Genomic DNA, 1,096,746 nt, shown 5'->3' on the forward strand with positions numbered 1-1,096,746 from the left:
GTTCTCCCACATTCCAGATAAGCACTCTAACCACTGGGCAAAAAGAAGGTGGGTATCACTGCCATGTGTGGAGTGAGATAGGTGAGGCATTTTCCATAATAAATGACGTAGGTGCCAAAGCCACCTGACTCCAAGCCAGGTGTTCCTGGGTGTGGAACAATAATAGAGAAAGGCATCTCCCTGCAGTCTGGACGTAAGGTGCCGAACTTCCTAAGAGGTGTGTGGTTTAGGACCCACCACTCTCAACAATATCTCCCATTAGCTAGTTTAGGCAGTTCCCCGCCTAGCATACTGGCTTTTGTGAATTGCTTTCTTAGGCATCATCTCATCTTATGCATTGTACAGGGAGACTAGGCACTTAACTCAGGCTTTGTTGAGCACAAAGTTATTCCAGGGATTTTCTAATACCTAAGCCCCTTTGGGGAACTGATACTTCAAGGAGACCTGCATAAATTTTTGCCCAGTGAAGTCATTGGATCTATACATATGTACTGGAAGTAGGAGTACTGAGGGTGCAGCAGCACCCCTTGCTTTGAAGTAATTTCTATCATTTACAGGGTTTACAGTTTGGTTCAATGGCTTTCAGCACCCACACTCTAAACATTGTTCCAGCACCTATCTATGTGTAGCCCCAAGGATCAGTCCACACAGTAATTCTTACAGGTTCAGGAAATCTGTTCTGTTTATGGAATCTTTATTGCTGGGAATATGTAGGGATCAAGAAAATGAACACAGGTGATTTTCAGATTCCAGGTGGAGCTTGCAGGGCAGACAGTTAGGAAAACCATAGTTGTTTTTGTAAATTGAGCAGAGTTGAAACAGAAGTCATTGGGAAATAATAAACAGGGAACCTTTTAAAACACTTCTAGATTTTTACTTTTCAGAGTAGAGGTACACTTCTAAAATTTTAGCTTCAACATTCTATAAAGTTCAAAGGAGGGAAAGAGTCAATTAATAAAAACAAGTAATAAAGACAAAATATTCAGGAAGAGCAAAAACACTTGCTTAAAGGGGTGAAGAATACGGTCACAAACAGCTTTTAAACCTCTCTCAGGATTCTTTGGAGTGGGTGAAGATGGATGGTGCTGCATCATAATGGCAGAAAAGAGTTTTAAAACATCTCTCCCAGCATCTCTTGGTGTAGACAGGGCCAGATAACACACAATGGAGAGACAGTGACAGCAGAGAGGATTTTAGTCTCTTTCTCCTAGCATCCTGTGGGAGTAGGTGTGGTTTCCTGATGCTGGTTGGCAACAGCTGCTGCTGCCTTGGTCTTGCTATTCTGTTATGCTTTTTTCATATAAACAGTTCAGCAATATAGCTGGAAAATCTTTTATACATCTCTCTAGAATGTCACTTCATCTCACTTTAATTTGAATTGCCTCATAAACCAGCATTTGCTCAGCTACTAAAGGAGTTATTGACTGCACAACTTTTGCAGGCAATAAGGTAGATATTCTGAAAATCCTTGGTTCAGGATATCAAGAAGTTTTTGGATTTCACTTTTGAAATGAGTAAAAAAAATTTCCCCACAGAACTCTTTCCTATACACGTTTTGTAGTTGCCATAACACTTAATTAGAAAAATACACCCAGCAGCTGTTTAAAAAACAAACATTCAAAAAGGAACAAATTAACTCAATTCAGCCAGCCACAAAAATGCTGCTTTTGATCCTCCATCCTTCCATACTTAATTGTTTTACAGAGAGTTATGCAGTACATACTAACTCATTAAAGAATTGTTACATTTGTATAGTGAATGTGTATGGGGAGGAGAGAGATTTCAGCATGAGACTGTCTCATTTCTTAAGCATTTTGTTGTAAACAAAGCTACAGATTTTGAATGGGAGCTGGCTGGGGAGTGATTTTTCTCTAGCAGCAGTGCTGTCATTCAGTTTGTCACATTTTCATTAAAATATACCTTTCTCCCATCCAGCTTTATATACATATATACATGTACACACACACAGACACATTTATGAAAACTGTCTTAGCTGTCAGCCTGCTTCAGGCTAAAACTTGTCAAACAGGTGCTCTGAGCTTTTTTTTTTCTGGTAAATGGCAAAACACAACAGTGATTTCAGATGGGTTTTTATTGAACTACTGCCAGGTTTTGTTGTTGTTGTGTGTATATGTGTGTGCAGCATAGTGTAATAAACTCTGAATGCTTGGGGAGATTTATATTTTAACTTAGATAGGTTTCTTTTAATAACTGTGTTTAATAGATTTAACTACATCAGACATGCCTACACACAAGCTCCAGGTGTCCTTATGATTAATTAAACTCATAATCACATGGTGATAGCCATCCAGCAGCGTAAGAATAGTTGTATGGAAAGAAAATAACTTTTGTTGATTTACTGACTGAATTAATTTATCTCTTCCATTGCCAAGTAAGATGTTTTACGGAAGCATAATTAACGTGAAAATAAGCTATTATGCAGAATATTTTCCAAACAAATGAGTTTCTAGTGAAAGACCCTGCCATTTCACCCCCAATTTAGGGTGTAATTCTTTTGATTTACGCTACACACATATATAAAAAGCATACATTAACAGAACATCATTAAGATTGAAAAGTGAAGCTCTCAAAAGTTAGGAAATGCCAGAATTAAGGTTGTCTGTGCAACCTTAATTTGGGCCCCTTGGGCATTGTGATGAATCATCCCTGAGTTGCCTCTGAGCCTGCCTAAGCCTAAGATACCTGTGAGCCTGAACCTACCTAAACCTGATGGTTCATCCCTGAGTCAGTGAGTGTGATGAGTCAGCAGAAGCAATTTCCTTCAGGTCTGTTGACAGGCCCCATGCCATTCAACCAGGGTTCAGCCAATCCAGAGACAAGGACCCACCCAGGTGATCCCAAGACAGGTATATAGGCTCCTGGGGGAAGTACTTTCTCTTGTCTGCTCAATATCATTAGCTGGATGGGACTACTCCCATTATCAGTAGCTTCAAGAGTGTGACCATGCTCCTGTTCCACGCCCTGCCCCTTGCTTCTTCTCCAGCTCTAGTCACCCTTGCTCCTGTGCCTGTTTCCATGCTAGCCAATACCTGTTCCAGCCTGCATCTACTCCTGTCTCAGCTGGTTGTCCAGCAATTCTGATGTGTATATAGGTTACTCTTTAATTACATGATCACATACTATTTTTCCCTCATGTGGCATCATAATGACACCCACATGGGGCACCAGTAAGGTTGGAACCTTTAGGTTCAGACCTCTTCTACTTGAGCGAATGGCGTAACTGATAGCAGCAGTAGTAGCACCACTGGGGGAGATGGGACAGTTTGCCAATGTGTTTCATAGTTATTTGCTGACAGCAGAGAATGCTGAGACTCGGAAATCCGGAGTTCCGTTCCAGGCTCTGGAGGTGAATGTGCTCTAGCTGACACAAACTCTTCTGACCATTCCCCCAATGTGTGACTCTCTTCTACTCTATCCCCTACACTCTGCCTTTGTTCTGTCTCTTCCTCACACTGGCTCCTCATCCCAGCACCAGTCTCCATACCTCAGGCTTTCCATCCCACTTTCTGCCTCATTGCCCAGTAAGTCCTAATCTTACCCTTTTGGACTCCGTCACCGTCACAGTTTCCCAGTCCCAGTCCCAGTCTCGTTGCCCTCCCAGTTCCCCAACCCCCCACATCTCCTCATCCAATCTGTCTCTCACTCTGACCCAGACCTCCAGTTTCCACACCCCCTACATAACCCATACCCACTGGCTCCCAGTCCTAATCTACCTCCATATGCTCATCCAATCACAATGTCCCTGGCTCCCTGGCTTCTTGTCCCAGTCTCTTCGCCTAACCAGTCTTGGTTCTTCCCCTGTACACTGGCTCCTTCAGATCTGTTTCTTCTTTCCCCTCATCACCTTCTCCCTGTCCTATGCATTCTCAGTCCCAGTCTCCTTTCCCAGGCGGTCTCAGTCTTCTGTCCTTTCCCTGCCCCTGGGTTTCTCATGTGATCTCAGTCTTCCTTGCCATCGACTGGCTCTCTTTTCCTCCTGCCTTGTGGCCATCCCTGGCTCCCAGTCCCAGTCCATTGCACAGCAAATCACAGTCTTCTCCCCTCCCTTTACCCCACCACTCCCTGTTCTAGTCTTCTGCCTCTGGCTTCCAGCCTCAATTCTAGTTTCCTTGATCAGCAAGTTTCTGCTTCTTCCCAGGCTCCTTGTTCCACTCTATTACCCCCTCCCATCCTTCTGCCTACATATCTGGCTTTTGTCCCCCCTGCATTCAGATCAGGCAACTTCCTTCCCCAGAGTTGCCTGAGCTCAGCAGAGGGGTCACCGAGAGCACAGGAGAGTCTCCCTGGTCTCACTTCCAGTGCCTGGACATGGATCAGCCTGCAGAAGCCCAAGGTTCAATTGCAGGGAAAGTCCTGCTTATCTCAGGGCTGGAGTATGCCCAGGGCAGATGGACACTTCAGGGAAGTTGGCTAATCTAACTAAGAAATCTAAGAATTCTCTATTAAACATGTGTGAACTGTGGTTTTCCAAAGGCTTATAATTTGGTCCTATTTGGACAGTTTTTCATGGGGAGGCAAAAGGCACATCCCCGACACAAAGGCCTCCCTCTGCCAAATTTCAAGTCCCTGCTCAAAAGCATGAGGCACTAGAGCTTCTCAAAGAAAAGGTCACCAGAATTGTTAACATGGGCAACACAATTTATTTGTCTTTATTCTTGGAAAAAAACTGAACTGTTTTGGCTGAAATTTTCCAAAATATTTAAGCCTGACAGACCCCCAGCATGGAAAATTTCAGCCCAAACAATTATACCTGGTAAAGTTATAAGCAACTGAAAGGAGGGTCTTATAATGGGAAATGTTGAGCAACCTTAAAAATAATCAGTTCTACCCACCCCTCCTATAATCACTACAATGCTCATCACCATAATATTGAAGTACTATGGAAGAGACAAATGAAAATTACAATTTCCCTGAAAGGAAAGAGGAATAGCAATACAGTATTTCAGAAATAATGATAACATTTTTGTTGGTTAAGGAATGTTGAAAATATGTTATTCTTGTTTTAGTTACTTATTTTTCAGTGTTACTGACCAGGCTAGAGATAATTAGAACACATCTACATTTGTGGACGACTGCCTCTTCCTACATTTGAAATAGTGCTTTTATCTCACTATTTGCTGCTATTTATGTCAGTGTAGAAATTGCATGATAAAGTCCTGCTCCACTCGAGGTCAATAAGAGGATTACAATTAAATTTCTTGAGAGCCAGATCAGTCTCTCTCTCTATATATATAAGCACTCCCACATATTATAGACGTTTCACCAACTACTAAAATGCAGTCACCTCAAGGTTGGAATGTGGTAGCTTTTTAAGGGCCCACTCTTGCCATCATGTTGTTCCCATTGAAGACAGATGAATTAAGGGTAGCAGGCTAGAGCCCTGATGTCATACATCACTGCTACATAACAGTTTGGAACAAGATGGGGGCAGCTGTGTACTGTATACAGTTGAATCTGCAGAGACATATAAGCAGGTAGAATGTTCATTACCTAAACCGGATTTTAGTCAGGACAGAAGTGCTAACAACACTACTCTGACAAAATGTGCCATTGAATTTGTAATGAATGGTCAGAAAGTCAGTTTTACATCTCAGCTGAAAGGCAGCATGTCCAATAATACCGTGTTGGGGACTGGTTCAGTTTTGGCTCAATCTTTATTCCCTTGTGTTCCCACCCATTAAATCTTCCCGGTCTCATAAAATAGAGTAGTTGTCAGTGGTTCACAGTTAAGCTGGAAGGGTATATCAAATGGGGTCCCACTGGGATCAGTTCTGGGTCTGGTTCTGTTTAATATCTTCATCAATAATTTAGATAATGGCATAGAGAGTACACTTATAGAGTTTGAGGATGATACCAAGATGGGAGGGGTTGCAAGCACTTTGGAGGATAGGATTAAAATGATCTGGACAAACTGGATAAATGGTCTGAAGTAAATAGGATGAAATTCAATAAGGACAAATGCAAAGTACTCCACGTAGGAAGGAACAATCAGTTGAACACATACAAAATGGGAAATGAAGGAAAGAGATCTAGGTGTTACATTGGATCACAAGCTAAATATCAGTCAACAGTGTAACACTTGCAAAAAGAAAAAAGAAAACATCATTCTGGGATTTTTTAGCAGGAAGACACAAGAAGTAATTCTGCTCATTATGCCTCAATTGGAGTGTTTTGTCCAGTTTTGTGAACCACATTTCAGGAAAGATGTGAACAAATTGGAGAAAGTCCAGAGAACAGCAACAAAAATAATTAAAAGTCTAGAAAACATGACCTATGAGGGAAGATTGAAAAAATTGGGTTTGTTTAGTCTGGAGAAGAGAAAATACTGAGGAGGGGGAATGATAATAGTTTTCAAGTACATAAAAGCTTGTTATAAGAAGGAGGGAGAAAAATTGTTCTCTTTAATGTCTGAGGGTAGAACAAGAAGCAATGAGCTTAAATTGCAGCAAGGGCTGTTTAGATTGGACATTAGGAAAAATTTCCTGTCAGGGTGGTTAAGCACTGGAATAAATTGCCTAGGGAGGTTGTGGAATTTCTATCACTGGAGATTTTTAAGAGCAGGTTAGACAAACACCTGTCAGGGTTGGTTTAGATAATACTTAGTCCTGCCATGAGTGCAGGACACTAGACTAGAAGACCTATTGAGGTTCCTTACATTCCTACTATTCTATGATTCTATGAAACATAGAAACTGGAAATGGACCTAGCAGGTCATTTATTCTATCACCCTGGCATTCTACACTTTTATACATAAATACTTTATCATGGCCTAAAGTTTTACAATATTATTATTTATATAGTGACCAGGCAGCACCAGAGGATTCCAAGTAAATTAGCTTTTCATTCTCAAGATGGGGAAACACCCTTGTTAGACAAATTGACATAAATGCAGAGGACTCCAAAGGACTGTGGGACACTCTTTGGAGCTCTAGTTCAAGGAAACAGCCAATGAACACAACACATAAGGAGCAATTAAGGAAAACTAGATGTTCATCTAATTCTGCTGTGGCGGAATTCATTTCACTAGCAAAGTGCTTTAGAGGAGATGCTGAAGAAAAGGATTACTATTTTTAAAGAAGAGTCTCTGTTGACAAAGAGACCCTGTCCCAGATTACAAGATGGCTGTGAAAGCCTGAAGAAAAACTATGCTAAAAGTACACATCTGAAAAGTCGTTTACATGACAGACATCTCTGTGTGTTCAGAATTCTTCCCATGCTGTTCCCATTATTCAACAAAATCTTCTGGAGGAGAAGATAAGACTGGTGAAGCAGACTCAAGAGAAAGGAGAGCTATTTCAAAGATTCAAACTGGTCAAAGTGTACAAGTCCAAGAATAATTTGTCAGATTTGCAGCCTTTAACAGCCAAATGGAGCAGCATCACCCAGAGTGATGCTTTATGAGCTCCAATCAGCCTTGTCTGTACTCTGCAGATGGCAAGAAACTGAGATTTGCTATGTTGATAGACAATTTTGGATTAGAAGACCAATTACTTCACTACAGAAGAATAGAAGAAGACTTTATAGCTACATAGTCTTTACTTACAAAACTCACAGTTATAAAAACAATGGCTTCAGAAAAGGCTGAATAAATTCTGATTGCATCAGAAGTATTACATCATCATGCTACTCTGTGCTGGACTAGTGGATTGTGCTAATAGACTGTTCTTAAAATCATGTATTAGATGCAGCATGTATAAGAGACAGTTATTTTCTGGAGAGGATTAACTGTTGTGGACTGATGTAGCAAAAGCTGAGTCATATTGAGAAAACTGCCATTAGTGAATATGAAGAAATATGAAAATAAAATCTAGTAATATGGCTATTGATGGGTTTTACACGGTACATTCTCTTGCTCATTATGAAATAATGGAGTCAAGTTAGGTGCTGCTTCTAATTATACTAAGATGTGGAAGAATTGTACCCTTTGTTCATGGGGTACAAAATCTCCATCTTCAGAAAGCTTCTTCCAACTGCCAGTCAGCTGATGCCAGCATTCTAAGGGTTATCATAGACTATCAGGGTTGGAAGGGACCTTAGGAGATCATCTAGTCTAACCCCCTGTTCAAAGCAGGACCAATCCCCAATTAAATCATCCAACAGATTTTTGCCCCATATCCCTAAATGGCCCCCTTCACAGATTGAACTCACAACCCTGGGTTTAGCAGGCCAATGCTCAAACCACTGAGCTATCCCTCCTCCCCAGTACTGCAGTAATCAATTTGCACATTCTTAATTACTAAAGTAACATTGAGGTCTTTTACATGGCTTTATTTCCTGTGATTTTATTAGAATAGAACCTATTTATATAATAACATAGGTGATGTTGGCAGTTTACAGACATAATAAATTCTCGACCCAAGTGGAATCTAACCTAATTAAAACAAATAACACACTGATGATGGGAAGAGATCATATGGCTGGATTTGGGTGTGTGGGAAAAAGGAAAAAAAAATGAGGGGCCTGAAACATTTTTGGAGAGTTATTGCTATTTGCGCACTATTTTTGTATATATTTTCAAAACTATCCCAAAATAATAATTGGAGGATTTTTTATTTTAATTCCAAATATCTCCTACTTTGGGGACTAACATTAAGACCATTTATTGACTTGTCTCCCTCCTTCCCTATAAACTTTGGGGGGAACCTTGGTTTCAGTTGTTAACATCATTGTTAAAGGACCGATAAACTGATAGTAAAATTCTCGCTTTCATCTTTGCAAATTCTCAGTCCAATGGGTTATAAATGTAAATTTCCATTCAGGTTTTGTGATAAATCCAGTTGGCTTCACTTTCAGTTAATATGACACAAATATTTCAGTCTAGATCTTGACCTATTTTAAAGTTTTTATAACCATGGGGCAAATTTTCTCCAGAGTCTACATTTCTAAATGTTAAAACTCCATCACTATTTAGGAAAACTAACTCAGGGGCCTCTGCTCATAAGCCAACAATAATTTTCTTCTGTTGCTGCAGAAAGCCACTTACAGCCTGGTGCCCCATGAGTTGTGATGCTTAGACATGACTGGGGTAGCTGAACAAAGCAGATGCATCATTAGTTCTGAATTTTCTTTGATTCCGTAGATCTAGGTCAGACTAAGTGTTACCCTAATGGGGTTTTGTGGTTTCATTTAATTTTTCATTATAGCTTTCTTTTTCTTTAAAAAAAGAAAAATATTTAAAAGGAAAAAGGTGTTAATAGTAGAAACCAATGGGTAGGAAAACTGGGGTTGATAGATTCTTAGTGAAGAATAAAAGAGGGGGTCTTGGTGGGGGTAGAATAAGCAAATATGCTCACACAGGAGACCTGTGCTGGAATTTGAGAAAGGGAGAGGTTGTTTCAGAGCCTGCTCCAGAAGAATCCCTGCAGAGAGAAGAGTGAGTGCTGGGGAGGAATGTTTGAGGGGTGATCCAAAGTAGTAAGTAAAGCAGCAGCAGCAGCTTGGTTGTATGTCCCATTGTGACAGGGCAGCCCCACTCCACACTGGACCCAGCAAAGTCAGACCAATAGCCCTGACGGAGGAAGTCCCGCCCCGTGCGTACTGGGCATGCTCCAAGTGCTCAGGGAGTATAAAGGGAGGGAATTCAGCTCAGTCTGGGCTGGTGGCCACAGGGGAAGGACCTAACTGGAAAGTGCCTGTAGAGGACCAGCTGATGTTCTTGAAACTGCCAGGACCAGAGGCTTCTACAGTCCGGCATGAACCCCTACTGTGAGAGGAACCAGGGGAGGTGATGGACCTGGAGACCCATGGAGAACCCTGGGATTCATGGGAGACTCCAACTCCCAACCTGGTAGGAAGTGACCCAGGGGAGGTGATGGACTGGTACCTTGCCCCAGTAAGCCTCAGCGTGTTTTGGTAGGACCCCCTTCCCCTCCCCCCTGTGCTGAGCCAGTAGTAAGGTCCAACAGCCCTGCAACCAGGGGTGATTCTAGGGACTCTAGCCATTAGGCTGTGCTGCCCTGCAACCAGGGGCATAAACCCTCACACCCATCTTAAAGATGGTATTGCCAATTGCATTTTGGCCCACTGCACTAAGTGGAGGTGTTGGTTCTGAAAGACATGGTTCACCTGGTAAATCACTAATTCTAGTTCCAAGAGAACCCTATCATTTTCTCTATCCAAGCCCGATACAACCCTGCCTAGTTTGTGAAGCTCATGAGACCCCAGTCTGAAGATGAAGTAAATGGGTCTACAGGCTTTAGTAAGGAGTATTTGGGTGATTGCAGGATCAGACCCTTGGAATGTAACACTGACATTTATAATATTTCAGAGTACAGCAAGGTGTTTTCTAGCTCCTCATTCTAGTCTATGGGCCTGATTCTCCACTTCATTACAACTGTTTGACACCAAGGTCACTCTATTGAAATTAATGAAGTGGCAACAGAATAAAAACTAGTGTAATGGAGCACTGAAATAGATCTCAAAGTAATGACCTTACTTTAAATAACACAAACTGTCTGAAATAAGGGATGGGATACAGAACCGATCACCTCTAGATCACAGATTCAAATCTGACCCATTAGTAGCTACCAAAAATTATCAACAAGTGGGTGTTTGGCAGCCTACTTAAAATATTATTTATAGCACCATTGTGCATGAGTTAATGGTCTCAGTTCACTTGCTAGTTTCCACATCACAAAACTAGCATCATAATTTGCACTAATTAGTCTCCTAATCCATAACTCAGGCAGCTAGATAAGTGGCCTGATTTTTTCAGAAGGGCTGCATTGAATGAAATTTTTTTAAAATGTTCATGGAAAAACAAGAGAGCGCCCTAAGAACAGCAAATAGCTGGGATGTGGGAGACCTGTGAAGTCCCACCTCTGAATTGAGTACAGTAGGGATTTGAAGCTGGGTCTCCCCTAGCATAGGTGAGTGTCTTGACCACAAGGCTATCGACTAGTATTCTAGTATGCTTGTTCATTTTGACCACAAATTCCATTCTGGACTTGAAGGGGTCAGAAACTCTCTCCTGTGAAATTTTCCTTTTGTCATATTGACATTTTCCAAAATTAGCCTAGTAAGAACCAGAGTGCAGGAAGCTACTGTGGCTGTTTCAAACCACCATACTGGAAAAAGTTGTTCATATCTTTTAATGAGCCAACCATCCTGTGAGTTGTACCCTTTCTGTGTTTGTTCATAGGGGGGGTCAGCCATAGAACCATTTCCTTCCTGCACAATCCAACAACCCGCCAGTGCCTATGAAAACAGAACCGCTAATAACTAAGCCCACTATAGCCTGACCTAGGCCAGCCAGGATCTGACAGTAAACCAAGTGCTTGCAGCTGTCTTCCACAAACCACCCTAAGGGCACACTATGGGGAAATTCAACAGGATATTTGCATATTAACAGGCAGACAAGAATGGAGAGAACTATTCTTAGGCCAACAGCATATATCATTGTACATTGGATATAAACACATGCATGAGAACTTCCTACAAATGGACTGTGCTGTAGAGACTAATCTGAACAAAACACTCGGATTCAAATATCCAAGAACTTTTGGAAAATTCCAAATCAGAATCTAAATTTTGCAATGGCCACTATCTTTATAACAGATTGAAACCCCAGATCCAATCCCCAATCCAAAAAAAAAAAAAGGGGGCATTAGAGATCCAGACAGAGAGAGGAAGTTTACAGTTTGGGCCACTCTCTAGTGCTTTATAACATGAAATATACATTGTCCCTTTTATTCTTCCTTAGATCAGAATGAATGAATGCCTTTAATGGCACTTATTGCTGGCTTAAAATGCATTGGAGGGCACAGTAATGTTTTTAAAAACAGATTTCAATATGAATGTTGTGGTAAATTTAGAGATGAAAGACTTCCCTACCCATAATCTGTGCCCCTGAGCCATCCAGTCCCCATCTTAAAACCATTATCATGGTTTTTAACATGAATGTTGCTATGGACTGCTTATTTTTTTAGCTATTATAGACAAAACAGCAGATCCTGTTGCTGATCCGTTCATTATGCCCCTGGCAAACCAAGTAATAGGGATGCTTTATATCAAGTTGGATGAAATCTGGACATCTTGTGCAGTCCCCTTGTTTTGTTCCAGTAAAATCCTCTGAATGGTTTGCAGAGATTTTATTATTGAAACTCCTTGTTTGTATAGAAACAATATTACCACATTATTTCTATATGTCCAAACTATGATCTCAGCTTCTGCTCTTTTTTCCACTTTTTGTTAGGTAGCTGACCAAAGCTTTAATAATCTACTGGACCAATGAGATCAAGTGCTGGTGCTCAAATTGCTGTACTTAGTGAGAGAACTAGATGAATCAGGGGATTAATATAATGGTCTATAGAGCCTTTTTGCCTCTAGTCTGACAGCTCAAACCCAGCCTTGGCCAGCAAGGACTGAAAGTAATTACCATATGCTGGCTATTTGATGTTTCAATTGAAACAAGTTTAGTTCAGTTTCCAAGTGTCCATGTCACACTCACTGTTGGAAGTCATTAGTAGAGAAGTGAAGGACTTGGTGGACCATGGAAACTGAATTAGCCCCTCATCCATAGAAGGTTAGGGTTTGAGGCACATTGCCAGGTGAATGTAAAGCAACCTTGCGTTGACACCACCCAGCTGTACCTGTTATGTGAGTAAATAGAAGATTTCAATCTTGAAGGGTGTTAATCTAGAACTTTTCACCAGCTCATTCACGCACCCTCTGTCTGTCCCAAGATTTCTCAAACTTCATTCCACCGCGACCCCCTTCTGACAAAAAAAACTTACTACATGACCCCAGGAAGGGGGACTGAAGCCCGAGCCTGCCGCCTGGGGGGAGGGGAGGGAGCAAAGCTTGAGGGCTTCAGCCCTGGGTGAAGGGGTCTGTAATGTAAGCCCCACAGCCTAGGGCTGAAGTCAAAGCCTGACCCCTGCCACCCAGGGCTGAAACCCTTGGGCTTCAGCTTCAGCCCTGGTGACCCCATTACAACAGGGTTGTGACCCACTGTGGGGTCCTGACCTACAGTTTGAGAACTGCTGTACGATTCACTAAGAAAGAGGAGGGAAATATTATGTACACATATATATCATAGCAGGATCCTGCTAGCATCCACTATAGTAAAAGTTGGGAAAATGGTTCTTTTCTTGTATGCTTCTAACTTCCTGAAATAATCCAACTTTTGAGCAAATATATTCTCTTTGATCTCTGCCAAAAGGTGAATATTTCTGGCGAGCTTGAACATCACTTTATGCTCCAAAATGATTTTTTTTTTTTTACTTTTCAAAACCTAAGAAACTAAATGCAAACTGCATTACTGCAACCTTCGGGTTGCACAGCTGAAGCAACAAAATGTCAGACAAAGTAAAAGGGAAGTTTCTAACAGCCCCTTTGACTCTGCTGCATTTCATACATGTTGCATTTTTGTATTCCTCTTTGGTTGAATGTATAGTTTAACGTAGTACCATCTATTTTGTAAGATACACCTCTACCCCGATATAACACTGTCCTCGGGAGCCAAAAAATCTTACTGTGTTATAGGTGAAACCGTGTTATATCGAACTTGCTTTGATCCACCAGAGTGCCCAGCCCGGCCCCCCAGAGCACTGCTTTACTGCGTTGTATCCGAATTTGTGTTATATCGGGTTGTGTTATATTGGGGTAGAGGTGTGTATATATCATAAAGCACACAGAGGGCCAGATTTTCAAGAGTTTAGCATCTAGTACCTTTGATTGAAACCATGATGAACAATAGGATTTCTGAGTATGGAACACTTTTGAAAAATCTGGTCACTTTTATTTAGATGCCTGAGTGGGAGCTGAGCCCTGATTGTGGGTATTGAGCACTTTTGACAATCTGGCCCACGATGTGCAAAGTGGTTGAGTAAGCATTGCTTTTGCATAATCTTGATTTTTTTAATGACTTTTACTGTGTAGCATTTCTAAAGTTTATTTATATTTTTCCATGTAGTTCTATTACAGTATATTCAATTATATTGAAAGAGTTGTGCAGTCAAAGAGAATAAAATTATCCATTAGTACAGTACATAGTACAGAATATAATATATATTTAATATTGCAAAATGTAGCTTTTTGACTTACACTTTGCCATCCTATTGACTTCAGTGCAATTGCACAAATTTAACTGAGGCCAAAATTTGCTTCTGTTGTTTTAGCAAAGTCTTGATGAAATAATGTAGGGGTCTTTATTCAACTGTGTATAATGCAATAGGTGGCACTTAAAAAGACCAGTGTGCTTATTGTTTATATGTGATTTCTGTTGAAACTCTCCATGAGAGTTGCAATTTTTTAGGGTTACCATATTTTGAGTGTCCAAAAAGAGGACACTCCACGGGGCCCTGGCCCCGCCCCCACCCCAACTCCGCCCCCTCCCCTGCTTCCCGCGAACATTTGATTCGCGGGAAGCCTGAAGCAGGAAGCAGTCAGCAGGTAAGCTGGGGGGGTAGGGCGAGGAGGCGCAGCCCAGTCTGGCCCCCTCCGGCGGCCGGCCCCAGTGTCTCCAGCCTGGCTCGGCTCTGGCGTGCCAGCCCCGGGCCAGCACCGCCCGCCCCAACCCCTGGCCCAGCGCACCCCCGGCCGCCCAGCACCCCTGGCGTGCCCCAACACCGCCGGCCCCTGGTGGCTCCCGGCGCGCCACCCAGCGCCACCGGATTTTCACGGACATGTTTGGCTTTTTGGGATTTCCCCCTGGACGGGGATTTGAGTCCCAAAAAGCCATGTCCAGGAAAATCCGGACGTATGGTAACCCTAAATTTTTGCTTGCCCTCCTTTGGGCCACCTTTTACTTTGTAATAACAAACTCCATGTTTTTTCTCATTCCTCTAGTTTCTCTAAAAAATTTTCTGTGCAATGTGCTATGATTATGTAGCTCAATGCTGCAGGCTGCACACTGCCTATTTTGGGTGGTATTAGAAGACACAAGGTCAAAGCCAAGCGCATTTATCAAACCCACTGGTGTGATAATATCCCCATAACATTGTTTCTGTGTAACCCACATGCTCTATACTGCAGCATTTGACTTTGTTTGGCCCAAAGAAAGGAAGAGAAGACCTCTATTTTAGTTAGAATACTCCATGTCTCTGCACACATACAAAGCAAGGCAGGGCAACTCAGCTAGAAGGGCCCAGAAATATCTAGAAATGGGGTGTGTTGTGGCCATTTCTAGTCATGCTCAGTAGTTGTTTCTGAAGCTGTACGTATAGGAAATGTTTCATTGTGGGCAAATCCCCAGTTACCCTCCAAGATCTGAACCAATCAGTGCAAGGGGGAGGCAGTGCTTAATTTGTGCCAGGACTTGCCAGGGCTGAGCCCTGGCATCTCTAGGTTTGGCAGTTCATAGCCCTGGCACCTCTGGGCTTGCTGAATGAAAAAAATTGCTTGAGCCATGGCACCTCTTTAATTACAAATTAAGCACTGGGTGGGAGGAATTATAAGTGTTAAAGCAGCCCTGTGGACTCAGTGGCTAATCCATGTGGCCACTTTAATGGCTGGGTCCTAATACCGCTACTGCTTTGGAAACAGGTGAGTGATATTCCAGCTTTACTTACTATGCAAGCTCTCTATTAAAATAATATTTGGTCTGCCATGGTCTGTTCTGTGGAACTAGAGAGGGAGAACTGGGAGGGGAGCAATTGTCATCTCTAGAGGCTATATAGCTTATGGAATTTACATTTAGCTATTAGCTAACTGTTTGACACTGGGATTCTGCCCCAAAGAGAAAATGGGCAGATATGAGTGAGGTGAGGGTCTGTAAATTCTGGTCTGATTTTAGCTAAATTTATGGGGAGAAGATAATGCCATTGAGTGAAAGCCTTATTGAGATCCAGGGAATGGGTATTTTACATGCTGATCCAAGTACTTGTACCACTTTGAATACTGGCTACAGATTTCTGCCTCTCCAGCAAATGAGGACTAGTCACTGTTTGCCCAAGGGCTGGAATGCTGTTAGCTATGGAGATCTCTAGACTGTTTGTTTGCTGACCAGGTTCTGAAGTGTTTAAAATAACTGAGATACTGCTATTTTCCCCAGGAGTCCACATGACAGACATTACATATTATGTTCACTCTACAGAAACTGAGAAATCCTCTCTGAAAGAAGATCAGAGGGGGGGGTGTGTGTGTGTGTGTGTGTGCGCGCGCGCTAAAGCATAGAAGTATAAAATGTTATATTGAAGCCTTATATTTGCTTATATGTAACAGCAACAGAGGGGAAGTTTGAATAAGGAACACTGGTAGATTTACTAGCTAATAACTTTTAAACAGAAGTTATTCATAGTGTTCCAAATACTATTTACAGTGTTTAACACTTAAGTTTTCAGTGTTCATCAAATCTTTGTTTTACTAAAACTGTATTGTACTCTCTGAAATTCACAGGAAACTATTAACACCTATTTCTCAGTTTTACATACACTAGCCCTGAAGTTTAACTCTGTAATGCTTTCTGAAAAGACAGAATTCCAGCCTGTGCTTCAGCAAAAAGTTAAGCTGAGGTACAGAAGGAAGGGGAGTGTAATAGTTACAAATAATGGTGCCTCAGCATGCCCCAACTCTCTTACATTGGCAGCATCGCATTGCTATTAGAAACTGGCTAAATAAAACAAGGAAAGCAGTGAAAATGGGCATTATAAGTGTGGATGTAAAATCAGTGAAGGCTCTGATTGTGCCATTTCACAAAGCTCTGTATATTGGCTGGTAAATTTCCTGATGCCAGCAACTTTTGTAGGTGAGAATCTCTTGGATGGCATCTAACCCTTCCATTTTCAGTTACAATCTTTCTGCTGTATAAATGTGGCAAATACAAGTCACATGATTTGATCCCAAATCTATTGAAGTGAACAAGAGTTTTGACTTCAGTAGGTGCAGGTTTGGGTTTACTTTGGGCCCTATTCTGCTCTCATTTAAAATGAATGGAGTTGCATCAAGTTTAGGGTCAATTATTTCAGTAGGAGATGTGGATGTTCACCCCTTAGCAGGACTGAGCAGTTAGGGCTCTATCTTGCAAGGTACTGAGTGATTCCCACTGAAGTCAGTGGGAGTTTCAGAACTCAGCATCTTGCAGGATTAAGCCCTTGTAGAGAGCAGATTTGTCCCTGTCTGCTTCTCTTCCCCGTTTCTGAGAACTCCTCTTTTTTTTTTTTTTTTCTATTGCTCTTTATGTTCCTGCATAAGAGCTAATTACTGTTCTCCTTTAGCTCATTTACACAATTCTGAGTAAGGAGGACAAACAACTGCTGAATCAAGCTCAGTATTCTGGTAACAATATCTTGATGGTATAGTAGGACAGCAAACTCATCTCACTAGGTTTCACAAAGTTGGCTTTTGTTTGTTTTAAACGACTTGTGTGGTCACTTGAAATCCAGACATACAAACTACACTCTAGCTCTAAGGATCCATTTAGAGACTTGGAGCAAATACATGATGCCTTCTATAATGGGTTAAAAGGATTATTTGTTTAGAATAAAATATTGAATTATTCTATCTAAACTGATGTACATGCAATTCATCCTTTTTTCAATTTGAAAAACAAAATTAATTTGCTTTTTTCTGGACTCTCCTTCACCCATGAGTTTCTTCAGTGTTTTAGTGTGAGATAGCAAATTTAAGAAAAGTGCTAGAAACGAACTATCACATTTGTTGCTATATAGGGATGTGATTCAAACAAGAGGAAAGTCAGTGTTTTAGACCAGATCCTCTTTCCACAGAAAGCAACAATAAAACTCTTATTGACCTCAATATGAAGAAAATCCTCAATTCAAGAAGCTACTTAAGCACATGCTTAACTAAGCTGCTTTCAATAGGACCACTCGTGCTTAAAGTTACATGCTTAAGTATATTCCAGTTATTTGTAAGAATGGACCCTGTAAGGTATACATCATATATATTTATATTGATTACTGGTGAATTTACCTATAGATTCTAGATGATAAAATAGGCAAGCATTTAATTATGTGTGGATATTAAGTATTGCTAAGTTTCTTTTCATGGATTTATCATTTGTTGGAAATTTTGAATAAATGTTGCAAAATTGTGTGTGTGTATTCACAATTCCACCAGAACTATGGCAGGGAGGCATTGTGCACCTCATTACATGGAGGGAACCCTCTGAGTAGGCCTCCACTCTCTCACCTGGGATGGGAGATGGAAGTCAGTTATCTCCACAGCATTATCTACTGCTCCCAGCCCCCTTGGAGGTCTCTCCAATGGCCTTGGAGTCTGCATGGGGAGAGTGGGAAGATAGGGGCATACATATTATTTCTCCCCCCCACCCCAAACTTCCACTGTCCCCATGTAGGTAGGGTATACAGCTCAAAGCTGTATCACATTTTCTGTTGAGCCCCCTTCATGTTGAGTAGTCCCCTCTAAGGCGTTGTCCCCAATATTTCATGTGTTGCATGCTGAGTAACAACAGGAAAGGACTCCATGCCTCTGGCTCTTCATTAAGATAACTGTTTACAGAGGTGGTGCAACTGCAGCTGGCCTCCTAGCCCAATGAACACTATAGTTTCCTGGTGCTTCCTCCAAACTTCCCTTCTGCCACCTCTGCTCCTCCCTCCAAGTTCCATACAGGCTGCTACTAGGGTTATCAGGCATCCAGTTTTCGACTAGAACACCCAATCACAAAGGGACCCTAGCAGCCCCGCTTAGCATCGCTGACTGGGTTGTTCAATCCAATTGGTGCAGCGGGGCTAAAGCAGGCTCCTTCCCTGTCTTAGCTCTGCACTGCTCCCAGAAGAGGCCACCAAGTCCAGCTCCTAGGTAAAGGGGCAGCTAGGGAGGCTCCATGCGCTGCCCCTGCCCTGAATGTCAGCTCCACAGCCCTCAGTGGCTGGGAAGCGCAGCCAATGGGTGCTGTGGGGGCAGCACCTGCAGGCGTGGGCAGTGTGCATGGTGAAGAGCCACCTGATCACCACGGCACCTAGGAGCTGAACATGGTGGCTGCTTCCAGGAGCCACGTAGAGCCTCGGCAAGCAGGGAGCCTGCCTTAGCCCTGCTGCACAGCCGCCTGGGAGCAGCCTGAGGTAAGCGTCACCCAGCTGGAGCCCACATTCTAAACCCCTTCCCCAGCCCTGAGCCTACACCCCCTCCTGCATCCCAAACCCTTCATCCCCAGAGTCTACACCCCCAGCTGGAGCCTGCACCCTGTCCCACACCCCAACCCCCTACTCCAGTCCTAGCCCACCTAGAGCCTGCACCCCCAGCTGCAGCCTTCAATCCCTCTCTGTCCCAGCCTGGAACCCCTTCTCTCACCCTGATCCCCTCATTTTTTCTCACCCCAGAGCCTGCACCCCCAGCTGGAGTCCTCACCCCTTCCTGCATCACACCCACTATCCCAGCCCAGTGAAAGTGAGTGAGGGAGAATGAGTAACAGAGGGAGGGAAGATGGAATGAATGGGGGTGGGACCTCAGGGAAGGGCAGGGGACGAAGCAAGGGTGTTCAGTTTTGTGCAATTAGAAAGTTGGCAACCCTAGTTGCTACACCTAAGGCAGCCATGGCCAGTAGAGACCCTATTACTGTTGTTCCAATGGGGGCTGAAAGGGTCAAAGCTGCAGCAGAGACCTCCCATACATCCCCTGGGATTTCCACACATCTTCAGGGGTCTGCAGGGTTTGGTGGGAGGGATGTCCTGTAGTCTAATCTGTGGAGAGAAGAGAATAATGTGGGGGGCTTCTTGGGGAGATTTCTATCCTGGTAGTCCCTCCTCTTGGTTTTATTGTAACATGGCTCTGTAAAAGTAACAACATTTACTTTGAATTTATTTTTGTTTGAACAGAATTAATTAAAAAGCTTAAAAGAAACTAACATGTCTGCCCATTGTGCAGTAAATATAACACATTTCATGAAAACATTGATGAAATTTGAGACTGTTGCAAAAAGCTATGAATACTTCAGATTATAACAGGCCCTGGGGCTTGGGACCACATTAACTAGCTCTCTTACCGCAGGCCAAAGAAAAGATGATCTCTCTCCCTCTGCAAACATGCAAGTATTACGATTCATCCTAGCTCCCTTTACCTCTCAGAAGCTGCCTTAATAGCTGTTTGGTCATCAGACTTTGTTTTATGAAACTGAAGAGTGCAGCTTTTCTGAAATTTAAACAAAATGTTCACATAATTGTAGAATCTAAAGATGGAAGTGGGGTGTTAAGTAAACTAGTCCAAGCCCCTGGCCATACAGAATTGTTCTTTATGCTATATTCTCTAGTGTCAACAGGGTATGTGACACTCACAAAAGGGTAATGAGCTCTCTAGTTGCTAGGTAACCTGTCTTGCCCTCAGGATCACTGATCAGCCAGTGATAGCTTGTTCTAATGATAACATGCTTAATGTGTAACTGGATAGCCTGCTTCATAGTGGAGTAAGTCACTATGCTGCCATAATTAATCTTTTTTAGTTCCTTTTAAAAAAACTAGGAAATTAAATGCAAAAACCCTGTGGTATTGAAATGTTAAGGCTACATGGGTAAAGCTATCAAAAATCAAGAAATGCAAAAGTTGTAGAACTTGTCTAAAGTGGCCTGTTCAACTGCTAGGGTAGTTGAATTTAGTTCTTAATAGAAAGCTAGCTCTACAGCAGACTCTTGAGTATTATCAGTACAAACACAACAGTTCTTGGTGCAGTGTAGTGTGGAATAACTCCCCATGATAGGTCCCTTATTGATTGATAGGTTGGGAAATGCCAGTTAGGAAATGTTTCAGTCAGGGCTGGATTAACCTTTTGTGGGCCTGGCACCAAACATTTGTGGGCCCCATGGAGCAAATGGGGCATCGCGTGGAGGGAGGTATGGGTGTGTGTCAGTCCCTGGAGTAAGGGGCTGGTAGGGCACAATGGGGCATGGCGTGGAGGGGACAGCCCCGCTCCACCCAGCCCACAGTGAAAAAAACAGCAGCCACCAGATGCACACCGGCCCGCCCAGCCCTGCACTGCCAACATGCCCCTTCCCCTCGGGGCCAGGCCCATGTCATCTGCTGTGTCACCCCCCGCCCAGTGCCCCCCAACCCCTTCTGTCCAATGCCCCTGCCCAGAGATCCCCCACAGACTTCTATACACAGTGCCCCCTGGATCCACTATGCCAGTGCCCTCCGCCCAGAGACGCCCTACAAGTCCCCACCACAACTGCACAGTGCTGTGCACACCATCATCCCCCAGCCAGTACTCCCTACCTACAGATCCGCCCAGAGCCCACCACAGCCCCACCACCACAACTGCACAGTGTCCCACACAGACCCTCCTCTGACCAGTGCCCAAACATAAACACCCCCACCTCCCACTGCCAAATGCCACCCCCCACAGACCCGTCTATGCCCAGTGCCCCAAAACACACAAACCTCCCCCAGATCCGCCCCAGAGACCCACTCCCCCACATCCTGCCACCCGGCAACACTCACCGACTCTGGTAGGAGGTGACCATGTCTACCAGGCTGAGCTGGCACCATGGCTGAGGCCGGTCCTGGGGCAGGGATCACTCCAGCTCCTTGGGAGTAGCGTGATCAGCCAGGCTGGAGCAGGGCCTGGCCGGGTTCCCTCAGAAACAACTTGCCTGGCAGGGCTTGGCTGAGTTCCCTGCACTGCCCTCCCACACTTGGCTAAGACCAGCTAAACCTCTACACTGGTCCCAGGTGGCTCGGTCCCAGGGAAGCAGGAGATCGCTCTGAGCCAGAGCTGCGCTGGGCAGACCCCTGGGACGTGTCCCCTGAGAGCCCGCCCAACCCAGATGCACCCACTTGCGCTGCAGCCAGCAGCCCTGCCCAGTCCGCATGACAGAGGCTGGTTGCTGGGATGCAAGCAGAACCTGGTGGCTGGTAGCTGCTCGCATAGCAAGTGCTGGACTGCCCCAAGGAGGGGCCAGACGCAGCTGTGTGGGTGAGTTAGATGGGTCCATAATGGGCCCCTTCCCAGTATGGCCTGGTGCCATTGGCGATATTGTAAACCCTGTACTAGTTTCAGTCCAAATTTCCTTTTCTAACTTCCACCTCATTATTCCTATTTATACCCTACTTCATAACTAAAATCTATTCTTTGCAAGCCAGCAGGCACTATTTGGGTTTAAATTATTAATGGATTTAGGCCAAACTGCTCAAAAATGCTTGTGAAGAGGTTCAATATGCAGCCAAAGATCAAATAGCTAGGTCAGCTCCAGAGGTATGTTCTTTAGATATTGAGTTTGAAGAAAGTGGTAATTTATTCCTAGGTAACTGAAAAACACATTTGGTTTAAAATGAATAAAACGATTTAACAAACATTTCTCTCACCTTTGTGCCTTTCATATGGAAACAAAGTGATATAACCCCAGATTAGCTCTCCCCACTCTGAAATCCCACAGGAGGGATCTAGGGATCACAACTATACAGTCTTGTGGACCATGTCCCTCCTATTTGAGTTCATTTAGTTTCTGTGTACTAACTACAGCAATTGCTTATATGGAAAAGCAGTACACCTCTACCCCAATATAACGCGACCCGATATAACACGAATTCGGATATAACACGGTGAAGCAGTGCTCCGGGGCGGCAGGGCTGCACACTGCGGCGGATCAAAGCAAGTTCGAGATAATGCAGTTTCATCTATAACGTGGTGAGATTTTTTGGCTCCAGAGGACAGCGTTATATCGGGGTAGAGGTATATTAGGAAATAACAGACCATAGACTGGGAACCACTTCAGACAGCCAGGGTATGTCTACACTACGAAATTAGTTCGAATTTATAGAAGCCGGTTTTATTGAAATCGGTTGTATACAGCCGATTGTGTATGTCCACACAATAAAATGCTCTAGGTGCTCTAGTCGGCAGACCGCGTCCACAGTACGAGGCTAGCGTCGACTTCCGGAGCATTGCACTATGGGTAGCTATCCCACAGCTATCCCACAGTTCCCGCAGTCTCCGCCGCCCCTTGGAATTCTGGGTTGAGATCCCAATGCCCGGATGATGCAAAACAGTGTCGCGGGCGGTTCTGGGTACATGTCGTCAGGCCCCTCCCTCCCCCGTCACAGCAATGGCAGACAATAGATTCGCACCTTTTTACCTGGGTTACCTGGGTTACCTGTGCAGACAACATGGAGCCCGCTCAGCACAGCTGAGCTCACTGTCACCATATGTCCTCTTGGTGCCGGCAGACGTGGGACTGCATTGCTACACAGCAGCAGCTGCTAACTGCCTTTTGGCGGTAGACGGTGCAGTAGACTGGTAGCCTTCATCGGCGATCTGGGTGCTGGCAGCCGTGGGGCTTGCCTTTTGGCAGTAAATGGTGTATTATGACTGTTAGCCAGCCTATTACAAGTCGGGTCATCGCACATTAGCAGAGTCTTCCCTGAGCAGCAGCTTGTGCAATAGGCCTGAAGACCATCGTCATACACCGCCCCGTATTTGCTGCCAAGCACCCAGAAAGATGCCGAGGGCTATCAGTCACGCTGCACCGTCGTCTTAAGATGTAAAAAATAGATTTTCTCTGTATTCATTTGCTTCCCCCTCCCTCCGTCAAATCAACGGCCTGCTAAACCCAGGGTTTTCAGTTTAATCTTTGGGGGGGACCAGTCTGTGACAGTTGTTTGTGTCTCTCCCTGATGCACAGCCACCGTTCTTTATTTTAATTCCCTGTGCCTGTACGCCATGTCGTCACTCGGCCCCCCTCCCTCCTTCCCCTAGGCCGTCAGATACTACGTTTGCGCCACAGCTCAGAGAGCCGAGAAGCGGTTCGCGCCTTTTCTTTGAATTCTGGGTTGAGATCCCAATGCCCGGATGATGCAAAACAGTGTCGCGGGCGGTTCTGGGTACATGTCGTCAGGCCCCTCCCTCCCCCGTCACAGCAACGGCAGACAATAGATTCGCGCCTTTTTACCTGGGTTACCTGGGTTACCTGTGCAGACAACATGGAGCCCGCTCAGCACAGCTGAGCTCACCGTCACCATATGTCCTCTGGGTGCCGGCAGACGTGGGACTGCATTGCTACACAGCAGCAGCTGCTAACTGCCTTTTGGCGGTAGACGGTGTAGCATGAGTGATAGCCGTGGGGCTGGCAGCCGTAGGGCTGCATTGCACCAGCCCCTTCCAGGCGATGGTATATTATGACTGGTACCCGTCATCGTCGTACTGGAGTGGCTGTCAATCATGGCCACCTGGGCAGACATGCTACTGTCTCGATGATGACGGTTACCAGTCATAATATACTATTTTCTGCCAATTGCCCAATATTGTCTGCTAAGCACCCAGAAGAGGCCGAGGGCGATGCTGGGTGCTGGCGGACGTGGGGCTGGCAGACGTGGGGCTGCATTGCTACACAGCAGCAGCCCCTTGCCTTTTGGCAGATGATGGTATATTATGATTGGTACCCATCGTCATCGTACTGGTATGGCTGTCACTCATGCTGCAGCGTCGGCTGCCACCTTAAGATGTAAAAAATAGATTTGTTCTGTGTTCATTTGCTTCCCCTTCCTCCGTGAAATCAACGGCCTGCTAAGCCCAGGGTTTCCAGTTTAATCTTTGGGGGGACCATTCTGTGTGACAGTTGTTTGTGTTTCTCCCTGTTCCTGTACCTGTACGCCATATCGTCACTCGGCCCTCCCTCCCTCCCTCCCGCCCTCCTTCTCCTGGTCCATCAGATACTACTTTCGCGCCTTTTTTCTGACTAGGCGCCATAGCTAGCACTGGGATCATGGAGCCCGCTCAGATCACCGCGGCAATTATGAGCACTATGAACACCACGCGCATTGTCCTGGAGTATATGCAGAGCCAGAACATGCCAAGGCGAAACCCGGACCAGGCGAGGAGGCGATTGCAGCGCGGCGACGAGAGTGATGAGGAAATTGACATGAACATAGACCTCTCACAAGGCACAGGCCCCAGCAATGTGGAAATCATGGTGTCACTGGGGCAGGTTGATACCGTGGAACGCCGATTCTGGGCCCGGGAAACAAGCACAGACTGGTGGGATCGCATCGTGCTGCAGGTATGGGACGATTCCCAGTGGCTGCGAAACTTTCGCATGCGTAAGGCCACTTTCATGGAACTTTGTGACTTGCTTTCCCCTGCCCTGAAGCGCTAGAATACCAAGATGAGAGCAGCCCTCACAGTTGAGAAGCGAGTGGCGATAGCCCTGTGGAAGCTTGCAATGCCAGACAGCTACCGGTCAGTCGGGAATCAATTTGGAGTGGGCAAATCTACAGTGGGGGCTGCTGTGATCCAATTTGCCAGGGCAATGAAAGACCTGGTGATAGCAAGGGTAGTGACTCTGGGCAACGTGCAGTCAATAGTGGATGGTTTTGCTGAAATGGGATTCCCAAACTGTGGCGGGGCCATAGACGGAACCCATATCCCTATCTTGTCACCGGAGCACCAAGCCACCGACTACGTAAACCGCAAGGGGTACTTTTCAATGCTGCTGCAAGCCCTGGTGGATCACAAGGGACGTTTCACCAACATCAACGTGGGATGGCCGGGAAAGGTACATGATGCTCGCGTCTTCAGGAACTCTGCTCTGTTTCGAAAGCTGGAGGAAGGGACTTTCTTCCCGGACCAGAAAGTGACCATTGGGGATGTTGAAATGCCTATCGTGATCCTTGGGGACCCAGCCTACCCCTTAATGCCATGGCTCATGAAGCCGTACACAGGCAGCCTGGACAGGAGTCAGGACCTGTTCAACTACAGGCTGAGCAAGTGCCGAATGGTGGTGGAATGTGCATTTGGACGTTTAAAAGCGCGCTGGCGCAGCTTACTGACTCGCTCAGACCTCAGCGAAAAGAATATCCCCATTGTTATTGCTGCTTGCTGTGCGCTCCACAATATCTGTGAGAGTAAGGGGGAGACCTTTATGGCGGGGTGGGAGGTTGAGGCAACTCGCCTGGCCGCTGATTACGCGCAGCCAGACACCAGGGCGGTTAGAGGAGCACAGCAGGGCGCGGTGCGCATCAGAGAAGCTTTGAAAACGAGTTTTGTGACTGGCCAGGCTACTGTGTGAAACTTCTGTTTGTTTCTCCTTGATGAACCCTCCAACCCCCCCCCCCGACCCGGTTCACTCTACTTCCCTGTAAACCAACCACCCCACCCCACCCTCCCCTCCCCTCCCGCTTGCAGAGGCAATAAAGTCATTGTTTTTTCACATTCATGCATTCTTTATTAGTTCCTTACAGAGGTAGGGGGATAATTGCCAAGGTAGCCTGGGATGGGTGGGGGAGGAGGGATGGAAAAGGACACACTGCATTTTAAAACTTTAACTCTTATTGAAGGCCAGCCTTCTGATGCTTTGGCGATCATCTGGGGTGGAGTGACTGGGTGGACGGAGGCCCCCCCACCGTGTTCTTGGGTGTCTGGGTGAGGAGGCTATGGAACTTGGGGAGGAGGGCTGTTGGTTACACAGGGGCTGTAGCAGCGGTCTCTGCTCCTGCTGCCTTTCCTGCAGCTCAACCATACGCTGGAGCATATCACTTTGATGCTCCAGCAGACGGAGCATTGCCTCTTGCCGTCTGTCTGCAAGCTGACGCCACCTATCGTCTTCAGCCCGCCACTTGCTCTGTTCTTCCCGCGATTCAGCCCGCCACCTCTCCTCTCGTTCATATTGGGCTTTTCTCATCTCCGACATTGACTGCCTCCACGCATTCTGCTGTGCTCTATCAGCCTGGGCGGACATCTGCAGCTCCGTGAACATCTCGTCCCTCGTCTTACGTTTTCTCTTTCTAATGTTCACGAGCCTCTGCGAAGGAGAAACATTTGCAGCTGGCGGAGGAGAAGGGAGAGGTGGTTAAAAAAGACACATTTTAGGGAACAATGGGTACACTCTTTCATTACAAGGTCGCATATTTCGGCTTGCAGGCAGCCATCGTAGGCCACAGTGTTTTGGCTTTTTTAACCTTCTTAACATGCGGGAAAGGTTGCAAACAGCAGCGCATTTCCCATATCAAGGATGAACTGGGTTGTCCATTTAAAATGGGGTTTCAATGTAAAAGGAGGGGGCTGCGGTTTCCCGGTTAACATGCGGCACAAACACAAGTAAACCACCCCCCCACACACACACACACACGATTCTCTGGGATGATCACTTCACCCCTCCCCCCCACCGCGTGGTTAACAGCGGGGAACATTTCTGGTCAGAAGAGCAGGAACGGGCGCCTCTGAATGTCCCCCTTAATAAAATCACCCCATTTCAACCAGGAGAGCTTTCTGGAGATGTCCCTGGAGGATTTCCGCTCCATCCCCATACACGTTAACAGACTTGCTTGCTTTTTTTTTGTAATGTTTACAAATATTTACAAAGTTACACTCACCAGAGGTCTCCTGTGTGCCCTGAGGGTCTTGGGTGAGTTCGGGGGTTACTGGTTCCAGGTCCAGGGTCACAAACATATCCTGGCTGTTGGGGAAACCGGTTTCTCCGCTTCCTTGCTGCTGTGAGCTACCTACAGTACCTCCATCGTCATCTTCCTCGTTCCCCGAACCGTCTTCCCTGTGTGTTTCTCCAGTGAGAGAGTCATAGCACACGGTTGGGGTAGTGGTGGCTGCACCCCCTAGGATCGCATGCAGCTCCGCGTAGTAGCGGCAAGTTTGCGGCTCTGCCCCGGACCTTCCGTTTGCTTCTCTGGCTTTGTGGTAGGCTTGCCGTAGCTCCTTAATTTTCACGCGGCACTGCTGTGTGTCCCTGTTATGGCCTCGGTCCTTCATGGCCTTGGAGATCTTTTCTAATACTTTTCCATTTCTTTTACTGCTACGGAGTTCAGCTATCACTGCTTCATCTCCCCATATGGCGAGCAGATCTCGTACCTCCCGTTCGGTCCATGCTGGAGCTCTTTTGCGATCCTGGGAGGACTCCATGACGGTTACCTGTGCTGATGAGCTCTGCGTGGTCACCTGTGCTCTCCACGCTGGGCAAACAGGAAATGAAATTCAAACCTTCGCGGGTCTTTTCCTGTCTACCTGGTCAGTGCATCTGAGTTGAGAGCGCTGTCCAGAGCGGTCACAATGAAGCACTGTGGGATAGCTCCCGGAGGCCAATAACATCGAATTCCGTCCACACTACCCCAATTCCGACCCGCAAAGGCCGGTTTTATCGCTAATCCCCTCGTCGGAGGTGGTGTAAAGAAACCGGTTTAAAGGGCCCTTTAAGTCGAAAGAAAGGGCCTCGTTGTGTGGACATGTCCAGGCTTAATTCGGTTTAATGCTGCTAAAGTCGACCCAAACCCGTAGTGTAGACCAGGCCCTAGATTAAACAAATTTTTGCCCGATGTGTAGATAGATTATTATTATTGTATTTAATATTCCTGCCCCACCATGGATGTGCATGCATTTAACAGACTACATCTGTAATTCATTTGGCTCATAGTTTGGAAAACACAGTAGCAGTATATAGGCTCCAAAACTAACATATAACCAACCCATCACTAGACACCCAAGTAGGGGATCTAAGGGTTCCAGCCGTACTTGAAGTAGTAATAACAAACACAAATACATGGTTTTCATCCACACCCCCTCTATAAAAATTGTTCCAGCAGCCCTGTCATCAAGAGTCAGTGAACATACAAATATTCTGAATTTCTGCCATTTTGCCTTTGAGTTTGCTTTGTAGGGATCTTCACACAAAGCAAGGTGCTAGATAAGGGCATTCAAAGAACTAGAATTGAACTTGTAGGTGTCAATTTCGTTCTGGGAAACTTCCAAAAACGTGTTGTGTGCAGCAGGATGTGATTTACCGGTACTCTGATTTGTACCTCCCGTCCTAAACTATTTCTGAGCCTATGAAGGACACTTTCTCTATCTCTGATGGACTAGCAAAGTGACAGATTTATTCAGTAATGAAGGCTTAGACCTGCAAAATCTTTGTAAAAATTTGGAGATTATCTAAAAAACAAAACAAAAAAATAAACCCTTAAAATTGTTAACCTCATTTAAGGAATGTGATCAGTTACTGCATTTGGTTAAAAAATGCACAACTATTATCCCAATTTTAGAGAGGGGGAACTGAGATACAGAGAGGCTGTGTGTCCTTGAACACTAGGCAAATCTTGGCATACAGTCATCCAAAGTTACACAGCTAGACTGTGGTGGAGCCAGGAAAAGAACCTGGCAGTCAACTCCAAATGTTGTCTTACCACAAGATAACCACAAACACAATTGCAGAGATTAGAACTCCTGATACCAATACACAAGCATGAACATGACACAGGTTACCATAAATGACTATGCAGAAATTATGAGGAGCATGGAGCTTAATAAGATAAGGCCTGATCCTTCCCACATTGACATAAAACCCCTTTTGCTTTGAAACTTTCCAGTTCCCATTGCTTCCTAATAAGAAACCTGAGCTTTCTAGCCTTACTTCACATCATCACACTGTTAATTTAGCAGCTTCTAGTTTAACTTTTTAATTTTTTTTTAATATATTTAAAACACAAACATTTTAATGCAACATAAATTTTCTAATCAAAATAACTATTTTATCACACTGCAAATTCCTTACCTTTGAGCCAACTCTGGAAGTGACTTATGTGCCAAGGCATGGCCAAAAGCAGAATAAAAAACTGCAGGGCTGTTGTGCAGGTGGACAAACAAATCAAGATTCTGCTCAGGTGACTCTTTGCCCTTCTCCTGCCACATGCACCACAGAGGAACTATCCACTGCAGGTCTCCACAGTTCATGGCAGAGGGGAAGAGATGGGGCATGTTGGGACATTGGTCAGTTGAGCTACTTCCAGTGCAGATCTCAAATGGCAGGGAGCAGAAGGCTGCATCTACCAATCCTCTCCATCCCCAGAAATAACTGGACTCAGCCTGGCTACACTGCTATCTCAGGCCTAATTCTAGGTTATGGGTGAGGATTTTGCTCCCTACTCCTCAACCCTTTCATAGTTTTCTTGGCGAAAGCCATTTTACTGGGGCTTTGCTTGCAGGCTCAGGATTGGGCCCAGAAGGAATTATTCACGTTCCAGGTGTGCATTCAGGTTTCCAGTTAAATGGCTGCAGAGCTTTGTTTCTGCCTCACCTCTCCTCACCTCAGCCAAATCTGTTATTTGGGAAGCCAATTTCATTTTGCTGATTTTTCTGACTGTTTATTATTCTGGATTTCTAAGAGCTCACGCTTGGCTGGATGATTCTCAGAAAGGGAATAGCGCCTTTTGTAGTTAACGCTGCAAAATGTCCAATGAATAATTAAATAACATCTTGTCTCTAAATTCAGCTTTGTCTGTTTGGTCAGTCAGTTGATGGTTACCGCTCCTATCAGACAAAAACCTCACTGCAAAGCTTGTTTAAAATGCAGCGTTTGCTAATTAGCATTGTTCCGAATGTAATTCTAAGTGCCACTTCTTCAGGCAATTCAAGCCTACAATGTAGGAAGCTTCAGGGTCGCTATGGATACCATCTATAATTTAAAAGAGAGTTTAATACCTTGCACTACTTAAAAAACACCCCAAAACAAAATAGGCTACCCTATTGTACCCTATCAGCATGTGGAACCAATTTGCTCAGGATACACTGAATGCAGCTAGAAATGATTCAATGTATTCAGTTGAGTGGTAAGCCAAGACTCCAGAATTAGTCTCAGAGGTTTAAATTAAGCACTGAATAAATATTTAAAATGTGAAAGACCAAATCCTCAGGCACATGTGCCAGCTGCAGAAAGGTAAAACCAGTTTAATGGAGTCAGATAGAGAAAGAAACAAGAAATGAATGAGGCAGCCCTGGTAACCATCTGGATTAGAGAATTCTGAACCACAATTTGTCTTTACTCATAGGACTATAGGATTTGCCAGAGAAGATCAGAACTTCAGTGTATCAAGCTGGTCATCCTGTCTCCAACAGGGCCTTTTACCTGATGCTTCAGAGGAAGGCAATACTCAGCATGGGAAGAAGAGGAGGTTCCTTCCTCATCTGTCTGTGGATTGTTTTTTGACTGAAGCATAAGAATAGATTACCCTCATTATAGACTGCAGAACTGTCAATGTTATTAATGGCCATAAAATTATCCAGCTGTGCTTCAGATCCCAATATGATACTTGACTCTAACTCTGTGACAGTGAGTTGCACAGGCAACAATGCTGTTTCTACATGCCTTACTGCAATCTCCTCAGCTACAGCTGGGCCAAACCATCTCAAGTGGCACTGATGGATGATCTCCTGTCAGTAGATAGAAGACAGACATCCATGCTCATCTTCCTGGACTTCTCTGCAGCATTCAACACTGTTGACACAAGATTCTGTTGTCTCACCTGAGGGAGGTGGCAGAGGTCCAGGGTAAGAGCTAATATGAGTCCTTCCTGGAGGGATGACCCTAAAGAGTAATGATGGGAAATGGCACCTCTGCCACTAGAACCATCATATGAGGAGTTCCACAAGGATTAATTCTCTCTCCAGACCTTTTCAACATCTACATACAACCACTAGGCGAACTGGTTGGATGACATGGATTCAAGTGCCAGTAATATGCAAATGACACACAGCTCTACTTCTCCTTCATCACACATGACCACACCATTACCACCAAGATGGCCCAGTGCTTGGATGAGATTAGCTCTTGGATGAAGAATGGCTGGCTGAAGTTTAACTCAAACAAGACAGAGGTAATGCTGGTAGGAAGAGGAAAGTATTTTGAAGAGCTTGCAACCACTGTCCAGATTCCATGTGTTGAATATACATACCAACTATTGGTCACAACTGATACACACTCACAGTTCGTAGTCTAGAAGTACTCTTGGATTCCTCACTGATGCTAAACTCTCACATAGCAGCATCTGCAAGTAGTGCTTTCTACCATCTCTGCTTGGCTAGGAAACTCTGTCCCATCCTGGCATAAGAAGACCTGGCCTCAGTCATTCATGCCCTTGTCATCTCTCGGCTAGATTACAGCAATGCAATATACTTGGCACAAAGCATTCACCCTTGAAAAAATCCACTTAGTTCAGAATGCAGCAGCATGTCTCCTCAGCAACACAGGCTACCATGAACATATCAAACTGCTTTCTACACTGGCTTCCCATAGAATTTCAAATCAGGTTTAAGATCTTGGCCTTTATCTTCAAAGTGCTCCATGGTCTGGAGATCTAAAAGATTGCCTAAAGCCCTGGGACAAAGACTGTGGTCAACAGCTCCCCTCCCCTGGCACAATGGAACTCTCAACAATAAGAGTAAAGCTCATCTGTACAGGAGACAGAACTTTCTCTTGGGGGGACATCCTAGACCGTAGAATGAACCCCTCCTGGAACTAAGGACCTACACAAACCTCACCACTTTCCACTCCAATTGCAAAGTGTATTTCTTTGTCCTTGCCTTCTCTAACATAAACACATAGCAACAGGTATATTATATATTGTGGTGGGTCGACGACTCACTGGCGCAGCGCCTCCTGCTGGTTGTCCTGGGAATTAGCTCTTCACCAGCTCTGGAGCACCCTCTGCAGTCCGGCGGCTTGCCTGCCGCTGGCCCCCGTGTCCCTCCCAGACCCCGGTGCCCTTTGCTCAGGGGTTCTGCCCACCACAGTACCCCACACTCTGGGTCTCCCCACCCAGGGGGACCCCAACCCTCTATCCCCACCTTGCCTCAGTGGCTACTGGCAGTCACCATCTAGCCCCCGTTCCCTGGGGCGGACTGCCGTCTATAAACCACTCATCATTGGCAAGGGGGGTTGGACCAGCTGCCTCTGCCTATTTCTGGGCTGCCCCTCTGCAGCCCTAGTACCCTTTTGTGGGCCCTTAACTCGGCCTGCAGCCTGGGGCTTTGCTAGGGGCTCCCCAGCTCCCTCTGCCCTTCCCCAGCACTGCTCCACCCTAGGTACCCTCCTCAGCTCCCAGGCAGCCAGGTCCTCCTCTCTCAAAAGGCTAGAGAGAGTCCTTTTCAGCCTCTAGCCCCCAGCACTCTTATAGGGCCAACTGTGGCTGCTTCTCCAATCAGCCCAGCTTTTTCCCGCTGCAGCCCTCTCCCAGAGCTATTTTATGCCCTTCAGGGCAGGAGCGGGGTGACCATCCAAAACAAGACACTCCACTGTAAGTGCTTCTCCCATTGTGGAGAGGATGAGAGAACAAACAACATGTGACAGATGTGTAGTCACATTGCTTAATGGACTACTACAAGGCGCTCCGATATTATGGCAACAAGTGTGGTATAAAAAACTACACAAAATAGAAATAAGACTTTTGTTTCTATCTGATCTCAGAGGTTCCCTAAGAGGTCGGTCTTTTACCACATAAGCTATTTGTAAAGTGGTAGCCACAGTCATTTTGAACAATGTAAATCACAGAACAGCCATGTCTGAAAATATGTGCCCCAGGGAACAAGCATCCACCCCAATCTCATGCATGTGAAATGCACTTGCAATTTTTCATGGAGATAAAATTGTAGTTCTGAATAGTCAAAAATACTCTAGACAGTCATTGGACCAAATCCTCAACCCAGTAAAGTGAATGGAAGTTCTGCCATTGACTTCAGAGGGAATTGGATTTAGCCTATTGATGCTTCTCTCCCTCCCACGCACATGCCACAGGTGACATAGGACCTGATTTTGATCTCTCTTGCACCTGTATAAATCAGGAGACGCTCCACTGAAGTCAGTGGAGTTGCACGTGTTGGTGAGAGGAGACTCAAACGCAGTTGCCTGGAAGAGGGCACTGATATAAGGCAAGCTCCTGAGTCAGCTCAGACTCACAGATAACATCTTAAAGTGCTTGAAGTAATAACTAGAGCACAGACCAATAACAAACATGATCTCAGAACAAATGTGCAAAAGGCCAAAGTCATTCAGTACAATCTAGAAGTGTAAAGGAGGGAAAGTTCATGGCAGATGCAAAAGAAGATGATAAATAGCCCATTGAACGAGCTTATCATTCCGGATACAATCACTACCATCTGACTTCACAGAGCTTTCTAGTTTTGTGGCAAAGAGCACTGTGCTATTATGATAATAAAATTGCTAAAATCACATAGTGTATTGGGAAGACTATACACAAATGTGTTATATCACTCGGAATACATGATGAGAACGTATGCTGAGTTTTACTGTCATAGCTCTGCCTATTTATTTATCCAAAGGAGGTTGATCAATAGGAGCTCCTGGGGCTAACCCATACCAGTAATACCCCAGCTGTCAGCAACATACAATAGACTGGCAGTGTCTAGTCTGCTTGCTGTAATGCAGGATCCTATACCACTTGCAGCCATTAGGGCTTCGATGGTGGGCTGGAGCATCTAGAGCCACTGGATGCTCTAATGGCTGTAGTACATCTGGCAGCCACTGAGGAATTCCTGGCGCTTGCCCAGGATCTCTTGTCACACATGGGTTTCAGGCCACAGCAGGGACTGTAGGCCTCTGTGGGACTAATTCAGTTTTGCCCTGGTGCCCCTCCAGGCTGTCTCCAGCTCCTGCTTCTCCAGGCCCAGCACCAGGTATGAGTGTTTGTGAGAGGGGGGAGGGGGACTCTTGAGGCTGGAGGATCAAGTGAGAGGGGCACAGAGGTTCTGAGCTGGGAGGGGCAGGGGAGATACAGCAGGAGACAGAACTGGGGTACAGCACTGTGTGAAGATACAAAAGGGGGATGGAGACAGCAGAAGGCAACAGGACTATAGGACAGCACTGTAGTATGGGGGGACACTGGGAGACACAGCAGGGTGGAGAGCACTGGAGATGGGGAGAGTGAGAACTGAGTGAAAGAGAAAAGGAAAAGTGCTGGGTGGGGCAATGAGAGAGGGAAGGGGAGAAGAGCTGTAAAATGCAGAAGGGTCAAAGAGGAAGAAAGATAAGGGAGAGGAAAAGCAAGAATGAAAAGTGAAAAGAAAAATGAAGGAAGGAAATGAGAGAAATATACAGGACAGAAACTGGGGCAAGGAGATGGGTGAGGTGTAGCAATTGTGTCTGAGCATGATGTGAGGGGCCATGGGGAGTGATGGCTACATTCCTGTCTGTTACATAAGGGGGAAGTTCCACCTATTGCTATTAGGGTGACCAGACAGCAAGTGTGAAATATCAGGACAGGAGGTGGAAGGTAATAGTAGCCTATATAAGAAAAAGCCCAAATACCAGGACTGTCCCTATAAAATCGGGACATCTGGTAACCCTAATTGCCATAGGCCATCTTCATTTTATACACTCTCAGCTTTTAAATGTAGAGGAAGGGTGCATCCTGCAAGCCATACAAATCCCTCTGTGTAGCCTGTGGGAGGAGCTGGGCTAAAACCCTCGCTTGTCTGTCTGAAACGAGTGAGCAACGGAGAAATGAAAGCATAAATGGGTGAAATCTTTGGTGCTCAAAATCCTTCCTGCCCTTGCAATTGAGAATTGCTGCTGTCATGGTATGAAATATCCCAAAATAAACAACCTAATCTCCTCAAATGGTGCATTGTAATCAGCAGGTAGAAGTTTTTGGAAAGCTGAGAAGTACCTATGGGCTAATTATTTCATTTCATCAGCAATCATTTTGCTTACATACTTCCAATATTAGCATAAAGTAGGTTTACTTATTTTGTTTTGTTAGATCATAGGAAAGATATACAGGTTTATTTTATTATCTGCTCAACATTTTTTAAAAATATACTCACCATTTTAGCTTATTCATTGTCATTTTTTGTCATGCTGCTTCAGCAATAGCGTTCGTTAGAATCTATAAAAATAGACGTTTAATGAGATGTTTACTTCATGTAATTAAAGCCTGATATTTTCTGCCTGGAATACAGTGTATGCTTAGTGTTTGTTGATACATTAGAGTCACATGAATTATATAACTGGATATTAATGCTGAACAGGGAGTCAGTGTAATTTTGGTACGATGAGATCTGTTCTTCCTCTGATACACACATGGTGTTCCCATTGATGTTAGTGGGAATTACACATGCATATTTAGGAGAGGATAAGTAGACCCCTAAGCATGGCACATCTCATGTTATATAGTATTTTATGAAGGGAACAAATGTCTTCCACACTCCAGTTTTAATTTGTAGACTGTTGAAGTTATTTTCTCTTTCTTCCTGTTGCCCCTTGTCCATTTGGGGTGTTATGGGGAATGTGATCACCACAAAAGGGTTAATATGGTAAAGGCCATTTTCAGAAGTTCCATATCATGCTCTTAGGTTATGATTAGCCAATGAGCATAGGCGCCGACTTCCCCTCTTTCACGTGGGTGCTCGACCCCCTCTCTGGCCCCAGTCCCGCCCCCACTCCACCCTTTCCATGAGGCCCCACCCCTTCCCACCCCTTCCCCGCCCCCATTCCAACCCCTTCCCCAAAGTCCCCGCCCCAACTCCGCCCGGTCCCTGCCAATATTCCAACTCCTTCCTCAAATCCCCACCCCGGCCCTGCCTCCTCCCCTGAACGTGCCACGTTCCTGCTTTCGCCCTCCCCCGGAGTGTGCTAATGTAGTCAAACAGCTGTTTGACGGCGGACGGACAGGAAACGCTGGGAGGTAGGTGGAGGAGCGGGGACATGGCGCACTCAGGGGAGGAGGAGGTGAGGCAGGGGGTGAGGGGAACTTGGTTGACAGTGGGTGCAGAGCACCCACTAATTTTTCCCCGTGGGTGCTCCAGCCCCGGAGCATGGCAGAATCGGCACCTATGCCAATGAGAGTTTGATCAGCTGATGTGATGCTTCTAAATTGATGTTGCCTTATTTTAGGCCCCAATCCTGCAACTGTATCTGTGTGGATGGAGACATGGGTCCCCTGGTGCAGCTGGGAAAGCGTGGGCTGTGTCTGTTTTCATTGTCACTTGATAGCCTTCTGGAGTGTTTTGTAAGGCAGTGGTTCTCAAGCCGGGGTTGGGAGCCCCTGGGGGGGCTGCGAGCTGGTTTTAGGGGGTCCGCCAAGCATGGCTTGTGTTAGACTCGTTAGGGCCCAGGGCAGAAAGCTGAAGCCCCACCATGCAGGACTGCAAACCAGGGCCCTGAGCTCCAGCATCTGGGGCTGAAGCTGAATCTTGAACAACTTGAACAATTTCGCCGTGCCCCTTGTGGCTAAAGCCCCCGGGGCAATTGTCCTGCTTCCTACCCATTAATGGCAGCAGTATCTTTTATATGGAAAAACAGTTGTTGTGGTACAGGGTGGGCTGTGGAGTTTTTATAGCATGTTGGGGGGGCCTCAGAAAGAAAAAGGTTGAGAACCTCTGTTGTAGGGGGAGTTTCCACCATATGTAGTTCAGCTAAGGTCTTTATTAAACTCATTGTTTTTTCGAATTAATCTTTGTTTTCCAAATAAATATTGCTCCAAACTCAACAGGTAGGGTTTGCAACTGATTATATACAATAATATATAGGATGGGGGAGTCACAGCACGGTACTATGGGGGGATACTGGGAAACATAGCAGGGCGGAAAGCTTTGGAGATATTAAAAACCACCACCAATATTAACAATCATCACCAAACATTCTTAAGCACTTTCATTGTAGAAGTCACTGCAATATGCAGGTAGGCCCCAATCCTGCTTAAATTTACACATATGGATTCCCAGTGAAGTCAATGGGACTATTCATGTATGCAAAGTTAAACCTGCTTAAGTGTTTGCATGTTTGGGGCCTTTAGGGACTACGGGAGAGATCCACAAAGCCATATAAGCACCTAAAGCCCATATTTAGATACCTGTGTCCCAGTTTTAGGCACTGCTGTGATATTCAAAACTCCTGCTTGGCTGCCGCCTAGCCCTGTAGGCTCCTAAACTCACTTGTCTCCTACATTTTTGCTGTAAAAGTTCCCTAGGTGCCTAAGTTTCTGCCTCTGAGCATGTGCACTACTGCTTTCGGCCTATCTGTGTACCTATCTCACACCTAAAGCTCACTGCTGTCCTTATAGCCAGGGATGAAAGGCAGAGGAATGCTCATCTTGCTTGTGGGCCCAGTCTGGGGGTGCGCTGAGACATTGCCTAACCCCATGGACCTGAAGAAGAGCTCTGTGGAACTTGAAAGCTTGTTTCTTTCACCCATAGAAGTTGATCCAATAAAAGATTATCTCACCCACCTCATTTAACTCCACACAAAACAGCCAGGGTGGGAGGCAACCTCCCTTTACTTTTACCCCAGTGGTCAGAGAACTTAGCTGGGATGTGGAAGACTTTGGTTCAATTCCTCTCCCTTCCGCCCCCCCCCCTACCTCCCCCCCGCATGATGAAGAGTACAAGAGGCACATTTCTGGAGGAAAGTCTGGGACTGGGAGTCTCCTGGTGTCGCTCTGCAGTGTAATTCAACGGTGGTAACCTGGCTGAAGCACTCTTGCAATATAACTGGGGGTAATTTACATGCTGAAGGCTGAATGGGAGCAGGCCAGGAGTGGTTGCTCTGAGCAAAGTAGTGTAAAAGGCACCTTACGTTGGAGAACTGAGGGGACACAGCTGTTCAACAGTCCAGATTGTACCCTGCATAATGTAACATGCACATTTTTAAAATAAAAACTAAAGTTGCCAGCCACAGTATTTGCTTGTATTTCTGTCTTCTAGGAGAGAGAGAGAGAGAGAGATGTGGGCTGCGTCATAGGAGTCGATGGGCTGCCTTTTGACTTACTGGTTTGCATTGCAAAGATTCACTTCAGACCTATCTGTTAATGTTGTGTGTCTTCCACTTCAAATCTGGGCAGGTATTATTGTGTTGGGTATTTTAAAGCATTTTTTAAATGTAATAAATTAAAACCTACCAGGTCTTCTAGGCCTTTCCTTCCCTTCCAGTGACATTGTTTGGGCAATACATAATAAGAAATGCCTCACTGTGGTGATGTATGGCACTAATCTATCATGAGAGCACTATCTCTCTAATGTATTAGAATGATTCTTCATTAAAACACCATTGATGTGGATATATATCACTCAGCCACTGCCTGGCTAGCAACAACATGTGTAGGAGATAAGGATAGGTTTAATGTATTAAATCAAAACTACATGTATCTGAACAGAAAAAAAAGTTGAATGCCATTTAAGAATGGTGAGAGGCAAAATATTAATAGATATAATGAGAGCTTCCAAAAGACCTTTAGAAGTTTTGGTTTTTTTTTTTTTTTAATTACAGTTTTAATGAAGTGATGGAAACTGCCCCCCTGCCACCCACATTGTTTTCCTGTTCCAGAATGCGTGGTGGTGAGGGGTGAAGCTAGAAAGAAAAGATGCTGGGCAGTGATCCAATGGCATCACTCTATCCCACAGCTTTGTTAGGAACCAGAAAAAATAATAAAAACAAATGAGAGTTGAAATGGGGAAAGGTTACATATTTCATTTAGGATTTTCTGAAAGCTTTGGGTCCTTCTAATATTCCTGTGCTGTCCTTCTTGACTTTGAAATTAAAACAAAGTTCCTGCTTTTCAGTGAGTTTAAGTGACACAAACTGCCAGCACATAGGCTAACAAAGGGAATGGGGGAAAGCAATATTGTATGTTAGTCATTGTTCGTTTCTAGCAAATTATAGGTCTTTGTTGTGGAGCGATTTTTAAAAATCCCTGCCAGTTTCAAGAGTGCTGCCGTTTGTTGAAATGAAAATATGGGGCTCACATCTGCTCAGGTGAAACAATGTTGATAGAGCTGTGCAAATGCTATTTCTACTCTTGTAGCAATGTTAGATGCACCTGCAGTCTTATCTGTTGTCTATGCTGGGCTGGGTTTTTTTCTGCCTTTTGGGAATATTCAGGAAGTACTCAGGTGGTATCCTTTTTGCTTCTGAAGCCAAGTGCAGCAGAGTTGTGTTAAAAAATCTGCACTTGCTGGTGTATTAGATTTTGAACCTGGAACTGGTTCCAAAAAGAGCTGAAAGTTAAAAATATGAACAGAGGAAGGATTATAAAATGTTCTACAGAAGGCACAGGGAGGTTAAATGTCTAGTCCAAGGTCACACAGCAAATGAGTGACAGAGCTGCAAATAGAATCCTTAGACTGACTTTAAGTTCCCATCTCCTAGCTCCTAAACCACGCTCACCTTTCAGAAATCTCAATAATTCTTCACTTATTGTGTCCATTTCTCATCTGCCTACATTCTGTATATGTTACTGACTTAACTAAACTTTCAAATTCACCATCACATTCAAAGCAGATTGAATTCAATACAATACAGTACAACTCAATACGTTTATTCCTACTCCTGGCTTATTCCTAAAGAACAAAGCAAAGGATCCTACAGCATAGAAGCTTCTTGTGACCAGGTTTTGAAAAGGATCATCTGAACTCCAGAGTAAGATAGTATCTAAGGGTATGTCTACACTACGAAATTAGTTCGAATTTATAGAAGCCGGTTTTATTGAAATCGGTTGTATACAGCCGATTGTGTGTGTCCACACAATAAAATGCTCTAGGTGCTCTAGTCGGCGGACCGCGTCCACAGTACGAGGCTAGCGTCGACTTCCGGAGCATTGCACTATGGGTAGCTATCCCACAGCTATCCCACAGTTCCCGCAGTCTCTGCCGCCCCTTGGAATTCTGGGTTGAGATCCCAATGCCCGGATGATGCAAAACAGGCACAGATGTGATCTGGTCTCTACAACAAGAAAATTTGGCCAATATTGGATTGGCACCAAGAAGTACTGTGTGCCTTCAATAATAGAATTATGCAAAAGAATTGTGGCGATATCTTAATAGAAGGCAGTAGACAAAAACACAGGACCAGAGAATAGCAGGCTCAAGAGCACTGGGAAACCTTTTAATAGCATTATGTGGGGAAGTGGGGATGTTGTGTGCATGAGGATACATTTTCAGCACAAAGATCTTTCCATGTTTACAGCCTGGGTACATCTGGAGTTGAGCCCAGGTACTGAAAATTGGGTGTCATCAGTTCATCACTTACTTGGCCTTTGACTTCCAGTGATCAAATTCCGTTTCCAGTGGGAAAAGGTGGGTAAAGCATCACTGACAAGGCCAGGGTGAAGGTTAACTTTTTGGTTCTAGTGCTAGCAATGCAACATAGAAAGTAGAGAATAAACTGTCCATTAAGTTTAAAAATATAATCTAGGTACATCATGTAGAGGTAAACTTTCAGCACTGTGCACAGAGATCCTGCTGTACATCTCTCATACAGGAGTTAAGTGGACAGTGTGCCACACTGAAAGCCAGTGCTAGGAACCATGAACTAAGTCCACTTCTGACAGTGATTCCTTCAGTGGCCTTAGGCAAGTCTCTCAACTATTCTGTGCCTCGGTTTCCCAATCTGTATAATAGGTCTAGTGATATTTAATTATGTACTGTTCTGAGGAGTTGTAACAATTGATTAATTCATTTTTGAAAATTTCTGTGAAGGTGAAAAATGCTATATTAGTGTTATGTAGTATTCCAATGGGCTCTTGATTTTGATGACTGACAGGTCTATACCACTATGAAACTGGTTTAAGTAGAAATCAAGAGATGTGGGTAATGATAAGAGACAAACATATCCACTACCAGCAGGCTGAACTGATGCACCAAGAGGAGATATATACAAGTAGGTTTGGCAGAAATCAATTTAAAAACAAATAATTTTGAAGGATATCAGTTTATTTTAAGCATTTGTTCCTATTTTTATCTATTGAAATTTTGTCTAAATTTGGGTTTTAAACATTGTTTTCAATTTTTAATCTATTTAAATTTTCACAATGGTAGAAAATTAGGGAGGGCAGACAATAATTATTTAATCATAGTAGACACTGAGATTCAATAAGTTAAAGCTTTATAAAAATTAAAACACAAATGATCAATACCCCATGTCAAAATATACAAAACAAATATTGTTAAATCAAACTTTAATAAGTTCTCAAGCAGCATTTATCTTACTTTGCCTATCGTAACTTTCAATTACTATTGATGGAAGTATTTTTGTCAGTTTGTGTGTGTATGCTGAAATCAGCATTTACTGATAAAAATGCTTCCAAGCCTACCCCATCAAGACGCTCATAAAAATAACCCCTGGTTACTGTATCTGGCACTGGCCACTGTCCTGACTATGCTATTATGCCCTGGACAGTAGTGAGAAACATGTTAATGAAACAGAAAAATATCTGGAGCATCTGGGAAGGCTATTGTGTCAGGTCATATTATGAGGTACACAGACATCTTCCAGAGTTCTCCAAGAATGAAACAATAATATGCACACATAAAAAAACATTTGTGGGTGCAAGCAAAGAGCAGAACATCAAAGGGGCAAAGAGAAGGAAAGAAAAGCTCACACTGTGAAATACAGCTGGTTCTACCAGAGCTCATGACAGAAGCTGATGAATGCTCTGTCAGTGCCTTTCACAAAGTCTGTCAAGGTAAGAAAAGAGGGGTAAGAAAAGACAAGACATCCCAAAGTGCCTACCTCTGTTAGAACCAAAGTACAAAATCATTAATCTGCTCCACAAGGAAGGTGCAGCTGCTCATTACTGCAGACAGGGAGCCTGGCAAAGGAGCCCAGAAACTTCAAGTCAATTTTCTCTTTGATAATTTGGATGGTGAAGTTAAGGGAGCTAATTAATAACACCGCAAGTGCACCATTAATTACCAGACAGCATCCAAGGCACACACAGAATGGAGGTGATGCTTCAGATGGGTTTCTAATCTCAACTAATTGGATTAATTTAGAATTGGAGCAACATCAATAGTCAGTACCAAAATAGGGCTGGGAAGTGGTTCAGGAGAGGAAAAGATTGCAGTACTGTGATTACACTAGCCAACCACATCTTTGTGTCTGTAAGCTATAGATAACCAGGAGGGCTGGAAAGCAGACTAAAAGTAGAAGAATGATCTGAATTGTGCAGTTGGGGCCTGATCCAAAGCCCAGTGAAGTCTGTGGAAGGTCATGGGCAATAAACAAAAAATCATGGCAGCCATAACCTGTCTGTGACTTTTGCTGCTGCGGCTCCATGGTTTCCCCCACCAACAAGGTGGCTGGGAGCTGTGGGGTTCCCCCTCCACCCATGGCAGCTGGGAGCTGCAGGGTGACCATATTTCCCAAAGAGAAAACAGGACACCCCCAGCCTCTTGCCCAAGGCGTCCCTCTTCCCTCCATGCAAGGCTATCGCCCGTCACTGGAACCTGGAGGAGGGACCCCTCAGGACTCTGCCACCCGTTGCTGGAGTTTTGCAGGGGCCCCCCTGTCGCTTGTTGCTGCTGTCGCCTGTCATTGGAACCCTGCCAGGGCCCCACTGGCTGTCAGCTCCAGAGTCCTGCAACCCCTGGGGCTGAAGCAGAGAATGTCACAGAGGTCTCTGGAAGTCTCGGGTTTGTAGCCTTAATTATGAGCCAACAATATAATACTGTCTCAAAAAAAGCAAACATCATTCTGGGATGTATTATCAGGAGTATTGTAAGCAAGACATGAGAAGTAATTCTTGCATTCTACTCAGCACTGATAAGGCCTCAACTGGGCACCGCATTTCAGGAAAGATGTGGACAAATCGTTGAAAGTCCAGAGGAGAGCAACAAAAATGATTAAAGGTCTAGAAAACACAACCTGTGAGGAAAGATTGAAAAAATTGCATTTGTTTAGTCTGGACCAGAGAAGACTAAGGGGGAACTTGATAACAATCTTAAAGTATGTAAAAGGTTGTTATAAAGAGGAGGTTGATAAATTGTTCTCCTTAAGCACCAAGGACAGAACAAGAAACAATGGGCTTAAATTGCAGCAAGGAAGTTTTAGGTTAGACATTAGGTAATTAAGCATTGGAACAAATTACCCAGGGAGGTTGTGGAATCGCTGTCATTGGAGGTTTTTAAGAACAGGTTAGTAGAAACAAACACATTTCAGGAATGGTCTAGATAATACTCAGTTCAGGGGACTGGACTAGATGACCTATTGAGGTCCCTTTCAATCCTACAATTCTATAATTAGTATCATTTAATTGTATTACAGTAATGCCTGGAGGTTCCATCCAAGACAAGGTATACACATATACATAGTGTACACATATACATAGTATATTACAGTATACACATATACATAGTAAGGGACAGTCCCTGCCCCAAACAGCTTGCAGTCTAAATAGACAAGACACAGGGTGGGAGGCAAAATAGAGCCCCAGAGAGGGGAAGTGACCTGCCCAAGGTCACATAGCAGGTCAGTGTGAGAGCTGTGAATAGAGCATAGGTCTCCTGACTCACAGTCCGGTGCCCTATCCATTAATTTACACTCCCTCCTCCACTGCAAAACTCACCCATGCAATTATCCTGTACAAAAGTCAGAGAACAGATTGCACAAGAGTATTCAGTCTGTTTCAGAGCGAGGTTTTCATCAGCCCTTAGGCTGAAAATAATATAGATGTTGAAAAAGGGGGAGAAGAATAAACCCAGGCAAAAAAATTACATGTCACATCCCAAGAGTAAAAAGGTGGGTGTTATTCAGAATGTTGTTCTGTTCTGCAATTTCACAAGTCCAGGCTGCTTAAAAAAAAGGGCAACAGTCTTCATTCACTGTAAAGGAACAAAGCAGATCTAGAGAGCCATATAACTTATCAAGGTCTTTCTGTGTGCCACACAACAATCTTTTTCTTCCTCCACATATTTATTATAATAGTAATTAATTAAAATATTGTCCTTTGATAGTGCCTTCCATTCACAGTATTTTACAAATATTAACAAATGAAGCCTCATAATCTCTTTGTGAAGTAAGAATTATTGTTATCCACCTTTTATGGCTGGATAAACAAAGGCACAGAGAGATTAAAGGCTGATTGTTCACAGACTTGCCTGGGTGGACACAGAGGTGTCCAAGAAACATTTCCTTTCCTTTCCATGTGGTGCTGTTCAGGGGCTGGATACCGAGTCCTTGACCTCCCAGAGCCCAAACATTCTACATGGATCACAGTGTTCATGGCAGTTCTAGCCCATCTGTCCATCACTGTATTATCTAAGCTTCCCCAAAGGGACAGGAAAGGACAGGGCCAGGCATCCTACCCCCACCCCACCTCACCCCTGTCCACACACTGACCAGCAAAGCTAACCCCACCATAGGGAGGGAACACTGCACTCCTGGAAAGAGTGGCACAACAGTGGGTCTCCCCTTAACTTTGCATGAGATCTGGGGAGCATCATACTTGAATCGGGCAAGTGTTTCCAGGAGCTCCTGCTAAGGAGGTAGTCTTCCATCTTGCCTGCAGTGTGCAGCTGTGTCTGAGCCCTAAATTACTTGCCCAAGGTCAGACAGGGAACTTTTAGCCAAGCTAGGAGTAGTAGCCAGGAATCCTGACTCAGTCCCATACTCTAACCACTAGATCCTATTCCCTGCCTATAGTTGAAAAGAATAGTCTGTTAGTCTATGGGCCAAGTTTTCCTCTCCATATCATCAGCTTGAAAACAGAACACTGGTCAGGTTGTCAGGATCAAGACACTGGGGTGACTGTTTAGCCAGCCTGTCTTATGAGATTGTTAGCTCAGAGATTTGGCCCTGACATTGCCACATGTAAAGTCAGACTTACATTTATCATTAGAAAACCCCGTGGGGCGTGTTCTGTTATAATGGCCATTGTCTGCAGCACACACACACATCCAGTGCTGCCTCTGGGTTTCCAGGGTGAATGCTCTATTTTTATGTAACAGAGAGAAAGAGAGAACATGTGAATGATTCAGGAGAGAATTCCACTGAGTTCTGCTTGGCAAATGGTCTGCCTGAATGTGATGATGAATTTCATTGCAATCATATCTGCACATCTGGGGCTTTCTGTGACACTTCTTCCTAGAGCAGCTATGTGGCAAAAGGGCTTCTGTGCACATTGTTCAGTTTGGCTGCCCTCTTCTTCCCCGTATAAACTTTGTATCTAGGATATTATAAATAACATTGTTTCATCTGCTCCTGCTTTTTCATTCAATAAGATAAATGAACGTAAAGACTCACTTTGCTTGCCTCTGAACACAGTCTGCTCCACGTATAGTGAAGATAAATAAGCAGGCAAGCCAACCTCATCTCTGCAAAATCTAGGCAAGCATCTATAAACTCTCCACCTGATACTACAGTGATGAACACCATAGAGAAGTCTATGAATAAAATAAATAAATACAGGGCTACTGAGAAACAGGAGAAAGAAGCGATAATGATTAATGGTATCCTCTGGCCTATATTCTACAACCTACATACAAGCCCAAACAAATCAATTGAATTTGCCTGTTTCCTTATCCTTTCACCATATTCTATAGAACATTCAATAAAAGAATTTAGTAGGAATGAAAGCAATAGAAAACCTATAGCATTCAATAGAGAATGATCTCCTTTCCACGGATGTCTGAACCACCATATCAAATTCGATAGCAGGAATATTATTCTCTATTTACAGTCTACATGATGGTTCAAAAAACCTGTAGAAAAGAGATCATTCTCAAATTTGCCTTTTCCTTTTGGTCAGTTGCATTTGTTTTTACTGCTTTTCAGCTTAGGCTGGACTATTAATACCTAGAAAGCTTTGTTTTTGCTGGTCACAATAAAAGCACTCCAAGACTTCTGACTTGTATCAGTGCCTTTCTGCGTAGAGATATAGTGGAAAAAACAGAGGTTCAGACGCTCTGGTGCATGGGGCAAGAAATATAATGCCAGAGGGAACTAAGGATAAGCAGATCAATCTGGAGGGAGGGGTCACTCAATCTTCAGTGGGAGGCAGTGTGGTCTAGTGGAACAGGATTACTTTTAGGAGCCAGGGAGCCTGTGTTCTGAAAACTGGCTTTCACATTGATTTACTGTGACTCTTGAGCTGAGTCACTTCACCATTCTGAGCCTCAGTTTCCACATCTGTAAAATGAATGTTTGGCCCAGATATCTTGGTGATGGGCATGTAAGATATAATGAGAGATGGCCAGAAAGACAAATAAGTGAAATAGGTGATTTTTTTTTTGGGTGGGTGGCAGGCAGGAACAATACCATAAGGGAAAGAAGCAAGTACTTGAAATGGGAGGGTGGGATTGGGAGCAAGGGTAACTAAGAAATCTAGTTGCCATCTCATTCTGATAAACTGTTTACAACTGGCTAGTTTCTCTTTTTGATACTTCTGTATTTGATGGGTGTTCCTTCATGCTAGGACTCCAGCTGTTTTCATATGCTTGATGCTATCTTCTTAATATCCTCTCTAACAACTGACTTGCCATTGGCATGGTTTTGTTTCACATCACAGAATTTTCAGCAGAGCTGTTTGTGAGATGTTTTGTATCTGGGATTACCCTGTCATTGCATGCTGTTCTTTTTTACAGGCCATGTCCAAACTGTGCTACTGGGAAAGATCCCATGTCTCAGAGTGTTTTCCAACCTGTCCTCATTATTCCTACATCCAGTTATGGCCAAGCAGTGAAGCCATGTGAACCACTTATGTGCTCATCACTGTGGTATTTGACCACCAGGTCTTTATGCAGACATGTCAAAATTCAAATCCTGCCTGTAGTATTCAACCATGGAAATGCTATGTTTCAAACCCACATCTTTTTGGACTGTGATGCCTTTTCATACCAAACCTGGAAAGATTTCCACATCTCTGTTACGGTGCATTCCTCCTTCATGCCCTTTGCACCTACTGATTTGCTTGTTACTGCCCAGTGGTTGCCCTCTCCAGCTGGTCCCTTGCATGGTGCTACATTGTTGGTGCCTTCTCTAGTTCTGTAGAATTTACTTTTGAAATGTACTCTTTACCCAAATTATTTTATTATGGAAGGGGGAAGGGAAACTGCTCACCCTCCCCTACTCAAATTCCCCCTTTTAAGAACTTTGCCTAAGGCATGGGGTCAGTATTTTAACCTCTGGATGAACAAAGGACACAGGAGGGGATGATTCAAAAACACAAGCTAAGCCATGTGGGTAAGATAAGGTCTTGTTCTTGCCCCCCTTCCCTCTGAGTCTGTGGGAAAGGATGTCCTTGCTTGCCACTGTAATCACTGATTACCATGTCATTTGCCTGTTGTATTAAAGCTGCTTGCTTAATTAATATCATTTTAAAGGGCGGTCTTGGCATGAGAGAGACAAGCTGTTTGAACTCTAGTAAACACATTTAGTATGTGATCATCGTAAGCAGCTCCTGTAGCCTTTCTACAGCAAGCAGACAGAAAGCCGCATGAGTTAATGAACTCTGTTTTAGCCACCTGATGCTGGTCAAAGCTTTGATCCATCAGATTTAAGGGCTGCATGGAGAGGATGGGAAGAAAGATGTTACTGCACACTTCCCAGCAACATCCAAACTGTTAATCAGCTTGCTCTGCAGTCTACTGCGGCGTTTGCTTTATTAAAACTCACTGCTGCCTGTACACGTTCACTGGCACAGACCTAGCGAGACAAGCAAATGCTTATCAAAGTGCAGAGCACTTACTGCTGCATTGCAGAGTTTACTGGCATAAAATGATGGGGGTAGGTAATCACAGGTAGGAGCTTGGGTCCTCTCACTCAGTCTATGTCTGCAGTGTCATGGATACTTGGAATAACAGATTTAAAGGGGGTTGGAGGCTAAACATGCACATGTGTGTGGGTCTTTCTAATTAACTCTTAAATGTCTGGCTCTGAATACATTGGTCTCTAATGTGTTCTGTGTTGCTTAATGTAGGTTTATCCAGAGTTATTCCACGAAACTAAAGATTAACTTCCTGTGAGGTACTAGCTGGGGTAAGCTTAATTGTATTTATTATTATTTACTTACACTAAATCAGTGACCCCGACCAGGGTCCCATTATGCTATATGCTGTACATTGGTCTATAGAGGTGGACACAGGCCCTGAGTTTACAATCTGAGAATTAAAGTCTCTTTGGCTGACTTGCATGTTTCTTATATAAAGGCTTGGGCAGAATTAAGTCATTTTCACAGAGTGAATTGTAGGTGATGAATTCAGTCCAGTTTCCCACAATAACTCTACCTATAGAGTTACACTTTGAGGAGTGTTCTTTGCCAATACAACAAGTAATTGATTATTTAAAATATTTATTGAGGATTAATACCAAATAACAAATCTGTGTTGAAACCTGTCTGTAACTACAGTAGAGCTGTTAACCTTCAGGAAGCAGTTTTTGTGCAAGGAAACTGGTGTTTACCTAACAGGCATTAAGAATTTTTTTTTTATCCTCCGCATTAAATGTATATTTGGAAACCTAATTTTAATCATGACCATATTTAGTTTACTCTTTGTAGGCAGTTGGCTCAGGGTTTCTTTTATATGTGAAGAATAAAATGTAAAGTACTATTTAAGTTGCTGCTTAATTTTCAAGACAGGACAATGATGGAGTAGGTCTCTTCCCCCTATATTTTCATTAGTGATACAATACTGCATTCCTTGCTTTACTCAGTTTATGTCTAATAGCGGAGTACATAGTTCATAGTTACTGCAAAAAAGATTCATGTGCAATCTTATCATTTGATGCACATATTTGAAGTTATCCATCCATCCATTTAGATTCTGCATTGTTAACAGATTTTCATCTACATAGCAGACCTCAATTACACATTGGATAGCAATTGATTTTGGGGACTCCAGATCAAGATGGCTCTGGGTGAGGTGACTTGGGAATTTGCAGTGTAATTCACTGAAAGCAGTATGGTACACTGTGTATAAAGAAAGGAAATGAGGTTTCTTTTCAGCAAAAAAACGAGTTTGTCTGGAAATAAATTCTTTTTTTTTTTTCCTGTGGAGCAGAAGATTCCACCCCAGTATCCAGAATCAGAGCATCCATGGAGCAGCCGGAGCAGCCCGAACTGCCAAACCCTCACTGAAACAGAGGAGCCACCAGGACTCAGTACCAAGAGTGTTACAGCTCAGGTTTCAAGTATTACAGCATAGAATTTAAAGTGTGGTTATGATTGGAAACATGACCATTGGGCCTGATTTTCAGAGCTGTTGAGCATCTACAACTTCAAATGACTTGTGAATATAGCAAATTTTATCTGTAAATCAGTGAGGGAGAATCAGTGCTGGAACCCCAAGGTGACATTCGCACAGCATCATTTTTCAGAATATAGTTAGAATTTAAAACCTTGTGGGAGGAAGGCAATGGGGGAGAGGAGAGAGAAATTGGATCTTGCATTTTTATTAGAAGATAAAGAGAGGTAAGTGAACTGCATAATACTGTAAGCTCTGTAACTGAGAGGAGGGTGAACCACACCTCCTGGAGACAAAATGTTAACTTCTCTCAAAGCATGACCTATAGTGCATAGAGCCCAAGGGATACGTTCTGATACCCTTTGAAAACAAGATCTAATATACTTACATACACTGATACCTAATCCTGCAAATAAGTAGCATTAGATTCATGTACTGCTATCAGCAGACTCTCTTGAGGTACATCTACACTGCAATAACAGACCTGCGACATGGCTGTAGCTGGCCCAGGTCAGTAGACTTGGGCTCTCAGGGCTTGGACTGTGAGGCTGAAAAACTGCAGTGTAGACGTTCATGGAGTCTCAGAGCCTGGGCTCTAGCCTGAGCCCGAACACCTACACTGCCGTTTTTAGCCCCTCATCCTGAGCCTAGCAAGCTTGAGTCATCCGACCCAGGCCAGTCACGGCCATGCCACGGGTCTCTTATTGCAGTGTAGACATACCCTTAATGTTATCAGAGGACCCTGTTCAGCAAAGTACTGGCATTGAATGTAAGTGGTTGGTTGGGGTGAGCCAGATCAAGCTAAAAATGGTCTTAATTTTGACCTGTTTTGGGATGTGGTAAACTGGCAGCAGCCCGTGGTAGACGAGAACAGTAGATTACTGAATACTGAGACCCATGGAACATTATTCTCATTAAAAAGTCCAACCTAATGGCAGTAATAATAACAGACATGCAGAAGAGACTTTATATTAGATAAGGTCACTCTCATTTGAATGGATTTGACTACATCCATGGGAAGAGAGCCACGTCTAGAATGGGCAAACATTGTATTGACTCGAGTTGAGCTTTGGCCATTTATTTGCTGAGTTACATACATGCTGGGGCTCTTAAAAATTAATGGGGAGATTATTGATGGAAATTTATAATGCCTATCCTAGGCAAGGAATAGTGCTAGACATCTCAAATCAGTAGGTCTGAGGGCCATGCTCAAGAAACTGTCCCTAGGTGATGTTGGTGATCTCACTAACTACTGACCTATCTTTTGTCTGCGTTTTTGGATAAGGTAATTGAGAAGATGGTTAGGAAGCAGCTCTGGCAATATCTGCAGGGCTCAGATTTCCTGGATCTTTGTCGATCCAGTTTCACACATGGGCATGGTATAGAAGCTGTGTGTTGGTTTTGCTGGTTGATGATTTCCTAGCATTAAAGAAATGGCAGTTGTCCATGTAGGTTGTTTTAGCTCTGCCAGCAGCCTTTGATAGCATTGGCCATATGGTTTTGTTGTCTTGACAATGGAACTTGACAAAGGTAGACAGGATCATCCATGAGTGTTTCCATTCTTTCCTCTCAGAGAGATATCCCAGAGACATGTAATTGGGTAATTGCTCAACTGCCCCAAGGTATCTCTCTTGTAGGGTTCCGGAGGAGTCTGGTCTGTCACTTCATCTGTTCAGTGTGTCATTGAGGCCACTGAGAGGGAGAAGGTTTGGGCTTCAGTGCCATCAGTATATGGATGACATGCAGTTCGACATCTTCTCTCCATTGGACACAGACTGTGCAGGCTTTCTGTTTCTGAGTGCCAGAATAAGAGAGCAAGATAACTAAGACTAAATCTAGAGAAAGAGTGATGGCTGGCCAGAGGAAGCAACTGGAGCGTACAATGGGGATGGTGCCTTGCATTACTGACTGGTTTTGCCTACCCTTCTAAATATAGGTTAGTAGTTCAGGGGTACTTTTCAAAACCAGTTTGCTCCTAGAGCTCTCAGTGGCTTTGGTAGCCAAAAGTGCTTTTGTGTGAAGCACAGATGGAAAAACAATTGCAATCATGTCTCTCAGACCAGGAACCATAGTGCTCCATGACTTGTGTCCTCTAGACTGGATTATTGAAATGTGATTTACACAGGGCAGTGCCTGAATATTACTTGCAATATGCATGGCACATGGGAGCATATTACACCAGCACTTGAAAGTCCGCATGCACAGCTCCCTATTTAGTTACAGTTGCAGCACAGGTTGTTGTCATTGATATGTAAGTCCTAAAGATTTGGACTGTAGCTATTTGAGAGCAAAACTCTCTCTAGCTGATGGACTCTCTGTTTTGAATTCTTGAAGCACAAGGTTCTCAGTAACTCTGAAATTTGCTTCCTCCCTTGGTCTGGAGAGGAAGAATTTTAGGTTTTACAATGTGTTCTAAGAGCCAATCAGTGCCTTCAGACCTTTGCCTGAGATAGGTTTGTTGGACAGGATGGCTCTGTTTATGGGTTGGAGGTGTTATGTCTGAGGATTTTATTTTTCATTGATGTGCTTGCAAATTTGAGGAGAGTCCTTTTTACAACCAGAAAGTTGTTTGGGGCAGGGATTATCTCTTACTATTGGTATGTATAGTGCCTAGCACAATGGGGTCCCAGTCTCAGTTAGTGCCTGTAGGAATTGTCATAATATAATAAATAATAACAATAAAATATGTCCATTAAATATTTTATCACTGGAAAAATATAGGCACAAGATCTTAAAAAAGAAAACTGGTTTGATTTGACTCAAAGAATAATTTGCATTTCCACTGAACCTTTTATCTGAGGGTCCCCAACCATTGTGAATTAGTTACTAGCCTTAAGCCTATAATAGTACTTTCCTGTTTTGCAGGATAGGTAAGTATCCCCATTTTACAGACCATTTATAGTGAGGGACTCAGACATTAAGAACCTTTTCATGGTCACTCAGTGTGGTGGGGCATCTGCCCCACCCCCATGTTAGAGGGGGCTGCAGCAGGCCAGTGGGCCTGCACAGACGGGCAGCCTATCAGAGAAGGGCTTAGTGGGAGCCAATCAGGGCCCGGCTCAGCCCTATAAAAAGGCTGCTCAGGAAGGGAGCAGGGAGTCTGTCCCTGGCCTTTGAGAGGGGAAGGTCTGCCTCCAGGGGGGAGATTAGCACCTGGGACAGCACAGTGCTGGGCAGGCCTGGGGGAGCAGAAGGGAACTCCAGCCCGGTGTCTGCCAGGCTGCAGGCCCTGAGAGGAAGGGCCTAGTCGGTGCAAGGGGCTGAAGGGGAAGCAGCCCAGGGACGTGGAAAGAAGGAGGGGAGAGAAGGAGGACAGCGAGGCTGCTGTCAGAGGGTTCCTGGGCCAGGATACAGAGTAGAGGGCGGGCCTGGGTCCCCCCCTTGCAGTACACCCAGCCATCGTCCGTAAGGAGTGGCCATTATAAACTACACCAAATCCCTGACAAGAGGGATTAGACTTTGGGGTGGGGTGGTTGGACATGGTGGCTGGGGTGTAGAGAGACTGCTGACCAACGCCCCTCCCCTCTCCCCGGAAGAGGGTGTGGATGGACTAAGGGGCACTGCTGGAGGGCAGTGGTCTGGAAGAGGACACCGCGAGTTGGGAGCAACGCGGGTCCACACACCAACCAAGGGCGAGATGATGGACGGGACACCACCAGGAGGGGACACTCCACTGGACTGAGCTAATTCCAGGAGACAATCAGCAGGAGGCGCCAGGTGGTGAGTCCCAACCCCGTCACACTCAGTAATTCAACAGCAGAGCTGAGAGAAGAATCTAGGAAACCTTATTCTCAATTCCCTGCTCTGCTCACTAGAGCACACTCACCATTGCTGGACTATCTTTGAAACATGAAATTAAAGCTAGCCTACTAATGATTTTTCACCACAGGATAGTGTTCTGCAGACATGTTAGCAGGAATAGATCCAAGTCTCAAGAGACCATGTCAAACCCTAATTACAAGGTGTGGATTTTTCTGGGTGGAAGTAATTTGATGGGCTGGAAATTTATTCTTAGCATATCCTCTGAATGTGATTGTGAACAACAATCTTTGTATCTCCCCTTTTGTAGCAGGTCACATTTTCATGATGTCAAGCAAGCTGCCTTCTCTTCTGTAATAAAGCTCACCTAATCAAAACAAGTCAGGGTTTATCTAAGCCCCTAGCCAGAGATATCTCTGTGGTGGCTACAGAGCTGTGTATCCTAGCAACCTAAAAAGGCATTAGAAAGGGCTTTGTAGACATTACACTGTTACACACAAAAATCTCTGTTTGAAAACTGACAAAAGCCAGGAAATTCAGAGTTGAGGCAGATTCTCTGTCCTTGCCCCTCATCATCATAGTGCAAAACAGAAAACACAACATGTGATTGATGGGCAGAGCAGCCCTATTCTGATATTTCCTGGTTTTTGTCACAAATGTAACACTATTTAAATGAAGGGCTTGCTATACATTTTCTTTTCTTCAAGTGTGCTTGGTGCTTACCAAAGGTACTAAACTGACAGTCCTGCCAGCTTCCCCATACTGCCTCACCCTCTTCCGAAGGGACTACCTGCCAGGGGCGGCTCTAGCTTTTTTGCTGCCCCAAGCACAGCAGGCAGGCTGCATTTGGCAGCGTACCTGCGGGAGGTCCGCCGGTCCCGCGGCTTTGGCGTACCAGCTGGCAAATTGCCTCCGACTCCGCGGGTGCCTGACTGCCACACTTGCAGGGACCAGCAGGGCGCCCCATGCGCTTGGAGCGCTGGTGCCTGGAGCCGTCGCTGCCACCTGCCATAAGTAAGGGACTATTTGAGCTTACATGCCTGTGCAGTCCTTGACCTCTCTATTGTGACTGCCCCCATAAGTGGCAATTGCAATGTAGATTGCAGTGTAGATACCTATCTTCAAGGAACCAGTCTGAGACCATCAATCCACTTTGTGTGAGCCACCATAGTCATCAGACGGTAATGACTTTCCATCACTACAAACCTAGGCCAGACTTGAGCCTGTAGTGTCCCTGAGGTGAAAGACACTGGATCCTGCTACTAATCTCCTAGATCATCCACTTAATTTCCTGACTAGAAAAATACCTTTTATGCAAGGTTCAAGAGGTGTCTTAGAATCCAAAAACCTGGAATGAATCCTGATATAAAGTATTGGAAATGAATGATCAGGAGACAGACTTCATTTTTCCCCACTCAGACAAAATATACACTGGGGACTCATGAATGGCCTATAAAATGATGCTTCAAAAATGTCGTTTTTCCAAGTTGTAGGACTGTGTGTGTCTGAAATCCCACAACATCTGGGAGAGGTTGCTGAGGATGTTGCAAGATAAAGTAGGGAGACAGTTGCATTCTCTTATTACCACTTAAAATTTTTGTGGAAAAATCCAATTGCATTTCCTAGAAAATTATCACCTTTCCAGAGACTTTTTGAAACTAGAATTTAACAGAATATGTGGTTCCTGATGTAGAAGAACATAATGGTTTAAAAAAAACTATAAAAAAGAGATAAATCTGTGTTTAATTTCATGGACCAGATTCTGAGCTAGTGTAATCTGACCTAGCCCCGTTGACTTCAATGGAGAGCGACACCAATTCACATTTGCTGAAGATCTAGCAATGTAGGTTTTTAGAGTAATTTTTATAGAGCTGTATTGGTTTCTTCTCTGTAAAATGTCGTAGAACTTTTTATTTCCTTCTGACGAGTGACCTGGTATAAAGATTTTTTGCACTGAGTAAATTTTTTCCACCCTAATTCTGAAACGGTTTATATAGAAAACACTGACAAAACCTTAGTTACAGCTCATCAAATAGCCTTGTTATAGTATTGTAGCAGAAAATCCTCTGCATCGCTGTCAGCAAGTTAGCAGCAGAGCTTTCATCCCCAGCATTCTCCACTGTAATTTTCATTAACGTAACACTTGGTGTGTTACTCCCTACTCATGGATGCCATATTATCTGATCACTATGGGTTTGTCTGAATAATAATACCAAGGCCTCTGTATTTATGATAGCCAGGATAATTATGGACAGACATGTCATGAAAATATACACATGAGAGTGGAGAGGAATTACTGCACAAAATTGTTTTGCAAAACCAGAAGCAAAAGGAGGATCTTGCCCTTTCTACCAGCATTATCTTTACCATTCATCCATTTTAGCTTCTCCATTGGTAAAGCTGCCATTATGTGTGCGTAAGAGGAGACATTTGAGCCTACTATGCACTGGAGAATTTATGCATTGTTCTTCTGGTTCACCACAGAAATCCCTATGTACACCTGACCCACTTGCTGAGATTTTTTTTAGACTCGGGGAGGAGGGGAATAGAGAAGAGATCTCACAGCTGTATGCTGATTAGCAGTGCATCCACACACACATATTGACATGGGTAAAATGCCCTTTATCTCCACAAAAGCTGGGTGTAGAATGGGCGTATAACCTCATTTAGCAGGACAAGAATATTGGGCAGCTTTCCCATCTCCTATGAGGTAACTGACCTTGACACCATCATGGACTTCTGCCTCAGGATCATTACCTAAGTCATGGCTATCTTGTGCAGAGCCCCTGATGGCAGGGGACTACTACCCAACTCTTTAATTTGGAATAGTAGTCTGAAGGTTATTAAGGAATGTAGCACAGTTCTGTTGAGAGAACATGTGAGTAAGAATACCACAGAAATGTAACATGGCTTTTCCTCTACTTTGTTGAGAACTCATTTAATCTATATAATACACGCATTTGGCAAGTTGGTCTGTTGTATTAATTTAGGGGTAAAGGTGTTAATGTAGCCCAGTCCCTGACCAACATTAAACAATGTTAAACAAAGTCTGGGGCTTGGTATACAGAGACCTCAGACTGCTTAGCACCCTGGCAAACACACCATTAAAATCCTTTTACCTTTTATTAAAAGTACAGAAAAGGAAAAAAACAGATGCTAATAACTGTCCTTTTGGAGAAAAGAGAAGAAGTTAGCTAAGTGCAGATGTTGCTGCTGTTGTTAAAGTCCAGTCTTAGAAGGAAAAGTCCTGTTGTTTCACCATCTCTTAGATGGAATCAAAGATAGTAATAACTGTCATCCCAGTTGGTAGGGGTGGTGTCATCTGAGTCCCTCTCTCACTGGACCATTCTGGTCAGGACACTTCTCAGGATGAGGAAGGCCTGAGGTTCCAGGAAATGGTGGGGATGGCAGCCATGATGGTGATGCTTGCTCCAGTAGCCGCTGTCTGTTCTTTTTGTTTTGTTTTTTCATTTTCTCCACAAAATCTTTCTTCTGAGGACCTAAAAAAGGAGTGATCGATGGAATAGCCCATCCCATATTGTCCACCAATTAGGCCTAATAGCTGACATACCAATTTTAGATTAATTTCTGCCTCCATATCTCCTGGTTTTAACAAGCATAATTTCAACATAGTTCTTGAATCATATCAACTTGGAGTTTTTGTTTAGACTAATTCTGTTGTTCTGTTTCCCTTTTGTACCTTTTCCATCAGCATTTGTTTTTATAGGTAATTGTAACATTTTATGAACTTTCATATAAATTTTACAGTTGAGTTCGCAATTCATGTAAATTTGTAGATCCACTTGCCCCATAAAGTGTTACCACATCAGATAATCCAGCCATCAGAGCTGTGGCGTACTCATCCAGAGTGCTATGTGGCTCTAACTTAAATGCTGGGTAGTTTTCACATTTGTAGCACTTCCTAAGACTATACCTGAAGTAATCCGCATTTATTTTGTAATCCTATCCTCTAAATCAGTGGTTCTCAACCAGGGATATATGTACCCTTGGGGGTACTCAGAGGTCTTCCAGGGGGTATTCAACTCATCTAGATATTTGCCTAGTTTTATAACAGGCTACATAAAAAGCACTAGCAAAGTCAGTACAAACTAAAATTTCATACGGATAATGGCTTGTTTATACTGCTCTATATACTATACACTGAAACGTAAGTACAATATTTATATTCCAACAGATTTATTTTATAATTATATAGTAAAAATGAGAACGAAAGCAATTTTTCCAGTACTAGTGTGTGTTAAATATTTGTATTTTTATGTCTGATTTTTTTTTAAGCAAGTAGTTTTTAAATGAGGTGAAACTTGGGAGTACGCAAAACAAATCAGACTCCTGAAAGGCATATGGTAGTCTGGAAAGGTTGAGAACCACTGCTCTAAATGATTTTTAGAAGAAGACGTAGTCCTGAAACTAGCTAATACTTAGCCTTGCCGTGAGTGTAGGGGACTGGACTAGATGATCTCTCGAGGTCCCTTCCAGTTCTACGATTCCAGAGAAAGATAATTAAAGGGTATATTCTATCATGGGCATAGAGTGGCAAGGACACAGTAGAACAAGTGCAGTTCTGCTGTATAGGCAGGAGGAGAAGTATCCTGGAGTTTGTGCTTTAGATGCATTAGTGGCGGTGACTCATGAAAATGATGGAGTCATTGATGTCAGACTGAAAAAAATCCTCTGGTCTTTTTAAAGAGTGGGTCTTATAACACATGAAAGCAATGGCCTGAGAGCTGCAGAGGTGGCCATAGAATGGTCCTGCCGTCACTTGGCCTAGAGGGAAATCTTCCTTCTGACCAGTCCCAGCTTTAAGTCCCTGTGTGCAGATATGCTGCAGGTTACAGGATTTGAGCATTAGGCAGAAAAATGTCTTTCTGATTTGGTAGAATTTTATACCCATTTTGCACATATGAAAATGATGGTACATAGTGCAAAGCAATGGAGAATCAGACTGAGTGGAGAATTCTAGGCAGTGTTCTGGCCATTATACATTGCTCCTATAGCATAATGGAGCCAGAAAGCAGCTGGATCTTCCCCTTGGGAATTCCCAAGTGATAGATCTATACATCCGTCCCACACCACAAAACCTCTAGTGTAGGAGTGTTCTGGGGATGGGAAAGGGTATGGGGCAGAGCACATTGTGCTCTGGCTGTCCAGGGCTGCTGAATTATCTCTTGGGGATCACTGAAGTCTGGAGGTAAGTTGGAGCACCCTGGTCTCCCACCCTGTTCTGCATCGTCCAAGGGATGCAGCTCTGAATCAGGGCCATTGACGTAGGAGTGGAAGGTGCTCAGTATCTTACATGCAGAGCTCAGCACCTTGCAGGATGAGGCCCTAAATGAAAAAAAGATTCTAAAACTTCCTTTCTTTTTCTCTCCCCCCCCCCCCTTCCATCTCTTCTATTCTGCTCTTCCCTGGTTTCTTTTATTACTGTTCTAAAATCTATCTTTTAATTTACAACAGTACCATCTAATTGTGCACATAGGCCTTGTTTCAGTAAGATTGTGCATAATATAAGTATGTGCCTAATTGTAACTACCTGAAAAGTGAGACTGCTTGTACTTAAAGTTAAATATGTGTTTAAATTGATTTGGAAACACAGGAATATGTGGTTACAATACATAGACTATCTCCGAGTTACCTCCATGCTGTCTATACCATTTCCTCGGTGTATTTGTTACACTACTTGTTGAGTCTGGGCTTAAATAAAATTGCAAGCTTTCTTGGACAGTTTCTAGCTATATGTTTGTGCAGCACCCAGCCCCAGTCCTGATTGGGGCCTCTGGACACTGCCTTCATACAAAATATTAATAATAGTCTTCTCTTTCTCTCTTCCATGCCACCTACCTTTTCTTCTTGTAGTGTATCTTCTCCTTTTATTCAGTATTGACTTCCTTTTCCACCTCCTATGTTCCTCTTCCCTTTTTTCCCTCCTCCCCTTTTTCTACCCCATTGGCAGGCTGGTAAATCTGTGTTTTCGCCGCTGCTGCTACAGCTACCATCCCCAGCCTTGATTCAGCAAAGCTAGGAGGATACCGAAATATTTTTACAAAGTTATTGGTACTGAATTCTCACTTATACATGAGAGCTGAGAGGAGAGAAAGATGGTTGTGTGGATAAGGCACAGGTGCAGAAGACAGGATGCCTGGGTTCTGTTCCCAGCTGTGACACTGACTTGCTCTATCCCTTCAGGAAGTCACTAAACTGCAGGGAGCGTAGTTCCCCCTATTGTAAACTAGAATGTTGTGAGGTTTAATTCATTTATCTCTATGAAGTGCTTTGAGATCTTCAGATGGAAATGCAAATAATTGTTAATTATAATTGTGTTGGGAAAGATGGTCCAATTGGCACTGGATGAGCACTAAGGAACTTAACCCTAGACACTTGTTTGGTTTAATAGGCAAATGTGGAACTGACCAGGCAGCACCTCTGAGTGAAAAACAATACGTGTTAAATTGAGAAGTGCTGAGCACGTGCAGCTCACATTGCCATCGATGGGAGTTGTGAGAGTTCATCACCTCTGAGAATCAGGCCCTTAGAAACTCAGCATGACCATCCCAAGGTTAAAACGTATACAGTAGAATCTGTCAGACTTTCTGAACCATACTATTAGCACTGTCAGAGCAAGTGGGACTGTCAAATGAAAAGCTGCATTTGCAGCGGTAGGAAAAGAAACCGCAAGGTCATATAAAATACAAGAAATAGGTTTAGTTTCAAAATATAAATTGGCTAGCAAGGAGTTAGGTATTTTATCATCTAATAAAAACATGAACTGTTATTATGCAATATGTGGTATGGGCTGTGGGAAAGGACTATGTTGGTTATTGGCACCAGCTTCTTGATCTGTGCTGGTGCCAGCTTGCAGTGACTGTATTTAATTTCTTGTGTAACAACTGTTAATTTTCACAACATGCTGTTCTGTAAAAAGTTAGTTGATCTTGTAACAGAGTTGCTCAATCAACAAGATGTAAATCAACTAGAGTGGCACCTAATTATACTAGGCCTGAGTTTGGCTCCTTGTTCCCAGTGCTGAGGTCTGGCCATTAGACATATATAAACAGCTGAATGTGTCTCACCCTAGAAAGGAGTAGGCCGGGATTTCCCATTGTTAAAAACATAAACTAATGCTCATTGAAAGTGAAAGTGCAAAATAGAAGCTTGAAGAGAGGTCTCAAACATTTGTATTTGTGCAGATTAAAATGTCTCACCCACTCTTCAGTTCTGTATATCTGTTAATCTACCACTTCCATTCAGCATTGAATACTGCAGTCTAGGCTTCCCCTACTGCCCTAGCCACTATATAGTATAGAACACTCTGCCAATCCCATGAGACCAAAGGGCAATTCAGTATTCCAGATTGGTACAATGTTTGACCATCAGACATTAAGCTAAACCAGGGGTCAGCAACCTTTCAGAAGTGGTGTGCTGAGTCTTCCTTTATTCACTCTAGTTTAAGGTTTCACGTGCCAGTAATACATTTTAACATTTTTAGAAGATCTCTTTCTATAAGTCTATAATATAGAACTAAACTATTGTTGTATGTAAAGTAAGTAAGGTTTTTAAAATTTTAAGAAGCTTCACTTTAAATTAAAATGCAGAGCCCCCCGGACCAGTGGCCAGGACCCAGGCAGTGTGAGGGTACATCTACACTACAGGGGGGAGTCGATTTAAGATATGCAAATTCAGCTACGTGAATAGCGTAGCTGAATTCGACGTATCGCAGCCGACTTACCCCGCTGTGAGGACGGCGGCAAAATCGACTTCTGCGGCTTCCTGTCGACGGCGCTTACTCCCACCTCCGCTGGTGGAGTAAGAGCATCTATTTGGGGATCGATTGTCGCGTCCCGATGGGACGCGATAAATCGATCCCCGAGAGGTCGATTTCTACCCGCCGATTCAGGCGGGTAGTGTAGACCTAGCCTGAGTGCCACTGAAAATCAGCTCACGTGCCACCTTCAGCACGTGTGCCATAGGTTGCCTATCCCGAGCTAAACGATTGCTGGATGAAGAAGTGCCTGTAACATTACTGGAAGTTACTAGATGGCACTCTAACAAGATAGTATTGATGCTCCTTTTGCTGGACAGTTAGCCAGCATTTGAGGTCTTGCAGGTTTGTTTCCATTGGTAGGAGAAATGGATGATACTAGTCAGGTGTATTCTTTGGTGAAGTCCTGTGTATTGACAGCGTTCTGTTTCCCAGAATGCAGTAGAAACAAACAGCAGGCAATTTCCTTGCTCAGAGATCCCCCAAGCCTGCTTTTCCAGTGTATTCTATGGCCACGAAGCTCTGTCTCTCTGCCTCCTCTCAGGGCCACATTCATGACTGCTTCTCTCACTGTCAGCTTACCAAACAATCCCCTAGCCCCAGCATTTACAATCAGGGACCTTCTCATCCCACATGGCTTAGCCTCTGGTCAGGCCTTGCCATATGGCCAATTGCCTTGGGTAATGGGTCTGTTGTTTCAGTTATCTCACTGTATAAAGGGGCTTAATTGTTCCTTCCATTGAGCCCGAAAAAAGGGTGGTTAGACACCCATCCTCTTTAGCTAGGTTTGTGATTATCTACCTATCCAAGACCTGCTTGATGGCACCCATTAACACCTTCCATCATAACGATGTTATTAGTTCTGTTAATCTGAATGTGTAGGAGTTAGATCTTGGAGAAATGCTTATTGTCAGCTCTGATCCAGTTCTTTCTAAAATCTGAGCATATTGATAATAGTGTGTTCATTTCTGGAATCTGTCTGATTAAAATAATTCGGAGGTGTTGTTGCTGCCTACAGGATATACCCATGTGAACAAAGTTTTACATGATGCCAAAACGTCTCATGAATCAGAAACCCTGTAAGTGCAGAAATAGCCTAAGAGAGAGAACAAATTGTCCAGCATTATGGAACGTCCTAGAAATAAACTGCCTAAAATGAATTGAGATAACATGACACTTCCTTAGAAGTGGAATAAGTTCAAGCAGTAGACAGAGCTCCTTTTCAAGGGCCTCCTGAAATTGAAAATTGAGGCGGTAAAATGCTGTTCTCTGTAATCAGGGTTGGAATGAAAGGTAGAGATATTTATACTATTTGTGTACACATGTCAGATGAAGAGAAAAAATAGCTGAAAGCATATTACAATAGATTTGATGAACCTTCACAAAAAGCTAACCCAATGTTTGCATGCTATAGAATCTCATTCTCTAATTAGTGCAAGGTGTTAGTGAACCATAGAACAATTTATAACTGTTCAAGTTGCTGGCTAAAGACTCTGTATAGATTAAATATTTCATGGGTGGCGGGTATAATAGGCCAGGGAAGGCTAAGCCTTCCCAGGTGGCTGGTGCAGCTGCCGCCATCCTACTGCCAGATATCTGGGCTGTGGTGGCCCCACCTCTTCTCCCTGCTCTGCCCCTTTCCCAAGCCCCCACTGCCTGCTGGTGCTGCCTCCCAGCCTCTCTGAAGGGTCCCTATTGCTCGTTGCATCCCTCCTTACCACCACCCCCCCCGTGGGGGCAGGGGAGTGAGGAGGGACGTGGCAATCTAGCAGTGGGTGGGAGTGTCTGGTAGGGGTGAGGAGGGCGAGCCACCAGCGGGTGGGTGGATGGGGATCTGGTGGAGGGGTGAGGAAGTGAGTGGTGGTCCGGCAAGGGTCTTGCTGGGGGTGAGGGGAATCTGGCAGGGGAGTGAGAAGGTGAGCATCGGGCAGGCATGGGGATGAGGCAGTGAGCAGCAGGTGGGCAGGGGTCTCGCTGTGGGTGGGGTGGTCTGGTGAGGAGGCGGGCAGGTGGGAGTCTCATGGCAGGTGGGGGGCTCTGGCGGGGGAATGAGGAGGTGAGCGGTGGGGGGGGGGGCAGGAAGCAAGCGGCAAGTTGGAGTCTCTCACCCAACGGGGGAGTGAGGAGGGATGTGGTGAGCCAGAGCCAGGCAGTGGGGGTAAGGAGGCAAGTGGCAGGTGGGGGGGGGGATGAGGAGGTGAGTGGGGGGGGGACCGAGCCAGGAGGGGGCTCAGTCGGGGTGGGGTCTGGGGTGGGGCAGGGTTGGAGTGGGGACAGGGTCAAGGGCAGAAGAGACAGGACAGGGAACTAGTCTCCCCCAGGGGAAGCTTCACTTGCTGCCCATAGAAATACTGACATAGATGAAATAATTGTCAGGACAGTGTTTTGGACAAATCACCAAATATCTGTGAAAAGTTGATAAATGAGGGAATTGAGCTGGATTTAAATAAAGTGCTCTCTTGCCTCTAGTCTTCTGCTGCCTGGATAGGAACTTCTGCTTGGCAAGAGCTCATGGCTCTCCACCTGAGGCTACATCTTCACTACGGGGGGGGGGGGGGGGGGGTCGATTTAAGATACGCAAATTCAGCTACGCGAATAGCATAGCTGAATTCGACGTATCGCAGCCGACTTACCCCGCTGTAGGGATGGCGGCAAAATTGACCTCTGCGGCTTCCCGTCGACGGCGCTTACTCCCACCTCCGCTGGTGGAGTAAGAGCATCTATTCGGGGATCGATTGTTGGGACGCGATAAATCGATCCCCGAGAGGTCAATTTCTACCCGCCGATTCAGGCGGGTAGTGTAGACCCAGCCTTAGACAGCTTTGCTGGAGGTAGGACTCTATTCCTGAGGAGCTGTCACAAAACTCCCATGTCCAACTACTCTATTGCCCATCCTCCAAAAGGCATCAGTGTGAGTGTCTGTCTGTCTGTCCCACTTTTGGATCTATATTATGATATATATCTATTTTTTAAATTATGTGGGTGCAGAATTTACTGTGCAGTATTTATTGTTTTTGATTATAGAGTTGGCAATAATTTCCTGTATGTTCCATCCTGGGCTGAGTTTTAGAGAAATAAAGACCCACCACAAGGATATCTTTGTCACTTTTACCTATGCAGTACTATACATCCTGCAGGTTAATAGATTTCTTCTTTATTTTTATTTTGTGTGCTTGACCAGTGGTATGCTTTTTAGGCACAAGGAGACCACTTTCATTTACTGTCTCCTTTAAGTGAGGAAAGATTAACTTGTACAATGGACTAGGACTCAGGAAAATTAGGGTTGCCAACTTTCTACTCGCACAAAGCTGAGCACCCTTGGCCAGCCCTCTACCCTCCCCCCACCCCTCCCAAGACCTTGTCTGTGCCCCGCCCCTTCTTCGAGGCCCCGCCCCCACTCATGCCATCCTCCCTCCCTCTGTCACTCACTCTCCCTCACTCTCTCTCTCACTTTCACCAGCCTAGCTCAGCGGGCTGGGGTGCGGGAGAGCGTGAGGTCTCCGGATGGGGGTGTGGGCTCTGCGGTGGGGCTGGGGATGAGTGATTTGGGGTGTAGGAGGAGGCTCCAGGCTGGGGCTGAGGGGTGCAGAGGGTGGAGTGAGGATCAGGGCTGAGGCTGGGGATTGGGGCCTGGGAGGTGGTCAGGAGTGCCGGTTCTGGGCGGCACTTATCTCAAGCAGCTCCTGGAAGCAGCGGCATGTCCCCCCTCTGGCTCCTATGCAGAGGTGCAGCCAGGCAGTTCTGCACACTGCCCCATCTGCAGGTGCTGTCCCCAGCCAATGGGAGCTACAGGGGCAGCGCTTGGGGTGGAGGCAGCATGCAGAGCCCCCGGACTGTCCCTACATGTAGAAGCTGGAGGGGGGACATGCCGCTTCTTCTGGGAGTCATGTGGCACAGAGACTAGCAGGGAGTCTGCCAGTCCCACTGCATGGCACTGTCAACTGGACAGTCAACGGCCCAGTCAGCAGTGCTGACCGGAGCAGCCAGGATCCCTTTTCAACCAGGGTTTTCCTGGTCACCCTAAGGAAAACTGGTATCAGTTCCTGCCTTGCTACAGACACCATATATGACTGTGGGCAGTCAGTTAATATCTGTTTGCCTTAGTTTCCCATGTATAAAATGTGGATAATGAAACTTACTTTGTCTATTTAGAGATTGTAAATTCTTTGGGGCAAGGACTGGCAGTTAATATATTTAGAAAAGCACCAAGCACAAGGAAGCCCTAATCTCAGGTGGGGCTTCTTGGTGCTACTGTAGAAGAAATAATAAACAGTAATTGACTTTTGAAATTCTTTGGATGTTCTTAACTCCACTGCTACCCCTCTTTGTCAAGGGGTCAGAGGTGTTTTCAATACATAAGAACATAAGAATTTCCATACAGAATCAGACACATGTGATCTATCTAGTACAGTATGATGAGTCAGCACCAGATATTCCAGAGGAAGGTACAAGAAACAGCACAATGAAAAGATGTGGAATAATCTGCCATCCAGAGGAGTCTCCTCCACAATAGCTAGAGAAGATTTTAAACCCTTATGCACGAAGTTTGATATCCCTCTAAAACGCTCTTTTTCTGAAATCTTATAAATGTCCAGTCCCTCTTTGAATCTTGCTAAATTCTTCACTTCAATAATATACTGTGGCAATCAGTTCCACAGTCTAATTAAACATTGTGTGAAAAAATGACCTTTTATCAGTTTTGAATTTTCTGCCTTTCAATTTTACTGAAGCCCCTTTGAATCTTCAATAAGAACTATTCCTCTTCTGAAGTATTTTAATCCGGTTCTTGTAGTGCACCCATCTCTGTCCTATCTGGGTGGCTGTTGGTTTATCTTTAGCTATTATTATTTCTTTTGACACTTCAGTGAACATTGAGAGAGAGATGTTCTATGATAGGAAAATGGTAAAATTTTACAGAAAGTTGTAAAATTTTACATTATTTTCCTGATGTGGCCAAAGTCACTTAGTCGGGGGTCGGGGGGGGGGAAGGAGGGAGAAGCATTTGCTTCATTTATAGCTTGAATTTCTTTCTTTTGGGTTTAACTGGTTGTTTCTCTTCCAGCAAAATTTACATCTTATCATAAATAAAAAAAACTTTCTGATATTGATGATAGCAATGTTTTTGGCAACTCACTCTAAAACTGGTGAATCTGATGATGAGGAAATTGCTTCAGATATTGATTAATTTAGTTCTGTAATACTAAATGATTGAAATTGTCTTCAGTTCTCTAGACTTGTCTCAAAAATTAAAGAAATATTTATGAATTTGAGTGTACTATTGAATCTTTAAGGGTATTTATATTTTGCTTTGTGTTTAATGTCTGGTCTGACTTCCCTAGGGCTAAATGACAATATTTCCATTTAGTTTTGGAAAGAAGTATTTAAGATTTTAGTGTCTAATTCAAGAAGGTACTAAAGCAAGTGCATAACTTTAAGCACGTGCTTAAATGCTGAATAGCATAAGTCAGCTAAACTCTGTCTAAAAAGAATGCCATATATTCAGGGATGGATTTCACTCAATGAACGTACAAACTGGTTTAGATTCAGTCTGGGTTTGTTGTCTCTTCCCTATTTCACAGATTAACAGCCCTGCCTGCTCATGTGCATTTAATATTTGCTGTGGTTGCCAGGAAATCATGGTGAGGCTTTGCTACTGCAGACTGAAACGGATCCAAGGTGTAGAATCAAGAACTTACAAACACATTCATCTCACTGAAGATCCATGGCTGAATCATTAGGGGTGAATTTGTCCCATTGTGTCTATAGGTGTGTTTTATCCTCAGCAAACACTCACAATTACACAATTCAAATGTGTACCCATAACACACTAAATAGATTAGTGATAGGAAAAAGCATGTTAGGTCACCTAGGTCTTTCCTCTGAGCACTGCAGGATTGGAAGATAGGAAAACAACTCACATTTGCACAGCAGTTAGTGTGGTTGGTTATGCCTGTGTTACACAATATATTACATTGGAACATAGAAATGAGCTTGAAGTATCACTTCGTCAGATGTGGAGGATTTCAATAAACTTATGCACTTTGGGGATAGTGTGCGCTATTAAAGCCAGATGCCATTTCAATGATGTGTTAAAACAGTGTTATTGATTTTTTTTTTTTTTTATTAGTATGTATATATCATATTGACACCTATAGTAAAAAAAGAACCTTCAAAACATCTGTGTATGACAAACAGGATGGTCGGAGTCAATATCCATCTGAACAGTTACTCACTTCTGTCCCTTTCAAAGGGCAGTTTAAAATTAGGATATTGATTTCTTGTGCTATAGAATAAAGGCCTAAAGAAGGTCTGTTTCTCAAAGGATAGCTGGGCAATGGATCCTAGTCTGACAAACTAGTGTATGTATGTGTAGTCTGGGACTCATGTACAACACTAATAAACCAACACAGTATATGTGAGCAGGACTAGAATAACAATCCAACAGAGATGGGGGTGGGGGTAGGAACTTGTGTAAATAAACTGTTAAATTTGAATGCTTCCACGGGGATTAACTGCATCCTCAGCAAGTTCGCGGATGACGCTAAGCTGCGGGGAAAGGTAGATACACTGGAGGGTAGGGATAGGGTCCAGAGTGACCTAGACAAATTGGAGGATTGGGCCAAAAGAAATCTGAGGAGGTTCAACAAGGACAAAGTCCTGCACTTAAGATGGAAGAATCCTATGCCCTGCTACAGGCTGGGAACCAACTGGCTAAGCAGCAATTCTGCAGAAAAGGACCTGGGGATTACAGTGGACGAGAAGCTGGATATGAGTCAACAGTGTGCCCTCGTTGCCAAGAAGGCTAATACCATATTGGGCCGCATTAGTAGGAGCATGCCAGCAGATAGAGGGAAGTGCCCTCTGTTTGGCACCAGTGAGGCCACATCTGGAGTATTGTGTCCAGTTTTGGGCCCCCCACTACAGAAAGGATGTGGACAAATGGGAGAGAGTCCAATGGAGGGCAATGGAAATTATTAGGGGGCTGGGGCACATGGCTTACCTAGAGAGGCTGAGTGAACTGGGCTTATTTAGTCTGAAGAAGAGAAGAGTGAGGGGGGGATTTGATAGCCTTCAACTACCTGAAATGCGGGTTCCAAAGAGGATGTAGCTAGTCTTTTCTTAGTGGTGGCAGATGACAGAACAAGAATCAATGGTCTCAAGTTGCAGTGGGGGAGGTTTAGGTTGGATATTAGGAAAAACTATTTCACTAGGAGGGTGGTGAAGTACTGGAATTGGTTACCTAGGGAGGTGGTGGAATCTTCATCCTTAGAGGTTTTTAAGGTCCAGCTTGACAAAGCCCTGGCTGGGATGATTTGGTTGGGGTTGGACTAGATAACCTCCTGGGGTATCTTCTAGCTCTAATCTTCTGTGATTCTATGCTATGTAACATAATTAAGTAGAAAAAAAGTCAAAAATGATTAAATAAATGCCTTGTCAGTGTCCTGATAATGGGGGAGGGATAGCTCAGTGGTTTAAGCATTGGCCTGCTAAACCCAGGGTTGTGAGTTCAATCCTTAAGAGGGCCATCTGGGGCAAAATCAGTACTTGGTCCTGCTAGTGAAAGCAGGGGGCTGGACTTGATGACCTTTCAAGCTTCCTTCCAGTTCTAAGAGAGAGGCTATCTCCATTAATTTATTTTTTATGTATGTCATTCATTGTACGGTGCTGCTAAGAAAAGGCTGATATTGGGACGAATGTATCCATTAAAGGCAATAGACTTATACTGGGAAAACTTGGCCTGTTGAAAAAGAGCTAAATTAACTTAATAAAAATCACTGTCTCTAGGTAAGGATTAGGGGGTGAGGTGAGGACCATGAAGGCCATTCTGCGTGTCTTATATTTGTTATGAAGTTCTGTCTTGCCTTCCCACCCACCCCTTCTGTGTCTTTTCATGCGGCCATTTAAACCTTTATAGGTCCCTTAAAAATATTTCATTGCTCTGCAGGGTGGATACAACAGCTACTCTGCACCTCTACTTTCTTGATGCTTTGTAACCCAAGATGTACTCAATATACTCTCTTTGAAGGATAAGTGATTCCATCTTCAGGCCAACTCAATGCTGGTTTCCTCCTCTGTGGGAGCTAAATCACTAAGATTTACCCTGTATCCACTTTTCCCTATAAATCCAATGTACTTCCTGTGGATAAAAGCAACATAATTTGATTTTCATTTTAAAAGAGCATTAATCATGTTAGATTGCCACTATGGTCTCTGATCTGCTACCATCTGACCCTCTTAGGTGGGTCCCAAAGGCATACAAGAAACAGAAGTGGTATGGTGGTATCTTTGCTTCTGCTATCAATAGGTCCCTGGCATGACCTGCTGTCATTTGATTTGTATTAACTCTCCCTAGCATTTTCCATCTTCAAAGTGCTTTATGGACCTTTATTAATTAAGGCTCACAGTGTCTCTGAGATAAGTATTACTTATCCCCATTTTACAGCAGGGTAACTGGGGCAGAGAGTTCAAGTGACTGCTCCAAGGTTGCAAAAGGAGTGTGTGTCAGGGCAGGGATTGGAACTCAAGATCGTGATTTCAGTGTCCACGCTATTTCACTGCTGATCAGTTCCTGCTTCTCAGCACTGAACTACATTTCATCTTCCCCCACCCATGAAAAGGAATGAAAACCTTTTAATTTTTGAAACTCTTATCGTGTAACACACAGCACTGTGGCTTCTTGGCATGGTGCTATGCAGTGATGGATTTCATTGCTTGCAACTTGTATTAAGTTTTAACACATATGGTGTTATGTCTTGTTTTGTGTGCTTGAGTTTTACTAAGTACCTAGAAAGTCTCAACTGACAGACCCTACAAAAAAGTCTTGTTATTGTTATTAGATTTATACTATAGAAGTCCAAATGATAGATGCTGTGAGGAGAAAAAAGTGAAAGATCTCAGAAACTCTAAATGGGATAATGGAACTTAGACAGAAAAGGTTTACAGCAGTGTGTCATCTTGTCCATCCACCCCTCCCCACAGTCGGTGCAGGATAGGTCCTTGCAGGGTGAATCCTCCATTGCTTCCTCCAAACCAGTTTTAAATGGGACCTCCAACCCTTTCCTTGGCTTCCTTTGATTTTCCTTATTATGAATGAATTATTATGACTAATTGCTTTTCCTGTTGCTCTTGTTCCCCGCTCACTCCTGCAGGAGACACATTCCAAACATCTTTACTTTCCATCCCCCACTGCCAAAAGGAGGCTTCTAGAGGCACTGACCAGTCAGTCAGCACCTGCAAAACTTGTTTGAGACTCTTTTATTCTCCACCTGTGCCAAGGAGGGTCATCCCTTGGTTTGTATCAGACATCTCCTTAACCCCTCATCTCTCTGGGTATTATAAAAATTAGTATCAGGTCAGGGCCTAGGCTATACAGGGCCTTCAGTGAAATAAGACATGCAGAGCCCCTCATAACAATCCTGATTGTTAGGATACATTTTATTTACAGCTTCTCCCCCTCACCCCCATCTGCTCAGTACTGAGCAATTATTTCAACCTCTCACTCATTAGAATCGCACCACATTTCAATTAGGGGTTGCATCCTCCACAAACCAGACCACGTTAAGGGATGGGAAGCTATGAGAATGTTGGGTGGGTGGAGGAGTGTGTGCATAGGGAGGTGATAAGTTCCTAGCTGTGCTTACAGTTATGTCACCAAAGAGCATACTCCTTCACCAGGGAAACTGGGCATGTGAACAGGCAGGATTCTTGGCTTCTCTTCTCAGTTTGGCCACTACCGTGCTGGATGATCTTGGGCAAGTCTCTTAAGCCTATTTTCAAAAGTGCCCACTGATTTTTGGATGGCTCAATTTTGGGTGCTCAACTTGAGACACCTTTGCCTGATTGCAGAAATTCTATGCACCCAAAAGTTAAGGAATTAAAAAAAAATAAAATAAAAAGGATAGGGTTGGGTTTTTTTGTTTCATTTTTTTTGAAAATTTAGTCCCTAATCTATAAAATGAGGATAATGATACTTACCCCTCTTTGTAAAGCACTCTATGCAAGTGCAAGTTTTATCATGAGGCTGATTTTTAAATGACCTCCTTGCTTCTCCTCTTTCCACGCAACTGCACCTCTGTACACTTTGTGGCTACCAGTCTGTTAGCTGGAATGTGCCATGTGCCCTGTATTCTGTGTGATGTGATTCCAAGTACATGGAGATATCTGTTGAAGAGCTCCAGGAAACACAGGCTGCAGACAATGTTCTGAAATTGTCAGCCAAATTGCCAAGATCACATAACTTATCAAAGAAGTGTCTATCTGATCTGTTTTCTTATCTTTTACCTTCAAAATGATCAGATCCTTTTTTAGGATGAGAAAAAAAAAAACATCAGAAGTTAATCCTGTGAAAGCCTCTTCTTGAGGATGCCTTTCTGTGAGCAGTATACAATCCCCAAAAGATGCTTCCTTTCTTTCTGAGAGGAAAAAGTTCTTCAGACTGTCACTGTAACATCCTGGGAAAATCCCCACCAGTTTTTTTTGTCCATGACTTTGCAACCGAAGAAGGGGTTTTCCCTGTAGGATCCTTCCCAGCTTTTACACTAAGCCTAGTGTGTCTGGGGATATTTTGATGAGTGCGGTGTGGATATTTGTACAGTGCAGACAGATGATCAGTGAAGCTTATAGATATGTGTAGGCTTGGAAGGGTTAGATTTTTATTGCTAAATGTCGATAAACATTGATTCTGCTGTACTGTAGTGAGGCAGAGTGGCCTCCCGCCAAGCCTGAGAGCAAGGGACCACTACACTCCTCCTGGTGGGTGGACCTAAACCAGCCCTGCCCCCCATGCCAGAAGTGCAGGGGCAGACAGGACATATAAAAAGAGAGCCGTACAGCTCAGTTGGGGCAGAACCAGGGAAGGAGGCAGACATCTCAAGCCCTCAGCAGGACTCTGGACTAGGTACTGAGCCACACCTTGCCTTGCCACTGGAGGAGACCTAGAGCAGAGAGGAGTTATCGGGACTGCCATTGGCCATCTACCTCGAAGCAACTGAGGACAAACTGACTACGGAGCCACGCTGATGGAGGGCAGTAGGAAGTCGCTCAGGGGAACCAGACTTTTTGGTCAGATTGTGCTGCCAAGAAGCAAGGCAGTGCAGTTCGGCTTCCCCACCGACCCAGTGGTGGGACTACCCGCCACTAACAGGGCCCTGGACTGGGACCCAGTAGAGTAGGATGGACCCAGGTGCCCCTATTCCTTCCCCTTCCCCACCAACTCCACTGCTGGGGATTGGCCATTCACCGTAGGCCCTTGAGCCCCAAACTGTGTTTGCTATCTGCCCTAGCCAAGTGGCTAAGCTGAAGACCGCTTATTGCTCTGCCCCACCTAGGAAGTCAGAACCCAGACTGTGATTGGTGTCTGCTCCAGCCAGGAGGCCTGGGCTAAAGACTGATCCTTGCTCTGCCCTGCCCCGCTGGGAGACGGGGAGGGGCAGAACCCTCAACTGCTAATTGACTGTTTGTTGCCTGATGCAGCAAGTCAGAGTGGTCTCCTGCCAAGCCTGAGACCGAAGGACATGTATACACACAAACAGACAAAAAATATTTCCATTGATAATTGAAATTTACAGATGGTTAAAGTAAGAAAAATCCTACTTGAGAATTTAGAGTTTGATTTAAGGCTAAAATGTTGACACATGATGTTGACAATTTGTGTTTTAATGGATATAAAGCTTTAACTTTTTGAATCTCAACTTCTACTGTCATTAAGAATATAAGAACGGCGATACTGGGTCAGACCAAAGGTCCAGCTAGCCCAGTATCCTGTCTTCTGACAGTGGCCAATGCCAGGTGCCCCAGAGGGAGTGAACAGAACAGGTAATCATCAAGTGATCCATTCCCTGTCATCCACTGCCAGCTTCTGGCAAACAGAGGCTAGGGCAGGGGTGAGCAAACTTTTTGGCCCGAGGGCCACATTGGGGATTGTATGGCGGGCCATGAATGCTCACAAAATTGGAGTTGGGGTGTGAGAGGGGGTGTGGGCTCTGGGGTGGGGCTGGGGATGAGAGGTGTGGGGTGCAGGAGGGTGCTCCGGGCTGGGACTGAGGGATTTGGAGAGTGGGAGGGGGATCAGGGCTGGGGCAGGGGGTTGAGGCATGGGAAGAGGCTTGGGGGTGCAGGCTCTGAGCAGCGCTTACCTCAAGCATCTCCCAGAAGCAGCAGCATGTCCCTTCTCCGGCTCCTACGCTCCGGCACGGCCAGGCAGCTCTGCGCACTGCCCCATCTGCTGGCACTGCCCCCCACAGCTCCCATTGGAGCGTGTGGGAGCCGGAGCAGGAGCATGCTGCAGCTTCTGGGAACCGCGTGGTGCAGCCCCTACCCTATGCCCTGGCTGGAGTGGAGCCGAGCTGCATGGCGCGGCTCGCGGGCCGGCTTAAAATGGCTCATGGGCCGGATCTGGCCCACGGGCCTTAGTTTGCCCACCCCTGGGCCATGGACACTATCCCTGTCCATCCTGGCTAATAGCCACTGATGGACCTATCCTCCATGAACTTATCTAGTTCTTTTTTGAACTCTGTTATAGTCTTGGCCTTCACAATGTCCTCTGGCAAGGAGTTCTACAGGTTGACTGTGTGTTGTGTGAAAAACTACTTCCTTTTGTTTGTTTTAAACCTGCTACCTATTAATTTCATTTGGTGACCCTTAGTTCTTATGTTATGAGAAGGAGTAAATAACACTTCCTTAATTACCGGTAGTTTCATTAAATAAATATTTTCTAACTCCCACCCCGTACTGTTTGAGCCACCATAATTTCCCACAACTATGAATATTTAAATTGATAAAAATAAAAAGAATACTTAAAAACCATGATATTGCACAACTGTGAATGTTTAAAGATAAAAATTTTTAAAAATGCTTAAAAATAAGCATCAATATTTTCCAATGAAATTATATATATAAAAAAATTGAATTCTGCCAAACCTAGGTATGTGCCTCAATTTTCACTCTTCAGGTCCTTATTTAAGGAGTGCCGTAACTAGGGACACAGCAGTCGCCACAATACTAGCTGCCATGTATCAGCGTTAGGAGAGGGCAGTTGCAGGAGGATATTGTGATGAGCTGGGAGAAAACCCCATTGAGATTGGTAGGTGTGAATTCACCCTTCAATTAACATAATTAAGCATAAATCCCACCTAAGACAAAAGGTGTATGTGAACCCTCTGAGGAGCTTTTGGCTGAGCATTATTTTGGGTAGTGGTGTGTATGAGGGAAGAGAGATCATACAGAAACTGATGTGAGACAAGAACAGATTGAGTGAAAGAGAGAGCCTGAAGGAGCAGCTGGAAGTGTGTGGCTGACCCTGGAAGAAACTGGGAAGAGGTTTTGGGGTCATGGTTGCCAGCTGAGAGTAGTGTTCTTGGTGCTGTGAGCAAAATAAGCTGTTTCCTGGTATTACTTTCCTTTTGTGTTCAGAAATACAGGACCTTTGTACATTCTTTCTAAATAAATAAAATTCCATCAAAGAAATACTTGACTACCTCCAATTTCTACTCCCAACTGGAACACCCACAGAGCCCCAAACTTTGACTAGCTGGTCAAAAAGTGGCAACAAGATGAACATGCAGAACTGATAGGAAAAAAAAAAAAAAAAACCTCTCATCCAGTGACCCTGATTCTGGCTTTCACTGTGGCCTCCATATGCTGGCTCTGCTGGTATATGGGAGCCATAACATCAGTGGATCTCCCCTCTGGGGAATACTCTGTCATAAGAGGGATTCCTTGGTGGCCTGGGGCTTACAGAATAATACTATGCCACTCTGTTTGCACCCCAGTGTAGAAGCCTGCTGGGGATGGAAGGGGTAGTTCTATGCACTGTTCTGGGCTGTTGGATATCTCCATATGGAACCTTGCAGGCAGAGTCATTACCATGGCCACAGTCAAAATCCAGGAGGTGCAGAGGTAACATGCGCATCCTTTTGCCCTGCCCTTTCCCCTCCCTCTCCACGCCCTGACTGCACCAAGCTCAGCTCATCCACGGGCCAGTATCAGGGCTTCAGTGTTTTTAAAGATGAGTATAATGTGGTTTCTGGGATAGTGCTGCAATAATCATGGAAATAGTTGCAGCATGTGTGGGGGGATGTAATGAACTCATTTTCTTCTTCATTGGTGGGACTGTATCTTTCAATGGTCATGAGGGAGCCATATTGATCTTAGGTAATGCCACTACCCCAAAAATGGAAGGGACACGAAGGCTATTCAGAATTTAATGAAAAGCAAAAAAAAAAAAAGTCTTAGTCTCAAGGTCTCAAGTCCATTTTGCTGAAAACATACCTACGTTTCATCTATTGTTCCCCTGTTGAAAATGAACCCATTCCAAGTCTAAATAATCTTTCAGATTGAATTTGAACTTGTGTGTGTTTTTGGCATGAAATTCTAGTTGATCTGAATATGGCAGAAAAGTGAAGTCTGAGGGCCATGCAGTCACCCAAAGACAAATGGCAAGTGTTTTTATGTGAAGTGTTATGGAAAATTTTTCATCAACTTTGCCTAGGTCTACTAAGCAGTTAAGCAAGCACTATTACAAAGCTCTACTACCAAGCAAACTCTACTAAGAGAGAGAGTGGGTGACTAGGGGACTGTTTCCTGTATCATGTGAAGCCCGTTTCAGAAGTGTCTGGGTTTAAATAAAATATGTCTTGTTAGTTTACCTTAAAACTGTGTTCTTTGTCTCAGTTCAGCAGAATCCTATGAAATAGATATGCAGCTTGGAGCCGTTCTTCACACCCCCACAAGTGCTAAAAATGGCCCTGATACAACATGTATTTATGTAACAGTCATCTGCATTAATATCTTCCTTGCCTTCTGCATAGAGCCTGGGAAGGACTGTCCTGGGTGGATTTTAATGCAGTCCTGCACAAAGAGCAGGGTACTCCCTCCTCCATTCCCCTGGAGCTCACTGTAGTCCTGCTGTCCTAAATGCAGTGATGGTGAGTAACACCCTTCCTAACCACGAGACCAATAAGCATGAATATGACATAACTATTTACATTGCTCACATTTTTAAACAAGCAAAAAGCTAGAGGGCTAGGGGGCTGGCTGGCTCTGGGCATAGGGAGTGAGCTGCAGAGCCTTCCCTTCTGATTCAGATTTGTAAGAAGTGACTGAAAGTTGTTACTCTCCAACAGCTGCCTGGTGCACTATTGGTCACAGTCATATCCTACTGGGGCTGTTCTCAGCATCTCTTTGTACCTGCCCCCCTGGTTGGCAGCCTCAAAAGAGAGCTCAGATACTGTGTGAGCGAAGAGACTGAACTCCCCTTAACCTCCTAGAGTTAATCCCTCTCGGTCAACACTGAGTTATGTCATCAGGGCGGGAGGAAGGGGAGAAAAGCCTGAACTGTTGCTGCTGTTATGTGGATAAAGAGAGTCTTGAGGGCAGGCAAGTCAGCAGTGTTCATCACCATCAAACTTCCTTAAAGAATAAACACCCTTCAACCCTTGAACTTCTTACACAAAGGCTTGTGCACCCACCTCTGGTGTTCCTCTTTGTTTACTGATATCCACATGTACTGTTGGGTTTTCTCACAGGCTAACAAATGCATCTCTGTTCACTGAATGCTTGTGGTGGCTCACTGGTGCAGGATGGCTTGGCTCTGGGGCTTGTGTTTTGTAAGGGGCTGGCTGGGCTGTCCCAGAGAGAGACTCCTAAGCCTGTTAAATGTCCAAACCTGCTGCGTGTGTGGAACTTAGTACTAACCCAACAGCAAGAATCAAACCAATATTCTCATCAGCATCTGTAAACTTGATAAGCCTATTTCCTTCCTGCCCCCCTTTGCACTTCCCCATAGTGTTGAAATGAAGGCAGAGACATGCTGAGAGAGGCAATGCAGTGCTCTGTTTGCAGAGAGTAATATGCAGACCACATGTATGTATTCAAGGCTGTATAGAATAATAATGAGCCAGGAGCATTTAAATGTGAGCCAAGGGGAATTTGCTATTCTGTGTGGGCAGATTTCAATTGTACGGTTGGCAGCTCTGGTATCCTGTTCTCTAATGCCATGGGATGAGAAAAAATAGGCTTTTCTTTCAGAGCAGTTGATTATTGAATCCGTACCAGCTGTTCACCCTAATCCAAGCTTTCTGTGCTTGCTTCTTGTAATAGAGGCGTCTCTCATCCATCCATCCGCCTGTCCCCTGGCTCTCGTTTTCATGGCCCTTTTGTAATCTTTCAGAATGCTGGTTAGCAGATAGCAGCCATCTAAAGAGACATAAACATCGATACTAGGCAAGGGTTATAACTAATTAACAAAAGAAGAAAGGCCCAGTGGCCTTTTAGTGAAACCCAAATTATATTTCTCAACCATGACGAGAAGTGTGAGAAGGAAAAGAAAAAGCTGTCACAAATCAAAGATCAGGAAACCATTTTTAACAGTGACTACCCAGCTTGGTGCCCAGTGACAATGTGAACAGTGTGGTGGCACAGCCTAGAGCTGGTCCTTTGCACATGCAGTCAGGTGGCTGTCCCTTTGGCAACTGAGGGCCAAAAATAAGTATTTTTTTGTAATAAAGAAGGTGAAAGGGGTGACCGTCGAGGGAGAGGATAAGAGATGAATTCCTTTTGGCCGCTTCTCACGCTGCTGGTCACATTATGTAAGACTGGTGTTGCTTATGTCTTCACTGCTTGTCATTCCATCTCTCTTACAATTATTTCATCAGCCTCCCTTATCAATCTATACAAATGCAAACTGAACTGCAATCTCACTTCTAATGGTGGTCCCTTCGGGCCTGGGTTGACATATACTGGTGGAGGAGAATGGGGAAGGTGAGACAGTATGTCCTGTGAATGGTTAGATATATAACCTTATACCGTACATGTGAATACATAAAACAAATTAATCCTGATCCTTGACTTGTGTGATTTAGAGCTGTCAAGTTTGTGCACACAGCTAACATTTTAAATCAGCAGGCTTGGTTAACCTGCGCCCAAAAATCCTAAAAAGAGTTGGCTGAGGAGATCTTTGGCCCAATTTTAAATAAATCTTGATCTACTGGAGAAATTCCAGAAGACTGAGGAGTGCTAATGTTTGCAATATTAAAAAAAAAAGGCAAGTGGGATGACTTGGGTAACTAAAGGCTGGTTACCCTGACATTAATCCTGAGCAAAATAATGTAAAAGTTGATATGGAATTAAATGAATAATGAATGAAAGGATAGGGATATAATTAATGTGAGTCAACATGATTTTATGGAAAACTGATCTTGTCAAACAAATCTGATTTCATCCTTTGAGATTACAAGTTTGGTTGATGAAGGTAACTGTGTAGACGTGATATACTTAGACTTTTGTCAGGCATTTGACATAGTACCACAAGATAAAAAAAAATGAGTGCTGTACAATATCCATAGAGCACACATTAAATAGATTAAGAACTGGCTAACTGACAGATCTCAAAAAGTAGTTGTTATTGGGGAATCATCATTATTGAATGGGGGTATTTTAGTGGGTTTCCACAAGGACTGGTCCTAGGCCTGACACTATTCAACACTTTCATCAATGGTCTGGAAATAAACATAAAATCACCGCTGATAAGATTTGCAGCTGCTGCAAAGATTGGCAGAGTGGGAAATGATGATGACAGAGCAGTGATACAGAGTGATCTGGATTGTGTGGTAAGATGGGACCATTCAAACAAAATACATTTTAATACAGCCAAATGCAAAGTTATACTTCTAGAAACAAGGAATGCAAGCCATACTTAGAGAATGGGGGACTATACCCTCCAAAGCAGTGACTCTGAAAGGGACTTAGGGGACATATTGGACAAGCAACTCAACATAAGCTTCCAGTGTGATGACGTGGCAAAAGGGCAAGTATGTTTGTTGGATGTATAAATGGGAGTAATGAGTAGGAGTAGGGAGGTGATTTTAACTTCTGAATACAGCATTGGTGAGCTCAATACTGGAATACAGTGTCCAGTTCTGATGTCCACATATTAAAAAGAATGTAGAAAAACTGGAGACAGTGCAGAAAAGAGCTCCCAAAATTATTTGAGGGCTGGAGAAAATGCCTTGCAGTGAGATGCTTAAAGAGCTCAATCAGTTTACATTATCAAAAAGAAGATTGAGAGATAACTCAGTCACAGTGTATAAATACCTTCCTGGGGAGAAAATACTGGGTCCTAAAATGCTCTTTACTCTAGGCGGAGTACATAAGAATGGCCCTACTGAGTCAGACCAAAGGTCCATCTAGCCCAGTATCCTGTCCTCTGATAGTGGTCTGTGCCAGGTGCCCCAGAGGGAATGAATAGAACAGGTAATCATCAAGTGATCCATCCCCTGTCACTCATTCCCAGCTTCTGGCAAACAGAGGCTAGAGACCCCATTCCTGCCCATCCTGTCTAATAGCCATTGATGGACCTATCCTCCATGGATTTATCTAGTTCTTTTTTGAGCCTATTATGGTCTTGGCCTTGCCAGAGGATGTTGTGAAGGCCAAGATCGTAACAGGGTTCAAAAAGAACTAGAAAATACTGAGTGCTAAAAGAATCTTTACTCTAGTGGAGTAAGGCAAAACAAGAGCCAATGTCTGAAACCAGACAAATTTAAATTAAAAATAAGGCACACATTTTTAACAGTTAGGGTTATTAACCATTAATTTGGGACTACCACGGTAGGTGGTAGATTCTCCATCTCTTGATGTCGCCAGAATGCCTTTGTGGAAGAGATGCTGTAGCTGAACACAAGTGAGTGAAATGTAGTGAAATCTAGAATTCAGACTAATGGATCCTGCTGGCCTTAAACTCTCTGAGTAGCCGATGTAATCATGTTTTCTTACTGATGATACCCTCATCCTCCTCACATCTGCTTCCCCTTATAGTTTGTTACACCGACTTGTCTTACGTTAGAGGGAACTCATCAGAGCAGGGACTGTACTTTTATATGTGTGTGCACAGCATTGAGCACAATGGAGTCCAGATTTTGTCTGGGGCTTCTGAGAGCTACTGCTATGCAAATATTAAATGATAATAATTAAAAACAAAACATTTGATCCTTAGGCCCAAATTCAGTCTAAAGTGGTCAGTCTCCCCTGGATGGTTTTGGTCCAAAATCATCAGGGATTAAATAGTGGCATGAGTATTTGATGTAAATTACCCAGAAAATAGGTGTTAATTTAAGTAAGTAGAAAATTGTTTACATCTGACAATAAGTAGTATGCTAACTGGGTGTAATTTACACACAGGACTGAGCAAATACTGCCAAAAAATGGACCGACGGACCTTGCTGATTTACCCTTGCTGGGGATCTGACTCAATGCTGGGAAATATTCATTGGACTTTAGAAATGAATTTGCCCTGACTGTTTGTTGATGCCCTTTTTTGCTGTGTTTGCTTTCAGTGAATATTCTAGGAAGTGAGCTGACTGGCAGGAATGTTGTTGGCAACAGTGAATATGGGAAAATATTCCCAAAACACAGGGCTCGGGTGTGATGTACGTCACCACCCTTTACATCTCAACTGAATATGAACCATAGCTGCCTGGCTGTCAACCCAGCAGTTTTCACCAGCTCTACATTCATATATCACCAGATGAAAGAAAGGAAAAAGAAACATATTTGAGTAAGAGACTAATTCAAAGCCCATTCCATTGACTGCAGTGGACTTTGAATCATGCCTTAAAAGTGGTTCTCTGGAATCTCTGAACATTTCTCAGGGGGCTGAAGGCATTTGGCCTCTTGCCTCACAACATAACTGAAGTGAGCAGAACTGGGGCAGAACTGCTTATCTTCTCTCGTTATTATTTTCCTAAGGGACAGCACTAATTCAGTCTCCACATAGGGTATCATCAGCCACATCTTTGAGTCCATTTCACATCATCAGGATGTGTGCAGAAGCAGACTCAGGCAGAAACAGCATGTTTGGTTGTATATAGGGCAGCAGGGGTGAAGAGACACTGAAGTAATGCACCTAATTTATCAAATTCTCTTGCAGTGGTGGCCTGGGGCCAGGAGGGGGTTACCATACCATCACACTGCCTTTTCCTTCCCTGCATGCACATCAAACAGCACATAGGCTCCTGCTGGACCCTGGCTGTGTTTCAGTGGCAGCACTGGAAGCGTCTCCTGTCAGTCACTGAGAGGAGGTGCTAATACAGCATGTCAGGGGACTGAGAGCTTGATGAATAAGGCATAACATAACAAGCGTTCTGATACCCTGGAGTTCACTTCTATGTTTGTGTGGGCAACACAAGGTTTAATTCCAGCATGGATGTACAGTATGGTATGGGCCATATTCTGATCATATACAGTTACATCACTGTAAATCAGGAGTAACTTTTTTGAGGTCAATGGAATTAAACTGGTGTAAAAGCAGTGTGATGTCAGAATCAGGCTGTGCCTCTGTTAGAGAGAGAGAGGGTGGGAGATCTAAAGTAACCACAGAAACACAGTATTCTTAGATATTAACAAAGATGACCTACTTCTGGATATTCACTCAGTTTACTAGTGTTTCTGGCAGAAGGTTGTAATAGTTAGAGCTTTAAGCTTCAAAAAAGGAAAGGAATCTCTCTCTCTATCATTTTCCAGGAGCTGGATTATTTGTAATAATATTGTGTTATATTTCATTAGCAGTTTCTCGCTTTAGCATATCATAATATTAAATTTGCATTCCTGCTTAAGATATTCTTAATATATTCATGTTCTAATGTATTAATAATACATTTTGTACATATAATTAATAGTCCTCTTTTGTCGTGTGACAATGATAAAGTCTAGGGGTCCTGATTCTGCTGTCACTTATACTAGTGTACTCCAACTGAATAAAATGGAGTTACTCTTGATAATCAAGGCCCCATGTTTATGTACAGTACTAAGCCAAATTCTACTCTCTTACACTGTTGCAAATCAGGAGGCATTAACCTAACAGCAGTTCAATTACATTGGTATAAGTGAGAGGAAAAATCAGGCCCCAGGCTTTATATATTTTAAATGACTTCAATGAAGCTACTAAGAATTCGCACTAGTACGTAACTGACAGCATTTGACTTCATATATTTTATGCCGGATGAAATACTCAATGAGGAGCAAAAAGCAAACGAAGGAAGATGACTGGAATTCAGCACCTCCATTATATTATGGTTGAGATGGTCTTTGAAAAAGCCACAGATTTTAATCTGATAGGACCATGCATATTTTTTTATTTTAATTTACAGTGGCTCTTATTAAAGGTGTAAAATACCTCACGTAGGGCATAAGCCAAAGCCCACTGAGCCTCAACTTCACTGGGCTCTTATAGTCCAGAGATTCTGTACATGGCATGTTAGCAAAGGTGCAAGCTGAGGAGCAAATCCTTGCATATGTTTTATATCTTTACATTTTTGCACTTAACATTTTTGATCATTCAATACAAAAATATGAAAACTAAGATAGGACTCATAAAGGTGCTCCAAGTTTCCTATGAGCTGCGGCTCCTTTTTGAGCTTTTATCCTGGGTTCGTGGTCATTATATCACATACAGTATCAAACACTCAGACGTTACTGGCAACGTGAGTCAAAAAGGAAACGGATCTGAAAGCCTCTGGTGTCTGAAATCTAGCTTTACAGCATGATTTCTCATTAACTGGTAAAATGAAAATCCAACTTGCTGAGGATAACAATGCAATTTGCTGTGTTCCCTGCATTCTATTCAGATAGTAGCTCTGTGCACATCTGCTGTCTGCACATACTGAAATCCAGGGGTTTCTCATTTCTGTGCCTGCAACAGCACTTGAAACTAGATAACATGCTATTAATTAAAGGATTGACTCAAGGAAGCACATAATAATAATTAATGAGCCCATAACATCTTACCTCTCACAGCACCCCCAGTGCACCCAAATATTAGTATTCCCATTCTGCAGAAGGGAAACTTCAGTGACATGGAGATTAGGTGACTTGCTCAGTGCCACACAGTGATTTATTTTACAGGATTGGATCTGGACTTGTGAATTCCAGAATCCATACCTGGGCTGCAAGAGTATGAGACAAGGGCCTTGTCTAAATAGTATTTTTGACCTCAAGTTTCCTACTGTTGCTGTTACCTGTTCATGATTTGAAGTACCGCATCACATACACTTGTTCTGATGAGGTCTAAACAACCTGGAGTGAAATTATGGCCGCATTGAAGTCAATGGTAGTTTTCCATTGACTTGAATGAGGCTAGGCTTTCACCTCTGGTGTTTAAAATGGTGTCAACTGCCAGAGCCTTGTCTGTACTGGAGCTCCCCCTGTAGCTACCACTACTGGAACCAAACATATGGTAGCAATGTTTGGAAACTTTTGGGAACCTCTCCAAAAAAACAACAACAACTAGTGTAGGCATCTCCCAGATGGCAGATTAGATAGAGAAAAAGAAACAATGTAATGAAACAGAGAGACCTGTGTGCTGGGGGATGTAGATAATACTGTGTGCAGCTTTGCAATGCTGTCCAACACCTACATCCACTGGGATGGCTTGTGTAGAGGGCTCATAAAGGATTTGCAGAACAAGGCAGTATCAACAACCTATTAGTAACACAGCCATATGACAGACTCCAAGGCAATTCCAAAGCTGTTAGCATAATTGATTATGACTGGAGAGTGGGTGATCTGGGGATTTTTTTTTTTTTTTAAAGGAAGCTTTGCATTTTACAAAAAAAATAAGAAAGGGCTTTTAATATTTCACTCTTTCTGTCCCCCACTGTCCAAATAATATACCCTCTATGCTAGACTGATCTCTTTGTTTCATTCAGTGAATGGAATTTTACACAAGCATTTAAGTTACCTTTCTCTTTTAAATAGTCATTTAGTTTTCTTTACTTTAAAGCTGAGCTTAACACAATCTAATTTACATAACAAGCCACTCAAAGCCTATTATGAGTCAAATAAAAAGCCTGCCATATTTTTTGTCTTTTCTAGCTGACAAGTAGAAAGAAATATGTTGAGAAGGACCTACCCTATATATATATATATATATATATATTATTGTGGCACTTTCTAATATATTAGAAATGCCACAATAACAAACTAGGATTTCCAAACATCGCAAGATCCTGCAACATTAGGATGTACCATCTGGACTTTATTCTCAAGGTGACATGACTTTGGCCAAGATAAACCTTGGATTATGAAGAGACACAGGAAATCTTGCATTGACAGTACTAGAAGAAGCATGGAATCAAGAGGCAGAATCAAAACGTAAACAGAACAACTTCTCAGGGACTGTGAGCAGCAGAGGAGCAGTGTACAACAAAGGTGAACAAGGGCCCACCCAGTCCTGCCAGATGCTGAGCACTCTGCCCCAATCCGGCAAAGCATTTAAGCACATGCTTGACTTTAAGTACCGTATAAGTAGTCCTGATGTCAACTGAAGGAATGTAATAATAGTCCCTTTACTTTGAATTGAATCAATGGGATTACTCACTTGCTCAAAGCTGAGCATGTGCTTTGCTGGATGGGGGCCAGAGTGCTCAGCACCTTTCAGGGCTGGGCCTTGTCTGAGCAAGGATCTGACAGAAGATTTTAGGAAGAACATGACATATCCAGGGGGTAAAGGGAATACTCGGGCAGTGCTGAAGAGTTACAGCTGATGAGACACGCAGCTGAGGTCCTCACAATGACCATTTGGGGACATTAAATATCCCCTAACCGTTTTTGCAAGAGGAGAGATGAGGTATTTATCCTCAGTGTGCTGATCAAAGTCCAATGTGATTACTATCTGCCTATGAAAATTCCACCTGAAGTGTCAGTTGGCTATAGCATTCTTCACTTCCTGTCCTAAACTGCTCCGTAATGTGCTGCTCACTGATAAAAAGCTGCCAAACATTTCACCACAGTCATGCATGTCAGTGGAGGATGGTGATCCCAACATGTAGTGACATGGTACTGCACATCAGCTTAAGTCAGTAAAATACATTGAGATTCTTTGGGTGAAAGGCAACACATATTGTAAATGTAAGTTGTTACAAAAATTAAAAAAAGAGCATGTAAAGGAGTCCCCGTACTAAGTCATCATCTTCAAGCCACATGTTGGGGTCAAGGTCTGATTTGAATTAGTGGTAATATTACCAATAATTTGCCCTTCTACAACATCTTCTATCTGAGGATCTTTGCAAGCATTAATAAAACAGTCTTCAAAACATCCTTGTGAGATAGATAAGTAGTATTATAACTATTTTCCAGGGAGAGCTGAAGTACAGCGGGATTAAATGATTTATCCCAGGGCACAGAGCAAATGAGTGAGGTAGATAAGGATTATTCTACCAGTGAGGAAACTAAATCACAGGTAGCTTAAGTGACTTGCCCAAAGTCACATCACACAATGAATGGCAGGGCTGAGAAGAAAATCCAGGAACCCTGACTCCCACTCTTTTGTGCTAACTACTATACCGCTTCAACATCCAGGCATTGGATCATGTTATACCTCTCTCTGCTAGACCGAAGAGCCCATTATTAAATATTTATTCCCCATATAGATACTTAGAGACTGTAATCAAGTTACCCCTTAACCTTCTCTTTGTTAGATTCAGAGCTAAATCTCTTTATTTTAACAGTATAAGCCATGTTTTCTAATTCTTTAATCATTCTCATCACTCTTTCCTGAACCTTCTCCAATTCATCAACATCTTTCTTGATGTTTAGGCCCATTTTATGTATGGGGAAACTGAGGCACAGTGAGTTAGGGTCTGATTCAATGCCCATCAACTTCAGTAAAAAGACTCCCATTGACATCCCTCTGAGATCTTTACTGAGTTGCCCAGAGTCTTCCAGCCAGTCAGTTGCAGAGCTGGAAACAGAAGCCATATCTTCCAATTCCAAGTCTTGTGCCTGCATCACTTCTTGCACCATAGAGATAACTGGGTCTGTGGATGAGGGGAAAGCAGTGGATGTGTTATTCCTTGACTTTAGCAAAGTTTTTGATACAGTCTCCCACAGTATTCTTGCCGGCAAGTTAAAGAAGTATGGGCTGGATGAATGGACTATAAGGTGGATAGAAACTGGCTAGATCGTCGGGCTCAACGCGTAGTGATCAATGGCTCCATGTCTAGTTGGCAGCTGGTATCAAGTGGAGTGCCCCAAGGGTCGATGCTGGGGCTGGTTTTGTTCAATATCTTCATTAATGATCTGGAGGATGGTGTGGACTGCACTCTCAGCAAGTTTGCAGATGACACTAAACTGGGAAGAGTGGCAGATACGCTGGAGGGTAGGGATAAGATACAGAGGGACCTAGAAAATTAGAGGATTGGGCCAAAAGAAACCTGATGAGGTTCAACAAGGACAAGTGCAGAGTCCTGCCTTTAGGACGGAAGAATCCCATTCACTGTTACAGACTAGGGACCGAATGGCTAGGCAGCAGTTCTGCAGAAAAGGACCTAGGGGTTACAGTGGACGAGAAGCTGGATATGAGTCAACAGTGTGCCCTTGTTGCCAAGAAGGCTAACAGCATTTTGGGCTGTATAAGTAGGGGCATTGCCAGCAGATCGAGGGACGTGATCATTCTCCTCTATTTGACATTGGTGAGGCCTCATCTCACTAGGAGGGTGGTGAAGCACTGGAATGGGTTACCTAGGGAGGTGGTGGAATCTCCTTCCTTAGAGGTTTTTAAAGTCAGGCTTGACAAAGCCTGGGCTGGGATGATTTAGTTGGGAATTGGTCCTGCTTTGAGCAGGGAGTTGGACTAGATGACCTCCTGAGTTCCCTTCCAACCCTGATATTCTATGATTCTAGTCCTTCTGGGTAATGCCCCTAGGCAGTAAGGCAAGAACTGTGAGCAACACAATCACACTTTGGCCCTTCTAGCACCTCCACTCAGGAGCTCAACATGCTTCAGTCAGTAAAGGTCATAGCTACACAACCTGCCGGTGAGCTAGGGAAATATCACTTAAGAAGTGAGGAAACCAAGGCACAAAGACTAAATGATGTAGCTAAAGTCACAACTGAAGTCCCTCTTTTGGTGCTTTATTTCATTTTATTATTTTGTGTTTAATATTGGAATTTTGTTTTCATACAAAAAGTCTTTTCTGGAGATGTTAAAATACCTTTTTGGTATTTATTATGTTACAGTAGCACCCAGAAACCCTCCATCACCCCACCCACCCAAGATCAGGGTCCCATTGGATGATGTATCCTACAAACACACAGTCCTTGCCATGGTGACAAGTTTCAGAGTGGTAGCTGTGTTAGTCTGTATCAGCAAAAAGAACAGGAGTACTTGTGGCACCTTAGAGACAAACAAATTTATTTGGCATAAGCTTTCGTGGGCTAAAACCCACTTCATCGGATGGCATGGCAACACCCATTTTTTCATGTTCTCTGTATATATATCTTCCTACTGTATTTTCCACTGCATGCATCCGATGAAGTGGGTTTTAGCCCACGAAAGCTTATGCCCAAATACATTTATTAGTCTCTAAAGTGCCACAAGTACTTCTAGTCCTTGCCTGAAGAGTTTGCAGGATTGGGGCCTTAGATTGTAAACACTTAACGCATTTAATTTTACCTACCTGCGTAGTCCTGTTGAATTCAAAGGGATTATTCACCTGCACTAAATTACTCACCTGTGTAAGTGTTTGCAGGAATAAGGTATAAGGAGATAAAGGACATATGAAGGAGAGAGGAGAGAGAAATGCTAATATATAAATATTATTTAAGGTACAAATATACACTTCCCTCCTTTATTCCCCTCTCTCTCTTTAATAGAGCTCATATATATTGAGATTTGTCTTTTTTTTAAATTAGGAATAATAAAATAAGTGATGAGTCGTAATCTCAGTAGAGACCTAACAAACTCTCGAGCACTGCACGGCTATTTCAGGCTCCAAAAGGATTGTTTTGAGTTTGACAGAATGAGAGGACCAGAAAGCTCTGTCTCTGTCCTGACTTGGTGTTTGAATCCTCGGGGGGTCTTATCTAATGCCCTGTGATTCTGCTTAGTTCTTTTAAGGAGTGTTGAGAGTAACTAGTCCCAGAAGAAAAAAGTACTGATCTGAGACTGTCCTGTGCCTCCAGAAGGGAGGAGGCTTTAAGGCACCTTTGTGCCTGCGGATCCTTGGCTGCACCAGGTGGCAAAACAGCCCACAGTACAAATGAGAAGTTCTGGGATGCTCTAAATTAGAGCATACTCTTCTGGGCTGCCTATGTGCTTCTCTACAGTCCAGAGCAGCTCAGAATCACCATAGCAGTATGCATGGCAGAGTCATCGCTGCTCCTGACATGCATCTTCCTGCCTCCCCCCGTAACAAGGTTTTCAAGGGTTACTATGGTCCTACTCTGTACATGTGAAAAGGGAACTCTCCTTTGGCCCCCGGGTGCCTCCGAAACTTCATATGGGGCCAAGGTGGATGGAATATATCACCTTTGTTCAATTGGACCCATGATTGATATAGAATTGAGGTTTAAATTTTGACCAATGCAGGCTTACTTAAACTCCCCCTGCAGTGATTAGGTATAGTTCCCTGACATAACAAAACTGTTATTGGGGGGTAATGTTTTTCTATATCTAGTTAATCAAATTGACACTAGAAATGGGTGAATTCAGTTAAGAAAAATTCCCCAAGAATAGTCATGCGCATTTTTTTATGAATTCTTTGAAATTCTGCTCCTACCCCTTTTTTATTTTGTTCATCTTCAAGTAAGCACGTTCACTGGCAGGAATGTTCATAAAAAGTAGCCCATTTAAAACATATAACAGAATATTCACAAAAAGCACACTCCCAGTTTGTGATTGCTAGTATTGCATCAGAAACTTTATTCTAAAAGTTACGCTTATCCAAATAGGGCACAGAAGCATACCACATGACCTGTATGTAAGTACAGTCAAGACGGCTAGAATTTTGAATTTTAAATGCTTTCAATGAAATTTCTACAACTAAAACCAAGGCCTACCTTCCACGTGCCTAATCTATTTAGGTGCTTTTGAAAAATTCCACTAGGAACCTAGCTGCATCTTTAGGCACCTATAGTTATTTAAAAATCTGACCCTCTACCTCTCTATTCTTCAGTACCATGATGATAATTGTATTTCCTCTTATATTTAAAGTGCTTTTATATCTACAGATGAAAAGCTGTATTTAAGAACTAAAAATTATTATTATGACTCTCATTGAAGCCTATCAGCTTGTTCCTCTGCTCTCACTGAAGTCAATTGCACAACTCCCATTGACTATATAGAAAAAAAAATGTGACCCAGTTGGAATGCTTTTGCAAATAAGGGTTGCCAGATTGAACCTGTTATGCTGAAGGGTATTGGTAGCTGCCAGTAAGCATGTCTTGGATGTCTGGGCAGTTACAGACTTTATTGTAGTTGATGGGCATACCAGGAAAGATTCCTTCTGTTTAACTAAAAGAAGCAATTAAGCTCTTTTATGGAGTAAGATAGCTTCTGTTGTTTTAGCTATCACCCAAAGCACTGACTGGGCACATGAAAGACCTGAACAAGGACTAACAGAGAGAATAAAAGGAATTTCCCTCAGAACTGGTTGGAAACAGGGGCTATGGCTGTGTGTTTCAAAGCAGAAAGCCAAGAGAGAGTTTAATCTTTGGGTGGGCTAGAGTTCACTTCATTGCCCTTCTCCAGTGCTTAAAAAACCCAATTCCCATAGAAAACCTGCTGAAGACCCAGAATTCAGTCTCTAAAGATTTTCAACAAGGATTGCATAGGGTCAACTTCCCCACATTCAAGTCCCAAAAAGAACAGAAGAAATTAATTTAACAACTTTATAAAATCTTAAGATGAAAAATAACAATGTTTACAGTATAACATGGCTATTTTATAATCCACATACATTATCTTCAGTTATACATAAAGAAAACAAATTAAGTCTAAACAGGTCAGTCTCTACAGAAACACAGTGAGAAGAAACTCAGAGTTCCCAAAAGCTTAGGTTGAGTTCACCTGAGTCTCAGTAGTTTCTGATCACCAAATCTATACAGTCTGCTGAGTCAAAAGCAACATCTTCTCTCCACTTGCTTGTTGGAATCCACACATGCAGACTCTTACTCTTTCTCCACTGAAATCACTATTAGCCAGACAGCTAACTGATTAACCAACCACTCAGTTAAGTATATAGAATTAAAAAAAAAAAAGTTACAAGAAAATGCAAAACTAAGAATAGCAAAATATAAATGACTCTTTCCCCCTTACTACATTTAAAGAAAAGTTGGTGAATCATACTAGTTGAGACAATTTAACTGAACGGTTTGGCTAAAAATCAAATATTCAAAGTGTACAATTAAAATAAATTATTTTCACTCCCAATTTCCTCTTTCTATAATTAACATTGCCCATGCTTCCTGTTGGAGGGTTAATAATATCACTAACCTACTCATTAGTGGATCTGGGGGAGGGATAGGCCACAGGGGACATTGTTGTCCCAAACTGCAGCACCATAACCAGAATAGAAGAGCTCTGGTGGCAGTTCTACCCCCTCCCTCTTGAGGCCCCACCCCTGGCCAGGTCAGAGGCTGGAAGACAGCCACAGCTCAGTAGTACAGGGTAGCTGCTATTCTGGATGGTTCCATGGACCACGTGGTCATCGTATTCCCCTCTCTGCTGCTGGCGCCTGGTTTGTGGCTGCTTCTCAGCCCGCACCTAGCCTTCCTTGAATGCTTGTACAGCTGGTAAGAACCACCCAGGCAGGGGGACCCAACTCATGGGCAGACAGAGCGCTCAGGGAGCAGTGACTCGGGGGACCCTCCCAGAACACCGCCCCTAGGTACTCTTCTCTCTGTATCCTGAGCTACCCTCCTGCCTGTGTACAGCCCACGCCTGCCTCCACACAGCTCCTAGCTACCCCCTGCCTACACCCTGAGCAGTTTTCTAACTTTTTGAGGTGAGCCCTTCCCTTTGGGCTATAGTTTTCAGTTGTGTGCTGCACTACCCCCATTGGGCTGGGTGGCCTGCTGAGGTGAGTCGGGGGTGGAGGTGATACCATGGCACTCCCTCCCCAGGTCCTGCTGTGCAGAGCTGGCCTGAGCCCTGTTGGGCCCTGCCATCCCAAATATAAAAGTCAAACTACTATATATCGACTACAAAATGTTTCAGGGTTAGGGAAAACAGCCTGCTTCTGGGCTCCGCTTCTCCCAACTCACCCAGGACACATGGTCTTTTGTAAACCACCTGCCCTGATTGCTTGCCCTCATGGAGTCTGACACCCCAGCAACAGGGAATCTACTAGGGCAGACCCAAAAGTACCACACCCAACTCCAGAAGCTTCTGGATGTGGAGTACTAAATCTGCCTAGCAACAATGACTCAGACACAACTCACTCCTAACCCCTTCTCCCCCAGGTCTCTTAAAGAGATATCTCCCTATTTGGAGTTACAAAAGCAGCCGGAAAGTGGGCAGAAAGCCAGAGAAGCACTTGTTGTGTGGACCTAGAAGGAAGCCAAGAGGGAGACCTTTTTTTAGGTAAATAACTAGCTAGAAGGAGCCTTGGATTTTGTATAAGGAAACTGTCTTCTCTTGCTCATTCCTATTCTGTTCAGGTAAACAGGACTTTGTGTACATGTTTTGTAAATAAACAGGTTTGCAGCAAAGAAATACCCTGATTTGCTTAATCATTTTCTGCTTCTAACAGAAGCAACCTCCAAGGCCCCTGAATAATGACTAATTGCTTGGGCCAAAAGGGGTACAGCATAGATCCTCATTTAGGTGCCTAACTCCCATTGATTTTTAATGGAAGTTAGGCACCTAAATATCTTTGAGGATCCGGGCTAACAGACCCTATCATTTATACTTAAGGGAAATAGAGAAGCCCATCCTGCTGAGAAATGAGGAGAAGTAGGGGTTAGTGAAAGAGGATGCGTTTGGGTGTGTGGAATAATCCTAAGGTGTTTGCAGCTGAGCCACTTTAATCATTAGGGGCTGAAAGCTGGGGGGATGGTAGAAAGAAAGCTGCAATTTAGAAGCTGGACTAAAAAAGCAAACAGTAGGATAAGAAATAAAAATATACCTGTCTGTCTGAACTCAAGCCTTTGTGGTCTGACTTGCATATCTCAGGATTTATAGCAGTTCCATGACACTGAGCGGAAGCAGAACTGAGGTAAGTCCTATCCTGGCAGGCCCCCAAAGAAAGCCATTTGCTTGCCTCATTGTTGCCTGTGTTCATTTAAATTAGAATGTGGATTATTTTCCTGACTTATTTGTTTTAAATATTTTTTTCATGTTAGTGTTCCCCCAAAGGGAAAGAGGAACTGAAGGTGAGGGTATGGCATGGAGAGGTTTGTCTATTGGAAAATCTCAGGCTTTTTAGTTGCCTAAGAAGAAAATCCTTCTTTGAAGGTTGAGAGAATGTATTGGATTAACTCAGTCAAAGTCAATGGAAAGAATGTTGTGTTCGACTTAGTAAATGATTTGTACCTGACAAAAACAGTAACTAAGAAAGATTTCTTCAACTGGGAGGAAATGGTGACTCCCAGTTTTGAAGTGGAGGAAGTTTGGCTGCAGTGCTTGTTTATACAGGGCCATAGATTAAATATGAGCTTTTTGGGATTGTTCCCAAGACACACTGTGTCTGGAAAACAACAACAACGAGGAGTCCTTGTGGCACCTTGGAGACTAACAAATTTATTTGGGCATAAGCTTTCATGTGCTAGAACCCACTTCATCAGATGTCTGAAGATATTATTTGAAACCATCCTCTCCAACTTCAGTGACTGGAATGATAATGTATGCAATTATTATGGTAGCACCTGGTGGGTCCTATTGAGCCAGGCACTGTACAGACACATAACAAAGACAGTTGCAGTTGTGGAAGCTATTGCAGTGCTTATGCTACTGTACAGTGAGATAGAAATTGGAGAGCTTGATAAGCCTTATCTATGCTCGACCTGGGCTTAGCATTAGTATCGACTTGTCACACATGTGGACAGATTCTCAGCTGGTGTGACTCAATGTGAGCTATGCTGTGGGGGTGGGACGCATATTTGTAGGGATTCCAGGCAGTGCTGCCTCCTGTAGAACTGCCATAGTTTAAGAAGTCACCCAGGACTGTCCAAGTTACTCCAGTGGTCACACTGCCCACCCTCAGCAGCCTAGAATTGTGAGGGTGCATAGGCCACATTCAGTCTTCTAGTTTCCAGGCCATCAGTTCAAGGTAAACCCTAGTACTAGGTTTCCCTTGCTATTTGCACGTTAAATTCTGGTCTCCTTCCAGTTGCAAATAATTTAGTCACAAGACACTCTGTGTTTTCCTCTAGTGGGTGAAAGTAGTGCAGTTTTTATGGAAGAATTGAGTCTTTCCCCACAGCTGGAGTGTTCTCCTCTCTCTTTGAGTCAGATCCTCCTCATCAGAGCTCTGCATAGCTGAGGAGGGGAGTAGGAAAAAATGGATTTAAAAATCACTTCTGTTTGCTCAGTCCCCAGGCAGCTGGAGCCGTTTGTCATAATTCAAAGCAGCAAGGCCTTATTGGAAATCCAGCTATCCTCTGGAGACTGTTACACTGGCCACAGATCACTGGAATACAGTGATGCTTTGACTACAGCCCATACTGTTCCTTTGTTCAGGGGCAGGCATTGAGAATGGGTGACATAGTTGATGTAGTTAGCCCTAATGCTGGTGCACAGCCATCAGTCACTTGTAGAAGTAGGATCTGGTTAAGAATAGAAACAGCCATTAGTTTCATTAGTAAGATTTTGCCCTCCAAACTGCTAGTACACAACATTAGCCTTTTTTCTTTTGCCCTGAATCTTCACAATTACAACACTGCATACCCTCTGATGGGGAAAGATTCTTTCTATTGTATCCTCTGAAAGGCCACAATGAAATGTCACTTGCCAGTGTGATGAAAGCTTGGTGCCTAATGAAGAAAATCTGCTTGAGGGGGGCCTCCCACTGTTGCAGGCTAGAGGATTGGAAGTAATTGAATTTCTGAATATCTTTTTATTCTAGATATAAATCCTCCCACAAGCTTCAAGAAAAAAGTGGCCTATTAAGCACAAAAATAATCAGCCAAAACCAGACATGGGCTGTTACTGGGAAGAAAACAGAACTCTCATGAGTTACCTTCTAAACTCCCCGAGGTGACATGACTCTCAAAAGGATATAATCCAACATGTCTCATGCGGCAACCTGTGCCTTTGATCTTGAATGTAGGACCATACTCACAGTATGGAGCACTGTATCCTGAAAGGCAGTGACTCTGAAAAGGAGCTCCTAATGCAATGCTGTGACAAAAAAGCTACTCTAATCCTTGTATAAACAATAGAATATTGAGGATGGTAAACCCAGGGTTGTGAGTTCAATCCTTGAGGGGGGCCATTTAGGGATCTGGGGCAAAAATCTGTCTGGAGCTTGATCCTGCTTTGAGCAGGGGGTTGGACTAGATGACCTCCTGAGGTCCCTTCCAACCCTGATATTCTACGATTCTGTGATATTACCCCTGTGCACAACACTGCTGGGGCCACTACCGTTATACTGTGTCTTGTTCTGGTTTCCATGCTTTTAAAAGGATGTTGGAAAAACTGGAGAGGGTTCAGGGAAGACCCACAAGAATGACTGATCTGGAAAACACACTTTGAGCTCCTTTAGTTTCTCATTGTAATCTGTTTAGTTTAAGAGGTGATTGTTACCTGCAGAGAGAGGAAAATATCTGATCACTGAGGACTCTTTAATTCAGCAAAGACATAACAAGATCCACAACAAGTGGCTGGAAATTCCAGTCCACAAAATTCAAACTGGAAAGAAGACTTTTTTAAGTGTGTGATTAGCCAATGAAACCGATTACAAAGGGATGTGGTAAATGCTCCACCATTTTTAGTTTAAAAACATATCCAATATGGATTAAAAGATATTCCCTTGTTCAGCCACAAGTTATTGGGCTAGATTCAGGAATTACTGGGTTGTGTTGTACAGATGGTCAGATTAGATAATCATAATGATCCCTTCAGGACTTAAAAATCCATGAGTTTTACTAACTGTTCCATTGGCTCTGAGTATTGTCTCAGTGATTGACAGAAATGGAGGGAATAACTTCATAATTAATCATCTGCCTGAAAAGTGGGCAGCAACTTTATTACCATACTCTCTGGTTGCCTCAGAGCATTTTATTTTAGTTCTTTGTTCTCTTACAATGACCGGGAGAAGGGGAATAGGACTGGGGGAACATAAGGAAACATGGGCATCTCTCATTGAGGAAATTGAGGTTTGGCTGCTTTTATATAGTGGTAGACGAAAAATGCAGAAGTTGAAAATCATTTTATTTGTATTGGGGGACAGGCTACACTAATAATTCAGCCCTTTCTTTTCTACTTTAATCTGCTTTTTTCTTTAATCTCAGAATTTCTTGAGTCCTATATAAATTTGACACTTAGCAGTATTTTGATGAGACACTAGTGCGATGTTAATGACTCCTGGCTTGTTGTATCTTGTTTGTTTTTTACACAGCATATTTTGTGGTGTAGGAGACCCCAAAACATCTAGTCATTAAAGGGTGAGTCTACTACAATAGAAGATTGGGACTCTGCCTCTCCTGGACTCTGCTGTGTAGCAAAGACATTAAGCCTAACTAAACACAGGAAATGATTCAAAACTAACTATAAATGAGAGCCTTTCCAGATAAGAAATCAAAGATACTCAGGTTTATTCTGTTTTATAAGAAAAAAGTTATTCAAAGTATTTGGAGGTACAACAGAAAAATAGACGTAAGAAGCAAAGCCAGGGGACTCTTTAGGGGTCCAATGGATCTGACTGTGCTGTAATTAAACACCTATGGTCCTGCTGATTTGTGCTTGTGGGGCTCCGGCTAAGGGACTGTTTAATTGTGGTGTAGACATTTGGGCTCAAGCTGGGGTCTGAGCTCTAGGACCCTCCCCCCTTGTTGGGTCCCAGAGCCTGAGTTCCAGTCCTAGCCCTAATGCCTACACTGCAGTTAAACAGTACCTTAGCCTGAGCCCTGCAAGCCTGAGTAAGCTGACGCAGGCCAACTATGGGTTTTTAAGTGCAGTGTAGAGACATCCTTTGAGGCTAGGGGGTCCCCTGACTCTTTGGTTAAAGGAAGATGTCAAGGTCAGTTCTCTTGTAACAACAGTAAGGCTGAAATTTTGGAAACTTTGGTGCCTGAAGGCAAGACTTTCAAGAGTGACCAATGATTTTTGGCTGACCATCTTGAGGCAGGAGTCTTAAAAGAATATGATTTCCAGAAGATGGGTGCAGAACACCCTTCTGAAAATCAGGTCCCTATAAAGTCTCACATAAATAGTCACTTTTGAAAATCTTGACTCTTGGGCAATATTTATGCATATAAATAAGTAGTTTGGTATTTCAGAGGTGCTAACCACTGAAATCAGTGGGAGAAAGAACCCCAAATTTATTTTTAAAATCTCATATTTTAAGCCAAACACACTGTTTGTTTATTCGGGTGGGGCAGGAGACAGATTCATGATTTTTTTTGAATACTTGGGTTTGACAATACCAGGAGTTGAGTGCTGAGCACCTCAATCAGTTATTTAATCTAAGTATAGGTTTTAGGGACTGACTTCATTCCCTTATGTCTCTAGTGTAACTAGGGTCTGAATGAGCGCTCCTCTGACATCTAGTGATGAGTTGGGGGGCAAAGACCATATTTGCTGGGTTCAGTAGTAGAACCTGAGAATGTGGCATTGCAGAGCGTGACCGGTAGCAGCAGCACCAGAGTGAGTGATGGTGCCAGAGTGAATGACGGTAACTGTGATGTCAGTTGCAGCGGCAGCAACTGAGGCACTGCTCAGTGCTCCACCTCCTATGGTGGGAAGTGAACCCACACAAATGCACCTCTGAACTCTGGGTCTTTGCCTGACCAAGGACAGCCAATTGTGAGTGGAGTGCAGTGGAGGGAGATGCGAGTGATTGTGCTAAAGGGACATTGGTTCATGGGATGAGTAAAGGGTGGAAAGACACTGCTCAATGCATTGTGGGGTCAGGTTGGCTTATGATCACATGTTTTTGAATGTGATTGTTGTGTTTTCCCAACCCAATGCTTGGTTCCCGTTCCCTTTTAATTATAGTTCTCTTCTGTTAGCCACTTGCAAGCACTGTGTCAGTGTATAAGTATTCTCTCTCGGAGGCACCCAGTAGTGATGGTAAATTTTCCTAGATTATTGAGCTGGTTCTGTGTTGTAGTGTTAGGAGGAACCCCTAAATATGAAACCCGGCCCTTGTTGCTGTTGACTCCACCGGGCAGAAGGGTTGCACTAGCTATCTTTGTGGTGTGTGTGTGGGGGGGGGGGAAAGAATCCTAAAAACAAAAAAAAAAAGTAACTGTTTGAAGGTTACTGTGATACTGCAATGCCTTTGCGCTATTGAAAACCACACCTGTATAGCCCTTTGTTTTCTGAAGAGGCCTCCAGTATAAATATTCATGTTTTTAATTTAATTCCCTGCTGTCTGATTCCAGTAATCACTGGAGACAAGGAACTGCAGTGATGCAGTGGAGAATCAGGACCAATGTTTGTGGACACTTTTTCGCTATTTAACAACTCTTGGAGTTGTGTACACACTGGAAAAGCTAAATATAACATGAAGTTTTAAAGTTTCTCTGCTGTGGTGAGATCTTATGCAGAACTTGTAAGAAAGAAATAAAAATAACAAGAGGACGTGTGTAACCAGCCGGAGCTCTCGAGTAGAGCTCCAGTAAATCTCTTTAAACCTGCAATCCTGGCACACCCTGTGGGGCTGAAGCCCCAGATGGGATGGTGGGGGAGTCTCTGGGAAATAGTATGAGAATTTAAGCCCTGTGAGTAACAACTAAAATATGCTAGCTAAATATTGTTGGCTGCAAAAGCCTCTGAAGGGGGTAAGAACTGGAAGTTGGTAGGATGAGAAGGGGATATAGAAGAACACCAGAGGAATTCCTATCTTGTTCAACCTTTAGACTGGATATGGGGACTCGTGTTAAACACAAAAGACAAAACTAAACTATTCTCCTCACTCATAGTGGGGTTTGATTCACGTTGATGTGAAGGCTATGTAGGTACCAAAGCGGTGTGAAGGTACCTCACTCCACAGTGATGGTAGTAGGCGTTGAAGCTCAAAACCTTTTTACACCCACTTCAGCAGATTGATGACACCTCCAGCCTCATCAACCTTCATTCAGCACTCCTGGTGGAGTGGGCTAGTCAACTGAGCTCTAGACTAGTTCCATCCACCACAGAGTGCAACTATTGTGAGGAAAAGCTAGTTTTGTTTTACTCCTGGCTTTAGTAATGGAAGCTTTTTATAGAGTTGTCTTTGGGATTGCAGATGAGCAATTCATGAGCACAATCCTGTGTGCTCCTTAGATGCAGATGGCTACTTAGGGTACGTCTACACTTACCTCCGGGTCTGGCAGCAGGCAATCGATGTTCTGGGATCGATTTATTGCGTCTGGTCTAGACATGATAAATCAATCCCGGATCGATCCCGGAAGTGCTCGCCGTCGACGCCGGTACTCCAGCTCGGCAAGAGGAGTACGCGGCATCGACGGGGGAGCCTCCCTGCCGCGTCTGGACCCGCGGTAAGTTCGGACTAAGGAACTTCGAATTCAGCTACGTTATTAACATAGCTGAATTTGCGTACCTTAGTCTGAAGTGGGGGGTTAGTGTGGACTTTTGGCACATGGTGACTTGTGATCAGGTTGTGGTTTCTTAAACAATCTTTAATTTCTGTTCTAGGAAATCATGCTTTTCACCAGTGGTTGCTATGGTGATAGGAGAATGGACTAGGTATCAAGTTATTTTCTTGGCGGCAGCATCTGAAAAGAGGAGGCTAACGTGTGTGGGTGTAACTTGGCTTCACTCTGAGCACACTCACTAAACATATATGCATGTGTTGTTAGGAAGTCAATTAACTGCCTCTTAGAGGAAATATATTAAAGGTTTGATTTGAAACCCAGAAATCAAGAAACGAAATTTAAAAGGGCCCTGTCAAACTAGGTGGCAGGCTAGCCTAATGTTTAAGTTGCAGTCCTGGGATTTAGGACACCAGGGTTCAATTCCCTGCTCCACCACAGACTTTTCTGTGTGATCTTGAACAAGTCACTTGGTTCCTCTGGGTCTCAGCTCCCCATCTTTAAAAGAGAGGAGTAATATTGTCCCCATCTTGCAGGGGTGCTGTGAGGATAAAAACACTAAAGATTGTGAGGTGATCCGATACCATGGTAATGGACCTTCTAAGTACCTAAGATAGATAGGTAGGCTATGAGTCTGAAATAATTATATTTAGCTATCTTTTTGCTGACTTTTTGTTTAAAAAAAAAAAAAAAAAAATGCAATTAACCCCCTCCCCCAGTAGCCCAATGCTCATGAGTAACCCTTATAAGGCTTACTTTGTACAAAGATCATTACAATAGGATGTGAATCGGGTATATTTTTTGTCAACCTTATCTGCAATACAGGAATACTTTTCTTTCCTACTGTGCAGAAGATTTTGAGTATCGGCATTATTTGAAAGCATTTAGATTGCCCCAAAGAACTTCCTGACTCGGTGTCTGTTTGGGGGGATTCCAACCAAGCTCACTTCATTCTTTCTTCAGGGTACAAACTGTGGACCTGATTCTCCTCTGACTTATACCAGTGTAAATCAGGAGTAATTCTGAAGTAAAAGAAATTACATTGCTGTAAAGTCACCAAATGAAATTAATAGGCAGCAGTTTTAAAACAAACAAAAGGAAGTATTTCTTTACCCAATGCACAGTCGACCTGTGGAACTCTTTGCCAGAGGATGTTATGAGGGCCAAGACTATTCATGGAGGATAGCCATTGATGGACCTATTAGCCAGGATGGGCAAGGATAGTGGTCCCTAGCCTCTGTTTTCCAGAAGCTGGGAATGGGCGTCAGGGGATGGATCACTTGATGATTACCTCTTCTGTTCATTCCTTCTGGGGCACCTGGCAGAGCTGGCTCACAGCATTTTGGCACCTGAGGCAGGGAGCTCAAATGACACCCCCATGCCCCCTTGCTTGGGCCAAAAATTTGAAAGGTCTCAATTTTGCTGCCTTCCTGTTCTACTCCTCTCATGGTACTGCTCTGCTGCCTACCCCAATAAAGGAGAACTAACAACTTAAAATGCCTTGTTCAAGAATTTAACTAACACATTTGCTGTTCAGGTGTTTGAGAGTTAACTTTTCTTGTGTGCATAGTAAACACTGGCATTTTTATCTGTTTGAATAATCAAAGTGGTACTTTCTGTGCCTTCTTGGTTGCAAAGATTTGAACTGCTTCCTGAAGGTCCACAGTCTGGGCCAGCTCATGCTCTATTGAGATGGTTGCAAGGCTGACCAGCCTCTCCTGTGTCATTGTGGAGCGTAGATGTGTTTTTTATTAACTTCAGCTTGGAGAAGCTGCGTTCTCCACTGGCAACTGTGAAAGGAAGTGTTAGAAGTATGCACAGAGCAACAGAAGCATTTGGAAAGAGGATGGTCATCTTATTTGTGCACATATATTCCAGAACAGCTTTGGAGTTGATCCTGCTGAAATGTATCTTGAAAGGGCTTTCAGTTCATCACCTAAATCACTCGGATCAATATTGCGCATGTCATCATGTGTCAACACTTTCCTTAGTGCCTTGCATTGCTGGTGTAGGTCGTCTTCAGGTATAGCGAGGAGTTTTGGAATATCCTACAACATCCCAAATATACTGCTGTGTTCCTTGAGCTGCATGAAACATTCTTCAACTGACTGTATTGCACAATCTAGCACCGGATTAAAGAATTCAACTTTGAATTGTTGTTTGGGGTCTCTTATGGGATTATCCCCTGCCTCGTAATCAAAATGTCATCTTCTCCTTGGTGACTCTTGTATTCTTGAATGGGTGGGAAAATAATTTCAGTGTGAAGTTCCTCTGCCAACTTCTGTGTACTCTTCAGAACGTATTGAAATCCCTCATCTGACTGGTAAGACTGTAGGTATGACTTTGCTTTGTCCAGTTGTTCCATTGCTCCAGATATATCAAGGTCAACACCTTGGAGTCTCTCATTGTTTGAAATAAATGTTGTAAGCATGTCATGCCACAACACTAAGCCACACAGAAATTAGAAGTTATGTTTCTGGTGCTCCATTTCCCTCTGCCACTGCTCTCCCACAAACAGTTCCTGTCATAGCATTATCCTCCATAATGGCAAGTATGGCATCATCTGTCTTCCCAATTTGGTGTTTAATAGGCTTTATCGCCTCCACTCGACTTTCCTATCATGTGGCACTCAAGTGGTTTCAGTGTCAGAGAGGATGTTCCCAGATGTTGCTTCAAAATTTGCCATCAATGAGTTGATGCAGAGAAAAATACATAGATGCTTTGAATTACATTAAAAAATTCAACAGCCTCACTAAAAGCTGATGCTGCATCACTGACCACCAAGTTCAATGAATGAGAACTGCATGGGACAAAAAAAGCTCGAGGGTTTAACTCTCGGATCCGTGTCTGCACTCCTCTGTTCTTTTCTCTCACATTGGCACCATTATTGTAGCCCTGACCTCTCATGTCAGCTATCGCAATTCCCGTATCTTCCAGCTTTTTAAGAAGCACATTTGTCATACCAGCTCCTGTAGTATCATCAATGTCAATAAATTCTAGAAAATTCTCTGACAGTCACCATTGCAGGGACATTTTCACTAGGTTCTGTTACAAAACCCAACCATTAAAGTCATTTGTTCCATATGGCTGATGTCAGGGGTGCAGTTCAGAGTAATATCTTGCAAACTTCAGTTCTTCCACAATCTTCTGTTTGACTTTTTTGTTGCCAGTAACTGTATAATCTCATTTTGAATTGTTTTTCCAAGGTAGTGGTGTGTGTACATTTCTTGGGTGGTGACTCTTCTTAGATGCTTCTGGAGTACCACATCAAACTCTGCCATCATCTCTACAATTTTAAGGAAGCTTCCATTATTTGGCATATACAGCTGATCTGAAGAGCCACAGTGTTAGGTTTTGGGTAGCAAGCACTATCACAATGGCAATGAGCCTTTTCAGAACATTTTGCCAGTAAAGAGACTCTGATGCAATCTTCTCTTGATGCTGATCATCTATGGTGGCCTTTAACCTTAGTCTCATGTCAAACTCTTTCCACCTATGGAATGCTCTCTGGCAATTTGCTGCCTTCTCATGGCATGCCAGATTTCTAGCCAGATTTTTCCAGTCCTTTGTTCCTGTAGAACGCAATGTGGCTGGAACATTAGACTGAAAGAGTTTGCAACAAAAACAGTATGCAGCATTCTGGGTTTTTGAGTACATAAACCATGGCCTCTCCACTTTGTCACCATTGGGGATTTCATAGAATATCAGGGTTGGAAGGGACCTCAGGAGGTCTAGTCCAACCCCCTGCTCAAAGCAGGACCAATTCCCAACTAAATCATCCCAGCCAGGGCTTTGTCAAGCCTGACCTTAAAAACTCTAAGGAAGGAGATTCCACCACCTCCCTAGGTAACCCATTCCAGTGCTTCACCACCCTCCTAGTGAAAAAGTTTTTCCTAGTATCCAACCTAAACCTCCCCCACTGCAACTTGAGTCCATTACTCCTTGTTCTGTCATCTGCTACCACTGAGAATAGTCTAGATCCATCCTCTTTGGAACCCCTTTCAGGTATTTGAAAGCAGCTATCAAATCCCCCCTCAGTCTTCTCTTCTGCAGACTAAACAATCCCAGTTCCCTCAGCCTCTCCTCATAAGTCATGTGCTCCAGTCCCCTAATCATTTTTGTTGCCCTCCGCTGGACTCTTTCCAATTTTTCCACGTCCTTCTTGTAGTGTGGGGCCCAAAACTGGATACAGTACTCCAGATGAGGCCTCACCAATGTCTAATAGAGGGGAATGATCACGTCCCTCGATCTGCTGGCAATGCCCCTTACTTATACAGCCCAAAATGCCGTTAGCCTTCTTGGTAACAAGGGCACACTGTTGACTCATATCCAGCTCCTCGTCCACTGTAACCCCTAGGTCCTTCTCTGCAGAACTGCTGCCTAGCCATTCAGTCCATAGTCTGTAGCAGTGCATGGGATTCTTCTGTCCTAAGTGCAGGACTCTGCACTTGTCCTTGTTGAACCTCATCAGATTTCTTTTGGCCCAATCCTCTAATTTGTCTAGGTCCCTCTGTATTCTATCCCTACCCTCCAGCATATCTACCACTCCTCCCAGTTTAGTGTCATCTGCAAACTTGCTGAGGGTGCAGTCCACGCCATCCTCCGGATCATTGAATGATTTCACACCAGTAATGTGTTGGATGGAAACTTCTATTTTCATTGGCTTTGGGGAACGTGAAGTTTTTTCACTTGCTGTGGCCCATGCAGTACAAGGAAGTCCCTCAAGCTACTGCTCAAGTGGGTCCACAGTCCTGGATCATCTAGACTTAAGGAACTAAACTCAGCAGCAACTGTTTCTCGTGCCTCCACCACACTCTTCTCTGATCTACATTTTTCTTCAGGAATGTGCATGGTTACATCCATTTGAGATGGAGCTATGGATGCTGCAGTAGCTGCCAGGTCACCTGCACTCTGACTAGCTGGAAGATCAGGCATCTCCTCACCACTCTCATCCTCACTGGGGCTGGAAGGCTCACCATGAACATTTGTGTCTATGTATCTCAGGAGAGCGCCTTCCTGCTTAGATAGAAAAGCTTCCTTTGCTTGCTTGCTTTCTTTTTCTGAATGCTGCCCCAGAGAGGCGTTTTCTTCTTTCACTCATGACTGCTGTTCTGTGCCAGCTATAGTGGCTCTCAACACTCAATTGAAGGGGACAAATAAGCAGGCTCGTAGCAGGGTCTGAGTGAGGGAAGATATCAGCGTCTTAAGGGCCTAACTGGCTCCTACTACTTCTTCAGTTGACTGCCTGTTCTCCTCAAGTGGGTTCAGGGAAGCAGCAGGAAACAGGAAGCTCCCTGAGAAGCTGGTGTTAATCAGTCCAGGCTCCTGGGGGTGCTAGAGAGGTACATAAGAGGCTCCTCCTCTCTCTCTCTCTCCCTGCAGCTCCTGCTGCTTTGTTATTCCCTCTGACCTTTTCGCCTGCCTGCCTGTTATGTCTCTTGTGCCCTCCTTCCTCCAGCACAGCACTCCACCATCTCTGTGCATCTAGAGCAGAGAGAATACATATGCACCACAGTCTGGCACCTGAGGCGGCCGCCTCAATTCGCCTCATGGTAAGACCAGCCCTGGCATTGGCCACTGTCGAAAGATGGGATACTGGGCTAGGTGAGACCCAGTATGGCCATTCTCTTATACAGCTCTGGTGATTGCTGGTTCTGCTTTGAACCATGTGTATAAAACAGATCCTCCCTATTACAGTGTAGAATCTGTATGAAAGTGAGCAGTTTGTATCACCACCATTCAGCAAATGAAATTTCGCTCATGCACAAATGGCAAACATCTTTAATGAACACTTGCAGGCTTCCAAGTGAGTGCTTGTACATGCAAATTTAAAACTGATCTATAAAGTTTCTGTGAACATTTGTGCAGGCAGGCTATTTAGTGCTCCTTTTATGTGTCTGTTTTCCAGGAATTTTTCTGACAACATTATTTGTGGAAAGTCAATTTCCAACATGCCTAAAACATCCCAAACCATTTCTTTAAATTCATTGGAAAGTTTTAGTGAATACTGTTTCAAGCATGCCCTTATTTCTCTCCTTTCCAGACCTTGTATTCATCTCATTTGGCACAATCCTGATTTCCTTATGTACCCAGACCACCGCCCTGACCTCAGTGGCGATTCTGGGTGCACAAAAAATGCAGAATTGGACTTTCATCCTGTGCCATCTCACGTAGCTCTCATGAGGTGCTGCAGCACGAGAGGTGGTTTTGCAGCCTTCAGTGCTTTCCTGAAAAGAGCATTTCCAGAACAGAACATGCACATTTATTTTTAGGGATCATAATTTAACTGATGGGGGTGTTGCTTCCTTGGAAGACAGTATTAGATTTGGTTTGGCCATTGTATATATGTGTGTGTGTGTGTGTGTGTGTGTGTCTCCCCCCCCCCTCTCTCACACACACACACACACACACACACACACACACACACACACACTTAAAATTATAAGAATATGCATTGTGGAAGGAGTTATTTAGTATCCAGAGGTCTGGAAAGGAGAGAAATAAGGGCATGCTTGAAACAGTATTCACTAAAACTTTCCAATGAATTTAAAGAAATGGTTTGGGATGTTTTAGGCATGTTGGAAATTGACTTTCCACAAATAATGTTGTCAGAAAAATTCCTGGAAAACAGACACATAAAAGGAGCACTAAATAGCCTGCCTGCACAAATGTTCACAGAAACTTTATAGATCAGTTTTAAATTTGCATGTACAAGCACTCACTTGGAAGCCTGCAAGTGTTCATCCAATCTGGGAGTAGAAACAATAGCATGTGACTTGAGCTAAGGAACAGGAGCAGCAAACACAGGAGTTTGCTAGGGTTGCCAACTTTCTAATCACACAAAACTGAACACCTTAGCCTCATCCCTTCCCTGAGGCCCTGCCCACACTCACTATGTTCCCCCTCGGTGGCTTGCTCTCTCCCCACCCTCACGCATTTTCACTGCGCTGGGGCAGGGGGTTGGGGTGTGGGAGGGGGTGAGGGCTCTGGTTGGGGGTGCAGGCTCTGGGGTGGGGTTGGGGTGCAGAAGGTGGGCTCCAGGCTGCGGGGTGGGGCTGTGGGAGGGGGCTGCAGGTTGAGGTGGGGGTTGGTGTGGGCTCTGGGGTGGGGGGTGTGGGTTCTAGGGTAGGGATGGAGGGTTTGGGGTGCAGGAGGGGGCTCTGGGTTTGGGGGGGCTCCAGGTTGGGGCACAGACTTACCTCGGGCAGCAGGGCTAAGGCAGGCTCCCTGGCTGTCCTGGCACTGCACTGCGCCCCAGAAGCGGCCAGCAGGTCCAGCTCTTAGGTGGGGTGGAGGGAAGGGCAGGAGGCTCTCTGCGCTGCTCTTGTCTGCAGGCACTGCCCCCACCCTGGGTCCTGGCCAATGGGTGTGCGGAGCCAGTGCTTGGGCTGGGGACTGCACATGGAGCCCAGTGCCGCCCCTCTCCCCTCCTCCCCCCCCCCTCCTTCCCCCCTGCATAGGAGCCAGACCTGCTTGCCGCTTTCGGGGCCAGGACAGGTAGGGACTAGCCTGCCTTAGCCCTGCGGCACCACGAATGGGACTCTTAATGGCCTGGTTGGCGGTGCTGACCAGAGCTGCCAGGGTCCCTTTTCGACCAGAATGCCTGGACACCTGGAAATCCTATAGTTTGTTGTGGTTGTGTGTCTGCTTGATTCAAGTTTATAGTGTGGTCTGTTTGAGGGCTGTGACTGACTACCTTCCCCATTTCCCCACCTCCTGGGGAAGATCAGTCAATTGGGTGGGGAGAGGTCAAAAACAAGATAGACCAAAAAACGCAATATAAACTTTTAAAATTTTTTGTCTGACTCATGATTTTTGAAATTTTGTGTTGGCAGTACTGGAATTACTCTCTCTGCTCTCAGTCAGGCCCAGATTCTGCCTCTGGATGCGTGTCTGGGCTCCCATTTAAATTTTTCGGGGGCTGTATTATAGGGGCTAATTTTTACTTTTTTTTTTTTTCTCAAGACTCGATTTCACTTTCTGAAAGTTCTAAATTTACTGATGTTTTATTACCTGCCTCAGTTTCTCACTGAATCTGCAAGCAAAGTTGCAGCTAATTCAGACAATAGCTAGGACAGCCTCTGGACTCTTGGGGCTCATGTAGTTAATACGTTGATGTGCCTAATAATAATATGTCAGTTACAATTCCCTGCAGGATTTTAATTTCCATTTTATATTGAAGTGCACATAGCTTAAATTCCTTCATGAGCTCATTCTGTCTTTTTCTCTACTGAATTTCTACATCCACCTTGATATTTTAAAAATGTAAATATTTTACTTTGCGGGAAGATGGGAGTGGAAACATTTTAATCAATAGGAAGTTTTAAATTACAAACACACTCCGTATACAGGGCCCAAATGATATACTCTTCAGGCAAGTAAAACTTCCACTGATGTCAGCACAGGAACCAAACCATAAAGGTTCTGGTAAATCAAAAATCACTTCAAATTTTGCCTGGCAATGGACTGGAAGTCAGTGCAGTTAGTTAAGTGCCAGTGTAATATGACCCAGGCAAGAAGTACTGCTAAGTAGATAGAGGGGCAGCTGTATTATGCTGAAGTTTCCAACTTTTGCTGAAATCAAAGTTTATGAGTGGCCTTCAGGTGTAACACTATGTGCAGCAAGAGTAATCCAGCCTAGATGAGACAGAAGTATGGATAGAAATGGGATAACTCTGTCTTTTGCTAAGCACAGACGGGGAAAGGTGAGGAGGGGACAGCAACTCTGGTCAGCATTTTTTAACAGGACATCTAGATCCAGCTGAAAGCTGAGGCACTATTCAACCATCTCCTGCGGTTCATGCCCATCCTACTGATATTTGCTCCATCTTCTCCTGACTGAGCTTCAGCCAGCTGTCCTTATCCAAGCCCCAATTCTGTCCAGACCTTTTGGAAAGCTAAATGACTGCAGGGGCCTGGTAAGAGGAAAGGGGTCAACAAGTGAGTGTTGGCAGCTTAAGCAAATGTGAGACTCATGAAAATGAGGGGGGTAGGAGGAAATTTTTTTTTTAAATGTCCTTTTTCCCTCCCCCACCCCTGGGCTCCCACTCCGCTCTCTACAAGGCTCTTGCCCCTTCTGCTTTTTCCTATTTTAAGAATGTGTTTCATTGCTCCCTCACTGTGACTGCAGGTGCCATAGACAAGGGAGTGCCACATGTGGCCACACTATTCATATGTCCCTAAAACCAAATCTGCTGGTGGTACTGCATCTCATCCTACTGCCCCCCCCGTCCCCCAAGCTGAGCAGATGAGGATGACAACAGGAGCCGGAGGTACTCTGCATGTGCAATTATCAAGTGCCCTACATAGCTTCCGCTTCCTCCTAGGGAGAAAAAAATAAAACCAGGGTTTGTTTGGTTTTTTGCGGGGTGGGAAGGATTTTGAACAATGGCAGTATTGGGAATCTGAACAATGGCAGTATAGTAGCAAATGAGAGTAAAGAAATGAAACTGACACATTTAATTTTGTTTTCTAAGCTAATGGAAACACAAAAAAGGTAAATAGGCAGCAGCATAAATGGCAAAGATTATTTGTTAATCTAAGTGCTGACTGTGCATTGTGTTCTAAAACATACAAAGACAGTCCCTGCCCTGAGGAATTTACAATAAAAAAGCACTCAGTAAATTAAATGTTAGAATCAGTTGATTTTAGGCATTCATAGGGCATTAATCATTATAATATGTAGGTGTGGGGGGAAAAATCTATTCACTCTTAATAATCTGAGGTTTTGTGGTTCGTGAGAGGCAAATCATCTTTTGAGTCTACTGTGCTGACTGTTCCTTTTTAAACTAAAAGGAACCCTACTGACTTTCGGGGAGGGGGCCTTACTCATTGCAAAACAATCTCTCTTCACCTACACACCTCGATCACTGTTCCACTTCTAATTCTATACATGAATAAACAGGGTAGTTTGTCAGTGTGAGCCATCTTGGGCACATTCATCCACCATCAAACTGTCATAATGAGAGTTGATTAATATTTTGTGATGCTCTGTCATCTTTGATAATGGTAAAGAGAATTATGTGACAGGTTGTCATTTCTGTTTGCTCACATATAATTAGTTTCCATCCCATTAAACACAATACATAATAGTTGCGTCTTTGGGGGGGAAAACAAATAGTTTGGAAATCTTCAAGTTGTATTTTTCTTGAGTGATAAGTAAAAGAGTAGATAGAGACCACTCATCTCTCAAGCACATTTTAAGACAGTAAATTATTCTGAAAAAGATAATCACTTCACCTATGTATAGCATAAAATTCAGCATCTGTGGTGGTCAGAATATCTTCTTTCCAGCATGCAAATAATGTACAATAGCATAAGCAGTTGGTAAATGATCCTCAATTTATAAGGCAGCAATGTAGTCACTTTGGAACAGATTTGAACACCCTCAAACTCTGCATTCTATAATTTCACACAACATGTGCAAGATTGTATTTTCAGAGTACGTTTACCCTACAGAACTTGACCGAGGTTTTCAGATATTGACTCTGAACCCTTTTGAATGCCAGAGAGATTCCTAGAACTAGGCCAGTTGTCAGTAGCTTAAAAAAAAAAATTAGAGTATATGTGGGACAGATTAAAATGAAATTTCTCTTGTACAGATATGGTGATTGTTGGTTCTGCTTTGAATCATGTGCATAAAACAGATCCTCCCTATTACAGTGTAGAATCTGTATGAAAATGAACAGTTTGTATCACCACCATTCAGCAAATGAAGTTTCACTCATGCACAAATGGCAAACATCTCTGACTCCAAAGAGCTCGGAAGGGCAGCTATATCAGCAAATAGAGATTTATCCCAGAACAGGGTTCCTCAGTCATTTTCAGAATGCAGATTGCATCTTAATTGAGAGTGTCACCTAAAAACCTCCCTTTTGCTCACAGCCTGTGCAGCCCCGTTTCTCTACCATTCACATTACATCACTATGAATACTAAAGCAGTTGCTCACGTGCAGCAGTAATATGAGGAAAGCATTTCTTGGATTTTTAGCAGTCTTTAATGCTTTGTTTTTTTTGAAAAAGTTAATCCCCCGTCTCCTTTAGCTGTTAATATCTCCCTCCCATTCCCTCTATTCTCCCCTCTCTCTGCTTCCTTGATGCTGTATGCTCTCTTTCTTCTCCACTCGCTTCTCTCCAGTGCATGGTGCCTAACAACCTCGTTCTGTTATCTCCACTGTCCCCTGGATAAAAGTGCCCTGTTCCCTTCTCCTCTGTGCATCCGTGCTGGTGGCTCTGGTCCTTGAGGGTGACTTCTGTTTCCTTTTCCACTTTTACATAGCAGTGGTCTATGCTATGCTGGCTACTCCTTCTGTTTCCAAATGTTTATAGGGTTCTAAGCTCTACTCTTCAGCTAGAACCTGGACACAAATAGAAGGATACAAGTGGAAGCGGTAGCATCATGTGACTAGCCCACTTTCCAAGACCATCAGCAAGTGCTCTGCAGTTCACTCTGGAAACTGCTCTCTTAGCATAATTAAAGAAATCCAGGTGTGACTGGGGAGCCACGTGAGGTCACTCAATTAGGGTGAACTGCAAAGAATGAGGCAGGCAATCCCCAAAGCTGGGGATATTTCAATACTTAGATTTACGAAGCTAGTCTATAAGTGCCACAGGACTCTTTGCTGCTTTTACAGATCCAGACTAACACGGCTACCCCTTTGACGTAAATAGGATATTACTGTATTCACCTCTATTTGAAATGTATAGCAAATCATCTGGAAATGGTGGAAAAACAGGCAATTGCCTTATGTTAAACCAGTTTTGTAGGTTATTTTTCCCCCCACCCCCAGCTGTCAGCAGAATGATTCTATAGAAATGCTAATCCATTTTCTAGACGTTAAGTAGTCATCACTGTTGCACAAATTCAAACATAGCTATTTCCTAATGATTTATTGTTTAGAAGTATGTAAAAAATTAGATGAAATCCTGGTCCCATTGAAGTCCATTACAAATCAATGGGGCCAGGATTTCATCCATAAAATTCAGGTTAACTCACATGACGTGCATCAGCATCTCCAGCAGCTGCATTATGTTGTTATCGCTCTTCTCCTTTTTCCCTGTTCTCCCTAGATACTTGTATAGCTCCCATCACCACAGTACACAAGTACCTAAGCCTTATTTCCTTATAATTTGTCTATATTTCTGACATCATGTCTCAAGTTAAAGCTCCTTGGGGCAAGGATAGTAGGCCTAATTTTGATCTCCTTATCACTAGCTTTACACATGTCAGCTCAATTGATTTCAATGGACTTACTTCTGATTTACACCGATGTCAGTGAGATCAGAATCAGGCCCATTGTCCCTTACTTCTCTGCAAAATACTATAAATATACATGGCTCTATCGGAATTATATGATGAAAAGCATTTCTTAATGGAGGTTGAAATTGATTTACTGACCCATAGTAGCATACACATGAATCCCTTAATTTTGGGACATTCCCAAGAAAGATATCCTCACACCAGCCTGACAAAACCAAGATGGTATGAGTAGTATGAATGGAATGTCTTATTCAATCCGTTTGCTTGCTGCAACCGAGAGAATTACTATAGAGCATGTTGACTTAGTTTTCTTAATCTTAAAAGCATTGGCTTGAGAACCCTTGTACACTGATAGAATGGTGACTAATGTTTTAGGACTGCTGCATTTCTGGAACTAGTTCTCAGAAATCCAACAGGTAGACACAGAACCACAGAGAATGGAGGAAGAAGAAAGACTTGTGGAATGGGAAGAGAACATGGGAGAGACCTTAAATAATTATAAACTTGGTGCTAAATCTTCTGTCAAAGCCCACTTAGCGCTCAATGAACCAGGTTGGTGGGGATCAGCAGGGGTTAAGAATCCTTCTTTGCCATCTAGGTCCACTTCATAGCTGCACCTCCACTTCATAAAGCACAATGCCATTGGATCCGTTCAGGGAACCCCCATGAAACGGGGCTCCATGGTGTACCAAGAGCATGGGCCCATAGCATGAACTGTACTGGGGTCTGATCCTGCGTCTACTGAAGTCAATTGCAAAACTCCCATTTACTTCAGTGTTGAAAGATTTAGTCCCACTCCTGCTACCTCTCCCCCAGCCCTCATGCATCAGAAGGCTACTCTAGTTCTGCTTGATTTGCAACCCATGGCTATTGAGGAGGGGGCAAGATTTTCCCTGTAGTAAGTGTGACATAGAGGTTCTTTGGCAAAGGTTCCACTGTTCTTTGCAAACAATTGTCATCTCAGACCTGACAAACTCTCTAGACTAAACGTATGTCTTGCAGGGTATTTATCCATAAAGAGTAACATGAAAGCTTGTAACTTGTCAAGATTCATAATCATTGCAAGATGTATGTATGGGTACTATTTAAGGAATCCTGTATTTATATTGACTTTATGGACTTGAAGTAAAAGTTAGTCATCAGGGGACAAGATGTCTCAGTGATGGCCCATTCAAGCACGAGGGAGTTGCCAATCCATCCTGGTTAGCTAGTGATGTAATGCAAAGCTCAGTTGTTCAGACGTAGTCTTGGGATGGAGCATCAATGGAAAACTATCAAAGACAAGTGCAAACATTGAAACCATCTGGAGGCAGTGCTGGCGCTAGGTGTAAGCAGGCTAAGCAATTGCTTAGGGTCTTGAGCAGCGCAAGGCGGCCCACATTTGCTTTTTTAGTTTGTGATTGGGGGGGCGGGGGGGAGAGGGACAAAAATATTCCTGTTTAGGGCCACCAATGGGTTAGCACCACCTCTGCCTGGAGGTAAAAAAGGACCGTTACAACAGATTGTCTTTATTCACAGAGAGGGCAAAACCACTAAGACTGATTTGCAGATGATACTAAACTGGGGGGAGAGGTAGATACACTGGAGGGTAGGGATAGGATACAGAGGGACCCAAACAAATTAGAGGATTGGGCCAAAAGAAATCTGAGTTTCAACAAGGACAAGTGCAGAGTCCAGCACTTAGGACAGAAGAATCCCAGGGACTGCTACAGGCTAGGGACCAAATGGCTAGGCAGCAGTTCTGCAGAAAAGGACCGAGGGGTTACAGTGGATGAGAAGCTGGATATGAGTCAACAGTGTGCCCTTGTTGCCAAGAAGGCTAATGGTATTTTGGGCTCTATTCGGCATTGGTGAGGCCTCATCTGGAGTACTGTGTCCAATTTTGGGCTCCACACTACAAAAAGGATGTGGAAAAATTGGAAAGAGTCCAGTGGAGGGCAACAAAAATGATTAGGGGGCTTGGGCACATGACTTATGAGGAGAGGCTGAGGGAACTGGGATTGTTTGGTCTCCAGAAGAGAAGAATGAGGGGGGATTTGATAGCTGCTTTCAACTACCTGAAAGGGGTTCCAAAGAGGATGGATGTAGGCTGTTCTCAGTGGTAGCAGATGACAGAACAAGGAGTAATGGTCTCAAGTTGCAGAGGGGGAGGTTTAGGTTGGATATTAGGAAAAACTTTTTCACTAGGAGGGTGGTGAAGCACTGGAATGGGTTACCTAGGGAAGTGGTGGAATCTCCTTCCTTAGAGGTTTTAAGGTCAGGCTTGACAAAGCACTGGCTGGGATGATTTAGTTGGGGATTGGTCCTGCTTTGAGCAGGGGATTGGACTGGATGACCTCCTGAGGTCTCTTCCAACCCTGATATTCTATGATTCAGTATATGAGAGGAGGGAGAAAGACCCTCTGCATCTTTTTTTTTTTTTTTTTTTTTTCTGAGGAGACCTCTTGGGGAGCAGGGATGTTCTCATGGGGAAAAATTGTATCCTGCTTCCTGTGAAGCCAGCCAGCTCTGCAACAGACTGAACATCGTGAGGGAAACCTACTTCATTAGATAGGAAAGGTAACTATTAATATGTGTAGATCCAGGTTAGTGTGTTGTGGTGGTTTTTTTTTTTTTTTTAATTGGTATTGTAACCATTTTGTGTCCACCACTGTTCCTTGTTTCTAGTTCACTTTCTTTCTAAAATAAACCTACATTTATCGTATTATAAGTGCTTCGTGGTTTACAGGAGCGGTGATTTTTAGATAATGCTAGTAAAAGGGAGTATGCATCTTCTTTGGGAGCAGAGGATCTGGGATTTCTGTGAAGACCCAATGTCAGGGGTTGGACATCACAGAGGAATAATTCAAAGGTACTCTGTGACTGGTGTGCAAAATCTGCAAAGCGAAGAAAGGACTGGCATAGTCCAGAGGAGAGTGTTTGAGTGACTGACAGGTTGGGGGTGCTAGCCTAACACTCAGCCACCATGGGCAAGACTCCCTGCTTCCAGTGAAAGGAGATAATAAGGTGATTCACAGTCCTGAGAGCCATCACAGTAAGTAATTCACAAGCCATGCTATCTGTAACTATTAGCACTTTCATGGGAGATGTCCAAGGAACTAGGCATCTGATTGTCCACAACCCTGACCTTGTGTCATCACTTACCCTTGTGCGAGGTGGGTGTAAAATGTCACCAAATGAGAATGGCAGCATTTTCCACCCACTTTGTATAGGTATAAATGACAATACGAGGTGCAAGGAAGTAGAGAATCAGGACTTGGGTGTTACTGAAAGAGGTGCTGCTGATTTAATAAGTTGCACTCTTCCTTTTGAGCCAGTACCCCAGGATGGTATTAGGAAGCACCAGCAGTATAGCACCCCTATCTGTGAGATGTGATGTTAAAAAACCAAACATCAACAAAAACCTCTAGGTCCTGATTGCTTATAGCTATTAAGGATCTCGCAGTGTTTTTTTTTTGTTTTTTTGTTTTTTTGTTTTTTGCAAGAGTAGGATTATTAACTTTGGGCTCCAGCCCAAATTTCAGTTTGAGGGGTAGCTTTATTTTGTTGCATAACTACCCCATGCCTTTGCAATGTCAACTTGAATAAAGTCTCCTCTTTCATTTTCTATCCTAAACTGTTGTGGGTTGTTGCTGCCCCCTGTTAGACATCTGTTGCCACCCCAGAGGTGGCTGTATATATCAATGGTGCCTGATGCTAAACTTTGTGCTTTGTATTTGCCTTGATAAAACACTTCCGAATGAAAAGTGCTGGTAAATTGTGAGTTTATTATAATACATCTCTGCTTATTTAGCTATAGAGGGAGGTGGACTACAGTGAGGAAGCAGCAGGTCTTTTCAGCTCTCCCCTGAATACTCAGTAAGTGACTTGTAATTCATTAACCATTTCTCTTTGGGTGGGAAAGTTCTCCTCAACATGCATGAAATCCTCACCATAGAGCCGCAAAGAAGAACCTGTGTGAAGGTCTAGCTCTTCAGACTGTTCCTGGGCTGGTCTTAATTCTAAGAATGGCAGGTGAATTTACTAACTGGCAAATTCTGAATTACATATAAAGAAAATCCAGCTCCCCTATAACAGGATCCTAAGGACTGAAATAAATTCAGTTTGGTGCCTTTCACAAAAGACAATAATAAGAGGCTTCAACCATGTATAAGCAGCCATTGAAATAGTCCCACAATGGGAAGGTCTTAAGCCACGGGCACCTGTATACAAAGATGATTGGGCCCACTGCGAGTACAGTCAGACATCTTGGCCATGCAGTTTATCACCAAGTGCTTGAATGCAGCCAAGGTGAATTTCATCTGTCCGAGCTCAGACAAATTGTCAGCACATTGCTTCCAAATCTTACTCTGCCCTTTTACCTTTTATGTGTGTTGTAGGATTGAGGCCACATCCACACTAATTAGTCAATGGATATCCCCCAAATTCCTTTAAATATTATGGCCTGGTCTATACTACAGCATTAAGTTGACATAAACTGTGGAAGCATCTTCACTTAAATTTGACTCCTGCTGATCTAAGTGCCTCTCTATGCTGGTTTAGTAACATCACCTCTGTGAGTGGCATAGAGTCATGGTCGATGCAATTAGGTTGATGCAGTGCCAGTACAGTCCACTGTTACTTGCTTTCTGGAGCTTTCCCACACTACCCCTCACTGATAATACAATTGATACAAGAGCTCCTGGTGAGGATACGCACTGCCGATACAAGGAGCAAAGTGTGTGCCCATGCCCGCGTACACAAGTGATTTAGTAAATACAGTGGCTGTATGCTGACACAAGTTGGGTTGACTTAATTTTGAAGTGTAGATATGGCCTTACTATTTTCTCAATCTGTCTTTTGTCCAGCTTGTTGGAAAAAATACAAAACTTTGTTCTGTGGGTGGGGTAACACGATGAAATGTTTGCTGCACTAAAGTGTGCTACTAAAAGAAAAGAACAGAGGAATCTCACTTTTCCGCACACACCAAAAAACCTCCGTTATCTGAAAATGAATTGTCCCTATTCTACATCATTTGCATCCTATGACATCTGAATAAATCCTTTGTCCTCCTGATCAGTTGAAGGGTGTTCAAGTATCCTAAAACACATTGTGGCTTAGATTTAATGGAGGATGAGGTGAGGAAAAAATGATATTAGAAAGCCACTGTTCTGTCAAAAAGCACTGAATGACAGCCTGGGAGACTAAAATCCTTTATTCACAGAGCAAGTCTGGAAAGAGAATAGCACTGGAAGCTTCCCTTTCTCCCACTTGCTGCTGTGCCTCAACCCTGCCCTACAAAACCAGCTTTAGAGAACTGTAGAAATTCATGCCTTGGCTTCTTAGTGAAGCTGCCTGGTGGTGATGCCAGCTTGGTGCTTTGGGCGCTTGTCAGTCTCTGTCAAATCCTTAGTTGACTTCACACAGCCCCCTGACCAGTAGTCAGCTGGGAGGAAGTTCTGGTCATGACTCAGAACTGACCTGGGTTACTTCTTTGTATTGGTGACCTATAAAAGAGAGAATTGGTTTCCTATTATCAGTCTCTAGAGCCATCATACCCATGAGAACTATCAAACCTGGCTGAAGGCGGTTGTAATAACTTGTTTTCTTGACTTGCAGAACTGACTACCAAGGGCATTTTCTTTAATACATAAGTAAAGGCACTCCACTTTTGTTCTTGAGATTAAGGATGGGTCACTGCTTCTGTATTAGACAACAGTTACTTGACACTAAAACACTGGAAAAAACATGACCTCTGAAGATTTGAGCAGTTGAAACATATTACAATCTGTGGCAAAAGTATCTGTGTCAATATAAAGATCTATAGAAGCCTATTGAAGGGTTAAGTAAAGATTGAATATAGGAAAGAAAAGAATGTGTCCTGGAAGGAGAGTTGCCATAACAGTTTGGTAGCTCCAGGTACCTCCTGTTTACTGAGCAAATACATTAGTATACATAGCAACTAAGTGTACAAAGAAGGGGTTTGTTCTGGATTTTTCTGTCTCAGAATATTCCACAAGTTACAGACAATGAATTAGAAAGGCTCTATAAATAGCAATACCAGGTGACAATAATTTACCTGGGATTCCAATCTGGAACAAGATACACAATACAACACATTAGAATAACCTGACTATGACCCGAAATATAAACAGATGGACTGGTGAAGGATGAACATGATTCATGTTTAGAACTGGCTATGTAGCAAGATGGTGTCGAATGACATGGTAACTCTGACCCTTGCTTGATATAAAAGGTAATGATGATAGAACTGGAGTAGAGGAAACAGATTAACAAAGTGATGGGTTGGTGGAGACTAAGTGGGTTATGACTGGGTCATCTTTCATTGTGATGAAATAAGAGGTGGGCTTTGATTAAAATCTTTTTTATTACAGGAATAAAGGAGGGTGACACATCTCTTTAAATGCATTACTTTATTCTGCGTAGGAAATGACATTGAATAGCTATTAAGGGGGACATAGTTCTGAATGCCAGACACAAACCAGCAAAACATTATCTTTAAAATAAGGGCAAACTGGAAAATACTGCATATACATAAGGAGCATTGTGCTTACCTTATGATGTGCTAACAAGGTGTAATATTGGCTTGGACTCTTATTTACAAGACTACATTTTTGCCTAACATATAAAAGGTCAAAACATCTCTATTCTGTAGGGATGTATTTTTAACATATTCCAGCTGGGATTGTGTGAGGATGATATGTGCAACTCAGATTATTACTTTCAGATGCTGGGTCTATAGATGTTAAACAGGGCAGACTACCTTTTCTTACCAATCTGTTCCATTTACCCTAAGTATTTCCCATAGGTGGCCAGTCAATTTATCTTTCATCCAGTTACAGGTCACTGTCCATTTATTGTAAGTGAGATAGAATATTGCAGACACTTAGGCCTGAAAAATGTGACTGCAAAGTATGTCCCCCTCAAACATTAATAATCATAGAATATCAGGGTTGGAAGGGACCTCAGGAGGTCATCTAGTCCAACCCCCTGCTCAAAGCAGGACCAATTCCCAACTAAATCATCCCAGCCAGGGCTTTGTCAAGCCAGGCCTTAAAAACCTCCAAGGAAGGAGACTCCACCACCTCCCTTGGTAACGCATTCCAGTGCTTCACCACCCTCCTAGTGAAATAGTGTTTCCTAATATCCAACTGGACCTTCCCCACTGCAAGTTGAGACCATTGCTCCTTGTTCTGTCATCTGCCACCACTGAGAACAGCCGAACTCCATCCTCTTTGGAACCCCCCTTCAGGTAGTTGAAGGCTGCTATCAAATCCCCCCTCATTCTTCTCTTCTGGAGACTAAACAATCCCAGTTCCCTCAGCCTCTCCTCATAAGTCATGTGCTCCAGACCCCTAATCATTTTTGTTGCCCTCCGCTGGACTCTTTCCAGTTTTTCCACATCCTTCTTGTAGTGTGAGGCCCTAAACTGGATACAGTATTCCAGATGAGGCCTCACCAATGTTGAATAAAGGGGAACGATCACGTTCCTCGATCTGCTGGCAGTGCCCCTACTTATACAACCCAAAATGCTGCTAGCCTTCTTGGCAACAAGAGCACACTGACTCATATCCAGCTTCTCGTCCACTGTGACCCCTAGGTCCTTTTCTGCAGAACTGCTACCTAGCCATTCGGTCCATAGTCTGTAGCAGTGCATGGGATTCTTCCGTCCTAAGTGCAGGACTCTGCACTTGTCCTTGTTGAACCTTATCAGGTTTCTTTTGGCCCAATCCTCTAATTTGTCTAGGTCCCTCTGTATCCTATCCCTACCCTCTAGTGTATCTACCACGCCTCCCAGTGTAGTGTCATCTGCAAACTTGCTGAGAGTGCAGTCCACACCATCCTCCAGATCATTAATAAAGATATTAAACAAAACCGGCCCCAGGACCAACCCTTGGGGCACTCCGCTTGAAACCGGCTGCCAACTAGGTATGGAGCCATTGATCACTACCCGTTATGCCCGACGATCTAGCCAGCTTTCTATCCACCTTACAGTCCATTCATCCAGCCCATACTTCTTTAACTTGGTGGCAAGAATACTGTGGGAGACCATATCAAAAGCTTTGCTAAAGTCAAGGAATAACAAATCCACTGCTTTCCCCACATCCACAGAGCCAATTATCTCATCATAGAAGCCATTAGGTTAGTCAGGCATGACTTGCCCTTGGTGAGTCCATGCTGACTGTTCCTGATCACTTTCCTCTCCTCTAAGTGTTTCATAATTGATTCCTTGAGGACCTGCTCCATGATTTTTCCAGGGACTGAGGTGAGGCTGACTGGCCTGTAGTTCCCTGGATCCTCCTCCTTCCCTTTTTTAAAGATGGGCACTACATTAGCCTTTTTCCAGTCATTTGGGACCTCCCCCGATCGCTATGAGGTTTCAAAAATAATGGCTAATGGCTCTGCAATCTCATCCGCCAACTCCTTTAGCACCCTTGGATGCAGCGCATCTGGCCCCATGGACTTGTGCACGTCCAGTTTTTCTAAATAGTTCCAAACCACTTCTCTCTCCACAGAGGGCTGGTCACCTTCTCCCCATATTGTGCTGCCCAGTGCAGCAGTCTGGGAGCTGACCTTGTTCGTGAAGACAGAGGCAAAAAAAGCATTGAGTACATTAACTTTTTCCATATCCTCGGTCACTAGGTTGCCTCCCTCATTCAGTAAGGGGCCCACACTTTCCTTGACTTTCTTCTTGTTGCTAACATACCTGAAGAAACCCTTCTTGTTACTCTTAACATCTCTTGCTAGCTGCAACTCCAAGTGTGATTTGGCCTTCCTGATTTCACTCCTGCATGCCTGAGCAATATTTTTATACTCCTCCCTGGTCATTTGTCCAATCTTCCACTTCTTGTAAGCTTCTTTTTTGCGTTTAAGGTCAGCAAGGATTTCACTGTTTAGCCAAGCTGGTCGCCTGCCATATTTACTATTCTTTCTACACATCGGGATGGTTTGTTCCTGCAACCGCAATAAGGATTCTTTAAAATACAGCCAGCTCTCCTGGACCCCTTTGCCCTTCATGTTATTCTCCCAGGGGATCCTGCCCATCTGTTCCCTGAGGGAGTCAAAGTCTGCTTTTCTGAAGTCCAGGGTCCGTATTCTGCTGCTCTCCTTTCTTCCTTGTGTCAGGATCCTGAACTCGACCATCTCATGGTCACTGCCTCCCAGGTTCCCATCCACTTTTGCTTCCCCTACTAATTCTTCCCTGTTTGTGAGCAGCAGGTCAAGAAAAGCTCTGCCCCTAGGTGGTTCCTCCAGCACTTGCACCAGGAAATTGTCCCCTACACTTTCCAAAAACTTCCTGGATTGTCTGTGCACCGCTGTATTGCTCTCCCAGCAGATATCAGGGTAATTAAAGTCTCCCATGAGAACCAGGGCCTGCAATCTAGCAACTTCTGCTAGTTGCCAGAAGAAAGCCTCATCCCCCTGGTCTGGTGGTCTATAGCAGACTCCAACCACGACATCATCCTTGTTGCTCACGCTTCTCAACTTTATCCAGAGACTCAGGTTTTTCTGCAGTTTCATACCGGAGCTCTGAGCAGTCATACTCTTCTCTTACATACAACGCAACTCCCCCACCTTTTCTGCCCTGCCTGTCCTTCCTGAACAGTTTATATCCATCCATGACAGTACTCCAGTCATGTGAGTTATCCCACCAAGTCTCTGTTATTCCAATGACATCATAGTTCCTTGACTGTGCCAGGACTTCCAGTTCTCCCTGCTTGTTTCCCAGGCTTCTTGCATTTGTGTATAGGCACTTAAGATAACTCACTGATCGTCCCTCTTTCTCAGCGTGAGACAGGAGTCCTCCCCTCTTGTGCTCTCCTGCTTGTGCTTCCTCACAACATCCCACTTCCCCACTTACCTCAGGGCTTTGGTCTCCTTCCCCCGGTGAACCTAGTTTAAAGCCCTCCTCACTAGGTTAGCCAGCCTGCTGGCGAAGATGCTCTTCCCTCTCTTTGTTAGGTGGAGCCTGTCTCTGCCTAGCACTCCTCCTTCTTGGAACACCATCCCATGGTCAAAGAATCCAAAGCCTTGGATAATAGATCAAAATAGTTTGCAGCAATTGCACCTCTGGCTTGGATCTTGACAGATCTTTCAAGTTAAGCAAGAGCAGGTTAGGTCAGTAGTAAAATAAGACTTCAAAGAGGAAAAGTCAGATGCTGTGGGAAATGGTGTTGATGCTTTAGTAGATAGTACTTTTCTCTCTGGGTCAGTACTGAATCAATTCAACATTGTATTAAGGGGCAGAGCCCTGCTAGAGGTGTTCTCATTTTGACAGGCTATAAAACTGGCATTCCATTTATTGGCCCCATGGTGGTTTTTAAATGAATAAAGCATTTGGCATTCTGTCTACCGAACCTCTATCTATGGTGTCCCTCATTATGGTATCTGAATCTTGGTGTTAGTCAAATTCCAACTTGTGGTGTTATGTGCCACATGCATTCCACAGCCTAAGCTGGACACACAGTATCTTTTTATTTCTGGTTCTAAAGCTGTTGTGGGTCATGTTTCAATGGTGAATTAAATTGTTCCTGTATAGCTACAATTTTATGAAGTACTTTGAGATAAAAAGTGCTATATAATTTGAAACTACATTATTAAAATGTTGTTAAATGGCACAAATAACTTACTTGCTCTGTAATTAGGCAATTAGAATCTATAGGGTATTTGCTCAAAGTACTCAGCAAAGAGATTTGAAGTGCAAGGTTAGTTACAGCATAACATCTAGTTTTTGAATAATATTTTGATCCTCTAGAAAGAGATAATCCATGAAATAACCCTGTAATGTGTAGTATTTATTAGAGCTGAGCAAATCGTTCTGTCTAGCAAGACTTTTATCCACTCAGCCCTTGCTGCAGTATCATTAGTAATCACCAATTCATCTGATGCATTTAGCGCTTCTCCCCGTCCCCTCCTTTGCTGGCAGAATATCTGTAAGCAGGTCAGTTTTCTCAAGTTTATTGGCTTATTCAGCAAATATTTTACTGGGGATATTGCTTATTTGTGACTGGTCAGTCAAATGGCAGTGTTTCTGTTTCCTGACTACAAAATGTGCAAACACACCCATTGTGCATACATATGTGTTGGAAATTTAGGGTCCGTGAATATTCCTGTACTTGATTTAGAAATTTGTTTTCTATACGCATTCCTGGAAATCTAACACAAAAGGGCAGAAGAACAAGTAGAGCAAGTTCATTTAAAAAATAAAAGTGATATTTATGTATAGTGTACTCACTAATGTGGGTTGTTCATTTTTTTTTGTTTGGTTTTTATTATTCACCCAGCTCTAACTCTCTCACCATGTATCAGTGATTATGTAGTAGGACCTAAATAGCAGGTTATTTTACTTGCATTAGTAGCTAACACTTGACTTAGCAAATAGAAACAATACGTTTCTACTGCAATTCCATGATTCTCTATAATCTGCCAATAAAAATGTGCATTATATACCTAATATATAGTAAATATAAAGGGCACGTAACAGGATAGCAAGGTATTTAATGACCCACTCACCTAGCAGGTATTGGCTTTTGCTGACTGACTTATAAATGTGACTTGTTAACTCCTTTCTGGATTCTAAGGGAGATAGGAATGGCTCCAAGAAGGTCCTAGAAGGACAACCTAGGAACACTGGAAAATAAGAATTGCCAGATGTGCTCCTGGGGGAATTGTGCCAAAAAAAAATAAAAGATCTGCACACAATATTTTAAAATTCTGCAAATTTTGTCAAAATAACACTACATAATCATGCAGCTTCAATAAGATTGGTAATTTATTTCAAAATACACCTCTACCCCGATATAACGCAACCCAATATATAATGCAGTAAAGTCGTGCTCTGGGGGGGGGGAGCTGCGCACTCGGGTGGATCAAAGCAAGTTCGATATAACGCGGTTTCACCTATAACAGGGTAAGATTTTTTGGCTCCCAAGGACAGCGTTATATCGAGGTAGAGGTGTACCTGTCAGCAAGTATGTTTGACACCCCCATCCCCACCCCCCACAATTTCCCCAGGAGTAGAGAGTTAAAAAAACACCTATGACAATCCAGTTCCTGTTTCTCGGCCCCCACATCCCCATCCAGAGCCCAGCCGGGGGGGCCATCCAACCCAGATATCTACACCCCTATCTCTCGCCCAGATACCCTCCCCACACCTCTCCGAGCCCAGGGATCCAGAGGGAGAAACAGCCTGATGCTTGGTCCCACACTTGTGTGGAGTTTCCTGCATACCACTGCTGCCTCCTTTCTTCAGGGTGTGCTGGGAACTGCAGCTGCCAGGAACCCTCTAGTTCCCTCCCCCTCCTGGCAGTGTCTTTGTGCGAGCTGGGTTTTGCCCATCCAGCAGCACTTCAGCCCATTTCTGTGGGGGAAAGGAAATTCTGAGTGCACAACATTAATTTCTGCAAAATTGTGCAGTGGTGCAGAATTCCCCCAGGAGTACAGACTGGATCAGATTCGAGGTCCATCTTGTCCAGTCCCTGACAGTGGCCATTACCAGATGCTTCAGGAGTCTGAGGCAGGCCTAGTTTTTAAACATTTGGCCATGTATTGTAAACTTAATTCCAGGTAATGAAAGATGGTCAGAGAAGGTTTTGGAATGGTGGCCTCTGGATTGCAAACAAAGGAGAGGACAGTTGTGAGCCAGATAGAGAAATGAGCTAACAGAGCAGTTGTTTTGAATGGGAAAGTGTAAGATTAAAGAAGTGATGAATAACAGGGAAGGCCTTCATTCAGCAATGGGCTGATAACTCTTCTTTTAATCAGACATTATCCTAATTCCAAGTAATTAATGAGAATGAAGACGAGTGCTGAAAATTCAGAGAGCTGGCACTGGTGATAGATGTGTGCTGCATATTTTCAATTGGAAAAGGTCAATCCTTTATTCATTTGTTTTTGGAGTTTGTTGTAATAGCTGTAATTATGAACCACTAATGTGGTAATTTAATGTAATTTAGCTCTTAATTAGTGAACCAAAATTCTGCACAACCTTTCCTACCCAGAGTAGTGCAAGTAATTGGTGGTAGGGTTCTATGATCATTTACATCTTCCGTGTTGACACATTCATCAGCCCCACGTAGGCTGCATGCTTCACATGGCCTGCAGTATGTTTCCTTGTTTTGCTTTTTGAAGACCTAGTATAAGTGTAATTATTGAAATGAGAGCTGCAGCAGAAGGAAAAGCTCCACCCTTCGGGTATGAAAACTGACTTCTTCCTTGCAAAGTGAATGCAGCTAAAGGAACAGTATTCTCTGAAAGCTTCATTGTACCCTCCACGCTTCACTGCTGCTCAGTAATGTCATCTCTCCTGATTTCCCCCCCCCCACACACGCACAAAGCTGATGGAAGAAAACTTGAATAGCTTTTTCTGGGAAAATGTCCTCCTGGCTGCTCTTTCATACAGGAAAACTAATCTCTGACTGCAGTTGTGCTGTTCCCCTTCATACAGGGCAAACATATATCCACTTTTAATGTGTATAATAGAAAATGCCAGACAAACCAGGTAAGACATGCTTGAGGCTGGTTTAGGATTTTTATGGTATATTATAACAAACAATTAAATCATAAGAGCCAAACCAAGTATATTTTGCTAAATCCCTATTAAAATTAAGACCTTATAAAGCAACATACGGTATACTTCTTGCCTTAAGGAACCAATCTTTTGAGGTGCTAAGTGCCCTTAGGTCCCATTCAAGTCAGTGAGATTTGCAGCTCTTCTGCAATTCCAAGGAAGCATTCAGCACCTTAGAGGATTGACTTTGTACTCTTAACTCAGATTTTAAAACATAAAGACTCTAAAGATCCTTGGGTTCAAATCCCAGCAAAAGTAGATAAATCTGAGTTCCATGCAATTTGGATGTGGGGTTCTATATGAGCATTAAATGTCTCAGATTCATAGATTTATAATATGACCTCCTGTGTGTGACAAGCCATTGAATTTCACCCAGTTACCCCATATTGAGCCCCATAACTTGTTTGAATCAAGTATACTTTCCAGAAAGGCATCCAGTCTTGATTTTTAGACATCAAGAAATGGAGAATCCACCACCTCCTTTAGTAGTTTGTTCCAATGGTTAATCACCGTCCCTGTTCAAATTAGAAATAAGGCATACATTTTTAATTTGTCTGGCTTCAGTTTCCATCCATTGGTTCTTGTTAAATCATCCTCTCATTAGGTTAAAGAACTCTTTAGTAAGACATGATTTTCTCCCCATGAGGATACTTATAATCAAGTCACCGTCTAATCTTATTTTTGATAAGGTAATGTGACAAAGTTCCTCCTCTATCTTGGTGGGTCCTGTGCTTATTGGCGGATTTTCTTGCCTCAGAGATTCACCATGTGGGTTGGGGAACAGCCCAGAGACCTTCCCCTCTGGAAGAACCCACAGTCCAGGTCAATTGGGAGGTTTGGGGGGAACCCGGGCCCACCCTCTACTCCGGGTTCCAGCCCAGGGACTGTGGACTGCAGCTGTCTATAGTGCCTCCTGTAACAGCTGCATGACAGCTACAACTCCCTGGGCTACTTCCCCATGGCCTCCCCCAAACTCCTTCCTTATTCTCACCACAGGACCTTCCTCCTGGTGTCTGATAACGCTTGTGCTCCTCAGTCCTCCTCCACCAGCAGCAGCAGCAACAACAGCAAACCCCCCCACACTCACTCACTCACTCTCTCTCTCAGCTCCTTGTGTCTCTTGCTCCCAGCTCCTCACACTCTCACCACAAACTGAAGTGAGCTCCTTTTAAAACCCAGGTGTCCTGATTAGCCTGCCTACCTTACCTGGTTCTAGCAGGTTCCTGATTACTCTAGTGCAGCCCCTGCTCTGGTCACTCAGGGAACAGAAAACTACTCATCCAGTGACCAGTATATTTGCCCTCTACCAGATTCCTGTACTCCATTGGTCTGGGTCTGTCACAGTAAACAGATTGAACTCTTTAAGTCTCTCACTGGCAAGGCCTTCTCTCCAGCCCCTCAAATCATTCGTGTGGCTCTCTTCTGCAATCTCTCTAATTTTTCAGCATCCTTTTTAAAATGTGGACGCCAGAGCTGGAAGCAGTCTTAACAACATAAGAATAGCCATATTGGGTCAGATCAAGCAGGTCCATCTAGCAGAGTATCCTGACTTCCAACAGTGGTCAATGCCAGATGCATCAGAAGGACTGAACAGAACAGGGCAAATATTGAGTGATCCATCCCCTGTTGTCCAGTTCCAGCGTCTGGCAGTCAGAGGTTTAGGGACACCCAGAGCATGGGGTTGCATCCCTGACCACCTTTGCTAATAGCCATTGATGAACCTATCTTCCATGAACTTATCTAATTCTTTTTTTTAACCCAGTCATACTTTTGGCCTTCAGAACATCCCCCAGGTTGACTCTGTGTTGTATGAAGAAGTGTACTTCCTTTTGTTTGTTTTAAAGGTGTTGCTTATTAATTTCATTAGGTGACCCTTGGTTCCTGTGCTCATGTGAAGGGGTAAATAACACTTTTTTTATTCATTTCCTCCACACTATTCATGATTTTATAGACTTTTGTCCTATCCCCTCTTAGTCATCTCTTTTCCAAACTGAACAGTCCCAGTCTTTTTAATCTCTCTTCATATGGAAGCTGTTCCATACCCTTAATCATTTTTGTTGTCCTTCTCTGTACCTTTTCCAATTCTAATATATCTCTTTTGAAATGGGGCAACCAGAACTGCACACAGTATTCAAAGTGTGGGCATACCATGGATTTATATAGGGGCATTCTGATATTTTCTGTCTTCTTATCTGTCCCTTTCCTAATGGTTCCTAATACGGTTAGCTTTTTTGACTGATGTTGCACATTGAGTGGATGTTTTCAAAAAACTATCCACAATGACTCCAAGATCTCTTTCCTGAGCGGAAACAGCTAATTTAGACTGCATCATTTTGTATGTCTAGCTGGGGAGCATGGGAATGGTGGCGGGGGGGGGGGGGGGGGTCAGTGTGGCATACAGGAGAGGCACCTTGAAGACTTGAGGGGCACCCTGAGAACTGGGGAGAATGGGAGGTGGGGCTTAGAACTGGGATGCTGGTACTTGTGAGGCAGAGGGAGGGGCCTCCTGGAAGCTATGTGGGCATGGAGGGGGGGCTGTGAGCTGGGGGCACAGGGAAGGGGCCCTCAGGAGCTGGGGGGCTGGGTTCTGGGGGCATAGGAAGGGGCCCCCTGGAAGCTGGGAGGACTGGGCGGGGTCTCCTGGGAGCTGGGTGGTCTGGGACCTAGAGGCATAGGGAGAGCCCCTGGGAGCTTGGGGCACAGGGAGGGGTCCTCTGTAAGTTGTGGGCATGGGGTCTTGACCCCCTAAGACTTACTGGTCTCTTTGCCCTGCAGTTTTAGTTCCCAGTCCCTTCCCTACCCTCTCCTCCCGTCCCAACCTGGAAGAGGCCAGCAACTTCCAGCTCCCATTGGCTGGCTGACACACCACACTAACCTTCCATTGGGCGGCATGGCTTTAATTCAGCCCATGGAAAGAGAAACATCAGGGCTGGGACAGTCTGGGGCGTGGAAGAGGAGGGGAAGAGCCCGCCAGTTCGCAGTTGCAGAGTGCGGAGATGGGACTAGGAGCCGGGCTGGGAAACTATGTGGGGTGGCAAGTAGGGGGCCTCTTCTCAGTCAGGAGCTGGGAAGCGGGTGTTCCTTTCACACCAGGCTGCACCCTGCAGGCAGCGAGGGGAAGCCCGAGCCTCTTCCCTCTGTACCACGGCACCCCCTGGCTATGTTGCCTTGGGCAGGTGCCCGGATCACCCTGCCCTAAGGCCAGCCCTTCAGTCAGTTTTGGAATTAACTATCTGGAGTAATATTGTATCTGCAAACTTTACCACTTCACTGTTTATCCCTTTTTCCAGATTATCTATGAATATGTTGAACGGCACTGGTCCCAGTACAGATCCTTAGGGACCTCGTTATTTACCTCTTGCCACTGTGAAAACTAATAATTTATTCCTACCCTTTGTTTCCCATCCTTTAACCAGTTGCTGATCCATGCGAGGACCTTCCCTCTTATCCCATGACTGCTTGCTTTGCTTAAGAGCCTTTGGTGAAGGACCTTGACAAAAGCTTTCTGAAAATCCTAGTATGCTTTATCTACTGGATGACCCTTGTCCACATGTTTGTTGACCCCCCTCCCCAACTAATTCTAATAGATTGGCATTATTTCCGTTTACAAAAGCCGTTTTGACTCTTCCCCAACAAATCATGTTAATCTATGTCTGATAATTCTGTTCTTTATTATAGTTTCAACCTATTTATCTGACACTGAAGTTAGGTTTGCAGGCCTGTAATTGCCAGGATCGCTTCTGGAGCCTTTTAAAGTAATCAGCATTACATGAGCTATCTTCCAGTCATCTGGTAAAAAGGCTGACTTAAGTGATAGGTTACATATCACACGTAGTAGTTCTGCTATTTCATATTTGAGTTCTTTCAGAACTCTTGGGTGAATACCATCTGGTTCTAGTGACTTTTACAGTTTAATTTATCAATTTGTTTCAGAACCCGCTCTAATGCCTCGGTCTGGGACCATTCCTCAGATTTGTCACATAAGAAACATGACTGAGGTGTGTGAATCTCCCGCACATTCTCTGCCGTGAAGATGGATGCAAAGAATTCATTTAGCTTCTCTGCAGCTCTTTCTTGAGTGCTCCTTTAGCACCTTGATGGTCCACTGGCCCCATTCATTGTATGGCAGGCCTCCTGATTCTTATGTACTTCATTATTTTTTTTTGCTGTTAGTTTTTGTCTTTTCCTAGTTGCTCTTCAAATTCTTTTTTGACCTGCCTAATTATATTTGACTCGTCAGAGTTTATGCTCCTTTCTATCTTCTTCAGTAGGATTTTATTTCCAATTTTTACAGGATGCCTTTTTGCCTCTAACCACTGTTTTACCCTGCAATTTAGCTGTGGTGGCTTTTTTTTTTTGGTCCTCTTACTGTTTTTTTTTATTTATTTATTTTATTTGGGGCATACATTTAATTTGAGCCTCTAATATGGTGTTTTAAAAAAGTTTGTATGCAGCTTGCTGGCATTTCATTCTTGTGACTGTTCCTTTTAATTTCCATTTAACTAGCTTCCTCATTTTTGCATAGTTCCCCTTTTTGAAGTTAAATGCTACTGTCATGGACTTCTTTGGCCCCCCTGCTCCCCTCCCCGCAGAAAGACGTTATATTTAATTACATTATGGTAGCTATTACTGAGCTGTTCAGCTATATTCACCTCTTGGACCAGATCCTCTGTGCCACTTAGGACTAAATCAAGAATTGCCTCTCCGCTTGTGGGTTCCAGGACTAGCTGCTCCAAGAAGCAGTCATTAATGGTGTCTAGAAATTTTATTTCTGCATCCTGTCCTGAGATGACATGTACCCAGTCAATATGGGGATAGTTTAAATTCCCTTATTATTATTGAGGGTTCCTCCTCCACCCCACCCCCCAACTTTCTAATCTCCCTGAGCATTTTATGATCACTGTCACCATCTTGGTCAGGTGGTCCATAGTCTATTCCTGTTGCTATGCTCTTATTATTCAAGCATGGAATTTCTATCCATCGAGATTCAATTTAAGGTTTTTACTATACTTGACTCTATGCTTTCTTTCACATATAGTACCACTTCCCCACCAGCATGACCTATTCTGTCATTCCTGTATATTTTTGTATCATAGTATTACAGTGTTATCATTCCACCAAGTTTCTGTGTTGCCTATTATATCAATATATTCATTTAATACCAGGCACTCGAGTTCACTCATCTTATTATTTAGACTTCTAACATTTGTATACAAGCACTTATAAAATTTGTTTTGTCTGCCTTCATGCCTTAACTGAATGGGACCCTTTCATTTGACTTCTCATTAAGCTGGTACCTTTACTTTCTATCCTCTCCTGTTTACTAGGATATAAAGAATTCCCATTAATAGATCTTCCCCTAAGGATGTCTCCGTACAAATTTGTGCTCCTCTGCACCTGTCAGCTTTTCCTCAGTTTAAAAACTCCTCTATGACCTTTTTAATTTTAATGCCAGCAATCTGATTCTGTTCTGATTTAGGGGGAGCCCATCCTTCCTGTGTAGGCTCCTCCTTTCCCAAAAGGTTCTCCTGCTCCTAATAAACCTAAAACCCTCCTCTCTAGACCCTCGTCTCATCCATGTATCAAGACCCTGCAGTTCTGCCTATATAGCTGGTCCTGTATGTGGAACTGGAAGCATTTCAGAGAATGCCTCCATGGAGATCCTGGACTTTAATCTCTTACCTAGCAGCCTAAATTTGGTTTCCAGGACATCTCTCCTACCTTTTCCAATGTCATTGGTACCTACATGTATCACAGTCAGCGGCTGCTCCCCAGCACTGTAGTATCAGTTTCACCAAGGCCATATATAGAAGTAAAGTTTCCTCACTACGTCCCTGTTTATACATCTAAGGATCATGTTAATCCTTTTTGCCACAGCATCACACTGGGAGCTCACGTTGATTTGCTTGTCCACTGTGACTCATTAAATGCTTTTCAGAGTTACTGCTTTCCAGGATACAATCCCCAACAACCCTTTCTATGGAACTGGGAAGTCCAATCTTCTCTGGTCTCTTTCCCCCAATCTTAATTTTGCTGGTTTTCCTTTTCCAAGAGCTGTCTGTCTGCATTTCAGTGGTGGATGAGGCAATTCCTGTAAAGTGCTTTGGAATGGAGGGTGCTCTAAAAATGTACCAATGCAGAAAATGTAAATAACTACATTAATACTGAATTAAATGTGCTGTATAGTGTCAGAGAAACTGACACACTCAAAGCTAAAATCTTCAAGTAGTTAATTGACCCAGATACCGAACAACCTAAGTAATCTAGCAAATCAGGAATCAAATATGATTTTTAGAACACCAAATATGATTTTTAAAAAGGTGAGTGCAGGGACATGAAGAAAAGCCGTGCCCTTTTTTTCAGGGGTGAAAGTAACTGAGGACACTTACCGGTACGGGGTGGGGAAGGGGGGGTGGTTCTGGCCCCCGGAAGGGGCGGGGCTGGGGGGGTCAGCATCCCCTAGCCAGCCCTTGGCCTGCGCCGTCCAGGGCTCCCGTGTTGATTTAAAGGGCCTGGAGCTCTGGACGCCGCTGCTGCAGCAGCGCTTTAACGTGGGCTGGGTTATGGGCTGGTGTGGGTTCTTACCGGTACGGAGTACTGGCCCGTACTGGCTCACTTTCACCTCTGCCTTTTTTTGGAAAAGCTTTTGCACCTATTGGTTTGGTATCTAAGCACTATGGCCTCCTGTGACAAAAATGGGAAGTGTTGAATATCTGTTTTGATGCACTTATTTTTTTTTCTCTAGTATACCAGGGACACTGCGCAGTCATATTCACCTCAGAGCATTTTTATTACAGACTGTGGTAGAGGTCTGACACTTGTAGGATTCTGGTACAGAATGGGTTTACCCCGTTTGAATCAAAGAAATTCTCCAGTAATAGAGACATCGGTTAGGTATGCTGCTAATAGTATTTATCTTACCAGATTAATCTCTTCTACCTCAGCCTATTCAGTCCCTGGGAAGTGCAATGTTGGAGGTCATCATTCCCATCCCCTTTGGCAATAATTTCTAAAATAGTACCAAAGGGAAGGAAGTTCATATCACCTCCAGAAGTTTTGTCTTATAGTAATACTTTACATTTCATAGGAAGTAGCTCCAAGACCTCCACAAACAATTGATGAAACCTTGTAGCATCCCTAGGAAGAAAGTAGCTGCTATTTATTCACATTTTACAGTTGGCACAGAGAAACAATGTGACTGCCCTAGATGTCTCAAAAGGTCAATGACAGAACTGGGAATGCAACCAAGGCAACTTAGTCTGATCTAAACTTTAGAAATTTCCAGGATTTTTTGGAAAATTTTAATAGCCCTTCCTGGTTGGGTTAGTCACAGACACGGTAATTTGGGTTAGAGGGAATAAGATATCTCAGGAACTGGGCAGATGTCACCTAGCTCAGGTTGCTTCTAGATGTGAATTATGATTTTGTTTTAAGAAGAAACGGTGATTCAAACCTGGGAGTGTGGTTGATCTTGTTAATCTGTATGAGGATTGGAAAGATTTTGAGCTGGTAGTGTATCCTCTCACCAAATGCATTTTGCACCAGTTTTATTCAAAACCTCTCATCTCAAATCTGAATCCTCTTGGTCCTGGCCTTTTTATCTCAGCCTATTTTATGGAGACATGGTTAATCCACAAGCCCTTGACCTTTACTGATTTGTAATGCTATCAGTATGTATTATACAGCTTTCTGAGCCATTCAGCCCTACAAAAGCAAACATCCATTGTAGGGCCATTTCCTTTTGAACAGTGCAACAGGTAGTGTTTTTATAATGCAAACAGTTTCGTTTTGGGGAAGAAAATCCAGAAGAGTCTCAGTGTGAAATACAGAACTGGGAAGCCCTGGCTAGATTGCAGGAGTTTGTGAACCTGACTGAAAGGAAATCTTGCAAACTGCTGTGGATTATATTGGTCTTGCTGGGAACAGAAACTGAGAGGGGGAAAAATGGGAGTTTAATGTTAATATCTTGCAAGAAGCTGGCTTCATTTTCAAAGAAAGATTTCAGAAGCATTTAGCCCATAGCTTTGTTGAAGAATGGGTTGCTGGGATTTTGCAGTTACTGTAAAATATACAGGGGCATCAATTCTCCTCTTCCTCTTCCTTTCCTGCCTTTTTATAGTAAGGCTGCTGAAAGGGGCAGTGCTGACAGCCTGAAGTCCTCCCTCTGTCCACAGAGCCAGAAGAGCACAAGCAAGAGAGAGAGGCTCTAACTTGAAGAGACCAACCATAGGGGTAGTGGGGACAATTTAGTTTCCATGCTGAGTCGGTTCTTAGCCTCTTTCTTGAGACTGCCAGCCAGGCTATCAACTGAAGCAGTTGGGTTTGTGGGAGGTGGACCCCTGTCCATAAGGAACTGAAACTGAAATGAGTGTTTACATTGGCCAGTAATGGCTTCCAGCTTCTTACTAACCTGGACTACATTTGAACTGGCAGTGGAGAGGTGAGAAGATCCATGTGTGTTATCAGTGCTGTCTCTTGCACTCTGCCCTTTGTTTCGAAGTTCCTTTTAGTAAACTATTTCTCATATTGGTTTATCTATTAGGATAATGGAGACTGAAATTAGATAGTCTGATGTGGACGTGTCCTGTATTAAGATTACAGCTCCTTGCATTAAACAGCTCCACAAATGATTACAGTCCTTCAGGTTTGGATGGAAACTCACAAAAGCAAGAACATATACTCAAGAGTGGAAAACTACTGCATTGTGTGTAACAAACAAAGTCCCTGTTGTTGTTGTTTCTTCACAATGCAACCAGTTAAGGCCATTGGTTATAACCATGTTGTTCAAATTTAATGGTTTGTTTATTCCTAGTTTCATTGCAGTTAAATTAATCTTTCTTTTCTTAAATGCTGAGATTTTCTAAATTCTGTAATTGGAGTATGAATACCGTACACCAGGAACTTCTAACCAGTCAAAAAGACTGTGCTCCAAACTTTCTGCTCTACTACCATCGAGGAGGAAATAGGATACCATAAGAGCTCACATGACCATGGGACCTCTCACCCATGTAGAGTTAGAGGGTGATAATATAATACCTGCTAGATCAACTGACCCATCCCATTTCATCTGTGTATTTTTTTTCTAGAGGTTTGTTCTAGTTTAAAACTTTCAAAGTAATGGGGCTTTTACTACTTCCTTTAGGAGATTATATCACGGGCTCATCTTTACTCACAAATATGGATTAGCTATCCAGCTGTAAAATTCTAGTGGAGACAAGGCACTTTCATTTCACTGTAAGATAAACTAGGTGTGGTCAATCCCAGATGAGGATATAGTACTGACCTCACCTGACTACCTTGCAGAAATAACTGCAGGTGCCTTGTCTCTGGGTTAGGATTAACAAATGCACAATAGTTAAAAACACCTTTTTAAGCAACGAAGACTCAGCGAAGACAAAGCTAAGAGCTCTCTCAGTTAGGGAGTGTTACCTGATAGTAGCCTAAGTAACCTTGCATAGATATATTCCTTGTATCACCCTAAGTAATTCCTCTCTTTGCTGTTCACACCCTTCAAAACCTTGTGGCTGGCCTTCCTGTTCTGTGCCTCCATTGTATATAGGTCACTGCTCTACTTCCATGGAGCCTCCCTATGTCCTTTCTGAAATGTGAAGATTCATTAGCCACTTGCCAATGTTCTGGCATTACCCTCCTCCGTAGTGAGCTTTCAATCTCCTTTGCTAGTGGCTTTCTTCATTCCCTTGCTATTTCCCTTTCAGAAACAGTATTGCCAAGCAACTCAGTGAATTGGAAACTCTGGGGAATGCCCATTAGCACATGATGGGCCACTCCTGTAAATATTTCACTGTGCTTTGTCTTATTTGGGAATCTCATTATGTTTCTTGTACATTCTGGGTGACAGGCACCCCCTCTGCACCTGAGAAAAAACATTAAAAAAAAATCCTTTGAATCACTGAATATTGTGTGCACTTCTACAAACAAGGAGCAGCCATACACTTTTACTTCAAATGGCTTTTATTTTAGATTAAGAGAAGAAAACAAAACAAGAGAACAAAACAAGAAAACAAAATTGAAGTCTCCATAAGAGAGCACAGTGTGTATGTGTCTTCTCTGCAAAAGTTTGCATTGGAACGGAATGTAAAATGACAGCTGTCTTTAGCTGGCAACAGTCTCTTAGAAATGCAAAGAGCAGTTCACAGAAAGGAAAACCATGTATGTTACATAGCTACATACACCACATTCAACAAATAATCCAGGGAATCTCTTCAATTTCTTTAGGACCCATACTGCCAGTCCACAGATTCCAGCTGTCATGAACTGCCATCTGGAATATACTACGAGCATGGCTGTGTTTATATTTTATGACACCAAGGGCTGCATATCAGCAACTTGCCAGGAGCTGAGGGCTGCGTTGGCTCGCTCGTACATGCACTTAGAATTTAACATACTGTGACATTCTGTACCTCAAAACGGTACCCTGTAACCCCCATATTCATCACTTCTGTATGGTTGTGATGTTTCATACAAAGCATGCCTTGTAAGGTATCATATGAAAGGTCATGATCTGCTGAAACTCATTGTTCTGTCAAAATATGTATATCGTAGAATCATAGGACTGGAAGAGAGGTCATCTAGTCCAGTCCCCGCACTCATGGCAGGACTAAGTATTATCTAGAGCATCCCTGACAGCTGTTTGTCTAACCTGCTCTTAAAGATCTCCAATGATAAAGATTCCACAACCTCCCTGGGCAATTTATTGCAGTGCTTAACCACCCTGACAGGAAGTTTTTCCTAATGTCCAACCTAAACCTCCCTTGCTGTAATGTAAACCCATTGCTTCTTGTCCACTCTTCAGAGGTTAAAGAGAACAATTTTTCTCTCTCCTCCTCTTATGCAGGGCCGGCTCCCGGGTTTTGGCTGCCCCAAGCAGCCAAACAAACAAACAAAAAAACCCGCGATCACAATCTGCGGCGACAATTCGGCGGGAGGTCCTTCGCTCCGAGCAGGGGAGTGAGGGACCGTCCGCTGAATTGCCGCCGAACAGCTGGACGTGCTCTCCCTCTCTGAAGTGGCCGCCCCAAGCACCTGCTTGGTAAGCTGGTGCCTGGGGCCGGCCCTGCTCTTATGTACCTGAAAACTGTTATGTCCCCTCTGTCTTCCCTTCTCCAGACTAAACAAACCCAATTTTTTCAGTCTTCCCTCATAGGTCATGTTTTCTAGACCTTTAATTGTTTTTGTTGCTCTTTTCTGGACTTTCTCCAATTTGTCCACATCTTTCCTGAAATGTGGTGCCCAGAACTGGCCACAATACTCCAGTTGAGGCCTAATCAGCACAGAGTAGAGCGGAAGAATTACTTTTTGTCTTGCTTATAACACTCCTGCTAATACATCCCAGAATGATGTTCACTTTTTGTGTGTGTGTGTGTGTGTGTGTGTGTGTCTGTGTGTGTCAACAGTGTTACACTGTTGACTCATATTTAGCTTGTGATCCACTATGACTCTCAGATCCCTTTCCACTGTACTCTTTCCTAGGCAGTCATTTCCCATTTTGTATATGTGCAACTGATTTGCTCCTTCCTAAGTGGAATTATTTGCATTTGTCCTTATTGAATTGCACCCTATTTACTTCAGACCATTTTTTCAGATCATTTTGAATTTTAATCATATCCTCCAAAGCACCTGCAACCCATCCCAGTTTGGTATCATTTGCAAACTTTATAAGTGTACTCTCTCTGCCATTATTTAAATCATTGATGAAGATATTGACCAGAACTGGACCCAGAACTGCGGGACCCCACTCGATATGCCCTTCCAGCTTGTTTGTGAATCACTGACAACTACTCTCTGGGAATGGTGTTCCAACCAGTTATGCACCCAGCTTATAGTAGCGCCATCTAGGTTGTATTTCCCTAGTTTGAGGTGGTCATGCGAGACAATATCAAAAGCCTTACTAAAGTCAAGATCTATCACATCTACCACTTGCCTCCCCATGCACAAGGCTTGTTACTCTGTCACAGAAAGCTATTACTTTGATTTGACACTATTTGTTCTTGACAAACCCATGCTGACTGTTACTTATCACCTTATTATCATCTAGCTGTTTGCAAGTTGATTGCTTTATTATTTGCTCCATATCTTTCCTGGTACTGAAGTTAAGCTGACTGAACTGTAATTTCCTGGGTTGTTCTTATTTGCCTTTTTATATATTGGCACTATATTTGCCCTCTGCCAGTGCTTTGGAATCTCTCCCGCCTTCTATGATTTTTCAAAGATCATCGCTAATGGCTCAGAAATCTCCTCAGTCAGCTTCTTGAATATTCTATGAGTATTCTAGGATGTATTTCATCAGGACCTGGTGACTTGAAGACATCTAACTTGTCTAAAGTAATTTTTAACTTGTTCTTTCCCTATTTTAGCCTCTGTTCCTACCTCATTTTTACTGGCATTCACTATGTTAGACGTCCAATCACTACTAACCTTTTTGGTGAAAACTGAAACAAAAAAGTAATTTAGCACTTCTGCTATTTCCACATTTTCTGTAATTGTCATTCTACCTCCTCCTCCCCCCCTCCCACCCCCTGATTGAGTAATGGGCCTACTCTGTCCTTGGTCTTCCACTTGGTTCTAATGTATTTGTAGAATGTTTTCTTGCTACCCTTTTTATGTCTCTAGCTAGTTTTATCTCATTTTGTGCCTTGGCCTTTCTAATTTTGTCCCTACGTACTTGTGTTATTTGTTTATATTCATCCTCTGTAATTTGACTAGTTTCCACTTTTTGTAGCACTCTTCTTTGAGTTTCAGACCATTGAAGATCTCCTGGTTAAGCCAGGGTGGTCTCTTGCCATACTTCCTATCATTCATGCAATTTAGCTGGGTGTGTCTCTGTGTGCTGGTGGCTAAGTGATAAGTCACTAGCAAAGCATTATGAGAGACAGTCCTGGCTATAGAGTTAAGGGGGCACAGTGGTCCCACAGTTCCAGATTGTATCCTGGGAATCCCATCACATATACAAAGCATACTGGATGAAGAGCAGTTGCTTTCTGTTGGGGGTTTGTTAGCAATAAAACCCTGCATCAGATCAGCATTGTCCATCTCCTGCAGTTGCAGGATGAGGAAGTACCTGTGTAGTAGCATTTCAGGATACCAGGTTAGACTTTATATATCCCTAGTTTCAGAGGAGCCTTTGAAGAATTTTTTTGTCCATAAAGGCAAAGCAATGCAAGAATACTAAGCATTCTGTAGCACCCAATATTTCCACAGCCCTGCATGAACGTTAGCTAAATGTCTCACAAAGCATGTGTATCAGTTGTTATCCCCATTTTCCAGGTGGGAGACTGACAGCAAATCTGTAGTAGATATTCCTCCAAACCCTGTGATCATTCCACCAGATCACACTGACTCCGGTGAATCCTGTCCCAGATCATTTATGCACAGACTCGGTTCTAGGGCTATCAGCAGTTCACCCTAGCCGTTTAGCAATCTTTCTATTCAGAGCGTTCCAGAGTCTCTGGCTTCTGTAACTTTTATGCTAACAAGGAACACCACGTACTATCTCCTGTGGTCCAACAAGTACCAGAGGGACCAGCATCCTCAGAAGAAGCAGTAGCAGATCTTAAGGGAATTTTCTTTCCCTCCTGTTTACAACTATCTCTGTTGCTGCCACTGCCATTTTGTATGTTTGTCTTTACTGTGCTTTCCCAGCTAAGATTCTCTCACATCCGCCTTCCTAATTACTCCCACTTCACTCTTCTTTTTCCAGTAGGTGCATGTGTGCAGCTAGTAGCTTACGGCAGTGCTTCCAATTTTAAGAAGAAAAATTGGCTGGCTTACAAAACCCAGCCCTGAAGGTCACAACCTTTGGAGGATTTTTTTCTTTTTAAAGTCTATCATCTGTACTAGCCTGTCACATTAGTAACAACTCTTAGAGCACTCTTTATCTGTAGATCTCAGTGTTTTACTAACGGTGCATGATTCTCATTATCCCCATTTTAAAGATGGAGAAAGGAAGGCTTAGAGATGTTAAATAAATTACCCAAGGCTGCCAGCAAATGAGGTTAGAGATGGGAATAGAGCCCATCTCGCCTGGCTCCCAGTTCTGTTTTCGAATAGACCTACTCCTGGAGTTTTGTGTGCTTTTGTTCTGTGCACTGGCACGCAGATTTTTCTGGCTATGGTCTGCTTTGTCCCCCAACTTTCTACTTTGATCCCATTTTCCTTTCATGCAAAGCCTGCCCGCACCCCAGTGCTATCATAATCTATATCTGTAACTTTCTGCCACCTTAGTATTATGTCATTAGTGACCACTACGTCGCACAAGAAATGGGATATCATTCATAAATCCTCTTCTAATTTCTCCCATAGTGTCTACTTTATTTTCCATGGAGGAAGATGCCTTTGTTCAGAAACATTCCCTCTGCTTATTTGCATTATCCACAACCCTCCTCCTCTTCAGAGTGCACAAACAAAAGGGAAGTTCTGGGCAGTTCTTTGGTATGTCCAGTCCATGGTAAGTTTGGCAGGCAGGTTGCTGTCTGCTGATGGAGCAATGCAAGTATCAGTATTATTGGTATTCGCCTCAATAATAAAAAGTGCAATTTCTGTTTTTTTTTGTTTGTTTTTTTTTAAAGGTACCCCCCCCCTACACACACACTGGTGGCTTTGATCAGTATTGGGCTTTAGTCCAAAAACTCATTAAAAAGAAAGTACAACCAGCTATCACTTTAAAAGAGGAAAATCTTGCTCATCTGTCAGGAGAAAGACAAACAATGTCACACTCACTGCTTGCTAATTTGCTCTCTCCTGGGAGCTCTGATTCTTTTTATACAGAAGTGAGTTGAGCCATTGAGAGATGCTGAGTTAACCTTGTATTTATTCAGACTTTCCGTTCTCTTCTCTTTCCCGGCACAATTGTGAGGGAGTGAGCATTTCCTATGACGTGCCAATATAAATGTGGAACTCACTGGTGCAGGTTGTTGTTGAGACAACAGCTTTGTAAATTTCAAAATAGTTTAGTAGATTTCAAAACAGGATCAGGCACTTATAAGAATGACATTTGCTAGGATAAATTTGAAACGTGTGTGAAAAATCCTCAAGCTTCGGAATGTAAACTGATCAGGGCTGGGTTCCAGAAGAAATCCAGCTTCTCTCCATCTCATGATGCAGTCCTGAGAATTAGTCAGGTGCATTATTTGAAGGGAATGTCAATTGCCCTCCTCTGAAGTAACCAGTATAAAACATGATCAGTCAGACAAGAAATGCTGCCTCAAGAAATACTGATTCTGAGACAGGGAAATTCAGAAGCATTTATCTTGAGGTAAGAAAGTCTGTCCTGGGAACCAGGATGATGGGAAGTGGCCCATTTCTGTGCCTTTAATGTTTCCACTTTTCACTCCTCTTTCAGAGCCTCTATCAGCATTCCTACCCATCACTGAGAGTAAAAACCTTCAGTAAATCTGGCCTATTCTCTTGTGATGTCCTTCCCGCACTTCATGTGTTAATGGCTGCAGTCCCAATACTGGCCTTTGTACCCTGCCAGGGCTTTGTTACTGAGTGCTCTTGGGGACTAAACAGCTTCCAATTATCCCTGAAGTTCTTTTGAAAATCTTGTAGGACGTGAGCTGTGCTTTCAAAATGGCCTCTCTGGCAAGCCTGATCAGCTGAGCAAGACCCTCGGTGAAGTTTGTGATGGCAACTCTGACTTATTTTCTTATGTGACACTGGCAGGTGTCACTGAGTTTACCTTGGAACTGTTGTGTCAAAACTGAACTGCTACATCCAAGACAGTATTAAAGCCCCAGCTATTCTACGGGTGGATCCCTCCCCCTACAATGCATTGTGTGTGTCTTGGAAAACCAGCTAGTGTGAGTGCATATCCAAGGTGAGGAGTATACAACCTTGCCTACTAGGAAGCAGGACTGAGTTGCGATGACTGAGTGAAATTGGGCATGAACATGTGACTTGCCCATGTGACTCCAAACACTATCTGGTCACCTGTGATTCTCCACTAGCTGTGCTGAGGCTTTTGTTTGAAACAACAGGTTTCCCTCTACATGGCATAGGATATAAATGGCCCTGGAAACCCCTCCATTTTGTCTCCATCCTGTCTAGCCTCTAGATTATACTAATGGGAGCATTCTAACCAATGGACTGACGACCTTCCAATGATTTGGAAGCAGCCAGAGACTTGACTTAAGCCAGCAGTTTATTCCATCACTGCTACAAGCCTGAATCAAGAACTTTGCAATTACAGTATGTATTTGATTTCTTTAACCAATTTTAACTCTCGACCTTCTTTCTTTTTATGAATAAACTTTTAGATTTTAGATACTCAAGGATTGGCATCAGCATGTTTTTTTGGGTAAGATCTAAGTTATATATTGACCTGGGTGTGTGGCTGGTCCTTCGGGATCAGAAGAACCTTTTATTTGATGAGACTGGTTGTAAAGAACCACTCATCTCTAAACTAGTGTTTCTGGTGGTGATATAAGAACTGGAATGCCTGAGGAAACTGCCTTTTTGTTTTCTTGTTAGCCAGTGTGGTGAAACTTTTGTTGCTGGTTTGGTATATCCTATGGGAGATTAGCCAGTCTTGGGGTGTATCTGCCTTATTTCTCAGCAGTTCGTCCTGAATTTGGCATTCTCATTGAGACACCACTGAGGCACCGTTACACTAGCACAATGGGCTCTTGATCTTGAATGAGACCTCTATACACTACTGTAATACAAATAAATAATGATGATGCATAATGCTGGGTAAAATATTATTTATCCCATTTTGCAAGTTGAGGAGACTGAGGCAGAGAGGTTACGTTACTTGCCTGAGGTCACAGAAGGAGCCGGTGTCAGAGGTGAGGTTAATTCCTGTCCCAGCTCCCTGAGAAGATGTTGGGAAACGGCATCAGTTGCAACGGTTCATTCATCCATTGAGTAGCTCTTTCCATTGTGAGACACCGTGTGAGCATTGCACAAGCCAGCACTGAGCAATTCTGAGCTCTCTTGCTTTCAGTGTGCTGAGGAAGGAAGCATTTCCAGGACTAAAGCAAGGCACGAGGGCAATGGTGGGTCACAAATGAGATGGGAGGAAATGACTGTGCCCTTTAGCCAGCATACGCATGCCTCTGGATTCTAGCCAGGAGCACATGATGTGGGAAACTTTGGTAGCAATCTCTACTGCTGACTCAGAGGGTGTGGTATTGTGCAGCTCCAGAGCAGGAAGGACAGCTGGCGGAGATGAGAGTCCACAATTAAGGCAGGAAGAGTTCAGCTGCCCCATTAATAAAACAAGAGAATGCTTAATGGTGGTGGCAGTATATGATCGCCTTTGTACAAGTTGGTGGGGTAATCTGTCTGGCTGACTTAGTGCAGTAATGGTGTGTGTATGAGACAATCCCCAGGTCAGAAACAGCTCTTTGTTACCTCTGTATTTTTGGCACTGTACTGTAGTATCCGACAGTCCTTGAAGCTGCGTGCTCATGGTTTCTGTATCTAATACCTGGGTAAATCGTACTTCATCCAGGGATCTCAAAGCTCTTTATAAACGTTAATTATAACTTCACTGTGTGTGTGTGGTGGGTGGGGAGGTGTATAGATGATGGCTTATTTTTCTCTCATTTACACCAATTTTCTACCCATTGAACTCCAGTGAGGTCTTGGAATTGATGTAAGGTGAAAAGAGAATTGGGCCCTTGCTCCCTTGGTTTGGGGGATTTGTTTTTTTGCTGCCATATCTAAACCCTGTGAAGTGCATCCCGATAGCACTGTGGTGGGCACTTTCCATAGCTGACTGACTTCTCATAGGGGGTTATCCTCATTTTGCAGATAGGTAAATTGAGGCACAGAGAGATGGTGACTTGACAAAGGCTACATAGGAAGCTGGTGGCAGAGCGGGGAATACAACCCAGTAATTCTACCTCAGTCCTATGCTCAAACCAGTAGAAATCCTTCTCCAAAGAAATTAAGGGGGCCCTAATCCTCAGCTCCATCATACCACTCCTGTGACAAAGAAGGGCTATGATGCAGCCAGATTTCCCCTGCTTAGAAATTCCCCTGCCACAAAGGGGTTGCCCTGCTGGTGTAGGTATAATGGCCCTGTGCTGCTCATTCTTGCAGCCCTGGCACTAGGCAGGCCCAGGGGGCTCTGAGATAGCTGGATCAGGGTATTGAGCAGCCCATTGGCAACTGTGGGAGTCTTCCATAAACTAGAGCAGCCTGAATGCCAGGGACTACCCCGGCCTCTGGAGCAGCCCTGAACTGGAGAGGTTCAAAGGTAGCAACTTTTCCTCCCTTTTCCACTGGATTATGCCTCCTGAGAGAGACCGCTCATAGTCTGGGCCACGGTCCCTTGATAGGGATTTATGGCCCTGAAAAGATTTGTGTTTTTTTTTTTTTTTTTTTTAAGGTATCATTCTATAGATTATAAATTTGAGACACTTGTCCTGTGCTTCATTCTGGAGCTTGCCCTGCACTAAAGCACCGGTGCCCAGTCAAGGTCATGGCGTCAATCAGCCAGCCAGCTAGGTGCAGCAAATCTCTCTTATGTAATCCTAGGCAACGTGTATTTGTTCAGCTATGTTGTTTGCTGGGGAACATGTTCATTCTTATTTTAACTAAGAAAGAATTAACACTGGAAAAGCAAAGTCCTTCTCAAACCTGTACCTTACTACTTTTTTGTGCATTAGCAAGGTGGAATGGCTGTTATTGCCTGTGAGAGACTATAAATACAGCCTGCTTATTAGTGGGAGGATGAAGGAAAAGGTTCAGAGTTTGGGTTTGGGAGCAAAATTAAAAATAGTGAAATAAGTTAAACAAACTTGTTCTGTATCATCCCGGGTTCTGGTCAGTTCAAGTTCTGGGCTGGAGGTTCAGGAGGATTCTTGCAGTATTTGTTCCAAAGTGGGTTATCCCTCACTAATTTATATATCCAGATGCTCTATCTCCAATGGGGTCCACAGAGGAAAATGGGCAGGGTTTGCTGCCACTAGGGGTAGGTTTACACTTACCCGGTAGTTCGGCGGCGAGCGATCGAACTTCTGGGTTTGACTTATCGCGTCTTGTCTGGACGCGATAAATCGAACCCGGAAGTGCTCGTCGTCGACTGCGGTATTCCAGCTAGACGAGAGGAGTACCGCGGAGTCGACGGGGGAGCCTGCCTGCCGCGTGTGGATCGAGGTAAGTTCGAACTAAGGTACTTCGAACTTCAGCTACGTTTTTCACGTAGCTGAAGTCGCGTACCTTAGTTCGAATTAGGGGGTTAGTGTAGACCTGGCCTAGATGTTAGCAATCAGTGGAAGCAGCTAACTTGATTTTGTATACGTTCCAAATGCATATGGAAGACAGCTAGGAGGAGAGAATGTCATTTTGTGTTGTATGCATGCCTAGAATCTAGGATAGGCCCATTTTCTGCATAAAAAGAAACAAACAATAATAAATTAATCCTACACTAGGAGAAAGAATTGTCATCACAGATAGAGGTTTGTGTACAAATATTCCTCTGTCCCTAAATGTAGTGCCCCAAATACCCAGCCTGAAGGCCCCAAATTACCTCCAAATGAGTGTGCGCTTGTGATCACAGTGCAGCACCTCTGCAAGCCCAGCTAAGCAATAATGCAATTTTTTTTATGGGGAGTAGTCCTGATGTTTCCAAATGGCATTGAGCCCTAATCTCCTCTCAAGACAATAGTGTAGGCCCATGGTGATGAATTAAGGGCACTGTGGATGGTTCAGACAAAATTCAATGCTGTCTAGACCAGCTGCATTGGGGAGTGCTCAACCCAACTTCAAAATTACCAGTTTGGTTTGGCAGATGAGAGCCTGCTCCAGCCACCCTTGCTCGGGGTGTATGTAAGGGGATTAAATAAAGGATATAGGGCTTCTTACTGAAGAATCTACAGGGAAGGAAAAGTCACTGCCTTCTGTGGGGAAGAAGAGGATGTTTGCTAGCTTGCAAGGCATTGCAGTGGTTGATGTTTATTGAATGGACTTATTATTTCTAATAATAGATAGTTTTTTGCTTATCATGCAGTGAAGTGTGTTTGGGAAGGATCTGTTGTTACGTGAACTACCTCCCATAACTTGTTAAGGGCTTGGAGAAGACAGAGTCCCTCAAATGTAAGACAATGAGCAGAAATTCCACCATAAAGCAGGCTGATGCTGATTTCTCTTGCTGACCATGCTGAAAGGGCAGTTGCTACCATAAGAATACAGACCAGACTGAAGCTACCTTGAGAAAGACGAGTCCAGGGTCTGGTCACCTGAAATGAGATGCCAGCCTAACCCAGGTCACCTATGAAGGAGAAGGCAAGGAGGAGGACTAGATGGGTGGAGTTTGTGAATTTGGGTGGAAGCCGGCAAATTTAGCTGCCAAAGCCAGTGGCCTGAGTATCTTTGGGGAGGCTCTATATTTGGGAAATTTACCGGGTAGGACTCAGAAGACCGCTCCCAGGGGACTTATCAATAGAAAAATTGGGAAGTGTTTCTATTTAAATTCTCCATTGTTTCTGGATGGAATGAATTGCTCTGTTGTTCACTGTACAGAGTGTTTAGTAATATGTATAGAGTTGTTACAGAAATTCTCAGTGTGTGTAAGGGAAGTGGGTCATTGGTGTAAAACTGCCCCTTATAATGAGTTATTTCTTCTCCTCCAGCTAAGAAAAGCCTGTGCTCCAGGAGACCATTGCTAGAACACAGGTGAGAGGAGAAGGCCAGAAGCTTGCCACCTTCCCCGCATCTGACCATGAAGAGCCCATACTGGAGAATGGCTTGCAGGTGAGTGCCAGCCATCCGGGGTATTAGCTGCTCCATAGGAGCCCTTCCCAGGGGCATGGAAGAGAATGGGGAGGCTGGGTTCAAGTTCAACAAGTCCCACTCTGGGCCTCAAAATTTGGTGAAGCTGAATGTATCTGAGCTCATGCAGACTTCTGACAACCTGGCTGGGTCATGAGATGAAGAGCAATCAGTAGCAAGAGCAATTCCTTATGTGGGGTGTCTGGCACTGGGAGCAATTTATTTTTCTTCCATCCACAGCTTCATGAATGTGGATTGCATGATTTCTTCTACTTTCATGCATATACCATTCGAGTAAAAATAAAATCAGAACTCGGTGCAAAGTTCATTCCTCCAGAATATTGTTTTTGGTCAAATTACTTTTGAATTAAACAAGAATGTTGGGGAAACGTTTAGTCTCCCTTTGGGCTTAGATTGGCTAGATAAAAAGTGGGCTTGGACTTGGCAAACATCCAATTCTCTTTGGAGCTCAGAATATTTCTTTCCATTTTGACCTCACTGCTATTGGCCTCTTGTGCCAGCCAGACATTAGCGGCTGTCAACTATGATCTACGATCTGAAAGTGACTGGCAGTGGAGTTCAATAAATACAGGAATAAACCGATTATTTCTCCAGAAAGGCATAGAATAGAGGCATCCAGAAGTCTGTCCATCCAAGTGTTGCCCCTAACTGGCATGAAATGTAGCAGATTGCAGCGGCTCTCCTCTTCAGCCCACAGAGATTACAGCTCCTGGTATGCACTACTCCATTTTGTGCATTAGCCTCTGAAAATGTAATTTAGTTTTGCTCTGAGGAGAGGGACCTGCCCATAAAATTGGTCTGTTCAGCATCATGCACACACTTACGGTGCCATAGGAAGAATAAATTATAACATGCCACTTAATCTGGTCTTCCAGATTGGTTAAAATGTTAAACAAAACCTGTTCTGATCAACTCTTCCATCTTGATACATTGTTTTTACTCATAGCTACCCTTCTATTTAACTGTTACGTGAAATAATGTACGACCCACGTGACAGAGCTAATATCTGAGCCCATTTCCAAATAATCCAAATAACCATGACACTGTATAAAATGCTTTACTAAAATCAAGATCTTGCCAAGCTTTGGGCTTTGCCAGTTACCATTATGTTGCCCATGGATGACACCTGAAACTTCTCTGTGAGGCAGGAATAGAATCCAGATCCTCCTGCTCCAAAAGCACAGGCCTTGTGCCAAAGGAGAATCTTCCTCAATTGTTAGTATTGTAGGATTTATGACACATAGCTGAGCAGTTCTGATCCAATCCACTGGGAGGTGGTGGTAGACCACACATACGAACTAGTTCTTTATTATATACGGCATCTACTACAGGAGTTCTCAACATTTTTCTTTCTGAGGCACCCCCAACAAGTAATAAATATTCCATGGCCCAACTGTTTTTCTGCATATAAAAGCCAGGGCCGGTGTAAGGGAGTAACAGGCAGGGCAATTGCTCAGGGCTCCACAAAGCTAAGTTGCTCAGGCTTTGGCTTCAGCCCCAGGTGGGGGGCTTAGAGCCCCAAGCTTCAGCCCTGTGCAGCTGGGTTTCAGTTTTCTGCAAACAAACCTCTGTTCTGTTAGTCTAGCCAGCCCAGCTTCTCTGCCCCCAGAATCTCCAGTTTTACACAGTCTGGGGTCAGGGAGCCCAATCAAAGGAAGAGAAACAACATCTACTTAAGAGGAGCATGTACATGGGGAGAAAGTTTCTACTCTGACCATGATTGTTGTAGACACTTACTGCACTTGTTCTTTATAAACCTCCCTTGATGTTTCTTGGTCATAGTTCTGTGACCCTTTTGATACCCAGGTTATTTTTTAATTGAACTTGATATTGAGTAAGAGTGGGACAAACCACAAGTTATTGAGTCTGATGATAGTTTTAGAATATTATGCAGTATTAATTACAAAAGAGATGAGTTGAGCCCCAGCCCCAGAAAATAGCAGGGGCAGAAATGGAAGATAATACTTTCCCAAAAGATGTTCCTAAATTGTCTAAGTGCTGGGAGAAAGAGGACGGAATGAAGAGAGACCAACAATGCCAAGTTGAGGGCAGGCTTCCCAGTGAATGCCATCAGCTTTCTGCAGCTGCATGCAGAATTGTTTTTTGCGTTTCTCTCTTTTCCAGTCTCTCAGAAAACCACTATCTAGTGCCGGACCTAGCGGGAAGTGCAGCCACTCAATACAGCAAACGCATCCACAAACAAGTAAAAACTGGATTCAGAATCTGGATTCTCTTATTTGTAGCTCATCTGCAACTTATCCTTAGGTATATGCAACTATCTAACTTCTTAAGCAGTGGATTACCAGTTATTGCAGTCCAAAAGGCAAATGTCCTGCATTTCCTGGGACTTGTGACAGGCAGTAGGGTTGCAGAAGTTTCCAAACAAGCCAGTAAGTGAGGATATTTTTAGACTATTGTATCAAAAAGCCCTTAAGTAAAAGTTGCATCATCTGCTTCTCTAATCTTAACAAAAGATTTAGACAGAGATCACCTATTCTGCAAAGCATATCCCTAGCCTGGCCCTATGGCTAAATTCATCCCTTGTGTAAATCCACTGAAGTCCAATGAATTGAGCTCATGCTCTGTAGATTGCTGAGCAGAGAATATTCTGTTCCCACCATCCCAAAAGACAAAGGAATGTATTAACTCCCCTGGTGTTTGGCAGAACTATCCAAGGCCAACCTGGCATTCACCCCAGGGCATTCATCTCTGGGGGCCCATCTACACTAGAAATACAGCCAGGTCAGGGCACTCTGTAACAACACACAAGTTTATTTCCAGGCACTGTTCCATATTGTAGTTTGGCAACACATGCATGCCATGCAAAGGGAAGTGCCAAGGCTTCAGTAATGGACCCTTGCTTTGCTTACCGTCTATGGAAAACTGTGTTGTTGTATGTTGTTGGTCTGCCCCCAACACAGCTAAAACACTAAGAACCTGGTTCTGATTTCAGTGACATCAGTGGAGATATTCCTGACTGAGATCAGAATTTGTCTCTAAATAAAGTGCAGCTACATAAAGTACAGTGAACACAGGCTTCTTCTCTTCTCTGACTAGATTTGATGCTGATGCCCAAGCACCCCTCTCTGGCACTGAATGTTGAAGGGAGGCAGGTGTTATGATATCAGTGTCCTGAAGGTACTGTCACGCAGAATATACATAGCCCAGGGATTTGCATTGTATTCAGCCAGAAGGGTATTGTCTGCTATACTCATGTCCTAATTACTGACTGGGTATGTGTACGTAACATATCTTGTTTTTAATCAGGTAAACAAGTATTTCCCTGGCCTTGGAACTTGCAGCCAAATAGTGATTAAAAATCACTGTGCGTTTCCTATCCTCCCTGGCACTCCTGGGAGTGAGTGTTCCCACTGAGCCAGTGAAGCCAGCTACTTAGTCATGGGCTGTGACCAAAGCCCCGGACAGAGCAGTAGATTCTGCAGAGGAAGTCAGAGGGCAAACCTGTGGGGAACTGCATGTTTCCTTAAATGTGCTTGAAAAACCTGGTTGAAAATTGTTGAATGAGCGAAAGCCACCATCACCAGTAGACGTGTATTCCAGACAATAGGCATAGGGGGCGCAACACTGCTGAGACAGCAGAATAAGAGCGCTTTCCTCCCCATCCCCTATTCTGATGCACTGGGCCAGGCACCCAGCTTACTCACTAGTGGATTGGCAGCCTGGCTTTTTTGATTTGGTAAGTTACTGAGAAGGATTCATCTTGCTGAAGTCTCCAAGCTCATGCCCTGTGTCTCTGTGTTAATTTACTCAGCAGCAGGGCTTGTTCCTTTGGCAGATCTTATGCACTTCACTAGATCAGAGTCTGAGCTGCCTGCACAGAGGCTGACCTGCATATTCAGAGCCTCCTTTAACACCATTGCAGGAGAATGCAGTGGCACTTAGTAGCCACTGCCTGAAACTCTGAGTAGATATTGTTAACGAACCTCCATGCATTGCTTGTCATACAGGTATCAGAGCCTCTTTCAGAATGCTTGAATCCCATTCCACTAATCAGAAAGGCTAAATACTTAGATGTCCCTTCATGGATATAAAAAACTTTTGTCCTCTTGCCTGTCATTGATCAAAGGTGGGGTTTTGAAAGGTAGTAGCCATATGGGCTTGATTTATTCTACAAAACCCCTCAGAGCTGAGATGGTAGTAAGTGCACAGCTTATCAAAGGGACTAACAGAGTGCCCCTCTAATAACAATGAAACAGGAGTGTGTGTGAGGGCTGGTCTACACTGGGGGGGGGAGCGGATTGATCTAAGATACGCAACTTCAGCTATGCTATTTGCATAGCTGAAGTCTAAGTATCTTAGTTTGACTTACCTGGCTGTCCTCACAGCGGCAAGTCAACTGCTGCGGCTCCCCCGTCAACTCCGCTTATTCCTCCTGCTGAGGTGGAGTACAGGCGTCGATTCGGGGATCGATTTTTTTTATCGCGTCTAGATGAGACACGATAAATCGATCCCCGATGGATCGATTACTACCCGCCGATCTGGTGGGTAGTGTAGACGTGGCCTGAGAGAGGGAGACTGTGCGGTTTACATATATTTCATTTACCCCTTTTTCTGTGCTCCAGCTTCCTTCTGTAGAACAGTGTCCTCCACCAAGCCTGGGGGCCAGTTCATATCAGTACAAATGGAATTTGGAGAAATACACAAGGCATCTTGTATGCTACAGGAGCAAATCTGATAGGCAAGCACTGCTGTACCCCAAGAATTTTTCTCCTTATATGTTCGGTGTGTGGAATTAATCCAGGTTCTTGCTCCCTAGGGCCTGTTCTGAGCTACCTTGGCACGACCCAAATGCAAGTGCTGAGCAGCACAGAGTATGAACAAAGTGAAAAACGCTGAGCCCACGTACTGAGTAGAGGAGGCTCCAGAGCATCCTCTTTCAACAGTGGGCAAAATTCAAAGGCTCAGAGACAATTTCTGTGTTGTGCAGAATACTCTAAAAAGACTTAGCTAACTGCAGGCTCATATGCTCGTGAGGTAGTCGTACCATCCCATAAACACACATTAAGGATTGGTGCTGAATTATCTTTGGTATTTAATGAATACCTTATTGGCTTTTGCTGTTTGACAGTAACAGCGACTGCCTCCTTATTCCCCTGAACACTGGAGAGCAGGAATCCTTAAATGTGAGAGAAATGTATTTTGATAAAGAGTCTCTCTGCTGTAGCTCCATCGTTACCAATGGCAGCATGGCTTGCAGAGCCTCTGGGAAATGACTGTTGGTGCAGTGCATATTTATGTCTCTGGGGTGATGAAGGGCCTATATAATGAGAACTTAGTTTATCCAAATAGCATATGGATTTAGATTTTATTCTGACAGATGGAGCTTCACATAAATGGGGACCTCCACAATGTAAATGACACGCGTTGGAGTCATAACCAAGTTACAGAGGTGTGTGTAGGGAGTTGGTCACAGGGTGCAGAAGCCCTAGACTATCCCTGGCAAATGAGATGGCAATAGCAATTCGGGCTCCAGAGAGGGGTCATCAAATCAGCTGATCCAGAAACAGGAGAGAGAGCAAGCCTGGGAGAAGGCTGTTCTCTGAACCCAAGACTGTGCATCTGCCTAGGCAACTGCAGCCTGCATCATATTTGTGTGTTATGCTTTGATGTTTTTGCCTGTGACTGAGAGAGAAAATTTTTCCTGGAGAAGAGGATATGACAGGCTGACCGTGTGTTCTTTAGAGTGTTGTTGCATCAGCTTAAAAGGGCCAAATTCTGCTCTGTTACATGGATCCCAGCTTGAAGAAAAACAGATTAATGGTTTTAAAGGTAGGAACATGTGACAATAACCAGCCCATAGTTTATGATGCCCCAACATCCTAAGCCATTCAACCATCATATCACTCTTGCTCAGTCACTAAATGCTGATTGGGATTGCTCCTCATATTAAAACAACCACATTGCCAATACAATTTACCTAAAGCTTGATGGCCTGAAAGGGCTGTTTTGCATTAACTGTGGATTGTAGGTTCATGTGATGGCTCTGCACAGATATCCTGAACACTGAGACCTTCCTCTCTGAAAGCCTTTCTCTAGGAGGCAAAGCTGCACTTTGAGTCAGGCATCTGCTTTGAGGCAACTATCTTTGAAGCACTTCAAGCTGACACAGTTTTGGACTTGTTGGAATCTTATTTGGAGACCTCAGAATACCTGAGATTCTCTGCTGTCTCCAGAGAGTTGCGGTAATGTCTCTTGGGCAGAGAGAGATCCCTGTGCAGTCTCTCATCTGAATATATGAAATTCTAGTTCAGCAGAATCTACAAAAACATGTAAAAGTATCTCCATGTAGCAAGAGAAGGTTTTGAAGCCAGGCACTGATTCATCAGCACACTTACATGCTAAGTGTTTTGATGACTTGGGTACTTCGAAGGGAAGCTCAATGTAACCCTTCTGCCCATCTAAGTTGGCAGCAACAAGGGCCGGGTTCTGTATCTAGGGGTTCCGTTTCAATAACACAATGCAAAACCGGCTCGAGCCCCCACCCAGTGACCTGGGATAATTACATACCACCCCCTGGGCGCCTCTAAGAGGCAATACTTCCCCTCTCGCAAGCACGGAGTCTGAGTGTAACAGAAAATGTTTAATAACATGAGGTAAACAACATCAGCATTAACTTGGAAAAACACCACAAACAGGCTTCATGAGCAAAAAACCCACCCCAGCAAATTGGGCTGTGTCCTTTCCCTTTGGTTCTTGAAACCAGCAACCCAAGAATCACCAAAGTCCCAAAAGTCCAACAACCCCAAAGTCTCTTGGGTCCAGCAACACAAGGATCACCAAAGTCCCAAAACTCCAACAACCCCCAAAGTCTCTGTCCCTGGTCAGTGCAGCCCCAGAGTTCAAGCCGGGGGGGGCACGCAGGGTGTTAAGGGGCACCTTACGTGATCCGAGGCCGACCGTCTGCCTCTCCATGGGGTTCCACCGCAGCCTTCTCCACGAGCCACTCCACTCCACCAGCTGTCCCGTGAGCCGCTCCCGCCGTCCACGAACTGCTCTGGCAGCTGCTCCGCTCTGCTCACCAACCTGTGAGCCGCTCAGCTCTGCTCCACTTCAGCTGTTCCTTGGGCCGCTCCCACAAGGCTCCGCTCTGCTCGCTGCTTCTCCAGCCACTCCACCCTGCTCACCGACCTGTGAGTTGCTCAGCTCCAACCGTCCCGTGAGGCTCTACTCTGCTAGCGGCTCCGCCAGCCGCTTAGCAATATAGCTTCAGGCTCCCCCACTAGTTAACACAGTCTCAGTGATCTCAGCTCTTAATAACTTCAGCTCTTTTGTGATTTCAGCTCTTAGTAGGGGAGCCCCAGTGCTAGTGCACTATTGGCCCAAAGTGAATTCAGTTCAGCAGCCTGTAAATAGACTCCTAATGGAATCAAAGCTAGCTCTGACATTCAACAGTGGAGAGAGGAAGTAGTGCAATTGGTGTTTCAAACCCTCAAAGAGGGCCCATACCATCAGATACAAATACCTGTTCACATTCTCTCTCCATTTACTGGGTTCTGTAACCCATGCCCCTTGTCAAGCAAGTGCTACTTAGGTAATGGTGAAGGACTCACTCAGTCCTTCTGTCATACAACAGTTCCACTGGCCTTGATTCACAGAATCAGGGTAACAAAACTTTATTCTTCCTGCCCCAATAACAGAGAAACTGGGGATCCCACACCAGCCAAAGTAACCACTTTGAGTTGCTGTTGTTTCATGCCAGGCGAGTGGGTGTGCCTATGCAAACCAGATCAGCCCCTGGAGTTCTTTTCCACACTCGCCATAATTCACCACCAGATGTCAGGGTAGAGCTCATCCTGACTCTGCTTACATCAATAAGGAAGAATCAGCATTGTTGAAGTACTTAGGCTACTGATACACTGAAGTCACAGCAGCACCTTCTCAGATCCTCCTCAGTAAGTCTCTTGTAGATAATGAAGAGGAGGGAGGACCAGCTAGATCCCTGTGGGACTCCACAAGTGAAGGCTTTTGGGGAAGAGTAGCAGCTGCTCATGCCCATTCTTGCTGGAGAGGAATGATTGAAGCCATTGTGGTGCTGCAATGTTTATTTTAGCTATATCAGGTACGCAGGTCAGCAATGCCTTGTTTAACCATGTGAAAAAATTGCAGCGAGGTTGAATAGTACAAGTAAAGAGACATGGCCTTTAACCACTGCTGTGAGGTGATCATTTGCTAGCACCATGAGGGCTGCTTCTGTGCCATGTCAAAAGCAAAAACCTGATTGCAAAGGGTCCCAAGTGACAGCAGATGTCACATGTTGCTGGACTTTGGTTGTCACTGCTTTCTCATATTTTCCTTCCCTCACCCCAAGAAATGGGAGGTTGCAGATACGGTGGTAGTTGGAGAGGTTCACTGTATCATGTTGGCCTCTTTAGGATTGGGTTGGTTTTTTTTTGTTTTTTGTTTTTCATGATTGGCATGCTTGCTTCTCTTAAGCAGGCATTCATTTCTGCTGGCAGTGGGCACAGCTGTTCTTGGCTGGCCTCCATTCGCCAGGAGAGGCATGGATCTGTTTTGTAGGAGATGGGCTGGCTTTCTTGAGTTTAATCATGTGAGATAAGGCTGAACTCAGTAGGGTGGCTGTTGCCATTCAGGCTGGTTTAATGTTTTTTGCCACAGTGAGTTCATCTCCTATTTGGTCAATATTTCCTGCGCAGTAGGTTGAGAACGCTTTACTGTGGTCAGTGCTTGGGTCTAATTGTTAGGTAAAGCAGTCTGGCTTGACCAGCTGGTTCACCATGTGGAATCTCTCTGCTGGCTGCCACTTTTCAGCTGTGATGGTGGAGAAGGTCTTTCTGAGCTTCATTTGTTGCAATGATGGAGTGCTGTAAAATTGTGTGTGTGTGTGTGTGGTGGATGGATTCAGAATAGGTTTGCCTCACTAGTGAGGTACACATTTCATCTGTGTACACATAGTTGGTTTGTGTACTGCAGAGATCTTCATGACACGTCAGTGGTTGTGGCTATCAGATGGTTGTACTGTTCTACTAAGTTGTCAGCATATTACCTGTCTAGCTAGTAACTGGCTTTCCATGGGCAAGCTGAACCAGCTGTGTACTCCTTTCTTCTTGGGATGCGTGGAAGACCATGATCTTCACCTGGGTGAGGTGGCAGAACATTTGTCCCCAATTTCTACTCCTAGTCTGATGATCAGGTCCAGGTATCTGAGAACCCAGAGTTACTATGTTCCATGCAGAACATCAGCCGCTAGGGTGGGTGTTTTGGGCATTGTCCATGTGGTTGTAACTGTCATTAAGAACAGTGAATCTGGGTGGGGGATTCCAGCAGTAGATCTATCAGTTGTTCTAGGAGGTTTGCTGGGTTTCAGGTGAACGGCTGTAGGAGTCTAATGTACCTTCTAGTCTTTCCCTCACGGACCATCTGGGCTTCTGAGGATTTTGGGTGGGGGGCATCTTCTGCATATTGGTCACAGAGCTACTTCGCCATTTCCCTTTGTCGTCTTTTGCTTGCTCAGGGATCCTCCTTGGCTTGTGTTGTACTGAACAACCTATTGGGGCTAGATGGGTTAAAAGGACTGGGTAGTGATGAGGATGAATCAAGTCTTCGAGGGAGGCAGGGTCAGAGATCTTATCCTGAATCAGATAATGAATAATGCTAATTTTGTTGACCTCTAACCTTGCATTCATTAACAGAAATTTGATGCAGCCCTGGTTTTTCAGGTGTGGATTTAGAGAAAAGAAGTGGCATTATGTGCCTAACTGTAGGACTGTTTTTATGGGCTGGCATTCTTGGATTCCATTAACGGTTGGGATTGGGGAGGATAGGGAATATCTGAGTCCCAAGTCCCTTGAAGGGGCTGGGGTTCCAAACCTCCAGATTCCAAGAGTTTGGCCAAAGGGTTGCATGATGGCACTTGAAAGGGTGAATCTGGTGTAAAGGTATTTTGCCTTAATGGATTGAGAACAGGTTAGACAAACATCTGTCAGGGATGGTTCATTAATACTTGGTCCTGCCACAGGGCAGGGGGATGGACTAGATGACCTCTCAAGATCCCTTCCAGCCCTACACTTCTGTGATTAGTATTTGTGGAACTAGGAACTGTGTCTGTCTGTCAGATGCAGTGTGGCTGGATGCATTACATACCCTTCGAGCTGTGGTCCTTGGCTGGATGGCTTTGCACTCTGAGCTTACTTCCTCTTATGGTGGTTGTGAATACTCAAGGTAATTTTTAATGATGTGTAACTCAAAAATAGTTTGACCAATTTTCTTAATGCAGAAAAAAAAAGCTAGGTGCCATTGGACAATAAACCCATTGCTACATATGAGCAAACCCTATAATTATTAAACAAACTAAATCTGCCTGGAGAATGGGGAAAGATCACTGCTCCTAGCTCTCTACTGCTTGAACTACAGAAGACTCTGTTAGCTTTAGGAAGGACCCATATGTTAACTGCTATCTCCAAGTTGTAACCAGCCACTAGAGGGGAACTTGCTCATTGTGAATGGGCATGGTCTCGGTGCCACTTCCCTGCTCCCCAAATGCATGATTGGGTTTTGTCTAAAAATCCTCACCCTTCCTGCACTAGTAACTTGTTCTGAAGCTTTAGAAAGTTAACATAAGCAATAAATCTTTCAGGTAGGACTTGACTCACAAACAATTCTCTGTAGACCTTTTGTCAGGCTTACTTATTCCCAGGACTTCTCCTTGCAGGACGACTTGTTCCTCTCACTAGCTCTTCTACTGTAGAATAGAACTAGTTAGCTTTTTCTCTTGCAAATTGATTTGAATGAGATTTATTTGCCCTGGCTACAAGAGTGAGGCAGTAGAGTAGCTCTGCTCATCCATGCAAAGCTCTAAAGCCTGCTATCATGTTGCATTTACACTCACACTATAACTATTATAATTAGATCTAACAATTGCTAATAAAAAGTGCTTACTTGTAACCACATTTTGTCAAATATACCCTGCTCATTAGTCTTCAAGAAGATTTTACCCTATGGAATGTTTGAAGGGGTTTTTAAAACTATACAAAGCACCTACAAGCTGCTTTTGAGCTAAGACCCAGAGTACTGTTAAACTCTGTTAACATTTTATTTTAGCGTAATTTTTATATGCCATGTAACGCAATACATTTTCTTCAGACTTTGCAGAAAATCTGACCTTTAACTCCAGAGAAAATCTAGCAATTTTCAGGACTAGCCAACGTTACCATGAAGATGCCTAAAACAAAACTTATCATGGAACGTGGTTGCAATCTTAACCCCAGAGCCATGACCGTAGTGCCACAACATATAATTTCCCTGCCTCTACTCCAGCAAGTTATTTATGCCACCTCCTCCATGCAAACTGCTGCTCTGCCTGAATGTCTGTCTGAGTGAGTGGCTCTCGAGAGGATTTCTTCTAGGAATTGGGACACAAAAGCTGTCAGAGCATGTTGTTTAGCTCTCCCAGTGAATTATGAAATCAGGGCCAGATACAAGCGCTGAGGCAGCTTGTGGCATTGTTCCAAGTTGCCCTTTACCCAGAAATGTCTCTTAAGTGACAGAATGTGAAAGGAGCATCTATAAATGTACAGCAGCGTGAGAAGTGAGACGGAACCTACAGCCTCTTTCAAAAGGCTGAAGATGCACCGATAAACCTCTCCGGGGTGGTGGAAATTGTAGCTTCTGAATGGAATAGGGAAGCTATTTTTCACTACTTCCATTTAATCTGTGTCTTAAAATCTGTGCATATAAAAATCATCCTGATTTGGGGCTTAAGTAGTTATAGCAGAGGTGCAGGGAAATGGCAGGGTAGAGCCAGATAAAGGCTAGGGAGAGAGGTATAGCGCTGCTTGTGCTGCTGCAGTAACAGTGTGCAGAGAGCAGATTGGAGCCAGGGGCATACAGATGCAAATGAAATACTGAGAGATAACGGGGACACACATCCCTGCAAGAGCTTTAACTCTGTGGACTACAACACTCCCCTCTCAGTGAGCCCGGGGAGCTTGAGAGCAGCATCTTGGAAAAGACTAAACCAGTCAACAGCTCTTTTTTTGTTTCTTTTCTTCAGGAAACCTAATGTAGCCTACAACGTAGGTGCTGAGCTCTAAATAACCTAGGTGAGGATGAGCTCAGCACCAGCCTGGTCTCCAGGATAAGTCCCCCAGAAAGCATGTGGCAGTGTGAGAGGTGTAAGAAAAGCAGGAGGAAGATGCTTTCAGAATATGAATGACATATGGATTTAAAATTTTTTTTGCTATTTTTAAATGCCCTCACACTACCTTTGGAGCAGAATGGGGAGCTGCCTAAGAGTGAAATACAGAGGAAAAGGGCAGGACTTAATGCATAACTCCCACTGGTCTGGGCTTTAGGAGACTCATGGGCTAAAGGGAGGGGCTTTCTTCTGCTCAGGATTCTCAGCCATGAAGCTTCTCCTGGAGTTAGGCATATAGGGCTGACCTGGCTTTTCTCAGGAGAACTGTGAGATGCTGGCTAGGTCTTCACTGTAGCCTATGTCGGCATAATTTATGTTGACAGATGTTACACTGACGTAAGCACCAGTGTGGACAGCGCGATGTTGGTGGGAAAGCTGTACCAGAGCATCAGGCTATTGTTAACTAACTGGAACATCTTAGACTTCTACAGCTGAGTCAAAACACACAAAATGTTCACCCAGTTGGAAACTCAGTTCAGAAGAATAGCTCTTTGTGATTGGGGTGAAACTCAGATGCAAGTCACTATAAATGTGACTTCCTTTCAGGCTAACAGTCCACAGAACAGTGCTGTAGGATGATCAAACAAGAGGAAACTATTACTGAACTATGCATGTGGGAAGATGATATTTAGTTCATGAATACATTATGAAGTGAGAATGCTGCAGTGGGGCCCTTCTGTGTCAATCATTGAACAGCGTTGTTGTGTATTGCACTGCACTCGCTATTTCAGGCAGTGCCCTCTCTAGATGTTTCTCCTATCCACTGCCTTGTGCTTTACATCTTTGTACCTTCAGTGTGCAACTGTTAGTGTAAATAAATGATAATGCAACAAAAATGGTCTCAGGCTTGGAATTGGGAGATAGGACTTCTCAAGGTTGCAAGCTGTGGTTCCTGGGCTCGCTTGCCCTTGCCAATTCCATATCAGTAGTGAGGTGCTGTTTGGGAAGCACCAACTCTTGCGACTTTCTAAGTCTCACCGCAGATCTGCTGTTTGGGCTCAACGGGACAGCTTTCGGATGAAACCAGTGGATGACAATTTTGTCCTCTCTACAATAAGGGTAAAACTTGTCTGTGCCGCATCTAGATCTTTCTCCAGGGCCTGTTAGAGACTGGACTGAACTCCCCCAGCACATTAGACCCATCACAAATCTCACTGTGACAGGTTGGACTCCCCTGCTGTGATGGCACCCGATGTACTGGGATTTCACTGAGCCACATTACTTAATCCAGCCTCTCTCGTAGAGCTTCTAAATTTTACTCTATAAGTTTCAGGTGTAATCTGAAACTGTTTTAAAACCAATTCCTTAAATTTACCATAAGCGACAGTGTCACTAATTGGCATCTTATTGAATATGTCCAGAGCTCTCCCAGTCAACTTTGCAACCAAAGTGGTCATCTGTTGATCCTCAGGAACTGCATGGAGCATACCCAGCCTCTCAAAGGGGATGAAATATTCAGCAATGTCCCCGGACTTGCTGTATGGAGGACACAACCACTCCCACTTGTAGATTTTTGGAAAGGTGGGGTTCCCTGGTGTGGGGTTCTGCTCTTCCATTCCATTACAGTCAGTTCATGCTTTTGGGCTTCTCTTTCCTTATCAGCCTCGACTGTCTCAGTTCTATGGCTCTCTGGTGGGCTGCTTTTTGCTCATCAATTTCTGTCTGTTTCTGGTGTTCTTTCTCCCTCTCCTCTGCCTAGAACAGGGGTGGGCAAACTATGGCCCGTGGGCCACATCTGGCCCATGGGACCATCCTGCCTGGCCCTGAGCTCCTGGCCCGGGAGGCTAGCCCCCTGCTGTCCACCCTCCCCCCACAGCCTCATCTTGCTCCCTTTGCCGCCGGCGCAATGCTCTGGGCGGCGGGGCTGTGAGCTCCTTGGGCAGCGCAGCTGCAGAGCCTGGCACTCTGTGCTGCATGCCAGCAGTGGCGGCAGCATAGCCCGGCTCCAGCCACTGGTGCTCCAGGCAGCGTAGTAAGGGAGCAGGGCGGGTTGGATAGAGGGCAGGGGAGTTCAGGGTGGTGGTCAGGGGGGAGGAAACAGGGATTCCAGGGGGAGCAGTCAGGAAAGATAGGGGGTTGGATGGGGTGGCAGGAGTCCCGGGGTGGGGGAGAAGGGGTGGTTGGATGGGGCAGAGCCATCAGGAATGAGAGGAGGGGGTGGATGGGGCAGGAGTCCCGGGGCGGAAGAGGAGCAGATAGGAAGTGGGGGCCAGGCCACGAGTGCATGCATCTGAAGAAGTGGGATTTTTTTACCCACAAAAGCTTATGCCCAAATAAATCTGTTAGTCTTTAAGGTGCCACCGGACTCCTTGTTGGTTTTGTGGATACAGACTAACAAGGCTACCTCCTTATACTTGGTTTCAAGAAATAATTTCTCACCCTAAATGTTGTTTTAGACAAGTTGCAGAGTTTCTGTAGCTTAGAGTTCCAGTTATTTCTCTTTACAGACTAGAGTAGACTCCTGTCTTAGTTTGGATTCAGCCCTTGCCTTTCCCACTGCTCAGTTCCTTTGTCTCTTCAGATATTTTAAGGAGTCTTTCTTCTTGGGAGGAAGGCAATGGAGAAGAGTACTGTTTGCCTTACTCCCCTGCCTTAAATAAGTTTACATAAGGCGGGAATCTTTTGTTTCACACTCTTGACCTCCCCCTACTTTTAGTGGAAAATTACTAGAAGTCCAAGACGGTGTATAGTACCAGGTGATAGGACCAACTGACCAAAGAGTGTCACAGCTATGGCCCAGGAGACCTCTCAGGAAGGCGAGAGATTAGTATCTTCAAAGTCTTATTGTTCCTTTCTAATGGCCCATCAAGGCTGATGGCCTGTTGTCTGGTGGGTGTCTCCCAAATACACACACAGTTGTAGTTATTACAAAATCAGTATTGCTAACTTTAGATACAGAAACAATACATGCATACAAATGGGATAATCACATGCAGTAAATTATAACCTTTCCAATGATACCTTACAAGACCCATCTTGCATAAAATATATCTCCCTTATGCCATATCATAAGCATATTTCCATAAAGAATATGGGGAGTAATGTCACATGCTCCTGCTCCAAGTGCAGGTGCATTTTCTCAGGCCTTTTCTACATAGGAGCAGCTATGTGTGTATAGCACTAAAAGGAAGAAAAACAAACTGAAACATTCTACTGTACACACTTCTCCCCCAAGGGAGAGAATGAGAGAACAAACCTCATGACAGCTGCTAGTCATGTTGCTTTAATGCACTATGGGAAGGTGCTCAGGGCAAGAAAGAAACTGAAACTTGGGGCAGGCACTGATTTAGGAAAAAGCAGCAGCCTGCTAACAGAACTTTCCCCTCAGTGGTTAGGGTACTCACCTGGCATGTGGAAGACAACCCCCATCCCCCAATTCAAGTCCCCCTCTCTGCCTGAGAGGAACAGGTGAGAGCTCTGGGAAATGTCTGATGTGGAGCTCCCCCAGCGTCTCCTATTGCAGTTGTTTCACTGTGGTTAAATACAAATAAAAGTCATTAGCATGGGGGAGGTCTGCTTCCGGGGTCTCCCACAGGAGTGCTGTAACCACCAGCCTAGAGCTTCATTTTCACACTCTCCCTGGCCCAGTGATTCTTGGCACCACACAGCTATTTTGTGCAAGCTCACCTATAGGTGCTTGCACAAGTAGGTGAGGTCAAAGCAAATTCACTGGATTGGGCCCTGCAGGTGAGTTAGGCACAGGAGTGCATATTGTACACTGACTTGTGTCTTGCTCTGGGGAACAGGTCACCAGATGCCTGGCCTGGAACTGCAGTGCGCATGTGCCGGGGGAATGTTTATGGCCAATATGTAGGTGCTCAGCAGCAATGAGCAGGGGGACTGTGAATCCTGGTGGGAACCTGATTCTGGCACATAAATTCTTTTGTGGGTGTAGCCCTCAGATACTACAGTTTATACATGTGGGGTAAGAACCTCTATAGAACTGACTGGCATGTTATTTGGGACCCATATTTTTAAAGGGGTGGTGTTTGAGAAGCCATGGATGCTCAGCCCTGTTGGTCTTCCATACTGCTGAAGGGGAAGGGATCAAGTGTAAATGCTAGCTACATGGGAGGTGGTAGGTCCTGACAAGGGAAAGAGTGAGAGACCCACTGATATGGGCTCTTTCAATTACTTCTAATTGTGTCTTCCCTCACGCTGGTATCTCACCGTCAATCATCACTAGCTGCTATTGCGGCTAACAATTGTTCCAGAGACCTTCCAAGATGGTGATTTCATATGAAGAATGTGAATTTATGTGGAGGCTGTATTTGAACAGACAAGTGGGAGTCAAGACTATGTTCAACTTGCCGCTACAGATCTTAAGAGCTCATGGCTTTATCCATCTGTAAAATGACACCAATGCTCTGTACCTGGCTCGGAGCAGTCTTGTGAAGTTTAATCTATCCTTGGGTGAAGTATGGTACAGTAATGCCCATTTCAAGTGATTTGATTGAAACTGTCTGCTCTTAATGCATCTTATTTCAAAAAACACAAACATGATCAAAATAAACTGTCATCACATTTCAATCATATTAACCCTTATCCTACGGCATGAGGGATAGCTCAGTGGTTTGAGCACTGGCTTGCTAAACCCAGGGTTGTGAGTTCAATCTTTGAGGGGGCCACCTAGGGATCTGGGGCAAAAATCCATACTTGGTCCTGCTAGTGAAGGCAGGGGACTGGACTTGATGACCTTTCAAGGTCCCTTCCAGCTCTATGAGATAAATAATATATGGAGATATACCTTAAATAGATTTTTATGTCTACAGTTCCATAAAATAATGCACTTAGAAGGTGATTGTTTCTGGCTTCCTAGTTGGCCAGGATGTAGTTAGCACTCCCTCACCTGCTGAGGAGCTATGTTATTTGTTGCACGCCTGTCTTGTGAACTACATTCAGAAAAAGTACTGACTTCAGTTGCTGTTGAAGGACTGTAAAAATGGCATTGTGAGGGTCAGAGTTTGGCTTTTGTATGATATGAATAGAGCTGGGAGGAGAATGAGAATCTCTTGCAGAGAAATTTGTGATTTCAAAGTTTTTGTTTCATTCAGATTTTGAACAAAAACCCAAAGTTTTGAAATTCATCATGCGATGGAATGTGATCGGGGGATGCTAGAAACCCTGGGACCGTGACTCGGCAGCCAGCCTGGTGGGCTGCCCTGGAGCCAGGGACCCTGAAAGCAGGGTTGTCAAGGACCTGCATGTCTGGGAGTCAGAATTTCCAGGGAGTGTGCCTTGCAAACTAACAGAGAGCCTGAAAGCCCTAGAAACCCAAGCAGGTTTCAGAAAAGATTTCCAAGATTTTGACAAATTGGCAAATTCAGATGTAAAGTTTAGATGGATTTTTTTTGATCAGCTGTAGGTAGGAACTCAGTTTACAAATAGAAATCTATTTTTTTAACCCATCTCGCCCTGAAAACTCAAACTGGGCTCAGAGTCGAGTAGGCTATTTTTCTTCTCCTATCTCACCGGTAATAAAGATTGTGTAGGGTGAATTATCTATATATGTGGCTCCTAGATGCCACTGACAATACAATTATATGTATAAAATACCCTAAGCCTTCAATTAACTGGAGCAGTGCTAACAGAACATAATTTGGATGCAGTGGGGTTTCACAGGTGATACTGAAGACATAATTTGGCCTACAGGATCTTTATTACTTGTGGTGATAAGAGAGAAGGCAACAGCCCAGGTTGAGTATGAGGGTTGCTGGTCAGGGAAAAGTGTCATTTTAATTGAAAACTGAGGAAATTTTGCTAGGCAATTAGTGAGACAAAATAAATTTAGAATTCCAAGATGCCATTTTAACTTTACATCACCTACCTTGTCAGTTTAATACTGTCACTTTACAGAGTAGAACAGAGCCTTCAGAAAAAATGTTTCCAAAATAACACATTTTTGTATAAATGTCTGATCAGGTTGTATAATATCCAGATGCTGAAAAATACGAAAGATACAACTGGGTTGGTTCTGCTTCTCTCTGAATTCTGCTGTCCTCATCCAGGCAAGACACACGTGGGCTGAATTAATTCCTTGTTAAGTCCTCTTACTTCACTAGTTAGAGTGATGAATTTGCCCCATTAACTTCAATGGCAATGTTGCCTATTGAATCCCTGCAGGTTCAGTCATTTTATGCACAGTGACTAACTATCACTAGTTTTGCATATGCTTAGTAGCACCAGATGCAATTAGTTTTGAGAAGGACAAATGAAAGCTCTGGCTGAAAAAGAAAATCTGCAATCAGTTTTTGTCCTGATTGAATTCTGCTGGGCCACAGTGTAAGGTGAAAGAAATACACATTTTAAAAGTGATGGAAGTTTCATTCCTGGCTGAAGATCAGAAGACTTTTATAGCAGTGTACAAAGAGGTGCTCCACATTTCATGTGGGCCAAGCTATAGAATAAAAGAAAAATTCAGTTTTGAATATTTTACAGCACTAAGGTCTCAGAGTCATAAGAACATAAGAAAGGCCATACCGGGTCAGACCAAAGGTCCATCTCGCCCAGTATCCTGTCTACTGCCAGTGGCCAATGCCAGGTGCCCCAGAGGGAGTGAACCTAACAGGCAATGATCAAGTGATCTCTCTCCTGCCATCCATCTCCATCCTCTGACAGACAGAGGCTAGGGACACCATTCCTTACCCGTCCTGGCTAATAGCCATTAATGGACTTAACCACCATGAATTTATCCAGTTCTCTTTTAAACTCTGTTATAGTCCTAGCCTTCATAACCTTCTCAGGTAAGGAGTTCCACAAGTTGACTGTGCGCTGCGTGAAGAAGAACTTCCTTTTATTTGTTTTAAACCTGCTGCCTATTAATTTCATTTGATGACCCCTAGTTCTTGTATTATGGGAATAAGTAAATAACTTTTCCTTATCCACTTTCTCCACATCACTCATGATTTTATATACCTCTATCATATCCCCCCTTAGTCTCCTCTTTTCCAAGCTGAAGAGTCCTAGCCTCTTTAATCTCTCCTCATATGGGACCTATTCCAAACCCTTAATAATTTTAGTTGCCCTTTTCTGAACCTTTTCTAGTGCCAGTATATCTTTTTTGAGATGAGGAGATCACATCTGTACGCAGTATTTGAGATGAGGGCGTACCATCGATTTATATAAGGGCAATAATATATTCTCAGTCTTATTCTCTATTCCCTTTTTAATGATTCCTAACATCCTGTTTGCTTTTTTGATCGCCTCTGCACACTGTGTGGACATTTTCAGAGAACTATCCACGATGACTCCAAGATCTTTTTCCTGACTTCTTGTAGCTAAATTAGCCCCCATCATATTGTATGGGTAGTTGGAGTTATTTTTTCCAATGTGCATTACTTTACATTTATCCACATTAAATTTCATTTGCCATTTTGTTGCCCAATCACTTAGTTTTGTGAGATCTTTTTGAAGTTCTTCACAGTCTGCTTTGGACTTAACTATCTTTAGCAGTTTAGTATCATCTGCAAACTTTGCCACCTCACCGTTTACCCCTTTCTCCAGATCATTTATGAATAAGTTGAATAGGATCGGTCCGAGACCTGACCCTTGGGGAACACCACTAGTTACCCCTCTCCATTCTGAGAATTTACCATTTATTCCCTTTGTTCCCTGTCTTTTAACCAGTTCTCAATCCATGAAAGGACCTTCCCTTTTATCCCATGGCAGCTTAATTTACATAAGAGCCTTTGGTGAGGGACCTTGTCAAAGGCTTTTTGGAAATCTAAGTACACTATGTCCACTGGATCCCCCTTGTCCACATGTTTGTTGACCCCTTCAAAGAATTCTAATAGATTAGTAAGACACGATTTCCCTTTACAGAAACCATGTTGACTATTGCTCAACAGTTTATGTTTTTCTATGTGTCGGACAATTTTATTCTTAACTATTGTTTCGACTAATTTGCCTGGTACAGACGTTAGACTTACCGGTCTGTAATTGCCGGGATCACCTCTAGAGCCCTTTTAAAATATTGGCGTTACATTAGCTAACTTCCAGTCATTGGGTACAGAAGCCGATTTAAAGGACAGGTTACAAACCTTAGTTAACAGTTCCGCAACTTCACATTTGAGTTCTTTCAGAACTCTTGGGTGAATGCCATCTGGTCCCGGTGGCTTGTTAATGTTAAGTTTATCAATTAATTCCAAAACCTCCTCTCATGACACTTCAATCCATGACAGTTCCTCAGATTTGTCACCTACAAAAGCCAGCTCAGGTTTGGGAATCTCCCTAACATCCTCAGCCGTGAAGACTGAAACAAAGAATCCATTTAGTTTCTCCGCAATGACTTTATCGTCTTTAAGCGCTCCTTTTGTATCTCGATCATCAAGGGGCCCCACTGGTTGTTTAGCAGGCTTCCTGCTTCTGATGTACTTAAAAAACATTTTGTTATTACCTTTGGAGTTTTTGGCTAGCCGTTCTTCAAACTCCTCTTTGGCTTTTCTTATTACATTCTTGCAACTACTGAGATATAAGACAGATGGTAAAGGTAAATTAAGTGATGTTTAAACAAGTTCTGCCATTTAATTAATGTGCTATGGGGGCCTCCTGCTTTGGTTAGAAAACTCCTAAATTTGACCTTGCATAGATACTTCATTTTTAAAAGCATGTAGTTGAATTTTCTTGTTTTGACCAGGCAATTCGTAGGAGGTAAAGTTTTGTGGAAAAAATAATGAAACTGATTCCAAGAAAAGAACATGAAACCCTGTTACACACTCTGCTGTACCTGAAGTTACTCCTGTGAGAATTCTGCACCACTGTGCAAGTCATGTGTCCTGCAGATTTTTTTTTCTCCACAGAAAGTACATTCTGTGGGAGAGGTGCTGCAGTTATACCTTTTGCCCACCAGGGGCTGCTGTGGCACCAGAACAGAGCAGATGGCTCACTGGCTGTATCAATGAGCAGCTGCTACAGAGGAAGAGAAGCTGCATTCCTCTCAGTGACCTGCCTGCTGGGCCAGGTGAAGAGGCACAGGATATGGGGGGGGATAGAGAGAGGGGAGCACATGGGACTTCTGGGGGGGGTGACAGACTGGGGTTCAGAAGGGCTAGTGGGGGGACAGTCTGGGGTGGGGGCTGATTGGGAGTGAGGGTACAGGGACACATGGGGATGGGGTGCGGGTGCAGAGCTATATGGGGACAAGGACAGATGTGCCTGACTGATTGGGAGAGGCTAGGGATCATCCAGGATCTGATTGGGGGAGACTCCCCAACTCCTTAACAGTCCCTCCCACCCCAAAAAAACCTGTTCCATAATTCACACCTAACAACCCTCCACATTCATTTCCAGCATCCTTCCCAGCAATTAGTATGCATGGAATGTTTAGGTCCAGAATTCCCCCAGGAGTACTGAAGTGTACAATAGGTGTGACAGGCTATCCGCTAATGGAGCAGCAAGGAGGGACCTAACATCATTACACTGCCATCATGACCATTGGGAGAGTTTACCAAAATTGGCTAGAACTTTGAATTAAGTGAAAGGGTTCAAGTAACAATTTGGGGATTAAAAGGCTCCCCCCATCCTTTGCTCTAGCAGACTTTCTGTACATGTTTATGCCTTAGAATAAGCAGGACATTCTCAAGTGAGGTGTGGTGCTCCCTATGGGAGAAGATTAAGCCTGACTTCTCAGAGCTTGATGTAAACTCACTCTGCCTTGTCAGAAGAGCCTTCCTGCAATAGCGAAAGGGTGGACAGCTGAAGAATTGTGGGTAGGAATGGCTGTGATGGCAGAGCAGATGATGGGTATTTTAAGAAACTGAAGAGGGATGGCAAAACCAAGGTTTACCATGGACAAAATCACATACAAGTCTTAAATTCTGCATTTCCTTTTAGTTATTAGACATGGGATCATATGGCTGTTGGGATCAAACATGTTTTAGGGGCTGAAAGGGGTCACAGACAGTGTACATTGTGAGCGGTAGCTAGTGGGAGGCTTCAGCAGCGGGATGACAACAGGGAGGGATGACTAAGACATTGCCTAGGACAGCTGTCAAGGAAGAGAAAACAGGACCATGTCTTGTCAAGAGAAGAAAGCAAATGGGTGTGTGTGTGTAGAAAAGGGAAGGAGTAATGTGATGTTTCTGTGTTGACTGGGGTTGGGAGGGTTACGCCTGGGTTTACGAATTGGGAGCTACACAGTATAACAATGCACTTTACAGAGGATGCGTGTTCTAAGGATTAAGCTAACAGGTAAAATTTGAAAGCTGCCTCAATCTTATCGGCCACATGAAATAGAAAGAAAAAAAAACAGTGCACCACTGAGCATGGGGTTTGCTTGGGTCTCCTACTGTTGGAAAACACTAGAATGGAAGAGACAGAAGTGTCAGTAAAGCTCCTCTGTCTGCTCTAGAGAAAGTATTTGCCAGAGTCATCCACTATCTTATGCACATGCTGAACACTTTAAAATCACTTCTTGTGGGTGAGTGACAGACTGAAGGAAGCATGCTTCGTGCAAGCACCATTGATCACCTTGCTTAATGAGGAATCTGGAAAATTTCTCAGATTCAACATCTGCCCCATATTAGGGGAAAGAGGTGGACGAATCTGTTAGGACTGGCTCTTTTCTGTGCAGCAACTGTAGATGATTCTTATCCACTTCCCCCCACCCCCACAGAAACTCTGGCAAACACTTCTGTCCACTAAGAACCTGGAACAATTGCTGCCACTGCCATGCTAGGAACATGCCACCAGACAATCGATGAGTGTGAGATCTTTGTGAAATAGGTGCAAAGGATGGTGAAAGCTGGGGAGAAACATTTAAGATATACTTTCCAAATACTGTAGGGTAAATACAGGAAAAGGAAACTTCAGAATAGGGCTGAGAACTCACTGTGTGAATATATGGCAGGGTTACGAAGTCTAAGGTCCTCCAAAAAGAGACAAGGTAGAAAAACTGGGTACTGATGGCAGATATCAATTTATATACCTTTCTAACATATCAATCAATGTGGCAAAGTATTATTTAATGAATATTTCTGTTAAGGCAAGAAGACAGTTAGATATGGCAGACAGACCAATGAGCTCTCCGATTCCTAACACTTTGTTTTCAAAAGTGTCTTGTATAATTGGGTTGATTTTAAATTTTTTATATTGGTCCAAATTAACTCCATGTGTGCATTTACCATGGGTTGGAGATTTTTCTATCCTCTGGGGTGGGGGGTATGGGGGGATATTTTACAAGACTAGAAGATTAGGCAAAGATATCTGATGTGCCTCTTTTTCTCTTGACCTCACTGGACATAAGCAGTGCTAAAGGTGATCTTCTCAAGTCCAGATGGCCTCCCACAGGCCCAACATCAATGAGCTGCACTCACAAGTTACCAATTCCACTTCCTTTCATTGCGCTTTCAAAGAGAGGACAGCCACGGGGGCCATTTAAAAATCTTTTTATTATTAACATAATCTTCCAAGTGTGAGTAATGTATAAGGAATGTCAGTAAATATTCCATTTGAAGCTTATTTTTACATATTTCCATCGATAAATAAACTCTGAATTCACATAAAAAAGTTACACTTAAATAACGAATATTTTCTTTTTTTGTAGCAGGCATACATTGGTAAAATATAAATATTCTTATACTCAGCCTTTGTTCTAAGTAAAGATAACAATTAGCCACACATCACAGTTTTTAACAACCAAAACCAAGAACTCGTCAACTGATTTTCTGGCCTGGACTAGTATAGAGATGGAAAACAGAAAATTCACAGTTTGACTTTAGGCCAAGATGGGTTGAGACGGAGGAGGAGAGAGAACAGTTTTCACGACAGGCTTGTTAAAAATAGTCTGCTCTGCCACTGAATTTTAATTCAAATATATTATTCTACATTTGATGGTGGATTCCATTATAATTTTTTACATAACACTCAGATGTCATCTAATGAAATATGGCACATTATCTATTAGAACAATATAATCAGGTTTCATAACTACCATGGGGAAAAAATGTAGGTGATCTAGGAGAGATTTGTTTTTGGTTAGTCATTTTTTCCTCACTAACATTAAAATATTGTATCACTTCAATGCTTTGTCAGGTTCCCCACAATAGTTAACAAATTTTGTGGGGTTTTCTGTTACCTCTGAAACCACGCTGCGTTATCAAAAAGACCTGTATGTTGTGTTTCCTCACCCTCAAATCCAAAACTTGAAACATGATGAACTCTGTAATCAAGATATTATCTCAGAGAATTCGTGGAATGATGGTAAAAGGGACGATCGGGCTGCTGGCTTCAAGCTCTAATGCTGTCAGGAAGCACTCTGTTGCTGCATCGTCATTGCCCTGAGCTTGTAGAACCTCCCCAAGACCATTCCATACCTCATGGGCTGTAGAATTCACCTGGACAGCATCTCTGAGAATCTTCTCAGCCAAACTATAGCGTCCTAATTGGTGAAGTATCAGAGCCTGCAATAAAGAAAATGCAGAAGTGGCTGAGAACACCAACATTAAGTACTGAACACTAGCAGTAGTAACATGAACAAGACTCTTTTAATAGGACTTTTACCAGACCCAAATTATACCTAGTAGCATTGAAAGAAGTGAAAATGGCTAGATGATTCAAGTGGATTAATGCATTTCACCATCTCTACTTTATAAACATGGGTTCAAATTCTACTTTTGATTGTAAGTGAAAATGAGTGTGGTGGAGTGATCTGAATCCTCAGTGCATATTGGTCTATTTTATAAAATCTCAGTAGCCTGGTGAAGAATTACTGCTGAGTAGAGGTGCAGGAATGAAATAGGATGTTCTTAAATTCACATTGAAGAGAACTGGCAGATCTGTACAAGCTGGCTGTAAACAATCAGTCCCCACACCTTCATGAGCACCAAGTGTGTATAAAAGTAACTGAAGAGTGTAGGGATTCTGTGCAATTGTTTAACCATCCATTGTAAATTCCTGGAGTTTGAATTACTCACTCTCTCCCCTGCCAACTACATTAAACTCTATTGTAAGCAGACTATTACTGCACTATATAATACAACTTTTGAATTCTTGACTGTTGAGATCAAATTCATGAAGAAGAAAGCAAATAAAGTAATTTCAGCAATGGGTTTAATGCAGAAATGCAATGAGAGCTAATTTCTAATAGTCTAATGGATCTGCTGTCACAGAGGTACTGCAGTTTCATTTTTTGAGTTGTCAAGTGAGTAAGCACTTCCAGGGATGGTGATCAGTGGTTTAACTTACCACAAACAAGGCAGTTGTTCTTGGGATGGTATTCCCCCTCCAAGAGCGATATTTGAAAATTAGACCATCAAATTAATTCAGAAAAAGTGAAGCAGGAAGGAGTCTGTGGATGTTCTCTGCACTAAGCTGGTTTAGTGTAGCATTCTCAAGTTATAATTTACTGCCACCAAAGTGAATGAATAAAAGGACTTGATTTGCAGATGTAAGCTTCTCTTCCCAATTCATTTACAGAAATCATCCTTCTGGAAGCTGTGCATATTCTATCCTAGTTAAAAATGCTAATACTTTGTACATGAAAAATGATATATATGTGTGTATATATATATATGTATTTTCAATATGGCAGATCCCATTTGCCAACTTGTTAAAAAAACAAACTGTACTTTTCAAGACCAAAGGAAGCAACATGGTCTTGTAGAGGTATTAGCCTGATTGATGGGGTACAGACTAAAACAAATTACATCAAATCTGCAATTACTTTCTATGGAAGGAGCACATTATATTTTTCTGATTATCTGCTACTGACATCAATTGTTTGGTAGCCATGTTTTACTTGAGATGTTAAGGTACTTGATGCTGGTGAAGGATACTGCATTGACAACACTGGAGACAGAAGTTAATTGTTTATCCACAAAACAGCTATTACATGTGCAGTAACAAGGGTAAGTCTTCACACCATGCCCATCAAGGCACGTTAGCCCTGGAGGGCAACACCTTACAGAGACAAAGAATAGTTCAATCTCCAGGCCCATTCACTCACTGGCTTCTCTGCTGTGACTGCCAACAAAGGTTCTGGTGGTTGTTTTTATGATGATGAATCGTGTTCACTGGAACCCAGTAGACTGAGATTACAGACTCATTTCATATAGGGCATCAGAAAAGATTGCTATAACATTTGATCATGATAGACTTAGGCTGAACTGAAACCCGTGATCCACAGATAAAAGGCTTCGAATCCCATTGTCAGTCTTCTGACTCATCATAAACCCATCTAAAAGGGAGACCAGATGCCAGAGTTTACTGGGAATATCCAATTTTTGCAGGGGTACCCCAAACCAATTATACTACACTTGGATTTTTTTTTTTTTTTTTTTTTTTTACCAGTTTAATAAAAATTGGCTGATCAGTCCATCTCCAGTGTTACAGGATTTCCTTCTTGCCTCTGAGGTTCCCAGGACCTACATGCTGGATTCCTCTGCTCTACCACCTACCTACTGGTCTCTTAATTTAGTTATGTGCAAATTACAGCACAACACAGTCTGGGGACTTTACAATCTCCAGAGTTTGCTAGTGCTGGGTTTTGGAATATTTTGGCCATACTCAATGTTAACTGGACTCAGTTCTTTTAAAGCACTAAATCCCCAGATCACTACATCCCAAGCCTGGGAAAGCTCAGAACTGTACCCTATTTGAACACGGGCCTTGCCTAAGTCATGGAATACTAATCTGAATACTAAACAGACACAGGTCTCCCTATATTCTGATTATATCAAGGAGTACAACCTCGCTTCTTATCAGATCATTTCTGCCCACTGCTCTGCCAATGAAACCAGGCCACAATATTCTGTTTGTGTGCTTCCTTCATAATCATCTTAATGATTTATTCTACACTGCCCCATATGCACAAAATGCTGTTTTTGAGTGTTCTCTCAAATCCATCAGCCCATGGATGGTATTTCATTATATGTCTGTACAATGCTTGGCACAATAGGGCCCCAATCCTTTATTGGGGCTCTAGGTACTTCTGCAGGACAAATATACAATAATAATTCAAGCCCCTCCCTATGATCCAATAGTGTCTCCAGGCCTACTCAAATGCTGATAATTAAGACATCTATTTAGACTGAATGTAATAAAACATCCTTAATCATGCCATGTGCTAGACCTTGTTGAGTAATCACATAATCTTATTTGTTACCCCACATTTTCCCTCCCCCTTGCTACTCATTACTGTATTATGACTAATACTAAGTTGTAAGATCCTAGGGGCGAGGGTAATATCTTATCTTGGTTTTGAAAGGGGTCTAGCACACTTATTAATATTGTCCAGTGGCAGTCCTGTTCTTTCCAGATCTACAGAGAAAGAACTGATTCAAAGATTTGCACTATGCTTGCTTCTGGGGAGGCCACTTCCTTGGACTTGGAAGGGGGAAATATATCTGTTTTCTCCCTTACTATGGCCCTACACCATGTAAACAATTCAGGGAGAATCATCTTGGCTTTGGAACTTCTGGTGGACTCAAGGCTGCTGTGACTTGCTACCTTGACAAATACTGTGCCCACTCATCCTCATTTCCTGAGATGGACAGAGACAGTAATGTCAAATCCAGCTGTTACAAAAAAACAAAACAAACCTATGATATTGACTAATAAGTCATGAAAGTAAAAAGAAAATAAGCTTTTGGGCTTTTTTGTTTGTTTTCTGGATTTTGAGCTCTTAGCGTTCATGTCTTCAAGCTTTTCTCTACAACCCCAAGGGCTAGAAGCTTATTTTTAAACAATGAAAGCTGAAATTATCACAGTTACTTGTCTCCAGAGCTGGGGTTTTAAGAAAAACATGAAACACTGCAAGACAAGGAATGAAATCACTACAATTGGCAACACTTCAGAGAAATACTCTCCTCTTCAATGATGGAACCTTGGTGCACTGAGACTTATATTTCTCTGAATGGTCACTGTTTAGGAGAGCTGGAGATTTGACCACTGACTGAGCTGTCTTGTCCTATCTGGAACAGGAGCCATTCTCAAGGGGAGAGCTATTTTAGTTTCCTCTGTGTCTACTTGGTGTTAAGTGGAGCATCTTGACTTTCCTTGTGGCCTGTAAAACTTTGGGAGAGGAATGGAGAAGAACAGAGACAAAGAACTGATGAAATAATAAACTGAAATTAGGAGGGGAAGAAGAAACTAATGGAGGAAAAACTCTTCACAAGCACCAGAAAATATGAATTCAAGAGCACAGCAGTCAGGACAGAAGCTGTACACGCCAGTTCTTCGAGTGCTTGTTCATGTCAATTCCAATTAGGTGTGTGTGCGCCGTGTGCACAGCAGCCAGAAGGTTTTTCCCCTACCAGTATCCGTCGGGTCAGTCCAGGTGATCTCTGGAATGTGCCCTCATGGTGCTGGATATAGGGCCCTGCCGACCCGCCATCCCCTCAGTTCCTTCTACAGCCTGTGACGGTTAGCCGGAATGCGCGTATCTCTTGCTTTGGCAAGCGACTCTTTTAGCAATTTGAACTTTCAACTCATGTATATAGTTAGATCATATAGTAGTAGTTAGTGTATGTGTTTCATTTGGGGGTTCCTCCCACCCCCTTTCTTCCCAGTAATGGGGCATACTTGGCTTTAAACCCTGCACGGCATGTGGCAAGACTGACCCACACACTTCTTGTCTGAAGTGTTTGGGGGAAAGCCGCCAAAAAGAATGCTGCAACATCTGCAGGGGATTCCATTGGAGGACGCAAAAGGAGAGGGGACCAGCGTCTTAAGATCCTCGTCCACACTTGGACCCCGGATCAGCAGAGCCGGCATCGAGCACCTCATCTTCGGTGCTTAGTGCGCCAGTACCAGTGACACCTGAGTCGGCGCTGAGGAAGGACTCCACCAGAGACTCTTGGCACCATCATGGCTCCTTACATAGGAGCTCCGTGCATCCCAGTGGGCGGCACCGTTCCCATTCCCTGGTGCCCCAGAAGAAAAGGAGACCCGAAAGGGGCCACTCCCCTGTGCCCAGACCTCCACAGAAGGAGCCCATAGCCATGGGACACACGTCAGGCAATGGCAGTTTGGCCCCACCAACTAAGGCCTTGTCGATTCCTGCCCCCACCTGGGACCAGTCGAGTCCGGGCCCACAACACTCCCTGATCCAGGAGAGCAGTGAACTGCAGTTGCCATCCACACTGGAGGTGTTTGAGGGAGCGGGAGACCTCATCGCCCTTACTGCACCATCCTCCCCACCAAGGCGGGATAGGTCTCCGGCATTGGTCTCAGCGGCCCCTGTGAGACCCCAATGCCATCCAGCAGCAAGCCAGCAATGATACCGTGCCGGTCAGCACCATCCCCTCAGCACCATTCACTAGCACCTTTCACCAGCGCCAACATAGGGCAGCCACCCCGGTCCCCGTCACCGATCTCCACTGCTCCTCCGTGGTCCTCCTATACAGAATCCTTGGAATCAGAGTCATACCGCTCTAGGAGAAGCAGGAAATCTAGGTCCAATAGGCACAGATGGCAACCCTACCCAGGACCGTAGCCAGGTCATTGGCAAACTCCTACACAGGGGCCATTCTGGACATCCTGGGCTTTCCGCCAGGGACAGAGTCAAAAGTCCTATTCAAGGCCGGCATTGGTGGTCTTGGCTTTGTATGTACCAGCGACATATCAGCAGGACCAAGCATTTCCTGCACAGACACCAACCGCGCCAACATTGACACTCTCAGCACCAACCATGCCAGCACTGGCAACGGATCTCCGAGCTCAACAAGATCCCCTTGGCGCCGAAGGCAGGGAACAGAACCTGCTCCTAGTTAGGGCGTTGTCCTCGTCCTTGCCTGACAAGGCGGTGGCAGGAACATCAACAGCCCCTGCCTTGAAGGACAGTAGAGTGCTTCAACAGCTGCTTAGAAGGGTGGCACAGAACCTGGCAATCCAGGCGAAGGAAGTTGTGGAAACATCAGACCCCATGGTGGACATACTTGCCCCCTCGGGTCCCTCCCTGGGTGCAGGGGGTGCACATTCAGCAGGGAACCACAGTGGTGAAAGGAGCAGAACATGGGGCCCTATGCCGGCAGCTCCTCCAGCGCGGCTGTAATGTCCCCAGCTCTGCCCTCAGCCTTTCCATGCAGCTGCATCTCCTTGGGTCTGTACAGCCCCGGTGGAGGAGGGAGCTCGGGGTGCTACTGGTACAGCCGTGCCGGAGGAGCTGCAGGCGTGGGGCCGTTCCTTTCGCTGCTATGGTTCCTGGGAGAGCCCTGTGGTTCAGTTCAGTGCTGAGTTCTATGAAAGGAGCAGAGCGTGGGACTGCTGCTCCCAGGAGCCAGCGTCCCGTGCTGGAAGCTCTTCGGGCCCGGCTGTACCGGTACCACCCCCAGCACTGTCCTCTGGTGGGGCTGTACACACCCCAGGAGATGCAGCTCCAGGGAAGGGCTGGGGGGAGTCACGTAGTGAGGTCACGTGCCCCACTTTAGCTGGTGGCCTCCCTTGTGTCCCTCCCATGAGTTACCCACCCTCCTGTACTGCTCTGCCACTCATCAAAACTATTTGTGATACCACCAAAACTCAGACCCCAGCCTCTTTGCTACCAATGGCAAAGAGGAATGAAAGAAAGTATTTTGTTCCCTCAAAGAGGTATGAACATCTGTATACCCATTCCCTGCTGGACTCCTTGGTGGTAGCTGCAGTGAATGAGTGGGAGTGCCAAGGCTACCAAAAAATCAGGAGGCAAAAAACCTGGACCTCTTTGTGAGGAAAATGTACTCCAGCTCCGTATAGCCAACCACCAGGCCATCCTCAGCAGGTATAATTACAACTTCTGCGGAGCGATGGCCAAGTTCACAGAGTTGTTGTCAGAGGATTCCTGGGCAGAGTTTCCCTCCTTGGTAGAGGAGGGCAAGCTCATTACCTGAGCATTGCTGCAGGCAGCCCTTGATGTAGCAGATGCGGCCACCTGCACCATGTCCTCGGGGATAGTCATGAGGAGTAATTCCTAGCTACAAGTTTCAGGGTTCCCATATGAGGTCCAGCAGACAATCCAAGACCTCCCCTTTGAGGGTTTGGCCCTCTTTTCAGAAAAGACTAATTCACAGCCTCATAGCCTTAAGTTCTCGAGGGCCACCCTCAAGTCCCTTGGCTTCCACACTCCAGCTAATCAACAAACATTTTAAGCCACAGCCCTCGCCTCATTTTTACCATCCTCAAAACATTACATTGGATTGCTGGGTACTCCGCACGGTAGAAAGGGAATACTCCCTCCAGTTCTCTGCCCACCCACCCTTCCACCTCCCTTCCCCATAGCTCTTCAGGGACCCCTCTCATAAGCAACTCCTCACACAGGAGGTGCACTCATGCGTAAAGCTGGGGGCAGTGGAAGAGATTCCTCAGGAACTGAAGGGCCAGGGGTTCTATTCCTGGTATTTCCTAATACCGAAAGCCAAAGGCGGCCTCAGGCCCATTCTAGACCTGCAAGAGCTCAACAAGTTCATGAAGAAACTGAAGTTCTGCATGGTCTCTTTGACCGCCATTATCCCTTCCCTGGATCCAGGAGACTAGTATGCCGCCCTCGATTTGAAGGACGCTTACTATCTCATTTCAATCAAGCTGTCCCACAGAAGGTACCTCAGGTTTGTGGTGAACCACAATCATTATCAGTTCACAATCCTTCCATTTGGCCTGTCAGCGGCTCCTTGAGTATTTACCAAGTGCATGGCAGTCATACCTCCTTTCCTGTGCAAGAGCTGGTTGCAGGTATTTCCATACCTCGATGACTGGCTAATCAAGGGCCGCTCCAAGGCACAAATGAGCTTCATAAGAGCTACTTTTGATGACCTGGGCCTCCTACTGAATGTACAGAAGTCAATCCTAGCCCCCATTCAGAGAATAAGAGTTTATAGGGGTGATGCTGAACTCTACGCAGGTGAGGGCGTACCTCCCGGAGTCACGTTTCCGGTTCCTCTGTGACTTAATATGAAACCTCATGCAGTTTCCTATTACCACAGCAAGGAATTGCCTAAAACTTGTGGGACACATGGCTGCTTGTACCTATGTGGTGCAGCACGCCAGATTAAGGCTCCGGCCTCTTCAGGCGTGTTAACTTCAGTGTATCGGCCGGTTCGAGACTGTCTAGATGAGGTTGTCACTTTTCCTTGTCTGGTCCTTGGGTCCCTCCTATGGTGGCTCAACCCTCATGAAGTCTGTGCAGGTGTCCCCTTTGCCAGACCACAGCCTTCCCTCTTGCTGGTGATGGACACATCAGCATTGGGATGGGGAGTGCACCTCAGAGACCTCAGAACTCAAGGCCTCTGGTCCCAAGCAGAGCACTCACTCCACATCAACGTCAAAGAGCTGAGAGTGATCCTTCTCGTATGCCAGGCATTCCAAGTTCACCTGGAGGGCAAATGTGTATAAGTTATGACAGCCAATACAACAGTGATGTTTTATATAAACAGACGGGGATATATGCTCCTCTTCCCTGTGCCAGGAATCCCTCAGGCTGTGGTCCACTATGACCCCCAGATCCCTTCTCACAGTACTCCTTCCTAGGCAGTCATTTCCCATTTTGTATGTGTGCAACTGATTGTTCCTTCCTAAGTGGAGTACTATGCATTTGTCCGTACTGAATTTCATCCAGTTTACTTCAGACCATTTTTCCAGTTTGTCCAGATCATTTTGAATTTTAATACTATCCTCCAAAGCAATTGCAACCCCTCCCAGCTTGGTATCGTCCACAAACTTTATAAGTGTGCACTATGCCATTATCTAAATCATTGATGAAGATATTGAACAGAACCGGACCCAGAACTGATCCCTGAGGGACCCCACTCGTTATGTCCTTCCAGCATGACTGTGAAACACTGATAACTACTTTCTGGGAACGACAAGGAGTCCAGTGGCACCTTAAAGGCTAACATATTTATTTGGGCATAAGCTTTCATTGGTAAAAAACCCACTTCTTCAGTTGCATGGAGTGAAAATTACAGATGCAGGCATTATTATACATGGTTTTCCAACCACTTTTGCACCCACCTTATAGTAGCTCCATATAGGTTGCATTTCCCTAGTTTGTTTATGAGAAGATCATGCGAGACAGTATCAAAAGATGATGCGAGACGCTATACTAAAGTCAAGATATACCACATCTACCGCTCCCCCTATCCCACAAGGCTTATTACCCTGTCAAAGAAAGCTATCAAGTTGGTCTGACAATTTATTTTTGACAAATCCATGCTGACTGTCACTTATTACCTTATTATCTTCTAGATATTTGCAAATTGATTGCTTAATTATTTGCTCCATTATCTTTCCCGGTACAGAAGTTAAGCTGACTGGTCTGTAATTCCCCAGGTTGTCCTTATTTCCCTTTTTATAGATTGGCACTATCTTTGCCCTTTTTCAGTTTTTGGAATCTCTCCAGTCTTTCATGACTTTTCAAAGATAATCGTTAATGGCTCAGATATCTCCTCAGTCAGCTCTTTGAGTATTCTAAAATGCATTTCATCAGGCCCTAATGACTTGAAGACATCTAATTTGTCTAAGTAATTTTTAACTTGTTCTTTCCCTATTTTAGCCTCTTCTGATCTTACCTCATTTTCACTGGTATTCATTATGTTAGACATCCAGTCACCACCTACCTTCTTGGTGAAAACCAAAACAAAGAAGTCATTAAGCACCTCTATCATTTCCACATTTTCTGTTATTATTTTTCCCTCCTCATTGAGTAACGGGCCTACTCTGTCTTCCTCTAGCTTCTAATGTACTTGTAGAATGTTTTCTTGTTACCCTTTATGTCTCTAGCTAGTTTGATCTTGTTTTATGCCTTGGCCTTTCTAATTTTGTCCCTACATACTTGTGTTAGTTGTTTATATTCATTCTTTGTAATTTGACCTAGTTTCCACTTTTAGTAGGACTCTCTTTTGATTTTTAGATTCATACTATTATCAAATAAAGGACTCATGCTTATCAAATGTGTTACATTTCTGTTTGCTTATTTAGAGTGGATTTGAAGTATTGTGATCTTAATTTTTTTTAAATGTAATGACAACTTGGTCAGTCATTAGTATTTAAATGTAAAAATATAGTGTTTCTCCAGAAAGCGTCCTTCAGCGATTTTGAATTATAGATGCATAGTAAATAAAAGGGTGACGTCAGCCTTCAGTATATGATTAAAGTGTTTCAAAACACAGTATCTGTTTTGGCAAAGAGAAAAGGAATGCACTGGAATATAAATCATGTGTTCCCAACTGTAGAGCTTTTGTCTACTAATTTCTCTCGCTTTTGCTAATAAAAATAATCTTGAAATAAAACATGTTCTTCACTATCTGACATTCACACAGAGAAATTCCTCCTTAACTTTTTTAGCAGCTTTATTATCCTGAGACTATTATGAAGAAAACATGGTCGATTATATTGTAATAGTGTATGTGATCACTCACCTACGGAAGCAGACTGTTTATGAACAAAACAATGCCTGCAGTCAACATTTTATTTGTTCATCATCTATCAAACAATTTTTTGCATTGCATGTCCATTCCTGCCTCTCTTGCCTTCATTATTCAATCACTAGCACATTGAGAAATTTAGCTGTGTATTCCGTGTAAGCTCCTGATCCTAGCATGTTATTTCTCCCCCGCCCCCAAACATGCCAACTTGTTTCCCCGGCTGCAAAACACTTGTGAGAACAAACAACCTCCTGCGTGGCAACATATTATTAAAAGAACAACTTTGGTGTAGTTACTTACTGAACTTTATATTGCCAGTCTGCAATAATGAACACACGTGGTTGTTAGTGCATCTCTGAGTGCTTATAAACCCCTTGAAAAATGACTGACCCCTTCTAACAAGAATGTCCTTGGCTTTCGTTTAATTATTGGTTGCAGTTGTTGATAGAAAAAATATGGAAAGCGATTTAAAAAAACCTCCACAGTTGATGGATGGCTTTTACCCAAACGAAAGCTATTTTGGGTTGTTTTTTTACACTTTGCAATCTTGTGACATTGTACCATAATTTACATTTACAGCTGATGTGAACAGTACTAGACCAGCTTCAATAGAACATACTGGCATTACAAATTAATTTGACTATAATGAGTGTACTCAAACAAAGCCCCTTACTGATTAAATGAAAAGGCAAGTTATTTTATAGATGACTTAATTTTATAACCACATCTGGAAACGGTACGGAGAGTGCCATATCTATAATCACAGCAATACCCATTATAGCTGCAAAAGCTACAGGCAGGATCACTGTAGGGAGGTATTCCACTTCCCTCTGGATACTAGCACTGCAGCTATGTGGGTAGAATTCACTAGAACCTCAGAGCTGCTCATGTGGGGACAAAACCTAAGTTTGGGGGATGAACTATCTAATAACACATCCTTTTAATCTCCTCTCAATTTTCTCCCATGAGGAAGCAGCACAGACAATGTGATCTGTTTCCCCCCCTCTTTTTTTCTAAAATAAAAGCCACATCAATCTCCTAAATGAATCAAAGCATGAATTAGAAAAGGAGGAATCTGCTCATTCAAGACAATCCCTCAAAAACACAGGAATAAAACATACTATAGACAGTGTTGCCTCTGCATAGGATGAATTCTCCTATGTGGTTTATACCTCTTTCAAATGTTCACCCCTCTGTATTGTTATTCATTTCCAAGACTGATAGTATTACTTTAATTCTGCCTAGGTCTATTTAACTGTATTTTTACAGGCAAGCATGCTACCTTGTTTATAGTCTCAGGCTTGGTCTACACTACAAAGTTTGGTCGACATAAGGCAGTTTACATTGACCTAATAATGCCAGTGTCTACACTACAATGTTCCTCTTGCCAATGTAACTTGCTCGCTATGTCAACTTAATAACTCCACCTCCGTGAGAGGCATAGTACTGAAGTTGACATACTTAGGTCGACGTAATGGCAGCGTAGACACTGTGTTGCTTATGTCAACTTACATGGCCTCCAGGAGGTGACTGCTCTGGTCACCGTTTTCAACTCCGCCTCCCAGCCTGGTAAACAAGAACAAGCCCCTCCCTTGTTAAGGGGCTGCAAATTTGTGAATGTTCATTTCCAGTTTGCTTGGTGTGGAAAGCTCACCTGGCAACTGCCCATCTGAGCATGCCGGCTACATGGTCCAAATGCACTCCTGCCTGGAGTGCACAGCAGGTCCGTGGGGAGAAGAGGCTGTGCAGGCACAGCTCCGATCCAGATGCTCACACACCTCCCAGTGCCGCATGAAGGCCAAGGAGCTGCAGCAAGCGTACCAGAAGGCAAGGGAGGCAAGCAGTCGCTCTGGTGCAGCACTGCAGACATGCCGCTTTTACAAGGAGCTGCATGCTATCCACTGCAGTGACTCCACCAGCACCCACAAGTAGATACACTGGATGAGTTGCAGTCACGGGCCAATGCAGGCAACCCTGAGGACGAGATGTTGGAAGAGGAGAATGGGGGACAGGCGTTTGGGGGATCCTGATTGGGGCAAGCCAGGAGCTGTTTGTAATCCCAGAGCAGTCCAACCATTCACAGCACTCTAGCACGGGCAAGCATGATGCCAGAGAAGGAACCTTCGGTAAATATGCAGTTTGCACTGATGTTGCGGGGACACAGCTTCTCATTTACTATTTTTTATTTGTACAAGAGGTAGTGAAATAACCAGTGGAGGTGTAGAGTGGCTATTTGCTTCTCATTGCCCGTCACAGCTAGGCAGAGGGGGCCCTTATACAGGAGGTGCAAACACTCCTAGAAACTGGAGTGGTAGAGGAGATTTCTTGGGAATTCCTTCAGGGCGAGGGATTTTATTCCTGGTATTTCCTTATACCAAAAGCAGGCTCAGACCTATTTTAGACCTGCGAAACATCAGCAGATTCATGAAGATGATAAAGTTTTACATGGTTGCCCTGGCTTCCATCATCCCTTCCATGGATCTAGGGGACTGGTATGCCATCCTCAAATTGAAGAACATGTACTTTCACATGTCCATAGTCCCATCCCACAGGCGGTTTCTCCAGTTCGTGGTCAACAACACCCATTATCAGATTATGGTTCTCCCCTTCGGTCTGTCGTCTGCCCCTCAGGTGTTCACCAACTGCATGTCAGTTGTAGCCGCTTTCCTGAGGAAACGGTTGGTATTCGCTAACCCTATAGTCAGCCACTTCCTCAAAGGACTAGATAGACTGTACCCTCAAGTAAGACAATCGATCCCTGCATGGGATCTCAACTTGGTGCTGTTAATACTGATGGGGCCTCCCTTTGAGCCCTAGCAACATGCTGTGACGTTATTGATATAATCTGGGACCATATAGATCATTGTTGCAACCAAGGTCCTGTAGTGGCACACAAATCTTATATAAAGGGGGTCAAATGGGGTGTCTAAGACAAGGTTATGGTTTACTGGTTATGATTATGCTGTCTATATGTGTGTAAACATATAGACAGCAATTTTGTAGTTGAAGTTATGAATATTGGCTCTATACTGTCTGTATTTCAAACTTATGCTATGCTGCTGGGTGACATCCCAGACAAACTGGTGTTAGCTCTGCCTAGCCTGCTTGATGGCCCATTAAGGACCATCAGCTATACAATGGACCCAGTGAGAGAAGGCAAATATGCCTTGAGACTGAGGCTAGGTCTACACTACCCGCCTGAATCGGCGGGTAGAAATCGACCTCTCGGGGATCGATTTATCGCGTCCCGTTGGGACGCGACAATCGATCCCCTAATCAACGCTCTTACTCCACTAGTGGAGGTGGGAGTAAGCGCCATCGACAGGAAGCCACGGAGGTCGATTTTGCCGCGGTCCTCACAGCGGGGTAAGTCGGCTGCGATATGTCGAATTCAGCTACGCTATTCACGTAGCTGAATTTGCGTATCTTAAATCGACTCCCCCCTGTAGTGTAGATGTAGCCTCAGCAAAATATGCAGGAACTTGCCCATGTGACTCCAGACTCCATTTTGCTGTAATTTTCCACAGTAAGAACAAAGAGGTGTTCTTACACCTGGAAAAGACTATATAAGGCTGATGACTCATCTCCATCTTGTCTTCAATCCTGCTTCATACCTCTGGAGGAACTTTGCTACAAGCTGAAGCTTTGAACAAAGGACTGAGGACCCATCCCAGCGGGGGATGTATTCCAGAGACTTGATTTGAACCTGCAGTTTATTCTATCGCTGCTGCAAGCCTGAACCAAGAACTTTGCCATTACTGTATGTAATTGATTCTATTTAACCAATTCTAACTCTCATCTCTATCTTTTTCCTTTTATGAATAAACCTTTAGATTTTAGATTCTAAAGGATTGGCAACAGCGTGATTTGTGGGTAAGATCTGATTTGTATATTGACCTGGGTCTGGGGCTTGGTCCTTTGGGATCAGGAGAACCTTTTTCTTTTACTTGGGTATTGGTTTTCATAACCATTTGTCCCCATAACGAGTGGCACTGGTGGTAATACTGGGAAACTGGAGTGTCTAAGGAGATTGCTTGTGAGACTTGCGGTTAGCCAGTGGGGTGAGACCGAAGTCCTCTTAGTCTGGCTGGTTTGGTTTGCCTGAGAGGTGAAAAAAACCCCAGCCTTGGGCTGTAACTGCCCTGTTTGAGCAATTTGTCCTGAGTTGGCACTCTCAGTTGGGTTCTGCCAGAACCGCATTGTCACACATGCTCTCACTTCTCTACCTTTCCTGGCAAGTAGCATTCCTGGTGGCTATAACTTTGGTCAGGAGGGTGTCTGAGCTTAAGGCCCCGACCTCTGAGTCTCCATATACTGTCTTCTATAAGAAAAAGGTTCAATTGCTGCCCCACCCAGCTTTTCTCCCAAAGGTAGTTTCACAATTCCACACAAAGTAGGACATATTTCTCCCAGTTTTCTTTCCTAAACCACACGCCAATAACTGGGAGCAAATGCTTCACTCCCTGGACGTCAAACGAGTGCTAGCTTTTTATATCGAAAGAACGAAGCTATTTAGGAAATCAACACAACTCTTCATCGCAATTGCACAAAGGATGAAGGGGCTTCCAGTGTAATCCCAAAGAATATCCTCATGGATCACGGCCTGCATCAGTGCATGCTATCACTTGGCAAAAATACTTACCCCCGCTCTGACAATGCATTCCGCAAGGGCGCAGGCATCCTCAGTGGCGTTCCTGGCACAGGTCCCTATCCAAGCCATTTGCAGGGCAGTGACATGGTCATCGATACACAACTTTACATTGTACTACGCCATTACGCAGCAGGTGGGAGACGATGCTGCAGCCTATGACTCGCTGAACTCTGACCCCTCCTTTTAGGAACTGCTTGGGAGTCACCTACTTGGAATCAACTTGAGCAAGCACTCAAAGAAAAAATGGTTACCTATCTTCTCGTAACGGTTATCCTTCAACATTTGTTGCTCATGACCATTCCAAGACCCACCTGCCTACCCCTGTCAGAGTAAGCTGGCAAGAAGGAACTGAAGAGGTTCCATGAAGGCGTGACTCCCAGGGACTCCACAGATGACCCAATGGGAACTGCTAGGGGAAAAACCTTCCGACGACTGTGCTCATAGCTTGCATAAATACTTGGAATGGACATGAATAACACATCCCAAAGAACAATAGTTATGAGAAAGTAGGTAACCGTTTTCCCCCCATTAATCTGTTAATTAGGCAGGCATCATTACAGCACACAGGCCAGCAGCATACGGACCCGGTCTGCATCCAGATGTATGTTCCCTTTTCGCCTCTGTTACCCTCAGAAGTGAGGTATCAACTAAAGTCACCACTGTCTATGGGGAATGTTGCCAGTAGTCAGCTCAATTGCCCAGACAGGTGCCTGTGTACTCCCCTGGCCTTGTGCCATATTTTCCCTTCCCCTGCCATGACTGTACTCATCATGGATGGGACAGCCAATGTGCATATTGAATACCTGGCCGAAATGAAAATGTACCACTTTACACTTGCCTGCATTAAAGGGAGTGATTTCAAAATAACCGGGAATTGTTTCTTTCCATGGCTTCCAGCAAGGTTACTTGAAAGGAATTGACATATTCCACACAACAGCTCCTCTGGTAGCTCTGGAAATACTACAGGATCAGGTGTGTTGTGTTTGTTATGCTCACCACAATAGTGCAGAGCTGTGAGGGATCCATGATTCTCTGGAGATGGCGTACGTGTGGTATGCTAGGGTTTTGAAAACAGGCACAAAATATTATGGGATGTAGATGAAATCAGGGGAGGGAGAAAACTCAATCATGGGTAGGTCTACCATGCAATTAAAAACCCATGTCTGGCCTGTGCCAGCTCACTGGAACTTACAGGGCTTGGGCTAAGAGGCTGTTTAATTAAACTATGCATGTTCCGGCTCAGCCTGGCACAGGCTCTAGGACCCTGCCAGGTGGGAAGGTCCCAGAGTTCAGGCTGCAGCCAGAGCTCAAATCTCTACACTGCAATTCAGCAGCCCCTTAGCTGAAGCCCCGGGTGTCTAACTGAATTATACACACACTCTTTCAGGCAAGAATAAAAGTTCAAAGTTCGGGCTGTCAATTAATCGCAGTTAACTCACGTGATTAACTCAAAAAATTAATTGTGATTAAATAAATTAATCATGATTAATCACAGTTTTAATTGCACTGTTAAACAATAGAATACCAATTGAAATTTATTAAATATTTTGGATGTTTTTCTACATTTTCATATTTATTTATTTCAATTACAACACAGAATACAAAGCGTATATTATTTTTATTACAAATATTTAAACTGTATATTTAAAAGAAATAGTACTTTTCAATTAACCTCATACAAGTACTGTAGTGCAATCTACAAATGTAGGGTTTTTTGTTACATAATTGCACTCTAAAACAAAACAATGTAAAACTTTAGAACCTGCAAGTCCACTCAGTCCTACTTCTTGTTCAGCCAGTCACTAAGACAAAAACATTTGTTTACATTTACAGAGATAATGCTGCCCTCTTCTTATTTACAATGTCACCAGAAAGTGAGAACAGGCATTTGCATGGCACTTTTGTAGCCGGCACTGGTAATTTACATGCCAGACATGCTAAACATTTGTATGCCCCTTCATGCTTCGGCTCCCATTTCAGAGAACATGCTTCCGTGCTGATGATGCTTGTTAAAAAAATTAATGCATTAATTAAATTTGTGACTGAACTCCTTGGGAGAGAATTGTATGTCCCCTGTTCTGTTTCTGCCATATATTTCATGTTATAGCAGTCTCGGATGATGACCCAGCACATGTTGTTCATTTTAAGAACACTTTCCCTGCAGATTTGACAAAATGCAAAGGTACCAATGTGAGATTTCTAAAGATAATTACATCACTCAACCTAAGGTTTAAGAATATGAAGTGCCGTCCAAAATCTGAGAGGGACGAGGCGTGGAGCATGCAGTCAGAAGTCTTAAAAGAGCAACACTCCAATGCGGAAACTACAGAAGCAAAACCACAAAAAAGAAAATCAACCTTCTGCTGGTGGCATCTGACTTAGATAATGGAAATGAACATGCGTCGATCCACACTGTTTTGGATTGTTATCGAGCAGAAACGGTTACCAGCATGGACGCGGATGTCCCCTGGAATGGTGGTTAAAGCATGAAGGGACATATAAATCTTTAGTGCATCTGGCATGTAAATATCTTGCAATGCTGGCTACAAAAGTGCCATGCAAATGCCTGTTCTGATGACATTAAATAAGAAGAGGGTAGCATTATCTCCCGTAAATGTAAACAAAATTGTTTGTCTAAATGATTGGCTGAACAAGAAGTAGGACTGAGTGGACCTATAGGCTCTGAAGTTTTAAATTATTTTGTTTTTGAGTGCAATTATGTAAAAAAACCTCTACATTTGAAAGTTGCACGTTCAATACAAAGAGATTGCACTACTGTACTTGTATTAGGTGAATTGAAAAACACTATTTCTTTTGTTTTTTTACAGTGCAAATATTTATAATAAAAAATAAATATAAAGTGAGCACTGTATACTTTCTATTCTGTGTTGTAATTGAAATCAATACATTTGAAAATGTATAAAATATCCAAAAATATTTAAATAAATGGCATTCTGTTATTGTTTAACAGTGCGAATAATTTTTTTAATCGCAGCCCTAGTCAAAATGCAAAACAAATTTCAATTACCCAAGCCACAGAACTAATGATAGAAAAATGCTTTACATACTGAAGATGAAAAACAATCTACTGATGTTATTATTGGTGAAGAGCAAAGATAGAGGAACATAGAAGATGTCAGGCCAAGATTCTAAAAAACAGGACCCGTAAAAAGTTAGAATTCTGAATCCATGTTTAAGCATCTAAGTAATTAGCCTTAGAGTAGAGGTGGGCAAACTATGGCCTGCGGGACCATCCTGCCCAGTCCTTGAGTTCCTGGCCGGGGAGGCTATAGCCCCCGGCCCCTCCCTTGCTGTTCCCCCTCCCCCGCAGCCTCACCTCACCTCGCTGTGCTGCCAGCGCTCTGGCCCGCCGCTCCTGTTGGGCAGCACGATGGCGTGGCTGGCTCCAGCTGGCTGGTGGGGCTCGAGCTGCTGGTCTGAGCGACATGGTAAGGGGGGCAGGGAGCGGAGGGGGTTGGATAATGGGCAGGGGTTCTGGGGGGGCAATCAGGGGACAGGGAGTAGGGGGCGGTTGGATGGGGAGGAGGTTCTGGTAGGGGGCGGTCAGGTGATGGGGAGCAGGGTGGGTTGATAAGCGTGGGAGTCTCGGGGGGGCTGTCAGGGGGCAGGGGTGTGGTTAGGGGTCGGGGCAGTCAGGGGACAGGGAGCGGGGAGGGGGTTGGATAGGGTGTGAGGTCCTGGGGGGGGCGGTTGGGGCAGGGGTCCCAGAAGGGGGCGGTCAGGGGACAAGGAATGGGGGGGTTGGATGAGTTGGGGGTTCTCAGAGGGGCAGTCAGGGAGTGGGAAGTGGGAGGGGGCAGATAGGGGCGGGGCCAGGCTGTTCGGGGAGGCACAGCCTTCCCTACCGGGCCCTCCATACAGTTGCGCAACCTTGATGAGTTTGTCCACCCCTGCCTTAGAGTGAGCAGTGGCCCCAGTAGAAAAGCATGACCCTCAGGAGGAAAATACAGATTACACTGCTCTACAGCCAAAATGCTTCTGAAATAAATGTAGTCAAACTTCACTAATTCTGGGTCACTGAGAACGAAAATTATGCTTAACATTGTTGATTGGCTCTAGTTTTCAAGATATGCTATTGGGTCAGTATATACGACCCTTGACTTGGGAATGGCGGAGGATAAGTGAGTTCTAAAGGGAAGGGATCTCAATTTAAACCAGAAATGACTAAAATACATCTTTGACTGGATCTATGAATAAATCTATGACTGGGTTTGGACAGTACTTGCTTTTTAGGCAAAACAATGAATGATGCAACCTGAAGCTGGTATTGCGTCATACATGATACGAATTGCATCATGTTATTCCTAGAAGTCATGGATGATGCAATCATAACGAAGTTTACATCACTCTGCTGAACAAATTGCTCTATATCAGCTCTAGAAATCAAACAGTGTCATGGTCTCTTATTTGTCAGTGTTTGGTTTTCCAAAGGGACACATTTCTGTTTAGCCAAAGTGAGCAGAGCTGCCTCGTACTTGTGTGAACAGTGCAGATAACTTCTGCTATGTTTGTGGTGAAGTGACTTTTGCATCACAAAAGCGCAGTATAACCACTATGGTTAAGAAAGCCTATCACCTTTATATTGGCTGCAAAATTGGAGATCAGGACAAGAAGTGAGCCCCACACCTATGCTGCAACACTTGTGCAACAAATCTTCGCCAGTGGTTGAACAGGAAAAGGAAATCTATGCCTTTTGCAGTGCCAATGATTTGGAGAGAGCCAACAGATCATACCAGCAATTGTTACTTCTGCATGGTGCCTTCAGTTGGGAAAGGTGTGTCAAAGAAGAAAAAGTGGACTGTGCATTATCCAAACATTCCATCAGCTATACGCCCAGTACCCCACGGAGAAGGACTGCCGGTTCCTGATGCACCAGAATCATTCTCACTTGAGTCAGACGAGGAAGAAGAGGATGAAACTTCTGGTCCTGAACCATCAATGTCACAGGACCCACATTTTCTCCCATCCTCCTCCTCTGAACCACACCTCATAACACAAGGTGAACTGAATGACCTAGTCAGGGATCTGGAACGACCCAAGAGTAAGGCAGAGCTGTTGGGCTCCAGACTACAGCAGTGGAATCTTCTGGCAGGTGATGTTAGGGTTTCCACGTTCCGTGACCATCAAAAGGATCTCGTCCCATTCTTCTTCATGGAAGATGATCTTGTAGCCTGCAACAACATCGATGGTGTGATGGCAGCCCTCAACATCGTTCACGATCCAGATGAGTGGAGACTGTTCATTGATTCATCAAAGACGAGTCTTAAAGCTGTTTTACTGCATAATGGCAATGTTTTGCCATCAATTCCAGTTGGTCATGCAGTCCATATGACAACATGAAACAACTTTTGAGGTGCATAAACTATGACCAACATCAGTGGTGCTTTGTGGCGATTTGAAGGTTGTTGCTCTCTTGCTTGGTCTGCAGACTGGATACACAAAGTACTGCTGTTTTCTCTGCGAATGGGATAGTCGTGCAAGAGATTCCCACTACATCAAGAAAGATTGGCCACTCCGACAGTCATTGGAGCCTAGGAGGAAAAGTGTTCAGCATCCACCACTTGTTGAATCAAGGAAGATTTTGTTACCACCCTTACACATCAAGCTGGGTCTGATGAAGAACTCTGTCAAGGCCACTGACAAAACACAAGCAGCTTTCAAGTACCTCGGTGGAAAATTTCCAAGGTTAAGTGAAGCTAAGATAAAGGAAGGTGTCTTTGTTGGTCCTCAGATTTGTGAACTTCTTCGAGATGACGCATTTGACCATGCGCTGCGTGGCAAGGAAAAGACGGCATGGAAAGCCTTCCAGTTAGTGGCAATAAATTTTTTTGGAAACAACAAGGCAGACAACTACAGGTTGTTGGTGGAAAACCTCCTCAAGGCATACAAAAGTCTTGGTTGCAACATGTCACTAAAGATACATTTTTTGCACTCTCATCTAGATTTTTTTCCACCGAACTGCGGAGCAGTGAGCGACGAGCACGGCGAGCGATTTCACCAGGACATTGCAACAATGGAGAAACGCTATCAGGGCAAATGGAGCCCATCAATGCTTGCAGACTATTGCTGGACAGTGACAAGAGATGCTCCATTTAATGAATACAAGAGACAAGCCAAGAAGCGCCGAGTAGACACTGAATAGGACTAAACTATGTACATAATAGTTTTTTGCCTTTTGTTTCATAATAAATTTTATTTATATAACCCTTTTGCTGATTTTAAAAGTGTTACATAAACAGGACAGGTGAAATATTATCATGTAAAGCAACCATAAACACATGAAAAGACCTAGGTTTACAATTTATGATTAAAACTCTACTATCTACACAATATACATAGACATAAAATGTAAAAACTTAAATATCTTAGAAACAGTAGCCAATCAGTTGTTTTAATTGTCATATTTGAATTCAGCACATCAAAATATATAATAAACAGCACATTTTATCTCTGAAGCAGAAGACTTCTCAAAAATTGTAGACCAGTGTTACAGCTATGGATTTAGAAGCCTAACTCTAAGGTCCCTGTTTTTGAAAAGTGTGCCTTCAAACAAAATTCCTACTTATGGACAGACACTAAATTAAGAATATGAATTTCCTAGCATTAGTCATAAAAAATTTGATACAGTCCAAGAAAAAAGAATGAAAAATTATAAGCATAGCTGATGTGAAAGGAAGGTGTGAAACAGTTTAGGGTCCCAGCTGCTTAAGTTAGGCCTCCCCAGAGTCTACCTTATGAAGGGACTGTCAAAAAATATTCCAGAAGTTGTGTACTGATAGTAGTATACTTAGCACTTACATACTGCTGTACACCTTCCAAGTGCTTTGCAAATATTAAATAATCCTCACATTACACTTGTTAGGTAGGTGAATAAATATTTTCTTCTTCTTTTTAAATATGGAGAAACAGAGAGAAGTGAAGTGATTTGCCTGAGGACACACAATGAGTCATTACCACAGCCAGGACGGGAATTGAGGAGTTTCTGACTCCTAGGGTTATGCTAAACTCAGTAGACCAAGCTACCTCCTGTGTACTTTGCATAATTGGGCTGATTTTTTGCTCCTGTTCAGTTTGCATTATCTAAATGACCAGAAGGTTTTCCTGCAGCTCACCAAGTCTAGTCTCATCCCTTTAAAGTTACATTTACAAAGGTTATACGTATAACACAAGATTGTTATGCAGCTTCCCACAAAATGGAGTGCTGACAGTGTGTCAGAATAGCATGAATAGTGTAAAATGTAGAAGGAAGATAGGGATATCAGTTATGCTAACTAGGTTTTATAAGTAAGGCTACAATTTTGTCATGGGAATTTTTAGTAAAAGTCATGGACAGGTCACTGGCAATAAACAAAAATTCACAACCCATGACCTGTTCATGACCATGACTATAAATACCCCTGACTAAATCTTAGCTGGGAGGCCCTGCAGGGCAGTTGCTCTGGGGGCCTCTGGGGCCAGCCCCACTGGCTGCTGCTCTGGCTGCCCCCCGACCACTGCTCAGGTGGTCCCTGGGGCCGACTGCACTGGCTGTTGCTTGGGCAGTGGCCGGGGCCACCCCAGCAGCGGCCGGCGTGGCTGTCCTCAGGGCTGCCCAAGCAGTTGGCCCTGGGACTTATATGAATTAAGTCATATCAAGGTTAAAGGGTTTTACACATACAAATCAACCTAAGTTGTGGTGTTTTTTTAAAAAAACAAACCCACAAGATTTGAAGACATTAATGAATTTCTTATGATATTTAAATCTAGTACAAAATAACGCAAAACGTCATATAACCACCACCTACTAGAATTACTAATTAAAAACAGAGGCAGTTAAGTACATATTTGATGTAGAGGACAGCTATAAATGGGCAATGATTTCAAGGAGCTAAAGTTACAATAACATGAAATTAAACTGCTTTATGTAGTTTCAATAAAAGCTTTTATATAAAACAATAAGAAAATACAGAGGCATGATTTTTGGAGATACTGATTAGAAAACTGATCACGTGAATGACTAAATGCTCCAATGAACAAATCAGCATACAGTATGGACAGTAGCAAAGTTACAGATATGGCCATTATGTTCTAAAGTGCTGTGCCAAAGGGTATGTGAAAATTACACATTGTCTGTGACAGTGCATTTAACAACATATAACTGTAGGTTCCAATCCTACAAAGAGCCAAGCAGGGCCGCCCAGAGGATTCAGGAGGCTTGGAGCAAAGCAATTTTGGGGGCCCCTTCCATAAAAAAAAGTTGCAATACTATAGAATACTATAGTCTCGTGGGGGCCCCTGTGGGGCCCAGGGCAAATTGCCCCACTTGCCCCCCTCTCTGGGCGGCCCTGGAGCCAAGCACCTTCCTTCAAAGAAACTCCACACATAACAGATCAGGCTGGCACATTGTAAAGGCCATCCTGGTGGACACTTTGTACTCAGGTTATCTATATCAAAGAGCATGCTGGTCACTATTTATCTGTCTGGAGTTCTTTGGAAACATAACTGAAAAAATAAAGAAGGCTTTGTTTAAAATACGACCATATTTTTCAGAAACATTTTTTCATTTATGTATGTGTATTACCATCAAAAATTCTGACAAAAGTTTAGTAAACATTTAAATTCAGAGCCGCAATATATTATGCAAAGAGGAAGCCCAGCTCTTTTACTGGCAAAGCAACAAAAATAGGAAATCTAAATGCAGAAATTATTAAGCATACCCTTCATATTTTTTTGCTCTCAGTCACAGAGATAGTTATATAAAGCTAAATATCTACATACGTAATAACATTCAGCCTTATGGTTAGCACCTTTGGAACAATTTTGCTGTTAGAATAAAATAGTATATATTAGATTAAATTAAGATTTCAACAGAATATCAATGAACTCGGTCTTTGGCATTTTAGCTCTCTTAAGAATCTCTGGAAAAGAAATTGGATTCTTCTTGATAACACAGAGAAAGGTAAATTAGTTCTTAACACACAGATCTGTCAGTCACTGGAACAATGTCTGTGCTGCTTTTAGTTCAGGAAAAGAGAATCCAAGTGCTTCATATCAAATACAATAATCCTCAAATAAAACAGACATTCTGCTTATCCCCTCCCCCACCGGCCAGCTTTAAGCCGATTTGGCCGATTCCCTGGAATGGGGCCCCGCACTTAAGAGGGCCCCGCAATGTCCGGGGCTGCCGGCGGAGCGGGGGGTGGGGGGGGGGAGCTGCGTCCTGCTTCTCCCCCCTCCCTCCAGCTCTTGCGCCGCCATACAGCTGATCGGTGCAAGCCTGGGAGGGAGGGGTGAGGAGGAGGAATGCGGCGTGCTTGGGGAAGACGCGGGGCCAGGGCGGGGATTTGGAGAGGGATCCAATAGGGCAGGGAGGGAGCAGAGTTGGGACGGGGCCAGGGTTGGGGGGGGGCGCACCTGCTAAAGCCACCCCTGCCTCCATCCAGGCCTGGATCAACACCTCCCTGTGAAATGCACATGGGAGGGGAAAGGTCCCCCGTATGGAGTTTTATGGAGATCCTTCTTTGTGGGTTGTTGTCTCCCCTTTCTCTCCAGAACCCATAGATTCCTAAGTAAACCAGAGGAGCCCAAGGACCTTATCAGCCCTCTTGCTCCCTGATAGCACAGCTTCCTGCTGATCCATCTCTGGAGGGACGGGATTCTCAGCACATTCTGGCTAGGGGAGCACAATGCTGTGAACTGGACATATCACCCCTTCCCACCCCCCTCGGTGCAGTCCCAGAGAGATATATAATGAGGATTCTCATCTCATCTCTATTTTGGATATCCAATGTTTAGATAGACTCTCCATATTGTCGAAAAAAGCAAGCTAATCACAACTGGACTATTGGAATCAGATCAGCTATATGTCAAGTATCAGGGGGTAGCCGTGTTAGTCTGTATCTACAAAAACAACAAGGAATCTGGTGGCACCTTAAAGACTAACAGATTTATTTGGGCATAAGCTTTCATGGGCATCCGAAGAAGTGAGGTTTTTACCCACGAAAGCTTATGCCCAAATAAATCTGTTAGTCTTTAAGGTGCCACCAGACTCCTTGTTGTTTTTATCAGCTATATGTTTAAACATAGAAGCAGGGGTCAGGGGATCCTAAAAAGACATCTAATTAAAGGTGAAACATTAAAATTTCCCTGTAAAAGAAGAATGTAATGAACAAAAAGCTGCTTACACAGCTTCATGAAGGACTGCTCAAAGATCTGAGATTAGCAAAAGCTTGTCTGGAAATAAAAAAGGGGGAAGAAATCTAACAAGGATACACACACAGACAGTTATAGTTGGTAGGGAAAGATAAGGACAACTACAGAGGAGAAGGAGCCAATGGTATCCAAAGGAGTTACAGAGGGGCTTTTAACACATGTAGTATGGAAAAGCTAGTATAGAGAGTAAGCAAATCTATTAATGAACAAGAAATAAGCAGAAATTAATATCTTGAAATTGGCTGAGTTTCTGAAGGTTTTTTTAAAATTTATCTTCAACCAGAATATAAAGAAAACAGGACTGGGCAATTGGAAAGTAAGCAAAACCTAATATGATTAGCTATTGACAAAGAATAGGTAAGAGCATAAATGAAAAATTTAACCCTAAACAAATCAGTTGGTGGAAGGAGGTATATTTCCAGCAGAACTCAGAGAGTAAACAGCAAACTCATTCACTGTGGTACTGATCAGATAGACACAGTACGGTATGTGATATTTAAACAACTTCCTTACTGGTCTGAAAGCAATCATTCAATACATTTGAAATAAAGAGCAAATCAATTTGCCACCCTGTTTCACAAGTATCATCCTGTGACTCTATGAGTAACTATTCATGAGGGTCATTTCTATATGTAAAATGGCCAACATTAATCATTTCTGCTTTAACTGAGGATAAAGCAAAAATGCACCATTCAATAATATCCAATGCCACACAAAAGTCCCAAACTGTGACACAGCTTCCTTAAAAATGACAAACTTTGATTTTCAAACACTGTACTGATTGATACCCCACTTTAAACCATTAAATGGGCCAGAATGAGGCCTTTAACCGTATTAAAATCTCAGTTCCTACACTGGGTAAAAACTCACTGAAACTAACCAGCCTCATGGGCTGGGATCTTGACAGAAAGCTAATGTGATGCTGAAAGTATGTCATCCCTGTACCCCTTCCTTTTGGCTTATTGGTGACTGACTGACTGAAAGGGATACAAATCCAGCTTCCAAGGTGAGAGGCAGAATCACGTCCCTTTTAATCACTTTTCCAGCTCGCTAGAGCAGAGCTGGTGGGGAGGACAGAAAGATGACACACAATGCACTACCATATATACACCTATGCTTCTATCACACTCACCAAACCGGGCTATTAGTTGGTTCTCATCTAGCCCCTGAGCTGAAATTCAGACTTGCAAGCCTTCATTTTGGAGGACTGAAACAGTAGCAATAGTGGGGATTCAGGAAAATGGGAATTCTAACAATGAAAACACCATTTGAGTGGTGGGTGAGTTAAGTATATTTTCTGTCCATCAATGTGTTTTTCTGAGATTGGGATAGTTTCCTCCCTGCTCCATTTCACATCACCTTCTCCTACTGCCATGGAGACCTTCAGCCCAGTCCAGACTATGCAATTTATACAGCAAGACACAGATGAGCATAAAAAAACAACATGTTTAAGCAGCCATTTATTTCACTGGTACTTTCCAACAGCTCCAACTAGTTAGAAAATCTTTAGCTAGAAACATCAACATCATGTGGAAGTGTCTCCTTTTTAAAAATATTCTGCCAAGTCATTTTATTTATGTTCTTTTACTATTCACGATTTTGTTTAATTTTTTTTTGAAAATAAGTACTGGCAAAAGACAGCATAGATAAAAAAAGGGATTAATTAAAAAAAATTGAAATAGTTTTTTTATTTCAATTGGATTTTTAAAATTTAAAATGGGTTTATTTTAAAAAGATTAAAATTGACAGTCTATGTTGCCCTGAACTTATTAAAGGCTGTCACAATTATTTAAATTGTAGGCAGAAAACATGTACTGCATAATATTATTTTCAATATTTAATTTAAAGAAAGTCAAAACACAGAACTGGTGAAAGTCTGGTTAAGCACCTGGAACCAGAATTTGCTGAAGTGTTAAAACAGTTCTGAAGGCAGTACTTTCTTCTGCAGGTGCAGAGAGAATATATTCTTCATTTCAGTTTATTCAATTAGTTGAGTTCAATGACTAGTTCATTGAAAGTTAAGAAACCAAATGCAAGTTGAAAACCTGGAGAATTTGTTTTCCTCTTCCAATCTACGAATAAAAACTAGGTGTGAGAGGATGAGCTCTATTAGTTCCAAAATCTTGAAGGACATAGTGACCACAAATAACCAGTTCAATTTACTAACTAGAGATATTTACTTTGTTTAATAAATCTATCAGTTTTAAATACAAAACATGTTTCAATAAACTTTTTTAATATATCCATCACATTTAAGGTAGGTTTTATTTAACAAAAAGTTAAAATGCTGTTTATGTGAATAAAGCTCTACACAAACCACAAATAAAACATTAATCTAGTAAATAAGAAGTGCATCATTTATCACTTTTAACATAAAAATTAGGCAACTGAAAAATTTAAGTAAAGCCATATAATTGCTTAAATAAATGGGTTCAGAGGTAGTAAGTATATCTTCCTGGTTAGCAAAAAGCAGCACCAAATTTAGTGTAAAGGCTATATTTTGTTGCAAATCAGTATTTTTCATGGCTACCAACCAATGAGAATCAACTTTTCTTTAGGAAAATAACTAAAAAGTACAGCTGAAAAACAATTTTATGATGATTTAAATTAAGGTTTCCTGCTTGCTGATTTAAATCATGATAAAAATCAAGCCATCCTGGTGAACGATGCCTATTGACAGCCCTGGAGGCTGAAACCCTCTATCCACAGAACAAGTACTGTTCAGAGTTAGCTACAATGCAAGCTCTACTCCACACTACCAATAACATACTCCCCTACTATACCAATTTCCCTTTTTAATTTAATGTCTGATTCATTAGAAAAAATACGGGGTATAACGTTGTACAGTTCTAAAGACACTACTGAAATCTAGTCCATTAAAAAAAACTTAAAAGTATTTTTAGGTATAACATCTGCGAATTTTGGTGGATTCACACTAATATTTTCCCACTTTAAAAATGTTTTTCATTTCCCCATAACTGCATTCTACAATTGTCAGATGAAAATGGCTGACAGGGGAAACAAACTCATTATACACAAAGTGTTGTCAAATATACAACGTAAAGAGAATTTTTTTTGTCTGTCCTTTGCTTACAGTAATCTTAAATGTTACTGTGTTAATGGTTGTGATGGGGTGAGCAGCCCACACTGGTCTGGCAAGAGCTGGGAGGGGCCAGATGGGCCCAAGCTACTAATTTGGCTGCAGGCCAGGGACAGTAATGCTGGAACAGTTTTTAGAGGGGGGGGTGCTGCACCTGTGCTCCCCCTTACGCCTATCTGTGCCCCTCACCGCCCCCAGAGCTGGGGCCGGGATGGCGGGAAGCTGGCTCGGGGGGGGGGCGGGGGGAGGGGGGAGGAGAGGCGGACATGGGTGAGGGGGCCGAGACTGGGGCCATAGCTGGGGGCAGGTGCGGAGCCCCAGGTGCAGGGCCCGCAGCCGGGACCCCATGCAAAACTTGGGGGTGCTTCAGAATCCCCTGCACCCCTAGCCAGGGAGTTAATTGATGAGGAACAGGCTCACCAGGAGAGAAACAGGCGGGGTCTATAGAAAACCAGGTGTCTGGCTAGAGAGAGAGGCGGCTTCTTGGGAAGGGGAGTCACTCCCTGGAAAGGGGGAGGAGTGTTTGAGGCTGCAGGAAGACAGGCAGCACAGACTCCCTGAGAGGAGGGAGTGGAGAAGCTGGCGAACCCAGAGAAGGGCGGAGCCAGTTAGGTACGAAAAAGCCCAGGAAAACAGCAGCAAGGTCAAAGGGAATACTGGCTTAGGCTGAATGTTATAGGGTCCCTGGGCTGGAACCCAGTGTAGAGGGTGGGCATGGGTTCCTCTACCAGCCACTGGGTAGTGGCTCAGGGAACTGGAGACACCAGCCAGACAGCTGGTCTGGAAAGACTGTGATTTCCCTGGAACGGGAGTGAGTGAGTGACCTGGCCAGAGGGCCACGCCATGGACTGGAAGAGGCAGCACCGAGAAAGGCCCCATACAGAGAGAAGATGGGTGGACAGACCACTGCGGAGGCCGCAGCACGAGATGGAGATAATCCCCAGAGCAACCAGCAGGCGGTGCCATGAGTGGAGAGGGAATCCTGTCACAAGCATGTAAACAAATGTTCAAACAAAGGTATAAAGATTTTAAATTTAGTGTCCCTTCAAACTACTACACTTACAGTTAGAAGAGAGTACCAACATAGTTTTTATAGGTCCCACAAAATAACCTGTGGTAATTTCAGTATGATTTAGGGCTTCTTCCTTCACCTAATGAAGTCAATGACAAAATTTTCATTTACTTTAGTGGTGCAGGATCAAGGTCTTATTGCGTATTTTAAAATACAGACTTAGTTCAAATAGATTTTACCCCATCAGATCATAATTTTAAAGGAGGTCAAATTTGGAGCATCAACTACTTTAATAAACCTAACAGCATTTCATACTGTTTTGGGCACCACACTAAGAACAGCTTAATTTTTGGCAGTGGTACTTACCAACTTTTGGCCAGAAGCCACATTAAAACTGAGACACTGCCAAGGGCTGTATTCATAACATTGCCTGCCAAAGCCTTCTGGCAGGCCTGGAGAGCTGTCTGTGCACCATACTGATAACCTCATAGCATCACATGTTGAGATGTCACAGCAGCTATGATGTCTCTAAAATGGTCATATATTGGATTGTGACTTTTAAAAGAGGCTTAAAACAGGGGAAACAATGTAAACTACACTGTTGGTCTGTAGCAAAGACCACAAAAACAGGATGGGGGGGTTGAAAGTGATCGGCAAGTACTAAGGATTTATTGATTCTTCTTTTGAAAGGTTTTTTTTAGCAATGTGAAAACACCTGTTTTTAATGGTGACTTTTGTTCTCTGCTCCATTTTCAGAAAACAATAAAATGTTTTCTTTTACAAGTTTTTACCAGAGAATCCATACATTTGAATTCAGCTCTATTTAAAGTCACTTTTTTATTTAAAAAAAAAAATGAAATGGAGGCAAGCTGCTCTACCGGTAAGGATTCAGAAGCTAAGGCAGCATCAGGCTTCCCTTTCAGTAGTTCATATCTGGAAGGCCACTTTATTGAAATTCCAGTCAACGCTTTGATCTTTCAAGTTACTTTCATGTTGTGGGCCTTGTGCAGAAGAGTTACTGGATGTGCACTATTTTCTTCTCCTCTCATTTATACATTTCCTTACTGAAAAGATCATGTCCCTGATCCACACTAGTTACATTAGTTTATTTGGTGTAACAAGTGTACATACATAGACTCCCCTTTGCCAGCTAATTTTACTAATACAGTGCATGTAATTACAGTATCTAATTATTCTATGGATAATTTTTTAAAAAAATTCTTAATAGGACTGAAATAAAAAAGTTAATAGGACTATTTCTATCTCATACATTAAACCTATCAATGGAAGCTGTGATACTTTGCTAGGCACACCGTACTGAAACAGATTGTTCCTACTAGATAGGTTGGCACTAACTGAAGGTATTTTTTAATTAAATATGCAATATTATAGAAATGTTAAAGAATCATTAGTGGATTAGAACCCGGGAGAGAATCGATGTGAATTTTCAGGTCTCGCCATACGAACAGTGTAAAGAGTTGTTCTTTTAAAAGTTGGCTTTTGGGGCAAGACCCGCCCCACCTTTCCGCGGGCCTCTTGCTCTATTAATTAGTTACATTTAGAGAATTTTAAAAAATAAAAACAATGCACGTGATATGTACATCCTAATGGGCTCCACTTAAATTACGCTATTTCATACGAGTGCTTTGGGCAGCATTCATTAACAATGAAGTAGGGGTTACAGTGCTTAGCCTAAGCTTTCAACACACTTGTGATAACAGTGCATTTGTCTTCATGTCAATGCCAAGTAGGTGGCTCACTAATGGACTGCTCTGCTCAGTTGTAATATCTGATGAGCAGTACATGATTGTATATAAGAAGACTCTCTTCCAGGTCAAATGCTTTATGTGAACAAATGTGGCTCTTGGGTATGAAAACTTGCATTTGGCATTCCAACTCTTTGCTAATACAGCTTTTTCCTTCAACCCTTTACTTTTCTAAGCCAGTTCCTAACAATGAAGCAAAGCTGTTTTTCAAAAGGCAACTTCAGGGCTTTGAATTGTAAATTCTAAACTATTTTCTGAAAGTCAAGTTCTTTGAAGTACTGCAGCACTATAAAGAAAAAGGCAATATTTTTATGATAAACAACGTCTCTGAAATTTGTATTAAAAGGCCTGATGTTAGTTAAAATATACACACACACACAAAGCTTTGGGGCTTGAGAAAAAGCTGCACATTTTGTAATCTGTGCTGCTTTTTAAATTTCTGGAGATATCTGTTAAGAACATGTTAACTAAAGTGAAAAACTCAACTCAGCCTTAACCACAGGGTCATGATCAGCACCTTCATAACAATTACTTGGTACCCTTTTTGGCAATCTTAGCAGAGAGAGCAAGATGATTAAACTATCCTCTCTTTTTTATCCTTAAGTCCAGGGCAGGGTGAGGCTCATTATTATTATTTGTATTATCATAGCACCTAGGAGCCTCAGCCCTGGACCAGGACCCCACTGTAGTACGTGCTATACATACACAGAACAAAAAGATGGTCCTTGCCTTAAAGAGCTTACAATCCAATTATAAGACCAGAGACCGATGCATACAGATAGTGGAACGCAAGGAAACAACGAGACAATATTGGTTAGCATGACAGGCAGTGGTATCAGCACATCTGCTGCCTAACCACTTAAGTTTTTATAGGCATAATGGAAAAGTTGAGTTTTAAGGAAGGATTTGAAGGTGGATAATAAGTTAGCTTTGTGTACGTTTATGGGGACCCCCGCCCCCCGCCCAAGCGCGAGGAACAGCCTGGAAATAAAAGCACAAAGGTGCTTGTTTGAAAATTAAGTAGTGGATGATAGAGGCTGGCATCATGTGCCATTTGGAGGCAGGAGAAGTCCTCTTAACAACTGGAAGATGATAGGGGTCTGTGTGTGTGTGTGGGGGGGGGTGGGGTGGGAAATAGGCCATGAAGGGCCTCAAAAGTGAATACAAATAGCTTATATTTTATATGAAAGAAAAGGCTGAGCCTGTGGAGAGATTCAAAGAGAGGGATGACATGGTCAAAGCAGTTGGATAGGAAAATGATCTTTGCAGCAGCATTTTGAATTGCTATAAGCTGGACAGGATTGCATTTGTCAAGTGTATTGAGGTTCTGGGGTAGAATGCCACTGTAAGAGTGCAAAGTACTACAGTTTTTTTCTTAATTTACAGAGACTATGCCAGGGGTTCTCAAACTGGGGGTCGTGAGGTTATTATGTGGGGTGTTGCAAGCTGTCAGCCTCCACCCCAAACCCCGCTTTGCCTGGTGTTAAATATATTAAAACGTGTTTTTAATTTATAAAGGGGGCCACACTCAGAGGCTTGCTATGTGAAAGGGGTCACCAGTACAAACATTTGAGAACCACTGGACTATACATTAAATTATTTTTTCTATTTGGTTTCTTTAAAATGATCTGAATGTTATCTGGAATGAGAACTGAAAGTACTGGTCAGCTTGACCTTTACATTTTTATTTCAAACTCCAAGATTATTCAGATGTATACCAATTTATTAGTAATGAATAAAGAGCTGAAACAAAAACTGTAGCTGTGGGACCAGCTCATATGTTCCACTCAAAATTTAGGCAACAAAGTAGTACAGTACAGAGTACAAAAAAGTAAGACTTGCAGGTATTCAGGAAACAACTACCTGTACAATGTAACTGACAGGGAAATTTTATAAAGCACCCAAGACTTAATGACAAAAGGAGCACTTAGGCAAAACCAGTGAAGTAGATCCCCATTTACTCTGGTGCTTTGCTGAGCATAAAAAGCATTTACATGCTCTGACTATAAAGTGGTGTGCATTATTAACTTCAGTAGTAAGAGATACACATGGACAACTTGATGATAGCGACAGGGGGCCAAAACAACATGCATCTTTCAAATTTAGAGTCACTAGGCTCTGTCTTGATGGGCAAAATAGGTGTATTTTCAATTGTGTTAGCTCAATGCACTATCAAGAAACAGGCTAACACATTTAAATCCGTGTTAGCCGACAGTCTAAGTGGGAGTCTAGGTAAAACAGCAACAGATTAATATGGCCTCAAACATGATAGCTTGTAAGTTGACTTGACAGAGTCAGTACAGTTGAATCACATCCTTTTTGCCCATCAAGACAGAGCCTCAGGGTACATCTATACTGCAGTAAAAGATCTGTGGAATAGCCACAGCTGGCCCAAGTCAGATGACCTGGGCTTCGGCTGCAGATTGCAGTGGGAGCAGGTCTCAGAGCCTGGGTTCCAACTCAAGCCTGAATGTCTACACTGCAATTTTTAGCCCGACAGCCCAAGCCCTACGAGCCTGAGTCAATTGACCAGGGTTCCGAGACTCAGTGCCGTTGTTATTGCAGTGTAGACATACCCTTAGTGACTGTTTGAAAAATGCATGTTGTTTTGGGCTCTCCTTTACTGTTCCATTTTGCAGTAAGATTCTGTTTTGTATCTTTTAGCACAGATGTTAATACACATCACTTTATAGTGACAGCATGTAAACTCTTTTTATGATCAGCAAAGAACCACATAGAGCAAGTGGGGATCTAGCTTGTTGAAGTGAGAGGCCTAAGCAAAGCCTTCTGTGCCACTTGGATACCTTCTAATTTTCATGTTAAAAATACAAATGTTTGTATAGCATGTTTCATAAAAACTGTATTCTAAAATGCTTTACATAGCTGTGTAAATTCCCAGATAAAAGCAACATTAAACCTGAGTTAAGGCTGAGAATACATACTAGTAATTGCGGTTAAAATACATTACAAGGATGTTGCAGTTATCCAGAAAGCAAGTATTATAAGCACAGGAAATTCAGAATTAAGGTTACATTTTGAGGAAATCCAAACAAGTTAATGGATGAAAAATCACATTTAGGGCATCTAAACAATTTTAACTCTATCTTGTTGTAACACCGTGTAACAATCGTATGACTACAATTAAGGCGTTTTAATGTTTGTTGGTCCCAGATTACAATAAACTGATTTTAAAGACATGTTAGAGTTTTATTTCCCCTCATTGTGTGTTTGTTTTTTTAATTAAAGTTTTCATACATGAACAGTAAGCGAGAAACCAAAGAGAAAGTTACAAGGTGATATCTCCAATTATTTGAAGATATCTTCCTTAAATCATTTTTTATTTTAACTTGGATGGCCGTATTCACTGGTATGCTCTGGATACTTTATGCAACTCTGGAGCAGCACAAAGCAGCCAGACATTCTGGCTAGTTAAAATGGGTGTAAAGATACTTTGCATTACCATAGCAGCAAAAGGCAACTTGAGTATATACTCGAGATTGCCCATTCCTCCTGTGCTCTTAATTTTCCTGGCCGATTGCACCTCCCTACTTCCTATAGTCCACCCCCTACCACAAGTCCTTTGTCTGCCCTGACTCAAGATTTACATACACACATCCCGTTTCCCCTCTCCACAATACACACCTCTAGTTTCTTCATCTGACTTTCTTTATTGAACAGGCCTGGTAAAATGGGTAGCTTTTGAAAAGAAATATCCAGGATTAATAGTCTTTTTGCTACTAATTTTCATAACTGAAAGTTGGTCTGTCAGCAGAGACTGATGAGTAATATTTTATTACAGAAAATTACATATAAAACTGCATTCTTTCTAAACAGCTGCCATAGCCTATTGTTCTCAATGTGAATGAAGCCACAGCTTCCCTTTTTCAAATGGCCTCCACTTTCAATAGTTTCCAGTGAGAATAAATTCAACAGCTAGCTTTAAGAGCAGCCATTGGCCTCAGCTCCATTGACAACAGGCAACAGGGCTTCTCAAGATGGCTAAGCTGTGCAAAATATAAGAACGGCCATACTAGGTAGGACTAATGGTCCATCTAGCCCAGTATCCTGTCTTCCAACAGTGGCCAATGCCAGATGCTTCAAAGGGAATGAATAGAACAGGTCAATCATCAAGTGATCCATCATCTGTTCTCCTGTCCCAGCATCTGGCAGTCAGAGGTTTAGGGACAACCAGCGCATGGGGTTGCATTCCTGACCATCTTAGTTAATAGTCATTGATGGATCTATCCTCCACGAACTTATCTAATTCTTTTGAGAATCCAGTTATACTTTTGGACTTCACAACATCCCACAGCAATGAGTTCCACGGGCTAACTGTGCATTGTGTGAGGAAATACTTCTGTTTGTTTTAAACATGTTGCATAATTAGGTGATCTCTGGTTCTTGTGCTATCTGAAAGGGTAAATGACACTTCCCTATCCCCTTTCTCCACACCATTCATGATTTTATAGACCTCTATTATATTGTCTTAGTTGTTTCTTTTCCAAGATGAACAGTCCCAGTCTTTTTAATGTCTCCTCATATAGAAACTGTTCCATACCCTTAATAATTTTTGTTGCCCTTCTCCGTATCTTTTTCATTTCTAATGTTTCTTTTCGAGATGGGGTGACCATAAATGCATACAGTATTCAAGGTGTGGGCATACCATGGATTTATATAGTGGCATTATAGTTACTGTTTTATTATCTATCGCTGTCCTAATGGTTCCTAACATTCTGTTAGCTGTTTTGACTGCTGCTGCACATTGCGTGGATGTTTTCAGAGAACTATCCATGATGACTCCAAAATCTCTTTTTTGAGTGGTAACAACTAATTTAGACTTCATCATTTTGTAAGTATAGTTGGGATTGTTTTCCAACATACATAACTTTGCATTTATCAATACTGAATTTCATCTGCATTTTGTTGCCCAGTCACCCAGTTTAGTGAGATCCCTTTAACTCTTTGCAGTCTGCTTTGGATTTAACTGTCTTGAGTAATTATCATCTGCAAACTTTGGCACCTGATTGTTTACCCCTTTTTCCAGATCATTTATGAATATGTTGAAGAGCACCGACCCCAGTACAGATCCCTGGGGACACTGCTACTTACCTCTTTCCATTCTGAAAACTGACCATTTCTTTCTACCCTTTGTTTCCTGTCTTTTAACCAGTTACTGATCCATGAGAGGACCATCCCTCTTATCCCAAGATTGGTCACTTTGCTAAGAGCCTTTGGTGAGGAACATTATCAAAGGTTTTCTGAAAGTCCAAGTACACTTATCTACTAGGTCACCCTTATCCACGTTTGTTGACACCCTCAAAGAATTCCAATAGATTGATGAGGCATGATTTCCCTTTACAAAAACTGTGTTGACTCTTCCCCAATATATCGTGTTCATCTATGTGTCTGATAATGCTCTTCTTTACTACAGTTCAACCCAATTTTCCTGGTACTGAAGTTAGGCTTACGGGCCGATAATTGCCAGGAGCACCTCCGGAGCCTTTAAAAATATTGGCGTTACATTAGTTATCCTCCAGTCATCGGTACAGAAGCTGATTTAAGTGATAGTAGTTCTGCGATTTCATATTTGAGTCCCTTCCTTCCTTGATTTGCCAATGTTTCTGCTCCTTTTAATTTTCCTCATTAGGATCTGACTTCAAATTTTTAAAGGATGCCTTTTTGCTCTAACCACTTCTTTTACTCTGTTTAGCCATGGTGGCATTTTTTGGTTCTATGTTTTTTAAATTTAGGGAATACATTTAATTTGCTCCTCTGTTATGGTGTTTTTAAAAAGTTTCCATGCAGTTTGCAGGCATCTCATTCTTGTGACTATTCCTTTTAATTTCTGTTTAAGTAGCTTCCTCATTTTTGTGTAGTTCCTCTTTCTGAAGTTTAATGTTACTGTGGTGGGCTTCTTTGGTATTCCCTCCCAACCAAGACAAGGATGTTAAATGCAATTATATTATGGTCACCATTACTGAGTGGTTCTGCTATAATTACCTCTTGGACCAGATCCTGTGCTCCACTTAGACCTAAATCCCTTGTGTGTTCTAAGACTAACTGCTCAAAGAAGCATTCATTAATTTCTAATTCTAGAAATTCTCTCTCTACAACCTTCCTGAGGTGACATGTATCCAGCCAACATAGGGATAGTTGAAATCCCCCATTATTATTGAGTTTTCTATTTTATAGCCTTTCTAATCTCCCTGGGCATTTCACGATCACCTTCACCAAACTGGTCAGTAGTATATTCCTACTGCTCTCCTCTTATTTTTCAGGCATGGAATTTCTATCCATAGAAATTCTATGGTACAGTTTGATTCATTTAAGATTTTTTCCATACTTGACTCTATGCTTTCTTTCACATATAGTGCCACTTCCGCACCAGCATGACCCATTCTTTCCTTCCTATATATTTTATATCGTGGTATTACAGTGTTATCATTCTATCAGGTTTCTGTGATGCCTATTATATCAATATCCTCAATGACAGGCACTTGAGTTCACCCATCTTATTATTTATACTTCTAGCATTTGTATACAAACTCTTAAAACATTTGTCACTTTTTATGTCAGCTTTCATGTGATATAACTGAACTCTTCTTCATTTATGACCAAGGTCCTACTGAGAATAATGAGAGATGGCAGAAAGAGAGACTGCAGAGCTAGAATTGATATGCAAACTAGACACAATCAACTCCGGTTTGAATAAGGACTGGGAATGGCTGAGCCATTACAAACGTTGACTCTATCTCCCCTTGTAAGTACTCTCACACTTCTTATCACACTGTCTGTACTCGGCTAGCTTGATTATCACTTCAAAAGTTTTTTTTCTCTTAATTAATTGGCCTCTCAGAGTTAGTAAGACAACTCCCACCTGTTTATGCTCTCTGTATGTGTATATATATATATCTCCTCATTATATGTTCCATTCTATATGCATCCGAAGAAGTGGGCTGTAGTCCACGAAAGCTTATGCTCTAATAAATTTGTTAGTCTCTAAGGTGCCACAAGTACTCCTGTTCTTCTTATTTTGAAAGAGGGTAATTTTACATATAATTTGCTGCAGAAAATTATTATTTGTCAGCCCCTGCCAACAGAGAAACTTTCAATTATGATCAATAATGAGGAAAATGACCATAAGGTCTTACATTTCATTTTCAACAGTAGCCTATGTCACACATCAGTAAGCTTGAACTATAAGGGAAGCTTACAGTATTTGCATTATTTAGATCTTTTGGGAACAAAAAATGGTCTGACACCAAAAATGGTGCTAAACTTGTTAATGGTCCCATTAATTAATTTTAACTCAAATGAATTAGCCAATTAACTTATAAAATTTCAGAAAATTCAGTCCTTACTCAAAGAGTAAGTGCTGTAATTTTCGGGAGAGTATGCTCAATTCTTCGGACAAGAAGCATTTGAACTTGTTGAAACCCTGCTTTAAGTGCAAAACTCAACTCAGACTTAACTATAGAATTGTGTGTGGCACTTTCATAATAATACAACTGCAGAGTATAACAGCATTATGCTGGGAGGTATTGGTGACTGCATGAATCAAAAAGCTTTTTGAGACTGAGTATGAATTCAATCTTCAATTAACTATTCCTGGGGGCATTCTGTACCAAAATATTAAAAAATCTGCGCACACTATTTTAAAATTCTGCAAATTTTATTTGTCAAATAAATGTGGAGGCTCCAGCATGGCATTGGGGAGCACAGACTGCATAGAGATGGGAGATCACTGTACAGCTCCCCAGACACAGACTAAGTGGTGAGGCTGCACCCAACCCTGACACAGTGCATGGACTGGGCCTGCCCAGGGCCCTTCCCCTCCATGCCAGGTGCACCAGGTGTGGGCAGGCAGGCTCCAAGTGTGGAGGGATTTAGGGGGGTGGGGGGATTCAGGTGTGGGTTGAGAGGGTTCTATGTGGGGCAATCTGGGTGCTGGCGGCTCAGTGGAGGAACCAAGTGCGGGGTGTGTGTGTGTGGATCTGGATGCACAGGGGCTTGTTAGGAGGTTCTGGGTGCAATGGTAATGGGACTCTACAGGTGGGTCCAGGTGAAGATGGTTGGGGCTCATCTGCGGGGGATGTGTGTGTCTGGATTTGGGGGGAATAGAGCTCAGCTTGGGGGTTTGGGTGTGGAGGGCTCAGGGGGTTGTCCAGATACTGGGGGAGTGGGGCTCAGTGGGGTGGAGATCCAGGTGTGGCTGACTGGGGCTTGGTGGGGTGGGGGTGCGGGTGGCTCCTTGGGGTGGTCCAGGTGCAAGGGGAGTCGGGCTCATCAGGGGGTTTCTGAGTGTGTGTGGGGGCTTGAGGGGATCTGAATGCCTGGGGTTAGGTAGATGGGAGCAGCTCCCTGTACAGGCATCCCTCCCCCTGCAGCTGAGGAGTGATGGGTACAGGAAGGGATGGGGGAGGGAGTTTACAGAGCTTCCTGCAGCTGGGGGAGAAATCAGGGGGGTCTGACCCAGCCCCGGATGCCGTGCAGGGGAAGAGGAAATCCCGTCCTCCCCAGCCCAGCCAGGAGTAGCAGCTGAGCCAGGCGCAGGGTAGGGAGCTGTGTCTTCCTCAGTAGCATTAGTAATGCTACATTATAAGTTTGAAAAATACAAATACGCTTTGTCCCCTTCAGATTGACTTTGATAAACAATTATATTTATATTTCACCAGTAAGAGTTCTCCAGCTGACAGAAAAGACAATATGGGTGTGTGACTTCTTGTCAACAAATATTTTTTGCTGCTAGTTCATGAGTTCAGACTCAGAGAATCTCAGAGTACTTTTCTTACCCAACTGTCTTCCTCCCGACTTCAGCCTCTTTTTAAAGCCAGTTGAGGATAGCTGCTCTCAGTAGCACTGTTTTTGTATCCATTATTTAGTCGAAACAATCCCAACCCTCCTTTTTAAAATAAGAGTAATTTTTATTAATTATACTGAAATACAATTACAAATGATTAGGTGCCAGATGTTGCCTAAAAGCAAAAGGCCCTTGGAGAGTATATATAGGCAAGATGGCCATGCATGCCAGGTGCCACACAGCTTTGATTGCTGTGCAAGTTCTCAGCTCCAGCTATGAAGTAATGCTGTAATAAATTCAATGAGCAGAAAAAACACCCAGGGAGCAAAATAATTATAATTAGTCCAGTGCACTGCACAGCAGACTGACCTAATTTAAAAAATGTTTTGCAAAGCAATTCTCATCTAATGTCAAAAGGATTACGGAGAGCAAAATGTAAAGTTGTATTTTTGAGATACGTGCAAAGGAAAGCATGAGTGTCAACACAAAAATGGGTACACTAAATTCTCCTGTCAAATGCTAGGATGCAGAGCATGCTCTCAAAGATTATTCCAGACCTTCTATCACCATTTGAATTTCATTCTTTGTTTAAACAAGGACAAGCGATGTCTTAAATCAAATATTAACAGTACATATCAACAATTAGAAGACATAAAAACCCCTCTGTTACGTCCTGATGCAGTAGGTTTATGACCAGCTGACATTTTCATTGTTATAATGTCGTCTCACTTGTTAGTACTTTTTCTTTGGTAAAATTTATTTAACAGGATTGTGTGTGTGTGTTTTTTTCTCCTTCAGTGGTAAATCTTACCCAGCCACAGTCATGGAAGGAAGGACAAAGAAGAATTCTCTGGATATCAGTATGTCCCAAATGACTATACTTGTTACACTAATACAAAGCTCTGAGATAATCACCCCCTTGGAGGATCAGACATACATGGAGACTTTAAATGCACCTTTAACTGTCCCAAGATTATTATTTTATGAGCACTTCACTTCCTATAATTCATCTGTGCTTCCTAAGCATAGATTGTTTGAGCTCTCCTCTTTTCTGAGCAAATTTAAAACATCTAATATATACACAAACACATAGGCAAAGGCTATAAAAGATAAAACACACACACACACATATATATATATATATATATATATATATATATATATATATATATATATATATATATATATATATATATATATAAAAATAAAACCACCATACCACCATCCTGTGAGTCAGGCACTTCTAATAACCTGTCAGCATTTGCACTCTCTCTGGGTTAATGCTATCAAAGGAGAGAAAATCTTCCATGTTAAGGGCCTGCTGTATATTCCAAAAACCACAAATATGTTCTGCTCTTTCTATAATATTGGGCTACACTTTCACCTAAGAATGCAATACATGGCTCATTAAGGGCCTGTGAGGATTTGTGGAATCTATGTACAACTCATGAATTGTTATTCATTGTTTGAGACAATGAACTGCACGTCTGATTAAGCCCAGATGCTTATCTGAACTATGTTCTTGCACACCCTGATACTTCTTGTCCTAAGGAGACAGGGGAGTGGCATCTGCATGTCCACTTATTAATAGGTTGATGGTTAAAGACTATCAGCAACTGAATAGAACCTGCCCAGGCAGAACAAATGGGCACTGTATCCTAGATAAAACCAGTTTTCTTCAACTTTTCTGTACCACAGGTGGTTAGAAGAAATGGAATTTCCTTAGAAGAGGGAACAAAGAGATGAAGTATCGATGCAGCCCTTTAAAAACAGAGCATGTCTTCACTAGCAACGGCAGAGCATTAACGTGGCTGTGTAGTCGTGGCACCAGTGAGAGAATTCTCCCAGCGCTATAAAAAACCCCACCTCCATGAGGGGTACGGCTACCACCACTGTAGCACTGTCTACACTGCCACATTACAGCGCTGAAACTTGCAGCACTCAGGTGGGTGTTTTTTCACACCCCTGAGCGAGAAAGTTGCAGCGCTGTAAAGTGGCAGTGTAGGCAAGGCCAGAGACTGGGTCTGTCAGACAGGTAGAAAGGTTGGGGCAGGAGAAAGGAGCATGCTTTTGTGGCAGAGGGGACCTTTTTGACTACTGGATTAGAGCAAGCTGAAGGAAGCTGGTTGCAAGAAGGAGAGTGAGAGACTCTGTAACTCAGACAAATTATAAACTGCAGGAGGGGGATCATGGATACTCTGAAAGGACACTGATCGAAATCCAAAAAGAATGTTCACGAGTGCTAAGGAAATTGACGCAGATAAAAGCATGTCAGTGTTTCTTATTTTGCCTACATCTGCATATCTCTTGTGCTGTCTATAGTAAAGAGTAATTGTACTAGAAACTTTTGCAAAGCCTGTGTCTGTTTGCTTCTACAATCATGTGTCCCTGAAGAGGTGACACACAAATCAGTGTGTCCACAAGGTTGGATCTCTGGGAAAGTGTGCTTAAGCACCTGGGGGTTCTGGGGGAGTAGGCACTACCCTCAGAGTTCAGACAGTTGGACCAAAGTGTGAGCTCTCTGGGGAGGAGACTAAATAGAGGGCGCCTAGAAACTCAGAGCCAAAAGGCAGTGCACACAGGAAAGCTTAAAAATACATAAAAAGCAACAGAGGGTCCTGTGGCACCTTTAAGACTAACAGAAGTATTGGGAGCATAAGCTTGCATCTGAAGAAGTGAGGTTCTTACCCACGAAAGCTTATGAAGGTGCCACAGGACCCTCTGTTGCTTTTTACAGATTCAGACTAACACGTAGGGTGACCAGACAGCTAGTGTGAAAAATCAGGAAAGGGGGTGGGGAGTAATAGGAGCCCATAGAAGAAAAAGACCCAAAAATCGGGACTGTCCCTATAAAATCGGGACATCTGGTCACCCTACTAACACGGCTACCCCTCTGATACTTAAAAATACATGGATCTAGTGTTGGGATCCAAACACAGTAGCCTTGTGACTACCTAGCAAGGGGAGCTCAACTAGGGCTGTGACAGGGCTCTATTATATTTCCTACAGTGAAACCCTGGGAGGGAGCCAGGGGCGCAGAAAACTGAAATGTTCGCCTTGCAGAGTTTCCAATTAATGTTCTCAAACACTGACCACCGACATTTCTGCCTGCACAATTGCCAAGCCCCATCACATGAACAGGCTGTAGATGTGAAGGAGTTAATCCAGAGCATTAATGAAAAATACCGGGGAATAAATCTGGCACATTTCTGGGTTGCTTCATATCTGCATCCCAATGGTGCTTCTCAACACAAAATTAAAGCTCAGGTATTTAAGAAATAGCCAAATTAAACAGATAACATTCTTACTGAAAAGGTCTTTTGTTAATAACTAGCCCTCACAACAAAGCCTGTTTCACTAACGTTAGCATTCTGCAATGCCTAAGATCAGCCAGTTAATGAAGGCTAGGTTGTGTTGCAGATGGGCTAGTTGGCACCTACTTTATTTGTAACAAGTTTTTAAAAATACAAACATACAAAATTTTATATATCATTCTATCCCTTTCCCACAGCTGTTTGCATGTCAATTGTTTTCTGAGATTGTAAATTCTTTTGGGCAGGTACCTTATCTTTAGGTGTGTATTTATAGGGTTTAGCACAATGGGGTCCTGATCATCACTGGGGTATAAAAATTATTAAACAGTCCTGAAGTATTAAAGAGCAAACAGTAAAGTAAGTACTAAAATAGGCTACACTGCAGTGATGCAGAGTCTTGTATATATTTCAAGATTATTTTTAAGATAACTGGTGGAGACTGGATGCTGCATAGGAATGTAACAAATGGCCTTTCATTTCTAGATCAGTGCTCCAAATCCAGACCAGGCTCACACTGACTGAAAAGACACTATTTGATGGCTATTAGCTGTCCACAAAGTGAGTTGGTAGTTTTGGTTCAGTTCTTGTTCTTTAACAGGGGTCGTCAAAGCTGAGATGGCCAGTTTTATCGTGGGCTGATGAATAAGTAGTTCTGAGAGAAGTCGCCAATCAGGGTGAAAGAATTCGTATAATTAAGATCTGTTCAGCAATAAGAGCAATTTGTGCAATGGCAGCATGAAGAATTATAGTATTTCTCAGCAACTTAACAGTATGCAGCACACAGTATATTCTTGTAATCTAACTGGGAAGGGTTATTATTAGTCAAACTGAGTGCAAGGATTTGTATTGTATATGGTTGACAAATAACCGTAATAATATAAATCAGACCCCATACAGCCCAAGTTTAAGGGAATGTAGTATACTGATCACAACCATATAGCATCCCAGCACACTAACTGGCTGACAGAATTACATTTCATTATATTCCAGCACAGACAGTAAAGCAAATCTCACATCCAGTTCTAACTTAAGGTTAACATAGAGAAAGTGTGAATTGACAATGCTGCGCTCCTAACCTTTCATTGACAGTCTCATATGGGTTGCATGTGGTTACACAAAACTAGCAACAATAAATTCCTGAAGTAACGTTTTATTCCCAAAGTAGCAATTAAGTTTTACTATCCAACAAAGTGTGAAACTCCTGACAGTGACCATTCTCAAATGTAAGTTACACAGTAGATATGTACACCAACAGGATCTGACATTAAAATAATATTATTAAAGATCCTGGGGAATGCCTGTAGTAATGAGGTGAATCATCCCTTTACTACCTTTAATATGTTATCTCCAAAACTTGGATAGCAATCTTATAGCACTAACAAAGAAAAAAATTATCTATTTTAAGCCAACCAACAGCAGAATTGACTTTACTGATCATTCAGCCATATGGATAATTTTAGTTTCCAAAAAGCAGTGTCTATGGATGCTGGCATCTATACCCTTTGATTTTATTACACTGATCAGTGGGGCTTTTCAGTTGTAAGGCTCAAATGGGAAATAATATTTTTCAAGATCTCCAAGGCAGCAAAGAATGTCAGCTTTTGAGTGACATGTGGCAGCAAGTGAAGAATTTAAGTTTGTGGGAGACGTGCTTATAATTCAATTAACCTGTCTTGATTTAAAATGCATAGTAGAACTTCTGCTATCCTTTCAAAATGAAGAATTTGTTTCTAAGCATGTATCCCATTTGGGAAAATCACAGTTTAAGGATTGCACTCTTAGGGTAGGTCTACACTTACCTCCGGATCCGGCGGTAAGCAATCGATCTTCTGGGATCGATTTATCACATTTTGTCTAGACGCGATAAATTGATCCCTGATCGACCCCGGAAGTGCTCGCCGTCGACGCCGGTACTCCAGCTCGGCGAGAGGAGTACGCGGCATTGACGGGGGAGCCTGCCTGCCGCGTCTGGACCCGCGGTAAGTTCGAACTAAGGTACTTCGAATTCAGCCATATTATTAACGTAGCTGAATTTGTGTACCTTAGTTCGAAGTGGGGGTTAGTGTGGACCAGGCCTTAGTGCCTGATTCAAAGCCCACTGAAGTTAACAGAAATACTCCCACTGACTTCAATAGGCCATGGATCAGATCCACAGTTAAGACAGAATGACCCAAAGGTGGAGGGAGCCTGCTCAAACTGATTCTAATAGCAGAATTCCACTGTCATTTTTTTATTTTTAGGATAACAACAACATTATTTAAAGCATTTAGACCTCTGAGTAGCTAAAATACTGCTCCTGAGAAAAAAAGACATTAAATTTCAAGTGTATTTTGTTTTCTCTCCTTTTTCCTGCAGCAATCAAACTTCCAAAGGTCAACTTATTTAAAACATAAGCAATCTTTTAGTAAGAAATCAAATAAAACAAATTACTATTATTTTCCCATTCTTTTTTTCATCAAGACACTGCAGGCTTGAGGACTCAGTAGAGAAGGGGCCAAGTGAATCTTGTAGACATGCCAGAGGTATTACCTCTCTGGTTATTACTACAGTGTATGCTGCAGGAACTAGTAATAATATGCTTAGGAAAGGTCCACTGATCTCAGAACAACATCTCTTACAAAGCAGGGACCTGACTCTGAAAACCCTTGGTAGCATCAATGTAGGGTTACCATTCGTCCGGATTTTCCCGGACACGTCTGGCTTTTTGGTCCTCAAATCCCCGTCCGGGAGGAAATTCCAAAAAGCCGGACATGTCTGGGAAAATAGGGAGTGGTCGTGGGACTTAGGCCTGGGCTGGAGTTGCTGGGGCTGGCCATGCTCGGCCGCCAGTGGGTGCCGCTCAGCCAGCGCCGTTTGGCCAGCGCCGGAGCCACTCGACCGGAACTGGGGCCCGAGCCGCTGGGACCGGGGCTGGGGGTGCTCGGCCGCCAGCCGGCGCCGCTTGGTCAGGGCCCAAGCCGAGCTGGAGTCGCTAGGGGCGGAGCCACTCGGCAGGAACTGGGGCCGGCACCCCAGGGCCCGAGCCAGGCTGGAGACGCCGGGGCCAGAGCCTCTTGGCTGGGGCCGGCCGCCGGAGGGAGCCACTTGACCAGGGGGGCCGGACTGGGCTGTGCCTCCTCGCGCCCCCCCTCACCGCCCCAGCCCGAGCTTACCTGCTGCCTGCCTGCCTCAGGCTTCCCGCGAACATTTGATTCGTGGGAAGCAGGGGAGGGGAGTGTTCAGGGGAGGGGGTGGAGTTGAGGTGGGGCCGGGGCCCCGTGGAGTGTCCTCCCTTTAGAATATTAAAATATGGTAACCCTAATCAATGAGAATTTTCATGATCAGGACCTCATGGTTGCTATGACACTATGGGCTCATGTGACCAAGTCACCTGGTACTGGACTCCATCTTGGAATACCAGTGTTTTTCCACTGAAAGGCGTGGGAACCAAGCTTGTAGACAAAGGGTTCCCGCCCAGGGCCGTCCTTAGGCATACACAGCATACGCAGCTGCGTAGGGCACCAGAAAATTTGGAGCATCCCTGGGTCTTAGTGTCCACACTCCCGCCTCTTCCTATCCCTGTTCTGACCCTTCCTGCAGGCTCCCACCACAGCTGGCTGCTGCAGCATGGTGACTCTTACTCCTGAGGGGATCTAGTAACTTAAAAGTGAAAAAGCCTTCCAGACCTATTAGCACAACATTGAAACTGTTAACGAGCCATTCAAGTGGTAATGAAGCCATTTAACAGGCATTTGCCAACCCCCAGGTATATACTCTCAGTTTCTGAATTTACTAACAAAAACAGTTGTGCTGTGCATTACTGTAATTTTTACTCAGAACATGTTAGTCTACAGGACCTTAGTTTAAATTTTGCTTTAAAAATATTTCATTAGAAGATTGCTGAATCTTTATAAAAGATTATAAAATCACATCTCTAAAAAATCCTTGCATAGATTTTAGATCCACAATCTGAGTATTCATCTTTAGCCTTAAATGCTTGGATCTCCAGACATAGTTTTTTTAAATAAATCCTTCAAAAGACCACTCTTATCTAAAATACACATCTTAATTTCAATTATTATAGTACAAAAAACTCGTTTCCAAAGTCTTCCTGTCCATCTCTTTCTCCCTTCACCCCGCTGCTGAAGAGAGGCTAGCTCTTAAAGGGACAACACCCCTTTCCTTCCAGATAGCTGGACAAACGAGTTTTCTTTTCTTTACTTCTGACTATTTGACGAACTAGTTTTAAGAGAATGCTCCAGCAAAATCAGTACCTGAGTGAGATATAAAATCCTTTATTATGCCTAAAATCTTTGGAAACATTTTTTGAAGTTGGTGAAATTTCATAAATATGTCTGTTGTTATGGAGATCACACACAGTAAATTAGTGTTCCCTTTTTCTAAAAGCAATGAACATTGTTATGAACACACTAAATCTCTGTGACTGATTAATTAAAAATAATGTCTTTGTTTCAATGAGTTAAATATGTAGTAATCTGGAATGATTACTTTATGAAGGCTTAAGAGAACATTTAAAATATAAAATCAGCTTAGAAATACTGATTAAGAAAATGTAAAACAGAGAAGAGCTGCATTATGTATTCCATAATATTTAATGTTGTATTCAGCAGGACAGCTAACTTGCCCTTACTACAAAGTTTTTGCAAATAAATCTCTGACAAACTTCAGGGTATTTCAAAATACCTGTGACTGACATTTTTTTATTCCTAAATTTAGTGCTTTTAATTGGGTACCTTCTGCATGTCCAGTCTTCACCTTCTGACATACAGTGGAAAACATGCTCCATTATCTTTTGAAAAAAAAAAAAAAACCCACTCTTCTTCAATTTCTTTCTAATGTCATTTACTTCATTTTGGCACAGGCAAAAGAGGTGGGCTGGGGAGCTAACCTCCCCAAGCGGCAGCATCACCCACCGCCCATGACAGCAGGTAAGAGCGGGTCGGCTCCCGCATACCCAGCGCGCGCTGCAGTGTCCGTAGGCAGGGGCCATATTTACAGAACCGAATGCGCCAGTGCCGCACATTCTGTGTGAGGGAGAGGATACAGGGCTCTCTGCAGGGATACTGTGACTCTCTGCCACCGTGAGGTGGGCCGGGCGGCTCGGTATCTTTGCTGGCTCATCCTCCGCAGGCTGTGAGCCCGGGCTGCCGTCAGGCATAGGGGCACAAGTTTAATAACACTGCGTAGGGCGCCATAAATCTTAAGGACAGCCCTGTTCCCCCCATATGCAAAAGCTATTTAAGGCAGGGGAGTGACATCATCATGGTTCTTCACTGACTCCCTGCCTAAAGGAGACTCTTGGAAACACCTGAGAAACAAGGACTGAACTGGCGGGAAGTGCTGGACCCAGGCTAGAGAGATTTCTAGCCTGTGAAAGGAATACCTGGGGTTTTAAGCTGCAAGCAAATGCAGCTTACCCTTTAAGAGCCTGCAGCTGGCTTAAATCATCATTTAAGGTGAGAATTTGCTACTCATATCCAATCTCTTTAGTATATTAAGCTTAGATTGCATTTTTGTTTATTTGCTAGGTAACCTGCTTTGATCTGTTTGCTATCGCTTACAATCACTTAAAATCTATCTTTTGTAGTTAATAAATTTGCTTTATCACAAACCAGTGTGGGAGTTACAACTTGGGGTAAAAAGCTGTTGTATATTCTCTCTCCACATTGAGAGAGAAGGCGAATTTCATGAGCTTACACTGTACAGCTCTCTATGCAGCACAAGACGGTATAATTTTGGGTTTACTCTCCAGAGGGGGGTGTGCTTTTGAGCAGCTGGGCAGTTCCTTAACTGTAGCCTCCCCATGCAGAGCAGATCACAGCAGCCTGTAAGTTCTGCAGCTGGGTGTCTCTCTACCTGTGTGCATGCTGGTGAAAGAGCAAGCTTGGAGAGCGTGGCAACTTATCACAGCCCCACAGTGAGAGAGGGAGCCCAGGCTGGTGGGCTGGGGTGCTCAGTGGTACCCCAGTTTCAGGTGGCACATGGGGGGGGGAACCCATCACAATACCCTCAACCTTTTCTCCAGTCTAAAATTTTTTGGTTTTGAAATAATAATAGTTAATGTAGTGGGAAACAAATGAACAACACTACATCCGGAATCCAATGATAAAGGGCATGAAATTAATTTACAGAAATCTTAAAAGATTTGGCTTATTTAGTTACAGTAGCTAAGCTTAGCTATAACTATAGGCATCTTTAACATATTTGTTCCAGTGGAAAAAACACCACCCTTTTGAAAACTATTTTTTAAAGTAAGTTCCTTAAGCAAGTGATCTTGGGCTAGTCACTTCACCCTCTCTCTGTTTCAATTTCCCCATCTCTGAAACTGGGCTGTTGGAAGGATTAACTAGAGCAGAGGTGGCCAACCTGGCTCTGTGGATGAGGGGAAAGCAATAGACGTGTTATTCCTTGACTTTAGCAAAGCTTTTGATACGGTCTCCCACAGCACTCTTGCCAGCAAGTTAAAGAAGTATAGGCTGGATGAATGGACTAAGGTGGCTAGAAAGCTGGCTAAATCATCGGGCTCAACTGGTAGTGATCAATGGCTCCATGTCTTGTTGGCAGCCGGTATCAAGCGGTGCGTCCCAAGGGTCGGTCCTGGGGCTGGTTTTGTTCAATATCTTCATTAATGATCTGGAGGATGGTGTGAACTGCACCCTCAGCAAGTCTGCAGATGACACTAAACTGGGAGGAGTGGTACATACGCTGGAGGGTAGAGATAGGATACAGAGGGGCCTAGACAAATTAGAGGATTGGGCCAAAAGAAATATGAGGAGGTTCAACAAGGACAAGTGCAGAGTCCTGCACTTAGACGGAAGAATCCCATGCACTGCTACAGATTAGGGACCGAATGGCTTGGCAGCAATTCTGCAGAAAAGGACCTAGGGGTTACAGTGGACGAGAAGCTGGATATGAGTCAAGAGTGTGCCCTTGTTGCCAACAAGGCTAACGGCATTTTGGGCTGTATAAGTAGGGGCATTGCCAGCAGATTGAGGGACGTGATCATTCCCCTCTATTCTGCATCGGTGAGGCCTCATCTGGAGTACCGTGTCCAGTTTTGGGCCCCACACTACAAGAAGGATGTGTCAAAATTGGAAAGAGTCCAGCGGAGGGCAACAAATCTGATTAGGGGGCTGGAGCATATGACTTATGAGGAGAGGCTGAGGGAACTGGGATTGTTTAGTCTACAGAAGAGAAGAATGAGGGGGGGGGATATGATAGCTGCTTTCAACTACCTGAAAGGGGGTTCCAAAAAGGATGGATCTAGACTGTTCTCAGTGGTAGCAGATGACAGAACAAGGAGTAATGGTCTCAAGTTGTAGTGGGGGAGGTTTAGGTTGGATATTAGGAAAAACTTTTTCACTAGGAGTGTGGTGAAGCACTGGAATGGGTTACCTAGGGAGGTGGTAGAATCTCCTTCCTTAGAGATTTTTAAGGTCAGGCTTGACAAAGCCCTGGCTGGGATGATTTAATTGGGGATTGGTCCTGCTTTGAGCAGGGGGTTGGACTAGATGACCTCCTGAGGTACCTTCCAACCCTCTATGATTCTATGAACCTGTGGCTCCGGAGCTACCTGCGGCTCTTCAGAAGTTAATATGTGGCTCCTTGCATAGGCACTGACTCCGGGGCTGGAGCTACATGCACCAACTTTCCAATATGACAGGGTGTGCTCACTGCTCAACCCCTGGCTCTGCCCCAGGCCCTGCCCCCACTCCACCCCTTCCCCCCCTCCCCTGAGCCTGCCGTGCCCTGGCTCCTCCCCTCCCCTCCCCCCAGAGCCTCCTGCATGCCACAAAACTGCTGATGGGGAGGGAAGAGGAGGTGCTGATTGGCGGGGCTGCTGGTGGGTGGGTGGGTGGTGCTGGGAGCAGAGTGGGAGCCGATGGGGAGCTACTGATATATTATGGTGGCTCTCTGACAATGTACACTGGTAAATTCTGGCTCCCTGTCAGGCTCAGGTTGGCCACCCCTGAACTAGAGGTGTTATAAGGATTAATTAATGTTTGCAAAACGTTTTTGGATGAAAAGCACTGTAAAAGTGCATTATTACAATATACTGATTTATGCAGGGTGGTCAAATTATTTAAAATAAAAGCTGTTTTTTGGCTATAAACTTATCAGGTCCTAGAGGGAATGCATAGGTTTTATTTTCTGGACAGTAATGTGAAGAGCTCTGTACACTCCCAGCCATCACTGGATGATGACCTACTTCCCAAATGAGTCAGAAAAGTAACAGCTACTTTTCTATGGTGCTGCTCTGACTGTGAAATATAAAAAGCTTGTTTCTCCTTTCTCAAGGGAGGCAGAGCTACAAAAACAGGAAAGCAGCAGTGATGCAGAAACCTGCAGGTGATGGTCAAAAGAGGGGAGAATGGAGGAAATTATCTAAAGGAAACTACTTTAAGCAAAAACAGCCAGGTGACAAACATGTAACAAATGTATGTAACACTTTAAGCAAAGTGAGAATCATGTTTAAGACTCATGATTAGTACAGAGGTTTAACTTAAAATGTCACTGCTGGTTTTGGTTCAATATTTCAAGTTATTTAAATAATTTTAGATGTTTAGATATTGACATCTGACTTGCACTTGTCCTTAAGCACTGTTGGTGCATGGTGTGACGTTCCCATGCTGTTTATCAATGTCCATGTAGTTCACATCTTGGATACTTTACTACTTAGGCCTTGAAATGTCAAAACCAATCTAGCCCATATGAAGTAGATTAAAAACTGCTTAACTAATATCTCAAAAGTAACTATAAATTAGGGTTACCATACGTCCGGACTTTCCCGGACATGTCCGGCTTTTTGGGCCTCAAATCCCCGTCCGGGGGGAAATCCCCAAAAGCCAAACATGTCCAGGAAAATCAGGACATGCGGGGCCAGGGGTGCTGGGCCGGGGGCCGGAGCCGGGCCGGGAGTGCTGAGCCGGGCCTGGGCTGGGGGCTGGACCGGGGCTGGCACCCCAGGGCCCGAGCCGAGCCAGGCTGGAGACGCCGGGGGGGGGGGCCAGATTGGGCCGTGCCTCCTCCCCCCCCCCAGCTTACCTGCTGCCTGCTTCAGGCTTCCCGCGAATCAAATGTTCACGGGAAGCAGGGGAGGGGGCGGAGTTGGGGCGGGGACTGTGGGGAAGGGGTGGAGTTGGGGCGGGGGCTGGGCCCCGTGGAGTGTCCTCTTTTTGGACACTCAAAATATGGTAACCCTACTATAAATGGGGATTCATCATCCAGTGGAAGTGTTTCTAGTGAGGTCCAGCGGGGGTCTGTTCTCGGCTAACTGCTATTAAATATCTTTATTTTCTTACAGATTATTGATAAAGTGATTACTAGTTACATTTGCCGATGACACAAAAATTAGTGGAATGGTAACTAATAATGGGGACAAGTCACTTTTTTACAGACAGAGCTGGAATGCTTGGCAAGAGAGGCTCATTTTAATATAGCCAAATACAAGGTCATAAATCTAGGAACAGAGAACGTTGGTCACATTTATAAGCTGGGGGACTGGATCCTGGAAAGCAGTAACACTGAAAAAGACGTAGCTAGGGTATTGTACTGGGAGCTCATGTTAAACTGGTTATTTACAATTACCGCTAAGAGGGCGAACACAATCCTTGGATGCATAAGAAGGGGAATACCAAGTAGGTGTAAGGAAGTGGTATTACATCTGTATACAGCATTAGTGAGACCATTACTGGAATACTGTGTTCAGTTTTGGCATCCACACAGTTCAGAAAGAAGCTTGAAACTTTTCTAAGGAGTTAAAAGCAGACTATCAGAACGATTCAAGGTCTGGAAAACATGCCTTGTATTGACAGGCTCAAGAAGCTGAATCTATTTAGTTTATCCAAAAGAAGCTTAAGAAGCAATTTGATCACACTGTATAAGTAAGCACATGGGGAAGAGATTTCTGATAGTAGATGGCTTTTTGGTCTAGCAGAAAAAGGAACAACAGGATCCAGTGGTTGGAGTCTTCTCACCCATTGTCTTTCTGCTTCAAACTCTTCGCCCTTATTGTCTAAACCTTCAAAAACCTGGCTTCCGCTACACCCAAACTACCTGACACACTGTTCCTGTGTCCTTCTTTTGTTAGCTGTGAGCTTTTTTCCATACAAGTCTCTATTCCTGGAACCCAGTCTGCCTAACCACCAAGTCCCTCTTTCAAACACATACATTACAAGGGGCCTACAAATTCTAGGATTGCACAAGATGTTTGAAAACCTTGACATTCTTCCCCACCTCAAAAATTCAATATGGATTGCTGAATTACCCATGATTGTCAGCTACTTAAGTCTAGGACCCTGCCTTCATACCTTCCTGGGCATCACCTATACACTGTTGATGCTATATGAACTATTTTTTTTTTTAAAGAAGAATCACACTAAGAACAGTATTAAAACAACTTATCATTCTATTTTTTCATGCTGCAATTATAATATGGAAATATAATCTGTAATTTGTACTTGACACAAACTTCTGTCCAATTTGGATCTGGGTCCAAATTTCTCCAAACTTTAGGAGTATTCAACTCCAGAGCACTGGTTTGACCCACGATGGAGAAAGGGACCAACAGTAACATTCTGATCATAACATGAGCTTCCCTAAATTTCAGAGGTGTTCGGACACATGGTTGAGTTCAGGGCATCTTTAGCTCTGACAATTTCACAGTGCAAATTTAAAAAAGTATATTTTACTTCATCATTCTTCTAATCATTTGTGAGGAATTATTTTTATGTGCTGTATCTATCAATTTAGTCTAATGAAATAAAATACATTCTACTCCTCAAAAGAGACTCTAAAAACTAACAGTGAAGTCTCTAGACACAAAAGAAAGCAAAGATCATTAGCTAGTAATAAACAGAACCTGTTTTCATTGGCATTGTGACAGCATATTTAATTTCTTTAAACTCAAACAAAAGAAGAACAAATAATGCTGTAGTCACATATAAGAAAACAATTCTGCCTACATTTTACCCACCTATAATTCTTTTATCCCCTTCTCCAGCCAGCATTCGCAAATGCTACTTCTGGGGGAATTCTGCGCCACTGCATACAAGCAGAATTCATGTCCTCCCGCAGATACCCCATCCCCCCGAAAATACATTCTGCCAGATAGGCACTGCAATTACACCTTTTGCCCACCAGGGGCTGCTGTGGCACCAGAAGAGAGGACAGGCACATCACAGGCCAGAGCAGCCAGCCGCGGAGAGGGAGGAGAAGAGGCTTCATTCCTCACAGAGCCCTGCCCATTGGGCCAGGTGAGGAGGCACAGGAAGGATATGTGGGGGGAGGGCGGGGGACAGACAGCAGGGCTGCTGAGGGTCACATAGACAGGGATTCAGAAGGGCTAGTGGTGAGGGACAGACTGGGGTAGGGGCATAGGAGCTAGTGGGGTGACAGCACTGAGCCAAGGGCTGAACGGCAGTTGGAGTGCAGGGCCACATGGGGATGGGCGGTAGGGTGTGGCTGAGTGGGAGTGCAGGGACATGAGCATGTGCACCTTACTTAATGGGAGAGGTTAGGGGTCAGCCAGGGTCTGCATGGGGGAGGCTCCCCAACTCCCTAACAATCCCTCCCACCCCAAAAAAACTGTTCCCTACTTCTCCCACCCACACCCAACAACCCTCCAGGTTCACTCCGAGGCTCCTTCCAGCAATTACTTCCCTCTCCCTCAGCTCCTCCATTACCCCTGACCTCACTAAGCCTTTGCACTGCTTCTGAGTGGTGCGGAAAATACGTTTCTGTATTGTAGTTTAAATGAATTATTACTTAAAGTTCTGAATTAACACGCCCAGTAAGGAATCTATTTGTTAAATAACATTTCCTGAATCTTTTTTGTTGTCTGACATACTTGCTGACAGCTATTTTGAAACGAATTACCAAAATAACTGAAAATAGCATAATTATATTGTGTTATTTAGACAAATAAAATTTGCAGATTTTTAAATGTTTTGATGCAGAATTCCCCTAGGAATAAAATGCATTCCACCATCAGAAAATAGGCACATTAGGTTTACAAAAGAAAAGGAGATGTTTTCAAACGCTATCATCTGTATCCATATTAGAGCATCATTCTCATGAGATGAGAATTATGGGTTTATTAAAAAAGTGACACAGCCTGTAGCCCAACCTAATGGTCTGGAGCTGAAGTGTTGCAGTTACATGTGAGATCCAAGTTATTGACACTGAGTGGGCAGGGCTTGGAACAGATGCTACTAGTCTGCAGGAGAGGGTGAAGCACATCCAGTATTTGTACACACACTAGTGGGCAGTCAACTTTTACAGCCATCTAGGAAGAGACTGCTTGCTATAGGCTGAGTACAGTTTCTATGGGTGGGAACTTAACCCCTCCACCAAACCATACCTTTTAATAAATACATATGGAAATAGCGCAGACTTCTATCTGCCAAAAGTCATGATGTACAGTTGTTTCTTGGATAGATTAGCCCCTGCATCAAGAAGTTCTAAGATGGTCAGATAACTGTGGTGAATTGGAAGGCCTTGCACTGAATGAAAGGTGCCCAACATAAAAACAACAATAAAGAGGGCCTACAATCAGGGAGACTATAAGGTACTGTAGTTGGTTTGCATTAGTGAGCCATGTGACAAAGGTTCAACACACACAGAGTTTATGTACCACCATTATATGTTAGCATGAATCCTTCATGTAGTGATTGCTACTGGAATCGGCCTCGATCTCCATGATGGCTATTGAAAGCAATCTGGGAGATTTTAATAGGCCACTAAAAGTCTGGTCAGCAACACAGTGGGGCTAAGGCAGGCTTCCTACCTGCCCTGGCTCCACACAGCTCCCAGAAGCGACTGGCATGTCCGGCTCCTAGGCACAGGGGATCTCTGCGTGTTGCCCCCGTCCCGGGCGCTGACTCCGTAGCTCCCATTGGGCGTTGCAGGCATGTCTGCAGGCAGGGGCAGTGTGCGGAGCTACCTGGCCCTTCTGCCTAGGAGCCGTACATGCCAGTTACTTCCGGGAGCTGCCTGAGCTAAACGCCGCCTGGCCAGAGCTTGCACCCCTCACCCTCTTCTGCACCCCTCACCCTCTTCTGCACGCCAGCCCTGAGCCCCCTCCTGCACCCAAACTCCTTCCCAGAGCCTGTACCCTGAACCCCCTTCCGGAGCCTGCACCCCGAACCTTCTCCCACACCCCAACCCCCTGCCCCAGCGCCGAGCCCCCTCCTGCACCCCAAACCCATCATTCCCAGCTCCACCCCATCCCCAGCCCTCATCCCCCCCCCCCCCGCATCTCAGCCCTCTGCCCCAGCCTGGAGCTCCCTCCGACACCCTGAACCCCTCATTTTTGGCCACACCCCAGAGCCTGCACCCACAGCCAGAGCCCTCACCCCCGCCACACTCCAAACCCCTACCCCAGCCTGGTGAAAGTGAGTGAGGGTGGAGGAGAGCGAGTGACAGAGGGAGGGAGGATGGCGTGAGCCTGGGATAGGGCCTTGGAGAAGGGGCAGGGGCTTGGCCTCAAGGAAGGGGCGGGGCAAGGGTTTTTGGGTTTGAGCAATTAGAAAGTTGGCAACCCTACTGGGGACAGACCATAGGTTACATCCTGTGGCTGGATAATGTGATGCCAGTTTTAGCCAGAGACAGAAAAATGGCTGAATCTGGATGAAAACATAGCCATACTTGTAAAATAGTAACATCTATAACGACAAAATAATTCTAGTGAGGCTACCTAAAACCAAACTTACTGTGAGAAAAAGGTAATATGGTACCATAGGTCTAGTCCTGTGAAGTACTCAGCATCTTCAACAGGATCTGGATGGTATTCAGCACTTAACAGGAGTAGTCCCCTATAAACTCTTGTTCAAAAACACAGCTTCTACTGAAGAGTAGAGTAACTGGATCCAGTCATTTTTGCTTAAAACACATAATTGTTATTGCTTATTTATCGATATAAGCTGATTAAACAGATGGATGAGAAAATGCAAAATGCTGCCATAACAAGCAATATAAACTATACCATTTGTGCAGATATTTTGCTCACTTTATTTGGCAGTTCTACTCTGTCCACCCAGACAAAATATTACAAAGAAAACCAGATCTATAAATTGTCAGCCTCATGAACTCATTAACATCAGTTTAAATCTTAATATAATTCTTTGAAATTGTATTATGATTAGATGCAGTGTCAGACAAAATATTAATGCAAACAGGCCTTACTCAGAGACTTGAATGAATTCCTGTTTTTAGTATTCAGTATGACCCTCCATATTATTTTTGTTAATAGCCATTTCAAGGAATTCTCTTTTTTTGGAGGGGGCGGACAGAGTAGTGAGTGGGTAGGCAGGAGGGCAAGGGAACTCTCAGAGCCATCAACAAACCCTAAAATTTGTGGTTCAATATGTGTTTTTTTTATATCTATCTATATCGATATCTATAAATATATATATCTTCCCCTGCATTTTATGTAACTTTGATTTCTTATGCGAGTGATCATTTTTAATGTAAAACAATGAAAACAAATGAAATTGCTATGTTTGATTTACCTTAATACACATTTTGCCATCCTCTTTAGAATTAAGATTAAGTGCTCTGAATATATGTTGGACATTCTATGCAAAAAATGCAACTGTTATTTAACCAACCTGAGCTCTATTACTGTATTCTGTAACTGATGTATTCAAAATAGCAGAGCATTTTACTACTGCTTTCTAGAAGTCACTAGAAAGTCAAATTAAATAAGAAAGGCAAATTAAAAAAAATAATTAAAGATAAAAAAAATCAACAGGCCTGAGACATATCCTTTCATATAATTACAGTTCCTAAAATTGCGAGGCAGATCTGAAATCTAAGCACAGTAATCACAACTTAGAAATACCAACTGCTCTTGCAGGGATGTTGGTGCCTGCACAGTGCTGTTACTGCTACATCATTGCTGTTGGGCCTAAACATCTCTCTAGCACACGTATAACTAATAGACAAAAAAAGGACAAAAATGTTGAGTTGTGAGTATGCACACATGAGAAATCACCACATTGGGGATTTGATACTCAGAAGACTCAAAAGAACATTCTGAAAGGGACAGATGAACAACAGGATACTGCCTTCCCGGAGCTAAGACATGAGACATCACTCCAAAATTAGAAAGCCCTCAATTAGAAAGGATCAATTCGTGGTGTTTCATATCGGCATTAATGACACTGTACTGTGGGACATCTCACCGACCAGGGCTGGCTCCAGTCACCAGCTGAGCAAGCTGGTGCTTGGGGTGGCAGATTGTTGGAGGTGGCATTCTGTCCAATCCTAGGGCGGCACGGACGCTTTTTTTTTTTTTTGGTTCCGCTTCGACCACCCTGTAGGGGTCGGCGGCATGGAGTGCCCTGCAGGGCAGTCCTCTTCCTTCCCACCCCGCTGACCGGAGCGGAGCCCTCGCAGCAGGCGGCAGGAGGCGGCGCAGCAGGAGGGGCTGTGTGGCAGCGCCCCTGCTGTAGCCATGACCGCCCCCTTCTCTCTCTCTCCCGCCCACTCCCTCCCCCTACCGCCCCCCCCAGCCGGTCCCCCTGCACCCACGCTCCAGCCGCACCGCAGGTTTTATTTTTGCATCTTCTCTGAGACCCTTCTTGTCCCATGAACAAAACAAGGCAGAAGACTCTGGAAGTGAACCGCTAGCTAGGTAAGCGGTATAGGATTGAGGATTTTGGTTTTGGGAAACATTGGTCCACCTTTTATGAGGAAAGGGGTTCTACATACTTTGGATGACCTTCACTTCATTAAAAGAGGGATCAATCTTCTCCGGAACAGGCTGACTAGAATAGTCAGGAGAGCATTAAACTAATAAAAAAGAGGAGGGTAAAAAGATGAAAGATATGAACATTCAATTAGCACAAAATTGAGATGTTGAGAACAAAATTAATCAAGGAACTGAAGGACATGACAAAATTCTTGACTTGCTTATGTATCAATGCTAGGAGCCTGGGTAACAAACAAGAGAAATTAGAATTTGTCATTTACAAGCATAAATTTGATCTAGTTGGTATTAGTGAAACCTGATAGGATGATTCCCATGATTGGAACGTTAAAATCAATGGCTATAACCTATTTAGGAAGGACTGAGCAGGCAAAACAGGAGGAGGAATGAAACTATGTAAAAATTGGCATTACCTGTTTTCAAGTCACTGATTACTTCAATGAAAATGATCCTGAATGCTTATGGATCTATGTCCTAACAGGTAAAGCAAAAGATGGGGTAACAGTTGATATCTGCTAAAGACCATGAAGTCACACTAGGGAACAGGATGACCAGCTCCTTATGCACCCATCTATAATGTGCAGGAAAAAAGTCTGTGTGATCATGGGAGACTTCAATTTGAGTGACATGCTGGAGGTCTCATGTTGCCAGTACTAAAACATCTTGGAATTCCTCAATGTTATAGATGACAAATTTCCTAACTCAGAAAGTGTTGCATCCAACATGAGGGGAATTTTATATTAGACCTCACCTTGACAGATGAAGAGGAACTGATCACAGAGCTAAAAATTAATGGTAACTTAAGTACAAATGATCATGACTTCAACACATTTATAATGTGCAAACAGAATAAAGCCAGACCAGGGATATATATACTTGGTGCTTTAATAGGATCAGTTTCACAAAACTGAAAACAATTAGGAGCCAGTTCAACTGGGAGGAAGAATTTTATCAGAAAAATATGAATGATAATTTGAAATTGTTGAAGATGCCCCCAAAAGCCATAATCCTACAACAGAGAAAGAAGGCCATATTGGTTAAAAAACTGACCTGGTTTAAAGGGGGAATGAAGGCAACTATAAAAAATAAAAAGTACTATATAACAAATGAAAGACTGGAGAAATTGATAGTAATGAACATAAATTGGAAGCCCTGACCTGCAGAAAATGGATGAAGGAAACAAAGGGACATACGGGGAAATCTAAGGCCAACAGAGGTAAGGACAATAAGGAATTTTAAAAATATATTGGGAACAAAAAGAATTCTAACAATGGCATTAGTCCATTACTAAGTGGAAATGGCAGAATTATAAATAATAATGCAGAAAAGGCCGAAGTGTTCAATAAATATTTCTTTTCTGTATTTGGGAAAGAAAGATGATGTAGTCATATATAACACCACTCTTTCCATTCCACTAGTATCTCAGAAGGATGTTAAACAGCAGTTACTCCAGTTAGACATTTTTAAACAAGCAGATCCAGACAGCTTGCATTCAAGAGTTTTAAAACAGCTGGCTGAGGAACGTACTGAAGCATTTATGTTTATTTTCAATAAGTCTTGCAACATCGGGGAAGTTCCAGAAGACTGGAAGAAAGGTAATGTTGTGCCAATTTTTAAAAAGAATAAATGGGATGACCCAGGTAGTTATAGGCCTGGCAGTCTGACATTGATTCTGGACAAGATAATGGAATGGCTCATTCAGGAATCGATTAATAACAAATAAAGAATGGTAATATAATTAATGCCAATCAACTTTGGTTTGTGGAAAATAGATCCTGTCAAACTAACTTGATGTGTTTTTTTTTTAAACGAGATTACAAGTTTGGTTGATAAAGCATAAATTTGATCTAGTTAGTATTACTGATATTAATGTAACATACTAAGACCATGTCTACACTAGCAAGCTTACAGCGGCACAGCTGTAGTGATGCAGCTATACCACTGTAAGATTGCTCATGTAGCTGCTCCATGCCGACAGGAGAGAGCTCTCCCATCAACATAATAAAAGCACCTCAATGAGCAGTGGTAACTATGTTGGTGGGAGAAGCTCTCCTGCCGACATAGCGCTGTGCACATGAGTGCTTATGCCAGTGAAATTTATGTCGCTCAGGGTGTGTGGTTTTTTTTCACACCGCCGAGCGACATATGTTTTTCCAACATCAGTGATAATGTAGATGACTTCTTAAGGCATCTGACTGAGTACTGCATGACAGTTTGATTAAAAAACTAGAAAGATATAAAATTAACATGGCACACATTACATGGATTAAAAGCTGATTAACTGACAGGTCTCAACATGTGATTTTAAATGGGGAATTACTATTAAACAGATGTGCTTCCAAGGGGATCCTGCAAGGATAGGTTCTTGGCCCTACACTATTTAACATTTTTATTCATGACCTGGAAAACATAAAATCATCACTGATAAAGTCTGCAGATGCCTCAAAAATCAGGAGACTGGTCAATGTAAATGATGAAGAGGATAGGTTACTGATTTCAAGTGATCCGCACAGTTTGGTAAACTAGGGCCAAGCAAACAATATGTTTTAATATGGCCAAATGTAAATGTCTACATCTAGGAACAAAGAATGTAGGCCATTCTTGATGGGGGACTAACTTGGGAAGCAGTGACTCTGAAAACTATTTGAAGGTTGTAGGAGATAATCAGCTGAACATGAGCTCCCAATGCAATGCTGTTGCCAAGAGAGCTTATCCATCCAAGGACTGCATTAACAGGGAAATCTTGAGCAGGAATAGAGAGGATATTCTACCTTTATATTTGACACTAGTGTGAGTGCTGCTAGAATACTGTGTCCAGTTCTGGTGCCCACAATTCAAGAACAATATTGATAAACTGGAGGTGGTTCAGAGAAGAGCGAACAAAGAGAAGGGTAAGGGGTGACTTGCTCATGGTTTATAAGTACCCACGTGGGGAACAAATGTTTAGTAATGGGCTCTTCAGTCAAGCAGAGGAAGGTATAACACAATCCAATGGATGGAAATTGAAGCTACAGAAATTCAGATTGAAATATGGTGTAAATATTTAATAGTGAGAGTAATTAACCATTAGAACTTACCAAGGGTCATGGTGAATTCTCCATCACTGACAATTTTTAAATCAAGATTGGATGTTTTTCTAAAAGATATACTCTAGGGATTATTTTGGGGAAGTTCTAAGGCCCTTATTACACAGGAGGTCAGACTAGATCAGGGGTTCTCAAATTGGGGGTCATGACCCCTCAGGGCGTCACAAGGTTATTACATGGGGGGGTCGCGAGCTGTCAGCCTCCACCCCCAAACCCCGCTTTGCCTCCAGCATTTAAAACAGTGTTAAATAAAAAAAAAAGTGTTTTTGATTTATAAGGGGGGTTGCACTCATAGGTTTGCTGTGTGAAAGGGGTCACCAATACAAAAGTTTGAGAAACACTGGACTAGATGATCAAAGTAATCTCTTCTGGCCTTGGAATCTATGAATCATTCTGTGTCATGTAGCTTCCTCGTTCTATGAAGTTATACAGACAACCCTGTTCTTAAAGTATTATTGACATACTTTTTCCCCCTAAAATTCACAAGCATACATCACAAATTTTGGTCTCTATATTGACCCCATTAAGTACACAGTTGAGATTTAATTTAAAACAAGACAAGAGATCCAAAGTAATAGACAAGATTTTTACAAACATATTTAAAAAGAAAAAACACTTAAGGGGCTGGCAAATTCACTGAAATGCAATGGACTGTTCTCCAGTCAGCACTCAAACATCTCAAACCACTTAGATACAAAAGCTCAAAATAAAGAAACTTTGGCTGTAAAAGACTAGAAATAAGTGTGAAATATTTCATCTTGCAAACCGTGTAAGAAATCTAATGCCTCATTCATTCTGCACAGCATTTTTTTTGTAAAGAACATTTATTTAAAATGGATTCAAAATAAAATAATGCAGAAAACAATATACAGCTCTAACTTTTATTTAACTATAGTTTTTGGTTTACCATATGCTTCCTTCAAAAAGAGAACCTTTTGGCATTTGTGAATAGGCTCAAGTATCTTGAAAAGCTGAAAAGTGAAACATAAAAGTTTCTCTCTGCTATGTTCCTATTTGATCTTTTGTCTCATATGTTCCCCCTTACGGTACATGAGAAATACCTCTCTGAATAATTCATAAGCACCTAGGCAGAAACTAGCTTATCCTTTTGAATAAAAAGGTTAGGTCTGAGAAGCTGTTTGCAGCTGTTCTGCTGTGCAGCAAAGGGAATCTGAATTTTTAAAAACATCTTCCTAGCACAATAAGGAGAGAAAAGTTTAACAGTCCAATACTGCTAATCAAAAATCTAATAAACCAGATCAGAGTTCAAATATAATCTTTTAAAAAAATCTGCTAAAGGTGAAATGCAAGTGTTTTTAGGAAGCATCACAAGCTGACATCACAAGCACCTAAAATAAAGCAGGCAGTGTTTTCCTGTAATGTTTCAGTTGCTATTGACACTGTCAAGGGAGCTATGTAATTCGAACTCACCAGGTAGGATAAAGATGAACCAATATTCAGATAGTTTAAAAACAACAACAAAAAACCATTTCTGTATTTTATGAGGTAACACATTTACCCTTACGGTGGAATTCACCCTCCTTTCTGCTTAACTGGACAGAATTAAATTCTTATCCTGGAAACAGGTTTCAGAGTTGCTATTCCAGCGACTCTTCTATCCTTTTCCCAAAAACCCATTCATATTAACACATCCAGATCCTGCCTCACCTCCCAAAGGACACAGAAGGGAAGAAACTCACATACGGCTACTCCACCCAGGCAACCTCACAGTGGTGCAGAACCTTGCACTGGTTCTCTGTACCTAGGTGAATTTCACCCTCACTGGTTTTGGCAATTTTAGTCATACCCACTGATGTATTTTTAGTTAGGGTTACCATTCGTCCGGATTTACCCGGACATGTCCTCCTTTTGTGTGCTAAAAATAGCGTCCGGGGGGAATTTGTAAAGCACTCACAATGTCCGGGATTAGCAGAGCGAGCGGCTGGGAGGGCTGCAGGGAAGTCCCGGGCTGGACTCAGGAGCAGCTGTAGAGGAGCCGGATCCGCCCTGCATTCTGAGCCGGCAGCTCCCTTGCAGCCCAGTCCAGCAGCACTGTGCAGGGCCAGACCGGGTTTTGTTGTGCAGGGCCAGACCGGGTTTTGTTGTGCTGGGGAGCTCAGCCACGTGTCCGGCTCGGCTGCACAGAGCCCAACACTCTGTTCTGAGCAGCAGGGTAAGGGGGACCGGGGGCAGGAAGGTTCTGGAGGGGGCAGTCAAGAAACGGGGGGGGCTTTTTGGGGGGAGTGGAGAAAGTTTTGGGCAGTCAGGGTACAGGTAGGGGGTAGGGTCCTGGGGGGCAGTTGGGGGGGGTCTTAGGAGGGGGCAGTTAGGGGACAAGGAACAGGGAGTCTTAGGTAGGGGGTGGGGTTCTGGAGGGCAGTTAGGAGCAGGGGTCCCAGGAGGGGGCAGTCAGGGGACAAGGAGCAGAGGGGGGTGTTTGGGAGTTCTGGGGGGGCCTGTCAGGTGGCAGGGGTGGGGAGATGGATCGGAGCAGTCAGGGGACAGGGAGCAGAGGGGTTTAGATGGGTTGGGAGTTCTGGGGAGGGGGTGGGGAGTGGTTGGATGGGGCGTGGGAGTCCCAGGGGTCTGTCTGGGGGTGGGGGTGTGGATAAGGGTTGGGGCAGTCAGGGGACAAGAGGCAGGGAGGCTTAGATAGGGAGTGGAGTCCTGGGGGGCAGTTAGGGGCAGGGGTCCCAGGAGGGGGCAGTCAGGGGACAAGGAACGGGGGGAGGGTTGGGGGTTCTGGGGGGGCGGGAAGTGGGAGGGGCAGGGGCGGGGCTAGGGCGGGGCTCCTCCCGTCCTCTTTTTTTCTTGCTGAAATATGGTAACCCTATTTTTAGTCAAAAAATAGAATTCACCTTCTAAATCTGACAGTGTGAATGGAATCATTTCAGCTCCACTCTTTTAATAACTGACCTTTTAAAGATAATAGAACTTCTGCCTTTTGTCTAGAATTTGTATATTATTCTTTATTTGAAAATGTATGCTAAAACTTGATATTCCAATGACTTTAAAAGTACCTCTCATGTACATTTCTCACTGAACATAATAATATGGGTCCCATTTAAATCACTGGAAATTTTATGCATGTGATATGTAGCATGGAACACAGTGGATTTACAAAAAAGAAGATGAGATCTAGACTATACACAGTAGCCTCTATTCAGATATAGTCAAGCTCAGCTATTCATTCGTCTCAAAACAGATCATTCATATTGCGATCTAAATCTGCAAAATTAAGCCATTTTTGTTAGCGAGTGCAAAATTCACATGAAAATGGCAAAAGCAGTACGCGTTCTTTGACTCCAACTTACAAGCAACTGATTTTTTTTTTAAACTGCACCTCAGCCAGGAAATTAATAATTTAGGTCAAATATAAATTTAAATGAGTTATAAACACCCCAAAATTGGGGCACTATAATATCAATGCAATAAGCCCCCAAAACAGAGTAGCCCAACTTGAAGTTAAAATGTTTATCCATTTGGACTTAAGACTTACCAGTCTCTGCATACTTTTTACATGGGTAGGACTGATAGATAAGGCCTCTTCATACCAGCGTTTGGCTTCATCAATATTTCCTCGAAGTTCAGCCACTTGACCTCTCATGTAGAGGACATTATGTGACATTGGAAAGAGGTTAGCTGCTTCCTGGATACATGCTGTGGCTTCAGCAGGCTTCCCAATTCCTATATAGACTTCAGCTGAAGGAGAAAAAAAAAAAAGAGTAAATACATTAATGTATTTTTCTCTGGTTAATCATAATATGCCAAAATATTGCAAAACGGTTACATTTTCTTGATTTTTTTTTTTCATTTCCTGCGAAGTGAATAAGGTTATTTCACTCAAGAAGGGTCATAACTGAAGCTACAAGAAGTGCCACATAAACCATACCCAAAATGAATCTTTTAGAAAATAAGCAGCTTTTCTATCTGTAATATGAATACTTTAATTTTTTACAATGGCTGTTCCAAAGAGCTGAGAGGTTTTTAATAGAAATGTTTTAGTACTACAAAGTAACCTTAATAACAGGTACTTTTAATAAACACTGGCGATTCTAAAAGACCTATCAGCATATACGCTGGCACTATTAAAGAAAGCCACTGTGTCCCCATGTTTCAGGTGTCAGACTGGAAGGCACCAATTATTGAGCTGACTGAAAAGTTTCTGCTTGTTATTGACATGATTTTACAAGTCATAAGCTGAGGGAAGAGGCATCTGCTCACGTTCCCAACCACTGTACGTGGCAACCTGATCCAAATTATCCTGTGTATTTAAGCCTTTTCTTCTTAAAAACACATTTGATAAGAAAAAGAAGGTTATCGGTAACGTAACATAATTGAATCACAGGCTTATTCAGCATTCTGATTTGCTGAGAAACTGCTTGGGAGATATGAAAAATAAGTTATCTAACTCAGCCTTCCAGTAATTTTATGTAAACATTAAAAACTGTAGAATTATATTGGCAACAATTAATTTAAAATATATCATAACTGATATAAATAACTGGCTGGCCTGAGAATGAACTGTCTTTAGGTTGGGTTGGCTAGCTAAAAGTGGCTCAATAATTAATTAATTAATGGTTAGAAAAAAAGTGTTTTGTTTCAGGCATTCCCTCAGTCTTAAACATTATCATTATGTTGATCAATTAGCTCAAAGTCTGTCCTTCGACTGGGAGGAGGGGGGTTAAAAATGATGGATGAGCAAGGGACTGTTACCTTCCATGTTTGCATAGCACAAGTGGGCCACAAATAGTGGTTGGGACCTCTGGATGCTACCATAGCACATTTTATAACAAACAGCAACTAATGTGGGTTTAAAAAGTCAAAGCACTACAGATACATTTCTTCTCTTCAAGCCAATGCTCACGCTACATTATTTGGAGTAATACATCAACTGCATTTAAAAGGGTAGGGACATTAAGAGCTCAATCCAATGTCTACGGAAGTAAACTGGAGTCTTTTCAGGGAGTTTAATGATCTTTGGAGGAGGCCTTAAATACATTCAGGTTGATGAGATGTACCACAATCAATCTTAAGGCACAGTTTTTGGGGATAAAAAATTATATCAAACAAACAATAATTAATATTACTTCAGTCTATTCAACTTAAAGAAGAAAAGGAGAATGTAAGTCTTCAGTTGGTTGAACACCTGTAATTTATTAATTCTTGTACTCTGTCTATCCACCTACAACAATCACAACCATAGCTCCTAGGCATCTAACAAAGAGAGTGAATAAACACAGTGTAAGAGCCCACACAATCCAGTTTCCCCAAAAATTTATACTGCTCTTTTTAAAGAATTCTTTGTTACTTAATGAGGTTAAAAGTAACCTTGAATCTTTAAAATAGCATCTATCACCTATATCCTCATGTGATGGATGATTTTAACTGGAGAGCTAATTTATAAATGTAAGTGGACATGCAGAGAGAGAAGGTGTAAGAATGCTACAGTGGGCAGGACTGAAACAATCTGCTGCCCCTCACATTATATCTCATCCACCCTGAATCATGAAAATTAATATCCTTTCCAAAAGTTTTGTTTATAACAAATCTGATATTTTTTGTTAGGTCCAATCCCTTTTTGAACCTTGCTAAATCCTTAGCTTCAATGACATCTGATAGTGGTAAATTCCACAATCTGATTACACATTCCCAAGTTTATCAATCTCTCATCACATATGAGTTTTTCCCAGCCCTTAATCATTCTAATCTCCCTTCACTGAACCCCCACTAATTCTGCAGTATCCCTTCTGAGATGGGGGACCAGTACTGCACACACCATTCCAGAAGAGGCTGCACCATTGTTTTTATATAATGGCATTATACTATTCTCTATCCAATTCCTTTAGCAGCTTACCATCTTGTTTGTTTTACTGAATACAGCCGCATACTAAGAGGCCTTCATTGAGCTGTTTCCACTATCAACCTGGCCCCTTTCCTGAGTTTATATTGATTTTAATTTAGAACCCTATGAGATGAAGGGGTAGTTTAAATCATGCATTTATCGATACAGAATTTCATTTGCCATTGTGTTGCCCACTCACCTAGCTCAGTTAGGTGCTCTGAAGTTCTCTGTGGTCTTGACCTACTGGAATAACTTTTTGTCATCTCCAAATTTTGCTGCCTAACTACTCACCCCCCTTTCCAGATCCTTAATATATCACATGGGACCTGCTGTTAACCTTTAGCCACGATTAAAATTGCTCATTTATATCTACTCTTTGTATCCTCTTTCTTCCTATTTTTGATCTATTACAATACTTTGCCTTCTTTTGATCTATGGCAATACTCTCACCCCATAACTACTTAGTTCTATAGAGAAGACAGAATCAAAACGACACCCAGGCCTAACGGAGGACTGGTGAGGTCAATAGCACCAGAGAAACAAGGGCATGATGAGTTCGGTTTTGGTTACATTAAGTTTAGGTTGACAATGAGCCATCCAAGGAAGAGATATCAGAGTAAGAATAAGAGATGCAGCATTAAGTAAAGAGAGACAGATCAGAAATGGAGAGGAAGGTTCAGAGTTGCTGGTGTAGAGATGGTTGATGAAGTCATGTGAGTAGGTGGTTTCACCTAGAAACACAGATTTGAGGGAAAAGAAGCATTGATCAAACATGGAGCCCTGGGAAACGCCTGTGATAAGAGGGACAGAGTAGGAGGAAGACACATCTAAAGGCACACTGAAAAACAACCAGAATGGTAGGAGAACCAACAGAGGACAGGAGTCATGAAAGTTTGAAGGAAACTGATGAGAGTGAGTGATTAATCAGAAAGTTCAGGGAAAGAGATGGGTGAACACTCACTTAAGGTTCAGAATTTAATCTTTTGCCTATTCTGGTAATTTACATGAACATTTCTCTCACAGTGTTCTCTGATTAATACCATTACTTCATCTTTTAGGAATAAAAGACAATTACCTTTTCTGTGTTCTTCGAGATGTGTTGCTCACGTCTATTCCACAATAGGTGTGCGTGCTCGCCACGTGCACCAGTGCCGGAAGTTTTTCCCCTAGCAGTATCCGTAGGGGAGTGCCCCAACGACCCCTGGAGTGGCACCTCCATGGCACAGTACAAGGGGCACTGCGCGCTCCCCCCACCCTCAGTTCCTTCTTGCCAAACAACTCTGACAGAGGGGAAGTCGGGACGGATGTGGAATAGACATGAGCAACACATCTCAAAGAACACGAGTTATGGAAAAAGTAACTGTCTTTCCTTCTTCAAGTGATTGCTCATTTGTATTCGAAAATACATGATTCCAAGCTATATCTGTTGGAGGTGGGTAGGAGTTCACAAATTCTCGGGACGGAATACAGCCCCGCCGAACCCAGCGTCATCCCTGGGAGATGATTACATGAACTGAAGACCACGTGGCAGCCCTACAAATGTCCTGGATGGGGAGGTGGGTGAAAAAGGTAGCCGACGAGGCTTGCGCCCGAGTCAAGTGCGCCTTCACAATTGGTGGCGGAGGGATTCCTGCCAGATCATAACAGGTATGGATGCACGAAGTGATCCAGCTGGAGAGCCACTGGGTAGAGATTGTCTGACCTTTCATGCGCTCGGCCGAGGCGATGAACAGTTGCGAGGACTTTCTGAACGGCTTGGTCCGCTCCAGGTAGAAAGCCAGAGCCCATCTCATATCCAGTGTGTGGAGACGGCGCTCCTCACTCGACGCGTGGAGCTTGGGGCAGAGGACTGGTAGAAAAATGTCCTGACCCATGTGATAGGCGGGGACCACCTTCGGGAGGAACGAAGGGTGTGGGCGGAGCTCGACCTTATCCTTATGAAACACCGTGTACGGGGGCTTGGAGGTCAGGGCCCTGAGCTCCGAGACCTGCCTGGCCAACGTGATCACAACCAGGAAGGCCACCTTCCAAGAGAGGTGGGACCAGGAGCGCATGGCTAGCGGCTCAAATGGGAGCCCCGTGAGATGGGCCAACACCAGGTTTAGGTCCCACGGTGGGCCTAACATACGGGAAGAGACGATCCAATCCCTTAAGGAATCGGCCAGTCATAGCATGGGAGAATACCGCGAGGCCCTACACCGGAGGATGGAAGGCCGATATGGCCGCCAGGTGCACTTTGACTGACGAGGGTGCCAGGCCCTGGGCTCTAAGGTGGGGGAGGTAGTTCAGAATAAGCTGGATCAGGGCGGCCACCGGGGAAACGTCCCGCTCGTCCGCCCATCTGGAAAACCGAGACCACTTTGCCAAGTAGGCTCAGCGCGTGGAGGGCTGCCTGCTTTCTAGGAGGACGCGTTGAACCCCTTCTGAGCACATCCTTTCCTCCCTACCTAACCATTGAGAAGCCATGCCGTGAGGTGGAGGAGGTGGCCCTGGTCCTGGGAGAGAAGGTCTGGGCGGAAAGGCAACGGCCATTGCGGGGCAACCGCCAGACCCATGAGGGTCCCGTACCAATGCTTCCTGGGCCATGCCGGGGCAATCAGAAGGACCGGGGCCTTGTCCGTCTTTATCTTATCCAGGACCTTGCTGATCAGCGGGAACAGGGGAAAGGCATAGAGAAACTGGCCTGACCAGGACAGGAGGAAGGCATCAGAGATAGAGCCCCGTCCCAGCCGCCCCCTCCCCAGAGCAGAACCGGGGATAGCGATGGTTCTGCCGACTCGCGAACAGGTCCACCTGGGGAGTTCCCCACACTCGGAAAAGTCTGTGTACCACCTCTGGGTGGAGAGACCACTCATGCTGAGAGGAGAAGTCCCTGCTCAAGCGATCTTCCATTGCATTCTGGGCGCCCGGCAGATGCCTGTAGGCAGATGTCGTGGGCTAAACAAAAATCCCACAGCCTGAGGGCTTCCCGGCAGAGGACCGGGCCCCACCTGGCCTGTTGATGTAGAACATCGAGGCCGTGTTGTCCATGAGGACCCTGACCAACCTGCCCTCCAGGTGTGAGTGGAAGGCCATGCACACCAGCCGTACTGCCCTGAGCTCCTTGACGTTTATGTGGGGGGTCAGATCCCGAGCTGACAACAGACCTTGGGTCTGAACGTTCCCCACATGGGCCCCCCATCCCAGGTCTGACGCATCGGATACCAGTTCCAGCGACGGGGCCCTGCCCTTGCCCCTGAATGGGACCCCTTGGAGCATGTTTCTCGGGGAGGACAATCACCGTAGGGAGGCCATCACTGGTTCGGGTACCGTGAGGACTTTGTCCAGCCTGTCCCTGGCCTGGGAGAACTCCGAGGCCAACCAGAGCTGGAGGGGCCTCATCCTGACTCTGGCGTGACGGACCACATACGTGCACGCCGACATATGACCCAAGAGCTGGAGGCATGCTCGGGCTGTTGTCACCGGAAACCCTGTGACTGTGTCGATGAACCCCTTCAGGGTCTTGAACCTGTCCGGTGGGAGGGAAACTCTGGCCGATAAGACATCCAGGACTGCCCTGAAAAACTCTATGAGTTGAACTGGGACTAACGTGGACTTGGTGCTGTTTACAAACAGGCCCAAAGTGGTGCATGTGGGGCAGAAGGCACGCCATGTGATCCCGCACCTATGACTGGAAGCTGCCCTTGACCAACCAGTCATCCAGATAGGGGAAGATCTGGACCCCCCCGGCGCCTGAGGTAGGCCGCTACCACCGACATACATTTCGTGAATACCCTGGGGGCAGTGGACAGGCCAAACGGGAGGATTGTAAATTGGCAGTGTTCCTGCCCCACCACAAAACGGAGGAAGCATCTGTGCCCCTCGAATATACGGAAGTGGAAGTATGCGTCCTGCAGATCAAGGGTGGCGTACCAGTCCCTGGGATTCAGGGAGGGGATGATGGAGGCCAGGGAGACCATGCAGAACTTGAGCTTCACTATGTACTGGTTCAGGCTTCACAGGTCCAAGATGGGCCTGAGCCCCCCTTTGGCCTTCAGGATAAGGAAAGAGTGGGAGTAGTACCCCTTGTCTTTGAACTCCCCAGGTACCGCTTCCACCGCTCCTAGGCCCAGGAGCCGCCCCACCTCCTGCTCGAGCAGAGCCTCAGGTGAGGTGTCCCCCAGGAGGGACTGGGGCAGGGGGTGGTTGGGCGGGGAGGAAGTAAACTGGAGAGTGTAGCCCTGGGAGATGGTGTTGATGACCCATCGGTCCGAGGTCAGCCGTGACCACTCCGTGAGGACAGCACACAACTGATTGGAGAAGGGAAGTTTTATTGAGGGTGGATCCCTGACGAGAACTGGCAGGGTGGCCCCGGGCGTCCCGTCAAAACCGCCCTTTCCCCACCTGCTTGCCCTTGGAGGACCCAGGTTGGGGTGCAGGCAGAGACTGGCTCTGTGGGTGCCTCTTATAGTCCTGGAACTTCTTATAAGCAGCCTCGTATTTTGGGTGGGTGACCTGAGTGGGAGTCTGCTGCGGCTTGAACTTAGGTTTAAAGCCGGAGCCGGAATTTGGAGAGTCATGCGGGAGTCTTTCAGGCCATGCAGCTTTGTATCCATTTGTTCTGCAAACAGAACTTTGCCATAAAACAGGAGATCCTCCAGGGAGGTCTGCACCTCGCTGGACAGCCCAGAGAGCAGGAGCCACGACGCCCTTCTCACGGACACCGCGGAGGCCATGGAACGCGTGGCTGTGTCTGCCACATCCGAAGCTGCCTGCAGGGTTGCCCTGTCAGCCGCTGTACCCTCCTCCACCAGCACTTTGAACTCCTTCGTGTCACCCTCCTGGAAGGAGTCTTCGAACTTGGGCAGGGAGCCCCACAGATTGAACTCATACCAGCCCAGGAGAGCCTGGTGGTTAGCCACCCGTAACTAGAAGCTTGAGGACGAATACATTTTCCTTCCAAAAAGGTCCAGCCTCCGTGAATCTTTATTTTTCGGGCAGGGGCTGGCTGGCTCCTGCCACTCCCTGTGGTTGACCGACTTGACCACCAGGGAGTTAGAAGCAGGGTGGGTGTATAAGTACTCGTGTCCCTTGGCAGGTACAAAATACTTGCATTCCGCTCTTTTAGAGATGGGGGCCAATGAGGCTGGTGTTTGCCACAGGGCATTTGAAATTTTTGCCACCCCTTCATGGACAGGCAAGGCCACCCTGCCTGGTGCCAAGGAGGACAGCACATTAAACAAGGAGTCTGAGGGCTCCTCCATCTCCTCTGCTTGGAGGTGGAGGCTTGATGCCACCCTTTTTAAGAGTTCTTGGTGGGCTCTAAAGTCCTCCTGCGGGACGGAGGGAGGTGGGGCCGTAATCACCTCATCCAGGGAGGGTGAGGAGGCTGGTGCGGTACTTTGAGTGTCCACTGGCACCGGAGGGTCCACAATCTGGTCAGTCTCCAGGTACGGTGCTGAGGATGTACGTCCCACTAACTCCTTCCTCGGAGGTCTGGAGAGGGAGACTTCGGCCACCGAGAGAGCCCCACCGGGGGCTGCGTCGGGGGCCATGGTGCCCACTGGTACCATTGAACCAGCTACAGGGCCCAGTACCACTGCACCTGCTGTGGCACCAGCGGAGTCGGTTGTTCGGCCTGGCTGGCCTGGCCCATCGATGGATGACTACGAAGGGAGGCCGGGCTGACATACGACCTGCTGCTGTCCCCAGACCAGGAGGCGCAGCGATGCCGAGAGCGATGCTGACCACAGGACCGCGATCCAGATGTGCAGGACCGGTACCGTCGGTAACAGCTGCTCCACGATCGGCTCTGACAGGTGGACTCGCGACGGTGAGACGCCCGCAATCGACGCCCGGGGCTGCGGAGGCAGTGCTGGGGCGGGGTCCTGGAGTGGGACGTCGAACGGGTACGATGTCGACATCCGTGCCGTGACTGGCTGCGATAACCTCTCTGAGACGAGGACCTTTGGCGACGTTTGCCTCGGTCCTGTCGGTGTTCGCTCCTCGAGGTGGAGCGGTGCTGAGAGTCTCGGTCGGATGGAACCCAACCAGACAGTCTGGTGGGCGTCAAGGGCGATCCACGTGGACTTTGCCCTGAAGGGTCACTGGGCGGCAAACGGCGTTGGGAACGTTCTCTCGACCGAGACCAGTACTGAGCCAGGGGTGACTGCGGAGATCTCAGCGGTGGCTTGTCTCTGGAGCGCAGGGCTGACATCGGTGGTGCTCCTGGTACTGACATGGACATAACATCCCGGACCGCCTGCAGGGCCTCCAACGTGGAGGGCATCTGGACATCCGGGGAGGCTACTCCGCTCGATTTGAGTGAGAGGCCTAGAGGCTGGTGGGGATCAAGGTCTGCCCGACATGGGTCTGACTTCTGTCCTGGGTTTACTCCAGTGACACGGCGAAGGAGACCTTTTTCTAGCCTTCTTGGCGTGCCCCGTGGATGGGGAGTGGTGCCGACTGGTTGATGGCGCCGAAGAGTCACCGTGCACTGATACTGTGGTGCCCGATGCTGACTCGGAGCAGCGCGCTGGAGCCGGGGTCAGCGCTGACTCCATCTGAATAGACTGGAGCTTAATGTCCCTTTCTGTCTTAGTTCAAGGCTTAAATGACTTGCAAATCTTGCAGCGATTGCTGAGATGGGTTTTCCCCAAACAGCTCAGACAGTCCACCTGTGGATCACTCAGTGGCATAGATCACCTACGAGTGTTGCACAACTTAAAACCCGGGGCGTGGGGCATGCCCCGACCCGGGCGCTCTAGCTAAACTCAACTAACTAAACAATTTAACTACAGGTACCATACACTGAATGAACAAGCAGTTTTGGGGACGAGCTACAGCAAAGCTGGAGCAGAGTAGTTCCGAAGCAACTTCCCTGGCGGCAAGAAGGAACTGAGGATGGGGGGGGGAGAGCGCGCAGTACCCCTTATACCGCGCCATGGAGGCGCGACTCCAGGGGTCGCCTGGGCGCTCCCCTATGGGTACTGCTAGGGGAAAAACTTCCGGGACCGGTGCACGTGGCAAGCACACACACCTATTGTGGAATACACATGAGCAATCACTCGAAGAAGAACATATATCACCAGGGAACAGAAGTCTACTGCAGATCACTGGGTCAAATTTAAGACAAGATGGAAATGACTGAAAGTCTGTATTATTCGTCAGGAAGACAGAGGCTTTAGTGGGGAAGGAACTAAGAGCAGTAGAGTCTTTGAACAGAACAGTATGAGAGAAGGGATGGAAAAGCTGGGGGACAAGGAGAAGATATGGAATAGGTGATGCAGAGAAAAAAAGGGAAGACCTCAAAATGTTAAATAAATGTCCAAACTTTTGGGGGTTTAGATAACAGTTTTGAGGTTCACCCATCACCAGCTGTTGGTAGAAACTGAAAAGAGTTTGTAGCCTTAATTTGAGGGCTGAGAATATAGTATAAAGATAAAACCCCAGCTACAGTTATTTTAAAAACAAATATTTTAAAGGAGGAGGGTACTGGTTTGGGTCCTTCGCTCTTCATAATGCCATTTAATAATTATGTGATCAATGTTAGCTCAAGAGAAAAAAGTTTTTGAGTGTAAGCAAAACAAAGGTTATTTATACTAAATTATTTTTACTACCAGAAATTTAAGCTCTCTCAGTTTAATTCTATCTTTTTTTCAGTGTTACAAGAATTGACACATTTTTAATAATGCACACTTACAAACTGATGATAAGCAGACAGTAAGAGGAGGTTACTTACCTTATAGTAACTGGAGCTTCTTCGAGGTGCGTGGTCCCTATCTGTAATTCCACTCTTGGTGTGTGCATGTGCTCCAGAAGTCAGAGAATTCTTGCAAGCAATATCTGTTGGTCCACGCATGCGGCCTTGCCTTCTTTGTGATTTCAACTGAAGTCAAAGGGCAGAACAGACCAACTGCCTCTCGAGTTCCTTCTCTACTATGACTCCAGTAAAGATCTGAAGCAGAGGGGAAGGAAGGCAGATAGTGGAATACAAATAAGGACCACACATCTCAAAGAACCTCCAGTTCTATAAGGTAAGAAACCTCTTCTTCTTTGAGTGCTGGTCCCTATGTATATTCCACTGTGGGTGACCGACAAACAGGAGAAGGGGGCAAGGATGCAGATGGCAGAGCCATTTGGAGAACTGCTGTCCCAAAGGATGAGTCAGTGAAGGAGTTCTGCACTAATGCATAATGTCTCATGAACGTATGGACAGAGCTCCACATAGCTGTTCTGCAAATGTCAAGTAAAGTGATGCCATTTAGGTTGCTTGTGCTTTTGTAAAATGAACCTTCACTCCATTAGGAGAAAGAAGATGCAACAACTGGTAACTGAGCAGGATACAGCCCAAGATCCACTTACAAATCTTCTGGGAAAATACAGCTTGACCTCAGACTCATTCTGCTATAGTGAGACACAATCTAGGCAATTTTCTACTTGGTTTTGTCCTTTCCAGGCAGATGGCGAAAGCATGTTGTCCACTGAGGGAGCGAAGTCTCTTCTCTTCTTCAAATACATGCGGTTTCAGAAAAAACACTGGTAAGTGGATTGTTTGGTTCATGTGAAACTCCAAAACTACTTAGGGAGTGAATTTTGGACGAAAGAGACTTTGTCCTTATAGAATACAGTGTAGGATGGATTTGCCATTATTGTTCCCAGCTCAGCCATGCTTCTGGCTGAGGTAATGGTCACAAGGAATGCAATTTCATTGATAACTGAGACATGGAACATGTAGCTAATGGTTCAAAGGGAAGCTTAACGAGTGTCAAAAGTACAAGATTTGAGTCCCAATGAAGGGTAGGTTTCCTTACTGGTGGGAAAGTTACTGGTGGGAAAGTTATAGGTGGGCTCTTTAAGAATCTGGTAGTCAATGGATGAGTGAAAATTGAATAATCATCCGATAGCACATGGCACTGATAGCACTGCTGCCAGGTGACTGTGTAGAACTGAGTGAATGCTCAGCTGTTTTGAGTGAAAGATTGTAGACCAAAATGAGGAGACTATCATTGACTCAGGAGATGCATGCTTCGGCTATGCTCCAGTGGAAAAATGCTTCCACTTGGCTGGATTAGCATTTCCTAGTTGAATCCTTTCTGATGTTATGTAAAGCTTCAGAGCAGGAATGTTCTAATGTTGATGCCTAACCAAATACCAAACCATGAGATGAAGTGCTCTGGGGTTGGGACGTTTGATCTTCCCTTTCTCTTGGGTCAAGAGATGAGAAAAGGACTAGATGGTGATCAGAGGAGGAGATGAGAGTCATAAGAGATTTGGGAACCAAAAGTATCTGGGACTCACACCCTGTCCTGGTGAATTTTCCGTAAGGGAGGAAAGGCATAGCTCAGATGGTCTGAGCAGTGATGGAGTACATCAGCTGAGAGTGTAGTCCTAGAGCTCCTCTAGAGCAGTATATGTTGCTTATCTTGTTCATTTCGGAGATGAACAGATCTCAGCAGGGGGTCCCCATTGAGCTGTTTGCTACTGAATCATGCAACTCTCACTCATGATTGATAGCACAACGCCTGCTGAGGGTGTCTGCCAATACATTCTGAGTTCCTGACAGATATACTGCCCACAGGGTGATTCGCTTCCTGATACACCAGTTCCACAGGGTGACCATTTCTATACAGAGGGGCGACTGATCTCTCTCATCCTCCTGTGATGCAAAAGATGGTTGTCATGTTGTCTGACATTATGAAGACATGGTGGGACTGGATGACCTGTAGAAAAACCTTGTAAGCTTCTTAGACTCCCGCAGTTCCAGAAAGTTGATATGTATCCTGGTCTCTCAGAATGTCCAAGTGCTCTGTGCCATACAGTTGTCTATGTGGGCTCCCCAGCCTTAGAGAGGCATCTGTAACACTTTTCTTGTTTGGCAAGGATGATATGCAGGGGATGCCCACAAATACCTGATGAGAATACACCCACCACATCAGAGAAGACATTACTCTCCAAGGAATGGTTAACTATGGTGTTCATGATGTGTTTGGTTGCTGACTACACTCTCTGGAACCGCACCTGAAGTCAACATAGATTGAGTCTGGCAAATGGGTTAGTTAAGTACATGAAGCCATGTACCCCAGGAGGGAAAGACAAGTTCTGATTAAAGATCAACGGTTGCATTTAACCTGCTCTATTAAATTGTTCATGGCGTGAAACATGCCTCTTGGTATATAAGTTCGTGCCGTGACTGAATGTAGGGTGGCCCCTATGATTCCTACAGTCTGTCAGAGTGAGGACAGGCTTTCCACGTTCACACTGACTCATAGGGAAGAAAGCAGATGAAGCATTAAAGAGGCTGACTCATAGGCTTCCTGATGTGTCTTTGCAACGAGAACCCAATTGTAGAGAGGCGTGAAACCAGTGAAGCTGTTCCACCTAAAATGAGCTGCTACTGTCAGAAAGACCTTGATAAAGACCCTGGGGGCAGTGGTGAGGCCAAATGGGAGCACCCTGTACTGAAAGTGGTCAGGGCCAACTATGACTCTGAGAAAACGCCTCTGGGCGGGGTGAATAGCCACGTGAAAGTAAGTGGCCTTCATATCAAGAGCTGTAAACCATACATTTTTTCCCAAGGATGCAAGAGTGATCATAAGAATAAAACAATTGAGATTGTGGAGACTGAGGATAGATCTCCAACCTCCCGACTTTTTGGGGACTAGGAAGTATCTAGAGTAAAAACCTTTTCCTTGCTGTTGAGGCATATGTGCTCTATTGCTCCTTGCTGGAGGAGGGTTCCACTTCCTGCCTGAGAATCCCCTTGTGAGACTGATCCCTGAAAAGGGATGGGGATGGGGGATTTGGAGGAGATGGGCAAGTAAACTCGATTGCATAGCCATAATAGACGATATCTAATACCCACTTGTCCCATTGTTACGGCATTCCAGTTGTGGAAATAGAGTGCTAACTGACCCCCAAATGGTATGTGGGGGGTCGAGTAGTGGTGGCATCATAAGTGGTCTGCAGCTATCGAACGCCCATCAAAAATACCTTTTTGCCAGGAGATGGGATTGAGATGGCATTATAGACATGGGAGGAACACGGAAATGAGACTTCTGTACTCTTTGTCTCTTACGAGGAGAGTCATAAGACCTCTGGTGATAAAATTGTTGAGATGCCGCTTTAAGTTTGAAAGACTATCTGTGATACTTCCTTTCTGGGGCAGGTGTATATACTCACAGAGAGCAGAAGTGGCCCTGGAGCCCTTTAATATGTTAAGGACTCAGGGCTTCATCAAAGTGTAGGTCTTCAACAGGCAGTTTATTTTGGACCTCCCTGGGAAACCCCCAAAGCTTGCTAGCATGACTCATGGCGCATCACAATGGCTGTTGCCATCGACCTAAATAATGAGTCTACTGCATCTACCGCCAATTGAAGTGCGTTTTTGGCCACCAGCTTTCTCTCTTCAATAAGAGCCTGGAAGTGAGCTCTGTGCTGCTGTGGCAGCTGTGAATTTGGAATAGTTGAGATAGTCTTACTTCGCTAACAGTGCTTGATAGTGTGCTATATGAAACCAAAAGCTAGATGTGAAAACGTTTCTTCACAACAAGTCTAGATGTTTAGTCTCCTACTTGGGAGTGGATTTAAGATGTTGTCTAGATCTCTCCATGGCAGCCTGGACAACTAGAGAGTTCGGTGCAGCGTGGGTAAAGAGAAATTCTGCTCCCCTGGCTGTAATGAAATAGCGCTTCTCTGCCTTCTTGGGGTAGCGGTGCATGTGGCTAGTGTATGCCAGACTGCTCTAGCAGGTTCCAGAATAGCTTCATTAATGGGACATGCTATTCAACTGGATCCAGTGGTTTGTAGGATATCCAGGAGTTTGTATTGGGACCTCTTCTAGGGAAATCTGGAGTTCCTCAGCCACCCTTTGCAATAAATCCTGAAACTGTTTATGATTGTCTGGAGGGGAAGGAGATGGTGGGGTGACTGCTTCATGGGGACACGAAGAAGATAATTTTGTCAGTACCGTTTCATATTTTTTTCTTTCATGAGGTCAGGAGGAGGCTCTGACCTTTCCCTTAGAGGGGAATGGTGGACTGATTCCCTGGCACAATGCACAGGCTCTGTATATCTGGCACAGGTCCCATGTTCTCCAGTATGGTCAGTATGTTGGTTCAGGAGGGAGTTGTGGGAGTCCCCAAAGCATGGGGTACCGATGGTCATGAGGAAAATGCCAAGGCGGGGATTGGTACCAGGAGACCAATGGACACTGCTTGCAAGAAATCTCAGACTCTGGGTGCACAGAACACATGCACAGTGGAATACACATAAGGACAAGCACTTGAAGAAGGAGATGCATCCTTTATATCAAGGGTTTTCAGAACAAATTTTTGGTGGCCTCAGAGTGGGGCCATCAACTCTTGCTGGTGGCTGCTCTGACAATTTTTCCTAAAATACTTAATTAACTTTAGGAAAAACAAATAACCAAATCATTGTAATTTATTTACGCATATTTTTTTTGAAGACTCAATAATATAACTAATGTACAGTTGTCTCTACTCTTTACTAGATGTAAACAGAATAGAAACACAACTGAGGTCCTTTGCATGTTTCTGTCTTTTTTGTTGTTCTTTCTTTTGCCTTTTCCCCCCCCCCCAACACAAAAAACAAACAAACAAAAAACCCAAAAAGCAAACCTTCCCAGCTAGAAAGTCTGCTGCTGTGAAAAGTGATATTTGTATGTTCCATAATATCATTTTCACAGCCTCTCAGCTAGATAATAAGTCTGCTGTGAAAAATGATATTAAACATACAGATATGACTTTTCACAGCAGCAGACTCACTAGCTAGCTGGGAGGTGGTGAAAATATCACTTTTCACAGCAAGCCCCGGGACAAATTAAGCCATAGATGGGGGAGGAGGGGAAAGCAGCGGGGGTGACAGGGGTGGGTTGGGTGTGTGATGCGTGGTGGGAGCTGGGGGTCAGAGCCTCACGTCCGCAGCCTGGAGCCAAGGATCAGAGCCTGCCGGAGTTGGAGCCTGGAGCCCTGTGGCCAGAGCTGTGGGTTGGAGCCAGAACACCCACAGGAGGAGCCCATGGACAGAGACTGAAGCCCAAAGTCCTGCCCCCACCACCACTCCAGACCAAAGCCCAAGCCCCATCGTCCTTGGGAAGGTTGGGGGAACTCACCTTGCTCCTCTCCAGCATTATGCCCCACCTGTCTTGAGAGGTGGCGCGGGGCACCATCCCCTGCTGGCAGCTTCAGCCACCAACACCAAAGTGGCAAATCCAGGAGCAACAGGGAGGGGGAGGGGCTGCTGCTTTGCCCTCCTCTGCCATCACTGCCCAGGAGGCTGCCATGGCGGCAAGAAAAATCACCAGTGGCCGCATGTGGCCACAGTGGCTGCATTTGAGAAAGGCTGATTTATACTGTTAGCGACTGAGTAAAAGTCACATATTATACAACACTGTAGAAGGAACTGGATGCTTTCATGGAATATTTGCTCCATGACTTTAAAAGTCCTAATGCAAGATTGGAAGAAACCAGAGACATCTGATGGTGCATATTCTAAGAATAGCTGCTAGTTTAGACTGTGAAAGGTGCTAAGTGAAAGCTGTAATTATTAGCAAGTAGTATGCAGAAATTAACCACCTACTTAAAAGTAATTTTTAGCTGCTACCACAATTCTGGACTGAAAGATAAGAATGCAGAGGCTAAGGGCATGTCTACATGGGCTTTTGGACTATAGAGTGTGAACAGCAGTGCACACTAAAGAGCTGTGCTGTATCTCTTCAGTGCGGATGCTGTGGGCATGAATTAAAAGGTTCCTAGTTCACATTAAAGTGGTCCTCTTCAAACAAGACTACATTAATGTGAACTAGGAACCTTCTAGTTCATGCCTGCAACATCCACACTGGGAAAGTTACAGTGCAGCTCTTTGGTGCACACTGCTATTCAGATCCCCATAGTCTGAACTGCAGGGCTTAAAAACCTCACACAGTTCAGTTTCTGGTACTCACTGTCTGGAGTCAAGTCAGAACCATGCTAGCAATGAGTCCTGAATGATAGGGGCAAGCCAGCGTAGCTTTTGGAAATGGTTTACTTTTGAACTAACAGATAGTAAAACAATGGTGGGAGACAGCATGGTTTTATATGGAGAAGCTTGACTCTGTTAACTAGTAAGTTTCCTGTAACTAATAAAGGATTAAGGGAACATAAAAAAGACTGACTAATGTACTACTTTGAGAGTATACATATGTGTTCTGCATACGTTTTTAATATTTTAAATTCCAGAAGAGATTCAAAATCTATATTTAAGAATGTATGTAAAGGATGAACTCTTTGTTAGCTGCTGAACAGAATACTTTATTCAAGGCAAACCACTGATCTAATTACCCAAGCACCTCAATCCAGTATGAGCTGATTCAGTCTGACATCTACAAATAAAGGAGTGAAAACATCTTTGTACTGCAGGAGCAAGAGAAGAGAAGCTGTTTTTTAATCCAACTAAGATGGAAATTGTTTGCAAGAGGCGAGTTTAAACAAGCCATTCATAAAAGGTTGACAAATAAGTCATCTGACTTGGTAGGAGTTTCTCAAAGAAGAAATGGGGAACTACAGTTTGAAGATGCATGAGCTCAAAAACAAAATGACTCATAGACTCATAGACTTTAAGGTCAGAAGGGACCATTATGATCATCTAGTCTGACCCCCTGCATGCTGCAGGCCATAAAACCGTCCCTACCCCTTCCCTGGACTCTGCTGTTGAAGTCCCCAATCCTGTTTTAGGTGACTTCAATCGGCAGAGACCCTCCTGCTAGAGATCCCTGCCCCATGCTGCGGAGGAAGGCGAAAAACCTCCAGAGGCTCGGCCAATCTGCCCTGGAGGAAAATTCCTTCCCGACCCCAAAAATGGCGATCAGTCAGACCCCGAGCATATAGGCAAGAGTCACCAGCCTGACCCCTGTCAGCCATTATACGATTTACCTACCATTGTTTGGTTTTCCTTGACTACTATGTTTTACCATTAAACCATTCCCTCCATAAATTTATCTAACTTAATCTTAAAACCAGACAGGTCCGTCGCCCCCACCGTTTCCCTCGGAAGGCCGTTCCAATATTTCACCCCTCTGACGGTCAAAAACCTTCGTCTAATTTCAAGCCTGAACTTCCCCACGGCCAGTTTATATCCATTCGTTCTCGTATCCACATTAGTACTAAGCTGGAATAATTCTTCTCCCTCCCTTGTATTAATCCCTCTAATATATTTAAAGATAGCAATCATATCCCCCCTCAGCCTTCGCTTTGTCAGACTAAACAACCCAAGCTCCTCTAGTCTCTTTTCATACGACAGGTTTTCCATTCCTCTGATCATCCTAGTGGCCCTTCTCTGCACCCGTTCCAGTTTGAGTTCATCTTTTTTAAACATGGGAGACCAGAACTGCACACAGTACTCCAAGTGAGGTCTCACCAGCGCCTTGTACAACGGGAGCAGGACCTCCTTATCCCTACTAGATATACCTCGCCTAATGCATCCCAAGACAGCATTGGCTTTTTTCACCGCCACGTCGCATTGTCGACTCATAGTCATCCTGCGGTCTACGAGGACCCCTAGGTCCTTCTCCTCTTCCGTTACTTCTAACCAATGCGTCCCCATCTTGTAACTAAAATTGTTATTAGTCATCCCCAAATGCATTACCTTACACTTTTTACTATTAAATTTCATCCTATTTCTGATACTCCAATTCACAAGCTCATTCAAGTCTCCCTGCAGGATATCCCTATCCTCCTCCGAATTTACAACGCCTCCCACCTTCGTATCATCCGCAAACTTTATCAGCCCACTCCTGCAATCGGTCCCGAGGTCAGTTATAAATAGATTAAATAAAATGGTGGCTTTGTCTTGCAGGCTCTCCTCTTGCTCCACCCTGGAGAGAATGCCTTCAAGTTCTTGACTCCCTGTCCAAGATGGATGTTTAAGTTTTGCTAAGACTGCTATCATACGGTCTCTTTATAATAAAACTTATTAGCAGTGTGAACAAATCCAATATGGTTTCTGTATTTACTTTTATTTTCATGCTTCCTTTAATGTATTTTGTGGCTTTGTAATTAACATGAATAAATCCTATATTAATGAAACAGAGGAAATTATAAGGGAGTTCAGTCTTCATGTATTTTTCAAAAGAATAATAGCACAGCATGTTAATTAAAGACCGGTATTGTACTTTCTGTTTCCTTAATTGGGACACACTAAAAAGTGTTTGAGCAGCAGCATTATCAGATAAAGAGTTCTTCTGATTAACATTAAAGATAAATCAGTGAGTTTCCATCTCTGCAGTGTAACCTTGGAAAGGTATTCAAAGTTTGAGGTTGCCTGATAACAGTGAACACTGAAGATGTGAGGTGGTGGCCATGGGGAGACAAATCTGTGACAACTGCAAATAGAAAGAAGGGAGAGAAACTGAAAAATAGATACCAACATATAGGGCAGCTATTTATTTAGACTGAAAATACTCTCAAGAGCTGTGTCTGTCTATATTACAGTCATTATAAAGCTGAGTTAGTTATAAACGCTTTCACATATTTTTGCTGTGCTGTGTTTCTATGATTTAACATAAGAAAAGCCATACTGAGTCAGACCAATGGTCCATCTAGGCCAACATCCTGTCTTCTGACAGTGGCCAATGCCAGGTGCTTCAGAGGAAATGAAAAGAATTGGCAAATCACCAACTGATCCATCTCCTGTCATCCACTCCCAGCTTCTGGCAACCAGAGGAAAAACTGTACATTTTTATATCATATGAATGCACAAGTTAATGTAATTAAGATAGCAATTTTACTTCCACTAGGGTACGATAGATAATGCAACACTACTGTACAATGGCTGTTAAAAAGCAGTTTTCAAAACTGCCGCAGTGGTAGCCTCCTCGTCAGAAGAAAATGATTCCCCACATGGTGATCTTTGCATTTATTTAGAGAATGTGTGTCATACATTAAGTTTAAAATAGGTTTTACAGCAGTCTATTGTTACAGATGGATAATAACCCTTTCAAGGTATCTTGAAAAAACCTGCCACTCTTTGGCCTTTCACCATGGTTCTCTGACCAAACCTGTTTTCTGACGGTCAATCTACAGGAAATGCTCCTTTCTCAAGATGCAGAACTAAATCTATTTGTTACTACATTGCTACCTCGATTTAATGCAACACGATATAACACAAATTCAGATATAACGCGGTAAAGCAGTGCTCCGGAGGGGAGGGGGGGTCGGGGCTGCGCACTCCGGTGGATCAAAGCAAGTTCAATATAACGCGGTTTCACCTATAACACGGTAAGATTTTTTGGCTCCCGAGGACAGCATTATATCGAGGTAGAGGTGTATATGTCACAGTTGGAAAGGTAACTTGGATGCTTGAGAAAAATAATGTACAACACCCTGAAACATTACCCAAATACCAGCCTTATGTGGTGAGTTAAGTAACCTTTATAAAAGAGATGAATTGGAAAGGGCTCAGAGGAGAGCAATACTTTGCAAGAGCGCTGCTCTCTCTTCTCTCTCCTTCATCTATGTAAGGGTTCTCTCTCACTTCCACACAACTGGGGTGGCTCTGTCTTTTCCCTCTCTCTTCCTGCTGGGGGCTCTGGCCTTCCTAGTTGTCTCTTCTCTCTTTCCCCAATTCCGCTCTTTCTAGTAACTGTAGTCAGGAGGCAGGGAAATGGCAGACATGGAGATCTGATCACCAGGGTATCTGCAGGAGGGGAACAGGAGGATATGGGCCATACAGGAATGAACTCCTCTTGGCCATTGAGGAGAGAGTGGCTAGGCCAGCATCACTTGCTTCCTCACTACCCCCCACTAATGGGAATGAGCAAAGGGTTCCCCACAGCAGGGAGGACATGGTTCACATTGACACATTGCGGACAAGTCACTGGTTCTCATTAGGCATTGAGGACTGAAAGAGGAGTAATGGGTTTAAACTACAACATTGAAAATTAAGGATGAATATGCAGAAAAATGAACAATGAGTTGAACAATAAAACAAGTTGCAAGGAGAGGCTGTGAAAATTATCAGCCCTGGAAATATTCAAAGCTAACAGACACTCACCTGCTTAGCATGGCTTATGAATATTTAAACAAGTGATGCTATGATGCAGGGGAAGTGACTAGACTATCCCTACAGACACATTCCAATTCTATATCTTTGTGTGATTCTCTGGAGGAAAAGTCACCTCTTCTCTTTTTGAACTGTCAGAATTAATAGGAATTCTAAGGCACTTCAACCAAATAAAGTAACAGACTAATCACTAGCACATCTTTTGCTCTTGTTCTTTTGTTTTTCTGAAATAATTAATACTTGGCAGTGTTGCTATCTAATTACTTCTGCAGTAAATGGTCAATGCAAGACAAGGCTAGCTAAGTATATAAAGAAATACAGCAATACTAAAAATAAACATGATTACTTCTTAATGGCAAAGAACTCCAACAATTTGAAAAAGTTATGCTAAACACCTACCAATGAACAAGTTTGTGATGTTAGCTAAATGACATGATGTCTTAGAGACCTTTGATATATGGTTACTTTTTACTGTATGACCAACTGTTACTAGAGGTATCATTAATATAGACTACAGTGTATGAATGACAAATATTTAAGCTAGTATACTGATCTTGGAAATAGAGAAAAACCAATGCTGCATAACTGTAATTTCTAGAGTATACTATATATTCACTTAACCCTTTTCAATATTTGTATCTAGAAACACACAGAAAAAATGGCTACTAACCTTTCTGTAACTGTTGATCGAGATGTGTTGCTCATGTCCATTCCCATGTAGGTGGGCGTGTGCTATGTGCACAGCTGCCGGAAGGTTTTTGCTCAGTGATATCCGCTGGGTCGGCTCCAGCCCTCATGGCGCTGTATATAGGGGCCTGCCACCCCTCAGTTCCTTCTTGCTGGCAACTCCAACAGAGCAGGAGGACGACGGGTTTGGGAATGGACATGAGCAATACATCTCGAAGAACAACAGTTACGGAAAAGTTAGCAACCGTTTTTTTTCTTCAAGTGCTTGATCATGTCCATTCCCATGTAGGTGACACCCAAGCAGATGGAGGAGGTGGGTTTGTAATTCAACAACAAGCAGACTGTAACACTGCCCTGCTGAATCCAGCATCATCTCTAGCTTGCTGTGTGATGGTGTAGTGCAGGGGTGGCCAACCTGTGGCTCCGGAGACGCATGCGGCTCTTCAGAAGTTAATATGCGGTTCCTTGTATAGGCGCCGACTCCGGGGCTGGAACTACAGGCACCAACTTTCCAATGTGCCATGGGGTGCTCACTGCTCAACCTCTGGCTCTGCCACAGGCCCCGCACCACTCCACCCCTTCCCGTCCCCTTCCCTTAGCCTGCCGTACCCTGGCTCCTCCCCCCTCCCAGAGCCTCCTGCCTGCCATGAAACAGCTTATCAGGAAGTGCAGGGTGGGAGGCAGGGGCTGCTGGTGGGTGGGAGGTGCTGGGAGCAGGGGGAGGGCGGGGAGCTGATGGGGGCTGCTGACATATCACTGTGACTATTTGGCAATGTACACTGGTAAATTCTGGCTCCTTCTCAGGCTCAGGCTTCACCTGGACCCACAGGTTCTGTGCCATCCATCTCAACAATTCTTGGTGCGCCTTGTGGTCATCCTGTATGGGTGCCACCAAGATTCCTGTAACTGCCTCATCTGGAGAGGAGGAAGAGGATCCCAGAACCAGCACTTTGCTCTTGGCCGTCCGCTCCTGGCAGGTCCTGTGGTGCTGGTCCCTGATGTACGGTACCAGGCACAGCATTTTGGTCCTGCCCCTGCACCACTAGAGGAGGAGGCAGCAGCGGGGCTCTAGTTTCCAATGCCATCGAGTAGGACGTCCTTGACTGGGTCCTTGGGACTGATGGAAAACACTCCACAGAGTCCCAAAGGGCTATTTACAGGCATCTGCCACTGTGCTGGCCAGCCTGCAGGAGGCAACCCCTGGCTCATGTCCTCCATCCAGAACCGACGGTCCGAGTGGTGCCAACTCCTGTGAGAGGTATAGGACTCCGGCTCCGAGGATTCATTCCCCAGAGGACCATAGGGGTGTGGTGCTGGCAAGTGGTGCTGGGATGGAGGCAACCAATGCTGCTGCATCATTGCTGGCTTTCCTTTCAACGGCACCTGAGACCTCGGTACCGTAGCTGGCTTTGCCTCTGGTGCTGACTCACATCTAATTGTCAACAGTGGCACTGGGAGGGAGATCAGATCCTGTGCCACATGGAATAGGTCTGGCATAGATGGGAGCACCAGTCCCACACTCCTATGGCTCTCCCTTGGGGGAAGAGTCCAACGACATTGGACTCAACGGCTCCCTCCCTGGGGCCAGAGTCAATGGTGCCGCAGCAGCAGCCATTGAGCCTTGTGCGGTTCTCACTCTGCCAGAGTCCTTCTGACTGGTGGGCTTTGGGGTAAGGGAGTGTCCCCTGCCTGGTTTTGTGTTGCTTCCTGCACGGTACTGGCGAACGGGAGTGGTGCCACATGCTCTCCTGTGCTGACCTCCTTTGTACCGGCAACCTGTGGTGGTGCCGGGAGTCATGTGACACCAGCAAGGAATCTCTCCTCGGCGCTGGAGAGGCTGGGCTGCGGTGCCTGTCCGTCACAGAAGCAGGTGTACTCTTCACAGAGGCAGAGGTGCTCAGTGCTGTGTCATGATGATTTGGCTCTGAGAGATGAAGAGCCACTTCCATCAGGAGGAACTTAAGTCTCTCTGTGATGGGTTGGATCACAGAAACCCCCTTGGGGCTGCCAACTGATGTGCCAAGACTACTTCTGCTCCTGCTTTCCCTGCCAGCTTGGGACTCCAGCACCCTGTCTTGTTGAGCCAGACACGCCAGTCTGCTCCAACACAGACCCAGGGTCTGAACCACATGCCCCAAAGTTGCAGACTTAACTGAAAGCAACTTAAGAAGTGTTCCTGTCTAACACTCAGATGCCCAACTCCCATTGGGGTCCAACCCCCAAATAAATCCGTTTTAACCTGTATAAAGCTTATACAGGGTAAACTCATAAATTGTTCGCCCTCTATAACACTGATCGAGAGATATGCACAGCTGTTTCCCCCCCCCAAGGTATTAATACATACTCTGGGTTAATTAATAAGTAAAAAGTGATGTTATTAAATACAGAAAGTAGGATTTAAGTGGTTCCAAGTAGTGACAGACAGAACAAAGTGAATTACCAAGCAAAATAAAATAAAACACGCAAGTCTAAGCCTAGTACAGTAATAAAACTGAATACAGATAAAATCTCACCCTCAGAGATGTTTCAATAAGTTTCTTTCACAGTCTGGTCGCCTTCCTAGTCTGGGCACAATCCTTTCCCCGGTCCAGCCCTTTTTTCAGCTCAGGTGGTAGCTAGGGGATTTCTCATGATGGCTGCCTTTGTTCTGTTCCACCCACTTATATATCTTTAGCATAAGGCGGGAATCCTTTGTCCCTCTCTGCCCCCTCCCCCATTCTAAATGGAAAAGCACCATGTTAAAGATGGATTCCAGTTCAGGTGACATGATCACATGTCACTGTAAGACTTCATTACCCACTTGCCAGCACACATATATACAGGAAGACTTCCAAGTAACACAGAGCCATCTACAGACAATTGTCCTGGTTAATGGGAGCCATCAAGATTCCAAACCACCATTAATGGCTTACACTTTGCATAATTACAATAGGCCCTCAGAGTTATATTTCATATTTCTAGTTTCAGATACAAGAATGATACATTCATACAAATAGGATGAACACACTCAGTAGATTATAAGCTCTGTAAGGATACCTTACAAGAGACCTTTTGCCTGAAGCATATTCCAGTTACATTATATTCACATTCATTAGAATATTTTAATAAAATCATATAGAGTGCAACGTCACACTCTGGTCCCTTTCTTTTTGGGTCTGGGTCTTGAAACCTCTACAAATCCTGCAACGATCACGCAGTTGGGATTCGCCCAAACAATTGAGGCAAGCCGAGTGAGGATCACTGATAGGCACAGGCTAGTGGCAAGCCTTGAATGGCTTAAACCCCAGAGACCGAGGCATTCCCTGGTGTTGGGCAGGAGAGACCCCTGATAAGCGGGGTCCTACTCTATATTATCAACTAGTAACTTCTGCAAACACTTACTAACATTTTTAGAACTATTCACAGGAAAATATACAAGTCCACCGGGTAGAGTACTTGCAGAGCAAGAATGAGCAGTTCCAGTGACCATCACAGGTGGAAAGAAGGAATTGAGGGGGTGGCAGGCCCCTATATACAACGCCATGAGGGTGTGACTCCAGGGGGCACCGGTGCCGACGGATACCACTGAGGGAAAAGCCTTCTGGCGACTGTGCACGCAGTGCGTGCACACCTACATGGGAATGGACATGAGCAACCGCCCAAAGAACTTTTCAAACTGAATATTTTTAAAAGAATGATTAGAACACTGTTTTCACATAAACCATTATGCTATGCACTATAACCTTCCACTGCCATCAGTGATACTCTCTGACTTAGAGTTTGGTGCGAAGCTTCAGGCCACTCTTGGGCACAGACTCCATTCCAGATCATTCACCAGTTAGGAAAATGCTACCACACATCCCAACAGGCAAACCAAGAAATGGAGACATCAGAAGCCCACTATCACTTTTACACTGGATGAGTGTCACAAAAGCAAAACAATACAGGTTTACTTCAGTGACATTGTTGTCAAGTTAAGTTTTTATACAATGCTAATGTTTTTTCTTCCAGCTGCAGTTGTAATATCTGATATTCCTGTAAATGCCTGCTCCTCTCCAGAGGAAATATGCCATCTATGTTCCACTCTATTTAGCTTCTCAAGAAGCTTCAGACACCATAACGCCTGCAAAGGTGACAGTGGTACCACTGCATTAGTCTGCAAAGTTCTGATCCACCATGTAGCAATCCTACTATAAAACTGCTGCCCTATCTTACGTATGAATCAAGTGCTTTCAATTTAAGTGTTTCCATTCCTCTGCTTGCCTCAATACCAGGATCCAAATCCTCCCCTTTTTAAAAAAACAAAAGTTCAGTAATTTAAGTATAAAAAGTTCATAACAACCAACTAGCCAGCACCCGCAAGCACTTCACACTGTCAGCCCAGAGGCCTAGTTCAAGTTTTGGGCCCAATCTATTGCTTGCTTTGCCACAGGACTCCATCTACCTCCATTCAAACTTTTTGAAAGGAGCATAAACAAATGTGCAACTTTTTTACTTTATTGAAATACTAAATACCATGTTTACAGCACTACTTTGAACAGGTACCTTTCAGATCCAGCCCACAATGATTATGATGTGTCGGCAGGAACTTTAATAAATACTGTCCTGCCTCCCTTTGTAACAGAAGCACTTGCATATACTAGAAGTATCTGAATTTTTGCACATGGAAAAGAGCAGAAACCTATGCACCTCCCTTTTTTAAAAAAAGCAGTCTTCCCTTTTTTTTAACCTACACAGCCAACGAATATATTTTGGAAGATCAATTTTAATTATTGTGCCTCTTTATGCAACTCACATTAAAACTATATTTCTATGGTTAAGTTCAGCAAACTATGATATGCATTATTTTTATTATTAGGACCCCAAGACTATTAAACATTCTTATGATGATTGATGTTTAGTTAAAAAAGTTCCACAGAAACACAGCAACCCTTAATTCTCAAGGAAAAATTTGCCAAATGAGAAATTTTAAAAATCCATGACTTAATACAGTCTAAACTGTAGTTAGAAAATGCAACAACACTGTGACAAGGTTATTAAATTAAAAACTAAATGCCATCCTTATTGACCACTGTTTAATGTATAAAACATATAATGCTCTTTCTTGAAATGCAACAAAATGCCACACTTTGAATAAGTGTTCTTAAAAGCTCCAATTTCAGTTGACAAATGATAATAGAGTCTGACCTGCTGAATGAAATGAATACAGATTCCTGGCTGCTTCATAGGTTAGTGAATAGGAAAAAAAAGTTGTTTTTGTTTTCCAGTACCTGCATGAAGCCAGATTTGAGCCAGAGTCATCCAAGGATGCAGAGGACCTTGCTTAGGAGCACTGCTCTGCAAAGATGAAGCAACCTCAGACAGTGCCTGCTCCACTCTGGAGGCTGCTATTGACGTTGCATGGACTGAACCTGCAGAAGTAATAAAAAAATTACATCAGTGTGGAGAGATGGGAGGAGAAGGAAGGAAGACAAAAATGTTCACAAAGGCTGGGTTAAATACTACATCTTAACCCTTTCCATAACACAGGCTTCATCAAAAAAGCTATCTTGGGTCTTAACTTCTGGATGTTTGCGGTCAGTCTTTTTCTGATGTAAAATGCACAAATGTGAGTGAATCTACACTAAAATCATGTTATGATTTTACTAGCAGCAATGTTTGATGCCAATTTGAGTAGCCACTGTGAACACTGAAAATTTAACTGAGCATTTCATTTAGGAGTATAAATGATTCAAAGAAGGTTTGTGATGGCACTATATGCTGTAACCTTTATGCTGCTGCATGCACTTTGATGTTAGTAATTGCAATGTCTTTTCATAGAGTGCAATTAGATGACTATTTAAAGGCTAACAATAGATTGCAAAAAAGGAAACACAGAACTAAAATATATAGGCTGAGCACAATGTGCCCCTGCATGGATACACGATTAAATTGCATGGGATGTAAACTTTAGCTAATCAACAATGTTGAAGAAAATGTTTAGCAGTCAAATAATTCCTTGCAGGAAGAATATGTTGAAATGTTGAATGGAATGCATTAGTCTCTCAAAATAAAGCTTTTCTGAGGGATAGGACAGTTACCTGTTCCGTAACTGGCGTTCTTTGAGATGTTGCTCAGGTGTATTCCACAGTAGGTGTGTGTGCTTGCCACGTGCACCGGTGCCGGAAGTTTTTCCCTTAGCAGTACCTGTAGTGGGGGAGCCCCGCTGCGACCCCTGGAGTGGCGCCTCTATATCGTGCTATAAAGGGGGCTGCACGCTCCCCCCACTCTCAGTTCCTTCTTGCCAGACAACTCCGACAGAGGGGAAGGAGGGCAGGATGTGGAATACACCTGAGCAATGTATCTCGAAGAACGCCAGTTACGGAACAGGTAACTGTCCTTTCTTCTTCGAGTGATTGCTCCTGTGTAATTCCACAGTAGGTGACTCCAAGCTATACCTGATGGAGGTGGGTAGGAGTTTAAGGGTTACCCGAATGGAGTACCGCCCTACCAAACCCTGCCGCGTTTGGGAGACGATCGCATAGCGCGATGAAAAGGTGTGGACAGAGGACCATGTAGCAGCCCTACAGATGTCCTGAATAGGGACATGAGCCATGTAGGCAGCCGACGAGGCCTGAGCTCTCGTCGAATGAGCCTTCACTATAAGAGGCAGGGAAACCCCTGCCAGGTCGTAACATGTGCATATGCACGAGGTGATCCAGCAAGAGATCCGCTGGGTGGAAACGGGCTGCCCCCCATGCACTTGGCCGATGCAATGAAAAGCTGAGGGGATTTCCGGAATGGCCTGGTCCGGTCTAGGTAAAAAAGCGAGCGCTCTACGCAGGTCTTGCATGTGCAGGCGTCGCTCCTCATTGGAGGAATGGGGCTTAGGACAGAGGACTGGGAGGAAAATGTCCTGATCAATGTGAAAAGCTGAGACTACCTTCGGCAGAAAAGCCGGATGCGGACGGAGCTGGACTGTATCCCTATGGAAGACCGTATATGGGGGTTCAGAGGTCAGGGCCCTAAGCTCCGAGACCCGGCGGGCTGAGGTGATAGCCACCAGGAATGCCACTTTCCATGATAAGTGGGACCAGGAACACGTGGACAAGGGCTCAAAGGGGGGGCCCGTGAGGCCGGAGAGCACTAGGTTCAGATCCCAGAGCGCGACCGGGGGTCTGGCGTAAGGGAATGCCCGATCCAGCCCTTTTAAAAACTGGGATGGTCATGTGGCGCCAGCCTTTGGGTCCTAAGGGACAGGAGGTAATCGAGGATGAGCTGGAGATATGCGGAGGAGGGGGAGGAGCCCCTCTCCCTCGCCCACGTGGAGAACCCATACCATTTGGCCAAGTAGGTTCGTCGTGTGGATGGTTTCCTGCTCTCAAGCAGAACCTGTCTAACATCCTCAGAACACCTCCCCTCCTCCTTGTTTAACCAGGGAGCAGCCACGCTGTCAAGTGAAGCGCGACTAGATTGGGGGTGGAGGAGACATCCTCCCTCCTGGGAGAGGCGGTCCGGTCGAGTCTGCGGGGGCCACTAGAAGTTGCAGGAGGGTCCCGTACCAATGATGACGGGCCCAATCCGGGGCTATCAGGATAATCCGCACTCTGTCTGCTCTTCACCTTCTGTAGGACCTTGCCTATCAGGGGGAAGGGCGGGAAGGCATAGAACGGGCGGCCTGACCATGGAATTAGGAATGCGTCCGATATCGCCCCTTTGCCCTCTCCTGCCCTGGAGCAGAACCGAGGGCAGAGGCAATTCTGGATGGTGGCGAAAAGATCTACCTGGGGAGTGCCCCACTCCAGGAAGAGCCTCTTGGCCACCTCCCTGTGTAGAGACCACTCGTGCTGTTGGGAGAAAACCCTGCTTAAGCGATCCGCGAGCGTATTGCGCTTCCGGGCAGGTGAAAAGCCCTCAAAAGGATATTGTGGGCTATACAGAACTCCCACAGGTGCTGGGCTTCCTGGCACAAGGCCACGGAACGCGTGCCCCCTTGTCTGTTGATATAATACATCGTGGTCGTATTGTCCGTGAGGACTCTGACCACCTTTCCCCCTAGGTGTTGGCTGAAAGCCACGCACACCAGGCGTACCACCCTGAGCGCCCTGACGTTTATGTGCAGGGACAATTCTGGGAGTGACCATCTGCCCTGGGTTTTGAAGCTCCCTACATGGGCTCCCCAGCCCTAGGTCCAAGGCGTCCGACACCAGATCTAGTGAGGGAGGGGTCTCCCTGAAGGGGATACCGTGAAGCATGTTGCTCGGGAGGGACCACCATTGCAGGTTGGCCACTACATTGGGTGGCAACGTGACAACCTTGTCCGGGCCGTCCCTGGCCTGGGAGTACTGGGAGGCCAGCCAGAGCTGGAGGGGCCTCATCCTGAGCCTGGCATGTCGCACCACGGAGGTGCATGCTGCCATATGGCCTAGGATTTGAAGGTACACCCATGCTGTCATCACAGGGAAGGCCGTGACCGAGGCGATGAGACCTTTGAGCGTTTCGAACCTGTCCCGGGGGAGGGAGGGCATGGCCTCCACCAAGTCTAACAGCGCCCCTATAAACTGTATGCGCTGAACCGGGACTAACGTGGACTTGTCCTCGTTTACTACTAGGCCTAGACTTGTGCAGGTATCAAGCAGGAATTTCATCTGCGCCTGCACCTGGGACCGAGACCTGCTCTTGAGCAGCCAATCGTCCAGGTAGGGGAAGATCTGCAACCCATTCCTCCTGAGGTGGGCTGCCACTACCGCCATGCATTTGGTAAAAACCCTGGGGAAAGGCCAAAGGGATGGACCGTAAACTGATAGTGGTCTCTCCCTACCAGGAAGCAGAGGAAGCGCCTATGGCCCTCGAAAATATGAATACGGAAGTATGCATCCTGGAGGTCCAAGGCTGCGAACCAATCCCCCGGGTCTAGGGACGGAACAATAGAGGCCAGGAACACCATATGGAATTTGCAGCGGACCAGAAACTGGTTGAGATTCGGCAGGTTGAGGACGGGCCTGAGTCCACCTTTCGCCTTCGGGATCAGGAAATACTGGGAATAAAACCCCTTGCCCTGGAATTCGTGAGGTACCCTCTCCACCGTGCCCAGGGTGACGAGGCGCATCACCTCCTGATTTAGAAGGAGGGTGTGCTCCGGGTTTCCGGGGACATTGCGGGACAGAGGATGGTGGGGTGGGGGTGAATCGAACTGCAGCATGTACCCCTGGGAGATGGTACTGAGGACCCACCGGTCCGACGTTATATGGGACCATTGCACTCGGAAGGCAGATAAACGGTTGCCAAAAAACGACTTTATTAACTGGGGGGCTTCCCTGGCAACAGGATCGGTGGCCCCCTGCAACGAGTCAAAAACGCCTCTTCCCCTGTGTCTTGCCCTTCGAAGGGCTGGGGCGTGGGGCCGAACAGGACTGGCGCTGTGACCTGCGCCTCTGGTCCCTAGGCCTCTTAGGCGGGGGCTCATATCTGTCCCTTACAGGGGGAGCCGAGGGCTGCGGCCTGGGTTTGTCCTTGGCTGGCGGGCCATACAGGCCGAGAGTCTACAGAGTGGTGCGGGAGTCCTTCATTCCATGCAGACGAGTGTCGGTTAGGTCTGCAAACAGGGCCTTTCCATCAAAGGGCAGGTCCTGCATGAGGGACTGGGATTCCACGGACAGCCCCGACAGCGAGAGCACGACGCCCGTCACATGGAGATAGCCGAGGCCATCAAACGAGCCGCTGTGTCGGCTGCCTCCGACGCCGCTTGGAGCACCGCTTTCACCGCTGCCGCACCTTCGTCGACTAGAGCCTTGAATTCCTTTCTGTCCTTTTCTTGGAGGGAAAGCTCGAATTTCAGCAGAGTTAAAATCATACCCGCTCAGGAGTGCTTGATGGTTTGCCACCCTGAGCTACAAACTTTTTTCCCCAAAAGTGTCTAGTCTCCTGGCGTCTTTATCCTTGGAGGTGGGTGCGGGTTGGCCGTGCTTTTCTTGGTGGTTGACAGACTCCACAACCAGTGAGTTCGGGGCAGGATGAGTGTACAAGTACTCGTGTCCCTTCGTTGGCACGAAGTACTTCTGCTCTGCCTTCTTAGAAATGGGCGGCAGAGAGGCAGGGGTTTGCCAGAGCCCGACAGAAATATTGGCTACCCCTTGGTGAAGTGGCAGGGCCACACGGCCTGGTGCCGAGGAGGACAGGACATTAAACAAAGTGTGCGATGGCTCCTCCATCTCCTCAGCCTGGAGCTGGAGATTTGTGGCTACGCGTCGGAGAAGCTCCTGATGAGCCTTAAAATCCTCCTGAGAAGGAGGGGGTGGTGTCGCTATGGACTTGTCCGGTGCCGACGAGACAACCGGTACCGCCCCTAGGGCATCGGGCGGTACCGTCGGGTTGCACTCCACATCTCGGTCCGGGTGCGGTGCCAGTGGTTCGGTACCCGAGGACTGCTCTCGGTGCCGAGATGGGGACACCGAGTGGACCTGGGACGCCCCAGCCACTGAACGGAGCCTTGCTGGTGCGGGCGCTTGGGGCCACAGTGCCCATTGGCACCACTGTCCTTGCCAGGGCGCCTCTTGCCACTGAGCCGTCTGAGGTCCTACTAGAGCTGCTTGCTCTTGAGGGACAATGCAGCCCGGGGAGGTATGGCTGGGGCCCGAGGCCGAAGTTACCGAGGAGCGCACGGTGCCGTACGAGCGGCTGGACTGGTCCCGGCCATGTTGGCTCCGACCGTGGGATTTGGACCTCGACGACGAGGAGATGTACACATCGGGAGGAGCTATGTCTAGAATCCCTTCGGCAACCGTGGCTACAACGTCTCGGTGCCGGTGCCAGTCAGGATGCACTCCGAGTATGGCGCGTGCCGTGGTATAAGCGGCAGTGCCGATGGCATAGAGACCTGCTATCACTCCGAGTGGAAGAGGAGCATCGACACTTTCTGTCCCGGTGCCTGCAACCTCTCTGGGCAGAGGAAGACTCCGGAGACTCGCTCTCAGGTGACCCAGTCAACCGAGTGGAGATCTGTCGTGGGCTACGTGAAGGCCCCGCAGATTAATCCGGGACCTCAACCTCTGACGTGGCAGGGGAGGGTTGGTGAGCGCCCAGAGGCGGCTTCCTGTCCTGCCCGGCACTGGCAGGACGAGGCTATCATGCACTGCCTGAGCTGCCTCCGGCGTCGACGGCATCCTCACCGCCAGAAAGGCACGCGCGGACAGGGCCAGACTACTCCGCTCAACTTGAGTCAGAGGTCTGGGCCCCAAGGGGGATTGTGGGCTGCCCAACTCGGGTTCGGCCTCACCCCGTCCTTGTCTCGATGCCGCTGGATCTTGCCTTGTTTCTTAGTGGGGGAGCGGTGCTGACTGGTGGATGGGGCTTCGCTCCGCACCGAGGATGTGGTGCCTGGCGCCGGGTCGGTGCGCTGGTGCCGGGGCCAATGCCGACTCCATAAGCAGGGCCCGGAGTCGGATATCTCGTTCGCGCTTAGTCCAGGGCTTGAACGACTTACAGATTTTGCAGCGCTCACTTATGTGAGCCTCGCCCAGACAGCGAAGAGACAGAGTGTGGATCGCTTCTGGGCATGGAATTGCGACAGGAGTCGCACGACTTGAAGCCTGGGGTTCGGGGCATGCCCTGAGTCAGATCACTAACTATACAAAACTATTTATGGTTGAAGATCGTACTACTAAGGATAGACGCTACAGCAATGCTGGAGCACAAAGTTCCGACTACCTTCACTGGCGGCAAGAAGGAACTGAGGGTGGGGGGAGTGCGTGGCCCCCTTTATAGCGCGATATAAAGACGCCACTCCAGGGATTGCAGCGGGGCTCCCCCACTACGGGTACTGCTAAGGGAAAAACTTCCGGCACCGGTGCACGTGGAGAGCACGCACACCTACTGTGGAATACACCTGAGCAATCACTCGAAGAAGAAATTAAAATTCAGTCTGAAATAGTATCTCTTTTCCAGTAAATGAAAAATGAAATAGGTTTTCTACCAATTCAGTATGTATGCTACCTTCATGATAAAATAAACGTATGTATTAAATATTTAACTGTTAGCAGAGAATCTTTAGCACTGATGTTTTTCTACCCAGACCATAAACATTTTAAGTTATAGTTCTCACTGTGATTTTAAACACTTACAAATCCACTGTAAATTTGTTCTGTAATTTCAAATTGTATTTGAGGCTCACTGGGCTTGATTAAATAAGAACAAGTTTTTCACTGCTTACAGAGATAGGAAAACAGGAAGAAAACAGGAACACAGGAAATACCAGATTGGATCAGACCAAAGGTTCATCTAGTCCAGTATCCTGCCTCTCATAATTACCAGCAGCAGATGCTTTATGGGAAGATGTTAAACTGACTACCACAGAAGTCAAAGACATAAGCTTGGGTTGGTGATTGCTTGCTTAAACTTGCAAACTGTAAACGTGAGCTATTGAGTGACTATTGACATGACAGGCCTTCACAAGAGAAGAGACACAATATGATGGCTTTCAGTAAACTGCTGCAGTTTGATGTAATAACATCAGAGTATACTTAAGTGGAGGAGGTGGTGAATGCAGACACATATTGCATAATTTATCCCAATGCTTCTTTTGTCTACCGTCCCCTCCTCCAGACTACGATGGTGCCAGCTTCCCAATCAATTTGGGAAATGCTGATGTGTGTATTTTATTATTTTGCACGGAGAGAGAAATTTGTCACTATGTTTGAACAGTTCTGTCAAGGCTATAAAAGCAGTCATTCCGTTCATTTCAGGATCCGGTCCACCATTTCCCTCCTTAGTTTTTAAAGATGACAAGCTCCACAATCAACAGCAGAGACTCATGCTCTCTCCCAGCAGCAAGGGGCTCAGAGAATTTCTTAGTTAAAAAGCCTAAAGGATGTCTGATGCGATCTGTGCAGTGGCTCACAACAGAGTAGAAGCCTTTGCTACTCCCACTGCTGACATGGTCTGTTGTAAATGGTTAAGAAAGAGAATCCACCCCAGGTCTCTTGAAGAACTGGTAAGGAAGGGATGCAGCTCCTTGATATGAAGAAAAGCTGAGGAAAGGAGAAAGTTGCAGACCATCATCCAACCCCTCACTTGTAATAATACAAAGCTTCAGCGGGGAGGAGGAGTTCCCTAGCAGGAGGCTGGTTGTACAGTGGGAACCATGTAATCTTAACAGGAGTAAAAATTTTCCAGTATGCAAACAAATGTTTTGGTACCTTCTAAATAGACCAAAATTTATTCCACTTAGCAAATATATTATTCAGATTGCACATCCCTAGTATCTAGGTCTAAAGTCATAAAAACAACAGAATGTAAACAGTTTACTACTGTAATTCTATAAGTGGATAAATCCACATACAGTGTAACAGTAACCTGGTGGTAAAACTTATTTGAGCAGAAGATAGTTCTATAGGATAATAAGCAACTATACCAAAGTTATAACAGCTTATTTAAGAACATAAGAATGGCCATGATGGGTCAGACCAGTGATCCATTTAGCCCAGTATCCTGTCTTTCAACAGAAGACAATGCCAGCCAGATGCTTCAAAGGGAATGAAAAGAACAGGGGTAATTTACTGAGTGATCCATCCCTGTTGTCCAGTCCCAGCTTCTAGTAGTCAGACATTTAGGACACCCAGAGCATTTAGGAAACCCTGACCATCTTGACTAACAGCCATCGATGGACATATCCTCCACAAACTTATCTAATTCTTTTTTGAATCCAGTTATACCCTAAGCTGTTCTATACCCCTAATCTTTCTGTTGCATTTATCTGTATCTTTTCCAATTCTAATTTTGAGATGGGGCGACCAGAGCTGCACACAGTTTTCAAGGTGTGCAAGTACCAGGGATTTATATAGTGACATTATGATATTTTCTGTCTTATTATCTGTCCCTTTGTTAATGGTGTCTACAATTTTGTTAGTTTTTTTGACTGCTGCTGCACTGCATGCAATGACTGCATATTTTCAGAAAACTATCCATGATGACTTCAAGAGCTCTTTTTTGAGTGGTAATAGCTTATTCAGAACCCATCGATTTGTATAGATATTTGGGATTGTGTTTTCCAGTGTGCATTACTCTGCACTTAACAACATTGAATTTAATTTGCCATTTTGTTGCCCAGTCACCCAGTTTTGAGAGATCTCTTTGTAACTCTTCACAGTTAGCTTTGGACTTAACTATACTGAGTAATTTAGTATCATCCACAAACTTTGCCACCTTACTGGTCACACACTTTTCCAGTTCATTTATGAATATGTTCAACAGCAGAAGTGCCACTACAGTTCCTTGGGGGATCCGGCTATTTACCTCTTTTCACTGTGAAAACTAACCTTTGTTTTCTATCTTTTAACCAGTTACTGATCCATGAGAGGACCTTCCCTCTTATCCCATGACTGATTACTTTGCTTAAGAGCCTTTGGTGAGGGACCTTGTCAAAGGCTTTTTGAAAGACCACATACACGATATCAATTGGATCACCCTTGTCCACATGCTTGTTGACACCCTCAGAAAATTCTAAAGCATTATTGAGGCATGATTTCCCTTTACAAAAGCCATGTTGACTTTTCCCCAAGATATCATGTTCATCTTTGTGTCTGATAATTCTGTTCTTTACTACAGATTCAATCAATTTGACTGGTACTGAAGTTAGGTGTATTGGTCTGTAATTGCCAGGATCACCTATGGAGTCTTTTTTAAAAATCGGCGTTACATTAGCTATCTTCCAGTCATTTGGTACAAAGGCTAATTTAAGTGATAGGTTACATATCAACTACAATTTCATATTTGAGTTCCTTCAGAACTCTTGGGTGAATACTATCTGGTCCTGGTGAATTGCTGTTTAATTGATTAGTATGTTCCAAAACCCTCCTGAGACTTGTGAAATATAAATCATAACTAGCCACCTGACAACTGATTCCTGTCTCACATTTGTTATTTGAAGCTGCAGAGTGCCCTTTTAACTTTTTCATTTTTCAAATCTTTTCAGAAAGGATCAATTCACACAATTTTTGCAGTTCTATGTAAATATGTATAAGTTTATAATACTGATCACTTAAAATTTTATTTCTTAGTAGTATTCTCTAAATAAAATACGCAAATGTTACAAATGCATGCTTCCTTATCCCATTAAATAAACAGAAAATGTTTATCTCCTAATTTTCACTATATTAATACATCTGCTCACAAGAATTCTTAAATTAATCACAGACTAAACATTTACAATCAAATGATGGACACAGAATTTCACATAAACTCAGATTATTTTAGAAATGGTGATGGCAATTCTAATCTATTAACATTAATAACCTTTCAAATGAATCAACTTCAAAACTCCCTTACTATCCTCTGCTAATAAAACCCTGTGACCAAACTTTCCAAAATAGTCCGCATTGTCTATAACAGTGGTTTCTTTGAATTTGAAAGTTTAAAGAAGGAGACTCAATGGGATTTGTGTGACTAACTCCCATAGGTCCCTTTAAAAATCACAGCTTTTGTTCTTTCACTCCTCTTCGCTTCAACCTGTTTCAAAGGTTGAGGAGTTTAGGTAATCTCAATGTAGTGCAGGAGAGTTGGAAGTTAATTGCTATCGAAAAGCAAAGAAAAATAAGTCACAAGTATATAGTCTGGGTTGGGCACCATTTATGCAAAATAACAGAACGACACCATTTTTGCTTTTTTCCCATGGGCTCCTAATCTGAACATCTGTGTCTTAGTTGACTCCAAGTAGTTTCTCACAGTCCTTCTCCAAAGGATGGGATAGCCTCTAATGCAGCCTCTGGCAATCCCTGTATTTTGTGGGTCTCTAGTCAACACTACCACTGGAGCTTCATCATGCATGGGCTATGCCTTTTTATAGTCACGTAGTCTTTTCCGTCATCAAATCAAGCATCCTGACCATGTGTCACTCTCATCCCCGGAAATCTAATCCCACAATATTTCATGCTTCTCTGGTATCACCACAATTAATTAGCATTTTGCTCATTCATGGCTCCTTCCAGAGGAAATGCATGGTACACAGTTTCTCTTAACAGTTGTTCTGTGGACAACTGGGAGCGGTTCTCTTAAAAGCAGAGTTTTGAGTGCCCAAAGTTCACTCTGCCTTTCTTCTAGTTTCTTCAGAAGTTTTCTTATTTAAAATGCAGATTTCTTGCTCTACATCTCACACTTACTATGGTGCTAAATGCCTACATTCTGGCTTCCCGTTCCACTCTACCGCACACTCACTCTGCTCTTTCCCCAGCATCACACAGAACTCCTAGTTTTGTTTGAATGGTTATAGACCCTCAGCCAATCACATTCCTTTGCAAGTTGCTTAGCTCTCTCCAGCAAGGTTTTGTTGCTGCATTTCACTCAATTTTTATCCCCCTTCCATCCCCAAAAGGTACTATGGCAGTTTTACTCTCATTGCTTCGACCAGGAATATATATATTCTGTATTCTTTAATCCCTACCCAGTCCATCAGAATTCACTGTAAAGGCCAACTTGTGTCCAGCTGAATATGCTATAAAAACACTCCATTATCTCTTCATCAGAAAACATAACCCATACAGAGAACTTGCTGGACAACTGCTAAAATCAGGATTTAAGCATGAATGTTGCGAAGAACTGAAGAAGGGTTTTGTTCCCTTAAAAAAGAAACTGAAGGTTGTTTTGAACTCAAATGTCTGAAAAAGGCATGAGAGGTCTGGGAAAGAAAACTAGTCATAATACATCAGCATAATGGCTCCCTGCTATCACCTTTGGCTTGTTTGATTTTACTTTTATTAGGGTTCATCTTTGATCCTAAAATTGTCTCAATGGCGGGAAATTTTTGAAAGTTCAAGAACCCACATATTTAGTTACCACCTGAATAACATCTGGAAATAGTAATTATCTCACACATGGTAAAACGATGTGTGAGATTTGCTGTCTAACTTTTTATTTCATGGCACATTTTTGTTGAGAAATATTTTGCTTTACTTCCAAATTACCTTTCGCAATCGCTATTCAAGATTTATGAAGAGAGAATTTTTGTCACTAAACCAACATTTTATTAGTTTACGATCAGCCTTTGCTTGTTTGAATGTTTTAATCAATAAACTTTTCATTCAATAGGAGACTTCATCTGCCATAATGTGAACAAATTACCAAGGAAATCTTACATTGTGACCAGATGATTACTGAACCGTCAGCATTTTTACTGGCATTTGCTCTGAGAAGACCTTTCCACCTCAAAGACTTGCTTATTGCCCGATTTCAGCAAATACAGCAATGTCCTAAATTTACAGATTATTTCTAAAATTGTGTGTTAGATTATCAAAAATTCCATCTTGTCCTGAAGCCTAGATGTTCATAAGTATCCCTATGTAAAAGAAAATTATGATAAAATCCATGGCTTTCCTAGTAATTTTCTTGGTAATTTCTAAATAAATTTCAACATTAAATACTTGATTTAATGAAAATCTGTCATATATTCTTGCTCTCGCCGCAGAAGAGGAAATAAATTTATAAATTAAATTAATGGAGATATCCCATCTCCTAGAACTGGAAGGGACCTTGAAAGGTCATTGAGTCCAGCCCCCTGCCTTCACTAGCAGGACCAAGTACTGATTTTGCCCCAGATCCCCAAGTGGCCCCCTCAAGGATTGAACTCACAACCCTGGGTTTAGCAGGCCAATGCTCAAACCACTGAGCTATCCCTCCCCCCTATAAAGTTGCTTTATAAATCAAATTTAATGGAACAATGTCTTATTCAAAGCAAGAGAAATCTGAATTCAACAGAAACACTCAGGCAGGATGAAGAACACTTCCAATTTCACATGCACAAAAAGCAGGCATTAAAGCATTTAAAAATACGAATGGTGTAACATGCACTGGATTGTGTGCTAATGCAAGCAAACACATTTTGTGTAAAAAGACAGTACCTTCTGCAGAGCTACATAAAGCAGATGTTTCAATTGAAATTTACATTCTTCCTACTGAATATTCACAAGGCACCTGAGACACTTTTCCTCACACAGAAGTTGCAATGTTAATTATCAGTTTGGGCAGAAGAACATTTCAAGAAAGCCAAATCTGGGCAATAAGATTTAGCATACCCTCTCCTTTAGTTCTCTGAATAACGCTATCTGCACTGGGTGGGTGAAGTAATAACTTTTAATGGACCAACTTCTGTTGGTGAGAGAGAGAAGCTTTCAAGCTTAGAGAGAGCTCTTCTTCAGATCTTCACAGGTCTATCTGCACTGAACAGACACCATACTTGCAGTGAAATATGTACAGCTCTTCCAAATTCTCCTTACTCCCCTCCCCCCCCCCCAGTTAAAAAAAGTATCTTCACTACTTGGGAGAAATTTATTTCAAAGTGAAAAGTGTAATGAAAACAGATATGCCACAATTTTCTATAGGCGAAGCATAAAATAATCTTAAAATATATCTGATGGCAGCAATCTCAAGATTGCAAAAAATGTGTTTTGTATCTTGGATAATTTATTTGTCTAACTTTAAATGTATATTTACTGATCTATGCTCTTTATTTTATTCTCTTTATTGAGGTCTTTAGCTCTCCTCTGACAATCACTATTTCAGGCAGTGGAACACCTCTCAGAAAAGAAAGCAATGGCCCACTGTGAATTGCACTAGAAATCAAATTAACAGTAGTAACATTACATATTAGACCACTGTAATGCTTACTCACCGTGGTGGCTTAAGAACTTTAATAATAAAAATTACCGGTGACTGACCATTATTCTATATAAGACCTTCCTGAAATACCTTTATTTGCAGCCCTCCAGAAATTAATACTGCCTCTTTAATAATTAAATTCACGTGTTGGTTGAGTGCATTCAGATTTTGTAAGATTACAGCCCTCAGAGTGATTGAATGAGTAAACAGCATCAGCTGCACTTTACACACTGTATCAAACTTCCACTATTGATAAACAATATTTGCATTTTGTTGTGGAGAAATACGTGATTTTTAAGTCATTTAGAAATTAAAAGTAGACCTGTATAGTGAATACTACTTACAAACTGAAAAAAGGGAGTAAAAACCATGAAAGTAAGCATCTGGTGAGTTACCTTTGAACAACAGATGAAATCACAAATTAAAATCTTAATTAAAAAAAGGCAAAATATAAAAACTAAATACTCCAAGAAAACAAAAAGACTTCTGATAATCTTCAAACTGAAAATCAGGTTTATTGTTTTCAGCTTTCAATAAAGGTTTTGAAAAAGAGGGGTTGTTACAACTTCTGAAATCATTTTGATTTTCATCAGTACAGTATGGTGAACTAAACATTTGTGATGTGTGTTTTGTTTCTATTACAGGAAGATGTAGAGTTGAATAAAATAAGCAGCCCATGATCTTCAGCCCTGAAATTTATACCAAGAAGCTACAAGGATCTGGACTAAATTTTTATTCATATAGCGTAAAGGGGAAAAATACCCAAAGCTTTGAATCTCACCAATTATTTACACTTTCGATAAGAATCTGACATTCTGCTTTTATACCCTACACATAATCATGTAAACTTCCCTCACATCATCATGCAATCTAGAAAGCTCTTTTCCTTATTAATACTGTAGCTTTTATTGGAAATGGAAAACTCAGACTTTATACCATTTAGTCTGTGTTTGCACTTCTGCGTTTTCTCATTATATTATATAGGCATCCCGGTGGAACTCCTGGTGACTCATTGCTCCACAAAGAACAAACAATCTAATGCTGCATGGGATATACCATCTTATAGCAGTATGCCCTGTGGAAGTACAATGCAAAACCTACAACACTTTCCTAGTTAATCAGGTATTAAAGTGCTACAAGATGGAACACAGCCTTCAACTTCTTAAGCTTTTGTATATAAGTACCCTGAAGTTTAAAGAAACATAGATGCTTCCATAGATTTGAACATTTAAAATATCAAGGAGGGTGGTCACTGACCAATACCAAAACTGAACTTCAGAACACCGGATTATTGTGGTATAGCAGCGAAACCAAATAGTACTATACTTAAGGCTAACAATGAGGGTCAGGAATGTTAATAGTAAGCAATCTAGTGGATGGAGAACAAATATAAACTGAGAAAAATGTTTAGAAATATATTTTAAACAAGAGGTTACAACACCAATACCAGATTTATTTTGTTATATTTTGTAGAGTTTTTAAGTGAGAGGAGAATCAGGCCTACAATGGGTTTAAATTAGCAGAACGCAATTGATTATAGTTCAGTAAGACAGATCAACAGACCTTTGCAATATGCAAAATAAACAAAATAAATACAAATTATTTGATGCATTTGCCACCTTGGTGCAAGATTTCAGGAAAAGATAGTTGTTATAAATTATAGTTATTCTAGTTGTTAATGAAGGATCCAACAACGCAAAATAAATTATTACAACTTATGGATGAGAAAGACAAACCTCGTAGATGGTTATATTCCTATGAGACAAAGGGTACCAGTATCTGAACTGACTATTCCAGGTTCAACACCAGATATACTTTATTGCAATGCATATAACAGGTACTCTAAAACAATATTGATTGATAATCCCTTTCTCCTCCCATCTATTACATTGTGCCACATCCAGGAGTTTGAGATACTAATCTATTCAAAACTGTAGAGCTTTCGGCACTCCAATATTACCTATTAAAATCTCCTTATGCACTACTAATGTTTGTATTTTTAATATTTTCCCCCCACTAGTTAACTAAGAGCATCTGACTAGGCAGGCTCCAGTTGAAGCTAATGTTTTGAAGTTTAAAATAGTTTAAATGGAAACACTGTTTATCAGTTATGGAGATTATCAGAAAAACAAACAAAGAGCAAATTAACACCCCTATCAGGAAGAGAGAACCAGTTTACAGAGAGGAGGTGCGTGGGGCCCAGAACATAGTTGCAGTATGGATAGGCTGCATGGGGCCACACACAGGTATCAGATTTGGGATAAGGGTGAGAAGGATGAGAAGATATAAACAAGTGAAGAGGAGATTCTGTTCTTGAGAGAGGAGATGAGGAGGAAGTATCAGAAGCTAAAAAAATGAAAGAAAAAATTGATAAAAGAAAAAAAATCCAAGAATAGGGTTTTAATGGATTCATGAATTCCAAAAAGAAAATGATATAATGCAAAGCATTTATTTCACTACTCATAGTATGAAGATGGTTTCTGCAGAAAACAAGTATTAGTTTTTCTTTATACAACTTGACAAAGTCCATTATCTTGTATGATATTCAAAGACAAGTGTCTTTATGTACAAGAAAACCAGAAAACTAGTTTTAATCAAAACCAATTAATTTGGAAAGAAAATTTTCTTTAATATGCTCTAAACTCATTTTATTTGAGGAAAAACAAAGTTCTAGACAACGTGGTTTAAAACCAGCTACTAATTTTATTTTCTATTATGATAGTCCAAAAATAAGTGAGCTAAGACTATCACATAATAAAACAAGTACAATAGAACCTCAGAGTTATGAACACCAGAGTTATGAACTGACCAATGAACCAAAGATATGGTATCTAGCTAAAGTGGAGAAGGATTTTAGGAGGGCTGACATGACATCTAGTCTTGTGAACAAAAGAGGTCTGGACATGTCTACATTAGAAAATTGCACAGGTGTAACTTAAATTTATTAAGTCTGTTTAGTTAAACCAATGCAAATCCCTATGTAAACACTTATTTTAGGAGTGGCTTATTTCAGTTTAGTTTAAATTGGTAAGGAACTGACTTATGTTAAATTGATATATGAAACTCTTATCTGGAATAAGAGTATCTACACAGGATTTTGCACTAGTTTAGCATTTAGTTTAAAAACAACTTTAGCTAAACTGGTACAAGTTTTGTGTAGATAGACAAGGCCTCTGATATGATTATTAGCTCTAGTCTCTTGTTCCATAGGTCAGCAGAGGCTGAATATGCTGCTCAGATGTGTGGATAAGGGACTCATCACTTAAAAACTGGCTTACAAAGGAAAAAAAAAGAACAGTTGATTCAATTCCCTTCCCTTCCTTTCTGATATATAAAGGAGGACCGAATGTTGCTCTCGTGAAGGTATTTTTTCTTGCTCATTTTTACCTTAAAACTATCAGAAATGACAGTTCTGTTCTTCTATATTTTTGAAGACCCACTGAACTGTAGTGGGAGCTCTCTCAGTGCATATAGATTCAACACCCCTGCACTATTATCATCTAAGACCTTTTCCTCCAAATGGTTCCTGACATTTGATAACATCTGTTTAACTCAAAAGTAAAAATCAAGGAGTTTTAAGATACCTACCTACAACACCTTCCCCTAATCAACATACTAAGTTTCACTTCCTTGGTACTTGTAGAGTCATAATCCTTCTACTTCCCCATCCATCTACACAGTGTTCCAGATAAAGAGGGTAGCAGAAAACCTGAATTTCTGTACGCTCTTTGGGAAAAGGATTGTCCCCATCTGTGTGCATGTACAGCATGTACAGCATGCAGCGCAATAAACCCTAAATCCTTTCAACCCTCTCTTGGTCCTTAAGTGAATACATCTGAGGGCTTTTTCCACACACTGATCCCATAGAGTGACTGCAGAGTTTCTACCATTCTCCCTGCAGACCTTTCTATTACAAACTTTCCTCTCTTTCTATTAACCCCCAGCTCCTCCCTGCGGCAGTTCAGATTCAGGATAAGACAAATCTGAACTTCCAAAAAATTCAAGTTTGTTGAGATCCTTTGTTCCAGTTTTGGCTGAAGATAGTTTAAAGAACAGGTTAGACAAACATCTGTCAGGGATGGTTTAGGTAAACTTGGTCCTGCCTCTGTGAGGTCCCTTCCAGCCTCTACATTTCCTTGCTTGTGACAAGCCCCAGTAATAAAGGTCAGACCTGGATGCAAACTTCCCAAAAAGTTCACATGGTTTTAGATTACAAGTTTTGATCCAGGCATATCTCTATTTAACAGCACCTCCTCTGGCTGATTAATGGTGAGTGATGAAGGGCTATGAAGAGAATTCAGTCTATAAAGGCAGCGATTACTGTTCATGGTCTGAGTAACTGGAGAAGTAAAATCAGGGTGTCCCAAGGCTCTGTAAAGAATCTTGGCACCCACTTGAAAAACAAATGTTTCTTTGCATGCATAAGTAGCTAGATTTTAAAATTTCATACCTCATTTCTTGTATTTTCTCGATAAAACAAAGCAGTGAGATAGCCCAGAATGTGGAATCATAGAATCATAGCATATCAAGGTTGGAAGGGACCTCAGGAGGTCATCTAGTCCAACCCCCTGCTCAAAGCAGGACTAATCCCTGGACAGATTTTTACCCCATTTCCCTAAATAGCCTCCTCAAGGATTGAGCTCACAACCCTGGGTTTAGCAGACCAATGCTCAAACCACTGAGCTATCCCTCCTCCAACTGAATGATCACAAGCCAAATTTCATATTTTTAATTAAAATGCTTTTTTAAATTGCAAGTGCACATAAGAATGTGACTTCTTGCTATGGTACAGTACACACTGCATTAAGCCTTTATAATTCTCGGAAATAAGGCATTTATAACAGAATACCTACAATAATGGCAAAAATGTACCTCTTTGTGCATGTGAGTGCGCACATCCGGTCCAACTTCATGGTTTCAGAAATAAAGCAAGCAAGTACAATTTTTTACTATTGAATAATTCTGTTACATTATATTTCAACTACTCACAGGTTGATGAGTTCTAATTTACAGCTGTCAAAATGCCATAAAGGCATCTCAGGCTGGGAAACCTTTTCAAAAGCATTTTATATTGAAGCCTGAGTAAACAAAAAATCATGTCTCAAAGACAATTCAAAAAGTATGTTATAGTTTTGACATAAAACCACAAAAGTAAGGAAACAGACAGCTAAGGAAAATCTCTTAATACTTGTGCTACAATAGGATATAGATTAGGATAAGGTTAATAAGGTGTCCTTTCATGTAAAGTTAGTGAAACTTAAAATCACCATATGTCAATTGTTTCCCCTTCTGAGAGTTTCTCTTAAAACTGTACATTTATTCATTCATTTTGGCTGTGAATTTTTGGTTTATACAGTCTTTTAGGTGTATTTATTCATTCAAGTTATGATTGGTGAATATAAGATAATAGACAAATTACAGTTTATAAATATGTATTGACATGTAATGACATCGTAAAGTTAACCTGCTGCATCTGTGCAGCATTTTATTTTGCACTGTGTTTAATGAGAAGTTCATTATCTGACTTGTAAAATATTTTTCTCTTGAAGTGTCAAAAGCTATTAGCCTCTATTGTGAACCTGCCACCAAAATGAAATCTGTTTTCAAATATGAAGTGCCAAAAAATAGCTAAAAAAAAATCTTAACGTTTTTGAAGGGGTGGATCCCTAATTTGCTTATTAAATAATACAAAGAAAAAATTTACTCAGAAATGCTCAGATACCAAGGGAATGGGTAAAGTATCAGACCCTAGCTAGAATAGAATAGATCAGCATGCCAACTTTTAACCATTATTAAATATTTAACAATAAGTACAGTAATACTTCCTAAAATGTTTATATATATTTTATTAATACAAATGTACTGACAGGCCTGGGAAATGGGCATTTTTAAAAACAAAAATTAATTAATTAATAAAAAGTAAAGTTTATATATTGCAAGCATCTCCTCAAACAAACTTGATACTGCAATTTATTTTATTTTTTTTACTTTACAACAACGAAGATATATAGTGCAAAAATAATCACATCTTACACTGACTGCTTTGGTCTTTTTATCTTGTAAGATCTGACCGATTATACTGAGCCACACATTATCTTTGCCACTTTATTGTTCAAGATGTTAATTCTCACCTGTTTCAGGGTCACTGAAGTCAGGTAAGGTAATCGTATTGAGTTGTCGTCTGTCAGCAATGGCTCTGTCTAACAAGCTGCTCCCACGTCCAGAATCACTGTAACACAATATTTGAAGTACAAGTCATTTAAAATATAAAATCAAACACTGACTGTTGAGATACAATTTTTATACTGTACCTCCTCACATGTTGTTGCAAAAAAATGTGGATAGTGATAATCAAAGTTTAGTATTAAACATGGCCAATTATTCAGTTAAACAACTACACTAAATAAAAGGTAACTAAAAATTTAATCCATACTTATTTTAACAATTTTTGTTCCATAATAAAATCAATCAAAATGGGCACAAAAGATACAAACATTTCAAGTGAGTCATATAATGTTATAGCTTTACAAGTGAAGTACATACTCAGATTCAAGTTATTAAACTAGTGCACAATTTAGTAAATTTACATGACAATTAATAAGATGATGACAGTTCTAAAGAACAGAATCTAAACACATCCAAACCAAAACAAAACGTAGGACAAAGAGTGAAAGTTCAAGAGGAGCTGTGGAGATTACTAAAGAGTAAAAGAAATGCTCAAAGAGCTGAGTTTTAAGCAGGGATCTGAAGAAAAGAGGATGTTTTGCAGATAAACCAATTCAATTTTATGCTTAGTTAAATTTAGGGCAACAACCTTTGTCTAAGCAGCAAAGAGTCCTGTGGCACCTTATAGACTAACAGACGTATTGGAGCATGAGCTTTCGTGGGTGAATAACCACTTTGTCGGATGCATGCATCCGACACAGGACTCTTTGCTGCTTTTACAGATCCAGACTAACACGAGATCCAGACTAACACGGCTACCCTCTGATACTGGACAACCTTTGTATAAATACAGATGGTACAGGAGACTGGTAATGAATTATTGTAAGACTCTTGCAGCTCTGTTCACTGCATTTGAGTCTAGTCTAGTTTGGCAGTAACGAAGTCAATGCCATCTAGCCGGCTGATTTGGCAGCCTATTTGTAGGGCCCTACCAAATTCATGGTCCATTTTGGTCAATTTCATGGTCATATAATTTAAAAAATCATAAATTTCATGATTTCAGCAATTTAAATCTGAAATTTCAGTGTTGTAATTGTAGGGGTCCTGACCCAAAAAGGAGTTATATGTGTGTGTGTGTGTGTGTGGGACAGAAGGTTATTGTTGGGGACGGTGGGGGGTTGCGGTACTGCCACCCTTACTTCTGCGCTGGGCAGCTGGAGAGCAATGGCTGCTGGCCGGGAGACCAGATCTGAAGGCAGAGTTGCCGCCAGCAGCAGCACAGAAGTAAGGATGGCTTGATATGGTATTGCCACCCTTACTTCTCCGCTGCTGCCTGCAGAGCTGGGCCCTCAGTTAGCAGCCTCCACTCTCCAGCCGCCCAGCTTCAAAGGCAGCTGCGCAGAAGTCAGGGTGGAATGGTATGGTATTGCCACCCTTACTTCTGCACTGCTGCTGGTGGGGCACTGCCTTCAAAGCTGGACACCCAGCCAACAGCCACCACTCTCCGGCCACTCAGCTCTGAAGGCAATGCAGAAGTAAGGGTGGAAATGCTTCTACCCCCCAAAAGAACCTTGTGAGCCCCCCCGCAACAACTTCCTTTTCGGTCAGGACCCACCCCCAATTTGAGAAATGCTGGTCTCCCCAGTGAAATCTGGAGAAGAGATTTCATGGTCCATGACACGTTTTTCATGGCTGTGAATTCGGTAGGGCCCTACCTATGTGGAAAAAAATTGGTCTATTAGTCCCTTTCTTAGTTCACATCACAAATAAACCAACCATATGGACACTTGACTGGCAGTTTTAGCAGAAGGACCAGGACTTAATGGGAATGGAGAATTAATTTCCTTTCACCCCTAAACTGTCCCTCCAGGTTGGTGGTGAGGCACATTAGCAGGACAGTGATGGGAAGCTCGTACAGATACTGTCCGTGCCTTAAACATTCTGTGGATAAACAGATAACCTTTGTTTCTAGGGCTGTTAATCTGGCACTTTTCACAGTTAATTCTCCCTTTTAAAAGGCATTTTTTCAATGGAACCCTACATTGTAATAGCACCATTTAATACTGTATATGCTCTTGTCTAATTCTCCTCTCACAACAGTGACAATTCAGAGTAACTCCATTCAATTCACCAGTATAAAATGGGGTCTAAGAGAGATCAGAATCTGGGCCAATTTTATATCTGTCCCAATTTTTAAATGGCCTCCTACTTTTGAATTCAAATGTATTTTTGCCCTTTTCTTTCAATTCAGCTACTAAACTCATTATAGTTACACACTTTAAAAACAGAGTGAAAGATACTATTTCCTTTCTTTATGAAGATGTTGCTAAAATGTTACCAATAAGATCTTGCATGACACTAATGTCATTGCTAGACTGCAATTTCCCTGCAAAGGGATGCTATTATAGCAATCTACAGGAAACAGAAGGGAATTTTCTGGGATACAGACTATCAGCTATAGTTATTACATCAGTTGGCACATTTTTTTGGTAACAGCTATATTAATTACTTCTTCAACCCAGGAACAATGTCACGCTAAATATCGTTGAACAGAACAACATTTAATGTAAATTACCTTTTAATTACTGCACTGACATTCTGGGTGATTATCTGGTTTCCTCCCGTAGTTAATTCACATTTTGTATTTATTCCAAAATAAGCCTGTATGCGACAATGTCCTACACTGCTCCTAATTTGGGGTGTGGCCTACCTCTTTCCTATTTAATGTACAGAAATGGAATGAAAGTTATACGCATGTACACTGTATTCTCTTAATTAGGCTGAGTTGGTTTAAGGAGGGAATTACATTATACTGTAATTGTAATGAGAAAAATATAGAAAAAGAAGAGAAAGAACCTATTTTAATTTTCAATATACTTTAGCAACCAGACTACAGATGCATTGCATTTGATGTAAGTATTATGCCTTAATCCTACAAGCCTTATACCTTACAATAAGGGAATTAAAGAGTAGCAGAATTCTAAGGATTTATAGCCAATTAGTGAGCAAACATTTACTTGTATGCTGGAAATGACTTTCAACAACAAAGAGCAGATTGATTTTATAAAACACAAGAAAACAAAGCCATGGGAAAGAGTAGTATTAGCACTTTTATATCATGTATTCAGTTGTTTTCATAGGTAACAGATTAATGAGGACACTGAGTCCAACCTTCTCCTACAAAAGGTGATCTGATTGCAACCAGAGATATGTGCCATTGCAAATCGAGCTAGTCAGGACAGGGAACTTTCATTCAGCAGCAAAAATTAGAAAGGGAACCCCCTTCTAATTATAATACTGCTCTGTGTTCAACTACTATTGGTGTGAAAATGCAATATGCTACATTAGGGTAGGTATGTCACATCACCACAATCCTGTCAGCACTATATCGGGGAGCTATGCCACATCAGATGCTACATAAGGGAGGTGAGTGATACCATCACAACCACAACAGTGCCAATGTGATGTGATTCGCAAAACCAAGTCTCTTGTGTCACAGCATTTATTCATAGCCCCCCTGTTCCCTGAGATCTACTTTGATCTTGATTGTAATTTATAAAGATTTTTTTTATAACTGAATTGTTAGAGCTTTTTTTTACCAAAATCAGCAGCCTCAAAATCTAAGTTAGTGTCAAATACGGAGACAGAGGTTCCCAGGTTCTTAAGGAGAGGTGGAAAGATTAAGAAAGTTGGCAATTATTATTCAGAACTGATATAAAACCCAATGTAATGAGAACACTAAGCTTTTATAATTCAGGGCAGGTCAGAATTCCTGCTGATATCTGGAGGAGTTGTTACTTAACTGAAGTATTTTTAGGCTCGATAGCACTGAGCACATCAGGAAAGCAATGACAAAGCATGGTTAGATATTCGTGCTGCATACAAGTATAATTGCATATTGTAGGAAGGTATAAAGATATGCTTACAATGTTACGTGCACAGGTATGATGCTGCAATTAAGCTATAAGTAAATTGAAACCATTCTGCTCAGCAGAGCATTCTGGGAATTTGGATAAGAAACTCTTTTTGCCATATATATAAAATGGGAAATATTAGAAATATTTTTCAAATGACAAACCTACTAACAGTATCTGGACCCTTTCCAAATAGTCCTATTCTAATCTATTTCTAGCCCCTTTTCATACTGGTGTAACAATCTGAACAGAATATTTGGGCTTGTAAATATTTATAACATACTCTGAAAAACAAAATTTACTGATTTTATATATAAAGTTGTTGAAAAAGAGATGTGGAAATAGGCTGTCCTATTTCCACATCTCTTTTTCAACAACTTTATTTTTAAATGAGGGATATCTTCAGGAAAATAATAGTTGCTTTTAAAGAGTTCATCTGCTCCTACTGCTTATTCCCACCTTCAATAAGAATACTCTCTTTGTGACATCATAACTAAATACTGTGCAAAAGATTGTGACATCACAAAATGAGGACTTTATATTCAAGCAACGAGTAACCAAATTTGTGAATGCGGGGAAGGCTTTTAAAAAATGCATGGCTGAAGATTAAAGTGGACTGGGCTCTAAAGAGATGGTTCTCATGACAACTCAACAAGTCTTCTAAATCTATTTTTTCTCTTTAATGGAAGAAAAACAAAAATATAGTACTACTCTCCTGCATAAACTCCTCGCCCAGCAACAGGCCACCCCTGCAAGTGCAAGTGCTTTTTAAATTGTCACACACTACAGGAATTTAGATGAAACAGAAATATTCCTTATACAGTATTAAATATTTTATTTATTTATTTATTTTTAGTACTATTTTTCTATAAACTACAGCAAAAGCTACAACACATATAGCTAGTATAAACAAGGGATTAGACAGGTATTTGGAAGCAACATATTTTCAGGTATAAAAGGTACCACAATGGAGGGCACAGTTCAAGCTGAACCCCCTATCTCCCTTGTGGTAAAATTGCTTATATTCCCATTAGTACAGTGGCTCTCAAACTTTTTTACTAGTGACCACCTTCACATAGCAAGTCTCTGAGTGCGACCCCCCCTTACAAATTAAAAACACTTTTTTACATATTTAACACCATTATAAATGCTGGAGGCAAAGCGGGGTTTGGAGTGGAGGTTGACAGTTCACAACTTCCATGTAATAACCTCGTGACCCCGAAGGGTCCCAACCCCCAGTTTGAGAACCCCTGCATTAGTAGAAAGGTAAATTAATCTGAAGTACCATCTGCTCGGTTAGGCTCTGGCCCTTTGCACCACTAAAGCAATGTCAAGGGGTAGAGACTTGGACATAACTGGTCAATTGTAGTTAATTTGGCAGAACTAGTTCCATACATCAAATGCCCCTGGTTAAGGGGGTGTCCTAGGAAGGGCATCCCTCTGCTATGCTGAGCCTTAAGTGGTGTAAATTAGAACACCCCCATAGCTTCTCTAACTTGTGGCCGGGCCAGGTCCACTAGAGACCAAAGCTCAGAATCAGGGATCCAGAAATAGCTGTCTTATGTACCCTCTCTCCTTGCATTCTCCTCTCAAAAATTCCCGCTCTCTAAAATATTCCCATTGGAGTAGCTTGTGCACAATTTCTAGCATACCTCACCTCCCCCCCCAGATAATGGATGATATTGGCTCTTATATTTTAGGAATAATTAGGGCTGTCAATTAATCTCAGTTTACTCAAAACTAATCATAATTAATTGCACTTTTAATTGCACTCAAACAATAGAATACCAATTGAAATTTATTAAATATGTTGGATGTTTTTCTACATTTTCAAATATATTGATTTCAATTACAACACAGAATACAAAGTGTACACTGCTCACTTTACATTATTATTTTTATTACAAATATTTGCACTGTCAAAATGATAAAAGAAATATTTTTCAATTCACCTCATACAAGTACCGTAGTGCAATCTCTTTATTGTCACAGTGCGAGTTACAAATGTCGATTTTTTTGTGGTTACAGAACTGCACTCAAAAAACAAAACAATGTAAAACTTGTTATATGGCAGAATGCAAGTAAAACAGAGCAGGAGACATACAATTCTCCCCTAAGGAGTTCAGTCACAAATTTAATTCACACACTTTTTTTAATGAGCATCATCAGCATGGAAGCATGTCCTCTGGAATGGTGGCCAAAGCATGAAGGGTCATATGAATGTTTAGCATATCTAGCACATAAATACCTTGCAATGCCAACTATAAAGTTCCATGCAAATGCCTGTTCTCACTTTCAGGTGACATTGTAAATAAGAAGCGGGCAGCAGTATCTCCTGCACACATAAACAAACTTGATTGTCTGAGCGATTGGCTGAACAAGAAGTAGGACTGAGTGGATTTGTAGACGCTAAAGTTTTACAGTGTTTTATTTTTGAGTGCAGTTATTTTTTTGTACATAATTCTACATGTGTAAGTTGCACTTTCACAATAAAGAGATTGCACAACAGTATTTGTATTGTCAATTGAAAAATATTATTTCTTTTGTTTTTTACCGTGCAAATATTTATAATAAAAATAATAATATAACGTGAGCACTGTACACTTCGCATTCTGTATGGTAATTGAAATCAATATATTTGAAAATGTAGAAAGCATCCAAAAATTTAAATAAATGGTATTCCATTATTCTTTAACAGTGTGATTAATTTTTTTAATTGCTTGAAAGCCCTAGTGATAATCAAATTGTTGGGTATATGCTCTTAGCGATTATCCAATGAATTTTGTGAGTTTTAGTCCCTGTTAAATACAACTCTGATTGTACATTAAACGTATCAGACTTTAACCCTTTTTCCCTTTGAAAAACAGAAATCAATGAGTCCCAACCATCTCTAATTTATCTTATAAAAGCAGAAATGCAAATATGCAGTAATAAAAATTAAGACAGACCTTTCCAGCTTTCATTATCATAAAACTTCTTGTAATTAACCACCCACTTCTGCCTCAAAATTGTAGAGCAATCCATTTAAAAAAACCTTTTGTAAATAGAGACCAGATATATCCCAAGAACCATCTTAGCAGTAAATACAAGAAAAAAGATTTATGAATTGTAATTAAATTGGAAATCTTCTGATGAGTTTCAGCGTACAGGAGACAAAATCCAAGATTTCTTTAGCATCTTACCTAGGGTTAGTGAGATTGTAACAGGACTTCCAAATCTGTAGCATATGTTTGCAGGTAAGGAGTGCCTCATCCGGGCCTCTGCACAGGGATTCCAGTTTGGCTTTTGAAAACAGTAATCTAATGGAGAAGGGGAAATTTTTTTTTTTTTGAAGAGTCACACTGAAGCAAAAACCCTTAATCTTCATTTGAGAGATCCTTGCAATGATTTGAAAACAAATTAGAATACAAAAGTTCCCAATACTATCTACAGAGAACCAAACTGGAGGGGAATCTGAAATATTGACTTTATAGAACCATACCCTGGAATTGTATTCTTTAGGAATTTTTCTTTACCTTACACATACAAAGAAATCATTCTAATAGAAGCCCTATTTGTAAAGTAACATATGGTAACATACAACTCATTTTTTGTTGTGGACGCATAAACACACAGTAAATTAAATCTGATTTTCATAAAATTTTGCATTCATGTAGATATCTTGGTCTGAACTAGGGGGCAGTCTTCAATTAAACTCTGTGTTCAAGGGGGAGTCTATATTTATTTTTTTCTTGTAATTCTCAATATGGGCTCCATTCAGTGTCAAAATTAGCACCTAGATCCAAGATGACATTGACTACATTTAACATAGAACCCATGTATATCAACAGGGCTGGCTCTAGGATTTTTGCCGCCCAAAGCAAAAACAATTTTGGCCACCCCCCCGTTCTTTAATTACCCCACCCCCGGCCCCGCCTCAACTCCGCCCCTTCCCCAAATCCCCAGCCCTGCCTCCTCCCCCCAGGCTCTCAAGCCTAGGAGGGAGGGAGGGGAAGAAGCGGCGCCCGCGCCGAGACCACTCGGAGTCTTCCTCTCCCCCCCAGGTTTGAGAGCCTGGGAGGGAGGGAGGGGGAGACTCTGAGTGGCCGCGGCGAGGGCGCCGCTTCTCCCCCTCCCTCCCAGGCTCTCAAGTCTGGGAGGGAGGGGGAGCAGCAGCATGCGAAACGGCTGCTCGGGATCTCCCCCTCCCTCCCAGGTTTGAGAGCCTGGGAGGGAGGGGGAGACCCCGAGCTGCCGCGGCACGCGAAACAGCTGATTCGTGCGCCGCTGCTCCCCCTCCCTCCCAGGCTTGAGAGGCTTGAGAGCCTGGGAGGGAGGGGGAGCAGCGGCGTGCGAATCAGCTGTTTCGCGCACCGTGGCAGCAGCAGCGGAGGTGAGCTAGGGCGGCTGGGGCACATTTTTAGGGGCGGCATTCTGGCGCCAGCCATGCCGCCCCTAAAAATGTGCCGTCCCAAACACCAGCTTGTTTTGCTGGTGCCTAGAGCCAGCCCTGTATATCAACCCTTGGGAACTGTGGTGTACAAAATATTTATCTTATATACCACTGTACGTTTGACTTCATGAATTGTTTTTTATTCTTGATGGAAGTTTAGTGTTCTTTTTTATGACTGAAAACACAAGGCTGAAATATCTGACCACAGAATACAATTTCTATGATACATCATCATTGTCAAACCAATTTTGGGAACCAATTACCTCAGTTATATACTATACATTTGATGGAGATACAAGATGAGTGAGGTAATATCTTTTATTGGACCAACTTCAGCTGGTGAAAGAGAGAAGCTGTCAAGCTACACAGAGGTCTTCTGGGGTCAATAAAATATTTCCTCACCCACCTTGTCTGTCTAATATCCTGGGACCAACACAGCTACAGCAACACTGTACACTTGATATTTTTCATAGGGCAATTACAATGAGACTCAGTGTAGTCAGAATTGAATATTTTCATATTACTTTGTGTTTCAATACACTATCCTGATGAAAACCATGGTCTTTTATTGTGTGGGGTATGAGCACCCAAACAGGCACATTCACTTACAGAGGTTTAAGTCGGACATTACATTAGTCAAAGCAGAACTAGATATAACGATGTTAAGTGAAACCCAAAGGAGAGTGAAAAAAGCACATTGTGTCTGAGGAGACAGCAGCATTTCTTAGTTGGGATTGTGACTACTACTTTTGTGTGCGCGGGGGGGTGGAGGGGAGGGCAGGGTAGTAGGTAAATACCCTGGTAGACAATAAGTGAAAGAATTTTAAAAGCTTAACTGTGAATCATTCTGGCAAAGAGGAAAATTGCACAGTGCCATACATAATAACTACTTTTAATAATGATCAGCACTTGAAAGTTTTCTTTGTTAACTACAACGGAAAATTGGAAATGGCCATATTGGAAATGACACTATTGGACTAGAAAGGATAAAGGGAAGAGAGCGTGACAAGGAAAATCTACCTTCACTCTGCATTGTCATCAAGAGAAGGTCAAACTCAGGTTTGATTTGAATTTAAGACATTTCCTAACAGAGTTCAAAATGGCATCTTGCACTATGGATCATATAGGAAAAGCAAGGATAGTTGCAAATGATGTTACTATCATAATTAATTACTATAGAAAAGAATTAAGATGACTGACTATCTTTAACTGCTTCTTTGCACAAAATGCCAAGATGTCCTTTCAGCTGAATTTTTCAGATGTTATGTTAGAACATGGCACCCTATCAGTTATACTTGCAGTCACTGACTCAATTCCGTGATATATAAATTGGGACAGTACTTCTTTAATAGCTTTCAGGGGCATTAGAACAATAAATTCAGTAAAGTGCTTTGAGATCCTCGGATAGAAGTTCAAAATATTCACAACAATTGTATAATTAATGCATGATCATCTTGTGACGTTGCAGTCTATATAATTTTATAAAAATATGCTAATGAGTGAATTTAATGTAACTGAAATATGCTTTATGCAAAAGGTCTTTTGTAAGGTATTATTACAAAGCTTATAATTTACTAAGTGTGATCATCCTATTTATATAAATGTACCACTCTTGTATTTGAAACTAGAAATATGAAATATAACTCTGAGGGCCTATTGTAATTTTGCAAAGTGTGGGCCATTAATGGTGGTTTGGAATCTTGATGACTCCCATTAACCGGGACAATTGTCCGCAGATGGGTGTGTTTTACCTGTAAGTCTTCTTATATACATGTGTGCTGGCAAGTGGGCAATGAAGTCTTGCAGTTCACCTGAACTGGAATCCATCTTTAACCTGGTGTCTTTCCATTAAGAAGAAGGGGGTGGAAACCCAGAGAAGGACAAAGGATTCCCACCTTATGCAAAAGATATATAAAGGGGTGGAACAGAACAAAAGGGGAAGAGGAACCATCATGAAGAATTCCCTAGCTACCATCTGAGCTGGAACAAGAGCTGTACCAGGGAAAAAAATTGTGCCCGGGCCTGGAAGGTGTCCAGCCTGAGGAAAAAAAAACACGTATTAAAGCATCTCTAAGAGTAAGATTATCTGTATTCAGGTTGATTAGACATAAATTTGCGCATTTTATTTTATTTTGCTTCGTGACTTACTTTGTTCTGTCTGTTACTACTTGAAACCACTTAAATCCTACTTTCTGTATTTAATAAAATCACTTTTTACTTATTAATTAACTCAAAATATGTATTAATAACCGGGAGAGCAAACAACTGTGCATATCTCTCTATCAGCGTTATAGAGGGCGAACAATTTATGAGTTTACCCTGTATAAGCTTTTTACAGGGTAAAATGGATTTATTTGGGTTTAGACCCCATTGGGAGCTGGGCATCTAAGTGTTAAAAACAGAAACACTTCTGTTAGCTGCTTTTAGGTAAACCTGCAGCTTTGGGGCAAGTAATTCAGATCTTGGGTCTGTGTTGGAGCTGACGGGTGTGTCTGGCTCAGCAAGACAGGGTGCTGGAGTCCTAAACTGGCAGGGAAAGCAGGAGTAAAAGTAGTCTTGGCACATCGGGTGGCAGCTCCCAAGGGGGGGTTCTGTAATCCAACCCGTCACATCTCTTTGTCTCACTGTCAAATTTCGATAACATTATCAGTTAGCAGAGTGGTAGCCGTGTTAGTCTGTATCAGCAAAAAGAACAAGGAGTACTTGTGGCACCTTAGAGAGTAACAAACAAACACACACACTAATAAAAGTGAATGTGATTTAACATATTGATGGAAGATTCAAATACTAAGAACTTTTGCTTGGACTATATTTTATCTGTCTGTTTTCATAGTTTTAATCTGTGCATTAAAAACAACATTGTTTGCTATCTCTCTATAGCACTAGACAGAAAAAAATCTCTCTGGGATCAAGATAGAACAATACTGGTGGATATCTAGATTTTGTATGGCTTAAACAGTACAGAAAACACATGTTCAGAGCACACAGCTTAAGAGAAGTCATATGCAACACATTGAGCTGACAAAGACCTTCTAATTAACATTAAATAACAGCTTTCAAACACTTGACTTGGGATATGGTGTTGAAAAGGTGTGGGCTGAATTAAAGGAAGTCATATGCAGAGAACAATGGAGGATTCAGTGTGCAGACTTGAAAGGAAAGAGTAGCAGTAACACCTGCAAGCTAAGCAAGAAGTAATGACAATGGAAGCAAATGGCAAAGAAAACCTGATCTTAGAATAAAGCACACAAAAAAGACAGTAAAATGTCCATGAAATCTGAAAAAGCATCTTGGGCTAAATTGTAAAGAAACAGAAAATGAAATCTTCGCCACCCTTTTTAAAGCAATAGTAAATTAAAAGGAGGGCGCAATAGTCACTTCGAGGCATGAAGAAACAACAGAACTCCCTTGTAATTTCTTACTGGGATGGCCAACTAAACCAACGGAAGTGAAATAAGCAAGCAAGCAGTATTTGTTAATTGAAAATTATTCCAAAACTTCTTTTGCTCTAAGCTCCTGCCCAATTTAGTTTAGCAGAAAAACTACAATAAATGTCACAGATACCCATTCACCTGCTAAAGTATGTTAAGATGCAGTAAACTACAGTACAAAAAAGAAAAAAGTATCTACTGATTAGAAAAGAGCCAAAAACAATGGAACAAAAGAGATTTAATAACCTGAAACTACTGCAAAGTGAAGTCATACTGGGAAAATGTTGAGAATTACAATAATGGTATAAATGAGAAACAAGCCTGAGAAACCGCATCAAAACAAAAATCAAGTCCTCTAGTGGGTGGATTGTATTTGATTTTTTTTTAGATGGTTACAACAGAAAAACTTACTGTAAGTTTCAAAAGTTCTTGATCACAAATTCACTGGGTCCAAAAAATACTGCAGCGTGTATGACTCGGAGAGTAAATTTGTCATATTCCAAGAAGTTGATCAGGAATGTTATTGAACAAAATAAGAGCAGAACCTGCTACACAAAAATCCAAGTACTGAAGAGCGCTAGGAAAAAAAGTCTAGTGACACAAGCAGGGCACGCAAATCTAATAAGATTTAATATATTAAAACTGAATCCTTCCTACGTGGGGCACAAACAATGCTCCACTATCTGTACTGCCCAACCTGGGCCTCTCTTCTGCATACCCTCTATGTTAAGTGCCATAAATATTCCCTGTCTAAGTACAGTTCAACAGAGGGGTTCTTTCAATCAGCATTACTGTAGTGTTCCTCCCACTCCCCAGTCAAAACAGACTCTTTAGCTTCATTCTTAACACATCCCAACTTTCACAAGCTTCGTTGGTGACTTGGTTTTCACCTGTAGATTTCCAAGTTTTAATTTTTTTATTGAGTCTCACGTTTTTGTAATGTGAGATATTACAACACTGTCTTTGGGTGTTAACTTCTCTGTCAAAGGCTTCTTGTGGGGTTGGTCCATTTAGCAGTATTGCCAACCCCAAATGTTCAAAAATCATGAGTCAGGCTCACCAAAAATAATGAGATTTGGCTTCATGTAAAAATAATAGATTTGGTGTTCTTTTATTTGCCTTCTGCTTTTGGAGCCTTTAGGGTGCATTAGGGTCACATTTTGAAACTTTTTCCACAATCATAAGAGCTAGAAACTTACTTTTTCTTTAAGAATGAAGGCTGAAATAACCACATATCCACTTGACTCCAGAAGCTGGGGCTTTCAGGAAAACAATTATCATGAGACTAATGACAAAATCATGAGAGTTGGCTACACTGATTATCTCTTGACAGTATTCTGCCTATCACGCTCTTCGTTCTATTTCTGTTGTTCAGATTTTTTCTTGTTTGTTCTTAACAGGCTCTTGGCTGGTCTAAACTTGCCACTTAGAACCCTGCTGAGTTTTGATAAAGTATTTTACTGACATCTCTTTCAGCATCAGCTTCTTTGGCGATGTTATCCATGAATTTCCTCTTGTCTCATCTTGTGCTGCTTTTTACTGCTTTGTCCTCTGTTTTGTGCAATTTTTTCCCTATTAAATGATTAGCGCACAAAAATATATTGAAATGTATTTAAAGGCAAAGACATAACATCATGGATGGTAATCCGTTAATTTATATTTGATATAGATTAAATAAAAAAGGAAATAAAATATATGAACAGTTTCTTTAAAGGCAGACAGTAAGCTGGATTTAGTTTGACACCTCCAGACAATAAAATGAATATGCAAAAGCTCAGACATAAGATTAGAACAACTAGAGAGCTGTCTGAATGGAGAGAATCTTTTGTTTTGAAAATAAGACGCAAAGGTGGGGCTAAGAGATTTAGTTGCAAAGTTGGCACCAAAAATATATTAAAAAAAAATGTAACAATTTGGGATAGTTGGTGGCATTTGGACCAGAGAAATCTCACTCAGTCTGGAGTCTGTAGGTAGTTCAATGACAATTCTCATTTTTGTGAAGACAAAATTCCATAGGCTTTTACTGAATTGGGGAAAGCCCAAGAGCTAAATATGTTGCACTACTTAAAATTACGGACAGGACATTCAGGATTCAGCCCTGTGAATCCTGGATGTAAATCTCACAGGGACATTCCTTCCCGCCTTTGGAAATCACCATGGCAGAATGATTCATAAATTGGAGATTAACAATTATCAGGTTAGACCCCAAGAGTCATGAGATTGGCCCAAAAATCATGAGTGTTTTTTTAAAAAAAGATTATGTTGTGTTTTTGGTCTGTCTTTTGATATTTGAACCCTTCTGCCCATGTCCAGTGTGTGTGGGGGAGGGAGGGAATTAGCATTGCCCATTCTTCCACATTTACTGGGTCAGGTGATTTTGGCCCCTGATTTCTGGAGCTCTCACCCCCACATCTGCCTGCTCCTGCCCAGCAATTAATCCTGCCCGACTGTGCCCACATCAGACCCCCCAACCCACCAATTCAACATCCCCCCCCAGCCTCACCTCTGTTTTTACTACAGTTTTGTATCCCCTCATCCAGACCTGTGAGGCTGCAATAGGGTCCCATCTCCCGCTTCCCAGGCTGGTGGGGGCTGATCCAGGAACTCTTGATTTCACCATACCCTTCCCAGGCCAGGAGCTGCAAGGGGATGGGGGTGGGGGGAACAAACAAAGGGACCGTCCTGTCCATCTTTCTCACAGGAAGGGTGAGGGGGAAGGAGGGAGTAGAGTTGTGCTGAGCTCTAGTACCCTCTGAAATCCTGTCACTTACAAAAAAAATTGTACGGGTTGGCAATACTGGATGCTGTTGCGAAAAAAGCAAATTTCATTCTGGGCACACGTAGTCTAGAGAAGAAACGACTAGGGGAGGTACATGATAACAGTCTTCAAATACATAAAAAGTTGTTGTAAAGAGGACAGTGATCAATTGTTCTCCATGTCAACAAAGCGCAGGACAAGAAATAATCAGCATGGTTTTCAGCAAGAGAGATTTAAGTTAGATATTGAGAAAAGCTTTCTATCTATAAGGATAGAACTCAGCTGCCTCCAAACAACATGACTGGAACAACACAGAAACATCATGAAGCATGAGCACTCGATAGGAAGTAGGCAGGAGAAAAAGGAAGGGGGCGATCAGTTTGCTGCAGGACTTACACACCTACTGGCTGCACTGGGAAGAGAGGCTGCAGCAGAGAAGGATTCAATACATAGCAATATGGCAGCCCTAATCATGCCTCCTCCACCTCGGCCTGCCAGACCCATCCACCATTTGAGCTACCAGAGGGGAAGCTCCAGCTACCACAGCCTCTCCAAAGCAAACTTTCCACCCTAAAGCCAGCATAAAACAGGACTGAATTTAGCTAACAGTGGCTCAAGTCACTAAGCTGCTGTTTGTCTCTCTTCAAATGCTACAATCTAATGTGCTCACATTCTTCTTCCATCCTATCTATCTACTAGGTATTTATCATTCGTCACTATGGTACCCGGAGCCCTCCAGTTTCATAACTCCTTGATTTTCATTCTGTATGGTACTTACCACATTCAGGGCAAGAAGAACATAAGAAGTGCCACATTGTGTTGCCACAGGGTTAGGCCAACCATTCTTGGCAAGTGACAAAGAATGATGCACATTCAAAGAAACTAGCATTTAAAAGCGATTTCAAGAAAAGGTACCTGTATGCACTGTGTGAGGAAAAAAGTAATTTTGTACCCAAAAGTAACTGACTTTTATTGTATTACATTCTATACAATTGAAAAATGAGACCATTACAGGATTCCAGATAGTCTCTTTGAATAATGTAACAGTTTGTATTTCTAATCTAGCTAACCTTTAATATGCTTTGCAAAGCATTTTTTTCTGATGAATACATGATAGTATCAAACTGGAAAAGATTAGGAAACAACAAAAGTAAGGTAATAACTCTCTCCAACTTTCATATGGTTGTAGGAAAAGTGTATTAATTAACGGTACTGAATAAGAAAAATTATACTGATGCACAAAACAACAACTTTGTGAATGCTGAGACCACGTAGAATGCTTGGAAATGGTATCTAGACTGAATTTAAAAACAGATAAATAGACCACAAACATTTCATTTACTCAGAATATGTTTCTTTTAAAGCCCATTCTATAGGATGATTTGCTGGCTGTGTAGTTAGTGCATAAGAGCTCCCTACAAATGCAAGGGATCTGGGATTTATTTCCATGTCAAGTCTGTTACTCAAAGGCTGTGAGTGTCCTGTATTATTCTTTAGAGAATCTTAGAGTTGAAGTAACAGCATCATATATATATATATATATAGGAAAAGAATCTCAATCCATCACTCTTCAACTAGAAATAAGATCATTAGGGTGGCCTTGAGGATGGCATCAGGTGGGAAGAAACAAAAAGGGATTCTTTGGGCCCACAGAGGCCTGGAGAGGATCCCTTTCTAAAAAGAATAAAAAATATCCCTTAAGAATGTGTAGATACTATTCTAAGAACATTTACTGCATTAGAGAAACACATGTTCCATCATATTTTTTAGTTTGCATTCCCTCACACAATAAATTGACTGTTCTTATTCAGATTTGTTTGGAAGTGACAGTACAATTTAACAGGTATCCTTTAAAAATTAAGTACTGGTATGTTAAATGGTAAGAGTGCAAATTTTAAGAAAGTAATCCTAACAGCGCTATAGCATTATTATTTTTAAGCATCACTTGGAGATTTTATAATTATTTAAACAGCACAGAAGTGAGTAGGGTGCCTTATAAAACTTGAGTTTATGAAAAAAAAAATTAACAAAGAGTCTACAAACCAAATCTTGAGTTGGGTCACATTGCACTGGGTAGGTGACCTTTTCTGCACCCTTTTTAAAAGTGGTCACCAGAACTGCAAGCAGTATTCCAGGATCCATCCCATGAATACCGTATACAGAGGTAAAAATCATCTTTCTACTCACTACTCCCCCATCTATACATCCAAGGGAGTTGTGAAAAACTGATCTAGGTGGATACATCTACATTTATATTTATACTCCCTCCAAGATGTAGGAGTCAGGCTAAGTGGAAGCCCATGATCTGTCTGTGACTTTTACTAAAAATATCCATGACAAAATGGAGACCTCCGGAGCCACCCACAGGAGCTCGGAGCTCCAGGGTCCCTGGCCATCCGTGGCTTGGAGTTGTGGGCCCCTGCTGCCCGCAGCAGCTGCCAGGAACTGGGAGGTCCCCTGGCTGGCAGTGGGAGCTCCATGTTGCCTCTGCCACCCCCGAGCTCCAGGGTGATTAGAGCACTGCTCATCCTAAGGCCGCATCATCTCTGGCCTGCTAGATAACTGCATAGTGTGTGGTGGAAGTATGAATGTGGGACCACATCGCCGCTCTGCAGATTTCCTGAGTGGGAACCTGAGCCAGGAACGCTGTTGATGAAGCCTGCGCCACAGTGGAGTGTGCAGTGATTGGAGGTGCAGGAATCCCCACCAGGTTGTGGTACTCATGAATGCAGGACATGATCCGTGATGAAATGCATTGTGACGACACAGGCAGACCTTTCATTCTATCCACCACAAATAACTGGACTGATTTTCTGAATGGCTTTTTTCTCCTGATGTAAAAGACTAGCGCCCTGCGGACATCCAGTGAGTGAAGTCTCTGCTCCCGGACTCTGGAATGCGGCTTAAGGTAGAATACCAGGAGAAAGATGTCCTGGTTGATGTGAAACTGCGACACAACTTTCGGTAGGAAAGCAGGATGAGGTCTGAGCTGAACCTTGTCCCTATAGAACACGTAAGGGGACTCTGATGTTAGGACCTTAAGTTCAGACACCCTCCTGGCCGAGATTATTGCTACCAGGATCATGACCTCGTAAGAGAGGTAGAACAGGGAGCACAATGCCAAGGGTTCAAAGGGTGGTCCCATGAGTCTAGAAATGACCAGGTTGAGGTCCCAAGTCGGGACAGGCTGCCGGACGTGAGGGTGTAGCCTGTTGAGATCTTTTAGAAACTGGCTGACCATCGGGTTAGCAAAGATAGAGCGGCCCTCCGCACCCGGGTGGAAGGCAGAGATGGTGGCCAAGTGAACCCTTACTGATGACACTGAAAGCCCTTGCTGTTTCAATGGGGGAGGTAGTCCAGAATAAGCGGCACTGAGGCTAGCATTGGGAACGAATGGCACTGTGCCGACCAGATTGACAATCTCTTCCACTTGGCAAGGTAGGTAACTCTCATAGAGAGTTTCCTGCTGCCAAGAAGGTCTTGTCTAACCTGGTCTGAATAGGAAAGCTCCACTGGGTTCAACCACGGAGCTTCCACCCCATTAGGTCCAGCAACCCGAGGTTCGGATGTTGGAGACGACTGTGATCTTGTGTCAGAAGGTCCGGGAAGAGCGGCAGGGCGACTGGAGCTTCCACGGACATGTCTAGGAGAGATGTGTACCAGTGCTGGTGGGATCAGTCTGGAGCTATCAAGATGACCTGAGCTCGTTCCCTCCAGATCTTGAGGAGTACCTTGGGAACGAGCGGTATGGGCAGAAAGGCATATAGGAGACAACCTTCCCATGGGAGGAAGAACGCATCCGTGCTGGATCCTAGGCTGTGATTTTAGAAGGAGCAGAACTGCTGGCACTTCCTGTTGTGTTGCGTAGCGAAGAGGTCTATCTGGGGAAATCCCCACCTCTGGAAGATTGAATTCACGATGTCTGGGAGAAGGCTGGAGTAGCTGGAGTGGCCGTGAGAGGCTCCATCGTGGTGCCGAGCCTCCTTGGCAGTCTTTTTTCGACATTGGATCTTTCAAAGACGGCACTGGAGCGCTGAAAAAGACATACTCGGAGTGGGAAACCTGGCACCTGGGTCTGACTGAGGTCCGAGAGCTGTCTCCATGAGGAGGATTTTAAGCTGCTGCTCCCTCTCTTTAAGTGTTCTCGGTCAGAATTCCTGACAGATCTTGCAGCGGTCTTTTTGGTGACCCTCACCCAGACACCATAAACAGGAGGCGTGGGAGTCACTTTTAGGCATGTGCTTTGCGCAGTCCTCGCAAATCTTGAAGCCTAGGGATCACGGCCTGCCCCGGTGACAAATAAAGGGGGGGGGGCAAGGAGGAATCCCCTTAACTGAAACTTATAAGTGAACTAACTATGCTATACTAATCAACTAGAACTAACTATCTACAGGGAAAACCAAAAGTACTGCTAAGCCCCATGCCACAGCAAGAGCAAGGGGAAGATCCAGCTACTGTCACTGGCGGTAAGAAGTAACTGAGGGGATGGCGGGTCAGCAGGGCTCTTTATTGAGCGTCATGAAGGCACGACTCCAGGGAACGCCCAGACCGATCCCAGGGATGCTGCTCGGGGAAAAATCTTCTGGCTACTGTGCGTGCACACACACCTGAATGGAATTGACATGAACAAGCACTCGAAGAACAACTCATTTCACTTAGGATAATGGACAGCCATTAAATGAATATGACTTGCAGCCATTATTGACCTGGGGAAAAATAAAGGGCTCCATATTCCACTGCTGACTCCTGAAATAGTGTAGCTCAGAAAAAGTTTCCATGGGTCAGGAAGAATTTTAGAGTTTTCAATTAAGATAATACATTTGCTTAAAATTTTCTGAAATATTCTTGGAACAAAAAAGTTTTCCACCACACTTCAACGAATGTAAAGGTTTAAACAGTGAGCTTAGCCTTCAGTTGCTTTCAGACCTGTTACCATATGTCTTTCCTTTTTTGAGCTTACAGCTTAACATTAAAATAAGATTCTTGCATTCCTCAAATATCCCTTCTGCTGTTCCTTATGCCTGCTACTTTAAAAAGCCTGTCAGCTGTCATCACTAATTTGCAACATATTAGCAGTTATTGTTTATTACTTTTTGTTTTAAGTGGCTTTTCATTAAATCATGATGATCTCAGGTAACATACTAGACCTATTGATTTGGTAACATAATACCATAAGTTAAAAAAAAACTAAGCTGAAAAAGCGACTACATAAATATTTAATTATGAAACATGAATCCATCCTACTAAGTGATAATTTGATGGCTAAGCATGAGGTAGAATAAATAAAAAGGTATTTAAAGATTTTATACTATAAATAGCAGAGACCATATAGAAACATGTACCTCGTGAGACGACAATAAAAGACAGGAGGTTTTGGAATTGTAAAAATTGAGATTTTAAGTAAAGGACTGTCACTAATCTCTCTCTCTTTGTGACTAAAATACTGTGATTTCATATATAACTGTATTAAACAGATACATGCTTTGCACAAGATAGTGAACCAGATATGAACAAAATCTACTCTTTTTCACAGTGTTAACTAGAATTCTTAGCAACTGATAGGCAGAGGGGAAACAGTTTCTTGTAAGAACAAAATAATATGAAGTTCATAATAAAAATTTACAAAAATCTGTGTCCTAAGCAAACGGGTGGAACACAGCCAATTGAAGGATAAAAGTTATTTGCAATCAAATACCAAGGCAACATTTTCATAACTTATTTACTCTATCCTCCTTGCAGAGGGGGACAAACATATTGTCTACTTAGTCATTATACCACACTCATCATCAACATTCTAGCACCTAATACATCTAGGTCTCTTTCTCCTCACCAACACTAGCACTGCGGCAAATTTACTTTGATATTTTAGTCACAAATTAGGCTCAAAAGTTTTTTGCAGTGTCAAAAAAATTATTTAGTGGGGGATCCTGTATGCGTATGGCCTGCCAGGACAGCCATTGGAAACTTGCCTAGGGAACATAGCAGCAGCCTTGACAAAGATTTGCACAAGTAGTTTTCTATGTTCTTTCCCCTCAGTATTTTCACGAGTCTTGCATCATCAATATAGGTCTCACAAAAAAGCAGTACTAATAATAGAAACAGCTTTACAGTAAATGTGCATGGGAATGGGGGAGAAAAAGGGAATACAGGTGTGTTTAAAATGTGCTTAAGGTAATTCATTTCATTTTGAAACTCTTGACACAACATAAAAGTCACCACAGGTAATCTTCTTGAACATGCACCCAAACATTTAAAATGGGTACCTGTTAAACAAACCTGTATTTACTCTACACCTAACAGGCAACTACTACTCAATATCTCTCTGTGGCCATAGTTGGCAGAAAAGTCCTACAGTTGAACTTTGCAGAAATAACAACAAGAGGAGATTTTCTAGTCTGTATCTTTGTGTTTGTAGGCCAGTTGAGTTTGAAGAGTAAGTAATCTAAGGTTATGTCTATACTATGCAACTTTCAGCAACACGGCTGTGCCGCTACAGCCGTGCTGCTAAAAGGCATGCAGTGTAGCAGCTGTTTGTCAGTAGGAGAGAGCTCTCCTGCAGAAAAAAACTTCCACCTCCAACGAGTGGCGTTAGCGTTGTTGGCAGGAGAGCACTCCTGCCAACAAAGTGCTGTTCACACCAGCGCTTGTCGTCGACAAAACTTTTGTCCTTCGGGAGGGTGGTTTTTTTAACACCTCTAAACGACAAAAATTTTCTCTTTCACTTGCCAGTGTAGACAAAGCCTAAGAGTGCTGGAATGGGATGAGGTTATGTCCCTTTGTGTAAGTTAGGATTCTGACACTTGTGAAGGAAAAGGGTGGAGTAGAAGCTTTTTCTTTAGGTTATGCAGTGGTGTGGTAATAGATTCAAAATTTTAGGTAATTCTAGATGTGAAAGGTGTTACATTTCTTCACCACAAAATATGGCTGTCTACAGCAAAATACCTTGCAGCAATGTTGGTAAGCCAAGCATACAGCTTTTAAATTCGCCCTGGAAAAATGATCTAAGCAGCATGTACTTGCTCTGTCTGGTGGGTTTATTACTTCTTCATCTTATTTTTAACTCCCTATGTTGCAAAGAATGAGATGTCAACTCTCCATGTGGAGAAGATGCTATGACTTGCAGGCAACACTAGAATGTGGTATTCACTCTCTCCCATGACTTCTTTTGCTTAGGATGGTTCTTGGGCCTGGAGCAAGCTCTCTATTTCTTAACAAAGGGGTCACACTGCAAAAAGTGTATATGAATGGCTGTGTTTGTTCAGCAGTTTTTCTTGGCTACCTATTAGAGCAATAAACCAGGGTTCCTGTAAGCCCAAGATGCAGATTTGGGGGATATACCAATAGCATACTTCTGACATGAGCGGTGCCAGCACAAGAAGCAATCTTGGAAATGTACCAAATTTTAAAGGATTAAAATGTTGAAAAACAGCAGAGAGCATTCACCTATCAATCAGCAGTCAGGCAAAATCCAGCTCTCAGCAACAAGAGAGGAGGACTGGGAAGAACTGTTTTATCAGCACAGCTTCTATTAATAGTTTACAGCTTTCCCTCTGCCCCCTTGTATTTTATCAAGGTATCACATGCAAACTTGAAATTTAAGCAACTTGACTGGAAAAAACAAAAACAAAACCAAAACCCCCGTATGAATGGCAGGAAGGCACACAGTGTAGCATGTAGTGGTATTCAGTTATGCACAGTGGTAAATTAAATAATAAATGGCATAATTCACATACATGATGTATTTGTTTTTTAAATTTACTTTTTCCACAAAGAGGATTATCTTCAACAAGCTGTAAAGCAACTTCTATATCCATGCTGTCAAGTCTGAATCCCCACTTTGTCACTTTGAGTACAGAAGGTGGGGGCTTGCAAGGATTTTAAAAATTAATACTTGCCACTCCAGGCTTGTATTAAACTCCTATGGTTACAGCTTTTCTCTGACCTTGGCTTGGTAAACTCTGCCACCACCCAAATGCCAAAACCCCCTTGGACCCAGGAAGGAGCACTTGGGAATTCCTCCCTGTAGGGTACCCTCAAGCCCTTTCACCTCCCCCACCCCCGGGGAAGAGCTGAGAAAAAAACTAAAGCTACCAGCTAATCAAACAACGTGCACAAACCTTATAGGACACCAAATTTTATTAAAAACAAAAAGGAAGAAAATACATCTGGAACTTAGGCTTTTGCTAGATTTTAAAAGAGCAGTTCCAAAAAGTAAGCACCCAAAATAGCTTTCTTGGGCATTAGCTTAAAGGTGACAAGCAAACAAAGCATCTTGGATTAGTACAGAGGAGTCCACAAGCCTTAAAAATAAACAGAAATAAACCTAATCGTGTCTTTTTAGACATTCCCTAATTGTACTTGCATATCTAAGGCTTCAGTTAAGTAGGTTCAAGGTATGAATTGATAATCTATAATCATACCTGGCTTAAAGTTGCTTACAGCATTGCTGCTCTATGTCCCTGCAACCCAGAAAGAACAACAAAGGGAAAGTTTCTTTCCCAATTTTAAAAAGTTCTACCTTCCCATTGGCTCTTTTGGTCAGGTTCCCACTTCCTTTTCTTTACCTGGGGGACTTTTACCCCTTTACAGGTAAAGCATGCAGAGAACAGCTACCTGGCTGGCTGGGTGTCCATCAAAGGGAGCTACTCCCCCTCCCCCACACACTTCATTTATCACACATGCAAAAAAGTTTTAAATGATACTTTGATAGGGGAGTCTCTAATATGCAGCAACGGGGAGACTCAGAAGCCCCATACTATTTAATGTACTAAGATTCAGAACAAGGTACTGGATATCCTGGCCTGTGTCCCCAGAGAAAAAGTAGAAAACAATTGAAATGTACAAAGAAACCAATTAAATACTAAATAAAATAGAATGAATCAAGGAATGTTTGAGCATACTGAAAATTAGCAACTTTTGAGGTGATATAAAGGGATTTCTTCTCACAGGTGGTGGGGGAGAGGGAATGGGGTTGTGTCATCTGTCATCAGTTGCAGAAAGGGAAAATAAGAGTCAGCTTATATCCAAAGCACTTTTGTAGAATAAAAAAACTGTCAAATATTTTTACATGATGTTTTACAAGTGAAATATATAGCATAAGACCCGATCATATAACTGCGACTTTGCTGATAAATCCCTATAGAAAATAATGTAATGATAGGGAGAATTCAATACCAGGTTTAAATTATGGGCCAAATTGTGGCTGCCCAAGGGAGAAGACAGAGAATAAGGAATCTTCACCATCCCTTGAACTCTCTGCAGGAGCCAGCCATGACATGATGGGGTATGCTGCTGAACAGATTATCCACCCAAAAAGGGAGCGAAGAGGGGCACAGCTGCACCAGCACAGGGAGAGTAATTTCACATTCATTCTTATTCAGAGGCTTGCAGATTTCCCATCCCGATGTCTGCACTCACTTCCTTTCTCCCCTCTCCCAAAGACTCTTCAGGAATTCTAGCCCAATAAGAATTTATCCAGTGACTCCCCTGATCTGTCCAACTAGGTTTTCCACCAAGGGACCTGTACCGCATACCACAATCTTGTCCTAAATTAAGAATAAAAGATTTTGCCTCATTTTTTAGTGCGTTGGAATTAGTGTGGAGCTAGGTTTAGGCTCAAAATTCAATGTAAACTATTGCTTTATCTTTTTCTTTTCTCAATTTGAAAAACCCACAGACGTATTCTGAAACGTACATATAGGAATAAAGGAATTGCCATACTGGATCATACCCTAGTCCACCTAGTCCAGTACCCTATCTCTGACAATAGTAAGTACCGGATACTTCAGAGGAAGATGCAAACAACCTCCTCACTCTGTAGTTAAAGATTGTCTCAAGACCTGAAGTGTGAGGTTTAATATCTTTCAAAATTTTTATTAACATTTTGTAGTTCTTGAGAAGAGAATTGGAGGAGGCACAGATTCGTTTGAGTACGAATCTGAGAAATGGATAGATGATGCTGAAATTGTGAAACAGAGGAGGCAAGAGATGACGCAGTAGATGATAATATTGCACAAGTAGGGTGGCATATTGCTGTGAAGGGCCTTTGAAGTCAAGTGCACAAAGACTTGAAGTGATGCAGTTCAACAGTGGGAGCAACTGTATAGATTCAGGGATAGGTGAGGTTGATGTGGTACCTGGTCGGAGCGATGAAGGTGATCTTACCAACTGTGCTTTGTATGGATTTAACATGGAGTGGGAGGTGACCTGGATGTAAGGGAGGTCAGTAATCAAGATGGGAGAGGATGAGGGTTTGGATGAGAGATTTTGTTGTCTGAACTGAAAGAGGACAACTCATGCAGGGATAAGTAGCAAAATTTGGAAACAGCCTGGATGTTCAGGGTAAGAGAGGGATGAGTCAAAGATGACCCTCTAATTTATGGGGTGATGGAATGACAGGGAGGATAGCAGAATTGTCAACAGCAAATGAGAGTGAAGGAGTTGGGAGGGAAGAGGAGGAGTTCAGCTTTGGCAACGTTAAATTTAAGCGGACAGTGAGTCATTCCGGAGTAGTCATCAGAAAGCAAGACTGAGATGTGAGATTAGACAGAAGCAGACAGATCAGGAGTTGAGTAGTATATATGAGAGCCGCCAGTATAAAGATGGAAGCTGAAACCAGGAGAGGAGCAGATTACACAGAGAAGGAGCTCACCCACAGAAACAAGTATGGGGCAGTCTCAGAAGCAGCAGGCACAAAGTCAAAAGCTTTAAGGGGTCAGATTTCAAAAAGAAGGGCCAAAAGCAGTGATGAGATCCATGAGGATGAAATACAGACCCTATGATTTGGTCACGAAAAGGTTGTTAGAAACCTTGGTGACAGCGGTTTTATGTTTTTTTTTTTATTGCCACAAAGTTATTAGTTTAAAAATAGACTATATTTTAAACTGAAAATTCGATTACTATCATATCTGTTAAATGGGCATCTGATAAAGACTAACATATATGAATAAATTAATTTCCTTTTTAAAACATTTGAATTAATGTTAAATTGTCAGCAACTTAGTTTAGGATGTTTAAAATGCTGTGGATCATAACCCTGGAGTAGCTAACACTGAAACTTCCTTATCAGAATAAAATATTGCTGGTCTTATTGAAGTCAATGGGAGTTTTGCCATTGACTTCAGTAGTGCTACGGTTTCACGCTGAAACTTTTGACCATATTGTGGGTTCCACTGAAATATATACTAATTTTATACTGAATTTAAATGCATCTTTACAGAATTATGGAACCCAACAACAAAGGGATGTCATCCAACAACAAAGGAAATTGTGGTGCCTGTGTGTGTCCCAAGCAAAATACAATGAATATGCACAACAAAAAATGAATTGTTTTTAATATGATAAAGAACCTTCCACCAAATTTGTGCTTCTTCCACTTCGTTGTTTAATTATGTACCCGTTGATTCCTAATGACTGGCCATTAAACACAAAGTAGCACAGCAACTTTTATACAATAAACATATTAGTGGATTTTTATCCTTAGAGGACGACATTATGAAACTACATTTTTTTTTTGTTGAAGTATCATATAAGCTTTTTTTCGGATGCTACATAAAAATATACAACCCAGGAGAATATTGTAAAACATGCTAAGTGGGAAATTTTTAAAACAAATAACCAGTATATGGAATAATACCAAAAAAAAGGCAGCTGTTTGAAACCTTTTTTCAACATTTAAAAAAGCCTAAAATGCTAAGAAACAGCATTACTATTAGAAAACAATTACAATACGTTGGAGAAAAAAATAAAGCTAAAATAAAAAAGATTGCAATCTTCAGAAATAATCTCTCTTACCATTAGTGAGATAGGGAGCCTACTACTATACAACAAAATTCAGGAGTTGGGAAATAGGGTATATGGAAATAGACGCACTGAAAGTACTCACATGAAGTTTTCTGGATATTCACTCAAGGCCATGTCAATTATATTCAAAGCATCATGATAGTGTTTCTGGGCTGACAGCAAGAGTGCAAGGAGATGCAAAGAGTTGGCATCATCTCCTTGAAGTTGGAGAGCCTGACGAACATAACCCAAAGCTTCTGGTATCTGAGTAAAAAAAAAATGCTAAGAAGAGTTATTATTAGAAATACCACTTGCTATAGTTTCACTGCATGTATATAAACATTCAAAGTACATGTAATACTCGTAGAAATTATGCAAAGCTGTATAGGCTCCCATAAAATACTAACCAGAAATATACAAGCAGACTTGACATTTTACAGTGAACATTAAAAGCTCCAAAGTAATAAATCAACCTCTGAAATGAGATAAAATGTGTTTAAATTTATGCATAGCAGTCAATACCAGACCATTGCATCTAATTCATTCCTTTTCTCCCATTTACAACATTTTAAATCTCTTTTTAATGATGCTCAAAAGATATTTTAACTTCAGCTTAAGTATATCTGAATAAGCACACAGCTAGATTTCAGAGTAATCTTTCTTCTTTATAACTCCCCATAATCACCAAAGTTATATATGCTTTTGTTTAAACAAATGCTTCAAGTGTTGAAAATGAATGTACAATGTGAAATTGCATTTCATAAAGCAATGTGCTTCTGAAGTAAAAAGGAAATTCTGGCAAACTCATAACAGTTGGGATTCCCTCCAAGATCTCTTTCCACTCAGCTTCCCAGGAACTCAGTTCAACTCGAGACTTCACTGCTCAGGTATCTTTATCTGTTATGCAGCAAAGCTACGCTGAATTGATCAGACCCAAACACAGCGTGTGAATGCAGGGTACATCACAGATCCAAAGATACATAGAAACCCTCTCCCTCTACATACAGCTACACATCTCACTGCATTTACTACACATTGCATTACAAATTTGGGGATTACCAAATATTTGGTAGGAACCAGTTCTCGTACAGCATGCTCTGTCTATGCACTGGCCATGTTCAACCTACTCTTTACCTGAACTTTACATTTTCAGCATATCTTGTCCATTGTTATCTCATTCTTTGCAAATGGTTCCCTAGGTGTTCCCTCCTTGTACCTTAGCTAGTTCAGACATTCAGTCTCATAGTTGACTGAGCCATTTTCCTAATTTAGTTACCCAATTGTTTTAAACCTGCTCATCTATTTACTTCCCTAAACCTGTCTTCCAAGAAATGAGGCCTCCCCCATGTTTAATTACTCATGTCAAGCCAGACTGACATTCCACTGCCTTTGAGGTTTTTTAAATATTTTTTCAATATTTTTAAACATCTGTTGCATTTCCATTACATTTTGGGACTTTTGTGTGTGCTTTTTGAAGTTTATTACCCAGCACACATTCTCAGGACAACAGTAGTTGTAATAATTTGAACTACCATTAATATCAGGCTCAAAGTACAACCCAGGGGGTGCAAGCTCATCTCCTCTGGTACAACCCACCAATGTATTTCCACTGCCTGTACAATATTGTCCCTAATCTTTTGTTCCACGGCTATTTAGTAACATGTTCTTTTCCAATTCCGATATAGTGGTTTTTACCATGGGTCATCCTGTGAAAGGGGAGGTATGAAGAACAGCTGAGGTGCAGATTGGGAGTTCACTGGATGAGCTTTCTCAGCAGGTGGACACCCCTGCAGAGCTTTCAATCTTTTTACTTCCTCCTTCAGTCGCTCCTTCTCTATTTCAAGCTGCCAAAATGGCACCCATAGTCTTCCATGTTCCTGATCTCCTTGTCCCTCACCCAGAATCCCTTGCCCTTGGGGCCAAATTCCACTTGGAAAAGTTAGCTTCAGCTACTGACACTGCTGATTTATTTGACCCCAACCAGCACTCAGTTCTGGCTAAGAAACTGTCCAAATTATTGGGATCAGGGTTGAACTGCAAGATATTCCTTGCATTCTGGGGAAGCACCATTCATGCCACTTCAATGTGCGCTTGCTCTCCTCTTGCTAGTATATTATACACATTATGCTCTCACAAATTCCACCTCCAAAGGAGGCAATCTGCTAGCTCATGTGGACCTTCCTCCAGGAGGAGCTTCACATCCAATGCTTCCGCTTGAGCTGATCTTAAATTATACAGTACTCATGCCAACTGTGCCCCTAAAGTTAAGTCATCAATAGTATGACCTATAACCTGCAACCATAAACGCCCCAAAGACCTCTGCCATAACTTATCCCAATCCTGCTTATTTAAGTGGTTCATCTTTTTCAAGGTTATTCCTTTTGTAAACCTATGAGTGAACCTATTCCATTTGTTCCATGGAGGGGGTCCCCAATCCTTAACAAGGGATTCCAACTCCTGGATGCAGACTTTACGAGTTTCAGTCACAATCCTTCCACCGTCGTTCCCTCCCCCTTCTACCTGGACTATAATTGGAGCAGGGGGTCGGGGCATGCCCAAATCCTCTGGATATATTATTCAACTCAGCCTGCAGGTATCTTGTTTTAGCAGTGTTAAAAGCAGGGGAGCAGGAGCAACTTGCACAGGCCCCGCTGCACAGGTACATCCCATAGCTACACTGAAAACTGAGGAAAATGCTCCTGGGTCCTGCCTCCCATTATGCTGGTATCTCCACAACTCGTCCTGTAAGTTTGCTACTTGTTCTACAAGCTAGTTGTGTTCCTCCCAGCTTTTATTTTTCTCCAAAAACACCTCATTGGATTGCATGTACCTTGTATATCTTCTTTTCTTCTCCAGCCTATTTTTTCCTTTCCTAATTTGTGGATCTGGATCTTTAAGTCCTTTAACTTCCTGATCCAAGCCTCCAATGTCCAACATTTAGCCCTGTAACAACATAGTTTTTTGCTTTTCTTTTTTCCATATTTTATCCAGCACTATTTGTTGGAGTTCCTTTTCCACCTGATTCTAGTCTCTCCCTACTACATTTCTGGGGTGTAATAGCCAGGCCTAAAATAACCTGCTACAGAAACTTGTGATATCATAAGACAGTCCATTCTTCTCTAATGTGATATTTTTGCTGTTCATTAGCAATGAAAAGTAGTCACCTAGAGTATGTAAACTACTCTGCTCAAATCTAGCTCCTAAAATAAACCTGACACAGGAAAAAGCCTACAATGACATATACAAAGCAGCTATATATTACCCAAATTAATGCCATGCAAGATACAATCCTAGCTCCTTTAAATGTAACAGCTGTACAAGGACAAGATTCAGGTTGTGTTTTAAGAACACAACTTAACTCCCACCTCTTTCTGCAGCTTTATAAGATTTTTCTTTTCTTTTTAAACAGATATTTGTAGTACTGTTTACAACAAGCAAAGCATCCACAAGTATTCAGAGAACATGTACTTTTACATGGCCATGAGGTGCAATAATTTGATTCCTAGTCTCCTACTTCTGACCCTTAGAGCTGGGTATGCTGTGGCAGAATACTGGATTAAAGGGCAACACTGATAGACTCTAAGGGAAATGCTCCCTGTATTGATATTAGCCACAGTGCAGGGCCTGTAGGGTAAGAGCAGAAACCATCTATTCATTAAATGAGGAAGTGGAATTAAGCATGTCTAGGTACAGAATTCAATACTCCGAGGACAGATATAAATCATGTAACAGATGATCAGGATTTATAACAAGCGCACACAGAAAGAGTAACTGAATCCTTAGGATAATAAACTATTCCATTGTTAAAAATGGCTGATGCACCTTAATGGTATATTATACATTGGTGAACACAGCTTGCACCAGGCTATGAAAACACATGAATTATTTTGTTTGCTGTTTACCATTGTTGTGTCCATTTACACAGGTCAGAATTTCCTATCTTCATATCACAATGTGGAGTTTTAATATATTTGTCTAGTAGAACTAACCTGTCTAGATATGGCAAGCTGCAGTGCCAGGTAAAATGCTGCGAGATGATCTGTTGGAGACAAACTGTGGGCCCTGAAAAAAATTGAAACACAGTTAGTCTATTAGGACATGTTAACTACTATACATACAAATCTCTTTTGGACTTGTCATTGGTTCATATTTTGACATAGGAGGACGTGCTAGTCTTCTGTCCCTCCCACACTGGATTGGTTATAAAGTCATTGCTCATAACAACCCTGGGTTAAACAGAAAAACCTTTTGGTTTTGCATAGAGTCCTTTTAGTGCAAGTAGACTATGTACCTTCAGTGTAATCTTAGAAGTGGATGAAGTGAAAAGTAAGAATTCTCATTAATGATGTCTAATCCAAGGTCCATGCCAGAGACACCTATGGAAGAGTTATTTGCACTAAGAACTCAATTTCTCACAATTAACTATGGGGATCTTATTTTACATTAAAAATCTGATGTGTTTTAAAGTGACAATGAGCAGAACGATGCCAGCTGCATGACAGGGGCCCGAGCCATCCCACTGATGCAAGACAGGATGATGCTGAAGGCTAGACCTCAAGGAAATGGAATGTACAGTGGAGTGAATCTTACTGTTGCACACCCTCCAGTGAGTGCTGCAGAATCCAGAAATCTGATCACACTCTCAACAACCAGTATTCTATACCTCCCTGGGGACCAGGCAGATGAGACAGCCTGTCCCACTCCAGGCACTCAAGAAAAAGGTAGGAGGGTATCCTGCTTCGCTGCTGTGCAGGGACTTTCCAGCCATCCCTTTCCCACCATAGCACAGGGCAGGATAAGACCCCATATTTAAAAGGAGAGAAGAAATAGAGAGCAATATTTCTCTTAAAAACAAACATTACTGCAGCACACAAAAAAGGAAGTAGGGGCCCAATAACATCAGCACTTTAGGATTAGACACACAGTTAATGAAAATATCACTCCTCTGTTTCAAACATTTTTACCTATATTTATCATACGTAACACCACAGGTTACTACAACAAAGAAATCAGAGGAAAAACATTTTTCTCTCCATTTTTTCAGGTTTTTTACTTTGTGCATTTGACAGAATTTTGTGTATAGACCATTTTGCTCCTTCTCCTGTAGAGTCAGTTTCCACTGCAGTTTGTGTGTTTGGGATTTTTTTTTTTTTAAACATAGTAACAAAAGAGAAAAAGGATATTAAAAATAAGTGGATGTAAAAACAAATACTGTCTGGTGAAAACTAAGGCATTGGGGTAGAACCTAACACAACTTCTAAACTTTGCTTTTAAAACAGACTAGATTTCAAATTGATGGTGTTCTCTAATGGAGGTTATATTACAAATAGGACATAAAATAAAGATGCCAAGAAAATCTAGTCAGAATTCTTTTTTCAGAGAAAAAACACTGCTATCCCTTATGATCATGTAGGGAATCTTCTACACATGCCTTGATCAGATCTGTCATCCTGAATGTACAGAAAGACAGTTCTAGTGGCTTGGTAGCTTCCCATAACATGCCTGAGTCGCTGCAAAATGAAATTCTAGCAACCAGAGGAATGGGAGAGGGCTTAAAATTTACTACCAGATGCACACTACTCTGACTGACATATGAGAGATGGAGACCATTAACAGGGTCAGGGGACATTTCTCATTTCACTCAGATTTTAAGTAGAAAACAAAAATAAAAACCCACATAGAAGGAATGGCCCAGTAAATAAGTAATGATCTACAGAGATCTTCACTTGTAGGTGTAGGCGTCATTTGTGGAGAAAAGGGGGCATCACCCCCACCCCAAACAAAGGCAACACATGGGGGGGCACAGAGGGTCATGTGTCACTGCCCCCCCCATTTCTGAGAGTACTGAGCAGCCCTTGCAGGGCCTGCGGGAAATGAGAGGAGGAGAGGTCTGTCCTTCTCACACTGTGCCTCCCCCTCAGCATGTTTCCTGCTTGCTTGGCCCCTCTCCCCAGCAGTCAGGCCGCTTCTCCTGCCAGGTGAGGGTGGCTGCTCTCAGTCACTGCCTCTGTGCAACGTGGCGACTGCCTGAGAGAATCTGGCTGGGGAGGCAGCCTGCAGGATGGAGAGAGCACAGCTGCCCCGGGCTGGGCATAGGGTTGCTAGGGAAGGCACCGGGAGCAGTGCCTGAGTTAGGGACAGTGCCCATGCACCTCGTCCCACTGAGGTGTCCGCAAGGGCACAGGAGTTCGAGGGGAGGGGAACATTGTTTCTGTGAGTTTTTTCACCTCCTTCCCCACTAGGCTAGGGTCAGCCCCCGCCCGGAGGCACATACTCCCTGCTCCTGTGGCCCCAGCCCCCCAGGAGCTGGCAGGTTTGGCCCAGTGAAGTGGGGCTAGAAGGTTCTTGCACTCAGAGGCAATGCGTGGGGTGGGCCAGTCACATGACTTGCCCCAACCTTTAAATTGTGTACCCCCAATATCAGCAGGTACAGGTTGTCTCTGCCCCGAAACTGCAAGCCTTGGGCAGGCAAGGAATTTGCCTTCCCCATACGCGGCCCTGTTAGCCTGACTAGAGCTGCCCCCCAAACACAGAAGTCAAACTACGCCTATGCTTGTAGGTTACTGGCTCAAAAATTCAGCTCCAGCTAGCAGTGACTTAAAACTGTTACCATCTGTCTGCTGTTCAGTGACTTATGTGAAATGATTATATCTGTACCACAGCAAACTCTCCAGAAATCATCTAAACAAGTACTGTTTGCACAAACATGACTTCTGTGAAAAGAACTTGTGGTACAATATGATGTGGACAGGAATCTAAAATGCCACAACCAGCATCACAACTGTCCGCCTTGAACCTTGGCAGAGGTAAAGGTCACGGGATATGTAACTACTCTCCTTCTTGAAAGGTTAGGGGTAAGAATCTGACATAGCAGTATGGTGAAGCCTGCACAGTTGCTGCCCTTATAACCTGTATTGTTGGTAGACCAAGTATTTCAGCTTCTACCATTACTGAAGACCAAATTTATTTTCAAGAAGTGGGATGGAGTAAAAAGCACAGACACTCTGGAAAAAGTGCAAATGAGCATTCCTAGAAGTGACAATTTTTAAATGGAGTTGCCTGCCTCAGTCATAAAAGCAACTTTATTAACCACAGACACACACATTTCCAGCAGGGTTATATGAATCCCTGCTGATGAATGTCAGCTCTAAGTGACGCTTCACGCTACCAGACAAGTCAATACCAAACTTTCTAAAATTACTTTTTTCCTCCTCTTTGAAGCAAATTATAATGCTGATAAGGTCCAGCAACTCCAACCACTGTAAGGGTCAATCCATTTTATACAAGAATTCACATGTATGTTTGAGCCAGTCACATCTGCAGTGTTACCATGTCCTGGTCGCAGTACTGAAAGTGTTTTTTTAAAGTCTACTTTAACTGTTCACTGTCATTTTGAAATCTTATCCCACATGTTTTCATTAACAACTCCAAAGATACTTCAATTTTAAACTTTGGTACAAATTAATAATAAGAAATACCAGTTGACAGAATGGACATATAATTTTGATTTCAAGTAAATTGAAATTGTGCATTCAGATTGCTAAATACAGAACACCACAGTGTATGTTTCTAGTATGAACTGGTAATATAGAAATACAAAATACACAGCTTTTAAGAAAGGAAAAGAAGTCATCACCATTTTCTAAGGCACCCTATGTTTATATGCCTCTATTTAGCACAAAAATTTCAAAGCTTCAAATCACTAAAAAATTAAAATTCCAGCCACACTCTTCAGCTAAAGGGCATCCATAAAAGCTCACTGTACAGACACCAGATGTTTTCAGATATCAGCTGACATTACTCACTGCTAACAAGTCTTAGAAACAGTATACTTAAGAAGCCATCAGGAATCTTGTTAGCTGCTGTAAGAAAAGAAGCTGCAAAGGTCCTAGGATTAATAAAAACAGAAAATGAATGATAACGGTTGCCTGGGGAAAAAATATCTTCTCATGAAGTCCGAATTCATGTTATTGCAGAAAAAGAATTCTAGTAAACCCCCCATATACTATTCAGTATTTTTCACAGGGTTTCAGCCCAAACATTTACAGTACCTCCTTTTCTAGGACAAATACTGTAAGAATAACAAAAATCAGACAAATGGCACAGTCTCTGCTTTATCAAGGCACATAGCATTTCCATTAGGAAGCTCGCATTTTATTAATTTACAACTGCAGTAGAATACAGATCAAGGGAACCACCAAGGTTTGGTACACGTTGCACACTTTAATCCTTGAGGAAATGGCAAGTTACCATGCGGATCACTAGCAGAGACTTGCTTCCTAAGTGCTTTTGGATCTCCATGGCAAGCTGGAAGATGAGGAAGAGATAGTTGCAGCTACGCAGTGGGCAGGGAAGGACTGGCTTCAGTCAAGAGTCTCACTCTGTCCCTGGCTTTTGGAAGGCAACCACAGAGGCAGGCAAGTCATGTTAGGAATTCAAGTCAGGGATGAAATGGCATACAAGCCACCAGCAGGTTGAGTACATGGAGTCAGGCTGACAGCAGAGCAAGACAAGGGGATGCGGGAGGCAAGTTAGTTGGTGATAGCTGGTAGTTGATGTTGGTCCTGCTTTGAACAGGGGATTGGACTAGATGACATACTGAGGTCTCTTCAACCCTAATCTTCTGTGATTCTATTAAATGGACATGGTCAAGTTTTAGAACTTTGCGTAGATGACAGGAATGGTTGTGGAACCCAGGGAGGGACCAGGAAGTGGAAAGTGCACATTGAGTATGGGTGACAGGAGAAATGATGTACTAAAAAACAAGGCTGAAGGAGCTCAATCTATTTAGCTTAAGAAAGAGAAGGTTACTGGGTGACTTGATCACAGTCTGTAAGCACCTACATGAGGAAGAGGAGGTTACTTACCTGTAACTTAAGGTTCTTTGAGATGTGTGGTCCCCTACCTGTATTCCACTGAGGGTTACGCATGCGCACCATGTGCCTGAGAGAGAGAATTTAAAAGTAGCGTCCTCTGGTCTGAGCATGCACTCTGACTCACCTCAGGCGTCCATGCGAGGTGATAAAAGACAGGGCAGACTGACTGCATCTCTGAAGATAGGACTGGAAACGGAGCCTCTGGTAATCACATAATGAGCTGCAAAGGTATGCACACATGCCCAGGTTGCCACTCTACAGATTTCACAGATAGGGACATTGTTGAGGAAGGCAACAAAGGAGGAAACCAACCTCATGGAGTGAGTTTGAATACTGAATGGAAGCGTTCTATTGCGAACCTGACAGCATTGTTTAATACAGTTCGAGATCCATCTGGAGAGTCTCTGGGCCAATATCACTGAGCCCTTAGATCTCTCTTATTGAGATGATTGCCACCAGGAAGGTTGTCTTCATTGACAGGTATATGAGTGAACAAGTGGCCATGGGTTCAAAGGGAGGTCTAGTTGGGCTTTTTAGTACGAGGTTTAGGTCCCATGTTGGGGTTGGATGTCTGGGTTTGGAAAAAAGATTTAATATTCCTGCAAAGAATCATTTTGTGGTTGGATGTGAGAGCACTCACTATCCCTCTTCTTGTTGATGGAATGTCACTATAACTTCTAGGTGAACTGTGAGTGAAAGCCTTGATTGATTGATTGATTTATAAGAGTCAGTACATAGTTTTGGGCCATTGGGAGAGTAGCGGATGTCAGGGAGATTTGTTGGGAATTACACCAAACATGAAACCTAGACCACTTTTGCAGGGCAGTAGTGGAGTGGATTTTCTACTGCACAGTAACACGTACTGTATCTTCTCAGCAGGCCTGTTGCCAGTTGTTTCAGGTAAGGGTACCAAGTCTGTCTCAGCCATGTGGGAGCAATCAGTATGACATTTGCTCTCTCTCTTTTTATCTTTAACTGGACTTTTGACAGTAGGGGAACAGGGGAAAGGCATAGAGAAAGTCCCTGTCCCACCAAAGAAGGAGAGCGTCGCCCAAGGAGTGTTGCCCTATCCCTGGCCTGGACCAGTAGCATGGACATTTCTTGTTCAGGTAAGTGGCAAACAGGTCTGTGGTTGATGTCTCTCATAGCCTGAGTAGGTCGTGAAGCACGGCTGGGTTTATCTCCCACTTGCAGTCATGTGGGAATTTGTGACTGAGACTGTCCGCTATCAAGTTTTGTACTCCAGGAAGGTCGCTGATAATGTGATGTTGTGGGAAATGCACCAGTTCCACATCTTTAGTGCTTCTGCACAAAGGAAGAGTGACCTGGCTCCTCCCTGCTGATTTATGTAGTATATACATGGTATGTTGTCTGTTAAGACACTTATGTTCCCTCGATCAGTGGGAGGAAATGGACCCAGGCATTCCTGATTGCCCTGAGGAGGTTGATGTGAAGGGACATTTCCGTGGATGACCATTTGCCTTGTGTTGTAAAGTTGTTTAGATGTGCACCCCATCCTATGAGGGATGCGTCAGTGGTGAGAAGTAATGACAGGGAAGTTTGCAGAAAGAGAATCCCCTTGCAATCACTGGCTGGATTTTTCCGCCAGTCCAGGGAGTTTTTGACCTTGGTTCGTAGTGACAGAGGTTTGTCTAATCTGTCTCTGTTGAACCATATCTGGAGGCACTACATATGAAGTCTGGCATGAGATATCACCGTTGTGCCTGCCGCCATATCCCCCAGGATTTGGCGGCAGTGTCTTGCTGATATTTGAGGGCAGTTTTGTAGTGTCTCTATGAGTGTGGCCAAGGTGCAGAACCTGTGCTGAGGCAGAGCGCTTTGGCCTGTAATGAGGCTGACTCCTCTGAACTCTAGGTGCTGTACAGGGGTGAAGGTTGATTTTTGGATGTTGATCTGTTCTGTGAATAAGTGTACTGCGGTTTTGGTAACCCAGTGAGCCTCATTGAAGGAGTGGCCTCTGAAGAAACAATCATCCAGGTAGGTGTAGATCATGATTCCCTGTGAGCATAGGTAAGGCGCCACTATGGAGAGGACCTTGGAGAATACTCTTGGAGCTGATGAGAAGCCAAAGGGGAGTACTTTGTATTGGTAGGGGTCCTGGCCCAGGGTAAATCTGAGAAATCATCTGTGTGAAGGTAGGATAGATATGTGGAAATAGGCATCCCGTAGGTTAAGCCCGAAAGCCAATCTCCCCGTTCCAGAGATGGAACAATCGCTGCTAGTATGACCATGCTGAATTTCTGAGCTTTGACAAATTTGTTCAGAGCCATGAGGTCCAGCATGGGTCTCCAACCTCCCTTCTTCTTGGGTATCAGTAAATAATGAGACTAAAAACATTTGCCTCCTTGCAGATGTTGAGGTACTGGGTCTACGGCTCCTAACTGGAGGAGGAGATCTATTTCTTGTTGCAGTAAACTTTCGTGAGAAGAGTTCCTGAAGAGGGATGGGTGTTTGGGGAGGTTGGTAAAGTGAATAGACTACACGTTGCAGATGATTTCCAGGACCCATTGGTTTTGATGTTATGTGTTCCCAGATGCTGCGGAATGGGGCAAGCTGGTAACCAAATGGATGCAATGTGTTGGTCAGCTACAGCAGTTGAGGGGATTGGTCTGTCGACCCCTTAACCAACACATCAAAACTGATGTTTTGAGGTAGATGGTTGTGACGTGGAAGGCTCTGGGACTGATGGCTTATGTCTGGAGAATCTGGATTTCTCTCTCTGAGGCCTGTAGAAACGCTGGGTTGGGAACTGGAAAGTACAGTATTTATGTTGAGATTGCAGACTAAACTTTCTCTTTTGTCCAGGAGTATAGATCCCTAATGAGCAGAGAGTAGCCCTGGAATCTTTAATGGTCCAGAAGAATGAGTCAGGCTTTTTAGCAAACAGTTTGGTGCCTTCGAAGGGAAGGTCTTCTATAGTCGTCTGCACTTCCTTAGGGAAGCCAGACAGGTATAACTGAAAGGCTCATCGCATAACCACTGCAGTGGAGATGGACAGGGCTGCTTTGTCAGTTGCATCGAGTGCGGACTGAAGCGCTGTTTTGGCCACTAGTTGTCCCTCATGGATAATAGCCCAGAACTGGTCCCGGTATGACTCTGGGAGCTGATCAGTAAAAGTGTTGAGCTTTGTATAATTGACATAGTCATATTTTGCTGTTAATGTTTGATAATTGGCAATTTTAAACTGCAGTGTGGCTGAGGAGTAGGTCTTTCTCCCAAAGAGCTCCAGGTGTTTCCAATCCGTATCATAGGGGATCTCATTTGGTGATGGTGGCGATGGGAATTTACTGCATCCATGACAACAGAATTAAGGGGAGCGGGAGAAAAAGGAATTCTGTCTTCCTAGCTGGATGTAATATTTTTTAATGGGACCATTTGTAAGTAGGTATCACCAATGCTGGGGTCTGCCATAACTTGGACAGGTCCAAAAGGACCTCATTGATGGGGAAGACTATTCTGGAGAATGAGAAAGAGTATAAGATGTCAAGGAGCTTGTGATGGGTGTCTTTTACCTCTTCCAGGGGTATCTGGAGGGTGTTTGCTACCCTCTTAGCCAAATGCTGGAAAAGCCGGAAATTGTTGGGCAAGGAAGGTGGAGGGGGCATCACTCCCTTGCCTGAAGAGGAGGAAGAGATATTGGTTCTCAGTGTAACTTCCTCCTCAAATCCACCCTCCTGTTCCTCCAAAGATCTCCTCTGCGGGTTCGGCAGTTCTGGATGCTGTGGTTGAGGGAGAATGTCTCAGGCACTTCATGGTGAGTCAAGCTGGAAGCCCAAGAGGTGTGAGGTCTGTATGTTACCCAGGGATCCCAGTAGGGCCACTGGGGTGGTGGGACAGTTCCGCATGATGGTGCCAATGGCTGGCTGTACCATGGTGGTGGTGGAGTAGGTTGAGGGTATGACAGAGGAGCACCTTGATAACAGGCACCATAGGAAGCATGAGAGGAGTGGTGAGAGATGACCTCCTCTGGCTCACTGTCTGAGTCACCACTAGAAAATGAAAGTGCATGGCAAGGCGCCAGAGAAGACTCCCATGACTGGAGAAGACTCGGTACCAGAGCCCTAGTGCCAAGAAGGGAAGACTCTGGTATATCAGATAACTTAAGTTCTCTTCAGTGCCAAAACTTCTGTTGCGTGGACCAACCCAGTGCCGATGCCAGTACGAAGGGAGTCTCAGATTTTGCCTGTACTGAGCGCTCTCGTCTTGGGTGGCTTACAGTTGATGGTGCCGAAAGTAAAGCTTGTACCAGCAGCATCTTCTTAACACTGTGCTCCCTGCTCCTGTCTTTATCCACTGGTACCGTTGGCTCAATCCCTGTGCCTATCAGGTTTTTAGGCGCATCATCGTACCTGCCATTCCAGACCTTCACGAGCTATGTTTATTGTGCTTGGACTGTCTCAGTACCGACGATACCAAGCATGCTGGTGAACTTCTGCTAGCTCGGGGCTCATTCTGGGGACTCTCAGCTCTTTTTTTAGATGCTTTACCTGAGAGGTTTGCGGCTGCTTTCTTCGATTCATAGTCCCTGTACGTTGAGGGCCGTGGAGAAGATTTGTACCTTCTCGGTGATTCGTGGCGCAGATCTGGGGAAGGCTGAAGGGCTGCCTCCATCAGGATGATTTTCTGTCTCAGTTCCTATCACGGGGGCAAGTGCACCCCATCCCCCTTTGGGACAGGGTAAGGGTGTTGTAGCCCTGTGGTTAAGTCCGCCCGACTGTCCTTATCCTCAGGGCAGTATGGCCAAAGTCTATCCAGTCACCCTTCCTCACAGGGCTAGGTGGACTGGTGGCCAAAGTCAATATGCGTGCCCTCTCCCTACGGGCGGTAGGGCCTCATGACGCAAGTCAACAAGGCTGCCCTTTCCCTAGGGCAGAATGGTCCAGTGGCCAGAGTTAACATGACTGCCCTCCTCCACAGGGCTGTCCAGCCTAGTGGCCAGAGTCAATAAGGCTGCCCTCCTCCACGTGGCTGAGAGACCTAGTGACCAGCTCAGGGGGTGGGCAGCGGCTGGGGTAAGGGGACCCAGGCCCTCTGTACTCCACCAGATCCCAGCCCAAAGTCCTGGCAGAGGCGAGTACAGAGATCTGATCAAAGAGTCAGCACCAAGCACAATGGCTAGTGCCCCCTGGGCTACTTCCTACCCTGTCTCCTGATGCAGTGGTCCGGATGTCTTCAGGGTCTCTGGGTTCCTCAGCCTGTGCAGCTCCCAACAGCTCTGACTTCCCTTGGGCATCAGCATGTACATGGGAATCCTCTTTTGTCTCGGCACTTTGGGGTTCCGTGTCCTGGGCCTTCCACATGCGTCTCCCAGGCTGGAGCCTGCAAGGTCCGTCATCCTCCTTGGCAGTCAGCCCAGACGGAGTGGAGTTGCTTCCTTTTATACTGGTGTTCCAGTTGGAGCATGGCCAGCAGGGGCAAGGGGGAAGGGCTTCCTCTGCCCAGAGTGTCGGGTTAACCTCTTCTTGACCAGTGTGGGAAAAGTGCACCCTGTCACAGCTCCCTATCCTTCCGTGACCTGGGTTTAAGCTGTTGACAGAGACCACACTTCTGAGGAACATGGCCTTCCCTGAGGCAGCACATGCAGCAATAATGTTTATCTGCCACAGGGATGGCCTCCTTACAGGAAAGGCACTTCTTGAAGCCCAGTGAGCTGGGCATGCCCTGCTGGGGAAAGGGCTCCCCGAAAAAGGGGGAAAATTAAGGTTTTTGGGTTTTTGTTTTGTTTTTAAAGTGAAAATAAAGAAAATCTACAACTAAGAAGGAAGGAGATGAACTCGCTACTAAAAATACTAATAAAGACTGAAGATAATGATCACAAATGGACTGCTAACAGCTCCCTCTCCACCGAGGGGGGTTCACCCCAGCACGCTGGTTAGCCTTGTGGTGGGGCACAAATGGGGAGAGCGCATGTGTAGGCCGAATGGACACTGTTACCAAAGTTCTCCAATGAGCAGTGCAGGGATGCAAGTGCACCTACAGTGTAGCACCCACAGTAGGGACACTACTCGAAAAAGAACAGAGTAACCTTCCACAGGAGGAAGGAATGTGCTGATTGCCACCAGGTGGACTCTCAAAAGCACTGAAGGCGCGACCCAATGACTTTAAGGATAAAATGTAGTCTAGGATGAGGGGAATTCCTGCTGCTTCTGGTAAAACCCCTTTATGTTATGCCCAAGACAAAAAACATCTCCACTTAGTCCGGTAACATTGTCTAGTGAAATCCTTCCTACTGTTAGAGAGAATGTCTTGTACAGTCAAGGAGCATGTCTGCTCTAGACTAGATTCCCATCTAAATACCATGCCCTGAGGTGCAGTATATGTGAATTGTGATGCTTGATCTTGCCACTGTACTGGGTCAGAGAATCGGAAAAGTTCAGGATGGGAATTGGTGGGCAGGATGACATGTGCAGGAGATTGGGGAACCAGAACTGTCTTGGCCAGAAGGGCCAATGAGAAGACAATCATCATGTCTTGTCGGATTTTGTGCAGCACGCGAAGCAGGAGCAGTAGTAGAGAAAAGGCATAGGGGAGTTGGTCCAACCAGGAAAGTAGGAGAACATTGCCCTGGGAGTGGAAGCCGAGGCGCACTTGCTGTTTGTCTGAGAAGCGAATAGGTATCTAGCTGAGGTCCCCCACTGCGTGAAGATGTTGTGTACAACTGTCTCGTGAAGTTCCCACTCGTGGTTGATCACAAAGCATCTGCTGAGTGAGTCCACGGGTACAGTCTGTGTCCCCAGAATGTAGGCTGCAATTAGAATGATCTGATGGCTGATGCACCAATGCCAGAGACTGAGATTCCAGAGAGAATGAGCAAAAGAAAGTATTCACATGTTTTCCTTACTGCTTGGAGTTCCAGGATATGGATGTGCATCCTGGATTCTTGAGGTATCCACGACCCTTGTGTCTTACGGTCGTCTATATGGGCTCCCCAGCCCAACAGGGATGCTTCAGTGAAGATAGTTTTGTCTGGGGAGGAGGGAAGAAAGGGGACTCCCACACATATGTGATGTGGGTTTGTCCACCATAGGAGGGTGGACAGTACCATGGCCAGGACTGTCAGCATAAGGTCCACAGAACGATGGATTGGTGAGTACAAGGACTGACTATGCCTGAAGGCAGTGGAGGTGAAGTCTCATGAAGGAGGTCACATAGGTGCATGAAGCCATGTGGCCAAGAAGCGACGGATAAAGTCCTGGCTGGTACAGAAGGATTATTTGTAATGCGAGCTATGACGACATTTATTGCCTGAAACTTGTCTGTGGGAAGGTATGCTCGTGCCATGACTGAGTTTATGGTATTCCCGATTAAGTCAAATGATTGCATGGGGTTGAGAATTGACTTCTCAATGTTGATGCTGATAGGGAGATGTGTAACACAAAAGTCCAGGCATGGGTTTCTTGTCGGGACCTAGTCGCTAGGAGCCAGTCGTTGAGGTATGGAAAAACAAGTAGACCATAACACTATCCTGAAGGGAAGTATGCTGTATTGGAAATGGTTGGCGCCGATGTAAATCTGAGAAAAAGTCAGTGGGCGGGTGAATATCAATGTGAAAAGTAAGCATTCCTCATAACGAGAGCTGTGAGCCACATGCCATCCTCTAAGGATGGAATTATTGCTGCCAACGTAACCATGCAAAACTTGAGTTTGGAGATGAAGCAACTGGGGTGGAAGAGATCAAGAATTGGTCTCAAACCCCCTTTTTCCATGGATTATGTTGAGTAGAACCCTGTTCCTTGATATTCTAGAGGAACACGTTCTATCGCTCTCCATTATAATAAGGAGTTTCCCTTTTGGGTGAGGATCTTGTTGTGAGAGTGGTCCCCGAAGGGGAATGGGGGTTTTGGAGGAGGTAGTATTACAAACTCGATCATAGAGCCATGATGGATGACATTCAGCACCCATTTGTCCATTGTTATCGTACTCCAGGCATGGAAAAGTGTTAGCCTGAGAGGTTGGTGGTTCTCAGGCTTGCATCAAAAATACCTCTTGGCTTGCAGTTGGGTCTGAGATGAGGAAACCTGGGCGGGAGGGGGGGAGGCAGGGAAGGAACCCAGGGAAGCAAGATCTCTGAATCTTTTGTAATTTAGGTGGGGGTTCGAAAGGTTTCTGATGATAGAATTGAGAAGACCTGTACCATTGGTTGGACGATGGAACTTTCGTTTCAGGGCAGGAATGTAGATGCCCAACAAGCAAAGGATAGGCCTGGGGTCCTTCAGTATATGCAATGACTCATTGTCTTCTGGTTGAAGAGATGGGATTCGTCAAAAAGGAGGTCCTCGATGGTGTTCTGGACCTCCCTAGGAAAACCCAAAAGCATGAAGCCAGGACTCCCTACATATCATGATAGCCGTAGCCATGGCCCTAGAGAAGGTATCAGCTGCATCTATTGCAGATTGAAGGTCAGTTCTGCCTATCAGTTTCCCTTCCTTGATGGGGGCCTGAAAACTGAGATGATCTTTTTGTGGGAGGGTCTCAGCAAATTCTTCTTATTTAGCGTAATTCAGGAAATCATACTTGGCCAATAATGCTTGATAATTGTAAGAGAAGACTTTCCTCCCCAAAAGATCTAGCCACTTCCCTTTCTTGTCTGCAGGTGTAGACCAAGGATGTTGGTGCTTAGCCCTCTCTGTAGCAGCATGAACTACCAATGAGTTAGGAGCTGGGTGGGAGAAGAGGAATTCTGATCCTTTGGCCAGGATGTAGTAGTGTCTCTCTGCTCCTTTGGGGCTCCCCATATATGTGGCAGGGGTGTGCCACACTGTCCTGGCTGACTCCAGTATGGCTTCATTGATTTGTAGTACTGTTCTCACCTGTCCCGACATGTGAAGAATGTCCAGAAGCTTATCCTGGGAGTCTTGAACTCTTCCAATGGGATTTGAAGTCCCCCCGCAACTCTCTGTAAAAGCTATTGGAATCATCTGAAGTTATCTGGTGGGGAAGGGGATGATGCAGTCAAAGCCTCATCTGGGGGCTTGGAGGATGGGAATCTAGCCAGTTCTGGCAGAACCACTATGACCATGCTGTTGAATCCATGGGCTTGCTTGATGGCGACCCTCTCGCAGATTGGGCGGGGTCTGAAGGAGGATACTGCGCCTAGGGCCCCCAATATGGCCAATAGGCTGGATCAACAAGAGTTTGCAGGAGTCCCCAGTGGTTCTGGGGAGGATGAGAAGGTAGTTGTTCCCAAAAGGGTGCTGGTCTCCATGATGGTGCATAAGAGTGGTACGGTAGAGGCAGTTCTTCTCCCTGTTCTGAATCATTGGAAGAGGAAAAGGCGGACTCTGGTTCTAACGGTGATATCGCTGGAGCCAATGGAATGGTGTATAGCACATGCGAGGAGGATTAGATCCCCCGTACCACAGGCACATCCTGTGGTGGGAATATGATTTATCCGGAAGTGGAGGGACCTGATAGAGAAGACTCTGGATCTGCAAGATGAAAATGTCTTGGATGTAGCTGTGGATCCAGATCTCTGTGTTGTGAGGGACACTCTCTCTTTCCCAGTTGTCAGTATCGGCGCTGAGGTCTTTTCCGGTATGGGAAAGGGTTCGTCACCTGGAACCGCTGTATCCCAGTTTATGGGTCTTCTTCTCATGCCTGTGGAACTTGGAATGTGCTCTGTCCCCTTGGGCTCAGCTGGTGGACGGAACGTCCAAATTCTTGGACTGGGAGGAAGACTTAGTCCCATGCTTATGGGAGTAATTCCTAATCTCCCAACTAGGCCCCATCAGGGGGTCTGTGGGAGTGGTTCCGCTGGCACTGGAGTCGGATGAAGCAGCAAGAGGCGCACTCCTTGTTGTATTAGGTTGATATATACCACGGGTTCTCCAGCATGGTCTGAATGCAGTCTCTGAGTCATCTCCATGAGATACTTCCAGAGACAAAGGTCTCAGCTTTCTCGGTTGCAGCTGGGGAAGGCATGGCAAATACTGTATCTAGCCGCGATGTGAGCTTCTCCTAGGCAGCAGAGGCAGCGTTGGTGGTTGTCACTGACTGAGCTGGATCATGGCAAGAGATGCAGAATTTGAAGCCTGGAGTTTTGGGCGTAGCTTGGTACTTGCATGGTGCTATGGGGTACTCGAATGGGGAAAATCCCTGAAGTCTACTCTAAACTAACTGTTAAAACTAGTAACTACTAAAACCGGGAAAGAAATAAAACTAATAAAACTACAGTTAAAATTGCTAAAACTATATACTGCTATATTTTTAGAAGTGCATCAGAGAGAAGGACACTGAAGGTTCCGACTCATACCATGCACCTGTGAGAAGAAACTGGAGACACGGTCAATCTGCCCCGCCATCCAAGGCGAGTCAGGGCGCATACGCAGGCCAATGGATACTACTTTCAAATTCTTCGACTCGGGGCACATGGTGCGCATATGTAACCCTCTGTGGAATACAATAGGGACCATTACATGAAGCACAATAAATATTTGATAAAGGGATCTTCAATCTAGCAGACAAAGATATCACAAGACCCATTGGCTGCAAGTTGAAGCTAGACAAATTCAGACAGCAAATAAAGGATACATTTTCAACAGTGAGGGTAATTAATCATTGGAACAATTTACAAAGGGTAGTGGTGTCGTCATCCTCACTGGCAATTTTTAGATCAAGATTGGATGTTTTCCTAAAAAATATGCTCTAGTTTATACAAATTATTCTGAAGGTCTGTGGCCTGTGTTATTCAAGAGGTCAGACTAGATGATTACATTGGTCCCTTGTGGCCTCAGAATTTATGAATCCTCAGTGTTCTAAGGGCTTAAAAAAAGTCTCAAGACAGTTACAGACTGCAACAACTATTGTAACTCACTGATAAGTGAGTGCTACAGGTCCCCCTCTGTGCTGATCCACATAGGAAATTAGTTGTTACAGACCTCAGATAGGGAGCCATGGCTCTTTAGCTCAAGCCATAGACGTTCATGTTTTTGCTCTGAAGGTCCACGGTTCAATTCCAGTATGTCAGCCAAGAGGACAACTGTCATACCATCATAGTATCATACATGTCCATTTTTCCTCTACTCCCCTCCAATCTAATGCCACCATATTAAACAAAACCCTACATATTCACGTAAAAGTGACTCAAGTATAAGTCAATGACCCCCATATTTAATAGGGAAAAAAACTGCAAAGCCTTTTGACTTTTATATAATCCAAGTGTGCTTATGCAAGAGTATATACATTAGCAAGAATCAAGTGTAGACACTGTGGCACTTCTACTATTTAAACTTCTTCCTATATTTATAATCTTTGATTCATGTACAAACTGACTCCTTTTTGTTCTCCCTTTTCTCTTCCAAACAGTTCTGCCCCTGGGTCAAGCTTTGGGGATATGCACATGCGTGATTTGCATTGTCACTGCCTGCGCTGTGACTGTTCTGTGGCTACAAAGGACTTCATTCTCCAGATCTAGCAATCCAGCATCTTTTGCAATGATAAACTCCCTGTTTATTCAAATGCACAAAGAAACTATATCACATATCACTCTAAAAACTATGCATACACAATTGCAAAAATCTTGGTGTACACTTTGATCAATGACAATCACTACAAAAATGTTTTTACTGGATTCAACAGTGACCTTAAGACACTATTTCCTTTCTTATTTTTTTTTCTTTAGCAGATCAGAAAGAGAGAATATTTCTTTAAAGGGCTGTTAGGCAAACAATATTCTCTGGTACATGGCAACAAAAAATATCTTTAATAATGAAATAAGAGGAAATCTTTAGGAATCTGTTTGGATTTGCCTGGCAGAAACTGATGAAGTGAATGTTAATGCAATATGTTCTGTACCCATGAAACCAGACTCCCAGAGGTAAAATCCTCATTATATAATCTTCATAGAGTTCTTTTTTTAAAACCACATATAACAAGGTTTTTCACTATGTACAGCTGAATGAAATGAAAAGATTAACACCCACTCACCTCTGAAATGCAAGAAGAGCCTTTCTCTGCAGGACCTCTTGCAACCCTCGCAAAGATGCTAAAAAAGGATATATTTAATCAGCTATATTTAAGAGTCAAAGATTTGCTTGCACATGCTTACTGAACAAAGATTAATGCATTAACAGACTATTATGACAAAAATGATACAAAAAACATACACCACATTTTCTTTTAGAGGCTGGTGTGTTTGAGGTTTTTCCATTATGAGACTCTGGTATTTTCTAACTCTATGAGTATATCTAAACTGCAGGTGGGAGCGTGCTTTCCAGCATGGGCAGACAGACACACACTAGCTTTGCTCAAGCTAGTGCACTAAAATTAGCAGTGTAGCCAGCGTAGCATAGGTGGCCAACGGTCTGAATTCATAACAAGGGGGTCTGGGCAGGTTTGTGCTTGGGCAGCTAGCCTGAGCTGCTGCCTTCTCTATTTTGCTAAATTGCTATCTTTAGAGTGCTAGCTTGAGCAAAGCTAGCAAATCTGTCTACCCATGCTGGGAAGCACACTCCAGCTGCAATGTAGACATACCCTATGCGTGTATTCTTTTCTTACCATCAGTGGCTTGCAGGCTGTAAGTTAGTCCCAATGCTAAATAGCCTTTTGCTTTGAACTCCGACGTTTTGTCACCAACATCAACAACCGTTTTGGCAAATCTTTCCGCTTCTTCCAACTGAAAATATTACAAAAGATGAACGTAAGTCTTTGTAAGATTTTTGCTTTTGAAAACTCCACACACAAAACCATAAATATAAAGCAAGCCAAAATCTGTGTTACAGTGAGTCTAAAATTAGGAAGAAGTGTACAGACCATGGATGCAATATACATTACGTCAGTTTAACAAATAACGTCAACCATTACCACTTCCTGTAAGGACCCCCCCGCCCTTTTCCGCCTACATTTAGTTTTCCTGTTAACTCCACAACAAAGAATATAGCTCTTACACAAGGCTGAGACACCCATTTCTATGGTGAAATGGGAACTAGCACTGAAAGGATACAAGTGAACTTGAAATTTAGACTGTTCAAAAACAAAAAAAGGATTTAAAATCTGTTTTCAGATGCGATATCTGTCCCTGAACCCCACCTGCCAACCTCTACTGTCTAACAGTCACATTTTCCAATTAAAAAAAAAGAATGTTCTCCTGCTGACTTATTTCTCTTAGACTGCAGAAACTAAGGCCCTGATTCTGCATCACACGCACACACATTGATTTGACTTTGCTAATGCAGAGCTCCTTGTAAGATCCAGGCCTGTCTACACATTCATATACCACTCCTTTTCCTACACTCTGCATTGTCAAGTAGTTAGACTACAAACTGCAAAGAAAAAACAACATGAATTTACTGGAAATGAATCTAAAACCTACATGTCCAATACAGCAAGCTGCTCCATGCAGGATTCACCCATGTAGGGAAATTTACAAGGACCACTATTAGCAATCAAGTAATACTATGTTTTCAGCAACTTAACAAGTTGCTACTGCACCACTTTCTCATTTCTGCTTGAACTAAACAAAAGCAATATTTATAAAGCACTGCCCTGCCTCTGTGGCACTATACATTCAAAACAAATTAAATATAACCATAATTATTACAAAAATTGCACCTCTTCCTCCCAACCATTTCCTCTGGAAGCTACAGGCCCACCTTGCAACTCATACAATAACCACAATGAATGCCAAATTATTCATTTTATTAAATCAATGTCTTCAGGAGAGAGATACCAGTTTCAAGGGCATCTAATAACGTATTTTATTATTAAATAACACTTTCAAGTTAAATATGGTCCCAAATTTAGGTTGTATAAAAAAAAAAAAAAAAAAAAAAAAAGTGAGCTTTTCCAAAACCTAACATCAACAGAAATGTTACTACGAAATTTGTGTGCGTGTGTGTTTGGTTTTGGGGGATGTTAAGGACTGTAATGAAAGCACGTTTTTGTGCCTTATTATACTCACAAATTGTTAAATTTTTCTTTCTGAACTAATAAACTAAAATGATTTTTGTTTTTGATCTTTGTATATTGATATCGTATTCATTCACTTCCTATTTGCAAAACTCAAAATTTTTATATTTTGCAAAAGTTTAATATATTTGAGAAACAACGTACACACACACACACACACACACACACACACACACACACACACACACAGTATATCTATTCCATATCAAGGGGAAATTTTACCTTCTGATCTTTGGATGTCTGAATACTTAATAAAATTTAATGCTGTCACAAATCCTCCCTCCAATTATTTACTCTTAAAGCTAAAATAAGTGACTAATCTCTGAACCATATAACCATTAAAGCAAGTGGTGTGCGGTGTGGATAATTACCTATCTCTGAAATCTGTATGCAAAAAATTCTGCTCCTAAATAAGGCCTGGTCTGCACTGGGGGCGGGAGAGGGGGATCGACCTAAGATATGCAACTTCAGCTACGAGAATAGCGTAGGTGAAGTCGACATATCTTAGTTCGACTTACCTCGCGTCCTCACGGTGCGGGGTCGATTGCCGCGGCTCCCCCGTCGACTTTGCTTCCGCCTCTTGCCGAGCTGGAGTTCAGCAGTCGACGGGAGAGCGATCGGGGATCGATTTATTGTGTCTATACTACACGCAATAAATTGATCCCCGATAGATCGATTGCTACTCGCCGATCTTGTGAGTAGTGTAGACGTAGCCTTAGTGAAAAAGTTTTGTGCTAAAGTGGTTGTCATTTATTAAAAAGTCAGAATTTAACAGTTACCACCCCTTAGTGTCTGAAACATATTAGCGATTTCTTATACCACCAGATATCAAGGTGTGCTAACTTTTGTTAAATATTGACTTTAATGGCAATAACTGTTCCTGAATATTTTTAAACCATGGAGATATAAAGACACTGATAAACAGTACTGTTCAACTGCAATCCTATAGAAAATATTCCTGTGCTGTATTTTAATCAATATTCTATTGCATGCTGTCAGTGTGTCTACCATATTTTCAAAGTCCATAACCAAGGATTTGTCACATTTTGAAATTCTCAGTCCTTGCTGATCTGACTGCTAATATAAACTTACCCAGTGAAGAGATCCCATGCATAGCTTTGCGGCAAGCAGTGGAATAGTAGCATCATCTGGTTTCAAACGTATACACTCCTTCAAGACTTTCACAGCTCGAGCAGACTGTATAAAAACGTATTTTTCACTGTGAAACTCTAAAAGCATAAGCCCAACATCTCAGTACTGCAAGACCCCCATGTTACATTTTCTAGTTTCTGTTTTACTAGCTGAAGGAACCACTATTAATTTGTTTTTATTTTAACAATCCGCCATAAGCATCTGTACAGATCATATATAAGACTTTATACACTGTATAGTCAATCAGGTTGGATTAAATGCCAGCCCTGCATATCACTCAAGTGGTGCAGAAGAGCTAGAAAACTGCCCTACCAGCAGAGATAAGGGCTCACCTTTGGTCTATAGCACTCCACTTCTGATCCCCCCACAGAACAGGGGCATGACTAAGGCTGAGTCAGGGGATTGGGGTGCTGGAGGAGGTGACGGCTCTGGGCGCTGCTTACCTTGGGGGGGCTCCCTGGAAGCGGCAACATGTTCCTAGGCGGAGGCGCGCCACCTCTGCCTACAGACACCACCCCTGCAGCTCCCATTGGCCACGGTTCCCAGCCAATGGGAGCTGCAGAGCGGGTGCTTGGGGAAGGGGCAGCGCATGGAGCCCCCTGGCTGCACCTCCGCCTAGGGGCTGCAGGGACATGCTGGCTGCCTTTAGGAGCTGTGCAGAGCCGGGTAGGCAGCCTGCCAGGTGCCCTCCCCAATACCAGTGGGGGTCCCGGGTTACGTGTCGCGACCTGCTCCCCACCCCCAGCACCCCTAGTCCACCCTCTGCCTCAGAGAACCCAAGTTTTAGTCAGGGATATATAGTACAAGTCATGGACAGGTCACAGGCCATGAATTTTTGTTTACTGCCCGTGACCTGTCCATGATTTTTACTAAAAATACCTGTGACTAAAACCTAGACTGAGGCCTGGTCCCCACTAAGTCCCCACTTCGGACTAAGGTACGCAAATTCAGCTACGTTAATAACGTAGCTGAATTCGAAGTACCTTAGTCTGAACTTACCGCGGGTCCAGACGCGGCACGGAGGCTCCCCCGTCGATGCCGCGTACTCCTCTCGCCGAGCTGGAGTACCGGCGTCGACGGTGAGCACTTCCGGGATCGATCCCAGAACATCGATTGCCTGCCGCCGGACCCTCCGGTAAGTGAAGACGTACTCTTAGGCATGACTAGTGAAGGGATGGGACGAATATAGCCAGAACAAGCTGTACTCCAGTGATGCTCACTTGGCATAACAGCATGTAAGGGACCTTTCTAAACAGGTATAGTACAGATCAGCCCTTTATGGCTCCCTCAGCCTCACACCTTTTTTCTTCCGCTTCTATCCCCAGCATAATTTAGAGGCCCCTCTAAACTAAACTGGGGCAGAAGAAAAAAGGCTCCAAGATAGGGGAGCCACAAAACAGTCCTTTAAATAAATAAAATTTTCTCAGTAAATTATCTCTCTCTGTAGTAAAGTTATGTGCACAGTCAGACTGGGCTTGGTGGAAGCAGGAGACATTAACTATTCATAATACGTAACAAAAATGGCTTGTTCTCCATACTAATTCACACGTAAGAGGAAAAAAATGTATCCAAAAGTATAAGATAAGGGTTGTTATATTCCAACTCAATTTTTACTTGTACATGAGATTTTGCATCCTGGACAAGAATATTTGACAAATAATGGTGTGAACAGAAGTCCCAAACTAAATACATTTAGAAGTCTATTGGATTGTCTGAATCGTATAAGCTTGGATCTAAAAATCAAACCTCTATTGATCATAGTGGCAGTTAACAAAATAAACTCTATTGCATTTTTCTCCAGAGTAATGTCTAACTTATCTAAAATAAACAAAATAATACAGCTTACATTCACTTTACTGCTTAGTTTAATGTGTATAGCAGCAAAGTCCAAATGTTTAATATTGGTTCTGTCTATATTGTAAATTCTTGAGGCAGGAACTGTATTTTTGTGCCTTGTACAATGCTGACCACAAATTCACTAGTACACTATTCACAGAACTTCTGTGAGGATTAGTTAATGTTTTCAAAGTTCTTTGAAGATGGAAAACACTACATAATTTGTATTACTACTAGCCACCAATACAAAGAATTATATACAGAAAAGATTAGACTTACTTTTCCTGCTGCCATTAGGGACAATGCAAACTGATACCAAAGATGGAACTCTTCAAATGCAAACTTCATTGCTCTTTCTAAACACTAATTTTAAAATAAAAATGATTAATAAATTTATAAAATACTCATTAAGGGCTTTCAAAGATTTATGCACATGCTTATCTTAATGGCTTAAGAAGATCAAAACAATCCTAAGGCTTTTCTGTAGATTTGTCATATACATCCTCACTTAAAGTATATGAAATGAAAACCTAATTGGTTCAAATAACCTGCATATCAAGATAGTAAGCTCTTTGGGAAATGGACTGTCTTTCAGTTGTTTGTGTACAGCATTTAGCGCTGGGGTTCTAGGCACTACAATAATACAAATAATACATACTACTACTCAACAAAACAAAACAAACAGAAGCTGTCAGAGTCCACAGGATCATTCTAAAGGACATTTACAAAATTTAAGAGCCGAGGAGAAAATGTCTCTCCCTCACACCATGAATGTTTAAATATTGCTATGGTGGCTGTTCCTTTTTATCTGATTCTGCCACGTGGCTGTTGGCTGCAGGACCCGAGACTTCCAGCTGCTGGGTGCTTATTTAAGACTCAGGTGCCAAAGGAAACTACATACTCATCTTCTCATTCAAAGTGAACACTTGTTGCAGCAGTAGCACCCTCAAAACTGGTCATTGGTACAATGAAAATTTGATCTGGCAGTATTATTTCCAATTTAAAGAAAACATCTGGATTCAAACTACTGGTGGGTAAGAAATCAGAATACTCATTTATTACACTGAATATTCAGCGGAGACTCTCACTTTCGTAACTGGATGCCATAAGGTACATTGATCATTAGTATATAGAGATTTAATATATTTTAATTAGCGTTGTGTATCAATTACAAAAGTTTCATATTTGCTGTTGGCATTAAGAAACCATATCCTCTTATGCTTATTATTCTGGTTTTCTAAATGAGGCCAGTTCCAGGGAGTCCAGAGATTGGATGCTTTTCTGGATTAAACAAACTGATTTAGCAATTATCTTCCTAGCATGCAAAGCCCAATTATACAAACTAGGTGTTCTGCACTGACAGATGTCCAATGGCTTTAAGAACCCAAACACTATTTCTGGTATTCAAATGAGCCTTCAGTATTATGGAAAACACAGAAAGAAAACAAAGACAATATTTATTGTGTTTTCACATAACAGGAGCTGAAGTGAAGTACGATACAATATTGAGGCTGAAATAGATGAAAATGGTAGGAAATGTGTTAACTAGGCATTCTTGTTTACTGAATAACATTTACATATTATAATTTTTCTTATTATAGGAAATTCTTTTGAATACAGAAATATTGTTAATTATTATCCTTAAAAATTATGGTACCATATGCACATTTACATTTCACCAGTGTTTGTTTAAAAAAAAAAAATCAGTAATTCCTTTGCAGCACTGTTACAGAAAGATTTTTGCAGGTGGCGTTGCAACCCGGACATCGGGTCACAGCACCGCTCACTCAAATTTTGTCTGGCCACCCCTATCAGGAACGCCTACCCAATCCTCATCAGCCCCAGGGGCCAGGTCACAATGCCCAGAGTGAGTAGCCAACCCCAGCCAGCCCAGTGGGGGACAAGAGCTGCCGCAGTGGGCTGAGTGCAAAGAAGGTTCACTCTGCAACTCCCCCCCAGGGCCACCCAATTTCTGGGGCAGCAGCTGATCCCTCCCCAGTGCTACCCACCACCACCATCCAGGGCAGAACCTGGGCCACTTTAGACTCTTGAAATGTTGGGAGGTATTTTGATGGAGCTCTAATCCAGAAACAAAGATCTAATTCCCTTGATATAGAAGTTTGTCCTTACGATCTCTTCTTGCTAATAAAACTTATCTCAAAGATTCACCATTAAAATGATGAGTCTCTCCTTAGCTTTGATTTACCTACTTATTCTCGCCCACAATATCGTAATTCTTTCATATGTAAAGTGGGATATTCAACAACTCTGTTAGCAATGAGTGTGCCAATGAATTGCTGCTGTTGATATTAACCAGTTGTACTGAGATCCCACACATTTTTAGTGAGCTCTGGTTTTCCGGTAATTTGACAGCTCTTTCATAGCAGATATATTGTTTTGCAATTGCCACCTTTGATGTGTTTTCCTTGACCTCCATCAAACTGTCTTCAAGTTTAATTTCCTATCTGTATTAGATGTCCTTAAGGCTGCTGACCTGGAGACAAGCAATTCCGTTTTGCTCTGCAGTGCAACTGAAAACACTTGCACATGTTTTCCCCCCTTTTAAGATGTGAAGTCTCAACTGAAAATTTCTCTGGTTCTCAGGATTGCCATGAGATATGAACACATGGCCTAGTAATGGACATTGAGAACTCTGTTATAAAGTGGTACATATAGTGATGTATATGCATACATGTCCCTTTTTTGGGGAAATATATTGTGATTTTGACATCTCTGCATTTGAAACGCTTCCCCTGAACAGGAGCCAATAAATAAATAAATGTTTTACAATCACTATGTAGTTTTTATAATGTTCACGAATTTAAATTCAAACATGCTGTGCTCTTCATGAATATAATTGGTCTCACTGCATCTGCTCTTGCCCACTCCATCCTGCATCTAGGGCTTGATTCGGCAAGGTGCTCGTCACACTGCATCTGAGCCAGCAAAATGGAGCCAAAGCACTCCTCACCTTGTAGGTTCAAGTCTTTCCTTTCTTCCTATTAGTTTAACTGTGAGAACATTTCTTATTCCAGATATAAAAATAAGATTTGGAATGCATAGTCACATAAATAGGTACATCTCAAAATACAGCTACCCTGGCTCATGCAGTGCACTACCTTTGAAATCAGTGATTAATTCCATTTCAAGAATTGCAGCAATCAAGAGAGCTGAACCAATAGCTTACTGAGCAACATGCCTCTGTTGGGAAAATATTTGCTAACTAGTTCTTCTATGAGTTGAGTGAGGTGAGGAATGCTTTTTAATAAAGGCCCAATATGCCATTACCACCACCAAGAGAAGTTCCAAGTAGATATAGGGATAGAAATATAAAATTCATATCGCACAGCAAGAGAATATACAGTGAATTCACAAATCATGAGATGATAAACATGGTCACGTCTCTGAGAGATTACTAGACAAAAGGAAACAGGCTGATAATATATAAAAGTAGCTCTGTTCTACTGAGCATGGCTATGGCATATGATAATTTAGTTACGATAAGATCTGAAAATCATGGTCCAGACACCCCAAGAGGAAAATTATTTATTTTTATCCTCTGTTGTGGAGGACAAGATATTCATCAAAGATGTGAAGGTTAATGGTGGGGTATGCCAGGCATGGAAAGATACTGCTCTGCAGATTTCACTGGTTAAAAGGGAGCTGGTCAAAGAGCTTAACATGCTCCCAGAAGAAAATGTAAAACTCCTTGCTTTGGGAAATTTTGAAATCACAGCACCCTTAGCCCACATACAGCTGGAGTAGGAGGGGAGCAAAATATGATCTGAAAGTGGGAATTTGGGATGGTATCCCTGCAGACATTTTGGTTGGAAATTATTATATCTGTGTCTAAAGTTACTAATGTGGTAACCTGCAGTGGGAAAGCATGTACCACAGAAGCCCCTTTGTCTGATCCAGGGGAGGAAGAGACAGAAGGAACAGGGAAAGACACTTTGCCTGCACTGCAGAGTGGGAAACACTGCCACGGAGGGGGTATCAGCTCCTCTTACTGAAGCAGCCCTCCAAATCATCCAGAGGCAAGGAGCCTTTGTTAAGGATCGGGACACAGATGTTTTCCTAGAGAGCATTAGCAATACCCCTGCAAAAGATGATGGGGGAGGTTTTTTATGAAAGAAGGCAAGATATTTAGGGAAGCCCCAATGGGAAAGAACAAGGGCATCAGGGAGCACTACAAACAACTGATAATGCTCAAAAAGCACAGGTCAGCATTACTACATTTAGCCCATGACTATCCGTTCGATGGACATCTAGGGGTACGTGTACACTACCTGCCGGATCGGTGGGTAGTGATCGATCTATCGGGGATCGATTTATGGCATCTAGTGTAGACGCGATAAATCAATCCCTGATTGCTCTGCCGTCGACTCCGGAACTCCACCACGGTGAGATGCGGAAGCGGAGTTGACGGAGGAGCGGCGGCCATCGATCCCATGCCGCGAGGACGCCAAGTAAGTGATTCTAAGTCGATCTAAGATACGTCGACTTCAGCTACGCTATTCTCATAGCTGAAGTTGCGTATCTTAGATTGATCCTCTCCCCCCTCTCCCTCCAGTGTAGACCAGGCCTAGGAATAGAAAGGACATTTGAACAGCTTCAGAAGAATTTTTACTGGCCAGGTATAAAGCTGGACATAAAGGAATACTGTAAATCCTGTGAGTTGTGCCAAAAGTGGAAAAAGACAAGAAGTCTCTGCAATGCCCCATTAAAAACTGGCTAATTTGCACAAAAAGTTGTTAGTCTCTCCCCCTCCCCCACTGCTCAAGCAAGATTTACTAGGACACTGTAGTGAGGAATTTTTGTACTAAGGTCTCATAAGCCTTGCAAAATATACTGCAGTGCATTTATTAGCATACCAAGAAACAGTATAAATAATTGAAACTAAATTCTAAGTGTCCATATTGTGATGCACATCCCCCACGTCCCAATTTTGTTTGTTTACTTATTTGCTATTTTGTAAAATTCAGTACCTCACAATTGGCCTTCCAATACATGTAAATTTATAAATTTATTTGGGCATAAGCTTTCGTAGGCTAAAATGCACTTCACTAGATGCATGGAGTGGAGTGCATCTGACGAAGTGGGTTTTAGCCCACAAAAGCTTATCCCCAAATAAATTTATTAGTCTCTAAGGTGCCACAAGGATTCCTCGTTGTTTTTGCTGATACAGACTAACATGGCTTTCACACTGAAACATGAAAATTTCTGTCGTTCTCCTGTATTTAGGGAGTAGACATTTAGCTAAAAAGTAAAAAAGTTGAATGTCATTGTATTTACACTAACTTGAATTAAATCAGTATTCAAGCTGTGTGAAATGTAGCACTGTAGGAAGGAGGACCTATTAAAGAGACACAGCAGATAATTCTACTATGTTGGAAAGATATGTAGTTATATACAGTTCTCAGAAGTGACTTAAGTATCTATCACTCCAACTGACAAGGAACAATTATTGCTACAGCTGGGATTTGATATAGTTTAAGCACTAGTTAAGCCATCCATGTGCTCAGCACTCTACAAGACACAAAAAACCCCCACAAATAAATTCCAGGAATTTACAACCGAAGGCCCCAAGCTGGCCTACAAACACTAATCAAAATTACTCAAGATAAGTTCAAAGCTGACTATGAAGAGTTACAAATGGCAGATGAAATTCAATGTTGATAAATGCAAAGTAAAGCACATTGGAAAACATCATCCCAACTATACATACAAAATGATGGGATCTAAATTAACCATTACCCCTCAAAAAACAGATCTTGGCATCATTGTGGATAGTTCTCTGAAAACATCTGCTCAATGTGCAACATCAGTCAAAAAAGCTAATAAATGTTAACAGCCATTAGGAAAAGGATAGATAATAAAACAGTAAATATAATGCCACTATACAAATCCATGAAATGCCCACATCTTTAATACTGCATGCAGTTCTGGTCACCCCATCTCAAAAAGAGAGATTAGACTTGGAAAAGGTACAAAGAAGGACAACAAAAATGATTAAGTGAATAGAACAGCTTCCATATGAGGAGAGATTAAAAAGACTGGGACTTTTCAGCTTGGAAAAGAGACAACTCGGGGGGGGGGGGGGGGATATGATAAAGATCTATAAAATCATGAATGGTGTAAAGAAAGTGAATAAGGAAATATTTACTTCTTCACAAAACACAAAAAACAGGGGTCACTCAATGATATTAATAGGCAACAGGTTTAAAACAAACAAAAAGAAGTACTTATTCACATGGCACTCAGTCAACTTGTGGAACTCATTTCCGGGGATATTGTGGAGGCCAAAACTATAACTGGGTTAAAAAAAGAATTAGATAAGTTTACGGAGGTCCTTCAATGGCTATTAGCCAAGATGGTCAGGGACACAACCCCACGTTCTGGGTATCTCTAGCCTCTGACTGCGAGAAGCTGGAAGTGAATAACTGGGCAATCACTCGATAATTGCCCTGTTCTGTTCATTCCCTTTGAAGCACCTGGCCACTGTTGGCCACTGTTGGAAGACAGGATACTGAGCTAAATGGACTGTTGGTCTGACCCCACTATGGCCATTCTTATGTTCTTATCAATTTAAATCCAACATTATTAAAACAGTAAAACAACAAACATGTTTGTAGTGGTCTAAGTCAATACCTCCTTTGGGTCTTACCTTGCATTTTACCTATGCTAAGTGTTTTAGATTGTAAGCTCCTCAGGGCAGGGATAGTCTTTGTATCTTTTACAGTGGTAAGAACATAATCTGCACTAGATAAATAAAACAAATTTACTATGTGAGATTTGAACAAAAACAGAAGTTTGAACTCAAACATATTGGCACCTAAAACAAGTACACAGCATCAGAAAAAAATATTTTTCTTTCAAAATAATGTTGGACTTCATAATGCATTATGAGAACTGTAAAACTTCAATAAACTATGTTAATATCTTTAGTATTTACAGATACAAGGATATAATATTCATTGCTTTCCTTTTCATAGCCATGATTCTCATGACAACCCAGAGGTTAAGCCAAAAACAGCAACTAGTAGCCATAAATTTGCTCCCTTACTACATAAAGATTTCAACAAGGCTTACAGTTGGCCCATTGAACATTAACCTGTATTACTAATTATGCTTTGGTAGTGCCCAAAATGCGTTAAGAAAAAAATTCTGTAGCTCATTGACACACTAGGAAGTATTTTCCACAAAACCATATTGATTGAGTTTTAAAAGTATCATTACCATAGGGTGAAATAAATTTGAATGTTACTGTTTTTATAGGTGTATTCATTGAGATGAGAGCTGTATTGGTTAAAATAGAATTCAGAGGTTAAGTTTCCTATTTTTTTCTTTTTAATTTATTGTCTTCTCACATGATGCAGGAAACAGCAGGGTAATTTGCTCTATTTATTCAAGTACAATGCTTTAAATCAGGGGTGGCCAACCTGTGGCTTCAGAGCTCTTCAGAAGTTAATATGCGGCTCCTTGTATAGGCACCGACTCCAAGGCTGGAGCTACAGGCGCCAAATTTCCAATGTGCCAGGGGGTGCTCACTGCTCAACCCCTGGCTTTGCCCCCACTCCACCCCTTCCCGCCCCCTCCCCTGAACCTGCCGTGCCCTCACTCCTTCCCCTTCTCCCCAGAGCCTCCTGCACGCCACGAAACAGCTGATCAGGAGGTACGGGGAGGAAGGGGCTGGTTGGTGGGGCTGCCCGGAGGGGCTAGGAGCGGGGGGAGTTGATGTGGCTCTTTGGCAATGTACATTGGTAAATTCTGACTCCTTCTCAGGCTCAGGTTGGCCACCCCTGCTTTAAATACACAATTTTGGGGGAATTTCAGTACTCAGTGCAGACCCCTGACCTAATTTTTGATTCCCTCCCCCCGCTCCCAACCAAGCACAACTCCCAGAAAATGGCACATTTTTCCACATTGTGGAATCATATTTACTTTAGGCTAACAGAACAAAACAAACAAACAAAAATACCTCTGAAGTCCATCCTGGACCACTCTACCTCAAGTTCCAGGGCCACTGCCTTTAATAGTAATTATTGTAGAGGTATGGAATATGCACACACAAGTTCAGAGACATCAGCAAATATTTGCACTTGTGACTTTGTTGACACATTTGCACATTCACATGTGCAAAATGTGAATGTGTTATGTGACTGTTGGAAAGCATGGCATTGTAATTAAGGTTCTGCATTATACGGTGCGGGAGATAAATATATTATTTGAAAGGCATTTCCTTACCAGCTGGAGGTAGAAGAAAGTTCATTGCAACTATGCAGTGTATCTTTGTCATTGGAAGCATGTTGGGTGGACATTAGGGTATGGTTAAGAGGTGACCCACAACTTGGTAATTCTTGTTTTTTAGGATTTGTCTTGGGGGATGTCACACTTAGCGAACCTCAAATCTCCAACCTCAGTCCTTTTGATATCAAGCTTTTGGTTATAGAATAAAGAAAAGAAACTAAAAGTGTAGTAGAAATAATCCTCCCAGTTCTCTACGCTACAGTCCTTCTGTGGGTGAAAGATTGGTCACTGACCTCCCAGGGCTTTCCCAGTGAAGATCAGATGATTACAGGTTTCCTGCTGGGTTAACTAGCAGAGAAGCTAGCCAAAGAAGCCAACTTCTTTTGATCCTGCTGGTCCTGGATAAACACTTGCAGCAGACAGTTGAGGTTGATAGCAATGACTATATATCAGCAGCTATGAAATGCAGAATCATGAAATGCTAAATACAACTATGAAATGCTAAAACCAATGAAAATCTAAGGTCAGTAGAAGGATAAAAAGGAATTTTAAAATTCGAACAGTAACTAAAGAGTAAATCAACTAGATATTAAAGAGGAACTACTAAAGATAAACATTTTTAAACTTGCAGGACGGGACAACTCAGCACCAAAGAGTTTTAAAGATGGAAGGTGGTAATGACCACTTCCATGCGGTCCACCTTGTTAAGTGGGAAACCGTCACTAATGTCATCAAACCAGCGACCAAACGTTAATGGTCAATCTCCCAGTCAAAAGAGCAATAAAATAAGACTTTTCAGGGCCAACTTACTAGGCAGATTGGACCTGGGGTAAAGATCTGCCAATTGAATGTTGAAGGCCTCTTATGATCCAAGTGTGACTACCAGGAGAAAATGCTGAAGACGACGACCACCATCCACGTCCTCGCCCTCCTGGAAACCTATGCCACAAACGAAGAAAAAGCCTGTTGCTATAAAATCAACGGCTATAAACTCATAGCCAGCAATTACCACCCAAAATACGGGCTGGCAATATACATGAAGCAGGAGATCAACTAATATGTGGTCCTACTTCCTAAAGTGCACAAAGAAACAACTACAATCTCTGTGCGCCTTGTCAAGTTTACCATCAATGTACACAAACCACCCAGTGTGAAGTGCCCTCAATCAACTCTGCCAACCGCACAGGACCCTGCTCTATTAGTAGGGGACTTTAATTGTCACCACACACAGTGGAGCTAGGCAGCAAACAATACTTCAGGTGAAGAACTGACACAGTGGGCATCAGCAAATGATATACTCCTCCTTTCTGATGCAAAACAGCATGGCACTTTCCATTCTGAAAGATAGGGCACAGGATACTGCCCTGGCCTGAGGTTCACCTCTAAAGATGATACAGGCACACCAATACATGCATCACGGATTGTCCTTGACAACTTCCCAAACAGCCAGCACAGCTCAGTACGGACCCATATTGGCATTCAAATTCCAGTACTCTACTTAAAACCAGCACCATGCTGGAGTTTCAAAAAAGTTGACTGAGCCACTTTCACGACAACTGCGGAGAATACAATCTTCCACACTGTCCCAACGCTGAAGACTTTTGATCATTTGTCACATTCCAAGGTGTAATCCAGACCAGTGACGGATTGTGTCACCACATACCCCACAATGCTTTGTTGTTGAAGTTCCTGGGCCACACTTAAACAGCCTACCAGCATGAAGTTCATATCCTGAGTGCCTCTGTATTGCTGAAGCCCTGGTCCAGCAGCTCTTAACCCAGCAGCCTGTCAGTAACACACCAGTCACACTTCAGCTTCCATCACCCTTGGTTACTATTTGCAGAGTGACCCCAACAAATTCCCAGTCCCGAATTTTCCCAAAAACATGTGTTCTGCACTCTCCAGCCCTGTTCTGGACAGTTCAGAAATTAAGGTTTGTTGATCCTGTATGAAGCCAATATTCAACAGTTTGCTACTTTAACTGGAGTTACCAAACAGTTCAGTTTAAACTCAGCATTGTATTGCTTTAGATTAAAAAAAAAAAAAGTCTATTAACACAAGAAAATAGGTTTTTTTAGTGAATTCAGGTATAAGAGATTAAGTTAGAAGTCGTCACAAACAAATATAAGTGAGAACATGCATCTAAAAGTCTAAAACTTAATCAAGCAAGTTTTGATTCAAAGCTTTGTTTAAAATGCACGTTCTCACCCAGTGTTTTCCAGCAAGATGGTGACTGACCCTTCCCCCTGGTCAGGATCTCTCCAGGAGGCCCAAAGGTGCTGGTGCCTTTGTCTTCTTAGGTGAAAGAAATAATTTAGGGTTTTCTGCTCTTCTCTTTTACAGTTCAGTGAACTTTTCAAGTGGATTCTTCTGAAGATTACCCCTCAAAGCAAAGTTTTCCAACAATGAGGTAGGTGACATGGAATCAGGTGATGGACACTCCATGCTCTCTCCCCTCACATGTGTTTGTTGAAATGTCAATTTGCTTGTCTCCTGCCATCTCCCCCGGTTATCTCCAGAATCCTGTTTACTATGTGTGTGTAAATTGGGATAAACACACACTCATTTGTTTAAGATAGACCCAATTAACAACTTTTGCTTAGGCAGGGCTGTGTGGTTTTCAACATGTGCTAATATCATAAAGGGGGATTTCATAACTTTACATATAATGTTGCTACATAAATTTCACCATATTATTGACCAGCGAGTTACTAGTTTTCAAATGATACCTCACAAGATAAAGATTATTACAGCAGTATATAGGGTGTGAATATGGGTGTGTGTGTGTTTTCAGTCACACCATTTTACTAAGCTCCTTCTTTGTGAGGGGAGATCAGAACATCCCCCAGGGACACAAGTCATCATATACTCCTTCCTGGACTGCAGAGAGCCAAGAGCTCTTCCATAAATATGACGAATGTAGAGACCCAGAAATTGGAAAGCTCTCCTGGCAGCACTGGATGCAGCAAGATGGAAACAGTGGCCCGAATGAGCAGAAGGTCTAAATTTCATACACACAAGCAGATGTTCCTGGAATCTACTGAGACACCTGGGAGCTACAGATCCCTTGCATTCCACTCGGATGCAGGTGAAAGATAATGCCATCATTGCTAAACTTTTGTGGACATCAAAACAGCCAGTGGACAAACAGTAGTGCAGACAGTCCAGCATCAACTCCAGCAGATGAGGTCCACATGCTCTTCATTATCCCAGTGGTTTGGACCATTCACAAACAGGGAGATTGATGCAGCCAATGTAGCCACAAATCTGGGAAACACAGCAGAAGATGGCATCTATCTCAAGTTCCTATATAACCTGGGTCCACTGACATTGAAATGGATGTTCACCAATATCCTAGAGACCAGTGAAATCTGCCCCATGTGGAGAGACGCCAAAGTCATTGAAATCCTAAGGCCTGGAAAACCTGCACATGACTCTTCTAGTTATAGGGCAATCTCCTGTTTGAGAACCACCTACAAGTGATGAAGTGTATGAGTCGGAACCAAATCGGGCCCGCTGCAGATACCAGCCTACACAAGGAGCAAGCTGGTTTCCGACTGCACGGAAGTTGCTGTGCCCAAGTCCTGGGCCTCACTACGTACACCAAGGCTGGATATCAACAAAAACTCAAGACCCAGTACTACTTTCTTCCATCTGTCTGAAAGGATGGACTACTACTGAAACTGGCCAAAGTGATCCCGTGTTCACATTCCCCAGCTGCTGAACACCAGCTTAGCAGCCAAAGGATGTGCGTACACCTCGGAAGTCAAACCTGCAAGCCACACACTTTCAATAATGGGCTACCATAAGGCTCTGTACTTGCTCCAGTACTCTACAATGTATACAAGAGCGATATCCCTGAAACAATGGCGCATAAATTTCTGCATGCTGATGATTTGGCACTCACAACTCAGGCTCCATAACTTTAAAGAATTTGAAGTAACCCTTATATCTGACCTTAAGATCACGGAGGAGTACTTCCAAAAGTGGTAGCTGAGACCAAATCCGAGCAATTGGCAGTCTCTACTTTCCACCTTGAAAATAGAATCACAGAAGGCACTGTCTAGTTTTATGGTGAAACTGCGCGTTATGACCCAAAGCCAACATATCTCGATGTTATTCTTGACCACTCACTGACCTTTCATGACCACCTCAAGAAAGTAGCCTCTAAAGCGAAGGCTTGCACCAACATTATCCAAAAGTTAGTGGGAACAAGCTGGGCACCAACTGCTCTGGTGCTATGAACGTCGGCCTTAACCCTGGTATACTCAGTTGCACAGTACTGTGCACTAGTTTTGGACAAGAAGCTGCCATAGACAACTTGGGGATAGGCAGCTGAATCAGACCATGTGCATCATGACATACTTCACAATCAACACCTCACTGAACCGCATCTGAACAAACCATGCAGTTACTTAATGCACAAGTGGAAAATCAAAGACTCATCTTTCATGCGACTGCAGTGAGAACATCCAAACCATTGAACACATAATGCAGTGCTCCAAATATGGATTCAAAGGTGAAATGGACAACGGTTTATCTGACAATGACACAGAGGAGGCCTTGAGATGGCTTATGGACCTACAACTGCATCTACAGAACATTGCTCTGCAGATGCCATACACACACGCGAGAAAGTTTTAAAAGATTTAGCTGAGGAGGATTCTGAACCACTGATGTTGATTTTTAACAAATCTTGGAATGTAGGAAAGTTCAAGAGAAAAAAGGCGAATATACCAGTACTTTTAAAAGGGTAAGCAAGATGATCAGGATAACTAAAGGGCAGGTAGCCTGACATCAATCCTGGGCAAAATCATGGAAGGACTGATATGGGATGCAATCAGAAAAAACAATGAAAGGTTGGTAGCTTGGTACTAATTAGCATTGTTTTATGAAAAATAGGTTTTGTCAGATAAATGTCTTCTGAAGAGATCACAAGTTTGCTTTAGACATAATAATATCTAAACAACTCTGTAGATGTAATATTCTGAGACATTCGTAAACCTTTTGACTTAGTACCACCTGGCATTCTGATTAAAAACCCAGCACTATACAAAAACCAGTATAATGCATGTTAAATGTATTAAGACCTGGCTAACTGATAGATCTCAAAAAGTAATTATAAACAGAGAATCATCATAATAACAAAGGGAGCTATTTCTAATGGGGTCCGATAGGGATCTGTTTTTGCCCCAATGCTATTCAGCATCTTTACCAATAATCCGGAAGAAAATATAAAAGCATTTCTGATACATTTTGCAAATCACAAAAATAGGTAGAGTTGTAAATAATAATGATAGGTCACTACTACAGAATGATCTGGAGTACTTGGTAAACCGTGTTCCTCTGAACAATATGCATTTTAATACAGCTAGATGCAAGGTCATATACCTAGGAACAAAAAACGTATGTCACACTTTCAGTATTGGGGAGAGTTGGGGGGCTGTATTCTGAAAAGGATTAGGGGTCATGGTGGATAACCAACTGTACATGAGCTTTCAGTACAATACTGTGGCTAAGAGGGATAATAGTTCTTGGACACAGAAGGAGGAAATATCAGGTAACCGTAGGGAGAGGGTATTATCTCTGTATACAGCACTGATGAGGAAAGGACTGGAATACTGTTGTCTAGCTCTGGTGTCCATACTTAAAAAATGTTTTAAAATGGAAAAAAGAAGTTCAAAGAAGAACTTTAAGAATGATTTGAAGTCTAGAAAACATGTCTCGCAGTGAAAGGCTTAAGAGGCTCAATCTATCTAGCTTATCAACGAGAAAGTAAAGAGGTAACTTTATCACAGTCTGTAAGTACCTGAATTTACAGAAGATTTCTGGCAGTAGAAGACTCTTTAATCTAGCAGACAAAGGCATAGTGAGATCCAATGCCTGGAAACTGAAGCAAGATAAATTCAGACTAGAAATAAAGCACACAATTTCACAGTGAGGGTAATTAAGCATTGGAATAACTTAACAAGGGATGTGGTGGATCCTCCATCACTTAACATTTTTAAATCAAGAATGGATATTTTTCTAAAAGATATGCTACAGGTCAGATAGATGGTATGGGTGTGATGCAAGAATTACTGTATGAAATCTGGTGGTCTTTGTACGCAAATGTTTACAGTAGATAAGCGTAACGATCCTTTATGATCTTAAATCTATTAATCTAGACAAAATAGAACTGGGTTTGTTTTCTAGTGACCTGCCTGGGGAAAGATGCTGTTGGTCCAGAAAGGGCTCTCCGAATTCATGAAGGATCAAATACACTTCATCACAGTAACTACTGTGACAAAGTTCCTCCTCTATCTGGGTGGGTCCTGCGCTTATTGGAGGATTTTCTTGCCTCGGAGATTCACCATGTGGGTTGGGGAACAGCCCAGAGACCTTCCCCTCTGGAAGAACCCACAGTCCAGGTCAATTGGGAGGTTTGGGGGGAACCCGGGCCCGCCCTCTACTCCGGGTTCCAGCCCAGGGCCCTGTGGACTGCAGCTGTCTATAGTGCCTCCTGTAACAGCTGCATGACAGCTACAACTCCCTGGGCTACTTCCCCATGGCCTCCTCCAAACACCTTCCTTATTCTCACCACAGGACCTTCCTCCTGGTGTCTGATAACGCTTGTGCTCCTCAGTCCTCCAGCAGCACACCCTCTCACTCTCAGCTCCTTCCTCCTCTTGCTCCCCGCTCCTCACACTCGCACCACAAACTGAAGTGAGCGCCTTTTAAAACCCAGGTGCCCTGATTAGCCTGCCTTAATTGATTCTAGCAGCTTCTTAATTGGCACCAGGTGTCCTAATTAGCCTGCCTGCCTTAACTGGTTCTAGCAGGTTCCTGATTATTCTAGTGCAGTCCCTGCTCTGGTCACTCAGGGAACAGAAAACTACTCATCCAGTGACCAGTATATTTGCCCTCTACCAGACTCCTGTACCCCACTGGTCTGGGTCTGTCACACTACATAAATTTTGATTTCTATGCTAATTCCGAGAGCACACATTATAGAGTTCCATTCACTCAGAATGATTTTTGGAAGATTTGAAACGTTATACAGAGAAGTATCTTTATAAATGTAAATAAAACCCTTACTATTGTGGCCGGGGGGGGGGAAAACCTAAAGAAATCAGGAAATAGATATAAAGGTCTATTCCTTGACTCTACTGAAGGCACTTCATTACTTTCTGCAGGAGCAAAAACTGTAATTGGCTCCAAAAAATGGCTGCCTCTTAGGAGCACCTACAGATCATCACCTGGTTTCCAGAACACAAAAAGTGATACAAAGCTCCAAGGAGGAGCCAAATGAAAGGTCAGGTCAACACAGGATGACAGGCTATCTAGAAGGAAATTTCCTCTGTTGGATTGATATTTAGATAGATTAATTATAAACGGGAATTACCAACTCCTTTTTGACCAAGCTGAAGTACATTAATACTAACGGATCAAAGACTTTTCAAATGTTATTATTTTTACATTAATAATAAAATTAAGCTAGAGGCTCCTGGTTGGTGACCACAGAATTTGAAGGCAGATAAGCTGCACAATGCCATGGGTGGCTGGAGAACACTAGCTCCTTAAAGCCTGGATGTTCTGGAATATTTTGGACAATAGTGCATGGGATTTAAGAGCTAGTTGAATGCTTTGTCGATATGAGAGAAGAACAGATCTTACAGAACATCTGACAGAACAGTACATTTGTATCTTTCCATCAAAAACAGGCATTGTACTTTGACATACATTTTATTCGGATAGAGAATTTCTTTATACAGGATGTTTTTTCAACATATAGAATACCTGCTTCATGGCCAGAGTATCAATATTTTTAAACAGGTTTCAGAGTAGCAGCCGTGTTAGTCTGTATCCGCAAAAAGAACAGGAGTACTTGTGGCACTAAGTCTCTAAGGTGCCACGAATACTCCAATATTTTTAAACGTTATGTATTGGCCAAGATTTTCAAAAATGGGTGACTAAAGTTAGGCTTCTGAAAAGTGGCTTGATGTACAAAATAACCCTATAGTACTGCAATGGACTATACCTATGAAGGGTTAGGCCCCAATCTGGCAAAGACTTAATTTTAACCATATGAGGAGTCCTACTCAAGAGCCATGAAATCTGAGGAAGTTTCAGGATGTATCAGTACAATTGACATGCCTACATGCACTGGAGGACATTGGGACAAACCATGAGCCATTAATTTCTGAAGTGCACAAACCTACACTAATACATTGGGGTACATGCTTGGCAAATGAAGCCCTAAACAAATTCTATGTAAACACCACATAGTGAATATACAATTTAGGAAACTAAGTCATTTACTGGAAAGAAGTTTAAAATATTTGACAATCCAAGATTATGCTGAGAAACGAAAGCCCTACCTAACCTTTTATACTGTTTGGTTTCATGGAAGGGCTACTATTACTCTGATAAAAATTGTGTATAGACCACCTGAAGCTGAAAAATGATGGTAACAGGAGGAAATACTTCCATTTCAGAGTTGAGCATGAGGAGATATTGATATGAAATGCTTCCCAGACGTTATAACACTATTGAATTTGTACTTTAATCCTTCAGTGAATGTTCTGAGGCATATTACTAACCAGCTAATCAATTCCTTGATGGGCTTTTCATGTCAAGTGAAACGTATGGAATTCAGGTGTGACTAAGGGCTCATCGTGGATACAGATGGCTAACCATGAATCTCAGTTAATGGCATTTTGCTGAATTCAAGGCATTGCTTTAAGCAGGAGAAAAACCTTCTCTTCTGCAAAGAGTCTGATTAGCCATTATGCATTTGAGAAATAAGAGATTACACTTTAAAAAGCCCTAAACATGTAAGAAGGCATATCTAAAAAGAACAGATTTCTATATTATATAATTAAATAAAACTCTTCAGGCATCATATGCAATTTCTATAGCAGAGATCTGAAGAGACAATTAATGAGGGAGAAACTCATTATTAGCTATGTAAGAGCCAGGTATTATTATTATGAACAGCATTTTAGAGCAGTCCCAATGCTATGAGACCAAAGGGGGAAATTATATAAAATACTTACCTCAAAAGAAATAGTTTCATAAATTCCTTTTCCAGCTACCCACTAATGAGGATGTATTTATAATACAATTGTTATGGTAGAAGATTTTTTATGAAACTGTTTAGACCCTTTTACTACAACATAACTGAACAGAGCAGTAAATTCATGGCAGTTTTTGTTTTCAAATGACCACAGACAGTTTTGTCATCTACATTTCATACATGTTAACAGTTGGAAACAAACTGAAGACATGGCACTGGAAATATTTACTATTACAGACGTACCTCTGATAGCATTTCATATTGACCTCTTCTCCCTAAGGCAATTGTAAGCAAATCGTAGACCACAGATGCACTTTGCAAACTGATGATGCGATCATTTTTGTGCTCTGGTATTCTGCTCAGTACAGCATCACGGTTAGCCTGGAAGACAACACCAAGAAGAAACCTAGGGTGTCAGTCTAATCTGACTAACATCTTGGTTCTGGTCATTATTAATATGTTTCAACATACCAATCATCACTGGAAACAAGTGACCAAACAAGATAGCAACTGCTGCTCATTTTGCATTTGATTACTTGTATTTAAACAAAAGACTGTTTGATGCCATTTTTTCACACTACTTTTTGTGAAGGATTTAATTTACAAATTAACCCTAATCCAGTGTTTCTGTAACTGATTTACTTTCATTATTATGTTCTAACTGTATAAAACAGAGGAAAATAATTTTGTTAAAAATTATCTAAGCTGAAGCTGTTCTTTGCGGTTTGACTCTGGCATAATTAGCGCTTTACAGTAACTCCTCACTTAAAGTCGTCCTGGTTAACGTTGTTTCGTTGTTATGTTGCTGATCAATTAGGGAACATGCTCATTTAAAGTTGAGCAACACTCCCTTGTAATGTCATTTGGCAGCCGCCTGCTTTGTCCACTGCTTGCAGGAAGAGCAGCCCATTGCAGCTGGCTGATGGGGGCTTGGAACCAGGGTGGACCTGCAGCCCCCCCATCAGCTACCCGCTCCCTTAAGTTCCCTGTGCGGCAGCCGCCCAGCAGGCTATCAATTGCTAGCAGTTCAGCTGTCCTTCCCCCCACTGCTACGTGCTGCTCCTGCCCTCTGCCTTTAAACTGCTCCCCAGAGCCTCCTGATTGCTGTATGGGGGGGGGATGGAGGGAAGAAAGAGGGGGGCTAATGTCAGAGTGTCCCCCTCCTTCTGCACCCTGCTTACCCCATCTTCCATAGAGCAGGGGACACACACGACCGGGCTCAGGACGGAGGGAACTTCCTGGCAGCAGCTGCCGTCTCAGCTTCCTGATCTACTTAAAAAGGCAGTGTACTTAAAGGAGCAATGCGCATCTCTCTCACACACACAGTGTGTCTCTGTCTGCCATGCTGTCTCCCCTCCCTCCATTCGTGCTGCCTTGTAGAGTGTGAGGCTACTTTAACAATGAGTTAACCCTTGAGGGCTCAGCCAATTGCTAGTTCGTCATTTAGCAGTAAGGCATTCCCTGGGAAATATCCCACCCTCTGACTTCACCACCTCAACCAAGCCTCACAATCATCATCGCTGTGTACCAGTATTAAATTGTTTGTTTAAAACTTATACTGTGTGTGTGTGTGTGTGTGTGTGTGTGTGTGTGTGTGTGTGTTATATAATATAGTCTTTTGTCTGGTGAAAAAAATTTCCCTGGAACCTAACCCCCCCATTTACATTAATTCTTATGGGGAAATTGGATTCACTTAATATCGTTTCGCTTAAAGTCACATTTTTCAGAAACATAACTACCACGTTAAGTGAGGAGTTACTGTATTGTCTTTTGCATCAAAATAATGTACAACTTTGCTGATCGACAGGCCGTTGGGATCTTCCATCCTTCTTTCAGAGAGAGTGCCATTTTCGTTTTACTTACTTCATCTTCTGAAGGTCATTATGACAGTGTCCTCTCTATGGGATGAATAAACAGTCTCTTCCAAAGATAACCCACACCAATACAGTTCAATGTATACTCCATAAGAAGGGCCTTATACAAGAAGCTCAGCCTCTCCAATCCTATTGCTCAAGCATTGCACAGAAATGTGTGCATATTGACAATACTCTGCACTTCTCATGTGCCTTTCATCTGACAGATTTCAAAATATTTTATGAAGACTAATGAATTACAACGCACCTTTTTACAAATAGGCATACTGAGGTACAGGCAGATTAAACCAACTTGCTCAGGTTTACAGTAGAAGTCTTTTGTAGAGAAGAGATAAAATTCAAGTCTCCTGATGCCCAGTGCTATGACTTAATGACAAGACCACTTGTACACCACGGTCTAGAACTTTAAAAGGTTACTCTAAAACCAACCTCTTCTATTCTCCATCACCTCTTATTATCACAAAACCACCAGTCTGAATATGCCTTGTCTTGATGTCCTCTAATTACAGTAAAAGCTCTAATTCTATATGCTTTTAAATTCAAATTTAGAATTTCAGTTCAAATTTCATTGTTGTAGACTACAGACTTGAATTTTTATGGGTTACAATAATGTGAAACAAATTAAAGATCTGAAGTGAGAGGAGCCCAAGGTTTTGTTTTGTTTAAATATTAATGACAATCAGAGCACCCTCTAGAGAACTGAAGAACAAGTTGACAACTGCATTTATTCACCTATTAATCTCATCTAGCCAGAAACCAAACATTATTTTTAGCAACTATCATAATGTTAAACGGTAAGAGACACTTCCTACTCTTAAATGTAAAAGACAAGCTGAACTTTATAAGGAAATCGCACTTACAAATCACAGTTATATATCTTTCTAGAGTTGTCCTTTTCTTAAAGATTACAATTTAAACTTTACCCATCAAAGTGTCCTTTCCGACTCAGATAGAATGAGGGGAAATTCAAGGTGGCAAAAAATTGACTACTGGAAATTATCTATTTAGGAGACTATGCAATTTCTGGAAACGTTATGCATCAGGACTGTTTCAAATAGGAAGAATGACGATAGCAATACCAATATTTATGAGCTATCATATTAACAATAATTTTTTTCAGCTAAATACAAGTAATGAAAATATTTTCATGAGTTTTAAAAATAAATGACCAAAATAATCATTTTTATCATTTACTACAATACAAGAAAGCACTTATGTGCTTTTGAAAATTTCACCCTTTGATTCAATACAAGTAGGGGAAAAGTTTCAGATTCATTACACGAAGTGAAGAGATTACTCCTGGGGGAATTCTGCACCAAAAAATTATAAATTCTGTAAACAATATTTTAAAATTCTGCAAAATTCTACCTATGTTAGTTGTCATAATAATACAATATACAGTTAAAGCTGTTTTATCCGGCATGTTGGGGAAATGGGGGGTGCCGGTAAGTGAAAAATGATGGTTAACGAAGAGGGAGCGAGTTTGGGTACAAGAGGGGATGTGCGGGGCTGGGGCGTGAGGGAGGTGCGGAACGTGGGCTGTGGAAGGGATTTTGGCTGTGGAAAGGGGCTGGGGGCACAGGAGGGGGTGCTGGATCTGGGGGCCTCTCACCTCGGGCGGCTCCCCACAAGTGTCGACCTGTCCCATCTGCTCCTAGGTGGAGGCGTGGCAGGCGGCTCTGCGTGCTGCATCTGCCCACAGGCGCTGCCCCACAGCTCCCATTGGCCACGGTTCCCAGCCAACTGGAGCTGCAGAGACAGCGCTCAGGGTGGCGCCATATGCCAATATCAAGAGTTATTTGAAACTTGAGTGAGATCTGCATTTTAAAGCACTTCAGAAAAGAATTCTTGGCCAGATTCACATTGAATAGGTCAGACGTGGGCAAACTATGGCCCCTGAGCTGCCGGCTGGGGAGCCTAGTCCCCAGCCCCTCCCCTGCTGTCCCCCCTCCCCTGCAGTCACACCACCGTGTGAGCCACGCTGTGGCCCGCCGCTCCCGTTGGGCAGCATGGGGAGCACAGCTGGCTCTGGCTGGGTGTCGCGGCTGCGAGCTTCTGCTGCCGGTAAGGGGGCAGGGAGTGGGGGAGGGGGAGTTGGGTCTTGGGGGGCAGTCAGAGAGGAGGGGTGGAGGTTCTGGGGGGGTGTCATGGGAAGGCGAACAAGGAGGTTGGGAGTGGGAGTCCCGGGGGGGCCTGCCTGGGGTTGGGGATGTGTCGATAGGGGTTAGGAGGGCAGTCAGGGGACAGGGGGCCAAGCTGTTTGGGGAGGCACAGCCTTCCCTACCCAGCCCTCCATACAGTTGCGCAACCCCGATGTGGCCCTCAGGCCAAAAAGTTTGCCCACCCCTGGAATAGATACATGTATCTAATTTTTGGTTTTCATGATTACAACAAAAACTACTTGAATTTTCAAGTTTGCTTGTCTGAATGGCAGCAGCTGCTGTAACAGCTGTTCACACTGATGTGATGCCAAGTGAAAGACCTGGTTTTGGGAACAGACTCTACCTCTCCTCCCTAAAACTAAAGGAAGGGTAGGTTCAGCCCAGAGACAATGCACTTAGTCTCAAAAGGAAAGAAGAACTCAGAATCATAATACACTCACAGCACTTCCTGCTGGCTCCCTGTCAGAGTAGCAACAGCTTTAGTTCCAGAAGGAACTGCTCGTGTAGTTTCATAACAGGAAATGAGACAAATGTGCTCTAAAGACAAATGACAGAAGTGACATAAAAAGTTTTTAAAACAGCTGTTTAACTTACCATAGATTCACTAATCAGCAACAACAATAGGGCTTCTTCTGTATTTTCTTGAGGACAAAAAATGCTGTCAAAAACAAAAACTTTAGTATTCATTAAAATACAAGTAGAGCATATTACCCTTAAGAATGGTATACCTAACATCAAATGTTCCTGATTATTAATATATTTTTAATATTCAGAAAAAATGAAAATCTTTCTATATATTAGAATTTTAGTTTCAATGATTAGTTTTATTTCAATACTTTGATTTGCCTTTAAAAAAAATAAGTTGGCAAAACAGACTGAACAGAAGCACCAGACTGATCAGAGTTGAAAACAAACAGTCCAAATATCCCAAATACCATGTAATTTTGACAGCTGTAAAAAAGGCAGTATTCACAATTAAACAAACCTCCCACTCTACTTGTAAGCGTGCATGAACTGCAACCATTCATGAATAGCAACAAGGGCACATTAAAATAGATTTCCCCTCAGCTTACAAGAATAGGATATTGATTACATTTTAGCAATGTTTGGACCCCACTTGCATTCTCTCTGCATTAGATATATTTAAGATTCCTCTTACTGATGCTGTGCTGTACAGCTCACTATTAAAACCAAAAGCCACTCCAGTTTCTGCCTTTTCTGTGGACCATCACTCTCATCACTTCCTCAGCACTTAAAACATTTATTTCCAATTACTTAATTCTGAAGGCCGCTACCAGCCTATGCAACAGATTGCAAGAAGCAGTTATCCAGATACATTCCACGAGGCCACAACTCCCCTCTGGTGCAGGGTTCGGGGGTGAGGGTAAAGAAGTAAAATCTGTACCAGGTACAGAGCTAGGACCCTCCCCCTCTCTCAAAGCAAAGGGAAACTAGGCATCAAATTGTGACGTCTCTGGTCTGTTCCTAGGGTAGAGCACCTATATTCTGCTCTTTACTCAGCGCTTGTGGTTACTACACAATCAAGCTTACTAATGAGTTAAATTTCTCTCACCACTAAAAGACACTGCCTTATAGGTATTATGGAATCTGCTTAAACTACACTGAATTACTGAGAGGGAACTAAGGGATGTCTAAGATTTAGACATTTTTTATTTCTTAAAGATGTCTCAAATCTAACAGGAAATTGACCATGAAATCATTTTAGACAAGTAGAAGGTTTGATCTCAAGAATACTGCCTCTCCTCCCCCCCCCTTTTTAAAAATAGATTGGCTATTATCAAGGAAAATCGATCTCCACTTCTCTTTTTGGACATTAAAGTAAGGGTACAAAATCATTTCCAAGACTAACTATTTTTTATGTAATAAAGAAGTTTCAACACATAGTTAAGACTGCTGGCACTACCAAAAGCTGCCAGAAATGGAATAACACATCTGTTAAGAAACTTGGCTTCTTTATTGCTTTAAAGAAACACTTCAGAGAGGTGATATACAAACCTATAAATATTTTAATATTTCTCTAAAAAGCTGACAGAAGAACTAAATGGGCTCCGCTCACAGAAGTCCATAGTGCTAAATGAAACAAATAGACAATAATAATAATAATAAAAAAAGGTGAGTTTTGAGATCTTAGAGTCTGAAGGCAAATATTTTAAGCTACACCCACAGTGTTAATGTGTATCTATTGATTCCCTCTCCAGTTTAATTAAATGATGGTTACTTACCTGTAACTGGAGGTTCTTTGAGATGTGTGAACCTATGTGTATTATACATGTGGGTACAAAGGACACAGGCAATATAGATATTTGCAATATTGTCATTCCAAAGACTGAATCTGCAGAAGAGGTTTGGACTAAAGTATAATGCTTTGTGAAAGTGTTACAAGTGTCCAGTATAGGTACTTCTTGGAGAAATGCTACTGAGATTGCCTATGCCCTAAAGAATGGGCTCTCACCCCATCCAGGGGAGGGAGATGGGCTAACCGATAGCAAAGGAGGATACATCCAGAAATCCACTTAGAGAGTCTCTGAGCAGACATTGCTTGTCCCCCATGCTCACTCTCCTACAACTACAAATAGTCTAGGTATTTTTCTAAATGGCTTCTTTTTTTGCAAGTGGAACCCAAAGCTTGTCTGACATTGAAGAAGTGAAATGTCCTCTCCTCACTGGAGACATGAGGTTTCAGAATCAATATTAACACAACAGATAAATTTATGTGGGAACTCAGAAACAGTCTTAGGGATGAATTTCAGGTAGAGGTGAAGGGATGTGTTCTCTTTATGAAAAGTAGTGTTGGCCAGTTGGCCACAAGTGCTCCCATCTCACACACCAACTTGGCTGATGTGATGGCGATGATGGCAACTTTCACAGACCAGTGGACACCAAGCACATGGATAACACTTCAAAGGGTAGCCTGGTAAGTACTCAAACTATAAGACTGAAATACCACTGAAGTGCTGGCTTCACTACTGGTGGGAAGGCCCTAGTGAGGCACTTTAGGAATCTGGTTGTTATCAGGTGACTAAAAATAGAACAACCATCTACCAGTGGGTGGAGAGCACTGATTGCTGCTAGGTGGACCTGCAGAGAGCTAACAGAAAGGCCCAGTGGCTCGAGAGTGAAGAGATTATCTAAAATAGCAGGAATACCTGCTGTCTCTGGAGATAACTGGTTTTGTTGCACCCAGGTAGAGAAATGTTGCCATTTAGCTTGATAGAATTTCTGATGGAGTCTTCTCTTAAGATCATTCTGAACGGTCTCCAAACATGCTCTAGGTGTGAGGCCCATCCAAATACCAAGATGTGAGGCGAAAAGAGTCTGGGTTGGAATATCTGATACCACTATTCTCCTGCATTATAAGAGCTGGAAGACGTTGGATGTTAATGGGATAACGGGTTAACTTTCATAGGAGATCCAGAAATCAGAACTGTCTGGACCAGTTGGGTGCGTTGAGAATGACTCATATTTTATTGTGATGAATCTTCCACAGAACTTGGGGTAGTAGTGAAAAGGGAGGAAAGGTGTATCTCAGTTGGTCTGTCCAGGATAATAAAAGGGCATCGCTCCAGAGTCCCAACATTGTGTGCTCTGGAGGAGTTATACAGATTCATAGAAATGTAGGGCTGGAAGGGACCTTGAGAATTCATGAAGTCCAGTCTCTTGCGCTGTGCAACAACCAAGTGAACCTAGACCATCCCCGAGACATGTTTGTCCAACCTGTTCTTAAAAACCTCCAATGATAAGTATCAGATGGGTAGTCGTGTTAGTCTGAATCTGTAAAAAGCAACAGAGGGTCCTGTGGCACCTTTAAGACTAACGGAAGTATTGGGAGCATAAGCTTTCGTGGGTAAGAACCTCACTTCTTCAGATCCAATGATAAGGATTCCACAACCTACCTTGGAACCCTAGTCCAGAGCTTATAGTTAGCAAGTTTTTCCTGATTTCTTATTTAAATCTCTCTTGCTGCAGATTAAGCCCATTACTTCTTGTACTACCTCCAGTGGACACAGAGAATTGTTCACCACCCTCTTTATAAAAAGCCCTTAACGTATTTGAAAACTGTTTACAGGTCTCCCCTCAGTTTTCTTTTCTCAAGACTAAATATGGCCAGCTCTCCCCCCGCCCCCTTGATCAGGTTTTCTAAACCTTTTATCATTTTTGTTGCTCTCCTCTGGACTCTCTCCAATTTGTCCACATCATTCCTAAAATGTGGCACCCAGAACTAGGCACACTTTTCTAGTTGAATCCTCACCACTGCCGAGTAAAGTGGATAATCACCTCTCGCATCTTACATGCAACCCTGCTGTTAATATACCCCAGAACACTATTAGCCTTTTCCTCTCAACTATACCACATTGTTGACTTTCATTCAATTTGTGATCCATTATAACCCCCAGATCCTTTTCAGCAGTATTACCACCTAGTCAGTTATTCCCTATTTTGCAGTTGTGCATTTGATTTTTCCTTCCTAAATGAAGTACTCTGCACTTGTCTTTAATGAATTTCAGACCAATTCTCCGATTTGTCAAAGTTGTTTTCAATTCTAATCCTGTCCTCTGTGCTTGCACCCCCCCCACACACACGTTGATGTCATCTGCAAATTTTGTAAAAATACCCTCCACTTCATTATCCAAGGCATTAATGAAAATATTAAATGGTACCAGACCCAGGACTGACCCCTGCAGCACCCCACTAGATACACCACCCGTTTCACAGTGAACCATTGATAACTACTCTGACAACCAATTTTTCAATTATGCACCCTCCTTACAGAAATTTCATCTAGGCCACATTTCCTAATTTACTTATGAAAACGTCATGTGGCACTGTGTCGAAAGCATTACTAAAAATCAAGATACATCACATCTACTTCTTCCCCCCAACCACTAGGCCAGTAACCCTATAAAATAAGGAAATTAGATTGGCTTGGCATGACTGGTTCCTGACAAATCCATGTTGGGTATTCCTTATAACCATATTATCCTCTAGGTGCTTACAAACTGATTGCTTAATAATTTGTTCCAGTATCTTTCCAGGTATCGAAGTTAGGCTGACTGGTCTATATTTCCCCAAGTCCTCTTTGTTCCCCTTTTTAAAGATAAGTACTATCTTTACCAGTCCTCTGGGACTTCCACACCATCCTCCATGAGTTCTCAAAAATAATTGCTCACGATTGCAAGATTGCTTCAGCTGGCTCCTTAAATTCCCTAGGATGAATTTCATCAGGCCCTGCTGACTTGAAGACATCTAACTTATCTAAATATTCTTTAAACTGTTCTTTCCCCCTTGTTGTCAATATTGTGTTAAGTATCTGGTCACCATTATCAGCTATTAGTTCTCCTTCCCCACTAACTTCGTCTTTACCTTACTCCTAGTGTATTTAAAGAACGTATTGCTTTTTATGTTCCTTGCTAGTTCTACATCATTTGTACCTTCGCCTTTCTGATTTTGTCCCTACATGCTAGAGTCGCTACTCCTCCAGATTGAGAGGACCCAGCTGAGGTGGTTCGGGTATCTGCTAAGGAGGCTCCAAGGCTGACCCAAGACTCGCTGGGGGGATACCACCTCCTGGCTTGCGTGGGAATCCCCCAGGAGAAGCTTGAACCTGCTGTGGAGGAAAGGGAGGTCTGGTCCTCCCTACTCTCCATGCTGTTGCCACAACTCTCACCAGGAAAAGCATTATAAAGGAAAAAGATGATGCTTGTGCTATTCTTTTGTACTCATCCTTAGCAATTCATCCATGTTTCCACTTGTTGTAGGATTCCTTTCTGATTTTCAGGTCATTAAAGAGCTCCTGATGGAGCCATACTGGCCTCTTCCTATCTTTTCTTTGCATTGGGATAATTTGCAGTTATGCCTTTAATAACGTCTCCTTGAGAAATTGCCAGCTCTCCTGCACTCCCCTTAGATTTTCTTCCCACAGGACCTTATCTACCAGTTCTCTGCGTTTGTTAAACTCTTCTTTTTTAAACTCCATTGTCCTTATTCTACTGGTCTCACTCCTTCCTTTCCCATTAAATCTATCATTTTATGATCACTTTCACCCAAATTGCCTTCCACCTTCAGATTGGCTACCAGTTCTTCTCTATGTTGAGCTTCTTTTTCGTCTGGGAGGCAAACAGGTCCCAGTAGGGTGCTAGGAGAATGATGTTGGCTCCATTACAACCTACCTTACCTATGACCTGTGGAAGAAGGTGAATGGGAGGAAAGATATCTGAGGTCATTCGCCCAGGACAATAGTGGAGCATCGCCCTGGGAACCACGACCCATGACTCCTCTGGAGCAATATGGAGGAAGCTTCCTCTTTGTTTGGGATGGAAAGAGGTCTCATTATGGTATACCCTTTTGTGTTAATATCTTGCTTAGGACTGTGTCTTTGACTTCCCACTTGTGTCTGCTGAGAAGCTTTTGCTTAGTTCATCTGCAAGGGAGTTGTAGATACCCCGAAGGTAAGCAGCCTGTATCGTGATGTGGTTCCTGATGCACCACTTTCAGAGTCTGACTGCTTCCAGGAAGAGGAGACAAGATCTCGCTCATCCCTATTGTTTAGGTAGACTATGGTGGTGATACTGTCCCAACATTACCCACATACAGAGTGAGCATATGAGTAGAAGGAAGGCCTTGCTCTCAAGGCAGACTGCCTACGTTTCAGTAAATGTATATGTAGTCTGGCATCTTGTGGGGTCCAGGCTACCCCGAGGAGTGTGCTTGTCCAAGTGAGCATCCAGGAAAAAAGCATCCGTCACAATGGTGAACAGAGAGTGGGGTGACCGAGGGGATCTTACCAATTCAAAGCACTCAACTGAAAGATGTTGTTCCTGCTGCCCTTGTAAAAGATAACACTGTCTGTTCAAGGCTGGAGGAAGAAAAACTTTGCATTTGGGAAGCTTCACAAAGGGGTGGGGCTCAACACAAAGAGATTGCAGAGGGAGGGGCTGAGGAAGACAGGGTTGCAGTGCACCCTTTCCTTGCCAAAACCCCAAACACATACCCGAATTAAGAACCTTCTCCAGAGAGACAGGAGAATCTGTATCTGAACACCTACCACGGTACGCAAAGGGATCGGGAAATGCAATAAGACACTGAACAAGCCAAACTGTGTGAACGGAGTCTGTCGGACATAAATTGGCTGTTAATCTTGTGTCTTTTGCTACTTCATCTATGGGTCAAGACAATGGCTGGAGCTGATGCTATGGACAAACCCTGTGAAAATGTGTAACATACCTGACTTTGGGGAAAAACTTTTGTACATGCTAGGGATGGTAACAAGACAGTACCACAAACACGATGCTTTTCAGCTAATACCTGTAAACAGGCTTAGAGCTCGGCACAGCAGCAAGAGTGTAACAGACCTACACTGCTGTGTGGAAGGGGAAACTGAGGCACACCACCTCATGGCATTGGTAGCTAAATGCAAAGACACCTACACTTTAACAGATATTGCTATCTGCATTCTGTTAGCAATACTGTTAGCAATACTACCAACATGTTTTCACACACCCAGGGACCAGGAACCCAGAACTTTGCTAGAACACCTATGAATGACATTATAGTGTTTAAGGGTACTGGGAGATGGTGTGACCAGAGACAAACAGGGATTTTATATGTACTGTCTCCGCCATGGACAGTGTCCAAGACTAATGGCAGTAAGTTCAGGAGGAGGGTGTAACGTTGCATTCCATATGCTTTATGGAAGTATGCTTATGAATATGACATAACTGGAATACGCTTTACACTAAATACCCCTTGTACGGTGTCATTAGAAAGTTTGTAATCTACTAAGTGTGTTCATCCTATTTGTTTGCATGTACTATTTCTATATCTGGAGTTAGGAGAATAAAATATAAACTTGTATCTCTGATGTAAACATATTAAGTGGAGACTATTAAGGGTGCTCCAGAAACAATCAGTTGAAATTTGGCCTTACTTACTTGAAAGACTTCCTGTGTATGTGTGGGCCAGCCCATGGGGAATGGAGACTAGGGGTTTTACAGTGACATGTGACCATGTCACTTGATAATGAAATCCATCTTAAATCTGGTACTTTTCCATTTAGAAGGAGCGGTGGGGACTGAGAGAGACAAAAGACTCCCGCCTTGTGCCAAAGCTATAAAAGGGGATGGAGCAGGACAAAAGGGGATGCCAGTCATGAGAAAACCCCTGCTTACCGCCTAAGATGTCTGCTGGATCTAACAAAGACTGTACCGGGGAAAGGACTGGGTCCAGATTAGGAAGGAGTCTAGTCTGTGAAAGAAGCTTATTGGAACATCTTTGAGGGTGAGATATTAACTGTAATAAGTTTCTTAATGTATTAGGCTTAGACGTGTGTGTTTTATTTTATTTTGTTTTGTGACTTACTTTGTTCTGGCTGTTATTACTTGAAACCACTTAAATCTTTCCTTTTATACTTAATAAAATCACTTTTGTTTGATAAACCCAGAGTAAGTGATTAATACCCAGGAGCGGAGCCAGGGTTTTTGGCGCCCTAGGCGGGGGTCCTTCCGCGCTCCCGGTCTTCGGGGCACTTTGGCGGCGGGTCCCAGAGCGAGTGAAGGACCCGCCGCAGAATTGCTGCTGAAGACCCGGAGCGCGGAAGGACCCCCGCCGCCGAATTGCCGCGGAGGGCAGCAAAATGCCGCCCCACCCCAAATTCTGACGCCCTAGGCGACCACCAGCCCTGTTAATACCTGGGGGAGCAAACAGCTGTGCATATCTCTCTATCAGTGATATAGAGGACAAACAATTTACAAATGTACCCTGTATAAGCTTTATACAGAATAAAATGGATTTATTTGGGGTTTGGATCCCATTGGGAGCTGGGTGTCTGGGAGCTGGAGACAGGTAATCTGCTGAGCTGTTAAAGTCTCCAGCCTTGGGGGCGTAGCCCAGACCCTGAGCCTGTGTTGCAAGCGGCTAGCGTGTCTGGCTCAACAAGGCAGGATTCTGAAGTCCCAAGCTAGCAGGGAAAATGGGCTCAGAGATAATTTAAGCACATCAGGTGACAGTCCCAAGGGGATCTCTGTGATCGAACACATCACAAGGTGAATGTCCACGTGGAAATATACATCCTTCATGTTAGGAGCCACGAACCACATCCTTTCCTGAATGGCATGGATTATTGATGACAATGTAATCACCTAGAATTTCAGCTTTCGAATAAAGATGCTCAGTTGCCAAAGGTCCAGAATTGATCTACACCCTTTCTCTTTTTTGGGAATCAGGAAATACGAGGAGCAGAACCCCCTCCCCTTGATACTGAGGTGGAACACATTCTACTGCCTCTCAGTGTAAAAGGGATTTTGCCTCCCATTGAAGAAACACCTTGTGAGAGTGGTCCCCGAAGGGGTACTGGGAAGGAGAGGAACTCAGAGCAACCCTGATGGATAATCTCCAAAACCCAATTGCCCTTTATGATCAACCTCCAGTTGTGGGCAAAGAGTGAGAGACAGCACCCAAAAATAATGGGAGGAAGAGGTAGGTAGCTTCAGTGATGGTAGGCAGGTCTCGACTAGTATGTCAAAAATAGTCATTGGTGGGTGGTTGAGAGTGAGAAAAGGCTGTGGCAGTGGAGGGGTTTATAAAGCAAGGCCTCTGAACGCTCTGTTTCCACAGAGGCTCGGCTAGAAGCTGGTAATAAGGTATATGAGGAGGGGGAGATTTTAGTCTACAAGATTGTCTCTGGTGTTTCCTCCTGGGGGTTGAGTATAAATCACCAGGCAATGCACTGTCAATCTCCAGTCCTTTAATGAATGCAGGGACTCTCTGTTTCTTTCATTAAAGAGATTTGACTCAAAGGGGAGAGCTGCCCTAGGAAACCCTTACGATTGCAGACAAGAGTCACTCCTCTTGATCAAGCCAGTGGCCAGACTTGTGGAAGCTGTGTCTGCCATATCCACTGTGGCCAAGAGCTGTTTTTGCTACTAGCCTTCCCTCATCTAAAAGAGGCTGAAACTGGGCTCTGTCCTTTGTGGGAAGCTTGTCAATGAAGCTCATATGCCTGGAATAGTTGTTACAGTCATATTTCGCTAACAGAGCCTGGTAGTTATGACACAAAACTGCAAGCCTGGGGAAGAGAAGGGAAGACTTTCCTCCCCAGGAGGTCCAGTCCCTTAAAACTCTTATCTGCTGGGATAGCCCTTTGATAGTGTGTCCGAGCCTTTTCTGTAGTCACTGTACCATTAGTGAGTTGGGGAGCAGGGTTGGAGAATAAAAATTCAGTTCCTTTGTCAGGAACAAAATATTGCCTCTCAGCAATTTTTGGCATAGGAGCACAGGATGCTGAAGTGTGCCATACTGCTCTGGCTGGTTCTAGTATGGCCTTATTAATTGGAAGAGATACCTTACTTGGTCCCTTAGGTTGTAAGATACCCAGAAGCCATCTTTGAGGGTCCTGGACCTCCTCTTGTGGAATCTGGAGATCACTGGCACACTCTGCAGTAGTTCCTGGTACTGCCAATGGTAATCCAGTAGCGATGGCAAAGAAGGACTAATCACTTCATACAAGGATGATGAGGTGACACCTTTTCTTCCTTGTACCCTGACAGACCAGTTGGCAGGAGGGAGAAGAGCAGTACGATTCTTGAGAAGGGTCCAGGCACCTGCCATAAGGATCCCACGGACCCCAATAAAGCCAGAAAAAGGTATCGACTGGTTGGAGGGGACTCTAAGGGAATCAGTATTGCAATCTGCGGGTGAAGGGGTGGTAATACCCTAAGGAACAATGAGCATGACTCTTTGATTGTCTGCAGTTTACTTGTAGCCACGTTGGTTCCAGGATGCTGAAGAAGAGCTCTGTGTGGCTTGAAAGCTTGTTTCTCTCACCAAAAGAAGCTGGTCCAATAAAAGATATTACCTCACCCATCTTGGATTTTCCTGCTCTGGTGCTCCAGCTGGGGAGCGGGGTCAGGGGCTTGCCTTGCTCCGCTCAGCACAGCATGGCTCCCAGAAGCAGAGGCAGCCAGGGGGCTCCGCATGTTGCCCCCGCCCCAAGCACCAGCTCTGCAGCTCCCATTGGCCGGGATCCTAGCACAGAGCACCTTCCTGCACCCCAAACCCCTCATCCCCAACCCCACTCCAGAGTCTGCACCCGCAACCGGAGCCCTCATCCCCCCCGTGCACCCCAGCCGGCCCTCCATACAATTTCCATACTGAGATGTAGCTGTCAGGCCAAAAAGTTTGCCCACCCCGGTTTAATACATGTGACTCATCTGAGTCCAAAAACTGCTCTATTGGTAGAAGCAGGGGCTGTTTTTACTGACACACTCCTGCCCAAGGGTTGGAGATAGGATGGCTCTGGGACACTGACATAGGCTCCTCCTCCAGAGTAATTATATCCCTCAAGAAGGCCAAGCTGGAGAGAAGTGGAGACTGTGGGCAAGGGAGGAATATCCCCTCTGGTGTTATGTAAGTCTACGTACACTCTGGAGCACCAGGGGTTATGGCAGTTAAGTCTTATAGACCCAGCACATCCATGGCAGCCGGATGGTCCTTAGACTAATTCAGTGATATCGAGATTTGCCTGGATCAGCACTCAAAGACGGAACCAGTGAATGTCAGTCCTTGGGCTTCAGTACCAAAGTGACCAACTGAACCACTGGATCTTTCTTTTGACATGCTTTGCCCTTCAACCCAGATGTCTTTAGCAGAACCAGGTGCATAGATTTCGCGCGCAAAGTCTCACCAGACCTGAAAAACCTCAGGGAGGAAGCACATCTCTTATGGACAGTCCTCAATGGGGATCTATCCTTACGCTCATGAGAATGCTCACTACTCTCATGGGGAGCCCTAGAAGAAGATTCTTTTGACTTAGGTTTTGGTTGCTCCACTCCAAGGCACATGCTTGGAGGGACACTAGTAATGTGCAGGGGAGTCTTCCTGACCCTGATCAGACAGGGCCTCACAGCTTTCTGTATCAGGTGGTTCCCCAGGGGAAGCTCCCGAGCTTCTCAAGTTCTGGGTGGGAAAGAGTGACAGATACTGCATTTTGCAGAGATATCCACCTCATCCAGACAGTAGAGGTAGCACCGTTGTTCGTCGCTGATGGAAGAGGAGTGAAGTCAAGAGACGCAATTCTTTAATCCTGGGACTCTGGGCACAGTCCTGGATCCATGGTGTTGTTCCCCAACAGGGGAGAAGAAAACACACTCTAGTAAGTATAATATGACCTTTAACTGACTATTAAGCTAGGAAATATAACTATTTACAAATGTCTTTACAGACTGTACAATGAGCAGAAGGAGGACACAGGATTCTGACTCAGGCCATGTGGTAGTAAAATGGAACTGGAGAGGCGTCGACCTGCACTGTCTCATATATTCTCAGTCAAGAGCACGAGGAGCTCTACTGTGCACATGCAGGCCAACAAACACTGTTTGGAAGAATTTCCAGACTCCCTCATAGATTTCCACCACAACTTTAACTGTCCAGTAAACTCTAGAACACTCCCACACTAGCATCAACTTCCTGGATATCATGCTTCAACAATGTAACATTACAGACAACCATATACAAGAAACCCACAGATCACCATGCCTACCTTCAGAGATACAGTAACCACCCCAAACACACCAGGAAATCTGTTATCTACTGCCAGGCATTCAGATACCACAGAAATTACTCTGAGGAGAAAGTCCGGGATATACACCTTAGCACACACAAAACCGCCTTCACCAAACAAGGACATCCACCACAGAAGTTTATCACATCATGGAATGGGCCACCCAGAAATCCCAAGAGAACCTGCTTCAATACAGAAATAAAACTCTGTCCGACCGCAAGACCCTTAGTTGTCAGCTACCATCCCACACTGGAACCGACAGGAGGTATCATCAAACTACAACCCATACTCAATGGGGACCCCACCTTGAAAGAAATCTTTCCTGAACCCCCACAACTGGCCTTTAAACAACCCCCTAATCTCTCCAAGCTCATCATCAGAAGCAAGCTCACCACAGACCAGGACACATCAACTCAAAGCAAGACCAGAACCTGCCAGAACAACAGATGCAAAACCTGCAGACCTATCTCCACTGCTCCAACAATCAACATCCCCCGCAACACACTTTTCAAGATCCATGGATTCTACCCATGCCTATTACAACATGTGGTGTACCTCATCCAGTGCACTAAATGTCCCCACAACAATTACGTGGGTGACACCAGACAATCATTATGCTCTCAAATGAACTCACAAAGGAGACAAAAATACCCTATCACCTGTGGCTGAACATTTTTCACAAAGGGATCATGCTATATCTGACCTATCAGTCCTCATCCTCAAAGGAAACCTGCACAAGACTTTCAAAGACGAGCCTGGGAACTTAAATCCATCGCTATAATAGACACTAAAAATCATGGACTGAACAGAGACACTGGATTTATGGCTTATTAAAACTATCTGTAACCCACTAACCCCTCTTTTTGTCCTGTAACTGATTAGGTGTTAACAGGCCACTCTACCGTGAATGGTCCCTTATAATATGGCTCACTACTTATGCTAAACAATCTGTTCCACTTTGCATTTTGCTGTGACACTGGCAGTAACTTCTCAGACCCGAGGAAGAGCTCTGTGTGGCTTGAAAGCTTGTATCTCTCACCAAAAGAAGTTGGTCCAATAAAAGATATCTCTCTCATCCACCTTGTCTCTATCATACTGTGTCTAGGAAATTTTCACGGGTCTATCAGATAACTGACATTATTTGCAAGTGGACAGTCATCTTAAAATGACAAATTTTCATATATGCTTTATTGGTTTCTGGAAGAGTTTGTGTGATTACCTCTCTTCTGAACAAAAATATCCTTTTAACAAGCTAAATTTCAGACTTCACTTCATGGATAATAAGTTGCAAGCAATCACACTATTTTAATTGGTCTTTTACCACCAGGAGATGATGTTTAAAGATACTAGTACACACTAACCTTGTTAGAAGCTATTCATTTTTGATTTTGCTAGAACACAGCAAAACCTTTTTTACTCCCTTGTAGTCTAAATTGTCCACCTGACCTTACAGTCTAGTCATTTTCACAATATAATAAGCTAAAAATTGCATTTTCATGATATACTGCGTCTATGTAGTGTGGAACTTAATACTTTATGGGAACAGAGACCTCTTTTAGGACACAAGCTGGAAAACCAAAGCCTGGTACCAGATTTAGATTTGGTTATGCTTTAAATCCTTTTAACTAGTAAAGTTAATAAATTATGTCTGAATATGAGGTAGAGCACAAAACACTATCTTAAGTCTAATAAGCAGTTGGAGGTTGACTGTACTTCAAATGACAGTGTATATATACTGTGAAGTCCAGTCAATAAGTCTGACATTTGTGAAAAAAAATTGCACTTGAGGCTCAGAACTTGAGGGTAGAGCCGAGTCAGAGTCCATCAGCAAATGGTCTATCATAGAAGATAACTCTCAACCCAATGTTTAAAAAGGAGACAAATTATGGAAAACATTAATCCCCTAGTGAATAAGCTTTAGCAGTGAAGAAGGGAACAGAAGCTCTTTCTAGGAAAGAATTGCGTGGATCTAAGGAGTCATCAGAATTATTACTTGGGAGAATTAGTAAACCAGTGTCAAAGAGATATTCTTAAAACTTCCTCACGCAGAATATTAGGGAAAGATATCCAAGACCATGGAGGGAATCAGTCAGACACAGGATTATAAGAACTCAGGAATTTGACTTCTAGCCTTGCACTCAGACCTCACTGTTCTTTTAAAATAATGTCTTTTTGAAAGGGGAGCACTACCTATATAATTTTGTAACAGACATAGAAGTCTCTCCAAAGAAAGAAAGGACAAGTAGTCAGAGGATTTAACTTTGCACCGAGAAATGAATAATGAGAATACAGGCATTCTAAAGAATTCACATATCATTCGTCTGTATTAAGACTGGGAAAGCACTGACTGATGTTTTGCAGTTGGTACTGTGACCTGACCACAAACTCCATTGTTACCTATTTCTTCTAACATCCAACCGCAAAATAGGTCTGGTGTGGCTTCAGAAAAAAACAAAACAAAACAAAACAAAAAAACAACCTGGAAGGTGGATGAACTGGTTAACATGGAAATCAGAGCATACTCTATAGGCAGAAACTTGGGAAGGGACCATAAATACTTCTTTTGAAAAAAAGCTGTAAAGGGGGGGATCTACTATTAAAGTCTCCAGCTCTTTGGGAAGAAGTGATGGCCATCAAAAAGGCGTTCTTCATTGACAAGTGTAGCAAAGAACAGTAAACTAGTGCTCAGAGAGAGGTTTCATTATACAAATGGGGACCAAATTCAAATCCCAAACAGAAGTGAGGTCTCTAATCTGTGAAAAAAGGCTAACTAATCCCTTAATGAATCTGGATGTTGTTGCATGGGCAAACACTGAGAATCCCCATACAGAAGAATAGAAGATCATAATACCTGCTAAATGAACTTTGACAGAATTTATAGACAGATCTGACTTTTTTTAAATCCAACAGGTAATCCAGAACAGCAGAGAGGGAGGAATGGACAGGTGAGACCTGTAGCTAGATATGCCAATGGTAAAATCTCTTTCACTACTGCAGATAAATGTTCCTACTGGAAATCTTTCTGATGTTTAATAGGACCTTGTCTACTTCTGTTGAGCAGGAAACTTCTATCCCCAAGAACTATTGAGGAGAGAAGCTCTGAGATGAGGAATGCTCAGGTTAGAATGGAGACTCAACTGAACTCCTGAGATAGCAGGTGGGGAAATGATCGGAAGTTGCAAAAGCAGGCAAGAGGTGAGGTGAATCAGGTGAGGAAACCATACTTGTCTCGGCCAAGCTGATGCAATTAGAATACCTTTAGCTCTGTCTTGCTTGATCTTGTTCAACTTCTGGAATACTAACAATAAGAGCCATCCCTAGGATATGGCAAATCGGGGTGACTGCCATGGGCTTCGCACTTTTGGGGGCCTAGCGCTTTGTGAGGAGGCAGGCAGGGAGGTAAGATGGGGGATGGGCAGGGCAAGGAGGAGCCCCCCTATCAACCTCCCCCACACAGAGCCTCCTGCCCGCTAGCGGGCTCCACTGATCAGAGCCTCCCTCTCCCTCCCAGCGCCTAACACCGATCCGTTGTTTCGCTGCGTCTGGAGGTGCTGGAAGGGAGGGGAGAGAAGCAAGGGTGCAGTTCACTTGGGGAGGGGGTGGAACTGGGCGGGGAAGAGGCGGGGGTGGGTGGGAAGAGGTGGGGATGGAGTCTTGGGGGAAAGGATGGAGTCGGGGCAGGTCCTGGGTGGAGCACCCCCGGCAGATAGAAACTCGGTGCCTATGTCCCAGGCCCCACACACCCCTAGGGATGGCCCTGCTAACAGCATTGAGGGAGAGAAGACCCTTCAAGCAGAATTTTTTGCCCTTTGTTGATGACAGTGGCAAAAAAGTTCCACTTCTAGAAATCCCAGGACAGGAGAATATATCTGAGAATCAGAGTATCCAGCTCTCACTTGTAATCTTGGGAGAAGTGCCTGCTTAAATCATCAGCTATCATGTTTTGAGTGCCTGGAATGCAAGAGGTTGAGATGAGGATGTGATTGGCTATACACCAGTTCCATAGCTTTAGTGCTTTGGCACAAATCGGAGGGAAGGGATCTTACCCCCCATCTTGAAGATTTATGTAGAACATACAGACTACATTGTCTGTCATGACTTTGATGGACTGACCCCTGATTAAGTGAAGGAAGTGGATACAGGCATTGCTGACTTCCCTTATTTCCAGGAGGTTGACGTGGAGAAGGGACTCCTGAGAGGACCATTTGCATTGACTGGTGTGTCCTCTGAGGTGTGCTCCCCATCCCACAAAGGATGCTTCTGAAGTTCTAGTTATAGTAGTGGAAGGGAAAACCTTCACAAACTTTGTATGGGTCCTTCCACCAATTGAGTGAGTCTAGCTCCTGACCAGGACCAGACACCAGTGTAGCAAGACTGTGTGTGCTCAAAATGTAGCCTGTTCTGAGCTATCCCTGGAAGCAATGAAGATGTAACTTGGCATGTGTTACAAAAGTGTAAGCTGCAATATGGCCTAACAGAGGATTTCTTGCAGACTTCCAAGGACTTATATGAATCTTGGAAATAAGGTTTGTCAGTCCCATAAACCAGTGAGCTGGAAGCTAAGTTCTGGACATGTTGGCATGCAGAGAAACCCATATAAAGTCTCTCTGCTGAACTGGAGTTAAAAGGGACTTTTCACTATTGAGTTGTAGTCCCTACTTGTGGAACAGGGACACAGCTATCTTTACTGCAAAGAAAACCCCATTGTATGACTAGCCCTTAAGGAGCCAATCATCGAGATGGGGGGAGATGATTATTCCCATTCAACCTAGGTGACTGGCCACCACTACAAGGAATTTCAAGAGCACTTGGTACCGGACGTCATCCTGGCCAACCATAAAATGAAGGCGCCTGTTCTGAGAGGAATGTATCGCAATTAAAAGGAAACGGCCTAAATGTTCAGTGCCACAAACCAAACCCTGGAATCTAATGATGGAATTATAGTTACAAGAGTTACTACCCTGAACGCTTGCATTTTTACAAAAGTGACAGTATCTGAGATATAAAATTGGTCTCCATCCTCCATTTCTTCTGGGGATCAGAAAATACTTGGAACAGAATCACTTCCCTCTATGCTAGACCAGAACTGATTCTTTGGCTCCTGTGCACAGGAGGGAGAGGAATTCCTGTCTCAGCAATTGCTGTCTGTGAGATGGGTCCCTGAGAAGGAACGGGAAAGGAGGATGGGATGGAGGAATAGAGATAAAATGGCTGGAGTAACTCAATGTTATACCTTCCAAAATCCATTTGTTGGCTACTATCTGCTCCCATGAAGGTCAAAAGCAGAAGAGATGGTCTCCAAAGGGTGGGTAGACTGATGCAGTTGAAGATGCCGATAAAGGGGATCTTCTGCACCCTCGACTGAACCATCAAAATTGCTGTTTCAATGAGGAGGAGGGCTGGGTGGTAGTAGTGGATATGGTAGGCGGCCTCTCTTTCTGATTTCTTGGTCTCTTTTTGGGTGGCTTGGCAGACTTATGGAAAACAGGAAATTGGGCCTGGCGGGATCTCTGAACCAACTGTGATCCACTAAATTTTCTTTTGTTCACAGATGTGTAGATCCCAAGAGACCGGAGTACAGCCCTTAAATTCTTCAAAGTGTGCAAGGATTCATCTGTGGACTCACCGAAGAGCATAAATCTGTCAAAAAGAAGGTATTCTACAGTATATTGGATCCCCCTGGGAAATCCTGATAGTTGCAGCCAAGATGCTTGACACATGATAACAGCAGTGGAAATAGAGCAGGCTGCAGTGTTGGCTGCATCTTGTCCTTCCCCTGTGATGGCCTGAAATTTTTCCCGTGGTTCGAGAGGGAGATGTTCAATAAAAGCATTATATTTGCTGTAGTTGATGTAATTATACTTTACCATCAGAGCTGGGCAATTCATAACCTTAAATCACAGCGTCACGAAGTAGCTCTTACAACCAAAGAGGTCCAAGCACTTTTAGCCCATATCGTAAGGTGTTATTTGCCATGCTTGTTGATGGCTTCCACAAACAAGAATTAGGCGGAAGATGTGTAAATAAAAACTCATTGTTTTGCTGGGATGTAACACTGTCAGCTAGTCTGCATGTAAGCAGTATCATGGCAGGAATCTGACAGACTGTCTGGTGGATTCAAGCAGAGCCTTGTTCACCAGCAAGGCCATTCAACCAAAAGTTGTCATGTGGTGAGCATCTTGGACCTCCTCCAGGGGGGGTTGTCAATCCATTTATTAAGTTCTTGAAGCTATTTAAAATCATCTGCATAAGAAGGTGAGGGAGGCAGCACAGCCTCACATGGTGAAGGTGAGGAGACATTAGTTTCTGTTGTTACCTCCTTATCAGCTGTAACCTCCTGCTCCTCAAAAGATTCCCACTTGAGGAGGGAGAGATGGGGCAGAGACTGTCTTCCAGGATGATCCCTATGTGAATAGTTGGGAGCTCTTGAAAGTTCTTGACTACAAGCAACCCACGCGTTCCAGTATGGTCAATGAGGGGGAAATCACAAAAGTAGAAGCAGTGGTATCTAATGCTGTTCATACCAGATCGAATGAGAGGGAACACGAGATTGCCTCACCTTAAGAACCTCACTCTTGATGAAGGCATCAGGAGGTGTCTCTATGCTGGTAAGTAGCTGACCCCTGCTTTAATACCCAAAGGGATTTATTTATTATCCAAAACCCCCCGAGGGAGAACCCCTCAAGAAGGGAAGCCAGAGGAAAGAGGTATGTAACCAAATAAACCCAAGAAAATAAATGAAGTAATTATACAACTAAACTAAATAAAAAACGAAAGTAAACTAAATTAAAACTAAACTAGACTTAGACGACCCAAAGGGCTGAAGGCTAGCTACTGCTAAAAAGGGGTACACCAAATGCTCTGTGTCAGGCTATAGGGTGGTTGAGAAGGAACTGAGAGTGGCTCCCCCATGCAGGTCTATATGTCCTAAGTATAGGGCACAAGGAGGTCTGGAATGCATGTGCAGGCCAAACTGGAGCTGCTACCTAAAATCTCCAATCAAAGGTGCCTGGGGCATGTGCACTCCTGAAGTAAAGTGGAGCACCCATAGGGACACTACTTGAAGAACTGTTACCTTTGAAGAGAAAAAGTAAGTTCCAGAAAATAGTTACCCACATTCATTACATTACTAGCTGTGATCAGGACAGAAGGAGTGAGACATGAGGAAGTGGAAATCATGTACTTCAAACAGTGAAGGTGGGGGGTTTTCGGGGGTGGAGAGGGGGAGAAATCAAAGCTAAACGCAAATCAGCACAGAGAGCCATGTAATACCATACCACCTGCCTTACTAAATGGAAGAAAAGCAAACTCGACAACGAGCTGACCCAGCAGAGAAATGCCAGGGTTGGCTTAAGAGGATTAAGAGGCAGCTGCCTTGGGAAATATACTCCCTGTGCAAAGTGCTACAAATGTTTTTCAAATCTGTCACTGAGACATAATGAATCTCCCTATTGCTTTCTCTATCATTGCTTTCTCTAGTGCTTCAGAATATAGAGGTCTAGAAACAGCACAAAAATTGTACAGCTTTAATATCTAAAGGGATTTACTTGTTATCCAGTTTGTATGACAAAAACACACAATCCTGCCTCCATATCTTCAATTTTTTGTTTCTAAAAAGGAGCAAATAGCAATTGTGTAGTTTCAAATCATCCAGAGAGAAATCCTGCCTTTCCCAAGGGAGTTGCTCAAACTACAGATGTCAAGAGCAGTGGAGTGGTGCATGACAAGATAGCTCAAGGTGGGGGGGAAGACACACTGCCAGGCTCACTGTGATCACCGATGTACCCCAGCTAACATGTGCTACTGACCACAGCATGTGCACTAGTTAAACTGAACCCATAAACCTCCACTCCTCTGATAAATGATGTTGTAAGCACCTTAGGACTAAAACCAGGAAGGTTCTTGGCCACTGTCACTTCCATATCGCCATCAGAGCTCAGGCCAGGGGGCTAGTGGTGGAGCCTGTGAAGCTAGACACTACAGGAAGTACCGCCCAGTGGGGCTTGAGTGGCACCTCACCCCTGTAGTACACTGACTGGCCCATCCTGGTATATAAACCAAGAACCCATTACAGGGAGCTGTCTGAGCAATGATGCAGACCACACGCGTGCCTCTGCTCCAGACGTCGCCTTACTGTGAAACTCCAACCCAGGCACTCACTTCCTGGAACCTGACTCTCTCTTATTGGTATCTTGACCCCGCTCGACCCTGTCACCACTACTTCCCTCCTGCTTGCAACTCAGTGCCTGATCCTGACTTGGCTCAATCTCAACTTCACTACCCATCACCTGACCGCAACTTGGTAACTGACCAGTGCACACTCGCTGCCCATGGCCCGGCCCTGACAGATATGCTGGCTCGCTGGGTAGTCAGGCTCACTTCCTATAGTGGGCTCTGCAGCATTAGGAAAAGGTTCTACTCTTCTGCTTTCTGAGGAAAGGGGATCTCCTAACTTTCTCCTCAACAGTATAAGACAGGACTGTGCCCTTATCGTTTTTGAAATGCCTCTTTCCTTGTCAATAATATAAATAAGATATTTACTGGATAGAACAATCATAATTAGAGAACCAGTAGTGATATGAAGAACTCATTCCATACTTTTCTCCAGTGTACACCCGAGGTCTTCTGCTGAGTGCGTAATTTTTAGTATTTGAGCCTTTCCGAAGTGGATCATCAAGAGGTGACTGGTGAGGAGGGTCTTCCAGTGGATTCCAGTAACTCTGTTCACACATACCTCGTAACAAAATTTCAGCTAACTGCCTGGCTATTGTCTGTGAAAGAAAAACAGAAAAATATTTTATCCTAGAAATGTTGAACAGGAAGTCTTCAAAAACTGGGATTTTGTCAAATGAACTAGTCACGTTCAATATGATTTTGGTCAAAAAGGTTTCTATTCTCAGTCTATTCATTATTGAGAATTCCCATCTTCCTTTATTTTTTCACTTCATGCAAAAAATGAACAAACAGATGACATGACCACCACATATTTTTCCATTGGCCTGAAAAACTCAGAATGCCCTGCACACCAGGAATGAAAGGCACAATGTCCAGTTTGCTTCTATAGAAGACTGCAACAAAAAGCTTTCAAAACTGTTTGACAGAACTTTAATGGGTAAATCCCAGATATTTGAAGAAACATATCAAAATATGTTAACATACCTAAAAATCACTTAAATTCAGGTGTGTTTTCTGTTATTCTACATTACAGTCATTACTGCCATGAAGGCTTAATTTGAATCCTTAACTTTATCAATTCAAACCCAGTAAAAATGTAATTTTCTATTAAAATTACATGTTTTGGTTCACAGGACCTGAAATTTTAGTTCCTTTGTATGATATCAATAATTTTGCCATCAAACTGTGCACATAGGAACAAGTTGTTACACAGATTATCTACCACTGTTGCCCTTTTCTTTCTGTTCTCTATGTCCTCTTCTACAAATGTGTATGCACAACGTAGTTTTACATATGCAAGTCTTCCATTAAACTCTATTTGATTATTCGTATGTATGAGTATAAGGGCCTTAGATTGTAAATTCTTTGTGATGGGACAACGTTTCCCTATGTGCTCAAATGGTGCCTACCACAATGCAGCCTCAACCCTGGCTGCGGCCTCTCTCGTTGCTGCCACAATACAAATAATAGCTGTGATAGATATCGCATGCAATATCTTTGGGGACCACTGTATTAAATTTATGGTTTACGTATGATTCTATTCTGCTCTGTGGGGGACAGTTACTACAGCTCCTACAAGAACTAAAAATATTAGGGGGCAATTACCCCTGGGATAGTGAACAATTAAGCACCACCCGCTGGGGTGGTTTCATATACTGGTTCAGACTGGGTTTTCTGAGACCAAGAGACAATAACAGAATTTAGGATATATAAAGCCTGAGTTTAAACTGACTGGGGGCTTCGTTTTGAGTGAGAAAATGGACAAGACTGTCCAAGGGAGATCCCAACCTTTACTGAAGAGATATTGGTCTACGAGACTCCCCTTGTGGAAGATGAGCAATTTCTGGTACATTCAGTAGAGTGAAAGAATTTGTATTGTTTAAGTATTTCCTCTGTGATGCTTTATCCTAAGAATAAATACACTCTGCTGAGAAGAAGAACAGGAGTACTTGTGGCACCTTAGAGACTAACAAATTTATTAGAGCATAAGCTTTCGTGGACTACAGCCCACTTCTTCGGATGCATATAGAATGGAACATATATTGAGGAGATATATATACACACATACAGAGAGCATAAACAGGTGGGAGTTGTCTTACCAACTCTGAGAGGCCAATTAATTAAGAGAAAAAAAAACTTTTGAAGTGATAATCAAGCTAGCCGAGTACAGACAGTTTGATAAGAAGTGTGAGAGTACTTACAAGGGGAGATAGAGTCAATGTTTGTAATGGCTCAGCCATTCCCAGTCCTTATTCAAACCGGAGTTGATTGTGTCTAGTTTGCATATCAATTCTAGCTCTGCAGTCTCTCTTTGGAGTCTGTTTTTGAAGTTTTTCTGTTGTAATATAGCCACCCGCAGGTCTGTCACTGAATGACCAGACAGGTTAAAGTGTTCTCCCACTGGTTTTTGAGTATTTTGATTCCTGATGTCAGATTTGTGTCCATTAATTCTTTTGCGTAGAGACTGTCCGGTTTGGCCAATGTACATGGCAGAGGGGCATTGCTGGCACATGATGGCATATATCACATTGGTAGATGTGCAGGTGAACGAGCCCCTGATGGTATGGCTGATGTGATTAGGTCCTATGATGATGTCACTTGAATAGATATGTGGACAGAGTTGGCATCGGGGTTTGTTACAAGGATAGGTTCCTGGGTTAGTGGTTTTGTTCAGTGATGTGTGGTTGCTGGTGAGTATTTGCTTTAGCACCAGCAACCACACATCACTGAACAAAACCACTAACCCAGGAACCTATCCTTGTAACAAACCCCGATGCCAACTCTGTCCACATATCTATTCAAGTGACATCATCATAGGACCTAATCACATCAGCCATACCATCAGGGGCTCGTTCACCTGCACATCTACAAATGTGATATATGCCATCATGTGCCAGCAATGCCCCTCTGCCATGTACATTGGCCAAACCGGACAGTCTCTACGCAAAAGAATTAATGGACACAAATCTGACATCAGGAATCAAAATACTCAAAAACCAGTGGGAGAACACTTTAACCTGTCTGGTCATTCAGTGACAGACCTGCGGGTGGCTATATTACAACAGAAAAACTTCAAAAACAGACTCCAAAGAGAGACTGCAGAGCTAGAATTGATATGCAAACTAGACACAATCAACTCCGGTTTGAATAAGGACTGGGAATGGCTGAGCCATTACAAACATTGACTCTATCTCCCCTTGTAAGTACTCTCACACTTCTTATCAAACTGTCTGTACTCGGCTAGCTTGATTATCACTTCAAAAGTTTTTTTTTCTCTTAATTAATTGGCCTCTCAGAGTTGGTAAGACAACTCCCACCTGTTTATGCTCTCTGTATGTGTGTATATATATCTCCTCAATATATGTTCCATTCTATATGCATCCGAAGAAGTGGGCTGTAGTCCACGAAAGCTTATGCTCTAATAAATTTGTTAGTCTCTAAGGTGCCACAAGTACTCCTGTTCTTCTTTTTGCGGATACAGACTAACACGGCTGTTACTCTGAAATCTGCTGAGAAGGAACAGTGTTCTAACTTCTAACTGCTGGCAATATACTGCTCAGAGCCCTTGGAGAGAAAGCACAGCCTAGGTGCTGGCCTTCAGGCAGACTGACTTGCTGGAGATATCACAGAGTAAGGCAAGGGGCGGTGCAGCCTTATAACCCCTGGTCAGGAGGGAAAGAGTCTCCACCCAGAAGTAATGTCTGGGATCCTGAAAGCTTGAGTGCCCTTGAAGGCCCATGGAGAGGGAATATAGTGTTGTTACCCTTGAATTTTGACAGCAGCACTAGCAACAAACACTGCAAGCTTTGAATCAGATGTTTATCTTGAGTCCCCATCTCCCCTGCCCCAGAAATACTAAACACTATAACAGAGCTTCAGTAAAAGAAAGAATCTGATAGTATATTATGATCACCATGCAAGGAAATTACTTCCTATATTCTTCCCCCAAATAAAATCTCAGTGGGCTTTTACTATCTATAAAAATATAACTCAAATTGCATCATCACCACAATATGTAGACAAAAGATTTTTAATCCCATTGTTATTTTTAAAGAGCTCAACAAAATGGCCTTTAATGAACTGTCTTTGCAATAGCTTTCATTATGTTATTTATATTTTACTTCAAAAAGATGACTAATTTCTTCCCCTGGTAATTTCTATGTAGACTGAAAATAAAACATTTGAAGAATAAATTTGTTTAACGCCCTCCCCCCCCCCAAACTACAGATTCTCGTTTGTCTTACTACGTACCACAAAACTATTAAAAATTGTTAAAAATTCTATTCTCTCTGATCTTTAAAGAAACTCACAAACAAATATTAACATGAAAATCTACCTCCAAACAAGTACAAGTGAACATCAGTGAAATAGTTCATAAGAGACAGAGAACATAAAAAAGGTTTATTTTTTGGCCAAAATGTTCTGGGTACTGTATATTTCTATTTCTCCAGCTTAAAATAAAAAAAGATTGTCAGATCCAAAACTATCAGCTTAATCCCTTTCTAAATGCTTTATACGTGTGTGTTAGCTACAAATGACCTCTATGGATGACAGTGTTAAAAAATTCTGACTTTTAGAGTCTTAGAAGTGGACTGCTATAGAAACAGGACAACCTCAGCATGCATTTCCCAGCAACAGATGGTTAGCAACTGAGCCAGAAGTGTCACTGTCTGAGTGACATCTTTCATTTTTTGATCCTTGTAATGTAAGAAACCTACCTTCCATTTCTTATTGTTCTATTTACACTCTGTACATGGAATACTACTGGCCCCCTTTAATTGTCTAATATTTCACCATTTATGAAAAATGTGGTTTTTGAAATCTCATTAAAAAAGGCTAACTGATCAACTGATTTTCTAATGGTGTTTTGAAAGTTTTGGAGAGACCATACTAGAACTCTTGTCTAGGACGTCTGTAGAAATTGTTCAGAATAACAAAAGACAAAATGTGTTGTAATGAATGTTGTATATCCCTTATTCTTATCTGAAAACTTTTGATTTATAATTGTTAACACTTGTTTAGTGAATGTTTACTTTATATGGATATGGATATGAATCTCCTTTATGGCTTCTCTTTTTTGAAAAAGTTTTATGGGAGAGAAGAAAGAGGTAATTTACATGAAAATGGAACTCAAAGTCAGTAATCTGGAAAAACAAAAACAGACAGTGCAGAACCCTAACAGTGATGAAACGATGCCTCTGCGGAGCTGAAATACAGTAATGTTCATTAGATATTGATCATGGTTCCAAGCCTAATTAATTTTACACAACAACCAGATAAAGAAGGAAAGAAGATAAGTCAGATGAATAGAGGGAGGGGAAGAAAGACGGCTGATCAAACAGTCTCTTCTGTTTTTACTAATTATTTTAACCCCAAATTTTGCAAGCAAAGTTGTATACGTTTTAGTAACTAATAGACTACTGTGCTGTAATCTGATTTGTTTCCCTCTGTAATAAATGTATGTTTATCATTTATACAACATTTAGATTTTAAGCAGTCAATGTACGTTTGTAAAACTTACCATTCGTAGATTTTGTGTAGTTCTTGTTTCAACAGCTCTTAGAATCTCTCTAAATCTACCAACTCCTCTTGTCAGGTTCCTGTACACACATACACACAGAATTTGACAGTATTCCCGTCCAGTGCTTAGTAGTATTTTATATACAGTTTTTCTGTTGTTTTAGTTGTTAGTCAAACACATACAAGCAAATTTTTTCCTGCTGTAATATCTCATTCATTATCTACAAAAAAAAAATCTCATTTGGCAGGTAGCCCTGTCACTGTGGGTCACAGCAAAGAACCAAATAAAAAACCATAACTGCAAAAATAATAGGTAGCTCGAGAGAGTAAGAAAATTAAGGATATTGTACGATAGAAGGGACATGAGAGGGAAAACGGATTTAAATCATTATTTAAAAGCAAAACTGATATACTACACAAATCTTCAAACACTAATACTTGGAAAAATCCATTTAATTTCAGTAGCTTCTCTTCCTTTGTTTAACTCACAAAATAGTACAATTTTCCAACTCCTTTTATATACAAAAATATAGACATAGGAGACCAAGCTGTACAGTTAGAGCAGAAGACTGGGAGGCAGGAAATCAGAGTTCCATTTTTGACTCTGCAAATGGCTTCCAGTGTGACCTTGTACAACTCGTTTAATTTCTGTGTCTCAACTTCTTCCACTTAATACTTACATCATTTTTGACAAGAGATGTGAAAACATGAGATGAAAAGCACTATATACATGCAGAGTAGCAGTATTCTTAATCCAAACTTTTCCCCAAAACAGTCTGGAAATATAATATTCTGTACGCATGCCAACTAACTTATAAATGTTTCTCTTCTCTCATCATTTGGACAGTTCTCTCCACTATTTTCCCTGTTTTCAATATATTAAGATTTTTTATGATATTAACAACCCATTTATTACAACACAGCTTGACTTCCAAATGAGCTGGTGAAAGACTGGGTCAGCATTTACTGACCCAGCCAGCTGAGTTCTGCAGCCTCTAGCACATACTATACTAAAATCGTTTTGTTATTTGCTCTGATTAAGTTTCAAATCAGATAATGGATATTCAATCAAAAAAGTGCTTTGTATTAACTCAGAGCCATGGTCATTTGATATGGAATTGCATCTTAAACCAATATGACAGTGTGTAAATCACATAACGGAACTTTAAAGGAAAAACAGATAATTATGCATCACCTACATTGTTTATAGAGAACATCATATACATGTTTCACAAGCATTTATTACAATCACAACAAAAATTTTGCAATATTACATATGAGTACATAAAATTACAGTGTTTAAATGTATTTGGGATAACAAATACAAGACCATCAGGATAACGAGGACAATTTTCTTTGGATATATTGAAATCTGAAATGTTCTTTGTGCAAAGCAGTCCCCATTTTAACTGCACAGTGACTGGAGTCAGATTGTTTTTTCAGCAAGGGGTCTTCAACTGTGGGACTCGCTTTCATCAGAACCTGAATTTTTTTACTTTTAGGTTACACTGTAAAGCTTATCTGTTCTACCTGGACTCTGTATGGAAAAGGATGAGCAAACACACCCATTCTGTGTACATCAAGAATTTCAGTCTCTAGGGCAGTTTCTCTCAAATGTGGCCACCAAAGCCTCATGTGGCCACCAAGGGCTTTTCTTGTGCCACAGCCTCCTGGGAGACAATGGGAGTGGGGAGAAGCAGTGGCCCCTCCCCCGGGGCTGCCAGCAGGTGTTGGTCCCTACCCTCTTCTGGAGGCCCAAACACTGTAGGAGCAGGTAACCCGTGTGAGTTTTCCATCTTTCCGGGGTGGTGGGGCTTGGGCTTCAGCCCTGGGGTGGGCAGCAGGCTCTAGCCGTGCAGCAGTGGGCTCCATCCCCCAGCCTCTGGGCTTCAGACTCTGGTCCTGGACTCACCCCTCCTCCCCCATGTTGCCCCTGACCCCACTGCCTCCTCTAGTCCCTAGCTGTGCAGTGGGATACTAGGCTTCAGCCCTGGGCTCATCCCCCTACACCGCCCCTGACCCCACTGCCTCCTCCTCCCCCCATCTGTGCAGTGGGACCCCAGGCTCACCCCCCCATCGCCCTGACTCCCGCTGCCTCCTCCATCCCTCCACCCAGCTCTCCCATCATCCCTGCCCCCCCCTCCAACCAGAGCTTAATTTGTCCCCCAGCTTGCCAAGGCTGAGTAAGTTTGCTGTGAAAAGTGATATTAACAAATATACAACTATCAATTTTCATAGTAGCAGACTTACTAGCTAGCAAGTCTGAAAAAAAAAAATCAACCAAAAAAGCAAAACATGCAAAACACCTTATTTGTGTTTCTATTCTGTTTCGGTCCAGTAAATAATAGAGACAACTGTACATTATTTTTATTATTGAAGTCTGGCAAAAAAAAAAAAAAAAAAAGAACACACACACAAAAACCCAACCCCTATATAAATAAATTACAATGATTTGGACACGTATGTGTGCATATTAATTTGTTTTTCCTGAACTTAATTTAGTATTTTAGGAAAAATTGTCAGAGCCGCCACAAGCAAGAATTGGTGGCTGCACTCTGAGGCCACCAAAACATTTGTTATGAGAACCCCTGCTCTAGGGTAACCAATATGACACCCTTCACCAGCAAAAATTGACTCAACAAAAGGAAAATAAGTTTAGTATCAACTATATCCATACATACCTATGAACAGCTGCTCAAAGTGGATCAGTATGTGATAAAACCATATACCAATGATATGAGAAATAATGATCCATTTATGAGAATCAATAATTTCAGATATTGCTGGAGCCTGGTTTTAGGTAAACAGGTAAAGATTTATCATGGTTTACATAGTTTTTGGTTCAGTATGCATCTCCTCTAAGAAAAATAATACTTTGTACTTTGACCACCCAAAGGTCCCAATGCTCTTCACATATATTAACACATAAGATACCTGTGTGAAATAGGCATTACTATACTGATTTTACATGTGAGGAAAATGAGGCACAGAATGTTAGCAGGAAGCACTGCAGCTGTTCACCATTTTTGAAAATCAGAACAAACGATTTTTGCCAAGATCACACACCAAATCAGCAGCAGAGCCAGGAACAGAATGCAAGAGTCCTGAGTCCCAGTCTTCTGTTCTAAAGGAGCATGTGGGGGAGATATGTTGTTGTAGGGGGCACGTTAGTTAATCTAAAAATCAAGATGAAAACAGTCCTAAGAATGCAATACTCTCTATGAATCTGTCAAAAGAGCAGCAGAAATGATCCAAAACATATAACTCTCTGGAAGACTGACTTGTTACAACAAATGAAATATGGAAACAGCAGAATCTCAGCTAATTCACACTAATTAAAAACCCCATTGCTAATTAGTTAATTTTGAGAATTAGCAAATGTGTGTTTAAAAACAAAACAGATAATATAACACAAAATGAACTTTGTTCATTTATGTCATTAATAAAAACTTTATATATGAAATCTATTATATTGTGTTCTATAGTATATTCTGTAAAAAGAATCTTGGAGAAGTGGCATGAGACCTCACTAAATTACCTGTTATTACATCTTTGCTAACCAATAGGAAAAGAATAGAATGGAGTGTGTGACAATCAGATTCTACTGTTTCATGGAAAACACAATTAGGTTATGTAAGAAAACTGAAAAAATACGTAACTAGTCTTTGCTTCATAAAGCATTTAACATTGTTTCACAGCACAAAACCACAGGAATACAATTTAAGTTTGCACAGCATCTTCTATACAAACTATTACAAAGTACAAAGGGATAAATAACTCAAGAATTGAGCTAAATGCTTTGAGAGGAAAAAAACTGAAGCAAAACTTACCTTTAACAATGTTTTAGGTTTCACCTTTAGTAAAGTACATTTCATACATTTGTTTTACTAGTTTCTTGGGTGCTCAAAGGGAGAGATTTTTTCCGTTAACAGTTACATACTTTCACCAGCAACTTCAAAAAGACATGGTTTAATTTTAATAGCCCCACCCTTACTGATGAAGAGTTGCAGTGGCAAATGTCAATTTACTTGTTCATTGTAACATCTGTACAGTGTCTGTAAAGAATTTTGAGATCCTGTGTGAATGAAATGCATTATAAAAGCAAATTCCATTCAACCATTCAATATACAGAGCAGTAACACAACTGTTAACATTCACTCACAACAGATAGAGATTTTCAGTAATTTAAGAATTGGCAACTTGGGAATCGGCATGCACAGACAGTCAGTTCTGTCTCTGGTTGTGTGTGTATGCATACCCCAATATGCACATTAGCTATGTGGGCACAAGAGTCAGGCCTTTCCAATTGTGCATGATTTATTTTTAAAATATAGCCCCAAATTTTATTTTCTGTTTTCAAGCTGCTAGGTAAAGGAAGCTCGACTCGTCCATCTGGACTGGTACTGGTGAATGACTGAGAACGGTGACCGGAATTTTCAAATGAGCTGAAGGGTATTAGGCACCGGACTCCCACTGAAACTCAGAGAATTGGTAGCTAACTCCCTGAGGGATGATCAAGACAAAAACTTGCATCCAGACAACAAAAGATGCAAGCACTTTAGTTATTTTGGTTCAAATCTGTGCGTGGGCAGTGCAAATTAGTGTGTAGATCACTCCTTAGGTTCCTCTGAAAACCCCAGGCAGTATTCCTCAACTGCTCACAAAACAAAATAAAAAATTAAGAAATCAAAAGATACTCTGTGCACTACTGTAAAATATACAAAAATAACAAATCCTTAGAGTTACATGAACATGTCAATTTCACCTATGTATAGCAGGAGTCTCCAAATGGAGCACAGTATTACCATACATGATAACAAGCTTGGTGGATGGGGGGGAATGATAGATGTGGTATATCTTGACTTTAGTCAGGCTTTTGATACTGTCTTGCATGACCCTCTCATAAACAAACTAGGGAAATACAGCCTAGATGGAGCTACTATAATATGGGAACCATTATAAAACCATTCCCAGAGAGTACAGTAAAACCTCAGAGTTATGAATACCTCAGGAATGGAGGTTGTTCATAACTCTGAAATGTTCGTAACTCTGAACAAAACGTTATGGTTCTTCTTTCAAAAGATTACAACTGACCATTGACTTAATACAGCTTTGAAACTTTACAATGCAGAAGAAAAACACTGCTTTTAACCACCTTAATGTAAACGAAACAAGCTCAGAAACAGTTTCCTTACCTCATCAATTTTTTTTTTTTTTTAAATTTTCTCTGCACTGGACTGGACTGCATGTGCTTTTTTGGGGGTTGGGGGAAGGGGCGGAGGTGCTCTGTGGCTGTCTGATTGCGTACTTCCAGTTCCAAATGAGGTGTGTGGTTGATTGGTCAGTTTGTAACTCTGATGTTCACAACTCTGAGGTTCCACTGTAGCTATCTATGGTACACAGTCAAGCTGAAAAAGCATAGCAAGTGGGGTCCCACATGGATCTGCCCTGGGTCCAGTTCTGTTTAATATCTTCATAAATGATTTTGATAAAGGCATAGAGTACACTTATAAAGTTTGTGGAAGATACCAAGCTGGGAGGGGTTGCAAGTGTTTTGGAGGATAGGATTAAAATTCAAAATGATCTGGACAAACTGGAGAAATGGTCTAAAGGAAATAGGATGAAATTCAATAAGGACAAATGCAAAATGCTCCACTTCGGAAGGAACAATCAGTTGCACACATAAAATGGGAAATGACTGCCTAGGAAGGAGTACTGCGGAAAGGGATCTGGGTATCATAGTGACCCACAAGCTAAATATGAGTCAACAGTGTAGTGCTGTTGCAAAAAACGCGATCATTCTGGGATGTATTAGCAGGAGTGTTATAAACAAGACACAAGAAGTAATTTTTGCACTCTACTCTGTGCTGATAGGCCTCAACTAGAGTACTATACACAGTTCTGGGCACCACATTTCAGGAAAGATGTGGATAAATTGGAGAAAGTCCAGAGAAGAGCAACAAAAATGATTAAAAGTCTAAAAAACATGACCTATGAGGGAAAGGGTTTGTTTAGTCTGGAGAAGAGGAGGCTGAGAGGGGACATGATAACAGTTTTCAAGTACATAGAAGGTTGTTCCAAGGAGGAGGGTGAAAAATGGTTCTCCTTAATGGCTGAGGATAGAACACAAAGCAATGGGCTTAAATTGCAGCAAGGGAGGTTTAGGTTTGACATTAGGAAAAACTTCCTGTCAGAGTTGTTAAGTATTGGAAAAAATTGCCTAGGGAGGTTGTGGAATCTCCATCATTGGAGGTTTTTAAGAAAGGTTAGACAAACACCTACCAGGAATGGTGTATTTATTACTTAGTCCTGGCTTGAGGGCAGGGGACTGGACTAGATGACCTCTTGTGGTCTCTTCCAGTCCTATACTTCTATGATTCTATATACTTGGTGAGATTTGACAAGACTAAAGACTAGTTCAGTCTTGGAGTGATCAATACAATAAAGATTCTATGTATACTGAAGAAAAGGAAAATTATTAAGGGACCAGAGAGACTAACTTTTGAAGAGCTATTAAAAGAACTAAAAATGTGTCTCTAGGCTAAACAACACTTGGGTAGGAAAAAGAGAAGAGATAAGAAATATTTACAAGTGTATTAAGAATGTAAGCGTGAGAGAGGAACTGTTCTGCGCGGTCATAAGAGACAGAAGGAGGAGTAATCTATTATCATTGAGAAAAGAAAAAAAATGTGATTGGATATCAGGAAACATTCCTTAATGCCACATGTTAGGAACAGTATCCCTAAAGTAGTGGTGGGAGTCTGAAAGCATTAAATTTAAAACTAAACTAGACAAAGCATTTGAAAATAATACTGTAGGAAACAATCCTGCAAAGGCCAGGTATGGACTAGATTAACTCAATACTGTAGGTCTTTTTCATATCCAATAGATATGATTTTACAACTATGGTCATACACAGCATTCAAGGTAACCAAGGTATTTCTATTCCACTCAACATTTATAACTGAGTGCCTACCTACTATTAACAAGTTACCAGGGCACATCCACAGGTTACCATTATACCTACATTAAATGAAATATTCATATTTTACATAGAAGCAGCAGAAACTATAAAACAAAAGATGTAGGAGACAAATTGCTTTAAATAAAAGTTAAACCCTTTTGGTCCCTCCTTCCTCATTCTCTCCATCTTTGCTTTCCCAACTTTTCTTCCCTCATTACAGGTATGCAAGGCTCTGTCCTCCAGAAAACCCACAATCTATTTTGTTTAAATTGTGTTTCAAAATTTAATTAAGAGGGCATGGCTGGGATAAACCCCAATATAAACACACACACAAATATATTAATTGTTCTGGGAATAGAGCCTCGCTGCCATAGGAAGAAGGGAAGGGACAAGAGAAAGGAGGGAAATGAACCAAATGGTTTCAAAAACTTAAACCGAAAACAAACAATAAGATTTACCAGAAGAATTTAAAAGTCCTATTTTCTTTTGGAGGGTGTGTGTGTGTGTATGTGGAGAGGGGGTTGTTTTCTGCATCAAGTGAAGTGGGAGAAGAGACTGACGCAGCATCTATGTTGCAGGCAAGCATCTTAAAACTTCTGAATATATGAGCCAATCAGAGTAGTGGGATTATAGTAGCCTGAGAAAGATTTGCACATTTACTGTGCAGTTACTGAGAAATAACCACGTAGTGATCAAACAAATCCCCCCCACTAGATAATGGCTATCAGCCTTTAAGAGAAGAGGGATCCACATACTATAAAGCTGAGAAATAACTGTATATTGATTATGAAATCAGCCAGCCACAGACAGTGCAGGGACTTGCATAACTGTGAAAAAAGTGAATAGTTCTTTATCAGTAATGGTGTAGCACCCTCACATGCCGACTGGCTCAGTCAATTCTACTCCTGTATAAATAATAATGTATATCATATTACAGCATCTGTGACCCAGAGAGCGAGATTAAACTGCATTAAAAGTTACTTAACACTCCAGCTAGTTTAAAGAATTGCAACACATAGCACTCGAGCACAATGTCAGGACTTGGATTAGATTTTTCTGTAATGCTTCTACATTGCTTTGTCAAACTTCCTAATGCTGAATATGCAATCCTTTAAGATTTTGGTGTCTGAAATGTCCTTACTAAAAAGAGGTAAAATGTAAAATTACTAAATAAATTAAGTAAATAATGAAATTAGCTTGTCAAACAATTTACTCCAGCAGCATTTTCTTCCCAGTTCCGAATGCTTACTTCATCTTTGCCATCACCCTCCCCAAATCTCCACACACACTCAGACATGCCCAGGACCCAGCGAGGGTCATGAAATCCAAGACTAAGATAGCAAGGGTGTTTAGAACAAGTTTATAAACAGCTGTTCTTTCTCCTTTTCTAAGCAAGCCCTATACAGACACTTTGCTGGTTGAGAAGGCTCTACTATAATTGGTCAGATCAACACCAAGCTTTAATACCCACAATTGCATTTTAACTAAGTTTTATCTGGAGTAGAGCTGCCCTACTATATGTGTATATTTTTTTCTGGATAAGTAAAAATATTATTCATAAGACAGGAAACTCTACAGCATTCAAAATTTAAATGAAAAAGATAACTTACATCCCTAGTGTATTTTTAAAAAAATATTTTGTATTGATTAAACCCAATATAACCTCTCCTTTCCTGAGTTCATTGGCTCATTTTACCCCGTTTACTCAAGATGCGTTTATGGTAGCATACTTTTCCACTACCTACTCAAATATTATCATGTATTACTTGTAAAGCACTATAATTGTGTAAGGCACTTTAGAACAAAATCACTGGTTTTCTCCACCACATACATAACTTAATTGGGAGACGATGCTGCAGAAATTGTGCAGTTAATATTCAGATTATGATTCATCACTTTCACAGTAAACCACCAATGTGAAGTTTTACAGCTATTTTCTTTAACAACTCCATTTCCATCTGCCCATGCATGCCTCATAATAAAAATTAACAAAAATAACTCTACCAATTAAAAAACTCTAAAATACCTCTACACCCTTCTGCAACAATAACCCTGTTAGTTAATTTAAAAGCCTGACCAAATATGTACTGAACCCAAACTTTTCAAAATTTAGCTCTGGTGAACAGTCACAGGGAACAAGATCCAGAGAAGGGGCCTTCCAAAGAACATTTACTGCTGGTCTTAGAGAAGTCAACCAAAGGGACAGACAGCAAGAGTGACCCAGCAATCACAAATGGTGAAGGGTAAGAGAAGGTAATGATCTCTAAGGTATCGTTTAGACTCTTACATTCAGTGGTGATGACGAAGTGTGCACAACAGTACTCATTCAAATTTTGTTTGGTCCTGGCCACCATTTCCATGATGTTCCTTTTCTTCTACTCTTACAAAAATATTTTGCGTGCTACTTAACACCTATTCAACTTGTACCCTCCCCATGATTCAATTTTTACACAGATATGTATGTTACTATAAATGTGTCCCGTCAAAGTTCAAACACTACAGCAAACAATAGAGATGTTAGATCTCCTCGACAAAAGGCAATATAACTATAGGGGTTGCTGCCAACATGCATATATTCACATACATAATTAGTGCTCCAGGAAGCAGAATGGATTGAAAGTTTTGTCTCTGAAAAAATTTTCTACAGTTCACTTTTAGAAAGGAATCTAGGAAAACTAGTTAGAGACAGCATTGACCAGGGACAGATTAACAGGACACTAAGAAAGAAAAGCAGAGTCAGCATGGATTCTGAAAAGGGAAATTATACTGAACATGCCTCACACTGTTTTACTGAGAAAATAATAAGTTAGCAAGGGGAAGGCATGCATGGGCATGACTTACTTTAGGAATGATACGATACAGTATTGTGCAGAGATTAATCTACATGTTCAGTAAATTTTATACATGAGGTGAGCTACTTAAAGAGAATTCTGAAACTGAAGATGCTTGTGTGTTAAAGCAGCTTGAGAGGGAGGGAGACATTTATTGGAATAATACAAGCATCAGGAGCAGAACCGATTTTATTTATATTATACATTGAAAAGAGCCTAGAAGCAGGACCATGCAATACAAGGAATAACTTTGTTAAGGATATTAAACTGAGTGGGCCAAGCCAATATGAAGGATGACAAAATTTAAAAGGACTTCAACAGGCTTAGCAGTATAAGCAAATGGGTGGTTTTACAACTCACTGCAAAGAAGTTAAAAAGCAAAGACAAAAAATAGGAAGAGAGAATATACCCATAATAAAATACAAGATTCAGACAAGGGACAAAAAATAGCTAGGAGATATTAATGAAAGAGTAGATTTGGCAGCACACCAAATGCTAGTTTGAAATATATCAATAGAAAGATCAATATTTATTGCAGTGAGAGAGACAGTACAGAGGGGCAACAGGCACAGACAAGAGAAAAAGAGGAAAAAGAATGGAAGAGGAGTTCTGTGTAAGCGCAAAAACTTGTCTCTCGCTTACCAACAGAAGTGGTCCAATAAAAGATATTACCTAACTCACATTGCTGCTCTAAGAGAAAAACAAACAGTCATTCTTCGGAGAAAATGCAGCTACATGCACCATGCATAGAAGCTGGATTGTAGAGCAGGCTTGAAGAAGATTGGCCCCCACTGGCCAGTAGCTGGCTATCCACGTGAGGGGACTGGCACTGTACAGTCCCAATGCCTTATATACTGACATTACCACTGCTAACAGAACATGCTGCCTTTACATTAATATTTTCCCAAAGCACGAGGCGCCACACACAGGAAGGTATAAACATACCTGCTAATCCTCCTAACAGAGAAACCATTGCCCCAACTTCCCCTAGCTTTCTGTACCTCCAGGAGCTCCCAACACCCGCCTACTCATCCAGGAGCCCCCTGCTCCCCAGAACCCCCTGGCCCCAACTCCTATCTATGCCCAGAGCCCATAACAATCTCTATCCCATGAGGAGTTCCCTATGCCCAGCAGCTGCAGCACCCACCTACATCCTGAGAAACCCCATGCCCCTCCTATTCGTAAGCTACCCACTCAGAATCCCCACCCACTACCATCAAGTACCTTGCCTAGCTAGAGCTGTCAAGTTTTGTTCAGCTCCACATCCCACCCTCGCCACTGCTTGTGGAAGGGTGTGTTGATCACTATCTTACATTTAGAGTTATATTCAAATTATTTGCAAATATATACAATCAGTTTGCATTAAATGTCCCAAATGGAGCAGAACAAAGTTTGGCAACTACACTGTGGGGAAAGGCAGCCTCTCAATTGTTCTCTTTCATTTAAAAAAAAAAAAAAAGTCTCCAGCTGTTGTGGTTGCAAAGAAAACCTGGAAACACGTTACAGAGATGTGCCTAAATCTGCAGAGAGCCTGAAGTAACAGTTTGAGTGGTGTGAACTGTCCTATCCTGTTATCTCAGATGCTAATAATGGTAGTTAACTGTGAGCTTGTCTATACAGTATCTCAGTGCAAGGTACTTTTAGCACATGCCAGCAGGGTCCACATGGACAGTTAGTGCATGACATGGTGGTGTGCACTAGAATTTATACCTATGGAGACAAGCCCAATGTTGACATTTAAAACATTTTACTGCTCATCAAAGCATGTAATAATATTAATAATATGGGCACACCTCCCTAGGGGTGTGTGAAAGACTAGCTGGAAGGATAGGGGAGGAGAGGAGAAAAGAAATATATATAAATTAAATGTGTAGACATTTAAAAGCAAATGGCAGGAGAGATTAGGAGAGAACCATGTAGTTTCATTTTCCTGAAGTGCAAGCTCAGTCTTCAAAACTATAAATAACACTGCTTTAGATGTTATCTTGTTAAGTTATTTAACAAGGCTGCAATCTTTTAGTCATAAATTTACATAAATGGATCCCTGTCCTCTGCATATGGCAATTCACTGAGGTAAGCAGCATATTAATTGTAAAAGAGAACGAAGGAAGCATTGTATGAGCTGGAGTAAATACAAGAACAAGGGAGCATAAACTTAAGATGAGGTCATTAGAAGAGCAAGAGTGGAATTTCTTTATATAGAAAATTGTTAACTACACAGCATTAACTGTGGTGACTAGCAGGAAAACAACAGTAATTAGGCTTGATACTCTCCTGAACGGATTTAGACAAATATTTGAAAGGAAAAATTACCATAACTCACAAATGCTGGAGCAAATGTAGTCACGTTCCATTCTGAAGCTGTTCTTTAGACATTATAAAGTCAATATTTGCCAAAAGATATCACAGTTTTCTCTTAATAGAAATGTTAAATAATAAAATAGAAAATAACTGTGGTTAACTATTAGCATATGTTGGCCTTTTATTGGCAACCCCTATACACACTATCTGGCCATCATATGGAAAAAATAGAATGGAAGAGGAAACTCCCTTTTCCACCTTGCCTCACAGTATTTTTGAAATTGTTTACCAGATCCTCTTTATATCTTTAACGTTCTTCAAATAATTATGTACATTAAGTATATTGCCTCCTGGCAGTATAATACTTTGGGGGGAGTAAGAGATAAGTGTAAGCATACTACATACACATCACTTGAAATATGGTTGCAGCTAAAACAAGAAGAAAAAGCTAATGTAAGCCCTCCAAATGCCAGAGAGGCAGAATACTTATCAGTAACTGCACATCCTTGAGCGGTGCCTCTGTATATCCCTCCTGCAAAGAATGTCCCCTTGTGCCTTGAGGCTCCAGGTGGCACTCTATCCCAGAATGGGAACATACAAAGGCCCGCGAAGAACATGCAGTTCACAATCTTCTATAAACTTCAGAGTAAAAGGAATAATTTCATTGCTGCTTTGTACACCTGGTACATCCAAACAGTCATCCACTTCCCAATGTTCTGATTTCAAAGGAAAATGTGATTTCAAAAACAGCAGAGGAGTAACTTTAAGGAATATGACCATGATGCGGACAATAAGCCACTAAACATGGAAGAAAATGTTCAAATCCCATCCGCCATATATATATATATATATATATATATATATATATATATATATATATATATATATGGGTGGGTGGGTGGGTGGGTGGGTGGGAGGAACAATGAACAAATGAAGTACTACATATCCTAATTCAGCTAACAAACCATTATACATTTTGGGAAGAGTCAAAGTCCCCCATCTCCCCAATAAACAGTAGCATCAAAAGAGAATGGAGAAAGGTTACCAGGAGAAACAAGCCAAACAATCCCATCTGTCTACCATACACAAACTACTAGAGCATATTCAATTAAAATAATCATTTAATACAACACAAACTCAACTAAAAACCTAAAATTAACTTAGTGTTTCCACCTCTTCTTCATAAAAAGGATAAAAGTCAGGGTGGATAAAAATTAATGATTAAAAAAAAATGGGATTTTTTTTAATTTAAATCAGATTTTTTTGATAAAATGCTTTTTGAGAAAAAAACCTATCTAGAGATTTTTAGTTAAGATATCTTTGAGCTATAATGTATCTCATCATGGAATAAGGCCTATAAATTCTAATTCTATAGTCTATATTCTATGAGACAATATATTCATGTAATGTTTAAGAAAAGTTTTCTAAATGAGTTCCAATAGTTCATGGATTAGGAACCCAATTTTATGGGCTTCCAGGGGCTTCTGTATAGATTATTTAGGTTAATCTTTCTACCTGCCCAATGGGGCTCAGTCTAGAAGATACCATCAGTGATGCTTAATTTTGCAGTTCTCAAACTGTGGATTTGTGTCTCCAGAGATAACATGCTTGTTAACAGCAAAAATGGTTTAAAATAAATAAATAATATATAGAGGTGAGAAATAACAGACCTCAACTCTATTGTCCCTCTGCAAATTTGTGTACACAGAGTCAATCCCTTATCTCTCTCTAAAAGTGCAACGTTTCAAAAAGTTCAATGAATAGAAGATTGATGGGGGCGGAAGAGATCTGGACCAGGAGAAGAAGGCTGGAGATAAATGTGAGAAGGGAGGGACAGGCAGCATAGTCCAGAAGTCTTGAGGTCTTTCTGAGTGTAGCCTTCATTGATTTAAGATCTACCATCCCATTCTCTGACTAGAAGGGAAAACCTATAATGGCAGCAGGCCGTAAAAGAGACCCAGTTTGGGAATATTTTTATGAAGTTCCTCTACCTGTGGGTAAGACAGGCGTGCGTGCAAAATGCAAAGAGCGCAACGAAGAAATGCAAGGCCTGGTTGCCCGAATGAAATAACATCATGAGAATTTTTCTATTTCAGGAGGAAGCTGCACTGAAAATGATGAAAAGAACATGTCTGAACATGCAGGATCTTCAGGTTGGCAAACTTTTTTATTTCATACTTCTTTCTTAAGGACTGCCTGTCTTCCTTCGGGACTATTCTTGAATTCTCATGTTTGAGCAAAAAATATAGTTGTTACTCATTTTAGATGCAGTTGTGATAAAAAATAAATGGCTGAATTAGGCAAATATTCCTTTTACAATTTCACCTTTAAAGTAGTACTGGGTGTCAATAATGTTAGAGAATGAGCAGACAGATTGAGTAGACGGGCTTCTTTATTGCGGTACTTGTTCCCCTCGACCCAATTGTCGAGTAAGCACTGAGTTAATCACATAACACTCTTATCTAAGTTAATATGTAAATATCTACATTTACTCCAAGACCCCCAAAACCCTTATTTAGTAATATGAACGCCCATATACTGAATATACTAATCCCCACCCGTTTACTGTTTAAAGCATTAAGCATGTTCTACAGACCTTTTTATCTTGAAGATGCATTTCTTTGCAGTAATTGCAGCCATAAGTTCCCTTAATGAGCAGTTCACAGGGAAGGGAGGAAGGGGCCATGAGCCCAAGCCCGTTTATGTAGTTGGGAAAGGAAGGGAGGAGGGAGATAACCCTTCTTAACACAAAGGGTATTCTTTAGACAACCACATTCCTAATGCAGCTGCAACGCTTATCTATCCCTAACAAGTAGAAGGGAAGGGAAAGGGATAGCACTTTATCTATCAAGCGAAGAGACAGTGCCTGCCCGTGCCTTCCTCCCTAATATCATGCTAGTGGTTACCCAGGTTTTTACTTAACCTTACCTACCCCAACAAGTGAATTCAATGAGTAATACTAAATGAGTATGGTAATAATAATTAAATAATTGCAGTGACTTATTTTGTTTAGGAAAATCTATCATCAAAATACAAGATTCTGAAGACTATTCACCTTCAAGATCATCATCATTTTCTATAGTTTAAGAGTTATCTGACAGTGATAGTGTTTCAGTCACATCATGTATGTCACATAGCCACAGTATATCACCTGTTGCAAAAAGAAAAAAAACACTCCATTATCCAAAAACAATCATAGATAAGTTTGTAATAAGAACCAGCAGATTACTAAAAGAGGTAATTGGTGAAAAAATTGCCCGGTTTGTTTATGCAACAAACTTGCCTTTCCGTATGATTGAGAACCCACACTTCATAAACATAGTTCAGTCATTAAGACCAGGATACAGTCCACCCAACAGAGCAAATGTCACAGGCAAATTGCTGGATCAAGTGTATGAAAGAGAAATTGAGCAGTGTGCAAAAGGTCTAGAGGGTAAAATTGTTAACCTGAGTCTTGATGGGTGGAGCAACGTCCACAATGATCCAGTTGTATGTGCTTGTGTGACAACAGAAGAAGGGAATGTCTTCCTTACAGAAACAATTGATACATCAGGAAATGTACACACAGCAGAATACTTACAAGAAGTAGCAGGAAAAGCTATAACAAACTGTGAAAAAAAAAATTCAAATCTCTAGTATGCAGCTTGGTAACAGACAATGCTGCAAATGTATCCCAGAGGAGAAGAAATTATTTAGAAGAGAATCCCAAGCTAATAACATACGGTTGCAGAAAAACGTCAGCGTTCCAGAAATAAAGGCTAATGTTGAAATTGCAAAATACTTCCCTAACAACCACTTTGCAGCAGCTGCTCTGAAAAAAAGTGAGAAGAACCACGCTTTCTCACAAGACGTGCGATGGAAATCAGTAGTGGACTTTTTTGAGCACTATATCAAGAACTGGCCTAATCTGATGACAGTCTGTGAACAAAATTGTGAAAAAATAGATGGCACTGTCACAGCCAAAGTTCTCAACATTGGGCTTAAGAGAAATGTTTAACACATGCTGAGTACCCTGAAGCCTATTTCTGTAGCCTTGAACAAAATGCAGGAAAATAGCTGTTTTATTGCTGACACTGTTGAAATTTGGAAGGAACTGAGTGAGATCTTAAAAAGAGAAATATGCAATAACAGAGTTAAATTACAAACATTAAAAAAACGAATGGGACAAACACTATCTTCAGCTCATTTTCTTCCAAATATTCTCAATACTCAGTACCAGGGTACTGGTGAAGAAGAGAAGTTGGTTATGACATGGACATCCAGCAATCATCCCTCCATAATGCCAACTATAATAAACTTCAGACCTAAGAGTGAACCATTCAAGAAAGATATGTTTGCTGATGATGTTTTAAAGAAAGTCACACCAGTGAACTGGTGGAAGTCACCTAAGCACTTGGATTCAGAGACTGTTGAAGTGATAATCTCACTTTTAACAGCAGTAGCTTCTTCTGCCAGTGTAGAAAGAATATTTTCTTCCTTTGGACTAATTCATTCAAAATTGAGAAATCGTTTGGGACTCGAAAAACCAGGAAAGCTTGTTTTTCTCTTCCAGATTATAAACAAACAGGAAAATGAAGGTGAAGACGACTGGGTTAGCTGCAGAAGCCAATATTTTAAGTTTTTCGTGTTGACCTGGTTGACATAGTCGATTTAATTTTTGTTTTTATTTTTTAAAAATATTTCATTTAACTATTTTAGTTAAAAACAATTTTAACAAAAACAAACCTGATTTTAAAAAACTTGAATGTTTAACTAAATTCAAAAATTCATATGCTTGCTTTGTTAAAATATGATGTGTTTGCTGTTGAAGAAAAAAATCCAGAATATATAACGTTGCCGTTTTAAATAAAACAATTTAAATGTCTGTCTGGTGATGTCCTCCTCCTAATACAAAATGGCAAGAAAATCCTCCAAATATTAATGATTAACCTGTTGAATTGGAGATAGTTCAACTCCCAATGACTTCATAAATATCTGCTTCAATTACCTTTGGTAAATTAAATAACCAAACACTCATTCATTTTCTGATATAGCTGAAAAGCTAATCTGAAAAGTTTTCAAAATAAATCACTTAAAAAATGTAGAGTGTATACCTTCTAAAAATGAAACCTACATTTATCTCTGAGTTGTGAAGAATATGTATTAAGGTTATAACAACCAACAAGAATGCACTTTTATGTAGAAATCCACGATTAAATCAAGTTTTCCTGACTAGTGATTTAAATCATGATTAAATCAAATCCACCCTGATAAAAATACAATTCACATTATTCATACATGGCTGCTGAAGAACTCTGAAAACGATGTTCACAACTACACAGCTAACACCTATCAAAAAAATAAAGTCCACAAAGGAAAGAATGAGAGCCTCCCTTTCATTTTCAGTGGGTGACCTTAGAGTTTCTGCTGCCTATTCTTTTTCCAAGATTTTTTCAGGAAGTACTTTGTATCTTTCCTTCTTGCAGTTTATTTCACTTCAGATTTTAAGAAAATACAGCACACCCCTGACATGCAGTCCCATGGGATAGATGGAACCAGCCAAGAGATTGTACAGCAGTGGTGGAAGACAGAACTTTGCCACTGGGCAAATACCTACTCTTTTGAAAAAAATGCCATATTAAATTCAGTGAAGAAAAGAGAAGACCTACAGATTGCCACCTGCATGGGATTTACTTTATCTAATTTAGAAGAAAGATGGAGTGAGTTAATCTATCCAGGATTTAAACCCCTGGCTCCAGAACACCCATGTATTCCTAGGTCTAAGCCTTGACTGCTCTGGCATCCCCTCCAGTTTGTACATTTACAAACACTTTAAAATTAAAACATTTTAAATTCCTATTCCAAAGAGTAGAAAATTGAATGTATTTTGATATAGCTTGTTAACATAAATTGCAGGAGAATGGTATTACTATATAAAGTAAGATGAGCAAGCCCTTTAACACTGCCTTTTTTGCAGCCCTGGGCTCCTAATTAATCTCTTAGTTTCTCCAAAATTCAGTCCTTTGTTACCAGCTCATGACTGACATCACACACACACGCTGCACTGTTTCCATGACAAACTCTGACTGGGGAGGTTTATTAATTCAACAGTTTCTAATCTTATCGTGAGGCAATCTGGACCACCATTTAGTCAGCCCACAAGCTAATTACTTTCCCCTAAAAAACCTCTGATGTGAATGAATTGAAATGTTTTCAGTTACACACTGGCTAATGCCACCAATTTTACCAATTTCAGATGCTTTCTTCAACTAGAACTATAGATTTAAATGTAAATAACTAACTCTGCTAGCAGCATATAAAACAGAGCATTGGGATATTTTGCAATAGAGGTAGCCAAAATATTTTATTTATAAAACAAAACATTTCTTCTGTTGACAACATGAACTTAATACCATCTAAATGTGCCAATTAAATTGGAGCTAAACCAATGTTAGTGGAACTATCTCTAATTTAATAGCTAAAGAGACTTTTCAGTTAATTGAATGCTAAGACCACTACAACCTCAGTTGCAGCATCTCAGATACTTAACATAGTTCCACACAATACCCCAAAAAACACCAAGAGGGTAACGGGGGTTCAAACCAGTTGGAATCCCAAAAGCTGAGAGAGCCCTAATTTCTGGAAGGGTGAAAGGAAATTAAAACCAATAAACGTTTTGCTAAATAGTGTTCTTTCTCTGACTTAATGCTGCCATGCTGCTTTTAGCTTGCCTTGCTGTGTTGTATTGCAGCACATGTAAGACCTGAAACTTCCCACACTGTGCAGATAAAAATAAGAATAAGGCCTACATTAGCTACTGTTAAAGGACTACAGTACAGGAGCTAAAAATACACTTGAAGTCTACATAACAGGATGAGTTAAGACAGAACACATGAGTGTTCAATATCTAATTAATTTTGACCATAAGAACGGCCATACTGGGTCAGACCAATGGTCCATCTAGCCCAGTATCCAGTTTTCCAACAGTAGCCAATGCCAAATGCTTCAGAGGAATAAACAGAACAGGGCAATGATGAGCAATCCATCCCTGTTGTCCAGTCCCAGCTTCTGGTAGTCAGAGATTTAAAGGCACCCAGAGGATGAGGTGGCATCTCTGACCATTTTGTCTAATAGCCATTGATGGACTTATGCTCCATGTGCTTATCTAATTCTTTTTGGAACACAGTTATAGTTTTGGCCTTCACAACATCCCCTAGCAATGAGTTCCACAAGTTAACTCTGCATTGTGTGAAGAAGTACTTCCTTATGTTTGTTTTAAACTTGCTGCTTATTCATTTCAATGGGTCACCCCATCGTTCTTGTGTTATTGTGAAGGAATAAATACCATTTCCCTATTCACCTTCTCCACCCCATTCATGATTTTATAGACCTCTATCACCACCCCTTGACTATCTCTTTTCTAAGCTGAACAATCCCAGTCTTTTTTTCTCTCTCTCTCCCCTCATATGGAAGCTGTTCCACACCCTTAATCATTTTTGTTGCCCTTCTCTCTACCTTTTCTAATTCTAATTTTCTTTTTTGAGATAGGGTGATCAAAACTGCACACAATATTCAAGGTGTGGGCATTCCATGGACTTATATAATGGCATTATGATATTTTCTGTCTTATTATCCATCTCTTTCCTAATGGTTCCTAACATTGTGTTAGTTTTTTTTTTAAAAAAAGCTGCCACTACACATTGATCTTCAACCTTTTTGGAGGGTTTTGTACGATATGCAACTATAAAGATCACAAAAAATTATTACTAAAATTAATTTCAACAGGAAAGCTTCCTTCAGTTTTAAATACAGTTTAGTGACAGTTTTATAGTGAATGACCTTTTAAATATATAAACTTCACATTAGTATTCCATTTGAAAGTCTGAACTTAAGACAGAATTCAGCACATGTAACATGGCATAGGGAGCCTCAGACAACCAAAACAAACTGTTCCTGACAGATCATCTTATCTGAATGTCTGAATGAACAATTACCTCTCCTCAAATTCAGATACATTGTGTTTTTCACTGAAGACTTGCCTGATAAGAACAGAATCTTAAATAAAAAGGCAGAAAAAGCTGATTTTACAGAGATTATATTATAGCAGATTTTGTAACTACTTTTTGTTACTCATCACAAAAAAACTACTTTTTGTTTCAACCAAGAATTTTTTTCTCGGTTAGCTTCAGCATAAAGTAAGGGTACCATGACAGTTATCTCCATGACAAAGTTGTTTACGAAACTTGAAACTACAAACTGGAAATTACTGTTAGTTTAAATACATCAATGTTTCACGCATCAGAAATTTGAGGCTTTCAACAGTGAGCTAACCTATAAGCATTTAACACTGAATTCTATAAGAATATTAACTTTTCCCTCTCTCATCTCATCATATCTACTGACATATTTGGTTTGGGACCTGTGCAGATGCACAGGTGAGACATATAGTCCTTTCTGGGCTCATGACACATTTGTAAACTTTGATGACCTGTTGCAACCCAGTAAATAGCTTTCGTGCAAAAAACATCTGACTTACTAAATATTACTTACCCCAGATATATACACATTAACTTAAATACCGAATAAGTACTGTCTGTACAATAGTGGTGGCTCTTGATCTGCAGGGATGGCTGGGCTTGGCTCCTGTAGCAACCTCGGGAATCACAACATTGCTCAGGCTCAGCCTGGCAGCCAGCTGGGCCAAATTTGTGTGTGGCACTGTGACCTGGCAAATGGGGTTGCAGTACCACTCGCTCAAATTTGGCCTGGTTGCCCCAATTCTCATTGCAACGGAGGGGAAGTTGGGCCAAACCTGAGTAGTACAGTGACCCGGTGCACAAGTTGCAATGTCCAGGCCAGTAAGCTGAGCCACCATTGTGGGGTGTGTGCACAGCACACGCTGCAATCACCCCAGCGTCCCGGGCATGACCCAACTTCCTCCCCACCGTCCCATGTGATCTTTTGACACATTCTGGCAACCCAATTTTGGATCACAAGCCACAGGTTGAGAAAAACCTGTGACAGTCTAACAGCATGTTCTGTCCAATAGATGGAATGGCAAGGTAACTAAACTTAAAGAGGGTTGTGACGAAGTGGGAGTTTTCTGTTATATTTGTATTAACGATATGAATGACAGTGACTTTCTTGACTAAGGATTGCTACATAGTGAGTGCAGAAGGGTTAAATGCTCCTCAGGAAGAGCAGGAGACATGAGGTATTTGGATCACATAACTGTCTGGGGTGATATGAATGGGTCTTAAGGACTGACTGAAACCAACCCATATCAATGGAGAATCAGAAAGACAATGGGAACCCCAAGGACTGAACTACTGACCCCTAACAATTGGAAACTTCAGCAGGTAGAACATGTAAACTCAGCAGGGGTACTGCAGGAGGAAACCAATATGCAAAGAGGTGACAGAAGGCCACAATAAGAGCTGACGATTAGAGGGAGACAGAAGTTCTCACCTAGCACTGACAGCCAGACAAAGGGCTAGTGAGCCAAAATGGATTTCACAGCACTTGACTGGGTGGAGCCCCGGCTTTAGCCATATGGACGATGCCTTAACCTTTGCTTCTCTATATGCCTACCTAAGAACGTCCTGATACTGTGATCCAGCTGACTAATAAACCATTCTCTGTTTTGAAAAGACTGCCTGGTGTCATTGCAAATACTTGCTGAGGTGCTTTGGTCACTGATGAGGGTGAAAGTCTCTGAACAGGAAGCTAACTAATAAACCCTACTCTGTTTTGAAAAGATGGCCTGGTGTCTTTTCTTGCTGAGGTGCATTGGTCCTGACAAGAGTGAAAGTCTCTGAACAGGAATCTGTGCCAGCTTCACTTGCTAGGCAGTGCTCACAGCGAGAAGCAGGAATGATCAAGCCCAGAGGCTCAATGTCCAAGGCGTTGAGGCCTCCCCTTAAAGAAGAGTGGGATTCGTCACGGGTCTGGCACATTAAAGGAGCATCTCCAAGGGACTATTTAAAAGCTGGGGCATAGTGCTGATCCTGTGGATCCATGACAAGGGCACAAACTCAAAAGCAGTCTGGGGCTGCATATATAACAAGCATTTTCAGAAATTCTCCCTCTACAGATATAGCACTAATACAACTCTATCAGTTTTACTACAGAACACAAGCGCATGTGATTTTATCAACATATTGTCTAATCTTGTTCCAAGATGGTCTAGCTCAGTGGTTTTCAAACTTTTTTTCTGGCGACTTAGTTGAAGAAAATTGTTGATGCCCGCGACACAATGGAGCTGGGGATGAGGGATTTGGGGTGTGGGAGGGGCACAGGGCTGGGGCAGAAGGTTGGGGTGCGGGGTGGGGCTGGGAATGAGGGTTCAGGGTGTGGGAGGGGGCTCTGGGCTGCGGGTTGAGGTGCAGGAGGGGTAAGGGCTCGGGGATGTAGGACAGGGCTCTTGGTGGGGGGGCTCAAGGCTGGGGCAGGGGCTTGGGGCCCGGGCTTACCTCAGGTGGCTCCTGGTCAGCGGCGCAGCAGGGATGCTAAGGCAGGTTTTCTGCTTGTCTTAGCACCATGGACCATGCTGTGCCCCAGAAGCGACCAGCAGCAGGTCTGGCTCCTAGGCGGAGGTGTGCAAACAGCTCCACATTGCTCTCGCCCGGAGGCACCGCCCAGCAACTCCCATTGGCCAATTCCCACCCAATGGGAGTGCGGAGCCGATGCTTGGGCAGTGTGTGGAGCCCTGTGGCCCCCTTGCCAAGTAGCTAGACCTGCTGCTGGCCGCTTCTGAGACGCAGTGCGGTGTCAGAACAGGTAGGAACTAGCCTGCCTTAGCCGGGCAGCACTGCCAACGGCTCTTTTAATGGCCCAGTTGGCAGTGCTGACCAGAGCCACTGCGATCCAGTGTATTACGTTTACACTAACTCTTTCACAGTTTTTAACACCAGAGGTTGCTAAAATATACATTACATTAGGGGCAGGAGAAAGACTGGGTCCACTACTTAGCAAGGAAGGAGAGCTAACAACAGACAACACCAAGAAGTCTGAGGCATTTAATACTTATTTTGCTTCAGTTTTCACTAAAAAAGTTACTTGTGACCAGATGCTTAACACAATTAATATTAACACCAAGGAGGAAGGAACACAAGCCAAAAATAGGGGAAGAATAAGATAAAGAATATTTAAGTAAGTTAGATGTATTCAAGTTGGCAAGGCCTGATGAAATTCACCCAGGGTATTTAAGGAACTAGCTGAAGCAATCTCAGAACTATTAGTGATTATCTTCGAGAACTCATGTAAGACAGGTGAGTTCCCAAAGAACTGCAGAAGGGCAAGCATAGTACCTATCTTTAAAAAGGGGAATAAAGATGATCTGGGGAATTACAGGTCACTCGTTCTAACTTTGATATCTAGAAAGATAACTGGAACAAATTATTAAGTATGCAATTTGTAAGCACCTAAAAAATAATAGGGTTATAAGCAGGAATCCTAGTTTTCCGTACTAGGAAAATCCAAAATTCTATGATTAAAAAAAACCATAAAAATCTGCATTTTTCAGCAATTGAAACACTGAACTTTAGTTTCCCTAACCACAATATATATAGGTATCAGTTGAACAAGTTTTATCGATATACAGTGCAACCCTGTCTATCCAACCCTCCATTATCCATCTCTGTATTAACCAAACCACCAGCTGCCTGGGGCTGACAGCAGCCAGGGGCTCCAGATAGAAAGCTCTTTGCCAATTCTCCTGATTATCCAAATTTCTGATTCTCCAATCTTGCCCCAGTCCCAATTAGATCACATAAATGGGGTTCCATTGTAAATTTAAAATGCATTAATTAATCAATCAATCACAAGAGTGGGAGGTTGCACACACTGAATAAGTGACACTGGTACTTTTCGTAAAATTTAGTTGTTAGTTAAAATGTTTTGTTTCACAGAATGTAAAATCTAAATATTCTCTGTAAAAACACAAATTCCATGTTTTTCTGTGTCAAACAGATGTCTAGGATCCCTGGTTATAAATAATAGTAAGAGATGGTTACTCACATTGTGCAGTAACTGAGGTTCTTCAAGATGCATCCCCCAGTAGGTGCTCCACTCCAGGTGATGGTGCGTCCCTGCGCCTTTGCTTGGAGAGTTTTACAGCAGTGGCCTGTATGGGTCACGCTTGAGCGGTGCCTGCCTCACGCGCCATTGGCGCTTCATCTAGTGCGCATGCACAACCTGAACTCCTCAGTTCCTTCTCTACCACGGTCTGTTTTAAACTCCGAAATAGAGGGGAGGAGGGTGGGTTGTGGAGCACCCACAGAGAGACACAACTCGAAGACCCTCAGTTACTGCACAAGGTGAGTAACCTTCTCTTCGAGAGAGAGATGTCCTTGTGAGTGCTTCACTCCACATGACTATAGAGCAGTGCCCTCCTAGGATGATAGGGGCTTCAGAGTTGGTAGAATAAGTGATGATAATACAGCTCAGCCCAGCGGAGTATCCTCCTTAGGGCCTTGCATGATTGCGTCATGTTTGGCAAAGGTGTGTTTGGAGGCCCAGGTGGCAGCTTTGCATATGTCTATAAGGGAAACGTTAATTAGAAATGCTATTGACACTGATATGGATCTAGCAGAGTGTGTCTTGGTCCCCACTGGAGGTTGTGCGCCTTTAACTGATAGCATAAGTGAATGCATCAAGAGATCCACCTAGAGAGCCTCTGCATGGATATGGCGATACCCTTAGACTGTTCTGTGATGGATATAAATAGTTTTAGTGAAGCTCTAAATGGCTTGGTTCTGTCCAAGTAGAAAGCTAGTGTTCTTCTAACGTCTAGGGTGTGCATCGTAGCTTCAAATACATTCTCATGTGGTTTGAGAAAAAAAGCTAGAAGACCTATAGGCTGGTTAATGTGAAAGGATGAATTTACCTTGGGGAGATTGCAATCACTCTTCTGCTCCAGACGGGCCTGTTAACACAGCAAGAGGGTGAAATGCAACAGCCAAACATAGAGATGCTACACCTGAAAGCGTGGCTCCTCTATGGTTCTCTAATGGTGAACTAAGTTCTGAACAGGTCCAGTGGGTGCTACTCCACTGTAGAAAACATACTACACATAACACCTACCTACAAAAGTGGAAGAGATTTACAACGTGGTGCCCCACCGACAAACCACTGCAACATCTGCACCTCTTCCATTGATATTAGATGGAAATCCCGACATCCTTGTTATGTACAGATACCACGATTGTCTTGGCTATGAGGGGGCTATTAGGATGACTCTGGCTTTGTCAGTCCTTATTTTCAGTATTATTCTGGGTAGTAACGGTATTGGTGGGAATGCATAGAGGAGGTCTGTGTTCCATGTGGTCCAGAACACATCCCACATTGATCGCCTTCCCAGACATCCTCTGGAGCAGAATTTCAGACACTTGGTGTTGCGGGCAGTCACGAATAGATCTATTTGTGGGTGGCCCTATTTTCAGAATATACATTCCAGTATCGCGTTGTTTAATTCCCATTTATGGTCATGGGGAAAATGTCTGCTGAATTCATCTGCTGTGGTGTTCTGGCATCCAGGTAGGCAGGAAGCCAAGATGTGGATATTGTGTTGGATGCACCAATTCCAGAGTCTCATAGTATCGGGTACATAGCAAGTGCAATCGGGCTCTTCTTTGCCTGTTTATGTAAAACATGCAAGTGATGTTGTCGGTCATTACTCTTATGTTTTGGTCTCTTATGAATGGTAGGAAGTGGAGGTAGACATTGCGAACGGCATGAAGTTCTAGCAGGTTTATGTGTAGCCCTGTCTCGGCTGTGGACCATAATCCTGGAATTGTGCAATGTTGCATGTGTGCTCCCCACCTTATGAGGGCGGGATCTGTTGTGATCACAAGTGATGGAGGAACTTGTGTAAATGGGATCCCCGAGCACAGGTTGTGTGGTTAAGTCCACCAGTTAGTGAGTCCCTGACCTTGGGGGGTATCGTTAATCGTATGTTTAACCTGTGTTTGTTTGGTCTGTAGACGGTTGCTAGCCCTCCTTGTAGGCAACGCATGTGCAGGCATGCATGTTTGACCACAAATGTGCATGTGGCCATGTGGCCCAAAAGTTTTAGGCGTGCGTGGGCTGTACCACACTGTGGATCTGAGTGTCTTTATCGTGTCGAATCTGTCTTGTGGAAGTGATGCTGCCAGCAAGTCGAGGTAAGCACCGATGAATTCTAACTGTTGAGCTGGTTCTATTGTCAATTTCTTTTCATTTATTTGTAAACCAAGACTCTGGGAGCAATCTATGTCGTTTGGGTAGAGGAAATGGCGTCTGATCGAGTGTGTGACTTCAAAAGACAGTGGTCCAGGTAAGGGAATATTATTATTCCTTGTTTTCTCAGTTGCACCATTACTATGGTGAGGATCTTTGAGAAAACGAGAGGTGCTGTTCACAGGCCAAAAGGTAAAACCTTGTATCGATAGTGGTCTGTGTCCAAAGTAAATCTCAGAAAACACTTGTAGGTGGGGTGCATTGTAACATGAAAATAATCATCCCGCAGGTCGAGGTCTGAAAGCCAGTCCCCCTGCTCCAGCGCTGGTATTATTGTTAAGGCGACCATCTTGAACAGTTACTTTCTTACGAACTTGTTCAGTCGCCTGAGATCGAGGATAGATCACCATCCCCCATTTTCTTTTGCGTTAAAAAGTAGTGGGAATAAAACCCCTTTCCCCCTATGTTGCACAGGAACAATTTCCACTGCCCCTTATTGGAGATGATCTACCTCTTGGTGTAGCAAATGTTCATGAGAGGGGTCCCTGAAGAGGGATGGGGGGGGGTGTAGACAGTAAAGAAATGCTGTAGCCCGTATGGATACTTCTAGCGTTCATTTGTCGATGGGACTGTGAGCAAACGGTCTCCAAATAGATGGATGGAGTGTGTAGGCGCTGGAATGTGGGAGAGGTCTTCCAGACCCTCGACCAAGCCTTCATATTTGTTGCTTAGAGGAAGGAGGTTGAGATGCTGGTGAAGGTTGGCGCCATTGTGATCTCTGTCATTGTTGATGTTATTCATAAGGCCTCTGGTGTTTCTGTGTATATTGAGTATCTATTCCTCTGATATGGTTGATATCTGTATTGTCTCTTTTTTGTGGCAGGAGTATGAATGCCGAGGGACTGGACATAGCGTGCAGTACCTCATTGGTTTTGGTGGCAAACAAATTTTTCTCAGTCGAAGGGGAGATCTTCGGATATATTCTATATTTCCCATGGGAATGCTGAGGAATTAAACCACGAGGCTTGTCACATGACCACAGCTGTAGCGGTGGATGTGGCGACCCTGTCAGCAATGTCTAGTCAGGCCTGTAGAGCCATGTGTGCAATCATTTGTCCTTCGGAGACCAGTGATTTAAATTGTTGCCTCTTTTCCTCCGGAATCTCATTAATAAAGTCCATAAACTTTCCATAGTTTCTGTGGCTGTATTTGGCAAGTAGTGTGTCGGCGCCATTGCACTAGCAACATTGGGCTGTGGCACAGAAATAGGAGCAGTTGTCGGTGCCATCTCCTTTAGTGCTGTCGGCGGTGCCGTGGTAGAGACAGGCAATAGAGCCGTTAGATGTCGCATCAGATCACTGGGTTCCGGCGGCGGCCACCATGCAGACGGTGCAGGAGGTGCCCAGAGTCTAATAGGTGCTGAGCCATGGTGCAGTCAGCACCAATGAGAGCGGTTTGGTTGGCGATCAATTTGTGTTGGTCTGTTCTTTATGAGGCAAAGAGATTGGCCATTTTTGTGTGGATTTTTTGGTCTTCGAGGACCTTGGCAGTGAAGAGACGGGTGACTTATACTGGTCTTAATGACTTCTCCATCGAGATGAGTTTCAGTCTCAGGTCTCTATCCCTGCATGCCCTAGCTTTCAGTTTGTTACAATGGGCACATTTCTGAGGAATGTGAGCTTCCCCTACATAACAAAACAAATTGAGTGTGTCCATCTGACACAGACATCGCCTCTCTGCATGTTGTGCATATTTTAAATCCTGGTGAACCAGGCATTTTCCTAACCTAACACTAACTGTATTAAGGGATGGAGAAATAAATTTTTTCCTCCCTTCTTGTCCTCCCCCCCAGTAGGGGACGCAACTCTAATAACTGAAACTTAATGTATCTAAAACAATCCTAACTCACTAATTTATCTAAACTAATCTAGTAGAAATGAAGGCTTTCAACAGGACTGCTGAGCTCCGTCTCAGGCCGGGGACAGTTGAGAAGGAACTGACGAGTCCGGGTCGCATGTGAGCTAGATAAAGCACCAACGGCACTCGAGGCAGGCACCTCGTGTGCCTGACCCATATGGGCACTGCTGCAAAACTCTCTAACCAAAGGCATAGGGACACACCATCACCTGGATTGGAGCACCCACAGGGACATCTCTTGAAGAAGAAGTATGGATTCGTCAAGAACAAATCATGCCTAACTAATCTCATTTCCTTCTTTGACAGGGTTACTTGCCAACTGGATGGGGGCCAGGGGGGAGAAGCTGCAGACATGATATATCTTGATTTTAGTAAGGCTTTTAACAGTTTCATACAACATTCTCATAAGCAAACTAGAGAAATATGGTCTAGATCAGTGATACTTAGACTAACGCACGCTAGCCACAAGTGGCTCTATAATCTATCTCCTGCAGCTCTTTGCAGCACAAGATTAAAACTCTGTGTGATTTAGTTATTAACCAATCTAGGTTACTAATCAATCAGGATGCTTTTACTATGTTACACACAAACCTCTTAGAACACCAAAAATCCAATCCTGTTCTTAAAAAAGGTAAATTTTATTAACAACAAAAAGAAAAAAAAATACATTGGAACTTAGGCTTTTGATAGATTTTAAAAGAGCAATTCCAAAAATTAAGCACCCAAAATAGCTTTCTTGGGGGTTCAGCTTAAAGTTTACAAGCAAACAAAAGCATCTGGGGTTAGCACAGAGGAGATCCACAAGCCAAAATAAAAAATAAACCTGATTTTGTCTAGCCAAACATTCCCTACCCAAATAATTCCTTCTAGGTATGGAAGATGAATTTTCATGCCTGGTTCAAACCTTACATAGCATTGCTGCTCCATGTCTCTGCAGCCCAGAGAGAGCAATCACAGACAAAGGGAAAGTTTCTTTTCCCATTTTAAAAAGTTCTAGCCTTTCCACTGGCTCTTTTGGTCAGGTACCCACTTTTTTTTTCTTTACCTGGGGGACTTTAACCCTTTACTGGTAAACCAAGTAAAGAACAGCTACCAAGAGGGATTTTACAGCTAACTGGTTGGCTGGGTGTCCATCAAAGGGAGCTACCCTCCTGCCCTTTATTTATCACATGCCCCCTGCCCCAAAGCCAAGACCCTGCCTGCCCCTTCTCTGAGGCCTCACCACCCACTCACTCCACCCTCACTCACTCATTTTCACCAGGCTGGGGTAGGGGGTTGGATGTGGGGTTTTGGCTGTGGGTGCAGGCTCTGGGTGCGGCCGGGGATGAGGAGCTTGGGGTGGAGGAGGGGACTCCGGGTAGGGGGGATGGTGCTGAGGGGTTCAGTGTGTGGGAGGGGGCCCTTGGCTGGGGCAGGGGGTTGGGGTGCGGGAGGGGGTACGGGATCCGGAATGAGACCAGAAATGAGGGGTTCAGGGCAGTGGCATAGCCAGGTTCTAAAATCAGGGGGAGCGAACACATAAAAAAAGGCGCCACCCAACATATCAAATTACTAATTACATACTTTTAAATTTGTTATACATATTTATTTGTACTTAAAATAAAAACACAAGAATGATCCAGCTATGGAAGGGTTTGCACAGCCGGCATTTCACAGGAGAACTTTAGATTATACTTAGATATACTTTAGATTCTAGAAAGTAAATGACAGAATACAGTAGTTTATAATTGTCACCCTTTGCCCCCGGAGCAGAGCGGCGGCTCGGCTGCAGCAGAGTCATTCCCCGGGCTGCCGCTGCTCGCAGAGAAAAGATGCCGCTGAAGAAAGACCACAAGAAAAAAATATCCCTCCTCCCCCCCTTTTCCTTCCTTCTCTACCTCCTCCGCCAGCACCAGCTGGGGTTCAGAGCCACTAGGAGCTCTGCCCACCAGATTATGACTTTTGTGCTGTTGTGTCGAGATCCCCTCGGATGTCCTGATGTGAGAAAACTGAAAGCTTGGAAGCAGTGTTAACTTCCAAGTGACAGGTGCCTACTGTAGTGCTGCACGCTTGGATTCCAGCCAATGGTTCCCTTATTTCTTGGTGGCATATTAATTATTATTAATAACAAGTCCAGTAGGGCCTAGAAGCCTCACGTGAAGTCAGGGCCCCGCTGTGCTAGAAGCTGTACATATAGAGTACAAAGAGTTTGCAGAGGGTGGAAAAAAGGAAGTATCCCTATGATTCGGGTTATGTTTACACTGGAAAAGGGAGGTGTAATTTCCGGCTTGTGTAGACATACCCGTGCTAGCGCTGATCAAGCTAGTGTGCTAAAAATAGAAACAGAGCCATAGTGGTGCAAGGGGCTAGCCATCCTAGGTGTGATCCCACCTGAGACCCTTATTAAGCACTCAGGTGACTAGCTCCTCCTGGTGCTCATGCCGTCCCATTTCTATTTTTAGCACTCTAGTTTGATCCAAGCTAGCACCAGTATGACTCCTCCAGCTCGGCATGACTCCTCCAGCTCCAATGCAGACATACCTACAGATGGAGAACAGAGGCACAGTCAGACTAAGTGACTTGTTCAAAGTCACCAGGGAGTCACTGGCAGAGCTGAGAATTGAACGCATGTCTCCTGCTTCCATACAGTTGGATTGCCACTTCACCTGGAGGTCTCAGCACAGTAATAGGCTGATTAGGCCTCAGATGGAGTATTGAGTCCAGTTTTGGGCATCACTTTTCAGGAAAGATGTGGACAAACTGGAGAAAGTCCAGAGAAGAGCAACAAAAATTATTCAAGATCTAGAAAACATGACCTATTTTTCAAACATGAAGATTGAAAAAACTGGGTTTGTTTAGTCTGGAAAAGAGAAGACTGAGAGGGGACATGAAAACATTTTTCAAGTACATAAAAGGTTGTTACAAGGAGGAGATAGAAAAATTGTTCTTCTTAACCTCTGAGGATAGGACAAGAAGCAATGGACTTAAATTGTTGCAAGTGAGGTTTAGGTTGGATATTAGGAAAAACTGTCAGGGTGGTTAAGCACTGGAATAAATTGCCCAGGGAGGTTGTGGAATCACCATCACTGGAGATTTTTAATAAAGGTTAGACAAACACCTGTCAGGGATGGTCTAGATAATACTTAGTCCTGCCACGAGTGCAGGTGACTGGACTAGACGACCTCCTGAGGTCCCTTCCAGTGCTATGATTCTACTGTTGTAAATGCCCTGTGTCCCATGAGCACGGGCCATTAAAGACCTGCATGTTATTGTAGTGCATTGTGATGGTGTCACATAATGACTGTGCCCCAGGACACACAACAGTGCCCTGCAGTGAGGCGGCATAACAACTAAAGATGCAAACAATGCAACACAGTATCACGGTGCCCTGGCTATCATGCCAGCAGGATACCAGTACTTGCCATTGATGCACTTCATGTGTTGTACTTTACAGAATACATACGTACAGACAGACCATTCATCCCAGCCTGAAATGCAGCTGCTTCTGGGGTGGAACTTGGCAGCCAATTTGCACCACAATGGTGTGACAGAGGAGACAAAGTGAAAAAATGTCTCCTCCTGTCACAACTGCAGGGGCAAGATGGGTCAGCAGGATGCAGTCGCCTATGCTGGACAGAACAGGAGTGTTAAGCAGTGAGGAAGTGGACTCTTTAGTGATCATACATTGTCAGGACATTGGTTTTAAGCTTCCACTGAGAGATGGCGGCACAGTGTCCCCTGAGCATCGTGCTGCGGCGCTGGTTCAATACTGCATCACCAGCCCAGGAGCGAGAGCTCATCCAGAACGGCTCAAGAGGTGTTTGCCTTCCCCGTCGCATGGCCGCCTCGCTCTGCATGGGGTTGCCGGGGGCCAACGGGGCTGCTGCTCCTCAGCCCCCACCCCCCCACCGTGCTGGGGGGCTGCACTGCCACCCCTTTCCCTCCCAGCAGAGCCCACCCCCTGCCTGGGCGGCATGCGCCAAGCAGGGCTTGGCTTAGCGAGCCGGGCAGCTGCGGGTGGGCGGGAGCCTCCTCCTCCTCATCTCCGGGGAGCCAGGCAACCAGCCAACGCCGCCTGCAGCCCCGGAGCAAGCGAGCGAGCAGGGCTGGGGATGCGAGAGGGCGGTGCGGAGCTGAGAGCCAGCCGGCGGCCGTACGCAAAACCCAGCTCTGGACTCCTAGTTCGGAGCCCAGTGCTGGCTGCGCGGAAAGGCGCCACTTTTGGAAAATGTGCTCAGGGGAAGCGACTGCTCCCCCTGCTCCAGCCCTAGCTACGCTACTGGTTCAGGGTGCAGGAGAGGGCTCCACTCTGGGGCTGCAAAAAAACCACCTCGATGAGAGTCATAAGGCTATTTGCACAGAGGCTCCAGCATTCTATTGCCAATGTAGACACTTGATTGCTTTCTGCGCTATAATTGGTCTCTGGAGCTGTCCCATAATGCCTCAAGTGACCGCTCTGCTCATTGTTTTGAACTCGGCTGCCCTGGAGACATGCACCCCTCCCCTTTCAAAGCACCGTTTCTGATAGCCCTTGCGTGCTGTGCTGATCTGCTCCACGACACAAAGCAAACCATTAATGTAGAATGCTCATGCTGTTGAACACAGAGAGAGGTGTGTGTGTGTGTGTGATTGCTGTCCAGGGAGGGAGGCGGGAGCTGATGTCAGGGTTTCCCCCTTCCCCCAGGACTGGGTTGCTTCCTGCTGCTGTCTGAACTTACAAGATAGCATGCTGGCACACACTGTCACCCAAAACACACTCTCTCTTTCCCTCCCCTCCAAACACACACACACACACACACACACACACACACAGTTCAGTTGAAAAGCTGTTGGCAATGTAGTAGGATGCGCATGGAACAATGGGACTGGGAAACCTGCATCATGTGACGCTGTGCCTGCCCCATGAGGCATTGAAACCCCTTCCCAAAGCACCCTGCGGCCAGTTGCACAGTGGGATAGCTACCACAGTGCACTGCTGTCTTTGCCGTTGCAAGAGCTGCTAATGTGGATGCACTCCAGTGTCACAAGGAGCAGTGTGTGGACACACAACAGTGGTTTAATTCCAGTGTTTTAATAAAAGTGGTATAACTTGTGGCGCAGAAACTTGCCAGTGTAGACATATCCTTAGATTAGATAGTTAAAAACACTTCTAACTATATGGATAGTTAAGCAATGGAATAAGTTACCAAGGGAGTTTGTGAAGTCATTTGAGATTTTTAAGAACAGGTCAGACAAACACCTGCCAGAGATGATTTAGGTATACTTGGTCCTGCCCCACCCAGCATGAACAGTGGGACTAGATGATCTTTCAAAGTCCTGTTAAGACCTACATTTCTATGATTCCATAAAGCATGGATGGGGAAAGGAATTAAAAGCACAGGGCAAGTACCAGAGTAAAGACAGTAGGAAAAGTTTCCACTGAAATCACTGGAATTTTTAGCTAAGAATACAACTGCAGGACATGGATTTTGAATTATTCACACCCTCCCCTGTGACGGGTTGGATCACAGAAACCCCCTTGGGAGCTGCCACCCGATGTGCAAAGACTACCCCTGCTTCTGCTTTCCCTGCCAGCTCAGGACTCCAGCACCCTGTCTTGCTGAGCCAGACACTCCCGTCTGGCTCCAGACACAGATCCAGGGTCTGAATCTCCTGTCCCAAAGCTGCAAGTTTACCTGAAAACAGCTCACAGTAGAGTGCTTGTCTTTAGCACTCAGATGCCCAACTCCCAGTGGGGTTTAAACCCAGATAAATCCGTTTTACCCTGTATAAAGCTTATGCAGGGCAAACTCATAAATTGTTCGCCCTCTATAACACTGATAGAGAGATATGCACAGTTGTTTGCTCCCCCAGGTATTAATACATACTCTGAGTAAATTACTAAATAAAAAGTGATTTTATTAAATACAGACAGTAGGATTTAAGTGGTTCAAAGTAGTAACAGACAGAACAAAGTAAATCACCAAGCAAAATAAAATAAAATGCGCAAATCTATGCCTAATCAAACTAAATACAGATAATCTCACCCTCAGAGATGTTTCAGTAAGTTTTTCTTAGACTGGACACCTTCCAGGCCTGGGCACAATTCTTTCCCCTGGTACAGCTCTTGTTGCAGCTCAGGTGGTAGCTAGGGGATTCTTCATGGTGGCTTCTCCCCCTCTGTTCTCTTCCCCCCTTTATATATCTTTTGCATAAGGCAGGAACTCTTTGTCTCTCTGGGTTTCCACCCCCACCTCACTGGAAAAGCACCAGGTTAAAGATGGATTCCAGTTCAGGTGACATGATCACATGTCACTGCAAGACTTCATTACTCACTTGCCAGCACACACATATACAGGAAGACTTACAGGTAAATACAGCCATCTGCAGACAATGGGAGTCATCAAGATTCCAAACCATCATTAATGGTCCACACTTTACACAATTACAATAGGCCCTCAGAGTTACATTTTATATTTCTAGTTTTGGATACAAGAGTGGTACATTTATACAAATCAGATGATCATACTCAGTAGATTATAAGCTTTGTAATGATACCTTACAAGAGACCTTTTGCATGAGGCATATTCCAGTTACTTACATTCACTTATTACCGTATTTTCTCTAAAACTATCTCAGTTACATTATATTGACTTATTATCAAGTTTTTATAAAACCATATAGACTGCACAACGTCACAAAAAGTTTCCACTGAAATCACTGGAATTTTTAGCTAAGAATACAACTGCAGGACATGGATTTTGAATTATTCACACCCTCCCCCATCACCGATGCTTGGTCAACTTCGAATTAAAACAAAAGTTAATTGATAGTGTTCATCCTGAAATGTAAGGAAACCAAAAATCAAAGAGAACTGATCTTTTCTTGTAGGGTCTCACTCAGTGGCAAGTCCAGGGGGACCACTAGAAAAATTCACTATTTGACACTTTTTAAGCACCAACCCTTTTCATATGAATCTTTAGATCATCTGGCATGTAAATATCTTGTGACTCCAGCTACAACAATGCCATGCAAACATCTATTCTCACTTTCACGTGACACTGTAAACAAGAAGCAGGCAGCATTATTTTCTGGAAATGTAAACAAACTTGTTTGTCTTAGCGATTGGCTGAACAAGAAGTAGGACTGAGTGGACTTGTAGGCTCTAACGTTTTACACTGTTTTATTTTTGAATGCAGAGTTTTTTTCTACATAATTCTACATTTGTAAGTTAAACTTTCATGATAAAGAGATTGCACTACAGTACTTGTATTAGGTGAATTGAAAAATACTATCTCTTTTGTTTTTTACAGTGCAAATATTTGCAATCAAAAATAAATATAAAGTGAGCACTATACACTGTGTATTCTGTGTTGTAATTGAAATCAATATATTTGAAAATGTAGAACACATTGAAAAATATTTAAATAAATGGCATTCTATTAATTAATTGCATGATAAATCATGATTAATTTTTTTAATCATTTAACCCTAATAAGCATACATTTAAACATTTGGCTGAACTGTGGCATAAGGCAATGAGAAACGTCTTTCCAAAATCAACTAGCTAGTGATCATGTTAATTTGATTTTATTATTGTATTACACATTACATAGCATTAGCTTTTGATTAGGCTAAACAAGTCAAGCTCCTCGAGTCTCCTCTTCTAAGACATAATTTTCCATTCCCCTGATCATCCTAGTAGCCCTTCTCTGTACCTGTTCCACTTTGAATTCATCTTTCTTAAACATCTGCACACAGCATTCAGGATGAGATCTCACAAGTTCCTTGTATAATGGTAATCACACTTCCCTATCTGTAGTGGAATTACCTCGCCTGGTGCATCCCTAGGATTGCATTGGTCAATATAGTTTGCTCATCCTAACTCAATTCTTCTACACCTTTTGGGAAGAAAACATTAATTTGGAATTTCTGTCTTAATAAAGATTGTAAAATCATTCATGAAATATGGTTTCATAAATTTTTGGTAGATAATGGTTTTTCCATGTATTTTCTAAATCCTAGGACTTAGCATTTAGACTTCTAAGGTTTCAATACTTCATCTTTTTTCTTACAAGAAAATGCATGCCTATAAGATCTTCACTGGTTTCTGTACAAGAATGTATACTTTTCTTTTTAAAAGAAAATCTGGGTACAGCTGCTGAGCAAAGGGACAGTTAAATGGATCAACTAGTCTAATTTAAATAAGAGTGTTTTGCCTAAGTAAGCAGCAATGCACACCAGGTATCAGAGGACAGGGTCCAGCTCCTTCAATAGCTGTAAAAGTCTTTTTATATTTGCCAACTGTTTGTGACTGACAAACAGGCTCTTTTATATTTATGAAAATAAATAAATATAAAAACAAGTGAGAGCCTGATTCTCAGTAATGCTCAGCACAATAGAAAACCTGACCTTGAGTTTCCAAGATATGCAGGAAGAAACACTCCATAGCAGAGGACTGCATCAAGCAACAAGCTTCTCTGTTTATGCAACAGATTTTTCAGAGCTACATGGTTACTACTACTTATTGGAGCTGGAGTGATTTCTGAAAAATATTATGCATATGTATTTATTCAGGTTTTTAAGTGAATATGCTTCATCAGGTAATTCTGATAACATGTTAATTGAAACTAACTCAGAAGCAATGCCAGATTAGAATCTAGTGACACAACCGACATTTAAAGATTTCATACAATTTCATAATTACCTTTGCTTCATGAAGAAGCAGAAGGCAAAGGACCCCATTACACTACAACATCAGCATACTCTCGCCCAAGCCTACATGCAAAGACAAAACACAAAACAAATGCTACAAAGAAAGCAACTCAAATTTTGCAGATTCCCCGCCTCACCACAGTTTGAGAGCTGTTGTCATCTATAGTCTTATCTGTAACAAAGCCTTGTTGTAAGATAAACAAGCACATTCATCCAATTTTCCTAATTGCCTATCATGATGTTCATATAACCCTAACGTGAAAACAATGATGTATAAGTATAGTTTTAACAAGTCCATTGAAACCTTTTTAGTGAAAAGGTCTTAGACTGAATTCCTATAAACTCGATATTAAGGCCAGGGCAAAGTAAAATATACACTCAAGTAATTTTGGAGTGAAATATTAAAAGGGCACAAAGTAAAACATTGGTCACTATTTAAAAAGTTAACAATTCAGTATTCAGTTCCGGTCAGTCCAAGTTAAAAAAAGATACAGCAGAAAAACAGATGGGATCAAGAGACAGCTGGCAAAATAATAAATTAGAAAATCTTCATCAACCCTCATTATTCAAATTACATCAAAATCTCACATCTTTACAGACACTGCCTGACTCCACCCATTTTAGTTATTTATTTTGATTTGAAAGGTATTAATGAAACAAAGTGATATTCTGGCCTTACTGAAGTCAATGGGAGTTTTGCCAGTTAGGGGGTAGGATTTCAAACAGTATTTTTTCCGAGAAAAAAAACACACACCAGCAAACCAGTCTATGTAGTCTAAAATGACTACGGATTCAACAACAAATACCAGAAGTGTACTTTACAGCTAGGGTGCCAAGTTTTCAATAGCTTAAAAAAATGAACTCCTTTGTTCATTTTCTGTAATGTTTGAGATTTATTTCTACGCCTATATTCAGTAGAATTTTTACTTCACAAAATTATGAATGAACTCCCATGCACAGTCTAAAAGGTTCTACAGAGTAGGCACAACGGAGATTATACATATACATACTGTTGATCTTCATGCATATTTATCCTGCAGCATAATGTTAAAATAAGTGATGACTGAAGAGATTTGAAAAAAGAATTTATAAAATCAAATGTTTCAATTTATTTTCTATTTCTTTTTCTTGTAATCTGCATTATTAACATTTCAACACAAAAGACAGACATTTCACAGATATTTATAAGTTTGATATTTTAAGTTCTTACAGTTAATAAAGAGCTGTAAGAAAATATTTCACTCATTCTATTTAATATTCCCTATTTCATTTTATTCTAAACATATATTTTGAGGGGAAAATTAAATGCAAGTTAAGATAAATACTATCTGGATAGAAAAATTAATAGATAATGTTTTCACCCCTCAGCTCATATCTACAACCAAAATATTTCTACTACAGTAATAAAAAGTAAAGATTAGATGCTCGTCAGCTTCATTTTCTGACTTTTTTGACATTATGATCAAGAACAAAAAAAACCCCTAAATTCAAATCTTACCCATTTTTGAAATACAAGACATGTGCTCTTTGGAGTCCCGTTTCTAGGAAAAATCCCAGTTCCTGTTCATGCACTGCAGACCCCGGTTTAGGGCTTCTGTTTTGTATATTGGTAATTATTACCTAAGAAAACACACAAGTGAAATAAAATTAAATGAAATACAGATGAAACGTTCTATTCTTATTATTTGAGAGCATGTGGGGTAGAACAAAGAAGCTGACGCTCGATAATGTTGTTGAGAGAGCCTTCTTCACTCCATTCTCCTGCTGTCTAGGAGAGCATTTCTATATCTGTCTCACTGATTTTCCATCTTTTCAAATCTCTTCTCAATACCTTCCTTCATTGTGACTTTTAATTTATTCTTCCTTCTTCTATTATTCTCACTGCAATTATATTATTTAATTTTTAATGCATTTTAGGATGCAATATATGAAAAAAGTATTCAAAGCAAAATAATGTATAGCTTATAAAATATATAGTTACAACATGCTTCAGTAATAGTAGATGGCAGTGCTCAGTTCCTCTTGGCATCAGCCCCTACACATAAATGGTTTAGTTCCAATTACAAAAATTAATACATAGGCACTACCAAGCTCAGATAAAATAGGTGAGTCAAGTACACAGAAATACAAACTAATGTAAAAATGCATGGAAATTAGTGAGATACTCAAAAGTAGTGTCCCCAGGTGGTTCAAAAAGAGTGAAATACAGAACTTGAGTCCCTTAATATTTGTGCTGACATTGCCCTTTTAGCCAAAGCTTCTTTGAAACTGCTGTATGGCTTGGATTTTCATTTATACAGTCTATATTTTATCAGTCATGAAAAACCAATAATGAAAGACATTCTAGAGGAAACTATTTCAATAAATCCATTATGTGAAAATGAACACTGACAATTCCATATGCACACTTGCTTTAAAAATATCATAGGCAAAATATAGCCCCTCTTTCCCAATTGCTAACAATGTATTGTTTCCCTTTTCCTTCACTTATACCAAGATTAAAATATTTTTAGAAGTAGATTTGTGGAGTAACTATTGTCTTCCTTCAATGCAGCTTGCATGAAATACTTGTCACTGAAGTAGACAATCTCCCTGACATCCTGAACTGACTTTTCTTAAAACAGAACAGTTCTTTATAGACATCCACAAAACAACACTCGTTTGACTAACTGGTCCTCTGGTTACAATTTCATGTATCATAATGAAATTGGATGAACATTTAAATGTTAGCAGAATCTGAATGAAAATACCCTATCTTATTGAACACAATGAACCCTATTTACTATAGTTTTCCATCCACATTACACTATCTATAATGCTGTTAAGTAGAGTTATTATTGTATCTGAGAGAATACTAACTTTCTACAAAAACTCAATCCCTATGTCTAATCCAATCATAAATTCATTAGGCATGCTGAAGTCTAAACACTAGACATTATAAAACAGCAGAAATTGTCTAAAATTAAAAAAAATTCAGCTGTGATTCTAACTTAAAGTGCACTGTGAATGTGACTGGTAACTTATCTCTTCCCTCGTGTTCATATTTAATAATTTTTAGGGAGTGCTCTCCACCAGGACGTTCAGGGCAAAGGACATGTTTTCTAATGTACTTGCCATCTATGAGATCTGGTACATTCCAAAAAGGTAGAAAATTGTTCAGGAATAGTTTGCAGTATCCAGACAAGGAAAAAAGTCAGATGAAGAGAAATCTCACCGTCCCTCACAATACAAACACCGGACCCAATCCTGCTCTCACTGAAGCCACTGGCAAACCTACTATTAATTTCAATGACAGTACCATTATGTCCACTGGTTGCACTGGCTTTACGTATGTGCCAATATGAAACCAATTATACACCAATACCCTGTGATGAACAGGTTAACTGTACAAGTACTTAAGATATGGTCTATGGACTGACTAAAGCTGTTAGAAAAAACTGCTCTAAAAATAAGCTATTTAAAAACTTACTGTAAATATGTCTTCTTACAAAAGGTATTCCTCTAGGCTATAAACAGGACTATTTGGTTAATCTCACCCATAGAACCAGAGAGGTAACTGATTGATTGAAGTACTTGGAAGCTCCTGCTGTTCCCCCTATACCATCTTGGCAAGTCCATCACAACTCCTGTTTAAAATCTTAAACCATAAAACACTATAAACATATGTGCAAAAGTGGGGAAGAATCTAGATGAGATGATTTCCTATTATAAAAAGATTGCATGTTTCAATGATCTGTTGTCATTCACAGAAATTCATCTAGGCTGGAAACAGGATTGTTGGGAAATCACAAGCAGTCAAACCAGAAAAAGGGGAGGAAAAGCAGTGAAGACTTAGAGACCCACATACTATGAGAGCCAGAGACTAAAGGCAGCATCTGATGAGGATGCCACATGTGCTTTGTAATATTTGGTAAAAGTATGTGGAAGTTGCCAGGTAGCCACACTGCAGATCTCATAAGTAGGGCCCAACCAAATTTATGGCCATGAAAAATACATAATGGACCGTGAAATCTGGTGTCCACCAGTGAAATCTGGTCTTTTGTGTGCTTTTTTTACACTATACTATAAAGATTTCATGGGGGAAGATCGGCATTTCTCAAATTGTGGGTCCTGACCCAAAAGGCAGTTGCAGGGGGGATGTGGTATTGCCATCCTCACTTCTGCACTGTCTTCAGAGCTGGTTGGCCAGAAAGTGGCGGCTGTTGGCCGGTCGCCAGCTCTGAATGCCACCCTTACTTCTGTGCTGCTGCCTTCAGCGCTGAGTAGCAGCTGCTGACCAAGGGCCCACCTCTGAAGGCAGCAAAGCAGAAGTAAGGGGGGCCATACCATTCCATGCCATCCTTACCTGCTGCTGGTGGCGGTGTTGCCTTCAGAGCTGGGCTCTCGGGCAGTAGCAGGGCAGAAATAAGGGTAGACGAACTGCAACCCACCCTACAATAACCTTGTGATCCCTCCAAAACTCCTTTTCGGGTCAGGACCCGTACAATTACAACACCATGACATTTCAGATTTAAATTTTAAAATTTACAATTTCTAAATTAATATGACCGTGAAATTGACCAAACTGGACTGTGAATTTGGTAGGGCCCTACTGATAAGATGGGGTCAGGAGAGGAATACACAAGTTTTGGTTGACTGGTGCAGTGGGGTTCAATAGTCCAGCAAATTCATAGGTGCAGGATAGATCTCCTTTGCTTGCTGCATGCCCAGAGGCCCTACTTTTATCCCTGTCTTGCTCTGTTATTCCTCCCCAGGGACTGTGGAAGAGCTGGTCACTCATCTCCCTTAGCACAGAGAATCTCAGGGGAGCACTGCCTTCAATGTGCTCAGTCATGGTGTGAGCAGGGTGGATAAAAATCAATGATTTAAAAAATAAATAAATAAAAAATCGGTTTTTATTTAAATCGGATTTTTGAGAAAAAACCTATCTAAAGATAGTTTTAATTAAGATACATTATAGCTCAAAGATATCTCATCATGGAATAGGGATTATAAATTCTAATGCTATAGTATGAGACAAGTTTTGTAAATGAATTCCAATAGTTCATGGATTAGGGACCCAATCTTATGGGCTTCCAGGGGCTTCTGTATAGATTATTTAGGTTAATCTTTCTACCTACCCAATGGTGCTCAGTCTAGAAGATACCATCAGAGATGCTTAGTTTTGCAGTTCTCAAACTGTGGATTTGTGTCTCCAGAGATAACATGCTTGTTAACAGCAAAAATGGAAGGAACTGAGAGAGACTATGCAATGACAGTTAAATTAGAAGCATTAAAAAAAACAAATGGGACAAGTACTATCTCCAGCTCATTTTCTTGCAAATATTCTCAATACTCGGTACCAGGGTACTGCTGAAGAAGAGAAGTTGGCTATGACATGGACATCCAGCAATCACCCCTCCATAATGCCAACTATAATAAACTTCAGAGCTAAGGGTGAACCATTCAAGAAAGATATGTTTGCTGATGATGTTTTAAAGAAAGTCACACCAGTGAACTGGTGGAAGTCACTTAAGCACTTGGATTCAGAGACAGCTGAAGTGATAATCTCACTTTTAACAGCAGTAGCTTCTTCTGCCGGTGTAGAAAGAATATTTTCTTCCTTTGGACAAATTGAGAAATTGTTTGGGATCTGAAAAAACAGGAAAGCTTGTTTTTCTTTTCCAGATTATGAATAAACAGGAAAACGAAGGTGAAGACGACTGAGTTAGCTGCAGAAGCCAATATTTTAAGTTTCACACAGTCTATTTAATTTTTGTTTTTTTTTAAATATTTCATTTAACTATTTTAGTTAAAAACAATTTAACAAAAACAAACCTGATTTTAAAAAACTTGAATGTTTAAATTCAAAATTTCATATGCTTGTTCTGTTAAAATAGGATACATTTGCTGTTGAAGAAAAAAATCCAGAATACATAACTTTGTTGTTTTAGTTAAATAAAACAATGTAAATGTCTGTCCAATTATGTTCTCTTCCTAATACAGCATGGCAAGAAAATCCTCCAAATATTAATGATTAACCTGTTGAATTGGAGATAGTTCACCTCCCAATGACTTCATAAATACCTGCTTCAATTACCTTTGGTAAATGAAATAACCAAACAATCATTCATTTTCTGATATAGCTGTAAAACTAATCTGAAAAGTTTTCAAAATAAATCTCTTTAAAAATGTATAGTGTGTACCTTCTAAAAATGAAAACTACACCTATCTCTGAGTTGTGAAGAATATGTATTAAAGTTATAACAACCAACAAGAATGCACTTTTATGTAGAAATCCATGATTAAATCGAGTATTCCTGACTAGTGATTTAAATCAATTTGATTTAAATCAAATCTATCCTGGGTGAGAGACTCTTCCTAGTTTGTGCTGACCACAGTTCGGGGCTGGGAATAGCGCCTCTCCAACCAGAGGTAACCATCACCAGCTTCCAGGGGTAACAGCACTGATCATAGAGAACACCTCCTACACTGAGGCCTGGGTCTGGAGCTGCTGAAAGAGCAGAGAGATGGAGCCAGAGAAGAAAAGCTGGAAAGGACTGTGGCCTTCCCTAGGAGCTCAAAGCAAAGCTGCCCAGGGAAAGCAGAAGAAGAATTTTGAGGCACTCTTCCAGGCTGATTTACGAGGAACAGCTTCAAACATCAGAAACCTGGAGGAGTCAGCTGCTTTTCTGATCTGATGGGCATGACCAGCATAACCAGACTAGAGGGTTTTCTATGTATGTGAATAATCATACATAGCTATAAAAGGAACAAAGAAAGGAAGATAAGAGTGGGATCATTACGGGGGCAGAGGTAAGGTAATTTGGGCACCATAACTATGAATTTCCACATTTCTAAATATTTAAGTTTCTTGCAAGTTTATAATAAACTGAATTTCCTAGGTCTCTAACATGCTGGGTGTTATTAATTCTAACAGCTTGAAGGGCAATACATGCTCATAACATTGCCATAAGCCTGCAACCTTAACTTCACCTTTCAACTTTTTTTTGGGTATGGTATTAAATTGAGGATTGATTGCCACAACATTTAGATCTAAAGTGCGATACCGCCAAACAAAACATTTCAATATTCAGCAAAGACCTAAGAAATTGAAGGGCAAGAAATGGAATTTGTATTTGAGTTTCCAAAGTCTCCTACCTCTTTGGGATAAGCAGTGGTACTATCAGTGACTGATAGGAGCTGTCTCCAAAGGTGCTGACCTAGCCAAGCCATGGTCAGCTGGCTTTTAAGAAGAAAATCTCAAAAATGTAGGACTGGAAGGGACCTTGATAGCTCATCTAGTCCAGAACCCTACACTGAAGCAGGACTAAATATTATCTAGACCAGGGTTTCTCAAATTTCATTGCACCGTGACCCCCTTCTGACAACAAAAAATACTTCATGACCCCTTGAGGGGGAGGGGGAGAGGCGAAGTCGAAACCCGAGCCCCTCCATCATGGGGGGGAAACAACTGGGTGTGGGAGGGGCTGTAACCTGAGCCCAGCTGCCCAGGGCTGAAGCCAAAGCCTGAGCCCCACCACCAATATATCCCAGAATGATATTCAGGGTTTGGGGTTGTTTGTTTGTTTGTTTTTGTTTTGCACAGCATGACACTGATGACTCATATTAAGTTTGGGATCCACTATATCACCCAGAACTCTTCTGCAGTACTCCTTCTTAGCAAGCCATTTCCCATTTTGTATTTGTGCAACTGATTATTCCTTCTTAAGTGTAGTACTTTGCATTTGTCCTTACTGAATTGCATCCTATTTATTTCAGACCATTTCTCCAATTTATCAAGATTATTATGAATTCTAATCCTGTCCTCCAAAACACATGCAACCCCTCTCAGCTTGGTATCATATGCAATCTTTGGAACTGCATTCTCTATGCCATTATCCAAATAATTTATGAAGATACTGAACAGAACCCAGGCCCTGTGGGATCTGTCCTTCCAGCCTGACTGTGAACCATTAAATAACTGCTCTGAGTATGTTTTTCAAACCAGCTGTGCATCCATCTTATAGTAGGTTCATCGAGACTATATTTCTCTAGTTTGTTTATGAGAAGGTCACATGAGACAGTACCAAAAGCCCTACTAAAGTCAAGCTATATTACCTGTACTACTTCCCCATCCATAAGGCTTGTAACCCTGTCAAAGAAGGGTATTAGGTTGGTTTGACATGACTTGTACTTGAAGAATCCATGTTGACTGTTACTTATTGTCTTATCTCCTAGGTCCTTAGAAATTGATGGTTTGATTATTTGCTCCATTAGCTTTCCGGGTACCAAAGTTAAGGTGACTGGTCTACAATTTCCTGGGTTGTTCTTATTCCCCTTTTTATAGATAGGTACTATATTTATTCTTTTTCAGTCCTCTGGGATCACTCCCGTCCCTCCATGAGTTCTCAAAGATAATCTCAAATGGCTCAGAATACTCTTCATCCAGTTCCTTAAATATTCTAGGATGTATTTTGTCAGGCCCTTCTGATTTGATGACATCTAACCTGTATCAGTAATTTTTAACTGAGAACATTCGCTTTATGTTCCATTGTTGTTTGCAGTGTTGGTCCCAGTATAGTAGAGAGACAAGGTGAAGTAATATCTATTATTGGACCAAGTTGTGTTGGTGTAAGAGACAAGTTTTTGAGCAACGCAGAGTTCTCCTTCAGGAGCTCTGTACAGCTTGAAAGCTTCTCTCTTTCATCAACACAAGTTGGTCCAATAAAAGATATTAACGCACCCACCTTGTGTCTCTAATGTTCTCTTTAGACATGCCAGAAGTGCATCCTTCTGCCAATCTATTAGCAAGCTAGTACGAAGGCCTTCCTTATCCCTGTGTCAAGTTTCAGCACCAAGTTGTCAACACTGACATACCCTACAAAGCAACTGTGTGCAAGTGAAATACTATCTTAAGCATTTTACTGTGTCCACCACTATTGTATCTAAGTGCCTATAATGTAGCTTGATGATAGAAGGGCAGCTTCTCAGCTACTTCAGAGGGTTTCTGAAAAAGTGATCTATTTTACTGCACATTGCAACCAGTTACAAAATTAAATTTGGCAACATCCATCACATTATTAATATAAGACTAATTTTAAGTATGGTTTCCTGTGGCTACTGAACTGGTTTAACACACACTCTAGGGTTCCTTCATTACACACATTTTACAAGAACAAGTAGTTTCTTATCTTAGAGAATACGGGGAGACAAAGAAAAGATTAAGGGAAATACATATAATCCAAGTTCAAAGCAGAAAAGAAAACAAGTTCCTTATCAAAATATATTTCAGGGAGAAAGGAAAACCAGGTCTCTGATGGGATTGATAACAGGATAATTGCTAAGGAGATTGGCAGTAGGATAAAGGGTGTGATTCTGATCTCACTTTTGCTGGTTTTGCACTGATGTAACTAAAATGACTTTAGTGGTGCTGCTTCAGAATCAGGCCCCCAAGACCTTTCATTTGTAGGAGATGGTTCAGTTACAGCGTGATTTAGTAATGACTTTCTAGGTCTAAGACCAGAACGGACCACTACAATCATATAGTCTGACTACCTCCATACACAGGCCATAGATTTTTCCCTAGAAACTGGATTAAACCATGTCTTTTTGAAAGATATCTAATCTTGTGTAAAAAACTCCAAGTGAGGTTGAGTGCACCACCTTCTCTGGTAAACCATAAATTAATTTCCTGAATGTTATGCATTTAAAATCTCAACCATTAATGTTCATTAGCACACTTTTTATAGTGAGCTCTCTTATTTGTTATTTATAAACAGGAAAAAAAAACAAGAGAAAAATCCAGTTTCATTTCAACATGTGACATGAAATTAAAACATGGGCAACTAAAGAGACACATTCCTTGGAACTTGCAGCTTGGTATTTAATTTAGCACTAAACTTTTAAGCATGTACTGGATTATATGTGAGCAGCATAAACACTTGACAATTATTTCTAAACCAATTTTCTTTAAAACCTGTTAATAGCACTTGATATCATTGATGTCTAAATCCATGATCAGTTTCAGGTTTTAAAAAGAAAACATTTGGGTGCTTTTGAACACAAAATGGGTCTGAACAATTTCTTCAATGCCTGAAAGAAACCTTTCACACACATGCTGTAGGTATTTTGACATATTACTTCTGTGATTCATATAAGCAATATAATAATACTTCTGTTTCATCCTTGCTAAGCAGCTCTTTAATTCTGCTGAAGAAAACTGGTTTAAATTAGTACTGCTATTAAGAAAAAGATTAACATTTTTGCCTCGTTAAAGCAATGCTACAAATGCTATCACCAGATTTTTTCAACTTGATGCTGTAAGCAATAATGGCTGTAGCAGAGAGATGAAATGGGAGGAGTCATGTTACATGATATGACAGTGCATAACTTTTAGATTCGCAGATTATATTGACCTCACTGCACTGACTAAGCAGTATTTACAGAGAATAACTGAAAAGGTAGCCAGGGAAAGCAGAAAATTTGGATTGAAGATGAGAAGTCAAATTATGGCACTTGGAAAACAAAAGAAAGAGGTAAAGATCAAACTCAGAGACAAAGAATTACAAGTGGGAAAAAATTGTTTACCTTTGAGAACTAGTATCAAAGAATGGGAATTGTGAAGACAAAAAAAGAACAATCAATCAGACTAGCTGCTACTGCATTTGGAAAACTCTGAAATACCTGGAAGGCTCAAGACATTTAGATAAAAACAAAAATCAGTGTATATGAAACAACGGTCTTGGAAGTACTACTACACCTCTAGCCCGATATAACGCTGTACTCTGGAGCCAAAAAATCTTACCGCGTTATATCGAACTTGCTTTGATCCACCGGAGTGTGCAACTCCCCCCCTTCCCCGGAGCACTGCTTTACCGAGTTATATCCGAATTCGTGTTATATCAGGTAGGGTTAGATCAGTGTATGTAGGTCGGAATGAGGGACTAGGAGGAAAGCTGACGAATGAAAGATTTTGACTTCAGAAATGAACTGGCTCATAGGAATACTGAGAGTTTCAAGACTGCAGAAGATTAAAAAACAAGAAATAAGAAAATGGTTAGGGCAAGAAATAATGCTGTTCCAGAAGATTCAAGGAAGACAACTTCAATGGTTTAGACACATGGCAAGAATGGACTTGGAAAAGTTACCATACATGGCGATACATACCAGATTCTAAGCAACTAGAAATGGAGGAAGACCGAGGATGTGTTGAATAGACACGGTCAAGAATGACAGAACAAAAAGGTTAAAGATAAACAAAGCCGTGAAGCTGGTACAAGATAGAAAGAGTTGACAGACTTCATTCAGCCTGATCATCGCTATTGAGCTGATGGATGGGAATCAAAGAAAAGAGAAGACAAGTGCGAACTAAAGTATGTAAATGGCAATTATGCAATTAACTTATTCATAAAATGTATGTGTCCCCTAGTTTAGGGGACTATTCTGGTTTGTGCACCTGTCAAAAGGAAATTTAAGTAGTCAAATATACAATGTTTATTAATTATAAAGAACAGACTCAATATATACATTTTATTTAGCATTTTGTGGGGCTGTTGTAATTTCATAGATCTCTTTTCTTTTTTAAACTTTCAGTGAAGTGTTAAGTATTCCTATAAAGTGACAGACTACTGTGGGAAGAGATGTTCTTTTCACCAAACAGGGAACACATGGCAGTAGCTGTCGAGACATTCCTTACATACTGCCTCACCAATATGCCTCATTTTTCACCAAGAAGAGTCACCCTTTAGGGCAGAAAGGGTATTCCAGTTTGATCACTGATAAATCCTGGCACATTGTAAGACTGACAGTTAATGCCCCTTCCAATATGGGGTTATGTCCACTAGGAACTGGACTGGGACTATTGGAAACCTTGGTGAAAATAGTCAAACAGACATTAAATGGTGATAAAGTCCAGACACTACCAACTGAGAATGGATTTAAACATTTTAGAGATAAATCCAGTTACAAAAAGTGGTGTGTACTTACCATTACTTAAAATCTCCTCTAGCAAATCCTATTTTCATAATTCATAATGTTTTAACTAAAATATGAATATTTCAATCAATATTATTGCTTTGGCTCTGCAGAAAAAACTTGTTATGGTAGCAGGTAGCCTTTTTCCCTCTTGCAACAATGTCTACAGAAAATGAGTGCAATTAAAGTAGATATCTGATTATTATTGTCCATTAGATGTATTATGATATGGGCCAACTGAGAAGTGGGGGGCATTGTACAGAGCATTATACAAACAGGCTAACAGACAGAAAATCTTTGGATGGGTTTACTTAAGAGGGGATTTTCTAAACCGAAAGAAAGGAAGGTAGCGGGGACACTGAAGGGAGGAAGGGGGACAGGGCAGGGGAGAATAAGCAAGGGAGAAGGAGGAGGGTATGAAGGGCAGGCGTAGGCTGAAGTGAAGAAAAGAAGATTTTTTAATTCAGAAGCTCAAATCTTTACACAAATAAACAATGGTTATAACTTCAAGGTTTTCCCCATATTTCAAAATTGGGAAACTGTGGCACACAGACTTGCCCCAGGTCACTGAGGAAATCTGGGAATAGAACTCAGATTTCCGAACTCTCAGTCCTGTGCTTCAACCTACTCGCTCATGTTTTCTCTTCCACTAAGGAAGCTCTGAAATGCCAGCTTTGATTAAAAAATTTCCAACACATTTTATTACTCAAAAAGGAAAAAGTGCTTTTCACCATATGAATTCCGAGGTTGCTGTGTTGATTAAATTCAGTTGTGTACAGATGTCTCTTAGGTGAAAATCCAAGCAACATTTTAACTTCATAAAAATCATATAATATGGCAATGGACCAAAACAACCAATCAATTCACATCTGTCAAGCGCAAAGGACATCTCTTCATGCAGCAAACAAACAAAATTAACTTTATCTGAAGGTTTGTCAACAAGAAAGCAAAATCTCTGTTAGGAAGAAAGAGAAGGCAATTGCTAAACAAACTGGTGCAGCCCCTTTCCAGTTTTAGGAAGTATATTTGTAGTGTATATTATGTAAGTCACATAGCTTTAACCTTGACCTAGTGTTACTTCTAGAGACTAAGCACTCCCAAAACATCAAAAGAAAAAGTGCTGATTAGTACATAAAATAATGTTACATTACTTTTCAACTGGAATGACCAAATAGATGAGTCGTCAATAACAGTATTCAATTCAAGCAAATAATGCGAATTTCCATTCTGACACTGCCTATGCAGCATAAAGAAGATACGGTTTGTTAGTTACTGCACACAGAGGACAAACAGTGGATATTCATGTGACAAAGAAAGGCACCATATGGGGAGTTACATTTTAGAACTACAAATTAATCTTTTAGTAATACAAAAGCACTACAGTACTATGAGCTCTTTCTGGGTCAGACAACTATTTACTTTTGAAATGCTGAAGCTATTCCTGGGGCAAATTAAACAGACATTTAGGTAAAGAGTATATGGCACTTTTAATTCCAAATTAATAATGTAACATTACACAGGACTTTGCATGCTTTGTGTTCTTCATCAACAAGACTGCAGGAAACATTCAGCACAGAAATAAGTTAAGCTTTTCTTTTTCTTTCACCTTTCCCAGTACACCTCTACCTCAATATAATGCTGTCCTCAGGAGCCAAAAAATCTTACCATGTTATAGGTGAAACTGCGTTATATCGAACTTGCTTTGATCTGCCCGAGGGAGCAGCCCCGCCCCCCCAGAGCACTGCTTTACCGCGTTATATCCAAATTCGTGTTATATCAGGTCGCGTTATATCGGGGTAAAGGTGTATGTGAAATCCTGTGGCAAGTCCCCATTTACTAACCAGTGGTATTTCACTGATGTCTTTAATCCTTGGCACAAAAGAAAATATTTTTTTAAAAAATGCAAGTTAATATATATTCTGCAATTTTTCATTTCAACTTTGTAGTTCACCTTTAAATGCCCTCCTTCATGTTCTATTGATTATATATGAAGATGTTACAGACCTGGTCATGTGGCTGGGCACTGACCAGACTACTATGTTTTGATCCCAATCCTGGACCTGTGTAATCTTAAGATTCCCTTGGTCTGAGCATGCTCCAGCAATGTCTCCAGGGCCGCCCGGGGGGGGGGGGGGGCAAGTGGGGCAATTTGCCCCAGGCCCCACAGGGGCCCCCACAAGAGTTTTTCGGGGCCCGTGGAGCAGGGTCCTTCACTCGCTCCGGGGGCCCCGGAAAACTCTCGTGGGACCCGGGCCCCCGGAGCTTCTTCTGCTCCCGGTCTTCGGAGGCAATTCAGCGGCGGGGGGTCCTTCCGCTTCGGGACCCGCCGCCGAAGACCCCAGGCCCCCTGAATCCTCTGGGCGGCACTGAATGTCTCTGGGATGTCCTGGTAAAGCTATCTTAGGGCCCCCAGAACCAGTGCTGACTCCCCACACCCCAAGACATCCCAGTGGCTTACACACACACTTTCTCATAACTCCAACTTCGTGGGCACTCTGGTTTATAGTTGTCCCCTCAGGGACATCTGACAGTTGAAGCACACAGACTTTGCAAAAGGATTTCTAAACACCATCACACTTTACTTTAGACAGCAAAAGAGACACAGATCTAGGCAAACAATAAAATATCTGTAGGCTACTACTTGCCTTACTTTCCTTACCAGTAAGGAGTATATTTAGCAGAATATTCTGACTAAATTCTAAGGGAGTCTAGGATCCCTTCTCTCACTTTTCCTCCGGCACATGGCTTCTCCCCAGGAACTTGGAATCTTGATCTCTGACCTCTGCAGTCACCATCTTTCTACTCTCTAAAATGGCCAATAAAAGAACCTTCCTTTTATAATTTCCAGACCCCTTTGTCCTATGAAAGCCTCAACTCCCTCCACTCAGATGATCAGTTGCCTGGTTATAGCACATCTGGAAGGTTCTTCTGGGCAGTAGCCAGCTCACTGACATAGGATGTCTCCATTTGCACAAAAGGCCATCGAGGTTTAATGACCCTCCGCTATTAGTTCTTTGTTAACATCTCTTGAATTTCAGACTAAGATGGAGGTAAAAAACAGACAGCAGAAAAGTCAGACCAGTCTTACAATCAACATGAAGTTTGTAGTTCAATATGGATGCATAATGAATCCATATCAATCAGAATTCATGAACTGTACATAGATTCACCAAATCATCACAGAAGGTAACAGTAACATCAAGCCTGGTACAGTGCTAATTTCTTGATGGTTTTGCTTGAGCAATGGAAGAAGAAACAAAACGTCTGTTATTGCAGCAGGACCTTGTGAAATTCAATAAACCAGTTTTATTGGTAACATTTTTGGCCTATCACCTACAACACTCTTCATCTGTAAACGGTGCACCAGAGAAGCTATAGCTATGTAATCTTTGTAGAGAGTGACACTCAAGTTACTCTGAAGGCTTGTCTACACATAAGTTATACCGTTTTAACCATACAGTAGAACCTCAGTTATGAACACATTGGGAATGGAGGTTGTTCATAACTCTGAAATATTCGTAACTCTGAATAAAACATCATGGTCATTCAGAGAAAGGGGAGGAGGGACACAGCTTGAAACTAACAGATTAGGAATTTGGCCAGTTTACTAAAGCCTACAACAGTGCAGAAAGGGTTCAACAGAGGTTTAGGAAAAACAATGTGCCCAACAGAGCTAAAAATTCCTAACACTAACTATACTTGCATACAAAAATGGCAATTTTTTGCAAAAGTGAACCAAGAGAGGCAGGGATCCTGCCTTCCCAGAATTTCCAGCTTGGTATCTATTACATGCTGTTGGTTCACAATCAGTTGAGGTTGCGACCTTTAGATAAACATTTAGGTAGGACAGCACGAAGACATAAGCAGGTTGTTCATAGGGCCCCAATGGAGAACTCTACACAAAAGTTCATAAGAACATAAGAATGGTCATACTGGGTCAGACCAATGGTCCATCTACCCAGTATCCTGTCTTCTGACAGTGGCCAATGCCAGATGTTTCAGAGGGAATGAATAGAAGAGGTAATTATCAAGTGATCACATCCCCTGTCGTCCAGTCCCAGCTTCTGGCAATCATAGGCTAGGGACACCTAGAGTGTGGAGCTTAACTTCTGACCATCTTGGCTAATAGCCATTGATGGACCTATCCTCTATGACCTTATCTAATTCTTTATTGAACCCCATTATAATTTTGGCCTTCATAACATCTCCTGGCAATGAGTTCCAAAGGTTGACTGTGTGTTCTGTGAAGAAGTACTTCCTTTCATTTGTTTTAAACTTGCTGCCTGTTAATTTATTTGGATGGCCCCTGGTTCTTCTGTTACGTGAAGGAGTAACTTTTCCTTATTCACTTTCTCCGCGCCACTCTTGACTTTATAGACCTGTCATATCCCCGCATAGTCATCTCTTTTCCAAGCTGAAAAGTCACAGTCTTTATAACCTCATAGGGAAGCTGTTCCAATCATTTTTGTTGCCCTTCTCTGTACCTTTTCCAAATACATTTTTTTTTTAAGACAGGTAGATCAGAACTGCACACAGTATTCAAGATGTGGGTCTATCATGGATTTATATAGTGACATTATGATATGACTGTCTTATTATCTATCCCTTTCCTAATGGTTCCTAACTTTGTTAACCTTTTTGACTGCTGCTGCACATTCAGTGGACATTTTTAGAGAACTATCCACAACTCCAAGATCTCTTTCTTGAGTGGTAACAACTAAGTTAGATCCCATCATTTTGTATGTATAGTGGGGATTGTGTTTTCCAACATGCATTACTTTGAATTTATCAACACTGAATTTCATCTGCCATTTTGTTGCCCAGTCACCCAGTTTTGTGAGATTCCTTTGGAACTCTTCGCAATCTGCTTTGGACTTAAATATCTTGAGTAATTTTGTATCGTCTGCAAACTTTGCCACTTGACTGTTTACCGCTTTTTCCAGATCATTTATGAATATGTTGAACAGTACTGACCCCGGTACAGATCCTTGGGGGACACTTCTATTTACCTCTCTCCATTTTGAAAACTGATCATTTATTCTTATGCTTTGTTTTCTGTCTTTTAACCAGTTACTGATCCATGAGAGGACCTTCCCTCTTATCCCATGACCGATTACTTTGATAAGAGTCTTTGGTGAGGGATCATTTCAAAGGCTTTCTGAAAGTCCAAGTACACTATATCACCCTTGTTCACATGACTGCTGACCCCTTCAAAGAATTCTAATAGTTTAGTGACTCTTAGTTTAGTCAACTCATGTTGACTCTTCCCCCAACAAATCACATTCATCTATGTGTCTGATAATTCTGTTCTTTACTATAGTTTCAACCAATTTGCCTGGTACTGAAGTTAGGTTTACTGGCCTGTAATTCCCAGCATCACTTCTGGAGCCTTTTTTAAAAATTGGCAACACATTAAATATCCCACAGACATCAGTACAGAAGCTTATTGAAGTGATAGGTTACATATCAATTAGTAGCTCTGCAATTTCATATTTGAATTCATTCAGAACTCTTGGGTGAACACCATCTGGTCCTGATAATTTATTATTGATTAATTTTCTGATTTGTTCCAAACTCTCCTCTAATGACACCTAAATCTGGGACAGTTCCTCAGATTTGCCACCTAAATAGAATGGCTCAGGTGTGTGAATTTCCCTCTCATCCTCTGCAGTGAAGACCAATGCAAAGAATTTCTTTAGCTTCTCCGCAATAGCCTTATCTTCCTCGAGTGCTCCTTTAGCACCTTGGTTGTCCAGTGGCCCCACTGACTGTTTGGCAGGCTTCCTGTTTTTGATGTACTTAAATTTTTTTGCTGTCTGTTTTTGAGTCTTTTGCTACTTGCCCTTCAAATTCTCTTTCAGCCTGCCCAATTATACTTTTACATTTGACTTGCCAGAGTTTATGCTCCTCTCTATTTTCCTCAGTAGGATTTGACTTTCAATTTTTAAAGGATGCCTTTTGGCCTCTAACTGCTTCTTTTACTTTGCTGTTTAGCTATGGTTACACTTTTTTGGTCCTCTTACTAGGTTTTTTTAATTTGGGGTATACATTTAATATGAGCCTCTATTATGGTGTTTTTAAAAAGTTTCCATGCAGCTTGCAAGCATTTTACTTTTATGACTGTTCCTTTTAAATTTCCATTTAACTCACTTCTTCATTTTTGTGTAGTTCCCCTTTCTGAAGTTACTGCTACTGTAGTTGGCTTCTTTGGTATTCCCCCCCAAGGATTTTAATTTTACTTATATTACGGACACTATTACTGAGTGGTTCAGCTATGTGCATCACAGACTGTGGGATCCATGCAGGCAATGCTTGAAGAACATTCACTTTTAATTAAACAGTCTTGTTCCTATATAAGACTATTACATTTACTCAAAATGCTCTGCTGTCAAACACACATGAATTTACTTTAACTCTTAATATTTCCACCAGCTGTTTAATTTTTCCTTTGCTAAAAGCGATAACCTGCACTCAAGTTCAAAGACTGGTAGAACTACATTATAAAAGAAATCTGCTATTTAAACAGAATTCTAATTGTTTAACAAATTACCCTAATTTATTGAAATCAAATCAAGGTACATTTATTAGTAAAATGTCAGCAATTACTGCAAATAAATTATGATTTAACTTAACAGCTGGGTCACAGATTTTTAACAATGACCAAAGTTTATTTTGATTACATCTGAGCACAGTGAGTGCAGCGTATCAGAAACACAGTTCGTTCTAAATTTATCATTGGTTAAAAATTAAAATCATTGGTCTACATTACAGCCTATGGCGGCATAACTTATGTCGCTCAGGGCTGTGAATAAACCACCTCCCCGGAGCGACATAAGTTATAGCGACATAAGTGCTGTGTGCACAATGCTAAGTTGGTGGGAGAACTTCTCCCACCGACATTACCTCCGCGAACAGCAGAAGCTGTTTTATTATAGCGACAGGAGAGCCCTCTCCCATCAGCATGGAGCGTATTCACCAGACACACTGCAGTGGTGCAGCTGCATCAGTACAGCTGCACTTCTGCAACGCTGTAAGTGTAGACATGCCCTTAATAACCTTATGCTTTTTCACTTGTTCATTTTGCTTGAAGAATTTTTCAGTCCTACATTATTGATGAAAAATAGAAGTTACAGGTATGTCTTTCATTGTCTCTGAATTATGTCTATAAAATGAAATTAATATATGTTCTTCAAATGTTATTCTGGCTGTTCCCATGGGCATGACATGCATCTTGCTGATCAGTACAACACTATTTTAGGATCTTTTCCACCAGTATACATTATGGATTGGAAGGGAAATGAACTGTGGTGAAATCCTGGCTCCATCAAAGTCAATGGAAATTTTGCTATTGACCTCCATCGAGCCAGGATTTCACTTTTGATATTTACAGGTATGGGTTTATTTCATTCTTGTTGTTTTTTTTAAATTAAACAAAGAAATCCATTTGTAGGATCATGCGGACTACAAGGTTTTCAGTGTATCCTTTTCACCATCATGTCTATGAGAAAATAGAGCTTGGAACATTCCGTTGTGGTTAAATACCATGTTATCTGATCACATCAATGAAAGCTAAACCGTGTAATCTAGTCTCTCTCAGTCCTCAGAACGTTTCATGTGGAAACACTATAGGTGCTGCTGTTCTAAGGATGACTGCAAGCTGTTGTGTAATAAATAAGATCAGTTGTTTCAACTGGTCAAATTATCCCCTCTTACCCTTTCTATCTCCTGAAGGTACAGGAGGGCAATATCTCCAGCCTTCTCGTAGCACGTAATGATTTCTTGTTCACGGTCCGTGTGGAGGTTACTAGTTGAAGAGGAAATTGGCAACTTCTCTAGACAAAGACCTGAAAATAAAAAACACAGTTTTAAAAGGGACACTTAGGTTAAAACAATAGTCCTGTTTGGGAACCATGCTAAGCTAGCCTATGGCAACGTTAGAGGAGGAGGAGAACAAAAACGACTAAGGCATGGTGGTCTTGAACAGAATATAGCATCGAGACCACCACCCACTCCTATTTCCTATTTACCATGGCCCCTTTAAGAACTCATTCAGTTTCTAGTTGCTTTCTCAGCCCAAAATCCTTTAATTCACTCTTCACCAAGATGGCACCAGAGTTGGTCACAAAAACAACTCAGAAGTCCCAAAATAAACACAAAGATTTCCCTGGGTTCCAGCTCCTCATAGATTCCTGTTTCCTGGGCTTCTCTTTTCTGACTGCCAGGCCTCATGCTTCCAGCAGTCCCCAGCTACATCTCTCAACTTCACACTCCCTGTTGCCTTTTATATGAATCACCTGATTCCTCTCATGTGGGCTCATCTTGTAACCAGGACTGGCTAAGCCTCAGGCAAGCCACCGTGTTACATACCCCCACCCCACCGCCCTCAGAACCATGCTGCACTCCCCAGGGCAGACTATACCTGAAAAAATTCCCCCCTCTCTATTTCCCCCATTTTTTCTTATGTTACCAGCCCCTTCATGTCCAGGTCTGTACAGTTTCCAGCTCTTCACCATCCTGAGTTCACTAACCATGACATGCAGGTGATCTTGCTCCTCAAAGGCTACCTGGCGTTTATTAATTAACTGCTACCATGTACCCTATGGAGGAGCTTGGGCTACCCTGTTTCCCTTCTTATCCCACGGGTCATCATTTGGGTGCCTACCACCTCTCAGAAGGGTATAGTCCGGCAGTTACCACCTATGTGCTATGACAAGGTCTGCATTCCTATTTCCTCCATTCTGGACTCTACTTGGATTTCCCCTACATCCCAGACCAGCACCTGTCTCCCAAGACTCCTTTCTGTCTGGAACAAATGCAGCTCCAAGGTTCGTCCATCCTCAGCTTCCTTTGTTTCACCGTTTCAGATACGAGGCCTGAAGCGTCTCCCTGCTCTACAGAGTGGGTCAGAACCTCCTCCTCTAGTGGTCCTCCTCCCAATATGGAGAGTTCACCAATCCCTGCTGGCAAATATGTACTATGCTGCCCCTCTCTGGACTGCCTGGGATGCTAATTCCTAGTCCTGGTGAAAACTGTTCTTCCCTGCTGTCCTCAAATTGTGGTCGTCCCGCACCTTTCCCCGCATCCCCATACCAATCCATATGAGGGTAAGTCTTCTGCTTATGCCCTCTTCTCCCACACTGAAAACAAAGCTCTGAAGGTCTTGTCCCTCCCCTTAGCAGAAATAGCCTTTTTGGAGGGGACCTCAACTACCTTGCCTGACTAAAATAGCAGCCCACAAAGTCACACTCCATGAGGGGGCAGCTTTTTCTGGATGTGTCCCACTTGCCTGCAGCAGAAGCACACCACTGGTAACTCTATCATCACTCCTCTGAAACTTTTCCCCTTGGTGACAATAAGGGATCAGTAGCTATTCTTTTATGGCATGATGATTGAGGTTAGTCCCCCTCCTTTCCTCTGTTGACTTCTCTGCCCTTGGGGTATCCTGGGTGCTGGCTTTATGTCAATATCAGAATGCTGGGCTAGACTCAGAGTGCCTATGTGCTCCGGTCCCTCTACCTCTAAATAGGCCTCTGCATTCTCTACCGTCTCCACCACTATTCAGGGTTGAAATCTTTTTTACCCAGGATTGTGTCCCCCTAGGCAGAACATGCAGGAGCTGCTCTAAGACAACTAAGTCCATTATTCCCACTAACAAATTCATTTCCAAGCTCAGCCATTGGCCAGTTACATCCCATAGTGTCTGGATTACTGCATGGGGCTGGGCCTCTTGCAGAAACAGCTCTATCCGCAACTTCTATTGGTAACCCAAGCTGATCTAAGATGGCTCCTTTTAGATCAGAGTATGAGCTTGATAGGATATCACTCACGGCTCTATAAGACACTTGGGACGCCCCTGTTAAAAAAGGGTGGTCTGGCAGCCTAGGTGGAACTACCGCGGCCGGGGAGAGGTGCCTCCTCCCCCAGCCCCAACCCCGGAGCTGCCACAGCCAGGGAGAAGCGCCTCTTCCCCCAGGACTGGGCTTCTATGGCGAGAGGAGGCTAGGGGGAGTCCTCTCTCCCTGCTGTAGCCCTGGGGCAGCCTGCACCCCAAACCCCTCATCCCGGCCCCACCCCAGCACCCATACCCCCAGTCAGAGCCCTCACCCTCCACACCCCAACCCTCTGCTTCAGCCCCCTCCTGCATGCCAAACCCTTCATCCCCAACCCCACCCCAGTGCCAGCACCCCCAGCCAGAGCCCTCACACCCCACCCCTCTGCCCTAGCCCTGAGTCCCGTTCCACACCCAAACCCCTCGTCCCTGGCCCCAACCCCAGACCCAACCCCCCAGCCAGAGCCACTGCATCTCCTGCCACTGTTGTTGGAAGGCAAACTGTACTTCCTGCTATTTCTGTTGGTTTTGTACAGGTGCAGGAGGAGAATCTGAGTTTTCTATTGCTGCTTTGCTAATAGGAGGACAAACACTTTCATCTCCCCTTTTTTTGGGTTGCTCCTTCTAGGACTACTTCTCTCCTTGGTAGCAGAGGGTTCAGAGATCCCGCTGACGACCTGGCATAGCACCATGACTACCATCCTGCCTCTATTTCCCCTTCAAGAACTCAGTTTCCAATCCCGCACCCCCAGTCAGAGTCCTCACTCTCCACACCCCAACCCTCTGCCTCAGCCCATGACTACCATCCTGCCTCTATTTCTACTTCAAGAACTCAGTTTCCAGTCCCCTTCTCAGACCAAAATCCTTTGAGTCTTTACCCAGCTGGCAATAGAGTTTGTCACGAAAACAACTCAAAAGATTTCCCTGAGTTCCAGCTCCATAGCCTCCTGTTTTCTGGGCTTCCCTTTGCTTATTGGCTGGACTCGTGCCTCTGGCAGTCCTAGCTACTTCTCTCTATTGCACACCCTGCAGCTTCCTGCTGCCTTTTATACATGGAGCTCTTGATTCCTCTCAGGTGGGCTCATCTTGTAATGAGGGCTGGATTAGCCCCAGGCTCTCCAACCCAAGGGCACGCCACCCTTTTATAAGCATACTGTAGCATCTACTGCAGTAACTAACTCAGCGGAAGCAAGTTGCAGTATTTTTGTAAATATATGATGTATCATGACAGCCTAGTGCAAAAACATCTTTTTCCAGTATTTAAGTTATTCAACAGACATATCCTTTGCCCAGAAACCACCACAGTAGCCAAGGTAAGGTGAAATGATCAAGTTAATGGTTCCTTGATTTAAATGTCTGAGCAAGGCAGGAGCGTGTGTAAGAAGAAAGTAGCAAAGTATTTTGAAGACGAAAGTTCAGGAAGTTGAAGGTTGTAATGTTTGTATTTTTTCTTGTAGTTCAACACATTTTTCTCCCTTTGTTTTTTAACCACAAATGTGGGCAGATATGCTCTGGAGGCAGTAATCATAGTGTGCAGCCAGTAACATGCTGGAGCACATCTGACCATGACATTCCATCCTACAGAAAGTAGTGTTCATTGATGGGTAGGTATTAGAAGGACAGATACCAACAACACACACATACACACACACATGCGCGCGCGCACACACACACACAGTGGAGCAACAAGTAACTTGTTAAATAATTTTATTAGTCTCACTATATAATTCCATGTATTGAAATATATAGTTAATGATACACAGGACTGAATTAAGTATCTTCAGGAACAACATATTGAAAATCAATGTAACAGCTTACGTAGCATAACATTAAACATATATCTAGTAGGGATAAGGAGGTGCTGCTTCCGTTATACAAGGCACTGGTGAGACCTCATTTGGAGTACTGTGTGCAGTTCTGGTCTCCCATGTTTAAAAGGGATGAACTCAAACTGGAACGGGTACAGAGAAGGGCCACTAGGATGATCAGAGGAATGGAAAACCTGTCGTATGAAAGGAGACTCGAGGAGCTCGGTTTGTTTACCCTAACCAAAAGAAGGCTGAGGGGGGATATGATTGCTCTCTTTAAATATATCAGAGGGATAAATACCAGGGAGGGAGAGGAATTATTTCAGCTCAGTACTAATGTGGACATGAGAATGAATGGATATAAACTGGCGGTGGGGAAGTTTAGGCTTGAAATTAGACGAAGGTTTCTAACCATCAGAGGGCTGAAATTTTGGAACAGCCTTCCGAGGGAAACAGTGGGGGTGAAAGACCTCTCTGGCTTTAAGATGAAGCTTGATAAGTTTATGGAGGGAATGGTTTGATGGGATAACGTGATTTTAGTCAATTAATCAATAGCGTGCCATCCCTGGTAAATAGTATCAATGGTCAATGAGGGTCTGGCTGGAGAATCTTGCCTGCATGCTCGGGGTTCTACTGACCGCCATATTTGGGGTCGGGAAGGAATTTTCCTCCAGGGTAGATTGGCAGAGGCCCTGGAGGTTTTTCGCCTTCCTCCGCAGCATGGGGCGGGGGTTGCTAGCTGGAGGATTCTCTGCGACTTGAAGTCTTTAAATCACAGGATTTGGGGACTTCGACAGCTGAGTCAAGAGAAAGGGGGTGGGTCAGCTTTTGTGGCCTGCATCATGCAGGAGGTCAGACTAGATGATCATACTGGTCCCTTCTGACCTTAAAGTCTATGAGTCTAAACAGTTTGGGCAAGATCCTTAGCCCTGCTCTGACTTCTTTACATAGGGTCTGAGGGCAGGATAGGCATAAAGGGACTCTAAAAACCCCAGATCTGGCTGGGAAGGATTCCCTCAGCACAGGAACAGAGGAAGGCAGCCATAAAACTAACTTTTCAAGCTCCCTTTCACAAGGCATGGCATTAAGGGCAACACCCTCAGTGTGGAGATTCTAGTCAGTGCCATGGTCCATAAGGCAATTTCCCTGGGCTGATCTACCAGGCATACCCCCAGGACTGTTGAAATTATGACAGGACTTGCAGAGCAGCGCAGGATGAGGAGGGTGCAAAGATGGTTTAAAGCCACCTTAACCCTTCCCTCCACCGTGGCTAGGAGTTCTGTACTGTACTGCACCTCACAAGCACATTGCAGAATCTCTCCTTGTAAGAAGTATAAAAATGGCCAGAGGCAAACAGAAGCCTTGTTCCACAAAGAATATCAGATATACAATGGATTTTAACAGTTATCTGGTACTCAATGCCAGGTACATGAGAGATGTATTAAGCCTTTTTTTAACATCTAACTCTCACCACATGTGGGAGAGCAATTGAATACCGCCTGCTATAACCAGATACCATTTGCTAGATAAGTAATATCCATTATAATTATTTTCATGATATAACATCTAAATGCTATGCTGCATTTTTAAAGTATTATTTGGGCCATGTTTAGAGCTGAATAATGCTACCACCATCTATTTACATCATATAAGAGTACAGGTTTTCTATTAATTCACTATCCACATCATTCAGATGAGATGAAGTGATTGGATCCTGCAGGATCCAGAGGTGGGCATTGTTACATTATACGAACAACTATCTAATAGCTTCCTTTTTACTGCAATTAGATGCCTCACTTACACCATCATCATCAATACCATTTTAAAAAAGCTGCATACATGGAAAAATATTGCTACATAAGCCAAGGGTCAGCTTTCGATATTTTACTAATGCCGATCTGACAACTGCCATCTTGGTCAGCACATTGGGACTGAACTGGAGACACGTTTCTACAGACTGAGCTACAGTGCCAAGCTGGAGACTGTAACAGACACGCATCCTGTATGGGTCAAACATCAAAGGGGACGTGTAACACACACAGACCAGATCATTATATCCATAATTGAGCAAAATACATTTATTCACATATTGACTTAATATGAATATACATAAAATATGTTATTCTTTGCATGTCCTTTTAGTTAAGGAGCTCAAAATGCTTTCCAAACATGTATTAAGCCCACACTCGTGTGAGGCAGGTATCATTACACTTAGGTTATAGAGGAGGAAATTGAATAAAGGAACTTACTCAAGACTATAGAGTATGTCTGTTCAGAGATAGAGAACATGTCCAGGACTCTAATCTCTCAGTACGATGCTCTAATCCAGGGGTTCTCAAACTTTTGTACTGGTGACCCCTTTCACATAGCAAGCCTCTGAGTGCGACCACCCCCTTAAATATTTAATTTGTAACATTATAAATCCTGGAGGCAAAGCAGGGTTTGGGGTGGAGGCTAACAGCTCACGACCCCCCATGTAATAACCTCGTGACCCCCTGAGGGGTCCCGACCCCCAGTTTGAGAACGCCTGCTCTAATCAGTACACAACCCTCACTTTCTACTGCAGTTTGTTAGCTAAACAATCCAAGTAGCTAAGATACAAATCCTTCAACCAAAAACAGTTTTCAACTATTGCAAACACAGGTTTTATAGATACTAGAATTTAAAAAGCCATTAGAAGTTGCTAGACTAACGCCTTCCAATATGCACATTTTATAACTAGTGTAGATGGTGGTATATATTTTAATCTTGGCCAGTTTAGCATGTTTTAAATTATACACTACCAGTCTCTGATGCCTAGCCCACTTCCTCCACTCCCTTTGCATGTGCTTCCCTGACACCTTTTTTACTAGCCAGATACACTGCCCAGTAACTTCATTCTATTCCTCTAAACATACTGCCCTGACACCTCATGCTCTTCTCCTCTGAAAATTCCTCTCTGCTCATGAGTGGCAGCTCTAGCTTCTGACAGTGGCTTCCATTTCCTCTTCTCCTGCAATGTAGCAGCAGCCACAAGCAGAGACAGCAAAACTGGTTTCTCCTCTTGGTTTGCAGCTGCCTTTCCAGGCTCTCTTTTTGTAATGGAAGGCATGGAAGAAGCAGCAAATTAGGAAAGCCAGTACCATGAGACCAGCCTGTCCACTCCACGCACTGCTATCAAATGTTCCATGGACCACACTTTGGGAATTATTGCAATACACTCATTTAATAAGCCCAAAGAAATGGACAGAAAAATACTCCATTTTACACATCAGTAAATGAACATGTGACATTTTTTAAAAGGTGAATTATTTAACAAGCATCAAAAAGATGCCTGATCTCTCGAAAGTTTTTCAGTTCTAATATTCAGAATTTCTTGTCCAAACTACTATAAAAGTGCATCTTTGTAAGTGTGTCCCTATGCACAACACACAAGCTTTCAATAGATGTGCAAGGGAATACTGACAAATGTTCAAGCCGACTTATATAGTAATCGTTCCTATATAGTAATTTTTGTAAAAACTAAGCTAAATATTCTACCTATATTTAGGCTGAAACTTCTCCATTTACCAATATATTACTAGACATGTTAAAAAAAAAATTTAAAGCTTTACATTGAATTTATGCTACCCAGGAACTTCTACAGAAGGTGTCTACACTTAAAATGATACTGCCGATCTGATTTTATTAAAATAACTTATTTCAACAAATTCAGTTTCTAATAGTGCAATCATCAAATACTCTGTCTTAACTATTTTTTAAAAATGCCTTCTAAAAAATAAATACTTCTCCTGTTTCCTTGCTGGTATTTATAAAATACCTTTCTAGCAAGGGAGGGGAACACAGCAAAAAAGATAATGGTTCAGAGAAGAGCCAAGAAAATCATCAACAGATTAGAAAACTGTTAATTGAGCTCTTTGAGTCTATTTAGCTTAATAGAAGGTTAAGGGGTGACTTTATCACAGTTTATAAGTACCTATATAGGGAAGAAATATTTAATAATGGGCTCGTCAATCTAGCAGAGAAAGGTATACCACCACCCAATGGCTGAAAGATCAAGCTAGACAAATTCAGAGTGGAAATAAGGCATACATTTTTAAGTATGAGAGTAATTAACCAGTGAAACAAATTACCAAGGGCCATGGTGGAGTCTCCATTACTGACAATTATTAATCAAGATTGCATGTTACTCTAAAACATGCACTCTAGGAATTATTTTGGGGAGGTTCTATGGCCTGTGTTATACAGGAGGTAAGACTAGATTAGATGATCACAATGGTCCCTTCTGGCACTGGAATCTGTGAATAAAGGCCCAACCCCCTTTTTTTTGTTCCTTTGTACATCATCTTTAAGAACTGTAATAAAATGACTGTGTCAAACATATACTATGTTATTTTAAATATAATCGTGTTCAGCTGCTCCTGTCGTGCTCATAAAAAAGTTTACTTAGTTTAAGTGTACTGTAAAACAGGGATGTCTGTCCTTTTAAGGGCTACAAGGCTTGGGGACAGTCAGCCAGCCCGGTTCTGCAGCAGTTCCCTGTTAAGAACTGGGTGGGGCCTGGTGGTTTTCAAGAGCTCAGGTGATTGCCTGATGAGCACCTGACTTCTATGAATGCTGAAAGAGCTCAGTTGAGGAAGGAGAGCTACAGGAAGCAAGTTGGCTCCTGTGGCAGGTCCTGGAGCAGGGAGACTCCCAGGCAAATGGTCTGTAGGACTGGGGAAGAGCTGCCAGGAACAGGGAGACTCTAGCAAGGAAGCCCCTGCATCTGGGGAAAGGACCTGGTTTAGTTGCTGCATTTATGTTACATTATTTATTTTGGGAGTGTTGCTGAAGATTGTCTATTGTCAGTGCCTCCAATAAATGAAGCCCGGAGAAAGAGGGCTAGATCCAGACTCTGAGCTGACTCCTGGGCTGGGTAGACAAGGGCAGCAGCTCAACAGTACACAGTCAATTGGAATTTGGCCAAAAAACTTTTTTTTTTTTTGGTAAAAATCAATCTTCTATAAAGCTTGCAACCAAAAAATTGGAGTTTCAATACTTAACAAAAATCCCAAAGAAATTAGTTTTTAAACAACTAGACATTTTCATGCAGTATTTGATATGCCAACCCTGCAACACTAAGAACTAATGCTGGTTGGGAAATTTTCAGAGACATTTTTTTTGGTTGGAAAATGCCACTTTGTTGAAACCAAAACTTTTCACAGAAGCATATGAGTTTTGACAAAACTTTTGCCAGGATGGTTTCTCAGGTCCAGGATAGAAGTTGGGGAGAGGGAAAGGAGCAGAATAGCCAATATCGCAGTGGTTCGGGCACTTACCTGGGTTATGAAAAAGTCAGCTTCAAGTCCCTGCTCTCCCTGATTCAGAGCAAGGACTTGAACTTGGGTCTCTCCCAACCATTGGACTACTGTCTATTTTAGGGTGGGTCACTCTTTTTGCACAAAAAAATTCAGAATCTCACTTTCATCCCAGTGCAGAACAAATCTAAATATCTAAACCTCAAATTTTTTGACGACGCAGACCTACTAAGATCCTGAAAGTGAAACTAACTCCATTGTTTTTTCAAGTCCAAACAAACTAAAAAAGCAATAGGAGCTTCATTACCAGTAAAAATGGATTTTTAAAATAGTTTCACCTTTAAAAATATACTACATAGGTACTCAACCGAGGAGTTGTGAACAGATCCAAGGCAGCTGCAACCACCTTCTCTTTATGGTTAGATAGGAGGATGATCTTGAAACTGTTTTCTGTAGTAACACAGGATCATGGTATGGAACAGGTTGAGAACTAAACATCTATGACGTTATTAGCAACATAGGTAACTAAGTATTCCTTTAACATTTTTCTCTGAAGATCTACTTTGATGACCCCTGCCACAGGCTACTCATGTCTTTTCTGACTGCTGCTGAACACACAGATCTGATTACAATCCAGAGAGCTTAAAGTTAAATGCAGCATCTTTTGTGAACTGCAAAAGGAGTAACTCAACTGTTTCACCTGACACTTTCACTGAACCTAATGAGTGTTTGCCTGTTTCTGCAAATAGAACTAATTAATAGCCAATCACTTAGCTCATCAAATACAACATTAAATTTGAATATGGGGTCAGCAGCAGTCAAAAGAGTTTTACCTTACTCATCTTACACCCTCTAAATATAAACAGACATTTGACCAGGAAATGTGAGACATGAACCAGTCTGCAGCAATATAGGTGCAATCTGTGTAATGAAAGGGTCTAAACTTACATATGACATCTCTAGAGACAAGGAGGGTGAGGTAATATCTTTTATTGGACCAACTTCTGTTGGTGAGAGAGGTTATGTCTACAATGCAATTAGACACCCGCAGCTGGCCCGTGCCAGATGAGTTGGGCTCGCGTTGCTTGGGCTGAGGGGCTGTTTAACTGAGGTGTAAACAGTCTGGTTCCAGCTGCAGCCCAAGCTCTGGAATCCTCTCACCTCGCAGGATCCTAGAGCCTGGGCTCCAGCCAGCAAAAGCCTGATCAGTGACCTAAAGAAGAACTCTGTAGCTCAAAAGCTTGTCACTCACACTAACAGCAGTTGGTCCAATAAAACACCATCCACCCTCCGTCTTGTCTCTCTAATATCTTGGGACCAACATGGCTACAACACCACTGCATATGGCATCCCTCACATTCACACAGCCTTCTAGTTAAGGTTGCCACAATTTGTCTTTTAATTTACTGTAATGTAATAACTAATGTTAACAAAAATAGTCTCCTCTAATAAAATGAAAATGTATGAGTTTTGCAGTTTTGGCAGAAGAGATTTACCTTTAAACTGCAATTTTCATTTGCATGCAGTGTTGCTGTAGCCATATTGGTCCCAGGATATTAGAGAGACAAGATGGGTGCGATAGTATCTTTTACTGGACCAACTGCTGCTAATGAGAGAGACAAGCTTTCGAGTTACACAGAGCTCTTCTTCAGGTTTGGGGAAAAGTACTAAGGCTACATCTACACTACAGGGGGGAGTCGATTTAAGATACGCAAATTCGGCTACGTGAATAGCGTAGCTGAATTCGACGTATCGCAGCCGACTTACCCCGCTGTGAGGACGGCGGCAAAATCGACCTTTGCGGCTTCCTGTCGACGGCGCTTACTCCCACCTCCGCTGGTGGAGTAAGAGCATCGATTCGGGGATCGATTGTCGCATCCCGACGGGACGCGATAAATCGATCCCCGAGAGGTCGATTTCTCCCCGCCGATTCAGGTGGGTAGTGTAGACCTAGCCTAAGAGTGTCACAACTAAATATAAGATAGAACAAAGAGGTACACATAAGTAGTTACATATTCTAATGGACCATTCACTGTTAAGAGGCCAATTAATGACCCAGTAAGTCATAGGAGAAAAAGGGGGGCTAGAGGGTTACAGATTGTTGTAATAAACCATAATCCAGTGTCTACTATTAATCAATCAATATTATAATTAATATTATGGCTTACTACAATCTTTAACCCACTAGCCCCTTTTTTTGTCCCATGAATACGGAGGTATTAATGAACCACTTCCTCTTGAATGGTCCCTTAGAACAGTGGTCTCCAAAGTGGGGTGCGCAAGAGGATCCTTGCAGGCAGGAGGAGCGCTTTTTTGGGGGGGGGGCTTCATCGGTTTGGGGTGGTGGCAGGGGGTGTGTGCCCAAAATTTTTTTACTGATAGGGGTGCGCGATCAAAAAAGACCACTGCCTTAGAACATGTGCTATCTGTTCAAACTTGCATTTAGTTGTGACAGTCTTCGTACCTTTCCCAGACCTGAAGAAGAGCTCTGTGTAGCTCAAAAACTTGCCTCTCTCACCAACAGCAGTTGACCCAATAAAATATATTACCTCACCCACCTTGCGTCCTAATTTTCATTTGCAAGCCCTTTCAGGAGACTCACTAATTCAAGGGCCAGGGGTAGCACCAGAAATTCATATTCCTACTCTGTCTTCTGAACTACCGAAACAGAATCAGCGATGGTACATAACATTTCAATAAACTTATTTGCCAGTTAACTAAATGTTTGTTATTTAAGCCTGTTACAGATAAGTGTTACGCTCCTCTAAAGAACAGTTTATCTTGAGTGTCCCATTGGAAAAGATATTCTACTTGCAAGAATCTCATCACTTCTTTCTCAAAGAAACAAAAAAATTTGCCAGGAAAAACAGAAAACAGATTTTCAAAATGGTCTACATGACAACATTTATTTATTTTTCACTACATTTATTTAATTAATTTATCGTTGAAGCCTGTAGAACTTATTATTGGAGACAATATCCGCTTCAACCTTTATTAAAGCAGACTCCTAATATATCCTTCTAAAATAATTACTGTAGGGTAACAGCATCACTTTTTTCCCATCCTACCTTTGCAGTCTTGTCTGCCTCAATTTCCTTTACAATTACAGGGAATAAGATACAAGGGAAGTTCAGAACTGGGCAGACATCAGGCACAAACCATATAATAAAACCCTCTCAAGGTCTTCAATTATTCTGTTATGGATTCAGAATGTTTATCTCATTTCAGACACCATAAAATGTGTCAAGTTCCCTCAACGTCCCCTTCCCCCAGTATACTAGACATTTCTGATTAAAAGGGTTTACTCATGAAAGTAAATATAAACCAATGAAATGGATACTTAAGATCCAAAACAGTGATCTGGTCTGCCAACGGTGGCAGTTCTCAATCTCTGTTGCTGGCCTCCCTGCTTACAATAGACCTGGGGGTCGGAGCCCCTTCCCCATATTTCCTCAAGCCATACCCTGGCACAGTTAACTCCTCTATTTTTTTTTCCCGTACAGTACCTTCCCTCACTTTGTGTCTCTCATTTTTCCTCCATTTCATTTTATTTCTTCTCATATTTGTATTAATTTGAGCATTTTCTTGCTTTTGCTCCCTTGTATAATACGGCCAGTGACACATACTTTTGCTCCCTTGTGTAATACGGCCAGGGACACATGTTGTTACAGCTGAGTTGCATGCTGTGAGAGCACATACAAAATCTGAGCTGGTGAACGGTTTCCTGACCCTTTAGAGCATACATATTAGCTGCTCCTGTGGCTAGCTATATTGGGCACTGCTTTGCTGCAGGATGAGAAGGCAAATTTCAAGGATCTACCTACTGCTATATTTAAAGCAAAATGTTTGCCATAATGGTTTGGATACAGGGCCATGCAGGTCCCCACCCTCACTGTCCCTCACCCTCGTCTGCTCATGTCCTTTCTGGACTAGACCAGCATGTCTCCAGGATGGGAAACAACAAGTTAAGGTATTGTTATAAGATGCCTATCATCCTGATGGCTAAGCATCAAGTGCAATTATGAAGACACAAAGAACCCACAACAACTGTTCCCAAGTACAATTTGATTTTAAATCCACCTCTGTTTGCAAATATGCCACTACTGTATTTATGAGTGACTCTGTGTAATACTTCTGCTTTGCTGCTACAAGACCAGCCAGCAGAGGGAGCACAAACTAATCAAACACAGGTTTTTCCTAGAGCTGAGATAATGTAACTGATGATTGCAACTACACCAAGAAAGTACAAGCAAGTTGTGTTGACCTGTAGCTGTATTCCATATGAAACTGCAGGTTTTAAAACAGATATATAGTGTTTGCCAAATGACAAAAACAGTATTTAAATAAATGTAATTTTAAACCTATGAAAGGGACTGAATGGAAAATAAATATTGTTTATCATTTTAAATTTTGAAGTATTTTTAAATTAAAGTTTGAGATCTTCAAGAAGTGAGTCTCAGAAACAGTTTATCAAGGAGAGGAGTAGGGGTTGGACCCATTTCTTATTCCAATTAAGAATAATATAAAATTTATCTTTTAACAAAGGTTGGCAAAGTTCATATCTGTTTCTGAATTTTATAAAACATCTCAAATAACTCTTCTTGATACTCAACTCATTCATTTAATCAAAACAATCCTACATTTAACATCAAAACTGTGGTTTGCTAATGCTTTAACTACTATATATCACTACTGTAACTACTAGTCATCACTCAAATGAAAGCATAAAATAGATGAACACTGTAAAACAAGGAGGAATAAAGTACGAGTCTGAATGATCTATAAATATGCCCAGTGTCACAACATCTCAGAACTGCCAAAGTTTAAAGTACAAAATAGAAAAACTAACTGCTATGGCAAATTAATGCTAGTAATGGCAACTATGACCTGGTATTACAGAGGTTTTCATTGTTTAGCTATAACTCTAAATATCCTCATAAAAATACCAGGTACAAAAATGCCAATATAACACTGATTCTTACAATTCAATTCTTACAGAAATGAAAAAGTTACACATCCGAATACAAAAATCCAGAGAGCTCTAGGCATGTTTCTTCCCTAAATCATTTCAGCACCAGAATTTCTGGCCAGGGTGGATAAAAATCAATGCTTTAAAAAATAAAAAGATCAGATTTTTTTTTATTTAAATCAGATTTTTTAATAGAATGCTTTTTGAGGAAAAAACCTATCTAAAGATAATTTTAATTAAGATACATTATAGCTCAAAGATATCTCATCATGGAATAGGGATTATAAATTCTAATTCTATAGTACAACACAATATATTCATGTAACGTTTAAGAAAAGTTTTGTAAATGAGTTCCAATAGTTCATGGATAAGGGACCCAATCTTATGGTTACTCTTTCTATCTACCCAATGGGATTCAGTGCTCAGTCTAGAAGATACCATCAGAGATGCTTAATTTTGCAGTTCTCAAATTGTGGATTTGTGTCTCCAGAGATAACATGCTTGTTAACAACAAAAATGTTTTAAATAAATAAATAAATATGTAGAGGTGAGAAACAGTTAAATAAAACTATATAAATGTCTGTCTGGTGATGTTCTCCTCCTAATACAGCATGGCAAGAAAATCCTCCAAATATTAATGATTAACATGTTGAATTGGAGATAGTTCACCTCCCAATGACTTCATAAATATCTCCTTCAATTACCTTTGGTAAATGAAATAACCAATCATTCATTTTCTGATGTAGCTGTAAAACTAATCTGAAAAGTTTTCAAAATAAATCTCTTTAAAAATGTATAGTGTGTACCTTCTAAAAATGAAACCTACATCTATCTCTGAGTTGTGAAGAATATGTATTAAAGTTTTAACAATCAACAAGAATGCACTTTTATGTAGAAATCCATGATTAAATTGAGTCTTCCTAAAATCCATGATTAAATCAAATCTACCGTTTCTGGCATATGTGATATGCACGCCAATAACATCTGAAGCAGAGCTGGGCAAAGAAACATTATTCCATTTTGCAGATGATTTTGAGATGTTGAAATTTGGTTTCATTCTGATTTGGAATGAAAACCAAATGTTTCAAAAGTCCCCACAAAAGAGAATGGAGTCCCAGCTCCAGGGCAGTCGACCTGATGAGCTGTCCCAGAGTCATAAACCCAGAAAGCCCTAGGATCCCTGACTTCAAGGCAGTCTGCCTGGCAGGCTGCAAGGAGCCAAGCAGATGAGATGGCAGGAAACCAGCCAGGTTTCCAACGGAATCCTGCCTGGGCTCTGTTGAAGCTTCAGAAAACTCAAACCATTTTGCACGCCATTTCAATTTTGACAAATTTCTTTGGAATTTTTCCAACCAGCTCAAATCTGAAGCAGTATTCTGCTAGCAATGTTATATTTTTCCAGGATAACAACGACAACATTCATGACTAGCCCAAATATTTTTTACAGTCTCCAAAATCCCTTGCTGGTCCCATCCTGGTCTTGTCATGACCCATAAGTGAGAGTGGAAGGGGAACGCAGGCTGCAAGCAACAGCACAACATAAGACAGAAGGACAGCAAAGTAAGGTGTGGTAGAGAAATGCCCTACAATCACATTTAAAAATGGCAGTCACACTCCATTTGAAATGGGGATGATATGGGCTGTAGACCTATGGAAACAGTGAAGAGAAGAAAGGCAGAAGTAGTCAAAAGATGCCACTGTAGATATCAAAAGTGAAATTTTCATTTAGGGCCCCATTAAAAAATACATTTATCTGCATTTAAAAGTTCCAGTAGTAAGTCATAAAACAGCCAATCCTGCAAAAAGGGCAAAAAGTCACTCTGGCTCAAACTTCTGAGTTGAGATCTAACCAGCAACTGAGTCTTGCTCTGACCTGCTGAAGCTAGAGACCAGCTTTATAATCCCTTGATTTCTCTCCTCTCTTTTTGGTAGGTGGGTGTGTTCTTAGTATTTTTATATTAAATGATTTTCCACCTTACCTTCTCTGGCCAAGAGGAAATAGGGGACACCAACACCAACCACCCAAAACAAACCAGCTGTAGATTAAACTAACAGATTTTTTGGCAGTCTTCCATGGCACCAGTGCTGCCTTGCTTGCAATACTATACTCCTGGCACCAGATGATGTTGTGTAAAGGAGTGAATAAATAACTTTTAAACCCTCTTTCACATGACCTAAAATGGAGACCAATAGCTACCAGGTTTCTCCTGGTAACACAGAAACCTCTGCCAAAAATATTGCTACTCCTTGGGTTTCCACATTCGCTGTGACAGCTCACTCTTTACAGTGGCACCACCCACTAACACGAAGGAGCTCCAGAGATTGGTTGCTTAGTGGTTACAAAAACTGGTAATGAACAGATTTTCTGTCTTTGACATTTACTAACTAAAACTTCCTGCAGATACTTGAAATATTTTCAATGTAACTATGTAAGTGTTGGGTGTTATTATTCAAACTTTTTCATTCATCTGAGGGTCCAGCATAATCCAAATTAGCACTTTTATTGAATTGGTTTCAAGCCTTCATTTAAAACAGACTTGCCTGTATTAGTGCAATTAAGATTCTACATAGAGAAAAAAAAAGGTTGACTTTGTGGTTCAGAGCACACGACCAGGAGTCTGGAGACCTAAGGCCAGGTCACAGCTTTGCATCAGACTTCCTGCATCACTCTAGACAAGTCACTTAATCTCTCTATTGCTCAGTTTCCCCCACTGTAAAATTGGGTTGTTAATATTTATCACACATTGCTGTTGTGAGGCTAATTTCATTTATGACTCTAAGGCACTCTGAGAACCTACTATAAAGGATGCTTTAGAAATGGAAGTATTATATCAAGGTCAAGGTTTACTTGTTAATTTTTGTCCATGCTACCATACATGGTGTGATGGGGTGTCTGCCCCACCCCCATGCTAGAGGGGGCTGCAACAGGCCAGTGCGCCTGTGCAGCCAATAAGGGAAGGGCTTATTGGGAGCCAATCAGGGCCCGGATTGGAGACAGCCAATCAGGGCCAGGCTCAGCCCTATAAAAAGACTGCTCTGAGAGAAGAGAGTCAGTCTGTCCCAGACCTTCAGGGAGGAAGGTCTGTCTCCTGAGCAGGAGACCAGCACCCAGGACAGCGCAGTGCTGGGCAAGCTCAGGGAAGCAGAGTGGAGCTTCAGCCTGATACCTGCCAGACTGCCAGCCCTGAGTAGAAGGCCCCAGAGGGTGCAATGGGGGTCAGAGGGGAAGTGACTCAGGGAAGGCTGAAGGCAAGGGGAGAGAAGGAGGGCTGAGAGGCTGCCATTAGAGGGTCCCTGGGTCGTGACCCAGAGTAGCGGGCGAGCCTGGGTCCCCCCATTTCCTCCTTGTGCTGCACCGGGCCGTGGAGCAGTGGCCGAGTCAGGCTGCAACCTGCCCCCTGACGTAAGAGGGGCTAGACTAGGGGGTTGTGGCAGGCTGCTGAGGCCAGTGCAAAGACTCCTGTTTACCCTCCCCCCTCCCCCCGGAAGGGGGTGTGGATGGACTAAAGGGCACTGCCGGAGGGCAGTGGTCCGGAAGAGGACGCCGCAAGCCGGAGAGTGACGTGGGTCCACACACCAACCGAGGGCGAGACAACGGACGGGACACCACCAGGAGGGGGCGCTCCACTGGACAGATCTAATTCCCGAGACAACCAGTAGGAGGCGCCAGGGGACGAGTCCCAACCCCATCACACATGGGTTTAAAAAAATACAGATTCAAGACAAAACAATAATATACAGCAGCAATCGAACATTTGATGAAGACTGTGATTGACAATTTCACTTCCCTGGCACAATGGAACTCTCTATCCCAGGGTAAAGCTCATCTGTGCAGGAGACAAAGCTTCCCTGGGCCCCAACCCAAGACTGTGGAATGAACTCGCAACAAGAACTAAGGATCATCACAAACTTCACCACCTTCTGCTGTAAGTGCAAGTAGTATTTCTTTGACCATGCCTTCTCTAGCAAACTTAAAGCAAAATACATATGTATTATATATATATATATTTAATTCCAAAACAAAAACACTCCTCAGCCCACATTTCTCCCCCTGGAGAGTACAAAAATGCGAGAAATATTAGCCACATTGCTTAATGCACTACTGGAAGGTGCTCAGATACTACAGTGATGAGTGCAGAATAAGAGCCCATACAGAATAAAATGGAACAGATGTTTCTTTTAACCTCTAACTTATTTATTAGTAATAAATCCCATACTACACAGGCATGGTCCTCCCTTTAAGTCCTCTTACAGTCATGTATCTCCTCAGTTAGAGATAAAAGCAGTACTATGATCTAAGTTCCACGTTTACTGGAGGGTTAAGAGGAATGAATATCCCTTCATTATGTAACAATGATTTTCAGACTCTCTTTGCAAATGCAATGCAGCCCGCAGATGATTTTTGTTCGCTAGTTTGATGACAGGCTTATTCTAAATTGAGCTCTGTGGGGGTGTGAAGACACTGAATCTTCAAGTTTGAGAGAAAGAAAGAAGAAGCTAAGATTTTCTGATACAGGCTATTGTATTTAAATACTTTTTAATGAACTTTTGCACTGTGTTTTGATAACAACCAATTTGGCGGAGACTGCTTTCAGACACTTGCTCTATGAAAACTCATGCAGGAGCTTCCTTTTTCTTTTAAGGAATGTCGAGTCTTATTTAACAGTGACAAATTATGGTACATTTCATATTACTTAGTCCCTAGGTTCCTTGGGTTAAGAATTGTCTTCCTTGGTGTTCTACAGAGCACCGACACCACTTTGGGTGCTCCACAAGCAAATATGAAAAACAGAATTTCTTCCATTATTAACTTGGCTTTTTAAGCGCCAACACAAATATCAGTCTACCCTCCCTCAGAAACACTACCCCCAAGCAAGTGCTGAGCTTCCACTGCATTCCCCCATACATTCAAGTTTTCAACCATCACACATCAAATTCTAACTGCACAACTCAGCTCCAAGTTCTTTTTAATCTAATTTAATTTTGATTCAAACACCAAATGGCCATTCATCATTTTCGTAGGCTTTTCTGTAGCTGATATCACTATCCTAAGCACTAAGAAAATAATGTCTTTAATATCCTTGCCCCAACCTACATTCCTATTATCCCTGAACCTCCAGTTCAACCAGAAACACACATTCTAATAAACCCACAAAAGCCAACAGCACCAACCAATCTGACCAACCAATCAACCAAAGTTTTCTTCTAAAGTTAGGGACCACAGATCTCCATGCACATCTTTTTAGATGAAGGGAGACTCTACTAACTCTCAGGGCAAGAATGGTCTTCATAAAGGCTTCCGGGCCCTTTCCTCCATCATTATAAGAATGGAAAATTTCTTACTGATAATTTCCTTTCTGCTAGCAGCATCTCCCATAATGCTGGACATCTGGGTTGCTCTCCCATCTCTCCGCACTCACAGAGGTGTATCAGCATTTTAGTGGTCCGGCCACACCCCTTCTGCTCCTGCTTGCTGTCTGATGAGCTATTCCCAAGCTGTAAAACTTGCATAACATCATTAACAAATATTCCAGAGATAAATGAAAAAATATGTACATTAGACCAGGAAGACCATCATCTGGTAATGATTCCACTTAATACCTGACCCTAGACTCATGAGTCATCAAGTGGGTAGAACTGTTAGAGATGCTGCTAGCAGAAAGAAAATTATCAGTACGAATTTTCTGTTCTGCAGCCCAGCATTTCCCACAATTCTGGTTGACTGGGAAGTAGGCAGCAGTGAACAAATGTAGGATTGCTTCCTGGCATGGGGGGAAGAACGCGCACTGTCCTGACTGTTTATGTAGAACATAGCCGTCGTATTGTCCGTGAGGACTGAAATAGATTTGCCTGTCAAGTGAAGTAGAAATGCCTGGCATGCTAGACATGCTGCCCTGAGTTCCCTGACATTGATGTGAGGGAGAGCTCTTGGATCCAAAGGCCTTGGGTTCGGATGGGTCCTAAGTGGGCTCCCCAACCGAGGGCTGATGCGTTGCATACCAGGGACAGGGATGGGTGAGGTCTTGAAAAGGGTACCCCTGCACATACCATGTGGCTGTCCAGCCACAATTGCAGTGACTCTAGGACATGGGCCAGTACCATGAGAACTGAGTCCAGGTGATGGCGAGAGGGAGAGTAGACCATGGCTAGCCAGGTTTGCAGAGGTCTGAGTTGTAGCCTTGCTTGTTGCACTACGTATGTGCACGATACCATGTAGCCCAGGAGGCTCAGGCATTTGCTCATGTGGTCGTGATCGGATGACTTCAGAGAGATTGTTATCAGGGATGCAATAGCGAGGAACTAGTCATTTGGAAGCAGAGCTCTCACTTGCACCAAGTCAAGTACTGACACTATGAACTCTATCTTTTGGACTGGGATCAGGGTGGACTTCTGAAAGTTCAACAGAAGGCCCAACGCATTGAAGGTTGATTGAATGAGAAAGATGTCTGCCTCAACTCAAGCTCAGGACCAGCCCTTTATCAGCCAGTCATGGAGGTATGGAAATACGTGAATGTCCCTTTTCCTTAGTCAGGCTGCTACTACTGCCATATATTTTGTGAAAACCTCCGGGGCAGCCGGCAAGCCAAACAGGAGCACCATGAATTATTAGTGATTTTGGTTCATTACAAACCTTAGGAAACATCTGTGACCAGGGAAGATTGAAATGTGGAAGTAAGCATCCTTTAGATTGAGGGTGGCATGCCAATTCCCAGGATCCAGCAAAGGGATGATGGGATGGAGGCCAAAGAGAACATGCGGAATTTCAGGTTCTTGAGATATCAGTTGAGACTGTGGAGGTCTAAAATGGGTCTGAGACCACACACACACCTCTTGATTTTCAGGATTAGGAAGTAGTGGGACTAGAACCCCCTTCCTCTCAAATGGGAGGGCACTTGCTCCATGCCTCTCACCCGAAGAAGGGATTGGACTTCTTGTTCCAACAGGAGCTTGTGAGAAGTGTCACTGAAGAGGGATGGAGGGAGGAAAGGAGGGGCAAGGTGGAGTGGATAGGAATTGGAAGGCGTAACCCAGTTCTATGGTTTTGAGGACCCATTGGTCTGAAGTAATCTGGGTCCAGGCATCCAAGAAATAGGAAAGGTGATTGGAAAACAATTGGGTAACTGGATCCGATGTAGAAGGGATTGATATATCAAGCTCAATCATCTTGTCAAAATGAGTGCTTTGACAATCCAGGATGCCTGGAGTCAGACTGTGTAGGGCCTGTTGAGGATGACTGGGGAGGGGGCCTGCGCCTAAACTTCTGTTCCTTCTCCTCTGTTGGTCCTGCCTGGCTATCTAAAAAAAGTAATGGCTTGGCTGCTGCAGACCGTATTGCTTCTTTGCACCTGCCGGTATGCAGAGCCCCAGGAATTTCAAAGTCACGTTGGAGTCTTGGAGGTCATGCAGTCTAGGATCCATCTGCTCTGAGAAGATCCCTCAAATGGGAGGTCCTGGATGGTCTGTTATACCTCCTGAGGAAGCTCTGAGGATTGCAATCAGGAACTCCTACGCATTGTCACCGCAGTCGCCATTGATCCAGCCATAGAGACAGTGGCATCCAGGGTTGCTTGCAGGGAGGCAGATACAGTTTTCCCTTCCTCAGTTAGGGATGAAAACTCCTTTCTGGAGTCCTGGGGGAGAAAATCCTTGAATTTAATCAAGAATTGCCACATGTTGAAGTCGTAGCACCCCAGCAGGGCCTGCTGGTTTGCTATACAAAGTTGCAGGCCCCCTGAAGAGTAAGTGTTGCACCCAAAGAGGTTTCGCTTTTTAAGCTCCTTTGACTTGGGCGTAGAGCTTGGCTGTCCCTGGAGGGCTCCCTCATTGGCCGCCGCAACCACCCATGATCCGAAGTGGAAGTGGGGGGGGGTATGCCAGAGGCTTTAATAGGGTCCATGATGGAATCGTGCAGCAGCAAAACCACTCTGGATGGGCCCGCTGGCGACAGAATATCCAGAAGGCCATGCATCACCTCCTTAACCACTTCTGCTTGGACCCCTAGATTTGAGGCTACCCATTTTAGTAGGTCCTGGTATGCCTTATGGTCATCTGGAGGTGGAGATACCCCGTGTACCACTGTGGCCTTATCCGGCGAGGATGAGGAGGAGGCTAAAGCCTGATGGGGAGCCTCAATTGGTGCCTCAGTGTCCGCAGGAGCCTACAGGGCTTCTTGGGGTTCAGTACCTTGTTCGTTACAGGAATCTGGTTCCGGGGTATCCCTGTGCAGTACCAGGGGTGCTCTAGTGTCCGAAACGACCAAATAAGAGCATCTCAAAGAGGTCCCTTGTGGTTGGGGAAACCCACAAGGGTTCCAAAAGGGCCACTGCATGGTGGTTGGGCCCCATGGGTACAGTGGCCAGGCACCCAGAGGTCCCAACGAACTCGACGTTGTAATGGAGTGGGAATAGCGTGGGGAGCAGCAGGGTCAGCTGCTTTGGCAGGGGGAGTACACTTCTGTGTCCAAATTTGATGAGGAGGAAGAGGTGCATTGTGGAGACCAGAGGATGCCGTGCCACTGGGTGCCAGTGAAGGCCGCCAAGAGGACCTTGAGACCGTCAGAGACAGTTTCCCCTTGAACAGCTGACACAGTGCTGGATGAGGCGCTGGCATCGATTTCCTGTTGCTTGGGGGAATTGGCAGTGCCGAGCCCTGACCCTCTGGGAAGCTTGGTACTGGCAGGGTTAGAAGATACCTTGCAGCCGCCAAGGCTTTGGGGGGATCAACAGGACCACAAACTACCGGGTACAATGGTCTTGAGTGGGCATCGTAGGACACTGCAGTGCCAGGGCTGGGGGCACCTGGAGGTGGGGCATCAGGGATGAAGAGTGGCCCAAGCATGGGTCTCACGATCTCCCTGTCTCCTTTGTCCTTTGGCACTGAAGAACGGCTTTTCTCCTGGTGCTTGCGATGTTTCTTCTTAGGCCACTCTTCAAGATCATGACTGGTGCCGAGTGGCCCTTGTTTGTGGAGGAGTGCTCTGCAGCAAGGTGTTCGGTGCCAAGTCCGAACCTGCCTCCAAGGCTGGTCTTAAGACTGCCTCCATGAGGAGGAACTTCAAACGAGCAGCGTGGTCCTTCTGGGTCCGGGGCTTGAACGCTACAAATTTGGCAGCGGTCCTTCCTATGAGCTTCCCTTAACATGTGAGATAGTTCAAGTGTGGGTCGCTCAAAGGCATAGATTTTCTGCACAACAGACAAGGCTTAAACCCCAGTGACCGAGGCATGCCTCAGCACTGGGACGAAGGACAACTCTGCTATTTAAGAGTGGAGGCATCCAAACTATCTAACACTATCAAAACTGCACTAACTACTAAAAACTACGAGCACTACCTACGTTAAAAGGTTAGAAAAACCACCAAGAGAGGAGAGTGTCTAAGCAATGAGAGGTTCCAGCAACAATCATGGGCGGTAAGAAGGAACTGAAGGAGGGCAGGGTCGGCAGGGCCCCTTATACCAGCACTATGAGCGCGCAACACCAGAGGACACTAGAGCCAATCCAACGGATGCCATTAAGGGGAAAATTTCCAGCAGATGTGCTCAGGGCGCACATAGAATGGACACATGCATGCACTTGAAGAAAAACATGTAAGTCCTGACGCTAACTACAATAAGGCAATTGTCCCCCAGTGATCTGCCTCCCTTGTGAAGTATTTTGGCCTCTGCGTTCATACGATTCACAAACGGGTTGGCTGAAGGGAAGCCAAGCATCTGAACAATGAGATAGAAAAACTCCTAATTCAGGTACCACTCAGAATGCTTGACCCTGAGCCTGCTGCGCCAGTCTGCCTTTTGGTTCAGGTCCCCCTTGATGTGGATCACTTTGAGGGAAAGAAGGAATGGTTCTACCCAGCTCACTATTTCTGCTGTTTCTGCGTGTAGTGCCCAACTCCTTGTTCCCCCTTGGCTGTTTAAATATGCAATCACAGCCTTATTGTTTGATTGAATCAGGATGCGGTTTCCCTTTAGGGTGGGCTGGAACCCTCACAGAGCTAATTTGACCAATCTTAGCTGTAGGAGATTTATGCTCCAAGCCTTTTTCTTCTTGCTCCAGAGGCCCTACGCTGTTTGGGGCTCCAAGTGAGCTCCCCAGACCTGTTTGCAAGAACTAAAGGATCTGGAAGGCAGATAAGGAAGCCTTTACAAACATTATCATGCTGACAACCACTGCAAAGAGTTCAATACCTATGTTGGAACCCATACTTGATCTTTCATGTGTTCCAGCGAGTGGTTCCAGACGTTTTGTATGAAGTCCTGAAGACTTCTGATATGTGATTGTGCCCATGGAGTGATCCCTATGCATGACACCAGGAATCCTAGCAGTTGGAAGCATAGCGCTATGGTAGGCTTCCTGTGGCTCTGAAGCATGAAAATAAATTCCTGGATGAAACTAGAGAACTTTTCTTGGCACTGGTGAGGAAACTGTGCACCTGGAGAAGCACTGCCAAAAAACTGGGAAGAAAAGTTAAAACACAAAGAGTAAGGACAGGCGCAAAAGAAACTGCCACTGTTTGCTGCTTCAGAGGCAGAGAAAACTGACAGCAAGCAGGAGCAGAGGGGATGTGGCCAGACCCTGCAGCTCCAAAAAGGTGATCTGCCTCTGTGAGCTGGAGAGAGAGAGGAGGAGGAGAGCAGTCCAGGCATCTAGAATTGTGGGAGATGCTGGGCTGCAGAAAAGGGAGGGGAGCCAAGAGAAACAGTTGATGGCTTCACTGTTATATTTTTGATTTGCTGAGTATCCAACATATGTTTCTAGATTTCTTTTAAAAAGTACATTAAGAATATCCTCAATTTCCTACCACTTCCTTTAATCTAAGTATTGCAATGATTTAGGAAGTATATTTTTCTCTCTTCTAGGAATCAAGGCTGCTGTTTTCCTCACCTTTGTCTACAGTACACCTGATACTCGTCAGCACTCAGCAGGGAACTGAGTTGGTGGAAAACAGTCAGCCTTTTCCGAGACAAATGTTAGAAAAATTCTTTGATCGGTTGTCAGCAAATGCAACTGAGCCATCTCCTGAAAGACAGCAAACATAACTTATGACACTGTGCACTCATCCAGCCATAACAAGAAATTTTAAATGCATTCCAAAAGCCAGGTCTAATACACCAGTCAAGCAAAAACATCCAGACATAGTGAATTCCATAAACTATGCCACAAACTGCCGCATTCTCAAAACACTGACACAGCTACAGGCTATGTGTACGTAGCTCATAAAAGACGCCTCTAAACTGAAGTGGCACTGCCATCCTTAGACACAACACAAGCATTACAACTTTCACTGATACGATACCACTCAGATAGGAAAATTAAGACAAATCATTTGAATTTTTGGATACATTTGTAAAAAAATCCACATCAGTACACACCCAAAATAAAATCCCACAGAAGAAAACCTTCCCATTCATACCAGTTATTTTATTTAATAATTACTGTGATTATTACTATTATTATTATGGAACCGCCTGGCCAAGTGTAGTTGATAAAAAGCCAACTTGATTACTGATCTAACCGCAGCAGGCTGTGTGTGAAAGATCTAAGCAAATAAAAGTGACTGACTCCACAAAGGAAACAGTGAAACTAACTATACTCAAAGAGCTGTCAAATGCACTAAGTAAACTGAGGGGGAAATAAAGACAAATATTTTCTTTTCTCTAATGCCTTTTAATTATAGTAATAGCAGGTGCTACGTTTTAACTACAGGAAATAAAAATTTCAGACATAAATGTAACGTTTAGGTTGAGGGTGCAATTTTAACATTTGAATCTGTGCTGAAAAACTACTAATACATATTTGCCAGAAGGGGGTTTAACAGTTAAAATATAAACACTTAACAAATGTGTTTTGGATGGGTGGATGGAGGGGGAAGGCCTAGAACAGAAATGTTGACAGAAATAACAGTCCTACCAACCTAGCATGTATTTAAATTAATCTAAAGGGATGCACGTTTCTTTCAGATATTTCTAAGGCACCCATCACTTTGCTATCTAAGCTCAGTATCAACTGATATAGTATGAACAAATTTTCCTTCATTCAAAAATAATAAAAGTAGAAATATTTCATTTGAAAGAATCAACCACAATAAATAAATAGATATGAGCAATCTTACCTTTGGTAGAATATGCTTCAGCAATCATCCTCAGCCTATAAGGAGGCACAGCAACAAGATGCAAGTCATCAACTTCAACCCTGGCATAAGTGTTAAGAGCTTCTTTGTAATCACCTTCCACATAGTTTAACTTGGCCATAATTAAGTTGGCTTCTTGTAAGAACTCTGGCTAGAAAAAAGAGGAATAAGATAAACTATTTTTTTCTGAGGCAAAACACTTTAAAAATGACAAAAAGTTATCTGCACCCTTGTAATTTCCACCATATTCTGGAAGCCTTTCCAGCAGATTTTTCATTCCCAGATTACAGTTTATTATTTTTATTCTGTAGTTACATTTTCAGATAATATTTGGGAGGCTATTACAGGAAAACACATATTGAGTCCCTCACCAAGCTACAGAACAGTGATTTTATTCTTACCAGTCATTTTTACGCTTGGAAATATATATTATTTCATATCTGCATTATGTAAGCATCCTTGAATCTGTATTAGGATTAGGATCCTAGCACGCCAGGTGGTGTACAAACATTTGAGATGACACACCCTTGCCACCCAGGAAGTTTAAAGTTTAACATGACAACTGATACATGAAGGTAGGAGTAGGAGATGATGAATTATAAATTTATCGCTGTTTTTTTAAGTTTAGTAATTATGCACTGGCTTTCCCCAACTGCTCCTCAGCCTAGTCATTTTAATTTGGTTGATTTCTTGTAAGTGGAGAGGAGGGTCTTGAAAAAGAATTCACATGAAGAGAGGTCAGTACCCTCACAGATCAGTTTAAGGAAGGCATGGAAGAAATCTCAAAGATGGCTGTGGAAGATGACAAATAGGGTGTTGAAATAGCATCATTGGTGGGACAAAGGGGAAGAGGGAGACACAGTAATATGCAGTAGAGGATAAGTATGGAGAGAGAGCATTGTGAAGTGCTTTGAAGGAGAGGACATATATATTTCATATCCAACAGCAAGCATTATAGTTTGATGATGAATATCTAAAGGTGGGCCAGAATAGGCTCCAAGTAGAATCGAGGATAAAGACGTCTTGTATGGTTTTCCTCAAAACATGGAACAAATCTGCTGTTTCACTACAGTGCTGAATATTTACATTGATTTTGTTTTCTTCATAGAAGGGGATCTTTATTGGGGTAGGAGTGCTGAGAGACTATTTCAGTAATGTTTGTGAGACACTTTGACATAACCAAATGCAAGGTACTATGGGAATGCAAAGTGTTGTTATTCCTTGAAATGCGTTATCTGTGTCAAGTATCATGTCACTGTGAAAATAAGCTGTTCACAAGACATCTTGAAAATTCTTTTGAATTTTTAAACATCCCTGGGGTCAACAGCTTTCTTTTAAATGTTATCTTTCAATATTAGAATGAAAAAATTGTCTGAACAAAATTCCATAAGCAAATTAAAGGGATCAAATCCCAAAATACTGAAGATATTCTGGAAGTAATAAAATTGCTTAACAAGAACACTGTAACCAGAGAATTATCTGAGCTCTCAGAAGCTCTCAAAGCTTTTTTTCTCAATTAACTTCCAACTATATCCTTAATTTTCTAACCCCTCCTCCAGACTTATGTGAATACCTTTAGGTTTCCTCTGTCAAGTGCTGCAGTGAGATGTTTCTTGACCTCGGTCAGCTTTGGCCGGGGACCCCGGGGACTAGTGCCCTGTTTAAAAGGATTTTCCTTCAAAAACTGTTCTAGTTTGGACTCCCCAAGGAGAAGTTCTGCCATGTCATCTATAAAGAGAAAAAACAGCGTCAAAGGGAAAAAGACTTCACAACAGTAATAGCCATTCTATCCAGCTGATATTTCACACAGATTACAGAGGAAGCATACAGCAGTGGAGGTAATTATTTTTAGGTCTGGATTTTAAATGCAGAACTCACTGTAGAGACACATTAAGGGCCAGTGACCCAGATTTAACTCGGCATTATAAAAGTGGTGTTTATTATTTGATTTTTCAATTTATCATTTAAATACTTATAGCATTATAGGAGCACTATAGCATTATAGTCAGAGATTAAGGCAAATCTATTTCCCATTAATTGGGATCTAATACTCTATGACCTTTTGGTTTTTTAAATCAAAAACCATTGACAAGAGGTGCAGCTCTCAGGGCTTTCCGAATATGGGTAAACTCAGCATTTGATGAATTTCTGGCAGTAGTGAATTCCAGAGGCAAGCACCTGCTACCTACCAAGAATGCCCTACCCCATCTCACAAACATCATACTTGCAATAGCTAGATTAAGAGATCTACCTGAATACAGATTATGTGGCAGCTCAGAGAAGATGTCCCTCAGGATTTCCTGGTCAATTAGGGCATTACAGATGGTGACCAGCTACTTGAATTTTATCTGGAAGTTAACCAGCAGCCAGCACTAGCACTTCCATCTTGGAAAACTGACTGTCATCCAGTTTCCCATTTTTGCCAGACCTTGGAAAAACAAGGCAATGGCTCAATCTGGGTCTGATAAAAAGGTGACAAAGCTATCAAACATCAGGAGGTTAAGAACACTGTAACCCTTATCAGCTTCCCAAGTGCCTTCACCTACACGTTAAACAAAACAGGTAATAAGACTGGGCTTTGTGATTCTAAGCAGATTCCTTCCACTGTGCCAGGTCTCACAAACATATCAACAGCACCTTATGTTTGACATTATTAAGACTGCTAAAAGATCTAGCTAGATTAGCACATCTGACCTGTATACACTGAAATTATGAAGTCAGAGTGAGTAATGCTGTTTCTGTATCATATCCTGATCTTAAATGTGACAGGCAGATGTCTAAAGGGCAAAAGGATGCCAGATACCATTTCATTTGGCCTGACAGAAGCAACAACAACTCTGGACAATCTTTCAATCCATCTCTCAATGGTGTACATTTCCCATTTCAAAACAGAAAAAAAATAGTAATTTTGCTCAATATGTATCCAAATAATTTCAATAAAGATAAAAATCTTCCTCTTACTGATTTGTAGAGCACCCAGCCTATCAAAAATAAGTCAGTGCTTAGTTGCCAGCTCTTACCAACTCTTGTCCTGAATATTCACCAATGTATTGAATTATATATACTAGCAGGCAAGCGCCACTGTTCTGTAGGCATCAGCAATATGGGGAAATGGCTTGAGTTAGAACTATTCCTGTGTTGAAACCTATACATGCCTTTGTCAAAAGGCAAACTGACATTTGATCATTTTACTCCTAGAACAGTGAGCCCAAAGTTCTCAGAAGAAGTGTTTTCATTTCATAGTGTCAGTGACACTAGAGTTAGTTTAGGTTTAGTTAGTTAGACTAACAAGCCAAACTAGAGTTGTGAAATAAATGCCAATATTTTCCACTTACATATTTTTAAAAATAGGCTAGAGAGGGCTTTCAATACAATGTACTCATTGAAGCTCTTATAACCAACCTAATCACCTTATGCACTGAATTTGATAACCTTGAATTAAATGTTTCAACTCTTAAATAAACCTCGAATGAAAGGGTCTCATAGCAAAGACGATCTTTTGATTTAGTAAAAGACAAGGAACCCATTGTTAACTGCTGCAGGAAACCAGCAGGTTAAGGACGCTTTTAGTATTTGCTTCATCACTTATAAGGACTGAGCATTTTTATGAAATTCACAAGACTAAATCATGCTTACAAAGTACTCCTTGTGTTTACAAAGCAAGGAAATCTTTCCGGGTGGTATGAGTTTTTCTACAATTATCAAGATATTTTAAACTGTGACTTCAATAGCTGCAATTTGTAATCAAAAAGGTCATTACAGCTTTTTAAGGGTAGACTCTCAAAATTAGGACATTAGTTACAAAGTCTGAAGCAGATTCTAATACTTTACAGGTAAATTTTTACTGTACAGTATCTGAAGAAATAAAGATATGTCAGACCAATATGCTCCCAAACATTACGCAGTGCTGACACTTGCGCCTTTCCTGAAAGGGGCAACTTCACTAGCACTGCACATTTTAAAGGAATTTAAGTGAAGCTGCAACAAACTCATTTAACTGTAACAGTCTGCTCAGAAGGAAAGAATAGAAAATAATAGCATAAGGGATGATTCGATGCTGAAAATGAGAAAAAGAGGACAAGCCATATAGCAACAGCAAGTGGAAGAAAGTAATCTTGTATCATTGATCCAATAAATATTTTACAGATAATGATTCATACTATAGGCATTCCAGCACAAAGTAATTTGCATCAATACCAATAGGCCTGCTGCAAGTGCTGATATGACAGAGAACATACACTGAAATGTATAAAAATTACAATACAATAAGTCACCATTTTCAAAGGTACCAGAACTCTAGAATGAAGGCATATTTTAAAAATACTTGATATGGTATGGTACCTTTTCACTTCGCTATAGGCAACTAATTATGTATTTTCTATTTTTCTTCAAACATGGCTTAAACTGTAATGGACTAAAAAAGGGCAAACAGTTTGAATCTAACGAAGGACACTACTCACAAAATACTTGGGATACAAAAGAAGAGATCTATATCTAAAGTTATAGGGCATATTTCATCCCCATGGATACATCCTCATTTCAAATTTCATTGAAATGAGCATTCCAATATCAATTTGAAAACCAGGAAACAGAATCGGACATTATAAAGGTACAAGACATCGTGTTTAGAGGTTTCCTCAGTAGTGATGTACTTTCCCTCCGTAACTGCCCCATCCAAATGGAGGTCAGACATGGTAAACTGTGTAGACACTAAAAAAATAGCTTTGAGGGCACAGTAATGCTATTCAATGTATCTCACTTTCACTCAAAGGCCAATGTGAGGAATTTTACAAGAAGTATGTAAAAATTTCTTCTTGAGCAAGATCAACAGTCAGCCACAAGCTTACAATAAAACTGCACTTCAAACATGTTCACAGGCCCCCAGGATTCTGTCACCTGCATTTCAGAGGAAAGATTACTGAGGGTATGTCTACACTGCAATTAAACACCCACGGCTGACCCATATGCAGGGCTCGGACTACGGGGCTATAAAATTGTGATGTACACCTTTGGGGCTCAAGTTCAGGGACCCTGTGAGGGGGTAGGGGGCAGGCAATTTTTTAATCAATGAGCTGGAAGTAAACAAAATTACTGCTAATAAAATTTGCAGGTGACACAAACACTGGTGGAGAGGTAAATAATGAGGAGGACAGGTCAATCACAGAGAACAATCTGGACCGTTTGGTAAGCTGGGCCCCTTAAAACAAAATACACTTTAATACAGGCACATGCTATCAGGCACTGCCTCCAATAATTAGGCCTAATGGCTGCAGCATGGGTCACGGCGAGGCATAGGTTTGGGTCTGGGCCAAGGGTGGCCCTGAAAGTGAGATCTGGGGGCAGGACAGGACCGAGATCAGAATCTGTAGACAAACCAGGATCAGAACCGTAGCCAGAGGCCAGGTGCAGAACAGAAGTCGAATCTGGGAGGTCAGAGTCCAAAGACAAGCCAACCTAATACCGAAGTCGGAGTTCATATATGCACCAAAGGTCAAAACCAGATAGAGTCTGAGGCTTTGGGGGTGTGACATGAGGGAGGCTGTACCTCAAAGTAGCACTCTGTAACCTCCATAATCATCATTTGTATATGGTTGTGATATTTCTTCCAAACCACGTCTTGTAAGCTATTATATTAAAAATCATGATCTGCTGAAACTCACTGTTCTGTTAAAATATGTACATCGTTATTGTGTATGAAGTTATGAGATTCTGCTATATGGCTGTTATTGAAATATGTTGCAAGTCTGGGTGATGCCCACAGCCAGCTCTCCAGGGACAACAAAGGAGGTGACCCACACCCAGGCAGGCGTTAAACAACTATCACCAACCATGGACCAGCAGGAGAATTGTAAACAAGAGATTTACAATTCAATAAGAGACAGTTGCGCAAGCACCACACAATAGGGACTGCTCAACTCTGACTCAGCAAAGCCCACCAGGACATCTGGGCCATTGTTTTTCCAGGGACATGAATTGAGAGTATAAAGTAAGGGACAGTGACATCATGAGACCACCTCCTCCACCTACTCTGAAGGCAACAAGGACACTGGGAAGACAAGGACTTGGAACTCTGGGGGGAGGGATAGCTCAGCGGTTTGAGCATTGGCCTGCTAAACCCAGGGCTGTGAGTTCAATCCTTGAGCGGGCCACTTCAGGATCAGGGACAAAATCAGTACTTGTTCCTGCTAGTGAAGGCAGGGGGCTGGACTCGATGACCTTTCAGGGTCCCTTCCAGTTCTATGAGATCGGTATATCTCCATATATTAACTGGGGAGATTGGTCCCAGGCTGAGAAGGGAATTCAAACTGTGTATTGAGAACTGTAACCTGCCTGCAACATCCAATGGAGTGAGAAAAACTGTTTGATTCAAATCTTACTGAGAATAATGAAGTTTAGGATTTAGAATGAGTATTAGGTAACTATCTCTGACCTTTATGCCTACCACTTATAATCACTTTAAATCTATCTTTCTGTAATTAATAAACTTTGTTTAATGTTTTCTCTTTACCTGTGAGTTTGTCTAAGCGTTTAGGAAAAAGACAGTTACCTTTTCCATAACTGGTGTTCTTCAAGATGTGCTGCTCACGTCCATTCCATATTTCGTGTGTCTGCTCGCCACATGCACCAGTGCTGGAAGCTTTTCCCTCAGTGGTATCCGTAGGGGACCAGCTCTGAAACCCTCTGGAGTGGCGCGCACATGCCTCAGTATAAGGGGTGCCGCCGGCTCCCCCAAAGCTCATTTCCTTCTTGCTGGAAACTCCGACAGTGGGGAAGGAGGGCGGGTCATGGAATGGACATGAGCAACACATCTCTGTTAGGGTTCCCTCCCCACTTTGAACTTTAGGGTACAGATGTGGGGACCTGCATGAAAGACACCCTAAGCTTATTTCTACCAGCTTAGGTTAAAAACTTTTCCAAAGCACAAATTATTCCTTGTCCTTGGACAGTATACTGCCACCACCAAGTGAGTTAGACAAAGATTTTGGAAAAGGACCACTTGGAGTTCCTGTTTTCCCCAAATATCCCCCCAAACCCCTTCATGCCCTTTCCTTGGAAGGCTTAAGAGTAACCAAGGTGAACACAGACCAGACCCTTGAGTTTTTGGGACACTAAAAACCCAATCAGAGTCTTAAAAACAGAACTTTTATTATAAGGAAAAAATGTAAAAACACCTCTGTAAAATTAGAATGGAAGGTAATTTTACAGGGTAATAAGAGTTAAAACACAGAGGATTTCCCTCTAGGCAAAACTTTAAAGTTACAAAAAACCAGGAATAAACCTCTCTCTTAGCATAGGGAAAATTTACAAGCTAAAACAAAAGATACTCTAACGCATTTCCTTGCTATTACTTAATATTTTTGTAATATTAGATGTATTATTTCAGTAGGAGCTGGATTACTTGCTTGGTCTCTCCCTTTGTTTCCCGAGAGAACACCCACAGAGCACAAAACAAAGCCTTCTCTCCCCCCTTCTCCCAGATTTGAAAGTATTCCCCCCGCCCCCATTGGTCCTTCTGGTCAGGTGCCAACCAGGTTATCTGAGCTTCTTAACCTTTTACAGTTAAAGGAGGGATTTTATGCTACTCGTAGCTGTATGTTTATGACAATCTCTAAGAACACCAGTAAGGGAAAAGGTAACTGTCTTTTCTTCTTCAAGTGCTTGCTCGTGTCCATTCCATATTAGGTGACTCCCAAGCAGTACAAATGGAGGCGGGTAGGAGTTCATGGACATGTAGATTGTAGCACAGCTCTGGCGAACCCAGCATCATCTCTGGTCTGCTGAGTGACGGCATAATGCGCCATGAATGTATGAACAGAAGACCATGTTGCGACTGTGCAAATGTTCTGGATGGGAATGTGTGCCAGGAACGCCGCCAAGGACTCTTGGCTCTGGTCGAATGGACCCTCATGATCGGTGGTAGTGGGACCTGTGCCAGCTCGTAACAGGTCCAGATGCAGGAGGTGATCCAGTTGGAAATCGTCTGCGAGGACACCGGAAGGCCCTTCATCCTGTCTGCTGTCACGATAAAGAGCTGGGTCGACCTGCGGAAGGGCTTGGTATGCTCCAGGTAAAAAAACAGGTCACATCTGACATTTGGGGAGTGCAGCCTCCTTTCCTCACTAGTGGTGTGTGGTTTGGGACAAAACACCGGGAGGAAGATGTCCTGGTTGACATAGAAGGAAGACAACACTTTCCGCAGAAAAGTCAGATGGGGTCGCAGTTGAATTTTGTCCTTGCAGAACACCGTATACGGCGGCTCCGACGTCAGGGCTTTAATCTCTGACATCGTCTTGCCGATGTTACCACCACAAGGAAAGCAACCTTCCATGATAGGTGGGAAAGGGAGCAGGAGCCCAAAGGCTCAAAGGGCAGTCCCATGAGCCTAGAAAGAACTAAGTTAAGGTCCCATTGCGGGATAGGGGCCTGGACCGGTGGGAAGAGCCTCTCGAGGCCTCTCAGGAATCTGATCGACATATCGTGTGAGAACACCATCTGACCTTGAATGAGCGGGTGGAATGTGGAAAGGGCCACAAGGTGCACCCTGATGGAAGAGAGGGCCAGTATCTGGTTCTTAAGATGAAGCAGGTAATCTAAAATAGATTGTAAGGAAGAGCACAACGGAGAGATGCTATGCTCAGACACCCAGTAGGAGAACCTTGTCCACTTGGCCAGGTAGGTAGCTCTGGTGGAAGGTTTCCTCCTTTCATGGAGGACTTGTTAGACCTCGTTAGAGCAGGCCTGCTCTTCTGAGTTCAACCATGCAGTATCCATGCCGTGAGATGGAGGGAGGTGAGGCTGGGTTGGAGGAGATGCCCATGATCTTGCGAAATCAGATCCAGTTGGTCAGGAAGGGGTCAGAGAGCGGTCACTGCTAGGTCCATCAGCGTGCCGAACCAATGTTGGCACAGCCACGCCGGGGCAATAAGGATGACTTGGGCCTTGTCTCTCTTGATCTTCGACAGGACTCTGATGATAAGCGGGATGGGTGGGAATGCGTACATCAGACCCCCCAACCATGACAGGAAGAAGGCGTCGGAGAGAAAGTCCTCGGCCAGACCCGGCAGGGAACAGTACTGATGACATTTCTTGTTCTGTCTGATGGCGAACAGGTCCACTTGGGGAATTCTCCACCTCTAGAAGAGCGTTCAGGCTACTTCCGGATGGAGCATCCACTCGTGGTGAGAGAAAAAGGACCTGCTGAGGCAATCTGCCAGTGCATTCCTGACACCAGGGAGGTGGCAGGCCTCCAGGTGGAGGGCGTGCTTGATGCAGAAATCCCACAATCGGAGAGCCTCTTGACAGAGAGACGACGAGCGTGCTCCCCCTTGCCTGTTGATGTAGAACATCGAGGCTGTATTGTCCATAAACTGTCTCACCACTTTGCCTGACAGATGCAGTGGGAAGACCCCGCAGGGCAAACATACCACTCTGAACTCCTTGACATTTATGTGCAACGTCATTTCCTCTGGGGACCACGTCCCGTGTCTGTAGCTTGTCTAGATGCACTCCCCAGATGATGGCCGAAGCGTCCGATACCAGTTTGACCGACTGGCGCGGGCTGTCAAATGAAACTCCTTCCAGGAGGGCCTTGGGGTCGGTCCACCATTGCAGGGAGAAAAGTATCACTGGTGGGACAGTAACGATCTTGTGCAGGTAATCTCTGGACTGGAAATAAACTGTCGCCAGCCACTGCTGCAAGGGTCGCATTCTGAAACCTTGCATGGTGGACGACATACGTACATGCTGCCATGTGGCCCAGCAGATGCAGACATACCCGGACCATGGTTAGAGAGAACGCAGAGACCCCCCCCCGCGATGAGGTCCATCATTGTCTGGAACCAATCCTGTGGCAGGAAAGCTCTGGCACAGGTGGAGTCGAGCACCACTCCGATTAATTCTATCCTTTGCACCGGATAGAATGTTGACTTCTTGTCGTTCACCAACAGGCCCAGGGACCGGCACGTGACCTGTAGCACCGCAATGTCCCATTGGACTTAAGACCTGGAGCAGCCTTTGTCAGACAGTCATCGAGATACAGGTATATTTGAATGCCCTGACGCCTGAGGTAAGCTGCTACCACCAACATGCACTTGGTAAACACCCTCGGTGCTGTCGCTAGGCCGAAAGGGAGGACCACAAACTGGCAATAGTCCGATCCCACCATGAAGCGCAGGAAGCATCTGTGTCCTTGGACGATTGCTATAGGACACTACATATCCTTCAAGTCGAGTCTTGAAGGCATGCCAGTCTTCTGGATCCAGGGAGAATATGATGGAGGCCAGGGAGACCAAGAGCAACTTCAACTTCTTTAGGTATTTGTTGAGGTCTCGCAGGTCCAGGATGGGTCTTAGACCGCCTTTGGGATTAGAAAGTACCAGGAATAGAATTCCTTGTTCCTATACTCACAAGGAACTTCCTCCACTGCTACCAGCTGCAGCAGGCCCTTCACCTCCTGCGCGAGGAGACTTTTGTGAGAAGGATCCCTGAAGAGGAACGGGGGGGGGAGAGGGGGGGAGAGCTAGAAAGAAACTGGAGGGTATAGCCCTGGGCCACTGTGCTGAGGACCCAGAGGACTATGCAGGGAGGAAAAAAGAAAGGCGGTTTGAGAAACACAGGGAGGATGGATCCAAGGTCCAGTCTGATAGGTCGCCCTGGGGCACACCCTCAAAACGCCCGCTTGCAACCCTGCCTGTTGCAGGAGGTGCCTGATTGGATAGAGGGCGGAGGTTAGTGGCTCTGGCAACGTTTGTAGCCTCTGCTCTTCTTATGAGCCATCTTCTGCCTGAGTTAGCTCCCTTGACCTCTGGCTATTGTGGCTTGAACCGCTTATGGGCCAGACCCAGGACGTAGAGCCCTAGGGTTTTCAATGTAGTACAGGAGCCCTTCAACCCGTGAAATGTATTGTCTGTCTGCTCAGCAAACAGGGCCTGGCTGTCGAAGGGAAGGTCGTGTATCAACTGCTGGGCCTCCATCGACAAGCCTGAGAGAAGGAGCCAGGATGACCAAGTCCATGGAGATGACCAAGGCCATGGTGCATGCCGCTGAATCCACCGCATCCGAGGCTACTTGCAGGGCCACAGCCTTGCCCTCATCGAAGATCACCCAGAACTCCTTCCTGGTATCCTCGGGAAGCGAATCCTCAAACAAGGCCATGGCTTATCACATACCGAAGTCATATCAGCCAAGGAGGGCTTGATTTTTTTTATTTAAATCAGATACATTACAGCTCAAAGATATCTCATCATGGAATAAGGATTATAAATTCTAATTCTATAGTATGAGACAATGCATTTATGTTTAAGAAAAGTTTTGTAAATGAGTTCCAATAGTTCATGGATTAGGGACCCAATCTTAGGGGGTTCCAGGGGCTTCTATACAGATTATTTAGGTTAATCTTTCTATTTATCCAATGGGATTCAGTGCTCAGTCTAGAAGATACCATCAGAGATGCTTAGTTTTGCAGTTCTCAAACTGTGGATTTGTGTCTCCAGAAATAACATGCTTGTTAACAGCAAAAATGGTTTTAAATAAACAAATAAATAATCTATTGAGGTGAGAAATAACAGACCTCAACCCTATTGTCCCTCTGCAAATTTGTGTACACAGAGTCAATCCCTTACCTCTCTCTAAAAGTGCAACGTTTCAGAAAGTTCAATGAATAGAAGATTGTTGGGGGTGGAATAGATCTGGACAAGAAGAAATCTGGAGATAAAGGTGAGAAGGGAGGGACAGGCAGTAGAAACAAAAGGGAAATTATTTGAGCAGCATAGTCCAGAAGTCTTGAGGTCTTTCTGAGTGTAGCCTTCATTGATTTGAGATCTACCATCCCATTCTCTCACTAGAAGGGAAAACCCATAATGGCAGCAGGCTGTAAAAGAGACCCAGTTTGGGAATATTTTAATGAAGTTCCTCTCCCTGTGGGCAAGACAGGCATGCGTGCAAATTCAAAGAGTGCAATAAAGAAATGCAAGGCCTGGTTGCCCGAATGAAACAACATCATGAGACGTGTTCCTTCTCAGGAGGAAGCGGCGTTGAAGATGATGAAAGGAACGTGTCCGAACATGCAGGATCTTAAGGTTGGTAAACTTTTTTATTTCATACTTTTCTTAAGGACTGCCTGTCTTCCTTCTGGACTATTCTCAAATTCTCATGTTTGAGCAAAAAATATAGTTGTTACTCTATGGTACTATCATTTTAGATGCAGTTGTGATTAAAAAAAAATGGCTGAAATAGGCAGATCTTCCTTTTACAATTTCACCTTTAAAGTAGTACTGAGTGCCAGTGAATGCAGTGAGTAATACTAAATGAGCAGTATGGTATTAATAATTAAATAACTGCATTGACTTATTTTGTTTAGGAGAATCCATCCTCAACATACAGGATTCTGAAGACTATCCACCTTCAAGATCTCCATCATTTTCTATAGTTTCCGAGTTATCTGCCAATGATAGTGTTTCAGTCACATCATATATGTCACATAGCCACAGTATATCACCTGTTGCAAAAAGAAAAAAAAATTCCATCATCCAGAACAATCATAGATAAGTTTGTGATAAGAACCAGCAGATTACACAAAGAGATAATTGATGAAAAAATTGCCTGGTTTGTTTATGCAACAATCTCTCCTTTCCACATGACTGAGAACCCACACTTCATAAACATGGTTCAGCCATTAAGGGTACGTCTTCATTTATCAAGACACGATATCGATCCCCGAACGTGCTCACCGTCGACTCCGGAACTCCACCAGAGCGAGCAGCGGTCATTGATCCTGTGCCGTGTGGACCCCAGGTAATTCGATCCAAGATACTTCGACTTCAGCTACGCTATTCGTGTAGCTGAAGTTGCGTATCTTGGATCGCTCCCCCCCCCCCCCCGCAGTGTATACCAGCCCTGAGACCAGGATACAGTCCACCCAACAGAACAGATGTCACAGGCAAATTGCTGGATAAAGTGTATGAAAGAGAAACTGAGCAGTGTGCAAAAGGTCTAGAGGGTAAAATTGTTAACCTGAGTCTCGATGGATGGAGCAATGTCCACAATGATCCTGTTGTATGTGCTTGTGTGACAGCAGAAGGGGGGAATGTTTTCCTTACAGAAACAACTGATACATCAAGAAATGCACACACCGCAGAATACTTACAAGAAGTAGCAGTAAAAGCCATAACAAACTGTGGGGAAAAAATTAAAATGTCTAGTACGCAACTTGGTCACAGACAATGCTGCAACTGTATCAAAGATGAGAAGAAATTATTTAGAAGAGAGTCCCAAGCTAACAACATATGGTTGCAGTGCTCATTTGATGCACCTCCTAGCCAAAGACTTCAGTGTTCCAGAAATAAAGGCTAATGTTGAAATTGCAAAATACTTCCCTAACAACCACTTTGCAGCAACTGCTCTGAAAAAAGTGGGAGGAACGAAGCTAACTCTCCGACAAGACGTGCGATGGAACTCAATAGTGGACTGTTTTGAGCACTATATCAAGAACTGACCTAATTGGATGACAGTTTGTGAACAAAATAATGAAAAAAATAGATGGCACTGTCACAGCCAAAGTTCTCAACATTGGGCTTAAGAGAAATGTTAAACATATGCTGAGTTTCCTGAAGCCTATTTCTGTAGCCTGGAACAAAATGCAGGAAAACAGCTGTTTTATTGCTGACGCTGTTGAAATTTTGAAGGAACTGAGTGAGATCTTAAAAAGAGAATATGCAACGACAGAGTTAATTTACATGCATTAAAAAAAAACGAATGGGACAAGCAATATCTGCAGCTCATTTTCTTTCAAATAATCTCAATACTCGGTACCAGGGTCAAACCTTAACTGCTGAAGAAAAGAAGTTGGCTATGACATGGACATCCAGCAATCTTCCCTCCATAATGCCAACTATAATAAACTTCAGACCTAAGAGTGAACCATTCAAGAAAGATATGTTTGCTGATGATGTTTTAAAGAAAGTCACACCAGTGAACTGGTGGAAGTCACCTAAGCACTTGGATTCAGAGACTGTTGAAGTGATAATCTCACTTTTAACAGCAGTAGCTTCTTCTGCCAGTGTAGAAAGAATATTTTCTTCCTTTGGACTAATTCATTCAAAATTGAGAAATCATTTGGGACCTGAAAAACCAGGAAAGCTTGTTTTTCTTTTTTAGATTATGAATAAACAGGAAAATGAAGGTGAAAATGACTGAGTTAGCTGCAGAAGCCAATATTTTAAGTTTCACATGTTGACCTGGCTGATAGTCGCTTTAATTTTTTAATATTTCATTTAACTATTTTAAAAACAATTTTAACAAAAACAAACCTGATTTTAAAAAACTTGAATGTTTAACTAAATTCAAAAATTCACATTCTTGTTTTGTTAAAATATTATATGTTTGCTGTTGAAGAAAAAATCCAGAATACATAACGTTGTTGTTTTAGTTAAATAAAACAATGTAAATGTCTGTCTGATTATGTTCTCCTCCTAATAACAGCATGGCAAGAAAATCCACCAAACATTAATGATTAACCAGTTGAATTGGAGATAGTTCACCTCCCAATGACTTAATAAATATCTGCTTCAATTCCTTTGGTAAATGAAATAATGAAACAATCATTAGTTTTACAGTATATCAGAAAATGGATCTGAAAAGTTTTCAAAATAAATCACTTTAAAAATGTATAGTATGTACCTTCTAAAAATGAAACCTACATCTCTGAGTTGTGAAGAATATGTATTAAGGTTATAACAACCAACAAGAAAAAACGGTTACTCACCTTCTCATAACTGTTGTTCTTCGAGATACAGGAGTACTTGTGGCACCTTAGAGACTAACAAATTTATTAGAGCATAAGCTTTCATGGACTACAGCCCACTTCTTCGGATGCATGGCTGTAGTCCACGAAAGCTTATGCTCTAATAAATTTGTTAGTCTCTAAGGTGCCACAAGTACTCCTGTTCTTCTTTTTGCGGATACAGACTAACACGGCTGTTACTCTGAAACTTGTTCTTCGAGATGTGGTGTTCATGTCCATTCCAATCAGGTATGTGAGCACACACGTGCACGTTGGCCGGAATTACTATGAATTGTAGTGCATTGTTGGCCGGAAGATTTTTCCCTTACCAGCATCTGTTGGGTCGGCCTGGGCGCCCCCTGGAGTCGTGCCCCCATGGTGCCTAATATAGCCCTGCCGACCCGCCACCCCTTCAGTTCCTTCTTGCCGACTACTCTGACAGAGGAGTAAGAAGGTGGGTATTGGAATAGACAAGAACAACACATCTCAAAGAAGAACAGTTACTAGAAGGTAACCGTTTTTCTTCTTCGAGCGCTTGTTCATGTCGATTCTAATCAGGTGACTCCCAAGCAAAATTAGGAGGTGGGGTTGGAGCTGTCCACTGCCTGGAGTACTGCCTGACCAAAGGCTGCATCATCTCTGGCCTTCCTAGTAATTGCATAGTGTGTGGCAAAAGTGTGTATCAATGACGGCATCGCCGCCCTACAGATTTCCTGGGTGGGGACCTGACCCAGTAGCACTCGGTAATGCAGGCCACAATCCATGATGAAATGCGCTGAGTCAAAACAGACTGGCCCTTCATCCTGTCCGCTACTGCGACAAAAAACTGTATCGACTTTCTGAATGGTTTGGTCCTTTCTATGTAAAAGGTCAGCGCTCTGTGGACGTCGAGAGTGTGGAGTCTCTGCTCCCTGTTACTCGCATGAGGCTTAGAGTAGAAAACCGGGAGGAAAATGTCCTGGTTGATGTGGAACTGCGACACAACCTTCGGGAGGAAGGCCGGATGGGGCCTGAGCTGAACCTTGTCCTTAAAAAACACGGGGTAGGGCGTTTCAGTCGTTAGAGCCCTGAGTTCAGACACCCTCTGGGCTGAAGTGATCGCCACTAGGAACACGACCTTGTAGGAGAGGTAGAGCAGGGAGCATGTTGCTAGAGGCTCAAAGGGATGCCCCATGAGCCTAGAGAGGACCAAATTAAGGTCCCAAGCAGGAACTGGTTGGGAGACGTGTGGGTACAACCTGTCAAGACCCTTCAAGAAGCGACTGACCAGGGGGTTGACAAAAACCGAGCGGCCCTGTGCCCCTGTGTGGAAAGCCGAAATGGCAGCCAGGTGTACTCTTATAGAAGACAAGGAGAGACCTTCCTGCTTTAGGTGGAAAAGATCATCCAAAATCTGGGGCCCTGAGGCTAGCACCGGGGGAAAGTCGCGCTGAGCTGATCAGATTGAAAATCTCTTCCACTTGACCAGGTATGTGGCCCTAGTGGACGGTTTCCTACTGCCCAAGAGAACCTGTCTGACTTGTTCTGAACAGGAGAGCTCGAACGGATTCAGCCATGGAGCCTCCAGGCTGTGAGATGAAGTGACTGCAGGTTTGGGTGCTGAAGCCACCTGTGATCCTGTGTGAGAAGATCCAGGAAGAGCGGCAGGGTAATCGGGGCTCCCACTGACATGTTCAAGAGAGACGTGTACCAATGCTGGCGAGGCCAGGCTGGTGCTATGAGAATGAGAAGAGAGGAGCATGCACCCCGCTGTTTGTTGATACAGAACATCGCAGTCATATTGTCCGTCATGACCGATACACATCGACCTGCTAGATACGGGCGGAATGACTGACACACTAGGCATACCGCCCTGAGCTCCCTGACATTGATATGAAGAGGGAGATCCGTCTGTGACCAGAGGCCCTGAGTCCTGTGGTCACCCAGATGAGCTCCTCACCCCAAATCTGACGTGTCCATCACTAGCATCAGGGATGGCTGTGGGACGGGGAAGGGGACTCCTGAGCATACCTGCTGAGCGTCCGTCCAACCAGCAGCGAGTCAAGGATGGGGCGAGGTAGGGTCACGATCCTGTCTAAGCTGTCCCTGCAGTGGTCGAAGCCCGAGTCTGGCGTGCCGAACCACGTACGTACAGGCCGCCATATGGTCGAGCAGTTTGAGACAATTTCTCGTGGTGATGGTGGGGAACTGCCTGAGTCCCTGGATCATGGCGTTGAGGGCCCGGAATCTCGCCTGCGGGAGGCATGCTCTGGCTTGGGTTGAATCCAGAACCGCCCCTATGAACTCTATCCTCTGGACCGGGGACAGAGTCGATTTCGCCTCATTCAGTAGGAAGCCCAGATTCTCGAAGGTTGCTGTGATGAATGCCACCTGAGCTTCCACCTGAGTCCTGGATCGGCCTTTGATCAGCCAGTCGTTGAGGTATAGGAACACCTGTATCTGATGTTTCTGCAGAAAGGCAGCAACGACTGCCATGCACTTTGTGAAGACTCGAGGTGCTGCTGACAGGCCGAAAGGGAGAACATTAAATTGGTAATGGGAACCGTTGACCACAAACCTGAGGTACTTTCTGTGGTTTTGCGCTATTGCTATGTGAAAATACGTGTCCTTCAAGTCAAGGGCGGCATACCAGTCTGCTGGATCCAGTGAAGGGATAATGGAGGTCAAGGAACCTGAGTTTCCTCACAAACCAAGCCAGCCATAAAAACAGAGTTCACTACTAAATATTAAATAAACAAATCTAAACAAAACATGCTAATCCATTTGCTCATCACAGAAAACTAGACTCTCCCAAGAGCAGTACTTTCCTCAAAGTCTCACACTTGCACACACTGCTTCGCCCCCACGATCAGTTGTCTCTCTGTGTTCTTGATCAATTTAGGTGGTAAGCTTTATGGGATAGAGACCCTATCCTTTATGTTGCTTGATTTAGGAGGTTAATAATATTAATTTGGATAGTATGGGGTTTAGGCTAGCCAATCTGTTTGATCAGAAGTTAAAAGTTCTTGTCCCGAAATCAGGCTCTACAGAATTTACCCTTGGGGGTATGAGAGGAAGCTTACATTGAGACAGATATAGCCTTAAAGACTTTTTATTAAGATAAATGAAGTAGTAATTAAATGGTAAAATAATTAGAGTTACAAAGTTACAATTGTATTACTGCTATTTAAAAGATACATATGGTATTATATGCTACAAAGCTTTGATAAATATACTTACATCCTCTCTTGATAACCTGGTGGTGAGAGAGACAGAACCAGCCTCGCCTTTGGCTGTTTAGGTTCCTTAATTCTTGAGTGAGAGGTGCAAAGCTTAGCAGAAGCTAGAGCTAAAGCTATTGAAGCTAACTTAGAGTTTACTAACTTAAACTTAAAACCTAATAAACAAAACTAAGAACAAAAGCTTAGGGAAACCAAGCTTAGAAAGTTTAAGAAAAACAAGTACAGGCTTCTCCTAGCAAGGTGGGTTACTTTTTTTATAGGGTACAGGTGCCTGAAATTTTCTCTTCTATGCCCATACTTTATTTTTTACCCACAAATATGTTAGGGTATACTTACTCCATAGGCTAGTATGTTTGTACATATTATTAATATGTATGTACATGTCATCGACATTAACTTATACACACACGTTATTTTTGTTTTCCCGGTTATTTTGGTTCTTCCCTTATAGACTCATAGACTTTAAGGTCAGAAGGGACCATTATGATCATCTGGTCTGACCCCCTGCATGCTGCAGGCCATAAAACCGTCCCTACCCCTTCCCTGGACTCTGCTGTTGAAGTCCCCAATCCTGTTTTTAGTGACTTCAATCGGCAGAGACCCTCCTGCTAGAGATCCCTGCCCCATGCTGCGGAGGAAGGCGAAAAACCTCCAGAGGCTCAGCCAATCTGCCCTGGAGGAAAATTCCTTCCCGACCCCTTGCAGTGTACCTGTTAAGTTTGAGGGTACAGACTTGGATACCCACTATGCCAAAGTGGGAATAGGGAAAATAGCTTGATTCCCTATTAAAGTGGGTTGCTTTGGAGTAAAACAAAAATTTGGTTCTGTGAAGGACACTTTAGGAGACCATATTGGTGCCTTTTTTGATTGGTAACCACGCAAAATTGGCTATTTTCAGCATAGGTTACCCTTTTCATTGGAGTTTTTCACTTGGTCAGCCTTACTAAGCATGACAATGATGAATTTTGTAATTTTTTTTCCTGCAGTTCACACAAAACAGTGTTTGTTTTAAACATATTACACCTACAGATATACTGACGCCCTTTTTTAGAGCAACAGGCCATTTGTGATACTTTTCAGGTCTGAGTTGGAGTGTAATAGACCACCAAGGGAGGTACATTAATGTGTTCCCTATAGATGTTGCCTCTTAGGTGACCTATAGAATGGACAGCTCTCAATTCCCTGTACACATTCTTGTTTGGGTTTAACGAGACTATGAATGAGACATACAAGGATCGTGCCATTATGCAACTTTTAGAAAGAGAACCACCGTTTCGGTTGGGGTGAAGTGTCACAGATTTCATTCTTTTTTTTTTTATAACACCCACAGATAAATGCTGGCATGAATTCAAACATGTGGATTGGGTTTTTTTCGGCCTTTGAAAACATTTGTGACAGTACCAACTTAATAGTTGCTTATTTTTAATTAGGTTAGGAACCTTTTTCAATCTTAAGGATTGTAATGTATTAGTGATTACATTTACAACGTATTTCCCATATGCAGAGCATATTTTTTTTGTTTAAATTTGATTCCTGTGCTAATTATTGTTTAAAGCAATTAGCTGATTAATTTTACCTTGGGTCTTATTAAATAGTTGGGCTATGTCATGCATATTATAAACAGTAAATTGCTTTTTCTGTGACAATCCCCTTATTTCCTGTAACACTGAATTGACTACTTGGTTGGCTTCCTTTTGTAACACATAATTTATATGTTTGCGAATTTTTTACATATTCGCTTGGTTTCAAATTGACACTTCTGAACCAAATAGTTCTGTTAGGGATCCTAAACTTTCAAAAAGTTTTAAGCTACGCTTTTCTCTCTCAAGGTATGTGGTTTATGAATTTTATTATTCATCCCCAATAGAACAATATTTTGCACTTGTTGTTGATAGGCTGCAATCGTATGCACAAGTTCTACTGAGAAAAAGGAAGCCACTTTGGTATGCTGACAAATAGCTAAATTTTTCTAGATACTAATTAGACAAATTTAAAACTACAGGAATATGCATAAACCGAACCTGATTAATTACTTTCCCTATTATGGGCGTTGTGGTGAGACCACTAGCAGGTTCTGGGTTTATCATTGGACAAGTTACATTATTTGGTATTGGATTGTTATAATTATAGTTAATTGGATTCCGAACCTTATGTGGCTTTTGCAGTATTGGCTTTAAGAGGAAATGCCTCTACCAACTTTGAAAAAGGACTGACAACTACTAACAGGTACTGGTTATCTCTTTGAGTCCTTGATAAGGGACCTACAACGTCAACCTGCAAAGCCATCCAAGGAACTTCATACACCTGAAATTTTAATGGCGCATTTCTTTTGGATGGAGTTGGAGTGGCTTGGGTACATGCGAGAAAGTTATTACAATATTGTTGCACATTCATTTTAAGAAGTGGCCACCATTCCACAGATGCAAGACGCTGGACAGTTTTGTCCGCTACCTGGTGTTCTTCTGTAGGAGTGTCATGAACCACGTACATTATTTTCCTCCGTAAGTGAGCTGGAACTACCCATACAGGGAAAGGACCTCATGTATACATGAGAAATTCGTTTACTATGTGAAAATGCTGCTTATATTTTTTGTACAAAGGATTTACTGTTAGTGACCCTTTTTCTTTTGTTTTGGTTTACTTTTACTATGGTTTTTATTCAATTTTTGATTTTTTTTAAATCCAGTATGTTAGTTGTGGCAATAGGGCATTTGGCACTAGGAGTAGTAACAGAATATTTCTGGGTTTTTCGTTTTGTTTTGTTTTTTAGAATTTTCCTGATTGGGCTTTATGGGCGGCCAATTTACACTGGTCTATAATTTTTGAGAAGTCATCTGCTTCAGAGATAAAATGTGGTATTTATTATGTATTTTGATGTGCTGAATTCAAATATGACAATTAAAACAACTGTTTCTAAGATATTTAAGTTTTTACATTTTATGTCTATGTATATTGTGTAGATAGTACAGTTTTAATCATAAATTGTAAACCTAGGTCTTTTCATGTGTTTATGGTTGCTTTCATGATAATATTTCACCTGTCCTGTTTATGTAACACTTTAAAAATCAGCAGAAGGGTTATATAAATAAAATTTATTATGAAACAAAAGGCAAAAAACTATTCTGTACATAGTTTAGTCCTATTCAGTGTCTACTCAGCGCTTCTTGGCTTGTCTCTTGTATTCATTAAATGGAGCATCTCTTGTCACTGTCCAGCAATAGTCTGCAAGCACTGATGGGCTCCATTTGCCCTGATAGCGTATAGATCAAATAAATGTAGTCAAACATTACTAATTCTGGGTCACTGAGAATGAAAACGATGCTTAAAATTGTTGATTGGCTCTAGTTTTCAAGATATGCTATTGGGTCAGTATATACGACCCTTGACTTGGGAATGGCGGAGGATAAGCGAGTTATAAAGGGAAGGGATCTCAATTTAAACCAGAAATGACTAAAATACATCTTTGACTGGATCTATGAATAAATCTATGACTGGGTTTGGACAGTACTTGCTTTTTAGGAAAAACAATGAATGATGCAATCTGAAGCGGGTATTGCGTCATACCTGATATGAATTGCATCATGTTATTCCTAGAAGTCATGGACGATGCAATCATAACGAAGCTTACATCACTCTGCTGAACAAATTGCCCTATATCAGCTCTAGAAATCATACAGTGTCGTGCTCTCTTATTTGTCAGTGTTAGATTTTGCAAAAGGACACATTTCTGTTTAGCCAAAGTGAACAGAGATGCCTCGTACTTGTGTGAACAGTGCAGATAACTTCTGCTATGTTTGTGGTGAAGTGACTTTTGCATCACAAAAGCGCAGTATAACCACTATGGTTAAGAAAGCCTATCACCTTTATTTTGGCTACAAAATTGGAGATCAGGACAAGAGGTGGACCCCACACATATGCTGCAACACTTGTGCAACAAATCTTCGCCAGTGGTTGAACAGGAAAAGGAAATCTATGCCTTTTGCAGTAACAATGATTTGGAGAGAGCCAACAGATCATACCAGCAATTGTTACTTTTGCATGGTGCCTCCAGTTGGGAAAGGTGTGTCAAAGAAGAAAAAGTGGACTGTGCATTATCCAAACATTCCATCAGCTATACGCCCAGTACCCCACGGAGGAGGACTGCCGGTTCCTGATGCACCAGAATCATTCTCACTTGAGTCAGACGAGGAAGAGGAAGAGGATGAAACTTCTGGTCCTGAACCATCAAGGTCACAGGACCCACATTTTCTCCCATCCTCCTCCTCTGAACCACATCTCATAACACAAGGTGAACTGAATGACCTTGTCAGGAATTTGGAACGACCCAAGAGTAAGGCAGAGCTGTTGGGCTCCAGACTACAGCAGTGGAATCTCCTGGCAGGTGATGTTAGGGTTTCCATGTTCCGTGACCGTCAAAAGGATCTTGTCCCATTCTTCTTCATGGAAGGTGATCTTGTAGCCTGCAACAACATTGATGGTGTGATGGCAGCCCTCAACATCGTTCACGATCCAGACGAGTGGAGACTGTTCATTGATTCATCAAAGACGAGTCTTAAAGCTGTTTTACTGCATAATGGCAATGTTTTGCAATCAATTCCAGTTGGTCATGCAGTCCATACTAAGGAAACCTATGACAACATGAAACAACTTTTGAAGTGCATAAACTATGACCAACATCAGTGGTGCTTTGTGGCACTTTGAAGGCTGTTGGTCTCTTGCTTGGATACACAAAGTACTGCTGTTTTCTCTGCGAATGGGATAGTCGTGCAAGAGATTCCCACTACATCAAGAAAGATTGGCCACTCCGACAGTCATTGGAGCCTGGGAGGAAAAGTGTTCAGCATCCACCACTTGTTGAACCAAGGAAGATTTTGTTACCACCCTTACACATCAAGCTGGGTCTGATGAAGAACTCTGTCAAGGCCATTGACAAAACACAAGCAGCTTTCAAGTACCTCGGTGGAAAATTTCCAAGGTTAAGTGAAGCTAAGATAAAGGAAGGTGTCTTTGTTGGTCCTCGGATTCGTGAACTTCTTCGAGATGATGCATTTGACCATGCACTGCGTGGCAAGGAAAAGACGGCATGGAAAGCCTTCCAGTTAGTGGCAATAAATTTTCACGGAAACAACAAGGCAGACAACTACAGGTTGTTGGTGGAAAACCTCCTCAAGGCATACAAAAGTCTTGGTTGCAACATGTCACTAAAGATACATTTTTTGAACTCTCATCTAGATTTTTTTCCACCGAACTGCGGAGCAGTGAGCGACGAGCACGACAAGCGATTTCACCAGGACATTGCAACAATGGAGAAACGCTATCAGGGCAAATGGAGCCCATCAATGCTTGCAGACTATTGCTGGACAGTGACAAGAGATGCTCCATTTAATGAATACAAGAGACAAGCCAAGAAGTGCTGAGTAGACACTGAATAGGACTAAACTATGTACAGAATAGTTTTTTGCCTTTTGTTTCATAATAAATTTTATTTATAACACCCTTTTGCGGATTTTTGAAGTGTTACATAAACAGGACAGGTGAAATATTATCATGTAAAGCAACCATAAACACATGAAAAGACCTAGGTTTACAATTTATGATTAAAACTCTACTATCTACACAATATACATAGACATAAAATGTAAAAACTTAAATATCTTAGAAACAGTAGCCAATCAGTTGTTTTAATTGTCATATTTGAATTCAGCACATCAAAATACATAATAAATACCACATTTTATCTCTGAAATAGACGACTTCTCAAAAATTGTAGACCAGTGTTATTTACATATTGAAACAGAACAGTTGGTTTAGAAAATTGCAACTGTACCCGCCTTATTTGCGCATGGAATAAAGCTGGAGAATTTTTATACCCCTGGGGTAAACGTGTCCAGGAATATTGGACCCCCTGGAAACTAAATCCAAAACGGTACAGTGAAATGCAGGCCAATGGTAATGTCCAAAAGCTGTTACTGATGTTAAGGACAGTAAACCACACAGCCTCTGGATTAAAGGACTTGATTAGATCTGGCATCTTGGCCACTGTAGGGGCACAAGTGGGTGTGATCTGATTCAGGCGTCTGTAATTAATTGTGAGATGCCAAGAACCATTTGGTTTTTTTACAAGTCAAATAGAGGAATTGGCAGTGGAAGTACATTTACGTAGTACTCCCTGTGTCAGTAAAGACTTGATAGTCTTTCCTATGTACGGGTTTGGCTAGTTTGGGTAAGGATATTGGTTTTGGGCTGATATCTCCCCTTCTTCCACAACAATAGTGACTGCCATACATCCACAGTTATGTTTGTGTTTAGCAAAAGCATCCGCATACTTGCGAAGTAAAGCCTGTAACTCAGGTTGGTCTGCATGATTAGTTACTATTTTGTTCAAATTATACCACTCAGGACGGTTGAGAGTTCTCCACTGGCGACACCATGCCACACTCAGGTATGACCTGGTGAGTCATCCTTTGACTGTTCTACAGTAAGACACAACAATTGGTTAACCAAATTAAGAACACATTCCTGTTTGTATAGGAAATTAGTTCCTAATAGGCAATTTCCTGGGTTTGCTAAATTCATTAACGCAAAGGTATGAACCTTTCTTAGGAGACCTAACTGTACTTTAATGGGGTTTGAAAGTGTGATGCTATCTTGATTGCTTACAAAAGTTGAAAGTGTTTTTGTACGCCCTGATGACAGAGAAGAGGATCTAGGATCCTTGACATGGATAATCCTAATTGCTGCCCCAGTATTTATAAAATTCCTGTGGAGCCCTCCATCACTGCAGATACTGTGGGTTTCCCGCTTGCATCCCTGCCTAAAGGGGCTATGACTACACTCGGGGCCGGATGGCGTTATGCCGAGTAGTTGTTGAATATGCAGACAAATAATCTATGGGATTTCCTTCCATCTCTTCATAGGCAGCCAACTCTGGAGGAGGAGAGGCTGTCCACCGGAGAGAAGGAAATGGGTCAACGGAGGCCACTGGACGGTTTGAGGGTGCTGGGCCTTGGTCTTCCATTAATAGCTCATTCACGTGTGCTCGGAGTTCCCAGGTATTCCGTTGTTGAGCCTTAACCATTTGCTGCAGTGTCTTAAACATTATTACAACTGAGTCCTCATTTCTGTGGGCAGGTGGTGACTTGGATCTCTGCAGGCGTGAATTGTTTTGGGCGGCATCTGAAAGGAAAGGAACACGGTCCCAGGCCACTACATGGGGTCCAAACACATAACCCTGTCAAGCGGCACGCCCACTCAAAGGTCCAGTTTATTACGTGGGTTAGGGTCACGTTTTGCCAACGCTGGTACCTAGGGAATTTAGGAACACTGAGGCCTAACCCTGGGGGTCCCTTAATCCTCACAATGGGATTAGCTCATGGATCATGAAGTATTGCAACAGGGGCTTCACACCGACCTATTTTAGGGCCTCCCTGAGAATATGCCTTGGCCAGTAAGGCTAATGCCTCCTTTAAAGAAGTCCTATTATTTATATGCATGTTAACCTTTTTCTGCAAATGGGGAAGAGAGTTATTGATCAACAAACTAACCTATGGTGGCTCATTTGTTTTCTCTTTTATGTGACTGTGCCACGCTGCACTTAACCGCGGGTGAAATTGGTGTGGGTACTTAATAAGTTTCTGCTTTAGGTTAGACAGGATGGCCACTCCAGCTTGCCCCGGATGCTGTTTATGTTTTAATAGGGCTACTGTGTCTTTAAAAGATCTTTCCTACCCTAAACTCAGGTGGCAAAATACTTTATAATGCTCGATTCACTGTGAGTTGTAAGATTTTAACCCAATCTTTTCTTGGTAAACCAAATACTTTTTCTGTTTCTTGTACACATTGTGCATGCATTGCAACTGAAGAATCCACCATCATTCCTACTTGCTTAGCTACCGGATCTAGGGTCTTAATATTTGTAACAACTGGTACAGGGGAATTAGAATTAGAATCTGAGGATTTTCTTTCCAGATCAGGATCTGGGCTTTTATTTGAGCTTGAATTTATAATTGTTATGTTTTGACTTCTTCTACCCAAATTTACATTTTTCTTATTAGAGCTATTAGAACTTTTCTCTGGAAATAGTCCTGGGTGAGCAGGGTAACTTTCCATAAAACCTTTACGTCTTACACTTAAGGCATTTCCACACTGACGCGGGACATTTTTCAGTCCATTAAGATCTGGTGCAACAGGGTGCTTTACCGGTACACCAGGTGATACCAGCATATACCAAGGGGGTATAAAGGGTCCACGAAATTTTAGGGACCTAGGCAATGTTGATGATTGCCCAAATGTCAGTAAGTGTTCACCCAAAGGGGCTGAGTCTTCTGACTTATATGGTGCCAATGTAACATTGGGTGGAGGAGTAGGAATTGCATTCCTTGGTTGTTGTATCTCTCTCTGTTGTAACCTAGAGATTACTACATCCCAGGCACTAGCTATTTGTGTCACTTGTGCCACTACATTTTTTAGCCCCTGAACAATTACAGTTTTTAAAGGCACTTCCTCTTTACTATCAGGGGCGCACACAAACAGAGGAGAGGATATCCTCTTCCCCTTTGCTCATTTTATTCTTTACATCACTAGTTGCCTCCTCTAGGATGACACTTAATTTCACCTTCTGTGATGCCACCCTGGGTCTTCCTTTTCCTATCTGCAGACTGCTAGTACCTTCTGCACTAACTTCCTCTTTTCACTCCGGATATTTAATCTCCAACTTTGCTTCTAAAGGCACTGTATTAGCCTGAACTAACTATTTCGCCCTACTTCTAGTAATTGACCCTGCAGGTTTCTCTATCTCCGTCGGTTCCACCACACCAATAGAGATGGGAACCAATTCTTTGTTCTCCTCTAACACATCTCCTGTAATCATCTCCATAAACATCATACACACCTATGGTTTTATATAAATATAATCTAGATCAAAAAGTAGCAAACTACTATCTACATCAATTTTTCACACATAAAAGTTGTCTAAAACAACAAAAGAAATTCCAAAACAAGAGCTTAATTAAAATAGAGTTACAGCTGCAAATAGACTATACATTTACAACATTATTAAAGATTGGGCAATTAACAAAACAGGAGGGCTCCCTTAAGAGAAAGCTCCTATATTCTAGGTTTAGTAAACCCAGGTCCCAAAAGTGTTTGTATCTTCAATCAAAGCCCAGCAGCATGTACGAGTTACCTTCTCTCCTGTGAAGGCTCCTATTAAACTCCTCTCTGTATACCTAATAATGATTCCTTCTCTATGGAGTCCCATAAGGTTCTCTTGTAAGCCTTATTTTCCCTACCATCCCTTCTTTTTACTGTATCTTTAACATCTACTTTTATTGTAAAGCTACTCAACAGAACATCACTATTATCTAACACAGGGGTTTCTCAAACTGGGGGTCATGACCCCTCAGGGGGTCACGAGGTTATTATATGGGGGGGTTGTGAGCTGTCAGCCTGCACCCCAAGCCCCACTTTGCATCCAGTATTTATAATGGTGTTAAATATATTAAAAACTTTTTAATTTATAAGGGTGGGTCGCACTCAGAGGCTTGCTGTGTGATAGTCGTCACAAGTACAAAAGTTTGAGAACCACTTACCTAACACCTTTAATGACTCCTCCCCTTTCCACCTGTGTTTATCTTTTAACTAGTTAATTTATGGCTTAGTATCAGGTTCATTCACCTAAATGTCTTCAAAATGAATTGCTTCTCTTGAACAAGAGAAACAAGAATCAACATCCAATTCCATCTTTCTTCTCTCTCTCTCCTTTTGAATCAGACTTACTGCTTTCACCATGCATATTCCTGTCATCCTTGACCATGAAATTTCTCCCTCTTCCCATATTTCCTGTGGTGTGCAAAGCTGCCTATCATCACTTCTGCAACACTGCCTGTGACAACTGTTGTTTGCAGTGTTGTTGTAGCCACAATGGTCCCAGGATATGAAACACACAAGGTGGGTGAGATAATATCTTTGACTGGACCAACTTCTATTGGTGGAAGGGACAAGTTTATGAGCTTTACAGAGCTCTTTTTCAAGTCTGAAGAGGGAAATAAGAGCATTCAAACTAAAAACAAGGTGGTGTGGGACAGACTGTTAAACATAAGGGGTTCACACATGTTGTAGGACTTAAAATGCCGTGGACAATTAGCACTTCTGCAGTCATGACAATGGAGGGTCAGTAGGTAGCTGGGTGTGTTACAAGTTGTCCTAATGGACAATAAAGCCAGAGTGTCTGTGAAGTCTATCCTTTTTAGTGTCCAGCAGAGTTATGAATTTAAGTTCCCAGGGCTCATCTTTTTGAAGGTTTTGTGCAGCCGTCCTTAAAGGATGAGGACTAAGAGGTCAGATATGGAGTGATTGTTTTAGAGCATTCACCCACAGAGGATGGAAAAGAGGTTGTTGGTTTTTTTCCTCTATGTGAGCAACTGAAATCCTCATAACCATGCCTTTATCACTGCTCACCTTCGCTATTTTAATTACCTTCTCTATAGCCACCCCAAGTTCCACATCACTGTACTTGAAGTCCTCCACAAAACAGCTTGTCTACCATACAGACCATATTTGTCTATCCCCTCCAAATTCACTACACGCACACCTGTTTCAAAACACAGGCATCTTATCTTTGTTGGTGCAGGAACCTGCTCTCTACATCTCTTGAAAATTGAAACAGCTTTCCTTGGTCTTGATACCTCATGGGCTATTTTCAAACCAGATGATACATTATTTCTCCCTTCGTCATTTAAATTCTCATCTCTAATTTTTAAATTGTATTTTGTAACCATTTAACTCCAACATATTTATTACAGTGATAGTTTGTACAAGATACTATGCAAAAATGTCTTATGTGTAATTTTATATTTCTCAGTGCTGATTTTTTTAAAGTTAATTAAAAATACTGTATTTCTACCAATAACCCAAATTTGTCCAAGTATTGCATGAATTATAAACTGAAGTGTTTTAATAATTTCATGTACATTATCAACCTGCATATCCCACAAGATGTAACACCAGCTTAAAATACAACATTCATGATTCAAAATAATGGGTCTCACCAACAATTCAAAATGTAAGATAGCCTGTCAGATTTCAAACACAAACGAACACCACTTTGGGCAAAGGGTGTGTGCTCCCACTATAAAGTGTATTCGCCTAATTTATACACAGAGAAATATCTGCTCTCCCTGTAAAAGTCAGTTACATAAACATAAAATGAGTCCTCTACCCACCAGTCTAATCTCATTACAGCTACAGACTTCATTTCTTCCTCTGAGGCCACAACTCACCTGTTACCCAAGGGATAAGAGTGAGGGGGGATCGGATAGCAGCCTTCAACTACCTGAAGGGGGTTCCAAAGAGGATGGAGCTCGGCTGTTCTCAGTGGTGGCATATGACAAAACAAGAAGCAATGGTCTCAAGTTGCAGTAGGGGAGGTCTAGGTTGGATATTAGGAAAAACTATTTCACTAGGAGGATGGTGAAGCACTGGAATGGGTTACCTAGGGAGGTGGTGGAATCTCCATCCTTAGAGATTTTTAAGGTCAGGCTTGACAAAGCCCTGGCTGGGATGATTTAGTTGGTGTTGGTCCTGCTTTGAGCAGGGAGTTGGACTAGATGACCTCCTGAGGTCTCTTCCAACACCAGTCTTCCATGACTCTATAGTCACACTTGTTAGTCTCTAAGGTGCCACAAGTACTCCTGTTCTTTTTAAGAATGTAAAAAAGACATGCAACCTTGCAGGGCTGGGCGCTGCTCCTTGTACATCTACATCGCTCTAGCACTATAAACATACGCACAACAATCTCTCCTCAGGAACCAAGGCTCAAACACCCCGTGAAAACAACAGCGTCAACGCGTGCAGGACCCCCACCCTACCCAGGGCAGTGAGCGCGCGCGCGGGACCCCCGACCCCACGGCAGCGCGCGAGCGAAGCACCCCCGCCCCCTTCGCTCATTCATTCCCTCTGCCCGCTCCGCCCCGTGAGCGGTTCCCCTCCCCGCTGCACCTGCCGGCCCCCGGCGCCACACCCCCAGGAGAGGCCGCGCTAGTGCCCACCAGCTTCCCGTCCTCCCCTCCCGCCCGTCCGCCCGCGTTCAGTCCTTCCCATGCCGACCCCACTCGGCCCCAGCGCGGCTCCGCACCGTTAGCGATGAGCTTGGCCGACAGTTGCTTGACGAGCTCGGGGATCCGCTCCCATTGGCACTCGGAGCGGCACCGCTCGATCTCCGTCTCCAGCCGCGAGCCCGCCTTCTTCGTGGCCATGGCCGGAGTCCCCGGGGGGCGGCGGCACGGGGCGCTTCCTCGGCGGCGGCGGCGGCTGCAGTGAGGGAGGGGGGACGTGAGGGCTGCGCGGCCTGAGCGCAGGGCGCCGAACGCCGGGAGCAGCGCCCCCTGACGGGCCGCCGCGGGACTGCAGGGGACGTGGGGCGGAGTCAGGCGGCGGAGTGGGGCGGAGGCAGGCGGGCCGGCCCGGCCGCCGCAGCGATTAGCTCTCTCCGCGGGCTGCGGGGAGGTGAAAGCGGCGGGTGGGCACAGAGCGTTACAGCCCGCCCCGGTGGCGCTGTGCTGGGGGAGGCCCCCGCCGGCCCTAGGGCCAGGGAAATGGCAGCTGGCCGGCCATTGAGGGTCGGGCTCGAAACGTGTCCTTGCACCAGAGCCCCCTCCCCCGTCAGCCCGGCCCGCGCCGCGGCCACCGCCTCTTCCTGCCGCCCACCGCAGAGCCAACCTGACCCTTTGCTGGGCCCCGCCCCTGGCCTTAGTGCCGCCTTCTTCCCCGTGCAACACAGTAACTGGCCTCCCCCACTAGACGCGGTTGTTGCCCAGGCTGAAGTGTCTCCCCCCGCCCCAGGTCGTGGCACAAACCGGCTCTGCTCCTGCTTTGCCTCTCGTTATAGCGGCGGTGCAGGAGGACCTGGAAGGCGGAGCGCGCCCTTGGGTAGAGGGCAGCAGCCGTAGAGAGACGAGTTGGGGCGCGGGGCAACCATCGGGCCGGGGATTTGCAGAGCAGGCAGCCCCGAGCAGGGAGGAGGCGGCTGCTCAGCGGTAGGAGGGAAGGGGTCTAAGAATTGAGGGCTAGGGAAGCGAGGCCAAGCACCAAAGTGAACTGATTGAAGGAGGGAATGGGGAATGTTTCAGCTGATCAAATGGAAAAGGGGTTGGTCTTGCAATTATGAATTACTTGGGGAAGATGGGCTAATAATAGGAAAGGCGGCCAATAATTTATGATTAGAGGAATGAGTCTTGGAATTATGTAAATTGTTGGAGGAGTCTGAAATAGGAGTGGCAAGACTTCAAATCTTTCCTAGCCCCTGGGCTAAAGTCAGAACAAGATATTTACTTTTTTTGGTTCTTTAAATAAATTAAATTTTAAAACAAGATTACACTTTGAAACTAAATGTCAAGAGGTTTTTTTTTTACGTGTCAAAACATTAAAAATAAAATTCAGTCAAAATTATTTGACAATTTTGAGAATAGTTTGTCAACCTGAAACTACTTTTTTGGGGCGGGAGGGGGGAATAATTTGTCCAAAACATTTTGCCCAGCTCTAACACAGATTGACAGCTAAGTTTTAAAAAGTGGCCACTGACTGTCAGGTGACTCCCTTTGTAGGGTCCTCAATGTGGACATCCTGACCTCATTTTCAGAGGTGCAGAATACCTCTAGCCTTTAAATCAGTTGTAAGTGCTCAGCCTTCTGAAAATGAGAGCAAGGTCTGTGAACCTATAAATGAAGTTATCTAAACACAGTTGCTACTACTAAAAATTTGATCTAAAGTGATTTTCCAGAGGTGACACAGGAAGTCTCAGGAAGAGCTGGAAATCACACACCTATCTTTTGAGCCCCAGTACAATGCCTTAGGTCTCTCTGTGGCCAATGCAAAGTGAATCAGTGGTCTCAGTCCAATTCCACATAAATGCATCCATAACAAAAACTTCACCACCACTGTTAACAGTAACCTCCATTTAGTCTCAGCAGAAAAACCAAGCACTGAATGTGCCAGAAACCCCTTTCTGCTCCCACTCTGCCATCCTCCTCCCCCCACAATAGAGCTAAGGCCCATTAGCAATGCTGTTGGGAGTTTATAATGAGACAAAGCATGATCTAATTGTAATGCACTGAGCACAGGACCTGAAGCCAGGCACTCCAGAATTTTAATCCTTGCTCTGTCAATGAGGCATTGTGTGGCCTTGGGCAAGTTATTTAACTCTTCTGTGGCTCAGGCTACATCTACACTGCAGCCGGGATGGAAGCTCTGAGATCGATCCACCGGCAATCGATTTAGCGGGTCTAGTGAAGATCCGTCAAATCAATAGCAGATTGCTCTCCAGTTGACCCCTGTAGTCTACCCCCAACAAATCAATGGAAGAGTTTCTCCTGTCGACCCCCCATGGTGTAGACTCCGCAGTAACTCAACCTAAGGTACATTGACTCCAGCACAAACCTGCCCCTAACCAGTTCCTTTCCTTCCACTCTATGTCAAATTTCTGCTAATATCTGCCACTTAGTCAAAAATCAGGTACAATCATTTTAAAAGCTGTTTTGTGGCCAGCCAGAACATCTGAAGTGCTGAATAGCTCCTTTACTGTGCAGGCACCGATCCCACACTCATTATATACAGGCAAAAATTTCACTGAAGTCAGAGTAATTTTTCTAGTAAGCCATGGTACTGAATGTTGACATGTGATCCAGTGATGTTCTGGGCACCCTCAACTCATACTGAAGCAGTATCTTTCCTGTAAACTAAGTAAAGCTGATATAGACATTACTGAAAGACAAACATATGATGCCACAACACCATTTTTACAGTCAGGTTTTTTAGAGTCAAAATACAGTTTAAAGGAAATTTAGATCATAGTGAGAGTTAGCAGTACCATAAAATCAAGACTTCGGCAATGTGCATATTATATTAAAAGAGCCAGACCCTTGAAGATCGTAATGATGAGCACAGTTCAAATAAACCAGAAGTGAAATGAACTGTAATGACATACTTCTGAATTCAAGATTTTGCACTTAGACAAGTTTATTTTTAAAGGTAAAACAAACACATTTGTGAACATACACACAATTATGTAAATGTAAGCCCTTACTGCATTTTTAAAGTTAAAGTCACACACAAAACACTTCAAAGAAATCCAAAAAGCAAGACAGCACGTTCCTACACAATTGATGTTCAACTGTTGTTGCTGTCAAGTTGATACAACTCATTCAGTACTTGCCTAATACAGGGGAAAAAAATTTCAAGACTTGGAAAAGAATGCATGTCTTTACAACTTTTAGACAAGTATCTGTTGATTTCTTACAATTCTCAATAAATAATCCATAGTATAAACCCCCTTGATTTGTATATTTCATCTTTAATGAATGGCAGTGCCAACCATCACCATAATAAAGCATTTAAGAGAAATTAACATTTCTTAGCATATATACAGCAACAGAAGGAAAACAGATTAACCTTTTTCTGTCTTAATAATTCCAAAGGAACCAAAGTTCCACATTACACAATAAGTTAACACTTTTAAGTTCTAGCCCAGCTAGAATTAAACAAGCCCAACAAGGTATTGTTTACTATCATTAACTAAATGTTTGCATATAAACTGTATAATATTACACAAAGGGAAATTATTTGAGTAAAAGCTATTATAATATATTAAATTTTGTAATGCTACCTAAAAATATCTAAATCCCCTTTGATCATCACTAAAATAATATTTTTTAAAAATGGCATCCTGTGAAGTTAGAATATAAAAGAAAGTGAACTTTGATGGTCACATAACTTTTATTCATTCCCCAGAACGTCTTATGTTCTTAAAAAAAAATTTCACAGATCTAGAGAGAGAACATACAAATGAAATACAAGTCACACACTAGTAAGTAACCTCACCAGAGAGTGAGTAAATGGGCTAACCAACTAAAGTCCTTGCAAAGGGAGATAAAGATTTTCTTGAATTTGAACTACAATTAACATTTACACAAAAATCTTTCCTCCTCTTCAAAATGTAAAATATTTGCTCACAATAGAATCCTCAATCTTTAGGTTCTAGCTCATCAAATACGTCTGCTCTGTGGCATAGCCAAGTGGAGGGAACAGGGGGAGCGATCTCAAAAAAAGGCACCACCCGCTGCGGCGCTTTTACTCACCCGGCAGCGCTTTTACTGACGGGGCGGCACTCCGGGTCTTTGGCGGAACCTCGGTGGTGACGGGTCCTTCAGTGCCACCGAAGACACCCGGAGCTAGTGAAGGGCCTGCCGCCGAAGACCCGGAGCACCGCCGTGTGAGTAAAAATTAAAAAGGCGCCAAGAAATTTAAAAGGGGCCACTTGTGCTCAGTGGGAGAGCGGCCGCTGCCCCGCTCCCCCTCTACCTATGCTACTGCAGTTCTGCTGCATGACTTACCTTCCCCATACCAATTCTCTGACATGTTTCAAAAATGTGCACTTCTAACAGTCATGTAAGTAGGAAGCACAGCTCAGATGTTGACAAAGAAACTCATTAGAAATAGGTCCCAATAAATGAAAAATATTATTAGCTCTTTAACGACTGCCAGATAATCCAGTAAAATCTCAACTATAGCATATATTCTTTAATAGTCTATTTCAAGTGGGATCTTACCTGCTGTACTCATGTCATTTTTCTTAAACTGGAGTAGCAGACACAAAAGACAGTCATACTGAGATCCTTTTCATAGCCAACCATACCAAATGGGAACAAGCCTATACTAATGGTTAGGCTACAACGATGATCAGTTAATAAAAAGCATGCATTAAAAGTCAACATTCCATTGTTTAGGCCCAATATTTGTCCTACAGTTTCTTAAGCTTGTCATAATATGGTGGGAAGTGCCCTTGAGATTCTAAATATATATTATATATATAAAAATATAAAATACACCTTCTTCAAGACATTTAGAAAAACCCAAATAGCCATGATTACTAATGAGCCAATAAAAAATGTTTCAGATTCTGCTATCTCTGCAGACACTGCTAATTCTATAGCAGTTAAATACTATTCCAGAGCTATAGTCACATCATCAATAGTTTTGCTGCACTATCAAAGAACAAGATAAAAAAAGCTATCAATTTCAACACCAAAAAAACAAGCAAAAGCAGTTTTCTAAATGGAAAAGGTCAGAATTGCTAGAGAAAGATTTTATTTTCAGCTTCTAAAATGACAGTATAAAAGAGGTTTTAAACATGACTGTACCCTTTTAAGAAAAAAGATGAACTTACCAAAAATTGTATTCAGAAGCATCAAACCATTTTCTTACCACATAAGCTAATGTGTGGTAAATAACATGAGGTAACATGCGATGAACACAAGGCAGTTTATAGTTTTCACATGTTAGCACGTCAAGGTCAACACTAGCAAGGGATAAGGTTGATGTCCAACCTCTTTCAAGGAATCACAATCAATACTTTAACTATTTTCCAAGGCTCAGGCAGAGACAACTAAGCCTCTAACCATGGTCTCCCACAGCCTGGCAAGGAAGCAGGCAGTGGAGAAACTAGTCAGTCTTTTCTCTCCCCTGCAATACAACAGACTGCCACTGGGGATGCTGCTGAGCAGCTGCAGCAGGGAAAGAACAGCAAGTAGCTGCTCAGAAAAACTCCTGGTTCATGCCAGAAACTGCTCATGGGGCTGCAGAAGAAATAATGAGGCAGTTGGGGAAGGATGTTCCATATTGCCTCCCCATAGCAACATGGCTGATTCAAATAGTTCAGTTTAAAAATTGCAGAGCATGGCTCAGTAAATATATTTTCAATTCATAATCAAATACAATATTTCTTCTTTACACAATTACCCTTGAAAGCCACAATTTAGTGCCTTGAAGGCCTCAGGTTGGACACCACTGACACAGACCATTGTTTCTAACTTGGAAAGTCATCCTGTTAATTTTTTACCTCATTTAAGCTAACAGCCCCCAGAAATTCTTTCAGTGGCTTTGTTAATAAAAATATGCAGAAAGAGGAAATGTTTATTGTTTTAGAAAAATAATCTGTATTATACAGACTAATATTGTCACACACAGAAAATAAACCATATGCAACAAAGTGGCAGAGAACTTTTATATGACCTAGATATTTAAAATTAAGAGGACTACCTCCATAATGATTATTTTTATTACTTCTTGAGCATTGATAATGTGCTTGGCAATGTACAAGACAAAATACAGAGAGTCTTGGCCTTAAGAAATTTGCATAATCCAAGTTCCCAACTGCAAGGTGAACAGTAGTATCAAGTTCTATGTTTTTAAATATATTATGAAGAAAAGAAATCCTAGCAATGGTAATGGCCCTTTACTAGACAGAGATAGTAACATTGTTAATAATGATGCACACATGCAAAAATATTCCATAAGTATTTCTGATCTGTAATTGGAAAGAAGCAGGATGATGTACTTGTATCATACATACTGATCAAGTAAGTTCCCATTCCATTAGTAACTGAGGAGGATGTTAGATAACATCTACTATGAATAAACATTTTTAAATCAGCAGGCCTCAATAACTTGCAACCCAAGACTCCTACAAGGAGATCTCTGGCTCGCTGATGTTAACTTTTAATAAATATTGGAATACCAAGGAAATTCCAGAAGACACAAACAATGCTATAGTTGTGCCAATATTCAAAAAGAGCAAGCAGGATGACCTGAGTAACTATAGGCAGGTTAGCCTGACATCAATTCTGTGCAACATTAGGGAAAAACTGATTCAACTGATAAAGAACTAAAGGATAGGAGTAAAATTAATCCCAGTCAACATGCCTTTATAGAAAATAGATCTTCTCAAACTAGCCCAATTTATTTTTTGGTGAGATTACAAGGTTGGTTGACAAAGATAACTGCACAGATGTAGTATATTTAGACTTCTGTAAGGCATTTGACTTAATACTGCATTCTTATTAAAAAATAGAACTACACAATATCAATAAGCAACACGTTAAATGGACTAAGAACAGGCTAATTAACAGATCTCAAAAAGTAGTTGTCAATGGGGAATCCTCACTGAATGTGTCTGTTTTTAGTGCAGTTCCACAGGCATCAATACTAGGCCTGACACTATTCAACATTTTCATCAATGAGCTGGAAATATAAAATCTCTACTGACAAAATCTCCAGATGACACAAAGATGTGTGGAACGGTAAATAATGATGAGGACAGAGCAATCATACAGAGCGATCTGGATCACTGGGTAATTTAGACCCATTCAAACGAAATATATTTTAATATAATCAAATGTAAATTTATACATCTAGAACAGTGATACTCATCCTGAGGCTCACGAGCCGCAATGTGTCTTTAATGTGTCTTCTATGGCTCTTTGCAACACGATACTAAGGCTGTGTCGACACTGCCACTTTCAGCGCTAAAACTTTAGTCATTCAGGGGTGTGAAAAAACACCCCCCCACCCCCGAGCAACAAAAGTTTTAGCGCTGAAAAACGCCAGTATAGACAGCGCTTTATCGCTAAGAGCCACGCTCCCGGTGAGAAAGCGACCACCCCTTGTTCGGGGTGGGATTTTTTTAATCGCCGGGACAGCTCTCCCCCAACGATAAAGCATGACTACACTACCCATGTCACAGCGCTGCCATGGCCGTGCTGTAACATGGGCAGTATAGACATACCCTAAAAGAGTGTGTGATTTAATTATTAACAAAATCAGGATGCTTTTACTATGTTATTAACCAACTGTAATTGATAAAATAATAATACTTGGTCAGTCATTCTGCTGTGAGAACAACATATATAACATATGAATAACATGTAACTTAGATATACATGTTATTCTCACAACAAAATGACTGACAAGATGATGTACAAATCTACACTGGTTACTCTGGTGATTCAACAATAGACTTACACCATATAAATTTAAATGCATTTTATTTTTAAATACACCTCTACCTCGATATAACGCTGTCCTCGGGAGCCAAAAAATCTTACCGCATTATAGGTGAAACCGCCTTATATCAAACTTGATTTGATCCACCGGAGTGCACAGTCCCGCCACCCTGGAGCACTGCTTTACCACGTTTTATCCGAATTCGTGTTATATTGGGTGGCGTTATATAGGGTAGCAGTGTATAGTTAAACATTTTGCAATTGAATGTATCAAAATATTGAAAAGATTTGTAATATTCAAAGTATTTATGAAAATTACTATTTAATTGTTTTCTTAAATTTTAAGCTATTAATGAAGGAAAACTGAAAAGCAAAATGCTCTGAAATATGTTAATATTACTTGCTGTTATAAAAAAGTTTTTGTAATACTGTCTGGAAACTTTAAGGTCTAATTAATGCAAAGAATTACATCCTTCATTTTTCTACATGATTTAATTTTAATTACAAAACTGTAAATCTATTACATTTCTCAATATTGCTCTGAAAATATTCTAAAATGATAGAAAGTGAAAAATATTTAGGATTCTGAAACTAAGTCTGTTTAACATCACCTAACACAGTGACAATCTGTCAAAAACCCTCAACAAAAACTAACAGCTCAAAAGAGGCTCAGAGGGAATCAACTAATATCTCTTTCTTACTTTTATCAATCTACAGACATTTATAAGTGAGAAGAAGAAAAAACAGTATTACAGAAAAAAAGGACCAAAACTTTTGAATAATTGTTGAAACCGGTCTATCACATGTAAAATACCAAAACAAAAATCAAATGAAAAAAAGACTGAACAGCTTTACAGCTTGTTAAAATGGCAAACATGGAGTAAGGCAAAACATTTTTTTTTAAAAAAGTTTGAGAAAATAATATGCACTTTAAAAAGAAATTTTCACTGAGACTCCAGGAGTCCAAAATAGATAGGCATTTCTTTCAAATAGGATGTTTTATGAAATCATGTCTATATTATTCTAAACAAAAATCTGACTACTATGTTCCTCCTTGCATAATCAGACACACCCGATCTAAAAACTCTGTTTCTTAACAAATCTGTAGGTGCAACATTGTTCCTGGTATACAGTACTGTACTTACCCTTATCTGTCCCAGCCTGAAATAGGAATCTATTCTAGGCCCCATCGTGGTATTGGACCACTAAGTTTTTCTGAGGGATAAAATGTATATGTATGATTGTATAACCAATCCATCACACCCAGACCTAACATGTCTGTTTATAGAGTAAGAAACCGGTTGCCTTTATTTTCAAAATCTATAATACAACATTTACCACCCAAATTTCAAACTGTTTTTGTATTAAGTATAAAAGAAAATTATATATGGTAAATAACTGAATTTGGAGCTACAATCAATGTTCAGTTCAGACAATGAGGGTATGTCTACACTGCAGCTGGGATTGTGCCTTACAGCCCGGGTAGTCATGCGCTAGCTCTGCTTGAACTGGCATGCTAATAATATGTGGACGATGCAGCATGAGTTAGCCACCAAAGTACAGACCAAGCGGATTGGGCAGGGTTGTACTTAGGCAGCTAGCCTGTGCTGCAACTTCCATACTGTTATTTTAGCGCTCTAGCTTGAGCACGCTCCCTGCTGAAGTGTAGACCTACCCTGAGTTTCCTACAGAGCTAGAATCCACAGGCAGAGCTGCAGGAATGCTGAACACTTAGGAAGGAGCCCCTCTTTACTTTCACATCAGGTCTCCTTTCCATGAGAGCTTCCACAGTTTATATGAATAAGAACCCCCTCAGCCAATACGTCCCTTTAACAGCTTACTGACATCTCTGTAAAGTCACGTGTACAGGTAAGGTGGTTTAGAAATGGTTATAAAAACACTCTTATTTTAAGTATTGAGGGTTAGTCTGTATCCACAAAAACAACAAGGAGTCCGGTGGCACCTTAAAGACTAACAGATTTATTTGGGCATAAGCTTTTGTGGGTAAAAAACCTCATGCCCAAATAAATTTGTTAGTCTTTAAGGTGCCACCGACTCCTTGTTACTCTTATTTTACTTTAGGGAAAGGAGACTTCAGAAACAAAGAATACATTTATTGGCAACCCACTGTGAAAAAAGAAACAAGTTACATCTTTCAGGCAACATTCAATTCCTACATTAGTTTAGTCTCAATTTTTTATATATTAATATAATACTAAGTTGGTTTTTAATATATTAATATCATACTAATGGCTCTGAATTCTAGCACAAGAATTACCAGGTAACATTTTCCGGTCTGAAATCTGGATTGCTGGGCAGTGCGCACAGTAGGATCTGAAAATCAGTATCCTAGTAAGAGCGAGAAACGAAATATCAGAGCTAACAAAACTTTTCATACTTTTCAGAGTATGTTTCATAAAAGACTACAATCACATGCAGCATATAAGAAGAAAGAGGGTTTGCTTCTCCTTGAGTACAAAAGGCCTGTATTTTACAGGTGATATCACTTTCATCTTTGTAAGCTTCTCTAAAGGAATCCCTGTCTGTGATGCTGTATGGAATATGGGTGACCATTTATAATATTATGGATACCAGTATTACAAAATTGCAATGAATCTTACAAGATATGCCATGTAAGGTATCAATGGAAAAGTTATGATTTGCTAAGTATGATAATCTTATTTATATGTATGTATCATCTCTGTATCATGAGTTATAAATGTGTGTAATATATCTGTATCTCAAACTTGTGCTGTGTTTCTGAGTGACACGCCCAGAGAGATTGGCATCGGGACTATCTAGTTTGCTGATGGTCCATCAAGGGCAATCAGCTGTACAATGAACCCATTGAGAAAAGCAAGGGGCTACATGAGTCAGCAGGACATGTAGTGACATGCCTATTGACAGGGGGCACCAAATACTCTTCCATGCCCATGTGCTTGTGTTTGGGACAAAGGATGCACAAGCCACATGGCAAAGGATATAAAAAGGCAGCTGCATCATCTCCATTTTGTCTTCAATCCTGCTTCTCACCTCTGGAGTAACTTCTCTACAAACTGAAGCTTTGAATAAAGGACTGATAGACCCATCCAAGCTTTGGATGTGTTCCAGAGGAACTTTACAAGCCAACAAACTCACCAATTCTGCTCTCCTTTTTGCAGCCTGCCCTGCCCCTGGGCATTTTCAATGTGGGCTATCCTAGGGACCTTGGGTCACACTGTCCATTGGTTAAAACTGTTCTAATATCCACAACTCCTTTTTTAGGTCTCTCCAAGTTCTCAAATAGCCCAAAAGGATGGTTATTTGTTACACAGCTGAGAATGGTACAGACAGAATTCAAAAGCTTTTTTTAAATCAAAACAGAGCCAGGGTTTCTCTTAATCAGAATCAGAGGGAAGGTAGAAACTACAGAAGATATATAACTCAAAGGAGACACTGGCCACAGATCCGATGACCTTGCCTTATGGAAGGAATAATAGATGAATCACAAGAGAATGCTGTGGGTCCCTTATTCTACAGGTGAAGGTGATAGCTACTACAAGTATACGCTGACAGATTTAGAGCTCAATTTTCAAACACTGAATGTACACTTAAACACGTAAATATGTAGCCCTGCTGCAGTAAGCGTCTCTGTGATATGACTGGCAACAAGTCTGACAATTAGTGCCAGTTATGTTTTTTGTGACTTAGAACTAGGTTAGAGTTCAGTCACACTAACCAGTCAGTAAGCAGACATTTGTACTGATCAGCAGTACATTCTGTATCTGTTCTGTAACTTAACCTAGGTTGTCAATGTAGCTTTTTTCCCCTGCATTACATTCACGAAAAATGGGAAATGATTTGTCATTTTTGTTTAAACAGGACTGGCAAGCTGCTCTCAACAAAATAAAGAAAACTATTATCCTCTAGTCATCTTTCTATCCCTTAGGCATAACTTTAAACAACACAAACACCAACCCTGAGATTTCTTTACCCTCTGCTGCCTTTAGCATTAATTCTGTGCTCCACCCCTTCTCCCACCTCTCTCCTTATTCCTGTTCTCTAATTCTAAGGCCTGGCCTATACTTAAAAGTTTTGCTGGCACAGCTATGCTAGTTAGGAATGTGAAAAAAACAACCCCTAACTGACACAGCTATGCTGGCAAGAGTCCAAATGTAGTCTCACTTATACGAACAAAAAAGACCATTTGCTATTGTAGGGAGCTTATTTCATTCGGGGAACTGGTATAAGCTATGCTGACAAAAGAGCAATTTTGTGGTTATGAACTGCAGCTATATTGGCAAACCCTTTCTAATATAGACAAGGTCACAATCAAAATTCTTATATTTTCTCCTCTACCCTTCATTAAACATCCAAACATCTTGCTATTAAGAGAACTAATTACATGATTAAAAATTGGTCAAGAATCCAGCAAAAATGAGTATTTAAGAGAGTAAATATTTTAGGGAGAACTGAAGCTTAGAATATTCTAAACGCCCCAAATTTGTTGCCAAAAATTAAAGATGACTTTCTATTAAGAAGTATAATACATTGTACCTCTGCATCCAGTCTTCACTTTAATCTGTGATTTTTTTGAGTGGTTCCTTTGCCTTTGCGGGAGATAGGGGGAAGAAAAGCTGTTTTTCCATCTTTATCTCAGACATATTTCAAAAGAAGTCAATGGATTTCAATAAGAATTTTGTGGGTGCTATTAGCAGAATTGGCCCTTAACTTTATAAAAAAATCTACAGTATTTACTTTCTCTACCTTTGCTCATTTTTAAACTCCACTTTACTTCCAAATAAATATCAGATTCCAAAATCTTTCTAAACTAAGCCACTAATTTAAATTATTTTGAATTAGTTGAATTAAGGCAACTAACACACATTAGCTTTTGTAATACTTTTAGTCTGGTTAATTTTTAAGTCAATTGTTCTCTTTCATTCTTAATGTCAATACAGACGCTCCCTGACTTATGCAAGCGTTTCGTTCCAGAACGCCTTGCGTAACTCGAATTTTGCATAAGTCGGAAACATATACCCGACCATTACGCAAAAAACAAACAAACAAAAACGCTCCTATTTCTAGCTTACAGAACTTTTTCCGTAAATGCGGATTTGCATAAGTCAGGTTTGCGTAACCCGGGGTCGTCCGTATTTTAAACAAAGGTGACTTTTACTACTGAAGAGACTACTAACAGGGAGAGACTCAGGAGGCATAAATTCTGGTTCTATTTCTGTCTCTGCCACCGTGTTGCCTTTGGCAAGTCACAGCCTTCCTGTGCTTCAGTTTCCCTTTATAAAATGGGCCTAATTCTAGAGTTGCTTAAAATGTGTGTGGGAAATTCTCCTAGTGAAAAATATGGAAAATGTCAATTCTGATTAGGGTGACCAGATCAAATATCGGGACGTGGGGGACAAAAAAAAAAAAAAAAAAAACCACCCTTCCTCCACAAGCACGACTCAGTCGGGCGGTAGGGAGAGTAGGGGGGCGGCCCGCGGGGCCAGGCAGCGGCTGTTCTCCCCCACTGGGCAGCGGGACTCGGGAGCAGCCGCTCCCGGGGGGAGGAAGGGGCCAATGGCCAAGCTCGGCGACTGCAGCTCTGGTGCCCGGGCCCGAACCCCCCGAGCCTGGGGCTGCTGCGGGGACCAAGCAGCGCGCACGCTGCGCCCAGCCCCTGGCCAGTCGCGTCTGGGCTGCTGCCCAGCTGGTGCAATCCCGCAGCGGCCCCGAAGTGGGGGCAGCAGGCCCCAGCCCCCCCGTCCCACTCGGGTCCCACAGGGGAACAAACGGGGCTGGGCTGCCGATGCAAAAATGAAACAAAATGAAAATTTTCATTTCTAATCTGTTCAAAAATACATGTGCGAAAACTAAAAAATAATTTTACTGCAACATTGAACGAAGATTTTTTGCTTAAAATTTCTTGCAGGAAAAGTTTGTTTTCCAACCAGCCCCACTTAATATTATCTATTTTTGTAAAAAACTTTGGAATATATGGTTCAAACAAGTTTCGTGTGTGTATTATAGTTGAGGCTACAATTTTGTCACAGAGATTGCAGAAGTCACAGAATCCTGATTTCCAAAGACCTCTGTGACTTCAGCCCTGGTGGCTGAGATCTACAGGATCCTGCCAACTCCTGCATTGGCAGGGAGCTCTGAGGTACCCCCCACCGCCAGAGGCAGTGGGCCCCCAAGCTCCGAGCCACCATGGGCAGCGGGGGTACCCTGCAGCTCCTGGCCACCATGGGGGGAGGGCAGGTGGACCCCTGCAGCTCCCTGGCCACCACGGGGGAAGCAAGGGACCGCCACAGAGCCCCGTCATGGCAGTGGGGCAGGGGAATCCCTGCAGCACCCCATGGTGGGGCAAGGGACCCCCACAGACCCCAGCTGCTGCAGGAGGGCTGAGGGACCCACACAGCCCCCAGCTGCCATGGGAGGATAGGGGGATCCCTGAAGCGCTGGGCCCCCAAGGGCAGTGGGGACCCTGGACTTCCAGCCACCCCGCAGCTGCCCAGCCCCTTCCCATTTAATCATGGATATTTTTAGTAAAAGTCACGGACAGGTCATGGGCAATAAAGAAAAAAATCACGGAAGTCCATGACCTGTCCTTGATTTTTACTAAAAATATCCATGACAAAATCTTAGCCTTAATTATAGTATTAGTATTATTTAAAAGGTAACATGTTACTTTCTCGGAATAGCAAAGAGCATGTATTTTTTCCTCTTGATTTCTCAACTAGCCTCAAACTTGCAGATACACAAGTTACTCATAAACATGTTTCCAGGATAGGGGTGTAGAATTATATATTTTTATCCAATTTTTATCAGCTTTACTCTATATTACATGTAAAGTGTACATATCTACAGCATTTGCAATACCCCTTGAAAAAGAGGACACTGGAGTGAAGAATTATATTAGATCATGAATTTAGCAAACTACATGACCAAATGTTACACACACCACACACACACACTTTTTTTTTAAAGAAGAATTATACAAACAACTAAAATAAGCATATTTATAGGGGTGCTATAAAAAGGAATAAGGTCTAATATAGCAGGCCTCAATAAACCCCACAAAACAAAAATATGCATCTGACTTTACAGTAAATTTGGTTAAAATATAAAACTTATCTATAATGCAGCATTTTACTTTGAATCATATTTCCTAAAACTAATGGTATAGAAGTCAGGACAAGGTTGTGTATTTTATTTATTCTTAAACAGGTTTTAAGCATAGATTTTTAAAATGGACTTAATTGTCAACATAGATATTTCTTTTTTTAGTAGTTTGTAAAGAATTTTTAAAAAACAGCAAATAGTTAACTTTTGTTCTTTAACACACAAAAATTCCAATTTCTACTTTAAAAAAAAGTGCTAACATAAAAATAAGCTTTCCCATTCTTGTGTCATGCAATTTCACAATCTTCCTGACATGGAAATAAATATACTAGTCACTCATATGCTACACTGATGAATGCTATATAAACTTCTAGATAGAACAGAAGAAGGAAAAATGTTTATCTCAAAGCACAAGGAGAGGAGACCCATATCTTCCATCCATCAATTTTTGTAGTTAGCTCAGTGAACAGCTCTGGAAAACAACTGGTAGCTTATGTATATTCTCAAGCTATACCTTGTTAACTTTTTTTTTCAATAATCATCATTTCACTTTTCTTATTTTTTTCTTACTATTTTTGGATGCAAGTATATACAATCAGTAAATACATCAGACTGCCCACATCAGTCTATGCAATGTAGACCCTCAGTTTTGTCCACCCATCTGGAATGTAGGATGCATCAGCTCACTCCTAAGTTTTTGTTGCTACATAACAATTCAGAACTCTTAACTCAACAGACAAATAAGTGACTTATAAAAATGGAGGGTGGTAGGGGAAAGCTGGCTTGGAGCTATACAGTTGTCATTTTTACCAACTTACAAAAGACTGATGTCTGGGGAGTAAACTGAAGATATTTTTTTACTGGTTGACAAAGACTGAAAGATGAAGGCACTTTGGTTTCTGGAACAGAGGCAGCCACACTATTTCCAGTTTCCGCTACCTAGAAGATTCAAACATTAAGATTCCTCAGAAGGAAGGAAAGAAATACAGTGATGGTCACAGTAAAAGCCAGTGAGGGTGTGTGTGTATGTTATGTGTATTGGGGTGCGGGGGGGGGGCATGCAAAGAAAAGATATGGACCATGATCAGGAAGACTGAGCCAAAGCCTCTGGTATGATTAGGGCCTTATCAAATTCACAGCCATGAAAAACGTGTCACAGACCATGAAATCTGGTCTCCCGTGAAAGCTGGTCTTTTGTGTGCTTTTACCTAATAATATATAGATTTAATGGGGGAGACCAGCAGTTCTCAAATTGGGGGTCCTGACCCAAAAGGGAGTTGCAGGGGAGTTGCAAGTTTATTTTAGTTGGGTGGAGGTATTGCCACCCTTACTTCTGTGCTGCCTTCAGAGCTGGGCAGCAGGAGAGCAGCAGCTTTTGACCAGGCGCCCAACTCTGAAGGCAGTGCCCTGCCATCAGTAGTGCAGAAGTAAGGGTGGCAATACCATACCATGCCATCCTTACTTCTGCGCTGCTGCCTTCAGAGCTGGGGGGCCGGAGAGTGGTGGTTGCTGACTGAGAGTCCAGTTCTGCAGGCAGCAGCGCAGAAATAAGGGTGGCAATACTGTACCATGCCATCCTTACTTCTGTGCTGCTGCTGGCAGTGGTGCTGCCTTCAGAGCTAGGATACCGGCCAGCAGCCATCACTCTCCAGCTGCCCAGCTCTGAAGGCAGCACTGCTGCCAGCAGCAGCTTAGAAGTAAGGGTAGCAGTACTGCAATTCCCCCTACAATAACCTTGTGACCCCCTACAACTCCTTTTTTCACAACACTGTGAAATTTTAGACTTAAATAGCTGAAATAATGAAATTTATGACTTTTAAAATCCTATGACCATGAAATTGACCAAAATGGACCGTGAATTTGGTAGTGCCCTAGGTATGATGCTTAAGGCATAATACCACAACAAAAAATTATAACTGAAGACCAAATAACTATTAAAAAAATCAAATATATACACACTTCTTGTTAAAAATTGAGAATGATACTTATATAGTAACAATTCTTTAGAATACTGATAAAACACATACATGACAATTGTGTGAATCTATTCCTTTAAGTATATTCTGGAAGAAGCAGCAGGGGAATGTGGCTGTGCTGGTATAAATAATTTTGTTTAGAAGGGCAGTGAAAACAGGTGCATCAGTAATGTCAATCTGGAAGATGGGAAATGTCAGCCATCTTGATGGTATGCTGTATTTTTATGCTCTTCTGAAGAACAATAACAATTATCCATTGTAGTAAAATTCTTCTTTTATAATACTGTACATGTGAGATGAGTGTATTAAGTACTTTGTCTGACCTTCTATGAAGAAACAATCCTCTAAATTAAGGATAGATTGCTCTTTGTGTGAGAAGGAGGAATTTAATTTATTCTGAGCAGTAGAAAGTCAAGTAAAACTCTGGTTTTGTGCTTTTCCTGCTCCAAGCCTTCTGCTTTTTTCATATCTAGCCCTAAATTGTTACCGTTTGTCTTTTTAAAAACAGTAAGTTCTCAGAACAAATAAATAGTTTATTTGTACAACTAAATATTTTGATTTTTTTTAAATATGTTAATATAAATAAAAGTAAATAGTAATTTAGAGTTATACTGTTAAAGAACTGGGTTTTCAAGAAACTCATCTACTGCTCTTCCTAGTACTGTTGACTGCACCAAATAATCTGGAAGGAATGGAGAAATATAAATTCAAATTAAATTAGAATCTGTCAGTAACATCTGCCATACTTCCTCTTAATAAATATGGCTGAATTTAGTATTTTGTGCTAATCAGAGAGAAATCTAGAAGTATACATACAATTAGAAATATATGGGGCTTGATTCCACCTTGTGCAGTGGTTTAAAAGTACGTTAAACTATAAATAGGAGTACTTGTGGCACCTTAGAGACTAACAAATTTATTAGAGCATAAGCTTTCGTGGGCTACAGCCCACTTCTTCGGATGCATATAGAATGGAACATATATTGAGGAGATATATATACACACACACGTACAGAGAGCATGAACAGGTGGGAGTTGTCTTACCAACTCTGAGAGGCCAATTAAGTACGAGAAAAAAACTTCTGAAGTGATAATCAAGATAGCCCAGTACAGACAGTTTGATAAGAAGTGTGAGAATACTTAAAAGGGGAGATAGATTTAATGTTTGTAATGGCTCAGCCATTCCCAGTCCTTATTCAATCCTAAATTGATTGTATCTAGTTTGCATATCAATTCCAGCTCAGCAGGCTCTCATTGGAGTCTGTTTTTGAAGTTTTTCTGTTGTAAAATAGCCACCCGCAGGTCTGTGGGCTATCTTGATTATCACTTCAAAAGTTTTTTTTCTCTTACTTAACTGGCCTCTCAGAGTTGGTAAGACAACTCCCACCTGTTCATACTCTCTGTATGTGTGTATATATATCTCCTCAATATATGTTCCATTCTATATGCATCTGAAGAAGTGGGCTGTAGCCCACGAAAGCTTATGCTCTAATAAATTTGTTAGTCTCTAAGGTGCCACAAGTACTCCGGTTCTTTTTGCGGATACAGACTAACACGGCTGCTACTCTGAAACCTGTCATTAAACTATAAATGTAATTTACACCCACTTAGTGGCCTTTTACACTAATAGAGTGGTGTAAAGTAGTCTTAGCATAAATGAGAATCTAGTCACACATTATGGTGTGGCAAAATTTTACACCCACTTTGCATAGGCATAAATGACTGCACAAGGCAAAGGGCAATGAAGAATCAGGTCCATGATATTTATATGTGACTGAGTATTGTTCGTCCTCATATTAAAAATTAAATAGGTGATAGGCTAAACACTATACCAGTATAGCACAAAAAAAAAGCAGACTTTGCATCCAAATATCCTTGTATAAAAGAAAATGTCTTTTATGCAAGAGATGTGTATCCATTACTGTGAGCTGTAATAATTCCAGAGTCCCAATATAGTCTAAAAATGGCATAATGAAGTATTTCATAAATGCCTGTGCGATAAAACAATGAAAATACAACTGCACTTTCCTCAGAATGAAATGATCACTCTTTTAGTCAATTTTAGCAATTGCCCATAAAGTTATTCTAATATAAAAAGTCATTTCTTCAAGTTTCCCAAGCAAGGGAACACATTTTATTATCCCCTTATTTTAAGAAGTTAAATTCAGCAGGGTCATTTAATTCCAATTTTTTTTTCCATTTAGAAACCTTTTTGTTTTTGTTTAAAAAGTACTTGAAAAACTGAACAGCAAAAATATCTCAAAGTGCGGTTTACTGAACATTACAAACAGTCAGCATTGCAATTTGTTAGTGCTGTTTGCAAAATACATATTAATTGCTGTGATTTCTTTGTATTTACTGTAGGTTTACTGGGGAGAGAGAATGTATTTGTTTACAAATGAGTTGTATTTATTATTGAGATTACTCCCAAGACAGTATTCAGAAAGCAAATCTGAATATTATATTAATATTAGTTTAAAATATCTTAACACCAGCCACTTTAAATTGTTTGTTTTACCAGCATATATACTGATTTTTAAGATTAAATATACTAATTCTACATAAACAGTGCAAATGTCTCAATATTCACATCAACCTAAAATTAATGCTGCAATTACTACTGACACTCATGTCAAGAAAGTAGTAAATTATGTAATTCACATCAGTAATTCTCAAATCCTCAAAATGCTGTCATTAATAATATTAAAGCAACACAGAACAAATGTTGGGTCTCAAAACCTCTTGGTTTTATCAAACACAGTCCTTGTAAACATGGCTGCATAAGATTTCTCAACACTGTTATCTGATGTAATTAAATAAATAAAACCATTGACATAAACAATTCCTATATCCTTTTTGCATAGGGTTTGGATTAAGTTTACTTTAAAATGCAGCAAGTTGTTAATAAAATCTGTTAGTCAACTAGGTTCCAATCATGCTAACAATTACACATGTACTTTACACCAGTAGTCTCATTGACGTTAATGAGATGACTCACATGTGTAATTGTTTACAAAACTGGGGTCTTATTTAGCACTTAATTGTCCCTAGTCATTCAGAAGGTGAGCAGTAGAAATGCTCTGCATAAGTTTACAAAATATGCTATTCAATTTAAAAGTATATCTATGGAAATGTTTCAGTAAAAGTCACATATTTATGATTCCAAACAGGTTATGTACATAATATACTACCACAGCAGGAAATACCTCACTGTAGTACAACAGTGTACAGTTGTGAAACACAGTGTTTAGTATAATTTCCCTTTAGTTTTCCCAATGCATAAGTGCTTTACAACTACACTATACAACATGCCCAAGTCTAGTTATTTATTATGTACAAGATAGAAGCAAGATGTGAGGAAGGAAATGTAATGTAAGGAATGAAAAAAATGGCAAAGCTACAGGGTTTCATTCCTGCCAGGTGCTGAGCACTCCTCCAAAGGTGCTAAGAGCCCACAACTCCCGCTGAAATCAGTGAGACTTAAGGACACTCAGCATCTCAGAGCAGCATGCAACACCTTGTGGGATCCCAAAAACACTCCATGAGAAAACATCAAAATCATTAAGGTGTTTTATAAAGCACAAACAAGAAAAATATATTTGAATATTTTATGATCAGTATTAAGCTAACTGCCACATTTGTGCAATGCAAAATTAAAAACATAAGTTGACATGCATTCAATATGAACCCCATGATAACAAAAATGGAATTTGGCGTTTCTGCATCTTTTAAAAAAAGATTCATCTTGGTATCTTCAAGTTATCATAGAAATATAAAAGATAAACACAATACATTATAGCTGTTCCTTGAAATAGATATTTGAACACATGACCATTTTAAAAAAAATGTTCAGTACTAAATTTCAACTTCTTTTCTCTGGTATATCATTGGGTTTTGGAGCTTGAAAAGTTTTTTAAAAATTTATATTTTCTAGAAATACAAATAAACAATAGCATTACAGTGCAAAGTCACCTCATCTTGCTAGCCATAGATTCCTTTTGCATCTAGATAATAGAAGACTGTTATATTCTGAGTAACGTAAAACCAAATTTAAGGAATAAATTTGTAAAACAGCATAATGGTACTCCTTTTATGTTCAGCTCTGTTCTTAAATTCCTAAATAAGGTCCAGGTTCCGGCCTATCCTATGCACCAACACAAGGGAGTTAGAAGTGATATAAGATGGCCTCTTGCTTTAGTGCACTGTACCGCCATTACTTGTGTGCAGAGAGAACCAGAGCTGCTATGACCCTCCTTATGCAGATGGGCAGGAGGGCTCTTGACTCTGCTCCCCACAACATGCCTAGTGGCAAAGTTACACAGCATTTCAGGGAGTACACATTGACTTTTACAGTATATTCCCTCTCTGGAACAGTGGGGAAACTGAAAGGAGATTATGCTCTCAGTCACACTCTTCCTCCAGGGATAAAACAACAATGTGATTACCCCTTACTCAGGACTAGACTGCACACCAATCTAGCCCTAAGTGAGTTCAATGATGGTTGTATTCACAATATTATACCACATCCAGTGATTCTGAACTAGGACTAAAACCAAATGTCTTGAAACAAAAAGTTAAAAAGGCAGAACTGAAACAAGTTGTTCAAAGCAATGAACATATCCCCGTAATCCCTCTGTTCCAAGGAGGGACAGGTACTACCAGGCTTATCACCTCTTAATTGTTCAAGAGAGGATATTTCTCTGCTTTTCAGTCAGAGAACTGGAAGATGGTTTCTGGGTTATTGCTGTCTGCAGGATTTGTTGGCTGCAGGGTTTTTGTTGGTGTAATTTTACCATGAGAATGAGAGGAGGAAGAATGTGAACTTTCACTGGAACTGCTACGCGTCTCTGTGCTTGTACTTGTCTTTTTCATCTTCCTTCTTTTAGCAAGAGGTGCTTTGTCAACATTCTGGAGGCAAAATCCTTCCCTTTTGTACTTGTTAAAGGCCTGTTTCAAAATAAAAAGGCAATTTATGCATTTATAAAAGGTTTAAGAAATGTTAGAACATGTGTAATGAAGTATGAGTTCTATGTTTTATTATTTCTCAAGAGTCATGTCTATACATTCTTCATGTAGTTTATAACAATTTTACAAGCCTTTAAACTAGTGCTGTCAAGCGATTAAAAATGTTACTCCCACGATTAATCGCAATGTTAAACAATAATAGAATACCATTTATTTAAATATTTGTGGATGTTTTCTACATTTTCAAATACATTGATTTCAATTACAACAGAATACAAAGTATACGATTCTAACGTCATATTTATTTTTATTACAAATATTTGCACTGTAAAAAACAAAAGAAATAGTATTTTTCAATTCACCTAATACAAGTACTGTAGTGCAATCTCTTTATCAGGAAAGTTGAACTTACAAATGTAGAATTATATACAAAAAAACCACTGCGTTCAAAAATAAAACAATACAAAACTTTAGAGCCTACAAGTCCACTCAGTCCTATTTCTTGTTCAGCCAATCGCTCAGACAAACAAGTTTGTTTACATTTGCAGAAGATAATGCTGCCCGCATCTTGTTCAAAGTGTCACCTGAAAGTTCTCATGGCACTGCTGTAGCTGGCGTCACAAGATATTTCCATGCCAGATGCACTGAAGATTCACATGACCCTGCATGCTTCAACCACTATTCCAGAGGACATGATGATGACGGGTTGTGCTCAATAACAATCCAAAGCAGTGCAGACCAACGCATGTTCATTTTCATCATCTGAGTAAGATGCAACCAGCAGAAGCCTGATTTTCTTTTTTGGTGGTTTGGGTTCTGTAGTTTTCACATTGGAGTGTTGCTCTTTTAAGACTTCTGAAAGCATACTCCACACCTCGTCCCTCTCAGATTTTGGAAGGCACTTCAGAGTCTTAAATCTTGGGTTGAGTGCTGTAGCTATCTTTAGAAATCTCACATTGGTACCTTCTTTGCGTTTTGTCAAATCTTCAGTGAAAGTGTTTTTAAAATGAACAACATGTGCTGAGTCATCATCCGAGACTACTATAACATGAAATATATGGCAGAATGCAGGTAAAATAGAGCTGGGAACATACAATTCTCCCCCAGGGAGTTCAGTCACAAATTTAATTAACACATTATTTTTTTAACGAGCTTCATCAGAATGCAAGCATGTGCTCTGGAATGGTGGCCGAAGCATGAAAACGCATACGGATATTTAGCATATCTGGCACATATATACATTGCAATGCCGGCTACAAAAGTGCCATGTGAACGCCTGTTCTCACTTTCTGGTGACATTGTAAATAAGAAGTGGGCAGCATTATCTCCCATAAATGTAAACAAACTGGTTTATCTTGGCGATTGCCTGAACGAGAAGTAGGATTGTATGAACTTGTAGGCGCTGAAGTTTTGCATTGTTTTGTTTTTGAGTGCAGTTATGTAACAAAAACAATTCTACATTTGTAAGTTGCACTTTCACAATAAAGAGATTGCACTACAGTACTTGTATGAAGTGAATTGAAAAATACTATTTCTTATGTTTATCATTTTTATAGTGCAAATATCTGTAATCAAAAATAATAATATAAAGTGAGGAGTGTACACTTTGTATTCTGTGTTGTATTTGAAATCAATATATTTGAAAATGTAGAAAAACATCCAAAAATATTTAATAAATTTCAATTGGTATTCATTTAACAATGCGATTAAAATGGCGATTAATTTTCTCTCTTTCCTAATCACAAGAAGGGCAATTAAACTGAAAGTCAAGCAAGTGCTAAGTGTAACCAGAATGTTACACATATCTTACAAAGCTTTGTTTAAGGACCTTCTCTAAACTTGTATATTTATGGTAGTTGTTTCACCATCATCACTTTCCTCAGTGATATAAATATGCTGTCAAAATCTATATTCTTCTCTCAACTTCCCATTTTGACATGTGTTTCATTATATTCTCTCATGTAGGTTTTTGGCCATTGATACAAGTCAACATATTATATAAGCCTTATATTTCTGTAACTTCCTATACACCTATCATAGAACTCTAAATGTAAATACATTTTTAAATAAACAAATTCATGTACATCCAAATTCTAGGCTGATATAATATAGCAAATGTTTAATATTTATAATTAAAACACAAGAGTTTTTAAGCTTACATGAAAGGTTGCTTTGACGTATGTATGTACAGCAGCCCCTGAAGAGCCTAAGTTATCAGGAGTCATTAGAGGATTGGATGACAGCTGGCTCCCATCTTGAAGCCATTCACTGTATCGCAAGCTGGACATTTTAATTCTTTTATTTGGATCCACTGTAAGAAGTCCTAACAGAAATATATTATATATATATTAAATATATTCTTAATCCAGGAGCTATTATTTATCTTTTTAATACTGTGGATAAAGTAATCATTTGAAAACATAAACCTTGAATCATTTGATGAGTCATGATTATATATCACTTTAGATATAGCTCATACAATTTTGACACAGGGTTGTACAAAATACTTTTTAAACAGAGAAATGAACTAAGTACTTGTTATAAAACATTCATAAATCAACAATAATAAATCAAGTGTTCAATAACTGACATCCTAAAAAATTATAGACTGATTCTGGATGAGCTGATAATTACTGCTTGTAACAAAAAGACTACTTTGGTTTCCTTATAAACTTAAGTTAATAAAGCACCAAAAACTGAAGAACACAAAAGTATACAGTATGGTACTTTTCTCTGGTCACTGCAACTAAAAGAAAAATATGAAATATCTATGGATACCTACCTTGTATCAAATCTTTGGCTTCTTGAGATACATTCTTCCAGGCTTCTCTTTCAAAGGAGAATTCTCCCTTTTTAATTTTCTTCATAATTTCCAATGCACTGATGCATGTTAAACCTTTGTCTTGAGACTGGAAGGGTACCTGTCCTGACAGCATTGTATACTACCAGGAGAACAAAACTAGTACTAATTAGTACCATATATTTATTGCCAACTTTACTACAACATTACTGATTACACATTAACCCAACTAACTCAATATTCAGATATTGTTACTTGCAGAGTTAGCAACAGCGTATATATTCCAACTAATGGTACTTTAATAAGAGTTATATTTTCTCTTTAAGGTGTACATGGTCCAAAGCACAACAGGTCTTTATTTAGAGACCTTGTAAGCAACATGGCTTACATGTCTCAGGATGGTTGAAAACATACAGATTTTATGCAGTGGGAAAGCCTATACCATTTACTTATTTTTCAAAATAAATTTTTCTGTAAAACAGAATGTAGGTTGGATCTTTATCTGAACTGGAACAGTTTTAAGAGCATAATATAAATTTATAGAGGTCTCATAATCGACTTATTATTTTCTTCACACATCCAAGCTGTTTTAACAGGTGAACATTCCAAGGAAAATAATTTAATCAAATTGCTCAGAAAAAAACTGAAAGCTGGCTCTAGCTCTACCTTCTTAAATGCCTCCAATACACATCCCAGCTTGCTACTATATGTGCAGGAAAAATATATCCTCACGCCACTCCAAAGCAGTGTCTATCCAATTCTAGTTTATCTGGGGCAATGTCAAGCCCTCCCCAGACATTAGTTTTAACAAGGAATCAATTTTGCTTGTGTTCTAGAATAATTAAAATAAATAAGCCACACAACCAAACACTCACCAGAATGACCCCCAAACTCCAGAGATCACAGGATTCGTCATAACCATTGTGATTCAAGAGCTCTGGAGCAGCATAATGAAGAGTAAAACATGGAGTCTTAAGAGGCTGATTATCAGGTGGTTTTAACCGAGCAAATCCAAAATCAATTATTTTTATTTCTGAATTATCATTTTCATCTGTGAACAATAAATTCTGAAAAGCAAATGCAAAGATAACTAAATTAAAGTTAACAATTTAAAAGATGCAGTTTTAAAACATACACAAAACTGATTCGAACCAACAATTTAAAAAAGAGTTTAGTCTCTAAGAACAAATATGTAAGCCAATATGCTTTTCTCCTATTTGTGAATACATCCTATTTCTTCATACTGCTTAATTAGAAAGAGAAGTTAAATAATGTTTAATTTATAAATCAGCTCTGATTGGAGATAAGCATGTGTTTACCATTATGCAACTTGTGAAATCAGCTGATATGTATGCACATGCTTAGGAGATGATTTTCCAAGATACAGTGCCAAGCATATCAAATCAAATTCTATATCACAACTATATCACTAACAAGCAGGAAAAATTAGAAACTAGCATGTTTAGAAAGGGAAATGGAAAATGTTTAAACACTGAATTAGTAGAAATATTACACTTCTTAGCAACCTCATTTTTACAGGACGGAGTACTTATTGTAACTGAAGAATATTATTTAACACTACCTACTTTAAAAGAATTAAATTGGTTTATTCCAATTTAAGTGCACTAACCAAATGTGCATCAGTCTTTTAAATCATTTAAAGCTCTATTCTGTAATGTGTTAAGTAATCTAGACTGCCATATGAATGAGAGTGCGCAATAGCACTCCAAGAATGTGCTCTGCATCTTGCAGGATTGAGCTTTAAAGTTGTCTCTTGCTACTAATACAAAAACTTGGAAAACCAAACCTGAGAAAATTCAAAGAGAGAATGTGTATTTTCCTGTGCCAGTTTCCCTAATTTAAGGAATATTCATGTAATCACTGAATTCCAACATTAAAGATGGGTTATAATAGGGTTACCATACGTCCTCTTTTTCCCGGACATGTCCGGCTTTTCGGCAGTCAAACCCCCGTCCGGCTCTGCTCCTCTTCGGTTCTGTGTAACTGACACAGTGTAAGTTACGCAGAGCCGCCACGGCTGGAGGCTCTGTTCTTCTTCGGCTCTGTTTAAGAGCCGGGCTGCCCGAGCGCTACCGGCTTCGGGCAGCCCCCATGCCGCCGGACCCTGCACCGCCAGAGCCCGGGAGGGGAAGTGCCAGGCTGGGGGCGCAGGGTTCGGAGGCATAGGGGCTGCCCAAAGCCCGAGCGCTACTGGCTTCATGGCTTGCCGGGCAGCCTCCAGACCCTGCGCCCCCGGCTGGGCGCTTCCCCTCCCGGGCTCCAGCTGCGCTGGGGAAGCGCTGGCTGGGGGCGCAGGGTCTGGGGGCTGCCCGGCAAACCCTGAAGCCGGTAGCACTGGGGCAGCCCTTTCCCCTTGGCTGGGACTGGAAGGGAGGAGGGGGCGGAGTTAGGGTGGAGAAGGGGCGGAGTTGGGTGGGGCTAGGGGTGGGGAAATGGGCGGGGCCAGGGCCCGTGGAGGGTCCTCTTTTTTTATTTATGAGATATGGTAACCCTAGGTTATAAACCATTAAGATTCAATCAAAATGGGCAATACAGTTCTGACACGCTGCAGAAATAATTTGATTTAGTTATTAGAAAAGTTCCTGGTGAGAATTTGGGGAGAAAGCAAGCTGGTGTGCTGATAATGATAAGAAAATCTGACAAAGCTCAAATGATCTGTTTCTGACACATGACATTTATCTACTTTCTTTGTCTGCCCACAAAACTCTACTAATAATGCCTTCTTTTTGAGTCTTCCCCCACATACAATGGCTAGAATCAAATTTCCATTTGGCTACTTCATCTTCTTAAAACACTTCTTCGTTCTCTGACCCAGAGATATTTCTTTACTTTAAAAATATACTTTTTTTTTTAGTTTGTAATTAATAAAACTTTTATATCATGCTCAAAGAATCTGAACACATTAATCCTAAATCATATTTCTTCCTCCTTTACCGCATCTTTTCATTTCCCTCCCAATACAGTCTGCAAGAGTACTTATTTCCAAGTACATTTGAATTTTTTCTTGTTCAATTTTAATGCATAGTTTATTCTTTTTCCTCCTGAATGAAAATCATTGTATTTAAGTACTGTATTTTCTGGCGTATAAGACTACTTTTTAACCCAGGAAAATCTTCTCAAAAGTCGGGGGTCGTCTTATACGCCAGGTGTCGTCTTATAGGGTGGGTGCTGAAACTTCCGAGCCGGACTGGAGAATCTGCGGTCGCCGCATATGGTGGGGGGAGCTCAAAAACGGCCGCGGCCGCATCCCCGCCCGATGACGAGGTGAGGGGGCGCCTCACCGGGAAGGTGTAAGTGAAGGGCGGAGCAAGCTGCAGGCGTCCGGGACGCCCGGGGTATGGAAAAAAGAGATAGAGCGGCGCTGTGCCCAGAAAAACACGCCTCTTTCACCCGTCTGGCCCGCCCTTGTATCCTATTACCGTACCTCCTTCTCTGCCTCTCAGATCTCGCTCCTGAGGACTGCAGTGAAGCGGCGCAGGCGCGCATGTGCGAGATCTGAGAGGCAGAGAAGGAGGTAATAGGATACAAGGGCGGGCCAGACGGGTGAAAGAGGCGTGTTTGCGCTACCGCTCTGATAATCTTGGAGACAGGGAGGGCTGGGCAGGCAGGGAGAGCTGACCAATCCAAGCAGGCTTTGTATACAACAACCAGCCAATCGCCGGTAAGGTACATCGCTTGCCGTGACTGGCTGGTTGTTGTATACTGGGTACCACATACAGTACAGCACCAGTATCTGTACCTGTTCATACAGTATAGCACCAATACATACAGTACAGTATACAAATGTCCAACAGTCAAAACCCCATCATGGCTCCACCAGCAAGAAGAAAGAAATATGAAGCCAGTTTCAAACTTAAAGTTGTAAACTTTGCCATGGAACATAATAACTGCGCTGCTGCAAGACAATATGGAGTAACAGAAAAGATGGTTCGGGACTGGAAAGCAAATGAAAAAGCATTAAAGAGTATGCCAAGGGGTAAGTGTGCATTAAGAAGAGGCACTCCACATTGGCCAGAACTCAAAAAACATGTAGCAGACATGGTGAATGAGCATCGCCAAAACGGTTATGTAGTAACACGAAATAAAATACATTTGTTTGCACTTCAGTGGGCCAAATCTAAGCCAGATCACAGCAACAGATTTAAGGCCACTGTATCCTGGTGTACTAGATTCATGGGAAGGCATAATATGGTACTGAGGCAAAAGATGAAAATTGCCCCAAAATTACCTGCAGATCTTGATAGCAAAGTAAATAGTTTCCATCGATACGTAATACAACAGCGCACTAAACATGGCTATGCATTAAGTAGTATTGGAAATATGGATGAAACTCCAATGAATTTTGATATGGTTGGAAATAAAACTGTCCATCAAAAAGGTGAAAAAACAATTTTAATTAAAACAACAGGACATGAGAAGTCCAGTTTTACAGTGGTACTAGGATGCACAGCTGATGGCGCCAAACTGAGACCAATGATTATTTTTAAAAGAAAAACAATGCCGAAATTCAAGTTCCCTGTTGGTTGTTTTGTACATGTGAATGAAAAAGGCTGGATGGATGAAGAAGGGGTAAAGCTATGGCTTGATAATGTATGGAGCAGGCGACCAGGTGGACTTATTCAAAAATGTAGTCTACTGGTGTGGGATATGTTCAGGGCTCATTTAACTCCCAGCACCAAGCAAATGCTTGCAAGACTAAATACAGATGCGGCAGTTATTCCTGCAGGATTGACAACGTTGGTACAGCCACTGGATGTGTGCCTAAACAAGCCATTTAAAGATCGCATTCAAGAACAGTGGAATGAATGGATGGTTAGCGGCAAAAAGTCATTCACAAAAGGAGGAAACATGCGTGCTCCACAGTTGGATGTTTTGTGCAAGTTTGTCATAAAAGCCTGGAATGATATTGATGCAGAAACAGTAATCAAGTCTTTCAAGAAGTGTGGCATATCAAATTCATTAGATGGTATGGAGGACGACTACTTGTGGCAAGATGAAGAGGAAGCCGAAGCTGAGACCACACCATCTGATACGGAATTCGATCCATACGATGACTGCCTTACAAATGTATCACAAGATGTCATTGATGTACTTATGATATCAGATGACGAACAGGAGGATTTTGAAGGCTTTTAAAGGGAAACTGTCACGCCAGCAAAACCTGTAAAAATACCGCAGCTTGCAGTTATGATGGGCGTTGCTAACTCACCAGGGACTTGCCCAGCACTTGCTCTCTCTCTCTTGTTTGTTATCTTCCTCCTATCATCATCAGTTCCAGTTTGGTTGACAGCTTAGAAAACAAACAGCATGGCAGCTCTCATGGGTTTATTGTCTTATCCTTCCTTTCAGCTTTAGCGTGAATTAGGAAAAGTTTAATCCACTTGCACTGTTTTATGTTTACATGTTTGATGACAAACAGCCTTATGTTTATAAGTGACAGTTTTCCTGCTAAGTACCTGCATGTCATAAGCATTTGAATTAAAATTACCATGTTGAAATCAAATCTGATGTTTTTTTAATTTTTTTTTGGTGTGCGTTGGAAGAGGGGTAGTCTTATACGGCGAGTATATCCCAAACTCTATATTTTAACTGGAAAAGTTGGGGGTCATCTTATACGCCCAGTCGTCTTATACGCCGGAAAATACGGTACATAAAGAATTTTCACTCAGTACTACATCTGACTTAAAAGCGCACGAGTGCGCACACACAAACATATTCCCAGCCTCATCTTTGGTTCATATATATAAAAATATAATGCAAGGGAATAATGTTAAAGGTTCGAAAGCATTACAAACTCAGACTCCAGGTTCTAGGAACATATTGAACCTAAGTAGCAAAGAACGTAAAGAAAATTATTTTTTTAATTTCTTATACAACGGTGCTAGGAGTCTGGGTAATAAGCAGAAGGAACTGGAAATTCTCACTGGTGAGAAGAAATTTGACACAACTGGCATTACCGACCTCTGGGTGGATGCTTCTCTTTACTGGAATGTTAACATCACTGGTTACAATCTATTTAGGAGACATATAGTGAGTAAAAGAGGTGGGGACTGGCACTCTACATTAAGCAAACCATTACCTGTTTAGAATTATTGATAGTTCAGAACAGCAGAATCTTGAATGCATGTGGATCAATTTGCTAACTAATAAAGCTCAAGGGGGGCTGTTGCAAATGACTGAATCAATTTAGACAAAAGGACAAGTTGCTCCTTAAAGCGCCTGTCTGCAATTTGTGTTAGGAAAAATTGTGTTATGTGAAATATATGCTGCAGGTCTCATGCAGCCAGTAATGAAACACCATCAGAGTTTCTATCATAGGTGATAATATTCTGAAAGAAAAGATGAAACACCTAAGATAACTATTTTGGACCCTCATTATTATGAATTGATCACTGGACTGGAAGTTGTGGTTGTCAGTGGACCACTGACCAAGACCTCATTACATTAATTATGGACAAAACAGAGGATAATCCCAGCTAAGTAACAAATATACTTGGAACCTAATTTTCCAAAGATGAAGAAAATAAGAATTATGAGCAAAACTGATGGGAAGGAAGAATTTAGAGAGCAAAATATGAATGAACATTGGAATTGTTTAAGAAGAGTTTACTAGATAGCCCAAAAGCCACAATTCCTCAGTCACAGAAGAGGACAACTGGGTTAAAAGCCCATCCTAGTTAAGAGGGAAGTGAAGCCAGAAATTAGAAACAAACACACACTATATAACAAATGGAAAAAAACATGATGTAGATTGTGAACATTATAAATTACCAACTATGAAGTGTAGAAAATTGATAAGGGAAGCTAAAGATATCAGGGAAAAATCACTGTTCTACTGCTTAATTATTCTTATAGTTAGAGATAGCCAACTTAAAATTCCCATACTGCAAACTAAGCCAATTACTTCTTGTCCTATCCTCAGAGGACATGAAAAACAATTGAATAATGTCCTCTTCATAATAACCATTTACGTATTTGAAGACTTACCAGGTCTCCCTTCAGCCATCTCCTCTCTATACTAAATATGCATAGTTCTTTCAATCTTTCCTTATAGGACATGTTTTCTAAACCTTTTATCATTTTTACTGATCTCCTCTGGACTCCCTTCAATTCGTCCACATCTTTCTTAAAGTATGATGCCAAAAACTGGATACAGTACTCCAGCTGAGGCCTCAACAGTGCTGGGTATAGCAGAACAATTACCTCCCATGTCTTACATATGACACTCCTGTGTAATACAGCTCAGAATACTATTTGCTTTTTTCACAACACCATCATACTGTTGGCTCATATTAAATTTGTGATCCACTATAGCCCTCAGACTCTTCTGCAGTAATGATGCCTATTCAGTTATTCTCCATTTTGTATCTGTGCATTTGATTTTTCCTTCCTAAGTGCAGTACCTTGCACGTGTCTTTACTGAATATTGTCTTATTGATTTCTGACCGATTCTCTAAATTATCAAGATCATTTTGAATTCTAGTCCCATCCTCCATAGTGTTTGCAACCCCTCCCCGGCTTGGTATGCAAATTTTATAAGCACACTTTCCATTCCATCATTCAAGTCATTAATGAAAACATTGAATACTATCAGACCCAGAACAGACCCTTGCAAAATACTACTTGGTATCCTCCCAGTTTGACAGTGAACCACTGATAACTACTTGTTGAGTACAGTCTTACAACTGGTTATATAAGCGCCCTATTGGAAATTGCACGTAGACAATATTTCCCTAGTTTGCTTATGAGAATGTTACGTGGAATTGTGTCAAAAGCCTTACTAAAGTCAAGCTATATCATGTCTACTGTTTCTATTTATCAGGCTGGTTACCCTGTCAAAGAAGGATATAACATTGGTTTGGGATTATTTGTTCTTGACAAATCCATACTGGCTATTGCTTATCACCTTATTATCCTCTATTATTGTTATTAACTTATTGTTTAATAATTTGTTCCAGTATCTTTCCAGGTACTGAAGTTAGGCTAGCTTGCCTATTATTCTCCAGGTCCTTCCTTTTCTCCCTTTTTTAAAGCCGGATACTATGTTTGTCCTTTTCTATTCCTATGGGACCTCACTTGTCCTCTATGGGTTCTTGAAGATAGCTAATGGAACAACAACAACAACAACAACAACAAAAAAAAACACATGTAATACATCAGAAGCAGGAAGCCTGCCAAACAATTAGCAGGACCACTGGATTATCAAGGTACTAAAAGAGCATTCAAAGACAAGGCAGTTGCAGAGAAGCTAAATTAATTCTTTGCATTGCTCATCACTGCAGAGGATGTGAGGAAGATTCCAACACTTGAGCCACTTGTGATGGGGTGTACCAACCCCACACTGGGCCGCCGGGGGCGGACCAATCATTGTGAGCCCAGGCAACCACGCCCCCTTTCCCCTGCTGTGCATGCTCCAAGTGGAGAAGCTGGATAAAAGGAGGCAGCCCAGGTCAGTCGGAGTGGACGACAGAGAGGAAAGGACGTACACTGCTGATTCCTGCGATAGTCCTGGTGGTAGAGCCCAAACACCCAGACTACGCTCCAGGCGTTTCGCTGATGGCGGAGATTGCCGGGGAAGCCAAGCCACTGCCTGCTGAGGAGGCTGCTGCTTGCTCTATGTCCCAGCCCAGAGGGAAGTAAGGCCTATAGACTGTTTGTTTGTTTTCCCCACCCAGGGGCCATAGACTGAATGATGTTTTGCCCTGGCCAGGGGGCTAATTCCCCAAATCCTATTGCCTGCCCCAGCCAGGAGGCTGCAGGGCTTCAGACTGCTTGTTTGTTTTGCCTGCCCAAGGACCCACGGACTATTTGTCTAAGTGATCCTGGCAGGGGGCCAGGACCCACTTGACTGGAATCACCCGCTTAACAGAGAATCCCGATGACTGTGTGATGGGGTGTACAAACCTCGCACTGGGTCGACGTGGGCACCCCAACTTGACACGCTGGGCCCTGTCACACTATTCTTTTCAGGTTATATATCATATCACGTAAATCAGCCGCTATCAGGTGAGCGGAGGATAGCTAATGCAATGCAAATTTTTTTTAAAAGCCTCCAGAAGCAATCCTGGCAATTACAGGCCGGTAAGTCTAACTTCAGTACCAGACAAATTGGTTGAAACTATAATAAAGAACAGAATTATCAGACAAACAGATGAACACAATATGTTGGGGAAGAGTCAACACGGGTTTTGTAAAGGGAAATCATGCCTCACCAATCTATTAGTATTCTTTGAGGGGGTCAACAAGCATGTGAACAAGGGTGATTCAGTGGATATGGTAAACTTGGACTTTCAAAAAGCTTTTGACAAGGTCCCTCACCACAGGCTCTTAAGCAAAGTAAGCAGCCAGGGGATAAGAGGGAATGGATCAGTAACTGGTTAAAGACAGGAAACAAAGGGTAGGAAGAAATGGTCAGTTTTTAGAATGGAGAGAGGTCCCCTAAGAATCTGTACAGGGACCGATGCTATTCAACATATTCATAAGTGATCTGGAAAAAGGGGTAAACATTCAGGTGGCAAAATTTCAGATGGCACAAAATTACTCAAGGATACTTAAGTCCAAAGCAGACTCAAAGAGTTACAAAAGGATCTCATAAAACTGGATGACTGTACAACAAAATGGCAGATTAAATTCAATGTTCATAATACATGCAAAGAAGCGTACACTGGAAAACATCATCCCAACTATACATATAAATGATAGGGTCTAAATTAGCTGTTATCACACAAGAAAGAGAATTTTGAATCATTGTGGCTAGTTCTCCGAAAACATTTGCTTAACTTGCAGTGGCAGTCAAAGAAGCTAACAGAATGTTAGGAACCATTAGAAAAGGCATAGATCAGGGGTCGGCAAGCTTTCAGAGGTAGTGTTCCGAGTCTTCATTTATTCACTCTAATTTAAGGTTTTGCATGCCAGTAATACATTTTAACGTTTTTAGAAGGTCTCTTTCTCTAAGTCTATAATATATAACTAAACTATTGTTGTATGTAAAGTAAATAAGGTTTTTAAAATGTTTAAGAAGTTTCATTTAAAATTAAATTAAAATGCAGAGCCCCCCCAGACCAGTGGCCAGGACCCGGGCAGTGTGAGTGCCACTGAAAATCAGCTCGCTTGCCGCCTTCGGCACGCGTGCCATAGGTTGCCTACCCCTGGCATAGATGATACAGGGAGTCCTCGGACTTACGACGCCTGACTTACGTCTCACGCCACCCCATGATGTTTGTTTCGCCCTTATGATGCTCTATTTGCATAAAGTTCTCTTTAAATCACTTCCTAGTGGTATTATACTGGTATAGAGCTGGAAGAAGTCGCTTCTGATTGGCTTTGAGACAGCAGGGTAGCTTGTTGCCAGGTAAGGTTGCCACTTGTTTTTGATTGGCTGAGCCTGGGGCCGTGAGCCAACCAGAAAGCTTGAACAGTGATTAGCTGAGGCTCAGCATGTGTGCCGTTCTCCCTGGCTTTCTGAGCCTGTGTTGCCAGCATTCTGAGCAACATATGTGAGTTTATATGTTTATTTGAATGCTGTTTACAAAATACAATGTACTGTAAATACATTGATGTTGCAACATTAGTCATCTATAATTCATTTAGTACAAAAATCTGGGTTATTGTGGTGAAAATAGTGTATCAAGCCTTGGTTCAGGAACCAATCCCGCCTTCATATCATTGATTCCTATGGGAAAAGCGGTTTCAACTTACATTTCAACTTACAACGCAATTCTGAGGAACGAATTGTGTCATAAGTCTGAGGACTCCCTGTAAAACCGACAATATCATCATGCCACTATATAAATCCATAGTAATCCCACACCTCGAATATTGCATGCAGTTCTGGTTGCCCTTTCTAAAAAAAAAAAAGCGTGTTAGAATTGGAAAAAGTACAAAGAAGGGCAACAGAAAAGATTAGGGATTTTGAACAACTTCCATATGAGGAGAGATTAGAAGGAGACACTGTTCAGTTTACAAAAGAAACCAGGGGTAGCAAGGGATAGGTACTCTAGTTTTTCATAGGCTGAATTAAACACATCTAATTTATCTAAATATTATTTAGCCTATTCTTTCCTGTTTTGCCCTGAGATCCTTCCCCCTTGTTGTTAATATTAATTGTTAAGCATCTCATCACAATTAGCCTTTTTAGTGAAGACTGAAGCAAAAAAGGCATTAAATACTTCAGCCTTCTCTGCATTATCTGTTACTTACTCTCCCCTTCTCCATGAAGTAATGGATGTACACTTTCCTTCATCTTTGTCTTACAGAGTTGTGGGTGGGAAGGAGTCTAGGGCTAGGATGACAGGGGTGCAGGTCAGTATTGAGGGGCACTAGCACAGCTGTGGGGGGAGGAGCCCAGGGCAAGCATGACAAAGGGGTGCACATCAGGATTATAGGGCAAGGAGGGCAGATGTACATCCTCTTCTTATTCCATTACTACAGTGAATTCCCTAAAATTTGCTACTATCCAATAGGTTCCTGTCCCTTTCAGAACAAAACATCTCAAGCCTGTACCATAATAGCATGGATAGGGAGGGCTGCCGCATAATTAAGAACTCCCTTTTCTACTTTAATGATTTATGTAACTGCCATGTAAAAAAAATTAGTTTATTTATCAGTATTTCACATTGACATTTCATAGTCACACCAAGCAACCCTGACCGGTACTGTTAAAAGAGTAGTTAGAGCCTAAATGGGGTCTCATGCTTTTGCAGAAAGATGCACTGACCACATCTATATGTGGAAAACTGCATCCCACCCTCAGTTCCTGACTGCCTTAAAATAGTAACTTTAAAAACAACAAGCAGGAAAAAGAGAGGAAGGGCTAGTCTGACTGTTTAGAGGCAGTAAATTCTGAGAACTGTTTACTAAGAAGTAACCCTTCATTACTTCAACTACTCAGATTTCCATTCTTACAGATGAGCACTATTGAGATGAGTTGAAGCATGTGCCCAGTTTATTAAGAGAATGAAGTACTCCCTTACAAACCTAACATCTGAACCAGTCTTTAAATTAAGATGGTAACAAGAGTAAATGGGGGGGACTCAGTTCCATATGGTGCTGTATTTATAAAAACCTACCTCAAATGCTACTTTTTCTCTGATGGACAGAGAAACAGCAATCTTCTACATTAAGCATTTTGGCAATATATTTTCTTATCTTGTTAGAATTTCATGACACATCCCCAATGATTTATTATGTTCACTAATTCACAGATAGTACATAAAAGCAAAGGGTAGGATTTTCAAAAGCTAATCCCCTGGGGACTTGCACAAATCCTTTTGCTCTGAAGTCACTTAGGTTTTTGGGTGAGATTTTCAAAAGCACTTTAGTACCATTATTGCACAGACTTCTTTAGCCTTTAACTTTGAAACAGTTATAAACAACTGTATGCTAGACAACTGTAACAAAAAGTATTCTGCAAAAAGAATAACAGTTGCCAAAGTTGTAAGTAGGAGAGATTATTAAATTCCAGACAGAAAGTGGCTGGGAATCTTCTGAGATAACAGCTGTATCATCTGCACTCAGGTCATATATTATAACCATCCCTTGAGGGTCAGTCCTACTGGAGAAATTCTATTCAGGTTTTTATGCCATCATTATCGCTACAGTAGCTGAGCACCTTCCAATAGTGCATTAAGCAATGTGTCTATACTTCTGTCATGTTTTGTTTGTCCTCTCATCTTCTACTCACAAGGAGAAGACTGTACAGTGGACTCTCTTGTTTTGCAAAGTAAAGTTGTTGGGTGGGTTTTTGTTTGTTTAACCACTGCAGAAGAACTGTTTTGAAAGGAAGGTGTAGTTGCATGATAAGAAAGGCATCAAGGTTCAGAATGAGTAGTTATTGTATTAGTTTGCAGCTGATTCATTATTATTCATTTTTAAATCAAATACAGTTAATAAGTAGATGTGACAGTAACCACTAGGCACTTGATACTAATCCACATCACATTACTATTACCTTTTATTAGTAGTAAAGAAATCGTCACTTACTGTAACTGTGGTTCTTTGAAATGTGATGCAGGTATGTATTCCATTTAGGTGTGCGTACCCCCAGGTCACTGGAACTGGAGAATTTTGCCTAGAAGTACCTGTAGAGGGGCAGCGCTCGCACCTCGTGGCTATTCCCCCTCCCTCTTCTATATGAGGCATCGCTGCCCACACCCCGCTCAGTTCCTTTGCAGTGAATGCCCAGAGACTAGTTTCTGATGCAGATGGGTCAGAGGGTGTGTCATGGAATACACATCTGCATCACAGCTCCAAGGACCACAGTTAGAGTAAGTAACTGTTTCTTCTTCTTCTTCGAGTAGATGCAGCCATGTATTCCACTTGGATGACACACTAGCTATACCCAGAGGGTGTGGCTCGGATTCTATTTAAACAAGGACTGCAAAACCACCTTCCCAAAGTTTGCATCTGATCTGGATGCTGCAATAATGGCATAATGGTTCATAAAAATACATATTGATGACCACATGGCAGCCCTACAAATATACAATATTGAGATATCACGTACAAACACTATTGGCATAGTTTGTGCACTCATAGAATGAGCTCGCTACAATAGAGGGGGCGTAGCCAAAGCAGTTTTGTATGCAGTCTTGATGCAGGAAGTTGTCCACTTACAGATAGTCGGTGAGGAGACTGCCTGTCCCTTCATACAGTTTGCATACAACACAAACAGACAAGGCGAAGCCCAAAAGAATTTAGTCCGGTCCAGGTAAAAGGCCAGACAGTTTGAGGTCTAATGTGTGAAGATGCTGCTCCTCCAGAGATAAGCAGCTTAGGACAAAAACACAGGCAAATGAAACCGCCGGGTTTAAATGAAACCCAGACCACTTTAGATACAAATTTCAGGTGCAGCCACAATGTCACTTTGTCTTGGGATAACTGCATGTAAGGAGGCTCTGCTATCAAAGCCTGCAGCTCTCACACTCTCCTTGCAGATGTTATTGCCACAAGGAATACAGTTTTTTGACATGAGAGAGGAAAGGGACAGGATGCTAGATGTTTGTACATGCTAAGACTGTGTTAAGGTCCCACAAGGGAACCGGTTCCCAGACCATTGAATGGAGGCAAAGGATTTCGTTTAAGAATCTCGCCATCATTGAAAAACACCGATCTTCCATGAATGGGTGGATGAAAAACTATTGGCACTAGATACACCATCAATGAGCTAAGTATAACGCCGACAACTGAAGATGCAGTAAATACTCCAAGATGTCTTGGATACTACCCAGTGTTGGCTGAACTCCGCGGGCCAATTACCACATTGAAAAACACTTCCACTTTGCTGAACAGGCCATCCTGGTAGAGGGGGTTTTCTAGTACTGAGCAGGACCTGTCGAACAGCCACCAAACATTGCTCTTCCTCCTCATTCAACCATGGAACAGCCACACCATAAGACGCAGGGAACTGAGACCAGGATTCAAAGTGTGACCAGGTCAGGATGGAGAGGAAAGGATATGGGAGGCTAAAACGACAGTGGAAGCTTGGAAAACCAACACTGTCTCAGCCAGTGAAATGATCGAGCTCTGAGGGAAAGCATAAAAGGGAGCTGACTGCCAACTGAGGTGGAAGGCGTTGAAAACTGGACCGATGCCCACTTGAGAGCAGAAAAGAGGAAGTTATTCACCTTTCAGTAATTGAGGTTCTTCGAGATGTGTGTCTCTGTGGGTGCTCCACTCTAGGTGACGGTGGATCCTGGCGCCTCTGATCGGAGATCTTCGGTAGCAGTGCCTCGTCAGGACGCACGCGCTCAGTTGATATCTCCCATTTCATTGGAATCTTCCTGATTGTGGGTGTCTTGCACCCTCATCGGTTCCTTCTCTACTGTGGAGAAATCGTACTAGTACTCCAAAGTAGAGGGGAGGAGGGCGGGGAGTGGCACACCCACAGGGACACACGTCTCGAAGAACCTGTTACTGCAAGGTGAGTAACTTTCTCCTCTTCTTCAAGTGCTGTCCCTGTGGGTCCTCCACTCTAGGTGAATGTGAAGCAGTACCCACTATGGTTGGTGGGATTTTGGAGTTTTGTGAGGGACAATGGTAGACAGTACTGTATGGCCGACTGTGGTGTTTGCCGTGGTATCCCGTGTGATAGCATAATGTTTGGCAAATGTGTGGTCAGATGTCCACGTGGCCGCCTTGCATATGTCTGTAACAGGTACGTTGTGGAGGAAGGCAATGGATGTTGACATTGCTCTAGTAAAATGAGACCTAACACCCTCTGGTGGTTGAATATTCTGGGTCTGATAGCAGGATCTGATGCAGACCAAGATCCACTTGGAGAGTCTTTGCTTAGAGATAGCATTACCCTTTGATATTTTGGTAGTAGAAACAAATAGCCTAGGGGATTCACAAAATGATTTAGTTCTGTCAAGATAGAATGCAAGAGCCTGTTGGACGTCGAGGGTATGTAATGCAGCTTCCTGTGAAGTCGTGTGAGGCTTGGGATGGAATACAGGTAAGTGTATTGACTGGTTAAGGTGGAAGGTAGACACCACCTTGAGGAAGAATTTGAGACGGGTTCATATGTAAGCTTGTTTAGAGAAAATGATGTAGGAGGGTAGGCCATCAGGGCGCTTATTTCACCAACCCTTCTTGTTGATGTTATGGCAACCAAGAAAGCCTCTTTCATGGACATGTGGAGCAGGGATGAGGTGGCCGGGACTCAAAAGGAGGTTTCATAAAAGCGCGGAGAACCAGGTTGAGCCTCCAGGAGGCTACTGGTGAATGCATCTCAGGATAGAGATTTTGCAGGTCCGTGAGGAAACGTTTGATGGTGGGGTGTGCGAAAGTGAACAGCTGTCCAGAGTGTCATGGAAGGTGGTAAGGGCCGCGAGGTGTATTCTGATAGAAGTGAGCAAAAGCCTATCCTGTTTTAGTTTGAAAAGATAGTCTAAGATGTCAGAGAGGGTTGCAGTCTGGGGTATTAAGCATCTGTGGATGCATCAGATGGAGAAGCTTTGCCACTTTTGCAGGTAAGTCTTAGGAGTGGAGTCGCTTCTACTGTGCAGGAGAACATGTTGGACCTGTTCCGAGCAGGCTAATTCGTGGGATTGAAACCATGAAGGACCACACCGTCAGATGGAGGGTGAGCTGTGGATGAAGAAGCTGACCGCAGTTCTTCTTCAAATGCTTGCTCATATCGATTCCAATTAGGTGTGCGCGTGCCACGTGCACGATCGTCGGAAGATTTTTACCCTAGCAACTCTCGGTGGGTCGGCTGAGGTGCCCCCTGGAGTGGCGTCCTTATGGCGCCGGATATATGCCCCTGCCGACCCAGCGTCCCCTCAGTTCCTTCTTACCGCCCGTGACGGTCGTTGGAACTGTGGAGAGCAACGTAGCTGACCTCCACATCCCTAGCTTTCTAGTTGTCTTATAGTTAGTTCTTAGTATAGTTTATTAGTTTAGCAGTTTTTAGAGTAGTCTTAGTAAGTTTGCATATAGTATATTAGCGTATATAGTTGTATGCAAGTTGGGGTATCGGGGTTTATCCCCGTTCCTCCGCCCCGGTACCAGGGCTCATGCCCAAGTCTCCGGGTTTCAAGCCTTGCTCGGCCTGTCTCAAGCCGATGCGCATTGGAGACCCTCACGACTCCTGTCTGAAGTGCCTGGGGGAAGCTCATCAACCTGACAAGTGCAGCATTTACAAGGCTTTCAAGCCTCGGACAAAAAAGGAGTGGGACTTCCATCTAAAACAGCTCCTGATGGAAGTGGCACTTAGCCCGGTGCCCCCAGCACCGCGCGCAGACCAGGCACCGTCAGTCTGCAACGCATCTCCGGCACCGGAGCAACCCAGCACCAGCCAGGTACCTCGGCACCAGACGTCTCCAGCACCGGTACAGACACGGCACCGCTCGCTGTCTCCGCGGCCCAAGAAGCAGCACAAACCACCTACTGCTCCTCCACAGGTGCAACCACCGCCGGCGGCCTCAGTGGAGCAGCGCGCCATGCCAGACCACACCACGAAGGCACCAACTCCAGCACCGTCGATTCTGGCGCCACAAGCGCCGTTGAGTCCAGTGCATATAAGCTCCCTGGTGCACACCGTGGTTGAGCTGGGTCTGCCGTCCACTCCAGAGACCTTCTCCACTGCTCGCGCTGACTGAGCCTGGACCATCTCACCCTCCAGCACCACCGGTGCGGACTGTTGCATCCATAGGGAAGCCTGTCTTCTTGCGACCTCCTTCGCAGAGTGAAACAGCTCAGCACCGCTCTCAATCCCACAGATGGTCCTGGTCTTGGCACCAATATCCATCTCGGCGCCAGTCGTTCTCGCAGCACCGCTCTGCCTCCTGGAGGTCTCCCTCCCGGTATGATCGGTACCGATCCAGCTCCCGGCACCGGTCCCAGCACCACTCAATGCGCAGTCGGTCCCGGCACTGCCTGCACCATCGGTCGTCATCCAGATCGACCTCCCAGCACCATTATGATAGTCAGTCCCACTCCCGATCACGGTACCGCTCGGGACACCGGCACCGGTCCTCGGCCCTCACGTGCGGACCAGTAGACAGCACCAGGTCAACACAACAAAGGTGTTCGTCACCGCCTTGGCCTTCTCGCCCAAACTCGGCGGCATCCCAAGCGGAGAGTGGCTGTAATGTCCAGGGCCAAGACGCTGATGGTGCTAGCCAGGGGCCAGATGTAGGACAGGATCCCAACCAAGGCCCTCCATAATGATCCTTCTGGACCCCTTGGGCATACTACCAAGCCCAAGGTGGCCCCTCAGGCACTTCTCGCTCGGCTCATTCGGAGCCTAGGGTACCTGAGGCAACTGTTAGCTGTCCTCCCCCAATAGGTTCGGAGGCGACTACCCTACCGCCTGAGCAGGCTGATGCCCCTACGGTCGTAGACCTAGGGCAGCTGGACCCTCCTCAAACTGACTTTCCACAGGACCCACTAGTCCAGGGATTAGCCTCCTCATCCTCACCTGACGAAGCCGTGGCAGGCACGTCCTCCTCTGGCCCCCCACCTATAGATCTTCGTGCTCACCAGGACCTACTTCGTAGGGTGGCACAGAACATGAATCTGCAGGTGGAGGAGGTGGCGGAAGTTGAGGACCCGGTGGTGGACATCTTGTCGGCCGATGCCCCCACGCGGGTAGCTTTGCCCTTCATTAAGACCATTCAGGCGAATGCCAATACTATCTGGCCGTCCCCGGCGTCCATCCCTCCCACAGCAAGAGGGGTGGAAAGGAAATACATGGTGTCATCCAAAGATTATGAGTACTTTTATGTGCACCCCCAACCTTGCTCCCTCATTGTACAGTCTGCAAACGAGAGGGAGAGGCATGGCCAACAAGCACCCACCCCTAAGTCCAAGGACGCTAGGCGCCTGGATCTCTTTGGGCGTAAAATCTACTCAACTGGTGGCCTACAGCTCAGGGTAGCTAACCAGCAGGCCCTCCTGAGCCGTTATAATTACAACACCTGGAACTCGATGGGGAAATTCAAAGATCTGGTTCCCCAGGAGTCCAGGGAAGAGTTTGGGACCTTGCTAGAAGAGGGCAAGAAGGTGGCAAGGACATCTCTGCAGACATCTTTAGACGCAGCTGACTTGGCTGCTAGAACTCTAGCCTCCGGAGTGGCCATGCACCGCATTTCATGGCTGCAAGTGTCTGGCCTCCCACCGGAACTGCAGCAGACTATAAAGGACCTGCCCTTCGTAGGCCAAGGTCTCTTCTCAGAGAAGACTGATTCCAGACTACAAAGTCTGAAGGATAACCGGGCCACCATGCGCTCACTGGGCATGAATACCCCAGTGACAACGCAGACCAGCCGCAGTGCACTTACCCTAACCCCTCGACCATGGCAAGACTTCTCTAGAAGGCGTGGTCGTGGCAATAGGAGGCAACAACCTGGTCCACAAGCAGGCCAGAATCAAGGCCCCCCTAGATCATCAGTGGGGCCCAGACAAAACTTTTGAAGATGCGCTCGAGGACGGAGCACCAGCCTACTCCCAGGATCCTTCCCTGCCTTTCTCCAACCGCCTCTCCTGTTTCCTCCCTGCGTGGTCCCGCATAACTTCAGATCGCTGGGTCCTACGCACGGTGGAAACGGGATACTATCTTCAGTTTATTTCCCCCCCCCCCCCCCGTCCCTCTTGAGGGACCCTTCTCACGAGCAACTCCTCTTACAGGAGGTACAAGCAGTCCTGTCTATTGGAGTGGTGGAAGAGGTACCAAGGGACTTGAGGGGCAGGGGTTTTTACTCCCGCTACTTCCTAATCCCCAAGGCAAAGGGGGGCTTCGGCCCATCCTGGACCTACGCGGACTCAACAAATTCATGGTAAAGTTGAAGTTCCACATGGTTACCCTGGGAATTATTATCCAATCCCTGGATCCTGGAGACTGGTACGCCGCCCTCGACATGAAGGACGCATACTTCCACATAGTGATCTACCCTCCGCACAGGCGGTTCTTTCGCTTTATGGTCGGACAGCAGCATTTCCAATTTGCGGTCCTCCCCTTTGGCCTCTCCACAGCACCAAGGGTCTTCACAAAATGTATGGCTGTTGTAGCGGCCTGGCTCCGCAGACATCAGATCCAAGTGTACCTCGACGACTGGCTCATTCGGGGTTGGTCGGAGCTACAGGTGCGGTCTCACGTTCGCTTCGTCATGACCTGCTTCAGGCAACTGGGCCAGCTGCTCAACACCGAAAAGTCCACTTTGGAGCCAACCCAAAGAATAGACTTCATCGGAGCAGTCCTGGACTCGAATCTCACCAGGGCATGCCTACCGCAGACCCGCTTCCAGTCTATGATAACTATTATCCACGCCCTCCGAAGCTTCCCGACCTCGACAGCACGCACGTGCCTCGGTCTTCTGGGCCATATAGCCTCGTGCACTTTCGTGACCAAACATGCCAGACTACACCTCCACCCACTTCAGATCTGGCTCTCGTCAGTATACCGTCCAGGCCGGGACAGTTTGGACACAGTACTCACGGTGCCAACAAAGGTCTTGTCCTCTCTGGGTTGGTGACTAAACCCCAACCTCATTTGCGGGGGGATGCCATTCCATGCCCCACAGCTCTCTCTAGTCCTCACCATGGACGCGTCCTCTCTGGGTTGGGGCGCTCACCTCGCGAACCTTCGCACACAAGGCCTTTGGTCCACACAAGAAATATCCCTGCACATCAACGTCAGGGAACTGAAAGCAGTACGCCTTGCGTGTCAGGTATTCCGCGAACACCTCCAGGGCCGTTGTGTCGCGATCTTCACAGACAACACAACGGCCATGTTTTACATCAACAAGCAAGGCGGAGCGCGGTCCTCCCTCCTCTGTCACGAAGCCATATGTCTCTGGGAATTTTGCATAGCCCAATCAATCGACCTGGTGGCATATTTTCTCCCAGGAATCCAGAACACCTTGGCAGATCACCTCAGCAGGTCCTTCCTGGCTCATGAGTGGGCGATACGTCCAGACGTTATTCATTCTGTTTTCCAGAGGTGAGGATTTCCCCACATAGACCTTTTCGCCTCTCACGAGAATCGGAAGTGCCAAGTGTTCTGCTCTCTTCCAGGGACGTTCCCCGGGATCCCTGTCAGACACTTTCCTAATACCGTGGAAAAACCATATGCTCTATGCCTTCCCCCCGTTTCCGTTGGTCCATAAGGTCCCCCTCAAGTTACGCAGAGACAAGGCCCACTTAATCTTGATCGCTCCAGCGTGGCCCAGACAACACTGGTACACCACGCTCCTCGATCTGTCGGTGACAGAACCAATCGCTCTATTATTGTGGCCGGAGCTGATCACTCAGGAACACGGCAGGTTATGTCATCTGGACCTGCAGTCCCTCCATCTGACTGCGTGGCTGCTACATGGCTGGCCCAATCCAAGCTGTGTTGCTCTGCTTCGGAGCAGCAGGTGCTCTTGGGGAGCAGAAAGCCATCCACTAGGTCCACATACATGGTCAAATGGAAGTGCTTCTCCTGCTGGTGAGCCCTGAACAACAGTGTCCCTAGGGGGATACCAGTACCTACCATTCTGGACTATCTCTGGTCCTTAAAACAGCAAGGCTTAGCAGTCTCATCTATCAGAGACCACCTAGCAGCAATCTCAGCCTTCCACCCGGGCAAGAACGGGCGCTCAGTCTTCTCCAGTCCCATGGTCAGCAGGTTCCTCAAGGGCTTAGAACGTGTGTACCCACAAATTTGTCAGCCGGCCCCTACGTGGGACCTCAATCTAGTCCTAGCTAGACTCATGGGTGCCCCCTTCGAGCCCATGGCCACTTGCTCGCTTCTGTACCTGTCCTGGAAAACAGCTTTCCTCATCACTATCATATCGGCGAGACAAGTCTCAGAACTTAGGGCCCTCACATTGGACCCATCATATATGGTGTTCCATAAGGACAAAGTACAGCTACAACCACACCCCGCCTTCCTCCCTAAGGTGGTGTCTGCCTTCCATGTCAACCAAGACATCTTCCTCCCGGTCTTCTTTCCAAAGCCACACGCTTCGCGAAGGGAACAGCTGCATTCCCTAGACGTTCGCAGAGCTCTTGCTTTTTACATTGAGCGAATGAAGCCATTCAGAAAGACATCCCAACTGTTTGTAGCGGTAGCAGACCGGATGAAAAGCCTTCCGGTCTCTTTGCAGCGAATATTGTCTTGGATTACGTCATGCATCCGTGCATATTACGACTTAGCTGGTGTCCAGCTCCACGACTCTCTGCCCATTCCACTCGGGCCCAAGCTTCTTCCTCTGTCTTTCTGGCTCATGTGCCCATACAGGAGATATGTAGGGCAGCGACTTAGTCATCCGTGCACACTTTCGCTTCCCACTATGTCATAGTGCAGCAGTCCAGGGATGATGCAGCATTTGGCTCAGCGGTCCTTCACTCCACGACATCTAACTCCGACCCCACCGCCTAGGTAAGGTTGGGAGTCACCTAATTGGAATTGATATGAGCAAGCACTCAAAGAAGAAAAGACGGTTACTCACCTTTGTAACTGTTGTTCTTCGAGATGTGCTGCTCATATCCATTCCAAACCCACCCTCCTTCCCCGCTGTCGGAGTACCCGGCAAGAAGGAACCGAGGGGGTGCTGGGTTGGCAAGGGCATATATCCGGCACCATGAGGGCGCCACTCCAGGGGACGCCTCAGCCGACCCACCAAGAGTTGCTAGGGTAAAAATCTTCCAACAATCGTGCACGCAGCACGCGCACACCTAATTGGAATGGATATGAGCAACACATCTCGAAGAACAACAATTACAAAGGTGAGTAATTGTCTTTTCTGGGAGAGGAGATCTGGTCTGTCGGGGAGAGTCCGGGGAGGACGGATGGACATGCGTAGCAGGTAAGGATAGTATATCTGCTTGGGCCAAGCTGCAGCAATAAGTATGACGCGGGTCTTGTCCTCTGTGATGTTGCGTAGAACCCTGTGTATGAGTGGAATCGGTGGAAAAGTGTACATGAGGGAGCTGTTCCAAGGAATGAGGAACACATCGCCTAGAGATGCATTTCCGAGTCCCGCTCTGGAGCAAAATAGATGGGAAGAGGATCAGCACTGCCCTGAGTCCCGTCTTCAGCCAAGGATGGTTGAGAAGAAACTGAGGAGGGTACGGGACACACGTGCTCAGGAAGATTCCAACAAGATGGGAGATACCAACTCAGCGCGTGCGTCCCGACGAGGTACTACTACCGAAGATCTCCGATCAATAGCACTGGGATGCACCGTCCCCTAGAGTGGAGCACCCACAGGGACAGCACTCGAAGAAAAAGTCTATGTTTCCTATTGTCCGTTGTAGCGAACAGGAAGATCGTCGGGATGCCCCAAGCCACGAAGATGACTTGCAGAACACTGGGCTCCAGGGACCACTTACGCTCCATGGAAAAATTCCCACTGTGATGATTTGTGAGGTGATTCTGGACTCTGGGCAAGTGTCCAGCTATTGGAGTGACACCCTCCTCAATGCAGAACTGCCACAGCCTAATAGTCTCTTGGCAGAGCACTTTGGAGTGTGCTCCCCCTTGCCTGTTCACATAATACATCACTAAAGCTAAGATTTTGTCATGGTTATTTTTAGTAAAAATCATGGACAGCTCAAGGGCAATAAACAAAAATTCACGGAAGCCTGTGACCTGACCGTGACTTTTACAAAAAATAACTGACAAAATGGGGAGTCTATTAGGGACCCAATTAACTCTATTTTCTAAATAGGGACCAACGTTGACTTTCCTGTTTTTAGAGTGTTGAATAAGTGCAGTGTAACGTGTACGTGAGAAAGCAGTTCTGTGAACTGCCCTTAGTAGCCAGTCATCCAGATATGGGAAGACATGGATTTCCTTCTTACTGAGGTATAATGCCACCACATCCATACAAGTGGTAAAAACCAGGAGGTAGAAGGCAGACCAAAAAGGATGGACCAGTTACTGAAAATGAACAAACTGGAGAAATCTGTGGCTGGAAGGATTGCTATGTGGAAATAAGCATCCTTAACGTCCACAGCAGCAAAACAATCGTTCTAAGTCAATGCAGGGAGGATAGTTGAGAGGATGATCACTAGGAACCTTATGTATCTGATATATTTGTTAAGGTTGCAGATGTCTAGAGTAGGTCTGACCAGAAAATATTGGGAATAAAACTTTGACCCCAGTGTTCCAGAGGAATCTCTTTCATTGCTCCCAAAGACAGAAAAAAACAGACTTGCTCGAGGAGCAGTATCTCATGAGAGGGGCCCTGAAGAGGGACAGGTACAGACAGTGTGGAGAGCAACTGGATAACCTAAACGGACATTGCTTAGGCCTCAGCTATCTGTAGTAACTGAGTCTCAAACACTGAGAAAATGGACTATCCTGTCCCCGAAGTTCTGTAGAAGTCATGACTGGATCACTGCTTTGGACCAACGAGTCAAAATGAGCACTTAGGGTCACCAGAGGAGAGAGAGTGGACTGGCCAAATCCAAGACCAGAATGCCTCCACCCTTGGGACCTAAGCCCAGAGCTAGGGTAGTCTTGCTCTCTCGGGGAAGGGACAGACAGCCCAAAGGGGCGTTGTGGCCGGTATCGTTGCTGCTGCTGTTGTCCATCATAATGGTGCCTCTGCACTGCCAGTGTATACACCCCCAAGGAACAAAGGGTAGCCCTAGAATCCTTGAAGGAGTGCAGAGTTTCATCTGTTGTTCAGAAAAAAGCAGCTGACCATCAAAGGCCAAGTCCTCTCTTAGTTCTGCAAAAATTCTGTGCCACTGTACATGTGCATTCATGTCCCCCACAATTTTTTTTTCTCTGCAGAAAATACATTCTGCCAGAGAGGTGCAGCAATTATGCCTTTCGCCCACCAGGGGCTGCTGTGGCGCCAGAACAGAGGGCAGCCGGCTCAGCCAGACCCAAAGAGGGATGTGGATAGGTTATGTTCCTCCCAGCACCCTTCCTGCGGAGCCAAGTGAGGAGGCACATGATGTGGGGGACAAAGAGTAGGGCACATGGGGATGCTGGGTCGCAGACTGGGGTTCAGAAGGGCTAGTGCGGGGGACAGACTGGGGTGGGGACTGAATGGGAGTGGATGTGCAGGGACACATGGGAACATGGGCAGATATGCCTGAATGGGAGAGGCTAGGGGTCTAGTGTCTGCATGGGGGAGGCTCCCTTATAATCCCTCCCTCCCAAAAGAAAACCTGTTCCATATTACTTCTTCTACCCACACCCAACAATCGTCCAGGTTCACACCTAGACTCCTGCCCAGCAACTACTTCCCTTTCCCTCAGCTCCTCCATTACTCCGACTCCCCAAGCCTTTGCACTTTCTCTCAGGAGTGTGGAAAATACGTTTCTGTATTTTAAATGAATTATTATGCAAAGTTCTGTATTAATATGCCTAGTAAGGAATCTGTTTATCAAAAAAACATTTCCTGAATATTTTTTGTTGTCTGCATTGTTACAGACATCGTTGCTGACAGGTATTCAGAAAGAAATTACCAAAATAATAGAAACTGGCGTGATTATATTTTGTTATTTTTGACAAATAAAATATGCAAAATTTCACAGAATTTTTAAATATTGTACACAGCATTTTTAATTTTTTGGCACAGAATTCCCCCTGGAGTACTCTGTGGTCTGCTGCACATCAGGAGCAATGCCCAAACTCTGCAGCCAGGATGCCCTTCTTATGGTCACTGCTGAGGCCATTTCTCTGGCCAAAGTGTCTGCAACGTCTAGCATGGATTGTAGTAATGTCTTGGCAACCAAGCAGCCCTCCATGATAAATGCCCAAAATTCCTACCACAGTGCTGTGTCCTGTCCAGGATACAAAGCACTGCACTTCCAAGTCAGAGGCTGAGAAGTCAGAGGCTTCCAATAATTGAGGTGCTGATGCAGATGGTACCGGAGAGAGTTATCTTGAACCCTGGGAGGGTGGTACCAGAGAAATCATGAGACGTTTCCTTCTTGATAAGACTGGTTTGAGAGGAGGTGTAAGTAGTGGTACTTTGGGATTCTTGGTGCGGTGAGGGGTGAGTTGCAGGAGCAAGAACCAGTCAGACAGTTTCCAATGCTGGTGAAACCTGTAATGAGGCACTAACCAAGTCTCTTGCGGCTGCATATGCCTCTGGGGTAGATGGGAGTCCCATCAACTGTTGGCTCCTGAAACGTCTCAGGACAACCTCACTGAACCTGGCACGAGCTTTGGAGACAGCGAACACCTCTTAGGAGGTGAGGCTTCTGAGGTAGCTCTCTCTACTACATGTTTAGTAGAGTCCTTGCCTCTATCTTGCCTGGGTACCAAAGCTGATGAACAAGATGCTCAGACTGAGGAAGGTCTGGATGGAGAAGCCAAAAAAATATCTGGTGGAGCACTCCATACCCATGGTGAAGTACTTGGGGTGCTCTCCTCATGCAATGACTTGACGGTGGGTCAAAATGTTGCTTCCATAATCAAGCACATAAGTCTCGCTGTTTCAAGTGAGGATTGAAGCCCTTGCAAATGTGATATTTGTCACTAATGTCGGCCTCACCCAAATACTTCAGGCAGGATGGATGAGGATCACTGACCAGCATAGGCTTTGAACATGTCCTGCAGGACTTGAACACTGAGGAGCAGGGCATCATTGTGGTATCAAGCTTGGTACCAAAAGAAAAGAAACAGTACCAAAGGACACGAAAAACAGAAATGTAACACTAACTTGAGAAACTAACTAACAATAATTAACTGCAACTATTTAAAGTGAATGAGGGATGCACTTGAGTAAACAAGTCCGAGATCACTTTGAAAACCATCACTGGTGGCAAGAAGGAACTGGGGATGCTCAGCTCCACCCTCTTATACCAGTATGCTGTGTCACAGCAAAAGGGGGCATTCGAGCTGCCATGATGGGTAGCAACGAGGGGAAAAAAATATCTCTGACATCTGTGCACAAGGCACACACACACCTACAGTGGAATGGACATGTGCAATAGCTCAAAGAAGAATCCATTGTTCCTCTTCTTCTGTACAAAAGGTCTTGTTCACTTCATTAAGGATTTAGAGATTAACATGAAATCTATTCTAGCATGTAAATGATGAGGGTGTGAATAAAATGTGTAATCTCATTCCACTAAATGCATTTCTCTCCAGCAAACTGAGAGACTGAATTTTTGGCACTGAAGTAAATGCTGCACTTGCTTCCCTATACACTTCATCTTCTTTATCTGATCTGTCCAGTAAGGAATCAGTGTGCAACTGAAGTCTCCTCCAAGTATAATTTCCCTTCCCCAAAGTGTTGCACTATTTTAAAGCAGCTTTTTTTTAGCTTGTGATTGGGAACATATCCTGAGCCCACTAATAACTGTACCTATCAATAAGATAAACCATCCCCCCATATCCTTAAATTGATCTTCAATCTAAAAAATTACATGTTTAGCAAATATTATGGCCATTCCTCTTTTCTTTGGCTGAAGCAAAAAAATGTCTGCTGAAACCAACCATCTTTCATGCCCATAATATGCCACTCCTGAAAATGAGTTTCTTGAAGTAAAATAATCTGAAAATGAGGTTTTTAAAAAATTCAGCCAGGGCTTTTTCCCCTCTTAACGACATTATTTAGCCCCTTAAAATTCAAAGGTGTTATTTTAAAAGGAACAGCCATTGAGAATAACTATTTAGCTTATTGAAAAACTTGAAACTATGATTATTTAGCTGTTTGATAGCATGAACCTTTGAGTGGCCAATGTCTCTTGTTGCAAATTATGTTGTATTCAGAACCGTGTGCCTGAATATGGCGTGATTTCTGTTTGTAAATTTCCATAGGTATGTCTTGTATTAATTCTCCCTCCCATCCCTGATTCCCTCCCCTCTTCTCCATTATTCCCCTTATTTTAAAAATAACCAAAATAGCATATAATTCAGCCCCCAAACAACTGTGTTTTCTTGAACCCTCAACACATGTACTTTCCCCATGAACTGTTTCTCTTGCAACCCAAAGGAGTTACATTCTCCACATATGAGACCTTAGGGATAGATTGCCATCTGATTATTTGAGTCACATGGGGAGGATTTAAACAGAACCCCTAAGTGCTCCTCAACAACCCGTTTCTATTTTCTCCAATCTCCCCATCCCTGGGACACTCATCTTATTGTCCTATATATGCTCTACACTTTAAAATACAGAGTTATAATCATCCCAATTAAAACAAACTTCATCCTATTTTCTTTATAACATTAACATAGATACTGTTAAACTGTTCATTCTTGATGACTCTCAAGAAGTTCTTTCAGGGTAATCTTTTGGTAACTACTCATGTATCTGAGTCCTCTTGTACAGCTTCATTTTTTGCCATTGACAGTACATTTTCTAGAGTCTTTCTTTTCCTATCCTCATTTTCTTGGATTTGACCATCTGTCAAGGTATTTCCAGCATTTTATACTTAGTTTCCACCTCCAGAGTACCCTCTTGCTTTTCTGAGATTTTGATTTCTATCCCAAGTGAGTGGACTGTAGTTTTTCCTTGTATAAAGTATCTTACTGGGTAAAACTGATTTTGAAAGCTGAATGATAATTAAATGAAAATCCCCATCAGTAACATATATCTGCCCTCTTGAGTGCTGCTGAAACTTCCCCCAGCAATCTTCTCTTTTTTAAAGTTAGGGCGGAGTGGTCATGCAAAAATTACAGCTTGTCATCTTGGGGTATAAACTCTGAATGTTCTCTGGCTCTTTCCATAGTTAAATCTTTCTGCGGATATTGATAAAATTTCACAATCAAATCTCTGGATCTATTATAAGCTCCAAGTGTGGGGAATAGCACCATATGCATTCTCTCCACTTTCACGCGTTTTAGAGAACTGAGATTTAACAAATCTACGATTAAAATTTTTACATACCGGATTGTATTTCCTCCTTCAGCATTTTCAGGCAGTCTCTTAATTCTGATGTTGTTCCTTCACACTCTATTTTCTATATCATCCAATTTAAGCTGCTTCCCTCTGTGTTCCAGCAGTGTCATGCAGCTCTGCAGCAATGGCTGTCTCTCACTAGCTTCCTTTAGGCCAATCTCTGGTACAGTCAGTGACTCAACCTTTCAAATCAGTTACTTCCTTCTTTACTGCTAGAATCAGTCATCAGATCATTTCTCATGGCCTTGGAGATCAACTCCCGAATGTCTGCCTTGGAGTCTGATTTTCTTCAGTCTTCACATTTCTGTCAGGGGCCTCTCAACACTGTGAGCTGGAAACACCCTTCTGAATGAGGTGTGGTGGTTTTTTTTTTTTTTGAGACTCCATCCTCTGCAACGGAGTACTCTGTTTTTTGGTGGTGTTTAGTAGCTTTAGTGGGTTGATGGAGGCAGATTACTTTCTTATCCCCTCAGAGCTTTGGCTTCAGGCAGCCATTTTAGTTCAGACTACTGCTGATCCCCACAACCCTCTTTTTTTTTTTTTTTTTTTTTTAAACTAACAGACCCACTACCTCCTCACCTATCTTATTTCTCAGGTGGAAACTGTATTAAACTAGAGTGAGATTGAGGGTAAAAACAGTACAAGGACACTGTAATTCAATCAAAAACAACCACTTCAAACCCAGGAATTCACAGTGAAGTAAAAGGAGCATGAAAATGCACAGTAAAGGCACCGAAACAACCTTAATGCCACTTTGTAGCTATGCTATGCAATAATCATACATTTATGATCAGAACAGAATAGAATGTTAGTCCCTGAGTAGATAAAATTGAATTTTGATAACAGATTTTTTTTCATCATATTACTACATGGTGGAGTTAAGATTGAATTTTTTATTTTATAAACAAAGTTTATAAATTAGTTATTTATCTGAGTTGAGTATTTTATTGTTTTTACTATTGATCGCATAGCATAATGGAATAAATTAGTTATTTATCTGAGTTGAGTATTTTATTGTTTTTACTATTGATCGCATAGCATAATGGAATAAAATAAAATTAGACAGTAAATGTGTGAAACTTTCATTTCCTAATAAAAACAATAAAAGGCATGAAAAACACACAAATTACAGTATTTTTTCCATTAAAGTAACCATGCACTTTAATGAAGGGATACACTGCTTTGTTAAAGAATGTGGAAGTAAGGTATTAGAACAATAATATATACAATTATACCACACTATACCTCAGGTTTCAGATCTCTATGGACGACTCCTACATCATGCATGTGGCTCACAGCTGAAACAAGTTTGCGCATGATATAACTGGCTTCTGTCTCACTGAAGTGTTTCTTTTTCTGAATGCGTTCAAGCAATTCTCCTCCCTTCAGCAGTTCCATTACTAGAAATGTGTGAAGCTAGAAAACAAAAAAACAGTTTAATGTGAGACCTTAGAAAAATTAGATTATATGTCAACACTTTGTGGATTTTAAATATTAATAATTAAGTCTTAACTTTTTACTGTTTATTATTAAAAATACTACACAACTGCATTTAGAAAAAAACAAAACCGGTATCATTTAAGATAGAAAGAGGTGGGAAAATATAGCCTTTTAAACTGCAAGCATAACAGCACTTTTTTCTCATCAGTTCTTTTGTCTGGTTCTTTGTTCTGCATCACAACACATTTGCCTTCCACCAGCTACATACTATACTGCAATAGGATCTCTCTTTCCAGAGGTCAGGATGAGTCAAGCTTCTGTTTATAATAGTATTTCATGAGTATAAAAATATGAAGAACCAAATTCTACTCTTAGAGATGTCTGGTGCTCACGGCTACCATTGACATCTATGGGATTCACTTACACACATTAGTGGGTAGCTAGCTCAAAGAGTGGTGAACATTGCCTGCTTCCACATAAGGGTACATTTTTATCATTATGCAGAATTAATCACAGACATCAAGTTAATAGCAGAAAAAGTTGCTAATTCCTTGCACAGCCTCCTGAAAGTTTACTTCCAAGTCTTTAATTATCCTCAACTGCTTCAAATCCCATCTCCCACATAGAAGGATATATGCTGTTTCTGTACCATTACTAGGACCACAACATATATTTAATATTCCCAAACAGTAAACTTTGTTACTAAAAGTGAAGGTTGTGCCAGTGTATTTCCTTTAAGACAAAAACATTTTTAAATCAAGGAAGTCACCACTTAAGGCAAACATTAACATAAAGATCAATCATAATTCACATGCTTGTCAATAATGCACCCAAGACTCCACAACTTCACAACAAACAGCTTTTTTCTTACAACATACAACCATCCGTAATACATGGAATTACGCTCAAACGCACAAACTTAATTACAACTTCAACAAGATTAACTCCTTAAAACTAATTTTGAGAAGTCTTTTTTTGTACCGTTACAAAGTCTGAATTTGGAGTAAATGTCGTATGTTTGTTTGTGATTGGGAGAAACTACAGTATTTTTTGTGGGAATTTCCTTGTTTTTTAAAAACCTGTTAACTGTTAGCAGCGGGTTAGTGGGGTACTGGGGAAGAGGTAGCATTAAAGGGTTTTGAGGGCAGATGATCATAATAGGAGGAGGGAAGGTCAGCATGGTTGGTGAGTAGAGGAAGAGTACAAAGAGATTGAAGAGGGCTGATGGGGGAAGGCCAGGACAGGGAGGCTGTTATAAAGATACAGTTAAGGGTTAATTCCTCTTTTACCTGTAAAGGGTTAAGAAGCTCACATAACCTAGCTGACACCTGACCAGAAGGACCAATAAGAAGACAAGATACTTTAAAATCTGGAAGGGGGAAAAAGTCTTTTGTCTGTGCTGTGTGGGCTTTTGCCGGAGACAGAGAAAGGAGCCATCCCACTCCTATAGGGTAGTGAGTATTTAGAGAAGAAATGTGTTAGATTACTTTTATTTTCTTGTTTGTGAGTTCTTTTGCAAATAAGAGGAAGGATAAATTTGGGTTCTTTGTGTAACTTTAAAGTTTTGCCCAGAGGGAAACCCTCTGTGTTTTGAATCTGATTGTCTGTGAGATTATCTTTCATTCTAATTTTACAGAGGTACTCCTTTCACCTTTTTTCTTAATTAAAATTCTTCTTTTAAGAACCTGATTGATTTTTCATTGTTTTAAGATCCAAGGGTTTGGATCTGTGTTCACCAGGACGAAGTGGTGAGGGGATATTCTCAAGTCTACCCAGGAAAAGGGGTGTAGAGGCTTGGGGGGAAATTATTCACAAGCCTGCCCAGGAAAGGGGGGTTAGGGACTTGGGAGATATTTGGGGGAAGGCAGAGTTCCAAGTGGCTCTCCTTAAATATTTGGTTAACGCTTGGTGGTGGCAGCGTACTGTTAATGTAAGCTGGTAAAAATAAGCTTAGGGGGTCTTTCATGCAGGTCCCCACATCTGTACCCTAAAGTTCAGAGTGGGGAGGGAACCTTGACAGAGGCATAAGGAATACTGGATGGAGGGACATAAGATTTGTGGGAGACAGCTGGAAATATGAGACTAGTAGGGCTGTGGGATGAGTTATGGAAAATCAACAAGACAGCAGTCAGGTTTGGGGATCTAGGAAAAACAGAAAGGCTATGGAGATGTAAAGGTGGGAGCAGTGGGAAAAGTATAGCATTTTCAGGGAAGTAATATAGGGCATGAGGTTGTTGTGGGTAGCAGAAGGGCAGAAGACTCACAGACAGGAAGCCAGCAGGGTGTTTTGGATCAGGGTTTCCCTATGCTAAGGGAATCCTGCCCAGAGACTGTAGAAATAAAGGGTAGGTGGTGTTTCCTCAGTTGGGAAATCTCTGTCCTCTTTACATAGGAATTCCCCAGCACAGGGAAATCCCACTCATTGTGAAGACTGTTATATAGCCTTTGCTTCTAAAAAAGGGGGAGAACCATAGCCCACACTTTCTTCACTCTGTCAGATGGGCTGTGACCTCACCAGCCCTTCCTCACAAAGCTTTTGGTACCTTGGAATTGAGAACTCAGTAGTTCCCTTAAGTAAGATGGGGCCGGTTAGCCAGCCAGCCTTGAAAAACAATGGGTATGAGTATCTGAGATGGCCATTGTCACTGTGTCAACTGCTCTTGATTCAGTCTGTCTAGGGATCCTAGGTTTGTCTTAACTGGTCCTCTTCATCTATAATTAGACCAGTCCATGAATTCTTAACTTAAATTGAGTCTATCAGCCCTTAAACTCCAAGGCTTGCAGTCTCCTTTTGTCTGTCAGTTTCTCAGAAGCAGCATGGCCTGGGCTGTTGCCCCTCTGGTATCCCAGGCCTTTTTGCCTCCCTTTCCCTCTCTATTCTCCCTCTTTCATAGCTGGTCTTATTTACTTCATTGGTCACAGCTGTGGCTGCATGTGTCCATGACTGGCAGTTCTGGTAGCTATGCAGGGGTGTGATCAGCCTGATAGCCTTTAAGCAGGGAAGACTCTCCTCTCCCTTCTGCTGATGCTCAGTTTGGGATTTGTAAACCCCATTACACAGTCCTATCTCGCAACAACAATTTCTAAGGATATAATCTGGGGCAGGCGAGACAAGTATGAAAAGATGTGCAGAACTGTGCAGATGGGTGGGCATTTTTTGGCAGCGACTATATCTCATTAGTTAAGCTAAAACCACGGCTTGTCAGGTTACTTTTTCTGCAATTCTCTCCCCCTATCCTTGAACACAGCGGAAGGGGCAGGGAAAGAGGATAAAAAATATTCTCTCAATGGCTAAGGATTTGCCAAAAAAAGAGTCATAGCCTGACAAACATTGGCAGGTCCAGTCGGAGTAGGATTCCCAATGGAGAACCTGATTAGATTTGTAGCAGAGCTAGTAAAAAATAAGGAAATTTTTCAGAAAAATTTGATTATTTTTTTTAATTTCAAAATTTGGAATAAATTGACCAGCTCTAGTCTGCGGAAGCCTCAAGTTGGTGAGTATATACATGTTGCAGAAGGATGAAAAGCAGGATGAGTGGCTGGTTGGAGGTAGGCTAATCAGATTCACAGTAATCTAAGAGTACATCTATTGTTATATCTTGTTTATTAAGTATTGATTGTGCTCAAAGGAAGAAAATAAAGATAGCACCTTGCCACGAAGAGCTAATTTAAACAGATTTTTCTGCTTAAGAACTCAAAAAAGTACATTGATAATACATTCTGAACATATTTTAGTACATAAATTATAAATAGTGAAAATGTAAATCTCCTCCATCCTTAAAGATTGTGGGTCAGATTCTTCAGTTTGCTAAGTGCATTTTTGTGCTGCATATGCCTACCAGCTGTTCCCTCAGACCCTTTCATAAGGGCATAGGGAACATTTTGGGAGGGGGCTGGGGGCATGTCAGGGGTGGAGAGGAGCTCAGCTTCATTACACCTGATCTTCTGCTGGGGAGCTTACACCAGCAGAAGAAGATAGAGTAGGACCCCAGCTGCTCTGGTTTCCTTGAGGCCACCACTGACCACTACATTTGAGCTATGCTCAGATACAGTAGATAACTGAGATTTCTATAACTAAATAAAACTCAAGCACATTCTAATTTTTTTTTTAAAGGAACTGCTTTTAAATCTGGTAATTTATTAAATTATTTGGGTTGCCTCATTTGAAAACAAACAAAATTATGAAATAATCTTTGGTACTTGTGTAGCACCATTAATTCAAGGATTTCCAAGTGTGTTACAAATATCATTTAAACTTCACAATACCTCTGAAGGAACGTAAGTATACCTGAGTTCCCGAAAATACATTTTTATTTATATACAATAAAAATGTAATCTCCTTTGGTTTTAATGCTTTTGCTATAATTTTTCTAGGTAGACAAGACTCAATTAGTTGGAAAAAGCTGCCTATACAGAGTGGCAGTAAGCTTTATCACAAGAGTTTAATGCTATGCACAACAAAATGTGTTTGGAAAATGCTTATTATAGTTTCTTCAAAATACCTGATCATGATAAACTTCATGCAACTTCACTACATTGGGGTGTCCTTCACAGAGTTTCAAAGCTGTTATTTCCCTCTGGGTGTTGGCTTCCATTCTGGAAAATTACCAAGTTTAACAAAGCAAATTTCAAGTCAAAATTGTTACATCTATTTTTTTTAAATTCTTCCTAATCCAGATTTTGGAACATTAGGACAGTCGCCCTTTTGATATACACAATTAGAAGTCAGCACCTTCAAACAAGTAAACTGAACCAAACAAGTGAGTCCTGCAGAGTGGGGCTAAATAAATAAAACAAAACAAATTTATGATTCAGTCATGTCTTGGCATGTTAAGAATAAAAACTTTGTTATTTTACAAACACCATAAGGAATTCAGACTTGCCCATTAGGCTTGAAACATTGGCACTACCTGTTCCACCCTCATGCCAGAGAAGTACTTCCAAAGCTGTATGGAAACATTAAATCCATTTTGGATAAAATAATATCGCTTTAAATAATAGCACTATACTCAACTATAAATGATAGCAGGTCCGTCCGAAGTGGGACAGTTCATGCAGCGCATACTGCCATGTGCATCAGGTAAGGGTACCAGTTCTGTCTGGGCCACGTCAGGGCTATCAGTATGAACTTGGCTTTGTCAACATGTATCTTGTGCATTACCTGTGGGGGCAGCGGTATCAGTGGGAATGCATAAAAAGTGATTTCTCCCAGGTGATTAGGAAGGCATCTCCCAGTGATTGGGGTCCCATTCCTGCTCTCAAGAAAAAGAGAGGGCATTTGTAATTTTGTGAATACATTGATGGGAAGGAAGCCCCATCATTGAAATATGGCTAGTAGGACTTTGCTGTTCCTTTACCATTTCTGGTCCTGAGAAAATTGTCTGCTCAGTGTGTCCGCTGTCATGTTCTGGCACCCGGGGAGGTAGGAGAGTGTGACATTTATATTGTGATTTATGCACCAGTTCCACAGCCTCATGGTCTCAATGCATAGTGAGTGAGAGAGGGCTCCTCCTTGTCAATTTATACAGAACATGCAGGCTATGTTGTCGGTCATCACACATACTGTTTTGTAATTTATCAGTGGGAGGAAGTGAAGATAGGCATTGTACTCCGCGCGTAATTCGAATATGTTGATGTTTAGTTGGATCTTGGTAGATGACTACCTCCCTTGGATCACATGCTAGTTCAGGTGGGTGCCCTAGCCTATCGAGGCATCTGTTGTGATTATTATTGATGGTAGAACCTGGTGAAAGGGAATCTCTGTGCACACATTCTCCAGTCTTGTCCACCACTGTAGAGATTCCAGTACTTTTGATGGCAGTGTTAGGCTTCTGTTCAGGTTGTGTTTGCTTGATATGTACACTGAACTCAGCCAACCTTGTAGGCAGCACATGTGTAGTCTTGCATGTCTTACCACAAAGGTCATGGCCACCATGTGACCTAACAGTTGTAGGCAGGTTCATGCCGATATTTGTGGGCTAGTCGTGACTACCTAGATAAGATTGGTCAGAGTTATGAATCTGTTCAACGGTAATGATGCCCTGGCCTCTATAGTCGAGGCGAGCCCCGATTAAGTCCAATTGTTATATAGGAACTAGGGTTGCTTTTTGTTTATTTATAACCCTACCTTCCAGAAGAGAGTGATAGTCCTCTGAATGTTGTCTATTGCTTCTAACCAGGTAGGCCCTTTTAGTAAACAATTTAGATACGGGAAAACCATTATCCCTTGTTTGGGGAAGTGTGCCACTATTTCCGCAAGGGAAAGGCCGAAAGGTAGGACTCTGTATTGGTAGTGGACGTTGACTTTGTGGTTCATATTCTTGTTGTTGCTGACGTTGGAATGAGATGTTTGTTTTGTTGGTATTGCTGGTAACGTCTCCGTTTCGTGGAAGGTGTATATACCAAGAGTATGGAGAGTCATTCAGAAATCTTTCATCAAGTGGAGGACCTTGTTTGTTTTGGTAGAAAAAAAGCTTTTCTCTGTCAAATGGGAAATACTCCACTTTCACTTGGAGATCTTTTGGAATCCCCGAAGATTGCAGCCATGATGCTCTGTGCATTACTATGGCTGTGGATGTTATTCTCACTGTGGTGACTGCTATGTCCAAGGATACTTGTAGTGCCGTTCTGGCAACCAGCTATCCCTCAGTTAGTACGGCTTTCAATTTTGCAAGCCTCTCCTCTGGGAGGTCATTAATAAATTCGTTCAGCTTGCCATAATTATCGTGGTCATACTTGGCTAGGAGCACACTGTAATTTGCCACTCGGAATTGTAGTGTCACGAAAGAATAGACCTTCTGACTGAAGAGGTCGAATCTCTTGTATTCCTTGTCCTGTGAAGTGGACCTGTACTGTGGTTGTTTGCCGCACTGATTTGTGGCCTCTGCTACTAAGGAGTTGGGTGGTGGGCAGGAAAAAAGGAAGTCCATACCCTTGGCGGGCATGTAGTACTTCTTGTCCGCCCTCTTGCATGCTAGTGGAACAGTAGCTGGTGTTTGCCGGACTGTCTCCGCCAGTTACATGATGGCATCATTTACGACAACGCTATTTTAGAAGTCAACTATGTCTGTAGAATTTGGAGGAGTTTGTGATAAGTGTCCTGAACCCTGGGATCTCCTGACTCTGAGCTACCCTTCTGAACAGTTCTTGGAACTGTTTGAAATCATCTGCTGTGGTGGGAGGTAGGGGCATTAATACTTCCTCTGCTGATGAACAAGAGTTATGTGCAGATGATGTTATGTCCCGCTTGGTGCCCTCTTCCCTCTCATCCCCCGTTTCCCCCTGGGCTTCCGAGATCTCCATTACAGAGGATGGTGATCTGATTTCACCTCTGGGTGGAGTTGAGGGTCTGTTGTCACGAGTCCTGTACACTGCCCATGGATCCCAAGATGACCATTGCTTGGGGAAGGGCATAGGTGGGCACATCCATGATTATCTGTACCATGGTTGCATGCAAGAGGCCTTTGATTTCATGGGTCCCCCAAGGTGGTCTGTATTCTGTAGGTGAAGAATGGTGTGAAGAGAAGACACCCTCTTTCTGGTGGTCATCATCTTTGCTTGAGAATGGTGGGGTGGTAGACGATACTGCTTGGTCTGATGCTGTACGCTCAGGGGAGCCATCGGTGCCAAAGAGCAGGGACTGCAGCATTGAAAAGACCATGATGTCTTTTTGTTGCAGGAATTTCTGTGGTGGTGTTGGTTTCGGCACCATCGGTATCCATGTCGCTATTTTAGGAGGTACCATGGACTGTGCTGATGACTTGTAGCTCGACTTACTTGGTGTGAACAGTGCCATCTTTGCTCTGTCTGTTGGTACCGATGGGGTCGTCGGAGCTGGTGGTGGAGGCACAGCCACTAGTGAGGGTCTTGACACCATGCCTCTCACCTGTGTGGTCAGTGCCGTAGGGGAGGAGACAGTCTTAGATCTCTGCCTTGACTCCTTGTCCTTCTGATGGGGCTCAGCAGAGGTCCCGGTGCAGATGGTGCCGGAGGTTCCCCGTGCCTCAAGGTGCTCACCCAGGGGTTGATCGGCACCGAGGACAGCGACCTGGCAAAAGACTGTTTCTTTTTATGAAGCTCTCTTTGCAGAGAGGTCATGGCTCTTTTCCATGATCTTTTAGAGGACTGAGCGTTGTCCTTAGTTGAAGTGGATGTGCCCGGGGAGTTCCCTGTGGAAGGAGTCTGTTACCCTGGATCGGAGGCCAGTTGGAGAAATTTCTCATCAGAATAAGTTTTAGATGGAGGTCTCGATCATGCCTAGCCCTCACTTTCAAATTGCTGCAGTGAGTGCACTTCTGGGGAATGTGCAAATCACTGAGACAGTCAACACAGAGAGAATGGCTGTCTGAGATGGGCATAGCTTCGTGGCAAGACCCGCATCTCTTAAAGCCTGGGAACCAGGCATTTTGAATCAGGTTATGTGTTCCCCACTCTGAGGGGAAAAGAAAAAAAAAATTGAACTGATTAAAACAAACTAAACTAAACTAACTATACTAGGAAAAAGCTAAAACTATTTCTAATTATATTTCTCTAGGTTTGAGAGAGACGTTGGCACATCGCCATGGAGTTCTATCTCAGGCCAAGGACGACTGAGAAGGAACTGAGGGGGTTGGACCGTGTGCGTGCTAGATGAGGTACCAACGGCACCAAGAGACGACTACTGCGCACACGCATCCCAGACGGACATGGCTACTGAAAATCTCTGATCAACAGTGGTTGATCACAGTGACATGGTTGAACACACTGACATCTGAAATGGAGCACCCATTCTTGAAGAAGAATCATCAGGTAACAATTATTTTCATTCTATACTGACGTCTCCCTGAATCCAAGACATGTGGGACATAGCTAGCAGTATGAAAAAATATTTGTAGGGATGGAGAGAAGATAGAACAGTGTTCCTTCTTTCCCCAAAATTAATGTTAATCTATCTTGGGGCAACTGCTTGAAGAACATTCCCACCAAAGGTTGCTTCTGTAGAGGGAAGGTCAGGTCTGTATTGATTTATAAAGGAGCTGATGGATCACCAGTTGCATCCTTTTTGACCTTGAACATGTCCCCTATATATTGCAGTTCCCAAGTTGTGCTCAAAATGAAAGGGTGTCACTTATGGCTAGGATTCTGAGGTATGTATTGTGGAGGAAAGACCCTATTATCATGTGGGTTTCCTGTAACCAAAAAGTGACAAACTGAACCACTTTGGATGGTCTTTTCATTTTACTTTTCATTTGCTGTTGAAAGTGATTCCAGGCTCTTAAGAAGAATCCCTTATGTTGTCTTATATTGTCTTGTCATTAGAGGAATCTCTAGGCATGAGACCAGAAGACTTAGGAGTCACAGTAAAGATGGATCAATAACATACAGCTCCATGACACCTCAGAAATCAGTGTCTGGATTTCCAGCAATACGAAGATTCTGGCTCTCTTTGCACCTATCTTAGACTCTTAGGTAGACAATAGTGTGATAAGGAATTGGGAAGCTCGCAAGAAGTAACCCAGATAACCCCCTCTGTGCTTCATACCTGGATTTATAATACATTTAAAAAAACAACTGGATGGAGGTGAGCCAGTTGTTGACATACTGGTTATTTGGGCTAGAAGCAGGGATTGAACCACTTTCCTGATCTGGGCTTTCATCTAGTGTTTCAGGTCCAGATTTTAACCAGGAATTGGAGTCACTTTTCTGGTACATTTGCTATGGATAGGAGCGAAAAAAGCGTCTGCCTTTGTATCAGCACTTGTAGTCCTTCTCAGACTTAACTGGAGTAGAGAGTAAATGCCTGGGCTGATGTGTGTGCAACTACCATCTTATCAATCTTCTCCCTGAATAAGAATCCTTCAGAATTGTGTGGCACAGATGATTTACTTATCTACTGTAGGTTTAAACCAGAGTTGGCACCTGACCTCTGAGTTTGCTGCCACAACTTTTGCTGCCTGCTTTATATAGAGTATGGATCTGTCCATCATGAACGCCGTAACTAGAGATATTTTCTTTAGTGCTGAATTGAATTCATCATGATACTGAGGCTCAAGCCTTTTCAAGTCTTTGCAATAACAAAGTATACGACTGTCTGTGATTTTAGCTCTAACAAAGTCAGTGAAGCTATAAGAGCCACCTTCTAAGGGTGGTTTATATCTTCTTGTGAGTGGGGTTGTTTGGGAAGAAATCACCCTCAGCAGGAATGACCATGTCCACTGTCAGGAATGCAACTTCTACATCAATATCAGGGAGCATAAGAAGAAAAAAATTAGATTCTAAGACCCTGGGCTTATCTAATGAGACTTTTCCCTTTGTCAGGCGTTTTCCATTCTATCCTAATGATTTCTTCTGAGGAGGTTGGAGGGGAATAGCAAATTCTGTTTTAGTTCTGACTGGGAGATATTTGCTACTGGCTTTAACCTGCTCATCCTTTTCCTTTAGCTACCACTTTCTTCCCCTTAGTTGCATACATGTCTGGGGGGAAAGAACCTTTCGTTTCTCTGGTTTTACAGTTTATTATGATCCAAAGGCAAAACTTCTGCTTTTTAAGGAGAGGTGCTAATGCAGGGGTGGGCAAACTTTTTGGCCTGAGGGCCAAATGGAAATTGTATGGCGGGGCATGAATGCTCATGAAATTGGGGGTAGGCATGTGCAAGGGGGGTGAGGGCTCAGGGGTGGGACCAGAAATGAGGAGTTCAGGGTGCAGGAGGGGGCTCTGGGCTGGGGCAGGGAGTTGGGGGTGAGAGCTCCAGCTGGGGGTGCGGGCTCTGGGGTGGGACTGGGATGAAGGGTTTGGGGTGCAGCAAGGTGCTCCAGGCTGGGGCAGAGGGCTGGGGTACGAGGGTGTGTAAGGCTCTGGCTGGGGGTGCTGGCTCTGGGGTGGGGCCATGGATGAAGGGTTTGGGGTACAAGAGGCGGCTCCAGGCTGGGATTGAGGGGTTTGGAGAGTGGGAGGGGAATCAGGGCTGAGTCAAGGGATTGGGGCGCGGGGGGGAGTGGGGAAATCAGGGGTGCAGGCTCTGGGCAGTGCTTACCTCAAGCAGCTCCCAGAAGCATGTCCCCCCCTCTGGCTCCCACGTGGAGGCACAGCTAGGCAGTTCTGCACGCTGCCCTGTCTGCAAGCGCCGCCCCCGCAGTTCCCACTGGCTGGGAACTGTGGCCAATGGGAGCTGAGGGGGCGGCATCTGCAGACAGGTCAGCATGCAGAGCCACCTGGCCACACCTCCACATACTACGTAGGAATCTGAGGGGGATCATCCCAGGAGCCGCGCAGAGCAGGAGACGCCCCTGACTCCACTCCCCGGCTGGAGCACAGCAAGCCCCCGACCCCACTCCCTCGCAGGAGCTGAGGAATGGATTAAAAGGTCTGACTTTTTGGGAGGGGTGGGGGATAGAGTGGGGATGATGGTGCACCTAATCAACTGAAATGTAACTAGAAGAAGCAAAGGGAGAACATCCCTAAGGGAGCTTAGATGTTTATTTTAGGAAGAAAATCTGAAAAGATGCCAAAGTCTTTACTATGTGACTCAATTATTCACATGTGGATGTAGTATAGGACCCTGGAGCTTTTCCCTTTATAGGAGACTGAATCAAGGTGTTCAGGAGTTTTAGACTTATCCTTGAAGAATAATGAGCCTGTGAGGGGAATCCAGTTTGCTGAATCCCAAGAGCTGAAAAGGACTGACCCATATTTCAGGGGAGTCTCGACTGAGGGAGTTGTTGGGGGTTGTGGCATGCACAACTGGTGATGGGAGAAACAGAAGTCCCAATAAGCTCTCCAGTTTCTGATCTCCGTAAAAAGCTGGCAGTAATCTTTGCAGGTGGACCAACTCTTACCTTCAGCTTGCTCCAGCCTGCACTGGCATACTTGGGGGGCGGGGGGTAGGGGAAAAATAACAAGAAGGAACTCGTTATGTGATCCTATCTAGGGACAAAGCCCCTGAAAGTTTAGTCCTGTAAGGGAAAGGAAAAAGAGTAGAGAAAAAGATGTTGCTCACTATCACCAGAGTCAACTTTAAAAGCTAGTAAATTAATGGATAAGGAGCACTGAACTCATGCTCTGTTTGCACCAACCAATACAGAGAATCTGGCATAAAGGCATAAGGGGTGTAGTCAAATCCCAGAGCCTCAAGGACAAGTTTGAACTGCCTCCAATATTTGCAGAAAGAGGTACAGCAAAATATCGCAGACTGGGGGGACTCATGATCCCAAAGTGATCATCTATCTTTCTATCTGGTTACTAAATATTCACACTTCCCCAACCCTTCCCTTCCTTGCCAGCAGTCTACAAACGGATAAGCACAATTGTTTCAGTGACTGCTGAGGAAAGGAAGGTAACAACACATTGAAAATAAAATTAGAATTCTATTCATTCTAATTCATCTGCCACTGGCATTCTGGAATCAGAGAATCACAGAAAGTAGGTCAGCTGCCCCCACAGTAGTGTTTCCCTTGTCCTGGGCCCCACAGTGAGTCAGGAAAGGGATACGCATCATCCCTCATTGGCACAGTTGAGCTTCTCTCAGAAAGTTAATACAGCCTGAGATTATATTAACTTTGTGCTTGTCTCTGAATCCATGCTGGGGATCCCCAGATCAACTACTGGCTTTATGCTGCCTGGAAGCTGGCTGGGGTGCAGGGAAAGGTGCCATGGACTGCCATTCAGATGGCTCTGACCTTCTAAAGATCCCAAGTGGATCCAGAGACTCTGTGAGAGGACCCAGCAAACTATTCTGCTGGGAGAGGAACGTAATGGGGGCACAAAACAACTGGGAACAAATCTGCACAAGAGAAGTATTATGAAGGTTTCTTTCCTCTTTATCCCATTCTGCAACAGGCACAATAGCCCCAAACTTCAAAATCTTCCACTTAAAAAAATTCATATTACCGTATAATGCCTTTTGAATTCTCAAAAGAAAACTGATGTTTTAAACCAACATTTTTTTCACATGAAAAATTCAGTGAACATTATTCTAGTTCATTGGTGATACTAAGCAAAAAAAAAAAGTTTCTATCGTCTTAGTAAATATTTAATACCTTTTGCTAATTATTTTTACTGCATATTCTTGGCTAGTTTTCTTGTGTAAACACTTTCGACAGATGGAAAAACTTCCTTCTCCCAGTGGTTTCTCTTTCAGATCCAGTTCATAGTGATGATAAAATGGAGAGTCCTGTCATGAAACTGACTGTATTTAGTTCTGTGGAATACTTTTGGTAGTCAAAGACACATAATAAATTTTGGTGATAATTATTCATCTGCGTTTAAAGATCCAAAAATACAGTTTTAAAAGAGATCTCATTTTGGTAAACAACATAGTATAAATTAAGACTGTCTGAGAATAATAATGTGCAATTATATACATAAACTTCTCTAATGGTGCAGAGGACACACATATTTAAGATACTTTATACAAAAATTCTGAAATAAATTTACTATCAGAATAACTTTATCTACAAAAATATTCAGATAGTTCCAGGGATGATTTACAGATATTGATCCACTAACTGTGTGGTTATTTGGAGATACAACAATGATGGTCCTCATACAGAATCTATTTCTAGCTGTATCTACCTATGCAAATATAAGCAGACGTATCAAAGAAAGAGAGATGTGAGTTACTAATTGCAGCAGCTTTGAAAACATATACTTACGTAGGGGGAGTACCATTTTGACAGTTGAGTAAAAGTATTGTTAACATTTTCATTGCTCTTCTGCTGGTAAGGTGGTGTCTCTGATGTGATTTTTAACAACAGTTTTTCAAGGCCGGACTCAAGTTATTTCTTAACTATATGGTATGTAAATTAAATGCTCTAATTGGCAGAAGATCCATTAGCAGACAAAGAGCAGATAACTGCATAATGACTGTAAATTACTTCTCAACAACTAATTAGTACTTCAGCCTCTGGGCTCAGAATTTATTTAGCCTAGAATAAAATTATTACCTCGTAAATCATAAGCATCTTCAAATTATCAAGGGTTATGTTTATTTAGATATTATCATTACCTTCGTCATAGCACTTCTGGCAATAGTTGTAACTCCAGGTCTTTCAACTCCCATATGAAATTGAACAGGATCTACTGTGGCTGCATTGCGTTTAAACAAGATAGAAGGAGCAACAAAAGAATATCCCTACAGAACAAAGACAGAAAATAAATGTAAAATCTTAAGGTTGTCTGTATAACATATAATGCAGACAGTAAAAAGTAATCTACTGAAAAATGGGTAAATGTCATTATAGTCAAGGTAAAAATGCAACTTCATTTTAAATCAATAGAAAAGTGCCTTCCTGAAAGAGGTTATACAATCTTCTTTCTTTAAAAAAAAAAATAATAATAATAATAATAATAAGAGATTGTGTAAAAAAAAATGCTCAGAAAATCTGACTCACAGATTCAGTTCTTTTTCACTGGTGACAAAGGTTCATACTTCAAACTGGCTAGCTTCTCAAGACACCTATAGTTAAGGTATCAAATAAGTTTACATTATGATGGGGCATATGTCTAAAAATTGCTTTAAATGGCCAAACAAAAATGGTATGCTGCATTGTTAGTGGAGTAATCTTCAGTTAATATGTTCAATATATCTAGCTCTACAGGAAATTCAAATAAATATTTAAAATTTAAGATAAATATCTTGAACATTATTTGTAGCACACGGAAATATTATAATGTTGATGTATTTTTGGTGGACGTATACCCAAATAAGTTGGATTTCTCTAAGTGACTAAGCAAATAAAATCACTTAAAACAGCATGGATACTTCATAAACAGGGAAGGTTAATTCCCTGTAAATAATAATATATCCAAGACTACAGGTGTAATAGTGACCTGTTTATGATTTTTAAAAGTCTAATTTCCCCCACAGTATATATTTAAAGTGCTTGTTTGGTCAATATTTTTTCTTAAGTAATTTTATTTTGTGTATTTGGAAAAATAAGTGACACTAATCTTTTAGAAAACAGATATTAAAGTCTACAAAAATTGAAAGTTATTTAATACCACACAAACCATTCAAATATAACATCCTATATTTTTTTTCAATTTCCCAGTGGACTACATGTTGAAAATAGCATTCATTTATGTTCATAATAGACACATACTTTAAAGAACACAACTTAAAGTAAATTCAAAGATATAAATGAAATATGTGACCAAAAAGAATTTACAAGGTGTCTGATAAAATTTTCAAATGCACCTAAATCTTATTGAATTTTTAAAAACATGTTTTAGGTGCTCCTGAAAATTATTCCCATCCTGAAATATTATAAGAGCTCAAATCATTACATATCGGAAGAATTCCAACTGCAGGAAGCACAATAAGAAAAATTTCTGAGTGTATTTTTCACCTGTGTGGACAGCATATTGGTGGATTGCCATTTTCTGTGGAAACATTTATAGGCCCAGGGCCAGAGGGACAAAAATCTGCAAGATTTTGCCTCTATCGTCTCCTCGCTGCATCCACAGAGGCATATGTCCTGAGGTAGAAGTACAGTGTATCGAAGATGGCTGACACTCCCCTTCTCCTTAGTCTCCTCCTCGCCTCCGAGGACATGGGAGATCCACACGAAAGGCAAAAGCAATTAATTAGGGCTTGACAGCCCTAGTACTAATTTGTAGTAGGGCTGTCAAGCAATCAAAAAAATTAATCGTGATTAATCGCACAATTAAACAGATTAATTGTGCGATTAATCACACTGTTAAACAATAATCGAATACCATTTATTTACTTTTTTTGATGTTTTCTACATTTTCAAATATATTGATTTCAATTTCAACACAGAATACAAAGTGTACAGTGCTCACTTTATATTCATTTTTGTTACAAGTGTTTGCACTGTAAAAAGACAAAAGAAATAGTATTTTTCAATTCACCTAATACAAGTACTGTAGTGCAATCTCTATCATGAAAGCTGAACTTACGAATATTGAATTATGTACAAAAAACTGCATTCAAAAGTAGAACAATGTAAAATTTTAGAGCTTGCAAGTTCACCCAGTCCTACTTCTTGTTCAGTCAATCGCTCAGACAAAAGTTTGTTTACATTTACAGGAGATAATGCTGCCCGCTTCTTGTTCAAAATGTCACCTGAAAGTGAGAATAGGCATTCTCGTGGCACTATTGTAGCCGGCGTTGCAAGATATTTATCTGTCAGATGCGCTAAAGATTCACATGTCCCTTTATGCTTCAAACACTATTCCAGAGGACATGCATCCATGCTGATGATGGGTTCTGCTCAAAAACCATCCAAAGCAGTGCGAACCGATGCATGTTCATTTTAATCATCTGAGTCAGATGCCACCAGCAGAAGATTGATTTTGTTTTTTGGTGGTTCAGATTCTATAGTTTTCGCATCAGAGTGTTGCTCTTTTAAGACTTATGAAAGCATGCTCCCTACCTTGTCCATCTCAGATTTAAAGGCACTTCAGATTCTTAAATCTTGGGTCAAGTGTTGTAGCCATCTTTACGAATCTCACATTGGTACCTTCTTTGTGTTTTGCCAAATCTGCAGTGAAAATATTCTTAAAACGAACAACAACATGTACTGGGTCATCATCCGGGACTGCCATAACATGAAATATATGGCAGAATATGGGTAAATCAGAGCAGGGGATGTACAATTCTCCCCCAAGGAGTTGAGTCACAAACTTAATTAATTCATTATTTTTTTAATGAGCATCATCAGCACTGAAGCATGTCCTCTGGAATGGTGGCTGAAGCATGAAGGGGCATACGAATGGTTAGCATATCTGGCACGTAAATACCTTGCCATGCTGGCAACAAAAGTGCCATGCAAATATCTGTTCTCACTTTCTGGTGACATTGTACATAATAAGAGGACAGCACTATCTCCTATAAATGTAAACAAACTTGTTTGTCTTAGAGATTGGCTGAAAAAGAAGTAGGACTGAATGGACTTGTAGGCTCTGAAGTTTTACATAACTGCACTCAAAAACAAAACAATGTAACAAACAAAAAAAATCTACATTTGTAAGTTGCACTTTCAGGACAAAGAGATTGCACTACAGTACTTGTCTGAGATGAATTGAAAAATACTATTTCTTCTGTTTATCATTTTTATAGTGCAAATATTTGTAATCAAAATATATACTTTGATTTCAATTACAACACAGAATACAAGATATATATGAAAATATAGAAAAACATCCAAAATATTTAATAAATTTCAATTGGTATTCTCTTATTTAACAGTGTAATTAAACCTGCGATTATTCGTGATTCTTTTTTTTTTTTTTTTGAGCTAATCACGTGAATTAACTGTGATTAATCGACAGCCCTAATTTGTACATAGGAATAATCAGACAAAACCAGCATTCCAGTTATCAAATAGATTAATTTGCTTCTGTATTTGGTTAAAAGAATCTGGTAGCAAAGATATTTCCTTATGTAATAGACCTGATCCTGTCCCACTGAAATCAACAAGAGATTTGACATTGACTTCCTAGGGGTAGGATTGGGCCCAAAAATGACACTAATGAAATCTAATTTTTCATATGTAACAGTGGTTAAATGAGAAACATGTATTATACAATAATAAGTACACAAGAGTGTAACACTGGCTGTTCATTAAACTATCAACTTTACTAATGATTAACAATTTCTATCCTCAAGATTTATATAAAAAGTATAACATAGCATAATTTATCTGTTAAAACTACATTAACGATCCAATTCTGAACATCGATTCTGTATTCAACTCCCAATAACTTCAATGGCAATTGCAAACACACATGGCAAGGACAAAATCTGGCCATACATGTGGGAAATGCATCTTTTAAGGGAGTTGTAATATTCTACAATTACCTGAAATATTCTCTCTGAAGTTTGTGGTGTGGCTGCAGGAGAGTATGTGGGATCCATTTCTGTAAACTCCTCTGCAAAGTTACTAACGTCCAACTCATCCCGGATTACTGGTTTAAACGGAGCTGGTATTTTTTTGGCAGCTAAATCGTCCCAGTTTATTTTCTAAACCCAGAAATAACAAATGAACTTTGAATCAAAATGTAAATTTAACAAGACAGACATATTAAAAGGAGAGATTAATATTTCCAAATTGAAACAGCCCCTGTTCACTGCTTATAGAAGTCAAGAAGAACTGTTGAGGCTATGTCCCCTTATATATTCCTCAGGTTGGAGGCAGAAGAACTAAGCAGCATTTGTGCATAGCCATATGGACACTGCTCTCAAAAAAAAAATGTCTGATTGTGTGCTGAAAATGAATACTTCACTTAGAGCAGGGATCTGTCCACACAATGTTTGAAAAAAGTAAACATCCATCAGTTATAAAAATAATTCCCCTACCATTGTTTTGAACAAATCTATAGCCTAATGCAAAAAAAAAATGGCAAATTGAAATATGGCAAGGAAATAATGCACAATGAGAAAAGGCACCTGAGTCTTCCAGTGAAAATGGTTCTGATTTCACTCAGTTATGACACATTGAAAGGGAAATTTCTTACCTGATAATTTTCTGTTAGCAGCTTCTCTCAGAATTCATTACTAATGGATAATTCCCCCCCCCACACACACACACCTGTGGAATTTGGAGATTGTCCGATGTTGTTGCTAGAAGGCCCAAAATTAAGCTCCACCCTTCAGCTCAGGCCACCAGAACGCTTCTTCCACAGCCACAGAAACAGTCCAGAAACTCATTATTAGCACTAAGAGAACATGATATAATGTATTAAATTGGCCTCAAGACAATATATGTCTGTCTCCCTTTACAGAAAATTTCAATTTATACTCTGGTCATTTACCAGACTACCAGGTGGGTTGAATTCAGAGAGAAGCTGCTAACAGAAAGAAAATTATTAAGAAATTTCTCATTCTATTGCACAGCTTTTCTCCTCATCCATTACTTATAGGAAGTAGTGAGCAGTAAATTCCAGAAGTGTGGGGGGTGGGGCTCAGGAGGGCAGATATATTATAATAATTAAACAACAGGCAAGAATGGACATGCCTCCAGATAAAGCAAGAACTTTATAAACTAAAGAGTTATGTGGGAACCAACTCAGTAGCACCTTCCTATTAAAAGACATCTCTGAAGAGATATCAAAATTTACTCTGCAAATCTTCAGCCTTCCTCTAGGGGCTTCTGTGAATAGTTTTCCAAATGCCTAATATGCCAATTAGTGCATGAATTTTATGTCTTGCCTGCAGCAACCTTGACGATGTAAGGCCTTGGCATTTTGGACAGAATGAAATGGACAGGATACAATTAGCATATGTACGCCATGTGCTTGAGATATATCTTTAGAGCTGTAGGAATACCCATTTATGCCACAACCTTCCAGGAGTTAGAACAAAATGATGGGAGAACTATTTCCCCAGAATTGTGAAAAGATGAACTTACTTTGAACAGAAAGATATCTGAAGCTATAATAACCTTTTTTCCTAATGACAAAAGCGGTGTGGTTCTTGTACATATATGGGGACTAATTTCAAAACTTGCTTTTCAGAGGTAATGGCAACAAGAAAGACCAGCCTCAGGCTTCTTTAATTTGTCATTGTGATTAAACTGGGCACCAGATACTCAAAAAGAGAATCTGATGTGCCTGTCTACAAAATGCCACTATGGCTGGTAACCACACGTTTAAGATGCTTGATTGTCAGACTCCAGCCAAACCTCCTGGAGAAACACTAGCGTAACTGACATCACCAGAACTTTGTATTTATTATAATAGTTGTATTACAACAACATCTAGAAATCAGGGCCACGTTGTGCTGAGCACTGCCCAAAAGAGCCTGCCATTTCACCTCGCACCAGAAACGTAAATTTGACCAGATTAATGATGAAATATCCTGGTTGAGTTCTGTGTGGATACCAAACTATCAGAAGGTAATAGACAATTCATGGTGAATGACACTTGTCTTCCAACACTCATTCTGTTAACCGCAGGTGTGACCAGTATGATTGGAGTCACTGCTACAAAATGTCTTGTGTTTTCTGCATGAAAAACATGAAGTCTTTGTCTATCTGGAAAAGTCTGAAGTGCTTTCTGGGTCAGTGGAGCACTAGGAAGACCACCACAACGCTCCCTTTCCCTCTTTTCTGTGTCCTTTATGTGAATGGTCTTCAAAGATAAGATTCTTTTTGGACCAGGACATTTTTCCATTGGCACAGACATCTGGTTATTCCCTGGTTTTGGAAGGTATATAAACATTTAATCATAAGCCAATCTCTAATGAGGTGGGATGCTTTCTCTGCAAGTACCATAATTGCCCACTATGTGGTATCTTGCAACTTCAACTGATTCAGCTATCGGTCACTAGATACTGGATTTAATGGACCACTGGTTCTATCCTATATTGCCATGTTTGTTTGTTTTTTTAGATACACCCTGAATTTAAAGGATGTGTATTATGAGATTTTAGAAATTTGTCTTCCAAGTATGCTTGCTTCCATAGTGAGTATGCAAGGGTCTACAATGAAATTTGGGTTGACTCTCAGCATGTTGTTTGTACTTACCTGCCCACAAAGGATAATTTGGATCTGAAAAGGATACCTAATTTTGCACTGCATCAAGTGCATGGTTCTATGTCCCCAGAAGGAATTTCAGCAGGCGCATTTTGAGAAACCCACTCAGGGGATGAAGTTGATGTATGACACTAGCAATCCTAGCCTTTGGATGAACCCTCAGGAAATGACTGCTGCAATAAAGTTTTGGTTCTTTGCAAATCTTTATCATTTTGTTAAAATTACAGCAAGAACCAGCTCTGTTTTGACCTCTGGAGGTACGTCTACACTGCAATTAAAAACCCATGGCTGGTCCAAGATAGCTGACTCGGGCTTGCATGTTGTTTAGGTATGAGTATAGAGTGTAACGTGAGACCTGTGCCTTGCTGTGACTACCACCAGACACTCAAGACTCTGCGTAGAGGGAGGATCAGAAGAAAGAGTCTTGCACAGGAATTGTGAGGTTTCAGACACAAAGGTTCTTTTTATCTGGCATGCTGAGGATTTTTTTGGTTTGGAGGAAAATTAATCTGGCTTCCCTTTGAAGCTTCTGCTCCAGATTTCTCCCCTTTACCAGGGAACAGTCCCTTCTTGGATACCCTTGGTGTTGATAGCAATCAATGAATGGCTATGCTAGCTTTGACCGTGAAGGTTGAGGACTCTCTATAATCTCAGCTACTAATATCTCTAATGTTCCCCCAAAAAGCTCCTTACCTCTAAGTCCAGATTCATGCTCCATTTTGGTCAATGTCATGGTCATAGGAATTTAAAAATCATAAATTTCATGATTTCAGGTATTTAAATCTGAAATTTCAGTGTTGTAAGAGTGGGGGGGGGGGTGAGGTTGCAAGGTTATTGTAGGGGGCATTGTGTACTGCTACCCTTACTTCTTCACTGCTGCTGGTATGGTACGGTATTGCCACCCTTACTTCTGCACTGCTCCTGGCTGGGAGTTGCCTTCTGAGCTGGGCGTTCGGCCAACAGCTGCCGTTCTCCAGCCACCCAGCTCTGAAGGCAGCGCAGAAGGGTGGCAATACTGCAACCCCCACTGCAACTCCCTTTTGGGTCAGGATTCCCAATCTGAGAAATGCTGGTCTCCCTCTGAAATCTGTATAGTGTAGGGTAAAGGCACACAAAAGACCAGATTTCACAGGAGGGGGGAGGCCAGGTTTCACAGTCCATGATGCATTTTTCATGGCCGTGAATTTGGTAGGGCCCTAACTATGAATCATAGAAGATTAGGGTTGGAAGAGACCTCAGGAGGTCATCTAGTCCAACCTCCTGCTCAAAGCAGGACCAACCAAATCATCCCAGCCAGGGCTTTGTCAAGCCAGGCCTTAAAAACCTCTAAGGATAGAGATTCTACCACTTCCCTAGATAGCCCATTCCAGTGCTTCACCACCCTCCTAGTGAAATAGTTTTTCCTAATGTCCAACCTAGACCTCCTCCCAACTTGAGACCATTGCTTCTTGTTCTGTCATCTGCCACCACTGAAAACAGCCTAGTTCCATCCCCTTTGGAACACCCCCCCCCTTCAAGTATCTGAAGGTTGCTATTAAATCTCCCCTCACTCTTCTCTTCAGCAGACTGAATAATCCCAGTTCCCTCAGCCTCTCCTCATAAGTCATGTGCTCCAGCCCCCTAATAATTTTCGTTGCCCTCCACTGGACTCTCTCAAATTCGTTCACATCCTTTCTGTACTGGGGGGACCAAAACTGGGCGCAATACTCCAGATGTGGCCTAATAAAGAGAAATAATCACTTCCCTCGATCTGCTGGCAATGCTCCTACTAATGCAGTCCAATATGCCATTCCTCTTTCTGGCAACCAGGGCACACTGTTGACTCATATCCAGCGTCTCGTCCACTGTAATCCCCAGGTCCTTTTCTGCAGAACCGCCGCTTAGCCAGTTGGTCCCCAGCCTGTAGCAGTGCATGGGATTCTTCCATCCTAAGTGCAGGACTCTGCACTTGTCCTTGTTGAACCTCATCAGATTTCTTTCGGCCCAATCTCCAATTTGTCTAGATCATTATGGACTCTATCCCTACCCTCCACATCTCTACCTCTCCCCACAGCTTAGTGCCATCCACGAACTTGGTGAGGATGCAATCCATCCCATCATCCGGATCATTAATGAAGATGTTGAACAAAACCGGCCCCAAGACCAACTCCTGGGGCACTTCGCTTGATACCAGCTGTCAATTATGAGAGCCCCTGTGTGGGAGAAAAGCTACAGCAAACACTCCCTTGGGGGGAGAAGGCACAGGACAAGAAGTTTAACCCCTGATTTTCACCACACTTGTTCCTTAACAATAGTAATCGCTACTTTTTGAAGGACATGCTTGCTTTTGCCTTTTTAGGATTCAGAGTCTCTGGGACTTGCAAGACTCAACCCGCCCCCCATCCCCATATGTATCATGAGAATTCCCTGATTCATAGTGGAAGGAATGGGAGCTGTGTAGAAGCCATGTTTCTTTTCCCAGGAAGCTAGAGACCCACTTCAATATCTTGTGGCGGTGGTGAGGAGGCAGCAGGGGGAGGACTATGGATCCTTTCAGGGGGTTTTCCCTGCCAGTCCAGATCTGTTGCAGGACTTATCCCCCAGAGCTGGCTGGATAGTTTCCTTCTCATCCTTAGACTCTCTCCACAAAAGCTCAGGAATTCCAATTGAGCTCTTCTGCATTAGAGTCCTGGTTCCTTGGGGCAGGGTGGGGACCAGACATACTGGTCTTTTTGTGAGCCCCAGCTCATAAGGCATAATTCACTCTCTGTAGAGCCTGTAAATACTACCTCACTTAGGGAACACTGCTTATACTTAAGCTAGGTGTTTGCAGGAGAGCTCTACTATGCCTGAGTGGGGGCAGAGGAGTCCAGCAGGGAGCTGCTGCAGCTGCAGATCTAGATGGTTGAAACCACCATGTTGCTATTTACCCAGTCCAGATGATGATAAGAATGATTATAAATTGCAACTGCATGAAAATGAATAAACCAAAAGGTTTGAAAACAAAAATGATTGTGAAAAGCCGAACCGCCAACTTGTTCTACTGCTGGATGCAGAAAATCTGGTGGCCTGATGGGCTGAAGGATGGAGTTTAGTCAAAGGCTCCAGCAACAACCGTGGACCACCTCCAAATTCCAGAGATGGGGGGCATTAGCCCATTAGTAATGAATGAGGAGAGAAGCTGTGAAACAGAAAAAAAAGAAATCAACTTTGTGCACCCACACTATATTCTCAACAGGATTTGTTCACAATAAATAATAATAAAGATAATAAAATACACAGATAAGGAATGCTATAGAATGAAACCACACATAATTTACTATGTTCCTATAATGTGCAAAGCAGCGATAGTAGGACAATGACTTTCAAAGTTTCAGTTTGGACAGGTTGGGGAGGATAAGAGATCAGGCAACAGAAATGTATAGTAACTAACTCTGGAAATGACCAGCATATAAATCAGGGGTCGGCAACCTTTCAGAAGTGGTGTGCCGAGTCTTCATTTATTCACTCTAATTTAAGGTTTCGCGTGCCAGTAATACATTAAAGTTTTTAGAAGGTCTCTTTCTATAAGTCTATAATATATAACTAAACCGTTGTTGTATGTAAAGTAAATAAGGTTTTTAAAATGTTTAAGAAGTTTTATTTAAAATTAAATTAAAATGCAGAGCCCCCCCCAGACCAGTGGCCAGGACCCAGGGAGTATGAGTGCCACTGAAAATCAGCTCGCGTGCTGCCTTTGGCACGCATGCCATAGGTTGCCTACCCCTGATATAAAGACTTTAATGGTGAGAATAGTCAAAAAAGAGCAGATTTGAGGTATATGAAAAAGACAATCGATACACTTTCACAAGATACTAGATATGTAGGGTGCAGATGCAGGAGAAAAGGAAATAATAGTCAAAGATTACACCAGGGTAACTTGTGCCTTCTGAAAAGGTGGTTCTGTGGATGATTACCCACCAGAATCTATAATGAGACTCACCATAATCATTTCAGTGAATAGCCAATAGATAGCAACAATTTTAGTTCATTCATAACATTCTGCTTTGAATTAATGATTAAAGATTACTGGATGTATAATTTGTGTTTTATACATGATCTGTTTCCCCCCTTCTCTCCTGGTCAAAATAATTCTGACAAAACTTCTTCACCACTGCTCTTCTTCACCACCCTTGTTGAGCTCCATGTCTTATGGAGAGTTATGGCACTGTGATCTCCCTGAGGGACTCAATAATACAAGATTTGCTTTCATTTGAGCAGCATCACAAATACCGAGACCCTTACAAGTGACTTAGCAAACCTCACCCTAGATCAGTGGTTTTCAAACCCTGGGTCGCGGAATATAAGGCACTGGATTGCGGTGGCTCTGGTCAGCACCGCCAAACGGGCCATTAAAGTCCCGTCGGTGGTGCTGCCCGTCTAAACCGGCTTGTGCGCCTCCACCTAGGAGCCAGACCTGCTGCTGGCTGCTTCCGGGGCACAGCACAGTCCATGGTGCTAGGACAGGCAACAAGCCAGCCTTAGCACCCCAGCTGCACCGCTAACCGAGAACCGCCCAAGGTAAGCCCATACCCCAACCCCGCGCCCCATCCCCTGCACCAGCCCTAAGCCCTATCCCAAACTCTGAGCCCAAACCCAGAGCCCCTCCTGCACCCCAAACCCCTCATCCCCGGCCCCACCCCAGAGCCTGCACCCCCAGCCCAGACCCCTGACCCCCTCCCACACCCCAACCCCCTGCCCCAGACCAGAGACCCCTCCCACACCCTGAACGCCTCATCCCCAGCTCCCTTGAGTCGTAGGCATCAACTATTTTCTTCAACTGGGTCGCCAGAAAAAAAGTTTGAAAACCATTGCCCTACATAATAAGTCCGAGTAAAAGGTTTGGAAGATGATCTCCCTTACAGACCTCTGAGATCAGACAGACTGGTTAAAGGGGAAAGAGTTAAGGTCAGAGTGTCTCTCTTATATAGAAAGTTCTGCTTAGCATTAACAGAAGTTGCTACTACTCCTCCATAATAAAAATAAGCAATTGTGATTTCTTACATATTTGAAACTAGAGAACCGACATGAAATTCCACTTCTTTTCTCCCAACTTTTGTCTGTCTTGACTATTTAGACTGTAAGGTCCTTAGAGCAGGCACTATTTTGGAATAGTATCTTGCATAATGAGGCCCAGTCTTGGTTGGAGCTACTAGGCGATACCGTAATGCAAATTAAATAACACATTAAATTAATAAACAAACAAACAGTGGCAACAAAACAAGCTGTTTTGCAGGGGATAGGAGTTCTGTAGGTCCCGAGGCAGGAAATTTTATGTGAGGTTCTTGAGTAACAGTCCATTCAACTGAAGCGTAGCATTAACAGACATTATAAGGAGCAGTGCTCAGACCTCAGCTGAAAGTATGTATCTGCATACTACAAGCCTTTGGCGTAAGGAAGAAGAAGCAGAAGGAATACCCTGGAACACCCCACTCCAAATTAAGGAAAGAAATAATGAGAATTTTAAAAGAAAATTTTCTGACAATATTTGGCACTTCTGTGTAAGTAGTGCTGTGCTAATACAGTACTTGAGTCTTAATGTACCTCTTTGAAACAGGACTAAACAAAGTACATTAACTATTAATGTGCATAAGCAGGGCCCATGGACAGTTAGTCTGTGGCAGGCTAGAGTCACAAATTCACTTAAGAACATAAGGATAGTCCATACTGGGGCAGACCAATGTTCCATCTAGCCCAGTATTCTGTCTTCTGACAGTGACAGGTGACAGGTGCTTCAGAGGGAATGAACAGAACAGGATAATCATCAAGTGATCCTTCCCTGTAATCCAGTCTCAGCTTCCAGCAGTCGGGATTTAGGGACACCTAGAGCATGAGGTTGCATCCCAGACCATCTTGGTTATAGCTATTGATAGACCTATCCTCCATAATCCTCCAGTTGCATCTACCAGTCTAATACCAGGTTTTCCTTGGAAGGGAGATCATCTTGTTATGCTCTCTGTTGTGTACACTGATTTCAACCACTTCTGCAGTGAATGAAGGTGAAATCTGGCATGCTGTGACATGTACATACACACTGATATGTGCCTAAGCAGCTTTGGATAATTTTTAATTGGTTGTAATATTGGTTGCTCATGAAGCTGCCGTATGGTGTCTGTCATTGGAATCTGTTGCAGTATGTATGCCTTCGACAATTTGGTATCTAACACTGCTCCTATGAAATTCTATGCTTTATGCTGGGGTCAGTGTGGATTTGTCTTTGCTGACCTTCAGGTCCAGAGAGATGAAGAGGTTTAAGGTCTTGACTAGACACTGACTTGCTATGGAGGAGAGGAGCTTCGTATCAGCCATTTGTCTACCTACAGGTAAACCTGGACTCCTTGTCTTCTTAGGTGTGCTGCCACCACAGTGAGGAACTTGGTAATACCCTTGAGATAGTAGAAAGACCAAAAGGTTGGACTACTGTACAGATAGTGGGATGCCTCCAGGGTGGATAAAAAAAATATGTTTTTGGAAGAAAAAAAAAGATTTTTTTAAAATTTAAATCTTATTTTTTATTTTGTTATTTAAGCTACAATATATTTTTTCTTTTTAAAAATAAACCTGTTTAAAATTAAATCTGAATGTACTACAAAATATGTTAAGGCTAAAAGTTAAAATTTCTTAAAACATTTAAATAAAAAAATAAATATGCTGAACCCACAGCCCTCTATTAAAATTTTTGAATTAAAGACTGCTTTTCTATATAAAGAAAGGTGTTTTCCCCCTGATTCTTACTTTTGAGGTCAAGCTTTATAAATATGGCACAACAGGTCAGCCTAAGTAACTTTCTCATTTTCAAGAGACTTAGGTGAAACTAGGAACTTACCGCCCCAGTCACTTTCATCCCTAGGCATATTTGAAGATATTTTCAGGGTGATCTGAAATAATCAGTTTAATTTATTGACTACAGTTAATCCCCCTGTTTAATAAATCATTTAGTTGCAAATGTAAAACAAGTTTTGGATACATAAACATCTCTTATCAAATATTTAAGGTTGTTTTGTTTAATGAAAAATTTTTTATCCTGTTTTGTGTGTTTAATTAAATTCCACTTAACATCCTAATGCAGTTTGACACAAACCATAAGCAAAAAGTCAATTCAATAAACAATATATCATTCACAATTTTCTAACATATTAAAATGTACAATTAATAAGAATCTGAAAATGTTAAGCTATACAATTCCTTAAATAACTGTATATCATTATACTGTACTTTCCTAGGCAGAAAAAAGATGCATCAAACCTATTGTAAAGGTTCTATTTAGTTGTAAATCAATGCATTTTAATGGTCATATCAACTAATGAGAATGCACCTTTCTTTAGGAAATAAAAAGTATAGATGAAAATTTTGATAAAAATACGTTATTTAAATCAAGGCTTTCTACTTAGTGATTTAAGTAGCTAATTTAAATCACCTTGATTTAAATCAATCCATCCTGGATGTCCCTACTGATAATTGTAGAAATTTTCTGTGCACTAGGAATATTGAGCTGTGGAAGTAGGCATTATGCAGTCAAAGAGACATGAACAAGTCCATGGGATCCAGTGAGGGGATGATAGAGACTAGGTGACCATCCTGAACTTGAAATGGCAAATGAAGGTATTGAGATGTTGAAGGTCTAGAATGGGTTTCCACCCACATCTCTTCATTGTGATCAAGTAATAGTGGGAATAGAAGCCTTCCCTCTGAATGCTTGAGGAGTGACACTGGCAGACCAGGTACCAGCTCATGCCAAGGCCCCTAGAGCTCAACTGTACATTGACACTATATAGCTGCAAAAAACAACAAGGAGTCCAGTGGCACCTTAAAGACTAACAGATTTATTTGGGCTTAAGCTTTCATAGGTAAAAAACCTCACTTCTTCAGATGTTACCCCCTGATGCGATATAGCTGGAAACCAGTCTGACTCACCCTGTGTGTTGGTATTGTTAAAATAGGTATTAGATTTATAAAAATGTATTTAGTGTCTAGACTTTATTAAATGCTTGTGAGTTGCTGCATGCACTAATCCAACTTATAATATTTATAGCCCATGTTATAAAAGTAGTATTCAAACATTTGCTCTGAAACTCTAAACCTCCCCAGTAAAGAAAGATGCATTACCAAGTGTGAAATACTAGTTCACCTCTTGTGGACGGGTTCAGTCACAAACTCCCTCAAGACTGTCACTAGATGTGCTGGAATACCACTGAGAGCCAACCCCCCTGCCAGAGAAGGCTTCCTTCCACTCCCATCTTGCTGAGTTAGACACTCCAGTCAGCTACAGCACAGACCAAGAGGTTGGGCCATGCCCCACTGCCCCACTGCAGTGCACAGAAACTAAGATTCACTTAGCCCAGGGGTTTCTCAGTTAACAGGGACTTTCCCAGCACCCAGTATTCAGTCTTTCTCAGAGCCTAAACCCCAAATGAATCCATTTTACTCTGCATAAAGCTTATACAGGATAAACTCATAAATTGTCCGCCCTCTATAACACTGATAGAGAGATATGCATAACTGTTTGCTCCCCCAGGTATTAATTACTTACTCTGGGTTAATTAATAAGCAAAAGTGATTTTATTAAATATATAATATTAGTATTTAAGTGGTTCCAAGTAATAACAGACAGAAGAAGGTAAGTTACCAAGCAAAATAAAACAAAACATGCAAGTCTAAGCCTAATACAATATGAAACTGAATATAGGTAAATCTCACCCTCAGAGATGTCCCAATAAGCTTCTTTCACAGACTAGACTCCTTCCTAGTCTGGGCCCAATCCTTTTCAGATCAACATTGTGGCTTATGGCCTGGGTCCAGCAATCACTCACACCCCCATAGTTACTGACCTTTGTTCTAGTTTCTTTCAGGCATCTCTTTGGGGTGGGGAGGCCATCCCTTGAGCCAGCTGAAGACAAAATGGAGAGGCTTCCAGGGCCTTTTATATTCTCTCTCGTGGGCGGAAACCCCTTTGTTCTTCTGTGCAAAGTCACAGCAACAAGATGGAGTTTGTAGCCACCTGGGCAAGTCACATGTCCATGAATGATTCAGCTTTTTGCAGGCCGACGTCATTGTTTACATGTTAGTTTGAACGTTCCCAGGAAAGCTCAGATGTGGATTGGCGTCTCCCAAAGATCATTGTCAGTTAAGTGTTTCTTGATTGGGCACTTACTGAGAATAGTCCTTTCTCAAGAAGCTGATCAAATGTTTCACTGATGTTACTTAGAATCAAATACATTGAGATACAAGTACATAGCCAATATTCATAACTTCAAATACAAAAATGATATACACATACAGATAGCATAATCATAACCAGCAAATTACAGCCTTTCCATAGACACCTTACTTGACCTCCTTTGTACAAGATTTGGTGCAACTATAGGACCTTAGTTGCCACAACGATCTATAAGGTCACAGTTCATGTCAATAACGTCACAGTGTCATCTCCTGCCCAACAAAAGAAGGACCATAGACATCATTGTGGAACATCAGTGAACAAAATATTTTGTTGATTGCTTTCCCCACACCCATGAAGAATAGAAGTTCACAAGCACTCGTCCCATCAGCTTGAACTCTAAGGGAATAAAAATCCTTGTCAAGAAGAAATTGTTATGTCAATGCTGCTTGAACTCTGAAGGGCAAAGATTTCTAAGCATAAGCAAGAGTTCCCCAGTGCTTGGCCTGGGTTAGCCCTAACGGACATATAGAGCTTGATTATTATTGAAGTTTCTATTACTTTTTGGAACTTAAGACTGTAACTCATTTGTGTCTGTAAATGTTTACCTTTAATCTTGTAAATAATTTATTTTTTGTAATTAATAAATCTGTAGTTAATTTACTATAGGATTGGCTACAAGCATTGTCTTTGGTAAAAGATCTAAGGTGTAATTGATCGGGGGTAAGTGACTGGTCTTCTGGCAGTAGGAGTAATCTGAATATTGTTGTGATCTTTAGTGTAAGGAACTATCTATTACAAAGGCAAGCTTGCCTGTGTGGTAAGACAGACTGGAGTACCCAAAGGGACTGTCTGTGACTCCATATTAAGACTGTTATAGTGCTTGAGGAGTTCACACTTGATACCTGGTTGGTGAAATCTAAGTTTAGAATTCATAACCTGGTTGGGGTCTGTGCCCTGCTTCTTTGCAGTCTGCCCTGAGGTTGGGTAGTCATGCTCGTGAGCCACTCCAGACAGCTTAATAAACCTCCTCTACTGCTCTCAAATGCAATAGGAAGTTGACTTCTTCTTGTATATGTGACTCATGAGATGGGTCCCTGAAGAGGGACTGGGAGGGAGTAGAGGAGGTTGGAACAGTTTGAAATTAGATGGGATACTCCTTGTTTATGATCACAAGTAGCCACCAATCCACAGTAATCCCAGACCAAGCTTCTTTGAAATAACAGAAAAATAGGGGATGGATTCAAAGATGATCCAGCTGAGCTTTCGATTGTCCCATCAAAACTGTTTGTGGGGCACCAGCCCCTCCTGCAAGGTTATCAAGGAGGTAGTTGAAAAGTGCCATTGATGGAAATGTTGGAGCTTCCTCGGTGGCTCTGAGGGATGTTGTTGGAACTGCTGCTGGGGCCTGTAGCTGAAGGAAGATTGAGGCTACTGTGGGGCTCCTTACGCTTAGGAGCTGGAACGTACAGCCCCAGTGAATGGAGGTTGCTCTCCAATCTGTTAGTAGGGCGCAGCGCTTCATCCATGCTGCTGTTGAAGAGGTCATTTCCTAGAAATGGCAAGTCCTCTCTGGTCACTTGGACCTCGCAAGGGATGCTGCAGCCAGGGGGACCACTTCATTGTCAGAACCATTCTAGTGGCAGCGTCTGACACATCCAGTGCTGTCTAGAGCACTGTTCTGCAGGTGAATTGTCCTTTTGTTATGTTGGATCTTAGTTCCTCTTAATATCCACTGGGGAGCCTGCCTGTGGCAAAAAAAAAGTCATACTTTGCTGGGAGCACCTGATAGCTAGTAACTCTGAGTTGAAGATTCTCAGAGCAGTACACTTTCTGTCCCACAAGGTCCAGCTTCTTTCGATCCCTTTCTCGGGGTGGGGGAGACCCTAGTTTGTCATTATGGCCTCTCATGCAGATTGCAGGAATCCAGGATGGGGTGCTGGAAAGACGTACTCTAACTCTCTTCACCAGAACCTTTTGTGTTCTATCTGACCACTTGGAGGCAGTGGGCACCAATGCAAGTGTGTACAATATAACTTAAGCTCATTCATCAGTAGGGCCATTCTACCAATTTGGAGGGCAGAAGAACGTTTATTAGTTTGTGCTGCTTCTCTTACATGATCTCTAGCGAAATATTCAGAGTATCCACTAGCCTCCTCAGCAAATCCTGTGAAACATACAACTTGTTCAGAGAGAGTGTATGGATGGTGGATCAGTTGCTTTGTCTGGGGAGGAGGAGGGATAGCCAGTGGCTGCTGGCGTTCATCCCCACTGAGGGCTTATTCCTCTTCTACTAGGGGTTGTTGAGAAGTTGGTGCCAACTGTAGCAGCTGTTTGAGCAAGGCTGACTTTGGTTTAGAGATAGCTGAGGCAGCCATTTTCCTGACGCAGGGGTTTATGCCCAAGTGGCTCAATCGGTCCTGGGTTGGTGGGGTACTGAGGAAGAAATGGGCACATGGATGGACACCAGCTTAGTGGTTCTCTAGAGGAGCCTGGTGACATGTGATTGCCTCTTATGGATTACTCCCTGGACTGACTGTCCATGTCCCACTGGGCCATCTTTGGAGGCGTGGGTTGTATTCTGGTAAGGATGGTCTGCTGCAATCACTTGAGAAAGATGAAAAGGCAAAGTCTTCTTCAATGGATGAGGAATAGCCTTCCAAGAGAGTCCTGTCTGGTTAGGTCTATGGCTGGTTTTGACAGACTGTGAGATGGACCTGGCCTCTCTGAGTCTGTCTCAGATCAGGGACTCTGCTACTAGTCTCACCACTAAGTTTGCCGGTGCCCAGAATTACATCAGTACTAATGAGTCCACGTGTGCTGGTAAAGAACTCTCTGTTAATGATTTCTTCAGTGTTGTGATGCTTGGTATCAGGCCTGCCGACAGAAATTCCAGGCCCCAGGGCCAGGGCTGTCCCTGGTGGGGTGGGGGCTGGGGCAGAAGTGACGATTCTGTCACTTCCGGGACCGCCCGCGCTGGTCAATCGTGCTGGCCCGCGGGGCTCAGAGCAGGCACATGTGCGTGCACGTAGGAGCCCTGCATCCCGCCCGAGCAATTTAAAAGGGTCCAGGGCTTGCGGTAGCAGCCAGGAGCCCCCGGGTTCTTTTAAATCACCTGGGCCCCTTGGCAATTGCCCCTTTTGCCCCGCTGCCCATGTCGATGGGCCTAATTGGTATCCACAAGTTTGGCATCAGTTTCCTTGATAACAGGTTGTCTAGTACTGGTGTGCAGAGCCAGTGCAGGGTCAGCTGCTTGAACGGTACTGGGGAAAGTGCAATGGTTATTCTGGGAAGAGACCATTGGGGCTGTTTTTGCCTTCGCACTTAGGCAAGGTTCAGTCTTAAGACTCTGATAAGTTGAAACCTGAGGAGAGGGCTTCTTCCTCTTATATGAGGAGGGAGATCAGCGCCTTCCCTGGTCTCTAGCATGGTGCGACTTGTTGCCCATACTGTGTCAAAGCTGAAGCTGCTGAAAAGCAAGATTTGTAAGTGTCCTTCAAGCTCAGTGTGACATTGAGGCTCACAGGGGCACTGGAGGAGTAAGACTGGCCAGGAGGATGTGGTCTGTCAGCGGGTTTGCCTGGGTCCAACAATGCTCTCAGAGGCACTGGACAAGTGAGACTGGCCAGGAGGTTGTGGTCTCACAGCAGGCTTGCCTAGGTATGACAACGTTTGCATCATGGTCTCAAGGAGATGTATCTTCATCTGCCATATCTAGCTTTCAGGGTGCAATTTGAGGAAGTCTTGTATACCAAACAGCATTCAGGGAGCTGCCCCTCAACTAAGTATGGAAGGAAGTTTGCATGAGCATAGCTGATGCACATTGCTGTGTCACAGCAGGGGCAGATCTTGATTTCTGGATGTCAGTCTTTGGTCATTTTGGCCTCAGGTATGGGGTGGGGATGGGAGTTTAACCCTGTACTGGGGGGGCGGGGTGGAGAAGGGAGGGGACAGAAACCCTATCAATGTTTCAAAGTTAACTTCTATCTAAATTTCACTTAAAAAAAAAAAAGAATGGATGCGCTGACAACTGCTGAATAGGAAGTAGAACAACAATAACTAATACATTTCTTGCAGGTTGAAGAGACATGGGCACCATAAGGTTCAGTCTCACAGCCATGGGTGGCAAGAAGGGATTCAGGTTGTTGAGGCCAGTCCATCCCCTTATGCTCTCCTGGTGGTCTCACATCTCTCAGGACACAGGCACAGCCCTAAAGGACACTCCTATTCAAAAAGAATGGGATCTTGTGTGCATGAAACATATGCATACCAAGAATGGAATCTGTATACAATCGCTTAAAGAAGAAGAAAAGGTTTGCTCAAACTTATGCTTCAATTTCCTTAAAAGAACATACCTACTGTTTAGGCACAAACTGTTTCCTATAACATGAGTGAAAACAAGCCACAAAATTCTAAATAGTGTTTCATTTTTTAAAATCTCTCTCTCCATTTCTAATAAAAAAAATTAGACAGTCACAATTTCATAAGTCGGATCAGAAACAAAACAACCAATGTTTTGTCTTTTCTTGCCTATAGAAACACTTAACAACTAACCTTTACACAGAGTTCTGTGACAGATTCATACCTGAGTATTCTTGTATGCAAATATCACTGGTCTACAATTTTTGAGAAGTCGTCTGTTTCAGAGATAAAATGTGGTATTTATTATGTATTTTGATGTGCTGAATTCAAATATGACAATTAAAACAACTGATTGGATACTGTTTCTAAGATATTTAAGTTTTTACATTTTATGTCTATGTATATAGTGTAGATAGAGTTTTAATCATAAATTGTAAACCTAGGTCTTTTCATGTGTTTATGGTTGCTTTACATGATAATATTTCACCTGTCCTGTTTATGTAACACTTTAAAAATCAGCAAAAGGGTTATATAAATAAAATTTATTATGAAACAAAAGGCAAAAAACTATTATGTACACAGTTTAGTCCTATTCAGTGTCTACTCGGTTCTTCTTGGCTTGTCTCTTGTATTCATTAAATGGAGCATCTCTTATCACTGTCCAGCAATAGTCTGCAAGCATTGATGGGCTCCATTTCCCTGATAGCGTTTCTCCATTGTTGCAATGTCCTGGTGAAATCGCTTGCCGTGCTCGTCGCTCACTGCTCCGCAGTTCGGTGGAAAAAAATCTAGATGAGAGTTAAAAAAAATGTATCTTTAGTGACATGTTGCAACCAAGACTTTTGTATGCCTTGAGGAGGTTTTCCACCAACAACCTGTAGTTGTCTGCCTTGTTGTTTCCAAGAAAATTTATTGTCACTAACTGGAAGGCTTTCCATGCTGTCTTTTCCTTGCCACGCAGCGCATGGTCAAATGCATCATCTCAAAGAAGTTCATGAATCTGAGGACCAACAAAGACACCTTCCTTTATCTTAGCTTCACTTAACCTTGAAAATTTTCCACGGAGGTACTTGAAAGCTGCTTGTGTTTTCTCAAGTGGTGGATGCTGAACACTTTTCCTCCCAGGCTCCAATGACTGTCAGAGTGGCCAATCTTTCTTGATGTAGTGGGAATCTCTTGCACGACTATCCCATTCGCAGAGAAAACAGCAGTACTTTGTGTATCCAGTCTGCAGACCAAGCAAGAGAGCAATAACCTTCAAATCGCCACAAAGATGCCACTGATGTTGGTCATAGTTCATGCACCTCAAAAGTTGTTTCATGTTCTCATAGGTTTCCTTCATATGGACTGCATGACCAACTGGAACTGATGGCAAAACATTGCCATTATGTAGTAAAACAGCTTTAAGACTCGTCTTCGATGAATCAATGAATAGTCTCCACTCATCTGGATCGTGAACGATGTTGAGGGCTGCCATCACACCATCGATGTTGTTGCAGGCTACAAGATCACCTTCCATGAAGAAGAATGGGACAAGATCCTTTTGACAGTCACGGAGCATGGAAACCCTAACATCACCTGCCAGGAGATTCCACTGCTGTAGTCTGGAGCCCAACAGCTCTGCCTTACTCTTGGGTAGTTCCAAATCCCTGACAAGGTCATTCAGTTCACCTTGTGTTATGAGGTGTGGTTCAGAGGAGGAGGATGGGAGAAAATGTGGATCCTGTGACATTGATGGTTCAGGACCAGAAGTTTCATCCTCTTCCTCATCTGACTCAAGTGAGAAGGATTCTGGTGCATCAGGAATCGGCAGTCCTTCTCCGTGGGGTACTGGGTGTATAGCTGATGGAATGTTTGGATAATACACAGTCCACTTTTTCTTCTTTGACAAACCTTTCCCAACTGGAGGCACCATGCAGAAGTAACAATTGCTGGTATGATCTGTTGGCTCTCTCCAAATCATTGGCACTGCAAAAGGCATAGATTTCCTTTTCCTGTTCAACCACTGGCAAAGATTTGTTGCACAAGTGTTGCAGCATATGTGTGGGGCCCACCTCTTGTCCTGATCTCCAATTTTGCAGCCAATATAAAGGTGATAGGCTTTCTTAACCATAGTGGTTATACTGCGCTTTTGTGATGCAAAAGTCACTTCACCACAAACATAGCAGAAGTTATCTGCACTGTTCACACAAGTAGGAGGCATCTCTGCTCACTTTGGCTAAACAGAAATGTGTCCCTTTGCAAAATCAAACACTGACAAATAAGAGAGCACGACACTGTATGATTTCTAGAACTGATATAGAGCAATTTGTTCAGCAGAGTTATGTAAGCTTTGTTATGATTGCATCATCCATGACTTCTAGGAATAACATGATGCAATTCGTATCATGTATGACGCAATACCAGCTTCAGATTGTATCATTCATTGTTTTGCCTAAAAAGCAAGTACTGTCCAAACCCAGTCATAGATTTATTCATAGATCCAGTCAAAGATGTATTTTAGTCATTTCTGGTTTAAATTGAGATCCCTTCCCTTTAGAACTCCCTTATCCTCCGCCATTCCCAAGTCAAGGGTCGTATATACTGACCCAATAGCATATCTTGAAAACTAGAGCCAATCAACAATTTTAAGCATCATTTTCGTTCTCAGTGACCCAGAATTAGTAAAGTTTGACTACATTTATTTCAGAAGCATTTTGGCTATAGAGCAGTGTATATTGTCAGAACTAGAGGCCACGATTGCAGTTATTAACAGAAAATTGCTCTGTTAATTCCTGCTCCATTCAATACTTGTGAAATGGAATGTGCAACACTCACAGCAGAAAAATGTATCTTCAAACACGAACGTCAAAGAATGAAAAACAGACGCTGATTTCATAAAATTATTTCTCAGTGCTTATTTATCTGTACAGTATTTAAACATCAGAGGGGTAACCATGTTAGTCTGGATCTGTAAAAAGCGACAAAGAATCCCGTGGCACCTTATAGACTAACACACGTATTGGAGCATAAGCTTTCATGGGTGAATACCCACTTCGTCAGACGTCTGACGAAGTGGGTATTCACCCACGAAAGCTTATGCTCCAATACATCTGTTAGTCTATAAGGTGCCACAGGACTCTTTGTCAGTATTTAAACAGGAAATTCAAAGGAATAAGAAGGAACTGGATGTTTTAAGTGACTGTAATATTGGGTATTTGAAAGTCAAGACAGAGCTTTCAAGGAAAATTTAAATAGTATTTTCCCAAACTAACTTGTGCCATTAGTCCCTGATTTTCCTCAGCACTAAAATTTACCCCTATTTAAAAAGAATAGTTAATTTTAAAGGAATAACTGACTATTCAAATTTGGTTTAAAATTGAGATTTTCTAAAAATAAAATTCTTTATTATGCTTAAGACTAAAAGGAATGTTTCCAAGTTTTTGTTTTTTTAATGCCAATGGAAACAATTGTATAGCTGTTTTTACACAGGAACGTTCTCTTTCAGTATTTGGAACCCAAACACAAATGCACTGAAATCTGAAATTGACTATATATACAATGTATTAATCCAGTTTCCGTTTCGATTATCCAAGCTAAGGAAGATGTAAAAAACAGACAGCATAAATAGTGAAAAGTAAAATGATTTTAAACAGTCTGTCATTTTTAATAATTTAAGATATTAGGAGCAAAGAAATTTGATTATTTTACAACACTGCAAGCTGTGTCCCTTTGTTTTATTTAACAATACCAATTACAAAATTGAAGTAAATGTAAAGGTACTGATTTAATAAGACACTTCAGCATGTGCAATGCAACTACTCATACAGTTAAAGTTATGTACTTACTAAGCTATATTGCTCAATCAGGGCTCATGATAGAAAAATGGGAACTGGTTTGAGTCAGATTTCCAAAGGAGGTGAAGGGAGAGAAGAATAATTTATGAAGAGTTTTATTTCTTTCACCTGGAAGAAGGGATGTTGTCTGATTTCATCAGCGCCACCTGAACCACAGCCCAGCCTTTTCTTGGGATCTTTCATCAAAAGACGCTGAATTACATCTTTAGCTAAAGCACTCATTTCTTGGGGATACGGAGGTTCACTTTTTAATATTCTCCTGTAGAAAAAATGTTAATTACTTAAAAACATTTCATTATGGTATTAAAACAAAAGACAACTGCCATGTATATATTGGATAGTTCTATAATAAGAAATGTACAGTTTCTTGCCACTCTTGTCACATACAGTATTCTTGTATGTGAGCTTATTGCATTTGTTCTCTGTGCAATATAATAACCTGGACAATATGACCTTCTGAGTAATTAGCTTGGGAAGAAATATGAAAGCCAATGAATGCAATAAAACTCCTCAGCTGGACTACCTGAACAAATTACTGGTGAAGACATCTTTCAAGTCAAAAACTCATATGGCCAAAGTAATAACAATGATTAAAGTTGTTTTTAAAACAAAAGAGGATGTCTGGGGAATGACAATTATAAGCTCAAATTGGAGATAAAGTTTTCCATGAAAGGACTACTGCACACAAAAAACAGTTACCTATCTTTTGTAACTTGTTCTTCGAGACGTGTTGCTCGTGTCCATTCCATTCTAAGTGCGTGTGTGCCCATGTGCACAGTTGTCAGTATTTTTTGCCTTAGTGGTATCTGTCGGGCCGGCTGTGGTGCCCTCTGGAGTGCCATGCTCATGCACTGGTATATGAGGCGCTGCCAGCCCTAGACCGTCTCAGTTCCTTCTTGCCGGCAACTCCAACAGAGGTGTAGGAGAGAAGGTAATGGAATGGACATGGGCAAAATATCTCGAAGAGCAACAGTTACAGAAGATAGGTAACCATTTTTTCTTCTTCGAGTGCTTGCTCATGTCAATTCCATTCTAGGTGACTCACAAGCAGTAACCCTGAAGGTGGGCTCACAGTTCACGGGCGTGCAGCTTGCAACACTGCTCTACCGAAGCCAGCATTGTCCCGGGTTTACTGGGTGATTGCACAGTGGGACGTAAATGTGTGGATGGCTAACCAGGAAGCGGCCCTGTAAATATCTTGAATCGGCACCTAGGGCAGGAAGGTTGCCGATGAGGCTTGCGCCTTGGTTAAATGGGCAGTTACAATTGCCGGCGGTAGCACTTTCACCCGTTTGTAGCAAAAGCAGATGCAGGCAGTCCATCTGGGGAGTTCCCCACCTCCAGAAGATCATGCTGACCACCTCCGGATGGACTGACCACTCGTTGCAAGACGAAGTCTTGCTGAGGTGATCTGCCAACACATTCTTGGCCCTGGGAAGGTGCGAAGTCACAAGATGAATGGCATGCTACACACAAGTTCCTCCCCCCACCAGGGAGCGCCTTGGCAAAGGGCTGATGACAAGGCTCCGCCTTGTTTCTTGATGTAAAACATCACATTTGTGTTGTCCATCAGTATCTTTACCACCCTGCTCCTCAGATGAGCAGGGAAGCCTGGCAGGCCAAGCGAACCGCTCTGAGCTCTCGGCCATTTACATGGAGGGAGAGATCATCTTGCTACTAACAACCTTGCATGCTGAGATTGCTCAGATGGGCTCCGCATCCCAGCTCTGAGGCATTGGAGACCAGGATCACCAATGAGGAGGGGTACGCTTTTGGAGGAGGGCAGTGCCTTCATAGTGGAGAAGAGAGTCTTGGGAAGGATCTGGAGGGCGGCCACCAGGTGGATGGTGAGGAGGAAAGGAAAGGAATTCGACAATGTAGCCCTGGTGGGCAAGGAAGGCAAGATGACCCCTGAAGATGATTTGTGGCATGGCTGGAAGCCCCAAGGAGGGTTCATGGATCACGAGGGAAGAGTCAAAAGGGTTGTTTAGACAGTCAGTGAAAGGTGGAGGAGGCGGCAGAAGAATGGCAAGGCCATTGGGAGTCAGGGCAGCAAAGAGGTGGATCAAGTGGCCGCTGGGGATATGGCTGGTAAGTGGTCCATGGGCAAGGGTGGAAGGATGGGTGTTGTTGCCGGTGTGTGTGGGGTAGAATATAAATGCCCAGGAAATGAAGGGTTACTCGGGAGTCCTTAAGAGAGTGAAGGGAATCATCCATTTTGTTACCTCACAGGGGAGGTCCTCAAGGGTTGTCTGGACCTCTTTGGGGAAGCCACTAGACTGGACCCAAGAGTTGGGGCATAGTACTACGCTGGATGCCAAGGAGCAAGATGCAGTGCCCCGGTATCAACCAGGGCTTGGAGGGCCATTTTGGCTACCAGTTTGCCCTCATCTAACAGGTGTTGGAACTCTTGCTGCCTGTCTGGTGGAAGAGAGTCCTGAAAGTCTGCCGGTTTGGAATAGGACAGGAAATCGTATTTAGCAAGAATACCCTGGTAGCTGGCATTGTGGAACTGTAACTCTGCTGAGAATAAACTTTGCAGCCCGGCAAATCCATTTTTTTGGCAGCACGATCAGGGGGCTAGATTTGAAGTGTTGCTGACGGGCGCATTTGGTGGCGGCATGGACAACCAGAGAGTTGGGTAGTGGGTGAGCAAAAAGGAAGTCAGTGCCCTAAGAGGGGACAAAGTAGCCGTGTTCTGCCCACTTTGGTGAAGGGGCACAGGATGCTGGTGTGTGCCAAACCATTTGGGAAGGTTGTAAGATGGAGTCATGTATTGGTAAGGCCGTATGAGAGGGTCTGGGAGGTTGAAAGATGTCCAGGAATCTGTCCTGGCAGGGAGTCTTGAACATTCTCCAGTGGGAGACTGACAGCCGCAGCCAGGTGATGGAGCAGGGACTGGTGCTGTGCGTGGTCCTCTGATGGTGAGAGTGAAGGTGGAATAAGGGCATCGTCCAGTGACAACGAAGTGTCTGTAGGGGACCAGTGGTTCTGATGGTGCGGCTGGGGCCAACAGTATGGAAGCATCCAGGGGTTCCTCCTGGAAGGTGGCAGTAGGGAAGGAGATGAGCGATGTGGGTAATGCATACCGTGATGGTGGTAGGGGTCCCACGAGGGCCAGTGAGGCCAGGATTAGGGATCGCCATGCATCGACAGACCCCATAGGTAACGGAACCATGGGTCAGATGCAGGACCGTAGTCCAGAAGGTAAGACCAGTATCAAGGGTCCAGACTGTAGGAGCGGGCCAGGGAAAGGACCACGTCCAGGTCGAAAGACCAGTCGGACTCCGAAGGGTCCGAGAGAAGGAGCCGTCAGCACTGGTGGGACCAATGGTGCCAGACATGGGGCAGGAGAATTGTGAATGAGCAGAAGTGGCTCGTCCACCACCAGAGCTGGTGGAGAATGGTGGAGGACAAGAGGTTCATTGGCCGGAAAAGGGAGTCTGGGGCTGGGCAGAGGTCCAGAGCATGGCAGAATGTCCACAAACTGCAAAATGAGTTCTGCTGACTGTGTCAAGGGCGATAAATGGCCCGGAATGCACGGGACTCAGTGCAATTAGCATGAGGGTCCCGGTGGAGTTGGCGGTGCTGGGAGTGAAGTAGGAGTTTCTGGGGCCAGAATGGAAGATGGAGCTGACAGTGAGCAATAGCGTTTGGAACAGTGCTCCGGGCGCACTCTCTTTGGAGCTGGAGCTTCCCTCATGATGTGCAACTTCTCACCCGACCCATCACAGCTTGGGGAGGTAACGCTGCATTTTGAGACAGTCCCCATCGGAGAGTTGCCCTTGTGCCCATGCTTCTTGTGCATGCAGCGGGGCTTCAGTGGATGTGGTGGTGCTGCCGATGATGCATGTGAGGGATCCAGTGAGGTGTTCACCGCTGGTGATGGATCCCGCTCCAATGGTTGTGTCGGAGCCGGATCAGGTTGTGCACATGGGTGCATTGCCTCCTCCATTAGAAAATTATGTAGGCGAAGTTCTCAAACTGCTCAGGTCCGTAGTGGAAACAAGCGGCAGATGGAGCAGTGGAAAACTATGTGGGCATCACCCAGGCAGTAAAAGCAATGAGTGTATTCGTTGCTCACCGAAAAGGAATGAGGGCACGAGGAACAGTTCTTGAAGCCGGCTTGACGGGGCATAGTCCCGGTGCCAGGGAGGAGGAGGAGAAGTCCCCGATAGAGGAATAAAGTCCAAGGGAGAACCTAACTAACAACTATGAACAAACGGACAACTATCTAACTAGAGAAAAACTATGTACAGTAAAAGGCAAACGCAGTACTCTTAATTGACTAAGAGCACTAAGGAACAGGGGTTCCGACTCTAGCCATGCAATGGTAAGAGAGAACTGGAGCAGTGTCAACCTAAGCAGCCTCTTAAAACCTCAGACGTGCGACATGGCCAACGCATGATGCATGTGCGGGTCAAGGGATACTATTATGAAGTTTCAGCTCCGGCACATGGCGTGCGTGCGCTCCCGTGTTTGGAATCCACATAGGGATCATCACTCAAAAAAGAATTATGCTTCTGCCAACTCACGTCTATGCCAGTGATAACTATTTAATCTATTCACTGTTGGCAGTTGACTGAAAGTTACCTGTAGTTCAACTTTTAGTCAGTATAGATAGAGAGAAGAAGAACTGGCTCAGTAGCAGTTGTTGGAGGTCTGTATAGCCTGTGTGGGTTGGTTAAGAGGTCTGTGAAATTTATTATTTCTGAAGTTGATCTTGGGGCAACTGGAAAATAAGAACCTGAAAAAAATTAGCCCGTGGACTTGCCAAAGGACAGTCAGTCCTTAAAGTACTTAGTTAAGATGGTCCTGAGTTTTTGGGTCTGTCTGAAAGAAGCAAAGTCTTTGGACCAATGTTTTTCAAAGTCTAGCCCAGGCTATTCCCAAAACCATTATTCTTTTCATGACAGGAGAAGTTCATAAGATGCAGCTTAGATTCTAAGTCACCTGTTATAAAAAAAATATATATATATGGAGATATACCTATCTCATAGAACTGGAAGGGACCCTGAAAGGTCATCAAGTCCAGACCCCTGCCTTCACTAGCAGGACCAAGTACTGATTTTGCCCCTCAAGGATTGAGCTCACAACCCTGGGTTTAGCAGGCCAATGCTCAAACCACTGAGCTATCCCTCCCCCCAACATGGGGTTTTAGCTGTAGAAAGTGAGTCACAATGTTGCCTGACATCATCTAGGCCAAACTTAATCAAGTTTGTAGCCCAGTAAGCTAGCTTGCCTTTATTATATTCTACTTTGCATTATATTCAGCAGCAATGCAAGGAACCTAAAGGCCTGTATCCTGTAAGACATTTATCTTCAGCAAGTTGGCATAAGGCTTGAGGCCTACGTACTTGGAACAAATAAACTTTGTACAGATGCACTGCCAGTATCTGATACAAGTACGGTAACTCTTCGCTTAACGTTGTAGTTATGTTCCTGAAAAAATGCTACTTTAAGTGAAAGTGTTAAGTGAATCCAATTTCCCCATAAGAATTAATGTAAATGGGGAGGATTAAGTTCCAGGGAAAAAATTTTTGCCTGACAAAAAACATTATATATATACAGTATAAGTTTTAAACAAACAATTTAATACTGTACACAGCAATGATGATTGTGAAGCTTGGTTGAGGTGGTGAAGTCAGAGAGTGGAAGAGGATGGGATATTTCCCAGGGAATGCCTTACTGCTAAATGATGAACTAGCACTCGGCTGAGCCTTCAAGGATTAATACATTGTTGTTAATGCAACCTCCCACTCTACAAGGCAGCACGAATGAAGGGAGGAGACACAATAGATGCATGGCAGTGGCTGCAAACATTCCCTGCGGAAACTAAACGTGAGTTTTCAAAGTGCTGGGGGATGCGTGCGTGTGAGAGAGACAGACACGCATTGCCCCTTTAAGTACGTTGACACCATTCTAAGTACACTGCCTTTTTAAGTATATCAGCAAGTTGAGACAGCAGCTGCTGCCAGCAAGCTCCCTCCATCCTGAAGCCTGTGGTGTCTTCCACCCTGCTCTGTAGCGAGGGGGTACAGGAGCAGGGGTACAGGAGCACCCTGACAGCACCCCTCTTGCCCCCCACTCCTTGCACAGCAAGCAGGAGGCTCCCGGGAGCAGCTCCAAGGCAGAAGGCAGGAGCAGCGCACGACAGTGGTGGGAGGGACACCTGAACTGTCTGCCACTTGACAGCCTGCTGAGCAGCTGCCGCACAGGGAACTTCGGGGAGCTGATGGGGGCTGCCGGCCCACCCTGGTTCCAAGCCCCCACCAGCTAGCTCCAACAAGTTGCTCTTCCTGCAAGCAGTGGACAAAGCAGGCGGCTGCCAAACAACGTTATAATGGAGCACTGCACAACTTTAAACGAGCATGTTCTCTAATAGACCAGCAACGGAACAACGTTAACCGGGGCGACATTAAGTGAGGAGTTACTGTATTGGGGTGCTAACAATACAGTATTTAAAGGAAAGTTCTGACCACAGGTACATACCTAACCACAAAAGGGCAATGGTAATGAATTGATGTATATGATAAGTTGAGATCATTGATATACTAACCAACCTATAAAATTAGTAAGGTAAGGACATACAAATAAGTAAAAAGAGAAATACCCCTACTGAATATGCATCAAACACAGTGTCACTAATATATCATATTATAAAAGTTGCATCCCAGTCTAGGGGCGGTAGGAGAAGGAGATGTAGTCCTTGGGAGGTGCCAGAATGATGGCCACTGGAGATAATGGGGACGGTGATGGTGATGAGGAAGGTGATGGCTAACATTTCAGATTCTTCTACAAGGGATGGTGTGAGTACACGGATGTGCAAATGTGCATTCTGTAGAATCTCTATCTTACTGAGTTGGGGTGTTTATGACTGTGCTAAATGCATTAATAAATTCTATTTTTAGATATAGAAAAGTCCCTATAGTGCGAGTGTTGCAATTGTGCACATCAGGGTTGCCAACTATATAATAATTTGTATAATACTGGGTCTGATCTTGGACAAGAACCTGTCAACCCTTAAAGTAATACCTGTGGATTCTTAAGTAATCAATATAATTAATACATAAGCTAAAAATTGGGATACAAGTCTCTAGTGGCAACACATAAAAATTGCTAGTTATAACAGTGCCCACTTCACTAAAGATTGCAAAAAGAAAGAGGTCTAAGTTTGTTTTTAAAAAACTTCTCAAGATGAGCCCCATGGAGTTTCTAGGCTCTTGACGACAACTTGAATCAACAGAAAAAACACACACATGTATTTCCTGAATTTATAGCATCAAAGATCCAGTGTCTGTTTCTTTGTCTCACTTATGTATGCTCTAACAATTATTATAGCATTGGTGTCAGGGGGTGAGGACTGTAGTTGTCATTGTCCATTGGGAGCAAGATCAATGGGAACCAGATACTCTCTTTCTTTGAGCAAGGTTTAATGAGGACTTAACTTGTGGGATGTAAGACCCACAAAGTCAAGAAACAAATCAGAAATGGGAAATATCCATTTGGGTATGGATGCATTTTGGGTATCTTATCTGGGAACGGATATATTTTCTTCAAATTGCCTATACAGCTTGCTCAGAGATTTAGATTTAGATACCTAGGTAACAATACAGATACATGCTGGGTGCTCAAACAAAGGTTTAGTTCAGGTGATTGGCCTCTTAAATCTCTCGAGTAAGGGTTTATAAGACAAGAAAAGACTGTATATTAAACAATCTGAATGGAGATGTTCAGTTTTGTTCACATTGTTTTCACTGTCTCCTCTCAGAAGTGCATCATGTTGGCAGAAAGAGAGCATGTTCTTTGATTTGTGTTGCTTGTTAGGTAATAAAGTAACTAACACCCATGATGTAAACTAAGAATGAGACCCCCAATTCTGCATATATGATCCAGTTGGATGACCTTCAAGGGCTCATATGTTGGCAAAGCTGTCCTTCTGCAAAGTATACAGTTCATCATTAGATGACAAAAGATATGACAGGCAGCTGTTCTGTTTGCATAGGGTTTCAAATGTAGATAGTCTTCCATTCTACAACTATACCTCATTTTGTAGGAGTGCTTTGGAAAGCTTTAATATGAAACTAGCACTTGTGTAAAAATGATCTTGCTGGAACACAAAGTTTCTATTTGTGCTGTTGGAGCTCCTCTCTGCAGCAGCACTAAAAATGTTACAACTGATTGTTCTCAAAAGCTTCAATGTCTATGCGCATGAGCTGAATTAGCTCAAAGATCTCTACTATGGTATTTTGAATGTGGAGTGGAGGTTGTACAGGTGGAGATTACACCCTTGCCACAGACCATCCATTCCCTTTTTCTGTTTGGAGCAAGGTTGTAAGCATTTAGATGCAGTGAATATATCTTCATCTGTGCTTGGAAACCATCTACCACGCTGCAGGTGCTATCACAGTTAATTATAATAAATACTAGGCAGACTCTTGTTGATGGTCTACCTGCAGAAGTTAATGAAACCAGTCTGCTTCCAGACGGCTCAGTGAGAAATGATGAATTTCTGATTAGAAGGATTTGGTAGGTGTTTAATCTAACATCTGAAATTTAATTGAACTGAAACAGAATAAGTTGCATTTTTTCTAAATCAGGATAAAAGTCATCAAAATAATTTACAGGGTGGCACTGTAATAATTTTCTATGAGAAAACACACACCCTTTATTGTTTCATAACTTACCTAGAAATCTCAGCTTGGGAATTTTTCTCTCCATCAACTGTAAAAGGTGATGCTCCAGTTAATAACTCATACATAAGAACACCAAGACTCCACCAATCAACAGCCTATAAAGTAAAAATTATATATATGGTACTTCAAAAAGCATATAAAAATAAAACAAAATCCTAGGAAATAGCTAACAAGAGAGAACTATGTTGCAGGTTAACACACAAAGGCAAGGTATGGTGAAATTACAGAATTAAGATATTAGAGTAATTAAATTGAGATAGCGTAGAAAATGTGTGTGTGTGTGCGCACGCATTTCCCCATTTGGATTTATGAGAAAATACTAAATCATAGGTCATCTGCTCCAATCCCCTACACTGAGGCAGGACTAAATGTTATCTAGACCATTCCGACAGGTCTTTGTCTCACCTGTTCTTAATAACCTCTAATGATGAAGATTTAACAACCTTCCTAAGTAATTTGTTCCAGTGCTTAACTACTCTTAGTTAGTAAGTTTTTCCTAATGTCTAACCTAAATCTCCCTTGCTGTTATGTAAACCCATTGCTTCTTGTCCTGTCCTTAGTGGCTATGGAGAACAATTTATCACCCTCCTCTTTATAAAAACCCTTTTACATAAAAGACTATTGTGTCCCGCCTCAGTCTTTTCTTCTCCAAACTAAACAAACCTATTTTTTTTTTCAATCTTTCCTCGCAGGTCATTGTGATGGGTTGTATGCCCCACACTGAAACAGCCAGAGTTGGGGGCGGGTCTGGGTGCCCTGGCTATCCAGTGCAGAATGGTATTGCTAGGGCAATGAATGGGAAGACTGCCTGAGTCACTGTGGGAGTGACAGTCAGGGTAGTGGGCATGAGGACTACCTGATGTTGCTGCTGCAGAGGGACTTACCATGGTGTGACCTGGCTGGAGGGCTGAGTCACAAAGCAGCTATACTGCGACTCTGAGATGGAGGAGAGCTGCAATGGTGGAAGAGAAAAAAGGGAGTACTGAACAAGGCAGAGCTATCCCCAGAATCTCCGAAGGGGGCATCACCAAGAAATGAGTATAGGACACTGTGATAGCATGTTGGAGAATGTGGGCATGATGATACCCCTGGTATAAGGCGTCAGTGATAGACTGTGCATGACGAGTACCCTGAGATGAGGGGTTGGAGAGAAACTATAAGGCACTCAAATCTCGACAAAGGGGAAGGTGAGCCATAGACGAGAAAGGACCCCTATGAGAAAGTGAAAATGGAGATGTCAATAGTACAGGCTTTTTATTTTGCTGAGAGAAGTTATCCCCTACCAGGGTGGATGCCAGAGTTGCTGCTCCCCAAGGGGACCTGATAAGCACCAGAAGTAGGTCCATGCCACAAAGGGACAGATACTGGAAAATCAGAAGAGACTGGGAGAGGCCCAAGTATACCTACAGGACTATTTGGTGAGGGTAGCTGATCAACAGCAGTGGTTGTATAAAATCCTAGAAAAGGGAATAGGACAGGTCATAAGGGCCAGGAAAGGGAAAGATGGTGTTACGGCTGTGATTCGATTTCCAGCATCCTTCCAAGTTAAATTGAAGAGATTAGGCTTCCTGATATTTATGGAGAGTCCAGTGATCATAATGGGGAAAGGTGGAAGCTGACTGTCTTGGTGGTTCATGTCTCTTGATATAAGCAAACATCTTTCTATGTAGAGGGGGCTTTCTTCAAAACAGAAAAAGATATGTTTGCAATAGTGTGACTTGATTTTCAAAAATAGTTAATAGTAACAAAATTTTAGAGCACATCTCATTTCTATAAAATAAGCTAGAATAATGGCTTGCAAAAACTAGTAAGTGTTTTCCTAAAATTAAAGTTTCAATATACATTTTAGCGTAGCATCTAAAATCTGTGTTCACATCATTGACACATTCTGGGTAGTAACTTGATATGTACATTCTAATAAGGATCACATAGAAAATAGTTGTGAGATATTGTGAGCCCGGGTTTGGGTACTTGATTTCCCACCCCCAGTCCTGAGTTAGGAGATCTGGAAATAGGGGGATCCCGATAGGGGGAAAGATGGACATCAGTGGAAGTTCTGTGAATCAGAACTGTCTGGATCAGCAGGGTGTTGGAAGAGGATGGTGGCTCTGTGGTGATGGATCTTCCCTCCAACTTGTGGTAGCAGGTGGATAGGAGGAAAGGCGTATCTGAGGCCATCTGTCCAGGAAAGCATCACCCTTGGAATTGTGACATATTGCCCCCCCAGAACAATACAAAAGGGGAAGTTTTCTGTTTGTCTGGGACAGAAAGAGGTCCCATAACTGTGTAAATATCTTGGTTAGGACTGCTGTGGCTCTCCCATTCATGGTCTGCAGAGAAACTTCTCCTTAGTTTGCCTGCCAGGGAGTTGTGAAATCCCAGGATGTACACAGCTTGTACCATGATGTGGCTTCTGATACACCAGTTCCAAAGTCTGACTGCTTCCAGGCAGAGGGGATGAGATCTCGCTCCTCCCTCTTTGGTTATATACACCACCGTGGGGATATTGCCCAACATTATCTGTACAAGGAGTGAGCTTATGAGGGGAAAGAAGGCCTTGCATGCAAGGTGAACCGCCCTCAGTTCCAATAATTTTATATGCAGCCTGGCCTCTTGTGAGGTCCAGATACCCTGAGCAATATGGTAGTCCACGTGAGGACCTCACCCTATAAGGGAGGCGTCTGTCAAAAATGGTGGCTCTTGGTACAGGAGGGTTGAAAGAAATCCACACCATGACTTGAGTTTGACCATCAAGTGAGGAGTTGAGAACTCTGGTGGGAACAGTCACCGTGGAGTCAATATGATCCCTGTTTGGTCAGTAAGTTGAGTGGAACCAGGCTTGCACACAGCGTATGTGGAGTCTGGTGAACAGAGTCATGTAGGGCATGTGATGCAACAGCAAGAGAGATGGGTGTACCGTAGTTCGCGGTTTCCAGGTGATGCAGGAAATCAGGTTTCTCATCAAATGAAATCTGTCTTCAGAAAGAATTGCTCTCGCAGAGACTGCATCCAACCATGCTCCTATAAAGTGTGTTGTCCTTGTGGATGACAAAATGGAATTTTCTTCGTTTATACAAACGCCTAAGGTAGCAAAAAGCTGTGGAAGAGATCCTATTGCTGACATGATTTCCTGATGAGACTGGGCTACCAGGAGCCAGTCGTCCAGGTATGGAAACACAGTATAGCTCTAAGGTTAGTCTCTAAGGTGCCACAAGTACTCCTGTTCTTCTTTTTGCGGATACAGACTAACACGGCTGTTACTCTGAAACCTGTCAGTATAGCTCTAGCATCTCATCTGGGCTGGTACCACAGAGAAAACTTTCATGAATACCCTGGGTGCTGTAGTGAGTCCAAAGGGGAGAACCCAGAACTGGCAATGTGCCTGTCATACCATGAAACGCAAGGACTTCTTGTGGGATGGGTAAATGTCCATGTGGAAATATGTATCATCCATGTCGAGAGCCACAAACTACATTCCTTTCTGAAGGGAGGGAATTATAGATGCCAGCATAATCATCCTAAATGTAGCTTTTGGATAAAGACGTTGATAAAGCTACCGAAAGTCCAGGATGGGTCTCCACACTCAATCTTTTTGGGGGATTAGGAAATATGGAAAGAAAAAACCCCTCCATTGGTACTGAGGCGGGATGCGCTCTATTGCCCCCCACAATATTCTCTTGATAAAGCAATTAGACTTTGGAACTGGTGTATCAGAAACCACATCACAATAAAGCTACGTATACCCTGGGAGTTCACAACAGCAGAAGTGAAAGTGGTCCCTGAAGGGGGATTGGGAAGGAGGTTTGTGATGAGGGAAGGAGAAAAACTTGATGGAATAGCCCTGATGGAGAATCTTCAGGACCCAACTGTCTGTGGTGATCTTGTTCCAGCTGTAGGCAAACAGAATTGAGACAACTGCCAAAGGTGACAGGAGAAGGGGGTGGCATCTATGTGGCATGCAGGTCTCGACCTGTATGTCAAAAGTGGCCGTTGGCCTGCGGTTGAGAGTGAGTGGAGACTGTGAGTCCTCTGGCATTTGGGTACAGGCTCAGGTCTCCACTCACAGGAGGTGAGAAATTGAACCTCTGAGTCCTCTGGCATTTGGGTACAGGCTCAGGTAGACACTAGTAATAGAGAGCATGCGAAGAAGGTTGTTTTGCTCTAAAGGACTGTCTATGGTTTTTCCTCCTGGGGACTGAAGTGTAAATAACCAGGGACCTCAGGGTAGATCTCAAGTCCCTTAGTGAATACAGGGATTCATACGTCTCTTCATTAAAAAAGTTGGACTCACTGAAGGGAAGGTCCTGCATGGTGTTTTGGACCTCCCTAGGAAATCCTTACAACTGTAGCCACAAGTCCTTCAGCATAGCAAGTTCTGTGGCCAAAGTCCTGGACATTATGTCTGCGGTAGCTACTGCAGCCTGGAGGGCCACCTTTGCTACTAACTTCACTTCACCTAGAAGCAGTAGCGTAGCTAGCGGGGTGCAGCTGAAGAAGCCGCTTCCCCCGCCTTTCCAAAAGCGGCTGGAGGAGCGAGGGGGGGCACAGGCTGGCGCCTCGCAGCACAGCCAGCAGCCCTGGGGGGGCGGCGGGCGCGGCCAGAGGAGCTGGGGGGCGCAGCATGCGGCCGCCAGCCTGCGCCCCCCTCTCACTCCTCCGGCCGCAGCTGCCGGCCGCATGCCGCAGCCAGAGGAGCGAGAGGGAGCGCAGGCTGGCAGCCATGGGGGGGTAGCGGGCATGGCTGGAGGAGTGGGGGTGGCGCAGCATGGCGGCTGGAGGAGCAAGGGGGAGGCCACGGGGGTGGCATGGCAGGGCCGGAGGAGCTGGGGGGAGGGGCGGTGCGGCCGGAGGAGGAGCCAAGGGGGGGAGAGTGGAGCAACCGAAGGAGGAGCCAAGGGGGGCATGGCCAGACGAGGAGCCATGGGGGGGCACTTTTTTATGTTTGCTCCCCCTCCTCTTAGAAGCTGGCTACGCCACTGCCTAGAAGGGACTAGAACTGGGTTCTGTCCTCTATGGGAAGTTTATCTTTAAAGTCTGCAAGCCTGGCATAGCTGTTAAAATCATATTTCACTAACAATGCTTGGTAGTTAGCCATATGAAATTGCAGATCTTCCTTCCCAGAAAGTCCAGTCTGCTGCCAGGATGGATTTCTGGTAGTGCGACTCAACTCTTTCCAGGACTGCCTGTACCATCAATGAGTTGAGGGCAGGATGAGAAAACAAAAAGTCAGTTTCTTTGGCAGAAACAAAATCACATCTCAGTCTTTTTTGGTGTAGGGACACAAGATGCTGGTGTGTGCCATACCTCTCTGGCTGGCTCTAGTATAGCGTCATTAATTGGAAAGGCCACCTTACTCAGTCCCTTTGGTTGCAAAAAGGCTAGGCACCAGTATTGAGGATCCTGAACTAATTTACTGGGATCTGTAGATCGTTTGCAACCCTACGTAACAGCTCCCAGTACTGACTGTCATCTGGTGGAGAAGGCAATGACTAAGTGACAGCATTGTCCAGAGATGATGAAGCAGCAGCCTGTGGCAGGGCCTCTGCTCAAGTCCAAAAACAGCACAGAGACCTTTATGCTAGTAAAACAGCCAGTGCAATTTATTTATAATGTTGATTCCCACCACCCTTGTACATTATACAGTCTTAACTCCTACAGTTTTAGGGAGCCCTCAGCTCCTGTCTGCTCCTCCCCCTCACTTCTGTCCTGTGCCTTTTTGTATCCTCCGCCTAATAGCTTAATTAGCCTTCCAGGTCTTCTCCACCCATCAGTCAGACACAGTTCTTAATAAGGTCTCTTCTGGAGTGTTTAACTGAAGCTGCAGTGACCAGAGTGCTGGCTCAACTGTTGCTGCTCAGTGTTCTATCACAAAACTCCTATCAAATCAGCAGAACTGGTTCTGGCTCCTCCTCCTCATACACAAATGGAACTGGCTGGCAAGAAGTGGTACAACTCATGAGAGGGGTTCAGACTCCTGCCACAGGAATCCTGTGGTCCCCAATAAGGCCAGAAGGAGGGATCCATCAGTCACAATGGCTCCCAGAGGAATTGGTACCAGTGGTGCTGGGGGCGAAGGGGGTCATACTGGAGGGATGGTAAGTATAGCCTCTCAACTGTCTGTCAGGTCTCCTGTCCTTCTGTGGAAATACTGATGCAGCTATCTCCTCTTCCAATTCTGAGGACTGTTCTGTTGGTAGCAGAAATGCCATTGGTACTGGAACACTCCTGCCCAATGGTTAGAGATGGAACGGCTGAATTCTGAGACATTAGTAAAGATTCTTTCTCCAGAACGAGGACATCCCTCACAAGATCAGGGCCAGAAAGCAGTGGAGACTGTGGCAGGGGAGGAAAATATCCTCTGGTGTTACATAAATCTGTATGGCCCAGGGAGTTTCAGCAGATATGCCTGAAGGACCTGACTCCTCTGTTGCAGCTGAACAGTCTTTAGATGAACAGGGTGATACCAACAATGAGTCCAGACCCACACATGTATAAGGAACTGGTGAGCATCTGTCCTTCCGTTTTGGTACCACAGTCAGTCGGAACTGACTGATCCTTCTTTTTGCATGCCTTGCCCTCCAACCTAGGGGTCTTAGTGGAGCCAGTTCCATGGTTCCAAACACAGTGTCTCACCCGAACTGGACCAGCTCAGGAACAGAATGCATTTCTTATGTACCGTCTTCTGTCCTTGCACCCTGAGAGTGCTCTCTACTCTCAAGAGGAGGCCTGGAGAAAGAGTCCTTTGGCTTTGGGGTTAATGACTCCGCTCTAAGGCATATTTTGGAGAGGCACTGCTGGTTGGTGGAGGCCAACGTACAGGGGGGTCTCTCAGGCCCAGATCAGCGCAAGACCTTATACAAATTTCCTGATAGAGGAGGCTAAGTTGGAGCTCCTGGGCCTCTCGAGTTCTAGGTGGAAAAGGATCTACAGATACTGCTCTGTGCAGAGATATGTGCTTCACCCATACAGTAGAAGCACCGTTGATACTTATCACTGATGCAGAACGAGTGACTGCAGAAGATACAATTCTTGAAGCTCGGGACTCTGGGCATAATCCTAGACCAGACAGTGGGTTGGGAAATGACTCTATACTATACTATAACAACAAACTTCTTAAACAAATACAGAAAAACTATTTACAAATATTGTGTGTTATAGCTTATACACAGAGTGAAGCAGGACACTATTCCGACTCAGGCCATATGGTGGTAAGAAGTAACTAGAGAGGCGTTGACCCACACTGCCTTTTACACCCTGGGTCTGAAGCATGAGGGTCTACCACAAATGTGCAGGTCAACGGACAATCCTTTGAAGAATTCCTGGACTTGGCACATGGAGCCAATGCAAACCCACCTGTGGAATATACATAGGGACTTTCATTCGAAGAATCACCATTGAGAACTACTCTGAGTACACTTTTTCAAATCAGTCCTGCATCCACCGTCTAGTCATTTCATCTAGACTACATTTTCCTAGTTTGCTTATGAGAATGTCATGTGGGACTGTGTCAAAAACCTTATTAAGGTCTACTGCTTCCCCACTATCCACTAGGACAGTTACCCTGTCAAAGAAGGAAATTAATTGGTTTGGCATGATTTATTCTTGCAAAATCCATGTTGCCTATTATTTATCATACTATTATCTGCTAGGTGCTTAGAAATTGTTTATTTTATAATTTGTTCCAGTATCTTTCCAGGTATGTAAGTTAGGCTGATAAGTCTATAATTTCCCGGGTCCTCTTTGTTCTCCTTTTTGAAGATAGGTATCACGTTCCCCCTTCTCTAATCCTTTGGGACCTTCCCCATTCTCCATGAGTTCTTGAAAATGATTGCTTTGGCTAGTTCCTTAAGTACTCAAGGATGAATTTCATCAGGCCCTGTCAACTTGAATACAATATTTAACTTACCTCAATATTCTTCAACCTGTTAATTCCCTATTCTGTCATGTGTTCCTTCCTCCTTGTTGTTATATTGGGTGACGCATCTAGTGAATTGTTTTAGTGAAGACTGAAGCAAAATAGGCATTAAACATTTGTGTCTTCTTTGTGTCGATCTGTTATAAGCTTTTCTTCCCTAGTAAGTAATGGACCTACACTTTCCTTTATCTTTCTCTTGCCCCAATGAATTTATAGAACCTCTTCTTACTGCCTTTTGTCTTTCACTAGGTGTACCTCATTTTGCGCCTTAGGGCTTGTCTACATTATCCGCTGGATCGACAGGCAGCGATCCGGGGGGTGGGGGAGAGGAGTATTGATTTATCGTGTCTAGTCTAGACACGATAAATCAATCAACCGCCGAGCACTCTCCTGTTGACTCCGGTACTCCACCAGGGCGAGAGGCGCAGGCAGAGTCAATGGGAGAGTGTCAGCCGTCGACTTACTGCAGTGAAGACACCACGGTAAGTAGATCTAAGTACGTCAACATCATGTACAACGCTATGCACATAGCTGAAGTTGCATAACTTAGATCAATTCCCTCTCCCCCCCCAGTAAAGACCAGGGCTTAGGGTATGTCTATACTTACCGCTGGGTCCGGCGGTAAGCAATCGATCTTCTGGGATCGATTTATCACGTCTTGTCTAGACGCGATAAATCGATCCCGGAAGTGCTCGCCGTCAACGCCGGTACTCCTGCTCCACGAGAGGAGTACGCAGAGTCGACAGGGGAGCCTGCCTGTCGTGTGTGGACCCGGGGGAAGTTCTAACTAAGATACTTCGACTTCAGCCACGTTATTCACATAGCTGAAGTTGCATATCTTAGTTCGAAGTGGGGGGTTAGTGTGGACCAGCCCTTAGTCTTTCTGATTTTGTTCCTGCTTGTTTGTGCTATTCTTTCACACTCATCCTTAGCAATTTTTTCCTTGTTTCCATTTTGTACAATTCCTTTTTGATTTTCACATTATTAAAGAACTCCTGAAACAATCATATTGGCCTCTTATTAGTCTTCCCATTTTTCTTCTGCCTCACGATTTAGTTTGCTGTTTTATTTCTAATATTGTCTCAGAGAAACTGCCAGCTATCCTGTACTACCTCCATTTGCCTTACACTCTCTTATCAAAAGGTACCATACATAACAGCTCTTTAAGTTTGTCGAAATCTGCTTTTGTGAAGTCCATTGTCCTTATTCTGCTGCTCTCATTCCTTTTCCTTAGAATTATAAATTCTATCATTTTGTGATCTTCACTGAAGTTGCCTTTTGCTTTTGGATTCACGACCACTTCCTCTCTGTTAATCAGAATCAAATCTAAAGTAACTGCTCCTCTTGTTACCTCCTCCACCTTCTGAAATAAAAGGTTGTCCCAAATACATTCCAAGAACTTGTTGACAGTCTGTTTTCCTGAATTATTTTTCCAACAAGTATCTGGAAGTTAAAGTCCCCCATTACTACCATGGTTCGTGTTTTGGCTGCTTCTGTTATTTGTTCTAGAAATGTCTCATCCTCATTTGGTGGTCTACAGTAGATATCCTACCACTTCCCCACCTTTTCCTCTTTTTATCTTCACCCAGAGACTTTCAACACGTCTGATTCTCACTTCTTTCTGGACCTTAGTTGGGAAAGCTTGAGTTGTGAAATGGGGTTAGGAAGTTTTGGAGGGCAGGCAAATAATCACATAAAAAACTACACAGTAGGATTCATTTTAATCAGAAATGTAAACAGGCAATGACAAAAGAAAGCTGGGATGAAACACACCTTGTCATGTCCTGTGTCTCCTCCTCTGACAATATCTGGAGCCATGTATTCTATAGTTCCGCAAAAGGAATATGCTCTCTCATTCTAAAAAAGACACACATATTGATATCAAATGATTACAGTGAATAAGGGCTATATATAACTAACAGCTGGTGACCCACAGCTATCATTCAAACAATTCAGAACTGCATATACAAATCACCTTCCACCATACAGAGAATTAACACAGAACCCTTGAGACTATTCACTACCTCCTAGGCAAGAACTACAATATTATGAATTTGTGGGGCAGATTTAACATAAGCACATGAAACAATCTTTGGTATTTAAAAAAAAATGTCATCTAGACTTAAAATAAAGTGTAACCAATTAGCTGCTCCAGGACATTCTCCAATATATGATTTATATGATCTCTGTCAGGTGTATTACTAATGCTCTAAAAAATATAGGTAAAATACATTGATACATTTTTATAAAGGTCTTTGCAATTTGGCTAAACTTGATGTTATATCACACCCTCTGGCTCCCATATTCATGAAGCTATACTGACCTCTATTAAAAAAAAATCTCTTTTCATAACATACAGTGTGTAAAAAACAACCCCCTCTCTCTTCTTGGGAGCAAATTGTTTTCATTTTATTCTACACACAAGGTATTTGTTTTGGTTGTGTTCAATCTGAGCTGTTTTCACAGGTCATTGTACCATTCTTTGTTGATAGCCATTTACTTTTGTGGGCAACATAAGGTAATGCTGTGCCTTTATAATTATGAAAGCACATGTGATTAGGCCAAGCAACACTGTTCACCCCTTATCCTTCAAGGTTCTAGCATTTTTTGGAAAAATCACAAGTCAGGTTTACATTTGTAGATTCAGATTTGGAGTTCAAGACAGGTGCTATACAAGGAAATCAAGAACGTACTACACTAGAAAAAGGAAACTTCTGAAATAAATTTTAAAAAAGGTCTTGTTCAGTGCTTCCATGAGATGTAAATTAACCAGTATAATGCCAAATTATTAAACTATATTTTATTAGAAAATGTATACTCTGGCTCGCATCTGATAAATTTCTGTTTTAATATAGTTAAATATAAGCCTAATTTTTGGGAATGTTATTTGTTTAAGATTGTTTCAGCTGTTCCCCTTAATAAAGCAATAGGATAGAAAACAATTATTTTCTTCTAACCAAATTCTTTCTGGATTGTGTCCACAATCACTGAATATTCAAATACTCACTTCATCTGTAAGAAACTCCTTACTCAGACCAAAGTCTGTCAGCACAACGTGGCCATTAGAATCAAGTAGAATATTTTCAAGTTTTATATCTCTATATATAATCCCCAACTGCAAATAAACATAAAAACAGTAATATAACATTGATTTGAAAATACCAGATATGTTAAAGAATGTTTCTAAATTTGGATCTAGCAAAAAAGTGATTGAAAATCCCAGACACAAAACTGTTAGATTCTCTCAACCTTCACTAAATTTATCAGTAATTTAAGGGTAAAATATGTTACAAAAATGTTTTAATTATTCCAAAAATAATCACCACAAACCCAGTAAAATTCAGAGTTATGGTCAAATTTAAAAGGAATCTAAATATGTTAAGGTAATGAAATACAGTTATGGAACCCAAACCTAAACTCCACCCTGTAGTGACATTATAGCATACAAATATGATAAATCCATAATAGGGGTTGCAGTCCCAGATTATAATAAACTGATTTTTAAGAGAGATTTGATTTTTATTTTTGTTCATAGTATCATTACAGGGCAAAGTAATGGATTATTTGGATGCTTAACTGTGCAATACCACAGCTTAACACCTCTAGTCTTCTTTTCAATTTAAAGCTTAACTCTGAATTTCCTTGGTTTGTAATAGTTCTTTTGGGGATCATTACAGCATTCTTTTTTTTTAAAACAAAATTACTTAAATTACTTAAAATTACTGCCATGCACTCTTCACTTCAATTCAAGTTTTTAGCCTGGGAATTTCCTTTTTTATTTTTTCAATTAAAATTTTTGTACATGGTCACTAAACAAGAAAGGTAGAGAAAACATTACCATGCAATCTAATGATTTTGGCTTTTAGATTGACCAATATGCTCTGGGTGCTTCATCCACTGAGGAGAAACGCAAAGCATCCAGAGTGTATTGGCCAGCTCCCATGCCCCACCATCTCCTAACCTCCACATTCCCCTGCTTTTACTTACACACACCAGTTTCCTTTGTCTACCCTGTGCCACAAATTCCCTTGCACAGCATCCCAGCATTTCCCCCTTGTGATAAGTTCACAGAAGTTGAGTGATCCAGTCCAAAGAAGAGATTTTGAAAATAAGCATTTAGGATTAATAGTGCTATTTATTTTTTCTTCAGCAGAGGCTGAAAATTAATGTTCTTTTACTGAGAATTCCATGAATTCTGCCATCTCTTACTGTTCTCAATGGGTGTGAAGCTACAAGTTACTATTAGCAAAGATCCCTTGTTTCAAAATAGCCATTGCTTCCCACTGTCCCCAACCAGCATGAAGTCAAGGAAGAATGGTGGCTCTGAGAGTTAGTAGTCACCATCCCCCCTGAGGGCCATCTTGACTTCACCCTCAACGGAAACAATGGCAGGCAGTAAACATTTGAAAAAGAGCATCTCTCTGATAGCAACCCGCACCTTCACACCCACTGAGATGGCAAGAGATGGCAACCCCCATTTTGAAAGAGGCTGGATTGTGAAAGACATAGGGCTAATTTGTGTTAATCCATGAATACTGTATGTTTTATATGATTGTTGAATGAAATAGGTACTTAGTAGCTATACTGGGTTAATGGGAACTGAACACATAGGTTAGTTCGTTTTAATACTAGGCTGTTCAAAAAACAGTCAGGAACACTAGACAATGTGTGCAAATAAGCTACAAAAACAGCACAAGAAGGCTGAGCAATTAACTGTAAATATTCCACTTACAGGCTCCAGCCAAGAGTTACATTGCTGTTCTGCCAAGGCTGGAACCTAAAGATCAAAAGGACACTGAACAGTTAAAGTGACTCTCTACTGAGAAAGAGATGTGAGTTGTCGGGGATGCTTACCCGGAGCAGTCCAAAAGAAAGAGAGATTCTGTGGGAGGGTCTAAGTTGTGCTATCTGGCTACTATCAGGGGAATGGTAGTCTAGCCAGGCATTTGGACTGTTTAGAGTGCTCAAATTCTCTCTCTCTCATGCAGAGCTGTGTTCCTACTGTTAAAGATAAGCAATACATTGTTTTTGAGAAGGTCACTGTATAGTAACTGCTCGTCAAAGCCCTGAAAGAAAGACCTGCAGGGCTCAGTAAATTGGGCCTGCTGAGTGAACAAGGGAAGTACGCAAGAGATGTAGACCAGGTCCCTGGTCTACAAGTCAGAGAAGTGTGAGATTCCACCCAGATAGAGGTGTAAGCAGGATGCCTCTCATCTGAGAGGGCTGTGCACTTGGAGATACTAGAAAGGGGTTCCAGGTGCAGTTAAGAAGGTAACTGTGACACAGATCTTCATGGAATTCTCTGTAGAAGAATATTGTTTTTCAGCCTTTTATTGAAGAAAAATCTTTCAGTTATTAAAAAAATAAACAACAAGAAATGACTTACTCCTACATACATTTCTTCAAAATGTAGGCAATGCATGAGATTTCAACATTTTAACTATATGAGAGGTTTCAAGAGTATGTTACTCCATGATTAAGACTATTCAGGACCCCAAAAAACCCCAAAGCTAAGATTCTTAAAGGACCCATTATAAATTTAACTTGTAAACTAATTAAATTACTTACTTGTAGATTATCAGAAACAACATTCTGTACTAAATAAGTATTGTAATTTAGGGTAGTATAAACTGTATTCTTCATATATAAGAAAGTGGCTGAATCCCTACTTTTAAGTGCAAAACTGAATTCAACCTTAATAATGGAACCACCAACACCTATATTCATAAGAATATAGGTTCCTGGCTGGACTCTGCAGATTATGTAAGATTCTATAAACACAACGCAGAAGCCAGTTATGCTACAGCAGGCTGCACGGCAATTTTGCTCACATAAATTTCCATTCTCTTTGCATCATTAAAACAACAATTCATCAGAGACCGCACTATTAGTATTACTATGTCTTACGTTCCTAAAGCTCATGCTTCAGAGTTTCAGCAGGACACCTGTAGGGATCAGGAAGGGATTCCCCCTCTCCCCCAATGTATTCTTGGAGGTTTGGGTTTTTTGTTTTTGTTTTTTTAAATCTTCTTCTGAAGTATCAGAGATGAGCATGACTGGAGATGGGACATTAAGCAGGATAGGCCAGGGCCACAAGGAGGCACTGAGCACACTCTCTCTCAGGTACTTGGGCTGGCTGATTCTTGTTCAAATGCTCAGGGTCTAACTGATTGCCGTATGTGGGGCTGGGAAGGAATCTTCCACTAGGTCAGATTGCAAAGGAAGTCGAAAACCCCCCCAAGATCACTGCTAGTGTGTGTATGTGTGTCACTTGCTTGCTTAATCACTTACAAACCATTGCAGAGGCCTAAAGCACTGGTGCACCTCAGTCTCTCCTAGCCTCTGCCTGTGGCACATAATAGTCTAGTCTTCTCTGGGCTGTAACACTGTGATCTAATTTCGGTTGTTGGGTTGTGGTGGACTGTGATGTACAGGAGGTCAGACTAGATGATCTGGTGGTCCCTTCTGGACTCAAGCTCTCTGACTCTAAACTCTACATGTACAAAAAAACTACAGTCTGAGCCTCTTCTCTATCACATAGCCAAAATAAGGAGCTGAAAGTGCAAACATTGTCATTATAGCCTCTCTGCTGGGAAGAGCAGGTGGGCTGTTTTACTGAAGACCATGAACATATATATTGTTCACTAATATCAAAATTTTCAAACTTGGCTGTCTAGAGCTAGGCTCTGTGACAAGGCACTGTTAGTAGCTGTAAGCTAACTGGTCACTTAGAACACCCAGGTCACCAGGTGTAGTTAAGAGTAGGAGGGACTTAGGTAGTTTGGAGTTGGAAGAGTAGAAAATTCAATTTGCACCTGTAGGGAGCCTTATGAAGGTAATTAGCTCACCAGCTTGATAGCTCTCAGAAGAAAGCCAGCCATATAAAAGGCTAAGCCAGAGAGCAGGAAAGGGGTTCTACATAAATGTAGCTATGTTGTGATGTATCTGCAGCATGAACAGCAATAAAGACACCTGGTTGAGGTACCTGCTGGAATTAAGCATGCTGCTTAGTTCACAAAGAGGGCTTACCAGCCATGGTTTCCAGGAGCTGAAGAGGGAGCTCATTCAGAGGCTCCTAAATTTATATTTAAAATCTAAATAAAAGTGGCCTGATTTTTAGAAGTTCTGAGTCCCCACAATGAATATTTTGCCTTGGTTTTCAATAAGGATGAACATATGAAACATGTGCATGAAGGCAGCATGGCTGATGGAAATTAGGGTCTAGAACTGGAAATTACCACATCTGAGATGGAAAAAAAACCTTGAAGTGCTTAATGCGCTCAAATAGAAGGGACTGGATAATTTCCATCGCAGAACACAAAGAACTGGCACATGAGATTGCTAATCTAGTAGCAAAGATTTTTCATAAATCTATCTATTCTGGGGGGCGGGAGGGAAGAGTACCATATGACTGGAGAATAGTTAATGTCATACTTATATTTTTTTTAAGTGATTTGGACAATTACAGACCTGTTAAATTAACCTTAGGAGTATGTCAGGCTTTAAAACAAATTGTGGAGAAAAGAATAATGAAATTAACGGAAATAAATGGTAAAGAGAATATAATGCCTCACAGGTTTACCAAACATAGATCATGCCAAACTAACCTGATTTACTACTTTGAGAAAAATAACTGATTTTTTTAGATAATGGAAACGCAGTAGATGTAGTATACAGTACTTGAACTTCAATACATCATTTAATGTGGTATCACATGGGAAATTATTAGTTTAATTAGGGAAAATGGGGATCAGCACAAGAATTGTCAGGTAGATAAGGAACTGGCTAAATGGGAGAAAGCAACAGGTTATCCTGAAAGATGAATTATCAGACTGAAAGGAGGTTACTTGTGGAATTCCTCAAATATCAGTCTTGAGACCAATCTTATTCATGACCTTGGCACAAAAAGCAGAAGTGTGCTAACGAAATTTGCTGATGATACAACGTTGGGAGGCATTGTTAATACAGAGGAGAACAGGAATATTATACTCGGGGACCTGGATGTTCTTGAAGACTGGAGTGGCAGAAATGGGATGAAACTCAATAGTAGAAAGTGCAAGATTGTTGTAGTTAGGATCTAATAAGAATTTTTGCTGGCACCTCATCAGCTTTAAGTGACAAAGAAGAGAGACCTAACTATGAATGTCAGTCACAATATAACTATGAGCCACTTCATAATTCAGCTGTGAAATGCAGTTGTGAAAAAGGCAAAGCCGATCTTAGTATGTTTCACGCAAGGCATCTCTAGTAGATATAGAGAAGAATTAATGCCATCATACAAAATACTGGTAAGACCTCATTTGGAATACTGTGTACAGTTCTGGTCACCTGTGTTCAAGAAAAGATTAATTTAAACCGAAACAGGTGCAGAGAAGAGCTGCTAGGATGACCAGAGGAATGGAGGGCCTATCTTTTGATAGGAGATTGAAGAGATTGGCTTGTTTAGTCTATCAAAAAGAAGGCTGAGAGGGGATAGGACAGCTCTTTATAAATACATTAGATGGTAAATACAAGGGAGGGTGAAAAAGTATTTAAGCTCAAGGGCAATGTTGGCACAAGAGCAAATGGATATAAACTGGTCATGAACAAATTCAGGATGGGAAATTAGGTGGTTTCCAACCATCAGAGGGGTGAGTTTCTGGAATAGCCTCCCAATAGGAGTCGTAGGGGTAAACAACTTAATTAACTTTAAGACAACTAAACAAATTTATGAGTGTGATTGTATGAGGGGGTAGTTTACGATGGGTAGGAGGCAGGGCTCATCAGCCCTGGGTCTCACTTCTGGTTTATGCCATATGTTCTTAAAAGCTTATGCTTCAGGGTTTCAGCCAGACACCTGGAGGAATCAGGAAGGGATTTCCCTCCCCCACAATGAATTCTGGTTTTTGGTGGTGGTGGTGGTTGTTTATCTCTTTCCTCTGAAATATCAGTATGTACACAGCTGAAGATGGGACATTAGATAGGGAGGTACAAGGCTCTGTGGTGGCACCAAACATTCTCTCTCTCAGGTGCGTGGCTGGCTGGTTCTTGCTCATATGTTCAGGGTGCCACATATGGGTTGGGGAAGGACTTTTCCCCTCAGATCATATGGACAGTGATCTTGGGTTTTTTTTCCCCCCCTTTCCTCTTCAAGATGTGGGTGCAGATTATTTGCCAGGATGATCTGGGTATATCTTGCTTAATCATTTCCCTGTCTTTCCGGAGCCCTCAGGCACTGGTGCACCTTTCTCCATTCCATTCCCTGCCTGTGGCACATAACAATCTAGTCTTCTGTGGGCTGTAATACTTTGGTCTAATTTTGGTTGTTGGGTTTAGTGTGCAGGTGCTGGGTAGTGTTGGTGTCCTGTGATATACACAAGGTCAGACTAAACAATCTGGCAGTCTCTTCTGGCCGTAAAGTCTATGACTCGCAAATTCCAGTAAATTCAATGGGACATCTTTGTAAACTATGCCTCTCTTAGGTGCCTAAATAGGAAAAATAGGTGTCTAATTTTAGGCCACAGATTTGAAAATTTTAACCTATAATTTTAAGGAAAGGACAAAGTTATAAAAACTGACTGCAGTTCTCTCTCTCATCTCTGTTCTTTATGCTGAAAGAAAATGAGAGTCACAATGACATTTCATGTGTGAAAAGAAGATGCTATTGGAAATGGAGATATTCAGAAAGCAACAACCAATTGGCAAAATAACAAATACTGACTCCAGAGGCAGAGAGTAGACTCTAGTCTTAACCTGTGCACAGATACTACAGATGAATACCTAATAAAAGGACATGTATTTATAATTAATTAAATAATTAATATTTAAAATCGGTGCATATATTCATGCGCTATATTTTTAAACAAAAAAAATTAAGTCCTTTTTATTTTGTATATAATCATGAAGATGTAACTCACAAGAAAGCACTGATGGAAAAAACTGTCTTACCTTGTGCAGGTGTTCAAGAGCCAGTACAATTTCTCCAATGTATATCTGCACGTCATTTTCTGTAAATCTCTCTCTTTGAGAAAGGTGAGTAAAAAGTTCTCCTCCATTTATATAGTCTATAAATTAAAACAGAAAATCTAGTCATTTCACTTTCTTTTAAAAGCTTTTTTAAAAATTATTTTGACATATTACCATTTCTTGAAAAAATAAATGTTCTGAACTAGATGCTTTTATTGTATTTTAATAATATTTTACATATACGTATACAGCTTTTTATACATACATATACAGCACTTGAAATCCCTTGAGGAAGGAATATGAGCATCTTTATAAAGTTTCAAATCGAAGGCCCAATATTAAAGTTTCCCTTAGGTAGACTTTTCACACAGCAGCTCAGTAATAGCAAAAACCTATTTATCTCAAAAGTATGAAAGGCAAATTGCAAAGAATTTTCTTTTTAAAGAGTCAGTCTTTCATTTATTTACCAAGAGGCTTAGAAAAGGAATATAAGACCTACAAACATCACACCTGTGCACACTTATAAAAGAGGGAAGAACAACAAGGGAGCAGAATCTTCAATTAACTTTGTACAACATAAGCAGTGCAAAATTATGTAGCACAAAGCGGGCTTAAAGAGTCTGGAAACAGCCAGTGAAGAAGTCCTCCTATGCAGGAGAACTCTCTGCTGGCAGGAAGCATCAAAGGAACTGTTAGCTCATGTGTCATCTCTCTCTCTCTCTCTCTCTCTCACACACACACACACACACACACTTTGCACTGCCAAGGCATGGAAGATGGTATTTTGGGCAGGAGGTGTTCCAAAACTGGGAAGGGAAGGGACGGGTGTAGTAGCAGAGTTCTCCACAGGCATACAGCTCCCTGAGAAACCATCACCTCCTCATCCTCCTCATGGGTTTAGGTGTGCTCTGAGAATGCTACTGGATCAGACACTACAGAACCTGAACCACCAAAAAAGAAAATTTGCTGGTGGCATCTGACTCAAATGATGAAAATGAACATGAGTTGGTCTGCACTGCTTTGGATTCTTATCAAGCAGAACTCATCATCAGCATGGACGCATGTACTCTGGAATGGTGGTTGAAGCATGAAGGGATATATGAATCTTTAGCGCATCTGGCACGTAAATATCTTGCCATACCAGCTACAACAGTGCCATGAGAACAACTATTCTCACTTTCATGTGACATTGCGAACAAGAAGCGGGCAGCATTATCTCCTGCACATGTAAACAAACTTGTTTGTCTGAGCAACTGTCTGATCAAGAAATAGGACTGAGTGGACTTGTAGACTCTAAAGTTTTACATTGTTTTATTTTTGAATGCAGTTATTTTTTGTACATAATTCTACATTTGTAAGTTCAACTTTCATGATAAAGAGATTACACACTACACTTGTATTAGGTGAATTGAAAATACTTTTTCTTTTGTTTTTTTACAGTGCAAATATTTGTAATAAAAAATAAATATAAAGTGAGCACTGTATACTTTGTATTCTGTTATAATTACTCAATATATTTGAAAACGTAGAAAACATCAAAAATATTTAAATTAATGGTATTCTATTATTGTTTAACAGTGTGATTAATCATGCAATTAATTGCGATTAATTTTTTTAATCGCTTGACAGACCTAGTGTAAAGCAAGCAAAAGATACTCTAGCAGAATGAGAACTTACAACAGAATACACACAAACTGTCATTAACTTGTAACTTTCAATGATACATTGTTTAACCTATATGGAAATATGTGAGCAAACATACTATGACCATACGATTCTTAGCATAAGAAACAATCAACATAAAAGTACGTTTTAGGAAATCATTTATTTAAATAACACTGGTCTACAATTTTTGAGAAGTCGTCTGTTTCAGAGATAAAATGTGCTATTTATTATGTATTTTGTTGTGCTGAATTCAAATATGACAATTAAAACAACTGATTGGCTACTGTTTCTAAGATATTTAAGTTTTTACATTTTATGTCTATATATATTGTGTAGATAGTAGAGTTTTAATCATAAATTGTAAACCAAGGTCTTTTCATGTGCTTATGGTTGCTTTACATGATATTTCAACTGTCCTGTTTATGTAACATTTTAAAAATCAGCAAAAGGGTTATATAAATAAAATTTATTATGAAACAAAAGGCAAAAAACTATTATATACATAGTTCAGTCCTATTCAGTGTCTACTCGGCGCTTCTTGGCTTGTCTCTTGTATTCATTAAATGGAGCATCTCTTGTCACTGTCCAGCAATAGTCTGCAAGCACTGATGGGCTCCATTTGCCCTGATAGCATTTCTCCATTGTTGCAATGTCCTGGTGAAATCGCTCGCCGTGCTCATCGCTCACTGTTCCGCAGTTCGGTGGAAAAAAATCTAGATGAGAGTGCAAAAAATGTATCTTTAGTGACATGTTGCAACCAAGGCTTTTGTATGCCTTGAGGAGGTTTTCCACCAACAACCTGTAGTTGCTGCCTTGTTGTTTCCGAGAAAATTTATTGCCACTAACTGGAAGGCTTTCCATGCCGTCTTTTCCTTGCCACGCAGTGCATGGTCAAATGCATCATCTCGAAGAAGTTCACAAATCTGAGGACCAACAAAGACACCTTCCTTTATCTTAGCTTCACTTAACCTTGGAAATTTTCCACGGAGGTACTTGAAAGCTGCTTGTGTTTTGTCAATGGCCTTAACAAAGTTCTTCATCAGACCCAGCTTGATGCGTAAGGGTGGTAACAAAATCTTCCTTGATTCAACAAGTGGTGAATGATGAACACTTTTCCTCCCAGGCTCCAATGACTGTCAGAGTGGCCAATCTTTCTTGATGTAGTGGGAATCTCTTGCATGACTATCCCATTCGCAGAGAAAACAGCAGTACTTTGTGTATCCAGTCTGCAGACCAAGCAAGAGAGCAACAACCTTCAAATCGCCACAAAGCTGCCACTGATGTTGGTCATAGTTCATGCACCTCAAAAGTTGTTTCATGTTCTCATAGGTTTCCTTCATATGGACTGCATGACCAACTGGAATTGATGGCAAAACATTGCCATTATGCATTAAAACAGCTTTGACTTGTCTTCGATGAATAAATTAACAGTCTCCATTCATCTGGATGGTGAACGATGTTGAGGGCTGCCATCACACCATCGATGTTGTTGCAGGCTACAAGATCACCTTCCATGAAGAAGAATGGGACAAGATCCTTTTGACGGTCACGGAACATGGAAACCCTAACATCACCTATCAGAAGATTCCATTGCTGTAGACTGGAGCCCAACAGCTCTGCCTTACTCTTGGGTAGTTCCAAATCCCTGACAAGGTCATTCAGTTCACCTTGTGTTATGAGGTGTGGTTCAGAGGAGGAGGATGGGAGAAAATGTGGATCCTGTGACATTGATGGTTCAGGACCGGAAGTTTCATCCTCTTCCTTGTCTGACTCAAGTGAGAAGGATTCTGGTGCATCAGGAACCGGCAGTCCTTCTCCGTGGGGTACTGGGCGTATAGCTGATGGAATGTTTGGATAATGCACAGTCCACTTTTTCTTCTTTGACACACCTTTCCCAACTGGAGGCACCATGCAGAAGTAACAATTGCTGGTATGATCTGTTGGCTCTCTCCAAATCATTGGCACTGCAAAAGGCATAGATTTCCTTTTCCTGTTCAACCACTGGCAAAGATTTGTTGCACAAGTGTTGCAGCATATGCGTGGGGCCCACCTCTTGTCGTGATCTCCAATTTTGCAGCCAATATAAAGGTGATAGGCTTTCTTAACCATAGTGGTTATACTGTGCTTTTGTGATGCAAAAGTCACTTCACCACAAACATAGCAGAAGTTATCTGCACTGTTCACACAAGTACGAGGCATCTCTGCTCACTTTGTCTAAACAGAAATGTGTCCCTTTGCAAAACCAAACACTGACAAATAAGAGACCATGACACAGTATGATTTCTAGAGCTGATATAGAGCAATTTGTTCAGCAGAGTGACGTAAGCTTCGTTATGATTGCATCATCCATGACTTCTAGGAATAACATGATGCAATTCGTATCATGTATGATGCAATACCAGCTTCAGATTGCATCATTCATTGTTTTGCCTAAAAAGCAAGTACTGTCCAAACCCAGTCATAGATTTATTCATAGATCCAGTCAAAGATGTATTTTAGTCATTTCTGGTTTAAATTGAGATCCCTTCCCTTTATAACTCACTTATCCTCCGCCATTCCCAAGTCAAGGGTTGTATATACTGACCCAATTGCATATCTTGAAAACTAGAGCCAATCAACAATTTTAAGCATCATTTTCGTTCTCAGTGACCATGAATTAGTAAAGTTTGACTACATTTATTTCAGAAGCATTTTGGCTGTAGAGCAGCGTAATAGGTTAGAACTCTTTTTATGCATCTAAGAACTGTCCCTGCTGAGACATTCTGCCAGCACATTGCTCTCCCCTGCTAAAGGCAGGGCAACAGGACAGACATTGTGAAGAATGCACGAGTCCCATAATGACTGCTTCAGCACACAACTGCGAACAGTCAGCACCCCTTTGCTTGTTGATGTAACACATAGTGGCTGTATTGTTCATTGCTTGAGGAAGGAAAGATCAAACGAATAACTCTTAACTTCAACACATTTAAAAGAAAGCTCTTTTCCTGAGAAGCCCAGTGGCCCTGAATTGTAAAACGACCCAAATGCACTCCTCATCCATTGTGTGGTGCATCTGAAGTTATCTTGAGTCTGGCGTGGCGAACCACATATGTGCACGCCGAAATGTGACCCAAGAGCTGTTGGCTCTGGCTGTTGTCACTGGAAATCTTGTGACTGTGTCGATGAGCCCTTTCAGGGTCTCGAACCTGTCCGGTGGGAGGGATACCCTGGCCGACATGGCGTCCAGGACTGCCCTGATAAACTCTATGCGTTGTACCAGGACTAATGTGGACATGGTGCCATTCATCAACAGGCCCAGAGTGGTGCATGTGGACAGAAGGAGCACCACGTGATCCCGCACCTGCAACCGGGAGCTGTCCTTGACCAGCCAGTCATCCAGATAGAGGAAGATCTGGACCCCACGGCACCTGAGATAGGCGCCACCACAGACATACACTTTGTAAATATCCTGGGGGCATTGGACAGGCCAAATGGGAGGACCGCAAATTGGAGTGTTCCTCTCCAACCGTGAAATGGAGGAAACGCCTGTGCCCCTCAAATATAGGGATGTGGAAGTACACATCCTGCAGATCGAGGGCGGCGTACCAGTCCCGGGGATCCAGGGAGGGAATGATGGAGGCCAGGGAGACTATGCGGAACTTGAGCTTCACCATGTACTGGTTCAGGCCTCGCAGGTCCAGGATGGGCCTGAGCCTCCCTTTGGCCTTCGGGATAAGGAAATAGCGGGAGTGGTACCCCTTGCATTTGAACTCCACTGGTACCACTTCCATGGTTCTTAGGCCAAGGAGCCGCACCACCTCCTGCTTGAGCAGAGCCTCGTGAGAGGGGTCCCCCAGGAAGGATGGGGGCGGAGGGTGGTTGGCAGGGTGGAGGTAAACTGGAGGGTGTAGCCCTGGGAGATGTTGCTGAGGACCCATTGTTCCAAGGTCAGCCACAACCACTCTGGGAGAAAAGCACACAACCAGTTGGAGAAGGGAAGATTTATTGTGGGTGGATCCCTGCTGTGAACTGGTAGGTCACCCCCAGGCATCCTGTCAAAACTGTCATTTCCCTGACTGTTTGCCCTTGGAGGACCCAGGCTGGGGGGCAGACCAGGACTGCCTCTACAGACGTTTCTTATAGTCCCACGACTTTTTATAAGGGGGCTCGTATTTAGAGTGGGTGGCCTGGGTGGGAGCCTGCTGCGGCTTAAACTTAGGTCTAGCCAGAGCCAGAACATAGAGGCCAAGAGTCTTAAGCGTAGTGTGGGAATCTTTCATGCCATGCAGTTTTATGTCCGTCTGTTCTGCAAACAGAGCTTTGCCTTCAAATGGGAGGTCCTGCAAGGAGTTCTGCGCCTCACTGGACAGCCCCGACAGCAGGAGCCACAACACCCTTCTCACGGATACCGCGGAGGCCATGAACCGCACAGACGTGTCCACCGCATCCAACGCTGCCTGCAGGGTTGCCTTGGCAGCCGCTGTACCCACCTCCACCAGAGCTTTGAACTCCTTCCTGTCATGCTCCTGGAGGGAATCCTCGAATTTGGGCAGAGAGTCCCACAGATTGAACTCATACCGGCCCAGGAGAGCCTGATGGTTTGCCACCCATAACTGGAAGCTTGAGGACGAATAAATTTTTCTCCCAAATGAATCCAGCCTCCTTGAGTCTTTATTTTTTGGAGTAGGAGCTGGTTGGCCCTGCCGCTCCCTGTGGTTGACCGACTTGACCACCAGGGAGTTAGGGGCAGGGTGGGTGTATAGGTATTCATATCCCTTGGCGGGCACAAAATACTTCTGTTCCACTCTCTTTGAGAGGGGGAGCAAGGAGACCGGGGTTTGCCACAAGGCATTTGAAATTTTTGCCACCCCTTCGTGGAGTGGCAAGGCCACCCTGCCTGGTACCGGGGCGGACAGGACATTAAAGAGGGAGCCTGAGGGCTCCTCCACCTCCTCTGCCTGAAGGTTGAGGTTTGATGCCACCCTTTTCAATAGTTCCTGGTGGGCCTTAGAGTCCTCCTGCAGGACAGAGGGGCCGTAATCGCCACATCAGGGGAGGGTGAGGAGGCAGGTGCAATACTTTGTGAGTCCACCGGCACCGGAGGATCCATCACTTGGTCACTCTCCGGGCACGGCGCCGAAGATACACGTCCCACCGACTCCTTCCTCGGAGGCCGGGAGAGGGAATCCAATGGCCATTCCAAGGCTCCGGCCACTGAGCAAAACCCCACAAGGGGCTGCATCAGGGGCCAGGGTGCCCACTGGTACCACTGTGCCAGCCACGGGGCCTGGTGCCACTGCACCTGCTGTGGCACCGGCGGCGCAGGCTGTTCGCCCTGGCTGGCCTGTCCCATCGATCGACGACTATGAAGGGAGGCCAGGCTGACATATGACCTGCCACTGTCCCTGGACAGGGAGGAGCAGCGGTGCTGACTACGAGACCGTGATCCCGATGTAAAGGAACAGTACCACCAGTAGCAGCTGCTCCGTGATCGGCTCTGGCGAGTGGATCCACAACGGTGGTGATGGACGCCCAGGGCTGCGGGAGCGGTGCCGTGGCAGGGTCTTGGAGCGAGACGACGAACGGAAACAGCGTCTACATTCATGTCGCGACTGGCTACGATAGCCCCTCGGAGACGAGGACCTTCGGTGTCGTCTGCCTCGGTCCCTTCTGTGTCCGCTCCTCGAGGCAGAGCGGTGCCTGGAGTCTCTGTCAATCGGAACCCAGCGAGACAACCCTGGTGGGGGTCAACGGTGACCCGCGAGGACTACGCATGGGATGGTCGCTGAGCAGCGAACAGAGTCGGGAACATTCCCTCGACCATGACTAGTACCGAGTCGCGGACGACTGCGGAGATACCAGCAGCGGCTTGCCTCTGGACCACAGAGTCAACATTGGCGATGCCCCTGGTACCGGCATGGACATAATGTCCCGGGCTGCTTGCAGGGCCTCTGGTGTTGAGGGCATCCGGACATCTGGGGAAGCCTGCTCCGAATGGGCTGGGCGATTCCGCTCAACCTGAGTTGGAAGCCTAGAGGCCGATGGGGACCGAAGACTGCCCAACATGGGTCTAGCCTCTCCCCCCAATCTTGCTCCAGGGCCGGGGCGGAGAAGGCCTCTTCTTAGCCTTCTTGGTGTGCCCCACGGATGGGGAGCAGTGCCAACTGGTAGATGGCACTGGAGAGTCGCAGCACACCGACACCACAGTACCCAGTGTTGACTTGGAGCAGTGCGCCAGAGTCGGGTTCAACACTGACTCCATGAGGATGGCCTGGAGTCGAATGTCTCTCTCTCTCTTGGTCTGAGGCTTGAACAACTTGCAAATCCTGCAGCAATCACTGAGATGGGTTTCACCAAAACAGCATAAACAATCCGTGTGCAGCTCACTCATTGGCATCGGTTACCTACAAGTGTCGCACGACTTAAAACCCAGGGCACGGGGCATGCCCCAGCCCGGGCACACTAAACTAAACTAATCAAACTACTTAACTACAGGTACTACTACACTGAATGAACAAGAGTTCTGGAGGAGAGCTGCAGCAAAGCTGGAGCAGAGCAGTTCCGAAGCACCTTCATTGGTGACAAGAAGGAACTGAGGGTGGGAGAGCGCGCAGCACCCCTTATACTGCGTCACAGAGGTGCCACTTTAGGAGTCACTAGGGGCGCTCCCCTATGGGTACTGCTAGGGGAAAAACTTCCAGCACCAGTGCACGTGGCAAGCACGCACACCTATTGTGAAATACACATGAGCAATCACTCGAAGAAGTATTAGGGGGGTTAGGGTTCATATGTGAAGATAGAATTTATCTGCTCAATTTTCTTAAATTTAGAATGGTACAAAAACCCTCATCTTTTTTCTGTGCCGAGAAATATCCTGGATAAAGCTACCAACCCCTACAGATGTTTGGGTACCTCCCCAAGAGCCCCTATCAGGAGCAGTTTCTGTATTTCTGAAAGTATAATAGCCTTGTGAGTAAGTCCCCTGAAAAAAGGAAGAATAGAGGGAACTGAAAGTAGGTAAGTTTTCAAAATGAATGGCATAGCCTTTTTTTACCAATTTCTATGGCTCACTTGGCCGATGTAATAAGCCTCCAATTGTTCATAAAAGAAGGGACAGACCCTCACTTATTGGCTCATGATTCTCAATCCTCACATCAAATCTGAGATCTTGTGTTCAAAAGGAGGGAGCAGGCTGTTTTGTCTTAGGTCTGGATCTGAAAGACCTCTTTTTTTGGTGCTGGCTCTGAAAAAAGACTAAGCTTGCAGATGCTGTTGCTGACATCTCTCATTTAAGGAAAACTAAGTAGACTAACAAGGCTAAAACTGTCTCTGATAGCGAAAAGAACGGGTAAGAAGGCCTCCTTCTGACCAGGGGATAAAGACGTAGTGATGGAGGTAGTATCTTTAAATTTTATTTTTTAAATAGCTCATCAGTCTTGTTGCTGAAAAGACCATCCCCTTTAAAGGGAAGATCTTCCACTTTAATTCTAGTATCCATAGCCAGAGACGAGGAACAAGGCTAGTTCTGATTCCTTAATGCAACTGCAGATGCCAATGCTCTAACAGAAGAGTCCAAAGCATCATACTTTTTGAGATACCGTGACCAAAACTAAAAACAATATTCCAGGTCACTGTGTTCACCTCTGATTTATTGAGGGCCATTGTAATATTTTTTACATTATTCATTATGCATTTTAACATTTTGTTTGCTTCTTAGACTTCTGCTGTACATTGAGCAGTGATCTTCAGTGAATTATCAGCAATGATGACCAGTCTTTTCCCCAAGTTGATAAAATTAATATAGAATTCTGTAAGGTGCATGAGTAGTTCAGACTACTCCCTCCAATATGAATAACTTTTTACTTACCAACATTGAACTTCATCTGCCATAATGTTGCCCATTCTCTGAGCTTGTGTAGGTCCCTCTGATTTTTCTCTGTCTTTTCTTGTCTTGACTAACCTGAAATTTTTATTCTTACTATCATCACCTTTCTCAGATCATTACTATATTAAACACCACCCGTTTTAGTACAGCAGTGTTTCCCAACCTTTTCCAGTCTAAGGCACAATTACCTCAGTAAAAGATTTGTGCGGTGCACTCCTGCCCTGCATTACAATTATTATAACAAAACATACTTTTAATGAGAAATTTGAGCTTGCCTTAATATGCAGAGTCCTTCCTGGCAGAAAATATTGAGAGTGCAACTCATAGCTCTTACTCCACCAATCTCAGTGCTCTCTTTGTTTGGTTTTGGTGTAAGTCAGGCTTGAAGAAACATAACCTGCACAGGTATGTTGTTGAAAATGGCAACAAAATGGAAATAGCATGGTCTGAGATTACTGCATATTCGTTTGCCACCGTCAACCAGAATAAGTCCAAAGGCATGTCACCAAATTTAATTTTAAAAGGGGGTCCCCATCCTTTAATTCATCAAGTTGCTCTTGAGTCATTATTGTAAGATTCTTAGCACTTTCCATTGCAGAGGAAAGCCAAGGATCCCAGAACCAGTCGAAATCTTCTATATAGATTGACAGAAAATATAAGCTTAATTTTTCTTCCAGACTATTTAAATGCTCAGAAATGACATTTACCAAAATACTATGAGTAGGATCTGCCATGTTTTCCAGAGGGAACATTTCTATTGTGTCTTGCTAGTTTTTTCACGTCAGAGGGCTAACTTAGATCTAAACCCATGCAGTTTATCCATGAAGGAGACACGATTCTCATTTCTACCTTGCATTTTCCTGCTCAGTTCATTGAGGTGGTGAAATATATCAGCCAGGTAAGTATGTTTCACACACCATGCCACACCAACAATTAAGTCAGTGTATGCTGATTCCTCTAAAGCTATGAACATTTTTAACTCTTCTCTCAGTTCATAAAAACATAAGAGAACTTTTCCATGGAAAAGCCAGTGTATTTCTGTGTGCAAAAGTAAACTCTGGTGTTCTGATCCCATTTCCTCCCACAACTGTGAGAAAAGGCAACATTTTAAGAACCATGATTTTATTAAGTTGACTATCTTTACTGCTCCATCTAACACTAAGGAAAGTTCTTCTGGCAGTGCTTCATGGTGCAGGAAAAAGTGGGTCACCAGCACATCTGGGTTTTGTTCTTTAGCCTTGTTTACAAACCCCTTCACTTTGCCAGTCATGGGGGCAGTCCTGTTTGTGCAAACACTAAGACAATTTTTCCATTGCAAATCTCCCTCCTCAAGATTCCTCTCCAGGCATGTGACCTGGCAGGTGTCTGAAAAATAAAAAAAAATTCTTTTATACTGTTTCCATCAACGTGCCTGATGTTAGCTAAGAGTTGAGCATGATGACTGATATCTGCTGATTCATCAAGCTACAGCGCAAATTTTCCACTTGATTTAATTTTTTTCCTCAGAGTACAGTTTCAACATCAGCTGATCTCACCAATGTGGCGACTTATATTATCTGAAAGGGGAACTTTTGCAATTTCATTGGCTGCATTTGCACCTAACATTACTCTCACCATTTCTTGGCATGCTAATGTTTCTGCGACTGTATGCGGCTTTTTCGCCTTCGCTACATGCTCAGCAACCAAGCATCTTGCTTCCAATGGCTTATCAGAAACTGTGACACAGCCTTTCATCATTTGCACTTGTTTTTCATTTTGATCCTTCAAATGCTCAAAAAAAAAAAAAAAAAAGGCCCTTATTGGTAAAGGATAGATGTTTGCTTGTAAGGTGTCATTTTAACTTACTTGGCAAACTTGCATGACTTTTGCTCCACACATAATACTGATGAAGAGAGCAAGATGGTTCACCTGCAAACAAAAATCCAAATTGCAAATACTCTCACAATAGTGCTGGCTCACAACTTTGACTTTATGTTCATGTTCAGCTTCATCACAGAAAATAGATGTGGAGGTGCCAGACTCCCTTTTCTTCAAATATTTGTCCATTTTCGAGTCTTCAATTTAAAATTCACCACTGTAACTTAACGGTATGATACCAAGCGAACAGCAAGGTCATTTGATCACACTGTGTGTAAAGCTTGTCTCACACACGAACACCCGAAGAGTAATAGCACAAAATGCCTTTGGTTATGACACTAATTAAAATAAATGAGAATTTTTTTCTCCTCCCAAGTGACTTTTCCAAAATTCCATGGCACACCTGTTCAAACCTGATGGCACACCGGCTCGGAAACACCATAGTACTGAACCTTCTGGCGCCCTGCTCTTACCGTTCTGTGATCATTAAATTTGCCCATTTCTTCCTAGTCGTTGTTTCTCTTGGTCAGTTTCTCGTGTATGACAATATTTTATTCTCATACCCTTGTGAGGGACTTTGACAAAGGCCTTTTTGAAAGCCTAAGGATAAATTTTTTCAAAGGACTTAAATGACTTGTTTCACCCAAAATAAACTCTCAATGAGTTTTTATTTAGCCACTCTTTTATTGATACATATAATATTTGTAATAGATCAGTAAGGCACCATCATCCTCTTCAGAAACCTTGCTGGTTCAACCCTATTTGTATCAGGATTTGTTAGGTGGTCTATTATTCTATTTTTCATTACCGCTTCAACCAATTTACCCAGTACAGAAGTAAGGGTTACAGGCTTGTAATTCCAGATCACCAATAAGTCTTCTTTAACTACAGGCAATATTTGCTACCCTTTATCCCTCTGGTTTAATAGTTGATTTTAAAAGAGAGACTCCATATTTTTGCAAGCAACTCATCACTTAATTCTTTCAGAACTTTTGGGTATGCAGCAATCAGGGCTTGATTGGTAAATGCAACTTTTTTTTCTTTTGACATCTCAGTCCCTGACAGTATTTAATCTTTTTTTTTTAAATCAGAAAAAAAGAGTTGGTCCACGCTAGATTTCTCCCCAAAATCCTATGTCATGAAGCCTGATGCAAAGAAATCATTTAGCTTTTCAGCAATGTCTTTATCTTCCTTAATTGCTTCCTTTATAGCACCCTTTTCTGTTTGTCCCCTCTGGTGGTCCAATAGACCCACCAATTCTTGTAAGATTCCTGCTTCTAATATACTCAAAAAATTCTTGTGTGTTATACCTTTAATCGTGTTCTTTAAATTCCATCGTAGGATTCCTAATTTTCTTTTTTAAATATTGTGAAAATGTCTGACCACACTGCAGACACTTTATTCCATGTAGTTAAGCTGGAACATGTGCAGCGTCTCTCAACAAGCAGCCTTTCTGCTATTTGAACATCCTCCTTCACCCTGGTTTCCCTTTTTCTTTTAGTCACAGCTCACAATAAAGTCAGCGATTTAAAGACACTCCCTGCTTCCTCACTCCCAAATATGCAAAGACAGTACACAAATATGGTGTACTGTCTTTGCGTGTTTGAGAGTGAGGATGTGAGGAACATTTCCAAAGTAAATATGTTCATTCATATCATTATATCATATTCACATAAATAAGAGTTCCTTCCCAAATATTCAAGGAAGCAAAAACAGTTTGCTTGAAATTTTTTCGAAAAGCAAACAGATGAAATTCAATCATGGTCAAATCAAGAAGTGAGCCAAAATTCCCTAAAAGTTCAAGAAAATGTATTTCCATTATTTGTCCATCTTCTCAGGTTTCTCATAGCCATACAGAATTATGACACAAGGGAGTCATTGATAAAAACATAAACAAAAACAAAACATATGAGCAGAGTATTGACACTGAAACACAACAAACAAGTGCTAGCTTCACAAAAGCTTTAGGTGCCTAACTGCCTCTTTAGGCACCTAAATCCAAGCATCAGGCCTCAGTGAGATTCACAAAACCCTATTTAGCTGCTGCCAAACTTTATAGGCACCTAAACTCACTTGGTGCCTAAATGTGGTAAAAGTTCCCTCGACACCCATGTTTCCGCCTGCGTGCATGCAGACTATTGCCCTGCACCAGGTTCTGGGTGCCTAAGCCCCACTGCAATGCACAAACCAGGGTAAGATAGGCATTCCTCTACCTAAGTCACCTTTGGGACCCAATCTGGTTAGTGTGCTCAGACTTCACACACTGGATCAGGCCATATAAAGGAACTCAACAAAAGGGGCGGGGGCGAATATGTCCCTTCCAACCCTGATATTCTACGAAATAATAATACATAAAAATTAATAATCAACTTCAATCATGACAACCACTTACCTAAAATGAGATGAAGTTTTGTGTCTGTCTGGAAAGCATAGTGCAATGTGACCAAAAATGGTGATTGCCTAATATGTTCCAGTACTTGTCGTTCTGTCCTTGTGTGCTCTGTTGTTTTGGCTTTTTGAATTATTGTTGCTTTTTTCAATACTTTCATGGCATACAGCTTTCCATTATCATGGCCACTTATTTTCCTCACTAGAAATACTTTTCCATAAGCTTAAAAAAAAGGGAAGAAGGGAAATTGAGCTGTACAATTAATCAAAGAGAAATAGCAAGAGATTAAATTGATCACATGGTCAAATATACATATGTTCTACAAAAATATGTTTTAAAAAAGCACACACAGTTTTCAGTGCTGTTTCTTGCAAAGCACTTTAATAGGTTTCTTCATTTCTACATTAAAAACTGTATAAATGCAAAAATGCTTTGAGCCAGATTCTACCTTCTCTTACAGAATTCCTTTAAAATCAATTATCAGAGGGATAGCCGTGTTAGTCTGAATCTGTAAAAAGCAACAGAGGGTCCTGTGGCACCTTTGAGACTAACGGAAGTATTGGGAGCATAAGCTTTCGTGGGTAAGAACCTCACTTCTTCAGATGCAAGAAGTCTCAAAGGTGCCACAGGACCCTCTGTTGCTTTTTAAAATCAATGGAATTATACCAGCAGAAAACAAGTATATCAGAGAGAATAGTCAAACCCTCATGGGTGGGGCTGGGTAGGACAACCTAGGAAGGTTGCCCCACACGTCGAATTATAACACTTGTTTTCATTGGCTAATAACTTTGCCAAACTTTAACCAAAATTTTCCAAGTCAGGTGCCTGTCTCAGGCTAGATATTTTTGAACATTTCAGTCAAAATGGTTCCGCTTTTTCAGAGAAGGCTAGGGAATAAATACATTGTTCTGCCTACAGTAAAAGATTCTGTCAACCTCTCCTCTGAACAGGTATTTTTATTTAACTACTGAAAAACATATTTGAAATGATGGTTTTGTGCAATTTTAGTTGAATTCCAATTTTCATCTAAATGGATTTTAATTTGGTTTTACATTTATGTTTTTTAGTTATTTTTCTAAGGAAAAGTTGTTTCTCATTGCCAACCAACATTTTAATATGTTGATTTCCAACAGAATATATCCATTACACTAAATTTGGTACTTTTTGCTAACCAAGAGGATATACTGTATCTATACGCATTTATTAAAGTATATAGCTCAACATATATTTATACAGATTCTTAACTTTTATTCTTTTTTATGTTAGAAAACTGTGAATGACATTTATTAGATGATTAAGGGTTTTTTTACTTGTGATTTGTGTCAAACTACATTTGGATAGAAACTGGAATCATTAAAAATGCACACAAACATTTTTAAATGTTTTCATTAGTTAAATAAAACTACTTTGAATGAGCTGGATACATAAGGGGAATAAAAGTAAATTTATCAAAACATGTTTTGCATTTAAAACTGATTTATTAAACAAACGAAGTATGATCTATATTTAGTGAACTGAATTGATTGGTTTGGGTCTCCATGTCCTTCAAGATTTTAGAGCTACTAGATCCTCTCACGGTTCTTGGTAGGGGAAAACAAACTTTCCTGTTTTTACAACTCCCAATTGATTTCTCAACTTAAACTGAAATAAAGAAAATATTCTATTTGACTAATTTATTCAATCTGCCCCTGCACAAGAGGCTACAGCTGTCAAAAGTGGGTTTAGCACTTCAACAAACTCAGGCTCCAGGTGCTCAGCTAGGGACTTGCACCAGGTTCAGTGGCTTAACTCTCTAAAACTTTGGTAGCAAACAAATACTATTTGAATATTATTTAATTTTAATCATTTTAATAGATTATATTAAATTTAGGTCATAATTTCAATTTGAAATAGGTTTATTTTTTAAGAAAGAAAGTGTATTTAATATAAATATAAAAATCTGATGTTTTTAAATAGATTTATTTTATCCACCTTGCTCACTGGCAAGTGGGTCTCATCCCTCTCTAGTACTTGTCTACACAGAGGATGACAACCTGCTATTGCCTTCAGTTACTCCATTTATCTCAGGTGACAGAGGTCTGTGTCATGAATCTAAAGGTTCCAACACAACTGATGAAGCAGGAAGGTATCAATTTGATGACACATAACAGAATTTATTTGTTCAGTTTGCTTTTTTAAAAACCTAGGAAATTACATACACACACAAAACCTATGTTAAAAGAACATTGCAATAGTAACAAAGTCAAGGATTCCGAACTTAGGAAATACCAGTATTAAGGTTGCATATGCATTATAATACAAACTTTAATTACAAGATCACATGCTGTTTTTTCCCACAGGACCCCTGCCTCATTTATTACTATGAGTCCTGTGAGCTCAGCACTTCTGTAAATCAAACCACAGGGTACAGGTATGCAGAAAATGAGCTGTACACTGTTAGTGACCACCTCTGAAAAATTTGGTTTAGGCCACGTCCACACTACGGGGACTCTAGTGGCATAGCAACAGCACCATAGCTATGTTGGCATAACCACATATTCTAGATTCAGCCTATAGTGAGACAAAAGGGATTTTTCCATCACTGTAGGAACACCACCTCATTCAGTAACGGAAGCCATGTCAATGGAAGCATTCTTCTGTCAACCTACCTGTCTCTACACCAGGGTCAACTACGACGCTCAGGGGCATGGATATTTTCACGCTCCCAGGAGGGCAAGGAACCCCGGTGGTCCAGCCAGTATTTCACCTTGGGTCCATGGCACACCAGGGTTATAAGATGGCAGCTCCTTCATGGAGCCATGAGCACAGGTGTATCACTGACAGTTTTTTGATGCCCTAACCCTTGTTTTTCCTGTGGTAAGCGACACACCCTGGCACATGCATATTTGCAGTGTACCAGATTGCAGCCCTTTTTCCTCATCAGAAATTTCTGTTGAGGCTCTGGATGCAGTTTTCCCTGCATCTTTTCATTTATACACTCTCCCTTTGTTACCCCACAAAGTCATGAGACCTCCTCATCAAGCTCTTCCTGATGCTAGCCAAATATCAATCAAGGCAGAGGGTGTTAAATGGGGAAGAGGGAGTCCTTGTGACCTGTGGGATCATTTTTGCACACTCATCCATTCATGTCTCCAGGCAGAGTACCTGTAGGCAGCATCCACTATCTCCCTGGACTCTTTCAGGGAGCAGTGGGCATTGTTCGGGCTTCTCTGCTCTGTCCCCCATTCTGGAATCTGATTTTAAACCTGTGACCCTCATTCCCATTCCTGTCTTTTTCCATTTGTTGTCACCCGAATTTAGGTGCTTCCCCTGTTTTTTTCTACCTCTTCCAATGTGAAGAGAAGGTGGCCCTTCTGGTTTAATGGATGGAGAGGAATCAATCACTAACCAGGGGAACAAATAGGCCTGTGCACTGAATGACGCAGCAGTACTGTGGAAAAAAATAGTATGTGATCAGGAAATTAAAGACTTCATCATAATGCATATACACAAAGGAGATGAATTAAGGTTGCACAGGCAACCTTAATTTTGGCATTTCCTAAAGTTTGAGTGCTTGACTTAGCAGCCCTAGCAATTTTCTTTTAACACCATTTTATGTGTAATGTATTTTACCAGTGTTTTCAATGTTACAAATGTTTTTTTCAATATGGTCTCTCTCTCTCTGCTGCTTAAGATACTACAGAGGCAATCGAGAAAGTATTGGTAATAAATAAAAACATACATGACATGCTTCCCAGGCCAGAGGTATATTGACTTCTTGCCTGGTAATTTCTGAACAGTTCTCCTCAATATAGAACCCATCAATGTCACCCACAGTTCCATCAAAGTGTTCCATCAAAGTCTCCTTAGACATAAGAATAACAGAGCTTTGAGAAGCGAGGTGTGAAAAAAGAATGAGATTTTCCAAAAAGAGTCAGGCTCCCAACTCTTACTGATTTTCAATGGGAGTAAGAAACGCAACTACATTAGACCCTTTTGAAAAGCGCATCCTAACTATTAAATAGAAGTTAATTTAATACTCCACATTCATTGTAAACAGACTAATAAAAAGTTACTTGAAATTGAAAGTTAAGATTGAAAACCTATAAATTTTATAGACTACTTAACTGAAGCACGCCTTATTACAAGATATGTTAACACATTTTCTATAAATTAATGCTTGCAGTAAAAATAGGAATAGCAGCAATTATGATTATGAATGCATCTTATAAAAAAGTTAGCTGATAAGTAAATATAAATTTTAGAAATGGTTTCCAAATTGCACTTATGTCATGTTAAACAAACATCGATATAAAGATTCATTGGCGAATAAACCTGATTCTTTAGTAACCAGACAGAGGCAGACATAAGATTGAAGACACTGGGCCGAATTCTGATCTGAGTTACAGCAGTGTAAATCCAGAGTAACACCATTTAAAATCAATGAAATTATTCCTGATGTACACAAGACTGACTAAAATTAGAATCCTTTCTCTACCACCACAGGTTCCTAAAATCCATTGGAACTACTACCTTGAATCAGGGCTGTAGACCTATAATTCCTTCCCTGACAAAGATGAAGCTCACGATAAGAGTCTCGCCATTTGATAATCTCTGATTTCAATCCAATTTATTTTAATTATACGGAAATATATTTTAGTCATATTTTCTGAAGTTCAATTTCATAATCAAGATCCAAACTCTGTCCTTAGAGTCTACTGTGTAGATCTCAATACGGATCCTAATGAAATTATTTCTGAAGCAGAAACATTTGGCTGGAGATCCACCAACATAAGAGAAGCACAAACACACACGGATTATCATGAAATATCTGCACCTACTGTCCAACCTAAACTGCCCTTGCTGCAATTTAAGCTGATTATCCTCTGAGGTTAGGACAAGAAGCAAAGAGAACAATTTTTTCTCCCTCCTCCTTGTAACAACCTTTTATGTACTTGAAAACTGTTATGTCCCCTCTCAGTCTTCTCTTCTCCAGGCTAAACCAACCTATTTTTTTCAGTCTTCCCTCAAGATCACCATCATTTTCTATAGTTTCAGAGTTATCTGCCAATGATAGTGTTTCAGTCACATCATGTATGTCACTTAGCCACAGTATACCACCTGTAGCAAAAAGAAAAAAAATAAATCTCCATCATCCAGAAATAACCATAGAGAAGTTTGTGATAAGAACCAACAGATTACAAAAAGATAATTGATGAAAAAAATGGCCCGGTTTGTTTATGTAACGAACTCTCCTTTCCGTATGATTGAGAACCCACACTTCATTAACATGGTTCAGTCGTTAAGACCAGGATACAGTCCACCCAACAGAGCACATGTCACAGGCAAATTGCTGGATAAAGTGTATGAAAGAGAAATTCAGCAGTGTGCAAAAGGTCTGGAGCAGAGTTGGGCAAACTACGGCCCACGGGCCACATCTGGCCCACAGCACCGTCCTGCCCAGCCCTTGAGCTCCCAGCCGGGGAGGCTAGGCCCCGCCCCCCCTGCAGTCCCCCGTCCCCCACAGCCTCAGCTCACTGTGCCGCCCACGCTCAGGCCCGCTGTTCCTCCCGGGCAGCACGGCGACATGGCTGGCTCCAAGCTCCTGCTGCTCTGAGCGGCATGGTAAGGGGGTGGGGAGCAGGTGGGGTTAGATATGGGGCAGGGGATTCCGGGGGGCAGTCAGGGAACAGGGAGCAGTTGGATGGGGTGGAGGTTCTGGCAGGAGGCTCTTAAGCTTCTCCTAAGCTCTACACTCCCACTCAAGAATTGAGGAACCTGGACCTGAACTCTCTTGGCATGCCAGAGGCGAGGCTGGTCCTTTGTCTCTTACCACCAGGTTATCAAGGAAGGATGTGAGTATATTAATCAAAAGCTTTATAGTATATATCATCACATGTATCTCTAGAACAATATTATTGCATTTGTAACTCTGATTATTTTACCATTTGATTATTATTCCATTTATCTCAATACAAGTCTTTAAGGCTACATTTGTCTCAGTGTGAGTGTCCTGTCATACATACCAAGGATCCTTGCAAACTCTGTATAGCCTGATTCTGGGACAAGAACTTTATCATCTTCTGATCAGATTAACTGGCAAGCCTATAATCAATACTATCCAAATTAATAATATTAGCCTCCTAAAAATCAAGCAACAATACACATACCCCTGAAGTGAAATGGACATGCACACTCCCTTGAAGAATTAAAAATTAGTGGTAGCATCGGTACAAGTAATCATGACTTGATCAAAGTCCAAACCAGTAACAAATACTTGGTGCTTTAAAAGCAGCAATTTCACAACGCCGAAAACAATTCTGAGCCAAATCAGTTGGGAGAAAGAATGTAAACAGAAAAAATGTGAATGATAATTGGGGACCGTTCACGAACTTTTCTTAAGACCCCCAAAAGCTACAAATCCACAATCAAGAAAGAAGGCTATGCTGTTTTTTTTAAAAAAGCAAGATAACCCCCCCCTCCCCCCCCCAAAAAGCAATCCGGTTTAGAGGGGAAGTGAAAGTAACTATAAAAAAACATAACATATGGAAGATAACGGAAGTTGACAGTCATGAATATAAATGAGAAGCTAGGAATTGTAGAAAATTGATAAGAGAAGCAAAAAGACAAGAAGAAATCTATGGCCAGCAGAGTTAAGGACAATACGAAGGAACTTTTGTTAACTACATTAGGAACAAAAAGAATTCTAACAATGGTATTAGTTTATTACTAGATGGAAATGGTAGAACTGTCTGTAATAATGGAGAAAGGGCAGACATGTTTAATAAGTAATTCTGTTCTATACTTGGGAAAAAGTGAATTTATGATGATGATGATACTTTCAATTCTAATGGTAACTCATGAAAATGTTAAACAGCAGCTCCTAAAGAGAGATATTTTTAACCTGACAGGACTGGATAACTTGCATCCAAGAGTTTTAAAAGAGCTGTCTAATGAGCACACTCAACCATTAATGTTGATTTCCAAAATCTGTTGCAATACCGGGGCAGTTCCAGAGAACTGGAAGATGTTATATTGTGCCAATTTTTAAAAAGGAAAAATGGGATGACTCGGGTAATTATAGTCCTGTCAGCATGACACTGATCCCAGGCAAAATAACAGAGTGGCTGATATAGGACTTGATTAATAAAGAATTAAAGGAGAGTAATATAATATGCCAATCAAAATGGGTTTATGGAAAATAGATCTAGTCAAAATAACATTTGTATTATGTTACAAGTTTGGTTGATAAAGGTAATCGTGTTGATATAATATACTTAGACTTTTATAAGGCATTTGATTTGGTGCTGTAAAACATTTTGATTAAGATACAAAATCAACATGGCACACATTAAATGGCTTAAAAACTGGTCAACTGGAAAGTCTCAAATTATAACTGTAAACAGGGAATCATCATCAAGTGGGCATATTTCTAGTGGTGCTTTTGCAGGGATTCATTCTCAGTCCAACACGATTTAACATTTTTACCAGTGTCCTGGGGAAAAAAATTAAAATCATAACTGATAAAGTTTGCATATAACAAAAGACTGAGGGAGTCAAATAATGAGGCGGACAGATCACTGATACAGAGCAGTTTAATATTGCCTAATGCAACAGCAACAGCAATACATTTAAGAACAAAGAACATAGGCCATATTTACAGAATAGGGGACTCTATCCTGGGAAGCAATGACTCTGAGGTTACAGTGGCTAGCATGACACTGTGGCAAAAAGGACTAATGTGATCCTTGGATGCATAAACAGGGGAAATTTGAGTAGCAGTAGGGAGGTGATATTTTTCACTGGGTTGACAGCTACTGGAATATTATATCCAGTTCTTGTGTCCACAATTCAAGAAGGATGTTGATATATTGAAGAGAGTTCAGAGAGGAGCCACGAGAAAGATTACAGGATGAGAAAGCATGCCTTATAGGCAAGGGTTCCCAAACTGTAGGCTGCGGCCCAAAAGGTAGGCTGTGTACAGTCCCATGTGGTCTGCCATCATGGGTGGCATTTTGGGGGTGGGGGCAAGTAGCATCAACACTCGCCCTCCAGCCCTGAGCTCCCTGGAGCGGGGAGGGGGAGCACAGCAACACCAGATGCTCTGTGCATCCAGATTAGCTTCCCCATGTGGGCTGAATAATGGATGCCACACCCGCCAGGCTCAAGTGTAACTGTAGTCCTTAGTGTTCACAGCCACAGTGAACGTGCAGGACAGCACAGCACTCATTAAGCCACAAGGAGCAGAGCTGCCCCCACTGTTAATGAGGGAGCGAGTGCAAGGTCGGGCCCCATAGCAGCAGCACCCTTTCGGACACAGCCCCTGCCTGCACTTTGAGTTACCACCTTGCCTTAACACCGGCTGTAGCCACCCCCTCTTCCTACACCCTGAGTTATACTCCCCCGGGGACAAAGCTCCTAACTACCTCCTGCCTGCACCCTGAGCTGGCTGAAAGGCTGAAAATTGAAAATGAGATCAGGCTGAGCCTCACTAACAGACATCACCAGCTGGAAAACCAGTGCAAGGAGAAGCAGGCACATCCATCCCATTAAGAAGACTCCTGGTCTGTAAGTTATTGTAACTACAAATATAAAGTATTTGACTCTTTTCTAATTAGTAGAGAATAGGGTTGGGTCTTTACTTACCCAGCACAGAAATTCAGATTTTACACTAAAAATTGAAAACAATATAGTGTTCAAAGTTGGACAACTATTTTGTTTTAAAATCAAATAACTTTTTTCTTAACAATTTTGTTAACTTTGTTGCGTTGCTTATGTTCAGTTTTATACAAATTGTTTTCTCCCTGTTTAAACACATTTTTTTAAAGTGTAGTTTTACTAAAACTGCTTGGTTTCAAAGATCTTGAAGCATTTCTTTGACTGCATATTGCTAAGGATTTCTATTATTACAATCATTTACACTAAAATGAAAAGTAAACATGTACCTTGTTTATTTAGTGTTAGTTTATACATATGTAACAAAATTAATGTGTTAATAGCGGGCCATAATGCCTATTGTAACTGCACAGGTGGGCGTCAGGAGAAAAAGTTTGGGAACCCCTCCCTTATAAGGAGCTCAAACCGCTTAGTTTAACAAAGGAAGGTTAACTGTGACTTTAATCACAATTTTTAAGTACCTACATGGGAAAAGAAATGTGATAAGAAAGGGCTCTTCAATCTAGCAGGGAAACATATAACAAGATACAACGTTTGGACTTTAAAGCTAGACAGGTTCAGACTAGGAATCAGAGACAAATTTTTAAGAATGAAAGTAATTAGCCATTGGAACAATTTACCAAGGATTATGGAGGATTCTCCATCACTGGCAACTTTAAAATGAAGGTTGGATACTTTTCTAAAAGATATGCTTTAGTTCAAACAGGAAATAATTCAGGGAAGTCCTATGACCTGTTTTATTCAGGTCAGACACTAGATGATCACACTAATTCCATCTACCTTAAAATCTAAAATTTGTGCATCACAGCCTCCTAAGGCTTCATCTTCACTGGAAAAGAAGTCAGCTAGCACCTCCTTAGACCTTAGTGGATTCCCCCCCTTTTTTTTTCCCCCTAGAAACTTTTAAAATCTAGCTACAGAAACTCCACAGCAAGATGAGTGGAATGTGGAAGGGTATCCTCTGACATTTGTCCATGTTCCTCACGGATACTAGGATTGTTAATTTTCTCTGGAGAATGTTCTTCCACCTGCTCTGAGATGCTTGGTATGCGAGGTGTTTTCCCACACCACGTGGGCAGGGAGCATCATGAGAGCTTTCCCTGCTTCTGCACAAGGCATTGCCCCAATTTATTTTTCTACCATTTACACTTCCTCCTCTGATTTTGACATAAACAGGGATGTAGGACATTTTGATTTCTCTGAGGAGAATAAGCAATTTGGCAACTGCTTTTGCCGGATTACCAAATTTGAACTAATTAGCAAGAGATGCAATATGGAATTTTGCGGTCACCATGAGTCCGCTCGCCTACTCCGGATTATTTGATGGCTTATATAAAAGGAATTGGTGATCTCAATTAAACTGAGAACTCAGTGATCTCAGCAGTTAAGTGCCCACCACATTAAAATCTATTCTCACAATTGGAATTCTTTGGCAATCCCACAGAGCACAATCACTGAACGGCCACAGATATGAAATCCTTTCTTACCACTGCAACCCTTGTTCCTCCAAGTTAGTGTTGAAGAACAGTGGCAAAAACAGTGAGAGGAAGCATATACTGCTATTACTCTTGCTGTACATTTTCTAAGTACAGAGAGGGAATCTTTTCTCTTGAAATATCAACCCACCATCTTTCTCTAGCGCTAAATGTTTTTTAAAAAGTGCATGCATGCATGCACACACAGGCAAAGCTCCCCCTACCATAATAAAATCCAAAGTCCAATACGGAGTGCTTTCATTTATCTTCTTAAAAAGTAGTGGTATTCTGCTTGCATGACAAAACAGACATAGCCACCAATGATACTTCTGTGAAAAAGTGTAGTTAAAAAGAATTAAGACTCCTGTTGATGAAAATGCAGACTTCCCTGTTTTTCCACAAACTGTGATCTTCATCAACTGTAGTGGTCTGAAGAATTTAATGAAAACTTCAAGCGTATGCCTTATAACTTAGTACCAGATTTTAAATGTTTTGTTATACTGTCATGTGAATCACTGGTCAATGTTCTATATGCCCATCTTTTCAAAAGGATGATTCTTTTATGTGAAAAAAATTTGATATAATTGTGCATATTTGTTCTTTACCTATCCCAGGTTGTCTTTGCCTTATTTTATAAAACAAATCCCCCTAAATAATTTTTAGAAATCCCCCAATTACTCCCTAGATAATTTCTTCCAAAAACTGAGCTAGGAAACAGAACTGCACTAAAGAACATTACCTCCAAAGGTCACCTTAGAAGAAAAGTCTTACCTCCTGTTCCAAGAACTTTCAAGAGTTCGAAGTTTTCAATGCCCACCTTCTCTGCATGGCCTGTCAAATTTGCTGAGAAAAAAGAAAAAAATTTCCATGTCAAAATCTTCAGAGATGCAACACATTGATACATCAGATATTCCGACACATTTCTGCACTTTGAGAACATTTTAATGGATGGAAGAGAAAAAAAGGAACCCTAAAAGAACACTGTACCATTTCAATTTGAAACCTAAAAAAAAAAAAAAAAAACCCACATTTTTGTACATTTAAAATAAAACCAAATTACAGTCCAGGGTAGTAACTCTCAAGCTATTTTCTTTCAACTACCAGTTGTCCACAGGGATCTTCCAGGTCATTCACAAAACAAAAGGTTTTGAGAACTAAGTACTCGGGAACAGAGGTGTTGGTAAAGGAGATCAGTCTGTGATAGGATTTCTTGTACAAAGTGGTCCACCATAAGTTACATGTGAGAAATATCTTCTCAAGCAGATACATAAGTGTTTGCATGATCAGGGCCTTATTCATTATTCTAAAAAAAATTAAGTGCTCTAAAGGCGAAAGCATTTTTGCGCTGATTCCAACCCTGATGCTGCAATTTGTTCCATATGGGCACAAGAGATCTATCCAGAGGGAACATTTGCAGGATCTGGGACTCTGTATTCAATATGTTTCCCAGTGGCATTTTAGAAGAAATTAAATTAAAACAGTCTTTTGAAGACTCATTAAACAGGAGTATTCAAATGACAAGAATATCACATATATAATTTGAATACATTCTAACTGGATGCACTACCAGGAATTTTATAAGTTACTACATTACAAAGCTATCAATTTCTGTAAATACATGTAGCTCCTTCCAAAACTAATAAAAATGGTTATTTACCTTACAGTGACTCTGGTTCTTCAAAATGTTTTATCCACATGGATACCACTCTGTATGTGCATGCACCTGAGACTGGATTCTTTTTGACTAGCAGTATACATTGGGCCCCTGCATGAGCCCTGACTGTCCTTAAGCTCTTCCCTTGAGGGCACAAAGAGCAGGGCAGTCCTAACTGCTATTCAGTTCCTTCACCAATACAGAACCCCCAAAGCTAAAAGGACTTTAGATTAGCAGAGAAGGGGGGTGGATCATAGGATCTGTGTGGACAAAACATCTTGAAGAACCACAGTTACTATAAGATAAGTAACCATTTTTCTTCAATTATGTATCCACATAGATCCCACTGAAGGCAACTAGCAAACAGTTCTCTCTCTCTCTCTCTCTCAGGTGCTGGGTGCTAGGAGTCCTATTTAAATAAGTACTGTAAAACTTCCCTGCAAACTGTGTATCAGATGTAGAGGCTGACACTAGAGAATAATAGCTTGTAAACATGTATGGAGCTCCAATAAGCAGTTCTTCAGATTTCAAATATAGAGATGCCTCTTAAAAAGCCAAAGGAGGCTGCTTGAGCTGTAGCAGACTGTGCCTTGATATGAGATGGAGTTAACTTACTCAGTTGATAAGAATTTCTAAGCAGAGTCTGCAAGTTCTAACAAAACCTGTATGACAAGGATTGCAACCTATATGGATATGGTATGTGGGGACAAGGTGGAAGGAAGAGGAGATTACTTACTTGTAACTGGAGGTTCTTTGAGATGTGTGGTCTATCTGTAGATCACTAAGGGTTATACACATACGTCATGTGTCCGGAGCTGGAGATTTTGAAAGTAGTAGTGTGCATTCATCCACGCATGCACCCTTGCTTCGTCTCATGCTTTTGTACAAGGTGAAAAAGGGCAGGGCGGACAGACTGTCCCCTCAGTTTCTTCTCCACCGCAATCCAAGAAGTTCCCAGGGGAAGGAGAAGTGGAATACAGATAGGGACCACACATCTCGAAGAACCTCCAGTTACAGGAAAGTAACCTTCTCTTCTTTGAGTGATGCTCCCTATTGTATTCCACTGAAGGCAATTGACAAGGAGTACTTAGTTAAGAGGAGGGTGAGAGGAAGAATGATGGGAACAGAAAACAGCTACACTGAAAAAGGCATCTGTTACAGAGTCTCGCACCAAGGCGTAATGGGAAGAGAAAGTATGTAAAGATCTCCAGGTGGTTGCCCAACATATGTCCATAGGCAGTACGTCATGAAGCGCAACCGAAGTCAATGCTTGCGCTCTCGTGGGGTGGGCTCATACTCCAAAGGGCAGAGACAGTCCCAATAGTCAATAAGAGAACATAATGCACCCCAAAATCCACTTGGAAATCCTCTAAGTGGAGATTGCTTGCCCCTTAATCCTTCCTGCTACAGTGATAAACAACCTAGGGGACTTTCTGAAGGATCTCATCCTCTGCAGGTAGGAGGCCAGGGCCCTGCGGACGCCGAGGGAGTGAAAGTGTCATTCTTCCAATAATGCATGCTCTTTTGGAAAGAAAGCAGGCAAGTAGATGGGTTGGTTGAGATGAAAAACGGGAAACAATCTTCGGCAAAAATTTGGGGTGCAAGCGCAGGGAAACTTTGTCCTTCTGGAACATGGTAAAGGGGGGGGGGAAATCCGCCATCATAGCCCGCAGTTTGCCTACCCTCCTTGTGAAGATAATAGCTACCAGTGAGGTGACCTTCACAGAAAGAAGACACAGGAGGCCAGCAGTTCAAAGGGCAATTTCATTAGTGCCGTGAGGCTCAGGCTAAGATCCCACTGGGAAGCTACGGATTAAATGGGAGGACAAGTCTATAAGAGGCCTCTCCAAAACCTTGTAGTCAAGGGGTGCATAAAGACAGAGTGTCCCTTCACAAGGGGGTGGAAAGCACTAATAGCTGCCATGTGCACCTCGATGGAGTTAAGAGCAAGTTCTGATGCCTTCAGGGATAGGAAATAGTCCAAGAAAAGAGGAATACCCACAGCCACAGGGGCAAGACCCTTCTGCTGGGACCAGGAGATGAAAATTTTCCACTTAGCCCTATAGGATTGCTTCATGAACTTTTTGCTGCTACTTGAGAGGATGTCTTGCACTGCTGATGAACATTTCCGCTCTAGTGAAGATGCCCATCCAAAAAATCAAGCTCTCAGGTGACATGTCTGCAGATTGGGATGTCTGATTCTGCCACTGTGTTGTGTGAGCAGTTCTGGAGAAACCGGCAGCGGAAGCAGGGGGATGTGCCAACATGCAGAGAAGGAGGGGAAACCAGAATTAACAAGGCCAGAATGGGGTGATCAGGATGACCATAGCTCTTTCCCATCTCATCTTGTGAGGACCCATGGCAGGAACAGTAGAGGAGGAAAGGCAAAAATTGATCTAGTCCGGCCAGTGGATGACTAGGGCATCACCTTGCGAAAGGGTGCCAAGCCCCCCCATGCAGCAGTACTGGATGCATTTGCTGTTGGTGCAGGAGGCGAAAAGGTCTCTGGTCAGAGTCCCCAGTGGTCAAAAATGTCAACAATCACCGAGTCACATAGCTCCCATTCGTGATCGGCCATGAATTTCCTGCTGAGAGAGTCTGCAATCACATTTTGATTCCCCGGAAGATAGGCTGCTAACAACAGTATCTTGTATGTGATGCACTAGTCTCAGGTCTGGTCTATACTACCCGCCTGAATCGGCGGGTAGAAATCGACCTCTCGGGGATCGATTTATCGATCCCCGAATCGGCGCTCTAACTCCACCAGCAGAGGTGGTAGTAAGCGCCGCCGACAGAAAGCCGCAGAAGTCGATTTTGCCACCGTCCTCACAACGGGGTAAGTCGGCTGCGATACGTCGAATTCAGCTACGCTATTCACGTAGCTGAATTTGCGTATCTTAAATCGACTCCCCGCTGTAGTGTAGATGTACCCTCAGAGACTAACCGCTTCTGCACAAAGTGCTGATGACCTCGAGCCCCCTTGTTTGTTTATGTAGTAAACAGTGGTGGTGTTGTCTGACATGATGAGAACATCACAGGAGAAATGCATGACATGTTTTTCTTACCGTCCTAAGTTCTTGGATGTTGATGTGCATCCTGGATTCCCGAGCAGTCCAAGTTCCCTATGTCATGTGCTCACCTGTCAGCACCCCATCAACTCAGTGATGCATCTGGGATGATCATCATGTATGGGGAGGACGGACGAAAGGGTATCCCAGTGCAAACCTGAACTGGGTCTGTCTACCATTGAAGGTAGGAGAGAACCTCAGGGGGAACTGTCAAAAAGAGGTCCACAAAATGGTGTATAGGAGAATAGATTCTCTGTAGATAGCAGAAGTGATATGAGCAAAGGTAGTGATGTATGTGTATGCCGCCTTGAGCTTCTTGTCTGGATTGCGCTGCTAGCAGACAGTCATCAAGCTAAGGGAATATGAGGATTCCTTGATGCCGGAGATGGACCGCCACTATAAAAAAATATTTGGTGGAAACCCACAGAGCAGTGGTGAGTCCCAATGGTAGAACCTTGTATTGGAAGTGTCAAGGGCCTACAGTGAATCTCAACATCTGCCTATAGGTATGATGAATATCTATGTGGAAATAAGCGTCTTGCATATCGAGAGTCATAAACCACATGCCTTTTTTTCTAGTGAGGATATAATGGCTGCAAGGCTGACCATACAAAACTTTGGTTTGCATATGAAGTGGTTGAGACAATAGAGATCTATGATTGGTCTCCATCCTCCCTTCTCGAGTACCAGGAAATATGTGGAATAGAACCCAGTGTCTTGCAGGGCCATAGGAACAGCCTCTATTGCTCCCTTCTGCAGTAGGGAGTCCACCTTTAGGGCAAGAATACTGTCATGAGAGTGGTCCCAGAGGCAGGATCGTGATGGGAGATGTGGATGAGGTAGCATCGTGATCTCAATCATATAGCCACGTTGAGTGACATCCAAGACCCACCTGTCCATTGTTATCGCACTCCAAGCTGGCAGAAAGAGTGCTAGGCGTCACCCAAAGAAGAGGTGGGTCATAAGTACAGAAGGATCCAAGGTAGCTCTCTAAATTCATTCAGAAATATCGCTTATGCAAAGGCTGAGTGTGTGGTGTCGAAGACTGTACAGATGGACCAGGTGGACAGGACCATTGGGTCTCTGACGCTTACGAGGAGGCTCATATGATTGCTGATGAACGAACGGAGGAACTCTGAACTGTTGTGCAGGAGGCGGACTGTAGAACTTGCGCTTGGGTGCAGGTGTACAGATATCCAGTGATCACAGGGTGGCTCTGGAGTCGTTGAGGGAGTGTAGGGACTTGTCGGTGTTCTAGCTGAAAAGGTGAGATTCATTGAAAGGGAGGTCTTCAATGGTATTCTGCACCTCCCTGGGGAAACGAGAAGACTACAACCAGGATTTCCTCTGCATGATGATGCCAGTGGCCACAGTGTACAAAGATGTGTCTGCTGAATCCACAGCAGCCTGGACATTGTCCTGGTGCCCAGCTTGCCCTCCTCTAAGACAGTCTGGAAGCAGGCACGATCCTGCTGGGGAAGCTTGTCCGCAACGTCTGCTAACTGGTTGTAATTTAGAGAGTCATATTTAGCTAATAATGCCAGGTAATTGGAGATCTGAAACTGAAGGCTGGCCAAAAAAAAAAAAAAAAAAAGAGAGAACTTACTACCTAGGAAGTCCAGTCTCTTACCCTCGTCTGCTGGAGTAGAATGTGGATGTTGCTGCCTGGCCAGTTCTGTTGTTGTTTGTATAACCAGAGAATTCAGTGGAGGGTGAGAAAACAGAAACTCAACCTCCTTTGCCACTACATAGTACTTCTTGTCCACCCCCTTTGGGTTGGGAACGCAAGTGGCCTGAGCATGCCAGACAGTTTGAGACAGCTGGAAAATGGCACTGTTCATTGGTAGCACAACCTTGGCCAGTACCGATGGATGGAAGATATCAAGTAACTGATGTAGGCTGTCCTGTATTTTCTCCAGTGAAGGGCATCAGCCACTCTTCTCAACAGTTCTTGGAACTGGTGGTAGTCATCCAGAGGGGAGGAAGGAGTAGACGACACTGCTGCGTACAAAGATGAGGGGAAACACACTGGTTCTGGGAGCAGTATCAGAGTCAGGCTAATCGGTGCATCCTCCAGTCCTGGTTTTGAACGTCTACTTGATGAAAGGCAGGGTGGTGTGATGGGAGAGTACTGTTGTGTCGATCGGGAAGGTTGCAAAGGTGGATATTGTGCCCAAGACTCCCAGTATGGCCAAACAGCAGTTGTTGTGGAACCCATGGAGCTAGGTACTAACGACTCCTATGCTGAGAAAGGGAAGATATTGCCACTGAGCTGGCAGTATCTTCAGAAAGTCATGCCAATGGTATGAAAGGGGTGGACTTTGTGTTCCATCAGAGTCCTCCCATGCTGAGAAGTCAGAGCCCTGCTTGAACAGCAGTGCTGGCAGAACCATGTAAGCCACAGAGGAACGATCAGGAACACGACCTGAAAGAGGTAAGTCCAAGGTAGGAGAGCAGCCTCTTTTAGGAGGTGAGTGCACCAGGAGACGTGGAGACCTCACCTTTTCCAGGGCAAAGTGTTTATTAGGCCCAGGAGCCAACTCAAGCCTCCACAGCATCAGCAGTGCCTGTTCCAAAGTTGGAACCAGAGCCGGAACCAGAGCAGAGGACTGTCTCAGAACCAAAGATTCCCTTGATTTTGGTGGCGTTGATCCGGAAGGGGTACACAGCTTAGTGACCAGGACCACTAGGCCCCGTGTCCTGTGCGACTTCTTGTTGTGTGTGTGAGCCTTGGAATGCGCTGCTTCTCCATTGCTGGAACTCATGAAGGGTACAACGTCCTTCTTGGGCCTTGAGGAAGATTTACTGTCATGCTTATGCACATGCTTCCTTGCCTCACGATTAGGCCCCAGCATGGGGTCCGTAGCACTAGTACCAGTGGAACAGGACTGAGGCTCCACAGTAGGAGGCGTGCTCCTCGAATGCGCAGGCCCAAACAAGGATATTTTTCAGTCTGGATCTGACTGCAGCCTCATGGCGACCTCCATGAGGTGCTTCTTGAGGTGGAGTGCCTTCCCAGGTATGGCTTGGGAAAAAGAGGTAGATAGTGCACCTGGATGCACCATGGGCTTCCCCCAAGCAGTAAAGACAGTGTGGTGGTTGTTGCTGACCAAGAATGAGTGAGGCCAAGAGGAGCAGATCTTGAACCCCGGCATCTTTGGCATAATCCAGTACCCAGGCATAGGTGCTGGGGAAAGGGGGACGGGAGATAGGCAAAACGGCATCCTCAAATTCTTAAAATCCTAAAAACTACTCCTCTATGGAAAAACTGCTGACAACAGTCCCCAATGTGAGCTTCTTCCAGGCACTTCAGGCAGCTTGAATGCGGGTTGCCCAGGTGCATAGCTTTGTTGCAAGAGGTGCAGGGCTTAAAGTCCAGTGACTGAGGCGTGCCTTGGCACCAGAGAACGCACAAAAACTCCACTAACACACAAAGTTACAGAACTTCACTAAAACTAGCTAAAACTAATAATTAACTATGTACAGATATAATAAAAAAATACCACAGAGAGCTTGCCAAAGCAAGGATAGCAGTTCCAGCAACCATCACAAGCTATAAGAAGGAACTGAAGAGACGCGGGGTCGGCTGGGCACTTTATACCAGTGCTATAGGTGCAGGGCTGCAGAGGGCATTCGAGCTGCCCCAATGCGTACCACTGAGAGAAAAATTTCCAGAAATTGTGCTTGGGGCAGTGCACACCTAAAGTGGAATGCACATGTGAAATCACCCGAACAAGAAAAACTATCTGCACAGTAAGAGAAACAAAGAAGCTATCATTACGAGGTAGCAAAGGACAATGGGGCAATTCAGTCTATGCAGTTTTTAGAAATCTCTAATCTCCTTTATTGAGCTAACCATCAGAAACTGCCTTAATGGGATTGCTTACATGAATAAAATGATAAGCCTAAATGTTTGTAAGATCAAGACCTTAACTTCATTTTTCATTTGTTCATTTACTTGGTTAAGCCACTCAAGTACTCATTGCAGACATCTCCTGGAAATGCAAAAATCAAGTTAAAAGCTCAGCTATATCAGGAACCCAGTTTCTCTTCCTCACCGGCACATCTCAGAAAAGTTTATCATTTCTGAAATAGTTTGTCTCATCCAAAAGACAGGATGGACCATCAGTAGTATTAGTAAATCCATAACTATTCTGTTGCAGAAGCATTTTTAAGTTCTTATGGTAATATTCTTTGATGAATTCCAAATATTCCTGTTTTCTATAACATTTTAGTAAGAGAATCATTCTTCTCAAACCATTATAGCAAAAGGCAGTATATTAGTACTTGCATCCTCTCCACAATTATAGTGGAGAATTTATTTTTATAAATCTAGACCCAAAACAACTGCAAAATATTTTTAACAGTGAGGATAGATAATAACCATTCCTTAATACAGGCACACATTCTCAAAAAATCTGCCAATAATGAGCTTGAGAGAAAAGAATATTTTTCTATATTGGAGAAGAGCAATTACAACTCGATACCCTAAGCAGCTTTAGTATTAAAAGGTGCTACATAAGTAGACACAGTGTTAAGTGTTATTCAACTGTGCTGACACAAACATTAAAAAGAATAAATATATATAGTTAAGCCACTTACATAGGGTATTCCTATTCCATAATAAGTTATCACTAAAAAACTATACCATCAAACACTCCAGGCAAAACTCTGGCCCTCTTTGCTTTTGCCTCTTAAAATGAATCTGAAACAATACTGAACAGAACATTACAACGGTATGCCAGAACTCATCTCCAAGTAATCATGGAATATTAAACCCCACCCCCCACCCGTGCTCTCAAAGATAGCCATAGACTAGCTGCTGTCCCTACTGAGACTACATTGCTTATTTTGGTGTAGAGTTTAAACAAAAAAAAAAAAAAAAAAAAAAAAACACACACACAACTCTCTCCTCCACATTCTCTTGCTCATCTCCTACTTTCTCTCACTTGCAGCACTCCATCTATCTCACTGCTCTTCCTCTTCTCAGGTTGTGCCTTTCCAGTATTACTCCATGGCTGTTTCTCCTGGATTGCTCTGCCCACCTGCCCCCCACTGTTGTTATATACCCAGACAACCCACCTACAAGGTGTAACCCAATCCTGAATATTTTTCAAAAAACATTTCCAGTAATTAAGGGATTACAAATCTTTTACACTTGTTTAAGGGGACATCACGCCTATGAAAGTAAGTTATATATTTGATTAGTCATTAATACAGTCAAACCCCGCAATAAGGCACCCCGCCATAACGCGAAATCGCATATAACGTGATCACAATTTGGCCCCCCTTTAAGACACACAGTAATACAGTACTGTACCAGTGGTCCCCAACGCCATGATGGCTACCGGGACATTGATGTGCCCCCGCCTAGTGCCAGGCAGGGGAGAGAAGCTGCAGCCCCGCGCCTGCTGGTGACAGAGAGCACCGGCGCCCACAGCCCTGTTGTTCTCTGTCCCCGGCAGGCGCAGGGCCGCGGCTCCTCTCCGGCTTAGAAAGAAGCCGCGGCCCCGTGCTGCCAGGGACAGAGCTCCAGGGCTGCGGGCACCGGTGCTCTCTGTCCCCGGCAGGCACGGGGCCTCAGCTTCTCTCCCCTGCTGGGCACTAGGGGCACTAAGCGGCGCACATCAATGCACCGCCTTGGGGACCACTGACGGGCTTGAAACCCCGCTATACTGCGACCCCACATTTAGCGCAATGTAATTTTTTGGACACCAAACATTGCGGTATAGCGGAGTTTCACTGTACATACAGTAATGAGATATACAGATTTTAGTGGAATGCCCACATTACTCATGAGTGGTGAAGCTACAAGTGAATCATGCAGGTCATCCTAAATCGATGCTAATAAAACCTTCACTCCATATTACATAATCATGTATTCTGAATGTGCCACATATTACATAACAAAAATTAGAAATGTTTTAGGTGATTTTTAAAACTGAACTGCAAGTGTTCTTGTATCCGTCTATCTTGTAAAGCTAGGCACCATAAATAAGAGTTAAACTGTACAGGCCTTGGAGGGGAGATTTAAAACTATTCAATTTCTTAGCAGTGTTATAACTAAAACAGCTTTTCTATAAATAAGATTGGTGTGATTTTAAAATATGACCTCTTCGGATCTTTCCTGGTTAGAAGTCAGAGTCATAGAAATGTAGAGCTGGAAGGGACATCTAAAGATCAGATGATCAGAAACAGAGTGCCCTCTTTACACAAAGTGCATGGACAAGATTAGCCTGTGTGAATATATGGTCTGAGAAAGAACAAGCTGATAGAAATGTGCTAAGAAAGGTGTAAATCTGAGACCACCTTATCCATGTGGAATACCATATAAATCTTGAGAGACCAGAGCACTGAGCTCACCTACCCTCCTAAAAGATGTAACAGCTATACCAGGAAAACCATTTTGACACATTCTCTAGGGGTGCTTGTGCAAGGGGTTCATAAGGTGAATTTTTTTAGGATAAAGATCAAGCCCCAAGAAGGCAGCGGCTGTAAAGCATTTTGATATCTACTGATGAAAAGCACTATATAAGAGCTAAGTACTATTATTAATTATTAACCATACTATTAACCAACCTGGAGTCTGTGGAGTGAAAAAAGATAAGTATATCCTTAATAAAACTGTGGTAAGTCGATATGACAGCCAAATGCACTTTCAGGGAAGCTATGGCTAAACCTTGAAGCATTACATGTAAAAAGGTATTCTAAGGGTATGTCTACACTACAAAATTAGGTCGAATTTATAGAAGTCAATTTTTAGGAAGCGATTTTATACAGTCGATTGTGTGTGTCCCCACTAAGCACATTAACTCGGCAGAGTGCATCCACAGTACCGTGGCTAGGGTCGACTTTCAGAGCGCTGCACTGTGAGTAGCTATCCCACAGTTCCCGCAGTCTCCGATGCCCATTGGAATTCTGGGTTGAGCTCCCAATGCCTGATGGGGCAAAAACACTGTCACGGGTGGTTTTGGATATGACGTCAGTCGCCCCTCCCTCCGTGAAAGCAAAGGCAGACAATCGTTTTGCACCTTTTTTCTGTGCGGCCACCATACTGCTTTCAGCAGACGGTGCAGTAGGACTGCTAACCATCATCATCTAACCACCGCTTCCGCTGCAACTCTGCTCTCCTGGTGCCATGAATCCACCTCGCAGATCCTCTCATCGTTCGGTATATCTATTCTTGTGGCATCCGTCGTCATCCACCACTTCTACTGCAACTCTGCTCTCCAGCAGACGCCATACCATGGCAAGCCTGGAACCCGCTCAGCTCACCGCTGCTGTTGCGAGCATTGTAAACACCTCGAGCATTATCCTGCAGTATGTGCAGAACCAGAACATGCAAAAGCAGGCGACGACAGCACGATCACGATAGTGATGAAGACAGACACAGACTTCTCTCAAAGCACAGGCCCTAGCAATTTGGACATCATGGTGGTAATGGGGCATGTTCGTACCGTGGAATGCCGATTCTGGGCCTAAGAAACAAGAACAGACTGGTGGGACCGCATAGTGTTGCACGTGTGGGATGATTCCCAGTGGCTGTGAAACTTTCGCATGTGTAAGGGCACATTCATGGAACTTTGTGACTTGCTTTCCCCGCCCTAAAGCACAAGAAAACCAAGATGAGAGCAGCCCTCACAGTTCACAAGCAAGTGGCGATAGTCCTCTGGAAGCTTGCAACACCAGACAGCTACCAGTCAGTCGGGAATCAATTTGGAGTGGGTAAATCTACTGTGGGGGCTGCTGTGATTCAAGTAGCCAACGCAATCACTGAGCTGCTGCTATCAAGGGTAGTTACTCTGGGAAATGTGCAGGTCATAGTGGATGGCTTTGCTGCAATGGGATTCCCTAACTGTGGTGGGGCGATAGACGGAACGCATATCCCTATCTTGGGACCGGACCACCTTGGCAGCCAGTACTTAAACTGCAAGGGTACTTTTCAATGGTGCTGCAAGCACTGGTGGATCACAAAGGACGTTTCACCGACATCAACATGGGATGGCCAGGAAAGGTACATGACACTCGCATTTTCAGGAACTCTGATCTGTTTGAACAGCTGCAGGAAGGGACTTACTTCCCAGACCAGAAAATAACAGTTGGGGGATGTTGAAATGCCTATAGTTATCCTTGGGGACCCAGCCTACCTCTTAATGCCATGGCTCATAAAGCCATACTCAGGGACCCTGGACAGTAATCAAGAGCTGTTCATCTATGGGCTGAGCAAATGCAGAATGGTGGTAGAATGTGCATTTGGATGTTTAAAAGTGCCCTGGCGCAGTTTACTGACTCGGTTAGACCTCAGTGAAACCAATATTCCAATTGTTATTGCTGCTTGCAGTGTCCGCCACAATATCTGTGAGAGTAAGGGGGAGGTGTTGATAGCGGGGTGGGAGGTTAAGTGCAGCCAGACACCAGGACGATTAGAAGAGCACAGCAGGGCGCGCTGCGCATCAGAGAAGCTTTGAAAACAAGTTTCAGAACTGGCCAGGCTATGGTGTGACAGTTCTGTTTGTTTCTCCTTGTTGAAAACCCGCCCCCTTGGTTCACTCTACTTCCCTGTGAGCCAACTGCCCTCCCCCATTTGATCACCGCTTGCAGAAGCAATAAAGTCATTATTGTTTCAAAATCATGCATTCTTTATTAATTCATCACACAAATAGGGGGATAACTGCCAAGGTAGCCTGGGAAGGGTGGGAGAGGAGGGAAGCACCGGGTACGGTGGTGGATAAGGGGAGGAGAGAAGGACAAGGCCACACTGCACTTCAAAACTTATTGAATGCCAGCCTTCTGTTGCTTGGGCAGTCCTCTGGGGTGGAGCGGTTGGGTGCCCAGAGACCCCTCCGCCCCCGCATTCTTGGGCATCTGGGTGAAGAGGCTATGGAACTTGGGGAGGAGGGTGGGTGGTTACACGGGGCAGTAGCAGCGGTCTGTGCTCCTGCTGCCTTTCCTGCAGCTCCACCAGACACCGGAGCATATCAGCTTGATCCCCCAGTAGCCTCAGCACTGCATCCTGCCTCCGCTCATCTTGCTCCCGCCACCTCTCATCTTGTTCGTCCCTCCTGTCCTCGCATTCATTTTCTGCTTTCCTGGACTATGACATTGTTTGCCTCCATGCATTCTGCTGAGCTCTTTCAGTGCAGGAGGACTGCATGAGCTCAGAGAACATTTCATCGCGAGTGCGTTTTTTTTCACCTTCTTATCTGCTCTAGCCTCTGGGACAGAGATAATAGTGGGAGCATTGAAACATTTGCAGCTGCGTGAGGAAAAAAAGGGAGAGTAGTATTTAAAAAGACATATTTTAGTGAACAATGGGTAGAATCTTTCATGGTGAACCAAGCTGTTAACATTACATAGCACAAGTGCTTTTGGTACAAGGTCGCATTTTGCCTCTTACATTGAGGGCCTGCCGGTTTGGTGTGAGAGATCACACACGCAGGGCCAGGCAACAGAATTCGGCTTGCAGGCAGCCATGGTAAGCCACAATCTTTTAGCTTCTTCAACCTTCATAACATGTGGGAATGGTTTCAAACAGCAGCGCCCCCCTTTCCCATACCCGTTGGGTTGCCATTTAAAAAGAGGGGCTGTACTGGCCACAAATGCATCCCAAGTCTTCAGGGCAAATTAATCATTAAACATGTTTGCTTTTAAACCATGTATTATATTTACAAAGGTACACTCACCAGAGGTGCCTTCTCTGTGAGCCCGCCTTGGGAGGGTGGGAGGGTATTGGCTCGAGGGTGATAAACAGTTACTGGCTGTCAGAGAGAATGGTTTCTCAGCTTGCGTGCTGTGCGCTATCCTCATCCCCCTCATCTTCGTCGTCCCCAAAATCCTAATCCCTATTGCATGAGACTCCCCCCTAGCAGGTGTCCACGGACATGGGTGGACCTAGTGGTAGGGGCCCCTTCTAGAATTGCAAGCAGCTCATAGAAGCGGCATGTCTGGGGCTCTGACCCGGAGCAGCTATTTGCCTCTTTGGTAGGCATGCCTAAGCTCCTTAAATTTTCACACGGCACTGCTGCGGGTCCCTGGTGTAGCCTCTGTCCATCATGCCCTTGGAGATTTTTTCAAATATTTTGGCATTTCATTTTTTGAAAAAGAGTTTTGATAGCACGGATTCATCTCCCCAAACAGCGATCAGAGCCAGTACCTCCCGTTCGGTCCATGCTCGAGCTCTTTTACGATTCTGGGACTGCATGGTCACCTGTGCTGATGAGCTCGCCACGCTGGCCAAACAGGAAATGAAATTCAAAAGTTCCCGGGGCTTTTGCTGTGTACCTGGCTAGTGCATCTGAGTTGAAAGTGCTGTTCAGAGCAGTCACAATAGAGCACTCTGGGATAGCTTCCGGAGGCCAATACCGTCGAATTGTGTCCACATTACCCCAAATTCGACCCAGCGATGTCGATTTCAGCGCTAATCCCCTCATCGGGGAGGATTACAGAAACAGATTTTAAGAGCCCTTTAAGTCGACAAAAATGTCTTTGTCGTGTGGAAGGGTGCAGGGTTAAATCAATGTAACGCTGCTAAATTCAATCTAAACTCATAGTGTAGACCAGGGCTAAGATTCCAGGTATTCCTGCTTAAGACCGGGTCTTACTATTCATCCACAAGGTGAAATGTCTCCACTTCTGTTTATAACATTTCAGAGTGGATTTCTTTCTGTATTGCAAAAGAAAGCTTGAACTACCTGTGAACATAGTAGTTAGTAAGTTATCCACCATGCTGCCTGATGGAGAGTCTACAGATTTGGATGCAGGGCCCTCTTTTTTGAGGAAAAAGGCCTGGAAGCAAAGGAAGCCAGACCAGCAGTTTCCCGACTAGCTGCAGAAGATCTGGATACCAGCGCTGGTGAGGTCAGGTTGGTGATATTTATATGATGTTGGCCACATCTGCCATGATCTTCTTTACATATGGGAATGGTAAAAAAAGAGATGGATAAGAGACAACTGTTCTAGTCCAGCAGGGAAGCTGTGACATTCTGTACCTCGTGGGAACACCCTACACCCCCATGTTCATCCTTCTAATATGACTGTGTGGTATAAAAGGTTTGTCATGTTGGGTGTCTTCGGAAGACTCATGATGCACTGAGCATCGTTGTTATAGTGATGTTATAGTAATTGTTGTTACAGTAATTTTATTGTAAGGCTATAGGTTGTAATGTCATATATATAGTTATGAGGCTGAAAATGTGTCTTCATGGCTTAAAATAAGCCCAGGCAAAAACTCTCCCAGAGCAGAGAGGCAGTTCACACCTCATCAGGGCATGTATGGGACAAACCCAGCCCAGCCTCACAGGAACAAAGGATGCTGGCCTAGGCAGCAACAAAAGGATCTGTTGGACCCTCATACCCCATTCGTTTGGTCAGTTTGGGACTGCAATGAGGCAATTCTCACCTGACTCTGAAGCGGGGTAGGGCAAAGCCAAGGGGGAAGCAAGAACATGATAAAAGAGAGAGACATTTGCTATGCTCCTCCTCTCTCTTCCACCTCCATCTACAGACATAATCACCAAGCAACTGAAGTGCTGATCAAAGGGGAGAGCCTGGCTGAAGGGCAACCAGCCAGCCTGTGGTGAGAAGCATCTAAGTTTGTAAGGGCACTGAAAGTGTTAAGATCAGCTTAGAATGCGTTTTGCTTTTATTTCATTTGACCAAATCTGACTTGTTATGCTTTGACGTATAATTACTTAAAATTTATCTTTGTAGTTAATACATTTGTTTGTTTATTCTACCTGAAGCAGTGTGTTTGGTTTGAATCCTGACAGAGACTCCCCTTGGGATAACAAGCCTGGTGCATATCAATTTCTTTATTAAATTGACAAACTCATATAAGCTTTCAGCGTCCAGCGGGCATAACTGGACACTGCAAGATGGAGGTTCCTAGGGTTCTGTCTGGAACCGGAGATATTGCAATGCTAGTGTCATTTTGTTGCACAATCCAAGGAGCAGCTTACATGTCAGAGGCTGTGCATGAACAGCCCAGAAGTGGGGGTTCTCACAGCAGAGCAGGGTAAGGCTGGCTCCCAGAGTCAAGGATTGGAGTGACCTAGCAGATCACTAGTACAAATAATACCAGAGCGGAACATCACAGAAGCATCCGAGAGAGATGTCCTGTCTACGTGCTCTTGGGCAATATAGGCTCTGCAACTGTGTGCTCTGTCTAGATGCAAAAGAGTTAGTTAGCAGTTGGCCCCCATTGTGAGAAGTAATGAGGGAACTGTTTGTTTCAGGGACCATTTGTGTTGTCCTTGAGATTTTTTGCTTAATGAGTCTCTTAGCATATTCTCCCCCACCAGGCATATGGCTACTGTGAAAATGTGATACTGAATGCACCAGAACCAGAGTTTTCTCGACTCTGTGGCTAGGATCAGGGAGTACGCTTCCACTTGTTTGCTCATGTACTACATGGCTGTCCTACACAGTGCTGCAGGGACAGAAAGAACTACTGAAGGTCCATTGTACTGTCCTGAGGTCTACTACATTGATATGGAGTCTAGACTCCAGGAAACTACTAAGACTCTTGTCATTGAGGGTCAAATGATTGCAAAGAGTTATCAGAGAACTAAGAGAACATCAGCAGAGTTAAGGACAATACGGATTTTTTAAATATATTTGAAACAAAAAGAATCCTGACAATGGTATTGGTCCATAACTAGGTGGAAATAGTAAAATTATCAATAATTAAGAAAAGACATAAGTATTCTATAAATATTTCTGTTCTGTATTTGGGAAAAAAACAGATGACATATCATATGGTGAGAATTCTTTCCATTCTACTAGTCTCTCCAGAGAATGTTAAACAGAAGCTGCTAAAGTCAGATATTTTTAAAAAATCAACAGGCTGAAGAGCTCACTGGACTGTTAATGATGACTTTCAGTAATTCTTGGAACACTTGGGAAGTTCCAGAAGACTGTGCCAGTTTTTAAAAAGGGTAAACAGGATGAGACCTGGGTAATTATAGGCCTGACATCGATCCTGGGCAAGATAATGGAGTGGCTGATACGGGACTCAATTAATAAAGAATTAAAGAAGGGTAATGTAATTAATGCAAATGAACATAGGTTTATGGAAAATAGATCCTATCAAATTAATTTTTGGAGGGAGGAGTTGATGAGATGACAAGTCTGGTCAATAAAGGTAATAGTGTTGGTGTAATATAATTACTTCTGTAAAACATTTGACTTAGTACTCCATAACATTTTGATTAAAAACTATAACGATATAAAATAAACCTGCTGTGATATTGCACTCTATATGATTTTATGAAAATGTGCTAATGTAACTGGAATATGCTTCATGCAAAAGGTCTCTTGTAAGGTATCATTACAAAAAGCTTATAATCTACTGAGTGTGATCATCCTATTTGTATAAAAGGTATCACTCTTGTATCTAAAACTAGAAATATGAAATATAACTGCATAATTACAATAGGCCCTCAATGTGTGGGCCATTAATGGTGGTTTGGAATCTTGATGACTCCCATTAACCAGGACAATTGTCTGCAGATGGCTCTGTTTTACTTGTAAGTCTCCCTGTATACATGTGTGCTGGCAAGTGAGTAATGAAGTCTTGCAGTGACATGTGATTATGTCACCTGAACTGGAATCCATCTTTTCCATTGAAAAGGTGGGAATGGGAACCCAGAGAGGGACAAAGGATTCCCGCCTTATGCAAAAAAGATATAAGTGGGTGGAAGAAAACAAGAGAAGGCAGCCATCATGAGGAATCCCCTACCTACCACCTGAGCTGGAAAAAGGGCTGTACCAGGGGGAAAAAAATGTGCCCAAACTAGGAAGGCATCCAGTCTGTGAAAAAACTTACTGAAACATCTCTCAGGGTGAGATTTTATCTGTACTCAATTGTATTACTTTATTAGCTTAGATTTGTGTGTTTTATTTTATTTCACTTGGTAATTTGCTTTGTTCTGTCTGTTACTACTTGGAACCACTTGAATCCTACTATCTGTATTTAATAAAATCACTTTTTACTTATTAATTAACCCAAAGTATGTATTAATACCTGGGGGGGGGGGCACAAACAGCTGTGCGTACCTCTCTATCAGTGTTATAGAGGACAAACAATTTATGAGTTTACCTATATAAGCTTTACACAGGGTAAAATGGATTTATTTGGATTTAGATGCCCAACTTCCAGTGGGGTCTGAAGTGTTAAAGACAAGAACACTTCTGTAAGCTGCTTTCAGTTAAGTCTGCAGCTTTGGGGCAAGTAATTCAGACCCTGGCTCTCTGTTGAAGCAGACAGGCGTGTCTGGCTCAGCAAGACAGGGTGCTGGAGTCCCAAGCTGGCAGGGAAAGCAGGAGCAGAAGTACTCTTTTGCACATGAGTTGGCAGCTCCCAAGGGGGGTGAGGGGGTTCTGTAATCCAACCTATCACACATGTCACACATTAAGTGGATTAAAATCTGGCTAACTGATGGGTCTCAAAATATAATTGTAAATGGGGAATCATCACTGAGCAGATCTGCTTCCAATGAGATACCATAGAGATCAGTACCTGGCCCTATGGTAGTTAACATTTTTATTAATGACCAGAAGAAAACAAAATTGTAAATGATAAAGTTTGCAAATTGTTGCCTGATTTGTTGAGTGGCTACTCATTATTAAGAATTTCCAATTAGTTACTTAGTAAAATTTCTGAGGTTTAAAGGGTTACAGTCCCAGAATTAGGCACAACAGACGTAAATTCAATACGCGGATGTGAACACCAACATGCACAGTCACAACACTCACATTGAGGGCAAAAGAACTCTTTAAATACTTTGATAGCATAATTAGCAAAAACACAAATGTTCCAACCCAAATAAATGTAGTATTCCAGTTCCCCAATAACTCAGGGTACTAGTGGGTAACTCACTTATGCAATAGCTCACAGGCCTCAAAGTCTTATGCTAACTACTTAAGCTAATTTCTTAAGGATGTATGCTCATAGGTTTCTTGCATTACTGCTGCATAAAATACCTTTAAGTTAACTCTGTGGACTACAAGTTGATAAAAACTGCTGTGGTAAATAGAGAAGACAGGTCCCAACTCTACATATAAAATGATGAAGTGTAAATTAGCTCTTACCACTCAAGAAAGATCTTGGAGTCATTGGGGATAGTTCTCTGAAAACATCCACTTAATGTGCAGTGGCAGTCAAGAAAGCGAACAGAATATTGGGAATCATTATGAAAGGAATAGATAATAAGACAGAAAATATCATATTGCCTCTTGTAGTAGGTTTGGGCCGAGGTTCGGCCCTCAGCGGGGCTGTGGGGTGTCCCACCGCCTCGCTCTGGTCCAGCAGCAGTCTGGGACAACAGGCACACTGTTAGGGGCTCAGGCCCATAAGCAGGGGCTGAGTCAAGTGGTCCGAAACCCAGGCCCTTAAGCAAGGGCTGAGGCAAAGTCTATAGCGGCCCAGGCCCTAGAGTCAGGGCGGGCAGCAAGCAAACAAATAGTCAATCAGTGGCCCAGGCCGTGTAGCAGGGGCTGGGTCAGTTTGGGGCAGCCCGGACCCTAGGTCAGGGCGGGGCAGCAAACAAATAGACAATCAGGTACCCAGCCTCTCTAGACCAGGGGAAACAGGGGGAGTCTGCCACCCAAGGAGTGGGTGGCAGGGGGGACGCAGGCCCTCCCACTCCACTGCGTCCCAGCCCGGGGCCCTAGCAGCGACGGAAACTCGCTGCTGTCAGTGGGGATCCTGGCCGCAACACACTGACATCGGCTCTGGCAGTGCAGCAGCCAGACTGGGATCGGCTGCCCCCAGGCTACTTCCACACTCCCCTCGTATGGTACCTGGGCCGTCTTGGTGTCGTCTGTGCTCTCCACCAGCATTGGCTCCTCTGGGTAGGTGGCAAAGAGCAGGCTCGGCTCCTCCTCGGGGTAACTGGCACGGGGCAGACTCGGCTCCTCCTCGGGGTAGCTGGCACGGGGCAGGCTCGGCCAGTCCTCCTTGGGGTAGCTGGCACGGGGCAGGCTTGGCCAGTCCTCCTCGGGGTAGCTGGCGAGAGGTAGACTCAACCGGCCCGGTGACTCAGCAGGCCGGTCGCGGCCTGCGGCTGTTTCCCAAGTAAACGGGAGCTCGGCCACAGACGTCTGCTCTCTCTGCCGGCCTGGCCTCCACTGAACTCTGCAGGCGAGCTTTTATACTTCCGGGTCGGGGCCGTGACCTCGGAGGGGCGGGCGCCGGACCCCGTGGCTCCGCCCCCGTTGGGATTAGGGGAGGTTCGGCCCTCAGCGGGGCTGTGGGGTGTCCCACCGCCTTGCTACACCTCTATATAAATCTATGGTATGCCCACATCTTGAATACTGCATGAAGATGTGGTCGCCACATTTCAAAAAAGATAAATTGGAATTGGAAAAGGTACAGGAAAGGGCAACAAAAATGAGTAGGAGTATGGAACAGCTTCCATATGAGGAGAGATTAAAAAGACTGGGACTTCTCATCTTGAGGTAACTAATGGGGGATATGAAATGAGGTCTATAAAATCATGACTGGTATGGAGAAAGTAACATAACACAAGAACTAGGGGGTCACCAAGTGAAATTCATAGGCATCAGGATTAAACAAACAAAAGAAAGTATTTCTTCACACAACGCACACAGTCAACCTGTGGAACTCTTTGCCAGAGGATGTTGTGAAGGCCAAGACCATAATAGGGTTAAAAAAAAAAAAAAAACCTAGATAAATTCATGGAGGATAGGTCCATCAATGGAGTATTAGCCAGAATGGGCAGGGATACAAAACCATGCTCTGAAGTGTCCCTAGTCTCTGTTTGCCAGAAGCTGGGAATGGGCAACAGGACGGATCACTTGATGATTATCTGTTCTGTTCATTCCCTCTGAAGCACTTGGCATTGGCCACTGTCCAAAGACAGGATACTGGGTTGGATGGACTATTGGTCTGACCTAGTATTGATGTTCTTATGTTCAAAGCAATCTGGATCTCTTGTTAAGCTGGGCACAAGGCAAACATCATTCATTCAATACAGATAAATGTAAATGTATACACCTAGGAACAAAGAATGTAGGCCATACTTACAAGATTGGGAACTCTACTCTAGGAAGCAGTGACTGAAAAAGATTTGGGTGTCATGGTGGACATTCAGCTGAACATGAGCTCCCACTGTGACACTGTGGCAAAAAGAGCTAATGCAATCCTCAGATGAATAAACAGGGCAATCTTGAGTAGGAGTAGAGAAGTTATTTTACCTCTATATTTTTTACTGGTGTCACTGCTGCTGGAATACTGTGTCCAGTTCTCATGCCCACAGTTCAAAAAGGATGTTGATAAATTGGAGAGGGTTCAGAGAAGAGCCATAAAAATCATCAAAGGATTAGAAAACCTGCCTTACAGTGATAGATTGAACTCCTTAAATCTATTTAGCTTAACAAAAGAGATTAAAGAATTGACTTGATTACAGTTTACAAGTATTTACCTGGGGAACAAATATTTAATAACGGGCTCTTCAATCTAGCAGAGAAAGGTATAACATGATCTGGTGGTTGGAAGCTGAAGCTAGACAAATTCAGACTGGAAATAGAGTATAAGTTTTTAAACAGTGAGCAATTAGCCATTGGAACAATTGGTCATGGTGAATTCTCCATCACTTGATTTCAAAAGCAGCCAGACTGGATGTTTTTCTAAAAGATATACTCCAGGAATTATTTTGGAAAGGTTCTATGGCCTGTGTTATACGGGAGTTCAGACTAAATGATCCCTTCTGGGCATGGAATCTATGAACAAAAGACATTATGATGCCTCAGACGCTAGCATGAGAGCTACAGCCACAGATATACCCCTAAGAAAATACTCATGGTTAAGATCATCAAGCCTTACTCCTTAGTTACTACAGAACAAAGACATTCCTTTTGAAAGCATAGATCTTTTTAATGTCAAGACTGATTAGACTTTGGACAAATATCAAAACCTCAAAAGGTCAGTTTGACCCTTAAGACTTACTCAGTCCACATCCTCTACAAGAACAAGACCCTTTTTATCTAACATTCCACTTCCACAGTGTCTCTCGAGACTACAACAAAAGATGCAGCCTTAGAGATGGGACCACTTTTTCCTCAGCTACGCCTGTGTCCAATAAGAGATCTCAATACAGAAACAGAATTCTCTGTTGTGCATTTCAGTCAACAGCTTTGGCCTCCAAGCAACAGTTTTGACAGGATGGTGGATTACTGCACACCTATGTCTCCTGGTGCAGAATACTGGAAACCATCCATGACAGTTATTCCATCCAATTCTCCACCAAGCCACCTCGTTTTCCTCCCTCATGCTTCAGGGACTCATCTCATGAGCATCCTATGAGAGCAGTGGTTCTCAAACTTTTGTACGGGTGACCCCTTTCACATAGGAAGCCTCCGAGTGCGACACCTCTTATAGATTAAAAGAGGACAGTTACCTGTTCCGTAACTGGAGTTCTTCGAGATGTGTTGCTCCTGTCTATTCCACAGTAGGTGTGTGTGCTCGCCACATGCACCAGTGCCAGAAGTTTTTCCCTTAGCAGTACTCGTACTGGGGGAGCACCGTGGCGACCCCTGGAGTGGCGCCTGTATATCGCACTATAAGGGGAGCTGCGGGCTCCCCCCACCCTCGGTTCCTTCTTGCGAGACAACTCCGACAGAGGGGAAGGAGGACGTGGTGTGGAATAGACAGGAGCAACATATCTCGAAGAACGCCAGTTACGGAACAAGTAACTGTCCTTTCTTCTTCGAGTGATTGCTCCTGTGTATTCCACAGTAGGTGATTCCAAGCAATATCTGTTGGAGGTGGGTAGGAGTTCACAATAGTTCAGGACGAAGTACAGCCCTGCTGAACCCTGCGTCATCCCTAGACTGGGAGATGATTGCATAATGCAAAGTAAATGTGTGAACTGAGGCCCACGTGGCCACCCTACAAATGTCCTGGATGGGGACATGGGTGACATAGGCAGCTGATAAGGCCTGAGCCCTCGTAGAATGTGCCCTGATGATCGGTGGTGGGGGAATCCCTGCCAGGTCATAGCACGTGCGTATGCATAAGGTGATCCAGCAGGAGAGCCGCTGGGTGGAGATAGGCTGCCCCTTTGCCCGCTTGGCCGAGGCAATAAAGAGTTGAGAGGATTTCTGGAACGGCTTAGTCCAATCCAGATAAAAAGCCAACGCCCTACGCACATCGAGCGTGTGGAGGCGGCGTTCCTCGTTAGAGGAGTGGGGCTTATGCCAGAGCACAGGGAGAAAGATGCTCTGCTCCATATGGAAGGCAGAGACCATCTTCGGGAGGAACGCCAGATGTGGGCGGAGCTGGACTTTATCCCTATGGAAAGCCGTATAGGGGGGTTCTGAGGTTAAGGCCCTGAGTTCCGCGACATGTCGGGCCGACATGATCGCCATGAGGAAGGCCACCTACCACGAGAGGTGCGACCAGGAACACGTGGCCAGGGGTTAGAAGGGAGGCCCTGTGAGACGGGACAAGACCAGGTTAAGCTCCCATTGTGGCATGGGGGGCCTAGCGTACGGGAACGAACGGTCAAGGCCCTTCAGGAAACGGGAGGTCATTGAGTGGGAGAAGACCGAGTGCACCTGCACCGGAGAGTGAAAGGCCGATATGGCCACGAGGTGCACCCTAACTGAGGCAGGTGCCAGACCCTGGGCTCTAAGGAATAAAAAAGGTAGTCCAGGGTAAACTAGAGAGGTGCAGTGGAGGGGGAGACACCCTGCTTGCTCACCCACCTGGCGAACCTGGACCACTTCGCCATGTACTTCCGACGCATGGACGGTTTCCTGCTTTCCAGGAGGACTCGCTTTACCTGCTCCGAACACCTGTTCTCCTCGTCATTCAGCCACAGAGCAGCGACGCTGTCAGGTGGAGCGTGACCAGATTGGGATGGAGGAGGTGCCCCCCGTCCTGGGAGAGGAGGTCCGGGCGGAGCGGTAGCGCCCTTGGGAGAGGCACCAAGAGGCGTAGGAGGGGCCCATATCAGTGCTGGCGGGCCCACGTCAGGGCTATGAGAATGACGCTCGCCTTGTCCGCTTTCACCTTCTGAAGGACCTTGGCGATGACGGGGAACGGGGGAAAGGCATAGAGGAGCTGGCCCGACCAGCTCAGGAGGAACGCGTCGGAGATCACGCCTTCCCCCACCCCTCCCCTGGAGCAGAACCAGGGGCAACGCCGGTTCTGGCGGGCTGCAAACAGGTCGATCTGGGGAGCTCCCCACTCGCGGAAGAGCCGGTGAGCGAACTCCGAGTGGAGCGACCACTCGTACTGGGGGGAGAAGACCCTGTGAGGCAGTCCGCTTGCGTATTGCGGACGCCCGGGAGGTGAGCCACCCTCAGGGAGATATCGTGGGCTATACAGAACTCCCATAGGTTCAGGGCTTCCCGGCAGAGGGCTAGGGAGCGAGTCCCGCCTTGCCTGTTGATACACTATATGGTGGTGGTGTTGTCTGTGAGGACTCTGACCACCCTGCCGCGGAGGCTCGTGAGGAAAGCCACGCACGCCAATCGTATCGCCCTGAGTTCCTTGACATTTATGTGAAGGGACAAGTCCAGGGTCAACCACATTCCCTGGATTTGCACGTCTCCCATGTGGGCTCCCCAGCCGAGGTCGAAGCATCGGACATCAGATCTATGGACGGGTTGGCCTCCCTGAAGGGAACTCCTTGCAGCATATTGCTTGAGCAGGACCACCATAGAAGGGAACCCAGTATCAGGGATGGAACCATGAGCACCTTGTCCAGACCGTCCCGAGCTTAGGAGAACTGGGAGGCCAGCCATATCTGGAGGGGCCTCATACGGAGTCTGGCATGGCAGCTACGCAAGTGCACGCCGCCATGTGTCCCAGAATCCGAAGACATGCCCTCGCCGTGGTCACCGGGAAGGCTATGACCAAGGCAATGAGATCCCTTAGGGTCTCGAACGTGTCCGGGGGAGAGAGGCTGTGGCCCTCGAGGAGTCCAGCAGGGCCCAAATTAACTCTTATGCGCTGAACGGGCACTAACGTTGATTTGGTCTCGTTCACGACAAGGCCTAGATCGGCGCATGTCGACAGGAGCAGTTCCACGTGGGACTCCACTTCGAAACGAGACTCTCCCTTGAGGAGCCAGTCGTCCAGGTAAAGGAAGATTTGTACCCCCTCCCCCCTGAGGTAGGCCACCACCACGGACACACATTTTGTGAAAACTCTGGGAGCCATGAATAGGCCAAAAGGGGAGGACCGCAAACTGGTAGTGGTCCATCCCCACCATGAATCGGAGGAAGCACTGTGCCCCTCGAAAATAAGAAAGTGAAAATACACGTCCTGAAGGTCCAAGGCCGCATACCAGTCCCCCGGGTCCAGGGAGGGGATAATAGAAGCCAGAGACACCATGCAGAACTTGGAAGAGGTTAGGAACCTATTCAGGTCGCGCAGGTCCAGAATGGGCCTGAGACCCGCTTTTGCCTTCGGGATCAGGAAGTATCGGGAGCAGAACCCTTTGCCCTGGAACTCTACCGGTACCCTTTCCACCACCCCAGGTGAAGCATCCGATCCACCTCCTGACCCTGGAGGCGGACATGTTCCGGGTCCCCCAGGGCCATCATGGAGGGCAGGTGATTTGGCGGGGGTGAGGTGAACTGCAACACGTAGCCCTTGGAAATGGTACTGGGGACCCACTGCTCTGATGTTATGAGGGACCACGCCCTATGAAAGGCTGACAATCGGTAGCAGAACACAAACTTTATTAATCAGGGGGTCTCCCTGGCAACAGGCCCTGTGCCCCCCTGCAAATAGTCGAAACCACCTCTTTCCCTTGGAGGGTCCAGGCTGAGGGGCAGAGCAGGACTGCCGCTGAGACCGACACTTCTGGTTTCTGGGTCTTTCGTACGAGGGCTGATATCTGCTCCTCACAGGTTGAGCCACCGGAAGCGATTTGGCCTTGTCCTTAGCCGGAGGGACGTAGAGGCCCAAGGTCTGCAAGGTGGTGCGGGAATCTTTCATCCCATGCAGCCTGACGTCCGTTTGGTCCACAAAGAGCGCCTTGCCATCGAACGGGAGGTCCTGCACCAGGGATTGGGCCTCCATCGACAGCCCGAGCCATGACGCCCTGGGCATGGAAATCGCAGAAGCCATCGAACGGGCCACTGTGTCCGCAGCATCCGATGCCGCTTGCAGGGCCACTTTAACCACCGCCGACCCCTCTTCCACCAGATCCTTGAAGTCCTTCCTGTCCCAGTCCAGGAGGAGTGGCTCAAACTTAGGCAGAGACTCCCACAGGTTAAAGTCGTACCTGCTTAGTAAGGCCTGGTAGTTGGCTACCCGAAGCTGGAAACTAACTGACAAATAAAATTTTCTGCCAAAGAAATCCAGTCTCCTGGAATCTTTGTTTTTGGGTGTGGGCGTGGGCTGGCCCTGACGCTCTCTGTGGTTTACCGATTCCACCACAAGCGAGTTGGGTGCCGGGTGGGAATAAAGGTATTCATGGTCCTTCGCCAGCACAAAGTACTTCCTCTCAGCCTTCTTGGAGATTGGGGCCAAGGAGGCAGGAGTTTGCCACAAGGAGTTTGAGATGTTGGCAATACCCTGGTGCAGAGGCAGGGCCACGCGTCCCGGTGCCGAGGGAGACAGGACGTTAAAGAGGGAATCAGACAGACCCTCCATCTCCTCGGCCTGCAGCTGGAGGTCGGATGCCACCCGCTTTAGCAAGTCTTGGTGCGCCTTGAAGTCCTCCTGCGGGACCGATGGCAGAGGCGCCGCTATGGTGTTGTCCGGTGCCGGGGACAGAGCCCACAGGGAGCCTGGCGCCTCGGTCGGTGCCAGGGCGTCGAGTCCCAGATCAGAGTCCAGGCGCAGGTCTGCCGACTCATGACCCGCCAGCGACCGGACGAGGCCAATGGAGCCTGGGACGCTCCGGTGACCGAACGGGCCCCCGTCTGGGCTGGCACCTGTGGCCACGGTGCCCACTGGCACTACTGTCCTTGTCACAGGGTCCCCTGTCATTGGCCCGACTGAGTGCCCAATGGCAGTATGTGTCCCGGCGGAACGGCGTGGACTGAGGATGGGTGGACGGGTGCCAAGGTCGCCGAAGAACACTCGGTGCCCCGGGAGCGGTAGGAACAGTGCCTGTGATGTTGTCTCTCTCGGGACCTGGACCTCAACAGCAAGGACCGGTACCCAAGCAACCAACTGCTTCGGTACCCATGACGGCGATGCAAAGCCCGGTGCCCTGACGCCAAGGTACCCCGGGGGAAGCCTCTGGCGTGACGTCTAGTTGAGCAGGAGCTGGAACGGGAATGATGACATCTGTCCCATCAAGAGTGGCTCCGGTACCCACACCTCACTGGTGAGTGCTCCCGGTGCCTCCCTCAGTGCCTACACTCGCTGGCAGGCGGCGTCGAGGGTCCCCGCGACTCCCGTCCCGAAGGTGGCTCGGACGGTCTGGCCGGCATCAAGGGTGGCCAGGAGCTGCGCACCGAGCGGTGCGGGAAACGATCCTCAGAGCGGCAACTGCGGCTGGCCGGAGAGGTCTGGTGGACACCCAATGGAGGCTTACCTAGAGACTTGGGGCCCGTACCCGGTTGTGAGCTTGGGACGGGCAGGGACATAATGTCCTTCGCAGCCTGCACCGCCTCTGGCATCGACGGCATCCGTACCGGTGGAGATGCCTGGGCCAACAGTACTAGGCTGCTCCACTCCATGCAAGTCGGAGGTCTTGAGCCCGGGCGAGACCGAGGGCTGCCCAGCACGGGACCAGTCTCCCCCTTACCCTTATCGCGGTGGCATTGCGAGGCCGGGCCCTTCCCTTGTTTTCTGGAGGGAGAGCAGTGCCGACTGGTCGAAGGGGCCTCACTACATACCGACAACACGGCGGCCGGCGCCAAGTCCGATCTGCGAACCGGCGTTGGAGCCAGCACCGACTCCATCAGGAGAACTCGAAGTCTAAAGCCTCTCTCCTTCTTGGTCCTTGGCTTGAACGTCCTGCATATCTTGCAATGGTCGCTAATGTGAGTCTCCCCCAGGCAGCGAAGACACTCAGCGTGAGGGTCGCTCCTGGGCATAGAACGACGACAAGAGTCGCACAACTTGATGCCTGGGGCATGGGGCATGCCACAAGTCCACTCTAACAACTGAAGGACGATCCACGAACAGTACCACTAAGGTCAAGAAGGACTGCAACAGAGCTGGAGCACAAAGTTCCGACTACCTTCACTGGCGACAAGAAGGAACCAAGGGTGGGGGGAGCCCGCGGCTCCCCTTATAGCGCGATATACAGGCACCACTCCAGGGGTCACTGCAGTGCTCCCCCAGTACAGGTACTGCTAAGGGAAAAACTTCCGGCACTGCTGCACGTGGCGAGCACGCACACCTGCTGTGGAATACACAGGAGCAATCACTCGAAGAACACTTGTTAATATATTTAACACCATTATAAATGCTGGAGGCAAAGCAGGATTTGGGGTGGAGGCTGACAGTTCTCAACCCCCATGTAATAACCTCGTGACCCCCTGAGGGGTGCCGAACCCCAGTTTGAGAACCACTGTATTAGAGGAACTAGATTCCCTTCTACAAAAAAGGAGCCATAGAGGAGGTTCCATAAATAAACCAGGGAATGGAGTTCTACTCATGTTGCTTCCTAATCCCCAAGAAGAGCAATTGTCTTAAACCCATTCTGGCCCACAGAAATCTCAACAGATTATTCAACTACAGGATACTCACATGAACAGATATTACATGAACAGTTCTCAGAAAGAATCTCTCTGTTGAGATTCACTACATGTGCACCCTACTGAAATCTCTGGGACTGCTAATTAACTAGGAGAGTTCCTCGCTGCATCTACACAGAGAATCATTTTCAACAGAGCAGCCCAAGGCTCCACTCAAGCCAGGCCCTTTCTCTCAGGTGATGCTTTTTGAAAACTCTAATGATACAACCAGGACAAACCAAGCAGTTTTTCTTAAAACTCTAAGACCTGATGGCCTCATCAACCCAAATCCCGCCTTTTGCTTGTATCCAAAGGAGATCCTTACAACACTGGGTAGCATCTCACCACACTCAAAAGACATAACCATAACTCCCTGACTACTCCAGCAACACCGTTGGTAGGAGAACAAATACAAAAGGGTACTATTTGTTCCTCTCTACCCCACTATTACAATCGTCACTGATGCCTCCAATCTGGGCTGTGGCATGCACTATCATAAGGCCCTATGAAATTTGCATTAACGAAAACACGGACAGAATTACAGAATTGAAATAACAACATGGAATCCAGGTTCTCCCCAGCAATAGAATCGCAGCAGCAGACAGGCTGCACGGCTGAGCTATGTGTAGCCACTGGAGGTAAGAGACTAGTGGGCATGAGGAGGGAGGTGCAAAGGGCTAAAGCCATGAGAGAGTGCAGGGATTAGTGGAGAAGTGCTAGCATCTGGAATTTAAGAGCAGCTTCTGAGAACTCAGTGCCTCGTTATGTCAGTTTCACATTGGGAGTTGCATCTGAGCAACTTCCCATTCAGGGAGGGGGCACCTGCCCATCCCCCTGAGTTTTGCATCACAGTGGAGTGCAAACAGGAAAAAGAACCACTGCTTTCGCTCTCGCTGGAGGAACCAGTCACCCTTAGTTGTGGTCTGAGAAATTGCTGCAGGGCTGTCCCTGAGGAGGCAGACCAGCAGCACCCATCCCCCCTCCCCGGCTCATGTTTCCCTGGCTGTGTTGGCTGCTCCGTGCCCAGGAGCGGGAGAGCTTACACTCTTGCCAGCCCCCACAGCCAGCAGCAATGCCAGCAGCCCCGGGACAAGAGGGGTACTCAAAGCACTTCATGTGGGTAAATAGCTCCTCGTTACCCAACTGATAGGATGAGATCCAGGAGAGAACAGTTTCTGACTAGCCTTGGCTGAGAGAAGAGACGTGTTGAGTGCTGATCTCCTTAAGTCTCTCCCATAAAGCTGATCAGTTTTATTTTCAGTGTGACAGTCAGTGCGTCCCTTATACATTTCAGTTGCTCCTGACGGAAATTGTAGATCAATCTCTGATAATTTTCATATGACTTTACATTGTGCCTCTTCATATAACCTTGTGGTGGGTCTACCCACGTGTGATCTCTGTTTTCATGGAACTTTGTATCAAAGCCTCATTTAGAAACTTTGCATGGCCCTTGGTATAATATTATAGCCCCTAAGGATAGAATAAGATAGAAGAAAAATTTCTTTTTGCTAGCAGTAGAACAAGAGCTCTCCCCCCCCCCACTCTTAATCAATTGCCCTGTTGAATGAATAAGGTGTGAATGAGCAAGGCATGGAAGGCAGCACCTCCAGACAGCCTCAACTGTTGGAGAGGGGCTGGGAGCCAGACCCAAGGACAATAAAACGTGTCAAGTGGGCTCATTAAAAACAAGCAGACATACTGACGGCCTGGGGGGTTAGAAGCAAGCACCTTCTTTGGAAACACCCTCTTTGCAGCATTGGGACAACACTCAAAAGAAAGCAGCACAAAGGACCAATGGACACAGACACAAAGTTTAAATCTGGTATAAATTTGCATAAGAGGAAAGCTGCTATAAAAGTAAGGTGTCTTGCAGAGGACCCCGGGTCTCGTCTTGTCAACATGGGAGCATTGATCCGGATCGGCAGAAGCCCGGCTCCACCCCCTCCCCCATCTAACTCACCTGGCCAGTGAAGTTAAGGGGAGCAACTAATTGGTAACAACAAGACGGAGTGTGTTTGTGTGTGTGTGTGAGTGTAAGTGTAATATATTATATGCATATAACACAGTGTTAATGAATACATGTATTGCTAATAAATGTGGCGTTTTGTCTTATTCCCCCTAAAAAGATCCTGTGCAGTACTTTAAGTACAACATTTTGGTGGAGAATGCGAAAGGGGGAGCAAGCATAGAATCCACAGTTATTATAAAACTGGTGTGCACACGGCCAGCTTTAGCAAGCCTGGCACTAGAGGAAAAAGAGCGTAAACTTTCAGTTAATTAACCAAACTCTGAAGGATATAGGAGTTTAGGTTTAAATTGTGTTATAGAGGTACATACACCCTCAGCCGTAGCAAGACTAAGCTAAAGAGGAGAACTTAGTGTTTCTCACTCTGATCCGGGGAAGGATCTAATCCGGGGAAGGATTTGTATAATTGGTGTATGAACCCTCGGTGGTAGCAGACCGAGTAATACAGAGGGAAGCTTAGTGTCTCTCCCTCTGGCCCAGAGTGGGTTAAAAACATAAGATGCAGATCTTGTTCTGTCAGACCAAACTCTGAAAAATATAGGAGTTTGGGCAGTGTAGTGTGGTTTATGTTTGTTTGTTTTATTTGTTTTGTTTTTTGTAAGTAATATTGTGGTAATTTCACAATTTTGAAAAAAATGTTTAAGAAATGGGACCAGGAAGGGTGGGGGCTAGTTGAAAAGCCCACCCTCCTTGCTAAATTAGTAGTGGAACAAGGCTTGTGCCCATGGAAAAAAAAACTGTTTATTGAAAAAAGCAGGATCAGGCCCAGGCAAGCAACAGATAAAGAAACTGAAAACAGGTTGGGTACAGAGTTAAAACAGCACTCTCAAATCTTACAGCAGCAGTAACATCAGGAGAAGAAACATTAAAGACCCCAGAAGGGGGCAGACCTTTGGGACCCCTCTGGAGATTGGGAAGGGGGATATTTGGGTAAATTCCTCCTCCCAGGGCCAAAATGCCATTAAAACAGTTAACAACAGTGCCTGCTTCTGCCTCAGATCTCTAGGCCATGGCAAAATGGTTGGAAATTTTAAAACAAAATTTTTTTTCTAGATAAAGTGTTAACGCCCTTTTACTGAAAGAAAGAAACAATTTACACTCACAAAAAATGCACCACTTAATTAGCATTTGTGCAGCCCCAAGTACCAAACACACTGTGGCAGAGACCAAGCAGGTTCTGCCAGGGTAAAAGCACTGTGCTAATTTGTTTCCAAGCTTCTATCTTTCAGGCTCTGAACCGAAACATCAGAAGAGCTGGTACCAGCTAAAGAGTTATAAAATACCATGGTTATAGTGTCATGACAAAGTCTGTTTTCAGTGTTCTGTGTTGCATGTTCTGTGTCTGTCTCTGGTGGTGTCCTGTGCTAGCATTGGGTCCAGAAAAAGAGGGGATACTACACTAGACAGGGCAAATGTCTTTTCCTCTCTCTACTTCCCCCATGTCCATCCAATTTATCAATCACCACTTGTGTCCAAAACACTTTGGTCCCCAGTGCATCAGGGTTATTTTGTTTTGTTTTGTTAGGTTCTCTAATAATCATTTTGTTGTTAATTTTTGTTCTTAATACATTTGTATTGTTAGTTACATTTGCTTGTATTATTATTAATTCCACACTTTCCTCTATGCACTCTGGTTCTATTTCCCCAAGCCCTGAAGGGTAGTTCTTGGGCCCCCATAACCTGTAAGACCTTAACCCATAATTGTATGGCCCCATCTTTCAGGTCCCCAGAAACCTCTAAAAACAACTGTTAAAAATAGAAAATTCTACAACATTTTAGCAACTGAATGTTGGTTTGGGTCCAAATCAGCTTGGCCTTGCATAACAACTGTGGTACTCCTACAAAATCTTATTTGTTGTGTGTGCTTAAGAAGGTCCTGACCTCAGTGACTTTTATTGTTTGATGGCTATTGCAGCATCAAACTTGGGCCTCATTTTGTTTTTTTCAATGTACCCAATTATTGTAATGGTTTTGTTGTATTTCCAATTATTATAATTATAATTGTTTGCATTTGTGTTTATGGTATATCTGGTGTTTAGTCAATTGTAATGGTTTTAGTTATATTCACCTGGTTATAATTGTTTGGTTTGTTTGCAACAAATACAAAAGATTTATATGGTAACCACTCAAGAATTGTTCTTGAGAGGTCAAAAGGGGGACAATGTAGATCAATCTCTGATAATTTTCATATGACTTTACATTGTGCCTCTTCATATAACCTTGTGGTGGGTCTACCCACGTGTGATCTCTGTTTTCATGGAACTTTGTATCAAAGCCTCATTTAGAAACTTTGCATGGCCCTTGGTATAATATTATAGCCCCTAAGGATAGAATAAGATAGAAGAAAAATTTCTTTTTGCTAGCAGTAGAACAAGAGCTCTCCCCCCTCCCCCACTCTTAATCAATTGCCCTGTTGAATGAATAAGGTGTGAATAAGCAAGGCATGGAAGGCAGCACCTCCAGACAGCCTCAACTGTTGGAGAGGGGCTGGGAGCCAGACCCAAGGACAATAAAACGTGTCAAGTGGGCTCATTAAAAACAAGCAGACATACTAACGGCCTCGGGGGTTAAAAGCAAGCACCTTCTTTGGAAACACCCTCTTTGCAGCATTGGGACAACACTCAAAAGAAAGCAGCACAAAGGACCAATAAACACAGACACAAAGTTTAAATCTGGTATAAATTTGCATAAGAGGAAAGCTGCTATAAAAGTAAGGTGTCTTGCAGAGGACCCCGGGTCTCGTCTTGTCAACATGGAAGCATTGATCCGGATCGGCAGAAGCCCGGCTCCACCCCCTCCCCCATCTAACTCACCTGGCCAGTGAAGTTAAGGGGAGCAACTAATTGGTAACAACAAAACGGAGTGTGTTTGTGTGTGTGTGTGTGTGTGTGTGTGTAAGTGTAAGTGTAATATATTATATGCATATAATACAGTGTTAATAAATACATGTATTGCTAATAAATGTGGCGTTTTGTCTTATTCCCCCTAAAAAGATCCTGTGCAGTACTTTAAGTACAACAAAATCAGAGGAAGTTATTGTACATTCCTCTAACTCTCAATCAGAAAATAAAAATGTTTTCTTTTTTCAGTTAGACTATGGACCCCAGGGACATTGTTTTTTATTTATTTATTACAATTCCTGGAGGGTTCTTAGTTCTCCCAGGTTGTTACAGCCTTGAAACAGGTCTCTTACTAACTTCCTTAATATAGGAGTATGCCCTTGAAATGACATTTTTTAGAGGGCAAATTTCCTTAATAACATTTAAGACACATAGTGTCTCATATACACACACAATATTATATATATACACATATATAATACACACACACAGTTCAGCAATGTCAATTTGGTCATATTACTGAGTGCTACTTTAAAAAGTTATTTAAATTGTGTTATTTTGAACATATACCGTGTATCAGCAGGACGTTTTGCTTAAACTGTAGGGGGGGGGGGTTGTAAAAAATCAGCTTTTCCCATTGCAATCCAATTCTGAACATTTGTATGCATTTATATAGTAAGGCTATTTAATTGTTAACGTATCACATGATTTTGATTAAAAAAAGACGGAATTAATTTTTCCATTTATTAAAAAACATTCAGAAAATAATAAATCCAAAAATCCATAATAATAAAAAGGATTTCATAGGGCCCTACTATCAGAATCACAAAGTATACAGCCAGAACACCATCTGGGAGTCCAGACTTCTTACCTGTATCGTAGACTCCTTACCCTCATGGCATCCCATAGAACATAGTTATAACAGGATATGATGGCCTGATAACTGGCTACATGAAAACCCAAGAACCGGGAGATTATGTCTTTCTGACAAAAGTATCCAATTTATGGCTTTCCACATCTGAGGGAACAGACTGAGATGCCTTACCACCTCTAGAATTTTTCTGTATTTCAGATACCATCACAGAATTTCTCAGAAGGCACTGGAGTAAAAACTGATAATCCTTAGTAGGTACTGTAATCCTTAGTTGGTACTGGGTACATCCGATTAAACTCTCTTCTATACTCGTGGTGAAAAGACAGCAGACAGTCAAATGTCCAGAATGCCAGGGATAGCAAATTCCACCCCAGAATGTGGTCTTGGAGACACAGACCTTGGGCATAATATGGAGGGTGGTGCTGAAGCTGGGGTGAGGAGGTGCGTCATAGCTCTTTATTGGAAGATCTTGACACAGAGGCTGGCCTTGCTACTCCCAAAGGAATAGTTGAAGAAGCCATCTATAGGCACCAAGAAGCCACATACATTCAAAGCCTCAGAATGTTTTTTTACAGCTGCCCAGGGAGTAAAAGCATGACACGCGGGTGGCTATCTTACAACAGAAAAACTTCAAAAACAGACTCCAAGGAGAGACTGCTGAGCTGGAATTGATATGCAAACTAGACACAATCAACTCAGGACTGAATAAGGAATGGGAATGGCTGAGCCATTACAAACATTGAATCTATCTCCCCTTGTAAGTATTCTCACACTTCTTATCAAACTGTCTGTACTGGGATATCTTGATTATCACTTCAAAAGTTTTTTTTCCTCTTACTTAATTGGCCTCTCAGAGTTGGTAAGACAACTCCTACCTGTTCATGCTCTGTGTGTATATATATATATATATATATATATATCCTCAATATTTATTCCACTCTATATGCATCCGAAGAAATGGGCTGTAGTCCACGAAAGCTTATGCTCTAGTAAATTTGTTAGTCTCTAAGGTGCCACAAGTACTCCTGTTCTTTTTTCTAATGAAATACGTAACTCTGAAGAGTCAGAGGACAGCCTGTTTATGATAACTGGCAAAATTAGCAGCAGATTAGAACAACCAGTTGTACTTACCAAGAAAGGGGTAGAAGGATAACAGCACACAACACACAGAGGTTCCTATATAAATTTTTGAAATTCAGGAATTATAGTCATAACATTTCTTAACATGAATCAAAATTTACTACCTCTCAAGTGAGATACTTATGTCTTGAAGGACAGATATTCTTCACCTGATTCTGATTCCGCTCAAGCAGTAACACAGTTTCTTTCTGTTCCTTAGCCTCAGCAAGAAGTGAAAGTTGCAACTCCATCTAAACAGACTGGAATCTTGCCAATCTTTCTTTTCTCTCTTTTTTTTTTTTTTTTTTAATTGAAGTCTCTCTCAAGTGCCATGGGCTATCAAAAGTATCTGGATTCCAGACAACTAAGCAGAAAGAATTAGACAAATGAAATATAAAGAGACAAAGAAAACAAAAGTGTTATCAAACTAGCTTGAATACAAGGAGCTATAGAATCTTAGGGCACAGACTAATGAAACAAATCTTTTGGAATGGATACTTATGAAGCCCAACTCCTGTTTTTACTGTCAAGTATTTGTATGACGTGCTATTGCTTAATGCAATTTACATGCACTAGTATGCATGAATAAGACTCCTATGTGATCTTTCATGCAGTAAAAGAATATCGAACTATCGAAGATAAACCTACTTAGATTAGATGAATCTCAGTGTCTTGAGGAAGAAGACAACAAAATGACTCAGTTTCATTACTATAATAATTATCCCCTTTCAGAGGGTTCACCAATCATTTGTTTGTATGGCAAGTGCAAAATCTAGGTATCTGGGTGAACTGCTAGAACAGCAGAAACAGCTACAGCCAGATCAACTTTTTCACATCTACATACGGCCAAAAGGTTCAGATCATATCTTCTGGATGCAGACCTTGCAACTGTTACTCATGTCTTTATCATCTCCAGATTACACTACCACAATATGTTCCACATGACGCTAGATCTTAAATCTATCCAGAAACTGAAGCTGGTACAGTAGTCATCTTTCCTTAAAGAAAAGAAAAGCCACAGGTTACATCTTTGTAGAACAAAGTGCTATTGGATCTGCACCGGTTCGCTATTATATAGCGTGCAGAAATTAAGGGGACAGTTTTGAGCTACATAGTTCTAGGTCTGTGACCTACTTATCTGAACAATCACCTCCCCATGGATGGATTTAAGATACTGGGAGGACTTTAGAGGGAGACCTAAGAATATAATGTGTTTTCAGGTGCTAGGTTATTTATGTATGTTCATTATTGGCAGAAGAGCCTTACTGGAGTATTTTTTTAAATGTTTCAAGCATGTAGAGCAAAGCATATGCATTCCTCTTGAAAGAATGATTGTATAATTCAAATAAAAATATCATCTGAGGCAGAATTAGAGTGAAAGAGACTCTTCAAGAAATATCCTGACATTTGTATTACAGTAATGCCTAGAGCAGGGATCGGCAACCTTTGGCACACGGCCCGCCGGTTTGTTTACCTGCCACATCCGCAGGTTTGGACAATCGCAGCTCCCACTGGCCACGGTTCGCCGCTCCAGGCCAGTGGAGGCAGCAGGAAGCGGTGGCCAGCACATCCCTCGGCCTGCGCCGCTTCCCGCAGCCCCCATTGGCCTGAAGCAGCAAACTGCGGCCAGTGGGAGCCTTGATTGTCCAAACCTGCAGACATGGCAGGTAAACAAACCGGCCCAGCCCACCAGGGTGCCAAAGGCTGCCGATCCCTGGGCTAGAGGATCCAATACAGATTAGAGCAACAGAGAGTCCTGTGGCACCTTTAAGACTAACAGATGTATTGGAACCTAAGCTTTCGTGGGTGAATGCCCACTTCACCCACAAAAGCTTATGCTCCAATACATCTGTTAATCTTAAAGGTGCCAGAGGACTCTGTTGCTTTTTACAGATCCAGACTAACACGGCTACCCCTCTGATACAAAACAGATTAGGGCACCATTCCACTATGTAGGCTTGGAAGGATTAGATTTTTATCTGTAAACGTTGATAAATGTCAATTAAACCATACACACACAAACTGACAAAAGAATATTTCCATTGATAATAACTGAATTAGCAAAGAAAGAAAAATGCTGCTTGAGAACTTAGTTTGATTTAACCATATCCGCTTGGTATATTTTGACATGTGATGTTCACAATTAGTGTTTGAGCGGTTATTTAACTTTTTAAATCTCAGTCTGTCATTAAACGGACCCCATCCCCCACAATTTCCCATAACTGTGAAAATTTAAATAGATTAAAAATAGAAAAAGCTTAAAAATAAAACATTAATATCCATCAAAATTATGAAAATAGTAATTGAATTCTACCAAGTCTGCCTTCATACCTACAACAGGAGATGCCTCTGCCCAGAAGAGTTTACAATATAACATAGATGAGGGGAACAAAGGATTATTGTACCATTTTTACAGATGAAGTTATAGAGGCACAGAGAGATTAAGGTTTTGAACCTTTGCAGTCAAGGAGAGTTTTCTCTAACTTCAGCAAGTCTTGGACCAGTGACCAGCCATGATCACACAGGAAGTCTATGGCAGAGCTGGGAACTGAACCCAGATCCTATGCAAAAACCAAATGGTTAAGGTCTTTTAATATGTTTTCAGCCCAGATTAAGTGAAACTCTCACCCTTTCATAGTGTCATCACAAGGCTGTGCCCTAAATATGCATTTCCACATCTTAACACGTTTAGCTATATTTTAAACATAGCCTTAACTTCAAACTTCCTGAGTTTATAATGCTTGTTTCTGGGATAATTACAAAATCCCAGTTGTTTTTTTACCCTAAATTAATTACTGACATGTTCCTTCAACCATAATTCCATTTTCAGGGTTTTTTTCCCCCCTAGTAATTTCCTTAGGTTTTTTTTTTTTTTTAATTATTAAAAAACTAAAAAGAAACCTGAAGAGACTATTAAAATGTGATGTTTGTAATGATTTCAAGATACGTACTATCAACCTTAACAATATTTATTTTAACTTTTAGGCTAGATTCAGCAAGTATGCTCCAGTTGCTTTACGCTGTTGTGGAGAAGTGCCGTATAGCCATAGTTTAATGGCCAGTTAAGCTGTTCACAACTTCGTTGCGTAGTTAAGGAAGTGCAAAGTAACCAGCAGGCACACCCCATTTTTCCCTTAGTTCTGGTACTTTACATCCTTTAGTTTCCCTCACTCATGTTGAACAGAGCTTGTGCGCAATGGATAGATTTTTAAAAAAGAAATATTAAGAATCACAGATCATTTTTAACAACTATTTTCATAACTGAAAGTTTCTGCTTCAGAAACTGGCTCAAAATAGTCTGCTTTGAAAAAACTCAGAGAACTGTCCATTTCAAAAGTGGCTGCCCTCTCCCATTGTTATCAATGGCAAGGAGAATACAGACTGCCCTGAGTTTAGTTTCAAAATAGCAACTACTATTTTCTGGCCCCCAAAGAAGATAGTTTCTCCCCGCCCTCCCCCGATTACAGGAATAAGAGAGGAGCGCTGCAAGGAGCAGGTGAGTGGAAGCAGTGGTCTCAGTCGCACTGCAAAAAAATGAAGATATCCTATCTCCTAGAACTAGAAGGGACCTTGAAAGGTCATTGAGTCCAGCCCCCTGCCTTCACTAGCAGGACCAAGTACTGATTTTGCCCCAGATCCTTAAGTGGCCCCCTCAAGGACTGAACTCACAACCCTGGGTTTAGGAGGCCAATGCTCAAACCACTGAGCTATCCCTCCCCCCCGTAAAGGGTTAGCAAGTCCACAGGTAAAAGGAAAGGAGTAGGCACCTGAACAAAAGAGCCAATGGGAGGGCTAGAACTTTTTAAAATTGGGAAAAAACTTTTCCTTTGTCTGTTATTGTTCTCTGGAGAGAGAGGACAGAGCAGAGAAAGGGCTGAGACTGTGCCGTAAAAAGCTTTTTGTCAGGTATGGAAATCATCAGATCATATCTAAAACTCCTCATTTGAACTCAGATATGTAAGTAAACCAGAAAATGTGTAGCAAGACACGATTAGGTTTATTTTGGCTTGTGAACTCCTCTGTGCTAACCCCAGATGCTTTTGTTGCTTGTAACCTTTAAGCTGAACCCCCAGAAAACTATTTTGGGTGCTTAATTTTTGGAATTGCTCTTTTAAAAATCTAGCAATAGTCTGAGTGTTCAGACATATTTTCTTTCTTATGGTTTTTAATAAAATTTACCCTTTTTAAGAAAAGTTTGTTCTTTAAGAGGTTTGTGCACATGTTTTTTAGTTAGCTGGTGGCAACACCTGATTTCTTTGCTTTCCTTTCCTTTCTCAGCTTTTCTCCAGGGGGAGGGGTGAAAGGGCTTGAGGGTACCCCATTAACTCAAAGGGAGGATCTGTCAAACAGTAAAGGACAACATTCAAATCTCAAGGAGGAATCTGGCTCTTAATAAGTAAATAAAGTTCTGATAAGAGCTTTAAGAAAACTGCAGGTTGTAGTGTGAGAGAACACTGAAGATCCTCGGTAGGTGGATGCATGGCAGATATAACAGCCAAGTGTATTTAACTATACAGATTAAAAGGTTTGATTGTTTGAGCTGCAATAAGCATCACAGAATGTCCTGAATGTGAGTTGTACTAAGAGATGATTAATAGGATAATGCACAAACTGAAAACCTCTTCCGCATGGCAAGGAAAGTGCATCTTGTAGACTCATTTCTGCTGGATATCAAGATGCTATAAGAAAGTTCAAACTAAGATTTTTCAATCAGGTTCAGCCACTGATGAGCCATGCTGTTAGGTGCAGCGTGTGAGGACTGTGATGAAAGAATTGTTCCTGGTTCTGTGTCAGGAGACTGTCTGGTACAGGAGAGTTATTGGTGGCTGGATGAACAGTTCTTGAAGATCCACATACCAGTACTGGGAAATGAAAAGGGGGAAATCCCCTGAAACCTGTAGTCCAGGATGAGCTGATTAATTGTTTTTGCATTTTGCTTATGTTTGAAAAATAAGACTGCCTGGAAAGAGGCTCTGGGTGTGACTCTGGGTTCTTCAGAGGTGTGGGACAAGCCAGCACCTTACAGTGTCCTTCTGACACCATTCAGGCTGGAATGCGAAATTCCTGCTTAACAAGTCCACTAATGTAATCTTTGCTCCAGGGAGATGAAAAGCTTTCAGGGTGATTTTGTTGCACATACAGAAATTCCACAATTGGATCCCCTCCTGACATACTTTGATGGACTTCAGGACGACTTAAACCCAGTGAATGTGTGTTTAACTCCAGTATATTTTTGTGGAGAGATGACTCCTGTGACAACCAAAGGGCTAGAGACTGAAGGTGCCTCAAGTGGGCACCCCAGACAATCACGGATACATCTATAACCAAAGTCAGAAATGGTTATGGAGAGGAGAATGGAACATCCATTGTCTAGCTCCATTCACCAATCCGGCAATGACCGCAATCAGCATGATCAGATGATGGTTGGTTGGTTGGTTTGTAAACTGAGCTGAGCCAGGTTTACATTCATGAGGTGAAGTCTGGCATGCGGACACACACACACACGTAATACCATGTGCCTCAGAAGGCAAAGACAAGACCTCACTGTGGTTCTGGGATCATTCTTCAGATCCTCAGGTATGTACTTGATGGGCAGAAGTTGGTCTCAAATTAGTTGTACCATTGTGTAACTGGAGTTGAGAACCACTCCAACTAACTGGGTCCTTTGGACAGGAACTTTTTAGACCTAGACTGCTGAACCGAGACTGGATCTGCTAGAAGTTCTGAGAGGGATAGCTCAGTGGTTTGAGCATTGGCCTGCTAAACCCAGGGTTGTGAGTTCAATCCTTGAGGGGGCCACTTAGGGATCTGGGGCAAAAATCTGTCTGGGGATTGGTCCTACTTTGAGCAGGGGGTTGGACTAGATGACCTCCTGAGGTCCCTTCCAACCCTGATATTCTATGACCTCCAAACAAGATGCAGGTCAGAAGTCCAGGTCCCAGACAAGCAAGTCATCTAGATAAGGGGAAACTGTATGCCTGTCTTTCTGAGACAAGCCACTATCACTGCCATACATTTTGTGAATACTTTAGGGGAAGATGAGAGATTGAATGGAAGTACAATGTACTGGTAAATGAGTATTGTTTATAATGAATCTTAAATACTTCCTGGGGCTTGGATGGATCACCACATGGAAATATGCATCCTAGAAATTGAGGACAATATACCAATCTCCATGGTTCAAAGCAGGGATAACGGAGCAAAAGGATTCATCCCAAGCTTCATCTTCTTTATGAAGGCATTTTGCTTTCTTAAGTCCAAGATGAATCACATACCATCTTTTTTCCTGGGGATGAGGAAGTAACTGGAATAGAAAAGATTTTGCCTTTGTTGTGGAGGAACTTCCCATACCGCTCCCCGATCTAACAAACTGCACTTGTGAAAGCTACACAGTCTCATGGGAGGGCTCCTACAAAGAGAGACTGGGAAAAGGTGTGCAAGGAATTGGATAGAATATCCTGTCTTCAATGCTTTGAGAATCCACTTGTCCATTGCTATTGCATTCCAGATACAAAGAAAAAGGGATACCAAACTTCCAAAGGCTAGTCAAGGTTCCAGAACAGATGATAGACATGGTACAGCGCTCTCACCCTGATTGTTAAATGGTTTGCTTGGTAGAAGCTGAACCTTGGTAGGCAGAAGCTCCAGTTGCTGATGCAGACTGACTGTATTTGAAGGAAGCAACAGAGGGTCCTGTGGCACCTTTGAGACTAACAAGGTCTTGCATCTGAAGAAGTGAGGCTCTTACCCACGAAAGCTTATGCTCCCAATACTTCTGTTAGTCTCAGAGGTGCCACAGGACCCTCTGTTGTTTTTTACAGATTCAGACTAGCACGGCTACCCCTCTGATACCTGTATTTGAAGGGTTTCCCTTTCCTCCTAGACATGTCAGATTGTACTAGCACAAAGATTGTCTAGTATGGCTGAAGTTTATACTGATGCCATTTAGGAGGTAGCACATATGTTCCTAAACAGCAGAGTATTGCTGTGGAATCTTTAAGGGTATGTCTACACTTACCCAGTAGTTCGGCGGCGAGCGATCGAACTTCTGGGTTCGACTTATAGCATCTTGTCTGGACGCGATAAGTCGAACCCGGAAGTGCTCGCCTTCGACTGCGGTACTCCAGCTAGACGAGAGGAGTACCACGGAGTCTACGGGGGAGCCTGCCTGCCGCGTGTGGACCGAGGTAAGTTCGAACTAAGGTACTTCGAACTTCAGCTACGTTAGTCACGTAGCTGAAGTTGCGTACCTTAGTTCGAATTAGGGGGTTAGTGTAGACCTGGCCTAAGAGACCTCACTCATTGGGGAGGTGTTTTGTATTGGTTTTTTTTTGGAGGGGCAGGGAGAGACAGCTTAAGTCCTTCAGAGGCAGATCTGTTAATTCTTAATAAATGCTTGAGGATTGCAGCCACAGACTGTCACATTACTATGGCATTTGCCACCAAGCAAGAAGTTGTATCCACTGTATCAGTGACTGCCTAAAGGGATGTCTTTTTTGACCAGATGACCTTCTGAGACAAAATGTCAAACTGGTCTCTCTAGTCTTCTGACAATTTGGATGAGAATTCTAAGACTGAGTCCCAATTAACAAAAGAATATTTTGCAAGTAGTGCCTCACAGTTGGATATCCTCATTTGGAGCTCACTATGGAAAAGGCTTTTCTGGCAAACAGATCTAGTCATTTAAAGCCCTTCTCCTTAGGAGCAGACTTTATTGGGATCTACTTGGACCTCTCATTTGCTGCAGTAACAACCAGGGAAACTGGCACTGAGTGCATAAAGAACTGCACAAAGCCTTGTGCTAGGACATGGTATTTTCTGTCTGCCTTTTTAGAAATGGGAAGCTGAAGTCTACCAAAGCACTTGTGTACAAGCAGTATTTAATTAGCGGGAAAGACAATTCTTCCAATAGGCAATTAAATATTTAAGAAGAGATGATTTATAGGAGACTACTGAAACCCTTCAACATGCTCAAGGGTCTTATCTTGGCTGCAGGAAAAGGAACAGGCTAAAGCAGAAATTCCAGAAGAATCTCCTTACTTGAGTTCCTCCCAAATCATTCCATTTTGGAAGGGAAAGATAAGCTGTGAAACCAGACCCCAAACCTTGCAGATCTTTCAGCATCCACAAAGGGAAAAGGCGACTCAAGCTAGCAACATGGCTCTACTCAGGAGCTGCCCCAGCATTTCCCCAAGTACTTGCTGCAGGAGCAGTTTGAGGGTGGTGGAACAATGTGCATCCCCAGCCCTGTACCAACTATTCATGGGCTTTCCACTTCCCACACCTGACCTACACTTCTCTTTCCCCCATGCCCCACATGGTTCCTAACCCTACAGAACTCCCTCCTGAAGGCCTGCAGACTGTGCCACAGGCAGTTTACAGCTCTTGGCTGGAGCAAGGAGGGGTGGAAATCTCCAGTCCATATGGAGAGGTGATCAAATCTTGCCCCTTGTTAGGTGCTGAGCACCCTCAACTCCTATTAACTTCAGTGGAAAGTGAAGGCATTTTGCACCTTGCAGAAGGCACTCAAACATAACTAGTATGCAGTTTTGAAGCCAATCCTGGGTTAATGCGGCAAATAAGCAAATTAGGAACAAGTCAACAGTATGGTACATTTACCTACATTTCTCAAATTTGCAAGCCACGCTGGGTTGAGCTATAAAATTGTACCTATTTTAGAACTGTAAAAAAAACTGCAAACCCTATGATAAAGATTTTCTACATTCGGATGTTTGCCAGTCATTAAGGTTTTATTAGGTATGAAAAGTATAGCAATGCTTTATTCCTTCTAAGGCACTAATCTAATTTTTTTTTCAATTCTACTGTCATCTCTACTTTTAATTTTATTTTTAGAATGATTTTTTATCAACCCTTTGCCTTTCTATTTCTAGTTCAAACTTAAAGTCTTCATTTCAGCATTAGTTCATGAGAATCACTGTGACTACAAAACATTGTTGAAAGGGACACTGCTAACTAACTTTTGAGTTTAAGCTCAAAGTTTGACCGCCTTTAAAATTGTTATAGTCTCTAGAAGAGAAGGCAGTGCACTGCACTAAAGGTTCAGAGGTCGGGGACTCTAAACTTTATTACAAGTATTTATAAGCATGACAGAAAGATGGCAGGGAATCCTAAGTTCTTTCATAACTTTTCCAGCCAATTCAAGTTACACTAACTGGTCCTGAGGGGATCCATATCTAGCTTTCCTTAGCCCGAAGTCTGACCCAATATAGGTGTGGGGGAGAAAAGAAAGGTTTAAGAAGGGATTGAGGCATTCTGGTTACCATTTTTTTTTAATTCAATACCACTGAACTTTTGTAATATCTTCCGAGTAGGCTACATTTGAAGATTTTTTTTTTAAATTTAAGATTGGCACAGTTAAAGGGCAAGGTGCACATTAGACCCCTTTTGTCACTCTCAAGTGCATCCCTCAGAATGATAGGCCTGGCTTCCTCCACCTCTGTCTGGGTGAAACCCTGCAGTTCAACCACTCTTAGACCAGATCTCTAAGCTGCAGTACCCTATTTCTCAACCGTGTTAACCTGATACACCCAGCTTTGGCACCTCTAACCTTTTCCATCAGGAGCTTGTGACAGTAGGTGTTTAAAGTGATTCAGAAACAACTTCTTCTCCTTCAAAAAAACAAAAACAAACAACAATATTTATTTGCCCAAAAAAACAAAGCATTTAGGAAAACTGATTAAAACAACTCCTTGAAGAATCCCAGTCCACTGCTCTACCAGCTGTGCCAGACCTATTCAAGAGATGGGAGGGAACTATGTAGGGAAGTGTTTATGTGTAGGGGAACATGGAGCACAGGATGGAGGGGGAAACTGAGGTGTATACTATGATTGTTTTGGTGATTCAAAGCAGTTGTAAAACTAGCCTACCAACTAGTATGTTCTGACTGCTTAATGCTGCTCCAGGGCAGAACAAAGCTACCATAGCATACCAGCGACTATGGCCAGACTACCCACCACCTGACCAGGATGGTGATGGTGACTGTGAAATGCTCTGAGATTAGAGAGGTTAAAAAACACAAACCTCAGTAATAATGGGAGATTTCAACTATCCCCATATTGACTGGGTACTCGTCACCTCAGGACAGGATGCAGAGATAAAGTTTCTATACACCTTAAAATGACAGCTTCTTAGAGCAGCCAGTCCTGAAATACACAAGGGGAGAGGCCAGTCCTGAAATACACAAGGGGAGAGGCAACTCTTGATTTAGTCCGAAGTGGAGCACAGGATCTGCTCCACGAGGTGAATATATCTGAACTGCTAGGTAATAGCCACAATTATTAAAATATTATTAAATTTAACATCATGTGGAGGGGGACACCAAAGAAGCCCACCACAGTAGCATTAAACTCCAAAAAGGGGAACTACACAAAAGTGAGGAAGCTAGTTAAACAAAAATTAAAAGATTCAGTCACAAAAGTGAAATGCCTGAAAGCAGCCTGGAAGCTCTTTAAAAACACTGTAAGAGAGGCTCAAATTGATTGTACACCCCAAATTAAAAAACACAGTAATAGGACCAAAAGAGTGCCACCACGGCTAAACAATAACGTAAAGAGGCGGTTACAGGCAAAAAGACATCCTTTAAAAGCTGGAAGTCATATCCTACTGAGGAATATAGAAAGGAGCATAAACTTTGGCAAGTCAAGTGTAAAAGTATAATTAGCCAGGCCAAAAAAGAATTTGAAGAGCAACTAGCAAAAGACTCAAAAACTAACAGCAAAAATAATGTTAAGGACATCAGAAGCAGGAAGCCTGCCACATAATAAGTGGGACCGCTGGATAACTGAGGTGCTAAAGGAGCACTCCAGGAAGATAAAGATAAAGATAAAATCTCCATTGAGGAGAAGCAATATAAATTATTTGCATTAGTCTTCACTGCAGCCGATGTGAGGGAGATTCCCACACAGGAGCCATTCTTTTAAGGTCCTTGCAATTATCCCATAAACAAGCATTATAAATTCAGAGTTAAGGTTAAACTTGAAAGAAATGTAAACATGTTAAGGTATAGTTAATAACCATATGATCATTGTAAAGGGTTACTGCAAGGTAGATTTAACATTGTTTATATGCCCTAATAGTACATTTCCTTAATTTATTTTTAGGGGAATAACTATAACAGCCCCCATAATGTACTTCACCCTAAATTACTGATATGTACCCTCAACCTGAACACCAATCTAACCATTTTCTTATCTGGCAATTAGGTAAACAAGCATATACTGTAATCAGTGTATATTTTTTAGAGCAAGCCCATCTGAGGTTCTTATGATAACAGAGAAAATAAACTCAAGAATGAGCATGTGTCCGCCAGTATATTGCTCAATTTAAATCCAACACTCTGTTCACTGAATGTGGTATAGCGCTTTTGACAACAGAAACACAATTACCAAAACACCCAAGCAGCATCTTCCAAAATGTGTAAATAAGAAGTCACTCCCTTCTCAAAGCAACTCATATTTTAATCATCATACTATGATTTTTTTTTTAAATGCTGTTGAGACTGCCTATCATTTTCCTCTGCTTACTGGTAGCTACTTTCAGAGTATAGTTAGTAAGTCATTCAGTGAACCACACAGACAGCAAACTCAAAAAAAGAACTGGGAGGGGTGGCAGGGAACAAAGACACCCAAGAAAGCCACACACAAGGAAGGAAGGATGTAGTAAGATCAAGGGATTAACATTTTTTTTAAACAGAAAATTTAGTGCAATTCCCTTCTTTAGCTCTTCCAACGTGTCTCATTTTTCCATGCATCATCTAGATTGTAAATTCAGAGGTAGGGTCTTTGAATCTGTGCCCTGAATAGTGATTACATTGTTGACATTTAATTCCAGGAAGATATGATGTAGTTCCTCCCCCAGCCATGCACTCCAAATATTTCCAAAAGTAGCCTGAACCCCTTCCAGAAAGCATTTGAAAGAAAGTAAAACCCTGGATACTTGGTAGGGAGTAAAACGTGTGTGTGTGTGTGTGTGTATATATATGTATATGTGTGTGTATATGTACACACACACATACACATATACACACACACACACGGAAAAAGCAGCACACAACTGAATTCCATTATACTGAAAACACTAAAAAGGAGTTTATATAAAAGCCTTCTGTTAAAAATAAATATATGGACTTTTCAGAACTAGAAAGAGTTTAAAGTAAGAGTTGATCAAAATCAAGAGCGATGCTAAAGAAACCACACTCTCACAATTCAAAACATTTCTTTATTCCCTATACCTTCTTTGTACAACTGGGTTGGTCAGATACAGTCTTATTTTTTAGTGTTGTAATGCAGTCTGAAAACTAGAAAATAAAGTTGTATTATGTTTACGCCTATCACATGACCTCACACACCACCCTATCTACACTCACTCTAAAAAAAAAAATAGAAAGAGAGCAGAACTGCAATCCCTATATAAGGTGGTATGGATCTAGCTGTCAAAGACTGCTTCTCTCTCTGTGCTGCAGTGACATTTAAGGTCAACGGGGGAGCTTTTGTACACAGTCCCTAGATCTGAATGTCTAGGGATGGGAGTCTGCACTTTCTCAGTAGTGTGTCTTAGGCCTGGTCTACACTACGGGTTTAGGTCGACTTTAGCAGCGTTAAACCGAATTAAGCCTGGACACGTCCACACAACGAGGCCCTTTCTTTCGAATTAAAGGGCCCTTTAAACCGGTTTCTTTACACCACCTCCGACGAGGGGATTAGCGATAAAACCGGCCTTTGCGGGTCGGAATTGGGGTAGTGTGGACGGAATTCGATGTTATTGGCCTCCGGGAGCTATCCCACAGTGCTTCATTGTGACCGCTCTGGACAGCGCTCTCAACTCAGATGCACTGACCAGGTAGACAGGAAAAGACCCGCGAAGGTTTGAATTTCATTTCCTGTTTGCCCAGCGTGGAGAGCACAGGTGACCACGCAGAGCTCATCAGCACAGGTAACCGTCATGGAGTCCTCCCAGGATCGCAAAAGAGCTCCAGCATGGACCGAACGGGAGGTACGAGATCTGCTCGCCATATGGGGAGATGAAGCAGTGATAGCTGAACTCCGTAGCAGTAAAAGAAATGGAAAAGTATTAGAAAAGATCTCCAAGGCCATGAAGGACCGAGGCCATAACAGGGACACACAGCAGTGCCGCGTGAAAATTAAGGAGCTAAGGCAAGCCTACCACAAAGCCAGAGAAGCAAACGGAAGGTCCGGGGCAGAGCCGCAAACTTGCCGCTACTACGCGGAGCTGCATGCGATCCTAGGGGGTGCAGCCACCACTACCCCAACCGTGTGCTATGACTCTCTCACTGGAGAAACACACAGGGAAGACGGTTCGGGGAACGAGGAAGATGACGATGGAGGTACTGTAGGTAGCTCACAGCAGCAAGGAAGCGGAGAAACCGGTTTCCCCAACAGCCAGGATATGTTTGTGACCCTGGACCTGGAACCAGTAACCCCCGAACTCACCCAAGACCCTCAGGGCACACAGGAGACCTCTGGTGAGTGTAACTTTGTAAATATTTGTAAACATTACAAAAAAAAAGCAAGCAAGTCTGTTAACGTGTATGGGGATGGGGCGGAAATCCTCCAGGGACATCTCCAGAAAGCTCTCCTGGTTGAAATGGGGTGATTTTATTAAGGGGGACATTCAGAGGCGCCCGTTCCTGCTCTTCTGACCAGAAATGTTCCCCGCTGTTAACCACGCGGTGGGGGGGAGGGGTGAAGTGATCATCCCAGAGAATCGTGTGTGTGTGTGTGGGGGGGGGTGGTTTACTTGTGTTTGTGCCGCATGTTAACCGGGAAACCGCAGCCCCCTCCTTTTACATTGAAACCCCATTTTAAATGGACAACCCAATTCATCCTTGATATGGGAAATGCGCTGCTGTTTGCAACCTTTCCCGCATGTTAAGAAGGTTAAAAAAGCCAAAACACTGTGGCCTACGATGGCTGCCTGCAAGCCGAAATATGCGACCTTGTAATGAAAGAGTGTACCCATTGTTCCCTAAAATGTGTCCTTTTTAACCACCTCTCCCTTCTCCTCCACCAGCTGCAAATGTTTCTCCTTCGCAGAGGCTCGTGAACATTAGAAAGAGAAAACGTAAGACGAGGGACGAGATGTTCACGGAGCTGCAGATGTCCGCCCAGGCTGATAGAGCACAGCAGAATGCGTGGAGGCAGTCAATGACGGAGATGAGAAAAGCCCAATATGAACGAGAGGAGAGGTGGCGGGCTGAATCGCGGGAAGAACAGAGCAAGTGGCGGGCTGAAGACGATAGGTGGCGTCAGCTTGCAGACAGACGGCAAGAGGCAATGCTCCGTCTGCTGGAGCATCAAAGTGATATGCTCGAGCGTATGGTTGAGTTGCAGGAAAGGCAGCAGGAGCAGAGACCGCCGCTACAGCCCCTGTGTAACCAACAGCCCTCCTCCCCAAGTTCCATAGCCTCCTCACCCAGACGCCCAAGAACACGGTGGGGGGGCCTCCGTCCACCCAGTCACTCCACCCCAGATGATCGCCAAAGCATCAGAAGGCTGGCCTTCAATAAGAGTTAAAGTTTTAAAATGCAGTGTGTCCTTTTCCATCCCTCCTCCCCCACCCATCCCAGGCTACCTTGGCAATTATCCCCCTACCTCTGTAAGGAACTAATAAAGAATGCATGAATGTGAAAAAACAATGACTTTATTGCCTCTGCAAGGGGGAGGGGAGGGTGGGGTGGGGTGGTTGGTTTACAGGGAAGTAGAGTGAACCGGGTCGGGGGGGGGGGTTGGAGGGTTCATCAAGGAGAAACAAACAGAAGTTTCACACAGTAGCCTGGCCAGTCACAAAACTCGTTTTCAAAGCTTCTCTGATGCGCACCGCGCCCTGCTGTGCTCCTCTAACCGCCCTGGTGTCTGGCTGCGCGTAATCAGCGGCCAGGCGAGTTGCCTCAACCTCCCACCCCGCCATAAAGGTCTCCCCCTTACTCTCACAGATATTGTGGAGCGCACAGCAAGCAGCAATAACAATAGGGATATTCTTTTCGCTGAGGTCTGAGCGAGTCAGTAAGCTGCGCCAGCGCGCTTTTAAACGTCCAAATGCACATTCCACCACCATTCGGCACTTGCTCAGCCTGTAGTTGAACAGGTCCTGACTCCTGTCCAGGCTGCCTGTGTACGGCTTCATGAGCCATGGCATTAAGGGGTAGGCTGGGTCCCCAAGGATCACGATAGGCATTTCAACATCCCCAATGGTCACTTTCTGGTCCGGGAAGAAAGTCCCTTCCTCCAGCTTTCGAAACAGAGCAGAGTTCCTGAAGACGCGAGCATCATGTACCTTTCCCGGCCATCCCACGTTGATGTTGGTGAAACGTCCCTTGTGATCCACCAGGGCTTGCAGCAGCATTGAAAAGTACCCCTTGCGGTTTACGTAGTCGGTGGCTTGGTGCTCCGGTGACAAGATAGGGATATGGGTTCCGTCTATGGCCCCGCCACAGTTTGGGAATCCCATTTCAGCAAAACCATCCACTATTGACTGCACGTTGCCCAGAGTCACTACCCTTGCTATCACCAGGTCTTTCATTGCCCTGGCAAATTGGATCACAGCAGCCCCCACCGTAGATTTGCCCACTCCAAATTGATTCCCGACTGACCGGTAGCTGTCTGGCGTTGCAAGCTTCCACAGGGCTATCGCCACTCGCTTCTCAACTGTGAGGGCTGCTCTCATCTTGGTATTCTGGCGCTTCAGGGCAGGGGAAAGCAAGTCACAAAGTTCCATGAAAGTGGCCTTACGCATGCGAAAGTTTCGCAGCCACTGGGAATCGTCCCATACCTGCAGCACGATGCGATCCCACCAGTCTGTGCTTGTTTCCCGGGCCCAGAATCGGCGTTCCACGGTATCAACCTGCCCCAGTGACACCATGATTTCCACATTGCTGGGGCCTGTGCCTTGTGAGAGGTCTATGGCCATGTCAATTTCCTCATCACTCTCGTCGCCGTGCTGCAATCGCCTCCTCGCCTGGTCCGGGTTTCGCCTTGGCATGTTCTGGCTCTGCATATACTCCAGGACAATGCGCGTGGTGTTCATAGTGCTCATAATTGCCGCGGTGATCTGAGCGGGCTCCATGATCCCAGTGCTAGCTATGGCGCCTGGTCAGAAAAAAGGCGCGAAAGTAGTATCTGATGGACCAGGAGAAGGAGGGCGGGAGGGAGGGAGGGAGGGAGGGAGGGCCAAGTGACGACATGGCGTACAGGTACAGGAACAGGGAGAAACACAAACAACTGTCACACAGAATGGTCCCCCCAAAGATTAAACTGGAAACCCTGGGCTTAGCAGGCCGTTGATTTCACGGAGGAAGGGGAAGCAAATGAACACAGAATAAATCTATTTTTTACATCTTAAGGTGGCAGCCGACGCTGCAGCATGAGTGACAGCCATACCAGTATGATGATGATGGGTACCAATCATAATATACCATCATCTGCCAAAAGGCAAGGGGCTGCTGCTGTGTAGCAATGCAGCCCCATGTCTGCCAGCCCCACGTCCGCCAGCACCCAGCATCGCCCTCGGCCTCTTCTGGGTGCTTAGCAGACAATATTGGGCAATTGGCAGAAAATAGTACATTATGACTGGTAACCGTCATCATCGAGACAGTAGCATGTCTGCCCAGGTGGCCATGATTGACAGCCACTCCAGTACGACGACGACGGGTACCAGTCATAATATACCATCGCCTGGAAGGGGCTGGTGCAATGCAGCCCTACGGCTGCCAGCCCCACGGCTATCACTCATGCTACACCGTCTACTGCCAAAAGGCAGTTAGCAGCTGCTGCTGTGTAGCAATGCAGTCCCACGTCTGCCGGCACCCAGAGGACATATGGTGACGGTGAGCTCAGCTGTGCTGAGCGGGCTCCATGTTGTCTGCACAGGTAACCCAGGTAACCCAGGTAAAAAGGCGCGAATCTATTGTCTGCCGTTGCTGTGACGGGGGAGGGAGGGGCCTGACGACATGTACCCAGAACCGCCCGCGACACTGTTTTGCATCATCCGGGCATTGGGATCTCAACCCAGAATTCAAAGAAAAGGCGTGAACCGCTTCGCGGCTCGAGCTGTGGCGCAAACGTAGTATCTGACGGCCTAGGGGAAGGAGGGAGGGGGGCCGAGTGACGACATGGCGTACAGGCACAGGGAATTAAAATAAAGAACGGTGGCTGTGCATCAGGGAGAGACACAAACAACTGTCACAGACTGGTCCCCCCCAAAGATTAAACTGAAAACCCTGGGTTTAGCAGGCCGTTGATTTGACGGAGGGAGGGGGAAGCAAATGAATACAGAGAAAATCTATTTTTTACATCTTAAGACGACGGTGCAGCGTGACTGATAGCCCTCGGCATCTTTCTGGGTGCTTGGCAGCAAATACGGGGCGGTGTATGACGATGGTCTTCAGGCCTATTGCACGAGCTGCTGCTCAGGGAAGACTCTGCTAATGTGCGATGACCCGACTTGTAATAGGCCGGCTAACAGTCATAATACACCATTTACTGCCAAAAGGCAAGCCCCACGGCTGCCAGCACCCAGATCGCCGATGAAGGCTACCAGTCTACTGCACCGTCTACCGCCAAAAGGCAGTTAGCAGCTGCTGCTGTGTAGCAATGCAGTCCCACGTCTGCCGGCACCAAGAGGATATATGGTGACGGTGAGCTCAGCTGTGCTGAGCGGGCTCCATGTTGTCTGCACAGGTAACCCAGGTAACTAACCCAGATAAAAGGGCGCGAATCTATTGTCTGCCGTTGCTGTGACGGGGGAGGGAGGGGCCTGACGACATGTACCCAGAACCGCCCGCGACACTGTTTTGCATCATCCGGGCATTGGGATCTCAACCCAGAATTCCAAGGGGCGGCGGAGACTGCGGGAACTGTGGGATAGCTGTGGGATAGCTACCCATAGTGCAATGCTCCGGAAGTCGACGCTAGCCTCGTACTGTGGACGCGGTCTGCCGACTAGAGCACCTAGAGCATTTTATTGTGTGGACATACACAATCGGCTGTATACAACCGATTTCAATAAAACCGGCTTCTATAAATTCGAACTAATTTCGTAGTGTAGACATACCCTCAGACTACTGAATTTGCTTTCACAAGTGGTCCACCAAAGACTGAATCTGTAACACTCTGTCTTGTAGGTAAGACCTCTCTCTCTTTTTCTTAACAGAAATACCATGTTACTGTTTTGTGGTGCAGCTAATTTTACTTTATTTTGGGGCTGAAGGGGTAAGGAGAGAGGGTTATTTTTTTTCTGGTTGGCATAGGTCACAAGACATGGATTGTTTTAAAATACTGTGCATGCATTTTGTCTATGTACTTGTGTGCATTTTGTAAACTTAAAATAAGCCCAAAACTTCCTGTAGCATTCAAGTTATTTGAAGATTGCTTCAAAAACAAGATACCAAAATCATCCATAAAACCACAACTTACAACAGCATTCCTATTGTGTTTTGAAACATTATACAGTATATTTTGTTTATGCAAATATTTCCACACAGGGTTTTCAAACAGCTATCTAATTATGAGGACGTTTGAAGACCCAGGCAGAAAAGTCAGAGAATCTAACAGCATACCAAAAAAAGCTGTACTTGCCACAGTTGAGGACACTTAATGATGCTTTAGAAATAGAAAGCATGGAATTTTGAGTGGGCGGAAGGGGAATTGGTGAATACTATATAGTAAGCTGCAGTGTTTTAGACCATTACTCCTTAAAAAGCACCTTTTAAAATACATATAAAGGAACTAGAACTGAAGTCCACACATGGGAAGATATGGTGAATTTATGGTAGGCACCGGGCATTCTCTAGCCATTTATGCCCTTCAAAACCCTCAGACACTACACGATAGGGAAAATTAAAGATCACCAAAACCCAATACTAATATATATACACATATTTTTAAAAAGGCCCCTTTTCCTGTTTCACCTCCCCCAGCCACACCGTTTCGCCTTCTCTTTTCCCAGTTCTTTCACAAGCGCCACAGCTCCCTCGAATCTCCCTTCTCTTCCCACCTCACCGTCCACGGTCAGCGCTTCTCTCCAGTTACCGACCCCTCCTCACTCAACATCTTCCGACCCCCTTCTCTCCGGCCTCCCCTTGGAGCCGCCACCCCGCGCTCCCCTTTCCACCTGTCTTCTCAGTGTCTCTGCCCCCCATACTCCCTTCTCCGCTCAGCCTCCGTCTCCCCCATCGCATCTCTCGCCCGATGTCCCCATTTCTCTCCATCGATGGCCCTCCCCTACCGCTCCATTTACCCCAGTTCACCCTGTCCCACGCTAACGTCCCCAGCCCTGTTACCCCCCCCCCCGCCACGACCCCCATCCCAACCTCGCGTTGCTCTCGTAACCGTTCCCCGACACCCGTGCCCTCGCCTCACTCCGCTTCCACCAGCCTCATTCACGGCTCACCCCCGTCCACCTCGGCCCCTACAAGGCACCCCCACCCGACCGTCACCCCCTCTCCGCCCCGGGGTGCTGTGCGGTCACTCACCGTTCTTCAGCTCGTGCTTGACAGTGAGGAGGGGCAGCTCCCCTTCCTCTGCGGAGCCGGAGGGTCCCTCCATTTTCTCACAGGCTCGCCACCCCCCGCCCCTCTCTCTGCCTCCCGCCTGGGGGGTGCGTGTGGGGTCACCGTGTCTGGCAGGATTTTATTGTTCAGAGACGTATTTGCGGGTTAAAAACCATAACATTAAACAAAAAAACAAACAAAAAAGCAACATTAAAATTCCGCCTCCCCAAAATCCAGTCCCGGTAGCTCCCCCCTCGCTCCGGCTCCCCTCCCTACCCAACAGCAGTGGGGTGGGGACCCAGCGGCGGGATGGGGGGGGGCTATACGAGGAAGAGGACTGAGAAGAGGACACTCTACTCACTGTCCCCCCGCCCCTCATTTCTCCAGACCTCAGAGAGGAACGGCGGAAAGCTGAGAGCTCATTGGCGCGCGCGCCCTCACATCGGGCGACGGTTGGTCAGAGAGCGTTGAACATTCGGTCCCCACCCCCTAGCTGCCGAGTGGCGCGCTGCCCTATTGGTTCACAGGTTGCGCTAATCGCTTGCTCCTCCCCCTTCCCTTCTGCCGTTTTCCCCGCCTACCCGCCGTTTTATTTGTAAACATTCCCTCCCGCCTCCTGAAGTGGGCGGGTGCTAGGTTGCCCGGAGATGAAGGGGCGACGCTGACTGACTCCTTGGGACTGCCAGTCATTCTAGGCTGAGAGAAGGAGGGGTGTCCCCTCTGGCCCGGACCTCACATAATTCTGGGGGAAAGAGGGGCGCGGTAGTGGGGGAAGGGAAGAAGAGGTTACCCCCCCATCGTCCCTGACTCGCCCCGAAAAGCGGAGATGGGTCCTGGGACAATCGGGTCCGCCAACCCCCTAATGGGGGAAGTAGGAGAAGGAAGGGGAGGGGTCGCCCCACCCCCTGTTGCTGAGGGGAAAGAGAGAGAAGAGGATCCCAGGCCCTTGGAGGTGGGAATACTAATGAGAGAGACAGAGCGAGAAGGGAGCATTGAAGCGGCTGCCCAGAGCACAGCACCGTGCGCTAGCTACTCATTACCTTATCCCTCAGGGAGTGAGGACTCCTGGAGGTAACTTCTGTGCATCTGCAATTAAACGGTGGGCCCCGTCCCAGCAGGGGGGACCAGACAGCAAGTATGAAAAATCGGGACGGGGTGGGGGGGCAATAGGCTTCTATATAAGAAAAAGCTTCAAATATCAGGACTGTCCCTATAAAATCGGGACATCTGGTCACCCTACGTCCCAGAGACCTTAATATCTACATAAACGAAAGCCAAAAGCTGGGTGCAAGGAGGAGGTTGGAAGAGCACATGGTAACAGTTAAAGGATAACAGTAAGTGTAATAAACAGTGGTCACAGCACACCAGCTGACTAGCCTGTTAAAATCAAGTGTTTTGTGGGCTCTCTGGCAGAGGTGAATTTTAAGGAGAGGACTCAGTCCCAGTCGCATGACCTGCAGCAAAGGCAAGTTCCAATATACAGTGTACTAACTATATCAGTCCCAGTGACACATCCTGCAACAACATTAGGTGTTAGCTCCATTCCAGAGATGCAGCAAAACCCAGTGCTCTATCTTGATCCTGATAACACAACCCACAGCAAAGCCAAGTTCCCCAGCATGCAATGCATCCTCTCTCTCACAGCACCACAGCCCATATCTATTTATTTAGGTGCATATACTGTGGCTAAGAGACTTCAAGCTCCCAGTATACAATTTGCCACATCAATATGAGCAGTATGGTGACTGGAGATAACAGATAGTGGCACATATGGGGGGTATGGATCAGCATTCATGTCCGGCTCCCCATCTGTGCCCAGCCCAGGCTGGGGAAGCTAATGATCCAACCATCGTGCCAGCGAATGCACATTGCACATATGCTTAGAAGTGGCACATATTCCACCTCACCTCATTTGCCTTTCCTGAAGAGCACAGAAGTCAGGGGGGTAAGCCAGTCTAAACAGTATATAAATTTAAAATGCTTCTCCCAGATCTTTGGCAGGTTAGCAGAAGCAGATGCCTCTCCTTCCACTGAAAATAGCTGAGATGTACATAGGATTGGGGAACGCAGCTTCTAGGATGCAGCTAGAGTAGGCACTGCTGTATGGTACCAGGCTCAGGGACAGAAGAGAAAATCATCTGTCCCAGTTTTATGTTGCAAACAGGTTAAGATCCAGTTTCAATACAATCAGCCTTTGCACTAAGACAATGGTTGGCACCTCTTCTGGTTTAACTGAGAGTCTCACGCAATGTGGTGCTTTTCTTAAAGATTGTACTATGAGAATCAAGATGTTAGCTTTAATTTTTTAAAATAGTTTATTGTCCTCATAGTTATGGAGAAAAGCTTGAAAACGTGAAGCAGATGTACCTTAAAGTCTTGAAAACTAAAAGGCAAATAAAGAGAACCCAAAAATTATTATTTAAAAAACCCTCAATTTTTAAGCCAGTTATGATACTTTGGGGTCTAACTCATAATTTTTTTTAACACTTGGGCTCAAAACATGAGGCATTTCTGCTGAATCAGGCATTCTCTTTGCCTGTGGTGTTAGGATCTTAGTATCAGTGAGATGCACCTAATATTAAACACAATGGTATCTTCAGTCTGTTTAGTTGCATACAGATTAGGTGCAGCACTCACCTGGCAAATTGTCAGTGCGGGCCTTAATTGGACAGGCAGGTAAGGAAAGAATGATGGATATAGTTTTGGAAAGAGTGTGTATATGTCTTTAAATACATGTGTGGCTTAGTGTTTCCTGTTTGCCTGTAACCTTAATGTAGAAGGAGGAAGCCGGAAGAGAGTCGTCTAGGAAGAGACTTAGGCTGCATGGTGTCAGAGCAAAGTTGTCTTTCCTTAGAATTGTAGCAAATGCAAAAGAGCATTAGATTCTTTTCTGGGGAGCAATAAGAGACAGGGTAAAATGGAAGACCAAGATTGTGTTTACTTGAAGATAAAACAGCCTTTGCAATAGGTGAAAGGCCAAACTAACAATAAGATTGCTTATTTACACTATGTTAGACTGTTACCAGATAATTGTTAAATGTGATGGGGAGTGTTATGTGCTGTTATACACACTGAATATTTTGTGGTGTGAGGAAAGGAGAACCTATTACAGAAATACATCAGTTCATGAATAGATATTTGAGTTATGTAATTTGGTTTATTTTCATATTAAGTGGGCTGGGAGAGGTATTAATAGAAAACTGATTTTTGGTTACTTTTTAAGAAAAGAACTATGTGTTTAGAATCATATTAGGCCTTCACCCTCACTTAGGTCTCCACAGCTTTTACATTGTGGAAACAATATGCCACCTGTTAGGCAGATTCCTATGTTTCCCTCTGACTCAGAGATAATTCTGTTAGTGATAAGTAAGGCTAAGTTTTAGTCAGGGGTATTTTTAGTAAAAATCATGGACAGGTCACGGGCAGTAAACAAAAATTCACAGCCTGTCCATGACTTTTACTATATACCCCTAACTAAAACTTGGGCCAGGGGTGCTCTGGCGGGGGGGGGGGGGAGGGTGAGGTCCCAGTGGCAGGGGTGCACGGCCTGGGACCCTGCTGGTGCTGGGGGGGGAGACAGTGGCGGCGCACAGCCCTGGGACCCCTGCTGGTCCTGGGGGGAGGAGGGCGGATGGTTGGTGGGGCTGGCAGGCTCCCTACCTGGCTCCAACCTGCATATCCCTGCAGCTCCTAGGGGTAGGGGTGGCTCCACACGCTGCTCCCGCCACAAGCACCAGCTCCATAGCTCCCATTGGCCGGGAACTGCAGCCAATGGGAGCTGGGGGGAGGGGGGAGGGTGGCGGTTGCCCCTGGCCCCTCTGCCTAAGAGCTACAGGGACATGCCGGTAAGAGTCCCCCCTCCCGGTAAGCACTACCCAATACTCCAATCCCCTCCCCCAACCCGGAGCCCCCTCCCATACCCAAACTGCTGAGCCAGCCCACATCAGCTGCTGCAGAAGTCACAGAAAATCACAGAATCCGTGACTTCCATGGCCCACATGCAGCCTCAGTGATAAGGTACATCTGCATTAGATTTACAGTTATGTATTGCGACATTTGTTTTCAGTCATGCTGTTTGTTGTCCTTTGTTTATGTCCTTGCTGTATCATTTGAAAGATTTGCTGTTGTGTATGAGTATTACTGTGCCATCTACTGGTTAGAATAACAGGTCTGCTCATTTTTTACTTCATTTCCCGAATCAGAGTTTGACAAAATGGTGGACCTAACTATAATAATAATTTATTGAGTACTGATTGTGCATCTGAAGCACTGTGTTTGAGCAAAACTGAACTTGACTTTTGGTAATTCTCACTTTATGTCTATACTTTTTGACTTCCAAGTAGTAGCTTTCTTGGCTGATGTATCCCTTTTTCTGTTCCTTGTATACTCTTTTTACTCCTAATGTCCTTTTTGAGGTGGTTATTCAGCAAGTTAGAGATGGAGCCTTTCTCTGTAAGTTTTTCCACCTTATTTGGGATGCAACCTCCATGATAAATTTTTGCTCCTCTGACTTAAAGAAATTCCGAACGTCCTATAAATTTAAGTCCCTGAGCTCTTCCATCCTTTTGACTTCACTAACTAGTTCCCTTAGTTCCCCAAGTCTGCCATTTTGAAATTGAATACCTGTTTCTAACCTGTTTTTGAGTCTCTTTCCATTTAACTGGATTACCTCATGATCACTCAATCCAAGGCTTTCTTCTATAGTCTCATCACTGTTTACTCAAACCAAGTCTACTGTAGCATCATCTCTCGTCGTTCAGTGATTATTTGGTGAAGAAAGCTGTCGTCTAGTGCCTCACTGGGTCCTATCATTATTAGTAGAGATTAACTTCCAAGCTATAGATTGGAGAAGAAAGTCTCCCATAATGACAATTTGCAGTAGTTCTCTCTCTAATAATATTAAGAGACTTCTATCCATGTCGAAAGCCGACCCTGGAGGTCTATATCAAATCCCTAACACTAGCATAATTAGAGGGGAGCGATAGCTCAGTGGTTTGAGCATTGGCCTATTAAACCTAGGGTTATAAGCTCAATCCTTGAGAGGGCCACTTAGGGATCTGAGGCAAAATCAGTACTTGGTCCTGCTAGTGAAGGCAGGGGGCTGGACTTGATGACCTTTCAAGGTCCCTTCCAGTTTTAATTTATTTATATTTTATTTATAACCTCTTTTACAATCCTTCCCCAAAGTGATTTTGGCCCAAATGAATTCTGTTTTATTTGTTATCTCTTCTCGTTTCTTTACAATGCTATCCCAGTATCTTTACTTCTTTCTCTCCTGAACAGTATGTACCCATTAGTACCTGTATTCCAGTCATGACTGCTATTCTGCCATATTTCTGTTATCCCTCTAATATTGGGTTTCACAACCTGCATTTGTGGTTCTAGTTCCTCCATTTTGGTGCCAAGGCCCCTCATGTTAGTTTACAAACATCTGAATATTTTCTTGACTTCATCCAATTTCCTAGCTGGATTGGGCATAGTCCTTTTGCTGTCCCTACTCCTATCTTCTGGTTTCCTTTATCCATTATTATATCCCTTGCTTACCTGCTTTTCCTTTCCTGTCTGTTAAAACCAGGTATGAGTAAGTTACTTCTTTCCTTCTTCTGAATCTTACGTATAGTCTCTCTTGGTTTCTTCCTGCAGACTGCTGCTGGCTCATGTTCACGCTTTCTCTGCTAGAGACTGAATGTATAATAAAATGCTAATTTGCATTGTTACTTTCAATGGCACTAATCACATTTGACAGTTCTGTTCAATTTAGGCAGAGAGCCCAGTTCGGATAGACCCCAATGAAATAAACTTGCTTCTGGTAGTCCATTTCTTATTCTACATTTTGCTGCTTTACAGTTTATATGAATACACACAGGCAGCCACTTATGTCATTTTTAAAGGCACAATGTCAATTTCAAAGAAGTTCGAGTTAAATCTGTTTTCTAATAGAGTGCTATTTAAATAGCATGCGCTCATTTGTTGGATTTTTTTTTAATTTCTGAAAAATATTCATAAGGGTTTCTCTGCTCCTCTGGGGATATGTATAAGGGTTTTTTTCAGCAAAGGAGAGAGAGTAACTCAGGCCTCCAATCCTGAAAGTTATTCTGCTTGGATGCATCCCAGCACACCCACATGGAGCCCCAGTAACGTCAGTGGGGTCCATGTGGACGCAAGAGTCTGTCCACACAGAAAAACCTAATGGATGAGTGCCTTATTGGCTATACACTGGAAAGAGTGAAACAGTATACAAAGTCCTGTCAAATACACAGTTTATAAACAGAAAAACAAGACTGTCTTTCACTAAATCTTAAAGTACATAATTTTCTGACAAAGGTGTCATTTTCAAGTTGGTGTGCCTTAATATTAGAGGGCTTTGCATAAACAGCTTGGAAAATACCAAGGAAGTTTCTGATGCAGAGACAGTGAGTTTTGTATCAGCAAATCTGTTATATACGTACATTCAGTATAGAGAGCTATATTTTTTAATCTGCTTAGAAAATACTTTACATTAAAATTGAAGCCATCTGTAATTCTGAGTCTATAACTTTAGTGGGACCCTTTTCACTACCAGTGAATACTGCTTGCTCTGTAGTGCTTCTGCAGCAGTCCCAGCTGCATGAGGCATTGTGGTAGCATAACTGCAACCAGGTTCTATTTTGCCCTGCAATGACCTATTTGGCCCTCGTAAAAGGAGCACAAGAAAGGCAATGTGATGGCTGGTCTAGCCTGCACGTGGGCTAAACTGGTCCCTGGAAGCCCCAAAGAAAAAAGGTGTAAGCCACCTCCCCTCTGTCCCTACACTGGCAAAATTATAGGCAGAACTAGTAGCACCCCTTACAATGACGGGTGCAAAATACTTTCAATTACAAGATCTTGTTTTCAGATGTTTATAGCTTTCAAAAAATTTCAGTCTGAACAGTTAAAGTTTGCAAAGTGGTTCAGCCATTTCAGAGAACGAGGCCAGGATCCTGTAGAAAAATACAGTTATTTGATTGTATAATAAAAGACCATATCATAATTAAGGCTAAGTTTTAGACATGGGTATTTTTAGTAAAAGTCATGGACAGGTCACGGGCAGTAAACAAAAATTCACGGCCCAGGACCTGTCCATGACTTTTACTATATACCCCTAACTAAAACTTGGGCCTTGGGTGATCTAGGGGGATGGTCCCAGGCGCCAGGGGTGCTAGGAGTGGTGACCTGGGATCCCTGTTGGTGCTGGGGGGGAGGTGGGTGGCAGTGCACAGCCCAGGACCCCTGCTGGCACTGGGTGGGTGGAGGGGTGGGAGAAGGGCAGGCAGCTGCGTGCAGCCGGGGGGGGGGGGGGGGAGAGCAGGTGGTGGCATGTGGCCTGGGACCCCTGCTGGTGTGGGGGGGAGCGGTCTGGGATCCCTGCCAATGGGAGCTGTGGGGCAGCGCTTGCGGTCACAAGCAGCGCACGGAGCCCTCTGGCCTTTCTGCCTAGAAGCTGCAGGGACATGCTGGTGCGAGCCAGGGACACCCCCTGGTAAGCAACACCCCGCACCCCTACGCTGTGCCCTAGCCCTGAACCCACTCACACACACACAGACTGCTGCTGGCTCAGGGGCTGCCCGGCTCAGACAGCACCTGAGCCAGACGCACCGGCCACTGCAGAAGTCACGGAAAGTCACAGAATCCATGACTCCTGTGACCTCCATGGTAGACACGCAACCTTAATCATAATACATATGCATCAGGGGACTGGATTAAGGCTATTTAGGCAACCTTATTTCTGACATTTCCTAATTTTTGAATGCTTGACTTTGCAACCTTAATATTCCTCTATAGTGTGGGGGGGTTATTTTTTTGTTTTGTATATAGTTATGTATTTGTATTGCAGTAACTGTAGAGGCCCCAACTAAGGTCAGCACCCTATTTGTGATTGATGCTGTACATGCATATAGCAAGAGACAGTCCCTGCCCCAGAGAGTTGAGATTAAAAAGTAACAGATTCAGGGGTAGTCTATAACAGTTCTCACAGAAACATTTTTATATAAGGTGAGTAGTCAGTGTGATCAATTAGTGGAAGCAGTGATCACACCCTGGAAAAAGTGGCCTAACAGCTCAGTTATTTTAGAAATAAAGACTTCTCTACACTAACAAAGCAGGAGGTTTAGGACTAGAACAGGGGTCTCAAAGTCCCGGCCCGCGGGCCATCTGCGGCCCAAAACCTCCCCACTGCGGCTCGTGGAGGAGAGATGCATGCTGCCTGCAGCAGATGTTGCTGGAGCGTGGTGCCGCCCCCTGCAGCTCCCATTGGTTGGGGGAGAGGGACAGAGATACCATCACTATTCGCCAGGCAGAGTCAACCATGAAGGCAGCATCATTAGTTGCTGGGCAGAGTCAGCCATGGAGGCAGCGTTACTTTTTTCCACAATGAATATACACAAGTCAAAATACCAAACACATCTATCTGATGCACCTTGCTGCAATCCTGAAGGTTTCAACTGCTCAGTCATTGAGGCCAAACATCAACAAACTGACAGAACTGAAGCATTGTCAGGTGTCTGGCAAAAACTAAACTCTCTGGCAGGCGAGGAATTGTATAAAGTTGTATGACAGTTTTATTATTTCTAAGAAATTCGAAATAAAAAATACAATATAAACGTTTTCTTTTCTGAACATCATCTTCAGTGACATTATTGGCCCGCTGGGAGGATTTGAGGACTGGCACTGGCCCTAAGGTAAATTGAGTTTGAGACCCCTGGGCTAGAATCTCACCTCCAAGCCAAAGGTAGATATAATCAAGGCTGCTCTGCTATCTCTAAATGCATGAAATCAACCCTACCTTTGAGAATCAGGAAGGATGAATGGGGAAGAGGGGAAGGGAGTCCACATCTGTAGGGTGAACAGAATAACCCTTAGGAGGTCTCTTTTGTGGATTGGAAAGGAAAAGCCAGCCTTTGCTATGGAAGCTATGCTCTTGCATTAATTTAGTCAGTGGAATAATCCAACTGGCTGAAAAATTTCCTATGTGATATGTGGCATGATCACATATGCAAACAAATGAATAGAACAATGTTGCAAAAGAAGAAACATGTTTGGAATAAAACAACCTTTTTCTATGCAACAATAAGGGGTGGCAATAGGATTTCTTAAAACAATTTTCAACCTGCTCTAATATTCACATGTATAGCTATATTATCCTGAACATTGGTATGGCAGTGCAAGGTTTGGTGTTGACTGTGCTGCAAATCTGGGGAAAGTGGGTCATGAAGCTATAAAATTCTCCTTCTCCCACCCGATAATTACCTGGCGTTAGAATTTTTATTTTAGTTTGGTTTTTTGCACAGTGGTAGGAAAAAATACTGTGGGCAGTATCCACATGAAACTTATCACTGGACTTCTGTTGAGAGCTAGAGTCCAGGCCAAGAACTAGTTCCAGAACCCAGATATTAAAGAGTTGTTGAACTATGTTTGGTTCTATGGGGAGGTATGCTAGGCTGCCATGAGCACTACATGGAATATTAACATTGTGTACAGAGTCCTGCCAGACCTGGTACACAGGAGAGAGAAAGCTACAGCTGCACACCTCAGACAGCTCACAGCTGCACAACTCCTGAGGTTCCTGATGGGGGCAAGGGTGGAAAAGGGATCCCCTTGCTCCTAGTGCAGAAGTTTACTTGGTGTGGGGTGGGAAGTGGGGCAGAAACACACCACACAGACCTCCACACTAATGAAAATTTAAAGTTGCATGAATTCAATATTGCCTTGTTCATTGTGTTCTTCCAGAACATGCATTTAATTCCCAAAGCTCAGAAGTTGGAAGACCAGAAAATATTGCTAAGAGCCCCTTACTCTGGATGCAAACATTACTGCCGCAAGAAAAAATAATTTCCTGGTTTCCCACAATATGATTTTAAGATTTAAGGTGACATTTCCAACACAACAGACTCAAAAACCTGCAACCTTAGCTCCATATAAATGACTGTGTGTGTATATTTGTGTGAATGCTATACAATATAGTTTCCTAATACTGTTCATTTTCCCATTCTTATCTAGTCTTTGTATGTGTATATTTCTTGAATCTGTAGCCAAACTGCATTATGATTGTCACAAAAGCAGACTGGGTATGTAAATTTGCTGTTGAAAGCATATTTTTTTGCTGATCTGACCAACACTCAACAGTTCTCTTCTTGCTAAAACCACTTAGTGTAATACTGTGAAAGCAGAGGTTACTACTAAGAAATTAATCCAAACCTGAATAATTCTAACGGAAATGGTAGAACTCTGTCAGGAAATGGGTAATTTCTTGAAAGAATTAGTTTAAGTAATAAAGATTTGTTATTGACTATGGGTTAAATCTTCACACCCCAACCTTACCTTAGTCCTACTGCTGTTGTGCTTTGTACACATTGCTTCTCCCTTCAGACAAAATCTTAAAATACAACTTTTTAAAATCTGTATAGTTATTAATCCCAAGTGATAAAAGTACAAATATTTTACTAGTGTTATATTACCAGCCTCCCAGGCTAAGTAGTCACTATAAGTGAACAATATTAAAGTAGAGCAGAGAGGCAACTAATTCTAATAAAGAAGCAATAATGGGTGATTTCAACTATCCACATATAAGTTACTCAAATGTTATGACCAGTCAAGGTTTATAGAAGGAATTTCTCAATAACTTAAATAATTGCTTCTTGGAATAAGTAGTTCTAGAGCACCTGAGGAGAAGTGATTCTCAACTTAGACCTAAGAAACAGACAGCAATTGGTTCATAATGTAACTGCTGTTGAGCCACTGAGTAACAGTGAACATATAAATTAAATTCAACACCCTCTTCAGAGGAATCATATCTATAATTGCCACAATTTTGACATTAAACTCCAAAAAGGGGATTTGCAAAAAAGAGGAAGCTAGTCAATGTGATCCTAAAGTAAAAAATGAGGAAATTAAAATCCTTTGACTCAACAGGGAGGCCACTTGAGCACATCTTAAGAGTCACAGGTGGCACGTATATCCCTAAACAAAAAAGGGAGCAAAAAGATCAGAAAGAAAATTAATTAAATGGTAGAGTTCAAGGTTATTCTAGACAAACCAATATCCTTCAGAAAATGTAAATCCAATGATAGTGAAGCCAACAGAAGTAGCAATAAAATGTAAGATGAAAATAGAACTAAGGGAGGTTTTGAAGAATAAATAATCAAAGGGGGGGGACACACACAAAGATCTTAATTATGTCAAAAGCGAGATACCTGTGGGGAAATTGTTGCATCTGCTAAACTCCCAAAGAGCTAAAAGAACAATTAAGGAAGAGAACAACATTGCAGAGAGGATAAACAAACTTCTGGTCTGATCTAGTATGGCATTTTTTATGTTCCTAAAATTAGTTTAGGATTTAAATATTTCTTTAAATGTAATATGAATAAGATTCGGATTCTCTTGGCCAGTAGAGTGTAGGATTGCTGTGGAGGGGAAGCATTCAATCTCTGCATGGACAGGAATGGGGCAAACACATTTGTTAATCACCTATATAGCCTCTTAATCCAGCTGAGTAGCAGAACTAACAATCTTCAATGTTTCATCTAGTCATTAAATGGATGGCTGCATTGTGGGTCAGAGGAAGGAATGGTGATAGAAGATGGGATGGGGGAAAGTAATCCTTTAGGATGCAAAAGAGCCACCAGTATGGAGTGAGGAAGAAAATTCTGCCATTGGGGTTGGGACTATACACAACCTTCAGAAGTTAATTCTGTAATTAACTTTCTGTGGAAAGGGAAAGATACTTGTTCCTTATGGGTCAGGTTACTAGCTACATCACTTACATGCCAAAATTCAGATTTCAATTGGTTAGCCTCTCTTATAAAAAACTGGCTATATAACTAAGGACACCTGGTTGAGAACCTGTTCCAACTCTCTTTGAAGTCAATGAAAAGCCTTTGATTGCCTATCATGGCTGTTAGGATATGATATTCAGGCCTCTCTGCAAAGGCCTATACTTTAAGAATTTAGGTGTATTCTTATCACTTAGCTAGTTATAGGGGTATAAAAGAAAGAATCAAAATCACCGTCTGCTGGTGTAAGGACCTTCTCTTACTGTGATAGTCTGAGGCCCTGTTCTTAGGCTAAGGCCTCTGCCAGAGGCAGCCATTAGCTGGGAAGTGTATGGTCAAATCCTTACATTCCAAACTAGTCACATTGAAATAAGGGGCTATTTGGCTATTAGGAATACAATCCTGTCCTGATAATGCCTATCACCTCCAGAGAAAGGGAAGAGCCTAGAAGATTTAAAGAAAACTTAGTTTGATAGCATCCTGTCTGGCAAGAACTCACTTATCAATAGCAGGGGTGTGAAATCCTCATTTCTTTGTTGTTCTTTCATTGTAGTCTCCACTTCCCTATTGTTTGTCTGTATAATCTCTGTCTGGTTTTGTGATTGTTTCTGTCTGCTGTATAATTAATTTTGTTGGTGTAAACCAATTAAGGTAGTGAGATATAATTGGTTAGATAATCATGTTACACTATGTTAGGATTGGTTAGTTAAATTTCAGTAAAATGATTGGTTAAGGTATAGCTAAGCAGAACTCGTTTTATTATATAGTCTGCAATCAGGAAGTAAGGGAGGGAATGGGAACAGGGAATGGGGGGGAATTGGGATCATGTTTTGCTAAGGGGGGGAATGGGAACAGGGACACAGGCAAGGCTCTATGGTGTCAGAGCTGGGAAGGGGGACACTAAGGAAGGAAATTGGAATAATTGCTTTCTGGAAGTTCACCCTAATAAACATCAAATTGTTTGCATCTTCGGACTTCGGGTATTGTTGCTCTCTGTTCGTGCGAGAAGGACTAGGGAAGTAAGCCCGTGAAGGAATAAGGACTCTAACAATGGCTTTGTATCATGCCCTAAATAACAGACCCACAGCTAAGCAATGTGAAGCTTTTAAAACATCCAATATGGTTTGCCTTTTTTAAAAAAAAGTTTAGGCTTAATGCAAGAGCCAGCTCAAAGTGATCTACAGGTCACATGAATTTGAGTTATGGAACTTGTAAATGCTAATGGCCTGATTTTCAGAGGTCAGTGAATGGTGGGGGGTGCATCAGCATTTCTGCAAATCAAGCCACAAATTTTTAGATGTAGCAGAGGTGGTCTTTAAAGACTGAAGAAATTTATTGTCTTGGTTACAGGGCTAGCTACATTTGATCCCTCTTTGGTTCTGCACCCTCTCATGTGTCAGGCCTTACTCCTTTATTATTCCTGTGGTGGAATATAGTGACTAGATAGCCTTCTTAAACCAAAATATGGTTTAATCTTAACAGTAGGACTAAAGCTTGCAGAGAAACATCTCGATATGTCTATCTGACCCATAGGCTTAGTACCCCTTAATGATAGTCCTGGCAGCTGTAACACACACACACACACACACACACACACACACACACACACACACACACACACACACACACACACACACACACACACACACACACACACACACACACACACACACACACGTTTTTACCCACGAAAGCTTATGCCCAACAGGGGTGAGCAAACTTTTTGGCCTGAAGGCCGCATCTGGTTTTGTAAATTGTATGGAGGGCCAGTTAGGAGAGGGCGTCATGGCCTGGCCCCCACCTCGTATCTGCCCCCCCCCAGGACTCCTGCCCCATCCAACCCCTGTTGGGTTCCCTGACGGCCCTCCCCTCCGGGACCCCTGCCCCACCCACACACCCCTGACCGCCCCCGGACCTCCAACACCCCATCCAACCCCTCCTCTCATTCCTGATGGCCCCCGTGGGATCCCTGCCCCATCCAACCACCCCTTCTCCCTGTCCCATGACTGCCCCCACCGCCCCATCCAACCCCCCCCTTTCTGACTGCCCCCCAGTACCCATACCCCCATTCAACCCCGTCCCCCCCCCCGACCCCTATCCACACCCCCTGACCACCACCCTGAACTCCACTGCCCTCTATCCAACCCTCCCTGCCCCCTTACCGCACTGCCTGGAGCACCAGTGGCTGGCGGCGCTACAGCCTCGCCGCCCGGCTGGAACCAGTCCACACCGCTGCCACCATGCAGCACAGAGACCGGGTCAGGCCGGGCTCTGCAGCTGCGCTGCCCCAGGAGCTCACAGCCCCGCTGCCCAGAGCATTGCACCGGCGGCGCAGCAAGCGAGCTAGCTGAGGCTGCGGGGTGGGGGAGGGGCCGAGGTTAGCCTCCCAGGCCAGGAGCTCAGGGGCCGGGCAGGATGGTCCTGCGGGCCGTAGTTTTCCCACTTCTGGTGTAGAGAGACAGAACAGAAAGATGGTCTCTGCCCTCAAAGAGCTTCCTATTAATGTGCCTTGATGAAAACCTGCAGGGCCCAACTCTAAGAGCAAGAGGATAGGACAGTCTTCATGTCCATGCTTGACTTTCTTACTGCGGCCTGGTCTACACTAGGAGGTTATGTCGAATTTAGCAGCATTAAATCGAATTAACCCTGCACCCGTCCACACAACAAAGCTATTTAGTTCGACATAGAGGTCTCTTAAATTCGATTTCTGTAATCCTCCCCAACGAGGGGAGTAGCGCTAAATTCGACATGGCCATGTTGAATTAGGGTAGGTGTGGATGGAAATCTACGCTAATAGCTCCGGGAGCTATCCCACAGTGCACCACTCTGTTGACGCTCTGGACAGCAGTCCGAGCTCGGATGCTCTGACCAGCCGCACAGGAAAAGCCCCGGGAAAATTTGAATTCCTTTTCCTGTCTGGGCAGTTTGAATCTCATTTCCTGTTTGGACATCGTGGCGAGCTCAGCAGCACTGACAACGATGCAGATTTCTCCAGCAGAGGTGACCATGCAATCTCAGAATAGAAAGAGGGCCCCAGCATGGACTGATCGGGAAGTCTTGGATCTGATCGCTGCGTGGGGCGATGAGTCCTTGCTTTCGGAGCTTCGATCGAAAGACGGAATGCAAAGATCTACGAGAAGATCTCAAAAGCCATGACAGAGAGAGGATACAGCCGGGATGCAATGCAGTGCAGCGTGAAAATCAAGGAGCTGAGACAAGCATACCAGAAGACCAAAGAGTCAAACGGACACTCCTGATCCCAGCCCCAGACATGCCATTTCTATGAGGTACTGCATTCCATTCTAGGTGCGGCCGCCACCACTACCCCACCACTGACCGTGGACTCTGAGGATGGGATATTGTCGATGGCCGCTTCCTCGGAGATGTTAGCGGACGGGGAAGATGAGGGAGGTGAGGAGGAGGACGAGGCAGTCGACAGCGCTTACAATGCTGATTTCCCAGACAGCCAGGATCTCTTCATCACCCTCACAGAGATCCCCTACCAGCCGTCCCCAGGCGTTAACCCAGACCCTGAATCAGGGGAAGGATCAGTCGGTAAGTGTTTTAAACATGTAAACATTTATTTTGAACAGAACAGGAATATTATCAATGGGTTTTTCATGATTTGTTTGCTCTAGGCGCTTATCGTTTTAGTCCTTGGCAGTGCAACTACTGCCAAAGAATCTAACAATGTCTGGTTTATCATGATTAGTTTGCCCTAGGCGCTCTACTTTTTAGTCCTTGCCAGTGCAGCTACTAGAAAAGAAGGTCTATATGTCCGGGGATAGAGCTGAAATCCTCATGGGACATCTCCACGAAGCTCTCCTGGAGGTAATTGGAAAGCCTTTGCATGAGGTTCCTGGGGAGAGCGGCCTTATTGTGTCCTCCGTAGTAGGAAACTTTTCCTCGCCAGGCTATCATCAAGTACTCTGGGATCATTGCCTTGCAGAGCATGGCGGCATACGGCCCTGGTTTTTGCTGGCTTTGATGCAGCATGCGTTCTTTCTCGGTCTCAGAAATTCTCAGCAGAGTGATGTCGCTCATGGTGACCTGCTTAGAATTAGGGGAATGTTACTATTGGGACTGCTTGCCTGTTCCTTTACAGAACTCTCACCGGCGGTTTACAGCCACGCGGTGGAGGCGGGAGAGGGGCAGCATACAGGGATCTTTCCCGGGGACAGCCGCGAGGGGGTGGGAAAGGGGCAGAGTTCATGCTTGCCGGATTGCCGGCAGCAGGAACTGGCCAACGATAGGAGCATTGCTTGTACGTGAAAGGAGGGCACAGCTATAATTTAAGTTTTAAGCAGCCAAAAGTCTACGGCTTACCATGTCAGCCTGCTACCCGAATTCTGCTGTCCTGCCCCGCTTGTCTGATCTCCACTGCAAGACCCCAGGCACTGAATGCGAAGGCCGAAAATTCGACCTTGTCCTGAGTGCGCATGTGATAGGTGCTGTACATGGTCTTGTTCACAGAGAAAGACTATGTTCATTGTTCACAAAAAATTATCTTTGTGAGGAATTCACTCCCTTTTTCCCATCCCACAGCTGCGAATGTCTCCCGACCTACCCTGGCATCCCCCTTGCAGAGGCTGGCACAGATTAGGTGGAGAAAGAAAAGGACACGGGACGACATGTTCTCAGAACTTATGGGCTGCTCCCAAGCCGAGGCGGCACAGCAGACCCAGTGGAGGGAGAACATGTCGCAATACCAGCGAGCACACAGCGAACGGGAGGAGAGGTGGCGGCAGGAGGACCAGCAGGCGACTCAAACGCTGCTTGGACTAATGAGGGAGCAAACGGACACACTCCGATGCCTTGTGGATGTTCTGCAGGACCGGAGGCAGGAGGACAGAGTCCCGCTGCAGTCTATCTCTAACCGCCATCCCCCGCCACAAAGTCCCATACGCCCCTCACCCAAAGTCCCCAAGAAGGAGGGGCGGCAGGGGCTGTGAAAACTGTCACTCAACCCCTGCAGACTGCTCAAGTACCAGAAGGCTCTCATTCCCAAAAATTTGATAAGTCCTTTCCTTCCCGCTTCACCCAAGCCCCCGTCCCAGTTTCATCCCCTAAGTGTGTAGTTGATAATAAAAGATATGTTTCTGTGAATTACTGTATCCATCATGATCTTTTAGGGGAGACTGTGTTTGAAGGGGGGGAAGGGAGTTGGTAATTGGAGAGGACAGTCACCTTTACCAGGGTACAGACACGGGGGCAGGTTCAGCAGAAGGTCACACACACATTGCAGTCACTAGGCACCCTGGTCAGTCTGGGAGGTGGTTTTCATGTTCTGGGGGCGGGAGAGGGCGGATAGAGATCTTATGCAGCGGTCCTTGTCCTGGATCACAGAGCCACGCAGCAGGGGATCTGTAACCGTCCTCCCCCGCCACAAAGTCACATAGTCACCACACACAGCGTCCCGAAAAGGAGGGGTGGCAGGCTCCGTTGAAACAACCAGTCCACCACTGCGGACCACTCTATTAGCAGGAGCCTGTAATTCCTCGAGTTTAGAAGCATTCTTTCCATCAGTACGCCCGCTACCCACCACAGTCTGCGTCCCACTTTCAACACTTTACCGCGAAATGCGTAATAAAGAAAACGGTGTTCATTAACAAAGTTCCATGTCTTTTATTTTTAAACGTGTGTTGGAAGGGGGGGACGGGGTGAACGGGGTATGTAGCTGGAGAGGATAGTCAACAGCAAGTGGGTAAAGAAATGGGGGCAGGGTCAAACGCTTTACTGAAATCCAGGTATATTAGGTCCACCGCATTTCCCTTATCTAATAAATCCGTTACTTTCTCAAAGAAGGAGATCAGATTCGTTTGGCACGATCTGCCCTTCGTAAAACCATGTTGTAATTTATCGCAATTGCCACTAACCTCCAGGTCCTCAACTAGTTTCTCTTTCAGAATTTTCTCTAACACCTTGCACACAACAGATGTTAAACTAACAGGCCTGTAGTTACCCAGATCACTTTTTTTCCCTTTCTTGAAAATAGGAACCACATTAGCTATTCTCCAGTCTAACGGGACCACCCCCGAGTTTACAGATTCATTAAATATTATCGCTAATGGGCCTGCTATTTCCCGCGCCAATTCCTTCAATATCCTCGGATGAAGATCGTCCGGTCCTCCCGACTTAGCCCCATTAAGGCATTCAAGTTTTGTTTCTACCTCGGATACGGTAATCCCCCATCCTGAATGCCCCTCTGTAGTGGTGCTAGTATCCCTAATACCTTCATTGGCCTCATTAAACACCGATGCAAAATATTCATTGAGATATTGCGCCATGCCTAGATTGTCTTTAATCTCCTCTCCGGCAATAGTCTTCAGCGGTCCCACTTCTTCTTTCTTTGCTTTCTTCCTATTTATGTGGCTGTAAAACCTCTTACTATTGCTTTTGATTCCCCTCGCTAGGTCCAACTCTACACGGCCTTTGGCCTTTCTCACTCTATCTCTACATTCTCTGACTTCACTTAGGTACATTTCCTTACTGATCCCTCCCCTCTTCCACTCTTTGTACGCTTTCTGTTTTTTCCTAATTGCCCCTTTGAGTCGGTCGCTCATCCAGCTCGGTCTAAATCTCCTGCTTAGTAATCTTTTTCCCTTTTTTGGAATGCAGGCCTCCGACAGCTCATGCATCTTTAACTTGAAGTAATCCCAGGCTTCTTCTGCCTTTAGATCCATTAATACGTTTGCCCAATCCACTTCCCTTACCAGTCCCCTTAATTTGTTAAAATTGGCCTTTTTAAAATTATAAACCCTAGTCTTTGACTTAATTCTGTTACTCCTCCCATGTATTTTAAACCGAATTAGCTCATGATCACTGGAGCCCAAATTGTCCCCTACTACCACTTCCTCAACGAGGTCCTCACTACTTACCAGAATCAAGTCTAAAATGGCCTCCCCCCTCGTTGGTTCAACTACCACTTGATGGAGGAATTGATCAGCAAGCACATCTAGGAACATCTGAGCCCTATTATTGCTACTAGCGTTTGTTCCCCAATCTATATCCGGGAAGTTAAAGTCCCCCATAATTACACAGTTTCTATTAGTAATTACTTCTCTAAACACATTAAATAGTTCCTTATCCATATCCTGGGTCGATCCCGGCGGTCTATAGCACACTCCAAGCACTATCCCCGGAGAGGCTCTAGTAGTCCTATTACCCAGTGTGAGTATTGCCCAGACGGACTCCGTGTTATCTAATCCATCAACTATTATTTCTTTACAGCTTATTTCACTATTGACATACAATGCCACCCCCCCACCTTTACCTTTGTTCCGGTCTTTCCTAAACAGCGCATACCCCTCCATACCTGTGTTCCAGTCGTGACTGCCATTCCACCACGTTTCTGTTATTCCTACGATATCTGGTTTCAGCTCTTGGACCAAGAGCTCCAATTCCTCCATTTTATTGCCTAGGCTTCTGGCATTGGTGTATAAACACCCTAATGTATGTCGTTTAGCCTGTCTCCCATTAGTAGCACTATATGTTGCGGGCCTCCTTGTGTCCGTCCCCCCTGTCCTTCCTATGTCCAATCTCATCTCCCTGGCTATGTCTCCTCTCATTTTACTCACCTTTTCCATACTGGAATCTGGCGTGGAGATTAACTGTACATCTCCCAACCATCTCCCCAAACTTCCTAGTTTAAAGCTCTTTTGATAAGATGAGCCAGCCTCCCTCCCAGAAGTCTATTTCCTTCCCTACTCAGGTGAAGCCCATCCCGCGAGAACAGGTGTCTGTCCCCGAAAGCCTCCCAGTGGCCATACATCCCAAAGCCCTCCTTATAGCACCACTCTCTTAGCCAACTATTTATTCTCACAATCCTATCAGCCCTTTGCTGCCCTTCCCTTGGAACGGGCAGAATCCCACTAAAGATAATCTGGGCCTCTATCTCCTTGAGCGTCTTCCCCAGCCTGGCATAATCTCCCTTGATTCTCTCTAACGAGAACCTAGCCGTGTCATTCGTTCCTACATGAAGGATTATCAAGGGGTTCTTACCTGCTCCTTTTAGGATCCTTTTCAACCGCAGGTCCACATCGCGTATCTTTGCGCCCGGTAGACAGCACACCCTTCTGTTCTCCGGGTCTGCCCTGGTCACAGGCCTGTCCAATCTCCTCAGTAAAGAGTCTCCAATTACATACACCTGCCTTCGCCTGGCAACAGTGCGATCTAGTAATCTAGTCTCTAATCCCTCTAGTCCTGACCTGTGCCTGTTCCTATCTTCCCTTATGCTCCCCCTTATGACTTCCTGATTCCTCCCGGGGCCCAGAATTGGTGCTGTCTCCATCAACTCCTCCCCTCTCTCTCTTGGACTAGCAGCCACTGTGATTCATCCCAGAGCTGCAGCACTATGCGGTCCCACCAGTCCGTGCTTGTTTCCCAGGCCCAGACTCGCCGTTCCACAGCATCAACATGACCCATTGTGACCATGATGTTCACTGCGCAGGGTCCCGTGCTTTGTAAGAGGTCTGTGCCACTCTCAGACTTCATGTCCTCACCGCGCTGCCGTAGCCTCCTCTCCCGATTTCTCAGCATCTGCCTCTGGAAAAGGTGGATGATAAGCTGCGAGGTGTTGACAACGGCCATAACTGCAGTGATGGTCGCAGTGGGCTCCGTGCTCGCAGTGCTGTGGTGTCCGCGCTGTCACTCACCAGAAAAGTGCGCGAACTGATTGCCCGCCGGCGCTTTCAGGGAGGGAGGGCGGGAGTGACGGTTGGATGACGACAGTTACCCAAAACCACCCTCGACACATTTTTTTCCCCAGCAGGCACTGGGGGCTCGACCCAGAATTCCAATGGGCAGCAGGGACTTTGGGAACTGTGGGATAGCTGCCCACAGTGCACTGCTTCCAATGTCGACGCTTGCCCCGTTAGTGTGGACTCACAAGTCGAATTACTATCCTTAGTGTGGATACACACGTTCGACTTTGTAATATCAATTCCACATATTCGATTTAAGTACAATCGAAATATGTAGTGTAGACATACCCTGAGACTGCCAGTGGGAATGCCAGTTGCGGTGGTGTTTCTGTTGGGAATGCGTGTCAATTAGAAACAGGACATGAAGCACTGAAGTACACCAATTTCTCTCATCTTTTAAGGAAAGCATTTCAGACATGTGTCATTCCTACACAGTATATATAAACTGCAGGTGCATTTTCTTGTTAATATTTTCAACTAGTCACTGTTTTTTTTAAATATACACACAGACTACTCCCTAGACAACCCTATTCATATTTTTTCAGCACACTGATTTGTGTCCTCTTGTATACTAGATAAGATTAGAAAAACATATAAATCATACTGTAGGTCAAATTTTTAATTATTCCATATGGTATATATTAGATCTTGAAATATAAGAAGCTGTTCATTTGGGGCAAAATTGTGATCTGTTATACTAATATAATTCTGGAGTAACTCCATTGTAACTAAGAACAGCTCACTTTAACACAGTCTTCCACTGAATATGCAGTATTTTTCCTAGAGTCCAAAATGAAATACTGGGTATAGTACAGTTTACTTCTTCAGAGTGAATGGAACATTTTGTACAATATTTTCCAGAGTGAAGTTGGCTATGCTCAAAATACTTATAATTAATTTCATCTTCCTGATACCTGAAAAAGCTAGTACTATATTTGGGTGGAAGGGGGACAGAGAAAGAGATGCTAATCTCTTTATATACATCCTGCCAATCTAACAATTTTTAAGTTTAGTGAGCAAACTTCAGGAAACTCGTCATGCCATCCATTCTAGTCCTTAGAGAGGAAAAGGTACGTGTTTGCTTAAATATTTCTAAAACTTTGAAGAGAAACACAAACTTTCTGACATCTGCCTGAGTGAACCTTGATGTATTATTAACAGAGAACTAATGCCTTGCTCTTCACAAGTTCCCAGCTGCTTTTGTGGGTCCATCTGGGGTTTGATGGTAGTGCATATAACTGTAGTTTGAGGGATTTTCTAGGTTCAAAACTCGCCTTATAAAGCAAAGTTCTGTGTTACTGTTCTACATTTATCATGCAAAACCAAATAAGTATATTTCTACAGGTTTTATATTGAAACCCGGGCATTAGTATTTGATCACCCCACACATAATACGGAACTGAGTTTGAAAGCCATTAGCCACTATGAACTTTTAAAATGGTTTATAATAAAAAAAGTTGTATCTTTCTTTCTACAAGCCCTCCCCCTCCTATTTCCCAGTCAGACCACCTGAGAATCACACCAAGCCAGGGTGGATAAAAATCAATGGTTTATTTTTTAAATAAAAATAATCAGATTTTTTTAATTTAAATCAGATTTTTTTGATAAAATGCTCTTTGAGGAAAAAACCTATCTAAAGATAGTTTTGAGCTATAATGTATCTTAATTAAAACTATCTAATCATGGAATAGGGATTATAAATTCTAATTTTATAGTATGAGACAATATATTCATGTAACGTTTAAGAAAAGTTTTGTAAATGAGTTCCAATAGTTCATGGATTAGGGACCCAATTTTATGGGGTTCCAGGGGCTTCTGTATAGATTATTTAGGTTAATCTTTCTATCTATCCAATGGGACTCAGTGCTCAGTCTAGAAGATACCATCAGAGATGCTTAGTTTTGCAGTTCTTGAACTGTGGATTTGTGTCTCCAGAGATAACATGCTTGTTAACAGCAAAAATGTTTTTAAATAAATAATATAGAGGGGTGAGAAATAACAGACCTCAACCCTATTGTCCCTCTGCAAATTTGTGTACACAGAGTCAATCCCTTACCACTCTCTAAAAGTGCAAATTTCAGAAAGTTCAATGAATAGAAGATTGTTGGAAGCGGATTAGATCTGGACAAGGAGAAGAAGTCTGGAGATAAATGTGAGAAGGGAGGGACAGGCAGTAGAAACAAAAGGGAAACTATTTGAGCAGCATATTCCAGAAGTCCTGAGGTCTTTCTGAGTGTAACCTTCATTGATTTAAGATCTACCATGCCGTTCTCTCACTAGAAGAAAAAACCTATAATGGCAGCAGGCTGTAAAAGAGACCCAGTTTGGGAATATTTTAATGAAGTTCCTCTACCTGTGGCTAAGACAGGCATGCGTGCAAAATGCAAAGAGTTCAACAAAGAAATGCAAGGCCTAGTTGCCCTAATGAAACAACATCATGAGAAGTGTTCCTTCTCAGGAGGAAGCGGCGTTGAAGATGATGAAAGGAACGTGTCCGAACATGCAGGATCTTAAGGTTAGTAAACTTTTTTATTTCATACTTTTCTTAAGGACTGCCTGTCTTCCTTCTGGACTATTCTCAAATTCTCATGTTTGAACAAAAAATATAATTGTTACTCTATGGTACTATCATTTTAGATGCAGTTGTGATTAAAAAAAAATAAATGGCTGAAATAGGCAGGTCTTCCTTTTACAATTTCACCTTTAAAGTAGTAGTGAGTGTCAGTGAATGCAATGAGTAATACTAAATGAGCAGTATGGTAATAATAATTAAATAACTGCATTGACTTATTTTGTTTAGGAGAATCCATCCTCAACATACAGGATTCTGAAGACTATCCACCTTCAAGATCACCATCATTTTCTATAGTTTCAGAGTTATCTGCCAATGATAGTGTTTCGATCACATCATGTATGTCACTTAGCCACAGTATATCACCTGTAGCAAAAAGAAAAAAAAATCTCTATCATCCAGAAACAACCATAGATAAGTTTGTGATAAGAACCAGCAAATTACAAAAAGAAGTAATTGATGAAAAAAGTGCCCCGTTTGTTTATGCAACAAACTCTCTTTTCTGTATGATTGAGAACCCACACTTTATTAACATGGTTCAGTCATTAAGACCAGGATACAGTCTATCCAACAGAGCAGATGTCGCAGGCAAATTGCTGGATAAAGTGTCTGAAAGAGAAATTGAGCAGTGTGCAAAAGGTCTAAAGGTAAAATTGATAACCTGGGTCTTGATGGGTGGAGCAGTGTCCACAATGATCCTGTTGTATGTGCTTGTGTGACAACAGAAGAAGAGAATGTCTTCCTTACAGAAACAATTGATACATCAGGAAATGCCATACACAGCAGAATACTTACAAGTAGCAGTAAAAGCTATAACAAACTGTGAAAAAAGATTTAAATGTCTAGTACACAGGTTGGTCACAGACAATGCTGCAAATGTATCCAAGATGAGAAGAAATTATTTAGAAGAGAGTCCCAAGCTAATAATATACGGTTGCAGTACTCATTTGGTGCACCTCCTAGCCAAAGAGTTCAGTGTTCCAGAAATAAAGTCTAATGTTGTTGAAATTGCAAAATACTTCCGTAACAACTACTTTGCAGCAGCTGCTCTGAAAACAGTGGGAGGAACCAAGCCAATTCTCCCACAAGACATGCAATGGAACTCAGTAGTGGACTGTTTTGAGCACTAAATCAAGAACCGGCCTAATCTGATGACAGTTTGTGAACAAAATTGTGAAAATATAGATGATACCATCACAGCCAAAGTTCTCAACATTGGGCTTCAGAGAAATGTTGAACACATGCCGAGTACCCTAAAGCCTATTTCTGTAGCCTGGAACAAAATGCAGGGAAATAGCTGTTTTATTGCTGACGCAGTTGAAATTTGGAAGGAACTGAGTGAGATCTTAAAAAGAGAAATATGCAATGACAGAGTTAAATTACAAGCATTAAAAAACTAATGGGACAAGCACTATCTCCAGCGCATTTTCTTGCAAATATTCTCAATACTCAGTACCAGAGTCAAACCTTAACTGCTGAAGAAGAGGAGTCGGCTATGATATGGACATCAGGCAATCATCCCTCCATAATGCCAACTATAATAAATGTCGGAGCTAAGGGTAAACCATTCAAGAAATATATGTTTGCTGATGATGTTTTAAAGAAAATCACACCAGTGAACTGGTGGAAGCCACTTAAGCACTTGGATTCAGAGACTGTTGAAGTAATAAACTTTTAATAGCAGTAGCTTCTTCTGCCGGTGTAGAAAGAATATTTTCTTCCTTTGGGCTAATTCGTTCCAAACTGAGAAATTGTTTGGGACCTGAAAAAGCAGGAAAGTGTGTTTTTCTTTTCCAGATTATGAACAAACAGGAAAATGAAGGTGAAGACGACTGAGTTAGCTTCAGAAGCCAATAGCTTTAGAAGCCAATATCTTAAGTTTCTCACGTTGACCTGGCTGACATAGTCGATTTAATTACTTTTTAAATATTTAACTATTTTAGTTAAAAACAATTTTAAGAAAAACAAACCTGATTTTAAAAAACTTGAATGTTTAAATTCAAAAATTCATATGCTTGTTTTGTTAAAATATTACGTTTGCTGTTGAAGAAAAAAATCCACAATACAAAACGTTGTTTTAGTTAAATAAAACGATTTAAATGTCTGTCTGGTGATGTTCTCCTCCTAATAAAGCATGGCAAGAAAATCCTCCAAATATTAATGATTAACCTGTTGAATTGGAGATAGTTCACCTCCGAATGACTTCATAAATATCTGCTTCAATTACCTTTGGTAAATGAAATAACCAAACAATCATTCATTTTCTGATATAGCTGTAAAACTAATCTGAAAAGTTTTTAAAATAAATCACTTTAAAAATGTATAGTGTGTACCTTCTAAAAATGAAAACTACATCTATGAGTTGTGAAGAATATGTATTAAGGTTATAACAGCCCACAAAAATGCACTTTTATATAGAAATCCATTATTAAATTGAGTTGTCCTGACTAGTGATTTAAATCATGATTTAAATCAATTTGTCAAATCCACCCTGCACCAAGCCCCAGAGGCCTATACAGATACATGTTTCTTTTCATCTGATTAAATTCCTCTGATCTCCTGTCTTCCCTATAACAAGAAGCTCGCTAATCAGTCTTCCTTCAGATAAGAATACTCTCCCATCACTGCCTAATATCAAGAACCCTGACTGCTAAACACTCCCAATCTCATACATAGGATTTTTTATATTTTAATGGGAATTAGGCACCTAACCTGCTTGGGTGCTTTTGTGAATCCAAATGGGGTTGGATTCAGAAGGGGAACCTCAGGCACTTAAGTCCTAATTTAGATTCTCAAAATCCCTGCTCACCGTTGCCTAACCTAAATTTCCTAAGCACTTAAGTTTTCACTGGTAAAGTCCCCATAGCACCTAGATTTCTACTTGCAGACATGCATAGCCTCCTCAGACCTGGCACCACCAAGCAGCTGAGTGCCTAACTCACACTTAAGCCCCAGTGGTAAACACAAAGTAGGGAGTTGGAATTATTATTTATGCAGGGTCTTTTCAGGACACTAGTTTAACCATAAATTCTTTTATTAAGATCAAAGAACTTAAACCTAAAGAGCCTAAAGAGCCTAACTAAGCAATTTACTACATCCAAAACAGTAATACAACATTTATAAGCATTTGATCATTTATAAACCCTGGATTTAGTATCTCCACCCCTTAGGCTGGGGGAGGGGCCTTCAGACATGGGCAGACTTACACCCGCCCACTTATCTGGAATTGAATAGGTAGATAGCTTCTGTGAATCCAAATTTTTAGGCACCTAACTCTCCCCATGCATTGTATAGGGAGCCTGGGTTCCTAACTTGGGTTATGAATTCCACCTGGCATCAGGGCACCTAAAAGATAGGCTGAGCATTGCTGTGCTTAAGTCCCCTTTGTGAATTCTACTCTAGGCACCAACCTTCATCTATAGGCATCTAAATACCTTCACAAATCTGGCCCATGGTAACTACTTCAGTGACAGTTCCATTACAGTTAATGAAATGGGAGCAAACATCTCCCCCAAGTTTCTAAATCCCTCAGCATTAAGGAGGTATGGCCATTTGTCTGATACAAGGGATACTTCAGTGCTAAAGACTGTGCCACTATCACACTAGTTCAGAAAAGCCATTTTAAAGGATTTAGCCCATTTAGGCTGGTCTGAGAGTGAGAATCTGCAAAAGTAATTTTATAAAGCAGAAACAAGGTAAAACTAAGTGGTTTGGACTGAACCCAAGAATATTTGCATGGAGCTTTGGGAAGAGCAGCAACAGTTTTTCATAGCGCTAATAATAGCAGTTCTCTCCTTACTGAGTGTCTCCTGCTGACAGCTGCTATGCCTCTGCAGTCACCTGCCTCATCCTATGACTTGACCCTCCAGCCAGGTTACTTTAAAATCTTTCCTCTTCCAGGGTAGTCCATGAACAAAAAGCAAGGATAATTAATGCAAATAAACTGAGTTAATAAGAAATAGAGGAGAATGATTCCTCCTCAGTGCATCAGAATCTGGCTGACTCACCCTTTCTCCCCTCAGGGAGGGGCCTTCAGGGAGGGGTCATCTGGGAAACTCTTACTTTCAATCAGCCCTTGTCTCAGGAGTTGAAGTTGTGGTCTCTTTACTCATCTGCCAGCGGCTCTGCTCCCCTTTTAAACTGCTTCTCTTCCAACCTGTGCATGCCCTGAAGGTGTGATAGGGCAAAGCTGCTTGAGCCTAGAGCTGCGTCTTAACTCCTTCTTGTCCAGTGTGGGGTTTGCATAGTACATCATAGGATGCTTTAGCTCTAGCTGAATATTACCTTCCATGAGACAAATGCCTTTCACGACTTACTTATCAATTTTAAAATCTGCCTTCATGGTGGATGGAATTCTGCACTTCTTCCAGAGGGACCCAAACTCAGCAACACCTCAGGAACTAACACTGTAGGCCATACATAGAGACTAGGTTCATAATATGAATGGGAAATTTGCATACCCATGTACCAGTTTGTCCTCTCCCCTCTGTTCCCCTAACTTTTGCAAAGTGTTCTAGCACAGCATGAGATACAACTCTGGAGAATAGAAGGCTAGTTGCTGCAGTTAAGTATCAGCCTTGTAGTAGAGGGGAGAATAGGAGGTAGGCAGGAATAAAGGAATGAGCCAAAATTCATTTCTGCACTAGATGTCCCATCCACACTGACCAGAAATAAATCCATAACAGATTTAGTTTGTCATTTATTTAATATTTTAAAAAAAAGCTGTGCACAAACATTTACTGAGTAACCATGTAAGTTTGTTGAATTGTCCATTGAGACTCTGTTCCTTCTGTATTGCTTCCCTTCACAGTGTTGAGTGTAATTTAAGATGTAATATTACAGATGCTTATCACAACAATTGGTCACCATCCTCCTTAAAACACCCCTTAACATATTTGAAGACCGTTATCACGTTCCTCCCTCATTCTTCTTGTCTCAAGACTAATCAGGCCCAATTTTTTTTAACCTTCCCTCTCAGGTCAGGTTTTCTAAATCTTTGTCTTTTTGTTGCTCTCCTCTGGCTTCTTTCCAATTTGTCTATATTTTTCTGAAAGTGTGGCACCCAGAACTAGACACAGTAGTTCAACTGAGACTTTAGCAGTGCTGAGTAGAGCGGGATAATTACTTCCTGTATCTTACATATGACACTGTTAATACACCCCAGAACGGCATTAGTCTTTTTTGCAACTGCATCACATTGCTGATTCAAATTAAACTAGTGACACTATAACCCCAGATCCTTTTCAGCAGTACTATAGCCAAACTAGTAATTTCCATTTTATAGCTATTGTGCATTTCATTTATTAAATTTCTTCTTATTGATTTTAGACCAATTTCCCAATTTGTCACGATCATCTTGAATTCTAATCCTGTCCTTGAAATGTTTGTGGCAGCTCCAAGTTTGGTATCATCCATAAGCATATTCTCTACTCCATTATCCAAGTCATTAATGAAAATATCAGATAGTACTGGACCTAGGACAGACCCCAACAGGACCTCACTAGTTATGTTCTCCCAGCTTGACAGTGAACCATTGATAACAACTCTTTGTGTATGGTCTCTCAACCAGTTATGCACCCACCTGATAGTAATTTCATCTAGATCACATTTCCCTAGTTTGTTTATGAAAAAGTACTTTTAACCCCATTGTACAAATGGGGAACTTAGGCACAGAAAAAATGAGTGGTTTGCCCAAAATCAACACAGTGACAGAACAGAAAATAAACTCTGAGGTCTCCTGAATCACAAGCTAGTATCCTTAACAACTGGACCTTCCTTCCTCTCTAATTGACCTATCAGTTCCTGTGGCTATTAGTCCTCTAGTAGACTTCAATACAGATGAATAGATATAAAGAGAGACAATTTGGAGGGTTCTAATGGAGGATTCTGTTTCATTAAGATTATTTAATTTTATGAAAACCATTTTCAGGGAATAACTGTCAATTTTCTGTTAACCTGATTGGCTGATAGAGATTATCTTTGGTATAATAAATAATAATAGATTTTTTAAAATTACTGTTAGTTGATCTAGAGATGGGTCCAAACCAGAATCCTGAAACCAAATTATTTTTATTCATAAAGCATTGACAATGTGCTTAGTGCTGTACAAAGATACATAATGAGGAATGTCCTTCCATTTAGTTCACAGTCAGATATATAAAATCATAGAAGACAGAATAAACTGCAAAGGAGATGTGACAAAGTTATTTTTTGTTTGTTTGAATCCCTAAAAGACAAGAAAAAAAATCCAGACCTTCCTTCCTTTGGGCTGCCAACCTATTATAAACATGTGCAAACTTCTGGACTTAAAGGGCGCAAAATCCAGACTCAAAACTTGATCTGAATTTCACAGTGGACCAAACCAGAACCCCACTTCAGAATACTTAAAACTTTAGGAGGGGTTTTGAAACTTGGACTCAAGATCAGATCAGAATTTCACAATCAAAACCCATCTGCTCTCTTAGTGCAAGTTAATTAATAATAAAGTTGCTCAGAAATATAAATTATTAAAGTAAAGTGGTTCGTGTATGACCCCTTAGGAGTGGAATCTTGCATTATCATGGTAATAACACAAAACACTGTGGATTTTTAACAGAAGTTACCATTTTCTAGAAACCCATAACAACATGTTGAACATTAACTCATGAACTTTTAAAAGAACAGCACTGAATTTTCTATGTTTAAAACCATTATTGCTTCTTTAGGAATTACATCAACAATAGTGGCTTCTCCAGAATTAAAAATAACTTCAATAGTAAGGTAATTTGACTACTTGGAGGGTATTTTCTTACTAACAAGTTGTTGAGCATAGTCTTGAGGTGGCATAGGTTAGTTGTTAGAGCAGAGCGCTGGGAACCAGGAGACTTGGCTTCCAGTTTCCTCTCTCTTTGGGTACGTCTACACTGCAGCTGGGAGTGAGCCTTCAAGCCTGGGTATACAGACTCTTGCTAGCATGTTAAAAATAACAGTGTGGACATTGCTGCACTGGGGTTTGTCTGGACTAGGACAAACGTCCAAAGTTAAGTCAGGCTAGCTAACACATTACCTTATCTTGACCTATACTTAAATGTTTTCCTAATGTAGATTCAAGTTAACAACTTTTATGTCTGCTTAGCAGGTTGAGGTTGAGTGGGGAACTTAGGGTGGACTCTGATTAACTAAATCAAGGTAAAAGGTGTTAACCTGCATCTACAAAAGGTCAGGGATAGGTCAGGGTTAGGTAATATGTGTGACTTCAGCCATATTTCCCAGTCTAGACTAACTCTTATTGCGTAACCTTGGATGAGTCACTTAAACATCTCTGTGCCTAAATTTCCCCAACAGAAAAATTGACCCAGGAGTATCCATCATACTATATGAACGGGAAGTATTAAGGTTACAATTATATTCAGAAAATACATTATCTGATTATCAAAGAGTTAAATTTCTAATCTATCTACAAAGGCATTTTCAGTTAGTAAATCAGTTCTACAAATCAAAATCTGATGGACTAATCTAGCTGTGCATTTGTGAGTCTCAAAAAGGTTTTGGGAACCACCAAAAACTTCAGAAGTTAAACACTTACCAAAATGAATAAAGTCTATATGTTGCCTCACTATAGCTAACTAGATTTTACATTGCAATCAGACTGATAAATTGAACCTCAGTGGCTAATTCATTAGGAGATTCAGCCTCTGCTTAGTCACTAACCATCAGTGAATCAACCCTTTGAGTTTGTGATTTGCATTTTGTTTTGAGACTGGGAATTGCAAATAGAGAGGAAACATGGTAGAACATTAAGAGGAAACACAAACCTTGAAACTGACACATTTGATTTTAAAGCAATAGTAAAATGCATTTGCTGTATTTTTAAGTTTATAATATAGTAATTGTAGCATTCTTCTGTTCAAGGATGAAGAAATGTTTTTTACAGGAGGCTTGAGATCTCTTCTTCCCCTTGCAGTCAGAAGTCTAATTCGATTCAACAAACTCAATATAAGTAATACTTCTGGCATGGCTAAGGGTAAGTGAACACAACAGCTGTAGGTGGACACGTAAGTCCAATTCCTAGATAATAAATGGCCAGGATTTTTCAAAAGCATATAAGTGAAATAGATTATTTAATTTTATGAAAACCATTTTCAGGGAATAACTGTCAATTTTCTGTTAACCTGATTGGCTGATAGAGATTATCTTTGGTATAATAAATAATAATAGATTTTTTTAAAATTACTGTTAGTTGACCTAGAGATGGGTCCAAACCAGAATCCTGAAACCAAATTATTTTTATTCATAAAGCATTGACAATGTGCTTAGTGCTGTACAAAGATACATAACGAGGAATGTCCTTCCATTTAGTTCATAGTCAGATATATAAAATCAGAGAAGACAGAATAAACTGCAAAGGAGATGTGACAGAGTTATTTTTTGTTTGAATCCCTAAAAAAGTTGGACAAAAGTCCAACGGAAAGTCAACAGGACGTTTGTATCTATTTCACTTGGGTTCTTTTTAAAATTCTGGGTGTCTAAAGTTAGGCTCCCAAATCCATCTTAACTAGGGTGACCAGACAGCAAATGTGAAAAATTGGGACGGGGGTGGGGTGTAATAGGAGCCTATATAAGAAAAAGACCCAAAAATTGGGACTGTCCCTATAAAATCAGGACATCGGGTCACCCTAATCTTAACTCATTTAAATGGCTTCATTTTTAAAACTTCAGAGCACCCAGAAGCTCCCTGTAATGTCAGTGGACTTGCCCCTTTTAAAGCACCAAGTGTATATTAATTACTGGTCTGGACTTTATTCTGTTTACACATTATAAATGTGATCAAGTCATGATCACTTGAACCTAAGTGATCAATACTTTTATGTCTGTGATCAGTTCCTTTTTATGTCAAAATGAGATCTAATATAGAATTTCCCCATGTTGGGTGGAAAATGTTTTGAGTTAGAAAATTGTCATCTATAATATTTAGACAGTTAAGGATGTTTTATTAGTGGCAGCATGAGACCTCCAGCATCTGTCATTCAATCTGAATTTCCCCATGATCATGTAGCTTCTCTTCCCCACCCCCCCGCCACACACACATTATAGATAGGTGCATAAGGAGCTGGTCATCCTGTTCCATTGTGTGATTTTATGTCCTGTAGCAAACATCAGTTAATACCTTATTTGTAAAAAGAAGAACAGGAGTACTTGTGGCACCTTAGAGACTAACAAATTTATTAGAGCATAAGCTTTCGTGGACTACAGCCCACTTCTTCGGATGCATATAGAATGGAACATATATTGAGGAGATATATATACACACATATAGAGAGCATAAACAGGTGGGAGTTGTCTTACCAACTCTGAGAGGCCAATTAATTAAGAGAAAAAAAAAAAACTTTTGAAGTGATAATCAAGCTAGGCCAGTACAGACAGTTTGATAATAGGTGTGAGAGTACTTACAAGGGGAGATAGAGTCAATGTTTGTAATGGCTCAGCCATTCCCAGTCCTTATTCAAACCGGAGTTGATTGTGTCTAGTTTGCATATCAATTCTAGCTCTGCAGTCTCTCTTTGCCCAACAAAGAAAATAACAGAACACCACTAGCTGTCACCTTCAGCCCCCAACTAAAACCTCTCCAGCGCATCATCAGAGATCTACAACCTATCCTGAAAGATGATCCTTTACTCTCACAGATCTTGGGAAACAGACCTGTCCTCGCTTACAGACAACCCCCCAACCTAAAGCAAATACTCACCAGCAACCACACATCACTGAACAAAACCACTAACCCAGGAACCTATCCTTGTAACAAACCCCGATGCCAACTCTGTCCACATATCTATTCAAGTGACATCATCATAGGACCTAATCACATCAGCCATACCATCAGGGGCTCGTTCACCTGCACATCTACCAATGTGATATATGCCATCATGTGCCAGCAATGCCCCTCTGCCATGTACATTGGCCAAACCGGACAGTCTCTACGCAAAAGAATTAATGGACACAAATCTGACATCAGGAATCAAAATACTCAAAAACCAGTGGGAGAACACTTTAACCTGTCTGGTCATTCAGTGACAGACCTGCGGGTGGCTATATTACAACAGAAAAACTTCAAAAACAGACTCCAAAGAGAGACTGCAGAGCTAGAATTGATATGCAAACTAGACACAATCAACTCCGGTTTGAATAAGGACTGGGAATGGCTGAGCCATTACAAACATTGACTCTATCTCCCCTTGTAAGTACTCTCACACCTATTATCAAACTGTCTGTACTGGCCTAGCTTGATTATCACTTCAAAAGTTGTTGTTTTTTTTTTTTCTTAATTAATTGGCCTCTCAGAGTTGGTAAGACAACTCCCACCTGTTTATGCTCTCTGTATGTGTGTATATATATCTCCTCAATATATGTTCCATTCTATATGCATCCGAAGAAGTGGGCTGTAGTCCACGAAAGCTTATGCTCTAATAAATTTGTTAGTCTCTAAGGTGCCACAAGTACTCCTGTTCTTCTTTTTGCGGATACAGACTAACACGGCTGTTACTCTGAAACCTACCTTATTTGTATCTATCTTGTCCTTAGTCTGTTAGGACATTGATCCAATAAGCATTCATGATCATTTTCGTCTGAGTTATCAGTGACTTGGAAACAAGTTATGCCATTTTTGACGCAGAGTGCCACTCTCCCTCCGCTTTTGCTCACTGGATCCTTCCTAAATAGGTTATAACCACTGATTTTAACATTCCAATCATGAAGTTGCACTCCAGTATTCAGAGATTACTTCAGGAGCTCTCTCAAAAAATGATATACTTGATTTTATTAGGCTTCATCGCCTCAATAATATATGTGACACCATACGCCAGGCTCAGAATGAAGGCACTTCAATACTGGGAATCAAGGAATTTCAAACCCATTATGGACAGTATGTTCAAGATAGTCACTCTTCCAAGAAATATCCAAATATCTCTAATGTGGTGGCTGAGACCAGAAAATGTTCTCAAAGGAGTTTTGTTGAACTCCCATCCTCTACTGTAATAGTTACATCAGATACTTTTCAAAGTGGGTTGGGTACATGTCTCAATAATTTATTTATTTGAGGCATTTAGAATCACCAAGACTCAAATTTACATATAAATACATTAGAACCGTGCCTAGCTCTCAAGTCATTCCTTCCACAAGGGCACAACTCAGTGGTTCAAGTTGCCACGGACAAAAGGTCAGCAATGCATTATGTGCAATGCAATATCTTCCTCCTTATACCGTTTTTCAGAAAGACTGTGTGGTTCTTAGACCTCACCTCAAATTTTTTCCTAAAATATGGTCAGATTTTCATGTTATTTAGTATATTGACTTATCAGTTTTCATGCCTAGACTCAATGCACATAAAGTTGAATCAAGATTGCATTATTTAGCTACAGAGAGTGTTTTAGCATATTATCTGGGCAGGACTAAGGCTTTTAGCACTTCTCCAAAACTGTTTATTTCCCATGCTGGACACTGTAAGGGTCAAGCTATTTCTGCCCAGTCCTGGTCTAGATGAATTAGTCAATGTATAGATGAGTCTTATAACATTTCTTCCTTCTTTCCTTCTGCTGCTATTAGGACTCACTTTACAAGAGCAGTTGCTACATCTGCAACATGTGCTAGGCATGTTCCCCTTATTAAAATATTGCAAAGCTGCCACTTGGGATTCAATTCACATTTTCACTAAACATCATGTGTTAGATTTGACAGACAGACCTAATGCTCCATTTAGCAGAGCAGTACTTCAATCCTTGTTAATTAGGACTCAGCATCCCTCCATCCATTCTTGAAATAACTGCTTGCCAAGCTATTTCAAGAATGGAAATATGCAGAGGACACTCAAAGAAGAAATGAAGGTTACTTACGTGTAACCAGAGTTCTTCAAGACTCAGCATATTCACATTCCCTGCCCGCCTTCCCCTCCTCTGTGTAGTCTTAATTAAGTAATACTGTTATACTCTGCCCTAGCAGTGGAAGGAACTGAGGGAGCAGCTGGCAACATGCCCCCCTTTATAGCCACACCCTCCAAATGTGCTTGAATACTGATAGGTTGTAGGAGGGACGCGTGAGCCTTTAATAGGCATTACTACCAGCAAGTTCCACTGTTCATGCTACACCGTTTGGCACCTCCCAAGAGTGTTAATATGCAGAATCCTTCTTGAAGAATTCTAGTAACCTTCATTTCCTGAATTTATAGTAGATTTGTAAGCTATGGATGCATGATGTCAGATGGTTTGATTGGTGTTTTTAACTTCATGTGTTCATCTACATCTCTGCTCAATAAAAGCATGAATTAATGCTTTCTGGAATATCTTCAGCAAAGCAGGACATATCAGTGGTCTTCAGAGGGGGGAAATGTTTAAATTTAGTATTAAATTTAATATATTTATTTACATTTAGTATTAAATATGGTTAGTATTAAAATTTAGTACTTTTATTTAGTAATAAATTTATTTCTGTAGTTAATATGTATATTTAGAAATAAAATTTATTTCTGTGCTGAATACTCCCTAGAGATTGGATTGGGGTGGGGGAGGAGCATTCATTACATAAATTTGTGCATACCTCAATTCTCACCTTTGCTTGGCAATTTTCCTTTAAAAGCGGAGTAGGTAGCCTTGTCTCTTGGTTTCCTGGCTTTTGTCAGTTTAGGTCAGGCCTAGGATGTTAAATTAATATTGATATTTTTTCCTTTATGTAAAGAACATTCACTTCTATCACATCTCAGATATTTCAGTTTGTATAAGGATCCATGAACCGGAACTCAGGTCTGCAGAGCTTGGGACAGCTGAAGTTCCCAGAGTGCCACTGGAACGGCATGCAGTCCCATGTCCAGGGATCACTGTGGAGAATAGGCACCACAGGAAATACCACCCAGAGGACCCAGAGTGACAGTAACCTGCAGTCCTCTGATGGGCCAAGTGCACTATTTATTCTTCAAGTACTTGCACATGTCCATTCCCACATAGGTGTGTGTATGCCCCAAGCACAGTTGCCAGAAATTTTTCCCCAATGATATCCATCGGGTTTGCTCTAGTGCCCTCTGGTGCCATGCACACATGGCACCGGTATAAAGGGCTCTGCCAGCCGCGTTCCCCTTCAGTTCCTTCTTACCACCTGTGACGGTTGGCTTGAATCCTTCATTACTTAGGCAATTCTCTCCTAGTGGTTTTTTCATACCAGTTTTAGTGTAAGTAGTTGTTATGGTTAGTAGTTAGAGTAGTTTTAGGTTTTAAATAGCTCAGACGCTTCTGCACTTAACTTTCAGGGTTGTCCGCCTTCCCGGTGCTGGGGCATGCCTCGGTCGCCGGGTTTTAGGCCCTGCGCTGCCTGCAGTAAGCCTATGCCTTGGAGCGACCCCAACTTGAGCTGTCTCAAGTACCTGGGGGAAGCTCATAGGAAAGACTGCTGCCAAATCTGCAGGGACTTCAGACTCTGGAGCAAGAAGGACCGAGAGGCTCAACTGAAGGCCCTCCGCATGGAGGCAACCTTAAGACAGGCTTTGGAGCCGCGCTCGAACTCAGCACCAAGCACCTCAGCTTCTGTGCAAAGCACTCATCCATCGACCTTGGAGTCTTGGCACTGATCGCCCTCCCTGGTGCCTAAGTAGAAGCACCGCAAGCACCAAGAGAAGACCAGGTCTCTGGTGCTGAAACCAAAGGAGAACAGGGAGAGAGCGAGATCCAGGCTGGACCACTCGTCTCCCCTGGCATCACAACATCAACTGTCAACAACTCCGGTGCCACAGCAAGCTCCTTGGACACCTACAGAGGAGCAACCTCAGAGTAGACAATGCACCAGCCAGTTCGTGATGCCATCAACTCCTGAGGTGTTCACAATGGCCAGGGACCTTCTCACCCTACCACTACTGGGATCCCCGTAGGGTAAGACCAGGGAACCCAGAACTGGCTAGCGGATCGCCTCAGCAGTTTCTTCTCCTCTCACCACAAGTGTTCTCTCTGACCGGACATTATGAGGCACATCTTCCAATGGTGGAGGTTTCCACTTATAGACCTGTTTGCCACCCGCATCAACAGGAAATGTAATCAGTTCTGCTCTCTGCGAGGCCATAGCCCAGGCTCCCTGACAGACACGATCCTGTTGCAATGGATGAATCACCGTTCTGCGCCTTTCCTCCTATTCCATTGATTCACAGGTTCTGGTGAAAATCAAGCAAGAGCAAGCTCTTCTCATAGACCCGGCATGGCCCAGACGCAGCATTGGTTCACCACTCTCCTCAGCATGTCTGTGGAGGCGCCAATTCAGCTTCCACTGCACCCGGACTTGATCTCCCAGGACCATGGCCAGTTGCTACATCCAAATCTTATCTCTCTCTATCTGACAGCCGGTAAGCTCTATGGTTGAACCAGGAGGAGCAGGCATGCTCTGAGCAGGTCCTACTGAGTAATAGGAAGCCCTGCAACCACCTACCTTGCAAAATGGAAGCGATTCTCCATCTGGTGCTCCCAATGACAAATCCCGTCTTTATAGTCATCTATACAGGTTATCTTGGGGTACCTGCTGCTCCTGGATCAACAAGGCCTAGCCCGCTCATCAATCAAGGTCCACCTGATGGCCATTTCTGCCTTCCATCCCAAGATGGACAACTGATCAGTCTTCTCCCATGAGATGGTTGTCCGATTTCTCAAAGGCCTGGAAAGGGTGTACCCTCAGGTCAGAGATTACCTGTACTAATGGCACAGTTAGTCCCAAATTTGAAAGGTATTTAGGCATTGCTGTGTTCAACATTGCAATGCCTGACTGATTTAGGAGCCTGTTGATTGTCAATGGGATTTAAGCTCTGAAGTGCCTAAGTCACTTTTTAAAACTGAGATTTAGACTCAATAATGGGGCAACACAGGTGTTGATGAGCTAATATGGGCTCAGGGTGGCTGTTCCCCTTGTATCTATGAGAGATGTCAGGATTGGAGGAAGTAGCTTAAGAGGGAAAAGAATATCTCAGTTGATGACAGATCAGGAAGGAAAGCAGAGCTTCAGTCCTCTGCTCCTGGAGAAAGGGCTGACTGACGGCAGGAACTCCCCAGATGACCACTGCCTGAGAGACCCTCCATGAAGGAAGGGAGGGTCAGATGTTGACTCATCTTGAGATGTAACCATTCCCTTCTATTACTTGTAAACTCAGTTTAGGCCACAACATGACAAGCGCCCTCTGAAGGAAGAGAGCCTTAACCCAATTTTGGGATGATTCATTTGTGTTAATTCCCCTTATTTCTATTTGTTGACTATCCTGGAAGGGCGGGGGGGGGGAGACTTTAAAATGACCTGGGGGCCAAGTCACAGGAAGAGGCAGACCACCACAGAAGGTATCTGATGGGGAAAGAGCTGCTATACCAGGCCTGGCTGGCCACAAGGAGATGCTAGTGGTAAGTCAATCCCTTCACAGGCTCCTTAATCAGTTAGGTGTTGCAGCACTGAGTACAGTTCCTACAGCTCCCATTGGCCGGGAACAGCGAACTGTGGCCATTGGGAGCTGCGGGAGGCCATGCCTGCAGATGGTCAACGTAAACAAACTGTCTCACGGCCTGCCAGCTGATTATCCTGATGGGCCGCGTGCCGAAGGTTGCCGACCCCTGCAGTACAGCAACATCTAAATACCTTTAAAAATGTGGGCTTTAGGGACTATTAATCTGTGTATTTTACACTGTAGACCAGACCTGCTCTTTTGACTGCATCCCTGTTGTAGTCAATGAGCATTACATAGTAGTTTTTAGTAGTTTAATAGATTTTAGTAGTTGCTGCTTAAAGATGAATGTCTGCTTTTTTCATTTGTTCTCATTTTGAAAAATCTCAAAGATGCTAGAGGCCTATTACAGAATAACAGCTTGCAAAAATGACATATTTTAAATTAAAGCTGGTTCTGAGTCGATTGCAGACGTGTCTGAATCTGTAACAATTCTATTATTTTCCCTCCTATATTTTAGAAATAGTTGAAATGACTTGAATCTAACCTAACAGACAAAATTTCATTCCTAGGAGAAAATCCTGTGTGCTAAATTGCAACCCAAAGTACATTTCCAAGGCTAAGTTTCAAATGTCATTGAAAAATGGGCTGTGTAATGAAAGATCTTTACTTATTAGACTGGTTTTGAGTTGCAGTTTTGCATTAACACAAGAAAAATAAAATGATATATGCACAAAGTATTGTACTCTTTTTTTATTTCCATTGCCAATATTTACATCAAATAAGATAATCTATTCTATAACACATCCATTTGCCAGACTATTTAATCAAAGTCATTGTAGGCTTCTGGTTTCCCCATAAAATAGCTTATTAGAGAAAAGCGACCCTCTCAAACCAGTGAATGCCAAGTACGTACACTACTAAAATGATTGCAGTAGACATTGACATATCTAGGAGTGATTTTATAAACAGTCTTTCCAAAAACATTGAAATTTTATTTAATTATAGTAGTCTGTATTATATTTAAAAATTCTCTTTTTCAAGGGAGAAGAATCTCTTCTCTAGGTAAGATCCATACAGAAATATTACTGTCACATATATTAACAATTGAATGAGTAGCTGATAATTGTTCCCTTTAATACTTTAAGGCTATAAACTGGCAAATGTTGTGATTTTGCACAAATCCCTTGCTGATGACTTTGAAAAGTTTTGCCATGCAAATGATGGACCTCTCCCACTGCTGTACAGAAGTAAACCAGGTGAATGGAAATGTCCTTCTCTGAGCAGCAATTCTGATATCAGGTAAGTGTGGAAGTCTTTCCAGCTGTCAAACAGGTCTGATATTGATACTGGACATTATTGGAAGATAACATTTTCCAGAGTGCAGACCATCCATAGCTTTGTGCACAATGAGCCCAACTTGCTTTCAGTTATACCTTTGCAACTGAAGTAAATGGACTGATGCAGTGGCATAGAATTTGGCCCATTATCCTTGTTTTTGACAAAACACCCCTTTACAATCCATGTTGTCAACATTTCAATTGTTTCAGTGATCCAAAAAATGAAGTTATGTTTAGTTGCAAAGATCTCTCAATAGTAGACCTCAGAGTTAGCCTATAGTATTTTTCCCCATTTCTGCTTTATCCAATAGCAGCACTGACATGGTTACTCTACATTGCTCAGAAGGGGTTAGGAGACTGACTTCTGGAGCAAGCAGTCAGAGCAAAAGTCAGAACTCTGAAGAACATAATTTTGTAATGCTCATGAGAAGGAGATCAGTCTCAGGGGCATTTGCCTAGTAAGAATAAAATGTGTAGATGGCTTGAATGTGTGCACGAGGTTTCTGGCTTAATATGCAGTTGTGTAGGACAAGCAGGCTTTTACTGTTCTTTGAGTGATTCCACATTCCACTATGGTTGTGCACATGCCCCACACACAGATGTCAGAGATTTTTTTCCCCTCAGTAGTACCCAGCAGGGTGGCTCAAGTGCCCTCTGTTGCCAGGCACTACTGCATGCTGGTATAAGAGAGCGCAGTCTTCCCTGACCTGCTCAGATTCTTCTTACCGCCAGTGACGGTTGTCAGAGTGATCCAGACTTAAAGTAACAAGTGCTTCCCTCACTCTTTTCTGCATACAAATACTGTTGTAAATTAGTATTTTGTTAGTTATACTTAGTTTTAGACAATTTTAGTGCTTAAACATGGCCCCTTCCCAATCCCTCTTCAGAAACCACTCTCTCGAAATTGCCCTTCTATAGGAAGTCTAATGTTTTCTTCAGGCAGAGGCCATAGAGGAAGTCCCATTGTACCTCAGGAGGAAGGGCATCTATTTCTGCTACTTCCTCATCCCCCAGGACAAATGAGGGTCTCAGACCTATTTTAGATCTAGGAGAGTTGAACAAATTCCTGAAGAAAATAAAATTCTGTATCGTTACCCTAGCTTCAATTATTCCTTCCCTGGAACAGCGGGACTGGTACTCTGCCCTTGACTTAATGGACGCTTGCTTCCATGTTGCAATATGCCATGACCATCAGAAGCTTCTCAGATTCCTGGCGAATGGTTGCAATTATCAGTTCATGGTGCTTATATTGGGGCTGTCAGCTGTTCCTTGGGTGTTCATGAAGTGCGTGGCAGTTGCAGCAGCTCATCTGTGAAAATCAGGTGTCCCTGTTTGTTCCTGTACCTGGATGACTGGTTGATCAAAGGTCGGTCCAAGGCTCAAGACCTGCCTGCTATATCCACTGTCCTGTCCACATTCTTTGCACTGGGGCTCCTACTAAATTGAGACAAATCAACCCTGAACTCATTATAGACAATAGAGTTCATCAGGGCAGTCTTAGACTCCACAAAGGCCAAGACCTTTCTATCACTTTACAAGTTTACAACTTTACAAGACCTAGTACTGCAACTGAGAACATACCCTCTGGTAACAGTACATAGCTGCCTCAGTTTTCCAGGCCATATGGTAGTATGTACCTGTGTAGTTTGACACACTAGACTACATCTCTATGTTAGTTTTGTCATCTCTGGATTGATAGATGGACCCTCTGAAAGTTTGCCTGAGGATTCCCTTTCTCTCCCTGCTATCAAACCTCAATCTGGTCACAGATGTGTCTTCAGTGGTCTGAAGAGCTCATATGGGGTTCCTGCAGACTCAAGGTCTTCGGTCATCTCAAGATCTAGAGACTCTCATAAATGTTAGGGAGTTAAGAGTGGTACGTCTAGCCTGCTTGGCCTTCCTCTCCCAAGTAGTGGGGAAAAAATTATTAATTCTGACAGACAATTTGATGCCCATGCCTTACATAAACAGACAAGAAGGAACATGGTCAAACCAACAGTGCCAGGAGTCAATTTGCCTTTGGACTTCTGTATAGCCTCAATTTATCTCAGAGCTGCCTACCTTCCAGGGAAACAGAACATGTTAGCGAATCAGCTGAGCAGATCCTTCTCTGATCATCATGAGTGATCACTATGTCCAGACATGGCCAGGTCCATCTTCCAACTCTGGGAGACTCACCAAGTGGACCTGTTTGCAATACGAACCAACAGAAAATGCCATCAGTTCTGTTCCTGGGGAGGTTCAGCCCAGGCTCGCTGACAGATGCTTTTCTCCTGTCCTGGAAGGAATCCCTTGTGTATGCTTTCCTTCTGATTCCTTTACTTCCCAGGGTCATCTTCAAAGAGAAACAAGACCATGCTCACCTCATCCTCATAGCACCAGAATAGCCTCCTCAACACTGGGTACTCAATCCTATTATCCTTGTCAGTGAAGCCTCCTCTGTCTCTCCTGTTGGATCCAGACATCATTTCCCAGGACCATGGGCACCTACTCCATCCCAACATCCAAACTTTCCATCTGACAGCATGGATGCTTTATGGCTGCTCAAGGGACATTCAGAAAGTGCTTCAGAGTAGCAGAAAACCCTCAACTAGGAACATTTACCTGGCTAAATGGCAGCACTTCTCCATTTGATCGTCATAGGAATGGTGTATTTCCAGAGCAGGGCCCCTGAACCTCATGCTGGACTATCTTCTAGATTTAAAACAGAGTATTGCAATTAGTTCTATAAGGGTGCATCTGGCATCTATTTCAGCCTTCCATGCCTTGGTGGATAATAGATCCCTTTTCTCTAACCCCATCATCACCTGATTCTTAAAGGGCTTGGTCAGATTACACCCACACGTACGAGACCCCATCCCATCTTGGGATCTTTTGAACTCAGTCCTAGCAAAATTCATGGGAACACCCTTTGAGCCCCTTGCAACTTGCTCCCTCCTTCACCTTTCCATGAAGGTAGCATTTCTGGTGGCAATTACCTCAGCCAGAAGGGTGGGTGAGTTGAAAACTCTGATGTCAGAGCCGCCCATACAGTTTTCCATAAGGATAAAGTTTATCTTCACCCTCACCCAAAATTTCTCACAAAAGTAGTCTCTAATTTTCATGTTAATCAAGCAATCTGTTTGCCCATGTTCTGTCTGAAACACGATGCACATACGGATGAGGAAAAGCTTCACTCTTGGATGTGAGAAGAAGGGCTTTAGCTTTCTACCTGGCACGAACTAAATCTTTTAGATCCTGTATGAAATTGTTTGTAACAGTTGCAGACAGAGCTATGGGCCAACCAGTTTCCACTCAGAGAATCTCCTCCTGGATCTCTTCATGCATTCATTTATGCTACCAACTGGTTAATATAATCCCACCAACTAGAGAGCTGGCGCATTCTACTACTGCGCAGACAGTTTCTGCAGCTTTCTTAGCGCAAGTGCCTATTATAGACATTTGTGAAGCAGCCACTTGGTCATCAGTCCACACTTTTGCATCTCATTATGCCATTTCTGTCAGTCAAGATCAGTTGTTCTCAGCCCGCAGCCCAATTAACACACAGCTGTTGCCCATGTGACAGCTTCAGGACCATAGAGGTAGTATATATATTGTGTGGATTCGGCCCACATAACACAGAGAGAGCTGCATATGTGGCTCACAGTGGTAAATAGGTTGAGAACCACTGGTCCAGAGATAATGCCAGTTTTGGACAGGCTATCTTACAATCACTGTTCAGGTAGACTCTGAATCCACCTCCTTGCATGTTTGCTTTTGAGTCACCTACAGTGGCGTGGACATGTGCAATCACTCAAAGAATAAAAACCAGTTACCTTCCTTTCTTTAATTGTTATTCTTCAAGATGTGTTCCATATGTCCACTCCATGACCCTCCCACCGTCCCCTCTCTATTGGAGTTTGTCTGGTACAAAGGAACTGTGGCGGGTCAGTGGCAGCTCTGCTCTCTTATACCAGCATGCAGTGGTGCATGGTGACAGAGGGCTCTCAAGCCACACCGACTGGTGCCACTGAGGGGAAAAAAATCTTTAACATCTGTGCACAGGGTGCACTCACACCTACAGTGGAACAGACATGTGCAACCCATATTAAAGGTCAACAGTTACAGCAAGGTAGATTAACCAGTTTTTTTTGTGTTGGTTACACTATCACCAAGAAGAAAAAGAAATGGACAGAACAGGAAAAATCCTGAGCTTTAACACTTCATGAATGTCAATTTAGCCAACATTTCTTCATATAATAATTTATTTTGCTTAAAAAAAAATTGTGATAATTGTGACAGTATAGCTCTTTCTTTATTTCATTAGAACTGATTGCCAACAATACAGGATATATGAGTATGGAGCTTGTACTGGCACTTCGACAAGCCTAAAGGATTATTTTGATCAGCTTAAAGACATGGTGACTTTTTACTTAGGCTGCAGCTTCTCATTTGAAAAGGCAGCCCACAAGGTTGGTGTTCCTCTAAGGAACGTTGAGCAGAAATGCAACGTAAGCATGTACAAGGTAAGAACACAATAATTGTTAAATTACATCGAGGTTCAGATAGGGTTACATCAGCACATTTTTGTACACTGAAACCTGTACTGCAGACCATCTCCAATACACACAATATTGACTATTATTAAACCACTTTTAGTATTTCCACATGGATTTGCTGTTTAGTTAAAAGGTTGAGTGTACTATGCAATGGATTTTTGTTTCACCTTGGGTTATCATTCAACATGCTTGTTTCTGTTTTCTTGGTCTCAATGAGAAGAAAAAATCACTCTCACAGTGAGAGCCTATGTTAGTCTTCAGGTTGGAGAAAATACGTGAAGTTGTTTACAAAGAAGAATTTGTCTAATTGTGTTTATTACATTCTAGAATTTAAAAATATCACTATTTATTGCAGTAATGGCAATATCAAGATAAAATAAATGCTACCTTTGAATGTAGACCTATGAATGATCCTTAACTATTATTCCTCTATACTTTAATTGAAATCTGATACCTTTTATTAAACATTACCTGTGCAGACAGTATTATTTGTTGGTTTGCTTATCATATCTTAAATGACAAATTAACTTGGAATGACATTTTATCTTTATAACCTAGATTTGTGTTTCTAAGTGGACATGACTCAAAATTAAAATTTCTTAGGACCAATCTGTGGCTCCTCTTCCATGGACAGGAAAGGCCCTGACCCAATGGAACTATGGAAATAGAATATTGCCAGTTTTGGGGTGGGTAGATCTGTAGGATCTCTGCAAACTCTGCTATATGCAGTTTCTCTGCATTTTAGCATGCATGGAGAGTTGTGGCCAATAGATCTGTTTCTTTATGCTTTTTACCCCTTCCCCCAATAGAAGGAGAAAAAAAACAGCAGTTAAGGCTACATATCTGGGGTCCACAGTATATCTGGGTTTACCAAGATTTGTGCTGCATATGCCAAATTAAGGATTTAGCTCTTAGAATATAATTAATGGTGCAGAAGATATTCACTGTCATACATGTTAATTACAAGAGCTGAAGGGTAGAATGCCTGGTTTATTCACTATTGATTATTATAGGAAATGGATTATTTTCATTGGATGCTAGTTACAATATTACTCAAAATCCTTTAAAAATGTATGTTAAAATGTGCCTCTTGTAAATTCAAGGGTGCATAGTTATTTCAGAACTGAAAATAAGCCTTGGTAGTTCTTCAATTCCTGCTAATGCCTTGATTATTTTTTAAATTTTGTCAGACAGATATGCCTTGTTGCAGAGTTGCTAGTTTTTGCTGCAATTTAGTGGTCACAATGAGACCAATTCCTGAAGACCAGTTAGAAGCAGTTGTGGAAGCTTCTTGCCCATTGAAAGACTCACATGGAGCACCAGTTCACATTGGTAACCCTGGTCAGTGTACTTTCCATACATTTCATTCTAGGAGTGTATTACACTGGCCATAAAGCTAAGGGAAAAAATTGACAAAAAGTATGGGGGACAATAAACTTCAGCCTAAATTTCAAGTGGCTACATAAAAACCTAAACCTTTTTATAGGTACATAGGTACTGACTTGTTTACAGTTTAGTTTAGCTGAAAGTGAAGGTTTGATGTGACTGAACAGAGAAAATGTGTTGGATAAAGAGATGGATGTGTGAAACAGGGAAAGAAGTAATGTAGTCTATTTGGTGACAGGTTTCAGAGTGGTAACCGTGTTAGTCTGAATCAGTAAAAACAATGAGGAGTCCTTGTGGCACCTTAGAGACTAACAAATTTATTTGGGCATAAGCTTTCGTGGGATATAACCCACTTCATCAGATGCATGGAGTGTAAAATACAGTAAGCAGGTATAAACATACAGCACATGAAAAGATGGGAGTTGCCTTACCAAGTGGGGGGTCAGTGCTAACGAGGCCAATGGGACACATCCACCCTAATTGAATTGGCCTGCTTACTGTATTTTCCACTCCATGCATCTGATGAAGTGGATTATATCCCATGAAAGCTTATGCCCAAAATTTGTTAGTCTCTAAGGTGCCACAAGGACTCCTCGTTGTAGTTTATTTGGATTTCGGTAAAGTATTTGATTAAATCTTATTGAAAAATACATGTGGTTTGGCTTGAATATGTGCACTGTCCCATCGTTGGAAAGGGTAACAATAAATGGCAGTGTTGGGAGATGGCAGTTTCAAGACGGGATCAGTTGTAAGTCCGGTATTATTTAGCATCTTCATTAATGAACCTGAAAGTAAACATCACATTGCATTTAAAAGTGATATTGAACTAAGATGTGTTAAAAACAACTGTGAGGACAGAGAAAATAATACAACAGTGGAAAACATATTAGAAATGACCTTTTGTTATGATATGGCAGTAATAAAAAAACCAGTGACGTTATTGGCTATATGAAATCACGGAGCATGGAGGGGGGTCTATATGGCACTAGTGACCCTGCACCTAGAATAATGCATACAGGTCTGGGTATTTAACTTCTAGAATGCAAACTACAAATTGGAGTGAGTTCAGAGAAGAGCAACAAAAATGATTAAGAGGCTATTTTTGTTGGTCTCTGAGGAGTATTTTAAATAATCACATGTGGCTTACTCAAATGGAGTCTAGGGCAGGTGGGGGGAAAATAAGAAAACCAGCTGCAGGTGTCTGAAGAATGTAAACACAAAGGAGAGAGAGCAATTGTTTAGGATGATCCAGGACAGTATAACTAAAAATAATTGAATTAATTCAAGCAAAGGATTTAGGCTGAAGAACAGGAAAAGTTTGATAGTGAGCTCTAATAGGCTGTGGAATAACTGCCAAAGGGAAGTAGTGAAGGCCCATATCTTTAGCTAATGAAAATGGGCTGGACAAAGCACTGGATAGGAACATGCCTGCATGGGCAAATAGGAATAACCCACCACTACTCTTATGAAAGTATCTCTTGAGTGAACAGATCAGATATTGTAAGAACGTTTCCTAGGAACTGTAAAATTCAGAGAGTGCTCAGCAGGTTTTCATTTGTCTCAGATATAGCCAATATAATATGTAATAAAATGTCATCATCCGTGTTTTACTAATATACAAAAAAAAATTAAGGCATATAATATTAGGACAGGAACCGAGGACACATACATGCATACTAAGGGAGCCTAACAGGCCATTTGAGTCATAGGTTGGCCTTGTCATTACTGCTTTCCATGCTGCAATTTTAACACAGTGTCACTGGATGAGCTCAGCTTTATACCATTACTGCTTTGCTGGAATTTAATGTTGTTTTACTGTTTGTCAATCATAGGCCTATTAGGAATCCAAAACCTTTCCAGCCCAGACTATGGAGATCCAGTTCAGCCTCACCCTCAGGATGTTCCAGTGTTTTGGGCCTGTGGAGTAACAGGGGTGGAAGCAGTCAGCAACTGCAGTATGATGGACTTTTTATGTTTGAGATAACAGTGGTTTCATTTTTATGTTGTTCACTGTACACTGAGAGAGTTCTTATTGGTAGGATGTGGTTAGTGGGTCTGATCTTCATTGCCCTGAACTAGAGCTGGTTGAAAAATCTTTGATGGACCCATTTTCTGTTGGAACAGTTCATTGAGTTATTTCCCAATGGGTGCTCCACATGAGATTGTGCACATGCCCGTGCACTCTCCCATCGGAGATCTTTCTGCTAGTAGTGCCTGCACCGGCTACACCTGCACTGTACACCTCCTTGTGCTCCAGTATGAAAACATATAGGGAGAAGTGGACCATGCTACTCCAGTTCATTCTTAACTGCCTGCAGCTTGAGATGCAGTTCTGTGGTATCAGCTATCTGGTTGACATAGTTATTCTTCTGCCCTTTTACTCTTTATTTTTGTTTTACAATTAATTTTTAGTTGTTGATATTTGTTTTGTTTTTGCTGTTGTTAATTTACATTTTATAGCACAGATGTGCTTTGAAGGTGGGTTCCCTCATCTGTTCCTTCTTTCTTTGAGGGCCCCCTTTTCTCTTAGGCCTTCTTGACTGGCAGCTTTCCTGGCAGAGTATGCCCAAGATCCCAGGATTCAAGCCCTTCCAAATCTGACACAGGTCTTTCTCCCTTCTGTGATAGGCATTCCAGCTGCCTCTCCTGTATTGGGGCTTGTCTACAGTACCGCGCGGGGTTGATCTAAGATACGCCACTTCAGCTATGTGAATAGCGTAGCTGAAGTTGACATACCTAGATCTACTTACCGTGGTGTCTTCACTGTGGCAAGTCGACAGCTGACGCTCTCCCGTCTACTCTGCTTGCGCTCCTCATTCTGGTGGGATACCAGAGTCGATGGAAGAGCGGTCAACGGTCAATTTATTGCGTCTATAGTAGATGCGATAAATTGACCCCCGCTGAGTCGATCACTGCCTGCCAATCCAGCGGGTAGTGTAGACAAGCCCTTGGAGAGGGTCATGTCCCATCCAGGCTTCAAGAGCTCCGGTGGCAGGGAGCCCCTGGCCCTTTAAATCGCCGCACAATCCCTGCTCCCTGAGCCCTGGGGTAGCAGCGGCAGGGCTCTGGCAGCGATTTAAAGAGCCAGGGGCTCCTGCTGCTCCGGGGAGCCCTGACCCTTTAAAGTGCCACCCGAGCATCGCTGCCGGAGCCCCGGGGTAATGGCGGCAGGGCTCCAGCAGTGATTTAAAGGGCCAGGAGCTCCCCACAGCGGGTGGAGCCCTGGGCCCTTTAAATCACAGCCGGAGCCCTACCACTGCTACCCCAGGGCTCCAGTGGCGATTTAAAGGGCCCTGGGCTCTGGCTGCTGCAGGGGACCCCGGGCCCTTTAAATCGCCAGCCTGGGGAAGCCAGTCGGTCCGGATCGGCATATCAGCTCTTGCCGGTACACCGGACCGGCTTACTTTCACCACTGCTCATTGGTACCAAGATCAGACTCTTCCAGATGGAAGGACTCTTAGAAGAAATTATCTTACCAGGTCCACCAACAGCTAGATCTTTCCAGAATTACCGTGGTCTTCTGTGGTACCACCTCCTGTACCGCTGGACATATTTAATCTGGTGGAACACTCCCCGGGCTCACGGGTAGCTTCTAGGTACCTCTCTCACAAGGGCCTTCATGGTATCGAGGAACCCGAGTTCCTGTTCCTAAGGGGTACCACAAAGACTTTCCCACTGGCACATGTCTTCCCACCCTGACCAAACATATTCCCTGATATCGCTGCAGCCTCAGGTATAGATCCACCCACCAGTACCATCACAATTGCTGGATCTGCCTTGGCTTCTAATACTGATGTGAGCCCTGGTACAGACTCCTTCAGCTTCATCACTAGACATAGGACACCTCCTCTGATTCAGAGGTCTCTATTGAGGGCTGTACCATCTATCACCCTCCTCCTCTTGAGGTCTTCCCTGAAGAAGAGACCTGAGGAGCCAGCAGACACTTGATCCAACAGCTCTGGCAAGACCACCCAAGACGTGTAGTGCCTTTCCCTTACACCCCTCTCCAGGGGTATTTCGGAGCCCTTGAGCTCCATATGAGGACCAAGTCTACAGGGTATCCTTACACAGGAGGTCCCAACAGGATTCTCATCCACCAATAGCTCAGGAGCCTCCTCACCCTACTCAAGAGGGGCCATCAGAGGATCAAGAGTTCAGATGAAGTTTGCCCCAGAAGAGACAACTATGCCTTCTCTGCCATCCTACATGGATAACTTTCAGAACTTGATGAAATACATAATAGAGGCTATACAGATTCCTTTGGAGGAAATCCAGGAACAAAAGCAATCCTTGGTGGACATCTTGCACACCTTCACCCAGGGCAAGATAGCCTTACCTATTAATGAGGCCCTTCTCTCACCAATCCACACAGTGTGGCAGACTCTGGCCATCATCTCACTCACCTGTAACAGGGTCAATAAAAAGTACTATGGCCCAGCCAAAGGCTTGGAGTACTTGTTTTCTCATCGCACTCCTAATTCCCTAGTCGTCAATGCCACGAACAAAAGAAGTCAGTAATATCTGACAAAGAACTTAACCATCTGACCTTCTAAGGTGTAAGAGCTACTTATCAGTGTCTCCGATTCCGAGTTGCCAACTGCCAAGCCCTGATGGCAAAATATGACGTTACCTATTATAGTAAATTTTCTCATTTTATTGAGTCTGTGCCTCAGAACAAGAGAGAGCAGTTTCTAACTCTTATTACAGATGGTCATACAATAGCCAAAGCCTTCCTGCAGGCCTCCCTTTATAAGGAGGATATGGCCTCTCATTCTGTGCCCTGTGCCATAGTCATGCACCAGACCTCCTGGGTACAGTCCTCTGGCTTGCTCAAGGAAGTACAAAATATTATGTAGGGCTTGCCTTTTAAAGGGCCTAAGCTCTTTAGTGACATACAGTCAGATCTCTTCATTCACTCAAAGACTCCAGGTGACATTGCACTTTCTTGGTATCTATATTCCATTTACAAAGTGAAAATATAGCAAATCTCAGACAGCACAATGCTCGCATCCGGTGTACTATCAGGCATTTCAAAGAATTATTGAGCCTCCCAAAAAAGGTTTAGGCACAAGAAAGGCCTATCCTCCATTGTCACCTTTCAGATGGCTACTTCATCCAAACGACCATTTTGATACTTTGGTCGAGATTTCTCCCCAGTGGATCTTTAGTTGCAGCAGCCATCCATTCTCTCAACCTATGGAGACCACCTTGCCCATTTCCTCCATTTTTAGGAGCATATCACCTCAGACAAATTGGTACTGAAAATAATCTTGACAGGCTACTCCAGGGTTTCTCAAACTTCATTGCACCGTGACCGCTTTCTAACAACAAAAATTACTACACGACCCCAGGAGTGGGGACTGAACTCGCCCAAATCCTGATGCCCCGGGTGCGGAAGCCGAAATCCAAGGGCTTCAGCCTTTGGCAGGAGGACTGTAACCTGAGCCCTGCTGCCCAGATCTGAAGCCATTGGGCTTCAGCTTCAGCCCTGGGCAGTGGGACTCGGGCTTTGGCTCCAGGCCCAGCAAGTTTAAGTCAGCCCTGGTAATCCCATTAAAATGTGGTCGCGACCCACTATGGGGTCCCAACCCACAGTTTGAGAACTGCTGGGCTACTCCATCCAATTCTGCTCCCCCCCATCCCTGTTCAGGGATCCTTCTCACAGGGGGCTCCTAAAGCAGGAGGTAGAATCCCTCCTGCAACTGAGGACGATCAAAACCATTCTTCCAGACTTCTTCAGTAAGGGTATCTGGTCCAGGTACTTCCTGGTCCTGAAGACAAAAGGAGGGTGGAGATCGATTTTAAACCTTTGCTCTCTCAAAACTTTTATTCATACACAGCACTTCAGGATGGTCACCCTAGCAATGACTATTCCATCGTTAGATCCCAGGGACTGTTTCATCATCCTCAATATCAAGGATGCCTACTTTCAAGTAGCCATAGACCCTGTTCACAGTTGTTTCTTCAGGTTTGTGGTGGGCACCAATCATTACCAGTACCGTGTCCTGCTATTCGGCTTATCAACAGCTCCTATGGTCTTTACAAAGGTCCTCTCCATCATTGCAGCCCACCTTCAATAGTTAGGAATAGTCATTGTTGCGTATCTGGATAACTGGCTCCTCAAGGACCATACTTTCCTGGAAGTCCAGTTGGCCACCAAGAAGGCCCTAGCTCTGTTCCACCCCCAAAGCCTTCGCCTCAACATATAAACCCTGACACCCGTGCAATGCATAGACTCGGAGGCAGCCAAAACATACCTCCCTATGGACAGGCTTGCCAAGAGATCCAACCTGATCTTCATTCTTACAGCAGAGTCCACGAACCACAATGAGAACTTGTCTTCAGCTCCTGGGACACATGGCAGTCTGAACTTCTGTAATCCCTCATGCAAGGCTGAGTTCCTGGTGTCTTCAAGCCTGGCTCAAGACAGCCTACACTCCCAGCAGGCACAAGCCGTCCAGGGAGATGTCAGGCCCTCAGATGGTACTCGACTCCCTCAATGCTGGAAGTACCCTTTAAAAGTCTGCATGGGAACCCCCTTCTCATGTCTATCTCCCACACACATCATCACCACAGTTGCCTCCCTTATAGCCTCCGGTGCTCAACTGCAAAATCCTAAAGCCCAAGGCAAATGGACTCCTCAAAAGTTGTCACTACATATCAACATATTTTAACTTCAAGCAGGCATAACTAAGCCCTTCAGGGTTTTTCCCAGGCTCTTAGTTTGCTTTGCAGAGAGGATGATGGGTCATTCAATCTCCTCTCAGAGACTGTGTGGGTAGGTATCAGGATGCATTTTGGCATGCTATGAGACATAGATTGTACCCACCCTCCTAGAGTCACTACTCATGTCATGCAGGCTCAATCTACTTCCAGTGCCCTCCTTAGGAAGGTATGCTTCAAGGACATTTGCAAGGCCACCACCTGGTCTTGCATTCACATGTTTTTCACAGCATTATCCCTTACTCCATGCCACCAAAGTGGACATGACATTCTGTGAAGCAGTTCTGCATTCTGTACTGGATCCACCTCCTCAGCATCCTCTTCCACATTAAGGTACTGCTTGGTAGTCTCCTCATGAGAAACCCAAGTGGACAACACTCGAAGAAGGAGAGGTTACTTACCTTGTACAGTAACTGGAATTCTTTGAGATGTTTTGTCTGGATGGGTGCTCCACTCCCACCTTCCTTTTCCTTTTGCTTCGGACTTTTATTATGCTCTGAGGTTGAGAAGGAACTGGAGAGGTGTGGGTCTGCTTTTATCTATATGCCCTCTTACTGGAGCGTAAGGCAGCATACAATACAGGTGCAGACCTGTGGGATATATTAGCAGAAGAATCTCTGATCGAGAGTGCACAAGCGCATGCACATCCTCAAATGGAGCACCCACAGGGACAAAACAACTTTAACTCCAGTTACTGTACAAGATGATAAGTAACCTCTTCTTCCGTCAGAATCAAAATTAAATGCAAAATCATGTTAATTTCACCAAAATTTTGTTTAGGAGGAAAATTGGAGAAAAAGAGTTATGTGGAAATGTTCCGTTTCAGCATTTTGGTAAAGAACCATTTTGATTTTTCATTTTGAAACTGCTTTTCTTTCACATTTTTTTCAAATTCTGTATTATATTATATATATACACCTGGAAGGATTAGATTCTAATTGCTAACCATCAGTAAACATAGATTTCACCATACACACATAAAATGATGAAAAAAATCTTTCCATCAATAATAATTTAACTTTACAGATAGACAGAGTAAGAAAAATGCTGCTTGAGAACTTTAGTTTGATTTAAGGATATTTACTTTGTACATTTTGACATGTGATGTTGGCAATTTTTGTTTTGATAGTTATATAGCTTTAACTTTGTGAACCTCAACATATACTGTCTTAATTATTGCCTGACCCTCCCCCATAATTTCCAGCAACTGTAAAAAATTAAATTGATTAAAAATAGGGGGAGAATACAGTAAAAGATTTTTTACCTGGCATGTTGGGAGAATGGGGGGTGCTGGTAAGTGAAAAATTCTGGTTAACTAAGAGGGAGGGAGTGGAGGCATGCAGGGCGCAGGCTCTGGGAGGGAGTTTGGGTGTGGGAGAGAGTGTGGGGCAGGGGGTTGGGGTGCGCGGAGTGCCGAATGCGGGATTGCTCACCTCAAGTGGCTCCTCGCAAGCAGTGACCAGTCCCTGCGGTCCCTAGGCAAAGGTGCGGCTAGGCAGCTCTGCAAACGCTGCCCCCGTCCACAGGCGCCACCCCCGCAGATCCCATTAGCTACGGTTCCCAGCCAATGGGAGCTGCGGAGCCAGCGCTGGGGCGGGGGCAGCGTGCGCAGAGCCACTTAGCTGCACTTCCATCTAAGGGCCACAGGGACTGGTCGCTGCTTGCGCAGAGCCGCCCAAGGTGAGCGCCCCCCCCGGATCCAGCACCCCGTATCCCCTCCCACACCCAATCTCCCTCCCAGAGCTCGCACCCCAATCCCGTGCCCCCCCCTGCACCCAAACTCCCTCCGAGAGCCTGTGACCCTCATCCCCCCCCCCGCGCCCCAGTCCTGCACCCCCTCCTGCACTCCAAACCCCTTGTGGCCATTCCTCCGCCTTGGAGCAGCAGGAGCATGTCGCCACTTCCAGGAAGCCACATAGGGAACCTGCCTGCCTTGCACCAACCAGGACTATAAAGCAGACTTTCTATGAAGATTAGAAATGCTAGTTTATAGAACTCTCTGGTTGGTACAGGGCCGGAGAACACAGCTTTTACTGTTCTTTAAAACCATAATTTTACACTATGTAAAAATTTAATTCAACAACAACAAAATGCTTAAAAATAAACATCAATATTATGTGTCAAAATTATTTTAAAAATCTAATTTTGCCAAGCCTAATTATATTTTATAATATAAAATAAAGTCAACTGAAACAAAACATTTTGATTTTCTCAAAAAAAACCCCATTTTGACTGATCCAAAAATTTTTTTTCCTGAATTTTCTTTCACAGAGAATTTCAAAAATTTGGGGGTTTGTTCCAAATCACAACAAAAACAAACTTCAGGATTCTTTGTGAAACAGCATTTCCATTCTCCACACAGCTCTACATTGTACCTTATGCAATCATTTATATTTAATGCGAAGTGAGGGCACAGTGGATGTGAAATGCTTGCAAATCATAGTGGCAGTGTTTTACATTGTGTCTAAATGACTACACAAGGCAAAAGCAGTGGAGAATGAGGCCCAGTGTATTTTTTTAGTGCTTCTGCAAAGTGAGTTTAGTAACATGGACTAGAGCAGTGCTTACAGTGGATAGGCTGCCTCTCACACGCATTTACTATACAGCAAACTCACAGATACTAAAGAAAGGCAATGTTGTTTAGTGTTTGTACTACAGAAGTGGGTGACTGATTATATTTTTAATCCCAGCTGTACCACTGACCCATTGTATGACTATAGGGAAGTCACTTGTACCTAAATTGTCAAAATTATCACTGATTTAGGTGCCCAACTTGAGACATCTAAGATCTGATTTTCAGATTAACTCCATTAGGAGCTGCAAGTGCTCAGTGCCTCCAAAATCAGGTTCTAAATCGTTCAAGTTGGGTAACAAAAATGGGGACACTTCTGAAAATATAAGCCCAATCATCTAAATACAATTTCATATAGTCTTTTTCTTAAGTGAAAATGCGTTCAACTGATCCATAAGCCCCCGTTCTTTCCTTCCGATGTGTTTGTGTGTGTATATTATATATATATGTACACACATACACACAAACTTACAATGTTACTTATGTATATATTTGATTAGCTCCCTTCACGTGTCACTTGTCATCTTATATTGTAAGCTCTTTGGGGTAGGGACCATGTATATGTTTTAGGATGCAACTTTTCTATTTTTCTTATCGTTCTGGTGCTTTATCAATAATATTTTTATTTGTTATTAGTATATTGTATATTGTATTAGTATATTAGCATACTGAATTGAAGTTTTTCCATCTATTGTAGAGTCTCCGCTGGCTTTTACACATTTTCCTGGGTGCATGTTTATTACTGCCCTGAAGAATGAAGATGCTCCAGTTCATAACTCTAAAGAAATCCCCACGGTCCACTGCATTTCTCAAAATGCTTTGCATTATAGCATTGCATCAGAAACAGCTGTGCAAAAGATAAGAGAGCTAGAAAGTCTAATTGGAGTAGATCCAGGTAAAAAAATAAACATTTTTCTTGAGTTACTGAAGAATTAATCATTCTGGAAACATAGGATTTGTCATACTAAATTAGTATGATCCATTCCGTTCATTTAGATATTGCACAGGTGACCTTAAATAGTAAAAATTGAAAGGTAATTCCAAATGTTACAAAGAATTCCACTGTTAGGTTATTCTGATAGAACGTTGTTACTTCTCCCCTTCCATCTTACCAAATGGACTACTTTGTGCCAGCCTAAGGTACTGGTCTGCACCGGATAAAGGCAGGCATCAATTCAGTTCCCATTCCTGGTCTCATTTTCAGACTCTGAGTTCTAGACAGTCAGGCCTGGTGGTTAAAGCAGTGTCTGAGAACAGATATCAAGGGTTGAAGCTGGAGGTAGAGTTGGGACCTGGCCGAGGGCAGCACTGAAACTGGGGTCCAGGGACAAGCCGTGGGTAAGAACCGGGGTCAGAGTCCATAGTTGTGCCAACTCAGGATCGTAGTCAGAATTTGGAAGCAGGATGAAGTCGAAGCTGGGCTGGAGTCAGTCCAAGGATCTGGGGGTCAGGAGCTGGGAGCAGGTCAGTACCAGGGCTGGAGCAGCTGAAGCGGGCTAGGACAAGGCTTAGGCAAGGCTGGGGCAGGAACAGGGATAGGATCAAGGGCAGGCTGGAAGCCTAGAAAATCTGTAACACCATGAGGCAGCAGGAAGATTCCTAGCCAAATGGTGCTGTTGCACAGAGCAAGTTGTGACTCTGGTGGGGAGTGTGAAATACCTGTGCCTGTGGGTCATCTGCCCCTCCCCCTGGATAGGCTGTTGCAGCATGCCTGAGAGATGAGTCATTGCAGGCTCTGCTGGAGGGGTGAGTCATAGCTGAGTGAGCAGCCCTGGTCCAGCTGAGGGTTTGCCTTACACTCATTTTCATGCTAACATCATGTACTGCTGACCATCACTGAAAACCCTAGGCAGATTGCACCTGACTGCTGCAAGGTGACTGGAGACCAGAAGCTAGTTCTCACCAGGAAGAAATCTAGTTACTGTATATAAATAGGGCCCTACCAGTGCTTAATTTGTAATGAAAGAGGTGCTGGGGCTCAAGCAATTAGGTGCCGGGGCTCAAGCAATTATTTACTTTCATAACTTGCGTGGCAAGCTTAGAGGTGACAGGGCTCAGTCCTGGCAAGCCCTGGCACAAATTAAGCACTGGGCCATATCAAATTCATAGTCCCTTTTGGTAAATTTCACAGTCATAGGATTTAATGAGATTTCCTGGTTTCAGATATTTAAATCTGAAATTTCATGGTGGTGTAACCGTGGGAGTCCCAGTCCAAAAAGGGATTGGGGGGTGGGGTTGGCAAGGCTTTGTAGGGGGGTCACGGTATTGGCACCCTTACTTCTGCGCTGCTGCTGATAGCAATGCTGCCTTCACAGCTGGGTGCCCGGCCAGCAGCCACCACTTTCCAGCATCCAGCTCTGAAGGCAGTAGCACAGAAGTAAGGGTGGCAATACTATATCATGCCACCCCTGCTTTTGTACTGCTGCTGGTGGCAGTGCTGCCTTCAGAGTTGGGCTCCCAGCCACCGCTCTCCAGCTGCCCAGTTCTGAAGGCAGTGCCGCCGCCAGCAGTAGTGCAGAAGTAAGGGTGGCAATACCATGACCCCCTCTACAATGGCCAGATTTCATGAGGGAAACCAGATCACGGTCCATGATGCATTTTTCATGGCCGTGAATTTGGTAGGGCCCTATATATAAATGAATACTAGTAGCAATTGCTAGTATATGAACTGCAGAGCTGTTAAACATACTGGCATCAGCTCAAGGATAATTCCCTATGTGAGATGATGTCAACGAGGGCTACTGCATCCTTTAACAGCTTTTCAGTACCTTTCACTCCTTCATATATAAAGCGTGCTTGGGATTTTATTTGTCTATGTACTTTTAAACACTGACTTCTTCTGAATGGAATAATATCTTGCTTAGCTTAAATGTTCATGTATAACAAGTTTGGGGAAGGCAACATACTAAGATCAGGTATTTTATTTCTTTCCTGTTCAGTACTTCAGCTTATCTTTCTGCTGTAGTACAGAGCAAAGCTTAGTTTTTTCAGGGTTTATACAGAATTTAATTTCTGATAGAAGGAGAATGACACAATCTCTAATGGAAAATTTATGAACTAAATATCTATCTATCTATGAATGCATAACAGTTTACCTATAACCCTTGAAGTAACTGTGAACAATGTCAACAACTTTCAGAGTAACAGCCGTGTTAGTCTGTATCCGCAAAAAGAAGAACAGGAGTACTTGTGGCACCTTAGAGACTAACAAATTTATTAGAGCATAAGCTTTCGTGGACTACAGCCCACTTCTTCGGATGCATATAGAATGGAACATATAATGAGGAGATATATATACACACATACAGAGAGCATAAACAGGTGGGAGTTGTCTTACCAACTCTGAGAGGCCAATTAATTAAGAGGAAAAAAAAAAAAAAAAAAAAAAACTTTTGAAGTGATAATCAAGCTAGCCGAGTACAGACAGTGTGATAAGAAGTGTGAGAGTACTTACAAGGGGAGATAGTCAACGTTTGTAATGGCTCAGCCATTCCCAGTCCTTATTCAAACCGGAGTTGATTGTGTCTAGTTTGCATATCAATTCTAGCTCTGCAGTCTCTCTTTGGAGTCTGTTTTTGAAGTTTTTCTGTTGTAATATAGCCACCCGCAGGTCTGTCACTGAATGACCAGACAGGTTAAAGTGTTCTCCCACTGGTTTTTGAGTATTTTGATTCCTGATGTCAGATTTGTGTCCATTAATTCTTTTGCGTAGAGACTGTCCGGTTTGGCCAATGTACATGGCAGAGGGGCATTGCTGGCACATGATGGCATATATCACATTGGTAGATGTGCAGGTGAACGAGCCCCTGATGGTATGGCTGATGTGATTAGGTCCTATGATGATGTCACTTGAATGGATATGTGGACAGAGTTGGCATCGGGGTTTGTTACAAGGATAGGTTCCTGGGTTAGTGGTTTTGTTCAGTGATGTGTGGTTGCTGGTGAGTATTTGCTTTAGGTTGGGGGGTTGTCTGTAAGCGAGGACAGGTCTGTCTCCCAAGATCTGTGAGAGTAAAGGATCATCTTTCAGGATAGGTTGTAGATCTCTGATGATGCGCTGGAGAGGTTTTAGTTGGGGGCTAATGTCAACAACAACTCTTTTAAGGGTTTTTCCCCAAGTTTTATTACTTATTACTTTTGCAAGTCTCAGTGCAAAATATACTTATGTGCACATACATACATACACTCCTCTAGGGTTCTTTTCTGGGAAATTTTATCCCTCTCAGTCTCTGTAGAATGGTGTCCAAACCCTCTGTAGAGCATGAAAGCAAGCTCCTTAAAGTCTGGAAAACAAGTGATAGTCCTTCAAACTCCCTTTGAGTCTCTGAAACAACAGTCTGCAATTTGCACAGCCTGCAGCAATTTTAATTACCTTCTTCTTCCCCAAATCTGGCAATCAGTTTGACCCTGAGCACATGAGCAAGATTCAACAGCTAAGCATCTAGGAACAAAGGATTCCAGGTACCACTTCAGAGCATTGTTCCATCTTGCCTGGTGTCCTGCCTCCAACTGTGGTCAATTCCTGATGTTTCAGAGGAAGGCAAAAAAACCCAGAATGGATTTGGCGAATTGTGTATTGAAGGGGAATAAATTCCTTTCAGACCCCTACAGATGACCAAGAAACATGAGATTTTATTATAAAAACAACAAGGAGTCTGGTGGCACCTTAAAGACTAACAGATTTATTTGGGCATAAGCTTTCGTGAGTAAAAACCTCACTTCTTCGGATGCAACTTGCATCCGAAGAAGTGAGGTTTTTACTCACGAAGGCTTATGCCCAAATAAATCTGTTAGTCTTTAAGGTGCCACCAGACTCCTTGTTGTTTTTGTAGATACAGACTAACACGGCTACCCCCTGATACTTGAGATTTTATTATAGTCATTGTTTTAATATGACTGTGTCTTCATTGCACACATGCTTGAGGACATCCAGCTTATTGTGGACCACTTTGCCTATGCCTCAAAGTGCTTCAGTTGAAAAAAGACAGCCAGCAGCAGACCACCAGTATCACCAACACCATGATCCTATCATCACAATTGACAATACACCCCTCAACTTTGTCAGAAAATTCTGGTACCTGATGTGACAAAGTTCCTCCTCTATCTTGGTGGATCCTGCGCTTATTGGTGGATTTTCTTGCCTCAGAGATTCACCATGTGGGTTGGGGAACAGCCCAGAGACCTTCCCCTCTGGAAGAACCCACAGTCCAGGTCAATTGGGAGGTTTGGGGGGAACCCGGGCCTGCCCTCTACTCCGGGTTCCAGCCCAGGGCCTTGTGGACTGCAGCTGTCTATAGTGCCTTCTGTAACAGCTGCATGACAGCTACAACTCCCTGGGCTACTTCCCATGGCCTCCTCCAAACACCTTCCTTATTCTCACCACAGGACCTTCCTTCTGGTGTCTGATAACGCTTGTGCTCCTCAGTCCTCCAGCAGCACACCCTCTCACACTCAGCTCCTTGCACCTCTTGCTCCCAGCTCCTCACACTCTCACCACAAACTTAAGTGAGCTCCTTTTAAAACCCAGGTGCCCTGATTAGCCTGTCTTAATTGATTCTAACAGCTTCTTCTTAATTGGCTCCAGGTGTCCTAAGTAGCTTGCCTGCCTTAACTGGTTCTAGTAGGTTCCTGATTACTCTAGTGCACCCCCTGCTCTGGTCACTCAGGGAACAGAAAACTACTCATCCAGTGACCAGTATATTTGCCCTCTACCAGACTTCTGTACCCCACTGGTCTGGGTCTGTCACACTGGATGGCATACTTTCCAGGAACACCATATTGAATGATGAGATCACTCAGTGCCTGGCAAAGGCAGCTTGGCATTTGGCAGCCTCACTCACAGGCCCTGGAGGGAGCATGGAGTCTGCCTCAGAACTAAGATAAAAATCCTCTGCACTATTGTACTCACCTTATTCTTCTACGGCTGTGAGACATGGATGCTCTACTAATATCACATCAAAAAGCTGGAGAGCTTAAACCTTCATTGCCTACGATCTGTCTTCAATATCAAGTGGCAGGATAGGATCCCCAACACTGAAGTCTTTGAGAGTTGCCAGATCCCTGGCATTGAGAGCATGTTCATCAGGGCTCAACTTTGTTGGGTCGGACATGTAGTCTACATGGAGGTTTCCTGTATGCGAAAGTGGTGCTCTACAGTCAGCTGAGCACAGGAAACCACTCTAAGGGTTGACCCATCCTCAGATATAAAGACTCTTTGAAGGCCAATCTCAATGCATGCAAGATAGACATTAAAATCTGGGAACTCATTGCACTGGAGAGACCCAGATGGAGAGGTATATGCCATGAGGCCGTGTCTACTTTTGAAGAGTCGTGTGTGAGGTCTCTGCAGGAGAAGGGAGCATGTCATAAGTCCAACGCCTCAAGCTCTCCCCCCAATGACTACACTTGCAAGGCATGCAACCACATTTGCAAATCCAGGATTGGACTCATTTTCCATGTGAGAAGCCATAAAAACAAATAAACCCAGAACTCAACTCAAAACTAGCTGAACACTCACCTGTTGAAGCGATGGAAGAATGTATCCATCCATTGTTTTAATGGTTAGCTGCAGGTGTTACGAGCACATTAAGAAGAAAACAGAGCTTACTCTTCAAGTGATGTACCTATGTGCATTCCACATGGGGCTACACATTTATACCAGGCTCCCGAGTCCAGAAATTCTTCCAAGCAGTGTCTGCTGGCCCGCACATGTTGTAGGTCTCCTCATCTTCCTGACTGAGCATATAAGAGACAGTGCAGGCCAACACTTCTCCAGTCCCTTATTATCACTGCATGACCTGAGTTAGAATCCTATGACCTCTCGTCCTTCAACTCTTTGTACCACGCGTAAAGATATTTGTAAATAGTTTATTTTTCTTAGCTTACTAATTAATTAATGTTCAGTTAGTATAGTGTGAGGTTTTCCCCCCTGGTTGGGGAATCCTTCCCTGTGTCTGGGACTATGCCCTGAGACCTGGGTTTCAAGAATTGCATCTCTTGCTCTCACTCCTTCTCCATCAGTGACGAACATCACTACTGTCTGGGTGAGGTGCATATCTCTGCAAAGTCCAGTATTTGTCGCTCATTTCCACACAGAACTCAAGAAGCCTGTGAGCTTTGCCGAGAAAACACCTGATAGAAAAGGCTATGAGGCCCCTTTCTGACCTAGGCCAGGGAGATCCCCAGCCCATACATCAGCCTCAAATAACAAGCAGTGCCCCTCCAAGCACATGCCTAGGAGCAGAGCCTCCAGTACCTAAGCCCAAAGAGTCTTCTTCTAAGGTTTACCATAAGGGTAGAGGATACTCTCATGGGCATAAGGACAGATCCCCATTGAGGACTGTCCATAAGAGATGTACTTCCTCCCCAAGCCTCTTCAGGTTGGGTGAGACTTTGCACACAGAACCTAAGGAACCGATTCCTCTAAAAAGTCCCAGATTGGAGAGCAAACACATAAAAAGAAAGATATGCTGATTCTGTTGATCACCCTGGTACTGAAGCATAAGAACCAACCTTCACCAGTTCTGTCTACGAGCACTGGTCCGGACCCACCACCGGTACCGCCTCATTTGTCCAAAAACTGCTGTTTCCATAGATGCACCAGGTCCACTGGATCTGACCGCCAGAAAACCTCGGACACTGGGGCATTCGGAGACTTACATAACATTGGAGAATATACTCCTCCCTTATCCACAGTCTCCACTTCTCTCCAGCCCAGCCCTCTTGAGGGATATTATTACACCAGAGGAGGAGTCTACGTCGGTGTCCCTGGAGCCACCTCACCTCCAACCCTCTGGCAGGAGTGCTCCCATAATGATGGAGCAGTTTTTGGACTCAGATGAGTCGGATGTGCTAACCACTCCAATATCTCCATGGAGACAGTCGATCTCTGACAGACATTCAAAGAGTCACACTCTCTATTCCTCCAGGTATGACCTCCCCAGGGACCACAGGTACTGATTTACTTTGGGTCCTCCGCAACCAATAGACTGTCCTTCTGACCTTATTGGGGTCCATGGGATTCTTATGTCAGGTGTCCAGACACTTCTCAAAAATCGTACCGCTCCTCTCCCTCCTGGCAACTGGAACCGTCGGTGTACAAGGAGGATGAGTTCAACCCGGATCCGCAGGTACATAGCATGCTCATGCTCTGCTCCTGTTCAGGCTATCCTTACCCAAAGGAGAAGGATTCTACTAGAACTTGCTGCCTGGCCAAATGGCACTTTTCAGCTGGGCACAACTCCACCAATACTCTGCAACCACTGCAAATATTCCAAACGTTCTACATGATCTCCCGTCCTTGACGACCTCAGGCCTCTCCATTAGTTCATTGCAAGTCTGCCTTGCAGTGATTAATGCCTTCCTCCCTCCAGTAGATTGACATTCCCTGTTCACTCATCCAACTACAGCATGGTTTATGAAAGGCCCTGTCAGGACCTTTCCACCAGTGATCAAACCTACACCTCAGTGGGACCTTAATCTCACCCTGTCAACTCTCACCAGTCTGTCCTTCAAACCCTGGTGACATGATTCACGTGTTCATAAAGGTGGCATTTGTAGTGGCTACCATTTCAGCCAGGAGGGTCAGTGAGCTTGGAGTCATCATGGCAGACCCTCTTATACAAGTTTTCACAAAGACAAGATTTCCCTTTCCCTATACCTTAAGTTTCTCCTCCAGGTTGTTTCTGAATTCCATATTAACTAAAGTATTCATTTACCTGCATTTTTCCCCAAACCCTATGCTTCTGCTGAAGACAAAGGACTTCACTCTCTCGATGTCCAGAGTGCCCTTCCATTTTACCTGAAAAGAACCAAACCCATTAGAAAATCATTGAGACTTTTTACTGCTCTAGCAGAAAGATGACGTGGTCAAGCCATATCCTCCCAGAGGATTTCTAAGTGGGTTCTGGGATGCATCCTACAGTGTTACCGGGTAGCAAAAATCCCTTCCCTGGGGGTGTCACAGCTCATTTCACAAGAGCACAGGCTGCCTCAATGGCATCCCTACATGACGTCCTGCTACAAGACATTTGCAAGGCAGCCACCTGAAGTTCTATCCATACGTTTGCAACACACTACGCTTTGATTTATGCATCAGCTGTGGATGCTGTCGTGGGATCTGCAGTACTGCAAGCATATTTGCTACTGCCTTCCTCGCACCCATCTCCAGCCCGAGCACTGAACATTAGAACATAAGAACAGCCATACTGGGTCAGACCAATGGTCCATCTAGCCCAGTATCCTGTCTTCCAACAGTGCTTGTCAATCACTCAATTATGGAATACACATAGGAACCATCACTTGAAGAAGAAATAGAGGTTACTTACTGAAACTGGAAGTTCTTCAAGATTTGTGGTGCCCATCTGATTCTATTACCTGCCCTCCATTCCCTGTGCTTTGGATCCTGTTAGATTGTAGTAAGACGAGGGAGTGGAGAGGCGTCAGCCTGCACTGTCTCTTATCCCTTTGTCAAGAGCATGAGGAGACCTATGGTGTATGTGTGGGCCAACATTCAGTGCTTGTAAGAATGTCCAGACTCAAGCATGAGGCATGCCTGCATACCCATGTGTGGAATACAGATAGGGACCACACATAGAATCATAAAAATGTAGGGTTGGAAGAGACCTCAGGAGGTCATCTAGTCCAATCCCGTGCTCAAAGCAGGACCAATACCAACTAAATCATCCCAGCCAAGGCTTTAAAAACCTCTAAGGATAGAGATTCCACCACCTCCCTATGTAACCCATTCCAGTGCTTCACCACCCTCCTAGTGAAATAGTGTTTTCTAATATCCAACCTAGACCTCCCCCACTGCAACTTGAGACCATTGCTTCTTGTTCTGTCATCTGCCACCACTGAGAACAGCCTAGCTCTATCCTCTTTCGAACCCCTCTTCAGGTAGTTGAAGGCCCTCACTCCTCTTCTGCAGACTAAATAACCCCAGTTCCCTCAGCCTCGCCTCGTAAATCATGTGCCCCAGCCCCCTAATCATTTTCGTTGCCCTTCGCTGGACTCTCTCCAATTTGTCCACATCCCTTCTGTAGTGGGGGGGACCAAAACTGGAAGCAATACTCCAGGTGTGGCCTCACCAGTGTCGAATAGAGGGGAATAGTCACTTCCCTCAATCTGCTGGCAATGCTCCTACTAATACAGCCCAATATGCCATTGGCCTTTTTGGCAACGAGGGCACACTGCTGACTCATATCCAGCTTCTCGTCCACTGTAATCCCCAGGTCCTTTTCTGCAGAACTGCTGCTTAGCCAGTCAGTTCCCAGCCTGTAGCAGTGCATGGGATTCTTTCTTCCTAACTGCAGGACTCTGCACTTGTCCTTGTTGAACCTCATCAGATTTCTTTTGGCCCAATCCTCCAATTTGTAGTAGTGCTAGGGCTACGGAAAAGGTTATTGGTTGCTCCTCTCCTTCAACCAGACTGACAGTGCAGAACAGGGATTGGTCCTGACACAACCTACTGGATAGATGAGGTCATCTGCATTGTGACATCCAACCAGAGGCGGATTAAGCTTTTGTGTGGCCCTGGACCAAAGCAAGTGGGGGCCCCTCCCCATCCCTTCTGCCTATAATCAACCTCCCCACATACACCTCGTGGGGAAATGGGGTTGGGGCATGGGGGCTTGCCCCGCCTCGCTCCCCCACCCAGCACTCCTGCCGGGCAGCAAGGTCAGGGCGCGGGGGCTTGTCCCATTCCACTCACTCGGCACTCCTGCAGGGCAGCAGGGTTGGGGTACAGGGGCTTCCCCTGCACGCCCGGTGCTCCTGCCAGGGAGCAGGGTCGGGGCACAGGGGCTTGCCTCACTCCCTGGCAGGAGCACCAGGCAGAGCGGGGCAAGCCCCTGTGCCCCGACCCCGCTCCCTGGCAGGAGCGCTGGGTTAGTGAAATGGGTCGGGGTGTGGGAGCACACATTTCTGGGGGGCCCCAATTGGCAAATCCACCACTGCATCCAACTGCTCTGAAGAGCTTCTGACCAAAAAAATCACTGCATTTTCACTTACCACATACTCAGAGATCCAGTCCCACTCCTTCCTCCCAGATAGCTCCAAGCCATATGGGGCTCAATCTGACTATATTATTGTTATTATTTAATGTTCATCATGCAGTATGGTCTAAAGGCCATAGCCAGGTTGGTCCCTGTTGTGCTAGGCCCGGTATTCCAGTTTTTTCCAGAGAATTGAGTTTCTTACACTGGAATCACAGCCTGTTAATTTTACACTCTCCCTCAAGCCCCATCCCTCAACCAGTTCAGAAAGAATTACTGGTTTGGCCATTATTCAATAATCTATTATGAAGAAACAGGCTAGAGCTAACAGTTTTGGACAAGTTCGAATGACATCTTCCCTTTCCCATTTTGGAGACAGTCCCTAGCCACAGTGTGAAATGCCCACTTACAAATCGATTGCCTTGCCCTGTCCTGGTGCAGTTTTTCTATGTGTACATGTGAGCATGTGCATGAGCCTGAGTTTAAATGTTTATCTCTGCATTTGGACATGTACACAGGAATGTGCTGAGCTTGTTTGTGTAAAATAACTGGGGTCTGGATCTTCTCTGAATCTGATTTTGTTCTTTACACAACAACTTTGGGCCAAGACACTTGAATTATTTAAAAGGGAAAAGTGGCTCCAGAATGGGAGGATCAATTAACAAAATCCCCTCTGCCCCAGCGTCTTTTTTGTCATATTTTCTAGGTTTATCTTCTGCATTCCCATCCCACATCTCTTATTTTCTTCTCATTTCACTCACATCACTTACCAAAACTCCTGCCCCCAACACTTCTGAATTTAGCAATGATTTTGAATATGAGAGTGGATCTGGTTCTGAATTTATCCACTCACTCAGTATTTATAATGAGCGGAACCAATACCCCATTGGCTTCTTCTCTATAAAAAATTGAAATGAAACCCTCATCTGTTTGGGGTTTCAGCAATCTGAATCCAGATCTGAATTCTGCACTTCAGCCTCATTTCCAATAATGATCCACAGTTCAGTCCAGGCCGAGGGAGGCTTCCCAGCCTCTCCTTTTTTGTAAAGGGACTGCTAGGTACAACAAAAATAACACTCTACTCCTAGGATTACAGGCTAGAAACCTGCTGCTTTATTCAAATGCATCTCAAACAAATTTAGTTTGTGGGGGTATGGAACTCCCAGTGACAAACATAATGTAGGCAGGAGTAGAGCATGGCTCCATCCCCTAATATTTTGGGTAACTCATTTACCCCATGATGACTACTTTATGACATCCTTCACAAGCACACACATCGGTAGTGATCCCAGTAGAGCTGCAGAATGGACAATAGTCTTCACAACCTTCTATAAGTTCATTCAGGAACTCTCACTGCACTTACCTAGTGGGAGATGATGTATTTTGCTGATGGTCTCCATTCCCCTGGTCTGTCACTATCTCTGGATCAATAGTGATAGAGCCTGGCTGCTCTTCTCGTTGGCCCTGCCGGGAACTCAGACATTGATGGACAGGGATTGGTCCTGACAGAACCTCTTGGAGGTATTAATATGCTAAAAATCTAGCACTGTCTTTAAATAAAATGTTTTTGATTTTTAGGAGACCGGGGTATAAAACATTTGTGCTGCCAGGATGAGCTACTAAAGACTTGCCTCTCCCTTTCACATGCCCGATCAGTGCTGATAACCACTGGATTTCCTACTCACTTCAACCATGAGCCACCTGAAGAGAATGATGGACCTCCAGGAGCCATTGCTATGGCAGCCATGTTGCAGAGCTTGGAGAAAGATGTTGTTATAATAACAGACCAGAGAGCCATGGGTTTGAATAAAAAGATTATTGAGGATTGTGTTCAGCAAGGTAAAACATGCAGTTAGGCAACAAAGACAGTTAGCTTTTCAGTTTTAATTTGCTAATCTGGTTCAAGCTCTATTTCAGTGCAATCTCTAAATTAGATCAGGCCTTTAAGAAGTGCTTTAACATATAGACAAAATGGGCCAGATCCGCACCTGGCTAAATCAGCATAGCTCCATTGACTTCATTGGAACTACTCTGATTTATACCAATTGAGCATCTAGTCCCTAATCTTTTGAAATCCATCTAGAATCTTTCTTCCTATTACCATTGTATTTTGAAATGTAGTGTATCATCAAAAAGAAAGAGGTGAGAAGAGAGCTTATTTTTAAAGTGTCTTCATCCCTGCACATCTTCTCATTTTTGTCAGTCCAAATAATGTCTCTAGACTCTGACTTGTAGCTCTGAATTGTGCAAAAGCTAAAGATGGGCAACTAGTGCAGTATTTCCAACTGGGAAATATTGTCTTACACAGTCATATGTTTGCTAGAATCACCTTACAGTTCTAACTGTTCTGTTCTTTTAAAATCCAAGCTAAGCACACAAAAAATGACCTATGGAATCCATTTTGTATTTTTGTTCGCTTTAGGGGTACTGAAGACACCAGTGCCTCTATTGAGTTATCAGGGAGATGCTGCAGAGTCAGCTTTGATGTTTTTGTGTGAGAATGGGAATCTTGAAAGACCCAGGTATGTGTACTAAGTTCCTGAAAATGAGTAGCAAGGAGGCTATGCAAAGTCATAGTAAAAGGAACAGCTCTGTTCACAGAAGATATAATGATTGCAAGCAAATCTTTGAAGTATGAAGTATCTGCCAATCAAATTGTTTTGTTTCTCTTTTTAAATGACTGTGTTTTTATAAAATATATATTAAGTAAATATTACAATAGCAGTTGAAGGTCTGAAATTAAAGGAAGAAAATTCAGAGTCAAGCACTCCACTCTGCTGTAGTATTGCAGCGCATGTGAAATACAGGATTCCACATTAATCTGAGACCTCTGCAATCCCAATGCACAACAGGAAATGGGGAAGGAAGTACATTACTTTGCATTTATATGGCACTTTTCAGATGAAAATTTTAAAGAGCTCTACAAACATTCATTAACTTACACTACACTTGTGAAATACTGTACATCATTATCCCCATCTTATCAATGGGAAAAGTAGGCCACAGAGAGATTAAATGTCTTCCCAAAGACTACACAAAGTCCTGTGGCAGAGTCAGGAATAGAATCCTGGAGTCCAGGACTGTAGTCCACTTTCATCCACGCTCAGATCTTTGATAATCCACTTTATTCTAGTATGCAAAATCCTCCTATCTGTTTTTAATGGTCTGAAAAAGATCCTCATTGTCTTTAGACACCCCAGCCAACATTTTTGAAGAGTGGATGTAGTTCTGAAAACTCATTCAAACTATGCAAGTGCAAACTCTGATGTGCCCAAAAACCCCAATTTGAACATGCATATATTGAGGGTTTGTATACATGCACTGGAGTTTGCACTAAAATGTACATACATTGAATATCTGGCCAATAACTTTCCTTTTAATGGGCTTACTGGGTTTTTTTCCTTGAACTTTCTCTGTGTATAGGTGTGTAATGAAAGTCTAGGCCATATACAGCCATATTCAGTTAGCAGCCAATTCTCTTTAATAACAGCTTATCTAAATATATGCATCTTCAGTTCATTCCATTTTGATTTCTTTCTATGGGTTAATAAAAACTATAATTTCAATAACACCCTGTTTTCATTTCTCATACACTAGGCTCAAGAGGATGCTTTTATAGTTGAACAGCTACAGCTGATTTGTACCTCAATAGATCCCATAATCCTAGGAGGCTAAACTGAATATTTTTTCATGTTGGAAACTCAATTGCACAAGTACAACTGCAATCACAGTGTGTCTTAGTCCATATCATAAAACCACTTAGTAACTTGGCACAATTGGTAGCCTCTATTCAGTAGAACTGGACTAGCAGGATGTTGCACATTAAGCTTGAGGTATATTGGTAGAGCTGTTGGGGGGAGGGGGAATCCTAAACAGGGGCTACCTAAAACAGATCCTGCCTGCACGCTTCCCATCCACATTTACTAGCACCAAATTTGTCAAAAATGTTAAACAAAAGAAACCAAATAAATGGGTAACTTACAAGCAGTACAGTACTTTAAATAGGAAATTATGAACAATAAACTGCACTTTGAGGATCCCTCTGAGGATCTTAAACTGCATTGCAAACTCTAATGATTTAAAACCAATATCCCTTTTTAACTGAGGCACAGAGAGGCTAAGGCCCAGATCCTCAACGGTATTTAGGTGCCTAACTCCCATTGATATCAATAGGAGTTAGGTACCTAAATATCTCTGAGGATCTGGGCTCTAAAGTGATTCACCCAGTGCTCCACTGGGTAGAGAAAGATTTCACCTCTCTCTCCATTTGTTGCTGGCAGTTTGAAGGGGCTGCATTAAAGCTACCAAGAAAACAAACCAAATATTGAAAACAAAATGTATAGGCCCAAATTCAAGAGTAAGATAAACTGTGCTGTAAATTACCTGTTGGATATAAGTTGGTAGGAAAATAGATGTACAGCAAATGGTCCAATTTGGCATTCAGACGCTTTGCAAAATGAGTGTAACTTGTGCCTAAGGAGACAGAAACGAAGTGTGTGGCAGGAAAAGCAACTGACAGAAAAATGTAAGATGTAAGTTTTACAATTCCTCCTCCCCCCCCCCTTAACTAATTTATCACCTTATCTCTGACTAGATTTGATCACCTGATAGCAATAGAACGTGCAGGGATGGCTGCTGATGGCAATTATTACAATGCAAGGAAAGTCAATATTAAGCATCTAGTGGATCCCATAGATGAACTGTTTCTAGCTGCACATAACATCCCTGGAGTCACAACAACAGGTAAGTGTGAGGCTGTGGCATCTCCTCAATGATAAGAGAAAGGCAAAACATAGAAAAGGAAGGGAGGATAAAGCAGCAGCCAGCTTCCAAAAGACTACTTCAGGACTGCCACTGTTTGTCTCTGCCAAATTGAAAGGACCAGCTAGCAGAAAAACATCCTTAGAAAGGTTTATATAATCAGAGAAATGTAGGGCTGGAAGGAACCTCGAGAGGTCATCCAGTCCAGCCCCTTGCACTGGGGCAGGATCAATATACCTAGATCATCCCTGACAGCTGTTTGTCTAACTTGTTCTTAAAAACCTCCAATAAGGGGTATTCCACACACTTCCTTGGAAGCCTATTGTATTGCTTAGCTATCCTTATAGTTAGAAAGTTTCTCCCATCTCACCTAAATCTCTCTTATGGCAGTTTATGCCAATTACTTCTTGTCTTACCTTAAGAGGACATGGAGAACAGTTGATCACAGTCCTCTGTGTAATAGCCCTTAAGATATTTGACAAGTGTTATCAGCCCCTCCCCCCACTCTTCTTTTCTCAAGATTAAACATGCCCAGTTATTTTAACCTTTCCTCATTAGTCAGGTTTTCTAAACCTTTTATCGTTTTTGTTGCTCTCCTCTGGGCTCTCTCCAGTTTGTCTACATCTTTCTTAAAGTGTGATGCCCAAGACTGGACACAGTACTCCAGCTGAGGACTCACCAGTGCTGAGTAGAGCAGGACAATTCCTCCTGTGTCTCGCATACAGTACTCCTGGTAATACACCCTAGAACGATACTATCCTTTTTCACAATTGCATCATATTGTTGGCTCATCTTCAGTTTATGATACACTATAGCCCTCTTTTTTTAATTAGAACTACTGCCTAACAGTTACTCCCCATTTTTAGTTATTAATTTGATTTCTTTCTTCCTAAGTAGTACTTTGACTTGTCTTTATTGAATTTCATCTTGCTGATTTCAAATAAATTCTCCAATTTGTCAAGGTTGTTTTCAGTTCTAATCCTCTCCTCTCAAGTGCTGGTATCCTCTCCCTGCCTGGTGTCATCCACAAATATTATAAGCATACTCTGTACTCACGTGTCTGAGCCACGTGACTGACCCCTGTGGGATCACACTAGATATGACCTCCCATTTTGACAGCGAACCATTGGTAACTATTCGCTGAGTATGGTCTTTCAACCAGTTTTGCACCCACTTTATAGTAATTTCATTTAGAGACCACATTTCCCTAGTTTGCTTATGAGAATGTGGGACTCTGTCTAAAGGTTTACTAAAATCATGATATATCATGTCTACAGTCTCCTCCCTATCCACTAAGCCAGTAACCCTGTCAGAGAAGGAAATCATGTTGATCTGGCATGATTTCTTCTTGACAAATCCTTGTTGCCTATTCCTTGTAATCTTATTATCCTCAAAATGGTCACAAATTGATGTTTAATATTTGTTCCAATATCTTTCCAGATATCTTAGTTAGGCTGACGGGTCTATAAACCAGTGCTCCACTGTAAGTGTTCTGGTGCCCCTGCGCTGGTAATTAGAGATTTGTAGTAGCCGTGCTCGGTTGGGATGTGCATGCGTTGTCCCTGTCTCGTGTTACCTGAGGTGGTTACATAGCATTGTGTGGCCAACTCCCCTCCATCCCCCCTCAATTCCTTCTCTACCGCCTTTGGCTTCAGTCAGAGCACTTAGCAGCACCTCTTTATTGAGCTTAGTTCAAATAGTTAACTGTTTATAGATAGTGTTTATTTAGATATAGCCTTCTTTCCTCTGTTTTATTAATTTATGATTTAAAAAAAAATTTCTTTCAGGATAAATTTCAGTTGTTAGTGACCCCTTAGATTAGAGCTGTTCTCCCCTGAGTGAGAAAACCCCTCTCCGAGGGGCATGTCCAGCTCCCCGGGTTTCAAATGCTGCCTGACGTACAGGATTTCGATTCCTATCTCAGATGGGCATTCGCAGTGTGTTCACTGCCTGGGCGAAGCACGTATACCACAGAAGTGCGCACACTGTGATAAAATGAGAGCCCACATCAGGAAAGCCAGAGAATTACAACTAAAACTCCTTATGTTGGAGAAATCCCTGCACCCAGAGTCCGAACCTGAAGCATGGACTCCCCCCTGGACAACTGTCTCCCACGATAGCCTCTGACAGAAGCTCTCCCATGGTTTCTCAGGCAAAGGAGCTCACTGCCAACTACTGCGACAGGAAGTGACCCATCTTAGACAACTACAAGCAGTACCAATTCAACACAGTGTAAGGTGTTTTTACTCAGACTACTTTCTAACTCAGAAAAAATGGAAGGATGAGGCCCATTCTTGACTTGAGACAGTTCAACAAATCCATGAAGACCCAACATTTCCAAATGATCACAATAGCAACCACAAGTCCAGCACTGGAAAGAGGGGATTGGTTCTCAGCCCTCAATCTCCAGGACACACATTTTCATATAATGATACAACCCTCACACAGGAAGTTTCTCAGGTTTACCCTCGGAACAGAACATTTCCAGCATAGGGTCCTGCCCTTTGGACTATCCACATCCCCATGGGTCTTCTCAAAAGTCCTTGCAATGGTCGCGGTTCATCTCAGAAGATAAGGAATTATAATTTTTCCTTATCTCAGCGATTGCTTACTGACAGCACCAACCCAACAAGAGACAATAGAGGCTACACAAAACGCGGTAGGTCTCTTTACACATCTGGGACTACAAATAAACGTACAAAAATCAACACTGATACCTGTACAAAAACTGGTATTCATCGGAGCCTACCTCAATTCTCTGGAAGCTACAGCCTCCCTGCCTCAGCAACATTTCACAGCCTTATGAAATCTCATCTTCACAGCAGTGAACAGCCCCCAGATCTTGGCCAAGACTTGCCTACAATTACTGGGTCACGTGTCAGCAACGACATTTGTCATCAAACACACAAGGCTACACATGCGCTGCCTGCAGGCCTGGCTCTGTACTGTCTACATCTCAAACAGATACAATATACACAAATGCCTCACCATGCCTGTAGTAGTTCCGGGGTGGGGCTCGTCCCTTCCTGGGGCGCCTGGAAGCCAGGCCGCCCCGCTACAAAGCGAATAACAGTTCTGAGCTCAGGCCCTTTGGGCAGGGGCTGAGCAGACAATTAACAGTTCTGAGCTTAGGCCCTTTGGGCAGGGGCTGAGCAGACAATTAACAGTTCTGAGCTCAGGCCCTTTGTGCAGGGGCTGAGCAGACAATTAACAGTTCTGAGCTCAGGCCCTTTGTGCAGGGGCTGAGCAGACAATTAACAGTTCTGAGCTCAGGCCCTTTGTGCAGGGGCTGAGCAGACAATTAACAGTTCTGAGCTCAGGCCCTTTGTGCAGGGGCTGAGCAGACAATTAACAGTTCTGAGCTCAGGCCCTTTGTGCAGGGGCTGAGCAGACAATTAACAGTTCTGAGCTCAGGCCCTTTGTGCAGGGGCTGAGCAGACAATTAACAGTTCTGAGCTCAGGCCCTTTGTGCAGGGGCTGAGCAGACAATTAACAGTTCTGAGCTCAGGCCCTTATGCAGGGGCTGAGCAGACAATTAACAGCTCCGGCCCTGGGTCAGGGCGGGGCAGCAAACCAATAGTCAGTCAGAGGCCCAGGCCTTGTAGCAGGGGCTGGGTCAGTTTGGGTTAGCCCAGGCCCTAGGTCAGGGCAGGGCAGCCAACGGATAGTCTGTCACGGGCCCAGGCCCCTTGGACAAGGAGGAGGAGAGACTGCCACCCGGCGCGGGGTGGCAGGGGGGAACACAGGCCCGCCCACTCCACTGTGTTCCAGCCCGGGGCCCTATCCGCAGCAGTCCGTCTGCCGCGCAGTCAGTGGGGATCCTGACCGCAACACACTGACATGGGTTCGGGGTCTGCTATCCCCGGGCCACTTCCCATCTCCTCCTCCATGGGTACCTGCTCCTCCTGAGTTCCGTCTGCTGGGTCACAGATCATGGGCTCCTCCGGGCCCCGAGCACCAGGTAGGTCTGTCACTCCCTCTGGGCCCTCGGCGGGGGGAAGCTCAGACTGCTCCTCAGGATACCGGGCTCTCGGCAGGCTCGGCCAGTCCTCCTCAGGGTACCGGGCTCTCGGCAGGCTCGGCCAGTCCTCCTCAGGGTACCGGGCTCTCGGCAGGCTCGGCCAGTCCTCCTCAGGGTACCGGGCTCTCGGCCGGCTCGGCCAGTCCTCCTCAGGGTACCGGGCTCTCGGCCGGCTCGGCCAGTCCTCCTCAGGGTACCGGGCTCTCGGCAGGCTCAGGTCCGCGGGAGCTCGGGCACCAGCGTCTGTCCTCTCCCGCTGCCGGCCAGCTACTGAGCGCTGGGGCCTGGCCTTTATACTTCCTGTCCCGCCCCTTGACTTCCGGGGGGCGGGGACAGGCCGCGGTGGCTCCGCCCACTCTGGCGGCTTTTCTGGCTCATCCCTTCCTGGGGCGCCTGGAAGCCAGTCCGCCCCGCTACAATGCCAAAAAAGGTTAAGGTCTCCTTACATTGGTGGACATGACCAACCAATGTTTGCTCAGGGGTTCCCTTCATCCAACACCCTCCAATGATGATAATAACCACGGACGCCTCTCTATTAGGTTGGGGAGAACACTTGAACACCCGCACTGTCCAAGGCCACTGGTCCTCAGCAGAATCTTTCCTTCACATAAATCTATTGGAGCTATGGGCAGTTCGCAATGGCTGTTCCCATTTTCTCCCAATGATCAAAGACAAAACTGTGACAAGCCCCCCTCGGGGTGCAACATAGAACTGGGGTACCACTGAGCCTTCTGACTCCCCAGCCTGGGTTCATTCTCACATTGTGCTGCTGTGACAAGGTGCAGACTGCTCCCGGTCCTACACTCCCACCAGCCTTCACACAGGCAGGGACACACCCAGCTGCAGTTACATATAGGCTCTGGCCAGCCACTGCATGAACCAACAATAGAGAGGCTACAGCCAAAATACCCCTAGTTCCCAGCCCTAGGACTCCAGATCTCTACTGTCCTGCCCTGGTCAAAACCCAACCAGTATGAATTTATTACCCAGTATGCCCCTCCCTTGATGTGGAGAGGAATATGTACAACACCTTTGTTAACTGAGTTGAGATTTTCCCAAACACTTCACTCAAAAACAAACTGGTTAAAATAAAACATAAAATAAGTTTATTAACTACAGAAAGATAGATTTTAAGTGATTGTAAGTGATAGCAAACAAATCAAAGCAGATTACCTAGCAAATAAACAAGAATGCAATCTAAGCCTAACATACTACACAGGATTTTAATCAAATAGTGTCTCATCCTGTTAGATAGTACAAGCAGTCCATCAAGCTTCCATACACAGGCTAGAAATCCCTTTAGCCTGGGACCAGCAGTTCCCCCGGTTCAGTCTTTTTCCTCAGGTGTTCTCTTGTGTGGGGCGTGAGGCCCTGAAATGATGTCACTCCCCATCTTTTATAGTATCTCCGTAAGGTGGGAACCCCTTTGTTCTAAGCCTAGTTCCCAGCTCCCTTTGTGGAAAAATACAGGTATCAAAATAGAGTTCAGTATCATGTGGTCTGGTCACATGCCCTTGCATGCCTCACTGAGTCATAGCAGCTATACATAGGCTGTCTGAAGGGTTCCCAGGTGAGGACAAGCCTTTTCCATGGTCCATTGTCTTTGTTGATGAGCCGTTTGCACTGTTCAGTTTCTTCATTGTTGTATGTGAAAGGCTAGTTGTGGGTGTTTCCAACTTCACAACATCTTTCAAGTAACACATATATAGCAAAACTTCATAACTTCACATACAATGATAACAGATACAATCCAACAGGGTATTAATGTTTAACAGATTGATACTTTTAGAATGATACCTCACAAGGCATACTTTGTACAAAATATATCATAATTATATTTCTTCAAGTGATGTCCCTATGGGTGCTCCACTTAAGGTGTTGAGCACCTCTGCGCTTGTAATCAGAGATTTGTGGTAGTAGTGCCTGGCTGGAATGCACATGCGCAGTCCCCATCTCGTGCCGCCTCAGGTGGTTAACTGGCAGTGTGTGACCAACCCCCCCTCAGTTCCTTCTCTGCTGTCCTTGGCTACAAGTCGGAGCATTCAGCAGCGCCTCAAAGAGCTTAGTTAGCATAGTATACCCTAGTTAGTTCTAGTTTTGTTAGAGATAGTTAACTCCTTTCATTTTCTAGTCCTTGATTATTTAAAAAAAAAATCCACCTTATTTGTTTCCTGACTAGAAATAGGTTTTCGTTGAACCGTTACTCACAGCTCCCCCCTTGGGGGAGGACGAAACTCTCCCCTCAGGGGCATGCCCGGTTCTCTGGGCTTTAAACACTTCCTCACCTGCAGGCTATCAATCCCAGTGTTGGACGGGCATGCTCACACATGCCTCAAAAGTACCCTCATTGTCACAAATTGACAGCTCGGACCAGAAAAGCCAGAGACTTGCAGCTTAAACTGCTGCTCATGGAGAAGTCTCTCCGGCTGGCATCTGAACCAGAAGCACGGACCCCCCAGAACACAGTTCACCAACTACAGCCTCTCACAGGGGCTCTTCTTTGTCTGTGACTCATGTGACAGACCACCAAGCTAAAATGGTGGCTAAGAAGCATACACTGTCGTCCCCCCCACCCTCCCGGCTCGGAAACCGACCAAGAAACAGCATTTCCCAAACCAAGAGATCTTGTCGATACTGACAGCACTGACAGGCTCCATAGCTGAGATAGGAGGACGCTCCGGTACCATAGGTACTGTGAGAGCTAAAAACTCCCTGAGAGCTAGCTCCAATGTAGGCACCAAAGGGAAATAGAAACCCCATGGCTCGGCACTGGCGGAGCCATCCCGACACTCGAGACCAGGCACATTAAAGCAACTGCAGCCTATGCTGCCACCTCCTCTCAGCATAGTACAATTGACAGGTGCACCCATACAGACAACAACTCCACAGCAGCCGATACCCACCATTACCACATCAATGGCACCGAGGCTGTCGGCACCACAACAGTTCTTCCTTCCCAGAGACCTCATGGTGTCCTCGACACCCGACGCTCCCATTCTCGGCACTGAGCACTGTCAGTACCGAGAGCCGCCCCACCACTCCACTGCCATCTGCTCCCCCATTTTTGAGCAATGACAAGGATGAGAACAAGGGAGAGACATACCGTTGCTAAGCTCTTCCCCCGCCCGCAAAATGATCAAAGAGGCCCTGCCACAGAAGGAGTACTATATGGGGTGAAAGAACAGCAGTGGTATGGGCACCCATGAATGGCACCTATGCCCTTCCGTCCATTATCAGCCCACCTATGATGGCATCCACAGTGGCAGCATTGGGCCCCATGGATGGCATATAACCCACGTCACCTCAAATCTCCTAACTACATAGGAAGGGTACATGGAACTCACCTGGGACCATCGGTACCAGGACCATCTGAGCCCCTTGAAGAGATGACGGGCGAACAGGAAGAAATCTCTGACCAGGATGTCGAACCAACAACCCATTTTTCTTCATTGTCCCCAGATGCCACCATCATGCTCCCTCCTCCCAACATGGGGGATGACCTTAGACATTTCCAGGATCTCTATAGAAGAGTTGCAGATTCCCTCGACATCTCACTGGAGAAGGTGCAGGAGACATGACATAAGCTCGTTGACATCCTGCAAAATCAGCATAATCTAAAATCGCTTTACCCATGAATGATGCAATCATAGAACCTGTCAAACACATCTGGCAGGCCCCTGCAACAATCACTCCAACCTGCAAGAGGTCCGACAGGAAATATTATGTTCCTGCAAAGGGAACAGAGTTTCTTTTTTCACATCCCCCACCAAACTCCCTGGTAATGGATGCTGTTACTGAAAGGGGCAGCCAATCATACCCAAAAACACACCGTATGACAAAGACTGGAAGAGGTTCGACCTCTTTGGCCAAAAAGCTTGTTCCTCACTGACGCTTCATCTTAGAATTGCTAATTACGAGGTGTTATTAGCAAAATATGACCACACAAATTATGGCAAATTATCAGATTTTATTGAATTTCTCCCTGAGGAAAAAAAAGAGCAATTCGGTGCACTCATTTCCAAGGGCCAACTGATCTCCAGGACAGCACTGCAAGCTGCCCTAGATTCTGCAGATACAGCTGCACGATCTACAGCCACTGCAGGCATAATGAGAAGGGCATCCTGGTTGCATCTCTCTCTGGCTTCCCCAAAGAAGTGCAAGCAACAGTGGAGTACCTGCCCTTCCAAGGGCCCAAACTCTTCACAGCCAAAACAGATGAGTCTCTGCACACCCTCAAGGACTCGCAGGTGACTCTGAAGTCCCTGGGTATCTGTACTCCTAGGACAAAGAGAAGACAAGGAACGTATTACAAGGTCCACATCATATGCACAGACACACAGGCAATTGGAGCCACAAGCCCGGAAACAATGGCCCCCTAGGAGACAATAACAGTCAAATCAATCTACCACGTCTCATCAACTATCTGCCAGGCAGCAAGTTTGAGATATTGGTTGAGGGCCCGAGACCCCCCACATCTTTCAATGCTGAGAACTCCTACCATCTCCCAGCCATTCGGAGACCATTTAACTCCCTACTACCCTGTCTGCCAGTCCATCAGTACAGACGAATGGGTGCTGGAATTAATTGAAGTTGGATACTCTATCCTTTTTACTTCCAAATCCCCTACCCACTCTCCCTCTCTGTCCTTCTTCAGGGACCCCTCTCACAAAGATCAACTGTCTCAGGAGGTAACCCACCTCATCCATCTAGGAGCAGTAGAACCAGTACCAACAAAATACAGAGGGACGGGTTTCTACTCAAACTACTTCCTCACACATAAAAAAACAGGAGGATGGAGGCCCATTCTCCATCTCTGATGGCTCAACAAATTTGTCAGAAACCAACACTTCCGGAAAGGAATACAGAAAGCTAACCCCTTCTGACATCTTAGCATGTGGTGTACTGTTTCCCATTTGCTCCCAGGAGTTTTTGGGAAGAACAAGGGGAGATATATGGATTGGTTTAGGTGGAATCAGGAGGCAATCGTTGGTAGGAATTTGGGGTGGGATCTCAGTGTGACTTTATTTTTGAAGAATGTTGTGTATGGTGGATGTGCCGAGAGGGCACTACTATCAAAATTCCCCCACTCGTCAAGCAGATGTAATGGCGACAAGAAAGGCTACTTTCATAGAAAGGTGTAGTAACAAAAATGTTGCCAATGGATCGAACGGTCGGTTGACAAGGCTCCACAGTACTAGATTAAATTCGCATGCAGACGTAGGGGAATGTATTTTGGAACATATGTTAGGGAGGCCCTTGGGGAAACATTTGGTGATTGGGTGGCGAACATGGATAAGTCATCCACCATATGGTGAAATGCCATGATGGCTTCAAGGTTACCCTAACAGAGCTCATGGAGAGACCGATTTTTTGAGTTGTAATACATAATCCAGTATGTAGAAGAGTTGGGGAAGGTAGAAAACAGTCAGTTAAATAAATCCTTCCCTTCCCAATGGTGGATTACTATAGTGCCAATAGGATACACGCAAAACAACACAGCCACTAACTAAACACATGTACAAAAACAAATGTACCAGAAAGGCAAAATAAGAGTGACATGGAAAATCCAAGGCATTGATATCTGAACTATTATAGAAAATATGTACTATTAGGAAAGGACAAGAGCTAATGTGTACTCAGCTAATTTTAGGATTTTTTTTAAAATATGTGCCTTAATCCTGGGACCCTGGATACAAGAGTCATTTATGTATCTAGTTTAGGTATTTGCTGGGCAACAATCACCAAAGTATCTCATATGATAGTAAAGTAAGCCCCAGACCACGTGAATAACTATCCAGTGGGTCCACAGCTGAAATCAAGTATCAACAAAAAGAGTGAAGATTTAAATAACTTATTTAGTAAGTGAATAAAACAGAATGCACTATCACATTCATAGATTCTAGGACTGGAAGGGACCTTGAGAGGTCATCGAGTCCAGTCCCCTGCCCGCATGGCAGGACCAAATACTGTCTAGACCATCCCTGATAGACATTTATCTAACCTACTCTTAAATATCTCCAGAGATGGAGATTCCACAACCTCCCTAGGCAATTTATTCCAGTGTTTAACCACCCTGACAGTTAGGAACTTTTTCCTAATGTCCAACCTAGACCTCCCTTGCTGCAGTTTAAACCCATTGCTTCTGGTTCTATCCTTAGAGGCTAAGGTGAACAAGTTTTCTCCCTCCTCCTTATGACACCCTTTTAGATACCTGAAAACTGCTATCATGTCCCCTCTCAGTCTTCTCTTTTCCAAAATAAACAAACCCAATTCTTTCAGCCTTCCTTCATAGGTCATGTTCTCAAGACCTTTAATCATTCTTGTTGCTCTTCTCTGGACCCTTTCCAATTTCTCCACATCTTTTTTAAAATGCGGCGCCCAGAAGTGGACACAATACTCCAGCTGAGGCCTAACCAGAGCAGAGTAGAGCGGAAGAATGACTTCTCGTGTCTTGCTCACAACACACCTGTTAATACATCCCAGGATCATGTTTGCTTTTTTTGCAACAGCATCACACTGTTGACTCATATTTAGCTTGTGGTCCACTATAACCCCTAGATCCCTTTCTGCCGTACTCCTTCCTAGACAGTCTCTTCCCATTCTGTCTGTGTGAAACTGATTTTTCCTTCCTAAGTGGAGCACTTTGCATTTGTCTTTGTTAAACTTCATCCTGTTTAATTCAGACCATTTCTCCAATTTGTCCAGATCATTTTGAATTATGACCCTGTCCTCCAAAGCAGTTGCAATCCCTCCCAGTTTGGTATCATCCGCAAACTTAATAAGTGTACTTTCTATGCCAATATCTAAGTCGTTGATGAAGATATTGAACAGAGCCGGTCCCAAAACAGACCCCTGCGGTACCCCACTCGTTACGCCTTTCCAGCAGGATTGGGAACCATTAATAATAACTCTCTGAGTACGGTTATCCAGCCAGTTATGCACCCACCTTATAGTAGCCCCATCTAAATTGTATTTGCCTAGTTTATCTATAAGAATATCATGCGAGACTGTATCAAATGCCTTACTAAAGTCTAGGTATACCACATCCACAGCTTCACCCTTATCCACAAGGCTCGTTATCCTATCAAAGAAAGCTATCAGATTGGTTTGACATGATTTGTTCTTCACAAATCCATGCTGGCTGTTCCCTATCACCTTACCACCTTCCAAGTGTTTGCAGATGATTTCCTTAATTACTTGCTCCATTATCTTCCCTGGCACAGAAGTTAAACTAACTGGTCTGTAGTTTCCTGGGTTGTTTTTATTTCCCTTTTTATAGATGGGCACTATATTTGCCCTTTTCCAGTCTTCTGGAATCTCTCCTGTCTCCCATGATTTTCCAAAGATAATAGCTAGAGGCTCAGATACCTCCTCTATTAGCTCCTTGAGTATTCTAGGATGCATTTCATCAGGCCCGGGTGACTTGCAGGCATCTAACTTTTCTAAGTGATTTTTAACTTGTTCTTTTTTTATTTTATCCGCTAAACCTACCCCCTTCCCATTAGTATTCACTATGTTAGGCATTCCTTCAGACTTCTCGGTGAAGACCGAAACAAAGAAGTCATTAAGCATCTCTGCCATTTCCAAGTTTCCTGTTACTGTTTCTCCCTCTTCACTAAGCAGTGGGCCTACCCTGTCTTTGGTCTTCCTCTTGCTTCTAATGTATTGATAAAAAGTCTTCTTGTTTCCTTTTATTCCCATAGCTAGTTTGAGCTCATTTTGTGCCTTTGCCTTTCTAATCTTGCCCCGGCATTCCTGTGTTGTTTGCCTATATTCATCCTTTGTAATCTGTCCTAGTTTCCATTTTTTATATGACTCCTTTTTATTTTTTAGATCGTGCAAGATCTCGTGGTTAAGCCAAGGTGGTCTTTTGCCACATTTTCTATCTTTCCTAATCAGCAGAATAGCTTGCTTTTGGGCCCTTAATAGTGTCCCTTTGAAAAACTGCCCACTTTACACAATTACAATAGGCCCTCAGAGTTACATTTTATATTTCTAGTTTTAGATACAAGAGTGGTACATTTATACAAATCAGATGATCATACTCAGTAGATTATAAGATTTGTAATGATACCTTACAAGAGACCTTTTGCATGAAGCATATCCCAGTTACGTTACATTCACTTATTACCGTATTTTCTCTAAAACCAGCTCAGTTACATTATATTGACTTATTATCAAGTTTTTATAAAACCATATAGACTGCACAACGTCACACCCTCCTCCTGAACTTACTGCCAGAGACTTGGACACTGACCATGGCGGAGGCAGTATACCTAAAATTTGTTTTTGGGCTCCCCTATGGGGCAGACACTCCTGTGTCCCCCAAAAGGGAAAGAGACCCTGATCCAGCTGTAGGCTCACAGCTACCAGCTATGAGGGACCTTTCGCTGGCCAGCCAAATCCCCCCCCTTTCACTCAGGTTGGGTTTGCTTCCAGCTAGAGTCCTTGGGGTTTGTTCCCACCGCAGCAGTCACCAGGACCCCAACTTCCAGCTCCAGGATACATGTCTCTGTGCACCTCTTTCACTCCATTACAGCCAGGTCATGCTTCTGGGTTTTACTTGCTTTGTCTCTTAAGTCCAGGCTGGTGGGCAGCCTTTCCTTTTTCCAGGTCAATCCTTTTCCAGGCAAATTGTACATCAATTTCCATTTGTCTTCCCTTGAGACCATCACTCGATGAGCTGGGATACCACAGAGAACACCCTCCTGCCAGAACAGGCACCCCTCCACTCCTGTCTTGCTAAATTAGACACCCCAGTCAGCTTCAGCACAGACAGAGGTTGGGCCACACCCATCTGCAGTTCACTGAAACTGAGATGCACTCAGCTCAGGGGCTTCTTAGTTAACAGAGACATTCCCAGCGCCCATTGTTCAGTCTTTCTGGGCAATTTGCCAACTCTCCTCAGTTGTTTTTCCCCTCAGTCTTGATTCCCATGGGACCTTACCTATCAGCTCTCTGAGCTTACCAAAATCTGCCTTCCTGAAATCCATTGTCTCTATTTTGCTGTTCTCCCTTCTACCCTTCCTTAGAATTGCAAACTCTATGATTTCATGATCACTTTCACCCAGGCTGCCTTCTACTTTCAAATTCTCAACGAGTTCTTCCCTATTTGTTAAAATCAAGTCTAGAACAGCTTCCTCACTAGTAGCTTTTTCAACCTTCTGAAATAAAAAGTTGTCTCCAATGCAGTCCAAGAATTTGTTGGATAGTCTGTGCCCCGCTGTGTTATTTTCCCAACATATATCCGGATAGTTGAAGTCCCCCATCACCACCAAATGTTGGGCTTTGGATGATTTTGTTAGTTGCTTGAAAAAAGCCTCATCCACCTCTTCCACCTGGTTAGGTGGCCTGTAGTAGACTCCTAGCATGACATCTCCCTTGTTTTTTGCCCCTTTTAGCCTAACCCAGAGACACTCAACACTTCCATCTCCTATGTCCATCTCTACCTCAGTCCAAGTGTGTACATTTTTAATATATAAGGCAACACCTCCTCCCTTTTTCCCCTGTCTATCCTTCCTGAGCAAGCTGTACCCATCCACACCAACATTCCAATCATGTGTATTATCCCACCAAGTTTCAGTGATGCCAACAATGTCATAGTTGTATTTATTTATTAGCACTTCCAGTTCTTCCTGCTTATTCCCCATACTTCTCGCATTTGTATATAGGCATCTAAGATACTGGTTTGATCTTTCCTCCCAGTTTTGTCCTGACCCTCCTTTCTCTCTGCCAATATAGCCCACACTCCCTCTCGTTTCCGACCCATCTCCCCAGTCTCCCTGTTCCCCACTTACCCGTGGGCTTTGCTCACCTGTCCCCGTCGAACCTAGTTTAAAGCCCTCCTCACTAGGTTAGCCAGTCTGTGTCTGAATAGGGTCTTTCCTCTCCTCAAAAGGTGAATGCCATCTCTGCCTAGCAGTCCTTCCTCGAATAGCATCCCGTGATCTAGGAAGCCAAAGCCCTCCTGGCGACACCATCTTCGCAGCCAGGCATTCACCTCCATGATGCATCTGTCTCTGCCCGGGCCCCTACCTTTGACAGGAAGAATTGAAGAGAATACCACCTGCGCTCCAAACTCCTTCACCCGTACTCCCAGAGCCCTGTAGTCACTCTTGATCCACTCAGTGTCACACCGCGCAGTATCATTTGTGCCCACATGGATGAGTAGCATGGGGTAGTAGTCAGAGGGCTGGATAATCCTCGACAAGGCCTCCGTAACGTCTCGGATACGGGCCCCCGGCAGGCAGCATACCTCCCGAGATGAAATGTCAGGGTGACAGATGGGCGCCTCCGTCCCCCTCAGCAGAGAGTCTCCGACCACCACTACCCTACGTTTCCTATTCGCAGTGGTGGCAGCAGACCTCCCAGCCTTAGGGGTACGAGGCTTTTCCTCCTTTACTGTAGGGAGTGATTCCTTCTTTCCTGTATCAAGAAGAGCATAATGGTTACCTATAACCACGGCGGGAGGGTTCGGAGCAGGGGTGGAGCACTGCCTGCTGCCAGAAGTAACCAGCTGCCAGTGTCCACCCTGAGCCATCTCCTCCTCCACCAGTGGTGTATCAGCAGTCCTGTGTACTGGGACAGCTACCTCAGCTGTCTCCACATGGACACTGTCGAGGAATTGCTCGTGGATTCGGATGCTCCTCAACCTAGCCACCTCCTCCTGTAGCTCTCCCACCTGCTGCCTGAGAGATTCCACCAGCAGGCACCTCTCACATTGGATGGTCCCCCCAGCCTGGATATCAGTAAGTGGAAATTGCAAGTTACAGTCTCTGCAAAACCACACCAGGATCTGGGTAGAGGCATCCATGCTCAGGCGCTCTGTCTGGCTACAGGCACAGGTGGAGGAGACAGAAGCAGTGCTGGCACAGGTGTTCCGGGTCTTCCTAACCATCGTAAGCCTCCCTCTGTCACACTCCCGTCTGCAGCCCCCTGTCAGCTGAAAGGGTTGTTTAAGCAAGAAGTTTTGAATGTAGTTGGTTTATAGGTATTAAGGGGAATAAAGAGAAAAACAGATGGAACCGGCAAGGGACCCTCGCCCCCTTCCTGCTCCCCTTCCAAACTCCTTTGCGAAACTCCCTGTTAGCAGCCCCTGGTCGCAAAGCTCCCTGGTCGCTTGTGCGCTGCTTTATAAAGCCCTGGCCTGTATGAATGCCCCGCCCATTGATTAAGGCTCAGCCACTTACCAGAGGCTTCTAGCTTTCAAACCTTCCTTTGAAGCTCACAGCTTCCAACTGCCAGCCACAGCACACGGTCCTTCAAACAACCAAAACAAACAGATTGACAAACACAAGCTCAGCACACAGCAAGTAACCCTCAAACACAAACAAACACACACTACAGACAGTCACTTACCCCAAAAGGGTGCTATACGTCCATTCACTGCCATAAACTTGAATAGGCTACAGAAGCAAAAGGTGTGAGATTAAACGCATAGTAAATGTAATGGCAAGAAAGCTAAAAAGACCCAAGTATTACTTACTCACCAACAATTTATTATTACTTTTCAAAGCTCTGCATGAGACTTAGCCACTAAACTCCCTGTCACACTTCAGGGCTAAGTCTTGTTCAACTCTGAAAATGTAGCTGTTAGTTGGGAGCTAAATAGCAAATTCCTGCTGAGGAATAGCTTTGAAGTCACTAGAAGAAAAATTAAACACATATACGCACTTGAAATCTGTGAACTATATTTTAATAAAAATTCCACCTGTATCAAGTTTCAGTGATTAATTCAGTTATTAAAGAATAAATTGTGAGTACAGGAATCTTACTGTTGTAGAATGTGATAGGCATTAGAATCCAGACACATGTCAAATACAAAAATGATGCATTGCAAAGAGGAATTTGGCACTCAGCTGTTCTGTAAACATGAACATTATATTTTGTTTCACAAAATCTGAACTTGGAGTTCTTCAAGTGATTGCACGTGTGCATTCCATTCTTGTTGTCTGTGCACCAAGTGCACGGTCGTCAGAAACTTTTTCCCTCACAATACCCATTGGGTGGACCCAGTCACCAGGCTTCAAGCCATGTGCTTCTTGCTAGAGGCCTATGCCAGGGAGCAACCAGCACAATAACTGCCTGAAGTGCTTGGGTGAAACACACATAAAAGACCAGTGGCAGATTTGCAGAGAGTTCAAGCCTAGAACGAAGAAGGCTAGTGAGGGTAGGCTGAAATTCCTGCTGATTGAGGTAATGCTCAGGCCACCATCAAGGCCATCCTGGTTTGAGTCTGCAACTTCAGTGAGAATCCCACCTCCAGCTCTAGTGGAATCCTGGCACCTGTCTCCACAGGTGCTGACTTTTGTTTTTGCTAGTGGATGCTCCTCTCCTCCCTCTTCCCCCACGTGAGAGGTGGGCAGGGCCTTGGGTGGAAAAGGCTGAGCGGGGCCGGGCTTCGGGGAGGAGCTCTGGCAAAGCATGGGGTGGAGCCCACAAAAGATTAATCTGGTACTGCAGGTGCTGAGCATCCCCTATTTTTTTCAGTGGGTGCTTGAGCCCCAGAGCACCCAGAGAGTTGGCACCCTGTCTCCCTTGCCCATGCCAAGGAAGAAATATAAGACTTCCAAAGATGCCCCAGCCAGGGGAAGGTCTCCACCCTCTAAGTCTGGGAAGAGGGAGAAGGAGTTGAGCAGAGTGCACCTGAAACCTAAGCACTCCTCCTCCAGATTGGTGCCTAAGTCAGCACAATTGGCTCTGACACCACAAAGAGCACCATCAAGCCCGGTGTCAGAAGTGGCACTGGCATCCTCTTCAGCACCACAACAAGATACCATCTTGGTGCTGACTACCTTGGAACTATTTGTGGCGGCAAAAAAATCTGCTGTGCTTCTCAGCGTTGATGTCTCCGTCACTACAGGGTTGGATTCCTTGGCAATATTGTGCTATCCCTGTATCAGCAGTTCAACCTCTGGTACTTCAGTTGCCTGCTTCCTGCATTGTCTTAAGGAGAAGCCTGATATGGTGGCAATGCTCCGCCTATCACCAGGTTCTCATCATCGGTCCCTGGCACTGACTGGATCAGCCTTTTCATGGTCGGAGGAAGGGGCGTCTTTGTCGTTGGACTCATAAGTGGGAATCTTAAGTCTCACAACTCTGAAGCAGGACCTACCAGTCTCCTCCCAGATCCTCTCTTCCAGCCTACCATTGTGATTCCTTAATGGGAACTGTCATGGGAATGTGGCCAGGTTAATGGGGTTCAGCCCCATATCAGTGGCTGTTTTGGAATCCTTGGAGTTTTCCCCCAACTTCCAGTTTTTGTTCTCACTGTGTGTACTCAGTATGCTCATCCACAAGGGCAGAAACTGTGGTCCGGGCAGCTCTGTCTCCAGAGTCCAATACCGGGCCTGGAACCGAGAATCAAGAAGAGGTCCTAGAGCCAGAGCAACAGCCATAGAAGAAGTTCTGCCCTCACCAGTCTTGGCTTCCTCTTAGAATCATAAAACCATAGGGTTAAAAGGGACCACAAGGGTCATCTAGTCTAACCCCGTGCCAAGATGCAGAATTTGTTGTGTCTAAACCATCCAAGACAGATGGCTATCCAGCCTCCTTTTGAAAATCTGTAGTAAAGGAGCTTCCACAACCTCCCTAGGCAGTTTGTTCCATTGTTCTACTGTTCTTACAGTTAGGAAATTTTTCCTGAGACTTAATCTAAATCAGCTATACTGTAGTTTGAACTCATTGCCTCTTGTCCTGTCCTCTGGGGCAAAAGAGAACAACTTTTCTCCATCTTTTTAATGGCAGCCTTACAAGTAGTTGAAGACTGCTATCATGTCCCCCTTTAATCTCCGCGCTCCCAAACTAAACATACCTACTTCCTTCAGCCTTTGCTCATATGCCTTTTGATCATCTTTGCCGCTCAGCTCTGGATCCTTTCCAGTTTTTCTACATCCTTTCTATACATTGGTGATCAAAACTGGACACAGTACTCCAGCTGAGGCCTAACCAGCTCTAAGTAGAGGAGTACTATCACCTCCCATGACCTGCATGCTATGCCTCTGTTAATACAACCCAAAATTGCACTTGCGTTTTTTGCAACAGCATCATATTGTTGACTCCATGTTGAGGTTGTGATCCACCAATACTCCCAGATCATTCTCAGTAGTGCTGCTGCCAAGCCAGTGTTTCCTCATTCTGTATTTGTGCATTTGGTTTTTCTTCCCTAAGTGTAGAACCTTACATTTGTCTTTGTTGAGTTTCATTTTGTTGTCTATAGCCCAGTTCTCTAATTTATCAAGATCCCTTTGAATTTTAGCTCTATCTTCCAAAGTGTTGGCAACTCCCTCTAGCTGTGTGTCATCTGCAAATTTGATCAGTAGGCTCTCTATTTGTACATCCAGGTCATAAATAAAGATGTTAAATAACACCAGACCCAGATCATATCCCTGTGAAACCCCACTTGAGACTTTCTTCCAAGATGACATCATTCCATTAATATCTACTCTTTATTTGCAGTTGTTTAACCAATTATTTATCCACTTAATTTTGTGAATTCACCAGTATTCATGTAATTTAATGATTTATCTGGTATCTTGCTCTCCAGATCTCTGGCTATCAGCCAAATTTTTCAGAAGGTCCTCAATTTTTGGGTGCCCAACTTAAGACACCTAGGACAGCCAACAATAATTCAGACATTTATTGGTCCCTACAGCTCCCACTGACTTTAATGGTACTATAGATGCTCAGCACATCTGAAAGTTAGATACAAAGTGTTTCAAGTAGAGCACCCAAAGCAGACACTCCAAATCAGTGACCAATTTTTAAAAGAATAGGTCTATTTTTCTAAGAGGAAAACTGGTGGGGAAAATTAGAGTAGTGAGAGTATAATTAGGGCTCCCTCTACTCCATGGCACAAGGGGACTAAATGCTGTAGGAAACACTCCTAAGTTCTGGGGCAAGAACTCCTGCTACTTCCAAAGGCATCACATACCATTTGCATATATTTGTGCAAAAATTGTTACTTGTTTTATTTTCTCAAAACTAGCAACAAGACAAAGTTTACCTCTTTTGCTTTAAATATTTCACAATATTTTGCACGTATATAGACAAATATAATGTATTTTTGTAAGTCCTTCCATGAAGTGTAAGATTACTACCTCTCTTTCCTAGACATGGTGTCAGTGCTGTTCAAGAGCATTGGATAATGTCACCTTCTTGTAGCTGTTGCTTACAGAGCATAATTTCTAGTTACTACTAAATAGCTAATGGCAGCCCCAACAACGCCTTGGTGTTCCCGGTTCCTGGCAGCTCCAGCAATCCCTCTGGGTTTCTGGCAGTGTAGCTGCCTCCATCAGGTCCAAGCTTCAGCAGTGGAGGGGGGAGATGTCCTATTCCTCTGGCAGCTCTACCCCAACTGAGCTGGAGGGCCTGCCATTTATATTTCCGGTTCCTGTTTCCCCCCCCCCTCCCGCTTCCAGCGGGGCAGTCGCGGGTGTCCCGGCTCTGCCCACCAGAGGGTGGTCGCAGCTCTCTCCCCATCCATCAGGGAGGGAGACCACACCCCCTCACTACATTGTTTTCAGCTATTGTTTTTGTGATCTCCTGTTTTGTGAAATTTTTGAAACAGTTCAAGAGAGCTGACCTGTTACACACAGACTACTGTGAAAGGTACTGGATAGCTTATGAATGGGTTTGTCTTTGTAAGGTGGTTTGGATACTCATGGGATCTTTTTTATTTTTTAATGAAGGCATTGGGGATGGAGGAAATGAACTGGGAATGGGAAAAGTAAAAGAAGCTATAAGGAAACACATAAAAAATGGAGATGTTATAGCTTGTGACGTTGAAGCTGATTTCGCTATTGTAGCCGGTAAGTTTTAAAAAATTGAGAACAAAGCACATGCGTTGCAGATTAATTTTGGTTTAGCACTTTCTCTAAATGACCTACTGAGGATTCAGTTATGGTTAGCTTTCTCTGTTTTGTGCCCAGTTCTGTGAGGTGTTGAGCATCTACACCTTCCCTTGGTATAACTGAAAATGGAGAATGCTCAGCATGTCCCAGGATTGAACTTTTCATAATGAGTTCCTGCAAAATTAAAAGATCAAAGATCATCACTTGATTCTAAAATCCTGTTTGTGAGTTACTTTGGAGCCTTTTTAACTTTTAGACTGCTGTTAATTTCATTTAGAAACTGTACTAAGCAATTAAAGGTGTTGTGTTCAAAAGCATTCAGCCTATCTCTGCTCCCATTGAAGTCAGTACTCAGTATTGGCCTAGCTCTGCTCTCATTAAAGTCAGCGTTACTTCAATGGGAGCAGAACTAGACCAACACTGAGTACTTATGAAAATTCCCCCCCTAAATAACTATTAAAATCATTTGACTCTCAAGGAGAACTGTACAGCCATCTTCTATGCAAGAATTAAATGAACTTTGTATTCATATAAGTTTTCATGTATTTGTTAGTGCCCGAGGGGTGTACCATACCAGGATAAAATCAATTGCAATATGCTCCATATGGGGGGATGCGAACTCTATCAAATAATGTCTACAGGGCTTCTATACATTCTAAAGTTTGCATGTAACAAAACATAAATACGACGTCATGTTTAGAACCTTTTCCTACCCCATTGACTGGGCCAGCATGAAACAGACTTTAGAGAAGTTAATAGTAAAGGAGACGGATTCAGCAATGACAGATTTACAAGTTGTGTGGTCTATATTGTGCTATAGCTCAGTGCAATGGGTGCCCATGTATGTGTAATTAATAATGGAAGGTCACTTTAATAGAAGGGAGTAGGAAGGCTAGATTTCCAACACCAATGGTACAGAAATGGGAAGTAGTTTGGGGGGAAATAGGGATTGAAGAGTCTGATTGTTTCTACCCTTACTACCCATGTGCATGTCCTAAAGTTGTAGGAACTGCAGTGTTTATATTCAGAGCAGCTGGCTAGCCCAAGACACAGTAGAGAAAAGAAAAGGAATGTGTTTTGAGCAGGAAGATCAAATGGAGAATGTAACATGCACTATAAAATTCATTTCCAAATTTTCTAAAAATGGAAGTGTGGAAAATTTGAGTATTCCAGACTTCTGGAAACAGAGGTCTAGGAACAGTAGTTGTGCAATTATGGGTGCAGGAGCAGTAATCGTGCGATCGGAGTTGCTGGATCAGTAATGATAAGATATGAAGTCTGCTGAGAGAAATGCAAACAGAGTATTAGAATGTGATCAAGTATCTTCAAAGAAGTTGCCAAACATCACTTAAAAGACAATGAGGTCTAATCTGATCTCAGTGTACAAATAATGCATGGATATTAACTTTGTTGGGATAAACACTTACAATTCCACAGAGCCCTAAAGAAGAATTATAGACTTCATCAGCAGTCAGACAGACAGTCATTTGCTGTTTTCATCACAGTTGTTCTTCCCATAAAATGGCTGAATTCTTTACGCAGCCTATGCTCTTTGTGAACCAAAGGAATAAGCTATGAACTTTATAAAATTTTCATTATAAAATCTGACACCATGCAAACCTCACCTGGTTTTGGAAAAGCTGGTAACTCAGCTCATCCTAAGTTTGCAAAAGTTGGCAAAACTTGGTTCAGTCAAAGCCACACAGAATCTATGGCTTTGGCACAAAGCCAAGTGAAATTCTGGTTTTTGACCATTTCCCTTTGAGTTTTTGCATTTGTTTGAACCACAAACCCCCAAACTAAACTAGTAGCTTCAAACCTGCACTTATTGGATCTGAAATAAAAGTTCACACAAACAGCTAAAAAACTTTGCTCAACTCTAAATTAGACACACAAATACAGTGTATAGCAAAGTTAGGAACTTTTATATTACAGAAGATACCCAAATGTGAATGGGAATGACAAGATTTGTATCCACCAAGTGAGATGAAACATGATTTAGGAGTCAAAGCACAGGCCTGGGAGTCAAGACTCTTGAATTCTATTCCCGGCTCTCTCATTTATTAGAAGATAATTAGTATCACTCCAAATATGAATATTTACTTTGAAGGACTGATTTCAGAGGCATGTCAATAAACTATATACTGTATTTGATATAACATAGGTAATCTAATAATAGCTTGCAGGAAAATTGTTGATGCTGTAGAATTCCCCATGAGATGTTTCCTGGTAAAATGTTTCTGCAAGGATAAAAATAAACAACTGTAAGACATATTAAAAATAGAATATCTCTGTGGAACAGTTAATGAAACAGCACATGTCTTCTTCTTATAGACTATGTCAATCCAAAACAGGCACTAGGAAAAATCTTGCTAATAAAATCCATGAAATTGTGTATTCCACCACTGGTCCATAAATTGGTTTCTGATTGCGGCTAACTTTGTCACTGGCAACTAACCTATCAAAGTAATATGGAAGGCCAGAGACATCTCCAGTCTTTAGCCCTTACAGCTGAGTTTTTCAGTGTAGTTAATTTCAAAGCATAGCTCTAAATTGAGTAGAACAGTAACTTTTCAGAATTTAGTAAACTGGTAGGGTGTGTACAATGTACTGTATGAAATGTTTGTACTATCTTAAAACATTTCATTAAAAAACCCTTCTTGTGGCAAATTAATATTATTAGGACATTCCTACCTCTCCCCCACCCTTTGAGACTTATGTGGATTAGGTTCACTCACAATTTAAAAAAAAAATTTATATTTAATTTTTACTATCCAGTTTCATGGTGACTTTCTCTTGCAGGGGTATCTAACTGGGGAGGCTATGCTGTTGCTTGTGCTCTGTATATCCTCAACACCTGTGAAATACATGATCGCTATCTGAGGAAAGCTATTGGGTTCCCCAGATTGTCCAAGAAGGCAAACTGGGCATCAGCACTTCCATCCATTACTAAGGTATTCTCTGTGGATAGGTTAGAGGATTGCTAATGGGATGTTAAAACCTTCAGCTATTGATCACTGGTTCAAAACCACCACATGGCTATTTAATGGGCTACAGGAAATGAGTTTGGGCTCCAAGTCCAATTCCTAGTGGACAAGAGCACATACCACAACCAATTTTCTCAGAAAAGGGTACACTGATTATGTGAGAATGGAAAACTGAACCTCCTTCTTATTCTTATAGATGTGCCATCCAGAATGGGGTTGAGGCAAATTAATGGGGCAACATGAGAAATCTTGTATACTGAAAGTATCTGTATTGTACCTGTTCCTTGGATTTAAAAAGATTTCACTCTCAATGTCTGACAGACCCCTTTCACCGGCATGAAAATCATTTTAAAAATATTCAAAAATATGTAGACTTTGTCCTCTGAATACATCTGCTGCTGGGTTTTGAGTATTTCGATAGAATCAGTAGTATAAACAATTTGAAGGTTCAATATAAACAATTCTAGGGGGTTCCAAGCTGCCTTTCCCCTAAAGCAATTCAGTTTAGTTTGAGAGAGACCAGGTGGATTTTAACCATTTGTTGAAAACTACAATAGATTACATGATCCTAGGCTATATTACACCAAATAAAGTAAACAATCGCCCTCCCTGCTGGGTGATCCAGCAAGGCATACTGGTTGTGGGCAGATGAACCTTTCTCCCTGTTCAGAGTCTGTCACCATAACACCACAAAGAGAAGCTCTTAACACCCGGTATAGATTCTAAGTTACTCATGTGTCTTGTGATGGTCACATGTCACATAATTAGCATGTCCAGACATGCCCAACCATGGCTCCCCCAACTGCTAGAAAATGTGGAACAGGTGGTAAGAAGATAAACATTAAAACAAGGGCAAAGATGCCACGTCCCGAGGACACAGGAGCATGTAAAGGTGCATTTTGGGAGGGGAGGGGTTCTCCAGTCCCCTAACAGGGTTTCATTGTTTTTTCAACTTACAGTACCACTACTCTCTGTCTTGAAATATAACCTTTCTTCCCTCCTTATTATGTTTATTTTGGTAGAAACTGATTTGATGCCTGACAGTAAGATTATAATTGGAAATCTATAAAGGTTTCCATTTGAGGGAGCCAACTATAAAAGTGTTCTTGGCTGAAATTGATTGACAGGTTGAAGCCCAGGAGTGAACTTTATTTACCAGATTTGATGTCTACTGTTTCAGATATTTCTAAATTAAAGAAGGGAGAGATAATTGAAGTTCTGAAGTTGCAAACATATTTCACCAGTACAACTCAGAACTAGGTGTAAATCTGCAATCCTATGGAGGTTTTCAAAATGAGAATGAATTAAAATGGCAGGGAAGAGTCATATTTATACTTTTTCTTTGATAATAAAAAGGAACATCATTAAGAGAGCAGGGTCTGGTGTACTGTGTCAATAACACACCAGTCTGGATTTCCTAAATGTTCATTCTGCCAATGACCAACATAAGGGCTTGCAAACAGTCAATACTGTTTGTGTGATCTGCAAGCAAAGTCCTAGGCAACTTCTGTCTATCCATCCATCCTGTATTCATCACAGTAGTATTTCTACTGGGTTCACAATAGGTTCTACTTAAAATTCCATCAAAATATCTCACAGTAATCACAGTGATGGGTTTGTTATTTAACACTAGAAAAACTAAATTAATATTCCAGGTTACACAAATACAACAAAAACAGGATACTCAGGACTGTTTCTTCATATCATGTGCTTAAATCATCAGGTATTACAAAAAGTTTCTCAGAACAGTGCATGCACTTTTAAGTTATTTTTTGTTACCTGGTATAAGTGAAAGATAATTGAAACTGAAACCATATTTTTCTAGCTCTTACCCTTATGGGGTTGTCCTGTGACCTAGCAAAACATCTCTCAATTGAAATGAGTTACTTTTCATTCTTCAATGATTTTTCACGTACATCCCACCTCTAATTTCCCTTTAATTCTACATGACCTAAAATCAAGGGGAATTTTAATCAAAATCCCCTGGTAATGAGGTATTGTAATTAAACACAGTATCTCACAGAGCAAATCCTGTCTTGCATTTGTATTACCAAGTTCTACAGCTGGCAGTCTTGATAATGGGAAGGACCCTTGAAGGTTCAGTGCTAACATTCATTCAGATAAAACTAATGGAAACAGCTCTGTAGGAAGAAAGAAAATTACGAATTCTCTGTCAAGAGGCTATTATGGCTCTAACTGTAAACCTTGGAACAGTTAAACACTGCAGCAAATTGCTTGAGCACACCTTACTCCATTAGTGTAAAAAGATAAAAACTGAGCAAGAAATTCTAGTTTGTGTTTTCTGCTGGCAGTTACCTCTCAAATAAATACAGTTGCTTTTAGTGCTCTGGCCAAGTGCCCAGTTAAGATAATAAAGCACCCTCGGCATCTATACACTTGGGCACCCTGGTACCAGTATTCACGTCAGGACCGACACTGCCTTCGGCACAGGCATGTGCTCTCATCTGAGGCACCACTTCCTGCCTCATTCTGGGCAATGGATGAATCAGATCACCTACTCTCTTCCTCTGCTGTTGCTCCACCCAGTCACCAAGATCCCAGAACTCTTCCGCATTCAAGTCGGGGTCATCCTCCTCCTGCTCCACATCACTCAATGAGCACTGTGGGCCACTAATGGACTGTTATGGCTCCCAGGATTGGCATGCACCCTGTCAGAGGTCCCTGACCTGGTGCCTACTGGCCAGCGAGGTCGTACTCATGTCCGTGGCCTCCTTGGACTCAGTGGGATGCCCCTCGCTTGTAGAGATCCCACTCCTCATTACATTCAATGGTGACATCATTCACCAAATCAACAGTGATGGTTGCAGATCAGCTGCAAGCCCAGGCATCAGTGGGCCTCCTCCTTGTAGAGCCTCTGGAGTCCTCCCATCTGGGTAAGTCATCCCGGGAGCAAGATCCGGCTTTGGCTCAATCAAGAACATCGTCCTCATCTCCAGATGATGCTGTTCTGTCTGATTCATCCTCCCCTTCCATACTGGAGGACTTTAAGGCATACTGAGACCTTTTACATTGTAGCCTGGTCTCTTGACATTCAGGCAGAGTTCCTACATGAGAACACCCACAAATTGGTGGACATTCTGCAGCCATCTGTCTCTGGGAGAGTTGCCCTCCCAATCAATGATGCATTCCTTGAACCAGCAAAAGCCCTCTGGAGCACACCAGCCTCGGTATTGCCATTGGCTAAGTGCATGGAGAATTGCTATTTTGTTCCTGTGCAGGGATTTGAGGAGTTCTATTCCGATTCCCTGGTTGTAATGGTGGTGACTTTCGACAGGGCAGAAATTCCACTGCTAACGACAGAGACTCCAAGCTGCTGGACGTGTAGAGTTTCCAGCCCAGAAGGTCCTTGTCCCTACATATGTGGATCACCAATCAACAAGTCTTGATGTCCAAATATAATTTCCTTAATTGGACAGCTATGTACAAATTCGTGGGCCTGAGACCTTGTGTGAGGAGTTTTGGGTGTTTGTCATGGGAAGGCTGCTTGGTGCCCAAGACATCCCTGCAGTCTGTAACTTAATGTTATAGACACTTTGGCCAGGGTGATGGCTTCTGTAATCACTGCGAGGAGGGCTTACTGACTGCAAAACTCTGTAATTGCACATGATGTCCAGCAAGCCATTGAGGACTTGCCTTCTGACGGATGGACCTTGTTCTCAGAAAAGATCAATGACACACTAGCGCTCCTTTAAGGATTCCAGGGCTATCTTGAGGTTCTTGCGGAGGTACACATTGTTGACACAGAGGCACCACTATGGTGCTCAGCAGCAGTAGTACTGCCTGCAGCACTCCTTTGTGCATTTCTTCCCCCCGAAACAGCAGGACTACCCTAGAAAAAGGGATCGTTCCCACAAGAGAAAGTAGTCAAGCTTGGGGTTTGGCCAGTCCATATGTCTTCCCCCTGTACCTTCTATGTGCTCATTTTGACTCCTTGGTCCAGAGCACTGTTCCAGTCATTGCTACACCTTCTTCCCCCTACTCCGTTGGGGACAGGCTGGACCACGTTAATAATGTTTGAGGATCAATTACTTTCGACAACTGGGTCCTAGACACTGTCAGATTGGGTTATGCCATCCAGTTGCTCTCTACACCTCCTCTCCCCTCTCCAACCCTCTTCAGGGACCGTTCTCATGAGACACTGCTCATCGAGCAGGTCTGCTCTCAGCTAGCATTGGGAGTGGTGAAGCCTGGAGGAAGTTCTGTCAGAACACCAGACTTCTACTTCTAGTATTTCCTGATACCCAAAGCCAAGGGTGGAATAAGACCCATCCTCGATCTTTGTGGTCTCATCAAGTTTATCAAATACATGAGGTTCCAAATGTTTACTCTATTGACTAGCCTCCCTGCGCTGTCTCAGAATGACTGGTTTGCTGCTCTGGACCTACTTTCATGTGGTGATTCTACCAAGCCACAGGAAGTGTCTCCATTTCATTGCAGGAGAACACCACTTTTAGTATATTGTTTTCCCATTTGGCATCTCTTCTGTCCCCTGGGTTTTCACCAGATGCATGGCCATGGTTATGGCATATCTCAGGAGGAAGGGAATCCACATCTTCCTGTACCTTGATGACTGGCTACTAAGAAGCAGCTCCAGAGAGGAAATTGTTGCCTACACCAACACCATGTTGTGTTTGCTCAACCGTCTGGATCTCATTTTAAACACCATAAAGTCAACCTTCGCTCCCATCAAAAATCGAGTTCATTGGGGCCCTGTTAGATTCCACAATCTTAAGGGTGTTCCTGCTGACTGATCACGTCCATGAAATTCAACATCTCTGCCTTAGTCTACATTTTCAGCCCTCCACAACAGTCCAGGTGCGTCTGAGCCTGTTGGGCCACATATCCGCTTGTACACATGTAGTTGAATTTGCGAGGCTGTACTTTCACCCCCTTCACATGTGGTAGATGGTCTACCACCCTGCCCTGCATTCTCTGGACAGATTGGTTCACCTTCCCCCACTAGTCCTGTACTCCTTACAGTGGTGGGCATGCCCACACAATGTATGGCAGGGCATCCCCTTCAGTTGGCTCTCTCCAAATAAGTCAGTAGTTACGATGCTTCCCTTCATCTGGGGAGCACATCTGGACTCGCTGGGAGTACAGTGTCTGTGGTTGGAACAGAAAGCCTCACTCCATAGCAGAATGCTGGAGCTTTGGGCAATCCACAATGCATGGTTCACATACTCACCGACAATACCACCGCAATGTACTGTGTGAACAAACAAGGGGGAGCACACTCTAGGTTACTGTGCCTAGAGATGATCAACCTGGGCAATTCTGCATTTAAGAGGACATCACTCTCAAGTGGATAGCTGTCCACTTGCCTGGCATGCAGAATTGTCTCATGGACCATCTAAGTGGGGTTTTCTGCCTGAGTCACAAGTGGTCCCTGAAGGTGAGGGTCCTCCAGGTCATCCTTGCAACATGGGGCATTCCCAGGGTCGACCTGTTTGTGATGAGCAAAAACAGGAAGTGTCACCTAATGTGCTCTTGGTGGGGGTGTCTCAACCCAAGCTCCCTCTCTGATGTCTTCCACTGTAGCTGGCAGTCGACTCTTCTCTATACGTTCTCCCCTATCCCGATCATTCCTCAGGTCATCCTCAAGCTCAAGGTGGATCAGGCCAAGCTCATCCTCATTGCTCCAGCATGGCTGAGGCAGTACTGGTTCTTGGACCGTCTTGTACCGTTGGTTCAGCCTCCCATACCACTTCTTCCCCATTGCAACCTGCTCACTCAGAACCATGGCATCACTCTCCATCCTGCACTTACCTTCCTATAGCTTACAGCGTGGCTGCTGCATGGTTTAATGAAGAGAAAGAGCAGTGCTCAGTGTCCAACAAGTCCTATGCATTAGAAGGAAGTCCTCTACTAGGATGGCTTGCTTAGCAAAGTGGAAGAGGTCTTCTATGTGGTTTGTGGCCTGCGGGATCCAACCAATGTAATCTTCTATCCAGGACGCCTTGGAGTACCTACTACATCAGAGGCAGGCAAACTACAGCCTGTGGGCCACATCTGGCCCACGGGCCCCTCCCCTGCTGTTCCCCCACAGCCTCAGCTCGCGCCGCTGCCGACACAATGTTCTCGGTGGCGGGGCTGCAAGGTCCTGGGGCAGCGCAGCTGCAGAACCGCGGTCTGACCTGGTGCTCTGTGCTGCGCGGTGGCGTGACTGGCTCCAGCCGGGCAGCACAGCTGGCTGTCCTGGTGCTCTGGGTGGTGCGGCTATAGCACCGCCAGCCACCAGTGCTCCAGGAAGCGTGGTAAGGGGGCAGGGAGTGGGGGGGGGAAGTGTATAGAGGGCAGGGAGTTCGGGGTGGTGGTCAGGGGGGTGGGTAGGGGTCAGGGCAGTCAGAGGGCAGGGAACGGGGGGGGAATGTGGGCAGGGGTCCCTAGGGGGCAGTCAGAAAGGAGAGGGGGGGTTGGATGGGGTAGCGGGAGGCAGTCAGGGGCAGGGGTTCCGGGGGCGGTCAGGAGACAGGGAGAAGGGGTGGTTGGATGGGGCACTGGTCCCCGGGAGAGGGAAGTCAAGAATGAGAGGAGGGGTTGGATGGGGTGGCGGGGGGCAGTCAGGGGCATGGGTTCCGGGAGCTGTCAGGGGACAGGGAATGGGGGGTGTTAGATGGGGCAGGAGTCCCAGGGGGGCTGTTGGGGGCAAGTAGGAGGGGTGGAATAGGGGGCAGAGCCGGGCCACTCCTGGCTGTTTGGGGAGGCACAGTGTCTGCTAACCGGCCCTCCATACAATTTTGGAAACCCAATGTGGCCCTCAGGCCAAAAGGTTTGCCCGCCCCTGTACTACATCTACAGAAACTGGGCTTTGCAGTCAGTTCACTAAGAGTGCATCTGGCAGCAATCTTTCATGTTCACAGAAACTCAATCTTTTCCAATGCCTTGATGACAAGAATTCTAAAAAGGGCTTCGCCATTTAATCCTCTGGTCCGTGAGCCAGTCCCCTTGTGGGACCTAAACACGGTTCTGGCAGCTCTAATGGACCCTCTATTCAAGCCCCTTGTTTCCTGTCCACTGCCCCTTTTGTCTCAGAAAACCACATTCCTTGTAGGCATTACATCTACAAGGAGGGTGTGTGAGTTGCAGGCCCTGATGGGTGGGCCTCCTTACACACAGTTCTTCAAAGACAAAGTAACTTTATGACCACACGCAAGGTTTTTATCCAAAGTTGGGTCTGAGTTTCATTTGAACCAGGCAGTGTATTTACCTGTATTTTTTCCTAAGCTGCATTCATCCCCGGAGGAACAGTACCTCCATACTTTGGATGTCAAACAGTGTCTAGCCTTTTACCTGGATAGAACTGAAGTGTTTCGTGCTTTGCCACACCTGTTCATGGCATATGCAGACTGCACAAAGGGGCAAGCAGTCTCTTCACAGACCATCTCTAGATGGATAGCATCCTGTATCAAGATTGTGCATATCAAGATAGCTTGAACTGTACCTCCTCAGCTGATATGGTCTCATTTGATGAGAGTGCAAGCAATGGTGATAGTGTTCCTCGGTGACTTTTCCATATTTGATATTTGCCACATGGTCATTCATACACACTTTTACAGACCATTATGCTATTATCGCATCTTCCAAAGTGGATGCAAGCTTTAGAAGGACAGTCCTGTGATCCCTCTTTCGATAGACCCTTAACACGCCTCTCCTGGAAGGTGTACTGCTTGTGAGTCACCTAAGGGGAATACACTTCGACATCTACTTGAAGAAGAAGAAACGGTTACTTACTGTAAGTGTGGTTCTTCAAGATGTTATGCAGATGTGTATTCCACAGGCTACCCTCCATCCCCTGTGCATTGGAGTCTTCTCTCAGGAGCATTCAGAATGAAGGAACTCAGCGGGGTGGTGCTGTCTCATTTAGCCAGGGGAGGGGGCCACAGCCATGAGGTGCCACCCCTCTACAGGTACTGTCAGGCAAAATCTCTAGCTCCGACATGCTGTGTGCTCATGCATCTAAGTGGAATACACGTCTTTATCACATCTTGAAGAACCACTGCTAGAGTAAGTTTCTTCTTCCAGTAGATCTACATCTCAAAGAACCATTTCTTTTGGAAGTTGCTGTATTGCTAAAATTTCATTATTAGTATTACAAAATATACTACACATCATTCACTCACACATTATGTACTATCACAAATTCAAGCTGAACTATAGTTGTCTGCATAAATGAATATATAAAGATATACTATCTTTGTTTTACTATTATTTATTCACGTGTTAAATTCACAAATGGGTTTTCCCCATTACTAGTGCAAATTAGTGCATTTCTACTGTATTACTTGCTATTTCTTCTATTAAATTTGAATTTCTTCTTGCCCTAATTTTTGTGCTCAGTTTAAAGTACTTTTGTAAACATTGGTTTGAGAATGAATTGCAAAGAACTCCACAGCTAAGGAAAAGTGTTACACATTGTGTTTGCCCATTACAGACACTTAGGCTTGGTCTACACTACCCCCCCTAATTCGAACTAAGGTACGCAACTTCAGCTACGTGAATAACGTAGCTGAAGTCGAAGTACCTTAGTTCGAACTTACCTTGGTCCACACGCGGCAGGCAGGCTCCCCCGTCGACTCCGCGGTACTCCTCTCGCCGAGCTGGAGTACCGCAGTCGACGGCAAGCACTTCCGGGTTCAACTTATCGCGTCCAGACTAGACGCGATAAGTCGAACCCAGAACTTCGATTTCCAGCCGTCGAACTAGCTGGTAAGTGTAGCCAAGGCCACACAGAGTTACATATCTGACAGTAGAATATAGTTTAGCAGAGACAATCACATTGTATTAAACAGGAGAAGCTTTTTCAATGTAGTCAGGCCAGAGATCTTTAGCAAGTAAAATGTACTTGCTAAAGATAAAAGAATTATAGCTACAAGATGAGAATAAACTCATCTAGTTTGTTTCTCCCTCATGAGTCAAGAGGAGAAATTTAGTTTACATCATTTTGCGTTCAGCAACACTTTTTGCATGGGGAAAGGGCTCATTCTTAAATTTACAACTGGATTCCTCACTTGATATATTTAGATGTTAAAGCACAGTTATGCTCAGAATCATGTCACCATCTTATGAAAATTGGCACTTATGCAAAAGATGAAGCCAGATGCTTTCTATAAGAAGTTGATTAACTGATTGCTGTGTACAGTTTGACATAATGTAACTAGGCATTTTCTGGTTCTTTACTGTAAAAGCTGTGACTTATTTAAGACTGCTTTGGCTGTGAAATATATCACATGGATCAGGAAATTTAAAAAAGATAGCAATCATTATGGGGTACAGTTAAAAAAACAGGGTACCAGCTAACGAATTTTCGATTGTTAACTGGCTTTGGGAGACTATTCCAATACTTCCAGAAAAATTTCAAATGTAATCACACACAAAAAGTACATTAAACATATGTATAATAATGCTACAGTATACTTCATTCATATATCCAAACACTGTAGTAAAACTACTGTAATCTATAGGGTTTGAAACATTTCTATACAAATAGTGTACATTTCATGAATGGGAATACTTGACATTTTTGGTTTATGAATTCTTGTATCAAGCAAACTACAAGTACTAAAAATGTTTCTTTTCTTTCCTTCCTGTTTCTCCTCTCATTGTATTAGGATCCAATCAGGTGTGGTGCTAAGCACCCCCAATTCTCACTGAAATCAGTAGAAGCTGAGGCTGCTGATCATTGTGCAAAGTTGGATAGCGGTTGCACAGATTATCCCAGTATTTTCTATTTCTCTTTCTCCCCATCTTTTCTCTTTTTCACTGTTTCTTTTCTTTAAAATCTGTCTGTTTCTGACTGTTGTGTGTATATATATATAAAAATAAAAGAACAAGTCACATCCAGGCTGCTTTAAGCCATTATTTTCTGGGGGAACCAGATAGTCTTTAAGATGCTTTGTGTGAATATGTATTTGGTTCCACTTTGTGAAATTTACTAACATGAAGCTAGCCAGAATCTCAACACAGTGGATTCAAATTTCTGAATGGACACTAATATGCTTTTGGTTTGGTACCATTAACATCGCACAGTAATTAAAGGGTATCTATGAATACTGCTAAAAGGCAACAGAGGGTCCTGTGGCATCTTTAAGACTAATAGAAGTATTGGGAGCATAAGCTTTCGTGGGTAAGAACCTCACTTCTTCAGATGCAAGACTTGCATCTGAAGAAGTGAGGTTCTTACCCACGAAAGCTTATGCTCCCAATACTTCTATTAGTCTTAAAGGTGCCACAGGACCCTCTGTTGCTTTTTACAGATCCAGACTAACACAGCTACCCCTCTGATACTATGAATACTGCTGTTTGTTAATTCCTTAGCACTTGCATTTCCTGCTACTAAAAGTACCCTTTGGCCCCTTTAGAATGGTAATATTTTTGATACTGCTAGCCAAAATAAATTCTTAGGCAGATATGGTCACAGTCTTCTAATATTTAATTGAAAGATTTTGAGGAATATTCTTTGCCTTATTAGTTACATTAGTAATATATTAATTATACCTTGTTTTAGGAAGAAAAGTTGCTGAAAACACTTATACAGCATGGAGTCCGTAGTGGAGTAACTGCCAGTCTCGAAATGGAAGTGGATGGACTGCCCTTCTACAACATACACTCACTTATAATTGAAAAACTGCTGGAGCAGATACCATGATGACTTTTCCCTAACCATTTCTAAACTCTAAAGTTTCTATTAGATTCTCTCTCCACCCCAATCTAACAACAAGGTATGGAAGACCAGAAAAGGCTTGTTCTATATATGTAGGTACTTATATGGTTGTAGCAGGGTGGACTCAGCCCTGCAGCACCTCCTGCTGGTCTCTTAGGGAATTAGCTCGATTTCCAGCCCAGAGCGCCCTCTGCAGTCTGGTGATCCACTACCGCTTGGCCCCCATTTTCCTCCCTGGACTCCGGTGCCCTGTTAGCTGGGGTGCTGCCCCCTGGCAGTAACCCCTTTCTCTCAGGGTCTCCCCTCCCCAGGAAACCCCCACCCACTATCCCCACCTCACCTCAGTATAAGGCTACTGCCAGTCATCATCTAGCCTCACGCCCTGGGGCAGACTGCAATATCAGCCTACTCATCACCAGCAAGGTTGGGTTTGGACCTGCTGCCTTTGCCTACCCCTGGGCTGGCCCTCTGCAACCCCCAGTACCAGTTGGCCTTATGCTAGGCCGCAGCCTGGGGCTTTCCAGGCTGGAGCTCCCCAGCTCCTCTGCCTTTCCCCAGCCCTGCTCCACTCAGGTACCCTATCTCTAGCCCCCTGCAGCCAGGCCCTTCTCCCTCTACAGGCAGAGGAAGACTGTTTGGCCTCTGGCTCACAGCCTTTTTATACAGGCCCAGCTGTGGTTGCTTCCCCAATCAGCCCAGCTTTTAGAGCTTTTCCCCTGCCCCAGCCCTCTCCCAGGGCTGTCTTTAAACCCTTCTGGGCAGGAGCGGGTAACCACCCTGCTACAATGGACTCCATGGGAGGGAGGGATAGCTCAGTGGTTTGAGCATTGGCCTGCTAAACCCAGGGTTGTGAGTTCAATCCTTGAGGGGGCCATTTAGGGAACTGGGGTAAAAAATCTGTCAGGGGGTTGGTCCTGCTTTGAGCAGGGGATTCAACTAGATGCCCTCCTGATTAAAAAAAACAGGCCTTGTACTCCCCGGCGCATACTTCAGGAGGTGTGGGCCGCTTTGCCGCCTGCTGCTTGGGCCTACCTCGACCGGGTCCTGCGAGAGGGCACGCCCCCTCCACCCTGGGCCCTCTGGACCTTTTCATCAGGCCCCTGCCCTGTGGACCTAACTGGCCCCCCCACCCCTTCTCCGTGAGCCGGCTGCACGACTTGCAGCCGGTTCGTTTCCAGACTATGCCAAGAAAACATCTATACACGCTCATGCTCCACACCCTTCACTTCCTCACCCTTGTGTCCCACCCCAACCCAAAGTGGCAGGACCTCCTGCCACCTTTAGAGGGTGAGAAGCCCCAGTGGGCCAGCCTATATTCCACCCTGGTCCCGAGGCCCGCCGGGGATATCAGCTGGCGGCTCCTTCACGGGGCCATGAGTACGGGCGTGTATTTGGCATGGTTTACCCCTGTCCCAGACACCTGCCCCTTCTGCGACGTGAGGGAGACCCTGGCGCACCTTTACTTGGAGTGTGCCAGGTTGCAGCCCCTGTACCGGCTCCTCAAGAATATTCTGTTATGTTTCTGGCTGCGCTTTTCCCCTCACCTCCTCCTCTATGCACTCCCTATCTGTGGCCCCACAAAGTCATGGGTCAACTTCCTCCTGGCCCTGGCTAAAACGGCCATATATAAAACCAGGGAGAGGTGGTCTCCAATGGAGACTCCTGTGACTGTGGGCCCTGTTTCCGATCCTCTGTCCGTTCACGTATCTGGGCAGAGTTCCTCTGGGCGGCGTCCACTGGCTCCCTTGACGCCTTTGAGGAGCAGTGGGTGCTTTCCAGGGTTCTCTGCTCGGTGTCCCGATCAGGCTCCCTTCTTGTTTTCTTTTGACCCTGTGACCACACTCCTATCCCTGTTATTTCATTAGTTGTCCCCCAAAATCAGTTGGGTTTCGGGTCCTGTGGATCCTCGCCTTAGGCTGGGGAGGATCCTTTAGCAGTGGGCGGGCTTCTGCCTGCCCCCTTCCAGGAACCCAGTAGGTACAATGGCCTCCATCACTAGTGTCTGAGCACCTCACAATCATTAATGATTATCCTTCTAACATTGCTGTGAAATAGGGAAGTTTCATTAGCCCCATTTGGCAGATGAAGACATGAGAGCTGGAGAAATTAAATTATTTCATCAAGATCACGCAAGGCGTCTGACACAGACATGATTGCAGCTCTCAAGGATCCCAGGCTTGTGCCTTCACCACAAGACCATCTTTCCTGTTTGATAAGTATAAAACTCTTAGTTATGACTCACTCATACAGCCTATGGCCTTATATAGTAAAAGGTGACCCATGTTTCATGAAAAAAATCAAGTGTCTCTTGCCATTAAATGCAGAAGTGTTATAACCCCATTGCTTGTTCCTGTTTTACTAAGCCACATAGCTGCAACAGAAAGTAGTGCTTGTAGCAACTTGTTTTTTAAAAGACAGTATGGCAAGCAGCTCCAATAAAGGTGCAGGTTAAAAAAAAAGAGGCTTTATGGCAGTGAAAGTCCTAAATGTATCATCTACACCAGAGGTTCTCAAACTGTGGTCCGCAGACAACCAGTGGTCCGTGAGCTCCATTCAGGTAGTCTGCGGCTAGTTCCCTCTAAGGTGCGTGGCTTGGGCAGCCACATACAAGATAATGAAGGGCCACCCATCTAATTAGTGCAGCCGCGTAGGTGGGGTTCCACTAATTAGGTACCTGGACCCTGGAGAAGACGCACATGTAAGGTGATGTGGTGGCCTTGGGGGGGAATAAGGGGTAGGTGGGAGAGGGCAGAGGGGTGAGAAGAGGGGGGTGGTGGAGTGAATTTGGGACATGCAGGGCTGCAGCGACCAGAGAAAGAGGCAACTTTCCCCAACTCCAGGGCTGTGGCTGGCAGGGAGTGACGGCCCTCCTTCCCAGTCTCAGCTCTGTGGCTGCTGTGGCGGGGCAGAGTCCCCTCCCCCCCGTTCCCACTGCCGTGGCAGGGGAGAGAGGGCACAGCCATCGCATTAGAAAGGTAAGACTATTGATATTAAAATACGAGTTGTGTGCCTTTATGTGTAGAACCCAAAACATTAATTATTATTAACGGGTTTTTTTATACAGTGCTTTTATCCAAAGCGCTTTACAATAGTTAGCTAACGGTACAACAACATTTGGAAAGATCATTACGTGGTCTGCCGAGACCCTCAGCAATTTTCAGGTGGTCCGTAGGAAAAAAAAGTTTGAGAACCACTGATCTACACAGTTCCTGCAGCCCCTCTGACTGTGTATTCTTTTGATCGTGAATAAACAAGGGAAGCTTTACCAGAACTAGTGAAATAATAGTAGCATTGCATGACTCCTATGTAAAGCATGGGGAAATAATGAAACTGACATTTTGCAGCAATTTCCCTTTGGTGAGAGAGAGAGGCCTGGTTTGTGTGGGTCTCTCTCACATCTGCATCCACACACAGTCCAGTGTGTGGATGAAGGCACTCCACTAACAGACTGCATTTACTTAACTCTATAACCACCAATTAGCAGCTGTAACAAATGTATTTTACAACACTACATTTAGTCAAGAGTGTTTGTCATAACTATAAAGGGAAGGGTAACAGCCCTCCTGTGTCCAATACTATAAAATCCCTCCTGGCCAGAGACTCCAAAAGCCTTTTACCTCTAAAGGGTTAAGAAGCTCAGGTAACGTGGCTGACACCTGACCCAAAGGACGAATAAGGGGACAAGATACTTTCAAATCTTGGTGGGGGGAAGGCTTTTGTTTGTGCTTTTTGTTTTGGGGGTTGTTCGCTCTTGGGACTACGAGGGACCAGACATCAATCCAGGCTCTGCAAATCTTTCTGAACAAGTCTCTCATATTTCAAACTTGTAAGTAACAGCCAGGCAAGGCGTGTTAAGTTTATCTTTGTTTTCTCAACTTGTAAGTGTTCCTTCAGCTAGAGGATTTACCTCTGTTTGCTGTAACTTTGAACTTAAGGCTAGAGGGGGGTTCCTCTGGGCTCTTTAAATCTGATTACCCTGTAAAGCTATTTTCCATCTTGATTTTACAAAGATGATTTTTACCTTTCTTTCTTTAATTAAAAGCCTTCTTTTTAAGAACCCGATTAATTTTTCCTTGTTTTAAGATCCAAGGGAATTGGATCTGGACTCACCAAAAATTGGTGGGGGGAAAGGAGGGGGATGGTTAAATTCTCCTTGTGTTAAGATCCAAGGGTTTAAATCAGTGTTCACCAGGAAACTGGTAAAGAAGTCTCTCAAGGCTACCCAGGGAAGGGAGTTAGTACTTGGGAGTGGTGGTAGCAAAACCAGATCTAAGCTGGTAATTCAGTTTAGGGGTTCACATGCAGGTCCCCATATCTGTACGCTAAAGTTAAGAGTGGGGAAGGAACCTGGACAGTGTTTGAATTAGTAAGTCTTTATCCCCTCCCATCTTCCATCCAAATATGGGGATATGTCAGATAGCTATTACTGGGAAATACTAAATTTAACACTTTGTTGTTTTTCTCAAAATAATAATAAAAATCCCAGCTCTTTTTCATTAATGAGACTTTAATCTGGTGGTGATGTATAGCATTTTCCTGACAACTGCAGTGTGGCATATGATGTTATATGCAGAGTAAAAGGCAGTCATAGTGAAAATCTGTGATGATAAAACTCCTGGTATAGTCGTGACATTAAAATTGCACCTGTCCGGCAGGATGAATTTCATTAAGCAACACTGAGTTCATGTTTAGAAAAAGAAAACCACAAACACCTCCCTTTCTGTAGGACAGATGGAATTTTAAAGTTCTAAGGGCCAAATTCTGACTCAGTTGCACAGGTTTCAATCTGCTTTTACACTGACAATGAAACTTGGCCCCATGCATGTACCAACTCAGATTAGCCTTATTCTGCTAGATGACAGTTGCATGTAAAATGCCATACTCTTCATTCCAGCTCCATATTTTAAGTGACATGGAAGACTATAAAGTAGCTAAACATAAACAAGGCAACAACTGCCTTCAAGCTTCTTAATCTAAAACTGGTGTGTGCCAAACACCATCTTAGCTCAGGGAGAATGAATAGTTAAAGATGTGTTTGTGCAGGCTGCATTCCCAACAACATTCTAGATTTGCTTTAGTGCAATTTGGAACTGCTGCCATGTGACCTAGAGGGCACCAAAAGGGCAGAATGGAATGGGAAAAGTTTGGAAGGAAGTAATGTTAAACAACAATGATCAGGAGAAAAGTGCGTCTATAAGGAAATCAACCCAGCATCGTGGGAGCTCTCAGCATAAAGAAATTTAAATGAACTAAACAAGCTGAGTGTTAATGTAAACAGACCTAATCCTCTTTTGGGAGTGGGGATATGATTTCTTTTGGCACAAGGAGGGAAGAGAGAATGATCTGAAGTATCACAAATGGACTCTGTGGGCCAAAGCCAAAAGATAGTTACTCCAATCACAGATCAAATCAATACAGGAGGAAAATATAATCAACGCATTATTTATTAAACACATTCCCTAATTATTTCTAGTGTATACTTTCACAGTGATTTTCAGTGCAGCGTTCAGTATGTATTATTTGTTAAGCATACAGACAACACAAATCAGACACAAGATGCAAAAGGTCTGCCTTTGAATGTCTTTTTAAATATATTGGGTATTTACATTGCTGTGTGTTATTGTCTGTCTGTGTGTTGCACTGCACAGAATTAGTGTGTTTTAAGGAGAACTTTGAAAGCAGAAGGTGGATGCCAGGATCAACAGTGCAGGTGGGATTTTAGGGTGTAAGGGGCAGAAGGCAAGAAGGCACAAAAGTTAGACTTCAAAAAGGAGATGAAGTAAAGGTGAGGCAGTATTGATTAGCAAAGCAAAGATGTATAAGAAACAAGATGTGGGTAGGAAGCATTGTGGGAGTCTATACATATGCGATTCTCCATTCTTTTATTGCTAATACATTTCGTTGTAGAATAGTAACTCCCTATGTTTTTTCTGGTCCCTCTGTGTAAACCAAAAGCCATTATGGATCACTTTACATACAATGCATTTTGACACTGCATTCCAGAAAAAGTGGTTCCCTTTATAACAAATCAAACTATAGAATTTTAAAAAAATCTGTTGGGGAACACAGAAGTTAAACTCATCCTGTTCAACACGCTGTCTGCCCTACAATTTATTGTAATTTAAGTGCCTTTATGCTCTGTGCTGCACAAAACACCAGAAACATGGAAAAACACAACAATTCAAATTTTAAACTGGTTAGCGGAGTATGGATTTAAATGAATGTGTATCCTCAAATACTGTGAATCAGTGCACTGGCATGTGGTGTCAACTCTATCTGTGCCCCCAAACTAATGCTTCCTTTGAAGTCCATGGAATAAATAAATTGCCCACTAAGTTCCAGATCGAGTGTCCACTGAAGTCAGTGGGAATCAGTGGCACTGGACCAAGCCCAAAGAGCAGTGGCTCAAGACACAACAGACATTAACTAAACAATCAGTTATGGAAACAAGCTTCATTGTGAATTCTCTTCTAATATATCCCTCATGATTTTGTTGGCTTGTTTCTTTGCTTTTTTAGTTTGGCTGTGTCTTTGCATTCCCTGCTCACTGGTTGTTGCATGGCGTGAGGATGATTGGGACAAAGTTACAGAAATCATACACATATACAAAAAAATGTTCTTTTGGGAAATGTTTATCACTTCATTTTACATAATTTGTTCCATCTTCCACCTTTTCAGCAAGGTGATCGCAGAGTTTGACAGCTTTCTCATATAGTCAATACATGGACAAACAATCAGCAATTAAAGACCATTATGGAAAATTCACACCACTAACATCTTATTTCAGCCAGTCCAGTCATCAGAAAAGCAGTTTCCCCATGACTAGCGCTATACTGAGTCAGTAATATATACATGTGACCTGAGCTAAACTGACCTGGTGTATATTTTCCCTGCCCTATGTCAAGACCCAGGTTACTCAAGGGAACTAAGGAATTCCCCCTGTGGAAAGAGTATCAACTCAGCTCTGCTTACAGTACTGATGAGTTATTAAGCTCTTTAGAATGTAAAGCAGTTGCAATACATTTATAAACCAAAGACTGAAGCCCAAACTTAGACCTGGAAACTTTAGATCAGTCTACCTTTCTAATGGGTGCTAAAGTCTGTCTATACTGGCGATGGAAGAATCTTTCATTTCATTAACAGTATGTAGTTTGTTTAATAACTCTGGCTCTTCAACTGGTACACTGTTGCTTTTTCTGAGGGTTTCTGGAGTTTTCAGCTGGTAGGATACCTGGGGTTTAGTCCTTAAACATCTTAGGCATGTTAAACCAGAGTCTCTCATTTTGACAAAATTCTGGTAGGTGGTCTCATTGGAAAAGCAGTACAATACTGGGTCAGCAACACAGTTAAAACTAGTCAACAAGAGAGAAAAGTGGTAAATATTAAAGATTTTCTCTGCAAACTTGCAGTTGTTCTCAAATAAGCTGCGAATTACCAACAGGATGTGGTATGGTCCAAAGCAAACCAAGAAAATGAGAACTGTGCTTGAAACCAGACGTTTAATTTGGATTTTTGTCTTCTTTTGAGTACCATGGCTCTTGCGGACAACTCGTAAAATGCCACAGTAAGAAAAGAGCAGTAGGAAGAAGGGGAAAAGGAAACCAGCAAAGAAGCGGTAGTAATTGGTATTGTGCTCCCAATCTTTGATGGGATAATGTTCAAAGCATATCATATGACTGTCTGCATCCTTACTAATATCAGCATGCTTAAAGACAAACCAGCTCATCAGAATTTCCTTGCCCCAGATTATGATGCTCACTACCACAGCAGCCTTTATTGTCCGAAACTGATAGAAACGAAAAGGATGTACCACTGCTAGATAGCGGTCAATGGAGATGCAGCAGAGGAAGCCCACACTGATGTAGATGTTCTCATACAGGAGTATGCCACAGATTTTGCACAGATTTTCGTCGTAGGTCCAGTTGTCATGCTGCAAAACGTACTGGAGCCAGAAAGGCAAAGAGAAGATGTAGAACAGGTCTGCTATAGTCAAATTGCACAGATAGATCCCCAGTTCGTTTTTGGCCCTGATCTGTAGGTACCCATAGTACAGCGAGAGGCAGTTAGCTGGGAGACCTACTACAAAGACAAGTATGTATATAGTGGGGGATAAAGTCTGGTGTATGCTGTGATTAATGGTGCACTCATTAGAATTATTAGTCATAGTCTGTGTGAAATCCTGCATCTTCTAGCAGTGACCATACATCTCTCATCAGGGTCCCAAAGAGGGAGATGTAAATTTTAATTTCATCCCGTTTCATAAGTTACTCATTTCTTCCGCACTGTCTTCCTACTGAGGTGGCTGTCTGCCTTAGGATCCTAGCAACCTGAAAGTAAAACATATGAAAGTTCTTATGAGGAATATCACTGAAAAATAGTATCATTTTCAATAAACTGAATTGTCCTAGCCCTGAGCTCTCTCAAGTTCTTTAACACAAGACCTGCCTCAGAAATCTCATAATTTCGGAATTGTAAATACATGAATATAGCATCTTCCACCAAAGCATTTCACTTTACAAACATTCATCAGTTTAGCCTCACAATCATGCTATCAGATAAGGAAATATCTCCATTTTACAGATGAGGCACAGAGATATTAAGTTAGTTGCTCAGGATAACATGCTTCCCGAGGCAGAGTAGTGAATAGAGTCCTATTCAGACTTTGGGTATGTCTACACTACGCGATTAATCCGAATTTATAATTCGAATTTGGGAAACAGATTGTATAAAGTCGAATGTATGCGGCCACACTAAGCACATTAATTCGGCGGTGTGCGTCCAAGTACCGGAGCTAGCGCCGATTTCTGGAGTGTTGCACTGTGGGTAGCTATCCCATAGCTATCCCATAGTTCCCGCAGTCTCCCGCGCCCATTGGAATTCTGGGTTGAGATCCCAGTGCCTGATGGGACAAAAAACATTGTCGCAGGTGGTTCTGGGTACAGCTTCACCCCTCCCTTCCTCCCTGCATGACAGCAACGGACGGCAGAAAACCATTTCGCGCCTTTTTTCCTGGGTGAACACTGCAGACTCCATACCATGGCAAGCATGGAGCCCGCTCAGCTCAAGACAGCAGTCATGAACATTGTAAACACCTCGCGCGTTCTCGTGGAGTTTATGCTGAGCCAGAACCAGAAAAACGAGGCGAGGAGGCAGTGGCGGCGGCAGCGCAGCAACAAGCGTGATGAGGACATGGACACGGACACAGAATTCTGTCAAACCGCGGGCCCCGGTGCTTTGGAGATCATGTTGTTAATGGGGCAGGTTCTATCCATGGAACACCGATTCTGGGCAAGGGAAACAAGCACAGACTGGTGGGACCGCATAGTGGTGCAGGTATGGGATGATTCCCAGTGGCTGCGGAACTTTCGCATGCGTAAGGGCACTTTCATGGAACTTTGTGACTTGCTGTCCCCTGCCCTGAAACGCCAGAATACCAAGATGAGAGCAGCCCTCACAGTTGAGAAGCGCGTGGCGATAGCCCTGTGGAAGCTTGCAACGCCAGACAGCTACCGGTCAGTCGGGAATCAATTTGGAGTGGGCAAATCTACTGTGGGGGCTGCTGTGATGCAAGTAGCCAAAGCAATCACTCAGGTGCTGCTATGAAAGGTAGTGACTCTGGGAAATGTGCAGGTCATAGTGGATGGCTTTGCTGCAATGGGATTCCCTAACTGTGGTGGGGCGATAGATGGAACCCATATCCCTATCTTGGCACCGGAGCACCAGGGTACCCAGTACATAAACCGCAAGGGCTACTTTTCAATGGTGCTGCAAGCACTTGTGGATCACAAGGGACGTTTCACCAACATCAACGTGGGCTGGCCGGGAAGGGTTCATGACGCTCGCGTCTTCAGGAACACTACTCTGTTTAAAGGGCTGCAGCAAGGGACTTACTTTCCGGACCAGAAAATAACCGTTGGGGATGTTGAAATGCCAATAGTTATTCTTGGGGAGCCAGCCTACCCCTTAATGCCATGGCTCATGAAGCCATACACAGGCAGCCTGGACAGGAGTCAGGAGCTGTTCAACTACAAGCTGAGCAAGTGCAGAATGGTGGTAGAATGTGCATTTGGCCGTTTAAAAGGTCGCTGGCGATCGTTATTGACTCGCTCAGACCTCAGCCAAACCAATCTCCCCATTGTTATTTCTGCTTGCTGCGTGCTCCACAATCTCTGTGAAAGTAAGGGGGAGACCTTTATGGTGGGGTGGGAGGCTGAGGCAAATCGCCTAGCTGCTGATTACTCGCAGCCAGACACCAGGGTGATTAGAAGAGCACATCAGGAAGCGCTGTGCATCAGAGAAGCTTTGAAAACCAGTTTCATGACTGGCCAGGCTACAGTGTGAAATATCTGTTTGTTTCTCCTTCATGAAAACCCGCCCCCTTTATTGACTCATTCTCTGTAAGGAACCCACCCTCCCCCTTTCCCCAGCTTGCTTTCAAACCAAATAAAGTCACTATCGTTTAAAAATCATTTATTCTTTATTAATAGATTATAAAAAGAGGGAGGGAACCCGGGTGGGGCTTGGGAGGAGGATCGGTGGGAAGGAAAAGGCCACTAAAAAAGGTTAAAAAAATGACAGCCTTTTGCTTGGGCTGTCCACTGGGGTGGAATGGGAAGGTGTACGGAGCCCCCCCCCCCGCGTTCTTACACGTCTGGGTGAGGAGGAACATGGGGAGGGGGGAGGAGGGTTATACAGGGGCTGTAGCGGCATTCTGTTTTCCTGCAGCCGTTCCTGAAGCTCCACCAGATGCCGGAGCATGTCTATTTGCTCACGCAGCAGCCCCAGCATTGCATCCTGCCTCCTCTGATCTTCCTGCCGCCACCTCTCATCTCGAGCGTCTCTCCTGTCCTCACGTTGGTGCCTCCTGTCCTCACGTTCACTGGCTTCTTTCCTATACTTTGAAACCGTGTCCTTCCACTCATTCAGATGAGCTCTGTCACTGCGGGTGGATTCCATGATTTCTGCAAACATCTTGTCTCGCGTCTTCTTTTTCCGACACCTTATCTGTGATAGCCTTCGGGACGGAGGAGGGAGGCTTGAAGAATTTGCAGATGCTGTAGGGAGGGGAAAAAAGAGAGAATTTTTTAAAAAGATACATTTTGCAGACCAATGCTTATACTCTTTCATGGTGACGAACACTGTTCACATTACATAGCACATGTGATTTCTGTGCAAGGTCGCATTTTGCCTCTTAATACTGAGTGCCTGTGGCTTTGCTGCTAGAGATCACAGGTCCAGGCAACAGAATTCGGCTTGCATGCGGCCATGATAAGGCATTGTCTTTCGGCTTCTGCGCCCTCCTTTCCCACATACCAAGCAAAGCCCGTTGAGTGCTGCGGTTTTCCTGTTAACATTCAGCAGCAGCAGAAAACAAACTAACCCCCCCCCCATCCAATTCTCTGGATGATCGCTTTATCCCTCCCCCCACCGCGTGGCTGGTATCAGGGAAGATCCCTGCAGGAACCAAACTAACCCCCCCGTCCCCGTCCCCCCCTGCCATGAATTCTCTGGGATGATCGCTGTACCCCTCCCCCCACCGCATGGCTGGTAACAGGGAAGATCCCTGCTAGCCAAACGCGAAAAGCTCAGGGCCAATTTCCCCCCCTGCGCTTGGCTAACTGCAGGGAAGGATTTCTTTTCAGCCACAGGCAAACAGCCCAATAGGAACGGCCACCTCTGTCCCCTTAATTAAGTTCCCGTATTTCAACCAGGTTACCATGAGTGATATCACTCTCCTGAGGATTACACAGCAAGATAAAGAACGGATGTTGCTTGAATGCCAGCAAACACCGGGACCATATGCTGCCAGGCTTTGTCAGGCAATGATACCAGATTACTTGCTGCAAGCATGGCGTGGTCAAGTGTCCTACCATGGAGGACGGAATAAGGCTGCACTGCCCAGAAACCTGGTGGCAAGGCTTTTGGGGTACCTCCAGGAGAGCTTCATGGAGATGTCCCTGGAGGATTTCCGCTCCATCCCCAGACACGTTAACAGACTTTTCCAGTAGCTGAACTGGCCACGAATGCATCCCAAGTCCTCAGGGCAAAGTAATCATTAAAAAACGCTTGCTTTTAAAACAAGTTTTATATTTTAAAAGGTAAACTCACCTGAGGTCCCTTCCATGGGGTCATGGTCTTGGGAGGGTTGGGAGGGTACTTCAGTCAGGCTGAGAAAAAGATCCTGGCTGTTGGGGAGAATGGAGTGCTGGGTGCTCTCTGCAAGCTCATCCTCCTCCTCCTTCTCCTCCTCCTCTTCCCCATCCGCAGAATCCTCAGGTGTAGCTGATGAGACTATCTCCGACCCGGAATCCACGGTCACAGGTGGGGTAGTGGTGGCAGCCCCCCCTAGAATTGCATGCAGCTTGGCGTAGAAGCGGCATGTCCGCGGCTCTGACCCAGAGCGACCGTTTGCCTCCTTTGTTTTTTGATAGGCTTGTCTGAGCTCCTTGACTTTCACGCGGCACTGATCTGAGTCCCTATTGTGACCTCTCTCCATCATACCCTTGGAGATTTTTTTAAAAGTTTTGGCATTTCGTCTTTTAGAACGAAGTTCTGCTAGCACTGAATCCTCTCCCCATATAGCGATCAGATCCAGTACCTCCCGTACGGTCCATGCTGGTGCTCTTTTCCGATTATCGGACTGCATGGTTACCTGTGCTGATGAGCTATCTGTGGTCACCTGTGCTCTCCACGCTGGGCAAACAGGAAATGAAATTCAAATATTCCCGGGGTTTTTCCTGTCTACCTGGCCAGTGCATCCGAGTTCAGATTGCTGTCCAGAGCGGTCACAATGGTGCACTGTGGGATAGCTCCCGGAGGCCAATACCATCGAATTGCGGCCACACTAACTCTAATTCGAAATGCTAAAATCGATTTTGGCGCTACTCCGCTCGTTGGGGTGGAGTACAGAAATCGATTTAAAGAGCCCTTTATTTCGAATTAAATGGCGTCGTTGTGTGGACGGGTGCAGGGTTAATTCGAATTAAGGCTGCTAAATCCAAATTAAAGTCGTAGTGTAGACCAGGCCTTTCTTATAGGGCATTGCAGCTATGGCAATTTAATTTCCTGAACAAAATGTACTGACTCAGCAATTTCTGCAAGGAAATTGCACTTTTCAAGCAGTCTCTCCTGCACAGACACAGTTGCAAAGCTGCTTTTCTCTATTGAAAGAATCTTGCCGGGAAAGATTTTCAGAATCCTGTAAAAATCTCTAATAACATATCCATTGTCTCTGCCCTGCAAGATATTCCATTGCAGATCTGCTTAATTACAATGGAGCCTCAAAAAAACCCCAGTCTGCTGCAAGTTTCACTTTGTACATCTCCACTGTACATGGGTATAAATATGTTCAGCTAAGGAACCCTTTTATAATCCAGAGCTCTAGCAATACAAGCCTTGTCTACACTACACAATTTTACAGTGTTTGAACATGGTTGTGAAGAGCTGACTACAGTTTAGCAGTCAATACAGACCACAATAAATTGTGCTCAGCATCAGGCAGCTAACTGATTAAATCCTGATCTCCACCAACCACTAAATCATGGTCAGCATTTGGTTATCTAACATGATTGTTCACAGTTGTGTTCATAGTAAAAGTAAAGGCTTCAGTGTAGATGTTAAGGGATGCAGGCCTGCTTACCTGTGTGAAGATAACCCTTTTTATATGGAAAAAGCAACAGAGGGTCCTGTGGCACCTTTGAGACTAACAGAAGTATTGGGAGCATAAGCTTTCGTGGGTAAGAACCTCACTTCTTCAACCTTTTTATATGGTGTATATTTCCTAAAGCTCAAATTAATATTAGGCAGTTCAAAAAATGCCAGCATTCCAAGGGAGAGTAGAAATGATCTTTAAGCTTCTGCAGGTTTCCTCTCCCTGTTTGATTTCAACCTAGTTGTATTTTTGTTTGTTTCCTTTCATCTCTGTGCAGTGTCAGGTTGTAGGAACCTTCCCAATGTAATGCAACAAAACAAAACTACCCTTTTCTACAGCAATTGCCCCAAACACTGCAGTAGTTGTATTGTGTGCTGAAGTGTTTGAGAATGTTACTGTAGAATTTTTTTAATGCTTTTTATAAAATAATTGTAGTCTTTTTCAAGGAGATAATGGGCTACGGTCCTTTAACGAGGACCTACAAAGAAGTTTAAAAAATGTTACTTCTATATGTGATGAAGATGGTTGGAAGTGGTTTTCCCCCCAGACTAAAAACATTGACCTAGTCCTGCAAAGATTTATGCATGTTTCACTTTACTCACTGTGGAGTAGTCCCACTGAAGTCACAGCGAAGTTAAGCATAAACATGTCTTTGAAAGATTGTGCTTGTGGTTTTTTTTTGGCTTCCCTCCCCTTCCCATCAGGAATATCAGGCCTGCTTGAGGTTTTCTTAGGGATCTCAAATATGTTTGATATGAGCCCTTACATCCTGTGTGAAGGGATGGGCATCTTGAGTGCTTAATAAAGGCATCCAGTCATTATAGAGCCTTCCCAGTGAGACAAGACCAAAACCAACGGAACTAATTACTTGAGTAAGGTTTAGTTATGTGCCTAAAGATTGCAAGACTGGGCCTTAAATTCTAACTAATTGGTCTGTGTGCTTGTTTGGATGACCTGCATACCAGGAAGGCAGCATGAGCAAGAACACACATTTTGGGATGCTGTTTTTACACCTTTCCCCTAAACAACATTGGGGTGCAAAATCGTGGTCCTGTGGTGCAGGAGGACTGTTCAGGAGCAAGTCTTTCTCTGAGAATCACTAGGATGCACTGCAGTGGGTGTGAGGCTGTGACGCTCAGTATAGGAAACATGGCTTCTTGTGCATATTTCACATGGGTGGTTAGAAACCTCAATCCCATTTTCCCTAATCACAATAATACCATTTGACCATTAGGACAGCACATCCCTGAATTATTTGCCTAATCTTGGGTTTTCACTTTTAAGCAGTTATCTCGCTGATTTTATGTTTTAAAGCATACCTGTCAGGAAGTAAAATAATCTTTCATGCAACTTTCATTTAAATGATGATAATTGAAGACTGCAACTTTGGGTAACATGTAACAGATTCAACAAGGTTTGACTCACCTCAGAGGTGAAGGAGGACCCTGGATCTCCCCGTGAGCAGGCTGGAACACTTTCACGCTATTCCACACAGTAATCAGAAACATGAGACACTGGGCCGAATCCTGCTTACCTTTCTCATACCACTAATTTCATTGACTGAAGCTAGTTTTGTATTAGACAAGCAGTATCCAGCGAAGTGCAGAGAGTTTAGTCTCCTGCTTGGCGTTCTCATACAAAACTGTGCACCTCCACTGTAGACAGTGTCATAATTATTTTATGCATTAATCAAATGTGGCAGAAAAAAGGCTCTTTGAAGGGAACAAATCACAAGTATCAATGGTTTGATCTGAAGTTTGCTCTTCATTATGGCCATAAATCTTCTCCCATAGAATAAAAAGTGTGGAAATGTACTACCAAAGTCTTTAATTGTTATCCAGTTTATAACTCTACAGTGAATGCAGATTGCACTGAGACAAAAATCAGATGCAATCTGTATTTGTAAAGTGCTTTGCAAATGGTACTTTTCCTCCAAGGAACTCAAAATATTATTATTATAATATCAGTACTACTCCGTATGAAAACCAAATCCCATAAGTATGAGAAATCCCCAAGTTAGTTGGGTTTGTTTTCTGGAATCCTTTGCCAGAATTCAAAATGGGGGCAGTGTGAAGGCCACAGCAAAAGTTTTCTTGAAACTAGGGTTACCATATTTTGAGCCTCCAAAAGGAGGACACTCCACCGGGCCCCGGCCCCACCCCTAGCCCTGCCCACGCCCCAACTCCGCCCCTTCCCCAAAGTCCCCGCCCCAACTCCGCCCCCTCCCCTGCTTCCCACGAACATTTGATTCGCGGGAAGCCTGAAGCAGGTAAGGTGGGGGGGGGGGAGGAGGCGCGGCCCAGGCTGGCCCCCCCGACGTTTCCAGCCTGGGTCGGCTCGGGCCCTGGGGTGCCGGCCCCGGGCCCGGCCCCCAGCCGAACACCCGTGGCCCGCTCAGCACCCCCCAGCCCCGCCGGCCCGCTCAGCACCCCCTGGACCAGCCCCCGGCCCCCGGCCGAGCACCCCCTGGCCCGCTCAGCATGGCCCGGACCCCCGGCCGAGCACCCCCTGGCCCACTCAGCACCCCCAGCCCCGCCGGCCCCCCGGCCCGCTCAGCACCCCCCTGGCTCCGCCGGTGCTCGGCCCCGCCGGCCCCTGGCCCCCCTGGTCCCTGGCCCCGCCAGCGCTCGGCCCCGCCGGCCCCCAGCGCTCAGTGCCCCCGGTCCCCGGCACCCCCGGCGCTCAGCCCCGCCAGCCCCCGGCGCTCGGCGCCCCCGGTCCCCGGCACCACCGGCGCTTGGCCCCACCAGCCCCCGGCGCTCGGCCCCCAGCGCTCGGCGCCCCCGGTCCCCAGCACCGCCGGCGCTCAGCGCCCGCCGGCCCCCGGCGCCCGCCGGCCCCCCTGGTCCCCGGCCCCGCCAGTGCTCAGTGCCCCCGGTCCCTGGCACCCCCGGCGCTCGGCCCCCGGCACCCCCGGCGCTCGGCGCCCCCAGCCCAGCACCGCCGCCCGCATGTCCCGATTTTCACGGACATGTCCGGCTTTTTGGGATTTCCCCCCGGACGGGGATTTGGAGCCCAAAAAGCCGGACATGTCCGGGAAAATCCGGACGTATGGTAACCCTACTTGAAACAATATTGTTCTAATTCAATTTAAACTTGCATATGGTGGCAACAAGGTTTCCTGCTACTGTACGAAGTGCACTGCCTCCCAGATGTGCTGGAGTGTGTTATCTGAGTGGGGAAGGAGAGGAAATTGGCTTCTATAAAACTCTTTGCCCTGTTACAGCTAAACTATATACTTGAGCTCCTTTTAATGTTTTGATCTCTTTATCACTTAACACATGGTTCAAATATGGGGAAGTCCAGCTTCTTGCTATGCACTGGTCTACTTGTGTGAGGTAGCAGTGAGCCTGTGAATCTAAACAATAAAAGATGAAAAAATTTTCTTCACAGCTATAGCAGAACTAAAATTCATTTGCAAATTTAACACCATTAATCTGGGCTTGAATAGGGACTGGGAATGGCTGGTTCATTACAGAAGCAGCTTTTCCTTTCCTGGAATTGACACCTCCTCATCTATTATTGGGAGTGGACTACATCCACCCTGATTGCATTGGCCCTGTCAACACTGGTTCTCCACTTGCGAAGTAACTCCCTGCTCTCCATGTGTCAGTATATAATGCCTGCATCTGTAACTTTCACTCTATGCATCCGAAGAAGTGTGGTTTTTACCCACAAAAGCTTATGCCCAAATAAATCTGTTAGTCTTTAAGGTGCCACCAGACTCCTTGTTGTTTTTGTAGATACAGACTAACACGGCTACCCCCTGATACTTGATACCATGCAAGTTATAAAGCAAAAACTTAAATATTACCATATAGCATGTGATAAAGATATTATAAGATTAATGCATGCGGCAACTGATAACAATGTGTTCAGACTTTATGAAATACTTGTAAGTTCAATACCTACCTTAACTATACTAACACACGGATGAAACAGACTGGTTTCCAGCAATTAATTTATCAGTGTTTGGCAGCCAACATAAAGTAGAGCAGCCCCAAGGCCAGTGCTGATGGCTCAAGGATCGAGGCGATATAAAGGTTGTTTAAATCCACCATTTCCCCTCTATCCTTCAAATGCACAATGCATAGCCCAGGATCTGGCCCAGAGTACAATATGCATTTTTTCAAAATAAATAATGCTAAAATAACTGCCTGTCATAACAGCTCTTTTTTTGTTTTTGGCTCACTAATCTGGATGCTTTCAGAGAAGAAGGTGGAGAAGAACTTTTTAAAAAGAGTACTGTGGTGTTATGAAACTGACAAATAACTCCCTTGTAAAATGTACCAGAAAAGCAGGAATTGAAGGGAACAACAATAAGAGGTTAAGGCAAAGAGAGTCTGAGCCAACCCAGACAGCAGAAGAAATTAAAAAAAAGAGAGAGAAATGAATAAGTTGCTCTGTAAAAACTGCTTGTGGTGCAACTAAACCTAATGTCTAACCAGAAGATAGTCACTGGTCTACTACCAACACCAATTAGGGATGGTAACAGACAAGCACATTTTACTTAAGATAGCTTTAAAAAACAAAATAGCAGCAGCTGCGTCATTTTTCAGAGCTATGATCTGTAACACTGGCAGCATCTCCCTGCTACTCTGTGACCGCAATCCAGGCAAATTACTTATCGCACTGGTCATCTAATGGTTTCCTCTCCCATCTCTACTCACCCTATTGCACTATGTCTCCTTTTAATAGACTCATCTCAGAGCCCAATTCTCCAAAGGTGGGAAAGACAGAAGTAGACTCTCCTCAACATCTGAAGATGCCCCAATCACTCCTCCAGTTCCTGGTTTAAACACAACACAAAGACAAACATTCACTACTCACTCTCACACCTGCAAGAGGTTCTTTCCTCTCCAGTCTCTCCATATCCTAAACAAAAACGTAGCCAAAAACGTAGTGCCTTCCCAAAGCAGTTAAACTTTAAAAAAAAAAAAAAACATACAAAACTATGCAACACCATGTCTGCGCCAAGTACTGTCTGCTGGCGATGGTATAGGAAACAACATAAAAGCCTTCGCAAACTCAAACTGAATAATAATCTGTAGCTAGGGTGGGTCCTTTGATTTGAATGACGCATTACAGGAAATCCCTCTACACTCTCGCCCACACCTTCAGTCGCGGGGCCAGAGGGCCTATTCCAAAGAGCCTTCCTTAGGCACGTATAAAGTTTGCACTCAGCCCTTCTCACACACAAGACTGATTTCCATGAACAGTTTCGGTAGTAGGATGTGCCTTTGTGCACACAATGGGTTGACTCTGTGGCACTGGATCTCTTGATCTCTAACTGCCTTTACCCCTACCCGTCACACACCAAAGACAGACTTGAATCATTGTCTTTTATTGCAGGAGATGGGCCAAGGTGCACGTTTTAGATCAAAACTTCCCCAAAGCTTGAGGTTGTTTATATTTGGGACTTTGGTTCAGCCCATTGTTTTGATAAAAGTCAGACATGAAGTTCACTTCCAAGTTTAAGGTGAAAAGGGACCATTAGATTGTAGGAGCAGGATTTTATAATTGTACTATGAGAATTAATGTATGATTTGATTTCATCCTGCCAGCCACCCTTTTTGAATAGCAGAAAGGAATGACCCTCTGGAACTATGGGATTCTGTTTCCCATATGCATTACAAATTGGGCCCTTTTTTAGTTCTTTGTTTTAAGGTTTAGTTCTTAAGAGACAGGATTCTGTATTGTGTCGATGTTAAGTTGATTAAAGGAACATTAAAGGCCTGGGCCTCAATGGGAATTGTTTTGGTTATAAAACTTAGCAAGGTTTAATTTACAATGTCTTTTTGCTCGATATGAAATACTGCTGTTTGTATTCTCAAAGGTCTCTGTAAAAGACTGTTTGTGTGAATGAGGAATGCATGCATCAGGAAAAGATAAGGTGTGAAGGCCACTGTTAACCAGATAGTCAAGAAAGGAGGAGCGAAGACACATATTGAGACTTATTGACACCAGAGAACCATCAACGTGCATCCATAAGTGAGGAAGGGCAGATTGATGACCATGAGGTGGAGGCTGGCACCCCTAAAGACAATTGATTAATTCAAATCCGGGACAGGATGATCCTCTCGGAGGTGTTTTGGAATGTTTACATCAAAAGATAACACCAGTTAAGGAGTAACCGGTCATAAAGTGACACAGCAAAATCCATAGACTTCAACAGAGGAAAAAAGACTGTAAGAACAGGGTGCTTTACCATGGGACTTTGGGTTTGTCTTGTCAGTACTCCAGGAGCATCGGATCACAACTGACAGAGCCCAGCTCCCCTCTGCGACCAATCTGGCTGGCCACTAGATTGATCCAGATTCTGGACTGGTAACTATAAACATAGACTGGTGGGAGTGAGTGAGTGAGTGAGTGAGTGAGTGTGAAAAGCATATGCTAACTGCTGTATTCTCAATAAATGCGGCATGTTGCCTTCTCCCCGATAAAAGATCTCGTGTGCTTTGTTTAAGCATAACAAGATCATCTAGTCTGACCTCCTGCACATATCAACACCACCACCACCCAATACCTGCACACTACATCCAGCAACTGAAATTAGACCAAAGTATTACAACTCTCAGAAGACTATGCTACTGTGGACCACAGGCAGAGAATAGGACGGAATGAGGCACACAAGTGCCAGCAGTCCCTGCGGTCACAGGGAACTGATTAAATGAGATATACCCAGATGATCCTGGCAAGCAACCCACATCCCATGCAGCGGAGAAAAGCAAAATCCCTCATGGTCCCTGCCAATCTGACCTGGGAGGAAATTCCTTCCCAGCCCCATATATGGTCATCAGTTAGTCCCTAAGCATATGAACAAGAAGCAAGCACCTGAGAGAGTATTCTCAGTACAATCTCAAAGCACCAGCTCTCTCCATTCAGTATCCCATCTCCAGCAATGGCCTAAATTTTGGGGGATTGTATCCCAGATATTAGTTTTGGCTTATGGTGACTGGGGAACAGATTGGATGAGTAGCCTAGTGGGGGGGGAGGGGAGAGACTAGAATGGGGCACCAGAGGAGCCTGGGAATGGAAGCTGGGGGCAGGGGATGGAAGAGAAGGGGATTAGGACCACTAGAACACACTCCTCTCCAGAAGTTGGAATGGAATCCAAGTTTCCTGATTCACAACATTGCTTCTTTGTCAGCAAACATCTGTGAGAGCAACTGGTAAGGTAGTGTATCTCATGCCCTTGTAGTGCTGATCCACACTGAGGATGACAACATATTATTTCTATCAGTTACTTCATTAGGTAAAGTGGCAGAGGTCTGGGCAATGGATCTAAAGGTTCCAATCCTGCTGATGACCCATGTGGCACCATATTGACATCCACATGATGCAATTTCTGTTTTTTCCCGTTTGTTTTTATAAAAACTTGGTGACTTACACACAAACTACTTTAAAAGAACATTAATGTTCCAAAGTTGAGCACTCAAAAGTTAAGAAATGGCAGGATTAATGTTGCCTGTGCAACCTTAATTCAGCCCTGTGCATATGCATTATGATACTGTGATTACCTTGCCTCGCATAGCTGACACACCTGGCCTGACACAGCACTACAGTTCAGCAAACCAAGCCCACACGTTACATTTAAATCAGGGATGGGAGGAGTCTTCAGAGCTTTTGGAGATGTTCAGACACTTTTATTGCAATGGCATATTGCAGTCAGGGCTAATCACTTGAGCAAAAAGTACTGGAGGAGAGGGCTGGTTGCTCCTCTGCAGCCATCCCAGAAATAGGGTCCTGAAGTGTGTAGAGAAGGTAAGTGACCCAGCTGCATGGTGAAGCAGCCTGATCAAGAGACTCTCCAGAAGTCCATCCAGAGAACATGGACAGGACATCGAGGTCTATGAACCCATTAACCAAGTTCATTTCCACTGAACGAGCCTCATGAGATCACGCTTCCTTGCAAAACACTCATACTCACCCAGAAAGACTCATTTCTCTGGTAAACAACTAGTACCCTGTGTTGTGCCCCCACAAGCCTCCAAGGTATGGGTGTCAGGTAATGAAAAAATTGGCGAATGATATGAAGACGTACCTCTCACAGACACCACAGTGGCACTGTTAGGTTCAGCAAAAAGGAAAAAATGGTCTAACTACTTCATAGTTAAATGTTTCAGTATTGTTTACACGCTTTTGCTGCTCCAGGCTAGCTCCATACTTCTACCCAACCCTAGGAATATGGGTCAACATTAGCATATGTCTGAATTTTATGCAGTCATGCACTACAACACATAATACTGTAGGTACAGTACTATAAAGTGGGGTGCCCACACTCCCCAGTCTCTGGGATTAAGGTAGAGTATAGCACAAGGGCTTTTGCAATTTTAAAAGAGTTGCATGTGAAGCACCTGATAAACTGCTAAAGAACAAGGAACTGGCTCTACTTTAACACTGATGTGCAAAGCATTTTTGTTAAGTATTTCAATACATAACCAACAGTATATTAGATATTATACTGTCAGGTATGAAGTTCTTGCCCCTACAAGCTTAAAACCTATAACTGCTGCTGCAGCAGGAAGAAAACAAAAAGAATGTTTTTATCTAGGCCCATGTAAGAGTGGCTACAAAGCATTTTGTTTCTGCCTTCTGTTTCTTTTTTATGCATAAAGTCTTCATAGAATCATAGAATATCAGGTTTGGAAGGGACCTCAGGAGGTCATCTAGTCCAACCCCCTGCTCAAAGCAGGACCAATTCCCAACTAAATCATCCCAGCCAGGGCTTTGTCAACCCTGACCTTAAACACATCTAAGCAGGGCCGGCTCTAGGCACCAGCAAAACAAGCTGGTGCTTGGGGCAGCACATTTTTAGGGGCGGCATGGCCGGCGCCAGAATGCCGCCCCTAAAAATGTGCCCCGGCCGCCCTAGCTCACCTCCGCTACTGCTGCCATGGCGCGCGAAACAGCTGATTCGCGCGCCGCTACTCGCCCTCCCTCCCAGGCTCTCAAGCCTGGGAGGGAGGGGGAGCAGCGGCAAGCGAATCAGCTGTTTCGCGCGCTGTGGCGGCTCAGGGTCTCCCCCTCCCTCCCAGGCTCTCAAACCTGGGAGGGAGGGGGAGATCCCGAGCGGCCATTTCGTGCGCCGCTGCTCCCGCTCCCTCCCAGATTTGAGAGCCTGGGAGGGAGGGGGAGAAGCGGCGCCCGCACCGTGGCCACTCGGAGTCTCCCCCTCCCTCCCAGGCTCTCAAACCTGGGGGGGGAGGGGGGAGACTCCGAGTGGCTGTGGCGCGGGCGCCGCTTCTCCCCCTCCCTTCCTCCTAGGCTTGAGAGCCTGGGAGGAGGAGGCAGGGCTGGGGATTTGGGGAAGGGGCGGAGTTGAGGCGGGGCCGGGGGTGGGGTAATTAAAGAACCGGGGGGGCGGCCAAAATTGTTTTTGCTTTGGGCAGCAAAAATCCTAAAGCCGGCCCTGCATCTAAGGAAGGAGATTCCACCACTTCCCTAGGTAACCCATTCCAGTGCTTCACCACCCTCCTAGTGAAAACGTTTTTCCTAATATCCAACCTAAACCTCCCCCACTGCAACTTGAGACCATTACTCCTTGTTCTGTCATCTGGTACCACAGAGAACAGTCTAGATCCATCCTCTTTGGACCCCCCTTTCAGGTAGTTGAAAGCAGCTATCAAATTCCCCCCCATTCTTCTCTTCTGCAGACTAAACAATCCCAGTTCCCTCAGCCTCTCCTCATAAGTCATGTGCTCCAGCCCCCTAATCATTTTTGTTGCCCTCCACTGGGCTCTTTCCAATTTTTCCACATCCTTCTTGTAGTGTGGGGCCCAAAACTGGACACAGTACTCCAGATGAGGCCTCACCAATGCCAAATAGATAGGAATGATCACATCCCTCGCTCTGCTAGCAATGCTCCTACTTATACAGCCCAAAATGCCATTAGCCTTGTTGGCAACAAGGGCACACTGTTGACTCATATCCAGCTTCTCATCCACTGTAATCCGTAGGTCCTTTTCTGCAGAACTGCTGCCTAGCCACTCGGTCCCTAATCTGTAGCAGTGCATGGGATTCTTCAGTCCTAAGTCTTCCTCAAAGTCTTTCTGCTATACCCACTGTAACGGTGTGAGACTCACTGTTGCGGCGCCTCCGGATGGTCATTCAGCAAATGAGCTCACCAGCCTCCGGAGCACCCTCTGCAGGCCGGTGTCTCACCTTGCCGCTGGCCCCGGTGCCCCTCCCGGACCCTGGTGCCCTTTTCTTTTGGGAGCTTCCCTCTGGCAGTACCCCCACAATTTCTGGGTCTCCCCACCCAGGGGAACCCCTGCCCACTATCCCCACCTCACCTCAGTATAAGGCTACTGCCAGTCACCATCTAGCCCCCGTTCACTGGGGCAGACTGCAGTTTACAAGCCACTCATCACAGGCAAGGGGGGTTTGGACCTGCTGCCTCCGCCTACCCTTGGGCTGCCCCCTGCAACCCCAGTACTTATTTGGCCTTGCACAAGGCCAGCAGCCTGGGGAGTTGCCAGGCAGGAGCTCCTCTCGCCTTTCCCCACCTCTGCTCCACCTCAGGTACCCTGGTACGCTCCCCAGCAGCCAGGCCCGTCTCCCTCCACAGCTAGAGGAGACTCTCTTTGAGCCTCTAGCTCACAGCCCTTTTATAAGGGCTAGCTGAGGTCTGTTTGGGGCATGGCCCCTAGCTGTGCCTGCTTCCCCAATCAGCCTGGGAGCTGCTTGCTCCAGCCACAGCCCTCTCCTGGGCTGCTTTTAACCCCTCAGGGCAGGAGCAGGTGACTATTCCGGTACACCTGCCTTCCAGTTTTTCTCCACTTCTTTTTTTACATTAGAAAGATCAGGTCTGCTTTTCTTTTCTCTGCAGGATGATCTTGCCAAAGACCTACAGCAAAAAGATGAACTTTTTTTTTTAAAATCTGACACCACCTTCATTCAGCCTAAAGGAGAAGTAAAGGGCAGAAAACAAAGCCAAAATGCTTCCTTATCTTAAACTTGAGCCCAGCCTAAAACTTAATTCAGATCTGAACATTACCCACTCAATGCTAGTCTGTTTTATTAACTTGTAAATGGGCCCCTCTTACATGTATTCCTATATACAATAATAATGACTCATGTATTTGTTTCAGTGGGAGGGAACCATTGAATTATTCTGTAATTTATACATTCCTTGACTTTTGTCATCCCTACTTGGCTTCATTTATAAAAATCTATTGTAAAAAAGGAAGCCAGCAATATTTTTTAAAACCCCGTATAAACAATTGATGAATTATTCTACGTACAATTTTCCTGGAACACAGACACATAATTACTCATTGCATCGGCTAAACTTCTTCACTCATCACTCTCTTGATTTCCTGTTAGGATGTCAACAAGTGGGAAAAACTTTCTCAATTAAATCCTTCAAATCCTAAACCTTTGGGCGCAGAGGATCTGGAATTTCTGGGAGTAGCTAAAACAATGAGGAGTACTTGTGGCACCTTAGAGACTAATGAATTTATTTGGGCATAAGCTTTCATGGGCTAAGGGTTTTAGCCCACGAAAGCTTATGCACAAATAAATTTGTTAGTCTCTAAGGTGCCACAAGTACTCCTCATTGTTTTTGCTGATACAGACTAACATGACTACCACTTTGAAACCTGTGAGTAGCTAGTGTCAGGGGATAGCTATCATAGGGGAATGATTGAAAGGGACTCAGGGACTGAGTGCATCTATTGTTAACCTGCAAGGTGATGTTAGGCCTGGCATAGCCCAGAGGAAAGTGCTTGAATGGCTCAAAGACTGACAGTGTCAGGGAGCCAACATGCAGCTACCACAAGGAAGACTCCCGCTTGTTGGCAGCAGTGGGTGCCCTGAGAACTGTCACAACTACATATTACCATCCTATCTGATCCAGTCCCAGGCCGACCCACACAAGAACGTACATGCCCATCCTATTCCATCAAATCCACTATTATCCAACACCCAATCATACTGTCCTCTTTGATATCGTTCAGTACCAGATCACCTAGTACCATCCAATGTTGTCATAACTAGAAAGGGAAGGGTAACAACCCTCCTGTATACAATACTATAAAATCCCTCCTGGCCAGAGGCACCAAAATCCTTTTACCTATAAAGGGTTAAAAAGCTCAGGTAACCTAGCTGACACCTGACCCAAAGGACCAATAAGGGGACAAGATACTTTCAAATCTTGGGGTGGGGGAAGGCTTTTGTTTGTGTGCTCTTTGTTTTTGGGTGTGTTCGCTCTTGGGACTAAGAGGGACTGGACATCAATCCATGTTCTCCAAATCTTTCTGCACAAGTCTTTCATATTTTCAAACTTGTAAGTAACATCCAGGCAAGGAATATTAGTTTTAATCTTTGTTTTCTCAACTTGTAAATGTTCCTTTTGCTAGAGGGTTTACCTCTGGTTGCTGTAACTTTGAACCTGGAGCTAGAGGGGGTTCCTCTGGGCTCTTTGAATCTGATTACCCTGTAAAGTTATTTTCCATCCTGATTTTACAGAGATGATTTTTACCTTTTCTTTTAATAAAATTTTTCCTTTAAGAACCGAATTGATTTTTCATTGTTTTAAGATCCAAGGGTTTGGATCTGTGTTCACCAGGACTAATTGGTGAGGGGATATTCTCAAGCCTTCCTGGGGAAAGGGGTGTAGGGGCTTGGGGGAAAATATTCTCAAGCCTGCCCAGGAAAGGGGGGTTAGGGACTTGGGAGATATTTGGGGAAAGGCAGAGTTCCAAGTGGCTCTCCATAAATATTTGGTTAAAATGCTTGGTGGTGGCAGCGTATTTTTAACCTAAGCTGGTAAAAATAAGCTTAGGGGGTCTTTCATATGGGTCCCCAAATCTGTACCCTAAAGTTCAGAGTGGGGAGGGAACCTTGACAAATGCCCTCTCTAGAATACTGCTGGTATGTTGTTCATTTGTTTGATTTAATAAGCGCTGGAAACTAATATTCTCTATTTATCCATAGCATAGGTACAGTATGGGGGCAGTAATGAAGTCCAGTTTCCCCATTGGTATTCCTAATAATTTCTGTTTCTCGTGCCATTCATACCTTGGCCTCACTGCTGAAAATGCCACTGAGGATGACAATGGTTGGGGAGGAGCATAAGAGCAGCACCACTTGTTTCACAGAGTCTACCCATCACTTTCATTCACTCAAACCTTAACCAGATTGGAATCAGTGACAGGATAATAAAATATTATCTATTTCACCACCAATCCCATCAAGCCCAGGAGCTATTTGTTTGAGAATCCCTAGTGGTGGAGTTTGCACCTCTATTTCTCCACCAGAAGTTGAATTTGCTGGCTTTCCGTATGTTGCTCTAGGCTCATAGTTTCGGTCAAACATTTGCTTGAATGGGGACTTGACAATTTTCCCTCCCATCATGGGTTAAAGCGCTTGACATATTGATATCAAATATGAACAAAGCAGGCAGCATGTATTACATTAGAAAATACATAAAAATTAATTCCTTGTCATTCTAAGTTTTGTTCTAGTGCTGTCTGGCTTCCCACAGGTAGCAATATAATAGAATCATAGAAGTATAGGACTGGAAGGAACCTAAATAGGTCATCTAATCCAGTCTCCTGGACTGAAGGCAGGACTAAATAACAACTAGAAAATTCCTGACAAGTGTTTGGAGGTTTTTAAGAACAGGTTAGACAATGACAGAGACTCCACAACCTCCCTAGACAATTTGTTCCAGTACTTTACTACCCTGACAGGAATTTTTTTCTAACATCTAACTTAAAACTCCCTTGCTGCAATTTAAGCCCATTGCTTCTTGTCCTATCCTCAGAGCTTAACAAGAACAATTTTTTACCCTCCTCCTTGTAATAGCCTTTTACATACTTGAAAACTGTAATCATGTCCCACCTCGGTCTGCTCTTCTCCAGACTAAACAAACCTATTTTTTTTTTTCAATCTTCCCTCATAGGTCATGTTTTCTAGACATTTCATCATTTTTGTTGCTCTCCTCTGGACTTTCTCCAATTTGTCCACATCTTTCCTGAAACGTGGCACCCAGAACTGGACACAATAGTCTAGCTGAGGCCTTATCAGTGTGGAGTATAGTGTCTTGCTTACAACACTCTTGCTAATACATCCCAGAATTATGTTCGCTTCTTTTTGCAACAGTGTTACACTGACTCATATTTAGCTTGTGATCCATTATAATCCCCAGATCCCTATTCGTATTACTCCTTCCTAAGCAGTCATTTCCCATTTTGTATGTGTGCAACTGACTGTGCCTTCCTAAATGGAGTACTTTGCATTTGTCCTCATTGAATTTCATTCTATTTACTTCAGATCATTTCTCATTTTAATCCTGTTCTCCAAAGCACCTACAACTTGTTCCAGCTTGGTATCATCTGCAAACTTTATAAGTGTACTCTCTCTGCCATTATCTAAATCATTGATGATTTTGAACAGAACCAGACCCAGAACTGATTCCTGCAGGACCCAACTCGTTATACCCTTCCAGCATGACTATGAACCACTGATAACTATTCTCTGGGAATGATTTTTCCAACCAGTTAAGCACCAACCTTATACTAGCTCTATCTAGGCTAGCTTGTTTATGAGCAATAAGGGGTCCTAGCACATGTAAATAAGATGGGCAGGAAGATAAATACAGTTCAACCCATGTGTGAAGGATCATCATAGTTTTATCCATTTGTCACTGGGCCGCCCAACTCAGGAGCACCCTCTTGTGGCATGCTGTGGCATGACAGACACACCTGCCTCAGTCTCTTTCCTTTGCCCTCCTCAGCAGTAGTTCAAATAGGCTTTCTGAGTATAAATAGCCCTTACAGAGTTAATTTATGACAGAATAAAGTCCTATTTACATATATCATAAGCCAAGACCCATAACGAGAACCCATATGGTTCTCACATCCCCCACAATGCCCCAGTTCTCCAGTACCTCTCAGCATGCCTCACCATAGCCCCTCTAACTAGCAAGGTTCTTCAACCTGTTTCAATCTCAGGTTTTGTTTTAGCTCTTGCCTGGAGATATCAGAAGCCTCACAACCTCCATCATTTCCCAGCTTTTAGCCCTCTCCAGCCCTTTGGCTTCAGCTCTCTATCACCAAGAGCCAGCAGGCATCTCCATTGCTATAAACCTTCAGCTCTTGCCTGCCTTCTATGGCTGAGGATATTTGGCTCAGGAAAGGTAAGCAAGTTCGCCCCTCCGCTGATTTCCTAGCCCTCAGCCCTTTCCAGCCTCCTGGCACTAGCTCTGACTCAGGAAGTCCCATCCACTGGCTTCCTGGTAATGTCTTCCTCTTTCCAGAGAGAGCTATCTACAGCTTTCCCCCAAAGACCTCCTCCTCCAGTCTCCTGACTCATCAGGTCCCTCATGGATCTTTTATAGCCTCCCCTCCCCCCATCTTTCCCTCCCTCTCAATTGGCTAAAGTGGGAGCACCAGTTCTGGCACAGGGGCATTAACTGTGGCCAGCGATCCTGTGACCCCACTGCTTTGCTTTTTACTGTGTAGCGAGGGCTGAACAACTTGCACTGCAGAGCTGTTGAGAGTTCCTCATGCTAGTGCTAACCACAGGGACAGTGTGAAAAGGAGCCTAGAGGTTCCTCCTGGAATTCCCTATTCCTGGCACAGCAAAGTTCACACACCTTTTTAAAATTATTTTTTTAATTTGTATTTATTTATTGCCGTAAGGGTTTGGCCCAGAGCCTTGTGAAAGAAAACCCACGTCAGTCTCTTCTCCCTGCTGCTCTTAAAGTCACCCAAATATTCAGGGCAAGCCTTTGTTCTCCACCAGTCTGGAATCCAACAAAAAGGGGTGTGAGCCTTCAAATCATCACCTGACTAGTTCTCACCCATGTGATTCATCTGATTGATGTGAGCAGAACTACCTCCATGAATCAGGGATGTGAGATCAAGCCCATGGCTGGTGGTATACTTATTAACTGACAAAATCCAAATCCCAACACCTCCACCCCTCAAAAGAGCAAAATCCCTGGAAACCAAACCACCATGCTCTATGAACAGAAAGCCAGGCAAATACTTGGTTTTCCTGCCGTCATCAAACACTGCCTAAAATCCCCATTTAAAATGACAATACCAGAAATTCTAAGTCTGTTTTTGCATTACCAGTCACAAGCCACGTAGATCAGAGTGAGACATAGAACATCCCAGCTAAAGGACAAGTGTTCCACATGCCCATATACATGGTGTTGGTAAAGGTGTGCTGTAGGCACAGGACTGGGAACCAGGAATGCCTGTGTTCTAAATTGACTCTGACATAGAATATTCTCTATCGCCCTGGGAAAATCTCCTAATCTCTCTGGGTTTTTCCCCACCTGTAAAGTGGTTATTATTGTAGTCCCTTCTTCTGTCCCAGTCGGACACCAGCATTGTTCTCCTGCTAAGCAGCTATTTGGGCCTTGTAGGTCAGCTTTCCAGTGAAGGGGAAATCAATGATATAGAGTCTGGGTATATTCTAAGTGTAACTTGCTTTATTTACACATATACACAAGCTCTGGAATGGGGGATAGGGTGTGAAACAGCATGCAACACTCTCTACTTTCAGGGATCTCAGCCCAACACTAATTCCCTAGTTTCCAGAGAGAATCTCTGATCAGGAATTGACCAAAAATAGACCAGGGCACAAATGGGGGGCCCAGACAGCAAGTGTGAAAAATCAGGACAGGGAATGGGGGGTAATAGGTGCCTATATAAGACAAAGCCCCAAATATCGGGACTGTCCCTATAAAATCGGGACATCTGGTCACCCTAGGCACAGAGCAACTCTCCAGCAGCTTACACAGCTCCCTCTCCAAAGGCCACTGACTCTACACAGAACCTTGCATTACCACAACCAAAGTCAACACAGTATGCTTCCTAAGACTGAACATTTGTTCACACAATAAAAAAACAAACTTGGAACAGTGCTGTCTAGTGGTATATATCAAAATATTGCAGGCCCTACCTGTCAGTGGCACAGCTAGCTCCCAGCCTGGTCACTAGGTAACCTAGCAAGCTCAGCGGTGCCCAATGAGCTCCCTCCAAACAATTGATCTCCCTGATTGCTGTCTGCCCTGCTCAGTCTGCAACTTCGGCCTTACAGCAGCTGTTCAGTGTGTATCATGCCCACAGATGCACTTACCCTGCTCTAACTTCTGCTTCCTGCTCCAGCCTGTTTACAATCCTTGCTCCAAGCCCTATCTCCTGCTTCATTCTGGTTTCTGTCTGCTGGCTCCCCATCTTGGCTATATCCCTGACTACGACTCCAGCTTACTTGTTGGCTTAGGCTTTGGCTTCTGACTCTGGTTCTGACCTTCCGCTTGGCCCCTTGACCCTGACTAGTGCTTTACCTTGGACTGGTGCCTGATCTCTAGATCTACACTTGTCATTACTTGAACTGCCACCAAAATCACCAGGCCATGTCCTGCTCCACCTGCTAGGTAGGCCGCCCATGCCCTGACAGCTTACACTACCTCACATCACTGCATTTATTTTAATTCACAGGGCACAGTTCCTCATAGGACATTAGTCTGCTGAATTAGAGGGCTTCAGAAAGCACACCCCAGACATTTAAAAAAATTACTCATTCTTTTGCACTGTTTGTGTTTCTGGCTTACACTGACTTACTATGTTTTGTTTTGTTTTGATACTCCTTGCATTGGCTCCTAAGTAAAACATTATAAGTTGATCCTTTAGCATCAGCACACAAAGGTGGCTTCACACAGCACTGCCTCATCATGGATTGTGGAGTAACTCATCCAGAGAGCTTTGTACTGGTTGGTTTCCATGGGAGTGTCAACACTGGAGTTCAAATGACAAATGCCTTTTTGAAGAGTTCCCTAAGTGGTCTATTTAAGAGTTCGTCTTCATCGTTAAGTATTATTATTGTCTCTCTCAGAGTTGGATTCATTTTATAATTCTAAGATTATCATCAAATGTAGCCTTAAGATGTATTTGCATCATTAATCTTAGCTCTTAATATTGCTGTATTTAAAAACTTGTAACCGTGTTTATCATGAGCAACAGCGTGTTTTTAATTTCTTCCAAAAGGCTCATTCACAGTAAGTTTATGGGAATATACACTGTGTATATGCACAGTGTACATGGAGTGTGAATTTATATACTTCTGGGGTTGCTAACATACACCGCACCGTCACCTTCACATTTAATACAGTAATGAGGATTGTGGAAAGTGCAGAGCCCAGCATGAAATGCTCTCTCTGAATCCAAGTAGCCTGGCCACTTAAGTTAAGAGGGAAGACCATACAATGACAGGGGCAGCAGGTTTGTATAATTTTTGGTGGTGCCCAGATCAGTTCCAAGTCCCCCCCCCGTCTTCCCCCCCCCCACCCACACACATCTGCCTAAGGCTCTGGGAGGGAGTTTGGGGGGCAGATTCTGGGAGGAAGTTTGCATGCAGGCTCTGGGCTGGGACAGGGGGTTGGGCTGCAGGATGGGGTGCAGGAAGGGGTTTGGGTGCTGGATGCGGGCTCTGGGAGGGAGTTGGGTGCAGGGGGGGTTGGGGTGCAGGCTCTGGAAGGGAGTTTGGGTGTGAGAGGGGGTGTGGGCTGTGGGAGGGCGCTTGGGTGCTGGGTGCGGGCTCTCGGCTGGGACAGGGGGTTGGGGTGCGGGAGGGGGTTTGGGTGGTGGGTGCAGGATCAGAGAGGGTTTGGGTGCTGGGTGTGGGCTCTAGGCTAGGACAGGGGTTTGGGGTGCTGGGTGCGGGCTCTGGGCTGGGACAGAGGGTTGCGGTGTGAGAGGGGGTGTGGAAGGGGGTTTGGGGTGCGAAGTCTGGGTAGGGTGACCAGATGTCCCGATTTTATAGGGACAGTCCCGATTTTTGGGTCTTTTTCTCACATAGGCACCTATTACCCCCCACCTCCTGTCCTGATTTTTGACACTTGCTATCTGGTCAGCCTAAGTCTGGGAGGGAGCTTGGGTGTGGGCTCTGGGCTGGGACAGAGGGTTGCGGTGCAAGAGGAGGTGCGGGGTGTGGGACTGGGCTGCGGATGAGGAGTTTGGAGTGCAGCATGCAGGCTGCCCCAAGCTGGGGTGGGAGCCAGAGGACTCCCCCCCCCCGACCCTCTCCCCACCGGCAGCAGCGAGCTCTAGGGGAGGGGGACACTCACCCATGCACCCCCAGGCTGCTGCTCAGGCGGTCCAACCAGGATAAGCCCCCCACTCGGAGGCACCTGCCGGGGGAGGCTGCCATGCATCTCCTCCCCTCCTCCCTCTGCAGGTGCAGCAGTTGCCTCAGCCTGTCCCTGGTGCCGCTCCTTTGTAGCCGGCCACGGCTGGCAAGGGAGCGCTGCACAGAGCTGCAGGAGGCAGCCGCCTGCTGCCCAGGGCAGGCAGGGATGCTCGGGGGAGGCATGCAGGGGTGGCAGGTGGAGCCCGGGGAGAGGCTCGGCTCCGAACATTGGTAGAGCCAGGCCCCCCAGGCCCTGAATCTGCTGGAGCCCGGGCACCACGGGCCCATACAACTCGCCACTCCTGTAGGATGAGACCTATAGTCACTTCTCTGTATCACATACAAAGACAGCTGCAATCTGCAGCCATTTGGTTTCTGTGTGCCTCACATGAGACACTCCTGCTGTATCTGCTGCTCAGACTTTGCTCCTGGTTGATGCCAATACTTCTTTATACCAAAATATAAAAAATAGATTGGGTCTGGATTTGAGGTTCATTGTCATTCAAAATGTTGCACTCTCTGTGATTCTGCGTGCACAAGTAACGTTAGTGGGAGTCAAAAGGAGAATAACTCTGCTTGGTACTCTGTCAGATATAACCTGTCCTCAACCAGTTATTTTAGGATCATCCAACCAGCAAGCAATATTGATATTCATTCAGAGACAAGAGAGATTAAATCCATAAATCAAGCATTAAGTTAAAGAACCATGACATTAAATCAGCATAAAAAAGCATGTCCCTTAAATTATCAGAACAAGAAGTTCACAGATAGTCTTTACAGTTGAATTCTGTTTTAATTAGATAAATCTTTTAATCCAAATATTCCAAGACACCAATGTTCATAAGTTTTGAGCTGTTCAGGTCATGGGTTTTGGCATGGCCCATGTACTGGGATAAGGGTCCAGCTGTAAAATGTGGAGACTGGTGTGAATTCCAAATCCCATTATTTTGGGGCATTCAGATGAGGGATTTTGGTTTGGGCCCATCTATAGTAATAGAGGGTCAATTTGAGCAACCTTCCTTGAACTTCATACCCTCATATCTCAATGTCTGTATTTTGACCCATCAACCTTTTACCCCCAATCGGGGATATTGCAGATTATGTATTCCTCATGCTACCTTATCTTAAACCAAACTTTGCACCCTCGATAATCTGTATGTTATTCCCTGATAACCAGAAACTTCTATGCTCAAACTCTGTTCACTATTTTTTTAACATCATCTTAATAAATTTTTTAAATATGTCTGATTGTGACATGCAGAAGCATAAAGCAGTTAACTCCCCAAATTAGGTATGTGCATAGAAGCTAAATCACTATCCTGCACAGGCAGAGTGAGTTCTACTAGATGGGTTCTTTCCATGGCATAAGGATGATGGGAACACTTCCCAATTATTTCCCTGAAATAACATATTCTAATTCTATTTGTTACTAATGTAGTTAAAACAGTACTGTCGATCTTAAAATCTTGTGCCAAAAAATCCCAAACCAAAGCCAAAAATCTTGATAAATTGCATCTCTATGATGATGTTTCCATTTCCCTCCTTCTGGTGTTGTCCATTTTTGCTATGTAATACAGTCTGTGATTGTAGCAGATGATTTAAAGACTTCACACTACAGAGAATCTAAAATTTGAGGACTTCAGTAACTCAGCCAGAGATTATGAGCCTACTACAGGAGTGGGTGGGTGAGGTTCTGTGGCCTGCAATATGCAGAAGGTCAGACTAGATGATCATGATGGTCCCCCTTCTGGCCCTAAAGTCTATGCATCTATTAGAATCTTTTTTATTTTTGTAACGCTCCCATTTCAGCTTCCTCTCTCCTGATAGCTAAAACCACACCTTTAAAACTATATTAGCACTACTTTAGAGCTCAACCAGCAATAAACAAGCTCCAGAACAAGGGAGCATGAAGGTTTGTAGATTAAAAAAAAATATATATATAGGGAGATATACCTATCTCCGGAAGGGACCCTGAAAGGTCATCAAGTCCAGCCCCCTGCCTTCACTAGCAGGACCAAGTACTGATTTTCCCTCAGCTTCCTTAAGTGGCCCCCTCAAGGATTGAACTCACAACCCTGGGTTTAGCAGGCCAGTGCTCAAATCACTGAGCTATCCCTCCCCCTTCTGATAAGCAACTACAATAGTGATGTTTAAAATTAATAGACTGGAATTATCTCAGCAGCAACAGCTATATGTGGCAATTGATGAGTAGGAGAATGTCATGAGTGCATTTGTCATGGGGGGACTGTAACAGAAGCATAATACAGTGCACCCTCGGTTACTTACAGACTAGATCAGATTTCCCATTCTTCCAGCCCTTAGTATGGTTAGCACTCTCCACATACCAATATCAAATTCAACCTCCAATCCAAACCAGTTTACGGACAAATCTGCTGTCCCTGAGTGGCTCAGCCACTGCTCCTGATGACATTATGTCATTAGCCATGACAGGCTGCGGGAACATTCTGCGTGCATCAAGGTAAACTTCTTATCAGTCTCCCCCTACTGCAGGAATAAGATGGGAACAGAATTTGTAAAAGAATATTACTATGTCTTGTTCCTCAGACAGAGTATCTACAAATTTCTGATGAAGTGCCAAAATGTTAAGCCTGTGCTCCCCGAGAAACTCACAAAGCTCAAGAACATAGCTTCTGATGGGAAATCACAGTGGAGCTAGCCATGCTTGACACACTCCCTAAGAACATAAACTACAGAGCTGATTCTTAGCTGCTAATTACTGATACTATTGTAAGCAGAGTCAGGATGAGCTCTACCCTGACATCTGGTGGTGAATTATGGCGAGTGTGGAAAAGAACTCCAGGGGCTGATCTTGTTTGCATAGGCACACCCACTCGCCTGGCATGAAACAACAGCAACTCAAAGTGGTTACTTTGGCTGGTGTGGGATCCCCAGTTTCTCTGTTATTGGGGCAGGAAGAATAAAGTTTTGTTACCCTGATTCTGTGAATCAAGGCCAGTGGAACTGTGTATGACAGAAGGACTGAGTGAGTCATTCACCATTACCTAAGTAGCATGTGCTTGTCAAGGGGCATGGGTTACAAAACCCAGTGAATTGAGAGAGGATGGGGACAGGTATTTGTACCTGATGGTATGGGCCCTCTCTGAGGGGGTTGAAACACCAATTGCACTACCTCCTCTCTCCATTGTTGAATATCAGAGCTAACTTTTGATTCCATTAGAAGTCTAGTTACAGACTGCTGAACTGAATTCACTTTGGGCCAGTGGTGCACTAGCACTGGGGCTCCCCTACTATGAGCTGAAATCACAAAAGAGCTGAGATCACTGAGGCGGTGTTAACTAGTGGGGGAGCCTGAAGCTATAATGCTAAGCGGCTGGCAGAGCAGCTAGCAGAGTGGAGCCTTGTGGGACGGTTGGAGTGGCGCTGAGCGACTCACAGGTCGGTGAGTGGAGCGGCTGGAGGAGCAGCTAACAGAACAGAGCCTTGTGGGAGCGGCCCAAGGGACAGCTGGAGCGGAGCGGAGCGGAGCAGCTCACAGGTCGGTGAGCGGAGCGGAGCAGCGCGGCGCGGCACGGCTCACAGGTCGGTGAACGGAGCGGCGCGGAGCGGCACGGCTCACAGGTCGGTGAGCGGAGCGGAGCAGCTGCCAGAGCAGTTCGTGGGACGGCAGGAGTGGGACTGCGGGTGGAGTGGAGCAGTTCGTGGTGAAGGCTGGGTGGAACCCCACGGAGAAGCAGCCGGTTGGCCTCGGATCACGTAAGGTGCCCCTTAACACCCTGCTCACACTCCCCCCCTTTTGAACTCTGGGGCTGCACTGATCAGGGACAGAGACTTTGGGGGGTTGTCGGACTTTTGGGACTTTGGTGATTCTTGGGTCGCTGGTTCCAAGAACCAACGGGAGAGGACACGGCCCAATTTGCTGGGGTGGGTCTTCGCTCATGGTTTGGTCTATGAACTCTAGTTGTGGTGTTTTTCCAATTTAATGCTGATGTCGTTTACCTCATGTTATTAAACATTTTCTGTTACACTCAGACTCCGTGCTTGCGAGAGGGGAAGTATTGCCTCTTAGAGGCACCCAGGGGGTGGTATGTAATTGTCCCAGGTCACTGGGTGGGGGCTCGAGCCGGTTTTGCACTGTGTTATTGAAGCGGAACCCCTAGATACAGAACCCGGCCCTTGTTGCTGCCAACTTAGATGGGCAGAAGGGTTACATTTTTGGGGGCTCGTCCGGGATGCCCTGGGTCAGTACCCCTCGCAAGCACCAGTTGAGTGTTCCACTGCATTGGGAAACAATTGTGTTTATATTTTGAGGAAATTACTGTTTGTATAATGGCTAATATGTCAGGTTTGTTGGGCCCCGGCCCTGCAGCCTCTAGCTCAGGGGCCGCAGCCTCAGCTAATGATTGGGCAAAAGCACTGGGGCAAATATTGGAAAAGGTTGTGTTGTCCCATGCTAGGTCAAACTCTTGTCGTGAGTTAAGGTTATTTGCTGGGGCAGAGGAGTTCGAACCCTGGTTGGAGCATACCACTGAAATGCTGCAGGAGTGGGCCGTACCTGATGCAGAAAAGCGAAGATGTCTAATAGAGAGCCTTAGTGGCCCAGCATTAGATGTGATTCGCACCCTGAAACTCATTGACCCTGGGGTCAGTGTGAAGGACTGCCTGGAAGCCCTTGATCATACCTTTGGGAGTGTAGAGGGCCCTGAAGACAGTTACTGTAAGTTCCTTAATTCCCGACAGCAAATTGGCGAGAAGATTTCAGCCTATATACAGAGGCTGGAGAGACTGCTTCAGAGAGCTGTCATGAGGGGTGCAGTGACTGCTGAACAGATGGATCGGACCAGACTGGTTCAAATTGTAAGAGGAGCTCAGTATCAGAACCCGATTCTACTCCATCTCCGGCTAAGAGAACGACGGGAACATCCCCCAAGTTATTCCCAGCTGATAAAGGAGATCAGAGAAGAGGAAGAAAGGCAGGCTGCCAGCGAGTTTTGGGAAGCCCAAACATTGGAGCCAGCCGGCACAACACCACTGCAAACGGCCAGTGTACTGATGGTGAGCACCACAGAGGAACTTGCCCAACAAGTGCAGGTCCTGACAGAACGGATAGCTGAACTGCAAAGCACCATTGACCGAGCTAAGACTTCCGGGAATAAGGAGCCTCTGACTGTGGCGATGGAGAAGTCAGCATTTAGAGCCACCATCCCATCTGGGCGAAGGGGGAAAGGACAATTCTTCTGCTACCGATGTGGTCAGGATGGACACAGTGCTGCCAAGTGCCATAATGAAGAAAACCCCTCCTTAGTGTATGGAAAGCTGAGGATCAGTTGGGAGAGATCCGGTAGTTGCCAGAGGGGACGGGGACCACCCAGGCCTGCAGGATTTGAAGATTCCCCCAGAAAAGACCGTCCAGCTGGGATCCCCGCAGGACTGATAGGGCCTCGAGCAGAGGTCATGGTGAAGATTGAAGGGGAGGAGTGTAAAGCCGTGCTTGACACTGGATCTCAAGTGACTATTATATTTCAGTAATTCTACCAACAAATGCTTAGGCACCTGCCTATACAGCCACTGACTGGCGTTGGTCTGTGTGGCCTCAGCATGGATGAATACCCCTACCAAGGGTATGTCATAGTGCACCTGGAATTCCCAGAGGAGGTTGCTGGGGTAAGAGAAGAGGTGGACACAGCTGCATTAATATGCCCTGACCCTAAAGGGACCTCTGATGTGTCTGTGCTGATAGGGACCAACTCCAGTCTCTTCAAGGTGCTCGCGGATTACTGCAGACGACGGGCTGGGGACCAGTACCTGAATACCCTGATGATCCATACGCTTTGTGCTGAAGCCTACAGGAAGATTGAGGGTGCTAAAAAGGAGACATCTGAGCTACCGATTGGGGCACTGAAGTACATGGGCACAACCCCCTTAGTAGTGCCTGCAAGGACGGAGCAAGAAGTGCTTGTCATGAGTACTCGGCTGAAAGGCAGTAAAGGGACATTAGCAATGATAGAGCAGCCAGTTGAAGGAGAGCTCCCAGAAGGAGTGCTGGTCCCCAGTGGAGTCATAACCCTACCTTCTGAAGCCCAAGAAAAGGTGACTATACTGATTGCTAATGAAACAAGTCGAGATGTTGTTGTGAAGCAAGGACAAAAGATAGCAGATCTCTTCGAGCCTGAATCAATTGTAAAACCCCAGTGTGAGACTCAAGTTCCGACAATAGACCCTGCAAAGTTTGACTTTGGAGATTCACCATTGTTCGAGGAGTGGAAAGATCGCCTGAGGAGGAAACTTTGTGAAAGATCCAAAGTGTTCTCATTGCATGAGTGGGATGTGCAAAAGGAGTAGAGCACAACATCAGACTACATGACTCTCGACCTTTCAGGGAGAGATCTAGGAGGATTGCCCTCTCCGAGATGGAAGATGTGCGACAACATCTTCAGGAGCTGGCTGCGAATGGCATCATTACAGAGTCCCGCAGTCCATACGCCTCACCCATTGTGGTGGTCCGTAAAAAGAATGGGAAAATCCGGATGTGTATTGACTACCGCACCCTAAACCGCCGTACTGTGGTTGACCAGTACACAATGCCCCGAGTCCAAGATGCCTTAGACTGTTTGCTGGGAAGCCAGTGGTTCTCTGTGTTGGATCTTCGGAGTGGATAGTACCAGATCCCTCTGGGTGAAGAAGATAAGGAGAAGACAGCCTTCATCTGCCCATTAGGGTTTTATCAGTTTGAACGCATGCCCCAAGGGATTTCTGGAGCACCTGCCACATTTCAACGTCTTATGGAGAAAGTTGTGGGAGACATGAATTTACTGCAAGTGTTAGTTTATTTGGATGACCTGATTGTGTTTGGAAGAACCTTGGAGGAGCATGAAGAAAGACTTCTTAAAGTGCTTGATAGGTTAGAGGATTATGGTTTGAAGCTTTCAATTGACAAATGCCAGCTCTGCAGGACCTCAGTGAAATATGTGGGGCACATCGTGTCCCAAGAGGGTGTGAGTACTGATCCCGATAAAATAGAAGCCCTCACTACATGGCCATGTCCAAGTAACTACAGAGAACTCAAGACCTTTCTTGGGTTTAGTGGCTACTACCGCAGATTTGTGAAGAACTATGCTACGATTGTAAAACCTCTGAATGATCTTACCAGGGGATACCAGTCCAGCAGGAACAAACCTAAGACCAAGAATAAGGGGAGGTCCCCAAAGCCTCCTGTGCAGAGACACTATGGCCCCTTCGAACCATTTGGGCCACGGTGGGATGAGAGATGTGAAAGGGCTTTTAGAGAAATCATTACATGCCTAACTCATGCTCCGGTCCTAGTCTTTGCTGACCCAAGCAAGCCATTTATCCTGCATACTGATGCCAGTTTGGAGGGTCTGGGAGCAGTACTGTACCAGGAAGTGGAAGGAAGACGTAAACCTGTAGCCTTTGCCAGCCGAGGACTGTCTGACAGTGAAACTCGCTATCCCATCCACAAGCTGGAGTTCTTGGCCTTGAAATGGGCCATCACTGAGAAATTTCGAGACTACTTGTATGGTGCTCAGTTCCAGGTGTGGACAGACAACAACCCATTGACTTATGTGTTAACAAGTGCTAAGTTGGATGCTACAGGGCAGAGATGGGTGGCCGCCTTGGCTAGCTATGAGTTCAGCATTCAATACCGATCAGGGAGAAGCAATGTAGATGCAGATGCATTGTCCCGGCGTCCGCAGGCACCAGAAGTGGCTATGATACCCGTGGATGGAGTGAGGGCTATTTGCAGTGTGAGTCGCCGAGAGCCAGAGGCCCATGAGAGTCTTCATGGATGTGTTGCTGAAGCTTTGGGCCTGCCCCCTGACTGCGTGCCTTCTGCTTCTGTGAACTATATTGCATTGGACCAATCTCCCTTGCCCGTGCTCAATGCGGCTGACTGGCAGGAAGCCCAGCTGCAAGATATTGACATTCGTGATACACTACTTGCCAAAAGGGAGGGGCGAAGCCCAGCTGCGGTTGTCCCTCCTAACCCGGAGGGTAAACTACTATTGAGAGAATGGACCAAACTAAAACTGATCCAGGGAGTGTTACATCGAATGACCACCGACCCTTTACAAAAGCAACGAGCACAACTAGTGCTGCCAAAAGAGTACAGAGCCCTGGCCATGAGGGCCCTGCATGATGACTTTGGACATTTAGGGATGGAGAGGACCCTGGAACTTCTTCGTAGTAGATTCTATTGGCCCCGGATGGCTGAAGATGTTCGTAGGAAATGTGAGACTTGCGCTCGATGTGTTCAAAGGAAAACTCTGCCTACGAGGGCTGCATATCTCAAGAACATCACCAGCACCAAACCTTTGGAACTGGTATGCATCGATTGCTTGTCTTTAGAAGTAGACAAGAGGAATATTGGGAACATTCTAGTAGTGACTGACCATTATACACGATATGCGCAGGCATATCCCACGCGTGATCAGAGGGCCACCACTGTTGCTCGAGTACTGTGGGAGAAATATTACTCAGTTTATGGATTTCCAGCCCGGATACACTCGGATCAGGGGCGGGACTTTGAGAGTCATCTTCTGAAGGAGGTGCTGAGGATAGCGGGAATTAAGAAGTCTAGAACAACGCCTTATCACCCGCAAGGTGATCCTCAGCCAGAGAGGTTCAACCGAACCCTATTAGATATGTTGGGGACTTTGCGACCAGAGCAGAAAGCAACCTGGAGCCAACATGTTGCATATCTGGTGCACGCCTACAATGCCACAAAGAATGATGCTACAGGAGTCACCCCATATCTCTTAATGTTTGGACGAGAACCAAGATTACCCATAGACCTGTGCTTTGGTGTATCAGAGGATGGAGATAGCTATGAAACTCATCAGCAATATGTATCCCGACTGAGAGAAAAGCTGCGGGATGCTTATCACTTAGCTACATCTGCGGCTCGGAAGAATGCAGACCGCAACAAACATCGATATGATGCTAGGGTACGTCTGCAAGAACTCCAGCCGGGGGACAGAGTTCTGCTGCGAAATTTGGGTATTGCTGGCAAACACAAGATAGCCGACAGATGGAAGGCAATACCTTACTTGGTGATGGAAAAGCTAGGAGACCTGCCGGTCTACAAGATCAAACCTGAAGAGGGTCCAGGGCAGACAAAGACAGTGCATAGAAACCTTTTGCTCCCTGTGGGGGAATTGGTAGGCACCCCGTATGAGATGGGCCACAACAGGGCAACTGGGCAGAACGAGGGTGCTGGACCAAAGCCGCCCTCCAACGTGGACAGCCAGCCCCCTGCAGCTAACCTACCCCCATGCAGCACATCTGAGAGTGAGTCTGAGGAGGAAGATACAACCATGGTGTATCCTGGGATGGAGACAAGATTTCAGTCTCGATCGGCTGAATCAAAAGAGAGCTCCTCTTCTTCCACCCTAAACCCCATGGCAGAAGTATTTAGGCCCATTCCTGACACCCCTGAGCCACTGGTGGGACCCCCATGTGATGACACACCCAGGTTATTGGACAGTGGAGACATACAGGTGGAGGATGTCCTGGGCACGTTGGACCCTCCACTGTTAGAACTAGAAATGCAGGGGCCTATGCCAGTAGCCGAGGGACCCTCAAAGGAAACCTCTCCATCCATCGTTCAAGAGGCTGTCCCGCCCACCACGGCAACAGAAATTCTCAATAGACGAGACAGGGTAATAAGACCAGTAAAACGGTTGACTTATGATGCACCTGGGGTAACTAGTGAGGAACCAATATGTTTAGCACACAGGCTTGTGGAAGCTAAAGTGGGCTATCTGAGGCCCTTTGGAGGGAACCAGTGAGTTGTTATAATAGGGAGTGTGATTTGTCGGGACGACAAATTTTCGGCTGGGGGGAGGATGTAAGCAGAGTCAGGATGAGCTCTACCCTGACATCTGGTGGTGAATTATGGCGAGTGTGGAAAAGAACTCCAGGGGCTGATCTTGTTTGCATAGGCACACCCACTCGCCTGGCATGAAACAACAGCAACTCAAAGTGGTTACTTTGGCTGGTGTGGGATCCCCAGTTTCTCTGTTATTGGGGCAGGAAGAATAAAGTTTTGTTACCCTGATTCTGTGAATCAAGGCCAGTGGAACTGTGTATGACAGAAGGACTGAGTGAGTCATTCACCATTACCTAAGTAGCATGTGCTTGTCAAGGGGCATGGGTTACAAAACCCAGTGAATTGAGAGAGGATGGGGACAGGTATTTGTACCTGATGGTATGGGCCCTCTCTGAGGGGTTGAAACACCAATTGCACTACCTCCTCTCTCCATTGTTGAATATCAGAGCTAACTTTTGATTTCATTAGAAGTCTAGTTACAGACTGCTGAACTGAATTCACTTTGGGCCAGTGGTGCACTAGCACTGGGGCTCCCCTACTATGAGCTGAAATCACAAAAGAGCTGAGATCACTGAGGCGGTGTTAACTAGTGGGGGAGCCTGAAGCTATAATGCTAAGCGGCTGGCAGAGCAGCTAGCAGAGTGGAGCCTTGTGGGACGGTTGGAGTGGCGCTGAGCGACTCACAGGTCGGTGAGTGGAGCGGCTGGAGGAGCAGCTAACAGAACAGAGCCTTGTGGGAGCGGCCCAAGGGACGGCTGGAGCGGAGCGGAGCGGAGCGGCTCACAGGTCGGTGAGCGGAGCGGAGCAGCACGGCGCGGCACGGCTCACAGGTCGGTGAACGGAGCGGCGCGGAGCGGCACGGCTCACAGGTCGGTGAGCGGAGCGGAGCAGCTGCCAGAGCAGTTCGTGGGACGGCAGGAGTGGGACTGCGGGTGGAGTGGAGCAGTTCGTGGTGAAGGCTGGGTGGAACCCCACGGAGAAGCAGCCGGTTGGCCTCGGATCACGTAAGGTGCCCCTTAACACCCTGCTCACACCCCCCCCCTTTTGAACTCTGGGGCTGCACTGATCAGGGACAGAGACTTTGGGGGGTTGTCGGACTTTTGGGACTTTGGTGATTCTTGGGTCGCTGGTTCCAAGAACCAACGGGAGAGACACGGCCCAATTTGCTGGGGTGGGTCTTCGCTCATGGTTTGGTCTATGAACTCTAGTTGTGGTGTTTTTCCAATTTAATGCTGATGTCGTTTACCTCATGTTATTAAACATTTTCTGTTACACTCAGACTCCGTGCTTGCGAGAGGGGAAGTATTGCCTCTTAGAGGCACCCAGGGGGTGGTATGTAATTGTCCCAGGTCACTGGGTGGGGGCTCGAGCTGGTTTTGGACTGTGTTATTGAAGCGGAACCCCTAGATACAGAACCCGGCCCTTGTTGCTGCCAACTTAGATGGGCAGAAGGGTTACACTATTACTTGTAGGTGACTGCCCAGTTTTGCTTTAGTCAGTGTGGCCGCTCTGCATCTTTTCAAACCCAAAGGTCAATTTCCCATCAGACTGTCTTGACAGATGCTCTGCAAATGATTCAGCTGGGAGAACAAGCCGCAGTAAGAACCACTCAAAGGGAGCTTTTTGGAAAAAAGCAAACTTCTAGGAGAAAACATAAATCTAATTGTAAGATAATCAGACTAATTAGGTGGACTCCTGCTATGTCCAAAGTTGTATGTCTAAATAGTTCTCCATTAGAAAACAAGTAACAAAAATGTGTAAAATGTTGAATTGACAGCTCCCAAGACTGAAATTCTCCAGGTCCAGCAGCCATGCCACAGGTCCAGCAACAGTCAGTGTCAGTGAAGCTTTCCCACAATACACCTGCCCTTTAAATGCACCTCAGCTGTGACCTGGAGAAATTGCTTGTGAGGGAGCACACTGTGTCCTGGGTCTCTGTGCTGAAGGGTGCCAACAGAAGTCAGATAAGCTAAGGTCAGAAATTGAAGAAACAACTGATGATTATGGGTTCAAATTAGGGTTGCCAGCTATCTGATTTTCGACCGGAACACCTGGTTGAAAAAGGACCCTGGCGGCTCCGGTCAGCACCATTGACTGGGCCGCTAAAAGTCCGGTCAGAGGTGCAGTGGGACTAAGGCAGGCTCCCTGCCTGGATCCATGCAGCTCCCAGGAAGCGGCCAGCATGTCCCCCAGACTCGGAGGCGGCCATGGGGCTCCACGTGCTGCCCCTGCCCTGAATGCCCGCTCCGCAGCTCCCATTGGCCAGGAACCACAGCCAATGGGAACTGCGAGGGCAGCGCCTGCAGGCAGGAGCAGTGCACAGAGCCTCCATGGCTGCCCCTCCGCTTAGGAGTTGGAAAGATGTGACACCGCTTCCCGGGAGCCACCTGAGGTAAGTGCCACCCAGAGCCCGCACCCCCTCCCACACCCAAACTCCCTCCTGAAGCCCGCACCCCCTCCTTCACCCCAACCCTCTGCCCCAGCCCTGAGCCCCCTCTCACACCCAAACTCCCTCCCAGAGCCCCCTCCCACACACAACCCCTCATCCCTAGCCACACCCCACAGCCTGCACCCCCAGCTGGAGCCCTCACCTCCTCCCACACCTCAACAAAAATGAGCAAGTGAGTGAGGGTGGGGGGAAAAGAGGGGAACAGAGGAGGGTGATGGAGTGAGTGGGGGTGGGGAATCGGGGAAGGGGGTGAGGCAAGGGTGTTCATTTTTCTGTGATTAGAAAGTTTGCAACCCTAGTTCAAATGGCTGGTCCAAATTTATATATTTAAAAAAAAAGATTCTTGTAGCTTGAAGTCAATAAGTAAAAAGGTGACAGGCCTTTGAGTCTTTCCTTATACAAGGATAAGCAATTCCCACATCTCAAATGTAGGAAGTACGTCACTCTCTTGGCCCACTCTACTTCATGTAATCCCAACAGATGGACAGATTCACCCCTCACTGAGCTGAGCATCATCCCTCCGCAACTGGGATTCCTGGTAATTTTGTCAGTCATCTGGGCTAGCTTCTCTGCTCAGAGAAAAGGCTTTAATGCTTTCACTGCCAGTTACAAAATGGGGTCAATACAGCCCCCTCTGTTAGGGCCAAGCTGTGGGTGGCTGGTGTGCACTGGTCAGTTACCAAGTTGTGGTCAAGGGATATAAATAAATTAAATAAATAAATTAATGGAGATATCCCATCTCCTAGAACTGGAAGGGACCTTGAAAGGTCATCAAGTCCAGCCCCCTGCCTTCACTAGCAGGACCAAGTACTGATTTTGCCCCAGATCCCTAAGTAGCCCCCTCAAGGATTGAACTCACAACCCTGGGTTTAGCAGGCCAATGCTCAAGCCACTGAACTATCCCTCCTCCTGTGGGGATGTGTAGTGGAGTTGGGATTTAGTTGGGTCAAGATGCCAGGAAGTCAGGGTCATGCATCAGGTGACAGACAGGAAGCAAGTAGTGGAGTCAGGGACAAATCAGGGTCAGGAGCTGGAGTCTGGGGTTCACAGCAAGGCAAGGTCTGGAGCAGAAGCAAGCAGGTGGTCTGCATCGTTGCTCAGACAGCTCCCCATGCTGGCTTCCTGGTATATACACCAGCATGAGTTAATCAGTGGGCTGCAGGGAGGACATCACTCAGGCCCCACTGGGTAGTACTTCCTGCAGTGTCTAGCTTCATGAGGTCCTCCAGTGGAACCCCAGCCTGAGCTCCCAATGGTGATGCAGAAGTGCTGGTGGCCCAGAACCTCCATGGTCCCAGGTTTTAGTCCTGCAGAGTCTAACACTAGCATAGGCACCAGTTTAAAATAGCCAGGCTACCACTTCTCTTTTAATCTAAAACGGATGATGCCTCCTCCTCTCATCCCCCCAGCCTTCCATGAAGAGCTTACAAATTAGTTACAGGCAGTGACACAATGAGTGGGACAACAGCACAATCAGGAAGATGGGGGCGAAGGAAGGACGGGTTACATATTAAAATTACATGTTCAGCAAAGGCATGTGTACAGCATGCAATGCATTTTATATAAATAAGTGTCTGACTCACTTCTTGAGGGTGTCGTGGTGGAAATTGGCCTGAAGGAGACATCAGAATGAGGAGAGGAAAGTAGTCTAGTAGACTGGGAAGGACATTTTTAGTGAAATGTGGTAAGACACTGAGATCGCTTATGAATATATAATTAAGGTGGTCATGAAATTCTTAGAATGGCAATATGTTGTGAGCTGGTGTCTGGCCATTTCTCCCAGGCCTGCTGAAAAGTCTCTTTTTTTAGACTACTAGTTAATAGCTGTACATAGAAATCGCTGAGTAAGTGCTTAATATTTTCTTCTTAATTCGATATATGCATTTACAGCCCCCACAAAACCAATCCCTCAGTAATTTGTTCAAAAAAGTGTCAGAAACCTGAGGAAATTCCCAGCATCACAAGCACCTACAACAACGAAACTATATGCTGTTCAGTAGCAAACCAGCATGTTTTCTGGTGGAAGGATTTCAGTACAAAGCCTTCCAATGTCAAGTTTCCCAAGGGTCACCGTAAATAATAGCGAGAAAAATTGTTTAGAGATGAGGAAAATATTTAGATTGGGTCCTTCTGAGTGATCAGTTACACAGGTAAACCCTACAGCAGTACACAGAATACATATATAGCAAGGTGCTTGGTTTAGCAGTTTCCCTCTGGATTGCCCTCGAGAAATCACTCATTAATCAGTCCAAACTTGCTTACATTGGTACCTTCATATTGACATCCTTTGGAAGTGCCTTAAAAAAAATCAGTTTACCTGTCTCTGTGCCAGTCCATCTGCAAACATGAAATCATTTCCAGCCCATTCTAATAGTTCCATTTCACCTCTGTGTCTTCAATACTTAACTTCCCCCTTACCTAAACAGAACTCATCTGTGTTCTGCTAAAGAACCTCTGTCCAAGAACTTACATTATGGGGATCTGGCTCTTTGGAGAACAAGGAAGTTATTTTAAAGTTGCGCTTTTCTATGCAAATTTCTTTGCTCAAGTTCCTGGATTCTTTGTTTTCTTTTGCTTCTGCTTTTAACACTTCAGCAGAAACTGATGCCCCATTGCCTGTCCACCAGGTCCCTGACCCTGAACAGCACAGATCAGTGCTGAAAAACTTCATGTGTATATAAAAAAAAATAGAATAAAACGGAGACTCACTTGAGAGCAGGGGATCCCTAAGGAGCGCTGGGATATAAGGAAATTCACTGAGGTGCAGCAGCACAGATCTTCTGTCTTCCCAGCTCCTGACTCCGGCTGGCTGGCTTAGCTGACCTCCGCCCCACTCCGAGCCAGGCAGTGAGTGAGAGAGTCTGGAGGAGGAGGGGGAGGAGATTGTGCTTCAGTTCCTGCTGCTCTTGCTGGTACCACTGCAGAGGAGTGAGACTATCAGCTCCCTCCTGCCTCACTTGCTCAGAGAACACAAAACCAAAACCACATACTGAGGTGTACAAATCACAAGTAGAAAATAACCACACAGCCATACAATATACACTGTACAATACGCACAACTGTTCAAACCTACACAAAAACACAAGTGGTCACAGACGTAAGCAGGTCTAGCATATATACACAAATCCTATACACAGGGATCAAACACGCACAGCCCAGATATCACTGTGTGTAGTAGGTCTGGACACACAATGTGCACACCTACATGACACACGCAAAGTGTTATTTGTATGGCAGTGGCTCCTAGAGGCCTCATATGAGATCAGGGCCTCATCATGCTAGGTACATAAGCAAACATAATGAAAGACAGTCCATGTGAAATTCTGCAGGGACCGGAACCTGGGTCTGTGGGTTGCCCAACACTTCTGCGCTTCTACCCCACAGCTGTGATGGGGCCATATGCCTTATCACATAGACCTTGTGGAGATGAGCACCAGGAAGTTCCCCTCAGAAGGCCAGACTGATAATTGCCCTCATGGCCGCTGATTGGTCCAGCCACTTTGTTTAAGTCCAGGAATTGTTTCAGGAAGTGTCCATGCAAGGAGACGGACTCCCCTGCCAGCCATAGTAACAGACCTGCCTGTCAGCTCGCTCTCAGACTCCTGACCCCAGCTCTGACCTTCGATACTATTCCTAGCTTTTGACTGTCATTGCTATGACCACTAGGACTGACTGCCCAAGCTCCAGTCATGACAGTCCCTGCCTTGAAGAGTTTACAATCTACAAAGGGCTGGAGAGGCAGTATCAGTATTAAATCATTTGTCTAAGGCAAGGATCAGCAACCTTTCAGAAGTGGTGTGCCGAGTCTTCATTTATTTACTTTAATTTAAGGTTTCGCGTGCCAGTAATACATTTTAACGTTTTTAGAAGGTCTCTTTCTCTAAGTCTATAATATATAACTAAACTATTGTTGTATGAAAAGTAAATAAGGTTTTAAAAATGTTTAAGAAGCTTCATTTAAAATTAAATTAAATGCAGAGCCCCCTGGATTGGTGGCCAGGACCCGGGCAGTGTGAGTGCCACTGAAAATCAGCTCGCATGCCACCTTCGGCACGCATGCCATAGGTTGCATACCACTGGCCTAAGGTCATATAAGAAGTCTGTGGCAGAGCTGGAAACTGAACCTGAGTTGCAATCCAGTGCCTTACCCACAAGACCATCTGTTCTCCTCCAGGACAGAGAGACGCACATTAGAAACTGCACATTGTATATTAAATACTGCACAACACAGGTGTAGAGACACACACAGTCAAATAAATAAATAAAAATCCATGCCAATTTGGAGCATGGGATAGGTGCAGGTAGGATCCATCCATTAAGAGAGAAGGTGTGAGCTATTGGGAATGTTGCTATATCCCAAACGGTTTCAGAGCACAGATATTTTTGGCAGCCTTAAACTATTATAGAAGATCTGTGTCAAATTTATCAGTATTAAGCAAACTACCTGCATTTTTAATTAAAAGAAAATATTAAATGGATTTGGGCCAAGAGCGAAAAATAAGGTTGTGATGGGGGGCACTTGAAATGCCTCCTCGCAGCTGGGTGTGGTACTGCAATCTTTTCCCTGCTCCTGGCAACCCCTATAGGTCACCAGTCTTGCTAGGTGGGTCTTCAGTGGTTTAGCCCTCCAGCTAAATCACACATTCAAATGGACTCCTTCCAGGGTGATAAAGAGTTCACCAAAGTGTCTGCCCTCATCAGGGTCTTCAGCTCCATCTCTGGGCCCAGTACATTCAGCCCTCTGCTTAGACTTCTAAAGGAGCTTTGTCCCCTTCTCACAGACTAGGCCGATTCACCAGTGGGTGGTGGAGGAACCTAGATCTGCACACGTCACTGGGTCCCAATCCAGGGACCCTATCCACAGCAGCTGTGTATGGCCTCCTTTAATAAGTTGCTGCTGTTTTCCCTGGGTTCTTCCCACCTGGTCCCTTTGTCTTCACCCATTACAGTAGGGTTACAGTTCTCAGGTCCTCTCTCTCGCTGGTTCAGTAAATGCAGCCAGTCAAGCTCCTTTGGCCAGAGAAGAGCACACTTCCTCACCCTTCTGGGCCCAGCCAGGAACTGACCTGCTAAGCCCCTGCAGCTCTTTTTATCTGAGCCTGCTGGGCTCTGATTAACTGCTTCCATGTGTCCTCCCTGAGCAGACCTGGGGGACCCACCTCCACTGTTCCTTTCCTGGGGCAGGGTGTAGTAGGATCACCGGGCCTCCAACAGGGGCCCACAAAGGGCCAGGTAAACCCCATCACAAAAATCTTTCAGGAAGCAAAATGAAAATTGTCTAATTCTGTCACCTTTTAATCAAAACCTTCCTGTTTTGTTAGCATACGATGCCTCTTTTGTTGGATTTGTTATTTCAAATATATGTAAAGAAAAACCCATAGCATTTGCTTCCAGGATATTATCAAAGGCTCGGAGGTATTACTCTCAAATAAAGAGCCACTAGGCGTTGTTTTGGGGTAATTATGTTTCATTAATTCCTGTTTGGAGAAAAATCCACCTTGCTCACAAGCCTCTGGTGATGACACTAGATCAAAAGGCAGGCACTCCACCTTTAGCAGCAGCCAGGGTGCAAAGAGAAACGTTCATGTTAGCTGCATGCTAGACATAAGCCATTAGCGAGACATGTTAACACTGATGCATTATCCCAATTGCCACTGAAAGTAGAGAGACAATCAAAAATAATATTGGTGAACAGAATCTCTTTTCTAGACTCCAAAGTCTGATGATTAAACCTCTGATCTCCAGAGGTGCTGAACACTGGAGCTCTACCTGAAGTCAACAGGAGCTGTGGGTGATCAGTGTCTCTGGAAATCAGACTCTTGGACACTGGACTCATCATTCTCCATTAGAATCCACTGTAAATAAATTATTTTTATGCCTCATTCTCTAAAGCAGGCATCTTGGATGGAATTGTATCTCCATCTCTTGACCCTGCCCCCCCCCCAAAGAAAAAAAAAAAAGAAACCAGACCACAATAAAACCCAGCAAACCCAGCATAGTTGTGGTTGGTTTTTGTTCTGTCCATCCATTAAATACAACACTTCTCAGTCCAGTTCATTGAGGCGGAAGCTGTACGGTTTGAGAGTAACTTGCCTCTGACTGTGTCTGTTGGCAAACATCCCGACAAGCTTTTAAAAGAAGAAAACAAAACACATGTGAGCGTAGTTGCTGTAAAACACACAGCTCTGCTATGGGGGATTCTGGAGAGTTTGGGAATTGTGTAAACGGAGGATTGGCTGAAATATAGGGCAATTCCTTTCAGGAGCAGTTAATTCATGGAGTGTCTAACAAACTCTACTGCCATTAACACACATACACACACACACACCCTCTCCCTCCTCCCCACCTCATTGCACATTGGGACTCACTTAAAAAGAAAATGGAATGACAGTACTTATAGTCTTTTCCCGCTAATGAATTATTCAAAACTGAAATAACTATTCTGTGCATGTGACAATAATTCTTTCCGTTTTGCATTGGGAGACTGTTTTACTTTTGTGATGATTAATTAGCCCCATTGGGTAGGGTAACTTCTGGTAGGCACGGTTGTAATTAAAAAGGAACAAGGCTAAACTGATACTGTTAATGTCAGTTACTAATTACAGGGACATTGTCAATTAATTTAGACTTGACGTGGGAGAATACATCCAAAATTTGAATGGAAGTTTGCAAATACAATTTGGATGCTATTCATCACCCTTTTAATTTTTTCCATACATTTTTTATGTGAGTGATTTGGGGTTTTTTTATTATTATTATTCACATGAACGTTTGCACGTGGTGACATTCTCCTTTTCCACAAAGGATAACTCCACAAATGTTTATCTACATTTTTCCTACAGTTTATGTTTCAATCATCCAATCAGAAAACAAACAGCCCAGTGGCTCAGATGACCAGTCACGCAATGACTAACATATGATTCAGGACATAAACAAAAGGAGCAGCTTTTACAGTGGGTGTAAAATAGCATAGCTCCTTGACAATTTACACCGGCTGAGGATCTACTCCAAAATTTCTATACAATGTACCTTCAGCACACACTCATCTCTGCTTGAGCTCCGGCTAAGGGCAAATTTTGTTATGAAAAGTTGAGTAAAATCCTTTCAGACATGTGGTCTTGTGAGGATGGGGGGACAAATATCTTCCACTTTTAAAAAAACATACCCCAGAGAAATAACTCCCAAACCAGCTGACTGCTGTAACAGCCTGTAAATGGTGCTCATTGAGGTATGTGGCTATGACAGTATTATAAAAAGAAATTGACAGGATATTAATAAAGTTAAAAGCAATAGAAAAAATCAGTAATAAGCGGTTAAATGATAAAGCCATAAAAATGGTATAGAGAACAAAAATTGGCTGTTTCAATTTACTATAATCCAAGAACATGTACTGTGGGAAACATGATAAAGCACCTGGGATAAAATCCTGGCTCCATTGAAGTCAATGGAAAAACTCTCAGTGGGGCCATGATTTCACTTCTTATCTTGAGTTAGTGTCAATAATAGTTATATATATTAAAAAAAAAAAAAAAAAAAACCCAACAAAATTAACAAATAGTTTTTCTGTAATGGTCATGGCATACACAGAATACATGATGGTGTGGGGTGATAGAAATGTGTTCACTGGCATTAATTTGGAATGATCTGCATAATTCATTCATGATTTTGTTTCTGGTATATAACTTGTTCATCACAGACTCATGCTGAAAAATCCCTTATACCAGATCACCTCATCTCTTTAGAGTTTCTAAAATATAATTCATTTGTCACCATTAAACCAGTTACTTTACTGTATTGCTCTCAGCTTGGCTAATGAAAGATGGACGACTAGTCAATTTTACTCTTGGTTACAGCTGGGTTTCTAGTCAACTTTAACTTTCAGAGTCACCAGCACACTAAGACTGAAATTTTTACATGGCAAATACTGCATTAGCATAAACGATTAAATCCATTAGAATGCAACATACTGTGGGAACATTTCTATTGATTCTACTTACAAAACCTAAACGTGGGGCCAAATATGATCTGACAAAGTCTTGTTAACTTCTGCAATTGTTGATATATTTGTTATATAAACCAGGAAACAGACTCCTGTTCACTGGGGCTCCAGGAGGAATTCAGTAGTTCCCAAAATCAGCAAGGAAGGAAATGTTCTTTTGATCTTATAAAACAATGGAAATAAAGTGGAAAGTTGATCTATTTAAAAAATGTAAGTCCAAAGTGGTAGAATGGGCATGGGGAATATACACAGTGTGTTATGGCCTCTTTTAATGTGTATATACTTCTTTTGTTATTTTATACTACCAATTAATTTTTCCAAAGGTTTAGCCAACAGGGTTTTCTATACAACAAACCTAAAATACTGCAAAGCCTCCTGTCCAGAAAGAGCTATTAAGTCTGGCACCATTCAAATCTTGCTATGTGTATTAGGAATTTTAATACAGAAATATAGAAAAGACGTAAATCTCTGTAACCAATAGAAAACAAGTTTTGAAATTAGATTGAACAACATACTTTCTTTGGACATTATTAACACACATGTACAGCACCAGTGCAGTACATGGACACATTACCTGACCTAAAGAGTTTACAATCTCAGCTAGCCAACATCATGAAGAGGAGCCAAAACAAGGTAATACAGCTGAGCTAAAGGAGGGCATGGGGATTATTTATGATGAGCTGGCAGGAAGAATTGCTGGTAGCAATGGGTTTTAAGGCAAGATGTGGAGACGAGGGCTCTTGGTGGAGGAGAAAAGGGAGATTGTTCTATTTGTTAGGGTAGCATGACAGAAAGCCAGATTGTGAGTGGGGAAAGATGACTTAGGAAGCAGCAAGGTGACTGTATAGGGAAGCGCTAAGGAGCAACAGAGGGAATTGAGAGCAGATACATAGGTAGGTTACTGTGTATCAGCATTGCCTTGTAGGAGAGGATGTGAAGCTTGAATTTGATGTTGTGAGAAACAGGATGCCACCAAAGGGGCTGATGAAAATTGTGTGACAGAAAAAGGCAACTGCAGTTCTAAGAGGTGGGAGGCCAGAGAGGTGACAGTAAAGAGAAGAAATGTCTATGGTGTAGTGAAGGCTTTTAGCAGTAAGGTAATGAAGAAAGGGCAGACTGTTGATATGAAATGATGAATAGGAAACAGGATTTGAACAGAGACTAGCTATGAGGGAAGAATTAAAGGACAGAGACGAGTCAAAGATAACACTGTGGGGCTGGGCCTGGGAGACAAAAAAAGGGAGAGTGGAGTTGTCAATGGTGACTGAGAAGGTAAGTGCTGAAGAAGGAAAAAATGAGCAGACTGAAGTGGCAGGACATCCCTTGGGAGAGGTCTAAAAGGCAGCTGGAGATGCAGGACAAAACAGGGCGGGTGAGATTAGGGGTGGAAGGTAGATATGGAATCACTCCACACAAGTGGTAGTTGAAACCCTTGGGAGTAGATGAGATTGCTGAGATTGAAGAGGAGGAGGCGGCAGCTGGGAATGGAACTTTGGCGGATGCCAACAGGCCAGAGCTAATGAGAATGGTGCAAGATAAGATGGGAGCTGGAAGAGCAGCGATTTGATAAGGCCAAGAGAGGTGAGCACGTGGAGCAGTGCTGTGAAAGGCAGCACTAGATCGAGAAGAGCAATCATGCAGAAGTGCTCCCAGGATTTAGCTAGGAATGGCTCATTGGCGACCTTTCTTAGGCTGTTTCAATGGGCTGGAGAGGATGAAATCTAGGCTAGAATTAATCAAAACTTTGAGAAGAGCAGTGCAGTCAGTTTCTAGTAGCATGTCCATGATAGAGATGAAATGACAGTGGCACTGATAATTTGTGTGTTAACTGGAGTGGTAAGGCGGCTGCATATCAAAATTAGACAATTTACTGAAATATTACAGTGAAGTTTTTTTAAACACATAATTCTCCATGCAAACGCCTAATTCAGAAGCTGTATTTGAGGCAGACCTATAAACAAAGGACCCAAAGAACTTCTTGTTTCTATTCTAAACTGAGCAACTATATTGATGATACACAGGCATGTGCTATGCAGCAGTTTGCGAAAGTGATTTTAGTGAGCACACTGACACTAGAATCTGATTCTTCCCCACCATACACAGTTCTTTTTAAAAACAACAACTATTCACCCTGCACAAAGAAATATTAAGCAAAAACACAAGTTATGTAACTTATCAATGTATCATTGATTACTCAAAATTCATAAAGGCACCTGTGCAGCCAATAGACCTAATTCAGAAGTGATTTATAAAATGGTATCAGAGTTAAGACTCTCCCCTTACGCTAATTTACACCCCTTTACATTCAGACTCCCCTAGATTTATTCTCTCCATGTGTTAAGGATTCTGAGTGTAATTTACACCCTAAACAGCTGGATTCTTTAATATACACCATGTTATAATAGCTCCTCAGGGTATAAATTATCCCCACTTTAGACTTCCTGGCACATGGGCAAAGTGCGTGTGAACAGGCTGAAGAAGAATCTGAGCAAAAGGTAGTTTAAGTTACTCACCTTATGCATCATATTTGCCTCTGGCCCAATTACAGCTTTACAAACTCCTTGGTGCATACTGCTTGCTTTTCTCCATTTAATTTTGTATTACCATGAGACGGCTTCTTGCTTCAAAGCCCTGCCGTCAGGCTAAAAACCCCTAAAATCTCCAAGAGCCTCCCATATCAATACCCGTTCCCTGGTCCTTGATGGTTTAACGTTTTTCACTCTTCAGCATACAAATTTGCAGATTAAATGGCATTACATAAATCCACAGTGCCCACACAGAAAAATTCAAATTTTCAGATCACTAAAGAAAAAAATATTTCTAATCATTCACAAGCACTTACAGCTTTTTTCATAGGTTCACAAGGAATTTGAGAAATGTTTGTAAAATATATTTAAAGATGCAGGAAGACAATCTTGTGAGTCCCATAACCTTCCAAATGCCCTGCAGAATGGTAAACTAATCATAATTCAATAGTCTCTGGAGATGCCTTAGTTTTTTTCATTTGGTTCTCAAGCTGAAATATCCTGCTAAAAATTCTCATGGCTTTCCCTAGTAATCATAATTATTGTACTATTTTCTCCTCTTTCACATACACTCCTTATGTTCAGCTGTTCCACAGGTTGTAAATCATTCCATGACTAATTGGAGATTCCCTCTGTATGTTTCAGAGATTTTCCTGGTTTAAAATTACTTACCTTAAACCAAATTTAAAAAAAAACCAACCAACCAACTCACCCACCCACAAACCATCTGGCTGATCAGAAATAATTTCCAGCTATGTGGTATGTGTCTGTCAATGATCTAAACATACATGCTTTAGCCATTTTTAAAAAGAGCTCCTACTCTGCACTCCTTTATTATGGAAAAAAATAACTTACATTTGATATTCTGCTTTTTCAGTTTCCTACACTTTAGTCCCAGTTAAACTCAGAATAAACAGTCTGTATATTTGAAAGACAAGTTCAAACTTTGGGGCACAGGAGCAGAATATCCAACAGAGCAAACACTCCTGTCACAAGGCTGCTCCTTAGAGGAGCAGGGCTTTACATTTCCTAACCAGGCCATACTAGATGAGATAGCATCAATGAACAAAAGGGGTTTATCAAGAAGTACTGTACATATGAGCTACTTTTTTAATTCAAGAGATGAACAAGGTCACTCGGGTGGTGGTGGTTTTTAAAATAAAAATTACTCACTTATATTTAACAGCCTCGCCCAGTTCTGCATATAAGTGCATTGCATAGTGAGAGTATTTCCATGGGCACAAGCCTTGACTACAAATCTAGTCACACTTATGGACAGATTCTCCAGAGCTCAGCAGTCAAGGGATCGATCTCTTTGGAAAATCTGTCCACTTATTTGGGTGCCTAACTATGAACAGCACTTCTTTGGAAAATCTGGCCCTTACTGCAAAACGTGATCACCAGGAAAAAAGAAAAAAAAAAAAGCCATGACTATTGCCCTCTCACAGTCTTCTATTTAATGTGTGTGTGTCGGGGGGGGGGGGGGGGGGGGAAAGAGAGAGGCTATAAATTTACTTTGAATTTTTGAAGTAAAAAGGAAAAATAAAAGCAAACCTTTCTAAGCTTCACATCCCATTTTACACCCACCCACTTCACAGAACATAGAATGATAGCTATAAGGAAGATAGTGGTATTATGGAAATTAAAGCAAGGCTAGATCTATTAAATCACCCGGTCCATGTCCCTGTCAGCACTAGACTGTTCTTCACAGTACTTTTTCTATTAGTTTGTATTAGGAAATCAGCTTATCTAGCCTATTATTAAAATTTCTCAAGTGTTGGGGATTCCACTGCTTCCTGAGGGAGTTCTATTGCATTGAGGCAGGGGATTGTCTCAAAGGCCTTTTCTGAGGGAGGGAAATCTTCCAACTGCTCACACTGAATAGAAAATTAGTGGACTGATATTCTCTGTAGGAAAGATTTTATAGCCACCAAGTCTATTAAAGGTCAAGTGATAATGATGTATACCTTGAACAGACTGCAGTATAATGTCCCTATAACAGAGCGCTCACCTTTGCCTATTCACTCTTTAATGTTAATTCTCTTGATACTTTGAGTGTTACAGCACAGGATATTAGGCTCACAGTGGCTTTGGTTTTTAAGACCACTTTAAGAGATATTCACTGTTACAATTTGTGTTTTTAAAGTTATGTGATGCACTTAGATATGAGATAGAGGCAATATAAGTTTAAATAAGACAAATAAGGATTCAGAGGATAATTAAAAACACCTCACATGCCAGTTTAATAAATAATTAGAAACATTGATTTTCAAGTTGAAGAGATCAAGGCTGTGATGAAACTCATGGGTCTCCATCAAATCAGAGCTGCTACAAATGACTGTAAGCTCCCAGATACGGTTCCAATTCTTTAGCAGTTTAACCTGGAGGTCAGTGAATATATTCAAGCAAACTCCTTGATGAAGGATTTTTAAGAGAGGAGAATGCAGTAGATAAAGACATATGCCTTCTTGGGGTTCTAGATTGAAGTAACAGGGAATGTTGCAAGTCACTTTACTACAGTTCCTCAGTTTGGAGATCATGTTTATCCACGTTTGTAAGATGCTTTGAGATTAATGCATGAAAAGTGTTATGTAAATTCATACTTGTTAAATATCAATGATGTGTTTGGTGTTGTTTAAAATGATCTTGGCTCAGAAATGCTTAAATCTAAGTGCCTGCTCCTACAAAGACATGCCTCTCATTTAATTCACAATTCGTTGCCCTGAAGCCCTCATTAAGATTACAATCTAAACAATATCAATTTATGATAACGCTAATATGGAAATATTGTACAGAGAAGTTGTAACAAGTCCTCTGCCCAGCCTTCTTCCCGGGGCCCACTGGCTGCCCCAATAAAGCACAGAGGCTTTTCCTTCTGCAGCACCCATGGCTTTATTTAGACTTCTCCCACCACCAGTGATATACTATATACAGTTTGCAGGCCTTACAATCTCCACTTCCATCCAGATCCTGCTCTCAGCCCGGATAGTGACCTTCCCCAGCCATCCCCCCTTCCTTCTGGCTGCCAGCCAGCCTTTATAGCCCTTGAAGCCTCAGGCCCACAGGTGCAGCCAGTTCTAAAGGCCAGGCACCAGCCTTTTCCCCAGCCCCAATCTATTTCCCCTGATTGGGGCTAGCTGAGCAGGGGCTAATTAGGTGTCTCTGTACCAGCACCCTGCTACAGAAGTGCAACTATATTGTTTGTGAATACTTTTCAGTATTAAAATAAATTTACACAAATCTCCCAGACTCAGATCTAGACCCATCTCTGTGAATCTGGGATTTTCTAAAGGAAAAAACATATCGCACCTATTTGTTTTTTTAATCTTTTATTATAAACAATCCTGTAGTTTTCAGAATGTGATTGCTACATACTATATAACAAAAACATTCCTAGCTGACCTGATATCAGTTTAAAATTGCTTACATAGGTCTTTTGCTATATTAAATCAGAACCAGTGTAAGGAAAATCTTTAAATTTTTGAGGGATTTAGTCTAATACAAGGAAAACACCTTTACAAACATGAAATAGAATTAAAGATACATGTTTCATCATATATACATAAGCAGCTAATGAAACTTGACAGACACATGAGAGAAATTTTATTTGAACATAAATAGATTTTTAAAAGTAGATTTCTTTCTCATGTATATAACATTATTTTGGTTTCTACACTGAACAAGTTCTTTAAGACAGAAACAAAGACTTCATCCTATAAGAGAGATTCCTGTATATTACTTCGGACATGGGCAATCACGCACATGGGGATGCAAGAAGAAGTGATAGCACATTTATTAATACAGTTTACACAGCAATCCTATACAATGATTTAACTTTTCATTTACATGTGTACAAGTCACCTTTGTACATGGGATGCCATCTTTGCAATGCCATTGAAAGCAGGCATCTCCCTGAACAGGCTGTATCAGTTCCAGTGTTTGTATAAAAGATAAAGCAAGTGTCAAAAAGCAGCACCACTTGGCTTTCAGAATCAAGGATCCGCTGAACTGTGCATGTAGTGGAGGCAGCGAGGCAAGTACACTGACCTCTTTGGGTTCAAACAGTTCCCAATGTGAAAGGTTAATATGGGACCCTTTAATTCAACTCCTCCTATTTATAAAATGCAGCTGTTACAAACATAATTGCTTTCCTTAGATCCACTGCAAAGCCATACACTTTTGCCCTTCAGCTTTTCTTTAAGCTGCTGCAAGCGTCTGGTTCTTTTCCCCAGAGAGGAGTTTGGCTTTTACATGATCTTTTATGCAACTTAAGCCATTTTTCAAACTGAGGGCTGAATTCAACACAGTTAAATTTGACCCATGAATGTTTCTTTAATGCAGAATCTGGGGGAGCATGGGAGAGGGCAGTACAAAGATAGGGAGAGGCGGTGACCAATTGTCAGAGTGTGGTGAGCCCTCACAGCTCCCCTTGTCTTCAACTGGATTTGTGGGTGCTCAGCACTTCTGAAAATTAGGCCTAAAGTCTTTTGTGGGAGTCTGTAAGGGGTCCACTTTGTTTTAGGCACTATAGTGTGAAAGGAAAGGCCCTGGTTCGGCTGTTCAGTTCTTTGTTTTAACCGTGAAAATGTCCTTTGTTCCATTAAAAACCAATGCCTGAAAGGCATTTAGACAAACTAGAAAATGAGGTGCAGGTAATGCCTTTTAAGACCTGCCACAGTGTTTAGACAAATGCCACTAGAAAATTCCACCCAAATGTCACCAGCTTAAAACACGTTACCAAGAGAATCAACAGATTACACACATCCATATTCATACCAGACAGTCTGCTGGTCCCCATGGGGATCTGGAGATCCAGGAGTGCTCCTGGAGCTGCCCCCTCTGTTGGATTCCTCTATTCCCCCTGCACCAGTGTGGACTTCTGGTGACCTACTCTGGCATTTGTTAATGAGGGCATCACTCTGACTTTGCCCTTGGGTAACATCGCCCTCACTGTTACTAGAGGCAGCTCTGACAGGAGTCACGGTGGCCACTTCCCCGGAGCGTGCGGCTGGCTTGGATTTGACTTTAGCCGGTGTATATTGTGTGGGTGAATAGCGTTGCCCAGGCACTGCACTCACTCGTTCCTGCTGCTGCACACTGTTGGCACCGGCAGAGGCAGAAGACTGATGAAACGAAAGAGGCCTCTCCTCCTTTGGAGGTGCCAGAGAAAGACGTCTCACGTCAAGCTGCCGACAACGGGAATCGACAGCTTGCAAGGTGCACGCTGCCTTTGCAGACTGTGGTCTGTCTCGTACGGTAGCGTGAGAGCCTGGGGGCACAGACAGCCGCAAGGTCTGACTGCCAGAGTCTTTGCCTGCACGAACATCTGCACCCAGCTTCTGAGGGCTCTCTTGTCTGTATGTCTCTGGGCCTGTGGCTCTCAGGAGGTCTGCAGAGGCCAGACTAAAGGCTCTGCTCAGGGAGGCATTCCTCTGGCTCATCGTACTGGTCTCCTGCGGTTGTGCCATCGGCCTCAGCCCACTGAGCGGCTGATGTGGTGGTGTGGGAGGAAGTTTAAAAGATCCTGTGGCGTTTGCCAGCACCTCAGATTCAGCTGGTCTAAGGTTGGGTTTGACATAGTGTCCAGGTTTAGCCACTCTCCCCTCTTCACTGGCGATGGTCATTTTTATAGTTGGTGACACATAGCTGGTAGGCGTCTTAGCTGTCTCCTTTCTACCTGGCTGACCCAGCTGGTTCCCAATAGGAGGGGGTTCATTTGCTTTTCTAAAATAATCACTCAGCAAGTCATCTCTGCTACTGGAAGTGTCCTATGGGGAGAAAATACATACATGGCACATTAATGGCAATACTGTTATAAGGAAAATGTGTTTAGCGAGCACTTTTCCTCTCAAGGATGTCACAACATAATTCCACACGTCAAGCAACCCAGGGATCAACACAAAGTAATTGTATGACAGAGAGCACTTGGCACTATGTACAACATGCCTCACCTTCAAAGTGCTTTACGCACTAATTGGTGTGTCAGTGTCAACTTTTGAGGGACCCTCAACATCTTATATAAAACCACTTATTTCATGCCTATAGCTGAGAGCACTGGGGGAAAAGTATCTAAATGTAGATCTATGAGTTACATGATGATCAAAATTAGATTGTGACAGCCTTATTTGCCAGTTTAATTGTCACCAGTTAAAGAAATTCATCTTGATAGCACCCTGGGCTGCAGCTCTTTTGCTTCATTTAGTATCGGCCAATTTAGTGCACATCAGTGATTGAGTGTTTGTTGTTTCTAGAACGCAGGCTGTTCTGGACAACACCTTGTTCCAATATTAGTGAAACAACAGGAGATTACTCTAAGTGGAGATGTGCTAGCAGCCTACTATAGGGCAATTTCATTGGGCTTGGGTTTTTTTGGACCAAGACCAACATACTGCATGTGTTAAATGCTGTATGTACAATAGATGAGTGATTGATCATCCAGAAATTAATGTGCAATATTCTGAAGGCAAATAATTAACCTGGCCACAAAAGAAAATATACAATAAATGCTTAATTGAGATGGACTCAGGCAAAACATACGGATGACACTATCAACTGCTGTTGAGATATTAGTACAAGGCATGCTGTGAATAGTTAATGGACGTGTTAGTTATAAAAAGAATGTGCTGAAACAACCTGATGTACAGACGTTCCCCAGCTTACGCAAGACCCGACTTATGCAAATCCGCATTTACAGAAAAAGTTCCGTAAGCTAGAAATAGGAGGGTTTTTTGCTTAATGGTCAGAGATACGTTTCCGACTTATGTAAAAATCGAGTTACGCAAGGCGTTCCGGAACGGAATGCTTGCGTAAGTCGGGGAGCGTCTGTACTTCATTTCTTTGCTCTTCTCTGGGGAAGTATGTCATGGTTTAATATATCTTTTCATTTCACTAGAATTTACAGAGAAGGTTACTTCCAGGAGCAAAACCCATTTTGCTCATAGTAAATAGTAATAGTTATAAAATGGCAGCTCATGATAATTCCTTACTGTGTCAAAAGCATTCCAGGTTCAATCAAATGCTAAGAGCCTGGGTTATTTTTTTATGTTAGTCTAAATCTCTGTAGTGCATGTTAAAATTAGAGGGCCACCATATTGTGCTATTACAATCCTCCCAACAAACAGGGGCTCATGCGCAGCACTAGAAATACTTTAGGGATCATTAATATGAGTAATTTGGCTACTTTAGTTTTTACACTAAAGTAGCGATGAAACATTAAAACAAGCTTCCATAGGCATTAATGTGCTTGCAGGCTGGAGTGAGGGGTGAGCTGTTAACTGCACAGTGATAGCGATGGATACCCTGGGGATATACAGCGAAGTTGCTCTCCTATTCCCCCTGCCAGTTCTGTGCCTCAGACTGTCACGACACGAACGACTGAGGACTGGTTCGACTGAACACGAAGGTTCCTGATGGAGGGAATGAGATGGGAAATGGCAAGAGGGATACAGTGCATCAGCCTCTAACAGAAATTGGTGCAATGAGATAATTTCGGTCTCATTTAAGCTGTGTTGCCGCTGAAAAGGAACAAGGATGACAGAAAGAATGAAAATGGAGACATGATCACATGGTTACAGACAACAAGTATTTTGCAATCAACTAATTTACCACTAGGCACTCAGAACAAGGGACTACGATACATTTTAAAAGGTTTGTCTTAAACACTGAGGACCAAAATTCGCTGATGTCATAAGAGGGTGGGACTCCAATTACATCAGTAATGCTACTGGGCTGTTGATGTACCATTAACTTTCACTCACTTATGCCAGCAGTGAATTTGGTCTGAAGACATCAACATGTTTTGTACTGCGACATTTCACGTGACTGGTATGCATCATCACTAAGCGATACAAGACATTTACAAACAAATGCATATTATTTCCTACAAAACATCTTTAACTGCACAGTGAAATATTGCAGCATTGATTTCACCAACAGCACAACAGTACCAAACGGTTCATAGAAACAGATAACACAATCCAGGGGAACAGAGACTTCCCTCCCTCAAATCCTTAATAAAATCCTCCTGAAAAAACTGGATTGTGAGATTTTTTAAATAGAGCAGACCTTCTTTAAGATGCACACTTTATAATTCAATTAATGATGTCAAGCTTTAGTTTTCGGCAGAGATTTAGCAGCCGAGAACTGTATCAAAGGCTCGGATGATTAAAATTTAATTCTGCAGAATACTGCACAGTACAGTTACTAGTTCACAAATAATTAAAACTCACCTAAACTTAGAGCTGGTGGAATAATGGGAAAGTTTAATCACAAAGAATTACTGGATGAAAAAAATACCAATATTCCAACAAATATCACTTACAATGAATTATTTCACTAGCTCTAGCTACAAATATAAAAATAAACTAACAGGATATTTGTGATGTATTATCCAGAGTTTTTTTGTGGGGGTTGTTTGCTTAAATACTGATTTGCAAAATTCATAGCTCACAATGAGTTCTGTGTAGCTCGAAGGCTTCTCTCACCCAGAAGTTGGTCCAACAAAAGATATTACCTCACCCACCTTTCCACTGTAATGAGTCTCACAGTCATTAGTGAGGATCGCACAGTATTTCACTGTATTGGGGATTGGCCCTGCTTTGAGCAGGGGGTTAGACTAGATGACCTCCTGGGGTCCCTTCCAACCCTGATATTCTGTTCTCTATGCTTCTATTTCTTATTTGTCACCTCCCTGTCAGATCAGCTTGGAATATTTTCATGTCACCTGAGATAGCTATAGTTTTATTTTACGTACACTCGGTGGGGATAACTTGTTGGTCTCTTCCAGAAACTCTTCCAAAGTCACCATGTCACTGTCAGGAGAAGCAGATCGCTGCCTGCCAGCATAGGATTGGCTTGGGTTACTCCTCTGAGGTATGTCATAAGAAATCGAGCCATTCCCGTGAAGGGAGGGGTCTTGTCTGTTGTTAGAGCTTAAGATGGCAGAAGTGGAATGATAGCTGTAGCTGTCTCTGGGCAAGGCAGGTGTGTCTCTACTTGGCACCATATCTTCACTGCTGAGGCTCTCAGCTCTGCCGTAGATACGATCTGAAGAACCTGAGGAGGGGAAAAAGCAACATTAAAAACACTTATTTTCCTCTATTTTAGAAGAATGTCAACTCCCTACTGAGTTAGGTATGTATGATTCAGTTCCTTTTCCATGCTGAATATGTCAACTAAAATTAGACTTTACAATCATTATTTCCTCCTCCCCAAAACCATATGAAATCAGAACTTCAGAATACCAGGAACAGTACACATTCCAGAGTTTCAAAAAGGAATCCAGTTAAATGAGCCGAGGTACTTGCCCCCCAGAACAGCTGTAAGAAGTTCTACTTCATGAGCCAGATTCTGAGCCATAACAGAAGAGCACACACAAAAAAAGTCAGCTTTGCACTACCTTGATCTTGGGGCTGGTGTGTGCAGGGCCAGTCCTCAAGTACAAAGTACAGCAGCCTTGATGCTCCTCTAAATTACGCTGGTTGCTAATGGTCCTAAGGAGCTGAAACAGCCGCCAGGGGGTTGGTACAGTGTGGTAGTGTCCTGGCCACATCCTTTCCTATGGCCACACTCTTTGCTAGCAGCAGGGATAACAGTTGAGCCTCTGTGTCAGCTCTGTGGCACTAAAAGAGCCTCCTAGCCCTGGCATTGTGCCAACTTGAGCGCCACAATTTGCCAGTGAGGCAGCACAAAGTGGTTTCACCACGTTTAGCCTAATATGTTAATCCTTGTTAATATAGACAGAACTCTAGCAATCTAGAGAGCATAGAATCATAGAATATCAGGGTTGGAAAGGACCTCAGTAGGTCATCTAGTCCAACCCCCTGCTCAAAGCAGGACCGATCCCCAACTAATTCATCCCAGCCAGGGCTTTGTCAAGCCTGACCTTAAAAACCATTAAGGAAGGAGATTCCACCACCTCCCCAGGTAACCCATTCCAGTGCTTCACCACCCTCCTAGTGAAAAAGTTTTTCCTAATATCCAACCTAAACCTCCACTGCAACTTGAGACCATTACTCCTTGTTCTGTCATCTGGTACCACTGAGAACAGTGTAGATCCATCCTCTTTGGAACCCCCTTTCAGGTACTTGAAAGCAGCTATCAAATCCCCCCTCATTCTTCTCTTCTGCAGACTAAATAATCCCAGTTCCCTCAGCCCCTCATAAGTTATGTGCTCCAGCACCCTAATCATTTTTTTACCCTCCACTGGACTCTTTCCAATTTTTCCACATCTTTCTTGTAGTGTGGGGCCCAAAAAGCATGTTTATCTTACGAAGCTGTGCACAGAGTGAGAATGCTGGAGAACTGCTTGTATATACAGACAGTTTAAATCTGGAGTTTCATCCATCAGAATACCCCAAAATTATGCCTTTGATATGGCAGAAGAATCGGTCTCTCTCTGTCCTAGAATTCATGCCCTGTTAGTCATGATCATGCTTTAAAAAAATCATTCTTGCTAACATTGTTTCAAGTCTCTGTGGTAGCCAGGCCCTGCTCAGGTAACAAAACCATGTTATTTGTTCTAGCCCAACTGGAAAGAAAAGAAAATGCTTTGCATGCAATTCAATTTCATTTCCTATTCGTCAGAAGGCATCTCAGCTCTGAAAATATCTTACCTTTCAAGTTGAGAGGTGAACTGCTGCTGGATGCATTTCGACTGCTCTCTAAACTATTTGGCTTGGAAACTGTAAAGAAAGAGGAATATTAAGTTCATGAGCACATAAGGTCTGGACAAAACGTAACATTTTCAAAAATGCCTATGTGACTTAAGAGCCTAAGTTCCATTGACTTTCAGTGAGACTTAGGATGCTAAATGCCTAAGTTTCAGAGTAACAGCCGTGTTAGTCTGTATCCGCAAAAAGAAGAACAGGAGTACTTGTGGCACCTTAGAGACTAACAAACTAAGGTTTGTTAGTCTCTAAGGTGCCACAAGTACTCCTGTTCTTCTAAATGCCTAAGTGACTTTTTAAAATATGACTTTGGCACTTTTGAAAATTTTACCATAATGTGATGTACATCAAGTGAGAAACACAAATCAACCCTGTTCTTCCTTTGTGAGGTGTTTAAGAACATCTCATTTTCTTACTATCATTTTGTGCAGAGAAATGTATTCTTCAGTTTGCTTCTACAGTAATTAGGTTTGCCACAAAGAGAAATTTTAATGATGAAAAGGACTAATGTGATATTATGTTTGATATACTAAGGTAGTTTTTATTGGTCCAACTATGAAACATGCATTTTTATTTCAAACATTAAGTTTTCTCTTTCTCCTCCTCTATTTTCAATTTCCTTTTTAGAGGTGAGCTAGTGAATTTTTAGTGCTGTTAACCAGCTTGCAAATTCAAAGTCCTCCAGGAAGGCACTTATTACCCAGTGCTGCTGCTACCATCCCCGAAGAAATCTATTACGGCTGATTCCTTCCCTCCCTGTTATATGCAAATATTGATCTTAAAAATCAGTGCATTCACCTGTATTGCATGCACTGAACATGTTGCTGCTGAGGCAGGTCTTGATTAGGAATTTCTTCTTCTTCTTTTTTAAGTTTCATTGGGAAATAATTAATTTTTTTAAAAAAATCTTAAGATAAAAATAAAACATTTGGATCCAAAACCCCCAAAGAAATGAATAATAAATAATTTCAGATCATTTTATAATCCAAGTTTAACTATAATGGCATATGAGGGTTTGTTTAGACATTATGAAGCAGGCCCCAATATAGGGGGTTAGTGTAATCTTACATTCCATAAACTTACCATGTTGTCTGTTTCTTGAAAACTCTACCTCAGAGGATTGGTCACAAAGATTATCCTCTGAATTATATCCTGGAAAGAATATAAAATGTAGTAGGTAACATTAAGTTTAGGAAGGTCAATCCCACAGATTTGCCTTGAACAGACCATTACAGTATAAATGGAAGAGCCTGTTGAGTGACTTTATAAAGGTTACATGGGAGAAGTATCTATCTCTTTGGCCACCATTTTGAATCAATGGGCCCACAGCAGGGCCGGCTCCAGCCACCAGCTTAACAAGCAGGTGCTTGGGGCAGCCAAGGGAGAGGGACAGCATGTGTGGCAATTCGGGGGCGGCAGGTCCCTCACTCCTCTAGGAGCGAAGGACCTGCCGCCGCCGCTCGCGGCTTCACCCACCCCCCAATTGCCGCCGCCGCCGCTCGCAATTGCGACCGCGGCTTTTTTTTTTTTTTTTTGCTGCGCTTGGGGTGGCAGAAATGCTGGAGCCAGCCCTGGCCCACAGTCAAGTTGAGTTGGAGGGAAAGACTAGTGCATTGTAATGCGACCTCCCACATGATAGCTTTGCTAGTGTAAAGAAGCCCTATAAGTAGGGCCCTACCAAATTCACAGTCCATTTTGGTCAATTTCAGTCATAGGATTTCATGATTTCAGCTATTTAAATCTGAAATTTCATGGTGTTGTAACTGTAGGGATCTTGACCAAAAAAGGAGTGTGGGGGAGGAGTTTGTAAGATTATTGTTGGGGGGTTGCACTACTCAGGGCTGGCTCCAGGGTTTTGGCCGCCCCAAGCAGCTTAAAAAAAAAAAAAAGTCACAATCGTGATCTGCGGAGGCAATTCAGCGGGAGGTCCTTCGCTCCGAGCAGAAGTGAGGGACCATCCGCCAAATTGCCGCAAACAGCTGGACGTGCCGCTCCTCTCTGAGGTGGCCACCTCAAGCACCTGCTTGGTAAGCTGGTGCCTGGAGCCGGCCCTGGCACTACTGCTACCCTTACTTCTGTGCTGCAGCTGGCAGTGGTGTTGCCTTCAGAGGCTGGGCAGCTGGAGAGTGGTGACTGCTGACCAGGACCCCAGTTCTGAAGGCAGCACCGCCACCAGCAGCAGTGCAGAAGTAAGGGTTGCATGGTATGATATTGCCTTCAGAACTGGGCATCTGGCCAACAGTCGCCACTCTCTGGCTGTCCAGCTCTGAAGGCAGCCCAGAAGTAAGGGTGGCAATACCATGACCCCCCTAAAATAACCTTGTGATCCCCCTGCAACTCTTTTGGGGCAGGACCCCCAATTTGAGAAATGCTGATCTCCCCCGTGAAATCTGTATAGTATAGGATAAAAGCACACAAAAAGACCAGATTTCATGGTCTGTAACATGTTTTTCATGGCCGTGAATTTGGTAGGGCCCTACCTATAACTTATCAAAGGGACCACTGTGTTACAGCTAGAGCCCTGCGTGGATACAAAAATGTGGATCCGCATCCAATCCTCATCCACCAGAATCAACGTGCAGCCAACCTACAATCTGCTAGCCTTCTTGCAGAAGGGAGGGTGGAGGAGGGAGCGGAGATGACCGAGCGGGGGGTGGGGTCTTGCAGGGTGGAGGCGGCACAAGGATGGGGACTGGGGGTAAGGGGTGGTGCAGGGCCGGGGTCTTGAGGAGAAGGGACGGTGCGGGGGTTGGAGGGAATGGGCGTCGCATTGTGCGCTGCTCCTGGGGGCTCGCAAGTGATGGCAGCAGCAGTGCGTGTTGCATCAAGTGGGGCGAAGGGGTGAGGCGCTGGGGCCCTGCTTGCTCCAATCCCTGTGGCTGGAGCCAGCGGGCCAGGAGCGCGGCCAGTGCTGTCAGGATGAGTCATAGTGGGGACGCTGGCGCTGCCTGAGGGACCCGAGCTGCTGGACAGGAAACAGCGCAGCGAGTGGGTGCTGGAGAGCCCTGACTCTGGACTGCCACCCAATCCCAGCCACTGGCCGCTGGTCCCAAGCACACGTCACCCCTTGGGCTGCTCATTTGGATACTGCGGGGCAGGCGCCGCCAGTGAGTAGAGCCCTGCGCAGTTGTATCCGCATCCGATCCACTATCCACAAAAAATGGTCCATGGATATTTGCATCCAGGGATTTGGCTATCCACAAATATGAAGCGGATATCCATGGATTTGCAGGGCTCTAATTATAGCATGTGCTGAGCTTCTGTAACTGCAGAAGGCCTATTATGTACCTTGCAGTATCTGTTATGATGGGAGGTCACATTACAGCAGTGGTTCCCAAACTTTAACAACCCGCGAACCCCTTTCACTAAAATGTCAAGTCTCATGAACCCCCTCCTAAAAAGGAACATTTCCATGGATTTTCTCCCTTACCTCAGGATAAATTATAAAAGCATTGATCTTGGACATATAAAGTTGTTTTATGACATGCTTATTACACACTATTATTATTTATCATTACAGTATTCTTATTATGTTATGAAAATGGCAACACTCTTCCAAGATCTCACTTCTGTAGCTTGTATCACTTTTGATTAAGCCTGTTATAAGACAAGGCTCCTATCAGAAGTGCCAGTAGAAAAAAGGGATGAGGGAGCAAAGCCCCCACGCACCACAAGGACTGGGGGAGCACTGCCAGAAAAGTGGGGGGCCCAGGGAGGCCACCGGAAAAAAAAGGGCAGGGACCCACAGGGAGGCGTGCTGATGTGGGGGCGTCATGTGACCCTCATCACCCCCCATACTGGCGCCTCTGGCTCCTATGTTTCATCAAGGAGTATCAGATGTGAAACAGCATGAAGTTATTTAAGAAGCCAACTCAAAGAGTTCCTCCTACACAAGCATTCAGGTCTTGAGCAGTCCAGGTAAACAATGCACGTTACAACAAAGCTTAAACTTGTTCTTCATAATAATTTAAACACAGTAGCAGCCTATTTAATTTTAAAAACAGCAAAAAAAATCCACCTCCCTTTCTATTTCGTAAAAGGAGTCTTGAAGTTTAAATCTCCTTAGCGTGATAGATATGCTTGCTTTGATCTGCTTAGCTCTTGGATGTCCCCAAGGCTCCAGGCTGCTGGCCCGTGCTGCCCGGGGTCCTTATGGACAGTTCTGTCTGCCATTAGGGAATTTTTTCCTGAGAACCCCCTGTAACATTTTGTGAACCCCCAGGGGTTCACGAACCCCAGTTTGGGAACCACTGCATTACAGTGAAGTGGGGGCTCCAAGTACTGGGAGTTGGACTAGTTGTAGATAGACTAAATACTAGCTTACACAACACACCTTTGGGTTTGCTTTGGTGCCTGGAAGTGGGAGTAGAACTTGAAGTGGTCAAATGGATGGCTGAGGTAGAGTAAGTTCTGGAACCCAGCTCCACGCAGTGCTTAGTAGCAGAGTCTGCTGAATTTTCAACATTATCATTGCTGCCTCCATGTTGGGAAATTCGGTTTTGTTTTAGATCCATTAATGCTGAGTAGGGGAGAAAGAGGTAAATAAATGAGGCAATAGAGGACAACACAATCAAACATGTATCTATCCACTTTCATATAGACACAACAAGCAGGCACACACAAAAACGCACAACAGAGGCGCTAGTTTTGCAAGCTTTTCAAGAACCAGTTCACTCTTGGGGAAGAGATTTCTGTAACCAGTTTTGCAATCATATGTCTGCTCACTAGGGAGCTTAGGAGTGACAAGGGCTCATTTAGTGTCAGTAGGAAGGTTGTTTTTTATACATGCAACACATATTGTGAAAGGAAGAGGATAGACATGGGAGCAAAGACATGAAAGCAGAAAAAATAAGTGGGATATGAAATGCCTTAAGGTACATTTTATAAGCACTTGCTTCAGTAATAAAAGGGAATAAAGCTTTGATATACTGACAAGTCAAAGCCATATTCAAAACAAAGATTCCTGATTTTAAAATCACCTAACAGGATTCATGAGAAGATATAATTTCTGTCCATACAGAATTCTGCTGTGATAAGAGTTAGACTCTCCAGAGGGTTTAAACTCTCTTCCTTCAATGCACTGATTTCTTAAACAGCATTTTGGGATAACAACAAATACTGCCTGCTAAAATATTAAACACCCCTAGATGGACAGAAAGGCTTTTTTCCAGTGATGAGGTGGAATGTATTAAAAACCCCAAATTAACACAGCTGATACACATTTTAAGGCTCAAATAAAACAGAGCAAAATGTAAAGCCTTCATTTTAGAAAACAGCCTTGATGAGAAGCAAGATTCTGGTTTCCTAAATTTTTCTGAAGTGAGGTTAATTAACGGTAAGTAGATACTGAAAACAAAGCAGAGCAAGGCGGTCAAAATAAACAGCTAGCAGGGACAAAACAAAATTGGTTAGTTCAAAGGCACAGGGCAGCAACAAAAATGTAGTAGAGAAGGTGGACTAGGGTACTATTGGGTTATGCTGTTTCTGAAAGTTTCTCAGAATAAAATGTCTTTTATAGCAGAGGTAGTCTGTGTGTGCTACTACAGCATGGGATCTGCACCATTTTTACTCTCTCCCACTTTTTATAAGTTTATAGCATGGCAATAAAAATTGTTATGGGCTAAAACTTGCCATGCAAGTCGATATTTCAAATTGCCTTTGAAAAATGAATTTAGTGCCTTTCACAGATGCTGAATTAATAGCCCTGGAGACTGATGCTCTGTATTAATCCAAACAACAGGTAGTGACAGTGCAAACTTCTCTATGCTGCTATACCAGTGTGCTCAGCTCTGGTATGGAGGAATCACCTCTAGGAGAGAAAGGGGAGTTTGGCTTTCTGCTGAGGATGACCACAAGGGCACCAACTGTGATATGGACACTTGTCCAACAGGAAGTGGATTGTGACCATGAGTTCGTTTCACAGGCCACCAAATAGCAATGACTATTAGATGGTAAGGAATTTGGGCAACTAAAAGAGATTAAATCACCTTTTTTGACATAAAAACACACTCAAAAGCCAAATTCTCAGAGGCTCAGATCTTACCCCTCCAACTTATAAAACTTCTAAAAATGGATATTTAGACTGCAAATGTTGAGACATTTGGAGAGTAGTATTGCTAATGAGTGCCACTATATTTCCAGATTTAGACTGCCTGGAAGCACAGAGAAATTGTAATAAGTTGGCCATCTTAAATTTAGCTGCACAGAGCACTGGAAAAATCTCCAAGATTTGAGCGTGCTTATATATTAGCTTCGTATTTTAGTAGTGATAATACATGGTAGGAAGCATAGCAAAAGCAATTTCCACATTTCAACTGGACATGATGCAAGTCTGTGATTGCAAGAAGACAATGAAGCGCACAGCAACTTCACTTACTTATAACGTGCACCACAGCCAGTATACATACGCATACTGTATGTCATGAGGTCCCCTAAAAGTATACTGCATTGAAGAAATGATCCATAGTGTGCAATAATGATTCATCTTCTACTGAAAAAATTAAGTCCACATTCACTAATCTGTGCTTGTATTTAGTTTATTTTAAGGACATGCTGAGTGTTTGTACCAATGTGTGTGTTCATTTAAGCATGTGGGTTTTTTTGTTTTAAACTTGAGAAATATATGAAAATAAAGACAAGGTGTTAGAAATCTCCCATTTCCGAGAAAGAAAGAGTTTCATTAGGAGAGGATGGGATGTCGGAAGAAGACCAGAACCGCAGACGATTAGTGAGAAACTGATGATTCGATGGAGACTTAGGAGACTTTTCTTTGTCCTTGCTTTTGCTTCTCAAAAAGGCAATCTTTTTGCGTTGAGCAGCTAAATTATCATCACCCAGGTATTCCAAAAAGAAGAAGAAGAAAAATAGTGAACAAAAAAATAGAAATATAACTAAAATGTCTTAAAACAGCTAAGTGACAACACAATCCAGTGAAACATGAAAAAGACTAAACTAACACTAAATAATGTTTAGGGAGTCAGATTCATGATTAGTTAATAAAGTACACATGAGCAACCTCTACATAAAATTGCCAATAATGTCATCCGTGATATAAAATGTATTAAAATACATTATATAATATGTTTTAATACATTTTATATCACGGATGACATTATTGGCGCACACACACACACACACACACACACACACACACACACGATATAATTCATGTACATCGATACATTACTTAGTGGTACCATATACAGATTACTTAGGGTTTTATACAGATGTCCACTACCGCAGGATCTGAGCACCTTCCATGTAAAATCAGTAGTAACAGTGAAGTCCTTAAAGGACTTCATGGAGTCCCTGGCACTCTGAAGGGGCCTGACTCTACATTTCTTGCTCATCTCAAACTTTCCTTTTGGTCAGTGGGAGCTTTGGATGCACACAGATTGCATTTCACATTTTCTGGAATTACACAGTTCTAAGATACAGATGATTTTAAATATGCCTTTTCATTGTAAATTGATCACAGACCATGCAGAACGGTGTGGGAGGAGAAGACTTAAAACAATTAAAGACTTTTCTAAATTGCCATTTGTAATAATGGAGCCCTCCGTTCTTCCCTCACACCCAGCCTGAAACCATGAGTGTAAGGTGTTGAGACCCTCAAAGTTGTTCCCTGAAAAATATTCTTAGAGGACAAAAAGTTAAAGGGAGGCAGATCTGAGTGATCTCAGTAGCAGCACTGAAGGCTGGAGGGTTTATTTATTTTTTTTTTTTGCGAAGTTAATAATTCATTAATTTTGTGGGGGTTTCCATTAAAATTCTGCATTATTGAGAACATCTGATTATTGTACAAAATAATTCTCCCAACTGCACACAAAAACACCACACTACACTACATATACATGCACAAAATTATATGCCTTTTATATCACATTTTTGCAACATCACAGAAATCACTTGTTATAACTTTGCATTAGGAAACTCTTAAATCAACTACAAATGGAAACACTCCATCGTCTCCACAAATAATAGGCATTTATTAGAAATTAAAATTATTTTACTCTTCTTGCATTTATTTTCTGAGAGTGCCCTCTGCTGGTGCCAGACAATACCACACCAATAACTTTAACAACAGAAAAGGCTAGTGAATTGCATAGTTTCACAGATGGACTTTATTTTCCTTTTGCAAGCTAACTTAATTTTGCCCATCATCTTATTAACTAACATGCCACATATGCAGGGAAAATGTGAAACTGAAAAACAAGTCACAGATAAGGAAAACTAATAAATATAAATACTGGTTAATATTAAAAGGGTATAACACATGGTGACATAATATATTATATAAGAATCATGCCTATTAAGCCTTCCCAGCAAATAAAATGCCTAGTGTGTGATTTCTATTTCATTAACTACCTCTCTAAACCAGACATATACCTTTGTTTGAAGCTCCATTGTGGCTCACTTTCTCTTCCATAGAGTTTGACCCCAGAGAGGTGTTATCCAGACTCTCCTGCTGATGCTTGAGTATCTGAGAAGCAGATGGAGAGGATGCTGTCTCTGTGGATTCAGAGTGCCATGGAGGACTCTCCACGGATGATATCAGTCGCTCCTTTGTAGCCTCTTTCTTTGGCTTGATCAATTTGACTAAAGCTCTGGCTCCAATCCAGTGGTTTTTCCTGTTAGAGGCACATTTTGATAAAGGAAGATCATAAAATACTTGAATTTTTTCCCCTTGAAATCTAGAACTGTGCCACAGCTTCCCCGCTCCTGCACTTTTAAATTATGCTGAAAACTAAGGCATGGTGCAGGGTCCCCAGAGCGTGAGATGTGGAGATCTTATTAAACACATGGTCAGGGAATGATTTCACAAAATGAAAGTGGCTGGTTCTTCTCCTTCAAAGTCAGCATCAGTCTAGGGAAATATTTCTCCAGAGCTAGTGATCTGAATAAGGGGACTGTACCATGGTTAGAAGCAAAACCATATGTGTGGATCCACATGAAACATTTTAGTAGGGTGGGAGGTCTTGCTACATGAGCAGGCTGAAAAGTTGTGAAATTAAGGTTTCTAACCATTAGTAGGGATTCTCCTGTGCACTGGACGTGTCAGACATTTATGTTGGGGTTTACATGGCTTTGTTGTTTAAATTATTTTTTTTAAAGGCCTATTCCTCTTTTTGGACTGCTTATTCCCCCACTGAAAGAGCAGCTCTGGGAGCAGTGCTGCTGCTTAATCATTGTCTGGGTCATATTGTCGTGATGCCAATTCAGTGTCAATGGGAAGATGCAGTTCAAAGACAGACAGAGGTGGCTTTGTTGATTAAACCATCCCACTGGTTTGACAACCCAGATTAGTGGCCATTCATTGCTTAGCAGCCCCTCAGATCTGATACACCAGCTTGAATTCGAGCACAGGATTTGAAACAAAAGCTGACAGATTATATTGTGAGGCTTTCACAAACAGATTAAACGACCCCAACCTGATCAGCAATTCAGCATCCTTTGGATACCAGGATCTTATATGGCCCTCACCACTGGAATACCTCTGCCTCTCCCATTACTAAAATATGATAATTTCTCTCTCTCTCCTCTGCTACCAGGAAGCAGGTTTAGGGATTGGTCTTTTAAATAGATGAATCTGAGATTTTACTTAATAAACAGTTACTCAGGCCCCGATTCAGGAAAGCATTAAAGCACCAATGGAGGCACCCGCCCCCAGCTCCCTCACAGTGATGGGTTCTGCTGCTTGAAGCTCACTCCTGGAGGAAGAAGAAGGTACTCCTCAGGGCAAAATGACTCCCTGTAAAAGCTTATATTGACTCAGATCCCAATATGAAGTTACTGGGACTCCAAATGTGCACAGGGGTCTATGTTAGCACATGCTAAAGCAGGATTGCTGCTTGAGTCAGTTAACTTTTGTGTGGCTGTTCGATGGAGTTTGTGGGAGACAACAAATAGGCTCCCATCAAGGAGAATCCCAATTAAAACAAGAGGCTTCTGGGGTGAGAGGAGGAGAGCGTAGTGATGAGCAGACATACCAGTTGCTCTCTTTGTCACCTCTCCTGACAGGGAGTCACAGGGTTTTGGTCCTCTCCGGCTATGAAGAGCCCCATTTTTTCCTCAATTCTGTATTGCAATAGTGGCACTGAAATGGAAGGGAACTTACTTTTTTGGAGCAGGATCATAAAACTTGTACTGATCCATTATCTTCTCTTCCAGTTTTTCTTTGTGTCTCCTTAATGTATTTAATTTATCACTGTGAAAATAAAAAAATAAAAAGGTAGATCTTGAAGGATTTGCTTGGATTTCACAAATGGTTACAAAATGGAAGGGCAAGGCCAACAATCACCAGGAGAAGAAAGAGGTCATCCTACAGGTTAGATCTTTACAGATCAAAAAGCCTTCTTATCCAGTGCATTCAAGCAGCAGAAGTAATTTAACCCTAGCGATCTTATTCACTAACAATCTGGGAAAACAAAATGCAAACACACGTTAACCTTACTGACAGGTCAGTTTGATACAGTTGTCATAGACAGAAGGCTCACCAGTTACGGTCTCAATAAAGAGAAGATAGGATGTAGGAAACTAAAATGCCTTGTATTTTGAACAGAGAAATGTTTCCAGAGAGTCATGCTATAATGCTAAAATATTTCTCCCAGTTCTTTTAGCTACCATTTAATTGACATGCTAGCAAATCTATAGGCACAGTTTTTCTTTTCAGAAGTGGGGCTGGTTTGTCTCTGTCATATGTTCATCCAGGTGTTTCGTTTACAAACACAATTTCAATAATTTTTCCTGGTACTGAAGTAAAACTCAATCAGTTATTCCCAGGATCACTCCTAGCTCCTGGGTCTGTAAATCCAAGGATCTACCCTAGATAGGAACAAGAATGTATTTTGTTCATCCTCACTGTAGTACAGGGAGAGCCCACATATCCCTGTGAAGATTAGATTGTAGATGTAAAAAAGAAGGAAACAGTGCCATACTTTAGTGAATCAGCCTATTTAAAAACGAGATTGTGAAAGTGGATGAAGAACTTGGACCCTTAGAGACTGTGTCCTTTAAAAGAATATTGTGTTGAATATTTATGGAAATATAAATCACTAAAATGATCTTAAATATTGCTTAATTGGGAGCATCCCATGTTTAGTGCCTGGAACACATGCTATCTGCCACTGCTCCAGTATTGTACTTATTTTAATGAGAGGCTACAGGTATTTGTTAGCAGGTCAGCCACTTTGTTCTTAAGTTCCTTCAGAGCTCTTGGATGCTGCTCTTTTATCATCTGGTTTCAGCATCTCCTGTTTTCACCCCTCAACATCTCACAGAGCCTCATCTCTATTACTTGAAAAGAGTTGGTCTAGGGCAGGGGCAGTCAATTATTTTTTGTCAAAGTCCAAATTTCTCGGACAAGGTATAGTCAAGGTCCGTACTCCAAAGAAACATTTTTCACACCGTAATAACAATATGTAAATAAAAAGATTTCACGGTCCATTCAAAAGCGTTTGCTTGTCCGGAGTTGGCCTGCGGCCCAACTATTGACTATCCCTGGTCTAGGGTAGGTATCTCCTCAGAATCCTCTGTGGTGGAGGCATGGAAAGATATAGCTTCTCTACAATGTCTTTATTCTCCTTAAATACCTACCTGAGGAATCCAGTGGGCCCACCAGTTCTTTTGGTCTTTCTGCTTCTGATATATAACATTTCTTTTCTTGCCTACCAGATTACTTCTAGTTGTCAAAAGTCAATATTTCTAGTCTCTTACATGTATTGCTTCTGCTCTTCATGATACTGTTCCTTGTTCTCCATGTTTTGCTCCAGTAGCATTTGGTTCTGCTGACTCAGCATCTGGATCTGGCTCAGGAGATGATGGTTCTCTTCTTCCAGATTTCCCTTTAGACGGGTAAGCAGCTAGTCAACAGAATAAGAGGTGAATTTTCCTTTTGCACTTGGCTTCACTCTGAATGCAATATAATAAACTAGTACGAGTACAGAATTACCTGGGTTCAGAGTCAGAGACTTCTAAGGCCAGAAGGGCCCATTCTGATCACTTAATTTGACCTCCTGCATAACATAGGGCAAAGAATTTCCTTCGGTGATTCCTGAATTGAGCCCATCTCTTGTGGTAATTTGTCCTCACAAATCCTCTTTGGAGTAGGGGAGTGGTGTATCCCCATTTTATAGATGGGGAACCGAAGCACAGAGATTAAGTGACATGGCCAAGGTCACCCAGGGACTGTATACCACAACCAGGAACTAAACACAGTGTCCCAAATCTCAGTTCAGTGCCTTACCTACAAGATCATCCTGCTTCCCAATATCCTGTACTTCCCTCTCTCCAGCTGTGTCTTGCTAATATTGCCCCTACTGCTACCCCAAAGTCCAGCACCGCAGTGTGCTGAGTATCTCCTGAGCATCACCGGACACCCTCAACTCCCACTTAAGCAAGGGGAGCTGAGGGTGTTCAGTACTTTGTAGGACTGTGCCCTAAAAAGATGTGGTAGGAAATCCAACTCAACAGACGCGCATCTTTAGCCAGCAGTTTGGAACTCATTCAAAGCCAAAAAGGCCAAGAGGTAACTGGATTTCTCCCCCTCCCTCATATTTTGGTAAATAAACCATGTACAACTTTTACCACAGGCAAATACTCTTGGTCTTATCAGTTCCTTCATGCTGGCTGTCACTGTTTCAATCATGTGGAAGAATTCAATGTAGTCATCGGGTTAAGGACAAAACACTAGTCCTCAAGCCAGGGTCCTCAACTGCAAGGGCAAGCAGCACAGGAAGGTGGTAGAGGGGTAGCTGGTTCAGGAAGTCAGAGGATTCTTCACCTTCCAAATAATTCCTGCCTCTGAGTTTAGCCCCCTCTGAAAGCCTTTTTCTCCTGCCCTGCCCCAGCCCACACCACACATACTCCCCAAGGAGCAACATCTACAGTGCAAATTTCCTGCTACTCAGTGTTGCGTAACCAAATCTTCTTCCCTACGGACAGCGCATCACCTCTTTGATGTGCCTGCCTTGGAAGTAATAACGCAAATGTGCGGCACGAGAGGCAGCTGAGCTGCAAATCCGGCTTCCATTTCAACAGAAAACTTAACCGAAGGTGATTTTCTTCTGTTGCTTAGAGCTCAAGGTCCACAATTTCCAAAGGACTGGGGCACAGACTCCCTTTTAACATAGAGGGAGATGGCCCCTTTGGAGAGGCTGGGAAAATGTCCTGCTGCTAGATGCTCACCTCACAGTGGTTATCAAGCTTGGTCAGGGAGATATCCATGGACTGGTGCTGCTCCTTCAGTTCATCATAGCGAGCCTGCCAACGGTTCAGCTCCAGCTGAGAATTATTCAATGAGGTTTTCAGCTCCTTAGTGTGTGCATGCAGCCCCTCATACTCTGCCTTTAGCTGGCTATGCAAGAAATTTACCCTGAAAATGAAGAAACCAGGAAGCTTACAAATAATAATCAACAACTGAAAAACACAATACCAGTATGCTGAGCCACGGTTGTTAAATCTAAACTGAATTTGTCAAGGCCAATTTTTAAATATATCTTTACTTGATCGTATCTTACATGTTTGCTACAGCACCCACAGTGTTACAAAATGTTCCATCTCTACAAAAGAATTGAAAGGAAAATAATACAGAGCATAATGCTTACTACCCCTCTTTGGTACGTAGGCATTTAGGATAGGTTACAAGTTTCCACGATAAAAATACTTTTAAAAGCATTCTGATGTAAAAACAGCCCCACTGGGCACAGGTAAAAACTATCCATTGGAATTTATTTTCCTGATGCATGAAATGTAAGTGTTATTGTGCAATGTATGTCATAGACATTGCAAGACTTCAGTAAATTAGACAACTTGGTTGTTGTTGTTTTTTTAAGTCAGTAGTGATGCTAAAAATATCTACTATTCCTGGATGCCTTAAAAAAAAAAAAAAAAGGAATGAATTCTGACTCTGTTGACAAATAAAGCAAACAAACCTACTTCTCCCCCAACCCTCTGCAATTTTGGGACACTGTTCCCAAGCCCTGTCCACATAGGAAAATGACCCATGGTTGAAAAGAGCAAGCTCAGAGAACCCTGGCTTGCACAGCAGTAGTGCAATAACCTACATTCCATGAGAACAGCATAAGGGTATATCTTCAGCAAACTCAAAGAACGTTTGATTTTTAACCATGGTTCAAATTATGATGTAGACATAAAGCCGCAGGTCTTGCTTACACCAAGCTACTTCTTAAAATTTCCCCATGAACCCGCCTGAACGGTGCAGGTTCACTGGTAGCACAACTGTAGTGCTACCAACCTTGTCTAAACCTGCTCAGTGGGTTCCAGCATGGTTTAAAATATGCTCAGTGAGAATACAAACTACTGAGCCCACTTTTAAACCATGTTTAGTTCTTGTACTTAAGCCTTGACAGTGTTGCTAGTCTGGACAGGCTATTACAACTTAAAATAAGGAACATCAGAGCTTTAACTCCTGGCACCAGGCCACCAGAACAAATCAGAAATAATATAGTTACAAATGTAAGGGAGACAATATTGGGTATTTGGATAGCAATTTCAGCTGACACTGAATACTACATTTTTTCTACAAACTTTTTGTAACAAATTACCCTCTAGTGATTCCTCAACAATTGGAAGGCATGTTCCTCCTGTTCCCCACCATGGGGCAAATTCCACATTGATTTATGCCCCGTGCAATCCCCTGGATTTTCATGAGATTGCAATGGCCAGAAGTCAGCACAGAATTTGGTCAGTAGACCCTTTATAAAACAAATACACATGCAAACAAAAAACATAGCCCCAGCCTATCTGGAATGAGTGCAAGTCACAGCAGCAGACTACATCTGAATCACTGACTAACAGTACCCATTTACAATTATTAGAAAGCTGATTATCTACCAGCGATTAAGCAAACATGAGCAGATTAACAAAACAGAGCTATTAGGGAACAGAAATTCTGTTATGACTAGACACACTGATGAAGGCTTCCAGGAACCTTATGTTAGCACAACAGTGGATTAGAGCAAGTCTATATCGCATAGGATTTAACTTTTACTAATATATGCAAAACACAGTTCCAAGCAGCCATACCTGTCCAGTTCTTCTCTCATCTTTTGATTTTCTCCAGTGGCTATTGCATTTGTTCTCCTTTCTTGCTGCAGAACCTCTCTCTCGGTTTTTAGAACAATTTCCAATTCTTCCAGTTCTGCCTTGTGTTTTACTAAACTGTTGTACCTACAAGAGACGAATAAGCATCTTCTGAGCTTTGCCTACAAAGTTTTATTCCTTTAGCACAAGATTTCTCAGTAGATAAAAATGCATCTATCCGAAAACAAGACTTCTTCAATATATATATTTTTAGTTGAGTTCAAAAGAAATCTATAGTGAGTGAGTGAATTCAGGCTAGTGTATAATCCTATATGGAGGCTGCACAATTATATTTTTGACTGAGTTGAAATGCAAGTTGTAAGAACTGTGATCACTGTACATCCTGATCAACTGATACAAAGCAAGGATTTCTCTGGGGTGAAGGAAACCTAAAGGGAAGGTTCCCAGACAGTGCTGCACTATTTACTCCAACACACCATTCAGAATCAATTACTAGGGGCAGGTCCCAAAGCATCTGTGCAGAGCATAAAGAGGCAGCCAAAAACAAGAAAGGAGTGAAATCAACTACTTATATCAACCCTCAAATATTATATATAGGAGGCAGACAATGTGATCATGACACGAATGCCAATGGAGTGTTATTGAAGTGTTGTAGCCTTTTGTAGTGGTTGCTCAAATGGTTCTGCTTGTTTGCTAATGAGAAATCCCAGAGGGTGGCACAGGGGTTTATTTGCCCTGAGGCCTCCACTCTGCAGCATTCTATTTCACCTCCTGATTTGTTCAGTTTGCCTATGGAGCCATCAAGGGCGCGAGGAAGGGAGTGAGAAGGCACAGTTGTGTCTTCTCTGTGCTGAGGATACCTAGCTTTATAGTGACATCTCTCCTGACCCTGCTGGCATGGTGGAACAATTTCCCTAATGTCTAAAGGAGACAGGCATGGATGAGGGGGTTGAGTGCCCCTTCCAAGCCATGGCTGCCCATTTCTCAGATAACACACTTAGTCCCTTACTGCCACCCTGACATAAGGCAGGTTATGGCCACTTTGCACTGTAGTAAATTGTTCTCAGGTGGATTTTCTGCAGCTGGGGTCCTCTGTCAAGGTTTACGTTTGCATAAACTGGGGTAGACTATATAGGAATCTGGCTCAGTGAAGTGGAAATGACCAGTGTCTTGACTTAGCACAGCTTTGTGTGACAATGGTGTGCAACCATTGCTGGAGGTGGGACAGCAGATTTTCACCCCCATAGCATGCTCTTGCTGGGGCAGGTATATCTGCTGTGATTCATGGAAGAACTGTTATAAGAAGTGTCAAAACAGCAGCCAAACAGAGGATAGAGAAGTACATTAAAAAGGTACAGTGAACAAATAGTCTTCCATTGCATTCATCCAACCAGGCATTGGCAATTCTCATTTCAAGAGAGGCGAAAGCAGACCAAGGATAGTTACTTTGCAGCCACAGTAAACAGTAAAAACAAAACAAAAGAAAAAGCAGCACCAAATGTATTGACTCTTGCCAAGTTATTTCTCTTTCAGGATACCATCCCTCTCCCTCAGGGGTCACATTACAGCCTGTTCCAAATTCTAGCCCAGTGAGCCGCCTCACAGAGGAGTACCTGTCTACCAGACAAAAGGCTGCTCTTTACTATTCATCACCAGGGGCAGTGATGGAGTTGAATTAACCTTGTTTATTTCTCTCATTCAGCTACAGGACATTTTAAATACTGAGCATTCAGCATCCACATGATGAATGGAAGATCCTGAATGTGGGGGATAGTTTCTCATGTAAACCTGAGGTATTAGGGGTTAGGTTAGATGACCATTGCGGTCTCTTCTAACCCTATGATTCTATAATTATTTTCTCTTCTGTGAAAACATTTATGGATTTAAAGTTTTTTTTTTTTTAAAAAACACAATCCCCTTTCTTTATACTTCATCCTTTGCCTTTGCATCTTGGCTCTAGTTGAGACTTATGTCCTGCTTCAAGAATTATTTTCGAAAGACAGCCCATGTCAATCCCAGAGTTTGACCAAACCAGCTCTAGGTCATTATCCTGACAGAGGTCATCAAGGCCTTGTCTGTATGGAGCCTTTCAGAAACTCTTATCACTGCCCTCGTGTTTCTGCAGCTTGACTGGCACTAGTATAGATTTGCTACCAGCAGCTTTACACCAGGTGTCCAACTCTGAGCAGAGTTAGACAATCTACAGGTAAATCAGTCAATGGCCAGTCTTCACTAGTATTCCCACCATTGGTGTAGCACCGGTGCCAGTCCAATGGTGGGAAGATTTCACTCTAGGCACAGACCAAGTGCATCCCAGTACTGATTCAGTCCACACTGATCAAGGACTTGAATGGCCGTATTCCTCTACACTCCTTCTGACAATATTACTTGGCTTCCACTTGCTGCTGCTGTGTTTGTACTGATACTATGAGCGGATATTTGTGACTGAGAACATTTTTAAAATGCACAGCCATGATGAGAAACATATGCAGAAGCAGCCCACAAGCAGGATTACCAACCAGCCTTGGTAAGTTAATAATGCAAGTCCCTGCAGCATGTAACCCTGCCTGGCAGGACCTATTTTCTCCAGTGGGAAGAGTTATTTCAATATCTGTGACAGATTACAGGTTTCTACACAGCAAGCCATACAGAACTGTGTAATCTCTAGCAGTGGTGGCTAGTTATTATGATTCCTTAGTAATAAGTAGTATCCAAAGTACTCAAAAAATGCAGAAGATGGATCCAGTTCCTCTCAGCACAAGCCAGCCAAACACACGACAGCATAAAAAAAAAAAATGTTTTTAATAGACGCCCTGTAACATGTCAACTACTCCTTTCCTTGCCAAGTCAAACCCACAGCTTCTGTGTATGGCTAGGCTTTGGCAGACTATTTCACTGAATTTAGATACAACCTATGCGGTGGGACTAGGATCTATATTCATGATTAGGGCTACCACATGTCTGGATTTCCCCGGACATGTCCGGCTTTTCGGTCTATAAATAGCCTTCCGGGGGAGGAGCGGGGGAGGGATCATCATCTGAGAAAAAAAAACTATTGCCTGGAACAAAGAAAATCTTGTCCAGACACGTTCTAGAGTAGACAGTTACTTCATGCCTACTGGACATGCTGAGGAGCACTTACAAATTTTGTGTGCACTTCCTGGGTGGTGTATCCTAGTTGAAGGTGAAAATGAGAAATTTCCTGTCATCAGTTAAATACCTCCTGAGTCGCAGAAGAAAAAACAGATGACTTTGCTGCCTGCTATTTTGCTAACTTCCTCCCCGGACTGCTCTCAGCCAGTGGTGCCCCATGTTGCACACAGATTAAAAAAAATATGACATGTATATTTTTTTCTGACAGCTGAACAAGGATACAGGCTGGCCTTACACAAATCACCTTGACTAATATATTCCCAACTTGACCTGAGATGAGATGAGATGAGATTATGGAGAAGTGCATCCTACTCTTAAAACTGCCTAAATCAGTCTGTTCTGAGTACACAAAAGGTGACCATCTGTTTCCATGCCAGCATTTTTCACTGGTAGTTACATCCCAGCAATAGTTGGAGCAAGAGAGTTTGAAACGTTATCACCGGCATAGGCAATGACGATCAGAGCACTTATCAGTGACAACAACGTATTTTTCAGCAAACCACTGACTCCTCAGGCTGCACCCATTTAATTATTGATACTCATCAAGAAAACAAGTCAGCCAGCAAATTGTCTTTGCACACAGCAGTGTGATGAGCTAAGGCAAGGCTCACATCAGTGGGAACCATTAATCAGTCTGTGAAAGACACAGCAAGCAGGGATGGTGCTTGTGTAATCACTTATAGCTCATTTAGCTGAGTCAGGGAGCTGTCCTGTCATACAGCTCTGATGCATATTTTCATCCCAGCACATACCCTATCAAATCCTGCTGCACATTGCATGGCCAGATCCTTCAAGTTTAGGAAAGAAAAGTTTCTATTAATTCACTTCCTAGGACACTGTCAACTTAATCTGAGCTTCAAGTTTAGCTTTTATATAAAAATACAGATATGTTGGGAAAAATAATCAACACACTAAAATTAAAATTTTGTTTTTTTCCCCCCTTTAGAGCAGCGAGTGGGAAAAACACATTCGAGTATTAGACCAATACACGATCACCAGAAAGTGAAAACGACTCGCAACTAAAAGTGAAACAGATCAGTCTAATTTCATTGTGCAAACTGAAGCACCTAAATGGCATAGATGGTGAAAAGTAGAAGGAAAACAAAAAATATGAAGAACATAATTTATATCTATCCAATAGGGCCTCTGAGGGTATGTCTACACAGCAAAGAAAAACCTGCGGCTGGCCCAGGCCAGCTGACTCGGGCTCACTGGTCGTGGGGCTGTTTCATTGCTGTGTAGACGTTTGGGCTAGAGATGGGGTACAGGCTCTAGGGTCCTGCGGGGTGGGAGGATCTCAGAGCCCAGGCTCCAGCTCGAGCCTGAACGTCTACTCTGCAATTAAACAGTCCCACAGCGTGAGTTCTGTGACCTCCTGACAGGCGCCAGCCACAGGTGTTTAACTGCAGGGCAGACATAGGTTGAAAACCACTGTCATAGAGGTTATTTTCATATGTGGACCCGTAAAAAATTTCAAATGGAGGTGTGGATTCCTTTGGAAATATTAGGAATTAGTCTGCAGACCCCTATTGGTTTGCGGACCACAGGTTGAAAACCACTGCTCTAAGACAACCTCTTTTGTCACAATAATCCAGATCTTTCCTCCATACAATTCTCAGTGATTCATATTGTTTCACAATATTGTTCTCAAGATACGCATCATTCTCACTTTGCTAATTAATTAGCTGATTTAGAGGTTTTACCCTGTGACTCTACCACCACAAAACAGGACCAGGGAAATCTTTTAAGGGTCTACATTTTAAAGACTTTAAGGGCAAAATTTTCAGAAGTGCCTAAATGATCAAGGATCCTAAGTCCCATTTTCACAAGTGCTTAGACACTTAGGATCCTACATTTCATTGAAAGGCACGTGCTTGGTAATTCCCAAATTCACCCTCTTGCAACACCTACTCCTTTGCAGGCGATTATGTTTCCAATCTTAACCCCTTGATGAAAGTAAGAATAGGAAGGAAGGCTTCCAGAAGCAATGAATAACTCTAATGAAATGCTAGTTATGTCTACTCTCAGAGAACAAAAAGGAAAATAGAAATCTGCAACATGAGTACTTTGCACACACCAGCCATACAATTCCCTTGGGTACTGCTGAACTGTAATTCCCTTATTAGTGACTATTCAGCACATCGTAATGTATTTTAAAAATTCATACCTTTCCCCAAGAGCTCTGTGCTCCAGTTCCAGATTTTTGTGCAATGTTTTCAGGCAGCTGTGCTGCTTTATTAGCATTTCATATTCTGTGGACTGTCGCTCATGCAGTGAGGCAAAGTGTTCGTGATCCTGCAGTAGTGACTCGAATTCAGCTTTTAGCTGATCTTTCTGTTTCAGTAGATTTTCATTCTCATTTTCCTTAGCTGTCTGCTGGTTTTGGAGTAAAGCATTCTGGGCCATCAGTGAAGTGCTCTGGGAGCTCAGGGTTGAATTTTCTACCTAAAGTTTCTCAAATAAAAAGTAATATTTATATACAAATGCTGGTACACACCACAGACGTGCTATGCAGTATACACTCAGACGTGGGTAAACATACACAAAAGATGCTTTTACAGTTATTGGGAATATGAAGAAATTTGGAAAGGACACTTGAGCAACCTTTTAGTATTACTGGTAATGTACAGGATATGAAGTCATGGCATATGTGAGATCAGTGTTTGTCCTGTAGCAAGACAATCTCAAAGCTGGTACAGCAATATTAAGACTAGATTTGTGAAAGGTAAGTAACCTGGAACATTTGGGTCCCATGTATAACTCCGACAAGAGTGTACAAGAACTGAAATTGCTCCATGTTTGTATAAAACTGAATGGAAGCTTGTTAATTTCATCTAATGCAAGTGGGGATGAAATTCACCACTTTGCAGGGGGCCAGTATGAAATCTATATCTCAGTTAAGTTTACTTTTGGTACTTACATGGTACATTGGCTTTGTGGTGACCACGTGGTTATGAGTAGGACTAAGTGAATCTAAACTGGTGTAAAATGCATGTTGAAAAGGTGGAAGAAAGCAAAGTTGAAGAAGAGGGCAGAGTAGGGCTAGTTAAAAAAAGTTTCCATTGAAACTGCTTCGATAGGAAATTGGGTTTTCAATTAAATGAAATTGTTCTCCAAAAGTTTCTGCTTTTCCCATCAAGAAATCAAATGACTGAAAACTGAAATATGTTGATTTGGATATGCCGCCCCATTCTCACTTCCCCGGGGAAAATTCTTTCTGGGACACAATAGGAAAAGAAAAAAAGAACTAACATGAAGAAAGAATATATGATAGGCTAGCTGGAATAGCAAAACTGGATAACTACTGTATATACTCGTTCATTAGCCCATTTGTTTATAAGCTGACCCCCTAAATGGATAGGTAAAAATAGCAAAAACTGTATGACCCTTTCATAAGCCGATCCTATATTTCACAGGTTGGAAAACTTCGGCTCCCGGCCTGTCAGGGTAAGCCGCTGGCGGGTCGGGACGTTTTGTTTACTTGGAGCATCTGCAGGCATGGACCCCTCAGCTCCCTGTGGCCATGGTTTGCATTCCCAGCCAATGGAAACTGCGGGAAGTGGCGTGGGAAGTTCCCATTGGCTGGGAACGGCGAACCGCAGCCACAGGGAGCTGAGGAGCCTGCAGATGCTCCAGGTAAACAAAACTACAATGTATTAGATCAGGGATCAGCAACTTTAGCACCCTGGCGGGCCGGTCCGGTTTGTTTACCTGCCGCGTCCGCAGGTTCGGCCAATCGCGGCTCCCACTGGCTGTGGTTTGCCGCTTCAGGCCAATGGGGGTGGTGGGAAGCGGTGCAGGCCAAGAGATGTGCTGGCTGCCCCCATTGGCCTGGAGTGGCGAACCGCGGCCAGTGGGAGCCGTGATCGGCCGAACCTGCAGATGCAGCAGGTAAACAAACCGGCCCGGCCCACCGGGTTGCTTACCCTGGCGGGCCGCGGGCCAAAGGTTGCCAATCCCTCTATTAGATATTTAATTTCAATGATTCCATAGAGTTTTAAATCATCAAATTTTGGTGTAGTCCCGTTTATAGGCCGACCCCTGCTCTTTGATGCCTCTTTTTTTTAACCAAAAATATTTGGCTTATGAACGAGTGTATACGGTAATTACTTCTTCCAAGTACTATAAATAGCAATTTCTTAATAGTGATGAGCCAAGGCTGAAATTTTCGATCCAAACCCTTTTTAATTTGAAGGAAATTCAGATCTGAATCTGAATTCCCTTGCTTCATCACCATCTGATTATTGTTAACACTGAAATCTTCCTTCTCAGCTTCCATCCTCTCTACACAACTAAAATCAAATCCAAAGTTTCCCGAGACATTGGCATTTGGTTCTTCTGACCTGGAGCTTGGCTGTTTGGGTCTGCAGAGCAGTGTTGTGCTCTTGAAGGAAGACATTTTGCTTTTGTAGTGTCAGGATCTGATTGTTGAAAGAGACATTCTGCATTTCCAAATGCTTCAGCTGTTCTTTAAGCAGCTGCTTTTCAGCATGGAGGGCTGCATTCTAACAGAGAAATAGAATGGAGGTGTGGGGGGAGAAAAAAATTAAACAGCTGTTCTGATTAGTTAGAGCCCTATCAAAGATGAGAAAAAACTTCTGATACCCCTTAAGCCATGAAGTTTTAGTAGCAAATACTTCACAGCATTAAATCAAAGGTCGAATAGATGTTATGGTGCAAGATTCACCCCTGGACAGAGGCCAGCACAAGACCCATGTGTCATGCAAGTCCCACATAGCCCCTAAGGTGAGGGCTTAAGTGGTGCATAGGCCTGGTGTTGGTTCTCTGCACATGGGTAAATTTCCCCTGCAATGATAAAATTATTCCAAACTGTAGTACTTGTATGATCCATTACCATAGTATCTGAGCTCCTGACAATCTTTAATGTATTTATCCTCATAACACCCCTGTGAGACTATCAGCCCCATTTCACAGATGGGGAACTGAGGCACGGGCTTCCCAAAGGTCCCCCAGAAGCCTGTGGCGGAGCAAGGAATCAAACCCCTGAGTCCCAGGCTAGCACTCTGACCATTGTACCATTGATCCTCTCTGAATACACAGAGCTCGGGGTTGCTTCCTACTTTAAAAAATGACACAAACATCCCCAAATGCCTTATACCTGCATCCTGAAGGAGAAGACTTACATTCCTTTCCAGCTCTATAGCCCTGTCTTTCACTTTCAACAGCTCCATTGTTGTTTCTCGGTGTCCTGTTTCCCATTTCTCTTTCATCTGGTGGTTGGAAATGAGTTTTTCTGCAGGAGATTTTAATGAGTTCTGCACACATTGCCCATCTTCTTGACTTTGCTTAAGAACTTCAAAGTCCTTCTTTATCTGTGAAGTAGATAAGAAATATGCTTGTAAAACTGGCTTTTTGGAAAGTAATTGCAGCACACTCAAATAAATAAAACATTAATAATAATAATTAGGTCTTATGCAGAATTCTCTCTCATGATTTCAAGATACTTTATAAAAGATGGGGGGAGTATCATTATTCACATTTTATGGATAGGGAAAGTGAGACACAGAGGTGAAATTATAAATCAGGAAAAGAATGCACATCCCTCACTCCCAGTCAGGTGCCCTTTCCACTTGAACTCCCTGCCTCCTAATAAATAAAAATAATATACAGGCGATACCTGGTGTGGGGATTTTTAAAAGCATTCAACATTGGCAGAACTCTGCTCTCATTGAAGATTATTATTTTTACTTGTATTACTGTAGCACCTAAGAGCCCTAGTCATGACCAGGAACCCACTGAGCTACGTGCTGAACAAACACAGAACAAAAAGGTGGTGCCTGCCCCAAAGAGCTTACAATCTAAACATAAGACAAGAGACAACAGATAGTGGTAAAACTCCATGACTTCTAAAGGAAACAGGACTAAGTCAAACCTGAGCACTCTTGAAAATCTCATCCCGGACTCCAAAAAAACAATAATGCCGGTATTATTAATTATTATTATTATTATTATTGGCTAGGATATGATAGAAGGCATTTAAGTCAAATAGGGTTTTTTTTTTTGGCGCTATCTGTTCCTCTGGAGTAAAAATGCATGTGCCATGCCAACCTATAGAATAGCTAAACCTTACACCTTAAAATGAAGTTTCCTCTTACCGTATTAAGCTCATTCTGCAACTGCTGATTCAAGTTAAGAGACTCTTCCACTTGAGCCTCTAACAATACAATCTTTTCTTCTTTAATGGCTAGTGTTGTCTTTAATGCAGAGTCAGTTTTGCTTTCCAGAATCTTATATTTGCTGAAAGACAATGAGAACAACATTCCAACATTTGTCACTGGAAAACATGCACCCATCTGGCTTGCAGACATTTCTCTCCCACATCATATATCTCACAATAACATGTATTTGCTCTCATATACACCTGGTTTCCATCACTACTCTATATTTTTGCATTTGGACAAAAGTAAATTGAAAGATAACTAAGGAGGAAAAAAATTGCTTATGGGAAAGTTTAACAGATTTTAATGGAATAAAACCAATTAAGTTCTATAGAAGAAACAAAAACTACAGAATTCAATATAGAATAACGTTTCTAATTTTCTTCCTAACCACACTGTAGAATTTAATAGAAAATTATATCCCTGCTGTGGATTTCTTTAGCTTCGGGGGAAACCCAACCCTACAAAATTCTGCATTAAGGATATAATTATCCATTAAATTCTATAGGACAGTTCAAAAAGCCTATAGAAAATATCTTTTTTGTTAAATTCTATAGGACTTGCCCATCAGGGATGTTCCGTGCCACACCTTTACACGTTGTAATTATTTTCACATCTGGTGGATCACCACTTAAAGGTTAGAGGCATGGAATGCACCATATAAAGGATAATGGTCAAATACAACATCTTTTACCTTGCCAGCAGAGTTCAACTATAAATATAGTTAGCAGGTGGCAAAAATGGTTACCCATCTTAAATCTAAAAACCACCTCCCTTCTCAAGTGAAGGCACAACTTAGGACACTAATCACCAGAAGGGTTTCCAGAAGTAGGTTTCATGAAGATAAGTGAATAGAAAACTGGTAAGTGGATATGTACATGCAAGCCTTGATTCTGAACCCACACTAATTTCTACACGGGTATAAACTCCTTTGACTTCATTGGAATTACTCCTGGTATAACTCACTGTAAGAGGTCAGAATCCTACTCTCCACCTGCTAAATTTATAGGGGGAAACCATACAGCTGTAATCCAAATGTACTGCAGTAGGAAGCTATGTAATGATTTTACAAAGTTAATGTCACCAGTACAGCACATTGAACTGGAATTCACTTCTCCTTCAAGTAGATACAGAACACCCATCTGTGGTCGCCTGCCTGCATGATTTCCATTAAGACTTGTCACAGTGGCTTTGCTATTGTTAGAAAACAAAATCTAAGACAAATGGTTTCATGTAGTCTCTCTTGTCTACGACAGGAAACCATGATTTCAATGCGAGTGGGTGGAAGTGGGAGAGGCATAAAATGTGAAAATGAAAAAAGCAAAAGGCTGTGGTTAGCAGGTTTAAGGAGTTATGGAGTTACACTGTTAAAAGAGCTCAGTTTCCTCACTTGTCATTGCCATTATCATCCTGTAGCAGCAGCTCTTTGTTCAATCCAATCTTCACGAGCTCTTGGCTCAGTTTGTCCATTTCACTAGACAACTGTTGGCTCTTTAACTTTTCAAGAACCAAATCCTGTAATAAAACTAACATCATTAACCATCATACAGAAGACAGTGATAATTACACAGTACCAGTGATTTTAAAAACTCTGACGTATGATAAGGGCATTGGGTGAAATCCTGGCCCCATTAAAGTCAAAGGGAGTTTTCCCATTGATTTCAGTGGGGTCAGGATCTCACTCATTGTTTTTTGGGGCCTGTTTCTTCTCTCAGACCTGTGTAAATTAAGAGCAGCTGCACTGTACATCACAGAGAGGAGAATCAGATGCTTTGTTTTTAAACAGCAATCTATTTCATTCTCTATTTGTAGTTTTCTCAAATAAAATAGAAGGATTTTTCCTTCAGATTTTGGCCTTTTCTAATTTATATTTAATTCTTGATGCTTCCATTAGCATCACTGTTGTTAGCATATTGTAGCACTGAGACAGGTTTGTTAGCGAATTGATACTGGGCCAGCAGAGGGAGCTCACAGTCTTCTGAATCCAACCAAAAGAAGAAAAAACATTTTAGAATGTAAAAGTAATTTTTTTTTAAATCTTCTGAATAGCACAAAAATTAACTAACGAAAACCAAATACATATACAGTGGTGGGACTTCAATTTGCCAATTTCCTGTGATAAATAAGATTTTCAGTTTACTAACCTCTGCATTTACAGTATTGAAGGTATTTCCTAAACCTATGTCGATGGGAGGGCATCTCCTGTGGACATAGCTACCGCCTCTTGGGGAGGTAGAGTGCCTATGCCTATGGGAGAAGCTCTCCTGTAGGTAGCATCTTCACTAAGTGCTAAGGCAGGGGTCGGCAACCTTTCAGAAGTGGTGTGCCGAGTCTTCATTTATTCACGCTAATTTAAGGTTTCGCGTGCCAGTAATACATTTTAACGTTTTTAGGTCTCTTTCTATAAGTCTATAATATATAACGAAACTATTGTTGTATTTAAAGTAAATAAGGTTTTTAAAATGTTTAAGAAACTTCATTTAAAATTAAATTAAAATGCAGAGCCCCCCGGACCAGTGGCGAGGACCTGGGCAATGTGAGTGCCACTGAAAATCAGCTCGCGTGCTGCTTTTGGCATGTGTGCCATAGGTTGCCTACCCCTGTGCTAAGGTGCTGTAATTGTAGACAAGCACTAAGAATACTTCCTCACCCAGATCCTTTCTTAAACCATCCTTGGGAGGAGAGGGGCAGACAACTGATTCCAGCCTTTTCCCCAAGAAACATTTTCTAAAACTAAAGAAAGTGGATGTTGAACAGCAGCTAGACTGAATTAACAAATGTGGTTTTTTTAATTAAAAAATTCAAATGTTATCTCCAAAGAAATTTAGCCCAATTTGTACATATGAAATCCTTTGTTTAGACCACAGAAGACTAAGCAGAAATATAGATAATAACAGCACTCAGGTTTTCACTTTATCTTGTTTAAAGTAATTCTGAAAAACCATCAGCCTAATTTGTAAACTAGAAACTGGTGGCTTGAAGACTTTTAAAATAAAACCAACTTTATAATAATAATATATGCTCTGTGCTTATGCTGTGGCATCCCTTAAAAACTTGTTTCAGAGTAGCAGCCGTGTTAGTCTGTATCCGCAAAAAGAACAGGAGTACTTGTGGCACCTTAGAGACTAACAAATTTATTAGAGCATAATATGCATCCGAAGTGGGCTGTAGCGAGGACCTATGCAAAGCTAAGCCTGATTATAGAGTTATGGACACAAGACAAACTGCAGTTCTAGGATTCCACTTCCTCGGGCAGCACAACCTGTGATGCCTAGAGTCACAACACAGGGTCTCTCAGTCTCCCTAATTCATGGTCTGGATCAAACTGACCACTGTCTACACTACATAGCATAAATTAAATAAATAAAATGCATATGATGAAGGCAATATTATTATTTTGATTACCTCTCTCAATGTAGCTAGTGTTCTTTTATCAATGGTAACTTGCTTTATAAGGTCTTTATTGTCTTTTTCAAATTCTTTCATCTTATTAGACGAGTCTCTGAATCGAGCCATTTCTTTTTCAAGTGTTCTGTTTTCCTTCTCCACAGCTGCCAGCTTTACTGTGTTATCATCCAAAATCGCATCTTTCAACTCTACCTGCTGCCAAAGCCTTTTTGTTTCCTTCTCTAGCATCTTTTTGTCTTTCTCCAGTTGGGACACTTCTTGCTCCAGCACTTTGTTCTCCTTTTCTAACCTCTCCTGCCATTTGCTGGAAATCTTCTGCTCTTCAAGTTTTCTCTGGAGGACCTGATTTTCACTTTCCATTCCCTGTAGCTCTTTCTCTAGCTCTTGGGTTTTTTTGCTGCTGTTCTCCAGGATCTGCTGAAGCCTCTGATTCTCAGAGTTCACACTCTGATAGCTCAGCTCCAGCCTTTCCGACTTCTTTCCCAGTGTTTTTAACATCTCCACATTTTTTCTTAGCTCCTCTTTCTCCCTCTCCAGCTCCTTATTTTCTGCCTCTATCTGTGCCATTTTTGTGCTGGTGAATCTCATGGTCTCTACCATCCTCCTGAGCTCCAGGTTCTCTTCATCCAGCTGCTTGTTGTCCCTCTGCAGGTCCTCTAGCCGGATGGAAACATTCTGTAAGGTATCCAGGGACTTTCTCAACTTCCTGTTCTCCACTTCCAGATCCCCATTTTCCTGCTCTAGAACCTCAACTTTTTCTGTTACAATTTTCATGGCTGCTGCCTTCTTTGTGAGCTGTTCATTCTCTCTCTCTAGCTGATGGAGCTCTTTCTCCATTTCCTCCACACGTTCTACCTTTTCTTTAACCTGTTCAAAATCTTTATGCAATTGTTTCTTCTCAAACTCCAGCTTGCTGAGTTTGCTGCTAGTCTCTGTAACTGTTTCATGGAGCATCTTGTTCTCTTTTTCAATGTCTTTTATTCTGGCCTCGCTACTAACCTGAGCCCTCTGTCTCAGGGACAAAACCACTTGGTTGAGGTGGTCATTCTCTTGTTTGAGGTCCTCTATCTATATTAAAAATAAAATAAGGAGAGAGTTATCTATAGTAGAGTAGACAGTACCTGAGGTGTTCCTAGTGAGTATGTTTTTTTAGAGCAATGTACAGTCTGGAAATTTACGCCTCGAAGCAGTCAGAACTCTGTATTAACAAAACAATGCCTATTTAACACAACACAAATTCTTCAACCATTACCCATTGTCATCCCTGACTCAAACCCTCTCCACCAATCCAAACTAAGGAAAAGGCTTCTTTAAGAAAATTTGGTTTTATCTAGCCCTTTTAATACCATACATGAGGTATCTCAAGGTACTAGTGAGTTAAACATTGTGCTTTATTCTTTTCAAACCTTGAACTAAGCAGGTCTAGGCAGAGTCAGTACATGGATGGGAGATCTCCATGGAACAGCTTGGACTTGATGATTTCTGAGGAGCCACTCCTGTCTCTGAGTCAGATTGAACCAATGCCCTAGCACAGTGCTCAGAGGCACTGTTCCCTCTCTTTTTAGGTTCATATTCTCCACTTATCACTGTGAAAACTGAAAGCACAAGTGCCCTTTACATAAGATGTAAAATTAATGTGCTGAACATTAGTAGTTGTTAAAGAGTTCATTAAAAAAATATTCTTTGTAAGGGAAGAGAGTTCATCACAATTTCTTGGCCAAATTCCAGCTGAGGTAGTTACGTTGAACCAAATACTCAAATCCTTAGTCAGATTTTTACCTAGTTCTTACTCAGGCAGAACACCTACTGAAGTCAAATGGAGTTAGGCCCGAGTAAAGGCCATCCCTACCCTAGTTTCTGCCTACTCGAGTTTTCTTCACTTCCTGTCCTAAATGTGAAGAGTCCACTTCCTATCATGTCATGAGGAATTCCTGTTTGCTTTTACACAGCAGCTGTGCTTCACCACAGCTGTATTTCAGAGGTGGAGTTTTCCCGGAGTATAAATCTGTAAAGCACTTAAGAATGTTTCAGGATGAAAGGCACTACATATAAATGAAAGGTTTACTTTTATTATTTAACCTCACCCCAGCCTTGTCACACAAATCAATTTAATATATTTTAAAAGCAAGCACACCATTCTCCAATGACCTACACATCTATACGCATTATTAAATTACTAAGTATGAATGACACCTTGTAAGCTTGTAAAATAGCAGTATTGTACTTGAATTGCATCACAGCAGTAAAGGCTGCAGGGTATTTAAAATGTCAGTCTTGTGGGTGTAGTAGCTTTCTCAGCATTTTTTACTTAGATCAAGGAAGTCTAAGAAAACTACCATGACACATAGCTGGTATCACTCCAATCTTCTTCAGCAATATGGGATTTGAGTTGTACATCCTAATCTGTCTAGTCAAGGCTTTTTGAAGGGCAGGGAAGAACCAATGTTACAAACAACCTGAAGGCTCCCAAAGAGCAATGGGATGAGCAGACGACACCATCACCTGTAGTTATTTTTGTTCAAAGCCACCTTGACTTGTATTTGAACAAGTGTTCTGCATGCAATATACTCTGCGGGCTATTACCAAGCCCCTGAGCCATCAAGACCCTCTAAATGGCCATGGTAAAATGACCACTACTGAGCATAAGCTTTTGGATCACATTTGTGAAGTCGGCACCTGTCTGTCTTTGTCGGCTTTTACAGTCTCCATGACACCCTGTAGCTGTTCTTTCTCTTTTATCAGCTCCTCGCTTAAGGTCTCCAAGTCTTGGTTGCTTTGTTTCTCTTTTTCAATCTGATTTTGCAACTTCTCAATCTGCACGGAGAAAGCACCACAAAATACATCAGACAACAAATTGAACCACGACTATTTTTATTTCAGGGCATTTTGAAAAGTAGAGATTAAATAGATGGCCAAGATGCTCTCTGTTCCTGAAGGGTTATGTCAAACCAACAAGACTGAGCAAACTAACCCTTCCCTTCTGAAAGTTGTTTAACGAACTATACAAATTTAGGTCAGAATTTTCAGAAATCTGAAAATTCGTCAGGGACTGGGGTGAAACTCTGGCCCTATTTAAGTCAATGGTAAAACTCTCATTGTTTTCAATGAGGCCAGGATTTCACACCTGGTACCTCAAGTTGGATACCCAAAATGGAAGCACATGAAATTAGAGAACACTTCTAAAAATGTGGCTGCTAGTTCTTTGATCTCTCCACTTACATCAATATTTTGCCCTATTGTCTTTAATAGTCCTTACACTCAACATTATAGTGTCCTTTTCTTCCTGCTTGCATTAACTATCAAGCAAGTCTGAGGGAACTATGGTTTGGTTTACTGTTGTTTTTTAAATTACCTCTTCCTCCATTAAAACTTCCTCTATCATCACCCCTTTTCCACATTCCCTATATCTGACACCCAGGCCGCTTGTGTGGAAGTTCTGAGTCTCCCCCACCATTAATATTTGCTTTGCTGCTGCATTAAAAACAAAAAAACCTTCCCACTCTACAAAAATCCCATTGATCATTCTTGGACATGAAATTTTGTCAGCATCAGGAATCTCAGGATTATAGGTCTCCAGACAGCATGTGTGAGGAAGACACATTTTGTTAACCCCCCCCACACACACACACGATAAACCCAATGTAAGATGCTTTACAAGCCTTATATCTCTTAGTATCAACAGACCATGTACCACTGACACTGTAGTTGAGCAGGCAAATGACTGTGCAGTAACTTCTTTTCAAATCTCCTTGAATAGGTGACAGAGTCACCAGCAATATGATCAGATTGTGATATTCAATCAACATTCACAGACTAGGTTACCTCCCATCACAGTCTAAGTGATGCATCATTAGCAAAGAATTTTAATTCTGTTTCATGAATCTCAGCTGTTCTTGATCACAACACTTTAAACCCACTGGCATTTTTGCTCTGTCTCATGCCCACACATTCTGCCCTGCCCCTGCACTGACTCTCTCTATTACTGGATAATCCTACTCATTTAAGGGTGGGGATCAAACCTTTAGGTAATCCAGGCTTGGTAACACTCCCCACTGCCAAAACAGGAGCAAATCAGACTAATGCTGGGCCCACAAGTGCTGGTACTGATATAGTGCCACAACTTGAGGTATCAAAGAAATATGTATGTGGTAAGCCAAAGTCAACTGCAGCTGTTCAAATTACTTAAGTTGCTGGGCACCAGAGACATTTGTTGGGCACTTTATACCCTTAGATCTCAAGTTCTGAGTGTTTTAATTAGAGAACCTAGTTTGAATGACTGTCACAAAGGGGCCGTGAAGGAATGGAGTGGGAATAGGGAGAGATGAATTTTTGCAGACTCTCTCTCTCTCTCTTGCCCAGATAGGGACTTTGAGAAGTGGATTTTGTTCTCTCACCTTGGCAAAAGCATCCTTCAAAGTGCTCCCTGTAGTAAGGGGATGCCAACCCCCTCTCACTGGCATAGAGACAGGTACTGTGCTAATTATAATCAGCCAATCTACATCTAGACTACTATCTACAAAACAGCAAATGGGCGCTCTCATTTAGGGCATCCTAATGGTCCAGCACATCTTTAACGGGAAGCTGAGCAAAGAGGGGAGCCCAATATGTTTCAGGGCCAAAGTGTTGTATAAGCTTGTATCAATACCACAAAAGATATTAGTTACAGCAGCAAAGAGAAAGGCAGGAGTAGGCCCCATAACACGTTTAGTGTTATGGAGAGGGATGAGGAGAATTAAGTCCCTTACATGGGAATTCTTCAAATGGATCAAACTAACAAGCATCCTGTTTCCCCACTAGCACTGGGTCTGTTACTTGGAGATCAGAATGCATGCTGTAGCCAGACAAAACCAAAGCAGGTGGCTGTGGCAGAACTGAACACCCCTTTCCTAAGGCAGAGCTGGGCTGGCACATGAGCTAAAAGTATTAACAGTCAATAAGGGAGTGTAGCAAAAAAATGTGACTAGCAGGACATTCATTACCAGGAATGAAAAGAACCCGTGGCTTTGTGGGAAGGGGAGATGCAGCAGAACACTGTGATAGCCAGAAAAGGAGACAAGGCGGAGAAGTCAATCAAGGACCCTGAATAGCAGAGGATGTTTCTTTAAAAATATATCGGGCCGAACTCACCTTTCATGTAACTTCACTGATTTAAATGGAATTACACAAAGGATGAGTGTAGCCCATTGTTTTCTCCTCTGTAACAGAAGAAGCTGAGGAAATACTTGTCATGGAACAGGCAGTGGGACAAGAGCACAGTCTGCCAGTGGCAGAATAGCTCCATGAAGTGCATATATAAGGAAGAGGACGACTATAATTATCTAGGCAAGCACTAAAAAATGTGTTGAGAACCTCATGCAGAACATGTATGAGCTCGCCAGAGTTGACAGTACTGCCACAAGCATCACTCAGGAATGCTATAAGCTGCAGAGTGTAACAGGTCTAGTTCCAGCACACCGTTAGAAACAGCAGAATCAGCTCCCAAATAGCTAGGCTAGCATGAACCTAGTGAGAGTTACCTTCTTGCTAAGTTGTTGATTCTCCTTTTCTAGCTCTACAAACTTTAGGCTGCTCTCTTCCGTGGTCAAAGAGAGATCTCTGAGCTCTTGAATGGTGGTTTGCAGGCTCTGATTGTCCTTTTCTAGCTTCAGAATGCGACTCGATGCACACTCATTTAGCTCAAACACAAAGGACTTTCTAGCTGTTGAAACATAAGAATCAGAATGCAGGAGTTTATACACATTCATAAACATGTTATCATTTCTAGGATCATAAAACATAGATAATTAGGGCCAGACCCCTAGGACTTCAGCTGATCTAGGGTGGTAGAGTGGTCCCTAAGTAAAAACACCTACATTAAAAAAAAAATGGAACATACTTCCATAGATAATAATAGTTACACCCCTTCATTCGACATTGGTGAGGCCTCATCTGGAATACTGTGTCCAGTTTTGGGCCCCACACTACAAGAAGGATGTGGAGAAATTGGAAAGAGTCCAGCGGAGGGCAACAAAAATGATTAGGGGGCTGGAGCACATGACTTATGAGGAGAGGCTGAGGGAACTGGGATTGTTTAGTCTCCAGAAGAGAAGAATGAGGGGGGATTTGATAGCAGCCTTCAACTACCTGAAGGGGGGTTCCAAAGAGGATGGAGCTCGGCTGTTCTCAGTGGTGGCAGATGATAGAACAAGGAGCAATGGTCTCAAGTTGCAGTGGGGGAGGTCCAGGTTGGATATCAGGAAAAACTATTTCACTAGGAGGGTGGTGAAACACTGGAATGCGTTACCTAGGGAGGTGGTGGAATCTCCTTCCTTGGAGGTTTTTAAGGCCCGGCTTGACAAAGCCCTGGCTGGGATGATTTAGCTGGGAATTGGTCATGCTTTGAGCAGGGGGTTGGACTAGATGACCTCTTGAGGTCCCTTCCAACTCTGATATTCTATGATTCTATGATTCATGAACAGGAAAGTGTCCAAAGACATGATATCGCAAAAGCTGCTTATTTTCATAGTCTCATATCTAAGAATCAGGTTAGCTACTAAGTTGAATGGTTAACTAGAAACGTTTGGTGTGACACACTTTTGCTGAGATAGAAATTCTTAAAAAAAAAAAAAATCAACATCTGAAACTAGGAAAAAATGCCATTTTCAATCATTTATACCATGAAGTTGCAGCTTCAGCACGTGGCCAATTAAAACTTGTATATTAACCATCGAAATCGCTCACGTGAATGGGTGCCAGTGCTCTGGGTTACCCGACTGCTTTAACAGGCACACACTGAAGCAGTGTGTGTATTTTAAGGCTGGATACACATGCACTAAGCATCAATCACAGAGAATTCTCTCTGAATGTGAGTTTTGCCACTGACTTCAACAGAGCCAAGATTTCACCCCAGGTGTTTAGAGTTCACAGGTTTTATCACATTTTATGTGACATTTCCCAATACCAGCGTCTCCATTGCACATTTACCTTTTTCACAGTGCTTGATTTTAGTAACTCAGCACTGGAGTAACTAAAAATCTACTTCCTGTTTCAAATGTAACAGATCTACTCTCTACATAAAAATCATACGTTTAACATGCAAGTGACATTAACTCTGTGTTCTAGTCTTAGAAAATACTCATCCTTGCAGGAAGAAAGACAAAATGTAGTGCTGCTACAGCCCCTTAAATAGCACTTACAACTGGCAGAAACTCCTGGGAGTTTGAATGGTTTACAACATCCATGATCTTTATGAGCAATATGCTGGTGAGTTTTGGTTGCCTTGATGTTTAACACTAATACCATCAGCATGGTTCAATTTCAATTCTATTCTGAAATAAAGTCTGTAAAAGTGGCTTTATTGGTTTCCATGCTTATTGTTACCCATTGATTTCTGTATCAACTGTGCTCAGTTTACAAGTAAAAAAAAAAAAAAGGGGGGGGGGGGGAAGGGTTCTACGTGTCATCCTTCCAAACTCAACCTGAGATCCAACAGTCAAGCTGGGTTCTTTACTGATCATCACCACAGCTAAAATAAAAGTTCTGGAGACCAAACTGTGCTCTCAGTTACATCTGCACAATTCATCTGTCCTCAGTGGGATTAAAGTGTAACTAATTGGAACTTCATAAATGGAGCTGGCTGAAAAATAGGAAAACATTTTTGGGAAAGATTTTGAAATTTTTAAGTTATTTTCATTTCACAGGGTTCAAAAAAATGAAGTAACTGTTTTTTTCCCAAAATTTTAATGATTTTTTATTCAGATTTTCATAAATTTGCCTTCCCCCTGCCCCTTTTTCTTTTGCCACAAATAAATGATGTCGTTGACTCTCCTCCACTTTTCTTTTGCTACTCTGTTGAAGTTTTGAAAAGCTACAACTTTTGAAGAGTTACAGACTGATAGAGTTACAAAGTTTATCATTAATTATTATTCGCCCTTTATAACTTTTCTAAATTTGAGGAATTTTTGAAAGGTTACAAAATGGACAAACAAAAACGAAAAATGGGAAAGAACCTAGACATCATTCATTCTAATACATTCAGCGGCAAAAAAAAAATACAGGAAAAAGCAAACAAAGGAGGGGAAAAAAAAAACAGAAAAAAAAAAGAACCCCCCCCTGCAATTTGAAAAGAGGCAGAAATGTTTGCATTGCTTCAAATTTGTCATAGAAAAACTGCATTTCCCAAAATGTTTCAATGTTGATGAAACCGTATTTTTGCTGCACAAGAAGAACCAGATTACAGTTCATCCTCTCTGAACTTGCTGAGCTCGCTCTGCAGGGCTAACAAAGTAACAAGAACTAATTAGTCACTACAGTTAGAAGATATATCTCAAAATACATACAGCAAGCCAATCGGAGGAGCAAGGTGGTGGTGCCATTTTTACATATAGTCATTTTACAAGATCCTGATTTTACCAAGACATGTGCACGTGCTAAGGTTTACATAATGTGATTTGCCCCACTGACATCAATGAACCTACTCATTGTGTGTAAAGCTAAGCATGTGCATGAGGCTTTAAGGGATTAGGTAAGTGTTCAGTAAAGTTCTGATACTGAAAACTTCTGCCAGTAACATCCTGTTATGTATACCAGGATTCTTTAAAATATGATTTTGTATCCTAGTATTATAAACTGAATTAATTATATGAAAGAAATCAATTATCAAGCCTATGATACAGGGCACTGATTTTTTTTTTTTTTTTTTTTTTATGTCTTGCATATAATTACTGAAAGTGAATCACCCACTTAAAAAATATCCAGCTGGTTATTTCCCCTCCCCCTCACTCATTTTTCGCCTTCTATTAAAAATAGTTACCTCACAGCATAGGCTTTTTCCTGGGACTTAAAGATCAGCTGGGAGTAGAGAAGGGTCATCGACTCCTCCCAGCCACTAACTATTTAGTTAAAAATACCTTGTGCTGGGATCATTACTGTGCAATATACGGGCGTGTTTGTTTATTTTTGGGCACTTTCTCAAGGGAGGTTTAAATATAAAGAAGTCATTGTTAATAGTTACATAACATAAGGAAAGACGCTGGAATCTGTGGCATTGTTAGAAGCTTTTTGTTCAGTTTAAATAATAAAAAGTCAAGTGGCTAAATACGGAAATTTATTTCCCCATGTGAACTACTGAGCCTGGAGTTTGAGGTTTTGCTCCTGCCCAATGCAGTAACTTGTTCCCCCCTCCTCTTCTACAAGGAAACCTTTCGCAAGCACAATAATAATTAAGAGTCACCTCATGACTGCTACTTACTATCTGCGAGGTCTGTGCTCTTTGACAGCTGTTCTAGTTCCCAGCCCAGGTGTGCAGACTCATTCATGCTCTGTTTTTGTGCGATCTCCAGTACCATATTCTCTTCCAGCAGCTCTTCAATTCGCTTCTTGTCTGTGTCCCGGTCCTGTGGAAAGAGCATGCAGATGGAACATCATGCTGAGCGTATTAACTAGGGAGCCTGATCAGGCTTGCACAGTTATTATTACTAGGAGTGATGAATGTATCAAGAATTGAACGGACTCCTCTACACAACATGTGTGCATATGTTAATATACACATACAATATTAAGAGAGACCCCACACAGATCCAAGATTAGAGCCATCCTCTGGATGGGCCAGATCCCAAATGAAACTTCCCCAGGTTCAGAGGTACAAAGATCCAGGGTTTTGGTTTAGGCCCATCTCTAATTACCTGAAATACTAAATGGACAATTCAAGACATGTTTAATACAATCAAGCCTGCATAATTTCACTACTAACTTGACAACTTTTTGACACTATCTGGGCTCATAATAAGCTCTCTGCTCTTCCTAAAGCTGAAGATAAGCATCACAGAATCAAAGATATTTTTTCTTCATTTCTTGAAATGCCAAGAAGTTAAATCTTCATGTCACATCATTGTCAGTTTCACACAGCTTTTTAACAAAGAAACTGTGTGAATAAATGGAAAATAAATTCATATAATGTACTTAAAAAAAAAAACAAAACAAAAAAAAAACCACCCTACCATACCAGGTGATACCACATGCTGTAATTGGAACTAAGTGCTGTTAGGGTAGGAAATCAGTAATTTCTAATTGACATTAACTTCTTGACTTAATTCTTGCCTTTCACATGCAAAATGCACCAAATATGCATGGGCTCAATGAGACATTGTTCAACGTTTCCCAATGGAAGTCAGGTTTTTACTGCTGATTGACAAAATGGGAATTATTCTAATGAACAGATGAAAAATAGGCTTATATACACAGAACAATTTCCATTAAAGTGAGTTGGTATTGAATGGGATAGACTTTAGAGAGTGATGAATAGTTGTCCCAGTCAAAGTACTGGTGTAGCCTATAGGCACAGGCCTGCTCCTCTCTCTCTCTCTCTCTCTCTCTCTCACTCACACACACACACACACACATACACACACACACACCCCATCCCTTTCTCCTTATAAGACACTTGTATCACTCAGAATAATATTTACATGCATGATGTTTGCATTGAAATGAAAACCACCATCTCTATATGCTACATAATACGCTAATACATAATGCACTAAGACAGGCAAAACATACCTAACATGAAAGACATCAGCTAGGTTAGTGATTTGGGGCAATACATTTTTGGTTGCTCAATTCGAGACACCTGACAGGCGCGCTAGCCCTCTGCATGTCATGCCTCTTCAAGGTATCTCAAGATGGGCACCCAAAATTTGAGGCACCCAAAATTATAAGCCAATTTTGAAAGTCTTGGGTATCATTCGTTTCTTAATTTACGATGTTCTGAGCTGTGCATTTAGCGTAACACTAGTGGATCTGACCAAGACCTCCATTCCAGCAAAATCTTTTTCAGGTTAATAAATGACCACACTTTGCAAGAATTCAGAACAACGAACCCATAAGAATGAGGAACACTAGTAACTAAAATTACAGCACATGAAGTAACATTTCTTATGTTTAATGCAATAATAAATGTCCAATGTAATTTATTAGCCTTTTAGTTGTGAGTGATAAACTGCCAGGTCTTAAGTCTCTCATTTGTGTTCAAATGAATAAGCCCCTTTTCTCTGATTTACGTAGTATTACATATTGAGAACATTTTATTTTTTGCAGTGGTCAATGCCTCAGACCTGCTGCAATAACTATACATTTTATTTTCAGCAAGAACAGTTGTTCATTGCAGCAGATTTTCATATCCCAGGTGTAAGACTTTTTTTTTTTTAAACTGATACATTCTAAACCCTCAACATCCATGTGCATAGGTTCAGTATTTGAAACTTGGTGATATACGCTCATGTAACCTGAAATTTGTCAAACCGTTTGCTTCTCCCAAGCAGATCATATTTTTTTTATATTTATATAAAATATAAATATATTTTATTGTAAGTCAAGTGTCACACTATTTTAAGCATGCATGATGCACTGTGCACTGACACAAAGTTCACATGGCCTGAGACACATTGAAAACTTTGTAAATGGGATTTGTCCAACTCCACTAGATTACGTAAAAAGAGTATGTAATCTAGTTTAAAAATATGATTTTTTTTAAAATCGCATAGTTAAATAAAGAGTGTGTACCAGCTCTACATCATGAAGTTTGGATTTCAATTGCAAGTTTTCCTTCTCTAGTTCATGCAATTTATCACCACGAGCTCTTGCTATTGTTAACTGTTCTTCTAGCATAGCCTTTGTTTCAATTAATATGATGTTGTCTTCTCTCAATTCCTAGAACACAAAAAGAAAAACACCATATGAAGTCAGTAGTTTCAGAATTTTACGTTGCAAACATCAGACAATTTTAATATACTACAGGTTGAAAAAAAGGATATATAGCACACCTATACAAGGGCATTGAAATACTGGATATTTACCTATGAATAGCACCTTTTAATCATTACCTCTAAGATTACAATTTTACATATGAAGATCCCATGAAGACAAAGATTTACACTTTAAAATGTTCCAATATCAACGTTGGTGAAGCACTTGAAGACGGAGAGTGCACATATAAATAAACAGACCTAGACCTTTAGAGGTTACGGGAACATTTACATGAAAAGGTCCTTTCAATAACATGTCAGAAAGAATTCTCTTTCCCTCTTTCTCATGTACATGGCTATATTTCACTTAAAGAAGCACTGGTTTGCAATGACCTCTTAGACACCTGACACAATCATTAACTGTATGAACAGTTTTGTTTTTCCTCTAGGCCAGCAGCATTTTTGGTTTGTGTTTTGTGGAACACAAACCAATCTGGTTCTGCAGCTACAGCAGTTCTAGCACAGCTCTAGGAACAAGGCTGGTGAATTATATGGTGCTCCCCTTGTTGTTTGAACCACAACAAAGCAAAAATTGCAGCATCATGCATTCATATACCTTATCTCCAGAAATAATGCATATCCACAGCATAAAATCTGGTTGACATTCTTGACCAGGTCAGAACAGCTTTAAATTGTCTGATTTCAGGTAAAAAAAAAAAAATATATATATATATATATAACTGCTTACTTTTATCTTTAAATGCTTTTGATATCAGAAACATACATGTAAGGCCTGCAATTCTCTCACTCAGGAAAGCAACGGCATTTGAAAGATGAGAAAGAGCAGGATGTTACATAGGGAAACCAAGGGTGGAATGGGGACAAAATAACCCAGCAATTTACCTTGTTCCGCTAAAAAGATTTGTACACCTCTACCCCAATACAACGCTGTCCTCGGGAGCTAAAAATTTTTACCGCCTTATAGGTGAAACCGCATTATATCGAACTTGCTTTGATCCACCGGAGTGTGCAGCCCCGCCCCCCTAGAGCGTTGCTTTACCGCGTTATATCCGAATTAGTGTTATATCGGGTCGCATTATATCGGGGTAGAGGTGTATTAGTTTATTTTTTCCTCCAACATACAGAAAAAATGGAACACGCACACATCCACGGAGAAATAATTATGGGTGGACAGTTTATTGCTGGACAATAGCCTTCAAATTGTAAAGCCTCTGCTGATATCAGTGAATGAGTTTGCTCTCTCTGACAACAAACCTTCAAAACACATAGACTACTGAAAGATTATCAGGAATGAGTAAGTTGTGGTGATTCGTTGGACAACAGCTGCCTTCCCATTTTTGGAAGCATACAATCAGGGGCCTCAAAAGTCTCATAGCAGCTCAGTAAGACTCATTTCCGAGTCTAAATGTCGCATTTCAGAACATAGTTTGCAGAGATTGTTATGAAATGGTGTTCATGCTCTAACATGCATACAAACCTAATATATACATAACCCTTAACCATAACTCATAACCAGTCTATTAATGCTGACCTAAAGAGAAATCCTACAAAGGCTTTCAATTTAACCCTAATTTATCCTAAAGCCAGTGGGAAGAGTCAGCAGTTGACCAATTAATCTTCAGGCATTTCTTGCCATTCAGATAGGACTTTCCTGCAGTATGCAAAACTCTAGCCATCAGCTACCCTCCTTAGAAATAGAGAGTGCTGTGGGGTGGAGATGTGCTGCAATTTCTTGGAAATAAACTTTGGCAGGGAAAAAAAAAATCTCATGGCCCATAGAAAAGAAAAATCCCTGGTTATTGTTGCTACTGCTTAGAACCAGCACTTCCATCCATCACCTATTGTGTGGAATGGCTTTTAAGTCCCCATCACACTGAAACTGATTAGTGCAAAGCTGTTGCAAAACTTTAGATGAATGTGTTTTTGGAACAATTCCAGTAGTAGTAAGAATCCATGGAGAAACATTTCTATTAGTTTTAGGTTTTATAAAGAAAGAAAGGATGTTCTTGTGGTTAAGGCTGACTGGGACTCAGGAACTCTGGATTCTGTTTCCTGGCTCTGGTACAAACTTCCTGTGATATCCTAGACCTAGAGAAGTCCCTTAATCGATGTGTGTCTCAGTTCCCCATCTGTAAAATAGGGATGATTGCACTTTGTGCTCACAGAAGATACTATGATGGTGACTGCAATAGAGACGTCTGTGAGTAAATGAATAAAGAGAAAATGTTGAAACTCTGATATTTTAAGACCTAAATTTTGGACCACATTTGACCAGAGAGGAGGAATATGTTAAACTGTCTGACACCAAAACAGATGAGAGTGAGTGGAGTTAAAAACAGGCAGCATGCTGGGTGTAAAACAAGTACCAAAAATACTCATATTGAAACAATGGGTCAATCAGAATATATTTAACAAACTGTCCTGCTCAGTCTGGACCACAGCCATGAGAAGTAAGATGGTGTTTGACCTCATAAACATCACCTCAGAACTCTCTCTGAAACTGCTTACCAAGCAGGAACTGATTATTTCAGTGTCTCACGAAGAGTCTAACTGTGTGCCAAGTAAGGAATACACATATTTGGTCTCTGTTTGCAAATCATACATTGTTGGGAGCCATAATATCTGAGAAATGGGAGGTACGCACTATGCATGTGCCTGAGGGGCGAGGAGGAGGAGGAGGACCTGTCAGATCAGAAGGTTTCTGATGAAATCTTAATTTAAGAACCTTTTGCAGAAGCCTGTTAAAGTTGGGCCAACATTATTTACTTGTACCCATTTTCTGAGGTCATCTTTATAGTGCAAACTTAATTTAAGTAATTACTCCAGGATAGCTTTATAAAGTTATGTCTCAGAGCCTGGAAGGTAGAATTGTTCTTAGCACAGCATATTATAACTAATGTCACCACAGATTACCCTAGGGTAGCACAACTGACCTGAGAATTGGTTTGGCTACAAATCATTTTTGGATTAGATAAGCAGAATGGTTGGGTGTATTCTTCATGGGAATGAAGATTTTTTTTTCTCCTTTTAAATTAATAAAACTCTCAAAATGGTTTTATAGCCGTGGGGTATTTTTAAATCAACAGCACAGAATAGTTATGTATGGTCTTTTAAGATTTATAATATGTTTACTTATAAGAGATTCCAAAATCAATTAGAGGAAATTTACCTTAAAACGAACTATGACTATAAAATATCCAACGATTTCTGATCTTGCCTTCATAAACCTCTCACTGAATTAAACCATAGAATTTGGTCTGCAGCCTTAACAACATGGGTCCTGATCCTGCAAACACTTATGCCCATGAGTAGACCACTTAAAATTAAATCTTAGCATAAGTATTTGCAGGATTGGGGCCAGAGTGTTTAATATTCAATTGAAACTGGAGAGTTCTCTCTCTCACACACACACACACACGATGCTATGGAAGTTGCTCCCGCTGAGCTGCAAAAATGTTAACGAATGCCCTGGAATAATTGCATTTTGCATCCATCAAACTAAATGAAAATGTAAAAGAAATGCTTTTTTTTTTTTTTTTAAATTATTAATTGTTCACAGGAATTTCTTCCTATTATCCTGTGGGGAAACTTATTGCAGTTGGGGGAGGAAAAAATGCAAGTAAGACTCCCTGGTCTCCAAAAAGAATCTGATCTCCTGGAGAGGCACTAGACTCAATGGAGAGGAATGCTGCAGCAGGGCTTTTATGTTGGAGGGAATCACCTGCTCAGAGGAAGCACTGCATTAAGCCTGCCCCTGCACATTGATAGCTATGACCTCATTAAGCCACCACAGCGGGCAAGTCCATAGACTGCATTTGCATTGTGTTTTCTTAGAGCTATAATCAAATTAAAACAGCGTTTGGTAATTTCTTCTTGTCATGAAAGACGCGGAAGGAAAACATTCACCTGCTCAGACATGTCAAGTCTCGCTCACTTGCAGTGAGGCTTGCTCCTTTTGCACTTGTTCTAAGACAGCTTCTCTAATCTCCCTCCTGCCATTAGGGACTTTTAGCCTGTGGTTTAAGGAGCTATTTAAAGTCTCACTCCAATTTCTCTATTCTTACCTCTTGTAAACTGCCTCACATGGGCTGCCCTCCATATGGCACTTTCATGACCACTGCCCGGAGATGACATTCTTTAGGGGCATGTTTTCATGGCTGTACTTCAAGTACCAGAACTAGAGGTTTGTTAAGTGCCCATCATATGTTTCTTCATTGAAGTGCATGCAGTTAAAATAGCCTCATCTATGTGAAATTCGTTTCAGAGCCTCAGACCCTCTGAGCTTAGGAAGCTACCAATAAGTGTCAGGGGAGTTGGATCAGCTTTATAGCCTAGTGGTATCTCTCACAGTCAAGTGAGAGACTAGAACTAGACCCCTGCTCTGACACTGGGAGTGGTTCTGAGGAAACTGTAAATCCAGCTATTTTTCAAGGCGGTGAGAAAAGCGTGAGCAGGCACAGCTCTGAATTAAGTCCTATTCATTACACCTCACTTTGAAGGACAGTTGCTTGAGGCAGGGGGGAAATGGAAGGGAAACAGGGATAACACTGGCTGAAGGACATATACATTGTCAGATTCTGGCCTCATTGAAGCCCCTTTACATTGGTACGGCAACATAAGAGGGCCAAAATCCCCCCTGGGGAATTTCCTGAATGCAGCCGGCAGGAGCAGCACAAGGCCAAAGGAGACAGTTATGCTGCCCTTCTACATCTTGGGATGTGCTGGGGTATTTAGGACAAGGAGTGGCTGGAATGCAAAATACTGGCAATTTTACACTGTGGAGCAGCCCAAAGGCAGCTGAAGCAGCTCCTAACTTATGCCAGAGGACACATTGACCCCCTAGAGCAAACAGAGTTCGAAAGGTGCCAAGAAGATGTAAAATGACCTTTGCTCCATCCCCATGCCTCCAGATTGCAGCTCTTAGAGATACAGCACAGAATCTCACCTATGATGCAGAATCTTGACACCCAACATGGAAGAGACAGAGGTGGGAGACTGCATAAGGGATGGAAGAAAAGACATGAAGGAGAGCTCTGTAAATTTTACATTATGGATCAAGTTAACGTAGCACATAGGAAGCAGAAGTGGTTAGTTTGAGGGTATTGCTGGCTCTAGGGCAAGCCACAGTGCTGAGAACCCAAGTACAGTACAATAGAATAGCTGCCCTCTTGTCTCAGATGAAGACAAGAGGAAGCACTAGCCTCTCCCATGCTACCAGAACCAACTCCTCTGCATGCTTTGGGCAGCAGACTAAAGTATAGCAGCACAAGATGTGGCTCTGCTATCTAGGGTGCATGATAGGGTTAATGCACAACTGATTTGCCAGCTTGAGGGAGTAGGAGAGCGAGATGATTTACAGTAAGAGATTGCAGTAAACTGGAAATTGCCTGCAGAGAGAAGCCTGCCTCAGTTTGCAGTTTATACATTTGATACTCAGCACACTTAGTGGACCTATTCATAAGACGCAGTGGACAGCTGGTCCCCTACGTTGGCAAAGAGAAAAATGTATTTACAAGGCGAGGTTTGCAAACCATAAAGAACTGCCATGTCTTCAGCAGGGAGTGTTATGGGCGTATGTTTTAGTGACACTCCATTATCTCAGGAGCTTTATATACTTACAGTTTGGGCCCAATCTTGAAGTCAATTGCAAAATTTCCACTGGCTTCAATGTAAGCAGAACTGGGATTACATGATTCCAAGATTCAGCCTCCAGAATCCATCTCAGACAGTCTTTTGATTGCATCTGACTCTGGCTAAAGTGCCACATTCTTCCATTGGAAAGGCAAAGAATTACTCAACCAGCCCAAAACATTCTCATTGTTGCTAGTGGCATGGCAGTCACAATCAGATATTTATCCATAGGACAAGCAGAAGAATTTTGTCTGTTTTTGGATACCATAAAGGTTTCATACACAGTAAAATAAACAAGCGACTTGGACACTGTAAGGTAGAGGATTTCAGTTCGTCTGATTCAGTTTTGGAGCCCATATACAGTAGATTCAGTGAGGTATTTGTTGACAGCTGTTTCCCATAATCTTAGTCACACGCTGAGTCTATCCATTTTCTTCAGCATGAACCCTAACAGAAGCAAGCAGGACTAATGCAAATGCACTGAGCAGAGCCGTCCCTTGGGTGCTGTGACTCGGGGTGACTGCTCCAGGCCCTGCACTTTGAGGGGCCCCGTGGGCCGGACCGATTGGCTGGTGTGGCCGGTCCCGGAAGTGACGGATTCGTCACTTCCGCCCCAGACCCCGCACCGCACTAAGGACAGCTCTGGCACTGAGGCAACCCTTCCTGCCACAAGGTCACTGCTATCTTGTGTGACAAAGTTCCTCCTCTATCTTGGTGGGTCCTGCGCTTATTGGCAGATTTTCTTGCCTCAGAGATTCACCATGTGGGTTGGGGAACAGCTCAGAGACCTTCCCCTCTGGAAGAACCCACAGTCCAGGTCAATTGGGAGGTTTGGGGAGAACCTGGGCCCGCCTTCTACTCCAGGTTCCAGCCTAGAGCCCTGTGAGCTGCAGTGCCTCCTGTAACAGCTGCATGACCGCTACAACTCCCTGGCCTCCTCCAAACACCTTCCTTATTCTCACCACAGGACCTTCCTCCTGGTGTCTGATAACGCTTGTGCTCCTCAGTCCTCCAGCAGCACACCCTCTCACTCTCAGCTCCTTGCGCCTCTTGCTCCCAGCTCCTCACACTCGCACCACAAACTGAAGTGACCTCCTTTTTTAAAACCCAGGTGCCCTGATTAGCCTGCCTTAACTGATTTTAGCAGCTTCTTCTTAATTGGTTCCAGGTGTCCTAATTAGCCTGCCTGCCTTAACTGGTTCTAGTAGGTTCCTGATTACTCTAGTGCAGCCCCTGCTCTGGTCACTCAGGGAACAGAAAACTACACATCCAGTGACCAGTATATTTGCCCTCTACCAGACTCCTGTACCCCACTGGTCTGGGTCTGTCACACTTCCCACATTACCAGAAACAGGTCCATCCATGTTTCTAGTACGGAATCCTCAGCTCTCCCTCTCTATTAGTTTTAGGTGGAAAAGAATTAGTAAGAACGAGCAGTAGAAAAACTCCAGAAGGGTAGAATTAGGTGCTTGTACTGTGGGTGAACTGAAATGGGGTGGAAGGTATCCCTATGTATCAGGGAAATGTAGGGTATCTCAAGAGTTAAAGATGAGATTAGCCAAGAGGCCTAGAAAGAGAGTGAAATAGGATGAGCAGTGGCCTGAAGTGGCTAAGCAGAAGATATTGGTATTACTAATAGCATAAACTTATAAGTGCAAACACTCCACTTAAGAGCAGTTTCTCTGTTATTTACTAAGGCCAACATTTGCAGATTTCGATTCCTAAAGTTTGCCATCTGAATCTATACTTAAAAATTTCTAGCCACTTCAATCGGAGCCGCAGATACTAAGAACCTCTGAAAAAATCAGGCCACTTATTTAGATAATTAGCACAAGGTACTCACAAATAGAAAATTTGGCCAAAGAATCAACTCTGGCACAAAGACAGCTTGAAAATGTACTGCAAGGAAGTTGCAAAGAGGACCCAGACTTGTAGTGTCAAAGAACAGGGCTGCTACAGTCAGCCACATAATGGAGATGCAATAGATCTATAACGAGGGGGCTTTTCAGCACTGGCCTAGCCCATCTCTCACTGTTGAGTTTTACCACTAACTCCAATGGGGGAGCAGAGCTAGACCATTGCTGAGTGCTTTCAAAAATCTCATCCATCAGGTATTTTCTGGAACTTCAGTTTGCTTTAATGTGCTGGTAGAGTGAGAGTGATTACAAATGAAGCATGAGCTGGTGAGCAACACTGGGGAAAATGTGCCCTGAACAGCAGATTTTTTTCCTGATCTTCACTTGCCTCCATACGAGCCTTGTAGAAATCCACATCATGCAGTTTCTCTTTACACCGGACCAGTTCCATCTCGAGTCTCTCGACTCGGTTTGCTCTCTCTCTCAGTGAATCCAGTTCATCTCTGTATGCTCGGGCAGAGCGTGCATCAGCTGCCAGGTGGATGTTCTGGGAAAAGTGACAGACAAACGGAAAAAAATAAAATTAACCCCGCCCATTCTGATAAAACTCATGACATACCCCTTCCCCTGCCATCAAGTCCAAATGAGCGGAAGTGAATGGAAAGCCAAGAGTGACCCCACGGTGCAAGTGTGGCGAACTCTTCAATTAGCCATCAAACTCATTGCAGGATTGAGTGGTAACTCAGCCTACAGGGATTCTTCAGTTTTCAATGATCAGCTCTCACCAGTAAAGTCACACTGCATTATTCTGTCATAATCAGACCAACACACAACATGCTGCAGTAACTTGGTTCCATCATATAAATTTCATGAGAAGAATTTTTATCTTACTATTGAAAGCAATATTTAAGGTGATGTGTGTCATGGCAGTGTTACAACTGAAGAAGCTCCACTTACCTCCTGTTTTATTTTCTGCACCTCTAGTACGAGCTGTTCTGCTTCATGTTTAGTGTCCACGAGTTGCTCAGATTTTTCTTCCCTGAAAATGATTAGGGAAAACTTAATAAGAAACTATAACAAGGGTTCCTGGAACAATATTTATGGCATTAACATCATGGCAAGATGTAGGGGGTATTAGTCACAGGAGTCCACCAGGATAATCTGGACACGAGACCTTCTAGATTTTCTTGGTGCTGCTCCAGTTTCAAAGTTACCAATAGCTACAGATGTTTTCTTGTGGGGCCCTCAGCCACAGGAAATTTGGGACTGTCTCTCTTTTTTAAATCATCATTTCACCTGCCGTTCCTGCTGCCACAGTCATTTGTAACCAGTTCTTCCCAACAATCACTGCCAACAAGCGAGGGTAATGTGTATGCATGTAGGGAAGGGGAAATACCAGCTGGAATCAACAATCTTTGAAAACTTAAGGATGGCATGGGGTGGGGAGGGAAAGAAGAAAGAAAGACTGAGGGATGTGGGAAGGCAAGAAAAGAGGGAAGGGAAAGACAAAATAATGGAGGTTTGAGATTGGTGACAAGAAAGAGGGAAAAGGTGAAGCCAGCTACTTTGCGTACATCCTTTCCTTGAGCAACCTGTCACCCCCAACCTACAAGACCCAAATCTACAGCAAGTCTGCATGTAGAACTCCGAGACAAGTCAAGGTGTTGAAGCCAATGGGCAACCCAATGCTGCAGACTCAGGCTTAATACATGTTTACTTGCCGCTGTTAGCAAAGAACCTGAAATAGAGAGCGTTTCTCCAGCAGCCCAGGCGTTTAGTGACTTACAATTCCTGTCGGACCCTTCTCAGCTTTGCTCTTGTGTCTGCCAGCTCAACAGCCAGGTGCTGCTTGTCCTCATTGGAGAGACGATTGGCTAGGTTTGGTGAAGAATCTGGACTAGATGTTTTCAGAGGACTTGGTGGTTGCTGAGACTGCAGATAATCTCTCTCTTGAGTGAGATCCACAATCAGCTGGAAAAGGAGAGAGGCCAGTGGCATTAACAAGAAATAACAATACATTGCACTTATAGCTCCTTTCACTCAAGCATCTCAAAGTACTTTGCAAAGGTGGGTAATTATTAGCCTACCTTACAGATGTGGAAACTCAGGCACAGACGGTTCAGGTGATGTACCTAATGTCACACACTGAAGTCGGTGACAGAGTTGGGAACAGAACACAATTTTGATTCCCAGTCCTTTGCTGACCACTGGAATACACTACTTCCTAGTGTTTCAGATAAGGACTTTATTTTGCTTTGAGTTTTTATAAAAACTGCAACAATTTACAGGTTTAACAAATACAATCAGAGTCAAATCAATAACAGTAGGAAGAGGGGGAAGTTAAGAGATCTAGGTCGGGAGAAGAGAGGTTTCTAGCAGAGATCTGAAATAAGATTAACTGATGAATCACAGATACAGAGAAAAGATGTCACTGGTGGCATCAGCTAGAGAGAAGGCTCTTGAACCAACAATGGCATATACTGTGGGAGGGACAGAAAAGTATCCACTCAGAGAAGAGAATAAGAGACAAAAGCTTTCAGGCAAATTCACAAAATAAAGCATATTGTGTTTCCTGCACACACTTCTCCTTCACAGATCAATTCTCTGTAGCTCGAGTATACAATTTATGAGAGCAGCAAGGGAAGATTAAATATCACTCTAACGAATGCTAGAATTTTTAGAGATTTAATAGAGTGACAAGAGACGGAACCTTAAATGAAACATAGAGGCAATCAGTAAAGAAGCAAAAGACAATAGAAAAGCAAAGCCTGTGTCTAATCCCTCAAATGAACTGTCTGAGAAACAGACATCTCATTCATACTTCTGTGCACTCGTCTCTCTCATCAATAAGCCTCTTGAGATGGAAAACCATATTCCTCGAGAGAGACTCCAGTTCTTCTGGGGCCACATCTGGCAGCTCTAGCCACTGCAAGTCAAACACATTCTCCTGATTATGAGTCACCTGCAAACAAGAACAAAATACAGTTTTTGTTTTTTTTTTAATTTTCCCTGGTATATTTTCAAATGTTGCTTGTTGAATTGATTCACTCTGTGCAAGGATTTTCTTTCAAGTTTGCTACTTATATAACTCAGCTGTTGGAATCAGTACAGTTCCTCTTCCAATTGTCACCAATTTTCAAGAACTGATGAGTGGGCAAACCTAGTCATAAATGTCACTTTTCAGCAAATATAGCCAGGAAATGGTGCAGAAATGCTCAGTTCAACTGCAACATCATGTAACAAAGCTTCTAGTTTTCACAAGATAGCTAGATTTAGAAAAAGTGGCTGGATAATTTTGTGCTCAAGAACACTAAGAGTACTGTACTCAACTCTCAATCTTCATGCGGGTGAGCTAGTCACTGCAAGAGTCAGGAAGGCATTGGTCCTGTATTGCACAATTAGCCAGATGCATTATTAGGGGGGTGACAAGGTTTGTCCTTCCCCTGATGCTCCGGCTATTGACCACTGTCACAGGGAGTATCTGACTTCATGGATCGGATGTGGCAGTGATCTAATCTGGTATGAAAAAAAAATTATTTTTTAACTACAATTCTCTAAAAACTGCTTTTTTCCAAATGATGTTGCTGAAAACTGCACTAGACTGGAAAGGTTCTTTTCAAGTTGCTATATCCACATTTAGGACTATGCATGTTTCTGCTTTTACCAGAACCATATTCTTTATGTTCCTTAGTCTTTAAATGAAATTGCTAGTCTGTGGAATCTGCTTTTAGAAAGCAGATTTTAAAATATATTAAAAGGTTATTGTCAACATCTTCTAACAGTATGTGTTCCCCAACAACCCTAGGTTAGTTGGTTTTTCGCTTTTGCATCAGATGAAGCCAGCACATCCTGAGAGAATGTGCATTTTGTACTTGAGGCCTGTCCAGTAGAGGGCATTTACAGAAGGTTTCACCTGAACTCCCGAAAGTGGGATGATAGCTGTTGTTTGAGCAAACATTTTTTTAAATTTTAACGAAGCATTTAGAATCCAGGTGACATATGTCACCAAATTATACCATTTTTAAAAGACTGAAATCAAATTTTGGACCATTAATAGTACTTTCAAAAGCACTTATGTGACTTAGGTGCTTAAGTCCCAATTTCAAAAGTGCCGCAGGTACTTGGGTGTCTCCTTGCCTTCTAATGGGACTTAAGCTCCTAAGTGACTTTTGAAAATAAGACTAAATCACTAAAGTGCTTCTGAAAATTTTACCTGAAACCCTTTTTGTGTATCCTTATAAAACTATTTTCAGTCTGAGCTGATGTTTGACAGTTCTGACATTTATTACTGCCACTTTTTGAGAAGTGGTTAGCCCAGTTAATTTCCCAACAACCTAGTAATTTTTATCTTTTAATTTGATTACACTTAGAGGGAAGCAGTGATTCCCAGCTCACGTAGACATACCTGTGCTAGCACTACACAAGCTAGCATGCTAAAAATAGCAGCGTAGCTGGAGTAGCAAGGGAAGGTGGCTTGGGATAACCACCCAAGTACGTACCTACTGCATCCGATTGGGCACATATTTGGCAGGTAGCCCAAGCTGCTACCCAGGCTATCCAGGCTACACTACTATTTTTAATGTGGATATGTCTATGCGAGCTGGGAATCATACCTCCAAGCCCCCAAAAAGATATACCCATACATTCATGGAATGTATCTTTCTTTGTATGAAACATGCTACTGCTACTATGAAAGGTTAACCTGTGCTACCACATAGCAGAGTAAACAATATCACTGAACCGGCAGGAGAAGAAAAAAAGAAAGCAAGCTTCAAGTGCTGAGAACCCTACCTCCTGAATGTGTGAAACAATTGCAGCCTGGGTCTCAATATCCAGTTGTTTTATTCTTTCGATAAACTCTTCTTTTCTTTCACACTGTAAACAAACAGAAAAAATAATTACACACGTCACTTGAAAACAGCTATGGATCAAAACTCTACCATGGTGTTATTTTCTTTGAACATCTCTGCACAGCCAAAAGGACACTTGCAACACCAAGGCCTGGTCCCCACTAAGTCCCCACTTCAGACTAAGGTACGCAAATTCAGCTAATTCGAAGTATCTTAGTCCGAACTTACCGCGGTCCAGACGCGGCAGGAAGGCTCCCCCGTCGATGCCGCGTACTCCTCTCAGTGAGCTGGAGTACCGGCGCCGACTGCGAGCACTTCCGGGATCGATCCCAGAACATCGATTGCCTGCTGCCGGACCCTCCGGTAAGTGAAGACAAGGCCCAAGGGCCAGACTCTGTCACACTTACTCACATTGAGTAGCTAGTGCTTTATTCCACTATTCCAATGCTCCTTGAGGTCACTGAACTAACTGAGGAGTCAATGAACATGCGGTGTGAGTAAGGGTGACTGAGTCCTGCCAAAAGTTCTTAAACTTAAGGCTAAGTTAAATGTAAAAAAAGAAACCCAACCAAAACCCAACCTCCCTGCCACCCAAGGTAAAAATCAAGGATTGGATCCGCTGCTGGTGTAAATCAGCAAAGCTCCACTGATTTCAAAGGAGCTACACCAACATATATCAGCTGAGGATCTGGCCCTAACTTTACTTTACATCATTTAAACCATTTGTTTACTTTTTGCATTTTGCTCATTTTGGGCAATGACAACAGATCAGTTGGTTTTGCTTTTGCTTCTGCCCACTTCAGCTTCATTTTTTGGTTCTTGGGCATTAATTCAATGTGTGCTTTGTATGTAAAATATTTAATGAAAAATAAATGAGAATTTCACTTCATAGCTTCACAACTCTATTTTTATCAAATTACTTTTGTAAATCTTAAAAAAACAAAAAAATACCCCACACAATGACAGTCAGTGCAAATTTGGAACCTCAAGTTGGCAGAATCTCTAGACCGAAATAACAGAGAAGTTGAACATTTCCACAGTCTGTTTTCTGTTGATTCCATGATATACAGTGCTGATTTTGGCCCAATTCTGAGTACAACCATTCACTTCAGCGGGAGGAGGTTCAGGTCTTTAAACAGGAACTGAGACTATTCAGCCCCTTGCCGAATCAGGCCTTTCATTCTTTGTGTTAAAATGTGTTAGCAAGAATAAAGTTCTGAACAGCTACATGAAGAGAGCACTGCTCTGACATAATTGACTTGACATAGCTGGGCAGGGAGAGTGTCCTAAGGCATGACAAGAACATTAGACAGACACACAAACAAGGTCAATTATAAGCAAAGACTGGCCTGCAACATTCCTATTGTCTGTTACAACAGTTTACAGTAGAATTCCAAACACAGGGCTTTGGTGTGCAGGACACTGATTCCTTTATTTGGTTAACTGTCATGTATTTCAGGGGAATTTACCATATGTATCGGCTGTCCATTTGGTTTAACAACACAGCATAAAAACCCTCATGTGATCATACAGAGTTCCTATTTAGGACTTTCTATCTACACATTTAAAAAAAAAAAAAAAAAAAAGGTGCGGCTGAGTAGTATTTGTTAGAAGACAGTGATTAGATGTTGGTTTATCTATTCTCTTTGCACTAATGTACTCCACTATATTCCTACATATTGTAACAACAACAACAAACAACCACCCCAGAACAAAAACAAACCAACTCCCTCTCCCCCACAACAATCCTTAGACTAAGGAGATTGTTCACACTCACATTCTCTCCTGCAGGAATTACTGTGTGCCAATGATTTGGATTGCCTAATTGTGACAGCATGTATCAAAGCACTGGTTCAAACAGTGGCAAGGCAGGTGGCAAGCTGAGGCTATAGCTTATTATGCAAAATGTGCTAATTTTTCTCCCATCTTCTTTCCCCCGGTTTTTCTGTTTCATCCATCTATTGTGTCTTACAATTCTAGACCACAAACGGTCTGGGGCAGTACAGCACTTTGCATAATGGGACCTGGATCATTGATTGGCACTGCTAGTTCTAGCACCAAAATCAGATTCAAACGACGTATTAAAATATTTTGTAATTCCATAAGGCATGTTCACCTGTACAGCACAGCCCAATACCAACAACAGCATCTTCTTAATTTCATCCATACTTTTACCTACATTGAAAGAAAAGAGGCAAATCAGTCCACACGCACAACATGAGTCACGAAAAATACTTGCATAAAGTGATTATCTCAAAATGTAGAGCAAAGCCCTGTTGGATTGGAGTAATAACCTTTGATTTAACTGAGTGCTTGAATATATACACACACATCTAGATCCGTTTAACATGATTTCAATGTAGCAAAATGGTTGTTATAGATTAACTTAACAGATCCAGCAAAGCACTTATGCATTTGCCTGTACAGGCACCATGCTTGATCCCTTAATTCTGATGAAGTAAAAATACAAAGCAGGAGTGGGGGAGGGGTTGTTTTTAAAAGGAAAACCCCCCTAAATACCCAAATTACACATTTTAAAAGTAATCACCACACAGCTTCCCCCAGAGTTAAACTCAGAATGCTGAAGAATACTAGTGCGTACTTAAATTCATTGTCTATCAAAGAGTGGTATGCTTCAGCAATGAGCTTTGTCTCTGTTCTGCATCCAAGTGTACACACTTCGAAGTGAATGCTCCATGTGCTAAGAGGGAAAAAATGGGCTGTGTAGAACAGAGAATATTCGGCTACCATACGCTCGTGGATCCGGCGGGGAGAAAGGGTATAAGCAGGATGCTATTGCAGGGAATCTTGCTGTGACCAAGAACCCAGCAAGTATCATTCTCATTCTTAGGTGAAGAAAAAGAGTGCTACGGAAGGGAAATTGCTCTGGCTTATTGCCAAGTTCAGATCTTGTCTCAGCAAAATTAAAATATGGCTATTATCTCCTCATTGGGGAGCAAAGAAAGTTATGCACCTCTACCCCGATATAACAGTGTTCTCGGGAGCCAAAAAAGCTTACCACGTTATAGGTGAAACCGCGTTATATTGAACTTGCTTTGATCCACCGGAGTGCGCAGCCCCGCCCCACAGGAGCACTGCTTTACCGCGTTATATCTGAATTCGTGTTATATGGGGTCGCGTTATATCGGAGTAGAGGTATATATAGTAAAGATAAGGGATGAGGAAATCAGAAGAACCAATGGTTGAGGCATAATTGAAATTGCATGTCCAGCTGGTAAAAAACTGGAGGCAAGTTAGATTCAAAATGAAACATCCAGGAAACGCCTGACATCAGATACACCATGCCGAAAAAATAGGCAATGCATAGCTTTCTCTCTCTTACCCATCTGTAAATGTATGCACTCTTCACACACTGTATAATAGTGAGATAAACATTTTCACATTCTGCACCTCTCTACTTGGGTGTTCGATTGTTCATATTTATATACAGGCAGAGGAAGGAAATTCCCTCTATTCACTGAGAAGTTTTTGTGTGTAACTGTATTAACACACCACCATGCCCTTGTAAGGCTGTGCTGTGCAGTAAGTTACATGCATCTGCAGGACTGACAGTAGAGAACTGGAGTGAAATTGATTAATCAATTATGCTAACCCAGCATTTCAGATTAACAAAGAAGGCACACTGACCTAAATTAGCAAAGGGGTGGAGTTTCAACCTGAGAATCTTGCAATGCAGACCAACCAAAGTTACTGTTAAAATAGGGGAAGAGCTCTAGTGAAAGAATTATTGGGCTTTTTTCCCCCCTCCCTATTTTCTTTTAACAAAAGTGCCCCGAAGTGTCTAAATAAACCATTTTTGTTAGCTAAATTTTCCAGGACAACCTGAGAACAGAATGCTTTGTCTGTTTAAAGAAAAAACAACAATTTTAAAAGAAATAAATAGTTTTTAAAGAGTGCTTCACATAAATTCTCAGTGCCTGATATGTATAAGATCTGATTTATCAGTAGGGCTCCATAAGTAGAGCTCTAGTCTTCTAAGAAAACATATAGTTGTAAACCCTGCCAGATCCCAGGCTATCTTACAGGTATATTTTTATTTCCCTTCAGGCTATTTAAAACTTATTTTTCAAAAAGGGTTAACATCCTTCCTACATAAACACACAGTGTTACAGTATTCATGACTCACTCTCTTTTGTACAACTGAATTTTTGGGTACACATAGAATCCACAATTTTGCACAAATAAAATAATGCTACATTATTCTGAGGGATACAATCAAATGAAATGTAGTCAATACCAAAAATGAACTGAGTTAAAAGTACACCTCTACCTCGATATAACGCGAATTCGGCTATAATGTGGTAAAGCAGTGCTCGGGGGGAGAGGGGGGAGGCGGGCTGCACACTCTGGTGGATCAAAGCAAGTTCAATATAATGCAGTTTCACCTATAACGCGGTAAGATTTTTTGGCTCCCGAGGACAGCGTTATATTGAGGTAGAGGTGTAGTTTCAGACAATATTTCTGCTTCTAAGTACACTTGCCAATTCTTGTGGCTTTACAATCAAATTTTCCTAATTAATTTTTTTTTCTGTGTCTCCTATTATACCATGAAAGACCCTATGTAAAATTGACTGACAATACAGGAGGATTTGTTATGAGGTGTTTTAACAACAGGAACATAAACAATTCTCCATGCTCCCACCAAATGCAGCTGAAACTTACTATATAGCAAGTGCTGTCTCAGGTGAATCAGCTGATCCTGTATGGGTTTAAAGTGAGCTTTCTCCTTGTGCTTACAAAATACTCCTTTTACAGGAATGGGGGCCTACACATTTTGAAGCCAGTGTCTGATAACTATTTGGTCCAGTCAGTCACTATTGCTCTAAGCAGATATTTAGCACTGGCCAGAAAACAAGAATTTAATTTAATAAAAAAAAATGGAGGTTTTGGCATCATTCCACATCAGTTTCAGAGCAGACTCTGAGCAGGGACTTGAACCTTGGTCTCCCAGATCCCAAGTGAATGGCCTAGTCACTGGGGTTCTTCTGGGGTCATTCTCTCTGACCAGAAATTCCATTCCTGGGCCTGAGAAACCTTCCTGACAAAACTTTAATCAAAATGGACATGGTTTTGGCTTTGACATATCAGTATTTTCTGATAAAAAAAAATGTGTCATTGAAAAATTCCCGCAGTTTTACAGATATTGCCCAGGCATCTCACACATCTAATAGGACAAACCTAGGACAATTTTGAAACGAACAGTTTACATTCCAGGAAGAGCAGAACATGCATCTAAATTAGAAATCTTGTTTGCTTCTGCATTATTTATTTGGCATATGCAATCAGGTCAAGCCAAGCCTCAGCATTCTTATCAACAATGTTCAAAACATGAAGACCTCCAGGAAGCTGAGTAATTTTGCAGTCCTCAACAAAATGTGTGATGATTTGTGGCTGTCCACATTAACATAGTGTACTGTATTTAAAGTGCCACCGAAATTCTGCTGCAGCACAAATTCCATGTCTGATACGAAACTAGTTGAGAAGACTCCATTACCGTCATGGTAAATCAAACCCAGGTTGACATTGTGTGGGGTCCAAGACAATTATTTGTCACTTTCTCTGCGAACCATGAAGCTTGCCCTACATCCTCTACTGTAAATCCCTCACCTGGTAAACTTATCCACAATGAGTGCCGTGAGGGCAGACAACCATATGGTGGATTAAACAAATCTTTAATTAACAGTAGAAGTGGTATATCACACAATTTCATCACAAGCTTTGCTGTGCTTTCCTCTTTGCGAACACTGGGTGGAGCAATATTGCAAAGTACCAGTAATCGTGGTAGAGGGGTAGATGTAAGTATGCCTGAAATAATACGCATGTTGGAATGAAGTTGTATGTCGATCATCCTTGTGTGAGATGAGCGAGCCCATACTGGAGTGCAGTACTCTGCCTCTGAATAACACAGTGCCAAGACTGAAGTGTGTAATATTTGGGCGTTGGCACCCCATGTCATTCTGGCCAGTTTTCCAAGCAGGTTGTTGTGCATTTTGATCTTAGTTGCTGACTTTGTACAATGGTCATGATATGTGAGAGTTCTATCCAAAGTAATGCCTAGATAGAGCAGGTGTGAATCATGCTTTATTCACTGACCACTGAAAACGATGTTCAGCTCTCTGCCTGCTTGTGCATGATATAAATGGAAGACACTAGACACAGTCTTACTTCCACTATTAATCAGGCGCCACCGATGACAATAATCGGCCATAGCCGCCATATCTACATTCAAAACACTCTCAAGTACATCAAAGGAGTGTGACTAATTGCTTATCTGCATTAGGAAGTTATCACTATATCCCTATGAAAAGAGGGCACCATTAAAATACTTTGTCTATTGCACTGTTGTAAAGACAGGATTGCGGAATGCCATGAATACTGTTGGTGGTTTGACGACAATAAGTGATAAGTATCGAGATATAACTATGATCATTGCACTCTAATCACTATAGAGTACCATCAAATACATACTTAACTACCTGCAAGCCTTACTACAGCTTACAGTATTAGCTCATATACAATACTTCATCAAAAATCTATGTTTAACATTGATCAGTATGCCTACTGGTATGGCAACCGAGGCAAATACCTATCCTAGTTAGTTGTGATGATACCTGTAGTTGCCACCAATGAAACAAAGTTTTCCAAAAATAATGTGATTGATTTTAGCTAGTAAGTGTACAACCAATTAACCCAAAAGGTGTAGATGTTACTTAATCCAGTCTGGCTAGGTCTTCACTATATGAACTCTGAAGGTCATGAGGTATATTAATAGTTTTACTCTATAGGCTGCACAAATGTTTTAAAGATAATGTGTTAAAGTTTTAAGAGCCACATTTAGTTCAATTCAACGGGGAAACTGAGGAACAGAAAAGTTAAGTGGCTTATACCAGATTACAGAGCAAGTCACTGGCTGGAACTAAAACAGTACAATACTATGTACACTTGGGATTAAAACAACACAGTGACAGACCTGGGATTTATGTACAGTATCATGTACATTTGGGATACAATATACACTGAACAAAAACAACTATTCTTTATACCCAATTTAATAATGCTTCCTCCACAGCACACACTCCTGCAGTGCTTTCTAAAGGGTTGATTTGCATTAACATAATGAGGTGGTGAAGCCATAAGGCACCATGCTGATAAAACTGGAGACTGAAGTCCTACATCCATAGGAAAGGCACAGCATGAGCAGTCGTAGGCAAGCGTCCCTAGGCTGCTTCACCAAAGTGTTTCAACGCTGTCCTGTGTGGTTGAGAAAACAGTGCCCAGCTCAATCCAGCCCTTGGGATCTTTGCTGAGATGGCCAAGAAGACTGCCACATTGCGATGTGGATAATGTCTAGTAGGAACTGAACTGAGATGTACACACTCATATCGCGTGGGTCAACCAACGACGGACCTGGAATGGACTTGAACCAGCAACCAAAGAGAAGGGCTCTAAATTCAACACAACAGCATTTTCCACCTTGCTGAAAATTCCAGGGCAGCTGTTCCTATGCTAGGTCTCTGAGCCAGTGAGGTAGCCAGTGACCTGAGGATTTGCAGAAAGGCCATCTGCTCTCAACAGTGGGAAAGGGCCTTTGGGCTTTTAGGAAGAAATCCTGTGCTCTGGGATTTTTCTCTCTGTGCTGTGGGCCCAAAACACCCCCATGGTCTCTAAGGAGAGGGAGGGTGAGAAACAGATGGTAGGATTCGGGGGGAGGGGAGAAGGAGATTAGGAGACAACAACAAAAAGGAGGATAAAGGTAAAGAGAAAATAAGAGAGATAAATGAGGGGAGGAGGAGAGGAAGCCGGAGAGAGAGATGAGAAAGAGAGAGTGCAGAAGAAATGGTAGATTCTGAGTTGATACATTTTATTTATTCACATTCCTACTCTGTATTAAATTTCCTCAGCAGAAAACAGGGAGCTGTAATGTGTTCGTGTGCAGGGGTAAACATCCAGCAGACAGTGGAGCAGGTGAAACGTGGGAAAACACATCAGCACTCATTTCTTCCAGTCAGAACAGAGTCCCAACTTATATAAGCCTGAACTCTACAGTTAACATTTTAGAGACAGAGCTTTGTTATTAACAGGGAAAAACTGTACAACATATTTTACAAGCCTTTGTCTCCTTGGACAGTTATGAAACAAAATAAGGAAGGAAATCAGGCATGAAAAAAATATACCAGTGGGAGACTAAATCTTTTATGATTATAATGAAAAACATTTTCTACAGACATTTATTAGCAGGGACTTTTGGCTCACTCCCGTGCAAGGACTTAACGGCCTTTAATTTGAAAAATGTACTAAACCTGCAAAGTGTTTCCAGAGGACGGAAATGAGCTGTAGGTCTAGTAAATTAAGTCACTATTTTTAATCTTTTGGAGGAAGTGAAGCTAAAAACCCTGAAAGGCTCAGTTAAAAAAAAAAAAGTGCACGTTTCAAAATGTTCATTTCCATCACTTTCTCAAGTATCAGCACTGTGTGTGTTAGGGTGTAAGTGAAGGTTGCCGGGCAACTGAGAAAAAGAAACGAAGTAAGTTACAGAAACATGTGTGTGTGTGTGTGTGTGTGTGTGTGCGCGCGCAAAGAGGAAATTATGAAAGACAGCCATGGTGTATTATGTTCATTACAGCTCCCCCATTGGTGCCTTGGGATATGTGGAATTATAATGAATTGATGAGATTGTACAGTGAGCATTACCACAGGGGGGAAAAAATATTCCAAAGGGAAGAAGATGGCAACATGTGAATGTAATGCTCTAACAACTGTATATTGTACAAAGCAGTAAAGAGAGAACCAATCCTGTATCTCCCAGCAGCATTGTCTAATGTGTCTCAGAAGTTTTCCACTGCTATGAACTCACAGATTTTTTTCAGTTCCTTACTTTTCAGCAACTATTAAGTTCAACAATTCAGTGCACAGGCTTTTTTTTCTTTTTTTTAAATATTTATCCTCATCTTCATCTGAATTGAACCAGATGAAATTAGCATGGACTGGAAAAAATATTTAGAGGACACAGGGAAGGGTTACATCTTCTAAACCCAGTGAACATGTGCCATTGCATAAGCACTGTCCCACTGAAAACTGTTATGCCATTGTTTGAAGTGTTAAGTCCAGGAGGTGGGACTGTACTTCTAAGAACAATATAGCAGTTCCAGTGGCCTGAAACACTCACATATATACGTGAATGAGTATTTAAGGGATATAAGTATTCTCGCTTACTACCAAGATCCCCATTTTAACATATATAACACCACTTTGGTCTACATCTTACCAAAGGCAAAGGAAAATTCACACTCTGAATTGTCAAACAGGCAATTCTGGAAGATGTGTTTTAGGGAAACACAAATTGGGCTCAATACAAGAGTGACTGTCCCTTCTGGCTTTGAATTAATGACTCTATGAAGGCAGAAGGGACTCAGAAACCTTTCACAGTTTGAGCAAAACAAATCATCCTTTTATTTATTTACTTATTTTAAATTAAGCAAAATTCCAGGAATCTAAATATGAGATCTGATTTATTTCCCCTACTAATATGGCTGTCTCAACATCTCCCTTTTCCAGGAAAACACACAGACCCTTTACCAATGTTAGTTAACTCCTGATTTCCCCCTGCTCCCATCAGTACAAACCCAGATCCCACATCTACACCCTCTTCTGCCTCCTCTTCCTTACCTCTGATGACATTTGCCCCAGTCTGGGCCCTCCCTCCATCTCCATCCCCACCCTCTTATGCCATCATTCTTAACCTCACACCCATCCTCCTCTTTCCTCCCCTTCTCTTGCTGTCTCTGGAATACCCATTCCATCTCTAAAGTAATCACATCCGTCCATGACCTCTTCATATCTCGCTCCCTCCAGCTCTGGGTTCTCACAGAAACCAGGATTCCTTCATCTGACATGGCCTTAGCAGCTGTCCTCTCTTATGGAGGCCTCTCCTTCTTTCACACTCCCTGCCCTGGATCAGGCCCTGCTGGGGGTGTTGGGCTTCCCCTCTTCCATTCCTGTCACTTCCAACTCCTCCCTTCTCCCCCTTCCCACTCTATCTCCTCTTTTGAACAGCACTGCAGCTGACTCCTCTCCTCTCCCCCTCCATGTTGCTGCTGTTTACCATCCACCCAACTCCTCCAAACATCAGCCTTCCTCTCTGATTTCAACCCATCTCTCTCTTCTTCTCCTGACGGTCTCCCACATTCATCCTCAGTAACTTCTTCTTCCATGTTGGTGACTCCTCTGACCCCTTAGCTTCACGTTTCCTCATCCTCACTTCTTCATCGCATGTGGAGCCCGGGTTCAACTCTTCCAGTCATGAAAAGGACTCAGCTTGGTCTTCATCAAGCTCTGCTCTCTCTCTCTAATCTCTCTCTTGCGGAGTTCCCCCTTTCCAACTATTGCCTGTCACACTGCCTTATCACCTCTATGATTTCCAGTGCAGCAGTGTGGTTGATTTCTTATCTACTCTCACCCCTCTCTTCCTTGCATCTCTCTCTCCCCATTTTCTTCCACCGATACGGTTATTGCTTCTCTCCTTGTTTCATTTTCCTCCACCCTTGAATCTGACCTCTGTCTAGGCTATGTTTAAATCTTTGAGATTCTTTCTGAATGACACCTCTAAGATACAGCCCTTCCTATCATTCCACACCGCTGAAGCGCTTATCCCTCATCATGTTACATCTTGATTACTGCAACTGCCTACTCTCTGTCCTTGGCAAATGCAATCTTGCCTCATTCATATTCGTTCAGAATGCTGCTGCAAAGATCATTCTTGTACCATTTTGCTTTGACCATGCTATCCTTCTCTTTGCATCCCTTCCCTGGCTCCCTCTTTATTGTAACAAACATACCTATTGTCTCCACTGTCAAAGGCCTAGCCCCACCCTACCTATCATCTCTCACTCACTAACAAAGTGTTGACTGCCACTTCTGACTGGCCCATGATATGAGCCTCCATCGCCCACTCGTTAAATTTTCAAACAAGCACCTTCATGCTTTCTCCCAAGCTGCCGTTCATGGTTGAGAAAAATTCCCTGTAAACATCTGCAAAACTACCTCATTATCCACCTTCAAATTCCTCTCCAAAACACTCCTTTGCTGTGATGCCTACAAAAAAACTTAACAACAGCTAGGGCACCGGTGTGTTGAAACCATTGTTTCCTTGTACTCCCCTTGACTACCTGTCTGTATCCATTTGTTACCTCTTGTCTTATATTTAAAGGTCAGTGTTTTTGTTCTGTTTTTGTACAGCACCTATCACAGTGGGGTGCATGACTAGGGCTCCTAGGTGCTATGATAATATAAATATTAAATAATAACTTCAAATTTTCCCACCAATCCCATTGCTTTCAGCCTTCAAGCTGTTCCACTTTTGCATTACCAAGCCTCTACCGCAGTGTACACTCCTGTATAATATTAGCAATAACACTTATAGTGTCCGCCTACTTGTCATACCAAATTAATTAAAATCCACCTTCTAAAAAACTTCAAAGGGATTAAGCAAGTGAGTGGTTGTAACAGAAGAAGTTTGGAAAGTAATGAATATGGGCCAACAGTGGCCATTCTAAAGCAAGACTTTTCTACAAGAAAAATTTCAGGTGCTTGTTAGAAGTGGGGAAAGAAGGACTGAGATTGATTTCAGGCGGGGGAAGAGAGTTCTACACCAACCGGACTCCCACAGCAATGATCTCCTCACCAAACACTGTGGCAGGACTGTTTAATATCAAGTGGTATCTAAATGCAGATATCCATCAGGTTCACATTCTAAATGCAGCTTCCACTGTGAAGGGATTTGAAAACCTACCGTGGTACCTTTTTGTCAATTGCTGTTCACATCAGGCCAGGAAGACAGGCCAGTCAGCCTTTTCCTAAGATGGATCTCAAAGTTGCTCTGGGAGGGAGGTTACGAGATAGGAGGAGAGGGGAGAAGGATGAGGACTGGTGACCTCTGAAGGTAGAAAGCAACACAGCTACATCTACTTCCAGAAGAACAGTGGCTCAGAGAACAGAAGTACTTGAGGTGGGTTTTGCAGTATGTAACTCACAGACTACACTGGCCATATATTAAAGGGAGACAGCAACTTCACAATCTGCCCTGGGCGCGGGGTGTTGTGTAGCTGAGCTGCCCCAGGGACAGACCAAGAACGACTCTCTGATGCACAACTCACCTTTGACGGGAAGGAAGAAGTAATCCGAGCCTACTCTTGGCCAACAGCAGATTAACTCCCACTTTGCTCCTGGACATCTCTGCTGTCTGGTGCATTGGATGGATGGAGTCAAGGCTCTGCCCTCACCTGTTCTCTGTGCACACAGCACACCCCCATGCCTGTTCACCCTGTTGTACTGGGCCTGGCCATTCAGGTAGCCTCCAAGGGGCGGAGAGGGGCTTGCAGACCTTACACTCTCTTTTGTGGGCATGCTGGGCAAGTGGCAATCGTAACTGCAAAGGTGCCAGGAGTACAAACTGTAGTGGTCCATGGACTGGAGGGTAGATTTATTTTCTGACTAAAAATAAAACAAAACACCCAAACACTGCTGCTAAGCACAGCAAAAAGAAAGCTCATGCTGATGCTTATTATTCTGGTGAGATGTTTGTTACACCACATTGTTCTCAATCAACACTGGCTATCCAATTTTCCTTCTAAGGTAAAACTGGTATTTCTTCCTTGGCTTTTGCAAGGAGGTTAAGGAAATGGGCATTTGGCATGAAGTCAAAACCTAACAAGAAAACCCATAATTTTAGAGACGTGCAGGCTGGGAAAGATCAATTTCAATATTCTAAACCCCAGCAATGAACTGGGAAAGTCAAACATTAGCTCAGTGGTTCCCAACTTATTTTGGTGGTATTCTCCGTGCGATGGAGTGGCAGGGCAGGGTCTCTGCCCTGGTGTCCCTTAACAAAACGCCTGGCATGATTGCTAACCATCTGTTGTCCCGTTCCCCCACCCCCATCTATTCTCTCCTTTCCCTGATCCCCTCTACTCCTTTTCATTTTCTCCCTTTCTCCGTGTTGTCTTGTGTATTTTTGCCTCTTCCCCCACCTTCTTGGTGGCAGCCCCTTCACCACAGCACATGCCACCACTTAGCAAATGGCTACTCAGCCAGCACTGCTCTTGGTGCAAGCATCCGCAGCTGGCTCTGTGGGACCACGCTCATGTGTGCTCTCACGACTGAGCTGAGTGCTACAGGAGCAGAGGACAGGAACACAGCAGGCCAAGAGACATTCCCATGTCAGCCTACACCACGAGCTGCACTGGAGCAGAGACCCAAGGAAGGTAGCTTCCAAGAAAACCCTCGCTGCTCTTTACCAGCTATGGGAGCACATGGGGAGTGGGTCCAGAGCCAATCTTCCACAAGAAGAAGGATGAGCCAGTGGCTAGAGTGCTAGTATAGGACTCAAGAGACAGGGCCAATTCTGTGCTCTGCCACAGACTTCCTGTGTTATCTTGGGCAAGTCACTTAGTCTCTATGCGCCTCAGTTCCCATCTATGAAATAGAACTAATAAGCCTTCTTCATCTCACAAGGTAATTTCTGGATAAATACACACACAAAAAATTGCAAGGCACTCATATACTATGGTAATAGGGGCCACAAAGAATTAGCTTTTTCTCTCTTCTCCCCATCCCCCAGATTAGTCCTAGTTTGGGAAACTGCATGTACAGTATCAAAAGAAAAAAATTTATGGAACTAACAATGTTGTGTACAACTCGAAGGAAAAAACTACCCAAATTACTCACCGGAAAGAGGATCTTTGCCAATCGTTAAAACGTTTGGTAAATGCATAACGATCAGCTGCTGGAGGACCTCCTAAATGAAATGGAAAATTGTAAACAAGAGTCAGTCAAGAATCCAAATCAATTAAATCACACAAAATACATAGCTCTATTCATTCGCAAGGCTTCGGCATGCTGGCAGTTAAGGAGGTCACAAGGTGAAGTCTCACATGAGACATAAATCACTCTTTGAAGATGGCTACAGACTCTACAACTGAGATACACCAATGGTCTCTTATAATGATGGTTAACGTAGGACTTAAGGGTCTCACGATACTAATAAAAATGAATGCAAAGTGATGCCTGGGCATAGCCATCAATCACACCTTTCCTCCTGACAAGACCTTTGTTCACATAGCGCTCAACCCATAGTTGCTGCTATTTTTCTGGATTTACAGCTGCAGCATGTTGACCAAAGCTATGTGGGCCATTTTGGTATGCCTGGTTAATTTAAATAATTCATCAAATTATTTCATGGGTCTGGACATTTTAAGGATGGATTGGGGGGAGGGGAGGAGGAAAGAAAGTTATTAAAGTGATCTCCTGCACTGCTGTGAGAAATTGGACTGAAAAGCTGTAATTCTTTAGGTACAGGAGAGCTGACACCCTGCCTAAATACTAATTTTTCCCATCATGGGTCTTGGGCAAGTGTAATTTTAATTTTGGGGGGTGTGGGGAAATCCCCACAATAGATGGAGAACAGGAGGTCACGTTACTTTGGCAGGTTCCATTTTTCAAAAACTGTCAGCAGTTTGAAGCTGAGCAGGGCCTTGAAGTGCCAGAATGGGTCCTGAGGAGATGGATTGGCAGACAGAGGGCAGGTGCAGTGGTCAAAGGTGCACGGTAAGTACACCACAGAGATGACATTCATGGGATAAATTGCAGAACCATGTGATTCATGAATATTTTGTGACCTAGCATGAAGGTAATTTGCACTCATTTGGGACAACACCATTATTTCTCTCTCTTTCCCCTCCCCCGAATAAAAAGATGGTCTTGTGTTTCATGCACTGGACTGGGACTCAGGAGATCCAGATTCTCTACCCATCTCCCCCTAACCTTTGGTAAGTGCCTTAACCTGCCTGTCTCCATTTCCCATCTTACTTCAGAGGATGCTGCGAAGATAAATTCATTAGTGTCTCAGATATTATGGGAATCAGAGCCATAGCAAAGACTATAAATAAAGCACACTGTATGTGTGTGTGTGTGTGTCTCTCTCTCTCTTTATATATATATATATATATATATATATACACACACACACACACACACACACATTTCTAGAAAGAGCTACCGATTCATCCAAACACACACACCCTTAAACTACTGGATTGTTATTTCTGCACTTTGAGAACCATCACAAAAGGAAAACTGAATCTGAATGGGTAAGGAAATCATTCACTGATCTAGCAGTGTCTAGGGAGGAATTGGAAGGAATTTTTAAAACCATTTTGGGTGCAATATGTTTCATCTTTTCTCTGCTCTCAACTTAAATAAACAACAAATGTTTAAAGCAATGGTTAGTTTGCACAAAGAAGAAATGTGTTAATACCACAGCTGATACCTTTGGTGATGTTAGGAAACAAGAATTTAACCAAACACTACATTGCATCAAGTTTTATGACTTGGACTGACTGTTTGCTGAGTCATTATCCAAATGCTGTACGGTACACATATTTTCAAGACATGCTAAACAAAAGTTTGTTTCCACTTGTTGCCAACAGGTGCAAAACACATTAGATTTCACAGCACATGGCCGGAATATTATACTCTGCTAATCAGTTCCATAATGCATTGTCTTCTTTGGCAGATGCAAATTGTGACAATTCTGTTAATGAACTTGTCTCTTACTACTGAGTTCCTTGGCAAAGGAAAATTTTGTTTCAATCATCCAGCGCATGGAGCGGCACTGAGGCAGGAATGCATAAAGAATTCTTGTTGTCTTTGTCTGATCATCAGATCTCTTGCTATTTAACCAACAGAGACAAAAGGCACTGGGGCTAAACTTTATGTAGTTAGCATTCCCACACACTCCTCCTGCAAATTATTATTTGATTACATCACTCAGTATTTCAATGACTAGTTTCCCTTCTAGTTGTGTGATTTTATTCTCTGTGAGGTGGCATGCAGGAATCTTTGATTAGTTGTTACTAACATAAGAAATGGGCCCAAACTGTGAACATCATATCAAACCATGATTTTCTAATTCAGATTAAAAGATTCCATCTGATGCAAGAGATTGTACCTACTTTTCTCTGACCTGGTTTTAAGCTAAAGAACAATTATCTTTACCCATGCTATTAGCATCATCTTAGATATTAATAATAGTAATAGTCTTATATAGTAAATAGTAAGGCTCTTATATGGAGCTTTTCATCAGTAGATCTGAGGAGGTTGGTATCATTATCCACCTTTTACAGATGGGGAAACTGAGGCACATAAGTGAAATGACTTACCCGAGCCACACAACCGGCCAATTACAGAGCTGGGAATAGAAGCAGAGTCCCAGTCCAATACTCTATCCATTAGGCCACACTGCCTCCCTCTAACAAGATCACAGAATTCTTAAAATCCTGAGTGTGCATCAATATTTCTTTTATTTGTTTAGTTTTGGCATTTCCTCTCAGCTTGGACAACGAAAATCCAGCCAGCCAGTTTTACTTTCAGATCCTCAATGCTGCATTATTTGAGTTGCATACACTGATGGAAAATGTTTGTTTAAAGGCAGCTGTTTTCTATTGGAATTGTAAAAATTACAAACATTTCTATTAGCCGAGGGTTTTGAAGACATCAGGATTCATAAAATATGAAGCAATTTTGAGCTTTGAGCGCACTCACATATGACTCTAAAAATGAGCTGGAATGTTTACTGTCCCAGTGATTTGCAAATCAACTACAAGTAAGACTCCTCCCACCCCCCACCCCCAAATGAAAGCTCTTCAAATTCAACCTGGGCTCCAACAATGGAGCTGTATTCTTTACGGCTCATGAATCACCAGTATTAAAAAGATTTTATGGGCCAAATTCTATTTTCAGTGTTACAAGCCCACAGTCTTCCCATTATTACAACAGGAGTAAATGAACAGGAGTACATGAAAACGAAATCTGGCCCTACAACTGGAACTTAGTTGACAATAAGCAAATGGTAAATAGAGTGTAACTTATTTCTACAAGGTGTAGTAAGCACTTGTATTAGGCTATGTCTACACTTATGGCAGCGTGTAGTGCACAGACATTGCCGTAGCATGGATATACAGAGCAGTGTAGATGGTGATGCGCTGCTTAGGTGAGTACAGACATGCTAGAACTTTAGGGTATATTCCCTACACAGTTCTCTACACGCCCAAGCAGTGTCTCCTATGTCTACACTGCTGTTTTTAGCAGTGTAATGTCCCGCTGCCTACCAACTATCAGAGCCATTCATCTCCACGTGTAGCTCAGTGTGGACGCAGCCTGCTTTCCAGTGCCGCATGTAACTACATGTACATGTACACGCCACCGCAAGTGTAGACAAAGCCTTAGACAACAAGGAGGTTGTAATACTTGTTAAATGCTTGGAGCTGGATATGGATTTTGAAACAGAGGAGTCTGAAAGAAATTGTAAGTCTCCTCCCCTTCCCTCCCCCCAAGACATTACATTGTGTATGGAAGCCAATGTGAGAGGAGAGGCACTAAAAAGAACAGCAGAATAAAGAAACTACACTGTCCAGAAAGGTTGGTGTCCTTCAGAGCACCAGGGAGGGCTGGTATATAATAAATCCTCCTTTCTCCTAGGAGAGATCCAGTTAACGATTTTAACAGCCGAACTAACCCTTGCTTAAAACAATAAAGGTAAGAACAACAACATATGGTACCAATCTCCCTTAACTATAAGCTATTAGAACAATTAATGGTAATGCTGTCAGCTTTACACCTGAGGCCGTTAACCAACCAAGTGGCCATTAACTGCAAATCATAAATCATTTCACAGAGATTACGGTTTTCCATGTTACTTCGTAATGAAATTTCCATGAAAAAAATAATTTTGATACAGGAAGTGACACTTATGGGATCCTATTCAAACAGCTCATTACTCAGTTTTCAATGCGAACGAGGTCATATCGGAAACCAGCCTCTCCCAAGATCAGAACATCAGAAGGCTGGATGTATTTTCTGAAATCTAGGACCCTTTTATGGTATTGGCAGGTGCCATATTGAACTTCAAAGAACAAGGCTGTCCTATAGCTAGCAGAACCAAGCCCTACCCCCCGCAGTGAAACACCCCAAACTTTAAGGATGTTTAGCTTCAGATCCAAACTGCAGCTTGGGTCTATTTCTATTAATTGGTAAAGCACCCACAAATCATAAGAGTGGATTAAGAATCATGAGCTGTTTCTAAAATAATAAATTTTGTTGGCTTCTTGTTTTTTGCCTTCTGTTTTCTGAGCCTTCAGCGTGCTTTCACGTCATGTTTTAAGCTCTTCTCCGCAACAACTAGGAATGAAAAACTCACTTTTAAAAAATGAAAGTTGAGATTCTCCTGCAGTTCTTTGATTGCAGCAGCTGGGTATTTAAGATAAACAGAAAATAGCATAAGACTCGCAAGAGCCGGCAACAAGGTATTACTAGGAGTCTGAGTCATGAAGTCCCCCTTTACTTCATTCTCTTTGGCTGAAAAAAGTGTTCTAATTTATTCCTGAAGAGTTGCTGAAAACTCTAGTTTTCTTTTTTACTAACCCAAGATTACTCTCAGGATATTTGCTTGTCTGTCGTTATAGGCAGATGGGATGTAAGAGCATTTCCCATTCTTAGTCTGCATGGTCATATGTTAATATTTTATTCAGCAACAGGTTAGTTAGATAGATCCTCTGAAGTTTAGAAGGGAACATTCTTGAGCAGCACAACCCTATCCCAGGTTCAACTCTTAAAAATACCTGTGAATCAGCAGTGCGAAAAACGGCTCAATCAGTCTGCAATTTCTAACAGCTCTTGCGCTGATGGCTCCAAGGAGCTCAGGGCTGCAGGGTAGGCTAGACTTCTGTCCCCACAGCAGTGAGGGAGAAAGCTGATTCAGACTGGTTCCTAACTGGCATCTCTGTATTAGGAAAGCAAGGTTGCTGGGAAAGGTAGTTTCTTGTGGCAGCCATAGTAACTCCAGAGTGAGGAGCAAGTGGTTTCAGGGAAGCAGCTCTGAAGTTTATAACAAAGCCCATGACTTTGTGACCCCAGCTCTAAACAAAGCATGCTAGGAAGTATGTAAAACCGGCCTTTCCACAGCTGAGAGAGATCTGGAAGGATGCAGGTTGTGCCAATGAGTCTCTCATGGGGAAATAAAAACAACTTCGTTTTGTTTGCCTGTATAATCCTTTGCTTTATAATGGCATACCCCTCTGATGAGTGTCTGAACCAATCAAACTGTGGATGATTTTTTGTCTTTTAAGTGAACTGAAATAAAGTCCTGAGCAGGACTATTTTTCTGTTTACCAGTTCCAAAGTTGGGCTTTGGGGTTTTCTGCTTGTCTGGTCTGGGAAACAGAACTTAAAATGTTCACTTAACTGGAGATGGGCCAACCCCAGAACCCCAAAGACGTGTCTCTGGATTGGGGGTGGGAAAGAAGACTTCTGTTGCAAGTAGGATCTAAAACCTTAAGAGGCTCATTTTAAGGCTATGGGGCAGCTGAAATCTCACAAGAACAGCCTGAAAGATTTAGGTGACATGGAAATTTAAACCCCAAACTGAACCTCAGCCCTGATTCAGCCTCAAACCAGAATCCCGGCCTAATCAGGATCCAAACACTACCTCCTCAGCCCAGCTGTACCATCCATTTACATGTTTTTCGAAGGCTACTACATGATTTACACAGAACTTCTCTCTGCAACACAGTACAGTGTTAATGTACATTCACCATTAACTTCTCCTGTAGATTTAAATTAACTTTTCCCTGAATTCTAAAAAAATATGTAGGCACTAAATAAATTATCTAAAATTTGCAGTCTCTTGGCCATTGTAATTCAATGCCCAAGCCAGGTAAGTCCACTTAAGAATACTATTTAACTAGAAAATGCTAATTGCCCAGATGACTGAAAGCCAAATGGCCCTTTCCTACTTACTCATAATTACCATAAGAAATATCATCACCGGCTTTATCTTCACCACAAAGACATCACTACTGACCCAGAGTGGCTAGTCTAAATTTCAACATAAACTCAGGCCCCATAGAGTGGATGGGGCTAACAGAAATATTAAGGCTTGTCATGAGTTTCTTTGAGTTCTTAATTGTACATTATGATCAAAGTTTCACCTCCCCTATACCTATGACCTTAATACGTGTACCAGAAAAATAAAACTATGAGCCTGATCCTGGAAATATCACGTGGAGTGGGACTACTCACTGTAGTAAGCACCACACGCTGGTATAAATTGTCAGAGCTTCATTGATGTCAGTAGACATCTGACAATTTATACCAGTTGAAGCTCAGTCCCCACAACAGTAAGTGTTGGCAATTCTGGATCATGATAGCAACTGATGGTTTCATTCATTATACCTGGCTGTCACAGAATCCAGGGGTACACATGAGATGAAAATTGCACTGACTAGAGAGATAGGCCCCAAGTCAAAGAGGTGATTGGATTCAAGGTATTTTTGGTTCAGAGCAATTTCTAATTTGCTAGAGAACATACAGGAAAATAGGCTTTTCTTCAAAACTAATTTAATTATATTAAATCTAAGCTAAATTTAAATATTTTCAATTTTGTTTTTATACATCAGTGAAAACAGTTATTTTTAAAGTAGTAACATAATCTGTTGCTTGCAGACTGCAGAAACAAAAACCAGGAAGGAAATTTGATTTTCAGTGCCCCAGCTGGGATAAAGGTTAAAAACTGACAAGTAAATTGGATTTTAAAAATTATTTCAGTTTTAATGAGCCCGGGGGTTATTAGTTACATGAGTAAATACATTAAACATACAATGTTGTAAACCAAAGTGACAGTGCCCTTTAAAGGTTAGACAAGATAAAACAAGTTGTTGCTGGGAAATTTCAGTGCAATTAAATACAAACAGATCTATCAAAAATCTCTACGTATACAACTTACAATTTGCACATACCTGAGCACAGTTCTTGTACAACTAGGAGGTACTTGTTCCCCAGGTAACACATTATATACATGACAAATTATTTGATTAAGAACTTTGCTTACTTCTGCAACAATTTTATTTATTATTTGATGGACAATAGGATTAGAAGTGTTTCAAAGGCGATTTTTGAAAACCAGCAACTTAGAAAGAACAATTCCAAAACCCCATCAAATGGAAACTAAAAGCCAGTAAAATAGCTGTTGCTTCGTCCGTTGAGAATAATCAGCCCTGACAATCATAGGCTGGAATTTCAGCAGGAGGGCAAAGTGAAGGAATCATATCTCATCGTAACTATACAATGCGTACGTGGGATCCATATAACTGCAGTAGCAGCCAAAGGAGAGAAAAATAAACCCAACATAGGTGCAGCATGAACAATGTTCTATTAAAAAGTTTAATAGGGTCATGGCAGCATACAGAGGATTATTCTTAGACAACTGGCACTATAAAAAGAGAACCTCCATAAAGCCATCTTCCACCAATCCAGTGACACATTACTGGTCAGATACCATCACTAATGATCAGTGTTATGATTGTTATGTGTGTTATGGGAACACAGAGGTCCCAGTCAGAACGAAGTCCTAACATGCTACATGCTGTACTAACACATTACAAAATAACCTTTGCCCTGGTTAGCTTATCATCTACAGACCAAGTGCAACAAGAAAATATGACAAACAATAGGAGGCAAGGGAGGACAGTAGGGTTGCCAACTTTTTAATCGCACAAAACCGAACACTCTTCTCCCGCCACTGCCCCGGAGGTAGTTTGAGTGTGGGAGAGGGCTCAGGGCTGGGGGAGGAGGTTGGGGCATGGGATGGGGTCTGGGCTCCAGGCAGCATTTACCTCACTCAGGTGTTTCCCAGAAGTAGCGACATGACATGTCCCTCGGCTCTGAGGCACAGGGGCGACCAGGGGGGCTCTGCCTGCTGCATGCACCTGCTGGCACCACCCCTGCACCTTCCATTGGCCGCAGTTCCCAGCCAATGGGAGCTGCGGAGTCAGCACTTGGGGTGGAGGCAGCCTGCGGAGCCCCCCTGATTGTCCCTCTGCCTAGGAGCCAAGGGACATGTCGCCACTTCCAGGGAGCCACGTGGAGCCAGGTAGGGAGCCTGCTAGCCCCGCCCAACCAGACTTTTAATGGCCCACTCAGCGGTGCTGACTGGAGCCGCCAAGCTCCCTTTTCAACCACATGTTCTAATCGAAAACTGGACACTTGGCAACCCTGGAGGACAGAGGAAGGAGAAAATGAAAATAAGATCCTCTGGTTATAAAGAGAGATACTGCATAACTAGGTTATTCCTGAAGGTACCAAATTTACTATTATTATTTTTAAAATAAATAAACTGGCTATTCCCAGCTGGCACACAACGGAACCATCACTGACAGGATGATGTCTTGCAGAAATTGCAGCAGAAGTGGGTCTTGAAGAGGGCATGAAGGAGGGCAGGGGGGTCTTATCAATGATTTCATAATGTCAAGTCATGTAAGAGAAGTTCTGATTAAGATGCACTTCTTGGCATATATAAGTGGCTATTGAAATATTATAAAATATGGCACAATGTATTGCATTTTAAGACGTTTGTTCCATTCCTTAAAGTTTGAATTCATTCCATGTAGAAAGCGACTGCGATTTACATACCACAAAGTAATAAACCCAGAAAAAGCTATTTTATCAAACAAAATACAAAAACTGCCATGCCTAACAGTGTAAAACAAGGATTCACAAAATATAGGGTGCACATTTTAAGATTATTTCTACATAGTAATTCAGTATGACACAAACTTTATTCCCTCGCCTCCCTGACTCAGAAATGTCAATCACTTATTTCCATACAATATGCAGCACAGCAGTTGGGTCCTAGTGGCACTATTGATTTGACCCTGAAAGGGAAAATCCAATTGTCGAGGTCTGTGTCCTCCAGGTTTTATTGCCAGCAGCACATTTTACTAATTTAACCACTCGTTGAAAATAAAAAGCTTATTGATTTATCCTCAACCCCCTTCAAAGCCCGTGCAAGTGACTTCACATGCTTATAACAATATCCAGACAAATTACTCTAGACTTTTATTTAATTCCGCCTCCAAATTGTCCAGGGGTGGTTTTTGCAGTAGCAGGGAATAACAAACTGTGTTGTGTTAAAGGGCTGTCACTTAAAATTACAGATGTAACCAGCTAAAATGCAATCCATCTGTTCAACATACATTCAGTTAATCTGTGGTAGTCTCAAGGGCCCATAATAATTTAACCCAACACACGCTGAAAAGAAATAAAATTAAAGCGGTTTAAAATGCAGTATAACTCAGCAGTAAATACCCATTTAAACAAAAATCATTTTTCCATTCACTGTTTGAGCAGCGTGTGTGCGCATGCATGCCTTGACATTGTACATCAAATTCTAACACTGAATCATTAAGTATATTTCAATTTTTAGGTTGAAATTTGCTACCTACTTACAGCAGCCTTGCAAAATTGCCATGAACATTTACCAACCCAGCAACAAATTCTATCAGGCTGCCTGTTAATGAGACGAATGTTAATGACAAATGTAACATTAACATTTTACTTGCCCATCAAAAAAACACTCACCCTGATAAGTGCTTGCAAAAACTGCTTTTATTATAGATCTTAAATAGGTGATAGTTTTCTAACTCTGTTCATAGAGAAGCCAAAATACACAGCCATTGCTACTAACAGACACCTCTTGGCATAGAACACCATTTGATGTTAAATTCTGCCACTGGATTTGGTAATATGAAGTGATCAATTTGTAAGATGGCATCTTAAATGTCATGAAGAGATGCCAAAATGATCAGCCTAAGAGACAACCATGTATTGAGTGATGGGGCTGATCTAATGGCCTAGTGTTAGTGCTCTGCACTGCAAATGAAACATCTGGATTTGAGTCTTGTTTCATGCTCATCAGGACTGGGATTGCTGTGGAAGCAGAAGGTTCAGCCCCTGGATAATGTGAGGAAGAGGGAATGTCTCATGCTGCTCACCAATTATTACTGTGTAAAGTTAAGAAGTATCATTCATGGACTTCAAAGAGGAATCCATCCTGTCCTTTTAGACCATATGGGTGATAGCCATTAGGTAAGGTCTGAAGAGGAGGATGTTGTACAAACTGTACTAGGGAGTGGGGAAGTACACAGATCTGACAGGTAGGAAAGAATTAGAACAAAGAATATGAGACAAAGTAATACAGCTATATCCAAAGGTATAAAGTGCCCCCCTTCAAAACACAGCTCCTTTACCAAACTCTAACCCAGCGACTTTATTTCATTCTTGCTGTGCTTTGAAAAGAACCACATGCACTGGGGAAAATATTGTAACACAAGCTGCTGATCCAAGGGCTAATACCAGGAGGAAGCAAAGCCAGCCACAGGCTGGAGCCATTTCCAAGTTTCTCCAGAGAGACATTGAGATGTCAGCTTCAGCTTTTAAACAAGATTGAACTCCTGCAATGTTAAACTGAGAGCAAGCAAGAAAAGACAAAAACAGGAACATAGCCGGATGTTGGGGATGGGGCCAGTGGATCAGGTGATGGTCCTTGGGGGATTTTAGAAATGACTGACCTGTCACAACTAACGTTTCAGTGAGAAATGAAAACCTTAGCAGACATCATCAAGTTCAGAACAGCTGTATGCATCAGGCTTCACGAATGACTCCAAACGGAATGTACAAAACTCAGCCAGGAGCACACAGACCGGTCATTGCAAGTCTGATAATCAGGGAATCCTTCTCTGTGTCAGTTTCAGATTGAAAGTCTGCCAGTTAAGTCCCACAAGAGTCTAGGGGCTATAGTCTGCCACTTTTCCTCATAATGAGTAGTATCTTACTCAGCAAGTAGCCCTACTGATTTCAATGGGGCTACTCATGGAGTATGCATTTCTCAATGTGAAGAAGTGTGGTCTTAAGTACATAAAATGACTTCAGGGTTGCTTGGATATACAGATGCTAAGTTGTTAAAGTTTTATAAAGAGGCATCATTTACTGGCCTCAGTTTACCAGGCTAACACTCATTTACCATACAAGAGTCATGTGACAATTCATTAATGTTTGTAAATTGCTTTGCGATCTTTGGCTGGATGGCATTAGGGAAATGCAAAACATTATAAGCAGGTACCTGCAAACTAAGCAGCAGTAGATATATGGACATAGGACAGTTACTACTGACCTACTGTATATATGGAATAAATCAGATAAGTAAATGGTTTCAAAGTGATGTCTAAAGTATAGGTCAGAGTTCTTCAGATCAATAATAAGGTATGTAGTGATCCAACCTATGGTTAATGTAAGGTGGAGATCTGCAATAAATTCTGCCAGTGGTAAATACTGGAATATTGTGTACAATTCTGGTCTCCCATGTTTAAGAAGGATGAATTCAAACTGGAACAGGTGCAGAGAAGGGCTTCTAGGATGATCCGAGGAATGGAAAACCTGTCTTATGAAAGGAGACTCAAAGAACTTGGCTTGTTTAGCCTAACCAAAAGAAGGCTGAGGGGAGATACGATTACTCTCTACAAATATATCAGAGGAATAAATACCAGGGAGGGAGAGGAATTATTTAAGCTCAGTACCAATGTGGACACAAGAACAAATGGATATAAACTGGCCATCAGGAAGTTTAGACTTGAAATTAGACGAAGGTTTCTAACCATCAGAGGAGTAAAGTTCTGGAACAGCCTTCCAAGGGGAGTAGTGGGGGCAAAAGACATATCTGGCTTCAAGACTAAGCTTGATAAGCTTATGGAGGGGATGGTATAATGAGATTGGTCTTTGACTATTAGCGGTAAATATGCCCAATGGCTTGTGATGGGATGTTAGATGGGGTGGGATCTGAGTTACTACAGAGAATTCTTTCCTGGGTGTCTGGCTGGTGAGTCTTGCCTACATGCTCAGGGTTTAGCTGATCACCATATTTGGGATCGGGAAGGAATTTTCCTCCAGGGCAGATTGGCAGAGGCCCTGGGGGTTTTTCGCCTTCCTCTGCAGCGTGGGGCACGGGTCACTTGCTGGAAGATTCTCTGCACCTTGAAGTCTTTAAACCATGATTTGAGGACTTCAATGGCTCAGACACAGGTTTGATACAGGAGTGGGTGGGTGAGATTCTGTGGCCTGCGTTATGCAGGAGGTCAGACTAGATGATCATAATGGTCCCTTCTGACCTTAAAGTCTATGAAAAACCATCAGCTCCTGGATTAAAACGGTTGTGAGGGCGGTCTAGGAGTACCAGAGAAATAAGTTGAGCCCTTCACGGATACAAAATTTGTATCCGCATCCAAGCCACGATCTGCAAACATGGTCCGCGGATATCCGCAGATTTGCAGGGCTCTAGAAATAAGTGAGCAACTGGTCTATATAGGTAGGTTTGGAAGGATTAGATTTTGATGGGTAATTGTTGGTAAACATTGATTTCACTGTATACACAAAAACTGATGAAAGCATATTGCTATTGATAATAATTGAAATTTACAGATAGGCAAAGAAAGAAAAATGCTGCTTAAGAGCTTATTAGATTCCCACCTTAATATATATAAAACATGTTGTAATGCTGGCATTAGCAGAGCTGGTGCAGGGGCTTTAACTTTTTGAATCTCAAAACCTGCTGTCATTAATCTGCCTTCCTTTCCCATAACTGTTAAAATTTTAATTGATAAAAACAGAAAAAAATGCTTACAAATAAACCAATATTATCCATCACAATTATAAAAATGAATAAAAATCTATTGGTGATCATCTTACTTTCCTCTCCCCAAAAATAAATAGAAACGGTTAAAAATAAATTTAAACCATGTTTAATTTCTGAAACACATGTGGAGCTTAAAACTGGCAACAGTTTGCAAAAGAGTAAAAAACTTTTTGTGTTCATGCAGCCTATTTTATAAATATATTATTGCAAAATGAACCTACCATTCGCAGAGAGACGAAGTCCAAGTGGAGAAGACCGTATCTTTTTATTCAGACAATACTACACATGGGACAACAGTGTAGCCATGAGAAGATACAGAGAGCAGTGTAGGATTTGTTGAAGAAATAAGTTTTAAAGAGGCTGGAAGGAAGAAAGAAGGGTAACTTTGTGCATGAGAATTCAGAAGCTGATCCGAGCTCAGAGTGCCAACCTGAAAGAAGGTGTGAAACCAAGAGGGCCAAAAGGAGACAAGGGGAGCAGTTAGGTGGCAGGATATGCAGGGAGTGAGTTGGAGGTGGGAGCAAATGAAACATTTTTACTGCTAATTGCTATGGCTGTATAAAAAAAGATACCCAAACGGATGAGATTAGTTTGCTTCCAGGATTCCCTGCAGCAACTCAGCACCATTTCTCTAGGCTTTCAGTGACAGAGGAACTGCTGCTTCTGTGTATTTATTAAATGGTGTAAAATCTTTAAAATAGGTATTCGAAGGAAAGATTTCACTTGGTTCTGTTTGGCTTTTATCTAACACAGGAAAGCTGTTGGTAAGTTTGAATAGGGGAATGATGACCTGAGAAAATGGAGTCTTGTTTTTAAAATGTAGATTAACTTTGGGGCCTGTTCTTTTAGTGTGTCCCTTTGTGGTTTGGATTAGTTACATACAGTATTGCTGCCAGGATCTACTACCCTGCCTATCTAGTTTATCAGTCTTTGGAAACCTTGAAATTCATCCACCAGCAGGTCATTAGCCAGAAGATTTATCCTATTCCACAACTGTGTGCACATAATTTTTTTCTTGAGGGGCCAATGAGGAATCTTGAGTCAAAGATCATGTGATTCTTCTAAGCACTGCTCTACAGTCGTGCTCTCCATCCCTCACCTTGGCAAAAGCTAGTAGGGGAGTGGATTATCACAGGCTGGTAATTTGCACAGAATTCCAAGGGCTTTGTACAGCTGGAGAAGATGAAGCACAAAAGCAGTAAGTTATTTGCCCAAGGTTACATAGGAAGCCCGCGACAGAGCTGAGAAAAGATCCTAGAACTCCTCACACCGATGCCAGTCTGATCTCCAGGCCATGCTGCAATTTTAATACTCTATCAAGTGACAGAAACTGTTCAGTAGCCCTAACCAAAAAAAAAAAGGGCGGGAGGGGGGCACCACAAAAGGGAGCTAAACTTCTGAAAAAGGTTCCACACCCTCAAAACATCCCCTCCACCCTGATGCGCCTTTTGGATTTTTCCACTTAGGCCACATCTAAACTTATAGTGACCAGATAGCAAGTGTGAAAAATCAGGACAGGAGGTGTGTGTATGTGTGTGTGTGTGTGGGCGTAACAGGAGCCTATATAAGAAAAAGCCCCAAATATTAAGACTGTCCCTATAAAATCGGGACATCTGGTCACACTATCTAAACTATAGACTTCTGCCAGGATAACTATGTTGGTGATGAGTTGTGATCTCTTGACTGACAGAAGCCCCTAGTGTAGATTCAGTTTTGCACTTTACTGGTATAGCTTGTTTCACTCAAGGAGGGCTGGAATAAGTGTGCCGGGAAAAGTGCAGTTTTTCCAGGATAAGTTGCATCTGCACAGCACTACTGATATAGCATACTGATACAGCTATTACGGGAAAGGGCTCCTAGTGTAGACATAGCCTTAGTTTGCTAATACTTTCTGATGGCTTGGCCACTAAGTATCCTTTGGAGGAGGGAGGAGTTCTCCATAGCAGAGCAATGCCATGTGGATGAAGACAGGCATTTGCAACTGACACTCAGCTACTAATCAAGTAGATTGCTGCCACAGATTTGTTTCTTCAAAGCAGAGTCATGTGTGGCCCAGAGACAATTGTATCATATCACCAGCAGAACAAAATCTCTGTTTTTTTGCAACTTGCTGCCATCAAGGCACTTGAAAGAGAAGCCTCCCCCCTTCCATTCCAATGAGACCTTTCACTGACATCTGTTCACTTTGTTAACTGTCAGCTTGAAGTTACCATGACAAAAAGAGACAGCGTTTCCACAGTGAATAGCCCCCAGCAGCTACTAAATGCAAGCAGAGTCAGAAGGAAACCAGGGGCACCAGGGAAGTGCCTCAGCTTCCGCCCCTGCATGGAGAGCTCTGCTTTTACCATCTCCTGTTTCATTCTCTGCCCTAGCTTATTATATGATATACATAAAGCATAACAAAACTAGCCAAGCTTAAAAAAATCGAGAGCAAGATCGACAACGGAAGCAGGTTTTATTGGTCAGAAAAAGCAACTGCTCTCTTAATGGAACAGACTGACTTGTTCTGTGACTACATCAAAGTCCAAATGGAAGTTAGAGGGTTGTTGGAGAACCGAGGAAGGACACAGACTTACATTACTTTAACTCTTTACGCTCCTTAAGGGGTGCAGCACATGAAGAATGCAGGAACTGGCCAAGAAAAATGTGGAATGAGCAGGGACATACTCCGGAAGCTTTGTTTATGCAATGGTGACAAAGCTAATACTTCCCAATGGAAATGGTGCCCTTTGCCTTATTGTTAATGGCACCGCATCCTGTCCATCTCCACCTGGTTTACTAAGGGGAGGGGCAAGAAGCTAAATCATTAGCAGCTTACAGTTCAGATTTACTGTCTGAGTATAACCTGATACCAGACCATTAGCTTTTGCAAGGGTTAGAAATTTTGTATTGCAATAGTAAAAACAAGTCATTGCAGATACTGAAAGTGGAAGTCTAATTCTGACTTGATGTGAACAGGAGGCACTGCATTGGCTTTAATAGAGTTACATAATCTTTCAACTCAGCCCCATGTGTTAGCAATTATTCCTGCTGTTTGTAACATGCATGTGTGTGGCTGAAATGAAACTCAGCAGCACCCTGAAATGTGCTGGTGAGCAAATAAGTTGGAATATGTATCACTTAATAAATAATTATCATTAGTTCTCATGCAGCACTCTTCAAGAACCACTTTCCATGGAAGTATTTCCAATGCACCCAATACCAGTAGTGCCAAAACACCTGACACGTAACAAACCATCACTGGGAAAGACTATTTTTCATTTAGTCCTAGTATCACTCAGAGAAAATAAGCACAGGGTAAACAACAGGCCTGCTGACAGGAATTCTGGGCTCCAGGGCAGAACAGTCAATGGGCCCCCCATGCCCGCCTGACTCCTGAGCAATGCTGTGTCTGCGCTGCTGGTGCCCAATGAGCTGCCGGCTGCACTGCTGGGCACGCTCTTCTGGCACAGCCAGGGCTTCCATATGCCCACCTGGTTGGGTTGGGTTGCCAACTGTCTAATCGTTCAAACCCAAAGGCCCTTTTTCAAGAAAGGGGATGGGCAACATATATTTATACAAACACACACACTACATATCTGTTACATATGGCCATGTGATAAGTGAACTTATCTATAGTTCTGTACTGTATCAAGCACCTCTAACCTTAATCTTCCCTTTGTCTATTAGTTAATTTCCCTAGCACCTATTCTAACATGCCTGAGCTATCTTTTCCCCATATTAACTTACCAGAGAAATATTTCCTCCTCCTCCTCTAAATGTGGATTTCCCTTTCAATTACTACACCTGCCTGAGGCCCAGGATGGGCAAGATTAATGCTTGGAGCATTGACAAATCTTCTATACATATAAATGTATTTGGTAACTTTAACGTCTGAAATCACATGGCTATAATATATAGTTATAATATTGATGGGAGGGACAGATTACCAGCTTTTCAGTGGAACACACAGCACTTACTGTCCCATTTTTATGCACAAAATAAAATAAACTCTACAGTCATTAGCAACATAGTTATTAAGGCACCTGGCTTCACAGGCTCAGGGATTAAATAAAAATAAATAGTCTGAATGCTATTTAAAAACTCTCAAACGTTTTTAACATATATGGCATGTACAGAACATATTTTGCTGTAGTGTGGCATTGTTTGGGATGATCTGCATAATTCGCTTGTGGCTTTGCCACTCATGAACAATGCACCCATCTCACTCTTATGATAAAACCTGAATGTCACCATGTGAGCTTTGGATATTCTATTTCACACACATCCCATAAATTATGCCATTAAAAATTAAACAATTTGCCAGGCCATGGTGATTGTGGTACTGTAATATTATCTCCTATTTTAAATACAGAAAGGTACTACTATTGTTGTAAAAACTGCAGAACAATTTTTTAAAACACAAATGCAGTCATTAGGAAATATGATTTTAACAGTTGCCCCAATTTTTGCTTATACTTAGACTATAAAATAATGCGTATCCAAGAGGTCTCTGTGTGCTAGCTGTTAGGAAAGGCTGATTTATTGACTGTAACCCACCCATGTGTGTGCACGTACACACAGAGTGTCCATACAGTTTTAAGGAACACTGTGTTTCAGACTTGCCAACCTTAGCAGTGTCCCTTTAAAGATCTGAAACTACTGATTAGCCCTGCTTAATACAATCTGTGTAATCTACTGTGGATCTTACAGATAACTAGCAACTGTTAACATTAATTAACTCAGCAGAGCTTTAACCTCTCCTTCCCCCCACCCCCAGGCTCTCCCTGGAGTCCCCGAGTTAAGGGTTTTCTTTTAAAGCAGCACTAGTGCATGACTTAGCTAGAGTTATTATTTAAGTGTCATCCTTGTGCATCTAGGGTGGAAAGCCATTAAATAATTTACACACATTTTTTAAAGGGATTTCCTCTCCCCTTTTTGACTTGCCTTCTCTAATACCTGCTGTAGTCCTAACATGCTTAATACGTATAATATCCTGGGAATATCCATGAAACCCCAAGAAAAATTTAGAGGGTGCAGCTGCATTCTAAGAGCTCCTTTCTTCCACCATCTGTCACAGAGACAAAGGTAAGCTGTGTCACTATGTAATTTATTAACATTCACAAAAGATTAAGGACCTAATACCCCTGCTATTCCAGTGTTAAGGCTTCCAAGCATTATATTTTCAGTATTGTCAGCTCTCACCGTTGCAATCTCGAGTCTTGTGATATTTGGTAAAACCCCAGCTCCTGGAGTCAGGTAATTATGTGACAAACCTCTACTTTCATTTGAAAAATAAATAAATAAATAAAGGTTAAGGTTCTAGCTCTCGTGGTTGAAGAGAAAAACTTGAAAAATGTGACCCTCTACAGCAGTGGTGGGCAACCTGCGGCCCAGCAGGGTAATCTAATTGCGGGCCATGAGACATTTTGGTGACGTTTACCGTCCACAGGCACGGCCCCCCACAGCTTCCATTGTCTGGGAACGGCAAACCACTGGGACCTGCGGGGGGGGCTGTGCCTGCGTACGGTCAACATCACCAAAATGTCTCACAGCCCGCAATCAGATTACCCTGATGGGCCACATGGGGCCACCTCTGTTCTACAAGTTCAAAAACTGGAAGGCAAATAAAAACAACCGTACATGCATTATTATTTAAAATCTCGTGATTTGGGGAGTCTGGCTTATGATTTTTGAACGCGTGGGATTGGCAATACAGCATTTTCCTCAAAGGTAACCCATAGGCTGTTATGGACTGAGGAGACAGTCAACCAGAAGGAAGGTGTTATTCTTGCTACAAGTCAGGAAAACGGAGAGGCCAGGAGTTACCACACGTGCTACAGAAAGCCCCCTGTATTACTAATTTCATTTCTCAGTTTTACTTCTTGATCCATGGTTTCTTTGCATTTCACAGCTGGGGGCTGGGAGAAAGTGACACTCAGAATGACATTTCCTAGCGTGTTAACATTTGCAGAGGTGCTGGCGGTTGGCAAGACTACGAAGCTTTAAGGCAATGTCCAAAAGCAGCCATGTGTTTCTCCCACCACGCCCTTTACCTGTACTGCTGGAGATCAGGATTACTGTGAAAGTAACACAGTCAGGCTTGGAATGAAGGAAGAAACTCAAGAAGATGTATATCAAATTATCTGTACTCTCTCTTGGCCAGATCATGAAACAACAGGAGTGCTGCTGCCATGGGGCTGACCTCCCAGAAAGGGAGGGAGGATATGAAAGGGGACTAAATGTTAAATCCCCAGAAAGAATGCTTCAGGCAAGGAAAGAATCAAGCCTCAGAACACTGAAGGGATAATAGTGCCTCCCATGCTCTCGCTCTAGGAGGGTTTTAAATGCTGATTTACAAATAGCAAAGGCTGTAGGGAAATAAGGCCAACATTTACTAACCTTGGTGCCTAAAGTTAAACCGCAAAATCCATATTTAGGTGCCTAAACAAGTGACCTGATCTTCAGGAGTGCTAAGCAACCGGCAGCTTCAATGGGAACTGTAGATCCTCAGTGCCTTTGAAATGCAGGTCACTTATTTAGGTGCCTAAATATAGACATAAGGGCTTACCTTTAGACACTGGAGTTGGAGCATTTGGGCTCAAATCTCTTTAAAAAGCTTAAAATAAATACTACTGTAATAGTCACAAATATCTTGATTACAATCCAGTTTAAATTTCTGTCATAATTGCTAACAATTGATGCAAAGGCTATTTAATGGTTCCGTACCTAGTACCCTCTCCTCAGGCCTGCCAGGGGAGGGAGGGAAAGCAACTGCCCAGGGGCCTGGGCAATTTAGAAGGGCCCAGGACTCCAGGCTGCTGCTAACATGGTCGCAGCAGCGGCGGCCAGGAGCCCCAGGCCCTTTTAAATCGCTCGGACAGGCCGCAGGACTCCTAGGTACGTGCCAGGTGGTGCCGGTGGCGAAGGCAGCTGGACAGGCACGTGGAAGCCCTAGCTGTGCCTGAAGAGTGCCCCATTGACTGTTCTGCCTTGGGGCCCAGAATTGCTGTCGGCGGGCTTGCCTCTTCTATACCGTGTTGAGTCAACACTGTAGCTAATGGCAAGAGTTTGTCTCTCCTACTGCAACTAAGTTTAGAGGGCTTTCAAATCAAGTCAGAAAAGCACAGAAAAGCAAGTAGTTCAGTTAATACTTAATCAGCAAGGGGACTGTGTCATCTTTCGTTCTTGTGGCACACAAAAACTTTGCAAAGCACGTGTGTAACTAGAGCAACACTGTGTTTATTATGAGCTTCAAAGAGTTGAGGGTAAGTGGTGGAGTTAGGGGAGAGGAGAGTTTTGTTCTGGTTTACAAACAGCTTTTCACATCACTTATTAAAACTTCCCTGAATCATTGTTTAAATATATTTATACTAAGGTGTCAGGTTACTTTGTCAAACCTGTTCTTTGCTGAGAATACCGTGAATTAGTTGACTCTGGTGAATGGCTGATCTGAAACTGGAGAGCGGTGGGAATTAGCTCAGTTGCTTACCAAAGCAAGTGCTGCAGGGAAACAAATATGTCTTGCACTCTTAAAATCTACAATTAAAGTGTGTTAGGTACGAGGGCCGACATTTTCAAAATTGCATGCTTAAAGTTAGGCATCTATAGTTAAGTGCCTAAATAAGTGACCTGATTTTTCAGAACTGAGCACACACCGCTCCCATTAACTTCAAAGGGAGTAGTAGATACTCCATATGTCTGAAAAAAATCAAACCGCTTCTATGTAGGGATCTGAATGTAGAGCTGGATGACAAGGTACTTTCACAGAAGTAGCCTGATTTTCACATATGCCAAAGTCCTACCACTCTCTTTGAACTCAGGGAAGCTGCATAGGTTCAGTGCCTCTGAAAAGTCCAGCCACGTATTGACATGTCTAAATATGGGTGCTAAAGGTTAGAAATTTAAAGTTTGAAAATTTGGATCTAGGTGCTCAGTTTCTGCACCTGATAATGATAATATGATAATAGCCACTTATCTTACGGGGTGCATAGGAGTGTTTGTAGAGCATATTGAAATCCTCTAACGAATGGGGCTACATAAAGTATTAATTAGACAGGAATCCCCAACACCCACAAATAATGAGGAAGCTTGCGCCTTGATCCAAACTTGATGACTCACGCCGATCTCTAGCATTAACATATATACACGTACAAATGAAGCAGAAGCTAAGAATGTATTGCTAGTGTTCCAGATCAGTAGATTAACAATTCATTGTGAATTACGATTGAATGTGATACCATGAAACAGAGAGAACAGCCATTTTAATCTTACCCAAAACTAATGCAGGCAGGAGCTCTGCAAGCTTTTTCAAACAGCTCTGCCAATACAACTCCACCTGAGCTGCAGCATTCCTGGTATTTCAAACCCCAGGCCTCACTAGAGCAGACTGCCCATTTCGTCCAATTGTGTGGCAGTTTTATGATTTGCATAATAGGGAGCAGGAGGAAATTAAGTTTGTCCACTTGTGATGTAAGATAGGATTTGAAACCAAGTCAAGATCAGGATATTTTGCCACCTCTCCCTTTTCCTCAATAAAACAAAAGGATTTATAGATATATACACGCACACTCACCCTTTTGAGAGTACAACTCTAGAAGTATGTTATATGAACTGGGTTTTTTTTTTATATTCAAGAGATCAGAGGTGGCACTTGTATTGGTTGGAATCAGGAACAACTCCACTGAAATCAGTGGAGTTTCACCACTGTAAAGCTGATGCAAGATGACGATCAAGACCCTTATGCATGTTTAGTAGCTACGGTCCTATTATTATTGTTAGTGTACTAGGTGCTTCACAGAAGATTCGGAAAGATGTGGTCCCTACCCCAAAGAATAAGGCCTAAATTCAGTCCTTGTAAGTAACCTGGGGGAGCCTCTTTTTATCCATAAGGCAGTTGCTACCTACTCAGAAACGTAGCTTGACAATCTTGCTTGCTCTTGGCTGGGGTCAGACATTTAGCTCTTTAGTTATTATGCAAGGGCCACCAAATCAGGATGAAAAAACATCAACCCGCTTTTCCAGTTGATCATAAACATGGTGCATTAGAAGTCTTTTCCCTGGGGATGGCTAGCCCAGAAATCTGAATGTATTTCAGCCCTTATGGTTCAAAGCACTGAATAATGTACTTCAGAAAAGAATGATGATGGAAAAAAAAAAACACACCACCACATTAAAGAATGAATCACATGAAACAAATAGCAGGTGGTGACTAACAATACATATTTAATGAGGACCTCCTGCTTCATGAATACATACAATATAGCCTTGGTTTCTCTGACTAATTGACACCACTCCTTGTTATAGACTGAAAAAAGGGCTGTGTTATATGGAACTACATATTTGAGTTGTTCATATTTTATACAAGAATTTTCTTGGCAAAAAATATTTTTAACAACCAAGCAATATGAACTTTAAACTCCTAACCATTTATTTATCAGAGCTATATTCCCCCCACCCCTTAGCTACGTTTGCAATTACTGTATACTGGGGTCAGCAACCTTTCAGAAGTGGTGTGCCGAGTCTTCATTTATTCACTCTGATTTAAGGTTTCGCGCGCCAGTAATACATTTTAACGTTTTTAGAAGGTCTCTTTCTAGAAGTCTATAACATATAACTAAACTATTGTTGTATGTATAGTAAAAAAGTTTTTTAAAATGTTTAAGAAGCGTCATTTAAAATTAAATTAAAATGCAGAGGCCCCCGGACCTGTGGCCAGGACCCTGGCAGTGTGAGTGCCACTGAAAACCAGCTCGCGTGCCGCCTTTGGCACGTGTGCCATAGGTTGCCTACCCCTGCTGTATACTCTAAAACATTCTATATCCTGTATAGTTGCCTTGGATTCAAAAACTCATGCTACTCTTTACATGAATTCAATTAGCTCAGGGAATAAACCCCAGTGGTTAGAGCAGGTGACAGAATTAGGACTCCTGGCTTGTTTCCAGCTGTGCGCAGACCAGCTGTGATATTTTATACAAGTCATTTAACCTCTCTGTGCCTGAGATGCTCCTCCTGTAAAATAAGGATAATTTATGAACATAATGGGGAGAACACACAAGTATAATACCCAAGACCCTGTGAACTTCACAGGTACTAGTGCTCATGGATTCTGTGCTGAAAGACATTCCATGCAAGTGCTTTATAAAACCTAATTTTGGGCAAATTTATTTAAAAAAAATTAATTAGTTTATGAACACAGGCTGACTGAAGGATTTGCCAAGAAATCTGGAAATAAACTCTGCCTATGGATTCTTGGAGCTGCTGGGTCTGGAGGGCTAGCCAATGCAGATTCACGGTGACCTTCTACTTGGGTAGAAGCTGGACACAAGCTCCTCCTGGATCTATTGGGCATAAAGCCTGCGGCCAAGTGTCATAGACACGACTCTGCAATGGCAGATATCCTTATACCACAAGACATTCGAGGGCCCAGACAGAATCAGGTCACCAATGCTGGTATCCCACAAAGGTGAAAATTAGAGCAATGATTTATGGGAAAGAGAATGGGAAAACTGTTATTTGGGAGGTTTAGCAAGTCAGGCTGCTTTGGCAGGCCTGTGTACCAGGGAAGAAATCTGAGTTTTAAACTGTTAACATAGTCAGGAAATGGAACCTTATTGCACTAGCTCTACAGTCTGATAAAGTACACGTAGCCAAAGCTAAAAACTGCTCTGGCTCAGCACAAAAGGTTATCATCTCCAGGGCTGTGGTAGCAATTTAAACAGTGACTGATGTTTAAATTTTTTCATTCCCCCTTACGTTACCCTTCATGCAACAAAATTCATTCTCCTTTTTGCTCTGATATAGGAAGGATTCTCTTGTTAACCACAAGCAAGATCTCTCTCTCCTGCAAAACCCTAAGCTAGCATTCTACATCCCTGCTTCGGGGGGGAGACTTCACAGGTACCCAGCAGGCTATTGCTTCAGCAAGTTTATTTGTAAGCTAACTATAGTACATCTCATAACTGTTAACTGCTTTCCGCCTTGAGGGCATACATCATACATTCTGGGAAGAGAACCTGAAGAGACTTGCTCCAAATCCAACCAAGAAAAATGAATGGCTTGTCCTTAAAAAAAGGCAAGCAGCAGCAGTTAAAAAAAAACGAAAAAAAAAAAAATCTATCCTTTAGTACTTGGCCCCTCAATGAGATAAACAGATAACATTTCTCTGTTTAATGATCCTATAGAAGATGCTTTTTTTTTTTTTTGCTTTCAAAAACCAGGTTTGGCCCTCTACTAGGGTGAATATTTTATGATGTGTATTTAGTACTATATTAATTTTGCCAGCATGGCTGCTTTTATAGGTTTGCGCATTCACTAACATCTGTATTTGAATGCCAAGAAACCAGTTTATTCCATTCCTAATTTCTCTCTGATACTCCAGCAGCGTGTCTCAGGGTGCTTACTGGCTTGTAAGATGAGTGGAATTCAGATGGGCCCTCCTCGTACCACATGTTGGGGTGGGGAGGAGTGTGATCAAACAAAATGGAAGCATTAGACTCCAAAAACCTCATAATAATAAAATTGATGGGTGGATTTTAAAAAAATGTTTAAGAGTCAAATACTGCCAGCACTATGCGCGTGAAATTCTCTCTAGTCCTACATATTTAGAATGCAGGGTACAATCTCCACTCCAGTCCCCCATATTTAAGACCAGCCATATTTTAATGCTAAACAGGCTGACAGCATCTATTTAATAGGCTTATCAGAGCAGTCAGTGAAAAGCACTGCACTGTAATTTCAGCTGGGCCTCACTGTGCTCTGAACCCTTCTTTGTGTAAATAGAATAAATGGCAAGTTGTTTGTTGGCCATGATGGATGAACATGTCAAGATGCTAAAATTTGCAAACGTGTTTTATTTGAGATGGGGAGTAGATGATGTGCAGGGGTGGTTGACCTTGACTAGAGACAGCCTCCTCCCCGAGTATTAAACTGAGTTCTTGGAAAACTTTACACTGGAAGGGACAATTAACAGCAAAGGTTTGAGTCACTAGATTTAAAAGAAAAGACTGTTTAGTTCATGTGAGCTTCCTTTTGTGTTGCAAAACAGCAAGAGACAAGGAGGGGAACAACATATCCAACACCCAAATGCTTTGGTCTTTAGGTTTGAATAACTGCCTGGGAACATGCTCATAGAAGGGTTTATTGTATCCGATAAGGGTTAATGCACCTGGGGTCTGATTCTATGTCCAGGGCCGGCTCCAGGCACCAGCAAACCAAGCACGTGCTTGGGGCGGCAAATTTTCAGGGACGGCATTCCAGCTAGCTTTTTTTTTTTCCTTCCCCTTCCCCTCCCCTCTTTCTTTTCTTGGGGCGGCAAAAGCCTAGAGCCGGCCCCGGCAGCAGCAGCGCGTCCTACACGGGGGGCGCCCAGGGAGTGCCGGGGGGCCGCTGCAGTTCACATCGGGGAGCAGCGCCCACACCTCATGGCCGGGTGGGCTCCGAGCACGGGACACTCGGGCTGGTGACCGCCCCGCGGGGCGGACCAAACCACCTGCAGGTGCCGCAGGGCAGCCGCCTCTCAGTGCCACAGCCGGGGCTGGGCAAAGTGGCCCGAGCCACCCAGGGACTGTGGCAGGGCAGCCAGGAGCAGCAGCGGGGCCTGCATCCTGCACTGCGGGGCTCCGCTCTCTCTAGGGCTGCCCTGCCCTGGTTCCTCAGCCCTCTGCTGGGCAGTCCCCCGGCTCTGCCCTCCTGGGTCCCGACCGGTCCTGGAGGTGGGAGCCCCGGCTGGAGGGACCCTGAGCTGAGGCAGGGCCTGGGAGCCCCCCTGCTTACCCTGACCGTGCCAGCGCCGGACTGACTGGAGGCGAGGGGGGAGCGGGCAGAGTCAGCACTGGTGGGAGGGAAGCCCAGGGCTGGGGCCGCAGATGAGGTGGTGGGGAGAGCCCAGAGTTGGGGCAGCAGGGGATGCAGGTGGGGGAGAGCCCAGGGCTGGGGTGGGGGGCAGCCAAAAATGTTTTTGCTTGGGACGGCAAAAAACCTAGAGGTGGCCCTGTCAGTGTCCCCCTGCAACTTGTAGAATCACTCACAGCAGCGCAGAGTGAGTGTAGAACAGTACCAGATAACCATGATAGCATTTCACACCTACTGTGCATTAACAAAAAGTACCCGCACAAAGTGTAGGCAACAAAGAATAAAGCCATCCAGCGGGCTGAGGGTTTGAATAAAGTTTCTAGAGTTCTGGAAGTGGCATACTACATCCTAGATTTGCTTTTGTCATTTCATCTCTGTTCAGCAGATTGCATGTTGTAAATAAATTAGACAAAGCATCCTGTATCTATATCAACTCATCTCTCTCCTAATAAAGAAGTAATCTACCTCCTGGAATCCAGGACCTTCTGACCACTCAGACAGTGGCAGGAACTAGATTACTAAAAGAATTTCTAGCCTCACCTATGTGTGCCTTGCATTTAGTTTGAAGTGCTCTCCTAAAATACAGAGGTTGTCTAACTTTTTCTCCAGAGTGAATGATAATAGAAAACATCTTACAGCTTGGGAGGAAGGAAGACCCCATTACTAGATCCCTACAAAATTCAGAGTCCATTTTGGTCAATTTCACAGACATAGGATTTTAAAAATCAAATATTATTTCAGCTATACAAATCTGAAATGTCATGGTGTTGTAATTGTAGAGGTCCTAACCCAAAAAAGGAGTTGGGGGAGAGGGGGTCACAAGGTTTTTCTAGGGATGGTTGCGGTACTGCTACCCTTACTTCTGTGCTGCTAATGGCGACGATGCTGCCTTCAGAGCTGGGCAGCTGGAGAGCGGTGGTTGCTGGCTGGGAGCCCAGCTCTGAAGGCAGAGCTGCCGCCAGCAGTAGTGCAGAAGTAAGGATGGCTTGGTACAGTATTGCCACCCTTACTTCTGTGCTGCTGCCTACAGAGCTGGGCCCTCAGTCAGCATCTGTTGCTCTCTGGCCAGCCAATTCTGAAAGCAGCAGTGCAGAAGTAAGGGTGGCAATACTGCCACTCCCCTAAAATAACCTTATGACACCACCCCCCCACAACTCCCTTTTGGGTCAGGACCCCCAATTTGAGAAATGCTGGTCTCCCCTGTGAAATCTCTATAATATTGGGTAAAAGCACACAAGACCAGATTTCACGGGCGAAGACCAGATTTCACAGTCTGTGACGTGTTTTTCATGGCTGTGAATTTGGTAGGGCTCTAACTATTACACAGACCCCTCCCATTTGCAACCATGTAACATGCTTCTATCAACTGCAATGGTTGTTTTCAAGGAAGAGCAACAGGAAAGTATAAAATATATTTTAGCTGAGTTTTAATGCAATTTAGCAGATAGAATCAGGGAGGAGGAGTCAGCATCATGTGACAAACTAGCTCTGCTGGACCATAGTTTGGGAACTAAAGTCTTAAATAAGTGGGGATGGAGGAACACAGTAACATAAAACTAGCCTACTATAGTGAAAATACTGCAAGGTGCTTTATTTTTTTATATAAAGTACATGCATCAATAATATATTAATATTTATGTATTTTTCAAATGTTGAAAAGAGGCAGAGAAAAGTTAGATATACTGAAGTCAAACATCACATACTTCTGAATTATTTTCTTGCAGTGTTTGAAGTGAACATCTGGTTATAAAGCATTTCTTGATTTTACTGTAATTTCAGCATTTTCCAACCTTCACATTCTTGTACATTTTCTAATACCCATAGATATTAATTTGGTTAAAGTATAACCAGCAACCATGAATTGGATGAGAAAACTACTTACAAGTTTTAGCTGTCTCTAATATTACACAGTTCTCCTTTTTGCCATTTGTTTGCACTGTATAGGCATGGAACTGACACCTGTGACCATAGTGAAAGAAAAACAACTGTTGCTACTACCATAAAAAAAAAAAAAAAAAAAAAAAAAAAAAGACTATTGTGGTAGTCAACCACACAGCAGCTTTGGCAGCTCTGGGAGGAGAAAACAAACAGGGAAGCAAGGATACCTGTAATCCTGTCATGTATGTTTTTATAGTTTATATTTGCCTCTGCTTAAAAAAAAAAAAAAATCACACAGTTCAAACTACAAAACAGGTCTTTCATATGGATTTGTTTATATTACTGCAAGACTTTAAAACCCACAAGTGTGGTGAGCATTCCATATTCTCAGTCATTTTCTACATGCATCTGTAAAGTAGCATAATTTAGGCAAGTGGTGAGCTACGACTCCTGTTTTTATGCTAATGCTCAGGTATACAGAGTAGCAAAACGCAGCAGTTCATTTTAAATACGCTTTTTGTTTAGCAGTGTAACCTGGCTGTCACCAACTTTTATAACAACTTTAAGACTTTATGTATTAAGTAATTAGAGAAACATCCAAAATGCTAGATTACACGACGTTTATTGGATAAGCATCATATTTTACAAGTTATCAAAACCAGGGCAGTCAGATTCTTGCTTATTTGCATTTTGTATATCTTTCTGCAAAGTGGATAGCCAACTACAAATAAACTGAGGCTGGCAATTATGCATGGTTACGTTATCTTCCTATGTATACTAGGACACAGATTGGGTTAGTCCAATATATGAGGCTTCCACCATGAATACTGACTAGATCCATCCTTCTTTTGTTGAATTTGGTATTGGAGATAATCATCAGATACCCAGGAGAATAGGATCACTGGTCACGTAGCTATTTCTTCATGTTTCATATCTAGATGGCTGCAGAATGAAAGCATGACCTAGGATCACGTTAAGGGAACTTCTGTCTAGTCTTGCTGAAATGACTGAAGAAATAGGTCTGACCTTAATTCTGGACATTGGAAAATAGAAAAAAGCAGTATTAAGATCGCTGTAGAAATAGGCAACAGCACTGACTAACTAAAAAAGCTCTTTCTTTGGTAAGATGGGCAGAGATGCATTATCAACCTAACATGCTTGAGCAAACCTGAGAAACTCACTTGTGCACAAAGATGAAAACAATTGATAAGGATGGTTTCAGATATCCAACTGGTTGCTGTAAACATTGAAAGAATTAGTTTTAATAAGCTATGCCCAGTACCTTGAAAAGTGTTTAAGATTGCAACAGGCTGTCAAGGAGAAGAGCCAAAGCAAACCGTGACCTGGCATCCAGCTTTGTTTTAACCATACACAAGTGTATCAAACAAAACTGCTCTATGGCCCAGCATCTCACCTGAAGCCAGCTGAGGAACTGAAGGTGTTCAGTAGCACTCATGATCAGGCTCCAAGTTAGAGAATGAAAAGGAACAAATTGGCTTTATTTTCTCTGTAGGATTGGAATCGGAGGGCAAGATTAAGTGTCCAGCCACTGAAACGTAAGCAACTCTTGCAAAACTGGCAGCTTTTGTTACTGTGTATCAGCTTATGCCTTCTGCACATAAAACCATAAAGAAATATTCATGTGCTACTCAGATAAATACAAATCATGACACTGAAGACAAAAGCCACAAATCATGACACTGAAGACAAAAGGCTGGCTGCACCCTGGGCTTTTCACATTCAGGAAAACCTAAAAAATACATGCAATCTTTTTTAAGGGCAAAAGCCAAGAAGCGACTTGAAGACATGAATTGTATGAGAGGGTAACTTTTTTTTTTTTTAAGGTACACTACGGTTTTGCTCTGAAAAATAACTAAATAGTATTAAGTATCAGAGGGGTAGCCGTGTTAGTCTGGATCTGTAAAAAGCAAGAAAGAGTCCTGTGGCATTTTATAGACTAACAGATGTATTGGAGCATAAGCTTTTGTGGGTGAATACCCACTTCGCCAGACACATATAATGGAAATTTCCAGAGGCAGGTATAAATATTCTGGCATTTTGTCTTTTGGAACGGAGTTCGGATATCACAGATTCATCTCCCCATACAGCGATCAGATGCAGTACCTCCCGTTCAGTCCATGCTGGAGCTCTTTTGCGATTCTAGGACTCCATGGTCACCTGTGCTGATCAGCTCACTACGCTGGCCAAACAGGAAATGAAATTCAAAAGTTTGCGGGGCTTTTCCTGTCTACCTGGCCAGTGCAGCTGAGTTGAGAGTGCTGTCCAGAGCGGTCACAATGGAGCACTCTGGGATAGCTCCCAGAGGCCAATACCATCGAATTGCGTCCACACTACCCCAAATTCAACCCAGCAGAGTCGATTTCAGCGCTAATCTCATCGGGGAGGAGTACAGAAATCGATTTTAAGAGCCCTTTAAGTCAACAAAAATGGCTTAGTCGTGTGGACGGGTGCAGGGTTAAATTGATCCAATGCTGCTAAATTTGACCTAACTCGAAGTGTAGACCAGGGCTCAGTTTGGCACCAGGAAGTCAAGCTGTTTACTTTCAGTGTCACTACCAATAACAAAGATGCTATAACTAAAACTTAATTAAGAATTCTGTTGAGGATCTGAGAGCCAGAAAATAACCCACCTCCCTCTGCCTTAGCTGCTTTGGCTCAGGAGGGCTAGCAGGGATGATCACCAGTAAAGAAAACCCCGGGATGATACTTCTGTCACTAAAATAAGCTGGTATGACTTGAAATACACAAAAGGAGCAAGTGTGGAGGCTCATTTTTTGGATCATAAACTCACTTTAAAGCAAAACATGTAATTAGTAAATTTAAAAGGTCGTTTAAAAATTGAATTCCACATTACTCTGTGTTAAAGTACGGTAGCTAATGTTCTAAAGCATCAATCTTGAACAGGTATCCTATAAAAGGGTCTATTATAATTCAGAAACTGACAATTTCGGATTGAACATTTTACAAGAGAAGTTTTATCCACCACTATTTTCTAGTGGTAATTCTTATGGTTCTCATGGGACTACAGCCATTTAGTCTTACTGCAACACAGCTGTTCCAAATAAACTAGGCATTAACCCCAATATGACCCTCTCCTTCCTCTAACCCACTGTGCACCAAAGGGGTTCACTGAAATAGGTCTCTTCGCAAACACCATTTGGACATTGGACTCCATTCCAAAGGCCACATTGGTGGATCTTTTATGCATTAGTCTATTGGGACAGCTTTTGAAAAAAATATGTATTTAAGATGCCATGGAAAAAATGACATTTACTTTTCTCTTGCTTTTAAACCAAAGCAAATAGATTTGGCAAATATTTTAAATTAGCCATTTAACATGAGGTGACTAAATCCAACAAATTGGATCCATTTTCCTGAGAGAAGGACTAAGCTTATTAGTTAGAAGGTTTTAAAGATATTCAATAATTCCAACAGCTCAATTTTTAGATGCAGTGCGCATGATCTCTAACTTTATAAGGGGTGGGCTTGATTTTTAAAAGGAATAGCAGAATTAATGGCCTCTATCCATGTCTTTAGAAATACTAAAACCCAAGATTACGTAAGTATCGAGGGACTTTTAATAATGCTAATTATTAAACTGACAGACAGTGACAGCTCCACAGGGGTGATTTCAGTCTGTTGAACAGATTCTTATTTAGGGACTTTTATTGGCCAGATTAGAGCCTCATAGACTTTAAAAGCTTAACTCCTTAGCTGCTGGATTTATCTAGATTGCTACATGCTGTGTGGTTTAGATAGCGTAACCATCAGTGCACACATTCAAATGGTCTCAAAGAGACAAGAAACAGACGTTGTGCTAGCACAGCTGTTAGTCTGTGTTGTTTTTTAAAGTAAGAGCTGTCTTTAAAAATCTTCCCCATTAAAAAAACAAACCCACGAACCCAGAAGCATTATTGCGTATTGGAGATTAGTGGATGACAAAATGTCAGTTAAAACACACACTTGTGAACAGGTGCCCTTCACAACCAACTCTGACACAAAGTCCATGCTCTGTAGTGTCATAATTTCATCTTGTTCCTAGGGCTCGCCTTTATTAACAAAACAACAAAGTTTAGCTCAAGCGTTCTCCCCAGCCTGCTCCATTCCTACACCAGGTCTGCTCAGCCCACACTCTACATCCGCTCTCTAGAGAGTCACTCCCAACTCCTTTATATCCAGGTGCGGTAATCAGACACGATTCAGCAAACCCCACTAACCCATTTTCTCAGCAGGATCTACACCTGCTAGGAGGATTGGGTGTTTCAGACAAACACTGCCAGCCAGTTACAACAATGAACTGCATAAGACATATGACAGTATCAAAATCAAATCTAAAAACAGTAACTTCCTTTTCTGGAATGCCTATGATTTAAAATAAATAAATAAATAAATGAAATAAATCGCCCAAGCTTTTTTCCAAAATTAAAAAACACCCTGGAGGTATGGTTTGTAGGTCCAATACCTGGTTGGGGGCGGGGGGGGGACGACGACAAACAAACAAACAAAAAACAGCCTATGTTAAAATGATGGCCAAGTAATAAACCTGCTACTTTTAAGATGAAGTGCTAATACAGCTGAAATCATAGGCCCCGATCCTGCAAACTCACAGACACAGGCAGAACCCTTTGCTCATGCAGTGCCCCATTAAAGTCAATGGGGTGCATACGACATTGCAGAATTAAGGTTTTAATTCCCCTCTTTATATACCACTTCTGTACAGGAGATTAATCTAGATTTGTAGGGAAACCAGCACCTAAAACAGAATGGATCTAATATAGTGTCATATACACCATTTACATATGCTGATATATACAGATTATGTTTTCTGAGATCATAATATAAAATTATTCATTGATTATATGCACATTCTATCAAAGAAATATCATTTCCATTTGTGACCTGCCAAGAAAAAGCAGAAATCCTGTGTTTAGGGAACTGCTGTGCAACTGGAAGATTTTTTTTTTTAATTTACCGTATATTTATGGAATTCATGTAGACTTCACTTTAAAATATCTGTATGCAAAAGGCTAAATTAAATGGAACCGATTACAGAAATACAACTGACCAAAGCAGGCCTTTAGATCTGCAGATATTATAGCTATGCAACAGGCATTACAGGCAGTCCTTGGACTTATGACACAATTGGTTCCTGAAAATTGCTTCGTAAGTCAAAATGTCGTAATTCAGAACCGCAATCCACTCCATTGCAGGACCGAACGTCGTAAAGTTGAAACCGATTGTCGTTAGTTGAATCAGGGTGTCAATTCAGAAATGCCGTAAGTGCCATTCATGGTAAGTCAAACATCATAAAGTCGAGGACTGCCTGTATAAACAATTAATTTAGCAAAAATAAATCCCTTTACTACTATACACTGCACACAGCAGACAGAATATTTTCCAATATATCTGAAATTGTAGCTTCCTTAGGCTACAGGGAACCTAGGGCTGCAGAACCTACCTAAACAATACTCCAATTGATGTAAATGGGAATTTTGCCTGCGTCTATATAGCAGAATTGAGTCAAAAGTGTGTTAAGTCTGATGAGATTGTCTAGATACAGTGATATATGCCTTAAATCTAATCAAAAATTCACAATAGATATGGTAGTGGAAGGTAGCAAAATACCCTGTAATTTTACTCTTGCAAGTCGTAGTGCAACAGTTTACTAGGTTAACACTAGAATAAATTAAATTCTTAAACAGAAGATTTACAACAGGTAAATTCAAATTAGTACAGACCTAAATTAAACATTCACTCATTTTTTTAGCTGTCTAAATGACAGTGGAAATATTCTCTAATTCAGACCATTCCAAGTATCTCCTCCCCGCCCCCCTCAGTTGATGATAAAATGTCATGGGTTAAATCAAGAAGTGCTGAATAAAAGCCAGATATATTTCATGCTGTACAATATCCATTTTTGCACCTCCAGGTCCAGTGGGTGCTGGAGCCCACCATGATCACCCCATGGCAACTGAACCCATCTCCCCACCTGTGCTTTCAGAATAATGCCCCTTTGCCTCTACTTCTGATGTGTCAACCTTAACCAACTACTGCCACAAGCTAGACCAAACAACCCACTGAAACCTTGGATCAGAACAAAAGAGGAAGCTGATGACAGCAGCACAGCCCTTCTCTCCAAGTACATTCCATTCAAGCTATGAGTCTAGAATTCAGAGTCATCTTCATTGCCATCCTTTAGTATTTATATTACAGGAGCACACACAAGGCCCCTTGCTATCTCAGCTTGGTTTCCCCATTTGTCTGTATAATGAATTCACACCTTCCTAGCTTATTAACCAAAACGAAGACAGAACTAACCCAGGCACATGCCAGCCTATTCTGTCCTTCCCTATATTCCAGCTCCAGGAAATTACGGGCCATAAAGTAGTTTAAAAGCTGGGCTATTTTCCCCCCATCTGTTTGAGGTCACCATTTCATTCAGGTTTAAAATATATGCAGAGCCTCAAGGGGGGAAAAATGTGCCTCTCAAAGCTCAGTGCTGTATTAAGCTTTCGGACATAATCCAATAGATCAGCTACAATGCATCCTAGAATCACAGCTAGTAAACTAACAGCAGAGTTCTCAATGACATGTGGTGGGATCCCTGTACCATCTGAAATAGTAGCTCTCAAAATATTGATATCTTTCCAAATTAGCGACCACACTCTGGGACAAATGGCTAATTTGTCTATTTCCACCAGAGTTATAGATGGCATAAAATCTCACTATACAGTATCAGATCTTCTCTCTCTGGTACAGATGAGTAACCTGTCTAGGGACCTACCTATAAAAGGTACTTCTATGGCCCCCATTATTGTACTATCTGACCATCTCACAATCTTTAGTATACTTATCTCTACAACACACTTGTGAGGTAGGTTGGTACCATTAGTTCCCAATCTGTGAAATGGGAAACTGAGGCACTGGGAGATTAAGTGATTGCCTGCTCACTCGGGAAATTGTGCCAGAACAAAGAATTCACTTACATGGCACACCTGACTGCAGTATATGCATGGCGCCTTAGTATCCATTTAACATACTGTCTACTTCATATTTCATACTGTAGCTAGTGCACTGGTTAAAGAATATTTAGATAAGTTAAATGCATTCAAGTCAGTAGGGCCTGATGAAATTCATACTAAGGTACATAAAGAGCTATCTGACACAATCTCAGAACTATTAGCGATTATCTTCAAGAACGCACAGAAGATGGGCAAGCTCCCAGAGGCTGGAAAAGGGCAAACAAAGGAGACCTGGGGAATTATAGACTGATTGGCCTAACTTTGTTTAACAATTTGTTCCAGTTATCAATCAGTTTGTAAGCAAGTCAAGGATAAAAGGGTTAAGGTACAGCCAGCATGGGTTTGTCAAAAATAAATTATGCCAAACCAACCTAATTTCATTCTTTGATGGGGTTACTGGCCTACGTGGGAAGCAGAAGACAGGCTATATCTTGACTTTAGAAAGGGATACCATCCTTTGTGACAGTCTCATAATCAAACTAGGGAAACGTTGTCTGGATGAAATTACTATAAGGTGGGTGCCCAATTGGTTGAAAGACCGTACTCCAAGAGTAGTTATCAATGGATTGCTATCTAACGGGGATGGTGTAACTAGTGAGTCCCTCAGGGGTCAGTTCTGGATCCAGAACTATTCAATATTTTCATTAACGACTTGGATAATGGAGTGGAAAGTATGTTTATAAAATTTGCAGATGACACCAAGCCAGAGGGTGGGGGTTGTAAGCACTCTGGAGGATAGGATTAGAATTCAAAACAACCTTGACAAATGGGAGAATTGTTCTGAATTCAACAATAGGAAATTCAATAAAGTGCAAAATACTACACTTAGAAAGGAAAAAAAATCAAATGCGTAACTACAAAATGGAATAACTGGCTAGCTGGTAGTACTGTTTAGGTTATAAAGAAGACTGATCAATTGTTCTCCATATCCAGCGAAGGTAGGACAAGAAGTAATGGACTTAATCTGCAGCAAGGGAGATTTAAATTAGATATTAGGAAAAACTTTAACTCTTAGGATAGTTAAGCACTGGAGTAGACTTCCAAGAGAGGTTGTGGAATCCCTGTCATTGACTCATAGACTTTAAGGTCAGAAGGGACCATTATGATCATCTGGTCTGACCCCCTGCATGCTGCAGGCCATAAAACCGTCCCTACCCCTTCCCTGGACTCTGCTGTTGAAGTCCCCAATCCTGTGTTTTAGTGACTTCAATCAGCAGAGACCCTCCTGCTAGTGATCCCTGCCCCATGCTGCGGAGGAAGGCGAAAAACCTCCAGAGGCTCAGCCAATCTACCCTGGAGGAAAATTCCTTCCCGACCCCAAATATGGCGATCAGTAAGAACCCGAGCATATAGGCAAGAGTCTCTAGCCTGACCCCTGTTAGCCATTATACTATTTACCTACCATTGCTTGGTCATTGGAGGTTTTAAAAAACAGGTTGAACAAATACCTGTGAGGGATGGTCTAGGTTTACTTGGTCCTGCCTCAGTATAGGGGGTGGACTCAATGACCTCTTGAGGTCCTTTCCAGCCCTATGTTTCTGTGATTCCATAATGGAAAACCTGACCACAAATTTTATTTGCGTCACAGTAGTGTCAAGAGGCTTCAACTGAGATTGGGGTCCTGCTGTGCTTGGCACTGCGTAAACACAAAATAAGACAGTTAGTGCCCCATAGAGGTTCAATCTAAATAAAGATAGACAAAGGGTAGGAGCTGAAATGGAGTCACAGAAAACAGAAAGGTCTTGCCCAAAGTGACCACCAGAACTAGGACTAGAACCAACATCTCCTATCCCCCAATCCACCTGACCAAATTACCTCTTTGTAAAAAGTACAAGTACTTGGTACTAAATTATTCCCAGTATATATAATAATGTTTATGGTACTAAGAATCTCAGCTTCTATACATCACCTTCCCCATACCCTGTTACAAGTTATCACAGTTTAAAATCTGTTATCTCACATTAATGTTCAAAATTACAGATGTGAGACTGATTCAGGCACTTAAATACATATTACAAACAAATTGTACTCTCAGTTGCATACATCTTGGAGAAGAAATTGCCAGACCCATAGCGTATAAAGTTAGCAAAGTAATTTGGGTGAATTTATAAGGGACTATTATTTGTTAAAACTGCTGACATTGTGGTCTTGAGAAGAGACAAATGTTGTGGTTTACAAACTTGGATTTTAAAACTCAAGAAAAAAGTTCCTCCCTTGAGTTCCTGAACTGAGAGAGAAAGAGAGAGCTTGAAATATAGATATGTAGTAATACGAAGAAATAAAGTTTACCTATAGAGGCCTATTAATTAAGCAACTAATCAGGGACCCCTAGGGGCCTTCTTACTATTAGAAAAGAGATGTAAATTTAACAAAGGGGCACACTGTATATAAAAACTTGTTTACAGCTGGCAAAATAGCTATTAGGCACAAGTTATGAACCAAAACCAGAACTCGGATTTGCAGCAATATGATATATATAATGTTCTTTCTGCACATTCAGTGAATGACTTCATATTTACTCCTCCCACCATTATTATTGGAACTTTTAAGGTTTGAGTTACTTATGAAAGTTGCACATGGGCCATTTTGTGAGTATAACTGGTTTTAGAATTGGGTCTCAGCAGCAATTCTTTTTTAAATGCAGAACTATTTCCAGCCATTTAGAAATGTCAAGCAATTGTCCAAGGACTTAGTGGTCACAACTATGGGAACTACAGGCACCGAAATGTAGCAGTGACCACATACAGTGCTTCTTCCACTGGCATTTCCAATCTGCATTCTTTACATGAAAGTTATGCCTCAAAACCACACAGACACTAGCCAAGTGATGATAATGTTAATTCTTTTCTTCCCACGACCACAAGCTTTTATGCAAACGGTAGGGATTTTTGTGATGCAGTATGTGCCATTTGAGTGAATATTGGCATGTCTGAAAGTTAAGGATCTAGCAGATATGGAAACAGATCTTCTTGCTGCTTCTAGTTTTTTCAAACTATATTCAAAATGAATTTCATTGCCCATAAAAGGTGTCAGATCCAGAGGTTGATGCACAGAATGGAGGAAGCATGACACAGCCACTTCAAGCTTCCCCAAGCTACCCTGCCAGTCTGCCCCAGCCCAGGCTTGTTTCAAATAACTGCTCCAAAGCGTAGTCCACACAAGCACATTCTGTACCCACTGTTGGTAAAGAATGCAGTTGCACCAGTGTTGACAATGGTTTAAGTGCTAATGTATATAGGCTAAATAAAGCATTACCTACAGTGTGGTAAAGGGTGCTATGGTGATGAATTCGGTATAAGAACCAAACAGAATAGAATAAGGTGTGTCTACACTCAGGATTTTCCTCAAGTTCTCCTGCCATTGTCCTAAGTACATCTTAACCCCTACTTGATGTCATCTACAAGTTTTATAAGCATACTCTTCACTCCATTATCCAAATCATTAATTAAATCATTAATTAATGAAAATATTGAATAGTACCAGATCCAGGACTGACCCCTGAGGGACCACACTAAAAACACCATCCAGTTGGACAGTGAACCACTGATAACTACTCTTGGTCTTCCAGCCAGATGTGCACCCACCTTATAGTAATTTCAGAACACGTTTCCCTGGTTTAATTATGAGACCGTCACATGGGACTGTATCCATTTTTAAAGTCAAAATATATCCAATCCACTGCTTCCCCAGTAACCCTGTCAAAGAAGGAAATTAGGCAGGTTTGGCATGATTTATTCTTGACAAACCCATGCTGGCTGTACCTTAAGCCTTTTATCCTCTACTTGTTTACAAACTCTTTAATAATTTGTTCCAGTATTTTTCTAGGAATTAAAGTTAGTCCGACCAGTCTATAATTCCCCACATCTCTCCCCTTTTTAAAGCTAGGTATTACATTTGTCCTTCTCCTGTCCTTTGGGAGCTCACCTGTCTTCCATGAGTTCTCAAAGATAATCACTAATGGTTCTGAGATTGCTTCAGCTAGTTCCTTAAGTACCCTAATACGAATTTCATCAGGTCCTGCCAACCTGAATACATCTAACTTATCTAAATGTTCTTTAACTTGTTCTTACCCTATTTTCCTTCCCCCTTGTTGCTCATATTAATTGTGTTGAGTACCTGCTAACCTTTAACCTTTTTAGTGAAGACTGAAGCAAAATGGACATTAAACACTTCAGCCTTCCTGATGTCCTCAGTTATTAGGTCAACTTCTCCTCTAAGTAGTGGACCAACACTTTCCTTTGTCTTTCACTTGTTCCTAATGTATTTAAAGAACCTGTTTTTACTGCCTTTTACGTGCATTGCAAGGTGTAACTCATTTTGTGTCGTAGCCTTTCTGGTTTTGTCCCTACATGCTTGTGTTCTTCTTTTGTACACCTCCTAAGCAATTCATCCAAGTTTCCACTTTTTCTATGATTCCTTTTTGATTTTCAGTTCATTAAAGACATACAAATACGTACATCAACAAAGGCGGTGGAAAGCTGCCAATGCTCTGAACCATCAGCTTGATCAAGGCACTAGCTAGAAAGTGCAAACACACCCTCCAACATACGTGTACACACACACACACACACACACAAAAAACTGACAATGACATTTCACATTCTCCCTCATAGAAGCCTTCTCAAAATGTCACAAAAGTTCAAAAAGTTAATTACCAGCATTTTTGCTGTTGGCCAGTGGCACAATGTTCATTAAATGGAATTAGTGGCAGATTCTCTAACAGATTTCTGCTCAAGAAATCCCACAACAAAATGACTAATTTGCTTAGTTTCAGAAGATGAAGTTCTCACAGGCCATGATTACAGAGCCTGTAAAAGTGTGGATACTCAGTGGGAAATGTAGAGACTTTACCTGCCACCAGGACTAACCCTTTTTTTATACACTCCTATTAAAATAAAAAATTGGAACCGGCCAACTCAAAATTCTCTCATCTTAAAAGTTGTCAAGGTTTCTCCCCATTTTACTGCAACAATCTTGACACAAAGCACTGGTGATTATTTTTTTTACAGCCCTCAGTGATCAAGGTTTTGTGCTGCTGTAAGTGCTGGCATAACTTCACTGAATTCATAGATTAAATGTTTTTGACAGAGTTAACAAAAACAGCAATTGAGACACCAGGTGAACGTCAGAGCCACCTAAACGGTTCTGATTCCAGTGTAAAAGTGTTTCTTTAGTGCATTTGCCCATCCCATTTACGCTCAGTGAAGCAAATTTTATAAAGAGAGAAGTCCAAGCCACAAAGGTCAGATCTAGATCCAAATTTCTCCGATACCCAGCTCTCTTCAGATACAGGGTTTACATTCAGACCTGTTAGAGAGATAGTGCCTCAAAGTTCTGACCCAGATCTGGAATGTCTTAACATCGTGGGGGGGCCATTTGGGTTCAGGGTTCTGGTTTTCTTCTGAAAGTAGAGGTGGAAGTAAGTCACCAAATACTGAAATAAATTTTGTTTTAACAAGTTCAACTATACTGAGCACAGTTATGTTAGATATTTATATGGACCCAAAAAACTATCCAGCCTTTGAGTGAGATCTTAAAATAGTTTAATTTTAGTAGCTACTGATATCTTATTCCACAAAACACAGGGACTAGGGGACCATGAACTTATATTTCTATTCTTCCAGGTCTTTGGGGGGGGAAAAGGCTTTTGTTTTGCGATACCCACTTTGACCCTTTGTTTAATAACACACAAAAGAATTATCACCCTCACTTCCCTCCATATACACTCCCGCTCCCCCCCCCCCCCAAATACAAGGAATTAGCTGTAAACGAGATTTGAGTCCATTTGGTGAAAGTGAAGGGAATTCCCCAAGGCCAACATGGTGTTTTTTAAGCTTGTGCTTCCCTTGAGGAAGCAGCAATTTGTGCTTCTATTGTTTGTCAGGAACCCTCCCTCCCACTTCCAGACTGCCACTGAAATTGATTAGATGTTTTCTGTCAGTAACACACTAGCCTCATCTCGGAGCTATTGACTTAGATTACTCAACTATACAAACACAACTAATTTCAGGCTACTTAAAAAACAACAAAAAATAAAGGTTCAAAGGAGGAGAGGTTTCACAATAATTACTATGAAAAGTTTTAGATGGCAAAATTCTCTAGTACATTCCAAAATATCCATTCTAGAAGCCTTGAGTATACTTTGTAACAACCAACCATCATTTAATTCAAATGATATACACTAGCTGGGCTTCTAACACACAAGAAATCCTCCAAAATACAACCACCATTAGTAGAAATGGGACGCTGCATATCAATCATATATAGAACTGAGCAGATTGCCCTTAACTCCTTCCAAGCTACTGGGACTTGAAGGTTATGCAACGTCATTTAAAAGGGAATCGCTCTTAGATTAACAAGAGGCCTTGGATTTGCCCTAAAGATCTTGATGTGATAAAGGAGAAATGAGCTCCTTACATGTAGTGTATAGATATAAAAATATAATTGTTGTTAGATTTGCTATTATTTAACATTTTCAAGAACAAACTAATTAATTTTTGCTATCATGCTATTTATGTGCAGGGTATGCATTCTTGAGGCAGGGAGATGCAGTAGCCTGACAAAGTAATGGTCTAGATCAGGGGTAGGCAACCTACGGCACATGTGCCAAAGGTGGCACGTGAGCTGATTTTCTGTGGCACTCACACTGCCTGGGTCCTGGCCACCGGTCCGGGGGGCTCTGCATTTTAATTTTAAATGAAGCTTCTTAAACGTTTTAAAAAACTTATTTAACTTTACATACAACAATAGTTTAGTTATATATTATAGACTTCTAGAAAGAGACCTTCTAACAACGTTAAAATGTATTACTGGCATGCGAAATCTTAAATTAGAGTGAATAAATGAAGACTCGGCACACCACTTCTGAAAGGTTGCTGACCCCTGGCCTAGATTTTTCTTGAACCTGGCCAGAGTCTTATTATTATGCTTCCCATCTCCAGCCACAGCTCTTGCTCTCTGTTAAAAATAGTAAGAAAGTGTGTTATAAGGTATTACTGTAGTGCCTGGCTGGATTAGATTATATTAAAAAAACCCAACAGCGCTGAACCAACGAGACACTAAACAAGCCAGGTCACATAATTCTGAATCAGATTTATTTTCTCCCAGACTCTAGCCCCTGTTTGTACATTGTCTAACAAAGGGCCTGATCATCTGCTGCAAGGTGCTGAACTCCCATGAGTGAGATTAAATTTTTAGGGTTCTCAGCACACTAAGGATTGGGCTCTTGGATTGCAAACTTTGTGGAGAAAGGACTGCGTCTTCTGATGTTGTACGTAGCGTAGTTGTAGCAATGTCGGTCCCAGGATATTAGAGAGACAAGGTGAGTGAGGTAATCTTTTATAAGACCAACTTCTGTTGGCGAGACAGACAAGCTGATGAAGAATCTGGGTGATTCAAAAGCTTGTCTCTCTCACCAACAAAAGTTGGTCTAATTAAAAAAAAAAATAGTACCTCACCCACCTTGTCTCTCTCTGTCTTCAGATGTCTGTAAAACTTCATACAGATCTATGGTGCTGAGTAAGCAATAATAAAGACAGACAAGGAAATCCCATCCTGTTATGTTGAAAGATTGAGGAAATGGGATTTCCCTGCTGGGGTAGAGAACTCAATGGGAGAATTAGTTATTTATTTTTAAGTGAATGACAACCCATTCTAAAAAGCAACAGAGGGTCCTGTGGCACCTTTGAGACTAACAGAAGTATTGGGAGCATAAGCTTTCGTGGGTAAGAACCTCACTTCTTCAGATGCAAGATGACTTGCATCTGAAGAAGTGAGGTTCTTTCCCATGAAAGCTTATGCTCCCAATACTTCTGTTAGTCTCAAAGGTGCCACAGGACCCTCTGTTGCTTTTTACAGATTCAGACTAACACGGCTACCCCTCTGATACTTTAACTCATTCTAGCAATACCTACAATGCTAAATGATTGAGCCATACGTTTGTTGTCTTCAAAAATATATAAAATGCCAACACACCACCTCAGATCAAAAAGCTACACAATCTACTCTCCTGACATGCTGCCATAACTTGCATTTAAAAGTCATCGGTTCTATTTTATTTTCTTCTGCATGAATCCCCCTCAGACTCTCTTTAGCAAGCTCTGTAGCACAGATAGCAATTGGTGGAAGAATATTTTGGGGTATCTCTCTACTATAGTAGCATCAAGCCCCAGAATTGTAATGAAAGTTAATGAAGTACCATTATTCTCCCACACGCTCAAGAGATGCAACACTCCATCCAGCTGCCTCTAGTGTACAGCATATGGCTAGAAGAGATGCAGGTGGGTGAGAAGAGCCTGGGAATGGGAGTTGATGTGGTCAGTCTTTCATGAGACTTATTTAAACACAATATGTATGTACAGGACCATTTTAATACTCCTTGGCATTTCAAGATGTCTCTAAGGGTGAAAGCAACGCTACTTGTTTTAAACACGTTTTATATCCTCAGACATTAGTCCTATTTCATAGATCCTGCAGAAGAGTTGAACATCGACACAGCTAACCAAAGAGCTATCATATCCTTCCAACTCAGTTTTTTCCTTCCTTTTTAAAATCTGCTGATGGGCCATGAAGGCTAGAGAAGTTAGCTCTATCTGTATTTCAAAGTGCTGGCAATGATGGCTGAAAATGCTTTTACATGAACACAATTTCCTCTTCATTTCCTGTGGTAGTTTTCTTTAACAGACTACTAATTCCTGTGCTAGCGGAAACACCACAACCCTCGGCAGACACCAGTAAGAGCAGAAGGCACACCTGATAATAAATCTTGATGTTTCTGACTAAGATGGTCAGGTTTTGGATGCGGAGGTTGACATCATTATCGACGTGCTTGTTGACACGTTGGTTCGTCGGCCGTGGATCTCTAGAAACAAAAAGGGAAAACCCAATGTTAAAGACTGGGCATGCATCAGCTCTCTCCTGTCACACTACAATAATGCAGTACAAGGAGGACTCTTAAACATTTGACTATTTCAGTAAAATTAATACAAACTTGCAGTACAACAAACTAACAACTTAATATTCCCTTTGCAGCCACGCAATGAAAGGGAGGGAGAGAGTTTGGAACGCTTCCACATGCCACTCTGCGTAACACATTTTAGGTGACCCTATGTGGCGATTCAAGAGCCTCCCTCACTTCTAAGCATCATCATCCTGCAACCACTATGCACTCCCAGAGCAAGGGGTATGCAGCATACATATAGTTAGACCGTCCCTGATGCAAGGAAATCTCATTCAGACACAGGCCATTTTCTGTCTTGCCTAATTAGATTTAAGCCCGGTCTTATATTTTAAGAGTGTTCAGTGTCTAGCACACTGGGGCCCAGATCCTGACTGGGGCTTCTAGGAACTACTGGAAGATATATAAAGGTGCATGCGTGTGCAAGAGAGCAATTAATTGGGATGGGGGGGGGCAGAGAAAAGAGAGCGATTAGTATGCTAGAAGTTTTCTTTGTTTTAAAGGAAGTGATTACAACTGAATCTCGAGGGTGAACTGAAATGACTGTTTCTGAGGTAAAGAAAAGCCCCAAATGATTAAGAGAATCTGTATGGAAATTAAACACACCAATGCACCTTAAAAGGGATCTGAAAAACTTTGTGATCAGTCAATCCCCTAGTTCAGTGTGTTATCAGCTGACACCTAACCAACATAGGCATCTGCATCCAGGACTCTGCTTTGGCAGTTAATCTAGCCATTGACAACTCTTCCAGAGGAAACACTGAATTTTGGTGTTGACAGGTGAATTAAAGGGGAACTGATATACTGTGTGACTGTTTGTTAAAGTTTACACAAGTACCATAAGCAGTTAAGAGTATTTTTGTGTTTTTAAGCACAGCCACGTCAATTCATCTTTGCACTGAACATGGGTGATATGTGTAGACATCACAGAGTGTCTCTCCCATTGAAGAGATGGCCAAAGTCCTGCTTTGACTTGATACCTATACGCATGTGCAGTTGGTGATTTTAAATGCACTGAGGTACAAAGTGGTAAATTTGCCACTGGCATAAATGGGCAAGACTCCTCTTCATCCACTCTTACAGAAGCAGTAATATTTGGCACACAGACTGCAGTTTTAATGCACAAGTTAAGAAAAACATAGGACTTCAACATAAATGCCATACTATCACCTTTACTTGAACCATCTCATTTTTGTTGATGTTTGCAGCCCTGAGATTAACTTGCCCTTGTTAATGAAACCGGTGCTCAAATACTATGGTGATGGGGCCATACAAGTACCTAGTGAGACAGATCAGACAGCAGTGCAGCAGCACAAGACATGTGCAAGATTTGAAAGGGGAACCAGGGTTTGGCCTCTCCAGGTCCATGTTAGGCCAGCCTGTATGGGAATGCTCTAAAGAATACTAGTAGAGAGTCTGATTCTGATGGATGCTGGATACTTAGGCTTTGTGATTAAAGTCATTACAATACACAGGGAGGCAAACAAACAGTAAAGAGAAGTTGACCAAACAGAAGGGGTAGTTCAAAGTCCTCCAGATTCTACATGAACCAATCCATTCATACACTACATAGTGGTGCTGCTGTCCAATACTATAGCCCATTAGCCCAAAGTCTATATCCAGAAAGAAGAGATGTTGGCTTTGGCTGTTCTATTTGACCCCTGCTGCCATACTTTAACAAAGGAAATATTAGTTTTGATCGTTGCTTATCTCACAGATCTATCACTGGGACATACTAGGAATGATGATGGGGCTGGAAAATAAGTGGACTTTAAAAGTTTGATTAATAAAAAAACCCACAAGAGGAAAACACACCCAACACACTGAAGACACATAACTGGCCATGGCAAAGAACTGGCATTTCTTTTGAATATTCTTAGATAGGGCATTTTTTGGCCCAGGGTGAGATTTTCAAAAGCACCTAAGTGACTCAGGAGCACAAGGTCAATTGACTTTTAATGGGACTTTTGCTCCTAAATCATTTAGACATCTTTGGGGGGAAAAAAAAAAATCACACCCCCTTTACCGCCCAGAAACTGCAAAACACACACCCATACAGACGCTTAAGTTTACACATACAAGTAGCCCCACTGAAATCATTGGGACTATTCACATCCATAAGTGTTTGCAGGATCAGGGCGTGAGGAAAACAACTTCCTAAACTGCCACTATTATGTTTAATAACAATAATCACTTTGCCCAGGGCAGCCTTTAATATCATTGACCACGAGGCTTGTTGATCTGCCTGTGGAGCCAGACCGGAGTAAATGGTGTTATTTAAGCGGTTCCATCATTTCCTCTCTGAGATGGAGGCCAAGTGCTTTCTTGAAAATAAAATATAGTCTGAACATTATGTTACAGATGTTTGAAGAAATTGCATAAGTAGGCAGGTTTGTTTAATGTCAGAAAGGGGCACTGTGCAATGCCCCGAAAGATCACAGCTGCTAGTCAGTATACAGACCACAGTCATGTACAGTTTGTTGCCCAATAGGATAGACTGGGATAAGTGAGACCATGTATATAACAACTTTATAAACTTCCTAAGCAGCATGGAATCTTATGCATGAGGTGAGGTGAGGTAAGCAGCTCCTTACCCTGAAACAGAAATGCTTTTCAACTTGTCACCACAGAAGCACTTTATGAAATGTTAATGCTCACTGTATAACAAATTCAGATACTGATACTGGAGATGCACATGTGCAATAGGAGATCAGTAAGTTATGGGAGTCATGGCAAGTTGCTCTTTGAGACAATGGCTGGTTTCTGAAAAGCAGATAATCTTACAGGTCCTGGTTTGCTTGATCTTACACGATTCTGTAACCTAAAGGCATCTTGGCCCAGTTAGCACTTGGATGAGAACCTCCTTATGAATCCCAGGTGTTCTAGGCATTCAGCTTTTCTGCAAGAAAAAACTGATACTTCATTATAATATTTTAAAATAAGTTTTTACAATGTTTTCTATATTTGATTTTCTGTCTAGTGTGAGTGGGCAGCATAATACAAAGGGGACAGATTGGATTGCTGCTATCTCTACCTCACTCACCAGGATTTAAAAACCCATTTGCCCCAGGCTAGTAGGGATGTGGTGAGCACGAATGGGCTGAGTGATGTCGGGGAGCAGAGACTGGGGTGGCTGGCTGCTAAGGGAAGGGAGCAACTGTGGAATCACAGCAACACAGGGGCAGCCACTCCTTTTAGACGTTAGAAAGACAGGACCATTGTGATCCAGGGGACACGCCTGTATCTTTAGGACAAGAGGCAGCAGAGTGGCATCTCCCCACTTCTCTAACTGGGGGAAACCAGAAATGAGCCTGTGAATAGGTGGCTGCATATGGGCACATGCAGGACAGGTGGGTATGTTGGAAGATGTGGGTCTGGGGAGTGAGAGGAAGGATGTTTGGGGAAGGAGGAGATAAATGAAAACAAGACACAGAGCAAGAGAGAAGAAGATACCAGAAATCTAGGGGAGAAGCAAAAGAACAGAACTCAGTGTAGGGAAAGAGAGAGGAAACTACTCAAAACAACACAGAAAAGGGTACAACTCAATCTGTAATAGCAAAGAATAGGGGGAGCAAACTCAGGGAGGGGGAAACAGGGATCAACAAAATCACAAGACACTGGGTAAGCTGTGCAATAAGAAGCAAGCTTCACATTTACAGGAATATCTTTTTCCTTTAATTAAACTGAGACAAAGAGCCTCAAACTGCGGCCTATGGACTCTCCTCGTTTCCAGCTTCTAAATTCCAAGCATTCTCAGCTCAGCCACTGGCCTGCTAGGCAACTTTGAGCAAGTCACTGGCCTCAGTTTCCATGTCTCAGTTTCCCCATTTGTAAAATGGGGATAATGATATCGACCTCCCTTTGTAAAGTCTTCTGCGAGCTCTCAATGAAAAGATCTCTATAAGTGCGAGATATTATTAAATTGTATTAAAAGAAACTAAAAATATATCATATTTAGATTAAACAGAAAACGAACAGGGATATTATGCAAGTGGAGATGACAGCTCACAAGAATCTCCGTATTAAAATATGCTCCCCACTATGAATGAGTTTGAGACCCCTGAACTGAATCTCATGAGTACCTCGCTATTCAGCATTTTCCTTAAAGCCCTGCTCCATATGAGTACATGAGAATCTCAACTTTCATTTCTAAAGAGAAAGCATGTTTTAGCCCTCATGATTGCAGAGAAAAAACATGAGTTGAGTGTAACCCAGAAGTTTAAAAAAAAAAAACAAAAAAAAAAAAACAGAAGGCAAATAAAAGGACCGCAAAATTATTAATTAAAAAAATCCGATCTTTTTTTTGGGGGGGGAGGAAGTGGGGCTGTCTTGATGGTCAAATGCTTTGCGCTGCTAATACGGGGTAACTGCGCTTGAAAAGAGCTCATCAGAGAACTAGCCATCAGTTAAACCAGATCATGAACTATGGGAAAGGATTTTTTTTTTTTAAGTTCAAAATTATAAGTCTTGCTTGAATAATTTGTGGCAAATAAGCATTACAAGTCAGTGGGAAGCCCTCAAATAGGGCCAGCGAATTATCAAATATCACAGATAATCAAATGTACCAAGGGTCACTAGTATTCTATTGCCTCTGGGCTGATTTTGTCTGAGATAAAAGTTGGTTTGGGAAGAACTATCCTGCAGTCCCAATCTCCTGTATTCTTTTGCCTGCACTTTGTTCCTGGAAGTAATTCACTAATGGAAAACAAACAACAGAAGGGGACTTTGTTTAGTCTAATTGCCACGATTCAAATATCAGCTTCCTCTTCTTTCGTATCTAATAGACTAAAAGCCAATGAGAGCCCTAAACTGCCTGTAAAATAAATATTCAAATAGGATTTAAAACAATACAAGAAATATGCTTCCAAATAATATAACCCTCATGTATACATGGCTTCTTGCTGCTTCCATTATTATATTGGCTACTCCTATCAGATATACTGAGATCACAGAAGACAGGTTGATATTATAAACAATGACAATTGCAAGCAAAATTCAAAGATATTTATTATACAGACTTTCCATTTAGGAGTTGCAAAACAAAAAAATATGATGGTTTTGTCAGATTTATTCCCGTCAGATATTTTGTCACTTTATTCCTGTCCGATATGTTCCAGTCTAGGTGTGTAACCTATTGTTTAACAAGGCAATACACAAATATTTAGGGCTCTTTGTGTATATACATCCACCATTTCCCAATAAAAACACTCCATCATAAAAAGCTATGGGCTTAAGCAGTAAATATTTGCTTACACTAACAGATATTCCTGCCCCAATGTAATCACTGTGCTCAAGGCAATCAGATTTGCGTCACTTTCATACCAGGAAGTGACACAAAACTGTATGCAGCAGAGTCTGAAAAACTTTGAAATGTGGCTGTAGAACAGTGTATTAATTTGATACAAATGCACTCACAAGAAATCCAGAAGTTCTAGTACTACTGCAGTTTCACTATGGATAGCTGTATTATTTTAGCGCCCCATTAAACAATATTGTATCATTTGCTCATAAGGGATATTATTTACAGATATGCAACTGTGCCATATCCATGCTTAGGTCAGAGTCAACTGTGGCAGAATACAGAAGGAGGAGACCATCAAAAACAAAAAGACTTATCCTGTTTAGCAGTATTTAAAAATGTCGTGACATTAACATTGGATGTTGGCCACAGTCTGACTCAATATGTAACTATCACCTGCATGAGTGAGTAAGGAGGCCTATCGTCCCTCCTTGCAAAGTTTGGCGTGCCTGAGGCTCAGCTCATTTCTGAGTCTCTCTGAACTCTAGTTGTCTAAAAAAGGACAGGGTGGCAGCAGGCCACCCCTCACTCCCCCTCCCCCATTTCACACAGCCAGCAGACCTGGACAGGCAAAAAGAATGGCAGCCTGCACTGCACCTCCCTCTGAGGGTGGTGCAGTTGCCATGCTGATCTGACTAAGCCATCCAAAATGCCTCCTTGGGGTTCTGCCTGCAGCACAGCTCTTCTGCACCCACACCAGCATGCCAGATGGTGTGTAGGGCATAAACCAGCCTACCGTATTTAGAAATCATTGGTCTGCTTGTGTGAATGGAGCCTGCTCAGCACTGCACACAGTCAAAGCCCTATGTTTTGCCAGCAATCAAAGCTCACCAAGTTTAACCATGCCACTTAATAGAGCCACTGGATTCCTTTCAGCGATGATCGGACATTAAACCTCACTTGACAGCAGGACAGAAATAATGTATTTTAACAATGAAACACCTATAGCACCAGCCTCCGCAACTCGAAACAAAGTTTTGGTCAGAGGTTTTGGTCAGGGGTGAGGGGAGGGGAGGTAATACAAATACCAGCTTCACCAATTCCCATTTAGAGACATCTGTTTTGCTGCAGCTAAACAATAAGGGTTTCAATCACATGGGACCATAAAAAAATCCAAACCTAAAACTCAAACTGTCATTTAGGTGTGAAGTCATATGCCTGTGTTGTGTGTGTTCAAACAACTTTGTCAACAGGATATTCCTCAGGCGAAACAATTTCAAGTAGGACTGGAAAGAAGAGAACACCTGATTGGTTAGACAGTTGTCTAACAGCTCTTTACTACACTCCACCTTCAGAGCGCCAACATTTACTACACTCCGTGCCTTCAGAGCACCAACATTATTTTAACATGGCACATAATATACTATCCGATTTATCAAGGACCCTGACAAGCACAGTTTCAGTAAGACACAAGCATTTAAAGTCAACCTCACATGGAACCTGAGGAACTGATGAGTGAGCATTTCTGAGACACATTTGTTTTTCTATTCTGAAAACTTTGTGGGGCAGAAACACATTTAGAAAGGCTCTCCTGATTTACAGGCAAGCAGTAATTGCATTGCAAATTCTAAAGGTTGGCTAACAAAGAGTGAAGGTCACAGACAGAAGCTCCCTTTAGCACCTTGCTGGGTTGGGTGGACATAAATACTGTAGTGCTGGTTCTTTAGTTAAATAATCTTGGGCTCTCAATAGGAAAATTTTGGTTTCTTTGATCCCAAGACACCACCAGAAGCACTGCCAAAGCCATCTAAAAAAAAGGAAAAAGAAAGCCCTGTCCGCTTGTGTTTAATCTAACGGGAGTTTCTTACTCCAGTACTCATTGTGCATTAGTGCTTCCCCCGCACATTTTCCATGGTGCTGCTGGCAGAGTTGTCTTTTGGATGAGATGTAAGACTAAGCTCTTGAATGCTAGTGGTCATTAAAGATCCCATGGTATTTTTCGCCAGAGTATGGTATCCAGACCAAACTCCAATAGCATAATTATAGTTAACGCCCCTGCAATTTCAATTGGATTTTATTGTTCACTCCTTGCCCCAAAACGCTGTTAAATTTTTGTACACTGTAGAACAGTTATGTTCCTCGCTAGAGGTGGCTGCATTTCAATGGTTGATGAGGTGATGTAAACACTCTATTTTAATAATATATATACACACACATAATTTTAGTCAGCAAAGCACTTTGCATCTCATAATAATGAATCCAAGTGATCTTCTACAGTTCTATCACTAAAAGAAAAACTCGGTTGCTCATAGTTCTTTGTTGTAAATAGACACCAGGATAGCACCATTTTTGTTTTCCTTTGTTAAGTACTTTCTCTTTGGATGTACGAGGTTTGCTAAAAAAAAAAATTTTCCAACAATGTTCATAAATTAGTTAATTCTAGTTAGTTAATTCCATAGCAGCCTCACTACAGCTGTAACTTTGTCCGGCATGGAGAAGTACTTTAAGGAAAGATGGACATGATGTAAAACCCCCTTCCACTTCTACACATTGAGAAAGTTTAGATGTGGATCTAAATATTGATGCTTAGAGCCCTGATTTTAGAAATTCTGTTTAAAAAGGGGTTCTACCATGAAAAATGACTAATAAACATGGCCTTCCTGTAACCAGAGTCACAGGTCATGTAAGATTTTATATCCCCCCGCCACACACACACTTTTTTTTTTAAACCACTTCAGTTAACACTGCAGAAACAATACACCTCAGAGGGAGTGTGCTGGATTCGACCTTGGCTCGTGTTAATTGTTAGCTAAATTCCATTTACAGAATCTTAATTGCTGGTAATGCACAAACCAGAAAGAATTCAGTTTCACTTTGCAAATTGCATGTGGAGCTGGCCACCATCAGAGACAGGATACTGGACTAGGTATCTTGGGGTAAGAAGCCAGACTCAAGACACCATCTTTACAAAGTCACTTTTCAGAAAATACTTGCACAGTACACACCCAGTGACAAGTTAATCATCTACAGCAGGCTTTTCAAAAGTGCTCAGGGTTGGCCTAGATCTGAATACAGTGAAATCTATGGTAAAATGTCAATAAACTTCATTCAATGGGAGCAGAATTGGACCAATATTAAGCGCTTTTGAAAATTCCACCTTTAAAAGTTAAATCAAAAAAACTTTTCCACATAAATTCCTTATCTGAAATATGTCCATTATGTTTAAATGGAAATACAAATACATATGAAACAGAATCTGCATATGATAAATTCAGCTACAGGAAAGGATGTGGTCAAAACTAGATTAATGTAGAAACTTTTTACTAAGAGCTTACTTAAATGAAAGGAAAAAAAACAGAGCTAGATTAAGGTAACTGTTTTCTATTTCAGATTAAACTATTTATAAATGTCTTAGTTCTATCTGTAGTGGTCCGTGACAAACACGTCACCCAAATAAAAAAGCATTTTATTGAACTACATGAGCACTATGAAACTTTATATTTGAACATCGATACTTCAGCCCTTCTACGCAAATGTGACTCACTGACTACAGTAAAGTTTCATGTGATAAGGCTTTTTCATTTCTCCAGAGATGATGAAATGTGCCATCACAGGGGGACAAACAATTAACAAATGTATCAGGGCAATTTTTTAAATCAATTTTTAAACCTGGGGCAAATTTTCTGTGTGGTCAATTTCAAATCCAGGAAATAAAAAAAAAAAAAAAAAATCCCCCTCCCAACCTAGGGAAAAATATTGCAAAAGATTTTCCTCTCGCCATGCACCTGTTTTCCAACCAACTCTCTATCAATTATACAGAAGACTGAAATGCTTTAATGCCTGTCAAACAGTAACATACACTTTACCTTCACCAATAATGAGGCAATCTGCATATCAGGAAACTGACCTGTCTATTCAAAAGTATTGATTTCCAGTATACATTTAAATACAAGTCAACTCAATTACAGTAATTTAAGGTTGGATCTTGTAACACTAAGCAGTTTTCATTATCCCTTAGAAGATTACTTACATTTGCAACATGATTTTGTTCAGAAAGACACCATCTACCAGATCCATATACATAGTCAATTTGTCTTCATTTTCATTCCCTAACGGTCCAAATGTTTTCACCTGTCAGGAAAAACAGCAGATATTTTAATAATCCATCACAATTTTCTTACAGAATAACCTAAAACTGCACACGTCCCAAGTCTCACTAGAAACCACCTCCAACCCCACTCCTGCCAAAGCAATTACAAACCGAGTAGTTAAACAATCCCTGCACATCTTCTAAACACAAAAGACTCATCTGCGAATAGGCTTTCTGACATAAGGGGAGGGAAGCAGCCCTGCTGTAAAACCGTTGATTTCAACAGTGCTGAACTTGTTTACACCAGCATTGAATTTAAATCAAGACTGGATGTTTTTCTAAAAAAAATCTGCTCTAGGAATTATTTTGGAGACAATCTCTGGCCTATGTTAAACAGGAGGTCAGACTAGATGATCACAATGGTCCCTTCCGGCCTTGGAATCTATGAATTTGACTCCAGTTTCTTAACAACCCTGTTCTCGCTGCCTATTCATTTTTTTTCTTCCTCCAACGAGAACTGTGTACCTGTGTCATAAAAGCAAAGGACAGTGGTTCTTATTTGGTGACTCTGATCACCAACAGGGACAAATATTTTGGGCTGAGGGTGCCCAGGCCTATTTGACAACATTGTTCACATTTAAATTAATGATTGAGACAGATTCCCAACCATAGCGGATGTCAAATTCATAGAAAGAAAGCGCCTTGCTCTCATTGTACCAGGGCAAGATTTACACCATTCAGGCTTCTTTCCCATCCCCCATTCCAAAGGTGGGGTTTGATGCTCCCCATTTTAGAGCCACACGGTCCTTTTTCAGATTTCGGGAAAGATTCATCCCAATTACTGATCTCCCAACACTTATCTATGGTTCATGTGACAATCATATCCTGGAAGGTATTGTTGCTTTGGGCCTACCAGTCAAACCTCCGAACAGCAGGTAAGTAGCAACAGAATAACTGGATTCCTGTTTTCAAAATGGTCCCCTCCCTCCCAGGTCAAAATCCCTTTTCTTCTATGCACCCATTGTGAGCAGCACCGAAGAACCAACTCTGTTACAAGGGGAACAACCCGCTAGCTCTCAGAAAGGAAAGTTTCTTTTTGTTTTGCAGGCAGATTGCTAGGAGACCCCCAGACTGGTCGCAGACACTTGCGGCAGCTTTATTTAAAGTTGAAAAATAGAACTACTTTGTAACTGCACGATTCCTGGAGTAGACAGTTAATATTAATTATTATTTAAAATAACGAGGACCCATAAACTTGTTCCCCTGCCAGCCGCCAAGGTGGGGATAATTCAGCCTGGCCAAGAGATCTCTGCATGGAGTTGCTTTTAAGAATCAAAAAGCAGGGTTGGTGTGTGCGCGCAGCGGAAGCGGGACGCTAACCTGTCCCCAGCTCCTCGGGGCACCCAGCCAGGTGCTCCCCGGGGCGCGGGGGGAGCGGGCAGCCCCCGCCCCAGCACGCAGGTCCCAGAACAATGAGGCGCCACTTACCCAGGTCACCAAAGGGCTCTGCAGGAAGAGCTCCATGAGCTCAGAAATGGTCACATCCATGTTCGCGGGGCTCGGCTCACAAAGGCAGCGTGCGAAGGGCTCGCTCACTCGGGAGACAAAGGCGAAGAGCCCATGTTCCGCGGCGCCAGCGCCCGGCAGGAGTTGCTTAGCAGAGAAACAATGCGAGGTCCATCCCCCCTTCGCCTGAGGGCACACGGTGCGCAGGGCCGCTTCCTCTGGCTGCGAGTCCGCTCCCCAGGCTGCCCCGCCAGGGATCGGAGCCTCCCGGCTGCAGGCCGGTCCGTCCGCCCCCGCTCCCGGCAAGGGCTCGCTAGTCACTCCCCCAGCAGGCTGCGGCGTCCCGGAGAGATGCTTCCACTCCGCACAAACTCCGCGGCGGTAGGTTACTCCGCGCGGCAGAAGCGGGTTCTTAAGCGTGCGCTCGGGGGAACCAAAGGAAACTCACGCGCCTCGCGGCAGCACTGTCAGCGCGAGGAAGGGATGTGCGGGGAAGTTGGGTATATTAACAATAATAAAAGAGCACGGCCCAGAAACTCCCCTGCGCTCGAGAGAAGCCATGCAACGCGCAGCCCCTTGTAGCAGAGCGGGCGATGCAGCGTCCTTCGCTTCACGACTACCTGTAGCAACTAGGAAAGTCCCCGCACCCGCAATTAGACAGGGGGTGGGAGGGGGCGGTAAGGAGGAGCTTTGACAGGCATCGCCGGCTGCAAATGGGAGGCTGGAAAATGGACTGAGCCTGACCAATGGGAGTTGCCGCTGGCTGAATTTTGGTGTCAGCTAAGTTTGCTGTTACTTTGGAGCTGAGCGAACACAAGGAGGGGCGGCGGAGGTGGTGGGGCGAGGGGACGCGCTGGGCACTGCTGTGGGGTGGGGGTGGGGTGGGGTGGTGCGTGCTGGCGATAGCTGGCACTCGGAGAGGTGGCGCGTGGTGGCCTGGTTTGTCTGCGCGCCCGGGGGAAGAATCCGGGCTGCTCCTGGCGCGGGGTGATGCCCGCGGGGGAACCTGCCTGCAGCTGGCTCCCAGTGTGTTCCCCAGTCACTAACCACCACGCTCCCTCGACTCAGGGTGTGGGTGCAGTTGCTCGTGCCGAAGGCCGGGGTATCAGTCAGTGCCCAGAGATCGGTATTGAAAACCAGTTCTTGTTTGCCGAGTATTGAACAGGGCGGATCTATAAACGTGCAAAGCTAAAAGACAATGAAGGAAAGCAAGGGGGACGGGGGGTGGAGAGAGAGAGAGAAAATCCTCCTTTGACCTGCAGGATGTTTTCCGTCTATGCTAATGGGCATTGCTAGCATGACTCTAGTACTAGCCCGCTTGTGTTTAAACATGAACTCATGCCTAAGGCTTCCCAAAACCGAGGGAAGGCGGTTGGGCAAGTGACCATTTAGATACAGTAGCTAAAGTCTTCAGTTTAACCTCGGAGCCCTGCTAATTTTGAACTCCAAGGAGCGGATAACTAGATTCATATGCAGCACTTTCAGCAGTGACCCCTTTCGTTCAGTTCGACGTTCTCTCGTTTTCAGGGGGCTCTGCTTATTGTCTCTGACTTTCCCTCATCCCTTAACCAAAGGATGGCACTGGGGAGGCTGTGATATTTATATGAGCCATGTATGGTGTTGGTTCTCCTCAATTCTGATAGCTGCATGCATCCCCCCTCCCCTTCTTTCATCAACTCAGTTGCCAACTCTGCACCATGTCCGGTCTGAGAGGAAGAGCAGCAGGTTGCTGGAGGCAGCCCGTGTTGATCCATACTCGATTGGCTGAAAGACACCTAGGATGCGTCTGACGGAGTGGTTATTCACCCACGAAAGCTTATGCTCCAATACGTCTGTTAGTCTAGAAGGTGCCACAGGACTCTTTGTCGCTTTCTAGGATGAGTAACTGAGCCATTCAATCTCTGCAGCCCTCCAAAACTAGTCATTTCTGAAGACAGGTTTCCAAGCAGCACCACTAAATACAACAGGTGGGTTGGGGTCTTCTTGTGTTGTTTTCAGCCGTACCCAAATTCGCTACAACTCAGTTATCATAGAGATCATCTCTTCTATTTGTCCCCATGTAAATGACCATAACTCTTATTCATCCACTCAGGTAAAATTCCTTGGGAAAAAAATAAACCACAAAAATAAAATTAGGTCCCTCTCTGCACTCAAAATGCAATGGCATAGAAAAACCTGAACTAAGGAAAGGGTGGCTACCGAAACTCAATGGGGGAGTGTGGTTTCTCTGTGTGGTCCCCAAAATTAGCATACACTATTGCATGAACCTCTCGTCTATTGTAGTCACAGAGGTTGAAAGGGAGGAAGGACAGTCATACAATTAAGACACTGAAATGGGAGCTCTGGGTTCAAAAGTCTGCTGCAGACTTTTTGTGTAACCTTAGTAAAGTTACTTAATCTCTCTGTGCTTTAGTGTCTCCATGTGTGAGAGTCTGATCCAAAGCCCATTGAAGTCAGTGAAAAGACTCTAATAGGCTCCAGTGGACTTTGGATCAGACCCTAAATAGGGCTGCTCCTCCTTACTGACAAAAAAAATTGTGCAGTTTAATTAACATTTATAAAGTGCTTTAGGTGGAAGGCAATATAAGTGCAATGTATTATTATTAAATTAATGGATATCTTTTGAAGAAGCAAAATGAACACTCTGAAAGCTACTGAGATGTGTTTAAGTGGGCTAGAACAAAGGAAACCCAGGGGTGTTTTAAAATGCATTACTTTATGTGTCAGAGATACTGAAGGAAGCAAGAAATAGAAAAGGGAAAAGGAGAAATGTTGATGCGTACTCAGGCAAGTGAGAAGCAAACTACTGCATGTCTATTTTTGAAATAAATACAAAATCAGGTGGTTAATTCTGGTTACACTCTGCTAGTTGTATTCTTTAACAACACTTACAAAATATTTACTACTGTCAAATGATGCGTATTGGGATATGGATGCCAAAATATAGTCTTGGAAAAAGGAAGTGGGAATTATCTTCTTTCAGACAGAATTTAGCCTATTTGAGCTATAAAAAATTCCAGATAATTTAACATGCTGCATGATAATCCTATCAAATTCAACAAATTGCTAGTAGGCATTTTGATAGTTACAATAAAATCTGTCCCATTCATTGGTTCTCAGAGTTGAAATGAAACCATTGTATGCAAAATTTTAGCATCTAGCGAGAGTTTACTACATTTATTTTTCACATATGTAGTATTTTATTTACCTTCATCAGCCTCCCCATCACTGGCTTTCCTAGTACAACTTATCTTTTTATTGTTTAGACACTAAGCTCTCTAGGTCAGAGACTGCTTTTATTTTTGGGTATTTTAGAGGGGTCAAGCACATTAGCAGCAGTAAGCAAATAGGACAGAATACCTCAATAAAGAAACCATTTAAATTATTTTCTGCACTTTCCCCACCTTGTCCAAGGAAAATATCAGCTGGTTTGAACAATATAGTTGTAGAGTTGTAAAAAGTCTACTGCTAAATGGTAGAAGTCAGGGTTAATTGTAGTGTCTTGTTCATGTCATTTAAGTTTGATTTTAGTGGCTCATAATTATAGGCAGATACATAGATCCTTGATCCCCAGGAGCCTGTTTCTTGTAAAAGTCAATGGCAAAAATCTCCTTGACATCAGTGGGAAAAAGATTAGGCTCCGTGTGTGTGTCAGAGCTTTTTCTACTACGACAGGAGGAAAGAAAACATTCTCTCCAAGTTGGAGAGAGTTGCTGAGACAACACGGGATTGATCACATTCACTCATCTGTCATTTAAAGACTAGGTAAACTAAGTGGAAAATCACTTCCTGTTTGAACAACCTGTGCTCTGTCTACTTCATTAAATCAGTCCATCTGGAAAACATGTTTATCTACCATTCCCCACTGCAAGAAGTGTAGTATCTTATTGCAAATCAAGATAGGCTCAAGCCTCAGAGTTCAGATCTGCATTTGGAGGTCTGCACAATTCAGGGCTATTCCTATCTAAGGGGTTGGTTAGTAGAGACACACTTGTAAAATTTGAACCACTGCTAAATTACAACAACCCCTAAACTCTTGGGTGCTTGGCAGACTTGGTCTACATGAATTGTCACTTGCCTACATCCCCGTATATCTGCTTCTCTAGCTTTCCTGAGAAAAGTGAACAGCGGTATCTGGACAACAAACAAAAAAAGTCATAATACAGTGGGCCACATACCCAACAGTGTGCCTTACTAAGTGTTTCAGGTACCTATGAGCCTACCCCTGAGAAAGAATGGAGAAAAAGGTAGAATAGGAGTGGTTAACAGTTTTTCTACAAGTTTTAGAGGGGTGGACTGATACAATTTAACTTCTTGTACCCTGTGATCTTCCATACTATTGACTGGTCTGTTCCTCCACTTATTTGTGAACGTTCTCTAGTGGCTAGAGCAGGGGACCAGTGATCAAGAAGATCTAACTGGCTAAGGCATAGGCCAGGAGTCTGGAATCTTGGATTCTATTTTCAGTTCTGCTACTGACTGGCTATGTGACCTTGGGGCAAGTAATTTAATCTCTTTAAGCCGTAACTTCCCCATCTATAAAATGGGGATAATTACCTGGTTTGTAAAGTGGCGTGAGATCCTCATCTGAAAGGTGCTATGTAAGTGTAAACATATCCTTACCTGTCATGACTTGAGTGTACTTTCCTCTGTTCTCACAGAGTCCTAAACTAGAGCAGTCTCTCACAATATAGGATTTGGGCATTAGGAATATGGGATAATTGAAAGGAGCTGTGGAGAAAAAGAGTCATTATAGATCACAAATTATAAAATCAGTGTGTGCTGATCTAATGGCCCCAAGGGAATAAAAGCCTGATCCTGAAAGGTGCTGAGCACCTCGGCTCCCATTGCATTCAGTATTTGACCCCTCACAGCAGCAGATGCTCTGGGTGAAATCTTGGCCTCTAAAATCAGTAGCAAAACTCCCATAAATGGGAGTTCAATGGGGCCAGGATTTCACCCTATGATTTCACTTCTTTGTGTAAGGAGATGAGTTCCATCTAGTGGATACAGGAAAGCACAGCATGCTTTCTAGTGGATGCAGAAAGGTACAGCATTGTTAAATTAAAATGTCAAATAACCAAATAACTATGCTGAATTCAAGATAAAAACCTGTGAATAGTGTAAACTTCAGATAAAAAGCAAATTATAATATAAGCTTTGAAAAATGGATGCACTTTGAAAGTGTGATACCTTTTATTTTTGTAACATGACTTCCATTCTTTTCTTCCATTGTTTCTCCCACTCTCACACACATACTTTTAAAAATATATTACTCTAGTACCCAAAAGTGAATGAGGTGTTTTAAAACCACTTAAGAAGAAAGATGCCTGCCTAAAGAGTCTAAATACAAACATTAAAAAATGAAGGATAGAGAGAGTTATTTGGGATGAGTTTTTTGGGCCCATGACTAGGAAAGTTTGTTGCTTTCCAACTTCTACCTCCTATCCTGGAGCGGAGCCATGATCTTCAGGGTGGGGTCCTTCAGAGCACTCAGTTTTGGCTTAACTCTGCTCCTATTAAAGTCAAGGATAAAATTCCTATTGACTTCAATGGGAGCAAAAATTAGATCAATGCTGAGTGCTTTTGAAAATCCCATCCTCAGTGCATAAAGGTAGTCTAGGGAACAGAGCCTCCCCCTCCCTTCAGAGTCCTTGGTCCAATGTGATTTTTTCCCTTTATCTCCTCCTCCCTAGTGATTCTGTCTCATGTTTTTGACCCAGCCCTCACCCATACACACACTGCTTTCCTATATTTACTCCCTGATGGTTGTCTCCCTTACCATAGTATAATCAGCACACTTTCCCCATCCTGTCTCACCAAAGCAAGAGTTGGCTTCCCCAACACCTACCCACCTATCGAGAATTAAGTTCTTGTCCCTGTCCAAACCATTGACAGGATTTGGTGCTGCTGCTGTCAAAAAGGCAATGAAATAAATGTTGATCTGAATGAGATCACGGCTAGGTCTAAGCATGAGTATTTATATGGATAAAAGCACTCTCCGTTTAGATCAGTAAGGAAAATAGTGTGCACGTTTGTATTATGCGAGTTTTCTAATGGTTTGTAACATTCATTTCTAAATCTTTTTGTCAAGATTTGGCAAAGAGCTCATTTCTCTCCATTACAAATGCTGAACTTCAGCCTCTAAACAAAAAACTTAGTTACCAGAGCGATGTCTTTAAGCAGCTAAGAGAATACAAGACATTAAAAATAGAGGCCATAATTATTGCCTGTATTTATTATTACTGCACTCATTTCTAAAGCACCCAGCACCATCATGCTGTAGTTGTGTGACAGACCAACACAAACTACAGAAGAAGAAAATTTCTAAGTTCAAGCATTTTCAAATGTTCCTTTATGCTGACTGTACGCAGCATAATTCACCTCTCTCAAACTGTCCCCTGGCAACAGCTATAAGCATCAACAAAGCTACACCATTCATGTGTTGTCTGAAGTGTAAGGTCCTGAGCGATGGGACTAGCAGAATGTACAAGATTACAATACAGGACAGCTAAATTGATGGTAATGAAAGTAGGTTTTCTAGTTCTGTCTGCCTAGAAGTGTCATTAAGAAACTTGCTTGTAGATATGACTGCTGTTCACAACCAAGAGTCTTAGCAATGAAGAACATTTATTTTAAATAAACTAGTGTGAAAAGAGCTGCTAGTGCAGCATTGACAGGAGATTCCCCAAAACTTGCTGTCTAATGTCCACAGCAATTTTTTATTACAGTCTTTTAATCTTTTTACAAGCTTGAAACAGCTCTTTTCACAGCAAGTCTGCTGGCTCAGCCCTATAAGACAATTAAATATTGGCCAACTCCTGTTCCTCCCACCCCCAAATCTAGGGGTTTAATTCTTTTTGGTTTTGGAAATCTAATTTTAAATCTGGTTTTGGGCACAAATGAAATTGTTGTTCTCCATTTATTGCTGTCTAGCACAGGGGTTTTCAAACTTTCATCACATGAATCATATTTTAATTGATACATACACATGTTCCAATTCACAACTTCATGAACCGCCCTCCCGCTCACTTGTAATCACAGAATATCCCCTGGAGCAATGGCAGCAATTGCTTACGTGGAAAAGTGACACTTGGGAAGTTTCAATGTATGTTTAGTCATGTTTAACATAATTTAACAACTAGAAATAAGGAGAAAACAGTTCTGTGCAACCAGCATGCACAGACCACAGCAGGGGAAATTCTGACTTAGGTAAATTGGTAACCTAGAAAAGCATCTACTAACAACTGGCAGTTTCCATTCAGGGTGCCCAGGAATAGTACAATATGGGGGAGTTGTTGGATCAGGAGGAGGTGCATTAGCAGAATTGTTTATGGAAGTTTAGACACTGGGACTGGCTCCCTGCAGCTAATTAGCATACCCTTCTATGAGCTTTCTGACCTAGCATTTTCCTTTCCATTGTAGAGCAGTCTCAGACAGATTCTACTTGAAGACATCTGAAGAATTTTGGGACAAGACTCAGACTACCTCACTGAGAGTGTTACGTTTCAGTTTAGTCTCCTTTGAATGGGATTATAAAAATAAACTGATATGGAAAAGACTTGTTAGACTATTCAGATGACTTCATTCCATTGTCAGATTGTTCCTTAGAGTGCATTCTGTAAGGGCCAAAGCTTGTTCCCCTCTTAACCATAGGCACAGAAGGTCCTAAATGTCACAGAATCACCACAGTTCTACTATGCAGGGAGATCTAACAGAAGAGTTTTAACATCCTCTGTCCACCATTGAGAAATTAAATCCATAGCAGCATTAGGTGTATGAGAGAAAGAACGGGGATGGCCTTAGGATCCATCACTGAGAAATTTCTTACCTGATAATTTTTTGTTAGAAGGCTCTCTCTTCATTCACCACTAATGGGTTAATTCCCCCTCTGTGAAATTCAGAGGCAACCTAATGTTGCTGGAGGCTCCAGGACTAAGCCTCACTCTGCAGCTTAGGCCACCACCAGATTTCTTCCACAGCTACAGAAATACTCCAGCAGCTGATTATTAGCATTAAGACAACTTGATATAATGTATCAATTAACGTTGAGCCTTAGACTTGTAATTGTTTTCCTTTAGATAAACATTTTAATTTGTGTTCTAGTCATTTACCGGTCTATCGGGGGGTTGAATGAGGAGAAAAGCTGTGCAACAGAAAATTATCAGATAAGAAATATTACATTGTGTTGCACAGCGTCTCTCCTCAGTTGTCACTAATGGAAAGCAGAGAAAACACAGCAGCAGTGGATGAAATGATAAGCAGAGTTTTAAGTGGTATAGCAGAATAATAAGCAGTAATGAAAGTTCCCCCAATATAAGGAAAGGAATTATGTGGGAACCAACCCAGAAGCACCTCTCTACTGAAGGAGGCCTCTACAGAGAAATGAAAACCTACTTTTCCTCAGTGCCAGTAGGGGCTTCTGTGAATAGCTTCCCAGATGCTTAATGTGCCAGCAGATACAGGATTTTTATATCTTGCCTGCAGCAACGCTAAGGTCTTGGCATTTTGGGTAGAATGTAGAATGAGGTGAGCAGGATACTATTGGTGTGTGAAAGATCAGGCATGTGGCAATATCTTTAGAGCATTAGGAATGCCTATTTATGACACAATTTGCCAAAGGAGAGCTAAGGGTTGGAACAAAATGATGGGAGAACTGTTTGCCAGGAATTACTGAAAAAGGCACTTATAGCTCCAGAAACCTTCTGTTCAAGGTAAGAATGACCTTTTCCTCATGACAATAATAGTATTGATCTTGTAAAAACAGGTGATCTGATTCCAACACCTGCCTTTCAGAGGTAATGGCAACTAGAAAGGCCAGCCACAGGCTTGTCTAACCTGCCATGCTAATTAATCTTGGCATCTGATGATATTCTAATAAAGAGTCTTCTGTGATAGGACTGTTACCCACATTTCTAATGGTGCTTGGTTGTAAGACTCCCATCCAGGAGCGGCGCCAGGGTTTTTGCCACCCTAGGTGGCAGCGCTCCTCCTCTGAGCATTCAGTGGTTCTGGGGCCTTCAGTGGCAGGGGTCCTTCTGCTCTGCGTCTTCGGGGCACTTTGGCGGCAGGTCCCGGAGCGAGTGAAGGACCCGCCACCGAATTTCTGCCAAAGATCCATAACGGAAGGACTCCCCGCCGCCAAATTTCCTCAGAGGGCGGCAAAATGCCGCCCCAGCAAATCCTGCCGCCCTAAGCGACTGCCTAGGGTCGCCTAGTGGAAGCGCCGGCCCTGCTCCCATCTGCCATTCTGGAGAAACTGTAATATAGCTGAGATCACCAGTACTTTGCAATTATTATTACTCCAAACATCTAGAGGTCAGTGCCCCATTGTGCTGGATGCTGCACAAAGAGGGCAGTCACTGAAAAGAGCTTTCTGTTTCCCCATGCACCACACATGTAAATCTGATCAGATCAATGAATGTTATTTCCTAGTTGTGTTCTCTCTGGATACCAAAATGTATCAATGTGGCTAATGGTGAATCAATTCTGCACTACACTTCTCTTCTGATGCACTTAACAGCCTGGGCAACTGTTCTAGGCCTCGATGAAGGAGTCGCTGCTTCAGGGCATCTGGTCTTTTCTACAGGTGCATCATGGGTTCCATGGCTCAACAGGTTTACTATATATGAAAAAAATCTTTGCTCTGAATTGCTGTAATGAGTCTTTGAAATGGCTGTGTGTGCGTCTCCTCTCTCTTATGGCTTATTAGGGTCTTTTGAAAGAAAGTCCCCTTCTGAAGGCGTGACTGTCTGTCAATGGTGGAGGTACTGCTGCACTAACTTTAGGTTCCTAAGACTTATGAAATTTATTTGTTTTTATACAACATCTTAATTTAAATGTGGTTTTAAGCAGAAGTGCTCTTTTGTATCTGCTGTAAGGAGGTAAGGGGAAAAGGCCTGAAGTTGGAAGTGACTGAGCTCCGCTTGGGAGTAGTGGCCAACCAGGAGTCGCAGAGAAGCTGGATGCAGAGGCTGCCTGGCAAACGAAGAGGTGCATAGAAACTGGATGCAGAAAGGGTTCCTCAGGAACCACATGCAAGGGCATGTGTGCAACAGGTTGAGACTGCTGCACATGACAGGTGGGTTTAGGTCTGTGTGGGTCTTATGGGAGAGCAGCAGCAAGAACAGCTGGGCAGGAAGCCAGTGCAGAGGGGTCCCACTGCGACACACTAACTGAGACTGGCCTGAAAACCCACAAGCTCCTATCTGTGTGTAGGAGCTGTTCCTCCAGGGCACATCTAGAAGCAAAAGAAACAATACACAAAGTTAGTATTGTGGGTGCACTCACAGTCTTGAATCATAAAAATTACATACACCTCTTTCTTGGCAAACATGCTGCATGTCAGAGCACTAAACATGGTGAGTTCGGCCCGGGGAGGGGATGGTTGTGCAAGATGGGACAAAGGGTCTGGGTTTCCAGCAGGGGATCAGTACAAGCGCCTAGGGATACTATTCTGAATACTGGCACCGAAGCTGAAATTGCACTACTGAGGGTAACTGATGATGCAAGGTGGACCTCCTGCATGTGTGAGGTTTCAGACTGGGTCTGTATGCTGCTCGCCTGTGTGTTACTTTGGTGCCTCCAGAAGTAACTGCTGATTAGCGCGACAAAGTTTCCTGCAATGAGGGAAGAAACAAAGCAGCTCTGCCAAGGAACCTTCGGCAGAGAATTGCACAGCATCTGCAGGAAAGTTTCCTAGCGCTCTCTATGGAGGATTCCTGGGAGATCTCAGTGTGCATTAACAAACTTTTCTGCAGGGCCCCCCCACGTAGCTACACAGGGGAATGTGAAGCAGATGCAAACAGTACCTGGTGGTGTTAATTTTGATCCCTTCTTCCACGTGCACCAGGTAACAAAATAAAAGAGACCTCTACCTTATGTAACTGTCAGGGGAAAAAAAAAAAAAAAAAGTACTTACCAGAGCTCCACTCTCTTGCTTCCAACACACTGGAGCCAGACTGCTGGGACTGGCTAGACCCCTCCAGAGACAAAGAGGTCCTGGCTCACCACGCCACCAGACAAGCCTGGTACCTGTCCCACATCCTCCTCCAACTCGACCTCCTTGTCCACCACTTCACCCTTGGGGTTGACTTCCTGGGCATTGCCTCTAGTCCCCCCCAAAGTATCCACAAGGCTCTTGGCAGCAGAGGTGGGGTCACCACTGAGAGTGGTGTGCAGCTCCTTTGAGAAGCTGCACGTTTTCTGCGCCACACCAGAGTGACAGTTGGCCTCCCTTGCCTTCTGGTACACCTGCCTCAGCTCCTTGATCTTAGCACGGCACTGCTGCATGTCCCTATTGTGCCCTTCTCAGCCATCTGAACCATTCTATGGCTCAGAACTGCGACTGCACAGCCTCCTCTCCCCACAGACCGAACAGATCCAGCAACTCTGGTGTACTCCAAACAGAAGCCTATTTGCTGCAGAAAGCCAACATAGTCAGCAGGGAAGATGCGATGCGAGCTGTCCATACCAAGCAAACAGGAAATGGAATTGCAAAAATTCTTGAGGCTTTAAAGGGGGAGGGATGGATGCCTGCGTACCTGGTGACAGGGCAGCAGAGAAGAAACTGCTTACCAGAGTGGTCATGATGGGCTTTGTGGAACACCTCCTTGAGGCCACTTAGGGCAACATAAGCAAGCACAGTGTCTACACTGATACTGCGTCGCTCTAACTTTTTCACAAAAACTTGTATGCCACTCGTTGAGGTGGTTTTATTATGTTGGCATAGCAGGAGAGTTAAATCAGCAGGAGGAGCACTGTTGTGTATGTACCTCAACTGTTTTGTTGATGAAACCTGACTTTTGTCAACAAAACTGTATAGTGTAGACATACCCGTAGTGTTAATATTAAAATAGGTATTACAAGTATTCAATAAAGTCTAAACACTAAGCACATTTTTATAATTGTAAGTTGCTGCCTGCATCTCACTTATAACATCTGTAAGGTAATATTTGAGCATTTGCATTGTAAGTCTGTATCTGTGTAACTCACCAGACAGAAGAAAAAGCATTAACTAGTGTGAAATACTAGTCTCCAACAGATGATGTTATGACCTGCATGACAAAAAAAGGTCCATCGACACCAATTTATGGATTAGAGAACAAGACTTTGTTGATTGCTCTCTCTTCCCTCCTTCCTCCCAACCTCTCTCCCCCATGATGAGATGGGGAAGTGAATTCCTCCCATCAGCTAAGTTTGCAACTCAAAGCAGATGGGGTGGGAGGAGGGGAATTAATATAAAGCCAGAACAAAGAGGAACTGTATCTCAGTGCTGCTTGGATTCTCAAGGACAAGGTTTTCTAGGCACAAGCAAGAGATCCCCAGGGTTTAGCCTGGGTTAGCCCTGAAGGACATATAGAGCTTGCTTATTATAGAAGTTTCTGCTACTTCTTGAAAGTTAAGATTGGAACTCATTTGCATGTTTGTATGGTTGCCTACTTTCACCTTGTAAATAATACTAATTTCCTTTGCCTATATAATAAATCTTTACACAGCTCATTATAGGATTGGCTACAAGTGTTGTTTTCAGGATGAGATCCAAGGTGCAACTGACCTGGGGAAAATGACTGGGCCTCTGGGACTGGCAGTAACCTGTTGCTGTGATGTTTGGTGTAAGACCAGCCATCACAAAGGTAAGCTTACCTGGGGCAAGACAGATTAGAGTAACCAAGGGGACTGTCTGTGACTCCATGTTAAAGGCTGTTACAGTGCCTGAGGAGTGAACACTTGATAACTAGTTGGTGAAATCTAAGCATAGAACTCTCAACCAATTTGAGACTTGTGCTCCGTTTCTTAAGAGTCTGCCTCGAGGTTGGTACCCACGCTCTTGAGCCACTGCAGGACAGCTTGACACTCCCATCTTCTGTATTGGTCAGTCTGCCTGAAAGTCTCCTAAGGTTTAAATATGGAGCCAGCCTGTGGAGTGGAGAGGGATGGGGAGAGACTTTTTCCCATCTTTCAGACTCCTTTCCCTGGCAGAGCAGGGTTTATGGCTGATGCTCAAAAGGCAGTTCCCTTTTCCCTGCCAGAGTTCCAGATAGGCACAGTTCCCATTAGCTGCAGCCTTAGGCAGGCTGCACAGGAGGAACGGATATCAGCTGAGCCCAGACATGCTGCAGGCTGAGGTACAGGCAGTGAGCCTGCAGAGCACGGAGAGACCGTTTAGGAGAAAAACGCCCAGCAAACACTCCCTCTGTGATAGGGTGGGGGGAGGAGGAGGAGTTTACTCCCTGATTTTCACCCCACGTGTTCATTAACAACATTGCTACCTCAGGAAGGCAAAGCCAGCTTTTGCCATTTTGGGGAACCAGACTCTCTGGCATTTGCAAGACTCACCCCTGAATACCATGAGAAGCCCTGAATTCATAGTGGAAGAAAGGCACAGAGGACCCAATTTAGTAGTGGGAGTGGATTTTGGACCCTTTTGGGGGTTTTATCCCTCCAGCCCAGGTCTGATGTGGGACTTACTCTCTGAGCTGGTCAAGTGGCTTCCTCCTTGTCTTTGGACTCTCTATCCGAAAGCTCAGAAACTCAGGCTTTTCTGCAATGGAGCCATGGCTCCTCCAGCAGGCTGGGGACCCAATCTGCCGGTCCACCTCTGAGCCCTGTACATTGGCAGTGCAAGGATCTGCTGGCTGGGAGCAGTCAGGGCATAATTTTCCCTCTGTCAAGCCTGTAAATGCTACTTCATAGAGGGAGCACCCCTGATTTATCCCAGAGCTTGCAGAACAGCTCCGCCTTGCCTGAGTGAGGGGGAGAGAAGTCTCAGAGAGAAGGTGCTACAGCAACAGATCTGGGTGGTTAAAACCACCAGGCTGTTATTTATCAGATGGGAGGCGAAGGGGGAGGAAAACGATAGATAAGTCATTGGGTTTTTGTATAGTAATTAAAATAATAAACACAAAATGGTTAGGGCAAAACTGAGCTGCCAACTTGTTCTACCACCAGAGGCAGACTGAGCTGAAGGTTAAGGCTGAGTGACGAATAAAGACAGCAGCTGCGCAACAGAATGCAAATTTAGGGGTGTGCAGTGGTCGCAGCTCATGAGCTGTCCTACTTGTTGGAAAGAAAATTCTTGGAGCTGGTCACTGTGACTCTTCTTTCTTCTGCTAGGTGCATTAGGAGAGACTGACCCATGCGTCTCTTCTTCAACCTGGGGCTCATGCTCCAAAGTTACTATCTGGAAATCCCTCCCCAAAGGACCTGGCAGAAAAGAGGCAGGCTAGGCAGCCTACACACTGACTTCCCTCTTCCTTGCCCAAAGCAGTCTTTGATGATGTTGAGACAAACAGGGCCAAATGCAAGCATGTAGGGGAGGCAGTAAAGCCAGCTTTTAGTGGGCACCACTAAATGGGTAGCTTGGCCTGCTTTCAAGCTTTGCTGGTCAGCACAGCACATACATACACTAAGTGAATCCCTGAACACTTCTTTAAGAGGAACCTTAAGGGAAGCATAAAAGGTTCCCAGAGGAAACTGGCACATATTCCATGCTGCTCCCACTTACCCCAAATCAAATCCATGAGTCCAATGCATGTTTCAGGAAATTCCACCAAATGTGCACCAGTCATCCGATAGAGAAGACTGCTGATTAATGCAGATCGCCCTTAAACAGGGTTGAAAGCTGAGCTGAAGACCACCACACAAGCTCCACAATAACATAGCTGCCCTATACCAGAAATGAATTGACTGTTCTGTGATACGACTAGAATCAATTCATAATTAATGACAGGTTCGCCTCCTCTTCCTACAACCACCACAGTAGTTTATCCTGGGAACTGACTGCTTTATATGAGAAACAGTTACAGGCTAATCAGAAACTACAACTCAAAGGGCCACTAATTCACACCTTTTCAATGTACACGCAGGGCTAGTGACATTATTTTCAGGAACCTGATCCTAGGCTTCAATGCAAGTTGATCTAGGATTGTTTAATTATCATACTTTGTGACTAGGTTAGCTCTGTTACAAAAGATCACACAGAGGGCCAAATTCTACTCTCTTGTATGCATACAACTCTAACTGAAATTAAATGTAGTGCTGTGCACACGAGAGAGCAGAATTTGGTTCATAGATGGCTGCAGCTTGAGTTGACAAACTGGACTGTTTTGGCTTTAGAACTATATAATATAGGAGTGATGTTACTTTGTTACTACTTGGCTTTAATTCCCCTATCTTTGGGTTGGTTTATAAGAAAGCTAAGACTATGCTTTTTAGTGTGTTCTTAGTGCTAGCAGGAAAATACTTTTGGTGGTTCTCATGTATGGCTATTTTTATACGAAAAAAAATTTACCTGGAGCTGATGTGATCCTGAAGAAGTAGTTACTCACCTTATACAGGAACAATAGTTCTTCAAGATGTGTCCCCCCGCATGGGAGATCGAAGAACTTTGGTAGCAGTTAGACCAGCACATGCACTGTCTCTCCTTGTGCCCTGCCACGAGGCTAGCCAGAGCACACAGGCTAACCCCTCCCCCCCCCCCCAGTTCCTTCTCTACTGCAGACAAGAACTCCAAAGTGGGGGGGGGGGTTGTGGAGCACCCATTGAGAGACACATTTCAAAGAACCATAGTTGCTGCACACAGTAACTTCTTCGAGTAGTGTCCCTATGGGTGCTCCACTGTAGGAGACTCCCAAGAAGTATCCGTACTGGAGGGCTGGGGCTTTGGAGTCAGGTCAGTTACAGATGACAATACCGTGGAATCGAAGATGGCATCGGAGGCAGAGGCCCCAGTGATCACATAATGTTCTGTGAAGGTTTGGACTGACAACCATGTCACTGCTCTACAGATTTCAGAGATAGAGACATTCTTGAAGAAGGCGACGGATGAAGAGATTGACCTCATGGAGTGTGTGCGAATGCTATCTGGTGGGTCATGTTGCGGATCTGATGAACTGCATTAGGCAACGTTGAGACTCGAGAGAATCTCTGGGCTGATAGTGTTGATCCCTTAGATCTTTCCACAATAGAGAGGAAAAGTTTAGGAGAGATCTAATGCGTGTAATAAAGCCTCCCTGATATCATGGTTAGGCAACAGTCTGAATGGCTTAGTCCTGTCAATGTAATAAAATCCTGGATACATCTAGTGTGTGTAATTGTCTTTTCTCTCCAGGCCGAGTGTGGCTTCGGGAAGAAGACAGGCAGGCTGAATGACTGGTTTAGATGAAATTCTGAGACCCATGTTAGGAATTAAATTTGGATGCGGTCTTAGAAAAACCTTCTCCCTATGGAATGTCATATATATGAGTTCGGCCATAAAAGAGTCTGAAGCTCATTTACTCTTCTGACCAAAATAATAGCTAATAGAAAGATTGTTCTTTACGCTATCTCATTCTGAAAACTATCAGAAATTCAAAAAGGGGGCTCCACTAGCATCAGGAGTAGTAAATAGAGGTCCGGGCAGGAGTAGGTTCTCTGCCTTCACAGTGGGTAAATATCTAATAGTTCCTGTGAAACTTTGATACTGATGGATGAGAAAAAGACCAAACAGAACTGCCCAGGCTGATGTCAAATTAAAATTGTCACAAGATGGATCTAAATTGAGCTGAGCGAAAGGACAGCTTGCTTCAAATGCAATAAGTAGTCAACATTCTTTGGTATCAGAGTCAAGACTATGCTGGGCTGCCCATAACAAGAACAAGAATATATTTTACTGACTGATGTTTTCCTGCCTGGATTTCTTGTAGGGAAGCCAACAACAGCCTCATCATCAGATGCAGTGACTTGACTTTGGGTCTGGATGGAGCATTTGGCTGTGGTGCTGTGAAAATCAGGTTGGGGGCAGCCTGGGAGCTGGATCAGAAACTGAACCGACATCTGGAACAAGTTTGTCACCCAAAACTGCCATGGCCAGTAGGGAGCTACAAGAAAGATTATAGCTTTGTCCCTGTTTTAGACTAGATAGCAATGTAGGGCAGAACAGTTTTCTTCATCATCAAATATTTAATAGTGGGCTCTTCAATCTAGAAGAGAAAGATATAACACAATCCAACGGCTGAAAGGTGAAGTTAGACAAATTCAGACCAGAAATAAGGTGTAAAATTTTAACTATGAGTAATTAACCATTGGAATAATTTACCAAGGGTCGTAGTGGAGTCTCCATTACTGACAATTTTAAAATCAAGATCGGATGTTTTCTAAAAGATATGCTCTAGGAATTATTTTGGGGACGTTCTAGGGCTTGTTATACAGGAGGTCGAACTAGATGAGTGCAATGGTCTCTTTTGGCCACGGAATCTATAAATCATCTTCATCCTGTGGCCCACTTTGTATAAGAGATATTATGGACCCATATCCCCTCACAATTTTTTTGTTCTGAAAATGTTTCATTTTAAAGTTTTCCATGAAAAGCGGAATGAAAATGGTATGAGAACCACTGCGCAAGATCAATTTTCCATCCTAAAGCTGGTCTATAACCACGTTATATAAACATGCTATGGCCTCTTTACATACTCATGTCTAACTGGGCCAGAATTGTTAGTTAAAAAGGAGTGTAAGGTACACACGATATGACTGAAATATCTCTTAGCACTTAAGTGATCTTCTAGCTCCTCATAAAATGGACAGTTTTAAAATAATTTATTACTCTACAATTCAGACAATTTTGTTAGTTTGTGGATTGTATTAACTGTGTTAATTTTAAACTTAACTAAATCATTCAAGAATTGCTGACAAGACTAAGCTGTTTGGGTCAGGACAGTCTTTTTTGTTCTGTGCTTGTAGAGCACCTAGTACAATGGGGTACTTGGTTCATGTCTAGAGCTCCTATGGAATACAAATAAATAAATTATAATTCTTTACTGCTAATGCTCTCTGATGCATCTAAGTTGCAACAGTCAAGTTTCAGAATAAAGCCACAACCATGATGCATAATTATCCCTCTGCCAGTTGTAGTTTCATCAACATTGTTTTATACTGCTTTTCAAAAAGCCAGTTTCCCTCCACCCCGATATTTTGCCAGTTTGTTCCCATGCCAAAGTGTTTTTTCACACATCTCCCAGCACAGAGTAAAGGAGACTGACTACTGATGTTCAGCAGTGCCTTAGACCAGTGGTTTTCAAACTGCGGCTTGTGGCCGAATACTGGGTCGCGGAACGTAAGGCACTAGGTTGCGGCGGCTCTGGTCAGCACCACCGACCGGACCATTAGAAGTCCTGTCAGCGCTGCCGCCCAGCTAAGGCAGGCTAGTCCCTACCTGGTCTGACACTGTGCTGCGCCTTGGAAGCAGCCAGCAGCAGGTCCGGCTCCTAGGGGGTGGGCCATGGGGTTCCACGCGCTGCTGCTGCTCCTGCCCCAAGCACCGGCTCCTCACTCCCATTGGCCAGTTCCTGTTTTGTATGCAGTCTTGAAGCAGGAAGTGATCCACTTAGAGATAGTCTGTAAGGAGATTGCTTGTCCCTTCATATGACCTGCATATGATACAAACAAACAAGGCGAAGCCTGAAAGGGTTTAGTCCCATCCAGATAAAAGGCCAGACATTATCTGATATCCAGCATGTGAAGACACTGCTCCTCTGGAGATGAATGTGGCTTGGTGGGGGGAAGCCACTAAGACAAGCATTAAGGTCAATATCACCAGAGCATTGGAAAATAGTGATCATCCATGAATGGGTGGATGAAAGGCTGAGATTGCTAGATGCACCCTCAATGAGCTAAGTGTAAGGCCCGATGACTGAAGATGCAGCAAATACTTCAAGAGGTCTTGGATACCAGCCAGCATTGTCTGAACACTAATTGCCTAGGGAGGTTGTGGAATCTCCATCTCTGGAGATATTTAAGAGTAGGTTAGATAAATGTCTATCAGGGATGGTCTAGACAGTATTTGGTCCTGCCATGAGGGTAGGGGACTGGACTCGATGACCTCTTGAGGTCCCTTCCAGTCCTAGAATCTATGAAAACTCCACGGGTCAATGATCATATTGAAAAACACTTCCACTTTGCCCAATAGGCCACCCTGGTGGAGAGTTTTATCCTACTGAGTAGGACCTGTCAAACAGATGCTGAATATTGCTCTTCCTCCTCATTCAACCACAGAGCAGCCATGCTATGAGATGCAGGGAGCTGAGACTGGGATATAAAGTATGACCATGATTCTGAGTAAGCAGGTCAGGATGAAGAGGAAAGGATACGAGAGGCTGAATTGTTACTGCAAGAAGTTTGGAAAACCAGCACTGCCACAACCATGCCAGGGCAATGAGGATGAGCTTGGCCTGATCTGCTTTCAGCTTGAACAAGATGACCTGTGGAATGATCAGGATTGGAGGAAAATCATACAGGGAACCGATTGCCAGCTGAGGTGGAAGGAGTCAGTCAGGGAACCTGGACTAGAGCCCCCTTGAGAGCAGAACAGATGGCATTTCCTATTATCCCTTGTAGCGAACAGGTCAACTGTCGGGATGCCCCACGCTGCAAAGAGGACTCTCAGAACACTGAGCTTCAGAGCCCACTTGTGATCCAGGGCAAAATTCCTGAGATTGTCCACAAGATGATTCTGGACCCAGGACAAGTGATTGGCTATCAGAGGGATACTCTCGTTGATGTAGAACTGCCATAACCTGATCACCTCTTGTCAGAGCATTGAAGTGTGCTTCCCCCTTGCCTGTTCCCATAATATTATCAATACCACCGTGATGCAAGTATGTGAACTACTGAACCCTTGATGAGGTCTAGGAAAGTGAGACAGGCATTGTAGATGGCCTGAAACTCCAGGTCAGTGATATACAGTTGCACTTCCTGCTCCAATCACAGGCTGGGAACATTCAGCGACTCCAGATGTGCTCCCTAACCTACCAGGGAGGTATTGATGACAACAGTCCTGGTTGGTAAAGGCTGGCGCAAAGGGCACACCTCAACATACAGTCCTCTGAACCTTCCACCATTGCAAGGAGTCCAGGATCAACGGAGGGAGGCAGACCAACCTGTCCAGAGAGTGTGCAGGGTTGGATGTTAAACAGTCCTGAGCTATATTTGAAGACAAAGGCGCAACCACCTGTGTGCAAGTGGACATGTGGCCTAAGAGCCTCAGGTACACACAAACTGTTGTGGAAGGTTAAAACTACAGAGACAAAGGTGGCCTCAGTGCAGAAGCAGGCTGCATGGTCTGTTTGAATAGGTGCTGCTTTAGGCAAAGGTCCCTAGCCATGAGTCTGTTGATCAACAAATTGAACACCGCTCCTTGACATGGGCCTTGCCCAAGCACAGCATGCATCATGTATCGGGATTGTTGGGGATTGCTTCCCCACATGATGAGCAATATTTAAACCCCGGTGAGGGCATCACAGAGGAATACTTAATTAAATACAACTAACACTAATATAACATCAAGGGTACTACTAACTATATACAACTACAAAGAGAGACACTAAAATAGTGAGAGGTTGTGCAGTTAAGACCACCCAGAGCTCAGACTCCATCAACAGGTGGTAAGAAGGAACTGAGGGAGGGGTCAGGGTGGCGCCACCTCATATAGCGAGGGGAGGGATGATGGCCATGAGATGCAAGCACCAACCCTCTACAGGTACTGCTAGGCAAAATTCTCTGGCTCTAGTATGATGGGTGTGCACACAGCTAAGTGAAATACACTGCTGCATCTTCTCAAAGCAGCAGCACTTGCTACTGCTAGCAAGCAGTAGCATGAAAACAATTAGATACCAAGAATCTTCTTAGGCCCTTTGCTGATGAACAGTGGCACCTGTTCCTGCCTGGATGGCTGCCCTTCTTTAGTGGCACATCCAGAGAGATACCAAGCCATTGGTTTTCAAATTGTTGTCCAATGACCATCAATTGTGTCTCACACATTTCCAGTTAGTTGGTACAGCTTAACCTATCAGAATGGTGAAACAGTCGATAGTCTTCAAGCAATAACATTTCAAGGACTGGCTTACAGCTAGCCAGACTTTCAGATCAGATAAATTAAAAAAACCCAACAACATGGATTGAAGTATCCCCCCCATCCATAAAGATAAATCCCTCCACTGAGCCACTTCAGCAAGGCAACGTGGGGAAACTCACACTTCAACTGTGGGTTGTACCTGTTCGCTTAGTGACAGATTACTTCATTTTTGGGCTAACACCTTTCATCAGTACAAAATTCATTGATAATTGTCCTTTTACAGAACACTATTGTGATGTATCCAGACTAATTAGTAGCTGTGTCACTCCTGTCCTGCAACCTCGGGTGCCTTACAATGCCTTTCAAAAGTGGTAAGGTATTCTTCAATGCAGTCCAATTCCTTGTATGTAGAACACAACTGTCTCAGCTGAGGGTTCCTTAAATTGAGGGAGAGGCTGGTGATTCTGGGATGTGTCCATGTTTTTTCCCCCCATCAAGTTCAGATTATATTTCCGCTCCTTCTCCTTTTCTTGGGCCTCTTGCTCTTTCAGCTCCATGGCTCCCTTGCGGGCAGCTGTTTCTCTCTATTTCAGCTTCTCAGGCTTGTTGGAGGGCTGCTTTTTCTTTTTCATTCAGCTACATGGCTTGTTTTTGGGCAGCTTCCTGATCCTTCATTCTCATCTCAGGTGCCACTCTTAGAATTCATGTTCTTTGTCCTTTGCTTCTTTCTCCAATCTGGCCAATTCCAGGTTTGCAGTTGTTTTGCTGGTGCTCATATTTATTATTTTACACTGGATTAGATAAAACTGTATTTAAACTGAAGTGTCTGAATAACTATTTGAAACAATAAGCTGGCATGTTTCCTTAAAATACATATACTGTCCAGGAAAGAGCTAGGCAGTAACAGGACACAGTTCTGGGGGAAAATCTAGGACTGTTTCAGTCATCCTGCAGAATAACCAAGGCTAGTGATAGCCAAAGTGTAACCCAAGTGTGGCTGGCATGCTGGCATGCTGTTTGTGGCCCAGATGGGAGCTACTTCATCAAGGAATTGTAATGCACCCATGGTTGCAGGACAGGGGTCACAGCTGCTCATTAGTCTGGATTGTACCCCCAACCATACACTATGAATATAACTTATAAAATAACAATGGACCTGAAAAACTGATGTGAGAAGTAACTTGTTGAGGAAAAGGTAGTTAGTGCAAAGAAAGATTAACTCACGTTGTATGCTAGAGTAACCAATTCACTTTTTTCCCCGCACTGTGTTTTCTCATTTAAATCTGGAATTACTGCGCAATTACATATGTATTAATAAAGATGAAGCTCAAATGCTTCGACACTGACAACTGGCACACAATCCGAAAAGTATTTTTTGTAGGCACCTTACAGGCAACATGTCAGTTTACATGCAACATTCCACCTACAGACACTAAAAGCTAAGCTGCTATCTATGGTCAAATCCTGGATCCCCATTGATCATTATCCCACTATAAAATGGCATACTTGTACTTGTGACAGTCTGGTGATGTGAATGAGCAGAGGGCAATCGACTTCTCATTAAGCAGGCATCTTTTGCTTGGAAAAGAATGAAACTAATTTCTAACTAACAAGATACGCTTATTATTGGTTACTGAGTGTCATTATTGTTTTCCAGCCAAGTATCAGAATAGATCTCAACGGATGGTATTCTGGTAAGTGAATAATCCTGGAACCATCTTCATAACATGACTAAAACTGGTATTCCAAAGGGAGTCAGAAGTTTAAAAAATACCACTAAATGCAGATTTTCCTTCACCTTTAATTATTTCTTTTTTTATTTTCATAAGTCAAATGTGTCAATATACTGGTGCTCCTAAATCATCCATCATCCTTTTTGATTCATAAGTATACCATCACTGTTCCCAGTTATGATATTCAAAATCTCTTTGGAATACTAATTTCATCTTTATAGGTTTCTTCAACTTTTTTTTTTTTTTAAATTCCACCCTATTTCCCTGAATCGTTTCTCAAGACAGTTGCTGATGTAAAGTTTAATATAAAATATTTAGTCACAAAATAGTATTGCTTTTGTATGCACATTGTGGCAAGAATCATTTTTTTCAATAAAAACTATACCATCTTCCATAAAATCCTACACATATTAAGATTTGTGATGCAGAACAAAATTACACAGGGTGAAACAGGTACCAGCACAACAGTGAGATTATATTACATCAAAAAAATTTTAATGGTCCCAAATATATACTCAACAACTAAGCATACACTCAGGGGGCAAAATAAAATAAAATAAAATAAAATTATGACACAAAAAGTGACCACATCTAGAATTCCACTCAATCTTTAATCAAGAAGGGACAGACAAATCCCCCACCGCCAAAAAAATTCTGCAGTTTAAAGGGCAAAAGGGAACAGATAAAAAAAGAGGAAACTTTATGTTCAGGCCCTCCCCCATAGAGGTTTTTAAAACCTGTTGCAGCTTGACTAAAATGTTCAGAATGTATGATTTCAAAGGCAGGTCTCTTTATACAAAGAAACTGCTGGCATTCTTAGTGAAGAATTATGGCAAGACAGCCTTTTCTTCAAAAGTCTCATACATTGTCCAAGAAAGCATACTCTGATTGTAGTAACTGACCAGCCAATCCAGAGTTCCATGAACAAAACTCCTGCCCTGTTGGCTTTTTATTTTTTCCATTTCCTTCCCTGAGAAAAGGGCAATGTGTGGTCCAAGCTGGAGAGCTCAAAGGCATAAGTCTTCCCCCTAAATGTAATATTTTCCCCTTCTTCTGCTCCTTTGAATTGGCACTTGATTAGCAGAAATCCATTTGTATAGATTGAACTGTGTCACACACAGTAATTCACAAAAGATTGCTGCTTTGTTGTGTATTATTATTTTTAATTTGAAAAATTAGTAGTTTTTCCTTCCCCAACTGGAATTGATATTAGACAGTTGCCATTATGACGACTCAAGTTTTGCTTTCTTTGACAAAGGTACAGTTTCTTCCTTATCTTCATCTTCATCATCCTCTTCATCATCATCAGGATAATCTACAAGCCCCACTAGGCCTCCCTGTGAAGAAATACAAATAATTAAGACGTACACAAAAATGAACCAAATATTGCTCAATCCCAGAGAACTAGAAAATGTTATTACCACAAGAATATTGATAAGTCTGAAGTTTTGTAAAAAAAAAAAAAAAACAAAAACCCAACTCCAACATGCACAAAAGCAATGTCTTTTGGAAGTGCTGATTACAATAAGTCCAAAAAAAAAAAAAAAAAAGTTCTACCCCTCCAAACAATCCTACCTATGGGGATAATTTGGGTAGAAATTAAAGAAAATGCAAACTACTTGGCAAAAAATTGTCACTGCAGCTCTATCTGTACAAAGATGGAAATTTCCTTTACCTAGGATAGTTGACTGGACTGCAGCAATGAGCGATCTGGCAGAACTTCAGAGACAATATGGAACATCCTTCAAATTGAATTATCAATTAGGATAATTTTATAATATGGTCTCTTTTTACTAACACTAATTTAAAAGTAGTAATAGAAATTTTAAATATATGTTTATTATATGCAAAGTAGCTATATTAATATGATGTGAAGGTTACAAAATTTAAACAATTTTAGGAAATTCAAAATTAGAAGTATCTCTAGTAACATTAACTCATCTACATTGAACATACTGACCAAAACGTTCCAATTCAGATGCCTATGGTTAGGCATCTACATCTATATTTAGGCACCTAAATATGTGACTTGATCTTAGGAGGTGGTAAGCACCCACAACTCCCACTTACTACAATAATTTTCCAATTTCTGGAATTTAGTCAACACATGACTACAAAGAGTTGTGGGCACCAAGCATCTCTGAAGATCAAGCCCCTTGTTTAGGTGCCTAACTTTAGACATCCAAGTTAGAAAATTTTGGCCATTGCATACTGAAGCATAAATGCAACAAGTATATTGTATACAATATACATACACAATATACAGTCATATTTTATACAGCATAACACTGTATATACATTATCTATATAAAATAATGTGAGCAAATAAATGTTACTAGAAAGCCTAATTCCAATGTTATTTCTAATGGGTGTATAGAAGAATAAAGTGATAACAGCATTTTTAGAGAAAAATGTTCAGAATCCACAGACATACTATTGTATTAAATTAGGAGGAAGATACCTTATACAGAAAGACCATTGTTGCATTGCATTAACAGATAACCCAACAAACTGCACAATAGTAGTGTAAATATAATCTTTTCATAGTACTGTGGACCATTTGACATTTAAAACAGTCTAATAATTCAAATGCAAGACCATATCTACAGCTAGATTTATTGCTGGGTGGGGTGTGGGATCGAGGAAGAGGGGTTGTCAGGATCAGGAAACTGTCAATGAACTAAGTATTGTAGTTAAGATTCATTTTTGATTTGGCTTTTCAGCTTATGAGTTATAAAACAAAAACTAATTTATAGAATACTAAAAAAAAAGGGAACAGGAGTACTTGTGGCACCTTAGAGACTAACAAATTTATTAGAGCATAAGCTTTCTGGACTACAGCCCACTTCTTCGGATGCATCTAATAAATTTGTTAGTCTCTAAGGTGCCACAAGTACTCCTGTTCTTCTTTTTGCGGATACAGACTAACACGGCTGCTACTCTGAAACCTAAAAAAAAGGGCAGTATCATTCCCCGAATATCTGTAAATCAAGGGGAGTTTTCTACATGTAGATACTGTTATTCCAGAACAGAACCATTAGCTTCCTTTGTGGCACTATCCTACTCTCCCATATTCCTCCACGTACTCAGTGACCCAAGCATGCAGAGGGGTAGGGAGATGTGCAATCCCTGTATTCATGTTTTAGTGGAATCCCCTCTGTTCTGAAGAGCAACTAATGTAAGGAACGTCCTAAAGATGTCGGAGTTTTAACTCTTCTCTGCTGCTAGGGAGAGCAGCAGGGCTACTAGAGGCTGGTGAGGGAACAAAAGCCTCCACGTGGATAGGGAATCTGTTGGAGACAGAGTTAAATTCCATGAATACCTGATCTACTGCTTCTTCCATGGGTGGGACAAATCTGCCACCCCCCTCTTCCCTACAGAAGAACTTGGAGGACTCGTTTTTAAGGGAATCTCACAATAGTTCTCTTTCCAATCAGGATTCCCTGCTGCAGGTCTATGACTGGTAGAAGAAAACTTTTAGTAAGACAGAACAAAAATGAGATTGGAGGTGAAGAAAAAGCATCCAGACTTTTAAAAACTAATGATATGGCGTCATTTCCAGGCTTCCGGGAAAACACATGACTAGAGAAAGATCCAAGCAACTTTTCAGAAATGGAAGAATTCAGTACTACAGTCGCTTCTGGTTTTCTTAGTTGGTTTCTATTACCATGAAATTCTGCTCTCCATATATTTCTTTTCCCACTGTGAAAACCGATTTTGATAATACACAAGTATTAACTACATTTTGTCCTAAAATTATATTTAACTGCATTTACAAATTGTTGTTGGAGTTTTAATATGCTCCTTCTGGATATTTCATACAGGATATTTGATACTAAACTGCTCAAGATAGTTAAGACCAAAGCAGACTGTGATGAACTTCAAAAAGATCTCACAAAACTAAGTGATTGGGCAACAAAATGGCAAATGAAATTTAATGTGGATAAATGTAAAGTAATGCACATTGGAAAAAATAACCCCAACTATACATACAATATGATGGGGGCTAATTTAGCTACAAGAAGTCAGGAAAAAGATCTTGGGAGTCATCGTGGATAGTTCCCTGAAGATGTCCGCGCAGTGTGCAGAGGTGGTCAAAAAAGCAAACAGGATGTTAGGGATCATTAAAAAGGGGATGGAGAATAAGACTGAGAATATATTATTGCCCTTATATAAATCAATGGTACGCCCACATCTCGAATACTGCGTACAGATGTGGTCTCCTCATCTAAAAAAAGATATACTGGCACTAGAAAAGGTTCAGAAAAGGGCAACTAAAATGATTAAGTGTTTGGAACGGGTCCCATATGAGGAGAGATTAAAGAGGCTAGGACTCTTCAGCTTGGAAAAGAGGAGACTAAGGGGGGATATGATAGAGGTATATAAAATCATGAGTGATGTGGAGAAAGTGGATAAGGAAAAGTTATTTACTTATTCCCATAATACAAAAACTAGGGGTCATCAAATGAAACTAATAGGCAGCAGGTTTAAAACAAATAAAAGGAAGTTCTTCTTCACGCAGCGCACAGTCAACTTGTGGAACTCCTTACCTGAGGAGGTGGTGAAGGCTAGGACTATAACAGCATTTAAAAGAGAACTGGATAAATTCATGGTGGTTAAGCCCATTAATGGCTATTAGCCAGGATGGGTAAGGAATGGTGTCCCTAGCCTCTGTTTGTCAGAGGATGGAGATGGATGGCAGGAGAGAGATCACTTAATCTCTGTTTGGTCCACTCCCTCTGGGGCACCTGGCATTGGCCACTGTCGGTAGACAGGATACTGGGCTAGATGGACCTTTGGTCTGACCCAGTACAGCCGTTCTTATGTAAGTACTGATAATCCTTTTTAATGATTTTTTTATTAGTTTAGTGTGCTGCACCTGAAAACTGACAGTCAATTGAAAAAAAAGCTGAAATTTCTTTCAAAGCAAAATTTTAATAATCACATGTGTGTTGTGGCATACAGCAACTGTCTCCAAGAATATATGGCCACAGCTAATAAAATAACTGTAGGATTCTCGACACTGCTGTAAGAATTACTGTTAGGGACATATGTTGGTGTGCAGCAAAATTTGGTAATATTTCCATTAACTCTGTCAACTGCAAACTATTTCTGCCCCCCGCCCCCAGTATTCCTATGCCACCCAATGAATGTAGATTACCTTTTATTGTGGACGATAAAAAGCAAACGAAAATGGAGAACACATTAAAAAAAATACTTCATACTTAAGATTTGTTTTTAAAGTTGTGCACAAGTTTGTGCACAAAAATTTATTTAAATACTCCTTTTGTTTATATTAGGTCAAGGCTCTTCAAAAGTGCTAGAGACCAGGAAAACATATGAAGGAAATAACTCAAATTTATGTAGATGATCAGATGGGCTCTAAATCTGCTAGAATAAAAATTTGACCAATGGCAGCTGAAAAATACCTTGGTAGTAATAGCTGCCATCTGAGATGTGCTTTTAGAAACTGATCCCGGTGATCCTGGCGATCCTGGTGATCCTGGCGATCCTGGCGAGCCAGACAAGTTACTTGCAGATGATTGGCTGGTAAGGTTAGTTTTTGTACCACTAGAGAAGGAAAGTTTGAAACTTGGGCTCTGACGACCTGAAAGATTAGTTTTCAGAAGGACCTCCTTTTCTTCACTCTCTTTCACTGTAGAAAAGAAATATACTTTTGAGTGATACCCCAGTGACTTTTGTAAATAAATGTGAGTTATGAAATGTTTAATATTTTGCTACAAAAGTTACATCTGTCTAACTTCACTTGTATCTTGGTGGAAGGAGTTAAATGAATATATTTTTATAGTAACTTGTATTACTGTAATGCCTAGCAGCCCTTGTCACAGACCAGGACCCCATTGGGTACTATTTCAGTGATATTATTTGTTGAATGTACAAAGAAGCTGACTAAATATAAATTAAGCAAATAGCATATGGACAACTTGATTATTCAGCTGGGATTTTTTCATTTCAGTCCTTTAAGAAAAACAGGCAAATTTATTCAGAGAACATTATTTTTGCACTATTATGTCTTTATATAGATATGAATAAAACCTAAAATGGTTTGAGTTTAGTTGCATGTAGCAAGTTCTAAAACTAAAAATAAGGCTTTATATGAAAATACAGGCAAACCCTTGACTATAGCAGAAATAATCCTTCCTTAAAAATAAGCCCAGGCCTTCATTTAAACTAGATACATGGCCATTCTCCTTCCAGTCACTTACATTTTTTCCTTTCCATGAATTTACTAATAGGGTCCATGATATCTTCATCATTTTTAGTTTTGTCAGAGGGGGGCACCACTGCTTCGCCATCCTCCATATCATCTTCATCACTATTAAACCACATTTCCTCCTCATCTTCTAGGGTTCTTGCATCTCTCCGGTATCTATGATTTCTCAAGATGGAGCGCATACTGTGGAACAAGTAGGTTTTAAGGGTTTTGAGACTCAAGTATCACTTTAAGTTTACATAAATATTGGAATAAACCAGCACGGCATACGTTTACACAATTTAAGCTTATAATGTGATAAAAGAACTATCAATATATTTTTTTAAAGTATATTTATTTACTTCATGTGGACTACATAAAGAAATCCAACAAGAGAAATTTTTTTAGTATAGAGCACAGTAAAACCTCACTAATAAGCACATTCACACATACTTCACCATTCTCTCCAAAGGTGCTGTAAGTCTTAAATTACTAAGAATAGTCTAGTACAAGCAAATTGTGGAGTACGGTCATAATACTAATCTACAATTGCCAAAATAAACAAAGGACATTTTTAATGTATTATCGTCTTATAGTGCAAATTATTATACTTTATTGATAAATGAAAATTCAGTCAATTTATACAAATATTATAATAACAGATGTCATGAACAAGGTGTCAGTATTGTCAACTCGCACAATTTTATTGTGAATCTGAAGGTTAGTGTATTTTTTTTAAAGTCCAGCTCCTGAAGCCAGGAAATTCATTCATGTTTCATTAAAAAAAAGTAAGTTTCTACCGCTTCCGAGTGCAGAGAAAAATCTTAAAAACATGAGCCCTCTACACTCAAAAATCAGGAGGCAAATAAAAAGAATCCAAAACGTTTTGTTTTCAACCTCTCATGTTTTTTGTGGCCTGACTCATATTTTAATACTTGCGACGGGCAATAGTGCGGTCTTGCTGTGTCTGTATGTACAGTACCACTTTTAATTTTGTTGAATTTAGAATTCTGATAAGTTTAGAAGTTTTCATCTTAAATCAAACTTAAGTCCTACACCCTTGTGAGTATTCTGGAGCTCACACTCTCTCAAGTTGTGGACCTGTCTTAACCAAAGTACTTCTTGCACTAAACCACATAATTGAATCTTTGCTATTTTTGCATGCTTCACTTAGGGTCAGCTAGTGGCCTGGCTTACGAGACCACAAATGAATGTAAATGACAGCAAGACATTCCCCTCCCATGCTGCCTCCGAATAGGAAGGCTGCCCCCATATCCACTATAGACATAGGAGGAGGAAAGTTAGGCCAACTGTGCCTCTCAGGGCCATAATTCTTTCCTTGGGCTGCTCTCAGGCAGCACAACTATGAGCTATCCCTTAGCCTGGGCTAAACGCAAAGGACAATTTAGCTCGTAGTGTTTTGTTTTTTTCTAACTGAATAAGAGAGGGGGATTTCTTCTGTGTTAGGCTAATGCCATAAAGGGGCAAAGAGAATTTTGTTTATTTTTTTAGTTAAGGGGAATGCACCTCTAAATCAGATTTTTCTATGCTGACAAATCAATAAATTAAGTAGAGATAATGTGGTGCCTTTAAATGTGGGAATAACAGTCAACAAAACAGCTCCTCAGATGTGAAATCTACAATACGACTGAATGTTCGCCCCTCCCACACGCATGTTAATATAAAAGCTCTAGGGTTTGAGTTTTACGTATATTGAAATGCTCAGTTTACCAGGCATTAGATAAATATTATTACTCTGAATTATTAGTAACACAACATATTAGCACAAAGTACTGTATATTCTAGCACACTCTAGAACATAGTAGTTCTATTAAAAACAGTTCTGGCATTTTAAAACAAATCTGCTGTAATCCTGCTCCTTTGCTTAAATTTTCAGACACTCAACTGAAATATCAGAGTTAAGAAACCTCTCAGAATGAAGTCAAATATACATTAAAATAACATAGCATGATCTGAAATTAGGGTGGCTGGATGCCGGTCGAAAAGAGGACCTCACGGTGTCCGGTCAGATCTACTGACTGGACACCGAAAGTTCAGTTACTGCAGATGGGAGAGACTGGAAGGTGCTGAGTCATCACCCGCGCCAGCTCCTACTCAGCCACGGCTGCCTCCTACCTGCATCAGGTAGTTGCAGCTGCCAGCACCGGCTAAGCAGGTTAAGTCCCTCCTGACCCATGCAGAGTGGAAGAGCAGCATGAGACAGGGGGAGGGAGAAAGAGGAGTAAGTGGGGGGTAGAGTCTCAGGAGGAAGAGGTGGGGCAGGGGCAAGGCCTGGGGGGGGGGAAGAGGCGGGGCATGGCAGAGCCTCAGAGGGAAGTGGGAGAATAGGGGAGGTTCTGGCACTCCCACTGGAGTGTCCAGTTTTTATATATTACCAAGTTGGCAACTCTATCTGAAATTTAAACTTCTAGAATGGGTAACATGCATAATTTCATTCAAATGTGTTCTCAATGTGTTCAAACCACAATATAAATAATTCAAAAATATCAGTTGAACACTGACCAAGTGTTTGAGCAACACAGATCTGGAAATCACACTATCAATCAGATCTGTTCAGCAAGACCTGAGCTGCAAACAGCAAAGGGTCTGAATTATTTATGGCTGCCCTGCTAGTGCACAGAAATCCAAATGCCTATATCCTCAAAGACAATTTATCATGGAAGTATTAATGAATACATTTAAATGTATATTTACCTGTCAAGTTTGGGATTATCTTGTCTTTCCCTTTGTTGTTCAAATCGTAGTTTCAATCCTTTGAATGTCTGCACATAATCTACATCTTCCAGTGCTTTCCAGTAATTCTCAATTACATGAGCGGTTAATGATTTTATATCTTCCTATAAGAAAAGTACAATCAAAAACACAGTGACCTTTTAATTCTTCAAGACAATTAATTTATCTTGTTACTGTAATAAAAATACAGCAGGATATAACTGAAAGATATGGAAAAGATGCAATATTCCTAAAATGCCTTCAAAGTATGGCATACTAATTTATTTAATTAAAAAAAAACCATTGTATATACCAGTGTAGCTGAAATCTGGTACTTAACTTCTGATAAATAATTTGATAAAAAGAGAACAGTAACAGTTTTGTATTAATAAATTCTTCTAAACTTTAAGTAAAAAAAACTGTCTACAAAGCCAGTATAAAAACAATGAAAGCAACTCCAAAAAAATTAAGATCTCTGTATGGCAATTTACACATATTTTTACAAGTCAGTCAGTCTACTTATATCTGTTGTAATAACTAAACAAGGAAGTCAATACCTTTATTTTCCCTCTCTCCCTCCTAGAATAAACAACAATCACCCCTCAACAAAAAAAGGAAAACAAAGAAATTATATCTTTATGTCAGAGGGAAGACAAGGGGAAATTTGACTCCCCTGAAATGGTGCTACCAACAATGACTATCCCAGGCCTTGACTACCTTGGGGCCCCCCCATGTAAGTGGGATGATCCCCATCACAGAGAGTTACTAAAGCTCCAGGATATGTTACATTTCCCAAGTAATTCCTACAGAACTAGTGGGGAATGATGAATGTCCTCCAGACCCCTACCCCAACCCAACATCAGGCTGCCCCTCCCCCTTGTGGATCTTAAAACCAGACAGCATCTTGCCAGGGTCTGGGTGAAGGTGGCAGGTGGAGGAACAGTTCTCTGGAGGGAACTGACTAGTCCCTTATTGCCCAGCCAGAAATCTTGGGGGCCAATATTTATATCAGTTAGATTAACACACTTCTCCATATTCTTTAGTATTATTATAGTTGCACCAGAGCACACAATTAGTGTGTCCATGTGTGAAATTTCAAGTCACATCTATTCTTTAATATTTTCCAGAAAAAAATAATTAAATCCAGAGTTAGTTTATACAGCGGTTGCATTTTTAAGTCTGGGCACAATGGAGAGCAACTTCAACACTATACATACACTGAATGTAGAGCTTTGACAACAAAGGCAGTGTTTTCAAACAGTGGTACATACAAAACTTCACTTAAATTATGGATTTCTAGTGGTCACGTTATTATGATGCTTTCATTTGAACAACATCAGAAGTAAGTGGGCATCCATAATTGTATCATAAATTAAAGTCTATTTAACTCGAAGTATACATGATGTAATATAAACATTAAATTGTCAATTCAAGACAGTACTCACCACCCTAATAAATTCAAACATCTCTATTATAGCAGAGTTCATCAGATTATAGCGGGATCCATTGTTGAGAAATGCTTTGACCACAGGTTCAAACAAAAAGCTTTTCATTATATAGCGGTTGTAGAATTCATCCTTCAACCCAATTATCTTTCTCTTAAAACGAAGGGCACCTGAAACAAAGAAATGGTTGTTAAAAAGCCATGAATTTTTAATATTTTACATTTAAAAGCAAAAAAAACCCAGCAATTGTTCCAAGTTGACTACAAGAAGGATACTCCCAATCCCAACTATCACGGAGCTTTACATTATTGGTAATGGATTACGTACTCAAATATCCAGTACCCTGTGGATTAAATCTACAGTAGCTCTTGAAACTAGAACTGAAATGTAATGACATTTTATATTACTGGGGGGAAAAAATCCTTCAGAGTAATCCTATATTCATAGGTCATCTCTATTCAGTGAACATGCTTTAACAAAACAGAATGCTGTAAATTAGGCACATTTCATAATTACACTACTAGTGTGTAACTGAAACAACTGTTCAAGTTTAAAAGAAAAACATTTAACAATGCAGGAATCATTGACAATATTCATGGTTGGGTTATGATGTGATCATTTTTTTTTTTTTTTATCATTTTGGAGCAGACACTGTCAACCTTACTGTGCTATGCTTTTGAGATTTAGAAACCCATTGGAATTTAGACAGGGACTACCTAATTTATTTAACTTGTGATCAAAAGTCAAAGATAAACTACTGGTATTCCCTGTGCCATCCACCCTTTCATGACCAAATTCTAAACATATTTTCCTCCAATCAGATTTTTGCTCATAATTTCTATTTTCCAATGAGAGTCTTCAATCTATTTCAGGGGTTGGCAACGTTGGGCACGCGGCTCGCCAGGGTCAGCACCCGGGCGAGCTGGGCCAGTTTTATTTACCTGCTGACGTGGCAGGTTCGGCCGATTGTGGCCCCCACTGGCTGTGGTTCGCCGTCTGGGCCAATGGGGGCGGCGAGAAGCCGTGGCCAGCACATCACTCGCCCGCGCTGCTTCTCGCCGCCCCCATTGGCCCGGGACGGCGAACCGCGGCCAGTGGGGGCCGCGATCGGCCGAACTTGCCACGTCAGCAGGTAAATAAAACTGGCCCAGCCCGCCAGGGTGCTGACCCTGGCGAGCCGCATGCCGAATGTTGCCGACCCCTGATCTATTTAATTATTTTTGTATTCGTTTTTGAAATGTAAATCTTTTATTTTAAAATGAGAAATGGCATTTTCTCTCTCTTTCAAACGCACAGTGGAGACTTGATCTATTTACATCTCCTTCAAGGCTCTCCCTTCTGAGGAACTCCAGCACTCCCTTAGCATTTGAGGTCTCACAGTACCTTACTGTGCATAACTGAGGGCTTGCTTCTCTACACTTACAGCGCTGCACCAGTGCAGCTACGCTACTGTAGTCTTAGGGAATACGCTACCTATGCCAACAGGAGAGCTTCTCCTGTCAGCACAGGCACTCCACCTCCCTGAGAGGCAGTAGCTATAAACTTGACATAGTGCTGTCTACACCAGAAGTTAGGTCAGTATAACTGCATTGCCCAGGGATGGGGATTTTCTACACTTCTGAGCAACGTAGTTATACTGACATAAGTTTGTACTGTAGACCAGGGCTAATGCAGGTAACCTTCCCTCCATTGTTTTATGAAAAGCGATGAAAATGGACCAACTATACATGTCTGAAATGTCGTTACTGGAGGGCTTTGATTCTGACAGAATGATTTTCAATGGAACTCTCAAAAAGCTCTCCTCACTCCAAGCTATTTATTTCCCTATGAATTTTCAACTTTCTATCCTACTCTTTATTCACATTTACAAGTAACTTTTTGCAAAGTAGTAACAACTGCTCAATTAGGCTACGTCTACACTACGGGAGGGGGATCGATTTCAGATACGCAAATTCAGCTACGGGACTAGCATAGCTGAATTAGACGTATCTGATCCGACTTACCCCGCTGTGAGGACGGAGGCAAATCGACCGCCGTGGCTCCCCCGTCGACAGCGCTTACGCCTACCTGGGCTGGTGGAGTATGCGCGTCGATTCGGGGATTGATTTATCGCGTCCCAAGGAGACGTGATAAATCGATCCCTGAGAGATCGATTTCTACCCTCCGATCCTGGCGGGTAGTGAAGACAAGCCCTTAGTCACTTAACTTTTTGGAGTGTGGGTCTTCACACCATTAGTCTTGACAATGAAATGAATTTTCTTTACATGGTTGTGCAAAGCTCATTGACATTTACCACCAGAAGTGCTTTCTCTCCAGAATGAAGTACTATCATTAGCACAACAAAGGTCTTGTCTATAAGGTGCATTACTCCACATCTGAGAGGTGTTAATTCTAGAGTGCACTAGGTTGTCACATACTAACCAGCCAACGTGAACCATGCTGATGCACATTAAAAGTTTTCTCATGTGTGTTAACATAATTCTGCTTTAAATGGGACTATGTTAATACACGCTAAGGAACTTTTAGTACGTGCCAGCAGGGTCAAAACAGGCCAGTTAACGTGCAACACACTAGAATTTACACATCTCTGGTGTGGACTAATGCTCTTATCAACAAACCCAAAAAAGTGCTGATCTTGACCAATGTACTGTTACTAGATTCTAAATACTAGCTCAGGAGAAGCATCTGAACATGCATCAACAGTGAAGATCCTCAGTATTTTAAAATGTTACATTTATTATAGATAGAGATCCACGTGTCCAATTAAAAATGCTTTTGAAATTTTTTCTAAAGCAAGTATTATTTAAAACCTATGGAGTGTTCCCTTAGCTAGTTTAATTAATACAGCCTCTTTCAATTTCATCTTGTCTCATCATTAGGAATAACATATCAACAAATTGCTATGAGAAATATAGACCTAGTTGTAAAGGTAGCATATTTGTACTGAACTGGTAACTGTCATCCTTCTGTAAATGTGTTTTTCTTCCAGTAAAATACAAATTGAAGAATTAATATTAATCTTCACACAGCTAATAATTTATTCTCTATAATTCAAACTTACATAATGCCAAGAAAGCATGCTTTGAGGCCATGAGAACTAGTACTCTCCGTAGGATATCCTTGTTAATAATATAGTTCTTTATGTGATACGTATGATGTTCTACACAGAATGTTAGCAATTCCAATATTAATGCCAAGAGCTGGGCTGTCTGAAAATCATCTATAAACAAAAAACAAAATGTTAACAAGAACATGAATTTAAGAATATTTAGGGCCTACTTTTCAGAAAGTGACTCCAAATTTGCAGATGCAATCAGATAACTAGATGCTTAAATGCCATTGTGCTCTCCTGCAACTAGTTTAGGTAAATAACTGGAAGCCACGATTAGACCTTTACAAAACAAATATACAATCCCTGGAGTAATTTGGTATTTTCACCAAAACCCAAAGTCTACACCTGAAAAGGTTTGCCAGGATTGTTCCACAAGCAAACACTCCTATACTATAGACACAGATTATATCCACAAAAAAAGTGCCTTTGCCAGTATAGTTTATACCAATTTGGTGAGCAAAATAAACTAGACTAGTAAAAGCCCTGGTATGCCCGCATAACTGCATCTATACTAGGGCTTTTGCCAGTACAGAAATGTTGTACCAAAAAGTCATCCCTAACTGACATTACTATACCAGCAAAAGTTTCTAATGTGGACCCAGCCTAAAGGAATTTGTTAAAAGGCAGGTAAGAGATTTTAAAAGTTAATGTTTTTTTTGTTTGTTTGTTTGCGGTCGTTTTTTAAAAGGTTTCTAGACTACACTAGATCAAAGATGAAATTATTGAAGAACCCATTAGAATGATAAATTAAAGAACGAGAGAGAAAGAAATGGAAAATTTGAACTTAGATTTCTTCATCTAAAAAAATGTAAAACTAGTTGATTTGAAACATAGTTGAGGTACAGGCTCTTATAAGACCCAAAGACATATGAGACCCAAAGAAAAATAAAATACAATTTCAAAATTTTCTGAAAGCTGGCTTGAAATTATATTTTATTTTTCTTTGTTGAATATATGCATTTCAAAAGGAGTAACTGAAAAGCACACTTCCAATATTTTCACCTGGCTCTGAGTCACCTCGCTGATTCAAATCAGACAACTCTTTTGAAATACTCTTATTCTGATTATGCAGCGTTTCAGACATCCTTTGACAGTTATTCTATTCTATGTACTACAATTCAATAGCCTTGGACATGACTGCCAACATTCACAGTAGTCTCACCTTTGCTAGGCTTCTCCTCTGTTGTGTTAGCCAGTAAGGGAGCTGTGAGAACATGCATACAATGTTTATAGAAGAAACCCAGGAATTCTGTCTTTTCAGTTTTCTAAAGGATAAAAAATATTTATCATTAATATTTTAATATGAAAGTAACTTATATTACCAACAGCATTTTAACACACAAAAAACCCCAACCATACTTGAATTTGGGAATGCACTTACATTGGCTGTGGCCAGCATGTTTTCTGGATCAACTAAAGTACGAAGGAGACCCATGAGTTGTACTGCCCCTCCAAGTTCAGGATCTGTATCACAAATCATGTGTTCTATGATGAGGTTAATGAGTAAAATATCCTATCAGAGAAGATATAAAAATGAAGAGATTAGTTATGACTAAGAAAAAATAAAATTAAAAGGGACACTGTCAGGTCAAATTTGGCCCAAAACTAAGATTTTGTAAAATAAAAGATGTTAGGACAAAATTTAGGACTAAAAGAAATAGCTCCTTGAAATGTATTTTTAAAAATGCTCATGAAAACCTACTCTATTTACATCTCTAATACTGATGCACTATACTCATCCATGAGAATCTTTCAGAGCAACTACAAATGGCAGATAAATAAAAAAGTTGGATTAAAAAAATAGACTAGTCTAAACTGAAAATACAAAGAAAGGTAAACAGCATAAATGGTGAGAAGGTACATGCTTAAAATTCTTAAGTTGAATATATGATGTGCCTTATGGAAATTTTTTTTTTTTTTTTTTTTTTTTTTTTTTGGAAATTAGGAGTTTTAACCTGAATGTCCTTTTAAAATACAATGCAAGGCCCTATTTCTGCAAACAAAACGGAACTCCTGAACTAAATGGGATTACTCACATGTGTAAAGTTACTCAAATGCATAAATAGGAGTTCAAGAGTAAAAATTTCCATTCTTATAGGGTTACCATACGTCCGGATTTCCCTGGACACGTCCGGCTTTTTGGTCCCCAAATCCCCGTCCGGGAGGAACTGCCAAAAAGCCAGACATGTCCAGGGAAATAGGGAGGCTAAGAGCTCCGAATTTGTGTGTGTGGGTCGCCCGCTGTGACATCATCTCAGTGAGACACTCGGCTCCTGCCCAGGGCATGCTGGGGGCTGTAGTCCGGCTGGGCCTCGCTCCAGGGAGAGCAGGGAGAGGGGAGCAGCCGAGAACTACAACTCCCAGCGGCCCCTGCGACATGACCAACCTGCCCCTGTGAGGCAGCAAGCTGTCTGGGGAGGGGGGGTGCGGGCCCCTGTCCTTTGGGGGGGGGTTGTCTCTGGGCGCCGCTCAGCAGCCATCGCAGTGCTGGGGGCCGCCCCCGGGGGGGTTGTGGACGCCAGTGCGTTGCGGGGAGCCGGCACTGTCCGGATTTGCGTCCCCCTGGGGCTGGAGCTGTGCCCCCGGCCCCGGGCACCAGTCACGTCGGGTTACCATACGTCCGTTTTTTCCTGGACATGTCCGGCTTTTCGGCAATCAAACCCCCGTCCGGGGGGAATTGCCAAAAAGCCGAACATGTCCAGGAAAAATACCGGACGGGCACTTCCTCTCCCGCGGCTGCTCTGCTCCTCCCCTGACTCAGACTTCGGCTCTGTTTAAGAGCCAAGCTGCCCGAGCTCCGGACCCCAAGCCGCCGGCCGGGCACTTCCCCTCCCGGGCTCCAGCTGCTCTGCTCCGGCGGCACAGCAGCTGGAGCCTGGGAGGGGAAGCGCCCGGCTGGGGGCGCAGGGTCCGGAGGCTGCCCGGCAAACCGTGAAGCCGGTAGCGCTTGGGCAGCCCTTTTCGTGTGGCTGGGAGGGAGGAGGGGGAGTTAGGGCGGGGACTTTGGAGAATGGGCGGAGTTGGGGCGGGGCCGGGTGTGGGGAAAGGGGCGGGGCCAGGGCCCCATGGAGTGTCCTCTTTTTTTATTTTTTAAATATGGTAACCCTAATTCTTATATAATCCCTTAGTGCTTGCATGTCCTATTACCAGCAACAGCAGGACCATCTGGAAACTGAGACATCTGTCAATGGGTTAAGGCCCTGATTCTGCATACACTTATGTACATGCTTTACTTTTACACAGCTGAGTAGTCAACTGAAGACAAAGGGTCAACTCACAAATAAAATTAAGTAAATTTATGTTAGCAGGATCAGGGCTTTAGTTTATAACTTGTCTTCCATATTTGTAGGAGGTTTTCCATACAGAAACAAAATTAGCTGTACAATATGAAAGTAAGCTATTTCCTGAAACAAAACAAGTTTTAAAAGGAACTTGAAACACTGGATATTTCTACTAAACTGGCCAAATACGAACTAAAAATATTTTAGTTATCCCACTATTTATTACGGTCTTAAGCCACCAATACAGAAATTAAATAGTTATGATCAGAATCATCTTAAATTACCATGGAAATAAAAAGGTAGTACAATTTATTTATTTGTTTAGCTAACACAAAAAAGATTATGGGAGACAGGTATATAAAGCACCTAAAAATATATGCCAAGCATATTAGATCCAGAATACATTTTTAAACAGCTATGGGTTCATTTTTTATTCAAAATTCCATCTTTCTATGGCTTTCAGTTTCCTTCTTTGCTCTTTAGTTACTTTAGTCCAGCCCCAATTCTATAGCTGTTCACTAATACACTATCTTACTTAAATTAAAGAGCTTCTGTTTATTATATTGTACAAGCAAATTCCTAATATATCATTCAAGGATTCATTTAAGTGCTATTAAATATTGAACTGTTTCATATTTCTTAACAATTCTTGAAACTGACATCTCTTGCATCCCTAAATTTCTGATCCTATAATCCAAAGTATTTTAGAGAACTTGGCTTGCTAAATACATTACAAAAACAAAGTTTTTGTAATGTATTTTTTCAAGTAAAAAAAAAAATCTCTGGATGCATATTAAAAATGACAGTTGTTGCAAGAGGTTTATTACAAAAATGAAGAAAGTAAAGAAAAAGCTTAAAATTTACTAGGGTTGTTTATTAATCGCACTTAACTCACGTGATTAACTCAAAAAAATTAATTGTGATTAATTGCACTGTTAAACAATAGAATACCAATTGAAATTTATTAAATATTTTGGATGTTTTTCTACATTTTCATATATATATATATATCTATATAGATATATAGATATATATATATATATATATAAAATTCTGTGTTGTAATTTAAATCAAAGTGTATATTATTTTTATTACAAATATTTGCACTGTAAAAATGCTAAACAAAAGAAATAGTATTCCTCAATTCACCTCATACGAGTACTGTAGTGCAATCTCTATTATGAAAGTGTAACTTACAAAACGTAAATTTTTGTGTGTGTTCCATAAGTGCACTCAAAAACAAAACAATGTAAAACTTCAGAACCTACAAGTCCACTCAGTCCTACTTCTTGTTCAGCCAATTGCTAAGGGCTGGTCCACACTAACCCCCCAGTTTGAACTAAGATACGCAACTTCAGCTACGTGAATAACGTAGCTGAAGTCGAAGTACCTTAGTTCAAACTACAAGGTACTTACCGCGGGTCCACATGCGGCAGGCAGGCTCCCCCGTCGACTCTGCGTACTCCTCTCGCGGAGCAGGAGTACCGGTGTCGACGGCGAGCACTTCCAGGATCGATTTATCACATCTAGACAAGACGTGATAAATCGATCCCAGAAGATCGATTGCTTACCGCCGAACCCAGAGGTAAGTATAGACGTACCCTAAGACAAACAAGTTTATTTACATTTACAGGAAATAACGCTGCCCTCTTCTTATTTATAATGTCACCAGAAAGTGAGAAAAGGCATTTGCATGGCACTTTTGTAGCTGGCATTGCAAGGTATTTATGTGCGGGATATGCTAAACATTTGTATGCCACTTCATGCTTCGGCCACCATTCCAAAGGACATGCTTCCATGCGGATGATGCTTGTTAAAAAAATAATGTGTTAATTAAATTTGTGACTGAACTCCTTGGGGGGGAATTGTATGTCCCCGGCTCTGTTTTACCTACATTCTGCCATATATTTCATGTTATAGCAGTCTTGGATGATGATGCAGCACATGTTGTTCTTAAAATGAGCACTTTTACTGCAGATTAGACTAAACGCAAAAAAGGTACCAATGTGAGATTTCTAAAAATAGCTACAGCACTCGACCCAAAGCTTAAGAATCTGAAGTGCCTTCCAAAATCTAAGCGAGACAAGGTGTGTAGCATGCTTTCAGAAGTCTTAAAAGAGCTACACTGATGTGGAAATTACAGAACCCGAACCACCAAAAAAAGAAAATCAACCTTCTGCTGGTGGCATCTGACTCAGATAATGAAAATGAACATGTGTCGGTCCGCACTGCTTTGGATTGTTATTGAGCAGAACCTTTGTCATCAACATGCACGCATGTCCTCTGGAATTGTGGTTGAAGCATGAAGGGACACATGAAGCTTTAGCGCATCTGGCACGTAAATATCTTGTGAGGCTGGCTACAACAGTGCCATGAGAATGCCTGATCTCACTTTCAGGTGACATTGTAAACAAGAAGCGGGTAGCATTACCTCCTGCAAATGTAAACAAACTTGTTTGTCTGAGCGCCTGGCTGAACAAGAAGTAGGACTGAGTGGACTTTCAGGCTCTAAAATTTTACATTGTTTTATTTTTGAATGCAGGTTTTTTTGGTACATAATTCTACATTTGTAAGTTCAACTTTCATGATAAAGAGATTGCACTACAATACTCGTATTAGGTGAATTGAAAAATACTATTTCTTTTGTTTTTTACAGTGCAATTACTTGTAATCAAAAATAAATATAAAGTGAACCCTGTACACTTTATATTCTGTGTTGTAACTGAAATCAATATATTTGAAAATGTAAAAAACATCCAAAAATATTTAAATAAATGGTATTCTGTTATTGTTTAATAGTGCGATTAATCGTGATTAATTTTTTAAATCGCTTGACAGCCCTAAAATATACACATCAATTGGTGCACTCCAATAAGCAAGCTGGCAGGGTAGAAAAGTTACTTTTTGTTTAAACACCCCAATCCTGTAAGTACTTAAGAATGTGCCCAGGCCCCATTGGACTGCTCATACACTTAAAGTTAAGGAACATGACTAGGTGTTTGCAGGACTGGGGTCCAAGAAGGCTATGCAAATGAGGAAATATGGTCATCTTTCCAAATATGAAAGATTAATAGATAAAATAGGGTAAGCTGTAGTTTATATAATTGTGTTGTGATTAATATTATTATTGTAAATACTACCATAATGGGTACGAGAGAGAACCTTCCAACCATAGTTTTTTTGTTTGTTTGTTTTTAAAGGAAAGGTTCTAGAAAACTATTTCAAATCCACATTTGTCAAATGAATAAATCCTACTTTATGAGCTGTCACTAATAGAGACATAAATATGAACCTTCTAAAAAAAGCTTTAGAGGACCTCCTACTTACATCATCATTCTGTTGAGCTTCCTGCATAACAAACTCTCGTACCATGGATGGATTGTACTCAACCAAATATGAGAATATATCAGTAGCTGCACTTCGCACTTGTGCATCATCCATACCCTGGAAAGTCAAGTAAAACTGTTTAAGTACTTTAAAGAACAAAAATCGTTGTACTTGAAAGGCATAACAGTAGTTTTTTAAATGAGCAGAAGCAATTTCAGAAATCATAGTTCTGTCTGAATTTATTATTATTATTATTAACTATTACTGTTACAAGTAATAACTAAAGTCACCATATATAAGAGATGACGGCTCCCCCCCACCGTTTTTTTTTCTGGTTTAATTGATAGCTTTGTATGCAATCAGTTGAACAGTTTCCCTGGTTTATTGGTCATAGCCCTGTTTTAGTTTGAACACAGAAACAGACCAGAAAAAGGAATAAAGATTGGGGGGGGAAATTGCAAATTCACAAAAACTGCTAGGGGGACTTAGTGATGTAATACCTAAAACTACTTTATTTATTTATTTATTTTTTTAAAGTGGACTGAATTTCAAGATGACAGTATCCCTTTCAGACAAAACAAATCACTAAAGTACTTCAGAAAGCCATGACACTGCAGTGTTGCTGTAACTACTTTTTAAATAATTATCTTTACTGAAATGAAAAAAAATATAACTGTTACAACAAATATTTACAAAGAGTCATTTCAAAAAAATACATATTGCATTAACTTACTAGGATGACTTCTAGTGCTGGCAGTATACCCATATTAGACAATGTTTTGAAAAAAGCATCTCTGTTTTGAGGTTGCAATGTTTGAGAAAATGCACAGAACTCTTTGAGAAAGTTTACCTGAAACGTAGAAAACAACATGCTAGTGATTAACAAAATTCAGACAATGAATAGTCACTTCATGAATATTTTACAAATGCTTACCAATTCTTGTCTTTTCTCCTCATCTGTGGCTTCATCTGTTAATTGTGCAAACAATTCTGTCAGAAATTTTTCATCTTCCTACAAAAGTAAGATAATGCCATGTGTTTATTTGACAATACTGAAGCTAACCCTCATAATATTAACTCCCCAAAGCCATGCCTCCTGCATTTTATACCACTGTGCATGCACAGAATTTATGTCCGGCACAGAATTTTATATTTTCTGTGCAGAAAAAAAACTCTGCCCGAAAGTGCTGCAGTTCCACCTTTTGCCCACCAGAGGCCGCTGTGGCGCCAGAACAGATAGCTGCGGCTGACCAGCAGCTGGCTGTGTTCAGCACAGCACCCTGCCCCAAGCCGCTGCACTGCTTCTAAGGGGAGAGAGAAATAAGTTTCTGTATTGTAGTTTAGATGCATTACTCAAAGTTCTCTATTAATTTGCCTACTAAGGAATTTGTCAAAAAAAGACCAAAACACTTGGGAAATCTATTTTTGTCTGTATTATTAGACATACTTAGATATTTTGAAATAAATTACCAAAATAATTGAAACTAGTGTGATATTATATATGCATAAATTTGCAGAATTTTAAAATATTATGCACAGAATTTTTAATTTTTTGGCACAGAATTTCCCCAAGAGTAATTTTAAAGGGAAAATTTGTAACAGTGTTAATCAACTTTCCACTTAATATACGTAACTAATGGAAGACATGTTTGATTGGTGCAATCTATACGAGGGCTGAAGGACCGATCAATCAAGGTGACATGTAACTGACTAGGTGTCCTTTCCTTGCTGCTGTTATATGCAATTTTCTTTCTTAGGTTCATTTGATTTTCTTTCCAATTGTGGTATATCTTATGTTGTCATCTGTCAGTCTTCTCTTTTCCTTGTCTCTCTCAATCCACAAATCTCCCCACATTATATTGTCTGATTATCACCCCTCTATTCGGTCTCTCCTCTCCCTCAAAAAATCATTCTCTATCTGACTCTGTCTCAATATCACATTTAAAAAAAACAAACAAACAAAAGAAACACTACCCTGCTCAATCACTCTCTCCTATCCATATCATCCACTCAAACAGGGCCTGGAAATTTTACCAGAGACCTTAAAATAACTATACCCAGTAGCTTAAGAATGATATGAGAGGAAAGGAAGAGTTCAACACCAAGATTTTGGGAAAGAGGCGAATGCTGAAAACCAAATGAAAATGATTAGATTCTTATCAATTCCACTGCTGGTTCTTAATGGCAGCAGTCAAGGTTGATTAACGTTCATGCTGCTGAAGCTTAGCAAAGCTATGAGCAGCGGCAAGCACACTAGAGCAGGGGTAGGCAACCTGCGGCACGCGAGCTGATTTTCAATGGCACTCACACTGCCCGGGTCTTGGCCACTGGTCCAGGGGCCTCTGCATTTTAAATTAAGCTTCTTAAACATTTTAAAAACCTTATTTACTTTACATACAACAATAGTTTAGTTATATATTATAGACTTCTAGAAAGAGACCTTCTAAAAAACGTTAAAATGTATTACTGGCACGCGAAACCTTAAATTAGAGTGAATAAATGAAGACTCGGCACACCACTTCTGAAAGGTTGCCGACCCCTGCTATATTGTAATACATACAGAGAGGGTTATAGAGTTATGGTTGCATATGCAACTTTTAGCACTTAGGGTAAAATTTTCAAAATGCCTCTCTGATTTAGGCCCAAATCTCATTTTCAAAAGTGATTTAGGAGACTAAATCTCATAACTTTCAATGAAAATGAAAACCCGTCCAACCCCACCGCTGCCTGGCCGGCTCAGGGACGTCAGGGACACGGCTCCCTCCTGGACTGTTGCAGTGCCAGAAAAGGGGAGAGGAGAGTGGGAGCATGAGGTGGCAGCAGGGCCATGCAAAGAGGGGGGCCAGTTGCGACTCGCGGTGCCTTGCACCAGTCCAGGGTGCTCCACTTTTAAAGTCCCCTTTTAAAGTCCAGGGTCCAGGAGAGTCGCACAAGCCACTCATGCAGCATCTGGGAACCCTAACGCAGCTGCTCCCAGAGCCCAGTCCCCCCACTGCTCCCTGAGCCCCGTGGGCAAGGGCTTCGGAACTCACATCCAAGATCACCGAGGTGCCTTTCCGCTGCCCCGCGGGAAGAATCCCTGGCCGGCGGCTGCCTTCCCTTACTGGTGGAAATCCCTGTCGGAGAGCAGCGGGCTGAGCGGGGCCGGGGGCCGGGACCTCGGCTGGCAGCAGAGTGCCATTAAAAGTCGGCTCGCGTGCCACCTTTGGCACCCGTGCCGTAGGTTGCCAACCCCTGCAATATAGTATTCTGTGATCGCATACTATATCTACTTCCTAGCAGCTAGGATCATCTGGGTATATTCCACAGAGTCAACTGCCTGCCACTGCAGAGGCCTCATGCATTGGTGGTATCTCAATCTCTTCTGTTCTCTGCTTGTGGCACACTGTTTAGTCTCATGAGTACTGGCATGCTTTAGTCTAACCCAAGTAACTGGGTTCAAAATGAAGGTAACGGAGCAAAATGTAATTACCTGTGATACACAAATGGCCAGAGTAGATCTAATAATGGTACCTTCTGTTCTGAAAATTTATGGAACTGTATTGCAAATATAATATACAATTTCCCCCTCAAACCTCTGTTAAACACAGTGTTTTCTGTGGATGAGATTTTTTCAAAAGCTCTCAACCATGGTCTAACCCTACTCCCATTTAAGTCATTGTAGAGTTAAGATAAGAATGAGTGCTTTTGAAAAATCCCATCCTATGGTATGCATACAAATCCTGTATCTGACGTGCACAATAAGCTGCTGTTATTAGAACAGAAGAACTTGCTGGAAAAATATAGGCCACCTGTGATTGTAACTCAATTAGCTTTGTGGTTACAGCTCAGCCCATTAAATGCACTTAACAAAGGGTATGTTGCTGGCTGAAAGGAACAATGGTATGCATTGCTCACAATATTTGTATTATATTATATATAAAAGCACCTTATATATAAAACTTATATATAAACTGATATATAAAAGCTAAGTGAAAGATAAAACAGTTACCTACCTTTTGTAACTGCTGTTCAAGATGTGTTGCTCATGTCCATTCCAAGTAGGCGTATGCGTACTGCGTGTGCCATTGTCAGAAGGTTTTTCCCTTGCGGTACCCATCGGCTGTGAAGCCCCCTGGAATGGCGCCTACATGACCGTGTATATAGGTCCTTGCCAACCCGCCGCCTCTTCGGTTCCTTCTTGCCAGATACTCCGACAGAGGGGAGGCAGGTGGGTCTTGGAATGGACATGAGCAACATGGTTGTACAATTATAGCACTCAGTGGGACTATGCTGAAAGTTAAGCTTGTACATTAAGCTTCTGGAAGATTGCAGCAGCTTTTCTTAGTCTTTTGGCATCTTATAAAGTCTGTGCAGAGACTGAGCTAAGGTCTCCTGCAAAGTCCTCACTGTAGCCCACTGTACTTTTCACTACACAGTTAACATTAGAAATGTACCTATGTGCAGCTCAGACTTCCTTAGCTATATATTTCATGAACTTTAGCAAAAAATCTCATACAAAATACATTGCATATGCTCCATATGCAGTTTTCAAAGGCATGACAAATTGTCAAATTAAATGCAATTTTCCCTGCTGGAACATTTTAACACACTTCTCAATTAGGGCTATTTCTGTGAAACAAAATTAACTTTCAACGTCTATCCACTTCACAGCTGTGGAAAAACAGACAAGAACCAACCCCTCACTCAAAAAAACAAAACCCTATTCTCCCTGCTTTATTCATATTCCCTTTTGGTCTGAGATAACTTCTGGAAGATTTCAGCCCAAAAGGTGAAAATTTAATAAAAAGTTACAAGCAAAAGTTCCTAGAACAGAAACGGTGTATCAGCCTTAAGTATAGTGCTATTGTTGCTGCTCCTGTTGTAATATTGCACCTGCTTTATATAACCCTTCCCTTCACATAGAATGTCAGGGTTGGAAGGGACCGCCAGAGGTCATCTAGTCCAACCCCCTGCTCAAAGCAAAACCAATCCCTAGACAGATTTTTGCCCCAGATCCCTAAATGGCCCCCTTAAGGATTGAACTCACAACCCTGGGTTTAGCAGGCCAATGCTCAAACCACTTAGCTATCCCTCCCCCAATCCGACACAAGTTTGTGATATATATTAAAGTGCCCTCATCCCCTTGATCTTGAGCTATCCTCCTTCACACAGGTCTTTTAATACACTATTGATAAGTAATTTCCCCCTTAAGACACTTCTCCATTATCATTTAGGCATAGCTTTGGTAGTAACAGGAACCCATCATATTTTCAAGATGGCATACACATCCAAACTATTTCTGCAGCATGGAAGAAAGAATAAACTAAGCTCTGATACCACCAATATACAACAACACTTGCATGCATCATTTCACTAAGCCATTTCCCATTGGAAAACTGCCCTCATTTACTTTAGTGCAGCAGATAATTTGCATGGTAAACTGCTCTGTAAAATGCATTTCAAAATGCAAATAAATTAAACCTGGCATTTCTGAGCCTACTGCTGCAGCATGCATCCTTCTGAGACAGTCTAATTTCAACTTGATGCGCTCCCTTTAATATCTGGACAAAATCGCTAAACTTCTCTAACTCAGTTCCCCCCAAATCACCTACAGATAATATATACTCACATCACAATGGTGCTGCAAAACAAATTAACATCTGTAAAGCACTTTCAAAATAAAGAGCAGAATATTGCTATTACTACATGTGGATCTGGTAGCAGGATGATGCACTCTGAGAATAAACATACATGTACAGAATCTTGTATTTATTCCACCCTTTTTAAAAGACTGGCTTAAACAAAAATAATTGCTTTGTTTGAAAACTGATCTAGAAGTATAATAAAGGAAAATTATAATATAGTAAGGCCATGCACTCAACATCCCAAATAGCAAGGGATAAAACAGCAGTAAGTACATAAATTATTTTAAACTATCTGCTTCTCCCCTTCTATTAAATTCTTCAGATCCCTAGAAAACACAAATCAGACTCCAAGTGAGCCCAACAACATGCTTTATTCAGGCAACATTATAAACATCACAGGAGCTTGCTGGCACACAGAACCAGCCAATAATGGGGGTCAAGTAAATGGTGTTTACTCACTCTATGGCGCAGTTTTGCAAGTTTTTTTTTTAAATTTTATAATACAAAGGGATAGGACTGATGGCCTCCAATGTGAGAAGAAATGTATAAAATAATATTTTTAAGTTGCAAAAGAGCGTCACAAAGTAAAAACACCACTTACTTGTCTTCCCCCCATTCTCAAAATTAGTCAGCTCCAGGTTCCAGTGAGGGTTTTTTTGGTAGTTGTGATATCACTAGAATAGGGTATGCTGGTACACCAAGCTTGTTGGCAGTTAGGAGGGGATGAAAAAGAAAATGGGGGGGGAAAAAAAAAAAAAAAAAAAAAAACACAGAACGAATTTAAATTCAATTATGTGCTGAATGCCTTTCTTACACCACCTACACAGGCCAAGGATAGGCTCGGCAAAACTTTTTTTTTTGTAATTTTAATAGGTATTTTTGTTTATTTTAAATTGATAAAAATAAAAAAGCTTAAAGTGTTCACAGTTGTGCAAAATTATGGGTTTTAAGGTTTTTTTTTAATTGATTTTAATTTTCTTGATTGTGGGAAGTTACGGGGGGAGTCAAGTAATTATGTCATGACAGTAGATACTGAGATTCAAAAAGTTAAAGTTTTATAACCATTGACAAATTGTGTTCTAACATCATTTGTCAAAGTAAATAGCCTTAAATCCAAGGAGCATTCTTCTTACTTTGTGTATCTGTACATTTTGGTCATCATCTACGGAAATACTTTTTCCATCAGTTTGTGTGGTGAAACTGACACTTACTGATAAAAATCTAATTCTTCCAACCGTATAGTCCTGCCTACCCACCACACAAGACTGGTGTCCCTGCTCACCCGAGCCCTGACTGCTCCCTGCACGCTGGAACCCTGCCCTGTACCCACCCCCGCTGGAGCCCACCTCCCCCCGTGCGGGGCTGGCATTGCCCCACCACACTACATAACTGCCAAATATTATTGTTGTATCAACGCATAAATAATACAGTAACTCCTCACTTAACGCTGTAGTTATGTTCCTGAAAAATGCGACTAAGTGAAACAATGTTAAGCGAATCCAATTTCCCCATAAGAATGAATGTAAATAGGGGGTTAGATTCCAGGGAAATTTATTTTTTGCCATACAGTACAGTACTATAGTTGGGAGGTGCTCCACCTGACCCCACACAGGCACAGCCCACTGGCACTGGAGACAATGAGGCAGGCAAGGAGGTTGAAGGTGCTGTAGACTAGGAGAAGCACGTTGCACAGAGGCAGCTTCCCCTTCTTTGCAAGCACCAGGGGCGGTGGGCTCAACCCTTGGCCCACCCACTCCACCCCTTCCCCCAAGCCTCCACCCTTAACCCGCCTCTTCTTCACCCCCTTTACTCCGCACGCTGCATCCTCGCTCCTCCCTCCCCCCGCCTCCTGCCCAAGGCTTGCAGCGTTCAGGAGGCAGGGGGTGGGGGGAGAGGAGAGAGGAGGAGTACATGGCATGCAGGCTCCTCTTCCCTCCCCTGCCTCCTGAACACCGCAAGCCAGCTGACTGCCACAAGCAAGAGGCAGGGGAAGGAGGGGGGAGGTGCGTCGCGTCCTCGCTCCTCCCCCCTCCCTCCTGACCACAGAAATCAGTTGGCTTGCAGTGTTTAGGGGGCAGGAGGGAGGGGGGAGGAGCGAGGACTCCATGCGCAGGCTCCCCCCTGCCTCCTGCCCAAGGCAATCAGCTGGTTTGCGGTGTTCAGGAGGCAGGGGGAGTCTGCACGCCAAGTCCTCCCTCCTGCCCCCTCCCTCCTGCCAGCTGATTGCCGCAGGGAGGAGGAGGGAGAAGATGCTGATCCATGGGGTCTGCCAGCAGGCAGGAGACACTGGGGGGGGGGGGGGGGCCGCGGCGTGTACGGGAGCTGGTGGGGGGCTGCCAGCTGTGGACAAAGCAGGCAGCCAAACGACATTATAATGAAGCACTGCACAACTTTAAATGGAGCATGTTCTGTAATTGAGCAGGGACATAAGATCAAAACAATGTTAAGCGAGAGGACATTAAGTGAGGAGTTACTGTACAGCCAAGGTCCCATCATACCACCAGTCCTGTATTATTACCTTGGCAAATTTGGCAGCCATTCAAATGCTAATACCTTACCTGTTCAGCTTGTTTCTACCAATATTCCTCTATGCAGGCCCAGAATAAAGAAAGGTAGTCTTATAACTACTTTCTAGAATGGCAAAGTCCAACTACCCACTCTCTGGGCTGGCGTAACTGGACATTTCTGAATAGCTGTCAAAATCTATTTGCAAAGAAATACAAGATTGTGGATGGAAACATGGAGGAGACAAAAAACCAGCCTCTTTTGTCACTTTACTTATATAATGGGAGTGCTTGGTTGCTCATGACCAGTTTGAAACTCATGATTACATAAATGTAAATAAATATTGCATCAATTTTTTCTCTCTCAATAAAGAGCACCAAATCTATTTTACTTACACACGTTTTTTTAACAAAATAATTATGTTTATAAAATATGTACACAATTCAACAAGTACCCTTTCTATGCTGCTGGCACCCTCATAACACTAAAAAATTAGAACTGCATAAATTTTATATATTTATACATATAAATACACATGCACAAAACTATGTTAAAAGAGTGTTAAGGTTACGAAGTCAAGTACTCAAAAGTGAGGAAGGAAATACCATAATTAAAGTTGCTCATGCAACCTTAATCCAGCTCCCTTGTGCATATGATATGGTGCACATGATAATTACATGATCACATACCATATTTTCCACAGAATTCATAGATTCATAGATTCTAGGACTAGAAGGGACCTCGAGAGGTCATCGAGTCCAGTCCCCTGCTCTTGTGATAGGACCAAATACTGTCTAGACCATCCCTGATAGACATTTATCTAACCTACTCTTAAATATCTCCAGAGACGGAGATTCCACAACCTCCCTAGGCAATTTATTCCAGTGTTTAACCACCCTGACAGTTAGGAACTTTTTCCTAATGTCCAACCTAGACCTCCCTTGCTGCAGTTTAAGCCCATTGCTTCTTGTTCTATCCTTAGAGGCTAAGGTGAACAAGTTTTCTCCTTCCTCCTTATGACACCCTTTTAGATACCTGAAAACTGCTATTATGTCCCCTCTCAGTCTTCTCTTTTCCAAACTAAACAAACCCAATTCTTTCAGCCTTCCTTCATAGGTCATGTTCTCAAGACCTTTAATCATTCTTGTTGCTCTTCTTTGGACCCTTTCCAATTTCTCCACATCTTTCTTGAAATGCGGTGCCCAGAACTGGACACAATACTCCAGCTGAGGCCTAACCAGAGCAGAGTAGAGCGGAAGAATGACTTCTTGTGTCTTGCTCACAACACACCTGTTAATACATCCCAGAATCACATTTGCTTTTTTTGCAACAGCATCACACTGTTGACTCATATTTAATTTGTGGTCCACTATAACTCCTAGATCCCTTTTTGCCATACTCCTTCCTAGACAGTGCCCAGGATTCACCATACTCAGTGATTGAGCTGCTGTTTAATATTTTGTTTTATTCTCATTGTTCAGCTTGTGGTCCTACGCAAACCATTCAAACCCTGCTTGGAAGACAGTACTGTATTAATTTCCCCAGTGGCTTTTTTATGGCTGTGACAGGATGACTGCTCCCTGCAAGAAAGGGAGCAGGGTCCAGTGCACTTGGACAGATTAGCTGATGCCCAATTGGGTATAAAGGAAGGCACCTGGGCCTTATAGAAGGGGAGTCAGCTGCAGGTGTTGAGGGATTCTTGCGGACACTGCAGGGAGTAAGGATGTTTCTGCATGGCCCTGAGTCAACAGGGGAAAGGCAGCACCCAGAAAGGCCTGTGGAGAAGACCAAACTTCAAGCAAGAGGTGCTTGGAGAGCAGGAAGACAGGCCTCCGGGGAGGAGGGGCTGCACCCAATTTGGGATTGGGGTGGAAGAACTGAATTGCTACAGAGAGGACAGGCCCTTAGAGAGGGGGGATGGGCTCAGCTGAAACTGGGATGAAGTTTTTGAAGGTCTAAATTTTCTTTTGAAAGACTTTGCACTGGATGTACCAAATTGGACCCCAAAAGGAGGAATGTTTGCAACATCTGGCCTATGTGGACTTTATTAAAAGGGAGCCTGATTTAAAGAGAAACTGAGTCATGCCTCAGAAGAGCCACAGTTGGCCTGAAGGGGCACTATAAAATAGATGCATCCATTTACAATGGCATTCATCACAATAGTAGAAGACTGCGTCACAAACATAAATGAATTTATTCTCACACCAATGAGATGAGGTGACGTTATCATCTGAGTTTTACAGATGGGGAAACTGAAGAACAAAGAGATAAAAGTCAAAGGTGTCCACTAATTTTGAGAGTTCAGTTTGACACCCCAACAATCTATTTTTGAGAGTACTTAGCTTTATATGACTTTTGTGTTCAAAGCACACTGACTTCAGATTCAGTGCTCTTTTGCACATCAGACCCCAGGTAAAGCATCCAGAAAACAAAGAACACAACTAATGCTCACCTGTAAAAAAAAAAAAAAAAAAAAGTTTGGTTTGAATGACTTGTCCAAAAATCACATCTCTTTCTGCCACAGAGTTGCTAACACCCTACCTTATTCACTACACACCTTCCAATTTCTGCAACAAATAAGGGAGCAGTCCTACAGACTACAGCCTCTTTCACTACACACAGATCTATCCAATTCATTGAATGAAGCAAGGGTCTGTGGAACAAAATACTACAGAATCATAGAAACGCAGGGCTGGAAGGGACTTCCAGAAGTCATCAAGTCCAGCCCCCTGTGCTGATGCATGACAAAGTAAACCCTTGCTGGGTGTTTATCTAATCTATTCTTAAAAAAAAAAAAAAGTCCAGTGACGGTGATTCCACAACCTCCCTTGGAAGCCTATTCCATAGTTTAACTACCCTTATAGTTAGTTTTTCCTCTAACCTAAATCTCCTTTGCTTCAGATTAAACCCATTACCTCTTCAGTGGACATAGAGAACAACTGATCACAGTCCTCTTTGCAGCAGCCTTTAATGTATTTGAAGAGTGTTATCAAGTCCCCCTCAGTCTTCTTTTCTGAAGACTAAATGTGACCAGTTTTTATAATCTTTCTAAACCTTTTATCATTTTTGTTGCTCTCCTCTAGACTCTCTCTCCAATTTGTCCACATCTTTCATAAACTGTGGTACCCAGAACTGGGCACAGCTGAGGCCTCATCATGTAAATAAATACTGTATTATAATATATATGCACATGGGGGCAATCTTAATTCTGGCATTTTTTCACCTTTGAACGCTTGACTTTGCAACTAGGACTGTCAATTCAACCGATTAACACAAAACAAATTAACAAGATTAAAAAAAGTTGCTATTAATCAGTTTTAATCGCACTGTTAAACAACAATAGAATACCAATTTCCATTTATTATTATATTTTGGAAATTTTTCTATATTTTCAAAATATATTAATTTCAATTACAACACATAATACAAAGTGTACAGTGCTCACTTTATATTACAATAGTGCAATGCAAATGCCTGTTCTCACTTTCAGGTGACATTGTAAATAAGAATCGGGCAGCATTATCACTTGTAAATGTAAACAAATTTGTTTGTCTTAGCGATTGGCTGAACAAAAAATAGGACTGAGTGGACTTTTGGCTCAAGTTTTACATTGTTTTGTTTTTGAGTGCCATTATGTAAAAAAATAACCGTACATTTGTAAGTAGCACTTTCATGATAAAGAGACTGCACTACATTACTTGTATGAGGTGAACTGAAAAAATACTATTTATCTTTTTTACAGTGCAAATATTTGTAATAAAAAATAAAGTGAGCACTGTACACACTATTCTGTGTTGTAATTGAAATCAATATATTTTGAAAATGTAGAAATACATGCAAAAATATTTAATACATTTAAATTGGTATTCTATTGTTTAACAGTCCGATTAAAACCGTGATTAACTGCAACTTTTTTTTAATCTCCCGATTATTTTTTTAAATTGTCTGATAGCCCTAATACTTTTATATGTGCAATGTCTTAGGTTTTTAAAAAAGAAAAACTGGAAAAAAAAACAAAATTCTATCGGGTGGCATAATACTGATACTGACATAGGTCATCTGCAGGGCCACATGAGCTAATGGAGTAATTGATAATAGTAGTAAGTTATCCTCTGTGTAGACCAGCCACTAGAGGGGGATGAGACACAATTTGCCACTTGGTTCCACAAATATTTTCTGACAGCAGAGGAATACTGAGACTCAAGAATCTAGGGTTCCATTCCACATTCTGTAGAGTAGCATGCACTGTCCAGTGGTTTTCAAACTGCGAGTCGTGACCCAGTACTGGGTCGCAGAACGTAAGGCACTTGGTCGTGGCTCTTGTCAGCACTAGCAACTGGGCTGTTAAAAGTCCCATCGGCGATGCCGCCCAGCTAAGGCTAGTCTCTACCTGTTCTGACACCATGCTGTGCCCCAGAAGCAGCCAGCAGCAGGTCTGGCTCCTAAGGGGGGGGGAGGAGGGGGGGCAAGGGGCTCCACGCGCTGCCCCCGCCCAGAGCACCAGCTCCACAGTCCCATTGGCTGGGAACCGGCCAATGTGAGCTGGGAGGAAGGGGGGTAGTGCCTGCAGGCGAGAGCTGTGCGGAGCCGCTTGCGCGCCTCTGCCTAGGAGCCGGACCTGCTGCTGGCTGCTTCCGGGGCGCAGCATGGTCCACGGTGCCAGGATAAGCAACAAACTGCCTTAGCACCCCCGCTGTGCCACTGACCAGGAGCCATCCAAGGTAAGCCCGCACCCCAACCCTGTGCCCCAATTCCCTGCCCCAGCCCTGAGTCCCTTCCTGCACCCAAACCCCTCATCCCCAGCCCCACACCAGAGCCTGCACCCCCAGCCCTGACCTCCTCCCGCAACCCAACCTCCTGCCCCAGAGCCTCCTCCCACACCCTGAACCCCTCATTCCTGGCCCCACCCCACAGCCCTCACCCCTGCACCCCAACCCTCTGCCCCAGCCCTGAACCCCTCCCACACCCCAAACCCCTCATCCCCAGCTCCATTGGGTCGTGGGCATCAACAATTTTCTTCAACTGAGTCACCAGAAAAAAAGTTTGAAAACCACTGCTCTAGTGGACTCTTGAGCTCCTGTTTCCCCTAAGCCCGATTCCCTTCTACCTCGGTCCACTCCAGCCAGGCCCTTCCCACCCACCCCAGGCTCCTCGTCACAGTCAGTCCGAGTCTGGTGTGAACGGCAGGGTTATGTCAGGGAAGAAAGGCACAGGTGGCAAGAGAAGAGGCACAGATGTTGTGGATGGAGTGTATAATGCCATACATTCTAAATAACTTCATGTATTTAAACCAGAGGTGGGCAAATTTTTTGGCTTGAGGGCCACATCTGGGTGGGGAAATTGTATGCAGGGCCATGCATGTAGGGCTGGGGTGTGGGAGGGAGTGCGGTGTGCAAGAAGGGGCTCAGTGCAGGGGCTTGGGGCGCAGGTGGTGTGCAGGGTGCATGAGGGGACTTAGGGAAGGGAGTTATGGTACAGGAGGGGGTGCGGAGTGCAGGAGGGGGCTCAGGGCAGGGGGTTGTGGTGCAGGGTGCAGAAGGTGTTCGGAGTGCGGGCTCCGGTCCAGTGCTGCTTACCTGGAGTGGCTCTGGGGTGGCAGTGGCACACAGCAGGACTAAGACAGGCTCCCTGCCTGCCCTGGCCCCGCGCCGCTCCCGGAAGTCGCCAGCACCATGTCCCTGCGGCCCGGGTGGGGGGGGGGGGGGGAGAGGGTGGGTAGGAGGACACGTGGGGGGAGAGGCAGAGGGCTCTGTGTGCTGTCCTCCCCTGTGGGCACTTTCCCCAAAGCTCCCATTGGCCACAGTTCCCCATTCCTGGCCAATGGGAGCTGCGGGGGGTGGGGGGAAGCCCTCTGCCCCAGGGGCCACAGTGACATGGTGCCAGTTGCTTCCAGCAGCGGCATGGGGCCCGCAGCGCCACAGGGGTGCCAATCCCGCAGGCCAGATCTGGCCCGTGGGCCGTAGTTTGCCCATTCCTGATTTAAACTTAAAGCAGAACCATTTTGCTCCTGTATAACCCACCTTCATTGGGCCCAGAGTTGTCCAAAGTTGACCTACAATCAACAGCAGCAGTATCACCACCACAAGCACTACCATGGTCCACAGAAGACAGCCAAGCACGCAGCACCCCCCATCCTTCGCTCCCACTGGACTATCATGAAGCACCCCAAACATCAAGTCCAGGGGTCTCTTCAATTAAAAGGTAGCTTATAAAAAGACCCCAGTCCCCAGCAGCACCAGTCTCCACCAGGAAGTGGTGAGATGGAAAGGAGAGAGAGAACCAGACACTCTATAACTACAATGGCTTCCACAATGGACAGCAACCACCAACTAATACACAGGATTAACAACAGTCAGAAAGGAAAATTTTGTTCAGTTACATTGTGACAAGCCTCTACTCTAACAAAAAATACAATGGGCTTTTATATTCACATAGAGCAGACAGACCTTCAGCTTTAAAGTCCTGTCTAAAAAAATCCAAAGTAAACTTCATGGAACTCATTTATTTTGCCTTGCTAATGCAACCCTAACCAGACTGTATCTCCAAGTAAATATTTCTAACCTGATTTTTATAAGGCATAAAAAACTTACTCACCCAGGCTGAGCAGTAATTTTGCCTGGTGAGTGGAACCAGGGAGCTGTATGCTATTTCTCAGGAGAAAAAGGAAAGGAGAATAGCAGTCCAAGCGCCACTGCTACTTTAACAGGATAGGACAGAAGGAGTCAAGAATCCCAGAGGTGAGCAGCTTGACGACGTACGTACCTTATAAAAATCAGGTTAGAAAAGAATGAGGGAGGTACATTAGTGGAAGAGAAATTAAAGTGGGAGAGACTATACTCATGTATGTTTTTTAAACTTGAGCTAGAGTAGTCATTCATTTTACAGAGAGAGAGAGAATGAAAGAGAAAGGGAGAAGAAAGGCTAGCCTTCAGACTACAAGCCACAGCAGCTGTGGTGGGAAGGAGGGCTTCAAATATTCCTACTCACTGGCCACTTGGCGCAGCTGTAGGATAGATGGGAAAGCAGCCCTCTCCCATCTATCCTACTGCTGCTCCAAATGGCCTGTGAATAGCAATATTTTTTCCTTCATTCAAGCCAGATCCCATATTTATCTTCACCATAAACTATATCTCATTTAGCTCCACCACTGCCTTTTCTCCTCTCCCAGAGTAGGGAAGGGAATCAAGAAAGAGTGTGGAGCAGTGGAATGAATGAGTCAATCAATCAACCAAGATGTAAACTGAACTATGGAGGAGATATAAGAGATGAGAGTGAAAAGACAGCTTGGTGGTTTTAAAATTTCATCTCAGAGTCTTTGATCTCACACAAAGAAAAAAGAAATATAAAAAACACTGTGCCAAACCCTTTTACTATGCATGGGAAGAAGAGGAAAGGGCAGCATAAATTAATTTATTGGGGGTGGACTGCCACCCTGATAAGTTTAACTGTTCAAAAGCCTTTTGTTGTTTTAAAATCTCAGATAACACAGTTTGGGAGGGGCATGGCTTGAGGCACAGCTGTATTTAAGCCAGGTTAGTAGGTTTAAACTTTGGGCTAGTAATGTTTGGTAAATTTTTCAAGCTTTTTAAAAATGTACCAAATAAGCCATTCCCTCTAGCACAGTGTAAAACATCCATTACTATTCTGTTTACCTTCTTTTATTTTCTCCAGATAGAAGCAGAATTAGATGTTTCTGCCAAACATCTTCCATTTTCTAATCCTTCCCAATTTATATACCTGAGAATTTTCCCTTCCTCTTGGTACTTTGTGGAAGTCAGAAGAGCTAGGATATAGTGAAGGGTGTTTATTCTGCTCTGTAGTGCTGCTCTCTGCTTTTCAAAGCTGCAGAGAGCAATTAATAGGACTCAAGTTTGTGTGTTTAAGGTAAATCATTAATCCTCACAGCCCCACTGTGAGGTTGATAAGCATTATTCTCATTTACAGACAACAGAAACAGAAGTAAGGAGGGGTTCAAGTGACTTATCCAAGGTCATATAGCAAGTCAATGTCAGAACCAAGACTCCAGCCTCATTGTGCCCCCTGCATACAAGTTCCTCAACCATACTCCACATGCAATACACTATCACCATTGACTAAAGCCAAAAACCAACAGTAGAGAAGAAACTAGTTTGCTATTATTCTATCAACTTCTTCATCCTGTACAACAGATAATACTCCTATTTCTGACAGCTGCACACGTGATGCATGACGTGCTGCTTGAGACTGTTGCAGTACTAACTCCTCTTGCCCAAATTTCCTCCCCACAGCTTATCCAATTCATGTAACTTGGAGTCAGTGGTTGATGTTTGTTGGGTCAGCAAATGACCATCAGCAAACGGTATTCCAGTTTTGTAATAAGTAAGATGGCAATGGGTGGGGGAGGGTAAGCACCTGTGAGGTGGACAAAGAGGCCAAGATTTTCAAAAGTGACTAATGAGCCTGGATGCCTAACATAAGGCACCTAAATGGGCATTTTTCAGAGGGTGGGTGCTGAGAACTTTCTGAAGATCAGGCCTATAAAGTGTTTCAAGCTGGCCACCCCAAGATTATTAGTCAACTTTTGAAAATTTAGGCCATATATCATTCTCCCCATTCTACAGGAAAACACATTCAGAGATCAAGTGATTCAGCTGGGGAGCATCGCAGTCTAGTGAGTTAGATCAACTAGAAATCAGGAGACCTGGATTTGAGATGCCCATGTAACTATGGGCAAGTAATTTTAATCTTTCAGCCACAGTTTCCCCATCTGTTATGGGGGTAACAATATTCAACAGGGTGTTTTGAGGCTCATCTAAATAAACTACACTTAAAATGATAAGGCAAGTGTGACGCATTGCTAGAAAGGGTTAGATATCCTGCAAAATAAATAACCCTCAAAAGACATGTGGGGAGATGATATTTGTTTTTGTGTAAATACATAGTAGGAGTAGGGTCGACAATGTGATCAACAGTCCCTTGTCTATGCTGTCTTCTGATAATTCAGAGGTCAAAAGAAGATCCTAGCATTTAAATAAATTGTAAACATGGGATATCTTGGTATTCATCTCTCTTTGAAATGTACTGTGAATGATGGAGGAACAAACAAATGTCCTTATGTTAATTCGTATAGCTAAGTACCGGTTATGGACCTCCTTCAAAGTCATCCTAATTACCTTTTGTTCCCTGAGGAACTCCAACTTGTCAAAAGACACGAAATTGTATAAAAGATCCTTGGATCCTGATTCTGTCATCTCAGATCTGCTTAGGATTCATCAGGGGAAGTTTGACTCACAAGACTGAGGTCCCAGTTATGCTGGTATGCCCTGAATACGATATTTGGACATTGGACTATTAACTATTTCTGAACGAACTCTTTGCAACTACAAAGCTCACCATCTCTGCTATGAATCTGCACCTAAATGAATTGAACTCATGTCTGTATGTACATTGATTTTTTTAACCATACTCTCTCTCGTTTTTGAATAAATTTTAGTTTAGTTAATAAGAATTACTGTAGCATGTATTTGGGTAAGATCTGAAACATTCATTAACCTGAGAGGTAATGTGTCCGATCCTTTGGGACTGGTAAAACCTTTTCTTTTATATGATGAAATAAGATTTACAGAAATTTTGACATGGGTACCTGGATGGAGGCCTGAGGCTGGATCACTTTAAGGGAACTGTGTTGTTTGGACTTCTGAGTAACCAGTAAGGTAATGAAGAAGCTGTTTTACGCTGGCGTGGTAAATCTAAGTACTGGAATATTCACTAGCTTTTTGAGGTTTGGCTGCCCCATTTTTTGCAGTTCATCCTAATTGAGTGACCATAGCTGGCCCCCACTAGGACCCCGGTCACAGCAAGTCTGCAGAAACATTTAGCACTGTGCTCACTTCTTCAGACTACATAGTTATCAGGAAAACTACCATTATCTCCATCCTTCTTGCTTTTGTTTGGTTTAAGAAGCTGGCATCCACTGACTACATATTAATAAAATACACATCTGTGCGCCTTACCAATGCTGCCTGGCTCTGACGAAAGCCTTATAGCACTCACTGTGCTACACAAAGTTTATACTTCTGCCCAGTTCATAGGGTTCGGTGTGAATACTTAAGCAATGTGTGTGGGTAAGAACACCATGAATAAATGGTTTTTAATATCTAAATTTCTCCATTAAAACTTTTTCAACAAATGCACAAATTCAAAACAAGACACACATTAGAACAGATGGGGAGTTTCTAGGCAAAACCATTTTGCAATTATGAGCCAAAATAATTAGGAACACGTTTAAGAAACTAAATCACCACTTTTTTTTTTTAACGTGCATCTTCCAAACAACTTGTCTGAGCTGCCTCAACCTTTAGAAAAATTCTACCCTGGCATAAAATCATGAAAAGATTTAGGGCAGATTCATTCTTAGTTACAGAGGCTGGAGTCTTAACAAGTAAAGGCTTAACAACTGGGTAAGAATACTCAGTACACCTTGCTAACTTCAATTCAACTGTGCTCAATAAGGTACTAATGTAGTTTGTTACATTTACATTATAAGTTCTACAGTAATAAGTCTAAAGTTCACATTTTAATAGCAGAATATCAACTTTATAGCTCAGTCTTCCAAACTGTTAATCTCTTGCATAAAATATATATATAAAAAAAATCTTAAGATGCTGAAAGCCAGTTTCAAGTCAACTTTCCATGTTAAAAAGTAAGAGCTTCAGACTTACCTGTAACATACCAACTATTTCCACTTTATTAAAAAAGATGAAGGAGTGAAGTGTTGACAGCATATTTTCTTCAAACACTGAGGGAGTGGGTAGAACCATATCTTGGATATACTGTACTCTGTATGTTTGATGAATTTTTTGCTTCAGCTCTGGATCAGATATAGGAATCACCTCTTTAAATTTTGCTGTTTTTGTCAGAAATTCCCTGTGTTTCCGTGACGGCGATAAAGAAGGATCATATTCTAGGCATCCAATTACGTCCATTATACATTCCTCAGAAAACATTACTTCAAAAAGTGCAGTTCTGTTCAAAAGGAAAATTCCCTTGATAATTTCATACAAGTGGTGTAGTCCTTCAAGGTTCTCCAAGTCCTCACACACATGAAAAATTTCTAAGAGCTTTTTAATATAGCCCTCATTTTCCAAAGCTAGTGCGAGTTTTTCACGACGCAATGGAGAAGGCAGTGAAGACGCCACAAGTTCCGCAATTTCCTCTAGCCGATTTAATTCACAAGATGGCAATTCTAGACCTGGTGATGACATATCATCAAAACGTTCCTCCTCAGATTCATCTACAAGGTCCTGAGTAATATCCACTGAAGGATCTTTTCCTTGAACCTATTACAATGAGACATTTTTTGTAAGTAATTTTTTAAAATTTCTACTGGCATTTTTTTTTTTTAAATATTTCTAAAACTGTGCATTTCCAGTAAGGGACAGAGGGTGAAGGAAAAAAGCCAAAAGCCGCATTACGCTCCTTGATGGTAGAAAGACTTCTGATTATATTTTTATTAAAAGCATGATCTGGAATATCAATGATTCTACTTCCTGGAGCCAAAAATAAATGCATGAATAAGAGTTTGCCATTTAAATACAATGCAGTTCAGGTTCTGATGTGCTTTTGAATGTTGGCATAAAAGGCACAGTATGGGACATTGAACACATTCATTAATATATGATTTTGAAACAAAGTAATTTTCTGGACTAGATATTTAATTGTATTAGTTTGTATAAAGCTGAATACTTAAATGTCAGGAAACTGGAAATATAGGGAATAGAGAAATAGCAGAATTTTCTGAATACTTCAGGAAAAAGGAAGACATTATTATTATTAGCACTTCTCGGGTGTCCATCACTAGAGCTTGAAAGGTCCCCTTGCCCAAGGTGAATAAGAAGCGTTCCCAGGTGAACAACATCTTCTGCAGAATCTAAACTTTCAATTACAAATAAAAAATTTTCGAACACTTAAGGTTTTGAATATAAGGTTCTAACACAAACAGATATTAAACTGATGCAGCACAATCTTCTTAAGTCTATATACAACTTGTTCAACTACCTCTGCTGCAGATCAGAGCTTTCCATGAGCTACACCAGAATGAACTGACGAGAGTCTTGTCAGCTTTTATTGCTATTTCTTACACCTGTGGGTAGTAGTGAAAATTACAAGAATCAAGTCAAGTTTTGTTCTGCTGCAGTTTGGAAAAACTGAACATCAGCAGAGACAAACACTAGTGCTATTCACTGAGAAAGAGGACCCAAAAAGTGAAGGTTGTTTCGAATACTCTGCCTTTGTTCAATATATCTGCAGTAGCCAAAAAACTAAGGGAATGGAAGAGGTTGACATTTTCACCCCATTGATGCAGCCAGGAGGCTAGTGGAGATATATAGCAATAAATATCTCATTCTTGCAGCAGCCAGAAGGCTGTGGAAGAGGATGGAAGAATAGTGAGAACACTTCGCCATCCTCATAGCAGCCAAAGAAGGCCGGGGAGAGAGACTCGAAGGCTTCAAATTTGGATGCCCTCCAGCCACAGGTGGATATAAAAGGTGGGGCCTCAAAACACAGTCCAAGGAAAACAACCTGGCAAAAACACTAGCACATTCAATTTTCCTAAAGCTGGGGATGATTGGCTTTTCACCTGGGTATTCCCCAGGAACAGTGGGTGCCACTGTATCTTTTGAATCTGTCTATAGCTAACAGTTTTAATCCTCTGGCAATATTTCCGATCGTGGGTTCATGGGTGGGAAAAGATCAATAGGCTAAAATAGAAAATGAGTATGATATGCATGTGTGTATAAAGAGATGTATGAAGACATATTGATTCTGCAGAGGAGAAGAGGAAGAAGGAATAAGACAAAATATACAGGACAGAATGTAGAACAAAGAAGAGGAGGAGAGAAAGGAAAGAGACAGATAAAGGAGCGATGGGAGAGATAAGAGGCAGAGAGAGAAAGAAAAGGGAAGCAGAGATGGAAGAAGAGAGACACTATGGTTTATTACAGAAAAGAAAAAGAATAGAATGAAGCTAGGAAGCAGAGAAAGTAACATCAAGCAAACGAGACATTAGTAATAATATTCAATGAATTTATTTGATTAATCCTTTGGGTGGTATTCAAACATCTACATAGCTGGCCAAACACTATTAACACTGGTGGAATATAGCAGATACATGCAGTGAATATATTTTCTGCTATTCAATCAGCCCTAGTAAAATACATTAAAAATTGTATTAAATAGAAAGTTGATTGACATGTCACAAATAAAATGCAGTGTACGATGAACAGTTTAACTGCTTTAAATTGAAAAGGTCAGGACTTTTGGCGGAGAATATAGAGGTACAGATTTGACTCCCAACCTAAAAGATGTCAAATAAATCTTTCAACCCCTGCCAGTCACCACAGGGACTCCATCACAAATATGCAGAAGAACAATCCACTCAAGTAAATTAACCAAGTTCCCCTCTCTCTGTTACAGCAGAAAGGCAACTGAAACAGGAGGGTATGAGAGAGAAGGAAGAGAAATGCTCAGATAAGAAAAATGTATATGAAGAACAGGGAATTAGGAGAGAAAACAGACTAGCATTAAGAAACCTACAAAATGGAAAAGACAACAGGTAGATTAAATCAAATACAACCTCTAGTCTATGGTTCTATAATCAGCTTCAAAATGCACTTTAATGTTGAAGTATCTCCCACTTTAAAAAAATGAAGTAATTAGTAACTAATGAAATCACTGTTATAAAACCTCATAGAATCATGGAAGTGTACAACTGGAAAGGGACCTTGAGAGTCATCTAGTCTAGTCCCCTGCACTCAAGGCAGAACTAAGTAAAACTAGACCTTTCCTGACAGGTGTTTGTCTAACGTGTTTCATGAACTTGTACTTTATGCAAACTTTCTTTAGGGAAAGTGTGGGTGAATCTCAAAGATACTTTTAAACACAGTTTTGGGGAGAGCTTTCAAATATAACTGTTAAACTTAGCACCAGACTTTTATGGGGAAAGCACCAGTTTCTCAATTACCAAATATGTAATTTTTTCCTCTGTATTTTTTTACTTACAAGTACTATGCTTAATCTCATTGCTAAAAACAGTTCATAAAAATCAAAAGCGTAACACTGCAACATCCAGATAATCTTCCATTTTTCAAACATACCTGACATATTTTTTCCCATATTTCATCACATCCAGCTTTTTCTTGAAAGCTAAGTGCCAAGTCATAATTTTCAGCTTCAGACCACACAATCAAAGTGTCCTTGAAAGAGATGAAGAAGTATCTTTCAGGCAAGTTATATTTTAGCTATAACAGGCTTTAAAATTGTTTAAAGAGTGATCGATCACTTAATTTAACAAGGCAAATGTGAAACCAAAAACCAGAAGGACAGTATAACAATACCTATTCAATCATCATATTTTAAAGTTATGTTTGAAGCTTCTAGGATCTTGAAATAGTCACATTTTATACAAACCAAAATAAAGTCAAAGAATAATACTGAAAACTGTTTTAATCTCACTTTACGCACCTAAAAATTATATTTGAATAATGTAAATATTCTTTAGCTTCAGGATGCAATTATTCTTCTTCCCTCCCTAATAAAACATGCTAACAAGTACAATACATCAGTTAAATTAAATTGACTTTCCTGGGACTAATGACATAAAATTAAACATATGCATAAGTCATGTGCAGGATCAGGGTCACAGTCAGCTTCCAGATCTGTTATGCCCCAGAAAGTGCTATGCTGATGCAGTGTCTAATACCATGGAGTTGTATTTCTAAAAATGCCTATAAATTTGAAACTATGACAAAACTACTGATAAGCATGGAGCTAATTTACTGGCTGCATGAATGTCTTTTTCTACCACTACACTCAACTGTATGCCCTCCCCACCTTTATTTTAAATCTGAAAGGATATAACATTTTACCGGTTTGTAAGACCACAAAACTGGGTTAAAATGGCACCAAGTTGTGCTTGTCTCTTACTATCCTAAGCCTGTGACCATGTCCTAGTGTTGTCCTGTAGTTTATGGAAATCAGTATAGTACATGCAGGGGTATTAAACAGGGGTAGAAGCTGATAATCTGGTGTACTTTTTCAAACAAACATATCAGTTCTCTCTCTTAGCTGGGCTATGAGGCAACATATTGCTAAAATTAACGGACTGTTGATAATTCCCTTTACATGCATTTTGGTATAATCTACTTTATTTAAGTAGTGCATTCAAGTTTAGTTTGCAGTGTTGCAGCTGTATTGGTCCCAGGGTGACAAGGAAGGTGAGGAAATATCTTTTATTGAACCAACTTTTGTTCATGGAAGGGACAAGCTTTTGAACTTCACAGAGCTCTTCCTCAAGTCTGGAGAAAGTAACCAGAGTGTCATTTAGGAACTCCTTTTTCTTTTGTACGGTTTAACAGAAATATGAATTACACTTATACATCTGGCCTGATAAAAGACCACCTTTTGTAGTCAAATGCAAAAATATACACTCACTCATTGGATATATAAAAAATTAAAAACATCAGAAACTCTTTTCTGATTAAATTCAACATTTAAATCTGAAGCATGCTATAAAACAGGATACCTATGCTACATTATGCATAACCTTGTTTAGTTTACTATTCTCATTTTTAAAGGAGTTCATTTTAAATTTATCATAGTGAGAAGTTACAAGAGACGTACATAATTAAACATTTCATATGTCAACTGGGTTTTTGGTTACTTTAACAAGCATTAAATGGATAATAACCATAAAAGTGAGCATTTTTATTTTAAAGTGCACTTGCCAGAAAAATATCTTCATTTTTGGCTCTACCCATTACCCAATCCTGAACACTTTAAAAAAAATAAACTAGTCAAATAGCACAGCACTACTATTCTGCTCCACTGTGAGCAAGTCAATCAAGAAAATAATATCTTTTTGCCATTACCAGAGCAGCTTCAAATATACCATTGGGTTTATCTTGCAAATGGCAGTTTACCATTTCTTTTTCCAAAGGGTTGGGGAAGAGGTGGTGGACAGAAGGAAGAGATTTAGCAAGCCACCCCCAAAATACAAAAGGGAAAAAGCTGCAATGAATGATGTATCCTCATGCGAGACAGATTACAGTGCAAATTCTTTGGTGGTAGATTGACAGCACATGGTGCTGCTGTCACCTAATGAGATGGACAAGTGTCTCATGGCTAGGGGATTTTATATGGAGCATCCTAGAAGGATCTTTCCTCTCTTTGTCAAAAAGAATCAGGGAAACCCTTGCTCCGAGGTTTAGCCATTACTTGGAAATGCTGAAGATCACCTTCCAGTTAGAAGGTGTCCAACACCATTTTGCTGTACGAGAAGGGTGATCGTGAAGATCTAAAGAACGATCATCCAATATGCCTGCTCTCACATGTCTACAAGCTGTTCACCAAAATAATAACAAACCGACTCTTGCAGAGTCTGGACAAGCAGCAGCTGAGAGAGTAGGCAGGTTTTTGAAGGAATTTCTGCATAATGGACCATATCTTCACTATAAACCAGCTGTTGGAGTGCTCAAGAGAATACAAATTCCCTTTATGCATTGCCTTAGTCAACTATGAAAAAGCGTTTGACAGTGTGGAGCTAAATGGACTGCTGAAAGCGCTTGCAGAGTAGGGCATCGACACAAACTACAGACCATTAAAGGAAAGAAACTCTGACTGCACTACAGGTATAATGCTGTTCAACACTCCCCTTCACATCCCAGTCAAAAGAGGTGTGAAGCAAGGAGACACTATTTCACCAAAACTCTTCACAGACTGTCTCGAAATGGTAATGAGGTGGATTAATTGGAAGGGTGGAATCAACGTCAATGGAGAGCAGTTAAATCACCTCAGATTCACGGACAATATTGTGTTGATTACCGAAAACACTAACAAACTACAGAAAACAAAATTTATGCAGTCTGATGCCTTGCCAAAAGTCCAAATAACAGAAGTTGAGCAATAAGTTTATTTGGGCCAAAAAATTAACATGCACCATGATCAGGAAGACGAACTCTCACAAAGAAATAAAGCTGGTTGGGGCACATTCAATTCTATCAAGGATGTCCTCCGGGAGGGAGGGGAAATCAAAAAGGTAACACGTGCCAACCTCTTCAACTCAACAGTACTACTGGCAATGTATGGTAGCAAAACATGGGAGCTAATGAAGATAGACAATTGTTGCTCCTCTATCACGGAGAGGAGGGGGGAAAGAAGAATTTGGGGGATTTCAATCTGTGACTGAGTCCCCAATGAAGTGATCAGACAGCAGAGTGGAGTGCAGGGTGTCGTTGTTGAAAGCAGGTACAATAAAATGCAATGAGCAGGGCACATAGCGAGGCTCACTGACAATCGATAGACTGTAGCTGTCACCAAGTGGTACCCATGGGAACTGAAACTACCACTCAGCCGATCTCCAAAGAGATAGGAAGATTTTATCATGAAAAGGCATGGGAGCATATATAGAGAAGGAAGCCCAGGATGAGAGACGAATGGACAACTTGTTGAGATCGGCACAATCTATATGAGGGCTGAAGGATCGATTGATAGGTGATAGACACTTTTTAGCAATAACTTATCTAAATGCATGAGAGAAGATTATCAGCAAGCTACTGCTGACTAACTCTTTCTCTCAACGCTGAGAATCATGCACGTCTGCTCGCTGCTCTGAAGAAATATTTTGTGATGGGTGGGATGAGTCAAAACTGCCTTGTTCTGGGAAAAGAGAAGTTTTGCTGTTTGGCAAAGGTAGTCAATAGCGATCTCTCCTTTTCATATCCTCAAACTGGTAATACTTGGTCAGAGGTGGTAAAATTAAGAATCCCAACCAGGAATTCTGACCATGTCCCTTTTAAAGAAAGCTATGTACTGGACATGGAATTTAAATATTTTCAGGTTCACTATTTGCAGAGGCTGCACCTGTTCTGCACTTATCAACATAAGGATTGATTTACTGTCACACTTTCAACAGGGTAGTGCTATCTCTTGAATTTAATTCAGAATGCAGCACAATAATTAGTTGCTGGTTTGACATCACCCACCATATTATGTCCATCATATGTAAACTTTGGCTGCTTAAAGTGACAGATGATAGTTTTTAAAGCCCTAACATTATAGGCCAGGGTCAGCAACCTTTGGCACGCAGCTTGCACGGGTAAGCACCTTGGTGGGCTGGGCCGGTTTGTTTATCTGCCGCATCCGCAGGTTCGGCGGATCGAGACTCCCACTGGCCGCGGTTTGGCATCCCAGGCCAATGGGAGCAGCGGGAAGCGGCGCGGGCCAAGGGATGTGCTGGCCGCTGCTTCCCGCCGCCCCCATTGGCCTGGAGCGGCGAACCGCGGCCAGTGGGAGCCGCGATCCACCGAACCTGCAGACATGGCAGGTAAACAAACTGGCCTGGCCCGCCAGGGTGCTTAGCCTGGCGAGCCGCGTGCCAAAGGTTGCTGATCCCTGTTAGAGGTGATGGCCACGCTTGAGATCTCTTTCTTAAGCCTCAACCGGACGTATCTTTCTGGAGATACTACGTTTTAGGAATCTCACCACTGCAGATCAAATCTGCTGGTGATTGCTGCTTTGCCGCAAGTAAGCGGGGCTACCATCCAGAATTTACTCACCCCTTGACATCTGTCAATTCATTTCTACTCATTTTTAAAAGTTCCTTTTTAAATTAAAAAAGGGTTGATTTTTTTGTTTGTTTGTTTTTTTAAGCAGGACCAGTGTTGGTTCCATGTTACCATCATATTCTCACTTTCTTCTCCCCATAACCCTACCAAAAAAAACCCTACCACACTATTTTTCAGCAGATTCTAGAGTGGTTTCATTTGAGTGTTAGTGAGATGGCTACTAATTATGCTTGTGGAAGAGTTGGGGCTTTGTAAGAATGAGTAATTTCTTAAGAGTTGCTGCCTTGGAAACAATTCTGTAGTGAGATGAATCTTGTAGCAAGAGATGCTGATCTTAATTCTAGAAAACGGACGGTGTTCTGCAGTCCTTTCTTGCACTGGTACTAACATGTTTAAAGGATCATCTGCCATCTTTTCAGGCATCTAGTGGCAGTTCTGAGGATGTAACAATAAAGACACCTTAATGTTATTCAGTCATATAATCTACCATCTAATGGATGCAGTGACATGAGGTTCTGATGACAAGCTGTAGCCTGACCTGCTGGTAAACCAAGTTTCAAAATATTCTCTGAGGCATCAGCTATGTCAAGCCAGAACACCACGTTCCCTCAAACAGATAGGAATGAATAGACAGTTTCAGCTGATACCTACTGAAGTAATCTTCTGGTGATATTGCTAGTATGACTGACACGAATACCTTTCATTCTGAATTTGGTCCCATATTATTTGCTTAGCCTGGAAGTACCTGGCTATGTAAAATCACTTTGGGTATCCTGAAAACTGCAAAAAATATCAAGTACATATCTACGGGTGATCTTTTTTTCTGGCATTTGCTCTATTAGCTCCTATGCTCAATAGTTGAACTTTTGGTTTTAGTTGCAGTTTATTTCAAGAACATGGGATAGAATAATATATTTCAGTTTACTGATTCCATAATATGGCCTTGCGGTACTCCCTTTATGATTTATCTATTTAGTCAGCTTTGTCCAGCAATAGTGAAAAAGAAATTTGTCTGTCAAGTCTTACGTTGGGCTGAAGGAACCAATTTGGCATCATGTTGCTCTCTTATTAGAAAGGAGGCATTCACGATCTTCTCTTGCTCTACTTCCTCTGTCCCAACAACTACCTAGCCCATATTCTAAATTCTCTTTAGTTATAGGGACAAACGTTTTATTTCCTACTGTCTCAATTATTTCAGGTTTGTCCCATTGGTAGAAGTACAAGTTTCTTCTTTTCTGCACATTTTGTCACAATCTCCTCACAAGGCTCTTTCTTTGTACCTCCCCCAAATTTAGCTCATGTTAGTGATAGTTTGACATGGCTACTTTTCAACATTAAAGCCATAGTTGCCTCTGAATTACTTCATTAGTAGATAGTACACTAAATGTAGTGTGTATCTTCAGGTGCATCTGAAATACAATTAAAGATATCTGAACTACATATTTTACTGCCCTATCACTGGTAGGACCACTGTCATAATTATCCTTGAACAAATTACATGCAAAAGTCTGCATGCTTTACTATTTCTCATAGAAGAGGCTTTATTTTTTTGTTTGTTCTTTTGGAGTGGATAGAAGGAAGCATCTCTTCCTTAAAAAATAGCCATGTCTACATTGTGAACTCTTTGGGGGAAGGCACTGTTTGTTCCTGTATGTGTGGAGAACACCCAAGAAATTGCTACAATAATATAAATAAATAAAAAGCATGAACTAGGAATGAGAGTTAAAAATAAAAAAATTAATCTGTTTAATGTCCATACTCACTGGGATATTCCTTTGAGTGTACTTTCTTTATTTAGTGGACTAACCATTTCCATCTGCCTTTTCTGGTTGTAATCCTAACTTTTTATTTATTTTTACAATTGTTTTGATAATTGGTTTAAAATAATCTAAAAAATGAACTCTAGTCGTTAACAGTATAGTATTAAAAATAGACATTACTATCTATAGATTAAAGGTAGTGTATTACATAGCTGAACTGTAGTGCCTACATTTGAATATAAACTCTTTAGTGAATGGACCGTGTCTTCTTCAATGGATTAAATAATCATAGAAACATAGAATATCAGGGTTGGAAGGGACCTCAGGAGGTCATCTAGTCCAACCCCCTGCTCAAAGCAGGACCAATCCCCAGACAGATTTTTACCCCAGTTCCCTAAATGGCCCCCTCAAGGACTGAACTCACAACCCTGGGTTTAACAGACCAATGCTCAAACCACTGAGCTCTCCCTCCTCCCCCCACCCCCCAAAAAAGAAAAGTCTTTTTTATTGGTTAAGTCAGTCTTCAGCCATGACGACTCTGGGACATATCTTGCCACAGCAGAGGAACTGCCAGGAGCAGAAGGTAGCAATTGTTCGATTTCTCTCCCTATAGCTCAGAAAAGGGATTTCAAGGAGTTCCGTTTCTTTTCCTAGCTATTTCTGCCTCTAACAGAAACCTCATTTTCTATATTTAAAACACTCCTAAAGGAAGAAGGCATGCCAGGAGATTTGCCATTGGATAGGGTGTCTAGAAGATCCAAAATCTTAATAATCTTTCCATACAATTCAATACAAAATTGAACATATTACATAGGATTACTACATCAAGTATGCCTTCTTAGGCTTTTTTTTTTTTTTTTTAAATGCAGAGTATTTGGACGTTTCCAGCTAATGAAAGTATAGTTAAGCAATGGATTATGTTCTTCCTGCTATCGTGTACTTCAATCATAAATATCTTGAACTAAAAGTAAATAGGAACATGCGAATGCTTGCTACTCTCATATACCCAGGAAGAACTTCTGGCAATATGCTTAAAGTAGGAGGCCTTAAAAGACTTGAACTTTACACATAAATGTATGGCAGAACAACCCTTTAGTGAGGATTGCTAAACTTTTAGAGCATGATTTTTATGGTATGTTTTGTCTGGTATGCCAAGCCTAGAACGGACTCGGAACCAGTTCAGCCCTGAGAACATGCTGGAGCATCCCTGAGGCTACTCTAACTTGTCCTGGATGGTAACAATTCCCAAGAGGCCAGCCAAGGATTGCTGGAACTGCAAGAGCAGTCCAGCAACAATCCCCGTGACTGGAACTGCAAGGAGGTTTGATACAATCAGCCAGGGATTCCTTCCACTTCAGAGGAAATCTCTGCTGCTGAATAAAGCCAGCTTTCTGGCTCCCTTACCCCAGCTGATTGTTAAGAATCCTCTACTTACAGGTACAAGAATCTAACCCTATGAACGAGCGATCATAGAACTCAAGCACAGAAGGGAGGGACAACGGCAGCTGAACTACAAATGGGCTATTTTGCTAGGTAAAGATGCAGCTGGAAGGTAATACAACAGACGAGAAGTTCATGTGAATAACCAGGGATCTAGAAGCAAGCATTTTCTGTAGATCTGTGGGCTCCACATCAATGAGATACCACACTACACGTCCACTGTACCAGCACTACTTCCTCATGAGAAGAGACGTGAAAATCACCAGAAGTTTAAACTGAATTTTTGACTTAGTTCTCCCATTTCAGCACACTTTTTTGAGGAAGACACTAATCTGGACAAGCTAAAACAAAGCCTAATAAGAGTGGATCAATATCACATATGACACAAAGAAGAAAGAAGAGCGGCAGAATACGGACCCTGGACTTCAGAAAAGCAGACTTTGACTCCCTCAGGTAACTGATGGGCAGGATCCACTGGGAGAATAACATGAGGGGGAAAGGAGTCCAGGAGAGCTGGCTGTATTTTAAAGAATCCTTATTGAGGTTGCAGGAACAAACCATCCCGATGTGTAGAAAGAATAGTAAATATGGAAGGCAATCAGCTTGGCTTAACAGTGAAATCCTTGCTGATCTTAAAACACAAAAAAGAAGCTTACAAAAAGTGGAAGATTGGACAGAGAGAAGTATACAAATATTGCTCAGGCATGCAGGAGTGAAATCAGGAGGGTCAAATCACACTCGGAGTTGCAGCTAGCAAGGGATATTAAGAGTAACAAGAAGGGTTCTTCAGGTATGTTAGCAACAAGAAGAAAGTCAAGGAAAGTGTGGGCCCCTTACTGAATGAGGAAGGCAGCCTAGTGACAGAGGATGTGGAAAAAGCTAATGTACGCAATGCTTTTTTTGTCTCTGTCTTCAAGAACAAGGTCAGTTCCCAGACAAGTGCACTGGGCAGCACAGTAGATACGCTGGAGGGTAGGGATAGCATACAGGGGGACCTAGACAAATTAGAGGATTGGGACAAAAGAAATCTGATGAGGTTCAACAAGGACAAGTGCAGAGTCCTTCACTTAGCACGAAAGAATCCCATTCACTGCTCAGACTAGGGACTGAATGGCTAGGCAGCAGTTCTGCAGAAAAGGACCGAGGGGTTACAGTGGACGAGAAGCTGGATATGAGTCGACAGTGTGCCTTTGTTGCCAAGAAGGCTAATGGCATTTTGGGCTCTATAAGTAGGGGCATTGCCAGCAGATCGAGGGATGTGACATTGGTGAGGCCTCATCTGGAATACTGTGTCCAGTTTTGGGCCCCACACTACAAGAAGGATGTGGAAAAATTGGAAAGAGTCCAGCGGAGAGCAACAAAAATGATTAGGGGGCTGGAGCACATGACTTATGAAGAGAGGCTGAGGGAACTGGGATTGTTTAGTCTACAAAAGAGAAGAAAGCAGCTATCAAATCCGCCCTTATTCAACTACCTGAAAGGGGGTTCCAAAGAGGATGAATCTAGACTGTTCTCAGTGGTACCAGATGACAGAACAAGGAGTAATGGTCTCAAGTTGCAGTGGGGAAAGTTTAGGTTGGATATTAGGAAAAACTTTTTCACTAGGAGGGTGGTGAAGCACTGGAATGGGTTACCTAGGGAAGTGGTGGAATCTCCTTCTTTAGAGGTTTTTAAGGTCAGGCTTGACAAAGCCCTGGCTGGGATGATTTAGTTGGGGATTGGTCCTGCTTTGAGCAGGGGGTTGGATTAGATGACCTCTTGAGGTCCCTTCCAACCCTGATATTCTATGATCACTCAGAGATTCTTGCCAGTACCCCCTGGAAAAGCAATGGGTGTAGGAACAGCAGCACAGACATTTTCCAGGAGTGCTGTGTACAGAATGATTGGAGGAAAAGAAAAGCAGAAATGAAGAGAGAGACTGGAAGGGTGAAAATGCATACAAACCAAATGGGGGAGCTGCACTATAATGGTGACGAGCAGGTGGCTCAGCAACAAGTGGTGCCTTGTTCTAGGCCAGTAGGCTCTGTACTTGCAGCATTTAATTTTTTGGTGACAGAAAAAGGGCTAGGAAAAAAACAGCTCAGATTGCTCTTTAGAGATGGACTCTGGAATATACATTACAGAACTGAACTGTAATCGAACGGTGGGGCTGCGTTGGTATAAGCATCAACAATGCAGTATGTCCACAAAAGTCATGCTGTTGTCGGTGCTGATCCTTTAGGGTTTGGCTTAATGACCACATAAAAGTGCTCTGCTATGTCACAGCAACTCTACTGCTCTCTGCGTACCTATCCCACTGCTCCCACACGGCTTTTCCAGCAGGTGTATAATCTCTACAGTATATAGCATATACATGCACCTGTTCACTCTCATTTCTGATTTATTCCATTATCCTCTTCCTGCACAAGAACACCACACAGATTGTGAGAGGCATAAGAATACCATCACACGTTGTACAGGTGTCGTGGCCAAGAGTCAGGAGTTCCCTATGTCAGGCCAACTCTGGGACTAGAGGCCCAGCATCTGACAACACTCAAGTTAAGGTGCTGGATTCAATTATTGCTACAGTTTTTGTTGCTGTTTTTTTTAAAATTGTTCATGTTTCCCTATATGATTCAGAAACAGGTAGTATCACGGCCCAGGTTTGGTGGTGGTGATATCCCCCACTCCAGGCCCCTAGACATAGCTCAGACAATTTCCACGCTCACCTCCTAATCACCCACCTACTTCAGTGAAGCCCCCAAGGATATAGTGGTCCTCCAGCCAAATGAGCGGGAGTGGACAGCATGGAAGCGTAGCTCTGGAAGCACATGGAGAGATATACTGCTGTACTTGAAGCAGGGTGGATAAAAAGCAATGATTTTTTTTTTTTTAATTAAAAAAAAAAAATCAGATTTTTGAGGGAAAAACCCTATCTAAAAATGGTTTTAATTAAGATAGCTTTGAGCTATAATGTATCTCACCATGGAATAGGGATTATAAATTCTAATTCTATAGTATGAGACAATATATTCATGTAATGCAGGGGTCGGCAACCTTTCAGAAGTGGTGTGCCGAGTCTTCATTTATTCACTCTAATTTAAGGTTTCGTGTGCCAGTAATACATTTTAGCGTTTTTAGAAGGTCTCTTTCTAGAAGTGTATAATACAGAACTAAACTATTGTTGTATGTAAAGGAAATAAGGTTTTTAAAATGTTTAAGAAGCTTCATTTAAAATTAAATTAAAATGCAGAGCCCCCCAGCCCGGTGTCCAGGACCTGGGCAGTGAGAGTGCCATTGAAAATCAGCTCGTGTGCTGCCTTCGGCACGCATGCCATAGGTTGCCTACCCCTGATGTAATGTTTAAAAAAAGTTTTCTAAATGAGTTCCAATAGTTCATGGATTAGGGACCTAATCTTATGGGACTCCAGGGGCTTCTATATAGATTAACCTAAATAATCTTTCTACCTACCCAATGGGACCCAGTGCTCAGTCTAGAAGATACCATCAGAGATGCTTAGTTTTGCAGTTTGAGAACTGTGGATTTGTGTCTCCAAAGATAACAAAATGTTTTTAAATAAATAAATGATATATAGAGGTGAGAAATAACAGACCTCAACCCTATTGTCCCTCTGCAAATTTGTGTACACAAGAGTCGATCCCTTACCTCTCTCTAAAAGTGCAAAGTTTCAAAAAGTTCAATAATAGAAGACTGTTGGGGGCAGAATAGATCTGGACAAGGAGAAGAAGCCTGGAAATAAATGTGAGAAGGGAGGGACAGGCAGTAGAAACAAAAGGGAAACTGTTTGAGCAGCATATTCCAGAAATCTTGAAGTTTTTCTGAGTGTAGCCTTCATTGATTTGAGATCTACCATCCCATTCTCTCACTAGAAGGGAAAACCTACAATGGCAGCAGGCTGTAAAAGAGACTCAGTTTGGGAATATTTTAATGAAGTTCCTTTCCCTGTGGGTAAGACAGGCACGCGTGCAAAATGCAAACAATGCAACAAAGAAATGCAAGGCCTTGTTGCCCAAATGAAACAACAACATGAGAAGTTTCCTTCTCAGGAGGAAGCTGCATTGAAGATGATGAAAGGAACATCACTTTAAAAATGTTTAATGTGTACCTTCTAAAAAAATGAAACCTACATCTCTGAGTCATGAAGAATATGTATTAAGATTATAACAACCAACCAGAATGCACTTTTATGTAGAAATCCATGATTAAATCGAGTCCTCCTGACTAGTGATTTAAACTAGGAGTTAAATCAAATCCACCCTGACTTGAAGGCAAGAGGAGGCACATGGAATAGGCTTGATGTGCATCTGCTAACCAATTTCCCCATTCTGTTTTGTTTTTCAGAGCTCCAAGATGTAGAAAATAGCCCTAACAGGGGTTAAAAAGCTGAGTCAGCCCCCAATTAAAATAATTATGTTGTGGCATTTCTCTGCACGTATACGTGAATGCAAACTAAAATAAAAGCTAACTTTTGCTTTTGGCTTTCCAGGAAAAAACCCACAGATCTGATAAATCTGGCATAATAAAGTTCTGTTATCTTTGTGTCCTTCACTGATGCTCTGGAGGCTGGGGGCCAGAGAGAGCAAAACCAGCAAAAGCTGTTTTTGGGTCTGCATACAACCAACTTGACAAGTGACAACAGAGTCTGAGCTGTGAAAGCTGTCACTAAAGTGTAAACAGATTTATTCTTGGATAGCAATATTTGTACCACTAGTGTTATGCTAGTAATCTCTGTTCACACTGACACTAATTCAGATGGGACAACAAGACAGCATTTCTGGAAGCGAATTTAATCAAAGCAATGGTTGCCAATCATGCACATCAGCAGGAGCACTTCTGTGCGGACAAGAGAAGTGTTACAAACATGCTAAAGAGATCACAGAGTGGCTAACATGGCAAATTTAATTGGTATAAGGTATCCCTGGATGAAAGAAAAAGTTATTGTTGATAGGATCTAACCCTCCGCAGCTGGAGTGAGTCACCACTTTGCATGTGAGGTGAGACTTTGGAGCAGGAAGAAGGGTAGTGATGGAAATAGTTCCTTTAGAAGGGTGTGCGTAGAGTGTACTGGACAGGGGAAAACCTAAAAAGAGTTGAGACAAAGAGTGGAGGGGAGGAAGAGAATGAAGAGAAAAAGAAAACAGAAAATGTGTCATTTTAAATGATATTTTTGGCTACTGATCCAGTTCAAAAAAGGGTATCAGATTATCGTAATTACAGCCAAAAGAAAATAAGAAATAAGCCTGTCCTCCTAAAAGTTTGGAATCCCATCTCTCATTTCACAGAAAGGAAGAGTAAGTAGATTCCCTTCGACAAGTGCAAAATTAAACTCCTAATCAAGCAATAAGTTCCAGACTTACAAGTGCTCTAGACTTTTATTTGCTGCGGGGGGAAAAGTTTTTAGGACATTTTTCCTAGATACCATGAACTGCATTACTGAAGCTAGCCTCTATCTGCAACACAGTATAAAACTGATTAGAAAATAGGCTTAATTTGCATGAACTAAGTTCAATATAACAATAACCAGCAGACAGCAGCCTTTGTCCCTTTCTAGTATAGTTTCTAATATTGAAAAATATTGTGCTTTTCAATAGGACACACCCATCAAATTCCATTTTAATTCTTTAAGCAAAAAGACTCTCCAGGCTAGCAATGCACACAACTAACTAGTTTAAGACGTGAAAGTCTTATTGGCAAAGAACAGTCAACCCTAGGATCGCAAAAAAGCAGGGAGGCATCAATATTTCATCTATTTGTTTGGAAAGAGGTGGCTAATTTGTAATTTTACAATCAGACTGCTGTTTTTCCATATGTTTTGATTGGTTGTATGATCATACACAAAAACACTGAAAAGTATTTTCTCTTATCTTTCAGTTATAGTAACTGGTAGCATTACTTGTAATAAAGGGTAGTAAACTCATAGAACATTCATATTAAAGAAATAATAGTCTCCCTTTAAAAAGAAAGAAAAGGTAAAATAATTAAAGTTTACCTGTTGCTTCTGGTATGCAGTGTTTGGATTAATTTTGGACTCCAAAAGAAGAGAACCTGAAGGGATTAAAAAAAGAAGAAAGTTCTGTTTTAATTCAATAATGGGGATTGAAAATTCTCTTTTTAATCACTGATACACTAATTAAAAATACACACAACCTAACACTATGTTCAGAACTTCATCCCCAATCCTGCAAACAGGTATGCACATGTTTTATTTTACTCACATGAGTAGTTTCATTGAAGCCAACAAGACTCCTCACAAAGAACATTAAGAACACACACAAGTATTTGCAGGATTTGGCCTTAATCTCCATAATCTATTTTGACTTCATTATTTTCTCCCCCAAACAGCATTTATGGGTGAGATGACCAAATTAGAAAAATAAACGGTTCTTAAGATATGGTCCACAAAGCACATACTGGTGGTCTACAGATACTGGTCACATGACGCTGGCTCTCCTTGTTTCCATCTGCTAAATCTCATGAAAAAGTTCATGATCCATGTCAACTTCTTGATACTACTTTTTCCATGGAAGCAGTTACTGTAATTGCCACAAGAATGTTTTCTATCACCATTGGGAAGTAGTCCACACAATCACATTATAAAACCCGGAATTAAGATTAACCTTAAAAGAAATCCAAACAGGTAAAGGTATGGAAATCACAGTTAAGGCACCCATACAACCTTGTGACAACAGGCAGAGTTAAAGTTGTATGGGGTGCCTTACCTGTGCTTTTCAATACCTTTACCTGTTTGGACTTATTTTAGGTTAACCTTAACTATGAATTTCCTGGGTTTTTAGTATAATTACATCACCACTAATTTTTTTTTAAATTAGTCATTCTTACTCATACATTAGTGGTATGCAGGCTTAACCTCCACTCAACTTTACTGTCCAGGAATTTAAGAGAAATTAAAATACTTAAATCCATTTTTCTTAGTGCAAATCTGAAATTTCTAAAAGGTGAGAAGCAATTCTCCATGAATAAACAGAATTTGAAAAGGATAATTGTAATTAAAATGGTCATTTCTGAATCTCATGGTGGGAGCCAACTCTCTGAACTGATCACCGGAAATTAATGTTCAATACCTGAACAGTTCATTAATTATAAATCCATACTTTAAAAACCCATGTTAACAATATGGAGAGAATTACTGAAAGAATCTTACACTTGTTTCTCTCACTGTCAGTCACAAACCCTGGGTTTAGACATACAGTCCTTATCTGAAGAATTTCCAGTGACTTCAATAAGAACGTTGGTTAAATAAGGACTGCAGAATGAGACCATACGTTACTTTTTCAGCAGGATGGCTACTAAAAGCAGTAGAACTGAATACCAATGTTAATGATAGTTCCTCCCGTGATAAAAGTGCTTCTTACCTTATAAATTTAGAATATTACAAAATGTTGATGTTCAAACAAGAGGCACACAAACCAAGTCAATAACAGAATATGTAGTTTTTAAAAATTACAAATACATTCACTTTAAAGGAGAGACAGTGTAATTTTTTTTTTTTAAACTTACCTGCAATCCGAGTACTACTTATTAACTCTAAGGCCTTGTCTACACTATACTTTTGTTGACAAAAGTTAATGGCGCTTTAATTAAAGTGCTTTAAATTAAACCACTGTCATACCTCCACACTATGCTCCTTATGTCAGCAGAGCACATCCACACTAGCAGCTCTTGCATGGACACAGAGCAGTACACCGTGGATAGCTATCCCACTGTGCAACTGGCCACAGGGTGCTTTGGGAAAGGTTTGCAATGGCTCATGGGACAGGTACAGCGTCACATGATGCGCATCAATCTCATCATTCCATGGGCATCCTACTAGATTACCAGCTGGTTTTCAACTGAAGTGGGGGGAGATGGTGGGGAAAGTGTGTGACAGGGAGTATATGTGTATGCTCCCGGAGAGACAGAGTGTGTGTGTGTTAGGGAAGTGTGTGTGTGTGTGTTGGGAGGGGTAGTGGGGAGCGAGTGTCAGAATACTGTCTAAGTTCAGACAGCTGCCAGAACCAACAAATCCTAAAGCAGGGGGAGGGGATACCCCAGTCCCCATCAGCCCCTGGTTCTGCACAGCACAGCAGTAGTCTCTTCCCCCACCCTTCAGCAGCAGCCCACTCTGCCTGCCTGCCAGACAATTCCACATTAATGGTTCTGTGATTCTCTGAGTTCTCTCACAGCCTCCTCAGCTACCAGAAGTGGTATCCTCAGCAGTTCTGTGAGCTATTCACAAATGCTGAAGAATGTCAAAGCTTCCCAGAGCTTTGAAAGGGGAGGGACGCATGCCTGTGTAGCTAGATGCAGGGCAGCAGAGTTCAAAGGAGTGAGCAGAGCACTCATGCTAGGCGTTGTGGGATACTGGGGAAGGCAAGTTATGTCGACATAACAAACGGCAACATCTACACTGATGTTTTAACACTTTAAACTTTGCCACAAAAAGCCCTATGCCTCTCGTTGAGGTGGTTTTATTTTGTCAGCAAAACAACAGAGTTTTGCTGCCAAAAGTAGCATGTACATCTCCACTGTTTTGTTGGCAAAAGTTGCCTTTTGCCAACAAAACCATGTAGTGTATACAAAGCCTAAGTCCCAAGTTCAGGATTCTGTTTGCCTTGCAACCACCTAAAAACTCTCATGAACTGTTGATGATTCCAAAGAGAGATGGTTGTTCATATATCATCAACTGTTACATAACAGAATCCTCAACTCAGATGCGGACAGGTAAAGAAGAGGAGAAACAGATTTTCATGTGTTTTAAAATGTGAAGCTATTTGCAAGTTGAAGTTCACACAGTACATTCTGTAGACCTGAACTATTTTTTCCTCTCAGAAGTTTTGCAGTATATAAATATTCTTTTGTCAGCTAATCATACCTGCTAGTCCAATTCTTTCTTTTTCTAAGGAAGTTATAAACAGCCTTAAGCCATCTGTGAAGTTCCTGTCACACATTGACTTTAAAATAAATAAATAAATAAAATAAAAACACATACCCACTGAACTGACAAGTCCTTTTTTACTGTAAAAGTGTATGTAGAAAGACTAAAGGCTTGTCTACACATGGACCTATTCAGGAATAACTCCATGTGTGCACACTCAATCCATGATCAACAGGGCACTCTCATTCTGGAAATGTCCACACATGGAATTATTCAAGAATAGCTGTTCCTGAATATCTTCATGTGCAGACAAGACCTAAAAGAACTCTAATTCAGCTATTTGATATTAATTCAGGATTTTGATATGGGATCACTATTATAGAGGTCTCTTCGATATTTTTATATTTGTAAAGGAATCGAGGAGGAGGAATCTCACTATAAAGAAGAGCGCTTCTGTTCAAACACTCACCTTGGTAAGTAGGAACAACAGAAAAGAACACTAATAGCACAAGGGAGCAGAACAGAATTTTGCGGTAATGCTATGTAATTTACTTGTGTGGCAGACCTTAATTTTAAGTCCTTTTTAAAAAAAATGTGTAAATACATTACATGCAAATGTATGTTTTCCCCATGTTTAACTTAGCTAACTTCTACAATGAACAATTGAACCAGAAATGTTAAGAACTAGAACGTGTGTCCCATTTAGATGGATAGATGTCATAAATATCAACTTGTGGTAGGAGATTATTTCTATACAAGTCATTTTGCTTTTGTGCAGTGCTCCTTTAACTGCCATCCTTGTGAAAAGGCAACAATTCAGCATTATCAAAAGAAAATAATCTTTTACACAATATGGAGTGGGAAACATTGTCTGAGTTGGTTTTTATTCCCTTATGCAAGGGTACCATATAAAGCAATGTCTGGGAATGTGTTCAATGTAAGTTAATTTGTATTAGGTGAAAGCTATAAGGATGCTGTAAGGATAGCAACTGGGACAAGTAACCCACCATCTGTGCAGTCTCCATCATACAACCAATTGAACTGTTGCATGCAAATTAGCTGTAGAGTAAGGGTGGTAATTGGTTGAATTACCTCTGATATCATAATGGTCTTGGGCTCTTGGCATGGCATAAATATATACCTTACTGTAACTGAAAGCCCATGCTTTGTGCCAGTGTAATTTGTAGAGTCAAAATGGGTGCAAACTTACAATTTGACAGTAATGGACCACAAATCCCAGTGATGATTGAACCTGGTGATAGTTTAAACAAAAAGAGCTCTCATGAGCTTGTAGCAGCTTCCATCACTTCACACTGATTAAACAGACATACTAGGCTTTAGAGCAGGGGTAGGCAACCTATGGCACGCGTGCCAAAGGCAGCATGCAAGCCGATTTTCAGTGGCACTCACACTGCCTGGGTCCTGGCCACTGGTCCAGGGGGCTCTGCATTTTAATTTAATTTTAAATGAAGCTTCTTGAACATTTTTAAAACCTTATTTACTTTATAGACAACAATAGTTTAGTTCTATATTATAAACGTCTAGAAAGAGACCTTCTAAAAACGTTAAAATGTATTACTGGCACGCAATTCACTTAAATTAGAGTGAATAAATGAAGGCTCGGCACACCACTTCTGAAAGGTTGCCGACCCCTGCTTTAGAGTGACACAATCAGACTTGGAAACAACTTCCAAAGGGGATGGTGGAACTGAAAGCCACTAGAAATCATCAAGCTATGTGTCTTGATGAATGCCTTTTGGACAAATTCTATAGATACTGGATTCCTGAAAAAAGTCAAGGGAATATGCAAGATGACCTTGTGCATGTGATTACTTCTATGACTGACAAGACAGCATACAGAATGTGGAAAAAATTATTCAAAACAAATACTTAAGACAATAAAGTCTTTGCCTATGTCTGACATAACCTCCTTCCAGGCTCATCCTTCCAGACTATCAAAAAGATCAGGCTTTATACCCCTTTTCTACTGTTATCACAAATCTTGCTTTCTTCTATTCTGTACCTGATGCTTGCAACAGCCTTCTAATGTCTATTTGTCAAGGCTCCAAACTCACGATTCAACTCACTCCTACTCATTTATGCAGTATCACCTAACAAAAGTATGCATTTTCACACTTTTTAGAGACTCAAAACATTTAAACCACACATTTTGTTGTAAGAATGAATAAATGAGTTCTCTGTAACCCATGACCTCCCTCAATTCCACTCCACCTAGGAAATATGATGGACTTGTGAGGATACCGTAACGGGCCTGACATTCCAGATAGTTACTCAAGTTAATAAACTACTCTAGTAGTTAAGTCAATAAGACTACTCGTGATAAAAAACACTACTTATATACATAAGCTTTTGCAGGATAAGGCTTCCAAACAGTAAGCTCTTTGGAGGGAGGAACCTGAAGCACATTTGTGGATAGTAAAAACAGTAAATAATAGTTAGGTATGGTAGTGATAATAGAAACATTAACAATGTCAACCTTCATTTAATAGGTCAGATTGCAGCTAATAAAATGTCTTGTTTTTAACTACATAAATTCTCCACTCAAAATACTGGATTCCAGTCCTGGTCTTTTGAATAGTATACTTAAAAACATTTTAAAAAATTGTTTTGTTGGGTTTAATCAATCTTGTTAGACATGTCTAATAAATTTGTAAAATATACCTTCCATTTCTTGGGGCTATCCTAGGCTATGTGTATCCTACAGCTTTTGTCAGCATAACTTATGCTGCTCAGGGGTGTAAATAAACCACTTCCCTGAGTGACATAAGTTACTCTGACATGAGCACTGGTGTGGACAGCGCTATGTCGGCGGGAGAAGCACAGCTATTGCCTAGGGCAGAGGTGGTTTTATTATGTTGACAGGAGAGCTCTCTGTTGTCGGCATACAGTCTCTTCACCAGAAACACTGCATTGTTGTACATGTAGACAAGCCCCTAAGAATACTTTCCAAGACTTTATCCACACTACTTTTTGAAAATGGTTATAGCCTGTAAAGCACATTTTTTAAAATGTCATCAGGATTCCATGTTCACTAATGACTCCATATGAAGTTTGCTCATTTTTCTAAACATTTTTTTCAAACTGCCTGCCCTGAAAACTCATCTTAAAACTTTAGAATCAAGTGACATCTATACAAACCCATTTAATGAGTTTATGTGGGCATCACTGAAGGAAGACAGCAGGGTTACCTGTGGAGAGGAGAGTAAGATTTAGTCTACCGAACCTCTAGTACTGGGAGTTGTATGCGAGATGGAAAGAACCCAGCTCAGGGCAGCTTTGCAGAAGTGGGTCTAGTGGGAATGGTTTGATTCACAAAACAAAACAATTCTGATAGGGAAGCGAGCAAGAATAACTACAAAACTCCACAATAGCATATTGAGAGTTACTGTTTAGGGAAGAAACATACTTTAAATATGTTAAGCCAGTGGTTCTCAGTGTCCTTCTTTGTGTTTTGAAAGGGAGGCTGGAGGTGGCATTTGGGGATGCATGCTTTTCCCACAACCCTAAAAATTAGCTGGATGCTTCAGCTACCAGTGACCAGCAATGAAAATTAGTTAACAACGCAATTCACACTACTCAACTATTAGTACAGACTGCCTGCAGACTTGGGAAAATACTTCATCATTAACATAAGCAAAAAGTGGCAATGTTTTCTTCACAACAATGGAGGGCTATTTTTTTTTTTTTTTTTAAATGAGAACTTCAATTTAGGAGCATAATGCCGGAGGAAAGTGTGCGCAAAAGGCGGATTCTGCAGTAAAGTCTGTTGTTATAGAATTCATGTAGCTCTGTCTATAATAAGCTCTCTTATAAGGGGTCCACACAATGACAGGAGAACAAACTACAGTGCATACACGACTTTCCTTGAGAGACTATTTCACAGTCTAATAGATGTGTTAACGTTTTCCATCTTAAACGTTTTTTAATTTCAACCCATCACTCCCAGTTTTACCCAAAAGGACTGAAGTGTGTTACCACAGAATTATTTAATTTTTATTTCCTAGTCAATAGTGGTACCACAACCCAAATTTCTCAGCTGTTCAATTGGTTTCTGAGGCAAGATGAAACTTTACAGCAGCGGTTCTCAACCAGGGAACCGCGAGCCCTTTCTGGGGGGCCCCAGGGCCTCATGGCTGAAACCTGGTACCCCAAGCCCCAGTGCCCCCATGTAGGGCAGAAGTCAGGAGCCCTAGTGCCCCACTGGTCTGAAGCCTGGAGCCCCGGTGCGCCACTGGTCTGAAGCCAGGAGCAGCACGGGACTGAAGCTGGGAGCAGTGTGGGGTTGAAGCCAGGAGCCCTGGCACACACACACACACACACACACACCCCTGGTCTGAAGCCGGGAGCGGTGGGGGAGTCCCAATGCCCTCCCCCCCCCCCCCAAGTCTGAGGCCAGGAGTAGCACGGGGCTGAAGTTCCAAGCCCTGGCGCCCCCCGTGGGCAGAAGCAGAGTCCATGTGCAGAGTGTGTGCGTGGGGGGGGGGTGCTGCCTCCCCCAAACTGCAGTGCCTTACCCAGAGTGGAGCTGTCCCGGGGCAGCTCCCCCCACCCTTCCGCCAGTCCTCCTCAGGCCCCGTACTCTGGCCAGATCATAGGTGGGAAGCCGAGCCAGGTAATGCAGGACAGATGCTCCTCTGCTTGGTGGTGCCATGGAGAGGGCAGCCGTGGCATTCCCATCTGCTACTGGTGTTTGGGGTTGCGGCTGCTCCTCAGCTCCCAGTCCCCTTTGACTGCTCATGCAACTGGTAAGAGCTGCCCAGGCAGGGGGACCTGACTCCAGGGAAGCAGAGCCCTAAGAAAACAGCCACCACAAGGGGAGCACTCCTAGCATGCAGCCCCTAATTACCTCTCTCTCTTCACCCTTAGCTACCCCCCTGCCTGCACTCAGCCCCTAGCTTCCCCTCTCCCTGCACTGCAAGTGGTTTTCAAACTTTTTAAGCTGAGTCCCCCCTTTGGGTTATATTTTTTGGTTGCATCCCCCCCACAACCCAGACAGGCTGGGTGACCTCCTGAGGTGAGTCGGGGGTGGAGGTGGCACTCCCTCTCTGGACCCCACTGTGCAGAGCTGGCCCTTGCCCCACCCCAAAGAAAACAGAAGTCAAACTATGCCTATGCCCAAGGGTCCTCCCCAGCCCGGAGCCCCGAGTTCCCCCACCCACACTGGGCATTTGAGTTTCTATAGCATGTTGAGGGGGAGGCCTCAGAAAGAAAAAGGTTGAGAACCCTGCCTTACAGAGCCACTTAAGATCTCTTTGTGGCTAGTAAAAAAAAAAAAAAAAAAAAATCACCCTTTAAGCCTTCAGGGCAGGTAGATCAGCACCACTAACGGGCATTACCATGCACTCCAGTCATGGTCTACAGACAAATCAGTTCAATGATTAGCGGCAATCAAAACAGCATTAGGATATACAGAGAATGGGATTGGGTGGGGAGAGAGAAAAAAAAAAAAATCAGCTCCTCCAGAGTGAGTACCAAACTTTCCTGGGCAAGTGCCATCAACTTTATTTTTTTTAAGTAAAGTTTAGGAATCTGCTAGTTTCAAGCCATTGTGATCACAAAAAAAAAAAAAAACACCTTCCAAATGGGGAGGAAGTATAAGTCAAACCAGTGATGTCTTCCTAATTGTGCTGAGAGATAGCAGCAGTGCCACCATTGCTTTTGGGGGCAAAGTAGCTTCCTGCCTCTGTAACGGGGCAGAGGAGACCTGTCTGCTGCAACTGTTTGGCAGGTAGGTAGAGACCGGTATTTGTGGGAGGACTGGCACAGAATTAATTAGGATTCAGAATTCAGCAACCTGGAAGCTAGGGTCTTCAGGCACAAGCAGCAGGGAGGTGTTGCCCAGAAGACGGTGAGGCAGAAGAGGAGGCATGGCTTGGTAATCAATGTATTCTGACAAGGCAAATAAGCATAGTCCTTATACTAGTAAGTGCCTGATAATTTTCTCAATCCCTAAGATAGAAAATATTTGTATCATTACGTGAATGGTATACTCTCATCTGGAATATTGCTTTCAGTTCTGGACACCTTACCTCAAAAAAGAAAACAACAAAAATAAAAGGTTCAGAAACTAGCAATGAAAATTATTTAAAAGCATAGAAAGGTTGTCATATGAAGAATAGGACTGTTTAGGTAATGGAAGTGACAAGGGAGGATAGGATACAGTTATTTATAAAAATGAATGATAAAAAGAGTAGACAATAAAGGAGTGCCTAATTTCCAACAGAAATACAAGGGGTCATGCAGTGAAACTAAAAGGGATCAAGTTTAGAATTGACTGTGGTACACTTTTTTCCCCCTCAAAAAAAGCAAACCAACATGTGGAACTCATTGCCACTTAGGTATTATTAAGGGAAAGAATTTTGCAGGATCCAAATAAAGGACTAGACATTTACACAGATAACGACAAGAACATTCAGTTACAATAGATGGGATTTTGAAAGGAGATATAAACCCTCATGATTCAGGGCATAGCCATCCAGTAAGAGATTTCCTGTATTAAACAGGTTATTCTCAGTTGTCTACACCAGGGATTCTTGAACTTACTTGACATTTCTGGCCACCATCAAAAACAGGACACTTGACACATCATGGACCACTGACCTGATCTGGTATGATAATTCCTATGTTCCATCTATTGGAAATGGTTATAGTGTCCTAACAGGCCACAGATAAAAATTGACTATTGGTTGCATTCTCCCTTAGAGAATTCTGAAACCTAAATTGGTCTATTAGCTTGTGTGTAAGCCATTAAATAAGGTCCCAAATAAGAGGAAGTTGAGTCCTGACCCCAAACTGTAGGAGGAAACAGTTTGGAGGCAGAAGACACCATGATGGAAAGGGGAGGAACGGTCAAGGAAAGGAGATGAAAGAACTACACAGGGATGCGAAGACGTGTGGAACACTAGTAGGGTGTCCAGTACTTGTTAATTTTGATCCTTACATTTAACAAAGCAATTCAACAGAAAAGCTGAAGGGTAATTGAAAGAAGGAGGAACAAGGGACTTGAGCCCTATAAAAGGCATCAATGCATTTGAAGTATAACAATCTGGCATCACTGTTTTTTTTTGTTTGGTGTGTGTGTGTGTGTGTGTGTGAATTAACTGTTCACACTTACAAACATTTCATACAATACACCAAAATGTTTTTTTTTAAATTTCATTGCATACAAATTTGCCTTCAAAACGTTCTTGGCCATTGACTTCTGACACTGAGAAAAAACTGAATATTAATCTGATAAGGTAAAGTGACAAGAATAAGAAAACAAACAATTATTAGAGGGCATGTTTGCCTAAAAGGATTGATATATTAGCCTCAGTGATCAAAAAACATAAGTTTCTGAAGAGCATTTTATTATCTAATAATCCTATAAACTGTACATGCTAAATAAACTATGTTAATTTCAGTTATTCAATTTGTAAAAATATTAATTTGCTGAATATTTTTAAAAATATGGATAATCTTTAAAATTCAATAACTCCTAGATAAACCTTAAAGCAACACTTACAATACTTCATACTTCCACTGATTTCAGTGGGATTTGCATATGAAGATTGATGTTGGGAGTTTATTTGCTGTAAATGAGCTTGTTTAAATCTAGAAAAGAAAGTGGAAGTCTGTGTAGCCTGAACCGACTGCTCGACAATCAGATTACAACCTGCAGCATTTTATACTCAAAAATTCTACCCACATCATTATATTTTTAAAATATTACCACTATATTTGTTTTTTAAATGTCACTCTTTTTCATTTGATGTTTCAGTTGTACTTTACTCATTCGTTCAGCTCTTGAAAGCTGTCCTGGTGGTGGTGAGTGCTATAATTATACCATTGTAAAATAAGCCAGTTTACAAAGGTGATTCGCCCCCTCGCACCTCCCGCCCCCACTATGCTCCCTTTCACCCTTAAATTCAATAGCAGAGGTCTATTGCCATCTCAAGGAGTTCATCTTACATAAAAAATAAGACATGCTGTAAAGAATGGGGAGAACAGTCTTGATTTTTTTTTCGTAAAATCAATTACATATTTGGTTTTCATAATTTATTAATAATTTAGCAATTTAAAAGACTCAAATCAACGTAATTAGCATTTAAACAGGTTTTTGATAATAAATCAATTTTCTAAATTTGATTCCTACTATATCAATTTAGGATTTCCTTATAATGCACGTTCTCAGAACTTTCCTCAACAATGACTCGACTAAGTAAGTGACCTCAATGAAGTTTTCTATCATTCAGTATCAGCAAAAGGAAAGCCAAATAACATGAGGGAGAGGGGAGATTACAATCAATTGTAGACAGCAATCTGCAAGAATGATCCACCCTAACCAGATGTAAGATAAAAAGCCTGGAAATAGCTAAGGTCAGAAAAACATCACCAAATATGCAACTATATGGTTAAATGAGATATGACAGACTTCATTCATACTACTAGTGTTAAATAAAGCCAGATATACTTCAAAGTTTAACCCACAGTAACTACAGCAACCATTAACTAATTGATCAAATAATCATGGATAGTTCTTACAAAAAAAACTACCATAATGTAGTGATCTGTAGCGAAACATGCTTGCAATATGAGGAAAAACAAGTGATATGCTTTGTTTTAAGTGAATTTATTATTTAAGGGGTAATTCTAAAGCAGTTTTAGCAGGAGTGCAGAATACTCTAGCTGCTTAAAATATATCCTGACAATATTGTTTTGTTCTTTGTACAGTCTTGAAATCAACAATTTTATGAAGTGTGGATATACATGAAGTATTTAAAAGTGTTTTAAATGATGTTTAAGAGTGAAAAATATATTTGAAACCCAATTACTGAGAGATGAATAGGTTAGACACTACATTGAAAGAATTTTAAAATATTTTATGTTCAACAAATATAATTCAAACTGTGAGCAGTTTATTTAATTTGGGGATTATCAATTATTTGAAGAAGAGATCGCAAGTAGTATTTGTGGCAAAGATCATTTTGGAGGGCCAAGAAGCAGGATACTGGTGTGCAATATAGTGTGTACAATGTGGACTAAGTGTATTTGGTACGCATCATTATGTCTGTGTGTCCAATATGCACAAAGTCTGTACCTGATGGGTAGGAGAGTTCTGTCCTAATCTTCCAACCCTGTCCCTTGGCCTAACAAGAGTTAACCATATTTGCTGCCTCCCCCATTTCAGAATTGCATACAAATTATGCCGATAGTGTCATGGAACAGATATACAAAGCCAGTTCCCCTCTTTCTTTTTTAGGTGTATTGGGAAAAGACGACTACCAATACCTGGCAGGCTCTCACACACTTACCATCGCTCTCTGCCCTGACAAGCAGGGACATGCCCTTCAGCCTCTCCACGTAGCCAGAGGACACATGTCCGGTGCCCCGATCATCCCACTGGCGGTCTTCATTCAGCGTGTAAACTTTCACCCTCCGCCGGGTGTCTGTCATCCTGTCGCCTGCCACACTACAGCCACCACCCTGGCCTGTGACACCTGAAGGAACAGGAGGTTGGTGGGGGGCTAGGCCCCCCTCAAAGGAGCGGAGCAGGAAAGAGGGTAGCAGTCCACACAGACACCCCGGATGTCTCTTTATTCTTCACTGCTGGGGCAGTCTCCTCCTCATCCCCAATATTTGGAGACACAGCACAGTGCTGGGGAAGGGGGTGGTTGGTGGAAAGCTATTTACGAGGCGTGCTAGAAGACCAGGGGAGGTGTTCTTCAGGAGGGAAAGCCTAGGGAGCAGTTGGGCTGCCGGGGGTAAAGGGACAGGCCGAAGGGGCAGCGTGGGGAGGGAGCAGAGGTATAAGCGGAGGGATGGTGAAGGAGAGGTAAGAGAGGATGGGAGAGGAAAGATGGCTATGGAGACTAGAAGTGGGTGGGGGGAAAGCAGGGGGAAAGGGTGGCAGGGGATGGGGCTTGCAGAGCAGGGGTGCCAGGCGAGGGGTGAGCCGGGAGGACAGTGTGTGCTGGCCGGGGAAGGGGACAGGAAGAAACTAGATCAGCAGAGGGGACAAGGGGTGGTGGCAGATCGGCGGTAAGGGGGAGGGAGCGGGGTCAGTTCACCCCCTGCCCACCGCTCGGCTCTATTGTGCGGGCGCTGCCCAGGCCCGACGCCCCCTCGCTCGCAGTGCGTCCGTGCGGGGGATAGAGGCGGCGCGGCTCGTGGGCGGCCAGCGGGCGCTGCCTGTCCCGGGCGGGGTGCGAAGGTGGCCGGGCTCAGCGCCCCGTCTTCCCCATGGGCTCGCGGCAAATTCACTCCCAGCCCGGCTCCGCCGCCATATTCTTCTTCCTCCTCCTCCCGCTACTGCTGCGGCTCAGCCCCGGCTCCTCGGCCCGCTCCGCTAGTCCGGCCGGCTCTGCTCCGGGCGCCCGGCAGGCAAGGCCCCTCCCGGGCTGGCGGGCTGGCTGGCTAAGGCGCGGCGAGGCCCGTCCGTCTCCCACTGGCTCTGTCTCCGCCTCAGTCACTGCGCGGCCGCCATCTTGGTTTCACCTCTCACTGGAGGCGCGGGGTCTCCCAGCCAGCGGCGGCACGGGCCGCCCGCCAGCATTTAAAGGGCCAGCAGCAGCGATGGGCTCAGGGAGCGGATGGGGTTGTTAGGGGGGAGAGCAGCGCCTGCCTGTGTCACCCAGGCGCTTCCGTCACCAAACTGTGTGCACCCCCCAGGTAGCACCCTACCTTGAAACACACAGCAGCCCACTCATCAGCAGGCCATAGCTTGCGGGGCAAGGGTAGCACCCCTCACGATGAAGCACCCCACTGATCACTGTGGCACTCCACCCGCGACCACACATCACCTCACAGCACCCTAGGGTGCCAGGGCCCAGCCCTACAATGCAGCACCCCACTGATCACTACACAGCACCTAAGGGTGTAAAAGAACAGTACCCCACAGCACCACTAGCTGAAAAGGCAGAAGCCCATTGCCCAGCACCCCCACATCACTGCACACCACCCCCACTCTTTATGGTGCAGCCCTCCTGGGTACTAGGGTACCACCCCCACCCTTCACAGTGTATTTCAACTTGGGGTGTGAGAGCAGTAGCCCTACCCACAGCACCCTACCTTTGAGCCAAAGGGTGGCACCCATGCAGCACCCCACATAACAGTGGGTATGCAGGAGGACCAAATAACCATAACAAATAATATTTCACTTATTTTGCAGTGTTTCGTTTCGGCATCACAGGGCAGGAGCCATTCATTAACCCAAAGCTCAGTGTGTATAATGACAGGTTTCAGAGTAGCAGCTGTGTTAGTTTGTATCCGCAAAAAGAACAGGAGTACTTGGGGCACCTTATATGCATCCGAAGAAGTGGACTGTAGCCCACCAAAGCTTATGCTCTAATAAATTTGTTAGTCTCTAAGGTGCCCCAAGTACTCCTGTTCTTTTTAGTGTGTATAATGACACTAATGGTATAGTGCTGGGAAATACTTTACCCTCCCCCGGCCTGGCCCTATATTAGAGGAACTACCAAAGTGATGTAAAGTCACCTTTGTTTCACTACCTCGGTTTGGGTCCAGATTCAGGAGTAACAACACATTGGGCCTTAAGACTTTAAATTCATTCTGAAGTTATCAACAATGGTAAGAGAGAGTGCCAGTGTGATGAGCTCCTGCCCACCCTTTGTTGATCTCAAAGCCAGGGCCGGCTCCAGGCACCAAACTGGCAAGCAGCTGCTTGGGGCGGCCGCTCCGCAGAGGGGCGGCACATCCAGGTATTCGGCGGCAATTCGGCGGATGGTCCCTCACTCCCGCTGGGAGCAAAGGACCTCCCCCCGAATTGCTGGCGCAGATCGCAATCGCAGCTTTTTGCGGGGGGGGGGGGGGGGAGAGGGGGGCTGCTTGGGGCGGCCAAAACCCTGGAGCTGGCCCTGCTCAAAGCAGACTGCTGTATGGTATAAGAGCTACATCTTATGAGTTGTACAGTAGCTGTTGGCTTCCTTAGGGATATCAAATATGAAGTCTAATCCAGAGGTGTCAAATACATGGATCACAGTGGCAAGATCCACCCCTTCCTCAGAGATGAGGAGTCTTCTGGCCATTCAAAGATAGTGAAAATCATTCCTTGCCCCAAAATGCAAAATATGGGTCCAGGAGCAGTGGGGAGGAGCCCAGCATGAACCCAGGCTTTGTTCTACCTTGACAACTGGTGATCAGATGTCCTTGGTTGAACAGGAAGTGTGAGTTCCAGGAAGTTTCTAACCTCCCTTTTTTCCCTGATCCGAGTCCCACATTTTCCTCATCAGTTTGCTTACGTTGTGTCCAGCAAAGCTGGAGTGATCCTGCTGCAAAGGCATCTTTTCAGGAGGCTCCCTGAATGGTACAGAAAGTTAAACAGCTTCTGGTAGAACGGCTGTTGGATTCACCAAACAGAGATGCAATCCAACAATTGCAGTAACAAACAGACGCTGTTGATTCTCTGCTGCTGTCAACATCAGAGCATATGTCTGACAGATTTTTTTTGAAGGCTGCATCAAAATTGAAAACAATACGCAAAAACACTAGAGCTTTGGGGACCTTATAGGCCCATCACTGTACTGGGAGAGTGTCTTGCAAGACACATTCTAGCTACACATGGGAGCTCAATGTATTTTATTTTTTTATGAAATGGATGTTTGTATTTATTAATAAAATGCATTTTGCTGGGTCTAATGTGCCACAATCTCCCCAATTAACAGTTATTCATGAGGAGGTATCCAATCACCACTATTTCCACATCACTGTCATACATTTTTGTTTGGCCTTTTATAGCTAACCACAAAATTTATATCCATATGTGAACTCTTCCAAAGTCCAGTTGTGGACATTTAGTTAGGGCCCACCTCTAGGTTTCAGCAGGGATCCAATTGTGGATTAGAGCTGGCTGTGACGATATCTCCATCTACACTATGAAGACAAAAGCAACAGACGGTCCTGTGGCACCTTTAAGACTAACAGAAGTATTGGAGCATAAGCTTTCGTGGGTAAAAACCTCACTTCTTTAGATGCATCTGAAGAAGTGAGGTTTTTACCCTCGAAAGCTTATGCTCCAATACTTGTTAGTCTTAAAGGTGCCACAGGACCCTCTGTTGCTTTTGACAGATTCAGACTAACACGGCTACCCCTCTGATACTTGACTATGAAGACAAGCATGTTAAAAAAGCATCCATAGTATGGCTGAAATTGTACTAGAGACACAGTTGTGCCATAGTTCTCTTGACTAGTGAATATAACATGTTATTGGTGTTTTGAAAACCATGTGTTGTGGATCTGTGCCCAGGGGAAATCCTGGAGCAAGTGCACAGAAATGCACACTACCTATAAATGCGTAGGCCATCCCTGAAGGCACTTGTGTAGCCAGGTGTGGCACTGGAGGGGAGTTCCACCTTACTTCCCCTGATTAGTCATCAATAAGATCTGGGCAAGGAAAAGCCAACACAAACTAACAAAATAGTATGTGTACATCCCCTTTTAATAAGGTTTCAGGACAGGCACAATTACATGAAACAATGCCTAACATCCTCACCCTGGTTCAGAGCTCTCACATGAAGTATTAGAATCTAGTCAGACTAGTCTCCTGAAACACAAATCGCCACCTGCTGCAACCAACATAACTTCTACTTCCTTCTCTCTTGCCCAGCTTCCTGTTTAAATAGCCAATCCCCATGGCAGGGCAGGGCTTCCTTAATTACACCCAGGCTATCCACCTTCTATAACCTCCACTTTGATAGAAGGCTTGAAGCCCGCACAATGCCACAAGTATACAGGGATGGTCTGGGAGGCACTGGGGCCAGTCTAACCAAAGATGTGCTACTTCATCACCTGTCCCAAGCACCCTCTGTCAACAGGGCTTCTGTACAGAATCCTGGCTGGAATTTGAAGTTGCTTTCCGCCAAAGGAAAATCTGAGGGAGAGCAGTGGTTATTTGCAATTTGCACCCCTTTGTGGCCATGGGAATAAATGTGGACCCAGGTTTATTTTGTGTTTTTTTTCGTTTCAGTTTTTGGCAATTACAGAATGGTATGCTCAACCAGGCTCCATGTGGAGTCTATAACCTTTAATTTCTTAACTTTTGTCTTAAGTTTCTTTATACCAGACTCTGTTGGGTTTTTTTTAAAAATCACCCTTCCTGAGTCTGTGTCACTGCATTGCCTACTCTCACATTTGTTTTTTCGTGATGCCTCAGCTCCAAGATTCATGTGATTACATGAGAATCTCAATTTTATAATAAGTTTCTAGCCCTCGTGATAGCAGAGAAAAGCTCAAAAATGTGACTAAAGACCATCAGAGACCAGCAGAGGAGCTAGCAAACAGGGGAGTTTTGCAAGGGAGTTCTCCAGGTGAAGGAGAAGCAACTATATGACCCTTGGGGTGAGTTTGTTGTCTCTTAAGTTTGTTTTTGAGTGCTTTCTGCTTGCCTGAAGCCTACAGTGTGGTCTGTTTGGGGGGAGGGCGTGGCTGAGCCTAGTGGCCTGTTAGGCAAGGCTGAGAATTACTTAATGAGGCTTTGATCTGTAATCCCTTTAGGATCTGTTAACCAGGGGGTGGGGCTACTCAGGGAAAACAGGGGGTTAAAATGCCAGCTCCTAAGTGACCAAAGGAGCTAGTGAACAGAAGCAGCAAACAGGATGTGAAAGAGTATAGAGAAGGAGCATGAGAGCCAGCTATACTTGATGTTCTTTAAACTTGGGCCAATATTCACCCCTCTTGAAACCCCCCCCAAAACAACCTCTCCCCCAATAAAAGCTTCAGGAGTAAAAATAATACAGGTAGAAGCCCAGCAGCAGAGTTGGGCTATCTAGCTTATTGTACTGAACACAGCATGCATGATTACCTACCTTGCGGACAGGTGGCGTATGAGTGCACTCGGTGCAAGCAGCTCATGGACCTCAGGGACGAAGTATGGGTTCTTGAGACCGGAGTGACTGAACTGGAGGAGCTAAGGGAAACAGAGAGGTACATAGACAAGACTTTCTGGGACACAGTAGAATGGTCCCATCCCCAGTCTGACAGCCTCTGTGCTGTTGAGGAGGATGAAAGTCTTTGGGAAGGAGAACATCAAGCTGGAGTGGAGAGAAATGATCACATAGTTGGCACCCTCCTACCAAATGATTCCATGGTATCTTCTCACACTGAGGATACCTCTCCAGGGGAGGGAACCCCAGTTATTAGTAATGGGAGATTTGATCATCAGAGATACAGATAGTTGGGTTAGTGATGACTGGGAAAACCAGATGGTAAATTGCCTTCTGGGTGCAAAAGTTGTAGATCTCTTGAGTAATTTAGACAAACTTATGTGCAGTGCTGGGGAGGAGCTGATAGACATGGTACATATAGGTACCAATGACATAGGGAAAGATATTTGAAGAGAGGGGTCCTGCAGGCTAAATATAAATCTAGGTAAGAAATTAGAGACCAGGACCTCCATGGTAGTATTCTCTGAAATGCTTCCAGTTGAACGCACAGGGCCAGTTAGACAGGCAGAATTGCAGAGTCTAACTGTAGGGAGGAGGGTTTTAGGTTAGGAACCAGGGAACCTTTTGGGAAAGGAGGAGCCTATACAGGAAGGATGGGCTCCTCCTAAACCAAAATAGAGCCAGATTGCTGGCATGTAAAATTAAAAAGATCACAGAAGAATTTTTAAACTAAGGGCTGGGGGAAAGCCAACAGGTGTGGAGGAGCACACAGTTTGAACAGAGACATCCCTTAGGGGAGGATCTATTAATGCAGATTTTCTATATCCTAGAAAAGAGGAAAGGATAGAAGTTGATCAAGTACAGGTAGGAACTGAAAAGAAACCGTCAAATGAAAAAAAAGAGTCCCATTCAGTTATATCACATGAAGGCAGACAAATAAATATTGACAAATTTTGTAAGTGCTTGTATACAAATGCTAGAAGTCTAAATACTAACTTGAATAATAACTTGAGTGCTTGATATTAAATTATATTGATATAATGGGCATCACAGAAACTTGGTGGAATGATGATAATCAGTGGGACACAGTAATACCATGGTACAAAATACATAGCAATCAGAGTAGGTCATGCTGGTGGGGGAGTGGCATTATATGTGAAAGCAAGCATAAAGTCAAATATTGGAAAAATTTTCAAAGAATCAAACTGTAACACAGGATAGAAATTCCACACTTAAATAATAAGAAGATAGCAGTAGGAATAAACTACCAACCATTTGGCCAGGATGGCGATGGTGATTGTGGAATGCTCAGGGAGATTAGAGAGGCTATAAAAATAGAAAACTCAATAATAATGGCATAGGTGCCAACTCTTTGGGTGCTCTGGGGCTGGAGCACCCACGGGGAAAAAATAGTGGGTGCTCTACACCCACCGGCAGCCAAGCTCCCCTCAGCCTCCGCCCCACCTCCTCCCCTCTCCTGAGCGCACCCTGTTCCTCAGCCTACCTCCCAGTGTTTCCTGCCCGGCCACCACCAAACAGCTGTTTGGCAGTGTTAGCACACTCAGAGGGCGGGGAGGAGTGGGAATGTGGCGCACTCAAGGGAGGAGGCAGGGAAAAGGCAGGGCTGGGGCGGGGATTTGGGAAAGGAGTTGGAATATTGGCAGGGAGGGGGTGGAGACTTTGACAAAGGGGTTGGAATGGGGGCAGGGAAGGGTGGGAAGAGGCGGAATGGGGTGGAGACGGGGGGGGGGGGGTTGAACACCCACGGGAAAGAGGGGAAGTGGATGCCTATGATAATGGGGGATTTCAACTATCTACATATTGACTGGGTACATGTCACCTGAGGATGAGATGCAGAAATACAATTTCTAGACATCATTAATGATTACTTCTTGGAGCAACTAGTCCTGGAACCTACAAGGGGAGAGGCAATTCTCTATTTAGTTCTAAGTGGAGCACAGGATGTGGTATAAGAGGAGAATATAGCTGAGCCGTTCACTAATGGCAACCATAATGTAGTTAAATTTAACATCCTTGATGGGGTGTGAATACCAAAGACCACCACCACACTAGCATTTAACTTCAGAAAGGGGAACTACACAAAAATGAGGAAGCCAGTTAAATGGAAACTAACAAAACTGAAATGCCTGCAAGCTGCATGGAAACTATTTAAAACACATCATAATAGAGGCTCAAATATAATGTGTGCCCCAAATTTAAAAAAAATAGTAAGAGGACAAAAAAAAAAAAAGTCACCATAGCTAAACACAGAATAAAGGAGGTGATTAAAACCAAAATGGCATTCTTTAAAAATTGGAAGTCAAATCCTACTGTAGAAAATAGAAAGGAGCATAAACTCTGGCAAGTCTAGTGTAAAAGTATAATTAGGCAGGCAAAAAAAGAATGTGAAGAGCAACTAGCAAAAGACACAAACTAACAGCAAAAAATTTAAGGATACCAGAAGCAGGAAGCCTGCCAATAATTAGTGGGGCCACTATCCGACCGAGATGCTAAAGGAGTGCTCAAGGAAGATAAGGCCATTGTGGAGAAGCTAAACAATTTCTTTGCATCTGTTTTCACTGCAGAGAATGTGAGGGAGATTCCCACCCCGAGCCATTCTTTTTCTAGGTAAAACAGCTAAGAAACTGTACCAGACTGAGGTGTCAATAGAGGTGGTTTTGGAACAAATTAATAAATTAAATGTAATAAGTCACCAGGACCAGATAGTGTGCACTCAAGAATTCTGAAGGAACTGAAATATAAAGTTGCATAACTATGGTGTGTAGCATATAGCTTAAATCAGCTTCTGTACCAGATGACTGGAGGTTAGCTAATGTGATGCCAATTTTTTTTAACAAAGGCTCCAGAGACAATCCTGGCAATTACAAGCCACTAAACCAAACTGGTTGAAATATAGTAAAGAAGAGAATAATCAGACACATAGATGAACACAATATGTTGGAGTTTAGTCAACACAGCTATTGTAAAGGGAAATCATGCCTCACCAATCTATTAGAGTTCTTCGAGGGGGGTCAGCAAATATGTGGGCAAGGGTGATCCAGTGGATATAGTGTACTTGGACTTTCAGAAAGCCTTTGAAAAGGTCCCTCACCAAAGACTCTATGCAAAAGAAGCTGTCATGGGATAAGAGGAAAGGTCCCCTCATGGATGAGCAACTGATTAAAAGACAGGTAACAAAGGGTAGGAATAAATGGTCAGTTTTCAGAATGGAGAGAGGTAAATAGCAGCTTCCCCCAAGGATCGGTACTGGGATCAGCGCTGTTCAACATATTCATAAATGATCTGGAAATAGGGTTAAACAGTCAGGTGCCAAAATTTGCAGACAATACAAAATTACTCAAGATTGCAGTCTACTTTGGACTTAACTAAGAGTTTCAAAGGGATCTAGCAAAACTAGGTGACTGGGCAACACAATGGCAGATGAAATTTAATGTTGATAAATGCAAAGCAACGCACATTGGAAAATAATCTCAATTTTCCCCGGTGCCGGCTCTAGGTTTTTTGCTGCCCCAAGCAAAAAAAATTTTGGCTGCCCCTCCCCCCAGCCCGGGGCTCTCTCTCTCCCCCCACCCCTCACCTGCACCCTCCTGCAACCCAGCCCTGGGTCACTGGTAACTCGCTCCCAGGGTAGGTCATTCAGCAGGAATTTTGGATGTGCACAGAACACAGACAGGATTGGTTCCCATATGGTTACAGAACTGCAGTAAAGTAGAACAATTTTCAGCTTGTGTGATTGAAGGATATCTGGATGCATATTATAAGACTGTCCTACATAAATGAGGAAAAGTTGAAGTGCCTTTATTCTTTTGTTCCATTCTTTGTTTCTATGGGGAATTTGCCAATGCAATATCACTGTCTTCCTTTTAAACAAATAAAACTAAAAGCAATGGCTGTTGAAAATAGCAATTCCAGTCCTAATAACCACGGGGAAGCATTTCTTGCTCAATTTATTCTACTTTTTCTACAGCAAGTTACAGTGGATCAGTATATTTGATTTGGGAGAAATGAAGTAACAGCTGCCCAAATTGAGCTTGAGCACTCCTGAATTTTGAGGGTGTTCAAATCTGGAAGGCAGGTGCTAGATTCCCTTTCTGAATATTAGCTAAATCTGGGCGGAAAAAAAAGTTAATTTCTGCTTCCATGGCTCAGAAGTGTAAATCCTCCTATGTGCCTGGTACTGTATCTAAAGCTGCCCAGGTCCTAGTAGAGCCTCCCATCCCTTACTTTTCATTTTAAATTCGAGTGGGATCCACGTACCTCCCTTGCTAGGCTTCAGATAGAGAGGTGCACTGTCCATTTAGTCCACCCAATTCTTTCTTTAGGGGAGAGCCCAGGGCTGGGGCGGCAGGAGGTGGGGGGGCAGAGCTGGGGCAACAGGGGGTGCAGGTGTGTGTGGGGGAGAAGAGCCCAAGGCTGGGATGGCAGGAGATGCGGGTGGGGGGCGACCCCAGGGCTGGGGCAGCAGGGGGGTGCAGGTGAGGGCCAGAGCTGGGGCAGTAGGGTGTGTGTGGGTGGGGGGGGTAGGGAAGAGTCCAGGGCTGGGGCAACACAGGGGTGCAGGGGGAGCCCAGGGCTGGGGTGGGGCGGGGGTGGCAAAAAACCTAGAGCTGGCTCTGTCCCTACCATTCACAGCAAGCCGCAGCATGAGGTTTCAGTTCCACACTCCTTCCCCCTCCCTTTCCTGTTAATTGCGGCCGAGGGAATGCTGGGAAATGTAGTTCTTTCCCTGCTCCAGGGCTGGCTCTATAGGTAGGGAGCTAACCAAGGAACTACAGCTCCCAGGGCCCCCTATTGATTCTCAGCTCCCATGCTGGATTCTTGCGCCCCTGCAAATTTGCGGTCCCAAGCAACTGCTTGCTTTGCTGGTGCCTAGAGCCGGCCCTGATTATACATACAAAATGATGTGGTCTAAGTTAGCTGTTACCACTCAACAAAGAGATTGTGGTGTCATTGTGGTAGTTCTTTGAAAACATCTGCTCAATGTGCAGCGGCAGTCAAAAAAGCTAACAATGTTAGGAACCATTAGGAAAGGGAAAGATAAGATAAGACAGAAAATATCATAATGCCCCTATATAAATCCAATGCTCACACTTTGAATACTGCAATTCTGGTCGCCGCATCTCAAAAAAGTTATATTAGAAATGGAAAAGATACAGAGGAGGGCAACAAAAATGGTTAAGGGTATAGAACAGCTTCCATATGAGGAGAGATTAAAAAGACTGGGCCCGTTCATCGAAAAGAGATGACTAAGAAGTGATATGGCAGAGATCTGTAAAGTCATGAATGGTGTGAAGAAAGTGTTATTTAACCTCTTCACATAACATGAGAGCCAGGTGTCACCAAATTAAATGAATAGGCAGCAGGTTTAAAACAAATAAAAGGAAGTACTTCTTCACACAATGCAGTCAACCCATGGAACTCATTGCCAGTGGATGTTGTGAAGACCAAAAATATAACTATAAAAAAAGAATTAGATAAGCTAATGGTGGTTAAGTCCATCAATGGCCATTATCCAAGATGGTCAGGGATGCAACCTCATACTCTGGGTGTCTCTATGTCTCTGACTGCCAGATGCTGGGACTGGACAACAAGGGAATTATTGCATGATCCATCACCTGTTTTTTCATTCCCTCTGAAGCATCTGGCATTGATCACTGTCAGAAGGCAGGATACTGAGCTAGATGGACCATTGGTCTAACCCAGTATGGCCATTCTTAGGTTCTAAAAAGCACCCAAAGTATCTCATGATGTTTAGGCCAATCTCATGATTTTGGGTACTGTCTCATGATTTTTGAATGCTTGGGGTTGGCAGTATTGGTGCCATAGTAAAAGTAAAGAAAAGAGACAGAGCTGATACAAAACTAAAATTTTGTTTTGTATTAGAAAGAAGGAAGGAGAACAGTTCCCTGTGGTTCAGTCTGAAAAACAACTAATTCAACCAAGATGATTAATTATACACGTTAAAAGATAGACAGATTTGGGATGCCACATAACCACCACCCACCCCAAAAGACACATATCTGAAACTGGTGTATGTGGGATGTTCAGGCGTCTCTGGAAGAGCACTTTAAGCCATCCAGCATGCTGATATACATAAGTTATAATTAGTACATCAATGAAAGATCATAGTGTGGGCTCCTTCCCCAGGTCTCATCTGAAACAGTCTTGAGGAAGGACACTTACCTTCCTATAGTTTTTGGCCATCTGGTAGTCATCCCCTGTCTTCACAAGCAGCTCCACTGGAACTAGGTAGAGAGGCAGGATGGGGAAAACTGGCTGGACACCATAGAAGGAACCAGTGGCCTGTCCCTCTGGCAGAGATGAGCCCATACTACATCTCCTAATATAGGATGCTAGAAGGGAGGGAGGGAGGGAGGGAGGGGAAAAAAAAAGATAGTAAGGTAATATACAGAACACTGAAAAGTACATATAAGGTGAGAACAAATGACACGACAGACCAAAGGAACCACAGAGTAATAGGCATGATCTCCCCAAATACTATCACCCTCATGCCATGCCCAGAGGTAAGACATATAGAATCATAGGACTGGAAGGGACCTTGAGAGGTCATCTAGTCTAGTCTCTTGCCTCATGGCAGGACTAAGTATTATTGATCATTCCTGACAGGTGTTTGTCTAACTTGCCCTTAAAAATCTCCAATAATGGAGATTCCACAACCTCCCTAGGCAATTTGTTCCAATGCTCAACTACTCTGAACAGTTAGGAAGTTTGTCCTAATGTCCAACTTAAATTGTAGCAAGGGACATTTAAGCCCATTACTTCTTGTCTTATCCTCAGAGGATAAGAACAACAATTTTTCTCCGTCCTTGTTATAACAACCTTTTACATACTTGAAAACTGTTATGTCCCCTCTCAGTCTTCTCTTTTCCAAACTAAACAAACCCATTTTTTTTCAATCTTCCCTCATAGCTTGGACCGCCCCGGGGGTGGGGGGCGCAAGTGGGGCAATTTGCCCCGGGCCCCACAGGGGCCCCCATGAGAGTTTTTCGGGGCCCCTGGAGCAGGGTCCTTCACTCACTCTGGGGGTCCCGGAAAACTCTCACGGGGCCTGGGGGGGTCCTTCTGCCCTGGGACCCGCCGCCAAAGTGCCCGGTCTTTGGCAGCAATTCGGCAGCAGGGGCCCCCTGCCACCGAAGACCCCAGGCCTCCTGAATCCTCTGGGCAGCCCTGCTCATAGGTCATGTTTTCTAGACCTTTAATCATTTTTGTTGCTCTTCTCTGGACTTTCTCCAATTTGTCCATATCTTTCCTGAAATGTAGCACCCGGAACTGGACACAATATTCTAGTTGAGGCCTAATCAGCATGGAGTAAAGCGGAAGAATTACTTCTCGTGTCTTGCTTACAACACTTCTGCTAATACGTCCCAGAATGATGTTTGCTTTTTTTGCAACAGTGTTACACTGTTGACACATAAGCAATATATCTAACAGCATTGGCAATTGCCATGTAGGACTGGACCATTTGAGATCCAGGAGAGATCAAACATACAAATAGGAACTGGTATATTCTACAGACCTGTGGAAATGTGCAACTAAACCAGGGAGCAGAGCAAGGTAGGAAAATAAGCCAAAGGTTTACCCCATTTCCTGAGACTGGGGTGCTGGATACTAGGAAAGACAGCATAGAGGTGGGATGGTGTGGAGAACGGGGAGTAGCAGAAGATGTGAGAAAATTAACATAAACAAGGTGCAGGTTGCCATTTGTGTTACTGTAGCACCTAGGAACCCCAGTCATGGACCAGGACCCCATTGTGCTCGGCTCTGTACAAACACAGGACAAAGACAGTCCAAGCTCTCGAGAGTTTACAATCAAAGGCCTGGTCTACACTATGACTTTAATTCGGATTTAGCAGCCTTAATTCGAATTAACCCTGCACCCGTCCAAGACAACCCTGCACCCGTAGAAGACAAGAGACACTAGATAGATATGCAGATGAGGGAGCACAAGGAAACAACAGAGCAATGTTGATCAAGTATGACAGGCAGTGGGCTCAGCATAACAATGGCCTAGCCATTGTCAAATTTTTTGTAGGCATCGCACCAAAGGAGAGTTTTAAGTAGGGATTTGAAGGTGATAATGAGTTCGTTTTGTGGATATTTACAGGGAGATCCTCCGAAGTATCAGGGGTGTCCTAGAAGAAAGTAGAAAGGTGCTTGTTTGAAAGTTTAACAAATGGGTAATGGAGACTGGCATCATGAACTGATCGGAGGCAGGAGTTGACATCTCAGTAGTCAATAAGAGATGATAAATAGCATGGAGAATGACTGTTGTGGGTTTTGAAAGTGAAGATAAGCTACTTACATTTAATGCAATAGAGAAGAGAAGAGGGAGCCAGTGGAAGGATTTGAAGAGAAGAGTGACATGGTCAAAGAGATGAGCTAGAGAATGATCTTTGCAGAATGGACATGAGCATTCATCAAGGCCAGAGATCAAGATACAAGACTATGAAAACTTAGATGAGAGTTTTAGCTGTGTGAATAGATAGGAAAGGAAATATTTTTGAGATGTTTTGCAAAAAGAATTGGCAAGATTTAGAAATAGCCTGGATGTAAGGACCTAGAGAGAGGTCCAAGTCAAAGATGATGCCCAGGTTACAGGCCTGAGTGACAGGCAGGATGATGATATTGTCCAGAGTGATCGAGAAAAGCGGTGGAAGGAAGGCTTTGGGGGGAAAGATTTAAGAGCTCTATTTTAGCTATGCTGAGCTTGAGCTGATCGCTAGACATCCATAAGGAGATGTCAAAGAGGCAGGCTAAGTTTTTAGTTTTGACCAAGAGACAGGTTACTCTCATTGCCAGGGCAGCAAATCTCAAATGAGGTAAGACCTGACATATCAGTTGGCTAACTGACATATCAAATAGTAGTTATCAATAGGGAATCATTATTGAATGTGGTGTTTCTAGGGGGGTTCTGCAGGGATCATTACTAAGCCTAATGCTATTCAACATTTTTATCAATGATCTGGAAGTAAATCTAAACTCATGGTGTATAAAATTTGTGGCTGTCACAAAGATTGGCAGCGTGGTAAATAATGATGAGGCCAGAGCAGTCTTATAGAGTAATGTGGATCACTTGTTAATCTGGGACCATATAAATAAAATGCATTTTTGTACAGCATCATACATTTAGGAACAAAGAATGCAGGTCATACCAACAGAATGGGGGACTGTACCCTGGAAAACAGTATCTCTTAGACTACAATACCAGTGACTGTACATGTCTCCGTGTGCATTGTTGTGCCATAGCACTCTCTCTCTCTCACACACACACACACACACACACACACACCCTAAGTCCCTGAAGCATGAGTCTGGAGGCGAGTACAAGATGAGGAAGCTAGCATGCCTGAGGGCATGGGTATGCACGTGCCTCCATTGTAGCATGGACCTGTACCCATGGTACAATGTAGTGTGTGGACGGGGCAAGATCCAGATCCCAAGTTTCAGTATTCCTCCAGACCCATTCCTACAATGCAGTGAACCCTTTTCTGCTTGACCCTTACCACATCTATATAAAAGCCTTGTGACTCTGTTACCAGTGGTAGTAGCAAACTGGGCTGACCACTTCAGAACAGTTTTCTGCTGCACTCTTTTGATGAGTACAGGTGAACATAGATCATTCTGATTGCAGCTGCATTGTCTGCCAAGCATACCTGGGCGTGGATCACAATGTGCGGTTAAACTACACCATCCTCTAGGACTTCTCCCAGAGCAGCAGGAACATTCACCTGAGCTGGGAGATTTCAAGGAGGCTGGAGGAGGCAGGAATTTACAGCAGCCCCTGGTAGGCAAAAGATGTAATTGCAGTGCCTCCCCAACAGAATCTATTATGCTGGGGAGGGGCGGGGGGAGAGAATCTGCAGGGGACATGAATTCTGCACTTGCGCAGTTGCGCTAAAAATTCTCCCAGGAGTACAACATGCATCTTGGCCTTTAGCAGTATGATCATGTTTTTTCCCCCACAGTGCATGTGATTCTTTTATTAAAAAGTGGTGAGGGCGCAAGGGGGAGGGCATGGGCCCCTGATTCCAGCACACGAGAGCTCATTCAGACCCTGCTTACACATTACTACAGGTATCTTACTAAAATTAACCTCTGCTCCTTCCTAGGGGAGTGCAGAAGTCTGAGACTGAAGGAGAGTGTAACAGTCACATTCCTGAACTGCTAAAAAGTATCAATATTGAGGCCTTTGGCAACACAGCTATGTTGCATGGAAGAATTCGTTAGCTTCCCTCAAAGGAAATAAAAATGTAATGCTATCCTTGCCTTTGAATTGGCAGGAATTTCCACTGCCAAATGAAAACCATTTCTGCAAGGAGGGCAGGAGCAGCACCCCAGAGACAGATGAAGAAGGACCATGGAGGTCCTGCACAGTGGCATGGACAGGAGAAATCAGGAGCAGTTTGAGTTCCTCAAGGCTTGGGAGTATGAGACTCTTCGGCAGGAGAAGGCACTGATGAACCAGTTCCCAAAGCAGGATGCATGCCTCAAGGAATAGAATCAAGCCCTGATGTAGTCACTCATTCAGCTGGTAGCCAAATGAATTTGGGTTCTTCTCTGGGAACTGGTGCCATCTCCTTCTCCTCCTGCTACTTCTCCTTTAGCTACTCCCCAGGGCTCTGTGGAGGTGGAGGACACAACCTCCTGAGTGACAGGGAGGATCCTTCAGGACTCCTGGCACAACACCCTCTACCAGCACCTGAAACCCCTTACAGGGGAACCCCCCTGAGCACGCAGGAGGGGAACAATGAGCCTGTGGCACTCCCTGAAACCCAGCTTGTGTCTGCCTCTTTAACTCCAGACAGGAGATGTCCCTGCCGGGACAATTTTCCACTACCATTCGCAGGAGTATGGGGAGGGGGAGGGAAAGGACAAGGAGACAGGTTCACGCACATAATGTGTGCACATTGCTCAGGGAGCCTGGCCCATTGTTTTTGGATTTGCAGTTCTGTCAAGATTTTCCCCCCACCCTTTAATGTTCCATGTGTCACTTGTAACATTACTGTTCCCTTGACTTGTGTGTAGGCCCTCCTTTCTAGTATGATCAGTGGGCTATTTTCTCCAGATTTGGCATCGGGCCCAAAAATACACAGCACATGACTGACTTCCATAAGTCACTGCAGCCCTAACACTGCAAAGAATTCCCTCTCTCTCCCATGCCCACTCCCTGGGCCCTAAATATCATAATTTTAAAAAGCCCACCGACGGAATATGAAAAGTAAAGTGTGATCAGAATGCTGGATACTTTCACTAGCAGCAGATTTAAACATATAGGAAAAGTTTACATACATATCTTTGTGGCTTGGTTAATATATTAATTTAGTATACAGAAAAAGGAAACAATTAAATTAACAGTAAAGACATGAGACACCAAACAGTGCTTAAATGACCCCTCCCTCCCCCAAACTCCAACAAACCTTGACCACTTTAAACATTGGGCGTAGTCAGGTATAACAGCTGATAAATGCTATAGGCAAGGCTATCAGTGAACGGTGAAAAGAAATATTCTGAAACCCCTCACAACCACTTACAGAACTGTTTTTAAAAGTGGTTTCCAACTAATTGACTGTTCTTGATAAGGAACTTCTTAACAGAGGTGTTGCCATAATTGTGCAATGTTTTGTATTATGTTAATAGAACTGTGTCAGCACTCTCTGCACACAAACACATGGCTAAAGGTGCTAACCTTGAGGAGGTGCCCTCACACAATTGCCTATGGTCAATAGGTACAGAATGTTGGCTGTAGGAAATCAAAACCTACAAAAATTTATGTTGGCTCGCAACTCTATGCAAGTGTTCTCTAGTGCTTTAAAAGTGGCTCCACAGGGTGAGATAGTGACTTCTGCCTCTGCTGAGGGCACTATTTCCCTCCCTGTTGTTTCAGGATGTGAGACTATATTGCATCCTGGATTTCACTTGCCCAACAGGAACCAGGACTAGTGTTCACATGGATGGAATCCAGTTGTTAGTATAAGCTTTGCAAACTAGTTCTGTCCTGTCACTGTGCAGGTGTGGCAGAAGCACCCTAAAAGTGTGGGGGAGGGGGAGACCATAGGCGCCTGAATGATGGCCATGACTCTGGAGGCCTTGCCCCACTCCTCCTTCCTGAGCCCCTACCCCACCCCTTCTTCGTGAGCCACCACTTGCTTCTCTCCACACCTCCCCCTGTTGCTCACCCTTATGACCAGTAAAGGAGGGGGGGCGGCACATGGCCCCTCTGGCACCTCTGGTCCTGTGCCTACTCCATACTGAACTATTTCCCTTTCCCTTCACATATGTCTTGAGGGGTACATCATGTCACGATTATGCAAAGGGTGTTGGCCACAATGGCATCCAGACATTGTCAATGAGCTTTCAGCTGCCCAAATGCACACTCTATGACCATTCTGCAGTTACTCAGTCTGTAACCAAATTCCCTTTCTGTTGGATCACTGATGTTGGGGTTTTGTTACATTAGCCAAGTTAGAAGTGGGTATATGGGGTTCCCCAAATTAACTGCTGGTACAGAAATACCTTAGAGAATCATGTGGTTTCTGGGGAATTAAGTCTCTTCTTCCCTTCTCAAGTACAGTTCCACTCTCTGGAGAGCCCTAGCATCATAAACCTTTCCTGTTTGTCCAGCATTGGTGTTCACAAACCTACCTGTCACCATTACACTCTGACCCAGCTCAGCCCCTTGCGAGCAGTCACAGTGTTACAGACAAGCCCTTACCCTGACCAAGGGAAAAATCAAGTATCAATAAGTCCAAACAGCCAGATAAGTGCTAAAGAGGCCCTTGTTGTAGAGGGTCTAATTTATTAGCAAAAAAGCCAACGCAGAACATAAACAAAACTTTCACCCCAACATCCCAGTGGGGTGACCAGGTCATTCTTAGTCCATGTTCCTCACCTGAGTCACATTCACCTCTACCCATGCTCTTCCTCCCTGGTTCCAGCCTTTACCCATGGTGTTAGGTCTCTTGCCCCTACTAGAGTAATGTTCTTCTCTGGAATCTGGGTTCCAGGGAGGTCTATCCACTGCAACTTTTCTCCAGGGACAGCAGGTGATCCTTGCCAGGCTGGGCTTGGAGGCATGAATGGTAAAGCCTTCTGTCTTGGAGGCTCTCCTCTCCAGGAGCTACTCTTACAGGCTCCCCAGCCTAACAGGTTCCCCAGAGAGTTTACCTTCTAGGTATTCAGCCCTCTGGCTCAGGTTCCTCTTGAGAGCTCCTCTCTATAGGAGCCTCTTGTCTCCCTCTGGAGTTTCTCTAAATGAGCTTGGGTAACCACTATTAGATCCAGGTGCTTATTTACTAATCAGCCACCAGGGCAGTCAATTATCCTACAACAAGAGTATAGACTACTTGTGTGCTCCAGAACTAGCTGTTCCAAGAAACATTCATTGCTTCTCCAAACTGGGTCCCAACATGACATTTGAACACAAGGGATGAATTTGGCTCTTTGGTAATTTCAGGGATTGACATGGATGTTCCCTATGGATTTTAACAGGCCTCCATTATTGTTTCACTATTTATACTATTCACTTAAGTCATGTAAATATGTAAATATTAGAAAATTGCTAGTAAATGAGGTTACATGGATCATAAAAATAAAAGCTTATTAGAATGTTAAATCATTCTCAGAAATAAAACTTTTCCAAAATGTTACTACACATATGATTTCTGTTTACAGAACTTTGAATCACTTATTTATATTGCTTTGGACTGTTGCAGCTACATTTGAAAAATGCCTAACTTTCCATGAGTGATTAACTTTTTCTTATAATATAGTTGCTTATTTGATAGGGTTATTCCATGCCTTTATGCAAATACACATCCACAATGTCTCATCTTTGAACTTTGAGTAGAACTTTTAGAAGCACTCAGTGTTGGCCTAAATTTGCTGCCATTACAATTTACACACTCAAAATGCTGTAAAACATTAGCTATTTATGCCTCAAAACAGCCTGTGAGGTTGGTAGGTAATTATCATTATTTTAAAGATAGTAAAAGCTACTTGGGAAACTGAGGAAGAGATAGGTTATTTGACTTGCTCAAGGTCACACAGCAAGTCAGGGCATGTCTACAGCGACAAAGTTACAGCGCCGGCAGTTACAGCACCTCTCAGAGAGTGCTGAAGGAACACTGCTGTTGTGTTCACACTGACAGCTGCCTGCGCAATAGTGTGTTCACACTTGTGGCGCTATTCGGAGCGGTGGACTTGGGACAGCTATCCCACAGAGCACCTCTTTCTCTTTTGCTGCTGCTAAGACTTGTGGGAAGGCAGAAGGGGTCATGGGGCATCCTGGGTCCTGTCCCAATACCCCATGATGCATTGCTTCATATCCCAGCAATCCCTGTGCTTCCGTCCGCATTTGGCGCCATCTTTCAACGGTTTGCGTACTGCGTGCCCTACCCTGCCTCTTTCTGGCTGCAAAAATGGATCCCAAGCTGTTGACAAGAATGCTGTTTGCACTGACCAACATGTCACGAGTGGCAGTGGAGTTATTCCTTAAACTACAAAGGCAAGAGGAGTGCGACATTGATCTTGCCACGCGTAGTAGCTATGACACGAGATTTCCTGTGGCATTCATGGAGGTGCTGACCATTGTGGAACACCACTTTTGGGCTTGGGAAACAAGCACTGAGTGGTGGGATCACATCGTGATGCACATCTCTGGAGACAAGCAGTAGTTGCAGAACTTTCGTATGAGAAAAGCCACATTCATGGAACTGTGTGATGGACTTGCACTAGCCCACGTAGCCACCGAGTACATTAATCGCAAGGGGTATTTCTCAATGTTTCTCCAGGCACTTGTGGATCACTGTGGGTGTTTCACAGCCATTAACGCAGGCTGGTCCGGAAAGATGCATGACACATGCATCTTTAGAAACACTGGCTTGTTCAAGAAGCTGCAAGCAAGGACTTTCTTCCCAGACCAGAAGATCACCATGGGGGAAATAGAAATGCCCGTTGTGATTCTGGGAGACCCTGCCTACCCCTTAATGCCGTAGGTCATAAAGTCATACACAGGGCAACTTAACAGCAGCAAGGAGTGGTTCAACAACAGGCTAAGCAAGTGCAGAATGATTGTGGAGTGTGCATTCGGCCGTTCAAAAGCCTGCTGGCAATGCCTGTATGGGAAGCTGGACATGGCTGATGATAATATTCCTATGCTTATGCTTCCTATGTGTGCTGTGCACGCCATAATATTTGTGAAGGGAAGGGTGAAAGGTTCACTCAGGGCTGGACCGCAGAGGGTCAGAGCCTGGCGGCCAAGTTTGAACAGGCGAAGACCAGGGCTATTAGAGGGGCACAGCATGGGGCCATAAGGATCAGGGATGCTTTAGGCAGCAATTTGAAGCTGAAAACCACTAATATTTGTTGCTATACTTGGGATTGCAGTGCTTGTAATGCTAGGAGGTGATTGGTGCACGTGATGCAAGAAGGGGCCTTAACATAGCTGTATGTATGTTGCTTTGCAGTGCTCTTTTTGCTTTCACTTAATAGAATAAAGATTGCTTTCAAACACACACAATTCTTTTATTGAAAGATAACTAGAGGAGAGAGTCAAATGAAAAAAATCATCAGCAGGGAGAGGAATTGGGCGGGGGGTGGGACTGGAAGGAATGGGGGAATGGAAGGTCTCAAGAGGAGGAGCGGTCCCAAGATAGCTACAGATTTGTGTATGTCCAGGGATCATACCCAACCTTCTCCTTTGGAGTATGATGCAGTGGGTGCTGTATTTCAACAGGGCCAAACTGCAGAGGGATGGGTGTTGAGTGCAGTGGGTAGTGGGATTCCACACTGCTGGACTGTGAGGAGGGAGGAGAGGAATGCTGTGGGTAGAGAGTGGAGCCAGGAGGTTGATAAGAGTGTGTTGGCAGTGGGTGGGGGAAGGGGGAGAGGGCGCATGGGAAAGAGTTTTGCGACAGCAGCTGCAGGACAGGGTAGGCACGGGGCTGCTCAGTTTGAAGCGCTAGTATCTCCTGGAACGTGTCCGCTTGGTGCTCCATAACTGTTAAGAGCCGCTCCGTGGCTTATTTCTGGTGTGCTGCATTCTTGTTTCGTTCCCTCTGACAATACCCAGGTGCAGTACTGTGGCCTACTGTCTTTGGAAAATCTTTGAGGAAAGCATGCAAGATTGTTTCAGACCCATGGTTTACTTTTTCCCCAAAACTGGATAAACATATAAAACCTGCCAAGTAAAATCATTTACCATATATATATATGGAACTTCCATAATATTAAGCATTACACTCAGCTCTTTGAGCAAGGAAGCACATTGTGTCATTCTCCAGCTAACTCATCAGGCTAACATATTGAGTACTGATGGTCTTCTTTTAGGTTAATTTAAGGAGATCCCTCCTCAACCAGACCTCTACTGTAACCTAACATGCCCTGACCTCCCTCATTACCTCCAAATATACTATCTTTTTTTTTAGTAGGCCAATGCTCAAACCACTGAGCTATCCCTCCCCTCTTCTAAATGCCTTCATGTATTGTCATACCAGCTCCTTCTAGTTCCCTTTTCTTATCTCCCACTTCCTTGTAGTGCACATCTCAACTAGGGCTGACTGGAAATTCCATTTTATAAAAAAATTCAAGATTTCAACATTTGTTTTTGTTCCACATCAGAATGAAAATGAGACCTTTCAAAAAAAAATTCACAAAAAAACTATGACAGACCCATCCCAGAATAGCTGATAACCATTCCAGATGAGTTGTCTCATGGTAGGTGAGCCAATAACCATAGCTGGGGTGATACCAACCCCAGAATATCCAATAACCAGCCCAAGAGTGTGCCCTAAGCACTGGGCTATAGCCTCAATCTCTCACCAACTGGAGTTGTTCCACTTTATATTAATGATATAAAGGGGGGCGGGCAGGGAGAGGGAGAGGGAGAGAGAGCATTCATGCAAGGGAGAACATTGTTTCTATAGCCCAGTGATCAGGATACTCAACAGGTGTGTGGGAGATCCCAGGCCAAGTCCCTGCCGTGAATTAGGCAGAGCATGGACTTGAACGTAAATCTCCAACAATCCAACTGAGTGTCCTAATCACTGAACAATTGGATATTATGGAGGTGGGGTGTGTGCATACCTCTCTTGATTGAAATTCTATCCTTGATAAATGTTTTGTTGAAACCAATATGTTTCCACAAAAAGTTTTTGGTTTTGACAAATTGGATTTTCCTATGAAAAAAGTTTTGTCAAAAAATTCCCAACTAGTTCTAATCCCAGCCTTCTTTCTCTCTCCCCATTTTAAAAATTATGTTGTTGGATCCAGCTTTTCTTCTACTGAGCTCCATGAATCCACTTTAAAACTCAAACACCTAAATTTTATATTGCACTCTAAAGTATATTCAAGCTCCAGTACTCAAGATTTAAAGTGAAAGTGATCAAGTCCCTCTGGAGAAATAGGTGAACCACATATTAGATTTTATTGAATAGATAAAAGTAACAAAATGCCAGAAACTTGTGAGGATTCTCAAGAAGAATGAACTTTAGCTATGAATCTTGAAACAATCTTTATTCACCCACTACTGGTAGTTACTCACCCACTACAGGTTTTATTTTTTCAGTTTTAAGAGTGTGTTTAGTGCTCATAACAATAAGGACCAACAAAATCTTGAGATTTGGATAGTGCAGACAGGATTATGCTGCAAGCTGCAGCAACATGCAGGGCATGCACACAGCAAGCACATCCAACCACTGGATGGAAGAACACTAATTAGCCAAGTCTGTTCTTGTGTCTGCCCTTTAATAGCCAAATACAACAAGTTTGAGTAATTTATACAGGTTGAACCTTTCTAGTCTGGTACCCTCGGGACCTGAGAATTTGCTGAGCCACGGGAGGTCAATATTGTAGTGAGCAGGTCTCTTTTTATTTTTATTTCACCGAAGTGAATAAACGGAACATTTGCA

General features: G+C 42.9%; 7 protein-coding genes, 1 long non-coding RNA gene and 1 pseudogene across 25 annotated transcripts; 4 read left to right on the top strand and 5 right to left on the bottom strand.

Annotated features, from left to right (window-relative positions):
* The first annotated feature begins 3,232 nt into the window (after positions 1-3,232).
* On the top strand, positions 3,233-7,781 carry LOC128836155 (swi5-dependent recombination DNA repair protein 1 homolog; annotated as a pseudogene).
* Positions 7,782-168,746: 160,965 nt separating this feature from the next.
* On the bottom strand, positions 168,747-493,900 carry TTC7B (tetratricopeptide repeat domain 7B). 4 transcript variants are annotated; one of them, XM_054028274.1, is made up of 20 exons: positions 493,394-493,899; positions 464,834-464,988; positions 463,243-463,411; positions 436,965-437,095; positions 418,795-418,916; positions 380,416-380,494; positions 375,318-375,490; positions 354,740-354,803; positions 350,353-350,490; positions 333,081-333,164; positions 330,906-331,010; positions 328,404-328,521; positions 327,834-327,891; positions 311,001-311,073; positions 307,115-307,275; positions 287,792-287,908; positions 280,662-280,759; positions 261,180-261,320; positions 234,862-235,064; positions 168,747-169,776 (listed from the first exon to the last, which is right to left on the bottom strand). In XM_054028274.1, the coding sequence occupies exons 1-20, from the start codon at positions 493,512-493,514 to the stop codon at positions 169,555-169,557; spliced, it is 2,532 nt and encodes an 843-aa protein (XP_053884249.1). In that variant the 5' UTR covers positions 493,515-493,899; the 3' UTR covers positions 168,747-169,554. The 4 variants fall into 4 exon arrangements, with proteins under 4 accessions (XP_053884249.1, XP_053884250.1, XP_053884252.1 ...); XM_054028275.1 differs by lacking the exon at positions 287,792-287,908 and having other exon boundaries at positions 493,394-493,900; XM_054028277.1 differs by lacking the exon at positions 493,394-493,899 and having other exon boundaries at positions 463,243-463,407; positions 464,834-464,915.
* An 18,214-nt stretch (positions 493,901-512,114) lies between these two features.
* On the bottom strand, positions 512,115-692,222 carry RPS6KA5 (ribosomal protein S6 kinase A5). 3 transcript variants are annotated; one of them, XM_054026210.1, is made up of 18 exons: positions 691,772-692,221; positions 636,780-636,851; positions 625,882-626,100; positions 623,478-623,540; positions 612,086-612,201; positions 605,166-605,273; positions 603,932-604,015; positions 594,235-594,338; positions 585,656-585,806; positions 565,501-565,662; positions 561,682-561,807; positions 560,714-560,847; positions 552,202-552,295; positions 547,505-547,675; positions 518,810-519,001; positions 517,917-518,076; positions 517,294-517,457; positions 512,115-515,116 (listed from the first exon to the last, which is right to left on the bottom strand). In XM_054026210.1, the coding sequence occupies exons 1-18, from the start codon at positions 691,842-691,844 to the stop codon at positions 514,877-514,879; spliced, it is 2,433 nt and encodes an 810-aa protein (XP_053882185.1). In that variant the 5' UTR covers positions 691,845-692,221; the 3' UTR covers positions 512,115-514,876. The 3 variants fall into 3 exon arrangements, with proteins under 3 accessions (XP_053882185.1, XP_053882186.1, XP_053882187.1); XM_054026211.1 differs by lacking the exon at positions 623,478-623,540 and having other exon boundaries at positions 691,772-692,218; XM_054026212.1 differs by lacking the exons at positions 623,478-623,540; positions 625,882-626,100 and having other exon boundaries at positions 691,772-692,222.
* DGLUCY (D-glutamate cyclase) lies at positions 690,353-798,467 on the top strand. Of its 7 annotated transcripts, XR_008444750.1 has the most exons (14): positions 692,561-692,860; positions 722,740-722,851; positions 731,419-731,572; positions 735,917-736,115; positions 737,339-737,489; positions 739,367-739,489; positions 747,527-747,724; positions 759,402-759,662; positions 760,246-760,345; positions 762,418-762,566; positions 782,295-782,414; positions 785,259-785,410; positions 795,972-796,185; positions 798,183-798,467. XR_008444750.1 is itself a non-coding variant. In XM_054026214.1 (13 exons), the coding sequence occupies exons 2-13, from the start codon at positions 722,749-722,751 to the stop codon at positions 795,241-795,243; spliced, it is 1,878 nt and encodes a 625-aa protein (XP_053882189.1). In that variant the 5' UTR covers positions 690,353-690,421; positions 722,740-722,748; the 3' UTR covers positions 795,244-795,265. The 7 variants fall into 7 exon arrangements, 6 of the variants coding, with proteins under 6 accessions (XP_053882189.1, XP_053882190.1, XP_053882193.1 ...); XM_054026214.1 differs by lacking the exons at positions 692,561-692,860; positions 795,972-796,185; positions 798,183-798,467 and adding exons at positions 690,353-690,421; positions 795,076-795,265; XM_054026215.1 differs by lacking the exons at positions 692,561-692,860; positions 795,972-796,185; positions 798,183-798,467 and adding exons at positions 690,401-690,417; positions 795,076-795,265.
* LOC128836192 (alpha-protein kinase 1-like) lies at positions 706,674-708,596 on the top strand. The gene is made up of 2 exons (XM_054026220.1): positions 706,674-707,130; positions 708,121-708,596. The coding sequence occupies exons 1-2, from the start codon at positions 706,941-706,943 to the stop codon at positions 708,525-708,527; spliced, it is 597 nt and encodes a 198-aa protein (XP_053882195.1). The 5' UTR covers positions 706,674-706,940; the 3' UTR covers positions 708,528-708,596.
* Positions 798,468-801,606: 3,139 nt separating the features above from the next.
* On the bottom strand, positions 801,607-844,022 carry GPR68 (G protein-coupled receptor 68). 5 transcript variants are annotated; one of them, XM_054026766.1, is made up of 3 exons: positions 843,915-844,022; positions 814,449-814,567; positions 801,607-804,454 (listed from the first exon to the last, which is right to left on the bottom strand). In XM_054026766.1, the coding sequence occupies exon 3, from the start codon at positions 804,310-804,312 to the stop codon at positions 803,221-803,223; it is 1,092 nt and encodes a 363-aa protein (XP_053882741.1). In that variant the 5' UTR covers positions 804,313-804,454; positions 814,449-814,567; positions 843,915-844,022; the 3' UTR covers positions 801,607-803,220. The 5 variants fall into 5 exon arrangements, with proteins under 5 accessions (XP_053882741.1, XP_053882740.1, XP_053882742.1 ...); XM_054026765.1 differs by lacking the exon at positions 814,449-814,567; XM_054026767.1 differs by lacking the exons at positions 814,449-814,567; positions 843,915-844,022 and adding an exon at positions 843,523-843,603.
* Positions 844,023-855,047: 11,025 nt separating this feature from the next.
* CCDC88C (coiled-coil domain containing 88C) lies at positions 855,048-983,014 on the bottom strand. 3 transcript variants are annotated; one of them, XM_054026746.1, is made up of 31 exons: positions 982,396-983,014; positions 980,848-980,948; positions 971,374-971,482; positions 928,021-928,090; positions 916,394-916,452; positions 914,219-914,302; positions 912,249-912,389; positions 911,214-911,398; positions 910,385-910,466; positions 909,816-909,974; positions 901,738-901,884; positions 899,429-899,573; positions 895,716-895,897; positions 892,876-893,013; positions 890,197-891,267; positions 888,182-888,306; positions 886,729-886,870; positions 885,757-885,945; positions 884,956-885,117; positions 882,780-883,057; positions 877,442-877,585; positions 875,582-875,768; positions 874,112-874,257; positions 872,514-872,603; positions 870,785-871,026; positions 866,730-866,915; positions 863,480-863,548; positions 862,343-862,411; positions 860,482-860,783; positions 859,028-859,243; positions 855,048-857,497 (listed from the first exon to the last, which is right to left on the bottom strand). In XM_054026746.1, exons 1-31 carry the CDS (start codon positions 982,453-982,455, stop codon positions 856,484-856,486), a joined length of 6,294 nt encoding a protein of 2,097 aa, XP_053882721.1. In that variant the 5' UTR covers positions 982,456-983,014; the 3' UTR covers positions 855,048-856,483. The 3 variants fall into 3 exon arrangements, with proteins under 3 accessions (XP_053882721.1, XP_053882722.1, XP_053882723.1); XM_054026747.1 differs by lacking the exon at positions 859,028-859,243; XM_054026748.1 differs by lacking the exons at positions 855,048-857,497; positions 859,028-859,243; positions 860,482-860,783; ... (1 more) ...; positions 863,480-863,548; positions 866,730-866,915 and adding an exon at positions 868,755-869,214.
* On the top strand, positions 982,705-989,897 carry LOC128836463 (uncharacterized). Its single transcript, XR_008444779.1, has 3 exons — positions 982,705-982,794; positions 984,095-984,380; positions 989,839-989,897. It is a non-coding gene; the product is annotated as an uncharacterized LOC128836463 (long non-coding RNA).
* A 15,452-nt stretch (positions 989,898-1,005,349) lies between these two features.
* On the bottom strand, positions 1,005,350-1,074,389 carry PPP4R3A (protein phosphatase 4 regulatory subunit 3A). Its single transcript, XM_054026750.1, has 15 exons — positions 1,073,213-1,074,389; positions 1,061,013-1,061,068; positions 1,047,356-1,047,454; positions 1,043,921-1,044,538; positions 1,026,023-1,026,100; positions 1,025,822-1,025,938; positions 1,025,089-1,025,205; positions 1,019,862-1,019,993; positions 1,019,643-1,019,745; positions 1,018,430-1,018,588; positions 1,015,369-1,015,538; positions 1,013,906-1,014,048; positions 1,011,204-1,011,394; positions 1,010,406-1,010,632; positions 1,005,350-1,006,313 (listed from the first exon to the last, which is right to left on the bottom strand). Exons 1-15 carry the CDS (start codon positions 1,073,352-1,073,354, stop codon positions 1,006,200-1,006,202), a joined length of 2,466 nt encoding a protein of 821 aa, XP_053882725.1. The 5' UTR covers positions 1,073,355-1,074,389; the 3' UTR covers positions 1,005,350-1,006,199.
* Between the last annotated feature and the right edge of the window lie 22,357 nt (positions 1,074,390-1,096,746).

Source organism: Malaclemys terrapin, chromosome 4 (assembly GCF_027887155.1).
Source record: "Malaclemys terrapin pileata isolate rMalTer1 chromosome 4, rMalTer1.hap1, whole genome shotgun sequence".
Classification (NCBI taxonomy): domain Eukaryota; kingdom Metazoa; phylum Chordata; order Testudines; family Emydidae; genus Malaclemys; species Malaclemys terrapin.

What these genes read in the sequence shown, in the direction of transcription:
- CCDC88C (XM_054026746.1), bottom strand. Translation starts at nt 982,455, where the DNA reads ATGGATGTGACCATTTCTGAGCTCATGGAGCTCTTCCTGCAGAGCCCT. An exon ending in AGAGAGACGAGTGCACAGAA is followed by an intron (nt 911,399 to 912,248) that starts GTATGAATGAGA and finishes CTCCTTTTCCAG; the next exon opens with CTGATTGTGGATCTCACTCA. An exon ending in CCCAAACAGCCAAGCTCCAG is followed by an intron (nt 883,058 to 884,955) that starts GTCAGAAGAACC and finishes GAGAAACTTTAG; the next exon opens with GTAGAAAATTCAACCCTGAG.
- LOC128836192 (XM_054026220.1), top strand. Translation starts at nt 706,941, where the DNA reads ATGGCCGCTTCCTCGGAGATGTTAGCGGACGGGGAAGATGAGGGAGGT. An exon ending in ATCAGGGGAAGGATCAGTCG is followed by an intron (nt 707,131 to 708,120) that starts GTAAGTGTTTTA and finishes CCCATCCCACAG; the next exon opens with CTGCGAATGTCTCCCGACCT.
- TTC7B (XM_054028274.1), bottom strand. Translation starts at nt 493,514, where the DNA reads ATGGCCACGAAGAAGGCGGGCTCGCGGCTGGAGACGGAGATCGAGCGG. An exon ending in TTGACAGAGGAAACCTAAAG is followed by an intron (nt 463,412 to 464,833) that starts GTATTCACATAA and finishes TCTTTTTTCTAG; the next exon opens with CCAGAGTTCTTACAAGAAGC. An exon ending in CTACACAAAATCTACGAATG is followed by an intron (nt 375,491 to 380,415) that starts GTAAGTTTTACA and finishes TTTCTTTCACAG; the next exon opens with ACAATAGCCAGGCAGTTAGC.
- PPP4R3A (XM_054026750.1), bottom strand. Translation starts at nt 1,073,354, where the DNA reads ATGACAGACACCCGGCGGAGGGTGAAAGTTTACACGCTGAATGAAGAC. An exon ending in AGGAGAAAAGACAAGAATTG is followed by an intron (nt 1,025,939 to 1,026,022) that starts GTAAGCATTTGT and finishes TCTACGTTTCAG; the next exon opens with GTAAACTTTCTCAAAGAGTT. An exon ending in GATAATCCCAAACTTGACAG is followed by an intron (nt 1,011,395 to 1,013,905) that starts GTAAATATACAT and finishes CTTGTTCCACAG; the next exon opens with TATGCGCTCCATCTTGAGAA.
- GPR68 (XM_054026765.1), bottom strand. Translation starts at nt 804,312, where the DNA reads ATGCAGGATTTCACACAGACTATGACTAATAATTCTAATGAGTGCACC.
- RPS6KA5 (XM_054026210.1), bottom strand. Translation starts at nt 691,844, where the DNA reads ATGGAGGGACCCTCCGGCTCCGCAGAGGAAGGGGAGCTGCCCCTCCTC. An exon ending in CTTCAGAGAGAATATTTCAG is followed by an intron (nt 561,808 to 565,500) that starts GTAATTGTAGAA and finishes TTTGTTCTGTAG; the next exon opens with GGATATTCTTTTGTTGCTCC. An exon ending in ATAGAGATCTGAAACCTGAG is followed by an intron (nt 519,002 to 547,504) that starts GTATAGTGTGGT and finishes TTTGCTTTTCAG; the next exon opens with AATTTATTGTTCACAGATGA.
- DGLUCY (XM_054026214.1), top strand. Translation starts at nt 722,749, where the DNA reads ATGTTTTTTACAGGAGGCTTGAGATCTCTTCTTCCCCTTGCAGTCAGA. An exon ending in TACTTCTGGCATGGCTAAGG is followed by an intron (nt 722,852 to 731,418) that starts GTAAGTGAACAC and finishes TAATACTTTAAG; the next exon opens with GCTATAAACTGGCAAATGTT. An exon ending in AGTTCACATTGGTAACCCTG is followed by an intron (nt 737,490 to 739,366) that starts GTCAGTGTACTT and finishes TGTCAATCATAG; the next exon opens with GCCTATTAGGAATCCAAAAC.